At 33.1% G+C, this 1,153,433-nt stretch overlaps 5 protein-coding genes across 7 annotated transcripts; 2 read left to right on the top strand and 3 right to left on the bottom strand.

Annotated features, from left to right (window-relative positions):
- Window positions 1–43,199: 43,199 nt before the first annotated feature.
- On the bottom strand, window positions 43,200–109,210 carry LOC142332715 (ATP-binding cassette sub-family G member 5). The gene is made up of 11 exons (XM_075379301.1): window positions 109,027–109,210; window positions 93,014–93,131; window positions 88,777–88,982; window positions 85,137–85,281; window positions 77,452–77,724; window positions 71,492–71,729; window positions 65,354–65,471; window positions 61,563–61,662; window positions 57,324–57,462; window positions 54,126–54,308; window positions 43,200–46,805 (listed from the first exon to the last, which is right to left on the bottom strand). Exons 1-11 carry the CDS (start codon window positions 109,078–109,080, stop codon window positions 46,430–46,432), a joined length of 1,950 nt encoding a protein of 649 aa, XP_075235416.1. The 5' UTR covers window positions 109,081–109,210; the 3' UTR covers window positions 43,200–46,429.
- A 17,399-nt stretch (window positions 109,211–126,609) lies between these two features.
- Window positions 126,610–316,876, top strand: LOC142332828 (ATP-binding cassette sub-family G member 5). Its single transcript, XM_075379451.1, has 17 exons — window positions 126,610–126,751; window positions 157,195–157,301; window positions 235,298–235,440; window positions 249,094–249,225; window positions 255,103–255,346; window positions 259,678–259,877; window positions 267,259–267,457; window positions 270,444–270,546; window positions 276,001–276,233; window positions 282,049–282,265; window positions 284,917–285,108; window positions 288,842–289,025; window positions 295,070–295,210; window positions 301,685–301,835; window positions 303,434–303,554; window positions 305,272–305,558; window positions 312,913–316,876. Exons 3-17 carry the CDS (start codon window positions 235,307–235,309, stop codon window positions 313,159–313,161), a joined length of 2,787 nt encoding a protein of 928 aa, XP_075235566.1. The 5' UTR covers window positions 126,610–126,751; window positions 157,195–157,301; window positions 235,298–235,306; the 3' UTR covers window positions 313,162–316,876.
- A 20,981-nt stretch (window positions 316,877–337,857) lies between these two features.
- Ac78C (adenylyl cyclase 78C) lies at window positions 337,858–1,024,620 on the top strand. 3 transcript variants are annotated; one of them, XR_012758616.1, is made up of 27 exons: window positions 337,858–338,269; window positions 560,517–560,627; window positions 797,947–798,154; window positions 819,046–819,163; window positions 864,952–865,140; window positions 881,093–881,263; window positions 905,888–906,069; window positions 914,058–914,250; window positions 921,555–921,704; window positions 932,223–932,302; window positions 942,743–942,892; window positions 946,737–946,873; window positions 950,780–950,873; window positions 952,708–952,861; window positions 954,347–954,444; window positions 960,400–960,600; window positions 963,817–963,914; window positions 967,335–967,536; window positions 969,370–970,364; window positions 979,043–979,271; window positions 982,608–982,734; window positions 986,482–986,588; window positions 995,978–996,092; window positions 997,732–997,877; window positions 999,533–999,746; window positions 1,002,725–1,002,794; window positions 1,020,596–1,020,714. XR_012758616.1 is itself a non-coding variant. In XM_075380750.1 (26 exons), the coding sequence occupies exons 2-26, from the start codon at window positions 560,566–560,568 to the stop codon at window positions 1,021,231–1,021,233; spliced, it is 5,058 nt and encodes a 1,685-aa protein (XP_075236865.1). In that variant the 5' UTR covers window positions 337,858–338,269; window positions 560,517–560,565; the 3' UTR covers window positions 1,021,234–1,024,620. The 3 variants fall into 3 exon arrangements, 2 of the variants coding, with proteins under 2 accessions (XP_075236865.1, XP_075236866.1); XM_075380750.1 differs by lacking the exon at window positions 1,002,725–1,002,794 and having other exon boundaries at window positions 1,020,596–1,024,620; XM_075380751.1 differs by lacking the exon at window positions 1,002,725–1,002,794 and having other exon boundaries at window positions 999,533–999,727; window positions 1,020,596–1,020,758.
- Window positions 1,024,621–1,028,450: 3,830 nt separating this feature from the next.
- LOC142333209 (uncharacterized) lies at window positions 1,028,451–1,035,265 on the bottom strand. Its single transcript, XM_075380186.1, has 6 exons — window positions 1,035,105–1,035,265; window positions 1,034,412–1,034,861; window positions 1,032,152–1,032,251; window positions 1,030,689–1,030,790; window positions 1,030,448–1,030,603; window positions 1,028,451–1,028,877 (listed from the first exon to the last, which is right to left on the bottom strand). Exons 2-6 carry the CDS (start codon window positions 1,034,855–1,034,857, stop codon window positions 1,028,815–1,028,817), a joined length of 867 nt encoding a protein of 288 aa, XP_075236301.1. The 5' UTR covers window positions 1,034,858–1,034,861; window positions 1,035,105–1,035,265; the 3' UTR covers window positions 1,028,451–1,028,814.
- A 70,452-nt stretch (window positions 1,035,266–1,105,717) lies between these two features.
- On the bottom strand, window positions 1,105,718–1,113,032 carry LOC142333497 (odorant receptor 85f-like). The gene is made up of 5 exons (XM_075380749.1): window positions 1,112,913–1,113,032; window positions 1,111,966–1,112,065; window positions 1,109,620–1,109,721; window positions 1,109,368–1,109,523; window positions 1,105,718–1,105,808 (listed from the first exon to the last, which is right to left on the bottom strand). Exons 2-5 carry the CDS (start codon window positions 1,112,017–1,112,019, stop codon window positions 1,105,746–1,105,748), a joined length of 375 nt encoding a protein of 124 aa, XP_075236864.1. The 5' UTR covers window positions 1,112,020–1,112,065; window positions 1,112,913–1,113,032; the 3' UTR covers window positions 1,105,718–1,105,745.
- Between the last annotated feature and the right edge of the window lie 40,401 nt (window positions 1,113,033–1,153,433).

Genomic DNA, 1,153,433 nt, shown 5'->3' with positions numbered 1-1,153,433 from the left:
GGTTAGGTTAGTTGCAGCTAATATACTAACACAAGTATTCAGCCTTGTATAAAAGCAAGGCTGGTATAATGACAAGGAAACAAGCTTTGCTTGCCAGGAACAAACTTTGCTTGCCAGAATTATCAAAAAGGTTCTGGGTTCACAAAAAATCAAATTAGTATGTTTGTTTTAAATATTGGTAGGTTACTTTTAACCCAAAATCAATCTTATAAAAATAAAGAAACAAAAACTTTTTTTTGATTGTATAGGCAGTGGATAAAGTGTGTGGTAGGTAAAGATTTTCACATTAGTAGAGTGATAACTATTATCAGGACGATCTTAAATTAAGTCTTGAAAGAAGTGCTACTGACAACTGAACACTCTTATTTGACTGATTCATCAGGATCATAATGCCCATAGACGGGTTAGGTTAGTTGCAGCTAATATACTAACACAAAGTCGAGTGCTGGACTCGTAGGTGGAAGGCAGCCATTACGGAGCTCTGGAGGTTACAGTATTTTGTGTGGTGTTTTCGGGTATTTGTGAGTTTTTGTATGTATAATATTAAAATATAGAGTTAGATGTGTGCGTGTGTGAAAAAATTTTTAAGATAGGTTAAAAAATAGTGAAGATATAAAACTTTTAGTGTGAAACACGGTGGCCGCGTGGCGGCAAACAGTTGAGTTCTTTTTTCTTTTTAAAAAACAGTGTTGGCGGCATTTGGGTGTTTTTGTTTTTTGTTGTTTGAAGTCTGCAAACTCATTTTTGGAGGAATTGGCCCGTGTATTTTTGATTTGTTACTTATTTATGTTAGTTTTGCGTTTGCCTAGGTTGCCTAGGTGACGGTTGTTTGTTTATTTTATCTTAGTTTGTTTATACTTCTTCTTTTCGAGACTATCGATTAGTTCGACTCCATTCAGAGTACGGGAGACGGTGACGGCAGCGCTTCCAGCGGCGTGAGGTGGAGTTAGCTGGGTAATTAGCTAGTAATCGCGCCTTTTTCACAGAGACGCGGTTGGATTCGTGATGTCGTGTCCGAACACGTCACAAGAGTGGGTTACGGAGAAGGATTTGCTACTGGAACGGAGCAAGAAGGTGATTAGGTCTCTGGTGGGCGCTCGAGGTGTCAGCTCCATGGAGCATGAGGCGACGGGAGCGCGCCCGGCTAAGAGGAGGCTTGAGGCGGCTAGTAGCAGTGGAGACGATGTGTCTGAAGGGACAGATTTTGACAGTCTGCTGGATGAGGTGAATAATCTAGTTGCGTTGGTACGACACAACGTCTACACCAAAAAGGAGATAAAGGACAGCGTGTACAGGATTAGACACAAGGTGGAGGATTTGGCGGTAGTGGTACAGGCACTCTATGAGGCCTCGCACCCAAAAATTACGGCGACACTCGGGACTCAAACGGTCGAGGAACGGGACCTTGACGTCAGGGTGGTCCTCCGTGAGGGTTCCGTGGAAGATTTGAAAAATGTGGTGGACAGGAGGTGGGAGAAGGAACTGTTCACGATGGTGGAAGGCAAGAACGGCCCTCCGGCAGAAGAGGAGGCAACACCGAGGGTTTATGTTGTGAATGTAGACGGTGATATGCAGGGGCGATATGCCCAGCATATCGGCTTCCAGGCTCCAGGAGCGTTCGCTAGGCTTCTAAAGGGGAAGCTGAGGGCTGGTCTTTTACTGAAAGAGGTGTCGTCGGTGGACGTCGTTTGTGAAGACGAGGAGGTGCAAGGTAACGCACCTACCTACGTGCTTTTGATCTCTGGCGAAGGACGGATGGCGGTGGACGGCCTGATCGAGGGGATGGACAGGCTGACAAAGGCGGAAAGCCGGCCGGTGATTTTGGTGTCAACTAATGATCGCATGGGGACCTTAGTTAAAAAGGTGGCGGAGTTCTGGTCCGTCAGGAGAGGCACTAAAACGTCGCTTCACTTTTTCGGGAAGGGAGCAGCGAGGAAGGACGACCCCCCGCAGGGTCCGAAGGCGGTTACGGTGGTCATGCGACAAGAAGGGGCTACGTATGCAGATCTCCTGCGAACGGTGAAATCATCGGTGGGGAGGGAGTTTGCCCTGAGCATTCTCTCAGTCAGGCAAGGCCGAGGTCAAGAGGTGCGGGTACGTGTCAAGGAGGCAGATAAAGTTGTGCCCATGCTGACGCATAAGGTAGCAGCGGCGGCACCTCTTGTGAAGGTAGTGGAGAGGAACGCGGCCACCAGGCCGGTGGCAATTACTGTCAAAGACCTGGATGCCACTGCGTGTGGAGAAGAGATCCTGTATGCGATCCAGCAGGTCCTAGGGACGGATTCGACGGCTAGGGTCTCGTCGGTCAGGACGGCGTTTGGGAACTCCCGCATTGCGACTGTGATCCTGCCGCACGTCGAGGCTAAGAAGGTGGTTGCTGCAGGACGGCTACTGGTGGGCTGGCAGTCCTGCAGGGTTGATCTACGTAGGCAGGACGCTCACTGCTACAGATGTTGGGCGAGCGGTCATGTGGCCGCCAACTGTACGGGTACAGATCGCACCCAGAACTGTTTCAACTGTGGCGCCGTCGGGCACAAGCGGTTTGAGTGCACGGCGCCGGCGAAGTGCCTCGACTGTGGGACGGCTGGACACAGGACGGGGAGCGATGTATGCGCAAAGTGATGCGGGGCATCCTACTCAACGCCAACAGGAGCGCGGCGGTGCAGGACCTCGTGTGGCTCATATGTATTTATTTGTGTCTAATATGCTTAATATGTACGGGCGCACATGTTGTTTAGGATAAGATGTCTGTTTATAATTGTTTAGTGTTAGGGTGTTAAGAAGAAAAAAAAAAAAAAAAAAAAAGGAAAAAAGGAGGAGAGGAGAAAAAAAAAAAAAAGGAGGTGTGTCAGTGCACTACGGTACGTATACCATAGTAGCATTCATTTATTTGTATTCCTTTTATTCGTGTAATGATGTTTATACATAGGAGTTATGTATTTTGACTTGTGATTTTGATTTTTATGTATTTTTTGATTTGTATTTTGGGACATAAGCCATAGTAGTATTTATTTACTTGTACTTCTTTTATTTGTGTAATGATGTTTATACATAGGAGTTGTGTATTTTGATTTGTGATTTTGATTTTTATGTATTTTTATGTATCTTATGATTTGTATTTTGTAATACACCATGTGTGCCTTGGTGAAAAAAAAAAAAAAAAAGGGAAGCTGGCTAAAAAAAAATGATGTAGCCAGAGGGGTTGAAGCGCAGAACCGTGTAGGGCCAGGGAGGCAGCTATCTTGCAGAGGTTACTCTGGCCTGGACACTCGCAAGAGTGGACAGGTCGGAGTACACTGATGATGCATGAAAGACCCTCGAGGTATGAGGGGTGGGCGCGCGAGGATCGGGGGTGGTATGCGTTCCGGCATACTTGGACCCCGACTAGAGGTAGGGACGGGAAGGGTAGCTCTTCTGGGGAGGGGCGTTGCGGCATCCAGAAGCGGAGGTCGCAACATCTCGGTGAACCAGTGGAGACCCCGATGGGTGATTGTCCAATGGGTAGGACACTGCTGATGGGGGATGGTTAGTCATCGCCGCGTCACATTAGGCCAACCGAAGCAACGTCTTTCAGGCGGTTACCGGTTGCCCTAGTGTGGTTAGAAAAGGATTAAGTGAAAATATACTAACACAAGTATTCAATCTTGTCATTATACCAGCCTGAAATAAAAAAAAAATAAAGCAAATCACAATATTGTTAATCATTTAAAAAAGTTATTTTATGCTAAACATAAAATTGTGTTAAAAATTCTTTTGCTCTTTCTTTTACTCCAGATTTCTCAGATACCTGAGATCTTTTCAATTTTTCACATCAGATTTTATATAAAACATTAAATTTACCCCTTAATTTGGGTCCCAAGAATTACAATATGGCAACATCTTTGGCCATACAGTACTTTTTAACGAAGGGTTTGTTTTTTTGGAATTGTTCTATATACTGATAAAACAATCAATCTTACTACAGTTAAACGTACTCTTCGCTAAATAATTGTATAAAACTATTAATGTCCACTGAAAATTGATAAAACATACACTTAAAATGTACTTTCTTAGCAGAAAAAACAAGCAAATAGGTAAGAAACTATCATATAAAATACACTGGAAATTTCAGTACCAGGCATTGGTTATACCAGTACGGGTTTCAATTGGATGCTCTCCACTTGGATGCTTGGACCTGAGCATCATCCTTCATCGCTGTAGTTTCCAACTGATTCTGAACAGTATTGGTTGAGAATTCCTACCTCATTGTCCTTGCAGCCCTGACCTTGCTCCTTCAGATTTATGTCTGTTTAGTCCGAAAGAAGCTTTGCATGGTGAAAGTTTCGACAACAAAGTAGTCAATTTTCTGTTTTACTCTAAATTAATAAAAAAATTTTTAAATAAAATTCACAGTGAATTTTTTACAAGTGTGGTTAATTAAAATTAAAAATTGAAGAAAGTACTGTGGTTAGTAAATATTTATAAATGTAAAGATATATACTATATTTAAATGAAAAAAATTACAACAAAATTATTTTTAAAAAATAAAATATATTACTGTAACAAAATTAATATTTACTAATATTTACAAAATTAATATTTTACTGTAGTAAATTAATATTTATTACTTAAAATGAATAAAGAATATGATCAACACTGAATAAATTTTTATTGTTCATGCAATTAAGTCTAATAGTGTCCACAATCATGAGCACTATTCTAAAAAACTGTAATCCATAAGAAAACTTTACGTGAAATAAAAAATGCACTGATTCACTATAAAGATTACTTTATATATCTTTGTTTGCTTTTTATGATAGTTAATTATATTTTCTTTTTACATTGTTGTCATAAATGAAATGAGGTGAATATCCTTTGTTATGAATGTGTGAGTGAACAATAATGTTAATGAAATATGTATGTTAACATAACCTGTACTTGATTAACTAGATATAATGAAAAAGAAGAAAATGAGAGTGTATTAATATAAATAATAAGAAATAAATAATTAACATATGGAGCTGAACCCAGACAGGCAGCATATCAAACACTTATAAAAAATAATAAGCATGTTAAAATAAATTTAAAATTGTAATTTTAGGTGTGTGAAACCAAAGTTGAAGTCGAAAGGATGAACTGAAGTAGAAGGCTGATGTAACTGTAATTTGCTGGATAGGATGGTTAAATGGATGTTTGCAAGGTTGGAATGTAAAAATGGATTTAACTTTTTTGAACTTCCTGATAATTATTAGACAAATACAGTACAAATAAGAATCCATAACTACTTTGTCAGAATCTCCATCATTCCAGAAGTTTCTACTTCATGAATTTCACTCTAACACTCTTTCTTAACCTAGTCCTATAATGATGATGTAATATGCATAATTAAAGAATAATAAACTTTTATTAGAATTTGAAGTAATAAAATCATAACCATTAAAGTTAAAAATAAGTAAAAAATTACAAATCAAATAAGTTCTACTCTTGGAATAACAAAACACAATATTTTAAAAATCTTTCAAAAGAAGACAGAGAAAAATTAAAATACAACTAATATAAGGAGAAAGGAATAAAACAGAATTTAGAAGATGGTTACATACTGTTGAAACAATGTATATTATTTGAGAATATAGATGAAGTAATAAATAATTAAGTATGGGTACCCTTAAAATATTTTTTGATGTTGAAACATAGAAAAATAAGATTTAGCAGGAACTCTTACTTCAAAACAATATATTTTTCAGTATGAGACCAAACCAGTCTAAACACGTCACCTAGGCGGGGTGCAAAATTATTTCCACCTCACCTAGTGGAAGCAAAAGGAAATATTTTGCTTCAGCAAAGGTGGTCATACACATGGCGTTTTTCAATGCAAATAAAAAAAAAAACATTGAAAAAATTTATATATAGTACTACAACATAATCGTTAATTTGATGAGTTCATCGTTATTACTTACCTTTGATGGAGAGAGTCCCTCATTTAAAATCAAATAAAAGTAGGTAATTTGAAAGAATTTATATTCCTCTTAAATTACAAAGTAAACTACCAGATTAAATTTTTAATTGTGATTTGGGTTACAGCCACTTCTGAGATATGGCCTGCAATTAAAAAAAAGTTCTAAAAAGTTTTTACATTATAATTTTTTAATAATTTTGTTAAAAAATACTTTTATGTGGAAATGGTTGGACTGAAGTTATCCCAGTACATTTTCTTCTTTTTATAGAAGATAAAAATGAATGAAAATAAAAGCAGGAAATGTTAATTATCACACTGAGGAAGGTTAATAAAAATCTGTAAATATTTTTTTTAGTAAATTCTTTAGTATTTGTGAACAAAAAAAGCAATTACTATTTCAGTTTATTTTATCAATATTTATTTAAATACTCATTTACTGATACTACTAAGTAAATACTGAAATTACTAGCTAAATCAGTAATTACTAGCTCACTGATTAGTTAGTAGTAACCATACCGAACATTTACAGCTTACTATAATGGCCGCATTTATCAGCATTCGTAATGTAATAACCACAGGAAGCACAGAACAGTCGGTGGTGATCCGTACAAGAAACTTTTGTGTTTTTGAAAGAATCAGTTTTTGAAAAATTTGTTTTTTTCTCAAATAAATGAAAGACGTGTTTGATTTGTTGCAAAAGTGTGCAACAAAAAATGGAAATTTTTCTCTTATTAATCATATCCAGGATTTCAGAATGATGTTAGCGAAGATTCAGTGCATACAAAAGTATGTTACAGAAACATTCAATTAAGTTCTTGAGAAAAGAGTTTTGAAAGCAAATTAATGGATTAATAATTCACAAAATGCTTAAGCCAAAGGAAAGTGAAGTAATAGTTTCAAAATTCCATTTGTAATTGGTACTCTTGATTGAATAAAAAAACAATTATATTTCATTATAACGTAAAAGGATTTGCCAGACAACATTGTAATGTGGACAAGAAAATAAACCAGCACTGAAGCTGTATGGTACTCATACGTATGGTATGGTACTGAAGCCGTATGGGAGTCAGTACTCATGACAGCTGGATTTTAAGACCCAGCGTAATTTGTAATGAAATTTCTAAATTTAGATCTAAATTCATCAGGTTCTATAAGCATCTTGCTGAAATATTATTATTTTTATACAAAATATGAGTAAGGGACGACACCAGACAAGATAATCTACGTAAAAGTCTCTAGTTCAAGGGCACCTATTCAACCCACAGTTTGTCAGGTGATTGAATTATGATTTTTCAGGATGACAACAGTATATGAATGACTGATGATTTGCTTTAACCAGTGAAAAAACAGTTGGAGGTAGTATATACTTGCTCCCATTATTATAGAATCCCCTAAAACAGCAGTACACAAAACTCTCCCTCACTCCTCCCCAGAAATGTGTAATCTATTGAAGTATCAGATTGAAACATAAGGGCAGATTCACACTGTAATATTTTGTCTAGTTAGGATTTGTTATTACTTAGGAGCCTACAAAAAAAATTGATTTTGGGAAAAAAGCGATAAATAATTCTACTATTCATGCTTGACCAAAATTGACTGAATTTACTTATCAAAGGGCAAAATTAACTGCTGCTATGAAACACACTTTTCCAAACCTAGTTCACTTTATTTATAATTTGTTTACTTGTATACATACTTACTTGTAAATTATTATTGTGTGTTTTTTCACTTTGCATGGAAAAAATATTAGCATTAATTATATTTCAGACTAGTTTCCCAGTATTGTTATATAGAAAAAAATAAATGTTATTAAAATCATAATAAAAAAACTCTATTTCTAATCTCTATTAGTTCCTTTGTTCCTTATTTCTAACCTTAACTAGTTTATTCTTATTTGTTTCCGTGATCTTTGCTCTTCTTTATAGTATGTCAGTATTACACAAACAGTAAATTATGGTTCTGTAGATTTTCATGAATTGGCAGAAGAATTGTTAATAAGCTTGTGTAAAAAAAAAAAAAAAAAAAAAAAAAAAAACAAGGAGCTAATATTAATGTAAGGAATATAGTTACAAGACAAAACAATTAATCTGTTCAAATAAGCTAACACATTTCTGTTTAAAGACAAACATTTAAATGGACCATGTTTATATCAAATGTCATGTTTGATTACATGTAAGTAAAATTGTGTAAAAGCGACAGAAATAAGATTTAAAATTATAAATATGCTGTACATGCAGAATTATCACTGAAATTTTGCCGATTGTGTTCAGGACATAAAGTAAATAAATAAATCTTTTATTTCTGATTAATATATAAAACATTGTATAGATCACATCAGGATTGAATAAATATGATACTTAATGCGCGATAAAAGGAACTGTTCGAGCAATTATCTGGATGAGTCAAGGTAAAATCTTGATCAAAGCAGTTATAAAATACATAATTACTAAATCAAAAACAGATTTGATTAAAATTCATCTTAATTATTAAATATATAAACAGATGAAATAATATCTAAGCTAAAATATCTACTACTAAATATTCTTTTTTTATTGTATTCTATTGGGTCGTGTGAAAAAATGTATGGGATAAGTTTCAGATAATTATCAATATTCTGTAATACAAAAGAATATGATATTAATATAAATTAAATTCTTCTGCCAGATAAGGACAAGAGCCAAGATGGACTGCTGCCCTTAATTAAAAAGTTATAAATGATTAATTTAATTAAATGAATTAATACCATCAATAAACAAATAAAAATTAATTTACCCTTATAAAAATAAAACATTTTTTTAAAAAGTATTTATATTTGATTTTATATCTTTTTAAACTAAAATAAAAACATAATTTTTATTAATATATTAATACAATGAAATATTTACTTTTAAATAATAATTATTACCTCCCACCTGCCACCCCCCTCCCACTTTGGGTGGGTAAGTGAGAGGACTGCTGCTGCTGATGAAGCTATCTTGCATTGGTATTCATATTGATTTATGCCTAACACTGTATTGAAGGATGGTCGATGACCGACATGGTTAACATGACCACACGTACGTGTCATGCAGTAGCTTATAAAATTATAACATATTTATGCTTATTATATAATACTTAATGTATCCTGTGAAGCAGAACACATTTCTATAGCTAGTAGTCAATAAATTTTATATTCTCTTAAAAACAAGAGAATATTTTGCTTTCACCATGTACCCTGCAGAATGAACACACCTGTGATAGTTCATATTCAATATTTCCTGCATGACAGATCTGTATTGCTCGTAGATTTTTTCCATACGTGGCTGAGACTGTGACCCTGCAGAACAGAGAACATGCAATGCTGATACTGTACTGTATATTGAACAGCTCTATACCGGTTACTGGTTTAATTTAATATTTGAATTGTAACCTTATAATTCATTGAAACTTGAGCGTACGACCAGTAGAATATTTATACAAATTTCAGCAGGTACGAGTGCCTCTCGTGTAGTAAATTTTGATGAAGCCAATTTAATACATAATTATATTACTTACGAATACATACCACAGTCATGTAGAGGGTTTGCTGTAATATCCAGACACTTATGAATTACATTAATAAATCATGTAATGTTAACTTTAATGGACAGATTGCAATTGAAGAAATCAAAACCTGAATATAAATATTTGCTAACAGTGAAAAAACCAAACTTTGAAATCATAGTTTTATTTAGTGAATAATAATTACATGCGACCAGAGTGGCAACTTAAGGGTGCTCATAAGTATATAGTGGAAGGTAAGAATATGGCAGATTAATATGAATGAAGTTAGAAGTACAATATGGTATAAAGATAGATTTTAATCTATCTGATAATTTTAATTTTATGAATTGATTGAATTATAAGTCAACAAATATAATATAAATAAGAATACTACACCTATTTGGTGAGCTTTTAATCACAATTTTTTTTTATGTTTTCATGGTTCATCATTGTAGAAGTTTCCACATGTTTTCATGTTTCATCATCTTTGTTGTTCTAGAAGTTTCCACATACTGCTTCATGCATTGCCACTTAAACCATTTTTGTTAAGTTATTGGTAATGTGTGTATTATTTGAAAAATCAAGAACGTCAATAAAATTATCTGGGTTATAATTATGGTTGTTACTTATAATATGCTTAGCAAGATTAGATTTTTCTATTTGATCTTTTTTATATCGTTGATAAGTTTTCATATTCTAATTGAAAATGACCAACTGGTCTTGCCAATGTATTTTAATTCACAATCTGCGCATTTTAAGCTATATATGCATTATCCATCTAAATTAATTAATCCCGCCCCCTGGAGCTGGAACAAGCATCTAAATGTAACTCAGCTCCAGGAGGTACCTTTGGGGTTGAAACTACCTCGGCAAGAGAATATTTTGATGTCACCATGTACCCTGCAGAATGAACACACCTGTGATAGTTCATATTCAATATTTCCTGCATGACAGATCTGTATTGCTCGTAGATTTTTTCCATACGTGGCTGAGACTGTGACCCTGCAGAACAGAGAACATGCAATGCTGATACTGGTCCCACCCAGATAGCTGGGACTCACCAGTCTTGCAGTACATGTCACGCCCCTAATGAGAAGACCCTGAAGAGGTCCCCTCACCGGGACTCTGGTCTTAATGCCCTGCCTCTAATGGAGAACCAACCCCCGAGGGGATCTGTCACTGGGACTATGGTAAGACCATAGTAAGATACATTCCCTCCCCCAGAGGAGCTGCAAACCCCGTCATTGATGGTGGAAATGCCAAAGCTTCCCTCTCCTACTCCTGGACAGGGCTGTCCCTCAGAGACATCCATCAGCACTTAGCAGGTGCGGCATCTTCATTTCGCAGGTGAAGTCTTGTATTCCCTTCTCACAGGTGTATGTCCATGCAACTGACAGGAAGGGTACAAAGCATCTCGTCGGCAGTCCTTCACTACAGTGAAGGACTAAACAGTGGCCACTATGAGAAGGCCCAGTACAACGAATTGGCCCTGTGGCCTAGCTTCCAGCAGCAAAAGCAAAGGTTATCACAAAGGTTATCAAATGAACGTCTCATAACCCTACAAGCCACCCGTCAGATACGAATTTGTCTATCGACCAATAATTTATGCACAAGGATGGGTAGCACAGCCACAGTGACCACCTGCTTTGGCACCGTAGGCTGGTCGCATGGACATAACTTTGATCGACACTGACTCCTCTGTAATGAACTCACCTTGAGTGGTGAGTATATCCACATCCTTAATGAGGATGTGGACACTCTTACCGCCCCTCCCTGTCAGAGCCGTAGTGGTGTCCTTGACCTTGGCAGAAATATCCTCGTTTATCCGTTCAGCAGCACTACTGTCGATCCACACCCGGATGTGGAGGTCCTCATCCTCACTCTTATGCGAGAAGAGGACCCCATGCATATATATCTTAATAATGATAAATTAATAAATGAACAAACAAGATTTGAAAATGATATATTATACAAACAAGTACTAAACAATAACTATAGAGTGAGTTCACCATAGCGTTTCCCTCCCTTTACCGTTACACTGGAGACATTCATTATGACACGACATTAAGTCGATGCAATTTTAACACATGACTACTACCTTTCTATATTTTACACACTTGCATAACAGTTCCACTCATGACAACAAAGTTTTAGTTAATAAAAAAATTTTAATTTCCTGAAGATGGAATTTGTTTCCAAAAGGGCTGTGACACATTAAAAGATTGTTGGTAAGTGGGTTTTATATTTTGTATAGTCATACCAATGGGCCATGTTTGATAAAATTATTATTTAAAGAATGTTTGTTTAAAAATAAATGGTTGTAGCGCTATTTCAAGAAAATCTGTTTTAATTGATATTTGGTTATTATTAATTAATTATGCTTAATTATAATTTTATCAGATTATTTGTATGATAATATTCCTTTTAATCAATTTAGTTTCAAAGTGGTGATAATAAATTTTAAAAAAAATTTTAAATTGTTTAAGAAAATTTAAAGATACAACCATAATTCTAAATAAACATAGTTAAAATTTTTTGGACTTTGGACCACTGGAATAAAATGATTTTTAGCAAATTATTTAAATCTCCCTAAGTCACAAAAACATTTTTTCTACATGTATTCAAAGTGTTCAATAAACTCTTCCTAGAATCAGGGGATGATCCCCATATTGAAATAAAAAAAAAAGCTTTATATCATCGTATATCGAGAAACAATTAGTTTACTAGATATCGCCATTTTGTAATTTTAACATAAAAATTTATTTTTAGGAATGCGTTAATCATGTTGAACTGAAATTTTGTGTCCTACTTGAGTAACCTAGAGATTTTCTTTTATAAAAACATTAAACCTGACCTCTCATTTCATTCCAAGATGACGGCCACGTAAACCTTTTAATTGTTAATATCTTTGCAACCGCTGATTTACTTAAAAGTTATGTTATTACAAAAAAGTGTTAAGCGTTTTACAATCACCCTCCAGAAATGTGATTGTACGCAGAATGAGTTGGCATCTCAGAAGCAGGCAAAAAAATTAAGGTTGTCCACAGGGTAGTGTTTTAGGAACCCTGATCTGGGTTGTTGAATTCGATTCTTTGATGTGGTTGAGGTTACCCAGTGGATGCCATGTCATCATATACACTGATGGAGGCGTTTGCTGGTTAAAGAGTTATGAGATCGAATTCAGGACCGCCCAGGCTTGTAAGATACTCCATTTATGGTGTCTGCAACAAAGATGGTGTTTACCTCAGAGAAAACAATGATAATGTTGCTCAAGAGCAGACTAGCTGCTTCATGACAATTTCATGTATAAATCGCAGGTTATCGAATTAGGTATCTACATATTATCCTTGATGAGACTCTTCGATTCAATGAGCACTTTGAATATGCCGCCAAAAAAGCTTATTCGGTGCCTTCTTCGGTGTTGGGAGAGTAGTTAATCCTGATTGGATGCTTAAATTCAGAACCATGTGTGTTTTATATAATGCTGTACGAGAAGCTATAATGATATATAATATCATTATAGCTGCACCTGTCTGGGCTCATCGAATGAGGTGCAAATGTTATAGGAATATTTTGTTGAGAACCCAGCATCTCCTATTGTTATCTGTGATTAGTGCCTGTAGGAATGTCTCTCCAGAGGTGGTCCTTATTATTTCTAGAATTAAGCCCATCGATATCCTTGCAATTGAGCATCAATTACGGTATGATGTTAAGAAAGCAGGCAGTTGCCTCTGGGCACATGAAAGAAATAGATGATCAGGGTTTTCATTTATGGCAGGTCAGGTGGACTGAATCGCTCGATGCCCTTTACACAGATGTAAAGGCCACACATCTTTCCTGATGTGAGAAGTATTCAGGTAGTTGAGACATGGTGCTTTTTGAGATAGGTTAGCCAGATTTGGTTTGCTTAACTAAGGCTTAGTCCAGAACGTTAGGGCCACTGTAGATGTGCGCCACATCTTATATTTCTGCCCCAGGTACGAATTACTTCAAAACATTTTAAATTGCCTTTGCAACTTTTCATCTCCAGTGTCAGCTAGTGTTATTGTAAATACTTATAAAAGAAGCATATTTCTTAAGAAATATAAATAATGTAATGCACTTATAGCACAAAAATCTTCCTAGCAAGAAAGTTATTTTTTAAATAATTAACAAATAAATTATTATTATAAATAATATATAAGTCCCAACATTATTTAATTAATTGCTAAATTTCATAAAAAAAAACGCGTAACTTCTTGCCGGTATCACTTTTGAGTAATAAATGTAAATTCTATTACGCTGGAATGAATCTTTGTTAACTTTATGAATAATAATTACATTTTTTCCTTTGTAAAGCTGGAAGCAGAAAAGAAATTGTGGAATAAATAAATAAATTTTGAATATTTTTTACATACTACTTCTATTTTTTGTTATATCCGAATATATATTTATATAAAACAAATATTGAAAAAGGAAAATTAATTTTATAATCAAGAAAAAACCTTTACAGTCGTGGTTTTTATTGCATTTGATTACTTTTAGTTGCGATTAAATTACTGAATATTTTAGATTTTTAAATATTTTTATAATCTATTACAGTATTTCTTGTGAAATTGAACGCATTTAAAACAAATGAGGTACAAGAACCGACATTCAAATAATAATTTTTCTGATAGTAATGAAGTGTACTACATCCGCGATCATAGTGATAACGGAGAGATGTCATTTGTAGAGCTGAATATCACCTTAATTTTACTTCAAGGCAGAATTACAGCACTGTATTCAGCTAAAACGAAGGAAACAGGAAACCGCTTCACTTCTGACGTTTCCTAGGTAAACCTGGTACGTTTTGTTGTTCTTGAGAATGCACCTGAAGTTATTGGTTGCGGCTTGTGACCGGTGTAAAGCTGTTTTAATGCTTTCCTGATTCTGGTTACTTATTCTTAAATAGTGAAAAAATAATGATTGAAGAAAAGTTTAAAAAATTCAAAAAATCAGTATTTTATTACATTTTCTGCTTTCCCACACCAAAATCACCTCTCAGGAAAATTTTTTGATTTGTTTTCATTTACTGCATTAAATGGAAGAAATAAAAAAATTCCACTGAAAAATGTACGACTTTAAGTTATCTAACGTTTATTTTTTAGGGATGGGGTGAATAATGATGATTTTTATTATCGTAATATTATTAATAAAAATTTAAATAAACTTGAAATTTTTTTTAAATACTCCAAAATTTGATATCTTTAAAATTTCATCGATTCCCCCACCAACAATATCGCTTCCAAAGGTTTTTTTGGTCGCTTACAACACTTGCACTATTACTATCCTTACGAAGATGAAAAGAAAAAAATTCGTTCAAAAACTTCGCGATAAATGAAAAGACAGTTTTGTCGATTTCCGGGATAAGAGGGAGAATTTGGGGAGCAACGTTTTTTTAAACGGTAAGATAAGCGCGTACGCATGTACTGAGCTGAATATAAAGTCACGTATGTACTAAAAATTTTGAGAAAATTGACTCCAAAGACACTATCTATCTCATCTCCTGGAGATATTCGCCTCAAACTGTTACCAAAAAAATTGCCTAATATACATGAGTCTCTGAGTACCGGGTTTTATCAAAATCATTTTATCCATTCGCAAGTTATTAAAACTCAAACGCGTCAGAACACGCTCATACGTACGTATGAACATTATCCTCCGCTACTTTTTTGGGTTCTCTGGGTCATAAAACGTTGAGAAATGTAAAAAAAACTCCTATCCCATTTTTTGACCGATTACCGTATTCACAAAAATCGTCATTCATTAGTAATTGAAACGATTAGACCGTAGTTGTTGAAATTAGTAAATACTGTTACTTCGTGCGACAGGCTACGAATGATCGGAATGATATTTTTTACTCGAGTTCTCAAAAAGGAGTGTAATGTATTTAGCGTGAATATATGTGTAGGGTTCAAATTAGACATTACCTCCATCAAACTTTTTATTAACGTTTAACTCACCAAAGGAACAACCGAATAGCTACTGCATTCGTTTAATTTGACGCCTTATAATTTTTCATTCTTTTGAAACAAAAAAGACACTGTATTTCCTTTAAATACAAATGACCTGAACCGTTTCAAGCTTTTAAATATTCGGCCTGATTTTATAAAATCAGGATGAAATTATATTTAAAAAACAAAGATTTGTCTTTCTTTATTAACTATTTTCCAATTAGTAAATAAAGACACAGAATTTTAGTCCACCAGGTATAAGATACCCGTCTCAGAATTGTTTCATACCGATAAGAAGTATTTTTTACACGCTTAATAACACATTTCAGCTGCATTTCTATGTCGCTTACACGTACTGCTTATAATTTCACGTAAAAAAATGTTACATCACGTCGAATATTATATTCACCACTCTTCTGTCTTACCTAAATCCTAAAGGTATGCTTTTATGCTTTATTTAGATTTGACTAATGTTACTTGAAAATGTTTTTTTGCTGGATTTTAATTGAGCAGTACACTATATCTATTTAGTGTTTACTGAAGTTTGTCTTGTCTAGATGAAAGTAAATCTCTCCTGTACAATTCTGTTAATCAAAACCAAACAAAAACATGTCTAGTAATATTGCTCAAAACTATAATAAGTTTTCAATAATTTAGTATTCAAAAAGAAATTAGCTTATTTTCCGACCTCAAAATGATTATTTTTTTGGTGTGAGACTTCAAAAGGACACTAAACAGAAAATGTTTTGACATACAAAACTTAAAGTTACAACAGTCTTAACCATAATAACTGCCATTTAATGTCTTTCACAGCTAATTTCAAAAACTGTGCATAGTACCTCATATAACTTCTCAACAGTGAAACAGAAGGAAATTTAACAAATATTTTTACTTTAGAATGATTTATTTTGAGTTATGAGACTATTATATCCTGAAGCACCTGGAGGACAACTAAAACATGTTTAGTAGAAAGGATATGGGTGGGTGATCAATTTAAAAGGTATTAAAAGACAAAAATTTTATATAAAAACTGATATAAAAATTTGATATCAAAAAAATTTTGACTATAGCCTAACTAACATTACTGCCATTTATTTATTTCTTTTCACAGCTAGTTTCAAAAGTAGTGGTCTTGCACCCCAAAATAGATTGTTTTGAGGTAGGAGCATTTTATAAATTTAATTTTTCTATATTTAACTATAGAAAAACGGTTTTGTTATTTTCTTTATTACACATTCCGCTTATAAAATGTGAGAATGAAATATTTTATTTAAAAAATTAATAAATCCTATCCGCTTTTAAAATATTTACGATAAAAAACTTATGAAGCTGTAGAAAAGATTATAAATGAAATATTAACATTCAAAATTTAAATAACACCGGCTGTAGTTTAATCGCATGTTGTTGGCCTTTCATAGCCAAAGCAGAGAATACCAGAAAGAAAAAACAGCTCAAATAGTAAAAAAAAATAAAATGTTTTTATGTTTAAAAAACCTACATAAACAATTAATCAAAAGCAGCTGATCTGCTGCATGCGGTTAGTATGCTTGGTTTTTAGGTTAATTGTTCGTAGGTTACATCCATGGCAACAGTCTGGGAACTTTTCACCGATGATAAATACCATTCATGTTATTTACCGTATGTATATTGTTTAATAAGATATATGTTTATGAGTAGTCTGATGGTCTGATCAATTTTTACTCAACTGCTATTGTCACACTGTGCAATAGAACATCACTAAAAAAATTACACATTCACAGTTATTGTCGCAATCATGTTCCTTTTAAAGCGGTGTAGGTCTTGTTTTTGTTCTCAGAATTTGTTGATGAGAATATACATCCTTTTTGCCTGATATAAAATTTAAATTTAGTGACTGTTTAAACAGTCACTAAATTTAAATTTTTTTACTATCTGATTGCTATTTTTTTCTGTTTGTACTTTTTTATGTTGTATGATCTTGTATACTTTTGTTTGTGGTTTTGAAAGCTTAACTTTATTTCCTTTTGAAAACGTGAGCAATTTTGTTATAAATATTAGATGTATATTATTATTATTATTATAAGTCATAAGTCTGGTTTTTTAGCTATTATTAACATGTACTACGTATTTTATTCTGTTGACATTTTAATTATAAATTATATAATTAATTTATTCATGTTAACCGAAACATAATAATTATAATATAAACTGACATTAAATCATCTAAGACTACACGCATACATATTACATTGTATATAATAACAGTTGAATATTAAGTCCGTGATTTTAGCGGGTAGAACTAATGAAATAAGTCGTTTATGTATTGTTCTCCTGGCCTTGATCAGAACAGTTCTTATTGTTGACAATTGTTTTACAATAAAATTAGCCAAGGAAGCCTTCACTTGCATATCTTGAAATCACTTGTAGATAATACTATAAGAAATTGTTCATTTAATTATCCTCAGTTTTTCTGTTCAACCATTCGTAGATTAATATAAGATTTTTATTTCTATATAACATACATGATTTTCTGGGTTATTTTGAAAATATTTTATAAGAGATTAATTTTGTAATACATCGCATTACATTTTTAATCAATTTTTTCTGTAATCCTCCACTGTTACAATTTGCTTATTATTTTTTTTAATATTTAATATTTTTACAAAAAAGAGAGATAATAACAAATAATAAAATTTGTACTTCTGTGTTAACGGGGACCACTCGATTTCGATTTTTGTTGTTTTCTGTCGGCAATATTCTTATGAACTAACTAACAATGGTTTACAAGTTTATACTTATGATTGTGAAATAATGATCTAACAACCGATTTCTGTATCCTAGAAACTTGTTTAGACTTTTTGAAGGAGCCTCCTTCAAAAACAGATGACATATTTCAGATAAGAATATTCATAAACATAATATAATAGTTTGTCATGGCTACAAGTTTTGTTAAGGTGTTTTAAAGCAAAAGAATAGGAAAAAAATCAATTTGATCTTAAGAGGATTTGCCATCTAATATAACAACCAGAAATTTCACTTTATGGGCTATGATAAATATTATCATTATCATTAATGGGAATTCTGCTCATACAAGTAACAATGTTAGGATAATGCAACGGTTATCCAAGTTTGAAAATAATTATTGTCATTTAGTGTATCCTAACCGTATATAAAATATTTTATTTCATTTCCACTAAGTAAAATAAATTAATCTTTGTTCTCATCAGAACAGAATAATACATTATACAATAAATTAATATAAAACCAGATTATAAGAAATCACTGAAGATAATTAATATAATATATTATATAATTTATATTAATATAACCAGATTATAATAAGAAAGATTTGATTTAAGTTCATGTTAATTATTTAAATATATGAAAAATGTTAAGGTAAATATTTTAAACAAAAAATTACCACAAATTGATTCACAATTCAGAAGTCGCAATTGGAAATTAATTTACATACATGTTGAACAAGATGCAGATAAATCAATTTCTTTTTAATTATCTTTTAATTAGTATTATTTAAAAGTGAATGGATAGAATAATATTTATTTACACAAAAGAAAATCCTTCAGGCATCTTAAATTGGTGGAAAGATTTTTCAAATTTTGTAAAAAGATCTAAAATGACAGTGGAAGCATAATATTTCTCGTAAGCTGAAGCGTGTAGTTGTAAGAAAACAGTTTTGTTGTATAGTTTGAAAGTAGAATTTTAACTGATAAAAAGTAGAATTAACTGATAAATCTGTATTAAAAAAAAAATGTATTTTATTAAGCCCCTACTTACAGAAGCAAAATTCACACTCCAATTTTTATCAAAATTGAGTGATTATTTATTATGGTTGGCAGTACTAAACTATACATATGTTACGATTAAAAAAATTAGGTTGCAGAAGTATATGTTCATAATTTGGTTATGAACAAAGTATTGGATAGTAGTTGGCTAGTTCTGCATTAGAGAATTGTATTTTCGTCACTTAAACTTGAAAAAGTATGAAAAAGCTTGAAAACATATTTTTTTTAACTGTAAAGAATGGAAAACTGTTAATGTTAAAACTGTTAAAGCACGAATTAATCGTTTAAACAGAAGCGCTAATAAAATGAGGTGTGTTAATTTTGCTGGCTTGTTAATGAAGCAAAGTTTTAATTTGTATTGTAGCAAACAACAGGAAATTTCTTATTTATATCATAATTCTAAAGTTTACGTTTATTAACTTACTACTGTATTTTACAAATTGTTTATTAATTTCTATTTTAATGTAAAAACTTTTTTACAATTTAGTAGCTAAGATTTCATCGGTATTACTACAGTTCATTGAAGTTACTGCCATCTGTGACACCGATCTTGGTTTGAATCCTGATTAGGGTTGGCATCATTCATAATACACTACAAAATTCATTTCTTATTGTCATGTAATATTCATCATTGGCGATTAGAGAATTTCCAGGTTCCCAATCAAGTTCAATTGGAACGATTAAGGTTTACAGTCGCTAAACCCTTATTTTGGTAGAATTAACTTTGCATATACTGATTGGTCCATCTCCATATATTTGCTTGTTACAATGTTAGTCCCAAGATAATTTTCCACTTCATTTATTTTTTATTCAAATCAAGGATTTAACTTTGTGATTCAAAGGAAGATACTCATAATCATTGAAGAAGGCCCTGTAATAAGAACTGTCATCAACATGAAAAAACACTACAATATCTTTACTGTAGAACATGCAGAGATCTGTCTTGCCTTCTTCTAGACCAGACTGCTATAAGAAGTGTGTTAGGTGTTTATACAAACACTTAGAAACTTGTTTAAGGCCATACAAATGTTTTAGTAATTGGTACTCATTTTCTATTCTATGTTATTTCCTCTAGGTTATCGCATGAACACATTCTTGTTTAGTTGGCCATTAAGGAAAGCAGTCTTCACATCATGAGTAAGATAAAATTGTCCTGACTGTGTTTAAGTGGGAAACAAGGCTGAAATTGTCAAAATAATCAATCCCTGGATGTTTGATTATAGCCCTTAGCAACTAGTCTTGCTTTGTAGTTTATGATGTCATCTGAATCAGTCCTGACAGCACATACCCACTGGTTATCCACCACTCCAAAATCTGGAGGTTTCTTCTCTAGCCTGCTGCAATTGATTCTGATGCAGAGAATTTATTTTTCATCATTTTCTTCCATTGAGATGATCTGTCGCTCTGCATAGCCTTATGATAATTTGAAGGTGTTAGATGAAGAAAAAAAATATTCCTTCTCTTGATAGCTGGAATGTTTATTTGTCCCTGGTTAATTAAATAGTATATGTCCTCATTGCTACCTGTTGATTTTTCTAAAGGAATTCTTAGACATATCAGTTAGGTCTTTACTCGGAATGGAAGAAAAATTATGAATTTTTAATTCTTGTAATCTTTCTGGTCTGAATTTAAGATCCCTGCAGATAACCTTTTACTTGTCTAGAAAATAAACTCTATAACCACGCTCTACATAACCAAACTGTAATGATTTTAAATCAAATTTTCATCTTTTGTTGTCCAGAATCCAAGCAAAACATTAAGTTCCAAAAATTCTGTGACGATTGATATTCACTTACCTTTTCAGAAACAACTCAACAGAGATCTTTCCTTTCACCTTCATTGGTGTTGTTCTATGTAATGTATAAGCAGAAAGGACTGCTTCATAACTTCACCCCTAAGCGATTTGGGTAAGTGGAGTGCAGAATGCAACCAGGATTTTGCCATCTCACAAATGATTCTGTTTTCAGTGTCAGCTACTCCAGATTGTTGTGGAGTATAAGATATAGTCATAGAATATTAACACTAGCATTAATTTTTCCAAGTCTGTTTCAACTATAACAGAATGTTTATTATTACATGGACATTCATTTTATTTATGGCTCTTTAATTTGCATTTCCAAGAAATAATTCCCACTTACCAGTTTTTAGATGATGGCCTAATTTTTCACAAGAAAAACATTTCTTGTCATTGTGATTAGCCATAGTGTGACTCCCCTTTATAGAATTAGATCTAGAAGCACACTTCTTGGGTTGAGAAACGACCTTGAGTTAAAGATTTTTCTTGTCCTTTTAACCTGAATTCATAGTGTAAAAGTCGTTTCTGTAATTTAGACTATGTCTTCTGTTCTGTTCTGTTGGCAAGTCATGCCATGTGATGTAGATGGAGTAAAATTCTTGAAGCAATATTTGTCCAGCACATGTCATCCTCATATATTGTTTTGCCTAAGAGTTTCATTTGATTTGAAGTTCATCATACTTGCCAAGTGGAATGTCAGATTTTGTTTTAGTTTCAACCATACCTCGTGGGCACTGATGCAACTAGCTCCCCTAAAAAAATATGTGTCTAGAAAACGAATATTTATTTTCTTGGTCTCTACATTTGCTATGTTCCATTAACAAGTATCTTCTGATAATCAACACTTCCTGTCTCAGGCTTTACAAAGGTTCCATTAACAACTTGAAAAAATTATCTCTGCCTAAACATGTCTGCACAATAATATGCCTTATAGGTTTTTAATATAAGTTTTTCAATTTTGTTTTATTCCAACTTCAACAAATATTCCACAGATTGCCAACTAGACCAAATCTGTTGATAATTATGTTTAATTATTAAGTGTTGGAAATACTTATCTTTCCAATTGTATATTAGAAAACCCACATGGTCTATTTTCCATATCTAATTTGTTAATAACCAAAAACTGCCCACTACTTACTATGTCCAGTAAAACTCACTAAAATAATCTGAGATTGGTTACAAAAAACTATTTGAACACTCAACAAAGTAACAAAAAACACAAAGCAGAATAAAAACATCATAACTAACTAATACATGTCTACTAAATAATATCGCAAATTATCGATTTTATTAAAAAACCTCGGAAATTAAATAGAATCTCACAAAAATTAGAATTAAAAATAATATTTGAAAGTGATGTTTATTAAACATATGAACATTGTACATAAATATTAATACCCCTTTATAATTAGTTCTTTCTCTTGTTTATTAACATTTAATATCCAATATAAAATTTGTTGTTAGGAATGATTATGAATTGAATAAATCAGTTATTGCTAAAGTGAATGTGCTAGTATTTCCCGAAGAGTGTTTGGAGACTTATGGTCATCGGGCTTTGATTAAAGTTTAATAATTTATTTATTGAATTTAAAATTTTATATGTACATAATTCGAATTGTATGACAATGATGGTTAGCAAAGTATAACCTAATGTCAAACTAACATATGAATAAAGAAAGATGTACACACCAATATTATGAATCTGTTTCACAAACATGACAATAATATAATAAATAAGAGTTACATAAACTTGTGCTTATTGACATTTTTATATCTAAACAAGCTTGCATTGTTAATTTTTTGAATTCTGCTTAATCTGATTAATATAGACGTTCTTTTTATCACAACTTATTTTAGTGGTATTTAAATGTAATATTAATTAAAAGTATAACATGCTTATTTATACAAAAACTTGTTTGAGCCACATGCAGCTTACACAGCTTCCTGAAGTGAGCCTTAGAGGGATCACATATTAATTTTAATATTGTTTACAAAGTATTCTTTATAAATTTTCTTGTAAAAGAAAGTTATGTTTATAACTCTAAGAAAACTACCTATTTCTGTCTCCTAGTACTATTATTATTATTATTGATATTACTTACATCATTCTAAGCTACAAAAACAATTATTTATAGAAAACAATAACATTACATCATTCTGTTCATCATTTCTGTTATTTAATTATCAATTTTGTTATAAATAATTCAATTCAGAACATTTTTACACAAAATCATGATCAACAAAGTTTCTATTGAAGGTTTTATGAGGTAACAAAATCAGTCAACAGTTGAAGTAATCGAGACAAAAGAAGGCATCACACAAAGAACATTTTGTCATCACCCTTTTGATAGTTTTTCTGAGATTTCTCTGTCTTCTGTTAGCTTTATTTTGTGGCAGCCACTGCACCTCTGCCTTACTGTTGACTTCTTACCTTCAGTGTTGATCAGCCTACTTACTGTTGCAGTCACTTCTGTAGATCCATCTTTACTGACTTCAGTTTGCACATCATTGTCAAACTTTTTTTTTTGTCTCAAAAAAGTTTTGAGACTGGTTTGCATCAAACCAGTCATTTGACTAGTTTGATGCAGCTCTCCAAGATTCCCTATCTAGTGCTAGTCGTTTCATTTCAGTATACCCTCTACATCCTACATCCCTAACAATTTGTTTTACATATTCCAAACGTGGCCTGCCTACACAATTTTTCCCTTCTACCTGTCCTTCCAGGATGCCTTAGTATGTGGCCTATAAGTCTTTCTCTTCTTTTAACTATATTTTTCCAAATGCTTCTTTCTTCATCTATTTGCCGCAATACCTCTTCATTTGTCACTTTATCCACCCATCTGATTTTTAACATTCTCCTATAGCACCGCATTTCCAAAGCTTCTAATCTTTTCTTCTCAGATATTCCGATTGTCCAAGTTTCACTTCCATATAAAGCGACACTCCAAACATAAACTTTCAAAAATCTTTTCCTGACATTTAAATTAATTTTTGATGTAAATTATATTTCTTACTGAAGGCTCATTAGCTTGTGCTATTCGGCATTTTATATCGCTCCTGCTTCGTCCAACTTTAGTAATTATACTTCCCAAATAACAAAATTCTTCTACCTCCATAATCTTTTCTCCCCCTAATTTCACATTCAGTGGTCCATCTTTGTTATTTCTACTACATTTCATTACTTTTGTTTTGTTCTTGTTTATTTTCATGCGATAGTTCTTGCGTAGGACTTCATCTATGCCGTTCATTGTTTCTTCTAAATCCTTTTCACTCTCAGCTAGAATTACTATATCATCGGCAAATCGTAGCATCTTTATCTTTTCACCTTGTACTGTTACTTCGAATCTAAATTGTTCTTTAACATCATTAACTGCTAGTTCCATGTAAAGATTAAAAAGTAACGAAGATAGGGAACATCCTTGTCTGACTCCCTTTCTTATTACGGCTTCTTTCTTATGTTCTTCGATTGTTACTGTTGCTGTTTGGTTCCTGTACATGTTAGCAATTGTTCTTCTATGTCTGTATTTAAACCCTAATTTTTTTTAAATGCTGAACATTTTATTCCAGTCTACGTTATCGAATGCCTTTTCTAGGTCTATAAATGCCAAGTATGTTGGTTTGTTTTTCTTTAATCTTCCTTCTACTATTAATCTGAGGCCTAAAATTGCTTCCCTTGTCCCTATACTTTTCCTGAAACCAAATTGGTCTTCTCCTAACACTTCCTCCACTCTCCTCTCAAACGTTTGTAAAAAATATAAAACCAATTCTTCCTAAATATTAGGATTTTCATTGGAAGTTGTTGTTTGATAACAAGGTCCTTCCCTCTCTTCTGTTTTGTTACCATTTTGTCTGTTGAAAATATCAACACATCCTGTTAATTTTCTATTTCAATATTTTTTTTTTTTACCTGTACATTGAGCTGTAACTACTTCACCTTTTTTCAGTTTGGTTTCTGTTAATGTTTTTTGTATTTCCTTTTTTATTAGCCATTAATGTACCAACAAGATTTGTATAACAATCAAGTAACTGAGAGGCCAGTGATACACTATACCAATTTTCATGATAGTGTTCATTCAGCTTCAAGTAATGGTCCAGCAAGCTCCAACACGTATTTTCCTGGAACCCCTTTGCCTGAAATTCCTTCTTTTCCAGCATATGTCATGAGATTCCATGTGTTGCCACAAACAAGGCATAATTTGAAGTTTCACCCCGTGCTGGTGTCTTTCTTTTGGGAGAGTATTGATGAAAGACAAACTATCCCATAAAAAGAATTATTTTTCATCGATTCACATCTCTTCCTGGAGGATTCATTGCATCTTGAAACTTTGAGAGAAGCTAGTCGATGAGTTGTTGAACTTTGTATAGTCTCATTATATGATGCATTTTCATTATTTGAAGCATGGAACATTCTCAGAAGAATCTCAAATATTGTACAATAAGTTAGCTTACTAACCTGGTTAGAATACAACAGACTTGCTATATACTTGGCATTTTACCAACACCCACCCATGCACAAAATTTTTCCACAGAATCTTTCCATTTCATTTATATCAATTTTATTCCATTTCTACAATCTAGAGCTTTTTTATAATTATCGATTGCTCTCTTTCTCTTGACATATTCAATCTTTTGTTTTGCATAAGGAATTAAAAATGATATGATTGATGAAAATTGCATAATACACTTCTTGGGGGTTGGCTTCTGTACCTTTGCTGTTATTTTTCATCATTAACTAATAGTGGAAAAACATTGGGATAAAATATATCCCGCTATATCTAAGCTATTAGATTAAGTTAGATTAGTTTCATTATCTCCTTCATTGTTATCAGTGTGTAGTGCACTGTTGAAAACATTGGAGCATTGGAGGCTCTAACGGTGCACACTCCAAGATAATCTCAGTTTACCAGTAATAAAAGAAATCTGAATATTGCTGCCGCTACTTATGTCAGCTGAATTACTGACAGAATCGGACAGATTCATAATTCTATCATAATTTTCCTCTGAATCGCTGTACAAACCTCTAATTTTTTGTCTTGTCATTTACAACTGGTTTGTCAAATTTTGATCTGTATTGAGGGTTTTCATGAGAATCTGTGCCAAAATCAGCATTATTACTAGAAACCATTTAAAAATAAATCAAAACATGAAAACGTTGTGCTGGAAAATACTAGAATTAGATTTAAAATAAAATAACTTTTTTATGTTTAGTAACAACTTTGTTAATTTACCAATAAACAATTAAAAATTTCTAGATCGTAGAGAATTTACTTCAGGGGAAATGAATGTAAATAACATTTATTAAAATTAAACAAATTTATTTTAATAAAAACCAAAACGCACAAACTGAATCTGAAACTAAATTAAGACAAATACAAAACTTAGCAATAGCAGAAAAATCTGACAAAAGTTGACTTTTGTTATTTTTTTTTTTTAGATTTCTGCTACTGTGTTTGGTGGTTATTTTTTTATTATTTGTGATATATATGTATATATATATATTCCACATTGAAGGTCTTTGGTTCAAATCCTAGTAAACGTTAGTTGCTTTTGTATGGATTAAAAAATTAAAGAGTAGATACTTTGGGGTTCAGTCAGCCACACATCTCAGGAATGGTCAGCCTGAATCTGTACAAGACAGACTAACCTTTGTTTACATATCATTGTCATCTAATTGAGCCATCGTGAACTGATATGGTGATGACTAAAGGATGTAAATATACATCTGTGTATATTTTTCTCATAATAGAAAAACATATCAAACAACATAAAAAAATTTCTTCAGATGACATTTCATGTTTCTGCTAAATTAATAAATCTTATTACTGCAAAATTTATATATAGCAAACTGAAAAAAAAACTTCTTAAAAAAAATATGAGTGGATAATGACAAATAATGTATATGAATTACTATTCTAAACGTGTTTTTGTCATCCTGTATAAATGATAAGTAATTAGTTAATTTTCTATTCCAATCTTAATAATGTTTTGTTTTTTTATATAAAATCCTGCAATGGAGCTAATCAAAACTAAGGAAGGCAAACTTATTAAGGTTAAATTTATAATTACAATTATAGTCATAATATTAATACTGAAATTATTTAGCATTTTATTATATTATTTAAGTTGTTACAAAATGTGTAAAATTTACTAATTTATACAATTTACAATTACAATAAATTTGTACAATATACTCATACAATTTGTATGTACAAATATTTGATATTTTCACAAATATCAATACTATTATACAAAGAGGAAGAGCGTTTTTGTTTGTTCGGGATAAACAGAAAAACTATTCTATCAATCGCAACAAATTTTTACCCTTGTTTCTCAGCATATTGAGGTTTTTTGATATCTTTCTGTTGTAGAAAAAATATACATATGAGTATATGTATGTAGTATTGGAGATTTGCCAGTTGAAGCACAAACTTTAATGAATTGAATTAATGAACTGTGACTCTGTATCACTGTTTAAGCTGGGTTTGAACTGATGATTCGTCAACTGAATAATATTACAAATACGAATAATATTAAATAATTTCAAAAATTTCTGTTTAACAATAATAGGCTTCCTGTGGAGACTGCATATGAGGCTAGAGTGATGAGTTATACGTGCACCTTGTGGGAAACTAGACCAATCATTAACACGGGTAACAATCAGGGTGCCCCTAGGGCGCTGTTTTGGGAGGTGCAATGTGGTGCTCTTGTAACATCTCTGCAAACAATTGTCCGATTTTCAAAATTCAAACAGGGTATTTTTTAGAAGGTTAAAAGCTAACTTTTGCATGAATCAGGTACACTCTCCAGATCATGATTATTTGGAAATGTACACATATATATATATAAATAGAGTTTGTCTGTTTAACGCATCATGCAAAAACCAAATGACCGATTATTTTCGAATTTGCAGGATAAACTTGTGTTATCCCAGAGAAGGTTTTAATCCTTCAACCGAGTCCGTAGCTCCCAGGGTGGGTGAAGTTGTGGATTAAAGATATTCATTAAGGAAAATATAGATTAATCCTTTTACTTCATTACTATATTTCTGCTGCCATTACAAAGAAATAAGTTATGAATTTTTTGTCGTCAAAGGTATGTGTACTTTAGTTACCACAGTTTTTATTATTCTCTATTTTGTAATTTAGTTTCTTTTTCAGGTTTCTGTAAAGCAAGAATAATATAATTATTATTTATCAGTATTATTCTCACAACCATGAGGATAACATACAATGCAAGGGGGTCTAGGAGGTGGAGCCCTCTGGGTGGATGGCAACCTAAGCAAACTTTGCGGTGTCCAGGAAAATTGGGAATGGCTAGCGAAGCAACATCTGCAGCCATGGGGTAGGCTAAGATTCATCTGGACTTATCTGAGCCCAGAAGGGTACAGATTCTGGTTAGACAGCTTAGTATTTTATACGAGACCTAACATGTGCTTAATCCCTATTTGGGCAACTAAGTTAGAGGATCATGGGTTTTTTATACAGAAATTAAAAAACCTTTAAATGACATTTTTGAACATACATTTTTTATAAAAATTTTTTATATTGGGTAATTGCTGTGTGTGCATTGTTTACCGGCTAGCTTACCCGGCTCGTTCGCTGTCTTTGTCATACATTATTTCTCTCTTTCAGTACGATTCGGACCGCACAGTTATCTGATGTACTACATGCACCAAAACATTGTGTTATGTCCATGAAAAATGCATTATTTTGGAGTTATTTGTAGTTAATTTATCTTAAGTTTTACGAATATTTTATATAAATACAAAAACAAAATAGAAAAGGATTCTTCTATACAAACTCGCCAAGTAATTTATTAGTATTTCGTACTATAAAAATAGTGCGGTACTAAATATTGTGTTTTTGATAATAAATATTAACAGAATAAACGGGAATTTGTAAAAATTAAATGAACTAATTATTTTTTATTTTTTTTATTTTTTTACAAAATACCAAATTGGTTTGTATTAAATTAAGCAGAAATTATTTTTATCGCTTTCTGAACTGCACCGATCGATTTAGAGATAGACATTCGATATAGACGATATCTCTCGATATATACAACTACATTAAATCTAGTAAAAGAAGTTTTAGGTTATGTATTTACACGGTTTTTTTTTTAAAATTTATGTAGTAATGATAATAATGAGGTTTAAACTGTAATAAACATTCCGAAGGTCATAAGAAGAAAGAAAGGAAGGTAATAGAGAATTAATATTATATATTTTATAATTTTCATAATATAATTTGTCAAATATAATACAATAATTTATTTAATTCGTACAAACAAATTTAATGCCGGGTCCGCTAGATAAAAATTTGCTCTGTAAGATTTCAAAATAAAATAACTTATTTTAAGTACGAGTACAATAAAAAGAGCAAAGCCGGTTTATTTTAAGATAACCTTTCACTAATAAAGTAAACTAGATTAAAGTAACAAAATTTTATATGTATAAAATAATCATGAAATCAAGCCGGAATCGAACTCAGGACCGAGTGTGCAAACCTCTCCTAGCAAAAAGTAGGTTTTTACTTTTTTAACGGGCAATATGTACACGATTATCAAAGGTGAATCCAAATCCAATAGGATTATTACAGGAAGGAGTAGTAGACAGTCTTATCGAATAATATGTATCTCTGTAGCGATTGAAACACAACCTATTTTTTAACTTTTTATTTTAAAAAATAATCATTAAATTTTTTTTTTCTTTTTCTGTTTAGCCTCCGGAACCACATAATATTATTACTTTAGAGGATGAATGAGTTTAGTCTTGTACAGTGTCAGCTCCACCGTTCCTGACGAGTCAATTAACCATGTGTGGTTAATTGAAACCCAACTCGCCAAAGTACACCGGTAGCCACGATCTACTGTTCAAATCCGTATAAAAGTAGGATTTGGACCTTAGAACTCTCGATTTTGAAATCAGCTGATCTGCGAAGACGAGTTCACCGCTAGATCGACACGATGGGTTAATTTTGAAACGGTTATATTAAAACTTATTTGGTTACTGATCTAGGTTAAAGTTTTCAGTATTTGGACTACACCTTTAACCGCAGGTGCAATTATCAAAGGCACGTTCTTAACTACTTTATTTGAACAGAAATAAAAAATTGTACATTGCAAGTAAAAATAATTAAAAAAAAAACAATGAAATAAAGTTAAAAATTAAACGATTATATATTTATAAATTCTGTATCATAGCGATCGTTAGAAAATAAACATTCACAGTCATTATAACATCTTGAAAGTAGCAGATACGAATTCATAATTTGGAGAAATATTTAAATAAACTCAAATAAATTTTGTAACAGTGGATAAAGGTGTATAATTATTTTACATTTTTCAAAATTTTATATTTTGGATACCGGATGTAAAATTAGACGATTATCTTTTCTGTTTATATAAGTTATTTTTTTTAACGAATAATATTTTTGAAAAAAAACTTTATTTTACAAATTAATTCTTTTACATATAGATACATGAAATTTCTTATTTTTTCTAAGTCGACAAAATCATTTACGTATTACGTAATTCCATAAAATTATCTTCAATTATGTAACTGTTTTATGAAACTAATAGTGTAATTTGTACTAAGAGAGTACTGGTAATTAATCTGATTTACAATATCTTGTTTTATTTCTTCTAACAATTTTTTATATTTTTCTCCATCATACCATCTAAATAGGTAGTAAAGAATTTAACAATCGAACCGAGACCGTTAACAATTCCTCTTTTATTTACTTAATTACTTACTAAGACTATTTTTAACTTTTCATTTATTAACATTTTTGTACGAATAATACTTCTATCTCTAGATTTATGACTATTTTTACTTACATTATAGAATTTATAATTAAAAGTTACGATTAAAAAAAATTAATACATATTCAAATTTTATAAACGATTTAAAACTTTATCTATAATAATGTACGGTAAGAAGCTTCTAATTTGGGTAAATCCAATTCTATCATTTACGAATTAATTTCAGGTGCTCCAGGATGAATTCATTTAGGAACAGGAGGACCTACAAGAGAATTTAAATACCGATTAGTTTCTGTATTCGGAAGATTTTTCTGTTGTATCTGTTTAACCTTTCGAGGTCGTTAAATGTATTTTGATTTTTTTATTATACGTCGTTCATCTATTTCTGCTGTTTTTCACTGAACTTACTTTTCCTTCGTCCTATCTATTTTTCGCTTTACTTCGTTTTTGATGGGTCTTGATATAAACATCAGGTGCGATATCCAGTTAATCTTTATTTATATTTATTTTTCCTTGAATTTTTAATTTTTTTTTTCATTAGTTTTCTTTACTTGTTTATGCAATTTTTTCATCTTTTCTTTACGATCGCTAATGTAATCGTTTATTACCTGCCGCTGTATATCAGCTTCTAATAATGAAGTCGGGTTATGTCCGTAAAATTTTCAAACCGTTTTAATTTGGTAACAGAATAAACGCTACTGTTGTACGCAATAACTGCATATTTTATTTTATTTTTAATACTTTCGTTTTTTACTTTTTGTCGGTTGTTAAAGATTCTAATATGTTCGATTAGCGTAGACTGAAATCTTGCACGTTGACGATGGATGTTGTGTTTGTAAAATATATTTTAATTTTATATATCCGCATTCATTTTTTAATTATTGAATTCGGTGTCGTTATTAGAAATAATTTTTTAGGTATTTTATAACGAGTTAATTAATTTAATAATTTATCAGCTGCTTCGGTCGATTGTGATATTTCAATCCGTTATACTTGTGTATACCTAAAATACTATCTAAATTGACAAAATCTTTTGTTTAAAAAAAAAACCGCTGTCGATATGAAGTACTTTCAGTGGCTTAGGTGTTGGAATCAAATTCATTTCTAAACTTACAGGAATTCTTTCACGATTTGTTTTTAAACGAATTTCACATTTGTATAATTTTAGATATGTATTTTTAAATGCGAGGTATAATGTTACCGGATCTAAATCGATCAAAAATATGTTTAAGTCACGATATATGTTCCTCTAAACCAGTTGAATAAATATGATAAACAGTTTAATTTTATTCTGAATTCCAAGTAGTATATTCATAATGTATTGGAAGGTAGGTAAGCTATTAAGTAGATTTCATTGGAAAGCTACCTGTTGTAACGGATACCATGATTCGACTTTCGGAAAATTTCGATATATCTTCGCGTTTCACATCCTCCAGACTCCAAAGCCACCGTCAGTTTAAGTTTATATATATATATATATATATATATATAATATATTTTACTTTCTTGTGAACAAGATAACTGCCGTAATTTTCCGCAAATCACTTTCAAATTGTTCCCTAAAAAAAAAAAATGCGACCCAAAATCTCAGACGAGTTTGTTAACGGCCAAAATCGGTCCATGGGGATGGAAATGGGGGGCTTTTTCGAAAAAAAATTGCTATAACCTTTTTATTAAGTAAAATATCGAATTCGTTTATGTTCCTACGATTCTTTGGATAAGAGCCTAAAACATTTGTAAGTTTTTTGATATCACCAACCATTGGCTCAGGGGGTGGAAAAAATGAGGTTTTGAAGACAAAAAAAATCATACCTCCCTTAATAGGCACAGTATCGCATCGCTTTAAAGTGTTTTATTTAATAAAATATAGCCTAATCTAAGTACAATTAATCTAAAATTTGTCGCATCGAGTCTAGTTCATATTATTAATAGATTCGTGAAAGGCGGAGTGCGGTTCGATTCTTCAACGGTTGTACAAAACCTTGAAAATTTGAACGTATTTAATTTTATTCACTGTACGTTAATTTTATGGAATGTAATTTGGAAAACATAAGAGTAGTGTCCTGAATAATGACAACCCATTTCTTCTCCTCTTTAATGAAGATATTTTCAACAGTTACAGGCTTTATACTCTTGTCTAACATGTTATAAATTTTAGGTCCTAAATAGACAAACGATTTTCGAAACCGTTTTTTAAATGCAGCCGGGATTTGTGAGTTTTCTGCATCCATCCTTTTTGTATCTTACACATTGTCTATTTTATGATTTTTGCAACTATTGAAAAATACTCTTGATAATTTTTATATGTATAGATTCTTTACGGGTAAAATATTCAGCTTATCGGAAACCTCAAGAGACGGGTTGAAACTGCTTTTGAAATCAATAATTCTAATTATTCTTTTTTGTGGTATTTCCACATTTAAGTGAGATTTATAAGCGTCTGCCCGATGTTCGGTTCCAAATTCAAGACTAGATTTCATAAGTGCATTATATACATACAAATCAACCGTTTGTAATCGAAATAATTATTTTTAACGTTAATTAAACCAGGTTAGCGAGCGAAGTGAGTGTAGATTATTCCTTTTTTTTAGTACTTAATTTTTTTACCAGGATTTCTCGTAATCTATTAACCTTAGAGATTGGTATCGGGGTTTTATTTTTTTAATTTTAATTTCTAGTTATCATTTCGACCCCCGCCACAGCTTATCGGTGTTTATCGACATATACCGGTGAAGTTCCAAATATATAATAATATTAGTAAATATTTCTATCTTTTATCTGCGTATTTGGTATGAGTCTACATTCACCGGAGAAATGTCGATCGATATTCTCAAATTTCGATCTTTCACGTTTACACGTATATTACACGCGTGTAGTGCAAAATAACGAAATTTTTAGTGCGGGTACTCCGTGAATTAGGAGGGATTTAATCCGGGCGAAAGGGATTTCTAACGAAAAATTTGTTTTGTAACTCGTAACTTACGTCTTAAATAAGGTAATGATATTTCAAATTTTATAAAAATCAGAGGGAGTTCATAACAATTGTAACTACCGTTACGTTTATCGTACAATGCTAACCCGGTATTAAAATAATCCCGTTAGTTAAAGGCCATTCTGTCAAACGGGAATGTATATCTATGAGAATTAAGTTAATTCATTAAAATATGTTTAGTATTACTTAAAGTGAAGCGTAGAAAAAATATTATTTTAAACGGCTTAATGAAAGAAGATTGTAACATATGTTTTGCAAGCATATATAGTATTTCGTTTACGTTCCTTTTCTATCTTCAACGATTTTTATTTTGCTTAGCTTGATCATATTACCGTACAGATTAAAATTAAAGTATGGAAACGGATTTGTATTATGAAACCGTGGAATACTAGCAGGTAGAAACAAATACGGATGTACGTAGTTAGAAAATTTCTACTTTATGGTGCGTTTGAAATCTTTCGTCAGCCATCTTCGATCCGCCATATTGAATCATTTTTTTTTTTTAAATAGGAAACGATACACGATTGTAATAACGATTTCTCATCAACGCCTTGAATCAACGGAAAAATCGCGATAGAAGTAAAACGAGTTAAAACCCCCGTAGTAACGTTTTTGTTACGTATACCGTTCAGAATTACAATTGATAACAAACTTTAAACAGTTAATCTTGGAATTATGGCCCAAACCCTAGTAAAAACAGCCTTCTCAATAGTTATAATAACAAATTACGTAATTTGCAATACTACTACAAATTAAACGGCTAGGACAACCGAGGTATTATTTACTTTAATTATCGCAATATTCAATTTTAAAATTTTGTTAAATGTTTTCAGTTCTAAATTACTTAATACAACAAAATTTGAAAAAAATTAGAGCGAGACCCTTTTCAAAATCACTCAGAAAAACCGAATTGAAAAAAATCTGAAAATAGAGAGGAGAATTGTCAGAACGTGTATCAATAAAAAACACCAAAAAGAAGGCCAATGGTGGATTGTGCCAAATGAGGTGGTGTATCGAGAAATAGAGCCTGTTACTGATACTATGCGGAAAAAAAGAATCTCTTTCTTCGGTCATCTCATAAGGACACCGCAAACAAGACTGTCAAGAAATATCGTTGAAAAGCTCTGGTTCCAAAAGCTAGAAGTAGGATGGATCAAAGAAATTAGAGAAGATATGAAAGAATTGGGAATTTCCCTGACTGACTACAGAATAAAACTGGAAAAATTACAAAGCTAAAAGACAAAAGCATTAGATTTAAACAAAAGACAGACAAACGACAAAATACAACGAAGAGGGTGTTTACGGATGAAGAAAAGAAAGCAAGATCTGAACGGATGAAGAAATACTGAAGAGTAAAATAACACGCTTTTCTCAGAAAAGATCCAACTAAAATTGACTTAAGTGGTCCCATGTTGGCCGTAAAAGTATAATAATAATAATATACTAGCTCTACCCGCCACGTTTCGCTGTGGCACATTGTGGTTGCATGGATGAGAAATGAGAAACAAAACAAAGCATACGTTTCATAGAAGTTTAATTTTGCAATACTTGTGGATATACAATATTTTTTGTTTTTCCACTTTTTGCGTAGATATAAAGGCTATCTGGTTTGCCGACTCGGGAACACGCAACATACAGTTGCCCGTGTGAGAAGCAATCCGCATCTAAATCTAAACCACGCAATTCTAAAGATTGACCTTGAGCTTTATCGATTGTGATCGCAAATGCCGATCGAATTGGGAATTGCAATCTTTTAAATTAAAATGGTGTATCGGTCGAGATTATGGGTATTCGAGGAATGAGGACATCTTCACCTTTGAAAGGCCCCGTTAAAATCGTTGCTTCCACTACGTTATTCGTCGATTTCTTAACTGCAAGTCGCGTGCCGTTGCAGAGTTTTGGCCGATTAATATTCCGCAACAGAATAATTGCCATTTTTTGATCGAACTGTTGTTAGAATCAATCTAATGAGGAATGTATTCCCAGTTCCTCCTGGCGCATCCAAGAAGAAGGTCCCCCCGACTCCGTCATTTATCATTTGCATTATGCGATCGTAAATGCCTTTCTGTTCACGCGTTAATTTGGGAATGTTTGATCGGACATATGACTGAAGATCACGGATGTTGTAACTCTGTTCACGGCGTAAATCCACATCAAATGAAGCAATCGCAGCTCGGGTGGGTGCTGGCATTTCCGATCGACTAAGAACTTTATTTGCAATAGCTAAGCACTTGTCTTCAATATTTATCGATGCTTCGTTGTAAATGTCTTCTGTAAATTCCACGGTCATATCGGTATTTTCTAGGCGTACTCTATGCAAAATATCCTCAGCCATATGCGATCGATATATTTCCCGTAACTCTGTGGGAGATGAAGGGAAGCAAGCGGTCAATATAATTGCGAATAATGCGCGAATTTGGTTTGGATGTGCAGTGTTGCACGCGTCATTAATACTTATATCCCACTGTTGGTCGTTTTCTAATAAATTCAGAGCTTGGTGAAAGGCGCAGCTCAATCACGACACGAACACACAAAAGTACCTCGATTAACGTGAATATTTAATGCAGACTGTTTAATAATCTGAATCAGATGCTAGTGGAAAGGTTTTTTTTTTTTTTTTTTGTTAATATACAATGTAATTGGGAACAGGTATTGTTTCACATGTGACTGCGGTTGTCGTTAGCTAGTATGGCGAATGTTCCCCTCGCTTCCGGCAGATGGCGCGGTCACTGGTACACTGCTGACCGTTAAAAAAACTGTTTTCTCGCGGTCGCGGGTATGTGACTGATGCGAAAAATAGATAAAAACAATCTTTGATGCGGGTTATACATCGTGCTAAAATTTGAGCTCAATCGGTGCAGAATATTTTGAGTTTTTGAAGCGTACACGAACGAACTTAACATTTTTATATATATAAAGATATATAAACTGTATATTTACTTATTTTTTGTGAATTACTGGGGCATTAAGGATTCTAACTTTGGCAAGTGTGATTTTTTCTTATATTTATGCTTTTTTATTTACCATTCGTTTAATTTTTATTCTGCATAATAATGGCGTTTATTTGTTTCTGCTAAAATTTGTAATAACGAAAATATAGTATTTCATATTTTAATTTCTGTTTTATACGGAAGAGTGTTAAAATAATTGGACCGATATCGTTTTAAATTACATATTTTACATTCGTATGTAAAACTATAGATTTTGTGGTTTTAACCAGAAATGTTTTGTCATAATCAAGAATAATAGTTTTCTAGAAGCCTCCTCTTTGTGGATGGATCTATAAAGTTTTTTTATGAACTAACAATTTTATTACAATTTTTCATTTCTGCAGTTAACAGGTGAGAACTTGGAGAAAATTTGCGACTTCTCTTCTCATCTCTTTTTCTACCCGACCGTGCGCTCCACGAAAATCGTTTAACATAATAAAATTCCGAAGATCGTAAAAATTATTCGTACTGTTGTAAAAAGTTTTTTTATATGTATGTTTGTTCGGTTATAATTTACTTAATCAGAATTGTTGAGGAATTAATCGCATTAATTTTTTAATTATTTACTTAAAAAAAAAAAAATAATATCCTTCAGTTATTACGGCGAGTTAATTAAACTCCTTGAATTAAATGTTTAATTTCAACACTAAGAAAACTACACGCTTTCTATTCGTGTTAAAATAATTTTATTTGTGATTAAGTTTAGGAGATTCTTTGAAGTTTGAATTATTTTTGCTCAGAAGTAAATCTACTGTGTTTTGAAGGGTTGGGTGCGCGTGTGTATATGTATATATTATTTTTACTTAATTTTTTTTGTTAACTACTGGGGCGACTAACGATTCTAACTTTCGTAAGCGGGTTTTTTTCTCTTTTATATATAATTTTTTCAATACCATTCGTTTAAATATCTCAAAAAAAAAACAAACACAAAATAGATTCTCAGTTCGACTGTCTTCCCTGGTAGAAAATTATTTTTTTGGAGAAAGTTAAAAAAAAAAATTGTTTGAAAGTAATAATAAATATTTCCTCATTTTATGACAATCTTTTTTACAGTTTACTACAAGTTAATCGACTACGTTTAGAAATATTCTTTTTATTTTAAACGGAACGCTCGCTTCACTTTTACATTTCTTAAGAATGGACTGTACGGATAATTTTATTTGAAGTACCGCTCATATTACACATAAAAATGATAAAGCTTTTAAAAAATCTATTAACACTTAAAAAACTATAAAAAAATCTCCGCCAAATGAACAATTTACAAAAGTTTCTGAATCAGCCGAACTTAAGAGGTCAAAATTTAAAGAATCTATGAAATGAATCATTTAATAATGGAAATGAAATACGGTAAGCGCGCGCGTGTGTATCTGTGTGTAAGCCGTGCATCAGAAAAAGGCCGCGTGACTGGAAAGTCCTACAACTGTGTTGTCAGCTTTTTCTTTTGGCAATTAAATTTTAAATACAATGTAATTTGGACGGTAAAAACCTCATTTGGTAAAAAGGAAAACCGAGACGCAAAATGTTTTATAACAAATAGTTTTTTTTTCATATTAATGCTTTTAATACCGCATCATTTTTAAATTAAAAGCATTATTTGATCATGGAGGTCAAATCTGACCAGCTTCCCGGAAAAAAAATAAAAATGATAGATGTTCAAGGGGTACTGTTCATTAGATTGAAAGATTATAATGATAATTTCATGTATTTTGTAGCGGAAATTCCTCTGGTAATCCTGAGAAAAGTTTTCTTATAACTTATGTGAACGGAAGGTAATCGACTCATCATTGGATTGTTGTAGCGTTACGTTTCATTTTCTAATGTCATTCTTTTTGTTAAAGGATTTTGCGCAAAACTCGTATATTAATTTATTGTTTTAGACTGTGATGTAAGTAAAATATCTAATATTATTAATATTACTAATATTATGTAATGATGTTTATTAACTAGACAATCCATTTAGCGATCGTAATGAACATTTTGAATCGGTATATCGATATTTAAAATATATATTCGTCTTTTGTGAAGACAGGGAAACTATTTCATTTCTCATTCTATATTCCCTAGTAAGCGTGAAAAAAGGATTTTTTATTGAAATATTTTTTGTATTTGTTCGGTCAAGAGTTTTGTATATACATAAAATGATGTATGAACAAGTATAGAACTGTAAGATATATGTAGTCTAAAATTCTTTTTATAATTACACTTCCGCTTGTGCCGAAAAAAAATTTCAGTTAAAACAGAGGCAACCGCTATTGTATATAAAGAATCGAGGACGAGTAATAGTTTGTAAAAAACTATATAACAAAAAGGCTTGTACATGACAACTGTTCATGTCGGCAAATTCTGCAGTCTAAACATTTTATCTGATTTTCTATGCGCGTGCGTGTGTATGCATTGAGATCGCCTAGACAAAATACCAAAATAAAAGACGAACAGATTTGTTAACTGTTCATAATAATTACTTTATATTGCACAGCTGCACACTCACTAGCCCACTCAATCACTCTCTCTCTTTCTACACGCACTCGTCTGTCATACAACATGAGATAGAAACTTTTAACCTTGAGTTTTGTTTAAAATTACACTGGACAGCTGTTGTTATATTGTCTGTGTAATGACAATATAACATCATGACAATGTATCATCTGTAAAAGACATTGTTTTTATGTCGAATGATTTATGTCTTTGATCAGTTCTCTTGCGCTTTACTTATATTTAACTATACTAGTTTATCCTTTCCTGTCTTTTCTCTAAATATTTTTTTCATTTGCGGACATTTTTCTTAACTAATTTCAGAAGATAATTTTTTAAAATAAAAGATACGTATTTCCCTTTCTTACCCCGAATCAGAAAATATAGTGTCCCTAAAGTCGCTTGACCGAGAAATACAGTATTTCAAAAGCTGAAAGCAATACTTGTGCTTTTACATCGACAATAAATTATTTATAGATAGTAAAATTTATTATACATATTTTAAAAACCGTACAAGAAATGCTCAAAATGCTCCCCGCGTACCCGTACTTCAATATATTTGTACAGCGGCTTTTCACACTTGTATCAATTTTTTATACAAATGTTTGTTTCCATTTCACGGTTTATATTCATATTCGATTATTTGTCTCTATTGTTGCAAATCTTTAGGCTTTTGAGAGAAAATACTATTTTTCAAAATTCCCCAAAGTTTAACGGTGTAACGTCACATGACCTGTTATACCACGTCTTCCGACCCGCTCGTCAGAGTTGCTGCCGATACATTCTTATACCGACAAATTGTAATGCGGTGGAACACCATATTGTTGCAAAATTAAATTAATATTTTCAAACAAAGGATTATTTTGTAGTTCAGGTAAAACTACTTCGTGTAGAAATTTCATGTAAGAATCACCATTAATTACTTTGTTAAATGGGTTATAAACCGCGCGCGCCTGTGTGTGTGTGTGTGTGTGTACAGGATGCAGATGAATCGGTACATTTTTAAATGTGATATGAAGTACTCGCGGCTTATGGAATACAATGCGTCAAAACTTTACTGTAACATAACTCCCCTTCTACAAATAAAACACCGTATGGTTGATTATCTGGCACGGGTATATTTTCCTTTAAATATTTCAAAAAAACAAATGGTTTCTTCACTGCGGCCACGCGGTCCCCCCAACCCCTTCTCAGACACACGTGTGTCTGAAGGTTAATAATTACGCGGAGTGAATAATTACTGTTTGCTTCTTTCCACAAAATCGCCGCCCCAAAACCGCGATCGCGAATAGGTATCACCATTTGTAAGTTCCCTATTACCTTCCTTTCCTTTCAAGAAAGAAGAAAGAGGGAACGAGCCCAGCAGCCATCAGCCCAGCAGCCACCTGCCCAGCAGCCACCTGCTCAGCAGCCACTGACAGCACAGAAGAACGAAGAAACCTGCACTTTCCCCCGTTCAGCCCTTCGGGGCCTCGGGAATTTCAAGGTTAATGGTATGTAACTTCGTTTACTACCAATTCTTGGAAAGTGCAGGCCAAAGAAGAACGAAGAGGTCTTCGGAAGAAGAAGAGGGAGAAGAAGAAGGAAGACCAACCACTCGCCTCAACATCACGGACTGGAGTCCGGAACAGAGCCCAGCAGAGATGCGTCCTGAAGGGCAGCCATACCAGAAGCGGATGAAGAGCTTCTACACAACCTCTCCTATTTCAAAACTTACAATAAGACAAAATAACCCAGCAATAGCGACTCCTCCGGAAAAGGGGACGCATTGCTCCCTCCTTATAGCTAGTGTCCCGTTGTGGCGTATTCCTGCTAGCCTATTAAAGAGTTAGCACCAAAAGGACTTCAGTGGACGGTCTGAAGGGGAATTACGTCGGGAGGACAGGCTTTATAAGCCTAGCCTTCCGCGGTCGGCCCATGAAATGGGTTCGATAACGCTGGTTCAACAACTGATTGGAATGCAATTAAATCCGTCTTAAATTCACTAAAATAATACTAGACAAAACTTGAAAAATTAGATCCGAGATTAAAAAATAACCTTTTAAAAAAACAAGCCCGATTAGAATGATCCAGCAGCAAGGGACTCTGTCCAGGTTCTGCGATAAAGTAGGGAGTAATAGACTCCTGCCAACTTTGCATTCCATTCCATTCCAAATATTTCAATATACTATACAATAATAACAATTACAATTAATATACAATATAATATTACTCTCCAAATCGATATATCAGCTGTGACCATATTATTTTTCCTGACCGTCGACAAATTGTTTTAATTTTATTTTTTTAATTCTACATCCTAAGGTCTGTAGATAATTCAGTGTTGCACTTCTTCCATATTCAATTCCTTCACATCAATAAATGTTAGGATACCCATAACTTTTAAACATATCCTTACACAATATTTCACTATCATTTGAATTTATAAATATATCCCTGGTACCACTTTAGTTACACTTTCTTTTTTATTTAGAATCGTTAACCTTTCCTTCCAAAAATAATACGATTCTAATTTATAGTTTTCTATTAATATTAATGATAATGATAGAATTTTTGTCGACGATAGAATGAAATATCCGGGTTAATATTATTAGATGACAAATCGTATTCGGATATCAACCGATTTCAGTCGCAACAAACTGTACTGTTTTACTTAAAAGTACCTTAAACCTTAATAAAATGCTAAGTTTGTCATCATTATTAAATATTTTATATGTTTGCGTATATTTCTTTCTAAAGTATATCATTTCTTGGAACTCCTGCAGAAAATGAGAATGAGTTTTTATAATAAAAATCAATTATTTACCACCCACAATTATGAATTTCGTCGACCAATATTTAGAAAATTAATTACGTTAACTTATCCTTATGTTTATATTTTTGAACGTGCAATTTTTTCTAAGGCAAAATTGTTGTCTATTTTTAAAAAAATATTCCACTTATGTACATTATTTTTGAATACAATATATCAGTTAACAAGAAAAAAACCCGTTATGCTTCCTTTGATATTTACATATGTAAAAATATATAATTAAACAATTTTCTTATACAGAAAAAATATTACCTGATGGATGAATTTTTAAATAATTAAAAAAAAGTTCTGAATTTTTTGTTCAACATGTATGTAATGAGACTCAAATAATTTTCATTAACATCTTCTAAATTGTGATTTATTTTTTATATTAAGCTCCTCATAGTTTTATGTTTTAAATATTAATTAAATGTGTAATATTATTTTGCGATGCTGCTCTGATCAGTGTTTTATCTCAATTCCCCGTAATCCAATCTAGATAAAAACCGAGATAGTTATATTTATTTTTATCTGCGGAGTAATATATCGTACCCGTTCCTGACAAGATGTATTTAGTTTATTGCTACATACCGATCGGAATAAAAGATTTATCTACTCTGAATAGGCCAGGTTTTTGAGGATATAATAGTGAAGTTCAGAATCTAACGTCTTTCAGTATGAATAATCTTTCTTGAAACTGAAGGATTTAGTTGATTTACCTTCCATTTTTTGCATCATAAATCCAAGTTTTACTGATTGTAATAATATAATAATGCCTTTGAGTCGTCCAGAAGCACCAAAAAAAAGTTTTTTTTTTCTTTCTCCCTCCAATTCTTTACGGGTATTTGAATAATGGGATCGATAAGGTCCATATTTTTCTTCCTCCCAATTTTAAGTATTAAAATTGTATTTTTTTTATTAGAGGAGGGGGTTATGAAACATCAAGATTTGCAAAATTTGACCTGATTAACATCATTTCTCTAATATAGTAAACTGAACTGTATAAAAATCTTAATATATCGCCAGGAAAGTAAAATTGCAACAATCGTGTGTAACTGGTTGATATTGGTTCAAATTAGGTAATAAATAAATATAATTTTAATTTTATATTTATTATAAATATAAATCAAAAAACATATAAAATGTAATACTATTCTAATCTTTATGTTTTGTATATATATATATATATATATATATATATTTTTTTTTTTTTTCTTATCTCTATATCTCACACCTTTTAACGAATTGTTGAAAAGAAAAACATGATTATGAAAATGATAATTTGTGCTTTTATGTAGATGAATTCCTAACGTCAATTGTGCGCAATTAATTCAGAGAAATATCATACAGTTATGTTACTGATTGTATATGTTCTTGTGAAATAGAATAAAATTTGTTTGGCGATAAAACCGTGAGCTCAAACCACATAAAAAACATGTTTTATTGGATTTTGATAATATGTATGTTACCACTATTATTCAGCAATGAAATATAAATCTGTCAGAAAAAAAAATTAAACTGTACTGTTTTGCTTAGAAGTGGTTGAATAAAACGCTAAGCTCTTCATCAATATTAAATATTTATTATATTTATATATTTACATATATATATATATATATCCCGTTTCAAATATTATATTATTCTGTCGGGGCTAACTCAAAAAATTAATGAGTTTCAAAGATATAAAATCGGCTATTTGATCGTAAACAGCTGATAACATGAATCGTAGATTGATTTTAATAAATTTAATGCGTTAATTTATCGTTATGTTTATACAGAATGTCTGAGAAGTTTCTGTACGTTACATAAATATATATGACTGGTGAATCACGTACAACACTTAAATCACTTTTAAGTTGACCTCACCCATCGGGTTGGTCTAGTGGTGAACGCGCCTTCCGAAATCAGCTGATTTGGAAGTCGAGAATTCTAGCGTTCAAGTCCTAGTAAAGCCGGCTATTTTTACACGGATTTGAATACTAGATCGTGGATACCGGTGATCTTTGGCGGTCGGGTTTCAATTAACCACACATCTCAGGAACGGTCGAACTGAGAATGTACAAGACTACACTTCACTTCATTTACACTCATACATATCATCCTCATTCATCCTCTGAAGTATTATCTAAATAATAATAAGTAGTTACTGGAGGCTAAACAGGAAAAAGAAAAGAAAGTTGACCTCACAGTTGCTACGTATTATATGAGAAGCCCGTTTATTATTCTGATTTTAAAGTCAAAGAACAATTTATACGCTTTTTTGGTTAAACGTGTAACGTTTTTCTTGTGATTTTATAATGAACTTATTGCACGTGTAATAAAACTGTGTGAATCATTACAAGGTATTATAAGACTTCAGTATCCACTCGCTTAATACAATATCACACTGACTTTGAGATTAACCGGTTAAAAGAAATAGGCCGACAAAGTAAACGTGCTTTGTGTTATTTTGAATTGTACAGAATTTTGTTGCGTACACTTCAATAGAGATGTACAACGCCATAAAATGTGATGTTTATGTAATTATTTAGTTATTGCTTTACGGTTAAAAATATATGCTAAGCGCATAATATAAAGTAATAAACATCTGTAATTGTAAACATACAATTAATCATCTGTCATTTTTTTTTTCGCTACGGTCTCTTTGGACCGCATTGAACTTTTTGCACAGCAGATGTCTTCCGTCTGTTTTCCAAATAAAATTTCATTTCGTCTCGTTTAACTTGTTTTTGTTCATCAGTCCAATGCTTCCCGTTCTTGTCTCATCTGTAAGTTTCCGGAAAATGTGTTTATTAATTTTATCTCTAAACCGAGTTCTGTTACACTTATCGTCTTCGTTCAATTGTAGTTCGTTGAGATCCTTCTTAACTTCGACCACCCGATCTGTAGTCGCTTTCATATTTGTTAAAAAACTAAAGACGCGCTTCGGTAAGCTATCATCCGTCATCCTGAGTATATGACCGTAAAACTTCACCCTTCGTTCTCTCATCGTCGATATCAGCGGTTCGTTGTTCCCTTTATAAAGTTCTTCGTTACTTCTTAGTCTGTAAGATCCGTCTTCTAGTTTTCTTGGTCCCAATATTTTCCTCAAGATTCTTCTTTCGCGTATTTCCATCTCCTTCACTTCATTCTTTTTACTGAGAATCAAACATTCTGATGCGTAGAGCGCCTCTGGTTTGAGCACGGTAGTGTAGCGTATATTTTTGACCCGTATGATATACTCTTTTTGTTGTAGATATTCTTTGTTATCCCGTATGCTCTTTCTAATTTCCTGGTCCTTTCCGTGTTAGCCGCCTCATCGAGTTCATTAGCTTGAATAATTTCTCATGTGTCATATAACATTAATTTTTAAAAATAAAATTTTGCAATTTTTAAAAAATGTAGGGTGGTGCAAAAATTCTGACCTCAGATTCATTTTCAGCATTAAAAAACAGAGTGATTTCGTGTATCATATGTTAAGAAATTAAACCGTGTTTATCATTGTAATTAATAACTTGATTTCAAAGGAAAGTTCTCTCTTTTTCTTTTTAGCCTCCGGAACCACCATAAGGTATTCCTTTATAGGATAAATGAGGATGATATGTGCGAGTATAAATGAAGTGCAGTCTTTGTACGTACTCGGTTAGACCGGTCCTGAGATATGCGCTTGATCGAAACGTGACCACCAAAGAACACATTTTCCACGATTTAGTGTTCAAAACCGTATAAAAAATAATCGCCTTTACTAGGATTTGAACCTTAGAACTCTCTATTTTGAAATCAGCTGATTTGCGAGGACGAGTTCACCGCTAGACCGACCCGGTGGCGGGTTGATTTCAAAGGAAGGTTAGCACGGGATAAATATAATAAACGTGTAAGTAATATAAATGTTCAAAATAAGTCCACAATATATATTTGTCTAAGGATGACTTATCGGATATATTGTATTTATGAACGTTTAATCTTTGCCTGAAAACAATAGTCGCTTCTTTTTAAAAAGTAATATGTATATCTATTAAACCAGACGGCAGAACTGTTTTCATATAGATCAGCAAAATAATACTTTGTTGTTAAAAATCATATTTTTTTTAATAGAAAAAAATATTATTCTGTAGATGAATTTTTAATTAAAAGATTTTTAAAAACCCTATATTTTCTTCATCGTATTTAAATTAACACTTTCTAAATCGTGATTTTCTTCTTTTTATTTAGTACCTTTATGTATTTTACTTAATATTATTGTGAGTATATTTTAAATAATTAATTATGTTTTTTGTGATGCTGTTCTGTTGAAGATTTTACTCTTGAACCGTGGCTTCCCTTGATATATCCGTGCAAATTAAAAAAAATTATTTATAATACTTGTCCGTACAAAAAATTGTTAAGTCCCAAATATATTATTTAGAAAAAAAAAATTGTTAAATTAAAGAAAATCTATTCTCTGAATTTTGCTTTAACAAATGACGGTAAAGGTACAAGATATAATAAACAATTAAGTATAGCTAATGAAACTGGAAAAGCAAACGATAAACAAAGATTAAAATCGTTGTCTAACATATCAGATATGCTAAAATCACCGTTATTTCTACCGTAGCGTTCTGATATATATGCCGCATTATCTGTATAACGACAAAGAAATGGATCTACTGTTGATACCGGTGAGCCTTGCGATGTTGCAGTTGGAGCGCAGCCGTTAGGTAACGTTGTAAAAACAGAGCTGAATAATTGTCTTGCTAAAAATGCTCCTGTATATTTTGTTTGTGTTATGTATGTCAAATATAACAACCATTCTGGTAAACCTCTATAAGACCTGTATAAAAAAATGAAAAAAACATAAAATTGTTTATTAAAATACAAAAAAAATTAGTTAAAACTAAAATATTTCATTTTTTACAGTTTGCTTAAAAAATGTTTATGTATAGTCTATTTTTATTTCCCGGCTAAGGATAAAGCTATAGGACTTTTTATGTCTTGAGGAGCTTTTTATTTCTAGGTTACTCCGCCTAGTCGGGCTTGCTCATAGAGCATTAAGATCGCGTAAAATCAAACTTACAACTAAAGGCGCAGTGAGTTCATTATTTTTGCGGCCCATAGGGCCTTGTTAAATAAATTTGAATACTTTCCGCATTAAAGCGGTTGAACTCACCGCGGATTAAACAATCCGGTATTAGCCTTCGTCAAATATTACTAATCTAGAAATTGAATTTTGATTGTAGAAAATAAATTGAATTTAGCTCGCGATCAGCCATCGATATGGCGGAGCACGATCTCAAGAGACGATCTTAGGGCGATGAGCGACATCGTTTTCACTAGTTGCTGGGAATAAATTCCCAGCGTCTGCAGGTGTTGTGCAGTAAAGGTCGGTACCGCTCCCCTGCTGCCGATCACGATCGGAACCACTTCGCAGCGCTCGCCACGGTAGTTGAAGACCCGAGCTGCCTCGGGGAGGATAGGTCGGTATTTTACGACTTTCTCCTCCGCAGCTGCGTGTAGCGAAGTGTTCTTCTCAAACCGGACGGTCACATCGACCACAAAGAGACCGGAACTGTTTTTCACGACGATATCCGGCCTCAAGCGGTCTCCGCTTCCGCCGATTCCGGGTTCGGTGGGGCTGCAGAACGTTTACTCTACAGCGACCACGTTCCCCTCCTGAGAAGTCAAGGCAGCGACGAGAAGGTCTTTTATCTCGTCGTGCCTTCGTATATACTTCGCCTTATTAGTCACACAGCTGCCCAAGACATGACCCAGAGTCTCAACGGCGTCCTTGCATCTCCTGCAAGATTTATCACTTTCGGGCCCAAGGGCCCGTCCGCATGCGACTCTAGTTCCGAGCGTGTCCGACCTCAGCTTTAAGGCATTTATGAATCGGGAATCTGTGAGGAGTCCCTCTTCATAAAGCCAGGAGTTTCCCTCCCTATTATTTTTAAAGTAAGCGACGCCTTTGCCCATCACCGGCAAGCGTCCCCATCGATCTACCTCCTCAATTTTTAACTTTAGCTTCAGCCGGTCAAAATCGCCGGCCGAAGGGGGCCAGGAAATATCATTTTTAGTTAATTCGGCCCGGAGCTTCATTTCAGCCCCGGTTGTTAAAAGATAGTGCTGGACCGCTGCACTATTCACCTTCAGGAGACGGGACATTGCTCCCCAACCTGCAACCTTGACGAGGTTACGCAACCTCGGTATGCCAAGGCCTCCATCCGCCTTTCTTGAATACAATATTACGTCGGCGATGGAGTGATGCAGGTGGAGAATTTCCTTTATTATCCGCCGAAGGAAATCGTCGGCCTCGTCCAGAGTCTTATTAAATGGGCGCGATATCACCAACGAGTGGACATACTTTGGGAGAACAAACTGATACAGCAAATTTAGCTTCTGTCTGGGCTTCAGATTCAACCTCTGAACCGTCAACGCAGCGGACAGCATTTCACTAATCCCGCTGCTCGGGAAGCATTGCCTTCTGCAAGCTGAAGGCAACCCCAAGATATTTGAAAGTTTCATCTATCTCCAGAGGTCGAACCCCAAGACCAGCCAGAAACTTTAAATCGGGATCGGCGCACACATAACTTTTATTTTTGTATTTAATATAACTCGCGAAACATTTATCGTAATTGAATTTTAAGCCGATGTCGCTAAAAAAGGTCTCAACCGCGTTTAACTGTCTTTGTCCAACGCTCGGACGACAAGACAGCAGGACCAAGTCATCGGCGAACCCAATGGCACCAGTCGTTCCACCAAGCTCACCTAATTCCGAACCAACAGTTAAATTGAATACCGGATCTATAATTAAGTTGAAAAGGAGAGCAGACAGCGGATCACCCTGTTTGACTCCTCTACGGAGATCAAGGTTGAACTCCTGGCCTTCGGACTGGAATACTGTCTGGGCCCTGGTGTACATGGCCCGAATAGCTCCGACAAAAGACTTAAGACTTTTGTTGGTATTCTCTTCTTAAGAAAGTCTAATATTTTTTTTAATTTTTTCCTTACGTATATGTTGCATCTGTTAAACTAGTGAATAATAAGCAACACTCCCTGTAGCCCAATCGGATGAGGATGATATGTAAATGAGATGTAGTCTTGTACAGACTCAGGCCAACCGTACCTGAGACGTGTGGTTAATTGAAACACAACCACCGACATACACCGGTATCCACGATCTAGAATTGAAATTCGCATAAAAGCAAGTAACTTTTACAAGGATTTTAATGTCATAATCAGCTGTTAAATAACCGATTTGCAATTATGTGTTAACTGCTAGACCGGCTCAGTGGAAGTTTAATATTTAACTGACAAAGTTATCGGCAATATTTTCATTATCGCCTTCATTTTTTACTTCAGTCTAGATTAGATATACCTTAGAATATATTCTATATATATATAGATCTAGAATATATTAAATTCCGTCTAGATAGAGCTGTATCTCTAGAAGGGAAAGTATTACGATCAGTCCGATTTGAGAATACACAGTTTTCACTGGATCTTGGCATTTTGACACCTAAGGAACCCAAAAAACCGGTTGGAAATTTTCTGGATGTTAACGTTCATATTTACGTGTATTTGGTGTATATATCCAGAACTACTGAACCGATTTTGACCAAACTTTGTCAGATTACTTCTGTGTACGGGGCAATTCATTAAATTTTCGCCTTAAAGGTTCAAGGTTAAAACTGTAGAGCAAGGTCACCCTTAGTATCTTGTGACTTTGCTTAATTAAAGTCATATTTTTTTCTTAGGCGCACAATTAAAAAATAACATTTGCAAAAAAAGATTTTTTACAAAATTGCATCCCCGCTTCAAAAACTACTCCTCTAACTACTGCTATTGTGATGTCAAAGGTGAGCGTTAGAATTAAATAAATGAATATTATTTGAAATGTATAAAAGTAATAACAATTTGCCACACCTGCGCAAATTGAATACAGTATGCGCATGTGCTTTTGTTGGAATCATTGAATTAAATAAACGAAAAAACATTATATTTAAATAAAATGATAAATAATTTAAATTAAGTTGCGTGTGTAAGCCGTGCATCAGAAACAGTCCACATTTTTAAAGTATTTGAAAAAATTTTGGAAAAATATTTTTTTAATATTTCCAGAAAAGTATGATATTTTGTTGAGTATTTTTTTTGGATTAATGATATTACACAATCTTGAAGCTTGTTTGTGGGATATGGAAATGGAATTTTGTAGCGCATGAGAAATGCCATGTCTAATCAGGATTTGAACCTGGGACCTGCAGATAAAAGGTCCGTAATGTATTAACAAACTATCTGCGTTGTTTTAGGAAATAATTATTTACCGTTCGTAGCCATTTTCCAGATTTTAGAAAATATTTTAAATTGTGCGGTTAACAAAATAATTCCATTTTCAATTTTTTGCAGTCTTAGTAAAGCGTTAAACTGAATAACACATTTTTTTCACTGTTGGCAAAATGTAGTAGATATGCTTACACTTAGTTGAAGTCACACCTTACCGGTCGAAACAAGTAACTAAAATTTCTTATTTTTAAAATCTAGATCCTCAGTAATCAACATTTAGAAGGCAAAGAGTCCTTTTTCTTTATACTTTTTTATTAATGATACGCCTGAAAATCTCGAACCGTTCATTATTTACCCTCTTCTCAGATGAAACAATTAAATTTATACCACAAGATAATTATTTAAAAATAAAATTCTATGTTAGCAGTTCAACAAATTACTTGCCGTGGATTTTAACCACCTAAAATTAAAAAGTAAAATTCTTACGCTGTACTTTTCATAATGCGGATAAAATTCTCATTAATAAAAACAATAGTACTAAAGTTTCCCGAAAAGTGAAATTTTTTTTTTTTTTTCTGCCTTCAGTCATTTGACTGGTTTGATGCAGCTCTCCAAGATTCCCTATCTAGTGCTAGTCGTTTCATTTCAGTATACCCTCTACATCCTACATCCCTAACAATTTGTTTTACGTATTCGAAACGTGGCCTGCCTACACAATCTTTTCCTTCTACCTGTCCTTCCAATATTAAAGCGACTATTCCAGGATGCCTTAGTATGTGGCCTATAAGTCTGTCTCTTCTTATAACTATATTTTTCCAAACGCTTCTTTCTTCATCTATTTGCCGCAATACCTCTTCATTTGTCACTTTATCCACCCATCTGAGTTTTAACATTCTCCTATAGCACCGCATTTCAAAAGCTTCTAATCTTTTCTTCTCAGATACTCCGATCGTCTAAGTTTCACTTCCATATAAAGCGACACTCCAAACATATACTTTCAAAAATCTTTTCCTGACATTTAAATTAATTTTTGATGTAAACAAATTATATTTCTTACTGAAGGCTGCTTTAGCTTGTGCTATTCGGCATTTTATATCGCTCCTGCTTCGTCCATCTTTAGTAATTCTACTTCCCAAATAACAAAATTCTTCTACCTCCATAATCTTTTCTCCTCCTACTTTCACATTCAGCGGTCCATCTTTGTTATTTCTACTACATTTCATTACTTTTGTTTTGTTCTTGTTTATTTTCACGCGATAGTTCTTGCGTAGGGCTTCATCTATGCCGTTCATTTTTTCTTCTAAATCCTTTTTACTCTCGGCTAGAATTACTATATCATCGGCAAATCGTAGCATCTTTATCTTTTCACCTTGTACTGTTACTCCGAATCTAAATTGTTCTTTAACATCATTAACTGCTAGTTCCATGTAAAGATTAAAAAGTAACGGAGATAGGGAACATCCTTGTCGGACTCCCTTTCTTATTACGGCTTCTTTCTTATGTTCTTCAATTGTTACTGTGGCTGTTTGGTTCCTGTACATGTTAGCAATTGTTCTTCTATCTCTGTATTTGAACCCTAATTTTTTTAAAATGCCGAACATTTTATTCCAGTCTACGTTATCGAATGCCTTTTCTAGGTCTATAAACGCCAAGTATGTCGGTTTGTTTTTCTTTAATCTTCCTTCTACTATTAATCTGAGGCCTAAAATTAATTCCCTTGTCCCTATACTTTTCCTGAAACCAAATTGGTCTTCTCCTAACAAGTGAAATTTGTGGGTGTTTTATTATTACTGGGCGATCAAACTGATTGTTAAATAATAATGTACGCTTCTATCAAATCAGACTACAGATCAGTGTTTTCATTCAGTACAATACTTATAAAAAAAGGACTTAATTATGCTTCCATTGTCATTTTTTATTTAAAGCAGTAATAGATAATAAACAATGTTTAAGCATTCCATATAATAAGCAAAAAATAGAAAAAACTGTTACAATTCTCTTACCGGCCCGATTTCATTTATTAAACGACGAATAATCATGTGAATCGTATATTTCTGTAAATATGATATGCATTACATATAAATGAAATCGAACCGATAAGAATTTTGTAACAAATTTTTCTATTTTAGCTTACTATATGGAATGCTTAAAACATTTTTTATTGTATATATATATTGTCTATTATTTATATTTATAATATGTATTTTTTTTTAAACAAAATTCTAAATTAAAAAGAGATTATGATAGAAATGTAATCTCTTAACCTTTGTTGATATCAGTATCATTTTGTTAAATTTTTGAACGGGAGAAATGATATCTGCGAGACTCTTGCTGTATAGTTTACAATTTCATTGTATTTTTTTGTAAATGATTTTGTTTTTTAAAAAAACAGTATTACTCTTTTCATAAATTAAATAGAATTAAATAAAGAAAAAAGAAAAAAAAGGGCCCTGAATTTTTTAAATCTTTGTTCAATATGTTAATAGATCTACGATTAAATAGTTTTATCTTCTGATTTGTGAATTTTTTAAAACTTTTTTAATATTTGGTATCTTCATTTATTTAAAATATATATTATATAAAGAGCAAGAGGGTTTTTGATGGTTCGAGATAATAAAAAAAAAAAAACTACTCTATCAATCGCAACCAAATTTTTACCTGTGTTTCTTGGCATAACTGAGAAGTTTTTTTTTTAGATATACTTTATCTCAAAAAAAAAAAAACATGTATATATGGAATAGTGGAGATTTGTCCATTGAAATACAAACTTTAATGAATTGAATTAATGAGCTATCAACTGTGAGCCTATATAACTGTGTCAGCTGGGTTTGAACTGAATGATTAATATTACAAAAAGAAATAATAGAATTAAATTTACGTTAAATAAAATAGTATTAAATAAATTTCTGTTTAATAATAATGGGCTTCCCGTGTGGACTGTGTGTGAAGCTAGAGTGATGAGATATGTTCCTTCTATGATTGATCTAACCTTCATGGAGGTTAGATCAATCATTACCAACAACCAGTAACAAACGGGGTGCCCCTGGGGCGCTGTTTTGGGAGGTGAAATGGGGTGCTTTTATATCTCTGGAACCAATTATCCGATTTTCAATATTCAAGTGAGGTATTGGTTAGTAGGTTGAAGGGTGGTAACTTTTGCATGCATCAGGTACACTGTCGATCTAATAGATGTGAATTTTTATGAATTTTTCATCGTCAGTGGTGTGTGTACTTCGGTTATAATATTTACTATTATACTGTCTTTTGTAATTTAGTTTCATTTTCAGGTTTTTATAAAGCTTGAATATTATAATTATTATTTATCTGTATTATTCTCACAACCATGAGAATAACAAACAGGGTAGATGGGAATGGCGAATGAAGCAAGCTCTGCAGGTGTTTAAAGCATCGGTCCCCCTGGCAAATTGGGAATGGTGAGTGAAGCGAGCTTTGCGGCATGGGGTAGACACCTTGGTCTTGGGAGGTCCTAAGGAACCCCTGAGTCGGCTTCAGGATTCACCTGGGGCAACCTGAGTCTTGAGGGTACAGGTTCTGGGTATACGGCTGGCTAGTAACATTACATAAATAATTGTGTATTTAACTAAAGCTTCCGCTGATCTATTCAGGTGAATGCTGGGACAGTTTTATTTTTTTTCTATGACCTAGCATAGCATATCTACCCGTTCCTTATGTCTTGATCGAAATAAACGATTAATTAATTTATTTATATTGAATTTATGGATATTCAATCTCTGAATGACATTTAAGTTGAAGGATAATTATCAGAATCTTTTATCTAGTTAGTTTTTTAATTATTTAACATTTCCATGAATTTTTGTAAAACTGTAAATTAATTAAATATTTTTTGTCGTACCTGACTGTTCCGCTGCTTATAACTAAGCATATAATAGAAATATATAAACTTGTAACCGCTGCTGTAAATGCACCTCGTATGACCATCAACAACGCAATTGTCTGCTGTTCTGCTAATAAATAGCACGCCCATAATATTGATCCAAATACAAACCAATCCATATTAGAATGTAGACCGGTCAACCTGGAGAAGAAAAGTTTTTACGTTAAGGTCCTGAAAATTTTACATTAGTAGTTCAAAAAATATTTAACTGGATTATAGTCAGTCTTAAATTTTAAATGTGGATAAACTATTACATTGTGTTTCTCAGGTAGACATAACATTGATAATTGCATGGATAGAATTCCCATTAATGGAACTTATAGTATTTTTCTTATCCATAAAGTGAAATGTGAATGGGTTTTTCATTTTTTTACAAATTCACTTAATTTGAAGCGTCTTAATAAATCGCAATGATTATTGTGCATACATATTTAAATAAAAAAAAATCATGTTGTCAGATGTAATAAATTATAAATGTTAAGTTATCCATGTTTTTATAGTTATGAAAGTACAAACTTTGCTAAAAAAAAAAAAAAAAATGCGCCTCTGTCAAATCATTAATAACAGAACAGTTTTCATTTATGAGAGGTGGATGAAAAAATAACACACCTTTGCTGTGTTCTTGAACTGAAAGGGATAAATTAATGTCTTGTGGTGGCAACTCTGGATGTGTTGTTTTCATGCTCACCCAGCAGCAATTCTGTACGACATTCGATACAAGTGTAGTGTCGTCATTCATGGCGTGTCCTCTAGGGGTTTCGTCCAGCATAGAAGTGTGTTCAGTAGTCCGATGTTAGACTGGTTCTCAGTTTTTTTAAGAATTCATCACAGGTAATGAGAGGTGGGTGCTTCATTACACTCCTGAGACTAAACTAGCATCACATGAATGGAGACACAAAATTCACTCCAGCCAAAAAAAGTGAAAACATCCCCACATGTTTGAAAGGTTATGCTGACAGTCTTTTTCAATTCTGAGGGAGTTGTTTACGGTGAACAACTTTTATTACCCGAGGAACAACGATCGATGCCAAATTTTACTGGAAGACTTTTAAAAAATTTTTGCGTAAAGCCATTAAAGATTTAAGACCCAAAAGATTTAACAATAGGGTCGTTTTTCTTCACGACAACGCTAATCCTCATTCAGCTCATGTGACAAAGGAGTTACCGCAAAATTTCAAGTGCGGTTTCATCTGCCTTTCAGCCCTGATCTAACACAATGTGTGACTACCACCTGTTTGGTCTTCTCAAGCGAGACCTGGGAGGGGAGTGTTTTGCTAATAATGATGAACTGAAGGAAGCGGTCCTTAAATGGTTGAAAGAAATTGGATGAAATTTTTATGAGAGTGGAATTGAAAAACTTGTCAGAAGGTATGAAAAGTGTTTAGATAAACTTTGTGATTATGTCGAAAAATAGATAAAAACATTAAAGTCTTTTGTTCAATAAAAAAAAAAAAATTGTTTTTAAATATGTGTTTGTTTCATAGAGGGGGTGTAACTTACTTTCTCATCATCCCTTGTAATAAAACATAATGTGTTCTTATTATGCTTTAATAAATTACCAAAACTTTTTAAAAATCTGTCCGTCCATTTGTTTAATAAATTAAAATTAAAAGATTATCTTTTACAGAAAAAACATTACTCTGTCAATGAATTTTGACAGATAACACATATCTGGAACCACTGTAAGTTATTACTTCAGAAGATGAATGAAGATGATATGTTTGAATGTAAATGAAGTGTAGTCTTCAACGGATGGTCGACTGTTCCAGAGATGGGTGGTTAATTGAAACCTAACCACCAGAGAACACCGGAATCCACGATCTAGTATTCAAATCAGTATAAACGTTTACTAGAATTTGAACGTTAGAACTCTCAACTTCAAAATCAGTTTATCTGCAATGACTATTTCACCCCTAGACCAACCCAGTGGGTCAACATATATGTATACATATTATTATTATTATGCTTTTACGGCCAACATGGGACCACTTAAATCAATTTTAGTTGGATCTTTTCTGAGAAAAGCGTGTTATTTTACTCTTCCAAGCTGCCCAGTATTTCTTCATCCGTTAAGATCTTGCTTTCTTTTCTTCATCTGTAAACACTCTCTTCATTGTATTTTGTTGTTTGTCTGTCTTTTGTTTAAATCTAATGTTTTTGTCTTTTAGCTTTGTAATTTTTCCAGTTTTATTCTGTAGGTCGGTCAGGGAAATTCCCAATTCTTTCATATCTTCTCTAATTTCTTTGATCCATCCTACTTCTAGCTTTTGGAACCAGAGCTTTTCAATGATATTTCTTGACAGTCTTGTTTCCAGTGTCCTTATGAGACAACCGAAGAAAGAGATTCTTTTTTCCGCATATTATCAGTAACAGACTCTATTTCTCAATACACCACCTCATTCGGCACAATCCACCATCGGCCTTCTGTTTGGTGTTTTTTATCGATACTCGTTCTGACAATTCTCCTCTCTATTTTCAGAATATTATCGATTCGGTTTTTCTGAGTGATTTTGAAAAGGGTCTTGCTTCTGTAGGTGACTTCTGGCTGTACTACAGTTTTATAATGTTTAAGTTTTGTTTTAGCAGAAAGGCATTTTTTGTTATATGTTGACCGAGTTAATTTTTGGGATTTAATCATTTTATTTGTCCTGTTTTGCCATGTCACTTTTTCATTTAAATTATTATTTCCCCTAGATATGTATACATATGTATATATATATTTTTTTTTAAATTCACCACATTAAGCTGAAAGTTTGTTTTTTGGAAATGTAGAATGAAAATGGAAATTATGTACAGTATGAAAAATGCAATGTGACCCTATTTGAATTCAGAAAATTCTGGATGAAAACTGAGACACTATCACTTTACCTCAAAGTTAGAAGTAATCAATAATTTGTCACAATGAGCATGGTTTTCTCTTCCGTTTTGATATTACTAACTAGTTAAAATAATTTCCTTTCTTCTTTTAATTTTTATAAGGTTTTCTGTTAAAGAGAGATTTTTTAATAAATATGAGAGGTGTTTGATAATTCTGTTCTTTAACTGATTGTGCTTTTGTATTATTTAAATAACAGTAACGTGTGTTTTGATAATAGTATTACATTAAAAAAAATAATTTATCTTATGATTATTAAAAAAATAAATAAAAAGACTTACTCAAATAATATACGTGATCCGATACCAACAGTAAATATGGAGAAAGGTAATGAATAAAGGATGTAACTGAGTAAAAATAGTGGTCCTGAATATAGACCTTCCTGCGCTTCTTGATAATAACGTGTCCTGTACACTGGAACTGTAAATATTAAATAATATAATTTATAATTAATATAATATTAAGTTCAATATTAATTTAGTTTAAAATCTTCTATTTGTAATGCTTTAAATTAATAGGTTATTTTACTTTTAAATGTTTAGTATTTGCATCAATTATCTTATTTCTCTGATCCATCTGCATCATGTCTTGGCATTTTTCGAGTTTGTACTGTACTAGCTGTTTCAGAAGTCTTGAATTTTGCAACCTCATGATATCTCCAAAGAATTGTAGTCTCCTCTTATGCACTGTATCAGTGGTGGTTTCTAACTCTTTATACATGACTTTGTAGGGCACAATTCACTTTTTATTGATGCAGATTCTTCTTTTGATTTTCTGGAGTCTGACTGTCTTTGATTGTTTGTTCAGGCGGAAGAGTGTTTCTGTCGCTCAAGTGGATTACGGTTTTATAACTGTTTTTTAGCATTTTACTTTTACATTTATTGATAGGAATTTTTTATTTTAAGTCTACCAGTTTAATTTTTGAGCTTTAGCTAGTTAGTTTCTTATTTGGATTGAGGTTTTTTTTTACTTTGTTTGTTTGTTATTATTTCTCGGAGGTATTTAGATCGGGTTACTATTTTGATTTTATTACTGTTTATGTTGGTTTTTAGGGCATAATTTTTGTCTTTTTGAATGATATTTTGAGGCTAATTTTATTTGCAATGTTATGAAGTTGTAATATCTGTGATTTAGTATCGTCGATGTTATTTGCTAGTAGTGCTAAGTCGGCAAAACCAAGACGGTTCTTTTTTTAATTTTTCGGCATATTTTTACTTTTGAACTGTTCCCTCATTACCATTTCTGGAGTGTATTAAATAATAGCATGAAAGCCCGTCGCTTTGGCATAGTTTTGTCTTGATATGAACGTTTCGAGAGCTCAAGTCTGAATTTTTCCTTTGACGTAGTGTTTGTGAGGGTCAGTTTTATCATGTTTATTAATTTGATATGTAGCCTGAGGCGTCTTAGAATTCGCTCTGGATGCAATGATAAGCTTTCTTGAAAAATACAAGTGTTATCACCACGTCTCTGTATCTTTTCCTGTTGTAATCCATTATTAGGTTGAGATTCATGATCCGGTCTGGACAGGTTGTCCAGGGTCTGAAAACTCTCTGATATTCTCCTTGTTCTTTATTGAGTTGTGAACTGAACCTATTGAGGATGATTCTTGAAAGAATTTTGTACGTCATGTCTAGAAGTGAGAATCCCCTGTACTCGTTAGGGTCTCTCTTTTTTTCTGTTTATCCTCCAGAACCGCTGTAAGGTATTACTTCATATGATGATGCATATGAATGTAAAATTGTTCGGGTCTGTTTTGTTTCCTTTTTTGTTTAATGGATGGATGAGGGTTGTCATCCAGTGTTCTGGTAGTTCTTTGATTCAGATGTTAACAAGCCGTTGATGAAGGGCAATTTTTACTGATCTTCCTGTGCGTTTCCAGTTCTCTACAAAAGTCTGTTTGTTTCCCTCTGCTTTGTAATTCTTCATCTCACCCAGTGCTTGGTAGACTTATTTTATTGCGGTAGAATTGATGTTTTCTGGTGGTGTTATTACTGGGTTGTTGGTGTTGGAAGTTTAGAAATTCTATCGGTACTTTGCAATTTAGGAGTTTGTTGAAATATTTAACTAGAATTTCTGCATCGTGAAGGGAATGAGTTATTGTTAGAACATAGAATTTTTTTCTGCAAAATGGAGAAAACGTTTTAAAAAATCATTATAGATTTTTCTGTATTCATCAAGAGACCATGACATCCTTTGACAGAAAAACATGACAGAAAGTTTTTTTTTATTTTTTGCCGTTTGTTTTACCGATTGAATGATGTGTTTTGTAGAAACAGATTCTCCATCTGCCTTTGCAGATATTTCCCATGCACAATGAAGTGCATTTCATTGGAGGTAATCACTTTCAAACATTCAAATTCAATTTATATATTTCTTACTCTTTTATATTTGGTCTCTTTTTCTTAATTTTTTTCTGTTAGGAACTACTTTTTCAAAGAATATTGAGCTTTCTGAATCAAGTGATCTTTTCAAACCGTGAATCTGACCACCAAAGCAAACTGCTTCTCTTTTGTAGATTATGACTTTATTTTGCTGGCAAGATATAATTTTTTTTTTAGTCATTCCCTTTTTTTGTATATTTGAATGGTCTGATAGCACCTGTTTTTTTTTTCAGGAGGAAATGAGGTCTTTTAAACTTACCCCACATCATACTGTAATTTGATGTTAAATAATTTTTATGGAAAATAATAATTTTAATTCTAGTTCATTTTTTGGGTGTCAGATCTATTTAAACAATTAAGTTGAATAATTACAAATATGTATAAAAAACTAAGCATACCAACTACAAAAATTAAACAAATCTAAGTAATGAAATTATAAAACATTAGATTTGTAAATTCATTATATAATAAAGTATAAATACAACTGTAAGCACAATCGTTTATAAAATAACATACAAAGCTAACCTTGTAAAGAGTAATGTGACCGACTTAATTAAATTTCCCTCTACAATTCAATGATGTCATTAATTTATATAACGCTTTACCTTTTCCATTTTATCCTGGTTTTGTGACTGATTTTGTTTTCGATTTAATCTCTTTATTGTTTCTGATAAATCATCTAATTGCTGTTTTGTCTTCCTATCGATGCCAACATATTTTTTATTAGAATAAACTTTACATTGCAATATTCCTTCTACAAGGATTGCAATTGTTCTCTCATCAAAAGAGATATTTTAGCATAACACATACAGTATATATATATATATACGTACACTGTGTGTCCCATGAAGAGGTACACTTTTCATTTAGTATTACTTGGCCATATCTCCACCGATTCTATTGAAAGTTTACAGACATTTTATTGATGGTTTTAAAAGTGTTCTTTGAAAATTTCAACCTTTTAGGATTTATAGAAACAAAGTGGCTTTCAAATAAACCGCATTTTTTATCGATTACAAAATACTAGGTAAAAATCATTAAAAATAGATAAATTACAAAATGGAAATAATTCTTAAAATTATGAGAAATTTTTATAAAAGTTAATAAAGAAAATACTTTACTCAAACATAAATCCATCGTCGACTACCCACTGTAACGTTGTTTAATAAATCCTGTGTATGCATTCGTAGAGAAATGTCTTAGAATTCATATAATTTCCTCTTCAGTGACCCTTTTCTACTCTTCATTAGTGTTAAGACTATGGGAGTATATATATTCCTTTAAATAACACAAGAAAGAATCGCAAACAGTAAGGTCTGGTGACCTCAGTGGCCAGTCAAAAAATTCACTTCTACGACCGATCCAATGACCATGAAAGTGAATATTTAGTAGCGGTTTATTGCTGAAAAATGGCATATCTCATTTCTGGGCAGTTAAATGAGGTATTATATGTTGATTTAATGCTTCTAGGTATCTATTTTCAGTCATTGTTTTGTCTGATATGTTGTAGGATAATACAGCGTTGACTGTAACAGATGCCCAAAGAGAAATGTCTTTTGATTTAAGCCGCTTCTGCTCAAGAATATGAGGGTTTTCGGTGTTGTAGTAATTACAGTTACGCCTGCTTATCATACCGTTACGATAGAAAGTAGATTTTGCTGGATTGTCAGATGCAATGGGCCGTCCACAATATTTAACTTTCTCTTCAGTTGTAAATCCAATTTTCACAATTAAACGTTTACACAGGAAATTGAAGCAAGGTTATGACTAAATAAGTTAATAATTATTTATTTTATCCAATTTGAACGGCTGTTCAAATGTTTTTAATGATTTTTACCAGCTGTTTTGTAATAAAAAAATGTGGTTTATCTGAAATTGATGTTTTTTCGTGGTTTTATTTAAAAGCTGCGATTTTGATTCTATAAATCCAAGAAGGTTGAAATTTTCACTAAATATTTTTAGAACCTTTGTTAAAAGCTCTGTAAAGTTTTAATAGAATCGGTGAGGAATGAGCGAGTGATACTAAATCTAAAGCATATACCTCTTTGTGTTACACAGTATATATATATTACATAGAGAGAACACATTCATTTTTTTTAAATTTATCAGATAAAAGAGAAAGATATCATTAGTACTTACAAGTATATGCAGTAGTCACTATTGAAAGAAAATAAGCCGAGATCAAACCGTTTAGTAATAAACCATTACGAGATTGATATGTCCACGGTCCATCTTGATACTGAAAATGAATATTAATAATCGCGTAATTAAATTTATATTTTTAAATAGAAAATAAAAATATTTTATTGCGATTGGCACATAATGATGTATACATCACATAAGGAATGGCTGAATATGCTACTCCAGGATAAAAATAAAGAGACTCCCTGACTGTTTATCTGGAAGGATCAAGGAAACCGAAACAAAAGCCTTTTGTCAAATTATTATAATAAAATACAAATTTATTTTAAATACAGGTACGAAATATAAAAAATATAACTACAAAATGATTCATAATTCAGAAGATATTAATGAAAATTATTTGAACATATTATATACACAATTAGTGAATATTTAACATAAAAATGTTTATATTTATGAATGTGCAATCTCCACTAAATACAGCGGTCACTTTTCTTAAAAAAAAAAAATATATATATATATATATCTGCCTATATCAAACTAGACAACAAAACTGTTGTGTAAAACATTACACAATACTTAGGCTTATGGAGAAGACCCATCTGAATTATGCTTCTACCGCTATTTTTTATTTAAAAAATAATCTTCCCACCAATTTACTTAAAATACAATTAAAAAATTTTCTTTAACACAAAAATATTATTTTTTTGATGGATTATCAAATAATACTAATTGAACAATTAAAAAAAATCCTAAATTTTGTGTAATCCATTTAACATGTGCATACATATAAATATGTGCTTAAATAATTGTAATTTAATTCTTTTGTAAGGCTTTAATAAGGTTCCTGTTGATTCATCCAGCATAATACTGGAGTATTTCCTTTTACTAAGTGAAGGAAGTATAGTGATTGTGAAAAATGTTGGTTTTCACATTTCAACGGAAATATACATTTTAACCGTCCCTGAATCCATTTTGACTAGTTTCGGCATGACATATGTATGTATCTTGCATAAGTCAAAATGATTAGCAGTAGGATGTTGAAATTTTGGGTTTAGGAATGTTATAACATCTAGTTCTGCACCTCCCCTTTTGATTGCAATCAATTGGACCAAAAAAGCCCAAAATCTAAAAAAATTTGGATTATGGACTTTTTCTTAACTGCAGTAATATGCCCTTATTGAGAACTTTTCAATGATATATATCATAAGTGGTACTTTTCATCGGTTCCAAGGTCATAACCAAACAAAATTTTAATTATGAAATATTTGGTTCTTACAAGGGGAAGGTACATCAGTTTGAATCTGACTTCATATACGTATAATTTTTTTAAACTTTTTCTTTTAATGTAAATATATTGATTTATTAATAATTATTAACCTGCGATTCTAAAAAGAATTGTACAGTAAATAATAATTCAATATTAACAATAAAAAAAAAAATATGGAAAAAATTCAAAGTTATTAGTGGAATAACATTTTATGTACTTTTCATTTTAATTCAAAAATTTTTACAGAGGTTAATAATTATTAATAAATCAATATATTTACATTAAAAGAAAAAGTTAAAAAAAATTATATGTATATGATGATGGATTCAAACTGATGTGTACCTGTTTACAGATGTGACATATTTTCACTTAAACAACATAACTACTTGAGGGATATTAAACAAAATTAATGTATAAATTAATATATAATGCTGATACAGACACCACAAAAAAAATGTGATGCAGCATGGTGTTCACCACAATACAATTGTATAACTATCCACTTTATTAAATAATTGGAGAATCGTATTTCCCTTTCAAATGAAATAAGTTTAAGTGAAGTGCAGAAAAAAATGTGTGTATATAATTTAATAGGTGTTCGAAAAAGTCATGCGGTGTCCACATCAGATTTTTTTTAACTGTGTAGTAGTTTATCTATCGCATTATTTGCGTAATGTATTATTATGTATCGATCAGAGTAAGACATATATGTATTTATTTTGTTATGAGAGGTGGATGAAAAAGTAAGTTACATCCTTGCTCTGTTCTTGTACTGAAAGGGATTGGACAAACATATCAAATGCCTTAAAAAAAGAATAGAGGCTCGTAATTATAGAAAAAAAGGAAGTGCTCACAAAATATACAATAGAATATGAACGCTTGTTTGATCTCAACAGCACCAAAATATTAGACAAAGAATAAAATACATATAAAAGGACCACTCTAGAAATTATATACATCAAGAAAAATACAAACCCTGTCAACAATAGAATCGACAGAGTCGGATTAAGAAAAGTATATGTTAATTTAATTTAAAAAATCATATTTGTATTGTAAATTTAGTTTAAAAAAAAAAAATGTTCAATGTTTTAATTTTTGATAAAATTTTTTTTTGTCTTCAGTCATTTGACTGGTTTGATGCAGCTCTTCAAGATTCCCTATCTAGTGCTAGTCGTTTCATTTTGGTATACCCCCTACATCCTACATCCCTAACAATTTGTTTTACATATTCCAAACGTTGCCTGCCTACACAATTTTTTCCTTCTACCTGTCCTTCCAATATTAAAGAGACTATTCCAGGATGCCTTAATATGTGGCCTATAAGTCTGTCTCTTCTTTTAACTATATTTTTCCAAACGCTTCTTTCTTCATCTATTTGCCGCAACACCTCTTCATTTGCCACTTTATCCACCCAACTGATTTTTAACATTCTCCTACAGCACCGCATTTCAAAAGCTTCTAATCTTTTCTTCTCAGATACTCCGATCGTCCAAGTTTCACTTCCATATAAAGCGACACTACAAACATATACTTTCAAAAATGTTTTCCTAACATTTGAATTAATTTTTGATGTAAACAAATTATATTTCTGACTGAAGGCTCGTTTCGCCTGTGCTATTCGGCATTTTATATCGCCCCTGCTTCGTCCATCTTTAGTAATTCTACTTCCCAAATAACAAAATTCTTCTACCTCCATAATCTTTTCTACTCCTATTTTCACATTTAGCGGTCCGTCTGTTATTTCTACTACATTTCATTACTTTCGTTTTGTTCTTGTTTATTTTCACGCGTAGTTCTTGCGTAGGACTTCATCCATGCCATTCATTGTTTCTTCTAAATCCTTTTTACTCTCGACTAGAATTACTATATCGTCGGCAAATCGTAGCATCTTTATCTTTTCACCTTGTACTGTTACTCCGAATATAAATTGTTCTTTAACATCATTAACTGCTAGTTCTTGAGAAAAATATGTGCATTGTAAAGGTTTAAATACACAGGAGATAGCAATCAAGTTATATGTTTATATCCGTAATCCTCATAGCAATTATAATACACAAGACACACACACAAAAGCACATTTCTGAGAAAAAAATGGTCATATTCTTTCTAGTCTAAATAAAACATTTTACATCGTATAAAAGTCGTTCAAATTGTGTAATAAAACCGATCCCTTTGTGAATATACAAAAAAAAATAACAGACTTAGATGCCGTATAAAATGATTTTGTAACAGCGTTTTAAAACTGACACCTCACATAACCGGTTCCAAGGCTACATGATCTGAAAAGGTAAAAAAGATTTTATGTGAAAGGACAATTTCTTATTTTCCCAAATAGCTATACTGAAACGGTGTTCTACTACGGTGCACCGTAGTGGCTAATACCACCCATCATCCCAGCGGTTTTGAGGTAAAAACATTTATTAAATTTATTTTTCCTGTTTTTAATGTTTCAATTTTTTTTAACACCAGCATTATTTATATCTACTACAAATATTTGAAAAACGTTTAATTTACTTACCTTAATATTACGGTAAAACACGAAGAGTAGACAACAGAATAAGGGGAACAGTAAAATACGTAAAAATAGATGACAGGCTGCTATTGATGTCAAATTGAATGTTGATGCCAACAGTCTTCTGTAATTTTTTAAACGCAAAATTATAAATCAATTTTATGTTAAATGTTATTTAACATAAATTATTTAGTAAAAAATAATTTACGTTAAATAAATTGAGAAAAAGAATAATAAAATAATATTATTAATAATTATATTATAACACAGTCAGTCAAATCTCTCTAATTCGAATGTCAAGGGATTTTTTTTAGAGAGGTAAAATAATGAAACCCAAAAATTGTACAGAAAAATTTCATAATTTAATAAAGATTTATGTTAATCTATAATAATGTACTACAATACGAAATTACGTTAGAAAAGACAAAATGTATATACCGTTATGTAAAAATTAAAAACAGAAAAAATGTAATATAGTACAGTACCTATAATTATTTCTTGAAAAAAGTCTGCTTTTTTTGTTTAGTTTTCTTCTGGCCGATTTGAAAATCAAGGACATTTTCAATCTTCACTAACGCACTAAATAGACCATCTTCTACATCGCTTGAACTTTCGAATAATATTCGAAGGTTATTTATTGCCGATTTCGCCTCGTTTTTGTAACCCACCGGGTCGGTCTAGCGGTGAAAGCGTCTTTCCAAATCAGCTGATTTTGGAAGTCGAGAGTTCCAGCGTTCAAGTCTTAACAAAGGCAGTTATTTTTATTCGGATTTGAATAGTAGATCGTGGATACCGGTGTTCTTTGGCGGTCGGGTTTCAATTAACCACACCTCAGGAACGGTCGAACTGAGATTGTACAAGACTACACTCGTACATATCCTCGTTCATCCTCGGAAGTAATACCTTGGACGATAATTTCCGGAGGCTAAACAGGAAAAAGAAAGCCTCTTATGATATTATTAACTTCCACTTGTTCCGTTTCGTCCTTCGGAATTCTTAAGAACGGTTGAATGCGACGCAAACGCGCGATATCATCATCGATCGGAGCGGCACTTATTGCAATATCATCGTCAAAATGTGCGAACGAATCCAATAAAATTTCGTCCGTACTAATGTTAAAGTTTTTACAAATTAACTCCATTCTTCTTCTGAAATTAAGAAAGGTTCTAAAAATTCATCTTGATTATTTCCGGATGAAAATCCACAAGTTTTGAAGCTATTAACAATTGTTTCTGGGTAGACGTTACCCGCGCTTTGTCAGCGAAGGAATAAGACCGGATATTGCTCGGTAATATCGTGGTTTTGTTGTAGACTACTCCGGCGACCGGCGACAGAAATAAACAAGCCGGAAGTTGAAAATTAGGCGTACAATACCGGATAACATTCACAGCAGACTAACGATCGCTACACACTAATAAAGTGAATTTACTGCTATTTATGCTTCTTTAGAAATTTTCTACAGTATGTAAATTCTTTTTTGAAATCGTTTAAAAAAATGTTTTCATCAAAGAAATAATATGTATATCAAGTCCTCAAAATTTTCGAATGTAAAGTGGGTTTTTAAAGAGACAACAACATAAATATTCGAATTAGGAAGGATTGATTGTATAAGTTTTTGCTTATTTCACCGCGTAGGATCACTTTAGTTAATTTTTTGTTCGTTTTCTTTAGACTTTGTTGGCTCGTTGTTACTGCCAATATTTCTTCGTATTCTTGGATCATCTTCTTTGCTCATCCGTAATCCTCACATTTCTGTGAGGATTTCTTTCTACTTTAGCCGTGTTAAAATATTTGGTGTTTAAAATTTCTTTTATTTTCAGTTAATCGGTCGTGTCTTTGATTTTCAGTGCGATCTCTTTTAGGTATTTCTTAATTTCTGTAATACATCTTCTGCCACATTTCATACTTAATGCTCTGGTTAAAAGTTGTTTTAATAACAGATTTTCTGGCATTCTCATAATGCGGAAAGAATAGGAATTCTAGGTCTTTTCATCAAACGGATAATTGGTTTTGTAATATTCTTATAAACCGTTTCGTTATTGGTGATTCGCCGTACTCCATCTTTTTTATAATTTTTGTTTATCTAGGTTCTGATAATCCTACGTTCTGTTTTAATTGTTTGGTCGCTTTTACCTTAATTTTTAATTCTAATTAATCTTTCATAAGCGTAAAACGCTTCCGGTGAAACGACCGTAATATAATGTTTCATTTTCGCATTTGTGGAAATACAATTTTTATTGTATGTTGATTTGGTTAGAACTTGGGGTTTTTCATTTTTAGGGCTTTGTAATTCCAAGAGGAATTTTCTCTTATTTTATTATCTACTATCAGACTTTGCAATGCTTTGCTATTTCTAAATTTGAGTATATGTATAGATTAAATGAACGCGATTGAAAGTTTGATAAAACATTAACAAAATGAACATTACGGAACATTACAAAATTTAATTTTTCCCTTTTACCCTTTCACTCGCCCCTTTTCCTTTTCCCAGTTTTTCCTCATTTCTTTTTTCCATTTTCCCCTTCTTCTCTTTTACATTTTCCAATTTTTCCCTTTCTCCCTTTTCCCTTGCGCGTAAATTGGTCCAGTAGTTTTTTTCTATACAGCGGACACACATATCGGAAACAATGAAGTGGAATCGTAAAATATTAAGTGTAGCGTGTGTTGTTGCTTTTATGTCCAACAGGTAGCGCTGTTTTTTTTTTGCATGTTTTTACCTACCACAGGTGTGACATCTTAGGTATATAAATAGTAGCACAGAAAAACATGCACGTTTTCGAATGCAATCGGTGAAGAACTTTCAGAGATCTAAGATTTTAAATGAACGAATATTTACATTTTTATTTATATGGATTATTTCGCCCAGGTATTTAAATTTTTGTACTAATTTAATTTCCTTATCGTTATTATTATTTTTTTTTTGTCTTCAGTCATTTGACTGGTTTGATGCAGTTCTCCAAGATTCCCTATCTAGTGCTAGTCGTTTCATTTCGGTATACCTCCTACATCCTACATCCCTAATAATTTGTTTTACATATTCCAGACGTTGCCTGATTACAGAATTTTTTTTTCTATCTGTCCCTCCAATATAAAGCGACTATTCCAGGATGCCTTAATATGTGGCCTATAAGCCTGTCTCTTCTTTTAACCAAACGCTTCTTATTTTTCCAAACGCTTCTTTCTTCATCGATTTGCCGCAACACCTCTTCATTTGTCGCTTTATCCACCCAACTGATTTTTAACATTCTCCTATAGCACCGCATTTCAAAAGCTTCTAATCTTTCTTCTCAGATACTTCGATCGTCTAAGTTTTACTTTCATATAAAGCGACGCTCCAAACATATACTTTCAAAATTATTTTCCTGACATTCAAATTAATTTTTGATGTAAACAAATTATATTTCTGACTGAAGGCTCGTTTCGCCTGTGCTACTCGGCATTTTATATCGCCCCTGCTTCGTCCATCTTTAGTAATTCTACTTCCCAAATAACAAAATTCTGCTACCTCCATAATCTTTTCTCCTCCTATTTTCACATTCAGTGGTCCATCTTTGTTATTTCTACTACATTTCATTACTTTCGTTTTGTTCTTTTTTTATTTTCATGTGGTAGTTCTTGCGTAGGACTTCATCCATTCCGTTCATTGTTCCTTCTAAATCCTTTTTACTTTCAGCTAGAATTACTATATAATCAGCAAACCGTAGCATCTTTATGTTTTCTTTCACCTTGTACTGTTACTCCAGATCTAAATTGTTCTTTAACATCATTAACCGCTAGTTCTATGAAAAGATTAAAAAGTAACGGAGATAGGGAACATCCTTGTCGAACTCCCTTTCTTATTACGGCTTCTTTCTTATGTTCTTCAATTATTACTGTTGCTGTTTGGTTCCTGTAAATGTTAGAAATTGTTCTTTTATCTCTGTATTTGAATCTTAATTTTTTCAAATGCTGATCATTTTATTCTAGTCTACGTTACTGAATGCCTTTTCTAGGTCTATAAATGCCAAGTATTTAGTAGAATTCTGTACAGAAGAATTGAGAGGACAGTGGAAGAAGTGTTAGGAGAAGACTGATTTGGTTTTAGGAAAAGTATAGCGACAAGGGAAGCAATTTTAGGCCTCATATTAATAGTAGAAGGAAGATGAAAGAAAAACAAACCTACATACTTGGCATTTATCTCATTGGTGGGGCATATATCATTTCTGATATCTATATTTATAATGTAATCTAATGTACAGAGCGTTTCATAATGTTCTTAGGAGTTACAAAAATTTAGTACAAAAAAAGTATTTCACTTACCTAAATGAAAGTTGTATGAGGTGATGCAGGGATTCAAACAGTTTTTGTTAAAATATATAAACGTTCAATATGTGCTCCTCTGATGGCACGGGACACATCAACACGAAAGCTCTTGCCAAACTCGTTCTAACATGTCATTTTCGATAGAGTTGATCGCATTGATTATGTGATCCTTTAGCTCAGCGATATCGTGCGGCATCGGTGGGATAAACACCTTATCTATCATGAAACCCCAGAGAAAGAAATCACATGGCGTGATGTGTGGTGATCACAGCATAACGTGTTGGTCTTCTTCAGACGCACGTCCTATCCAGCGCCGAGGTAATGTTGTGTTAAGTTACTGCCGAACCTCGTTATGAAAATGGGTAGGACAACCGTCTTGCTGGAAAATAAAGTCGTTGAGTAGCTGAGGCATAAGCCATAATTGTAACATATATCATGCCGGTTACTGTCGTTTCCATAAAAAAGAACGGTCCATACACTGCCTCACGAGAGATCGCACAAAAAACGTTTACTTTCGAAGAATCCCGAATGTGTTCCACATAAGCGTGTGGGGTTTCAGTTCTCCAAACTCGCACGTTATGACGGTTTACTTTGCCGATAATATGGAAAGTAGCTTCATCGCTGAAAATTATCTTGTTTACAAAACCTTCATCTTACAGCATCTTTTCCTGTATCTGTAAACAAAAATCGAGCCTACGTGTTTTATCTCCATCAGAAAGACGCTGGATTAATTGAAGGCGGTACGGTTTGCATAATAAACGTTTACGGAGAATTCTCCATACTGTTGTTTTCGGAATTCCTAATTCTTTGCCTGAAGCCGCAGTCGATTTTGACGGGCTGCGAATGAAAATTGCACGCACACATTCGACGTTGATTTCTGAGATTGACGGACGACCGGTTGATTTTAGCTTGCACAAGCGACTGGTTTCACTGAATTGTTTATACCGTGCACGAATTGAGTTGTCACTCGGTGGCTCCTTATGAAATTTCAACCGAAACTCACGTCGCACATAAATTACTGACTTTGACAAGTGATATTCTAACACACAAAACGACTTCTCGCTTCCCCTTTCCATTTTCTCTGCTGTCGACGCCTATCGAGCAAATGGTTTACTAACTGCCTAGTATATGTGGAAGAAAATTATTTGAAGTACTCTTTCGTACACTACTTGTTTTATTCTTATGAGTGAAATAGTTTTTTGTTAATGAATTTTCGAAACTTCGAAGAACATTATGAAACGACCTGTATAAATGCAAAGGTTTGTAACGGTTCTGTCCATTTGCAACATCATCACGCAGGAACCAAACAATTGATTGTTTTGAGAATTGATAAATTTATGTTATCCCAGGAAAGGTTTTAAGCCGTAGAGGGCCTAGTCCCCTTGTGAATTTTTTCTCTTGGACCTATTATTTTTCAATGTAAAAAATAATACACTACGTGTTTTATATGATATCCAATTTTCAGATCTCTACCTTGACCCCTTTCCAAGGTGTAGGGTATTCCAAGGTAATGAAAAGGAGAACTAAAAGGGATATTTTCATCTACAGCAGGAGCGTATCAGAGCTTCTGTGTCAAGAAAGAGGGAAACATTGGAGGAAACAAAAGCTTTTCTGGCTTTAATTGTTATTTATCAGTATTATTACCACAACAACGAGGATAATGACCTCAGCAGGGTTTAGGTGGCTAGAGGGGAGTGAAGGATATCCTGACTGACTAATACACTATAATTTATAATGTATTATTATGTACAAATTAAAATAAAAGAATTATTTAACTAATATATTCATGTATTGTGATAGAAAATACTTAAAAATTTGGTACTTTATAGCAATTATACGTACTGATAAAGTGTAAACCCGACTTGAATAAATCCAGGTTTTCCTAGTGTTGTAAACGGCATTTTATGAGGTGCTGGTGTATCTCCTGATCCTAGAACTATATGACCAGGACCCCCACCTCCAGCTGATGATTTTCTATAAGGACCTCCTTCTAATTTGAATTTCTCAACTAATGCTATTATTTGTGTATTTGATTCAATAAAACGTTCCCGTGATCTTCTGTCTACTGTCGATAAACATACTGGAAAAAAATACCATGTATAAATTAATAGAATATCAGGTTGTATTATTTATTAATAAAACTACTTAAATTTAAAATTTTGTTAATTAAAATATAATATAGTGCGCGCGCGCGCGCACACACACACACACACACACACACACACACACACATATATATATATATATATATATATATATATATATATATACACACACACGTATCATGAACGGCGTTCCCAAAAAGTGATGGCCAAAGTTAAGAGATTGATTCAGGACATCAGAATAAACAAATAATTACATGTAGACAAATCCATCTATCTTTTTTTGTCCCTATGTCATTTTATGTTATTTTTCAATAAATATTTAAATCTTAAGAACAGATTCAGATACTTTACTCAAAATTTGGTCTACGTGTACCCAACATCTATAAAATAAATAAGTTTGAAAATTTTATCTTTGATAACTCATTATCTGCATTTAATTCCTTCATTAATTGAATTGAAAATAATTAATTAATAATTTCTAGGATTAATAGGTGAAAATAGACACAAAATTTTCAATCGATTAATTTTTGTGATCTATAGTTTCAGCCAATCAGTATTTATCAATTTATTTGAAAAAATTATGTGTCATTACATTCACAGTAAAAAGCTTAAAATTTTACCTAATAATTCAATAAAACTTGTATTTGTGGAGATATTAATGAAATTTTAATGCGTGCCATTTTTGAATTTTCAAACTTATTTGTTTGTTGAAGATATTGTTGGTTATATATATGTCATTAAAATGATTCACCTTTATTTTAATGTATTACAATTTAATGCTTTTTCCCTTCAATATATTCTCCGTTTGCACTTGCCCATCAATGCAGTTTTCTTTTCTACGGGTTGAAGGCTTAAAGCAGATCACTTTCTATGAACTGTATTAACCGCTCTTTTTTTCTTTTTGCTGGATTAAAAGACTCAAAACATGAACTTTTAAGAATAAATTTCATTTTAGGGAAAAGTAAAAAGTCACATGGTGTGAAATCTAGTCAATGTTTCAGTATAGTAATGTGTTTGTTGGTAAAAAAACTGCCTCGGTGTAATCAGGTGCAGTGCCTTGATGAATGAAATTATTTTCTACGGTTCTGGTCATTTTTTTCTGATTATTTTTCTCATTTTTGTCCAAACTTCCTTAATGCCAGTTCACTTTGAGTTTTCTGTAACCCATTCTTTCAAAATTATACCTTTGATGTAAAAAAAACCCAGTAACATGGCTTTAAATTTAGAGCTTTTTTTGGTTCTTGGTGATGATGTATTTTTCAATCGATTGTTATCTGATTTCAGGATCATCCAGAAAGTTTCGTGTGTGTCGCAAGTGACGGATTTTTTTTTAAAAAGGCCAGGGTTGGCATGAAGTTGCATCAGAATGTTGGTGCAAATTTTTTTGTGGTGATTTTTATCTGTGGTGTAAGAACCCTAGGAGCCACCTCAGAACAAATTTTTTTCATGTTGAGATCTTCATATAAAATTTTCAATGCAGTATCTTTGTCAATGTTTTCACGATTTCAGCTATCATTTAGACACTGATTTGGAGGTTTTACTGAAGGATATGGATAACGTTGTCTACGTTTTCATAGGTTTTTGAACTGGAGTGCTGTCCAGGATGTTCATTGACTTCCACCTTCTGACATCCTTCACTGAACTTTTTATGCTAATCAAACATGCATGCATAAGAAATGCAGTTTTCCTCTTAAGCCTTGTTAATCGTTTGAAAACACTGTGGTTTATTAAATTTTACCAAAAATTTCAAATTGAGATGTCAATCTGCTTTTAAAATTACTGTTATTCTGGGAAACTACTGCGCTAAACAATAACTCGTAATCAACTGGCCAGCAAATTGTGTTGATGTTTCTCATCTGGGTTCAGATATGTCCATGGTCTCAGCCATAAAGCTCACAATCAATTCTCACTGTTTTTTTCTAAGAGGCAGAAACAGTCTTGTTTTGTAATACACAACTGGTTAGTATTTTTAAAAAATAATGTTTTTATCTCCATTGACTAATCATACTGCAGTGCAAGATTTAAAATTGTTTTATTTTATTTTAAAGCATTACATTAAGTTTTTTTTTAAGGAAACTATAATCAGGGACATTCATTTAGTGATTTATGTATACATATATAAATAGGAACTTCCTTTTTTCATGAGCTATGAGTAAATATGAAATAAAATAAACACTTTTTTTATATTGAACTTTTTTTTATAAAAATGTATTAATATTATAAAATAATGCACTCTTCTTTAAAATGTTATACTCTATAATTTGTTACTCTCCAGCTTTATAGTTATATGGTATAGCACTGATTATCAAACTTTTGGCGCACCGCCCACATTGAGAATTAAAAATTTTCTAGTGGCCCCAGAATTTTTAAACTTATCATCTGTTAAAAATAATAATTGCAATTGCTAATTCTAAGATGCGATCTTAAAAACAGAAATTACAATTATTGTTTTTAAACGTGGCATATCGTATTTCTGAGTTGAAACTTACATTTTAAATGAGAGCAATTTAAATGCATATTTAATCATATTTGGAAGTAATTATATTAAAATTGCTTTCAAAAAAATTACTTGCGTAACATGATTTTGGGTTAAGCTGAGAGCCAGTGTTGGTACATGTTGCAGCTTCAATTTTTAAAGATTTTAATACCTCGGCACAAAATGAACACAAAAGCCAAAAACTGCAACGTTACATTAAAGATCTCACAATTTGTTCATTAAAGCTAGATCAGCTAGATCAAAACCCTTTAATTTTCATATTTATTTTTTTTTTTATTTATTTTTTTTATTTCTTTCACTTTTACAGAATTAATAATTAATGGAGTAATCCTAATACTAATTATAATATTACTTAACTTAATCGCACTTAATTTAACATTGTTTTATACTACAATTTAATATTTATTACTTAACTTAACTTAATTATACTTAATTTATATGATTTGTAAAAGATGAAAGATTAGGTGTCCACAAGGGTCTTGCCCGTTTTGTGGCACCATCCCTTTTCTATTAATCTTTTTAGTTTGAGTAAGGGGAAAAGTAAACAGTTTTATCTTATATAGGAGGATTAGTTTGGTTCAATTCTGGTGAAACTTATCTTTTCTGCAGTTAAGTATAGAGAATATCAATCGCCGCCAAATATTTATGTTTACTAATAAACCATTCATCTGGTGCTACCCGTTAAGTTATGTATGTAAAAAATCTATTACTATGTTAAGACCAATAGTATAAAGCATTATAATTAATTTTATATGTTATCGTAAATCGTGTAATTACATGGAAAATACTTTCAGCGTCATCAATATTAATTAGCCATCGTCTTAGTAGCTTTAAGAAAGTTGTTAGGTTCCTACTGGTCTTTATATGATTAGGAAGTACGTTATACAATCTAGGAGCAGTACTTGAAAAGAACTTCATATAACTCGTTTTATTTGCTCTGGGGACATATACATTCCTTTTACTTCTAAGTTCGTACTCGGTTATCGTACTATCTCTATGACCGTGTCTGATAAAGAAAATTTTCATTACTTTATAAACATATAAATAACGTAGCGGTAATATAGACAATTCCCTAAATATTGGCAAAGAATGACTCGTAGTTCTTTTTTTACTTATCATTCTAACGAATCTTTTTTGGATTTTGATTATGGAATCTGAATTTGTAACATAAGTTCCTCCCCGACAGCTGATGCCGTAGTCTAGTCGACTATGCGCAATAGCAAAATAAAGTTTCCTCGTGGTTATTTTTGGGGATAGTTTGTTTAAAAAATAAAATATCCTAAGATAGCTTAAAATTTTTTGCTTTAATAGCGCGATATGATTCTTCCAGGTTAGACTGCTATCTTAACAAAATGCCCAAGTATTTACAAATATCACGTTGTTCGATCTCACTACATTCTAAACAGTCGGATTTATTTATCACACATTTTTTACATTTTATTTTATTGTAAGTGGCAATTTTATTTTCCCCTTTAAGCAGAAGTTGATATACAAAGTTTTTTCAACGTTCAAGATCATATAATGATTTGAAAAGCATAACCGCAGTGCGTCTAAATCCGATTGCATGTCCTCAGCCACTTCTATCCCGGTGTTGCGGACATAACCCAAGGCAGTATCATCTGCAAACGCATATACATTACGTTTAAGCGGTGCCGAACAGAAACTGTTTACATATATTATGGCTCCTTTACATTTATTTGTATCAATATGTTGGTTAGAGTGAGAGATATGCAGCATTAAAGACAAAAGTGGCCTTTTCTCTTTAAACTGGGATATTTCAGTTCAGAAAAATCATAGAAAAGAAATTAAAGGTGAAGTCTTATGCTTTCAAATGATTTTAATGCATTTTACTGAAAAAGTTTCGTTTCCCCATTCGCTCAATCAAACACAAAGAAAAACTTTCAAATTTTTAAAATTTTTCTTCTCACCGATTTTTGTTTAATTTGATGATTTTTGAAATCTGAAGTATACTGTCAAAAAGAGAGGATTCAAGCTTTAATTTTTCTTTTTATTTGTCTCTCTAAGACTTTTGGTTGCAAAGTTAAAGTAGTTTGAATACAATCATTTTTTATCATAAAATATAGGTATCCCTTTAATTCTTTGTACTATTGTAGGAAGTTTTTTAAATTTTAGTTTGAGATATCAGGAAAACATAATTTTTACCTTTTTTTTAATCAGTCTGCCTTCCTAGACCGCCTGAATGCTCCCCCAATTTTCTGTGGGCATTCTACCCCCCCCCCCCCCTCCTTGAAGGCCTCCAGCACTCACAAGGGGACATTATTGCCCACTTTGAGAATTAATGTGTATAGCTATACAGTATACTGTGTAAGAGAAGGTATGCTGATAGGATCAAATTTTACTTGCAGGGTTTTAGGACATCTTGACATTTTATGATCTCCTCTAACAAAAAAACATAATTTTAGGATTGAAAAATTCCAGAAGGATATATGTTGACATATTTTTTGTTTGATATCCAGACTGGATGAACCGATTTGGATGAAATTTGGCTTGATGATTTTTGTATGTATGTCATTAATACGGTCTAATTTTAATTGCGATCAGTCAAGGGAGCAAGGAGATATGAATCTTATAAGACCCATACTAGACCAGTATATCAAAATATTTATTCAACGGTAGGCAAAGTTTTTCAAATAATGTAATGCTTCTTAGTAGAGGTAACCTCTGATCATGTTTACACTTATTCAAGTCCCCAAAAAAGGTGTAGGGGCTAATAACATTTTTTTTTCTCTTTTATTATTTCCAAGTTCAGTCACATTCTTGTATAGTTGATTCCAGTGCATTTGTATGCCAATTTACAATTTTTGCTTGATATCTACAGGTTGGATTAATCGATTTTTTATAAAAATTTGAATGATGAATCTAAGTCGATGAATCATCTAATTTTGGTTCCAATCGGTCAAGAGTATGAAAAAATATGGTCAAAATGTTACACAAAATGTAAAATCTCTATTTTACATAATTATTTTCTTGCATACTTATATACTTAATTTTCTACATAATTCTACTACCAAAAATTAATCTGACGGAATGTAAACCTCTTGGTAGCCAGAATTGCATAAATTTTTTGGTATAACTCATTCTCAGCAACTTTTTTATTGCCTTTCTGATTTTAATTATTAAATTTGAATGAAATTATTTTTTATTTAACAATTTATTTGCGATAAAGTGATTTTACTTACAGTAATACATTAATGGATTTTCCAGTTCAGGACAAGGAAACCCAATGGTTCTGAAATATTCAAGCATCAATCTTGTTGGCCCGGCGTACACTAAATCACCTAAACAAAGATATGCAGCTCTATCTAAAAACGGGAATACATCTGAACGTGGTTTTTCCATTGTTAATATTACAGCTCTACCACGTCTACGTGCATGTGAAGATAACATCGATACAATGAGGTATGTTGATAATGGATCGAGATTTGCTGTTGGCTCATCTAGAAGCAGTAATACTGTAAAAAAAATTATTAGCCTCTGTTGTAATAATTTTGAAAATATAATAAAACTTGTTTTCTTTGATAAAAAATATAAAATTAAAATTCAGCTGTAATTATAAAGACTATAAATAAAGAACTTTTTTACTTTATTACTGAAAAGTATTATCAGCAAAAGATCTTGCATAAACTATGTACTTTTAAAAATATCTCTACTCAACAATTGCGTGTCACTCAAAAGAGGACGTAAAAGAACTCAACACTATAAAATAATTACAAACTTCAAACTGGATTAATGCTACTCTTAAAAAATATACATTCTACTTAAAATTAATACAAATAAAAATAAAAACAATAAAATAATTATACTAATATGTGTAAGCAATGAATAAGGAAAAATAACTCATAAAAACCACACCTAGGTACTACAATTTAAGTTCTAGAACAGCGAATAAAACAAATGTCTATATTGGACAAACAGAACGTAGCTTCATGTGTAACATATATTAAATGCTTAAAAGCACTGTATAACAACATAGAACCACTGTCAAAAGGTGTTTGTTAAGTCTTTGTAAAAATAAAGAAGGTAAGATATTTTTTTGGGGGAACTTATTTTTCAATATAATTTCTTCTCAAGTATTCACTATCAGTCCAATGATGCTCAAGTTAATCAGTCCCTCCTTATAATATGGTTTATTCAAGTCTTTAAGGTATTTCGGCAGTTACTTTATGCCATTTCAGGAAACTACTTCATCATATTAATTAATAATTTTAAAGTTTTAAGCCTGTTGATTGTGAGCGATATAAAATACTTACATAGCATGATTAGAACAATTTTGCTGTCACAATCACCGGTATTGATGAAGAAGAACTTTCTTCTTCATCAAATTTGTCTTTTTTTTTTTGTATTCACTCATTTAGATCATCAGGTAGCAAAGATTCATAGTATTGCCTGTTTATTGTTTTATCCTTTTCCAGAAAGTTAACAAAGATTGTGCCATGAACATCCTGAAAAATCACCTTTCCTCTTGATTGAATTTTTTAGCAACAAAGTTTAATTTGTTTCCTCTTGATTTTCACCTTCTTTAGAGCAAGTTCCTTCTGACTATTATCCACTATTTTGATTATTCCTTGGTTTCAGGTTGGTAGAGATGTAGCCAAGTTTTATTAACCGTCTTGAAATTGTACAAAATTTCTTTTGATGAAATTGAAAAAGCCCCAAATCTTGCTTATAAATATTTAATTGTTCACCCTTTTGATCAATCAAGAATGGATGTATTATTATTTGGGTAGTTTTTGTGTATGTAAATATTTGTGTTAAATATAAAGCGTTTGTTCATTTTAGATACTTATTGTATTAATTCAGTCATCTTCCAGCCTTCATGACCAAATCGTGGATTATTCAAAAGTCTCTTGCAACAGGTTGTTTGGAACATTCAGTGTCATATATGCTCTTGTGACGATTCTAAATATAACCAAACTGCTAGTAAATTGTTTTAACCGATCTAGTTAAATCACATAATATTTATCGTGTTCTGCTTTAATTTCCTTTGCGGTTTTGGCTTTTGAAAAATAATTTTGATCACCACCAAAATTCTCTTTCTTCCATTTTTCACAAATCATAATACTTGATCGATTAATAGGATTGGCAACAATATAATTATTAATGTATTTTACTGAAATTTTGTATGTTCTCAGTGGAGACATGGGAAACAACGTGAGAATGACCTCAACAATGTATTGAGAGCACCATTTATTGATTTTACATGGACTTACTAAAACTACTAGCAAAAACCACAAATGTACTAACATTATGAACAACTTTGATATTCTTCTTTATACAATAATTAATGATCATCATGGTATTTTAAAATTTGGATAAAATCCAGTAGATCTAAATTTTTAGAAGTAATGATCATCGTGACATAAAATTTAGATGAAATTCAATAGTTCTAAATATTTAACTCTACATAGATCAATAGATGTGCATCGATATTATTTGCAGGTGATTTCTTAACTATGTTACTGATTAATGCCTTCTAGATGTTTGCTTGGAGATCTTCCATATATATTTTACTATAAAATTGAATTGTTTCTTACAAAATGATTTGTTTCTCTCTTGTATAAAATTAATTTACTTCCTTTTTTCAAGAAAAAAATGACTTTATTTGTTAAATTAATGGAATATTTTATTCAGAAAGTCTTTTTGAGCTAATTACCTACTCTTCTACAATGCAATAGTAATTTATAAAATATGTAGTGCTAATATTAAAAATAATTAGTATGGAATTAAATCATAACTATTTTTATCTTAAAATTAATTGTAAAAATTCCTTACATGGTTTCTATAATATACTATTGCTTACCCTATTCAAAATAAAAAAAAAAAATTTACTTATGAATATATATATATCTATATTGGAAAGGTTAGCTGACGTTCAACTATAGATTAAAAATATTAGCTATCACTGTTTTTGTATTTCATGAATGAACAGTCTTTGTTTAAAAGGATGGTTGTTTATTGTTAAGAAATAACAGTATCTCCCTTTATTAAACCAGACAATAGAATAGTCTTTTCATTTACATAACACAATACAAGAAAGAGCTTTATTACTGAATTATTTAATAAATCTTCCCATCAATTTATTGATTTTACTGAAACAGTATTATTATCTTGATGAATTTTTAAATAATGCAAATTAAAAAAATTTTATGTAATTTTGTGTAAGAACACTGAATTTTTGTTATTTTATTTTGTTTCCTTTTGAAAAAGTATAAACTCATTCTAATCTAAAATTTTACAAAGAAGATGGATTAAGAAATGGATCAAGAAACAAATTAAAAAAGTAATAATAATAAACAATAATTCTAATTTACTGTAATTAGAAAATCAGTAGTAAGTTAACAATTCCACCGCCTTCACTACTACGCAGTCGAAACGCATTCATTTTCAGAATAAAACATACTATATATGTTTGATTAACCAGTAAATCTTACACATTAGCATCAAGTTTCAACTCACACACCATTGTGACTCACTGCATAAGCGCATATGAAATATACACCGATACAAACTGAGGTTATACATACAACATAACCTCAAGTTGAGGTTATGATTCAATTTGAAGTTAATATTCAACCAGTCTTCATCAAATTTTCACATGCATAACTTAAGATACAATAGTACAGTATACCTAAATTTCATTGCAATTGATATAGTAGTTTAGGAAACATTTGAGTTACAAAATATTCAAATTTTTTGGATGTTAAATTGTGTATAAATTTTGTACCGATCAGAATAATAAAATAATTATTTATTAAAATATTTTTACAAAAATGGTTTCTCAACCCGCTTAAGGTAAATGCTTTTGTCATGTTAATCATCAGTTTACTATTTATTTTCTTACTTCTAAAAGCCACCTGTCGCATCTTAAATATGTTAAGGTTTTATTTTTTATATCGTTATTGAGAAAACATAGCAGTGTAATATATGCATTAATGTAATGTAATGTGATATACTAATATAACTTGAGGTTTTGGTTAATTAGCACTTAATCATCTTCAGTAACGCTGGTTCTTATTTCAATCTATTTACAGACTTTGATAGTTTGATTGTTGTTATTTACAAGTCATTTTTGATAAATACTGGTAACTTTTTTCTTCCTCAATCATAGATGTGCTTACAAGTAAAATAGAAAAGAACACAATTAGTCTTGCTGATGATCATATAATTATTTTTTTTTAAATTTATTCCTAATTCTAATGATTAAGTGACATTATACATATATTTTCTATTGTTTAAAATTAATATTAATGTCAGTTTGGCTATTTATAACTACTTCTTCTGATTTTTATTTTCCTGGTATCATAGCTGTACAACTATACTGCAAGAAGGAAAGGTTTTTTTTTGTGTCCAGATCTCTAAGATTCCCTATCTAGTGCCAGTCGTTTCATTTCGTACATCCTACATTCCTAATGATTTGTTTTACGTAATCCAAACATTGCCTGCTTGCAAAATTTGAAGGAAAGTATGATAATCATTCAAAATATAGTTTCTTCTTGCATTTTTAGATGTTTCATGTCCCACGAACCCCAAAAAACAAAAAGAAGGGCGTAGTGTTTGCGTGTATGTACTTGTGTTGGTGTGTTTGAAGCTTCATAAGTTTTGACAGGATAAACTGATTAGATGAAATTTTATTCAGAGATTTGTCAGTGTATATAGGTCAATTATATGGTAAAATTTTGAAGTCAATATCTCCAGGGGGATTATAAGAAGTCAATTTTAATTTTTTCAAGATTTTCCAAGAATATTCCCACTTCATATTAAGTTCAGTACATGTGTGCATACTTTACCACTTAAAAACATGTGCCCCAAGTTAAGCCCAAAAATAACAAAAAAATTATCTTTTTACTTATTGTATATTGTTTAATGAAATTTTTTTAATGTCTTCCTAGGTGTAGCAGTAACGTAAGCAACCTAAAAAAATAGTTTGGAGGCAGTCAAATTTTTAAAATATAGATTCTTTGGGAAGTAGAATTACTAAAGATGGACGAAGCAGGTGCGATATAAAATGTCAAATATCACAGGCGAAACAAGCCTTCAGTCAGAAATATAATTTTTTTACATCAAAATTAATTTAAATGTCAGGAAAGATTTTTGAAAGTATATGTTTGGAGTGTCGCTTTATATGGAAGTGAAACTTGGACGATCGGAGTATCTGAGAAGAAAAGATTAGAAGCTTTTGAAATGCGGTGCTTCAGGAGAATGTTAAAAATCAGATGTGTGGATAAACTGACAAATGAAGAGGTGTTGCGGCAAATCGATGAAGAAAGATGCGTTTGGAAAAATATAGTTAAAAGAAGAGACAGACTTATAGGCCACATATTAAGGCATCCTGGAATAGTCGCTTTAATATTGGAAGGACAGGTAGAAGGAAAAAATTGTGTAAGCAGGTAACGTTTGGAATATGTAAAACAAATTGTTAGGGATGTAGGATGTAGGGGGTATACCGAAATGAAACGACTAGCACTAGATAGGGAATCTTGGAGAGCTGCATTAAACCAGTCAAACGACTGAAGACAAAAAAAAAGATTCTTTGAATCTTTCAAAATTTTTTTTGCTTTATTTAAATTTTTAATATTATTCAAAATCTAAATAATAAACTTTTAGTAATAATATTACAATAAAATTTCCTTATAATTCACTTTTCCACCCACCTCAAAAAAAAAAAAAAAAAATAAGTAACTTTTCATTGGTAAATTTTTACTTTTCAGTGCATTTTTATATTTGTCAATATATTATTTTTTTTTTTGTTTTAAAAATCTCAATTTAATTTAATTATTATTTTTTACTTTTTTTGAGGGTTTTTCTAATTTGTTTCCTTTTTTTATTAATGTTAGTTAAAAAATAATTTTTTATATGTAATCCAAATATATATTTGTAATTTTTTTTGTATTTTTTTTAAGACTAAAAAAAAGTAAAAATATTTATTTTTACACATCGAAGTTACATACATGTACCAAATTTCAACCATTTTCATTTGATAGTTCATGAGAAATGAAAATTTTCAACTAAATGCATGAATTTAGCATAGGGGTAGAGCGTGGGGGCGCGGGGGTGGGTCATATCAAATTCCAACACCGTAGTGCTGTATTGTCATCGAAGTTACATACGTGTATCAAATTTCATTGATTTTCATATGATAGATCAAAAGATATAGCAGTTGCAAGATTTGATTATTCTTAAAGCGAGTTAAATAAAAGCTTTTAAAAAAATAATCTTATTAAACTATTCCCTTATTTAATTTTTTTAAATTTAATTTTAACAATACTGATTTATTTAAAATACTTTTATTTATAGTCGCATTAACAGTTAAAAATCATTAGCAACTGAACAGTGTAATGTAACTATATCAATAAATGTGTAGTCTTGAATAAATTCAGGCCAACCATTCCCTAGAAATGTAGTTAATTGAAACCCAATCACCAAAGAACACTGGTAACTACGATTTAGTTTTCAAATCAGAAAAAAGCAATTATCTTTATTAGGATTTGAACCTGAGAACTTTGACTTCGAAATCAGCTGATTTACAATGATGAGTTTACTACTAGACCAAGCTGGTGGGTTAAAACTGATTTTCTTTGAGATATTTTCCAATATTTAAATGATTCTTGTTTCGGTTTAATAATATTTTAATACAGTCTTGTTTCAGTCTATTTAAATAAATAAAAGTCTAATTTCTTAAATATTTAATGAAGTTATACATCAAACCTAGAAAAAAATTTGTATTGCAATTTTTTTGTGTTTTACATTAATTTTCTCAAAAATGACTGGAGATCAGTTATGTAACCTGTTATATTTAATTCATGCAGGTTAGAAAGTATAACACCACCAGGTTTTTCTAATGGTGAACTCATCACAAATCAGCTTATTTCAAAGTTGAGAGTTTTATGGTTCAAATCCTAATAAAGACAGTTACTTTTATACAGCCGGCCTCCATGGTGCAAGTGGTAGCGTCTCAGTGTTTCATCCAGAAGTCCCGGGTTTGAATCCCAGTCAGACATGACATTTTCACAAGTAACAAAAATTATTCATCTCATTCTCTGAAGCGATATGTAATGGTAGTCCTGAGGTTAAAAAAAGAAAAAAAGTTATTTTTATACATATTTGAATACTAGATTGTGGATACCAATGTTCTTTGGTGGTTGGGTTTCAATTAACCACACATCTTAGGGATGATCGACCTGAGACTGTACAAGACTGCACTTCATTTATATTCATTCATTTATATTATACATATCATCCTCTGAAGTAATACCTTACAGTGGTTCCAGAGGCCAAACAGAAAAAGAAAAAAAATAAGTCAAAAAGTACATGTGACCATAAAATTTACTTTTTAATTTAAGTTCCGATGGCTTCATTTTACTCTTGGTGCTGTAATCAGAGAAAATCTTTTTGCAATAGCTGGAAAATTAAGCATTTCTGGATTAATGTTTATATGAACGCTTTTCTTTATTTTTATAAGAGTTTTCAAATTCTTTGTGAATTTTTAGTCACTTGTCCTGTAAGTTCTTGTCAAGATAATTCTATTAAATTGATTTTCATCTTTGTGGCAAAGTAGTAATAACATTTGTACCTTTCATCTGAAGGTTCCACACTTGAGTCCTGGTAAGGCATGGACCCAGAATGAATGTAAATAAACAGAATATAGAAAAAACAATGTTTTTTACATAAAAAATTGTTAACAGCTTGTTTTGATTGGGTCCTTTTTTTTCTTTAGGTTGATTAAAAGATGTGGTTGAATGTAAATTTTTTTTAGCTTATGGTACATGCTACAATAATTAATTGTTCATCATTTAGTGTTATAGAGCCTCAATATTTTTATTATTGAACAAATATAAGTATAGAAATAAATAAGTGATTAAATTACCAGGATCCTTAACAAGTTGTATACCGATCGCCAGTCTACGGTATTCACTCAGTGTCAAATTGGCGACACTGCGACGAGCAACTTGACTCAGTGCTAAATCTGCTAATACTTGACGAACACGTGAACTTCGTACGTATCTTGAAACCTAGAAATATTACACATTTTATTAATAGAAATCATTAAAATTGTTTGGAAAAATAAATTTTAGATAATCACATATTTATTATAACCTCACTTACTGGAAAGTTACTCAGTTAACATTATTCATTTATGGAGACAAATTTGAACAGAACTTTAATCAAATCATTGTTTTTCTACGAATATTTTTTTCCTAATCTGTACATTGAAATCTGTTCAACTAGTGAACAATAAACATCCCTCCTACCACCAAATGAGATGAGGATGATACATAGGTAGGTGTAGTCTTATACAGATTCAGGTCAACCATTCCTAAGATGTGCGATTAATTGAATACCAATCACCAAAGTAAACCGGTATCTGCTCTATAATATTCAAATCCTCGTACAAGCAACTAACTTTTTCTAAGATTTGAACCTCAGAAACTTTGACTTCAAAAATCAGCTGTTTTGTGATGAGCTAACCACTAGACTAGACCAATGAACTGTCTACAAATATCAAATATATATATATAACTCTTTTACTCTGATCAGTACATAATAAATATTATATAGAGATATAGATCACATCCAGGTATAAGTAGATATGCAGTGAGCTGATAAAGTAAAAAGGAATTGCCGTATCATTTACCTGGGTAGATTAAGGGAAACCTATTATATAACCTTGCATCAAAACGGTATCACAAAATATACAATTAATTATAAAATCAATTAATTACTATAAGAAGTTAATAAATATAAAAGAAAATAACTTCAACAAAATCACATAAACAGTACATTTGATTTTGTGTTCCATGAAAATTACTAAATAAATTTTCAAAGTTTTTCTAATTCTGTTATTATATTTTATTCTTTGGATTTTCTCTAAATTTTTGGTAATTAGGAAAACTTTGCTCATCTACATATATATATATATGTCCCAAGACTCAAGAGTGACAAAAGAATCACAAGAGGTGTATATATACATTTTGTATTTATAAACCACCAAGTACACACATATAAAGCAAGAATGATTTTACCTTCAAACTAATAAGGCCATTTCAAATCCTTTAGTTTCCTCATTAGTTATTAAAATACGACAATAAACATTTAGATGCTTTGTCAACTATGTCATAGAGTCATAGTTGACGAAACATCTAAATGCTAATGTTAATTGTAGTATTTTAATAACTGATGATGAATCTAAAGGTTTTGAAAAAGCTTTATTAAATTGAAGGTAAGATCATTCTTGCTTTATATGTCTGTATCTGGTGGTTTATAAATACAAATTATAATTTAACACACAGGAAAACATGTTAAAAAAATTTATATATATATATATATATATATAAATATTATTGGTTATCATTATGATATATATATTATTATGGTTTTACAGCCAACATGGAACCACTTAAGTCAATTTTAGTTAGATCTTTTCTGAGAAAAGTGTGTTATTTTACTCTTCCAAGCTGCCCAGTATTTCTTCATCTGTTCAGATCTTGCTTTCTTTTCTTCATCTGTTCAGATCTTGTTTTCTTTTCTTCATCTGTAAAAACCCTCTTCGTTGTATTTTGTCGTTTGTCTGTCTTTTGTTTAAATCTAATGTTTTTGTCTTTTAGCTTAGTAATTTTTCCAGTTTTATTCTGTAGGTCGGTCAGGGAAATTCCCAATTCTTTCATATCTTCTCTAATTTCTTTGATCCATCCTACTTCTAGCTTTTGGAACCAGAGCTTTTCAACGATATTTCTTGACGGTCTTGTTTCCGGTGTCCTTATGAGATGACCGAAGAAAGAGATTCTTTTTTTCAGCATAGTATCAGCAACAGGCTCTATTTCTCGGTACACCACCTCATTCGGCACAATCCACCATCGGCCTTCTTTTTGGTGTTTTTTATAGATACACGTTCTGACAATTCTCCTCTCTATTTTCAGAATTTTATCGATTTGGTTTTTCTGAGCGATTTTGGAAAGGGTCTCGCTTCTGTAGGTGACTTCTGGCTGAACTACAGTTTTATAATGTTTAAGTTTTGTTTTAGTCGAAAGGCATTTTTTGTTATATGTTGACCGAGTTAATTTTTGGGATATAATCATTTTATATATCCTGTTTTGCCATGTCACTTTTTCATTTAAATTATAAGTTATTATTTCCCCTAGATATTTAAATTGTTTTACTATTTTAATTTACTGATCGTTTATCATAATTCGCTGTATTACCAGAGGATCTACGGCCATTAGTTCAGTTTTTTCGAAAGAGATATGAAGCCCTATCTTTTCTGCTAGGTTTTGAAGGCTCATGATTTGTGTTTTGGCTTATTGAATATTATATGCTAAAAGAGCGAGGCCATCTGCAAATCCCAGGCAATTAAGTGCGATGGAGTTTTTCTTAGTACCCATTTTTATGTTTTTGGGATTTATTTCATACCATTTTCTAATGACAAATTCGAGGGTGTGGTGAGAGGGCATGACAAAAAGGAGTGGTGAGAGGCCGTCTCCTTGCCTCAATCTAGTTTTTATGGAGAAGGGTCGAGAGAGTTCACCTCTGAATTTCACTCTGGACTGGGTATCGGTTAAAGTTAATTTTATCATGTTTACGAGTTTAGGGTGAAGGCCCAGGTTTCTCAGAATATTCAACATGGATGGTCGGTGTATACAATCATAGGCCCTTTTAAAGTCGATGAAGGTGATTAGTTGTTTTTTTGTCTTTTGTATAAGTCCATCATAAGTTTTAAGGATATTATTTGCTCTGGCAACTTCTCCATGGCCTAAATCCTTCTTGGTACTACGCAAGTTCCAGTTCAAGTTGATCTTTGCATATATATATATATATATATATTTTTTTTTTACCTCTTGAGACTCCCTAAAACAAAATTCTTTACAAGATACAAAAGTGATCTGTCTATCATTGCTTGGTCTCCAATAGTATGAATCATATTGACTGATATTTAGTAAACTTTAAATGTTAACTTATTTCTGTAATCATATTTTTAAATCTTTATGACAAAGAAAAGTCATTTATTCTTAAAATAATAAATATATCCCACTTAGTTCAAACCAGATAACAGAAATGTTTTCCTGTAACTCAACAATATTTATGAGAAAGTGCCTTATTATTGTTTAATAAATTACTGAATTATTTAAAATAAAATTAAAAGCTTTTCTTTTATAGAAACAATATTAATCTGGCCATGAATTTTTAACTAATACTTATTGAACGTATTTTAAAATCTTTAATTTCTTGCATCCTATTCAATGTGTACATAGTTTTCTTTAATGACTTTTGAATTATGAATTTATGTGACATACTTGTATATAAATGTAATATTATATATCAATTACAATATTTTTTTATTTTTAAAAATTTATTAATCTATTTATGTATCTAGGAAAAATATACATATATATATATATATATATAAAAAGGTTTAACCATTTCAAAACGACTTCATTCCTTCCAACTGATTCATTGGGTTTTAAATCATTCTTTGAAGATCAAAAATAAAGAAATGAATAATTCTTAATTACCTGTGATCCGATCGTGAGATTAGCTGCATAATGTAATGTCTGTTCTACATTGAGACTGGGTATTAGATCTGTTCTATGACTCACATAACCACAGTTGTTTTGATACAAACTTAGCGTCATCGGTGAACCATCTAATAATATTTGACCACGTGTTGGTCCACGACTTCTTCTAGAAATCACTTCTAATAATGCCCTTTTTCCACTTCCTGTATATAACATAACAAACATTTATTAATATATATATATACATTTATATTTACAGTATTACATGATGGAATTATCAGAATCATAATGATGTAAAAAAATGAAGGTGTTCTCTGGTCTGTTTGTATTTACATTGTTTAGAGAATGTAGAAGTTTTAAACTACAGTATAGTTACAATAAACTGAGCTTCATTAATCCTTTACATGGATTTGAATACTAGATCGTGGATACCGGTGTTCTTTGGTGGTTGGGTTTCAATTAACCACACATCTCAGGAATGGTCGAACTGAGAATGTACAAGACTACACTTCATCTACACTCATACATATCATCCTCATTCATCCTCTGAAGAATTATCTAAACGGTAGTTACCGGAGGCTAAACAGGAAAAAAGAAAGAAAGAAAGAAAGAGCTTCATTAATCCAAGTTTCCAGTAATTCAACCCGATTTTCTTAAAGTTTTAAATGTACACTTTTTTAAATTATTTTTTTCAATATTGTAAAATATTTTTGATTGGCCACTATCGAATTGGATTTCGATTACCAGTCTTTTCACTGCATAGGCCTAAATAGAATTGAACTTTATTGCAAGGCTATAACCGAATGTCCTATAGATAAATCATTGAGAAAGTTTATCTCGGTGTCATATGTTATCAGAAATGAGTCGATCAAAATATCTTGTGAACGCTGACCGATGGGATTTCCACCAAAAATTATTTTTAAACAGAGTGATTCTGGGAAATTTTGAAATTTATGTTAGTAGCTCTGGGTCAGTGTCGGCTCATAATAATTTATAGAAGCCAGCTCATGCCATCTAGTTATCATGGATACTTAGAATAGTATATGCAACGTGCTTTTGCCATCAAAGCTTTTTATAAAACCAATTCAAGTGGAAGGCTGCGCCTAGAGATTTTTGGCGCCTATATAATTTAGAATTTTTTTTTAAAAACGAGGATGGCTTCAAGATTACAGTCACATCAGACATTTCTACAAATTGTTGACAACAAGATGGATGAACAGCACGAATATCATGGCTTCTATTTGCTAATCGTTTGGCAATTGTATAATTCACAGAAATGGTAACGTTCCATTGTTTTTCAGGTCTTCTGTTTTGTCACGGTGCGATTTCTTCTTGTGAGATAACCTTAAAAGCAAAGTACATAGAACTCTACCTGCTACCATAGAAGAACTAAAAAACTAAGATCTGAACAGTAATTGTTGAAATCCTTGCTGAAATGTGTTGAACCTTGAAGAGTTTCATACAACGCAGAGATGTAGCTCGGCAATATGACATCTCCAAAAAATACATTTTGTGTATTTATGTATAAATTGCATATTATAAATAAATCTATTTAATATAATTTCGTAATATAGGTGTTCAAAAAGTGACCAATTTTATGGGAAAATGAGTAAGTTACAATAGTTGTTGAAAGTGACCTCTATTGTGCGATTCACTTAACTGAATAGGACGCAGCATGCTTTGAAACACATGTTGGAATGTTTGTTGAGGAATTGCAGCAATACATCGTTCAGTTTCACTCTGCAATTCGGGAACGGTGTGAGGATGAGTTTTGTAAGCGTCATCCTTAAGTTATCCCCACACAAGAAAAAGTCAGGAGGGGATAAAACAGGAGACCGAGGGAGCCACAACTCCTTCAAAATCACTTGTCCATGAAAATACTGATCCAAGAAGTCATATCTTAGTTATGAGCCGTAGCATCTTTCTTCTTCTTTCTTTCTTTTTTCCTGTTTAGCCTCCGGTAACTACCGTTTAGATAATTCTTCAGAGGATGAATGAGGATGATATGTATGAGTGTAGATGAAGTGTAGTCTTGTACATTCTCAGTTCGACCGTTCCTGAGATGTGTGGTTAATTGAAACCCAACCACCAAAGAACACCGGCAAAGAGCCGTAGCATCGTCCTGCTGAAACCACACGTAATCTAACCGATCTGCAGGTATAGTTTTTACAAATTTTTGTACTATCTGTATATAGCGTTCACTGATCCACTGTGCCGTGAAAGAAACTCATGAAAATTCGCCTTCGTGAAATTGCAAACCAAACGCCCGCTTTTTGTCCGTGCAGCTGATGTGGATTTTCCATACACCAAATGCTTGAATTGAAGTGAACCGCGCCTCGTCAGACTGAAACCGATCAGATGACATGAACCACTGACAGAAAGCTACAGATTTTCTAGTGAATGCAGGCAAACAACATGAATTATGTACGGATGTATCTTTAAACATTTGCGCGATGTAGAGTGGGCGCTACCGATGGAAGACCAGACTGGCTAGATAGGCTTCGTATAGACTTCTTGGGATTAATAGAATAGCTTTCACGTCGGTCAACTTTTCGTGTGTTAGCACTTTCGATCGACCACTTTTGGCTGCACCTGCCACATTCCATGTCTCGTGTAGTTTGTCCTACACCCGCTTTATGGATGACTTGTTGGTCCATCCACACCGTAATTTTTTGTGAAGGCATTAAGGGTCTAGGTATAACTGGAAAATCTAATATATCGGAAGATAATGAATATTCTTTGCTGAATTGTATAACCCATTTTTCCTCAATTAAACTTGCAAAAAAAGAAGAAAACATTCTTCCATAAGGTTGCACCACTTTTTGATGATTCTGTATAAATATTTAATTTTCAAGGTTTCCCGTTTTCCAGAATCAACTCATGTCGGAAGAATGTTTTAGTCATCATCTTCAGGAGACTTTTGGCCGACAAGATCTTTAGATCTTCCTACAATTAGATGTTTTATCGTTTCGACAAGATCTTTAGATGTTCCTACAATTAGATGTTTTATCGTTTTAGGATATTTAAAATTTAGTTTTCTGAGAACAGTATTAATATATTGGCAAACTAGAAAACTGACATTGAAAGTTAAATTTCAGACGAGATTTTTCACGATTTGGTAGAAACGAAATGAAATGAGCTCCCCGTTGGCAGCTTAATCATATAAACTGTAACTTTTTATATATCTGATATCTAAACCTAGTTTTGTTGTAATGTGTGATGGACCAGAAGGTGATTGCGTGTCAACGAACGAATTTTTAAATATACAACTTGTCCAGCCTGACCTTGTACCGTCTACCTTATCCGTAGTTAGCAATATCTAAATGTCTGTATCACAATACGACGTTCAATTTTTTATAATTTCAACATTATTAAAATGTATTTTTACCGTAATGTTATTTCACGTTTTATATTTTAAATAATTATTTATCTATTTTGTATAATTGTTCTGATTAAAGTTTTACTTTGGTTTCCCTCGATTGATTCAGGCAAATGTCGGGGCAGTTTTTTTTTGCTTGATGATATCGCTGTATAAGCTTGAAGTTTGTGCGTGGAATATGAAGATGGAATTTTTTAACGTATGAAAAATGTTATGCTTTACTAGGATTCGAACCCGGGACCTCAGGATGAAAAGCCGAGACGCTACCACTCCGCCACGGAGTTCATTTATACATTATCATATCTACCCGTACCTGACATGATCTATGCGATACACTATTACATACCGATCAAAATAAAAAGTTTTATTATTTTTGTCATCCTCTACAATCTAAAGATAGCGGGTGGACTTTGAATGAATTATTTTCAGGTATTAGGATAAAAATTCCGTAGTCTTTTTACGGAGGTCGCCTATCAAGTTTACAAATGATCACTAGTTGGCGCTATTCAGATGTGACGTCACTATTGTAAAATTTAATTTTTTTTATTGTTCCAGAAGTGGCAGTTCAGAAATCGGTCGAATAATTTGTTTACAGTGAGAGTTAAAAAAAAATCATTATTGTGAAAAAATGAAAATTTCACGTGGTTTCCCGATTCAACAGGTTGATATATTTGAGTGGGGTGACAGGCTATCTGTGGTATCAAGTAACTAGTCTGACAAATCGACTATCCGGTCATCGTACGATAGAGTTTTCCTAATTTATTCCCGTTAATATTACTGGATTCCGGTTGGATCCTGGTTTACTATAGGGAATACTTTAATATTAGAGGATTTTATGTTATTCAGATGTTTTACCTTTTGATCCAAGTACGGCTAACACTTCTCCAGCTCTTACTTCTAATGAGACATCTTTCAATATGAGACCCGTTTGTACATTTCCAAATAACCGTTGTAGGCATGATCCTGGTTCTACCTGAAAATAAAACGACTTATTATAAACAAATTATAATAAAAGAAACATTTTTATTTTTGAAAACATTACATTAAATCGGTAGTTATAGTTATCATGAATTATAATATAACATCGATTATCCGGACTTGTTTAGTATTTTTTTTCTGTTTCTCCAGCTTTGAGGCTGTTTTGATATAAATATAGCCTGATAGGAGATTCAGGAGGAATTTCTCATTCCTATATTTCTTATGCCATCTTTGTCTGTGTAATCTTCGGTCTGCAGCATAGACCTAATAATATTCTCTGAGGTAAGCACGCAGAATTTTCTACGGCGTGCTTCCTTTTGCTGCAGTAACCATCGCATACAAACACCTCACAGTATCCTTCTTCCCGCAATAATCGCATTTCGCGGAAGGTCTCAACGTCCGCCCGCACAGGTATGCCTTACAACACCCGTGACCGGTAAGGAATTGGGTCGGCTGGTATCCCAGTTCCCGTATTTGGGGACCGGCCATCTCTGGAATCAGTCTTTGGAATCCATCTATCCAATGGAGATTGATTCCGAACCTATTTAGTATCTGACCTCGATTATCCGGACCGCTTTAAAGCCGGGAATTAAAAAAAAAAAAATTATTTTCAAGATTTTCCAGAATACCGAGTGGTCTGTTCTGTGTTTATTAAATACTACACATTTACATTACATCGATAAGTCGCTTATGACTTTAATTGTTGATGCGACCGTAAATAAATATAATATGCCGTCCAAATTATTTGATCTTCATTCATCCGGATTACTTTAGTACGGATTAACGAGGTTATACTATATTTCAAAGAGTAGTAGCTATATGTAATAAATTATAAAAATACATTTTTTTTTTGTCTTCAGTCATTTGACTGGTTTGATGCAGCTCTCCAAGATTCCCTATCTAGTGCTAGTCGTTTCATTTCAGTATACCCTCTACATCCTACATCCCCAACAATTTGTTTTACATACTCCAAACGTGGCCTGCCTACACAATTTTTTCCTTCTACCTGTCCTTCCAATATTAAAGCGACTATTCCAGGATGCCTTAGTATGTGGCCTATAAGTCTGTCTCTTCTTTTAACTATATTTTTCCAAATGCTTCTTTCTTCATCTATTTGCCGCAATACCGCTTCATTTGTCACTTTATCCACCCGTCTGATTTTTAACATTCTCCTATAGCACCACATTTCAAAAGCTTCTAATCTTTTCTTCTCATATACTCCGATCGCCCAAGTTTCAATTGCATATAAAGCGACACTCCAAACATACACTTTCAAAAATCTTTTCCTGACATTTAAATTAATTTTTGATGTAAACAAATTATATTTGTTACTGAAGGCTCGTTTAGCTTGTGCTATTCGGCATTTTATATCGCTCCTGCTTCGTCCATCTTTAGTAATTTTACTTCCCAAATAACAAAATTCTTCTACCTCCATAATCTTTTCTCCTCCTATTTTCACATTCAGCGGTCCATCTTTATTATTTCTACTACATTTCATTACTTTTGTTTTGTTCTTGTTTATTTTCACGCGATAGTTTTTGCGTAGGACTTCATCTATGCCGTTCATTGTTTCTTCTAAATCCTTTTTACTCTCGGCTAGAATTACTATATCATCAGCAAATCGTAGCATCTTTATCTTTTCACCTTGTACTGTTACTCCGAATCTAAATTTTTCTTTAACATCATTAACCGCTAGTTCCATGTAAAGATTAAAAAGTAACGGAGATAGGGAACATCCTTGTCGGACTCCCTTTCTCATTAGGGCTTCTTTCTTATCTTCTTCAATTGTTATTGTTGCTGTTTGGTTCCTGTACATGTTAGCAATTGTTCTTCTATCTCTGTATTTGAACCCTAATTTTTTTAAAATGCTGAACATTTTATTCCAGTCTACGTTATCGAAAGCCTTTTCTAGGTCTATAAACGCCAAGTATGTCGGTTTGTTTTTTTTTAATCTTCCTTCTACTATTAATCTGAGGCCTAAAATTGCTTCCCTTGTCCCTATATTTTTCCTGAAACCAAATCGGTCTTCTCCTAACACTTCTTCCACTCTCCTCTCAATTCTTCTGTATAAAATTCTAGTTAAGATTTTTGATGCATGCAAAAATACTTTAAATAAATAAATCTTTTTACTGATCGATACATGTAAGTATATATAAATATAATACTGGGTGAGGGACATAAAACCGAACCCCTAACGTAACCGCTGCGGAATCGGTAGGTTGTTGGAATGAAATTTTACGAATAAATTAAATAAGAAAAACATAAAATGTAATTTAAATTTTTCATTTATGTACCTTAGTGTTACGAAAGATGTTCAAAATGGACCACCCTAGGCATCGTTTGTGCTCGGCTGATCATATTGAGAATCGCCTGACGCAAAACGTTATTTCTTTATGCTTACATTTTCCCTATATTTTTCCCACAGATTAAGGAAGCCCGTAAAATCAAAAATTTTTTATTCGAAATTCGGAAAATTTTATGCTAAAATCTTATTTTGGTAATCGTGATTGAATAGGCGTAACCGGATAAAAAATCGAACGTTAATATAATCGAACATTTCCTGTTTTTATGACCTTGCAACTGCAGCTGTGAACATCGTTTATGACATCCGATTCGCCTATACCGTTTAGATATAAATAATTATTTAATCGTAGAAAATAATTAAATTTGTTTGCGTGTAACACAACACAATACCTCGAATTATATGAAAGAATCTTATTTATGCATTTATACAGAGTGTCCCACGAAGAACGGAGAATCTTTCAGGACATGTTCTACCGGTGAAAATAATGAAAAAACGATGATATAAATATAGGTCTGGAAACGCTTTGTTTTCCAGTTACGGCTAGCGAAAGATTTTGTCCGGATTTCAGTTCTTCTAATAAAAGAAGAGCCGAAATGCCCTACTGTAATTTTTGGGAGCCAAGTTAAGGAGTAAAGTTGGCGGTTTCTTGTGTAATTTAAGCTGGGAAACAGGATAAAACAGATCCCAGAACTCCAGTAGTTTTAATGATTTCAGACGTAAACACAAAAACCGGTGTCGTAAAACAACTTTTTTTTTTTACGTTTGTAGTATAATAGCTTTGTTAAATGACTGATAAATGCGGAAAATTTAGTAAAAACACTGAAGAGAATTTAATTTTGAGAAAATTAATGTAAATACGACCGACAAAAAGTAAATAAAACTTTTAAAAATTGGTTTTTTATTGAAGCTAAACACGAAAAATATACAGAAAATCGTATTTTATTTTCTGTACTTAATTAATATTATTCTTAATATAGCAAAATAAAAGTAAAAAATAAATGAAACGATAAATCGTTACAGAATAACAAAGCTTCTTTCTTTTTCTTGTTTAGCCTCCTGTAACTACCGTTTAGATAATTCTTCAGAGGATAAATGAGGATGATATGTATGAGTGTAAATGAAGTGTAGTCTTGTACATTCTCAGTTCGACCATACCCGAGATGTGTGGTTAATTGAAACCCGACCGCCAAAGAACACCGGTATCCGCGAATAACAAATCTAAGTTACAGTAATTGTTCGAAATTCCTTACATCACAATGTACACAGCACTCTGCCTGGTGGCTTAAAATATTTCCGGTGGCGCACAAAGTGGTGCCAATCCTCCAAAAGCCGGCCTAAAGTCCCTAAAATAAGATAGCAATTTTGGGACTTTTTAGGGCCTAAGTAGTTTTGTCGGTACCTGTAGTTGACGAAATTAGCGTCTATAAGATCCGAAGTAAGCACGTGCCGTCGGCGTCAGAAAGCTCTCGTAAACGTTAAATGTCGAGTGATTTGTTTAAATAAATTATTATTGTTTATCGCTAAATCGCGTTGAAAAACTGTTTATGCGTGTCAGTGTATCGAGCTTTTTCGTGAAAAGGAGTATTCAAGGTCGGTATTAAATCGGTTTTCGGGCGGAATTTTTATCTCTTGACATTTATTTATATAATGTTTAAACAATTATAACGATCGTTTATATTTTTAATCGAATAACAATTAGAGTAACTGAAAAGTCCCACAAGGTCCCGCTTTGAAAAAACTTGTGCGAGTCAAAGAATCGTTTCCCTTTGAATTCCACTTTATAACAAGCGCCCGTCATTTGCACTTTGAAATTTATTGTGATTTAATTCAACTTAATTCGATTCTAATCAATAATATCGGAAAGCAGTTTTTGATCGTGCCGTACGGGCACGATCATCTGCCAATAGGGCGGATGTCCGAAGAAGCACAAGAGTTTTGTAACAAATTTATAAAAAAATATCGCCAGGATTTCGCTCGAAAAACAAGTCGAGCTAAAAATACGGAAGATGGTTTTTGCAGGCTGTTGGTTTCTTCAGATTCGGTAATATCGAGTGTTCGCGAATTTCCAAGCAAACCGATGAGATCTCTTGATCGAGAAGCAAAAGCACTGCTTGAATCGCTTACAACAAGTAGTAGGGTAACCTCTGAAGAAGATACGGGTAGTTCTTCAGCTGACAGCAGCTCAGATGAGTCCCATCGTTCTTCAGATGATGAATTTTAATTGTAATCGTATTAGTTTTAATTAGTTAAATCGATATTAGTTTTAAGATATTTTTTATAAAGCGAATTATATGAATTCACTATTTAGTTAACGATTAGAAAGAAAGAGCTCCCGTATGAATAAAAATAATTTTTTTTCAAAAAGCAAACGTAAGACCTTTCAATGATAGAATTTTTCTTTCTTCATCTTTCATTCAGAATAGTATGCGTTTCTATTTCCCAAATTGCTATTTATTTTTTCCTGATAATAAAGTCGAATTACTATTGTGGAAAAAAATCCCTTTAATCCAAGTTATTGTACAAAATTAAATCAATTTTGGAATTTTATATTCATTTTTCAATTTTTTGTCGCCGTTTTGGATCCGTTATTATATTTCTTTTTTTCCAAGTAAATTTCAAAAAAAAAGTCAAATTTGTATTCAGCATCCTCAAAACCATATTTTCACCGAGGAATCATTATTTTTTTCAATGTATAAAGCATGTATTTAACTTTTGACCACGTTTTTGGATATTGGCACCGCTGTGTGGCGTTCCGTATCATCTGAGGATAGTATCGTATACATTTAATATTTATATTATATTATATTTTAATGAGTAACTCTTTTTTATTAATAATTCTATCGTTTTCATACTGCCCCAAATGAAGTGCCGTTGACAGCTGATCATGGTGGTCAATCGATTGTTCACCGTGTCCAATCCAGTTTAAGAAATTACCATTCAAGTGATTTCTTTCTAGTAAAGAAAAATGGGTTGCACCATCGTGCTGGAAAATCTAAAAATTCAGTTTGTAAACGTACATCCTATAAAAAAAACCGGCAAATTGTTTTACAAGAAATGCATCTCCCTTAAAATTTTGATTGAAATTTCAAAATTTTGTCATAAATAATGCCACACAAGCATTAATGAAAATTTTTTGTTGTAAACTAGTTTGCACAGTATCATGTTATACCATAAATGACTATTTTTAGAAATGAAGACTCCGTCCCTCGTAAAAGTGGTTTTATCAGTAGATAAATTTGAATTCTATTTTTACCATTTTAGTTTAATATTTTTTATTTATTTCGCTTCTATAAAAAACCCGATTTTTAAAGTTATTTACTTTTTATCGGCTGATACGTTTAATTTTTTTCAGAATTTAATTCTTTAAAAGTTTTGTTACTAAATCTTCAGCGTTTATCAATCGTTCAACAAAGGTATTCTGTTGGTCGAAGGGTGCTCGCGAAGAGAGGTCGAGCTCCGAGCGACTCAGGCTTGCAGAATACTTGAGCTACGGGGGGTCGTCAAAGTAAGATGATGTTTAACCCGGAGAAGGCTACGATAATGCTTCTCAAAGGCCGTTTGGAAAAGAGTCGGCGAGTCCGTGTTTCGATGACAGGCCTACGTATAAAGTACGTTCAGGTTCAAAAGTAATCCGGGGTGTTTCTCGATGAGAAATTACAGTTTAAGAAGCGCTTTTTTACGTACAAGTCCCGTAGCGCCTTCTTTGATATTCGACGTGTAGTCAGTCCTGATTGGGGTTTTAATTTTAAGATTATGAGTATCCAGTATAAGGGCGTTTTGCGAGGCAATTATGCTATATGGAACGTCTGTTCGGGCGGATAGGAAAAATTAAAAAGCTATCGGGATATTTTATTGAGAGTTCAACGCCTTATTTTCTTAACGGTAGCGGGTGGTAAGCTTACAATTCACAGGAGGCGATCGCAGGCGTGAAACCGATCCTTCTCCGTCAGAGAAGGAACAGTTTTATGTTGCAAAGAAGTCCGTTGAGCTGACTTCAGAGAAAATTTGAGCGATTTAACCGCATGGAGATGCCTTGTGGAAGGCCAGATGGGATGAGGCAGAGGGTGGGGGTTTGCGCATGATCTTTTCCTAAATGTTGTCGGTTTGCGGGACGCCTCTTGGTATACCCTAATAAATACGTGACGCAACTTCTTTCTGGCTGTGGCACTTTTCGAGACAGACTGCAGAAATTCGGCCCGGTAGACTCCGAAATGTGTCCGCAATGCGGACAATTAAATGACGCTTACCGTGGCTTAATATCATCGGGTCGGCGTTAGATCTCCGTGCTAATTGGAGGATCCGAGCAGAATGGACGATTGTGAAACATTTTATAACTAATCTTGCAAAGGAAAGGATTGCTGACGGGTTTAGGTTTCTGCTTGGGTTTTCCCGCTTTAAGTTTTGTCGTTGTTATTTTGTTATTATTATTTATGTTTTGCTGTTGATTTTGTTTTGTGTTTATTGTAGTTACTGTTATTGTGTTTTATTTTTCAAGTCGTGTGCTGAACTCATTTTGCCTATTTCGTGTAGGTAGTTCAGTTTCTTCGTTACTCTGTACTCCATTCAGTCTTATTTAAGATTAGACATGATGCGTTTTGTATATGAGTTCGTGATTAGTTAGTCTATGGGAATGTCGTTTGTGGCATTCACATCGGTAAGGCTGACTGAAAGATGTCAACGTTGAGGTATTGAAGATGACCTCCGGTAAAGCCCATAAGGGCTAGATACGAAGGGGGTGGCGTGGAGGATGTCTTCCCCTAGGGGTCAGGATGTATTGAAAAGCTAAACAAATTTTGTGTTTTACGTCAAATATCTTAAAGAGTATTGGAGTTACAGTTTTGGGACCTGTTTTATCCTATTTCCCGGTTCAAATTATATTAGAAACCACCGACTTTACACCTTAATTTCGGTCCCAAAAATTATAGTAGGGCTTATTTTTATTAGAAGAGGTGAAATCCGGGCGAAATCTTTCGCAAGCTGTAACTCGAGAACAAAGCGTTTACAGACGTACGGTTATGAAAATGTGTTGATTATTTTCACCAGTAGAACATGTCCTAAATGTTTCTTCCTTTCTTCGCGGGACATTCTGTAAATTACTGTACCATTTAAAACAAAATCTGATGTGGACACCACATGACGTTTTTATACGCCTGTTAAATTACATGTACATATTTAAAAAAAAATGAAAAGTACATAAAATTTTATCTCGCTAATAACATCTGCTTTTTTTTATTCTTATTATTCAATTTATTGTAAAAACTATCATACAACCAGAGGTTAATAATTATTAATAAATCAATATATTTAGATTAAAAAAAAAGTTAAAAAATGAAGTCTGATTCGAACCGATGCGCCTTCCCCTTGTAAGATCCAAATATGTCATTAACTAAAATTTTATTTTGCTATAAAATTTGGCGGTAAATGCCATTAGGGGCATTCAAGGAGAACGCATGAGGTGTGATGCCTCCTTCTTGGTTAACATGGTGTTTAGTTATTTAAATATTAAAATAAGTAATACCTTTAAAATTTAAACATCTATGTAGATAACTTCAAGATGACTTCCTTGTACGCCTATTAAATTACATTTACACATTTTTTAAAATGAAAAGTACGTAAAACTTTATTTCATTAAAGACTTCAGATTTTTTTTTTTTTTTTTTGAATTATTATTCATCGTAATTGTTTTTCAACGAGAGATTAATAATTATTAATAAATCGATATATTTAAGTAAAATAAAAAATAAAAAAAATAGGTGAAGTCTGATTCGAACCGATGTGCCTTCCCCTCTAAGATCCAAATATTTCATTAATTAAAATTTTATTTGTCTATAACTCTGGAACCGATGAAAATAAATACCCCTTATGATATATCGTTGAAAAACTTTCAATGAGGTCTTATTACTGCAGTTAGAAAAAGACCAAAATCCAAATTTTTTTGATATTTGATGAAATCAAAAGGGGACTGTTGATGTTACAACAGTCCTAAATCCAAAATTACAATATCCTACGGCTAATCGTTTTTGAGTTACGCCAGATACATACGTACAGACTACACGTCGAAACTAGTCAAAATGGATTCAGGGATAATCAAAATGGATATTTCCGTTGAAATCTGAAAACCGAAATTTTTCGTGATCACAATACATTTTTTAATTCGTACAAGGAAGTAAAAAACTAAAGATTTTCTTTTATAGGAAAATATTATTCTATCAATGAATGTTTAAAAATAATACTAATAAAAAGGTAGCTAAGTATCGCATGACTTTCCTGTTTGTTATAAACATTAAAAGAGTTACAGACTAAAAAACAAAGAAAAATATTTTTTTGAGGTGGGAATAAGTTTTAAAAAAGTCTGTCTATAAATATTCATATTAAGCTTAAGTAATTTGTTAAAATAAAGTTTTCTCTAAACCTAACACCCGCTTCAATAAAGACTAAAAAAAAGAAAATTTTCAAAAAACCTTTTCTAAATTTTAGGTTTGTAATTTAAAAACGTTATAGACATTTCTTGTTACATCTGTTTATTAATTATGATTTTTTAAAAAGACTGAAATATATTTAAACTGAAGGGAGATAGGGCAAATAAACAATATTTCAATGTTAAGAAATGGGAGTCGATTTAAAAAAATATCGATTTTTGGATTATTTATATATGCTTATGTAAATAAAAAATATATTTAAAAAAACTTTTCTCTGAAATGCCTCAAAAAAATTAAAATTGATTTTTTCTCGATATCCCCCACCCGCTTACCGAATTTTGAAAAAAAATATTAATACGATCAAAGTCTCATATATAGAAATATTTAAGTTAAATTTGAAGAAAAACGATTCGGTCAATCATTTCATTTACGAGTAGAAATAGTTCGACACGTACGTACATACATGTTTTTTTTTTTGTCTAGATGAACTAGTTAGACCCTAAAACGTAAAAATGTGAAAAAAAAAAAAAACAGATACCCGATTTTTGACATATCACCATAATTTCCTCTTTAATAAAAATAGCTGTTCTACCTATATTCACAGGTTTCTTTGTTTTTCAGCTGCTCTCTGGCTACGGGGATTTTGGGGCCTACCTGCCCAGATTTGGAAGGTGGGAGTTTTCTAACTGTCTATACTGCGGCCAGTTGGATATTGCGGAGCACACATTCTTGATTGCCATCGGTGGGAAGAAATGAAGGTCAGGTGTCATCTACAGTGAAACACGTCGGAGGCCACAGTGAACTATATGCTGCGGGGCGAAGGGGCGATAGGGGATCTGGCAGCTGACGTCTTAGAACGGAAGAAGATCGCTTACTGTGAGTGGGAGGCGGACTAAGATGTCTACGAGGGGGTAGGGACACTCCCCTACGAAGCTACCGTTCGCCCATGTTCGCATGGACGGGCGGGGTGATAATATGTGTTTTTTGACCCTATTTTTGGAGTTTTACACGGGATATCTTAGAAACTAAGAGAGATACAGTTCTGGGACCTATTTTTTCGATTTCCCAGCTCAAAAACCATAAGAAACAATTGAATTTACTCCTTAATTAACCTTCCCAGAATTTCAAAGAGCCTTAATTTACCCGGAGAAACTGAAACTCGGGCGAAATCTTTTACCCTGTATAAGTCGATAACGAAGCGTTTTCGGACCTATGTTTATATGAACTTTTTTCTTATTTTTATCCTCTAGAATGAGCGGTCAAAGTATTGCCCTATCCTTCTGAATCACTCTCTATAACATCGGTATTTTCATGTAACCTTGACTGATTTTGATCGCAAATAAACAGTATGAATGCTGTACATAACATTGATATTAAGTATGGAAACGGCTTTTTACTGCATATCTGAAAAAGAAATGACCTTCTACGTAGTTTTAAAAAATATGCATAACGGTGGATTTTTAATTTTTCCGCCGTCTTGGATCCCCCATATTGAATATTGAAGGTGGACATACGTACGTGGTTTCATTTAAAATTTTACAAGAAAAACAATGGTGAATCCCGTTTTTCTATTAATGGCTTCGTTATCGAGTTATAAACATTCAAAGTCACGATGACGGAAAAATCATTTTGACAATAAAATAAGGTAAAACGCGCTGCATGAACAGTTTTAGTGCATTTTACATTCATAATAACAGTGCTCTAATATTGATAATATAAACAATAACTAGTAATTTATAAAACAAAACAATAAATTAAACGGTTGTATCAAGTGATATTTTCTAAATAAAAATTAACTTTCAGTGTTGACATCAGGTGATGTTTGTTACTTATCGTAAATGAAACATATCAGCAGTAAATACTTAAAAAAATGTATTACGAACTTAGTCGAGTCATTTTTTTTTGTCTTGTCATTTGACTGGTTTGATATAGCTCTCCAAGATTCCCTATCTAGTGTTAGTCGTTTCATTTCGGTATACCCCTTACATCCCTAACAATTTGTTTTACATATTCCAAACGTGGCCTGCCTACACAATTTTTTCCTTGTACCTGTCCTTCCAATATTAAAGCGACTATTCCAGGATGTGGCCTATAAGTCTGTCTCTTCTTTTAACTATATTTTTCAAAATATGCTTCTTTCTTCATTGATTTGCCGCAATACCTCTTCATTTGTCGCTTTATCCACCCGTCTGATTTTTAACATTCTCCTATAGCACCGCATTTCAAAAGCTTCTAATCTTTTCTTCTCAGATACTCCGATCGTCCAAGTTTCACTTCCATATAAAGCGACGCTCCAAACATATACTTTCAAAAATCTTTTCCTGACCTTTAAATTAATTTTTCATGTAAACAAAGTTGAGTAAATCAGCTGTTAATTTACAACAGTACAGTTTGTATTGCGTTGAAACAATGTGACCTATTAACTCCTCATTTCACCTTTTTACTTCAACATAATTATGACGGTAAAATTTGATAGCGCTAGTAAAAAATTAAGTTGTAGGCCGAACGGTTCTCGGCGAAAATTTTATTATTAATTTCCTCGTTTATCTATTTAGTCTTATTAAATATTAAATCTTGAAATGACAATGTCTTCTTTGTGAAACCGAAAGAATAATTCTGCGGGTGATGTTCGGGAATGGTGACGAGGGGTACGTGATTTATTTAATAATAAATTTACAAATAGAAAAACCGATAAATAAATCCACTGTGATCAACATAGTACAGAGATTTGAAGATACCGGTACTGTAAAAAAATCGTGTTTGCCCCGGTAGAACGAGGACGGTTACAACAGGTGCAAAGTCATTAGACACATTTTGCAGACCTTTGTCGAATTGAATTGCTACTTGATACCCAAACCGGGCTGTAGCTGGAGAGAGAGCATTTGGAGGTGGAACATTACACCTTCCAGCTTCTCTCCGGTCGTGGAGAATTTGGTGACTATTTAAATAAATTCCCAAAGAGAGTATTCCCAAAAGAGAGTGAATTTTGGGCTGTTGGACTCCGCTCAGCATACTTTCTTTGAACGTCCAAGATCGGAGGAAAGCAGGAAGTGGACACACCTCAGGGTGTCTCCTCTGATACTATTGTATCGTTCGTACTCCGAGGCTCAGAGGAATGGAAGGCGATTGAAAAACTGGCAAACAGAGAAAAAGAAGACTATAAAGACCGGGTCAGACACATAGGGTCTTAAGAAAAGAAAAAAAAGACCGAGACCCGGTCGCTGGGGAGGGCCCGGAAACGACATAGTAGGGCCTGAATAACCCTCCTCTGGTGATTAGAGGCAGGAAAACGGGGAACAGAAATAAATTAAGAAGTAAAATATCCAACCGGCGGACCGACCCTGCCGTACCGGATATTATGCCGGCGGGCGTAAAAGCTCGGTTGAGTTAAGGACACTTACCTGGGCTGAGTCATGATTAACTGCAGATCCAGCCCAGGCGAATAGGCGTAAAAAAAAAATAGCTTCATTCATCGTTTCGGAAAGCTGTTGTCCGACATGACATCGGTTCAAAAATGTCTTCCTTATAAACTACACCTGGTGCAAGAAATTTCGGAAGATGATTTTGACCGCCGAGTTGAGTATTGTAATATAATGCAAAAATTAGACAAAGACGCAAAGTTTTTAAATTCAGGAAAATTTACTGATGAAGCGACTTTTATGTTGAACGGTCAAGCGAATAAGCAAAACTATCGATAGTCACAAACGGATGTCGGAAGCTCATATACAGCCCCCTCAGAAAGTGAATGTTTGGGCGGGAATCGTCCATCATCGTATTGTAGGGCCTTTTATTTCTGTCCATTATCTTACAGGAGATGCTTACTGGAACTTATTAGCAGATAGGATTTTTATCAAATATCCGAGAAAATGTCGGAAAGAATTAAATAATAACGTATGGTTTCAGCAAGATGAAACAACCTCGTTATTATCTAAGCGCATGGCAAGTGTAAAAAATAGGTTCAAAATGATTCGTAATTCAGAAGGCATGTATTAAAATTATTTAAGCACACATTTATGAACAAGATGCAGATAATTCTGGAGTATTTTAGTTTTTATTATTTAATTAAAAACTCGTCGAAGGAATAAAATTGTTTATGTAAAGAACATTATTGAAATACATTCTATTTTGTTGTAAGATGAATATCGTGTGGATGAGTTACATGAAAACATTGTTTTTTTTTCTGGTTTGTTAGAAATATATAAATTTATTTGCGACTATTGTTTTTAACAAAAAATGATTAATCATAGGTTCACATGAATCATACCTCGGCGGCAAACACTCGATTTTAATATCTTATAAAGTCGTTCTAACTTTTTGATGGCGCCCCCGAAGAGATTATACACGACTAAGGCGGTAATATATTTAAGAAACAATCGGTAATAATAACTATTATCGTTTATTAAATTATTATATATATTTTTTATGATTCTTTGATAAAGGTTTTCCTTGATTCTTCCAGTCAAATATTGAAATAGTATCTTTTGTACTCGCTTTAAAAAGAAAAGTCTTTTTCTTAAAGATAACGATATCGGATTATACTTCTATCGAACCGTAGATAAAATTTAAATTTGAGACCGCATTTACAGACGTTGTGAAAAATTTCAAATAAAATTTGAAGAGTAGTCGGGAATTTCCCCTTTCGCTCATCAATTAAAACCAAGACTGCCTTTTATTTTTTTTATTTGATTTAAAAAAAAAAAAAAATTTTTTACATTTTTTTACTTGCTTGTACGAAGTAAAGGAAGTATTGCGATAGCGAAAAATTTCGGTTTCCAGATTTCAACTTAAATATCTATTTTCCTCCTCTATGAATCATAACACCCTGCCGTTGGTGAGGGGGCTTGAGTGCTCAGGGATACAGAGTAGCTGGACCGAAGGTGCAACCGTATCGGAGAGGTATCTGTTGAGAGCCAGACTAACGAATGATTCCTGAAAGAGGGCAGCAGCTCTTTCAGTAGTTGCTAAGGGCGTGAGTCAGAATGACTTTAACGACCATATCAACATCACTCAGTCCTCTGAGTACTGCGCAGCTGAAAGCAATGGAAAACTACAGCTGCTTTTTTCCAAAATGTGGCTCTCTGCATTTACATATAGCAATGATGGAGGCGCCTTCCTTGGTAAAATATTCCGGAGGTAAACTAGCCCCCCGTTCGGATCTCCGGGTGGGGACTACTAAGGAAGGGGTCACCAGAAAATTAAAAAATAACATTCTACGAGTCGGAGCGTGGAATGTTAGAAGTTTAAAAAAGGTTGGTAGGCTAGAAAATTTAAAAAGGGAAATGGATAGGATAAATGTAGATGTACTAGCACTAGATAGGGAATCTTGGAGAGCTGCATTAAACCAGTCAAATGACTGAAGACAAAAAAAAAAAAAATCTATTTTGACCATCCCTGAATCCATTTTGACTAGTTTCGGCGTGACGTCTGTACGTATGTATCTCGCGTAACTCAAAAACGATTAGCCGTAGGATGTTGAAATTTTGGATTTAGGACTGTTATAACAACTAGTTGTGCACCTTCCATTTTGATTACAATCGACTGAACCAAAACTTTCAAAAAAGCTCAAAATCAAAAAAGAAATTGAATTTTGGAATTTTTCTTTGCACTAATAAGCCCTCGTCGAGAGCTTTTCAACGATATATCATAAGGGGTATTTATTTTCATCGGTTCCAGAGTTATAGACAAATAAAATTTTAATTAATGAAATATTTGGATCTTAGAGGGGAAGACACATCGGTTCGAATCAGACTTCACCTATTTTTTTAATTTTTTATTTTATTTAAATATATCGATTTATTAATAATTATTAATCTCTCGTTGAAAAAAAATTACGATGAATAATAATTCAAAAACAAAAAAAAAACAAAAAATCAGAAGTCTTTAATGAAATAAAATTTTACGTACTTTTCATTTTAAAAATGTGTAAATGTAATTTAATAGGCGTACAAGGAAGTCATCTTGAAGTTATCTACATAGATCTTTAAATTTTAAAGGTATTACTTATTTTAATATTTAAAAAACTAAACACCATGTTAACCAAAAGGAGGCATCACACCTCATGCGTTCTCCTTGAATCCCCTAATGGCATTTACCGATTTTATTTCTTTGTGAATTATTATTATTATTACGACATCATTTGTATTATTTAAAAATAAAGTAATATTCTATATTATTAAAGATAAAAGAAACAATTTTATTTTTAAAAAAATTATTTTTTAAATATTTTTTCTTGTACTAAAACTCGGGCCCTTCGAATTACAGGACGTAGATATTTTCCTTAATTTGTTTATCGGATAATCCGACCCTCCTTAATAAACCGAATAATAATAATTGTATGAATTAAAGTTCCACTTAGTAACAATTTAAAAAGTGTAAATCTTAGTACTTTCGGAGCTGTTACTCCATCTTCAGGGATGTTAATTTACATTCAAATCAATAATCGTTTTTAAATTAAACTGTTATGTTCATAATAGGTAAAATTAATTCGTACGTCAATAAGACAGTAACGTCGTGTTTGTAAGATGTTTGCGAATATTATCCGAAAATGGAGCTTCGATAAAACTAGGATTTTTAAATTGTTGGTAAGTGGAAATTAAATTTATACAATTGTATTAATACCTACGGTGCCAAATGCTTGGGAAATTAAATCTAAACAATATTAAAAACCCATCTAAAAATCTTGACATATATTTATTTAAAATACAATTAAAAGATATTCTTTTACAGTAACAATATTAATTTATTGAAATTTAATATACTAATCAAACATTTAAAAGGAAAACCCGTTCATAAATAATATGTATGCTTTAATAAATCTAAAATAACACCTTCTGATATGTTTTTTAATTTTTAAGTTACTTTTTTATTATTTTTTAAATTTATTGTGTATTTTTTTGTGATACTGCTTTGATAAAAGTTTTACTACGATATCCAGGTAAATTTAGAGTTATTTTTTTATTTATTTTATTCACATCACCCTATTTTTAAGTTTTATAAAATAAGACGATGAAGAACACAAAACTGTAACTAATTTTTGAAAACAAAAATGATTTAACGTTAACAGAAACTTTCTAGTGACAATCGTTGTTTATAGGCTGCATTAATACTGTTGTATATAAAAGAGAATTTTTATATTACAAATAGAATAAATATATTTGTAGTTTTACCTGTCCCGTATGAAAAATATTACACAATTCCAAGCTATAGTCGCTTCCGATCATCGCTTTTTATATATTTATTTTTACGCGTTTAACTTTTTATTTGAAACATTAATAAAAACAATTTTATTCTAGCGGTTTAACGTTTGATATCCCTGAGGCGACTGGTGTACTCTCTTAGCTGTGATGTCCTCTCCCCACCGCTAGCCCTACTATTATTTAGTAAATTTTTCTGACGTCATTCAGGTGCAACAGGTAGGATGTCAATTATGTTGTTACGTTTAAGATATTCCACTTTTTTATACCGGTTCGGTTTATTTTCGTGTCATCATCGTACCTGTTGTATGTTAATCTGTCTAAAAATTGGGTATTGTTTTTTTTGCATTTCTCCACGTTTTCTGACCCGATTCTATTTGTGATTTTATTAAAATTTTGAAAAAGTAACCCCGCATTATATTAAGCGCAAAAAAGTTGTCCCAATTCTCACTTCCCGAAATCGAAAAAAGATATCGTTTTATTTATCGCATTTTTTTTTAATAGAATTTTTTTACGTCTTCCTAAACATAGCACCTGGATGGTCTAGCGGTTAACTCGTCATCGCAAATCAGCTGATTTCGAAGTCGAGAGTTCTAACGTTCAAATCCTGGTAAAGGAAATTACTTTTATACGGATTTGAATACTAGATCGTGGATACCGGTGTTATTTGGCGGTCGGGTTTCAATTAACCACACGTTTCAGTAATTGTCGATCTTAGACTGTACAACAGTACATTTCATTTACATTCATATCATTCTCTGAAGTAATACCTTACGGTGGTCCTGGATGCTAAACAGTAAAAAGAGAGACATAACCCCAAAAAATACTTTTTAAATTTTTTATAACCTTTTTTGGTTTATTTTCAATTTATCATTAATTTTCCACCGTATGAGAATAAATAACCAGTGCTACGAAAATATTATGACTTTATCGTCCGTTTTTTTTATTAATTAGTTGTATTTATGTATTTTCTTCAATTTTTAGTACTTCTTTTTCTTTCCTTGCATCATAATTCTTAGAGTTGTATTGCAAAAAGGAAAGTATAAATCTAAAAATGGTATGGTTTTTTTTTCATTTCTCGACGTTTCTGACCCAGGGATCCCCTAAAAAAAAAAAAAAAAAAAAAAAAATTTTTTTGGTTTTTTGTTTTATTGATCATAATTATTGTTTACTAAGATTTTTTTTATTATTAAAAAATAAATAAATAAATAAAAATGTATTGTTAAAACGATAATTAAACCAGAAACCCTTTACGTATCGGCATATGTTTAAACTAAACAGTATAGAATAAATATAAAAATATGGAAAAAGAGAGAGAATAATTTTAAGATACTCCTTTATTTTGACTTGAATAAAATTTTCTAAGATTCTTTTTTTTTTGTGAGACATTCTGTGTATAGATAATATGAAAATTCCTGGGAATTCGGCTACCTAATACAGGGCTGTTTATAAAAAAATATATATATTTTTTGTAGCGGTATATATTTATATATATTTTACGGGACAAGGGAAGCAATTTTAGGCCACTGAATGTGAAAATAGGAGGAGAAGAGATTATGGAGGTAGAAGAATTTTGTTCTTTGGGAAGTAGAATTACTAAAGATGGACGAAGCAGGAGCGATATAAAATGCCGAATAGCACAAGCGAAACGAGCTTTCAGTAAGAAATATAATTTGTTTACATCAAAAATTAATTTAAATGTCAGGAAAAGATTTTTGAAAGTATATGTTTGGAGTGTCGCTTTATATGGATATGAAAGTTGGACGATCGGAGTATCTGAGAAGAAAAGATTAGAAGCTTTTGAAATGCGGTGCTATAGGAGAATGTTAAAAGTCAGACGGGTGGATAAAGTGACAAATGAAGAGGTATTGCGACAAATAGATGAAGAAAGAAGCGTTTGGAAAAATATAGTTAAAAGAAGAGACAGACTTATAGGCCACATACTAAGGCATCCTGGAATAGTCGCTTTAATATTGGAAGGACAGGTAGAAGGGAAAAATTGTGTAGGCAGGCCACGTTTGGAATATGTAAAACAAATTGTTAGGGATGTAGGATGTAGAGGGTATACTGAAATGAAACGACTAGCACTAGATAGGGAATCTTGGAGACCTGCATCAAACCAGTCAAATGATTGAAAACAAAAAAAAGAAAAAGTAACAGTGTTTTGAAAACGGTGGGCTGGATATACTTTTTTGCATTCTACTTGGAAAACAAACAAAAAATATCCTTACGAATACTGGTAATTTCTCCTTCGTTCTGTTCCCGTCCGCCATTTTGTTATTTTTATATAAAAATTTAGTTATTAAGTTCGGATAGATTAATCGCATTAATGTTTGGTAAACATCTTTGTAATAAAATTTAAAAATTAGCATAATAATGAGGACTTTAGTAACTTCTGAAATAACAAAATGGCGTTCATGTTTATTTTTCAAACCCTTCAAACTACATAAATATTAGTTTTATCCAAATGTATGTTTTTGTAAAATATTAAGCCTTTTATTTTGAACAAAATGACATTTTATTTTGTAAAATCGGTTAACAAAGAACCGAGTTATGGTAGAAAGTTGATGGTAATTTTGTACCTGTTTTCACGTCCACCATTTTACATTCAATTCGATTAAATATTAATTGTTAATTCTAGTACTGTAAATTAGTATCAGATTAAGTAATAATTTTCTCACAATAATTGATTTATGACATTTATTACGCTTATGACACAAAATTACAACATCCATTTTCGAAGTTTTCCATATTTACGGGCCACCTGGATATATTTGTTGTAATTTTGAATGGCTTGAAATCCAAACCCACCGGGTTGGTCTAGCGGTGAACGCGTCTTCCCAAATCAGCTGATTTGGAATTCGAGAGTTCCAGCGTTCAAGTCTTAGTAAAGTCAGTTATTTTTAAACGGATTTGAATACTAGATCGTGGATACCGGTGTTCTTTGGCGGTTAGGTTTCAATTAACCACACGTCTCAGGATCGGTCGAGCTGAGAATGTAGCAAGACTACACTTCATTTACACTCGTACACATCATCCTCTGAAGTATTATTTGAAAGGTAATTACCGGAGGCTAAACAGGAAAAAGAAAGGATTCAAATCCAACCGGGTTTATGATAGAAATATCTTGTGAATTTTTTAAAATTCGGTTGATCGTTTCAGTTGTGTTGTTTTAATAGACAGATAGATCTTTATTCTTATTTGTATAAAATAATTGTTAATTTACGATTTATCTCATACTCGTTATATAAAACCAAAAGTTTGTCTTTGATTTTAAATTTGCAGGATATATTCCTGTTATTCCAGGAAAGATTTTAAGCCGTAGATCGATTCCCTAACCCTCCTTGGAGATTAAAATGTTCATTAAAAAAACAAAAATTAATCCTGTTACTCCATTATTATATTTCTGTCACCGTGAAAATAAATACAAGTTATGAATTTTTCGTCGTCAAAGGTGTGTGTACTTTTACTTTTCTGTCTTTTGTAATTAAATTTCTTTTTTGGTTTTTATAAATTATTTTTACAACCGTGAGAGTAATGAACACTACGGGTGTCCAAGGGGTGAAGCCCTCTTGACAGACGGGAACGGTGAGCTCTGCGGCCCTGGGATAGGTCCCGTGGCCACGGGGAAGTCCTCGGTCGGCTCCGAGGTTCACCTGGATCCCCTGGATAGATGATCGGGCGAGCCGCAATCGCGTAGTTAAATATAAATAAATGATGTACGTCGATGAACACTTTAAGATTATTAATTTTGAATTTCCCGCTTGAATGTGGAATATCTTTTAGGTACGATTATCATTAGTTCACGGATGGATTCTTATTGGTTACCTTTAGTACCGTGATGCTTATTTCGTTACCAACTGTTGAATTTAAAAACTATCGGGTTTTTTAACCGGTTATTTGTTTTATAAATGAATTCTTATTACCGATCTATTTTCTTTGATTTTAAAATCAGAGATTAATCGATATTTGTTATAAAGGTAGTAAAAATTAAAACGGATAAAGTTATTTCACCGTTATGTTTGAAAATACGCTTTTACCTTTCTCTTATCATATCTCTAGTGAAAAATCTGAATACGCATAATGATAAAACATTTTTTAAACGTACTGTAAAAAAAAACGCTTCATAAAACTATTATTTAATTTTATTATTTTAATGATAATAAGCTAACTACCGAGCGGGAATTAAGTCGTACAATAATACAAAATTTAAGTATTAATAACGATAAAACACGAAGCATAAACACTTCAGACAAGAGTTTTCTTCTGAAGTATCCTACTTTTGGGGCTTCCTAAGAACGTCAAGTCGAGTAATATTTAGAAAACCATAAACGGTATCTTATATTTATAAATGTGTAATCTTTGCTGTAAAAGAATATTCATTTATTCTTAAATAATAACAATAACTTCAATCTAATCAAACTAAACAACAAAGCAATGCGTTATTATGTTTTAATAAATTACCGACCTATTTAAAAATTAAAGGGTTTTCTTTTACAGAAGTAATGTTAGTCTGGCGATAATTTTTTATTTAAATAATATTAATTAAAAATGTAAATACGTTCTGAACTGTGATTCTTCTGGTAATTATTTTCCGTTAATCATAAATGCTGGACGTCTTTCATCCGAATTGTTTTCAGATATTTCTCTTAAAACTGTTTAAAAAAAATCTGATGTGGGCACCGCATGACTTTCTTGTACTACTATTATATTATATTTACACCATTTTTTTTTAAAATTAAAACTACATAAAATTTTATTTCTTTAAAAACTACAACTTTTTTGTTATTGAATTATTATTTATCGTGAAAACGTTTCTACAATGAGAGGTTAATAATTATTAATAAATCAATATATTTAAATTAAAAAAAAGGAGATTAAATCTGATTCGAACCGATGTTTCTTCCCCTAAGATCAGAATACTTCATTAATTAAAATTTAATTTGGCTATAAATCTGGAACCGATGAAAATAAGTACCGCTTATGATATATGGTTGAAATGCTCTCGACGAGGGCTTATTACTACAGTTAAGAAAAAGTTCAAAATCCAGATTTTTTTTTATTTCGGGCTTTTTTGGACACTTTTGGTTCAGTCGATTGCAATAAAAAGGGGAGGTGCACAACTAGATGTTACAAGAGTCCTAAATAAAAAATTACAACATCCTACGGCTAATCGTTTTTAAGTTATGCGAGATGCATACGTACAAACGTCACACGGAAACTAGTCAAATTTGATTCAGGGATGCTCAGAATGGATATTTCCGTTGAAATCTGAAAACCGAAATTTTTCGCGATTACAATACTTCGTTGTACTTCGTACAAAGAAATAAAAAACATGGGTCGATCGATATAAATCTGATATATCGATCATTTTGATTTTCCGATTATAATAAATGAGAAGTATATTGGTTATCTGAGAAGAAAAGATTAGAAGCTTTTGAAATGCGGTGCTATAGAAGAATGTTAAAAATCAGACGGATGGATAAAGCGACAAATGAAGAGGTATTGCGGCCAAATAGATGAAGAAAGAAGCGTTTGGAAAAATATAGTTAAAGAAGAGACAGACTTATAGGCCACATACTAAGGAATCCTGGAATAGTCGCTTTAATATTGGAAGGACAGGCAGAAGGAAAAAATTGTGTAGGCAGGCCACGTTTGGAATATGTAAAACAAATTGTTAGGGATGTAGGATGTAGGGGGTATACTGAAATGAAACGACTAGCACTAGATAGGGAATCTTGGAGAGCTTTATATCTTTAGTAATTCTACTTCCCAAATAACAAAATTCTTCTACCTCCATAATCTTTTCTGCTCCTATTTTCACATTCAGCGGTCCATCTTTGTTATTTCTACTGTTGTTACTGTTGCTGTTTGGTTCCTGTACATGTTGGCAATTGTTCTTCTATCTCTGTATTTGAACCCTAATTTTTTTAAAATGCTGAACATTTTATTCCGGTCTACGTTATCGAATGCCTTTTCTAGGTCTATAAACGCCAAGTATTGGTTTGTTTTTCTTTAATCTTCCTTCTACTATTAATCTGAGGCCTAAAATACGGTATAAAGTGATTATGACTATTAACAAAAAAAAAAAAAAAAAAAAAAAAATTGGCCGTGAAATTAAATTTGTTTGTTCTACAAAAGCAATAAATTTTAATAATAAATCCATAAGATAATAATCAGTAATTCATAAAAAAATTAAAAGAATAACAAAACTCAGTGATATCCAAAAAAATTACAATGAAATTGTAAATCGTACGGTAAGTCAGATATCATTTCTTTCGCTCAAAAATAAAAATCTCTGTAATATAAATAAAACTGTTTTCAACAAAATTATACTGAAATCAAAAAAGACAAGACACTACATTTCTCTTATCAAAATTTGTTATTTATTTAGAACTTTGTTTTAAAGACAAATACATGTTAAATATATGTAATAGACGATAAACAATGTTTAAGCGTTTTCATATAATAAGTAAAAAATTGTTACAAAATCTTACCGGCCCGATTTCATTTGTTAAACGACAAATAATCATATGAAATATATTATTTCTGTAAATGTGATATGTATTACATATAAATGAAATCGAGCCGGTAAGATTTTGTAACAATTTTTTCTATTTTTTACTTATTGTATGAAAACGCTTAAACATTGTTTATTGTCTATATGCGTATATGTAATAGATTTGGTGAAACATCTGATTATTTAATATTAATTGAAAATTAGATCTGAGAATCGTATTATTTTTGGGTTTTCTAGTTTAATTTCTGTTTAATTATTCTGGAATTTCTGTTTAATTTTATCTACATTAAAGTTAACTACAGACCCTCACATGCACAACATATATACTGAGGCATACATGCTCGATCTTTAATAAATTGCAATATTTTAGTTCATTACTCCTCTGATATTGTCGGACAATATTCTCCCTAAGTGAGAATTGATCATAATTTTTGTTTATTTATTTTTTGTTGCCGATCATTTAATCGCTCTTTGATTTGATATAATTCTTCTCATCTTAATTTGTGTACACTTTCTCTAGGTTCAGTAATCGTGTAACCATCCACTTTATTAAAGAATTGTAGGATCTTATCTCGCTCTCAAATAAAATAAGTTTAAATGAAATACAGAAAAAAATGCGTATATGCAATTTAATAAGCGTACAAGGAAGTCATGTGGTGTCAGATTTTTTTAATGTAAGATTATGAGATAAGTTTTTATAACGACTTAGGTAATAATCTATTTTCCACCGGGGTGGTCTAGTGGGTAACGCGTCTTCCCAAATCAGCTGATTTGGAAGTCGAGAGTGTTACAGCGTTCAAGTCCTAGTAAAGCCAGCTATTTTTACATGGATTTGAATACTAGATCGTGGATACCGGTGTTCTTTGGCGGTCGGGTTTCAATTAACCGCACATCTCAGGGACGGTCGAACTGAGAATGTACAAGACTACACTTCATTTACACTCGTACATATCATCCTCATTCATCCTCTGAAGAATTATCTAAACGGTAGTTACCGGAGGCTAAACAGGAAAAGAAATAGGTAATAATCTATAAAAACTGGGAATCGAATACGAGAACTTATCGTTTAATTTATTGAAGCGCGAATGAAAATTAAATACATATGACTCACTTTGAAATACTGTTGCTTGTTATTTAGAAATCTAATGGATTCTGTCGATGTTACAGGTTAATGATTCATGAAATGAGTCATTTTATTTTGCAATAGACAGCATCGTGAATCCCGGATCTGATTGCAGTTGCTACGCAGTGGATTGGATGACCTTGACATTTTTTAAAAAATATAATATTTCGTTTTTTTTTCGTATATAAAATTGTTTTAAATTTATTGATTGTATGTGTGTGCCCGCGCGCGCGTCTTGCGCTAACACGTTTGGGATGTAGTTAAGTACTTTGTGTGAATCATTCTAAAAGTATGCTTTGAATGTCTTAATATTATTTTTTCTTCAAAAAAGAAATCTATTTTTTTAGTTACTTATAAAGATTGTTTCACAAAGGAGTGGAAGGACTTTCGTAAAATGTTATTCGATTAAGTGACTTTAGTTTACGAACAATTTAAGCTTAGCCATTGAAACTTAAATTAACATGTAAATTTGATGGTTTTTTACCTGAAAGATTAGATAGAACAGGGCCAAAAATTATACGTTTAATAATTTTGCAGATAATTATTGTAATACACAAATTTGTTTTATATATGTTTTAAAATGGCGTAAAAATTAAATAATTGTAAATAAAAAATTTTTTTAGTGTAGAGATTCAATCGTAAATTTTTTATCTAGTAAAAAAAATTTTTAGAGATTTTAATTCTGAGAAAACACTGAAGATGCAGACGAGTTAAGAAAGTTTGATTGTTATTTACAGTGGCGGCTCGTAGCTAAAATTAGTATCCGATGCGTTAAATAGGTAGCGCTGGACCTGCTGATACATACGCCATTTGAATCGTGAAAATCGAACGTGCGGTTGCCGAGATATTAGGGTGGTACCCCATCGCACCCCCTCCCAATTTTCGAACGGCGCCCCGGGGGCAATTGTAAATATCATCCGACGGAGCGGATGGTTTATCAACGAGGGGGTCAAACAATTTTTCAAAGCACTAGGACCGTCCGTTTTCGATATATTTGTGATTTTCGTCCGAAAATTCGTATCCGGTTAAAAAATACTACATTTTCCCAAAACTTCAATATATGTATCGATATGTATTTCGTATATATATATATATATATATATATATATATATATATATATATATATATATATATATATATATATATGTAATAACAAGTATACATCTTACTAAGCTACCTTATAAGTATACAAAGTTAGACATGTACTGTCGAATCGGGATTTCCGCTAGTGATCGGTAACATTCCGGTGCTAAGCTAAGGGGAACGCACGCACAGACACGCATACAAATGCCGTTTAATAGGGTAGGATTATTTAATAACTAATCGACACAGTAATATTGTTTGTACAAAAGAAAATTTTTTTAATTATTTGGTAATTTATAAAAACACGATAGGGATCGTTTCTTATAAACCAACATAATATGTTGAATTACACGATATCAGTTTTAGGGTATTATTTTGATAGGTGACGCATTCCTTAATTTTAATTTTCATAGTTGCTAATGTCATCGTGTAATATATTTATGGTTTAATTAATAATATACAATATTAAATTGTTAATTAAAGAATTTTTTTTGTCTTTAGTCATTTGACTGGTTTGATGCAGCTCTCCAAGATTCCTTATCTAGTGCCCAGTCGTTTCATTTCGGTATATTCCCCTGCATCTTACATCCCTAACAATTTGTTTTACATATTCCAAACGTTGACTGCCTACGCAATTTATTCCTTCTACCTGTCCCTCCAATATTAAAGCGACTATTCCAGGATGTTGCCTATAAGTCTGTCTCTTCTTTTAGCTATATTTTTCTAAATGCTTCTTTCTTCATCTATTTGCCGCAACACTTCTTCATTTGTCGCTTTATCCACCCGTCTGATTTTTAACATTCTCCAATAGCACCGCATTTTAAAAACTTCTAATCTTTTATTCTCAGATACAACGATCGAATTTTACTTCCATATAAAGCTACGCTCCAAACGTATAATTTCAAAAATCTTTTCCTGACGTTTAAATTAATTTTTGATGTAAACAAATTGTGTTTCTGACTGAAGGGTCGTTTTGCCTGTGCTATTCGGCATTTTATATCGCTCCTGCTTCGCCCATCTTTAGTAATTCTACTTCCCAAATAACAAAATTCTTCTACCTCCATAATCTTTTCTTCTTCTATTTTAACATTCAGTGGTTCATCTTCGTTATTTCTACTACATTTCATTTTGTTCTTGTTTATTTTCATGCGGTAGTTCTTGCGTATGACTTCATCCGTGCCGTTCACTGTTTCTTCTAAATCCTTTTTACTCTCGGCTAGAATTACTATATCGTCAGCAAATCGTAGCTTCTTTATCTTTTCACCTTGTACTGTTACTTCGAATCTAAATCGTTCTTTAACATCATTAACTGCTAGTTCTATATTAAGATTAAAATGTAACGGGGATAGGGAACATCCTTGTCGGACTCCCTTTCTTAATTAAAGAACAAATTTCTTAAAAAAAAGTAGCTCTACCGAAATTTTTACTGGTTTTTCGAAAAAAGTACAATATTACTTTTGGTCGTATGGTGTGAATGAGAAGTGAAAATGGATTTTTTTTACGTTTTGAGGTATGAGGAATACGAAAATTCCATTCATTTAAATTGGGGTTACCTTATATATATAGGCCTATATCATGGCTCGAATATCTCCGAAAGTACTGGATCAATTTCATTGAAATTTAAATAAGCTGTAGTAGTATGTGTGAAGTTATGCGTATGAAAATTTGATGAAGATTGGTTGAGTCGTTCTTGAGTTGCGATCAATTTAATGTCAAAAAAATTTGAGAGGGGCAAGTTAGAGTAGTTCGTTATGATGCTGTAAGTTGGAACATTTTCCATTCGTTATCTCCGGTTTTCTTTTGTTAGAAATATTAAAATAAATTAAATTAACGAAAAGGCGGTCTTTTTTTCGCATTGTACGCAAAAATTTTCTAATTTTACATCTTTTTTGTTGTAATAATAATAATAATAATAATAATAATAATGATTTTTTTGTAATTTTTGTTAACGTATGAAATAGTAATAGTAATAAATTATGTAACGTGCCTGTAATTATAGTTATAGCTACTCTTGCGAAGTTAACGACACTCACCATGGCTCGTGTCGTAATTTTCTTCGCACTCGTTGCATTGAAGGTCGTTATGAAGATATGCGTACCGTATTTTTTCTCCGGCTGAAAATATATTACGAATATCGATTTAAATATCAATGATAGAATGCATTGTTTACAGAATATTTCTACATCTCTTCTTTATAGCGCTAGAAGGGGAAATATTTTAATCGGTTTACGTATGGCATATAACTTTGACTTACGAATACGCGTTATCTTTCTAAATAATTACATTGAAAAATATTATTATTATTATCATTTAAATAATTATGTATTTTGTGATGCTGACTTTATGATAAGTTTTTACCATGGTTTTCCTTAATCTATCCAGATAAATGCTTGGCCAATTCCTTTATTTAACCGCGGTGTAGCATACTACATTTTGTATTATTATACGAAGATCAGAACACACACACACACAAGTAATGTACTACTAAATGGGTCCACTATATATACACACACACACACACACATACACACATACACACACACACACACAAGAATAATACAACAAAAAATTAAATGGATATAAAACACTGATTTGACCATGAAATTCTTGTCTGGTTTTTTATTTTTATTTTACCGAATAAATGAGTAAAATAGCATTAGTGAGATAACGGTGGGTCCTCTTTTAGCTTTATAATGTTACCACTTATGCCATATTACCTACATTCTCTTGCAGAGAGACGCATCACACAAGTGTTTTGATTCAAGCTTTGCTATGTATGTCAAAAGGTTACATCCCATATATATATATATATATATCAATACACATAGACACACAGATAACTTGGAACAAATTCAATGTGTGTGTGTGTGTGTGTGTGTTTATAGTGGGCCCATTTAGTAGTACATTACTTGTGTGTGTGTGTGTGTGTGTGTGTGTGTGTGTGTGTGTGTGTGTTGAGATAATCATCATTATTTATCAACAGCGTCATTATTATTATTATTATATATAGTGTGTATGAGTGTGGCGTATGTGCGCGCGTGTGTATGACCAACAGAACAACTATGTATCCTGTTCTACCCCCCACCAACTCACTAATATTGTTAAATAACTTGTCGATATTTTACCCTTTATATGCCAACAGGTACACACACACACACAATATATATATATATATATATATATATATATATATAGGCGTATGACGTCATTATAGATAAAAATTTTTACTATGAAAGCGGTTAACTTTGTGTTATGGATACACTATAATCTATAACACTTCTACTTTTATGATTTTTTTTTAATACAAAGGGAATTGTGGAATATTATCTAATTCACTGTAATTAACTAAGACGGATCAATGAAAAGGCTACGGCTGAGTTGTCCTGTGTGTAACCGAATTATATAAAAAAATTTGCCTATACTTTTAGTAAAATTTCTAGATACAGAATCATCTATAATTTACCCAGCCTCAAATCTAAATTTTTGATTAAAATCCCATACACTGAAATAATCACGTTAAATGTCATCCAAACTATAGATATCAATAAATAAAATAGATCGACACAAGTACATTCTTTAATGTTAAAATGTTGCTTTTTTTGTTAGAAGAAGTCATGAAATCTGAACGTCTGTGAAAATCCCGATATGCAAAATTTAACCAGATTTACCGTAAATTACCCTTAAATATGACCTGTACATTTTGAACTGTACTTTACTGGAGTATTTCCCCTTTCTTTTTCCGTTCGGCCTTTTGAACCACCGTAAAGTGTTACTTCTGAGGATGATATGTATGAGGGTAGTCTTGTACAATCTCAGGTTGACCGTTCCTCAAGTACGAGGTTAATTGAAACCCGACCGCCAAAGAACATCGGTATCCATAATCTACCGTTCAAATCTGTATATAAAAGTAACTAATTGCCTTTATTACGATTTGAACTTTAGAACCTTAAATTTCGAAATCGGTTGATTTGCGATGACGAGTTAACCGTTTGACCGACCCCGGTGGGTTGGACTTTTTCCCCTGGAAATTTGACCTTTTTTACTTCCTTGTAACAAGGAAGTATTGTAATAGGGAAAAATTTCGGTTTTCAGATTTCAACGGAAATATTCATTTTGACCGTCCCTGAATCCATTTTGACTAGTTTCACGTGACGTCTGCACGTACGTGTGTATCTCACATAACTCAAAAACGATTAGTCGTAGGATATTGAAATTTTGGATTTGGGACTGTTATAACATCTAGTAGTGCACCTCCCCTTTTGATTACAATCAACTGGACCATAAAAAAATTGATTTTGGACCTCTTCTTAACTGTAGTAATAAACCCTCATTGAGAGCTTTTCAATGGTATTTCATAAGCGGTACTTATTTTCATCGGTTCCAGAGTTATAGCCCAATAAAATTTTAATTAATGAAATATTTGGATCTTACAAGGGGAAGGCACATCGATTCGAATCCGACTTCATTTCCTATTTTTTAAATATTTTTCTTAATTTAAATATATTGACTTATTAATATTTATTAACCGTCGATTGTAAAAAAAAATATATAATAAATCAATAATAACAAAAAAAAAAGAAATGCAAAAATGTAATAAAAAATATATGTAATTTAACAGGCGTACAAGGAAGTCATGTGGTGTCCACTTCTGATTTTCTCATATTATGAACGTACTTTTTGTGTAGTATTCTCGAATTGTAATATTTTTTAAGTCTGTTGATAGAGTAGAGTGATTTTTTAGTCCTGTTACCCGATTTTAAATTAATTTAAGAAAGGGAACTTTAGGTGGAATAAAAAGATGTATTTGTTACTTACAAAAGAGATTTAATAAAACCCTATTACTTACATAATTGTTAAAGAATATGCTCAAAATGCCCACCCCTTGCGGTTATACAAGCACGGACTCTTTTCAGCATATTAGCAGAAACCTTTTTAAGAGTCACGTTGGAAATATTCGCGATTAAGTCTGTAATATTGATTTAAGTTCATCGATAGCGTGAGGATTGTTTTTGAAGGCCTCGGACTTAATATAGCCCCACAAAAGGTAGTCAGGACATGTGAGGTCTGGAGACCTTGGAGGCCATAAACCCTTGCTTATTATTCGATTAACAAAGAATTCTTGCAGAAAATCCACGGTTTCTCGAGACGTGTGGCATGTAGCGCCGTCTTGCTGAACCAGCAATACCGTTCTTGAGATTCCAGGAAGGACACAAATTGGCGCACAATATTCCTGTATACTTACCGTTTACTGTCTGTTCGAAGAATACGGGTCCGACTATACGATGACGAGATATCGCATACCACACACAAATGTTTTTTTTAAGGATGCAAAGATTTGTCTTGTAAAGCGTTAAGATATTCAACCGCCCAAATTCGATAGTCTTGACTGTTCGCATAACCGTCGAGATGGATCCGAACTTCATCGCTAAAGAACACTGCGTTTAAAAATTCGATTCCGTTATCGTTTACGAGAGACCTAAACCGACGGCGATATTGCAATCGCTTGTTTAAATCTGGAGGCTGAAGCTCTTGGACTAATCGTACGCGATACGGATACGATTTACATTTTTTAGAGGCTTTCTGAACACTCGAATATGACAAACCGACTTGCGTGGAAAGTTTTCGTAAACTTTTCTGTGGAGAATCGAGCGATCTTGTTTTCGCATTCTCTAAAACGTCATCTGTCAAGCGAGTCGGTCGACCGCTACGTTTTCTGTCGTAAACGCTACCTATCTCTCGAAATCGATTTTCTAGCCAAGAAATTGACATTTTTTCTGGCGGAGGAACACCGACAAATTTAATTTGTAATTATTCTCTTACACTCGCGTACGATTTCGTAGCAAAATATTGTTCAAGAATGAAAACTCGTTGTTCTACAGTAAAAGACATTCTGTTCGTAACACGACCGGAAACGGCACAAACGTTTACGCAGCTCGTGGAGAATCAACTCACCCTGCCGTATCTATACCGGCTGAGTAGCGCTACCGACTTCGTGTCACTAAACAAAATTTCCCTTTCTTAGAAAAAAATTACCAGACATTAACAATCGGATAACAGGATTAAAAAATCACTCTGTATAATCTTAACGATTTTAAGGTTTTTTTTCGATAAAGCATATTCTAGAAATGAGAATAAAAGAAGAAACGTTCATATAAACATGGCGTCCGGTAATACTTTGTTTTCAGTTATAAGCCACAACAAAATTACTTCTATAAGGATGAAATAAAATCATTGGCATTTGAATTATGAGTGTCTCCAGTAACTTTTTTAAAATAATTTGCCAACTCTTTTACAAAAAGTTTCATTATTATCTACATCATTATAATCATCTCTCTGAGAGCTGGTGATTCATATACTGTCATAGCTCATGGTCCTTTGACATTCGAATCAATGTGTCTAACCTTTCTACAGTCACCTGTTCAATTTGGTCTGAAAATCTTTTCGGCCGCATAACCTGCTACCCTTGAGTTTTCCCTATACGACTAGCATCTCAAGATTTTCGCGTGGTCTACGGAATATAAGACCGAAAAAGCGATGGAAGCACATTTCAAACAACCTCCTCTGCATACTCAGCTTATTTACATTTGATTTGTTCGTCTTTTTTTTCCGTCCATTATTAATGAGACAAGAAATGATCTTTTAACATAACGTGTCTCCTCATTTTTAAAAAAAAAGAAATTGAGAATTATTTGAATATTTAGGTTTAATAAAAACTGTATCGGGCGAGCCGGATTTTTTAATCGGTAATGAAATAAAATTACAATTCTTTTAGCGTGTGAAAATGTCATGCTTGACCGGGATTCGAATCCGGGACCTCGGGGTGAAAGGCCGAGACGCTATCACTCGCGCTACTAAGGCCGGCTTCCTAGGTGACTTGAACGCTAATGACACCACTAACTGCGGGGTCATACGTAATTCGAAAAGTCATTAGTGATAAAAATTCCTAAAACAGTTCAAAATTTAATCCTGAACCATTCAAACAATTTTTAAATTTATTGGATCGTTGTGTTAACAGTAAAACTGATAATTTAAAAAAAAATAAGTGTATTTTTTATTTATTTTTAATTTTAAGGCTGGTAATATTTTCCTAATATTGAAATGATTTTTATTTTGGTTTAAAAAATACGATACAAACTTTTGTAATCGATCCAATTTTGGCATATGCGGTTTTCACCGGACCTTGACGTTTTCACACCTAAGGAACCGAAAAAAACCGGATGGAAATTTTCCGGATGTTCGTGTGTACGCGTGTATGTTCGGTGTTGGCTTCTAAATCACCTTATATCACAAGAACTGCTGAATCGATTTCAACCAAACTTGGTTAGATTATACGGGTCATTGATGGCGTTAAATTTTCAACGTAAAAGGTCAAGGGGTTGAGGTTGTACAGCCAGGTCAGTCTCAGTATCTCAAGATTTCTCCTAATTAAGGTTATATTTCTCTTAGGCAGGGTTAACGATTAAAAAATAACAATTTTTGAAAAATCAAACCGCCACAAAAAATACTATTGAAATCATCAGCTATGTTGTGACGGTACAGGCGAGCGGTAGAATTAACTGAATAATATTTAAATTGTAAAAAAGTAACTCGGTCTGGCCGGGTATAAAACTCGATCGTCCGGTCGACTTGGTACCTGGTGCGTTAAGCCTAACGGCTACACCAGTCTCCCGATCGTACAAGCAAAATTTGTTGTATGTAAGTTATGAAATTACATTAGTTTAGTTAGTGCCGACCGTCTACGGTAGTACTCTGACACCCGCGTAAATTAAATAAGGTATGTGCGCGCGACTTTGTTAGAATCATTGTATTAAAAAAAAATATTATATTTAAATAAAATGTTAAATATTTTACATTAAGTTGTGTGTGTAAGCCGTGTTTCAGAATCAACTGTGTTGTCAGCCTTTTCCTTTCACATTTCAATCTGTTTTATTAAATAAATGAAAATTAAAATTTTAGTTCTCAGTTGATGTTCCTTTCGTAGATTTTTTCGCCGTTTAATTTTCAACAAATTTTTTTATAAACAATTTAAGGAAAACTTTAAAAAAATGGGACACATTTTTTGTGTTTTACAATAATTTTCTAAAAATATAATACTATTGGTATTCAGTTCTGGGATCCATTTTATTTAATTTTTTCAGGTCAAAATTATTAAATTTATCCCTTAATTTAAGTTTTAATAAGTTAATTTGATCCGAAGAATAAAAATAAGAGCGAAATTTTTCGCAAGTTATAACAGGAAACAAAAGTTTTTGTACCTATGTTATATTGAACTTTTTACTTTATTTTCCGCTTGTAGAATATTTCCTGAAGTTCTCCCCTCTTACCTCTCTATGTGTGTGTGTGTGTGTGTGAATGCGAGCGCGTGTTTGTCTGTATATTATACGTAATTAGATGATTCACGAAGTTTCTGCCGTATTTTATAGAAGTATTTTTTTTTTTTATTAAATAATGAAAAAAGTTCATATTAACATATACCCGAAAGCAATTTGTTTTCCAGTAGTGGCTGACGAAATTAATGCAGGCGATTAATAACTCTTCAATTTACTTATACATAAGGCTGATAATTTTTGTACGTATAATTACATAAATGTAAATGTATTGTTATGCACGACACGTTATTAATTTTGTTATTTTAAATGTAGAGGGCAGTGTACTAAAATGCAAGATGATGTGGTGGAAGGAATAGACGGAACAGGTGGTTTTCATTACGTTCTTTATTCCGTCTTTAGTGTATTTTGTTTTTATAGGTTGGCAACTCTGAAGATGATCAGTGTTAGTTTGTGTTAGGGTCTGTTGCTTGAACCGACTTGTTCCGCTGAATGTCAGTAACGTTGTCCAGTCGAAGTGTGTGCTTTGCTATTTTTGTGTCGTATTATTTTGATTCGATACGGATTATTTTATTTATTTATATTTTTTTAAATAATAGGTTAAGTGTTAAAAGTGATTTATCGAATGGACCGCTTCTTAAAAGGTAATAATAATAATTACATTTATAAATAAATAAAAATAAAGTTCTTTATTTTTTTAAAAGACAAGATTAATCTTTTTTAAGTTAATAAAACTGATGTTCATTATTAAATCGGGGTAAATTTGAACCGAAAACATAAATGAATTGTTGAAATATCCGATTCGTATACCGTATAATTTAGTTTGTAACGTACGTTTTGGTGGAATAATCTACTGTTTATTTCATACGAAAATCGTGAATACAGTTTAAAAAAAATTTAAACAGGGAAATTAACAAATATTAAAGAATAACAAACATCTCATGCCAAGCTTACCGATAAAGTATAAGATTTCCGATCGTAATTTGGTTTTTTTTAATAAATAAATAAATCTTTCATTCTGATCGACTTATAATAAAAAATACATTATATAGATTACATTAGAAACGAATAGATATGATACTGTAAGTTGAAATAAAACAGACTGTACAAGAATTTATCTGGCTGGATTAAGAGAAACCCACAAATCCATAAACCAGACAACCCATAAATCTTTGATTAAAATAATATTATCACAAAATATTATACAATTATTATTATAAAATAAAATTAAAAAAAAACATTTTACGCAAATTTATGTATTGGTTTTAAAAATAGACAAATTTTTTTTATCAGTATTTAATTAATAATTCATCTATAGAATAATACTTTTTTTCTTAAAAAAAATCTTTTGTATTTTAAACGAATGAAATCATAAGAAAGTTGTTTCTTATAAGCCGAAATATTACGTTAAGTAAAAGGAAAACAGTTGGATATATATATATATATATATATATATATATATATAACCTGTATATATGTATATATATATATATATGTATATATATATATATATATATATATATATACATTTCACTTATTATTTTTACCAATTTGTAATTTAATGTATATCAGGTATAGCTGTTTTCAAGAATAATAATTATTTTATTCCAGGATTACTAAGAAGTATGAGGAATCAAGTGGTTTCCCGTTTTTTTTTTTTTTTTAATATATCCGTGGTGTTATCTGTATGCTTCTTAACTTATAAAAATGCAGGTGATAATTAGGTCTGTAAATTATAATATCGTAGGGGTTGGTTGTATAATGATTATTATTGGTTGTATTATGATTAAGTAATGATTATCATTACTTTCAAAGAAAGTAAATTTGATTAGTACCATTTATATACTCGTATAATCTAAAACGATTTATATGTACTTCATAGTTATGTTAATTATTATAGCTGGACCGTTCCTTTTGGATATAACGTGATTTTTAGGTAGATTTCATAAGTAAGCTATCTACTGTAACGGGTACCGTGATTCGTCTTCCGGAAAATTTCTACATATCTTCGCGTTTCACATCCCCAGACCTCAAAACCACCGTCAGTTCAAAAGTTTATGCATTTATATATATATATATATATATATATATATATTTCACTTTCTTGTGTGCACGATAACTGCCGTAATTTTGCGCCAATCATTTTGAAATTGATTCATAAAATATAACGACCCAAAATATCGGTCGAGTTCGTTAATGGAAAAGATCGGACCGTGGAGGTAGAAATGAGGGACTTTTTAGAAAAAAACAAAATATCACTAGAACTTTCTTATTGAATAAAATATCGAATTCGTTTAAAGTTCCTACTATTTTATGGATAAGGGCCTAAAACTTATTTGCCTAAAACTTTGACGGTTGATGTCAACGTTTTTTGACATCAACCGTTAGCCCAGGGGTTGCAAAAAATGGGGTTTCGAAGACAAAAAAGAATCAAACCTCCCTTAATACGCACAGTATCAAATCCGTTTAAAGTGATCGTTATTCCTCTAATCATTACCTAAAACTTGTCTGAAACGATTTTTCATATGACCATCACTTCCGGCAAGGAATGAACAAAATGTTGCTGGAATTGTAAGAAGATGGGGCGGGGCTTTCGTATGCTAAACATGTGAAAATTTTTTTCACTTGCAGCCATTGTATTGAATAAATTTGAAGTTTTTCTTAACTTTAAAGTGGAAATCTCTTTTCTCCCCTACTTAGCACCGGCGAAATCTATCTGCCTTCCGGCCTGCCAAAAGGGATTTTTTTATAAATTAATTATTTAATCTTTTTTTGTAGTTGATGACCGATTCACGATATAAGTTCGAAAGTTGTGCCTGGAAATAGGGAATGGAATTTTTGTAGTTGGATGAGAAAACTTCGATTCATAACTGGGAATCGAATTTGGAATCTTAATAGTTGAAAGAAAAGGGCGTTATCACTATTCCACAACGGTCAATTTATTTATAAACTTTAGTTTTCTTTCTTATAATGCGTTTTGTAATGCGTCGCGTTGTCAGTTTTGTTTGTTAATTATTAAAAAAAAATATTCTGTTCACATCCTACACACACACACACCTTATATACTTATATAAGGAGTATAATTAATTCATTAACATCAGGATAGATCAATGTACCTAATTACCGGATAATAAAAAAGAATTCTCCTATCCATTGCCCTGGATCGATCAAGGGAAACCGTGGATAAAAAACTAAATCAAAGCAGCATCAAAATAACATATAATTATTTAAAATATTTAAATATATTATTTATATTAGACGATAGCACACCGCCGATCTCCGTGGCGGAGTGGTAATGTCTCGGCTTTCATCCGGAAGTTTCGGGTTCGAATTCCAATAAGGTATGGTTTTTTTCATACACTACAAAATTAAATTTTCATACTCCCTCGTACATGTTCATAACCCTCTGTGGTGAATTAATTCATAAGGCAAATACAACATGAAGATGATTAATACAAAAAATAAATCACAATTCAGAAGGCGTTAATGAAAATTATTTGAGCTAATATTTATTTTCTACACATTTAACGGATGCAGAAATGATCAGCGTTTTTTTAAAATTAGTATCATTTAAAAATTCATTAATTAATTATTAACGTAGGTGTAACAAAGTATGGAAACCGTTCAATTACTTATCAAAAGGTAACCGTAGAAAAATAAAATTTATCTTGAAACGATCTGCTTTTTTCAGTATCACATTATCACAGTCTTAAGTAAAAGAAAATCCCTTTCCGCACGTCGAAAGGCGGACGTAGATTTCACCTGTGCTAAGTAGGTTGATAAAAGAGATTTTCAGCGTAAAGTTAGAAAAAACTTCAAGTTTACTCGATACGACAGTGGTCGCATGTGAAAAAAGTTTCACATCTTTAGCATACATCAAGCCCCATCTTCTTACAATTCCAGCAATATTTTGGTCATCCCTTGCCGTAAGGGTTGGTCATATCAATAATTGTTTCAGACAAAGGTTTTAGGTAATGTTTAGAAGACTAACGATCACTTTAAATCGATTTGATATTGTGCGTATTAAGGGAGGTTTATTCTTTTTTGTCTTCGAAGCCCTATTTTTTCCAACCCCTGGGCCAACGATTGGTGATATCAAAAACTTTACTTACACAGGTTTTTGGCTCTTATTCAAAGAGTAGTAGAAATTTTAAACAAATCCGATATTTTACTTAATAAGAATGTTATACCTGTATTTTTTTTTCGAAAAAGCCCTTCCATTTCTATTCCCACAGTCCGATATTTCCCATTAACGAACTCGACCGAGGTTTTGGGTCGTTATATTTTATGTATCAATTTGAAAGTGATTGGCGCAAAATTACGGCAGTTATCGTGTACACAAGAAAGTGATATTATTTATATATATATATATATATATATATATTATATTATATATAAAACTTTTGAACTGACGGTGGTTTTGGGGTCTGCGGGATGTGAAACGCGAAATATATCGAAATTTTCAGGAAGTCGAATCATGGTACCCGTTACAATATCTCCAGCTATCTTATGAAATACTTTAAATGTCTACTTAAATTCTGATGTGGGCATCACATGACTTCCTTATATGCCTATTAAATTACATATACACATGTTTTTAAAATGAAAAGTACATAAAATTTTATTTCATTAATAACTTTTGATATTTTTTTATTGTTATTATTGAATTATTATTTATTGTAAAAAAAATTACAATCAGAGGTTAATCAATATATTTAATACAATATATTAATATATTAAATTAAATCAATATATTAAGTTAAATCAATATATTTTAATTACAAAAAAAAAAAAAAAAAAAAAAAAAGGAGATGAAGTCTGATTCGAACTTTCCCCTTTTAAGATCCAAATATTTCATTAATTAAAATTTTATTCGGCTATAACTCTGGAACCGATTAAAATAAGTACAACTTATGATATATAGTTGAAATGCTCTCAATGAGGGTTTATTACTGCAGTGAAGAAAAATTCCAAAATCCAAACAAATTTGGATTTTGGACTTTTTTGTACAGTTTTGATTAAGTCTATTGCAATAAAAAAGGGAGGGGCACAACTAGATGTTCCAACAGTCCTAAATCCAAAATTTCAGTATCCTACAGTTAATCGTTTTTAAGTTATGCGAGATACGTACGTTCGTACAGACGTCGCGCCGAAACTAGTCAAAATGGATTCAGGGATGATCAAAATGAATATTTCAGTTGAAATCTGGAAACCGAAATTTTTCGAAACCATAATACTTCCTTTATTTCGTACAAGAAAGTAAAAACATTGCAATACGTTTCCCTTAACCAAAATTACGTCCGTTTAATTTTTTTTACAGTTTCTTTTAAAACTGGTTTTAATTTAAAAAAAGTTCTCAACAGTGAATCACTTTAGAAATTTTGACATCTGTGGGTTGTTTCTGATGCACGGCTTACGCACACACTTAATTAAAAAAATATATTTATCATTTTATTTAAATATAATATTTTTCGTTTATTTAATCGAATAATGATTCTAACTAAATCGCGCGTGCATATCGTATTTAGTTAGCGCGGATGTGTCGGTACTAGTGGGAGACGGTCGGCACTAACTAAACTAATGTAATTTACAATTCACATAGAACAAATTTCTCTTGTACGTTCGGCAGACTGGTGTAGCCGCGAGGCTTAACGCTTCAGGTACCGAGTCAACCGGTCAGACAGAGTTACTTTTTTACACTTTAAATATTTGCATTTATTTATTTCTATCTCTTACCAGTGACGTCATAACGTAGAAGACGACTACATCATTTTTTTGGTGTAGGGATACGATTTTGCAAAAATGTTTTTGGCAAATATGATTTTTTTTTTAATCGTTAAAAAATGCGTCTAAGAAACATATGAACTTAATTAGGAGAAATCTCGATATACTGAGGGTAACCTTGTTGTACAGCCTCACCTCCTTGACCTTTTTTAAGTTGAAAATTTAATCTCATCAATGCCCGATAAATAGAATTAATATAACCATGTTTGGTCAAAATTTGTCCAGTAGTTGTAGAAATGCAATGTAATTTAGAGGCCGACATCGAACACACAGAAATAGATACGAACATTAACATCCGATTTTTCGGGTACCTTAGGTGTCAAAAAAACGACTAGCACTAGATAGGGAATCTTGGAGAGCTGCATCAAACCGGTCAAATGACTGAAGACAAAAAAAAAGGTGTCAAAATATCAAGACTCTGTGAAAACCGCATTTGCCCAAATTGGACCGATTACAGTACTTTCTCTTCTAGAGCTACAGCTGTTGAACGACTAGCACTAGATAGGGAATCTTGGAGAGCTGCATCAAACCGGTCAAATGACCGAAGACAAAAAAAAAGGTGTCAAAATATCAAGACTCGGTGAAAACCGCATTTGCCCAAATTGGACCGATTACAGTACTTTCTCTTCTAGAGCTACAGCTCTGGTATAACGCTATCTAGACTGGAAAGTAAAAACGATATATTTTTTAGTACGAGACCGTAACATATTGGGTTATATTTTTCGAGAAGGAAATTTTTAAAACCGGTTGTAAAGTTCACATTAAATGTCCGAATTTTTGGTACACTTGTAACCCACATTGTTTTCCGTTAAAATACAGGGTGATTCAGAAGGATAAGGCAATACCTTGACGACTCATTCTAGAGGATAAAAATAAGAAAAACGTTCGTATAAACGTAGGTCCGAAAACGCTTCGTTAGCGAGTTATACAGGGTAAAAGATTTCACCTAAAATACAGAGTAAAAGAATTCTGGGAAGGTCAATTAAGGGGGCAAATTCGATTGTTTCTTATGGTTTTTGAGCTGGGAAATCGAAAAAAGTAGGTCCCAGAACTGTATCTCTCTTACTTTCTATGATATCCCGTGTAAAACGCCAAAAAAGGGGCAAAAAACACATTTGTTTACGTTTGACGTACAATAACGTTGTTAAATTGGCGATAAATCGTACATTTTTTAAACATAAATCGTAGAGAATTTAATTTTAAGAAGATTGATGTAAATAATATCAACATAAACAAATAAAATTTTAAACATGTCGACTTTGTAATTGGCGAACGTCAATTAAGGGAATTTGTCCCTTAATTGACGTACGCAGAATTTCAGAAAGCCTTAATTTACCCGGAGGAACTGAAACTCGGGCGAAATCTTTCATTCTGTATAAGTCGATAACGAAGCGTTTTCGGACCTACGTTTATATGAACGTTTTTCTTATTTTTAGCCTCTAGAATGAGTGGTCAAAGTATTGCTCTATCCTCCTGAATCACTCTGTATTTGGTTTTAAATGTTCTTATATGTTGTTTTACAATCGTATTTTTTTAATTTTTTTATTTGAACTGCTATTTCTATCTATATCGAAAAAAAATAGATCGTTTTAAGGTAGGATTTATAGTTGTTAAATTTCATAATTTTGTAAAGTTTAAATGGTGAAAACTTATTCAAATTCTTGGATGTTATTTATTTATTCTTTTTTTAATAAAGAAAGTTTTAATGTAATTATAAATAAAATTTGTCAGTAGATTATTTTAATTGTTAAAAACAGATAGAGTAATTTAATGAAAGCGTCAACGGAAACACAATAAGGGGGCCTTTTCTTGTAAACCAGAGTATTATGTTGTGTTAAGAGAAAATGTTGCTGTTGTAAGTTAATGGAAAATATTTATGTGAATACACACACACACACGCTCTCTCTCTCTCTCTCTCTCTCTCTCTATATATATATATATATATATAGAGAGAGAGAGAGAGAGAGAGTGAGTTGTTAGAATGTTTCTAAAATGGTGGACTGTCTATACTTTTTCGGATTCTACTTGTAAAACTAAACAAAAAAATCCTTAGGGAAAATGGCAATTTTTTTTCGTTCTCCCCTTGTCCCCATTTTGTTAATTTTATATAAAAATTTATATCTCAAGTTCGGATAGACGAATCACATTAATATTTGGTAATAAAGTTTTAAAATTAGCAAAAATTCAGTACTTAAATACGTTCGCAGATTATAAATGGAGGCCATGTTTATTTTGCTATATGTTATATCTCCGTAAAAATTAGTTTTACCAAAATTTATTTTATTTGCTAAAATATTAAGCCTTTTATTTTGAACAAAATGAGATTTTAATTTTTTAAATCGGTTAACAAATAGCTGATTTATGATAGAAAATTGATGTTGTAATTTTGTGTCGATTTTCATGTCCTCCACTTTACGTTCAATTCGATGAAATCTTAATTGTTAATTCTAGTACTGTAAATTAGTATCAAATTAAGTAATAATTTTCTCACAATAATTGACCTAATAATTACGACACAAAATTACATCAATTTTCATACAATTTATAAATATATATTTATATATATAGTGTGTGTGTGTGTGTGCGCGCGCGCGTATGTGTGTGTGCGCGTGTGTGTGTGTGCGTGTGTGTGTGTGTGTGTGTGTGAATCGAAGAAATGGGAACATTTAATGACATGTTGTACAAATAAAAAAGAAATACATACAAATGTGGATCTGGGAAACACTCTTTTCCATTTGTAGCTTGCGAAAAATTTCGACCCAAGGGTGTACATAAATTGAAGCCTTACTGACATTTTTTGAAGGAGTAAATTTGATGATTTCATATGGTTTTTAATTTGAAAAATTGACAAAATTAGGTAACAGAACTGAATCTTTAGAAAGTGGATCAGTTCAGACGGGCGTATTTCTACTTCCTTGTATGAAGTAAAGGAAGTATTGTGATCGCGAAAAATTTCGGTTTTCAGATTTCAATGAAAATATCCATTTTGACCATCCCTGAATCCATTTTGACTAGTTTCCTTGTGACGTCTTACGTATTTCGCATAACTCAAAAACGATTAGCTGTAGCATGTTGAAATTTGGATTTAGGACTGTTGTAACATCTAGTTGTGCACCTTTCCTTTTGATTCCGATCGACTGAACCAAAAGTATCCAAAATCCCTCAAAAATTTGATTTTGGACTTTTTCTTACCCTTATTGTGAGCTTTTCAAAGATTTATCATAAGCGTTACTTATTTACATCGATTCCAGAGTTATAGCCAAATAAAATTTTAATTAATGAAATATTTGGCACCTTGGTTCGAATCGGACTTCATTCCTTTTTTTTTAAATATATTTTTTTATTTTTTTTAATTTAATTAAATTGATTTAATAATTAATTATTAACCCGTGATTGTAAAAAAAAAATTACGATAAATAATAATTCAATAATATTAAAAAAAAATATGCAAACGATCAAATGTTATTAGTGAAATAAAATTTCATGTACTTTTAACAATGTTTATTTGTAATTTAATAGGCATTATTATGTTTGTGTTGACGTAATAGATTTGATGAAACATCTGATTATTTAATATTAATTGAAAATTATAATTATAACTTATTATTTTTGGATTTTCTAGTTTAATTTTGTTTAATTATTCTGGAATTTCTGTTTAATTTTATGTACATTAAAGTTAACTACAGAGTGACAGAAAAATAGATCCTCACAAGATCAACATATACACTGAGACATACACACCCGATCTTTAATAAATTGCAAAAAATTGTAATATTTTAGTTCATTACTCCTCTGATATTGTCGGACAATATTCTCCCTAAGTTGGATTTGATAATAATTTTGTTTATTTGTTTTTTGTTTCCAATCAGTTAATCGTTCTTTGATTTAATATAATTCTTCTGATCTTAATTTATGTACACGTAGTAGTTTTCAAATTTTTTCTTTCTTTATATTCATCATCCTCTCTTAATATTTTTATTCTTTCGTTGGTTTTAACATTTTCTTCCTCTTTTTTGAGATATATTTGTTCATGTTATCTTTCTTTTTCCTGTATCGTTGTTTCTTTTTCATTTTTGATTATTCACCAAATAATCCAGTAATAAAAATAGAGTATTTTACACTGTATGGTCGAAATTAACATTTGTAACCGGCATATAGGAGTTAACTAAACGGAATAGTTTAAAGTTTCAGAAATCTGAAACTTTAGTTAATCGGCAACTCACGAAGATATGAATAATACCGATCTAGTAATACGAGTAATAAAGGAACTTGTACTCTATCCTAATATTTCATGTAAGATTGTGGAATTAATAACTGTATAAATATTTGTTGTTAATAAAAACTAATATTTCAGCAGTCGTGTAACTGTCCACTTTATTAAAGAGCTGGATTATCGTATCTCACTTTCAAATGAAATAAGTTTAAATAAAGTGCAGCAAAAAATTTGAATATGTAATTTAACAGGCGTACAAGGCAGTCATACGGTGTCCATATTAGATTTCTTTTTATCGCTTAAAGGGGTATTAAAATTAAAGAAATTTTGGCACCTATATTATATTCCAAACCCGAAATGAGGAATAATTTTTTTCATTCCTTTTATGAAAGTTATAAATATATATATATATATACTTTTATCAAGTTATCCTTGACCAGCGTAACAGGGAAAGTTATGCAGTACTTGACCAATTTATTTGAATCTTAAAAAGTAAGTAGTTTAAAAAAAAATTTATTAATATTTTATTGTACCCTTGGAAATTTCCAGTTTCAGAATCGTAAGTTGATTTTACTTATATACAGTTTCAAGGGAAATTGATAATATTTTATTATGTTGTTGCTTATGTAGTTAAATTTATTTTAACTCATCGTATAATTAAAATAGGTAATAATTATTATTAAATACGAGTAATAAAGGTCACAGGAATAATTAACCGTTGTTTATAAAACAAATACAAATCTGATAGAAGTATATTTAAAATCTTTTTTCTTTATTATTATTATTTTTAAATGAAAATAATTTTTTTACTCAGATCGGTATATACATAAAAAAAATACATTATATAGATCATGCCAAGAATGGATGGATAGATTATGCTACTATTTGCCTGGATGGAACAAGAGAAAATTTATTAGAGAAAATTAATTTCAAAATAAATCACAATTACAAAGGCTTTAATAAAAATTAGTTGAGGATATATATTAAGGTATCCGTTGAACGGTATACAGAAATTCAGAATTATTTTTTTTAACTTAATTAGTTCTGATTTCTCCAATCAGTTTTCCAGTTACTGCCAGATCTTGGTGTGTGTGTATTTTTTTGTCTTCAGTCATTTGACTGGCTGGATGCAGCTCTCCAAGATTTCCATTCTTGTGCCAGTCGTTACACATCTTACATCCCTAACAATTTGTTTTACATATTCCAAACATGACCTCCTTACACAATTTTTTCCTTCTACCTGTCCTTCCAATATTAAAGCGATTATTCCAGAATACCTTAATATGTGGCCTATAAATCTGTCTCTTCGTTTAACTATATTTTTCCAAATGCTTTTTTCTTCATCGATTTGCCGCAACATCTCTTCGTTTGTCACTTTATCCACTCGTCTGATTTTTAACATTCTCATATAGAACCGCATTTCAAAAGCTTCTAATCTTTTCTTCTCAGGTACTCCGATCGTCCAAGTTTCACTTCCATATAAAGCTACGCTCTAAACATATACTTTCAGAAATCTTTTCCTGACATTTAAATTAATTTTTGATGTAAACAAATTATATTTCTGAATGAAGACATGTTTCCCCTATGGTTTCGGCATTTTATATCGCTCCTGCTTCGTCCATCTTTAGTAATTCTACTTCCTAAATAACAAAACTCTTCTACTCTTCCTATTTTTATCTTCAGTGGTCTATCTAAATTATTTCTACTACATTTCATTACTTTTGTATTGTTCTTGTTTATTTTCACGCGATAGTTCTTGCGTAGGACTTCATCTATGCCGTTCGTTGTTTCTTCTAAATCCTTTTTACTGTCGGCTAGAATTACTATATCATCAACAAATCGTAGCATCTTTATCTTTTCACCTTTTACTGTTACTCCGAATCTAAATTGTTCTTTAACATCATTAACTGCTAGTTCTATGTAAATATTAAAAAGTAACGGAGATAGGGAACATCGTTGTCGGACTCCCTTTTTTATTACGGCTTCTTTCTTTAAAAGAAATTTTTTTCCCCAAAATTCCCCTTTCCCCAAAAATCTAAAAAATGCAATCTTTTTATTTATTACATATTCTTTAACCAAATTTTTTTATGTTTTTGTAGACTTAGTAGTAGAGCGTGTGACCCCCCCCCCCAAAAAAAAAAAACAAAAAAACTTTAAGGCAATATTCGGGGGAGAAAACCCGATCTAATTTTAAAAATATAATTTTTTTGAATTTTTTGAAACCTTGTTGTTTATTTAAATAAATAATGCTAATTTTAAAATAAAATTTATCATAAATTGCCCCCACCCCAAAAAAAGATTTTCACTTTTTCAAAAATGTTTGTTCCGTGTATTTTTTATCTCATCTCGCGTAAATGTTTCTTCATCTGTAAATAATATCGGCGACAGAAGCACGTTATTTTGCAATATATTATAATATTTTATTATATTTGTAATATATTATAATATTTTGACAATAATTCAGCCGATGATTGTAAACGTGTTCTTCGACGTTGAATTGATTAACAAAGATGTCGAGGAGAGACCTTCATTGTGAAATATCTCCCGTATACTGTTGCGTGGAATCTCTAAAAGTACAGATAATCTACGAATACTAGTAGTTGGATTTCGGTCTCTCATACATAAAAAGTGCTCATTCATATTTGTTTCCCGTTCAGATGTTACATTAAGAGTTCCGCTTTGCCTTAGGTACCGTAATATTTGCCCGTGAGGAATATTTCGATCGGAAAATTTCCGACCGTATTCTTCAACGCCTCGTGTATCTTCGTCGTTATATATTCTTGATTTTTGGATTATACGGCATTTCTCTTTTACTACAGTACAAATTACTTAATAATTATTATCAATAGCTTTTAAAATCGGTACAAATTGACTACTTAAATACGCGTAGATCGCAAATGCACAGTTCTCAAATTAAATTTAATTTTATACGGAAAATTAACTTCTCAATAATAAGTCCGGTACATTGACACGAGATCTGAATCGTAACCGTAACAATATTTGAAATTTTTGTTTGTACAGCTTTTCTTTGTAGACTGCTAATATTGTACAGCATTGCAGCGACCCTAGTGGGGAATTAATGCATTAATAATTAAAAAATAACATCGTAATAGTGCAGGTAGACAAATATGTATTAACGTAATTTTTCTGTTATTATTTTACATGAAAGTACAACTAAATTGTTGTCGTGAGGTGTTGTTAGTAAATATTTTATATCGATTTTCTCAGAATTAAATTCTCTATCGATTTAACTAATAAGTTTTATTTGTTTATTCGCAATTTAACGAAGTTATTTTACGCCAAATCTACAAAACTGTATTTTTTCAACTCGATTTGTTTTGTCTATTACACCTTATTTCGTAGATAATAATGGGAATACAGTTTTGGGACCCGTTTTTAAAAAAAATTCAAGTCAATAAACATAAGTAACCAGTAAATTTACCCACCAGAATGGTCTAGTGGTGAACGCGTCTTCCCAAATCAGCTGATCTGGAAGTCGAGATTTCCAGCGTTCGAGTCCTAGTAAAGTCAGTTATTTTTATATGGATTTGAATACTAGATCGTAGATACCGGTGTTCTTTGGTGGTCGGGCTTCAATTAACCGCACATCTTAGGAACGGTCGAACTGAGAAGGTACAAGACTACACTTCATTTACACTCATACATATCATCCTCATTCATTCTCTGAAGTATTATCTGAAAGGTTATTATTTTTCCTTCTCAGAATTTCAGAGGGCTTTATTTCAGCAAAGCAGAATCGTGACGAAATATTTCGTTAGCCGTAACTCGCTAACGAAGCGATTTAAAAACAATGTTTAAATGAACTTTTTTATTACTGTAATGAGAGAAATACGCCTATGAAGTTTAAAAGAATCCTCTCAGGAGACTGTATATTTTTACAGGATTATACAAAGAAATTAATTTTAGTTTCAACGAAAAAAAAGCTTTAATTTTTTTATTTCTATTAAACTGACAAATTATTTATGAATGTAATATAGACCACAAAAATCTAAAGATAATTCGTAACGCTAATTTAAACGGATGAACAATTGGAAATTAAACAAAAAAGAAATTGTAACGTAACGTTACGGATACTAAACAAAGAAGAATAAAATTATCTCGGTTATTCTTTTTTAAACAAAGAGGTTATATGGATATCTATTTGAAAGCATAGAGGATCACGCATAACGATTCCTCGATATGAATTATCCGCTTCGGTAAATAGTATACTAAAAATTATCCACTTTCGCCGTTTCAAAATTTTACTCAAGGATATCTATATTTAATACGGTACTGTTTACAGATTATTTGCAATTAACACAGTCTACGTGTGTTGCAATCAAATTAACCGATAAAGGTCAACGGTTTTACGAAGTATAATCGGATTTGGATTCTTTATCGAGATATTAATCGGATACTTCATCTCCGGTTAAAGATATGAATCGACCTTTATAACTGCGGTAATCTATCATCAGAATTCTAATCCCGGTCAAGCTAGGAATTTTTACAAACTTTACGAAGAAAATTACGGTATTATTTTCGATTGCACGGTGTAAGTGGTGGGGGCGGGGGAGAGAAAATTAATTTTCTTTACGTTGTCAGGAGTACGAAATTACCATTCGCTTAAAATATAATTTCCTTTTATACAGAGTATTCCGCGAAAAAAATTTCAGGTGAAAATAATGAAAAAATTTCACTTAAACATAGGTGTGGAAACGCTTTGTTTTCGAGTTACGGTAGCGAAAAATTTTGCCCGCATTTTCAGCTCTTGTAATTAAAACAAGGGCTCCTGTAATTTTTGGAATCCAAATTAAGGAGTAAAATTAATGGTTTCTTATACAGAGCGTTTCATAATGTTCTTAGGAGTTACAAAAATTCAGTACAAAGTATTTAACTTACCTAAATGAAAGTTGTACGAGGTGATGCAGGGACTCAAACGGTTTTTGTTAAAATCTATAAATGTTCAATATGTGCTCCTCTGCTGACACGGCACACACCAACACGAAAGTCTAGCTCTTGCCAAACGCGTTCTAACATGTCATTTTCGATAGAGTTGACCGCATCGATTATGCGATCCTTTAGCACAGCGATATCGTGCGGCATCGGTGAGATAAACACCTTTTCTTTCTCGTAACCCCAAATAAAGAAATCGCATGGCGTGAGGTCTGGTGATCTTGGTGGTCACAGCATAATGTGTTGGTATTCTTCAGACGCACGTCCTATCCGGCGCCGAAGTAATATTGTGTTAAGGTACTGTCGAACCTCGTTAGGAAAACGGGCAGGACAACCGTCTTGCTGGAAAATGAAGTCGTTGAGTAGCCGAGGCGTAAGCCATAATTGTAACATATCCAGGTATATCGTGCCGGTTACTGTAGTTTGCGTAAAAAAGAACGGCCCATACACTGCCTCACGAGAGATCGCATAAAAACGGTTAACATTCGAATCCCGAATGTGTTCCACATAAGCGTGTGCGTTTTGAGTTTTTTGAAAAATGCACTTTTTTTTACTAAATCTTTCGCATTTATTAATCATTTAACAAAGTTGTTGTACTACAAACCTAAAAAAGTTAAATTAAAAAAAAAAGTTAACAAAAAACAGGTGAAGTCTGATTCGAACCGATTTGCCTTTCCCTTGTAAGATCCAAATATTTCATTAATTAAATTTTTATTTTGCTATAACTCTGGAACCGATGAAAATAAGTACCACTTATGACATGCCGTAGAAAAGCTCTTAATAAGGGCTTATTATTGCAGTTACGAAAAAGTGTAAAATCCAAATGTTTGAAAATTTTGGGTTTTTTTGAACATTTCTGGTCCAGTAGATTGCAGTTAAAAGGGGAGGTGCGCAACTAGATGTTGGAACAGTCCTAAATACAAAACTTCTACATTCTACGGCTAACCGTTTTTTAATTATGCGGGATACATACGTACAGACGTGACGCCGAATCTAGTCAAAATGGATTCAGGAATGGTCAAAATGGGTATTTCCGTTGAAATCTGAAAACCGAAATGTTTCGCGATCACAATTCTTTGTTACAAGGAAGTAATAAACCGATTTTTAATTGTTTTTATCTTCTTTTTACTTGCTGTATTTACATTAATTTTCTGAGAATAATATATTCTCTACAATTTTTTTACTAAATTTTCCGCATTTATTTGTCATTTAAAACCTTTTTATACTACAAACCTAAAAAAAATTTTTTTTTTAGTTTTGGAAACCCATTTCGTACTCTTGGATATAAGCCTATGAATAAAATTTGTGGCTGGAATGTTTCCAAAACTACTACATCAATTTAATTTAAATTTAGATATTCTGTAGTATTGTATCTGAAGTTGTGCGTGGGAAAATTTGTTGAGGATTGGTTCTTGAGTTCCGCTCAAGTCGACAACAGACAATGTAACTTCAATTTGAGGGTTTGTTAACTTTATATTGCCGTATTTTCCAAACCAATTTATTTTATGGTCACAATGGTGAACGAATTTAAACTTGCTACTTGTGTGTAGCGATCTACTCATTATAAATTATTTCCTTATAAACAGAAGATATATTTTTATATTAAATTAAATAAATTTTTTTTTTGTCTTCAGTCATTTGACTCGTTTGATGCAGCTCTCCAAGATTCCCTATCTAGTGCTAGTCGTTTCATTTCGGTATACCCCCTACATCCTACATCCCTAACAATTCGTTTTACATATTCCAAACGTGGCCTGCCTACACAATTTTTTCCTTTTACCTGTCCTTCCAATATTAAAGCGACTATTCCAAGATGCCTTAGTATGTGGCCTATAAGTCTGTCTCTTCTTTTAACTATATTTTTCCAAATGCTTCTTTCTTCATCTATTTGCCACAACACCTCTCCATTTGTCGCTTTATCCACCCGTCTGATTTTTAACATTCTCCTATAGCACCGCATTTCAAAAGCTTCTAATCTTTTCTTTTCAGATACTCTGATCGTCCAAGTTTCACTTCCATATAAAGCTACGCTCCAAACGTATACTTTCAAAAATCTTTCCTGACGTTTAAATTAATTTTTGATGTAAACAGATTATATTTCTGACTGAAGGCTCGTTTCGCCTGTGCTATTCGGCATTTTATTTCGCTCCTGCTTCGTCCATCTTTAGTAATTCTACTTCCCAAATAACAAAATTCTTCTACCTCCGTAATCTTTTCTCCTTCTATTTTCACATTCAGTGGTCCATCTATTATTTCTATTACATTTCATTACTTTTGTTTGTTCTTGTTTATTTTCATGCGTTAGTTCTTGCGTAGGACTTCATGTGTGCCGTTCATTGTTTCTTCTAAATCCTTTTTACTCTCGGCTAGAATTACTATATCATCGGCAAATCGTAGCATCTTTATCTTTTCACCTTGTACTGTTACTCCGAATCTAAATTGTTCTTTAACATCATTAACTGCTAGTTCCATGTAAAGATTAAAAAGTAACGGAGATAGGGAACATCCTTGTCGGACTCCCTTTCTCATTACGGCTTCTTTCTTATGTTCTTCAATTGTTACTGTTGCTGTTTGGTTCCTGTACATGTTAGCAATTGCTCTTTTATCTCTGTATTTGAATGCCTTTTCTAGGTCTATAAATGCCAAGTATGTCGGTTTGTTTTTCTTTAATCTTCCTTCTACTATTTATCTGAGGCCTAAAATTGCTTTCCTTGTCCCTTTAATTTTCCTGAAATAAATAAAATTATACATCTTAATTTTTTAATTTTATTTATGTTTTGTATAACGCAAAGTCGGTTTTCTTGCGCAGTTCTGCGCAAGAATCTTTTTTATACGCTATAAAATTGTTGTAACAATTTCCTAGCGGAAAAGCTTGGATTTTTAAAAGATGAGATGCCACAAAAAGTATCTTTGATCCAATACTTTTTCTCATTTTTTATTAGTGATTTTATTCAAAATATTGAACCGATCGTTGTTCCCATAATAATAGATAATAAAACTTATCTATATCTGAAGATAATTACTTAAAAGGACATTGAAATTCTAAATGTGCACTACAAAAATGTATTCATTTCAACCCTATGTAATTTTAATTATGAATAAAATCCTTCCATTGTGCTTATCAGCTAATCGTGGAAAGAATTCATATTATTGTAAAATATAGTACTTCTATTACCTATAAAGCAAAATTTCAGTTTTTTTTTGTTTACTAAAATATTCGCTTTGGAATGATAACAAATTTATTTCGTTTGTAACAAAATCAAGTAGTCATTTATTTTTCTTTTCTGTTGAATTAATTCACCGTAGAAGTTTACAAAGAAGTTGGTGGGATAATGAGAAGCTTTTAGCGTATAAAAACGCTATGCGTTTTCGAAAGAGCGTAGTTGAATGAATTTTTTGATATTAGTAGCAGGGGAATGAATGAAGAAGATAGCAACACTTGTCGCTTTGTGCGACATTTTGTTCTGCTGTTGCGTTCTAGTGTTCATTACATTTCAGCTGCCATACATATATTAAAACCGGTAAAGAAGGAAACTGGAGACTACTTTACTGTTCATTCTCCGATTAATTAAACCTGATACGGGATGCTTATTGTTCCGGAGAATTTTATGCCGTTTTTCTAAAGATTTCATCATGAGGTTACGGTATAAATCAAAAACGATTTACTGTAAAAGAATATATAGTATAACCTTTCAAACAATTAACATAGATTATACGATTGGAAAAGTAATCGCATGCTCCTACAACGATGAGTTTCTATAAATCTAAATTTCATCGGATTACTTATTTACGGTCGTTCACATTTACAGTTAACTCGACATATTTACCTTAATTTATATAGCACGAATGCGACGTGCAACGAGTAAAATAATTTGTCATACTGAAGAGTGATTAAAACGAAAGGAAGAGCATTAAGGCACAACAACAAATAACAAATTAATTTTAGCTTTTATATAAAAAGATACTAAATGACAATTGCGTCACGCTCTGTATTTCATTTATTCCTTTGAACGAATCGTTAAAGATTTGCAAATCATTATTTACTTAATATAGCGAAATATTTATTCGTTAATAATCACTCCGACTTACGTAGCGTAGCGGAAGAGTTTTAGTCTCTCATTCATATCGACAGTATGGGGTTCGAAACCCGATCAGAAATTATATTTTTACTTCTTTGTACGAAGTAAAGGAAGTATTGTGATCGTGAAAAATTTCGGTTTTCAGATTTCAACGGTTATCCATTTTCATCATCCCTGAATCTCTGAATCACAACATCTAGTTTTGCACCAACCCTTTTGACAGCAATCAACTAAACCAAAATATTAAAAAAAAAAAAAAAAAAAATTGGATTTCGGACTTTTTCTTAAGTGGAGTAATAAGCTCTCATCGAGCGATTTTCAACTATATATCATAAGTGGTACTTATTTTCATCGGTTCAAGAGTTATAGCCAAATAAAAATTGTAATTAATGAAATATTTGGATCTTACAATGGGAAGGCACATCGATTCGAATCAAATTTCATCTCATTTATTTAAAAAAAAAATTTTTTTAATTTATATATATTGATCGATAAATAATTATTAACCTCTGATTGTAATAAAAAATTTATACGATGAATAATAATTCATTAACAAAAAAAAAAAAAAAAATTAAAAAAATAGCAGAATTATTAATGAAATAAAATGTTATGTACTTTTCATTTAAAAAAAAACGTGTATATGTAATTTAATAAGCGTAAAAGGAAGTCATGTGCTGTCCACATCAGATTTTTTTTTCTTTGAAAAAAGAGAAAATAAAGAAAAAAGTCAAAATAAAGAATCCCACTTTCCCGGAATAAGGAGCTCCCCCCATACTTTAGTAGGGGCGGAGCTCTTTATGCCGGGAAAGTGGGATTCTTTGTGAAGACACATCGGTTCGAATTCGACTTGATTTTTTTTTATTTTAAATTTATTGATTTATTAATAATTATTAACTTCTGATTGTAAAAATATGTGTATACGTAATTTAATAGGCGTACAAGGAAGTCATGTGGCGTCCACATCTAATTTTTTTAATACGTACAAATTTATTTTTCGTTGTAGGATCATTAGACGCTGAAGCTCCCCGTGAGAGAGGGATAACTATACGATTTAAAAAAAACTTTGTGACATAATATTTTAAAAAAGGATTGAAAAACACACTTTGTCGTAGAAAACTTCGGCCTTAAAGCCAATCCTAAGAATAGTAGTGTCAGGATCCAATATAGTTTAGCTTACATTAAAGAAAATGAAATCGATAGCTGCGGAATAATTTTTATATTAAGTACAAGTATCGAGTACAACGTGTACAAATTTCAGACATCACTTAATGATTGACAAATGCGGTCGTAGAAAGTTTTTCAAAAAACAAAATAATCTTGGCTCCAGTAAGTCGTAGAGCAAAGATTTTTTTATTAAAATTCGTAGAAAAATGGCAGCTATCGAATGCTATTTCGATGGAATTCCAACTTTAAAAAATAAGTGAAGTTATTCGAGCAAAAAATAAGTCGATGTTTTCGTTTATTTTTCGCATATTTACTTATTTATTTTGCAATACGCGCATTATTTGCACAGGTTAGTAAAACTCTTAAAGAAAATTTGAAGCCCCGGCTGGGTCACTTAGGTGCATAACAGTATGAGTTATTCGAATTTTAAGCAAAACATTTTTTTTTTTTCGAAAAACTCGATTTTTGCAAAAACTATCGAATATTTTGCAAAGGTCATTAAAAGTACTTATTTTACTCGCCAAGGACTACATATTCTGGAAATCAAAAAATCGTTTTTCATTTTAAAGATATTAGTAATTGAAGAACACGTTATTTTTAGCGATTAATAACCGGTGCAATAACTAATCTATTTGTTGAACAATTGACAACGGGCAGGATTTTAACTTTTTTTCTCAAAACGTTCTACACCATTTTTTTTAAGGCCGCAAAGGACCACTTTAGTCAGAATAATTCAAGTCTTTTTTGCCGATCTTTTGGCCTTTAAGTTCTTAGCATTTACTTACTCAAAATATTTAATCGTTCTTAATGATCTCGCTTTACGATCCTCTTCTGAATAAACCATTTTTGTATAATTAAAAGTTCTTACTTTAAAGTCGGTATTCGGATCTTTAATAACAAATTTTAATTTTTCGGATTTATTAAGTAAATCTTCGTAAGTCAAATTTAATTCTCGCATGTCTTCTTCTTTAATTTCTTTGATCCATAACGGCGGATTTTTTAAAGACCAAAATCGATCGATAATTCTCTTAGTAATCCTATCCTGCGGTAAACTTAACGAGTGTGCGCAGAAAGAAATTCGCTTCTTTTTCATAGTATCGATTAAGGATTCCAAGTTTTCGTACAGAAATTTATTAGGCGATAATCTGTACCGATTTTCGTGTTTATATTTTTCGTTTAGCGGGTTCTAAGAATCCTGCGTTCGACTTTAAGCAAAGGTTCGATCCTATTTTTCTGATTTAATCTAAATAAAGTTTCGCTCGCGTAAGTAATTACCGGTTTAACCACGGTTTTGTAACGTCTAATTTTAGTGTTAATCGAGAGCGATTTTTTGTAGTAAGAATTTTTGGTTACTTGCAGCACTTTAAATAACTTATTAAGTCTTTCGGCCCCATTTTGTTATTCGTTACGATTACAAGTAATGATCTCTCCAAGATATTTAAATTTTTCTACTTTGTTTTTGTTAGTATTCACAGCATTAATAATTAAAGGATCTATAGCAATCATTTTAGACTTTTCGTAAGAAATTTTAAGTCAGATTTTATTCGCAAGTTCTTCTATACTTGTTATTTGTATTCTGGCTTCTGCGATACTATTAGCTAGCTGTCGTCGGCAAATCCTAGCCGATTTAAATTTAAGTTATCTCTTTCGTATCCTATGTGAATATTTTTTGGATTAATTTTAAACCGTTCGCGCGTCAGAATTTCTAGCGCACGATTAAATAATAAAGGCGAAAGTCCGTCGCTTTGTCTCAGTCCGGATTTTATGTAAAAAGGTTTGGAAAATTCGCCACGAAACTTCACTTTAGATTTTGTATTTGTCAATGTTAAACCGATCATATTTACCGATTTAGGATTCGATCCGAGATTTCTCAGAATTTTTAACATCGCTTTTTTGAAATCAATAAAAGAAATGATCATCTGTTTTTGCTTTCTATTATAAATATCTATAAGTAATTTCAAAGTAATAATTTGATGTGGACAACTGCGCCAAGGCCGAAAACCACCTCGGTAATCGCCTAGCTCGCTTTCTAGTCGGTCCTTAATTCTATTTTAAATAATTCCAGATGAAATTTTATACGTACAATCCAATAACGAAATTCCACGATAATTGTCCGGATTTGTCTTATCGCCTCTTTTGTGTAAAGGATGTATAGCTGTCGTCCAATGTTTTGGAAGTTTTTCGGATTCCAAAATTTTAACCAGAGAATTACGCAAAGATTTCTTAACCGATTCTCCTGCATTTTCCAAATTTCTGCAACTGTTTGCTCTTCTCCGCTCGCTTTATTATTTTTAAGCTCTTTAAGTGCATTTTCTACTTCTTTATAAGTCGGCGGTTTTCTGTTTGATTCTGGCGTTTTAATTTCTGAATTAACACTTATTTCTAGTAAAGCTACAACATTTATTTAAAAAATTTTTTTATAAAACGTTTAGTTTTTCTTTAAAACGAAAAACTGTTTTTCGCTAACTTTGGACGCCATTTTGAAAATGATGCGGAAAAATTAGGGGGTGGAAAAGTAGTTCATTCAATTTTACGGAATTTTTCTTATTTTTTACACGACTTACATAACGGAAGTTAATTTTGGCAAGTAAAAATCTAATTTGATTGGCCTACTTGAGCTCTCCGCTACGACTGCCATTTCATCAGCAAACCGTATACATTCTATTCTTCTTCCCCCGATCTTTTTCCTCTTTTCACATTCAGACAGAATTTTATTTTATTTTTTCGAAACGTGTACACTAAACGGTATTGGGGACACGCAACATTCTTGCATCACTCCCCTTCCAATCCCTATTCATCCAGTCATTTCTTCTCCCTCACTTTTATTCTTTGGTTATAGTACAGCTATTTTATTAAACGCCTCTCTTTCCAATCAATTCCCTTCTTTTCCAAGATTAGCAGTAATTTATCCCATCTAACTCTATGAAACGCCTTTTCTAGGTGAAATAAGAAATATGAAAATCTAGAATTTCATCAGACCGGTTGAATATGACGTTTTTATAGTTTAATAATTTTAGAAAATCGATATTTTTAATGTCGATTTATATTATCGTTATATCGATACATTGTATTCGGTAGGAAATAATTTTAATCGGCCGGATTTTATTTCCGTAGATATCTGATTAAAAATAGAAAAAAAAAATTTATTTAAAAAAAAGTAATTTCGATTTATTTGATAATCCATAAAAGTCTTATGATAATATGTATTTATTATCGATACAACAACAAGACTTACTATAAAAACGAAAGACGTAGTAAATAAAAAAAAAAAAAAACCTATAAAACGAATGTATTCAATTTTCAAGTTTCTACGATCACTTAATGTACGCAAGAATATTCTGTTTTATTTATTTATTATTATTTTTTTTTACTTGACTACGGTACAAACCTTATACGGTTCAACGCATTTTACTTTATATACTATAATAAAAACGTGTTTTTATAATGATTTTGCAATTTTTTTTCTATTAGCTTTTCACTTTGCCGTTCTAATCATTATGATGTTTTTTTCTTGTATAAAATAATTATATATATAAAAATATATATATATATATATACAGAGAGAGAGAGAGCGAGAGAGACAGAGAGGATTAATTTATTAACCTTTGTACCAAATAAATAAAAAAATATTTTATTCTGATCAGTATAGAGAACAGATAAGGATCGTGGAGATATCATAAAGAAAAGGAATTTCCCAGCATTTCCCTGGATGTTTTAAGGGAAACCATCCATATAAACTTAGATCACAAAATAACACAATTAATAATTTAAAAAATAATAAACACTTCATGAAGTTAACTAAATATAAAATAATATCAAAAAAATAATTGACTATTCAGAAGGCATTAGTATAAATTTTTGAGCACATATTTATGTACACGTTGAACAGAGATGCAGAAACTTTTAGAATTTTTTAAATATTTCAATAAATTAAAAAATTTATGAATTAATTCATCGCAAAAGCTTACAAACAATTTGTTGAAATGAAGTTCGTGGGAATACGGAAATGGAATTTTTTAGCGTACGGAATTTTTTAGGTATTCGAACCCGGGATTTCCCGTATAAAAGGTCGATATGTAACAACTTCGCTATGGAGATCGGCGGATTTTATTTTCAATAAATTTTTATACGAAGACCTTTTTATTAATGGATTAAAGCATAATAAGCCTCTTTCTCGCTAGCTGAATTATTGTATTGTTGAATTACAATTCTGTTATTCGGTTTCATTAAAATATTTTTATTTATTTCTTCTTCATGCCAAATATTATAGATTCATAAAAATATTAACACAAGAATCAGTAAAAACTGTGGGTTGTTTCTGAAGCACGACGTACACAACATATCTTAATTTAAAATATTTATCATTTTATTTAAATATAATACTTTTTCGTTTATTTAATAAAATGATTCTAACTAAAGCGCGCGCGCATACCTTATTTAATTTGCGCGGACGTGGCGGTACTGGTGGCGACGGTCGGCACTAACTAAATTAATGTAATTTCACAATTTACACAGAGAAAATTTCGCTTGTACGGCCGGGCCGGCAGACTGGTGTAGCTACAAGGCTTAACGCACTAGGTACCAAGTCGACCGGGAGATCGAATACGGGACCCGGCTAGACCGAGTTACTTCTTTACACTTAAAATATTATTAATTTATTTAATCATATGTGACGTTATAACATAGCGGACGACTACAACAGCATTTTTTTGGGGTGGGGGTGCGATTTGCTGTTATTTTTTAATTATTAAAAAACGTGTCTAAGAAAAATATGATCTTAATTAGGAGAAATCTCGAGATACTGAGGGTGACCTTGATATACAGCCTTAACCCGTTGACCTTTTAAGTTGAAGATATAATGGCACAATTCTTCATTTATCTAAGTAATCTGGTCAGGTTTGGTGAAAATCGGTCCAGTAGTTCTGAAGATATAAGGTTATTTACAGGCCAACACCGAACAAACATACGAACATTAACATCTAGAAAATTTTCATCCGTTTTTTTGGGTTACTTAGGTGTGAAAACGTCAAGATCCGGTGAAAACCCCATATGTCCGATTTGGGCTGATTACAAAACTTTCCTTTCTATTTAGACGGGAAAGTAAAAATTAAAAACTTTACTGTTTTGCAGCATTCAAATGTATAGACACCAAACAGCCGATTTTTATATCTTGGAAACTCGTTCTGGGATTTGAGGAGTCCAAATAGCTTAAAACAATTAAAGCTTAACAATTCATCTTAAAAACGGATCGCCTTCATTGCTGCTATTTAGTGAGAAAATTCAAACGACCAGTTTAACATTTGATTTCATGCAACTCGGTCAGGATTTTTGGTACCCAACGCGAGCCCAAATTCCGATAATTTAAGCGTACAATTCGTGAAATGAAAGGAAATTCATTACGTAATGATGAAATCGTAAACCGTCTATTCTCATCGACTTTTCCATTAACACTGCACCGGTAATCGCAGTCGGTCGCCCGATCTCTCCCACAACGTGTACGTTTGTACTTATCTCTTTAAATGCCGTAACCGATTTTCTCATCGTTCCATCGGACACAGCGTTATCCCTGTACACGTTATTCATCCGTCAATGAGTTTCGGCCGCTTCACACCTCTTGCATTTCAGAAACGAATTACAGTACGAATTTCACAATCGGTCTATAGTCATAGGCAATTTGAACACGCACAGAAAACAGTAAATAAAGACTAACAATCACGAAATGGCGTATGTAGCGAGTGAATGGCTGTTGTTACTCAGTGCAAATGCGCAAAACGGCGACTGCCGCGCTGCAGCGGATATATATCAAAACGACTTGCGGTCAGTCCTGATTGTGGTCTTAATTTTAAGACTATGAGAATCTTGTATAAGAGCGTCTGGGAGGCAATTATGCTATGTGCGGCGCCTGTTTAGGCGGGTAGACTAAAATTTAAAAACTATCGGGATATTTTATTACGGACTCAACGGCTTATATTGCTGACGGAAACGGGAAGTTACCGTAAAATATCACGGGAGGCGAGCTTTGTGATCGCAATCGTGAAACCGATAGACTTGATTGCGTCTGAGAGGCAGCAGCGGTATGTTGCTAAGAAATCGGGTGAATCGACTTCGGAGATAGAACAGCACGGTGTCACCCTGTGGCAGGCCGGATGAAATGAGACAGAGTGTAGGCGTTATACGCGTGATCTTTTCTCTGATGTTAATTTGGGGGACGCCTTTTGGGTACACCCGAGCAAGTATGTGATGCAGTTTCTTTCTGGGCGTGGCGCTTTACGGAACAGATTTTAGAAATTCGGCCTGGCGGACTCTGGTATGTGTCCTCAACGCGGATTGTTGGACCGCGGTTATCATGTGATACGTGAATGCGTTAGGTATGATTTAATAACTCACCGGGTCGGTCTAGTAGTGAACCCTTCTTGGGAAATCAGCCGATTTCGAAGTCGAGAATTCTAATCTTCAAATCTTAGTTAAGGGGGTTACTTTTATACGGATTTGAATACTAGATCGTGGATACCTATGTTCTTTGGCGGTTGGATTTCAATTAACCGCACATCTCAGAAACGGTCGATCTGAGAGTGTACAAGACTACACTTCACTTACTCATCTGTCATTATCATACTTACTTAGTCATCCGTATCAACCTCTGAAGTAATACCTGACGGTGATTCGCGGAGGCTAAACAGGAAAAAGGAAGGAAGGTATGACTTAATGCGCACGGGGTCCATTACTCGGATTGTGACTCTTATCGACACTTGATCTCCGTGTTAATTTAAAAAGCCGGGCCGAGCGGTTGATCGTAGAAAGTTTTATTACATATTTGGTGAAAAAAAGGATCGCTGAAGGGGTGTGATGTTCCGCTTGGACTTTCCTCCTTTGTGTTTGGTTTTATTGTTATTTTGTTTTACGGTTTGCTAAACTGTTTTTTTTCGTTAGTTATATTTTACGTTAATTATTTACTTTTATTGTTATGTTTCGTTAGTGTTTTTGTGTTGTCTTTTATAATTATTTGTGTCGAATTCATTTTTACCTTTCGGGTAGATAGAGATCAGTTTCTTCGTTCTTAGAAAGTCATTCGGTCTTCTTTGAGGCTTGGCTAGATGTGTTTTATCTGGAATTTATGTTTGTAGTGCAGCGATGGGAATTGTGACATTCGCATCGGTCACAGCCTGGTTGAGGTTTGACTGAAAGATGTCATTGCCGAGGTACTGAAGATGACCTCCGGTAAAGCCTGTAAGGGTTAGGTAGGGGGGGTGGGGGTGGCGTGACGACCGAAACCGTGACATGGATGGTATTTTACCCTATGGGGTCAGGTACTTAGCAAACCAGCTGATTTTGAATCGAGAGATTTAAGGATCAAATCCTAGTAAAGGCAATTAGAGTTTTGAATACTAGATCGTGGATATCGGTGTTCTTTGGCGGTCGGGTTTCAATTAATCACACATCTCAGGAACGGTCGACCTTTTCTTTCTTTTTCCTGTTTAGCCTCCGGTAACTACCGTTTAGATAATACTTCAGAGGATGAATGAGGATGATATGTATGAGTGTGAATGAAGTGTAAGTCTTGTACATTCTCAGTTCGACCATACCTGAGATGTGTGGGTAATTGAAACCCAACCACCAAAGAACACCGGTATCCACGATCTGGTATTCAAGTCCGTGTAAAAATAGTTGGCTTTACTAGGACTTGAACGCTGGAACCCTCGACTTCCAAATCAGCTGATTTGGGAAGACGCGTTCACCACTAGACCAACCCGGTGGGTTAGAAACGGTCGACCTGACAGTGTACAAGACTACACTTCATTTTCATTTATACATATCGTCCTCATTCACTCATCCTTATTTATTAGAGAACTAATATAATACTTCATTGTGGATTTATCTAGCTTTTTGAAGTTTTAGTTTTTAATTCAACGTTTAACTATTAATTTTTTGTTTACTTACATATTGTATAAATATCATGTCCGGGCGCTGATAACGACACTTCGTTGTGCGCCCTGTAAAAAAAAAAACAGTTTCCCTTTATTTATCCAAGCAAATATTTATGCAGGTCATTTTTAATCCACGCACTGGCATATCTATCCATTTGTTTTTTGTAATCTATATAATGTGTTATTATGTACTGGTCACAATAGATTATTTATTTATATAAGCAGAAAGCGTGATGTATTAATATAGTAAATATTTTGTGTAAAATATTACTAGTTGTACCGTTTAGTAGACTGAATTTTTTATTTTTTTAAAAATTTTGTAGCGGTTTTTTAAAATTGTAAATGTATTTTAATGGAATTTCTTTCGGTTAGTATATTTGTAAATTTTATTTTTGTTTTCTATGTACGTACAAATCTCGATATAGAACTATTTTCTTGTTTCTACCGGATTATACCATAAATAGGTGTAACCTACTTCAATGAAGCTTTCATAACTAGATTTAGCAAATCTCACATCATTAAATTAGTAATAATAATACGTTTTTTTTTTTTTAATTGAATGACTAATTTGTTTTTTTTTTCATTCATGATGCACATTTATAAAATCTATAATTCCTCCCCGTTTTAGTAAATAAAATAGTACATTTAAAATAAATTTTCCAAGTAGTTTAAATTTATTACGAATGCGGAAAGGATTGTGTTTTTAAATGTGGTATTTTATATCCCTAATCATCCAGAAATACATTTTTTGATCTACTCAAATACTTAAAATAGAGTTTAGTAAAATATTAGTTGCCGGGCGTACCTATAGTACGCCTCCGAGCGGGTTTCGTCTCGAAATGGGATTATTAGGTGTCCAAAATCGATTAGCTTTTGTGTAAAAATATCCTTTTTTGAATGATGAAAATTGATATAAAAAAAGTTAAATTAGAAATTGATAATAACGATCGGGATTTTCCGCTAGTGATCGGTACATTCCGGCGCCTAATTTTTGGTTATAGTTCATTATTTTATGAAAAAAAGAATCATATAAATAAATAAAAAAATTTAAAATCACTATTAAATTAAACGCACTAAAAGGTAAAAAGTAATTTTAGGACGATACCTCAGAATGGATTTTCCGCCTAATATCATATGTTTTCTATCTAAAATTTTCCTTTTGTGTTCTGTTTTGCGCCATTTAAAACGTAATTCTTTAAAAATTATTCTTAAACTATTTTCACTGTCGTTGAAATTATTTTAATTTAGAATTCTTTACAGAGTTTTTTAACTGTTGGCAGCTCCCCTATTTTTGAGTGAAATTCATTCAGAATTCGCCTAACCACATTTTTATTAAAACCATTTAATCCGGTATCCGGCCTTTATTTTTCATTTTCGGTGTGATGAACGAACATTCTGACCTCTCGAATCGAAGATGTTCTACATTTTTTTTTCAGGCTTTGAAACCGATTCTTGGAAACGCGACAGGTAGCTGCAGTTCTCTCTTCACACTTCTGTGAACGATTAAATACTTTTTCTTTTTTTTTTAAGAGGTGGAAGAACCCTATTTACGGGCGCCGAAGCAGTGTCGGACTCGCTAACAGGTTCCGTAAGATAGTAAAAAAGTGTGTGTATTCCTGCGCACTACCGACTAAACCTCCATCCCTGGCGACTTCCTGGGAAGAGCTGGTAAAGCATTACTTCAGAACGGGGGGGTAAATGCTCACACACACATTTAGACGTCAAAGCTAAATGCAAGGCACACACACACACACACACACACACACACACACACAAACACAGAACCACACATAAAAATAAAGTTTTTTACCTTTCACGATACACTTAAATTTAGCCATAACTATTCATACGTGAACGAATTACTTTAAAAAGTTTGAACCACGATAAAAACTTAAAATTGACTTTTTTTTTGTCTTCACTCATTTGACTGGTTTGATGCAGCTCTCCAAAATTCCGTATCTAGTGCTAGTCGTTTCATTTCGGTATACCCCCTACATCCTACATCCCTAACAATTTGTTTTACATATTCCAAACGTGGCCTGCCTACACAATTTTTCCCTACTACCTGTCCTTCCAATATTAAAGCGATTATTCCAGGATGCCTTAGTATGTGGCCTATAAGTCTGCCTCTTCTTTTAACTATATTTTTCCAAACGCTTCTTTCTTTATCTATTTGCCGCAATACCTCCTCATTTGTCACTTTATCCACCCATCTGATTTTTAACATTCTCCTATAGCACCACATTTCAAAAGCTTCTAACCTTTTCTTCTCAGATACTCCGATTGTCCAAGTTTCACTTCCATATAAAGCGACACTCCAAACATACACTTTCAAAAATCTTTTCCTGACATTTAAATTAATTTTTGATGTAAACAAATTATATTTCTTACTGAAGGCTCGTTTAGCTTGTGCTATTCGGCATTTTATATCGCTCGTGCTTCGTCCATCTTTAGTAATTCTACTTCCCAAATAACAAAATTCTTCTACCTCCATAATCTTTTCTCCTCCTATTTTCACATTCAGCGGTCCATCTTCGTTATTTCTACTACATTTCATTACTTTTGTTTTGTTCTTGTTTATTTTCACGCGATAGTTCTTACGTAGGACTTCATCTATGCCGTTCATTGTTTCTTCTAAATCCTTTTTACTCTCTATTACTAAAATTGACTATGTAACAAAATACACGACACACGCCAAAAGAACCGTACGGAGAGGCTGAACAACAGAATTTAACTTTAAGTACATCGAAAAGCTGAAACAAAAATAATGGTTTTGTATTTGAAATATAGACGACATCCGGTAAAGTCCCACAGGACTTGGAACGGAGAGGGTGATGTGGCGACCGGTAACGTCACAAGGGGGTGTCTTCCCGCTTCGGGGTTGTGATAGGGTAAGTGACTTTATGAACGCATTACATTTATATACATTTTTACCCAGTTTTTTTTTAACTATAAATTTTTTGTTTCAGATGAACTAATAAGGGTTTTAATTTATTAACAACCCCTCTTCTCCAACCGGTTTAAAAAACCAATCGATTAACAATGGACTTTCAGTTTTCATGACGGCTAAATAAAGGTAAGTAACAAATATTTTTTTATATATTAAATTAAAATTAAAATAAAATAATTAGTAGTAAGTTGGATAATTTTTTCAACTTTCTTGTGCGAAAATCACTCCCAACCCATCAAATAATTATTTTTAAATCAAAAATTAATTGATATTATCTCATATATAGGAAAATATCAAATTCCAAAAAAATATGAGAAATAAGTCATTATTAATTGGTATATTTTCCAGTTACTTTTTGTAAAAATTTTCCTTAAAGAAATTTTTATTAAAAACTTCTCGGTCAGGGCTCCTCCTCCTGAACTCCCGACGCGTTCGTTATCCTCGTGGTTGTGAGTAATGTGAATATTAAACAGTTTAAAGATGTTTATTAGCGAGAAATCAATTAATTTATCATTCTCCTTCGTTATGTTTACGTTGGTATGGTTATAACAGTAACAGTATTTTAGTTTTACAAAAAGCCCTTCTTGTAAGCCGATGTTTTTGTGTTGTTGAATTAAATGAAAACACCGTCCTGTTGTCTGATTTCATAGAAATAATACGTGTTAGTTATAAAGCTAAATAAGCGGGTAACTACTTCCCTCCACATTTAAAAAAATAGTAAACATGGCATATGAACATGTTATTCTTCATGATGGCTTCGATATATTCCAAGTGTGTTTATAAAATATTTATTTTCTTTCTGTTTTAATGTTTAACAAAATATTAATTAGTAGTAAATAATAATTTTATTTTTTTTTCTTTAAAAGAAGCTGACAACACTGTTATAGGATTTTCCCGGACGCTGCTTCCGGGAAAGTCCTACAAATGTGAGTTGTTTTTGATGCACGACTTAAAAAAAATAACTTAGTTTAAAATATTTATAATTTTATTTAAACGTAATACTTTTTCGGTTATTTAATTTAATGGTTGTACCGCGCCGGGATTATTAGGTTAAAAAGCTTAGTCTATCACGGTCAAAACCGGTAAATAAATTTCACGCTGGTCCATACGGATAGGAACGCAAATTACCAAATCCGTCCACAGATAAAACTTAAAATTTATAACCGATGAAATGCGCCCGATAATAGGAATATATAGCAGCAAGGGACATTGTCCAGGCTCTGCGATCTGTAGGGAGAAATATTCAAACTCTCGCCATTCTTGCGTTCCGTTCCGTTCCAATGGTTGTAACTAAAGCAACCCACCGGGTCGGTCTAGTGGTTAACGCGTCTTTCCAAATCAGCCGATTTGGAAGTCGAGAGTTACAGCGTTCAAATCCTAGTAAAGCTAGTTATTTTTACACGGATTTGAATACTAGATCGTGGGTGTTCTTTGGCGGTCGGGTTTCAATTAACCGCACATCTCAGGAACGGTCGAACTGAGAATGTACAAGACTACACTTCATTTACACTCATACATATCATCCTCATTCATCCTCTGAAGAATTATCTTAACGGTCGTTACCGGAGGCTAAACAGTAAACAAAAAAAAAGAAAAAAAAAGAAAGGTTGTAACTAAAGCGCGCGCGCACATACCGTATTTAATTCGCGCGGGTGTGGTAAACGAATATAATTTCAAAATTTAAATAGAACGAATTTCGCTCATACGGTCGGAAACCGCCGACGCTTATATGGTGTAGCCGCGAGGCGTAACGCATAAAGTACAGAGTCAACTGGGCGATCGAGTTACTTTTTAACACTTTAAATATTATTCATTTATTTAATTCTACCGCTCACTGGTGACGTCACAACATACCAGTAGTTTATTGCATTTTTTTTGGGGGTAGAGGTACGAGTTTACAAAACTTTTTTTTTTCAAATATTGTTATCTTCTTATCGTTAACAAATGCGCCTAAGAAAAAGATCTTAATCAGATGAAATCTCGAGATACTGAGGGTGACCTTGCTCTACAGTCTCACCTCCTACACTTTTTAAGTTGAAAATTTAATAGTATCAACGCCCCGTATATGGAAGTAATATGACCAAGTTTAATCAAAATCGGTTCAGCAGTTCTGGAGATATTAGGTGATTTAGAGACCAACACCAAATACACGAACATTAACTTTTGGAAAATTTCCATCTGGTTTTTTTCTTTTTCTTAGGTGTCAAAACGTCAAAAGATCCGGTGAAAACGTCATATGCCCAAATTAGACCGCTTACAATACTTTCATTCTGTTTTGTTTGTCATTAATAGTGGTCCAGTATTCGATTTACGATTAATCAATGTTTTATTTTTTCTGTCTAGAATTTAAATGTATTTATATATTTATTATTATTATTATTATTATTATTACGAATAATTTAAATAAAATAAATAATAAATGAGAATGCAAATCATTTTTTAAAATATTACGTAATATATAATTGTTATAAAATAATGCTGGATTAACGTAGGTTTGAAAGTGAAATGGATTTTATAATAATAATTGCTTAATACATTTAAATAATAATCGAAAGGTATTTAAAATTTAAAAACCTGTTTTAAAATTTACTTTTTTTATTTTATCTATGAAAGCGATTATTAAAAATATCAATTTTATTTATTAAAATCAATTAAGATGTTGAACGAATTTAAAATCGGTAAACATTTTTATCGAGGCGTATTCAGAACTTATAATTTTTAATCGGAATTTCTAAGCTGAAATAAAAATTGGAGTAAGACAGTGCGATCGTATCTCATCAGTAATGTTCAATTGAGCTGAGAAAAAAGGAATTCGAGAATGGATTAAGAAAATTCAAATACTTAAAAATAGAAATCTAAAAACGGTAAAAAAATATGTGAAAAAAATATATCATTTATTGACGATCTATTAATTTTAACAACAGACAGAAGAGAGGCTTTTTTACAAAACTTGTACAGAATTTAATTCTTAAAAAAGTGATGTACTTAACGTCAATGAACACTGAACGCAATATTTTCAAATTCGATTTTATCGAAAACCAAACACAAATAAACAGTTACGAACTACATTGCAAACGCAAATTTAAATTATAGGCCTATTTCTCTCAAAATAATTTTAACCAAATGTTCGTTTAAATATTCCACGGTATTTTTCATTTATATTATTTAATTTGATATTTGATAAACTTACAGTGAGTATTACATTAGTTGCTCAAAATGTCCACCTCCATTGGCAATACACATTTCAGCGCGTCGTTTTAAGGACGCCGCTGCCTCCTTCAAAATTCGTGGGCTGTTTTTTTTTTTATTTCTTGGGCGACAACCGTGATTCTTTGTAAAAGTTCACGTTAATTGTTGGATTTTTCAGCATACACTAACGCCTTAATATGTCCCTATACAAGGAAATTTAACGGGTTCAAATCAGGGATCTGGTTGGCCACGCTATTGGCCCTCCTCAGCCGATCCATCTATCTGGAAATATTTCATTTAGATGCCGAGTTACACGGCGAAATGTGCTGGGGCTACGTCATGTTGGAAATAATAACTCTTTGAGTTAACGGCGGAACATCCTCTAAAAGTATAGCAAGTTCATTTTGAATAAAATTTAGGTAAGCCTTCCCACACAGTCGACGATTAAAGACGTAAGGTCCGATCAGAATATTTCCAGACATTTATCGAAAACCGATATTGGTAGCTTGATCCTGAGGTGACGTGCGGATTGGTGTCATCTCAAATACGATTAATTCTTGAATCGTTTTTACCAGCTAGTTGTGTTTGGTTTTCAATAAAAACGAATTTGAAAACATTGAATTCAGTGTTTTATGACGTAGATTACATCACTTTTTTTAAGATTTAAATTTTCTAAAAGTTTTCTACAAAACCTTTATCTATTTATTACTTATTTAAGAAAGTTATTTTAAGCTAAAGATTAAAAAGTTGTTTTTTAGACCCCCTAATTTTCGGTTTTAAGTCAGATATCTTAATAGCTAAAGGAGATACAGTTGTGGGACCGATTTTATTGAATTTTTCAAGTCAAAAACCATAGAAAACCATTAATTTTAGCTCTAGATTAACGCCCAAAAAATTTCAGTACGACTTCATTTCACTTGAGTTCCGGGCGAAATCTTTTGCTAGTTGTAACTCGGTAACGAAGCGTTTCTAGACCTATGTTTATATGATCTTTTTTCATTGCTTTGATGAGCGGAATACACCTGTAAAGTACTGCAGATTCCTCGTGAAACACTGTATAGAAGTAATATCACCAAGTTTGGTCAAAATCGGTCTACTAGTTCTGGAGAAATAAGGTAATTTAAAGGCCAAAACTGAAAACGCGTTCGTATGAACATTTTTTTTTTTTTTTTTTGTCTTCAGTCATTTGACTGGTTTGATGCAGCTCTCCAAGATTCCCTATCTAGTGCTAGTCGTTTCATTTCAGTATATCCTCTACATCCTACATCCCTAACAATTTGTTTTACATATTCCAAACGTGGCCTGCCTACACAATTTTTCCCTTCTACCTGTCCTTCCAAAATTAAAGCGACTATTCCAGGATGCCTTAGTATGTGGCCTATAAGTCTGTCTCTTCTTTTAACTATATTTTTCCAAATGCTTCTTTCTTCATCTATTTGCCGCAATACCTCCTCATTTGTCACTTTATCCACCCATTTGATTTTTAACATTCTCCTATAGCACCACATTTCGAAAGCTTCTAACCTTTTCTTCTCAGATACTCCAATTGTCCAAGTTTCACTTCCATATAAAGCGACACTCCAAACATACACTTTCAAAAATCTTTTCCTGACATTTAAATTAATTTTTGATGTAAACAACTTATATTTCTTACTGAAGGCTCGTTTAGCTTGTGCTATTCGGCATTTTATATCGCTCCTGCTTCGTCCATCTTTAGTAATTCTACTTCCCAAATAACAAAATTCTTCTACCTCCATAATCTTTTCTCCTCCTATTTTCACATTCAGCGGTCCATCTTTGTTATTTCTACTACATTTCATTACTTTTGTTTTGTTCTTGTTTATTTTCACGCGATAGTTCTTGCGTAGGACTTCATCTATGCCGTTCATTGTTTCTTCTAAATCCTTTTTATTCTCGGCTAGAATTACTATATCATCAGCAAATCGTAGCATCTTTATCTTTTCACCTTGTACTGTTACACCGAATCTAAATTGTTCTTTAACATCATTAACTGCTAGTTACATGTAAAGATTAAAAAGTAACGGAGATAGAGAACATCCTTGTCGGACTCCCTTTCTTATTACGGCTTCTTTCTTATGTTCTTCAATTGCTACTGTTGCTGTTTGGTTCCTGTACATGTTAGCAATTGTTCTTCTATCTCTGTATTTGAACCCTAATTTTTTTAAAATGCTGAACATTTTATTCCAGTCTACGTTATCGAATGCCTTTTCTAGGTCTATAAACGCCAAGTATGTCGGTTTGTTTTTCTTTAATCTTCCTTCTACTATTAATCTGAGGCCTAAAATTGCTTCCCTTGTCCCTATACTTTTCCTGAAACCAAATTGGTCTTCTCCTAACACTTCCTCCACTCTCCTCTCAATTCTTCTGTATAGAATTCTAGTTAAGATTTTTGATGCATGACTAGTTAAACTAATTGTTCTGTATTCTTCACATTTATCTGCCCCTGATTTCTTTGGTATCATTACCATAACACTTTTTTTGAAGTCTGACGGAAATTCCCCTTTTTCATAAATATTACACACCAGTTTGTATAATCTATCAATCGCCTCCTCCCCTGCACTGCGCAGTAATTCTACAGGTATTCCGTCTATTCCAGGAGCCTTTCTGCCATTTAAATCTTTTAATGCTCTCTTAAATTCAGATCTCAGTATTGTTTCTCCCATTTCATCCTCCTCAACTTCCTCTTCTTCCTCTATAAAACCATTTTCTAATTCATTTCCTCCGTATAACTCTTCAATATATTCCACCCATCTATCGACTTTACCTTTCGTATTATATATAGGTGTACCATCTTTGTTTAACACATTATTAGATTTTAATTTATGTACCCCAAAATTTTCCTTAACTATGAATGAACATATATGTATGAACATTAACAACCGGAAAATTTCCATCCGGTTTTTTGGTCTCTTAGGTGTTAAAACGTCGAAATTCGGTGAAAACCACATATATACAAAAATTGGACCGATTGCAATACTTTCCCTTCTACAGCTGTATCGCTACTTGGACGGGGAAGTAAAATTATGTTAACAGTTGCAAAATTGTTTTAAAATTAAATTAGTTTTGTTTACGCCACGGAAGCACAACTTTTGTTTTAATCTTTAAATTAAGTGTTAAAATGCACATCTGTTTATTACATCGTTGATAGAAAAATTGGTTTTCTACACTTTATTGTTTTTATTATTACGAATAAACTAAACAATTAAACTCTTTTTCTGGGTTTTTAAAATTTAATTTAATTAATTTTTTTATTTTCTTTCTGTTTTTAAAACGATCGCTTAATAATTTTTACAATTAATTTACTATTATGCAAGTAACAACAAAATTACTAAGGGATAATAATGTGAAAGGAAAGCCTTTTCAAATCGTGATTCCATTTACTAGTAATAGTTAATTTTATATCTACCGAGTCGTGTAACGACATAGAATTCTTGGCATTTTATAATCGGTTTACGTTTGTAATTTATACCGATATAATTTTGTCGAACATAACCGAATTTCAAACGAGATTTTTCAGCATCGTTATTTGAACTTAGGAAGAAAATGAGGTCATCCAGCGGATTATTGATGAGGGACAGTAATCGCGCGTTCGGTCATTTAATTATGTAAAATAACTATCTAAATTCATTCACGATTTATATTTATTACCGTTTTAATTTAATTTGAATTGAAAATATATTATTGCGTCTGTGCTTTTTTTTTATATCTTCACCTTTTTCAGTGAGCGAAGCGTGTTAATTTTTGATGTTCACTCTTATTTATTATCATGACGTTACTGTAAAAGATATTTTCTTTTTTTTTATAAAATTCTTTTTACTTCCTTGTACGAAGTAAAGGAAGTATTGTGATCGCGAAAAATTTCGGATTTCAACGGAAATATCCATTTAAACCATCCCTGAATTGATTTTGAATTGTTTCGGTGTAACGTCTGTACGTATCTCGCATAAATCAAAAACGATTAGCCGTATAATGTTGAAATTTAGAATGTAGAACTGTTATAACTTCTAGTTGTGCCCTTTTGATTGTAATCAACTGAATTAAAAGTGTCCAAAAGAGCCCAAAATCACCCAAAAATTTGATTTTGGACTTTTCTTAACTGCAGTAATAAGCCCTCATTGAGAGATTTTCAACGGTATATTATAAGCGGTACTTATTTTCATCGGTTAAAGAGTTACAGCCAAATGAAATTTGAATTAATGAAATGTTTGGATGTTACAAGGGGGAAGACACATCAATTCGAATCGGACTTCATCTCTTTTTTAAATATAAATTTATTGATTTATTAATCTCTGATTGTAAAAAAAATTTACGATAAATAACAATTCAATAATAATAATAAAAAAAGATATGAAAAAATGTCAGAAGTTATTAATGAAATAATTATGTACTGTTCATTAAAAAAAAAATGTGTACTTGTAAATTAACAGTCGTACAAGGAAGTCATGTAGTGCCCACATCAGATTTTTTTATGTCTTTGTTATACAGAGTGTCCCACGAAGAAAGAGGCAAACTTTCAGAACATTTTCTACTGGTAAAAATAATGAAAAAGGTTTATATAAACAGATCTGGAAACGCCTTGTTTTCTATTTAGGCTAGCAAATATTTCGCCCGGATATCAAATCTTCTAATAAAAAGAAACCCTACTGTTTATTTATTCTGTTACCGTTTGTCGTTTCATGTATTTTATTTTTTTGTTTTGTTGTATTAAAAATGTTTATTAGGTACAGAAAAAATAATACAATGTTCTGTCTACTTTTCGTTTCTTTTGTTTCAATAAAAACCCGAATTTTGAAAAAAAATTTTTACTTTTTATTGGCTGTATGTAAATTAATTTTCTAAAAATTAAATTCTCTACAAGTTTTGTTTCGAAATTTTCCGAATTTGTAGTCATTTAATCTATTTAAAAGCTATTGTACTACAAACAAAAAAAACCTTGTTTTCGACAGAAATATTTTTTTTTTACATCGGATATCTTAAAAACTATTAATGTTACAGTTCTGGAACCTGTTTATTCTATTTCCCAGCTCAAATTACATAAGAAATCAACATCCTTATTCCCTAATTTGGCTCCCAAAATTACAAAGGACTTCTTTTTATTTGAAGAGCTGAAATACAAGCGAAATTTTTCGCTAGCCGTAACTCGAAAACAAACCGTTTCAAGACCTATATTTATATATACTTTTTTCATTATCTTCACCAGTACAATATATCCTGAAAGTTTCCGTCTTTCTTCATGAAACACTCTGTATATATAAATATATATTTTTTTATTATTAAATTTGCAATATTTTTCTATTTCTCTTTTGTCAACTGGATTAAATATTCGGATGCATAAAGTTTTAGGAGTTTAACTTTTGTTACATCTTACTTTTACATTAATGAAAAGACACAGTTATTGTTTTAGATTCATTTTATGGTAATTCCGTATGCTTTATCCAATTTTCTCAGTTTTTTCACGGATTGTAAGTTTTTATAAACCATTTTAGGGTCGTTTCTTCTAAATATTTAAATTTTTTTAATGTTTTGAGTTTTTAAAAGTTTGAGTTTATGGAATTTTCTGTATTTTTCTAAATATATTTTTTCATTTATTTAGTTTCTTCTATTGAGATTTGCAATCCGTTTTTCCGTTCTTTGAGAAGGTTATTTGCTGAATTTATGCCGATTCCATATTTTGGTTTAAAAATTAGTGGTATAATAATAAAATAAAGGTTAAAGGTCCCGGAACGTCCTTCCGGAGACTTTTTGGGAGAAATAAAAATTTTTTTTTTACGGAAAATTTGTTTTAAGTTAAACCCGATAAAAAATATAAGATAAATTATAAAAATCAGACCGTACGGAAATGGTCCTTCCTTTTGGATATCTATAAGCTAACGGCGGAAAAATAAATTACTAAATATGAATTTATGAAAAATAATTTACAAATTTGACATGAAAAAGGATAAGTTTTTCTTCCTATCTATGGAAACATTGTAATAAACATCAATTCTGCCGCCTTAGGCTGTGGACCGTATTCTTACCGTCTGGTGTAATATAAAATCAAACGTTCTCGAACTGGAAAATTTACGAGTACACACCTGAAATGAGGATGTTTACTACAGAAGATTCAGTTACAAAATAATTCATGAAAATTAAACAGTAAATTTTGATTCTTTTGTTTTCATTCCAAAAGAATTGTGAGCCGAATTTCTAATCCTTTATAAATAATAAAAAATTTATATATTTATCTACTTTTAGGTAGATTTCATAAGAAAGCTACCTATTGTAATGGGTACCTTGATTTGACTTCCAAAAAATTTCGACATATCTTCGCATTTCACATCCCCCAGACCCCAAATCCACTGTCAGCTCAAACGTTTATATATACATTTTTTTTTTGTCTTTAGTCATTTAACTGGTTTGATGCAATTCTCCAAGATTCCCTATCTATTGCAAGTCGTTTCATTTCGGTATTCCCCCTACATCCTATATCCCTAACAATTTGTTTTACATATTCTAAACGTGGCCTGCCTACACAATTTTTTCCTTCTACCTGTCCTTCCAATATTAAAGCGACTATTCCAGGATGCCTTAGTATGTGGCCTATAAGTCTGTCTCTTCTTTTAACTATATTTTTCCAAACGCTTCTTTCTTCATCTATTTGCCGCAACACCTCTTCATTTGTCACTTTATCCACCCACCTGATTTTTAACATTCTCCTCTAGCACCGCATTTCAAAAGCTTCTAATCTCTTTTTCTCAGATACTCCGATCGTACAAGTTTCACTTCCATATAAAGCGACACTACAAACATATACTTTCAAAAATCTTTTGCTGACATTTAAGTTTATTTTTGATGTAAACAAATTATATTTCTGACTGAAGGCTCGTTTATTTTGCTATTCGGCATTTTATATCGCTCCTGCTTCGTCCATCTTTAGTAATTCTACTTCCCAAATAACAAAATTCTTCTACCTCCGTAGTCTTTTCTCGTCCTATTTTCATATTCCGTGGTCCATCTTCGTTATTTCTAATAGATTTCATTACTTTCGTTTTGTTCTTGTTTATTTTCGTTCGGTAGTTCCTGCGTAGGACTTCATCTATGCCTTTCATTGTTTCTTCTAAATCCTTTTTACTCTCTGCTAGAATTACTATATCATCAGAAAATCGAAGCATCTTCATCTTTTCACCTTGTACTGTTACTTCGAATCTAAATTGTTTTTTATCATTAACTGCTAGTTACAGGAAAGATTAAAAAGTAACGGGGAAAGGGAACATCCTTGTCGGACTCTCTTTCTATATATATATTTCACTTTCTGGTGGGTACTATAACTGCCGTAATTTTTTGCCAATCAATTTGAAATTGTTCCTAAAAATAATTCCTCAAGAAATCTACTAACTTAACTTCGCTAACGGCCAAAATCGGACCATGGGGATGGAAATGGGGGGTCTTTTTCGGAAAAAAAAACAAAACAAAATATCGCTGTAATTTTCTTATTAAGTAAAATATCGAATTCGTTTGAAGTTCCTACTATTCTACGGATAAGGGCCCAAAACTTATATAAATGAAATTTTCTGATATCACAATCCATTGGCCCAGGGGTTGAAAAAATGGGGTTTCGAAGACAAAAAATCTTTTTTTTCCTTAATACGCACAGTATCGAATCGGTTTAAAGCGGTCGTTAGTCCTCTAAACATTACCTCAAGCCTTTGTCTGAAACAATTTTTGATATGACCAACTATTACGGCAAGGGATGATCAAAATTTTGCTGGAATTATAAGATGGGACTTATCGTATGCTAAACACGTGTAACTTTATTTCACATGCAACCGTTGTCGTATTGAGTAAATTTGAAGTTTTTCTTAACTTTAAGATTGAAATCAATTTATCTCCTATTTAACAACGGTGAAATATACCTACGCCTTCCGGCATGCCGAAAGGGATTTTTTTTGAAATTATATTTGCTTTATCGATTATATGTTTTTTCTAATTTTCGATCCGTATGTGATAATTTCGATTAATCGACCATTTAATTTTAAATAAGTAAATGAAAGATTAATTTTTTGCTTTTTATTGTTTTGGTAGAAACGTTTTATAATAATAGACGCTAGAAACACCACATCTTTTGATCTCACTTTTAAGAGGAAGTGACAGTACCAGCTACTGTATAGTGCCTCTACTTGGAAATAACCTTGGGTTCGCATCACCGACGACCATTTCCTGTTTCATCTTTTATTTTTATAATGCTTAACTCTTTTTTTCTATCTCTCTTTTTTTATTTATTTTCTTTTACTATCATTCATTTCTTATATATTTTTTTTCTTTTTAATGCCGGACAATCGTCGATGACCTATTCGTTTGGTAGTAATTACTTGGTCCGTCATTCTTAAGTTCTTTGTTAATAATACCGTTTATTTATAGTTTTCGACCGTAACATTTGGTTTTTTTTCTTTAGGTTAAACTATTGTAGGTAATAATCTTGGACCATTATAAAGAGTGTCGCATGATGAAACGGAAAAAATGTCAAATATATGTTCTACATATGAAAATAAAGAAAAAAACTCGTGTAAACATTAATCTGGAAACGTATCTGTTATAGCCAATCTTCGTGACGAAGCGGTAGCGTTTAGGTCTTTCAACCGAATGTCCCGGCTTCGAATCCCGGTCAGGCGTGGAATTTTTCGTACGCTACAAAATTCCATTTCCATGTCCCGGCACAAGTTTTAAGCATATGTGGTGATATCATCAACCAAAAAAAAGTTCGATGAATAATTTCTGTTCCAAGGCTAAAATAAGATCATTGTAATTTAAATTTGAAGGTTTCGTGTTGCTTTTGATCTAAAAAATTTAACTTTTTTTTTGTAATAGAGATAAGAGTTATAATCTGAGTAATTTTTCAGAAAATGTTTGTTTAACATAAAATCAATTTTTTAGGTTTGACATCAAACTGTCAGTAAACATATAAAATATTCAAACAAATTTAATTTAGAGAAAATTTTTGTAAATGAAATAGAATAAACATGAAGAAGACTTTAAGAAATTAATCTATATATATAAAAATGAATGTTTGTCTGTCTGTATGTCTCTTATGCCTTCCTAAACCGTTCGTCCGATAGCAATGAAACTTTGGGGAACGGTTGGACGCGTGTCAGGGAAGGTTTCTGAATTAGTTTGAACTCGCTAGATGGCGCTGGGGTTGAGATATTTTTTTTTTTTTTGTCTTCAGTCATTTGACTGGTTTGATGCAGCTCTCCAAGATTCCCTATCTAGTGCTAGTCGTTTCATTTCAGTATACCCTCTACATCCTACATCCCCAACAATTTGTTTTACATACTCCAAATGTGGCCTGCCTACACAATGTTTTCCTTCTACCTGTCCTTCCAATATTAAAGCGACTATTCCAGGATGCCTTAGTATGTGGCCTATAAGTCTGTCTCTTCTTTTAACTATATTTTTCCAAATGCTTCTTTCTTCATCTATTTGCCGCAATACCTCTTCATTTGTCACTTTATCCACCCGTCTGATTTTTAACATTCTCCTATAGCACCGCATTTCAAAAGCTTCTAATCTTTTCTTCTCAGATACTCCGATCGTCCAAGTTTCACTTCCATATAAAGCGACACTCCAAACATACACTTTCAAAAATCTTTTCCTGACATTTAAATTAATTTTTGATGTAAACAAATTATATTTCTTACTGAAGGCTCGTTTAGCTTGTGCTATTCGGCATTTTATATCGCTCCTGCTTCGTCCATCTTTAGTAATTTTACTTCCCAAATAACAAAATTCTTCTACCTCCATAATCTTTTCTCCTCCTATTTTCACATTCAGCGGTCCATCTTTGTTATTTCTACCACATTTCATTACTTTTGTTTTGTTCTTGTTTATTTTCATGCGATAGTTCTTGCGTAGGACTTCATCTATGCCGTTCATTGTTTCTTCTAAATCCTTTTTACTCTCGGCTAGAATTACTATATCATCGGCAAATCGTAGCATCTTTATCTTTTCACCTTGTACTGTTACTCCGAATCTAAATCGTTCTTTAACATCATTAACTGCTAGTTCCATGTAAAGATTAAAAAGTAACGGAGATAGGGAACATCCTTGTCGGACTCCCTTTCTTATAAGGGCTTCTTTCTTATGTTCTTCAATTGTTATTGTTGCTGTTTGGTTCCTGTACATGTTAGCAATTGTTCTTCTATCTCTGTATTTGAACCCTAATTTTTTTAAAATGCTGAACATTTTATTCCAGTCTACGTTATCGAAAGCCTTTTCTAGGTCTATAAACGCCAAGTATGTCGGTTTGTTTTTCTTTAATCTTCCTTCTACTATTAATCTGAGGCCTAAAATTGCTTCCCTTGTCCCTATACTTTTCCTGAAACCAAATTGGTCTTCTCCTAACACTTCTTCCACTCTCCTCTCAATTCTTCTGTATAAAATTCTAGTTAAGATTTTTGATGCATGACTAGTTAAACTAATTGTTCTGTATTTTTCACATTTATCTGCCCCTGCTTTCTTTGGTATCATAACTATAACTTGAGATATTTAGAAAAATTATATTTACGGACCGATTTGGTTCGTATTCAGAATATGAATATTAGTTATGTGAAAATAAATATTTTTGCAAAAACTATACCCGCTAGGTGGGGACGGTATCGAGATATTTACGAAACAAATATACAAACAGACTTTTTTATTCTATATGTATGTGTATATATATATATATATATATATATATATATATATATATATATAAAAGCAGCATATCCGTATGTGTGTCCGCTAAAGACCAAAAAACTAATAGACCGATTTACGCGCGGGCAAAAGGAAAAAAGGGAAAAATGGGAAAGGGTAAAAAGGAAACTGGGAGAGGGATGAGGGAGAAGGGTGAAAGGGGGAAGTTGGAAAGGGAAAAGGGGAAGGAGAATAAGTGAAAGATAAAAATTTGTGAAGTTCAGTTTTTTAATTTTTTTATTAAATTTTCAATTGTGTTCAATTAAACACACACTCTCTCTCTCTCACTCTCTCTTTATTTCTATATATATATATATATATATATATATATATATATATATATATATATATATATATATATATATTTAGAGCAATAGCGAAGCATTACCGGGTCTGCTAGTGCAAAATAAAAATTCTTACCCCATTTTTCGGCTGATTGCCATGCTTTTGCTTCTGGTAGCATATCTCTAGAGCTACGATGACAGGAAAGGAATATATTTATTTATAACTGAGAATCGATTCGATTAAATTATAAAAAAAAAAAGCTTTGTCAATTTATATTGTATTGTGGAAAGAAAATGTAAACGGGACAAAAAATTGAGGTTAAATTAACGTAATAGATTAGAAAAAATGTTAACGGAAATGATAGATGAGATGAATCATTATATAATAATCTAAAGCATTATTAAAGCACGGAAGCAGTTTTGGTACGTCATTTCGTAAATAATTTAAACGTAAAATAACCTAACACAGCCTAACGAATTACAACTTTAAAAAAAATTAATTTTATATATTTTTATATATTTATTTAAATTAACTTTTTTTATAATATCGCAAATGACTTTGCAATTGGATATTGCAAATTTCCAGAACGTGTATCTTTTTTTTTAATTTTACTTTATAAAGGAAGAACCGTTGAACCTATTCGAATAAAAACTTCGTCATTAAAAACTCGCTTGATTTTTGCTATTTTTTAATCAGAAAATTTAATTTAGTTATCAAGTGAGTCACGATAATTAAAAAACCAAGATGGCCGCCATATCTCGTTTTTAGCTTACTTTTTGCAATAACTCTGTTGTTTGTCGTCGGATTTTTACGATTAAGGTGTCGTTTTCTACACAAATAAATCCTTTATAATTTTTATAACAATACAATTTGATAAATCTAATAATTCCTAAAATATTTAAAATTGAAAAATTCAAACGGCAGCCATTTTGAAATTTGTCAACGAAGAGTATTGTTATTCTTTTTTCCTATTAAAAAATGTTAGTTTAAAATAAAATACAAAATTTTATTGCGTTATCTCTAACCGTTCTTGAAAAATAATTTTTTTCCTAAAAATCTCAAAAAGGCAGACAGAAAAATATGCGTTTTTGGACCTACGTTCACCGGACGTTTCTTCTTCAGTATGTTAAGTACAGGGTGTCCCATATAAAACGCAACCCAACCTTATATTGGTAGGTATTGAAATAATAAAAAGGCATATGCAAATGTAAATGTAATTTTTATTCCTATCCATTACCTTACATTTAGAGTAAATGTTGGAAGTGGCCGAGGGTAATCGTCTTGTCAATAAACCAATTTCTATATTTTTGAAATTCGACCTCGAAAAGGAATGAAAAACGATACAAATTTTTTTTTTAACAACGATTGTAAATTTTCCCGATTCCGACTATAATAAACGAGATATTCAGTAGATATTGGCTTGCAAATAATCTTGAGATAAATATTTAAAAACCATTTTCGGTTATATGAAACAATCAAATTTATACCGTTAATTTAAGTTCCAGTGGCTTCCATTTTACTCTTGGACAGTGGCGGCTCGTAGCTAAAATTAGTGGAGGTGCTGCTACAGAAATTTTTTTTCTGTATCTCTTCAAGGTCACGGTTAAAATTTTCTGTAAAATAAAGGAACCAAATAGAATAGCTGAAAGCAGGATAATAATCCAATTCTATACTTTATCACATTCAAGAATGCGATACACGGTTATTAAGTACATCGAGCTTAAAAACCGTATTCGGTTTAACCGAATAAATAATAAAATGTCAGTAAAGATAATATTTTTTAGTATTATCAGATAATAACTTAGTAAAACGTCCGCTTAAAAATACTGTAGTCCAGCGGTACTTAATTTAAATTTCTATGTACACAGAAACAAATACGTAATTAATTTTTACTAATTACCTTCTCTTTCGCCCTTCCGAGTTGTTTTTAGACAGATTTGGCGATCAAAGAGCCCTTGCTTTCCGCCATCTTCTGATCGCTACTGAAAAAATAACTAAACCGCTTTAATATTCCTTCCACCGATTAAAATAGGAAAGGGAACGAACAAGGAACGTTCCATATACACGCGCAGTAAAAAAAAAAACTACCTTCCACTAACACTCCAGGGTGCGCACTGTGGGCGCGACAGTGCTCTCTCTCCCTCGCAGTTTCGCGTGCAGCTTCCTATGTGCGCATACGCACAATACCCAAACACTACACCACTGGAACTGTGAAACGCACAGTTACATAAAAGATTTTTGTATCTTTTTCATAAAATGTGGGATGTCTACCGATATTAAACTTAAGGATTATATATTATACGAGTATAAAAAAAGAATTAAAGAAAAAAGGACTGCTTGTATTAAATGTTATCGATAATATCAAGTGGAAATAGGGGGTGCTGCAGTTCCACAGTGCCTATACGCGAGCCGCCACTGCTCTTGGAGCAGAAATTAGCTCTAATTGAAAGATGAAGTATTTCCATAGACATGTTTATACAATTTTTTTTTTTTAAATTTAGTTTCAAACGATAACTATTTATTATAAGACGAAAAGAAATATATTGGTAAAAGGTGGGTCGATTACCTGTTACTCGTATAAACTCGTATAATGGTTCAATGTTACACTGAAAGATTTATTATGTCTGTCTGTGTGTGTATGTTCGTGTGTGCGAACGCGCCCAGATATTGCGTAAACTATTAGTTACCTAACCTTCCGAGTCTTGACTGACATTAGGTCTCTCTACGATGGAATTCCGCAGTATTGTGGTTATACAGGCGCTTTCTCCCAGGTATAACAAACACTCCCACATATACACAGAAACAGACACACACACACACACACACACACACACAGCGGAAAATACCGCAAACCACGCACCTCTTGCATCGGAGAGATACCACACTAAGCACGCGCATTCACAGATTATGTTTTACCGGATAATAAAAGTGCTACACACACACACACACACAAAGATATTCCGTCCACCTTATTTACTTTTAATAATTAAACATCTGCAGTTTACCACATTTTTTATTTTTCTCTTAAACTTTTTGTTCCTTGTATTTTTTTAATTAAGTAAAGGTTTCGAATTAATTAATGGTTACTTTATAATAAAAATAAATAAATTAAATTTTCTTTTAATTTAATTCTTTAATGTCGGTTCCCGAAATTAGTTTTGTCACAATACATATGTAGATTTAAATAAATAAATAATCTGTTCTGGTCGATACGTAATAGTACATTATATGAGGAATAAGTACTAGATGCGTAGGCCATTAAAAAAATTCGGCCTAACAAAAGTTTTTCAAAAACATTTTTTTTCAACGTAACATCTTTCAATTCGAAACACTTCACTATCGATTATCGACTATAGATTTCCCAACTTTTTATACCCTAAAAATAATAAGATTTGTCCAAAACGACAAACTAACGGATTATCTAACCTTTGATTTCATAATTTTAAGTGCACATTCTTCCAGTTAGTCATATTTTTAGGGTTAAAAATCTCTTTCGGCACGCCGGAAGGTGGAGGTAGATTTCACCGGTGCTAAGTAGGTGATAAAAAAGATTTCCACCTTAAAGTTAAAAAAAATTTCAAATTTATTCAATACAACAACGGTTGCATGTGAAAAAAGTTTCACGTGTTCAGCATACGACAAGCCCCAACTTCTTATAATTCCACCAAAATTTTGGTCATCCCTTGCCGTAAGGGTTGGTCATATCAAAAATTGTTTCAGATAAACGTTTTAGGTAATGTTTAAGGACTAACGACCGCTTTAAACCGATTTCATACTGCGCCTATTAAGGGAGGTATGCTTTTTTTTTGTCTTCGAAATCCCATTTTTTCAACTTCATGGGCCGACGGTTGGTGATATCAAAAAACTTTACTTACATAAGTTTTAGGCCCTTATTCATAGAACAGTAGGAACTTTAATCGAATTCGATATTTTAGTTAATAACAAAGTTATAGCGATATTTTGTTTTTTTTTTTTTTAAAGGAGACTGTACACGACTAGCCTTCATTTACATTCATACTTATCATCCTCTGAAGTAATATCTTACGGTAGTTCCGGAAGCTAAACAGAAAGAGGTGCATACATAATACTTCCACTGTAATGGTTCTGCCTTTCTCTAGGTCATATATGAGAACCGTAACACAAGAATTACAAAAAAACAGTAACCTTTTCCGGAAGATGAACTCTTTTTGATCTTCACGGCGTACTTTCATCTCCTCCCATCCTCTGTTTGGCTTGCACTCGGTCAAGTAGTGGTGAATCCGTATTTCATCTACTGTTTTAAAACGTCGAGGAAATTTGGCGGAATTGCGTTTAAATAAATCTAAATATCTTTGAGAAGTGTTCAGTCGAATCCATTTACTTCTCTTATTCCTGTTCAGCCTCCGGGAATTACCGATAGGCATTACTTCAGAGGATGATATAAATAAGTGTACATGAAGTGTTGTCTTGTACAGTCTCGATTCGACCGTTCCTGAGATGTGTGGTTAATTGAAATCCGACCGCCAAAGAACACCGGTATCCACGATCTAGTATTCAAATCCGTGTAAAAATAACTGACTTGACTAGGAATTGAACGCTAGAGTTGTAGAATTTAAAGTCGTGCGCAGATCTGTTTCATACCCAAAAAGTCTAAAATTTTGTGGGCACGATGTATCGAAATATTTGCAAAGTCGCAAGCTCACGTAACTTCAGTAGGCGTTCATTTAATGCGCCATAATTGATTTTGATCGACGATTCGTCGATCAGTAAGTAAATTAAAAAAAAATATATATATATATAGAGCAGTGTATCTGAAGTTCTGCATGTGAAAATTTTATAAAGATCGATCTAATTAATAGGTCTTGATTTACTCTCACTGTAAGATCGACAATAGGCAACATAACCTCAATTTGAGGTTGTTATGTAATGTATTTTTCATCCGCGCTTCTGCAGCGAGTAAAAGCGGTGAGTGAATTTAAACTTGATGCTTGTGTGTAGCATCTACTCGTTAATCGAACGTATGTAGTGCGCTATATTATGAAAATCAGTACTTTTCTAATTGCGAAATAGTTAGGGCATCGAAAACGAGAAAAACTATTTCGTTTTATTTTTAAAAAAAAATTTTAATTTAATTTAAAAAAATCATTTTTTTTTTTTTAGTTAATTTTTTAATTATTTTTCCTTAAAAAGAAAAAACTATGTTTTAAAAATTAAGTACATGGAAATTAAAAAAAAAAACAACAAAAAATATATACAAAGAGATTAGAAAACAAAAACTGTGTTATTATCGCAAATAAGATTTATTTCTAAGAACAACTGTTCTGAACACTAGGCCAAATTACAAAGAAACAATAAACAGTTAAAAAAAAAAAAAAACGATTCTGTTACAAAAAATATATTACAGAAACAAAATTATCTCTCACCTGAATACACAAAATGATTCATTATCCTTTATTTAACCAGTATTTTATCAAAATAACAGTACACATCATTTGCGTAATAAATGGGAATTTAAAAAAAAACAACAATTGTACCATTCAATTATTAAAATCCTAGAGATGTATTATCTAAAATGCTTTTTTTATATAATTTAGTATTTAAAAATTAAAGAGCCGAGTAATAATGAAGAATCTTTGTTTTTTTTTTAGTTTAATTAAATAAATAAATCTTTTATTCTGATCGGTAAAACATTTTGAAGATGTTAAATATAAAAAAGCCGGCTAAGGAAAATTTTCCCGGTTTCACCGTTAAGAGATTTTTGTTTCAAATACGTCATAATGTTTTCAAGTATTAGTGATTTTTAGGTAGATTTCATAAAAAAAGCTACCTATTGTAATAGGTAGCTACACAAAAAAAGCGTTATAGTAATGATAACAAAGAAAGCAGGGGCAGATAAATGTGAAGAATACAGAATAATTAGTTTAACTAGTCACGCATCAAAAAACTTAACTAGAATTCTATACAGAAGAATTGAGAGGAGAGTGGAAGAAGTGTTAGGAGAAGACCGATTTGGTTTCAGGAAAAGTATAGGGACAAGGGAAGCAATTTTAGGCCTCAGATTAATAGTAGAAGGAAGATTAAAGAAAAACAAACCGACATACTTGGCGTTTATAGACCTAGAAAAGGCATTCGATAACGTACACTGGAATAAAATGTTCAGCATTTTAAAAAAATTAGGGTTCAAATACAGAGATAGAAGAACAATTGCTAACATTTACAGGAACCAAACAGCAACAGTAACAATCGAAGAACATAAGAAAGAAGCCGTAATAAGAAAGGGAGTCCGACAAGGATGTTCCCTATCTCCGTTACTTTTTAATCTTTACATGGAACTAGCAGTTAATGATGTTAAAGAACAATTTAGATTCGGAGTAACAGTACAAGGTGAAAAGATAAAGATGCTACGATTTACTGATGGTATAGTAATTCTAACCGAGAGTAAAAAGGATTTAGAAGAAACAATGAACGGCATAGATGAAGTCCTACGCAAGAACTATCGCGTGAAAATAAACAAGAACAAAATAAAAGTAATGAAATGTAGTAGAAATAACAAAGATGGACCGCTGAATGTGAAAATAGGAGGAGAAAAGATTATGGAGGTAGAAGAATTTTGTTATTTGGGAAGTAGAATTACTAAAGATGGACGAAGCTGGAGCGATATAAAATGCCGAATACCACAAGCTAAACGAGCCTTCAGTAAGAAATATAATTTGTTTACATCAAAAATTAATTTAAACGTCAGGAAAAGATTTTTGAAAGTATACGTTTGGAGCGTAGCTTTATATGGAAGTGAAACTTGGACGATCGGAGTATCTGAAAAGAAAAGATTAGAAGGTTTTGAAATGCGGTGCTATAGGAGAATGTTAAAAATCAGACGGGTGGATAAAGTGACAAATAAAGAGGTATTGCGGCAAATAGATGAAGAAAGAAGCATATGGAAAAATATAGTTAAAAGAAGAGACAGACTTATAGGCCACATACTAAGGCATCCTGGAATAGTCGCTTTAATATTGGAAGGACAGGTAGAAGGGAAAAATTCTGTAGGCAGGCCGCGTTTGGAATATGTAAAAAAATTGTTAGGGATGTAGGATGTAGAGGGTATACTGAAATGAAACGACTAGCACTTGATAGGGAATCTTGGAGAGCTGCATCAAACCAGTCAAATGACTGAATACAAAAAAAAAAAATTGTAATAGGTACCATGATTCGACTCCGGAAAATTTCGATATATCTTCGCGTTTTACATCCTCCGACCCCAAAATCACCGTCAGTTCAAAAGTTTAAATATACATTTATCTCTCTCTCTCTCTCTCTCTCTCTCTATATATATATATATATATATATACATAATTTCACTTTCTTGTGGACACGATAGCTGCCGTGATTTTGCGCCAATCACTTTCAAATTGATAAATAAAATATAACGTCCCAAAATTTCAGTCGAGTTCGTTATTGGGCAAAATCGGACCATGCGGGTGGAAATAGGGGTGGGGCTTTTTCGAAAAAAACAAAATATCGCTATAACTTTCTTACTAAGTAAAATATCGAATTTGTTTAAAGTTCCTACTATTCTTTGGATAAGGGCCTAAAACTAATCTAAGTAAATTTTTTTGATTTCACCAACAATCGTCCTTGGGAGTGAAAAAAATGGGGTTTCAAAAACAAAAAAATCATACCTCCCCTAATAGGCATAGCATCGAATCGGTTTAAAGTGGTTGTTAGTCCTATAATCGTTGGCTAAAATCTTTGTCTGAAACAAGTTTTGATACGATCAACCCTTACGGCAAGGGATGACCAAACTTTTTTCTGGAATTGTAAGAAGACGGGGCTTGTCTTATGCTAACCGTGTGAAACATTTTTCAAATGCAACCGTTGTCATATCGTGTAAATTCGAACTTTTTGTTAACTTAAGGTGGAAATCATTTTATCCCCTACTTAGCACCGGTGAAATCTACCTCCGCCTTCTCGCGTGCCGAAAGGGATTTTTTTTTTATTATTTTTAATTTTAATTTTCCACGAATTCATTTATTATATACAAAATGGAAATCGATTTAGATAATGAATTTAGTAAACGATTTTAGAAATAGGTGTCTATAGAATTCTTCTATAGGTTCTGGCAATATTTCACTAGATGGTGCAGGCAGCAAACATTGTAACGTTTACTTCATATAAAAGTTAATATCCTGTTTTATGATTTCCTTATAAGGAAACATTTTAATTAAAATTTTGCGGTTTAATATAAAATCTGTTTATTAATATTATATTATATGAAAACTAATTAAATGTGAAATCGAGTACCGCCTTATTCACTCATTTGTGGGGGATAAAACTTAGTACAATTAAGTTCTCATGTAATTTTTTTTTTTGTCTAACTTGATGGTTAATAGTTAAGCCGGCTTAAAAATTTAGTAAAACATAAAAAAAAATTATTTTGATATGGCGTACCGCCTTGCTGAATCGAGAAAAATTTTAATAGAATTTAAAGTCTAAGTAGGTGTTTTCTAATTTTCATGAAATTTCAGTCATCCCTTTTGGAAATATGGAGAGTGTACCGTGAAATTCTCTCGAGATTTTCATAATCTATTCTGCTCGTGGAAATAATGGAAAAAGTTACGGCTAGTGAATGATTTCGCTTGGATTTCAGATACCCCGGTGAAATGAGGTCTACCAAAATTTTTAGAACGTTAATTAGGGGCAGATTTAGTGATATCATATGGTATTTGACCTGAAAAATCGAATAAAATAGCTCTGTGAACCGTATCTGCAGTAGTTTTTGAGAAATCTGGAGTGAAACCCGATAAATTGGGGTAAAAAGTGTTTTTTATGTTTGACACACAATAATACTATTAAACGGGTAAAAATATATAAAATGTTTAAACAAAACTTGTAGAGAATTTAATTCTGAACAAACTGGTATAAGATAAGTCGAATGCGAAACTCCGATCCGCTTAGAAAGACTTCATATACTGACGTCTGGATTACGCTCATCTGCATCGATAATGAACCTGTTTCCCGAAGGTAGCGAAAATTCGCGCTAACTATTATGAGATCTGGAATCTTGCGATTCGGAAAACGTGTTTCATATTGTATTACAGAAGCTGTAAAGTTACCATTATACATATCCAAAATTAATACCGTACCAGCGTATTCCTCTGTTGTAAATAATTACGGCATTCCTTCAATGTCAAAACCCATCACGTTCGAACTAAAATTCACCTACGCTAACGACAGCACAGTTCACAGTACCCGATATACTTATGGTACCTTTCAGAATGATTTAAACGGTAATGCAGCATTGCGAATTGTTGATCAATTGTTGTTATTTTAATTTATTGTATTTCTATCATTAATAAAAAAATTACTATTTAAGTCAATGATTGCCAAACTGTGCGCCACGTTGCTCCGGGGAGCCGCGACCTCTTCGCAGAGGCGCCGCAAAATATTGTAAAAGTTTCATAATTAATTTAACCAAGACATTTAAAATTATTAATTTAACCTTAATAAAGTAAAAAAAATAAAGGAGATACACTAGTTTTCTTACTTACGAGTAGTTATACTTTTAGTTAGGGTAGAGCGCCGTAAAAATATTTTAATTGAAAAAGGGCGCCGCGACTCGGAAAAGTTTGGGAACCACTGATGTAAGTAATTTTTGTTTATTTATTTTTATTTTACAATTTTTATGTAATTTTTAATTTAAAAAAATGTTTAACACTAAATTTATTTTTAAAAAATTTTCACATCACCAAAAAAAATTTGGTTTTTGTTTACATTAAATAAGTACTTTCCTGATAAATACAGAGTTATCATGAGAAATGGTGCGTTTTTGAACATGGTTTACATTAAAACAGAATTACTTACAGTTTATGTTTTTTATTTTTTAAATTTGTCGTGTCAAACATTTTTAACATAATTAATAAATTTCAATATGTGCGCCTTTAGTCGCTCGACAAATGTCCAAATGATACTCGACTTCTCTCCAAACATCAGTTAACATTTCTTCGTTAACAATTGTCATCGCGTCATTAATCCTGTTTTTTAAGCGGTTTAGGTCGCGAATTTTTTGCGTATAAACAACGCTTTTGATATACCCCCACATGAAAAAATCGCAAGGTGTCAGATCTGGACTCCTTGGAGGCCAAAGTACGGGTCCTTTCCGGCCTATCCATCGATCTCCAAATTTTTCATTCAAAGCGTCCGCGACCGACGCATTGAAGTGCTGGGGAGCACCATCTTGTTGGAAATGAAGTCGAAGAATGTTTTCGAGTTCATCCGGCTGAGGAAAGCAATAATCGGTTAACATGTCAAGATACACGACTCCATTAATTGTTTTTTCAGTGAAGAAGAAAGGCCCTATTACAGGATTTTTCATCGCACCACACCAAACATTAACTTTAGGCGAATCGCGTTGTTTCTCGATAATTGCGTGTGAGTTTTCAGAGCCCCGTATTCGTGAATTGTGTCTGTTAACGCATTCATTCGCGTGGAATGTAGCTTCCTCTGTAAAAATTATATCGTCTAAAAACGATTCGTTTTCACTTATTCTGTCCGACATTTCAACGGCGAAATCGTAACGTTTTACACAATCATCGGGTTTCAATTCCTGCAGTATCTGGATTTTATAAGCGTGGAATTTTAGTTTTTTACGTAAAACTCTGTAAACTGTCGATTTTAGAATACCTAATTCGACGCTTCGACGGAGGATGGACTTCCCAAGACTTCTAATTGCCGATCGTCTAATTAGTTCAACCGTTTCGTCTGGTACACTTGGTCTATCGATTGATTTCTGTTTCTTAACCGATCCAGTTACCTCGAATCGTTTGAACCAACGTGTTATGTTATTTTTGTGCGGCGGATCTCTTCCGAATTCACGTCGAAACGCACGTTGAACTAAAATTACGGATTTTAATTCGGCCATCAATAAAACACACTTTGCTTTGTCTTTATCCGAGAACATAGTAGCTAAACTCATCGCAACAACAATTCAAGAACTGACGTTGTGGTTACAACTGCTGATAAACAAACGTTTCGGTTGGAGGCTTTCACGGATATCAATATAACATGTAGAAATTTCCCTACAATCTTCCGAAGAATTACTGAAACCGCACCATTCTTTTATGATAACCCTTACAATAATGTACTGTTTCCAAATAAAATTCGAATTTTTCTAAATTTTCTGTATTTTATTCAACTTATCTTAATCGATTTTTTTCAAAATTAAATCTTCTACAAGTTTTGTTTAAAAGTTTTATATATTTATTACCTATTTAACAAAGTTATAATACGTCAAACATAAAAATCAACAATAATTTTACCCCAATTTCTGAAAAACTACTGCACATACGGTTCTGGAAAATATTTATAAGATTTTTGAAGTCAAAAACCATAAGAAACCATTAAGTCTGCCCTTTAATTAACTTTCTAAAAATTTTACCTCATTTTACCGGGGTAACTGAAATCCGAGCGAAATCTTTCACTAGCCGTAACTCGTAAACGAAGCTTTTTAGAACATATATTTATATGAACTTATTCCATTGTTTTTACGAGTACAATATATTACGAAAGTTCCGAGAGAACTTCGTGTTACACTCTGTATAACAGTTTTTATATCTCCAACCATAAATCCAATTTTAATCTTATACTTAAGAAATCTACGATTTAGAGGATGGGGGATATGAAACATTTCAAAACTATTTTTGCCCCATATATCGAAAACTCGTCGACCAATAAAATTGAAATTTGGCTGTATGTTGCCCAGTTTTGTTGTAATTTTTAACTTCACGGACAAGAGGGCATCACGATATGTATTTTTTTCTCCTCCCGCCATTAACTATTCAGTGTATCCTGTAAGGTATTGGCTATGATTAACGAACTTCCATCAAAATATACAAAGCAGTCATTTGGAGAAATGAGCTTTGACCTTATTTCTTTTACTGTATTTCTGCCCCATTTCTTATTTCTGAAATAAAAATTCATAATCTGAGAACAGATTTACGTAATTTAATAAAATTTTTTTATATATGTACCAAAACATCCTGAAAAAAAAATTTGGAACTTTGAAAATGGTGAGCATTAAATGTTTTAATCGTTAATAAATATTATAAAATAAATAAATATAAATATTAGTTTTATCAAATTATATTTTATTGGATAAAATGTTAATTCTTTTATTGTGGACACAATTGCCACTCATTTGTTCATATCGGTTTACTAATTTACTTTAAGTGAGTTATTAATCTTTTAGATTGTTTTATAATTTGGAATGGAATGGAATGCAAAGTTGGCAGGAGTCTATTACTCCCTACTTTATCGCAGAACCTGGACAGAGTCCCTTGCTGCTGGATCTTTCTAATCGGGCTTGTTTTTAAAAGGGTTATTTTTTAATCTCGGATCTAATTTTTCAAGTTTTGTCTATTATTATTTTAGTGAATTTAAGACGGATTTAATTGCATTCCAATCCGTTGTTAAACCAGCGTTATCGAACCCATTTCATGGGCCGACCGCGGAAGGCTAGGCTTATAAAGCCTGTCCTCCCGACGTAATTCCCCTTCAGACCGTCCACTGAAGTCCTTTCGGTGCTAAGTCTTTAATAGGCTAGCAGGAATACGCCACAACGGGACACTAGCTATAAGGAGGGAGCAATGCGTCCCCTTTTCCGGAGGAGTCGCACTTGCTGGGTTATTTTATCTTACTGTAAGTTTAACTTACAGATGGTGATACCTATTCGCGATCGCGGTTTTGGGGCGGCGATTTTCTGGAAAGAAGTAAACAGTAATTATTCTCTCCACGTAATTATTAACCTTCAGACACGCGTGTGTCTGAGAAGGGGTTGGGGGGACCGCGTGGCCGCAGTGAAGAAACCATTTGTTTTTGTGGTGGCTGTTGGCAACTGCAACAAAAGAAGCAGAACACACACACGAGAGAAAAAAAAAAAAAAAAAAAATTTTTTTAGACCGCGTTTTTGTTTTGTGCGCGACTTACCGTATTTTTTGAAGTCTTCAAACTATATAACTCGCGAAAAAACTATTCACTCGCGACCCCGGAAACGCGTCTGACGCACTATTGCGTTTATGGCTCATGCGATATGGAGGCCCCTATGCCTGGTTTGTCGATTTTCGGCTACCGCACCGCACCATCACGGTGGTTCGTCCAGTACGGCGTGAGGCCGCTTCCTTATAACTGTCGGAGTTGGGTCCTCTCTGCAGATGTCCCGAAGATGACTGTGTTCGGACACAGCCGCTCTCCCGAACAGTCTGCGCGCCTGCGCCACCCCCACCTCGGACACGGATTGAAATCTCGCATCAGATCGGAGAGTGGCGTTCCTGACGAACCACGAAGCTCCAAAGATCGTCCGCAACGCGATGTTTTGGACTTTATAATTTCTGAAACGTTATCCGGTCTTGAAATTTGGACTTTATTGAAAATTTTATTTTTAATGGAGGTACGAGGGATATATCTAAATTAAAGACCGCTGGGAAATTTCTCTCCTTAAGGTTGGCGAACCTGTGTAGTTCATGGCCACGCTAGTAATGTACACACTACCTTTTTCTCTGTAACTTGTCGCGTTGTGGTATCTCTGAATACGTTTAAGTTATTACGTTATAAAATGAATATGAAAATCGATGTTACCGTCGACTGTGAAATACGTGAAGTCATACGTTTTCAAACCATCAAAAGCCGGCTGAAATTCATAGGCAGTCGGTTGCTGTGTACCGTGATAATCTAATGAATGAAAGAAACGTCCGAAAACGGCGTGAAAGGTTTAGAAATAACAGAATTAATGTTCAAAATGAAGAACGTTCTGGGAGGCCCTCGGTAATCACCGAGGGCTTGTTGAAACGAGTCGATGATGAAATCAAAAGAGATCGTCGCTCAACGATTTCCAACCCGGCTCTTCTTTTTCCTGATGTTTAAAGAACTATTATCGATCGCATTATTCATGACCGTTTACACTTCAGAAAGTTTGTGCACGTCGGGTGCCGCACGTCTTAACGGAAGGTCACAAAAAATCCGAACGGGATCTGCTTTGAAATTTTTGATGCGCTACACAGAAAACGGAGATCAGTTCCTTAATTAAATCGTTACCGGCGATGAAACATGGATTTCGTATTACACGCCAGAGAGAAAACGACAGTCAATTGTGTGGCGTCATCTTCAGTCACCAACAGACCAACGAAGATCAAGCCAGAGGCATTTCGATGCAAACTAATACACACAGTGTTTTGGGATCGGTTTGGCATACTGCTGATCGATTTCATGCCGTGTGGAACGAGTATAAATGCAGAATCCTACCGCAAAACTGCACGGTAAAGTTACGGCGCGCCATTTAAAATCGGCGACGTGAGCGGCTGACCGACGGCGTCGTTCTGCTGCACGATAATGCACGTCCACATGTTACGGGTCCGACACTTGATTTACCGATTACATTTGGATGGGAAATTTACGATCACCCACCGTATAGTCCGGGTTTAGCTCCTTCTGATTACCGTTTGTGTGGGAAATTGAAAAACGTTCTTAGCGGTAAGCGATTCGCGGGTGACGATGAACTTAAAAATGCTGTTGAGCAATGGCTAATGGACTGGCGGCAGAAAAGTACGACGAGGATATATTGAAGCTGGTATATCGCTACGATAAATCTTTTAATTCACGTAGCGATTATATAGAGAAATAGTATCAGGTATGTAGTTTAAGAGAAATAAAAAATATTTATAAAGTTTTCAGAATATAATTTTTTACAATAAAACTGTCTTTACAGATCTCTCGTAGATGTCAAAATTTGTTAATTACCAATTTTATTTAGATCCAAAAACAAGAAAGCCGAACGGCACCCGTACTTAAAAATCACTTTTTTTTAAACTTTAGTTTTCAAGATTGAAAATCCAACCTTACCTAATATTAATATAGACGCCGTGGGAACTTTTTTAAAAATACGCTTTCCATTAGATCCGATAAAAATTAAGCCTGTAAAAAAATAACATTCCTGTTAGGGGTTTAAACCTACTACATTTTGGAGACGCTACGCTATCATTACTCTACGAAAATCTGCGTAATTAAATCGATCTATTATTACTTCAAAAGCAATATTTTATGAATTTTACGGGTGAGGGAAGCAAATGTTTTATGGTACAACGAAATGCTTCGAGTACAGTTCGGTTCAATGACCTCCTCTCTAGTATAAAACTTGTTGTAGACTGACTTCGCCATATTGTACGGTCCGTATGAAATCATATACTGCATTTGTTTATTTCATGTTACACGCTACGCTGCGCTGATTAATGGGCAGACGTTAAATATTGTGTTAGAGTTATAAAAATCAAATTGTGAGATAGTTATTGCAATTAGCCTAAACTAAAAACTCTCTTAACAAAAAAAAAAGTTTAATAAAATGAATAGATTTTTGATCGATTATAAAAAGTAAGGAATGGGTAGATGTGCATTTATGTGGATAAAAAAATAATTAACCTAATATTTTTCTGGATAAATTAAGGGAAACCAAGGTAAAAATTTGATGTGGACACTGCATGTTTTTCTTGTATGCCTATGATATTGTTTATACACATTTTTTTTAAATGAAAAGTACATTAAATTTTATTTCATTAATAACTTCCAATATCTTTTCATTTGGTTTTTTATTTTTATTGTTATTATTAAGTTATTATTTATAGTAAATTTTTTTAACAATCAGAAGTTAATAATTATTAATAAATCAATATATTTAAATAAAAAAATGAAAATAAAAAAGGAGATGGAAGTCGGATTCGAACCGATGTGTCTTCCCCTTGTAAGATCCAAATATTTCATTAATTAAAATTTTATTTGGCTATAACTCCGGAACCGATGAAATAGGTACCGCTTATGATATAATGTTGAATAGCTCTCAACGAGGGCTTATTGCTGCAGTTAAAAAGAGCTCAAAATCTAAATGTTTTGGATTTCGGACATTGGTCCAGTCGATTGGAATCAAGGGAAGGTACACAACTATATATTACAACAATTCTAAATCCAAAATTTCAACATCCTATGGCCGATCGTTTTTGAGTTAGACGAGATAGATACGTACGTATGTACAGACGTCACACCGAAACTAGTGAAAATGGATTCAGGGATGATCAATACATCTTCGATGAAATCTGAAAACCGACATTTTTCGCGATCTTAATACTTCCTTTATTTCGTATACAAATAATTGGTATCGGTTTGAATGGCATTTCTCCCGTCACCACCCCATTCGGTCGCCCCAAAACATAAGACCGAATGTCTGTGCCGCAAACGGCTACTGAGCCTCAAAACGGTTAAGCGACCAGTCCTAACTAGCTCCAGCAGCTAACCTAATTGCGCGAGCGAACTAAGCGTGGTGCCACACACCGCTCGTTTTGTGTCCCACCGTTCGCTTGTCATAATTACTAAAAACGGGTAGGCGCACCCCGTCAACTAATAAAAATATATATTACAGTCAATAAATTAAAATTTACTTTGTCAAGACAGCAATTCGCTCCCCCGCCTAGGTCGCTCAAAGTCAACAAGTAGTACCTGTCCACCAATATTAAAGCGCTTGGAACTTTAATTCGTATAGGTGTTCTTTGGCGGTCGGGTTTCAATTAACCACACATCTCAGGAACGGTCGAACTGAGAATGTAAAAGACTACACTTCATTTATACTCATACATATCTTCCTCATTCATCCTCTGAAGAATTATCTAAACCGTAGTTACCGGAGGCTAAACAGGAAAAAGAAAGAAAAAAAGTATGCCTGAATTAATATACCAAAAGTTGAAAGCCACTACTCCAAAAAACATTTGAGGAGTGGATGCAGTAAAATGGCCCACCCTATATAGATGCAAAGGGTTTTAGTCCCTTTTTTCGGTTGTAACTAGTTAATTATTGAATTTATCAAAACGTTTTTTAAACAAAAGTTGTAGAACAGAAAATTTTACACAAAAAACGTCTAGTAAAATTTTCATAAATAAACACGAAAATGATCTGTTACCAACACCAAAAACAGTGAAACTTGTGATCGCGGAAAATTTTGATTTTAAGATTTCAACGGAAATATCCATTTTGAACATCCCTGAATCCATTCTGATTAGTTTCGGTGTGAAATCTGTACGTACGTATGTATCTCGCATAACTCAAAAACGATTAGCCGTAGGATGTTGAAATTTTTGGATTTAGGACTGTTGTATCATCTAGTTGTGCACCTTCTCTCTTTTGATTGCAATCGAAAGAACCAAAAGTGTCCAAAAAAATGAAAATCCAAAAAAATTTGGATTTTGAACATTTTCTTAACTGCAGGAATAAGTCCTGATCGAGAGATTTTCAACGATATATCGTAACTGGTACTTATTTTCATCGGTTCTATAGTTATAGCCAAATAAAATTTTAATTTATGAAATATTTGGATCTTACAAGAGGAAGGCACATCGATTCGAATCAGACTTTATCTTCTTCGTTTTTTAAATTTAAATTTATTGATTTATTATTAATTATTAAACTCTGATTGTAAAGATGTTTTACGATAAATAATAAATTAATAATAACAATAAAAAAAAATTATGAAAAAATACCAGAAGTTATTAATGAAATTAAATGTTATGTAGTTTTAAAAATGTGTAATTATAATTTAATAGGCGTACAAGGAAGTCATGTGTGTCCGCATCAAATTTTTTCATCGGTTATTGTTTTGTTTGATGTTTTCAGATTAGATTAACCGATTATAAAATTTCTAAATATTTGTGCGAATAATATCTCATTTCGGTTAAAATTGGTTAATGGAGATGTAATTTTTTGTTTTTGGTACAGGTCAAGGTACCATTTTTTTAAACAAAAAGAATTTTTATTTTCTTATCCTTGACATTTAAAAAAAAATTATTTATTTTTGGTAAAATATAAAAAAAAAAGCATTCTTTTTTATTATTTATATTAAGTACGTGGAAATTATTATTTATTTTTTTAGACAATTTAATAATTGAAAGAAGAAAAAACTGGTTTCTCATTAATTAACATTTAAATAGATATATTCTTGTATTATAATATTTTTGTATGGGAAAGTCCTCCGTTATAGAGACGCAACGTCTTATTAATTATGTAATAATTTTAACTATATATATAAAAAATGGACTTCATTCAGCGTAGTTGAATGTAATTTGATCCCAAGCATAAACAATACATATGTATATATATATATATATATTTGCTATCGCTCATTAAACGCATAACCTGTCTTTATAATAAACATGGTGAATGAATACCTTGATAGTATATATGAATATATATATATCCGAGGTAACTCTTCATCATAAAATATTTAGTATTAAATTCACGTAGCAGTAAAGAACATACAACAGCAGTAGGTTTCTGGGTCGAGGTTTCCAAATTAATAGCAGATGGTATTTCAGGAAGTGTTGTCCCTCTTATGCCGTTATATCGATTTATTAAATGCTTATATATACATAATAATATTAATACAGTATGGTAATATTTAAATAACAATCCAACAGATAAACACATAAAAAAACCGGCGATAAATTAGTAGTACTTTTTTAATATCGGCTATAAGGTAGATTTAATAAGAAAGTTATCTATTGCGACGGGTACAGTGATTCGATTACCCGAAAAGTTTCGACATATATTTGCGTTTCACATCCCCCAGACACCAAAACTACCGTCAGTTCAAAAGTTTATACACGTTGATTTTTTAGTCCTGTTACCCGATCGTTAATGTCTGGTAATTTTTTTCTAAGAAAGGGAAATTTTATTTTGCGACACGAAGTCGGTAGCGCTACTCAACCGGTACAGATACGGCAGTGTGAGTTGATTTTCCTTGAGCTGTGTAAACTTTTGTGCCGTTTCCGGTCGTGTTACGAACAGAATGTCTTTTACCGTAGAACAACCAGTTTTCATTCTTGAATAATATTTTGCTACGAAATCGTATGCGAGTGTAAAATAATCGTTTCAAATTAAATTTGTCGGCGTTCCTCCGCCAGAAAAAAATGTCAATTTCTACGTTATAAAACCGATTTCGATAAACAGGTAGTGTTTGCGACAGAAAACGTAGCGCTCGACCGACTCGCTTCACAGATGACATTTTAGAGAATGTGAAAACAAGATCGCTCGATTCTCCTCGGAAAAGTTTACGAAAACTTTCCATGCAAGTCGGTTTGTCGTATTCGAGTGTTCAGAAAGCCGCTAAAAAATTGAAATCGTATCCGTATCGCGTACGATTAGTCCAAGAGGTTCAGCTTCTAGATTTAAACAAGCGATTGAAATATCGCCGTCGGCTTAGGTCTCTCGTAAACGATAACGGAATCGAATTTTTAAACACGGTGTTGTTTAGCGATGAAGCTTGGATCCATCTCGACGGTTATGCGAAAAGTCAAAACTGTCGAATTTGGGCGGTTGAGAATCCTAACGCTTTACAAGACGAATCTTAGCATCCTGAAAAAATCGGTGTGTGGTGTGCGATATCTCGTCATCGTATAGTCGGACCCGTTTTTTTCGAACAGTAAACGGTATACAGGAATATTGTGCGCCAATTTGTGTCCCTCCTGGAACCTCAAGAACGGTATTGCTGGTTTCAGCAAGACGGCGCTACATGCCACACGTCTCGAGAAACCGTGGATTTTCTGCAAGAGTTCTTTGATGATCGAATAATAATCAAGGGCTTATGGCCTCGAAGGTCCCTAGACCTCGCATTTCCTGACTGCTTTTTGTGGGGTTATATTAACTCCGAGGCCTCCAAAAACAATCCTCACACTATTAATGAACTTAAAGTCAATATTACAGACTTAATCATGAATATTTCCGATGCAACTTAAAAAGGTTTCTGCTAATATGCTGAAAAGAGTTCGTGCGTGTATAACCGCAAGGGGTGGGCATTTTGAGCATATTATTTAACAGTTATGCATTTTATTAAATCTCTTTTGTAAGTAACAAATACATCTTTTTATTTCACCTAAATTTTCCTATCTTAAATTACATTTAAAATTGGGTAACAGGACTAAAAAATCATTCTGTTTATGTCTATATATTTCACCTTTTGTGGATACGATAACTGCCGTAATTTTACGCCAATCTCTTTCAAATTGATACACAAAATATAACGACCCAAAATCTCGGTCGATTTCATTAGTGGGCAAAATCAGACCATCGGGATGGAAATGGAGGGGGGGCTTTTTCGAAAAAAAAAACAAAATATCGCTATAATTTTATTATTAAGTAAAATATCGAATTCGTTTAAAAATCTTACTATTGTTTGGATAAGAGCCTAAAACTTATCTAAGTAAAGTTTTTTTATATCACCAACCATTGGCCCTACGGGTTGCAAAGAAATGGGATTTCGATGACAATAAAGAATCAAACCTTCCTTAATATGCACAACATCGAATCTGTTTAAAGTGATCGTTAGTCCTCTAAACATTACCTAAAACTTTTGTCTGAAACTATTTTTGATATGACCAACCCTTACGGCAAGGGACGACCACCAAAATATTGGTGGAATTGTAAGAAGATGGGGCTTGACGTATATGCGAAACTTTTTCAGATGCAACCGTTGTCGTATCGAGTAAATTTGAAATTTTTCTTAACTTTACGGTGGAAATCTTTTTTATCCCCTGTTTAGCACCGGTGAAATCTACCTCCGCGTTCCGGCGTGCCGAAAGGGATTATTTATTGTTATGTAGTGGAAAAAGATACATGGAAAAGTTACCTATGATTTCTTTCTTTGTGTAACACGTAATTTACGGTGGAAGTATTATTATAAAATTACCGTTGTATGTTTAAATAAATAAAAACAAGTTTTAAAAAATCAGTTGCGTTTGGTTTTCAATAAAAACGAATTTTAAAACATCGTATTAAGAGTTCATTGACGTTGATTACGTCACGTTTTTAAGATTTAAATTTTTTACCAAGTTTTGTAGAAAACGTTTACGCATTTATTACTTATTTAAAAAAGTTATTTTAAGCTAAACATGAAAAAGTTGTTTTTTCTTCCCCTAAGTTTGGGTTTTAAGTCAGATATCTTAAAAACTAAAAGAGATACAGTTGTGGGATATATTTTATTGAATTTTTCAGGTGAAAAACAACAAAAAAATCATTAATATCTCCTCTAGACTAACGTCCAAAAAATTTCAGTACGATCTCATTTAACGGGGGGAGCTGAAATCCAGGCGAAATCTTTCGCTAGCCGTAACTCGCTAACCAGATTTATGTTTATATGAACTATTTTTATTGTTTTTATAAACGGAATACACCTGTAAAGTATTGAAGATTCCTCGTGAAACACTAAATATTTTCACACGCGCGCACATACAGACGGTGTGAGATGTTTAGATAAACCATAATAATCTGCGGGTAAGTATTACGCGTTCTGGTATTGTGTTATATGGGTGTGTACATTGTTTTTCATGCCCTATTTCATCTAATTAGAAAATAATTTGAATTTTTTGATTTGACAACCATAATAATAGTAATTTTAATCTGTGGAATGCGGGCTGTGTGAATAATGTCGTAATGCTAGTCTGGCGTAACGATTAGCTTTGCTTTTCTCATGATATCTAAGTAACTGTATCTCTTTGTGCCTACTTTATTAAATACAGGCTATATAAATTAGGTGCCGTGTTGAGTTAATAGATTACGTGGTAATTTTATGTTATTTTTTTTTAATTTGTTTTTTTTTTTGTCTAGCTTTGTAAACGGAATTAGTTAATTCACAAAAGAAAATATAGTTACAGGTTGTTTTCTTAGTTTACAAGTTTGTGATGTGGTGGGGAGTACTCCCAGTATCATCAAAAAATTATTTTTAACCCGACTTTGCTGGCCGCGCCGTTACTGGGTGGTAAGCGCTCCGTTCACCGTTCGACGTTTTCTCTTCCGCAGTTCGATTACAGCCAATTTTACGCAAATATGTGTTTTTTATTGTTCGTTATTACTAATTAACGACATGAAATTAATTTTCTGTTATATACAATTTAATAATAACTATTATTTACTTACGTAAATAATGTATTTAGTTCGGGTTGCTTTTGGTGATTTAAATACCTTTAACACCATATCTGCGTAACGCACGTAATTTATTCTAACAATTATTACTTCCTTGTACAAGGTAAAGGAAGTATTGTTATCGCGAAAAATTTCGGTTTTTAGATTTCAACGGAAATATCCATTTTTACCATCCCTGAATCCATTTTGACTAGTTTCGGCGTGACGTGTGTACGTACGTATCTCGCATAACTCAAAAACGATTAGCCGTAGGATATTGAACTTTTGGATTTAGCATTGCTGTGACTTCTAATTTTGTACCTTTCTTTTTGACTGCAATCGACAGAATCAAAAGCGTCCAAAAAAGTTCAAAGTGCAAAATCAAAATAAATAATTTTGATTTTGGACTTTTTCTTAACTGCAGTAATAAGCCTTCATCGAGAGCTTTTCAACGATATATTATAAGCGGTACTTATTTTCATCGGTTCCAGAGTTATAGCCAAATTAAATTTTAATTAATGAAATATTCGGTTCTGTAAGGGGAGGGCACATCGGTTCGAATCAGACTTCATCTCCTTTTTTGATTTTTTTAACTTTTTTTAAATTTATTTAAAAAAAATTTTTTTGTTTAAACAAATATATTGATTTATTAAAAATTATTAACCCTTGATTGTAAAAACTTTTACAATAAATAGTTATTCAAAAATAACAATTAAAAAAAAAATGAAAGTTATTAGTGAAATGAAATAAACTTTTAAAAATGCGTATATGTAATTTAATAGGCATTATTATATATGCGTATATGTAATAGATTCGGCGAAACATCTGATTATTTAATATTAATTGAAAATTATAATTTAGAATCTTATTAGTTTTGGGTGTTCTAGTTTAATTTCTGTTTAATTTTATCTACGTTAAAGTTAACTACAAGGCGACTGAAAAGTAGACCCTGACAAGAACAATATATAAACTGAGGCATACATGTCCGATCTTTAATAAATTGCAAAAAATTGTAATATTTTAGTACATTACTCCTCTGATATTGTCGGACAATATTCTCCCTAAGTTGCAGTCGATCACCGTTTCGTTTATTTCTTTTTTGAGAAGACTATTTCTGCCGATCTTCTTCGGTCACTTGCCGTAGATAGTTCTTCCTTCTCCGGCAAATTAGCTTATCTTCGTCCAAATTTTTTATTGAAGCTCCTGTTGTTAGAAAATGTTCGTTAGTTCTTTGATAGGATTTTTATGAACTCTTGTTTTCAAATTAGTTTCTGTGTATTACTTTTAAAAAATATTTGACTATTTATTGTCGTAAGGTTTAGAAAAGAAAAAAACACGGTAAGTGACCACCTGCAGCCTATGCGTGAAACAGGATGTATATTGACTATTTCCTCTACGACATCTACAGCTCCTTTTGTACGGTTGTAGAACATGATCACCTCTGGCTTTAAATCTTTATTTTGAGGGTCTATAACATCATCGTAGTGCATGGCGGATAGTAAAAACACATTTTTGTTCTTTTTTGGCACCCGCGAAACCAGAAGATGATCATTTTCTCAGATTATCATTTTTCTAGATAAATATTTTCACAATTTCGTGCAAAAAATCATGTAAAAAAAATAGTTGCCGTGCATCACGCGGTATTTGCTATCCTTGCAAAAAATGTTTACTCCAGATAAAAATGCGTGACCAGATTGTGCGATCGAGTTTGCACAATTTTGGTGTACAATGCAAGTGTACCGTTTAATAGTTCTGTCTTTAGCTAGCGCGTTCAAAACATATTGATATTTTTGTGATCGCTTTTTTCCAGATGATCAATCTCGCTTTTATCGGTTAAATTTCACTCTTCATCGGTTTCATCTAACCGCATAGAAATTTTTTCTACGCTTGTGGACGTATAAATAACAATAAAATTGCATATAATAAAGTGAAAGAAATAACTTTCAACGATTTGCTTTAGCACATACGCATAAATTTTATCGATTAAACACTAACACAAAACAAAAAAAAAATCCCTTTCGGAACGCCTGAAGGCGGAGATAGATTTCACCGGCGCTAAGTAGAGGATAAAAAAGATTTTACCTTAAATTTAAGAAAAATTTCAAATTTACTCGATACGACATTGGTTACATGTGAAAAAAGTTTCACACGTTTAACATACGACAAGCCCTATCTTATTATAATTGCATCGACATTTCGGTCATCACTTGGCGTAAGGGTTGAGTCATATCGTAACTTGTTTCGGACAAAATAATGTTTAAAGAATTAACGACCGCTTTTAACCGATTCGATACTGTGCCTATTAAGGAACTTATGATCTTTTTCTCTTCGAAACCCCATTTTTTCCATCCCCTGGGCTAACGGTTGGTGATATAAACAACTTTACGTTTTAGGCCCTTATCCAAAGAATAATAGGAACTTTAAACGAATTCGATATTTTACTTAATAAGAAAGTAACAGCGATATATTTTTTTTTCGAAAAAACCCCCATTTTTACCCCCACGGTCCAATTTTGCCCATTAACGAACTCGACCGAGATTTTTGGTCATTATATTTTACGTATCAATTTGAAAGTGATTGGCTCAAAATTACGGCAGTTTTATTGTCCACAAGAAAATGAAATGTATATATAGATTTAAACTTTTAATATAAACTTTTGAAATGACGGTGGTTTTGGGGTCTGGGGTATGTGAAACGCGAAGATATATCGAGATTTTTCGGAAGTCGAATCATAGTACCCGTTACAATACGTAGCTTTCTTATGACATTTTTTTTTTAACCTCCGGGACAACCGTTAGATATTGGTTCAGAGGATGAGATGAATGACAATTTTTGTAGCGTGTTAAAATGCCATGCCTGACCGGGATTCGAATCCGGGACCTCCGGATGAAAGGCCGAGACGCTACCACTCGTACCACACAGACCGGCTTCTTATGAAATCTACCCTAATAAAATAAAATATAATGTACGATATATTTCATTAAAAACATATATAAATAAACTTGCGTAGAAATATAAGAAAATATTGAACGCATAAATGTACACTTTAAAAAACTGAATTTTTTCGTAACACAATTGTGTTAAGACACAATTATGTCAGTAGTAACACAATTACTACTGAGCGCTGCGGTCACCGATATTACACTGAACGAAAAGGTTTTGAATACGATAATATAAGAAATAATGACGACTAATATTTCTAAACGACCGGTATACATAGCGAGTTGTATTTCTAAGAAATGTTGGATAAAACCTATAACCAAAAAAGCATCTAGGGTGTGAACAACGCCCTCTAGCCAGCAACAGCGGGTTAAATAAAAAGCTGAAAAAATTGCAAAACAAACTTTATCGGCGTTGGTTATTTATTCATATGGAGCGGAAAAATATTAACGCAAGAAAATAAACCAAAAAGTTTAAAAAATTTAAATAATCGATATTTAAAATATTTGTTCGGGTCACCCGGCTACAATATTGCCCTCAAAGTATTTTTTTTTGTTCACGTGAACTTCTACCATCCTTCGAAGTCATAAAAATATCGGGTTAAAAAATATGCAATTAATAAAAAGATAGCATTCTTCAATTTTTGGGAAAGGGGAAAATCTGGGGTAAATTTTTAAAAAATGGTGCCTACATGCATGTACTGAGCTTAATATAAAATGGGGTTATGTTTGCAAAATTTTGAAAAAATTGACCCCAAAAAACTATTTACCCCACCTCCAGGAGTTATTGATCCGAAAAATTTACCAAAAAATTGCCCTATACACACGTACACGAGTCTGTACAAAATCTCATCGATGTCGGTTTATTCAGTCAAAGGTTATTAAGTTTCAAACACGCCGACATATGTACATTCGTACTTCTGTACGAATTTTTATACATACATACTTATCTCCAGTTTTTTTTTTTGGGGGGGGGGGGGTCGCTGAGTCATGAAACCTCAAGAAATGTAAAAAACCCATACCCCATTACCAAACTTTACTCCTTGCAGCGTAACTCTAGAGCTGTGATGCCAGTAAAGTACAAATAAGATTTTTTATGCCAAAAAACGGAGATACGAAATATATTTTAAACTTATTAGACCTCCATTTCTTTTTGAAATAATCATAGATAAAGATTAAAAAATTACCCCCGTGTTTTAATTTTTATCGTCCCAATTGTTTTATCTTATTACCTACCTCATTTGAGGATTTAAAAAAAATTAATTACATCCATTACCCGTATATATATATATATATATATATATATATATATATATATATATATATATATATAATATAAAAGAGTATAAAGGATTTAGAAGAAACAAAGAACGGCACGGGTGAAGTCCCTCGCAAGAACTATCGCATGAAAATAAACAAGAACAAAACGAAAGTAATGAAATGTAGTAGAAATAACAAAGATGGACCGCTGAATGTGAAAATACGAGGAGAAAAGATTATGGAGGTAGAAGAATTTTGTTATTTGGGAAGTAGAATTACTAAAGATGGACGAAGCAGGAGCTATATAAAATGCCGAATAGCACAAGCTAAACGAGCCTTCACTAAGAAATATAATTTGTTTACATCAAAAATTATTTTAAACGTCAGGAAAAGATTTTTGAAAGCGTATGTTTGGAGTGTCGCTTTATATGGAAGTGAAACTTGGACGATCGGAGTATCTGAGAAAAAAGATTAGAAGCTTTTGAAATGCGGTGCTATAGGAGAATGTTAAAAATCAGACGGGTGAATAAAGTGACAACTGAAGAGGTATTGCGACAAATAGATGAAGAAAGAAGCGTTTGGAAAAATATAGCTAAAAGAAGAGACAGACTTATAGGCCACATACTAAGGCATCCTGGAATAGTCGCTTTAATATTGGAAGGACAGGTGGAAGGGAAAAATTGTGTAGGCAGGCCACGTTTGGAATACGTAAAACAAATTGTTAGGGATGTAGGATGTAGACGGTATACTGAAATGAAACGACTAGCACTAGATAGGGAATCTTGGAGAGCTGCATCAAACCAGTCAAATGACTGAAGACAAAAAAATCAAAGACTCGGCTAGAATTACTATATCACCAGCAAATAGTAGCATCTTTATCTTTTCACCTTGTACTGTTACTCCGAATCTAAATTGTTCTTTAACTGCTAGTTCCATGTAAAGATTAAAAAGTAACGGGGATAGGGAACATCCTTGTCGGACTCCCTTTCTTATTACGGCTTCTTTCTTATGTTCTTCGATTGTTACTGTTGCTGTTTGGTTCCTGTACATGTTAGCAATTGTTCTTCTATCTCTGTATTTGAACCCTAATTTTTTTAAAAATGCTGAACATTTTATTCCAGTGTACGTTGTCGAAAGCCTTTTCTAGGTCTATAAACGCCAAGTATGTCGGTTTGTTTTTCTTTAATCTTCCGTCTACTATTAATCTGAGGCCTAAAATTGCTTCCCTTGTCCCTATAATCTGAAAAACTGAAATCTGAAGAACCGAAATTTTTCGCGATTACATTATTTTTTTTATTTCTACAAGGAAGTATAAATTACTGTAATAATTTTGTAAGATAAAAAAAAACATCTTGTCGGCATCGGAATTGTGTTTTTTTTTTATTTTTCGAATTAACCTACTCAGTAGTAACAATGAAAAAATAAATAGAAAAACTGTTAGTTGTATTGTCGGTATTATTTTTAAGGAAGGTAGAATGGATTCATCATGAAGAACTGAATGGCCGGAGGGAAGGTAACACAGTAAATCAACTGAACTAAAGGAATTAGGTCGTCGCACATTCTTTTCAAATGACAGCTGTGCATCCGTCTCCTGATACTCTTTTATCTTTAACAATTTTAAAACTTCTCTCCGTTACACCCGGGTATAAAAACAATCGATTTATTTATTTTTTGTAATCGATTAGTTATAATACTTTGGTTTTTATTATTTATCTAAAAAAAGAAACCAAAATAAAAAAGGTTATTAATCGATTTACCCGTAAAACGTAAAAATTATGTGTATTATATGCATAGTGTTAATAAAGTACGATATCCTTAAGGGGGTTTTCATTTATTAATTCTTTAAGATGTACTTTTTAATGCGATATAATTACACTGAAAATCATAATTTTTGTTTCCTAACTGCGAGATACTAATAATTTTAATCAATTTTTTGATGCTGAAAACGAATATGAAGTCAAAATCTTTCTATAATCCACCATTTTTGAAAAAAAAAATTACATTTTAATTATATTTTCATTTTTCAACGTACAGTTAGTATTTTAAGCTCCTATATTGTACTTTGTTAGCTCATTTTTTTATTGTTTAACTTTATTAACATAATTTGTAAGCTGTAAATAAACAATACTAGACAATAATCAAAACATATCGTATTCGCATATTATGACATAGGTACCTATGGTTTGGCGTGAATTAAAGGACCGTCTTGCCGATTGTTATTTTTGTTTCATAAGTGTATCTGGAATTTCTAAAAAAAATCAAAACGTACTGTAAAATATCCTTCATTACAATCTTCGATCAGGCCTGTACCTCACAGTAAAATTATTCCGGTTCCTGAGCCACCTCAGGAACTTATGTTTCGAAAGCACTCATGAAGAATCAGGCAGTACTGAAGAACACGACAATGATTTTGATTTTGAATTATCTTCCGATAAACCACATCTTATATAACAATGTGAATTAAATTACTCGGTTAGGGATTTAAATTTATCAAAAAATTAAGCTGAACTGTTAGGATCAAGACTACAAGGTTGGAATTTACTTCAAAAAAATATAATAATTTTGGGCTTTCGAAGACGACAAAAAGAACTTTCTCGGTATTTTATCGATGAAATAATTTGATTAATCGCACAAATATTTGTGAGCTTATATTGGACTTAGGATAACTTCATAAACCCGAGGACTGGCGCCTTTTCATAGATTCATTCAAGTATAGTTTAAAAGCGGTTCTACTAGATAACGTAAACAGATCGCTTACGGTATTAATTTGAAAGAGACATACGATGTGATGAAAGACGGTCTTGAAAAAATAAATTATAAAAAACATAGCTGGAACATATGTGGTGATTTGAAAGTTATAGCTATTTGTTAGGCATGCAGTTTGGCTATACTGTGTACATGAGTTTTTTTTGCGAATGGGACAGCCGAGTTAGAGATAAACATTATGTTACCAAAGAGTGGAAGAAACGAGTCATCTCCAAATGGGAAATATATTACTTACGAGCCCTTAGTTGAACCCAAAAAAATATTTGTATCCCCTCTCTATATAAAGCTAGGATTAATGAAAAGATTTGTAAAAGCAATGAAGAAGGATAATTCCGGATTTCCGTACATCAGGCAGACATTTCCAAATGTAAGTGAAGGAAAAATCTTTTTTTTTTGTCTTCAGTCATTTGACTGGTTTGATGCAGCTCTCCAAGATTCCCTATCTAGTGCTAGTCGTTTCATTTCAGTATACCCTCTACATCCTACATCCCTAACAATTTGTTTTACATATTTCAAACGTGGCCTGCCTACACAATTTTTTCCTTCTACCTGTCCTTCCAATATTAAAGCGACTATTCCAGGATGCCTTAGTATGTGGCCTATAAGTCTCTTCTTTTAACTATATTTTTCCAAATGCTTCTTTCTTCATCTATTTGCCGCAATACCTCTTCATTTGTCGCTTTATCCACCCGTCTGATTTTTAACATTCTCCTATAGCACCGCATTTCAAAAGCTTCTAATCTTTTCTTCTCAGATACTCCGATTGTCCAAGTTTCACTTCCATATAAAGCGACACTCCAAACATATAGTTTCAAAAATCTTTTCCTGACATTTAAATTAAATTTTGATGTAAAGGAAAAATTAAAGAAGAAATATTTATTGGTCGTCAAATAACAGAATCGGTCAAAGATAATGTATGTTGCTCGGTGTTAAATAATGTAGACAGTGCAGCTTGGGTTTCACTTAAAGACGTTTGCAAAATTTTCTCGGGAAACAAACATCCGATAATCAACTTCTTACTTCATACGGAGCTATAGGATGTAATATATCTTCGAAAATACATTTCCTCCATTCGCATCTGGATTTTTTCCCGGGCAACCTCGGAGACGTAAGCGACGAACACGGTGAACGTTTCCACCAAGACATTTCGGCGATGAAAAGCCGCTAAAAAGGGAAATGGAATATTAACATGCTAGCCGATTACTGTTGGATAGCCTGAACCTATTTATAAAATAAAAGCGTCAGCGAAATCATTCTAACACAGGTATGGCCATGCAACATTATAAATTTTACAGATTTAACTATATTTTTCCTTAATTTTTTTTTGAAGCGTAATTTATTTAAAACAAAGGGTGATAGAAAAATTATATTTACAGATCTGTAATGTTCACAGAAAAGCAATTCAAGAAATGGTATCGCACTTAAAGAAACATTAATTTTTTTTTTCTATCAGTGTTATTTTTTCTATATTTTTACTTTAAATATTAAAAGAAAAAAATATATTTTATAAGCCGTTACTAGCTGAAATTTTTTCTTTTAAAACAAAAACTTTGTGGATTTTTAAAAACTTATTTCTCGGGTTTCAATAACGATTAGCAGTTCATTTTAAACTCTTTTGAAAGCTTATTTTGTCTTCCGTTAGTATTTTCTTTTTTAAGTCGATAATAGAACTACACTTTGAGTAATATACTTATTTGTTTTTGTCGTGCACTTTTGTTTACTGTGTAGTATTTTGACAAATACGTTTGGAGTTCTAGATTTTTTTTCATTTCTGACGTAAATTATTTACATTTTATTATTAATTACTGTTTTCTCTTTCACTTTTTGTAGTTATTTTGGATAAATAAGGTGCCGTTTTAAAACATTGTTCGCATGTGATTTTAGTATTTAGGTTATGTATTGGTTACAGATACAGATATTTGGTTTTATTTTTTATCTTTTATTTGCATTTGATATAATTTTTATTGGTCTTTAAGTTCTTAGCATTTACTTTCTCCCAATATATAGTCGTTCTTAATGATCTTGCTTTACGATCCTCATCTGAATAAACCCTTTTTGTATAATTAAAGGTTCTTATTTTAAAGTCGGTATTCGGATCTTTAATAACAAATTTTAATTTTTCGGATTTAAGTAAATCTTGTTAAGTAAAATTTAATTCTCGCATGTCTTCTTTTTTAATTTGTTTGATCCATAACGGCGGATTTTTTAAAGACCAAAATCGATCGATAATTCTCTTAGTAATCCTATCCTGCGGTAATCTTAACGAGTGTGCGCAGAAAGAAATTCGTTTCTTTTTCATAGTATCGATTAAGGATTCCAAGTTTTCGTACAGCAATCTATTAGGCGATAATCTGTACCGATTTTCGTGTTTATATTTTTCGTTTATGCAGGTTCTAAGAATACTGCGTTCGACTTTAAGCAAAGGTTCGGTCCTATTTTTCTGACTTAATCTAAATAAAGTCTCGCTCGCGTAAGTAATTACCGGTTTAACCACGGTTTTGTAACGTCTAATTTTAGTTTTAATCGAGAGGAATTTTTTGTCGTAAGTATTTTTAGTTACTTGTAGCACCTTAAATAATTTATTAAGTCTGCTTTGTTTTTGTTAATATTCATAGAATTAATAACTAAGGGATCTACAGCCATCATTTTAGTCTTTTCGTAAGAAATTTTAAGTCCAATTTTATTCGTAAGTTCTTCTATACTTGTTATTTTTATTCTGGCTTCCACAATACTATTAGCTAATAAAGCTAAGTCGTCGGCAAATCCTAGGCGATTTAAATTTAAGTTATCTCTTTTGTATCCTATGTGAATATTTTTTGGATTAATTTTAAACCGTTCGCGCGTCAGAATTTCTAGCGCACTATTAAATAATAAAGGCGAAAGTCCGTCGCCGTGTCTCAGTTCGGATTTTATGTAAAAAGGTTTGTAAAATTCGCCACGAAACTTCACTTTAGATTTTGTATTTGTCAATGTTAAACCGATCATATTTACCGATTTAGGATCCGATCCGAGATTTCTCAGAATTTTTAACATCGCTTTTTTGAAATCAATAAAAGAAATAATAATCTGTTTTTGCTTTTTATTATAAATATCTATAAGTAATTTCAAAGTAATAATTTGTTCTGGATAACTGCGCCAAGGCCGAAAACCACCTCGGTAATCGCCTTGATTTGATTTGTTTATTAATGTATAAAGTACATTTTAATATGAGACCGAAAAAACGACGTGCTCACAAAAACAAAATGTAAGGAAGAAAATAAAAAATTCATATTATGAAGGTACATTCCGGAGCTAAGTTAACGGGGATGAACACACTCGCAGACCCGCATACAAATGCCCTTTTGTAGGGTAGATTAGATTTGCACGGCATTTCTCCTGCCGCTACCCCATTCGGTCGCCCTAAAGCATAAAACCGAATGTCTGTGCCGCAAAAGGCTACTGAGCCTCGAATCAGTTTAGCGACCGGTATCCTAACTAGCTCCTAGAGCTAATCTAATTGCGTGAGCAGAATAAGCGTGATATCATACATCATTCCCTTGCGTGTCCCACCGCCCACTTGTCATATATCACTAAAACGGGTAGGCGCACCCCGTCACAACTACTAAAATATATATGACATTAAATAAATTAAATTTATTTAGTCGAGACAGTAATTCGCTGCCGCGCCTAGGTCGCTGAATGCAAGCAAGTACCTGTCCACCAATATTAAAGCGCTTGGAGTTTTAATCGGTGACGGCCAGCCATAAGTCTCAGGTAGCTTCCCACAGCAGCGAGGTAGTTTCCCTTAAGCAAACTACTAATGTCGGTTGAACAAAGCAACGGCATCAAGAAACACTCACACGGTCCGACAAAATGCGGCTCACGCCACATTACCTTGCCGCTTATTACTGGCCAATTTTCCCCTTGACCTCTATGTTCCAGGGTGACCTGAGTTCTGGCTCCCCCCCCCCCCAAGAGCTGTGCAGTCGAACATCATATGTTCGTTCGACTGGAGCTCCCCGCAGACGCACAGCTTCATCAGCTGCCAGGTAGAACCGAAATAAGTATTGGTTTAAATTTACATGGTTGGAGAGCACCTAGGCACCTGTTGCCCTTAAAAACGAAAGAGAAGAATACCATCCCCCCAAGTCCTGTATAAATCTATTCAAGGACCTTACCTTAGTCGTGGTGTGCCATTCTTGCTGCCATGTATCCATCGGGAAGCTGTAAAACCTCCTTCGCAGGAGGGAAATGGGCAACTGAACGAAATTTAGAACCGGTGCATTGTGATCACCGCTCCGCTTCGGTACAGGACCGGCTCGAAACCGCATCCCAAATATCTCGGCCTCCCTGTTTTTTCGCAACTTCCACATGGCCGCCCGAACTTTCACCAAGAAATCGATTGGGAGAGCTATCCCAATACGGTGGTAGCCTCATACGAGGTTTTTAGTAGGGTACGATATATATATATCCTTGTAAGTACTTTTAAAGAATTATTTAATATCCAGATTGAACACTGTTCACGCATACAACTACGATTTTACAAAACGGAAATTTATCTCCGAATTTATTTTCAAAATTTCTGATCATTCTTTTTTTTACAGAAAAGATTATTTAGGAGCAACTACGACTTTATTTATAAAATAAATCGAGTAACGTTTCAGGTTACTTGATCGATTCCGTAATTTTTTATAGAGATTCCATTTTAATTCAAGATATATTGTTTTTATCCTACAGGATGAATTCAGTAAGATACGAAACACTACAAAGAATGTTGTAGAAAAATTAATTGTGATACATTTTGTTCATTATATCTCTTTTGTTGAGCTCTAATATATTTGCGAATTTGCAAAAAACTTTAGCTCGACATAAATATGTTTAGGCATGAGATGTACGTAGAAAATAACGTGTTATATTGAAATATAAAAGAAATTTCAAGCGGTAGGAAAATGATGGAATGAAATTTTAAGCTCGGCAGAATATGTTTTGATTTCATTTTGTTCATAAAGTTGAAGAAGGGTTTGTCTATAGACTTTGAACCGTAATTGTAATACCAGATTTTTAAGGTAGCTTTCACTGTTATTGATTTTCTGTGTATATATATATATTTATTCCTACATAGCAGAAATGTTATGATACATGAAAATAAACGAAAAAAAGGTTTGAAAAATTTAAAAAAATCGATATTTTTAAACTTTGATCAGCGCCCCAACCCCCAAAGTGTTTTTTTGGGCGTTTTATTAAACTTGTATACTTAGGAAAACATAAAAAAAAAATCGGTTAAAAATTATGCAATAAATAAAAAGATAGCTTTGTTCGATTTCTGGAGAAGGGGGAATTTTGGGGCAAAATTTTACAAAAAAAAATTGGTAAGATAAGTACGAGTATGTATATATGTATTGAGCTTAATATAAATTGCGATTACATTTGCAAAATTTTATCAACAAATATACTACTAGTCTTTGTACAAAATTTTATCAAATTCGGTTTATCCAGTTAAAAGTTATTAAGTTTCAAACACGTCAACACATCTACGAACTTTACCCCTCCACTTTTTTTTTATCTTTTGCAGTTTCTGGGTCGTAAAACGTCAAGAAATGAAATGTGGTTTCGTCAAACCCCATTTTTTGACTGATTACCGTACTTTTCTTTTCACAGTTTAACTCTACAGAGATACGATGCCAGGAAATTAAACAAATTTAATGTCTGTATTTTGTTCAACGTATAGATTTATGTTTTACCAAATAATTTTTCATTGAAATCATCTAAAAAATTATTAGTAATACAGTTTTAGAATCTGTTTTATTATATTTTTCAGCTAAAAACTATCAAAATTTACATCTTAATTTAAGTTCCGATAGCTTTATTTTATCCATTTATCCAGAATCAAAGTGAAATTTTTTGTATTACTTAAAAATGAAGCTTCTCCGAATCTGCTGTTAATACGATCCGTTTTCTATTTTTACCAGTGCAATATATCTTGAATTTTTTTCGTTTATTCCTGATACACTGTATAATAGTATAATATTAAGAAGAAAGGGGAAAACACTTTCCCCGACCTTCTTGTTTACTCAATAGTCCAAACAGTGTGTATAATTAAATAAGCATAGACCCTCCTTCCACTGCTTGATGAATTAAATATACATTAGTTTATGTATTACTGGTATGCGTGTAAAAAAATGCCGCTGCATTTTGATTACGTATAACGACAACAATGAACAGATAACATTGTCGGCTATCTGGAATAATCTCTCGTTATTTATTTACTTTTTTCATCTTTCACTTTAGTAACAAGTAAAATTTTTACGACGTGTAGACTATATATTATTTTTATTATTAACTGTTCTTTTTGTTTATTTGTATAGAGTATGTTCATTTTAAATGTGCCACCTCATTTGTTTCGTGAACTAGAAATATTATAAAGAATTTTTAATTTCGAACTTTTACTCTATTTTTAAACGCTTTATTAAAAATACTAGCTGCAGGACGGTGCCTGCGGCACGCCTCCACAGTTAGGCCGTCCGGGCGCCGTCTCGGAACGGGATTATTAAGTGTCCAAAATTGATTACCTCTTGTGTAAAAATATTTTTTTTTTTTTTGATGATAAAAATTGATGTAACGAGTTAAATTAGAAATTTACCTCTAGAAATTGATATTAACGAATCGGGATTTTCCGCTAGTGATCGGTACATTTCGGTTCCTACTTTTTGGTTATAGTTCATTATTTTATGAAGAAAAACAGTCACATAAAAAAAAAATAAAAATACTTAAAAACACCACTGTTAAATTAAACGCACTAAAATAAAAAAATAATTTTATGTCGGTATCTCAGAATGGATTTTACGAGTACAACAAGCTTAATTGGTGACATGTAAGATTATGCGAAAGTCATAGCTTCAAATTAAAAATTTGGTGTTTTTGCCAATTTTTCCTTATGCGTATTTGCAACATATTCTTTAGACCGTTCCTCACGCGTAACAAAAAATTAGCAAAAACATCAAATTTTTAATTTGACGCTATAACTTCCAGATAATCTTACATATCACCATCAAAAATCCATTCTGAGTTACCTTCATAAAATATTTTTTTTTACATTTTAGTGAGTTCAATTTAAGAATGGTGTTTTAAAAAACTTTTATTTTACATATTTTTATGTTCTACTTTTTAGTCTTCTTTATACTTTACAGCTGCGCTAGCTCACAGGTTTGAGCGTATTTAGCGAAATATCGTATCGGTGCGTTTTACGGTGGGTAAACGCAATCAAATCATAGGGTTAAACAATCTAATTTCCGGATAACCACGATCCGGTCGATCAAGAGTGTACCCGATGCATTAAACAGTTAGTAATCGACCTGCTGATGCATACGCCGTTTGAATCGTGAAAATCAGACGAGCTGTTGCGGAGGTATTACGGTGTCACCCCGTCCCTAATTTCCGAACGGCGCCCCAGGAGCACTTGAAAATATTATCATCCGAGGGATACCACAGGGAACGGATAGGGTTATTCTCATGGAGGCATCGAAAACATTTTTCAGAGCATTAGGACCGACCGTTTTTGAGATATTTGCGATTTTCGTCCGAGAATTTGGATCTGGGTAAAAAGTACTAAATTTTCCCAAAATTTCGATATATATTTCGTATATATTTATCGATATATCTATACGTTTTATCGACATACTGTAAAACGTATACACCTGACCACCTCGAGATATGTACTAAAGAATCGTGATTTTCCGCTAGCGATCGATACATTCCGGTGTTAAGCTAAGGGGAACGCGCACATAGACGCGCATACAAATTCCGTTTAGAACAGTAGAATAAGATTTTCGAGTACAATATATAGTGTCACTATTATACAGAATCCGGCAGAAATAATTCCTTGATTTGAAATGTAAAAAAATAGACATTACAACAGAATTATAAAAAAAATTAAATATATTCTGAAAGAACAGTGTTTTCCATTTATTTTCACATACCTTTTATTAATTTTAAAAAATTACGTTGTTCATACCCCGACGTTCACTATCTATATAGGTCTTTAACCTCTCCCTGAAATTCCGCATTACCTTTCTTGTAATTTGCAACGGTATTACAGAAATCTGTTGATGGCTAGTAGCTTTTAAATGATCGCCGCTTCTGTTTAAAGATTTTCGCCTTTAGATATCCCCGGAGAAAAAAATCACACGCTTCATGATCGAGTAACCGTGCAGGCCACTTCTCCTTGTGAAATAAGACGTCCGAGAAAGATTTCTCTGAGGAAATTCACCGATCGATAGCGGTCTATCTTGTCGAAACGATAGATTTTACGCTTGATTTCCGAGTTAATTAACTTTCGGAGCAAGAAATTTTGCAACAATTTTACACAACGTTCGGAAATTACTATAACTTATCGCCTTTCTTCTACAAAAAATTACGGCCCTATTATTTCAAATTCAGCAACCGCGCACCAAACCGTAACACACTCAGAGTTTTCAGAAGGCGCTTGTGAAGTTGTAGAGGACTATTTTCTACCTGGAATCGAAAGTATTGTTCGGTAACACAGCCCGATAAATGAAAACGGGCTTCGTCCTTCGATATCACTATCGAGTTCACCGGAACATTTTCTAGAATAGCTTGGCAAGAAGCGATACGGCCGATCCAGTCGCATTCAATTAGGTAATAAACGACTAACATTTTGTACGAATGAAACTGTAAGTCGTCGTGAATAATTCTCCTTACAGTCCGATCAGAAATTTGTAACGCAGCGGCGTGTTTAAGAGCCGAGCGAAGTGGAGATTGTGTAATCGCTTGTCTCACCGCTTCAATGTTTTCTGGTAATTGAACGCTTCGTGCTCTACCTGGTGGTTTCTTCTTCAAAGCTGAACCGATACCTCTAAAATTGGACACCCGTAACTCGACTGTCCTTTTAAGGGAAACCGCGGCGCGTCGACCTAGCCGAAACTGTGAACGAAATAATCGTGTCGAAAACAGAATCACAGTTTTTAACATACGTTTCAATGACGGTAGCGCGGTACTATTTAAACCGTTTGTTCTCAAAGTGGGCGACAATGCTCCCTTGTGGTCACTGGTGACCTTCAGGGGAGGACGGTACAAAAAATTTGGCGGCGTTCAGGCGGTCCAGGAAGGCGATAACTGATTAAATAAAAGACAAAAATTATGTTTTACTAAAATGTAAAGTGTAAGTTTGAGCTCAGAAATAGGGTATGCCACGTTTAAATACAATAATCGCAATTGCTGTTTTTAAGAGCGGATCTTAAAAACAGCAATCGCAGTTATTATTTTTAACAGATGGTAAGTTTAAAAATTTTGGGGGCGCTAGAAAATGTTTGATTCTCAATGTGGGCGGTGGGCGAGAAGTTTGAGAATCAATGATTTAAACGAATCGATTATAATTTATTTATTTTTCTTTCCGTAAAAAAAAAATGAAAATACTGTGCAAAAACTGAAAATTTAACTTCACAATGTTCAAATATACAATCATAGAAAGGAAAAAGCTTGAATTTTGAAAATCGGTTCACGGATTCCGGAGTTAAAAACGTTTAAAAATTACTGTAGAAAAATTTATTAATTATTTTATTTTATATTGAATACAAATTATTTAAATTTTTTAATTGAAATTTATAAAAAAGTGCAAAGGCCGGTCAAAATAATATGATAAAATATTTGATTAAATTATTCGTTATAGTAGATATTCCGAACGAAGTCCCCCCATCCGATTGGTTTAGCTGATAAAGTTGTGTAAAAAATAGTTTTTTTTTTTTACTTTGCAATCTAGGTAGCGCTGCAACAGAGCTACAGCTCTAGAAGGAAAAGTATTGTAATCGGTCCGATTTGGGCATATACGGTTTTTACCAGATATTTTTGTTTTGACACCTAAGGAACCAAAATACCGGATGGAAATTTTCTAAATGTTCCTACGTACGTGTGTGTTCGGTGTTGGCCTCTAAATCACCTTATATCTCTAGGACTATTGGACCGATTTTGATCAAACTTGGCTAGATTACATCTACGTACGGGGCATCGACGCTATTAAACTTTTAACTTAGAAGGTCAAGGCTGTAGAGCAAGGTCACCCTCAGTATCTCGGTATTTCGCCTAATTAAGGTCGTTTTCTTCATAGGGATATTTATTATTCGTTAAAAAATAAATATACGAGGTGCGATCAAAAAATACGGCGAATAATTTTTTATTAAAAAAAGTAATAAGGTTACGTAGAATTCGATTTAATCTCCTTCAAAGTACTGTCCTTGGCTAGCGATGCGCTTATCCCAACGTTGACTCCATGACTGGAGGCATTTCTGGAAGGCGTCTTTCGGAAAGGCTTTCGGCTTTCTCAATGTCAACGACGGTGTCAAAACGTTTTCCTTTAAGCGCAGTTTTAATTTTTGGGAAGAGCCAAAAGTCGCACGGTGCTAAATCCGGTGAGTACGGCGAATGTGGACAGACAGAAACACTTTTTCCGGCCAAAAACTCGCGAAAGAGAAGCGAGGTGCGACACGGTTGTCGTGGTGAAGAAGGAAGCCATCGGTCCATTTTTCTTGTCGCTTTCTTCGTACGTCGTTTCGCAAACGTTGTAGTACACCCTTATAAAATTCAAAGTTTACAGTTGTTCCTCTTAGAACATACTCTGATCGCACTATGCCCTCGCTATCGAAAAAAAAACGAGCATGACCTTGATGTTGGATTTTGAATGACGTGCATTTTTAGGGCGAGGAGATGAACCGGTTTTCCATTGGAACTCTGCATTTTGGTCTCAGGATCATAGCCATAGATCCAAATTTAATCTACAGTCACAATTTTGGCCATGAAGTCCGGATCTGCATGAAGATGACCCTTCAACTCCGTGCAAATTGACAGACGATTTTCCTTCTGTTCATCACTCAAAAGTCTGGGAACTAATTTTGCACTCGCTCGTCTCCGTATGAGATGTTAAGGCCTTCCGATAGCTCTCGAATAGTCATTCGCCTGTTTGAACGAACCATTGTTTCCACTATTTCCACATTTTCAACTGTTTTTGAGGTTACTGGACGTCCCGCACGCTGCTCGTCTTTAACAGACTCATTTCCGTTTTTAAAAAATCGGTGATACCATTTGTACACAGTCTTCAAAGTTACCGCATTATCGCCGTACACCGATCCTAACATTTCGTGAGCTTCTTTGGCACTCTTTTGCAACTTAAAACAAAACTTAATGTTAATGCGTCGTTCAAAATCCATGTTGCGCGACAGACACGATAAACACAACCTCACTCTAGCGGCTCTGGCAGCTGACTGGCAAGCTCGAACGTGTTACAACTTTTCCTGCCTGTCTCGGTTGATCACGCTATTGGATAAATTACAGCATATTGATGTAGCGTCGGCAGTTGCCGCTATAAAAATTCATTCACCGTATTTTTTGATCACACCTCGTACTCGCATAAAAATTTTTTGAAAAATCAAACCCCTCTTCAAAAAATTATGTTGTAGTCGTCTGGTATGTAGTGCCGTCATAGATAAGCCGTAGAATTAAATAAATAAATAATATTTAAAGTGTAAAAATGTCTGTCCGGGTCTCAAACTTGGACCCGCCGGATCGGTCTAGTGATGAATGCGTCTACGCAAACCAACCGATTTCGAAGTCGAGAGTTCCAACGTTCAAATCCTAGTAAAGACAGTTACTTTTATACCGATTTGAATACTAGATCGTGGATACCGGTCTTCTTTGGTGGTCGGGTTTCAATTAACCACACATCTCACAAATGTTCGACCTGAGACTGTATAAGACTACACTTCATTTACACTCGTGTATATCATCGTCTGAAGTAATACCTGACGGTTAATCCCGGAGGCTAAACAGGAAAAAGGAAGGGTCTCAAACTAGATCCCCGGGTCGATCGGTACCTGAGATGCGTAAAGCCTCGAAGCTACACCGGTCTACCGATAAGCGCTAAGTCGTGAAATTACATCGGTTTAGTTAGAGTCGATTGTCGACGGTGGTATTGCCACGTGCGAATTAAATACGGGTTGCGCACGCAGTTTAGTTAGAATCATTTAATTAATAAAGGAAAAGATATTATATTTAAATAAAATGATAAATATTTTTAATTAAGTTGCGTGTGTAAGCCGTGCATCAAAAATAACTTACAGTTGTTGGAGTTTCCCGGAACGCGGCTTTAGCCGCGTGACCGGAAATTCTTATAAGTGTGTTTTCAGCTTTTTTTAATTGTTCATTATTTATAATCGGTCTCCCACAAGCTTTGAAAAAATAAGTAAATTGTTTGATTAAGTACATATCTGAAGAATGTGAAACGATAATACTCAAATACAAGAATTATAATATGCGATATTTCTCAAGAACACACAAGGTAGATGACAATCAAAAATTAATTTTAAAATTAGTTAACAAAACAACAAAAATTATAAGAAATAAAGTAAATGAATATAATCGGTTACTAAACTAAGAAATATATCTGTAAAATGTATAATAAAATTTATAAAAAAATTAAATAAATAAAAGTTACACCGCATCGTAATTGTATTTATAAACGTAAAATATGAACTGCGGTTTGTGGTTTTTAAAAGTGACTAGATTTCTGATTATTTTTATTATTACTACTCGCACTGTTTTATATTTTCTTATTCTGGTTTTTATCGTATGTTTTCCTGTCGCTTTAAATAAATAAAATTAAAAAAATTGTAGATACTACTATTTAATAAACAAGTAAACATTTTATTCTGATGGTGCATAATAAAAACGGTATTCAGAAAGCGACCCAACATTATGGGAAAAGGAGTAAGTTACAAGAATTGTTGAAAGAAGCCTTCATTATGCGATTCCTTGAATGCGATGTTGCATGCTTTTAAACACTTGTTTAGGAATTGCAGCGACACATCGTTCAATTTTGCTCTGCAATTCAGTAACGGTGTGAGAACGAGTGTTTTGTAAGTAGCATTTTTAAAGTCTCCCTACAAGAAAGTCAGGAGGTTATAAATCTGGACATCGAGGGGCCAGAACCGCTTCGAAATCACTTGTCCGTGAAATACTGATCGAAGAAAGTCCTAGTATTGATGGCTGTACGACCCTTTGCATTATCCTGCTGAAATGAGGTGTACTCATTTGGTTTCAGATATTTTTCAATTTTGTAATGATTCTTATTTCTGTTTAAAGTTATAATACCGGGCGATTCAAATACGACTTCACAACTTTGGAAGCAAACAAAAAATGTATTTAGATGTTTCATTTCATAGCAAAACATATCATTTGACTCGCGTAGTTCATTAGTACCGAATTCGGCCGCCAGCGCTGGCCCCAGTGTTGTTAAAAATGAATAGATTTACTGATGCGGAACGTGTTCGATGTGTATTTTGGTTTCACGATTTGCAGTTCGACGTAATTTTCGTAGAGAATACGGTAGGCAGTTTCTTAGTAGGCATACAATTTACTCTTTGTACTAAACCCTCGTTGAGACAGGTTATTCTGTTACGCATAAAAAAATCACCACCAGAACGCCTACGCATCCCTGAAACTGCTGTGGAAAAACTCGGAGAAAGTTTTGCACGTTCTCCGAAGAAGTCGACGTACGTCACGTGAGATTGGAATTCCACAAACGACTGTTTTGAGCGCATTACGTAAACGATTTCACTTGAAACCCTACGAACTATTGGTGGTTTAACGCATTACAGATGACGATAAAGTTGCTCGGCTTCAGTTTTGTTGGGAATTGATGGATAGAATTGCAGATAACGATACATTTTTAGACGATGTAATTTCTAGTCATGAATCAACGTTTCACATCAGTGGCTAGTTCAACACCCATAACTATCGAATATGGGGTAACGAAAACCTTCATGAAACTTTTCAGTACATTTGGGATAGCCTTAAGTTTTTTTGCTCCTTAAGAAAACAAAGACTGTACGTCCCGAACCTGGTAGTAGACGTACAATTTGCTCGTGGCACCAAACCTTCTTTGAGACAGATTGTTTTTTCTCTAAGAGGAACCGTAAACGGTATCATTTATCTAGATGTGCTTAAAAAATTTTCAATTCCTCAGTTAGACAATATTGACTAAAATGGACGCCATTACTATCACAAATCTAGGACATCACCTAATTACCGCCTAGAATTCCAAAATTTTTTTATACACGTTTCCTACGTCGGGGAACGGTCGCGAAGTTCAATCGTATGATCACCTCGCTCCTCACATTTGACCCCGCTAAATTTTTTTTGTGGGGTTTCATTAAACATCGTGTTTAGCTTGTGCTATTCGGCATTTTATATCGCTCCTGTTTCGTCCATCTTTAGTAATTCTACTTCCCAAATAACAAAATTTTTCTACCTCCATAATCTTTTCTCCTCCTATTTTCACATTCAGCGGTCCATCTTTGTTATTTCTACTACATTTCATTACTTTTGTTTTGTTCTTGTTTATTTTCACGCGATAGTTCTTGCGTAGGACTTCATCTACGCCATTCATTGTTTCTTCTAAATCCTTTTTATTCTCGGCTAGAATTACTATATCGTCGGCAAATCGTAGCATCTTTATCTTTTCACCTTGTACTGTTACTCCGAATCTAAATTGTTCTTTAACATCATTAACTGGTAGTTGCATGTAAAGATTAAAAAGTAACGGAGATAGGGAACATCCTTGTCAGATTCCCTTTCTTATTACGGCTTCTTTCTTATGTTCTTCGACTATTACTGTTGCTGTTTGGTTCCTGTACATGTTAGCAATTGTTCTTCTATCTCTGTATTTGAACCCTAAGTTTTTTAAAATGCTGAACATCTTATTCCAGTTTAAAATGTTAAATTTTAACATTTTATTTATTTTAAATAAATAAAAGTGAAATTTCTTTAATTCTTCTTCATGTTTAATTGTCGTAGCAATCGATTTTTTCCGAATTTAATTCATTTTTTAAAAATTTTATTTGTTTACTAGCAATTTAACGAAGAACGAAATTTAAAAATTATGTTTGCGAAACCAGATCTTTGCGATTGCCCAATAATGTAAAAAAAATAAAATATATATATATATATATTAGAAATATCATTCGGTGACCTTTTTATATTCAATTTTTTCGGGTGAAAAAACTATAAAAGAATTAAATTTGATTATCTTTCATGAATTTCATCCTTCGAACTAGAAATTAAGGTGAACATTTTTGTTAAGCTATAATTTGATGAAACGTTTTCGAATCCATCTTTATATATAAAGTTTTTACTTTATTTTAATTTGTAGAACGTATTCTCAAATTCTTTACGTTCCTTTGTGAAAGATTCTGTGTAGTATTAAAGATATATTTTTTAAAGAAATGATTCCGGTCGTTTAAATATCTTTTCCCTTTTAAATTTAAAACTTTTATTAACTAATTAATTTTTGTATTTATTACGTTATTTTTTTTTATATCGTTTACTTCTCTTTAAAAATAAATTCTGACCGATGAGGTGGTCATAAATTTACTACAAAAAAAAACGTGTCACAGTTTTAAATTTAACTTATAGTAATAAATGTTTTTTTAGTTAAAATAAAAACCGGTTTCCTTATTCAGTTCAGGATGTTTTTATTATTATTTTTCGATTTGACCCGACTATAATATATGAGAATTAGGCCGATATTAGGAATTAATGCTTGTTGTATATAATTAAAAGAGTTGTCTATACCGGCAATTGAATCGAATTAAGATTTAATTAGAGTGTAGAGAACGCATTTTTCTGTAATATACTTGAAACAATTGAAAGAGACTTTGTTAATTAATAAGTCAATAATTTAAAAAAAATACTACTTTGAAAAATCGAATTATTCGATTATTTGTTTGTTTTATTAAATACACTCACGCACGCGTCATATGTTATTTGATAAAGAACTTAATATATGTGAAAAAAAAAAAAGAAAGAGATCAATTTTTGCTACCATACATCTCCAAACCTCCATTTGGGAGGAGGTAACTCAAAAAGATTTAATTAAAAATCGAGTTGTGACATCCCATTTTAAGAAACGTAAGCTTTTATGTATAAAATTTCCAGTTTTGACAACTCTTAACCAAAGTGGCGTTCGTTTATAATATTTTTTACAATAGTTTCGTAGAATTAAATTATTCTTTAAAATATGTATCTTTGCAAATTAAGAATTATGAAAAAATAATTGTACTCTTTGACTAAAACTTTGAGACACACCACAAATGGGTATCTGTACGTATTTTCTCTCTGTCTCCTTTCTTTCTTTTTCCTAACCGTTTAAATAATTCTTCAGAGGATGAATGAGGATGATATGTATGAGTGTAAATGAAGCGTAGTCTTGTACAGTCTCAGTTCGACCGATCCTGAGACGCGTGGTTAATTGAAACCCGACCGCCAAAGAACACCGGTATCCACGATCTAGTATTCAAATCCGTGTAAAAATAACCGGCTTTACTAGGACTTGAACGCTGTAACTCTCGACTTCCAAATCAGCCGATTTGGAAAGACGCGTTAACCACTAGACAGACCCGGTGGGTTCTCTCTCTCCTTGATCGATTTAAACCAAACTTTAATGACATTAGTGAGCTATATTCAGAAGTAATTTACAACGCTAACGAAACGTCTCCGACCTTTTTTTTTATGATTTTTTTTTCTTTATTCCTAGAACATTCTCCTGAATCACTCTGTATGTATACAAAGTATTCAAAAAAGTGACGCAACCTTATGGAAGAATTTTTCCTTATTTTGTTGTTGGTTTAATCGAGGAAACATCGGTTATATTATACAACTGGGAATATTCATTGTCTCCCGATATATTAGATGTACCGCTTATGCCCGTATCCAGAATGCCTTCACAGAAAAATACGGTGTGGAAGACCAAACAAGTTCTCCATCAAGCGGTTGTACGAGAAGTTCCAAGAAACAGGGAATGCGGCAGATGCAGCCAAAAGTTCTAATACCGGTAAAGTTGATCGACGTGCAAGCTTCATATTCTGTTAGTCCCAAAATGTCTTTGCGACGCGTATGTAGCCGGTATGTTCTCTCCGTTGATAGTGCCCTTTAATGTCAAACGGGGATGATCGGTTTTGGTCTCACCAGGCACGTTTCCACCTCGATTGATACGTGAATGGACAGAATTTACGCGTTTGATGTACCGAAAATACACATCGGCTACACAAGTCTTCTGTGCAGAAACAAAAAGTGGGTGTTTGGTGTGCAATTTCACGTAGGAGAATTTTCACGGTACTACAAACAAAAATTTGTAAGAAATTCTTGTAAGAGAATTTACAAGATATACAAAATACAAAAGAAATTTGTAAGCATTTCTAAACACTATACCTGCAGACCGGCTAGACTACACGTGGTTTCAGCAGGTCACTGCTAACACTATGACTCTTGGATCGGTGTTTTCACGGACAAGTTATTTCGAAGGGGTTATGGCCCCCCCCACAGTCTCCAGATTTATCTCCTCCTGATTTTTTGTTCTGAGGATACCTTAATGATGTCGTTTACAAAACTCATCCTCTAACCGTTTTTGAATTTTAGAGCGAAATTGAACGATGTGTCTCTGTAATTCCTCAATAAACATTTCGGCATGTGTTTAAAAGCATGCAACATCGTACTGGATTATGTCAATTGCATAATGGAGGCCGATTTTAACGGTTATTATAATTTACTCATTTTCCCATAATGCGTGTCACTTTTTGAACACTCTGTATAGCCTTTGGGACTACCGTTAGGTATTGCTTTAGAGGATGATATGAAATGATCATTTTGTAGTGTGAAAATGCCGTGCCTGATCGACATTCGAATCCGGGACCTCCCGATGAAAGGATATCTTGTGTGTATTTTTAACACGATAGAAAATCGTGTTAAAAATACGATTTTCTATCGTATTTTTATCGATGTTATAGTATTCACTATAACAGCTGGAAACGATTTAAAATATCGGGGGTCGAAGCGAAAACCTTCCTATTTCCATTAAAGAAATTAATTTTATAAACAATCGACACAATGATTCATTAAAAATTCTTATTAAAAAATGGATGACAGCGTAAATAAGGACTGGTATGCAGTTTTATTTTGTGTGTACGTGTATGCGTGTGTGTGTGTGTGTGTTCACTATAATAATATACAAGGCCGACGAGATACAAGATCAAATACGTAATCAAGGTCTCTCTGCCCATCCTGTAACAAAAGGTTAATTGTACCTAAATATAATATCTAAAAAAAAACAAAACAAATATCAAGAATTAAATTACATCACAAAGAGATTAAAAAAAGTAATTACATTGTGTAATAACAATCCGACTAGGTGTTTATCCAATATAAATCAAATACTACGTACAATATTATTATTCATCGATACGATTATTCAGATGGCATTGTATTATAAAAAATAAAAATAAATAATAGATTAAAATATGCGATCTTAAGGTTAAAAGTGCAAAAAATATATTTTAGATTTAGCTTTATTTATTTCTAGCTTACGTACCGGTTTCGAGGGCTGTCCCTTACCTCTGTTCTACATTTTTTTTATTAATTAATAATAAAATTTTCTTACCGACTGAGACCATCACTATGAAATCTGGTTGTAGGCCACTTTTAATAGGAGTTATAAAAAATGTTTAAACGGTTTTTATTTTGGTCAGGGTTGATGTAGTTCAATAATTTCTTGTGGTGGTCTCGGGTTCGAATCCAGGTCAAGCATTGTATCTTTTCATACGCTATCAATTTCCATCGGGATAACGGTTATAACTGTTGATGCCTACTCTTTTATAACAAAAAAAAAAATGTTTTTAGTACAATTTAAAATTTTATGTAACAACGTTACCCTTTATATTTAACATTTTTGAATTTCTCTCCGTAGATACTACCGTAGACCGGTGACATAGTTTTCTACTAAACAATTCTTTCTAGGTAGAAACGTTTGTTAAATTATATTTTTAGTCTCCCATCTAGATAGCGCTGTAGTAGAACTGTAGCTCTATCTGTAATCGGTCCAGTTTGAGCTTATGCGTTGGTTTTCATAGGTTATTTTCACCGGAATCCGCGTATGCGGATTCTGCTCCCTAGGCCCTCCTGCATTCGTATCTTCACGTTTGTGACAATATTAAGCATTTTACAGAAATATTTTAAGAAAAGAAATATTGGTGTATCGAGAATATTTTTCTGAACATTTTAGTGTTTTAATATTTAATTTAAGTTTAAGGACTGACAAAGTATAGAATTTAATAGTTTTTTATAGAAATATAACGTTTTCACACCTTATTCATTTCTTTTTCCTGTTTATCCTCCGAGAATTACCGTTCAGGTATTACTTCAGAGGATGAATAAGGATGATATATATGAGTGTAAATGAAGTGTAGTCTTTTACAATATCAGTTCGACCGTTTCTGAGATGTGCGGTTAATTGAAACCCGACCACCAAAGAACACCGGTATCCACGATTTTGTATTCGATCCGTATAAAAGTAATTGCCTTTACTAGGACTCGAATGCTGGAACTCTCGACTTCCAAATCAGCTGATTTGAGAAGACGCCTTCACCAGTAGACCAACCCGGTGAGTTTTCACACCTAAGGAACCCAAAAAACCGGATGGAAATTTACAGGATGTTAATATACATATGTGATCTGGGTCGGCTTCTAAATCACCTTATATCTCCAGAACTATTGGACCGATTTTGACCAAACTCGGTGTGATTACTTCTATATACGGGGCATTTATGTCGTTATTTTCAACTTAAAAGGTGAAGGAGATGAGGCTGTTCAGAAAGGTCACCCTCAGTATCTCGAAATTTCGCCTAATTAAGGTCATATTTTTCCTAGGCCAATTTGTTAACCGTTAAAGAATAACAAAAATATTTGCAAAAAAGTTTTGAAAAATCTCACCCCTTTTGTTTTTTTTTTTTTTTTGGTTTAACCTGCTAGTCCACAGTTAAGCATTACTTCAGAGGATGAGATGAATGATTTGTAGCGTGTGTGAAAAATGCCATGCCTAACCGGCATGGCATTTCACCCCTACCCCAAAAAATGCTGTTTTAGTGGTTTACTCTGTTGTGACTTCACAGGTCAGCGGTAGAATTAAAAAAATGAATAATTTTTAAAGTGCAAAAAAGTAAATCGGTCTGACCGGGTCTCGAACTTTATTGCCCGGTTGACTAGATACCTGATGCGTTAAGCCTCGCGGCTACACCAGTCTGTCGACCGTACAAGCGAAATTTGTTTTAATGTAAGTTGTGAAATTATATTAGTTAATGTCGACCGTTGCCACTGGTACGGCCACATCCGCGCGAATGAAATACGGTTTTTTTATTAGAACCGAATTAAATAAACGGAACAATATTTTATTTAAATAAAATGATAAATATTTTTAATTAAATTAGATGTGTAAGTATGCGTTTCGTTTTTGAGCAATTATTTATGAGATAGATCATTTTGAAAATAGCTGCGAAAAATAATTAAATAGCCATCATGTTGGTTAGCGTTGTTCTAGTCCGATGTCTTTTACACAAAATTGTTGTTTTTTAATAGCCTTTAAAATGATCGATCACAATATTAATCACTTTACACGTAATATTTTTCAATTGATTTCCAAAGGGTGCTCGAGATGTGGGTTGATCTAGTAATTTATAGATTGTCTCTAGTCGGTCAGGGCTCGCTTCGCTCGCTCGACCGTCTAGCCAGGGGGACTCTGTTCCCTGGACCCTCGACGCGTTCGTATTCTAACGTTTGTGAGAATATTGAGAATTTTACAGAAATATTTTGGTGTGTCGAGTATATTTTTCTGAACGTTTTGTTGTTTTTATATTTCAGATAGGCTTAAGGAGTGAGTAGATATAGAATTTAATAATTTGTAATAGAAATATAATGTTTAACGCTAGCCATATTGATATCTTGGGAGCCATTTTCTTCGTTTAGTCTTGTGTATGTTCGTGTGAGGTTGTGTTAATTGACGGTCAGTTATTGCCGCAGAACAGACCACGTGTACGCTGCCTGGTTGCGCGCAAACGACTCTCTTCTACAAAATAAAGAATCCTAATTTTTACTGCTAAATTTTAACTGATAACCCTTTTCTTTTATTAATAAAATTATAGGATAAACAAAAAAAAAAATAAAAAAAGTTCATTTATCGAAAAATGTCGAGATAACTTATGATTTAAAGTTAATATATATTTTGTACCATTTTTTTTTGTCTTCAGTCATTTGACTGGTTTGATGCAGCACTCCAAGATTCCCTATCTAGAGCTAGTCGTTTCACTTCAGTATACCCTCTACATCCTACATCCCTAACAATTTGTTTTACATATTCCAAACGTGGCCTGCCTACACAATTTTTTCCTTCTACCTGTCTTTCCAATATTAAAGCGACTATTCCAGGATGCCTTAGTATGTGGCCTATAAGTCTGTCTCTTCTTTTAACTATAATGCTTCTTTCTTCATCTATTTGCCGCAACACCTCTTCATTTGTCGCTTTATCCACCCGTCTGATTTTTAACATTCTCCTATAGCACCGCATTTCAAAAGCTTCTAATCTTTTCTTCTCAGATACTCCGATCGTCCAAGTTTCACTTCCATATAAAGCGACACTCCAAACATACACTTTCAAAAATCTTTTCCTGACGTTTAAATTAATTTTTGATGTAAACAACTTATATTTCTTAGTGAAGGCTCGTTTAGCTTGTGCTATTCGGCATTTTATATCGCTCCTGCTTCGTCCATCTTTAGTAATTCTACTTCCCAAATAACAAAATTCTTCTACCTCCATAATCTTTTCTCCTCCTATTTTCACATTCAGCGGTCCATCTTTGTTATTTCTACTACATTTCATTTTTTTTTCATTTAGTTCATTATTTTTTGGCAAGTTCTTTCTTTTCTTGCTGATTTGTTGTTTTCCAGCTTTTCTTTTTTGCCAGTAATTTCTAAGGATTTCAGATCTTTTTGCCCTTTCTTGTACAGAGTACGCCCGGCTTAAGGTTTTCTTGGATTTTGATAGGAATCTTGTTTCTTAATTTTTTAATTTCTCATAGATTCCGGTTTCACGGGTTACGTCTAATTCCTCCATGTCTTTCTGTACTTCGTATAACCGGTTCGGTCTGCTTTTCTTGTTCCAGAAAAGTTCGATTATCCGTCTGATAAGACTGGTCTCTTCCGTTCTGAAAATATATCCTAGAAAGGAAATTCTCTTCTTTCTAAATTTATTAGTTATCGGAACGATAGTTTTGTAAATCTCTTCGTTTGGAATAATTCTTCAAATCCCGTCTTTTTAATGTTTTTCCCGACTCATCGTCGTAGAATCTGTCTTTCAATCTTTTCCAGTTTGTCGGTAAACCTCGTCTGGTACGGTCCAAATACGGTTTCGCATCCGTAAAGTATTTCCGGTCGGATAACCGAGTTATAACGTCTTATTTTTGTGTTTATGGACGTGCATTTTTTGTTATAGATGTTTTGTGTTTTTATTGCGGCTTTGGTGAGTTTGTTTATTCTTACATTCCAGTTTGGATTTTCTTGGAGGTTGTGCGATGTTTTCCCCCAAATATTTAAAGTTTTCTACTAATTCTATGTCGTTATTGTTTATTTTTACTTCGCTTATGCATTTCGGATCTCTCACCATAATTTTTGTTTTTTCGTATGAAATTTTTAGACCGATTTTTCCTGCAATCTCTTCCAGTGTTGACAGTTGGTATCCGGCCTCTTCTATATTTTGGGATAGTAGGGCTAAATCGTCCGCAAAGCCTAGGCGATTTACCGAGATACCTTTTCCTATTTTAACGTTATCTTTATTTAATTTTTTCCAATCCCGTATTATAAATTCAAGGGCACAGTTAAATAAGAGCGGTGACAGGCCATCTCCTTGTCTCAATCAGATATTTCTCCCCTGAATTTAACCTTGGATTTGGTATCCGTTAGTGTTAGTCCGATGATTTTGACTAGTTTTGGGTGAAGCCCTTTGGATTTTATTATTTATTAAATCTAATAAAATTCGTAAGATAATTTTAAAAAAAAACCGAGTAATATTTGGTTAAAAAAACTGTTATATTACTATATATTTTATCGAGATCCTTTCAAAAAATATTGTATAACAGATTCGGCAGAATAATGTTACAATCCGGTCATCGATAAATAACTTTACAGATACCTTATAAAATATCCTCTTTGTAATCTCTCTCTTTCTCTGTTTCTTAGTACAATATAACAGATGGTGGAATATTACGACTAAATTACATTCTCTCGGGAAGAACTTTGAAGACGAAGTATTTTCATATTACTCTGTATAAAAAGATACATTACATTAAGAGAAGTTAGTTATAATAAAATACGAATAGAAAAAAGAAGAAAATAGATTAAGGAAAATAGTAATAGTAATAATAATAATAGGGGGATAAAAAACACAAAATGAAAGGGAAGGAAACAAAATGAGATAAGTGACGAAAGGATATGAATTACGGGGAATATACTGTATACAGAAGGGCAATCCGTTCCGTCACGGTATTCTTATAAATCTTTTTTTTTTTCTTCTTTTATATCATCTTTATCGTTATTCTTTATAAATAACTTCCTTCTAACAACAACAAGATGAGAGGTCAATGTTTTCTTTTTATATTTCCATCGTCATGTATCACAGTATTCTCTTTATTACGATAATACAAACCGAGTAAAAAAAAAAAAAAAAAAGATTCGCTTATAAATTGATATCGATAAAGAAAACGAAGGAAAGCATTGCATAACTTTGATGGAATTTAAATTAAAATTTTTGTTTCAAATACTTTATAGGAATTTAAATATTAATTATTGTACAATTTAGAAAAAAATCTGATGTGTACAATACATGTCTTCCTTTATTCCTATTAAATTACATATACAAATTTTTTGAAAATGAAAAGTACATAAATTTTTATTTCGTTTAAAATTTTTCATATTGTTTCTTTTTTTGTTATTGAATTATTATTTATTCTAAAATTTTTTTTATAATTTGAGGTTAATAATTATTAATAAATCAGTATATTAAAATTTAAAAAAAAAAGTTAAAATAAAAGGATTCGAACCGAGGTGCCTTTCCCTAAACTTCAAATAAGTTGTCATTTATTCAAATTTTATTTGGGTACGACTCTGGAACCGGTGAAAATAAGTACCATTTATATGATACGTCCTTGAAAAGCTCTCAATGAGGGCTTATTACTGCAGTTAAGAAAAAGTCCAAAATCCAAATTTTTGGGATTTTGGGCTTTTTTGGACAGTTTTGTTTCAGACGATTGCAATCAAAAGGGGATTGTACCTCCCCTGATTAATGAAATTAATAACCTCTGATATTTTTTTTTTTGTTAATGAGTTATTATTCATCGTAAAATATTTTTACAATCGGAAGTTAATAATTATTTATACTCATTATATTTAAATTAAAAAAAAAAAGAGATGAAGTCTGATTCAAATCGATGTGCCTTTATCTTGTAATATTTTTGGGATTTTGGGCTTTTTTGGACACTTTTGATTGCTTTTTGTCCAGTTGATTGCTATCAAAATGGGAGGAGTTTTTTTTTTTTGTTTTCAGTCATTTGACTGGTTTGATGCAGCTCTCCAAGATTCCTTATCTAGTGCTAGTCGTTTCATTTCGGTATACCCTCTACATCCTACATCCCTAACAATTTGTTTTACATATTCCAAACGTGGCCTGCCTACACAATTTTTCCCTTTACCTGTCCTTCCAATATTAAAGCGACTATTCCAGGATGCGTTAGTATGTGGCCTATAAGTCTGTCTCTTCTTTTAACTATATTTTTCCAGATTCTTCTTTCTTCATCTATTTGCCGCAATACCTCTTCTTTTGTCGCTTTATCCACCCGTCTGATTTTTAACATTCTCCTATAGCACCGCATTTCAAAAGCTTCTAATCTTTTCTTCTCAGATATCGTCCGAGTTTCACTTCCATATAAAGCGACGCTCCAAACATACATTTTCAAAAATCTTTTCCTGACATTTAAATTAATTTTTGATGTGAACACATTATATTTTTTACTGAAGGCTGGTTTAGCTTGTGCTATTCGGCATTTTATATCGCTCCTGCTTCGTCCATCATTAGTAATTTTACTTCCCAAATAACAAAATTCTTCTACCTCCATAATCTTTTCTCCTCCAATTTTCACATTCAGCGGTCCATCTTTGTTATTTCTACTACATTTCATTACTTTTGTTTTCTTCTTGTTTATTTTCATGCGATAGTTGTTGCGTAGGACTTCATCTATGCCGTTCATTATTTCTTCTAAATCCTTTTTACTCTTTCATCAGCAAATCGTAGCATCTTTATCTTTTCACCTTGTACTGTTACTCCGAATCTAAATTGTTCTTTAACATCATTAACTGCCAGGAGTACAACTAGATATTACAACAGTCCAAACTTCAAAATTTCAACAACAACGGCTTATCGTTTTGGGGTTATGCGAGATACATACGTACGTTCAAACGTGACGCCGAAACTAGTCAAAATGGATTCAGGGATGGTCAAAATGGATATTTCCGTTGAAATTTGTAAACCCAAATTTTTTTCGATCGCGATATTTCCTTTACTTCGTACAATGAAGAAATTATGCAGGATTTTAGTCATCACCCGGCGTTCTGCCTTGCGGTAAAAGTTTGTAGCGTGTGAAAAATGCCATGCCTGACCGGGATTCGAACCCGTGACCTCCGGATGAAAGGCCGAGACGCTACCGTTCGCGCCACGGAGGCCGGCTATACTGTCAACTTACAAATAAAAATTTTTTTAATTTATTTATTTAAAACTAAACTTTAAATGAGTTTTCCTTTCTTAATATTTTTAATAACACGCCGTTAAAGTGTATTCTTTGATCATTTGTTTTTAATAAAACTAATTTTAAAGGGTAAACAGGGTGTAAAGAAGGATACAAACCTGATAAACTTGATGGATGAAAGAAAATAAAAAAACAGAAAAAGAATGAAAACCTTTTGGGAAAAGAAAAATAAGTTTAAAAAATATGAAAACCCTCCGATAAATGAAAAGAAAAAAGAATTAATTTTGTTTTCAGATATTTTATAATATCTGAATGATTATTGTTTTGGTTTAAAATTATAATAAAGTATTTTTATACCGATTTTCGTTTTTTGACACCAATTTTATAATAATTAAAAAAAAAAATTACTATAGGTACATTTACGGGAACTATTCTTTTCAGTTTTTTTTTTTTTTTGTGAAAAAACATGTGAATTACAGGTCTATTGACCTGTCCTGAATTGCAGGACGTTAGAATCACAGCAGAGAGTGAAGTGTATTGGGGCTGTTAGACGTCGCATGGCCGAAATGGCTCAAGTCAATCAAGACGTAGGATAAAAAAAAACATCTGAAACCGTAAAATTTACTCCTTAATTTAAATCCCAAGCGATAATTTTCGCCAGTTATAAATTGAAAACAAAGCGCTTTCAAATCAATATTTACGTATGAATTTATTCTCTTTATTTTCACTATACTGAAACTCTTTCTTCGCGGGAATGTATATTAGTATAAAAAATGCCGCTTGAATATACACTATAAAAAAAGAAAGAGAAAAAAACAGTAATCTGTGTAGTACGGTCACACGGGACACGCCTTAAACATCCCAAGATCCAGCCGATATAAAACGGTAAATTAGTCACACGATCGGTAGTCGCTATTAAAGAATCGATACTGCATAACAACGGTCGGTAGCGACATGCCGGTCTATAAGCCTAACCGAATTCCGATGTCCCGTGTTTTAACCGACGCATCGTCACATTCACTATAGCAGTTCACACGCCCGTATTGCATTGTCTATTATACGCATATAATACTCTGTATCCTGGAACGCGATAGAGAAGAGGGGAAATAGGAAGTTTTAATCGATTATCGTCGTTATCGATACGAACTTTTAAATTAGAATATATTTAATTTATTAAAATATAATTTATAATTTTATAGGTCGAATTTTATTAATTTTTTAATTTTCATCGATATAAATGTAAAATAAAATTTATAAAATTTTATACGAATACGTAATATCAGAATTATACGGAGGAAATTAATTAGAAACTGGTTTTATAGAGGAAGAAGAGGAATTCGAAGGGAATAAAAAGGGAGATACAATACTGAGATCTGAATTTACAAGATTTGAATGGCAGAAACGCTCCTGGGATAGACGGGATACCTGGAGAATTACAGCGCAGTGCAGGTGAGGAAGCGGAAGATAGATTATACAAACTAGTGTGTATTATTTACGAAAAAGGGGAAGTTCTGTCGTATTTCAAAAAGAGGGTTATTGTAATGATACCAAAGAAAGCAGGAGCAGATAAATGTGAAGAATACAGAATAATTAGCTTAACTACTCGCGCATCAAAAATCTTAACTAGAATTCTGTACAGAAGAATTGAGAGGAGAGTGGAAGAAGTGTTAGGAGAACATCGATTTGGTTTCAGGAAAATTATACGGACAGGGAAATCAATTTTAGCACTGAGATTAACAGTAGATGGAAGATTAAAGAATGACATTTGTAGACTTAGAAAAGGCATTTGATAACGTGGACTGGAATAAAATGTTCAGCGTTTTAATAAATTTTGGATTCAGGCACAATTGCTAACATTTAGAGGGAACCAAACCTCAACAGTAATAATCGAAGAACATAAGAAAGAAGCCGTAATAAGAAAGGGAGTCCAACAAGGATGTTCTCTTTCCCCGTTACTTTTTAATCTTTACATGGAACTAGCAGTCGATGATGTTAAAGAACAATTTAGATCCGGAGTAACAGTACTAGGTGAATACATAAAGATGCTACGATTTTTTGATGATATAGTAATTCTAGCCGAGAGTAAAAAGGATTTAGAAGAAATAATGAACGGCACGGATGAAGTCCTACGCAAGAACTACCGCGTGAAAATAAACAAGAACAAAACGAAAGTAATGAAATGTAGTAGAAATAACGGAGATGGACCACTGAATGTGAAAATAGGAGAAAAGATTACGGAGGTAAAACAGTTTTGATATTTGGGAAGTAGAATTACTAAAGATGGACGAAGCAGAAGCGACATAAAATGCCGAATAGCACAGGCGAAACTAGCCTTCAGTCAGAAATATAATTTGTTTACATCAAAAATTAATTTAAAGGTCAGGAAAAGATTTTGAAAGTATATGTTTGGAGTGTCGCTTTATATGGAAGTGAAACTAGGACGATCTGAGAAGAAAAGATTAGAAGATTTTGTAATGCGGTGCTATAGGAGAATGTTAAAAATCAGATGGGTGGAGGATAAAGTGAGAAAAAAGTAAACATAGAAAGAGAAACGGGGGAAGGAAAGGGAAAGAGGGAATCGGGAAAGGGAATATGGTAAAATGAAAATGGGAAAAGGAAAAGAGGAAAAAGGAACGGGGGAAGGAAGAAAGGGGAAGAGGGAGAGGTTAAATTTTGTTAAGTTCCGCAATGTTTTTTAATGGTTTATCAAACTTCCAACTGTGTTCATTTAATCTACATACATATATATATATATATATATATATATATATATATATGTGTGTGTGTGTGTGTGTGTGTGTGTGTGTGTGTGTGTTGTAGTAGAGATTTTCCGGTTGAAGCACAACCTTTAATGAACTGTGAGCCTCTATCCCTGTGCGAGCTGGGTTTAAACTGAACGATTAGTAAATTAAATGATTAAATTTTCGTTAAATAAAATAAAATAGTATTAAATAAATTAAAAAAAAAAAATTATATTTAATAATAATGTGTTCCAGTGGGGACTGTGTGTGAGGCTAGAGTGGTGAGGTAATGCAACCACCTCGTGCGAGGCTAGAACGTTCATCACCAACTGTTAACGAACGGGGTGCCCCTGAGGGACTTTTTTGGGATCTATAATGGGGTGCTGTTATAATATTTCTGCAAGCAATCGTCCGATTTTTAAAATTCAAAACGGAATATTTGTTAGTAGGTTGAAGGCTAACTTTTGCAGGTACATTCTCGTTCTAACCTATTACGGTTATTTGGAAATGGATATAATCATATATATATATATATGTAAAATAAAATAAATAAATTATGTATATATATTAAATATATTTGAAAAAAAATTATACTGCGTACAAAATTGTCACCAGCACGCGCTTTAATTATTCTTTATTAAAAAGCAACGTTTTTCAGAAATGGTTTTTTCTGGCAGGCGTGTTTTTACTTCTTGTACGAAGCAAAGGAAATATCCATTTTGTTCATCCCTGAATCCATCTTAACTAGTATCGACGTGACGTCTGTACGTACGTATGTATCTCGCGTAATAGAAAAACGATTAGCCGTAGGATGTTAAAATTTTGGATTTAGGACTATTGTAAGATCTAGTTGTGCACTTCCCTTGTTGATTGCAATCGACCAAACCAAAAGTCGTTAAAAAATCCAAAAACATTTGGATTTTCAGTTTTTCTTAACTGCAGTAATAAGCTATCGCTGAGAGATTTTCAACGAGTTATAGTCAAATAAAATATTAATTAATGAAATATTTGGATTTTACAAGGTTTGAATCAAGGTTTGGTCACATCGGTTTGAATCAGACTTAATCTTCTTTGTTTTTAACTTAGTTTTCATTCATTCATTTTCATTTTCATTTATTGATTTATTAATAATTATTAACCTCTGATTATAAAAAAAAACTTTTTCGATAAATAATAATTCAATAATAACAAAAAATAAATAAAAAATATCAGAAACTATTAATGAAATAAACTTTTATGTACTTTTCATTTAAAAAAAAAAATGTGTGTATGTAATTTAATAGGCGTACAAGGAAGTCATGTGGTATTCCGTATCAGATTTTTTAATTTTTCGATATTTTATCTCTTGTTAATTATTAAGTTAATTTTTAAGCTTTAAATAATTGGAAAAATGAAAAAACAAAACTGCGGCTAGGATAAATATGGTGCATTTTGTTATAATAATAATAATAATAAATAATTATATATTTCTGAATGAAATGACATTTTCTCATACAACGTAACAATTTATTACAGTATGACGCACTTTGTACAGAAATATAAGTTGCAAAATGTAAGACGATGCAATATCGGCTGATAACGGTACCTTACACACGCGTGTTACTCATACACAAACACACACACACACACACGCACCCACACACATTGTTACCGCATGTCTACATGCTGTCCCAATATTATGATATACAATATCTTTTGTGTAATAAAAATATTTTCGTGGGAACAATCTCTCGCTTGTAATTATTTTCATTATATATGTGTGTGTGTGTGTTAGTAAAAACGGTATATGATTTTTAATTTTTAAATAAATCCTTTATTGCGATCAAGTTATAATAATAGATTATGGTTTAGATAAAGAATCGAATACAGTTAGAGCTAGTAAAAAATTGATCTTGCTTCTCACTTTACAAAGCGTTGTATAACTTTCCCGTAAAGCGGCTACAATCCTACAACTGTGAGTCGTTTCTGATGCACGGCTTACATACACAACTTAATCTAAAATATTTAACATTTTATTTAAATATAATATTATTCCGTTTATTTAATTCGATGGTTCTAACTAAACCGCGCGCTCATACCGTATTTAGTTCACGCGGATGTGGCGGTACTAGCGGTGACGGTCGGCACTAGCTAAAATAATGTAATTTCACAACTTACATAGAACTAATTTCGCTCGTACAATCGGCATACTGGTGTAGCCGCGAGGTTTACCGCACCAAGTAAGTCTACCGCGTGATGGGGTTCGAGATCCGATCAGACCGAGTGACTTTTTACGCTTTAAATATTATTCGTTTATTTAATTCCAACTATCACCGGTGACGTCGCAACATAACAGACGACTAAAACGTCTGAACAGCTACAACTCTGAAAAGATGTCCAAAAAATTTTCTTTTCGTTATAACATCTGATATTTTATTATTAAATTTATAAAGCTCTTCATTTTTCCTAACCTTTCATTTATTCTCTTTAATTTTAACAGGTTAATATTTTCATCGCTTACTTCTGTAGCTCTTCAATTTCACCTTTTTTCCCCCTCTACTCTTCTAGGTCGGTCCGGACTGTTGGGTATAACTCCACCCAGAGGAGTGTCTGGTTACTCTAACGAGCCTTCCCACCGACCGGCTGTATATCCGGCACGGTAGGTCAGCTCTTTTGAGGAGTCTTTGTTGTGCCGTTTCTTGACGCCGTGTCCGGACATATCTGCCCAAAACACAGCGCCGGGTCTTTTCTCTTTCGCTGTGCCTACCATCCCCTGGAGTCCCCAGAGATCATAGGCACCGGCACACCTGAGCATGCCAGCCCCTACCTCTGGGGCTGTCCTCTCGTTCCTGTAACTAATAGCCCTGGCGCCACTCTTGATTTTTACTCCTGATTACCTCCCTGGCATATGTGTTGACTCTCCTCCGATGTTCTTCGCTTTGTAACGTGTAGTTCACAAGGGTATCTGGTGTGGACTGTACGATACCCGCCCTATACCGTTGTATGTCCCGCTTTCAGGTTTGAAGACTGTACGTTCAACAGAGTCCTCGTCTTCGCAAAACATACGTGACGGTGACGCACTCTGCCTATTTTATGCAAGTAATCTTTAGAATCTTCAATTTCACCTGTCTTAATAGATAAGCACTCCGAGGCATACAAACATTCAGCTCTTTTCAACTGTATTATAATTTGTAATTTTTGTTTTTTTTTGCGAATTGATTTTTATTTTCCTATCTAGATACCGCTATAGCACAGTTATATCTATAAAAGAGAGAGTATTGTAATCGGTCCAATTTGGGCATGTGCGGTATTCACCGGATCTTTACGTTTTGACACCTACGGAGCCCAAATTAAAAAAAAATAATTTAAAAATAATGAAATCGAAGGTTAAAATTCAATAAAGTACATAGTTCTGTATTACTTTACCGTGTTTAACATAAAAATCTGTTTTTGTTAAGTTTTTATAAACATTTATTTATATTTTTATTTTCACTGTTTTGTGCGCACCGATGTATTTAGGAATATTACGCTTCGTGGATACCGGTGTTCTTTGGTGGTTGGGTTTCAATTAACCACACATCTCAGGAACGGTCGAACTGAGAATGTACAAGACTACACTTCATTTACACTCATACATATCATCCTCATTCATCCTCTGAAGAATTATCTAAACGGTAGTTTCCGGAGGCTAAACAGGAAAAGAAAGAAAGAAAGGAATATTACGCTTACAAAACTCAGTCAAAAATTAAAATTTACCTAAAACTGATATTACCATCCTATAAGCAAATATTTTTCCCTAACTGTTGCTGTTGTTTAATATTAAATATCGTAAAATTTTAGTAAGTTACGATTGGTCTTTTGTACTTAGTGAAAGTTTCAAAATACGTTTTTTGAAATATAATCTTTTTAAAATTACTAATATTTAAAACAAAAAACAATATGTTTTGCTAGGAAACTTATTACATTCATAAATAATCACCTTAAGAATGAATATATTCGCGTAGTTATTTTTCGATTTTTTTAATTTGGTTTTCATTTGCAGACGTTGATAAACAAATTTGAAAATACTTTGACCTGACAACATTATACCGTAATATGTAAAGTATAATACTTATCCTAAATGTAATAAATTTCTTTTACATAAACCAAAAGTTATTCCTTTAGGTATCGATGACATGTTGATTCTTTGCATTATATATCGTAAATCAAAAGTTATAGTTATTTGTTTATGGCGCGCGCGCGTTCAAACGGTACCGCCGGCTCTCATATCTCTCCTCATAGCCGGCATTTAAATCGTTATTATCTATTGCATTAGCTGATTTATTTATAATCTACTTAATGTATTCATTAACTATTTAGCGTAAAAATTTGCGCTCTACATTTTTGACAAGAGTGACTTTTTCTGTAATACAATAATTAACGACGTACAGCCAAAATGGTGAAAAAAAAAATACACGGTTCGTAATTTTATTGCTTATAAACAAATGTCGGAACGGTAGTAAGGTTCTGTACGTTTATATGTTAACTAGCAGACCCGGCAATGTTTCGCTATTGCTCTATATATATATATATAGAGAGAGAGAGAGAGTGAGAGAGTTTAAATGAACACAATTGAAAATTTGATAAAAAAATTAAAAAAATTAACTTCACAAATTTTACCTTTCACTAATTCTCCTTCCCCTTTCCCCTTCTCCCTCACCCCTCTCCCTGTTTCCTGTTTACCAGTTCCCGTTTTCCCCTTTCTCTTTCCACCTTTACCCCGTTTTCCATTTTCCCGTTTTTCCCTTTTACCCGCGCATAAATCGGTCCATTAGTTTTTTGGTCTTTAGCGGACACACATATGAACATGCCTTTATATATATATATATATATATATATATATATATATATAGAGAGAGAGAGAGAAGAAGAAAGTCTGTTGTATATTTGTTTGTTTGTTTCGTAGATATCTCGACATCGCCCCCACCTAGTGGGTCCATTTTTTGCAGAGATAATTCTTTCCGTGTAAGTAACACGTTTTCTTAATACGAGGCAAATCGGGTCGTAAATACAATTTTTCGAAATATCTCGACGCCTGCGACATCTAGCGGGTCCAAACTAATTCAGAAACCTTCAGAAGGAAGTTTAAATGAATTGCACCAAATTAAAATCTGCCATATTTTTATATGTTTTACTTTTTAATAAACTTTAAAATTTTTACGTTTAGTTTTTGTAGACTTTTTCATATCATTTTACTCAGAATTAAATTCTCTACATGTTTTGTTTAAAACCTTTATGTGTTTATTACCCGTTTAAGAAGATTATTTTATAAAAAAACTTAAAATAATGTGTTCTTCAACCCTAACTTTGTGTATTTTACCCCGGTTTTCTCAATAACTACTAAAGATATAGTTTGATATCTATTTTTTCAGGTCAAATTTCATACAAAAACCGTTTAATTTGAGTTTCAATTATTATAACTTGTATAGATTTAGATCTCATTCGTGTTATTTAAAATTCACTATTTTAAATATTGTAGAGAACTATACTATAAATAATGTAGAGAAACATTAAATTTAATTTAAATTAGAACTTTAAAAATTTAAATATCTTCGTTCTGATTCACTCTCTGTTCCTGACGATTCAGCTGCTTTGTATAGTTCACACAGCTCCTTATGGATGCACTCGACTTCTGTCGGCATCACTCGGCTCCTTTCGGATGCACTCGGTTCGTAACGATTCGGCGGCTTCGTACACATATAAGCAAGTTCCCTCACTTCATCCGGCTAGATCTATCGCAATCATCCCGAATCCACTCTCCTACCGACCGAGATAGCTCTGGGGCGCAACGTCTCAGAGCGATCCATCCAAACTCGTTTCCTTTAATTCTAAACGAATTGAATTAAATTAAATGTTAAAGTGTAGGCCCAAAATCGCCTCCGGCGACCATTCCTTAAGAGAGGACGGCCCCTTTAATAAACGATTTCAGCCCGCTCTAGGCTGAAATGGAGCGCGTCACGGAAGATAAGCTTATTAGCACATCGTTCCGTCGGGCCCCTACCGACAAACCCTCCGTCGGATCGGAACGCAATCCAAACTTCACAAAACGAATCGACGTCAGCCACTATTAATAACCGTCAGTCCATTAGAATCACCCAGCAGCAAAGGACGTGAGTCCGTATACTGCGAAAAGTAGGAGGGTATTGCACCTTCCGACATCCTTGCGTTCCGTTCCGTTCCATCCGGCTAGTTTGGTCTCGTGCAGGTACATCGCTTAAAGACTCGCATTGTCATTCATCGTCGACGTATACTTGTTAATCGCATAAACAAAAAGTATAATAAATATAATTACTATTCGTAATTAATTCAAGACGTAATTAATTGAACCGCCTGCTCAACTGCACGAATAATTCAACTTTACCAAGATATTGTACCGCGGTCTCGATTATTCGACATCGGTCTTACTTAATTTGACCGAAGGCGCAGAAGTCATGCCGAAATATTTCACCAGCCGACACTCGTTAACGAACCGTTAAATTTAAACAAAATTTCTTCTTTAATTTAACCGGTAGAACATGTCCTGAAATTCTGTTATATTCTTCGTGAATCATTCTGTATATAAAATATATATTTTTGTTTTGTTTAAGGGATGAAGGATGGTTGGAAGGCAGCAAAGAGATATGGAAAGAAGGTACTCTGTGGCAGAAGTACCTTCTGAACTGAATTCCGTGCCGCCACCAGGATTAATGCCATCGGCTTCTGAAGATCTTCATGCATGGTCAATATACAGGTTAATGATCTTATTAAGATTTTATTGATGTAATTGTAAATTAAACGAATGAAAAATATCATGAGGTAGCATGTCTGCCTTTCATTCAAAGGTTCCAGGTTCGATTCCCAGTAAGGCGTGTTACTTTTTTACACGTTATAAAATTAATCATCATTCATCAAAAACTGTTAGTCGGCGAAAAGTTTGTCGTTACTGTATAAATAAATATTTTCATAATATAATATAATCATAATATATATGCGAGGGTTATTTTTTTATCAAGGTCCGATCGGTCACAAAATTAATACCACAGTAAAAATAAAAAGTTTTTTATTTGTAACAAGTACTTACATAGTTATGCTATATCTCTATGTAGTCGACACTCCGATTTAGACATTTGTCGTAGCGTGGTACCAACTTTCCAATACCCTCGACATATATCGGAGCCGCCTGTGTTTTCAGCCATGTTTCTACGCTGGTCTACAACTCGATATCTGTGCCAAAATGTCCTCCTAACCGGCGTTTCGTGTGATCAAAGAGGTGAAAATCGGATGGAGCCAAGTCCGGGCTGTATGGTGGGTGATCAAACACTTCCCGAAGAAAACGCTGCAGGTGCTTCTTTGTTACAGCTGCAGTGTGGGGCCGACGATTGTCGTGGAGAAATACAATGCCTTATAACAACATTCCTCTCCAATTATTTTTATTCACCCACCATACAGCCCGGAATTGGCTCCATTCGATTTTCAGTGAGAGTAATTCTTATCATTATCGGGCACGAAATTCCAACCAATCGTATTCTTTGTTTTTTACCCAATCATAAGGTGAGAGTAATTCTTATCATTATCAGAGACAAAATTCCAACCAATCGTATTCGTTGTATTTCAACCAATCATAAGGTGAGAGTAATTCTTATCATTATCAGACACAAAATTTCAACCAATCGTATTCGTTGTATTTTAACCAATCAAACTGAGAGCAATTCTTATCATTATCAGACACAAAATTCCAACCAATCGTATTCGTTGTATTTTAACCAATCATAAGGTGAGAGCAATTCTTATCATTATCAGACACAAAATTTCAACCAATCGTATTCGTTGTATTTCAACCAATCATAAGGTGAGAGTAATTCTTATCATTATCAGACACAAAATTTCAACCAATCGTATTCGTTGTATTTCAACCAATCATAAGGTGAGAGTAATACTTATCATTATCAGACACAAAATTCCAACCAATCGTATTCGTTGTATTTCAACCAATCAAACTGAGAGCAATTCTTATCATTATCAGACACAAAATTTCAACCAATCGTATTCGTTGTATTTCAACCAATCATAAGGTGAGAGTAATACTTATCATTATCAGACACAAAATTTCAACCAATCGTATTCGTTGTATTTCAACCAATCATAAGGTGAGAGTAATTCTTATCATTATCAGACACAAAATTTCAACCAATCGTATTCGTTGTATTTCAACCAATCATAAGGTGAGAGTAATACTTATCATTATCAGACACAAAATTCCAACCAATCGTATTCGTTGTATTTCAACCAATGATAAGGTGAGAGCAATTCTTATCATTATCAGACACAAAATTCCAACCAATCGTATTCGTTGTATTTTAACCAATCATAAGGTGAGAGCAATTCTTATCATTATCGGACAAAAAAATTTCAACCAATTGAATTCTTTGTTTTTTAACCAATCATAAGATGAGAGTCCGAGGGTTATTTTTTTCAAGGTCTAATCGGTCACGAAATTAAAACTGCAGTGAAAATAAAAAGTTTTTTATTTGTAACAAGTACTTACACAGTTACGCTATTTCTCTACATAGTCGCTACTCTGATTTAGTCATTTGTCGTTGCCTGGTACCAACTTTCCAATACCCTCGTCGTAGAACAGAGCCGCCTGCTTTTTCAGCCATGTTTCTACCCTGGTCTGTGCCAAAATGTTGTACTCCTAGCCGGCGTTTCATGTGATCAAAGAGTTGAAAATCGGATGGAGCCAATTCCGGGCTGTATGGTGGATGAATAAGAATAAGCGGAGAGGGATGTTGTCATCAGGCATTGTATTTCTTCATGACAATCGTCGGCCGCACACTGCAGATGTAACAAAGAAGCACCTGCAGCGTTTTCTTCGGGAAGTGTTTGATCACCCACCATACAGCCCGGACTTGGCTCCATCCGATTTTCACCTCTTTGATCACACGAAACGCCGGTTAGGAGGACATTTTGGCACAGATATCGAGTTGTAGACCAGCGTAGAAACATGGCTGAAAACACAGGCGGCTCCGTTATATGACGAGGGTATTGAAAAGTTGGTACCGCGCTAGGACAAATGTCTAAATCGATGTGGCGACTATATAGAGAAATAGCGTAACTATGTAAGTACTTGTTACAAATAAATAACTTTTTATATTTACCGTGTTGTTAATTTCGTGACCGATCGGACTTTGAAAAAATAACCCTCGTAATGTATTCATAAGATACGTAACAGTATAATTATTTCCGGCGATGGTAACGCCGAAGCGTTTTTCGCCCAGAAAAAAATTAACTTATTATATTAAAAGTAGGAACACGTCCCACGGGAGCCACCGGCGACAACAATGCTTAGGCACCTCCGCCACCGTCTCCCGAAGGCTGGCGCTCATCGCTATCCTCTACCTGCATCTCCGTTGTCCGCCTCGCGATCGTCCTCTATCAGTCTTTGCTGAATTCTGTGCGCCTCTTTCCGATCCTACGAAGGTAGACCCCGAACGACCCATGACCCGACAACCACTGAGCCATCCAGAAGTCCACCTCTCCGTGCAGTCTTTTGACCCAGGCAGCCACCTACGGGATCAAGGTGTACGTCCAGCGCCCTTCCTTCGCACTTCGCCAGCTCTCTTGCCAGTCAGCCAGCGTGCGGCCTCTCGTCTCCTCTCTATCATCTGTGGCTCTACCTCTCATTTGGCCGGCATATCTATTCTCTATTTAGTCAGTTATCGGGTTATAAGCATTCAAATTTGCAACGACGGAAAAATCGTGTTAATAGAGTAAAACGAGCTGCATGAACAATTTTATTGCATTTTACATTCATAACGCATACAATAACGAACTGCTATAATATTGATAATAAACGATAACTGATATATCGACTGCTATATCGACTGATATTATTTACTTTAAATATAACAAAATTTATTTAAAAATTTTAAATAAACGTTTTCGATCGTAAATTACTAACGAATTAAATTTTGAAAGCTTATTTAAAATGCTTCCCCTCTACAGCTTCTTCTTTCTTTCTCCTGTTTAGCCTTCGGTAACTACCGTTTAGATAATTCTTCGAGGATGATATGTATGTGTGTAAATGAAGTGTAGTCTTGTACATTCTCAGTTCGACCGTTCCTGAGATGTGCGGTTAATTGAAACCCGACCGCCAAAGAACACCGGTATTCGCGATCTAGTATTCAAATCCGTGTAAAAATAACTGGCTTTACTAGGACTCGAACGCTGTAACTCTCGACTTCCAAATCAGCTGATTTGGGAAGACGCGTTAACCACTAGACCAACCCGGTGGATTCCCTTCTACAGCTTGGCAAGTAATATCCGTTTATTGAATGTGTTAGCGGTACGCTAATATATTCGTCAGTTATTCTTCAATTCGATTCGTCAATATCTGCAGGTATTGCGCTGTAAACATTATGTTTCAGGTACCCCTAAAAAAGTAAACCAGGGGGCACAGGTCTCTGGGGACTATACAGGCCATTCTACGTCTCCTCTAAGACCTATCCGGCGATTTGAAATTGTTTATTTCAAATTTGCCGCGCCCTTAGATAATAATGAGGTGGTGCCCGTCTTGTTGAAACAATACGTATTATTTAATATTTGTCCGAAATTTTCCAGGATATTTGGTAAAATCCTATCGGCTAACATGTTGCAATAAGCATCTCCTACGAGAGTGTTATCTAAAACAAAAGGTCCTACAATATAATGAACGACCGACGATTTCCGCCCAAAAGTTCACTTTTTTAGGGTCCTCTGTATAAGCTTCCGAGAGCCATCTGGGATTATTATCGTTCGAATATCGACAGTTTTTTTTTATTCATACAAGTCGCTTCATCAGTAAATATTATTGAATTAGAATAATTTCTCTTAGTTTTACGTTATATTGTCAGAATACACAACTCGTCGGTCAAAATCATCTCTCGAAAGTTGTTGTGTTTTAAATTATCGTATGCATTATCAATGTAAAATGCAATAAAATTGTTCATGCAGCGCGTTTTACTCTGTTAACACGATTTTACCGTCGTTGCAAGTTTGAATGCTTATAACTCGATAACGATGGCGTGAATAGAAAAACAGGTTTCACCATTGTTTTACTTGTAAAATTATAAATCGAAATCATTTATCTTACGTACATCTTTCTATTTAAAAAAAAGTTTTATTCAACATGGCGGACAAAAATTAAAAACCTACTATAATGTACTTTTTTTTTTGACTATGTAGAACCCATTTCTTTCTGCCTCAAAATACCTCTAAGATATGCAGTATAAAGTTGTTTTCGTGCTTAAATATCATCCGATATAACAAACAAATAATTCCGTACAAAGATGAGTCCAACGTACATTCATCAAGTTCAGAACATAATTAGCAATAAAATATAGTTTAATCGCACAAAGAATAACAAATAAAAAAAATAAACAAATCAAAGAACCAATAAAAGTAAGAGGCGAAACGAAATGAAGAATTTTGACGATGCAAAACAATCTACAGTAGCCGATTCACCTCAAATCTCTGATAACTAACTGATGCAATATACGCAGTCGTTTTAGGCACCAGATGTCCTTGCTCTTGTCCACGAGGTTAAAAGCAAGCCGGTCAATATGTTTCATTAGTCTCATTTTGTATCTTATACTGAATCCGCCGTATTCCCAAATAATCTTGTATTTCAGTGTTTTTCGCAAACCACGGGCGCTTCTGTTATACAGGTTATCATAAAAGAATGGTGCGGTTTCAGTAATTCATAGGAAGATTGTAGGGAAATTTCTAGATTTTATATCGGTATCTCTGAAAGTCTCCGACCCAAAAGTTTGTTTATCAGCAGTTGTAACCGCAACTTCAGTTCTTGTAACGTTGTTGCGGTGAGTTTAGCGAGTTACTATGTTCTCGGATAAAGACAAACCAAAGTGTGTTTTATTGATGGCCGAATTAAAATCCGTAATTTTAGTTTAACGTGCGTTTCGACGTGAATTCGGAAGAGATCCGCCGCACAAAAATAACATAACGCGTCGTTTCAAACGATTCGAAGAAACAGGATCGGTTAAGAAACAGAAATCAACCGGCAGACCGAGTGTACCGGACGAAACTCGTTGAACTAATTAGACGATCGGCAATTAGAAGTCCTGGGAAGTCCATCCCCCGTCGAAGCGTCGAATGAGGTATTCCAAAATCAACAGTTCACATAGTTTTACGTAAAAAACTGAAATTACACGCTTATAAAATCCAGATACTGCAGGATTTGAAACCCCGATGATGGTGTAAAACGTTACGATTTTGTTGTTGAAATTTTGGACAGAATAATTGAAAACGAATCGTTTTTAGACGATATAATTTTTACAGGCGACGATACATTCCATATGAATGGACGCGTTAACAGACACGATTCACGAATACGGGGCTCTGAAAACCCAAACGCAATTATCGAGAAACAACGCGATTCGCCTAAAGTTAATGTTTGGTGCGGTGCGATGAAAAATCGTGTAATAGGGCCTTTCTTCTTCGCTGAAAAAAACAATTAATGGAGTCGCGTATCTCGACATGTTAACCGATTATTGCTTTCCTTAGCCGGATGAAGGCTAAGGAAAGGCAAAGGAGGATGAACTCGAAAACATTCATCGACTTCATTTCCAACAAGATGGTGTTCCCTCGCACTTCAATGCGGACGCTTTGAACGAAAAATTTGGGGATCGATGGATAGGCCGGCAAGGACCCGTACTTTGGCCTCCAAGGAGTCCAGACCTGACTGACACCTTGCGATTTTTTCTTGCGGGTGTACATCAAAAACGTTGTTTATACGCAAAAAATTTGCGAGCTAAATCGCTTAAAAACAGGATTAATGAAGCGATGACAGCCGTTAACGAAGAAATGTTAACTGATGTTTGGAGAGAAGGCGAGTATCGTTTGGACATTTGTCGAGCGACTAAGGGCGCACATATTGAAATTTATTAATTATGTAAAAAAATGTTTGAGACGACAACTTTGAAAAATAAAAAACATAAACTGTAAGTAATTCTGTTTTAATTTAAATCGTGTTCAAAACCTTACCATTCATTTATGATAACTCTGTATTTCTCAATAGTTTTTTCTGGAATCGCTGTAAGACTTCGATTTTACTCTCACTTGTCGTGCCCCACAGTTGGATTCGGTAGGTCCAAATCTGTTTCAGGACCGCAGAGTGCAGCAGTTGCTTGATATTTAATGATAGTTGCGACACCTTGCCTAGCAACATTTCCTATAACATAATGTTGAGATGCGTCCTTTTCTCTCTGACTTGACTATTCCATGTCGGATGGCGATCTAAACGTAACCCTAGGTGTACCACGATGTTAGCATGCGGGATGAAAATTCAGGATTCAGTTAACTTTTAATCAGTATTAAAAGTTAATATATACTAGCATCCCCGTCGCGGCTTCGCTCGCTAAATATGTTTGCTTGCCTTTCCCGTCGCAGTCGATTGTTTTTTATTTTATGATTTTTAGTTAAGCAACCCAGAGGTTGGTGCAGCCAGTCGTGTCAGATATACAGTAATAATGGCTGGGGGTGTGTTGGTTACTCATCGTCGCACTTCTTAAAAAATTAAAACTCAGTAAAATCCGAACACGGTTTTTAGATATTTTGTCGCATACGTTCATCATGCTTTCCTCGAAATTCTTGTCTACGAATTTCTGCTGTTCTGATTCGTTGAGCTGCGTTTCTTGCTCCAATTTGTTCTTCCGATTCATGAGCTCTCTTAACACGCATGCGTCGTGCACCTTTGCTACACGTATTGTTAAGGTTAGATTTTTCCGCGGCATTATACTGAAATTGAAAAAAATTGATAATATTTATTATTTAAATAAATAAATTAGATCAAAATTAATGAAAGAATTAATTAACAATTAACAAATTAAAAAATAAAACAAAATACAAAAAAAAATAAATAAAAAGCAAGCAAGACGCTGCCTCTATGATATTTAAAATAGGGGTTTTCGATACCTTCAAATTCATTTAATTTGGATGTATGAATAAAAATGTAATGTTATGCGCAAAACAGTTTTTTCGATTATCATTCATGGTTTTTTTTTTTTTTTTTTATTGGAGCGCTCAAAGTCCCACAGTTACTACTCTAAAAATATTCATACTTCAAAAGTGTTCCGACTGAGATCAACTGATTCTGATCGCTCAAGAAAAACTCGACCAATTTACATCAAATTTTAACATGGAATATAAGTTTCAACCAAACTGATGTAATAGGTTGGAGATTTTTGGGCCTCAAAATTTTATACGTAGGCATATATATATTCGTTTGCAAACGAATATATACAAACGTTTGTATGTAAAACAATTGTTAGGGATGTAGGATGTAGAGGGTATACTGAATTGAAACGACTAGCACTAGATAGGGAATGTTGGAGAGCTGCATCAAACCAGTTAAATGACTGAAGACAAAAAAAAATGTATTAAAAATATATGTAATTTAACAGGTGTACAAAGAAGTCTTGTGGTATCCATATCAGATTTTTTTTAATTTATTTATTTTTTGTTACGGTTTACATCTTTATAATAAAATTTTTACTAAATTGTCTACAGAGTAAGGCAGCTCTCAGGATCAAAATCTTTTTATTTGAAATTTCGAAGTTTTACTGCTTAAATCTTATTTTATTAATAATTATAACCAGTAAAAAAAGCCGTGCTGTTACGGGAACACAAACATTTTTAAAAATTTTAAAATTATTTTTTTGTTAGTTATATTTAAACGCAGCCCACTGGGTTAAACTTTGTGATGCTAAACTCATCGTAAATCAGTTGTCTAACGGGTAATTTTTGAAGTCGAAGTCTCTGAGGTTTAAAGCCTACTAAACGTTAGTTATTTTTAAACGGATTTGAATACGAGATAGTGGGTAACGATGTACTTCAGTGATTGGGGATCAATTAATCAGACGTCTCAGGAATGTTCGGCCTAAGTCTGTAGTACAAGACTACACCTCATTTACATTCATACATATCACCCTCATCACATTGGACCGTGACGGGGTTGTTACATTTATCACATTGTTCGCTAGTTAAACAGATTGCGATGAACACATTAGGAATAGTAATAAAATATTTAAATGTTTATTATGAGAATAAAAATAATATTTTAAATGAGTAAGTTACCAGAAATGTTTTGCAATGAAAAGACTATGCGAGATATTGTATGACTTGATTATTTTTTAATTGGTGGGAATTTTTTTTTTTAGCAACTGAAACAAATTTTACCAAACCGTTTAAAACAAAAGTTAAAACATTTTCTTTTACAGAATTAATGCATGTTATCGCTAAATTTTTAAATAATAATAATTTAAAAAAGAATTAGAAAATGGTTTTATAGAGGAAGAAGAGGAAGTTGAGGAGGATGAAATGGGAGAAACAATACTGAGATCTGAATTTAACAGAGCATTAAAAGATTTAAATGGCAGAAAGGCTCCTGGAATAGACGGAATACCTGTAGAATTACTGCGCAGTGCAGGGGAGGAGGCGATTGATAGATTATACAAACTGGTGTGTAATATTTATGAAAAAGGGGAATTTCCGTCAGACTTCAAAAAAAGTGTTATAGTAATGATACCAAAGAAAGCAGGGGCAGATAAATGTGAAGAATACAGAACAATTAATTTAACTAATCTAGCATCAAAAATCTTAACTAGAATTCTATACAGAAGAATTGAGAGGAGAGTGGAAGAAGTGTTAGGAGAAGACCGATTTGGTTTCAGGAAAAGTATAGGGACAAGGGAAGCAAATTTAGGCCTCAGATTAATAGTAGAAGGAAGATTAAAGAAAAACAAATCAACATACTTGGCGTTTATAGACCTAGAAAAGGCATTCGATAACGTAGACTGGAATAAAATGTTCAGCATTTTAAAACAATTAGGGTTCAAATACAGAGATAGAAGAACAATTGCTAACATGTACAGGAACCAAACAGCAACAGTAGCGATTGAAGAACATAAGAAAGAAGCCGTAATAAGAAAGGGAGTCCGACAAGGATGTTCCCTATCTCCGTTACTTTTTAATCTTTACATGGAACTAGCAGTTAATGATGTTAAAGAACAATTTAGATTCGGAGTAACAGTACAAGGTGAAAAGATAAAGATGCTACGATTTACTGATGATATAGTAATTCTAGCCGAGAGTAAAAAGGATTTAGAAGAAACAATGAACGGCATAGATGAAGTCCTACGCAACAACTATCGCATGAAAATAAACAATAACAAAACAAAACTAATGAAATGTAGTAGAAATAACGAAGATCGACCGCTGAATGTGAAAATAGGAGGAGAAAAGATTATGGAGGTAGAAGAATTTTTTTATTTGGGAAGTAGAATTACTAAAGATGGACGAAGCAGGAGCGATATAAAATGCCGAATAGCAGAAGCTAAACGAGCCTTCAGTAAGAAATATAAATTGTTTACATCAAAAATTAATTTAAATGTCAGGAAAAGATTTTTGAAAGTGTATGTTTGGAGTGTCGCTTTATATGGAAGTGAAACTTGGACGATCGGAGTATCTGAGAAGAAAAGGTTAGAAGCTTTTGAAATGCGGTGCTATAGGAGAATGTTAAAAATCAGATGGGTGGATAAAGTGACAAATGAGGAGGTATTGCGGCAAATAGATGAAGAAAGAAGCATTTGGAAAAATATAGTTAAAAGAAGAGACAGACTTATAGGCCACATACTAAGGCATCCTGGAATAGTCGCTTTAATTTTGGAACGACAGGTAGAAGGGAAAAATTGTGTAGGCAGGCCACGTTTGGAATATGTAAAACAAATTGTTAGGGATGTAGGATGTAGAGGGTATACTGAAATGAAACGACTAGCACTAGATAGGGAATCTTGGAGAGCTGCATCAAACCAGTCAAATGACTGAAGACAAAAAAAAAATCTGATATAGACTCTACATGACTTTCTTGTACGCCTGTTAAATTACATATATTTTTTATTACATTTTTGTTGTACGCCTACTAAATTACACTTACACATTTGTAAAAATACATAAAATTTTATTTCATTAATACCTTCTTATATTTAATTTTTTTTTTATTGTTATTGAATTATTTTTTATCGTAAAATTTTTTACAATCAGGGTTTAATAATTATTAATAAAACTATATTTAAATTAAAAAATAGGAGATGAAGTTGAATTCGAACCGATGTGCCTTCCCCTTGTAAGATCCAATATTTCATTAATTAAAAATTTATTTGGCTGTCGCTCTGGAACCGATGAAAATAAGTACCGTTTAACATATATCGTTGAAAAGCACTCGACGAGGGTTTATTACGTCAGTTAAGGAAAAGTCCAAAATCCAAAACAATTTGGATTTTGGGCTTTTTTGGACACTTTTGTTTCAGTCGATTACAATCTAACGGGGAGATGCACAACTAGATGTTACAACAATCCTTAATCCAAAATGTCAACATCCTACGGCTAATCGTTTTTGAGTTACGCGCGGTACGTACAGATGACAAGCCGAAACTAGAAAAAATGGATGTTTCCGTTGAAATCTGAAAACCGATATTTTTTGCGATCATAATACTTCCTTTACTTCGTACAAGAAAGTAATAAATCCTCAGCTTTCTACAACATGATCTAAATGTACACCAAAATATGTTCAAATACTCCGTGTTTCTTTTAATCTGCAACCCAAGCATAATTTTTTTAGAAAAATTAATATACAATAATTTCGGATGAAGAGGTTGGCAGATTTACATATAGTTGTTTTATAATCAGTCGGTATGATATTTTATTTCTTTTATAGTTAGTAATTTTTGTTTATCTGTGTTTTTTATTACAAAGAAATTGTTTTGAACGCGGAAGAAAGGGCTTTTATTGTGGAAAATTATTTAACGAGTAAATCTTTTGTTTTCCGCTAAGAAACTTTTCCGTTAAAGTTCTCTGATAAGAACGTACCAAATAAATCTTCAATTCATCGTTTGATAAAGAAATATAGAGGTACCGGTTCTGTTTGCGATCAGAGACATAACCGGAAACGTTCAGAACATTGGAAGATGTTAGGAAAACTTTTTAAACTCGTATAACAAATAATTGTGAAAGGAATATCTCTGCACTTTGGAGTGCCTTTAAAGGTACTCGGCTAGTTATTTTAAAGCCATTCCAAAATCATGTACCACACGAATTGCACCGGTCGATTCACTACTGTCAACGGTTTAATCGGTTTGTTTGGGAGTGCATTTAGGTGTTAAATAATGTATTTTTTTTTACAAATGAGGCTCGGTTTCATTTCAGTGGTTACTTTAATAATTGGAATGTGCTATTGGAGCTCCAAAAATCCATTCACGATCTCTACACCCGCGGAAAATTTGTGGGGTGTTGTATAATTTTGAGGTGAAGAATAATCGGCCCCATATTCTTTGAAAATACTTTTAATGCAGACCTCTACCAAGAAATTGCAACATAATTTATTGCAAATTTGGAATTATATGAGAGAGATTTGTGGTTTCAAGAAAATGAGTCGCATGGCAAAAGCAACAACGGATCTTTTAAGAAATTTCTTTGGTGAAAAAGTAATATCGATTGACTTGTGGCCAGCTAGCAGTGGCGGCTCGCGTATAAGCACTGTGGAACTCCAGCACCCCCTCTTTCCACTTGATATTATCGAAACATTTAATATAATAAGTCCTTTTTTCTTTAATTCTTTCTTTGTACTATACGTAATCCTTAATCTTAATGTCATTAACCATTCTCCAGTTTATGAAACAGATACAAAAATCTTTGTATGAAACTGCGCGCTTCACAGTTCCAGCGACGAGGTGTTTGGCTGTTGTGAGCATGCACACAAGTCTGGAAGGGAGAGAGCACTGTCGGTCCCGCAGTGCCGACCCTGGCGTGCTGGTGGAAGGTAGTTTTTTTTTACTCCGCGTGTGTGTGGAACGTTCCTTGTTCGTTCCCTTTTCTAGTTTAGTCGTTGGAAGGAATATGAAAGCGGTTTAGTTGTTTTTTCAGTAGTAATCAGAAGATGCCGGAAAGCAAAGGCTCTTTGATCACCGAATCTGCCCAGAAAATGCTAGAAAGGGCGAACGAGGAGGTAATTAGTAAAAAGTAATTGTGTATTTGTTTCTGTCTACATAGAAATTTCAATTAAGTACCGTTGGATTATAGTGTTTTTAAGGGGACATCCTATTAAATTATTATCTAATAATACAAAAAAATATTATCTGCATTGACATTTTATTATACAGTTAAACCGAATATGGTTTTTAAGCACATTGTGCTTAAAACCGTATACCGTGTTCTTGAATTTGATAAAGTGCAGAATTAGATTATTATCCTGCTTCCAGCTATTCTATTTGACTCATTTTTTTTTTCGGTTCTTTTATTTTACAGAAAACTTTAACCGTGGCCCTGAAAAGACCCAGAAAATCTTTTATGGAGCACCACTTCCACTAATTTTAGCTACGAGCCGCTTCTGCAAATAAGGCTTGGTTTCAGTTGAGTGGTTACTTTAATAATCGGAACGATTGCTACTGGAGACCCAACAACCTTCACATCAACTAATCACGACTTCTACACTCACAGAAAATTGGTGTATGGTGTACAATTTTGAGGCGAAGAATAATCGGCCCCATATTCTTTGAAAATACTTTTAATGCAGACCTCTACCAAGAAATTTCAACATAATTTATTGCAAATTTAGAATTATACGGGAGAGATTCGTGGATTTAACAAGATGAGGCGACGTGTTCATGACAAAAGCAACAATGAATCTTTTGAGAAATTTCTTTAGCGAAAATCTAATATCGACTGACTTACGACCAGCTAGGTCACCTGATCTTTTTCCTGCAGATTTTTTTCTCTGTAGATATCTAAACAGTTGTGTGTTCAGAAATAATCCACACACCATTGACGAACTGAAAACCAAACTCAAGAATTATGAGAAACTGAAAGAGGTACAATTTGAAAGGTTGCACAGAATATGAAAAAGAGGCTAAATTCTTGCATTGATGAAATTGGTGGAGAGTTTCATTATTTGTTATAAAAAAAACTTGATCTCAATTTTGTTTTGCAAATATAATTATAATATTTGTAACATTTTATCACACTGTGTTAATAATTAATTATGTATTTTGTGATGCTGCCCTGATCAAGGTTTTACCATGGTTTCCTTTTATTCATCCAAGCAAATATTTTGACAGGTCATTTTTATTAATCCATGAAGCAGCATATCTATCCGTTCGTTGTGTAATCTATATAATATATTATCATGTACTGATCAGAATAAAGAATTTATTTGTTGTATATTTTTTTTATTTTAAGTTATAGTTTAGAAGCTAAGAATTCCTCATAATCATGTAAAATAGATATTTTATGTAAATCATAATATATTTTTATGTTATTAATGTTAATAATGAATAATTTCTGTTTTGTTTTACAGGCAAAATCTTAACTCAGATTTTACAGATTCAGCATTAGGTTCGAGTGAAAAATCTCCATTACCTTATGGAAATTTTCAACTTCGAGAATCTACGGTGCAATCAATTCTTAGCCATCCACGTTACGGGCCAAAGTTAGTATCTAAATCATCATTAAATTATTTGTTTATTTAAAAAAAAAATTTTAACCGATTCAACTAGAAATGGATTATTTTTAAAAATACATAATGATTTTTTAGTCCTGTTACCCAATTGTTAATGTCTGGTAACTTTATTCTAAGAAAGGGAAATTTTGTTTAGTGACACGAAGTCGGTAGCGCTACTGAACCGGTATAGATACGGCAGTGTGAGTTGATTCTCCTTGAGCTGTGTAAACTTTTGTGCCGCTTCCGGTCGTGTTACGAACAGAATGTCTTTTACCGTAGAACAACGAGTTTTCATTCTCGAACAATATTTTGCCACGAAATCGTACGCGAGTGTAAACGAATCGTTTCAAATTAAATTTTTTGGTATTCCTCCGCCAGAAAAAAATGTTAATTTCTAGGCTAGCAAAACGATTTCGAGAAACAGATAGTGTTTGAAACAGATAACGGTCGACCGACTCGCTTGACAGATAACGTTTTAGAGAATGTGAAAACAAGATCATTTAATTCTCCACGGAAAAGTTTACGAAAACTTTCCATGCAAGTCGGTTTGTCATATTCTAGTGTTCAGAAAGCCGCTAAAAAATTGAAATCGTATCCGTATCGCGTACGATTAGTCCAAGAGCTTCAGCCTCCAGATTTAAACAAGCGATTGAAATATTGCCGTCGGTTTAGGTCTCTCGTAAACGATAACGGAATCGAACTTTTAAACACAAAGTTCTTTAGCGATGAAGCTCGGATCCATCTCGACGGTTATGTGAACAGTCAAAACTATCGAATTTGGGCGGTTGGAAATCCTAACGCTTTACAAGACAAGTCTTTGCATCCTGAAAAAATTGGTGTGTGGTGTGCGATATCTCGTCATCGTATAGTCGGACCCGTATTCTTAGAACAGAGAGTAAACGGTGAAGTATACAGGAATATTGTGCACCGATTTGTGTCCCTCCTGGAACCTCAAGAACGGTAATGCTGGTTTCAGCAGGACGGCGCTACATGCCACACTACTCCAGAAACCGTGGATTTTCTGCAAGAGTTCTTTGATGATCGAATAATAATCAAGGGCTTATGGCCTCGAAAGTCCCTAGACCTCGCATTTCCTGACTGCTTTTTGTGGGGCTATATTAACTCCGAGGCCTCCAAAAACAATCCTCACACTATTAATGAACTTAAAGTCAATATTACAGACTTAATCATGAATATTTCCGATGCAACTTAAAAAGGTTTCTGCTAATATGCTGAAAAGAGTTCGTGCGTGTATAACCGCAAGGGGTGGGCATTTTGAGCATATTCTTTAACAGTTATGTAAGTAATAGCTTTTTATTAAATCTCTTTGTAAGTAAAAAATACATTTTTTTATTCAACCTAAAGTTTCCTTTCTTAAATTTCATTTAAAATTGGGTAACAGGACTAAAAAATCACTCTGTATATATCATATGCATATACGTGTCATATGAACAAACAGAATAAATTTCGGGACATGCAAAAAATGTAACCCTGATTTTCCTTCAAAGGTAAAATGAAGCCATTGCAACTTAAATTAAGGGCTAAATTTAACGGTTTCATATGATTTTTGACCTGATAAATGAAATAAAACTGCTTTTAGAACTGTATGTGTAGTAATTTTTCAGAAAATCATTATAGTAAACACAAAAATTTAGCGTCACAAAATATTATTTTCTCTGTTTGACGTACAATAACTTTGCTAATTTATCAGAAATCAAACAGAATTTGTTGAAAATTTAATTCTGAAAAAAATTGTAAAATTGATGTCAAGGAAAACATCAAGAAGAGTTTAAGAAAGTTAACTTTTTTACATTTATTTAAAGAAAATAGATCGAAGCGTGGCAGAAAATGGTATATTATAATTTGAAATCAAAACAAAATAAATTTCAATATTGAAAAATATCTTGGAAAAAAATCGGTTTTACTAAAAATGAACGTAATACAAAAATTGTTTTAAAATCTCCTCCGTCACTGTTTACGTAATATTTTGCTCGATTTAAGATTTTTTGGGTGGCTATTTTGGACGAATCAAAATTATTTTGTGTAATTTTAATTCCATTGAAAATTTTTATCATTAATTCTTCTTTTCTAGTTATTTTTACTTCCTTCTACAAAGAAAAAGAAGTATTGTGATCGCGAAACATTTCGGTTTTCAGATTTCAACGGATACATCCATTTTGACCAACCCTGAATTTATTTTGACTAGTTTCGGTATGTACGAATGTATCTCGCATAACTCAAAAACGATTAGCCGTAAGATATTGAAATTTTGGATTTTCAACTGTTGTAACATCTAGTTGTGTACCTCCCTTTTTGATTGCAATCGACTGGACCAAAAGTGTCCAAAAAAGCCCAAAATCTAACATTTTGGATTTTTTCTTAACTGCAGTAATAAGCCTTCATTGAAACCAACCTCGTTGGTTTCATTGAGACATTGATTGATCGTGGGCAATCAACGAGGTTGATTGCCAACGATATATCATAAGTGGTACTTATTTTCATCGGTTCAAGAGTTATAGCCAAATAAACGTTTAATTAACGAAATATTTGGATCTTACAAGGGAAGGCACATCGGTTCGAATCAGACTTCATCTCCTTTTTTTAAATTTATATATATTGATTTATTAATAATTATAAACCCGAAATTGTAAAAAAAATTGAAAAAATAAAATTATAAAAAAAAATCATAACTCATTAGGGAAATAAAATATTATGTACTTTTAAAGATGTTTAATAGGCATTATTACATATGTGTATATGTAATAGATTTGGTGAAATATCTTATTATTTAATATTAATTGAAAATTATAATTTAGAATCTTATTAGTTTTGGATTTTCTAGTTTAATTTCTGTTTCTTTTTTTAAAATTATTCTGGAATTTCTGTTTAATTTTATGTACATTAAAGTTAACTACAGTGACTGAAAAATACACCCTCACAAGAACAATGTATACGAGTACACTGAGGCACACATGCCCGATCTTTAATAAATTTCAAAAAATTCTTATCTTTTAGTTCATTACTCCTCTGATATTGTCGGACAATATTCTCCCTATGTCGGAGTCGATCATCATGTCGTTTATTTGTTTTTTGTTGCCGATCATTTAATCGCTCTTTGGTTTTATATAATACTTCTGATCTTAATTTGTGTACACGTTCTCTAGTTTTCAAAATTTCTTTCTTTATATTCATCATCCTGTCTTAATTTTGTTATTCTTTCCTCGGTCTTAAAGTTTTCTTCCTCTTTATAATTATCATCTTTTCTTAATTTTTTATTCTTTGTTTGATTTTTAACATTTTCTTTCTGTTTATATTTACGTCTTAATTTCTTCGTTCTTCCCTTGTTTTTAACAATTTTTTCATATTCATCTTCTTGTCGTTTTTTTTAGATATATTTCTTCATGTTATCTTTCTTTTTCCTGTATTATGATTGTTTCTTTTTAATTTTTGATTATTCTAAAAATAATTCAATCATAAAAACTGCATATTTTACACATTAAGGTCGAAATTAACATTTTTAACCGGTTTACAGGAGTTCTCTAAACGGAATAGTTTAATTATTATTATTATTTTATTTATACGACAAACCAGAAATTTGAAACTTTTGTTAATCAGTAACTCACGAAGATATGAATAATACCGATCTAGTAATACGAGTAATAAAGGAACTTTTACTCTATCCTAATATTTCATGTAAGATTGTGGAATTAATAACTGTATAAATATTTGTTGTTAATAAAAACTAATATTTCAGCAATCGTGTAACTGTCCGCTTTATTAAAGAATTATAGGATCGTATCTCACTTTCAAATGAAATAAGTTTAAATAAAGTACAGCAAAAAATGTGTATATGTAATTTAATAGGCATACAAGGAAGTCCATATCAGATTTTTTGTTCATATATTTTATGATATTCATAGATAAAACCCACCAGTTGGTTTTGTTTAAATAAACGAGTCAAATTTCTTAAACTCTTCTTCAGACAACAATACTTACATGTATACGCTAAGAATTAAAACCTTTTTTTTTTGTCTTCAGTCATTTGACTGGTTTAATGCAGCTCTCCAAGATTCCCTATCTAGTGCTAGTCGTTTCATTTCGGTATACCGTCTACATCCTACATCCCTAACAATTTGTTTTACATATTCCAAACGTGGCCTGCCTACACAATTTTTTCCTTCTACCTGTCTTTCCAATATTAAAGCGACTATTCCAAGATGCCTTAGTATGTGGCCTATAAGTCTGTCTCTTCTTTTAACTATATTTTTCCAAATGCTACTTTCTTCATCTATTTGCCACAACACTTCTTCATTTGTCGCTTTATCCACCCATCTGACTTTTAACATTCTCCTATAGCACCACGTTTCAAAACCTTCTAATTTTTCTTCTCAGATACTCCGATCGTTCAAATTTCAATTCCATAAAAAGCGACACTCCAGACATACACTTTCAAAAATCTTTTCCTGACATTTAAATTAATTTTTGATGTAAACAAATTATATTTCTTACTGAAGGCTCGTTTAGCTTGTGCTATTCGGCATTTTATACCGCTCCTGCTTTGTCCATCTTTAGTAATTCTACTTCCCAAATAACAAAATTCTTCTACCTCCATAATTTTTTCTCCTCCTATTTTCACATTCAGCGGTCCATCTTAGTTATTTCTACTACATTTCATTACTTTTGTTTTGTTATTGTTTATTTTCACGCGATAGTTGTTGCGTAGGACTTCATCTATGCCGTTCATTGTTTCTTCTAAATCCTTTTTACTCTCGGCTAGAATTACTATATCATCAGCAAATCGTAGCATCTTTATCTTTTCACCTTGTACTGTTACTCTGAATCTAAATCGTTCTTTAACATCATTAACTGCTAGTTTTATGTAAAGACTAAAAAGTAACGGGGATAGGGAACATCCTTATCAGACTCCCTTTCTTATTATGGCTTCTTTCTTATGTTCTTCAATTATTACTGTTGCTGTTCGGTTCCTGTAAATGTTAGCAATTGTTCTTCTATCTCTGTATTTGAACCCTAATTTTTTTAAAGTGCTGAACATTTTATTCCAGTTTACGTTATCGAATGCCTTTTCTAGGTCTATAAATACCAAGTATGTCGGTTTGTTTTTCTTTAGTCTTCCTTCTACTATTAATTTGAGGCCTAAAATTGCTTCCCTTGTCCCTATACTTTTCCTGAAACCAAATCGGTCTTATCCTAACACTTCCTCCACTCTCCTCTCAATTCTTCTGTATAAAATTCTAGTTAAGATTTTTGATGCATGACTAGTTAAACAAATTGTTCTGTATTCTTCACATTTATCTGCGCCTGCTTTCTTTGGTATCATGACTATAACACTTTTTTTAAAGTGTGACGGAAATTCCCCTTTTTCATAAATATTACACACCAGTTTGTATAAATCCTATAATACAAAAATTGTTGGAAAATTTTATTTGTTTATAAGCAATTTAACAAAGTTGTACGTCAAATTTTAAAAAAAAAGTTGTTTTGCGACAAAGTTTTTATATTTTACAATAATTTTCTGAAAAATTACTTTTCAAAACCTTCCAAATATATTTTTTTATTTTATATTTTAGGTCATAAACCATCAATTTACTTTTTTATTTTATTCCAGGAATTTCAGTATGGCTTTATTTTGGCCCTTGGAGCAGAAATTAGGGTGAAAATTTATAGAAACTGTTTTTGGAAAACGGAAATATTTTTGATGTCATGTTTACGTGAACATTTTTCTTTATTTTCACTTCTAGAACATGTCTTGAAATTATTTTCGTTTCTTCATGTATTCTCTTGAGTTAATGTTCATTTGTAATATGTATGACACATTTTATTTACAATATTTTTTTGTGATTACAGATCTGCTTTGGGTTCAAATATGTATACGTACCTGAAATTTGGTTTACCGAGAGTTTTTCCACCGAACGGACCTGGTAGAGGTCGAGAAGGAAGTAGTGGTTATGATTCAAGCGATGATGGAGTCGGCGGTACGTCACCTAGATCAAGAACTAGGCCTCACAGTTCATATCATCTCAATCCACCACCTAGTTACTATTTACGTACACGTAGTGACCCTGATTTTAGGAATACACCGTATATTGGGGTAAGTTGTTTTTATTTATATGAATTATTTTAATTTTCGCTGTACTATTCTTATTACAGCAGCATACCTAAAAAATGAAAGTATAACAATCGCTTAAAATTTTAGGTGTCGTAGTTTTTGCAAATCTTGATGTTTCAAGACCCTGTTAGTTTTAAAAACATCCAAACGTTTTGTAAAAATTTCGAGAAGACACATATACATAAGTTGGCATGAGTTTTGATTAATATCCATCCGGCTGCTTCAATAAAAATTCTTTGAAAACGGCTTAAATTTGTATTAATATACAGAGCGTTTCATAATGTTCTTCGGAGTTTAGAATTCATTAACAAAATACTATTTCATTCATAAGAATAAAACAAGTACTGTACGAAAGAGTACTTCAAATAGTTTTTTACCACGTATACTAAGCAGTTATTAATCCATTTGCTCGCTAGGCGTCGACAGTAGAGAAAATACCTGCCACGGGAAGCGAGAAGTCGTTTTGTGTGTTAGAATTTCACTTGTCAAAGTCAGTAATTTCTGTGCAACGTGCGTTTCGGTTGAAATTTCATAATGAGCCACCGATTGACGATTCAATTCGTGCACGCTATAAACAATTCAGTGAAACCGGTCGCTTGTGCAAGCGAAAATCAACCGGTCATCCATCAACCTCAGAAGTCAATGTCGAACGTGCGGGTGCAAGTTTCATTCGCAGCCCGTCAAAATCGACTGCGGCTGCAGGCAAAGAATTAGGAATTCCGAAAACAACAGTATGGAGAATTCTCCGTAAACGTTTATTATGCAAACCGTACCGCCTTCAATTAATCCAGCGTCTTTCATGGAGATAAAACAAGTAGGCTCGTTTTTTGTTTACGGTTACAGGAAATGTTGTTGTTAGATGAAGGTTTTGTAAACAAGATAATTTTCAGCGATGAAGCTACTTTCCATATTAGCAGTAATGTAAACCGTCGTAACGTGTGAGTTTGGGGAATTGAAAACCCACACGCTTATGCGGGACGCATTCGGGATTTCCCGAAAGTAAACGTTTTTTGTGCGATCTCTCGTGAGGCAATGTACGGGCCGTTCTTTTTTACGGAAACGACAGTAACCGACGCGATATACCTGAATATGTTACAATTATGGCTTACGCCTCGGCTACTCAACGACTTCATTTTCCAGCAAGACGGTTGTCCTGCCCGTTTTCATAAGGAGGTTCGACAGTACCTTAACACAATATTACTTCGGCGCTGAATAGGTCGTGCGTCTGAAGAAGACCAACACATTATGCTGCGGCCACCAAGATCAGCAGACCTCACGCCATGTAATTTCTTTCTCTGGGGTTACGTGAAAGATAAGGTGTTTATCTCACCGATGCCGTACGATATCGCTGAGTTAAAGGATCTCATAATCGATGCGTTCAACTCTATCGAAAATGACATGTTAGAACGAGTTTGGCAAGAGGTTTCGTGTTGATGTGTGCCGCGTCACCAGAGGAGCACATTTTGAACATTTATAGATTTTAACAAAAACTGTTCGAGTCCCTGCATCACCTCGTACAAATTTCATTTAGGTAAGTAAAATACTCTTTTTGTACTGATTTTTTGTAACTCCTAAGAACATTATGAAACGCTCTGTATGATAGTGCATTGATAGCATTAAAATTTGGCGTTAAACTTTTGGTCTCAAAAAAGAAAAAAAATAGATGACCAAGGTTTGTATTTATGACAGGTCAGATGGACTGAATCATCCAATGGCCATTACACGGATGGTATTTTTCCTAATATGAAAAGTGCGAAGGTGGATTTTCCTCAATCGGCATATTACACAGTTTCTTTCTGGACATGGTGCTTTTTGATATTAGTTTGGTTTGATTAATTCAAGCCGAGTGTAAGACCATTGATGATGTACGCCATGTATTTTTGTCTGCCCCAGGTACGGAGCTGAACGTACCAAAGTATCTAGAGAGCTTGAAAGGATCGATTCTGGTTTTGATCTGCAAGTTAACTGGAAAAACCGAAAGGGAATGGAACGTAATTGCCGGTAAATTCTTAGCCCTATGGAAGATGGATGAAAAGGAATCTGATGCTGTTATAGATGTATAAATAAAATAGCAACTCGGGTGGCTAGGAACTCGCTCGGGTGCTTACTCAACCGCGATATGCATTTTGGCATCGGACCCCGGTTAGCTGAGATATTTGCTGTTAGGATAAAAATGGATGTACGGAGAATTCTGTGATGCGGGAGGATGCAGGCATTGACCTTCCCCCTGAAAGCAGACCAGAGTAGAGATGTTTTCATTGGGGGTTATTAAATTTATGAATTTGTCTCTTAATTTTTATATAAATCAAGTGGACTTTGAGAATATCGAATCGTAAGACAAAATTGTTGTTGTTGCAGCGAACACTTGTTTTGTTGTATGAGAATAGTATTTTTGTGTTTAGAGACTCGATCAATTAATGCTCTGAATACATAGTCGAACTGAAGTTAGATATAGGAAGTGTTTTCGTGTGAAACCTTCGGTGTTAGAGAAAGGCACGGGGATTATGCTTTCATGAATCGGTTAATTTGATAGTTGAGGATTGTAAGTTATAGTAGGTAGTCATCGTGGTCAAAAGAGGTTATATGAAGGTGACGGTAAATTGTGTAAATACACCGATGGAAATATTTACAGAGTCATTTTCATCGGTGGTATTCTGATAGAGGCGAAACTGATGACAGTGTTGTATTATCAAGTTTAGAGGGTTTAAAAGATGACCTCCGGTAAAGTCCATCAGGACTAGGAATGGAGGGTGTTGTGTGGCGACCAGGATCATCACAAAGCAGAGGTGTCCTGCCTTATGGTGGGAGTCATGATAGAATTAAATTTTGGAAAAAATTACTAAGAGAAAAAGACTTTTTTAATATTTTACTTTTTTATAACGGCCGCAGAAAGTTTTTAAATCGATTGGATTTTCGTCGGTAGATATTCAAAATTATTTGTAAAACCTTTTTTGCCTTATTTCGAAAACCTGTAGACTAAAAAAGTTGAAATTTGACACAAATATTTGGGTATATATAACCAAGCTTTCTTCTGATTTTTGATCCCTCTGGAAAAAAACACATCGTAGTACGAATATATTTTTTTTTGTTCATTATAATTTTTTTAGTCTTGTTGAATAATATTGCACCCGATCTGGCAGACATATTGAAGCGAGTAATTTCTCTGATAAATAAATTTTCAAGCCTCAAAAATTAAGGGGACTTGTTTCACGAATAGAATCCATATTTAAAATTACAATTTTTTTTTTTTTTTTAATTTTTCAAGATTGAAAATACAACTGTATCAATTTAGATATAGGACATATCCTATGAAACTCAACTGAAGAGTTAAAAAAAGTATTTGAATTTTTTATAATTTCTAATATTTTTTTTTTGTTTTTCAAGATGTGGTTGTTATTTAAAAAAAACTTATACACGCTAGCTGTTGAACAATTATACTCTAAAAAAAATATAATTTTGATGATAAAGACGTCATTTGATTAAAGTCGACTTCCAAAAAACTTTATAACTAAGAATTTTGATTTTTCTTAGTTAATGTTGCATATTTTTTAATGTAAAAATGTCATTTGATTAAGGAAATCATATCAGACCCAAATTTGTTTAATGAACTTTTTGATTTTCTTCATAATTTTACTTTAAGCAATCATTATTATTAAAAACCATACAGTTTATTTGGAATAAAAATTTTTCAAGGACAAAGGTGTATAAGTTTTGAAATCCTTTACTGACTGTTTAGTGTTATTTTAATTATTAATTAATGTTCATGTTGATGAATTGTAAAAATGTTGGTTGGGGTTTTTTTTTAGTGGCAGATTGTTGATGTTTCTTCCTTTCAACTGGAAGTTCTGCGCTCAAATCCTAGTTATTTTATATTTTTTATATGCTACAAAATTCATTACTATGTTACAGGGCATTAATCTTTTTCTTGGTTGTTTTAAGTAAATAAATGTTGATTTTAATTTAATTTTATTTAAAGGTTTTTTTTGTATTACCCTATAGATTTTGGTTACTCATCTTGGCTTTATTTTGTCTTAGGCGACAATCTTGTTTTGTATGAGTTCTTTGGCAGATTTAGCAGAATAAACTTGTATAATTTTATTTGGCTTATTAACTTTTTATGTCGTTAATCTGTAGCCCAAATTACAGCTGTTGATACTAAATGAATTTTTATAGCGTATGAAAAATTTCAAAGTTGGATTCAAACCTAAGATTTACCGGATGAAAGGAAGAAACGTTACAACAATGCCGATCAAGTCTTCTCCTTACCTCTCCATTCCTTTATTTTGAATTACTTTTTTTTATATATTTAACAGCCAAGTATGCGACAACAAATACCCGTTACAAATACAACAGGCCGTGGTAAAAGCGTTAGCGAAGCCAATCTACTTGCACCAGAAGTTTTGTTACGTCAAGGTGCACCTTATGAACATAGAAGAAGTGTACATGATTTACGGGGTGCCGTAGCGTATTCGGAACTAGGACCTCCATTACATATGATGGTGCATCATCCCAGGTAAATATTTATTTATTTTTTTGTAACTTCTTGTAATTATTTTGCGATTAGCCCACTAGGCCGGTCTAGCGGTCACCTCATCGTCACAAATTAGCCGATTTTGAAATTGAGAGTTGTAAGGTTCAAATTCTAGTAAAGGCAGTTACTTTTATGCAGATTTGAATACTAGATTGTAAATACCGGTGTTCTTTGGTAGTTGAGTTTCAATTAACTATACGACACAGGAACGGTTGAGACTGTACAAAACTACACTTCATTTACATTCATACACATCATCCTCTGAAGTAATACCTTACGGTGCGATAAACAGAAAAAAGAATAATTATTTTTTGATTATAAGTTATAATAATTAAAACATCAAAACAAAAATTTATTTGTTAACATTTAGAAGAATTCTACAGGCATCTAACAAAGAAACCAAAAAAAGTTTATGAAATTTTCTACAAATAAAAATGAAGAAAAAGTTCATAATTAACATGAATCCAGACAACGCTTATACTTTCTTGACGGAGCTTATGAAAAAATTTGCCTTAATTTTTGCTCAAAGGATGAAATAAAGCTATTTGGAATTTAAATTAAGAGGTAAATTTGTTTGTTTCATCGTTTTTTTGACATTTACAGTTGAATAAAACTGAGACACAAACTATACCTTTAGTAATTTAAAAAAAAAATTTTTTTTAATTAAAAATAATTAATTTTTCATTTTAAATGAAATCGCGTTGGTAAGAGTTTTGTATCTATAATACATATCATATTTACAGAAATAATACAATTCGTATGGTTATTCATTGTTTAATAAATGAAATCGGGCCGGTAAGAGTTTTGTAACAAATTTTTCTATTTTTTGCTTATTATTCGGAACGCTTCAACATTATTTATTATCTAATATTGTACGAGGGTAAGTCAATTATTATCCGCAATGCAGTTATAAATTTTATCGCAATACAAATAGGAAACTTACATGTACATCGTTTTTCAACATAGTCCCCTTGCATTTCAATACACTTGTTCCATCGTTGCACAAGCTTCCTGATGCCCTCATAAAAGAGTTTGCGGTTGAGCTACGAGCACCGCTTCTTTCACCGTTTCGTCCGAGGTAAATCGACGGCCCGTTAATGCCTCTTTGAGTGGACGAAACAAGCGGTAGTCAGAAGGGGCAAGATCAGGACTATACGGAGGACGAGCCGGTACTTCAAAGTCGAGTTTCTGGAGCGTTTCAGCAGTGCGGGCAGCAGTATGTGGACGGGCATTGTCGTGCAACAACATAACACCTTTCGACAGCAGTCCTCGGCGTTTGCTTCGAATAGCAGGCTTCAGCTTGGCAGTAAGCATCTCACTGTAACGCGTACTGTTTATTGTCGTGCCCCTTTCCTCGTAATGTTGCAGTACTGGGCCTTGAGAGTCCCAAAAAACCGTAAGCGTCAGTTTTCCTGCGGACGGTTGGGTCTTGAACTTTTTTTTACAGGACGAATTTGGATGTTTCCATTCCGTACTCTGGCGTTCTCGTAATGATGGATCCGTGTTTCGTCACCGGTGATGATTCTATCTAAGAAGATGTCCCTTAGTGTAGCGATCCAAATGTTTTTGGCAGGTGTCTAAGCGCGTTTATTTATGCGACTGTGCGAGTCGTTTTGGGACCCGTCTTGCACAGACTTTATGAAACCCAAGTCTGTTGTGGACGATTACGTAGGCAGAACCGTGACTAATATTCAGAGGATGTGCCGCTTCATCGATAGTTAATCGTCTGTCTAAGAAAACCGTGTCGCGTGCACGCTCAATGTTTTCCTCATTTGTGGCGGTAAACGGTCACCCGGCTCCTTCGTCGTGAGACCATTTTTGAATTTTTCAATCCGTTCGTAGATACTCCGTTGCGGCAACACGCTGTTCCCGTACTGTATCGAAAGTCTTCGATGAATTTCGGCCCCTGATACACCTTACAAAAAACGGATCGCTGAACGTTGCTCTTCTTTGGCGCAAACAGAAAGCGGAGCAACCATGGTTAACGGCAGGGCAGCGATAATGGAAGTAATTTAGCAGCATCAAACCTGCACAGACATAACAACAATTAAACCACGCATGCGTCATCTACGCGACAGTACTACCAACATAAACAAAAATATAACTAAATTACGGATAATAATTTACTTACCCTCGTATATCACATATATTTAATATGTATTTTTTTTTTTGAAGAAAATTCTAAATTAATAACAGATTTTGATAATAGAAATGTAGTAGTGTTTTTACCTTTTTTGATATCAGTATCGTTTTGTTAAAAACGATTTTATTTATATTACAGAAATTTTTGTTTGAGCGGAAGAAATGATATCTGCGAGACTTTTACCGTACGGTTTACAATTTCATCGTAAGTTTTTTGGATATCTTAACATATCTTCTGTTACGGTTACAAATCTTTCATTAATCCTTACCTTTAAATGACGTAGGTCGCGTATTTTTTGGGAATAAACAATATTTTTTATGTAACTCCACAAGAAAAAATCGCAAGATGTCAGGTCTGGATTCAGAGGCCAGAGTATAGGTCCTTATCGGCCTATCCATCGATGTCCAAACTTTAGGTTCGAAGCCTGGCTGACGAACGCATTAAAGTGTGGGGGGCGCTGTCTTATTGGAAATTAATTCGTTGTATGTTTTTGAGTTCATCCAGTCGAATAAAGCAGTAATTGTTTAACACATCGAGATAAAAATTTCCATTAATAATCTTTTCAGATAAGAAAAAAGGTCCGATTACATGATATTTTATTATACCAAACAAAACATTAACTTTAGGCTTGTCACGTTGTTTCTCAAAAATTCGATTTGGGTTTTCAGAGATTTGTAAATCATGTATGTCAACATACCGATTAATATGGAATGTAGGTTGATCCGTAAAAATTAAATCGTCCAGAAACGATTCGTTTTCATTAATTTTGTTGAAAATTGAAACGTTTTTCTCCATCATTAGGTTTCAATTCCTGCAATAGCTGGATCTTAAGTGCGTGTAATTTCAATATTTTGTGTAAAACGTCGTGAATTGTTTTTGGAATATCTTCCTCGAGGCTTCGACGGGAGATGGATTTGTTAGGAATTCGTATCGCAGATTGTCTAATTCGTTCAATAGTTTCGTCCGATACTCGTGATCTGCCGGTTGATTTTTCCTTGGAAACAGATCCGGTTTCTTTGAACTGTTTGAATAAATGTCGTATATTATTTTCATGCGGTGGATCTTTTCCATATTCACGTCGAACTAAAATTGCGGACTTTAATTCATTTCTTTCTTTTTCCTGTTTAGCCTCCGGTAACTACCGTTTAGATAATTCTTCAGAGGATGAATGAGGATGATATGTTTGAGTGTGAATGATATGAAAGTGTAGTCTTATACATTCTCAGTTCGACCATTCCTGAGATGTGTGGTTAATTGAAACCCAACCACCAAAGAACACCGGTATCCACGATCTAGTATTCAAATCCATGTAAAAACATCTGACTTTACTAGGAGTTGAACGCTGTAACTCTCGACTTCCAAATCAGCTGATTTGGGAAGACGCGTTAACCACTAGACCGACCCGGTGGGTTGCGGACTTTAATTCAGCCTGCCGCAAAACACACTTAGTTTTTTCTTGAACATTGATCATAGTAACGAACTAATGAACACAACTCAGCAACAAAACAAAAACCGGTGTGGTGATTTGAACTGCTGTTACACAAACTTTTGGGTTGGAGGCTATCAGGGCTACCGACATAACTTCTCAAAATTTCCTTACTCTTTTGATCTTGTCCTTTCTTTTTCCTGTTTAGCCTCCGGGAATTACCGTTCAGGTATCACTTCAGAGGATGATATGTATGGATGTAAATGAAGTGTAGTCTTGTACATTCTCAGTTCGACCGTTCCTGAGATGTGTGGTTAATTGAAACCCGACCGCCAAAGAACACCGGTATCCACGATCTACTATTCAAATCCGTATAAAAGTAAAAAAAAGCCTTTACTAGGACTTGAACACAGGAGTTCTTGATTTCCAAATCAGCTGATTTGGGAAGACGCGTTCACCACTAGACCAACCCGGTGAGTGGGTTACTATCTGAATCTGAATTATAGAAACCTAACCGCTCTTTTATAAAGACTGTATATAAGGATAATTATTTAAATGTTTTTAAAAATTGTACGTTTATATTTCAAAGTACTAACCGTTTAATTTTAAATACATTGTGCCTTATCGGGTAGACATGGACGGAATGATTATACTTTTAAATAAAGCCAATCTTCACATCGCTATTGTAATCGATCTAACCTGTATGTACCAATCTAATCGCATCGCTATTAAATATTTATTACGCTTACATACAGATGGCGCACGAAATGTTCCAACATTTGGATTTGTTAAAAAATATTTATTTCAATCGCAATACAGAAAAGTAAAATACATAGTTTTTACCGTATATCTGGAAATTATGTTCTGCTTACCGCATGTTTAGTATTACCAGTATCACGTCTAGCAACTTCTTCCGACACGAACTTCTATGTTGTTAATAACTCGAAGACACAAATCCTCGATTATCTCGTTGCACGCCTCGATGTACCATCACTGTACGAGGATGTTTAGGGAAAATCTTTTCTTTTAGAAATCCCTAAAGAAAATAATCGGAGGGATTCAAATCAGGACTTTCCACGCGAAAAACAATTAGGAAATCGGTTTGAAATGTCATTTGCGTTAAAAGTTTCACCCAGAAAGTCTAAAACAACATTATCAGTCTGCGGTCTAGCTCCATCCTGTATGAACCTCTCGTTTTCTAATTAAAACCCTTTTGCAAGAAGCTGAGGAACAAAATTACTGCGCGGCATCTTTACATAACATTCACTGTTCGGTCTGTTCATTAAAGAGTAGCCGTATTACTCCACGACTCGAGATAGAGGCCCGTACCGTAATTCTTGGAGCGTGATACACCTTTTCATGAAACACGTGTGGATTGTCTGAAGCCCAAAAATACACACTTTGTTTATTAAAAACCCCGTCTAGGTGAAAATGTGCCCCATCTGAAAACCAAACATTTTTTAGCAGTACGTCCCGGTTCACGGCCCGTTCAGCGAGTACCATTCTTTGGTGTTTCATATTGTCAACCTTTAATTTAGACGACACTTATTTTGTACGGATACAAATACAAATAGGTTTTTAAAATTCGCTGCACAGATTATATGCATCTTTATCTTTTCACCTTGTACTGTTACTCCGAATCTAAATTGTTCTTTAACATCATTAACCGCAAGTTCTATGTACTAATTCTAATTATGTACACTAATTGTTAAATAAAATTAAAAAAAACTTTGAGTGTTTTTTATTTCTGTTAAATTTTTATATTAATATGTGCTCAAATAACTTTTCATTAATGCTTTCTCAATAGCGATTTATTTTGTAATTTTATTAATAATAATTTTTGTTTACGTTGCTCTGATCAAGGTTTTACCTTGGTTTCCCTTGATTTTTCCAGACAAATGCTGAACAGTCGTTTCTTTTTTATCTCCTTAAAGAATTATATCTGCTCGTTCTTGATTTGATCTACGCGATGTATTATTATGAATTTACATTATTTATATGAACAGTGATTTTATATTTTTTAATAATTCTATAAGGTAATGAGAATAAATTAGAAAGGAAGAACAAACATTTTTTATTTTGATTCTGTTAAGAAATAATTTTATTGTTACATATAAATATTACGTAATTATGTGATTTTTTATGTTTCGAAACGTACTGTACTGAATTATTTAATGAAGTTTAATCGGCTGACATTTTATTAATATGAGAAAATTGTTTACATTGTCGGCATTTAAAAGCGATTATTTGTCTTTTGTTAATAAAAAAAAAACGTGTGCAGTAGTAATTATTTATGTTACATAAGATTCTTTGTATTTATGTATAATTAAGTTTTATATTTGATTTTTTAATTTTACCTGTAATTCATTTTTATTTTATTTTTAAATAGTAAACGAAATTTAAACTTTAAAGAGAATTGAATTTCAGTTGTATTTTAATTTTTAAATCGCCCGGTACGACGTATAATGTTTAATACTAGTTGTCAGTTAGTGTTAGCTGTACCTTTTAAATTTGTCGATGATGATATTTATAATATTAGATTTGCATGTACTAACCATAAAGTAAGGTGTAGAAAACATTTACTGGCAAATAAGATTAAAAAGTAAGTATATTTTTTGTATTATTTAATTTAAAAAATCTCCGCGGCGGAGTAAAAGCATTTGTGTCTTTCATCTGTAAGTTCCAGCTTCGTTTCAGTCAGACACGTAATTATTTTACGTGTTACTAAAATTAAAGTAAAATAAATATTTTTATAAATTTTGAAAAAAACAAATTATATTTATTTTGAAGGATGTCGGATATTTTCTCTGGGATTTCTGATAACTACAAGAAAACTAGGCGGTAAAATTAAAATAATATTACAAAACTTTTTAAAAACTTGTTTTATACTTTTTAGTCATATTTTAATCAAATTATTAACATACATTGCACGAGTATAATTAATAGGTTAATTTGGATTATAAAAGATAACATTATATTTTGAAATTCTTAATATATTTATAAAATATCAAACAAATTTTCAATCAAATATTTACTATACGAAGTAACAAAATAGTGAAATTTCTTATTATTGAAATACAATTGTAAATTAACAAATCTTTTTTTGTCGCTTATATATATTTTACAAATTTACCCCCGTAGGGGGGGGATTTTTGCAAAAGAAATGACGGAATATTGTATTGTCACCCGACTTTAGTAACCGTGCAAAATTTTATCAATAGGCAATGTCAGGAAGTATTTTAAATTAAGGATGCAAGATTTGAGGATAAACAAAAAAAAACATTGGGAGTTAAAATAAATAGAAAAATATTTAATTTTGTCGATGTGGACGTCTACAAAGATGTAGGGGCTTTATTATTATGATGTTACTGTTAAATATTTCAATAAATTACCTACAAATTTTTTAAAATACATTAAAAAAAATTATATGTAACAATAGCACCCTTCTTGATAAATTTTTAAAAAATATCAATTTAAAAGTTAATAAAAGCCGTGAATGTTTTGCATATTTGTACAACATTTTTTTCATTAACACCTGATTTTTATTTGTTTAATTTTGTAATGCGTAATTGTGTACCTTGAGTTGCTGTATTTATGAAGGTTTTACCATGGTTTCCCCTGATCCATCCAGACAAATTCTTGGATGATTATTTTTTTTATCCGTGAAGAAACATCTATCCTATTATTATGTATCGATCTGAATAAAATATTTATTAATTTCTATTGTATAAATAAGAAAAAAAAATGGAATAATAATTATAATGTAACATTATACAATTATTTTATATTTTTAGGCATGGAGTTCGTCCAGCATCAGTTGCAGTTGTTGGTACTGGTTACAGACCGGGTAGTCAATCCGTTCTTGATGGTCCTGTCGCGGCAAGTATGTTAAATGTTGCAGTACCGCACGGTCCGCCTGGCAGAGAACCGACTGCAATGTCATTTCAAGTCAATAGATCTGAAGTATTTAATGGACAGTATCCACATTTACAGGTAAGCATCGTATAATTTATTTTATTGGAATAATCTTAGTTTTTATATTTTATTACAAGCAATGCCTTACTGTAGTGCAGTATTTCTCAACCTGAGGTCGTGACCCCCATGGGAATCGCGGTCATATGAAAGGGGGGTCGAGAAATTAGCCTATAACTTTACACGTAAACAATAATGACATCATTTTACGAGAGAAAAAAATGTTTTTTAAGGCTCGGTTGATAAATTTTTGCACGCTAGCATGCTACACGGAGACAAAAGGTACTATCGAATCGGGCGTGACAGCACATGATAGTAAAAAACCCCTCTACAAACCTGCGATAATGCGTTGAAATCCGTTTGCCGGTTTGTTCTAGCAGAAGTTAAACTGGAGTCGAGTATGACAAATATGTCAACACGGTTAAAACAGCACGCAGTGATCAAATTTTTAACAGCAGAAAATGTGAATCGTACGAATATTTTTCATCGTTTAAAAGCGGTTTTCGGTAGTGAATTGGTTAACTGGCATTTCTCCCGCCACCACCCCATTCGATCGCCGTAGAGCATAGACCAAATGTCAGTGCCAAGTTACTACTATGCCTCTAAAACAGTTTAGCGACCTCGTTACCTAAAAGCTCCTAGTGAGCTATCTATCAGCGTGAGCAGATTAAGCGGGGTGCTATTCACCACCCGCTTATGCGTCCCAACCGCTCCCTTGTCAAACTAAATCTAGATCGGGGAGGCGCACCCCTTGTTATAAATTAAAAACTATAGAGTTATAAATTAAAAAGACGGCAATTTAAGCCGCCGCGCCTCGGTCGCTGTTTGCCAGCTAGTGCCTGTCCACCATTTAAAGCGCTTGGAGCTAATTACTGGCTGATGGCAGCCATTATTTCAAGGAAGACTTCCCACAGACACGCTACAGGAATCAATAAATCCCATTTAAATTAACCGATCTAACGATGACGGTTGAACATAGCAACCTCATCGAGGAACTCCCACACGTTCCGACAATGCGGCTATCGCCACACTGACTCGCCGTTTATGAGCGGCCAGTTTTCCCCCTGACCTCTAAGTTTTCCAGGGTGGCCCGGTCTCTGGCCCCCCCAAGAGCAGGGCAGTCGAACATTATATGCTCGTTGGACTGGACCTCCCCGCAGACACACAACTCATCAGCCGCTAGGCGAAACCGAAACAGATATTGCTTCAAATCCACATGGTTGGGGAGCATTTGGGCACCCGCTGCCCTTAAAAATGAATTCGAGGCGTACCATCGCCCCAGATCCTGTATAAACCTATACAAGGATCTTCCCTCAGTCGTGGTGTGCCGTTCAAGCTGCCATGCCTCCATCGCGAGGCTCCATAGCCTCTTCCGCAGGTTTGTTTTCAGTAGAAGTTAAAATGGATTCGAGTACGGCCAATATGTCAACACGGTTAAAACAGCACGCAGTGATCGAATTTTTTACAGCAGAAAATGTGAATCCTACGAATATTTTTCATCGTTTAAAAACGATTTACAGTAGTGAAACTGTTGATATGAGTACTATGAACAGGTGGCCTTTGAAATTTCACAAATGTGAAACCGGTAAAACGACAATTGGGGATGCACCTCGCAGCAGACGACCGGTTTCTGTGACTGACGAGAAACATCGAAAGGAGGTGGACGATTTGCTTCAAACTGACTGGCGAATCACCCGGCAATGCATTCCTATTCAGTTAGGCATATCTAAAGAACGAATGGGCCATATTCTTGAGCGATTGGGTTACCGTAAAATATTTCCACGATGGGTATTTCGCAAACTCTTTCTATATTTTCTCGTTTGATTAACTTTGTCAGATTTTTTAAATTGAAACCATCAAATGTATGCCTTAATTAAACTACAATGGCTTCAGTTTACCCGATTGATTTACCAGAAATCAAGGTTAAATATTTTACAAGCTATAACTCAAAAACTAATTCTTTATTAATGCAAGTTTATATGAACTTTATTCTTAATCTTTTTTTGTAGAAATTGTTCTGAGATTCTTTTACTTTCCCGTCTAGCGTTATAGCTGTAGAAGGGAAACTATACTAATCGGTCCAATTTGGACATAAGCGGTTTTCACTGGAACTTGACGTTTTTACACCTAAGGAACACAAAAATCTGGATGGAAATTTTCTGGATATTCATATGTTTGTGTATGTGTTCAGTGTCACACTCTTAAATCACCTTTCTACCTCCAGAACTACTGGACCGATTTTGACCAATATTGGTCAAGATTATTTCTGTACATGGGGAATTGATGCCATTAATTTTCAACTTAAACGATCAAGGGGGTGAGGCTGTAGAGCAACGTGGACTCAATATCTCGAGAGTTTGCCTAATTAAGGTCTTATTTTTCTTAGGCACATATGTTAACAATTAAAAAATAATATTTATAAAATCGCACCCACATCCCACAAAATGCTCTAAACTAAGTGGGTATAATGCAGCAATAGTACCACCACTGTCGTCACTAATGTAGCACAGACTTGCTAATTTAAGTTGTGTGTATATGCGTTTGTAGGCTGCATGATGGGAAATAACATTTTAAATAAACAAAAAAAATGTTTGGAAATATATCAGCAAATTAAAGTTTATTTATATATAAACAAATGAAATTCAACCTTACCAACAATTAGTCTGCGTTCTCTTTTCAAGCACTTTCAGTCATTCAACCATCCTCAGGAAGTGTTTTTTTTCAATTTGAGATCATTCAAATTAAAATATGTAGAATGTAGATTTATAAAATGTTAAAATCACAATTGGTCGTCGTAGTATAAAGTTAGTCACTTAAAAAACTTAACTAAGGTTTATTTGAACATTTTGTTTGTAGTTCTATTTTATCAATTAAGTTTCTATGTTTTCTAGGATGACTGTACTACCCTTAAAACCATATGAGTTTATAATCCAGTTCACTTTGAAAAACCAACCGCAGTATTATTATTTAATAAATTTAATTTTTTTTGTATGCTTTTATTTTATAGGTAAGAGGATTAGATGTCGATGGTAAAAATGGAGAACCATTATTACAATCAGTATCAATGGAAGTACGTGCCGGTGAAATATTAGCTGTTATGGCAACTCAAGGTATATTAAAAAAAAATTATATTAATTTTTCATTATTATACAGTACAAACATATTTATTACTAAATAAATTTTTTGTGATAATACATAATAATATTTTAGACTGATAACATCAGGAATGGATAAATATGCTATTTCACAGATCAAAAAATGAAATGGCCAATAAAATGCCTGGAGTGATCAAACGAGACAAGAAAAAATTTGATAGAACAGTTTCTAAATATACAATTAATTATTTAAAATTTAATTACATAATATAATATTGTTGAAGATATTAGATATAAAAAATAATTACAAAATCAATCATGATTTAGAAGGCGTTAATGAAAATCGTTTGAGCACATATTTACAATGTACGTGTTGAATGGGGTGTTCAAAATTCAGGGTTTTTAAAGTTTTTTTTTAATTAGTATTATTTAAATATTTACTGACAGAGTAATATTGTTTGTGTAAAAGAAAATCTTTTAATTAATTTTATTTTAAATAAATTTGTGGGACAATCTTTTTTAATGGTTTTGTAATTTATTAAAAATGGCAATGGAAGCATAATAAAATTCTTTCTCATAATCTGAAGAATTGTATTAAGTAGTATGAAAACATTTTTGTTGTCAGTGATTTGGTATGGATGGATATTTTTATTTTTTTACACGACTATGTACATAGGGTAATGTATTTAACTGTTATGTTTGTTTCTTTGTTCCCTTCTCTATCTTCACAGATCCAACTGATTACAACCAAATTTTGGATAGTAACAGGACTTCGGTCTGGAAGTAACATAGATTATCTTAAATTACCTAATCCATAAGGGGTGGGGGGCACTACACTGAGAGACAAAATTAAAAAATTACACTTGTTTTAAATTTTAGTGATGATATTTCATAAAATGATAAAAAAAAAGAAACATTTTTGCGTGTTTGATTTGTTTTAAAAATTCATGGTTTTTGAGATATAAATGAAAAATGCGCTCTGCGAAGGGAAGCAGTGATGCATCGTGTTTAGCACATATATGTGCCATTTATCAATATTCAGATTTCTATTTAAGTAGCATGTTTGTAAGAAAAAAATAGGAAAAATTATTATATCCAGGTAACTGAATGGTAAAGTTATAAAAACAATAAAAAAGCGTTAAAATAAGTTTTAAAAAACAATAATCCTGATCACTAATTGTACACATCTACGTAGAATAATTATGAGAAATGAACAAAAAATAATTAAACAAGTTTTTTCTTTCTTTACCTACAAGCATTTTTGCAGGATACAGTTAGTTAGTCAGCGATGTGAAATTTAATATTATTTCTTCATTTTATGTTGTATTTGGGTGCCTGTGTAGGCTATTCGTATTAGATGGTGACTTTAATGACTTCCACTTAGTTAAGATTAACAGGCACCTAACTACAACATAAAATCTAGAAGTAATATTAGATCTCACATCAGTGACTACCTTACTGTATATTGCCTGTTTGATTAATTTGGTTTAATCAATTTAGGTTTGCGTCCGATGTGTAGAACTATTGAAAATGTCACCACGTCTTATATGTCTATCCCGGGTACAAAGCTGAACGTACCAAAGTAGCTAGAGAGCTTGTGAGGATCAGTTCTGGTTGTGATCTGCAAGTTAACTGGAAAACCGAAAGGAAATAGAACGTAGTTAATCGAACTAGGGCATCGAGCCCTAGTTCGCTGAGATATTCACTGTTAGTTTAAGATGGACGTGTGGAGAATTCTGTGATGGAGCTGCAGTGTGAGGCATTGACCTCACTTCCAAAAATGGACTAGGACAGAGAGAGATAGGAAGTTTTTCCCAAAAGTGGATCAAAACAGAGAGAGATAGGGTGTGTTTTCAGTAAAGGCTTATTAAATTTATGAATCTGTTTATTGATTTTTAAGTAAATCAAGAGGACTTTGAGTGAATTGTAGGACAAAATTGTCGTTGTTGCAATCAACACTTGTTTTCTTGGTATCAAGATAGTATTTTTGGTGTTTAAAGACTTAATCAACTAATGATCCGAATGCATAGTCTAATTAAAGTTAGATATAGGATGAGTTTTGTGTGCAACTTTCTGTGTTAGAGGAAGATGCAGGGATCGTAAATTCATGAATCGGTTTATTTGGTAGTCGAGGACTATAAGTTACGGTAGGTGGTTGTGGTTGGAACAGGCAATATGAAGGCGATAGTAAGTTTTGTAAATATACTGATGGAAAGTCTACCAAGGCATTTACATTGGTGGCATCCTGACAGAGGCCAGACTGATAACTGTGTTGTATTATCAAGTTTAGGTGGTCTAAAAGATGATCTCCAGTAAAGACCATCAGGGCTACGTATGAAGGGGTTGGTGCAGCTTCCAGGATTGTCACAAATTGGGTGTTTTCCCTACACGAATTGGGATTTATTCAGAAAAAATGCCTGTAAGAAAAGAAAGAAAAACTTTTTAAATTATTTTTTGTTCATTTCTTGTAATTATTCTAGGTTCATGTGTACAATTAGTAGTTGGATTTTTTGTTTTTTAAGTTATTTTATTTTATTATTAATAAATGAATCTTTTTAATAGCAAAGATTACACATTCATAAATGTAAACATGTTTAATTTTCTAAATATCGGTTACATTATTCTTATTTATGGGTGGAAAATAATGATCTGAAGCTCATTTGGTATCTTGAAAACTCTTTCTGACTGAGCCTTAATAGATATCATATAATTCAGGTTGGAATATACATAGAAATAATATTTTATTGTTAAAAAGGAAACTGCCTAATTGACAAACATTTTAAATAAAAAAATGGCAGATTCCCAAATTTATAATTTAAATTCCTATCTGTTGTGTTGATTAAAACAGATTCATTCTTAAACTTTTATTATAACAAGTTATACGGTTGATGCAAATCAACCAAAAAAACAGACAAGTTGAGATAAAAACAGCTATCTGAAGGAAAAACTGTTTTGCTGTAGTATTTTTTGTGGAACATAAAGATAACTTGAAAATAAAAAATATTTTTGCAATTTGTAGACATAGCTATGATTGTATACAAGTTTATACAAGTTGTGGGACATTTTAATTGTCCTACCTTTAGAGTCTCAAAATTTTGTTCACTAGAAAAGTTACAAAGAGATTTAAGAGTGAAACTTTTCCTTGATTTTTGAATGTACTATTAAATATGCCCAATCAACATGTTTGAAATCTTCACCATTTTATCAATATGGTGGCCAAATTTTTTTTTCTAAATAAAAAACCCAAAATTTTAAACATTTTCAGATAGAACATATAATTTTTGAGTATTTTCAGTTAAATGCAACCATTCAGGAGCTACAATTGTACCTATTAACAATGTCTACCTCTTAAGATGAACCTAATCCCAGAGTTTTTAATTTTAATCTTTTGTTATTGTTTCAATGGAAATGTTTTGTTATAATATTTCATTTTTTATATTAACTTTCAATTAAACCTGTACACTTTTTTGTCTTAACAGTTTTACAAACATTTTAAATTAGTAGCCAGATCTTGAAAGATCTGGCTACTAATTTAATTTAATTTGGCTACTAATAATGTGATTTAGTATTCATACTAAATCACATTATTCTAATAAATGAATGAAATTTGATAAAATGTTCATGTTTTATTTCAATTTATGAAAATAAATTATTAATTTAATGAAATTGACAAATTATTTTTTATTTTAATATAGGAAAACATATATTATTACTTTAAACAACAATAAAAAAAATATATATATTTTCTCATATATAAAGCTGATAGTTTGTTTGTTTCTTTGTTCTCACATCATGAGAGAACCAACTGATTGATTACTTTCAAATTTGTAGGATACATTTGTGTTATCCGAGGGAAGGTTTTAAGCCATTATACGTTTTTATAAAGCTTGAATATTTTAATTGTTATTTGTTAGTATTATTCTCACAATTGAAAGGGTATCAAACACTGCAGGGGTCCAGGAGGCAAAGCCCTCTGGTTAGACGGGAATGGTAAGTGATGTTAGCTCTGTGAGGGTTCAGATGTGGTGGGGGGGGGGGTTACGCTGATGGTAAAAGTGAGCAAAGCAAGGTCTGCAGCCATGGGGTAGGTTCTGTGGCCCTAGGAGGCCCTGAGGATTGCTCCAAGGTTTGCCTGGGCCTACTGGGGTCCAAGAGGTCCCATTCCCTGGCTAGATGGTTGGGTGAATGAAGTGAGCAATGACTGCGTAGCATTTTTTTTTACGTTTATGAAAAATAAATATTAATTTAAAAAAAAAATTATTAGCAAATAGTTTTTTTTACACAATTAAAATTTACAACCAACTGTGAAAATCTAGGCACGTTTCACCTTTAGAAAAAATGTGTTCTATGATGTTTAATATATTGTTATAAATACAAATGGAAATGAGGTGTAGTTCCTGAATGGTTACGTTTAGGGAAAAATGTCTTATGTGTTGTGAACTGAAAATATTGTAAAAATTGGTGATATATACTTAAAAAAAAAAAAAATGATAAAAGGGCAGAGATTTCAAGCATGCCAATATTGGTATAATTAATGTATAAAAAGTTGAGGAAAGATACTCCATTTAAAGTTCTTTGTAGCTTTTCTTGTTTAAAAGATCCTAATGTTAACAGACTTAAAATGGATGCTTTTTGTACAATATGTTGATAGTTTTTGTTATTAAAATTTACATAGTTCATCTCCAGTGAAAATCATGTTATAATAGAATACCAAAATAAAATTCAATATTTTGGTATCTGTTATAAATATGATTATATCAGTCCATCAGAAGATTTTTTTTTGAGTTCTGCCGGCCTTATGAATTTATTAATGTGAATTACTGAAAATGGGCATCTAGTTAAATTATTTTATAGTTTACAGGTAGCTGTTTAATTTTTAAAGTAAAAAAAAAATTTGGTACATATATCTGTAGCTAGCCTACACAAAATTTTTAATTAATGTAGTGATTCAGTTTTGGATAAAAATATCCTTAATTTTTTAAAGGATTATGAGTAGGATTTAAACCCATTAACTGGAGGAGCCTTAAGACTTCCCTGGATGTCATCATCTTCTCTTGTATGTTTACATCATCCGTTTTCTTTATCTTTCATCCTTTCTACTGTATTTTTAGTTCTGAGGATGTAGATTTCAACATTTTAAGTTAAAAAAATCTGTCGATAGAGTCTTGATTTACTTTATGGAGAAGCTTCCTGTGGCCAGATCCAAGGATTCTATATTTTCAAATGAATATACAATTATCCTAATAAATTGGGCAAAGCTAGGGTTTGCAATCCCTTCTTGGATGGACATTGGATTGTTATCTAGTTTCATTACGTTAAAAATAATAGTCTGATAATTTAACAAATATTCTTAAAAAATAAATGATTTTGCGGTAATAAAATACTATGTAAATCTATATGTTTATATTTATAAATAAAAATTCAATATTATTCTTTATTTTTTGTTTTTATATTTCATTTTTTGTTTAGTCGATGAAGGTCGTGCAGTTTTAGATGTATTAGCTGGTGAAAGAAAAGCTAGAACTATACATACAGTATTAAACGGCCAAAGTGTTAGCCAGAGAGTACTAAAAAAGCGTTTAGCTTATGTACACTGTGATGCAATATTAGCTGATAGTCTTAGTGTTGCACAAACTCTTATGTATTATTCGAGGTTAAGACGACCACCTCGTGGTCCAACAAAAGTTTCTACTAATGAACAGGTAGGTGTGTTTTTTTAAAGTAATTTTTGATATACAGAATGTAATAAAAAAATTATGTGTGACTTCATTTTTAGATTCTTTGTATTAAATTGAACAAAATATTTCTATGAAAAATTAGTAATTTCTCCTTAATCCACCAAATTAATTAATTTCTCTTTCTATTTGCTATTTTGACAAAATTTATCTCAGTATTGGATTGAGGAATCATTATCATACCTGGTACATTTGTTTACAGATACATTTTCTAATAAATAAAAAAAGCTGATAACTGTGGGTTGTTTCTGATGCATAGCTTACTAACACAACTTAATTTAAAATATCTGTCATTTTATTTAGATATATTATTTTTTCGTTCATTTAATTCAATTATTTTAATTAAAGCACACATGCACACCATATTTAATTCGCGCAGGTGTGGTGGTAGTAGCGATGACGGTCGGCACTAATTAAACTAATGTAATTTCACAACTTTGTTATAACAAATGTTTGTTTGGCAGAGTGGTGTAGCCATGAGGCTGAAATCACCAGGTACCAATTCAACCGGCTGATTGAGTTTGAGACTCAGCCAGACTGAGTTATTTTCTTACACTTTATATATTATCCATTTATTTAATTCTACCGCTCACCTGTGACACCACAACATAGAAGACAGGAATTTTTTGGGGTAGGGGTACAATTTTGTAAAAATGTTTTTTTAAATATTGTTATTTTTTGTTAATAAATGTGCATAAGAAAAATATGACCTTAATTAGGCAAAATCTTGAGATACTGAGAGTGACCTTGCTCTATAGCCTCACGCTCGATCTTTTTAAGTTGAAAATTTAATGGCATCAGTACCTCATATATAGAAGTAATCTGAAGAAGTTTGGTCAAAATTGGTCCAGTAGTTCTGGAGATATAAGGTGATTTAGAGGCCAACACCGAACACACATACATACGAACATTAACACCCAAAAAATTTCCATCTGGTTTTTTGGGTTCCTTAGGTGTCAAAATGTCATGATCTTGTGAAAACCACATATTCCCAAACTGGACCGTTTACAGTACTTTCCCTTTTAGACCTAAAGCTGTGCTATAAAAGTGACACAAAAGTGATATAAAAGTAAAGCTGTGCATGGAAAAGTGACATTAAGGTGTGAATTTATTCACAAATTTCAAAATGACAGTATCATAAATTTTTTAATTTTTTATAATGCGATGATTAGTTTTATCAAATACATTTATTACCTAAAATTTGAACCTTTCATTATTATCAAAATGATACCTTATTTCTGAACTTCAGTTAACAACAACCAAATTATTACTGAAAATTCATCGTATAACTTTCAATTTGATCTCATCAATTCCTACCAGTGTTTGGACGATTACTTTCCTGAAAGGCAGATTGATCATGCAGGACCTGCAAGACCACCTGATCTAAATGCAATTAGTTTTCTAACTTTTGAATGCACATAAAAAGTATGTTTTATATACTGGTTAATGTTAAAGATCTTCAGCAAAGAACTGAAGAAATTTTATAAAATATCAGAGCAACATCGAGGGTTTTTGAAATTTTGAGACAATCGTTAAATTGTTAGCTGTTACAGTATATTATCATCAATGGAGGCCAATTCAAACATTTGCTCTAACAATATTGAAAGTAAAACTCATATCTAATGTTAGCCCATCAGACTGGACTGGTCTAGTGGTTAACTCATCATCACAAATCAATTGTTTAACAGCCAGTTTTCAATTTTTAAAGTAGGTTTTGAGGTTCAAATCCTAGTAAAAGTTAGTTGCTTTTATATGGATTTGAATTACTAGACAGTGGTGTACTTTGGTAGTTGGAGTTCAATTAATCAAACGTCTCAGGAATGGTTGGTCTGAGTATGTATAAGACTACATCTCCTCCTTATTTACATATCATCTTGTTCTCGTTGGGCCGTGAAAGGATTGCTTATTGTTCACTAGTTGAACAGATTGCAACGTACATGTTAGGGAAATTAAATAAAAATATCCAATATTGATGTGCATCTAACAACAAAACAAACCTTTTATTTTGTTAAGTATATAATACAATATATTTTCATATCAGTAATGGATTATAATATGCTACATCAATGATAAAATAAAGAAACTGCTACCACATTTGTCTAGATGGTTCAAGGGAAATCATAATAATACATTGATCAGAGTAGCATCCTAAAATATACTAATAATCCCAAAAACATATTAATAAAAAATAGGAGAAATTATATTAACTGTTTTGAAAAGTTATTTAATTGTTTTGATATCTTATTTACATTCTGTATATATTATTTATTTATAGATAGTATTAACTGTATAATTATATTTTATGAAAACAACTCTATGTTACTTTAATTTTTTTTTTTTAATATCCTACATTTCTTTGAAACTATAGAATTTGGATTACAGAGAAAAATTATTAAACAATTTTTTCTAATAAATTACTTATCAAGTTTTATGTTTGAAAATATAATTAAGGCTAGTTTAGATACAGCATAATCAAATTTTTAAACGTTTATTGTAATTATTTCACTTTTTGTTTTACCCGCTTATCTAGTTGTACTTTATAGCTATATAATGAAAAGTATGCTGATCGGGTTAAATTTTCCTTTCCCAGCACAGTTTTTACAGGTCTTGACTTTTCATGAGCTTCTCTCAACAAAAAAATAATAATATTAGTATTAAAAAATTATAGGTGTTGTACTTGTCGTTTTGTCCAAAGACAGGTGCCTGTCTTTTTGTCCAATATTGAATATATTGACTTAAATTTGGCACAAAGATTTCTGTATGAGAGCCATTGATATCATTTAATTTTGATGAAAATCTGTCTTGGGAGAGAAGAATGGATATGGACTTTATGTATCCATTGCTCAAAGGATAAATAAATTTTTTTACATAATTTAATTCCCCTTAGGTAGCTAAATTACTTTTGGATTGTGTTTGGTCTTCTTATTCAAATCTTCATAAAGGGATTTGAGAGCAAAAATATCCTTTTTTTTATTTTTTGAAAGTTCAGGACTAAAACTAAGATTCTTTTAGTAATTAGATGATTCCTTTTCACTTTGGTTATGTATTTGGAGAATTTCATTCAAGGTATGAAATGTTAATAGTGATTCTCAACCTATTTAGCTCTACGACTCGCAAAAAGTAAAAAAAAATATATATATAATAAATATTTTACAAACCCCCAACTCTAACCCAGTTAAAACTATTTAGCTGTATTGATAGCAACAGGTATGAAGATGCTTGTATGAAGTGACAAATATAACCGATTTACATGTTCCAACTTGATGTGTACTTGTTCCTTGTAATTGAGTCTGCTTACATAATATTCACTGTGAGAGTCATGTTTGAACATAACAAAATTCAGTTGGTAGCGTATATCCTGGAAGATAAAATTGATCTCTCAAAGAGATGGATACTGAATCCATTTAGTAAAAAAATTATTGCAGCTGATAAGTTACTGATTGAGATTCCCCACCGGCTAATCGAAATGTTTGCCAATAAAACATTGAAATTAAAAGATTGCCTTGTACCAAGCATGGAATGGATGCACTGCTTCCTTCATAGACATGCTGCAAACAATATATCAGAAAATCTCAAAGAAATTCTTTGTAAAGCTGTAAAAATTGTTTATTTTATTAAAAGTTAAATATTATTATATAACAGTTTAGGCAGTTTGTCTACGCGATGAAATGGGTGAAAAGAAAAAAAATCTCTTCTTTTCTATACCAAAGTCAGATGATTGTAGCAGGGGAAAATGTTCATCCAGTTATTTGAATTGTGAGATGAATTAATAATATTTTTCCAGGATAAACAAACACCATTCTCAACATGTTAACAGAATAATAACTATATATTGTTGTTGACTTACTTAGCTGAAGTATTTTCACATTTAATTGACTTGAACATGAATTTAGAAGGATGTGATAAAAACATTTTATTAATGACAAAGTTCATGCTTTCATTAAGAAGCTTGAGTTTTAGATTATTTGCCTTCGAAGCAAAAATTTTGATATGATTCCACTCACTTCTGATTATATCAAAAAAGAATTGTGTGAAGAAGGTACTATTATTCGCCACAGTTTGGGTAGTATGAAGATACATTTGAGCTAAAAATTCAGTCGGCAATGTATTTTCTAGAAGATAAAGATAATTTTCCAAAGAGATGGGGCTTGATCCAATTAGTGAAAATATTGTTGCAACTGCTAAGTTACCAACTGAGATTCTTCAAAATGTCTGTTGATAAAACGTTACAACTACAATTCACATCTGAAGATTCTGATATGTTTTGGCCTCGGAGGTATGTCAAAACGAATAGATATGTTGAAGTGAATATGGTAATTTAGTCACATAACCATTGAAATTAATTCCATTATTAATTCCTTTTGCTCTGTGATTCGAGTCTTAGCTCGAATTGAGTTGTCTTAGCTCTGTGAAGCGAGTTTTTGTTTATGGTTATGCCAAAAATTAAATATAGGAACTAAATGCAGTTTATCATTTGAAAACAATTTGTTTTTGTGTGTTTCATATATATCCACATAAAGAGAAACTAAATGTTAAATTATTTATTGTTATTGTTGTGTTTTGTTAGTGTCTTTGTTGAGTTTTATTGCTCATTGTGTGTCGAACTCATTTTTACTTTTCAGATAGGTAGAGTTCAGTTCCTTGTTAGAAAGTCATTCAGTCTTGTTTGAGACTTGGCTAGATGTGTTTTTTTTGGAATTTACGTTAGTTAGTAGTACACTGAAGGGAATGTTGCTTGTGGGATTCGCATCGGTGGCATGCTGGCTGAGATTGAAAGATGTCATTGCCGAGGTACTAAAATGACCTCTGGTAAAGCCCATAAGGCCTAGATATGGAGAAGGTGGCATGGTGACCGAAACAATCACTTGGAGGCTGTCTTTCCCTATGTAGTCAGGATATACAGAGAAACTTTAAAATGAAAAACGCCATCATTTCATTTATTTATTTTCTTTACATGTGTAGTTATGAATTTAAGTAAAATGTTTATAATAAATGATTTTTTCCTCATAAAATAATTTCATTATTGTTTACATGTTGATTTGTAGGCTACTTTCACGACCCCCCTTTCATATCACTGCGACCCAAAGGTAAAATTACATTTTTTGTAATTCTTTACTTGCATACATAAATAGTGTATTTTATAAACTAAAATAGAGTTAAAATAAGCTATTTTAACTCTTATAGTCTTTTTCTTTTTTCTGTTTAGCCTCCAGTAACTACCGTTTAGATAATACTTCAGAGGATGAATGAGGATGATATGTATGAGTGTAAATGAAGTGTAGTCTTGTACATTCTCAGTTCAACCATTCCTGAGATGTGAGGTTAATTGAAACCCAACCACCAAAGAACACCGGTATCCATGATCTAGTATTCAAATCTGTGTAAAAATAACTGTCTTTACTAGGACTTGAACGCTGGAACTGTCGACTTCCAAATCAGCTGATTTGGGAAGATGCGTTCACTACTAGACCAACCTGGTGGGTTAACTCTTGTAGTCTAGTACATTACTAAGTTGCTTAATTTTCACACCAAAGCCAGGAAAGTTATGAAACTCTACTGGATTTTTTCAATAAGATACAGGAAGGATGTGAGTAAATCGATCGTTAATAATAATTGATAGAAGTTTTAATTTACAAATCGTTCAATTACTTGTGGTTTAAAAATATTATAAAATATAAAAAAATTCATTCTATTATTACATTAAAAATTATGAATTTGATTAAAATTTTTTTGAATAAACAGGAATTTAAAATAAATTAATATTTTTATTTTATTATTTCAGATGGGACTCTTAGTTGAGGAATTAGGTCTTGCACAAGTTTTAGATACAAAAGTCGCAAGCCTTACACCATCAGAGACTCAACGTTTAAATTTAGCGTGCCATCTTGTAGCTGATCCTGATATCCTAGTATTAGATCGCCCAACTAGTTCTATGGATATATTTGATACATTTTTTCTAGTTGAATTTCTTCGTCAGTGGGCTGGTGGAAGCACGACAGGTCAGTTGAAAATGTTCTTTTTTTAAATAATAGATCATTGCTTGTTTTATATATATAGGATGCTTAAATATGTAGTGAAATGTTATTCGTCATTAAACGTAGTGTGGTATTTACACGTAACATTTGAAAGTTACTTAAAACTTGTGAGTCACAAAATACCTTGATCTTGCACTTTAATCATGGTAACTAATAAGCTTTACACGTATAAGCTCACCGTGTTACATTTTATAATAAAAGCTGGTACTAGAATTTGTTTATATATTAAAAAAGTGTTCTCAGTTTCTCTATTATACAGACACACTGTATATTTCTAACATTTTACAAACTAACTTTTCAACTTATGTGTGTTCGTAAATATATATGTATATGTTAGCAACAGACGAGATGAGAGATGTCTCTCAGTCCTTAGATAATCATCAATATTTTTACTTTCCTGGCATCATAGCTCTAAAGCATTTGTTCTTAAAGTGGGCAATAACGCCCTCTTCTGGGCGCTGAAAGTCTTCAGGGGAGTGGTAGAAGGCCCACAGAGAATTGAGTGCGTTCAGGCAATCTAGGAAGGCGATGAATGATTTTAAAAAAGGCAAAAATGATTTTTTCCTGATATTTCAAACTAAAATTAAATATCTACTATACTACAAAAACTTAAAGGGACATTTACATTTTATGATAAAAAATTATTCTTTTCAAACTACTTTAACTTTGCAACCAAGAGACTTAGAGAGATGAATAAAAAAAAATAAAGCTTTAATATTCTACTTTTTGACAGTATACTTCATATTTCAAAAATCAAATTAAAAAGAAAAAAGATCGGTGAGAAGAAAAGTTTTATAAATTTGATATTTTTTCTTTGAAATTTAATCAAGCGCATTAGGGAAATGAAAACTTTTCAGTAAACTACATTAAAATCATTTAAAAGCTTAAGACTTTAGCATTAATTTTATTTTCTGAATGTCTCTGCAATTTTTCTGAACTGAAATAATCGACTTTAAAGAGAAAAGGCCACTTTTGTCTTTAAAAATAATGTTTAAAAACAGTAATTGTAATTGCTGTTTTTCAGAGTGCTTCTTAAAAGCAGGAGTTGCAATTATTATTTTTAACAGATGGTAAGTTTAAAAATTTTGGGGTGCTAGAAAATTTTTGATTCTCAATGTGGGTGGCGGGCAAAAAAGTTTGAGAATCAAAGCTCTAGAAAGCTATGCTCCAAGAAGGAAAGAATGGGAACAGTCAAAAAATGGGGTATTGGTATTTTTGTATTTCTTGATGTTTCATGACCAAGGGACCCCAAAAAAAATGTTTTTCATACGTATGTACTTATATTTGCGTTTCAAGCATAATGACTTTCAATAGGATAAAATAATTTTGATGAAATTTTGTAATTTGTTGGTAAAATTTTGGGGGTCAATATCTCCAGGAGGGAGGGAAGATAGTTTTTTGGGATCAATTTTTTCAAAATTTTGCCAACATAATCCCAAATTACATTAAGCTCATTATATGTGTACATGCTTATTTATCATTAAAAAAAAAAAATTGTCCCAAAATTCCCCGTTCCTCAAAAATCAAAAAAGCTATCTCATTATTTATTACATATTTTGTATCTAAAATATTTTTTTATTACTTCTTAGACATAACAGTAGAGCAAGTAGCACAAGAAAGTACTTTGAGGATAATATTGGTGGTGGGATTCAAAGTTTAAATATATGAATTTTTAAAACTTTTTTTGATATATTTAAAGTTTTATTAATAATATTACAATAAAATTTTATTATAATTCACCCCTCCCTTCAAAAAATAAATGTTAGATAGCTTTTTATCAGTTGTACAATTTTCAATGGATTTTTTTTTAGTTCTTCCATTTAACATGGTAAACGTAGAAAAATAAAAAAATAACAATTTTTGGAAGTTGAATTTGTAGCTGGGGTAGCATAAAAAAATGAAAACATAAATATTTTAAACTTTTTTTTATTTATTTAAACATATAATTATAATTTTACATATATTTTACGTTACATATATTATAATTTTACAATAAAGCTTCATCATAAATTACCGTCATCCCGGAAAAGAAATCATGGGTAACATTTATCATGAATCATTATTTTTACATTATATAAGAATAAATAACCGATACCAGGAAAGTATTATTACTTTATTATAAATTTTTTTTAATTACTATAAGTCATTCATTAATTTTAATTATTACTAATCACAGTAATGATAATATTGATATTATTATCTCTATAATTTATCTGGGAGGTTCTGTATTCGAATCCTGGTCAGGCTTGATATTTTTTATGTGTTTCAAGTTTATTTATCAAAAAGTAAACTGTAATTGGGCATAAATCTATTGTTGCTTTGTGAATAGATAAATAATAATCACTGCATCTGTGAAGTGGGTTACCGCATTACAAAAAAACGTTATTTTTTATAATTTTAACAAAAGGATGACTTCTTAAATGAACAAACATAATGCAGACTGAAATAACGATATTTCCTAACCTTTTTTATAGTTCAGCATAGTGAACAACAGCATCATTAACTTTGACAAAGAATGAATAGAATAATTATGTTGAAATTTTGTTTGGTAAAATAATTTCAAAATTAATTAATTATATGTAATTTGTAATAATATTAAAATGTTTTGATTTCAGGAGGTTTGGTCGGTAGAGTTGTTATAATGACGATACAACCTCCGACATACGAAATATTTACGATGGTCTCCCGTGTACTGTTGCTATCTGGTGGAAGAATGATGTACTCAGGTCGTAGACGAGATATGTTGCCGTATTTTTCTGCCGCTGATTATCCATGTCCAGCATTTAAAAATCCGTCTGATTATTACTGTTAGTTGATATTTAAGTTGCATTTTATTTTAATTTTGCCGGCCATAAAAATGTTCTTGTTATAATTTTTTTTATTATACTGATAAATTTTTTAATTTGGCTTATTTTGTTTAAATAGAATGTTGGGTGATGAGGAAAATAGATTAGTTTTAGCCTCCTAGGCATTCAAAAATGATTAATGGTCAAAAAACGGCATTATACAAGGGTCATTAAACAGACAAATAACTGTACAGTAAAAATGGTTTATTAAATAAATACAGTTCTTTTGTCTAATTTTTCCATGTAATCCCCACCAACTTGTCCCATCTTTTTACGAGTTTTCTTATTCCCTCAGCGAAGAACTCTTTACCTTGATCTCGAAGCAAGTTTTGTACTTTTTTCTTTACCTCTTCATCATCGTTGAACTTGATGCCATGCAAAGCTTCTTTCATTGAACCAAACAGATAAAAATTTGAAGGGATGGTGAGAACTGTAAGTAGGATGAGGTGGGAGCTCCCAATCCACTTTTCCAATAGTTTCCAGCGTCAGTTGTGTCGTATGAGGTTGAACATTGTCTTAAAGAAGAAGTCTGCCTTTTTCTCGGACATTTCCCTCTTCAACGCGGGCTTGACTTTGTTCTCAATCATGGCCGAACAGTATAAGCTGTTGATAGTGCATTTCTCCTCCAAACAATTATAGAAAACTGAACCGTGGGCACTCCAAAAGATGGTTAACATGACCTTACCAGACGATGGTTGCATTTTGAATTTCTTATGGACAAGCGATTCAGGAAGTTACCAGTGCACTCTTTGATGCTTGGACTTTGGCTCAAAATGACGCATCAAAGTTTCATCAGAAGTTAAAATCCTGTCCAAAAATGCATCACATTTGTTATTGAAATGATTTTTAAGTTTTGTGCAAATGCGAAATTTCTCTGCTTTGTGATGAACGGTAATCTCTCTGGGACCTCACCTTGCACAAGTCTTACAGTAGTTCAGTTTGTTTTGAATGATGGAATGAGTTGTCCCAATACTTACTCGACATTTTTCAGCGATTTGTTCAACCTCTTGAATAAGTGAATCAGTACGAGAATCTAACGTCAAGGTTGACACTGTTACCTAACACTTTTAAACTTTTCCACCTATGCGTAAAAACGCACACAGTTCATGCAAGTTCTGCCGTATTGTTTGTTCATCAGGGAGAACATTTCTGATGGATATGCACTTTCCTAAAGTAAAAATCAGATCACAGAATGCTGTTCTTCAAAACTACTTTCTTCGAGCAGACACACCATTGTAACTAAGACTTCAAAGGTTATAATTATGTAAATATTAATCTAACAGCTGACTAACACTCTTTTCAAGTTTGCCAATTAACACTTACAAAAGTTTCAATTGCCTGTGTTAAGCGTTTCCTTCATTAAAAATGTTTGTCTGTTTAATTATTGAATGACCCTTGTGTCATTGAATTGATGCATAAAAAACATTAAGGTCATTCATTATTAAATATTAACACTGCTTATGTATATTCCCATCTGAAGCTTATCATTTCCTGGAGCTCCTTCAAAAAATCAGATGAATTTTCAAGTTACAGAACTTGTTTTCAAGGGAAACATGTTATAATTATGAGTTTGACATCCAAAAATGTATATTGTGTAGACCAATATTTAAAAAATTATGTTTTACTATAATTTATCTTCATTTAGACATAGTTTTTCTTTTTAAAGAAACATGTGCATATGCATATATCATTAAGGTACATGTATGCATGTGTACTTCTAAATTCTACATACCAATATGTGTTGCCTTTTCAGTTATAATTTATCTAAAGAACAGTAATTGTTTTAAATAATAATTGTCATTTCCCTCTACTACCTGTATTGTTAATATCTTTTAAACTTTGGATCAAAGATTCTTTCCTCAAAACACTCCTCTGAGATCATAGATTTCTTTCTCTTCCTTTAAAACTTTATTACTCTTTCCTTTTATATATTTCTACAATCTGTTAACACTTTCTTCTTTTTCTAATAACGTTTTTCCTTTTATTTTTGTAATACTTTCTAGCTTTTCCTACATATACTTTTCAGTAATAATATTTTTCACTACCACAATCTATCATTCCTTCATCAAATCTTATTTTTAAGAATTTCTATAGTTTCGTGTCTTTATTAGCTTGCATTTTTATATTTTCTATATTAATCGATTGATTCTTAACATATATCATTGATGTTTGTTTCTGCCTACCATTAGCTTTTCAGCTGTCTTCTCTCCTGCCTTAATTTATTTTATATTATATACATATATATAACTTTATGAGAATTCAAATAATTCATCAACATACTGACCACTGTGGCAATTAAACTCAAAAAACAGCTGCTTAACCACCAAACATAGTAAAAGAAAAACCTAAAAAAAACTAATACCAGTAGTGGACTTTCACAGGATCCAGCATCATCAGTCTGTACATACGACTATTAAATAACAAGACTAGTGCTGTTACAGAAGAACTTCGCATGCGCCGGATTCATATGACAGACAGCTGTGTAGTGTGAAGCCTTCTCTTTCAATTGTTGCCACTCCAGTTTCTGTAGACATATTAGTCTGACCGTGGCCTTCATTTGGATAACATGTATTTCTTTTGTTCTGCTGAAAAAATTATAAGTGTTTTATTAGAGCAAAGAATTGTGAAATTTCATATGAAACTTGGAAAAACCGCTACTGAAACTTATTTTTTTTTTTTTTACAAAAAGAATATGGCAGTGAATGTTTATCACTTGCGCAGGTTTTTGAGTGGTTTAAGTGTTTCCAAGGTGGCTGAGAACACTGAAGATGATGTTTATCTGGGTTGCTCTTGTACGTCAAAAACGAATAAAAATACTGGGCCAATCTGAATGTCGGTTAACTATTTGTGCGATTGCTAAAACTGTAAGAATTGACAAAGAATGTGCAAGGCAAACATAACAATTTACATAACAATTTTTAACATGCAAAAATCTAAGGTGAATTGAAACTAATCCTTATTTTCTAAGAAAATGTTATTACTGGTGATATATCTTGGATATTTGGATACGGCCCAGAAACAAAACTTCACACTTCAAACTCACCATCTCATAAAAAAAGCAAAACTGAACAAATCAAAACCACGCTAATTTGTTTTTTCGATAGTAATGGGATTGTCAATAAGGAGTTTTTGCCTACAGGACAGACTGTAAGTCAGTATTTACCGAGAAATTCTTGAAAGACTGCGGAAAAGAGCACATGAGACCACCCATCAAAGACAACTGTATGCTGCATCATGACGATGCACCTTGTCACACTGCATTCTCAATTAATGAATTTTTGGCAAAGAAAAACATTCCTGTAGTTCCTCAACCACCTTATTCACCTGACTTGAGTCCCTATGACTTTTTCCTGTTCTAGACTTTAAAAAACACCTCAAAGGACACAATTTTGGAACAATCGAAAATATTTTTAAAAAATGTAACAAACCATATGAAGGATTCCGGTTTTTTAGTTCCAACACTGCTATGTAGAGTGGGAAAACCGTTGCGTGGATTCCCAAAGGAACTCTTTTGAAGGTGATAGAGTCCATGTATAACTGGATTGTAAATATAAAGCTTTTGTAAACCAGTCTCATTACTTTATTTACGGACCTCATATTTATTTATTTATCAATTAATAAAAACTGATATCTATTTGTGTATTATAATTTCATATTAAAAGAGCGTAATAATTTAAATTAAATTTTGTTTTAGTGGATCTAGTTACTTTGGACGATTTATCAGCTGAAGCAATGCTTGAATCAAGTCAAAGGATAGAACAACTTGCTGAATTATTTAGAAGGCGACAGGAACCACTTTCAGATCCAGGACCACCTCAAGCTTTACCTGGAAAAATAAGAACTGCCAATTTATGTAGCAAAATGATAGCTGTATTTTTGTGAGTAATTTAAAATATTGAAATTTAAAAAACTAGTTTACTGTGCTTATTTATTCTATATTACTTTATGATTTTATATTTAGTTGAAAAATAGTAGAATCTTCTTCAGACTTCTTCACCAATTAGTTTACTTTTGATAAATTAAATTCGTTAAGGAATTTTTGGACTGGCAGAGTAAGTTGATGAACATAACTCCACCCCTTTTGATCTTGTTTCTATCTCGTTATATGTTTTACATGTAATATGTTGTTCTGTAATAATTACTGAATGTCCTATATAATTGCAGTACACGTAAGAAACTTTGCTAAGATCTGAGGAATATAGATAAAAAACTTTTGACAATCTTCATCGATCTGAAATATTTCCAATTCAGATTTTTAATAACTCCATACAAAGTCAAGAGATGGCATTCGTAGTACATCGTTAAAGCCTTTCTCAGTTTCTGCCAAGTGCATACAAATCTCAACCAGTTAAATTTATAATTCTGTGGTTGGCAATCGTTTGAGTCATTTAAGTATTGTTATTTGTAAAAAAATGAAGAATGAAGAATTTCTTGCAAAGGAAATTTTAAAAAGAACTTTTGGAAAGATAAAACTATGCATCCTGAACATCCTGACTCCCGTAGGGGAAGACACCTTTGTGATGATTCTGATCGCCATACTACCCCTTCCATTGCTAGCCCTGAGGACTTTACCAAAGGTTGTCTTTCAGATCCGCTAGACTCGATAACAACATAGTCCTCAATTTAGCCTCTATCAAGATGTAAATACTTAAATACACTGATGTAAATAACTCAGCAGACATTTCAATAAAACCACGCAGGAGATTAAACCAAAGTAAAATAAATATTGTGGTGAGTAAACTCCATCTATTAGAACAGTACACAAGCGATTTAGTTATTTTCAAAGTGATTGCATGAGGGTAAATGACGTTGAATGTTCCAGATGGTTGAAGTTACAGTTGTAGAGACTACTGAAAAAATCTATGATGCAGGATAGAATATTGAAAGCATGTGAGATCGCTAAGGTAATAAAAATCACAAATGAACAAATACATCATATTTTACATGAATATTTACTGTCTGTAAGAATGGTGTTACATTTGCTCACGATTCATCAAAAGCGTGAACATTTCTAAGCACGGTTTGGGACTGGTTTAATAAAATCAAAAAGGATCTTTGTATCATTTGATAATAGTCAATAAATCATCAGACAGCTTGTATATATTTTTGAACAATTTTTATAAAACTATTTTTTTTTTGTATTGGAACAAATGGAATATTCCAATTTTGAACTAATCTTGTATTTTTTTATTTTACTAAAATATATAATTTTTCATCATCTACAGTTGATTTATCATATCAGTTATAAACAGCTGAAAATTTGTAAGGAGGAGGTAATAGAAGAATATTTAAAAGTTTTAAGTATATTATGCGGAGTTTTAAGAGTATATTTGTGTGGAATGAATCAGTTTTTGTAGTACATGCTATAAACGTTCAATATTTTCAGAATTGCAAATACGAGGGATGAACAGAATCACCAGTCCAACCAAAACCTTTTGTGAGAGTTGAATAAATGTAGAAGTTGTCAGAAAAAAATAATTTCTCTGCCATCTTTTCTTTACCTCTGTAAATTTTTTCACATAATTTATGCGTTTTAAACGATTGTCATGTTTTTCAACTAACAACTTTCTATTATCAGCAGTCTTTTTCCACTTAAAACTCATATTTTGTAAAAAAATTTCTTATAGTTCATTGTTAATTCAAAATCGTAATCATTTATATTCTGTTTTCAAAAACCCCAAGTTATTTAACGTTGGTGATTTTTTATGAAGTATATGAAAATTTTACACGTAGTTCCTTATTGCACATCTTTAAAAATCATCAACACTAACTTCTTTCTTTATTCTTTTTCGAGATTTTACTGGAGCAGTGAAACTTTTATTTTCATAAAGTTTATTTTTTCGGTTAAAATTGATATGCCACATAAATCAACAACGTGAGCTTGTGTTTTTGAACATATCGGGATTTTCTTTTGAAATTTTTTTGTAGACGTTCATTATAATATATTTAGTCTGGCTTCTTATATCTACTCCCTGTCCTACAAATAATCTACAATTAGACTTTTTTTAACCTCCAGGACCACCGTTAATTATTACTTCAGAGGATGAGATGAGTAACAAGTAGCGTGTGAAAATGCCATGCCCTGACCGGGATTCGAACGCGGGACCTCTGGATGAAAGGCCGAGACGCTACCACTCGCGCCATACTGGCAGACACAGTTAGATCTTGGTTGAGGCATTACACACCGTAATTCTATACACTATAATTCTAACTGCAAATACACCGACGGCAGAAGTGTATTTTACACTGTGATTTTTTTTTGTTTTCAGTCATTTGACTCTGGTTTGATGCAGCTCTCCAAGATTCCCTATGTAGTACCAGTCGTTTCATTTCGGTATACCCTTACATCCTACATCCCTAACAATTTTTTCCCTGTTTAGCCTTTGGGAACAACCGTCAGGTATTACTTAAGAGGATGATATGTATGAATGTAAATGAACTGTAGTCTTGTACAGTCTCAGGTCGACCATTTCTGAGATGTGTGATTAATTGAAACCCAACCACCAAAGAACACCAGTATCCACGATCTAGTACTCAAATCCGTATAAAAGTAACTGCCTTTACTAGGATTTGAACGTTGGAACTCTCGACTTCGGAATCAGCTGATTTGCAAAGACGCGTTCACCACCAGACCAACTCGGTGGGTCATCCCTAATAATTTGTTTTACGTATTCCAAACGTTGCCTGCCTGCACAATTTTTCCCACCTAAATGTCCCTCCAATATTAAAGCGACTATTCCAGGATGCCATAATATGTGGGCTATAAGTCTGTCTCTAATTTAAATATAATTTTCCAAATGCTTCTTTCTTCATCGATTTGCCGCAACACCTCTTCATTTGTTACTTTATCCACCCATCTTATTTTTAACATTCTCCTACAGCAACGCATTTCAAAAGCTTCTAATCTTTTGTTCTCAGGTACTGCAATCGTCAAAGTTTCACTTTCATATAAAGTTACGCACCAAACATATACTTTCAAAAATGCTTTCCTGACGTTTAAATTGATTTTTGATCTATTCAAATTATATTTCTGAATGAAGGCTCGTTTTGCCTGGTCTATTGGCATTTTATATCGCTCCTGCTTAATCCATCTTTAGTAATTCTACTTTCCAAATTCTTTTAAAAATTCTACTCTCAAAATTCTTCTACTTCCGTAATCTTTTCTCTTCCTATTCTTATATTCAATGGTCCATCTGCATTATTTCTACTATGAAAAGAGTACTTTTCATGTTAGTACTTCTCATTACTTTTACACTGTGATAAGAGTATTGATAAATACTGTTTTATTTAACATAAGACTATACTATTTTATTACAACCAAGCGAAGTACTTAAAACTGGAATGCTACCGATGGTTACCTTCCCCCTCCACAAACACATAAGTTGTTCTACTGCGCATCGTTGTGTTAGATAACTTTGACGCCCCCACATAGGTGTCATAACTCGTGAGCGCGTTATATATAAACTTCCATAATTTTGTTCCTATTAGAAATAATTAAAAAATTCAAAAAGGTACGGATTCATAAAACCCAAGGCTATAAATTAGCCAAAGTTTCAAAGTATTTTTAATTTCTGATTGCCCATTAATCTGTATCTACTGTCAAAATTTGCAAGTTGTTGATAAAACGCTTATAGCAATAAACAAATTACAAAAAATGAAAAAGTCATACACCGGAGTGGTGTATGACTTTTTATGACTTTGGTGTAAGCTGAAGAACGGAGTGTTCTTCAGCTTACTAGCTACTCGTTCCTTAACGGATATTTTTATATCTTATTTAATTGTTTATTTATCGTTGAAAATTGAGTTTTTTTTTAGAAAAAAAACCATGCTTTGGTAACGCTCAAAATCGATCGTTATTATAAAAGTATTTTAATCGTTATTTGTAAAGTAAAACATATAATTTCAGGTGACAAAGATGATTTCTCAAAAACTTTAATTTTTCAATGAGTTTTAGGAAGGAAATTTTTGTATAGTTCCTGAATACATGAAAATGACGTTATAATCAAATTGTTATAATGAATTAAAATAGATAATTTTATGCAATTTCGTATATTTATGTAGAATATGTCATTTATCAATATTTAACTTTAGATTTGATTGATTTTTAAAATTTTGCAAATTTTTTGCTATTTGTATTAAAAAACGTAGTTTAAAAAAAAATAGTTTTTCATTAATGTTGGCGAAAACTAAAACTTTTTCCTTAATTTGTTAATAAACAAATGAAATAGTTATTCACTCATGTCGATTAGGCCACACATTTATTCGACGTACTTTTCCAAACCCGTTTCAATAATTTATTTGCTGTAGTGAATTTTTTTGAGGTTAAGCCCCTTTTGAGTCTCTGTTGATTCAGTTATTTCTAACATTTATTCACTAAATTTAAAGTATATACGAGGTGCGACAATAAAGTAATGAGACTGATTTTTCTTTGCAAGATGTGGCAACCCTGCAGCTTGCGTAGGCACACCGTCTTTGACCTTGGTCTATAAGCTACTTCTAGTCCAAGCTGCACATTGATGCAACTGCTCGGTCGTGAGTTGTGCTGTAATAAGTGAACACGTGTTTGTGTCTCTCGTCGCAGAAATGAAACCGCAAAATATTGCGCAACAGTATGCCATTTCTTCTTGCGTAAAATCGGGTGAAAACACGACGACAACTTACGGTAAGCTTCAGAAGGCTCTTGGAGAGGAGGTTATGTCAAGAGCTCAAGTTTTTCGGCGGCATAAAATTTTTAGCGAAGGCAGAACGAATGTTGAAGATGAAGACCGCAGTGGACGACCATCAACCTCACGGACAGATGTCAACTTGACCAGGGTGCGTGAAATCGTACGATCTGATCGAAGATTATCCGTGAAAATGATCGCAGAAGAACTCAACATCGATCGAGAAACGGTTCGTGTAATATTAACTGAAGATCTTGGTACGAGAAAGATTTGTGCAAAAATGGTCCAAAAAAATCTCACACAACAACAGCGAGAAACACGGAAAAATGTGGCAGCCGATCTGTTAGAGCAAACGGAAATCGATCCGGATTTGTTGAGCAGTGTTATCACTGGCAATGAAGGTTGGTTTTTTCAATACGATCCAGAGACAAAACGCCAAAGTTCGCAACGGTGCTCAAAGGGATCACCCAGACCAAAAAAAGCTCGCATGTCAAAGTCAAAAGTGAAACGCACGCTTGTGTGCTTCTTCGATTCCAAGGGAATTGTTCATAAAGAGCGGGTGCCTCCTGGACAAACAGTTAACCGATATTTCTACAAAGAAATTTTAGAAAGACTTCGTAAACGGTTCTTCGTGTCCGTGTCAACAATGCTGATAATTGGATTCTGTATCACGATAATGCGCCATCCCATACTGTTCTGTCAGTACACCAATTTTTAACCTCAAAACAAATTTCAGTTACCGCAGCCACCTTATTCACCAGATATCGCTCCGTGCGACTTTTTTCTATTTCCAAGAGTCAAAATGGCGGTCAAGGGACACCGTTTTCAAACAACACAAGATGTCCATAAAGCTGTGACGAGGGTCTTGGAGGATATTACAGAAGATGAGTTCCAGAAATGTTACCGTCAATGGCAGAAGCACTGGAATAAGTGTGTGCAATCAGAGGGGAACTACTTTGAAGGAGACAATACTAAACATGACTAAACCGGTAAGCAAAATTTTTTTTCACATCAGTCTCATTACTTTATTGTCGCACCTCGTATAAACATAATTTTAAAGATAACTTATCTCAAATTCCTCTTAAATAATTAGATTTGCCAGTTTCAAAATAATGAATTCCTTTATCTCCCGACTTTGATAAAATTTAGTCGGTGCAATTTGAGACATTAAATATATTTACTTTTTTTTTAGATGAATGTAATAGTGAGTAATTATTTATTGTTTCTTTAATGGTTTTTTAATTTTTTTATTTTATCAGGAAACATTTGGTGTATTCACAACCTAGTACGCTGACCAATTGGTTGAGTCATTTATTATTAGCTGCTACTCTTTCTCTTCTTGTTGGTGCTGTGTTCTGGGATTTACCTCGATCAGATCCTCAACTTTTACAAGGCGATAGGTAAATAGCTTTTTTATGGTACATTATTTTTTTGGTACTTTTCAAGAAGATATCCACAGCCGATCTATAGATAGTCACTTGTCGTTGTAGTTAGTTGTTAGATGGTGCCACTGAAAGAATAAAATAAATAAATAGCACGCATTTTTTTCTTTTTAAATACGTACACATTGTACTGTAATATCATTAAATAAAACAATAATAATAAAATAAGATACAGTATCTTTTGAGTACAGTAATCTACTGTATAATTTAACAGGAGGAATATAACCTGTATTTCTTCATTAAACGTCAGCCTCAATTTGCGCGATTTCATTACACGTGGAAATTTTCTGGAACGTAACACCGGCGTAAATTGAAGGTGTACTGTAAAATAAATTTATATAATAAATAAATCAATCTAAAAATATAAATATAATGAAATCAAGTTTAACCTACGCTCGCTAGTCAAGGTTAGCAAGCGAAGAGAGTGTAGGTTAAGTTTGTTTAGATTTTTTTTTTTATTATATGAAGTTAGATTATAATTTTAATTTATTTATTTTCTCCTTTCAGTGGCGCCATCTACCAACTACAACTAACTACACCGACAACTGACTAATATAGATCGACTTCGGGTATCCTCTTGAAAAATATAATTTTTTTTATCAAAATTTTATAGTAGTAAATTAGATAAGACTTTTATTTTTATCAGTACATAATAAAACATCGTATAGATCACATCTGGGATAAGTAGGTATGCTGCTCCACGGATAAAAGAAAAGGAACTGTCCTATCGTTTTCCCGGGTGGATAAAGGGAAACCATAAAAAAAATTTGATCAGAGCAGTATCACAGAATACCCAATTATCGTGTGTCCCATTAAGAGGTATACACGCTTTTAATTTGGTATCGCTCATCCGGTCTCCCATTGATTTTATTGAAACTTTACAGTAACGTAGGGTCTAAAAATGTTTTGTGAAAATTTCAACTTCTAAGATTTATAGAAAAAAAATGCCGGTTTTCAAATAGAAAAATCAATTACAGATAAACCGCATTTTTTATTCATTACAAAATAGTTTGTAAAAACGATTAAAACCAGATGATTTATTGTTAAACACTATACAAAAAAATAATTGAATAAAAGAAGTTAATATTTAGTCATGACCTTGCTTCACTTCCTGTGTAAACTTTTAGTTGTTATAATGGGATTTACAACCGAACAAAAAGTTATATATTGTGCTTGGGCCATTACATTTGATAATCTAGCAAAGTCCATATGATATTTCAGAGCTGAATTTCCTGATGTCGATCTACCGACCAAAATGACATTTCTAAGTAGAAGTGTTTTTCGTTGGACATTGGCAACGTAGTTAAAAAAGACAGCCGATCTACTGATGAAGGAAAAGAGAAAACTGTGTGCTCTTCATTACTGCAATCTCCAAATGAACCTAATTTAGTGAGAAAAGTTTCTTTAGAAATCGGTTTGCCAAAATCAACTCTCCAAAATATAGCAAAAGGAGTAAAGTAACATTTTTTAAAAGCCACCTGGTTCGTAATCTTTTGGAAGATGACCCAGACAAGAGAGTTGAGTTTTATTCACGTATTATTGAACGTCATGAATTTCCGTCCGGACTTTCATGAACCTGTTTTATTAAGCAGATGAATCTGCTTTCTAACATAACGGTACGATAAGCAGGTATAACTGTAATTACTACAATACTGAAAACTCGTATTCTTGAGCAGAAGCAGCTTAAATCCAGACATTACTGTCCGGGCAGCTGTTACTATCAACAAAGTATTATCCCACGACATATCAGTCAACACAATAAGTGTAAACAGATACCTAAAAGTGTTAAATCAACACATAATGCCTCATTTTATTGTTCCAGAAATGATATATGCTACTTTTTAGCCGGGTAGAGCCGCACCTCATTTTGCAAACCCGGTTAAACTGCTACTAAATACTCTCACCGTCAGGGTCATTGGATCGGTCGTGTAAGTGAATTTTTGGACCGGCCACCGAGGTCGCCAGACCTTACTGTCTTGTGACTTTTTCTTGCGGGGTTATTTAAAGAACTTATATACACCCGCAGCCTTAACACTAATGAAGAGTTGAAGAGGGTCATTGAAGAAGAAATTATATGAATTCCAAGACATTCTGTAACCGAATAAAAAATGTGCTTTATTTGAAATCGATGTTTTTATTTGAAAGCCGCCATTTTATTTATATAAATCCTAGAAGATTGAAATTTTCACAGAAATTTTTAGAATCTTTGTTAAAAGTTTTGTAAAGTTTCAATAGAATCGAAGAAGGAACGGGTGAGTGATACTAAATCAAAATACTTCTTTGTGGGACACATTGTATTATATATTATTATTATTATTATGCTTTTACGGCCAACATGGGATCACTTAAGTCAATTTTAGTTGGATCTTTTCTGAGAAAAGAGTTATTTTACGTTTCCGAGCTGCTCAGTATTTCTTCATCCGTTCAAGATCTTGCTTTCTTTTCTTCATCCGGAAACACCCTCTTCATTGTATTTTGTCGTTTGTTTAAATCTAATGCTTTTGTCTTTTAGCTTTGTAATTTTTCCAGTTTTATTCTGTAGGTTAGTCAGGGAAATTCCCAATTTTTTCATATCTTCTCTAATTTCTTTGATCTTTTTACTTCTAGCTTTTGGAACCAGAGCTTTTCAATGATTTTTTGACAGTCATATATATATAAATATATTTATTTATTTAAAATACAAACACATGAAACAATAAGATATTAAAAAATAACAAAGATATAAGAAATAAAATGAAGATATAAAAAATAGCTACAAAATAAATCGCACTTTAGGATGTGTTGCTGAAATCTATTTGAAAATACATTTATTTGTATACACATCGAATAGCGTAGGGAAGATTAAACTATTCAGTTTGTATTACAAGGCATATTCATAAAGTAAGGCTTATATTTATTTATTAGCGAGTCCGAAAACAGTTTCACGAATCCGGGGCCATCTATCGGCAGTTTACGAAACCACTGCAGTTTTGATGTTGTAGTCGTTTGCCTGCCGGTGAATGCAGTTCGCAATGTCCGCGTCAATCGTTTCTCCCGCCAGTTGTGAACTGCGATTCAATTTTTGTGTGCAAAAGGCTCAGCTGCGAAATTTATCGGGAGTTGTGCCTAATGTACGGACCAACGATAACGAGAGAAGGAAAGGTTAGACAACGGTGTCGAGACTTTAAAAATTGCCGCACAAATGTGCATGACGAAGAACGGAGCGGCAGGCCCAGTATTCAGACCGACGAAATCGTTGAACGTGTGAACCGAAAACTGCGATCTGATCGGCGATTGACGTTTAGTGCTCTGGCTGAGAATTTCCGCATGTTCGATGCACCACTATCTACACCATCGTCACAGAAAAGCTCGGATATCACAAATTGTATGCAAGGTGGGTACCGAAAATACTCACCGACCGACACAAAGGGCAAAGAATCTGCAGAGGACGAGCGTTTTTGGACCGCTATTGACAAGATGGAGAAGATTAGTTTTCACACACTCTTACAGGCGAAACATGGATATCCTAGACCGACGCAGAATCAAAACAATAGTCGATGCAGTGGCCTCATTCAAGTTCCGCAAAACAGAAAAAGTTTAAGCGATCTCCTTACCCGAGTCGAAAAATGTTGGCTATCGTTTTTTTTTGGACGAAAAGGGCGTCATTTTGGTTGAGTTCACAGAATGTGGATCAACAATTAAAGCTGATGTGTACTGTGAAACGCTCGTCAAACTAAGACGTGCGAACCAAAATCGACGACGCGAGAAACTGTCGTTCGGTGTAATCCTACTCGACGACAACGCGCGTTTTAACACCGCTGCCTTAATCACGAAGATGATTCAAAATTTTCGTTGAGAATTTTTTGATCACCCTCCCCATACAGTCCCGATAATACACCTAGCGAATACTTCTTGCATTTAAAAAGGGGGATTGGTGAACAACGGTTTGAAAACGACGAGGTACTCAAGACTGTCGTTATCAATAGGTTCAATTCCCAGGCGGCAAACTTGTATGCACAGGAGTTAAAGAAACTGGTAGAGCATTACAAAAAGTGTTTAGAACTGAATGGCGATTATGTGGAATAGTGAAATAAACGAAAACTGTTAAGTAAAAACCTTTTCTCACTAGTTAATTTTTTTTAATGTACCAAATGGTCCTTACTTGTTGAACACGCCTCGTATTTAAAAATCTATTAACAGACTAGTATTGATGAACTAAAAATTTCCCTTTAAATTTTTAAATAATGTTTTTTTAAATTATATATATATATATATATATAAATGAATGTTTGTCTGTCTGTATGTCTCTTATGCCTTCCTAAACCGTTCATCGGACAGCGATGAAACTTTGGAGAATGGTTGGACGCAGTGTCAGGGAAGGTTTCTGAATTACTTTGGATCCGCTAGGTGGTGTTGAGGTCGTGATATTTAGAAAACTTGTATTTATGTTCCGATTTGGCTCGTATTTAGAATACATATTAGTTACGTGAAAAAAAATATATATTTTTGCAAAAAATGGACCCGCTAGGTGACGTTGGGGTCGAGATATTTCAAAAAATTGTATTTATGGTCCGATTTGGCTCATATTCAGAATATATGTTACTTAAATAAAAATAGATACCTCTGCAAAAAATGAACCCGTTAGATAGCGCTGGAGTCGAGATATTTGGATTTGTTTCATTTATGGTCTGATTTGATTCATATTCAGAAAATGAATTAGTTACGTGAAAAGAGATAATTTTGCTAAAATTATCTCTTCCCGCGTCGAATTAGGTATTTCAAAATCAACAGTTCACAAAGTTTTACGTAAAAAACTGAAATTACACGCTTATAAAATCCAGATACTGCAGGAATTGAAACCCGATGATGGTGTAAAACGTTACGTTTCGCCGTTGAAATGTCGGACAGAATAAGTGAAAACGAATCGTTTTTAGACGATATAATTTTTACAGATAAAGCTACATTCCACGTGAATGGATGCGTTAACAGACACGATTCACGAATACGGGGCTCTGAAAACCCACACGCAATTATCGAGAAACAACGCGATTCGCCTAAAGTTAATGTTTGTTGTGGTGCGATGAAAAATCGTGTAATAGGGCCTTTCTCTTCTTCGCTGAAAAAACAATTAATGGAGTCGCGTATCTTGACATGTTAACCGATTATTGCTTTCCTCAGCCGGACGAACTCGAAAACATTCATCGACTTCATTTCTGACAAGATGGTGCTCCCCCGCACTTCAATGCATCGGTCACGGACGCTTTGAACGAAAAATTTGGAGATCGATGGATAGGCCGGCAAGGACTCGTACTTTGGCCTCCGAGGAGTCCAGACCTGACACCTTGCGATTTTTTCTTGCGGGGGTACATCAAAAGCGTTGTTTATACGCAAAAAATTCGCGACCTAAACCGCTTAAAAAGCAGGATTAATGAAGCGATGACAACCGTTAACGAAGAAATGTTAACTGATGTTTGGAGAGAAGTCGAGTATCGTTTGGACATTTGTCGAGCGACTAAGGGCGCACATATTGAAATTTATTAATTATGTAAAAAAATGTTTGTGACGACAAATTTGAAAAATAAAAAACATAAACTGTAAGTAATTCTGTTTTAATTTAAACCATGTTCAAAACCGCACCATTCTTTTATGATAACTCTGTATATAGATGATACATGAAAATAAAAGTTTTTACAAAAACTATGTCCGCTAGGGGGGCGCCGGTTATTCACGAAACAAATACACAAACAGACTTTCTTCTTCTCTATAAATATATATATATATATATAAAATGCAATGTTGATATATATCTCCTCTATAGACTAAAATACTACTGGACCGATTTACGCGCGGGGAAAAACGGAAAAAATAAAAAAATATTGGAAAAGGGGAAAATGGGAAAAAGGAAAAAGAGGAAACTGTAAAATTGGAAAGAATGAAATAGCGGAAAAGGGTAAAAGGGAAATATAGAAAAAGGGAAAATGGTGAAAAGTAAAAAAGGGATAAAGTGAAAGGTTAAATTTTGTGAAGTTCGTAGTGTTAATTTTTTTAATGTTTTATCAAACTATCAATTGTGTTAATTTAATATATAATATATATATATATATAGCAAATCTAGCAATAGCGAAGCATTGCCGGGTCTGCTAGTTATAAATAAATTGATGTGAGTTTTTTAAACGGTTTGGTGCAGATTGTTATTAATTGAAAGTGTGTTAATTGTAGTAAATTTTGTTTATTTATTTTTTTCAATATCACTATTTTAGTTCTGTATTTTGATAAATACATTGATTTAAAAAAATAAATCATATTTTTAGGTTTTATAATTTTCTATTCTCTGCAAAATTTCTTTGTAAGGTGCAGATATGCATTCGTCCATTAAAAGATTATAAATACCTATAGATTTTATTGTATTTTTTTTTGTTAATTATTATTCACCTTGTATTTGTATTTTTTCAGAATTGGATATCATTATACCATGATGTGTATTGCTTCATGGCCAGTACTTTATTTAGTTACGTTATCTCGAGCGCATCGTTCTGAGAGATTAGCTGCCGAAGCTGATATATATGAAGGACTTTATTCACGGTTCTTATATATCACAATGACTGTAAGCTTTTATTTTTTATTTTTTTTTTTTTTAGTTAAATACTTTTTTGGTTTTAACTACATATTTAAATATAGAGCATCTGACTCATGAAGAAAACGAAACAATTTCAGTACATATACTTTTTTTTTGTCTTCAGTCGTTTTACTGGTTTGATGCAGCACTCCAAGATTCCTTATCTAGTGCTAGTCGTTTCATTTCAGTATACCCCTACATCCTATACCCCTAACAATTTGTTTTATATATTCCAAACGTTGCCTGCCTACACAATTCTTTCCTTCTACCTCTTCCTCTAATATTAAAGCGACTATTCCAGGATGCCTTAATATGTGGCCTATAAGTCTGTCTCTTCGTTTAGCTATATTTTTTCAAATGCTTCTTTCTTCATCTATCTACCGCAACACCTCTTCATTTGTCACTTTATCCACCTATCTGATTTTTAACATTCTCCTATAGCACCGCATTTCAAAAGTTTCTAATCTTTTCTTCTCAGATACTCCGATCGTCCGAGTTTCACTTCCATATAAAGCGACGCTCCAAACATGTACTTTCAAAAATCTTTTCCTGACAATTAAATTAATTTTTGATATAACCAAGTTATATTTCTGTCTGAAAGCTCGTTTCACCTGTGCTATTCGGCATTTTATATCGCTCCTGCTTCGTCCATCATTAGTAATTCTACTTCCCAAATAACAAAATTCTTCTGTCTCCATAATCTTTTCTCCTCCTATTTTCACATTCACTGGTCCATCTTTGTTATTGCTACTTTCGTTTTGTTCTTGTTTATTTTCATGCGGTAGTTCTTGCGTAGGACTTCATCCATGCCATTCATTGTTTCTTCTAAATCCTTTTTACTCTCGGATACAATTACTATATCATCAGCAAAACATAGCATCTTTATCTTTTCACCTTGCACTGTTACTCCGAATCTAAATCGTTCTTTAACATTATTAACTGCTAGTTCCATGTAAAGATTAAAAAGTAACGGGGATAGGGAACATCCTTGTCGGACTCGCTTTCTTATTACGGCTTCTTTCTTATGTTCTTTAATTATTACCATTGCTGTTTGGTTCCTGTAATTCCTACGCAAGAACTACCGCGTGAAAATAAACAAGAACAAAACGAAAGTAGCAATAACAAAGATTAGCAGATTTTTATCATATAAAGATATTAAATTAACCTGCTAGGTTAATCTTCTTGTGGTTAAATACATGTTCACAAAATCAATTGATTTTGTGAGAGTCTAAGTTTGTAAAGGTAGTTGCTTTTATAAGGATTTAAACGCTACTCTGTGAATACTGGTGTTCTTTGGTGGTCGGATTTCAATTAACCACGTATATCAGGAGTGATTGACCTGAGTCTGTTCAAGACTATGTTTACTGATACATTTATCCTTACATTCCACAACATCTACAACTATGTCTGGCTTGGAAAACCGGTAGCGGTAATTGAATTTGCGTATATACACACATCCAGACTTGGCAATAGCTGGAAAACTGGTTGGAGAAAAACAAACAAAGATTTAAGATTATAATGGTGATATCTATTATATAAAGTGTATTTTAAAAAAATATTTATTAAAATATACATATTATTTCCAGACAATTATTAATCTGCCGGCATCTTTAGTTATATGGTTGGCCTACATAATACCAGCTTATGCCATGACTGGATTATATAATCAGGGTTCGCAATCAACTGATGCTTTCTTCATCTATATAGGTAAGTCAGTATTGTTTAGGTTTTAATTTACTTATTTTTTCACTGATAACTATATAAGTTTAGCAAAAGCTGTATTAAATATGATTAAATTCTGTTGATGAGTAAAGATGAATTAAAAAAACTTGGAGAATTCTGAAATTTCATTATCCTCTTCAACATGTACATAAATATATATTCAAATAATTTTCATTAACATCTGAGTTATGAATTATTTTGTACTTATTTTTACTTTCATGGGTGTACAGTTATACTACAGCTGTACAGCATACTATATAGATGGGAAGTATGCTAATGGAATTAAATTTTGCAGATTTGACGTTTCATTACTGCATACTAACCAAAAAATACAATTTTAGCACTGAAAAATTCCAGAAGGATGTATGCATGTATATATGTTGGCCTCTTTATTTTTTCAAACTGGATGAACCTGTATGGATGTAATTTAGCATGATGATTTCTATACATGGGACGCTAATGTCATTTAATTTTGTTTATAATCGATTAAGGTGTAATGGAGATATGAACTTTATGGTTGCTTTCATATCTCAAAATTTTACTCTGGGTAAATTTTTTCACATATCTTATAAACACTCTGTAGATAGTTAAAATATTTTCTGATGGTGTTTGGTCTTATTTAAACCCCCATTGGGGGTTTTACCACCACCCCCGGTGGTGGTAAATATGTTTTTTTATTTTTTGTCAGTTTTGGACTCGGGTTCTTTTACTAAATATTTAATTCTAAAACATTAATATGTTTTTTTGGTTATATATTTGGGAAATTTTATTCAGGAGTGTGTGATAATATACCTGTTTTTTTGTCATGTTATTATTTTCCTGTAACCCAATTTTTATTAAATTTTGTAAGATGATTTTTGCATGGTTCCCACAGGTAGGAAAAGTCAAGAAATGCCAGGAAATATAAAATTATTCAGAAAAAGTCAGGAATTTTTAGAACAGATCAGGAAAAATTGCAAAAAATTTCAGAGAATCTTCAATTCAGCAGAATACAACTTTGATCAACAGTTGTGAGAACAGTGGTTGTGATATATCTTTGTATCCTTTACGTGGATCTTCTGATACATTTGAATCCTCGACTTTATTTACGTAAAATGACAACACAATTACTTCTTTTTGTTATAAAGATGATGCTTCTAAGCTGGAGATTATGTGGGTTCTCAATGTTGTATGAAATACGAGGCTCAGCTGATAAATTTTGCACATATAGTAGCATGGGAATGAAATGAAAAATGAATAAAAGTACAAAACCTTAGCTACAAACTACTTATTTTTCAATATAATCCTTATTTACACTGGTACACTTTTCCCAAAGAGTGACAAGTTTTTGCATTCCATCACTGAAAAATTCTGGCAGTCTTTCCCGGATCCAAGTGACCACAGCTTCCTTCATCTCATTGTCAGTGGCATAATGATTACCTTTGAGATTCGTCTTGAGATGAGGGAAGAAGTGGAAGTTGCATGGAGCCAAATCTGATGAGTATAAGAAACAACAAATCGCTTTATATGGAAGTCGTTTCCATATGCAGAATAGTCTCAAACTTCAGCTTGCAGATTTCATGATTTCCCTTGGTTCCTCTAGGCAAAAATTGGAATAGTTACTTTTTTTAAACCTGTGCTGTAGCATACCTATACATTCCTGATGTAATCTATATAATGTAGTATTTTTTCTGAAATTAATGATTTAATTATTATTTTTCAGGTTACATGTTGGTAGAAATGATGTCTTTACAATATTTGCTACAAGTTATTTCACATATATTTAAAAATAGAAGAGTTTCATCTATCATATCGATTTTTGTATTATCAATTTTAGCATTAGTATCTGGCTATACTATACATTTAAAAGATCTCCAAGATTCATGGGAAAGAGATTATCTTGGATTAATATCATCTTCACGTTGGATGTTGACCGCTCTTTTATCAAAAGAATATTCTGCTGATGCCCTTGCATCTAGTACAGCACAAATGATATGTCGAAATAAACAGGTAATATTTTTATTTTTTCTGTATTCATTTAGTTGTAATTAGCACCATTATTTTACTCAACTGATCTATTCAGGGTATCTTTCATGAAAAAACGGATAACATTTTAGGACATATTCTAAAAGTGAAAATGAAAAAGTTCATAAACATATAGACCAGGAAACGCTTTGTAATCCTGATAAACTTGAAAAATATTTTGCCCTGATTTCTGCTTCGAAGATAAAATGAAGCCATTACTACTTATTTACTTAACGGTTGATGATATAGTTCATGCCTCCTGATTTCCTCATCCATCATTTCCCACATTATAATTTTTGTGTTCTGCTTCTACAGGATGAGCAACATAAAACTGAACCCATAATGAAACCGTTACGTAACACTATTTATGAAAGACATACAACTAGCATGACTAGTGGATGTATATGGTACTACTGATTGTTGCTGCCGTTTGTCCAGTGATTATATGTCAGTGCAGTTATACATTTTGATGCAGTGCAGTATTGTGAGTGCAGTTGGGTTCGTGTAAAATACCTTAATCAATGCAGGAGAGGACAGATATAGTTGAAGCCTATTTTCGTTCTAGATCGTTTGATGAATCACATCAAGTATTTGTAGAAAAATTTCCAAATGCCTGTACCCCTGCAAAGAGTAACATACACGATTTAGTTAAAAAATGGCATGCAACAGGTTCGGTTTCAAATGCAAAACAAAATAAGCAACCTTCCGTTAGGACTCTACAGGTCATTGCCGATATTGAAAGGAGAATTACTGCCGGTCCAGAAAAATCAGCAATTTGGTGTTAAATACACATCTTGGTGTAAAATTCTTCATGAATTAAAATTGAAACAGTAACGTGTTACAACTGAAGGAGGCAGACAAACCGAAACGACTTTATTGCAACTGGCCTCTCAAAAACATTGTTGGTGGACAGAATAACCCACCAAAAACAGAGTTGCCTCCTTGCAATTTTTTCCTTTGGGGCTACTTAAAGGAGAGAATTTATGCATCTAATCCCCACAATATTGATGAATTGAAGGTTAACATTCAACGAGAACTCAATCCAATTGACAACAGCGTTTTGCGTCAGATAACTCTCAATATTATCAGTTGAGCACAAAAGTGTATCGATGTACAGGGTGGTCATTTTTAACAACTTTTGTGACAGTAAGGTAAATAAAAGCTACATTTAAATTACGTTTTATGATTTTCTTATTTAATTTAACCATATCATTCATAAAATTTGATTCCAACATAACCTATCGATTCTGCAACGGTTACGTTATAGGTTTGGTTTTATGTTGCTTACTCTGTACAGTATTAGTCTATTTTATGTCTGTTTTGGTGCTGAGCTTCTTGGCTTACTCCAAGGTAAAGTAGTGAGAATCATAATCATTTTAGAATTTAGGTATATGAAGGATTAGCTCTCACTACCCTATCCCAGTGGAGCTGGGCTGTCTTCTTATGGTCTGTATGCTGACACTCAAACTTCAGATGAATTGTTTTTTCTACTCCCCATATTCCTTGAAACAGTCCAGTGTTCTGACCCATTGAAGCAGATTACTAAACTATTGATACGATTCTTAGGCCACTAACACAAATCTGTTTACCAAAACAGTGTCCTTCTGGGATTGTTACCTAACCTTCAACTAAATTGTTTGGCTTAAAAAAATTAAGTGTTGGAATTGATGTGATAAAGGCTAATAGATTATCTTGGATTAATTCTTATATTTTTTTATTTAAAAAGTAATTGTCATTACACATCGTAAGTCTCATTAACCAGAGCTGCAGATCTTCCCCAGATTGCTTCCTAGGACCCAGAAAACAATTAATTGATAGAAATAATGTAAATGGAATACTTTTTTTGTAAACACAAGATATGGAAATACCATATTAACGGAATTACAGATTATTTTTTAAATTGAAATCAAACATATTATTTTATAATCTTTTTATTTACTTTTTAAAATAATAAGATTACTACAGAGTTTTGATCTAAAGAGGTTTTAAAAATAATAAGACAAAAAATTGTGATGTTTTATTTAAAAGTTAACCAAAAAATGAAATATTATGAAAATAAATTCCATTGAAATAGTTACAAAATATTAAAATTACAACAGTAATTCGAATTAGATTCAACTTATAAGTAATATACACAGTATCAAAAAGTGACGCAACCTTATGGGAAAATGAGTAAGTTAACAATAGTTTTATGTAATTGAATATGATGTTACATGCTCTTAAACACATGTTGTAATGTTTATTTATGAAATAATGTTTCTTCATCAAAGTCAGGAGGGGATAAATCAGGAGACCAGAGAGGCCACAACCCCTTTGAAATCACTTGTCCATGAAAACACCGATTCAAGAAAGTTAAAATATTGTTGGTTGTATGAGTCATAATATTGCAGCATTTGCCTATGTGACAGTGCACACCAAACACCCATTTTTTTCCCATGCAGATAAGACTCATGCAGATGATGGATTTTCTATATACCAAATGCGTGAATTCTGTACATTCACATATCCATCAAGGTGGCATATCCATCTGACTTTACAGATGGCATGAACCGCTGACAGAAAGCTACACACTTTCCAGTGTCTGCAGGCAACAACTCATGAACAATACGAATTCTGTATGGATGTATCTTTAAACAGTTGCACGATGCCATGTGGAGACTACCAACAGAGAGACCAGATTGGCTAGACAGGCGTTGCACATACTTATTAGGACTAACAGAATTTGCAGCTTGCACATCGATCAACCTATCTGGTGTTAGCACTTTTGGTCAACCATTTCTGGCTGCATCTGCTACTTCCCAGTCTTTTGGGACTTGTTATACAGCTGCTTGATGGAGGACTTATTTGGTACATTCACACCATACTTTTATGTGAAGGCAATCTGGGTATGGGCATAACTGGCTTATTCCCTGCTCCATTGTGTAATGTATTTTTCCTCAATTTTCTTCAATTAAACCAACCACAAAAGAAGGAAATGTTCTTCTATAAGGTTACATTAATTTTTGAACATTCTGTATTATTGGTAGTTATAACTACAGATGAGTACAGCTCCTGAATGGTTGTAGTTAATGAAAAATGTTAAAATTATATAAAGTATCTGCAAATTTTATAAAAATGATGGGTTTTCATTTAAAAAGAATGAATTTAGTCTACATACTCAAATGGTGCAGATTACAGTTTTTTAGACAGGTTATTTTTAGTGCACGCAAAATCAAGAAATGGTTTTCCCATTTAAAGTTCTTTGTATCTTTTCTACTATGACATCCTAAAGGTGGCACATTTCAAATGAACACTGTGTATGTAGATTTCAACAATTATTAATTTTAGAAGTCAATCCATCGACTTTCATAATCAAAGAATTATACTCTATATACTGGATACTTGAGGTTCGTAATTCATAACATGACCGACATGAATGAGTTTTTTACTTGTTCAAAAAATAGAAGATTTGAAATGAAAAACTGTTAGAATATAAAAAATTATTATTTTCTTAATTTGTAGAGAGGAATTTGAATTGAAGGGTTAGATTGATAAATATTTAATATTTTTAAGCTTTTATTGTGTATTTGAAAATGGTATCGGTTACAAACAAAGTCTAAATATCAAACTATTTTTTTTTTATTAAAAAAAAATTTAGGGGTTTATGGAATTTTTAAAATTTCTGCGTTGTCTATCCCAGATACTTTTAAACTTTAATATCATAAAATTTTTATGGTTTCTGAAAAATATGACACTAACAATAAAAGGAACTGAATATCCCAGCCTTTCAATTTTGAATTTTAGATATCTACTTGAACGACATAAAGGACTGAACTTCTTGAACAGCAATATATTATTTAATATTTCCAGCAAGCAGCACACATTTTTAAAAAGAATATTGCAGTATTTAATTCTTTTGTGAGCAGCTGCAGAGTATAAACTTGTAGATGGCAGAAAAATTCAAATGTCTTGAATACTGTTATGTATTTTAATTTGTTTCTTATAAAATAAAAAAAAAAAGTTCTCAAAAAGTTCCATATTTTTTTCTGACCAGGAATTATAAATTACCCCAACCCCTTGTTTGTTTGACTCAGAAAAATATGAATGGTTTCATTTTCTTACACCCAATTCACTTTGTGAAACTCAGATTTATATGACAAATGGTTATTGAGATATTTAATTAGTTATAAGTATCAACAACCCCACCCACTTACCAACCTGTCATAACATACTATTTTAACCAATAAATAAAGATAATTAAAAGTTAAAAACATTTTAAAAAGTTTTTGTCCCCCATCCACCAATGGCACATGACGTGAATCAAAAATATATGTCTCCTAAAGAAGATATTGAATTATGTAAAAAAAAATTATTCTATTCTTTGAGTAAAATTTTCATATTCAGGACCCATGATGACCATATCTCTCCAGCTCCTTTTGACCAGTTAGAACGAAAATTAAATAACATCAATTACCTGAACTTAGAAGCCATTGTATAAAATTTCATAAAAATCAGTTAACCCAGTTTGAAGATATAAAACATAACAATTACTGATGAAAGAAGCAAAAATATTATGCTTATTAAACGCCATCCTGAATGAAATTACCTTTATATATAACCAAAATTATGTAGTAATGTAATGTGCACCGTTCTCGGCCAACCACGCTTCGCCCTGCACCGATGATGTGCCAAGAACGACACGAAAGAAAATGAAAATTTTAAATTTTAAATGGTCTTATAAAATTATGACTAAAATGCTGAAATTGTTTGATTTTTGAACGATCTTTTTTAAATGAAATGTAATACAACGCTGAGAAATTTGAATGTTTGAACAAAAAAATTTTGTTAACATAATTTATCATAAAATGAATAATTTTTTATATTAGGATTCACCCTTTGATGCCGGCCGGACGCTCGCTACATCATAAAGAGAAAGTTATCTTCATACGCATTTGACTCTTCACCACGTTATTCATCTCCCGCCGTTCACATCATACCCGGTCACCGATCATAATTTCTTGATACTGCTTCTTCCAAGTCCAGAGTGCCAGTGCCCTTCCCACACACTTACTAGCCGGCCGGAGAAAAACAATAATTACCTTCCCCTTCCAACAAGGTTTCTTACATTACAGATCGCATGCGCGAGAACTTCAACATCTTAACAATAATACACATCTACTTAATACTAGTAAAATAAAAAAAAAAAAACATTACTTATATTAAATCTAATACAATGTTATACAATTAAATACAAGTTACAATGTCAAAAAAATTACTTATATTAAAGCTAATACAATGTCATACAATTTAATACAAGTTATAATGTCAGCTTTATTTTTTATTCATGAGGTTTGACACGCCTCAGATGGAATAGTCTGATTAGTACAAGAATGTGACTGAGTCCAGAAATTACAAAAAATAAGAAAGTCGTTTTTGTTGCTCCCACTCTTTTATAGAAATTTGAATAAGATCAAACGCAATCAGAAAGTATTTTAGCTACTTAAGGGGCATCAATTTATGTGAAAAAATCTACCTATCCTTGGGTAAAATTTTTAGATGTACAGAGATCCAAAAGTTGTGCACACCAAAATTAAAGAGTCTATAAATAGTAGTATAGTTGAAAAACCTCTATTGGCTACTACAAGATAACACCATGAGTATTAACAACAACAAACCTAGACGCCATTGTGATGTGTAGTGGTCACACAGTGCTTGTAATAGTAGTTTGTTTATTGCTTGATAAACATGTAGTTATCCCAAAAGCCACGAGTTTTCATTGTCAAACATTATTTTTCCAATCGTTCTTAAGCTCGTGTTGTAGATGAATTTGTGGGAAATATCCAGGTGGGGCAATGCATAACAGTTTTACCATAACGAGATTAATTGCCTGTTTTAGAAAAAGTGGCTCAATTGCAGACAAGAAGAGAACCGGTAGATCGGCCATTTTGACTGATTCTAAACCAGCTAAGGTTAAGAATATGATGCAATGTTTGCCTTCAAAAAGCTTGAGCAGACCATTAAAGCATTCTCAGATTTCATATGGAAGTCCTCAGAGAGCAATGAAGGGGTTACACTTTCGTGCATATCATGTTTGCAGTGTTTAGGAATTGAAGGAGAAAAGCATGTAGTGGATTGTTTGTTCACGGAATTTCAGAGTTTGACTGTGTTTTCTTCACTGATGAGGCGTGGTTTCATGTTAGTGGTTACGTGAATAGTCAAAACACTAGAATTTGGTCGACTGAAAACCCAAATGTGTTTTATGAAAACCCCTTCACTCTCAGAAAATAGGAATGTGATGTGCCGTATCACAGTGTCAAAAATATCCCATTTTCTTTGGAACTACAGTGAGCAGTGTTGTGTACTGAGACATCATTACACAGTTTATTGTGCTTTTTGAAGATGACATGATTTTTGGTTCCAGCTGGAGAGAGCTATATGTGACACATCTAATGAAACCATGAATTTCTTCCATGAGTTTTTTGGCGAGCGTATCATCTCTAAAGGATTGTAGCTTTCATGTTCACCCGATTTGAAATACCCAGATTTCTTCCTGTAGGGTTATATTAAAGGAAACGTCTATAAAAACAGGCCATAAACACTGAAATAACTAAAGATGAACATAACAGTGAAGATTAACATCAATATACACATGCTTCACAAAGTGCGCCTCAAAACGGTAAAAGAGTTCATATATGCATTACTGAAAAGGGCAGTCATTTTGAGGATATGCAAATAAATAAATCTTTAAATATTATTACTTAATGTCTAATTTTTTTTATTACTTTGACGTGCGTGACTTTTGGATCTCTCTGTAGAACCAATAAGATCCGTTGTCCTCCTGTCTCCTGAATTAATTTTTGTAGTCGATTGTGACCGCCAAAATTAAATGACACCAATGAATTAAAAGACAAGAATTCATTCAAATTGGTCCATTTAATCTGGAGATGTCTACCGAAAATGAAGCTCACATACAAATATCCTTTCAGAATTTTTCAATGTTAAAATTACACGGTTTTTTGTTTTAGGGGGTCATGAAATGTTAAGATTTGTAAAAAACCTTGATATGCAAATTTGACATGATTTACATATTTTCACGTAAGCATTGGGTAGTATACTATACAACTAACCATATAGACGGGAAAGTAGAAATGATTCAAATACTATACATATTTTATTTGGTTTAATTTGAGGGGGCTTGGATGTAGAGGTCTTGCAAACTGTGAGTCAGAAACTGTTGGAGATTGTTTTTTTTTTTTTTTATTTTAATTTTGTTTACTTTTATTTTTTTACAGTAATTTAATTTTATTTATGTATTTTATTTCTTTATTATAATTTTTTTTTTGTTTTTTAATTTTTAAAGGTACAACGTCAAGATATTATCGTTCAACTTCCATGTCCAACACCAAATGGTACAGCAGCTTTAACATTCCACGGACTTAGTAAATCGATGTCTGCGCCATTCCATTTTATTAATGTAAATGAAATATGGCCGCCGTTAATTATATCATTTTTTGGATTTCTTCTTGCAATAATAACATTTCTGTTTTTAAGTCCTGCGCCTTCATGGAAAATGAGTCACGTTAAAAAACAGAAAATGAATCATCATTAAGTTTATATAAAATGTATAGTTATTTTTATATAATAATACTAGTCCTAATTTTTGCATTATTTTCTCAATTTATAACAAATTATTTTAAGCTAATTTATGATTAAATTTCTTTATGACATGGACTTACTCTGGATGTCTCGTGAAAAAAACAGAAAGAATTATAACTTTACTAGTGAAAATAAATAAGAAAGTTTATTTAATCATGGATCAGGAAATGAGCTTAGTTTTTGAGTTAAAACTTGCAAAAAAATTTTCCCCTGATTTCAACTTAAAGGATAAAATAAAGCCATACTCAAATTCTTGAAACTTAAAATTAAGGAGTACGTATGATGGTTTCATGTGGTTTTTGATCTATACTATTGTACAAAACAGATCTCATAACTAAGTCTCTAGTAATTTCTGAGAAAATAATTTTAAAACAAAAAAATTGGTGTCGCAAAACACAGGTTTTTTGGTTTGACATACAATAACTGATTTAAATTTTTAATAATGAATAAAATTTGTAAAGAATTTAATTCTGAGAAAATTTAAGTAACATCGATTGAACAAGATGAGTTTAAGAAATTTTATTTTTATTTAAAATAAAACAACCTGCCAGGTGAGTCTAGCGGTTAAACTTGACATCACAAAATCAGCTGATTTTCAAAGTTAAGAGTTCTCATAGACAGTTGCTTTTAAATGGATTTGAATGCTAAACTGTGGCTACTGGTGTTCATTGGTGGTCAGGTTTCAATTAACTACACATCTCAGGAGTGGTTGACCTGAGTCTGTTCAAGAGTATACATTTACCAATACATTTATACTTACACGCCAGACTGTGCACAGATGCCTTGGCATCTCTTCAGAGTACTGTTGACATCATGTCGCTGTGCTGTTACTCTGCAACCTGGTATACATAAATAAATATTAAAAAATGTCTAGGATCAATATTAATATTGCCAACTTACAAAATAAAAGATTTCTCAATTTGTTTTTTCAAAATTATTTCTAAATAAAATAACTTTTATTTTTTAATATTTTTATTGTTAACATTAATTATTATTATTATTAATTAAAATTATTAATAAATAATAATTATTGTTAATTTTTTTTGCAGCCCACTGGGCTGGACTAGTGGTTGTTAAACAGTTGATTTTCAAAGTTGAAGGTTCTGAGGTTCAAATCCTAGTAAAAGTTAGTTACTTTTATGTGGAATACTAGACAATGGATACTGGTGTACTTTGGTGGTTAGGGTTCAATAAACCGCACAATTCAGGAATGATTAGCTGACTCTGCAGAAGATTAAACCTCATTTACACATCATACATATTGTCCTCAACTCACTGGGCTGTGAACAGGTTGCTTATTGTTCACTGGTTGAACAGACTGCAATGTATATTAGGAAAATAAAGAAATATATTTTTATAACGTAAAATTAATTTAAATTAAACACACAGTGAAATTAAATAATATTATTAAACTATCACCTTATCTAACTTTTCCTTTTATTTATTTATTTCTAATAAAACTGATTTTATTTCTAGATATTTTCCAATATCGAAATAATTCTTATTTCACTTTAAAATAATTACAATACAGTAATTTTTTTGCCATATTTCAGGCTGTTTTGTTTAAATAAATTAAAGTTAAATTCTTAAAACCTTTTTCATGTTCAGTCAACATTACTACATAGATTTACTCAGAATTAAATCTTTTACAAGATTTATTTATTTACCAACAATTTAACGAAGCTATTATATGTCATATCTAAAACAATATATTTTGTGACATCAAATTTTTATGTTTTATAAGATGTTTTCTCAAAAATTACAACAGAAACAGTATTCTGTATTATTCAAGTTTTCAGTTCAAAAACCGAATGAAACCATCAAATTTACACCTTAATTTATTCTAACGGCTTCATTTTACCCATTACTCAGAAATATTTTACAAGCTACAACTTGAAAATGAAGGAGGGTTTCCAAATCCATGCTTAAATGAACTTTTTTCTTTATTTTCTTAAGTAAAACATGTCTTTTGAAATCCTTATTGTTTCTTCTTGAGACATTCTGTATATTGCTATTTAAATGAATTATGTATTACATATTCGTTTTCTCATTTACAAAGAATTTTAAACAGTGTATTTAGAAATATAATCCAACATTCAGTTTTTTAACATCAAAAAAACTTCAAACAAAATATGCTGATGTGTGGTTTTGAAGTTACATGAATGGAAAATAAATGAAACTTAAGAAATGTGATAAGTCTTGAACCTTGTCAAGGTCAATACTTTAGATCTATTTTCAAATAAATAACTTTTTCTGTTTAATTATATAACAAATAACTCTCTAAAAAAGCATAGGTTTGTTGTATGTGGTCACATTTTTATTTTGAATAAAACATACAAAAGTTTCATTTCTTTGTTCGAATGATTTATACCTCTTCATACGAATGATTTATCTAAAATTATATTTGTGTTTTGGGGATAAAAAAGGAAAACATCAGGGGTTAGAGCTCCGTTAAAAAATCACAACTTAAGAAATAGCTAAAATTGTTCAGGATTTTGAAGCTTTTCATTGTAAAAGTCCTTGTTATTAGTATGCTAAAGTCATGAACATTATTTAGTTACAATTGGTAAAAACATTCAACAAAATCGTGTATAATGAAACAAAAACCACGTAACATTTTCCCGGCCGTAGGTCCACCTTTTTTCTAGCATATATAAATATATAGATCATGTCAACAGATAAACATAAACATATTTACTTGTATAAACCAAGAGAAACTGTAGTAAAAACCTTTATCAGATTATAATATTTTTGTAAATGATTTTTCAGGGTTTTCTAAACTTTAATGTTATTTAAATAACTATTTATTATAACGTTACTTTTCTGATGAATATAGTTGTATTTTTTTCTTGTCTTCAGTCATTTGGCTGGTTTGATGCAGCTTTCCAAGATTTCCTATATAGTGCCAATTCTTTTATTTTGGTATACTCCTTACATTCTACATTCCTAACACTTTGTTTTACATATTCCAAATGTTACCTGCCTGCAAAATTTTCCCTTTCTACCTGTCCGTCCAATATTAAAGCGACTATTCCAGGATGCTTTAATTTGTGGCCTATAAGTTTGTCTCTTTTTTTTAACTATATTTTTCCAAATGCTTCTTTCTTCGTTGATTTGCTGCAACACCTCTCCATTTGTCACTTTATCCACCCATCTGATTTTTGACATTCTTCTTTAGCATCCCAGTTCATAAGCTTTTAATCTTTTCTCAGGTACTCTCTATCGTCGAAGTTTCACTTCCATATAAAGCTATGTTCCATACGTATACTTTCAAAAATGTTTTCCTGACATTTAATTTACTTTTTGATGTAAGCAAATTATATTTCTGACTGAAATATAATTATAATTACTTTACCTGTGAATTATAATTATCGTTTCATCTGTGCTGTTTGGAATTTTATATTATTTCTGCTTTGTCCATCTTTAGTTATTCTACTTTCCAAACAACAAAATTCTTCTACCTTTATAATGTTTTCTCTTCCTATTTTTATATTCAGTGGTTCATCTACGTTATTTTTACTACATTTCAACACTTTCATTTTTTATTTTTTATTTTCATGTGGTAGTTCTTGTGTAGGACTTCAGCCATGCCATTCACTGTTTCTATTATTAGAAATAATATTTTACATTTTTAATATTGTAATTTTTCTAATTGCTGTTATGGAAAATTTTCTTAGAAATGTTTGAAATTCTTGCTAAATTCTATCCAGGAATAATTTCTTTGGTGATAATCAAATCGATCTCTTTGTATAAGGGTAGTCAGTAGCTTCTTGGCTTTCATGAATGTTCGAAGTTCAAGCCCTGATCAGGCATATTATTTTTTTTACATGTTACATAATTTATGGGTTTTTCTGTTTTCCCCTGCAACGGTTTTTTTAAGTTACATATTAGTAACCGCTTATGTTATAATTATATGCTTATAATTATAAATATAATCTAACCTAACTTAACCTACACTCGCCTCGCTTGCTAATCAAGGTTAGCAAGCGAGGCAAGTGTAGGTTAAGTTAGGTTAGATACATTTATAATTTCTTGGCAAAACTATGCAACTATAACAACTTATTAAAATTTTAAATAATTCTCAATTTAGTTTTCAAAACTATTTCCTTTTTATTTTAGGCACATCGATAGGTTTTAATAAAGTCTTTTCAATGCTAATTTCTTATTCCTTATTGGAACTCATGCCTGTTTTAATTCACGATTCTTCTCATGAAGAAGCTTGATTTCATCTTTGATACAAGACAGTTCGTCATGAAGAGTGCGCATAACTTGATGAAAACCTTCTGTAATAAGGTTAGGCAAATCTTGTTGTTGATTTGCATCTAGAAAAACACTCACTTTTTTATCTTCCATCGCATTTATTGACTTTTCTACAGTGCAGAATTCTCTTCCTCACTGAGAGTTCCAGTATTTCTTTTCTCGTTATTAAAATTGGAGGTATTCTTTACCAAAGTGTTGTCATCAAACGGGTATCTTTTAGACAAGCAAGTGTTACATTAAAAAGTTTTTATTGATCTTATAAGTGGTAATTTCATCAACATTCAGCTTTAGGGAAGCAGCACGAGTTCTCACCCTACATAACGGGTTATGGCTCAAAATGAGCACATCGTGGCTCATCATTCACTTTTCAAACCATAATTCTGGTTTTTTATGTAAATAAAAGCCATTATTAACTAATATTAATTAAACACTTGCTTAGATTGAATTTTCTTTGGGCTATCCATTTGTGAGATCATGATCATATCTTTTTACCAAAATTTTTTATCTTTTATTTTACCATTAAAAGATATTTGTCTTTTTTCAATTTTCCTTCTTAACCCTATTCTACTTTCAAAAGTGTCCCTCTGCCAATCTCTGGCAGAGTGTTAGCATTTCAGCCTTTCACCTGGAGGTTCCAGGTTCAAATCTCAGTCAGGCATGGTATTTCTTATATTTTACATTATTCTATTTCTATATCCTATACCTTCAAGCTGATGTGACGATATCACCTAACAATAAAACGCTGCATTGTTTTTCAGTTGTTTTTAAAAAAAAATACTTTTATGTAATTAATTTTTTTTAGGAAGAATAATTTGCTAATTTTGAATTTCATAACTCAGGATTATATCATCATTAAAGGAAATATGTTTTTTTAATGATTTATCATCTTAAGATGAAAGTTTTTTATTTAAAAATAATAAGTGAAATTTCACTTTTTTAATAAAATTTTATACATTTTAATGACAATTTTCTTCTTTAGAAAGAAATGTCCATTTAATTGAATTGTTCCCTTCTTTAGAAAGCACACACTGAACAATAATAGGTACTTAAGATTGTTGTGTATAAAAAAAATATCTTACTGCAGTAATAATAAATATTCGTCACAAGTGTTTTACAATGTGTGTGGTATAGTTTGTATCATCTTGGCTTCAATGTAAAGTTTCAGGTTCATGTCCCAGACTGGCACTTTTTTTTTTACTCAAAACTTTCATTCCATATTCTTCCCCGACAAAAAAAATACAACATATTTCATCTTTTGTAATATTCATGCTATTATTATTATTTTAATTAATTATTAATTTTATAATTACGTATTACTAGGTTTAAAATGATGACTGTATAAATAATGTTATGTAATTTATTATATAAATATGTTACAATATTAATGTGCCTTATAGTAATCATTTTAATAATAATTTAAAAAAAAAAAATATATATATATATATATATATATATATATACAATTGTTTTCATTGGGATAGAAATATATATATATATATATACAACAACGAAATGAACTGATCAAATATATATATATATATATATATGTATAATAGAATTAGAAGCATCATGAAAAGAGATTATAATGATTAGATGTTACAGTATGTATATTAATAATATTAATAAATTATTTTTTCTTTTATAAATTTTTAATTATATATATAGATATATAAGAAATGACTTAATTGTGTGAATAATTAAATAGATTAATTTTTATTGTAATTAACATTAATATTGTATTATAATTTTAAGAATAATAAATATTTTATTATTGATTGCTATTTATAGTACTTCTTTAAAATCCCTTCATTGAACCTTGCTATTTAAATTAATATTATTTACAAGTCTTATTTGAAAGGGATGAATTAAAAGCAGCATCATTTTAGGTAGTTTTAACTTATTTTCAAATACTGGGTGATACAAAAATGACTTCACAACTTTAAAAGCATATAAAAATTTATTGCGATAACTTAAAGATTCAGTGAGGTCTCATCTCATAGAAAAACACATAAAGTTCAGCCAACATTCATTTTGCTTTGATATGGCTTCTACTCGTAATGCAACATTCTTCCATCTTGAAATCGATTTCATTTCAGACTTTAGCCAGCAAGTCGGGCATTACCGCTGCAGATTGAGCATTAATTTTAAGTCTTAGCTCAACATGATCAGCAAATAAAGCTGGTATATAAACCCGATCTTTAATGAAACCTCAAAAAAAAATCTAGCAGGGTCAAATTTTGGGAGCAAGATGGGCATGCAATTGGACCTTCACACACTGATCCGCTGACCTGGGAATCGTGAATCAAGAAAATTTCGAACTTCTATGTAGTAATGAAATGGTTCCCCATCTTGCCTTTCATCTTGGTCATCATCGTCTAACTTAGGAATTAGAAAATTTTGAAGCTTGTGCAGATAAAAGACACTGTTTATATTTGCCTCCTGGAAGAAGAACAGGCCGCATGGTCTTTGTTTGCTTTACAAAAAACACTAACCTTAGGGCTATCATGAATGTGCTGCAAAATTTCATGAGGTTTTTCCCTAATCCATATTTGGCAGTTATAGAGCCAAAATGTTGCTACTTATGTGAAACGTTGGTTCATCACTAAAAATTACATTGTCTAAAAATTTATCCTTGTCCACAATTCTATCCGTCATTTCCACACAGAATTGCAGCCGAGCGAGCACTTTGTGATCTGTAATGTGTTGAAGCACAGTTAGTTTATTTGGCTTCAAGTGCCATTATTTACATAATACATGCCAAACAGTTGTTTGTGGAATGCCAGTCTCACGTGACATACATAAAATTGATTTCTTTGGATTATGTGCAAAGCTTTCTCTGAATTGTTCCACACAGCTTCAGAGATGCGCAGGCGCATGTCTGCGCAGGCGCAGGTTATTTTGTATGTTTAATAGAACAACTTGACTCAACAAAAGTTTGGTACCAAGAAAATATTGTATGCCTACTAGGAGAATCCGTGCCATACTTTACAAAAATTATGTTGAACTGTAGTTATTGAGTGCAAATCATGAAACCAAAACATACAGTGAGCACGTTCCGCACCTGTAAATGTACCCATTTTTGACAGTGTTAGTGGCCAAATTTAGTACTAATGAACTATTTGAGTCAAAATATGATGTATTTTTCTATGAAATGAGATCTTAACCGAATCTGTAAGTTATCTCAATAAATTGTTATATGCTTTTAAAGATGTGAAGTGCTTTTTGAATCGCCCAGTATGCTGAATGAAAGATTTAAGTATTATATAGCAAGTACTAGGTAGAATCTAGTTTATTGAGGAAAAGTGTAGTTAATGCTAGTCTAGCATCAACTAAGTTATAGTATTTCAAGCACATATCGGTATGAATAATTGTGTTACAAGATGTTTGTAAATAATAAAGTTGAGAGGCACTCGTATATAAATAAAAATCATAGTTTTCTGTTAATATTATTAAACTGTTTACTGTGTTAAATCAGTTTATACTGAAAAATATTGTCAAGTGGTAAAAAAAGACCCTACTTTATTAAAATTATTAGAAGATAAGCATACTGTACTGGAAAAATCTAAAGTGCCTACACATGTGGAGAGAAAAAAATAAATATTGGGAAAAGTTGTACAAAATATTCTATAGCTGTCGATAATAACAGTTAAAAGCTGTTGTGTAGAAGAAAACCAATATGAAGGCAATGGAAAATAAACGTGTTAAATTGAAAGATTGAGTCAATTTCTTAAAGTAAAGAAGAAAATTTGAAGTTCTGAAAAATGCCTGGTAGTGCACCATTTGGTGATTGATATGAGCACTAGCGGTTCATATGTAGGTACCTATCATAAAACGATTGAGAAAACGAAAAAAAACAGAAATTGAAGTCGTTTGTAGTAAACAAGTCAGACAAGATGTAAAATATAGATAGATAATGGCCTTTGAAACAGAAGAGACAAAAGATCTGTTCACACCTAACCTACAGAAAATTATTGTTCTTCAGCAGCAATTTAAAATAAGAAAAAATATTCTTAAACATGAAAAAATAAGGAAAATTGTATCTGAGCAGTAAACCTCAACCAAAACTTACTTCTTCTTAGTGTTGTAGCCTGAAGTGAGCCTTGGGCTCAACAATTAGCCTCCACTTTTCTCTATCGTTCACCTTCCACTCTCATCATGTCAACTTCATTGCTATCAAATTCATCAACATATCATCCATCCATCCCAGTCTTGATCTATACTTTTTTTTTACAGTACATATTTCTGCATTCAGGGTTTTTTTGGGTACTATTCAAAAATATATTAAATATCTATCTCTTGGAAATATAAATAATAAAGATTGAGAACCTGTTAATGCATATTCCTTTCCTCTACTTTCTATCCTTCCTTAAGAAAAAATTAAAAGAAAATAATAAAATGAAGTAAATAAATAAAATAAAGTAAAATGTAAATATAAAATAAAAACGTGCTTGAGTGTACATGCACTAATATGCATGGATGTATTAATTTTTCCTCAGTCTTTCTACTTTTATTATTGTCATTTCTTCCTGTTTGAGTTGTCTACTTTAGTTGATACTTTGAATCAATTATTTTTTATTTGTTTTGGTTACTTTCCATTTTACTTTACAAAGTGTTCAAAAAGTGATGGAACATTATAGAAGAATGTATCCTTCTTTTGTTGCAGATTTAATTGAAAAAAGTTTAGGAAAAATTGCTAAACAATGTAGCAGAGAATATTCATTGTCTACCAATACATTAGATGAGCCGGTTATACCCAGACTCAGAATGCCCTTACAGAAAAGTATAGTGCGAATACACCAAAAAAGTCGTCTATCAAGTGAGTTTAAGACAAGTTCAAAGAGACAGAGAATGTAGCAGATGCAGCCAAAAGTGCTAACACCAGAAAAGTTAATTGATATACTTTCTTTTTTTTTTGTCTTCAGTCATTTGACTGGTTTGATGCAGCTTTCCAAGATTTTCTATCTAGTGCTAGTCTTTTCATTTTGGTACACCCCCTACATCCTACATCCCTAATAATTTGTTTTACATATAACATACGTGGCCTGCCTACACAATTTTTTCCTTCTACCTGTCCTTCCAATATTAAAGCAACTATTCCAGGATGCCTTAGTATGTGGCCTATCAGTCTGTCTCTTCTTTTAACTATATTTTTCCAAATGCTTCTTTCTTCATCTATTTGCCGCAATACCTCTTCATTTGTCACTTTATCCACCCGTCTGATTTTTAACATTCTCCTATAGCACTGCATTTCAAAAGCTTCCAATCTCTTCTTCCCAGATACTCCGATTGTACAAGTTTCACTTCCATATAAAGTGACACTCCAAACATATACTTTCAAAAATCTTTTCCTGACGTTTAAATTAATTTTTGATGTAAACAAATTATATTTCTTACTGAAGGCTTGTTTTGCTTGTGCTATTCGGAATTTTAAATCGCTCCTGCTTCGTCCATCTTTAGTAATTCTACTTCCTAAATAACAAAATTCTTCTACCTCCATAATCTTTTCTCCTTCTATTTTCACATTCAGTGATCCATCTTTGTTATTTCTAATACATTTCATTACTTTCATTTTGTTCTTGTTTATTTTCATGCGATAGTTCTTGTGTAGGACTTCATCTATGCCGTTCATTGTTTCTTCTAAATCCTTTTTACTCTCGGCTAGAATTGCTATATCATCAGCAAATCGTAGCATCTTTATCTTTACACCTTGTACTGTTACTCTGAATCTAAATAGTTGTTTAACATCATTAACTGCTAGTTCCATGTAAAGATTAAAAAGTAACGGAGATAGGGAACATCCTTGTCGGACTCCCTTTCTTATTACGGCTTCTTTCTTATGTTCTTCAATTATTACCGTTGCTGTTTGGTTCCTGTAAATGTTAGCAATCCTTCTATCTCTGTATTTGAACCCTAATTTTTTTAAATGCTGAACATTTTATTCCAGTCTATGTTATCAAATGCCTTTTCTAGATCTATAAATGCCAAGTGTCGGTTTGTTTTAATTTAATCTTCCTTCTACTATTCATCTGAGGCCTAAAATTGCTTCCCTTGTCCCTATACTTTTCCTGAAACCAAATCGGTCTTCTCCTAACACTTCCTCCACTCTCCTCTCAATTCTTCTGTATAGAATTCTAGTTAAGATTTTTGATGCATGACTAGTTAAACTAATTGTTCTGTATTCTTCGCATTTATCTGCCCCTGCTTTCTTTGGTATCATGACTATAACACTTTTTTTGACCTACAAGTTGCATATTCTGTTAGTCCCAAGAAATCTGTGTGACACCTAACTAGCTACCATCTCCATCAGTGGTGCTCACACGGCCGGCATTGAAAAAGTGTTTAAAGAGGTATCTGTACAGAATTCATGTTGTTCATAGTTGTTACCTGCAGACACCGGAAAACGTGTAGCTTTCTGTCAGCGGTTCACACCATCTGTAACACCAGATGGGGAAGAACTCAATAATCGGTTTCAGTCGACGAGGTGTGATTCCACCTTGATGGATACGTGAATGCACACAATTCACGCATTTGGTGTATGGAAATTCCACATCAGCTGTGTGAGTCTCCTTTGCACAGACAGAAAGTGGTTGTTTGATGTGCAATTTAAGAGAGCTGAATTTTAATCTTTCACAGAACAATGAACAGTGAGTGCTACATATAGATGGTGCAACAATTTGTAAATACTGGACCTGCAGACCACCTAGAATACATGTTTTTTCAATGGTACGGCATACTGCCAACAACACTATGATTTTCTTGGATCAGGGTTTTCACGAACAAGTAAACTTAAAGGGATTGTGGCCCTTTCGATATCCTGATCTATATTATTCTGCCTTTTTCTTTTGGGGATACCTTAAGAATAATGCTTACAAAACTCATCCTCACACCATTGCCGAATTGCAGAGCGAAATTGAACGTTGGGTGCTGAATTCCTCAACAAACATCACAACATGTGTTTAAGAGCATGTAATGTTGTATTCAATTATGTGAATCGCATAATGAAGGCAACTTTCAACAACTATTGTAACTTATCATTTTCCCATAAGGTTGTGTCACTTTTTGAACACTCTAAACTAATATTCTTTCTGAAGTTGCTTTTCTTCTTTTTTTCTGAAACTTTTGCCCCTCTTTTGGATTTTGGTTTTTCTTGGAATCTTTGATTTTAATCTTTTATTATTTCTCATCAGGGGAGTCTAATTTTAATTATTTCATCTATAATATTTAGTTCATTTAAGTCTTCTTGGAATTATCTGAACAATTTGTTCTTGGTTTTTGTATTTTTGAAGAATTCAAATATTTGTTTTTTAAGTTTATTATTGTTCATTCTAAAGATGTAGTAATAGAAACTGATTCTTTTTTCTTTTGGTATCTAAATGTTTTTCAGTTTTTAGATACAAGTTTATGTTGTGGGTTAATTTGATGTATTTGTTTTAAAATTTTGGGTCTAATATTAATTTAACTTACTTTTCATTCTTAGTTAGTTATCTAAAATTTCTTTATTGCTTAGCATTAGGATTCCAGCTGTATATAGGTCGTTTAATTTTATTACTATTTTATAGTATCTAATCTTTCAGTTGTTGAGTTCCATGATACTGACCAGTGGTGGCTCACGTACAGGCACTGTGGAACTGCAGCATCCCCTATTTTCTGCTGATATTGTCGATAACATTTCATATGAGTTCTTTTTTCTTTATATTTATACAATATATAATCCTTAAGCTTAATGTTGGTTGCCATCTCTCGTTTATGAACAGACCCAGAATGCATTTACAGAAAAGTATAGTGCGAATACACCAAACAAGTCCTCTATAAAGCGATTTTACGTTACGACAAGTTCAAAGAGACAGATAATGTAGCAGATGGGGAATCTCAGCAAGCTCATGCGTAATCATAGAGACCCTCGCGCCTCTAGACGATGTTTAATACTGGCGGTTGCCTCGTCTATCATCTTTTATACTGTTCCCGTTTAGGCTGAGGCCTTTGGTAAGAAAAAGAACGTCGAGGAGCGATAAAGTCGCTTCAAAGTCGTGCAGCGATAAACACTGCAGCTGCATCCTGAAACGCTATAAAGGTCATAATGCTTGAGCGGGTACAAAAATCTTTGTATGGAACTGTGTGCTTCACAATTCCAGTGATGTGGTGTTTGGCTATTGTGCGCATGTGCACATAGGAAGCTGCACGCGAGGCTGTGAGGAAGAGAGAGCACTATTACTCCGGCAGTACAAACCCTGATCTGCTGGTGGAAGGGAGTTTTTTTTACTCTGTGTGTTCCTTGTTTGTTCTCTTTTCTAGTTTAGTCAGTGGAAGGAATATGAAAGCAATTTAGTTGTGTTTTCAATAGTGATCAGAAGACGGCGGAAAGCAAGGACTCTTTGATTGCAAAATCTGTCCAAAAACATCCTGGAAGGGTGAAAGAGAAGGTAATTAGTAATAACTAATGTATTTGTTTTTGTGTACATAGAAATGTTAATTAAGCACCGTTGGACTATAGTGTTTTTAAGCAGACTTTTTATTAAGTTATTATCTAATAATACTAAAAAATATTATCCGTATTGATATTTTATTATTTATTTGGTTAAATTGAATACTGTATTCTTGTGTATCATATTCCTGAATGTGATAAAATGTAGAACTGTTATTATTCAGGTTTCAGCTGTTCTATTTGATTCAGTTATTTTATTTTACAAAAAACTTTAACCATGACCTTGAAAAGGTCCAGAAAAAAGTTTCTGGAGCAGCACCCCCACTAATTTTAGCTACTAGCCGCCATTGATACTGACTTCTTGTTATAATGTGTTTTTTGGTTAATTAAAATGCTAGTTCCATTTTTGTGTTCTAAATTCTATTATTCTCTTTTATAATGTGTTCCAGCCGATCTATTCAACTTGGTATATAAATTTTTCTATTCCTTTGATTTCTTAATTGTTGATTTTCAAGTTTTTGGGTAAGTATTTCAATTTTTTTTGAAGGAGATATTGATTAGTAATTATGGTGGACTGCTTTTGTAATTCTTTAATTTGAATTTCTACTTTAGATTAATTTTTAGCTATGAATTATATATTGTTAATGCTAGGCAGTTACATTTTAATCCTTGTGTTCCTATTTTAATACCATTATTTTAATTTAGGTTTTGATTCCATTCTACGATTACTTTTTCTAGCGCGCAATTGAATAAAAGCGGTGATAATCCTCACCTTGTCTGCCTCCGGTTTTCATTAGAAATGGTTCTGATAATTTATATTTGTTATTTATAAGAATAATAGTAATTCTTTTTTCCGGTGAGGGGAAGAATGCCATTTACACACTGAGTGCCAGATTTGCTAACAAGTTCTGCCAGATGTTGAAGTGTACATGTATACCTGCACCATAGCGACTAAACTTCTGCCTTAACAACCCCCTCCCGAGGCTGAACCAGCAGTTAAGCATTATGCAACCCCGGGAAGTGCCTTCAAGTGCGGGGGATCCAGTGCCCCGTGCTTCATCACCGTCGCCCATCCACGCAACGCGGACCAACAATGGTTCTGCAGAAAGCTGCCCTTCATCCCCTCACTCACCAGTCCATGTTCTTCACCTCAGACATTGGAGGTCTTATCTTTCGATCTAACTTCACGTGAGTCTTCCTTGTCTGCCTTTCATTCCCTGTTCCTCCTCTTAACTTTCAGAATGCCCGATGCCAATTTGGATGCCGCCTCCCACTGTTTCAGGTTCCTAATCGTATAATTTACTGTGATATTTTTATTTCTATTAATTTAATTTTTTATGGGAAATAAACACCTATTTTTTTGCAAACTATAAAATTTCTTGCTGAAATGTGAAAAATAAAATTTATATAAAGGATATCAATTGATCGTCAAGTAATTAAAATCACGTCACAGTTACATACGTCGTCGGAGTATCTATTGCTATGTTCGGAACATAGACTCCTTTTAATATAACAGTTGATGTGATTTTAATTACTTGATCAATTGTTATGTTTTACGTAAATTTTATTTTTAATCTAATCCAATCTAATATGTGAAGGTTTTATAATACATATTTAATTAAATACGTTCCTGAAGATTGAAATAATATTCCGAAAGCTAGTACGTAATCGAATACTAATAATTGTTGGTAAGCGGAAATTATAATTTATAAAAACCCTTTTTATATATTATATATAGCAACGGGCCATGATAAATACAATTAATCGGCGTGTGGTTGGAGAAGAGTCGAAACAACAATGTCCATCTTCAGCAGACCTGAGGTCATAGATAATTTCAGCAAGCTCATGCGTAATCATAGATACCCTCGCGCCTCTAGACGACGTTTAATAATGGCGGTTGCCTCGTCTATCATCTTTTATGCTGTTCCCGCTCGGGCCGAGGCCTTTGGTAAGAAAAAGAAAGTCGATAAAATATCTTCGCTTCAAAGACGTGCAGCGATAAACACTGCGGCTGCATCCTGTACGGTATCCCAAAACGTTATAAAGGTCATTGCTGGGACTTCCCCAGTGTAATTATTCTAATGCTTGAGCGGGTACAACTGGTTGGCTAAAACTGCCGCTTGCTACTGGCCGAGCGGTAGGATGCCTGGAACACCTCACCTACTGGTGGGTGGACCCGTAAATTGATACCGAGTTTGGACATACGGGTGCAGAGAGGCTTTCATAAAGTAGGCTTCTATCTCACGTATTTTTCCATATGTTAGGGGTAATGAGGGAAGCTTAACTCCAGATTTTTAACATCCCCCTCTCATAGATTTTTGAAAAACTCGAAACGTTTTTGAATGCGTTTTTCTCTGAATCTATGCATTTTAGAGAAACGTTTTTCAAACAAAAAATGTAGAGGACATTCTCCTCTACAATTAATGTGTTTGAAGTTATGCCGTATAATTTGAAATTGAAATACTAGGTGGCGCTGAAGTTGTAAAAAACGTTTTTTTTACAACTTCCGGAAAAAATTGTTTTTCATCTGTATTGCGTTTGGAAAAGTTGTTAATCTCAAAAAAACAGACGACTTTTATTTAAACAATTTTCTTGTACGACTTACGGTTTTGGAGCTGTAGCTTGTGAAATTGTGAAAATGTTGTGAATTGGGCACGTGTTCGAAACCGGTCTAGTCGTTTACGTTTTTTACAACTTCAGCGCCACCTAGTATTTTAATTTCAAATTATACGGCATAACTTCAAACACATTAATTGTAGAGGAGAATGTCCTCTACATTTTTTGTTTGAAAAACTTTTCTCTAAAATGCATAGATTCAGAGAAAAACTCATTCAAAAACGTTTTGAGTATTTCGAGTTTTTCAAAAATCTATTGGAGGAGGGATGTTAAAAATCTGGAGTTAAGCTTCCCTTTTCACCCTTAACGCATGGACAAAAGATCAATGGGTAGGTAAGGATTTTCAAATACAGCCTATTTTGATGACAAATTGCCTGTACTTTTAATATTGTTTTGCCACGTTTTATTAAAATAAATAGAAGTCAGATTTTTTAAGCTCCTTTCACGTCAGGTCGACATTACTTAAATATACTTATATATTTCTCAGAATTAAACATTCTATAGATATTATTTGTTTATCAATAGTGGAAATCTAACGATGTTATTTTACGTAAAATTTAAATTGTTTTTTGCGATATCAATTTCTGTCTTACAAAAATCTTTCTAAAGATTATGCTATACGTAGTATATAGTATATATAATTTTAGAACCTGTTTTATTCAATCTTTCAGGCGATAAATATATAAAACTATCGTATTTACCGCTTGAAACAGAAATTTGGACAAAATTTCCGAATGCTTTAACTCACAACCGAAGATTTTCCGAATTTATATTTATACGAAATGTTTATTCTTTATTTCCATTTGTACAAATGTTATGAAATATTTTGCGTATTTGTGAAACACCTGTATATTATTTGTTTTTTTTTATTACTACATTTACATTTAATCGTACGTATTGAGAGGGTCATTTAAATATTATAAAGTACGTATCGACAGTAAGTTAAATATATATTGGGTATTTAAAAAATTAAAAGGCAAATTAAAATGTAAATTATTATTATTATTATTTTTTTTATAAAAGCTTTAAAATTTAAATGCATTAATATAAAAAAAAATAATTTATATTACATACATGCAATTTGCCTAATACATTTTATTTACACACACATATATATATATATATAATATATTTTATTATATAATAACAAACAAAGAAAGAATGAGTTGGTTTGGAAGACGACATTCCTTAGACTACTTTTTTTTTAATTGTAAATATTGTTATCAGTTGAAATTTCAAGGACAGTCTATTTCAAAAATGTTTTTACAAATAAATTATTATTTTTTTATTTTATATATATATATATATATATATATATATATATATATAAACCAGGGTTATTTTTTTCAAGGTCCGATCGGTCACGAAATTAAAACCACAGTGAAAATTAAAAATCTTTTATTTGTAACAAGTACTTACATAGTTACGCTATTTCTCTACATAGTCGCCACTCCGATTTAGACATTTGTCGTAGCGGGAATTCAACTTTCCAATACCCGCGTCATAGAACGGAGCCGCCTGTGTTTTCAGCCGTGTTTCTACGCCGGTCTGCAGCTCGATGTCTGTGCCAAAATGTTGTCCTCTTAGCCGGCGTTTCATGTGAGCAAAGAGGTGAAATTCGGATGGAGCCAAGTCCGGGCTGTACGGTGGGTGATCAAACACTTCCCGATGAAAACGCTGCAGAAGCTTCTTTGTTACAGCTGCGGCGTGCGGCCGAGCATTGTCGTGGAGAAAGACAACGCTTGATGACAACATTCCTCTCCGCTTGTTCTGAATCGCCCTTTGTAAACGTCGAAGAGGCACGCAGTATGAGACTGCAGTGATGGTCGTGTCCCGTTCCATGAATTCCACCAAGAGAATTCCATTCCGGTCCCAGAACACAGTAGCCGTACGCTTTCTGTTGGAAAAGGTTCGCTTCAACTTCTTCGGTTTGCTGGGAGAATGAGAATGCATCCGCCGTTTGGATTGTTCCTTTGTTTCTTCAGTTTCGAAATAGACCCGTGTCTCGTCCCCTGTGACAATCTTGTTTAAAAAATCTTCTCCTTCATTGGGGTAGCGCTGGAGAAGCGTTAGGGAGGCGTCCATTCTCATTGTTTTACCCATCTCGCACACAGTTTGCGGTACTGAAGTCTCTCACTCGCAATGATGTAGAGAGTTGACCTTGAAATTTCAGGAAACGAATCGCTCGACACAGAAATTGTGAACCTACGATTTTCTCGAATCGCCTTATCCACTCGCCCAACGAGATCGTCGATTGACACTCAGTTCCTTCCCTGACCGCCTGCATCATGAACATCTGTACGTCCTGCTTTAAAGTTCCTGCAGCATTGTCGCACTTTGTTGTCACTCATTGAAGTTTCACCGTATACATTACTTATTCGTCGATGAATTTCAGCCGCATTACACCCCTCAGTCTGAAGAAATCGAATTACCGCACGCGCTTCACACTCGGCGGGAGATGCTATTGTTGTAGACAAGTTTACGTGCTGGCTGCATGTTCAGAACTAAACGAAGTGACGCGGCGTGATTGAAGGCCATACTAGAGACGCTGCGCAACACATATGCGCAAAGGTTCATCCGATTTTTGCACGGGTTTTTATTTCGCGACCGATAGGACATTGAAAAAAAAATAACCCTCGAATATATATATTCGTTATAAAATCATAGTATTACAAAAGTCCCTGACGGAGGGAAACAACTTTTAAATGGAAAGTATGTATAAACATGAAGAAGATTTTTAAGAAATTTGATTTTTATTTATTTAAATAAAATTTAGCAGAAAAATACTTTATTGTATTATTATTAAATCGAAATAAAAATAATTTCATTATCGGAAAATATCCAGAAACAAAATTAGTTTTATTAAAATTAAATAATTAATTACGTATTTTATAATTCTGTTCAGATCATGGTTTTACCATAGTTTCCCTTGATCCATCCATGTAAATATTAGTCCATTTCCTTTTACTTTCTTGGCGTCATTGATCTAGAGTTATACTGCAAGAAGGAATGTATCATTCAAAAAATGGGGTACAAGGTTTTTTTTCATTTCTCGATGTTTCATGTCTCATGAACCCCAAAAAACAAAAAAGTGATGGGTACTAATGTTCGTACGTAGACATGTACGTGTGTCGGCGTGTTTCAACCTTAATAAAATTTGACTGGATAAACTGATTTTAATGAAATTTTGTACAGAAATTCGTATATATGGGGCAATCTGTTGGTAAATTTTGGGGTTAATATCTCAAGGGGATGGAGCAGATAGTTCTTTGTTGTCATATTTCTCAAAATTTAGTGAATATAGTTCTACTTTATATGCTTATCTTATCATTTAAACAAAAATTGCGTCAAAATTCCCTTTCCCCAAAAAAAATCGAAAAAGTATTTTTTTATTGCTGAATCTTTTTTCGTCTTGCTAGGCATAGTAGCACTGCAAGTAACCAAAAAAAAAAAAAATAATAATAATAAAAAAATATTTTGGGAGTGGGGAGGCGATGAAGGTTTCAAAATAATAAATTTTTTAAAACGTTTTTTGGTTTATTTAAACTTCTAATAATAATAATAATACAATGAAATTTGATAATAATTCACTTCCATCCCCGAAAAAAATCTTAGGTAACGTTTTATTGGTTTTCATTTTTTCAGTGAAACTTTTTTTTTTTTCTTTCATTTTAAATAAACTTTAAAGAAAGAAAGATTAAAAACGTTTCTTGTAAGGTGATTTTGGAGATGAAGGAGAATGAAAAAAATACCGATTTAAAAAAAAATTTGTTCACTTTTTTGATTTATTTAAAAATATAATGATAATTTTACAATAAAAATTCATCATAAATTACCCTCATTCCAAGAAAAAAAAACTGAGGTAACGATTTTCATGTACCATTACTTTTACCCGTACCAGGAAAGTATTACAACTTTGTTTTTTTTTGCCCGTGGAGTTGCCGTTCCTGATCTGATTTATATAATGTATTATTATGTACCAATCAAAATAAAAGATTTACTTATTTATTTGATAACCAATTAAAAATCAGAAATTCACCAGGTGTGAAAATAGAAGCTCTAGTCATTGAAGACGGTTGTAAAAGGGATTGCATTTCTAAAAACAAAAAAAAAACCGTTATTAATTAATATGTTTTAAGTTTTATGTAGGGATCTGTTAATTTAACAATTATTGTCTAAAAGAACATTCTTGGGAATTCTGAAATAAATTACAAATAATTTCCAAAAAAAAATACCCTTCTTTAAAAATAATAATGGCATTAATAAGACAAATTCGAAGCGAAGTGGTTCCCCGTTTGCTAATTAATTGAGCCAAATATATTGTACAATATAGGCACGTTCAATACACCCTCTGTAAATCATGAGACCGTGCCGATGGTGAAGAGGTTTGAACGTTCAGTGATACGGAATAGCTGAACCGAAGGTACAACCGTATCGGAAAGGTATCTGTTGAAAGCCAGACTAAGGAATGATTCCTGAAACAGGGCAGCAACTATTTCAGCGATTGTTAAGGGCCTAGAATCAGGAGGACATAAACGGCCATTTCGACATCGCTCAGTCCTCTTGAGTACTGCGCAGTTGAAAGCAATGGGAAACTACAGCTGTTTATTTTTCCAAGAAAATGTAGCTCTCTGCATTTTCATGTAACAAAGATGGAGGTGCCTTCCTTGGTAAAACATTCCGGACGTAAACTAGTCTCCCGTTCGGATCTCCGGGTGGGAACTACTAAGAAAGGGGTCACCAGGAAAATAAAAAATAACATTCTACGAATGTGGAAAGTTAGAAGTGTAAAAAAGGTTGGTAGGTTAGAAAATTTAGAGAAAATGTAGATGTAGTAGGAATTAGGTAGGTTTTATGGGAAGATTAAAATGACTTTTAGTCGCGTGATATTAGAATAATTAACTCAGCGTCAAATAAAGGACAGAGAGGAATAGGATTCGTAATGAACGATAAGAGACAGAACACAGTAGAGTATTTCAAAAAGTTTAGTATAACAAGGATAAAATCAAAACCTAAGCCGAGAACGATTGTTAAAGTCTATATACCTACAAGTGCCCGTGATGATGATGATGATGCGTGTATACGAAGAAACTGACGAAGCCATTAAATACATAAAAGGAGATGAAAATTTAATAATAGTTGGAGATTGGAATGCAAGCATTAGAAAATGTAAGGAAGGAAATATAGTGGGTGAATACGGGCCGAGTAAAAAGAATTAAAGAGGAGATCGACTTATAGAGTTTTGCACGAAGTATAATTTAGTAACTGTCATCATCCGGTTTAAAAATCACGATAGAAGAATGTACACGTGAAAAAGTCTGATAATACTGCAAGGTATCAGATAGATTATATCTTGGTCAAGCAAAGATTTAGGTATCAACTCGTCGACTGCAAAACTTACCCTGGAGCAGACATTGATAGCGACCGTAATTTACTGTTAATGAACTGTAGATTGGGGTTTAAAAACCTGAAGAAAAAGTGTCAGATGAATCGGTGGAATTTAGAAAAGCTCGATGAAGAGAAGGTAAAGAAGATTTTTAAGAAGGACATCGCAAGAGGTCTGAGTAAAAAAGATGAGGTAGAAAATGTAAAAGAAGAACGGGTGAATGTTAAAAAGGAAATTCTTAAATCAGCAGAAGCGAACTTAGGCGGAACAAAGAGAACTAGTAGAAAGCATCGGATACCACAGGATATATTGCAGCTGACGGATGAACGTAGAAAGTATAAGAATGCTATCGAACGCAAGCACCTAGTTGTGGAAAAGTCCGTCACCAGGGGAAGCCCGCAAGGCTCCGTTCTCTGTCCCTTGCTGTGGAACCTGGTATTCGACGGATTTTTGCGACTGACATTCCCGGAAGGGGTCACAGTCCTGGTCGACGACTGTCTCCTGTTAGTTCGTGGTAAGTTACAATCGCGGCTAGAAGATCGACCGCAGGCGGCTTTGTCAACCGCAGAGGGCTGGATCGACATTCAAAATTTAAAGATTTCTGTGCCCAAGACGAAGTTTATGCTTCTCAAGGGTGCAGAAAAATTTTCATACAGTCGTAACCCCCGTATTAAGTATAAAGGCTGCGTAATCAGTCGAGTTGGAGTTCATAAGTAGCTAGGAGTTTTGTTTGATGAGAAGTTGCCGTTTAGCTACCGCATTAGGCAAGTAGCGGCGGACGCCGTCTCTGTGATGCACCAGCTTAGGAGGATTGCTCGGAAGGATTACGGGCTGTCGGGCCGTCATTTGTACATGGTGTAACGAAGTGTTTTTGAAAGTATGACATCTTACGCGGCGTCTGTTTGGGCGCAAATGTTGGAAAAAAAATCGAAAACTTATTCATAATTTAAGGAGTGCCCAGCGCAGAGCGTTAATTGTATGCAGTGGTGTTTTTAAAACAACCTCCACGAGGCTACTACCGTATTGGGAAAGGCTGTCCCAATCGATTTAGTGGTGAAAGTTCGGGCGGCCATGTGGAAGTAGCGAAGAGGCAGGGAGGCCGGGATGCGCATTTGGGATGCGGTTTCGAGTCGGGCCTGTACCGGAGCGGAACGGTGATCTCAATGCACCGGTTCTAAATTTCGAACAGTTTCCCATATCTCGCCTGCGGTGGAGGCTTTACAAACACGCGATGGAAGCATGGCGGCAAGAATGGCAAGCCACAAATAAGGGAACGTTCTTGTATAGATTTATACAGCATCTGGGGGATTGTATGCCTTGAGTTCGTTTTTAAGGGCAACGGGCCCCGAGTGCTGTCCAACTATGTAAACTTCAACCCATATTTGTTTCGGTTCTACCTGGCAGCTGATGTACTGTGCGTCTGCGGGAAGGTCCAGTCGGACGAACACATGATGTTCAGTTCGACTGCCGAACTTTTGGAGGGCCAAAACTCAGGGCACAAGGGGAAAATTGGCCAATCACAAGCGGCGAGTCAATGTGGTGAGAGCCGCATTGTCGACCGTATGGGAGTTCCTTGATGCGGTTGCTTTGTTCAACCGACATCAGTAGTTTACGTAAGGGAAAAGACTCCTACCGCGCTTCTGTAGGAAGCTAACCGAGAGATATGGCTGGCTACTAGCCAGATGAATGCTGCTGGCATTCAGGGGGCTAGGTGTGGCAGCGAATTGCTGTCTTTGACGAGATAAATTTAATTATTGATAGTCATATATGTTTTAGTAGTTGAGGGGGTGCGCCTACCCATTTTAGTGATATATGACAAGTGGGCGGTAGTACACGAAAGCGAAAGTGGTGTGTGGTAACACGCTTTTAGGTTAGCTTTAGGTATCCACCGGGTTGGTCTAGTGGTGAACGCGTCTTCCCAAATCAGCTGATTTAGAAGTCAAGAATTCCAGCGTTCAGGTCCTAGTAAAGCCAGTTATTTTTACACGGATTTGAATACTAGATCGTGGATACCGGTATTTTTTGGCGGTCGGGTTTCAATTAACCACACATCTCAGGTGCGGTCGAACTGAGAATGTACAAGACTACACTTCATTCACACTCGTACATATCCTCATTCATCCTCTGAAGTATTATTATCTATACGGTAGTTACCGGAGGCTAAACAATAAAAGAAAGGAAAAGGTTAGCTTCAGGAGTTAGTTAGGACACTGATCGCTAAACTATTTTGTGGCTCAGTAACCTTTTGTGGAGGGACAGACATTCGGTATTATGCTTTAAGGCGACCGAATTAGGAATGGCGGGAGAAATGCCAAGTAATTAGTTAGTTTATATTTGTGTAATATATACTCTTTAAGCTTAATTTTAGTGCAGCCATCCCCCGGTTTATGAAAAAATATATAAAAATTCTTGTATGGAACTGTGAGTTTCACAGTTTCAGCGGCGTGGTGTTTGGCTGTTGTGCGCATGCGCACATAGGAAGGTGCACGCGAGGCTGCGAGGGAGAGAGAGCACTGTGGCTCCCGCTGTGCCGAACCTGGTGTGCTGGTGGAAGGTAATTTTTTTTTACTCCGCGTCTGTATGGAACGTTTCTTGTTTGTTCTCTTTTCTAGTTTAGTCGGTGGAAGGAACACGAAAGCGGTTTAGTTGTTTTTTTCAATAGCGATCAGAAGATGGCGGAAAGCAAGGGCTCTGTGATCGCCAAATTTGTCCAAAAATACGCTGGAAGAGTAAAAGAGAATGTAATTGGTAAAAACTAATTATGTATTTGTTTCTGTGTACATAAAAATTTAAATTAAGCATCCTTGGAGTATAGAGTTTTTAAGCGGACATTTTATTAAGTTATTATCTAATAATACTAAAAAATATTATCTGTATTGATATTTAATTATTTATTCGGTATTTTTTTTAAGCAAATTGTGTTTAAAAACCGGGTACCGTATTCTTGAATGTGATAAAGTGTAGAATTTGATTATTATCCTGTTTCCCGCTATTCTATTTCATTAATTTTTTTCGGTTTTTATTTCACAAAAAATTTAACCGTAGAAAAAAAATTTTTGGAGCAGTACTCCCACTAATTTTAGCTGCGAGCCGCTACTAGATCTAGAGACGTGATATCAGGAAAGAGTAAAAAATAACAGCTTTAGAACTTGCCTGGATGGATTAAGGGAAACAAAAATCAAATCTTGAACAGGGCAGGAACAGAAAAATACTAAAGAAATTTTAATAAAATAATGTACAAACACGTTAAATAATATTAAGGTAAATATCTAAAGATATTAAGTATAAAAAATAATTAACAATTCAGAAGGCGTTGATGAAAATTATTTTAATATATATTTGTGTACTTGTTGAACGAGATAAAAAAAATTACGTCTTTAAAAAAAAATGTTAAAATTTATCGATAGAACAATATTATTAAAATAAAAGATAACCTTTTAATTTTTAAATGGTTCAGTAATTTTTTAACACATAATAAGGCTTTGTATTGTAAACAAAATTAATAGTCTTTAATTATACAAAAACAGTTGTGTTTGCTGTCCAGTTTGATTGACTGAATATTGTTATTATATACTTATATATATATATATATATATATATACACACACACACACAAGGTTATAAAAAATAAATTATAATTTAAATAGTTTTATCAAAAATTACAAGTTGGTTATTAATTTTTTTTTATTAATAATAAATTATCCCACAAATTTTATATATAGATATCAAACTCAATAGAGATGTGTTATTATAACAATAATAATGATAATAAATAAAATTACATTAAACTTGTCTCTAATAAAAAAAAAAAAAATGCAGGTGTTCAAGAGATGGGAATGAGTAAGACAGCTGAACGCGTTTATATGTAATCGTTATTATTCGTGTATTTCCGTAACGATTCGTACGTACAGTAGACGATGTTGTTTGAATTCACCACCACCGTACAGTGAGCGCCAGGTTAGTTAACCGTTGGTCGTTTATCTGACTTGTTTGGTTCCTCTTGACGTCGCGTCAAGTATAACTATCGCCGAGTTGTATACGGCTTATCTTTTATTATGATTATTATTATTATTATTGATACTTAAGTGCACTGTTGTTTAGATTTAAAAAAAAAATATTATTTGTGATCAGTAAAGAGTTGTATTTGATATATAATACAGTAGAGAAATGTGATTTAGAATAATAAAAATAATTATTTAGGTAGATAGAATTCTTTGTTATAAAGTATTTGTTTGTGTTGTGTTATAATAATTAATTTCTTGTGTTTTTTCCTTAATTTATTTTTATTTAAAATACATTATTTTAAAATAACACTTCGTTGGTGTTTTACGATCAATTTAAAAAAGTGTTGATGAAAACAACAAATTTTTACAAAAGGTAAAATTTTATTACTTTAATATTATTTTACAATTAAGTCAAATAAAATCTTACTAAACAAATACTCACACACACACTCACTCTATTTTGTGTGTGTTTCACACACACACACACACACATATATATATATATATATATATATAAATATAAAAAAATCGTTTAGAAGAATTAAAATGACGTTTTAAAACAGATTTTAATGTTTTCTTGTGAAAAATGTATAATTGGTTTTCTATATGAAATAATCTATCTCTCATAGATAAGTTAAAGCAGATTACTTAATTTCACATCCAACCGAATAACAGGCCAGGTGATCTGGCTAATACCATTGTGTATCTTTCGTTTGAAGCAGAATTTTACTAATTAAACTACAGCGTGAGGGAGTTTTCTTGTTTATGAAGATATTTACATAATACAATTGTCTGAGCATCGATAAATTCAGATGATGTGGCTATTTTTCCATCTGATGGGAATTAATACAAATTTCTATCCATCAATACAGTGTCGTGGTTTCATCTCGCATTGTTTTTTTTTTTTTGTGTTGATATACAGTCGTCTAATTCTTTCTCCCTTTAAAAACATCTTTTTCCTTTTTAGATCCTTTAGCCCCTCACCCCTTTATTCAATAAAAAAAAATTGTTAAATATTAATTTTTTTTTAATCAAAAAACATTACCGATTTTATAAAGTATATTAATGATCAAGTTGTGTAGCCCGGGTTTTTCTATGATATTCTAGACTAATTTTTATACTACATTTAATAAAAATTGAATTTTGGTACTTACGTATTAACGCCACCGCAGCTACAGCTTTATTTAAAAACAAAGTAGTCGATCGGATTTCGGTGGAAAATGGACCGAAACAGATTCAAAACAGAATATAAAAGGTTACTTATATTTATTTATTTTATAAATATAATTTAACCAAACTTAACCTACGCTCGCTTCGCTCGCTAACCTTGTCTAAGTAACACCGTCATTTTATGAGTATTTATTTAATAAATAAATTAAGTAATTATTGCAATTTGATTATTTAAATAATAAATAATTCTAATTACTGAATTTATTAAATAAATACCCAAAAAATTGCGGTGTTAATTAGGCAAAGTTAGCGAGCGAAGCGAGCGGAGGTTAAGTTTGGTTAAATTATATTTATAAAATAAATATTATTTATTTATGTTAAACTCTATGTCGGTCCATTTTCTACCGAAATCCGATCGACTACTTTGTTTTTAAATAAAGCTGTAGCTGCAGCGGCGTTAATACGTAAGTACCTGAATTTTTTATTAATCTTTTTGGAAAGTATTTCCTATCTGAAAAGTTAGATAAAGCCTACTGGATTCTTTTATAATTCCAGACTTCTAACCACCCATTTTTTTTTTTTCTTTGAATCGCGTGAATTAATATTATTAAATCTTGATGTTATACCCCGTCACGTCTTCGCCCGTACTATATAGTTTCTTGGGTTTTCCGTCGCAGTCAATTTTATTTTTATTTTATGTTTGTCAGTCAAGTAACCTGAGGCAAGTACTGCCAGTCGCGCAGCACATACAGTAACGGTGGCTGTGGGTGTGTTGGTTGAGCCAACGCGGTATATACGTAGAGCATTCTAAAAAAAAAAAACTCGAAAATGGTAGTTTTATATATTTTTCCTGTATATTATCTGCAAACCCAAATTTATTGAATATCTCGTTTATTATAATCTAAAATGGGGAAAATTTGTAATCATTATTCAATTTTTTTTCACTTTTCACCCCTTTTCAAGATCGAAATAAAAAAAAAAATTAAAATTTGGTTTTTCGATATTTACTTGACAATTACACACCAAAAATCAAGTTATTAACTTCATTTGTTACCGAGAAATAACAAAAAAAATAGTTGGGTTTCAAAATCCTATTTTCACTCTTTAAAATTGAAATTTCAAAAAAAATCTAGAAATTATTTTTAGATATTCAAATGAAGATTATGCATATTAAAAATCAAATTGATATCAACATTTTTTTTTCGAAAAAATTGACAGAATAGTAAATTTTATTACTCCATTTTAATCCTTTTAAACTAGCAATTTAAAAAAGTCCTTTCGCAGTGTAGAATTTCATCTTAAAGAAGAATATGTAAACAGATTTTCGTCGATTTATTTTCAGTAGTTTTTGATGGGTGTTGATTACTAATCGTTTACGACATGGTTTATTTATATAGACAGAGGGCTAGTGGCGGCTTCGCCCGCGTTATGTAGTTTCTTGCCTTTCTCGTTGCGGTCAGGGGATGTAAAGGGCTCTTCTTTAATGACCCTCTTCTGTCGATTAAATTCATACAGTTTATGAAAACTATCAGTGTATTGCAATTTCTTAACTACAGTTTGGTCGGTACAAGCCTTAACTTTCAGCGATCTATGAATGTGGGTTTCAAAATAGTCGGCCTCCATTTTAAAAATATTAGTTATAACTGGTACCCGTATTTCATATGGGTAAAAATATTTTTTCCCCAGTTCTTAGCGTTACCCGACAAATACCGTATATTCATATTCATTTCTCGTTGTTTTTTTTTGTACATTTTTTAATTACTTTTATTTTATGTTTATGTCAAGTAACCGGAGGCAGATGCATCCGGTTGCGTATTAAATGTAGTAACAGTAACTATGTTGGTTGAGTCGCCGCGCCGTACACCGTCGCAACCCTTAAAAAATCGAAATTCAAAAAACCCTAAAAATGCTTTTTTAGATAATTATCTGAAGAGTATTTCCAAGCTTTAGTCTAGCGAATATGTTGTTTATTATAACCGGAAATAGAAAAAAATTGTAAATGTTATTCAAATTGTTTTTATCTTTTTTCATCCCTTTCAAAGTTGAATTTCGAAAAATCTAGGAATTTTTTTTTTAGATATTTACATGAATATTACACAACCAAAAATCAAGGTGATATCATCATTTTTTACCGAGAAATTAAAAAAAAATAGTCGAGTTTAAAAAAAAAAAAATCAAAAATCCATTTTTTTTTTTTTTTTTGTCTTCAGTCATTTGACTGGTTTGATGCAGCTCTCCAAGATTTCCTATCTAGTGCTAGTCGTTTCATTTCAGTATACCCTCTACACCCTACATCCCTAACAATTTGTTTTACATATTCCAAATGTGGCCTGCCTACACATTTCTTTCCTTCTGCCTGTCCTTCCAATATTAAAGCGACTATTCCAGGATGCCTTAGTATGTGGCCTATAAGTCTGTCTCTTCTTTTAACTATATTTTTCCAAATGCTTCTTTCTTCATCTATTTGCCGCAATACCTCCTCATTTGTCACTTTATCCACCCATCTGCAAATCGTAGCATCTTTATCTTTTCAAATGCGGAATTAAATTCGGAATTTCAAAAAATCTAGTAAATAGTTTTTAGATATTCAAATGAAGATTGCACACAAAAAAATATAGTTTTTGTCTACATATGTTACTGAGAATTGAAAAAATAAATTTCATTGTTACCCCATTTTAACCTTTCAAATTTCGAATTTCAAAAAAATCCTATCTTAGTGTGCACTAATACCTCAAGAAGAACATGTATACAAATTTTCATTAATTTATCTTCAGTAGTTTTTGATGGGCGTTGATGAATCAGTCTGTCAGAATATGTTCTTTTATATAAATATAGATATTACATAAGATCTTCTATAATAAAGGTTACGTCTTTATTTCTGCTCCAAGGGTTAAATTTGATGGTTTCTGACCTGAAAAATTGAATAAAGCAGAGTTTAGAACTGTATCTATAATAATTTGTCAAGAATACTTTTGAAAAACACAAATTGATTGGAATCGTAAAAAACAGTTTTTCAAGTTTGATATAACATCTCATGATGATAGCGTATTCAAATCTTAAAATACAATTTATTCACAATAGATTTTAGATACGTAAAATTAAATTTGGTACGTAGAATTATTTGTTTACAAAAGTTTTATTTGGTATTTTAAACAAAATAACACGTGCACACCTTTAACGACTTTCATAAATAAAATTCTATCGTTAAATTCTGTTTTTCTATTCAAGTCTGTTATTCAAAATTGTTTACATTTTTGGAAAAAAAGAAAAAAAAGGTATATGGTAAATTTTTCGATGGTCGAAAATAGAGTTAAGTTCTTTGTAAATTTATTTGTATTGTACCGCAAAAATTTCTAATAATTTCGGTTTCAATTTATTCATGATTCGTTATATGGGTAGATGTTATTCAAATATTTCTAGAGGTTTTTGAATTGAAAAATGGCCGATCTGAAAATTTAAATCGTACCGAATAAAGATTTCCCATTTTTGGGATCGTTAAATCATCACATGTTGTATCACAAACATTTTAAAAATATCATTAAAAAAAAAAAAAATTTTTCATTTATGAAAAAAAAAATTGTTTGTTTGTTATTAAAAATGTTTTTCTATTTCATTTATAAAATTACTAATAAACAATAAAAATTAATTTTATCTTTTTCCAAGTGTAATTTAAACTTTAAATCGGTTTTTAAAACAACATTAATACTCGTTTAAATGTTAAATATGGTGATTAGCGTGGTTTTTAATTTTTAAACACCTTTTACAATTATACAGAGTCATTCACGGGAACCGGATGTTTTATAATAATCATAAAAAATTGAATATTTACTTTAAAAAAGTTTTATCGGTACTGAAACACTTGTTAAATCAAATCATTTGTTACTTACTCGTGAACGAAAAATTACGTCCGGCAAGTGATGTCCATTTTGGGCAATACATTGTTGTAGTCTTTTACGGTAACCGGCCTCGATTCTTTGCAGCACGTCTACATCGATTTGGGTGACGCGATGACGAATTGCGATCTTTAGGTCCTCCAATGTGTGCGGTTTATTGCCGTACACACGCGATTTCAGAATCACCCGCAGAAAAAAATCACAACTATTCAAGTCGGGGGACCGAGGGGGCCAAGAAATGTCGCCGAATCTGGAAACGATCCGACCCGGAAACAAGTTACGGAGAACAGCCATCGTTGCCCTCGCAGTGTAGCTCCATCCTGCTGGAATAACACATTTTGAAAATCGATTGCCCGGTTTCGTAACTCAGGGATGAAAAACGTATTGAACATCGCAACGTAACGATAAGCTGTTAACAGTTACGGCAGCGTCATTTTCTTCAAAAAAATACGGTCCGATAACACCGACCTTTCCATTGCACAACAGACAGTCACCTTTGGGCTACGAAGTGGTCTCTCGTGAAGCCGATGCGGGTTCCTTTCTGCCCGATACCGGCAATCCTGTTTGTCGACGAAGCCATTCGGATGAAAACGGGCTTCGTCACTCATTAACGATAACAAATTTTGATTTTCTTCAAAAACGGTAAGCGTTTGTCGACAAAATTGTAATCGCTGCGTGAAATCTTGCTCGTTTAACTGCCGCACGACGGCTATCTCGTAAGGATGTCAATGCAGGTCTGTATGCATAATTCGTCTTACCGTACTTGTGCTCGTTTGAAGCGCTGCTGAATGCCTCTGAATAGAGCGGCGTGGGCTTCTGACAACGGCTTCCCTTACTCGTTCGATGTTCTCCGGAGCGCTAACGGTTCGTCGAGGACCCGGTGGTTTTTCTTCAATATTGAACCGCTTGTTCGAAGGTTGTTTACCAGTCGCGATATTGTGTTACGAGAAGGGACGCTTGCATTACGATGGATGTTAAACTGACGGCGGAAATCTCGCCGAACAGCAGTTACGAATTCGTCATTTCGCACAAAAACTGTCATACGCGTACAGGCGTTGGTCTAGCGTCCACGGCTCCATCTCAACGACTAAAATGTAAATGCTATGAACAAAGGAAACGTCACACACCAGCCACGTGCCCCTCCCACGAACGCCCGAGTACAACCCGCTTCAAAAACATCCGGTTCCCGTGAATGACTCTGTATATTTTAATAAAATCCACTTTAATTTTTATTTCCTATCGTAATAGTGCTAAAGCTATGCTGAAAGAAGGAAAATATGATATTCAGTTAAAAAGTCTGGTATGAATTTTTCTTGCATTTCTAGACCCTCGAACGCCAAAAAACAAAAAACGGGACGTAATATTCGTACGTATGTTTGTCGGCGTGTAAGCTTAATAACTTTTGATTGGACGAACCGATTTCGATGAAAGTTTTTACAGGGGTTCGGGTATATGGGGTAAAATTTTGGGGTTAATATGTCCAGGATGTGGGGAGTTTTTTTTTTTGGGGGGGGGGTCAATTTTATGAAAATTCATTAAAAATAAGCTCATTTTATATTAAGGTCAGTTACATGCGTGCATGATTAGCTTATGATTTAAAAAAAAAATTTCCTCCAAGATTCTGTCTTTTTACTGATAGTATCTTTTTCAACCTAATTTCTTCTTAATGTCTTTCTACGGCTAATAGTAGTGAATGCTATCCCCAAAAAATTACTCTGGAGACAATATTAGTGGTGGGAGAGCCGATAAAGGTTTAAAAATATAAATTTATTTTTTATTTTTCTAATTTTTTTGCCTTATTTCAACTACTAATATTGTTAAAAATTTAACTTTCAGTGATAATGCTAAAATAAAATTTTATCATAATACACCCCCTCCCCTCAAAATAAAAAAAATATTAGATAATGTTTTATTGATTCTACATTTTTCAATGGAGTTTTTTACTACTTTCTTTCATTTAACATTTTTTTTTGTCTTCAGTCATTTGACTGGTTTGATGCACCTCTCCAAGATTCCCTATCTAGTGCTAGTCGTTTCATTTCAGTATACCCTCTACATCCTACATCCCTAACAATTTGTTTTACATATTCCAAACGTGGCCTGCCTACACAATTTTTTCCTTCTACCAGTCCTTCCAATATTAAAGCGACTATTCCAGGATGCCTTAGTATGTGGCCTATAAGTCTGTCTCTTCTTTTAACTATAATGCTTCTTTCTTCATCTATTTGCCGCAATACCTCTTCATTTGTCGCTTTATCCACCCGTCTGATTTTTAACATTCTCCTGTAGCACCGCATTCCAAAAGCTTCTAATCTTTTCTTCTCAGATACTCCGATCGTCCGAGTTTCACTTCCATATAAAGCGACGCTCCAAACATATACTTTCAAAAATCTTTTCCTGACATTTAAATTCATTTTTGATGTAAACAAATGATATTTCTTACTGAAGGCTCGTTTCGCTTGTGCTATTCGGCATTTTATATCGCTCCTGCTTCGTCCATCTTTAGTAATTCTACTTCCCAAATAACAAAATTCTCCTACCTCCATAATATTTTCTCCTCCTATTTTCACATTCAGCGGTCCATCTTTGTTATTTCTACTACATTTCATTACTTTTGCTTTGTTCTTGTTTATTTTCATGCGATAGTTCTTGCGTAGGACTTCATCTATACCGTTCATTGTTTCTTCTATATCCTTTTTACTCTCGGCTAGAATTACTATATCATCGGCAAATCGTAGCATCTTTATCTTTTCACCTTGTACTGTTACTCCGAATCTAAATTGTTCTTTAACATTATTAGCTGCTAGTTCCATGTAAAGATTAAAAAGTAACGGAGATAGGGAACATCCTTGTCGGACTCCCTTTCTTATTACGGCTTCTTTCTTATGTTCTTCAATCGTTACTGTGGCTGTTTGGTTCCTGTACATGTTAGCAATTGTTCTTGTATCTATGTATTTGAACCGTAATTTTTTTAAAATGCCGAACATTTTATTCCAGTCTACGTTATCGAATGCCTTTTCTAGGTCTATAAACGCCAAGTATGTCGGTTTGTTTTTCTTTAATCTTCCTTCTACTATTAATCTGAGGCCTAAAATTGCTTCCCTTGTCCCTATACTTTTCCTGAAACCAAATCGGTCTTCTCCTAACACTTCTTCCACTCTCCTCTCAATTCTTCTGTATAGAATTCTAGTTAAGATTTTTGATGCGTGACTAGTTAAACTAATTGTTCTGTATGCTTCACATTTATCTGCCGCTGCTTTCTTTGGTATCATAACTATAACACTTTTTTTGAAGTCTGACGGAAATTCCCCTTTTACATAAATATTACACACCAGTTTGTATAATCTCTCAATCGCTTCCTCACCTGCATTGCGCAGTAATTCTACAGGTATTCCGTCTATTCCAGGAGCCTTTCTGCCATTTAAATCTTTTAATGCTCTCTTAAATTCATATCTCAGTATTGTTTCTCCCATTTCATCCTCCCCAACTTCCTCTTCTTCCTCTATAACACCATTTTCTAATTCATTTCCTCCGTATAACTCTTCAATATATTTAACATAGTAAATGTAAAAAAAAAAAACCAAAATAATTTCTTGGGAGGTGATTCTGTAGAAGAAAAACACATATTTTTGACTTTTTAAAATTTTTTTGGTTTATTTAAAGATATAATGATAATTTTACAATAAAATTTCATCATAAATTACCCCCACCCATTAAAAAAAAATTGTGTTATCTTTTTTCATGAATCATTATTTTTCCTGTTTATGATAAATAACCAAAGCCAGACATATATTACAACATTTTAAAACTTCGTTTTAAAATCCAATAAAATCACCAGTAAATGAGAACAAATGATGTATTAAAAACATTATACAACTTAGTTGATTATATCGTGTTACTTTGTCATATAATAAAATTAATTACGCTTCTAAAATTATCAATATAAAACAACTTTAGTGTTTTTTAAATTTATTTTTTATTAGCGTGAAAATGAAAAAAAAACAACATTTTTTCAGGTATTTTTTTCGGGAAAGTAAAATTTAGATATTATAAAGATTTAATATTATCTTATTTTCTGAAATATATTTAGTAAAATTTGTCAAACGTGACAAACTGTAAATAAGTTAATAAACTGTTATTACGTAATGCATTGAAAGAGATAAATAGTCCGTTTCAGGCGTCTTTAAAATTCGTAAAATAACGTGATAACTTTACATTCATCTCGCGACTCCCAACATTTTAAATAAAATAGTTATAATTGAATTTATAGTAAAATGACGATTCCAAAATTTCTCATAAAACTACCGTCAGTTTCCGAATTGCCCTTTTTTAACAGAAAATCTCACGGGCTTTAAAAATCGTTTAACCGAATCGGTATTCGGCAAAATGTTTAATAAGGTTCAGATAAACAAAATTTAGAACGTGACATTTTTTATCTCCCTCCTTTTTTTTTTATGAATTCAAATTTTACTCTACCGAAAATGTCCTAAAAATCGCTTTCGTACCTCTATTTTTACCCTATAAAAATATAACGATAAACGTTCTTAAATGTTGTTTTGTATATTTTACGCAGGAGAAATTGTAACGATCTACGTGAGGTTATTTCTAAAGTAAAGACCGTTTCATTGTAAAAACATTTATTCTGAAGACTATAAATATTTTTTATTTCTCTTAAACTACGCACCTTATACTACTTATCTATATATTTGCCGCATGAATTAAGAGATTTATCGTAGCGATACACCAGCTTCAATATACCATCGTCGTATTCTTCTGCCGCCAGTCCATTTAGCCACTGATTTTTTGAGTTCATCGTCAACCGCAAATCGCTTACCGTTCAAAACTTCTTTCAATTTCCCAAACAAATGGTAATTAGAAAGATTTAAGTTTGGACTATACAGTGGGTGATTGGAAATTTCCTATCCAAATGTTATCGGTAAATCACGCGTCGGACGCGCAACATGTGGACGTGCATTATCGTACAGCAGGACGACGCCCTCGGTCAACCGCCCATATCGCACCGTAACTTACGTAGAGTTTTGCAGTAGGTTTCTGCATTTATAATCTTTTCACGCGGCATAAAATCGATCGGCAATATGCCAAACCCAGAAAGACTGGATCCCAAAAGACTGTGGCCGTCAGTTTACGTCCAAATGGCTGTGGCTGGACTTTTGTCGGTCTGATTGGTGATTGAAAATGACGCCATTCATTCGACTGCCGTTTTATCTCCAGCGTGTAATAGGAGATTCCCGATTCATCGCCTGTAACGATCAAATTGAAGAACTGATCTCCGTTTTCTGTGTAACGTATCAAAAATTCCAAAGCAGATCCCGTTCGGATTTTTTTGTGACGTTCCGTTTAGACGTGTACAAATCTTTTTGAAGTCTAACGGTCATGAACGATGCGACCGATAACAGCTCTTGAAACATCAGGAAAAAGAAAGGCCGGGTAGGAAATCGTTGAGCGACGATCTTTTCTGATTTCATCATCGACGCGTTTCAACAAGTCCTCGGTGATTGTCAAGCGCCTTCTCGAACGTTCTTCATCGTGCGCATTAATTCTAAACCTTTCACACCATTTTCGTATGACTCCGCGTCTTTCACGGTCGTATGACGTATGACTCCGCGTATTTCACGGTCGGCGACAAAATTAATTTTCCTATTCGTTTTATAACGTAATAACTCATAAGTAATAAAAAATACTACGGCGCGACAAATTACAGACAACAATGCAGTGTGTAAATTACTAGCGTAGCCATGAACGACACAGATTCGCCAACCTTAAGGAGAGAAATTTCCCAGCGGTCTTTACTTTAGAGATATTTCTCGTAATTAATTATTTTTACGATACATTAACACGGCGGTTACCCGCTAAGTTATATAGTTTTACTGCGTCTATATATACATATGCATATATACGTTATGTATATAATACATATACATAACGCGAGCAGCCATTGCGAAGAGGTCGGGAAACCGAGGTATTTGGGATGCGGTTTCGGGCCGGGTTAGAACCGGAACGGAACGGCTATCATAATGCACCGGGTCTAAATTTCGAACAGTTGCCCATTTCCCGCCTGCGGAAGAGGCTTTGGAGCCTCGCGATGGATGCATGGCAGCATGAATGGCACACCACGAATAAGGGAAGATTCATGTATAGATTTATACAGGATCTGGGAGGATGGTATGCCTCGAAGTCATTTTTAAGGGCGTCGGGTGCCCAAGTGCTCACCAACCATGTGAATTTGATTCAATATCTGTTCAGGTTTCGCCTAGCGGCTGAAGAGTTGTGTGTCTGCGGTGAGGTCCAGTCGAACGAACATCTAATGTTCGACTGCCCTGCTCTTGGGGGGGGGGGGCAGAGACCGGGCCACCCTGGAACTTAGCGGTCAGGGGGAAAACTGGGCGCTCATAAACGGCGAGTCAATGTGGCGTGAGCCGCATTGTCGGACCGTGTGGGGATTCCTCGATGAGGTTGCGATGTTCAACCGTCATCGTTAGATCGGTTAATTTAAATGGGATTTATTGATTCCTGTAGCGTGTCTGTGGGAAGTCTCCCTTGAAATAATGGCTGCCATCAGCCAGTAATAAGCTCCAAGCGCTTTAAATGGTGGACAGGCACTAGCTGGCAAACAGCGACCGAGGCGCGGCGGCTTAAATTGCCGTCTTTTTAATTTATAATTCTATAGTTTTTAATTTATAACAAGGGGTGCGCCTCCCCGATCTAGTTTTAATGTGACAAGTGAGCGGTAGGGACGCATAAAGCCGGTGCTGTACGGCACCGAGCTTAACCGCTCACGCAAGTTAGGAGCTCACTAGGAGCATTAGGAAAGCGAGGTCGCAAATCTGTTTCAGAGGCACAGTAGCCGTTTTTTGGCACGGAACATTTGGTCTATGCTCTAGGGCGACCGAATGGGGTGGTGGCGGGAGAAATGCCAGCTAACCAATTAACAAATAAAGATATGAATTTGAATTTTGGTATTTGTCATCTTCACATGGATATCTAAAAAAAATTTTTAGATTTTTTAAAATTCAGAGTTTACAGGGTTAAAATAGATTTTGAAGCCCGGCTATTTTGTTAATTTCACGGTAACAGATGAAGATATCAGTTTAATTTTTTAAGTGTGTAATTTTCATTTAAATATTCGAAAACCAGTTTCCAGTTTTTTTTTTTAAATTCGGCTTCCGTGGCGCGAATGATAGCGTCTCGACCTTTCATCAGAAGGTCCGGGGTTCGAATCCCGGTTAGGTATTTTTCATTCGCTACAAAAATTACATTTTATATTCCTAAGAACAAGCTTCGAGTTTCTGCAGTGAACTTCAAGAAGCAAAAAAAAAATTCGAACAATGAATACAAATTTTCTCCGTTTCCGATTTTACTAAACAAGATATTCACTCGATTTGGACTAACAAATACTCTTAAGATAAACATCTAAAAACCATTTACGGTGTCTTTTTTTTAATTTTACTTTTTGGAGATTAAAATACGTAAATTGTTTCCTTTTTTTACATTCTTGGCGTTTTATGCTACCGTTGAATCAATCTTTATAAGATTTGAGAACATTGTGATGGCAATTTATGTTTGAGATTCTGATTATGTATTTCGTGTGCGAAGCGGCGGGAAATTTAAAAACCTATTAGTAGTAGGTCTAGTACTACCCAAACTGGTGCTCTGAGGAAATTACAATACACTGATAGATTTTATAATTAGAACAGGATTTAATTTTTATTTAGCACTAACTGACCCGGCGAACTTCTACCACCTAAGTCAATGAATGTCGTGTTAAGTTTAGCTAAACTTAATTTAGTATTTATTAACAAGTAGCTGACCCGTCAGACGTTGCCCTGTCATACCTATAATTATTCAATTCGAACAGGAATAAAAACGAAAAAAAATTTATTGCCAAAGCATAATGTTTATTGTAATGTACAACAATATTCAGTTTAGTTTAGACCATTATGTACAGAGCGTCCCAAATAAAACGCAACCCGACCTTATATTACTAGGTATTGAAATAATAAAAAGGCATGTGTAAATGTAAATGTAATTTTTATTATTACCATCCATTACCTTACATTTAGAGTAAATGTTGGAAGTGGCCGCCATCTTCTTGAATACAAGCTTCAATTCTTTTTACAGCGTTTCTTGCAACTTTTTCCAAAGTTTGGGGCTGGATATTTAATACAGCTTGTTTAATATTGAATTTCAATTGTTCGTGATTTGTTGCTGTAGGCCGTTTCTTTGAGGTAACCACGTAGAAAAAAATCCGCCGCAGTCAAATCTGGAGATCTTGGTGGCCACAAGCCTCGACCGATAACACAATTACCAATGAATTCCTCGAAGAAATCATAAGTTGAACCTGCGTAGTGCGATGTCGCACCGTCATGTTGTAGCCGGCAGTATCTGTCTTCCTCTTCCGACAGTGCGATGAACTGAAATAACATATCCTTATATCGTTCTGCATTAATGGTGTACTCGAAAAAAATAGGACCGATTATTTTCTTCCGCGATATCGCGCACCACACGCCCGACTTCTGCGGGTTAAACGTGTTTTTCGTGATAAACGTGGAGATTTTCAGCGCTCCAAATTCTATTGTTTTGGCTGTTTACGTAGCCGTCCGAATGAAACCGTGCTTCATCTGTGAAAAATAACAAATACATAACGCTAATTCCCTCAAGCAGAAATCGACGGAACCGTTGACAATTTTGTAGCCGTTTTTCTTTGTCGGGCTCAAGAAGTCGATGAACCGTTTGAATGCGATAAGGTCGTAATTGTAATCGTTTGGTCGCCCGATGAACGGTCGATTTAGACAAATTAATTTCAACAGACAAACGTCTGATCGATTTATTTGGCGAGGCGAGTAATGGGTCTTTGATTTCAGCGACTGTATCTGTATTCAACGCTGACGCAGATCATTTGTGTTCCTTGTTATTAACAGAACCGGTCTCTCTAAATTTTGCAACTGACCTTAATACTGATCTTTTGTTAGGAGTTTGTTTATCCGGGTACTTATGGCGAAACAAATCTTCCACTGCAACCGCTGATTTCGTACTGAAGTACTACTCGACAATTAAAACACGTTCATCTAGCGAAAACACCATCTTGTCTCTAGCGATACACTGAACGTTGTGATTGCATTGTTGTTACTATCGGTAGTGTTCTACTGCGTCGCCGCGATATTCAGATGTTGGACGAGTCCATTTCAGTAACGTGTAGGGGAGTAAGCTTGACTTTTGAAATTTCATGGATGAGTGATTGATGGGTTGCGTTTTATATGGGACATCCTGTATTTTTAGTCGCTTTATCGAGAAAAGTCTGATAATTCAAGTTTTGGATTGAATGCTATTTATCGAAGTGCTTTTGGATACACAATGTTTTTTTTGTTTTTCCTTCTGGTGCGTACACAAATAAATTAGGTTTTCCGACGCGTGAGCAAGCTACATCCACTGTTCATGTGAGAAGCATGGATTTTTCAAATTCAGTCCACACACTTGTAGCGATTGACCTTGTGTTTTGTTGATGGTCATTGCAAAGGCGAATCGCACCGGAAACTGCAAACGTTTGAACATTACGTTCTCGATTGGATGCCAATCTCGCTTCTCGTTTGTTTCTGATGCTCGTGTAGCCTTTTTCTTTCGTGCTTGAGACTTAGAACGACCGATCTCTCGTTTTTTGGGAGGCATACCTGTACAGAAATGGCGTTGAAATTTGTTGAAAATTAAAATGTCGGAATGCAATGTTCACAACTATCGAAAGTTTTATATTTTAATTTTCAAAATAACAGATTTAAATTAAGTACGCTATTATATTTAAAAATATCAAATCACCTTTATCTTACAATTCTAAGTCTGGCACCTATATATGAACTCCAGTTTTTTAAAGTACAATATTATTTTTAAAAATATCTCATTTTATCATAATCCAAGCATAGTAATTATAGGAGTTATTCGGAAAAGTTCGGGAAATTTCGGAAAACCCCGTATTTTACTCAGAAACCTTCCCTGGCATGCGTCCAATTATTCCCCAAAGTTTCATCGCTATCGGATGAACGGTTAAGGACACATACAGACAGACAAACATTCATTTTTATATAAATAGATTATTATTCTCAAAACCATGAGTTTCATGAACACAGAGGGGTCCAGGGGGCACACCCTCCTGGCTGAAGGTAGGGAATTTCAAAAATTCCCTGATCACGACGGGTAACGCAAATAAGGCATATAGCGTAGGCGAAGCCGCGACGGGGATGCTAGTATATATATATATATATAAAACATAAAATACGTGGGTCGTCATTTTTATGAAAGAAGACAAGTGAAAATTGACTTTTATAGCTGGAATGGAAGGAATGTGTTTTCAGTATAAATTGCTTTAAAAGAAGGTAGATTGTCGGAAAAATCTTATCTAGAAAAAGGAAGTGGGGTGGGGGTGTCTTTGAAATATTAAATTGCTTTACGATATATATATAAAACTAAATATTTCTATTATATATTTAATATTAATTCTCCAATAAATATTAATATACTAGCAGACCCGGCAATGCTTCGTTGTTGCTAGATTTGAACATATATATATATATATATATATAGATTAAATGAACACAATTGAAAGTTTCATAAAATATTGAAATATTAAAAAACTGAACATTACGGGACTTCACAAGATTTAACCTTTTTACTTTATAAAAGTCAGAATGTAACTAAATCCAATTGTTAAAACAACAGCACTACCTATCGGATCTAATTCTAACTATTCTCTAAACACAGTAGTCGGTTCAAAATACCCCTAACTTTCTTTCTACTGGTTAGATCGCGGATTTCAGTACCTTTAAATCTTTTCCGGACAACGCAGACCATTTTGCAAAAATTCGCGCATAAATCGATCCGGTATAGACTGAAATACTATACCGGACACACATATCAATCTTGCCTTTTATATATATAAAACAAAAAAGTCTGTTTGTATATTTATTTGTTTGTTTCATAAATATCTCGACCCCTGCGCCATCTAGCGGGTCCGTTTTTTGTAGAGGTATTTCTTTTCGTTTAAGTAACACGTATACTGAATATGAGCCAAATCGGACCGTAAATATAATTTTTCAAAATTTCTCGATTCCAGCGCCACCTAGCGGGTCCAAACTAATTCAGAAACCTTTGCGGGCGTGCGTACGTACAACTCAACAAAGTTTCATCGCAATCAGTTGAATGGTATAGGAAAGCATACGGGACAAACATTCATTTATATATATATATATATTTATATTTAATATAATGTGACGAATATAATATTTATGTAGGAAATATCTATTTTGACTAGTTTCGGCATGGCATCTGTACATACGTTTGTATGTATGGAATGGAACGCAAGAATGGCGGGAGTTTCAATATTTGTCCCTACCGATCGCAGATCCTGGACAATGTCCCTTGCTGCTGTATCTTTCTATTATCGGGCGGATTTCATCGGTTATTTAATGTCGGCTATAAATTTTAAGTTTTATTTATTGACGGATTTGGTAATTTGCGTTCCTATCCGTATGGACCACGGTGTAATTTATTTACCGGTTCTGGCCGTGATAGACTAAGCTTTCGAGCCTAGTAATCCCGGCGTGATTCCCCTTCAGTCCATCCGCCGAAGTACTTTCGGTACCAGCACCTATGGGCTAGCAGGAGTGCGCCTACCGGAGCTCTAGTTATTTGGAGGGAGGAATGCTCCCGTTCTCCGGAGGGAGTCGCATATGCTGACTAAATGAAATTGCGGTCTCTTCGTGGGACGGTGTGGGGTTTTGTCTAGCTTTTTATAGTTTTAACAAAATTTAATTGCGAAATCGGTCACTTTCGCGGCCGGAATTTTCGCGCGGTTTCCATTTATAGGTTACGCGATATAGAGGCTCCTAAGCCTGGTTTGTAATTTTTTGACTCTCGTACCGCCTCTTCACGGTGGTTCGTTTAATAGTACGTATATATCTCGCATAACTCAAAAACGATTAGCCGTAGGACGTTGAAATTTTGGATTTAGGACTGTTGTAACATCTAGTTATGCACCTCCCCTTTTGACTGCAATCGACTAGACCAAAAGTGTCCAAAAAAGCCGAAAATCAAAAAAGTTTTGATTTTGGACTTTTTCTTAACCGCAGTAATAAGCCAAAATTGAGAGGTTTTCAACGGTATAAGTGATAACTTTTTAACTTAAATATATTGATTTATTAATCATTATCAATATCTCATTGTAAAAAAAGTACAATCAATAATAATTCAGTATAAAAAAAAATATTGGAAGTTATTAGTGAAATCAGATTTTATGTACTTTTCATTTTTATTCAAACATTTTTACATAGGTTAATAATTATTAATAAATCAGTATATTTAAATTTAAAAAAAAAAAATTACTTATTTGATGTCAGATTCGAACCGATGTGTGAATGGTTGGTTACGGATCCGACACGTTCTCACTTACACCATATTACTTGAGCGTCGTAAAACAAAATTAGTATATAAACTAACATAAAATGCTGATAAGGACACCACAATACAGTCAGCTGTGTAACTGTCCACTTTATTGAACAAGAACAAAATGAAAGTAATGAAATGTAGTAGATATAACGAATATGGACAACTGAATGTGAAAATAGGAGGAGAAAAGATTATGGAGGTAGAACAATTTTGTTATTTCGTAAGTAGAATTACTAAAGGTGGACGAAGCAGGAGCGATATAAAATGCCGAATAGCACAAGCGAAACGAGCCTTCAGTAAGAAATATAATTTGTTTACATCAGAAATTAATTTAAACGTCAGGAAAACATTTTTGAAAGTATATATTTGGAATGCAGCTATATAGAAGTGAAACTTGGACGATCGGAGTATCTGAGAAGAAAAGCTTAGAAACTTTTGAAATGCGGTGCTATAGGAGAATGTTAAAAATCAGACGGGTGGATTAAGCGACAAATGAAGAGGTGTTGCGACAAATAGATGAAGAAAGAAGCGTTTGGAAAAATGTAGTTAAAAGAAGAGACAGACTTATAGGCCACATATTAAGGCATCCTGGAATAGTCGCTTTAATATTGGAAGGACAGGTAGAAGGAAAAAATTGTGAAGGCAGGCCACGTTTGGAATATGTAAAACAAATTGTTAGGGATGTAGGATGTAGAGGGTATACTGAAATGAAACGACTAGCACTAGATAGGGAATCTTGGAAAGCTGCATCAAACCAGTCAAATGACTGAAGACAAAAAAAAAGTAATTTTTCATTTACGTTGAATTAGAAGACATATAAATAACCTAAAAATAAAATAAAATAAAATCATTTTTAAAATAATCAAGTACAGTGTTCTGTTTCAATAATTTACTCTTGACTTTCGTTTTCAATAATATATTCTAGCGGTTAACATATTCCGTCGCTAATCATCGCTGTTTATCCGAATCGCGAATTTTTTCAGCTGTCCGACCGTATCCATTGCTTTAACGAAACTGTTAATTTTATGTGTCCTCTCCGTGTCCTTCTTCTTTTTGTGAAGTTTCGTTAATCTTGCTGGTTTTAGAGAAAATAATTTCATCTACATTCTGAAAACTCCTTCTTCGGTTATCAAATCGCTATCAATGCCCACGTAGTCTTGGATGAACCGATGTTTGACCGCTTTCTATGCAACAGAAATTCAACTTCACGCAATATTGTTGTACTGCGCAAAGTATACGTAACGGGAACATAATCGTTATCGGTTTCCGTGCAGAAATCAGCTTCCTTAAACGCATTTTTAACGCAGTTATTTGTAATTTGTTTGTACGATAAAGAGAGCCGCCTTAGTGCATCCAGAATAGTTTCGCGTCAGTTCTTGAACAGATGAACATGAATCCGTATTGGCGACTAGCAGAATGTGTTTCCGTTAATAAATTTTTGTGTTTTTAATAACCCCCTGACCCATCGGTTGAATTACACTAGTTGTGTTTGGAGGAAAGAACACAAGTTTTACGTTAGATTAATTTCCACGAGGCTGACACGACGCGTTGTTTAAAAACAGAAGAATATTTCTATTTTCACTAACCGTTTTTTCATTTAACTTAGATAGCCATCTTTTCATTATGTTAGACGTCATCCAAGACTTTTTATTTGCGTACTATACCAGTGGTAACCGAACGACATTTTTGAAACAACGAGACTTCCAAGATTTACCTATCACCAACGGTTTAAGTAACGCGCCATCCGCAAACTCGCACACCAGAACAGTTTTTCTTTGAATTTATTGCCTTCAATACACTTTTCACATTTGAAACGTAGTGTTTTGTTCGGTAATTATCGATATTTTTTGGTTCGTAACCTGCAGTTATTTCTTTAATTTTATTTTTCCAGTCGATAACTATTTTTTGTGCCTATATCATTATCTTCACCTGAAAGTTGATTGTTAGATAACACAGTTACAGTACCGTATTATAATAATAATAATAATAATCTATTGGATTTATAATTTGCAAATCGTGGGAATCTGTAATCTTTTTTTTTTTAATTTCCTTTCTGTCTTGGACAAAATTAATACGTAAAATTAAAGCTAACGTTTCCTTTCCGTTTCCGTATTTCGGAATTTTCCGTCTTGAAGAGATTAATTTCTATAAAAATACGTCGGGACTTGGAAAACCGTTCGTTTTGAGGAGGTTTCCGTTTTGTAGAGGTTTCACTGTTATTATTTATTCGATTGATGCGAAACATTCAATCCAAATCCAGTTCACAGTTCATTAATTCAATTCATTAAAATTTTTGCTGCCACCGGCAAATTTCCTCTATAAATACAGGCTTATCATAAAAGAATGGTGCGGTTTCAGTAATTCATCGGAAGATTGTAGGGAAATTTCGTGGTATCCCTGAAAGCCTCCAACCCAAAAGTTTGTTTATCAGCAGTTGTAACCACAACGTCAGTTCTTGAATTGTTGTTGCGATGAGTTTAGCGAGTTACTATGTTCTCGGATAAAGACAAAGCAAAGTGTGTTTTATTGATGGCCGAATTAAAATCCGTAATTTTAGTTCAACGTGCGTTTCGAAGTGAATTCGGAAGAGATCCGCCGCACAAAAATAACATAACGCGTCGGTTCAAACGATTCGAAGAAACAGGATCGGTTAAGAAACAGAAATCAACCGGCAGACCGAGTGTACCAGACGAAACGGTTGAACTGATTAGACGATCGGCGATTAGAAGTCCTGGGAAGTCCATCCCCCGTCGAATTAGGTATTCCAAAATCAACAGTTCACAAAGTTTTACATAAGAAACTGAAATTACACGCTTATAAAATCCAGATACTGCAGGAATTGATACCCGATGATGGTGTAAAACGTTACGATTTCGCTGTTGAAATTTCGGACAGAATAAGTGAAAACGAATCGTTTTTAGACGATATAATTTTTACAGACGAAGCTACATTTCACGTGAATGGATGCGTTAACAGATACAATTCACGAATACGGGGCTCTGAAAACCCACACGCAATTATCGAGAAACAACGCGATTCGCCTAAAGTTAATATTTCGTCTGGTACGATGAAAAATCGTGTAACAGGGCCTTTCTTCTTTGCTGAAAAAAACAATTAATGGAGTCGTGTATCTTGACATGTTAACCGATTATTGCTTTCCTCAGCCGGATGAACTCGAAAACATTCATCGACTTCATTTCCAACAAGACGGTGCTCCCCCGCACTTCAATGCGTCGGTCGCGGACGCTTCGAACGAAAAATTTGGAGATCGATGGATAGGCCGGCAAGGACCCGTACTTTGGCCTCTGAGGAGTCCAGACCTGACAGCTTGCGATTTTTTCTTGCGCGGATACATCAAAAGCATTGTTTATACGCAAAAAATTCGTGACCTAAACCGCTTAAAAAATAGGATTAATGTAGCGACCCACCGGGTTGGTCTAGTGGTGAACGCGTCTTCCCAAATCAGCCGATTTGGAAGTCGAAAGTTCCAGCGTTCAAGTCCTAGTAAAGCCAGCTATTTTTACACGGATTTGAATACTAGATCGTAAATACCGGTGTTCTTTGGTGGTTGGGTTTCCATTAACCACATATCTCAGGAATAGTCGAACTGAGACTGTACAAGACTACCCTTCATTTACACTCATACATATCATCCTCATTTATCCTCTGAAGAATTATCTAAACGGTAGTTACAGGAGGTTAAACAAGAAAAAGAGAGAAAAGAGAGGATTAATGAAGCGATGACAACCGTTAACGAAGAAATGTTAACTGATGTTTGGAGAGAAGTCGAGTATCGTTTGGACATTTGTCGAGCGACTAAGGGCGCACATATTGAAATTTATTAATTATGTAAAAAAATGTTTGAGACGACAAATTTGAAAAATAAAAAACGTAGACTGTAAGTAATTCTGTTTTAATTTAAACCGTGTTCAAAACCGCACCATTCTTTTATGATAACCCTTTCTTTTTCCTGTTTAGCCTCCGGTAACTACCGTTTAGATAATTCTTCAGAGGATGAATGAGGATGATGTGTACGAGTGTAAATGAAGTGTAGTCTTGTACATTCTCAGGTCGACCGTACCTGAGATGTGTGGTTAATTGAAACCCGACCGCCAAAGAACACCGGTATCCACGATCTAGTATTCAAATCCGTATAAAAGTAACCGGCTTTACTAGGACTTGAACGCTGTAACTCTCGACTTCCAAATCAGCTGATTTGGGAAGACGCGTTAACCACTAGACCAACCCGGTGGGTTTTATGATAACCTATACTTATTTATATAGTCTATGTCAAAATCACGATTACATAAGGATTCCAACACGGAGTCATACATTTAAATCGGTTCAGCCGTTGAGCTGATACGGCACATTACCATACCGTTCATTACAGTCCTTTTTGGGCAATGTTGTAAAAACATAGTCCATTGAAATTTAAATAATACAATTAAATTATAATGTTACTTAATTTTTATTTATTTTTATTAAAACGATTTTGTTTCATTCAAATAATTTTATTTTTGATTTTAAATTATATTCCAGTACATTTCTTTCACGTTTTGATTTTTTGTTTCGCTTTTAATGAACGTTAAATTTTTTAAATTATTCTTCAGTCGTCGTTGTTTATACGTTAAATTATGTACAATATTTTTTGTTTAATGGTTAACAAAGTTATTACGCATGAAACCTAAAAATATTGATTTTTGGGTCATCAATTTTACTGTTTTGCAATAATCTTCTATTACTGCAGATACAGTTCTTGGAAATGTTTTATTTAATTTTTCAGGTCAATAATCCTATTAATCTCCTTATAAGTCACAACGCTTTCCTTTTACCGTTACAATAAAAATTATTCGCTAGTTATAACTGGGAAACGATTTTCAGTATCCGTGTTTATATGGATTTTTTCCCTTTAAAGTCGTAATTCCAAAAAAAAATCTATAAATTCATTTTTAGGTATTCAAAAGAAGATTATAGAAATTAAAAATCAAACAGATATCTTCATTTGTTAACGAGAAATAAAAAAAAAAAAATAGTAAATTTCATTGTTACTCCATTTTTTAACCCTTTAAACTCGGAATTTTGCAAAATTCTTTCTTAATGTCCACTTACATCGTATGAAGAACACGAATACAAATTTTTATCAATTTATCTTCAGTAATTTCTGCTGGGCGTTGATGAAACAGTCAGTCAGTCAGGTCAAATTCTTATATATATATATATACTTTTGGATATTTAAACATATGTATATTTATTTTTCAAACTATTAACTGTTAACTGATTTGTAAAAGAGGTGCATGAAGCGGAACTATGTACAGCTAAAACAATTTACATTATTATTACAAACATCTTTGTTTAATTTTATTCTTATATAAACAAATACGTTACGGTGTTCAAAATTATTGTTTGATCCGAATAACATGACTGCAGTACTCTCGCCCGAGTTGTTTCACAGTTAACTCGGAAGAATTTTCTACATAAAAAAATGGATAGTTTTAATAACCATAAATGTGTACAATGCAACCTTATATTTAATATTTATTCGTGTGAATTTGTAACCGTTTTTTTTTTTTTTTTTTTTTTTTTTTTAGTAAAAAATAATCAGTCATTTATTCTTAAAAAATAATAATATTTACCTCTAACAAAATAAAACCATATGTAACAACTTTTTACTGACTTTTCGAAGAAATGTACAGTATTAATCGCATGGTGGGAGTTGTTGGAAGGTGGTGAAAATGAATCATTTTACATTTCGCATTATGAGGAGTACAAAAATCACATTCACTTAAATTGGAGTTTTCTTAAATACGAAGAGCATACAATTTTGAGGTTCGAAAATTTCTAAAAATACTGTATCAATTTCATTGAAATTTAAGATATGCTGTAGTAGTATATCTGAAGTAGTGCGTGTTAAATTTTCATGATTTGTCGAGTCTTTCTTGAGTTACGTTCAATTTAAGGTCGAAAAAATTTGAGCAGGGTAATTTAGAAGAAATGGCGGCTCGTAGTTAAAATTAGTTAAGGTGCTTTTCCAGATAATTCTTTTCTTGACCTTTTTAAGGCCACGGTTAAAGTTTTTCTGTAAAATAAAAGAACCGAAAAAAATGAATCAAATAGAATAGCTGGAAGCAGGATAAAAATCTAATTCTACACTTTATCACATTCAAAAGTACGGTACACGGTTTTTAGGCGCAATATGCTTAAAAAGTAACCAAAAGTTTAACCAAACAAATGTCAATACAAATATTTTTTAGTACTATCAGATAATAACTTAATAAAATGTCCGCTTAAAGGCACTATAGTCCAACGGTGCTTAATTTAAATTTCTATGTACAAAGGAAAAATACATAATGAGTTTTTACTAATTAACTTCTCTTTCGCTCTTCCTGCGTGTTTTTGGACAGATTTAGCGATCAAAGAGCCCTTGCTTCCCTCCATCTGATCGCTCCTGAAAAAACAACGAAACCGCTTTTATGTTCCTTCCACTGACTAAAGTAGAAAAGGGAACGAACAAGGAACGTTCCATATACATTTGGCGAAAAAATAAATTCTACCTTTCACCGGCACGCCAGGGTCGCCGCTACGGAAGCCAAAGTTCTCTCTTTCCCTCGCAGCCTAGCGTGCAGCTGCCTATGTGCGTATGCGCACAAAAGCCAAATACCAACGCCGCTGGGACTGTGAAGCGCGCAGTTCTACGCAAAGAATTTTTTACCTTTTTCGTAAAACGGGAGAAGGCTATTGACATTAAGCTTAATGATTATATATTGTACAAATATAAAGAAAGAATTAAAGAAAAAAGAACTCGTTATATTAAATATTATCGATAATATCAAGTGGAAGTAGGGGGTGCTGCAATTCCACAGTGCCACTAGTTGGAAGCGTGGTTCGTAATGAAGTTGCAAGTTAGAACATTGATGTTTTATTAACTCCGGTATCTATTAGCAATATTTAACCAAATAAAAAAAAAAAAATTAAAACCAAATTTAATTAACGAAAAGTCGGTGTTTTTGCGCAAAACTGGAGAAGTTTTTTTTTTACGTAAAGAATATTACTCTGTTGATGAATCTTTATATAATTCTAATTAAAACATTTTAAAAAATCCGTTCAAGGTGTACTTAAATATGTGATAATTTTTATTAACGTCTAGTGAATTCGGATTTATTTTACTTTCCCGACTAGATACCGCTATAGATATAACGTATTATAATCGGTCCAATTTGGGCATATGCGATTTTCACCGGATCTTTATGTTTTGACACCTAAGGAACCCAAAAAACCGGATGGAAATTTTCCGGAAGTCAATGTTCGTATGTACATGTTTGTGTGTTCGACCACTAGAGTAGTTTAGTGTTGACCGCTAAATTACTTTATATCTCCAGAACTACTGAATTGATTTTGACCGAACTTGGTCAGATTATTTCTATATAGGAAGCTATTAAAGTTTCAACTTAAAAGGTCAAGGAATAAGGTTGTAGAGCAAGGTCACCCTCAGTATCTCAAGATTTCATCTAATTAAGGCCATATTTCTGCTAGGTACACTTGTTAACAATTAAAAAACAATTTGGCAAAAAGGTTTTTTCAAAATCGCACCCCCACGCCAAAAAAAGCTGTTTTAGTCGTCTGCTACGTTGTGACGTCACAGACGAGTGATAGAATTAAATAAATGAATAATATTTAAACTGTAAAAAAGTATCTCGGTCTGGATTGGTCTAGAACTCGATCGCCCGGTCGAATTTGTATCTGGTGAGTTAAGCCTCGCAGCTACACAAGTCTGCCAACCGTACAAGCGAAATTTCTCCTATGTAAGTTGTGAAATTATTTTAGTTTAGTTAGTGCCGATCGTCGCCGCTGGTACCGCCACAACCGAGCGAATTAAAAACAAAATGCGCACGCTTTAGTTAGAATCGAATTAAATAAACAAAATTATATTGCATTTAAATAAAATGATAAATATTTTAAATTAATTTGTGTGTGTAAGCCGTGTGTAAGCAGAAACAATCCACAGTTGTTGCAGGAGAAAAAAAAATACTTAGATATACTTTTTTAATAAGACAGAAATACAATAAATTATTTGAATAATTATTATTTCAAAGTTGGTAATAAAATAAAAGTCGATTAACAATTCGGAATACTGTATAAGTTTTTAAATCATTGTGTAAGGTACATTAAGTAGATAGGCTACTGTGAATTGTGATGTCGTTAGCGAAGGCTTTTTGTAAATTTTAGTCTGAACGTGTCAGTAAACGACGTCTTTCTAAATGCATTCGATGTTTAAGAGAACGCTTAAATAGAAAAAAATTAATCTTTATCATAAACAGCCTCTTCAAAATCTACACCAAGGAGACGATCTGCTTCGTTTCGAGTTATGCAACTGATGGAATATAAACCGACAACTCTAAAAGTATATTTTCTTATTATATTAAATGTTATCGATAATACCAACTGGAAATAAGGGGTGCTGCAGTTCCACAGTGCCTATACGCGAGCCGCTGCTGCTCATCAGTAAAGAAAATATAAACAAAATACAAAATAAAATACAGACAAGTCAAATACCACACCGCTGGAACTGTGAAACGCACAGTTCCACACAAAGAGTTTTGTGTCTCTTTCATAAACTGGGGGATGGTTACTAACATTAACTACTACTACTGACGAGCAGTAGCGGCCCGCGTATAAGCACTGTGGAACTGCGGCACCCCTTATTTTCAGTTGGTATTAAGGATAACATTTAATATAAGTTCTTATTTTTTTATACTTGTTTAATATATAATCCTTAAGCTTAATGTTGGTAACCATCCTCCAGTTTTTGAAAAGAGATACAAAACTCTTTGTATGGAACTGTGCGTTTTACAGCTCCAGCGGCGTGGTTTGACTGTTGTGCACATGCACACATACGAAGTTGCACGCGAGGCTACGAGGGAGAGAGAGCATTGTCGGTCTCGTAGTACGGATCCTGGCATGCTAGTGAAAGGTAGTTTTTTTTTACTCCGCGTGTGTATGGAAATTTCCTTCCTTGTTCGTTCCTTTTTCTAGTTTGGACTGTGGAAGGAATATGAAAGTTGTTTAGTTGGTTTTTCAGTAGCGATCAGAAGATGGCGGAAAGCAAGGGCTCTTTGATCGCCAAATCTGTCCGAAAACACGATGGAAGGTCGAAAGAGACGGTCAATAGTAAAACGTAATTACGTATTTGTTTCTGTATACGTTAAGCACCATTGGACTATAATGTTTTTAAGCTAATTATTTATCTAATAATACTAAAAAATATTATCTGTATTGCCATTTAATTATTTATTCGGTTAAACCGAATACGGGTTTTAAGCACACATTCCGCTTAAAAACCGTGTACCATATTCTTGAATGTGATAAAGTGTAGAATCAGATTATTATCCTCCTTCCAGCTATTCTATTTCATTCATTTTTTCGATTCTTTTATTTTACAGAAAACTTTAACCATCGCCTTGAAAAGGCCCAGAAAAAAACTTTCTGGAGCAACACTCTCACTAATTTTAGGTATATTAAGATCCGCCACTGCTGACGAGGCATATTTCATTCTACATGGCACCAACAACTTACGCGATGATCGCACACGGGCAAAAATAAATCCTCATGAAACGGTGGAAGACACCCGTTTAGCGTCAATGAAAGGTGCGGCCTTCTTGACAGTCAACTGTTCGGATCGTTCATTTTACCTGGCCGCTTAAATGTTGAGGTTTACTAGTAGTTTCTTCAAGAAGAATTGCCACAACTGCGTGAAGATGTTCCTCTAGCTCTGAGACCAAAGTAAACTTCTAGCACGATGGGGCCATTTCTCTTGAGCCGTTTCCACTCGTATAAACCATCATTTCTCTGAAATTGGATCGGTTTTCGATGTCCTTATTCCTAGCTATCAAAATCTAAACCTTTACATTTTTGTGTCAGGGAATAGATGAAAATCTGAAATTGGATCGGTTTTCGATGTCCTTATTCCTAGCTATCAAAATCTAAACCTTTACATTTTTGTGTCAGGGAATAGATGAAAATTATTGTATACAAAACAAAAATATATTTTCGTTAGGAATTAATTGTTCGCATAGTGGATGCGGCTGAGTAACTTAAGGACAGCCCTGAAGAATTAAAAAGAATAACAAAACGACTACAGCAGCGTGCCAAGAAATGTGTTGAAAATGGCGGGCTCATTTTTGAAAATTATTATAAATTTGTACCTATAATGGAATTGGGTGTAATGTACTGTTTCTATATAAAATTCGAATTTTTCTAAGTTTTCTTTCTTTTTTCAATTTATCTTACATCCTTTTGTTCAGAATTACATTATTTACAATGTTTTTTTAAAAATTTTACGTGTTTATTACCCATTTAACAAAGTTATTTTACCTCAAACATAAAGAAACAGGGTTTTTACCTCAATTTAATGGTTTTAACCCAAGATTTCTCAAAAACTACTGAAGATAAGGTTCTGCGACCTATTTTATTCGATTTTTCATGTCAAAAACCCTGAAAAATTTATTAAATTTGTCTTTAAATTAAAGTACTAAATATTTCAGTACGATCTCTTTTCACCGGGGTACCTGAAATTTGGGTACAGCAAAATGTTCCAATAACCGTAACTCGCAAACGAAGTATTTTAAATGAGCTTTTACGATTATTTACACGAATAGAATAAGTTATAAATGTCCCAGAACTCTGTGAAACACTCCGTATATATACATAATAAAAGAAATAATGTTTGCTTACTTATAAACCGACTATTTCAGGTAGGAAATCGTTTTACGCGAGATAACTAAAGATAGCTGAACATATTTAAATTATCTATTCTATTTTTTGATCGACTAACCTAAATGGCAGGCGTCAATTTCAGCACAGTTTTACAACAAACATTTTGTTACAAATAAATAGTTATGTTTTTGGGATAAAGTTTGAAGTATCCAGGGCGAAGCCTTGTACGAAGCTAGTTTATTTTAAAAACTAATTTCTCTCTTAACACATTTTTTACTGTACAGTAATATAATGTTACGTGAAATTTGTAAACAATTTAACAACAACAAATTGCAACCGGGTAATGCATTCCAACGAGACTGTATTTAAGTTTAAATAACTGCCCTTCCACAGACGTCTTTTTATTTCTAATTAAGTAGTTTGAAATCTAACTTTCCTTTAATTACGATTTCAAATTGTCATAGGAAAATTACTGTTGACTTGACGCTACTTAAATTTATTGTAAAACTTCCATCAAAATGCTGTTTTTTTTAGTAAAAAATTATGATGTGTACACCACATGACTTCCTTGTTACACCTTTAAATTACATATACGCATTTTTAAAAGTACATAAAATTTTATTTCACTAAAAACTTCTGATATATTTTATTTTTTCCTTGTTATTATCGAATTATTCTTCGTAAATTTTTTTTTTAATAAATCTATGTATTTAGATTAAATAAAATGTATGCTGATTTAGAAGCCTACACCGAACAGACACAAATACATACGAACATCCGGTTTTTGGATTCCTTAAGTTTCAAAACGTGAAAATTCGGTAAAAATTGCATATGCCGAAATTAGGTCGATTACAATACTTCCTTCTAAAGCTATAACTCTACTGTAGCGCTATCTAGACGGGAAAGTAAAAGAAACTTTGTAATTATGGCAGTACAAATCATACCCTTAAAAACACACACAAACTTATTTAAGAGTATTTATTAATAAATTTAAGAAAGTAAAACATCTGATGTGTACACCAAATGACTTCCTTCTACGCCTATTAAATTACCTATTCAATTTTCTGCTGCAATTCATTTAAAATTATTTCATTTAAAAGTAAGACGATCCTCCAATTTTTTAATAAAGTGGACACCACATAGCATCACATTTTTTTTGTGGTGTCCGTATCGTAATTTTATATTAGTCTATCTATTAATTTTGTTTCACGTTGCTCAAGTAATTATCTGATGTAAGTGAGAACGTAGTCGGATTTGTAATCATGCACGCGTCGGTTCGAATCCGATTTCATAGTTTATATATTTTTTAACTTTTTTTTAAAATTTAAATATATTGATTTATTGATAATTATTAACTTCTATAAAAGTTTTTGAATTAAAATGAAAACTACATAAAATTTTATTTCATTAATTATTTCTGGTACGTTTTCATTTTTTTTTATTTTTATTATTATTAAATTATTATTTATCGTAAAATTTTTTTACAATCAGAAGTTAATAATTATTAATAAATCAAAATATTTCAATTACAAAAAAAATTAAATTATTTTTTTTTGTCATCAGTCATTTGACTGGTTTCATGCAGCTCTCCAAGATCTAGTGGTAGTCGTTTCATTTCGGTATACCCCCTACATCCTACATCCCTAACAATTTGTTTTACATATTCCAAACGTGGCCTGCCTACACAATTTTTCCCTTCTACCTGTCCCTCCAATTATAAGCGACTATTCCAGGATGCCTTAGTATGTGGCCTATAAGTCTGTCTCTTCTTTTAACTATATTTTTCCAAATGCTTCTTTCTTCATCGATATGCCGATAACACCTCTTCATTTGTCGCTTTATCCACCCGTCTCATTTTTAACATTCTCCTATAGCACCGCATTTCAAAAGCTTCTAATCTTTTCTTCTCAGAAACTGCGATCGTCCAAGTTTCACTTCCATATAAAGCGACGCTCCAAACAGATACTTTCAAACATTTTTTCCTGACTTTTAAATTAATTTTTGATGTAAACAAATTATATTTCTGACTGAAGGCTCGTTTTGCCTGTGCTATTCGGCATTTTATATCGCTCCTGCCTCGCCCGTCTTTAGTAATTCTACTTTCCAAATAACAAAATTCTTCTACCTCCGTAATCTTTTCTCCTCCTATTTTCACATTCAGCGTTCCATCTTCGTTATTTCTACTACATTTCATTACTTGTTTATTTTCATGCGATAGTTAAATTAAAAGGAGTTAAAAAAACAGTAAATAAAAAGTCTGATTCGAACCGATGTGCTTTTCCCTAATAAGATCCAAATATTTCATTAATTAAAATTTCATTAGTTGTAACTCTGGAACCAATAAGTACAACTTATGATATCATTGAAAGGTTCTGAATCAGGTCTTATTACTGCAGTTAAGAAAAAGTCCAAAATCCAAATTTTTGCTGATTTTGGGCTTTTTTGGACACTTTTAGTTCAGTCGATTGCAATCAAAAAGAGAGTTGAACAACTAGACGTTACAACAGTCCTAAATCCAAAATTCAACATCCTACGGCTAATCGATTTTGAATTACGTGACATACATACATATATACGAACGTACAGACGTCACGCCAAAACTAGTCAAAATGGATTCAGTGGTGGTTAAAATGAATATTTCCGTTGAAATCTGATATCTGAAATTTTTCGTGATCACAATACTTCCTTTACTTCGTACAAGTAAGTAAAAAAGTTATAAACGGTTTAAAATCGTTTAATCAAACTGATATTTGACAGAGTGATAAATAAGAGTTAAATGAACAATATGTTATAATAAAAAAACGGATAAAAAAGTCGTATACCGTCCTGCCATTGGTTATATATTCTTATATAGTAGAAAAATAATTATAGATGAAGAAAGTTAAGGATAATTTCTTTTTTGTGGCAGGTAATGTATGATGAAGTGTTATTGTAAAATTATCATTATATGTTTAAATTAAAAAATCGGTACTTTTTTTTTTTCTTGTCCCGCGTCAAAAATTATTTTCCAAGAAGTTTTTTTTGATTTTTCTACGTTTACTCATGTTAAATGAAAGAAACTAAAAGAAATTCCAGTAAAAAAAAATACCTGCAATTTCTTTTTTTTGGGGGGATATTTATGATAAAAAAATTTTAAATGTCAAAAAATTGATATTTTTAAAACTTTGATCCTCTCCTCCCTCTCAGAAATTACCGTCGCCACTTATGAAAACTTATTTTTTTAAAACCTTTAGTTTTTCAACCCCCTTTAAATCGATGTACCCTTTTCTTTTAAAATTGTTTATTTCCCCTTCCGTTCCCGCGGGTGTATGACGGTATCGTACCGAAAAAATAGATCGTTTTGGGATAGCAGCATTTGCTAAATTTCATTTTTTTACGCTTAACTGTTGAAATTTTATTTAAAATTTAATTATTTCCATATTCGGTACATATACAGCAAACGATATACATTCAGACCGAAATGATTTCTATGTTATGTTATTATAACCGATGAACTTTATACAGATCTATTCAAAGCGATATACGGTTGAAAACCTGCAACACGCACGGGACAAACACGCTTATACAATTGCGAAGCGAGTCGAAGTGATATCGACAAGTATTTCGTACGTGATTTTAAGGACGCGTGTTAGGAATACAAAACAGTATCCTTTTGTCTGCGTAACGAAAAAGTACAATGAATTAGAAAGCCAAAACTTTAACCGCGCTTTCTTAACTCTTATATTTGTATATTAATAATTTATAAAATACTTACAATAATATCTGAGGTCATTATTTAATTTCATTATTACAAAAGCCTTTTTTTTAGACGATACAGTCGTTTAATTTTTCTCTGTGCATCATAATTTGTATACAATGTGATTTACTTTTAATTTGGAAGTTAATTTAAAAATTAAAAAACCTTTTAAAAGGTAGAGGAACAGCTTTATTTAATATTTAAAGGTCTTTTGTTAAATGTTCCGTCCTTTTAATTTTTCAAGTACATAATTTTTAATAGAATAGTACAATGTGGATTTTATATTCGCATTACTACCGATATTTGTCGAAATCGATAGACCAGCAGTTAGACACTATCGATTAACGTTCTTTTTCTTCAATTTTATGAGTGAAAGAAAATGTATACAATTTTATTTATTTAAAAACAATTCGTTTTGATGTTAATTTTATGTTATAATTATTAAACAAAAAATATAATAAGGAAGAGATAAAGTAATAAAAAACAAATTTTCTAAATTTAAATGTTTATATTAAATAATAGAAATAATTATAAAAATTAAAAAAAACCACTGCGAAAAAATAAATTAAAAAAATTCATAAATTGCACTAAAAAAACGACAATAAATTGAACTAAAAAAAAAAGTATCAAAATTAAGGACTAAACATCGTTATGCATATTTAATTAAATAAATTAATGGTGATCAATCAATTTCAGGCAGTTTTAATTTGTTTAAATATATACAGAGTGTCCCACATAAAACGCAACCCAACCTATATTGGTAGGTATTGAAATAATAAAAAGGCATGTGTAAATGTAAATGTAATTTTTATTATTACCATCCATTACCTTACACTTAGAGTAAATGTTGGAAGTGACCGCCATCTTCTTGAATACAAGCTTCGATTCTTTTTACAGCGTTTCTTGCAACTTTTTTCAAAGTTTGTGGCTGAATATTTAATACAGCTTGTTCAATAGTGACTTTCAATCGTTCAATTGTTCGTGGTTTGTCGCTGTAGGCTTTTTCTTTGAGGTAACCCCGTAGAAAAAAATCAGCCGCAGTCAAATCTAGAGATCTTGGTGGCCACATGCCTCGACCCATAACACGATTACCGAAGAATTCCTCGACGAAATCAGAAGTTGAACCTGCGTAGTGCGATGTCACACCGTCATGTTGTAGCCGGCAGACTGTCTTCCTCTTCCAAGAGTGCGATGAACCGAAATAAAATATCCTGATATCGTTCTGCATTAATGGTGTCTCGATAAAAATAGGACCTATTATTTTCTTCCGCGATATCGCGCACCACCCGCCCGACTTCTGCGGGTGTAATTGTTTTTCGTGATAATCGTGGGGATTTTCAGCGCTCCAAATTCTACTGTTTTGGCTGTTTACGTAGCCATCCGAATGAAACCGTGCTTTATCTGTGAAAAATAACGAATCCATAACATTAATTCCCTCGCGCAGAAATCGACGGAACCGTTGACAATATTGTAGCCGTTTTTCTTTGTCGGGCTCAAGAAGTCGATGAACCGTTTGAATGCGATAAGGTCGTAATTGTAATCGTTTGGACGCCCGATGAACGGTCGATTTAGACAAATTAATTTCAGCAGACAAACGTCTGATCGGTTTATTTGGCGAGGCGAGTAATCGGTCTTTGATTTCGGTGACTGTATCTGTATTGAACATCGACGCAGATCTTTTGTGTTCTTTGTTATTAATAGAACCGGTCTCTCTAAATTTTGCGACTGACCTTAATACTGATGTTTTGTTAGGAGCCGGTTTATCCGGGTACTTATGGCGAAACAAATCTTGCACTGCAACCGCTGATTTCGTACTGAAGTACGACTCGACAATGAAAACACGTTCATCTAGCGAAAACGCCATCTTGTCTCTAGCGGTACACTGAACGTTATGATTGCATTTTTGTTACTATCGGTAGTGTTCTACTGCATTGCCGCGATGGTTCAGATGTTGAACGAGTCCATTTCAGTAACCAGTAGGGGAATAAGGTTGAGTTTTGAAATTCATGGATGAGTGATTGATGGGTTGCGTTTTATATGGGACACTCTGTATATAAGATTTTTCTAAATATTAAAACTGAAGGGAGGTAGAGCAAAAAAACAAAAAAAATTCAATTTCAAGAGGTACCAGTTGATTTTTTTGAATTTTAATTATCTATATATGTAATTTAGGTATAATAGAGGGTTTGAGATTTGAAGCTTGCAGGCAGGCAGCTAATAAATAGGTTGTTATCAACGATTCTTCAAACATTTCTCGTATCGGTGTTCACAAACGAAAAACTAAATTTGTTCATCTAAACCGTTTTACGATTTACATTAAAAGTAAATCTTATGAAAAATATTGTTATCCCAAATCGATGTTAAGTATTATTTTATAATACGTATTAATAGCAATTAAAATAAAATTATCTAGGATTATTTCACTAGTAATTATCGTTTCAAACTGTTATACGTATTTCAAAATCTAAGTTATGATAATTTATTGTCCAGCAGTTAAAAATTACAAATCTGATGCATAAGGTAACAAAATCGATAAACGTAAAGTCAACGCTTTCTTTTAAATTACACAATTTTTTAAAAATATCAATTACTGTACGTAATAAATGAATCATTCTAATTAGCTGACTATTAGTAAAGGCATACAACGATATCAAGAGACGTATACAACATGAAAAAGATATAATTTAATCTATTTATAGAATACATTTACGTTCAGTCATTTTTTTTCTTCTGTTGGTAACGAGTACCGCGTTTTACTTTTTTGTATATAGAGTGATTCAGAAGGATAGGGCAATACTTTGACAACTCATTCTAGAGGCTAAAAATAAGAAAAACGTTCGTATAAACGTAGGTCCGAAAACGTTTCGTTAGCGAGTTATACAGGATGAAAGATTTCGCCCGAATTTCAGTTCCTTCGGCTTTCTGAAATTCTGGGAAGATCAATTAAGGGGCAAATTCAATTGTTTGTTATGGTTTTTGAGCTGGGAAATTGAAAAAAATAGGTTCCGGAACTGTATCTCTCTTAGTTTCTAAGATATCCCGTGTAAAACGCCAAAAATAGGGTCAAAAACACATTTTTTTACGTTTGACGAATAACGTTGTTAAATTGGCGATAATTATACATTTTTTAAACATAAATGGTAGAGAATTTAATTATAAGAAGATTGATGTAAATAATGTCAACAGAAAACTAATAAAATTATCATAAAAAACAGTAAGTATTCTTTCTTCTTCCAGTTAATTTCTTATGTACATAACGAAAAAGTTTTTTCAATCTGTTAAAAATTAATCTGTTTTGTTTTTAATAAAAGTCGACATTTTAAAAATTTTATTTGTTTTCTGCGGTGTGGTAGCCTCTCACGTTTTAATCTGGTGGTCCTGGGTTCGAGTCCCGACTAGACATGGAATTTTTCATACGCTAGAAATTTCTATTCTTATGTGATAAAATGATCAAAGCAGTCGTTATTTCTATCAGCTCCAAAAAAAAAAAAAAAAATGTTTACTTATAATAAAAAATTTATGCTTCAGAATTATTATTTAAATAATTTTTAAATTATTGAACAGTATAACGTAATATATTTTAAATGTTTTCAAATCTTCCTTATTACGTCATAATCATTTTACGTACTGTAAAACAACAAATTACGTCGTATTAAAACGACTAACAGACATTACGTAATTTAAAAATCATACTCATCGTTGTAGACTTCCAGGTATGATTATAGTTTTTTAATTATAAGTAATTACCAACCGGATAAAGATGAATTTAATTTTAAAAATTCCGAGATCGTATCTATATTAACAACTCTGTATTTATGTATATATATTTGAAAACCTACATAGATCCGGTTTCGTGTCGGCCAAAATAAATACATACCAGTTACTTAATAACTTGTTATTGATACAACGGATCATTATTTGCAATCTTACTGTGACGTCATCAAATTATGATAATTATTTAAATGTCAGTTAAATACTTCGCTTAATAAACTCACCTATACTGAAAGAAAATTGTATCGGATAAGTACCTAATTGTAGTTTATATAGATCACTTCAGATGTGGTTAGCTAACTTCAACGGGTTGGTCTACTGGTGAACGGGTCTTCCCAAATCAGCCGATTTGGAAGTCGAGAGTTCCAGCGTTCAAGTCCTCGTAAAATCAGTTATTTTTACAAGGATTTGAATACTAGATCGTGGATACTGTTTTTCTTTGGTGGTTGGGTTTCAATTAACTACATCTCAGAATGGTCGAACTGAGACTGTACAAGACTTAACTTCATTTACACTTAACATCCTCATTTATCCTCTGAAATAATACCTGAACGGTAATTCCCGGAGGTTAAACAAGAAAAAGAAAAGGAAAAGATGCGGTTAGATATCACAGAATGATCTTAAATTATTCAGCTTAATTAAAGGTGTTAATAAAAAAATAAAAATAAATCCTACACAAAAACTACAGCATGAAAATAAATAAGAACAAAACGAAAGTAATGAAATGTAGTAGAATAATTTAGATGAATATAAAAATAAGAAGGAAAAACATTATGAAGTTAGAAGAATTCTATTATTTGGGAAATAGAATTACTAAAGATGGACGAAGCAGGAGCGATATAAAACGTCGAATAGCACAAGCGAAACGAGCCTTCAGTAAGAAATATAATTTGTTTACATCAAAAATTAATTTAAACATCAGGAAAACATTTTTGGAAGTATATGTTTGGAGCGTAGCTTTACGCGGAAGTGAAACTTGGACGATCGGAATATCTGAAAAGAAAAAATTAGAAGCTTTTGAAATGCGGTCCTATAGGAGAATGTTAAAAATCAGACGGGTGGATAAAGCGACAAATGAAGAGGTATTGCGGCCAATAGATGAAGAAAGAAGCATTTGGAAAAATATAGTTAAAAGAAGAGACAGACTTATAGGCCACATACTAAGGCATCCTGGAATAGTCGCTTTAATATTGGAGGGACTGGTAGAAGGAAAAAATTGTGTAGGCAGGCCACGTTTAGAATATGTAAAACAAATTGTTAGGGATGTAGGATGTAGAGGGTATACTGAAATGAAACGACTGGCACTAGATAAGGAATCTTGGGGAGCTGCATCAAACCGGTCAAATGACTGAACACAAAAAAAAAATAAAAAAATAACTAATAATCTTGTATTTTTGAATAAGGAATTTCAAGCAGTTCTGTTTACAACACTTGTTGATTTCAATTAAATTCCAGATGAACACAATTTGTGGCGAGTAATGTATGTAGATAATATTCAATTTCACGCCACACATTACAAAGAATGTTTGATGTTATTCCATTAATTACACCTTCAATTCTTCTTTTTAGTTCATTGATGTTGACAACCGTCGTTGCACCCTGTCTTTAATAAACCCCAAAAGAAAGGAATCGAGTGGCGTAACGTCAGAAAATCGAGGTGATCATGAAATTCGTTCATCACGGCCGACCCGCGTCGAGGAAATTGCTGATATAGGTAATCTATAATATGTAAAAACCAGGGCGATAATGCGAAATTTTGTTGAAAGTAAACATCGGGTTACCTATGTTCAATTTGAGGTATTTCATACATCTGTAACTCGTCTAGATAACGTGCGCTAGTAAACGTTGGTTCGGCGAAGAAGAACGGTCCGATAACTTCATAAGCATTCAATCTACACCAAACATTAATTTTCAGGCGATCACGCTGTGTTTGTAGATCGGTATGAGGATTCTCTCTACCCCGAATCTGAAAATTATGACAGTCAATTTGACCAGAAGTATAAGAAGGTAAATTCATCAGATTACTTTTTCTAAAAAACGCATGATATTCGTTTACTTTATCGTGAATATCCACGGCAAAAATGTAACGGCGTGGTTTATCGTCGGCTTTAATCGCATGCGCTGACTGAATTTTGTATGCGTAAAGTTTTAGATGTTTCTGCAGAATCTTCATTACTATCGATTGCGGTATTCCAAGTTCTATAATCGCAGAATAAATCGATTTACCCTTTCTTTTTTCCGTTTAGCCTCTAGAAGCAGCGTAGAGTCTTACTTTAGAGGATGATGCGTATGAATGTAAATGAAGTTTAGTCTTGTACAGTCTCAGGTTGTCTACTCCATAGGTGTGTGGTTGATTTACTAGGATATAAACTTTTCAAACTGTAGACTTCGTAATCAGTTGATTTGGGTTGACGAGTTCACCATTAGACCGACCCGGTGGGTTGAAGTCGATTTACTCGTGTTTCTCTCACTCGATCGATAAAATCTTCGGAGACGGGAGGTCTGCCAGCTCCTTTTTTTGTGTTCTACACTTCCTTTATCGTTAAACTGCTGACTTCTTTTTTTATCTTCAGTCTTTTTACTGGTTTGATGCAGCTCTCCAAGATTCCCTATCTAGTGCAAGTCGTCTATACGACTGACTTTAAGACTATACGTCTGACTTTAAGACAAGTTCAAAGAGACAGAGAATGTAGCAGATGCAGCCAAAAGTGCTAACACCAGAAAAGTTAATTGATATACTTTTCTTTTTTTTTGTCTTCAGTCATTTGACTGGTTTGTTGCAGCTTTCCAAGATTTTCTATCTAGTGCTAGTCTTTTCATTTCGGTACACCCCCTACATCCTACATCCCTAACAATTTGTTTTAAATATTCCATACGTGGCCTGCCTACACAATTTTTTCCTTCTACCTGTCCTTCCAATATTAAGCGACTATTCCAGGATGCCTTAGTATGTAGCGTATAAAGCTGTCTCTTCTTGTAACTATATTTTTCCAAACGCTTCTTTCTTCATCTATTTCCGCAATACCTCTTCATTTGTCACTTTATCCACCCGTCTGATTTTTAACATTCTCCTATAGCACCGCATTTCAAAAGCTTCCAATCTTTTCTTCTCAGATACTCCGATCGTCCAAGTTTCACTTCCACATACAGCGACGCTCCAAACATATACTTTCAAAAATCTTTTCCTGACATTTAAATTAATTTTTGATGTAAACAAATTATATTTCTGACTGAAGGCTCGTTTCGCTTGTGCTATTCGGCATTTTATATCGCTCCTGCGATATCAATTAACTGCTGATACCATCGTTTATTAGAGTCTTTATTAGGAGGACCACGGTGGTACTCTGAATGAAAACGTTTAAGAACAGTAATAACAGATCGCTTTCATGAAACTGTAGTACGCACATTATTTTTTCCTGCACGATACCCGTCGCTCAGTTGACTTCCTGTCATTACATCCCGCCGTCTTGTTAATTCAAGGTCATCAATAACTCTAGTACCTAGTATTTGAAGAAATCGACTCTCGCTACATTTACTTTTTTCATTTTTTATCAACCCCTAAAATGAGATGAATAATTTACGTTTACCCTGTACTACTACATGATAAAGCGTGCTCCACTATTTCCCTAGATGGATCAAGGGAAACTATGGAAAACATTAATCAGACAGCATTAAAGATATTGCATAAAATAAGTAAATAAAATAAAATTTTATCTCATTAATAACTTCTGATATTTTTTAATATTTTTTTTTATATTGTTATTTTTTTTACAATCGGAGGTTAAAGATTATTAATAAATCAATATATTTAAAGGAAAAAAAAAGTAAATGAAATGCGATTCGAACCGATGTGCCTTGCGTTGTAACATCCGAATATTTAATTAATTAAAATTTTATTTGCCTATAATTCTCGAACCGATGAAAATAAGAACCACTTATCGTTGAAAAGTTCTCAATGAAGGCTTATTACTGCAGTTAAGAAAAAGTACAAAATCCAAATGTTTTTGGATTTTGGGTTTTTTTTGGATATTTTTGTAACTAGATGTTACAAAAGTGCTAAATCCAAAATTTCAACACCTTACGGCTAATCGTTTTTGAGTTATGCATGTTTTGGCAACCTGTAATTTTTTGATTTCCGAACCCGTGTTTATATTAAATTTTTCCTTTCTTTTAACTTGTAGAACGTACATATATAGATTATATATATTAGGTTAAATCTGTTGCATACGTGTAATTTACCAGGAGTGACCGATAAGGAAGTCGGAATATAACACTTAGGTTAATTTCCCGTGTGTAAACCATTATCGCAACACAATACATCGCGTAATAATATTAGACTATTAACTTCTATTCGGTTAGGAATTGGTTTCTCGTGTCATGTTTATAGATAGTAGTGCATAATGACAATGCTGTCATAATGTATGTCAGAGTCTGTTAACATCATAACTAATGTAATTGGCGGAGTTAAAATGAAGTGAGGAGAAATAAATAAAAATTATACCAAAATAATGTTAATAATAATTGTTTTGTAACTGTTCACGCCTTAAAAATATTAACAGAAATTTTTATATTTTGGACGTAAAATCTCTTTATACAAATTGTTTATAAAGTTACGGGGCCGACAAATAAAAACAAATTACATTTATTTCATGGTAATTAACAAAGCAGATTATTTTTTGTAATTTGTACTTTCCCGTGTAGGTAGCGCCGTAGGAGATCCTCAGCTGTAGAAGGAAATGTATTATAATCGATCCGATTTGGGTATATGAGGTTTTCACCGGATCATGACGTTTCACACCTAAGGAAGGTTCCAAAAAAAACCGGATGCAAATTATCCGGTTATTAATTTTCGTATGTACGTGTTTGTATTTGGTGTCGGCCTCTAAATCATTTTATATTTCCAGAACTACTGGACCGATTTTGAGGAAACTCAGATTACTTCTATATATGAGGCGTTGATGCCGTTAAATATTCAACTTAAAAGGTCAAGGAGGTGAGGCTGTAGAGAAAGGTTACCCTCTTTATCTCGAGATTTCGCCTAATTAAGGTCATATTTTTCTTAGGCAGGTTTGTTAACAATTAAAAAAATTTTTGCAAAATCGCACCCCCTCACAAAAATGGTGTTGTATTCGTCTGCTACGATGTGACGTCACAGGTGAGCAGTAGCATTAAATAAATTAATAATACAGGGTGTCCCATATAAAACGCAACCCATCAATCACTCATCCATGAAATTTCAAAACTCAAGCTTATTCCCCTACTGGTTACTGAAATGGACTCGTCCAACATCTGAATCATCGCGGCAATGCAGTAGAACACTACCGATAGTAACAAAAATGCAATCATAACGTTCAGTGTACCGCTATAGACAAGATGGCGTTTTCGCTAGATGAACGTGTTTTCATTGTCGAGTCGTACGAAATCAGCGGTTGCAGTGCAAGATTTTTTTCGCCATAAGTACCCGGAAAACCGGCTCCTAACAAAACATCAGTATTAAGGTCAGTCGCAAAATTTAGAGAGACCGGTTCTGTTAATAACAAGGAAGACAAAAGATCTGCGTCGGTGTTGAATACAGATACAGTCACCGAAATCAAAGACCGATTACTCGCCTCGCCAAATAAACCGATCAGACGTTTGTCTGCTGAAATTAATTTGTCTAATTCGACTGTTCATCGGGCGTCCAAACGATTATAATTACGACCTATCGCATTCAAACGGTTCATCGACTTCTTGAGCCCGACAAAGAAAAACGGCTACAATATCGTCAACGGTTCCGTCGATTTCTGCGCGAGGGAATTAATGTTATGGATTTGTTATTTTTCACAGATGAAGCACGGTTTCATTCGGATGGCTACGTAAACAGCCAAAACAGTAGAATTTGGAATGCTGAAAATCCCCATGTTTATCACGAAAAACAATTACACCCGCAGAAGTCGGGCGGGTGGTGCGCGATATCGCGGAAGAAAATAATCGGTCCTACTTTTTTTCGAGTACACCATTAATGTAGAACGATTTCAGGATATTTTATTTCAGTTATCGCACTCTCGGAAGAGGAAGACAGACGCTGCCGGCTACAACTTGACGGTGCGACATCGCACTACGCAGGTTCAACTTCTGATTTCGTCGAGGAATTCTTCGGTAATCGTGTTATCGGTCGAGGCTTGTGCACCAAGATCTCCAAATTTGACTGCGGCGGATTTTTTTCTACGGGGTTACCTCAAAGAAAAAGCCTATAGCGAGAAACCACGAACACTTGAACATTTGAAAGTCGATATTGAACAAGCCGTATTAAATATCCGACCACAAACTTTGAAAAAAGTTGCAAGAAACGCTGTAAAAAGAATCGAAGCTTGTATTCAAGAAGATGGCGGCCACTTCCAACATTTACTCTAAATGTAAGGTAATGGATGGTAATAATAAAAATTACATTTACATTTACACATGCCTTTTTATTATTTCAATACCTACCAATATAAGGTTGGGTTGCGTTTTATATGGGACACTGTATATATGTATGTATATATATATATATATAAATACATCTATATATATATCTATATATAGTCGTGAATTTTTGTTTTATCAATAACGTGAACGATTCCGTTAAACATGATATTTTTGAATAAAGATTATTTTGTGAAAAAGGAATAATAATCAATGAATTTGCTTCCTGTAATATTAAATAATAATAGAATTTTTTTTCGTTGGAAGTCTTGACTGATAACAACGGTTTGATTTACTTATTTTATTATTATAATTAATATTAATATGAGTAAGCCTCTATTAGATTATCTCTTTCCCACAAAACCTTAATTCCGGTTAAGCTTACGAGACAATATAAGAAAAACGTATTCTCCCTTAGAATTTTAAATTATATAATTTCATAACATTAAATTATGAATTACAAAAAAAATAATATATCGTTAATTTTTTTAATTCCATTTTTTAAAACTTTATTCGTTTTTAATCCTTCTAACACGAAAAACTAGTTTGTAATTCTTAAAGATCTTTTGTATTCCTGACAGTTGGCGCACGATAAGTCGACACATTTATAAAGTCTACTATAAATAAATGTTTCTACCTGGTGTATCATATTGTGCTTGCGTAATCCCTGTTTACTGTAAATACCGGTAGACATCGCCTTTGTATTCGATTCTGATTCCGTAACGCATTAGTTATTGTTGAGCTACGGCCGATCACGTACGTCTGCCTAATTCACAAGGCGCTAAAATTGTGCGTGTTTATACAGAATCAAAAACGTTTATAGTAACACAATTTCGAACACCCGTTTGTTCTTCGAAAAATAGCGAAGGGATTCGAGTTTCCATGTTACGTAGTCCGGGAAAGTCTATAGGGCAAGCTTCGTACAATGTTACACACTAATCTCAAGCTTTTTCCATATAAATTGATTATCCAGCATAAGTTTTTTTTTCTTTTTCCTGTTTACCATCCGGTAATTACCGTTCAGATAATACTTCAGAGGATGATATGTATGAGTGTAAATGGAGTGTAGTCTTGTACAGTCTCAGTTTCGACCGTTCCTGAGATGTGTAGTTAATTGAAACCCGACCGCCAAAAAACACCGGTACCCACGATCTAGTATTAAAATCCGTGTAAAAATAACTGACTTCACTAGGACTTGAACGCTGGAACTCTCGACTACGAAATCAGACGATTTAGGAAGACGTGTTCACCATTAGACCAACCCGGTGGTTGTCCGGCATAAGTTAACACTATTTAACAAGTAAAAAAGATTGCAAAACGGTCGGAAGGGAAAGATTCAGTTCTGTTCAACACTTGGTTTTCAGAAGAGACTATATTATTCATATCGATGAGGGTATTAACAAACAAGACATCCGCTTTTTGGCGACAGCAGCACCACAAATTGTGCACGAAAAACAAAAACATGAACCTAAAGTAACCGGTTGGGCGGCTTTATCCAGTCACGGATAAATAGAGCCTGTGTCTTGCGAAGAAAAATGAAATTCTCAACGCTATTTGGATATGTTAAGAAATAATTCTCTATCCAAACCGCTTGCGACTGAGTTGCCTGTAGATATTCAACGGTTTTTGCAAGGTGGTACAACCCCTTCACCGGTAATTTTGTGTTGGATTTTTAAATCCGGTTTTTGGTAATTCCGTAATTTAAAATCGTTTTTCAAACCACCAAAATGCAGGTTTATTTTGGCCAGCTTCGAGCCCGGATTTACATCCTTGTGACTCCTTTTGATGGCAGTATTAAAAGAGAAAATTTTCCTTTAAGATCTGCATATCTTTGCGGACAGTTGTTTGAAAAGATTCAAGAGGTGTGTCGCAGAGTCGTCAGTAACGTACAGACTCGCCTTAAACAGGTATAACATTGAACGTGTCATGCGGTAAAAGAATTTTCCTCAAACACTGTATTTGGTATGCAAAGTAGTAATAAAATTAAATTTAAAACCGAATATGTAATCCAAAATTCAAATGTGTCAATTTATTGTGCGCCACTCTGTACATTTTGAATTCATTAATGTAGAAGTATTTAATTTTTTTCTTCGTTTTCATTCGGGGAATTAGATGAAACTGCTTGTCCGAGAAAAATCATCTTGGTGGTCGACCGATTCGTCTATATTTTTATTCTTTAAAAAGGATATATTTTTCCTTTATTAATAGCATTACTATTAATTTTTATCTTGTTCAATGTGAATGTAAATATAAAATAATTTTCATTAACGCCTTCTTAGTCGTGAATTATTTTTTTATATTAATTGCTTTCGTTTGTGTTTTTTTTTTTTTTAATTTTAAATAATTAATTACATATTTTGTAATGCTGCACTGATCAAGATTTTATTATAGTATTCCTTAATTCATCCGTGCAAATATCGGAACATATTTTATTTCCTTGTACGAAGAAAAAAATCTCGATTTTCAGATTTCAACGGAAGTATCCATCTGACCATCCTTGAATCCATTTTGACTTGTTTTGGCATGACGTCTGTACGTATGTATTTCGCATAACTCAAAAGCGATTAGCCGCAGAATGTTGAAATTTTAGATTACTGTTGTAACATCTAGTTGTGCACCTCCCCTTTTGATTTCAATCGACTAAACCAAAAGTATCCAAAAAGTAAAAAGTCCAAAAGATTTGGATTTTGGACTTTTTCTTATTTCTAGTAATAAGCCCTCATCGAGAGCTTTTCAACGATATATCGTAAGCGGTACTTATTTTTTTCGGTTCCAGAGTTAGAGTCAAATAAAATTTTAATTAATGAAATATTTGGTCTTACAAGCCGAAGGCGCATACGTTTGAATCAGACTCATCACCTATTTTTTTTTTTTTTTTTTTTTTAATATAAATATATTGATTTATTTATAATTATTAACCATTTATTGTACAAAAGATGTTTAGGAAAAGTTATAATTCAATAATTACAATAAAGTAAAAAAATATCAGAAGTTATTAATGAAATAAAATTTTATATACTTTTCATTTAAAAAAAAAGTGGATATGTAATTTAATAGGCGAACAAGAAAGTCATGTGGATGTCCAATCAGATTTTTTATTTGTTAAATTACAAAATTTTCCGTTTTTGACACGATCTCTATCATTTTCTGAATAAAAAATTTATTTATAACATTAATTTTATTTTGCTAATATAAAATTTTCAAATTTTACTACATATATAGTCATATCCTATTCAATTTCGGTTTGTGCTCCTCTAATATAGGTTATTTTTAAAAAGTTTTTTGTTAATAAGGAATAAGTTTTATAATTTCAACTAGTATTTCCGTCGCGGTTTCGCTCGTGTAATATGGTTACTTGTGTTTTTAGTCGTACTCAAGTAATGTTTAGCCGGTCAGGGCTCTGCCCCCTGGATATCTCCTATGCAAATTAACCTGATGCTTGTAAAAATAATAATGATAAATAAAAATTAGAGTCTATTCAATTTATAAAAACTATAATTGCATTGTAGCGTCTTCACAGCAACGTCGGTCAGTATAGGACTCGCTAATTTGTTTTAGGTTTCCCGTCGCGGCTTCGCTCGCGAATTACATAATCGGAATTACAAACATTAATTACCATCAGAATGTTATAAAATCTCATAAAGATTGATTCAATAGCGGTCAAATAAAAAGGCAAAGATATAAAAAAAACAATTTTACGTTTTTTTTACCCCTTAACATATTAAAATTCATTATACCCGTAAACGGTTTAAAAATATTTATGTGAACAGTGTTTGCAAGCCCAAATACTGTGAATATCTTGTTTTGTATAATCGAAAATGGGAAAATTTGTAATCTTTGTTCGAAATTTTTTTTACCTTCCTTCACTCCTTTCAAGGTCGAATTTCAAATAATCTAGAAATTGGTTTTTAGATATTTATATGATAACTGCATGCAATAAAAATTGCATGAAGTTGATATCTTCATTTGTTACCGAGGAATTTAGAAAAATAATAAATTTCATTGTTACTCCATTTTTTAACCCTTTAAACTGCGAATTTCAAAAAACTCCTTTCTTAGTGTGAACTTACACCGTAAGAAGAACATGGGCGTTGATTATGAATCGCTCAAGATATGTTCACACACACACACACACACACACACACACACACACACACACACACATACGATATATATATATATATAAAAGAGGAACAACAGTGCTAAATTCAAAATCAATACCCGAGGTCTAATCGTTTTTGAGTTATACGAAATATATACGTACGTACAGACGTCACGCCGAAACTAGTCAAAATAGATTCATGGATGGTCAGAATGGATATTTCCATTGAAATCTGGAAACCAAAATTTTTCGCGATAACAATACTTCCTTTACTTCGTACAAGGAAGTAAAAATATATAGTGGTGATTTCACGTTTGAAACAATAACTTTAATGAATTGAATTAATGAACTGTGAACTGTAAGTCTCTATCAATGTGTGAGCTGAATTTGAACTGAATGATTTGAATGAATAATATTACAAAAATAGTAGAATTTACTTTAAATAAAATAGTATTAACAATAATGTGCTTTCCGTGTGTATTGGGTATGAGGCTAGAGTGGTGAGGTATGCGAACACCTCATGCGAGGCTAGACTAATCATCACCATCAACCGGTAACAATCGGGGTGCCCCTGAGGCGCTGTTTTGGGAGGTGCAATGGGGGTGTTCTTATAATATCTCTGCAAATAATCGTCCGATTTTTCAAATTCAAACCGGTATTTGTTAGTAGGTTGAAGGCTAATTTTTAAATGCATCAGGTACACTCTCGATCTAACAGATCTGAGTTATTTGGAAATATGTATATATATATATATATAACATTTTTACCTGCTTGTTTGCTTGTTATCGCATCACGCGAGAACCAACCGACCGATTATTTTGAAATTTGACGGATAAATTCATGTTACCCCTCGAAATTTTTGAAGCCATCGACCGAGGTCTTACCTTCTTTGAAGGTTAAGATATTAAAAATATTCATTATTTCTTTGCCCCAAGGAGGGTAAAGTTGTGAATTAAAGATATTCATTGAGGAAAAAATAGATGAATTCTTTAACTTTATTACTATATTTCTTTCACCATGGCAAAGAAATTAGTTAGAATTTTTCGACGTCAAATGTGCGTGTACTTTAGTTATCGTAGCTACTATTATTCTAACCCACCGGGTCGGTCTAGTGGTGAACGCGTCTTCCCAAATCAACTGATTTGGTAGTCGAAAGTTCCAGCGTTCAAGTCTTGGTAAACCAGTTACTTTTACGTGGATTTGAATACTAGATCGTGGATACCGGTGTTCTTTGTTGGTCGGGTTTCAATTAACCACACATCTCAGGAACGGTCGAACTGAGACTGTACAAGACTGACTAACTTCATTTACACTCGTACATCTCATCCTCTGAAGTATTATCTGAAAGATAATTACCGGAGGCTAAACAGGAAAAAGAATTATTCTATCATTTGTTATTTTATTTCATTTTTCTGGTTTCTATAAAAGCTGAATACTATAATTATTTTTCTCACAATCGTGAGGATAATGTACAGTGCGCTGGTCCAGGGGGTAGATGGGAACGGCGATCGAAACAAGCTCTGCGGATATTCAGGGTACCGGTTCCCCTGGCAAATTGAAAATGGCCAGCGAAGCGAGCTCTGTGGCCGTGGGGTAGACCCCTTGCCCCCGGGAGGCTCCATGTTGAACAGGATTTCCTATATTCTGAAGGTTAAAAAAGATTAATTAATGTTATTTAAAAATTCATCGATAGAGAAACATTGTTTATTGAACGATAAACGATCAAATCTTACCCTTAACTTCATTTTATACTTTGAGCAGAAATCAGGGTGAAATATTTCGCAAGCTATTGTTAAAAAAAAACGTTTCTGACGAATGTTTATGTAATAGATTTTTCTTTATTATTACTTATAAAACATTTCCTATAATTCTTCCCGCTTCCTGGTGAAAACATTATTTTGAATTAATAAAGACTTGTCTCGGCCTCCATGGTGCGGGTGGTAGCGTCTCGGCCTTTCACCTGGAGATCCCGGGTTCGAAACCCGGTCAGACATGGGATTTTCACACACGCTACAAATCATTCTTCTCATCCTCTGAAGCAATTCCTAACGGTGGTCACGAAAGATAAACAAAAAAACTTTTATTTATAAAAATAAAAATTTAAATTTTAGACTAGATTATTCGTTTTATAAATAAAAATTGAAAGAAAAATCAACTAAGGAATTGCAAAACGAGAAATTATTAAAAAATCCTTCAACATATTCTTTTTATGCGCAAATATTTATTTAATTTCTACTTATTTATTTTCACTGGGCGATAAAGAATATTTATTATAAATATAAATTTAGTTGAATATTTACGTATCATTTATAAACTGTCATTCCCAAGTGAGTTATACTCGACGATATAGAAAAACAGAACAGGGAAATACAGAACAGTATATACTCTGTCATTGTACTTTTATATCTAACCCAGATATGATATTTTAATACTATCATGCGATAAAATTTGTTTTATATATATATATATATATATATAAACCAACATAATTTCAATGAATTACTCTGAAAAAATTATTTATAAAAGAAAAAAATTATATTTTGTGAAATCAATTTTTTGTAATTTTCTAAAAATGAAAAAATTGTAATCGAGCCTGTTTTATTGAATTTTACAGGTCAGTTACAATGTAAGATCATAAAATTTATCGCTTAATTTAAGCTAGTTTACCACTGGAGAACCGTTGGAAATCAAGGCGAAATATTTCGCAAGTAAGAACTTAAAAAACTAAACATTTCCGGACTTATGTTTGTAAAGATTAAGATTGGAAGAACATAATATTCTTTCAGGACACGTTTTACTGTTGAAAATAAAGAAGAAAGTTCATATAAAAATTGGTTCGGAAACGATTAATTAGGAAATGTTAGGAGAACCGACCGGGTTGGTTTAATGGTAAACGCGTCTTCGCAAATTAGCTGATTGGGAAGTTGAGAGTTACAGCGTTCAAAACCTAATAAAGCCTAATATTTTTACACGGATTTGAATAGCAGATCGTAGATACCGCGGTGTTCTTTGATGGTTGGGTTTTAATTAACTACACATCTCAGGAACGGTCGAACTGAGAATGTACAAGACTACACTTCATTTACACTCATACATATCATCCTCATTCATCCTCTGAAGTATTATCTAAACGGTAGTTACCGGAGGCTAAACAGTAAAAAGAAAAGGAAATATTAGGAGGCGCAAGATTTTGGTCTGCTACGCCTTCCGTAAAATTAAAGCCAGATTGTAATTTTTTGGACCCAAATTAAAGGGTAAAATAAGTGGATTTTGATGAAAAATCTATAAATATATAAAAATCATTGTTTTTGTCTGTCTGTTTCAACTTAACTCGAGATCTACCGGACAAATTTGTCTAAAATTTTACACACCTACACTTTGATGCCCTGCGGTGAACATAGGCTAATTATTTTGGGTCTCCGACATAACGACATTTTACAACGAAATTTAAAACGCTTTATTTCTTCCTTAAAGCTTATTTAATTTTCAAAATGACTTTTATTTTCAAGAAAAATTTAATTTTTAGCTAACATTTTTTTTAATTATGTTTTTTGTAATTTTTATAAATCTCCCTTAAAAGTATCCGTGTAGCATTGAAAAAATTAGAATTCGTAGTCTCTAATCTATCAATTTTTCAAATTAAGTTATTTAAATTAAATGTAAAACTATAAAAGCGTTTAAATTGAGTCTCAACACGTTTTCAGTTACAAAATTTAGGTTGAAAATTTATTACAAAGAATAGCTGAATAAAAATGAACCCTAACTAAGAAAAGTATTGTATTTATTTAAAAGTGATTCATGTAAAAAAAGTTGAAGTTATTTTTCCAGACTGTATGAAAACATTAGATGGTGGGGGGGTATTCCCTCCTCAGTTAAAAAAAAAAAAAATCACGTTGTTTTTTCAAAATTATCTACCGAAAATGTTTTCACATTTGATATATGGGAGTTATTTTTTGAGGGGGGTTTGGCGGCGCAGCCCCCATGTCGGTAAATTAAAAAAAATTATTTTCTGTTATCAGATAACCTATCTAAATTGCGTGAAATTTTTTCTAAAAACATTAAGCTCTTAACTTGGAGTAAAGTTGATAATGTCAACAATTTTCCAGTTGAAAAAAGAACTTTGGAAACCTGGAAAATCAAAGCGCCGAGCGGCTAGTAAACTATAAATTAAAAAAAAATTAGGCCATAAACCTGTATTTTTTGTAGTTTTCGGGAAATCTGGGGTAAAAGACAAAAAATTTGGGTTGAAAAACAAATTTTTATGTTTGGTCTTGAATAACTTTGTTAAATGGAATAAACATATTAAATTTTCTAACAAAACTTGTAGAGAATTTAATTTTGAGTAAAACGGTTCGATAAGTGTACAGAAACTAGACACAGATGTAAGAATTTTGAGGTTTATGCGGTACAAAACATATCCAAATGTGGCAGATTTTAACTAGGTATTGCTTGGGGTTAACTGGCATTTCTCCCGCCACCACCCCATTCGGTCGCCTTAGAGAATACGACCAAATGTACGCGCCAAAAACGGCTACTGTGCCTCAAAAACAGTTTAGCGACCGATAATCTAATAGCTCCTAATGAGCTTACCTAACAGCGTGAGCGGACTAAGCGAGATGCCGTACATCACCCGCTTACGTGTCCCAACCGTTCGCTTGTCGTACAATAAAACTAAACCGGAGAGGCGCACACCTTGTTATTATATTAAAAAGACAGTAATTTCTTGTCACGGCTCGGTCGCTGAATGTCAGCTAGTACCTGTCCACCATTTAAAGCGCTTGGAACTTTATCTGGCTGGTGGCCAGCCGTTATCTCTGGATTAGCTTCCCACAGCAGGGGGGTAGGAATCATTATACTTTACCCTTAACTAAACGTCCGATGTCGGTTGAACAACGCAACCTCATCGAGGAACTCACATACGGCCCGACAATGCGGCTCTCGTCACACCGACTCGCCGTTTATGAGCGGCCAAGTTTCCTCTTGACCTCTAAGTTCCACGGTGGCCCGGTCTCCGGCCCCTCCAAGAGCAAGGCAGTCAAATATCATATGCTCATTTGACTGGACCTCCCCGCAGACTCACAGCTCATCAGCTGTCAGGCAGAATCGAAACAAATATCGGTTTAAATTTACACGGTTGGAGAGCACTCGGGTCCCCGTTGCCCTTAAAAACGAAGGAGGGGCATACCATCCACCCAGATCCCGTATAAATCTATACAAGGACCTTCCATTAGTCGTTGCGTGCCATTCTTGGTGCCGTGCTTCCATCGCGAGGCTGTAAAGCCTCCTACGAAGGCGGGAGATGGGCAACTATTCGAACTAACTAGGTATTAAATAAAATAAAATTTTCAATATTATAAATCAAAAGAATTAAATATTTAAAACAAATAGATAATAAAAATTTAAAAAAAGAAAAATACAAGTAAAACAATTTATTAGACATCCTTAAAGCTAATTAAAATTTAATTTTATCTAAATTTGTTTGAAATAGTTTATTTCATAAGTCGGTAATACTAACAAATTCCAGTGATTAAATTTTTTGTTTTGCATTTGAACATCCTGACGCTGTAAGGCAGTGATTCTCAATTTTTAAATTCCACGACCACAAAAAAAAAATTCGGATGGGGCTGTGTCAAGGCGCACGACAGTTGGTTTACCGTAAAACGTTGCAGACCTTGGATGAAGTTCCTCCGAGCTACCGAAGAGTTAAATGGGAGAGCCACCGTCGTATCTTTTGTAAAAACTGGAAGTCTCCGATGGAAAATGATAGTTCCCTCATTTGGCCGACTCTAAAGATAAATTGGTCGGTCTTATGTCAGCGAGTTACTTTTACTGTATCGAATTGAAGTAAAAACGAGACATTTACTGCGTATTAAATTTCATTTTAACATAAAACAGACACTAAATGGTACATATATTTATTTTGATTAATATTCGACGATAATTTATTCAACATTGCTCTGTGATACGAGAAGTAAGAGATAAAAAGCATAGTAAGCAGCGGTAGAGGTGCTCGCGCCGTCAGTATCGTTCAGTGACCACGCCTTACCGGTTTGCGATGTTCCCGAAACAGCCTCGCTCGCTCGACACCGAACATTGAGGTACCTTGGGGTGGCCCATAACTTCCCGTTTCCAACGATACGTGTAATTTATATTTCCCGCTCTGGAACCAATGAAAATAAGTACCTTGTATGGCGATGAGGGCTTATTATCGCAGTTACGTAAAGTCAAAAATCCATATGTTTTTTGGATTTTTAGCTTTTTTGGACACTTTTGGTTTAGTCAAATGCAATCAAGGGAAAATGCACAACTAGATGTTACAACGGTCCTAAATCAAAAATTTAAACTTCCTACGGCGTGACGTACGTCACGCCGTAGGAAGTTTAAATTTATAAATTAGTCAAATTAGTCGGTAAATTAGTCAAAATGGATGGAAGGATGATTAAAATGGGTATTTTCGTTGAAATCTGCAAACCGAAATTTTTCGCGATCACAATACTTCCTTTACTTCGTACAAGTAAGTAAAACAGTTTTGTGAAAAAATGGAAATTTCACTTGATCTTTTTCGTCGAATAATTTTTTACGATTTTATTAATGGTCTAACTCGACAATAATGCTTCGTATCGCTTCGTTGAACTTTTGGCAATGAATATCCATCAGAAAAGATTATTTAAAATGGGTTTTCAGAATTTCATTGCGGTCGTTCTTCCGTCAGCGATGAATTTCGTAAAGGCCGACCAAAATCTGTTTTTCCAAATAATATCGATGCTGTGCGCAACATGATCGAAAAGGATCGGCATGCAACTTAACTATGAGATAAAGGCTTTTGTAGGCGTTTAAAAAAAGACTACAGTACATTGGATTTTCCACGAAATGTGTAAATGATGTTTTCTTGATGGATTCCGCGTAATTTGACGTAAACTCAGAAACTCTTGTCAATCGGTATAAGGAAATGTTCAAAAAATTCGACCGAGGTAATACAAAGTCCATGTACAACATGTTAACAGGTGATGAAACTCGAATATATTCGTACGAGCCGGAAATCAAGCAAAAGTCAACCGTTTGGGTGTTCCAAGATGAACCGAATCCAGTAAAATTGGTTCGTTTGCTAACAATTTCCAAGAAAATGATCGGTTGTTTTTTCAGTTATACCGGATATGTTGCTTTAGAGGATCGAAGACCAGTTAATGTTGAATTTGTTTGCCATTAGTCATCAGTGAAATAAGGAAAAACAACCGAAAACCGTCACATCATTCTTCATTATGAGAGTGTCAGCTCTCGCATAGCCAGGTTAAACAATTGATTACTTGATGGAAAAAAAATTAAATTAATGTTTCATTTCCCGTATTTAATGCCTAACGACTTCTTTTTGTCTCCGAATGTTGAGAGAAAACAACATGATGAAAGAGAAAATTCGTGGATAACGATTTTCATCATCTTAAGAAGCTGTTGAATCGTTCCAAAAACCATGTTTTTGAGCTACCAACTTCAGAGTGGAAGAAATGTTTAGAGAATTATTTCGAACGCATGAAAAAGTATATAAATACAGGGTGATTTTTTAGTCCTGTAACCCGATTGTTAATGACTGGTAATTTTTTTCTAAGAAAGGGAAATTTTGTTTTGTGACACGAAGTCGGTAGCGCTACTCAACCGGTATAGATAAGGCAGTGTGACTTGATTCTCCTTGAGCTGCGTAAACTTTTGTGCCGTTTCCGGAAGTGTTACGAACAGAATGTCTTTTACCGTAGATCAACGAGTTTTCATTCTTGAACAATATTTTGCTATGAAATCGTACGCGAGTGTAAAAAAATCGTTTCAAATTAAATTTTTTGGTGTTCCTCCGCCAGATAAAAATGTCATTTTATAGGCTAGCAAACCGATTTCTAGAGACAGGTAGTATTTGCGAAAGAAAACGTAGCGGTCGACCGACTCGCTTGACAGATGACGTTTTAGAGAATGCGAAAACAAGATCGCTCGATTCTCCACAGAAAAGTTTACGAAAACTTTCCACGCAAGTCGGTTTGTCATATTCGAGTGTTCAGAAAGCCGCTAAAAAATTGAAATCGTATCCGTATCGCGTACGATTAGTCCAAAAGCTTCAGCCTCCAGATTTAAACAAGCGATTGCAATATTGCCGTCGGTTTAGGGCTCTCGTAAATGATAACGGAATCAAATTTTTAAACACGATGTTCTTTAGCGACGAAGCTTGGATCCATCTCGACGGTTTTGCGAACAGTCAAAACTGTCGAATTTGGGCGGCTGAAAATACTAACGCTTTACAAGACAAATCTTTGCATCCTGAAAAAAATGGTGTGTGGTGTGCGATATCTCGTCATCGTACAGTCGGACCCGTATTCTTCGAACAGACAGTAAACGGTGAAGTATACAGGAATATTGTGCGCCAATTTGTGTCCCTCCTGGAACCTCAAGAACGGTATTTCTGGTTTCAGCAAGACGGCGCTACATGCCGCACGTCTCGAGAAACCGTGGATTTTCTACAAGAGTTCTTTGATGATCGAATAATAATCAAGGGCTTATGGCCTCTAACGTCCCCAGACCTCACATCTCCTGACTGGTTTTTGTGGGGCTATATTAAGTCCGAGGGCTTTAAAAACAATCCTCTCGCTATTGATGAACTTAAAGTCAATATTACAGACTTAATCGCTAATATTTCCAATGCGACTCATAAAAAAGGTTTCTGCTAATATGCTGAAAAGGGTCCGTGCGTGTATAACCGCAAGGGGTGGGCATTTTGAGCATATTCTTTAACAATTATGTAAGTAATAGCTTTTTATTAATTCTCTTTTGTAAGTAACAAATACATTTTTTTATTCCACCTAAATCTCCCTTTCTTAAAAATCAATTAAAATCGGGTAACATGACTAAAAAATCACTCTGTATTATAGGTGAATATTTTGTGAAACAATAAAACGATTTATACCAAAAAAGTTTTTTCATTAATTGTTTTCAAAAAACTTAAAAGGCAACTCTCGTAAATGAGTTAAACAGGAATACCATTTGACATAAAGATATTAATATTTTAATCATTTATACGTTTATAAATTGAGGAAAGTAAAAGGAATAATTAGAAATTCGAAGAAAAAAACGTATAATAATGACGAGGGATAATTAAATTAATCGTTAAGACAAAACGGCTGTAGATTTAATTATAAGGAAAAAAATAAGACGGACAATCGATGATACGTGTCTAGTATTAAAAATTCATTTATGATTTAACGCATACAAATAAATGACGTTGAAATACTCAATGATTTATCGCTTGTAAAATTGCATGATTTGCAAAGCACATACAGCTTTTGATAATCTTGACGTGAAAAGGGAATATTAAAAATATATCGTTTATACGTGAGAAAAACTAAATCTATTAGCATTGATAAAAGAAACATTGATTTATTGAAGTTAAATAGATCTGAGTAATAGGTCCGACGAAATAGAAAGGATCCAGTAAAAAAAAACGAATTTCTTCAAATTTTTTGTAGTTATTTTATTTAACAGAACATTTTACAATAGTTGCATAATATAGCATAAAAAAGTGGTGATGGGTATTTCAAATTATGTAACGGTGTTTAGAAATATTTAATTCGTTATATTCTAACAACAATGAAAGAAAAGAAATAATATTTATTACAATGAATTTTTATTTAAAAGGAATACTACTCAAAAGGGTAACGTTTACCTCCAAGCTAAACACGTTCCATCATTTCTTTTTAAAACATATGTTTGATTACCAAAGGAATAATTTGCATTTACAAACCCAGTTATTTATTAATTTTTTTTTTAGGTGAAAGGTCTTTAAAATTACACCGAAACATACGGTTACCAGAACAAAATTTTGTAGCGTAATGAAAAGGACTTTATAGTCCTGCCTTAATAATTCCTAACTATTAGTCTCAGAGACGTAAATGCAGAGCCGTTTTATAACTCGTATGGTTATCTCGACGATACGACTTTGAGTTTTTGTCACAGGTGAGCCGGTTGGCGGGGAGGGGAGACAACGCAGATCGGCCAAAACTGGCGCTCTCGCTCATTTCCATTCAGTATAGCTCACCACTTATACGTGATAGCGCGGTGATTTTTATATTTTTGTTTAGAGTTTGACGAGATAGGTCGATTTAAGTAATAATAATTGTATTTTGGACAATATTTACGTGCAAAAGTAAACGTGTAAAAAAGTTTAAAAATTAAATATATCAGCCTCAACCCGTGAAAATATAAATTACATATATCTTCGGAAAGGGGAAAATATGGGGAACGCACAGGTACCCCAATGTCCGGTGCTGTGCGAGCGAGACAGTTTGGAGAAAAAATATGTACCTCTGCTTATTACGCCTTATGTCTCTTACTTCTCAAATAATAGATCGATTTTGAACAAAAATGTCTTCGAATATTAGTCGAAATAACTATATGTACCATTTAGTGTCTGTTTTATGTTAAAATTAAATTTAGTACGCGGTCAATGTCTCGTTTTTATTTCAATCCGATATACTAAAAATTACTCGTTGACATACAGATCGACCAATTTATGTGTAGGATCGGCCAAATGAAGGAACTAAAATTTTCCAATGGAAACTTCCAGTTTTGTTAAAAAAAATACGATGGTGGTTCTTCCATTGGTGTGTAGCTCGGAGGAAATTAATCTAAGGTCTGTAACGTTTCAGGTTAAACCAACGGCCAGTGCGCCCCGTCACTGCCCTACCTGATTTTTCAGTTCTTCCAACGTATAGATAGGTTTGCTTTTAAAAACAAATTCTTTTTGTTGTTTCCCGTAAATAAAAATCGGTAGGTGTAAGATTTGAAGATAACCGGATGCGCTACGAAATGAGCCTCTTCCCGAAAATCTGATGAAGCATATTTAGCAAAATGTTAGCGGTGTGCTCAATAGCTCAGTATATTGCAGGAAGTATGATTGAGCAATTCGTTTTTCATTAATCGGTCGATGAAAGGATAAATTATTTCACTGAAGTAACTTAAAAAAAAAAAAAAATATTAACCGCTTATATATTAGACACACAGACTTCAGTTTTTTTTATCATCTAATAGTTGTTGGAACAACACGATGTTTATTTACAGACCACAAGTCGACTGTTCTGGTTGTTGACAAATGAATTCACGTTTCATCTATAAAAACAAATATTTCCTTTTTATTTTATAAAATCCAAAAACCATCTACCGATATACAAAAAGTTTTGTAAAATCAGCATCGTTTAACGGTTGCGCTAGAATTATTTTTTACGGGTGTACAAAATATTTTTGAATCATTGTGGGTTTAAGTGAAGCTCAAAATAAAAATGGGGTAACTGCAGATTCGTATTATTGAAAATACAAACGTATTATTGCATAACGTAAATCATAAACGAAATGAAGTCGTTTACCGGTAGTTTCAGATTAATTTATATGAAATTAAGAACGGCGTATTTATGTATATAAAAATATATCTTTTTACGTTTCAAAGTCATGTCAAAAACGGGGTGCCGGGTTTTATTTGCAAATCTTTAACTTTTACGGTCAAAAGATCCCCAAAAAGTAAAAAAAAGAATGTACGAGAGATTATCGCTAAATTAAAGACCGTTACATTGTAACAAATTGTTTCTGAAAATTTTATAATTAAACTATATACCTTATAGTTGGAAGGACAGGTAGAAGGGAAAAATTGTGTAGGCAGGCCACGTTTGGAGTATGTAAAACAAATTGTTGGGGATGTAGGATGTAGAGGGTATACTGAAATGAAACGACTACCACTAGATAGGGAATCTTGGAGAGCTGCATCAAACCAGTCAAATGACTGAAGACCAAAAGAAAAAAAAATACCTGATACTACTCCTCTATATTATCGCCGCATGAATTAATACATTTATCGTAGCGATACACCAGCTTCAATATACCCTCGTCGTATTCTTCTGCCGCCAGTCCATTTAGCCACTGATTAACAGCATTTTTGAGTTCATCATCGCCCGCGAATTGCATATCGCTCAAAAATTCATTCTTTCGCAAACAAATAGTAATCAGAAGGAGCTATGTCCAAACTATATGGTTGTGATCGTAAATTTCCTAAACAAATGTTCTCGGTAAATCACCTGTCGGACCGGCAACATGTGGAAGTGCATTAGCGTGTTGCAGCACGACGCCGTCGGTCAGCCGCCCACGTCGCCGATCTTGAATGGCGCGCCGTAACTTACGTAGGCTGCATTTATAGTCGTTTCACGCGGCATGAAATCGATCCCAAAAGACTGTGGCATTCGGTTTGCGTCCAAATTGCTACGGCTTGACCTTTGTCGGTCTGGTTGCTAATCGAGGATGACGTTATTTACTTGACTACCGTTTTCTCTCGGGTGTGTAATACTAGATTCGTGTTTCATCGCCGGTAAAAATCAAGTTAAGGAACTCATCGCCTTTTTCTGTGTAGCGCATAAAAAATTCTATATCAGATCCCGTTCGGATTTTTTTAAAAGCCCTACCGGTTGAAACCTTCCAGCCGCTGCTGCTAGGAGTGGGAAGAACGACTCCGCCGGTGTATAGTTGCCCAAGGGAACTGCTTTGAAGGGGATAATATTGTTGTTTGAAAAACATAAAAACTTTGGTAAGTAAAAAATCAGTGTCATTACTTTTCTCACACATCTCGTAGATCTACTTTTGAAGAAAATTTTTAATAAAAACATTTCATTAATTTATTTTCTTTATATAATAGTAAAATATTTATTATAAATGATTTTTTTCTTGTAAAATTATTTCATTATTGTTTACGTGTAAAGTTGTAGGCTAATTTTTTTTGCGACTCCCCTTTTGTATTACCGCGACCACCGGTTTGAGAAACGCAGATTTTTACTAACAAAACATACGGTTTGCCCAACATTCTGTTTATCGATTAACTGGTCGTTGCTACTCAACCGATTTCGAATTTGAGAATTCGAAAAAAGTGTCAAATCCTACTAAAGGTTTTTTTACTTTTATACTGATTTGAATACTAGATCGTGGATACCGGTGTTCTTTGGCGGTCGGGTTTCAATTAACCGCACATCTCAGGATCGGTCGAACTGAGAATGTACAAGACTACACTTCATTTACATTCATACTTATTATCTTCTAAAGTTATTACTTTAGAGGATGGTATTCCTTACGGTGGTTCCGGAGGCTAAACAGAAAAAAGAGAGACTAACAAAAGAAATGTATTTATGTATTTATGTCCTTATATTTCAGGTTTGATTAAACCGATTTTCTTCAAATTTGATTCAGATATGTCTGTATGTGGGAGATTGATTGTATTCATTTTTCCCAAAATTCGTTAACGGGTGGAGGAATATAACGAAAAATAAACACAAAAAAAAACAAAAAAATTACAAAAATATATTTGATTACATATAAAAAATTATTTTTCAACTAATATTAATATTAACATTAATAAAAAAAATTAACATTATTACATTTATTTATTAGATATTTATATAAAATATTTTTTACTTTTCAGTGCATTATTATATTTGTTAATATATTATATTTTTTTGTTTAAAATTCTCAATTTGATTTAATTCTTATTTTTTACTTTTTACAGGTTTTTTCTAATTTGTTTCCTTTTTTTATTAATGTTAATATTAATATTAGTTAAAAAATAATTTTTTATATGTAATCAAATATATTTTTGTAATTTTTTTTTTTAATTTTTTTTTAAGACTAAAAAAAAGTAAAAATATTTATTTTTACACATCGAAGTTACATACGTGTACCAAATTTTAAACATTTTCATACGATAGTTCATGAGAAATGAAAATATTCAACTAAATGCATGAATTTAGCGTAGGGGTAGCGCGTGGTGGCGTGGGGTTGGGTCATATCAAATTCCGACACCGTAGTGCTGTATTGTCATCGAAGTTATATACGCGTACCAAATTTCATTGATTTTCATACGATAGATCAAAAAATATAGCGGTTGAAATATTTGATTATTCCTAAAGAGAGTTAAATAAAAGCTTTTAAAAATAATTCAGATTTTCTTCAGAGGGATTTTTCAGTAAACATTATTAAAGCAGATCTGTTTCCTAGAATAAATATATATAAAAAAAATTTCAAAAATCAACTCCCGCCTCTTAAAATTAAATTTTTTATTTTTTTATTTATTTGCTCTATCTACCTTCGGTTTAAATATTTTTCAAAAAAATTTTGAATATTTATTATTTCATATATAAAACTATGAAAACATGTTTTTTAAAATTTTAAACCCCGGACCTAAAATTCGTTTAAGCTTTTAAAAAATTGTCTTTTTGTTATTTTACCCTTTATCGGTGGAAAAACTTTATTTAAGCAAATTTGTTAAGTTTAACCTATATATGAATCTTTTTAGAAAAATGTTTCTTAAAATTTACCTCTGAAAAATATATTTTCTTTTTTTTGTTTTTGACTTTAACTCGTTTAATTTTTATTAATATCGGGGAAAATCATGCGATAATTTTCCAGCTTTTCTTTTTTAATAACGTTCAATATTCATAATATTTAAGATATTTCGTCTACATAGCAGCTGTAGATTCGCTAGTGTAGTTATATAGACGGAAAATATAAATCGATATAAATGCGATTTTAAAAGCGATGGACGTAGATTTGAAACTATTATGAATTATTTACGATGAATAAGTAATTTACGATTTGAAAATACGATAAATGTATTTATTTAATTAAAAAGTACGCACTCGTGAACGGTAGTTCTCGCTCGGCTGGATAAACGGTGATCTATATCCGGCTTTAATATTGGATTGTGAATCTTCCCGTATTTCTGGATAGTATAACTGAATACTAAATAAAAAATTTAGAATCAATCGGTTTTAGAACAAATAATTTAGTACAGTAACTACCAATAGCGCACGCTGTTTAAAATTTAACTCCCTCTGTTTTATTTCTTCTTCGATAATTTATAATAATAACAATTTATCCGAGTGAAAAAATCGATTATTTTCGATTACAGATAATAAACAACGTTCAGCAATATAATACCTGATATTTTAAGAACAGTGAAATTAAATTTAACAATAAATTATTTAAAATGAAAGACAATTTATATGTTTTCCCTCTACTATGTTAATTACACGACCGGCCAAAAAGGAGTGTAATATACACATATGTATTTGGTTAGCTGGCATTTCTCCCGCCACCACCCCATTCGGTCGCCGTAGAGCATAGACCAAATGTTCCGTGCCAAAAAACGGCTACTGCGCCTCTAAATAACGGTATAGCGACCTCGATGCTATCTGCTCCTAATGAGCTACCTAATTTGCGTGAGCGAATTAAGCAGGATGCCGTACAGCAGCCGCTTAAGTGTCCCAGTCGTTCACTTGTCAACAATAAAACTAAATCGGGGAGGCGCACCCCTCGTTACAATTAAAACTATTGAAGTTCTTATATCTAAAAGGCAGCAATTTAGGCTGCCACGCCTCGGTCGCTGTAAGCCAGCTAGTACCTGTCCACCATTTAACAGCGCTTGGAGCTAGTTTGGGTGGTGGCCAGCCATTACCTCAAGGAAGGATTCCTACAACAGAGCTTAGGAGTCATTATTACATTACACAACCCTTAAAATTAACGATGACGGTTGAACATAGCAACCTCATCGAGGATCTCTCACACGGTCCGACAATGCGGCTCTCGCCACACTGACTCGCCGTTTGTGAGCGGCCAAGTTTTCCCCCGATCTCTAAGTTCCAGGGTGGCTCGATCTCTGCCCCCCCCCCCCAAGAGCAAGGCAGTCGAACATCATATGCACGTTCGACTGGACCTCCCCGCTGACACACAACTCATCAGCCACCAGGCGAAACCGAAACAGATATCGGTTCAGGTATACATGGGTGGTGAGCACCCGGGCACCCGACGCCCTTAAAAACGAACTCGAGGCATACCATTCCCCCAGATCCTGTATAAAATTATACAAGGATCTTCCCTTAGTCGTGGTGTGCCATTCAAGCTGCCATGTCTCCATCGCGAGGCTTTGTAGCCTTTTCCGCAGACGGGAGATGGGCAACTGGACGAAATTTTGTACCGGTGCATTGTGATCACCGATCCGCTCCGGTTCTGGCCCGGCTCGAAACCGCATCCCAAATGCCTCGGACTCCCGACCTCTTCGCAACTTCCATATGGCTGCTCGAACTTTCACCACTAAATCGATCAGGAGAGCCTTTCCCAATACGGTGGTAGCCTCGTAGGAGGTTGTTTTAAAAACACCAGTGCATACTATTAAGGCTCTGCGTTGGGCACTCCTTAAATTTTGAAGCAGTGCTCTATTTCATTCCAACCTATGCGCCCAATATATACACATATGTTTATATACACATATGTATATAAACATGTATATTTTGGGTATATGTATATGTTTGTTCCACCGGAGTAGCTCAACGGCTGAACCGATTTAGAAGTATGATCCCCGCATTGGAATCCTTACGTTACCGTGAGTGTCATAGGTTATATAAATACGTACGTACAAAATATATGTTTAAATAAATTTAAAAATTTCAAAAAAATTATATTAACACAAAATTATCACCCGCACGCTCTTTAGTTATCCTACATCAAAGAACCATGTTTCTTTTTGGCAGTCGTCTTTTTTAATTTTTTATTCCTATATGGTTAAAAAATAATGGTAGTTGAAGTAAATAAAAAATTACAATGAAATTGTAAACCGTACGGTAAGATTCTCACAGATATAATTTCTCCCGCTCAATAAAACAAAGATTTCTGTTATATAAATAAAAATGTTTTTAACAAAACGATACTGATATCAAAAAAGATAATACACTACATTTCTACTACGAAATCTGTTATAATTTAGAATTATTTAAAATAAAAAATACATGTTAAATAAGTAATAGAGAATAGATAAATAATTTTTAAGCGTTCCATATAATAAAATTAATAAATAAATAAATCATATAATGAATTAATAATAATTTTAGGCCTCAGATTAATAGCAGAAGTAAGATGAAAGAAAACAAACAAACGTACTTGGCATTTATGGACCTTAGAAAAGGCATTCGATAACGTAGACTGGAATAAAATGTTCAGCATTTAAAAAAATATAGGGTTCAAATACAGAGATAGAAGAACAATTGCTAACATTTACAGGAACCAAACAGCAACAGTAATAATTAAAGAACATAAGAAAGAAGCCGTAATAAGAAAGGCAGTCCGACAAGGATGTTCCCTATCCCCATTACTTTTTAATCTTTATACAGAGCACTTAATGATGTTAAAGAACAATTTAGATTCGGAGTAACAGTACAAGGTCAAAAGATAAAGATGCTACGATTTGCTGATGATGTAGTGATTCTAGCCGAGAGTAAAAAGGATTTAAAAGAAACAATGAACGGCAGGGATGAAGTCCTACGCAAGAAATATCGCATGAAATTAAAAAAGAAAAAAACGAAAGTAATGAAATGTAGTAGAAATAACGAAGATGGACCGCTGAATATGAAAATAGGAAGAGAAAAGATTACGGAGGTAGAAGAATTTTGTTATTTGGGAAGTAGAATTACTAAAGATGGACGAAGCAGGAGCGATATAAAATGCCGAATAGCACAGGCGAAACGAGCCTTCAGTCAGAAATATAATTTTTTTTACATCAAAAATTAATTTAAACGTCAGGTAAAGTTTTTTGAAAGTATATGTTTGGAGCGTCGCTTTATATGGAAGTGAAACTCGGACGATCGGAGTATCTGAGAAGAAAAGATTAGAAGCTTTTAAAATGCGGTGCTATAGGAGAATGTTAAAAATCAGGTGGGTGGATAAAGTGATAAATGAAGAGGTGTTGCGGCAAATAGATGAAGAAAGAAGCGTTTGGAAAATATAGCTAAAAGAAGGGACAGACTTATTGGCCACATATTAAGGCATCCTGGAATAGTCGCTTTAATATTGGAGGGACAGGTAGAAGGAAAAAATTGTGAGGCAGGCCACGTTTGGAATATGTAGAGCAAATTGTTAGAGATGTAGGACGTAAGGAAATGAAACGACTGGCACTAGATAGAGAATCTTGGAGAGCTGCATCAAACCAGTCAAATGACTGAAGACAAAAAAAATAAATAAAAATTTATTACAAAACTCTTACCGATTTCACTTATATGTAATGCACATCACATATAAAGAAATAATACGATTCTTATGATTATTTGTTGTTTAATAAATGAAATCGGGCCGGTAAGAGTTTTGTAACAATTTTTTCTATTTTTGCTTATTATATGGAACGCTTAAACATTGTTTATTATCTATTATTGTATATAACGTATATTTATCATGTATTTTTTTTTAAAGAAAATTCTAAATTAATAATGGATTTTGATAATAGAAATGTAATGTCTTATGTTTTTTGATATCAGCATCGTTTTGTTAAAAATAGTTTTATTTATATTACACAAATTTTTGTTTTTTGAGCGGAAGAAATTATATCTGCGAGACTCTTACCGTACGGTTTACAATTTCATTGTAATTTTTTTGGATATCACTGCGTTTTGTTAGATTATTCTTTTATTTTTTTATGAATTACTGATTGTTAACTTATGGATTTATTATTAAAATTTATTGCCTTTCTAGAACAAATAAATTGAATTTCACGACCAATTTTTTTTGTTGATAATCATATCATTCACGTCACACCGTATTATTCCTTTTTTAATAAAACTAGTATAATGACCTTCACGAATTGAAGATCCGTGATATTGCACTTATTACTTTTTAAGTGCGACCCTCAATTTTTATCGTTAAATGCAATTTTCGAATTAATTTTTGTTTTATTCTTCCTTTTTTATTAAAAATAATGTAATGTGTTGTAAACTAACACTTTGATTTTTTTTTAAGAAGTGATGGGAATTCAAAAAATTGTTTCTTCTTCAGTACTTTCATTTAGTAATAAAACAAGCTGTATATTTTTTCTTTTAAATTTTATTATTTCAAATACATTATCAAGTTTTTGTACGCTACCTAGTACTATCAAGTATTGCTACATAGCAACGCGATTCGTAAAGTTACATTAAAAAAGGAATTAAATAACATATTCGAGTCCCGTGGTTCACAAATAGAAAAAAATTGTTGTCTAACAAAATTCGATGTATTTTTTGAAAAACTTGTATATTACATATCTAATCGAACTGAAATATATTGTTTTCAAACTTATTTTTTCCCGTATTTTCATTTCACCGTTAGGTTATCTCATGTTAAAACTGTAAAAGTAGTTCGTTGACTTTGTCGCCTCTTACTGACAAACTTTTAACGAATTCCGTGACAAGATCAAAAACTTCAAAAAATATATATTTTTAAACTTCGATTGGATTCCCATCCCTAAAATCACCTCCCAAGAAAGGTTTTTGATTTATCTATGTTTACTATGTTAAATTTGAGTAACAAAAAGAAAGTTTTACTAAAATACGAACAACCAATAAAAAGTTACGTAGGATTTATTTTTTTTGGAGTGGGTGTGTATTATGATGAAATTTTATTGTAATATTATCATTCAAAGCATAAATATACCGAAAAAACTCAAAAATTTAATAAATCGATATTTTTAAATTTTGACCGGCTTCCCCACCTCCGGCTTTCCCACTTAATATAAAGTGGGGTTATGTTTGAGAAAATTGATTAAAAAATTTTAGCAAATAAATTATCCCGCATAATCTGTATAAAATTTCATCGAAATCGGTTTATTTAATCAAAAGTTATTAAGTTTCAAGCACTCAAACATATGTAACGGCGTAGAAATGAAACGGCGAGAAATACAGAAAAAAAAACCCATACCCCTTTTTTTGACTGATTACCGTACTTTCTTCCTTGCATTATAGCTGTAAAGGGGAAAATGTAATAATATCCGTTTGAATAAAACCAGGCAGGAGAACTGTATTCGCTTATAACTTAACAACAAAATATTTCAGCCTACTAAAGGGTTTTATTACGCTTTAATAAATTTCTAAACGATTTAAAATACAATTAAAAGTATTTCTTTTATAGAAAAGAATACTTCTTTATTGATGAACTTTTAAATAATACTAATTAAAAATGTTTTTAAAAACATCGTTCAGTATAAATATATTAAATCTTTGATTTTTAATATTTAAAGGGGGCCGCTGTTTTAAAATTATAATTATTCCCCCCTTCCAATTTTTAACTTTAGAAAATGTGGGGCTGGACGATTATAATTACTCGATTATTTGAAATTTAAAATTTAAATCCAAGAGCGTAAAATTTTATTTAGATTACAATTCATCAATCTTTGCCTTCAAAGCTTTTAATTTTTAAATATCCTATTTTAGTTGTTTTTTTATTTTTACCGATTATTTAAAGTTTAAATAATATTTCTCCAGTCGGTTCTTCTAAATTATACAATTTAATTTCATTAATCTTTCTTTCAAACACGCATTCCAGAATCGAATCCGGGTCAGGCATTTAATTTTTACACCGTGTAAAATTAATTATTATCCATCATTGGGCGTGTTATACAAATAAATAAATTTAAAAAGTAAAAATAAAATTGTTTTTGTATATTTCAATATATATATTTTTTTGATATACAAGGTGTGTGAGAAAAGTAATGACACTGACGTTTTACTTACCAAAGTTTTTATTTTTTTCAAACAATAATATTATCCCCTTCAAAGTAGTTCCCTTGGGCAGCTACAACGGCGGAGTCGTTCTTCCCATTCCTAGCAGCAGCGGCTGGAAGGCTTCAACCGGTAGGCCTTTTAACCGGTCGATCACAGTCTTTTGAATCTTCTCCGGAGTTCCAAAATGACATCCTTTTAAAAAATGTTTCAATTTCGGAAAACGAAAAGACACGAAGATTCAAATCAGGTTAATAGGGGGTTTGAGGAACCGTAGGAAGCGTTTTGATGTCAAAAATTCCCTGATGGAAATGGCCGTGTGACGCGGGACGTTGTCTTGATGAAGCATCCGCTTGTCTACAATGTCTGGTCTCACGCGAATCGCTCTTTTCCTGAGCGTTCAAGGACACCTTTGTAAAGTACTTGGTTGAAAGTTAATCGTGGAGGAACAAATTCTTTACGCACGATACCCCTACTGTCAAAAAGCAAATCAACACGGTTTTGATCTTTGATTTGCTCATTCGACATTTTTTAGGTCGAGGAGATGACAGAGTGTGCTACTCTTTGCTTTGCCGCTTCGTTTCAGAATCGTACTCAAATATCCAGGATTAATCACCTGTGATCACACGATTGAAGAATTCTTGGTCGTTGTCGATCCTCTCAAGAAGATCAACGCACGCGTTTCTTCGAGTGTCCTTCTGTTCCGTTGTGAGGTTTTTCGGCACCGATTTCGCACAAACCTTTCGCATATCCAAATCGTCTGTCAAAATTTGATGTACGGTGAAATCGTTTAAATTTAACTGTTCGCTCATCATCCTAATTGTTAAACGATGGTCTGATCTCACAAAAATCCTCACGCGCTCGCTCAAGGTTTTCATCAGATTTAGAAGTTGAAGGTCTCCCTGAGCGAGGTTGATCTTCAACGTGTTCTCGGCCTTCCGAAAATGATTTGTGCTGGCGGAAAACTTGCGCTCTTGATAAGCAATTTTCCCCGTAGGCCTGTTTCAACTTTTCAAAGGACACGCTCGCGGATTCCCCAAGTTTAACGCAAAACTTGATCGCACAACGTCGCTCTAAATTCCGATGCTCCATTTTGGTAACGCACAACAAAAACACAACTTCACTGATGACGTTGTCAAAAATAATGTGTTGGCTGAACGGTGTTGAAACTCGTACTGAGCATGCGGGAGGGATGAACAAATCGGTCTAGCACAGATCGGTAGACACAGCGTTGCCAGATAGCTCGCAGTGTTACCAATTTCATTACTTTTCTCACACACCTCGTTTATGTATTTTATATTTATAGAAGATATCTAGTGCATGAAAATTAGTTGCTTTTCCTTACATTAATCTACTGATGTAACGGTAAATTTCGTCCAAGTTTAGGTAATTTAACGTCTTGTGATTAATTGGGAAAAACCTCACATCACAATTGTAGCAGTTTCCACGGAAAGTCCTATAACTTTCCCTTTCTAGTACTTTTCCGTCCTAGGGAAAGTCCTAGTACAACTTAATTAAAAATATTTATTATTTAATTTAAATATAATATTTTTTCGTTTATTTAATTCAATGATTGTAAGTAAAGCGCGCGCGCAAAACCGTATCTAATTCACGCAGATGTGTGCTCGCGGCGACGGTCTGTACTGACAAAACTAATGTAATTTCTGTAATTTCACAACTTACGTAGAACAAATTTCACTTGTAGTGTCGGTAGACCGGTGTAGCCGCGAGGCTTAACGCACCAGCTATCGAGTCGACCGGGCGATCGAGTTTTAGACCCGGCCAGACCGAGTTACTTTTTACACTTTAAATATTATTAATTTATTTAATTCTACCGCTCACCTGTAACGTAACAACATAGCAGACGACTATAACAGCTGCTCTTCAGTGCTACCAACATTTGAAATATTAACTAAATAAAATAAATAATTAATATTTAAAGTTAAAAAAAGAGTTTGGTGGGCGACCCGGTGTAATTTTAAATTTTCCGGTCTAAGAGGACGAGCGAAAAAGGAATTTTCTGCAGGAAAAAAGGGAAATTCCAAGTAGGCGAACTTATACACTAGCGCTATTTTTAGTGACAGCGGGAACTATCGACGCAGTACGCCCAGTTAACTACAAGTTTAAAACTTTTTTTTTGGAGGGGGGTGCGATGTTGCAAAAATATTTATTTAATCAAATATTGTTATTTTTTAATCGTTAATGTACCTAAGAAAACTATGGCCTTAATTAGGGGAAATTTCGAGATAGTGAGAGCTGCCTTGTTCTATAGCCTCACCCCCTTGACATTTTAAATTAAAAATTTAATAGTATGCACCATATATAGAAGTAATCTAACCAATTTTGATCAAAATCGGTCCAGTATTTTTGGAGATATGAGGTGATTTAGAGGCCGACACCGAAAACACACGGAGACATACGAACATTTACATCCGGAAAATTTCTATCCGGCTTTAGGGTCCGTGATGTCATAATGTTAAGATCCGGTGAAAACCGCATATGCCGAAATTGGACGGATTACATTACTTTCCCTTCTAGAGCTATAGCGCTATCCAGACGGGAATGTAAAATGAAAATTGGGGATTTGAAAAAACATGCGCTTTTATTAAAAATAGTGCGGAAGCTAATAAAAAAAAAAAAAAACCAAAATTAATTTGAAATAAATTGCATTTAACAATTTTTAGTAGGTTTATTTATTATATTTATTTTTTGTCATCAAATAATTGATGAATTTCATGCTGTTTTCTATTCCTTACTATTTTATGCAAATATTTTAATCTTTGTCCTTATCCTATTAGATATGCTGCTATTAAACGGATTTTTTTTTTGTCTTCAGTCATTTGACTGGTTTGATGCAGCTCTCCAAGATTCCCTATCTAGTGCTAGTCGTTTCATTTCAGTATACCCTCTACATCCTACATCCCTAACAATTTGTTTTACATACTCCAAACGTGGCCTGCCTACACAATTTTTCCCTTCTACCTGTCCTTCCAATATTAAAGCGACTATTCCAGGATGCCTTAGTATGTGGCCTATAAGTCTGACTCTTCTTTTAACTATATTTTTCCAAACGCTTCTTTCTTCATCTATTTGCCGCAATACCTCTTCATTTGTCACTTTATCCACCCATCTGATTTTTAACATTCTCCTATAGCACCGCATTTCAAAAGATTCTAATCTTTTCTTCTCAGATACTCCGATCGTCCGAGTTTCACTTCCATATAAAGCGACACTCCAAACATACACTTTCAAAAATCTTTTCCTGACATTTAAATTAATTTTTGATGTAAACAAATTATATTTCTTACTGAAGGCTCGTTTAGCTTGTGCTATTCGGCATTTTATATCGCTCCTGCTTCGTCCATCTTTAGTAATTTTACTTACCAAATAACAAAATTCTTCTACCTCCGTAATCTTTTCTCCTCCTATTTTCACATTCAGCGGTCCATCTTTGTTATTTCTACTACATTTCATTACTTTTGTTTTGTTCTTGTTTATTTTTGTGCGGTAGTTCTTGCGTAGGACTTCATCTATGCCGTTCATTGTTTCTTCTAAATCCTTTTTACTCTCGGCTAGAATTACTATATCATCAGCAAATCGTAGCATCTTTATCTTTTCACCTTGTACTGTTACTCCGAATCTAAATTGTTCTTTAACATCATTAACCGCTAGTTCCATGTAAAGATTAAAAAGTAACGGAGATAGGGAACATCCTTGTCGGACTCCCTTTCTTATTAGGGCTTCTTTCTTATGTTCTTCAATTGTTATTGTTTCTGTTTGGTTCCTGTACATGTTAGCAATTGTTCTTCTATCTCTGTATTTGAACCCTAATTTTTTTAAAATGCTGAACATTTTATTCCAGTCTACGTTATCGAAAGCCTTTTCTAGGTCTATAAACGCCAAGTATTGGTTTGTTTTTCTTTAATCTTCCTTCTACTATTAATCTGAGGCCTAAAATTGCTTCCCTTGTCCCTATATTTTTCCTGAAACCAAATTGGTCTTCTCCTAACATTTCTTCCACTCTCCTCTCAATTCTTCTGTATAAAATTCTAGTTAAGATTTTTGATGCGTGACTAGTTAAACTAATTGTTCTGTATTCTTCACATTTATCTGCCCCTGCTTTCTTTGGTATCATAACCATAACCCTTTTTTTGAAGTCTGATGGAAATTCCCCATTTTCATAAATATTACACACCGGTTTGTATAATCTATCAATCGCTTCCACACCTGCACTGCGTAGTAATTCTACAGGTATTCTGTCTATTCCAGGATCCTTTCTGCCATTTAAATCTTTTAATGCTCTCTTAAATTCAGATCTCAGTATTGTTTCTCCCATTTCATCCTCCTCAACTTCCTCTTCTTCCTCTATAACACCATTTTCTAATTCATTTCCTCCGTATAACTCTTCAATATATTCCACCCATCTATCGACTTTACCTTTCGTATTATATATCGGTGTACCATCTTTGTTTAACACATTATTACATTTTAATTTATGTACCCCAAAATTTTCCTTAACTTTCCTGTATGCTCCGTCTATTTTACCAATGTTCATTTCTCTTTCCACTTCTGAACACTTTTCTTTAATCCACTCTTCTTTCACCAGTTTGCACTTCCTGTTTATAGCATTTCTTAATTTCCGATAGTTCCTTTTACTCTCTTCATCACTAGCATTCTTATATTTTCTACGTTCATTAAACGGATAATTAAAAGAATTTTCCATGCATTTTCCTGGATGGATCAAGCGAAATCATGATATTGTTCATCAAAGCGGCATCAAAAAATACATAATTTTTTACTTAAAATAATACAAAAAACTTCATGACTATACTAAAAGTATAAAAAAATTACAAATAAATATAACAATTAGAAGAAATTAATGAAAATTATTTAAGAACGCGTCGAGTCGAATACATGAAATTTTCGGAGCTTTTATAAACTTTTTACTTAGTATTATTTAAAAATTCATCGACAGAGTAATTTTGTTTCTGCAAAGAAAATCTTTTTTTTTTCTATTTTAAATTGTTCGGTATTTTATTAAACCGTCTTGTTTTTTTAAATTGAAGTATTGTGTTGTTGAATTATATTATAGTGAATACATAAACCCGCCGGTTTAGTGCAGTCGTCGTCGCAAAATCAGCTGCTTTTCGAAATCTAGAGTTTGAGTCCCTTGTAAATCCAGTTGCTTTTGGATGGAGTTAAATGCTAGACTGTGGATACCGGTGTTCTTTTTCGGTCGGGTTTGAATTAACCATACAGGTCAAGAATGGTCGAGCCGAGTCTAATTCCAGACTACATATTTACCTCTACATTTAAACTTACATTACAACTACGTCAGGGGCCTGGGCAAGCCGGTAGCAATAATTATATTTACCTACATACACACATCCGGATCCGTCAGTATCTGGAAAATTGGTTGCATAAAACAATATAGTATTACCTATATATCTTAAATCACAATTTTCACATGTAAAACGATAAAATATTATCTACAAAAACAAGGGGGAAATAGTCTTAAATGTGGAAATTGTGATTTAAAATATATCTGTATGACAAATCGTTGATTTTCAATTAGATTTAAAGAACACATCAATTGCATAAATAAAAATAATAAAGCTAACCTAACTTCGCAAAACACGTTATACAGTGGATATAATTACAATCCTAACGAATTAATTGAAATATAATAACATTCATAAAACTAGTATTTTGTAGAAGTTTCATACACACACACACACACACACACATATATATATATATATATATATATATATATATATATATATATATAATAAATATATAATATATAATAAACTTATAAATGAACAAATTAAATTTGATAATGATGTTTTATTCAAGCAAATTATACAATAATTATTAATTATTAGGTACGGTAACTGATTCGATGTATACTTCATTACAGTTGAGAACATCTTACTGATAAGATGTTTTCTTTTAACGCACCACTAATTTTAACATTTGACAATCAATTATTATGAGCGTAATAATTTTTCAATTTTATCTACCTTTTAATTAATATTTATAAAAATTTATACGCATCACTATAAAATACATAATTAATCAATAAAAATCCCTGGTGATGGAGTAATAATCCGAAAGCGCTTGCATACTTAGTACTCACAATTGTTGGTAAGTGGATAAACTATCTTTTATAAAAATTGTGTTAATAGCAACGGTGTCAAACGTTAAGAAACCTCAATTTATAGTATTAAACAACATATTATTGGTTGTCATCTTTCTGTATTATTATTTCTCAAATAAAAACTAATGGTGCGTTGGATTTGTTTGTTGTTTGTGCTCGGATTTTATTTTAGCTGCTATTGCCGCAGCGCGGACATGTGGACGCCAGGGGGTTGCGCGCAGCCGTTGTACAGTGCTATCTAGCGGAAAAAAATGAATTAACATCCGCGTAATAAGTTGTAATCTGTACTATAAACAGTACGTTGTTTACATTAAAATTTATTATTCTTATTATTTTTTTATATTTTCTTAAAAAATAAAACTATCGAAGACATAAGTTTTTTGAAATTTTTTGTAACGGTAAATAAGTGTAGAATTACTATGCTTCTTGATACGAACGATATATATATTTATAAATAGGTAAACGTATTAAGTCTTTTACTTCGTTATATTTCTGTCACCATGGCAACAATAATATAATCAAGTAAAATTAATTTTTTTTCTTTAATGAATACCTGTTAAGTACCTAATATTCTTAAAGTCATGACGATACGAAAGCGTCGAGGGTCTAGGGAACGGAGCCCCATGGGGTAGACGGGCGAGCGAAGCGATCCCTGACCGGCTAATTTAAACAAACAAAATTAAAGCTTTGCTTTTTTTTTGTAGTCCAATTTTCAATGTAACAAGGACAGTTGTACTACAGTGTATTTTATCTTCATGTATTTGTACAATGTAGTACAATTTTCATTTATCGGTAACCGATTTGCATCGTGATTCTTTAATTTACTACAAATAGAATTATTAAAACTTCAAAGTTTCCAAAATTAATTTTATTTAATATTGATTCCCACAAGTTTTAGTAATATTTTTATCTTCGTATAGAAATTAACTATCATACAACTTTTACATCAAAGGATACACGGAATCATTTAGTAACTAATTTTCTCTGTTAACTTTTATTTAAATTTGAAAAGTTTGTTACACAGTTTTATCAAACTACCGTGGTTATTAGCATGTTACAAAGAATATAGTTAACACCGGTTTCCTCTCTTAACCGACATTAAAGCCGCTAAACGTAGATTTACAAAGAGGTTAAACGTATATATAAATAAAATTTATTCAAAACCCGTTAAGTTTGATGAAAGAAATAAAATTCATTTTTTAATTATTATTTAATTTTTTAGATCCTGCAAATGCTTTCATAATTTTTTCATATATAAACTAGTCGCCCGTTGTGCTGTTCCGTAGCGTCATTATTACAAAATAATTTTAAATACTTAAAAAAAATTGGCAAAAACCTATTCCGTTTTCAATACTTCTCATCTTCTAACCTCCTTGTTTTTCTCTTTTCTTCCCTACCGAAAATAAAATGCGCGCTCAAAACCTATTTTCAGTCCGTCCAGACGTTTTACTGGACGAATCGGGCTGATTTTCTTTTATATTCTGCTCGGAATGGCTCGTCGATATGTCATCAAGCGTTGACAGACCTTCAATGTAATTTTCATATAAATAATAACCTTGCCCTCCTCTATGAATCATGAGACCTTGCCGTTGGTGAGGGGGCTTGAGTGCTCAGGGATACAGAGTAGCTGGACCGAAGGTGCAACCGTATCGGAGAGGTATCTGTTGAGAGCCAGACTAAGGAATGATTCCTGAAAGAGGGCAGCAGCTCTTTCAGTAGTTGTTAGGGGCGTGAGTCAGGACGACTTAAACGGCCGTATCAACATCACTCAGTCCTCTGAGTACTGCGCAGCTGAAAGCAATGGAAAACTACAGCTGCTTTTTTTTTCCAAGAAAATGTGGCTCTGCATTTTCACATAACAATAATGGAGGAGCCTTCCTTGGTAAAATATTCCGGAGGTAAAATAGTCCCCCGTTCGGATCTCCGGGTGGGGACTACTAAGGAAGGGGTCACCAGAAAATTAAAAAATAACATTCTACGAGTCGGAGCGTGGAATGTTAGAAGCTTAAAAAAGGTTGGTAGGCTAGAAAATTTAAAAAGGGAAATGGATAGGGTGAATGTGGATATAGTAGGAATTAGTGAGGTTCGGTGGGAAGAGGAAGGCGACTTTTGGTCAGGTGATTTTAGAGTAATTAACTCAGCGTCAAATAATGGGCAGGCAGGAGTAGGTTTCGTGATGAACAAGAAGATAGGGAGGAGAGTGGAGTAATATTGGAAGGACAGGTAGAAGGGAAAAATTGTGTAGGCAGGCCACGTTTGGAGTATGTAAAACAAATTGTTGGGGATGTAGGATGTAGAGGGTATACTGAAATGAAACGACTAGCACTAGATAGGGAATCTTGGAGAGCTGCATCAAACCAGTCAAATGACTGAAGCCAAAAAAAAAAAAATAACTTTGCAAATTTCCTCAATTAATAAATGAGAATTTTTTTTAGGAATTATCAGTGGCGATTCAAATTTGGGGTCCGATAATGCTTGATGGCATATCTGTGGATCATATTGAGCGGAATAAAAAAAACATCAACCTAATCTGTCTAGTAGAACGGCCAGACGGACGGAAGACAAGTTATTAGGCCGGTTCTTTTTATCTCTTTCTATTCCCTTTTTCTCTTTAAACAGCGCATCACGAAATTCTCTCCAAACTTTCATAACCTATTTTACTCGTAAAAACAATGGAAAAATATTACGTAAATATACGTTCTAAAATGCTACGTTTACGAGCTTCGGCTTGTGAAAGATTTCGTTCGGATTTCAGCTGCCCGATGAAATGAAGTCGTACTGTAATTTTTAGGATGTTAATTAAGGAACAGAATTTGTGATTTCTTATGATTTTTGACCAACAAAAATCGAGTAAAGTAGATTGTAGAACTGTATCTTTCGTAGGTTTTGAGAAATCTGGGGTGAAAACCAAAAAATTGGGATGAAAAGCCCTGATTTTTAAGTTTGACGTACATAAATTTGTTAAATGGAAAATAAACAACTAAACCTTCTCGATAAATGAAATTTGTTCGCGATAAAAAGCTTAAAATTTTGCGTAATAAAATCGTAATTCGATAAAACTAATACTTACAAAAGTATTAACGATTAAACAAACACAATTACTGCTATTTTAGAATTTTTACTTGTATAACATGTTCACCAAATTTTGTTAAAAGTATTTCTATTTGTTGATAATATATAATATTATTGAAAAACAAAACGTAGCTGGAGAAGCGTGCCAGGCCCTCCGGGCAAGCCACCGGGTTGGTCTAGTGGTGAACGCATCTTCCCAAATCAGCCGATTTGGAAGTCGAGAGTTCCAGCGTTCAAGTCCTAGTAAAGCCAGATATTTTTACACGGATTTGAATACTAGATCGTGGATACCGGTGTTCTTTGGTAGTTGGGTTTCAATTAACCGCACATCTCAGGAACGGTCGAACTGAGAATGTACAAGACTACACTCATACATATCATCCTCATTCATCCTCTGAAGTATTATCTAAACGGTAGTTACCGGACGCTAAACAGGAAAAGGAAGGTCCTCCGGGCGGATTGCCCTGGCAGGCGACGTCTCGGAACGGGATTATTAGGTGTCCAAAATTGATTACCTCTTGTGTAAAAATATATTTTTTTGAATGATGAAAATCGATATAACGAAAGTTAAATTAGAAATTTAACTCTAGAAATTGATAACGATTCGGGATTTTCCGCTAGCGGTCGGTAAATTCCGGCGCCTACATTTTGGTTATAATTCATTATTTTACGAAGAAAAACAATCACATAAATAAATAAAAAATTTGTAAAAATATTTTAAAACACCACTCTTAAATTAAACGAACTAAATGGTAAAAAATAATTTTAGGACGGTATCTCAGAATAGATTTGACAACTAGCTTTGACGGTTATATATAAGATAATGTGAAAGTCTTAGCTTCAAATTAAAAATTTGATGTTTTTGCCAGTTTTTTCATATGCTATGAAAGCTTACATATTACCATCAAAGATTGTTGTCAAATCTGTTTGAGATACCGTCCTAAAATTACTTTTTATATTTTACTGCGTCTAATTTAAGAGTGGTGTTTAATTTTTTTTTTTCATATTTTGTTTCCTACTTTTTATTTTTCGTAAGTTGATACCTTACAGCTGCGCTATCTCACTAGTTTGTGCGTAATTTAGCGAAGATCGAATCTGTACGTTTTACGGTTTGAAAGCAATCAAAATATAGGACTAAACAGTTTAATTTTTGTGCAACCAAGGTCCAATCGATCAAGAGTGTACCCGATGCGTTAAATAGTTAGCGCTCGTCCTGCTGATATAAACGCCGTTTCAACCGTGAAAATCGGAAGAGTGGTTGCCGAGATATTACGGAGTGACCCCGTCGCATTTCCTCCACAATTTCCGAACGGCGCCCCGGTATCAGTTGAAATATTATCATCCGACGTGTACCACTGGGAACGGATGGGGTGTCAAATGGAAGATCGAAAATTTTTTCAGAACGCTAGGACCGACCGTTTTTGAGATATTTGCGATTTTCGTCCGAAAATTTGGTTTCGGTTTAAAAGTCCTAAATTTTCACAAAACTGATATATATATATATATATATATACTCTCTCTCTCTCTCTCTCTCTCTCTCTCTCTCTCTATGTATATATACAGAGTGTCCCTAATAAATCGCTACCCATCAATCACTCATCCATGAAATTTCAAAAGTCAAGCTTACTCTCCTACTCGTTACTGAAATGGACTCGTCCAACATCTGAACATCGCGGCGACGCAGTAGAACACTACCGATAGTAACAACAATGCAATCATAACGTTCAGTGTATCTCTAGAGACAAGATGGTGTTTTCGTTAGATGAACGTGTTTTCATTGTCGAGTCGTACTTCAGTACGAAATCGGTGGTTGCAGTGCAAGATTTGTATCCCCATAAGTACCCGGATAAACCGGCTCCTACCAAACCATCAGTATTAAGGTCAGTCGAAAAATTTAGAGAGACCGGTTCTGTTAATAACAAGGAACACAAAAGATCTGCGTCGGTTTTGAATACAGATACAGTTGCTGAAATCAAATACCGATTACTCGCCTCGCCAAATAAATCGATCAGACGTTTGTCTGCTGAAATTAATTTGTCTAAATCGACTGTTCATCGGGCGACCAAACGATTACAATTACAACCTTATCGCATTCAAACGGTTCATCGACTTCTTGAGCCCTACAAAGAAAAACGGCTACAATATTTTTCAGCGGTTCCGTAGATTTCTGCGCGAGGGAATTAACGTTATGGATTCGTTATTTTTCACAGATGAAGCACGGTTTCATTTGGATGGCTACGTAAACAGCCAAAACAGTAGAATTTGGACCGCTGAAAATCCCAACGTTTATCACGAAAAACAATTACACCCGCAGAAGTTGGATGTGTGGTGCGCGATATCGCGGAAGAAAATAATCGGTCCTATTTTTTTCGAGTACACCGTTAATGCAGAACGATATCAGGATATTTTATTTCGGTTCATCGCACTCTTGGAAGAGAAAGACCGACACTGCCGGCTACAACATGACGGTGCGACATCGCACTACGCAGGTTCAACTTCTGATTAATCGTGTTATCGGTCGAGGCTTGTGGCCACCAAGATCTCCAGATTTGACTGCGGCGGATTTTTTTTACGGGGTTACCTCAAAGAAAAAGCCTACAGCAACAAACCACGAACATTTGAACGATTGAAATTCAATATCGAACAAGCTGTATTAAATATCCAGCCACAAACTTTGAAAAAAGTTGCTAGAAACGCTGTAAAAAGAATCGAAGCTTGTATTCAAGAAGATGGCGGCCACTTCCAACATTTACTCTAAATGTAAGGTAATGGATGGTAATAATAAAAATTACATTTACATTTACACATGCCTTTTTATTATTTCAATACCTACCAATATAAGGTTGGTTTGCGTTTTATATGGGACACCCTGTATATATGTATATATATATATATATATATATATATATATATATATATATATATATAGATGTATATAAGGTATATCGATAAATATAAATAATAATATAACAACTATACACCTGATCACCACGAGACATGTATTAATGAATCGGCTTTTTCCGCTAGTAATCGGTACATTCCGGTGCTAAGCTAATAGGAACGCACACACAGACACACTTACAAATGTTGTTTAATAGGGTACGGGATATATATAACTTACACTAATTCGGCTTCGACCTTTAGATATTAAAATCCATACTTATTACATTTGATAAAATATACCTTTTAAAATGAAACAAAAATTATAGTTGCAGAATGACTTTGTACCGTGGTAAATATATAAAACAATTTTTACGTATTATTTTTATTTTTATTTTTATTACAATGTAAATAGAAATAAAGTTTTTCAGAAGGAGATTTTAAAAAAAGTAAATTTCAGATAGACGTAAAAAAATTGCTGCCGATGATAAAAATTTAACGATATTCTAACATATTGTTCATCCTTGTTTTCAGTTTGCCGAGTACCGGTTCGATTAATCGATTTCCAAGACGTCAGTAACGATTTAAAATAAAATGATTACTATATGTTTTTGAATCGTTACAATAAAAAATCACGGAGGTTTTTTTGAAAAATTAGTGTAGTATTTAAATCGTTAGAGCGATAAGAATTCGATTATAACATTTTTTAATGAAAATATTGTACGCGTGGCGTCTGAAGCTCATTTACGAATTAAAGAAGACGACCGTGGAAGAAGACCGTTAAAGAAGCCAATGCTGTCGTTTAACAACAGAACATACGAGGTACGGCTATTAAATAAAAAAATAATGATGTTACAGAAGAACTGCGCATGCGCCAAATTCGTACGACCAACAGCTCCGCAGCGTGAAGTCTTTTCTTTTGTTTGTTGCCGCTCCTGTTTATGTAGATATATTAGTCTGGCCTTGGCCTTCGGTTTGAATAACCGATAAGTTTTTTATTAGAGCAAATAATTGTCGTGAAATTTCATATGAAACTTGGAAAAACCGCCACCGAAACTTATTTTTTATTAAAAATGTATGCGGTAATGAATGTTTACCACATGCGCGGGTTTTTAAGTTTTTTAAGCGTTTCCAACATAGCCGAGATGAATTTGATGCCCACTCGGGTCTTGTTTTTTTAGATATTCAATGGGATTTTGTACCTTCACCGGGTTTCTGAAGGTCAAACTATTAATCGAAATTTCTACCTCGAGGTTTTTGCTCGATTCTGTGAAAAAATAAGAAAAAAGAATTGTGCAAAAACAAGTCAAGGGTTTTTCATCAGGACAACGCCCCGGCTGACACTGCATTATCTGTCAAGATGTTTCTATCCCAGCGTTAGATCATCCGCCTTATTCGCTTGATCTGGCACCGTATCAGTTTTATCTGTTCCCTAAGGAACAGATAAAAGTCCACGTGACTTTTATCTACATTACAAGGAACAAGATTTCAGACCGTTGAAGCGGTGAAAGAAAAAACGGCACGCGTCATGAAAGAGCTCACAAAAGAAGACTCAACTGTGTTTCGAATAACGGGAAATTCGCATAGCGGGTTGTACGGATCGACGAGGGATCGATATTGAAGGGAATAATAACTAAATATATATAAATTTAAAATTAAATATTTTACAGCATTAATCTCTTTATTTAATAGCCGCATCTCGTATATCCTGGTGGAAGTAGAAAAATACGAAATAGTTTTTTTTATTGGGTAATTTATCAAAAAAAAATTAATCTATGAAAATAATTCTGTTTAATTATTCGGTTACATTCAAGTAATAAGCGATATATATAATAACGTAAATATTTATAATTTTATTCACAAATACGGTTTATTTTAGGTTATTTCATAAACAGGATAATAATCGTATTGTATTGCGGCTACATAGTACGTTCCGACCAAGCTGTACTTGAAATTCCATTGTTTACAGCAAAATGTTAACGTTTTGGTACTAACGCGTAATTCTTCGACATTTTCCTCTTATGAAACCGGTCAAGAGGAATAGCACTTCATCACCACTTACCATCTATCGTCAATTTGTGTACTCTACAAGTATAATTTAAACCCAAGTACAGAATGTTGTAATTTTGCTCTTTTGTTATCGTTTCAGTGTAGTTTAATTTTATTTTAATATTTTTTTCGGTTAAATTTTAAAAACCGCACAGATTTTTCGCGTTAACAGTTTTACTAACGTTTTAAATAACTCGCTCGTAATTTTAATTGAATTCTGAAATCGTTATTCTACCACGAAGAAACTTTTAGAACAAATTCTACTGGTGAAACTAATGAAAAATGTTAATATAAACGTACTTCTGGTAACGCTTTGTTTCTGAATTACGGCTAACAAAAGATATCGTCCGGATATCAGCTTTTCTTTTTTTTTTTTTTTTTTTTTTTTGTCTTCAGTCATTTGACTGGTTTGATGCAGCTCTCCAAGATTCCCTATCTAGTGCTAGTCGTTTCATTTCAGTATACCCTCTACATTCTACATCCCTAACAATTTGTTTTACATATTCCAAACGTGGCCTGCCTACACAATTTTTCCCTTCTACCTGTCCTTCCAAAATTAAAGCGACCATTCCAGGATGCCTTAGTATGTGGCCTATAAGTCTGTCTCTTCTTTAACTATATTTTTCCAAATGCTTCTTTCTTCATCTATTTGCCGCAATACCTCCTCATTTGTCACTTTATCCAGCCATCTGATTTTTAACATTCTCCTATAGCACCGCATTTCGAAAGCTTCTAACCTTTTCTTCTCAGATACTCCAATTGTCCAAGTTTCACTTCCATATAAAGCGACACTCCAAACATACACTTTCAAAAATCTTTTCCTGACGTTTAAATTAATTTTTGATGTAAACAACTTATATTTCTTACTGAAGGCTCGTTTAGCTTGTGCTATTCGGCATTTTATATCGCTCCTGCTTCGTCCATCTTTAGTAATTCTACTTCCCAAATAACAAAATTCTTCTACCTCCATAATCTTTTCTCCTCCTATTTTCACATTCAGTGGTCCATCTTTGTTATTTCTACTACATTTCATTACTTTTGTTTTGTTCTTGTTTATTTTCATGCGATAGTTCTTGCGTAGGACTTCATCTATGCCGTTCATTGTTTCTTCTAAATCCTTTTTATTCTCGGCTAGAATTACTATATCATCAGCAAATCGTAGCATCTTTATCTTTTCACCTTGTACTGTTACACCGAATCTAAATTGTTCTTTAACATCATTAACTGCTAGTTCCATGTAAAGATTAAAAAGTAACGGAGATAGAGAACATCCTTGTCGGACTCCCTTTCTTATTATGGCTTCTTTCTTATGTTCTTCAATTGCTACTGTTGCTGTTTGGTTCCTGTACATGTTAGCAATTGTTCTTCTATCTCTGTATTTGAACCCTAATTTTTTTAAAATGCTGAACATTTTATTCCAGTCTACGTTATCGAATGCCTTTTCTAGGTCTATAAACGCCAAGTATGTTGGTTTGTTTTTCTTTAATCTTCCTTCTACTATTAATCTGCTTTTCTAATAAAAAAAAACCCCTACTGTAATTTTTTGGACCTAAATTAAGGAGTAAGGATTTAGTAAGAAAACTTTTACAGAATTTAATTCTGAGAAAATTAATGTAAATGCAGCCAATAAGAAAACATCTTAAACATCGGTGTTTTACTTCCTTGTACGAAGTAAATTGTGATCGTGAAAAATTTCGGTTTCCAGATTTCAAGGGAATTATCCATTTTGACCACAACTGAATCCATTTTGACTAGTATCGGCGTGACGTCTTTTCGTACGTATGCGTACCTCAAAAACGATTAGCCTTAGGATGTTGAAATTTTGGATTTAAGACTGTTGTAATATTTATTTGTGCACGTTTTGATGGCAATCGACCATCAAAAGTGTCCAATAAAGCCGAAAATCTAAAAAAAAAATTTGAATTTTTTACTTTTTCATAACTGTTGTAATAAGCCCTCATCGAGAGCTTTTCGAGGATATTTCATAAAAGTTGTACTTATTTTCATTGCTTCTAGAGTTATAACAAAATAACATTTTAATTAATGAAATATTTGGATCTTACAAGGGCAAGGCAGATTAGTTCAAATCCGACTTTATCTATCTCCTTTTTTTAAATTTAAATATATTAATTTCTTAATACTTATTAATTTCTGATTGTAAAAGAAATTTACGATAAATAATAACATTAAAAAAAAAAATATATATATATATATCCTCTGGTAATAGAGCACATTACGGTAAACAATCAGAAAATTAAAATAGTAAAACAATTTAAATATCTAGGGGAAATAATAACTTATAATTTAAATGAAAAAGTGACACGGCAAAACAGGACGAATAAAATGATTAAATCCCAAAAATTAACTCGGTCAACATATAACAAAAAATGCCTTTCTGCTAAAACAAAACTTAAATATTATAAAACTGTAGTACAGCCAGAAGTCACCTACGGAAGCGAGACCCTTTTCAAAATCACTCAGAAAAACCGAATTGAAAAAATTCTGAAAATAGAGAGGAGAATTGTCAGAACGTGTATCGATAAAAAACACCAAAAAGAAGGCCGATGGTGGATCGTGCCAAATGAGGTGGTGTATCGAGAAATAGAGCCTGTTACTGATACTATGCGGAAAAAAAGAATCTCTTTCTTCGGTCATCTCATAAGGACACCGCAAACAAGACCGTCAAGAAATATCATTGAAAAGCTCTGGTTCCAAAAGCTAGAAGTAGGATGGATCAAAGAAATTAGAGAAGATATGAAAGAATTGGGAATTTCCCTGACCGACCTACAGAATAAAACTGGAAAAATTACAAAGCTAAAAGATAAAAGCATTAGATTTAAACAAAAGACAGACAAACGACAAAATACAACGAAGAGGGTGTTTACGGATGAAGAAAAGAAAGCAAGATCTGAACGGATGAAGAAATACTGGGCAGCTCGAAAGAGTAAAATAACACGCTTTTCTCAGAAAAGATCCAACTAAAATTGACTTAAGTGGTCCCATGTTGGCCGTAAAAGCATAATAATAATAATAATAATATATATGTATATGAACAAATATCAGAAGTTATTAATAAAATAAAATTTATGTACTTTTCATTTAAGAAAAAATGTTTATATTTAATTTAATAGGCTTACAAGGAAGTTGTGTGGTGCCCACATCAGTTTTTTTATAGAGCGATAACATTGTTTTTTTATGTTTAAATTCCTCATTCTTGAATTAAATAACTATGATTTTATCTTTTTTTTTTTTTTTTAAACGATATGACTAAAAAAAAGGTGGTAAACAACCAGCTATAAAAAGTTATTGACATATTAATTTTCAAGATAAATATCATTTCATGCCAGGCTTATTTTGATAGAGTAAAGTGGTTTCCGGTTGATTTCTTCAGCGTGCCGAACATATGTCAATCTGGAAAGTCTTTTGATAAGTATGAAAGCCGTACTACTTCAAAATTAACTTTATTATTCGCATAGAAAGAGGTTATATACGGTTAATCCGTATTATTTTTAAAACGGTTTACTTACGAAAAAGCTACACGAAAAACCACTTATATGTTCACAAAGAATTTTAGACGTATTATATAAGTGAATATAATGAAAAACGTTCAAATGATCGGAAACGATCTGTTATACAGTTATAGCTCGCGAAAAATTTCGCCCTGATTTCTATACCGAGGATAAAATAACGTCATTAGAACTTATATAAATAAAGGGCTAAATTTGATGGTTTCATGTGTTTTTGACTTGAAATATTGAATAAAACAGTACCGAGAACTGTATCTCTAGTAACCGTTGAAAAAATTAAATATAATAAAGATTTGACTATTTTTATAAATGTTCATTAGCATACTACAGAGTGATTTTTTAGTCCTGTTACCGAATTGTTAATGTCTGGTAATTTGTTTCTAAAAAGGGAAATTTTGTTTTGTGACACGAAGTCGGTAGCGCTATTCAACAAGTATAGATACGCAGTGCGAGTTGATTCTCCTTGAGCTGTGTAAATTTTTGTGCCGTTTCCGGTCGTGTTACGAATAGAATGTCTTTTACCATAGAACAACGAGTTTTCATTCTTGAACAATATTTTTCTACGAAATCGTACGCGAGTGTACAAGCGTGTAGGCGAGATGGATCCAAGCTTCATCGCTAAAGAACTTTGTGTTTAAAAATTCGATTCCGTTATCGTTTACGAGAGACCTAAACCGACGGCAATATTTCAATCGCTTGTTTAAATCTGGAGGCTGAAGCTCTTGGACTAATCGTACGCGATACGGATACGATTTCAATTTTTTTTGTAGCTTTCTGAACACTCGAATTTGACAAACCGACTTGCGTAGAAAGTTTTCGTAAACTTTTCCGTGGAGAATCGAGCGATCTTGGTTTCACATTCTCTAAAACGCCATCTGTCAAACGAGTCGGTCGACCGCTACGTTTTCTGTCGTAAACACTACCTGTCTCTCGAATGTCCAAATCGGTTTGTTGGCCTAGAAATTGACATTTTTTTCTGGCGGAGGAACACCGACAAATTTAATTTGAAACGATTCTTTTACACTCGCGTACGATTTCGTAGTAAAATATCGTTCAAGAATGAAAACTCGTTGTTCTACGGTAAAAGACATCCTGTTCGTAACACGACCGGAAACGGCACAAACGTTTACACAGTCAAGGAGAATCAACTCACACTGCCGTATCTATACCGGTTGAGTAGCGCTACCGACTTCGTGTCACAAAACAAAATTTCCCTTTCTTAGAAAAAAATTACCAGACATTAACGATCGGGTAACAGGACTAAAAAATCACTTTGTAGTAGAACACTCATTAAAAATTATTAATTCATATTTTGTCGTAATCGATAGTTTTGCGCCGTTTCATAACAGTTAATGAATCTTCGATATATTACAATCGATCTTAAATCGAGAAACAGTCAAAACAGACAGGGAATCAGCTTCGGGTAAAAGTAAAGACTATTTCATCAGTATAAACGATGATGTTTTGGGATGCTTGTGGGGTGGTAATTTTCATAAATTATTTTGGAGAAAGGTAAAACGATAACCGGGTGGTATTATTAATCGTTAGTGGTACATCTGAATAAGGAAAAAAAGGAAAAAACGATCAATATTTCATAAAAGAGACGGTTATTTTTCAAAATTGTTTGAATTACGTTAATAAATTCTTCCGCATTTTCACTATTTAACAAACTCTTAAAGCAACTTTGGACTTTTTTATATTTCTACTTTCTTGTACGAAGTAAATGTGATGGAGAAAAATTTCAGGTTTCAACGGAAAAATCCATTTTGACCATCCGTGATCCACTTTGACTAGTATCTCGCAAAACTTATGTACGTAACTCAAAAACGATTTGCCGTAGGATGTTGAAATTTTTTATTTATTACTATTGTACCATCTAGTTGTGCACCTTCCCTTTTGATTACAATCGAGCCCAAAATCAAAAAAAAAAATTAGATTTTGGACTTTTTCTTAACTGCAGTAATAAGCCCTCATTGAGAACTTTTCAACGATGTATCATAAGCGGTACTTATGTACATCGGTTCTAGAGTTATAACCAAATAAAATTTTAATTTATGAAATATTTGGATCTTACAACGGAATTAGACTTCATCTCCTTTTTTAAACTTTTTTTTAAATTTAAATAGATTGATTTATTAATAATTTATTAACCTCTGATTGTAAAAAAAAAATGAACAGTAAATAATAATTCCATATCCAAAAAGAAAACATGAAAAAAAATCAGAAGTTATTAATGAAATAAAATTTTACGTATTTTCAGTAAAAAAAAAAAAAAAAAGTTTATATGTAATTTAACAGGCGTAAAAGGAAGTCGTGTGGTGTCTACATCAGATTTTTCTATTTTTAATATGAGAAAATGGTATTTACTGAAAAAGATTACCTGAAATTATTAAATTATGCTATTTATTTTAAATACGTCCATAACTCATACTATAAGGATCATAAGAATAAAAATTTTGAAAAGGAATTTTTTTGAGAAATAAAAAATAATATTTTCTTTATAAGTTGTTGTCTTCTTAATTTTTAAGCGATTTAGTAAAACATTTTTACAGGGAAAATTTGTAATAAAAAAAAAATCAGTTTTGGTTATTGTAAATCCGAATGAACGAATCGGGAATTATCAGGAATATATTAAACGAAAGTTTTTACACAACTTCATATTATTAATTGGTTTTTTTTTTTTTTTGCCGTACTGGGATTACTGTACCTACAGGGAAAGCAATAATTTATTTTGTATTGTGTGTGTGTATGTGTTTTCGTTTACGCGTACTATGTAATTAACATACCTTCTTCGCTTACACTGCACACGTATAACATACACGTGATGTTCTGTGAGCAAGGTCACGCATTACTGGTGTTTTATTATGTAACCGGTAATCAAAAAAAATGTCGAAAAAATACAAGCCAATGTTCATTTGTTTTTTGTAATAAATTAATAATACGGTAATTTTATTGTCTACTTTACATAGTTTTACATAAATTATATAATTTTGGCATATACACTAGTAAATAAATTATATTAACTGCACATTTACTTTTTTATTTACGACATTTACGTATTGAAAACTCTGTTAATATTTCAAATAAGAAAAACACGTAATAAAATTAAACGATTTCATTACGTAATTAAAACATTATTCTACCGATAATAAATGCGACTAATCGATCGAGAAATCCAAAGAAAAATAAACCGATGTTCGTAGCCGAGTGGTAGCGTCTCAGCCTTTCATCCGGTGGTCCTGTGTTCGAATCGCGTTCAGGCATGGTATTTTTCATTCGCTACAACTTTTGCGCGAAACAGTTAAAGCAGTCGGTCCCCGTCATCTCAAAAAATAAACCGACTTTTCATTATTTTATTTTAATTTATAATTTTAGTTTAATTTTTTTCGCAAGAAATATACAAATCATAAATTAAATTTAATTTAATTAAAATTATTAATTTTCTCGTTTAATATTAAAATATATTCTCTTTTTATAAGAAAATTAAATTGTTATAACCGTATTTTGATGAAATAATAAAAATAACGAGCGGTTCCTACACACAAGCATCAAGTTTCAACTTATTCGCTGCATAACCGCGAATGAAAAATACAGAAAGTCAACGTAAACGTCAAATTGAGGTTATGTTCGCCGTTGTTGACTTTAAATTGAGTATAACTCAAGAACGACTCGACCGATGCGTATGAAATTTTCATTTACAAAACTATTACAGGGTATCTAAATTTCAATGAAATTTATCGAGTAGTTTTCAAAATTTTCGAACCGCAAATTTTTTACATAGGCCTCTCTATATATACATATATGGAGGGTACATACATAAACATATAGAGATGTTGAGGGTATACCGAAATGAAACTACTGGCACTAGATAGGAAATCTTGGAGAGGTGTATCAAACCAGTCAAAATGACTGAAGACAAAAAAAACGATAATATTACAGTAAAATTTCATCATGATTACCCATCCCTAAAAAATCTTACGTAATTTTTTATCGGTTGTAAATTTTTTTATGAAATTATTTTTAATTACTTCCATTTAATATAGTAAACGTAGAAAAATCAAAAAAAAATTTCTTGAAAGATGGTTTTGGAGGTGGGGGAACAGAAAAAATAAAGAATTTTTAAAACTTTTTTGTGTAACCCGTCAAAATAGCTTACTCAAAAATAGCCCAAGACTAAACAGCCTTGAAGAAATTTGTAAATTTAACGTTAAATAGACGACCTTAGCCAGCGAAGCGAGCGTAGATTATATTCGGCTTAAATTTAAATTTCCTTTTTTTGCGAGTATTACGCTTAGAAATCTATTTTCCTTAGAAATTAGAATCGGGTGATTTTTCTTAAATTTCTAGTTATATTTTCGACTCTCACCAGTGCTTATCTGTGTTTGTAGATATAGTCTTGCGCTATTTAAGGATAGGATATTTTTTTCAGGGTTGTTTTGTCGGAGCTATATTGACGGGGAGCTATATACTTTCTGTTTGGTTTATTTAAACGTACAATTATAATTTCACAATAAACCTTCACCATTAATTACTTCCACCCAAAAAAAAAAATTCGGGTGCGGCTGAGTCGGGGCGCACGGGCGTTGATTTAACGTGAAACGTTACAGACCTTGAATGAAGTTCCTCCGAGCTACAGATCGACCGAAGGGAGAGCCACCATCGTAGTTTTTTTGAACAAAACTGGAGAATTTTAGTTCCTTCATTTGGCCAACTCTGCAGAAAATTTGGTTGGTCTGTATGTCAGCGAGTCGATTTTAGTGTATCGGATTGAAATAAAAACAGCAATTAACAACTGGTAGTGACTTTTATTGATTTCGAGAAAGCATATGATTGTGTACATCGAGAACCCCTGCTAAAAATCCTGAGAAATTTAGGGCTTCACCCAAAACTAGTCAAAATCATCGGACTAACTCTAACGGATACCAAATCCAAGGTTAAATTCAAGGGAGAAATATCTGATCCATTCGACATCAAAAAAGGACTGAGACAAGGAGATGGACTGTCACCGGTTTTATTCAACTGTGCCCTTGAATTTATAATACGGGATTGGAAAAAATTAAATGATAACGTTAAAATAGGAAAAGGTATCTCGGTAAATCGCCTAAGCTTTGCGGACGATTTAGCCCTACTAGTCCAAAATATAGAAGAGGCCGGATACCAACTGTCAACACTGAAAGAGATTGCAGGAAAAATCGGTCTAAAAATTTCATACGAAAAAAACAAATTATGGTGAGAGACCCGCTACGCATAAGCAAAGTAAAACTAAACAATAATGACATACAACTAGTAGAAAACTTTAAATATCTGGGGGAAAACATCACACACAACCTCCAAGAAAATTCAAACTGGAATGAAAGAATAAATAAACTCATCGAAACCGCATTAAAAACACGAAACATCTATAACAAAAAATGGACGTCCATAAACACAAAAATAAGACGTTATAACTCGGTTATCCGACCGGAAATACTTTACAGATGCGAAACCGTATTTGGACCGTACCAGACAAGGTCCAAATACGACAAACTGGAAAAGATTGAAAGACAGATTCTACGACGATGCGTCGGGAAAAACATTAAAAAAGACGGGATTTGAAGAATTATTCCAAACGAAGAGATTTACAAAACGATCGTCCCGATAACTAATAAATTTAGAAAGAAGAGAATTTCCTTTCTAGGACATATTTTCAGAACGGAAGAGACCAGACTTATCAGACGGATAATCGAACTTTTCTGGAACAAGATAAGCAGACCGAACCGGTTAAAGTACAGAAGGACATGGAGGAATCGGACGTAACCCGTGAAAACCTAAAAACGAAAACCGGAAACTATGAGAAATTAAAAAATAAAGAAACATGATTCCTATCAAAACCCAAGAAAACAATAAGCCGGGTGTACTCTGAACAAGAAAGGGCAGGAAGATCTGAAACCCTTAGAAATTACTGGCAAAAAAGAAAAGCTGAAAAACAATAAAAAATCAGCAACAAAAGAAAGAATTTGCCAAAAAATGAACTAAAGTGATCCATTATGGTCTTAAAAGTAAAAAAAAGACATTGGACTGCGTACTAAATTTAAGTTTAAATTAAAACAGATACTAAATGGTACGCGATATTTATTTCGATTAATATTTGACGACAATTTTGTTCAACATCGGTCTGAGATACGAGAAGTAAAAGACATGAGCCATAATAAGCAACGGTAGAGGTGCTCGCCCGGTCGGCGTCGTTCACTGAGCGAGCCGTGTCAGCTTTGCGACGTTCCCGAAACAGTCTCGCTTGCACAGCACCGGACATTGGGTTACCTGTGCTTATCACATAAACTCCCGTTTTCAAATACATGCGTAATCTACATTTCCGGCTGGTTTTTTTGCAGGCTGAGGTTGATTTATTGAATTTTTTAACTTTTTTATACGTTTACTTAATCTTTTACACGTAAATATTGTCCAAAATACAATTATTATTACTTAAATCGACCTATCTCGACAAATACAAAAATCACCGCGCTATCACGTATAAGTGGTGAGCTATACCGAATGGAAATGATCGAGAGCGCCAGTTTTGGCCGATCTGCGCCGTGGTCCTCCCCGACAACCAGCTCACCAGTGACGCAAACTGAAAGTCGTACGGCCGAGCTAACCATACAAGTTATAAAATAACACCGTATGAGACTAATAGCAAGGGAGTTATTAAGGCAGCACGATATAAACCTTTTCGTTACGCTACAAATTTTTGTTCTGGTACTATGTTTCGTTGTGATTTTTAAGATTTTTCACGAGAAAAAAGAATCTTAATGAATTCTTTTCATGCAGTTTCACGAAATGTTTTTTCATGCGATTTTTCCACTGCATAAGAATAAATTATATAGCGGAAGGAAAGTGTTACAAATCTACTGCCGGGTTTTTTTACTATAAAATCACAATTTTTAAGATTTAACGAAATACATAACTCTTCTTAAGAGTTTAAGAAATTTGATTTCAATTAAGATAATCTTTCTGTTTTTTTGTGAGACTGTATATTTTAATGATTTCCTTAATTTGTACTTGGGATTCCCCGGTTAATAGATAGTATATATATATGTATATATTGAGGCACCGACCTCTTATCTTTTAATATTTTAAACTTTTATTTTAATTATTTATTTTTTTGTATTATTTCTAGTATAATAATAATAAAATGAAAAAAAAATTCCATTGTAATAATATTTTTTTTGTAATTTCCATACGAGGTTGTTGTAGATTAAACTGTCTAAAAAATATTCCTAAGTTATTAAAATAAGTAAAAAATAAAAAAGTAATAATAATTAGTAATTATAGGAAAAAGAAGGTCTATATTTACTTTTTTTTTTTTAACTGAAAGATTCCATTTCATGTAGTAAAATTATGAGAAAATATTTAGATTTTGTGGTTTTTCCTTATTATTTATTAACGTTAATTTATACAAATTTGATTGCACGCTATTTATTATTATTGTTATGTATGTATTTACGGTATGGTACATAAATGTGCTTTGTCGAAAATATTAAAACGAAATATTTAAACACGTACCAAAGGCTTATCTCTAAAGTAAAGACCGTTTCATTGTAAAAAAATTATTCTGAAAACTATAAATATTTTTTATTTCTCTTAAACTAAATACCTTATACTACTTCTCTATATAATCGTCACACGAATTAAGATAATTATCGTAGCGATACACCGGCTTCAATATACCCTTGTCGTATTTTTCTGCCGCCAGTCCAATAATACCATTTGTAAGACCGTACTCACCCGCGAATCGCTTACCGCTCAAAAATTCTTTCAATTTCCCAAACAAACGGGAATCAGAATGAGCTAAGTCCGACTATACGGTGGATGATCGTAAATTTCCCAACCGAATGTTCTCCGTAAATCACATGTCGGACCCGCAACACGTGGACGTGCGTTACGTGCAGAAGGAAGATGCCATCGATCAGTCGCCTACGTCGCCAATTTTGAACTGCTCGCCGTACGTAGAATTTCGCAGTAGGCTTCTGCATTTATAGTCGTCCCACGTAACATGAAATCGATCAGATCAGCAGAACGCCAAAGAAATCCCAAAAGATTGAAAAGATTGTGTACATCAGTTTGCGTCAAAACGGCTGAGGCTTGCCTTTGTCGGTCTGGTTCCGGATTGAGGATCACCCCGTTCTGTTGATTTCCATTTTTTTCTGGCGTGTAATACGATATCCATGTTTCATAGCCGGTAACAATCCGATTAAGGAACTCATCAGTTTTTTTTGTGTAGCGAATCAAAGATCCCGTTCGGTATTTTTTTGTGACGTTTCGTTAAGACGTGCGGCGCTCTATATGCGCAAACCTTTCTGAAGCATAAACGGTCGTGAACAATGCGACCGATAACAGCTCTCGAAACATCAAGAAAAAGAAGATCCAGGTCGGAAATCGTTGAGCGATTATCTTTCTGATTTTCACCATCGACGCGTTTCAATTAGTCCTCCGTGATTATCGAGGGCGTCCCCGAACGTTCTTCATTATGCACATTAATTATGTTATTTCTAAACCTTTCAAACCGTTTTCAGACGTTTCTTTCATCGATTAAATTATCACCGTACGGAGCGAGCCACTGCCAATGAATTTCAGTCGGCTTAACGTGTTGATAGTTTAAAAAACGTATTTCACAGTCGGCGGCAACATCGATTTTCCTATTAATTTTATAACGTAATAATTCAGAGGTAATCAAAGATACTACAACGCGAAAACTTACAGACAACAATGCCGTGTGTACATTATTAGCGAACGACGCAGATTCCCCAACCTTAAGAATTCCAACCGATCGTATTCTTTGTTTTTTACCAAATCATATGGTCAGAGTACGAGGGTTATTTTTTTTCAAGGTCCGATCGGTCACGAAATTTAAACCACAGTTAAAATAATTTTTTTTTTTATTTGTAATAAGTACTTACATAGTTTCGCTTTTTATTATTATTATTATTATTATGCTTTCACGGCCAACATGGGACCACTTAAGTCAATTTTAGTTGGATCTTTTCTGAGAAAAGCGTGTTATTTTACTCTTTCGAGCTGCCCAGTATTTCTTCATCCGTTCAGATCTTGCTTTCTTTTCTTCATCCGTAAACACCCTCTTCGTTGTATTTTGTCGTTTGTCTGTCTTTTGTTTAAATCTAATGCTTTTATCTTTTAGCTTTGTAATTTTTCCAGTTTTATTCTGTAGGTCGGTCAGGGAAATTCCCAATTCTTTCATATCTTCTCTAATTTCTTTGATCCATACTACTTCTAGTTTTTGGAACAAGAGCTTTTCAATGATATTTCTTGACGGTCTTGTTTGCGGTGTCCTTATGAGATGACCGAAGAAAGAGATTTTTTTTTTTCCGCATAGTATCAGTAACAGGCTCTATTTCTCGATACACCACCTCATTTGGCACAATCCACCATCGGCCTTCTTTTTGGTGTTTTTTATCGATACACGTTCTCACAATTCTCCTCTCTATTTTCAGAATTTTTTCAATTCGGTTTTTCTGAGTGATTTTGAAAAGGGTCTCGCTTCCGTAGGTGACTTCTGGCTGTACTACAGTTTTATAATGTTTAAGTTTTGTTTTAGCAGAAAGGCATTTTTTGTTATATGTTGACCGAGTTAATTTTCGGGATTTAATCATTTTATTTGTCCTGTTTTGCCATGTCACTTTTTTATTTAAATTATAAGTTATTATTTCCCCTAGATATTTAAATTGTTTTACTATTTTAATTTTCTGATTGTTTACCGTAATGTGCTCTATTACCAGAGGATCTATAGGGCCATTAGTTCAGTTTTTTCGAAAGAGATATGAAGCCCTATCTTTTGTGCTAGGTTTTGAAGGCTCATGATTTGTGTTTTGGCTTCTTGAATATTATTTGCTAAAAGAGCGAGGACGTCTGCAAATCCTAGGCAATTTAGTGTGATGGAGTTTTTCTTAGTACCCATTTTTATATTTCGCTTTTATTTAACTAAATATTTTCATTACTTTTAATTTTAAAATTTAATAATTATTACATTATTTATTTTTTATGTATTGGTTATTTATTACATTTTTATATAATATTTTACTTTTCAGTGCATTTTTATATTTGTTAATAAATTATATTTTTTTGTTTAAAATTCTCAATTTGATTTAATTCTTCTCGTTTAGTTTTTAGAGGGTTTTTCAAATTTGTTTCCTTTTTTTATTAATGTTAATATTAATATTAGTTAAATAAAAGCATTTTTTTAAAATAATTTTTTATATGTAATCAAATATATTTTTGTAGTTTTTAATATTGAAAATTCATTAATATGGAGAATGCTTAAAATGACCGGTATAATATAACATGTTACTCTGTTATCGGGTTACTGATTTATTTCTCCAACCTGGTTTTTGTTAATATCAAAGTTTCTTGGTATTTTGAGTTATTTCATGATATTTTGAAACATGCATATTCCCATGTAATTCTTTCTGGTTATTAAAAATACATCAATTTTTGGCCTATTGGTTAATTTTTTTTTTTTTGTTAGGGAATTCCGCAAAGATCTGGTTTTGTTTTCTAAATATTATTTTTCAGATACTCCTAAAAAACGTATACCGAAATGAAACGACTAGCACTAGATAGGGAATCTTGGAGAACTGCATCAAACCAGTCAAATGACTGAACACAAAAAAAAAACTCCTAGAAAACGTAATCTGGAGGAGACAAGTCTGGGGACCTGGCAAGTCATTCAACGGCTTATCCAGCGATTTGGAAATTGTTCATTTAAAATTTTCCATGCCCTTAGATAATATCGAGGTGGTTCCCATCTTGCTGAAACTTATGAAATATATAATCTAATGTATGTATATATATATATATATATATATATATACAGAGTGTCCCATATAAAACGCAAGCCATCAATCACTCATCTATGAAATTTCAAAAGTCAAGCTTACTCCCTTACTCGTTACTGAAATGGACTCGTCCAACAACTGAACATCGCGGCGACGCAGTAGAACACTACCGATAGTAACAACAATGCAATCATAACGTTCAGTGTATCGCTAGAGACTAGGTAGTGTTTTCGCTAGATGAACGTGTTTTCATTGTCGAGCCGTACTTCAGTACGAAATCAGCGGTTGCAGTGCAAGATTTGTTTCCCCATAAGTACCCGGATAAACCGGCTCCTAACAAAACATCAGTATTAAGGTCAGTCGCAAAATTTAGAGAGACCGGTTCTGTTAATAACAAGGAACAAAAAAGATCTGCGTCGGTGTTGAATACAGATACAATCACTGAAATCAAAGAACGATTACTCGCTCGCCAAATAAATCGATCAGACGTTTGTCTGCTGAAATTAATCTGTCTAATTCAACCGTTCATCGGGCGACCGAACGATTACAATTACGACCTTATCGCATTCAAACGGTTTATCGACTTCTTGAGCCCGACAAAGAAAAACGGCTACAATATTGTCAACGGTTCCGTCGATTTCTGCGCGAGGGAATTAATGTTACGGATTCGTTATTTTTCATAGATGAAGCACGGTTTCATTCGGACGGCTACGTAAACAGCCAAAACAGTAGAATTTGGAGCGCTGAAAATCCTTACGTTTATCACGAAAAACAATTACACCCGCAGAAGTCGGGCGTGTGGTGCGCGATATCGCGGAAGAAAATAATCGGTCCTATTTTTTTCGAGTACACCATTAATACAGAACGATATCAGGATATTTTATTTCGGTTCATCGCACTTTTGGAAGAGGAAGACAGACGCTGCCGGCTACAACATGACGGTGCGACATCGCGCTACACAGGTTCAACTTCTGATTTCGTCGAGGAATTCTTTGGTAATCGTGTTATCGGTCGAGGATTGTGGCCATAAAGATCTAAGATTTGACTGCGGCGGATTTTCTACGGGGTTACCTCAAAGAAAAAGCCTACGGCAACAAACCACGAACAATTAAACGATTGAAAGTCAATATTGAACAAGCTGTATTAAATATCCGGGCCACAAACTTTGAAAAAAGTTGCAAGAAACGCTGTAAAAAGAATTGAAGCTTGTGTTCAAGAAGATGGCGGCCACTTCTAACATTTACTCTAAATGTAAAGTAATGGATGGTAATAATAAAAATTACATTTACATTTACACATGCCTTTTTATTTTTTCAATAACTACCATTAGAAGGTTGGGTTGCGTTTTATATGGGACACCCTGTATATATATATATGTGTGTGTGTGTGTGTGTGTGTGTGTGTGCGCGCGCGCGCGTGTATAATTCTATTCATTTGATATTAAAAAAGATGTTTAAATTATTTAAAAATAGCTGAATCTGAAGGACGTTTACAATTATTGTTTCATAATCAGTTAATCAAGATAGAATTCTCACGCATTATGTAGGTAGTAAAATTTAAATATATTTAAAACTCATTTAAAACATAAATTATCTTGGTTCATTAATATGCATACTTCTCGGTTAAATAATTATATATAACGAACGTATATATGTATATATATATATATATATACGTATGGTATTTATAAATTAATTGAAGGAAAACAAATTTTAATATTTCGGAATCTAAAATTCCTTTTAATTTTGGTAACTATTAATTAATTGGACAGTCCTTTGTTCGAATCCGTTTTTATTCGAATAAATAATTTTTTTATTCTTAGAATGAACTTTAATCGATTATATATTTTCAATTTTTTCCGATAAACTGTCGCCATCTTTCTTACAAATTCATGATTCCGCGTTCATAGAACTTTTGTTTCTTATTAGCAAAAAACTGAACCGAATTCGATTTCAGGTTATCGAGTAATCGAGTAAAGTTTAACGAAAGTTTTACCGTTCAAAGATTTTTTTAAACTTCGAAACAAACGGTAATCTGACGGTGCAAGATCGTGACGTGGATCCAAGACTTTTGATTGAAAATCATACAAAGGCCCGCAGTAAATTTACGGAAAAGTTTCTGAATCCATTTCGAGGAAAAGGAAATATTTATGATGAACATCCAATCGTCACATGTGCTGAGACATGAGGCATCGCTAACACCCGAGCTGAAACTTGCGAGTAGGAATTGGGGAACCTAGACGTTTCCTCGAATTTCGCACTCTAAACACCCTGTAGTACTATCAGCTCTTAGATGAAATGAAAGACGTGGATAAAAAGTGCAGTGAAATATTCAGAGATATGTATTTTCTTAACGATAAAGTCAGGCCTCGCGTAGCCTTTATAGGCCGATAAAATTTTATAAAATATTTCATTTTTTGCCAAAATTAACTACCGTTGGTAAGACATGTAAGAAATAGGAAGTCTAACGTAGAATTGAATGATTTACTTTTCCACCCTCTCATTTATCCGCGTCCAAAGTTGGCAAAAAACAGCTTTTTCGTTTTAAAGAAAAATTAGATGTTTTTGCAAAATTTATTATAATAAAAATTTTAGAAATTTTTAAAACAAAAATTTTAAGCCCTGCCCGATATCAATTGATTTACAAATAAACATACGAGGGTTTTTTTCAAGGTCCGATCGATTGCGAAATAAAAGCCCGCGCAAAAATCGGACGAATCTTTGCGCATATATGTTGCGCAGCGTCTGTAGTATGGTCTTCAATCACGTCGCGTCACTTCGTTTAGTTCTGAACACGCAGCTAGCGCGTAAACATGTCTACAACAATAGCATCTCCCGCCGAATGTGAAGCGCGTGCTGTAATTCGATTTCTTCAGGCTGAGGGGTGTAATGCGGCTGAAATTCATCGACGAATAAGTAAAGTGTACGGTGAAACTTCAATGAGTGTCAGCAAAGTGCGACAATGGTGCAGGAACTTTAAAGCAGGACGTATAGATGTTCATGATGCAGGCGGTCAGGGAAGGAAGCGAGTGCAACCGATGATCTCGTTGGGCGAGTGGATAAGGCGATTCGAGAAAATCGTAGGTTCACAATTTCTGTGTCGAGCGATTCGTTTCCTGAAATTTCAAGGTCGGCTCTCTGCACCATTGCGAGTGAGAGACTTCAGTACCGCAAACTGTGTGCGAGATGGGTAAAACAATGAGAATGGACGCCTCCCTAACGTTTCTCCAGCGCTACCACAATGAAAGAGAAGATTTTTGAACAAAATTGTCTAAGGGAACACATGAAACGCCGACTAAGAGGACAACATTTTGGCACAGACATCGAGCTGCAGACCGGCGTAGAAACACGGTTGAAAACACAGGCGGCTCCGTTCTATGATGAGGGTATTGGAAAGTTGGTACCACGCTACAACAAATATCTAAATCGGAGTGGCGACTATGTAGAGAAATAGCGTAACTATATAAATACTTAATACAAATAAACACTTTTTTATTTTCACTGTGGTTTTAATTTCGGGACCGATCGGACCTTGAAAAAAAATAACCCTCGTATTAATAATTGAAGAAATTTTCTTCAATTATTAATATGTTTAAAATGAAAAAAAGATTTTTTGATGAACCTTACAGTATACGTAGTCCTTGGCAAGAAGAACAAGTTTTCTTTAAGAGTTGTACTAACTCTTAAAGAAAATTTTAAGCCCCGGATGGGTCACGTAGGTGCATTAGTGTGAATTATTCGAATTTTAAGAAAACGTATTTTTTTCGAAAAATCCGATTTTTACAAAAACTATTGAATATTTTGAAAAATAAAAAATGATGCTTATTCCACTTGCCAACGGTAGTCCTTGGCAAGTAGAATAAGTAACGTTATTCTGGAATAACTTCCAGAATATGTTGATATTCTGGGATTTTCGTCAAAAATGTTTTTTTTTTTTCATTTTAAAGATATTAATAGTTGTAGAAAATGTTATTTTTTGCGAGTTTTTTGCAATAACTATTTTATTTGTTGATCAATTCACATCGGGCAGGGCTTACAATTTTTGTTTCAAATAGTTGTAAAACTTATTTAAAACATTTTTTTAAACAGCTAGTTTTTCTTTAAATCGAAAAAAACAGTTTTTTGCCAATTTTGGACGTCATTTTGAAAATTATACGGAAAAATGAGAGGGGGGAAAAGTACTTCATTCAATTTTACGGAATTTTTTACATGTCTTACCTAACGGAAATTAATTTTGGCACATAAAAATCCAATTTGATTGCCCTATTTTTTTTTCCTGTTTAGCCTCCGGTAACTACCGTTTAGATAATTCTTCAGAGGATGAATGAGGATGATATGTATGAGTGTAAATGAAGTGTAGTCTTGTACATTCTCAGTTCGACCTTTTTTGAGATGTGCGGTTAATTGAAACCCGACCGCCAAAGAACACCGGTATCCACGATCTAGTATTCAAATCAGTTATTCAAAAATAACTGGCTTTACTAGGACTTGAACGCTGTAACTCTCGACTTCCAAATCAGCTGATTTGGGAAGACGCGTTAACCGCTAGACCAACACGGTAGCCGATTGCCCTATTAGCCCTCACGAAAATCTGGACGTAATTTCCCGGGAAACTTGGAAGCATTCTTCGTGCATTCCAGATTTAGCGCTCTGCGATTTTTTTTGTCCTGCTAAAATAGGTCCTGAGAGAATATCGATTCTAGAGCGATAACGAAGTAGAAGATGAAAGTATCCCACACATCGGAAAATATGTATGGAACTTTCAAAGACATTACGTATAAAGTATCAGTTATTATGTTGTGTTTTTATTCTATACTAATAAATATTAAAAGGGAACAGGTGTTGTGAAATTATGACGTAAAGTGTTCTAAGTCACATAAATAATTTGATTTATCGATTATCTTTTCTATTTATTAATTCTTAATTTAATGAAACATAATAAACTAAAAATACATAAGTAATAAAAAAAGAAAGATTGCATGTAATTTCTGGTTGTATATCCGTATTTTAAAAAGCGGAAATTAACAAATGTATTGCATCTTTCAAAATATCTATTATTTAATGTGTATGTATGCGTACACACGCGCGTGCTTTGTTTTGTTTTTAATTGATTTAATGGAAAACCTCTGCGTGACGAAGAATTAACTGCGGTAAATGTACGGTAGAATAAATAATTTTCTACACGTATGGAATATAAATACAGTCGACGTAGAATATATATTTTGTGTTGTGTTATTACATCACGTAAAACTGTATATCGTTAATGTACGAGTATATACAAAATGTTCATTTTAACTGTACCTACTACTCGACAAAAAAGTATGAAAATTTTTTATCGGGGAAATTATCCTCGATTTTTGAATACACGATATTACAAAAATTATTCAAAACGTTTCAAAACTTGCTTTATACTTTCCAGTCGTATTTTAATCAAATTATTATCATACATCGCACGAGTTTAATTAGCAGGTTAATTTGCATTTCAAAAGAAAACATATATTCAAATTTCTAATATAGCGTATTTATAAAATATCCAACAAATTTTCAGTCAAACATTTAGTATACAAAGCGACGAAATACATTTCGTTTTCATTTCATTTACTTAATTAACTATCACAATTTCCGACAAACGTTTTTAAAATTTTCTCATTCGATCCATCTCTGATAATACATCATTATTATTGATGCATAATTAATTGCGTTATTAATTTCCACCCTTAATTTACCCCTGTACTGGGGGATGTCTGCAAAGGTAATGATGAAATATTGTACTGTCACCCGACCTTAGTAAATGTACAAAATTTCATCAATCGCCAATATCACGAAGTATGTTAAATTAAGGATACAAGATTTGAGGACAAATATAAAAAAAATTCCTTTCAGCACGTCGGAAGTCGGAGGTAGATTTCATCGGTGTTAAATAGGGGATAAAAAAGATTTCTACCTTAAAGTTAAGAAAAACTTCAAATTTACTCGATACGACAACGGTTGCATGTGAAAAAATGTTTCTCATGTATAGAACACAACAAGCCCCGTCTTCAATACATTTTAGTCCTCTCTTGGGGTTGGTCATATCAAAAATCGTTACAGACAAAAGTTTTAGGTAATGTTTGAAGGAATAACGACCACTTTAAATCGATTCGATGTTGTGCCTATTAAGGGATTTTTTTTTGTCTTTAAAACCCCATTTTTTCCATTCCCCTGAGCTTATGGTTGGTGATATCCAAAAATTTTACTTATATAAGTTTTAGGCCCTTATCCGTAGAACAGTAGGAACTTTAAACGAATTCGATATTTTACTTAATAAGAAAGTTATAGCGATATTTTATTTTTTTCGATAAAGCACCCCCATTTCTACCTCCACGGTTTGATTTTGCCCATTAACGAACTCGACCGAGATTTTGGGTCGTTATATTTTATGTATCAATTTGGAAGTGATTAACGTAAAATTACGGAAGTTATTTTGTCCGCAGGAAAGTAATATATAAACCTTTGAACTGACGGTGGTTTTGGGGTGTGGAGAATGTGAAACGCGAAGATATTTCGAAATTTTTTTGGAAGTCGAATCACATGGTACTCGTTACAATAGGTAACTTTTTTATGAAATCTACCTAAAACATTGTGAGTTAAGCAAAGAAAATATAAAAAAAAGCAAAAATAAGTGACACGATTGAAATTTAGTTTTTAATTTTTTTTTATTAAATTTATTTTTTCCATGTCACATTAAGGGTAATTTAAATTAATAATTTTAGCCCCTATGATAATACCGCGGACCCAAAATAAGGAGAATTTTTTTTCATTACTATCTTAAAAGTTATACTTCATTTTTACTTTCCTGTGTAGATAGCGCTACAGCTGTAGAAGTGAAAGTATTGTAATCGGTCCGATTTGAGTATATGCGGTTTTTACCGGATCTTGACGTTTTCACACCTAAGGAACCCAAAAAAACCGGATGGAAATTTTCCGGATATTAATGTTCTTATGTACATATCTGTGTTCTGCTTTGGCCTCAAAATCACCTTATATCTCCACACCACGACCGATTTGTATTAGACTTGGTCAGATTATTTATAGGAGTGTTGATGCCTTTAAATTTTCAATTTAAATGGTCGAGGTGTGAGGCTGTAGAGAAAAGGTGACCCTTATCATCTCGAGATTTCGCTTAATTAAAGTCATATTTTTCTTAGGTACATTTGTTAACGATTAAAAATAATAATATTTGCAGAAAAATGTTTTTGGCAAAATCGCACCCCCACCTCAAACAGGGCGCTAAAGTACTGCTATGTTGTGACGTCACAAGAGAGCGGTAGAATTAAACAAATGAATAATATTTAACGTGTAACAAAGTAAATCGGTCTGGCCGGGTCTCAAACTGGATCGCCCGGTCTTTTTGGTACCTGGTGCGTTAAGCCACGCGGCTATACCAGTCGCTGATCGTACAAGTGAAATTTTTTCTATGTAAGTTGTGAAATTAGATTAGTTTAGTTAGTGGCGACCGTCACCGCTGGTACCGCCAAACCCCACACGAATTAAGTGCGGTATGCGCGCGCGCTTAATTAGAATCATTGAATTAGACGAAAAAATATTATATTTCAATAAAATATAAATATTTTAAATTAAGTTGTGTGTGTGTGTGTATGTTTGTGTATCAGAAACAATCACAGTTGCAGGACCTTTCTGTTGCAGGGCCTTCCTGTAGGACTTTCCCGTCACGCGGCTAAAGCAGCGTGACGGGAAAGTCCTACAACTGTGTTGTCGGCTTTTTTCCACGTAAATTATTGTATGACTTGTCGGGCGTCGCCGGGAAAGTCATACTATATTTTTGCCACATCTTTTTTATTTATCACATTACTACTTGTAATTGAATGAAAATTTCAATTTCACATCCGAAAAGTGAAATATTTGAGTAATTTATTTTAATATATATGAATATTAATTTTAAAATTTAAATAATTCCCATAATGGGAATTATTTAAACGGTTACAAAATTTTTTGTGAAACGATTTCATGGGGTTTTAGTGATTTCCAACATTTTTGACGATAATGACCCATATTTAAAAGCGACAGAACTTTTTATTTTAATTTTCTACCAAATATTCAACAAATTAATCAACTTTTTCCCCCTTTTTTTCATAAAAAGAAAACAAACAAAGCAGTAAAAAAACATATTTTTACATAAAACATAAAAATTATCCAAATTATTTGGCGTACTCTCTTGGTCGGGCCTTTCAAAGAATGTATTTTACGTAGAAAAATAAAAAACTTAATTTTTTAATTTATAATCAAACTAGGAGCTGAGTTCCCTGATCGCTTTGCGGCCATCATTTCAACGTTTTTCGTACAGTATTGTCATACAGGAAATGTTCGATCATACCTCGATTCAGAGTTAAAAAAACATTTTGGGTGAGGGCTCATCGGGTGACTTGATTCTCTTTGTGTTTTAAGCCATTACTCGTCCTAGTAGATCGATTAGGTCTTAAGTTATTGCAATTTTCATGTTTTTACCGTTTTTATTACCGTTCTAAAATACAGATAGGGTAAAAGAAATTTTTCAGTCTGATCAGTACATAATAATACGTTATATAGATCGTATAAGGAATGTGGAGATCACGAAGTTCGCTTGAACTTCGCCGGTAAGAGCTCGCAGAACTAAACGGCCGGCGAAGTTAACGAACTATTTCAGTTCTAAACATGACCTAAATCTAAACGTGAATGAAAATAGAAAAAAAATAAGCGTGAAAACATTATATTTCAGTTCAATTAGATTTGTAATAAAGAATACTTTCAAAAAATACGTCGAATTTTGTTAGACAACTTGTTTTTCCATTTGATGAACCGCGGGACTCGAATATATCCATTTTCCTCAAAAAGGTGGGTTTATACATCGTGCCGCTAGGTAGCGTACAAGAACTTGATAATGTACTTGAAATAATAAAATTTAAAAGAAAATATATACTACAGCTTGTTTTAATAGTAAATGCTGTTATGTAAATGAAAGTACTAAAGATTAAACGGGTTTTTTAATTCCCATCAATTCTTTAAAAAATAAAGATTAGTTTACAAGAGATTGTAGCCGCTAATAAAACACAAAAACCACGAACTGTAGGAAAGTGTTGCAAACGTGGCAGCTATGATTTGTTACGTAAAACAGAAATAAATTCCATCGGTAAAATTTTTATTCTACAATTACAACTATTTGAACTAATTGATGAAGAAAAAAAAGTTCATTTAATAGTAATATATAAAGTGCGTTCACGGATACGATAAAAATCGAGGGTTACACTTATAGACTAATAAGTGCAATATTACATCACGGATTTTCCATTCGTAAAAATTATACTAGTTTTATTAAAAAAGGAAAAATATGGTATAAAGTGAATGATGTGACTATAAACAAAAACTTTGGCCGTGAAATTCAATTTGTTTGTTCTAAGGTAATAAATTTTAATAATAAATCGATAAGACAACAATCAGTAATTCATAAAAAAAAGATCTAACAAAACGCAGTGATATTAAAAAAAAACTACAATGAAATTGTAAACCGTACGGTAAGATTCTCCCAGATATCATTTCTTTCGCTCAAAAATTTAACAAAATGATATTGATATCAAAAAAGATAAGCTACTATATTTCTTTTATCAGAATCTATTATTAATTTAGAATTTTGTTTAAAAGAAATGCGTGTTAAATATATATATAATATACAATAACAGATAATAAACAATGTTTAAAAAAAAATTTTTACAAAATTATTACCGGCCCGATTTCAGTTATACGAGATGCGTGAGAAAAGTAATGAGTTACGCACATACGTACAGACGTCACGTCGAAACTAGTCAAAATGGATATTTCCGTTCAAATCTGATAATCGAAATTTTTCGCGATCACAATACTTCCTTTACTTCGTACAACAAGCAAGGAAGAATTATACCAGTGTTATTTTTGTCGCTTAATTTGTTTTATATATTTTTGGCACAAAAAATTATACAAAATAATATGTAATAAAATCGTTTATTTCATTCGCCTCTCTTTCCTTTCTCTTTCTCCAATTTTTTTTTAATCGGAAAACGTGTCAAAAAATAGATAGTGTTGAAATTGTTATCAGAAATGGTCCAAAAAGGAGGAAAAATACGTGGAAATTGTTTAGAAATTTAAAAAAATTAACCTGAAAATTCCCCGGTAAAGATCAAACGCTCCTAGTTACAATTATTATTACAATTATTAAAGTCATCTTTTTAATATGTTAAAATGATGGACAATTTCATCACTTAATTATTGGGTTTACATTCTATGTCGTATATAATACATATCGAATAACATTAAGGTGTGGTTACGCCTACATAATAATTAATTGAATTTTCATGTCGCCATTAGTGCGATAATCGATATGATAAACCGATTATCGACTGTTCGTACGTAAGAATAAAAATATAAAAATTAATATTTTCAAAGGATAATTACGTGTAACCGAATAGCTTGGATTCTTCGAATTTAATTTTAACGCGTCGTTTAAAATTTAAAGGTCTGTCGTGTAGAAAGATTTATTCTATTTACTGTTTAAAGTTTAAAAGGCTCTACTGACGCGTAGTATAAGCGTGGATTTAAAGGACCGTCGCGGTACTCTACTACAACCACAACAGTGTTAGATGTTATTGTTTGTGTGTAAAGTATGAATCATGCAGACCCAGACCGGTATTAAGAAATTAAAATGTCCTTGACTTTGTTAAAACACAAGCTACTGCTATATTTAAAAAGAAATAATATTTTATTTTTCTTAATAATTAATTTTTTTACCCGTACCAAGTCAGACGACGGCCAGTGTTTTTGTATAACTCGATAAAATACTTTTGCTTGTAAGAAATAACCTTTTTGTGCATTAATAAATTAACAAACCGTTTAAAATAAATTTAAAATATTTTCTTTTATAGAAATAACATTCCTTTGTCGATGAATTTTTTAATATTACTAATTATAAATTTAAAAAGAAAAAACTAATTCAATGTACAGATAAATTATTTGCTCAAATAATTTTCCATTAATGTCTTCTGAACTGTAAATTATTTTGTACAATTTTGTAGTTATAGAGAATAATATATACGGTAAAGTATAACCTAACAGCAACAAATTTTGCACGAAAGGGTTTTTTTTTAATGATTTTTCAAAGAAAAGAATTACTTTCGGTCACATGATGGAATTGGAGAGGGGAATTAAAATTGAATTTTTTTGGTTTTCAGATATGAGAACTGCGAAAATACCATTCAATTAAATTGGATTTTCTTTATACATAAATATATAAACGGATTGCACTATAAAATTTGATCTAGAATTATTTACAATAGAATTAAGGACCGACTAGAAAGCGAGCTAGGCGATTACCGAGGTGGTTATCGGCCTTGGCGCAGTTGTCCACATCAAATTATTACTTTGAAATTACTTATAGATATTTATAATAAAAACCAAAAACAGATGATCGTTTCTTTTATTGATTTCAAAAAAGCGATGTTAAAAATTCTGAGAAATCTCGGATCGAATCCTAAATCGGTAAATATGATCGGTTTAACATTGACAAATACAAAATCTAAAGTGAAGTTTCGTGGCGAATTTTCCGAACCTTTTTACATAAAATCGGGACTGAGACACGGCGACGGACTTTCGCCTTTATTATTTAATCGTGTGCTAGAAATTCTGACGCGCGAACGGTTTAAAATTAATCCAAAAAATATTCACATAGGATACAAAAGAGATAACTTAAATTTAAATCGCCTAGGATTTGCCGACGACTTAGCTTTGTTAGCTAATAGTATCGTAGAAGCCAGAATACAAATAACAAGAATAAAGAACTTACGAATAAAATTGGACTTAAATTTTTTTACGAAAATACTAAAATGATGGCTGTAGATCCTTTAATTATTAATTCTGTGAATATTAACGGAAAGAAAGTAGAACTTGTAGAAAAATTTAAATATCTTGGAGAGATCATTACTTGTAATCGTAACGAAAAACAAAATGGGGCCGAAAGACTTAATAAGTTATTTAAAGTGCTACAAGTAATCAAAAATCCTTACCACAAAAAATCGCTCTCGATTAACACTAAAATTATACATTACAAAACTGCGGTTAAACCGGTAATTACTTACGCGAGCGAGACTTTATTTAGATTAAATCAGAAAAATAGGACCGAACCTTTGCTTAAAGTCGAACGCAGGATTCTTAGAACCTGCTTAAACAAAAAATATAAACGCGAAAATCAGTGCAGATTATTACCTAATAAATTTCTGTACGAAAACTTGGAATCAATTGATACTATGAAAAAGAAGGGAATTTCTTTCTGTGCACACTTGTTAAAATTACCGCGGATTACTAAGAGAATTATCGATCGATTTTGGTCTTTAAAAAATCCGCCGTTATGGATCAAAGAAATTAAAGAAGACGTGCGAGAATTAAATTTGACTTACGAAGATTTACTTAATAAATCCGAAAAATTAAAATTTGTTATTAAAGATCCGAATACCGACTTTAAAGTAAGAACTTTTATTTAAACAAAAAGGGTTTATTCAAAAGAGGATCGTAAAGCAAGTTCATTAAGAACGACTAAATATTGGGAGAAAGTAAAAGCTAAGAACTTAAAGGCCAAAAGATCGGCAAAAAAGACGAATTATTCTGACTAAAGTGGTCCTTTGCGGCCTTAAAAGTAAAAAGAAATATATGTATATATATATATATATATAAACTTTGTGGCTTGAAAATCTCTAATACTACTAGATCAATTTCGTTCAAATTTAGATATGCTGTAGTAGTGTATCTGAGTTTGTGCATCTTAAAATTTCATGAAGATTGATCCAGTCGTTCTTTAGTTATACCCAATTTAAGATCCACAGCAGACATCATAACCTCAATTTTATGTTACGTTGACTTTTTTTTGGTGTATGTTTTTCTTACCCGCTTATGCAATGAGTAAGTTTAAACTTGATGTTTGCGTGTTGGGTATACTCGTTAATCGAATGTATGTAAGGCGTTGCACTTTTAAAATCGGTCCGTTTCTGATTGTGAATTAGTAAGAGCCTTGGAAACGAAAGTTTGTCTCCTTGTGCAGAACTGTACGAGAGTTTTTTTTCTAGATATTGACATTCTATGATCTAAACTAAATTTTAGCATTAAAAATTTTGAAGGATTATTTTAGCCTATTTTTTGCTTGATTCTTCTAGAATAGATGGACCTTATGAAATGAATTCTTACGAAATTATTTCTGCATATGAGACGTTCATATATTTAATTTTTACCGCAGCCGGTCGTCAAGGCAGTTGGATATGACCATCACAGGTCCTGTATCTAAAATATTTTATTTGAAATGTCGATAATATTTTCTTAGATAATTATAGTCCGTTAGTTATTTTTTTTAGCAAATTTAATATTTTTTATTTATAACTTAACACTTTTTTTTAACCTCCGGTTCCAAGTTAGGTTCAGAGGATGAGATGAATGATTTGTAGCGCGTGTGAAAATGCCATGCCTGACCGGGATTTGAACCCGGGACCTTCGGATGAAAGACCGAGACTGTACCACTCGCGCCACGAATGCATAATTTGTCAGTCATGCAAAACATATTTGTCTAATGATTAATTCCAATTTTTATTAAAAAAAAAACTGATTAGGAAAATTAGAATTGTTGATAAATTAATGGAATGAATATTCATTGCAGGATTTGGCAAAAAAAATAATAACCCACCGGGTTGGTCTAGTGGTGAACGCGTCTTCCCAGATCAGCTGATTTAGAAGTCGATATTTCCAGTATTCAAGTCCTATTAAAGTCAGTTATTTTTACACGGATTTGAATACTAGATCGTGGATACCGGTGTTCTTTGGTGGTTGGGTTTCAATTTACCACACATCTCAGGAACGGTCGAACTGAGACTGTACAAGACTACACTTCATTTACACTCATACATATCATCCTCTGCAGTATTAACTGAAAGTTAATTACCGAAGGCTAAACAGGAAAAAGAAAGGATTTGAAAAAAGGAATATGAAAAATGAAGGAAATTATTTAATGGTATAATAATAATAATAAAATAATTTTACATAATTATTATCGATAAATAAACTTAATTAAATGTTTGTACAAGCGAATCGTATTTGATTAAAAATTTTTTAAATAACTTCAATGTGAAACAGTTATAAATCTACATTACAAATTATGATATCCGATTAGCTAGATGAATTTTGACTGCCTTCTGCTACAATTAGGATATTTCAATAGTTTATTTTTTTCCACAATGAAGGAGTGGTAGTGGATGAATTAAGCTACTTTGTTAAGGTTAACGGGAGAGGAATTGAATTAAAACAAATTAATTAATTACGATTCAGGCTAATTAAGTAATGTATTATTTTTTATTTCGTTCCTACTATGAGAGATCGATACTTTTTAATTACGAAGAAAATAAAGACGGAAATAATCCAATTTACTAATTTTTTAGTGTAATTAGCAACTATTATATGAAATATTTTTCTTAAAAATCTCTAAACATTCATTATTTTATTTTTTTATCGATTAAAAAAATCTTATTTATATTAGAAAGATAATTTAATTTTAAATGGATTTCATTAAAAATAAATTTAAAACGATCCATTTAAAAAAAATTAAAATAATTGTTTTTAGACATTTAAACTTTAAATACAACTGTTGCAATGTACTTATAAGACGGTCAATAAATTAATTCTTGTGTTTTTATTTATCAATATGCAATCTTTTTCTTATTTTAAAATAAAAATCCCAGTCTATCAAACCGCTGAATATATAAAACTGTTCTTTTGTAACGATAAAAATGGCTCGCAAAAATTTATTTTATATATTTTTTTTAATTTCATTGAAATTACATAATTGAAAAATAAATTATTCTATTTGTTAAATATCTTAAAATATTACATTATAATTTTTTTTCTTAACTATATTATCAATTTTGTTCATTTTTCCGGTCACGAAAACAATTTGTTTTTTTTTCATCATTTACCTTGTATTTTTTATTTTATTTCCCGCAACATCTTTATTTTTTCTCTTTCTCTATCTTTCGATTACAATATAATACATAGTAAATTTTATTTCCTGAGGTCTAACTACCCCTTTTTGTCTATCCTATCTACATATACGAATATTGTATATACGATTATATATACAGAGCGTATCACGAATTTCTGACCGAACTTTCATAACCAATTCTACTCGTGAATATAAAGGAAAAAGTACACATAAACATATGTTCTAAAACACTTCGTTTCCAAATTTCGGTTAGTGAAAGATTTGGTTCGGATTTTAGCTACCCCGGTGAAATGAGATCGTATGATATTTTTAGGACGTTAATTGAACAGCAAAATTACTGATTTCTTATGGGTTTTACATGAAAAATCGAATAAAATAAATTCCAGAACCTTATCTCCAGTCGGTTTTGAGAAATTTGAGGCGATACCCAGGTCGGGGTATGCCCATCTGTCTCCGCTCGCAACTTTTGACATATTGACCGGCGAAAATTTATATATAGAAACATCAACTTCCCACAATTTCCGTGGCAGATTGTTCACGTAAAAACCCTCATCTTGGTGAGTTTTTGGAAGGGAAGCGAAGAAAGAGCGTAGAGTTCTGGAAAAGAATGATCGAACCAAGTTTCGACCGAAGAGTAGCGAATCGATTCCGAAATATTTGGTAATCGTGAACAAATAATTAAAAATATTTAAAATTAATATATTGTAGTTGTTAGACTATAGAATAGATAGAATATATTAAGATAGAATATAGATAGAATATATAGACTAGAATATATTAATGTGTTAAACAAAGATGGTACACCAATATATAATACGAAAGGTAAAGTCGATAGATGGGTGGAATATATTGAAGAGTTATACGGTGGAAATGAATTAGAAAATGGTGTTATAGAGGAAGAAGAGGAAGTTGAGGAGGATGAAATGGGAGAAACAATACTGAGATCTGAATTTAAGAGAGCATTAAAAGATTTAAATGGCAGAAAGGCTCCTGGAATAGACGGAATACCTGTAGAATTACTGCTCAGTGCAGGTGAGGAAGCGATTGATAGATTATACAAACTGGTGTGTAATATTTATGAAAAAGGGGAATTTCCATCAGACTTCAAAAAAAGTGTTATAGTTATGATACCAAAGAAAGCAGGGGCAGATAAATGTGAAGAATACAGAACAATTAGTTTAACTAGTCACGCATCAAAAATCTTAACTAGAATTTTATACAGAAGAATTGAGAGGAGAGTGGAAGAAATGTTAGGAGAAGACCGATTTGGTTTCAGGAAAAGTATAGGGACAAGGGAAGCAATTTTAGGCCTCAGATTAATAGTAGAAGGAAGATTAAAGAAAAACAAACCGACATACTTGGCGTTTATAGACCTAGAAAAGGCTTTCGATAACGTAGACTGGAATAAAATGTTCATCATTTTAAAAAAATTAGGGTTCAAATACAGAGATAGAAGAACAATTGCTAACATGTACAGGAACCAAACAGCAACAATAACAATTGAAGAACATAAGAAAGAAGCCCTAATAAGAAAGGGAGTCCGACAAGGATGTTCCCTATCTCCGTTACTTTTTAATCTTTACATGGAACTAGCAGTTAATGATGTTAAAGAACAATTTAGATTCGGAGTAACAGTACAAGGTGAAAAGATAAAGATGCTACGATTTGCTGATGATATAGTAATTCTAGCCGAGAATAAAAAGGATTTAGAAGAAACAATGAACGGCATAGATGAAGTCCTACGCAAGAACTATCTCGTGAAAATAAACAAGAAGAAAACAAAAGTAATGAAATGTAGTTGAAATAACAAAGATGGACCACTGAATGTGAAAATAGGAGGAGAAAAGATTATGGAGGTAGAAGAATTTTGTTATTTGGGAAGTAGAATTACTAAAGATGGACGAAGCAGGAGCGATATAAAATGCCGAATAGCACAAGCTAAACGAGCCTTCAGTAAGAAATATAATTTGTTTACATCAAAAATTAATTTAAATGTCAGGAAAAGATTTTTGAAAGTGTATGTTTGGAGTGTCGCTTTATATGGAAGTGAAACTTGGACGATCGGAGTATCTGAGAAGAAAAGATTAGAAGCTTTTGAAATGCGGTGCTATAGAAGAATGTTAAAAATCAGACGGGTGGATAAAGCGACAAATGAAGAGGTATTGCGGCAAATAGATGAAGAAAGAAGCGTTTGGAAAAATATAGTTAAAAGAAGAGACAGACTTATAGGCCACATACTAAGGCATCCTGGAATAGTCGCTTTAATATTAGAAGGACAGGTAGAAGGAAAAAATTGTGTAGGCAGGCCACGTTTGGAGTATGTAAAACAAATTGTTGGGGATGTAGGATGTTGAGGGTATACTGAAATGAAACGACTAGCACTAGATAGGGAATCTTGGAGAGCTGCATCAAACCAGTCAAATGACTGAAGACAAAAAAAAAAGTTGTTAGAAATCATTAATTTATATACAAAAAAATTATGTAAAGATGGTGACATCCGAAAATGTCCAATATTCAAAATACTTGGATTTTGGACATTTTCGGATCGGTCGATTGCAATCAAAAGAAGGTACACAATTAGATGTTAAAACAGTCCTAAATACAAAATTTTAACATCGTTAGGCTAATCGTTTTTGAGTTCTGCGAGAAAGATACATATGTACAGATGTCACACCGAAACTAGTCAAAATGATTCAGGGATGATCAAAATGGATACTTCCGTTGAAATCTGAGAACCGAGATTTTTCGCTCTTGCAGTTCTTAACTTCGTAAATGAACGTAAAAAGGATGACTTAAGGGGAAGCCTAGGAGAGAGAAGATAAAAATGTCAATAGTTTTACGATTTATTGACGAATTTAATGAGTATTTTACAACTGTTCTTACATTTCTTTAAAAACAGATCGTATGTTTTCTTCAATGGCTAGAGTCCTTTACGTCCTTCTCATCTTTTGTTTCTTTTCTTGTTTTTGAATTTTTTGATAAATCTATTTCTAGATTTTCTATCTGACAAGAATAGTCTTTTGACTAAGTCGCTAGTTTTATTATCAGGAAGGGAAAGATATATTTTGTTTGTAGAAAAAGGGCTAATGAACATAATAGTCGTGTCTTAAACACAAAGAAAAAAATACAGTCAGATAGATAATTTTTCTAGGCGTGTGTAAGTGTGCGTGCGTGGCGAGTGCATGTGTAGTTGATGGGCGCCTCTTTCGACATTGGTGTTTCTCTTCCACTTGAGTTCTTTGCGATGTCTGTGTCCGTGTATTGGCGTGGTCTGTTACCGTGTGTGTGGGCGTGTGGTGTGTGCGTGTGTGTTCGAGGAGGTCTCATGTGCTTGTTGGTTATGTTTGTGCTTGGTTGATACTGTGTTCGATATAATTTTGTGATGGTATGGTTTTGATGTTTCCTTGTGGTGACCGATTTCGTGTGTGGGCGTTAACCTCCTCCCCCGTAGTAATGCTCTACTAGCTGTTCCAATGGGAGGGTTGCCAGGAGTGGAGGATTAGTCGGTAGTGCGCAGGTGTACATACGCACCTAATAACATCCAGTGGAACCTGTTAGCGAACCTGACACTGCTTAGGCGACCGTAAATGGGGTACCTCCACCTCTTTAAACAAAAACTAAAATAAAAGATAACTTTCCAATATATATATTTTTTTTCTGCTGAAAAAACGTTAATTTTTTTTTTATCTGTTTCAGGTATGCCCTATTATATTACTCTTGGTCGGTGATATATTTTATTGGTAAGTAATGTTATATATTGATCTCCGCTGGTTTTATTTTTTAACATCATTTTTTTATAATATAATTGCTGAAATTTGTTTGTGGTTTTAATAGGAGTATACAGAATGATTCACGAAGAACGTAACAGATTTTCAGGATATGTTTTACTGGTGCAAATTAAGAAGAAAGTTCATATAACGTTCGGAAACGCTTCTTTAGCGAATGTCGACGAGGAAAAATTTCGTTCTTAGGACCCAAATTATGAGTAAATTCTATGGTTTTAAGTGAAAGCTGACGTGACAAATTGAAAAAAATAGGTACAAAAATTCTATTTTTAACAGTTTACGAGAAATCAAACGTATTAGAAAATTTTAAATAGGTGTTAAACGAAAAAATTTTAAACGATACAAAATAAATATTTTTATATTTTTTTGTGTTTAATCTTTATGAATTTCATTCATAATGTTTTTCTCGGAATCAAATTCTTTACTAGCATCGATTAAAACTTTACCCGTTGAACAAAGTTATTTTACGCTAAACATAGAATAGTGCGTTTTCGACCCCAATATTTTGTCTTTTACCCAAAAGTTCTCAAAAATCATTAAAAATATAATTCTGGGGGCTATTTTTTTTTTCAGTTTTTTTGGTCAGATTTCATATAAAACCACTGAATTTAGCACTTAATTTGTATTCCAAGAAATAAAGTCTGGCTTAATTTTACGGAAAGCGCAGAAATTAAGAAGATATAATATTTGCCAGTCGATACTCGCTAACGAAGCGTTTCTAAGCCTTTGTTTATATAAACTTTCTTCTTTATTTTCACCATCCTGATATCTGTAACGGAAGACACAAGGCTTGTGACGATTCCGGTCGCCGCACCACTTTCTCCATTCCTGGCCTTGATTGGCTTTACCGGAGATCGTGTTTTAGATCCTCTGAACTTGATAACGCAACACAGACATCAGTTCGGCCTCTTTCAGGATGTCACCGATGCAAATGCCTCGGCAGACATTTCCATCAATGTACTTACACAACCTATTAACGCCTTAATATGGCCTGTTATAACCACGACCACCTACCCGTAACTTACAATCCTCAACTATAAAAATTACCCGATTCGCGGAAGCTCGATTCCCGCAATTTCCTCTGACACAGAAAGTTTCACACAAAAAACGTTCCTATATCTAACTGTACATTCAGATTAATATTTGATTTAATCTTTAAACACCAATGATATTACAATACTTTAAAAACTTGTGTTATACTGTTTAGTCATATTTTAATCAAATTATTATCATACATTGCACGAGTATAATTAGTCATTTTTTTATGTCAAACGGGTATCGGATTGCCAACCGAGAGCGACCCCAAAAACCCCGCATAGCCATTTTGCAATATTTTACACCCGCACCCTTAATTTACCCCCGAACGGGTGGATGTTTATAAAAGTAATGGTGGAATATTTTATTGTCCCCCGACCTTAGTAACTGTGCAAAATTTCATAAATCGGCAATGTCAGGATGTACGTAAAATTAAGGATGCAAGATTTGAGAACAAACATGAAAAAAAACCATCGTGAGTTAAAGAAAAGCAATTAAAAATAGAATCCTCAAACGAATGATCGCAACTAAAATTTTGCTTCTACAATTCAATTTATTCCAAGTCCTCTTGATTTACTTAAAAATGAAGAAACAAATTCAGAAATTTAATATCCCTCTAACAAAAACACCCTATGTTCTGATCCCCTTTCGGGAGCGAGTTCAATGCTGATACCCCCTCACTCCGCAGTTTCATCACAGGTTTCTCGATACATCCTAACGGCGAATATCTCAGCTAATTGGAGTTGGAATCCAAAACGCCTATTTTGACAAAGTAAGAACCCAGGCGGACCCCTCGCCACCCGGGTTAATATGATCTGAAAGTTGGTTACATTTTTTCATGAAACACTAGGTCGGTATAACGGTAGCTTTATAGGATAATAAAAATTGCTATACCCTGATCCGAGATTCAAACCCGGAATTTTTAAACGAAAAATTTAAACTCTATTATTCCGCCACGACTGAGAGATAGAGACTGCTTTAAAAAGAAATTAATAAATATATATATTTTTAAATTTACAAACACGTTTGTTAGGGAAACCTTAAATGATTGATTCAGAACATATAATAAACGTAAACGTTCATAGGACAAATGCCGTTTATCGCTTCGTTTTTCCTCTGACCACCGTTTTGTGTTTTTACTTCCTTTTGTGATTGCGAACAATTTCGGTATTCAGATTTCAACGAAAATATCCATTTTCACCATCCCTGAATCCATTTTGACAAGTTTCGGCGAGACGTCTGTATGTATATATTTCGCACAGAATAAAAACGATTAGCCGTAGAATGTTGAAATTTTGGATACAAAACTGTTGTAAAATCTAGTTGTGCACTCGCCGTATGATTGCAGTCGACTGAACCAAAAGTGTCCAAAAAAGCCTAAAATCTCAAAAATTGGATTTTTGAATTTGGATCTCAAAATATATCAGAAATTTATAATGAAATAAAATTTTATCTACTTTTCATGTAAAAAAAAAAAAAAAAATGTGTCAATGAAGTTATAAACCGTACGGTAAGAGTCTCGTAGATATCATTTCTTCCGCTCAAAAAACAAAAACTTCGTTTTTAACAAAACGATACTAATATCAAAAAAGGTAAGACAAATTTCTATTATCAAAATCTTTATTAATTTAGAATTTCCTTTAAAAACGAATTCATGACAAATATATGTTATATACAATAATAAATAATAAACAATGTTTAAGCGTTTCATATAATAACCAAAAAATAGAAAAAATTGTTACAAAACTCTTACCGGCCCGATTTCATTTATTAAACAACGAATAATCATAAGCATTATTTTTGTAATATGTTATTTTTTGAAAGTATTATTTATTACTAATCTAATTGAACTGAAATATAATGTTTTCACGCTTATTTTTTTCTCACTTTCATTTCACTTTTTGGTTAAATCATTTTTAGAGCTGTAAACGAACTACGTTTGTTGACTTCGTCAACTACGTTGACTTCGCCGTCTGCAGACTCTTATCGACGTTATCTTTATACGAAGATGAATACTAGATTGTGGATACTGGTGTTCATAGGTGGTCGGGTCTCAATTAAGCACACATCTCAGGAACGGTAGAACTGAGACTGTACAAGACTACACTCATACATATCATCCTCATTCATCCTCTGAAATAATAATTGAACGGTAATTTCCGGAGGCTAAACAGAAAAGGACTGTTACCGACGAAGTTCTAACGAACTCGTGATTTAATAGGCGTACAAGGAAGTCATGTGTTGTCCACATCAAATTTTTTAAATAAAAATTTATATATTAAAAAGAACGGACTTAGTTGTTTTAATGACAATTAGAGTAGGCGTACAAAATATAATGTGGAAAACAGGTTTTGTAATGAAAAAACTATGCAAAGTATTGTATTTAACGACTGGTATAGCCGGGAAAGTCACGCAGAACTTTGCACATTCTTTTTTTACTATCTTGATTATTTAAAATATTAAAAACTGTCGCTTTTATCAGGTAAAATATAATTTTACACCGTTATTTTCCTATAATTTATTTTTTTAAAGAATTAATAATATATCTTTTAAATGACGAAACTCGTGTAAATTTTTGTTTTATTATTATTATTTATAATTTTCGGACGGACGTTTATGTAATATAATGTATACTTAGTTTAAAGTATATTTCTAGGAATGCTGTCACAACGTCGTTTTAGTGGACTTCCCCACTTAAAAAAGTGATGTCTCATTTATTTTCAACAGAAATATTGTGAACATGCGTTGTTGTTATTATTATCAGGTAATTGACTGATTATCGATTCAAATTAGGTACTCATTTAATTATCAGTTATCTCTCTATTCCTTGTTCGATTATGAAAAAAAAGGAATAATAAAAAAAAGTACATACTAGTAATGCATGTACTTAAATCATATACGTAAATAATTTGATTCTAAATAAAGAAAACGTTTACTTACGTATTAACGCCACCGCAGCTACAGCTTTATTTAAAAACAAAGTAGTCGATCGTATTACGGTGGAAAATGAACAGTCTCTTTATTAATTTTAATAAATGGTTATTTATATTTATTTATTTTGTTAACCAAACTTAACCTACGCTCGCTTCGCTCGCTAACCGTGACTAATTAACACCGTAATATTTTGAGTATTTATTTAATAAATTCAGTAATTATTGCAATTATTTAAATAATCAAAACAATCCTGTTAATTAGTCAAGGTTAGCGAGCGAAGCGAGCGTAGGTTAAGTTTAGTTATATATTTATAAAATAAATAACCATTTATTAAAATTAATAAAGAGACTGTTCATTTTCCACCAAAATCCGATCGACTACTTTATTTTTAAATAGAGCTTTAGCTGCGGTGGCGTTAATACGTAAGTACCAGAAAACGAAACCGTTTTTAAATTCTAAATGAATCGTTAATTATTTAAAAGGATATAAAAAACAAAATTAAAGAAATACAGTGTCCATTAAAGCCACGTAACCTATGTGTAAAACAAATTCTGATTACTTAATTGCAAGTAAAATTTATTTATATGATGCAGAGAATTAAGTAAATTATAACAAGTGAAAAAGAAAAAATTATACGCCCGAAGACAAAATATATATACATAGTACTAATAAATGGCAGATATTCAATTCCATACGATTAAATGGACAAAAAAGAGAGTGAGAGAGATTGTGAGAATGAGGGGGAAGAGGTCTCTAAAAACAAATATAATCAGCAAATAACTTATCTCTATATTGAGATGTGATCATATGTATTGGACGATATAGGAGAGTTTTCAATATCCGTTCTGTTGTCTTGTCTTTATAAACTAAACTCTCTCTCACTCGATCTGTCTCTCTCTCTCTCTCTCTCTCGCTGTATGGTGTCTCTTGTCTCCTCCTGTCAGTTCGACCTATTTTTAAGTAATCGAACTTTAATTCCTTACGGCTGCCAACTAAATATATTTCCGCTCGTTTAAGTAGTACTTAAAATTAAAATATACCTTTCAATAATACCTAAAATAACATTTAGACCGACGTTTCTCAACCTGGAGGTCGCGACCCCAACGGGGGTTGCTATGATATGAAAAGGGGGTCACGAAATTAACTTAAATTTTACAAGTAAACTGTTATGAAATCATAAAATTATTTTTCTTTTTTTCTTTTTTTTCTTTTTGTTCTTTTTACTTTTAAGGCCGCAAAGGACCTCTTTAGTCAGAATAATTCAAGTCATTTTTGCCGACCTTTTGCCTTTAAGTTCTTAGCATTTACTTTCTCCCAATATATAGTCATTCTTAATGATCTTGCTTTACGATCCTCTTCTGAATAAACCCTTTTTGTATAATTAAAGGTTCTTACTTTAAAGTCGGTATTCGGATCTTTAATAACAAATTTTAATTTTTCGGATTTAAGTAAATCTTGTTAAGTAAAATTTAATTCTCGCATGTCTTCTTCTTTAATTTCTTTGATCCATAATGGCGGATTTTTAAAGACCAAAATCTATCGATAATTCTTTTAGTAATCCTATTCCGCGGTAATCTTAACAAGTATGCACAGAAAGAAATTCGCTTCTTTTTCATAGTATCAATTGATTCAAAGTTTTCGTACAGAAATTTATTAGGCAATAATCTGCACTGATTTTCGCGTTTATATTTTTTGTTTATCAAGATTCTAAGAATCCTGCGTTCGACTTTAAGCAAAGGTTCGGTCCTATTTTTCCGATTTAATCTAAATAAAGTTTCGCTCGCGTAAGTAATTACCGGTTTACCCACGGTTTTGTAACGTCTAATTTTAGTGTTAATCGGGAGCGATTTATTGTCGTAAGTATTTTTGGTTACTTGTAGCACTTTAAATAACTTATTAAATCTTTCGGCCCCATTTTGTTTTTCGTTACGATTACAAGTAATGATCTCTCCAAGATATTTAAATTTTTCTACATGTTCTTTGTTTCCGTTAATATTCACAGAATTAATAACTAAGGGATCTATAGCCATCATTTTAGTCTTTTCGTAAAAAATGTAAAGTCCAATTTTATTCGTAAGTTCTTCTATACTTGTTATTTGTATTCTGGCTTCTGCAATACTATTAGCTGATAAAGCTACGTCTTCGTCAAATCCTAGACGTTTTAAATTTAAGTTATTTCTTTTGTATCCTATTTATCATTTATTATAAATAAAAATGTAAAGAAAATAAATTAATGAAATTGTCGCGTTTGTTTTTCATTTAAAAGATTCTCTTACGTGGATCTACGTTAGAAACACATAAAAGCTAATTGTTTACCGAATGTTGCCGAACATCGGCAGTCATGTCATCGATTCAAAGAGAGAATCGTGATACCTGGAATTACAAAAGACTTAGAGGGGAACATACATTACTAGTTTTAACTATTTAAAACAAACACACTGTTGGCCGCCATTTTGGATTGGGTGATCAGAATTTAGTTTTAATTGTATGATTTTACTCGATTCAATGCCTCTTTAAAATGTTTCATCAAATTACTATTGGTCCTGTTTCAACAATTTGAGATGATTCCTAGTGTCGAAAAATAAAAAAGAGTGAAATGTATATTCATTTAAGTAGTTTCTCGGCGCAAGAAAGAATGCCGCAATCCGTATCAGGAGGTTCCGTGTTCGAATCCCTGTCAGACATAGCACTTTTACACGCGATAAAAATCATTCATCTCATCCTCTGAAGTAATACCTAACGGTGGTCCTGGGAGGTTAGAAAAAAAAATTATCTCAGTCATAAAAAGAAGGTAGAAGGTATTGTAAATTACTTTTTAGCCACCCGGTATATCTATATACTACCCAGATGGCTAGGACTTCCGTTGCCCAGTCGGTACAGGCAAGCCTCCGGGGCTAGCGGGCCGACCCTAAGGTCGCAGAGCTCACTTCGCTCACCATTACAGACTAGCCGCGGGGCTCCCCCTGGACCTCTGTAGAGGTCGCTTCGTTCGCCATTCCCGTCTAGACAGAACCCCCGCAGTATTTTTTACCCTTATAGTTGTGAAAATAATACCGATAAATAACAATTGAAGTATTCAAGCTTTATAGAAACCTGAAAAGAAACTAATTTACAGAAAAGAGAATAGCACTAATTAAGGTAACTAATATATACAGACGTTTGACGAGGAAAACTTCACAATATTTCTTTGGCACGATTACAGAAATCAATTAAGTTTTTAATTATTATTAATTATTTTCTTCTTTAATCGGTAACCACATCTCCAAAGGGATGAGGGCTAAAAAATCAACGGCTTAAAATTTCCGTGCGATAACAGGAATGTATCCTGAAAATTTGAAAGCAATCATTCAGTTGGTTGTCGCATGATGCGAGAACATACGAATAGTCAAACAAACTTTATATCTAAGACGTATTATTTATTTTATTTTTTCAATTATTTAATAATTAATCTAAATTTGAAATAAGAGAATTATTTTCAGACCGAAACAATCGTTTTTTTCTATTATATTATCGTCAAATTGTCAATCCTTTGTAATTGTACAGCTTTAACAGTTTTAACATTTCATGCATCATTATTCTTTTGCATTTCACGTAATATTTTCTTTCGAAATATTTTTTTTTCAGTCTATTAATAAATTGAATTTTACGTCAGACGAATAATTTAAGAAGATTAATAATTTTTTATTTCCTTGAAGAGTTATTAATAAATTCTCTATGTTATTTTAATTGCATATTTATTTTTAATAAATAATCGTAATAAAAAATAATAAAAATAGATAAAATTTACTGTCGATTCAATTTAACAGCATTTAAAAAGGTTGTGACGTAAAAATTACTAATAAAATACAGTGAAAAGTACACTTTTAAGTTTAAAAAACATTTTATACGAATTTCCTAATTGTCCATTTAACATTTAAATGTTTTTTAAATTTTAAAAAACTAATTTGGTTAATTCTTACTTTATTAAATTTTATTTTACGTAATAAACGTTCTATGTTTATTACAGCCTATGTTTATAGCCTAAAATGATGGCTATAGATACTTTAGTTATTAATTCTGTGAATATTAACGGAAAGAAAGTAGAACTTGTAGAAAAATTTAAATATCTTGGAGAGATCGTTACTTGTAATCGTAACGAAAAACAAAATCGGACCGAAAGACTTAATAAGTTATTTAAAGTGCTACAAGTAATCAAAAATACTTACTACAAAAAATCGCTCTCGATTAACACTAAAATTAGACGTTACAAAACTGTGGGTAAACCGGTAATTACTTACGCGAGCGAGACTTTATTTAGATTAAATCGGAAAAATAGGACCGAACCTTTGCTTAAAGTCGAACGCAGGATTCTTAGAATCTTGATAAACAAAAAATATTAACGCGAAAATCAGTGCAGATTATTACCTAATAAATTTCTGTACGAAAACTTTGAATCAATTGATACTATGAAAAAGAAGGGAATTTCTTTCTGTGCACACTTGTTAAAATTACCGCGGATTACTAAGAGAATTATCGATCGATTTTGGTCTTTAAAAAATCCGCCGTTATGGATCAAAGAAATTAAAGAAGACATGCGAGAATTAAATTTGACTTACGAAGATTTACTTAATAAATCCGAAAAATTAAAATTTGTTATTAAAGATCCGAATACCGACTTTAAAGTAAGAACTTTTAATTAAACAAAAAGGGTTTATTCAGAAGAGGATCGTAAAGCAAGATCATTAAGAATGATTAAATATTTTGAGTAAGTAAATGCTAAGAACTTAAAGGCCAAAAGATCGGCAAAAAAGAGTTGAATTATTCTGACTAAAGTGGTACTTTGCGCCCTTAAAAGTAAAAAAAATTAAAAAAACGTACTATGTAATATTTTTGTACATGTTAAACGGTTTGCATTTAAATCGTTTTTTTTTTTTTTTTAATTAGTATTGTGTAAAAAAAACTCATCAACAGAATAATAATGTTTCGTTAAAAAAACAATATAAATTGGTAGGAAGATTTTCCAAACGGTTCAGAGCAACTTATTTAAAATGGTACCGATGACATAATAAGACCCTTTTTCGTATGCCGAAGTATTCTGTTGCCTTATACAAAATCAGTTTCGTTGTCTGGCTCGGTAAAGGTGTATATTGTGTTTTTTTAAAGATTAAATGACCATTATTTTTAGCAAAGATTTCACATTCATAAATATAAAAAATTAACGTATTTAATTTACTAAATATAAGTCACACGATTCATTTTTAGGTCGCCGTTTTGACAGCCCATTTTTGTGTCTAAAAAACTCGTTTTGATTTTTGCAAGGAGCTCCAAAATGTGACATTATAACATAATATAAGTAGGCATAATAAATATTTAATAACTAGCCGATCCGTTTAGCCAGAACCTGAACCCTCCGGGCTCAGGCGAACTCCATAGCCTACTCGGGGACTCCTCGGGGTCTCCTGGAGTCACGGGATCTACCCCAGGGCTGCAGAGCTCGGTCCGTTAGACAGTTCCGTGTTGCCAAGGGGTCCGGCTCTCAGGACACTCGCAGAAATCGCTACGGTCACCGGTTCCGCCTGCCCGAATGGTTCCGCCCCCTCAATCCCGTACTTTTCGTTATCCTTAAGATTGGGTAAATAATACTGATTATTACGGAATAATAGTAGCTTTTTTGGTATTTTTTACCCTCTGGGACCACCCGTTAGGTATTGCTTCAGAGGATAAGATGAATGACAATTATCGTAGCTTGTGAAAATGCCATACCTGACCGGGATTCGAACCCGGTAAATAATACCGTAGCTACGGTAACTAAAGTACACACAATTTTGACGACAAAAAATTCAAAATTTATTTCATTGCCGTAGCCGTAGAAATATAATAATGAGGTAAAAGAATTAATCTTTTTTTTCCCTGATGAATAATTTTAATTCACAACTTCACCTTTTCTTGGAGTTGTGGGAGGGAGGAGGATGAAGAAATAATGAATATTCTTTAAAAGCTTTTATTTAACTCGCTTTAGGAATAATCAAATCTTGCAACTATTTCTTTTGATCTATCGTATGAAAATCAATGTCGCGTACGTAACATCGATGACAATACAGCCAGGGCAACCCACCCAGGCGTGTCGTAGGCGTGCTCTGCAGCTAGTCTAATATTAAGAGTAATAATTATAAAAAAGTTAAAATAACATAACAAGGATATTTATTATAAAGGAAATCTCTAAAGAAATGTAGTAAGGTAGATTTAGACTTAAAGAAGCGTCTTTCGTTTGGAGTGCGACTGAAACGTGGAGATTAAAAATAAAAAATAGCGTAAAGGCTTATAATATATGAACACGGAGGAAAAATTAACAATTTATAAATATTACGTATTTTAAACATTAGAGGGACTCTTATCTATGGTAACGGATGCCCCAAAATTAAAGCAGATATACGCATTTTTTTGATTAGAGAAATGTCCCAAATGAAATGCTCTGCAAATGTTAGTGGTATAGTTGAAATAAACAGGTTCGTTTGTAGATAAAAGAAAAACAAAAAAAAAATCAGGTTTTACTGGCCGTTCGGTTGAAAACATTACTGCTTTGGGTGATAGTATAATCGAGCATCCAGGAACCTCAATGCACCGTTGGTCACTGCAAATGGAAAATTTAAAAAGCACAATGCAGCGAATTTTAAAAAAATCTCCATTTGTACTCGTTCAAAGATCACCTAACCCAGAAATTGATGAAAGTAAACCGATTAAAACGTTGGATATTCGTCGATTGGGTGCTGAAGAATCAACAAGTTAACGGCGGTTTTGAAAAAGAATTATCTTTAGCGACGTTAATGGATATATCGATGAGTAAAATTGACGCATTTGGGGTACAGAAAACGCTCAGGTCTTTTAAGAACGACCTAAATGTACAAAACGAATGACAAATTAGATGCCTATTTCATACTAGTCGGATGATTAGAGACCGTTAATTTTTGGAAATAAAGCCGGGAACGTAGTGAATTTCGGTGTTGTAAGTTGTAGTAAGACGATATTGAACTTCTTTGTCTTCATTTGGATTTCAAGTAGGATGACGTCTTTTAGCGTACGGCGGGTGAAATAATTTATTTGTTGCAGCAGAAATTTAGTTGTCTAATTCTCTCCCGTAACAGCGAAGTAAATCGGTCGATCAAGATCGATGCTACGTTGGTAGGTCGACTTATCTCTGGACGCATAAAAGAAATAGACTTAGGTTTCTCTTTATGGCAGGTCAGGTGGACTGAATAGTTCCACGTTCAATTAGACGCGTGGTATTTGTAGTTAGGTGGATTTTCCCCGATCGGCATATTACACGGTTTCTGGACACGGTGCTTTTCGAGATAGGTGAGCAAAATTTGGTTTAATTCAGGTCGGTGTCCGGACTGTAAGGCCATCGATGACGTGCGCCATGTCTTATATGTCTGTTCCAGATACGAAGCCGAACGTAACAAAGTAACTAGAGAACTTGCGAGGATCACTTCTGATTTTGATTTGCAAGATAATTCGAAAACCGAAAAGGAATGGAACATGATTTCTAGCTTCCTTAGATCCTTAGTCCCGCGGAGGATGGCTGAGAGAGTCTGATACTGTTATCGGTGTATAGATAGAATAGCAACCCGAATGGCTGAACGCTTATTTCGCCAAATAGGCGTTTTGCATCGAGTCTTGGTTAGCGAGATATTCATTGATACGATGAGAATGGACGTGGAGATATCTGTGATGGAGCTGCGGTGTGGGAGAATATTGGCATTGGCTTCGTTGCTGAAAGCATACCAGAGCAGATAGAGGTAGGGTATGGTTTCATTAGGGGCTTATTAAATTTATGAATCTGTTTCTTGATTTTTAAGTATTTCAAGAGAACTTTGAGTAGATTGAATTGTAGGACAAAATTTTCGTTTTGTTGGTATGACGATATTATTTTTGGTGTTTAATAAAGACTCGATCAAGTTATGATTTCAGTGCACATTCTAATTGAACTTAGATGCAGGAAGAGTTTTTATGTGAAATCTTTGGTGTCACAGGAAGGCTCGGGAATCACGCTTTCACGAATCGGTTAATTTTTATAGCCAGTAGGTGGCGTGGTCGAAAGAGGGCATACCAAGGCGATAGTGGCATTGTTGTGTAAATACAACAATGATGCAAATGGAGACATTTGCATCGGTGATATCCTGACAGAGGCGAAATCGATGAAAGCGTTGTATTATCCAGTTGAGAGGGTTTAAAAGACGATCTCCGGTAAAGCCCATCAGGGATAGGAACAGAGGGAGTGGTATGGCGACCGGTATTATCACAACGCGGTTGTCTTCCTCTAAAGGGTTCCAGGATGTTAATTTCCACCGTGTGATGACTTTTACCTGTGACAATTCCTCGAGTCTAAAGTTTTTGCTCCAAAAAATAGAAAGGATTCGTGAATTGGAAACAGAAATTCAGAGTTATTTGTAATGAGTTGATTTATGTTAAAAAGCGATCCAGAATTTTGTCAAAAGAATTTGAGTGTTAAATGTATTTGAAGAAATTTCCTGTTTATCCCATTTTACATTTAATGAAAGTGTTTATTTTTTCAACTTGTTTGATAACTTGATCTACTAATAAAAAATTAATTTATTGTTCGGAAATTAAATTCAGCTTTTATTATGGGACATTCTTTATTACGAATTATTTTTATTATGGTATATATTGTCAGCGTAAAGAGACTGTAAAAATGAAAATGAAAATAAGTATTACGTCATAGCATTCGGATGAAAAGAATTTAGTAGTAATGAACAAAAACACACTTCGCTTCTATAATATTAATCAAAGGAAATTTCTTTCGATTATCTATTAGAGTTCAGAGTGGGCGATATACCCGTGTCAAACAAAGTAAAATATTTGTTAAAATTAGCGATACATTAGTGTAACGTATCTATAGAAAACAAACTGGAAAGACTAATTAATCAATACGAAAGTGCTTTGATAATATAACCGGTAAAATGTTGCATATTTATTTGTATTTTAATAAAGAATTTGGACTATTCTTGCACAGTATATGACAAAGAAATGGAATGGAAACTTGAAAGGCATTTTTTTATTTTCGGGAAGAAATTTATTAATATTGAGAACGTACAAATAAAATAATAATTAATTTATTTTTACACGACTGCCCAAAAAGGAGTGTAATGTATTTAGGATGTATATATATATATATGTTTGTTCCATCGTAGAAGCTCAACGGCCGAACCGATTTAGATGTACGACTCAGCGTTTTCCCCCGTTGAAATTTCAGTATATTCCAAGTAAACTTGATGGTTTCGTAAATTTTTTGACCTGAAAACTCGAATGAAACAGGTCCCAGATCTGTATTTCCCATAGTTATCGTGATATCCAACGTAAAACAGAAACGTTTCATGACGATAAACATATTTTTAAGTTCGAAGTAAAATAACCTTGTTAAATGACTAAAAAAATGCATAAATTTTATTATCAAAACGTGTAGAAAATCTAATTCTGAGAAAATTGATTGAAGAAAGTCTTTGAAAAACAAAACAAGCATCATTTATTAGTATTAAACGTAATACAAATTTTTTATGAATTTATAAAAATGAAAAACAACTCTTTTTAGTACAATAAATTTATATTTAAAAAATTTTAATTTACTTGTAAAAAATATTCACTGTGAATCAGTGGCGGCTCTCATATAGGCACTGTGGAACTGTAGCACCCCCATTTCCACTTGATATTATCAATAACATTTAATATAACGAGTTATTTTTTCTTTAATTCTTATTTTATACTTGTAAATATATAATCCTTAAGCTTAATGTCAGTAGCCATCCACCGGTTTATAAAAAAGATACAAAAATCTTTGTACGGAACTGTGCGGTTTGCAGTTCCAGCGGCGTGGTGTTGTACGTATGCGCACATACGAAGCTGCACTCAAGGCTGTGAGGGAGAGAGAGTACTATCGCTACCGCAGTGCCGACCCTGACGTGTTAGTAGAAAGTAGTTTTTGTTTACTCCGCGTGTGAATGGAACGTTCCTTGTTCGTTCTCTTTTCTAGTTTAGTCGGTGGAAGAAATATGAAAGCGGTGTAGTTGTTTTTCAGTAGTTATCAGATGGTGACCCACCGGGTCGGTCTACTGGTGAACGCGTCTTTTCAAATCAGCTGATTTGGAATTCGAGAGTTCCAGCGTTCAAGTCCTAGTAAAGTCAGTTATTTTTACACGGATTTGAATACTAGATCTTGGATACCGGTGTTCTTTGGCGGTCGGGTTTCAATTAACCACACGTCTCAGGAACGGTCGAACTGAGAATGTACAAGACTACACTTCATTTACATTCATACATACCATCCTCTGAAGTATTATCTTAAACGTAATTACCGGAGGGAAAAAGAAAGGAAGATAAAGTGATCAGATGGTGGAAAGCAAGGGCTCTTTGATCGCCAAATTCTTTCCAAAGACACTCCGGAAGGGCGAAAGAGAAGGTAATTTGTAAAAAACTAATTATGTATTTGTTTCTGTGTGCGTAGACATTTAAATTAAACACCGCTGGACTATAGAGTCTTTAAGCGGACAATTTAATAAGTTGTTATCTCTAATAACATTAAAAAATATTATCTGTATTGAAATTTTATTATTTATACGGTTATAACCGAATAAGTTGAGCCACACGGCGCTGTGGCTCAACTAACACTGTTAGTTGACTGGATCTGCTCCTCCGGTTACTTGACAAAAAAACATAAAATAAACAGACCGAACCCATCGGAGAACGCAAATAACCGTATAGCGCGGGCGAAGCTGTGGCGGGAAGCAGATATATATAAAACCTTTTAAACCATTTTCGAAGAATTATTTGAGCTAGTCCTTAGATATTAATCAAAATACGCGCCAACGCACGTGGGTAGTTACTTAAATCTACCGGAAATTTCTCTAATGTTTTGTTTTTCGGAAGCAAGTGGTTTTTAAGTGTGTTTTCTAGATACCCAAAATTTTGGCCGAACGTTATACTTTCGTGTACTTGAAGTCTAAATCTAAAAATTCCTCAAGTAAAGGTAGGAATGTACGGTATATATTTTTTTCAATTTAGTGTTATTTAAGAGGTACCGAAGATAACTATTGAAATTTAATGTAAACCATTAATTTCCTCCATTTTATTACTGTTGTCGTAGCCCAAAGTTTTTTACATTTTTTAATTCCCTGTACAATGATATGTCACAATGCTACTTTTTTTTTTTTTTTGTCTTCAGTCATTTGACTGGTTTGATGCAGCTCTCCAAGATTCCCTATCTAGTGCTAGTCATTTCATTTCAGTATACCATCTACATCCTACATCCCTAACAATTTGTTTTACATATTCCAAACGTGGCCTGCCTACACAATTTTTTTCTTCTACCTGTCCTTCCAATATTAAAGCGACTATTCCAGGATGCCTTAATATGTGGCCTATATGTATTGTCTCTTCTTTTAACTATATTTTTCCAAATGATTCTTTCTTCATCTATTTGCCGCAATACCTCTTCATTTGTCACTTTATCCACCCATCTCATTTTTAACATTCTCCTATAGCACCGCATTTCAAAAACTTCTAATCTTTTCTTCTCAGATACTCCGATCGTCCAAGTTTCATTTCCATATAAAGCGACACTCCAAACATATACTTTTAAAAATCTTTTCCTGACGTTTAAATTAATTTTTGATGTAAACAAATTATATTTCTTACTGAAGGCTCGTTTCGCTTGTGCTATTCGGCATTTTATATAGCTCCCGCTTCGTCCGTCTTTAGTAATTCTACTTCCGAAATAACAAAATTCTTCTACCTCCATAATCTTTTCTCCTCCTATTTTCACATTCAGCGGTCCATCTTTGTTATTTCTACTACATTTCATTACTTTTGTTTTGTTCTTCTTTATTTTCATGCGATAGTTCTTGCGTAGGACTTCATCAATGCCGTTCATTGTTTCTTCTAAATCCTTTTTACTCTCGGCTAGAATTACTATATCATCAGCAAATCGTAGCATCTTTATCTTTTTACCTTGTACTATTACTCCGAATCTAAATTGTTCTTTAACAATGCTACTATTAGGTAGATTTCACAATTAAACTACCTATTGTAATGGGTTCCATGATTCGACTTCCGGAAAATTTCGACACATCATTGCGTTTCACATCACCCGACCCTAAAACCATCGTCAGCTGAAAAGTTTATATTTCACTTTCTTGTGGACACGATAACTGTAATAATTTTCCGTCGATCACTTTCAAATCGATACATAAAATATACCGACTCAAAATCTCGGTCGAGTTCGTAAATTGGACCGTGGGGATAGAAATGATGGGCTTTTTCGAAAAAAAAAAAAACAAAATATCGCTATAACTTTCTTATTAAGTTAAATATCGAATTCGTTTGAAGTTTCTACTATTCTTTGGATAAAGACCTAAAACTTACCTAAGTAAAGATTTTTGATATCACCAACCCATTGGCTCAGGGGGTGGAAAAAATGGGGTTTTGAAGACAAAAAAACATACTTCTCATGATAAGCACTAAATTCCTCTAAACGTTACCTAAAACTTTTGTCTGAAACAGTTTTTGATATGACCAACCCTTACGAAAAGGGATGACCAAAATGTTGCTGGAATTATAAGAAGATGAGGTTTGTTGTATGTTAAATATGTGAAATTTGTAAGTTTGTAGTAAATTTGTAATTTTTTTTTCTTAAGTTTAAGGTGGAAATCTTTTTTATCCCCTGCCGGTGAAATTTTCCATTTCCTTCCGGCTTGCCGAAAAGGATTTTTTTTTCGGCTATATAGGAGTCACATGCCAGAAAAATAGATCGTTTTGAAGTATATATATTTCTTAAATTTCATTTTCATATGTTTACCGATCGAAAAGAAAAGTTGTTTCACGGTTTCTAAATACTTTAGAAACAACTTGTATACTTCTTTATAAATTTCTACAGATTTAAAGATTATCCACGAAAAGGGAACATTTTAAACGACTATTATAAAATAAGTAAATTCAAAAGTTGTCTAATGTTATCTCTAACAATAATATTCCTTTCTTTATTTCAAAAGTTTCAAATTCTGGTAAAGGATATAAATATATATATATATATATATATATATATATATATATATATATATATAGTAAGTAATAGGGTTTAATATGGTTTGCGTTATAATACGTAGATAAAACAAACGAACTGAATTTAATTAACTATAATTTCATTTATTTCACAGGGTATTTTTGTTTTGTTATGTTGTCAGTAAAATTAAACATCACTAAGCTATATATATATATATATATATATATATTACTTTAGACAAAACAAATCATTTCGTCTGTGTCACACACACACAAAATACAGACTTATTTTACGTCATTTCTAACAGAGAATGTGTATGTGTGTGTTTAAATGAAATAACAATAATATCTGCGACGTGAATTTATGGCAGTCCTTCCCCCTTCTCCCTCCCGCTATTAACGGTCTATCCCCTCTTATAAAAGTAAAATTAGACCACGCCCTTATATAGTAGTTAAAGAGCTGACAGCTGACAGAACGATCATTGTGGAAGTTGACGAACTACCCTCGTTATATTATTTATTTCATTTTTTTTTACTCTTGCATCCAACCGCGTAACAACAATACGTAATATAGAAACTCCTAAATAACTTTTCTACAATTAAAACCTAAAAAACATACGTTTAACAAACATATTTATTTCTGAAGCTATATATTTTTTCTAGTATGCGACTAAGGGATTAAACAAAAAAAAATGTCGACGTAAAAAATTAAAGATTATGACAAACCTATTCAAAACCAATCTCTTAAAATCGAAAAAGAAATCCAAAAGAGTTGACAAAGTAGTGAATGATTTTCCCGGCTCATAAAAGTTCTCGGCTTAATAAATAGTAAAAAAATAGATATAACACATAAAAAATAAATTATAACTTTTATGAAAATAATGAAAAAAATTACTTTTCATTTTAAGTTCGGAATATAATATAGGTGCCAAAGTTACTTTAATTTTGATAATCCTTTAGCTTTAAAAGGAAAACAGAAAAAACAATTTGAAATGATAAAAATTGAAAGAGTTTAAACCCCCCCCCCCCAAAAAAAAAAGAATATATACTCGTACTTTTTTTGATATTGGGAATACATTTTAAGAAATATTTTCTAAAAAATTTAGGTTAAGCCTAACGAATTTGATTAATTAAAGTTTTCTCTTATCAAACACTCCACTCAAAAGATCCTAAATAAAAATAAAAAAATTCAAAAAACTTTTCAACATTTTAGTTTCGGTTCAAGAATTAAAAAAAACATAAAAACTGACAACTGGGAGTTTTTTTTTATGCACGGCTTAACACACAACTTAATTAAAAATATTTATAATTTTATTTAAATATAATATTTTTTTCGTTTATTTAATTCAATGATTTTAACTAAAGCGCGCGCGCATACCGAATTTAACTCGCACGGGTGTGGCGTTACTAGCGGCAACGGTCGTCCTAATTAAAATAATGTAATTTCACAACTTACATAGAAGAAATTTTGCTTCTAAGGTCGGCACACTGGTGTAGTCGAGACGCGTAACGCATCAGGTACCGAGTCGACCGAGTTACTTTTTTTACCCTTTAAATATTATTCATTTATTTAATAGTAACGCACACCTGTAACGTCACAACATAGCATAGAGCATTTTTAGCGGGTAGAGGGGTGCGATTTTGCAAACATTTCTTTTTGTAGATATTTTTTTCTTAATTCATAACAAATTCGCCTAAAAAAAAAATGATCTTATTTAGGTGAAATCTCGGTATTCTGAAGGTGACTTTTTTTCTACAGCCTCACCCCGTTGACTTTTTAAGTTAAAAATTTAATGGAATTGATGACCCGTATATAGAAAAAGTAATCTGAATAAGTTTGTCAAAATCGGTCCAGTAGTTCTGTACGTAATTTACAGCCCAACACCGAACACACATATGAAAATTAACATACGGAAAACTTCTATCCGGTTTTCTGTTTTTTTTTTTGGGTTCCTTAGTTCAACATCCGGTGAAAATCGCATATGCCGAAATTGAATCGCTTACAATACTTTCTCTTCTAGAGCTATAGCGCTATCTATACGGGAAAGTAAAAACACGTAGATATTTTTTGATTGCTCTTTATATAATATATAAATTTCCAAAAAAGTTTTGAAATATATTTAATCCGATGGGGGGAGGTACAGTAGCCGGGCAAAAATCATATAGTTTAAGAGACTGGTTGATTTTTGAAAAAAAAAATTGAATGATATATATTTGCATTGCAGGTAACAAATTTGGTTTAATAAACTTTTCCCTAACATGCCTCTAAAGAAATTCGAATTTTTTTTCGCAATATCCCCACCACTTTAACGAAATAAAAAGAAATTAATGCCCTATATATAGAAACATTTGAGCCGTATGAATGAAAATCGGTTCTGTCAGTTCTGATATTTAAGCCGATACGTATTTTTTGGTTCTAGATGAACTAGTTAGACCCTAAAACGTAATAATTTGCAAAAAATCTGCTTCACCTTTTCTGACATGACTATCCTTAAGTCTATCTCCTTTACTTACTTTCTACTTTAATTCTATTGTAGCTATATATGAAAAAGGGGAATATCCGTCAGACTTCAAAAAAAGTGTTATAGTCATGATACCAAAGAAAGCAGGGGCAGATAAATGTAAAGAATACAGAACAATTAGTTTAACTAGTCACGCATCAAAAATCTTAACTAAAATTCTATACAGAAGAATTGAGAAGAGAGTGGAAGAAGTGTTAGGAGAAGACCGATTTGGTTTCAGGAAAAGTATAGGGACAAGGGAAGCAATTTTAGGCCTCAGATTAATAGTAGAAGGAAGATTAAAGAAAAACAAACCAACGTACGTGGCGTTTATAGACCTAGAAAAGGCATTCGACAACGTAGACTGGAATAAAATGTTCAGCATTTTAAAAAAATTAGGGTTCAAATACAGAGATAGAAGAACAATTGCTAACATGTACAGGAACCAAACAGCAACAGTAACGATTGAAGAACATAAGAAAGAAGCCCTAATAAGAAAGGGAGTCCGACAAGGATGTTCCCTATCTCCGTTACTTTTTAATTTTTACATGGAACTAGCAGTTAATGTTGTTAAAGAACAATTTAGATTCGGAGTAGAAAGATAAAGATGCTACGATTTGCAGATGATATAGTAATTCTAGCCGAGAGTAAAAAGGATTTAGAAGAAACAATGAACGGCATAGATGAAGTCCTACGCAAGAACTATCGCATGAAAATAAACAAGAACAAAACAAAAGTAATGAAATGTGGTAGAAATAACAAAGATGGACCGCTGAATGTGAAAATAGGAGGAGAAAAGATCATGGAGGTAGAAGAATTTTGTTATTTGGGAAGTAGAATTACTAAAGATGGACGAAGCAGGAGCGATATAAAATGCCGAATAGCACAGGCGTTTACATCAAAAATTAATTTAAATGTCAGGAAAAGATTGTTGAAAGTGTATGTGTGGAGTGTCGCTTTATATGGAAGTGAAACTTGGACGATCGGAGTATCTGAGAAGAAAAGATTAGAAGCTTTTGAAATGCGGTGCTATAGGAGAATGTTAAAAATCAGAGGGGTGGATAAAGTGACAAATGAAGAGGTATTGCGGCAAATAGATGAAGAAAGAAGCATTTGGAAAAATATAGTTAAAAGAAGAGACAGACTTATAGGCCACATACTAAGGCATCCTAGAATAGTCGCTTTAATATTGGAAGGACAGGTAGAAGGAAAAAATTGTGTAGACAGGCCACGTTTGGATATGTAAAACAAATTGTTAGGGATGTAGGATGTAAAGGGTATACTGAAATGAAACGACTAGCACTAGATAGGGAATCTTGGAAAGCTGCATCAAACCAGTCAAATGACTGAAGACAAAAAAAAAATAGCTATATAATAATAAAATTTATAAAATGTTTCTATACAGGGACAATTTATTTTTAATATGAAATCAACAATTGACATGCAGCCTATTTTTGAAACTACATAAAAAATAAATTAAATAGCTGCCATTTTGTTAGGATTATCAAAGTCTGAAGATAATTTTTTAAAAATTAAAAAAAAAAAAATGTTTGGGTTTACGAAATTTGTGGCCGGTTGTACCGTCTGTTAGAACCATGCAACTTCCACCACGTCTATTTCTTCCAATTCTAACAAAAAAAAAAAAAAAAAAAATGTTGTTTTAATAGCAAGAAGTTCGTTAGAACTTCACCGAAAAGAGTCCGCAGCACTGAACGGCACGGCGTAGTCGACGAACCGTGTTTACAGTTTTAAAAATGACGTAACCTAAAAAGTGAAACGAAAACGGGGAAAAATAAATATGAAAACATTATATTTGCCGTTCAGTTAGATTCTTAATAAAGAATACTTCCCTCGAATTTTGTTAGACAACGTTTTTTACTTCCATTAGATGAACCGCGGGACTCGTCGAATATGTCATTTATCCTCAGAAAAGTGGGTTCATACAGCGCGTCGCTAGGTAGCAGTAGTTGATATTACCAGGTAGCGTAAAAAAACTTGATGATTTACTTGAAATATTAAAATTTAAAAGAAATGCACATAAATAAACGTTTCTCTAACGTGTAACGTGGTATTTGTAACAACTTTTAAGTCCCACTAAGACGGATATCAAATATGGCGGCTTAGAATTCTTAAGTTTGAAACCGGCGCATAATTTAAAATACCGGATGTTATTGCAACACCTTTTATAGTAATTTTTTCAAAAATAACTACAGATGAAGTTCTTGAGACCTGTTTTATTATTTTTTTTTTTTTGTAAAAACCATATTCAACCGTCAAACTTATTCCTTAATTTAAGTTCCATCCTTCAATTACCTTTATAGCTATAACTTGAAAACAAATATTTTATATGAACGTCGTTTTTTAATTTTCTGTTAAATTTATTCCGTTTCTTTCTGAATCACTCTGTATATTAAAGGAATCTAAAAAACCCGTAAATTAAAATTATCAGAAAGTAAATCGCCTTCGTGCGTATATAATGCAACATGCAAAACAAATACTATTCTATAATAACGTATAAAATTGTTTACAGAATTTAATTAAATTCATATTTTATCTCTAATATTGTGTTAATAGTAAAACGATCCATCAATTGGAGCGTTTATCTAACATCAAAATCAGTACATTATAATTATTATTATTTTGTGATGTGAAAATTATTAAATTTCCATATTTTACTCGAAATAAATAATAGAGATTGTATTTTAAAGTTTAAATTTAATTATAATATTGTATCTATGTTTTAATCTAAACAAAGAATTTTAAAAATAATTATTTTTTTTAATTTTTCAAAATATATTTTACTGAAAACCGGCCACTTAATTGTACCGTAAATTACGTATTGTTAATTTCACAAACGTTTTTACATCTAAAGATAATTTAATTATTAAAAAGTATTTGAAAAAAAAGAAATCTACTCATTTAAAATTTAAAAAACAGTTTAAAAATCGTGGAATAGATTGAAGCCGTTTAAACTTTAAATATATAGATAAAACTGTTGAATTATACTTCTCGGGTTGACGTGGATAAATATAGTATTTCCGTTTAAAATTTTAGACTGTTATTATGTTTCAGAATAATTCTGATTGATATAAATACGAGAGGTTATCTGTAAAGTAAAGACCGATTCATTATAAAAAAAATTATTCTAAAAATATAATAAATATTTTTTATTTCACTTAAACTACATACGTTATACTACTTTTCTATGTAATCGCTACATGAAATAAGACATTTACACACCGGCTTCAACATACCCTAGTCGTGTTCTTCTGCCGCCAGTCCGCTTAGCCACTGATTAACAGAATTTTTAAGTTCATCGTCACCTGCGAAACGCTTACCGTTAAAAAATTCTTTCAATTTCCCAAACAAATGGCAATCAGAAGGAGCTAAGTCCTGGACTGTATAGTGGATGATCGTAAATTTTCCATCCAAATGTTTTTAGTAAATCACGTGTCGGACCCGCAGTATGTAGCAGGAAGATGCCGTCGGTCAGACGCCCACGTCGCCGATTTTGAATGGCGCGCCGTAACTTATGCAGAGTTTCGAATTAAACTTCTGGAATTATCGTTCCACGCGGCATGTAATCGATCAGCAGTATGCCAAACCGATCCCAAAAGACTGTGGCCATCAGTTTACGTCTAAATATCTGCGGCTTGACCTTTGCTGGTGATCGACGACAACACCATTCACCTGAGTGCCGTTTTCGCTCTGGCGTGTAATACGAAATCCATGTTTCATCGCCGGTAACAATCGAATTAAGGAACTTATCGACTTTTTTTGTTGTAGCATAAGAGACATACAGACAAACAAACATTCATTTATATATATATATATATATATATATATATATATATATATATATATATAGATATATAACGTAATATTAGTTGTATATTAGTGGAGGATAATGTAACTAGAAAAGCTATCAATAGAAAGAGGTATCATCGATATATATATATTCACAGAAACAACAACAATGAAATGTTACCCAGAGATTAATTAAATTTGTATTACTTGTCAAATAGATGACGTCATAATACTCAAATAATTCTACACTTCAATGTAGATAATACTTGTTCTGTAAACTTTATGACAAATTTCAGCTTAATAATTATGTCTAAATCCGATAGCTTATTCAAAACAATAACTTTAATGATAAAAGCATCGTCAGAACATATAATATTTGTCGTGCTATGGTCACAATTATCGGCGATTACTCTGTATAAAATTAATTGAAATTCGTACCCAAATCGATCCGTTGTAAAATAAAGAACCGATATATATTTATTTTAATTTTTATGAAATTTCAAAAAATTTAAATATTGAATGTAGTGAAATGTATGAAACAAACAAGATATTTTCATTTCTACATTAATACATAATAATAATACAGAGTGATATTTTAGTCCTGTTAACCGATTTTAAATGTAATTTAAAAAAGGGAAATTTAGGTGGAATAAAAAATGTATTTGATATTTACAAAAGAGAATTAATAAAAAGCTATTACTTATATAATTGTTAAAGAATATGCTCCAAATGCGGTTATACGTCTAAGAGTTGCGTTGGAAATATTAGCGATTAAGTCTGTAATATTGACTTTTAAGTTCATCAATAGCGTTAGGATTGTTTCTGAAGGCCTCGGACTTAATATAGCCCCACAAAAAGCAGTCAGGAGATGCGAGGTCTGGGGACCTTGGAGACCATAAGAGGTGAAGACGGGTTGAGGCAAATAGATGAAGAAAGAAGCGTTTGGAAAAATATAGTTAAAAGAAGAGATAGACTTATAGTCCACATATTAAGGCATCCTGGAATAATCAATTTAATATTAGAGTGACAGGTAGAAGGAAAAAATTGTGTAGACAGGCCACGTTTGGAACACGTAAAACAAATAGTTAGGGATGTAGGATGTAGGCGGTATACCGAAATGAAACGACTAGCACTAGATAGGGAATCTTGGAGAGCTGCATCAAACCAGTCAAATGACAGAAACAAAAAAAAAAAACAAAAAAAAAATATGGAACGCTTAAACATTGTTTATTATCTATTATTGTCTATTACATATATTTAAGGTGTATTTTTTTAAAACAAATTCTAAATTAATAACATATTTTGATAATAGAAATGTAGTGTATTACCTTTTTTGATATCAGTATCGTTTTGTTAAAAAACAGTTTTATTTATATTACACAAATTTTGGTTTTTTGAGTGGAAGAAATGATAACTGCGAGATATTTACCGTACGATTTACAATTTCATTGTAATTTTTTTTTAATGTAATGTAGTTTTTTCGGAAAAAAAAACATTCATGTCGGTTAAAGATAGCGAATAGAAAGCTCTTCTTTTTTATCGATCTATCGATTAAAGAAAAACTAAAAATAAATAATCGTTGTGTTAAAACCAAGAGATTAATAAAGTATAGCAATACTTTAAATAAATTTTCAACAATGTTAAAAGAAATAACATTTATCGTTGCGCCTACTTTGATTTTAGATATTATAGATCTACTACTACTTACCCAAACATCTATGAACGTAGATACGTAAAAGATTTAGAAATTAATATTAAAATTTAAGATTTAAAATTAAAAGGTATAAAATTTAAAGACGTGGTCTTTAAATTTTAAATGACAAATCATTTTAAAGGATATTAAAACACAAATGTTTTGATTAAAATTCTTCTAGTTAACGTGACATACGTTTAAAGAAAATGTCTTTCTTAAAATTTATACGTATATTCTAGGATCCTTCGTCTCGGCTTCGCTCGCGCTATATGCGTAAAGAACTTCAATAATTGCACACAGTATTTTACTAATTTTATGTCGGCTGTTACTGTCAGAGTTATCGCTAATCATAGTTATATAGTTAATTTTTATTTAATTAATTTCGCATATTGAAAATTTAATTTTCCGGTCTTAAATGATCGATGATGATTTAAATGGCAGAAAGGCTCCTGGAATAGACGGAATACCTGTAGAATTACTGCGCAGTGCATGGGAGGAGGCGATTGATAGATTATACAAACTGGTGTGTAATATTTATGAAAAAGGGGAATTTCCGTCAGACTTCAAAAAAAGTGTTATAGTAATGATACCAAAGAAATCAGGGGCAGATAAATGTGAAGAATACAGAACAATTAGTTTAACTAGTCATGCATCAAAAATCTTAACTAGAATTCTATCCAGAAGAATTGAGAGGAGAGTGGAGGAAGTGTTAGGAGAAGACCGATTTGGTTTCAGGAAAAGTATAGGGACAAGGGAAGCAATTTTAGGCCTCAGATTAATAGTAGAAGGAAGATTAAAGAAAAACAAACCAACATACGTGGCGTTTATAGACCTAGAAAAGGCATTCGATAACGTAGACTGGAATAAAATGTTCAACATTTAAAAAAAACTAGGGTTCAAATACAGAGATAGAAGAACAATTGCTAACATGTACAGGAACCAAACAGCAACAGTAGCAATTGAAGAACATAAGAAAGAAGCCATAATAAGAAAGGGAGTCCGACAAGGATGTTCTCTGTCTCCGTTACTTTTTAATCTTTACATGGAACTAGCAGTTAATGATGTTAAAGAACAATTTAGATTCGGAGTAACAGTACAAGGTGAAAAGATAAAGATGCTACGATTTGCTGATGATATAGTAATTCTAGCCGAGAATAAAAAGGATTTAGAAGAAACAATAAACGGCATAGATGAAGTCCTACGCAAGAACTATCGCGTGAAAATAAACAAGAACAAAACAAAAGTAATGAAATGTAGTAGAAATAACAAAGATGGACCACTGAATGTGAAAATAGGAGGAGAAAAGATTATGGAGGAAGAAGAATTTTGTTATTTGGGAAGTAGAATTACTAAAGATGGACGAAGCAGGAGCGATATAAAATGCCGAATAGCACAAGCTAAACGAGCCTTCAGTAAGAAATATAAGTTGTTTACATCAAAAATTAATTTAAATGTCAGGAAAAGATTTTTGAAAGTGTATGTTTGGAGCGTCGCTTTATATGGAAGTGAAACTTGGACAATCGGAGTATCTGAGAAGAAAAGGTTAGAAGCTTTTGAAATGTGGTGCTATAGGAGAATGTTAAAAATCAGATGGGTGGATAAAGTGACAAATGAGGAGGTATTGCGGCAAATAGATGAAGAAAGAATCATTTGGAAAAATATAGTTAAAAGAAGAGACAGACTTATAGGCCTCATACTAAGGCATCCTGGAATAGTCGCTTTAATTTTGGAAGGACAGGTAGAAGGGAAAAATTGTGTAGGCAGGCCACGTTTGGAATATGTAAAACAAATTGTTAGGGATGTAGGATGTAGAGGGTATACTGAAATGAAACGACTAGCACTAGATAGGGAATCTTGGAGAGCTGCATCAAACCAGTCAAATGACTGAAGACAAAAAAAAAAAATAAAATAAAAAAATGATCGAAAGGTTTTTTAAGGGTACCGCACCTGATTAAAATTGTATATAAAATTAAAAACTATTCTTCGGTTTAAAAGTTTTTAATAAATTGTTTAACTTATTTAATTTTATTCGAATCCTGGAACGATAAAGGATGACATAGCTAGACTGGAAAAAAGCAATCGATATTGTTTAACTAAATATATATATATATATATATATATAAAAGATATAAGCAGATTTATCCGACAAATTTTGTTAAAAACGATATTTGCCGGTGTTGCGTGATTCACGAAGAGATAAATAAATATGTAATAAATCTCTACCCGGTTCTACATAAAATACAGTTAACATGATAAAACTATGTAGATAATAATAAAATTATTTAAGCAGTTGTACTGTACGTAGATTTCCTATTTTGCATTTTTAAGAAAAAAAAATCTGACGTCAAAAGCACATGACTTCCTTGTACGCCTACTAAATTACATATACACATTTTTGTAAAATGAAGAACACAAAATTTTATTTCTTTAATAACTTCTCTTATTCTTTCTTATTGTTTCTTTTATTGTTATTATTGAATTATTATTTATTGTAATTTATTTTACAATCAGAGGTTAATAATTATTAATAAATCAATATATCTAAATTTAAAAAAAAGCTAAAAAAAAGGAGATGAAGTCCGATTCGAACCTAGGTGCCTTCCTCTTCAAAGATTAAAATATTTCATTAATTAATATTTTATTTGACTATAATTCTGGAACCGATGAAAATAAGTACCACTTATGATACATCGTTGAAAATATCTCAATGAGGGCTTATTACTGCAGTTAAGAAAACGTCAAAAATCCAAATGTTTTTGGATTTTTTGATACTTTTGGTTCGGTCGATTGCAATCAAAAGAGAAGCAATCAAAATATTAATACAGGGTTATCATAAAAGAATGGTGCGGTTTTGAACATGGTTTAAATTAAAAGAGAATTACTTACAGTTTATGTTTTTTATTTTTCAAATTTGTCGTCTCAAACATTTTTTTACATAATTAATAAATTTCAATATGTGCGCCCTTAGTCGGTCGACAAATGTCCAAACGATACTCGACTTCTCTCCAAACATCAGTTAACATTTCTTCGTTAACGGCTGTCATCGCTTCATTAATCCTGTTTTTTAAGCGGTTTAGGTCGCGAATATTTTGCGTATAAACAACGCTTTTGATGTACCCCCGCAAGAAAAAATCGCAAGGTGTCAGGTCTGGACTCCTTGGAGGCCAAAGTACGGGTCCTTGCCGGCCTATTCATCGATGTCCAAATTTTTGGTTCAAAGCGTCCGTGACCGACGCATTGAAGTGCGGGGGAGCACCGTCTTGTTGGAAATGAAGTGATGAATGTTTTCGAGTTCATCCGGCTGAGGAAAGCAATAATCGGTTAAAATGTCAAGATAAGCGACTCCATTAATTGTTTTTTCAGCAAAAAAGAAAGGCACTATTACACGATTTTTCATCGCACCACACCAAATATTAACTTTAGGCGAATCGCGTTGTTTCTCGATAATTGCGTGTGGGTTTTCAGAGCCCCGTATTCGTGAATCGTGTCTGTTAACGCATCCATTGGCGTGGAATGTAGCTTCGTCTGTAAAAATTATATCGTCTAAAAATGATTCGTTTTCACTTATTCTGTCAGACATTTCAACGGCGAAATCGTAACGTTTTACACCATCATCGGGTTTCAATTCCTGCAGTAACTGGATCTTATAAGCGTGTAATTTTAGTTTTTTACGTAAAACTTTGTGAACGGTTGATTTTGAAATACCTAATTCAACGCTTCGACGGGAATGGACTTCCCAGGACTTTTAATTGCTGATTGTCTAATTGATTCAACCGTTTCGTCCGGTACACTCGGTCTGCCGGTTGATTTCTGTTTCTTAACCGATCCGGTTTCTTCGAATCGTTTGAACCGACGCGTTATGTTATTTTTGTGCGGCGGATCTCTTCAGAATTCACTTCGAAACGCACGTTGAACTAAAATTACGGATTTTAATTCGGCCATCAATAAAACACACTTTGCTTTGTCTTTATCCGAGAACACAGTAACTCGCTAAACTCACCGCAACAACAATACAAGAACTGACGTTGTGATTACAACTGCTGATAAACAAACTTTTGGGTCGGAGGCTTTCAGGGATACCAATATAAAATCTAGAAATTTCCCTACAATCTTCCTATGAATTCCTGAAACCGCACCATTCTTTTATGATAACCCTGTATTCTACGGCTAATCGTTTTTGAGTAATACATGATACGTACGTACAGACGTCACGCCGAAACTAGTCAAAATGAATTCAGGGATGATGAAAATGGATATTTCCGTGGAAATCTGGAAACCAAAATTTTTCGCGATCACAATACTTTGTTTACTTCATACAAGGAAGTAAAAATTGAATACAAGAAAATATTACAAAAATAATATAGTAGAAAAATATTTAAAATTTGAAGTTCTTATATCAACGATTTTGTTGCTTGTCGTGACTCTTAGATATGTTAAAGAAGGAATCTTCCTTTAAAATTTATATAGCTCTGTAATGCAATTTAGTTTATTTAATAGTTAAATGGATATTACCAAGTAGAAATAAAAGTTTTATGCTACCAGTAATTCTGATTTAACATCAATCGGGATATAAGCGAAATTAAGTTTATCTTTCTTTAAATGTAAACGTATTTTCTAGGATCCTTTGTCGCGGCTTCGCTCGCGCTATTGGGTATAGAACTTCAATAATCGGATGTAGTATTTTAGATATTTTGTGTTAGTTGTTGCTCTCAGAGTTATGGCTATTCATAAAACTTATCGGATAAATTAAAATGTTTAGATAAAAGATGTATTCTCAAACTTAAAGTTTTAATGAAATTTGTAGGATATTGAAGTCAATAAGTATTTTACCTTCCAGCACAGGAAATTCCATTTTTTTGGCATTGAAATGGCTAAATATTTTAATCATGATACCTGTTTGAATAGCTTTCAAATCTCAAGTGATAATCAAAAACCGATTTAAGACCTAATATACCTATCGAAGTTGGAACTCGATTTTGAGCCGAGCGTATACGTTGCTCTTCAAGTCTTCGAGAAGGTTTTTGTGTAGATCAACCTTGTCTACGATCATAATTTTACTAGCCCTAGAAGTTTTCCTTCATATCTGTGACCTCATCGACGTCTTTTTTTTCTATTTAGCCTCTGGAACCACCGTAAGGTATTACTTCAGAGGATGATATGTATGAACGTAAATAAAGTGTAGTCTTGTACAGTCTCAGGTCGACCGTTCCTGAGATGTGTGGTTAATTGAAACCCGATCACCAAAGAACACCGGTATCCACGATCTACTATTCAAATCCGTGTAGAAATAACTGCCTTTACTAGGATCTGAACTTTAGAACTATTAACTTTGAAATCAGCTGATTTGCGATAACGAATTCACCAACAGACCGACCCGGTATGAACTCACCGGCTTAGGCGTAATGAAAATATTTAATATGGATTTTATTTACGGCTAACTCTGATGAAATTTTTTAGATCAGGATATCAGGAGGTTGATTTCTCGTCGGTTTAGATAATGACATTAAATTTAGTAGAACACATAATTACTTTTTGAAGAAGTCGATATCGTTATCAAACATGTAATATTCCTCAAATCGTTAATAAAAACCTTGTTAAATATTTAAACAGTCGTCAATCCCTTTAATTTTACTATCAAATTAATAATGCGTACAATGAAAATAAAAGCGTATTTGCACGAGGCAGCCAGTCGTTCTGGAGAATATCATATTAATCTTTTGTTTTAACATTTGGCTAATTCAGAAACCGAGTATTCTGAAATACAGTATGTTTAAATATTTTCTTAAATACCAAAAATTCTTTCCTAAATTAAAGTTTATTACAGTTTGTTTAATTTCAGACATTAACTTATTTTAAAATATTTAGCATACTTATAAATATTTCTTACCGTATACAAACGAATAGTTTATACGTGTATTAATAGATTATTATTACACTCATTTATAATAGCTGCAGGGCGTGCCTATGGTACGCCTCCACAGTTAGGCCTTCCGGGCGGCGTCTCGGAATGGGATTATTAGGTGACCAAAATTGATTACCTCTTGTTTAAATTTTTTTTGTCAATAATGAAAATTTATATAACGAAAGTTAAATTAGAAATTTGACTCTAGTAATTGATACTTATGAATCGGGATTTTCCGGTAGTTTTCGGTATATTTCGGTGCCTACTTTTTGGTTATAATTCATTATTTTATGAAGAAAACCAATCGCATAAATATATAAAAAATATGTAAAAAAAATGTTAAAACACCACTCTTTAATGAAACGCACTGAAATGTAAAAAATAATTTTAGGACGGTATCTCAGAATGGATTTGACAACAAGCTTTGACGGTAGGGTGCCGTCGGCACTCCACTGAGACTGAGGGGGCGACAACCCCGTCCAAATCACTTTTCCATGAAGACACTGATCCAAGTACGTCATAGTTTTGTCGGTTGTATCAACCGTAGCATTGATCTCCTGAAACCGCGTGTACTCTAGCCGATCTTCAGGTATAGTGTTAAAAAATTATTGCATCCTCTGTATGTAACGCTCACTGTTCACCGTGCCGTGAAAGAATCTCATGAAGATTCGTGATATTTGTCCGTACAGCTAATGTAGATTTTCCGTAAACCAAAAGCGTGAATTCTGTGCGTTCGCGTATCCATCAAGGTAGAACTGCGCTTCGTCAGACCGAAACCGATCGTTAAATTCTTCCCCGTCTGGTTTTACAGATGACGAAACACTGGAAGAAAGTTACACGTTTACCAGCGTCTGCAGATAACTCGTAAACAACACTAATTCTGTACGGATGCGTCTTTAAACCCTTGTGCAATGCCTCGTGTGGGCATTGCCAATAGAGAGATCAGACTGACAAGGCAGGCGTCGCACAGAGTTCTTGGAAATATCAGAATATGCAGCTTGCAAGTCGATCGGTTTTTTGTTTTTGGTGTTACTACTTTCGGTTGATCACTTTTGGCTACATCTGCCGCATTCCCTGCCTTTTGGAGCTTGTCGTACAATCGGTTGGTGGAGAACTTGATTGTTGCATCCACACCGTAATTTTATGTTAAAGTATTCTGGGTCTGAGCATAATTGGCATTTCTATTGTATCGGGAGGCGATGAATGCTGCATTGTTTTAATCTATTTTCCTCAATTTTTCTCAATTAAATCTGCAACAGAAGAAGGAATTTGAAATTGAAATTTTCTGATTCGTTCAAATTTTATTATAAAATTTTACGCGTTGTCAATTTACTGTGTATGTATATCCTGAATCCTACGTATTTATAAGTGAAGGTAAACTGACAACACAAATAAAGGTTTTCAATCAAATTTGACTTTTATTTATTTAAAGACCCACCGAAAGGTTGCAGAAAAATATTTATCATCATATTTAATCGAAAGAAGAATTATTTAAAATTGGAAAATTTCTATCAACAATTAAATTCTCTACAAATTATATTTCTTTACTCAAAATTTAACGAAGTTATGGTAAATAACATTTTTTTTAAATTCTGTTTTGGGATACCAATGTTTTTGAACTTTAGAATAATTTTCTAAAAAAATTACTTGAGATACAGTCGTGGCATTAGCCGGAGCAATTTTTTTGAAATAAAAACCATGAAAATTAACCTCCAACAATTTCAGAATGATTTAGAGGATCGTAGGATCATTTATTAGAATAACTTTTTTTTTAAATATTTTTCAAACGAGTTGCGTTATAAAATATTTTTGAATTCCAACCGACTACTTAAATAATTTTAAAGTCGTGGTTTATCTTACGTTGAACTACCTATAGTTCTTTATAATATTTTTTTTCTCTAGAAAGTAATATTTTATTTAAGTACCATAAAAGTTGTACCAAGGTACAACAACGTTCAGTTATTCATTACTTTATCTCATTTAACTTACATTATTTTGCTTTTTATGTTTACAACTTGCAATTCGTTTAAAAGTATTTTACCACAACCAGTAAACATGTTCGCTCGTAAACAAACAAAATATCTTTGTTTTTATTCTACTAATAAATGCAATCGTCATTTATTTACATTCAAATAGAATACGAAGGAGAAATAATATTTTTTTTTTTTTTTTAAGAAATAATTTCTAGTTTTATGACAAACATTTCCTAATAATAAATATAATATTTCTATTTTATATATGGTGTTAATGTAGAACAATTTAAATACTCAAAATTAAATTAAATTTAAAAATTTAATGTAAAAATTCAATTAAAAAATTAAATTTCCAATTCGGGTTGAGATAGAAATAAGGAACAGCGGTTACTCAGTCCTATATACAAGAATACATTACAAAGAAACGAAAAAAAATTCTACGACATTTTCTAAAACAGAAAATAAAGAAGAAGAAACATATAAACATGGTTTTGGAAAAACATTGTATTCGAGTTATAGCTTATATAAAGTTTCTACATCTAGAATAAAATAAAGCTGTTGGAACTTAAATTAAGAAAAACTTTTATGGTTACTTAAGCTTTTAAAAATTAAAGAAAACAAATAACATAACTGTATCTCTAATAACATTTTTGTAGAAAATTATTGTAAAATACAAATAAATTGGTTTTGCGGTACGTTTTCGTTTTATGTCCCCCCCACACTTTTTTGCATTTTTTCTCATAAAAATTCCTTAATGTTTTATAATAATTGTTGAATAAAGGATTAGAAAAATTCCGTAGAAATCCTATAAATCAATAAAAATAATCCATTAATACATTGGTAAAAAAACACTAACATGGTGTTTTATACCGGTCATTTTAAGCATTCTCAATATACTGAGTGTCCCATATAAAACGCAACCCATCAATCGCTCATCCATGAAATTTCAAAAGTCAAGCTTACTCCCCTACTCGTTACTGAAATGGACTCGTCCAACATCTGAACATCGCGGCGACGCAGTAGAACACTACCGATAGTAACAACAATGCAATCATAACGTTCAGTGTATTGCTAGAGACTAGGTAGTGTTTTCGCTAGATGAACGTGTTTTCATTGTCGAGTCGTACTTCAGTACGAAATCACCGGTTGTAGTGCAAGATTTGTTTTGCCATAAGTACCCGGATAAACAAACTTCTAATAAAACATCAGTATTAAGGTCAGTCGCAAAATTTAGAGACACCGGTTCTGTTAACAACAAGGAACACAAAAGATCTGCGTCAGTGTTGAATACAGATACAGTCACTGAAATCAAAGACCGATTACTCGCCTCGCCAAATAAATCGATCAGACGTTTGTCTGCTGAAATTAATTTGTCTAAATCGACCGTTCATCGGGCGACCGAACGATTACAATTACGACCTTATCGCATTCAAACGGTTCATCGACTTCTTGAGCCCGACAAAGAAAAACGGCTACAATATTGTCAACGGTTCCGTCGATTTCTGCGCGAGGGAATTAACGTTATGGATTCGTTATTTTCCACAGATGAAGCGCGGTTTCATTCGGATGGCTACGTAAACAGCCAAAACAGTAGAATTTGGAGCGTTGAAAATCCCCACGTTTATCACGAAAAACAATTACACCCGCAGAAATTGGGCGTGTGGTGCGCGATATCGTGGAAGAGTACACCATTAATGCAGAACGATATCAGGATATTTTATTTCGGTTCATCGCACTCTTGGAACAGGAAGACGGACACTGCTGGCTACAACATGACGGTGCGACATCGCACTACGCGGGTTGAACTTCTGATTTCGTCGAGGAATTCTTTGGTAATCGTGTTATCGGTCGAGGCTTGTGATCACCAAGATCTCTAGATTTGACTGCGGCGGATTTTTTTCTACGGGGTTACCTTAAAGAAAAAGCCTACGGCAACAAACCACGAACACTTGAACGATTGAAAGTCAATATCGAACAAGCTGTATTAAAGATCCAGCCAAAAACTGAAAAAAGTTGCAAGAAACGCTGTAAATAGAATTGAAGCTTGTATTCAAGAAGATGGCGGCCACTTCGAATATTTATTCTAAATGTAAGGTAATGGATGGTAATAATAAAAATTACATTTACATTTACACATGCCTTTTTATTATTTCAGTACCTACCAATATAAGGTTGGGTTACGTTTTATACGGGACACTCTGTATTAAAAATATAAGCATTATTGCTTATAATTATAAATATAATTTAACCAAACTTAACCTATGCTCGCTAACTTTGTCTAATTAACGATAATATTTGGATTATTTAAATAACGAATTTATTAATTATTACAATTATTTATTATTTAAATAATCAGAATATTGTTATTAATTAGTCAAAATTAGCGAGAGCACAGATTAAGACTGATTAGGTTATATTTATAATTTCTCTGCAAATACCCACCGATTTGGAAAAATCCTACTTCTATTACACTGTTTTTTGAAAACGACGATTCGTCTATTTCTACCGTCATTCGTGGACCACATTTTTAATAAATTATCAACTCACACACACACCTCTCTCGGATACATTTTCCAATCCGTTATTCCTTCACTTGACTAATAAGTTAATATGTTTAAAATGACCGGTATAACACAGCATATTAGCGTGTTTTCTCTAATGTTTTATTCATCAATTATTCAAAAATATGTTATATTATATAAATTTATATGAAAAAATACAAAAAAAGTGCAGGGTATAAAACGAAAAAGTACTGGTTTTCAAAACAATTTTAGTTTGACGTGATACAAGTTCGTTAAATTCCCAGTTAAAAATACAATTTATAAAGAAATTAAATCTGAGAAAATTTAAGTAATTATAACAGAAGATGAAGAAAATTAAAAAAAAAATTTGACGTATTTATTTAAAGGAAACGGACAGAAATTTAACAGAAAAATATTTTTTTATTCTGGATATCATCTAATTTCGAACTGATTTTTGATTTCGGTTTAATAATATTTAAAACAATATTTTTCTGCCGGTTTTTGTTTAAATAAAGAAACGCATAACATTTCTTATACTATTCTTTGTGCTCAATTTACTTTACATAGATTTTCTAAAAATTAAATTCTGTACAAATTTTTTGTTGTCAATTTATCTATCTAATATTTTTTTTTTCCAATAATTATTTTCAGCTACTGCCGTGTCTTGGTGTGTTTTGTGTGTGCGCGCGTGCACGTTTGTATGTATAGCCAAATGAAATTACCGTTACCGGCTTGCCAGTCATTCGTAGCTTCAGTGTTAAGTGTAAATGTACAGGTAAACATGTAGTCTGGAACAGACTCAGGTCGACCACTCCTTTTCCAAGTTCATACACTACTCAAATTCGATACCGACATAACTGAGTTTTTTTTTTTTTTTTTAGTTTTGTGAACTCTGACTGAAAGTCGAGTATGTCGAGAATGACTTTCCTGGAGAACATAAAAGCAACCGTGCGTATTATAACATTTACAATTTACATTTACATTTTCTGTTGCAATAAATCTGTACGCTAAACGAAAAACGATAAACTTATATGATATAATTAACCGTAAAAAAATTATATTATTAAAAAAATAATAATTCATAATAATAAATGGTGAGCTTGCAAAACTAATGAAATGGATGGAGGGACATGACATGAAAAATATCATGATATAAATATACATAAAAAATACATATAAATATATATATATATTATATACAAATATATATAAAAAATATCATGGTATGAAAAAAGCCACGCCTAACCGAGATTTGAACCCGGTACCCCTGTATGAAAGGCCGCGACAATACCACTCTGCCGTGGAGATCGGCCAATTTAAATAGGCATGTGTAATCAAAATAAAGCTTTAATAATGATGAATAACTTGTCTGCTTTATTTATTTTTTAAATTATTTTTCAATTTGATGTAAATAGTCGAATTCAGTAGACTTTTTAACAATTTTATGTCGGAATAAAAGTCATTAAACTTCATTATAAATGGATTATAACGAAGATTATAATCGGTTATTATATACATAACAAGAAAAAGGCGAACGGATTTAATCCCTTTTAAAGAAATCACGTTTATTGCGGTCACGCAAATTTTATTACGTTTACCATTTTAATATAATATTATTCCTGTAATAATGTAGACTTTTTTTGTTTACACTGAATATTACATTAAGAAGCTGTAATAATTTCAGGATATGTTCTAAAATTTAAAATAAAGAAAATATATCATAAAAAGTGCAAAAAATTTCGCACTGATTTCTATTCCAAGCGATAAATCAGATAATTTCATTTAGGTTTTAACTTGAAAAATTTATTGTAAAATTTTCACAGCTGTATCTAGTAATTTTTGATAATATTATTGTAAAGTACAAAACGTGTTGCGGAGTGGTTGCGTCTCTGCCTTTCACACGGTGTTCCCGAGTTCGAATCCAGTTCATGGATGTAATTTTTCGTACAATAAAAAATTCCTACTTTCACACAAACATGAAAAATTTCTTTATAAGTTTCTATAGTGAATTAATTCATCAGTAAAAAAAAAATTGTGTGCTCAAAATCAATTTTTCTTGTTTTACGTATAATGATTTCGTAAAATTACAAAAATTATTTTTCTTTATGGGAACATAAGAGTATTGTACCGTTTTTATAAATTCATTTCTGCCTTCCATCAAGTTTTTAGATGTTTTTAATTTAATTTGTTATTTCTATAATCCGTATGGTCTTTGTGGTTCTGTTTACGTAAAAATCAAATTTTTTTCGTCACTTTATTATCTTTCATTCTTTATAAATGTCCATAGAATCTTAAAATTCCTTTTTAGATTAAATTTTCAATTTTACTTCCCATCTAAATAGCGTTATAGTAGAGCAATACCTCAAGAACACTTAACAAAGAGGAGCGATTCGGACATATACGGTTTTCACCAGATTTTGGGGTTTTGACACCTAAAGAACCCGAAAAAACCGGATGTCAATGTTTGTATGTTTGCGCGCGCGCGCGTGTGTGTTCGGTTTCGGCCTCTAAGCCGCCATGTAGATTTAGAACTACTGGACCGATTTTGACCAAACTTGTATACTGATATTTTTTTAATAAATTGAACTCGCTTTAATTTTTTTTTATCATTATTTCTTTCACAAGTATAAGTTTAAGTCGCTTAAAAATCTCACCTTTATTAATTTCACGGGTTAACCGATCAACTATACAAACTTATAAATTAAATACAATACGTTTCACTTAGAATTTTTCTAAGTAATGTACACCAGCTGTATCAGGAAGGGTGAGTAGCCAGGGGTACACATACGCATTTAATAACATATTGCGTACCTGTTACCGAGCCCAACACTGCTCATGCGCCCGTAAATGGGGGTTCCTCCACCTGTTTAAAAAGCTAATATCTTAATAAGATATTATCTTTAATAAGTGTATTATTATTATTATTATCTTTAATAAGATATTATCTTATGTATCTTACGTATTTAGTATGTAAGAGAATTTTTTATGAATGTGTATTGTCACCTGAATTGTCACCTGAATTCTAAGTGAAACGTAGTGTATTTAATTTATACGTTTGTATGTTTGATTGCTTAACCCAACAGATTAATAAAGATAATATTTTTAAATAGAATATGTCTTTTTACTACATTTAGTTCTCTCCAATCAAGAGGAAAATAAACTTAAATAAATGATATTGAAGTTAATATATATATATATATACAGGGTCATTCACGGGAACCGGATGTTTTTAAAATAATCATAAAAAATTGAATATTTACTTTAAAAAAGTTTTATCGTTACTGAAACACTTGTTAAATCAAAGCATTTGTTACTTACTCATGAACGAAAAATTATGTCCGGCAAGTGATGTCCATTTTGTGCAATACATTGTTGTAGCCTTTCACGGTAACTGGCAGCATTTCTACATCGATCTGGATGATGTGATGACGAATTGCGATCTTTAGGTCCTCCAATGTACGCGGTTTATCGCTGTACACACGCGATTTCAGAAACCCCCGCAGAAAAAATCACAACTACTCAAGTCGGGGGACCGAGGGGTTCTAGGAATGTCTCCGAATCTTGAAATGATCCGCCCGGAAACAAGTTACGGAGAACAGCCATCGTTGCCCTCGCTGTGTGCGCTGTAGCTCCATATTGCTGGAATAACACATTTTGAAAATATATTACCCCGGTTTCGTAACTCAGGGATGAAAAACGTATTCAACATCGTAATGTAACGATAAGCTGTTATGGCAGGGTCATTTTCTTCAAAAAAATATGGTCCGATAACACCGACCTTTCCTATTGCACATCAGACAGGTGTGCAATACCTTTGGGCTATGAAGTGGTCTCTCGTGAAGCTGATGCGGGTTTCTTTCTGTCCGATACCGGCAATTCTGTTTGTTGACGAAGCCATTCAGATGAAAACGGGCTTGGTCACTCATTAACGATAACAAATTTTCATTTTCTTCAAAAATGGTAAGCGTTTGTAGACAAAATTGTAATCGCTGCGTGAAATCTTGCTCGTTTAACTGCCGCACGACGGCTATCTCGTAAGGATGTCAATGCAGGTCTGTATGCATAATTTGTCTTGCCGTACTTGTACTCGTTTGAAGCGCTGCTGAATGCCTCTGAATAGAGCGTTGTGGGCTTCTGACAACGGCTTCTCTTACTCGTTCGATGTTCTCCGGAGCGCTAGCGGTTCGTCGGGGATCCGGTGGTTTTTTCTTCAATATTGAACCGCTTGTTCGTAGGTTGTTTACCCGTCGCAATATTGTGTTACGAGAAGGGACGCTTGCATTACGATGGATATTAAACTGACGGCGGAAATCTCGCTGAACAGCAGTTACGGATTCGTCATTTCGCACAAAACTGTCATACGCGTACAGGCGTCGGTCTAGCGTCCACGGCTCCATCTCAACGACTAAATGATTCTTTCTAGAAAGAATCTATATAAACGGATAGATGGTCTGGACAGTATTTTTCTAACATTTATCGGTCTTTTTTGTTTAAATAAATAAAACTTATTTAATTCTCCTTCATGTACAGTTACATCGATTTTATCAAAATAAAGTTTTGTAATGTTCTGCTATTCTCTTTTTGGTTTTATAATAATTTTCCAAAAATTACATTAGATAACAGTTTTGGAACATATTTTCATCAATTTTTTTTTGAAGGCTAAACCCAAATGAAATCATAAATTTTCCATTTAATATAAGTTTTAAAGAATATTTAATTTTACCCTTGTACTAGATAGAAATAAGAACGAAATATTCCGCAAGTTATAGATGAAAAACCGAGCGTTTTCGTACAAAAACTTTTTAAAAACTCTTTTCTTCCTTTTTTACTAGAAAAATATGTCATCGGATTAATTTCATTCATTCGTAAGACATCCTGTAAACAGGACTAATATTCATTATTTCATCTTAAACGCGTACAGAAATTTAATTTTAAATAATACTGAAATGAGGAAGTTTATAACAAAGTTTGTTTTGAACAGACTATACCGACAGTTTATAATTTGTTGAAGAGTAATGATAATTGTTAATGAAACTTCTTAAATAATTTCGGTTAATGGGTGTGGAAGCGACGGGAAGATGAAGAGTAGCAGACACATTACTTTACAAAATTACTGGAAGGTAGAGTTTAGTATATAATACGACTAATAATAATATTCTATACTTGTCTATGTTTTAACGTCTTTTATCTCCGATCTGTAGTTTTTCATTAAACTTTCACGAAAACAAAATAAGTTTACCCGAATTAAATGTCGTTATCTCGGTTTTACGTAATTGTATGAAATTCTATTATTATTATTTTGAGATATATTTATATATAATTTCGTGATTTATCAGAAATTTTGTGACAAAAAATATAAAATTTAATCTTTTCTACACAAGTATGATTGAAAAAGGGTTTTTATCATTGTATACGAGGTGCGACAATAAAGTAATGAGACTGATGTGCAAAAAAATGTTGCTTATCGTTTTAGTCATGTTTAGTGTTGTCTCCTTCAAAGTAATTCCCCTCTGATTGCACCCGCTTATTCCAGCGCTTCTGGCATTGACGATAACATTTCTGGAACTCATCTTCTGTAATATCCTCCAAGACCCTCGTCACAGCTTTTTGGACGTCTTGTGTTGTTTGAAAACGGTGTCCCTTGACCGCCATTTTGACTCTTGGAAATAGAAAAACGTCTCACGGAGCGATATCTGGTGAATAAGGTGGCTGTGTTAGTACTGAAATTTGTTCTAAGGTTAAAAATCGCTGTACTGACAGAGCAGTACGGGATGGCCCATTATCGTGATGCAGAATCCAATTATCAGCAATGTCGGCACGGACACGAGGAACTCGTTTACGAAGTCTTTGTAAAATTTCTTTGTAGAAATATCGGGTAACTGTTTGTCCAGGAGGCATTCGCTCTTTATGAACGATTCCCTTAGAATCGAAGAAGCACACAAGCATGCGTTTCACTTTTGACTTTGACATGCGAGCTTTTTTTGGTCTGGGTGATCCCTTTGAGCACCATTGCGAACTTTAGCGTTTTGTCTCCGGATCGTATTAAAAAAAACCAACCTTCATCACCAGTGATAGATAACACGGCTCAACAAATCCGGATCGATTTCCGTTTGCTGTAACAGATCGGCTGTCACATTTTTCCCCGTTTCTCGCTGTTGTTGTGTGAGATTTTTGGGGACCATTTTTGCACAAATCTTTCTCGTACCAAGATCTTCAGTTAATATTAGACGAACCGCTCGATCGATGTTGAGTTCTTCTGCGATCATTTTTACGTATAATCTTCGATCCGATCGTACGATTTCACGCACCCTGGTCAAGTTGACATCTGTCCGTGAGGTTGATGGTCGTCCACTGCGGTCTTCATCTTCAACATTCGTTCTGCCTTCACTAAAAATTGTATGCCGCCGAAAAACCTAAGCTCTTGACATAACCTCCTATCCGAAAGCCTTCTGAAGCTTACCGTAAGTTGTCGTCGCGTTTTCACCCGATTTAACGCAAAAAGAAATGGCATACCGTCGCCCAATATTTTGCGGTTTCATTTCTGCGACGAGAGACACAAACACGTGTTCACTTATTACAGCACAACTCACGACCGAGCAGTTGCATCAATGTGCCGCTTGGACTTGAAATAGCTTATAGACCAAGGTCAAAGATGGTGTGCCTACTCAAGCTGCAGGGTTGCCACATCTTGCAAAGAAAAATCAGTCTCATTACTTTATTGTCGCACCTTGTTGTAATTTCGGTTTTTTAGTGTAAAAAAAAACTCAATTTATTTTTATACAAATAGTAAACTTTAATCGATTATATATTTTCCGTTTTTTTTTTTGATAATGTTTAGCCATTTTTCTGCCGACTACAGGGTTCCCCCCTTATAGAATATCTGGTCCTTATTTTCATAGCAACAGTTTGGTCAGTACAGGTAAAATAACTTTGAGTGATCTGAAGTATGCGGGTTTCGGAATACTCCGCCACTATCTTAAAAATATTAGTTATAACTGATTACCCGTACGGGTAAAAAAGTATTTTGCACGATTCTTAAAGTTACTTGACAAACACAACTGGAAGGTAACCGTAATCTTAATTTCTTTTTTAATTCGCAATTTTTTTTAATCAAGTACCCAGAGGCAAGTGCAGCTAGACGCCGTCACATGTATTAGTTACAGAGGCTGTATCGGTTGGACTACCTCTCCGTACATCGACGCACCCCTTAAAAATCAAAATTAAAAAAAAAAACCGAGTGAATGTGTGACTTTAGTCGAGTCAGAAACCATCAGACCTTTGAAGGTCGAATTTAATAAATATAAAAATTACATGAAAATTACAAACACCAAAAATCAATTCGATATCTTCATTTGTTACAGAGAAATTTAAAAAAAATCTTAGGTGGACACCACATGACTTCCTTGTACAACTATTAAATTACATATACACATTTTTGACTGCACTTCATTTAAACTTATTTCATTTGAAAGTGAGATACGATCCTGCAATTCTTTAATAAAGTGGACAGTTACACAATTTCATTGTGGTGGACACCACATTGCATCACATACGTCTCTCAAGTAGTTATGTGGTGTAAGTGAGAACGTGTCGTATCCGTAAGCATGCACATATCGGTTTGAATCGGATTCATATATATATACTTTTTCTATAATTTAAATATATTCATTTATTAATAACTAGCAGACCCGGCAATGCTTCGCTATTTTTAGATTTGAGTATATATATATATATATATATATATATATAGAGAGAGAGAGAGAGAGAGAGAGAGAGAGAGAGCGAGTTTAAATGAACACAATTGAAAATTTGATAAAAAAATTAAAAAACTGAATATTACGGAACTTCACAAATTTTACCTTTCACTTATTGTCCTTCCTCTTTTCCCATTTCCAATTTCTCCTTTTACCCTTCTCCCTCCCCCTCTCCTACTTTCGTTTTTGCCCTTTCACGTTTTCATTTTTCCCCGTTTTCCCTTTTCCCTTCTGCCTGCGCGTAAATCGGTCTTTTCGTAAATCGCGCGTAAATTGGTTTTTGGTCTTTAGCGAACACAGATACGAACATGCCTTATGTATATATATATATATATATATATATAGAATAAAAAAATCTGTTTGTATATTTTATTGTTTGTTTCGTAAATATCTCGTCGACACCGGCCCCACCTAGCGGGTGTAGTTTTTGCAAAAATATTTCTTTTCACGTAACTAATATTCATATTCTGAATACGAACCAAATCGGTCCGTAAATATAATTTTTCTAAATATCTCAACCCCAGCGCCATCTAGCGGGTTCATTTTTTGCAGAGATAATTCTTTCCGTGTAACACGTATTCTGAATACGAGGCAAATCGGACCGTAAATTCAATTTTGCGAAATATCTCGACGCCAGCGCCACCTAGCGGGTCCAAACTAATTCAGAAACCTTCCCTGGCACGCGTCTAACTGTTCCCCAAAGTTTCATCGCTATTTGATGAACGGTTTAGGAAGGCATAAGAGACATACAGACAGACAAACATTCATTTTTATATATATAGATTAACCTCTGTAAAATGTTTTTAATTAAAATGAAAAGTACTAAAATTTTATTTCACAAATAACTTCTAATTTTTTCTCATATTTTTTTAATTTATTTTGATTATTGAATTATTATACATTTTTTTTTACATATTAATTGTTAATAAATCAATACATTTAAATTAAAAAAAAAAGGTATATGAAGTCAGATTCAAACCGATTTGTATTCCTCAAGATCCAAATATTTCATTAATTAAAAGTTTATTTGACTGTAACTCTGAAACCGATGATTCATCGTTGAAAAGCTCTCAATGAGGACTTATTACTGCACTTAAGAAAAAGTTCAAATTTTTAGGATTTTGTGCTTTTTGTACACTTTTGGTCTAGTCGATTGCAATCAAAAGGGGAAGTGCAAATCTAGATGTTACAACAGTGCTACGTCCAAAATTTCAACATCCTACGGCTAATCGTTTTTTAGTTATGCGAGATACATACGTTCGTTCAGACGTCACGCCGAAACTAGTCAAAATGGATTCAGGGATGTTAAAAAAGGATACTTCCGCTAAAAATCTGAAACCGAAATTTTTCTCCATTACAATATTTCATTTACTTCGTACAAAGAAGTAAAAATAGTAAAATTTTATGTTTCGCCGTTTTAACCATTTAAACAAAAGAAATTAAAAAAAAAATGCTTTCTTATCAACTTGTAGTTTTTGCTGAGTATTTAATACGACTCAGTCAGGACATGTTATTTTATAGGTAGAAATTTCGTTCAATAAGAAACCAAAGGTACATATAACGGTAAACAATTTTTTTCAATCGTATTTCTATATATGATAATATTATTAAACCGAAAAAAGAATCGTTTACATATTGTTAAGTTCAGCATTTTAAAAAAATTAGGGTTCAAATACAGAGATAGAAGAACAATTGCTAACATGTACAGGAACCAAACAGCAACAATAACAATTGAAGAACATAAAAAAGAAGCCCTAATAAGAAAGGGAGTCCGACAAGGATGTCCCTATCTCCGTTACTTTTTAATCTTTACATGGAACTAGCAGTTAATGATGTTAAAGAACAATTTCGATTCGGAGTAACAGTACAAGGTGAAAAGATAAAGATGCTACGATTTGCCGATGATATAGTAATTCTAGCCGAGAGTAAAAAGGATTTAGAAGAAACAATGAACGGCATAGATGAAGTCCTACGCAAGAACTATCGCATGAAAATAAACAAGAACAAAACAAAAGTAATGAAATGTAGTAGAAATAACAAAGATGGACCGCTGAATGTGAAAATAGGAGGAGAAAAGATTATGGAGGTAGAAGAATTTTGTTATTTGGGAAGTAAAATTACTAAAGATGGACGAAGCAGGAGCGATATAAAATGCCGAATAGCACAAGCTAAACGAGCCTTCAGTAAGAAATATAATTTGTTTACATCAAAAATTAATTTAAATGTCAGGAAAAGATTTTTGAAAGTGTATGTTTGGAGTGTCGCTTTATATGGAAGTGAAACTTGGACGATCGGAGTATCTGAGAAGAAAAGATTAGAAGCTTTTGAAATGCGGTGCTATAGGAGAATGTTAAAAATCAGATGGGTGGATAAAGTGACAAATGAAGAGGTATTGCGGCAAATAGATGAAGAAAGAAGCATTTGGAAAAATATAGCTAAACGAAGACAGACTTATAGGCCCTATATTAAGGCATCCTGGAATAGTCGCTTTAATATTGGAGGGACTGGTAGAAGGAAAAAATTGTGTAGGCAGGCCACGTTTGGAATATGTAAAACAAATTGTTAGGGATGTAGGATGTAGAGGGTATACTGAAATGATACGACTAGCACTAGATAGGGAATCTTGGAGAGCTGCATCAAACCAGTCAAATGACTGAAGACAAAAAAAAAAAAATTGTTAAGTATCTAAAAACAAAATCAATTTTATTAAAAATAAATAAAAATTTGGTTTTTTCTAAGGTGTACATTACAATTACAATTAGTGAACAATATGCAACTTCTCCCAACGGTCCAATGACATGAGTATGTTTATATGAAATGTAAATGAAGTGTTCTATTGTACAGACTCAGGTCGACCATTCCTGAATCGTGTGGTTAATTGAAACCGTCAAAGTACATCGGTATCCACAGTCTAGTATTGAAATCCGTATAACAGCAATTAAATTTTATTAGGATTTCAAGCTCAGAAATTTCGACTTTGAAACAACTGATTTGCGACGATGAGTTCATTAAAAAAACCGGTTGGGTGGGCTAGAAATATACAAGGGATACCTCTAAAGTAAAACCCGCCGGGAAATTTCTCTCCTTAAGGTTGGCGAACCTTGTCGTTCACGGCCACGCTAGTAACACACTGCATTGTTGTATTAAGTTGTCGCTGCTCATAGGTCGAACTCGACTTTCAGTTGAGCAGTTACGTTGGTGTTCAAGTGTTCGAGAATATTCTGGCATAGATTCACGTTAGCTACGATCATAAATTCTAATAGCCCTAAAATTTCTTCGTATCTGTGATCTCGTCGGCATAGGCGTTATGAAAATATTAATACCAAATTGAAAGTCTACAAAATACTACTGTTCTTTCGGGTCACCACTATTTTAGACAATTTCATGAAATTTAGTAAAATACATAATAATCTTTCGATGCAAGAAGTCGATGTTATCGAAATATAATTTTCTTCGAACAATGAAAACTCGTTAAATCTGGTCGGCATTTCCTTTAATTTTTCTTTGCCTTCACTCATTTGATTGGTTTGATGCAGCTCTCCATCTCTATCTAGTGCCAGGTGACTTTCCGGGGCCACCGTTACGTATTGCTTCAGAGGAGGAGATGAATTATTTGTAGCGTTTATGAAAATGCCGTGTCTAACCAGGATTCAAACCGGGACCTCCGGATGAAAGGCCGAGACGCTAACACTCGGAGACGAGCTCTTTTAAAATTTAAAAAATGCAAAACTATAAAGAAATTTTTTCTTTAAAAAATCAACAAAAAAATTTGATTTTTTCTTCTTTCTGATGCCGTAAAAGAAATTTCCCGACTACCATTCATACCTACTGTAAACAATTTTCAATTTTTGTTTGATGTTGTTCGCAGCTTACGTAAAGGGGACTCCATATTTAAATTATGTCTATCCGCTAAAAGCTTAATCCGGTACTGTAGCACTGACGTACAGCTGATTTATGCCTTTCTTTCTTTCTCTGTTTGGCCTTCGGAACCGCCATAAAGGATTACTTCAGACGACGAATGAGAAAGATAATTATAAATGTAAATAAAATGTACTCTTTTACAGTGTCAGATCCTGAAGCGTGTTCTAAATTGAAATCCGACCGCCAAATATTAACGGTATTAACTATCCAGTATTAAAATCCGTATAAAAGTAATTGCCTTTGCTAGGATAAGAAACCTTAGAACTCTTGACTTATAAATCGCCTGATTTTCGATCACGAATTCACCACTAGACCAACCCGGTGGGTCGCTGAAGTCATCTTGTTTCTTTTCCTGTTTAGCCTCCGGTAATTACCTTTCAGATAATACTTCAGAGGATGATATGTACGAGTGTAAATGAAGTGTAGTCTTGTACAGTCTCAGTTCGACCGTTCCTGAGATGTGTGGTTAACTGAAAACCCGACCGCCAAAGAACACCGGTATGCACGATCTAGTATTCAAACCCGTGTAAAAATAACTGACTTTACTAGGACTTGAACGCCGGAACTCTCGACTTCCAAATCAGCTGATTTGGGAAGACGCGTTCACCACTAGACCGACCCGGTGGGTTGGCTGAAATCATCTGCTACGATATAACGTCACAGATGAGCTGTAGTATTAAATAAATGAATAATATTTAAATGGTAAAAAAGTTCTTAAACTGGCCGCTAGTACCGCCACATTCGTACGAATGAAACACGCTATGCGAGCGCATTTTAGTTAGAATCATTGAATTAAATAAGCAAACGATATTGTATTTAAATAAAATGATAAATATTTAAAATTAAGTTTTGTGTGTATGTGTATGTACATCAGAAAAATGCTGCGTGACTGGAAAGTCCTACAACTGTGTAGTCAGCTTTTTTTAACATATTTCTCAATTTATCTAATATATTTTATTATTTTTTCCAAAAGTATGTTTTTTTAAGTACATCCCAAAGTAACGGGTCTGATACTGAAAAATAGATAATTTTTATTTAGAAGCGTTATTTTTTCTAATTATTAAAAAGTTATTTATGAAATATTGCTCAAATGTTGTTAAAACAGCTTGTAAATCATATTACTGCGTAAAACTAATACTGCAACGACCAAAATTAATCTAAATGTGAATAATTAGCGCGATTAAATATCGATGGTTTTACTCGATCGCTGGTACGGGTCGCCAAGCCGCGCGTTGCTTAGTTACCGATTTATTTATCTGTAGTATGTGTATACAAGAATAAGGGTTGGGGGTTGTTAGTAAATAGGAATACATCCTACGTCCAATAACGTATGACCGGTTCTAATACACAAGTTCTTTTTGAGGGCGTGCGTGTGTTTGTATTTGTATGTATATATATATATATTGGGTGTACACGTAACTTTCTCTACATAACATTGTAGTAGAAACTCATAACTACCCTTTTCATCGCCTGACGTTGTTCCATCATACATCTCTCGTCGTACCGTCCAGACCATGACGCACTCTGAAGGGTTATTTCCTTTTAGTTTACATCGTGTGTCACGGATACTGCAAACAAAGTCTTCCCTTCTCTTTCTAATTTTAAGTAAGAGTAACTTGACTTTACTTTATGACGGTTCATCAATTTCCTATACAAACTTAAATATCGATTTCCCTCATCTAGACTCATTTACTAAATATCCTGTTTGTCTATATACACACGCATATAAACTCACTCGCATAATTTCTTCCTTATTATCAAAGTAAATTACGTGCTATGTATAAAATAATAACTATTTATACGTAATATCCTGTAATAACTTTTCTGTAATTAATTTAAATTACCTCAAAATACAAACTTTTATCGCTCAATTTTACTACAAACAATTACAAAAAAATTAATCCTGAAGTTATTATTCGAAACTTCTTAATACAGAGAATTCATAAAGTCACGCGACCAGATATAAAAACTATCTAATGTGGACACCACATGACTTTATTTTACGTCTATTAAATTACACATATTTTTATTAATTTTTTTAAAAATTGAATTATTAGTTAATGATTATTAATAAATTAATATATTTCAATTAAAAAAAGTAAAAATAAAAAAGGAAATGTACTGTCCGATTCTCGCCGATGTGTCTTCACATCTCACCGATGAAATATTTCATTAATTAAAATTTTATTTTGCTATATATTGGTTTTAGAAAAAGTATAGGGACAAGGGAAGCGATTTTAGGCCTCAGATTAATAGTAGAAGAAAGATTAAAGAAAAACAAACCAACAGAATTGGCATTTATAGATCTAGAAAAGGAATTCGATGACGTAGACGGGATTAAAATGTTCAGCATTTTAAAACAATTAGGGCTCAAATACAGAGATAGAAGAACAATTGCTAACATGTACAGGAACCAAACAGCAACAGTAAGAATTGAAGAACATAAGAAAGAAGCCGTAATAAGAAAGGGAGTCCGACAAGGACGTTCCCTATCTCCGTTACTTTTGATATTAATGATATTAAAGAACAATGTCGATTCGGAGTAATAGTACAAGGTGAAAAGATAAAGATGCTACGATTTGCTGATGATATAGTAATTCTAGCCGAGAGTAAAAAGGATTTAGAAGAAACAATGAACGGCATAGATGAAGTCCTACGCAAGAACTATCGCGTGAAAATAAAAAAGAACAAAACAAAAGTAATGAAATGTAGTAGAAATAACAAAGATGGACCACTGAATGTGAAAATAGGAGGAGAAAAGATTACGGAGGTAGAAGAATTTTGTTATTTGGGAAGTAGTATTACTAAAGATGGACGAAGCAGGAGCGATATAAAATGCCGAATAGCACAAGCTAAACGAGCCTTCAGTAAGAAATATAATTTGTTTACATCAAAAATTAATTTAAATGTCAGAAAAAGATTTTTGAAAGTGTATGTTTGGAGTGTCGATTTATATGGAAGTGAAACTTGGACGATCGGAGTATCTGAGAAGAAAAGATTAGAAGCTTTTGAAATGCGGTGCTGTAGGTGAATGTTAAAAATCAGACGGGTGGATAAAGTGACAAATGAAGAGGTGTTCCGGAAAATCGACGAAGAAGGAAGCGTTTGGAAAAATATAATTAAAAGAAGAGACAGATTTATAGACCACATATTGAGGTTTCTTGGAATAGTCGCGTTAATATTAGAGGGTCAAGTAGAAGGAAAAGATTGTGCAGGCAGGCAACGTTTGGAATATGTAAAACAAATTGTTAGGGATGTAGGATGTAGGGGGTATACCAAAATGAAACGACTAGCACTAGATAGGGAATCTTGAAGAGCTGCATCAAACCAGTCAAATGACTGAAGACAAAACAAAAGTTATGAAAAGTCCAAAACCAATTTTCTTTTGGATTTGTGGCTATTTTGTAATACTTTTGCTCCAGTCGATTGCAATGAAAAGGGGAAATGCACAACTAGATTTTACAACATTCCTAAATCCAAATTTTTAACATTCTACATCTAATCGTTTTTGAGTAATGCGAGATACGTATGTACGTATAGACGTCACGCCGAAACTAGTCAAAATGGATTCAGGAATGTTCAAAATATATATTTCCGTTGAAATCTGAATACCAAAATCTTTCGTGATCACAATACTTCTTTTATTTTGTACAAGGAAGTAAAAACATACTTATTTAATTTTAAAAGTATTTTTATATATACGATGTACGTTCAGAAAATAAACGAACTTTATATTTTTAATCTTTATTAATAATTTTACAGATTATTCGTCCTTGTCCCTTTCAAAGTACTTCTCTTTCATATTCGCACAGTTTTCCTAGCGGGGTTTCCACTTTGCGAAGCAGTCCTGGATACCTTAATTTGAAATGGCCTTTAAAGTCCGTGACGATTCTGCTTTAATGTCTTTATCAATAGTCTCAATACGGCGTACTTTCATAATTAATTTAAATTTCGGAAAAAATAAAAAATCGCAAGGAGCCAGTTCTGGCGAGTAGGGAGGCCTAGGAAGGAGTCATCTAATTTTTTGCACAAAACTTACGGGTTGAAAATCTGAGTTGTCTCGCCACATCACCGGTCTTTTTTTGGAGAATCGTGGTAAAACGCCATGGTAGAACGAGATTCTTTTCCGATCTATTGTGGTGCTTAAACATTTGTCACGTGTCGTAGCTGCAAACTCGGCTTTTTTCTACCGTTATAATCCTTTACGGGAATGTTTCATCGTCATCCACTTGTCCAAGAAGTTATCGACAAACGTCTACTCGATTTTCTTTCTGCCATCAAAAGAGGAACAAGCTTTGCTACAAATCGATTCGTGTTCAGTTGTTCAGTCAAAATGTCATGACATGACCCGATTGGGATGCAAAAACCTCTTCTGCAAGTTATCTAACGGTCGGGTGGTGATTTGCATATATCGTTGATTTTCTGTTTTTTTTTTCAAAAAATATCCCTTTCATAATAAATGTGAGGTTCTTAGAACTCTAAAATGATATTATTTTTGCTGTTAATATAACCAGAAATATTAATTGTGAATAAAAATAATTCTCCTAAACACGCATATTACCTCGAATGAAACTTTGAACCAAAAACACCTCCGGATGACTCATGAAGAATATAATAAACTTTTAGGATACGTTCAATGCTGAAAATAACTTCATATAAACATAGGATTGATAACATTTCGTTAGCGAGTATCGGTTGGCGAAAGATTTCACTTTGATTTCGGCGTCTTCGTTAAAATTATGCCAAATTATAATTCTTGGGACCCAAATTTAGCGGTCTAATATGAAATTTAACCTAAAAAAATGAAAAAAAAACCCTAAATTTATTATTAGTAATTTTGGAGAAATCAGGGGTAAAACAAAAGATTGGGGATCGAAAAACATACTATTTTATGTTTATCTCGAAATAATTTTGTTAAATGGATAACGGACATGTAAAAATTTTTTTAGAAAAGTTGTAAAGAATTTGATTCTGAGTAAAATTTTACGAATAAATGTCATACAATTGGTTAGAGTTGTAGCAGAATATATTTTACTTCAAAATTTTTGTTTTTTAATGCCCTTTAAAATGATATGTCACAACTCTATCTTATTCAGTAAACCTTTTTTGTAATCTCCATTGAGAGGGTTTCTAAAAAAATGCCTTCCACAAAGAAAAATAGATCGCTTCAATGATGAAAAACTTATAAGATTTCATTTTCCTGAAACAGTTACACAAGTGAAAAGTTTTTATTTTATATATATATATATATATATATATATATATATATTTGTGTGTGCCCATGCGCCCGTGAGCATGAACTTAAAATTGTTTCGGGGTGGGAGTTAATAATGAATTGAGTGTTTGTTACATCTTCAACACTATTATGTAAGATAAGAGTCGAGTACAATTGTATTTGTGGTCTTCTTATTTTCCGCGGTTTGCTGTTTCATTCTTATCGTTCGCAAAAGCATTTAAAATTTAAGTGCTCTTTTTAACTATATGTCTGTACTTCTACAGTGCAAAGTTAAAATCTGTGGAATGCGTTTCACTCTGGCTTATCGTGACATTTTCTCTTATACCGCCGTATATTCTTCCCTCCCTTAAAGACTCTATCTTTCTCTTATATTTGTCTTACGTCCTTTTAACTGTGTTTCACAGAACAGTATCGCAGGAAAGCGGTTCTAAGTTGAATATCATAAGAACGAAGTGAGGATTCTCTTCGCGTTTAATAAGAAATACCAACACTCTTCTTCACTCGTTCTCTTCTCTCTTTATCTCACCAAATTGCTTTCTTTACATTCTTTCATTTTACCTTTATACTCTGTCTTTCTCTTCGTATACATTTCATCATTACGTATTTCATTTCATCAAATTCTCTTAACCGTTGTCTTTTATTTAATGAAATTAAATATATAGTATATATATAATATATACTGCAGTGTAATTTATATTATTTAAATAGTCGTTGTAGAATACCTGCAGTCCTTTTAATATTTAAAAGAACGGTATAATTACAAAATTAAAATACATTTGACAGTTTTTTAAAAAACACTTTTAATATTTAAAAAGACAGATCTAATTATAAAATCAAAATACCATTATTTAATTTGTTCTTGTTTGATGTAACTGCGTACAATTTTTTTTAGTTTTATTTAAAATAGAATATATTTAATTAATGAAATAATTGCAATCGTTTACTATAAAACTAATTATTTGTTCCTATAGAGAGGTAATTATTAGTTTAACTAGTCGTGCATCAAAAATCTTAACTAAAATTCTATACAGAAGAATTGAGAGGAGAGTGGAGGAAGTGTTAGGAGAAGACCAATTTGGTTTCAGGAAAAGTATAGGGACAGGGGAAGCAATTTTAGGCCTCAGATTAATAGTAGAAGGAAGATTAAAGAAAAACAAACCGACATACTTGGCGTTTATAGACCTAGAAAAGGCATTCGATAACGTAGACTGGAATAAAATGTTCGGCATTTAAAACAAATTAGGGCTCAAATACCGAGATAGAAGAACAATTGCTAACATGTACAGGAACCAAACGCAACAGTAACAATTGAAGAACATAAGAAAGAAGCCGTAATAAGAAAGGGAGTCCGACAAGGATGTTCCCTATCTCCGTTACTTTTTAATCTTTACATGGAACTACCAGTTAATGATGTTAAAGAACAATTTAGATTCGGAGTAACAGTACAAGATGAAAAGATAAAGATGCTACGATTTGCCGATGATATAGTAATTCTAGCAGAGAGTAAAAAGGATTTAGAAGAAACTATGAACGGCATAGATGAAGTCCTACGCAAGAACTATCGCATGAAAATAAACAAGAGCAAAACGAAAGTAATGAAATGTAGTAGAAATAACAAAGATGGATAGGGAATCTTGGAGAGCTGCATCAAACCAGTCAAATGACTGAAGACAAAAAAAAAAAAAGAGAGGTAATAGTAATCATATTTCTTATATTGTAAAAGAAATTCATTAAGTCTATAACGCTTTGTAAATTTCTGAATAAAAAATGACATTGACCAGAGTAGCTCTATAATGACAAATTGTAAATAAATAATTTATTTTGATCGGTGCTTAATATCATTGGATAAAAGAAAAGAAACTGCGCTATCATTTACCTTTCTTTCTTTTCCTGTTTAGCCTCCGGTAACGACCGTTTAGATAATTCTTCAGAAGATGATATGTATGAGTGTAAATGAAGTGTAGTCTTGTACATTCTCAGTTCGACCGTTCCTGAGATATGTGGTTAATTGAAACCCAACCGCCAAAGAACACCGGTATCCACGATCTAGTATTCAAATCCGTGTAAAAATAACTGACTTTACTAAGACTTGAACGCTGGAACTCTCGACTTCCAAATCAGCTGATTTGGAAAGACGCGTTCACCACTAGACCAACCCGGTGGGTCCCCTAACATTTATCTGGATGGATCAAGGGAAACTATTTGATCTTGATTAGAGTACAAAATATTAAACAATTAATTTTAGAAAAAATAGATGTGAGTAAATTAATATTAATTAAACAATCGGAAAAACTTATTTTTTTCCACTTCGTGGAGGTTGAAAAAGTTTGAAACCAGTTTTATTAATATCACTAATCAGATCATAAAGTTCTGCTTGTATTATTTTGTAACATATAATGCCTATTACCTATTACCTATTACCTTGTAGATCAGAATGTCCTTCATTACTTTCTTAATCACCGTAGCTTTTTTAATCGTCAATATATTCTTCCAATTTCGGCCTGACGTCTTTATGTACGTATATATGTATGTATGTATGTATGTAACTCAAAAAACGATTAGCGGTAGGATGCTGAAATTTTGGATTTAGGACTGCTGTAACATATAGATGTACCCCTCTTCTATTATATGCAATCGACTGAACCAAAAGTGTACAAAAAAGCCCAAAATCCAAATCCATGTTAACTGCAGTAATAAACCCTCATTGAAAGCTTTTAACGATACATTGTAAGTGGTACTTATTTTCATCGGTTCCAGAGTTATAATCAAATAAAATTTTAATTAATAAAATATTTGCATCTTACAAGGGGAAGGCAAATCGTTTCGAATCCGACTTCATCCTTTTTTTAACATTTTTTTTAAAATTTAAATATATTGATTTATTAAAAATTATAAACTTCTGATTGTAAAAAATGTTTACGATGAATAATTATTCTTTTTTTTTTTTTTTGTCGTTAGTCATTTGACTGGTTTGATGCAGCTCTCCAAGATTCCCTATCTAGTGCTAGTCGTTTCTTTTCAGTATACCCTCTACATCCTACATCCCTAACAATTTGTTTTATATATTCCAAACGTGGCCTGCCTACACAATTTTTTCCTTCTACCTGTCCTTCCAAAATTAAAGCGACTATTCCAGGATGCCTTAGTATGTGGCCTATAAGTCTGTTTCTTCTTTTAACTATATTTTTCCAAATGCTTCTTTCTTCATCTATTTGTCGCAATACCTCTTCATTTGTCGCTTTATCCACCCGTCTAATTTTTAACATTCTCCTATAGCACCGCATTTCAAAAGCATCTAATCTTTTCTTCTCAGATACTCCGATCGTCCGAGTTTCACTTCCATATAAAGCGACATTCCAAACGTATACTTTCAAAAATCTTTTCCTGACATTTAAATTAATTTTTGATGTAAACAAATTATATTTCTTACTGAAGGCTCGTTTCGCTTGTGCTATTCGGCATTTTATATCGCTCCTGCTTCGTCCATCTTTAGTAATTCTACTTCCCAAATAACAAAATTCTTCTACCTCCGTAATCTTTTCTCCTCCTATTTTCACATTCAGCGGTCCATCTTTGTTATTTCTACTACATTTCAAAATAATTATTCAATAATAACAAAAAAACACAAAAAATCTCAGAAGTTATTAATGAAATAAATTATTTTGTACTTTTCATTTTAAAAATATGTGTATATATATAATTAATAGGCGTACGAAGTCATGTGATATCCACATAAAATCTCTTTCTTTATCGATAACTTGATATTCCCACAAAAATGAAAACACGAACGCGTCGATGATCCACGGGGCAACGTCTCCTGGCTAGACAGTGGGATAAGCGAAGCGAGCCCTGACCGCCTAGGAATTAAATGTGGGTCTTTTCTGTTTTCCCCCCACAATAGTTTTTTTGTTACGTTACGTATTTCGTAATATAATTTATATTTATTCTTCCAAATCAGTGGGTATTTGCAGAGAAATTATAAATATAATCTAACGAAACTTAAACTACGCCCGTTTCGCTCTCTAAACTATTTTTTTTTTTATTTCTACTCATCGTTTTTATTGCGACATGGGTCTTCCAAATGTATCTGAGAGAGGTCCGATATAAGCATTATGTTTATAATTATAAATAAAATCTAACCAAATTTAACCTACGCGCTTCGCTCGCTAACCTTCACTAGCAAGCGTAGGTTAAGTTTGGTGAGGTTATATAATTATGTAGGTAAGGTACTAGAGAATAACAATTATTATTTTCTTAATGAGTTTAAATAATTATTCATAAAAAAAAAAATCATTAAGAGGGAGTAACAGAAGATACTACAAAAATAATAATAAATTAATCAAAAGCACATATTTAAAAAAAAAAAAAACATTATATTTTATTATTATTTTGCTTGTAACTATTAACCGCTTTAGAAAATAAATATGAACAAAAAAAGTAAACGATCATCATTTTTGGTTAGTTATTTTCTTGAACTTAGATGTTTTATATTAAAATTTTTGTTTTTGAATGTTCTTTCAAATAATTTGCTACAAACCTACCATTTTTATATAATCTTTTTAAATTGGCCCTTCATGGTGATTTGGCATGTGTTTCGTGCTTTAGAAATAGGAATATTTTTTTGGTAATTCCATTTTTTTGTTTAACGGTAGAAAAGGTATTTTTTTAAATCAATGTACTTTATGAATACCGTATATAAAACAAAACGAGAGGGAATTAGTAATAAAGAGGGATAAAAATATGAGAATAGCCGGTTTGTAGGAAAATGAAGGTTTATAATTATAATACGTATTAACTTTGTCGTAATATAATACTAATGCACGAATACATTTTGTCATTACATTTTAAATAGTAAAATAGTAAACAATTTAATAATTAAAGACAAACATAAAAATTTAAATAAATGGAAAAATTAACTTAATATCTAGTACGGTTACTTTAAATTCTAACGAGACCTCATTACCGCCTGCCTTCCGCCTCTTTATAGGATCTATATTCCTTTTCGAACAAAGGTCCATTTTACCGTTACACGAGAGTAGCCCGGACTCTCTCTCTTATTATTATTAGGTAGCCAGTGTTTTGTTATAAAATTTTGTACTTTAAATAGAATTACTAAACGGCTTCCGGCTGTATCCATCGTAATGTATACTGCAAAATAAGACATAAGCTTGCTTTCATGAGGCGTATTATCCGAAAGAGAAAACAGGCATATAGTCTATATACTAAATACACACAAACATATATATATATACATACAGCGTGTCTTACAAAGGAAAGGATTGTTGTAATTATTTACTACCGACAAACAGTGAGAGTCTACCAAAAGCAAAAAAAACTGACCGCACCGTTGCAGGAGAGTCCTACAACTGCCTCCTGGGACCGCTTGATCCATCCCCAGTTTTCCAGAGGCCCGGCGCCTTGGACATCCGCAGAACTCGCTTCAATCGCCATTCCCATCTACTCGGAGGGCTGCACCCCCTGGTATTCCCGCACTGTAAATTATCCTCACGGTTGTGAGAATAATACTGTTACATAATAATTACAATATTCAGGCTTTATAGAAACCTAAAAAAAAAACAAATTTTAAAAGATAGAATAATAGTATCTTTTTTTTAACCTCTGGAACCACGGTCAGGTATCGGTTCAGAGGATGAGATGAATGTTTTGTAGCGTGTGAAAAATGCCATGTCAGACCGGGATTCGAACGCCAGATTTCCGGGTGAAAGGCGACACGCTACCACTCGGGCCACGGAGGCCGGCAAAATAATGGTATCTACGGCAACAAACCTTTGACGTCGAATAATTTAAAACTTATTTCTTTGCCGTGGTGGCAGAAAGGTATAATGAAGTAAAAGGATTAGTTTATTTTTTCCTGATTGAATATCTTTAATTCACAACTTCTTCCTCCTTGGGCACGAAGAAATAATGAATTCTTTTAATACCTTATCCTTCAAGGGAACTAGGATCTCGGTCAATGGCTTAAAACCTTCTAAATTCGGACGATGTTTGTAGATTATTATAAAAGAACTCCATTGCATCTTAGGTAGTCGGGTTTCAATTAACCACAAGTGATTCGGGAAAAAAAAAATAAATTTAAAAAGTTAATAACCCTGATACAAAAGGTATTAAAAAATTTATTATTCTAAAATAAAATTTATTTATCCAATACTGTACAATTAACTAAATTAAAAAAATCAAATAAAAAAAAGAAAGATAAAAAAAATTAAAAAAAAAAAAAAAAAACCTATCAGACTCAACTGAACTGAACAGTAAAAAAACTTATTGTAAATAAGAATAAACCAAAATCTGATTCTAGATACACTTTCCAGTACATCTACTTTGTTACGACTTTTCTAAATTTATGGTTCAATTATCTCAATTTGGTTGGGATTGATACAGTAGTTTTTTTTGTTTATACCGAACAAACAAAACCCTCTCCTCTTTATATAAGTTTTTTTTTGTCTTCAGTCATTTGACTGGTTTGATGCACCTCTCCAAGATTCCCTATCTAGTGCTAGTCGTTTCATTTCGGTATACCCCCTACATCCTACATCCCTAACAATTTGTTTTACATATTCCAAACGTGGCCTGCCTACACAATTTTTTCCTTCTACCTGTTCTTCCAATATTAAAGGGACTATTCCAGGATGCCTTAATATGTGGCCTCTCTTCTTTTAACTATATTTTTCCAAACGCTTCTTTCTTCACCTATTTGCCGCAATACCTCTTCATTTGTCACTTTATCCACCCGTCTGATTTTTAACATTCTCATATAGCACCGCATTTCAAAAGCTTCTAATCTTTTCTTCCCAGATACTCCGATCGTCCAAGTTTCACTTCCATATAAAGCGACGCCCCAAACGTATACTTTCAAAAATGTTTTCCTGACGTTTAAATTAATTTTTGATGTAAACAAATTATATTTCTGATTGAAGGCTAGTTTCGTCTGTGCTATTCTGTATTTTATATCGTCCCTGCTTCGTCTATCTTTTGTAATTCTACTTCCATAATCTTTTCTCCTCCTATTTTCACATTCAGTGATCCATCTTTATATAAGTATAGAGTAAATATATTTTTATTTTTTTACTAAAAACGCATTATTATTTTTATTATCTTCTAACCTTACAGTTTATTGACAACTGTAGAATTTCCTACACGTTTCGCTACATCTGTGTATGCATCTGCAATGTATCTGAGTCTAGACCACATAGCATGTAAATTTGCTTGCGTGATTCTTGTAAATATGTACATTAATATATACGAGTAATACTGTGGTGTAATGTTATATATTTTTTGTACGTAAGACTGACGAAATATTTTTATGGATAATTTTCATTCCTTGGTGATGCTGATACATCGATGGGGTGAAAAACGTAGGAAATTTCCTATAGCAAATGTTTAGTAAGATGATAATAAAAATTATAACGTCGTTTTAATAAAAAATAAAAGATATAGACACCGTAAAGCGTACCTCAAAAAGAATCATTCGATTTGAATTTGCTTTGTTTTGAAAAATACTGAATGTAAAAACTTAGTAAACAACTTTCTGTAAAAAAATTACAGACTCGCACAACGCGAAGCGTAGAACAGAAAATGATTTCTGTTGTGTAGTCGTCATTTTCTCTAACGCTGAATCGAACGAAGTTCTGGTGCTACCTAGCGGCAATTGTGTGAAACCGAAGATATCCCTCTTTCTAATAGTATTTTGGTCGATCAAAACGGATTAAAAACTAAATAGTTATGAAATTTTAAAATGGCTGAATCTTTTAGGGATACGCTATGTCGAGTATATACTTACATCCATAGATTAGCTTATATGTCCATTTTTAACGTAATCTACGGCGTCAGTTTCTATACGATCTGCAACTTGTACGGACAGAAAAATAAGTCCTGCAACAGTGTTCTTCGAACATTTGAACTATACGACTTTAAAGACAGCAGCTCGAACAGTATCGATATCTTCTTGCACACGAACGGTCCGCACGCTGTATAGAAGTTTCTTTTTACTGCAGAATCTTCCCTCAAAATTACAGATCCAGTATAAATTGCATGCGCTGACAGTATACGATCGCGGCATCCAAAAATAAACAAAAACTGTTTCATACGGTGATAATTTTTACAAAAACTACGTTGGCAAAAGCACGACGTCGTACATCATTCCAAGTGTCAAACCCAGTTTCTTGTTCTCCTTCTTTATTAATTTATAGTTTTCTTCCTCCTCCGATCTCCCTGTCGGCGTGGTAGCCTCTTGGCCTTTCATCCGGAGGTCCCAGGTTTCATTCGGATCAGGCATTACATTTTTCTTAAGTTAGAAATTTCGATCGAGCTAATAACCGTAACAGTTGATGCTCGTAAAACTCAGAAAAAATCTTTCTCTATCTTTTCTGGAGGTCATCTTTTCCTTTTTTTCATTTAAAATAAAAAAAAAAATAAAAAAAGTTATATTAGAATATAAATTGCAATTTAAATATAATAATTATAACTAGCATTCCGTTGCGACGTTTACTTGCGTTTTTTTTCACGATAAAGGAATATTTACCAGGTCACAGCTCGCTTCGCCCTTTTGAACAGTAAGAATGCGTAAGCTAGCTTTTATAAATTATACAGAAATGTCTCTCGCACACGCTATTAACACAATTACAAAATTTTGAGTTTCCCTGATTGATCCATACACCTATATATATATATACAGGGTTATCATAAAAGAATGGTGCGGTTTTGAACATGGTTTAAATTAAAACAGAATTACTTACAGTTTATGTTTTTTATTTTCAAATTTGTCGTCTCAAACATTTTTTTTACATAATTAATAAATTTCAATATGTGCGCCCTTAGTCGCTCGACAAATTTCCAAACGATACTCGACTTCTCTCCAAACATCAGTTAACATTTCTTAGTTAACGGTTGTCATCGCATCATTAATCCTGTTTTTTAAGCGGTTTAGGTCGCGAATTTTTTGCGTATAAACAACGCTTTTGACGTACCCCCGCAAGAAAAAATCGCAAGGTGTCAGGTCTGGACTCCTCGGAGGCCAAAGTACGGGTCCTTGCCGGCCTATTCATCGATCTCCAAATTTTTCGTTGAAAGCGTCCGCGACCGACGCATTGAAGTGCGGGGGAGCACCGTCTTGTTGGAAATGAAGTCGATGAATGTTTTCGATTTCATCCGGCTGAGGAAAGCAATAATCGGTTAACATGTCAAGATACGCGACTCCATTAATTGTTTTTTCAGCATAGAAGAAACGCCCTATTACACGATTTTTCATCGCACCACACCAAACACTAACTTTAGGCGAATCGCGTTGTTTCTCGATAATTGCGTGTGGGTTTTCGGAGCCCCGTATTCGTGAATCGTGTCTGTTAACCCATCCATTCGCGTGGAATGTAGCTTCGTCTGTAAAAATTATATCGTCTAAAAACGATTCGTTTTCACTTATTCTGTCCGACATTTCAACAGCGAAATCGTAACGTTTTACACCATCATCGGGTTTCAATTCCTGCAGTATCTGGATTTTATAAGCGGGTAATTTCCCTACAATCTTCCTATGAATTAATGAAATTGCACCATTCTTTTATGATAACCCTGTATAACGGTGTAGTGTGGCGACTAGGAGAACGAATAATTCACTTCGTTTTTATTATTATTCACTTATCAGAAAAATGGAAAGCTGAAAAAAAATTCAATTTCATTCAGTTCGATTTAGTATTAAGAATATTTTATTTTATAATGTATTATTATACAAACTGCCAATTATTTAATTCAAGTCCTTTTTTAAACGTAATTAATAATTTAATTTAAAAATCATCTCTTGCTTCTGAATATGTAATTTGTAGATATTACGCGAATTTAACTTTAAAAAAAACTCGGCTTTGAAATATACATGAGAGGGATATATCATTTCAATTAAAAGATGCATGTAATTTTAATTTAAACAAAGAAAAAACTTAACAGATGTAAAATTTATTATTATTTTTTTTTCTAAAGAGAGATTGGTGTTTCTCGTTCCCTGAATCTACCGCCTATTACAGAGCAATTAACAACAAATCGATTGCTTTTTATAATAGGGACGGGAATCTTTATTGTCATTTTCTTTGTTCTCCTTCTTTATTAATTTCTATTTTTCCTCCTCTTTCTTCTTCTGTATAGATCAATTAATTATAACTTTTTTCTGCTTTTGATTTTTTAGTCGTGAATTATTTTTTATTTAAAATAATAAAGAAACGTTTTTTATTTTAATATAAATTCCAGTATTTCTTTTGATTTTTTTGTTAATTTATTTCTAATTATGATTATTACTACTTTTTTAAAGCATAACTTGATTGTACATGATTTTTTAGAATATTAATTTTATTATTAAAAATTTAATTTGATTTTATTGTAAGAAGAGCGATTTTAGAAAATTAATGTAAAACATTACGCTACGTTCTGAACAATTATACATTCTGAACGCGGCCATTATTGACGTCATACGATGTAATATATCCACAAAGATGTTGGATAAATTTTTTCTTTGAAAAATATAACAGTTTAAAAAAATATATGAACAATAATTTGAGTCTTAAAAGTTTCATGAGGGAAGAATCAGGGATCACCTTGACGTATATTTGTATATTATATGTTGGAGATTGGCTTAAAAATATCTATTTTTATCACAGATAAAGGAGCTTTATGTTTGTTTTAAAGGACTACTGCAGTGTTACGATTCTTTCCTTTTGTATTTGGTAGATATCTTTTTTAAACATAATTTAGAAGTAAATTGCGCATAAGTTTGCTTGCATCTTTTAGTTTACGGTCAATCTTAACGTGTAGGGTAAAAACGAACGTTCTTGACATTTTTTATTTCCGTAAAGGCAAGAAAACTGCTGAGACTTAGAAAGATACTAGCTGCAGAGCATGCCTACGACACGCCTCTGCAACGAGGCTCTCCGGGCGGGTTACCCTGGCGGTCAGCGTCTCGGAATAGGATTATTAGGTATCCAAAATTAATTTACAAAAATAATTTTTAAATGATGAAAATTGATATAACGAAAGTTAAATTAGAAATTGATACTAACGAATCGGGATTTTCCGCTAGTTTTCGGTACATTCCGGTGCTTACTTTTTGGTTACAGTTCATTATTTTATGTTTTTAAAACACCACTCTTAAATTAAACGTCCTAAAAGTAAAAAATAATTTTAGGACGGTATCTCAAAATGGATTTGACAACAAACTTTGATGGTGATATATAAGATTATGTAAAAGTCATAACTTCAAACTGGGTGCCGCGGTACCCCACTTTTTAGGCCATTCATCACGCATATAAAAAAATAGGCAAAAACATCAAATTTTTAATTTGGGGCTATGACTTTCACATAATTTTATATATCACCATTACAGGTAGTCAAATCCATCCTGAAATACCGTCCTATTATTTTTTTTACCTTTTAGAGCGTTTAATTTTAAGAGTGGTGATTTAAATATATTTTTTATTTTCTACTTTAATCTTCATAACTTTATTCTTTACATCTGGGCTAGCGCACAGGTTTGAGCGTATTTAGCGAAAGATTGGATCGGTACGTCTTACGGTGAACGAGTGCAATCAAATCATAGGGCAAAACGATTTAATTTCCGGATAACCAAGATGCGGTCGATCAAGAGTGTACTCATGCGTTAAACAGTTAGCGGTTGACCTGATAATTCATACTCCGTTTGAATTGTGAAAATCGGACCAGCGATTGCAGAGATAAATTACGGTGGTATTCCATCGTATCTCCTCCTGAATTTCAGAACGGCGCCACGGGGAATTTGAAAATATTATCATCCAACGGTTACTACTGGGAGCGGATTAGGTTGTCGTCCAGGGGATTGAAAAAATTTTCCAGAGCGCTAGGCCCCACCGTTTTCGAGATATTTGCGATTTTCTTCCAAAAATTCGGATCCCGTTAAAAATTACTAAATTTTCCTAAAACTTCGATATATATATATATAAATATATACACACGAGGTGTGTGAGAAAAGTAATGAGATTGGTAACACTGCGAGCGATCTGGCAACGCTGTGTCTACCGGTCTGTTCATCCCTTCCACACGCTCAGTACGAGTTTCAACTCCGTTCAGCCAAGACGTTATCTTTAACAGCGCCATCAGTGAAGTTGTGTTTTTTTTGTGTATTGCGAAAATGGAGCATAGGAATTTAGAACAACGTTGTGCAATCAATTATTGTGTTAAACTTGGGGAATTCGCGAGTGTGACCTTTGAAAAGTTGAAACAGGCCTGTGGGAAACATTGCTTATCAAGAGCACAATTTTTCTGCTGGTACAAATCATTTTTGGAAGGGAAACTTTGAAGATCAACCTTGCTCAAGGAGACCTTCGACTTCAAAATCTGACGAAAACGTTGAGCGTATGAGAGTTCTTGTGAGATCAAACGATAAGGATGATGAGTGAACGGTTAAATTTAAACGCTTTCACCGTACATCAAATTTTGACAATTTGGACATGCGAAAGGTTTGTGCGAAATCGGTGCCGAAAAACCTCACGACGGAACAGAAGGACCATCGAAGAAACGCGTGCGTTGATCTTCTTGAGAGGATTGACAACGACCAAGAATTGTTCAATCGTCTGATCACAGGCGATGAATCCTGGATATTTGAGTACGATCCTGAAACGAATGATAAGTTAACGTGTTTATTTTTCTAAATATCCGTTTACATGATTCTTATTTTTGGATAACAAACAATCAATCGATCATTACACCCTGGAAACTCGCTGTGACCTTTTAAGCGAGACCAAAATAATTTTTCTGCTTTATGCTAGAATATATATATAATAAAAAAAATTAATAAAGATGACAAGTTTAGCGTTTTATTAAAAAGCTTCAAAAGAAAAATAATTGTCAATTAATAAAATACACAGACTTTTTGTTTAATAGGCAATAGAAATGTTTCAGTCATCGTTAATCGAATTTTATCCGCACGTTTAGCAGCAATGTTAAGTACACTTGAGAAAATACAATGTCAACTTTTAATTAGTTTTCTATACTCTAACATATCTGAGTTTAATTAACTTGATATTAAAGAAATGTACTGAAAGTAAAATCTTCAGGTGAAGACGGTGAGACTGAAATAAACAGCACGCGTCTCTCGAAAAAACAAAACGAATTTCGGAACAGTAAAATTTTACAAAAAATATTTTAGAGAATTTATAAATAACGTTTATACAACATAAAAACAGTTTAAAAAATTTAAGTTTTATTTATTTAAATAGAAAAAAATCCTTTCTCCATGTCGGAAGGCGGAGGTAGATTTCACCGGTGCTAAGAAGTGGATAAAAAAGATTTCCATTTTAAAGTTAAGAAAAACTTCAAATTTACACAGCACGACAACGGTTGCATTTGAAAACGGTTTCACATGTTTAGCATACGACAAACCCCATCTTCTTACAATTCCAGCAACATTTTGGTCATCACATGCCGTATGAGTTGGTTATATCAAAAATTATTTCAGACAAAAATTTAGGTAACGTTTAGAAAACTACCGACCGCTTTAAACCGATTCGATACTGTGCCTGTTAGGGAGGTATACTTTTTTTGGTCTTCGAAACCCCATTTTTTTCAAGCCCCTGGGCAGATATCAAAAAATTTTACTTATATAAGTTTCGGGTCCTTATCCAAAGAATAGTAGGAACTCGATATTCTACTTAAGAAAGTTATAGCGATTTTTTTTTTCAAAAGAGCACCCTCAATTCCACCCCCACGGTCCGATTTTTCCCATTACTGAATTCGATTAGATTTTTGGACGTTATATTTTGTGCGCGTGTGTGTGTATGCAAATGCAATCGCCGTTACCAAACCCACCGGGTTGGTCTAGTGGTTAACGCGTCTTCCCAAATCAGCTGATTTGGAAGTCGAGAGTTCCAGCGTTCGAGTCCTAGTAAAGTCAGTTATTTTTACACGGATTTGAATACTAGATCGTGGATACCGGTGTTCTTTGATGGTTGGGTTTCAATTAACCACACGTCTCAGGAGCGGTCGAACTGAGACTGTACAAGACTACACTTCATTGACACTCATACATATCATCCTCTGAAGTAATACCTGAACGATAATTACCGGAGGCTAAACAGGAAAAAAAAGTGAAATCACCGGTACCAGCTTGTCAGGCCTTCTTTTTCCTGTTTTAGTCTCCGGTAATTACCGTTCAGATAATACTTCAGAGGATGAATGAGTGTAAATGAAGTGTAGTCTTATACATTCTCAGTTCGAACGTTCCTGAGTGGTGCGGTTAATTGAAACCCAACCATCAAAGAACACCGGTATCCACGATCTAGTATTCAAATCCGTGTAAAAATAACTGACTTTAATAGAACTCTCGACTTACAAATCAATTGATTTGGGAAGACGCGTTCACCACTAGATCAAGCCAGCGGGTTAGTTTGTCAGGCCTGACGTAGTTATAAATGTACGGTAAAAATTCAGTCTGGAACAAATTCATCGACCATTTCTCAGATGTGTGGTTAATTGAAATCCAACCAGTAAAGAACACCGGTATCCATAATCTTCCATATAAAAATAACTGACTTTAAAAGGATTCGAACGTTAGACTTCGAAAATCACCTGTTTTGCGACGAATACTTTAACCGTAAGATTTATCCGGTTAATTTGTTTCCATAATATTCCTGTCCATTGAATTTTATTTTAAATTTTTTCATCATTATTTAGAAATAATGAATTTCTGTTTCTTAATATTATTAATAAAATAACACAATAATTTTTTTTTAAAAACGCTGTTAAATTATCGTTTTAATTAATTTTAATTTTTAATAAAACTGATTTTATTTTTAAATATTTTCTTATTTTGGTTTAAAATTATAAAACAATATTTTTCTTTCATCTATTTTGATTTTAAAAATGTTAATTAAAACAAATTTCGATGTACCGTTAGTTAATTTAAATTTGTTACAGTATAGCAAGACATTTAATTATTAAAAAGATTCTATTTTAGAAAGTTTAATTTAATTCTACTCTTATCACAATGCAATAAAAATATCGTAGATATGTTCATTCCATTTTTTGTTTTTATTATTAATTTATAAGTATACTTTTTTCTTGTTAATTGTGTTTTTTTAAATGGGAACAGGTTTAAATGTGTCTGTTTTTAAAAAACGACATTCAAAGCTGTCATTTATCTCTTTAATAAAACATTTAAATTAATTTTTAAACTTTAAAATACGTTATTTTTCAACACGTTTTTTTAAGTTTAGTTCGTTTTATTTTAATTGAATACTTTTTAGTATGAAATTTTCGGTATAATACACGAGAGAATATTATCTGAAATTAAAGTTTTGATTTTTTGTAATCTTTCTGTAAACTAGAATGAGAAAGCCGTCCGCCTTAGGGAATAATTCTAACGTACTCTATCTTAATCTAACCTACTGGCCGTAATGTTAATTAGCTTTTTTGAAAATATATTTTTCCTTTGCGATGTTAAACACGTGAAAATGTTATAAATAAATTTCCCAGCTGTAAACGAGGTATTCTAATGAAAGTCATTAAAAAAATAAAAATAAATAAAAATAGGTGTAGATGGGGTAAAGGCGTAATTAGTATTTGTATTTTCCCATCATCTCTCCTGCAGGTTACTTCGATTTTATAGGTCTCCCGGGAGATTTTAGCCGAAGTTAAAGGCAGAGTTCAAGACATTAAAAATAAACAAAAAAAAAATGTACGTGTAGACAACGCCCTATATTGCTGTATTTCCTTTCTGCATCAATTTTACGTGTCTCTTTTTTCAGTAATACTGTATAAATTAAGAACAGATGGAATTTTAATGAAATTTTATGTATATGTATTGAAAGCATTTATAAAATAAATAAATTTGAAAATTATAAAAAATAAAAAAATATCAAAAATGTCTCTGCTTCACAGACGCTCATCGGACACGGATATGTTTCATGTTGATTAAGGTCTGAAGTACAAATTACATAAATTTAAATTGTTAAGTTCGTTTGTGTACGGCTTCAAAAACTCAAAATGTTCTGCACCGATTGAACTCAAATTTTAGCACGATATATAATCCGCATCAAAGATTGTTTTTATCTATTTTTCGCATCAGTCACATACCCGCGACCGCGAGAAAACAGTTTTTTTAACGGTCAGTTGTGTACCAGTGACCGTGCCATCTGCCGGAAGCGAGGGGAACACTCGCCAAACTAGCTAACGACAACCGCAGTCACATGTGAAACAATACCTGTTCCCAATTACATTGTTTATTAACAAAAACAAAAAAAAAACGTATCCGAGTGTGTCCCGTTCCCCGTGTATTACAACCCTACATTATTATGCTTTAATTAATAATTTTTTTAACCCCTTCTTCCAGTGGAAAAACGAGGTTGGATGTCATATTAAAAAGAATAAATCCTTTTGATGTAGGAGTATCTGTTAAATTTAATTCTTTTATGTTTAACGATTTTTAAAAGCTATTTATGGGTCGTCATACTTTGTCTATTTTACCTGTATATATCTAATATTATATAAATCAAAATCGGTCAATGCTAAAATACTTTAAATTTATCTAATTTATATAAAAAGGGTTAACCTCATTAATTACACTTAAAATAACTGCTATCATTCTGTACATACAAAGTCTATTTCTGAAATTAATATTGTGTGTTAACTATTATCATATTATAAATATATATATATATAGGTTTTTAAATACATAGGCATATACATATATAATGTTCTTATCGTTGATTAATTACTTAAATTAGGTGTAAATACTCAATCAAAATTTTACACAAAAAAATTAATCTAAAAATTACACAAGCACACGCGTTACATAAATATATATAAAAAATCCAAAAAAATTGTATTATTTAGAAAACGAGGTTATAAGAGAGATATTATTTTTAAAGATAAGAAATTACTAACTTTCGTTAACATTTTGCAGTACTATTTTTATAAAACTATAGACTATACTGTTTTGCTTTGAAGCAGTTTAATGAAACACTAAGTTTGTCAACGTTAATAAAAGTTTATTACGCTTACAGATACCAGGGTCTCCTCTTTAATTTTTACAAAAATAATGAAAGGAAAAAAAATTTGTTGATACGTATCGTTTTATTGTTTGTCAAAATATTCGCCTTTAATATACATTTTTGAATGCATTCGAACCGGATTTCGAAATATTTTTTTTACTCTGAAGTCGGCACTTCAAAAAAAGTGGTTTACGAAGAATTCAAAAGCTTCTTAAGGCGAGGAAAATCTATGTTCACTCATTTTTCGTTTGATATTCGGGAAAAAAAAGAGGTCGTTAGACGATAAATCTGGTGAATACGGGCAATGAGACATTAAGTCAGTATTTTTCTCCGTCTAATAATAATCGATTGTCTGACGTACTGTGTAAGAGCTGACGTTGTCATGATAAAGAATGACGCGAAGTTTTCGGCTGTTTTCACCCCCTTGACCTTTTACGATTCGAAGAAACGTTAATGAAAAATTTTTTTTAGAAAATGAATTTTATTTCATGTGATTGTACAAATGTTGCCATTTTAGGATACATATATTTTAGAAAATTTTTTAAACATGACATCTTCCATGTGACCTCCTTTTCTATGTAAACATTCACAAAGTCTCTTCGTTAAATTGTTCGTGGTTTGACGTAACATCTCGACTGGAATTTCCGCAATTGCTTCTCGGATCTTCGCCTTTAATTCTTCCGTCGTAGCAGGTCTACTGTGGAACGATTTGCTTTTAAGGTGTGAACCCGCAAAAAGTAATCGCAAGCTGAGAGATCAGGCGATCTGGGAGGCCATCTAATGTCACCGTTTCGTGAAACGACACGTTGTCCAAACAATCGGCGTACAGCTGCCGTCGATATTCATACGGTATGTGACGTTGTTCCGTCTTGTTGAAACCAGGCTGTGTTAAGAATCGGTGGAAATTGTTTTTGTTGTTCCGCAAAAAAGGTTTCAAGCGCGGCTACGTAACGAGCCGACGTCACTGTAATCGCAAGACCGTTGTCATCCTCAAAAAAATAAGGGCCTGTAACACCGTTAGATGACGTAGCACACCACTCGGTAGCTTTCTGGCTGTGCAACGGACGCTGGTGTAGCTGCGTAGGATTTTCTTGTGCCCGGTATCTGAAATTTTGCTCGTTAAAAAATCCACCGAGGTGGAAATGCGCTTCGTCAAACATTCACGGTTCGTGAACAAACTCTTCGTTATCGTTTATCTTCTGAAGCATTACGCTACAGAATTGTGCTCGCACAACTGCATCGTTCGGTTTCAGTTCCTGGACGATCTGCGACTTGTACGGATGGTATTGCAACTCCTTCGCTAACATTCTTCGAACGCTTGAACTACGTAAAGATGCTTAGAGACGACGGAATAACCGATGTGGACTTCGTGTGACAGCATCTTGTAAAGCTTGAACGTTCTGTGGTGTACGGACGGTTCGCTCACGGCCTGGAGGTTTCTTTTTCATTGCAGAACCGGTTTCCTCAAAATTAAATATCTCTGCTTTAATTGCACGTGCTGATAGAATGCGGTCGTGCCGTCCCAGATTAAAATGACGGCGAAATTCTCTACGCGCTCCCTCCATACTGTCATTGTTTTTGTGAAACGCTTTGATAGCAAATGCACGTTGCGCACCGCTCCAAGGATCCAAGACAACTAAATGGCAGGTTAGGTTAGAGAGACTGGCGCCACTTATCAAGTGGTACCAATCGCCCACGGCTACCAACACAACTTTCAAAATTTCCCGTTTCTTTGAATAACCCTTATAGAAGTAATCTGACCAAGTTTGGTTAAAATCGGTCCAGTAGTTCTGGAGGTATAAGATGATTTATAGGCCAACACCGAACACACACACACACACACACACACACACATGTAGATATGAAGATTATCGTCCGGAAAACTTCTATCTGGTTTTTTGGGGTCCTTAGTTGTCAAAACGTCAAAATCCGTTGAAAACCATATATGCCCAAATCGGTCGATTACAATACTTTCCCTTCTGAATGTACAGCTTTGCTATAGCGCTATCTAAACGGGAAAGTTAAAACCGGTTGGATAGATTAAAAGCCAAATCAATAAACATAGTTTTCTGAGAGTGCTGTAAGAACGTTTCCGAAACGTACGTACGTTCCTGACGTATTTCCGTATGTTTCTTCCGTTCCAATAGGATGAGCTACGGGTGCAGAAGTAATCTGTTTGAATTTTGCAGTACCGCTGCTTTTAAACTCGTTTTTGACGAATCTATTTCACTTTTCTATTATACATGAAATACGCCATATTAGGGAATTTTAAACAAAGGTAAGTCAGAAATGTGACGCGATAGAGCATTTTTGATTATATTTTCTGAACGTCTTGAAAGAAAGTTTTCGGAATTCAGAAAGAACGTTAACTGCAGAATAGTATTCAAAAATTATAACAAATTTCGTTGCCTCGGTAAAAAATGAAGAGCGATATTTCTGATTACAACAACATGATGATCATGCGATACACTACTAAATCGACTGTCGGGCTGTGTGAATTTTTAGGCACAAATCTTTCACGATGAGTTTTTTTTATTTTTCGTGTCATCTGAAAGTTACTGTTCTCAACAAAAAAAAAAAACAACCGAATACTTTGCATGAATCTAAATAAAACATCGAAGGCAGCTACTCTAAAGAAAGTTGCACTGATGATGAAGAAACCAGTTGATACGTGCATCAACTATTCAAGATGGATATTTAAAAAATTTATTATCAGGTAAAGTAGAAAAAAAAATTTAATGAAGTCCGCTTAGTTGTCTATATAATATAATTTAATTACAATTATCATAAAATAAACACAGTTTATTTTACATGTGGTTTGCGTGACTTGATGAACATCCTGTATTTAGATAATACAAATTATATTTTTGTTTATTTATTTTAACCGTCCGTTATTCTACGAATAATATGTGTTGTTTCATTAAGTAATTAATTAGTTATTTATTTCTCTTGTTATTGTTTAAATGTAAAATGCGTGTAATTTTACTTCTAATGTAGCGGTATCAATCTAAATTTTAATATGACGAGATTTTACACAACCGCCATTTAAAAAAAAAATCTGATGTGGACATCACATGACTTACTTGTACGCCTATTCAATTACATTTTTAAAAGTACATAACATTTTATTTTATTAAAAACTTATAAAATTTTTGTGTATATATATATATATATATATATATATATATATATATATATATATATATACTAGCATCCCCGTCGCGGCTTCGCTCGCTAAATATGTTTGCTTGCCTTTCCCGTCGCAGTCAATTATTTTTTTATTTTATGTTTTTTTAGTTAAGTAACCCAGAGGTTGGGGGAAAATTCTTCCCTTCTTCTTAGAAAATTAAAACCCGGTAAAACCCGAACACTGTTTTTAGATATTTTGTCGCAGACTGTCATCACGCTGTTCTCGAAATTCTTGTCTACAAATTTCTGCTGTTATGATTCGTTGAAATGCGTTTCTTGCTGCAATTTGTTCTTCCGATTCATGAGTTCTCTTAACACGCATGCGTCGTGGACCTTTGCTACACGCATTATTAAGGTTAGATTATTTCCGCGGCATTATACTGAAATTGAAAAAAAAATTGATAATATTTATTATTTAAATAAATAAATTAGATCAAAATTAATGAATGAATTAATTAACAGTTAACAGATTAAAAAAAAAATTAAAATACGAAAAAATAAAAAAAAGGAAGCAAGAAATACTTACACGTTTTTGAGGTGGTATGAAGATTAATATACAAAAAACGTTATCTATAAAGTTTTATGTTGTTTTTATTTTTCTGTTAAAAATTATAATAATATCCAAACGATACATTGAATTATTATTTATTGTAAAACGTTTCTTTTGAACTGATGTGACTTCCTCTTGTAAGATCCAAATATTTCATTAATTAAAGATTTATTTGGCTATAACTCTGGAACCGATGAAAATAAGCATCGCTTTTGATATATCGTTGAAAAGCTCTCATGAGGGATTACTGCAGTTAAGAAAAAGTCGAAAATCCAAATTTTTTGGATTTTTTTACAATAAAAAGGGGAGGTGCACAACTATATGTTACAACAGTACTAAATCAAAAATTTCAACATCCTACAGCTAATCGTTTTTGAGTAATGCGAGATACATAGGTACAGACGTCATGCCGAAACTAGTCAAAATGGATTCACCATAATTGAACACACGGTAATATAATAAAACTGAATCCAACAAGCTTGGCCACTACGCCGTATCGTATGGTAGCGTGTTACGCACTAACAATTAATGAATAAAAACACATTGAATATTACATGGTGCCAGACAGCAGTGCAGCCTGAACATACAGAACCGTTCTGTTGATGTAAATTTTTACTTTCCCGTCTAGATAGCGCTATAGTTCTAGATGGGAAACTATTGTAACCGGTTCAGTTTGGGCGTGTGCGGCTGTCACGGACTCTTAACGTTTTCATATCTAAGGAAACCAAAAAACCGGATGGAAATTTTCCGGATGTTAATGTTAATTTGTACATGTGTGTGTGTGTGTGTTTGGTATTGGCCTCTAAATTACATTATATCTTCAGAACTTTTTTTTTTTTTTGTCTTCAGTCATTTGACTGGTTTGATGCAGCTCTCCAAGATTCCCTATCTAGTGCTAATCGTTTCATTTCGGTATACCCACTACATCCTACATCCCCAACAATTTCTTTTACATATTCTAAACGTGGCCTGCCTATACAATTTTTTCCTTCTACCTGTCCTTCCAATATTAAAGCGACTATTCCAGGATGCCTTAGTATGTGGCCTATAAGTCTGTCTCTTCTTTTAACTATATTTTTCCAAATGCTTCTTTCTTCATCTATTTGCCGCAATACCTCTTCATTTGTCGCTTTATCCACCCGTCTGATTTTTAACATTCTCCTATAGCACCGCATTTCAAAAGCTTCTAATCTTTTCTTCTCAGATACTCCGATCGTCCAAGTTTCACTTCCATATAAAGCGACGCTCCAAATATACACTTTCAAAAATCTTTTCCTGAGATTTAAATTAATTTTTGATGTAAACAAATTATATTTCTTACTGAAGGCTCGTTTAGCTTGTGCTATTCGGCATTTTATATCGCTCCTGCTTCGTCCATCTTTAGTAATTTTACTTCCCAAATAACAAAATTCTTCTACCTCCATAATCTTTTCTCCTCCTATTTTCACATTCAGCGGTCCATCTTTGTTATTTCTACTACATTTCATTACTTTTGTTTTGTTCTTGTTTATTTTCATGCGATAGTTCTTGCGTAGGACTTCATCTATGCTGTTCATTGTTTCTTCTAAATCCTTTTTACTCTCGGCTAGAATTACTATATCATCACCAAATCGTAGCATCTTTATCTTTTCACCTTGTACTGTTACTCCGAATCTAAATTGTTCTTTAACATCATTAACTGCTAGTTCCATGTAAAGATTCAAAAGTAACGGAGATAGGGAACATCCTTGTCGGACTCCCTTTCTTATTAGGGCTTCTTTCTTATGTTCTTCAATTGTTATTGTTGCTGTTTGGTTCCTGTACATGTTAGCAGTTGTTCTTCTATCTCTGTATTTGAACCCTAATTTTTTTAAAATGCTGAACATTTTATTCCAATCTACGTTATCGAAAGCCTTTTCTAGGTCTATAAACGCCAAGTATGTTGGTTTGTTTTTTTTTAATCTTCCTTCTACTATTAATCTGAGGCCTAAAATTGCTTCCCTTGTCCCTATACTTTTCCTGAAACCAAATCGGTCTTCTCCTAACACTTCTTCCACTCTCCTTTCAATTCTTCTGTATAAAATTCTAGTTAAGATTTTTGATGCATGACTAGTTAAACTAATTGTTCTATATTCTTCACATTTATCTGCCCCTGCTTTCTTTGGTATCATAACTATAACACTTTTTTTGAAGTCTGACGGAAATTCCTCTTTTTCATAAATATTACACACCAGTTTGTATAATCTATCAATCGCTTCCTCACCTGCACTGCGCAGTAATTCTACAGGTATTCTGTCTATTCCAGGAGCCTTTCTGCCATTTAAATCTTTTAATGCCCTCTTAAATTCAGATCTCAGTATTGTTTCTCCCATTTCATCCTCCTCAACTTCCTCTTCTTCCTTCAGAACTATTGAACCGATTTTGAGCAAACTTTATCAGATTACTTCAATATATGGAGCATTAATGCCAATAAATTTTCAACTTAAAAGGTCAAGGGATTGAAGTTGTAGAGTAAAGTTACCCTTAGTATCTCGAGATTTTGCCTAATTAAGGATATATTTTTCTTGGGCATTTATTAACGATTAAAAAATAACAACAATATTTGTAAAAAAAACTGCAAAATCGCACCTTCACCCTAAAACATACTGCTGTTATAGTCGCCTATTATATTATGACTTCACAGGTGAGCAGTAGAATTAAATAAATGAAAAATATTTAAGTGTAAAAACGTAACTCGGTCTGGCCGGGTCTCGAACACGGTCGTCTGGTCGACTCGATTTCTGGTGCGTTAAGCCTCGCGGCTACACCAGTAATCCGACCATACAAGCGAAATTTGTTCTATGTAAGTTTTGAAATTACATTAATTTAGATAGTTCCGACTGTTACCATGAGTACCGCCACACTTGCGCGAATTAAATGCGGTATGGGCATGCGCTTTAGTTAGAATCATTGAGTTAAATGAAGGAAAAAGTATTATATTTAAATAAAATGATAAATATTTTAAATTAAGTGCGAGTAAGCCGTGCATTAGAAACAACTGTGTTGTAGCTTTTTTCTGGTTTATGCAGGAATATCTCCTGTAACAGTACAGAAAAAATAATTGATCGTCTCCCTGCGCAACGGTTGAGGTCACATCGGTACACGATAATCCTTTGCTTACATCGTTAACGGATTAGTTGTCTCGGGTTCCGATTCAAATAAAGTTTCCTGTTATCAGTAATTAAGATTTTTATAGTACTATGAACACTTTGAATTATATCGTATAACTTCTGTACGTTTCATATGATGTTAGGTGGTCATTCGTTCGTAATTTTTCCATGGTATCATCAATATCACGGGTCCTCCGCTTCGTTGTTTATCTGAAAATTAACTTTCACCTTTTCAAAACCTTTTCATCTATATTTGAATGTTATCGATTGGATACATACAACGGTAAGAATCTTCATGTGTACTGCTGAAAATACCCATTTTATTTTCCAACAGTTTACTGTTTTTTTAATTTTTTTCGATCATTGATGTATCGATGTATTATTTATGAATCTACAAAAAAAACAGACTTCTTTATAATTAGTTCATAAATAGTATAGATTTTATTATAGTCGTTTGAAAATTAAAAAAAAAAACTATTAAGAAATCGATCGATTCCTATTTGTAGCGATTACTTGAAAATAAAAATATTGTCGATAATTTGAAGGACGTTGCTCCAAAAAAACTCAACAGATTTTGAGAAGGGAGTAGAAAACAGCCGAGGAAGAATTACAAAACTTTTCCGACGCTATCTTTTATGTTTAATTCGATAAAATTATGGTTTAAGTAAAATTTATTCGTTTTTATATAAAAAATTGTAAATATTATTATTTTTTTTAATGCAAAAATCAAACATTATTTAGTCAGGAAGTGAGTAATTTTATTAAATAAAATAAAAAGCTGACAACACAGTTGTAGTATTTTCCCGTTACCCGGCGGACGGGAATATTCAAACTAAATTGTACGTGTATGTGTGCGTCAGAAATAACCTATAGTTGTAGGATTTTCCTGGAACGCGGTTTTAGCCGTATGACACAATTTTATTTAAATATAATATTTTTTCGTTTATTTAATTAAATGATTTTAACTAAATTGCGCGCATACAGTATTTAATTCGCGCGTGTATCGGTGTACTAGCGTTGACGTTCGACACTGCTAAAGTAATGCAATTTTACAACTTACATAGAACAAATTTCGCTTGTATGGTCAACGAACTGTGTAGCCGCGAGCCTTAACACACCAGAAATCGAGTCGACCAGGCGATCGAGTTTGAGACTTGACCAGATCGAGTTACTTTTTTACACTCTAAATATTATTCATTTATTTAATTCTACCGCTCACCTGGGACGCCACAACATAACAGACGACTAAACAGCAGCATTTTTTGGGAAGGAATTGCGACTTTCCAAAATTTTTTTTAAATATTGTTTTTATTTTTTAACCTTTAACAAATATGTCTAAGAAAAAAATATCCTTAATCAGGCGAAATCTCGAGATCCTGAGGGTGACCTTGCTCTACAGCCTCATCTCCATGACTTTTAAGTTAAAAATTTAACGGCATCAATCCCATATATAGAAGTAATCTGACTCGGTTTGGTCAAAATCGGTTCAGTAGTACCGGAGATATAAGCTGATTTAGAGGCCAACAACAAACACACGTAGGTACGTACACCCGAAAAATTTCCATCCGGTTTTTTGGGTTTCTTAGGTGTTAAAACGTCAACATCTGGTGAATACCCCATATGCCGAAAATCGTATCGATTACAATAGTTTCTCTTTTAGAGCTACACGCCACACGCTATCTAGACGGTAAAATAGAAAATCAAAATATTTAGTAAAATAATTACGTTCTATTTTAAATACGTTGATCAGCAATTACGTCGTATAACATTTTAAGAAACAAAAAACAATAAATAAATAAAAAAACATTAGACTAGTAATTTTAATTTTAGATTGGGTAAAATATGAAAAAAATTAGATTTTTTTTTTACAGACGTTTCGGAGAAAAGTACAGTATTACTATATTTATTCGAGTACCGCCTGCCACCGAATAAACCACGCACCACGATTTACGGACCGAAAATCTAAAAAAAAATTCTAGTATAGACCGGTATATTAAAGTTCAACAGATATGATAAAAAATTACGTAAATACAAAAATATTAAAAAAGTAAAAAATTTAATTCGTTCATTAAAACTGTATTTTAATAATTGGTTAGAAAATTATGAAACAAAAAACAGGAGTGTAAATCGTAGTTATTTATTTGACGTAAAAGAAAACGTGTAAGAAATTTGATTCTTATTAAACAGTAAAATACTGTAGACAAATAGTATATTAAAACATTATTAACCAAGAAGAAGAACCATTTGAAACCACAAATAAAGCAAAAAAAAAAATCTACAAAAAAATCAGTTTTATAAAAAATATATATAAATAAAAAAGAAAAATTACATAAGCTGATAATAGCATTAATTAAATATTTTGAATTTTAAATAATGTTTATTTTTGTTTTACTATTTAAGCTTTAAAAACTGACATATGTATTAAAAAAACATAATGGAAAATGAAACTTTGCTTCCAGAGCACACAAAAACTTCCTAAAGCAGAAAAGTATATATATATATATATATATATATATATATATATACTTGGGTTTATTTTTGCGGTTGAATAAATAACAAAAGAAAGATATTAAATTATTTGAAAGCCAACGTTTGCTACAACAGATTTATTTTTTATTTGTGGTGGAGTCTAAATACTACCAAATAATATATTTATAATTCTATCGACGATTAATTCTTTATTTCTCCCCTACTTGTATATATATATATATATATACTTGGGTTTATTTTTGCGGTTGAATAAATAACAAAAGAAAGATATTAAATTATTTGAAAGCCAACGTTTGCTACAACAGATTTATTTTTTATTTGTGGTGGAGTCTAAATACTACCAAATAATATATTTATAATTCTATCGACGATTAATTCTTTATTTCTCCCCTACTTGTATATATTAAAGTATATATATATATATATATATATATATATATATATATACGGGGTGATAAAAAGTATACGGCAGTTTTATACTGTCTGTCTTAGAAAGAATTGGAGTTCTACATAGTTAAAAAAAACCGCATTTCGGTGGCTTTTTCCACCATATTGAATCAAACTAAATTTGTTTTAAATTAGAAGGTGGATAAATGACACATGACTTCGATTTAAAATTTTACAAGAAAAACAACGGTGAAACCCGTTTTTCTCTCAATCCCTTCGTTATCGAGTTATAAGCATTCAAAATTGCGACGACTGAAAAATCGTGATAACAATAAAACAAGGTAAAACGCGCTGCATGAACAATTTTATCGCATTTTACATTTTTAATGCTTGTAATAACGAACTTTAAATAGTGCTATATAATATCGATGATAACAATTAACAACAAATTAAATTAATTTGTTTTTAACGATATTATTTTTTAAATAAAAATTTACTTCCAGTGTTAATATCAGCTGTTAGTTTACAACAATGCAGTTTGTATTACGTTGAAACAATGCAGTTTAACTCTTCACATTATCTTTTTTTGAATAAACTTATAATGGTAAAATTTAATAGTGCTTGTAAAAATTTAGTTGTAGGCGTAGCAGTTCAGATTTGGTTTTTCATATATATGTACAAAGCTAAAGAGAGAAAGATATACAGTGTTCATTTTAAGTTGCCTTATCGTCCACCTTTTCGTTAATTAAATGAAAAAAACTGGAAAATTATTGCATAACTTTTCCCGGATATTATTAATAAAAATTAAAAGAGTTTGAGCCAAAAGAAAAAAAAAAAAATCATATATATGTTAAGCTTAACAAATTTACTTAAGTAAATTTTTTTCTAAATTTAACACCCCTTCGATGAAGCCTAAAATAAAATTTAAAAAAAATTCTTGTTGCATTTAAAATTCGATTTCTATAACTTTAACAAATCGTAGACTTCGCTTGATCGCTCTATACATGAAGTATGGACTTTGAAAAAATGTTTGAAAAATATTGTAATAGAAGAGTGATACAACAAAAGAACAAAAAAAATATATCTCCGTTTTGAGTGGTGGGGGGACTCGTGTTTGAAAAAACTTTTTTTGGAATTGTTACGAGTTGTAGGTAAGAAAGTCCTTTCAAAAGTGTTTTATTTAAAATGCCTCGGAAGAAAATCGAAGTTTTCTCGCGATATCGGTCAACCCTTTATTACCAATGCTCCATATATAGAGGAATATTTAAGCCAAAATCGGTTTAGAAAACCTGAATATGGCTAAAAGCAGTGCGACGTATATATATGTACGCACGTAGGTGGCTAAGAGGGTTATAGCCCCCGCCGAAATTGACGGGCGATGGGGCTGCCCCCATCGCTCGAAAATTATTAGACCTTATCATTCAGGGGTTAAATCTGGTAAGTTAGATCAAAAAAATCTATTTTTAGCATTTTACATTTTCGTAATGTATAATATCTCAAAATTATTTCCCAAAATTTGAGATAAATCGGTATATAATCGAAAAAATTCTGTAATACAAATAAAAGTGTTTTTATAAAAATGATATAGTTATCAAAAAAGGTAAGACATTTCTGTTATAAAAATCTGTTATTAATTTAGAATTTTAAAAAAAAAATACAAAATTTAAATTTTGAAAAGTTTTTCGTCGATTGTATTTATTGTTTCATTATCAATTTTAAATTCTGCAAGCACTTTAAAGAGGAATATATATGTTTTTAAAGTCATCAAAAATTAATATTAAGTCATTATCTCTTCCTTTTTTCAAATTATTTATATGTTCCGTGCAATTCGTATACGAAATCCATTTTGTAAAATTTGTTGTATTTTCCAGTAGAATACATATGAATATATACACTTACATATTGAAACCAAGTTCAGTAGAATGGAAAACAGTTTCATTTCACTATGAAAAAAAGGTACTATCCAGCTCAAGACTACACAATGTGTTTTTCTTTTTTTTTTACATTTCATTCACTACAAATCCATAAACATATATATTTATTTATTTATTGAATATTTTTTATTTTATTTTTACCTTTCTTTTATATTTTATCCGATTTCTTTGATTAAATCAAAAGATATGGAAAAAATGTATACACATATATATATATATATATATATATATATATATATATACTACATTAAGAAGTATATCAAACCAATAGACAAGATAGTGTTCGGGGAGAAGGTGGAGAGAGAAAAGAACGAAGGAGAGAGCTTTGTTTACTTTATTAGGTTTCTTTTATTTCTAGAATGTTATTGCCTTTATTTTATTCTTTTCTAATTTACATGTTTATAAATTATATAATCAAGTACTGCATGTCTTTCCCAGCTATAATTAATAAAAATTAAAAGAGGAAAAACAAACCGACATACTTGGCATTTATAGACCTAGAAAAGGCGTTCGATAACGTAGACTGGAATAAAATGTACAGCATTTAAAAAAATTACGGTTCAAATACAGTGATAGAAGAACAATTGCTAACATTTACAGGAACCAAACAGCAACAGTAGTAATTGAAGAACAGAAGAAAGAAGCCGTAATAAGAAAGGGAGTACGACAAGGATGTTCCCTATCCCCGTTACTTTTTAATCTTTACATGGAACTAGCAGTTAATGATGTTAAAGAACAATTTAGATACGGAGTAACAGTACAAGGTGAAAAGATAAAGATGCTACGATTTGCTGATGATATAGTAATTCTAGCCGAGAGTAAAAAGGATTTAGAAGAAACAATGAAAGGCATAGATGAAGTCCTATGCAAGAACTATCGCGTGAAAATAAACTAGAACAAAACGAAAGTAATGAAATGTATTAGAAATAATAAAGATGAACCACTGAATGTGAAAATAGGAGGAGAAAAGATTATGGAGGTAGAAGAATTTTGTTATTTGGGAAGTAGAATTACTAAAGATGGACGAAGCAGGAGCGACATAAAATGCACAGGCGAAACGAGCCTTCAGTCAGAAATATAATTTGTTTACATCAAAAATGAATTTAAACGTCCGGAAAAGATTTTTGAAAGTATATGTTTGGAGTGTCGCTTTATATGGAAGTGAAACTTGGACGATCGGAGTATCTGAGAAGAAAAGATTAGAAGCTTTTGAAATGCGGTGCTACAGGAGAATGTTAAAATCAGATGGGTGAAGAAAGAAGCGTTTGGAAAAATATAGCTAAAAGAAGAGACAGACTATATAGGCCACATATTAAGGCATCCTGGATTAGTCGCTTTAATATTGGAGGGACAGGTAGAAGGGAAAAATTGTGTAGGCAAGCCACGTTTGGAGTATGTAAAACAAATTGTTGGGGATGTAGGATGTAGAGGGTATACCGAAATGAAACGACTAGCACTAGATAGGAATTCTTGGAGAGCTGCATGAAATCAGTCAAATGACTGAAGACAAAAAAAAGAGGAAAATCAATAAAAAAAAGGAATATATATATATTTTAGAGTGGAAACAAATTTTTAAAAAATTCTCAAAATATTAATTTGTAGGTTAAGCTTCACAAATTCTCGTTAAAATTTTCTCTAAACCTAACAGCCCCTTAAATTACGGCTAAACTATAATAAAGGAAATTTTAAAAAACAATTTTATTTGGGTTTATAATTAAAAGTAAAAAAAAAATAATTGTAAACGTTGCTTGATGGTTCTATACATTACGTATAAATTTTCAAAAAAATCTTTATAATAGGTTTAAATCGAAAGGAGTAAGAGAGAATGATAAAAAAATATATATTTCAGTTTTAAGAGGTGGGGGTTGATTTTTTGAATTTTTGGGGATTATTTATATATGCATTGCAGGCAACAAATTTGCAAAAGTTTTCTCCAAAATGCCTCTAAACAAAATTGTAATTGATTTTTTTCTGATATTCTCCCATTTACGGATTTAGAAAAAAAAATGAATACGGTCAATGCACCCCCATATATAAAAATATTTGACGTAAATTTGAAGAAATACGCATCGGTAAAAACTTGACTGAAGTCAAAAGCAGTGTGATACTCATACGTAGATACATATACAGAGTGTGTCACAAAGTTCGTAACCTATTCTACTCGTGAAAATAATGGAAAAGTTCATATAAACCCATGTCCTAAAGTTCTTCTTTTGTTAGTTACGGCCAGTGAAAGATTTTGCTCCGATTTTAGGTTCCGGTGGTCATACTGTAATTTTTAGGCGATATTTAAGGATCAAAAATAATGATTTCTTATGGTTTTTGACCTGGAAAATTGAATTAAGTAAGTCCGAAAAGCGTATCTGTTGTAGTTTGTGAGAAATATGCGGTGAGAACTGATAAATTCGAGTAAAAAACACTGTTTTTTATTTTTATTTTTGACATACAATAATTTTGTTAAACGGGTAAAAAATACATAAAACATTTAAACAAAACTTGTAGAGAATTTTATTCTGAAATAAGCCATCTAAGACAAGTTGAATAAAAAAAAAAAAAAAAATTAGAATTTTAAAATTCATAATTCGAATTTATTTAGAAACAGTACACCAAAGCAAAGTGAATTTTTCGTACCGGTCTATAATAAATGTTCAAAAATAAGCCCCACATTTTAAACTCACTTCTTTACATGCTTCCGTACTGCTCTTGTTGCTGTTTTTTAGTAACTTCAGGGCTGTTACTGAAGTTCCTCAGCCGCATCCATTAGGCGGACAATTAATTCCTCTCAAGAATATATTTTTGCTTTGTATACGATATTTTTAATCCATCCGTAAACGTAAAAATATAAAATATTAGATCAGGCGATCTTGTCGGCCAGGAATGTCCGCGACCGATCCATTTCTCAGAAACATGATGATTTAAGTGAGTGGAAACGGTACTGGAGAATCGGGGAGACTGCAATCGTGCCGGAAGTATTCTCTGCATCTCAGCACTAGAAAAATATCTTCAAGCGGCTGCAACAATTCTTGAAGAAAGTGGAAGTAGACTTCACCAACAATATGAACGGTTCAAATAGCTGAATAGTGAAGAAGGCCGCAATATAAATTGACGCTCGGTGTTGAAAATTGGCTGCCACAGTTTCATGAGGATTTAATTCTGCCCATCCATGCTCATTGTGTATGTTGTTGACGCCATCTCGAGTGAAATTTTCCGCTTCGGTAAATAAAATATACTTGTAGAGATGTCGATGTGTATTCCATCAGTTGCAGAACTTCAAGCGAAGATGACCGTTTCCTGGATGTAGATGTTGAACTGGCTGTTTACGATAAGGATATAATTTGTTTTGTTTAAATGTCCTCCAAGCCATCAAATCCGAAACTTCGATCCGCTTGGAAAGACGTCGAGTACTGACGCCTGAACTGCGCTGAACCGCACCGATAATAATTTCATCAATAATAGTATATTGATGGTTAGATCATTCGTAGCTGAACGAATACTTAGTAGTGGAACTATTTTCCAAATATTGCAAAAGTTGTGGTAATTGTTTTGGCATTTGGAATATTACGATTCGGAAAACGTATTTCATATTCTATTGCAGCAGGTGTAGCATTACCATTACACACACCCAAAATGAATACCGTATCAGTGTATTTCTCTGCTGTCAATAAGTACGTCATTACTTCAGTGGCAAGCCGATCACGTTCAAACTAAAATATACAGACCTTCGCTAAAGACCGCACAGTTCACAATACCCGGTTATACTTAATGTACCGTACAGAATGATTTGAACATTAATACAATATTGCGAACTGTTAATCAGCTGTTGTTATTTTATTGTAAACTTTGAACTAAAAATTTTCAAACAATTTATTTTATTTGTGTTGTTAATAGAAAAATGAGTAAATATAAAGTTTTTATATTTAATATTTATATATATAAAATAAAATTATCTAAGTTATTTATATCTTACAATTGTTTATAATCTCTTTTTTTTTAAATTAAAAAAAAAAATTGTTATTGCAAATCTTTCACTTCACCAAAAAATAATTTGGTTTTTGTTTACATGAAATAAGTACTTTTCTAACAAATGTAGTGATTGTTTCTAAATAAAATCCGAATTTTACTAACTTTTCTTTGTATTATCCAACTTATTTTACACCATTTTGTTCAGAATGAATTTCTCTATAAGATTTAATAGTTTTACCTGTTTATAACCCATTTAACAAAGTTATTGTACGTCAAACGTTAGAAAGTGGGTTTTTTATCCTAATTTATTGATATTCACACGAGATTTCTCAGAAAAGCATTGCGAATACGGTTTTGGGACCTCTTTTTTCAAGACAAAAACCATAAGAAATCGCTATATCTGCTTCTTATTTAAAATCCTAAAAATTTCAGGGTGACTTCATTTCACCCGGGTACTTGAAATCCTAGCGAAATCTTTTACTAGGCTTAACTCTCAAAGGAAGGATTTTAGAACATATGTTTATAATACTTTTTCTATTATTTTCATGAGTAGAGAATGGAGTATCTTGGGAAAACTTTGTGACAAACTTGTATATATATATATATATAAATATAACCACATATACGTCTAATTTAATATCGGCGGTCGATAACGGTAGCAACGATGTGAGAGGTGCGCACAGTATACGGACGCGCAGATACAAGCATCACTCCCACCGCGCAGTTCTCCACCATAGCAGCGCTGTAGCTCCACCACTCTCAGGCCCCAATAAAAAAGCGTGCACGAGAGTGAATTTTAATTCATCGTCGACCACCACCTGGAGAAGACCAAGAAGAAGAACATGGAAGAAGACAGAAGAACTTCCCTGGACGGCTCAAAGCGGGACCTTTCGGCGGATGCCAACATCCCCGCAGGAGCAGCAGGCCTGGCCGGCCCGCCGAGGGAGCCGCTGGACGCGGAGGCTACCTTTCCGCACCAGCTCCAGCTCCAGCTTGTCGGGCTCAGCAACAAGAGCCGGCCCAGCGCGGGATCGCTTGGGGAGAACCGCCTCGACTGCGCCGGCGAAAGACGACCGACGCCGACCCGACATTGTGGGTCTCTGTGGGCCACCATTGCCGCGCTGTAGCGGGGACCCAACTGGCGCTGAGGGAAAGCCCTGTCGGACTTCAATGGACGAGCCGCAACTTCCCGACTTTGTCGGAGACCCGGAAACAACAGCTCTTCTCAGAGCTAACGCTAAAAAACGGCCCTTTTCAGGGCCACCACAAGGTTGCAAATTACGTTTCGTCGAAGTCATTCGGCGACAATACATATAAAGATGCGTGTTTTTAAAAAAAGTCCTTTTAGAAATAAAAACAAAGCTGAAAGTTTTATTACTTGCGAATAAAAACTACATATATTTATATTTTTGTACATAGCTATCTTAAACTTCAAACACATTTTTCATAGCGTTTCACTAGCCGTAGAGATTCATTCTTCAAGAACTTCTGCCGCCATCGACTTAAACCGACTTAAATTTTTTACAGCGTGTGAAAATACCATACCTGACCGGGATTCGAAACCGGGACCTCTGGATGAATTCCGAGACGCTACTACTCGCGCCCCAGAGGCCGGCAAGAAATGATATCTTCTTTTTTTTGTTTAACCTCCGGGTCCGACGTTGGTATTGCTTCAGATGATGAGATGAATGATTTGTAGCGTGTGTGAAAAGGCCGTGCCTGACTAGGATTCGAACCCGGGACCTCCGAACGAAAGGCCGAAACAAAATGATATCTGCGAGACTCTTACCGTACGGAATACAATTTCATTGTAATTTTTTTGAATATAAATAACTAAACAAATCGATGAAAAAATTGTTGTTAACAGCTAACTACCGATCGATATAGTCAGCCACTCCGATCTCCGTGGTAGAGAGGTGGCGTTTCAGCTTATAATCCGGGGGTCCCGGGTTTGAATCAGGTCAGGCACGGTATTTTTCTACGCTACAAAATTGTATTTCCACGTACAACCTTGTGTGGTGAATCAAGCGGAAAAAAAAGTCCATCCTACGCAAGTTTATATTGGGTCTATAGGCGGTAAATTCAAAATTGTTATTACTTCACATCTCATTTATAAACTGTACATTCAATCCTGCGGTTTAGTTTTAATAGTGATATCACAAATCAGGATTTGAAAAATTTAATTGTAAATAAATAAAGATTAGATTTCATTTTTTCTCATCAAGTTTAAGCGGTTTTGAATACTTTAAGTAAGTAATTACGTACGCTTAATCTCTTTCTAAGTAGCGGTTTTAGTGTCGTGGGAGGAGAAAACGGTTTAACTATATTGTTTTGTAACTTGCTAGTAATCGTGCTAGTTTGATAAAACTTTGTAAGTTAACAAAGTTTTCTAATTCAAATTGAATTTAACAAAGAAAATTGCCGATTATTTGATATAAAAATTGTACGAATAATTAAATTTTATTTTACCACCGCGACTTATTTGTTAGTTCTATATAACACATTTTTTTTGGAATTTTCTAAAAACCTCTCAAAATACTCTGTATTTAGGATGCTCCATGAAGGAAGGAAAGTCTATTTATGAAAACTATATTTTTCTATCAGTTTGGCTTTATTTTATTTAAAGATTTTGTATATAAGTATTTTTTTTTTTAATTTTCTTCATATTTAGTTCGATTTTACTTATATTAAATTATCTGCAAACAAATAAATTATTTATTTACTAACCTTTAATGAGAAATTTATTGTACGTTTTTTTTTTGTCTTCAGTCATTTGACTGGTTTGATGCAGCTCTCCAAGATTCCCTATCTAGTGCTAGTAAATTTTCTAGCCTACCAACCTTTTTCAAGCTTCTAACATTCCACGCTCCGACTAGTAGAATGTTATTTTTTAATTTTCTGGTGACCCCTTCCTTAGTAGTCCCCACCCGGAGATCCGAACGGGGGACTATTTTACCTCCGGATATTTTACCAAGGAAGGCGCCTCCATTATTGCTATGTGAAAATGCAGAGAGCCACATTTTCTTGGAAAAAAAGCAGCTGTAGTTTTCCATTGCTTTCAGCTGCGCAGTACTTAGAGGACTGAGTGATGTTGATACGGCCGTTTAAGTCGTCCTGACTCACGCCCCTAACAACTACTGAAAGAGCTGCTGCCCTCTTTCAGGAATCATTCCTTAGTCTGGCTCTCAACAGATACCTCTCCGATATGGTTGCACCTTCGGTCCAGCTACTCTGTATCCCTGAGCACTCAAGCCCCCTCACCAACGGCAAGGTCTCATGATTCATAGAGGAGGTTATTGTACGTAAGACCTAAAAAATTTTATTTTACTAAAACCAATTTATGTTTTACAATAATTCTTTTAAAAATTAAGTTATAATTTTAGGGTGAATTTTATTCAATTTTTCGGCTCATCTAACTATATCTATACTTTTGTATAAAAACGAAGAGGGTTTTTGATTGTTCGGGGCAAAGAAAAAACTACCCGATAAATCGCAATGCAATTTTTACCCGTGGCATAACTGATAACGTTTTTGGATATATTTCATCTCGAAAAAAAAATATATGTAGTAACGGACAAGTATAAACTTTAACGAATTGAATTAGTAAACTGTGAACTGTGTGAGCACGGTTTGAACTAAATGATTTGAATCAAACGAATAAATGATATTAAAAACATAATAAAATTAAATTTACATTAAATAAAATCTATATATTGTTATATAAAGACGCGAAGAGTGGTTTTCTTTGTTCGGTATAAACAGAAAAACTACTCGGTCAATCGCAACCAAATTTTTACTCGAACTTTCTTGGCTTAAGTGAGAAGGTTTTTAGGTGTATTTCATCTCGAAAAATCTGGAAGAACCAACTGACAGGTTGTTTTCAAATTTTCAGGATACATTCGTGTTATCCCAGGGAAGGATCTAAGCGGTCAACCGAGCCTCTAGCTCCCTTGAAAGTTAAGATATTAAAAATTTCAATTATTTCTTTACCGCCAACAAGGGTGAAGTTGTAAATTAAAGATATTCATTAAGGAAAAAAAACATTAATCCTTTTACTTCATTATTATATTTCTGCCTCCATAGAAAAGAAATAAGTTATGGATTTCTCGTCGTCAAAGGTGCGTGTACTTTGGTTACCGTAGGTACTATAAAAAAAAAAAAAAAAAAAAAGAGAGAAAGCCTCAAAAAATTCTGGAGGCTGGGGATGAATCGTGGCGACGATTAGGGACCAGGGAGGTAGCCTTCTTGCCTAGGGTGTTCGGGCTTCACTGGCAAGTGTAGTGGGGTCGGGGCTCCCCGATGATGGCATCGAGGACCCTCAGGTATGAGAGGAACGCGTGGGGGTAGCGGTACGCGGAAGGCGTGCCAGCTACATGTAGGTTAGGGACGGGGAGGGTAGCCCCATCGAAGAGGGGGGAGTTAGCTGCCCGAATGAAGTGGTTGGCTCACCCTGAAGAGGCTTTGGGGACCCCGGCGGGAGATCCTCCGTAAGGAGGCAGTTAGGGTGGGCAGAGACTGCTGCCACGGCACTGCAAGGCGACCATGCTATGTCTTAACAGGCGGAGGCTGGTTGCCTTGGGGTGCTTAACAAGATAAAAAAAAAAAAAAAAAAAAAGGTACTATTAGTTAACCCACCGGGTTGGTCTAGTGGTTAACGCGTCTTCCCAAATCAGCTGATTTGGAAGTCGAGAGTTACAGCGTTCAAGTCCTAGTAAAACCAGCTATTTTTACACGGATTTGAATACTAGATCGTGGATACCGGTGTTCTTTGGCGGTCGGGTTTCAATTAACCACACATCTCAGGAACGGTCGAACTGAGAATGTACAAGACTACACTTCATTTACACTCATAATCATCCTCATTCATCCTCTGAAGAATTATCTAAACGGTAGTTACCGGAGGCTAAACAGGAAAAATAAAGATACTATTAGTTACCCGGAGGTCCCGGCATGGCATTTTCACAGGCTACTCGTGATTTATCTCATTCTCTGAAGCAATGCCTAATGGTGTCCCGGAGGTTAAAAAGGAAAAACCTACTATTATTCTGCCTTTTGGAATCTAGTTTCTTTTTCAGCTTTCTATAAAACCTGAATACTTTAGTTGTCGGAGCCCTCTGGATAGACGGGAATGCCGACCGAAGCGAGCTCTACGAGTGTCCAAGGCGCCTTACCCCTGTAACTCGAGAATGGCGAGTGAAGCGAGCTCTACATCCCTGAGGTAGACTCCGGGAGGTTCAGAGAAGCCTCTGAATTGGTTCCGGAGTTCACCTGTGCCGACCTGAGTCCTGAGGGTTCAGGGCGGTACATCTAATTAAAATTTCAACGGAATTTTTTACCCTTGGAACAAATCAGGTCGCGTGCTATGTAAATGTAAGACGAAGTTTTTCCAAATCTATATTTTTTTAAACTATTTTCTTTATTTTAACTTGTAGATCATCGTGAAAATTGTTTCCGTTTGTTCGTGAAACACTCTGTATAAGTGTAATGTAAATCGGTAAGAATTAGTTCCTTCTTTAACGTTAATGATTATGTTATAAAATGGTATAATTAACTGAGACGGTACTTAGAATGTAACAAGCAATTGTTATGACAGTCCTGTGTATATAAATGACGTCACAATTTACATAAGCTGTACACGAAACGACATGAGATAAGCCCTTTGACCGTTGTACTGTTAGATATTAGTTATTCAGCAACATGATTTACTACTGTCTATACCCTCACCCTAATTAGATACCCACACCCTAACCGTATTTAATACAACTAGTAAATTCTAAAGTCGTTCTAAGAATTTAACAAAGGACAAATTAAAATACGTAGTTTTATTATCTGGTACACTACAGTAAAAAATAATTTAATATAAATAAATACGGGGATCGGCAAGAAAGTAATTTTTTTCTTTTTTTTTGAAGGGTTTCTATCAATGTTATGATCTTTTTTTATTATTTCATAGCTCTCATTTTTAGTATACTTTAGAAGTAAATTGCGGGGAATTTTTTTCGCACATGTTAGTTTAGGGTCAATTTTATCATGTAGTGCAAAAACGAACGTTTTTGAAATTTATATTTTTTATTTCCCTAAAGTTAACTGATGAGGCTCACATTAACTTATGCGAAGTTTATGATGTATGATCGCTTAAAAGAACACACGTAACAGAATTGATTCAAAAAAATTCCCTTCTGCAGATTTTTTTCAGTCGTTGGTCATTGAAGAAAACCACGTTTCGGTTAAGCAATTGAAGTCGATGAACAGCAAATCAAAGCCAATAAATTGAATCGGATAGTCGTTTAATTATGCAAAGAGATTAAGTATATTTCAAATATGAAAATTACATTGAATGTCTTGGATTCGTTAAGATAGCTCGATATTCGGATTCCGTCCTCATTTTTTTACCCTACATCCCCGAGCCAGACATCCAATTAAGTATACTCGACTCGGGGACGTGACCTTTCCGGATTTTTTAATTGCCTGCCTCTAATCTCCGACGGAAGAAACCAGGCCTGGCTATGCCCTTCCCAGCCCCACCGCAGGAGACCGGGCCTCGGTCTTTCCTTTTGCCAGCCTCAAACCGACGGCGCAGGAGCTGAAGCCGCCAAAGCGTATCCGGGAACCCACACCGCCGGCCGGGTCTCGGTCTTTTCATTCATTCGCACCTAACGGACCCCAGGAGTCCCCGCTCCATCACGGGAACCCACACACCAGGGAATGTTAGCCCTCAGGAACGGGGCTGTCCGCCAAGCCCTGCTATAAACTAAAACCCTCAGTATCCCGGTCGTCTTACATCATCTTCTTTTATTCTGAGGACTGCTCTTGCAAATATTGCAATATTATGCCGGTTTGCGGACATACCCAAGAGCCACTCCGAGAGCTGCTCCGGTCGGGTACGCATCAGTCCTGCATTTATACGTTGTTCCTCCCATCGTCTGCACACGAAAATAGTGTGTTCGGCATCGTCAACCGCATCGCAGTAGACGACGCCGATCATTGCGTAATGTAATTACATTACACAACGATTCGACTGCGATAAGCGTCTTAAACGCGATGTAATCGACCCTATTTTGAAACGAATCATCACCGGTGATGGAAAATATATAGCCTATGGTAACATCGATCGAAAAGCGCGATGATCCGGTTGAAGCCACGTCAAATGCTAATCAAATCAAAAGAACGTTCATGCTGTTGATTCGGTAGGATTACAAATGTTTTTTGTATTTTGAGACGCTTCCGTGTAACTAAGCGATCAATTCGGACTTTACGGTCTACAAATAATGAAATTGGAGGAAGCAATCGAAGAAAACCGGCCAGAATTGAGAAATCGCAATTCAGATTTCGTCCTGGTGGAACACGAAGACGATGCAAAGCCTCACATATCTTTGGTAATTCGTGAAAAATTATTGGTGCTCTGTCGGGAAATGATATCTCATCCACCATACAGCCCTGATTTTGCACCATCAGATTACCAAGTGTATCTGACGTTTGCAAAACTCTTTGAACGGTAAGTGATGATCTGAAATCGCTTTCGGTTCAGTTTTTTGTCGATAAGGACCAGAATTTCTACGAGCACGGAATCATGAAGTTTTCAGAAAGATGGCAAAAGGTTATCGGACAAAATGGAAAATATATAATTCATTGAAATTCATTCTTTGAATAAAAAATAAAAGAATATTGTTTTTTACTTCACACTACGAAAACGAAATTAGCTTCTTGCCAACCCCAATATTATATTGATTTCATATTTTACAGATAAAAATAAGAAATTATCCGGTAACCATTTATTTATATGTAAGAGAAAACATGGTAAATCCTTAATCAAGGCAGAATCACAAAATATATAATAATTTATTTAAAATTTAAAAACCTTAGACAAATAAAATAATTCGCAATTCAAAAGGCATTAATGGATATTATTTAAACAAATATTGGAGAACACGTTGAATGGAATGCAAAATATTCAATTTTTTTTTAAATTAGTATTATTTAAAAATTCTATTTTTATTATTACTACTGCTTTATAAAAAAAATTGAGCGCTTACTGAACTGAAAACTATCCTCTAAAACTTTTGTGAATTACTTAGCTGATATTTGGCGAGAAGAATTTGAAAGCAGGTTGGCCAACAATGAATACAAAACTATTGTATTTGTTTCTATTAATTTGCCGAAAGATATGATATCGTTACCTCTAAAACAAGTTGTCCTTTGTTTTTCTGTTTAGCCTCTGGAACCACCGTAAGGTATTACTTTAGAGGATGAATGAGGACGATATGCATGAATGTAAACGTCTTGTCCAGTCTGAGATGTGTGGTTAATTGAAACCCAACCACCATGGAACACCGGTACCCACGATCTAGTATTCAAATCCGTATAAAATAACTGCCTTTACTAGGATTTGAACCTTAGAATTCGACTAAGATGTCGTTTTTTTTCTATATTCCTCCCCCCCACCCCATAATTTTCGTAAAGACGAAAAAATTTGTCTTGAACTTCGTCTAGAAATTCGTTCTTGAAAGGAGTGAAGAAAATGTTTCCAAATTCTCTTAATTTCCTTCTATACAAAAAAAAAATCAGTATATTTGGACTTGCCAGTATTCGTCAGGTAAATATCTAAAAAGCAATCTTGTGTTTTCTTTTTAATTTCCATTTTTTAAGAGATTTGACAGTGTATGGCGTCAACCGTCACAGCCACTGTCACTGTTATCTGCGACGCGACTGGCTGCATCTTACCCCGGTTACTTGAATTAAAATAGAAAAAAAGATTAAAAAAAAAGAAGAGAATCGAAGTACGGTCACCTCTTAGTGGTGTTTGTTAGGCAACGTTATGAACCGGGAAAATACATTTTTACCCGTACGAAGCACGGGTAACCAGTTATAACTATTATTTTTAAGATGGAGGCCGACTATTTTGAAACCCGCATTCTGTAATCACTCAAAATTTCGTGTCCTGTACTGATCAAAATATTGCTCTGAAGAAATTACAATACACTGATAATTTTTATAAATTAAACAGGTTTTAATTTTTATTTTTCGTTATTATTTTCGCAAGCATGTGTTTAATGAACACGAGCGGGTGGGTCTAGGGCCAGAGCTCTCTGACCGTAGTTACGTTATACAGGTCATGCAAGGAATGAGTAGATATGAATCAGAAATAATATATATAACTTGATAGATGTATTATACAGAGCGGGACACAGTAAGTTGACACATTTGAATTTTGGTTTACATATTTATTTTTAAATTTAATATGATTACAGCTTTACATATTGTTTATGGAAAGTTCTTTTACCGCATGACATGTTCAATTTTTGGACCCCGTTATGCCTTACCATCTCCTCGTGGCGAGTTTAAGTTTTGGATGACTATGCGACACAAGTCCTGTTGAATCCCTTCACACAACTGAACTATCTGCGAAGGCATTTCCATAAGATTTGCAGGTATTAATGGATAACGAGGAAGGTTTCTGTTTATAGAAAAAAATTCAAAATTTTTAAATCCGGGCTCAAAGTTAGCCAAAAGAAACCTCCATTGTGACAGCCGGGATAGCGATTTGAAATTACGGGATTAAAAAAAAACTGAATTTTTAAAATGCAATACAACATTAGCGGTGTGAGGAGGTAGAACATTCTTGCATAAACCACTGAATATCTATAGGTCACTCAGTTGCGAGCGTTTTGGGTAGAAAATCATCATTTAACATATAGAAATAGCTTTGAAAATTAACTGTGTCGTCGAAAAATACTTCTGCTATCGATCCTTGACTGGATAAAGCTCCCCGAACGGAAATTTTAGGCCTATGTTGTTGTTTTACATGAACGATATGTGGTGCTTCTGTGCTTCGCAAAAGCGAATATTTTGTTTATTAACAGTCTCATCGATGTGAAAATAGGTCTCGTCTGAAATCCAAGTGTTGAACAGAACAGTACCTTTTCCTTCCGAGTACTGTATAAACGACAATCATTTTTGCTTGTTTGGTTATGTTAATTTATGCAAGTCATGAAACAGCTTGATATTAATGTATAACATTCTTTGTAGGAATTTCGTCGTGTAGATTTTCCCGGACTACGTTGCATATAACTCGAAGCGCTTCGATATTTTTAGGAGATTAAACGGGAGCTGTTTTAGGTCGTTTCTCTTCTTTTAGACCACCTTCTTCCTTAAATTTACAGTATAAACGGAGAATGGTGTTTTTTCCTGCAGTCCATCGAGTGTTAAAACGAGCTCTAAATTATCGCTGAGTCACTGTAACGCTTTTTGATTCAGTATAAATAAACACAACTTTATCGCGCTGTGAATAAGACAAACGTCCGTGACCGGTCGTAATTCAATAATAAGTAATGTGTTGCATAAATATAAATACTGGGATATCTATCGGTATTTCCAAGAAATAGCGATTACGCATGGATAATATGAAACACCAGGTAAAACCATCGATTTACTATCGACTTTATAATCGTGTCAACATATCGTGCGTCACTCTGTACGTTATATAAATCGGTACTTACGTATTAACGCCACCGCAGCTAAAGCTTTATTTAAAAACAAAGTACTCAATCGGATTTCGGTGGAAAATGGGACGATATAGAGTTTAACATAAATTCAAAACAGTCTCTTTATTAATTTTAATAAATGGTTATAATTTATTTATTTTATAAATATATAACCAAACTTAACCTACACTCGCTTCGTTCGCTAACCTTGACTAATTAACAGGAGTATTTTGATTATTTAAATAATAAATAATTGCAAAAATTACTGAATTTATTAAATAAATACTCAAAAAATTACGGTGTTAATTAGTAAAGGGCAGCGAGGGAAGCGAGCGTAAGTTAAGTTTGGTTAAATTATATTTATAAAATAAATAAATATAAATAACCGTTTATTAAAATTAATAAAGAGACTGTTCATTTTCCACCGAAATCCGATTGACTACTATGTTTTTAAATAAAGCTGTAGCTGCGGTGGCGTTAATACGTAAGTACCTATAAATCTTATCAGGAATTACTTGATATCTTTCTAAACGAATTAAATATAAAAAAAATTTACCTGCATTTATCTCGATGGATATAGAGAAAACATAATAAAACCTAAATCAAAGCGGAATCACAAAATACAAAATAATCTATTTACAATATAAACGCATAATACAAATTATAAAATAAATAACATATCAGAAGGCATTAATGAAAATTATTTAAACACAAATTTATATACATGTTGAATGCAGATGCAGGAAATTCATCGTTTCATTTTTATATTTTAAAATTATAGAGTAATAAAATTCCCTGCACAGCGACTGTCTGCCTTGTGCAAGCAAGATTTTAACTTCATCATACTCACTGTACTATTACTAAATATACTATTGTAACAGTTTTCTAATTTTTACTTCCTTGTACGAAGTAAAGGGAGTATTGTGATCGCGAAAAATTTCGGTTTTCAGTTTTCAACGACCATTCCTGAACCCATTTTGACTAGTTTCGGCGTGATGTCTGTATGTATCTCGCGTAATTAAAAAACGATTACCATAAGATGTTGACATTTTGTATTTAACTTCTAGTTGTGCACATCCCCTTTTGATTGCTATCGACTGAACCAAAAGTGTCAAAAAATCCAAAAAATTCGGATTTGTTACTTTTTCTTAACTGTAGTAATAAGCCGTCATTGAAAGATTTTCAACGATATATCATATAAGTGGTACTTATTATCATCGATTCCAGAATTATAGCCAAATAAAATCTTAAAAAATGAAATATTTGCATCTTAAAAGGGGAAGGTATATCGGTTCAAAACAGATTTCATCTCCCTTTTTTTTTAATTTAAATAAATTGATTTACTAATAATTATCAACCTCTGATTGTTAAAATTTTTTTACGATAAATAATAATTCTTCAATAGTAACAGAAGTTATTAATGAAATAAAATTTTAAGTATTTTTCATTTACAAAAAATTGTGTATATATAATTTAATATGTACAAGGAAGTTATGTGGTGTCCACACCAGATTTTTGTATTACAAGTTATTTTTACTTCATTTTCATGTTAAAAGTAAAGATAAGTGTTTTTTTATCGGATGGATTGCGTTAAAGTAAATTAAATTCATCATACTGTTATATTTTGGTTTGCTCTACGATTTCATCAGACAAATTATAGAGATATGTGCGAGGGTGTGTGCGTGTGTATGTGTGCGCGCGCGCGACTTTAATCGCGTCAGATATGTTTGGGCGTCTATAACGTACGGTTGTTTAACTGTTTATTTACTTTTAACTCGATAAATTGTCGATAATACTACGTCTGAGTGTCAACCCACTTCAGTATATACGAGTACGTATGGAATGTAGTATGAGTGCAGTAACCGATTTATATCGATTATTATGCTAATACTAAATTCGACATACGTACGCGCGTGTACATTCGTACGCATTTACCATACTGACCTTACATTATTTCATAGATAATACCAACATATTCTTGTATGCGATGATTGTATAAATACATTTCAAGCGATAATGAATATTAATGCTCGTTTCAAAATTATATATATGCTTCTACCCGTTAATCTCAACGCGTAATAAACAAATTAATTTGTGTTGGACTCAAGCCGCATAGGAATCACCGGGCAATGAAGTCGATAAGTAGCTTTACTTCCAGATGACTATTCACGAAGTAAATTCAATAGTATGTGTTTTATGGATGTTAGTTTAGAACGGTGACGTCATTAAGGTGATAAATTTACCCGTATCAAAAGTTCTCTGTGATGAGAAGAGATTCGCCCGTATACACTTTAGATAGCTATCGGCTTATGTTTTTATTGGCCATTTTAATAAAATACTGAACCGTTTAAAGAAATCATCCTACAAATTTATTTAAAGTACGAGGCTCGGCTGATAAATTTTGCACACTAGCGTGCTACACGGTGACAAAGGTATTATCGAGTCGGGCGTGGGAGCCCGTGATAGCTAAATTCCCCACTATAAAACTACGGTAATGAGTTGAAATCCGTTTACCGGCTTGTTTTCACTAGCAGTTAAAATGGAGTCTAGTACGGCCGGTATTTCAACACGGTTAAAACAGCGCGCAGTGATCAAATTTTTAACAAGAAAAACTGTGAATCTTACGAATATATTTCATCTTTTAAAAGCGGTTTACGGTAGTGAAATTGTGAGTGTTGAAAATTCGCGAATGCGAAGCCGGTAAAGCGACAATTGAGGACGCACCTCGCAAGAGACGACCGGTTTCTGACGCTAACGAGAAACAAATAAAAGGAGGTGAACGATTTGCTTCAAAGTGACCGGCGAATCACCCGGCAACGCATCGCTATTCAGTTAAGATTATCTAAAGAACTCTCGCTTTCAAAATCAGCTGATTTGCGAAGACGCGTTCACCACTAGATCAATCCCGTAGGTTTATACGAATATATATATATATATATATATATATATATATATTTCACCTTCTTCTGGACAAAATAACTACCGTAATTTTGCGCCAATCACTTTCAAATTAATACATAAGATATAACGATCAAAAATCTTGGTCGAGTTCGTTAATGGGCAAAATCGGACCATAGGGATGAAAATGCGAGGGGGGCTTTTTCGAAAAAAAAAGCAAAATATCGCTATAAATTTCTTCTTAAGTAAAATATCGAATTCGTTAAAAGTTACTACTAATCGTTAAATAAAAGCCTAAAACGTATTTAAGTAAAGTTTTTTGATATCACCGTCCATTGGCCCCTTGGGTAGAAAAATGGGGTTTCGTAGACAAAAAGAATCATACCTCCGTTAATAGGCGCAGTATCGAATCGGTTTAAAGCGGTCGTTAGTCCTGTAAACATTACCTAAAACTTTGTCTGAAATAGTTTTTGATATGACCAACCCTTACGGCAAGGGGTGAAAAAATTTTAAGAAGATGGGGCTTGTCGTATGCTAAACATGCAACCGTTGTCGTATAGAGTAAATTTGAAGTTTTTCATAAGTTTAAGGTGGAAATCCTTTTTATCCCCTACTCAGCACCGGTGAAGCCTACCTCCGCCTTCCGGCGTGTCGAAAGGGATTTTTTTTAAACGCATAGTGAAACATGAGTACTGAATTAACATATTTAATCGCAAAATTTATTGTACATATAAATTTGGTCGCTTTCAAAATTTAATATTATTTAGTATTTTTGAAGGGCGTATAACAAAAAAATTAAGAGTGATGGAGAAAAACTGACTTGATTTTCAGATTCAGCGCACAAAATAGATTGAAATGTACGTATTGGTGTGTCTGTTCCGAAAATGTTTTTCTAATTAGTACACCACTGTTACCAGTCAGTCAGAACATGTTATTTGATATATATAGATATATATTAATTTATACGGCATAGATGAAGTCCTACGCAAGAACTATCGCATGAAAATAAACAAGAACAAAACAAAAGTAATGAAATGTAGTAGAAATAACAAAGATGGACCGCTGAATGTGAAAATAGGAGGAGAAAAGATTATGGAGGTAGAAGAATTTTGTTATTTGGGAAGTAAAATTACTAAAGATGGACGAAGCAGGAGCGATATAAAATGCCGAATAGCACAAGCTAAACTAGCCTTCAGTAAGAAATATAATTTGTTTACATCAAAAATTAATTTAAATGTCAGGAAAAGATTTTTGAAAGTGTATGTTTGGAGCGTCGCTTTATATGGAAGTGAAACTTGGACGATAGGAGTATCTGAGAAGAAAAGATTAGAAGCTTTTGAAATGTGGTGCTATAGGAGAATGTTAAAAATCAGATGGGTGGATAAAGTGACAAATGAAGAGGTATTGCGGCAAATAGATGAAGAAAGAAGCATTTGGAAAAATATAGTTAAAAGAAGAGACAGACTTATAGGCCACATACTAAGGCATCCTGGAATAGTCGCTTTAATATTGGAAGGACAGGTAGAAGGGAAAAATTGTGTAGGCAGGCCACGTTTGGAGTATGTAAAACAAATTGTTGGGGATGTAGGATGTAGAGGGTATACTGAAATGAAACGACTAGCACTAGATAGGGAATCTTGGAGAGCTGCATCAAACCAGTCAAATGACTGAAGACAAAAAAAAAAAAATTATTAGGCTAAATAAGTCATTTCACAGGAAAATACTGTCCCTATTGTCTGGTTTGGTAAGAGGGTTATATTTAAAAAAAATTACATTAATACATTTAGACACAGGGATAATTCTAATTTTATAAATATCCACTAGAAATTTTTTCATTCAAATAATACATATTTTAATAACAAATAAGTATATTTTATTTAACACAGATTAATTTCACTTAATTCTTTGTTATTCGTTTATATTAATTCTAAGTTATCAAATATATACATTCGATGCAATTCTATATATACATTTTTTGATTTAAATTAAATATGTAAATTGATTTGATTTAAATGAACAAAATTATCGGTTTATAATTAAAATACAAATCGATCAAGCGATAAAATTTTAAACAAATTAAAATTTCTCGATTCCTTTGACGTTAAATATAAATAAAACACACGGGTAAGAGCGATATGTTAACCTAAAGAGTTTTAAATTTATTAGATGCACGTTTAAAGTAGTCACAAATCTCCCTGTGTAGTGATTTTATATAAAGAGATCCTCTGTAGATTTTCTAAATGTTTCCATTTAATACAAGAAAATCCCTTTTCAATTAGTTCTGATTATATACGATGAAACGGAATATTATTCTATCCTGTCACGTCACCTTATATAATTTGCCGGGTAGATATAAACAAATGGTAAATGAACGTCTGCACCCAGGTATAATTTTCTTTATCCTAGATTTCTTTTACTATTTTTGATATTTTCATAGAATGAATAAATAGAATTAAATAAATAAATTTAAAAAAAAAGCAAAAAACTGTTTTTTTTTTGTCTTCAGTCATTTGACTGGTTTGATGCAGCTCTCCAAGATTCCCTATCTAGTGCTAGTCGTTTCATTTCAGTATACCCTCTACATCCTACATCCCTAACAATTTGTTTTACATACTCCAAGCGTGGCCTGCCTACACAATTTTTCCCTTCTACCTGTCCTTCCAATATTAAAGCGACTATTCCAGGATGCCTTAGTATGTGGCCTATAAGTCTGTCTCTTCTTTTAACTATATTTTTCCAAATGCTTCTTTCTTCATCTATTGGCCGCAATACCTCTTCATTTGTCGCTTTATCCACCCGTCTGATTTTTAACATTCTACTATAGCACCGCATTTCAAAAGCTTCTAATCGTTTCTTCTCAGATACTCCGATCGTCCAAGTTTCACTTCCATATAAAGCGACACTCCAAACATACACTTTCAAAAATCTTTTCCTGACATTTAAATTAATTTTTGATGTAAACAAATTATATTTCTTACTGAAGGCTCGTTTAGCTTGTGCTATTCGGCATTTTATATCGCTCCTGCTTCGTCCATCTTTAGTAATTTTACTTCCCAAATAACAAAATTCTTCTACCTCCATAATCTTTTCTCCTCCTATTTTCACATTCAGCGGTCCATCTTTGTTATTACTACTACATTTCATTACTTTTGTTTTGTTCTTGTTTATTTTCATGCGATAGTTCTTGCGTAGGACTTCATCTATGCCGTTCATTGTTTCTTCTAAATCCTTTTTACTCTCGGCTAGAATTACTATATCATCAGCAAATCGTAGCATCTTTATCTTTTCACCTTGTACTGTTACTCCGAATCTAAATTGTTCTTTAACATCATTAACTGCTAGTTCCATGTAAAGATTAAAAAGTAACGGAGATAGGGAACATCCTTGTCGGACTCCCTTTCTTATTACGGCTTCTTTCTTATGTTCTTCAATTGTTATTGTTGCTGTTTGGTTCCTGTACATGTTAGCAATTGTTCTTCTATCTCTGTATTTGAACCCTAATTTTTTTAAAATGCTGAACATTTTATTCCAATCTACGTTATCGAAAGCCTTTTCTAGGTCTATAAACGCCAAGTATGTTGGTTTGTTTTTCTTTAATCTTTCTTCTACTATTAATCTGAGGCCTAAAATTGCTTCCCTTGTCCCTATACTTTTCCTGAAACCAAATTGGTCTTCTCCTAACATTTCTTCCACTCTCCTCTCAATTCTCCTGTATAAAATTCTAGTTAAGATTTTTGATGCACGACTAGTTAAACTAATTGTTCTATATTCTTCACATTTTTCTGCCCCTGCTTTCTTTGGTATCATAACTATAACACTTTTTTTGAAGTCTGACGGAAATTCCCCTTTTTCATAAATATTACACACCAGTTTGTATAATCTATCAATCGCTTCCTCACCTGCACTGCGCAGTAATTCTACAGGTATTCCGTCTATTCCAGGAGCCTTTCTGCCATTTAAATCTTTTAATGCTCTCTTAAATTCAGATCTCAGTATTGTTTCTCCCATTTCATCGTCCTCAACTTCCTCTTCTTCCTCTATAACACCATTTTCTAATTCATTTCCACCGTATAACTCTTCAATATATTCCAAAAAACTGTAGGCTTTGAATAAAACGTTGTTATACCCACGGTGACCGTATCAAATTAAACCTTTACAAATTAAATTTTCCGCAAAATTAAGCGGCATCAATACCCATATTTCGAAATCATCGTACTTAAAATATCATAAAAACTTGATTCATCTTAAAACTTTTAAAATAAAGTAAAATATTTTAAATTTATAAAATTAATTTTAAATAAATCGAAATTAAAAAAAAATTCGATTTTTTATTAATACTTTTTTTTTATTAATTTTTCGGGCTCTTATAATCAAGTGGAAGCATTTTGGTAATTTTTTTTTTTTTTTTAAATAATCCCGTAGAGGATATAATAAATTAAAAAGATCACAAAATCACAAACCATAATTCAAAATTGTGAGGTTCAAATCAAGTAAAAGTTAGTTGCTTTTACACGGATTTGAATACTAGATCGTGGATACCGTTCTACTTCGTCTGTTGGGGTTCAATTAAGACACGTCTCAAGAATGGTCGGCCTAAGTCTGTACAAGAATATAAATCACTTATCTGTCATAACATACTCACCACATTTGACAGTGACAATGGTCACTAGTTGAACAAATTGAAATGTACACATTAAGAAAATAATTGTAAATAAAAATATTTTAATTTTTTAGGAATAGGGAGAAAATGTTTGTCTAATATTTTTTTTTTTCAACTAATACTAAAGGTTAAGGGATATAAAAAAACATTTAGGTATATATATTTTAAATGGAAAAGGTAACATGCTAGATGAATTTCGATTTATATATTTTTTTATTTTTAATTTTAAAAATGTATATATAAATATATATATATATATATATTAATAAATATGTATATATATATATATACATTTTTAAAATTAAAAATAAAAAAAAATATATATATATATTATATATATATATATATATATATATATATATGTACTATATATGCCTGTATATATATATATATATATATATATATATATATATATATATTATATATATATATATATATATATATATATGTACTATATATGCCTGTATATATATATATATATATATATATATATATATATATATATATACAGGCTTATGTATAAAATTTTGTGGTTCGAAAATTTCCAAAACTATTAGATCAATTCATTTAAATTTAGATATGCTGTGTAGTATTGTATTTGAAGCTGTGCACGTGAATATTTCATGAAGATTGATCGAGTAGCTCCTGAGTTACTCTCAATTTAAGATCGATAACAGTCAAAAAGTTAACATAACCTCAATTTGAGGTTAAACAACCTCAACCTCTGCGTTCAACTATGAAAATCGTGCGTTTATGACTGCAAAATAGTGAGGAAGTCGATAACGAAAAGTCAGTCATTTTGCGCAGTTTTGCGCAAAAAAAGAGTTTTTTTCATAATAATCATTTATTAAAGCATTATAAACCATTTTTTAAAGCCGAAGTATTGTATAGAGTTATAAAAAAACGTTCTGTTCTGTATGTATGGTCGATGCCGTGATTTTTTAGAAAAAAATTATTATTTTACTTTTTTAGTAAAGATTACACATTCTTAAATATTTTTTTTTTGTCTTCAGTCATTTGACTGGTTTGATGCAGCTCTCCAAGATTCCCTATCTAGTGCTAGTCGTTTCATTTCAGTATACCCTCTACATCCTACATCCCTAACAATTTGTTTTACATATTCCAAACGTGGCCTGCCTACACAATTTTTTCCTTCTACCTGTTCTTCCAATATTAAAGCGACTATTCCAGGATGCCTTAATATGTGGCCTATTAGTCTGTCTCTTCTTTTAACTATATTTTTCCAAATGCTTCTTTCTTCATCTATTTGCAGCAATACCTCTTCATTTGTCGCTTTATCCACCCGTCTGATTTTTAACATTCTCCTATAGCACCACATTTCAAAAGCTTCTAATCTTTTCTTCTCAGACACTCCGATCGTCCAAGTTTCACTTCCATATAAAGCTACGCCCCAAACATATACTTTCAAAAATCTTTTCCTGACATTTAAATTAATTTTTGATGTAAACAAATTATATTTCTTACTGAAGGCTCGTTTAGCTTGTGCTATTCGGTATTCTATATCGCTCCTGCTTCGTCCATCTTTAGTAATTCTACTTCCCAAATAACAAAATTCTTCTACCTCCGTAATCTTTTCTCCTCCTATTTTCACATTCAGCGGTCCATCTTTGTTATTTCTACTACATTTCATTACTTTTGTTTTGTTCTTGTTTATTTTCACGCGATAGTTCTTGCGTAGGACTTCATCTATACCGTTCATTGTTTCTTCTAAATCCTTTTTACACTCGGCTAGAATTACTATATCATCAGCAAATCGTAGCATCTTTATCTTTTCATCTTGTACTGTTACTCCGAATCTAAATTGTTCTTTAACATCATTAACTGCTAGTTCCATGTAAAGATTAAAAAGTAACGGAGATAGGGAACATCCTTGTCGGACTTTCTTATTACGGCTTCTTTCTTATGTTCTACAATTATTACTGTTGCTGTTTGGTTCCTGTACATGTTAGCAATTGTTCTTCTATCTCTGTATTTGAACCCTATATTTTTTAAAATGCTGAACATTTTATTCCAGTCTACGTTATCGAATGCCTTTTCTAGGTCTATAAACTCCAAGTATGTCGGTTTGTTTTTCTTTAATCTTCCTTCTACTATTAATCTGAGGCCTAAAATTGCTTCCCTTGTCCCTACACTTTTCCTGAATCCAAATCGGTCTTCTCCTAACACTTCTTCCACTCTCCTCTCAATTCTTCTGTATAGAATTCTAGTTAAGAATTGATGCGTGACTAGTTAAACTAATTGTTCTGTATTCTTCACATTTATCTGCCCCTGCTTTCTTTGGTATCATTACTATAACACTTTTTTTTAAGTCTGACGGAAATTCCCCTTTTTCATAAATATTACACACTGGTTTGTATAATCTATCAATCGCTTCCTCACCTGCACTGCGCAGTAATTCTACAGGTATTCCGTCTATTCCAGGAGCCTTTCTGCCATTTAAATCTTTTAATGCTCTCTTAAATTCAGATCTCAGTATTGTTTCTCCCATTTCATCCTCCTCAACTTCCTCTATAACACCATTTTCTAATTCATTTCCTCCGTATAACTCTTCAATATATTCCACCCATCTATCGACTTTACCTTTCGTATTATATATTGGTGTACCATCTTTGTTTAACACATTATTAGATTTTAATTTATGTACCCCAAAATTTTCCTTAACTTTCCTGTATGCTCCGTCTATTTTCCATTGTTCATTTCTCTTTCCACTTCTGAACACTTTTCTTTAATTCACTATTCTTTCGCCAGTTTGCACTTCCTGTTTATAGGTATTCTTAATTGCCGATAGTTCCTTTTACTTTGTTCATCAGTAGCATTCTTATATTTTCTACGTTCATCCATCAGCTGCAGTACATCTTCTGAAACCCAAGGTTTAAAAATAACAGTTTAATATTTTTCTTAAATATAAATTAATAAATTTTCGGCTTCACGATTCATATTTACGACCGAAAAAATATGGCATGGCAGAATAACTTGAAAAGTTTGATCAAAATTAGTTTATTTTGGGTTCGATTCTCGACAATCGTTTTTTTATTATTTTTTTATTTATAATAGTATCGAAAGTCAATAGTGACTGGAGTGTAAATATAAACGTTCCGGTAAAGTGTAATACTGAACAGATTCAGCCGAATATTCCTGAGACGTGTGCAGGAATGTGTGAGAAGTGTGGTTAATCAACCAAACAACACCGATATTTACTGTTTAATATTCAAATCCGAATAAAAAGCAACTACCTTACAGCTAAGTCTAAAAGAAAGTGCTAAGAATCCTTATCTTCGAATTCAGCTGATTTACGATGACGAGTTTTACCGCTAGACCGACCCGTTTGGTTTTTTATTTTTGATAGAAAAAGAAAATTTCTTTGCCGAGCTCTGTGGTTGAGTAGGTAGCGTCTCAACATTTCGTGCGGAAGTCCCATGTTTGAATTCCGGTTAGGCATGGCATCTTTTCATACGCTACCTATTTCAATCGTGGTAATGACCGTAGCTGCTGATGTCCGTACTTTCATAACAAAAAGAAACTTTTCATTAATTTTCTTATATTACTAGAAAAAAGGCGGACCTGTTGCTCTCTGCGTAAAATGTTACATAGTCTGTGTTTCGTGCTTAACACATTTCGTTTATGTTCCGCGAAAACGTTACATGGTCGAAATCGTTCCAACGATTTACGAGATGCGACAATAAAGTAATGAGACTGATGTGAAAAAAATGTTGCTTACCGTTTTAGTCATGTTTAGTGTTGTCTCCTTCAAATTAGTTCCCCTCTGATTGCACACACTTATTCCAGCCCATCTGCCATTGACGGTAACATTTCTGGAACTCATCTTCTGTAATATCCTCCAAGACCCTCGTCACAGCTTTATGGACATCTTGTGTTGTTTGAAAACGGTGTCCCTTGACCGCCATTTTGACTCTTGGAAATAGAAAAAAGTCGCACGGAGCGATATCTGGTGAATAAGGTGATGCGGTAGTACTGAAATTTGTTTTGAGGTTAAAAATCGCTGTACTGACAGAGCAGTACGGGATGGCGCATTATCGTGATGCAGAATCCAATTATCAGCATTGTTGACACGGAAATGAAGAACTCGTTTACGAAGTCTTTCTAAAATTTCTTTGTAGAAATATCGGTTAACTGTTTGTCCGGGAGGCACCCGCTCTTTCTCAACGATTCCCTTGGAATCGAAGAAGCACACAAGCATTCGTTTCACTTTTGACTTTGACATGCGAGCTTTTTTTGGTCTGGGTGATCCCTTTGACCACCGTCGCGAACTTTGGCGTTTTGTCTCCGGATCGTATTGAAAAAACCGACCTTCATCACCAGCGATAACACGGCTCAACAAATCCGGATTGATTTCCGTTTGCTCTAACAGATCGGCTGCCACATTTTTCCGTGTTTTTCGCTGTTGTGTGAGATTTTTGGGGACCATATTTGGACAAATCTTTCTCGTACCAAGATCTTCAGTTAATATTAGACGAACCGTTTCTCGATCGATGTTGAGTTCTTCTGCGATCATTTTCACGGATAATCTTCGATCAGATCGTACGATTTCACGCACCCCGGTCAAGTTGACATCTGTCCGTGAGGTTGATGGTCGTCCACTGCGGTCTTCATCTTCAACATTCGTTCTGCCTTCACTAAAAATGTTATGCCGCCGAAAAACTTGAGCTCTTGACATAACCGCCTCTCCGAAAGCCTTCTGAAGCTTACCGTAAGTTGTCGTCGTGTTTTCACCCGATTTAACGCAAAAAGAAACGGCATACCGTTGCCCAATATTTTGCGGTTTCATTTCTGCGACGAGAGACACAAACACGTGTTCACTTATTACAGCACAACTCACGACCGAGCAGTCGCATCAATGTGCCGCTTGGACTAGAAGTAGCTTATAGACCGAGGTCAAAGACGGTGTGCCTACGCAAGCTGCAGGGTTGCCACATCTTGCAAAGAAAAATCAGTCTCGTTACTTTATTGTCGCACCTCGTATACTTCTTGATACGAACGATTTATCTAAAATTATATTTGTGTTTTGGGGATAAAATAAGAAAACATTTTGGTTAGAGCTGGTTGTGTTAATAATTCACAACTCAAGAACAGCTAAAAATGTTCAGAATTTTGAAGATTTTCGTTGTAAATGTTTTTTTTCGCTGTTATTACGCTAAATTCATGAACGTTATTTTGTTACAATTGGAAAAAAATTTAACAAAATTATGTGCAATGAAACATGAATCACGTAAACTTTTCGCGGTGGTCCTAGGCCCGCTGTTTTGCTATTTTTCTAAAAAAGATAAATAAAAAAAAAGAAAAGTTAATGAAATGTTATTTTTCAGAAAAATATTACTTAAATAGAAATTCTAATGTTTATGACAGCTTTTTATTAATTAATTATTTTTATCTTTTTCAGGGTTGAGAGCTGAAACCATCTGATATGATGACTTTGTTTTAAAACAACGATGTCCGACAATACGGAAAGCAGCCCGGATATTCCGGAAAATAAAGTTAAAATTCCTGAAACGTAAGTAATTTATTAATTATTTTTCTGTATACAAAAAGATTCATAATCAGTATATCTGTCCAGCTTACCGCAGAGACCCAAAAACTCCGTCCACAGACCTAAGAAAAACTTACATTTAAACAAAAAATTAAATTTTTTTAAATATCACAGTACTTAATCAATTAAGCCCGGCTTTCTTAATATTTACTCGTTTGTACAATTAAGGACTCGCCTCTGATTTTCATGAATTTTGGATATATTTTATTTAGGACCTTAGTTATTCGTTAAAATTGGAACTTTTTTTTTTGTCTTCAGTCTTTTGACTGGTTTGATGCAGCTCTCCAAGATTACCTATCTATTGCCAGTCGTTTCATTTCAGTATACCTTCTACATCCTACATCCCTAAGAATTTGTTTTACATATTCCAAACGTGGCCTGCCTACACAATTTTTTCCTTCTACCTGTCCTTCCAATATTAAAGCGACTATTCCAGGATGCCTTAGTATGTGGCCTGTAAGTCTGTCTCTTCTTTTAACTATATTTTTCAAATACTTCTTTCTTCATCTATTTGTCGCAATACCTCTTCATTTGTCGCTTTATCCACCCGTCTGATTTTAACATTCTCCTATAGCACCGCATTTCAAAAGCTTCTAATCTTTTCTTCTCAGATACTCCGATCGTCCAAGTTTCACTTCCATATAAAGCGACGCTCCAAACATATACTTTCTGCTCCGGTCGGGTACGCATCAGTCCTGCATTTATACGATGTTCCTCCCATCCTCTGCACTCAAAAATAGTGTGTTCGGCATCGTCAACCGCATCGCAGTAACAACAGATCGGTGACTCTCTCCTGCCAAACCTGTGCAGGTATTGTTCAAACGCACCATGTCCCGACATGAGTTGCGTCGTGTGGTAATCTAATTCGCCATTAGAGCGGTCTAGCCGAGGATCCAGGTCTGGGATAATTCTTCTGGTCCATGCGGCCACTACTGAACCCGCCCGTGCCGCCTTCCATTGTTCTCGTATTATAGAATTGGCCTCATCTTTGGCTACACCGGAAACCCTTAGTTTTCGTCCTTTAATCTGCAATTCTATCGGGGGCACCGAAGAAAGTACGCACAGTGCATCATACGATAAGGTTCGGTACCCCGAAACTACGCCCAGAAGCGACTTCCTATGAGCGCTAGTTAATTTTCTTCTGTTGCGCTTGACATTAACCGGATCGGCCCGTACCGGGACGGCATACAACAGAGTAACGAGACGTTATCACCGAGGTGATAAGTCGCCTCTTCGACGCACGTGGATTTCCTTGTTCCGCAAAGAGACCTCGAAAGGCACGGATTGTTGTTTCCACTCTGTCGCAGATCACGGCCACATGACTGGAGTATTTGAGGTGTTTATCCGATAACACCCCGTGACGTCATGACGTCACAACATAACGGACGAATAATTTTGCAAAAATATTTTTTGCAGATATTTTTATTTTTTATTCGTTAAAGAAAGCGGCTAATAAAAATATAACCTTAGTTATAGGAAATCTCAAGATACTGACCTTGCTGTACAGAATCACCCCCTAGACAATTTACGTTGATAACTGAATGGCATCATGCCCGGTATATAGAAATAATTTGATGAAATTTCAGCAAACTCGTTCCAGTAGTTCTGGTGATAAAAGGTGATTTAGAGAATTATTTATAGATTTTTTTTTGGGGTGAGGGTGCAGTTTTGAAAAACATGTTTTTGGAAATATTATTTTTTAGTTGTTAACAAATGCGCCTAATAAAACAATAAGATTTTATTAGGGGAAATTTCGACATACTCAGACTGACCTTGCTGTACAGCCTCACCCCCTTGACCTTTTAAGTTGAAAATTTAATGATATCAATGTCCTACATATAAAATTAATCTGGCCATGTTTGGTCAAAATCGGTCCAGTAGTTTTGGAGATATAAGGTGATTTAGAAGGACACTCCGAACACACACGTACATTAACATCCGGAAAATTTGCATCCTGTTTTTTGTTGTTTTTTTGGGTTCCTTAGGTGTCAAAACGTCAAGTTTCGATGCCGAAATTGGACCGATTAAAATATTTTCCCTTCTAGAGCTATAGCACTGTAGACGGAAAAGTATAAAATAATTGTCCCATAATTTTCCCCCTCTTCAAAAATCAACAAAAAAATATGTTTTTAATTATTGAATATTTTTTAAGCGATTTATTTTTATTTCTTTTTAGATATAATAGTAGTGCAATTGTTAAAAAAAAAAAAAACTTTTTGAACTACATTAGGGATGGGGGAGTCGATCAAGTTTAAAATTATTTATTTCTGAATTTTTTAAACCTTTTTTTGGTTTATTTTCATGTATCGTTATTTTCCACTGTATAAGAATTAATAACTAATGTCAGGAAAGTATAAAAACTTTTTATCACATTTTTTTATTTTATATTAATAAAAAAATTTTAAAAAAACGAAAATGACACAAGCTGTGTTTTATAAATTTAACGCTTAAAAGTAGTAATTTTAATGGTGTAATTATAATTTTTTCTCCAATTTTTTTTATGTACATTAATATGACAAAGTTATGGGTCATGTAATAAGCAGTTATGCTAATCAGGCAGCTAAATTAATGCATTTAAATTGGATAGTTTTTAGGAAAACAATAATTGATGCTGTCTACTTTAAAATTTATTATACGAATTAAAGAAGATAAAGATAAACTGTTTTAAGTAGATGAAATTTTTCATTTTATTTAAGTCTAAAATTTATAATACTAATAATAGTATTCAATTTATATTATTTTATGATTTATTAAGAATTATAATTACTCGTAATTAATTTTCATTTAAAAAAAAAAAAAATTTATAATTTTGCTCTTTATCTTTTTGTATATAGAAGAAAGAATTTTCGGTTGACGAATAATTCACTAAAGAAGCTTTAATCACGGCATCACAATATGGAATGAGAATTTTATAGCTTATTAAAAATGACGTGCTTGATTCGATATTCGAACTCAGGACTTTGCGTATAAAAGGATAAACCGCAACTATAACACCATACCAAAGTGAAAATATTTAATAATTAATTTAATTGTATAAATTTCTTGTTAAAGTTTAACTTTGGCATGAAAAAAGGTCACGAACGATAGATAAATAAATAATTTTTTCTACTAGCCGTTTTGGAATGTTGGAAACTACAAATTCATTTCTTATAGGTTATATCTGACATTATTTAGTACGATAAAATTATATAATTGTATATCTGTTCGAATGGTTAATACAAAAAAATAAGCTTTTTTTTGTGTTATTCTATGGAAAAAATTAAAAACCCGTTTAGTAACATTTGCCTGGACGGATCAAGGGAAACCATGATAAAATCTAATCGGAGCAGAACCGATTGAATAATAAACAATTAACTATTTAAAATAAAAATATATGATGTAATACTAACGGAAATTACAAAAACATAGATTTAAAATAATAGTAGAAAATAATTCACAATTCAGAAGGCGTTAATTAAAATTTTTTATATACCGTATTCACTAATAATTATATATACGTTAAAGGTATAAAAAACAAAAAATAAAAAAAAAAACAGTTATTTGCTTCCTTGTACGAAGTAAAGGAAGTATCGTTATCGCGAAAAATTTCGGTTTTGAGATTTCAACAAATTATTCATTTCGGCGTGATGTCTGTACGTATGTACGTACGTAATGTATCTCGCATAACTTAAAAACGATTAGCCGTAGGATGTTGAAATTTTGGATTTAGAATTTTTGTAACATTTATTTGTGCACCTCCCCTTTTGATTGCGATCAACCGGACCAAAAGTGTCTAAAAAAGCTCAAAATCGAAAGAAATTGGATTTTGAACTTTTTCTTAACTACCCGGTACTTTATCTTCAGCCCGGTACACGCAATTATCACTATTGACAGTTCCATTAAAATTTAATTGCGCTTCATCCGACCGACCCGAAAATCCCGTTTCATGTGTAACCATCCCCTGAACCCGTTTACAAAATTGTACTCTACTTTCTGGGTAATCGTCGCTTAGCTGTTGCACCAGCTTTCGAATGTACACACGCAACTTGCCTTTCTTCAGAACGGGTCGCACAAAGCGGCGGCTCGAATACAGGCACTGTGGAACTGCAGCACCCCCTATTTCCACGTAATATTATCGATAACATTTAATATAACGAGTCCTTTTTTCTTTAATTCTTTCTATTTTTTTTTTTTTTTGTCTTCAGTCATTTGACTGGTTTGATGCAGCTCTCCAAGATTCCCTATCTAGTGCTAGTCGTTTCATTTCAGTATACCCTCTACATCCTACATCCCCAACAATTTGTTTTACATACTTCAAACGTGGCCTGCCTACACAATTTTTCCCTTCTACCTGTCCTTCCAATATTAAAGCGACTATTCCAGGATGCCTTAGTATGTGGCCTATAAGTCTGTCTCTTCGTTTAGCTATATTTTTCCAAATGCTACTTTCTTCATCTATTTGCCGCAATACCTCTTCATTTGTCACTTTATCCACCCATCTGATTTTTAACATTCTCCTATAGCACCGCATTTCAAACGCTTCTAATCTTTTCTTCTCAGATACTCCGATCGTCCAAGTTTCACTTCCATATAAAGCGACACTCCAAACATACACTTTCAAAAATCTTTTCCTGACATTTAAATTAATTTTTGATGTAAACAAATTATATTTCTTACTGAAGGCTCGTTTAGCTTGTGCTATTCGGCATTTTATATCGCTCCTGCTTCGTCCATCTTTAGTAATTTTACTTCCCAAATAACAAAATTCTTTCTTTATAATTGTACAATATATAATCCTTAAGCTTAATGTTAATAGCCGTTCTCCAGTTTACGGAAAATATACAAAAATCTTCGTACGGATGGAACTGTGCGATTCCCAGTTCCAGCGGCGTGGTGTTTGGGTGTTGTGCGCATGCGCACATAGGTAGCTGCACGCGAGGCTGCTCGGGGGAGAGAGCTTCCGCAGTGTGGACCCTGACGTGCTGTTAGAACGTAGTTTTTTTTTAATCCACTGTGTATGGAATTTTCCTTGTTCGTTCTATTTTCTGGTTTAGTCAGAAGAATATGAAAGCGGTTTAGTTGTTTTTTCAGTAACGATCAGAAGATGGCGGTAAGCAAGGGCTTTTTCATCGCGAAATCTGTCTAAAAACAACGCGGAAGGGCGAAAGAGAAGGTAATTAGTAAAAAGTAATTATGTATTTGTTTCTGTACACGTAGAAATTTAAACTTAAGCACCGTTGGACTATAGTGGTTTTTAGCTAATTAGTTATCTAATAATACTAAAAAAATATTATCTGTATTGATATTTAATTATGTATTCGGTATTTTTTTTAAAGAAAATTGTGTTTAAAAACCGGGTACCATGTACTTGAATGCGATAAAGTGTAGAATTAGATTATTATTCTGCTTCCGGTTATTCTATTCGATTCATTTTTTTCGGTTCTTATTTTACAGAAAACTTTAACCGTGGCCTTAAAAAGGCCCAGACAAAATTTCTGGAGCAGCAACCCCAATAATGTTAGCTACTAGCATTTACACCTCTCACGTGACCCTTTAGTGGTAAACGCTAAATCAGTTGCTGAGGATTCATTACTTTTAGCCGTGCGAGGTCGACCTGATCGGTCTTTTAGACATCACACAAAATAAAACACGTAACTCAGAAATGTATCGACGGTAAAGGATACCATTTTAAACATTTACTTTAACCACCTTCTAGAACATTCAGTTTAATGAGAAAGTACACTAATTTTTCAAATTTGACTGTAGCCTTACATTTCCCAGAAATTAAACAATGTAGGTAGGAAATAAATTTTCTATGACGGTTTAAAGTGTGTATTTTGACGCACCTGTATTTTTTTTTTGTCTTCAGTCATTTGACTGGTTTGATGCAGCTCTCCAAGATTCCCTATCTAGTGCTAGTCGTTTCATTTCAGTATACTCTCTACATCCTACATCCCTAACAATTTGTTTTACATATTCCAAACGTGGCCTGCCTACACAGTTTTTCCCTTCTACCTGTCCTTCCAATATTAAAGCGACTATTCCAGGATGCCATAGTATGTGGCCTATAAGTCTGTCCCTTCTTTTAACTATATTATTCCAAACGCTTCTTTCTTCATCTATTTGCCGCAATACCTCTTCATTTGTCGCTTTATCCACCCATCTAATTTTTAACATTTTCCTATAGTACCGCATTTCAAAAGCTTCTAATCTTTTCTTCTCAAATACTCCGATCGTCCAAGTTTCACTTTCATATAAAGCGACTCTCCAAACATATACTTTAAAAAATCTTTTCGTGACGTTTAAATTAATCTTTGATGTAAACAAATTATATTTCTTACTGAAGGCTCGTTTAGCTTATGCTATTCGGCATTTTATATCGCTCCTGCTTCGTCCATCTTTAGTAATTCTACTTCCCAAATAACAAAATTCTTCTACCTCCGTAATCTTTTCTCCTCCTATTTTCACATTCAGTACTCCATCTTTGTTATTTCTACTACATTTCATTACTTTTGTTTTCTTCTTGTTTATTTTCATGTGGTAGTTCTTGCGTAGGACTTCATCCGTGCCGTTCATTTTTACTTCTAAATCCTTTTTACTCTTGGCTAGAATTACTATATCGTCAGCAAATCGTAGCATCTTTATCTTTTCACTTTGTACAGTTACTCCGAATCTAAATTGTTCTTTAACATCATTAACTGCTAGTTCCATGTAAATATTAAAAAGTAAGGGGTATAGGGAACATCCTTGTCGGACTCCCTTTCTTATTACGGCTTCTTTCTTATGTTCTTCGATTATTACTGTTGCTGTTTGGTTCCTAAAGTATTACCAATTGTTCTTGTATCTCTGTATTTGAACCCTAATTTTTTTTAAATGCTGATCATTTTATTCCAGTATACGTTATCGAATGCCTTTTCTAGGTCTATAAATGCCAAGTATAACGGTTTGTTTTTCTTTAAACTTCCTTCTACTATTAATCTGAAGCCTAAAATTGCTTTCCTTGTCCGTATACTTTTCCTGAAACCAAATTGGTCTTCTCCTAACACTTCTTCCACTTTCCTCTCAATTCTTCTGTATAGAAGATATATATGGAAAATCTCTATATAAATGAAGTAGCGTATGTGAAACTTTGATGAAGCTTGGTAGAGGCGTTCTTGAGTTACACTCAATTTAAAGATCGAATTTTGTAGCTCAAAAATATCCAAAACTTCTAGATAAATCGCATTACAATTTAAGTATTCTGAATTAGTCTATGTAAATTTGTGCGTGTGAAAATTTAATGTAGATCAGTCGAGTCGTTCTTGAGTTACGCTTAATTTAACCTGAAAATTATTTTAGCAGGGTAAGTTTGAAGCGTGCTTCTTTATGATACTGTAAGTTGAAAATTTATTTTGAAATTATCTGCGGTTTCTATTGTTAACAATATTAAACCAAATTAAAAAAAAGAAAGTATTTAAACATTATAATTAAATTAACCAATAATCGCAAAATTCCTCTTGTGCGAAATTGATTTTTTTTTTAAATGTAAAAACAATGATATATATAGATATATATATATATATATATATATATATATATAAAATAAGTTTAACAAGAAAATAAATAAATAAAAAATTAGGAATTTTCTTTAATAGAAAAATATGATTTATAAGTATTTTTAAAAGTTTTCTTTTTCTCCTTTTACTTTTTAGAATTGAATGTTTCACTGTTATGTTTTTTTTTTTAGGAGGGTTTGTTTTTATTTATATTCCCAAAGAGGAATACAAATGAAAAGCCGCAAAAAGAATGGCGGTTAGAAAAATGATGGAAGTGTATGAAATGGCATGATGGTGCGGAAAAAACAAAGAGAGGGCCAGGAGAAATGAAGGAAGGGTAAAAAGTATGTGTCTGCGTGTGCGTGTATCTGTTGTAATGTAGACGGGGAAGGGAGAGAGAGTGTGTGTGTGTGTGTGTGTGCGCGTGTGTGTATGTGTTTATGAAAGAGAGAGATAAATATAAGGAAGAATTTAGCAAAGTTACACTTCATTTTGATTATGACAAATGACTAAGGTTGTTGTATAAAAGAAGACTGTTGGTTATCGACGTAACTTTTTTCCTCTCACTCGCTCTCTCTCTATTTAAGCTTATTGTTGTTCTTACTATTTTATTCCACTCTTTTATATAATATTTTTACTTATTCTCTTTAATTTCTACAACGTTTATTTATATTCCTCATACCCTCATTATTCTTTCACCTAACCGAAAACATTAATTCTTCCCACCTCTTTAAAAAAAAAAAAACACCACATCTTTCAGTTGTTTAAAAATACATTCCTAATATAATATTTTTTTTTGTATTTTCCTTTTTATTTTTGTCCTTTTCTTTAGATTATAATAATCTATTAAAAAACTGTTTTTCACAGCCCTTTTAATTTAAGTTGTATTTCATTATTATAGTAGTGCTTCATGAAGAAAGAGAAAAGAAAAATATGTAAAATATGAATGAAAAACCCCAAAAAAGGCAAAGAAATTGCAATACTTTTTCGGCTATTAACAATAAAAATTAAAAGAGTTAAAGCAAAAAAATAAAAATATATTTTTTAAGAGCGGGAAATAAATAAAAAATTAAAAAAATGATGTGTACAGACATGTTAAATGCAGGTAGGAGCATTGTCATCGGATCTCGTAAGTTAGAAGTACAGGGGGTCCCATATAAAACGCAACCCATCAATCACTCATTCATGAAATTTCAAAAGTCAAGCTTACTCCCCTACTCGTTACTGAAATGGACTCGTCCAACATCTGAACATGGCGGCGACGCAGTAGAACACTACCGATAGTAACAACAATGCAATCATAACGTTCAGTGTATCGCTAGAGACAAGATGGTGTTTTCGTTAGATGAACGCGTTTTCATTGTCGAGTCGCACTTCAGTACGAAATCAGCGGTTGCAGTGCGAGATTTGTTTCGCCATAACTACCCGGATAAACCGGCTCCTAACAAAACATCAGTATTAAGGTCAGTCGCAAAATTTAGAGAGACCGGTTCTGTTAATAACAAGGAACACAAAAGATCTGCGTCGGTGTTCAATACAGATACGGTCGCCGAAATCAAAGACCGATTACTCGCCTCGCCAAATAAATCGATCAGACGTTTGTCTGCTGAAATTAATTTGTCTAAATCGACCGTTCATCGGGCGACCAAACGATTACAATTACAACCTTATCGCATTCAAACGGTTCATCGACTTCTTGATCCCGACAAAGAAAAACGGCTACAATATTGTCAACGGTTCCGCCGATTTTTGCGCGAGGGAATTAACGTTACGGATTCGTTATTTTTCACAGATGAAGCACGGTTTCATTAGGATGGCTACGTAAACAGCCAAAACAGTAGAATTTGGAGCGCTGAAAATCCCCACGTTTATCACGAAAAACAATTACACCCGCAGAAGTCGGGCGTGTGGTGCGCGATATCGCGGAAGAAAATAATCGATCCAATTTTTTCGAGTACACCGTTAATGCAGAACGATATCAAGATATTTTATTTCAGTTCATCGCACTCTTGGAAGAGGAAGAGAGACGCTGCCGGCTACAATATGACGGTGCGACATCGCACTACGCAGATTCAACTTCTAATTTCGTCGAGGGATTCTTTGGTAATCGTGTTATCGGTCGAGGATTGTGGCCACCAAGATCTCCAGATTTGACTGCGGCGGATTTTTCTCTACGGGGTTATCTCAAAGAAAAAGCCTACAGCGACAAATCACGAACACTTGAACGATTGAATGTCAATATTGAACAAGCTGTATTAAATATCCAGCCACAAACTTTGAAAAAAGTTGCAAGAAACGCTGTAAAAAGAATCGAAGTTTGTATTCAAGAAGATGGCGGCCACTTCCAACATTTACTCTAAATGTAAGGTAATGGATGGTAATAATAAAAATTACATTTACATTTACACATGCCTTTTTATTATTTCAATACCTACCAATATAAGGTTGGGTTGCGTTTTATATGGGACACCCTGGGAATTACGTAAATAAGCTGTCGGCGAGACGGCGACTGCACTGCCAAGGGCATGGGTATCCATGCAGCCGTGGGGTATACCACCATCTCGACGATTGTTGTGATGAAGTAAATCTCACTCTGGACTCTGCGATGTAGCTGAGTGAGAGTCGGCAATCTGTCCACCTCTCCCTGGTAGACCAGACCGGAGTCCGTAGTTGTAATCAAATTGAAAGCTTAGATCAGAAAGAGCCGAGAATGTTAAGGAAAATAGGAATAAATTTCGTCGTTGCGATCAACATTGAATTGTATTTACCAAATAGACTCGTACGATATGAGACGTTTACACATAAATTGGCTCTATAGAACTAGTCGCGGGGTTAATGGTTCCACGAACTTGGTTAGTTAGTTCAGAGGGCAACGATGTACGACAGTCAAGATGTCCGGAAGAGAACTGCAGCGAAGGCAAAGGCCGAGTTAAAAATCACTGATGTAAATATCTAACGAGGCATTTACATCTGTTATATCCCAACCGAGGCCTGGCTTATTACTGTGAGGTGTTAGAGGGTCTGAAGACGAAAGATGAATATTTGAAGCTATGACTTTCACATAATCTTACATATCACCGTTTTCGAGATAATTATGATTTTCGTCCAAAAATTCGGATCCGGTTAAAAAATACCAAATTTTCCGGAAACTTCGATTTATATTTCACCTACATATCGATATATGTACGGTATATCGATATATACTAATGTAACAAGTATACACCTTTATTTTCCTGTTTAGCCTCCGGTAACTACCGTTTAGATAATACTTCAGAGGATGAATGAGGATGATATGTATGAGTGTAAATGAAGTGTAGTCTTGTACATTCTCAGTTCGACTGTTCCTGAGATGTGTGGTTAATTGAAACCCGACCACCAAAGAACACCGGTATCCACGATCAAGTATTCAAATCCGTGTAAAACAAGTATACACCTATCACGAGATATATACTAACAAATCGGGATTTTCCGCGAGTGATCGGTAACATTCCGGTGCTAAGCTAAGGGAGACGCACACATACAAGTCCCGTTTAATAGGATAGGATTATTTAAAAATTAATCGATAGAGTATTATTATTTTTTAAAAGGAAAAAAAATCATTTTATTTGAAATGTTTCAATAATTTAATAAGCATTATTGAATTGTTTTTTTTCAGAAATCTGCTTCGTTTCGTATGAATATCATTACATATAATTGGATTTTATAACAAAACGTTTCAATTAGGATATTTGCTTGTTAAAAGATTTTTTTTTTTATAAATATAACTTTCCTGGCATCTTAGCTGTAGAGGTAAGCTACAAGAAGAAAAATATGATGTTTTTTTTGCATTTCTCAACGTTTAACGACCCAAGGACTTAAATTAACAAAAGAAAAGCGGGGATATTGTACATATGTACGTACGTGTGTTGGCGTGTTTGACGCTTAATAACTTTGGACTGGGTAAACCGATTTTGATTAAATTTAGTAGAGACTCATGTATATGAGGCAATTTATTGGTAAAATTATTTTTAGGCCAATTTCTCCAGGGGTTAATTTTCTTAAAATTTTACAAACATTATCCCATTTTATATTAAGCTTTGACTCTGATGCTTATCTTACTATTGAAAAAAAGCGCCCCCAAATTATTTCCATCTGGAAAGATAAAACAAGCTAAGTTTTTATTTACCGTAGTAGTACTGCAAATGATAAAAAAATAAACATATTTAGGGGGCAATATTGAGGGTGGGGAAACTGCTTGCAGTATAAAAATATCGATACTTTTAAATACCGTGCCTATCCGGGATTCGAACCAAGCACTTCCGGATGAAAGGCTGAGACGCTACTACTCCACCACGGAGATCGGCATTTAAACTTTTAATAATAATTTTACAATAAAATTCATGATACTTCCCCCCATCCTCCACAACAAATTAATTCTTAGATAATTTTATTGGTTGTGTATTTTTCAGTTGAATTTATTATTATTTCTTTCATTTGACATAGTAAGCGTAGACAAGTCAAAAAACGTTTCTTGGAAGATGATTTTCGTGGAAGGGAAACTGAAAAAAGGTAAAAAAATGGATTTTTAAAAAATTTTTAAACTTTTTTGGTCATTATTTATTTACTTTGTACAATAACTAGTTCCCCGTCTAAGCTTCGCCCGCACTATATGGTTTTTTCTTCACCTCCTTTTAAGGCCGAATTTCAAAAATTTTGAAATTGGTTTATTCACCTGAAGATTACACTCACCAAAAATAAGGTTGTTTCTCCATTTTATATGGAGAAATTAAAAAAAAAAATAGCGGGTTTCAAAAAAAAAAATTCATTTTAACCGTTCGAACTCGGAATTTCAAAAAATCTAGAAATTGATTTTTAGATATTCACATGAAGATTACATGAACAAAAAATCAAGGTGTATCTCCACTTGTTGCCGAGAAAATAAAGAAACAGTAAATTTCATTGTTACTTCATTTTATTCCTTTAAACTCGGAATTTCCTTTCTTAATGTACAACTATACCGTTAGAAGAACATGCATACAAATTTTCATCAACTAATATTTAGTATTTTTTTTTTCTTGGGATTGATCATGAATCGATCGCTCAAGAAATGTTGCCTTCAATTTCAATAAGGCTTTTATTGAAAAAATATCTTTACTGAAAAATATCTTGCGAACGGCTTGCTGAAAGAGACATGAGATTTTAAGATACCGAATGAGAAGTGCAGAACTGTAACGGATTATTTATTATTTACACATTTTTATAATTAATTTTTCATTTTAAGTTAACATTTCCGAAAAACCGTGATCTGTTAAATCGAGAATGTACTTGATGTATGCAAAAGTTAGCCTTCAACATATTAACCCACCGGGTTGGTCTAGTAGTTAACGCGTCTTCCCAAATCGGCTGATTTGGAAGTCGAGAGTTACAGCGTTCAAGTCCTAGTAAAGCCAGATATTTTTACGTGGATTTGAATACTAGATCGTGGATACCGGTGTTCTTTGGTAGTTGGGTTTTCAATTAACCACACATCTCAGAAACGGTCGAACTGAATATGTACAAGACTACACTTCATTTACACTCGTACATATCATCCTCATTCATCCTCTGAAGAATTATCTAAACGGTAGTTACCGGAGGCTAAACAGGAAAAAGAAAGAATCCTTCAACATATTAACAAATATCCCGTATTTTGAAAATCGGATGATTGTTTGCAGAGATATTATATAATAGCACCCCATTGCCCCTCCCAAACAGCGCACCACGGTCACCCCGTTTGTTACCAGTTGATGATGATGTTCGATCTAGCCTCCCGGCAGGTGCTCGCATACCTCACCGCTCTTCCCTCTCACGCAGTCCCCATAGAAAGTCCATCAATGTTAAACAGATATCTTGTAAATTTATTTAATATTATTTTATTTAGCGTAAATTTAATTCTAGTATTTCTGTAATATTATTCGATCGATTAATTCGAATCATTCAGTTCAAATCCAGCTCGCACAGTGAAAGAGACGCAGTTCACAGTTCATTAATTCAATTCATTGAAGTTGGTGCTTCAGCCGGCAAATCTCCACTAATACATATATTTTTTTTCGAAATTTTTCAAAATGAAATATATCTAAAAACCTTCTCAGTTATCCGAAAAAAATGGGTAAAAATTGGGTTGCGATTGATCGAGTAGTTTTTTTGTTTATTACGAACAAAAAAATTCCCCTCTTCCTTTTAATATAATAGTATAGATAAATAACTTTTTTTCTTTTCCTGGTTTAGCCTCCGGTAATTACCGTTCAGATAATACTTCAGCGGATGACATGTATGTGTAAATGAAGTGTAGTCTTGTACAGTCTCAGTTCAACCATTCCTGTGATGTGTGGTTAATTGAAACCCAACCACCAAAGAACACCGGTACCCACGAGCTACGAGGGTTATATTTTTTCAAGGTCCGATCGGTCACAAAATTAAAACCACAGTGAAAATAAAACATTTTTTATTTGTAACAAGTACACATAGTTACGCTATTTCTCTACATAGTTGCCAATCCGATTTAGACATTTGTTGTAGCGCGGTACCAACTTTCCAATACCCTCGTCATATAACGGAGCCGCCTGTGTTTTCAGCCGTGTTTCTACGCCGGTCTGCAACTCGATGTCTGTGCCAAAATGTTGTTCTCCTAGCCAGCGTTTCATGTGAGCAAAGAGGTGAAAATCGGATGGAGTCAATTCCGGGCCGTGTGGTGGGTGAAAAAGAATAAGCGGAGAGGAATGTTGTTATCAGGCATTGTCTTTCTCCATGACAATCCTCGGCCGCAAACTGCAGCTGTAACAAAGAAGCTCCTGCAGTGTTTTCGTTGGGAACTGTTTGATCACTACGACAAAAGTCTAAATCGGAGTGGCGACTATGTAGAGAAATAGCGTAACTATATAAATACTTGTTACAAATAAAAAATCTTTTATTTTCACTTTGGTTTTAATTTCGTGACCGATCGGACCAAAAAAAAAAAATTACTCGCATAATGTTTATCATTATCAGGCACAAAATTCCAACCAATCGTATTCTTTGTTTTTTAACCAATCATAAGGTGAGAGTAATTCTTATCATTATCGGGCACAAAATTCCAACCAATCGTATTCTTTGTTTTTTAACCAATCATAAGGTGAGAGTAATTCTTATCATTATCGGGCACAAAATTCCAACCAATCGTATTCTTTGTTTTTTAACCAATCATAAGGTGAGAGTACGAGTAGTATTCAAAGCAGATAAATAACCTATGCCAGGAAAGTATAACAACTTTGTTGTCACCATTTTTTACTTCATTTTACGAAGTAAAGGAAGTATTGTGATCGCGAAAAAATTTCGGTTTTCAGATTTTAACGGAAGTATCCATTTTGATCATCCCTGAATCCATTTTGACTAGTTTCGGCGTGACGTCTGTACGTATATATCTCGCATTACTCAAAAACGATTCGTAGTACGTTGAAATTTTGGATTTATTACTGTCGTAACATCTAGTTGTGCACCTCTCCTTTTGATTGTAATAGACTGGACCAAAAGTGTCCAAAAAAAACCAAAATCAATTTGATTTTGGAGTTTTTCTTCACTGCAGTAATACGCCTTCATTGAGAGCTTATCAACGATATATCATAAGTGGTACTTATTTTCATCGGTTTCAGTGTTAGAGCAAAATGAAATTTTAATTCATGAAATATCTGGACTTTACAAGGGGAAGGTATATCGGTTCGAATTCGTCTTCATTTCCTTTTTTTTTAATTTAAATATATTGATTTATTAATAATTATTAACCTCTGCTTGTAGAACCTTTTTTTCAATAAATGATTCAATAATAATAAAAAAGAAGATATGAAACAAAATCAGAAGTTATTAGTGAAATAAAATTTTTTGTACTTTTAAAAATGTGTATATGTAATTTAATAAGTGTACTAGGAAGTGTAATAAGTAATGAAATGCAGTAGAAATAACAAAGATGGACCGCTTAATGTGAAAATAGGAGGAGAAAAGATTATGGAGGTAGAAGAATTTTGTTATTTGGGAAGTAGAATTACTAAAGATGGACGAAGCAGGAGCGATATAAAATGCCGAATAGCACAGGCAAAACGAGCCTTCAGTCAGAAATATAATTTGTTTAGATCAAAAATTAATTTAAAAGTCAGGAAAAAATTTTTGAAAGTATATGTTTGGAGCGTCGCTTTATATGGAAGTGAAACTCGGACGATCGGAGTATCTGAGAAGAAAAGATTAGAAGCTTTTGGAATGCGGTGCTATAGGAGAATGTTAAAAATCAGACGGGTGGATAAAGCGACAAATGAAGAGGTATTGCGGCAAATAGATGAAGAAAGAAGCATTATAGTTAAAAGAAGAGACAGACTTATAGGCCACATACTAAGGCATTCTGGAATAGTCGCTTTAATATTGGAAGGACAAGTAGAAGGAAAAAATTGTGTAGGCAGGCCACGTTTGGAATATGTAAAACAAATTGTTAGGGATGTAGCATGTAGAGGGTATACTGAAATGAAACGACTAGCACTAGATAGGGAATCTTGGAGAGCTGCATCAAACCAGTCAAATGACTGAAGATAAAAAAAAAGTAGGAAGTCGTGTGGTGTCAACATCAGATTTTTATTTTATGCTAAAATTGTATTCTTTTTCGTTAGAGGAAGGATGGAAAACGTATAAAACCCGTACACGCAACATTTGGCCTGGTTTGGCCTTTTTTACTTACCCTGGAAAGCGGAACAACTTATTTTTCTGTTTTATTTCCTCTATTAATTTTAATTACTAATATTTATATTAAGTGAGAAAATCTTTTTTATTAAATTTATTATTATTTCTTTTTTCATCTCGTACTATAATATGAAATATTACATTAAAATGTCTAAGTGCAATTTTTGCTGCCAAGTCTCGTGTTTGTTTATTATATATTATTATTATTATTATTATACAAAGCAAAACTTATTTGTTAACATAAGATAATGTAACTTTTTCCTTTAATCCGATTACAAAAGTTTTAATGCGAGTATAAAAGTAACTTTTCTATCCTCGTATAATCTTAATATACAATATTTTTAATCGATTAAAACATTAAGTTTAATTATTTTTTTAAATTTAATTAAAAACCTTTTTGCCTATTTATTTAATAAATTTGCCGGCAATAAATCATTTTATTTTATTTAATTTACTCTATCTATCTAAACTTACTAAAAAAGTTAATTTTCTTTCTTTTTAAATTCTTGTTTTTAAAACAATTAATTTTAATTAAAAATTCATTTATTTTTATTACTTTTATAAAGGTTAAGAAAAAAAAATAGTTAATTATTCTTGGAAAAAAAGCCAAAAAAAATTGCAAGACTTTCTTTCACTTTGACAGATTTTACTTTCCTATCATCATAGTGCTAAAATAGGGTATATATTTTTTGCTTTTCTCAAACGATTATTAAGGGACTCCATAAAAAAAAGTGAGGGTCAATGTACACATACATTCATGTGTAGGCGTGTTTGAAGCTTAATAACCTTTGACTGCATAAAGCGATTTTGATGAAATTTTGTACAGAGACTACTGTATATAAAGCAATTTTTTTGGAAAATGTTTCGGATATCTCCAAGGGATGGGGTAGTTAGTTACCTTGCGGTCAATTTTCTTAAAATTTTGCAATCCCACTTTATATTAAACTCAGTGCGTGCATGCTTATATTAGTATTTAAACAAAAAAAAAATTGCCCCAAAATTCCTCCTTCCCAAAAAATTAGAAAAGTAATCGTTTTATTTGTTAAATCCTTTTTAACCGTGTTTTGTGTATGTCATTCTACGTATAATAATAGTGCAAATGTCACTTCACAAACATGTGAAAAGAACAAAGAGAAACCGTGATAAAATCTCGTTCAAAGCAACATATAAAATATATGAGGTGTATGAGAAAAGTAATGAGACTGACTTTTTACTTACCAAAGTTTTTATTTTTTCAAACAACAATATTATCCCCTTCAAAGCAGTTCCCTTGGGCAGCAATACACCGGCTGAGTCGTTGTTCCCGCTCCTGGTAGCAGCGCTGGAAGGCTTCAACCGGTAGGGCTTTTAACCGGTCGGTCACAGTCTTTTGAATGTTCTCCAGAGTATCAAAATGACGTCCTTTTTAGACATGTTTTAATTTCGGGAAAAGGAAAAAGTCACGAGGACCAAATCAGCTGAGTATGGCGGGGGGGGGTTGAGGAACCGTAGGAATGCGTTTTGAGGTCAAAAATTACGTGATGGAAATGGCCGTGTGACACGGGGCATTGTCATGATGAAGCATCCACTTCTATGCAATGTCAGGTCTCACGCGAATCATTCTTTTCCTAAGCCTTTCAAGGACACCTTTGTAAAACAATTAGTTGACAGTTTGTCCTGGAGGAACAAACACGATACCCCTACTGTCAAAAAAGCAAATCGGCACGGATTTGATCTTTGATTTGCTCATTCGACATTTTTTCGGTCGATGAGATGTAGTGTGCCGCTCTTCGCTTTGCCGTTTTGTTTCAGGATCGTACTCAAATATCCAGGTTTCATCACCTGCGATCACACGATTGAAGAATTCTTGGTCGTTGTCAATCCTTTCAAGAAGAACAACGCTCACGTTTCTGTCAAAATTTGATGTACGGTGATAGCGTTTAAATTAAACCGTTACCGCATCAACCTTATTGTTAAACGATGTTCTGACCTAACAAGAACCCTCACACGCTCAACGTTTTCGTCAGATTTTGAAATCGGAGGTCTCCCTGAGGGAGATTGATTTTCAACGTGTTCTCGGCCTTCCAAAAATGATTTGTGCCGGCGGAAAACTTGTGTGCTCTTGATAATCAATGTCCCCCGTAGGCCTGTTTCAACTTTTCTAATGTCACACTCGCGGATTTCCGAAATTTAACTCAAAACTTGATCGCACAACGTAGCTGTAAATTCCGATGCTCAATTTTCGTAAAACACAACTTCACTGATGGCGCTGTCAAAAATAATGTGTTGGCTGAACGGAGTTGAAACTCGTACTGAGCATGCGGAAGGGATGAACAAACCGGTCTAGCACGGACCGGTAGACACAGCGTTGCCAGATCGCTCGCAGTGCTACCAATCTCATTACTTTTCTCACACACCTCGTATAATCAATTATTTAAAAAATGAAAAAATAGCGTCTACCGGTTGCTTCATATGCATACTTGAATTTTAGGTTGAGCCCTTCGACGCTCATTTGTTTGATCATCCGTCTCGGGAGTTCTGGATACTGGTTGAAGTTGTGCTTGCGTTTTTTTTGTATCCCTATATGTTTTTCTGTAAAAATAGAATCTTCGAAATCGGTGCTGCTGAGTGAAAAGATTTACATTTTTTTTAAATATCACATCTATTCCTCATTTTTCGAAAATTATCGTATATGATTTTTTTGTAGCCTGTATGTGTCTGTATAAAAATAGCTGGCATCAAAGTCGTAATACTTTCCTGGCATTGATTATTTATTCTTATATAATTAAAAAATAATGATATGTATTATTTTATTTAAAGATAATTTTTTTCCGTAACCAAAGCGCGCGCGCATACCCTATTTAATTAGCGCGGGTGTGGCGATACTAGCGGTGACGGTCAGCACTTACTAAACTATTGTAATTTTGCAATTTACGTACAATAAATTTGGCTTGTATGGTCGGCAGACTGTTGTAATTGCAAGGCTTAACGCAACAGGTACCGAGTGAACCGGGCGATCAAGTTCGATACTCAGCCAGACCGAGTTACTTTTTTAAAATTTAAATATTATTCATTTATTTAATTCTACCGCTTCCCTGTGACGTCACAACATAACAGACGACTACAGCAGAATTTTTGGGGGTTGGGCTGCGACTGTAAATATTGTTATTTTTTAATCGTTAATATTGGTCCAAGCGATGCTTGGACCTCCAAGGGCTACGTGGCCGAACCTAGGACCACAGAACTCGTCTCGCTCACCGTCTTACCAAAGGACTTTACTCTTCGCATAGTTTTTTATTCTCGTATTTGTGAGAATAATAGTGATAAATAATAATTAAGTTTTACAGATTTTATAAAAACACGTAAAAAATAAATTACAAAAGATAGAATAAAAGTAACTACGCTATCTAAAGTTACACACAACTTCGACCATAAAAACTCCACAAACTGTTTCAGTTTCCACGGTTTTTTTTTTTGTCTTCAGTCATTTGACTGGTTTGATGCAGCTCTCCAAGATTCCCTATCTAGTACTAGTCGTTTCATTTCAGTATACCCTGTACATCCTACATCCATAACAATTTGTTTTACATATTCCAAATGTGGCCTGCCTACACAATTTTTTCCTTCTACCTGTCCTTCCAATATTAAAGCGACTATTCCAGGATGCCTTAGTATGTGGCCTATAAGTCTATCTCTTCTTTTAACTATATTTTTCCAAACGCTTCTTTCTTCATCTATTTGTCGCAATACCTCTTCATTTGTCGCTTTATCCACCCGTCTGATTTTTAACATTCTCCTATAGCACCGCATTTCAAAAGCTTCTAATCTTTTCTTCTCAAATACTACGATCGTCCAAGTTTCACTTCCATATAAACCGACGCCCCAAACATATACTTTCAAAAATCTTTTCGTGACATTTAAATTAATTTTTGATGTAAACAAATTATATTTCTTACTGAAGGCTCGTTTAGCTTGTGCTATTCGGCATTTTATATCGCTCCTGCTTCGTCCATCTTTAGTAATTCTACTTCCCAAATAACAAAATTCTTCTACCTCCATAATCTTTTCTCCTCCTATTTTCACATTCAGCGGTCCATCTTTGTTATTTCTACTACATTTCATTACTTTTGTTTTGTTCTTGTTTATTTTCACGCGATAGTTTTTGCGTAGGACTTCATCTATGCCGTTCATTGTTTCTTCTAAATCCTTTTTACTCTCGGCTAGAATTACTATATCATCAGCAAATCGTAGCATGTTTATCTTTTCACCTTGTACTGTTACTCCGAATCTAAATTGTTCTTTAACATCATTAACTGCTAGTTCCATGTAAAGATTAAAAAGTAACGGCGATAGGGAACATCCTTGTCGGACTCCCTTTCTTATTATGGCTTCTTTCTTATGTTCTTCAATTGTTATTGTTGCTGTTTGGTCCGTACACGTTAGCAATTGTTCTTCTATCTCTGTATTTGAACCCTAATTTTTTTTAAATGCTGAACATTTTATTCCAGTCTACGTTATCGAAAACCTTTTCTAGGTCTATAAACGCCAAGTATGTCGGTTTGTTTTTCTTTAATCTTCCTTCTACTATTAATCTGAGGCCTAAAATTGCTTCCCTTGTCCCTATACTTTTCCTGAAACCCAATCGGTCTTCTCCTAACACTTCTTCCACTCTCCTCTCAATTCTTCTGTATAAAATTCTAGTTAAGATTTTTGATGCACGACTAGTTAAACTAATTGTTCTGTATTCTTCACATTTATCTGCCCCTGCTTTCTTTGGTATCATAACTATAACACTTTTTTTGAAGTCTGATGGAAATTCCCCATTTTCATAAATATTACACACCAGTTTGTATAATCTATCAATCGCTTCCTCACCTGCACTGCGCAGTAATTCTACAGGTATTCCGTCTATTCCAGGAGCCTTTCTGCCATTTAAATCTTTTAATGCTGTCCTAAATTCAGATCTCAGTATTGTTTCTCCCATTTCATCCTCCTGAACTTCCTCTTCTTCCTCTATAACACCATTTTCTAATTCATTTCCTCCGTATAACTCTTCAATATATTCCACCCATCTATCGACTTTACCTTTCGTATTATATATCGGTGTACCATCTTTGTTTAACACATTATTAGATTTTAATTTATGTACCCCAAAATTTTCCTTAACTTTCCTGTATGCTCCGTCTATTTTACCAATGTTCATTTCTCTTTCCACTTCTGAACACTTTTCTTTAATCCACTCTTCTTTCGCCACGCCTTTTTCCACGGTAATAGAAAAATAATAATGAATTAAATTTTTCTCTTTAATGAATATCATAACCCCCAAGGGGGCTAAAGCCTCGATCTATGACTTAAAATCTTGTACGGGATAACACTAACATATCCTGAAAATTTGAAAGCAATCGGTCGGTTAGTAACAACATACAAACAGACAGACACAGACTTTCGGCTTTTTATATGAGATATTTATAAACATTTATTATGCAATAACATTTTACTTTATTATACGTGATTTTTAAATTCTGGTATAGCATCCGTAAAAAAAAAATAATAGAAGTGATACCCATTTTTTATTTAGTTAATTCATTTTTTTTTTAGACGTAAAACGAATTCAGTGAAGCGTAGTGTTGACATGATCTGTATTATATTTCGGATGAAAAATTATTATTTTTCAGCACGACAATGCCACCAACCGACTAAAAGGGATCAAGTTTTCAAAGGTGAAACCCGGTTGAAAATTGTTATCGTATCATCCTCTGTCTACTGTTTCTCACTCTCTCGCTACTCGTCGTTCCGTTGTAATAGTAATACACATAACACTGAAATTGTTTTCTACCTGTAATCCTGAACCACCAGGTTTTCCTTTCTTGTATGACACGAAATAAAATATGGTGTTCGTAAAATTTTATAAAACCGGACTGTCAAATCGATATTTTATATTACTGTACTATTATATATCGCGACAAAATTATTAATTATTATTGTTTGAGGTCTTAATAAGAGTAATGCGAGGTGATCATCTTTATTAATTTACATTTATTATTAATAATTTTTATTACATTTTTTTTTTTTTTGTCTTCAGTCATTTGACTGGTTTGATGCAGCTCTCCAAGATTCCCTATCTAGTGCTAGTCGTTTCATTTCAGTATACCCTCTACATCCTACATCCCCAACAATTTGTTTTACATACTCCAAACGTGGCCTGCCTACACAATTTTTCCCTTCTACCTGTCCTTCCAATATTAAAGACTATTCCAGGATGCCTTAGTATGTGGCCTATAAGTCTGTTTCTTCTTTTAACTATATTTTTCCAAATGCTACTTTCTTCATCTATTTGCCGCAATACCTCTTCATTTGTCACTTTATCCACCCGTCTGATTTTTAACATTCTCATATAGCACCGCATTTCAAAAGCTTCTAATCTTTTCTTCTCAGATACTCCGATCGTCCAAGTTTCACTCCCATATAAAGCGACGCTCCAAACATACACTTTCAAAAATCTTTTCCTGACATTTAAATTAATTTTTGATGTAAACAACTTATATTTCTTACTGAAGGCTCGGTTAGCTTGTGCTATTCGGCATTTTATATCGCTCCTGCTTCGTCCATCTTTAGTAATTCTACTTCCCAAATAACAAAATTCTTCTACCTCCATAATCTTTTCTCCTCCTATTTTCACATTCAGCGGTCCATCTTTGTTATTTCTACTGCATTTCATTACTTTTGTTTTGTTCTTGTCTATTTTCATGCGATAGTTTTTGCGTAGGACTTCATCTATGCCGTTCATTGTTTCTTCTAAATCCTTTTTACTGTCGGCTAGAATTACTATATCATCAGCAAATCGTAGCATCTTTATCTTTTTACCTTGTACTGTTACTGCGAATCTAAATCGTTCTTTAACATCATTAACTGCTAGTTCCATGTAAAGATTAAAAGGTAACGGAGATAGGGAACATCCTTGTCGGACTGCCTTTCTTATTACGGCTTCTTTCTTATATTCTTCAATTATTACTGTTGCTGTTTGGTTCCTGTACATGTTAGCAATTGTTCTTCTATCTCTGTATTTGAACCCTAATTTTTTTAAAATGCTGAACATTTTATTCCAGTCTACGTTATCGAAAACCTTTTCTAGGTCTATAAACGCCAAGTATGTCGGTTTGTTTTTCTTTAATCTTCCTTCTACTATTAATCTGAGGCCTAAAATTGCTTCCCTTGTCCCTATACTTTTCCTGAAACCCAATCGGTCTTCTCCTAACACTTCTTCCACTCTCCTCTCAATTCTTCTGTATAAAATTCTAGTTAAGATTTTTGATGCACGACTAGTTAAACTAATTGTTCTGTATTCTTCACATTTATCTGCCCCTGCTTTCTTTGGTATCATAACTATAACACTTTTTTTGAAGTCTGATGGAAATTCCCCATTTTCATAAATATTACACACCAGTTTGTATAATCTATCAATCGCTTCCTCACTTGCACTGCGCAGTAATTCTACAGGTATTCCGTCTATTCCAGGAGCCTTTCTGCCATTTAAATCTTTTAATGCTGTCCTAAATTCAGATCTCAGTATTGTTTCTCCCATTTCATCCTCCTGAACTTCCTCTTCTTCCTCTATAACACCATTTTCTAATTCATTTCCTCCGTATAACTCTTCAATATATTCCACCCATCTATCGACTTTACCTTTCGTATTATATATCGGTGTACCATCTTTGTTTAACACATTATTAGATTTTAATTTATGTACCCCAAAATTTTCCTTAACTTTCCTGTATGCTCCGTCTATTTTACCAATGTTCATTTCTCTTTCCACTTCTGAACACTTTTCTTTAATCCACTCTTCTTTCGCCACGCCTTTTTCCACGGTAATAGAAAAATAATAATGAATTAAATTTTTCTCTTTAATGAATATCATAACCCCCAAGGGGGCTAAAGCCTCGATCTATGACTTAAAATCTTGTACGGGATAACACTAACATATCCTGAAAATTTGAAAGCAATCGGTCGGTTAGTAACAACATACAAACAGACAGACGTAGACTTTCGGCTTTTTATATGAGATATTTATAAACATTTATTATGCAATAACATTTTACTTTATTATACGTGATTTTTAAATTCTGGTATAGCATCCGTAAAAAAAAAATAATAGAAGTGATACCCATTTTTTATTTAGTTAATTCATTTTTTTTTTTTAGTCGTAAAACGAATTCAGTGAAGCGTAGTGTTGACATGATCTGTATTATATTTCGGATGAAAAATTATTATTTTTCAGCACGACAATGCCACCAACCGACTAAAAGGGATCAAGTTTTCAAAGGTGAAACCTGGTTGAAAATTGTTATCGTATCATCCTCTGTCTACTGTTTCTCACTCTCTCGCTACTCGTCGTTCCGTTGTAATAGTAATACACATAACACTGAAATTGTTTTCTACCTGTAATCCTGAACCACCAGGTTTTCCTTTCTTGTATGACACGAAATAAAATATGGTGTTCGTAAAATTTTATAAAACCGGACTGTCAAATCGATATTTTATATTACTATACTATTATATATCGCGACAAAATTATTAATTATTATTGTTTGAGGTCTTAATAAGAGTAATGCGAGGTGATAATCTTTATTAATTTACATTTATTATTAATAATTTTTATTACATTTTTTTTTTTTGTCTTCAGTCATTTGACTGGTTTGATGCAGCTCTCCAAGATTCCCTATCTAGTGCTAGTCGTTTCATTTCAGTATACCCTCTACATCCTACATCCCCAACAATTTGTTTTACATACTCCAAACGTGGCCTGCCTACACAATTTTTCCCTTCTACCTGTCCTTCCAATATTAAAGAGACTATTCCAGGATGCCTTAGTATGTGGCCTATAAGTCTGTTTCTTCTTTTAACTATATTTTTCCAAATGCTACTTTCTTCATCTATTTGCCGCAATACCTCTTCATTTGTCACTTTATCCACCCATCTGATTTTTAACATTCTCCTATAGCACCGCATTTCAAAAGCTTCTAATCTTTTCTTCTCAGATACTCCGATCGTCCAAGTTTCACTTCCATATAAAGCGACACTCCAAACATACACTTTCAAAAATCTTTTCCTGACATTTAAATTCATTTTTGATGTAAACAAATTATATTTCTTACTGAAGGCTCGTTTAGCTTGTGCTATTCGGCATTTTATATCGCTCCTGCTTCGTCCATCTTTAGTAATTTTACTTCCCAAATAACAAAATTCTTCTACCTCCGTAATCTTTTCTCCTCCTATTTTCACATTCAGCGGTCCATCTTTGTTATTTCTACTACATTTCATTACTTTTGTTTTGTTCTTGTTTATTTTCACGCGATAGTTTTTGCGTAGGACTTCATCTATGCCGTTCATTGTTTCTTCTAAATCCTTTTTACTCTCGGCTAGAATTACTATATCATCGGCAAATCGTAGCATCTTTATCTTTTCACCTTGTACTGTTACTCCGAATCTAAATTGTTCTTTAACATCATTAACTGCTAGTTCCATGTAAAGATTAAAAAGTAACGGAGATAGGGAACATCCTTGTCGCACTCCCTTTCTTATTAGGGCTTCTTTCTTATGTTCTTCAATTGTTATTGTTGCTGTTTGGTTCCTGTACATGTTAGCAATTGTTCTTCTATCTCTGTATTTGAACCCTAATTTTTTTAAAATGCTGAACATTTTATTCCAGTCTACGTTGTCGAATGCCTTTCCTAGGTCTATAAACGCCAAGTATGTCGGTTTGTTTTTCTTTAATCTTCCTTCTATTATTAATCTGAGGCCTAAAATTGCTTCCCTTGTCCCTATACTTTTCCTGAAACCAAATTGTTCTTCTCCTAACACTTCTTCCACTCTCCTCTCAATTCTTCTGTATAAAATTCTAGTTAAGATTTTTGATGCACGACTAGTTAAACTAATTGTTCTGTATTCTTCACATTTATCTGCCCCTGCTTTCTTTGGTATCATAATTATAACATTTTTTTTGAAGTCTGATGGAAATTCCCCATTTTCATAAATATTACACACCAGCTTGAATAATCTATCAATCGCTTCCTCACCTGCACTGCGCAGTAATTCTACCGGTATTCCTTCTATTCCAGGAGCCTTTCTGCCATTTAAATCTTTTAATGCTCTCTTAAATTCAGATCTCAGTATTGTTTCTCCCATTTCATCCTCCTCAACTTCCTCTTCTTCCTCAATCATTACATTATTACATCATTACCCTCATTATTACATTTAGTGGAGGAAATAAAAACGGTAAAAAAATTGTTAGCTTGAATTTCGGTGGTCAAGCGTACTGCCGGGTTAATAGTCTGCAACAACTCGATTGTTTATCGACGGATTTTTACAAATGAGGTGTCATTTTTTTCAAAATAAAACGCTTAATAAATTTTGTAACAAGTAAAAATTTAATTAAACAAATAATTAAAAAGATATTGAAGATTAAAAAATTAAGATGGCCGCATTTTGAAATTTTTGAAGATGACTTTTAAGAATTTTTTATTTTGTAGAATAAGACGCTGATCTTAGATTTGCCAGATATAATTAAAGTAGCTGTACCCGTTCCTGAAAAATAATTTTGACGTGAAACGTCTTTAAAATCACACCGAAACATTCGATTACCAGAACAATAATTTTTAGTATAACGAAAAGATCTATATCGTGCTGCCTTAATAACTCCCTAACTATTAGTTCCAAAGACGTAAACGCGGTATCATTTTATAACTTATATGATAAGCTCACCGATACGACGTTGAGTTTGCATCACTGAAGAGCGGGCTGTCGGGAGGGGTACAGCGCAGATCGGCCAAAACTGGAGTTCTCGCTCATTTCCATTCGGTGTAGTTCACAACTTAGAAGCGATAGCGCGATGATTCGTGTGTTTTTGTTTAGAGCTTGTCAAGATAGATCGATTAAAGTAATAATAAGTGTATTTTGAACCATAATTACGTGTAAAAAAGTATAAAAATTCAATATGTCAGCCTCTGTCCGCGCAAAAACCAGCCGGAAATATAAATTACGCATATAACTGGAAAGGGGAGTTTATGGGTCTCGCACAGGTATCCCGATGTCCGGTGCCGAGCGAGCGAAACTGTTTCGGGAACGTCGTAAAGCTGTCAGCGCGCTCGTTGAACGAGGCCGACGTTGCGAGCACCTCTACCGCTGTTTATTATACCTTATGTCTTTTACTTCTCTTATCGCAGACCGTTGAACAAAATTATCGTCGAATATTAATCGATATAAATATCGTGTACAATTTAGCGTCTGTTTTATGTTAAAATTAAATTTAGTACGCGGTCAATGTCTAGTTTTCGTTTCAAACCGATACTCTAAAGGGGAGTCGCTGATATAAGACCGACAAATTTATCTGTAGACTTGGCCAAATGAAGGAAATAAAATTTTCCATCGGAGACTCTCGGTTTTGTTAAAAAAAATACGATGGTGGCTATCCCATTGGTCTGTCTGTAGCGCGGAGGAACTTCATCCAAGGTCTGAATCGTTTCACGTTAAACCGACAAACAAAGCAAATTAAGACTTATGTCGATATGAAGGTTTTTGCTCATTTTGGTGTCTTAAATCAGTTACGTACACTACATACAATACTTCAGTATTCTAGCGAGTTAACCTTGACCTGAGCTTAAAATATCAAAAATAAAAAAAAGTTTCAATATTAAAAATCCAGCTGTATCCACTGTTAATGTAGAAGACATAAAATATTTATTTTTTAAAAAAGGAGTTCCCTCTAAGGGAGCCGACTTAAAGTTTTATAATTTTTGATAATATTAGCTAACTACCAGGAAAGAGGATCAATGAAATGGAACTCAAAGATTTATAAACAAAAATATTGATTTTTTCTTAATTGTATTTTCAACGAATGAACTTTTCATTGATTTCAGTATGTACGTGTATGCACTTATTGTCTCGGATTTTGATTTTCATTTCGGATTCGGGTTAAATATCATCAGAAGATTACAAAATAAAGAAATGGCCGCGATCGGCCGTCGAGTTCACCTCAAAATGGGCGCACGGACTTCACCTCAAAATTTAAAACATGAAAATAATCCCTTAAAGACTTATATAATCGTAAAATACGGCTCCTGGAATAGACGGAATACCTGTAGAATTACTGCGAAGTGCAGGTGAGGAAGCGATTGATAGATTATACAAACTGGTGTGTAATATTTATGAAAATGGGGAATTTCCATCAGACTTCAAAAAAAGTGTTATACTTATGATACCAAAGAAAGCAGGGGCAGATAAATGTGAAGAATACAGAACAATTAGTTTAACTAGTCGTGCATCAAAAATCTTAACTAGAATTTTATGCAGAAGAATTGAGAGGAGAGTGGAAGAAGTGTTAGGAGAACACCAATTTGGTTTCAGGAAAAGTATAGGGACAAGGGAAGCAATTTTAGGCCTCAGATTAATAGTAGAAGGAAGATTAAAGAAAAACAAACCGACATACTTGGCGTTTATAGACCTAGAAAAGGCTTTCGATAACGTAGACTGGAATAAAATGTTCAGCATTTTAAAAAAATTAGGGTTCAAATACAGAGATAGAAGAACAATTGCTAACATGTACAGGAACCAAACAGCAACAATAACAATTGAAGAACATAAGAAAGAAGCCCTAATAAGAAAGGGAGTCCGACAAGGATGTTCCCTATCGCCGTTACTTTTTAATCTTTACATGGAACTAGCAGTTAATGATGTTAAAGAACAATTTAGATTCGGAGTAACAGTACAAGGTGAAAAGATAAAGATGCTACGATTTGCCGATGATATAGTAATTCTAGCCGAGAGTAAAAAGGATTTGGAAGAAACAATGAACGGCATAGATGAAGTCCTACGCAAAAACTATCGCGTGAAAATAAACAAGAACAAAACAAAAGTAATGAAATGTAGTAGAAATAACATAGATGGACCGCTGAATGTGAAAATAGGAGGAGAAAAGATTGTGGAGGTAGAAGAATTTTGTTATTTTGGAAGTAAAATTACTAAAGATGGACGAAGCAGGAGCGATATAAAATGCCGAATAGCACAAGCTAAACGAGCCTTCAGTAAGAAATATAATTTGTTTACATCAAAAATGAATTTAAATGTCAGGAAAAGATTTTTGAAAGTGTATGTTTGGAGTGTCGCTTTATATGGAAGTGAAACTTGGACGATCGGAGTATCTGAGAAGAAAATATTAGAAGCTTTTGAAATGTGGTGCTATAGGAGAATGTTAAAAATCAGACGGGTGGATAAAGTGACAAATGAAGAGGTATTGCGGCAAATAGATGAAGAAAGTAGCATTTGGAAAAATATAGTTAAAACAAGAGACAGACTTATAGGCCACATACTAAGGCATCCTGGAATAGTCGCTTTAATATTGGAAGGACAGGTACAAGGGAAAAATTGTGTAGGCAGGCCACGTTTGGAGTATGTAAAACAAATTGTTGGGGATGTAGGATGTAGAGAGTATACTGAAATGAAATGACTAGCACTAGATAGGGAATCTTGGAGAGCTGCATCAAACCAGTCAAATGACTGAAGACAAAAAAAAAAAATCGTAAAATACAATAATTAGCTTAATAGGTATTTAAAATTATTAATTATAGTGGTGCCCTATGCAAATATCTTTAATCGTTTAGGAAATATTATTAAACAATAATAATAATAATGGTTGTTCGGAAAAGTCTTACACTTTTTCTCTTTAGTCTTCGGAACCACCGTAAGCTATTACTTAAGAGGATGATATGAACGGTTGTAAATGAAGGAAGGATAATCTTGTAGAGTCTCATATAGACCGTTTCTGAGATGTGTGTTTAATTGAAAAGCCAACCACCAAAGAACACCGGTATCCACGATCTAGCATCGATCTAGATTTAATCAATGTTTTCGTAGATATCTATCCAAAAAAGTTGTGGATAAATTTATTTTGTTCCGTGTGGAATAGCTTAGGCATACGTTCCTGACGTGATTAATGTAGATTTTTCAAGAAGAATGCACTGAATTTTAAGATGAAAATAAAGAAGAAAGTTCGTATAACCTTTGGTTCGCAAACGCTTCGTCAGTGTGTGTTCGGCTGATATAAGATCTCTTAGCTTTCGGTAAAATTAAGAGAGTGTAATTCTTCGGACCCAAATGAAAGAGTACATTTAATGCTTTTATATGAAATCTCACATGAAAATTTAGAAAAAATAAGTTCCAGAACTGTATTTTTAATAGCTTTTGAGAAATGTAGAGTAAAAGACAAGAGATTGATCTCAAAAATACACTATTTCATGTTTGTCATAAAATAAACTTTGTTAAATGGGTAATAAACACATAAAAATTATAAGCAAAACTTTTATAGAATTTGATTCTGTGTAAAATGGTATGAATAAAGACAACAGAAACTAAATTTTTAAGTTTATTAAAAATAAAACATAAAAAAAATACTATAGTAGATTTTAATTAACCAGAAACTGCGACTCACTCCGGAAAAGGGGGCCCCTTTGTGGCGTATTCCTGCTAGCCTATGAAGCGCTAGCACCGAAAGGACTTCAGCGGACGGTCTTAAGGGGAATTACGTCGGGGGCACAGGTTGTAAAAGCCTAGCCTCCCGCAGTCGGAATCAGAAATGGGTTTGAGAACGCTGGTCCAAACGGATATGGAATGCTAATCATAAATCCGTCCATAAAATATAAAAAAACTTGAAACTTAGACCCGTCATTAAAATAAATCTTTAAACACGCTCGATTACAGAATCATACAGCAGCAAGAGACACTGTCCAGACTCTGCGATTCGAAGGGAGAATTTGTGAAACTCACGCAACTTTTGCGTTCCATTCCATTTTAATTAAGTATTAAACAAGACAAAATTTTCAATATTATAAAACAAAATAATTAAATATTTTAGAAAAATTAAAAATCAAAATTTAAAAAAAATGTAAATTAAAACTCGAATAACACAATTGATTAAACATCGTTAAAGCTAATTAAATTAGCAATACTAACAGCTAATTTAAACAATTAAATTTTAGGTAGAGTTCATAAGAAAGCTATTAATGGATACTAAGATTCGATTTCCGGAAAATTTCGACATATCTTCGCGTTTCACATCCCCCAAACCCGTAAACCACCGTCACCTGAAAAGTTTATATGTACATATTCCACTTTCTTCTGGACACGTTAACTGCCTTAATTTTGCACCTCCGTAATTTTACTAAAAACAAAATATCGCTATAACTTTCTTATTAAGTAAAATATCGAATTCGTATAAAGTTCCTAATATTCTTTGGATAAGGGTCTAAAATTTATATAAGTAAAATTTTTTGATATCACCAACCATTGGCGCAGGGGGTGGAAAATGGGGTTTCCAAGACAAAAAATCATACCTCCCTTAATAGGCACAGTATTAAATCGGCTTAAAGTGGTCGTTAGTCCTCTAAACATTACCTAAACCTTTTGTCTGACACAAGTTTTGATATGACCGACCCTTACGGTAAGGGATGACCAAAATTTTGTTGGAATTGTAAGAAGATGGGGCTTCTCGTATTCTAAACACGTGAACTTTTTTTTACAACAACCATTGTCGTGTTGAGTAAATATGAAGTTTTTTCTTAAGTTTAAGGTAGAATTCTTTTCTATCCTCTACTTCTTTTTTGCCTGTTTAGCCTCCGGGAATCTACGTCAGGTATTACTTTAGAGAATAAATGAGGAAGATATGTACGACTGTAGTCTTGAACAGTCTCAGGTCGACCGTTCCCGTGATGTGTATTTAATTGAAACCCGACCACCAAAGAACACCAGTATCCAGGATCTTGTATTGAAATTCGTACAAAAGTATTTTAACTCGGATTTGAACTACGCAACTCTCGATGATTTCGAAATCAGCTGATTTGCGATGACGAGTTCACCACTAGACCAACCCGGTGCGTTCGGGAAACTCTTAGTAGAATTTTAATTAATAACTGCTTATTATTGCATAATTTTTACTTCCTTGTACGAACTAAAAGATCTATTTTGATCACGAAAAATTTCGGTTTTCAAATTTCAACGTAATATATATCATTTGACCATCCCTGAATCTATTTTTACTAGTTTCGGCGTGACCTCTGTACGTATCCTGCATAACTCAAAATCGATTTGCCGAAGCATATTGAAATTTTGGATTTAGGAAGTTGTAAACATCCTTCCCTTTTGATTGGAATCGACTGGACCAAAAGTGTCTATAAAAGACGAAAATCAAATAAATTTGATTTTAGTATTTTTCTTAACTGTAATAATAAGCCCTTATTGAGAGCTTTTCAACCATATATCATAAGTAGTGGTATCTTGATTGGTTCCAGAGTTATAGCCAAGTAAAATTTTAATTAATGAAATTTGGATCTTAGGGGAAGACATATCGGTTCGAATCAGACTTCATCTCCTTTCTTTTTTTAATCTTTTTTTTTCATTTAAATGTATCGATTTATTAATAAGTAGTAACCTCTCAATTATTACGTTAAATAATAATTCAATAATTTACAAAAAAAAATATTTAAAAAATATCAGTAAAGTAAAATTTTATGTGATTTTTCATTTAAAAAAAATGTAAATTTAATTTAATAGGCGTACAAGGAAGTCATGTGTTGTTCATATCTGATTTCTTATTTATATGTTATTATTGAATTATTATTTATAGTTAATTTTTTTTTTAATTCCGAGGTTATTAATATTAATAAATCAATATATTAATCTTACAAGAGGAAGGGTACATCGGTTCAAATCTAACTTCATGTCTTTTTTTAACTTTATTTTAAATTTCAATATATTGATTTATTAAATGAAATAAAATTTTATGTACTATTCATTTTAAAATAATATGTATGTGTAATTTAATAGGCGTATAAGGAAGTATGTGGTGTTCACATCAGACGTTTTAGTTAAAAACGTCATTTATTCAACGAGGGTCAGATTTGACCTAAATTTATTTTACTGAAAATCTTAATTTTTTCACAATTTTACTTTAAATATTGCATAATTATGTCATTAATATTTTAAAATCTTACGGCGTATTTGTAATAAAAATCTCTCATCTACAAAGCACTGACAAGATTATGCAACAAATTTTGTTAACCTTTTTCTGCAGTATTTCAATTTTGTTGTAGTTTTCTCGTTTTGAATCCAGAATATCGTTTTACACGAGGTTTTACGATGTATGTAGATTTTAATAATTTTAGATATTTTACTTGATGTGTGTGTGTGTGTGTGTATATATATATATATATATATATATATATATATAGAGAGAGAGAGAGAGAGAGAGAGAGAGAGTGAGTGAGAGAGAGAAGAATAATACAATCTATATTTATAATAAATAAAAATAGTCTCAGGTGTACTTTTAAGTTGGAGAGGGTTTGTTATGCTATAACGTCAGAACACAGCGTTCACCGCAACGACCGGCGTGAAAAAAACATTCACTACCTACTGGCTACGGATAATGCAATGTTATATTATTCCCATCCCCTCTAACACAACCCCCTCACCGCGACAACAAGGCTCATCTTCAACTCGCTTCCCCCTTTTATCATAAACCCGCCAGAGGCCTTCTTCCCCTGTTGTAAAGTAACGTCTCATCCAGTTACGTCGACAAGGAAGAAGGGTGACTGACTGAAGATGTAACCGGTGTGGGGGGATTGATCGGGGGTACAGTGTACCCGACTTTACATTTATTGCGGCAGGTCTCACTACACCCTCATCCTAATGAACCCTTCCGCAATATTGTTTAAAGTGCAGTTTTTTCCCTAGCGGCTTTTTTTTTTCTAATTTTTCTCATTATTTAAAAAATAAATCGCTTATATTTTTACGGATTCTGATATAACGATGTACAAGTAAATTGTCAATTTTTGAACTTTTGAAAGTCTTAAATTCTTTAAATTATTTTAAACCGGTTTAAAAAATATATATACTTCATACAGCTAAAAAAAGACAGAAATAGTTAGTCGCCGTTCTCATCCCTTAGCTATACGTTTCTATGTTGCGTGTTTCTGGACGTCGAACGATATACATTTCTTCATGCAGTAGTAACATCACTGAATATATCGCTATGTCAACGACTTTCATATCCATCTACAGCGGACAACGTCGTCTTTTCCACCTCCATTTACGTTATTACATTACATAAAATATAATTTGAAAAATCTAGATTTAAAAAGACGGTTGTAGTTACGCCTAGATTAAAATAATATTGAAAAGATTTTTCAAAATTTTTAAAAACTTGCTTTATACTTTTTCGTCGTACTTTAATCACATTATAATCATACATCGTACGAGTTTAATTAGTAAGTTAGTTTTGATTTCAAAAGATATCATCATATGTTGAAATTTCTAATATATTTATAAAATATCAAACATTTACTATACAAAGTAACGAAATAGTAAAGTTTTTATTTCATTTACTTATTAACTATCACAATTATTTATACCCGCGCCCTTAATTTACCCCCGTACGGAGGGATGTTTGCAAAAATAAAGGTGCTGTATTGTATTGTCATTTGACCTTAGTAACTGTGCAAAATTTCATCAATAGGCAATGTCAGGAAGTATATTAAATTAAGGATGCAAGATTTGAGGACAAACATGAAAAAAAATATTGCGAGTTAAAGAAAAGCAAGTAAAAACTAAAGAATTAAACCGGAAATAAATTTTTAACATAAAAATTTCACACCATTTCTATTTATAAAAATAAAATATAATTTCATAATTATTTGTAACCTAACCTAGTTTACTTTATTAGAAACAAATTTAATTGTTTAATAAATGTATTTAATAATATTATATATATATATATATATATATATATATATATATATATATATATGTCATACCAGAAATAGGTCGTTATTTTACTGCACAGATTAAAAAAGACAACCGTTCAGGATTTGCCTGGATTAATCAAGGGAAACTGTTATAACATTTTGATTAGGGTAATTATTTAAAGTATTATTTACAAAACAGTGGTGTTATAGAGGGAATATTATTACAGTTTAAAAAATTGAATGTTTTTTAGTTAAAAATGCACATTTATAAATATAAATACAAGGATTAGTTAGCGTTTTTAATTTTTTCGTTATAAAACGGTTTAAATATTTGAATTAGTATTTAAAAATAACAAATTAATTAAGAATAAGAATCACCCCATGCCATTTCCACTACGGAAATTGACGATTTAACTGGTTTCCTGTTGACCCAAATGTATGATAGTATATTATCTTTAACAACCCATAAGAATATGTGAATATAATATATAACTTCATTATTTTCATCACATGACTCCAACGTATAATGAACATCATTACTGTAAGAGAAAACTATTTTTGTATTGTTCCACAAGAATATGTTGTTTTTTTTTTGTCTTAATCATTTGACCGGTTTGATTCACCTCTTCAAGATTCCCTATCTAGTGCTAGTCGTTTCATTTTGGTATACCCTCTACATCCTACATCCCTAACAATTTGTTTTACATATTCCAACCGTGCCCTGCCTACACAATTTATTCCTTCAACCTGTCCTTTCCTTAAAGCGACTATTCCAAGATGTCTTAGTATGTGGCCTATAAGTCTGTCTCTTCTTTTACCTGTATTTTTCCAAATGCTTCTTTCTTCATCGATTTGCCGCAACACCTCTTCATTTGTCACGATCCACCCGTCTGATTTTTAACATTCTCTTATAGCAACGCATTTCAAAAGCTTCTAATCTTTTCTTCTCAGATGCTTTGAACGTCCAAGTTTCACTTCCACATAAAGCGACGCTCCAAACATATACTTTTAAAAATCTTTTCCTGACGTTTAAATTAATTTTTTCTGTAAACAAATTATATTTCTTACTGAAGGCTCGTTTCGCTTGTGCTATTCGGCATTTTATATCGCTCCTGCTTCGTCCATCTTTAGTAATTCTACTTCCCAAATAACAAAATTCTTCTACCTCCGTAATCTTTTTTCCTTCTATTTTCACATTCAGTGGTCCATCTGTTATTTCTACTACATTTCATTACTTTTGTTTTCTTCTTGTTTATTTTCATGCGGTAGTTCTTGCGTAGGACTACATGATCCGTGCCGTTCATTTTTACTTCTAAATCCTTTTTACTCTCGGCTAGAATTACTATATCGTCAGCAAATCGTAGCATCTTTATCTTTTCACCTTGTACTGTTACTCCGAATCTAAATTGTTGTTTAACATCATTAACTGCTAGTTCCATGTAAATATTAAAAAGTAATGGGTATAGGGAACATCCTTGTCGGACTCCCTTTCTTATTACGGCTTCTTTCTTATGTTCTTCAATTGTTATTGTTGCTGTTTGGTTCCTGTACATGTTAGCAATTGTTCTTCTATCTCTGTATTTGAACCGTAATTTTTTTTAAATGCTGATCATTTTATTCCAGTATACGTTATCGAATGCCTTTTCTAGGTCTATAAATGCCAAGTATAACGGTTTGTTTTTCTTTAAACTTCCTTCTACTATTAATCTGAAGCCTAAAATTGCTTTCCTTGTCCGTATACTTTTCCTGAAACCAAATCGGTGTTCTAACACTTCCTCCATTCTCCTGTCAATTCTTCTGTATAGAATTCTAGTTAAGATTTTTGATGCGTGACTAGTTAAACTAATTGTTCTGTATTCTTCACATTTATCTGCTCCTGCTTTCTTTGTTATCATGACTATAACACTTTTTTTGTAAAAACTGTTATAGAGATATGAATATGTTGTACATTATAATAAAGCCAGGGAAAAATCGTTTATTAAAATAGATATTATGAATTTCTGGTATTGCTGCTGCAGATTTAAATGTTAAATGTCCGATGTTTTTAATTTTTAAAATGATTTCAGTCATCACGGTTTTTAAATCTGCAATATTTAATAATTAGTTCTGTATTTGGATATTTAAAAACTAAAAAAAAATTACGATTTCTTAGATTATTTTGCAGTAGTATTTAATTTTATTGCTGATTAGAAAAAAGTATCTAATGTAATAACAAATTTATATATAAAACCAAAATTTCTTTTTATTGTCTATTTAAGGATATATAAGTGTAAATAAACATTTTATTTTGGTATGATATTAGTTATGAAAAAATGTTAATCAATTTGTAGATAGATCAAAATCCGTAAATCCTGAGAAAAAAATCAAAAACAGTGCGACATACATACGCACGCACATACATTCATAAGTTGTTATTTTTGTCTATTTTCTAATAAACTAGTCGGATCCTAAAAACATCTCTACCCCCTAGAGAAAGATACCTGTCTTGTGACACTTCCGGTCGTCACACCAACCCCCTCACGGTCCAAGCCCTGATGGGTAGATCCTAAAACGTAAAAATTTACAAAAGATCCAATACCGTATTTCTGATACGATCACCGTACTTTTCCCTTTAATACAGCTATTCTAGCGTATTCGCCGGGAAAGTAAAAGCACTATTTCAATATTGAAAAATATCTAGAAACAAAATCATAATAAATAATATTATAATAGTATTTTTTAAATTTCATTAAATTTATAAAAGGTTAACCCCGTAGTAGTGTACTTTCTTATTGTTACATCAGCGGTGTGTGAGGTGCCACACACACCATACACCAAAAATATTTTATTTATGCTCTTCGACGCAGTTATAATACTTTTAGGATAAATAAATTTGTAAATAAACGTTTACATTAAATGTTGATCGTCGATTTATTTTTAAAATCTGTTACACGTTAAAATTTAAAACTTAAACAATTTGGTTCAGTCTCTTTATTATATATCCATCAAACATATACTATTGAAACTATGAATTATAAAATGAAAATAATTTTTTTTTGTCTTCATTCATTTGACTGGTTTGATGTAGCTCTCCAAGATTCCCTATCTAGTGCCAGTCGTTTCATTTCGGTATACCCTCTACATCCTACATCCCTAACAATTTGTTTTACATATTCCAAACGTGGCCTGCCTACACAATTTTTTCCTTCTACCTTTCCCTCCAATATGTAAGCGACTATTCCAGGATGCCTTAGTATATAGGCTATAAGTCTGTCTCTTCTTTTAACTATATGACAGAGCAATGTCTTACGTGGATTCTAAGACATGCGGTCGTATGTGACTTAGATTATTTATTTTTCAAATTAAAAATTAAATTCAATTGTGCTGAAGATTGTTGTTTCATTCTTTCATCGGCAATTAATACAGTCCATCCTGGCTCTAAAGACTTAACATATATATATAAATTAAATGAACACAATGAAAGTTTAATAAAATATTAACAAAATGAACATTACGGAACTTCACAAAATTTGAAATTTCCCTTTCTCCCTTTTTATTTACCCGTTTCCCCCCCATTTCCCCGGCCCCTTTCCCTTTCCTCTTTCGCTCCTTTCTCCTTTCATTTCTTTTCCTGTTTTTCATATTACCCGTTTTCCATTTTTTTTTCTTTTTCCCATTTCCCCTGATTTTCCCTTTTCAGATTTTTCCCTTTCTTCCTTTTTCCCCGCGCGTAAATCGGTACAGTATTTTTTTAGTCTATAGCGGACACATTGAAATAGGATCGTAATATATTTAATATAGGGTGTCTTGTTTTTACGTCCAACACGTAGCGTTGTTTTTTCAAAAAAAGCAATGTTTTTACCCGTCACAGATGTTACATCTTAGATATATAAATAGTAGGTATACAAAAACACGCGCGTGTTCTAATGCAATGTGTAAAAATTCCAAAGTAATCTGTAATGTACTTTCGGAGATTTAAGATTTTGAACAAACGAACATTTACATTTTTATTTATATAGGTTATTAAAAAGTTATTTAAGGATTGTCATATTTTATCAACGTTATACACACACATATACATATAATATATATATGTATATATAATAATATTTTAATTTATATTAATTATTGTTGATAAATAAGAGTTCTCAACTCGTCAGATGACCTAAATGGACTACTGGTATTTACCTGTTTTCATGCACAAAAGACTAATTATTAATTATTTGATGTGTTAAGTATTAATGTACAGAATATTTCATCATATATATATTTTATTCAAACATGCATTCATTAAAGCTGGCTTATTTATTTATTATAGATAATATTACACCTTTTGTTTTTGCTTATGACACGTACAGAGAGTGTGAGAGAATGGGGAAACAGAGAATTATATTATCCTATATCCTCTGATTTTAAAAATTAACTTCCAAATATAGTAAAATGATGTGGGAATTTTAATAAATGAATTGTTTACCCTTTATCCAAATTCGAATAGAAAAAAATCATGAATTTTTTATCTGTCCTAAAGGGAGGTTTTGAAAAAGATTTAAATTTAAATAAATTTTTTATTCTAATCGATAAATAATTTTTTTTTGTCTTGTCATTTGACTGGTTTGATGCAGCTCTCCAAGATTCCCTATCTAGTGCTAGTCGTTTCATTTCAGTATACCCTCTACATCCTACATCCCTAACAATTTGTTTTACATATTCCAAACGTTGCCTGCTACACAATTTTTTCCTTCTACCTGTCCTTCCAATTTTAAAGCGACTATTCCAGGATGCCTTAGTATGTGGCCTATAAGTCTGTCTCTTCTTTTAACTATATTTTTCCAAACGCTTCTTTTCATTTGTCGCTTTATCCACCCGTCTGATTTTAACATTCTCCTGTAGCACCGCATTTCAAAAGCTTCTAATCTTTTCTTCTCAGATACTCCGATCGTCCAAGTTTCACTTCCATATAAAGCGACACTCCAAACATACACTTTCAAAAATCTTTTCCTGACATTTAAATTAATTTTTGATGTTAAATTATATTTCTGACTGAAGGCTCGTTTCGCTTGTGCTATTCGGCATTTTATATCGCTCCTGCTTCGTCCATATTTAGTAATTCTACTTCCCAAATAACAAAATTCTTCTACCTCCATAGTCTTTTCTCCTTCTACGATAAATAATAATATACATAAATATTAAGATAAATATATAACTTTTAATATATTTATTAAGATAAATATTAAAAATCAAAAAACACCACTGCCAAAAAAAGTCATTGCTGTTTAATATAGAATATTTAAAAAATGTGCTGGTGACAATTTTGTATTTAGTATCGTTTTTCTTGTCCTAATTTTTATCCCACACATATATATATATATATATATATATATGATTCAGGAGGATAGGGCAATACTTTGACAACACATTCTAGAGGCTAAAAATAAAAATAAAGTTTATATAAACATAGGTCCGAAAACGCTTCGTTGCGAGTTATACAGAGTGAAAGATTTCGCCCGGGTTTCAGTTCCTCCGGGTAAATTAAGGTTTTCTGAAATTCCGGGAAGGTCAATTAAGGAGCAAATTCAATTGTTTCTTATGGGTTTTCAGCTGGGAAATCGAAAAAAATTGGTCTCAGAACTGTATCTCTCTTAGTTTTTAAGATATCCCGTGTAAAACGCCAAAAATTGGATCAAAAAACACATTTTTTTACGTTTGACAACAAAGATTAGTTAAAAAGCATCAAACATTAATTTTTAACATATTGAAAAAACTTTTTCGTTACAGTAAAAAATAACTGGAGGGCGAAAGAATTCTTACTTTTTTTTATGATAATGATAAAATGCTGCTTACAAGTAGTATTTCATATGCACTGTAAAATAAATACAAAATTACACTTCTTAACAATTTTCTGAAATTTTTACGATAAGAATTCGACGTAATACTACAAACACGATTCATCAGCGAAAGGTTATTTAACAAAATACCAAAATTAATTGACAACAATGAGTAGTATTTAAACAAATTGTGATGAAAAAATCAGTGTTGCCAACTTGTTTTCCATAGGTCTAAAATTATTTTACCTACTAGACACATGTTTTCTTTTTTGTAACATTTTCTTCTAAGTTTTCGTCGGTTTTGTTGTTATTGTTGTATTATTGTTGACATTATTTACATCAATCTTCTTATAATTAAATTCTCTACAGTTTATGTTTAAAAAATGTACGATTTATCGCCAATTTAACAACTTTATTGTACGTCAAACGGAAAAAATGTGTTTTTTGACCCTGTTTTTGGCGTTTTACATGGGATATCTTAAAAGCTAAGAGAGATACAGTTTTGGGACCAATTTTTTTCGATTTCCCAGCTCAAAAACCATGAGAAACAATTGAATTCACCCCTTAATTGACCTTTCCAGAATTTCAGAAAGCCTTAATTTACCCGGAGGAATTGAAACTCGGGCGAAATCTTTCAACCCTGTATAACTCGCTAACGAAGCGTTTTCGGACATATGTTTATATGAACTTTTTTCTTATTTTTAGCCTCTAGAATGAGTTGTCAAAGTATTGCTCTATCCTCCTGAATCACTCTGTATATATACATACATTAAATCCGGTCCATTTTTTTAGTATATCAGTTCATTTTTGTTCTGGTTTTTTTCCATCGTAATTTTGAATTATAGAAGCAAATACTCCGTTTGAATTTTGAAAATTGGAAGATTAGTTGCGAATATCTAAAAAAATTTCCGAATAATTGTTATCTGTTAGATCAAGAGTATACCTGATGCATGCAAAAGTTATAGTACAGTTAATTTGTACTTTTATTTGAAAGTCCTTACCTACCGATTGATGTTTTTTTCCATATGTAAGGTAGTGGTGATGAGGGAAGCTTAACTGCAGATTCTTTACACCCCCCTCCAATAGATTATTGAAAAATTCAAAAAGTTTTTGAAATGCGTTTTTCTCTGAATATGCATTTTAGAGAAAATTTTTTCAAACAAAAAATGTAGAGGACATTCTCTTCTACAATTAATTTCTTTGAAGTTATGCCGCATAATTTGAAATTGAAATACTAGGCGGCGCTGAAGTTGTAAAAAACGTGTTTTTCGGTTTTTTCACCGGGAAAAATTGTTTTTCGTCTGTATTGCATTTGGAAAAGTTGTTAATCTTAAAAAAACAGACGACTTTAATTTAAACAATTTTCTTGTACGACGTACCGTTTTGGAGCTGTAGCTTGTGAAAGTGTGAAAATGTTGTGAATTGGCACGCGTTCGAAACCGGTCTAGTCGTTTACAACCTTTTTTAAATCTTCAGCGCCACCTAGTATTTCAATTTCAAATTATACGGCATAACTTGAAACAAAACTTTAATTGTAGAGGAGAATGTCCTCTACATTTTTTGTTTGAAAAACTTTTCTCTAAAATGCATAGATTCAGAGAAAAACGTATTTAAAAAAGTTTTGGGTTTTTCAAAAATCTATGGGAGGGGGATGTTAAAAATCTGGATTTAAGCTTCCCTCACCACCCCTAACGCATGGAAAAAAGATCAATCGGTTGGTAAGGATTTTCAAATACAGCCTATTTTGATGACAAATTGCCTGTACCTTCAACATACTAATAAATACCCCGTTTGAATTATAAAAATCGAAATATTGTTTGCAATTATATTATAATAGCGGTCCATTTTACCTCCCAAAACAACGTCTCAGGGGTGTTACCGGTAGATGGTGATGATTCGTCTAGCCTCTCACAAGGTGCTCGCATCACCCCACCATTGTAGCCTCACACGTTATTCCCGCAGGAACCCTATTATTGTTAAACAGAAATTATTTAAATTTATTTTAACGTAAATTTAATTCTATTATATTTATAATATTATTCATTCGATTGATTCGAGTCATTCAGTTTAAATCCAGCTCACACAGTGATAGAAAGGCTCACAGTTCACAGTTCATTAATTCAATTCATTAAAATTTTGTGTGTGCGTTCCCTCCTTTTTTCCTTTTTTTTAACAATATTAATAATTATAAAATAAATTAATAAATTTTACTACCGTAACTCATTCCTTAAATATCGTAGCAGATCTAAAAACACTTTCATACAAATAAATCGATTTTGAATAATCGATATTAAAAATGCTACAGATTATCCATTTAAAATTTATTAATATTTTGTCGAAAGGTTATTTTCGTATTACGATAATATGTTTCGTAAATTGAATATAATATATAAATAATAAATTCAATTTATATTAAGCTTCCAGCTCTCTCGTATTGAGTAAATTTACACATGGTTATGGATTTTGATGAAAATATTGCGTATGCAATTTTTAAAACATATTGTTAGAAATGTGATGGAAGTGACTCTTTTTGCAAATGGAAGGTATGAATCAATTAAACAGTGGATATATGAATGACGTGTTGCTTTACACTTTTTTAAGTTTTGCGAGCGCATTAACTGGAAAAAAGGTGATTGGGATTTCTGTTCCCAGATGACTAAAAATAATTCGCTTAGTGATTTGAAGGTGTATTTTAGAGATTTAGTTAATTTTCAGGTTGTGTTGATTCCAGTTTTTATTCCAGTTTCATCTAACAATAGCATTCAGAGACGCCGACCGCCAGGAGGGCCTAACTGCGGAAGCATGCCGTAGGCATGCCCTGCAGCTAGTGTATATATATATATATATATATATATATATTGTTATTATTAGTATGCTTTTACGGGCAACATGGGACCACTTAAGTCAATTTTAGTTAGATCTTTTTGAGAAAAGCGTGCTATTTTACTCCTCCTAGCTGCCCAGTATTTCTTCATCCGTTCAGATCTTGCTTTCTTTCTTCATCTGTAATCACCCTCTTCGTTGTATTTTGTCTTCTGTTTAAATCTAATGTTTTTGTCTTTTAGCTTTGTAATTTTTCCAGTTTTATTCTGCAGGTCGATCAGGGAAATTCCCAATTCTTTCATATCTTCTCTAATTTCTTTGATCCATCGTACTTCTAGTTTTTGGAACCAGAGCTTTTCAACGATATTCTTGACGGTCTTGTTTCCGGTGTCCTTATGAGATGACTAAAGGAAGAGATTCTTTTTTCCGCATAGTATCAGTAACAGGCTCTATTTCTCGATACACCACCTCATGTGGTACAATCCACCGTCGGCCTTCTTTTTGGTGTTTTTTCGATGATACACGTTCTGACAATTCTTCTCTCCTCTCTATTTTCAGAATTTTATCGATTCGGTTTTTCTGAGTGATTTTGAAAAGGGTCTCGCTTCCGTAGGCGACTTCTGGCTGAACTACAGTTTTATAACGTTTAAGTTTTGTTTTAGTCGAAAGGTATTTTTTATTATACGTTGACCGAGTTAATTTTTGGGATTTAATCATTTTATTTGTCCTGTTTTGCCGTGTCACTTTTTCATTTAAATTACAAGTTATTATTTCCCCTAGATATTTAAATTGTTTTACTATTTTAATTTTCTGATCGTTTACCGTAATTCGCTGTATTACCACAGGATCTACGGCCATCAGTTCAGTTTTTTCGAAAGAGATATGAAGCCCTATCTTTTGTGCTAGGTTTTGATTTGTGTTTTGGCTTCTTGAATATTATTCGCTAAAAGAGCGAGGTCATCTGCAAATCCCAGGCGATTTAGTGCGATGGAGTTTTTCTTAGTACCCGTTTTTATATTTTTGGGATTTATTTCATACCGTTTTCTCGTGACAAATTCGAGGGCGCAGTTAAAAAGGAGTGGTGAGAGGCCGTCTCCTTGCCTCAATCCAGTTTTTATGGAGAAGGGTCGAGAGAGTTCACCTTTGAATTTCACTCTGGACTGGGTATCGGTTAAAGTTAATTTTATCATAGATAAAGATATCACAGATAAAGACACCTTAGGAGACGTCTGTATCGAATTTGAAAATAAACGGAGTCGATAATTTTGTAAAACCATAACGAAAAATAGCTGAGACTTTTAAAAAGATGATATTTTAACGTATTCTACAGCTTTTATAACCACCGCATTTGACGCTCTGCAATATTCACTTCTTTTCGCTAAATGCGAATTTTTTTTAACCTCCAGGACCACCGTTAGATATTGCTTCACAGGATCAGATGAATGACTTGTAATGTATGTGAAAATGCCTGACCGGGATTCGAACCCGGGACCTCCGGATGAAAGGCTGAGACGCTGCCACGGAGGCCGGCGAAAAAGATGGCTCTTAAAGAGTATTGATTTCACCACGGATGATAAATTGAAAGACGCAATTTCCAGTTGCGTCTTTATAAACAGAATGAGAAATCTTTTGTTCACTATTGGGGGAGATTTATAGTTGTAAACGGTGTTACGAGGAAATATAATATACCGTTTTTGTTGCAAATAAAATGTACTTTATGACGATTTTGTTTCATTTGACTAATTTTTATTCTAATAAGAGTTAAATGCGACTGTGCATTACTTTTCTATCTTCCTTCGTAATAATGACGTCACCGATTATTTTAAATATATATAATACGATAGTTTATTATTAAAAAAACGGTGTATAAATTCTTGGTTCGTTAAGTATTTGTTGTTTAATGTAACGCGACGAATATAAATTCATTTTAAATGTTAAAATTGTTGTTTGTTTTTAATGATTGCATAAATTTATATGATACATTTTAATAGAAGAAATATAGAACGGGATTCCAGCAAATTAACACATTTAAACTTCTGCATTATTATTATTGTTTTTTTTATCATCATTAATAGTATATATATATATATATATATATATATATATATATATATATATACACTGCAAATTATGTCATTAATTCCGCTTGCTTTCTTTAAATTGATTTATGGCTTCTGTTTTGTTTTTATATAAGTAATTTTTTTTACTTTCCCGTCTAGATAGCGTTATACGGAACGTAAAAGTGGCGGAAGTATCACCATTTCTCCCTACGAATCGCAGAGCTTGAACAATATCCCTTGTTGCTGATCGGGAGTGTTTCAAGGGTTTTCTTTTAATGTCGGTTATAGTTTTTAAGTTTTATTTATGGACGGATTTGGCGATTTGCGTTCTCATCCGTTTGGACCAGAATTTTCAATCTATTACTGGATCTAACGGTGGGAAATTGAGCTTTTTGATCCTGGCGTGATTCCCCTTCAGACCGTCCGCTGAAGTCCTTTCGGTACTAGCACGTAACGGGCTAGCAGGAATACGCAAAAACGGGGCCGTGGTTGTTTGAAAAGAGCAATGCGCCCCCTTCTCAGGATGAAGTTATAACAAAACTGTAGCTCTAGAAGGGAAAGTATTGTAATCGGTCCGATTTGGGCATATGCGGTTTTCACCGAATCCAGAAAAAAACCTTAGGAACCGGTTTTCACCTTAGGAACCCAAAAAAACCGGTTGGAAATTTTCCGGATGTTTGAATGTACATGACTGTGTTTGGTCTTGCACTCCTTATATCTCCAGAACTACCGGACCGATTTTGACCGAAATCGGTCAAATTACTTCCATATACGGGGCATTGATGCTATTAAATTTTCAATTTAAAAGGTCAAGGGGGTGTGGCTGTACAGCACGGTCACCCTCAGTAGCTCGAAATTTTGACTAATTGAGGTCTTATTTTTCTTAGGTACATTTGTTAACAATTAAAAAATAATATTTCTAAAAACAAAAAATTTTACGAAATCGCACCCACATCCAAATAAAATTATCTAAATAAACTAGGGGTTAAGTGTGTATACTGCGTTATAGTACTCCCTCTTACCAGAGCGGTAGTGTAGCACTGACGTAAAGCTGCTGTAGTCTGCTATGTTGTGACGTCAGAGGTGAGCGGTAGAATTAAATAAATGAATAATATTTAAAGTGGCCGCTAGTACCGCTACATCCGCGCGAATGAAATACGGTGTATGCGCGCGCTTTTCTTAGAGTCATTGAATTAAATAAATAAATAAAATATTATATTTCTAAATATTTTAAATAAGTAATGTGTGTGTGTGTGTTTTCTTACAGGTTATATATATATATATATATATATATATATATATACATATATACCAGTTTTAATATATATTAATTAGAACATCTGGAGTAATGAAAACTACTCCTGCTTCATCCCTGTGCCTCAAATCGGGTAGATCTGTAGGAAACGGAGGCAGATACACAAGATCCTTTATAAAAACATCCAGAGGAAAAAATTACATGTGATCAAATCAGGTCACCCGATTTGATCACTGGTCATCACAGGTCAACGCCACTGCAAACATCATCGCCAATCGATCCAACGGTCATTCAACCGATCTCGTAAAGAGATCCATAAAGAACCAGCGAGTAGGAGCCTCATTTTCCCAAATAAAATTCTCTAATCCGTATTGCAGTTACGGGAAGTCCAATGTACACAGATAATCCAAATAAGCAACTCCTGTTACGCTTGCTTTAGAGAAAATGTATGGACCACAAACATACCGACGGGATTTTGCAAAGAAAATATTTAATTTTGAGAAGTATCTTTCATATTGTAAGAATTTAAGGGATTTTTTTTTAAGGAACCTTTCGTTAAGAAGAAATATTAATTCATCACTAAACAAACCGATTTACACTTTGCAAACTGCAAAATACAGAATCCTTTCTGTTTGGGAGGTCCATCTTTGCTACTAGCGCTTTCAAGCGAAAGGCACAGGAAATAGTTTATGAGCTTTCACACCGCTAAAACTGTTTGAATTGCTCTTTTATTTCATGTATAATTAATTATTATACGTAAAACTTGAGAAATATTGTTTAGCTTTAAAACCTCAATATTCATTTTGAAACGCACATATTTTACTTAAATAGAAGATTTATACTGGCTTTAACGTAAATTCTCGTACGTACTATGCAACATCCTAAAAATATTGTTGATCATTTTATAAATAATTTTAGCTTTGGTGAATCTACGAAGGGATAATCCAATCGATTAAAGAAATATCTGATTTTTTTTTACCTGTTCTTTACATGTGACAGAAGGTCATTTTAGATACTAGGTATCACTCTGGAATATTCAAACCGGATGGTAAACCGAATTCCCATGAATAACGAAGTTTTTATATCGTTAGTCATTTTGCCGGTCTGTTTAAAAATTTCTCTATAAAATTCGATTTATTTTTTTTAGAAGGTTTTTTCCGATACGGGTTGACCCAGATTGAAGAAGTCCAATATTGGAAAAACTAACTAACCGTCTAACGAGGTCAGTTTGTACTCAAATAGTTTAAATTTCACTTACTGCAAGAGCACTTTATGTTGTTACATAGAGACAAACTTCAGAGAACTGCGTCGAGACGTACGGTAGGATAGTATGCGGAACCGATCGTGTTGCACTAATCCTTCCGTTATGCTATTAAATATTCTATCACTACCTCAAACAACCTAAAATATTTATGGGTTTACAGTTTATAAACTTCAGTTAAAAATAACTAATTAACAAAATTACTAGGGACAGATTACAGATGAGCTAACCGGGAAAATATTGTCCATCAATTACAAACTTTTTACTGTATTATTGTGGTATATAATTGACAGTTATAAATAAAAGCCACAGTTACAGGGGAGTAATGTAAAAGAAATGATTTTGTTGAATTTTTATTTTAGTTTTATAAATAATTTACTACATAATATTTAATAAATACATCCGAATATGGAATTAAAATTTCGTAGTGTGTAAAAAAAAGTTTCTTTGCCTGACCGATATTCGAACACGGGACCGTCTAGATGAATAGTAACTACTCCGCCAAGAAGGTAATTTTTATTACTGTTTAATAGTATAAATTTTAAATCTAAATAAATCGTATTACGAAACGAATAATCGGAGTATGTGAGAAGAAAAGATTAGAAGCTTTTGAAATGCGGTGCTATAGGAGAATGTTAAAAATCAGACGGGTGGATAAAGTGACAAATGAAGAGGTATTGCGGCAAATAGATGAAGAAAGAAGCGTTTGGAAAAATATAGTTAAAAGAAGAGACAGACTTATAGGCCACATACTAAGGCATCCTGGAATAGTCGCTTTAATATTGGAAGGACAGGCAGAAGGGAAAAACTGTGTAGGCAGGCCACGTTAGGAATACGTAAAACAAATTGTTAGGGATGTAGGATGTAGAGGGTATACTGAAATGAAACGACTAGGACTAGATAGGGAATCTTGGAGAGCTGCATCAAACCAGTCAAATGACTGAAGACAAAAAAAAAACGAAACGAATAATCAAACATTTTGGTGAACAACTAACTAGGTGGGTTGTTCTAGTGGGTAATCCGGCATCATAAAATCAGCTGATTTTTTAACTCTGAGGGTCGAGTCGAAAAGGCAGTTGCGTTTATATGAATTTGATTACTAAACTATGGATATTGGTGTTCTTTTATGGTTGGGTTTTAATTAATTACACGTCTCAGGAGTGATCGACCTGAATCTATTCGAAAATACATGTTCAGAGGTGTATTTATATTGCCCTATATTTGCAACTACGTCAGACTTGATAAACCAGTAGCATTAATTTTATCTGACTATGCACACGTGCGCGCGCACACACACACACACATCCCAAGACCTGGCAGTATCTGGAAAACTGTTGGGGGAAATATATATATATACAAAATGTCCGACGAAAATACGGAGAAACTTTTAGGATATGAGCTTTTGATGAAAAAGTAATGAAAAGAGTTCATATAAACATATCTATGGAAACGCTTCGTTTTCTAGTTACGCCTATCGATAGATTTCAGCTCTCCTAATAAAAATAAGTCCTTCAATAATTTTTGGAACCCAAATTAAGGAGTAATGTAAGTTGTCTTAATGTAATTTGAGGTGGAATATAGTAAAACAGGACCCAGAAGTGTTACCTGGACTAGTTTTGAAGATATCCATCTTAAAACTCAAAGTTCGTTTGGAAAAACAAGTTTTCTTAAGGTTTTTAGTACAATGCTTTTGTTAAATGAGTAATAAATGCGGAAGATTAAGAAAACTTGTAGAGGATTTAATTCTGAGAAAATTAAGGTAAATACGAGGTGTGTGAGAAAAGTAATGATACTGACTTTTTACTTACCAAAGTTTTTATTTTTTCAAACAACAATATTATTCCCTTCAAAGTAGTTCCCTTGGGCAGCTATACACCGGCGGAGTCGTTGTTCCAACTCCTGGTAGGGCTTTTAACTGGTCGCTTACAATCTATTGAATGTTCTTCAGAGTTCCAAAATGACGTCCTTTTAAGACACGTTTTAAATTTGGAAAAAGGAAAAAGTCACAAGGACTCAAATCAGGTGAATAGGGGGGGTTGAGGAACCGTAGGAATTCGTTTCGAGGTCAAACATTCCCTGATGGAAATGGCCGTGTGACACGGGCCATTGTCATGATGAACCATCCACTTGTCTGCAATGTCTGGTCTCACGCGAATCACTCTTCTCTTGAGCCTTTCAAGGACACCTTTGTAAAACACTTGGTTTACAGTTTGTCCTGGAGGAACAACTTCTTTACGCACGATACCCGTAATGTCAAAAAAGCAAATCAGCATGGGTTTGATCTTCGATTTGCTCATTCGACATTTTTTCGGTCGAGGAAATGACAGACTGTGCCACTGTTTGCTTTGCCGCTTTGTTTCTGGATCCTACTCAAATATCCAGGATTCATCATCACCTGCGATCACACGATTGAAGAATTCTTGGTCGTTGTCAATCCTCTCAAGAAGATCAACGCACACGTTTCTTCGATTGTATTTCTGTTCCGATGTGAGGTTTTTCGGCACCGATTTCGCACAAACCTTTCGCATGTCCAAATTGTCAAAATTTGATGTACGGTGAAAGCGTTTAAATTTAACCGTTCACTCATCATCCTTATTGTTAAACGACGGTCTGATCTCACAAGAACCCTCACACGCTCAACGTTTTCGTCAGATTTTGAAGTTGGACGTCTCCCTGAGCGAGGTTGATCTTCAACGTGTTCTCGCGGCCTTTCAACAATGATTTGTGCCAGCGGAAATTACGCTCTTGACAAGCAATGTTCCCCATAGGCCTGTTTCAAGTCTACAAACGTCACACTCGCGGATTCCCAAAGTTTAACACAAGACTTGATTGCACAACGTTGCTCTAAATTTTGATGCTCCATTTTCGTATCACACAACAAAAACACACCTTCACTGATGGTGCTGTCAAAAATAATGTGTTGGCCGAACGGAGTTGAAACTCGTATTGGACATGTGGAAGGGATGAACAAACCGATCTAGCACAGACCGGTAGACACAGCGTTGCCAGAGCGCTCGCAGTGTTACCAATATCATTATTTTTCTCATACTCCTCGTATAGTCAATAGAAAGTAAAAAAAAACTTCTACTTTGAAGAAATACAAACAAAAAAATAGACAGAAAATCGTACTAGTTTTTCAGTACCTTTCTTCTTTTTCCTGTTTAGCCTTCGGGAATCTCCATCAGTTTTACTTCAGAGTATGAATGAGGACGATACGTGTAAAATATAATCAGTCTCAGGTCGACCGTTCCTGAGGTGTGTGGTTAATTGAACTCCAACCACCAAATAACACCGGTATCCACGATCTAGTATTCAAATCCGTTTAAAAATAACCGACTTTACTAAGACTTGAACGCTGGAACTCTCGACTTCCAAATCAGCTGATTTGGGAAGACGCGTTCACCGCTAGAACAATCTGATGGGTTATTCTTTCAGTACATAATACATTCTTCAGAGTGTTAGTATTTACGAACGGAACGGTCATTTCCAACCCGTTTGTTTTCTGTTGAACGCCAAGTAAATCATCTTCTGATTCAAATAAAATCTATATCCTTTCCATCGGCAGAAGGTTCAAAATTTTCGGCCAACAGATTACCCGCAACGATTAAACTTCTGTTATTGGCATCTAAACAACGTTCATCAGGTAAATTAAATCTTATTTATCGATGAACGCACTTTTACGAGAAACGAAGCCTTCAATTCTAAAAACAACCATTTATGGAGCGAAGATAATGCACGTACATGGTATTGTGGAAACTAGTTTCCAGAAGGAGTTTCTGTGGAAACTTGTTCTTTCTTCTAGTCTATTCTCCGCATTATTCTATTCGATATTTTTACTAAGTAATCATCCTCAGTACTTGTTATTCATTAAAAAGCGTAAAACAATAATCGAGCAAAGATTATAAGGTATTCAAGAATAGCATTTACGTTTATGAAAGAAGATTATATAAGCGTATATTTATTCTGTTAAATCAATATTACCCTTTCATTGCAATATATATATATCTTTCAATTACGTCATAATAGCATCTAAGTAAATCAACGATGGTAATAATAATAATGATAATAACGTAGATTTATTTATGTCTATTGTACGACCATAATAACGTGTAAAAGACCTCCTACGTAATTATTTCAAAAAGAGCAGTCATTAATTAATTTGTAATTTAGAAAAAGTATTTTTTTTTTAATTAAAAAAATTTATCTTTTTATTTTTATAATTAATTCAGAAACATTAGCTTATGTTTGAGAATATGTAATAAAAATTTTTATGGTGTATGGAAAACATATACCATCCCTAACCGGGATTCGAACCAGGGACCTTCTGAATAAAACGCTAAAACTTTAATATCCTTTTGTTTAAAACTATATAGAGCGTATACCGAAGTTTCACCGGGACTTTCATAACTTATTATATTTGTGAAAATAATGGAAAAATTCATATAAACATAAATTATAAAATGATTCGTTTGGGAGTTACGGCTAGTGAAAGATTTTGATCGGATTTCAGGTACCTTGACGAAATGAGATCGAAATGAAATATTTAGGTCGTTAATTAAGGGACAAAATTAGTGATTTATTATAGTTTTTGAGCTAAAAAATCTAATAAAATAGGTCCCAGAACCGTATCTGCAATAATTTTTTAGAAATCTTAAGTGAAAACTAATAAATTGGGTTAAACGTTTTTTTTAAATTTGATGTACTTTCTTAAACTTTCTTAAATAAGTAATAAACATATAAAACTTTATACACACCTTATAAAGAATTTAATTGTTAACAAAATGGTGTAATATGTTGAATAAAACAAAGAAAAATTTGAATTCTATTTAGAAATAGTACAGCACTATATGTGATGTACTATTTGGTGCACTAATTGATGTACTATTGATACTATGCATATACTGCACAATTTTTTCTCGCTACCTGACCCTCTAATATTAAAGCGACTACTCCAGGATGCCTTAGTATGCGGCCTATAAGTCTGTCTCTTCTTTTAACTATATTTTTCCAAATGCTTCTTTCTTCAAAGTCTGATTTTTAACATTCTATAGGACCGCATTTCAAAAGCTTCTAATCTTTTCTTTTCAGGTACTCCGATCGTCCAAGTTTCACTTCGATATAAAGCGACACTCCAAACGTATACTTTCAATAATGTTTTCCTGACGTTGAAATTAATTTTGATGTAAACAAATTATATTTCTGATACCCTTTTGATGATACCCTTTTCGCTCCTAGCGGTACCCGTCAGATGATAATATTTTCTAGTGTCTCGATGGTGCCATTCGGAAATTAGGGAGGGGTGCATCGAAATATCTCAGCAACCGCTCGTCCGATTTTCGCGATTCAAAAGGCGTTCACCCACATTCACCCACCGTAAAACATACCGATCCAATCTTTCGTTAAATACACTCAAACCTGTGCGCTAGCGCAGCTGTAAACTGATGAAGATTAAAAAATAGAAAAGAGAAAACACGTAAAAAAAAAAGTTCTAAAAACCAATCTTATATTAAATTCACTAAAAGGTAGAAAATAAAAATATGTAGCAAACACATTTTAAAACCGCTCTTAAATTAAAAACGCATAAAAATATAAAAAATAATTTTAAACGATGTCACAGAATGGATCTGACAACAAGTTTTGATGGTGATATGTAAGATTATGTGAAAATCGTCGCTTCAAATTAAAAATTTGATGTTTTTTCTAATTTTTTCGTATGCGTCATGAATGGCCTAAAGTGTGGGGTGGAAACACGCATAAGTAAAAATTGGGCAAACATAAAATTTTGAATTTAAAGCTATGAATTCCACGTAATCTTAAATATCACCATCAAAGCTTGTTGTCAAATCCATTCTGAGATTTTTTTTTTTTTTTTTTGTCTTCAGTCCTTTGACTGGTTTGATGCAGCTCTCCATGATTCCCTATCTAGTGCTAGTCGTTTCATTTCAGTATACCCTCTACATCCTACATCCCTAACAATTTGTTTTCCAAACGTGGCCTGCCTACACAATTTTTCCCTTCTACCTGTCCTTCCAAAATTAAAGCGACTATTCCAGGATGCCTTAGTATGTGGCCTATAAGTCTGTCTCTTCTTTTAACTATATTTTTCAAAACGCTTCTTTCTTCATCTATTTGCCGCAATACCTCCTCATTTGTCACTTTATCCACCCATCTGATTTTTAACATTCTCCTATAGCACCACATTTCAAAAGCTTCTAACCTTTTCTTCTCAGATACTCCGATTGTCCAAGTTTCACTTCCATATAAAGCGACACTCCAAACATACACTTTCAAAAATCTTTTCCTGACATTTAAATTAATTTTTGATGTAAACAACTTATATTTCTTACTGAAGGCTCGTTTAGCTTGTGCTATTCGGCATTTTATATCGCTCCTGCTTCGTCCATCTTTAGTAATTTTACTTCCCAAATAACAAAATTCTTCTACCTCCATAATCTTTTCTCCTCCTATTTTCACATTCAGTGGTCCATCTTTGTTATTTCTACTACATTTCATATTCTGAGATACCGACATAAAATTATTTTTTACCTTTATAGTACATTTAATTTAAGAGTGCTGTTTTAAAATGTCTTTTATATATATATATATTTTTTTTTTTTTATTTGCGATTGTTTTTCTTCGAAAAATAATGAACTATAACCAAAAAGTAGGCTCCAGAATGTAACCCACCCGGTTGGTCTAGTGGTGAACGCGTCTTCACAAATCAGCTGATTTGAAAGTCGAAAGTTCCAGCGTTCAAGTCCTACTAAAGTCAGTTATTTTTACACGGATTTGAATACTAGATCGTGGATACCGGTGTTCTTTGGTGGTTGGGTTTCAATTAACCGCACATCTCAGGAACAGTCGAACTGAGAATATACAAGACTACACTTCATTTACACTCATACATATCATCCTCTGAAGTATTATCTGAACGGTAATTACCGGAGGCTAAACCAGGAAAAGAAAAAAAGTTATTTATCTATACTATTATATTAAAAGGAAGAGGGGAATTTTTTTGTTCGTAATAAACAAAAAAACTACTCGATCAATCGCAACCCAATTTTTACCCATTTTTTTCGGATAACTGAGAAGGTTTTTAGATATATTTCATTTTGAAAAATTTCGAAAAAAAATATATGTATTAGTGGAGATTTGCCGGCTGAAGCACCAACTTCAATGAATTGAATTAATGAACTGTGTATTATCTGTATTAATAATTAGTATTATCTGAAAGATAATTACCGGAGGCTAAACCGGAAAAAAAAGAAAGGCACCGGAATGTACCGATCACTAGCGGAAAATCCCGATTCGTTAGTATAAATTTCTTATTTAACTTTCGTTATATCAATTTTCATCATTCAAAAAAACAAATGGTTTTACACAATAGATAATCAATTTTGGACACCTAATAATCCCATTTCGAGACGCTGTCCGCCAGGGCAACCTGCCCGGCCAGCGTAGTTGCGGAGGCGGCCGTGTAGCTAGTTATTCAATAAAAACGTTGAGACGTTAACACTTTCCCCGCGAAAGCCATCTGACCTCTGTTTGGAAAAGAAAAGACTTTTTTCTTTTCGTGTATTTTATACCGTAGTTTAGCAAATAACGTAGCTAAATTGTGTTAACTAGGTTTCATTGGATTATAGTTGAGTGGGGGTCGAGAAATATTCATTATATCTTTTTTTTTTTTTTACTTTTTTGGGGTCGTGGATTTAAAACGGTTGGCACCTACATTGTATTCCGGATCCAAAATTACATCAATTTTTTTTCATTACTTCAATAAAAGTTTTACTCTTTTTTCAATATTTTTAAACGATTCTGTTTTAAATTATTATTTTTTTAAATAGAATTGCAAAAAACTTTGTTTTTTGCAATTCCGTACATGCGATACTAAGCCAGTTTTTTTCTTAGTCGCTTCAAACGAGAGAGAAGAAAAAGATTGAAAGTATATATTTGTTTCTTTTAAATAATTTTTTTTACGACAAATTTTATTTACGTATTCGTGTAATTAACTATTTAAAATAGATTCTCAGTTAAAATTTTAATAGTTATTTGAAATAGCGATCGTAAAACTAGATTAACGGTTATTACTTATAACGGGTAACAAAAAGAGAGAGATAAAGGTACGCAAAACGACGCGTAAGTGAAAGATAGTAAATCGTTTAAGCGGTGGGGATAATAAGTTATACATAAACAAAAACCTATTCTAAGACATCAAATATTTAATGGGTGTCACAATTCGTGCGGAACATATATAATGGCAAAATCTATTGCGTTATACACTTTTACCTTTAAACATTTAAATTCTCCTGGTCGATTGTTTAAAATTTAAACCGTCTTTTTTTTATTTTTATTTTTAGTTTGACCTATCGATTTATAATTAAAAACCCCGAATCATGATCGATATTAACGTTAAATTTCTAAATATAATATTTATATATAGGTTTATTACTCTAATATAATTATAGTAATCGATTATTTTTTAATTTTTACTTATTTTTTAATAAGTCGAACTGCGAAATCACCGTAATGTAATTATATTTTAATTAATTAAATAAATTAAAAAAAATTGGTGTCCTTTAAAGGAAATAAAATAAGATAATCGATTTTTATCGGATAATAAAATTATATTTTTCATGGTTTTCAATTAATTTATAATAATTTGTAAAAACTTAATTTCTTTTTGATTTTATCGAAAGTAATTCATGCTTTTTCTAAATTATGTTCTAATCGTTTAACCTCAACATATATATATATATATAGCCTTCAATTACAACTTATCTTTTCTTTTTTATAAAATATCTTTTACAAAGGAATGGAATTTTTTCGTACATAAAGAGTGTTTCAAGAAGAATGTAACAAATTTTCAGGATGTTTTATGAAATTATGAAAATAAGTACATATATACAAAATGTACATAGATCGCTTTGTTTTTGAGTTAAGACTAGCGAAAGATTTCGCGCCCGGATTTCATCTGTTCTAATAAATTATTCTTCTAATACGTATTGTAGTTTTTGAGTCCTAAATTAAGGAGTAAAGTTAGCCGTTTCTTATATATCTTGACCTGGGAAATAGGATAAAATAGATTCCATAACTTTAACTCAGGTAGATTTTAGGATATCCGACGTAAAACATAAAGTTGGGTGTCTGAAAACCAGTTTCTTTTCGGTTTGAGAAACAATAGCTATGTTAAATGAATGATAAATGCCTAAGATTTAATAATAAAATTTGTAAAATTTAAATCTGAGAAAATTAATGTAAATACAGACGATAAAAAGTAAATAAACACTTTTTAAAATGGCTTTTTTTACAGACGAAAATCACATTATTGATTCTTTACCTGATAAACATTATTCTTAATATAGCAAAACAAAAAAATAACATACGTGAAAAGATAAATCATAACGGAATAACAAACCTCAGTTATAGTAATTAACTCCTTCACAAAGGAGATGCAGAGCTCTGTTAAACCGAATCTGGGTGTTTGGTATCAGCCTTTAAATTACTTTATATCTCCTAAGCTAGTAGATAGATTTTGACCAAACTTGATCAGATAATTTCGATATGTTGACGTCATTAAATTTTCAACTTAAAAATCAAGGAAGTGAAATTGTAGTGCAAGGTTGCCCCCCAGTACCACGAGATTACGCATAATTAAGGTCTAATTTTTCTCAGGCACATTTTTTAACATTAATTGCAAAAATATTATTTTTGAAAAATCGCAACCCCACCCGAAAACTACTGTTGTAGTCGTTTGCTACGTTATGATTTCACGGGTAAGCGGTAGAATTAAATATTTGAATAATATTTAAAGCGTAAGAAAGTAAAGTCGGTTTGGCCGGGTCTCGTACTCGATTGCTCGGTCGACTCGGTATCTGGTTAGTTAAGCTTCACGATTACACCGACGATCGTACAAGTAAAATTTGTTCTATGTAAGTTGTGAAATTACATTAGTTTAGTTAATGTCCACCGTCGCCGCTAGTATCGCGACACGCTCGCGTATTAAATACACACGCGCTTTAGTTAGAATCACTGAATGAAATAAACGAAAAAATTATATATTTAAATAAAGTTATAAATATTTTAAATTAAGTTGTGTGTGTAAGCCGTGCGTCAGAAGCAACCTACACAGATGTCAGCTGTTTTGTCAAAGTACGACAACCTTACTTCCTTGTACGAAATACAGGAAGTATTGTAATTGCAAAAAATTTCGGTTTTCAGATTTCAACGAAAATATTCATTTTGACCATCCCTGAATCCATTTTGACTGATTTCAGCGTGCTGTCTGTACGTACGGATATCGTATAACTCAAAACGATTACCCGTATAATTAAGAAATTTTGGGTTTAGGACAGTTGTAACATGTAGCTGTGTACTTCCCCTTTTGATTGCAATCGACTGGACCAAAAGTGTTCAAAAAAGCCGTAAATACAAAAGAATTATGATTTTGACTTTTTCTTAACTGCAGTATTAAGTCCTCATTGAGAGCTTTTCAACGATTTAATATAAGCGGTACTTATTTTCATCGGTTCCAGAGTTATACCTAAATAAAATTTCAATTAATGATATATTTAGAGCTAACAAGGGGAAGGCACACCGATTCGAATCCGATTCCATCCATTTCTTTTTAACTTTTTTTTAATTTTAATATTTTATATTGTCTTCAGTTATTTGACTGGTTTGATGCAGCTCTCCAAGATTCCCTATCTAGTGCTATTCGTTTCATTTCGGTATACCCCCTACATCCTACATCCCTAACAATTTGTTTTACATATTCCAAACGTGGCCTGCCTACTCAATTTTTTCCTTATTAACCTTTGATTGTAAAAAAACTTTTACAATAAATAATAATTCAATAATAACAATAAAAAAATAATAAAAAAAATTTGAAGTTTTTAGTGGAATAAAATTTTATATACTTTTCATTTTAATTCATTATTTTTTTTTTACAGAGGTTAATAATTATTAATAAATCCATATATTTAAATTTTTAAAAAAATTTACGTATTTGATATCAGATTCGAACCGATGTGTGATTGGTTACGGATGCGACACGTTCTTACTTACACCACAAAACAACTTGAAAGACGTGAAAGAAAATTAATATAAAATGCTAAGGAAATTTTTAGGGCCATTTTTCTGCGTAACTGTCCACTTTATTAAAGAATTGCAGGATCGTATCATCTCACTTTCAAATGAAATAAGTTTAAATGAAGTGAAGCAAAAACGTGTATATGTAATTTAATAGACGTACAAGGAAATCATGTGGTGTCCACATCGAATTTTTTCATTTAGTAAGAGTAATTAATGATGTTATATGATGTAGTTATTGTGTAAATGTATCAACCACAATTTTTTTTACTAAAAATATAATATAATATATATTATATATATATATATATATATATATATATATATATATATATATATATCTACGAGTACTTAATTATAAAAACTTTTTTAATTTTGAATTTAAAAAAAAAAATAGACTGATTTTTATTTTAAATACCACATAGGATTGTTAAATATTAAGGACGATTTTATTATGTAATACTTAAAATACAATTGCGAAAAAGATCCAAATTTTAAATATAAAAAATCAACCATTCTCAATTAAATGACGTTTTTACCTTATTATTGACAACAAATAGTAAACGGTGCGGTTGAAAAAAAGGACGAATTAATAAGGTGAGGCAAAAAAAATGAATAAATAAAAAAGTATATTTACATATTGTAATTGCCATTTAAATTTTAATGTTTCTATTATTATTATTGTAATTAGCGTTTCCCAGTTTTTATTTACTTTATATCAATATTAAAATAGGTTAAATGGTTTTATACAGAGTTTTTATTTAGAGTGATTTTTAATCCTGTTACCCAATTTTAAATGTAATTTAAGAAAGGGAAATTTAGGTTGAATAAAAAAATGTATTTGTTATTTACAAAAGAGATTTAATAAAAAGCTATTACTTACATAATTGTTAAAAAATATGTTCAAAACGCCCACCCTTTGCGGTTATAAACGCACGGACTCTTTTCAGCGTATTAGCAAAAACCTTTTTAAGAGTCGCGTTGGAAATATTCGCGATTAAGTCAGTAATATTGACTTCAATTTCATCAATAGCGGTAGGATTGTTTTTGAAGGCCTCGGACTTAATATATCCCTACAAAAAGCAGTCAGAAGATGCGAGGTCTGGGGACCTTGGAGGCCATAAGCCCTTGCTTATTATTCCATCATCAAAGAAGTCTTGCAGAAAATCCACGGTTTCTCGAGACGTGGCATGTAGCGCCATCTTGCTGGAAACAGCAATAGCGTTTTTGAGGTTCCAGGAGGGACACAAATTGGCGCATAACATTCCTGTATACTTCACCGTTTATTGCCTGTTCGAAGAATACGGGTCACGATAACGAGATATCGCACAGCACACACCGATTTTTTCAGGATGCAAAGATTTGTCTTGTAAAACGTTAGGATTTTCAATCGTCCAAATTCGACAGTTTTGACTGTTCACATAACCGTCGAGATGGATCTTCATCGCTAGACAACACCGGGTTTAAAAATTCGATTCCGTTATCGTTTACGAGAGACCTAAACCGACGGCGATATTTCAATCGCTTGTTTAAATCTGGAGGCTGAAGCTTTTGGACTAATCGTACGCGATACGGATACGATTTCAATTTTTTTTCAGCTTTCTGAACACTCGAATATGACAAACCGACTTGCGTGGAAAGTTTTCGAAACTTTTACGTGGAGAATTGAGCGATCTTTTTTCACATTCTCTAAAACGTCATCTGTCAAGCGAGTCGGTCGACCGCTACGTTTTTTGTCGCAAACACTACCTGTCTCTCGAAATCGGTTTGCTAGCCTAGAAATTGACATTTTTTTCTGGCGGAGGAACACCAAGAAATTTAATTTGAAATGATTCTTTTACACTCGGGTACGATGGTAAAAGACATTCTGATCGTAACACGAACGGAAATGGCACAAAAGTTTACACAGCTCAAAACTGAGAATCTACTCACACTCGCCGTATGAGTAGCGCTACCAACTTGGTGTCACAAAACAAAATTTACCTTTCTTAGAAAAAAATTACCAGACATTAACAATTGGGTAACAGGACTAAAAAATCACTCTGTATAATATTAATGATTTGTATAGCATAATGGTTAGCGTTTTAAATTTGTAATCTATAAAATGGGGTTCAAATTCTTGTCAAACGTAGATTTTTTTTCTCACGTCCTCCATTCTCCTATACTATTAATCAAATGTTATTTTTCCATTATAATAATAATTCAATGAATTATTATTCAATTAATTGAATTTTTAAAATTTATTAGTCAGTGATAAAAAATTATTAATGAAATAAATAAAATTTTATGTACTTTTAAAAATGTGTTAATGCAATTTAATATACATTACACGTGTCTATATGTAGTAGATTTGGTGAAACATGTGATTTTTTAATATTAATTGAAAATTATACTTTAAAATCGTATTATTTTTGGATTTTTTTAGCAAATTCTTATAAAAATTGTATATTTATTTTTAAAAACACCATCTTATTTAATCATTTGACAGAAAAATGAATTAAATTTTTGAATTGTATTCGATTTAAAGTGATCGTCAACATTTTTTTTCACTTGTAGTTATATGCACAAAATTTCTGGTGTGTCGTATAAATAAAAGTTAATAATAATTAAAGTATTCCGTTTAGTGAATTTTAGTTTACCGGTTATAAATATTAATTTGACCTTACGGTGTAGAATAATCAGTTTTTATTATTGGATTATGTGGTAAACAATTTAATTAAAGAGTAATAAAGGGACTTCTACTCTAACCTATTTCAGGCAAGATTGTTGAATTAATAATTCTTTAAATATTTGATGATAATAAAAACGAATATTTTAGAAATCCTGTAACTGTCCACTTTTATTAAAGAATTGGAGGGTCGTATCTCACTTTCAAATGAAATAAGTTTAAATGAAGTCCAGCATAAATGTTTATAAGTAATTTAATTGACGTTCAAGGAAGTCATGTGGTGTCCACATCAGAATTTTTCCTTTTATAGTTTTTTTTAGGATTTTCCCTTTATTTCGTAATCCGCTGCACTTCTTTATTTCTTATTTATTCTTCCATCTTACACTTTCAATTTTTCTTTACGTACATATTTCTGTATTTCATGTTTCAATATCGTAAAATGTTGCTCTCCACATACTGTACAGAGTGTCCCACGAAAAAACAGAGAAACTTTTAGGACATGTTCTACTAGTGAAAATAATGAAAAACGTTCACGTAAACGAAAGTCTGGAAACACATTGTTTTCGAGTTACGACTAGAGAAAACGTTCACCCGGATTTCAGCTCTTTAATTAAAAAGAAGATATTATTCCTAATTTTTGAGATACAAATTAAGTTTAATATTTAATTTGAGCTAGAAAATAAGATATAATAGGTCTCAGTACTGTAACACCGGTAGTTTTTAACATATCCAACCTAAAATACAAAATTCAGAGTGGAAAAGTTTTAATTAATTAACATAATGAAAAAATTAATTCTGGCTACATCGGTTCAATAATTTTCACATTTATCGGAAACATATGAAAAATTCGTTTTCTCTTTATATAGAAGTAACATTGTTATGAATCGATCCCAATAAAACGTTTATTTTTAATAAAAATTAGATCGATTGATATTATACAGTGAACCACGCGCTTTTATTCGAGTTACGACTAGCAAAGGATTTCGTCCGGATTTCAACTCTTTTAACAAAAAGAAGTCCTGCTGTAATTTTTTGGACACAAATTAAGGTATAAAGTTGGTGGTTTCTCGTGTAATTTGATCTCGGAAATAGGATAAAACAGGTTCCAGAACGGTAATGTTATTTTTTCGGGAGACCCATTATCTCGGGACACAACAAGAATTCAGAAGGGAAATTTTGCACAGTTGTTTTTACGTCTTTCTTTTAGCTACTGAGTTTTTTCATATTTTCACAAGAAAAATTTTCACTTTCAATTTTCCTATTTTTGAAGCTGACTTTTTCAACAAAATTTATGTATCTTAAAAAATATAGATTATTAATGAAGATGAAGAAGAAGGAAGACCAGCCACTCGTCTCAACATCACGGACTGGAGTCCGGAACAGAGCCCAGCAGAGATGCGTCCTGAAGGGCAGCCATACCAGAAGCGGATGAAGAGCTTCTACACAACCTCTCCTATTTCAATACTTACAGTAAGATAAAATAACCCAGCAATTGCGACTCCTCCGGAAAAGGAGACGCATTGCTCCCTCCTTACAGGTAGTGCCCCGTTGTGGCGTATTCCTGCTAGCCTATTAAAGAGTTAGCACCGAAAGGACTTCAGTGGACGGTCTGAAGGGGAATTACGTCGGGAGGACAGGCTTTATAAGCCTAGCCTTCCGCGGTCGGCCCGTAAAATGGGTTCGATAACGCTGGTTTAACAACGGAATTGGTATGCAATTAAATCCGTCCTTAAAACACTAAATAATAATAAACAAAACTTGTAAAAATTAGACCCGCTATTTAAAATTAACCCTTTAAAAAAAAAACAAGCCCGATTAGAAAGATCCAGCAGCAAGGGACTCTGTCCAGGTTCTGCGATAAAGTAGGGAGTAATGGACTCCTGCCAACTTTGCATTCCATTCCATTCCATAGATTATTAGGTCTTAAAAAAATCTCAGTAGCTGTGTCTTTCATACACCAACACGCTTAAAACTTTCATTTTCCTCCTTTAAGGAGTACATGAAGTAACGGATCTTATAGTTAAAAAATATGCAATTTTCGGAAAACGATTAAAAACATCAGTTGCAGGTCAATGCATTCAAGTATTATATTCTGCATTAACTGGGGTTTCTTCCGCATCCTCCTTGATGTGATAAAGTGTCGAATTAGATTATTATCCTTCTTCCAGCTATTCTATTTGATTCATTTTTTTTTCAAAACAAGATGAATAGATTTAATTTTTAAACGTATACATCTGAACTGTAACAATTTAGGTTAAAGGAAGTAAAAAATGTTCGATTTTGTTCTTTTAGGATTTTATCAAGTTTCTGAGTAAATTTTCTTTTTATATATGTTTGTTTCCTTTCATACGATTTTAAAACAAAGGCTAACAATTTTCTGGAGCAGCATCACTAATAATACAAACCGCCACCGGTCCTGATGACGGTTTGCAAAAACCGATAGATCTAGAGAGCGTATTTTTTATTTGCCGGTAAGGTGGATGAGATGTTCAGAGCCTGGAACGACAAGTGGAATGCGGTAGAGATTGGACGGTGGACACGCCGGCTCATCAGTGACGTCAGGAGCTGGGTAGAGCGGAATAACGGTGATACCGATTACGAGCTCACCCGGCTTCTCTCAGGGCACGGGTGCTTTAAAGATTACCTGTACCGTATGAGTAGAAGTACCACGAGATGCTGCTATGATTGTCGGGAGCATCATACGGCAGAACACGAAGCGTCTTTTTCCACGAGGTGGAGAGACTTAAGGGGTAATGGGTGACAGAGATGCTTGGACGAGAGAGACGACAGCGGTAGCAGCCATAATTAGAAACAAGGCAGCGGAGGAGAGGGGCAGGCAGTCTGGAAGACTGCAGTTGACCTGAGGCGGATAGACCGATGCTGTCCGGCTATGGGCGGCTCCTCGGAGTCGTCGTTCGCCGATGATCCCCTGGGGACGTCGCTCTGGCTATTCTAATTTGGTGACAAGAGCGCCCGGGTGGTTGCGTAGGGGCTGTGTACATACCATTTTGATTAGGTCTGTCCCTTGCTTGATTACAGGCGGGTGAGAGCGTTTTCCTCCTCCTACGGAAAAATTCACTTATTATTTTTTATATTATTCCAGATTATGGAGGTAGAAGAATTTTGTTATTTGGGAAGTAGAATTACTAAAGATGGACGATGCAGGAGCGATATAAAATGCCGAATAGCACAAGCGAAACGAACGTTCAGTAAGAAATATAATTTGTTTATATCAAAAATTAATTTAAATGTCAGGAAAAGATTTTTGAAAGTGTATGTTTGGAGTGTCGCTTTATATGGAAGTGAAACTTGGACGATCGGAGTATCTGAGAAGAAAAGATTAGAAGCTTTTGAAATGCGGTGCTATAGGAGAATGTTAAAAATCAGACGGGTGGATAAAGCGACAAATGAAGAGGTATTTCGACAAATAGATGAAGAAAGAAGCATTTGGAAAAATATAGTTAAAAGAAGAGACAGACTTATAGGCCACATACTAAGCCATCCTGGAATAGTCGCTTTAATATTGGAACGACAGGTAGAAGGAAAAAATTGTGTAGGCAGGCCACGTTTGGAATATGTAAAACAAATTGTTAGGGATGTAGGATGTATACTGAAATGAAACGACTAGCACTAGATAGGGAATCTTGGAGAGCTGCATCAAACCAGTCAAATGACTGAAGACAAAAAAAAAAAGATATTATTCCAATACCTTTCCTGTATTAAAATATGACATTATATCCACATATGAGTCATTTCCTTTTCTATTATGTATTATCTCCCCCTACAGTATTTTTCTAATTCTTTATATAAATGTTGACTTGTTGGTGGTGTACAGTTTTATTATTATTAACCCACGGAGTCGGTCTAGTGGTGAACGCGTCTTCCCAAATCAGCTGATTTGGAAGTGGAGAGTTTCAGCGTTCAAGTCCTAGTAAAACCAGTTATTTTTACACGGATTTGAATACTAGATCGTGGATACCGGTGTTCTTTGGTGGTCGGGTTTCAAGTAACCACATATCTCAGGAATAGTCTTGAGGCTGTACAAGACTACACTTCATTTATTTATATTTATACATATTACCGTTTGAAGTAATACCTTACTGTGTTTCCGGTGGCTAAACAAAAAAAGAAAAAAAATCCTTTCATTAATTTATATATCATCGTTTCATTTTATTTCCTATTATAATTATTCCACTTTTTTCATCTTCTGAAGAATAAATTGCCTTAAATCTTACCTTACACTTACTTAGAACATATAATATATTCTTATCTCCTTATTTTTCCCTTTTGAATACATCATCTTGAAATATACCTAACCATGAGTCATAATGAGAGGAATTTTATACCGTAATATTTTACATAAAGGTCCATACATTTATATCATGCTCCTGGGATATCCAGAAAAATGTTTAATACAGTTGTTTCTTCCTTATTTTCTACATCTTACCCGTTAACCATCTAGTGACTTATTGGTTATTAGAGGCCATTTCTTTTTCCAAGGAAAGGAGATTTCTCTGGTTACCATTCGCTCATCCATTTTCCGAAGTGAACCAATGGCTGTTAACGATATAGGATTTACTTTTCCTGAAGGATACAGCGGTTTTTTCAACCGCTTGATAAATCTCTACGTTTTCCACTGTCTATCGTGTTGAAGTGTATTTTATATTTTCTCATCGTTAAATGTATACGGTAATAATTTTCAAAAGAATCTTCAATACTTGACGTAGGAGTAATTGTACTTTCACACGCTATAAAATTGAAAAAAAAGATCATTTATGTTAATTTTTTTATCGTTGTTTATTTTTATTATTTTCGCTGAACTAGAGACATCTGTTTTGTTATGTTCTCATATATATTTGTTACTCTCCCGATTGAAATTTATTGTCACGTAAAATGCACGAATAAAGAATAAATAATTGGTAATGACTTTAGCTTATCTGGTGAACGTGGTTTTAATTAAAATATGCTAAAAATAACTAATAGAGTTATTAAAACTAATGTGTAGTCTAACTTTAGTTAACATAGAATTTGTTATCGTTAATAGTATGCTAAATTATTAAAGAGTTTGTCGTAGTAAATAATTGTACTTTGTGTGTGTGTGTGCAGAATGACGTAAATCGGCCTACCAATTGACTGTTAAAAAACTATCTTATCTACTGATATTGGTAATTTAGAAATATTTCGCGCGTGCTAGATTTAAAAACGGATGTAACACGTACAATTTTACATTTTTGTTGAAATTACACAATTTGATATTGTTAAAAAAAGTGTACGTAGTTTTACTTTTCTGACATCATAGCTTTAAAGATACGCTTCAAGAAATAAAGTACGGTAATCAGTCAAAAAATTGGGTATGTTTTTTTTACATTTCTCTACGTTTCATGACTCAGGGACCCCAAAAAACAGAAAATAGGGATAATATTTATGCATACGTATGTATGTACTTGTGTTGGGAGTGTGTGAAACTTAATAACGTTTGCCTGGATTAACCGTTTTTGATGAAATTTTGCACAGACTGCTTATAAAAGAAGCAATTTGCAGGTAAAATTTTGGGGTAAATATTTGCAGGAGGTGGGTGACCCCAAGGTCAAGGTTAGCAAACATAACCACACTTTATATTAACCTATACGCGCGCATATTTACCTTACCGTTTTAGGTAGATTTCACAAGAAAGCTACTTATTGTAATGCATACCATGATTCCACTTCCGAAAAATTTCGACATATCTTCGCGTTTCACATCCCCCAGACCCCAAAACCAATGTCAGCTCAAAAGTTATATATATATATATATATATATATATATATATATATATTCACTTTCTTGCGGACACGATAACTAATTAATTTTGCGCCGATCACTTTCAAATTGTTCCTTAAAAATAACCCTTCCCAAGATCTCGGTCGAGTTCGTTAACGGTCAAAATCGGACCATGGGAGTGGAAATGGGAGGACTTATTCGAAAAAACAAAATACCGGTTTAACTTACTTAAGTAAAATATCGATTCGTTTAAAGTTCCTACTATTCTGTGAATAAGGGCCTAAAACTTTTCTAAGTAAAGTTTTTTGATATCACCAACCCTTGGCACAGGGTGTGGAAAAAATGGGGTTTGAAAGACAAAAAAAAATCATATTTCCCTTAATAGGCGCAGTATGGATTCGGTTTAAAGCGGTCCTTAGTTCTCTAAACATTACCTAAGACTTTTGTCGGAAACAATTTTTGATATGACCAACCCTTACGGCAAAGAATGACCAAAATACTGCTGGAATTGTAAAAAGATGGGGCTTGTGGTATGCTAAACTTGCGAAACGTTTTTCATATGTAACCGTTGTCGTAGTAAGTAAATTTCGATTTTTTTTTACCTTTAAGGTGGAAATCTTTTTTATCCCCCTACTTAGCACCGGTGAAATCTAACGCCGCCATCCGGCGTACCGAAAGGGATTTTTTTTAAAACATTTTTCCCTATAATTCTCCTCCTTCCTCAAAAATCGTAAAAACCTATCTTTTTATCTATTGCATATTTTTAACCGAACTTTTTTAAAGTCTTCCTTGGCTTTTGTAACCAAAAAATAAACTTTGATGTGAACGTTATGAGTAACCGATGAAAATTTTAAAATATCGATCTTTTGAATTTTTAAAAAGTATTTTAGTTGATTTAAACTTTTAGTAATAATATTACAATAAAATTTCATCATAATTCACCCACAACCACAAAGAGATAGATTTTAGGTAACTTTTTTCACGTATAATTATTTTTCCAATATATAAGAAAAAAAACCAGTACAACGAAAGTGTTAGAAATTTTTTGTCAAAAATTCTATTTCTGTCAAAAATTCAAAAAAGATTTATAATAATCAAGTATACCCTTTCCAATTCATTATATTGTAACAACACCGGTATAACGACCTGGGTAACAGATTTCTAATAATTATGAAGATAGTAATCAGATAGGTGGATAAAGTGAACCCACCGGGTTGGTCTAGTGGTGAACGCGTTTTCCCAGATCAGCTGATTTGGAAGTCGAGAGTACCAGCGTTCAAGTCCTAGTAAAGCCAGTTATTTTTACACGGATTTGAATACTAGATCGTGGATACCGGTGTTCTTTGGTGGTTGGGTTTTCAATTAACCACACATCTCAGGAACGGTCGAACTGAGAATGTACAAGACTACACTTCATTTACACTCATACATATCATCCTCATTCATCCTCTGAAGTATTATCTAAACGGTAGTTACAGGAGGCTAAACAGGAAAAAAGAGAGAGGTGGATAAAGTGACAAATGAAGAGGTATTGCGGCAAATAGATGAAGAAAGAAGCATTTGGAAAAATATAGTTAAAAGAAGAGACAGACTTATAGGCCACATACTAAGGCATCCTGGAATAGTCGCTTTAATATTGGAAGGACAGGTAGAAGGAAAAAATTGTGTAGGCAGGCCACGCTTGGAATATGTAAAACAAATTGTTAGGGATGTAAGATGTAGAGGGTATACTGAAATGAAACGACTAGCACTATATAGGGAATCTTGGAGAGCTGCATCAAACCAGTCAAATGACTGAAGACAAAAAAAAAGTAAGTAGTACAAAATATAATATCGAGGAATCCAGAAAGGGACTAAAGTTTCCCTTGTTACCTTTACTAAAGTCACAGCGGCAAGGGGCTTTTGTCCAGGTTCTGCGATTAGAAATTATTGGTAATGGACATTTCTCTCGCTATCATTGCGTTCCGTTCCGTTGCTCTAAAATACGATTTGCTTTTAATTCTCAACCATCTGCATCGTGTCGTAGATTTCTATTTTCGTATTTTTTATGTAATAGTTATGTAAAATCTAAGAGTAAAATAATAGTAAAAAGGTCTTAAACGGTCTTGAAATTCAGATTATTAAAAAAAAAGACAAAAAATGTTACTTAATTCCACTCAATCGTATGGAATTTAATAACGAGTAAGCGATAACAATTCATTATTTATTTGAATAAAGAGACTGAAAAAAGTTATCCGTGTAATAAAATTAATAAAATCTCATTCGGGTAGCTTCATTCTTTACTCTTAATCCTTTACTATTGTTATATACAGAAACAAATCGATCAATATTTATATATTGTTTTTATTATCTCTCTTATTTTATCTCTACATAATTCATTTAAAAAACAAAAAAAAAAACAGATTTATCGTAGTGAACTACTTCTCTTAATTATTATTATTATTATTATTATTATTACCTTTCCTAATAATAACAAGTTAGATTAAATTCTTTATAATTATAATAAGTAGTCTAAAAAGTATCGAGTACTTTGCGTACGAAATGGCGTTAGCATATTCTGACAAAAGTCGGAAGAAAAGGAATTAATCTATTTTTTCCTCGATGAATATCTTTAATTTACAATTTTATGTTGCGTGGGTGTGAAGAAATAACGAATATTTTTAATATTTAAACCTCGGTATCTAGCATAAAAACTTCCATGTTATAATACCAATTTGACTTAAACTTATGAAACACTCTGTATTTAATAAAAGACAGGTCGGCGTACATCCTTCCAAAATTTTTAAAGCTTGGTTTTTCAGTTATAGGGGGTGTCATGAAATGTCAAAATTTGAAAAAAAAATCCGCCACCCAAAATTTTAACCCGTCACCGTAATTTTCCTTATAACTACAGCTAAGGTATAACGTACCTTATCTATTACCTACAAGGTAATAGATACCTTATACCTTTTAAATAGGTATTAATATATATACCTATTATCAGGAAGGAAAATAAATTTTAAACAGAAAAGATTTAAGAATTTTAAACGTGTTACTTATATTGTAATAAATAAAAAAATAAAAATGAATAGGGGGAAATAAAAATGTCGATATTGTAATTTAATCTACGGTAGACAGTACTGATGTCGATGCTGTTGTAAGTACGTGCGCGCGGTGAAACTCTCTATATATTGTTTGTTTTCCTAATGATACCTAAGTGTTCTTCAAATGAAGGGGTTACGCTGCAATGCGTCACTTTATGATAACACAACTGTAATAATAACAGTAATGTTTTTAATTCGACTCCCTTTATCGGGGAATATTCGTAAAAATTTTAATAAACTAATAATTTTTTTTTGTATGTTATGTTGGTCACAATGCGTTCTTAAATTTGAATTTTCGTAATTTTTTTTGGTGATGAAAGAGTAGCTTATAGGATTTTATTCGGAAGATACACTGGAAAGAGATCTTTAAAAAGACTCAGGCGACGTTGGTAAAGTAATAATAAGTTTTATCGAGTATAGGAACTGCGATCGGATACGGTTGGCTCAAAATTGGAAAATTGGGGACCTTAGATTTTGTTCAATTTTCAAATTAATCATGAAACTATGAACTAAGTAAATAATAGTTTTGTGGAGATCAAAAAAAGGAATTAAACTTTAATAATGGAATAAAATCAAACTGCTCCGGTTCTATACAAATTGTGTAAAGTTTTTTTTGTTTCTTTGTGTTTATTCTTTTTATTACTTTCTCGCCTAGATAGCGCTATAGCACTAGAAGGGAAAGTATTGTAGTCGGTCTGATTTGGAAATATGAAGATTCACCGTATCTTGACGTTTTTATTCGTGCGCGCGCGCGTATATATTATTATTATTATGCTTTTACGGCCAACATGGGACCACTTAAGTCAATTTTAGTTAGATATTTTTTGAGAAAAGCGTGTTATTTTACTCTTCCGAGCTGCCCAGTATTTCTTCATGCGTTCAGATCTTGCTTTCTTTTCTTCATCTGTAAACACCATCTTCGTTGTATTTTGTCTTTTGTTTAAATCTAATGTTTTTGTCTTTTAGCTTTGTAATTTTTCCAGTTTTATTCTGTAGGTCGGTCAGGGAAATTCCCAATTCTTTCATATATTCTTTAATTTCTTTGATCCATCCATAGTTTTTGGAACCTGAGCTTTTCAATGATATTTCTCGACAGTCTTGTTTCCGGTATCCGTATGAGATGACCGAAGAAAGAGATTTTTTTCCACACAGTATCAGTAACAGGCTCTATTTCTCGATACACTACCTCAGTTGGCACAATCCACCTTCTTTTTGGTGTTTTTAACACGTTCTAACAATTTTCCTCTCTATTTTCAGAATTTTATCGATTCGGTTTTTCTGAGTGATTTTGGAAAGGGTCTCGCTTCCGTAGGTGACTTCTGGCTGGACTACAGTTTTATAATGTTTAAGTTTTGTTTTAGTCGAAAGGCATTTTTTTTTTATATGTTGACCGAGTTAATTTTTGGGATTTAATCATTTTATTTGTCCTGCTTTGCCATGTAACTTTTTCATTTAAATTATAAGTTATTATTTCCCCTAGATATTTAAATAGTTTTACTATTTTAATTTTCTGATCGTTTACCGTAATGTGCTCTATTACTAGAGGATCTATGGCCATCAGTTCAGTTTTTTTCGAAAGAGATATGAAGCCCTATCTTTTGTGCTAGGTTTTGAAGGCTCATGATTTGTGTTTTGGCTTCTTGAATAATATTTGCTAAAAAAAGCGAGGTCATCTGCAAATCCCAGGCGATTTAGTGTGATTCTTAGTACCCATTTTTATATTTTGGGATTTATTTCATACCATTTTCTCGTGACAAATTCGAGGGCGCAGTTAAAAAGGAGTGGTGAGAGGCCGTCTCCTTGCCTCAATCCACTTTTTATGAAGAAGGGTCGAGAGAGTTCACCTCTGAATTTCACTCTGGACTGGGAATTGGTTAAAGTTAATGTTATCATTTGTATATATATATATATATATATATATATATGTGTGTGTGTGTGTGTGTGTGTGTGTGCTCGGTGTTTCAGCTTCTATTGCAAGAGACTACTGGGCCGATTTTATCAAATTCGTGTCAGATTCCTCCAATATATGGAGCATTGGAGCATTGATGTCATTAAATTTTCAACTTAAAAGATCAAGAGGGTGAAGTTGTATATTTCCTTAGACGTTTTTGTTAACAATTAGAAAATAACAGTATTTGCAAAAAATAAACTTTTGCAAAATCGCACCTCCAACGCAAAAAATGCTCTAATGATTAAGTGGACATACTGCGTCAATAGTAGCCCCTGTCACCACAAAGGGCGGTAGTGTCGCAGTCCGCCATCGTGGAATTTCTCTTTTTTACTGTAGGAAAATCTCTTTTCCCTCGTTCTATAGAACCGGGAAATTCGAAATTCTACAGAGTAACCAACCAAATTATTTTTTACACTAAATATTAATTATTTAATTTAATTTAATTAATATTTCAAAGGTTAATTAACGTATAGCAACTGCTGTAATCATCTGCTATGTTGCGACATCATAGGTAAACGGTAGAATTAAATGTGAATAATATTTGAACTATAAAAAAGTAACTCGGTCTGGCCGGGTCTCGAAGTCGATCGCCCGGTCGACTCGGTATCCGGTGCGTTAAGCCTCGCGGCTACACCGGTCTGCCGATCCTACAAGCAAAATTTGTTTTATCTATGTTGTGAAATTGGATTAGTTTACTTAGTGCCGACCGTCGCTGCTAATACCATCACACCCGCGCTAACTAAATACGGTATGAGCGCGTTCTTAAAATACTTGAAATCAATAAACGAAAAAAAGTATTATATTTATATAAAATGTTAAATATTTTAAATTAAGGTGTGTGTGTGTGTGTGTGTGTGTGTGTGTAAGCATCAGAAACAGCCATCAGTTCCAGGACTTTCCCGTCACTTGGATAAAGCCGCGTTCGGGTACTGACAACTGTGTTGTCAGCTTTTTATATTTTTCCTGAAATAATTATTCGTTTTGTTCTTTTTGTTCACAAAACGGTTACCGGTTAGGAAAAGGTATGTCGGAGTACTTTGTAACATTAGGTGGTTCGTATTACACTCTTTTACCATATTTTATCAACATTTACATCATTATTAAATATTTATTAAACTGTGTGTTTCAAAATGAATACCGGGGTTTTAAAGGTACGTAATATTTATTACGTTTTACTTACAATCATAAATTATACATAAATGAAAGAGTAAATCAAATAATTTTTTCCTGTTAAGTGTTTAATACGGCACATTTTCAGCCAATATGAAAATTCATTCCAAACTTTAATCAGCAAGTCTGGAGTAATTGATGCGACAGCCGGTAACGGTGGCATATACATTTGATCCTTTACAAACCTCCGAAGTAAAAAATCGTTTTTGGTTAAACGGGGCGAACGATAAACAAGCCGTGTCATTTGGTCCTCGGTGACCGAACCAGCCGTCGGAGAGACGGCTCTTATTTAACCGATCAAGTATATCGTTATGCCAGTACGAAGACGCACCACCAGGGATGAAGATTTAGTCGGTAGTGCGCAGATACATATGCCCTTGGTTATAACTGTTAGCGAGCCCGACACCGCTTAGGCGCACCTTCTTATTGCCAAACAATTTTTGTGGTTCGTATTGCAGTTGAGGAAAGAGTCATAGTTGTAGCACATCAGTTACTTTTCCTTTTACTTCCCACTTTTTTCGTTTTTTTCACATAAAAATTGCTTAACACAGAATTTTTTTATAATAATCGATGAATAAAAGATTGAAGAAAAACCGTAGTAATCTTGTAACTCGATTAAAATACCCCAGTAATATATTAGAGAAAAACACACTAACATGCTGTCATTCACACCGGTCATTTTAAGCATTCTACATATTAATATATTAAAAATATAAGCATTATTGCTTATGATTATAAATATAATCTAACCAGACTTTCCCTACGCTCGATTCGTTAGCTAGTCTTGAATAATTAACAGTAATGTTTGGATTATTTAAATAATAAATTTAGTAATTATTGCGATTATTTATATTCTTTCTTTTTTTCCTGTTTAGCCTCCGATAATTACCGTTCAGATAATACTTAAGAGGATGTTATGTATGGGTGTAAATGAAGTGTAGTCTTGTACAGTCTCCGTTCGACCGGTCCTGAGATGTGTGGTTAATTGAAACCCGACCGCCGAATAACACCAATATCCACAATGTAGTATTCAAATCCGTGTAAAAATAACTAATATTTAATATAGTAAAATATACTATATTAAATATAATGTGAAAAAATGCGTAAAAGTCGGGGGGCGTAAAACGAAAAATTAACTCATATCAAGAAGTTCATAGCAGACCACTTCTTTCGCTTCTGCGAAAAAGAACGACCACTCGGAGGACACTCTCGGTAGTCCTGTAGTAGTAGTCTTCCCTTTACAAAAATACAGCCAGAGGTTTCAAATTATTTATATCTACGAATGTTATTGTCACTCAGGGAGTTACAACAGACTTCAAACGGAACGCAAGTTGAACGGTAATTACAGATTCGCACTTTGCAAACTGTAAATACAGATTGCTTTCTGCTGGGGATCGCCATCTTTGCTAATAGCGCTTTCAAGCGGAAGATACAGGAAAGAGTTTTTTGAGCTTACGTTCAAAATCTGTTTGAATATCTCTTTCATTTCCCGTATAATTAATTATGTACCTGAAACTTGAAAAATATTACGTAGTTTTAAAACCCCGATATTCATTTTGCAAACGGATGATCAAAATGGATTAAATATCAATTTTGACCATCCCTGAATCCATTTTGACTAGTTTCGGCATTTCGGCTAGTTTTGTACGTACGTATCTCGCATAACTCAAAAACGATTAGACGTACGATTTGAAATTTTTTATTTAGGACTGTTGTAACATCTAGTTGTGCACCTCCCCTTTTTATTGCAATTGACTAAACCAAAAAAAACCAAAATCTCCTAAATTTTAGATTTTCTTAATAGCAGGAACAAACTTTCATTAAGAATTTTTCAACGATGTATCATAAGCGGTACTTATTTTCATCGATTCCAGAGTTATAGCCAATTGAAATTTTAATTAATGAAATATTTGGATCTTATAAAGGGAAGGCACATCGGTTCAAATCCGACTTCATCTCCCTTTTTTTTAACTTAAATATATTGATTTATTAATAATTATTAACCTCTTATTGTAAAAAAAAATTACAACGAATAATAATTGAATGATGTACTTTCCATTTTAAAAAACAATTTGTATATGTAATTTTATATGCGTACAATGAAGTCATGAACTCTCTACAGGAGATTTTAGAATTTCTATTAAAATTGTTCTGTTTAAATTTTTTTTTTTTAATATAGTTGACATTCTCAAATTTGAGTTTAATCTGAATAAAAGTTCTGTATTTAAAATTTCGCAGAATTAAATTCTCTACAAAGTAAACAAAATTTTTTTTTTTACTGGTAAATTAACAAAGTTATTTTAATCCAAATCTAAAAAAGTGTAATTTTCAACCAAATAATTTTGTGTTTTACCCCGTTTTTCTCAAGGTCTGAAACCACTTTTATTCAATTTCTTAGATCGAAAAAAGTAAAGAAACAACAAATTTTTCCCTTCGATTTCTACCCCAGGAATTTTAGCACGATTTTATTTCCACAGAGGGAGCAGAAAGTACAACTAAATGTTTCCCTAGCCGAAATTTACTAAAGAATCTTACATATGTTTATATTATTTTTTTCATTATTCTTGGCTACAGAATCATCCTCGAGAGTTGTCATGCAATTTGGTATAACTCTGTGTAATAAATCGTTGCGTATCGATCAGAATAAAGGATTTATTTATTTTTTTATTTAATTCTCAAAGGTAGGGCGGTAAAACATTTAATGAGTTACAATGAAGTGTTTACGTAGTAATGAATTCAAGTCGTATAAAACATAATAAACGTTTTTACGGTCTGTAATTCAAAATGAACACTGCAATAAGGTTAAAGTACAGGCGGGTGGAATGGAGTAAGTCGATATTATAATAAATATCGACGGGTGGGAGGTGTTAGAATGAAAAATGTTTTTATACGTCTAGGTCTGTACCATTGCTATCTGATGGAGTGCCTTCCCTGCCGATCATAATGTGGATTGCCTCCACACCTCTACGCTGTAGGATGATGCGAAATATGTTTGCGTTGTTACTAAGTTATTTATACTTTAATGTTTTTCGTTGTTATTATTGTTCTAACAGTTATATAGATCTAAAATTAATTAGCTTTTTCTCTTGAATCCATTATATTTTCTACACCAAATTTTGGACCTACTAGAAAATAGTCAAGTATATAAAAAAAAGAAATATAATTTAACAATCTCCAATTGTTCTATTTATTGTTCTCTTATAAATAATTAAAATTTGAATGCTTTTTTAATTTTTTTTTTCTTGTCATTTGATTGGTTTGATATAGCTCTACATCCTACATCCCTAAGAATTTGTTTTACATATTCCAAACGCGGCCTGCCTACACAATTTTTCCTTCTACCTGTCCTTCCAATATTAAAGCGACTATTCCAGGATGCCTTAACATGTGGCTTATAAGTTTGTCTCTTCTTTTAACTATATTTTTCCAAACGCTTCTTTTTTCATCTATTTGCCGCAACACCTCTTCATTTGTCGCTTTATCCATCAATCTGATTTTTAACTTTCTCCTATAGCACCGCATTTCAAAAGTTTCTAATCTTTTCTTCTCAGGTATTCCGACTGTCCAAGTTTCACTTCCACATAAAGCGACGCACTAAACATATACTTTCAAAAATCTTTTCCTGATGTCTAAATTAATTTTTGATGTAAACAAATTATATTTCTGAATGAACGCTCGTTTAGCTTATGCTATTCGGCATTTTGTATCGCTCCTGCTTCGTCCATCTTTAGTAATTCTACTTCCCAAATAACAAAATTCTTCTACGTCCATACTCTTTTCTCCTTCTATTTTCACATTCAGTGGTCCATCTTTGTGGATGGGAATCCACTAGATAGGGAATCTTGGAGAGCTGCATCAAACCAGCCAAATGACTGAAGACAAAAAAAAATTTCAATAAAAAAAATAAAAAACTTCAAAAAAAGGGGATGAATTCGAACTGATGTGGCTTTTCATTATAAGATCCAAATATTTCATTAATTAAAATTTTATTTGTCTATAACAGTGGAACCAATTAAAAATAAGTACCACTTATGCTATATAGTTGAAAAGGTCTCAATGAGGGCTTATTACTAGAATTAAGAAAAAGTCCAAAATCCAAATTCTTTTGGACTTTTTGCTTTTTTGGATACTTTTGGTAAAGTCGATTGGAATAAAAAGGGGAGATGTACAACTAGATGTTACAACAGTCCTAAATCCAAATTTTCAACATCCTACGGCTAATTGTTTTTGAGTTACGCGAGATATATACATACGTACGTTCAGAGTCACGCCGAAACTAGTAAAAATGAATTCAGGGATGGTCAACATGGATTTTTCCGTTGATATCTGAAAACTGAAATTTCTCGTGAACACACTACTTCCTTTACTTCGTACAAAGAAGTAAAAAGTAAAGAGTATTTGATAAATCCGTGTAAAGTTGAGATGACGCTCTTAGTTCGTTTTTTGTGGTCATTTTTATTTTTCTGAATCTTCATCAGGAACGTACATTTAAGTTTTAGTCAGATAAATATATAATAATTATATTCTTGGTCGTATGTTTTTAAAAAATTGAACTAAGTCAATTTTCTTGTAATAATCAAACATTACTTATTTAAACGTAAAACATACAGGAAATTAAACCCAAACCGGATAAATATCATGGTATATTTGTTCTTTTGATCAGAACCTTCAAATAATTTGTGATTTTCTTAATGGCTGTATGAACGCAAACAAAGTTTCTGTTATATTTTATTACAGGTATATTCCTGTTATCAAAATAATGAACAAAGTTCATATAAACGTAGGTTTGGAAAGGGTTTATTTTTTAGTTACCGTTAGCGAAATATTTCTAATTTAAAGATTAAATTGTGTCGAAGAGAAATAAATTATTGAAGAAAATTAGTTATTTTATATTTTTTTAAATTAAACGTTGAAAGAAAAATTTCTTACAGATGTGAATTTGTTATCTTGTAAGTAATACTTAGCAGACTTTTCAAGTAGTTTTAAATATAAAATTATCTTCATACGCGCATTATGTTATATGCGAAGAGGTAACGCTGTACCATTAAATTATAAAACTATTACTTTTTTATTAAATTTTTAATTATTAGTACGTCATAGTTATGCGTCGAATAGCCTGATGGTAGCTTTCTCGGTGAAGCGGGACTTAATTAATCAATCCTTTATTTCTTTTAACGATTTAAATTTATTTATTTTATGATATTTAAATTCATATAATAAACATTCTTGTAAACGATGTCCAACCCCATAGCCCAATGATATGAGTATGATATAACATGCAAATGAGGTGTAGTCTTATATAGACTTAGGCCAACCGTTCCCAAAATGTCTATTAATTGAATCCCAACCACCAACGTACACCGGTTTCCGCTGTCTAGTATTCAGATCTGTATACTGTCTTACGAAGAAACGGAAATTTTTTCATGATACGTTATAAAAATGGAAATAAAGATAATAGTTAATTTAAATAATCCACAAACGTTTTGTTTTTAGTTATAGCTTTTATGTATTTCTAATATGTACGTTGTAATTTATGTAAATTAAGCAACCTCCCTCACCATGTACCAATTTGATGAGAATGTGTATGACATATAAATAGGTTTAGTCTTGTCCGGACTCAGGCGGACCATTCTTGAGACGTTAATTGAACCCTCACCGTCAAAGTACACCGGTTTCCGCTGTCTAGTATTCAGGTCCGTAAAAAAGTAACTTATCTTTACAAGGGTATAAACCTCAGAATCTTCGATTTAATCGACGACGATTTTACAACAGACCAAACCCGGTAGGATTTTTTACGAGGGTTATTTTTTTTTTCAAGGTCGGATAGGTCACGAAATAATAACCCGCGCAAAAATCGGATGAACCTTTGCGCATATGTCTTACGTAGCGTCTCTAGTATGGCCTTCAATCACGCCGCGTCACTTCGTTTAGTTCTGAACATGCAGCTAGCACCTAAACATGTCTATAACAATAGCATCTCCCGCCGAATGTGAAGCGCGTGCTGTAATTCGATTTCTTCAAGCTGAGGGGTGTAATGCGGCTGAAATTCATCGACGAATAAGTAACGTATACGGTGAAACTTCGATGAGCGACAGCAAAGTGCGACAACGGTGCAGCAACTTTAAAGCAGGACGTACAAGATGTTCGTGATGCAGGCGGTCAGGGAAGGAAGCGAGTGTCAACCGATGATCTCGTTGAGCGAGTGGATGAGGCGATTCGAGAAAATCGTCGGTTCACAATTTCTGTATCAAGCGATTCGTTTCCAGAAATTTCAAGGTCGGCTCTCTACATCATTGCGAGTGAGAGACTTCAGTACCGCAAACTGTGTGCGAAATGGGTAAAACAATGAGAATGGACGCCTCCCTAACGTTTCTCCAGCGCTACCCCAATGAAGGAGAAGATTTTTTGAACAAAATTGTCACAGGGGACGAGACACGGGTCCATTTCGAAACTGAAGAAACAAAAGAACAATCCAAACGGCGGATGCATTCTCATTCTCCCAGTAAACCAAAGAATTTCAAGCGAACCTTCTCCAACAGAAAGCGTACGGCTACTGTGTTTTGGGACCGGAATGGAGTTCTCTTGGTGGAATTCATGAAACATGGCACGACCATCACTGCAGTCTCATACTGTGTGACACTTCAACGTTTACAAAGGACGATTCAGAATAAGCGGAGAGGAATGTCATCAGGCGTTGTCTTTCTCCACGACAATGCTCGGCCGCACACTGCGGCTGTAACAAAGAACCTCCTGCAGCGTTTTCGTCGGGAAGTGTTTGATCACCCACCGTACAGCCCGGACTTGGCTCCATCCGATTTTCACCTCTTTGCTCACATGAAACGCCGGCTAGGAGGACAACATTTTGGCACAGACATCGAGCTGCAGACCGGCGTAGAAACACGGCTGAAAACACAGGCGGCTCTGTTCTATGACGAGGGTATTGGAAAGTTGGTACCGCGCTACGACAAATGTCTAAATCGGATTGGCAACTATGTAGAGAAATAGCGTAACTATGTAAGTACTTGTTACAAATAAAAAAATTTTACTTTCATTGTAGTTTTAATTTCGTGACCGATCGGACCTTGAAAAAAAAATAACCCTCGTATTTTTTAAACACCCTCAACGCAACCGGTCCCCGCCGGTTATTGGCTAGCTGGCATCTCTCCACCCCATTCGGTCGCCGTAGAGGACAGACCAAATGTCTTGCCAAAAAACGGCTACTGTGCCTCAAAAACAGATTTGCGACCTCGTATCCAAAATGCTTCTAATGAGCTCCTAACTAGCGTGAGCGGTTAGGTAGGGTGCCGTACAGCACCCGCTTTATGCGTCCCTACCACTCACTTGTCCACATTAAAACTAAATCAGGGAGGCGCACCCCTTGTTACAATTAAAACTATATAGTCATACAATAAGACGGCAATTTAAACCGCCACGCCTCGGTTGCTGTCAGCCAGCTAGTGCCTGTCCACCATTTAAAGCGCTTGGAGCTTTTACTGGCTGGTGGCCAGCCATTATTTCGGATAAGGACTTCCCACACTTCCCGCTAGAGGAATCAATAAATCCCATTTAAATTTAAAATCTAACGATGACGGTTGAACATCGCAACCTCATCGAGGAACCCCCACACGGTCCGACAATGCGGCTCTCGCCACATTGACTCGTCGTTTATGAGCGGCCAGTTTTTCCCCTGACCTCTAAGTTCCAGGGTGGCCCGGTCTCTGCCCCCCCCCCCCCAGGAGCAGGGCAGTCGAACATAAGATGTTCGTTCGACTGGACCTCCCCGCAGACACACATCAGCCGCTAGGCGAAACCTGAACAGATATTGCATCAAATTCACATGGTTGGTGAGCACTTGGGCACCCGTCGCCCTTAAAAATGAATTGGAGGCATACCATCCCCCCAGATCCTGTATAAATCTATACATGAATCTTCCCTTATTTGTGGTGTGCACTCATGCTGCCATGCATCCATCGCGAGGCTCCATAGCCTCTTCCGCAGGCGGAAAATGGGCAACTGAACGAAATTTGGACCCGGTGCATTGTGATAGTCGTTCCGCTCCGGTTCTAGCCCGGCTCGAAACCGCATCCCAAATACTTCGGTTTCCCGACCTCTTCGCAACTTCCACATGGCTGCTCGAACTTTCACCACTAAATCGATCGGGAGAGCCTTTCCCAATACGGTGGTAGCCTCGTAGGAGGTTGTTTTAAAAACACCAGTGCATACTATTAAGGCTCTGCGCTGGGTACTCCTTAAATTTTGAAGCAGTGCTCTATTTCTATCCAACCTGTGCGTCCAGACTGGCGCCGCGTATGCGATCATACTCTCGAAGACACCTCGGTACACCAAGTACATTTGGCGACCCGACAGCCTGTAGTCTTTCCGAGCAATCCTTCTAAGTTTGTGCATCACAGAGACAGCGTCCGCCGGTTAGATATAACTCGGTTGCCTCAGGGTACCGTGGCAGAAACCTGTCCCTTCTAACTTGGCCCAACTCAAAGGCCATCCACCGGGGTCCGCACTGGTTCGCAAGGACGCCCCGTCTCCCACTTCTGGGCAGCCAAAACGTTCTTCTTCAGAAGGGCTACTCGTCCCCGTTCTTATCCTATTAGGATCCAGGCATGCATTACGCATTCCCTTCCCCTTACTCGCGCCCTCTCATATCGCAAGGGTCCCCGATGCCATCATTAGAAGTACTCCGAATCCCCCGCTCTTGAATGTAAGTGAGCCAGGATGTTCGAGGTAAGGGGGCCTACCTCGTCCTGCACGTCGTGTTTGTGATTTATTTATTTAACTTAAAATTAAAATTATATATATGGATAACTTACTTAGATTACTTGAGATAAATGTATGTAATTGGTTTCAGTGGGGTAGAATTTTACGTTTTCAATAAATTTCAGGTTTGTGTCCCCCTAGTCGGTCATATTTTATTTTTTATGCTAAAATTTGTTTTTGGTGTTTAAATAGAATGAATAAAGAAGTTAAAATAAACTTTAAAATCTAAATCCATTAATACGTAGTAAATATTATTAAAGAAAAAACATTTCTTATTTAAAAATAAGAAGAAATTTAATAAAACCTTTTTTTCCCTTTAAATTATTATTATTTTTGCTAACAAAATATAGTTCCGTGCAATTTTTTAGCCGTTTTAATATTTCGACGAAGGAACACCTCATTATAATAATTTAAATGGTGTACTTAAACTAAAATAATTATATAATAATATTTAAAGCATGTGCGTAACATCGGCCGCTTTCGACTTTTTCTAATAATAGCTGCATCGAGATGTGTATATGTGTATATAGATTATATATTTAAAATAAAAACAAATTATTAACTCCGCTGTTGTATAAATAACTGTAAGTCACTGTCAGTTATTTTGGTATTAACAAGTGGTGTGTGTGTGTGTGTGTGTGTGTGTGTGTTAATATATATATATATATATACAAATAATTTACTAAGTATATTAAATTTTTTTAAGGTGTCTCACACATACACGCATGTATATATATATATATATATATATATATATACGCGAGCGTGTGTGCGCGTGTGCGAATTTACATACACGTGTGTAAATTCAGTTGAAGCAATTTCGCGCGATTATTCTTAATAATTAAGAGCTACCGGAAACATATATTACAATTTTAAAACTTAATTAATCGTGACGCTTTCTTTTAGCTAAATATATATATTTTTAACGATCTATAAAGTTAGGTTAGTGTTATACAACTGTCTTACGAAGAAACGGAAATTTTTTCATGACGCGTTATAAAAATGGAAATAAAGATATTAGTTAATTTAAAAATTCCGGAAACGTTTTGTTTTTAAGCTATAGCTTTTATGTATTTCTAATGCGTACGTTGTAATTCGTGAAAATTAAGCAAACCCCCCGCCGTGCTTCAATTTGATGAGAATATATACGACATAAAAATAGGTTTAGTCTTGTCCGGACTCAGGCCGACCATTTTTGAGACGTTAATTGAACCGTCAAAGTACACCGTTATCCGCTGCCTTGTATTCAAATTCGTAAAAAGACAAGTAACTTTTAGTACGATTTGTACCTTCGACTTCGAAAATCAGCTGTTAACTGATTTGCGACGAAAAGTTAACCGCTAGATCTTGCCCGGTAAGCGAGTTCTAACTTTTCGGTTTCATAGGTTTTTTATTTGAAAAAGAATTTTAAAAAAACAGGTTCTAGAATCTAGAATTATATCTTTAATAATTTTAGAGAAAAATTATTATAAAACATAAATTGACGTTGTAAAATAGGATTATTTTTTTAATCGAATAAAATTTATAAAGAATTTAATTGTGAGAAAATCAATGCAAATTACGACAATTAAACGTAAAATAAAGTTTAAGAAATTTTAATTTAATTTAAAGAAAAAAGAAAAAAATACACGCAGATTGAAAAGTAGCGTAAAAATACTGTATTACAATTTTAAACCGAAAAAATCATCATTTCAACATTGAAAAATATCTACAATCATCGGTACTACGAGTAGTACCGACTTAAAATAATGATTTTTTTCAAAATTATAAAAAAAAAAATAATTTTCATTTCTTAAAATTTTTAATTTTACATTAAGAAATGAAATTAATTAATGCTATTAAACTATCGTACATTTTTTTTTGAATCTATTTTCAAGAAAACCGATATATTTTTCAGTAATAAAATGATTTTCAAATCTTAAAAAATTCCTTTCAGCACGACGGAAGGCGGATGTAGATTTCATCGGTGCTAAGTAGGGGGTAATTTGGTTAACTGGCATTTCTCCCACCACCACCCCATTCGGTCGCCCTAGAGCATAGACCAAATGTTCCGTGCCAAATAACGACTACTGTGCCTCATAACGGTTTAGCGACCCAAATCCTAACAGCTCCTAATGAGCTACCTAACGTGCGTGAGCGAATCAAGCAGGGCGCCATACAGCACCCGCTGAAGTGTCCCAATCGCTCACTTGTCAACATAAACTAGATCGGGGAGGCGCACCCCTTGTAACAATTTAAAACTATAAAAGTCTATAAAATAAAAGACAGCAATTTTGGCTGCCACGCCTCGGTCGCTGTATGCCAGCTAGTACCATCATGGCTCTGCGCTGGGCACTCCTTAAATTTTGAAGTAGTGCTCTATTCCTTTCCAACCTATGCGCCCAAACCGGCGCCGCGTATGCGATCATACTCTCGAAGACGCCTCGGTACACCAAGTACATTTGGCGGCCCGACAGCCCGTAATCTTTCCGAGCAATCCGTCTAAGCTTGTGCATCACAGAGACGGCGTCCGCCGCAACTTGTTTAATATGGTTACTAAACAGCAACTTATCATCAAACAAAACACCTAGGTACTTATGAACCCTTACTCGGCTGATTACACAGCCTTTATATTTAATGTGGGGGTTTCGACTGCATGATAATTTGTCTGCGCCCTTTAGAAGCATAAACTTCGTTTTGGGCACAGAAATTTTTAAATTTTGAATGTCCATCCAGCCTTCAGCGGTTGACAAGGCCGCCTGCGCTCTGCTTTCTAGCTGTGGTCGTGAATCTCCACGAACTAAAAGGAGACAGTCATCGGCGAAAGCGTGAAATACTAATTAAAGTAGGGGGTAAAAAAGAGTTCTATCTTAAAGTTCAGAAAAACTTTAAACTTACTCGATACGACAACGGTTGCGTGTGAAAAATTTCACATGTGTAGCATACGACAAGCCCGATCTTAAAATTTCAGTAACATTTTGGTCATCCCTTGCCGTAACAGTTGATCATATCAAAAATTGTTTCAGACAAAAATTTGAGGTAATTTTTTTATTTTTAACAACCAGTTGAAACCTGTACCTATTAAGGTAGGTATTAATTATTTTTTGTTTTCGAAACCTCAATTTTTCCACCCCCTGGGCCAATTATCGATGATATCTAAAAACTTTACTTAGGTAAGTTTTATGACCTTATCCAAAAAATAGTAGGAACTTTAAACGAATTCGATATTTTACTTAATAAAAAAGTCATAGCGATATTATTTTTTTTTCGAAAAAGCTCTCCATTTCCACCCCTATGATCCAATTTTGAGCGTTAACGAACTCGACCGAGATTTTTTGACGAGTTATTTTTTAAGGACCAATTTGAAAGTGATTGGCGCAAAATTACGGCACTTATCTTGTCCTCAAGAAAATTAAATAAATATATATATGTATATATAAACTTCGAGCTGACGGTGGTTTTGAGGTCTGGCGGTTGTTAAACGCGAAGATATGTCTAAATTTTCCGGAAGTCGAATCACGGTTCTCATTACAATAGGTAAATTATATGAAATCTACCTTAATCATCTGAGTAGATAGTGTCTCGCCATTTCGTGCGGAGGTCCTATATTTGAATACCGGTTATGCATGACATCTTTTCATACTCTACCGATTTTCACCGGACTAATAACCTTAGCTGTTGTCACCCATTCTTTCATAACAAAAAAAATAATGAAAAATCGCTCTTTTTTCGGGTAATGATATACAGAGTGTTCCACGAAGAAAGAAAGAAACTTTCAGGTCATGTTTTACTGGTGAAAACTATGATAAAAGTTCATTTAAACATAGGTCTGGAGCTTTGTTTTAGAAATACGGCTAGCGAAAGATTTCGTCCGGATTTCAGCCGTTCTGATAAAAAGAAACCCTAATGTAATTTTATAAGACCCAAATTAAAGAGTTAAGTTGGTGGTTTCTTATGTTATTCGGGCTGGAAAATAGGATAAAATTGGTCTCATAACTGCAACTCTAATAGTTTTTAAGATATCCGATGTAAAACACAAAAGTCTGTGTCAAAAAACAAGATTTTTTGTTTGTAGTAGAAAATCTTTGTTAAATGACTAATAAATGCGGGAAATTTAGTAACACAAAACTTTTACGGAATTTAATTTTGAGAAATTACTGTAAATACAGCCAATAAAAAGTGAATAAACTTTTAAAATTGTTTTTTTATTTGAGCAAAACAGATGAAAAATAGACAGAAAATCTTTATATTGTTCTTAATATAGCAAAACAAAAAATTAAAATACGTGAAATGATAATCGCTAACAGAGTAACAAAACTCGATTACATTAGTTGTTCCAAATTCCCTCGTCCACAATGTACACAGCACTCTGCCCGGCGTAAAATCTTTCTGTATCATCAGGATCTTTTCGTATTGATTTAACAGCATTTCGTATTTTAATGAGTAACCCTTCTTTATTGTTTTTTCATATAGCCTGAAATGCAGTAATCTAGAGGCGTTAAATGAAGTGAAAGTGATTGCCGATAGATTGGTCCACCGCGTCCAATCCAGTTTAAAAAATTAGCATTCACGTGATTTCTAGCTACTGTACTACAAACATTTTACTTACCCAACAATATTTATGAAAGATTCTCACACAACTAGCGCGACTAGTGGATGTATATGTTACTACTGTTTGTCAGGTGGTTACGTATCAGTGTAGTTTATGTTGTGTCGCAGTGCAGTTGTGTTTGTGTAACCCACCGGGTTGGTCTAGAGGTGAACGTGTCTTCCCAAATCAACTTATTTGGAAGTCGAGAGTTCCAGCGTTCAAGTCCTAGTAAAGTCGGTTATTTTTGCACGGATTTGAATACTAGATCGTGGATACCGATGTTCTTTGGTGGTTTGGTTTCAATTAACCACACGTCTCAGGACTGGTCGACCTGAAACTGTACATGAGTACACTTCATTTACGTTCATACATATCATCCTCTGTAGTAATACCTAACAGTGATTCCTGGAGGCTAAACAGGAAAAAAAAAACAAAAAAAAATTGTTAGTGTGGTTAATTGAAACCCAACCACCAGGTTTCAATTAACCACACATCTCAAGAACGGTCGAATTGAGACTGTACAAGACTACACTCATACATATCATCCTCTGAAGTATTATCTGAACGGTAATTACCGGAGGCTAAACAGAAAAAAGAAAGAAAAAGTTGTGTTTGAGTAAAATGCCTTATTCGATCCAGGAGAGGATAGCTATAGTTGCAGGCTATAGTCGTTCTGGATCGTTTGAAGAATGCCGTCAAGTTTTTGTAGAAAATTTCCCGAATGCCTACATCCTAGCGAAGAGTAGCATACACGATTTATTTAAAAAATGTTATACAACAGATTTGGGTCTAATGCAAAACTAAATAGGCAACCTTCCGTTAGGACTCCACACGCCGTTGTCGATATTGAAAGGAGAATTACTACGGATCCAAAAAAATCACTACGCAATTATCCCAACAATAATCCGGTGTTAAATACACATCTTCTGGTAAAATTCTTCGTGAATTAAAATTGAATCCCTACAGTGTTATAAGTGTGCAACGACTAAACGAGACAGAAAACGAGCTGTCAACAGAGGACGGTGGCCTCCTTATTCCATGTTCCTTACAGTTGTCTAAGGAGAGAGTTTACGCATCTAATCATCGATGAACTGTAGGTAAACATTCAACGAGAAAACAACGCAATTACCTACAACGATTTGCGTCAGACGTCTTTCAATGCGATCAGTCGAGCACAAAAGTGCATCGATGCCCAGGGTGGTGATTTTGAACATCTTTGGTAATTTTTTTTTTTTTTTGTCTTCAGTCATTTGACTGGTTTGATGCAGCTCTCCAAGATTCCCTATCTAGTGCTAGTCGTTTCATTTCAGTATACCCTCTACATCCTACATCCCCAACAATTTGTTTTACATACTCCAAACGTGGCCTGCCTACACAATTTTTCCCTTCTACCTGTCCTTCCAAAATTAAAGCGACTATTCCAGGATGCCTTAGTATGTGGCCTATAAGTCTGTCTCTTCTTTTAACTATATTTTTCCAAACGCTTCTTTCTTCATCTATTTGCCGCAATACCTCTTCATTTGTCACTTTATCCACCCGTCTGATTTTTAACATTCTCCTATAGCACCGCATTTCAAAAGCTTCTAATCTTTTCTTCTCAGATACTCCGATCGTCCAAGTTTCACTTCCATATAAAGCGACACTCCAAACATACACTTTCAAAAATCTTTTCCTGACATTTAAATTCATTTTTGATGTAAACAAATTATATTAATTACTGAAGGCTCGTTTACCTTGTGCTATTCGGCATTTTATATCGCTCCTGCTTCGTCCATCTTTAGTAATTCTACTTCCCAAATAACAAAATTCTTCTACCTCCATAATCTTTTCTCCTCCTATTTTCACATTCAGCGGTCCATCTTTGTTATTTCTACTACATTTCATTACTTTTGTTTTGTTCTTGTTTATTTTCACGCGATAGTTCTTGCGTAGGACTTCATCTATGCCGTTCATTGTTTCTTCTAAATCCTTTTTACTCTAGGCTAGAATTACTATATCATCAGCAAATCGTAGCATTATTATCTTTTCACCTTGTACTGTTACTCCGAATCTTTGGTAACAATATGGTAAATTAATGCAATATTTAAATTTCATTTTACGTTTTTCTTATTTAATTTATCCGTATCATTCATTAAATTTCATTCCAATATATCCTAAAAATACTCCAGCGGTTACGTTACGTGTCCAGGATTTTTCTTATCCTATTTCCCAGAGTAAATTATATAAGAAACCACCAACTTTACTCCTTAATTTGGGTCTTAGAAGAGCCGAAATATTTCATTCGAAAACAAAGTGTTTTCAAACATACTTATAAACTTTTTTCAGTATTTTCACCAGCAGTAAATGTCCGGAAAGTTTGTTTGTTTTTTTCGTGGGACGGTGTTTAATACAGTAATTTAAATTTTTTTTTTTTTTTAGCTACGTTTCGTGGTAGAAATATTTTGCAAATAAATAAAAGTAAAATTTTTTAAAACTCTTTATGTCTACTCAACGTTACAAGTTACTCAGATCTCGTCAAAATTAAATTCTCTGTAAGTTATGTTTGTTTATTTTCAATTTAACGGAATTAATATACGTCAAATCTTAAATTATTGTGTCTTACGACACAATATTTTGTGTTTTAAAATTGCTACAGATGTAGTTTTGAAACTGTTTTATTTCATTATTTAAGTCGGAAAGCTTAAATTTATCCTTTAATTTAACTTCCACATTTATTGTAGGTAAACCATAAGGGCAAAATTTTACGTTGGTATAATAAAATAAAGTGTGTGTAAAGGATCCATGTCTTTATGAAGTTTTACCTTTATTTTTATTTGTAGAATTTGTTCTGAATTAAGCTCTTATTTTAATATTTACATCGTAAATTATTATGTTTTATTGTATAAGGAAATGTGGAATGAAACTGAAAATTCCGTTGGTTTGATTTTTTTTTGTATTAAAATTATTATTATTTTATTAATGCATTTCATTTAGTAAGATAAGAGAAATTTAAATATTTTATTTTAAAGACCTCTTTATTATTTGTATATGTATTTTAATAATTAAAAATATTTTCATTTTTTTAAACTAAATTTATTTAATTTTTAAAAGGCCATATACGATAACTCATCTAAACACGTCTACGATTAACTAAACGGTATCCTGTTATTCAATTTTTTTTTAGATGCTTTTTGTCCTCCATCCCACCACACACACACACACATATATATATATATATATGCACACACGCACACACACAAACACATACTTTATGTATACACGATATATTTGATAAGTATATATGAGTCAAAGGAATATTTTGAAATGGTGATTATAAAGATTGAAATAATTGCAACGTTTCATTAATTTTAAACGTTTATTTTAATATTTATTTCGAATGTAACTAAGTATAATATATATATATGTTAAATGGATCGCGCGTAGCATATTCTCGTCTCTCCTTGACACATCTGCTAGTATGCGTATAAAAAAAAACAATTTGATCTCATTTAATTGTACGAATAAGTAACCTTAATATTATTGAGTATATTACCCGCGCGCGCGCGCGCGTGTGTGTGTGTGTGTGTGTGCAGATGTCCTGGGAGGGGTTACCTTAACTTAACGAACTGTTTTAGGACATCAAAATACACAAAAAATTTCAAATGAACGAGTAAGATTTATTAAAAGTGTCGAGTTGAAATTGTTAAAGTGGTAAATAAAAATTACACAGTCTGACAATTTTTTCCTCTTTTCACTTTCTTCGTTAATTGAATTAAAAATAACTTAGTAAAATAAAACAGGATTTCTTTTTTAATTTTTAATTTAAAAAATGTAAAATGTTCAAATTTATTTATTTTATTACTGTTGTTGGGGACTTGTACATTAAGTTCAATTAAATTACCCTGATCCGTTCTTTAGAAATAATTCTTTATTGAAAAAACAAAACGGCGGACAGAGGATATTCTGTATTTTTTTTTTCTTCAGTCATTTGACTGGTTTGATGCAGCTCTCCAAGATTCCCTATCTAGTGCTAGTCGTTTCACTTCAGTATACCCTCTACATCCTACATCCCTAACAATTTGACATCCTACATCCCTAACAATTTGTTTTACATATTCCAAACGAGGCCTGCCTACACATTCTGTATTTAAGGTATTAATTAAAGTGTGCCATCACTGGAATCTCGTTACATTTTACACTTTAAATATTATTCATTTATTTAATTCTACCGCTCATCTGTGACGTCACAACATAGCAGTAGTTAGAATATTTTTGCGATAGGGGTGCGTTTTTACAAAATGTTTTTTCAAATATTTTTATTTTGTAATTGTAAACAAATGTGCCCTAAGAAAAATAAGACCTTAATTAGGTGAAATCTCGAGGTACTGAGGGTGACCTTGCTCTACGCTTCATTCCTGACCTTTTAAGTTGAAAATTTAACGGCATATATGCCGTTAAATATGTAGAAGTAATTTGACAAGGTTTGCTCAAAATCGCTCCGAAATATAAGGTGATTTAGAGGTGAACACCAAACACACTGATATACGAACATTAATATCCTGAAAATTTTCATTCCAATTTTTCGGTTACTTAAGTGTCAAAACGTCATAATCCGGTAAAAAACGCATTTATAAAAATTAGACAGATTACAATACTTTTCCTTCTAGAGCTATAGCTCTGCTATACCGATATTTAAATGGGAAAGAGTAAAATTAATTCATTTTAGACTTAAGTTGAATTTATAGGGTTAAATATTGTCAATAGACGACCATCGCGTTGGTCTATTGGTGAACGCGTCTTCACAAATCAGCCGATTTTGAAGTCGAAAGGCAGTTACTTTTATGAGGATTTGTATACTAGATCGTGGACACCGATGTTCTTTAGCGGTTGGGTTTCAATTAACCACATATCTCAGAAATGATCGACCTGAGACTGTACCCTTCATTTACATTCATACATATCATCCTCTGAAATAATAATAATAATTCCTGGAGGCTAAACAGGAAAAAAAATGTTGGCAATAGATACAACTGGAGATGACGTGTAGCTTTTGAATGGTTGAATAAATTTTCTTTAGAATTCTGTGGTGTTTCCAAAAATGTTATAAAAATTGGGGATTTCAATTTTCAAAAAAAAAAGAAAACCGTTTAAAATTTAAACATCTCTATAGAATATTTTTATAATAGATTCAAAATCGAGGTAACGTTTCTAATTTAAAGTTGCTTTAGCTTTTCTACTTTATGGTTTCTGAATGGTGGGAAACCTTTTTTATTTTATCAGAGAATTAGATCTACTTAAGAGTATAAAGAGTAGAAAATTTCAAAATGTTAATTTTTTTATTTATCTAAATATCGATAATAAATTATAGGACTGGCTTACGATTTTGTATAGCGGAATAAAATATTTAAAATTTAAAGGACCGACAAAAGTATATTATTATTTATAACAGAATAAAAATGTTTAAAATTTAAAAGGAAAATGAAAAAGATTTATCGACTAATAACGCATTTAAAATTTAAAAACCCGTCAGATTTAAAATAAAAAGAATTAGAAATAGAATTTATACATATATACACGTAATTTATACATGAATCGGGTTACTTTAAAGCAGAAAATAAGGTAAAGTAATCTGTAATACGAAAAGTTGTGACAAAGGTTGTAGTCTGAAACCTTTTACTTTTTAATATATTTATAAAAGAGCCATTCAAAAATATATTAAACGGAAACAAAATTTCATGTACGAAAGATAATAAAAATGTTAAGAATTCGGTAATCGTATTATTAATAGTTGAAACATAGGATGAACAAAAAAGAATGCCGTAAATTTAATGCTTGATTTAACTCTAACATTGAAAATTTGAGAATAAATAACTCTTTTTATGTAAAGTATAGGGAAAGAGGGAAACTTTACAGGATAGAAATTACCTATTTTTTTTTTTTTTTTTTTTTTTAATGTAAAATTACAAATGATAAGAGATCATCAATTCAGGTAGAAATGAATAATAGATTGGCAAAAATAAATAGAACTCTCATAACTAAAATAGAGATTACTAATATCAAATATACAAAGTTTTCCCGCTCCTGAAAATAACGGAAAAATATCATATAAACATGTCTTAAAATGCTTCGTTTGCGAGTTACGGCTGGTGAAAGATTTTCGCTACCCCAGTGAAATTTTTAGGACTGAAGTAAGTCGTAATAAAATATTTACGACGATAATTAAGGAGCATTAGATTTCTTATGGTTTTCCACCTGAAAAGTTGAATAAAATATCTTCCAGAACGAAAAATATGGGGTAAAAAACCCTGTTTTTTTATGTTTGACGGACAATAACTTTGTTAAATAAGTAATTAACACGTAAAACTTTTATATAAAACTTGTACAGAATCTAATTCTAAAGAAAACGGTATAAAATAAGTCGTATAAAACAAAGGAGAGGCAATAAAAATTCAAATTATATTTAGAAAGAGTACGTCACTACCGTTTGTCACTGAAGTACATATTTAATGTAAAGAAAAAGCAAATTTTTGAATTCCTTGTACGAAGTAGAGTAAGTATTGTGATCGCAGAAAATTTCGATTTTCAGATTTCTACGGAAATATCCATTTTGACTAGTTTCGGCGTGACGTCTGTACGTACTTATGTATCTCGCATAAATCAAAAACGATTATCCGTAGGATGTTGAAATTTTGGATTTAGGAATGTTATAACATATAGTTGTGTATCTCCCCTTTTGATTGCAATCGACTAAACCAAATGTGTCCAAAAAAGTTTGGATTTTGAATTTTATCTTAAAGCCCTCATTGAGAGCTTATCAACGATATATCTTAAGTGGTACTTATTTTCATCGGTATCAGAGTTATAATCGAATAAAATTTTAATTAACGAATTATTTGGATCTTACAAGGGAAAGGTAAATCGATTTGAATCCGACTTCATTTCCTTTTTTTAACTTTAATTTAAATATGTTGATTTATTAATCATTATTAACTTCCGATTGTAAAAAAAAAAAATACGATGAATAATAATTCAATAATAACAAAATATGAAAAAATATCAATAAAATTTTATGTACTTTTAAAAATATGTATGTAATTTAGTAAGCGTACAAGAAAGTCATGTGGTGTTCACTTCAGATAGTTTGTTGATGTGAAAAATTTGTAAAAACAAAATTTACTTTAATAATTTATTATAACCCAATCAGTTGATCTGAGTTATTCCTCTGGTTAATTTTTAAATGGCTCTCGAATTTAAACGATTACGTTTAGTTGAATTCGTGATAAACGATCAAATTGAAGGTAAATAATATTGTAAAAGATAATGATTGAAATGTGTAAAACTTTTTTTTTGTGTTCAGTCATTTGACTGGTTTGATGCAGCTCTCCAAGATCCCTATCTAGTGCTAGTCGTTTCATTTCGGTATACCCCGTACATCCTACATCCCTAACAATTTGTTTTACATATTCCAAACGTGTCCTGCCTACACAATTTTTTCCTTCTACCTGTCCTTCCAATATTAAAGCGACTATTCCAGGATGCCTTAGTATGTGGCCTATAAGTCTGTCTCTTCTTTTAACTATATTTTTCCAAACCCTTCCTTCTTCATCTATTTGCCACAACACCTGTTCATTTGTCACTTTATCCACCTACCTGATTTTTAACATTCTCCTATAGCACCGCATTTCCAAAGCTTCTAATCTTTTCTTCTCAGATACTCCGATTGTCCAAGTTTCACTTCCATATAAAGCGACACTCCAAACATACACTTTCAAAAATCTTTTCCTGAGATTTAAATTAATTTTTGATGTAAACAAATTATATTTCTGACTGAAGGCTCGTTTAGCCTGTGCTATTCGGCATTTTATATCGCTCCTGCTTCGTCCATCTTTAGTAATTCTACTTCCCAATCAACAAAATTCTTCTACCTCCGTAATCTTTTCTCCTCCTATTTTCACATTCAGCGGTCCACCTTTATTATTTCTACTACATTTCATTACTTTTGTTTTGTAAAACAGATAACAATAATTTAAGATGTATGACATATTTTGTGGTTAAAAAGGTAGCGTAAAATATAAAGCAAGAAAGAACATAAAGCAAATCGACTTAACGAATCGAAAAAAGAAAAATAAGAAAAAATGACACATATTTGCGAATTTGTAGCCGGTCACGGTAATGAAATACGGACAATAGAATAAGCACAAAAGAAAAGATTAGAGGGCTTTGAAATGGACTATTACAGAAGAATATTGAAAATTACACGGATTGTAAAAATACCAGATGAGGGGATTATATGATGAACAGCAGAGGAGAGAAATGCGAGACAGATTCTTTTAAAGAGACAAACTAGGTACGTAAATATATAACCAGGTCGTTTATTAATTTATCAACAGAGAAATATGTAAGAGTTAAAACTCGGTAGCAGAATTCTATAGTCTAAAATTTTCGTCCTATGATCTTATTTATATAAATTTTCTCATAGTTAAATTCTCTAATGATATTTACAAAAAAAATTATTTACTCGTTTATCTTTCAAAAATATAGGTTTATTTTTTATTTAGTTCAAATACTATAAAAACACAATACAGTTTTACCATAAATACGGCTGAAAAAATTTATGTATTATCGACGGAAAAAATAATGTAATTTTTTGACAGCCGTAACAAAAAATTTAAGGGTAGGCACCGGATGACTTCCTTGTAAGCCTATTAAATTACATATATACATTTTTTTAAAATGAAATAGTACATAAAATTTAATTTCGTTAATAACTTTTGATATTTTTTTATTGTTATTATTGAATTATTATTTATCGTGAAAACGTTTCTACAATGAGAGGTTAATAATTATTAATAAATCAATATATTTAAATTAAAAAAAAAAGGAGATGGAGTCTGATTCGAACCTTCCCCTTTTAAGATCCAAATATTTCATAAATTATAATTTTATTTGGGTATAACTCTGGAACCGACAAAAATAAGTACCATTTAATGATAACATCGTTAAAAAGCTCTCGATGAGGGCTTACTATTTTCAGTTAAGAAAAAAACTAAAAACCAATTTTTTTTTCGGATTTTGGACGTTTTTGAACCCTTTTGGTCCAGTCGATTTCAATCAAAACGGGGAGGTGGTCAAAAAGATGTTACAACAGTCCTAAATCCAAAATTTCAACATCGTACGCCTAATCGTTTTTGAGCTATACGGGATACATGCATACGTACGTACAGACGTCACGTTTTAAAACTAATCAAAATGGATATTTCCATTAAAATTTGAAAACCGACATTTTTTTGCGATTGTAATACTTCCTTCACTTCGTACAAGTAAGAAAAATGCTACAAGAAGAAAATATGGTAATCAATCAAAAAATGTGGTATAGATCGAACGTTCATGTCCTACGGGAGGTTAAAAAAAAAAAAGATGGCGGACCCAATGTTCGTACATACAATACGTATATACGTGTGTTGGCGTGTTTGAAGCTTAATAATTTTGACTGGATAAAGCGATTTTTATTAAATCGTTTATATGGGGCAATTGTTGGAAGATTTTATAAGAAAGAGCTTCCTATTGTAACGGGAACCATGATTCGACTTCCAGAAAACTTCGACATATCATCCCCCAAAGACCCCAAAACCACCGTCAGTTCAAAAGTTTATATTTAATTTTCTTGTGGACACGATAACTGCCGTAATTTTGCGCCAATCACTTTCAAATTGATACATAAAATATAACGACCCATAATCTCGGTCGTGTTAGTTAATGGGCAAAATCGGACCGTGGGAGTAGAAATGGTACGGGGGGTTTCGAAAAAAACAAAATATCACAATAACTTTCTTATTAAGTAAAATATCGAATTCGTTTAAAGTTCCTACTATTCTTTGGATAAGGGCCAATGGGTGAAAAAATGGGGTTTCAAGGATAAAAATCATAGCTCCCTTAATAGGCACAGGAATCATAAGGAAGTCTTGATAAATGGAGCAGTAGCTTGTACTCTAATGATAAAAAAAATTATATAAATATAAAATAAATAAATAAAAATTTATATAAATATTTTTTATATATTCTCCGATGGTTGGGTTTCAATTAACTGCACGTCTCAGGAGTGATCGACGTGAATCTGGAGACTATAATTATGTTCACCGATATTTAAAGTTGACTCGCACTACATTTCCAGAGCTACGTGAGGCCTGGCAAATCGATAGCAGTAATTGCAAATTGCATTTTTTTTTTGTGTGTAAAACGTTTTCAATGCAAATTGAATTTGCTTATCAGACCTGGCATCAAATCGGAAACTGATAGGAGAAAACAACAGTGATATATAAATCTGATATTTTTCTATTTATTCTCGCTCACGCGAGAATAACCGCACTGCGTTATCACCGGTGAAGATTTTAAGCTATAGACCGATTCCCTAGCCCCCTCAGTGGTGAAGTTGTGAGGTGCATAGGTTTGTTGTGTATTCTTAATTTTCTGTTTTAGCTGCTATTAGCGCAGAGTGAACCAATGGCTGTACGCCGTGTAGCTACGCGCAGCGGATGAACGATGCCGGACTCCGTGGCGCGACTAGTAGCATCTCGGCCTTTCATCCGGAGGTCCCAGGTTCAAATCCCGGTCACACGTGGCACTTTCATACACTACAAAATTTTCATCTCTACCTCTATAGCATATCCAACGGTGATTTCGGAAGCTATAAAGAAAATTTCCTGGGCCCGGAAGTAGACTTATAGATTTATACCTAAAGCATATTAATACTAGATAGGAAAAACGGGGATCTGGCAACTGCGTCAATTCAGATAGAGTGTGATGGATTGAGTGCACAGGTGTGTGTGTGTGTGTGACTACGGTTGGTTAGATTTTTTTTTAACATACCTTCTAAAATTTAGTTCTATACATGTGTGAATATATATATATATACATATATGTATGTATACATACATAGATTCTAATCAAATTTTGTTGGGTGTATTCCTTTTATCAAAGCAAATGTAAGATAAGAGCTGCTTACATTTTCAATTTAATCCGATTGCTACCATGTACGCTCTGCTATTATATAATAATGGATGGCGGTAGGCACCTTACATACTCCTTACAGAATTTAATTTGTAATCATTAAGTTGTCGTTCGTCTTACATCTTACTTCCTTTTAGATATATATTTAAGTCCAAACAAAACTAAAATATTGCTTTTCTTTTAATTATAAAATTATTCCTTTTTTCTTTAATTTTTTGTACCTTGTTTAAATATATTAACATTTTATTTTAATGTATTTAAAATTATTTTATTATATAACCAGCCGGTCAGGAATCGCTTCGCTCGTTTCTTCCGTTTAGCCCCCTCTGGATCCCCGCTGTATTAGTTAATCTCACAGTTTTGAGAATAATACTGATAAATAACAATTAAAGCTAGAAAAGCTGTCTTTCCTCCAATGTTGTCCTCGTTCTTAACGTAGGTGATCCTGCTGTAGACGAACTTATTTCTTTTGGTTCTCCACTCCAGTACCCTTATATCTTGGGAAGGGGAAAAGTAGAAATCGGATATGTTATAAACACGTAGCATATTATTTTTACGTCGAAAAACGAAATCAATATTGTACTATTTTTTTTTTTTTTGAAGAGGAAAAATACACATATCTTCACATCCCCTAGGGAGCTAGGACCTCAATCTATGGCTTCAAAGCTTCCCTTGTAGAAGTGGGGAATCCATTTTACAGACGCCGAAGCAGTGTCGGGGTCGTTAACAGGTCTCGCTAGGTTTTAGGAAGAGCGTATGTATACCTGCACGCTACCGACTATACCTCCACCTCTGGCTATCTACCCTCCCTGGCATAGCTAATAACGCATTCAATCAGGTAGGTGGAGATCGCCCACACACACAGTCATACGTCATACGTCATATCATACTACAATTACAGATCTTAAGTTGAAAAAACAATACAGATTCTTACATGAGATCGTTAAACAATCAAAACAAAATACAATATAAACGTCAAACGATACAAATTAATATATACAATAAACAATATAATACAAAGTATGTCACACCAGAAGCGTAGCCCACAGAAGCTGTACATAGCTGTTACTCTTTTCTCAGGCGCAGAACATACCTTAAGTACCAGCCACTCAGGCCGCCATCCAACACCTGTGCGAAGTTCCCGCAGCTTCGTCGCTTTCTTAGCTGTAGAAGCTAAGAAAAGCGACCCGCACGCGCCCGGGGGGCCCCCTAGTCTCTCGACCGGGGGCCTGTCCGCCCACGTGTCCTCCGACGTCTAACTCTTATGCGGATCTCCTCCCGGGTATTTAGGTCCCGCAGGACTGTCCTGGTATAATAAGCGACAGCCTTCCAGTTCATCTCCGAGTGCAGTAATATATCTTGCGCTTGTCCTGGTGTAAACATATCCTCTTTTTGTAAAACATCTAATAGATCTTTTCTCTCACGTTCGTATCTTATGCATTTAAAAAACACATGGTAGGCGGTTTCCTCCTCGTGGCAGACAAGGCATTCATCGGAATGGTCCAGGCAGAACCTGAACAGGCAGGAGCTGAACCCTCCGTGGCCCGTCAGGAACTGTGCTAAGTAATAATCTAGTGCGCCGTGGCGTCTGCCGCTCCATCGCTTGACATCACCAAACAGTTACCGCGTCGAGAGCGGACCGGGAACCATATTGTTTCGCAGAGAGTCCGCCCATCCCTTCAAAGTCCTCAACAAGCCTATGCTGTAGCATTCGCTCTAACACTTTGACAACTGCATCTATCATTGCGAGTGGCCTATACGAAGCGGGAAGCTCCGGATCTTTTTTCTGGTTTGTGCACTTCTTTCAAAGCTTCCCTGGAAAAATACGAATGTATCCTGATAATTTTAAAGCTATCGGTCGTTTAGTTTCGACCGGGCGATCGTGTTTGAGACCCGGACAGACCAAGTTACTTTTTTACCATTTAAATATTACTAATTTATTTAATTCTACCGTTCACTTGTGACGTCAGAACATAGCAGACGACTACAACAGAATTTTTGCGAATATTTTTCTTTTGAAAATATCGTTATATTTTAATCGTTAACAAATGCGCCTAACAAAATATGATCTTAATTAGGCAAAATCTCGGGTTACTGAGAGCGACCTAGCTCTACAGGTTCACCTCCTTGACCTTTTAAGTTGAAAATTTAATGGCTTTTAAGTTCGGTCAAAATCGGCCAAGTAGTTCGAAAAATATAAGGTAATTTAGCGGCTAAAACAAAACACACGCGTGCGCGCATATTCTAACATTAACATCCGGAAAATTTCCATCCGGTTTTTTTAGGTTCCTTAGGTGTCAAAATGTAAAGACCGGGTGAAAACCGCATATGCCCAAACGTGACGATTACAATATTTTCCCTTCTAGAGCTATAGCTCCGCTATTTAGGCGGGAAAATAAAAAAAGGTAAATTATATTTTAAACAATAATTTTTAAAATTTAAAATTAATCCATCATAGTTATTTTTATTTGAATTAAAATTATTTTAATTAAATTTTTACGTGGTTTCTGTATTTTTTTAGGATGGATCGTGCTATTTAATGTTAAATTATAAATTCTAAATTTATATACCGAAATTACTGTAACTCGTAGAAGTTATTAAATATAGTCCGGTTTATGAAAGGAATCTGTTGGTAATTTTGTTAACTATTTTTACTTTGGAGCCAATGTCAGCTGGAAATAGCTTATTTAATATCCTACTTTAATTTACACCCCAAACACACAGACACACGCACTAATATATATATGTATATATATATATATATATATATATATATATATATAAATAAGGAAAGGTGTAAATGAATGTATGGTATTTACAAGGGTGTATATATGTCTACTTTTATTTTTTCTGCCAACGTTTACTAGCCATTTTTTTATGTATATGTTTTTTTTTTTCTACTGTTGCCCGCATAAGCGGTCTTTACTCACCCTCACATAAATGGATGTAGTCGGCCGTAGGTCTTTATTCGCATACCAAATGAGAGAGTGAGAAAAAGGGAGAGGTATATTTAAGTGAATGAGAGAGTAGTACTTTTAGAATAAGTTATATTGCATAAACCTATGACAGCGGGAAGAGAAAGAGAGAGAATGGCTGTGTGTGAGAGATGTAGTGTGAGAATCTATGTTTATATAACGTGCGTCACTGTGCAACTGAGCCGACTTGCTAGCTATTTAATTCTGTTCTGATGGTAAACACCTTGACAGATTTTTGATTTCTTTTGATCAGTCGTGGAAAAATATGCCTTCTTAATTTTTTTTATTTTATATACGCGTATATATATATATATATACAATAAAAATTATTTTTTTTTAATTACACTAGTTCACAAAAAAAGAGTTTTTTGTGTATCTGGTAGCGTGTATGGTGATTTTAACTAATTTTAGGGTGCTCAATTCAAAATTGTTATCAGAATTTGTGTAATACTTCACGTTTTCTTAGTTACATACGATTTATTTACCAATAAACAGCTGTGAAATCGATATTTAAACAAAAATATTATTTATTTAATTATATTCATTTAAAATTTGAATAAATCAACTAAATTTTTATTTATTAAAACACAGATAAATTGAAATACATTAATACAATATTAAAGTAACAGTTTATTAAAAGTCTAAATCATTGTGAAATTGTCTTCCCTATAAGTTGATAAACGTTTTCGCTTTTACTATGTACGAACAGCCTCTTTAAACAATAACTAACAATAGTCGACCACAGTGGCGGCTCGTAGCTAAAATTAGCGAGAGTGCTGCTCCAGAAAATTCTTTTCTGCGCCTTTTCAAGTCCAAGGTTTTCTGTAAAATAAAGGACCCGAAAAAAATTAACCGAATAGAATAGCTGGAAGCAGAACAATAATCTAATTCTACACTTTATCACGTTCAAAAATATGGTATTCGGTTTAACCAAATAAATAATAAAATGTCAATACAGATAATATTAAAAACACTATAGTCCAACGGCGCTTAATTTAAATTTCTACGTACAAAAAAAAACAAATACATAATTAGTTTTTACTAATTACATTCTATTTCTCCCCCCGGAGAATTTTTGGACAAATTTGGCGATCAAAGAGTTTGCTTTCTGTCATCTCAGATCGCTACTGAAAAAGACAATTAAACCGCTTTCTTATTCCTTCCACCGACTGAACTAGAACAAGGAACGTTCCATACATACGCAGAGTAAAAAAAAACTACATTCCACCGACACGCCAGGGTCGGCACTGCGAGAGCGTCAGTTCTCTGTATCCCTAGCAGCCAGCTTCCTGTATGCGCATGCGGACAACAGCCAAACACCACGTCGCTAGAACTGTGAAGCGCACAGTTCCGTATAACGATTTTTGTATATTTTTCATAAACCGGGGGACGGCTACTGACATTAAGCGTAAGGATTTATATGTTGTACAGGTATAAAAAAGAATTAATGAAAAAAAGGACTCCTTAAATTTTATCGATAATATGCAATAGAAATGGGGGGTGCTACATCACCACAGTCCCCCCCCCCGGTCCACAGTAGGCACTGCCAAGCTACGCGAATACCCAAACCACCACCAGGTCAACCATTATTCCAGAACCCCGTCTTCCTTGGTAATAATGCTCCGTGGTCAAAGAATGGAAACGTTCTTTTTCCTCACCTCTGACAGAGCTCAAATTTTCGGTAAAGAATCTAAATGGGAGTGCAGGAAATGAATTTACATCCTACATCCTAAACTTTTGTAGTTTTTAACGGCTTATTAACCAAAGAAACAGTTTAATCTTTTTAGTTGCCTAAAAAACCACTAACAACGTCTCCATGCGGCTACTTTACAAGTTTATCATTATGGAGTTTCTTAATTTTTGGATCGATAAAAATACTTTTTTTCCCCTCTACTCCTCTAGGTCGGTTCGGACTGTCGGGTATAACTCCATCCAGAGGAGTGTTTGGTTATTTTAACGAGACTTCCCACCAACCAACGGCTGTATATTCGGCATGGTAGGTCGGCTCGCCGGTCAGCGCTTTTGAGGAGTCTTTATTGTGCCCTTTCTTGACGCCGTGTCAGGACATATCTGCCCAAAAACACAGCGCCGGGTCTTTCTCTTTTACTGTACCTACCATCCTCTGGGGTCCCCAGAGGATAATAGGCACTTGCACAACTGGGCATGCCAGCCCCTGTGGGGCTGTCCTCTCGATCCTATACTAATATCCCCGGCGCCTCTTTTTACTCCTGATTTCCTCCGTGGCATATGTGTCGACTCTCCTTCAATGTTTCTCGCTTTGTAACATGTTGTTCGCAAGGGTATCTGGTGTGCACTGTGCGATACCCGCCCTATTCCGTTGTACGTCCCGCTTTTAACATTTAAAGACTTTCTGACCGGGCTGCAATAATTTTCCACGAGAAATCAAAGATATATGAGGCCTTGTATCGTCAGTGAAACATGATTTCTTTGGATTTCCCAATTCTGGCCGGTTTTTTTGATCGGTACCTCCAGCTTTATCAGTTGTTTACGGTAAATGTAACATTGACATACGACTACTAACATTTAATATCGCTAAAATTTCTTGTTTCATGAAAAATAATATTTTTATTTCGTACTACACTATCGAGAAAATTATAAATAAAATCATTCAAATGAATAAATAATGTTTCACGATAAATAAATACACACCAAACTTGTGCTTGTTTTACTGCTGAAAAATTATTCGTAGTTGAAGGATGAGTCACGTGATCCATCCATTATGAACTTTTCTAATATAATCTAAGCAAAACATCTGCCACGTCGGAAACCCAGTACAACATACTTATTATCGGAACTTGCTGATGTTTAGGTAAGTTAGTTTAGGAATGTCTAGAATCAACATCTGCTTTGTTTTTCGTGATGCGAAATCGTTTTAAGGTAGGTACATTTAAAAAACTTATTAATTTTTTTTATTTTTAACTGTTGAAATGATATTTAAAGTTTGTACACTTTTCTACTTTCTTGTATGAAGTAGTGGAAATATTGTGATGGAAATATCGCAGATCTGGAAATCGTTTCCAAATTTCAACTGAAATAACCATTTTTAACATCGTCTCGTATGTACGTATCTCGCAAAACTCAAAAACGATTAGACATAGGATGTTGAAATTTTGGATTTAGGATTGCAATCGATTGAACCAAACGTCTCCAAAAAGCTCAAAATACCAAAACATTTGGATTTTGGACTTTTTCTTAGCTACAGTAATAATTCCTCATTGAGAGCTTTTTTTTAAGTGGTACTTATTTTCACTGGTTCCAGAGTTATAGTTAAATAAAATTTTAATTAATGAAATATTTGGATCTTGCAAGGGAAAATACATCGGTTTGATTAAGACTTCATCTCCTTTTTTTATTACTTTTTTAATTGTATAATTAATTTAAAAAAAAAAAAAATTTATACTTTTTTTAAAAATTAAATGTATTGATTTATTAGTAATTATTAACCCGTGATTGTAGATAAGGTTTTGCAATAATTAATAATTAAATAATAACAGAAAGAAAAGAGATTCAGAAGTTATTAGTGAAAATATTTTACATACTTTTAAAACTGTGTATGTGTAATTTAATAGGCATTATTACATATGTGTAATAGAATTGGTGAAATATGTGACTATTTAATATTAATTGAAAATTATATTATAGAATCGTATTATTTTTGGATTTTCTATTTTAATTTTATTTAATTATTCTGGAATTTCTGTTTAATTTTATCTACGTACATTTAAGTTAACTACAGAGTGATTGAAAAGTAGACTCTGACAAGAACAACGTATACAATGAGGCATAAACGCCCGATCTTTAATAAATTGCAAAAAATTGTAATCTTTTAGTCCACTACTCCTTTGATATTGTCGGATAATATTCTTCCTAAGTCGAAGTTGATCATCATTTCGTTTATTTGTTTTTTATTGTCGATCATTTAATCGCTCTTTGGTTTGATGTAATTCTTCTGATCTTAAATTGTGTACGCGTTCTCTAGTTTTCAAATTTTCTCTCTCTTTATATTCATCATCCTCTCTGTGAATATTTTTATACTTTCCTTGGTGTTAAAGCTTTCTTTCTCTTTATATTGATCATCTTCTCTTAATGCCTTTTTATTTTTTATTTTGTTTTAAAATTTTCTTCATATTCATCTTCTTGTCGTTTTTTTGAAATATATTTTTTCATGTTATCTTTCTTTTTCCTGTATCATTGTTTCGTTTGGTTGAAATTAACATTTGTAACCGGTATACAGGAGTTCACTAAACGGAATAGTTTAATTATTATTGACTTTTATTTATACCGTACAATATATCTGAAACTTTTGTTAATCAGTAACTCACGAAAATAAGAATAATACTGATCTAGTAATACGAGTAATTAAGGGATTTTTACTCTATCCTAATATTTCATGAATTAATAATCGTATAAATATTTGATGTTTTTAAAAACTAATATTTCAACAATCGAGTAACTGTCCACTTTATTCAAGAATTAGAGGATCATATCTCACTTTTAAATGAAGTACAGCAAAAAATGTGTATATTTTTTAAACTTATATATATATATATATATATATATACACGCAGGTTACTCCCTATTAACCCACCGGGTTGGTCTAGTGGTTAACGCGTCTTCCCAAATCAGCTGATTTGGAAGTCGAAAGTTACAGCGTTCAAGTCCTAGTAAAGCCAGATATTTTTACATGGATTTGAATACTAGATCGTGGATACCGGTGTTCTTTGGCGGTTGGGTTTCAATTAACCACACATCTCAGGAACGGTCGAACTGAGAATGTACAAGACTAACACTTCATTTACACTCATACATATCATCCTCATTCATCCTCTGAAGAATTATCTAAACGGTAGTTACCGGAGGCTAAACAGGAAAAAGAAGAAGAAGAAGATTACTCCCTATTATTTACCAGGCATCATAGCTGTAGAACTATGCTACAAGAAAAAGTGCAATAATTAATCAAAAAATAGGGTATGGTGTTTTTTTTTTTTTTACATTTCTCAAGGTTTCATGATCCAAGGATAAGTGGGAGTAATTTTCGTAAATATGTACGCGTGTTGGCGTGTTTGAAGTCTTAGTAAGTTTTGACTGGATAAATCGATTTTAATGAAATTTTGTTTAAATACGATGGGACAATTTGTTGTAAAATTTAGGTGCGAGGATCGCTTCAGCGAGTCGGTTAATTTGATAGTTGAGGGTTGTAAATTACGGTAGATGGTCTGCTTGTAAAAAGCCATACAAATGCGATAGTAAGCTGTGTAAATGTATTGATTGAAATGTCTGCCGCGGCGTTTGCATCGATGACATCCTGATAGAGGCCAAAATAATGACTGTATTGTGGTATCGATTGTGGTATCGAGTTTAGAGGGTCTAACAGACGACCTCCGGTAAAGTCCATCACGGCTAGAAACGGAGGGGATGATGTAGCGATCGGGATCGTCACAAGGCGTCTTTCTCTACGGGGGTGACAATGTAAAATTTTGAAGTAAGTATCCCCAGGCGGTGGGAAAGATATTTTCTTTGAAATCAGTTTTATAAAAATTTAACGAACCCCACTTTATATTAAGCTCAGTACACGCGTGCGTGCTTATTTTACCATATTAAAATAAATTTTCCCCCAAAATTTCCTCTTCTTAAAAAATTGGAAACGTATCTTTATTTCTTGCATATTTTTGATGTGCTTTTTTACGAAATGAGACTTGAGCTGTAAGTTCTCAATATATCTTTTTATGTTTTTTAAAGTTATGACCTTTTTTTATCACCCGGTGATATTATAATAGAATTTCATCGTAATTCTTCAAAAAAAGAAATCTTAGGTAATTTTTTATCGGTTGTAAATATTTTTTTGGTTTCTTCCATTTACCAGTAAACGCAAAAAAATCAAAGAATTTCCTTTAAAAGTCATTTTAGGGGTGGGAGACAGATAGAAATAAAAAAATATCGATTCTTTTTATTTTTAAAACTTTTGTTTGTTTTATTTAAACATATAATGATAATTTTGTAATAGAATTTCGTTATAAATTACCTTTACCCGAAAAAAATCTTAAGTAAATTTTTTCATGTACAAGGAATATATCTAAAGTAAAAAACGCTGGGAGGTTTTTCTCCTTAAGGTTGGCGAACCTGTCTCGGCATGGCCGCGCAAGTAATATACACACTGCATTGTTGTTTATAAATTGTCGCGTTATAGTACCTTTGTTTACGTGTGAGTTATTACGTTATAAAATGAATAGGAAAATCGATGTTGCCGTCGACTGTGAAATACGTGGAGGTCATACGGTTTTTAAAACATCAAAAAGTTAAGCCGGCTGAAATTCATAGGCGGTTACTGTGTACGGTAATAATTTAATGAATGAATGAAACATCCGAAAATGATGTTTCGAAATAACAAAATTAATGTACACGATGAAGTACGTTCTGGGAGGCCCTGGATAACCCACCGGGTCGGTCTAGTGGTAAACGCGTCTTCCCAAATCAGCTGATTTGGAAGTCGAGAGTTCCAGCGTTCAAGTCCTAGTAAAGCCAACTATTTTTACACGGACTTGAATACTAGATCGTGGATACCGGTGTTCTTTGGCGGTCGGGTTTCAATTAACCACACATCTCAGGTATAGTCGAACTGAGAATGTACAAGACTACACTTCATTCACACTCATACATATCATCCTCTGAAGTATTATCTAAACAGTAGTTACCGGAGGCTAAACACGAAAAAAAAGAAAGAAAGAAAGGGGAGGCCCTGGATAATCACCGAGGACTTGTTGAAACGCGTCGATAATAAATCAGAAAAGATCGTCGCTCAACGATTTCCGACCGGGCCTTTTTTTTCCTGATATTTCAAGAGCTGTTATCGGTCACAAATTTATGATCGTTTACGCTTCAGAAAGGTTTCTTCAGTCGGATACCGCACGTCTTAGCGGGATGTCACGAAAAAATCTGAATAGGATCTGTTTTGAAATTTTTAATTATCTACACAGAAAAAGGTGATAGTTCCTTAATTCAATTGTTACGGGTGATGAAATACGGTTGGTATACACGCTAGACAGAAAATAGCAGTCAAGTGAACGCGTCATCCTCGATCACTAACAAAGATTAAGCCGCAGTCATTTGGGCGCAAACCGATGGCCGCAGTCTTTTGGGAACGGTTTGGCGTACTGCCGATCGATTTAATGTCACGTGGAACGACTATAAATGCAGAAACCTACTGCGAAACTTTACGGAGAGCCGTTCAAAGTCGGCGACGCGGTCGGCTGACCGAAGACGTTCTCCTGTTACACGATAACGCACGTCCACATGTTGCGGGTCCGACAACTGATTGACCGATAAAATTTGGATGGGAAATTAACGATCACCCGCCGTATAGTCCGGGCTTAGCTTCTTCTGATTACCATTTGTTTGGGAAATTGAAAGAATTTTTGAGCGGTAAGCGATTCGCGGGTGACGATGAACTTAAAAATGCTGTTAATCAGTAGCTAAATGGACTGGCGGCAGAAGAATAAGACGAGGATATATTGAAGCTGGTGTATCGCTAGGATAAATATCTTAATTCAGGCGGCGATTATATAGAGAAGAAGTATAAGGTATGAAGTTTAAGAGAAATAAAAAAAAAATTATTTATAAAATTTTCAGAATTGATTTTTTTTACAACGAAACTGTATTTATTTTAAAGATAACACCACTCGTATAATTATTTTTTCACCGTCGAAGAATAAAGAATCAATCCCAGGATAATATTATAACTTTATTGTCGCAGGATTTTTTAATATTCAGTGTCATTTAATTAAATTAATTAACTAAACGAGTAAATATAATTAATTTAAAGGAAAAACTATACTAGTGGTAAATTAAATTAATTTAGCCTTGAAACGAGGTTACTATCATTGTGTAATGACGTCTACTACATCGCTTAAGTGTTAAGCCCGGAGATGGAAATCGTGAGGAAACGCGTTTTACACGATAATAAACTGCGTAGCTGACTGGTAATGTAATTAATTTTCCATGCAAAATTACATTAATCTAATTTTGTTACTAAAGTTTATATTAACATAGACAATGACAGTAAACGGTGCTAACGTCGATAATACATTGTCGCATGTACGTACATTATATCATCACAAAGAGACAGAGAGAGAGAGAGAGTGAAACTGTGTGGGGGAGGTAGAACGAAAGAGTGGTGCTCTGTAATAGTATCAGAACGAGAGAGACGGGATAAGTATCTTACTAAGTGTTTAATGTTTACATATTTTGATTACTTGTAAATATTGTATATATCGATTTATTTGATTGAAATTTCGCAGAAAGAATAAACAAAAATAAATAAAAAAATAGTAGGCAAAGTCGGACAACTATGATGAATAGCGATGAATTTAAATGTGATCATCGACCTATATACAAAAGTAATTATTTTTAATCGGAGTCCGTATATACAAAACAAATCGGTAACTTGGAAAGAAAAATAAGTCTTCCAGAATGAAATTGTTCAAATACGTAACGAAAGACATATTAACGCAGTGGAAATTATTTTGTAGGGGTGGAAGACACCCAAATCTTATGACGATTCCGGTAGTCACAACATCTTATTCGATCGCTAACGCGATGGAATTTACCGGAGGTTATGTTATTGAACCTCAGAGAATATTACATACAGAGTGAATCACAATGTTCTCCCGGGACTTTCGTAATATACTCGTGAAAATAATGGAAAAGTTCATGTAAACTTAAGTCCTAGAATGCTTCGTTTGCTAGTTACGGATAATAAACGATTTTGCTTCGATTTCAGGTACTACGGTGAAATGAGGTCATACTGAAATTTTTACGAGAATATTTAAGGAGCACAAATAGCGATTTCTTATGGGTTTTGACCTGAAAAATGTAATTAAATAGGTCGGAAAACTGTATCTGCTATAGTTTTTGAGAAATCTGGAGTGAAAACCAATCCAATAAATTGTATTAAAAACCCTGTTTTTATTTTTTATTTTTGACTTAAATGGGTTAAAAAACACACAAAACGTTTTAAAAAAACGCGTATAGAATTTAATTGTGAACAAAGTCACGTAAGATAAGTTGAATGGAATGGAATGCAAAGTTGGCAGGAGTCTATTACTCCCTACTTTATCGCAGAACCTGGACAGAGTCACTTGCTGCTGGATCATTCTAATCGGGCTTGTTTTTTTTAAAAGGTTATTTTTTTAATCTCGGATCTAATTTTTCAAGTTTTGTCTATTATTATTTTAGTGAATTTAAGACGGATTTAATTGCATTCCAATCCGTTGTTAAACCGGCGTTATCGAACCCATTTCATGGGCCGACCGCGGAAGGCTAGGCTTATAAAGGCTGTCCTCCCGACGTAATTCCCCTTCAGACCGTCCACTGAAGTCCTTTCGGTGCTAACTCTTTAATAGGCTAGCAGGAATACGCCACAACGGGACACTAGCTATAAGGAGGGAGCAATGCGTCCCCTTTTCCGGAGGAGTCGCTATTGCTGGGTTATTTTGTCTTATTGTAAGTTTTGAAATAGGAGAGGTTGTGTAGAAGCTCTTCATCCGCTTCTGGTATGGCTGCCCTTCAGGACGCATCTCTGCTGGGCTCTGTTCCGGACTTCAGTCCGTGATGTTGAGGCGAGTGGTTGGTCTTCCTTCTTCTTCTCCCTCTTCTTCTTCCGAAGACCTCTTCGTCCTTCTTTGGCCTGCACTTTCCAAGAATTGGTAGTAACCGAAGTTACATACCATTAACCTTGTAATTCCCGAAGCCCCGAAGGGCTGAACGGAGGAAAGTGCAGGTTTCTTCGTTCTTCTGTGCTGTCAGTGGCTGCTGGGCAGGTGGCTGCTGGGCTTGTGACTGCTGGGCTGATGGCTGCTTGGCTCGTTCCCTCTTTCTTCTTTCTTGAAAGGAAAGGAAGGTAATAGGGGACTTACAAATGGTGATACCTATTCGCGATCGCGGTTTTGGGGCGGCGATTTTTGTGGAAGAAGTAAACAGTAATTATTCACTCCACGTAATTATTAACCTTCAGACACACGTGTGTCTGAGAAGGGGTTGGGGGGACCGCGTGGCCGCAGAGAAGAAACCATTTGTTTTTGTGGTGGCTGTTGGTATCTGCAACAAAAGAAGCAGAACACACACACGAAAAAAAAAAAAAAAAAAAAAAAATTAATTTTTTACTTTCTTTCGACTGGCAGGATGAGACGGCACGTCGAGTCGTTCCACATCCACGTTTTTCCCGTTTCTGAAACAAGAGAAACAGAACAAAACACACGCGGAAAAAAAAAAAAAAAAAAAAAAAAAAAAAACGCGTTTTTGTTTTATGCGCGACTTACCGTGTTTGACTTCTTCAAACTATATAACTCGCGAAAACTATTCACTCGCGACCCCGGAAACGCGTCTGACGCACTATTCCGTTTATGGCATAAGTTGAATAATAAAAAAAAAAATATAATAGAAAAATTCGAATTTAATTTAGAGATGGTACACTAAACCAAACTGAATTATACGTGCCAGTTTTTTAATAAATCTTCAAAAATAAGCCTGGTATTTTCAACAAATTTCTTTTAACGTTTCCGTACTGCTTTTGTTGCTCTTCAGGACTATCCTTAAATTGCTCAGCCGCATCCACATGCGGAAAATTAATTCCTCATGAGAATACATTTTTGTTTTGTTTACTATGTTTTTATCCATCCCCAAATGCCATCGTCTTAATAGCTTTAAGCAAGCGTTTAGATTCTGCTCATTTTTTACATTTACATTTTATTGTAAGAGGCAATTTAATTTTCTCCCTTAAGCAGAAGTTGATATACAAAGTTTTTTCAACGCTCAAGATCATAATGATTTGAAAAGTATAACCGCAGTGCGTCTAAATCCGATTGCATGTCCTCAGCCACTTCTATCCAGGTGTTGCGGACATAACACAAGGCAGTATCATCTGCAAACGCATATACATTACCTTTAAGCGGGGCCGATAAGACACTATTTACATACATTATGAATAGTATGGCTCCCGATACGGATCCTTGTGGGACTCCATATTGTACCCCAGCAAAATTACTTAAACACACTTTTATTCTCACGCACTGTCTCCTGTTGATCAGATACCTCTCAAACCGATCGAATGAAACACCTCTAATGCCACTCATCCACAGAATGCGTAGAAGGACATTGAGGTCTACACAATCAAAAGCTTTTGTTATGTCTAAATATAGACCACCGCTCACTCATTTCTTATCGTTTACGCCCTGAAATACTTGGGTAGCAAAATTTAAGAGCGCCTTTTCAGTATTGCTCCCAGCCGTGAATCCATATTGGTTTTTACTAAAGAAGTTTTATTGAGGTACGATATTAATCTGTTCTTCATACATTTCTCATAGATTTTAGAGAAGATAGAGAGTAGGGATATCGGTCTATATCGAGTAATAGTTTTTATTTCTTTTTTTAAAGACGGGTATTACTAATGCTTTTTTTAAACCGTCCGAGAATTTCCCAGATTGGAGGCTTATATTTACAAAAAATGTTAAAACATGTGATATATGATCTACCGCTAATTTAACGATTTTTGAGCTTATTCCATCGATACTCTGATATGAAGATCATCAACGACCACTTTCTTAAGGGATAATATATCTCGCACCTCTTCTCTTATAGCAGAGGACTTAACCGTACGTAATAAATCAGCGTATGTTTTCCCCTTGGGATTTTACAGTAAAAGTCCCGCTGTCAGACACCGCTGGCGTTACCCGTACGAACTGTTTAGCCTCTCGTTGGGTTTCAATTAACCATACGTCTCAGGAATAGTTGGTATGAATCTGTACAAGACTATTCCCCATAGACAGTTCATATATATCGTCTTCAGCTCATCGCTCCGGAGGAGGGGGGGGTCACTTACTGTTCACTAGTTCAACAGATTACAAAGTACACGTTAGGAAAATAAAATAAATAATATTATTACGGGTATTATTACAATACAAAATTATTGTAATATTTTTTGTATTAATTTTTCTTTGCCGAATCAGTACATTAAGTTTACTTAACACTCTGTACACTGTATGCCTTTTTGTTCTTCTTTTATTTGCCTTCAGTCATTTGACTGGTTTGATGCAGCTCTCCAAGATTCCCTATCTAGTGCTAGTCGTTTCATTTCAGTATACCCTCTACATCCTACATCCCTAACAATTTGTTTTACATATTCCAAACGTGGCCTGCCTACACAATTTTTTCCTTCTACTTGTCCTTCCAATATTAAAGCGACTATTCCAGGATGCCTTAGTATGTGGCCTATAAGTCTGTCTCTTCTTTTAACTATATTTTTCCAAACGCTTCTTTCTTCATCTATTTGTCGCAATACCTTGTCCAACAGTTGTCACTTTCTCCACCCGTCTGATTTTTAACATTCTCCTATAGCACCGCATTTCAAAAGCTTCTAATCTTTTCTTCTCAGATACTCCGATCGTCCAAGTTTCACTTCCATATAAAGCGACACTCCAAACATATACTTTTAAAAATCTTTTCCTGACGTTTAAATTAATTTTTTATGTAAACAAATTATATTTCTTACTGAAGGCTCGTTTCGCTTGTGCTATTCGGCATTTTATATCGCTCCTGCTTCGTCCATCTTTAGTAATTCTACTTCCCAAATAACAAAATTCTTCTACCTCCATAATCTTTTCTCCTCCTATTTTTACATTCAGTGATCCATCTTTGTTATTTCTACTACATTTCATTACTTTTGTTTTGTTCTTGTTTATTTTCACGCGATAGTTCTTGCGTAGGACTTCATCTATGCCGTTCATTGTTTCTTCTAAATCCTTTTTACTCTCGGCTAGAATTACTATATCACCGGCAAATCGTAGCATCTTTATCTTTTCACCTTGTACTGTTACTCCAAATCTAAATTGTTCTTTAACATCATTAACCGCTAGTTCCATGTAAAGATTAAAAAATAACGGAGATAGGGAACATCCTTGTCGGACTCCCTTTCTTATTACGGCTTCTTTCTTATGTTCTTCAATTATTACTGTTGCTGTTTGGTTCCTGTACATGTTAGCAATTGTATGCCTTACACATTATATTTATTAAATTTAGTCAGAAAAGTAGAAATACTAATTAAAAATGAAATTTTTTTTAAATTTTAACTTTTTAAAAATTAAAAAAAAGATTTAACAAAAATAATTTTAGTTAATTAAGTAAGCAGGAACATTTTAATTAAAAAATAAAAATTAAATAAAAGTAAATATAACTAAAGTACTTATAAATGAATGGTGTGAAATATTAATAAAAATTGGCTTACCGCCAAATTTTGGGTAGGAAAACATTTTGAAAGAATACTTACTTTAAAAATAACAGGTGTCATGATTACATTTACTCATTATTTTAAAATATATTATTGGCCGTGTGTAAAACTTTAATAAATTCACTTGATAATTTAAGTCGTAAAAAAAATTTTAAATATATTTATTTTTACTTACTAAATATAATATTTTAAATAATGAGAAATTCTTATTTTATTTTTAACAGTAAATAATATATTATCGCGTGTTCACGGTTCGACCAGGATATTAAGAAGATTTTCAAACTAAAAATTTCTTATACATACAATTTATTACCTTATTACCCTAAAAACACAAACAAAAAACAAATAAAAATAATAATAACGGTAGCAGTAATAACAACACAATTCTAGCGGGGAGAGGTGGTCGAAGGGTCCACTTCCTGGTCAACGATGCGGACGTGTTGACTACAAAAGAAGACTGCATCGCGGAATTTCGCGAAGCGGCGGGGAATTGGGTGACGGTAGAAATCTTGTCCGTGAGGCCGGCCTACGGAACAACACAAGTGATCACGGTGGCAGTACCGCCCATCCTCGCGGAGAAATTGTTGTCAGATGGGCGCATCCGTATCGGGTGTGGCCTGTCGGGTCACGAGGTACTTCTTTGATGACCTGTACTTCCGGTGCCGGAGTCCGGGCCATAGGGCTCAGTCTTGTTGCGGCCCGGATAGGAGTTACCGCCGCTTCATCTGTGGAGAGGCCGGCCACTTCCGGAAGGACTGTAAGCGTGAGGCTCGCCGCTCTTACTTCTTGCACGGACACGTACCCGGGGGTCCAGGTTGTAAGGCTTCACCCGTGTCATGAGACGGCGGTACCTGTCCTGGAGCGCAGTTCCATAGAAAATATTTTGTTCCATTTTTATAAATCGGGGGATGGCTACCGACATTAAGCTTAAGAATTATATATTGTAAAAGCATAAAGAAAGAATTTTAAAAAACGACTCGTTATATTAAATGTTGTCGATATTAAGTGGAAACAGGGAGTGCTGCAGTTCCACAATGCCTGTACGCGAGCCGCCACTGATCTGTTCACTAATGAAATGTCATGATGGAGTGCAACATCTGTGAGAGAAGTTTGAAAGCGTGACTACTTTAAAGTTGGAAACATGTATAGTAGTTAAAACGACGGGAAAATATATCTCACTAACAGAAATAAGTAGTGAAGATTGTTTTAATTATAATACCGTAATACATGTCGATGGCAATGATATTCTACGGACGGTGAGCAAATCAATCAAGACTTGCTAGGAATTAACAAGAGACTGTTTACATCGGTTAACAATTAAACGCATATTAGAATACAATTATAAATAATGTATCGGTCAAAATAAATTCGCTGTAAGTTTCACTGTTAACTTCTACAGTACTACATGAATAGCATAGAACTATTGAAAAAATCTCATACAATATTTCTGTAGAAATCCAAATCGGTTTTACTTAACCCGTACTAGGCTTCTGTCATTTTGGTGAAAACTAGATTTCTCAATCTTTTTCATCTTTTCTTTGTTTAAATTATCTTCTAAAAATACTGCGTTCAGATGTTATAAATTCTCCCACCCGTACCTGTTATTACCGATGGTTGTTACGTAAAGAACAAGCAGCAGTAGATCTGCGGGTGAGAGCTGTGAAGAACTGACCGCTTCCTTTCTCATTTAGAAAAGTAGGACAAGATTTTAATATTTACGAGAATTTAAAAGCTGATGCTTACAAATACAAATACTTAATTTTATTACTAATTTTAAATACTACGTAGAACTTCAACTGTTGTAATCGATGTAAACTTATCTGTTTTTAATTTTCTAGAGCTGAAATTTGCGGTACTGTAGAGAAATCAAAAAAATTTACAATTTAATAAATTAATGCGGATAAATTTAAAAGTAATTTTCTATGTTTTTATTAATATTTGGATTTAATAAAGCTTAAAAAATCTCTATTATGAATATTCTTTTATTATTTTTTTGAGGCAGCGCCCTCCCGCCTTCCCTACCTGACACAAACCCTCTCTGTCGGAGACTGAATTTTTAAACAAAATATACGTCACTAAGGTACCACATTAACAATATAAAATTTATGAATTATTTTTTTATTTATTTTATTACTACATTTCAGTAAGCGTTTTTTAACAGTTAAAACATATTAAAGTAATATTTTAAGAAAAGAAGTATTTCAGATGATACATAATTTTAAAAATTTTGGGGGCTTTATGGCTATTGATCAAACAACAAAAATAAGTAGTCTTTTAAGAATGGATTTTTTTTAAAGGTTTGCAGTGATGTAATAACGTATTTCCCTTCTTAAGAGAAAAACGGGAAGATTATACGTTAATTAGTATAAATTTACATTAATACAAACACACACGCGTGCGCGCGCGCTCACACACACACACACACACACACACACACATATATATACATATCAATGTCCGGTGAAAAACTTAAAACCAAACCGAGTAAAAAAAAAAATCTCACTTCCTTGTACGCCTATTAAATTGCATATACGAGTATTTTTTATTACAATTATTTTCATTTTTTTTTTGCTATTGAATTATTTATTGTAAATTTTTTTTTACAATCAGCGGTTAATAATAACGTCTATCATAATTATCTCTTACAAGTTATATCGTTTATTATTATTATTATTATTATTATTGCAGACGGCGATTGCTGATGTCCACGGTGCATTCCGTCCTGTTATACGGGTCGGAAGTGTGGACCCAGGTATTAAGAGTTGCGAGAAACCGGAAGCGGCTCGCGCAGGTGCAACGCACCGCAGCCTTGCGAGTCTCTTCCGCGTATCGAACGGCCTCCGAGCCTGCAGTACTTGTGGTCGCCGGCGTCATACCCGATGTTACTTAAGCAAGGGAGCGCCAGGTGATCTACAGGAGGCGACGGGCAGGCGAAGACCGGGTGACCGTTGCCGACGAGGAACGCACTCGCACGTTCCTCGCACGGCAAGAGACCTGGAACCACGAGACCGGAGGACGATGGACCGCAAGGCTTATCCCTCCGGTCAGAGCGTGGACGGAGCGACGGCATGGAGAGGTGGAGTACTGCACGACCTGATTTTTAACGGGTCACGGGTACTTCCGCGCTTATCTCCATGTCATAGGGAAAGCGCCGTCCCCCGACTGCCTGTATTGTTCCGGTGTACGGTACGACGCTGAGCACACCTTTTTCAAATGCGCTCGGCGGGCGGCAGATCGAGGGACACTAGAGGCGAATCTCGGAGCACTGAGTCCCCACAATGTGGTTGCGATGATGCTCCGTGACCTGAGCGGCTGGGAAAGTGTAGCCCGATTCGTCGGCAACATTCTCAGGGCCAAAAAGCTCGACCTCTCTAGTCCTGAAAATTAGGTAGCACCTAATCAGGCTAGTATAGGAGGACTCGACCGGAAGTAATGTGTTAAACGGTTCCGGGTCGAGTCCTGGTAGAAAGGAGGGTAGTTTTAGTCGGTAGTCTGCTGATAGTGATTGGATAATACCATCAGAGGGAGCCCGACACTCCGAGCGTAAATGTATTTCCACCTCCCTCCACAAAAAAAAAAAAAAAAAAATTATTAATAAATCAATGTATTAAATTTAAAAAAAAGGATTTGAAGTCGGATTCGAACCGAGTGCCTTCCCGTTGTAACATCTAAATATTTCATTAATTAAATTTTTATTGGGCTATAACTTTGGAACCGATGAAAATAAGTACCATTTATATATATCGTTGAAAAGCTCTCAATTACTGCTTATTACTGCAGTTAAGAAAAAATGTCCAAAATTGAAAATTTTTTGGATTTTGGGCTTTTTTGGACACTTTCGGTGTAGTCAATTGCAATCAAAAGGGAAGGGGCACTACTAGATATTACAACAGTCCGAAATCCAAAATTTCAACATCCTAAGGCTAATCGTTTTTGAATTGTGCGAAATAAATATGTGTACCTACAGAAACGCCTAAACTAGTGAAAATAGATTGAGGATGGTCAAAATGGATATTTCCATAGAAATCTGAAAACCGAATTTTTTCGCGATCGCAATACGTCCTTTACTTTGTACAAGGAAATAAAAATGAATGAAAATATTTCTTATTTGTTTTATTTACATACATAATACATTTTAGAAAATTTTATATAAGGAAAAAACTGGCAAAGTCAGTCAATTCGCCGATCAATTAATACAATACTTTTAAAAAAAAATAAAACAAAGAAAACGTAAGGAAATTTTTACTTGAAAAATATTAAATTAGTCAGAAAAGAATTTTATACGAGTATTTGAAGGGCTCACCTTATGATTGGGTAAAAAGCAACGAATACGATTGGTTGGAATTTTGTGCCTGATAATGATAAGAATTTCATAATTCTCGTCTGTGATGAGAATATCAATCTCATCTGTGTGTGTGTGTGTACACACATATATCCGTTCCCAAGCTTCATTTAAGTCATCAAACATTTCAATTAGTTTACTTGGGTTCGAAAACTATATAGTTTAAGTTAATAGAGATTTGCTTAAGTTCTTTCTAAATCTAACACACCTTTCAATAAAGGTTAAAATAAGAAAAAGGGAATTTTCAAAAAACTTCCAGCATTTCTGGTTCGGGTTTATAATTTTAAAAATTGTTGAGTATAAACATTCAAAAAACTTTTTAAAGGTATTTAAACCGATGAGAAATATAGCAAAAATAAAAAACAAAAATATATATATATATATATAAATTTGAAATTTATTCTTAAAATCTTATTTGAAATTCGTTTTTTTCTAATTTTTCTTTGATTTTTTTTAAATTTATCTTACATGATATTGTTTAGAATTTAATTCTGTATAATTTTTATTTATACGTTTTACGTGTTTATTATCTATTTAACAACATTATTGTACGTTAAACATAAAAAACACGGTTTTTCCTCCAATTTTTTGTTTTTCACCCCAGATTTCTCGAAACCTACTTCAGATAAGTTTCTGGGACTTATTTTATTAGATTTTTTAGTTCGATGAAAGAAACAAATAACAAAGATGAAAGCTGAATGTGAAAATAGGAGGAGAAAAGATTATGGAGGTAGAAGAATTTTGTTATTTGGGAAGTAGAATTACTAAAGATGGACGAAGCAGGAGCGATATAAAATGCCGAATAGCACAAGCGAAACGAGCCTTCAGTAAGAAATATAATTTGTTTACATAAAAAATTAATTTATATGTCAGGAAAAGATTTTCGAAAGTGTTTGTTTGGAGTGTCGCTTTATATGGAAGTGAAACTTGGACGATCGGAGTATCTGAGAAGAAAAGATTAGAAGCTTTTGAAATGCGGTGCTATAGGAGAATGTTAAAAATCAGACGGGTGGATAAAGTGACAAATGAAGAGGTATTGCGGCAAATAGATGAAGAAAGAAGCATTTGGAGAAATATAGTTAAAAGAAGAGACAGACTGATAGGCCACATACTAAGGCATCCTGGAATAGTCGCTTTAATATTGGAAGGACAGGTAGAAGGAAAAAATTGTCTAGGCAGGCCACGTTTGGATTATGTAAAACAAATTGTTAGGGATGTAGAGGGTATACTGAAATGAAACGACTAGCACTAGATAGGGAATCTTGGAGAGCTGCATCAAACCAGTTAAATGACTGAAGACAAAAAAAAAAAAAGTTCGATGACCATAAGAAATCATTAATTTGTTCTTTAATTAACGTCTTAAAAATGTCATTACGACCTCATTTTACTGGAGTAACAAAAATCGAAGCGAAATTTTTCACTAGCCGTAACACGTAAATAAACGTTTTAGGACATCTGTTTATATCAACATTTTTTAACTATTTTTCCGATTAAAATAAGTTATAAAATTCCCAGGAGAACTTCTTGACACACTCTGTATAAGGTAATATAATATTGAGGTGATATCTTGCACGAAACTGTAATTGAAGCGACAGCGAGCGAGTAAGAAAGTAAAGAAAGTGAGAGATTGGGAAGGAGAGAGAGAAACAGAGAGAGGGTGATTGATAGGTTTTATATATAATGGTTATCCACTAATAGGAAACGAGACACCGACGCGCGGCTGTCATGAAGGGAAGTTCGTTTTGCGACGTGTCACGATGTATATATGTCAATATGACAAAAGATACAAACGACTGACGTAGCGTAAGAATATCGGATTTTGTAACTTCTAAAGGATAATAAATAACTACCTCATATATATATCCAGTTCACGCGCGCGGGCGCACTTGCATGCACACAATATTCCACAGAAAATTATATTGTGCAACCACGGTTCACTCCAAAATCTTGACAGAGAAAATCTTAGATCCGTCGGGTTAACAGATCGTAATTCATCCTCGACGAGAAGATTTAATAGGAAACGGATCATATCTTTGTGATCTACAAGATCCACTAGTGTGGGAAGTAAAAGGAGTTGAAATAAGAAGACTAGTAGTTTTGAAAAGTAATATTTTATCTTCAAAAGAATGGTTGTTAAAAATTCCTGTTAAAGATTTCTTAAAGAATTAAAATAATTTTTATTTATATCAGATAGTAATAGCGTGTGTTACTAAATGTATTTGATTGGATTAAATGCAAAAGCCAAGATTTGTTTTTCTTTAAAAGTTAAATATCCATACCCGAAAACTCTTATGTAAAAAAAATAAAAAATAAATATTTTTCTTTGATTTTGTTCGGCTACAGAACGTGTAACAATTTTTTATAAGCACTTTATTTTCCCGTCAAGATAGCGATGTAGCAGAGCTATAGCTTTAAAAGAGAAAGTAATCGATCCAACTTGGGCGTATGCGGTTTTCACCGGATATGAATCTTTTGACACCTAAGGAACCCAAAAAAAAGAATGGAAATTTTCTTGATGTTAATGATCGTATGTACGTATGTGTGTATTCTGTGATGGCTTCTAAATCAGCTTATATGTTTAGAGCTACCGAACCGATTTTGAACGAAATTGGTTAGATTACTTCGATATATGGGGTATTGATGTCATTAAATTTTCACTCTTATTAAATGAATTTGCTAAGACTTTATTTATTGTCAATCAGTCTTGTAATAATTATAAACACAACTATTTTCGATACAAATAAATCGATACTGAAAATGCTATCGATTTTATTTTGTTTTGTCTTCATTCATTTGACTGGTTTGATGCAGCTCTCCAAGATTCCCTATCTAGTGCTAGTCGTTTCATTTCAGTATATCTTCTACATCCTACATCCCCAACAATTTGTTTTACATACTCCAAACGTGGCCTGCCTACACAATTTTTCCCTTCTACCTGTCCTTCCAATATTAAAGCGACTATTCCAGGATGCCTTAGTATGTGGCCTATAAGTCTGTCTCTTCTTTTAACTATATTTTTCCAAATGCTTCTTTCTTCATCTATTTGCCGCAATACCTCTTCATTTGTCACTTTATCCACCCGTCTGACTTTTAACATTCTCCTATAGCACCGCATTTCAAAAGCTTCTAATCTTTTCTTCTCAGATACTCCGATCGTCCAAGTTTCACTTCCATATAAAGCGACACTCCAAACATACACTTTCAAAAATGTTTTCCTGACATTTAAACTAATTTGTGATGTAAACAGCTTATATTTCTTACTGAAGGCTCGTTTAGCTTGTGCTATTCGGCATTTTATATCGCTCCTGCTTCGTCCATCTTTAGTAATTTTACTTCCCAAATAACAAAATTCTTCTACCTCCATAATCTTTTCTCCTCCTATTTTCACATTCAGCGGTCCATCTTTGTTATTTCTACTACATTTCATTACTTTTGTTTTGTTCTTGTTTATTTTCACGCGATAGTTCTTGCGTAGGACTTCATCTATGCCGTTCATTGTTTCTTCTAAATCCTTTTTACTCTCGGCTAGAATTACTATATCATCGGCAAATCGTAGCATCTTTATCTTTTCACCTTGTACTGTTACTCCGAATCTAAATTGTTCTTTAACATCATTAACTGCTAGTTCCATGTAAAGATTAAAAAGTAACGGAGATAGGGAACATCCTTGTCGGACTCCCTTTCTTATTAGGGCTTCTTTCTTATGTTCTTCGACTGTTATTGTTGCTGTTTGGTTCCTGTACATGTTAGCAATTGTTCTTCTATCTCTGTATTTGAACCCTAATTTTTTTAAAATGCTGAACATTTTATTCCAATCTACGTTATCGAAAGCCTTTTCTAGGTCTATAAACGCCAAGTATGTTGGTTTGTTTTTCTTTAATCTTCCTTCTACTATTAATCTGAGGCCTAAAATTGCTTCCCTTGTCCCTATACTTTTCCTGAAACCAAATCGGTCTTCTCCTAACACTTCTTCCACTCTCCTCTCAATTCTTCTGTATAAAATTCTAGTTAAGATTTTTGATGCATGACTAGTTAAACTAATTGTTCTATATTCTTCACATTTATCTGCCCCTGCTCTCTTTGGTATCATGACTATAACACTTTTTTTGAAGGAAATTCCCCTTTTTCATAAATATTACACACCAGTTGGTATAATCTATCAATCGCTTCCTCACCTGAACTGCGCAGTAATTCTACAGGTATTCCGTCTATTCCAGGAGCCTTTCTGCCATTTAAATCTTTTAATGCTCTCTTAAATTCAGATCTCAGTATTGTTTCTCCCATTTCATCCTCCTCAACTTCCTCTTCTTCCTCTATAACACCATTTTCTAATTCATTTCCTCCGTATAATTCTTCAATATATTCCACCCATCTATCGACTTTACCTTTCGTATTATATATTGGTGTACCATCTTTGTTTAATACATTATGAGATTTTAATTTATGTACCCCAAAATTTTCCTTAACTTTCCTGTATGCTCCGTCTATTTTACTAATGTTCATTTCTCTTTCCACTTCAGAACACTTTTCTTTAATCCACTCTTCTTTCGCCAGTTTGCACTTCCTGTTTATAGCATTTCTTAATTGCCGATAGTTCCTTTTACTTTCTTCATCATTAGCATTCTTATATTTTCTACGTTCATCCATCAGCTGCAATGTATCGTCTGAAACCCAAGGTTTTCTACCAATTCTCTTTATTCCGCCTAAGTTTGCTTCTGCTGATTTAAGAATTTCCGTTTTAACATTCTCCCATTCTTCTTCTACATCTTCTACCTTATCTTTTTTACTCAGACCTCTTGCGATGTCCTCCTCAAAAATCTTCTTTACCTCCTCTTCTTCAAGCTTCTCTAAATTCCACCGATTCATCTGACAACTGAAAATACTATCAATTTTATTTTGTTTTGTCTTCATTCATTTGACTGGTTTGATGCAGCTCTCCAAGATTCCCTATCTAGTGCTAGTCGTTTCATTTCAGTAATACCCTCTACATCTTACATCCCTAACAATTTGTTTTACATATTCCAAACGTGGCCTGCCTATACAATTTTTCCCTTCTACCTGTCCTTCCAATATTAAAGTGACTATTCCAGGATGCCTTAGTATGTGGCCTATTAGTCTGTCTCTTCTTTTAACTATCGATTATATATTTAGAATGGTATATATGATTTTTGTTTTTGGCCTAGTAGTTACAATTAAACATATATACTGACAAAACATGTAGATCAAATCAGATTGTAAAAGATAAAGGTCAAAATTAGAAGAAACAATAACGGTCGAAATTACAAGAATATTGAATCCTATATATCCTCCTTAGCGATTTATTGACTTTGAAGCCAACTTCTCTTTTGTTATTGTGTCAAGAAAGGTTAGTTTTTCATATTTACGATAATTTTTTCGTAAATTGAACTTTTTAACTTCTACCTCTCCTATTGAGTGAATTTGCATATGGATATTTTACGGGTGAAAATGTAAGAGCGTGCAATATGTAAAAGATGCCTAAATCGAACTATATCAAATTTAACTGGGAAAGTTTGCGATATTTTTTCATTTTTCTTTGATCGATTTTCATCATTCAAAATCAACGTTTTTAGACCAGGATGAATCAATTTTGGAAAACTAATAATAGCATTCCGAAACGCCGCCCGCTAGGGCAACCCGCCCGGAGAGCCTAACTGCGGAGACGTTGTAGGCACGCCCTGAAGCTAGCGATTTAATAAAATTTTTTCCGTTAATTTTTAAAAATTATGTTTTATGACCCGGTTATTTGTATGAGTATTGACCCTCCCTCGTTCTTTCCATCATGTCCGTGCTCGAACCCCCCGTGGAGAATTAACCTTGTAAATTTAAAAATTGACGTTACAACGTACGATAAAAGATCGATACCACATACTGTTTTCCGGCAGATGTTTCAGTTTATTCTCACCAAGTCGAACCCAGATGCGGTGATATACACTGACGGGTCGAAACATGACGGTAACGTTGGTTGTGCTTTTGTTATCGATGAAAAGACTTATACGTTTGGCCTACCCGGTGTTACGAGTGTGTTCACCGCGGAACTGCTCGCTGTGGATAGGGCTCTAAGTATCGTCGGCCCCAAATATAGGAGCATTCTTCTTTGCAGTGACTCGTGCGGTGCTCTCCAGGCGTTGGAAAACCTTTATTCCAGATATCCTGTCGTCGTTGACATTTATGATAAAATCGCCGAGTTAGATAAACGCAACAGGGAGGTAGGTCTTTGCCGGATCCCTAGCCACGTTGGAATTCTAGGTAACGAAAGAGCAGATTCTGCTGCCAAGGAATCGTGTATTCAGCCCCCTTTCACCGCCCGAGTTAGTATCTTTGATTTTATCAATCGTATAAAACAATCACTGCGAGCAAGGTGGCAACGTGACTGGACGGTTACCGTCGATAATGAACTCCGACGGATTAAGGATTCAGTATTGCCACGGGGCTCCTCTTGCAGAAACTCTCGTCGTGAGGAAGCGGTCCTCTGCCGGTTACGGTCGGGACATACGAAGGTCACACACGAATACCTAATGTCCGGAGAAGACCCACCCCTGTGCACACGATGCAACTGCCGCATGACTGTGCACCACATTCTCGTGGACCGCATATGTTATGCGAATTTGTGTCGACGGTTTAATATACCCGGAAACATCCGTGATATCTTGTGCAATAATAACGGAATTTTGGAACGAGTGTTTCTATTTTTGTATAGTAACGGGTTACTGCGAAGGCTTTAATATGCTCATATATGTTTTTCTGTAAGGACGGTTTTTTTACTTATTTTAACCTTTATTTTCAATTTGTTTTATTGGTTCTACGTATTTAATTTTACTATCCGGGGAGGGGATTTTTGCACAACCCATCAGAGTTAGGTAAGTTTTATATGCTTTCTTTAATCTATTATTTTAACTTTTATGTTTTATCAACTTTGTTTGTGGTGTTAGTTTTGAGTTTTATTTTACCTTCTTGGCTTGTTTTAGTAAATTTTTATTATATGATTAATATTATTATGTTTACACCTTGTATAGTTTATTATTTCGGAGTTATTTTACCCTTTTACTAATACCTACCGGGCGATAATAACGCCCAGGCGTTTTTCGCCCACAAACAACAAAAAAAAGAAAAAAGTTATTTGTGTTTTATAAATTTTTTTGTGTAATATTTATGAAAATGGGGAATTTCCATCAGACTTCAAAAAAAGTGTTATAGTTATGATACCAAAGAAAGCAGGGGCAGATAAATGTGAAGAATACAGAACAATTAGTTTAACTAGTCATGCATCAAAAATCTTAACTAGAATTTTATACAGAAGAATTGAGAGGAGAGTGGAAGAAGTGTTAGGAGAAGACCAATTTGGTTTCAGGAAAAGTATAGGGACAAGGGAAGCAATTTTAGGCCTCAGATTAATAGTAGAAGGAAGATTAAAGAAAAACAAACCAACATACTTGGCGTTTATAAACCTAGAAAAGGCTTTCGATAACGTAGACTGGAATAAAATGTTCAGCATTCTAAAAAAATTAGGGTTCAAATACAGAGATAGAAGAACAATTGCTAACATGTACAGGAACCAAACAGCAACAATAACAATTGAAGAACATAAGAAAGAAGCCCTAATAAGAAAGGGAGTCCGACAAGGATGTTCCCTATCTCCGTTACTTTTTAATCTTTACATGGAACTAGCAGTTAATGATATTAAAGAACAATTTAGATTCGGAGTAACAGTACAAGGTGAAAAGATAAAGATGCTACGATTTGCCGATGATATAGTAATTCTAGCCGAGAGTAAAAAGGATTTAGAAGAAACAACGAACGGCATAGATGAAGTCCTACGCAAGAACTATCGCATGAAAATAAACAAGAACAAAACAAAAGTAATGAAATGTAGTAGAAATAACAAAGATGGACCGCTGAATGTGAAAATAGGAGGAGAAAAGATTATTGAGGTAGAAGAATTTTGTTATTTGGGAAGTAAAATTACTAAAGATGGACGAAGCAGGAGCGATATAAAATGCCGAATAGCACAAGCTAAACGAGCCTTCAGTAAGAAATATAAGTTGTTCACATCAAAAATTAATTTAAATGTCAGGAAAAGATTTTTGAAAGTGTATGTTTGGAGTGTCGCTTTATATGGAAGTGAAACTTGGACGATCGGAGTATCTGAGAAGAAAAGATTAGAAGCTTTTGAAATGCGGTGCTATAGGTGAATGTTAAAAATCAGATGGGTGGATAAAGTGACAAATGAAGAGGTATTGCGGCAAATAGATGAAGAAAGAAGCATTTGGAAAAATATAGTTAAAAGAAGAGACAGACTTATAGGCCACATACTAAGGCATCCTGGAATAGTCGCTTTAATATTGGAAGGACAGGTAGAAGGGAAAAATTGTGTAGGCAGGCCACGTTTGGAGTATGTAAAACAAATTGTTGGGGATGTAGGATGTAGAGGGTATACTGAAATGAAACGACTAGCACTAGATAGGGAATCTTGGAGAGCTGCATCAAACCAGTCAAATGACTGAAGACAAAAAAAAAAATTTTTTTTTTCAAAAATCATTAAACACAGTTTTGTGACATATTTTACTAAATTCTTCAATTCGTAATCGATATGAGATCGTAAAATTTATCCCTTTATTTCGGTTTCAATAGTTTAATTTTTCTTTGGAACAGATATCAGAGCGAATTTTTTCGCAAGCTATGACTGGTAAACGAAGCGTGTCCGGAAAAATGTTTTTATGACCTTTTTTTTCTTAATTTTTATTTGTAGAATGTCTTAAAATTCCTTCCGTTTGTTCGTGAAACACTTTTTATATATTTTACGTCAAAAAAAATTTACTTGGTATTTAGATTTCTTTAAGTCAGTATTTACAATCGAATAAAATACAATTAAGCGTTCTGATGGTGATTATTATAACGACTGGTATTCAGGAGAGTTACGTATTTACGAAAATTAACAAATAGAGTTTTATTATTAAAAAAGTACATGATGTAAGGTGGTAGTAAACAATCTTTCAAAAAAATAAATATACGCGTATAAATTTGTAATTTAGAATACATAAACAAAATTAAAAACAAACCCTGATAAAACAGGATAAATATTCAGTAAAAATATTATTTATTGATATTGAGAAGGAAAGCAGACAGTTTTTTTATCTCTCTTTGCTTCCTGTTTTTTTTTTGTTATATATAAATATTCCGTTCGTTGTGTGTAAATACGTGCCCAGTAACCAGCGGTTGACTTAGTGCTATTCAGAGACCACACCTTAATACTTTTAAATGGAATGATACACGCTATTTAAATGAATGTGGTGAATGACCGTTTAAAAATTAAAGGGATCGGAAATTATTATATACCGGTCGTTAATAAAGTACGGTATTCTTTAAATATTTTTTCAACATTTAAACGTAAAAAAAAAATCAATTTAACAAATACTCCTGAAAACTTTCTGTTTTTTGGTACGGGTTTATTTTACCAAGCCACCCCAAGCCTCGTTGATTAATGTATAATAAATTTATTACTTTTTAATAATAATACATTTAACTTACAATAATGAGACTTGGGAGGGTACATTAGGATTTTTGAGGGAATCCAAAAATATTAATGCAAAAGGTGGGGATGTCACATTGTTTTAAAGGGCATTCAAAAAAAAAAGAAAGAAAGTAAAACGATTACGTTACGACATTACTTAATCAAAATGGCGGGAATTGAATTTTCTTTTCACAATTAGTTTCAAAAAGCGGTTAAGTGATGAACGGTAATTCAACATTACCGTTAAATATGAATTGTGGAATGTTCCTACACTAAAGCGACCCTTTTCGTTATGAGACCGCTTACTTGGAGTAATTGTAAAGAATAATTTTTAGGCTAGTTTTAAAAAATACGAAATGTACGCCATTTTTGTTAAGGATCTCATAGCTTGAAGGTTTTTATTTCAAAATGTTTTTCAGTGTCATTCTAATTTATTTTTCATGAACTTATCCGTTCCGTATAAAATTTTTCAGTTGTTCCCCACGGCAAGGAACGGGTGGTGTAGCGACCGGATACACTACGTTGGCGGGATCATCTCCCCTCGGGGGGGGGGGGGGGATCGAGTTGTTCCCCAAAGGGGGCTTGAAAGTCAGTGATTTAATATCGATAAAAATATTGTTTCGCGGTAAAAATCACATTTAATTTTTCTGTCTTTAATTGTTGAAATGTTATTTACAAATTCTAATAGATATTTATCTGCCCTTTGGCAGGTCCTTTGCATATTTTTTATCGCTATTCTCCTTTATTTATTATTGAAATTATGTAAATTCTGCGTACCTCTAATTTTCTTTTAAGATAATCTACAAATTTTACACTTTTCCGGTCTATCTATTGAGCTTCCTTAGAAATAAAAAAATTTTTTAACGTCGAAAAAATCCCGTACTTGACCCAGTAAGTTTGAATTGTGTGTTTAATTTTATATTTGGGATATTAAAATATTCTGACAAAGTATTGCGTAAATTTTCCTGCTACGCCGGTCAAAAAATAAAAACCATAAAAAATTCTACAGATTTCTAAAGTAAATAAAGTAAAATAAAAAATATAATAAAATCGTAAGATTTTTTCGAAATTTTGAAATATTTTTAAAAATTAATTATATATTTTTCAACAATTTTGTCGTATTAAAACGTCACTTTTATAAATGTAATTTTCAGGAAAATTAATTCTATAAACGTTAAGAGTGGAAAAAACCTTTACATTTTCTTTTTTTTAAATTTGGGACATCGAGTATGAGAAGGGGAGTTTCTTTTAATTGATTTTGATGATTACCAAAATTTCGAATACAAATATTTTTATTTTGTGGGCTTCCTTACTTAGGAAAGATCTATTTATAAAGAAGTAATCCGTAACCAAAAAAAAAAAAATGTTAATTTAAAAGAGAATTGTTTAAAAATATTGATAAAATATAATTTTTTTACGTGTAAATATTGTCAAAAATACGCTTATTATTATTTAAATCGATCTATCTCGACAAACTATAAACACAAAAACACGAATCCACCGCGCTATCACGTCAAAGTCGTGAGCTAAACTGAATAGAAATGAGCGAGAGCGCCAGTTTTGGCCAAAATTGGGACGTGTCTCGTCCCCGTCAACCCGTTCGCCAGCGACGCAAATTCAAAATCGTATCGTGACCGTGTAAATTATAAAATGACACCGCAGTTACGTCTTTGAAACTAATAGTTAGGGAATCGCTAAGGCAGCACGATGTAGACCTTTTAGTTGCGCCACAAATTTCTGTTCTGGTGCCATGTATGAAGAAGTATAAACTTCAAAAAAAAAAATGTTTGGAAAATATTTATACCGAAGGGAAATAGAGCGAAAGAACCAAAATACATATATTTAAATTTTTTATGAGGTCGGGTTGATTTTTTTTTTAAAAAAAGGGATTATTTATTTATTTTCGCATTATAGGTAACAGATTTGTTTTCATATGTTTTCTCCAAAATGCCAGAGCCGATTGTGCGTAAACGTCTAATAATTCGATGCATTAGAAATAAACAACATACCACCAGAAATGTTGCCTGCAACAACGGAATTTATTTTTAGTTCCCTTCCTGTAACCCAACATTCTGACCCCGTAGGGGAAACCCTTATGGGCTTTACCGGAAGTCTTCTTCGAAACCTCGGTAGCCGACTGTCTCCCGCTCCCTATACTCGATTAATAGTCTTTCTTTTCCACAGTCCGTTTACGTACTTTTAAATAATTCGTTATATAAAGAATCCTTTTTGTTTTATTTCTAAATATTGACTAATAATCCCTTTCCTTTATTAACCGGTTTAAATAATAATTATATCATAAATTCTAATTCATACGGTATAAATAAAATAATAAACTATTATCAATTATTTAAATAAAATTAATAAATAAATAAAAATACAAATATAAAATTTGAACGATGATAATAATAATAATCTACGTTTAGAAATTAAATTAAATAGTCTGAAAATTGATCGACAACGGATTGCTTCTAGCGTGTTAAATTTAGAAGTTTCTTGAGTTGTGATTTTTTAACACATGAAGCGCTTCATTCAAAAGGGAGAGCGGGAGAGATTCGGCTGCGCGCAGTTACCCTGTGGATGACGTAGTCCGCTCTGAACCGATATCAGCTAAAATAAAAATTTGAGCACATAAAACAAACCGATGCACCATCCTTTTTTTATTGGAGAGGCAATCGATACGAGCTTTAAAACTAAATCTAATTTTTAATCGCTAAAAAATCAGTTTTTTAACAGCCTTTTATCGAAATCGAACGTTCTGAAGTTTAATTCTAGTAAAACTTAGTCAATTTTATACGGATTTCAATATTAGACAATAGATAGCGGTGTACTTTGGCGGTTCAATTTACCAGACGTCTCAGGAATGGTCAGCCTGAATCTTTTTAAGACGGTTAATCTCACCTAGATATCTTACGTATCCTCATTTCATCGGTCCGCAGGGCAGTTACTTATTGTTCACTAGTTGAACAACTTACAACCTACCGGGTCGGTTAAGTGGTGAACGCGTCTTCCCACAATCAACTGATTTCGAAGTCGAGAGTTCCAGCGTTCAAGTCCTAGAAAAGGCAGTTACTTTTACACGGATTTGAATACTAGATCGTGGATACCGGTGTTCTTTGGTTGTTGGGTTTCAATTAACCGTACATCATAGGAATGATCGACCTGAGACTGTACAAGACTACACTTCATTTACACTCATTCATATCATCCTCTGTAGTAATACCTGAACGGTAATTTCCTGAGAATAAACAGTAAAACGAAAGAAAGAAAGTTGAACAGCTTACAACGTTCACATTAGGAAAAATATATTTTATAATTTTTTCTTGATCAAGGTTTTTCCACAGTTTGCTTTGTTTCATCCGACGGAAGGCTCAGGAAATTCTTTTATGTTATTTGTATAGTAGCACATTTACCAATTTACGATATTAACTATATAATTTGTTTATATAAACTGATGAAAAGTGCCTTTTGATGTTAAGATTTATATTAATTTAAATCGATAAATTTTGCGTATCTATTACAAAAAAGGGCTTGATGATTGACGTGTAGTCTGTGTTTCGATATATTAATTTCCGTTAAATTTTTTATTTACTATCGATATAATTAAATAACGCTTTCATTTAGTTATTATATTTTCAATTAATTTACTTATTTTATCGATATTTCAAAATCCCTACTCTACTTCAGTTCGTTTCATACACGTACATACAAACGCGTCGTCCATCTCATATAACAATAAGTTATGGATTTGGAAACACTTCGCTTTCGAGTTTGTTAGGTGTGACAAATTTCGACCTGATTTTTCTTCTTTAAGATTACTATGAAGTCGTTAAAATTTAAATTATATTTATTTAATACTTTATTCAATATTTTCATACGGGTTTTTTTATCTGAAAAATTGTATAAAATAGTGTGTCACAACTGTATCTGTTATACAAAAAAATATATAAAATAATTTTTTTAAATTTGACTTAAAAAAATTATAACTCCTCCCTAAAACCAAAATTTTTTATTCGAAATTGGGAATTTTGATGGTTAAATTTTATTTTTGTAATCATAATCAGTAAAACAATTCCCTTTTCATATTGGAGTCCCAAATTTCAAAAACTTTTTTAAAAAAAGATTTATAAAAATTTAAATTTTAAAAACGTTTATAAAATTAATATTGGTGAATATTAGCGTTATAAAAAGAATCGTTTTATTGCGGAAAAACTTGGCAAGAACATAAAAATTATTCAAAATGTGACGCAATCGTCTGGGAAAATGATTAAACTACAAGAGTTGTTGAAAATGCCTCCATTATGCGATTTACATAATTGAATATGACGTTACATGCTCTTAAACACATGTTGTAACGTCGGTTGAGGAATTGCAACGACACATCGTTCAATTTCGTTTTGCAGTTCGCTAACGGTGAGGATGAGTTTTGTAAGCAGTATCCTTAAGGTATTCCCGTAAGAAAAGGTCAGGAAGTGATAAATTAGGAGACCTAGGGGACCACAACCCCTTTGAAATCATGTAGAATTACTGCGCAGTGCAGGTGAGGAAGCGATTGATAGATTATACAAACTGGTATGTAATATTTATGAAAAAGGGGAATTTCCGTCAGACTTCAAAAAAAGTGTTATAGTTATGATACCAAAGAAAGCAGGGGCAGATAAATGTGAAGAATACAGAACAATTAGTTTAACTAGTCGTGCATCAAAAATCTTAACTAGAATTTTATACAGAAGAATTGAGAGGAGAGTGGAAGAAGTGCTAGGAGAAGACCAATTTGGTTTCAGGAAAAGTATAGGGACAAGGGAAGCAATTTTAGGCCTCAGATTAATAGTAGAAGAAAGATTAAAGAAAAACAAACCAACATACTTGGCGTTTATAGACCTAGAAAAGGCTTTCGATAACATAGATTGGAATAAAATGTTCAGCATTTTAAAAAAATTAGGGTTCAAATACAGAGATAGAAGAACAATTGCTAACATGTACAGGAACCAAACAGCAACAGTAGCAATTGAAGAACATAAGAAAGAAGCCATAATAAGAAAGGGAGTCCGACAAGGATGTTCCCTATCTCCGTTACTTTTTAATCTTTACATGGAACTAGCAGTTAATGATGTTAAAGAACAATTTAGATTCGGAGTAACAGTACAAGGTGAAAAGATAAAGATGCTACGATTTGCCGATGATATAGTAATTCTAGCCGAGAGTAAGAAGGATTTAGAAGAAACAATGAACGGCATAGATGAAGTCCTACGCAAGAACTATCGCGTGAAAATAAACAAGAACAAAACAAAAGTAATGAAATGTAGTAGAAATAACAAAGATGGACCGCTGAATGTGAAAATAGGAGGAGAAAAGATTATGGAGGTAGAAGAATTTTGTTATTTGGGAAGTAAAATTACTAAAGATGGACGAAGCAGGAGCGATATAAAATGCCGAATAGCACAAGCTAAACGAGCCTTCAGTAAGAAATATAATTTGTTTACATCAAAAATTAATTTAAATCTCAGGAAAAGATTTTTGAAAGTGTATGTTTGGAGTGTCGCTTTATATGGAAGTGAAACTTGGACAATCGGAGTATCTGAGAAGAAAAGATTAGAAGCTTTTGAAATGTGGTGCTATAGGAGAATGTTAAAAATCAGATGGGTGGATAAAGTGACAAATGAAGAGGTATTGCGGCAAATAGATGAAGAAAGAAGCATTTGGAAAAATATAGTTAAAAGAAGAAACAGACTTATAGGCCACATACTAAGGCATCCTGGAATAGTCGCTTTAATTTTGGAAGGACAGGTAGACGGGAAAAATTGTGTAGGCAGGCCACGTTTGGAATATGTAAAACAAATTGTTAGGGATGTACGATGTAGAGGGTATACCGAAATGAAACGACTAGCACTAGATAGGGAATCTTGGAGAGCTGCATCAAACCAGTCAAATGACTGAAGACAAAAAAAACAAAAAAAAAGCGCTTACTGTTCACTGTGCCGTGAAAGAATTCCATGAAGATTCGTCTACGTGACGTTGGACACCAAACACCCGCTTTTGTCCGTGCAGCTGATACGGATCTTCCGTACACCAAATGCGTGAATTCTTTGCAGTCACGAATCCATCGAGGTGGAATCAGACCTAAAAAATCATCGAGTTTGGAGTTACAGATGACATGAACCGCTGACAGAAGCTACACATTTTCCGGTGTTTGCAGTTAACAACTCGTGAACGACACGGATGCATTAAAAACTTGCACGATGTAATTTGGGCACTACCTACGGAGAGATCTGACTGGGTAGGCCGGCGTCGTGGAGACATCTTGGGACTGACAGAATATGCTACTTCCATGTCGATCAACTCTTCTAATATTAGCACTTTTGGCTGCATCTGCCACATTCTCTGCTTCTCGGAACTTTTAGTATAGTCGCTTGATGGTGGACTTGTTTGGTGCATCCACGCCGTACTTTTCTGTGAAGGCATTCTGGGTCTGGGCATAACCGGCACATCTAATGTATTGGGAGTCGATGAATATTCTCTGCCGTATTGTGCAACCCATTTTTTTCTTAATTAAACATGCAACAAAAGAAGGAAACATTCTGCCGTAAAGTTCCGTAACTTTTTCAACGTTATTTATAAATGAATTTTTAGTGCTATTTATTTTACAATTTCGTAGAAATTGTACGACCTTTTTTATTTATTTTAAAAATCTATAGAATTTTTTATTTTGCAATTTATTACGATTTTACAAGAATGCTACTTTTTGATCGGCGTAGTCGGGAAGGTCAACTCTGCCTGATTTTCTTGATTTCATATATGTAAAAATAAATAAATGAATCATATTTATTGGACCAATTAGGGAATTTTTGTAATGGTGAAAAATTGTTTTTGGTTTTTAAGGAAGCCCCGATCGATAATATTATAATTTATACGGGAATAATAAATATTTAATAACGACATCAAGCTTAATATTTTACTAAGGTGTTTCAAAGCAAACCATTAAGGTTTGATTTTATTGCTAATTAAAATAAATCTGATCAACCCAAGATAATTTGTCGTCTAATAAAACACTCCAAGATTTCGCTTGATGAGCAACAGAAATAGCATTATAATTAATAGAAATTTTTTCCACGACCACCATATAAGCCAGCGATTCCCAAACTATGCAGGGCGCCGCGGCCTCTTAACAGGGGCGCCGCGAAATACAGGGTTATCATAAAAGAATGGGGCGGTTCTGAAAATGGTTTAAATTAAAACAGAATTACTTACAGTTTATGTTTTTTATTTTTCAAATTTGTCGTCTCAAACATTTTTTTATGTAATTAATAAATTGCAATATATGCGCCCTTAGTCGCTGGACAAATTTCCAAACGATACTCGACTTCTCTCCAAACATCAGTTAACATTTCTTCGTTAACGGTTGTCATCGCATTATTAATCCTGTTTTTTAAGCGGTTTAGGTCGCGAATTTTTTGCGTATAAACAACGCTTTTGATGTACCCCCCACACGAAAAAATCGCAAGGTGTCAGGTCTGGACTGCTTGGAGGCCAAAGTACGGGTCCTCGCCGGCCTATCCATCGATCTCCAAATTTTTCGTTCAAAGCTTCCGAGACCGACGCATTGAAGCGCGGGGGAGCACCATCTTGTTGGAAATGAAGTCGATGAATGTTTTCGAGTTCATCCTACTGAGGAAAGCAATAATCGGTTAACACATCAAGATACGCGACTCCGTTAATTGTTTTTTCAGCGAAGAAGAAAGGCCCTATTACACGATTTTTCATCGCACCACACCAAACATTAACTTTAGGTAAATCGCGTTGTTTCTCGATAATTGCGTGTGGGTTTTCAGAGCCCCGTATTCGTGAATTGTGTCTGTTAACGCATCCATTCACGTGGAATGTAGCTTCGTCTGTAAATATTATATCGTCTAAAAATGATTCGTTTTTACTTATTCTGTCAGACATTTCAACGGCGAAATCGTAACGTTTTACACCATCATCGGGTTTCAATTCCTGCAGTATCTGGATTTTATAAGCGTGTATTTTTTAGTTTTTTAAGTAAAACTTTGTGAACTGTTGATTTTGGAATACCTAATTCGACGGGAGATGGACTTCCCAGGACTTCTAATCGCCGATCGTCTAATTAGTTCAACAGTTTCGTCCGGTACGCTTGGTCTGCCGGTTGATTTCTGTTTCTTAACCGATACGGTTTCTTCGAATCGTTTGAACCGACGCGTTATGTTATTTTTGTGGGGCGGATCTCTCCCGAATTCACGTCGAAACGCACGTTGAACTAAAATTACGGATTTTAATTCGGCCATCAATAAAACACACTTTGCTTTGTCTTTATCCGAGAACATAGTAACTCGCTAAACTCACCGCAACAACGATACAAGAACTGAAGTTGCGGTTACAACTGCTGATAAACAAACTTTTGGGTCGGAGGCTTTCAGGGATACCAATATAACATCTAGAAATTTCCCTACAATCTTCCTATGAGTTAGTGAAACCACACCATTCTTTTATGATAACCCTGTATTATAAAAGCTTCATTATTAATTGAACCGGGACATTTATAATTATTAATTTAATATTAATAAAGTAAAAAAATATTGAAGATACACAATTTCTCTTACTTACGAATAGTCATACTTTTACTCAAGGTAGGGCGCCATGGAAAAATTTTAATAAAAAAGGCGCCGCGAGTCGGAAATATTTGGGAACCACTGAGATAAACCACAATGCTCTTCGTTGCTAATCGCGTGATAAATTTTATTTAAAGGTTAGATAAATTGTTTTATATAATTTAATAATGTCTCTTTGTTAAATAAGATACTTTCTAAGGGCAAATGGTTTTATTACCCCCAAAAGGTTACAGGGAATTAGGATTTTTTAAAAATGTTTTTCATTTCTACATTCAAATTCATATTTTATTTTCTATTTAGACGATTCCATTACACCAGTATATCACTTTGATTATGTATTTGGGGGATTACATTCAGAGAACGGTTAAGCCTAATTTTATATCGGTTTCATTTTGATATTTTGAAATTGGATTAACTGATTTTACGACATATTGTACGATAACTTCTGAATATGTCTTAGATGCAATTTAATTTTGGTTAAAATGGAGCAAAAATTCGACAGATATGATGACTACGGTACCGTAACTCAAATAGGTCAGTAATTTCTTTTTTTAATGTAATTCTTTAATTTAATAAATGATTTGGATAAAATATAACTTAACATTTTTTTATCTCTATGCCTAGGGTGTTCGGGTCTACTCACTTGCAAGAGAGGGTGGGTCGGAGCTCTTTGATGATGGCATAGGGGACCCTCGAGGTGTGCATGGGGGGACGCGTAACTGTGAAGGGCAAGCGAAATGCGTATCTGGATCAGGTACGATAGGGACGGGAAGGGTAGCTCCCCTGCGGAGAAACATTCTGATCACCGGAAGAGGCGATTAGTATGTTTTCTAGGAGGTACGGGAGACTCCGATGGGATGTCGGAGTTTGGACGAGCTAGAGAGGGCAGACTGCGCTGCCATGACACCCTGAGGCGACTGTGTTAAGCATTTTAGCGTGGGCTGGTCGTCTTGAGGGTGTTTAAAAAAAAACATTTTTGATCACGGAGTTAGAACTTCCATCGGCAAGAGCAGACGAAGTCTACTAACTACGTTTTTACTTCTAAACATGACCTAACCTAAAAGTGAAATGAAAGAGGAAAATAAATAAAAAATAAGCATGAAACATTATATTTCAGTTCAATTAGATTAATAATAAAGTATACGTTCAAAAATACCTCGAATTTTATTACACAACATTTTGTTTCCATTTGACGAACTGGAATATATAATTTTATTAATTTTTTTAATGTACCTTTACGAATCGCGCCGCTAGATAGCAGTACTTGATATTTACTAGGTAGCGTACAAAAACTTGATAATGTACTTGAAATAACAAAATTTAAAAGAAAATATACTACAGCTTGTTTTAATGGTAAATGAAAGTACTGAATATGAAACAATTTTTTTAATTCCCATCACTTCTTTAAAAAAAAACATTAAAGTATTAGTTTACAAGAGATTATACTATTAAATAAGGAATAAATAAAACAGAAATAAATTCGATTAGTAAAATCGAATTTAACGATAAAAATCGATATAAAACTCGTAATCGTCATTATACTAGTTTTATTAAAAAAGGAAAAATACGATTTGAATGAATGAATGAATTGATGATGATGACTATTAACAAACAAATCTGGTCGTGAAATTCAATTTGTTTGTTCTAAAGCAATAAATTTTAATAATAACTCCATAAGATAACAATCAGTAATTCATAAAAAAAAAAATAAAAGAATAATCTAACAAAACGCTGTGATATTCAAAAAAAATTACAATGAAATTTTAATGTGTCCGGTAAAAGTCATTTCTTCCGCTCAAAAAACAAAAATTTGTGTAATATAAATAAAACTGTTTTTAACAAAACGATGCTGATATCAAAAAACATAAGACGCTACATGTCTATTATCAAAATCTATTATTAATTTAGAATTTTGTTTAAAAAGAATAATGTTGAATATATTTAATGTACAATAATAGATAATAAACAATGTTTAAGCGTTCCAAATAATAAGCAAAAAAAAAAAGAAAAAAGTGTTACAAAACTCTTACCGGCCCGATTTCATTTATATGTAACATCTATCTCAAATTTAGAGAAATAATACAATTTTTATGATTATTCGTTGTTTATGAAATCGGCCGGTAAGAGTTTTATAACAAATTTTTCTATTTTTTTCTTGTTATATGGAATGCTTAAATATTCTTTATTGTCTATTATTGTATATAACGTATATTTTATCATGTATTTTCTTTTAAAGAAAATTCTAAATTAATAACAGATTTTGATAATAGAAATGTTGCGTCTTACCTTTTTTGATATCAGTATCATTTTGTTAAAAACAGTTTTATATATATTACAGAAATTTTTGTTTTTTGAGCGGAAGAAATGATATATGCGAGACTTTTACCGTGCACATTACAATTTCATTGTAATTTTATTTTTGGATATTCTTTATTCTTTAAATAAATCGGTGGTTGATTACAATTTTAAAAGATATCGATTAATTAATTAATAAGGATATTTATGATGCTTTATAATCTGAAATTTAAAAAAAAGAAGAAACAAAAGGGTGTGTCTTATGTCGTATAATCGACAAGATAAGTAAAACTTAGATAACATTATTGGATATCGGTGAATCGAGTATACCTACTCTTTGCACGCTAGCTGTGACGTAATAGCGTTGTGGGTTGAAACGTGTGTATACGAGTGATTGAAAATTGTAAAATGAGATATGTAACATCCCTTTCGGTACTCCTTGATTAAAATGAACGTCATCGGGTCTTAATCTGTGACTGGACACCGCCTCTGATTACTTGCTGTGTTTATCATCTCCGAATGCAGACCGCATTTATGTTCAATCTTCTCTCTATTTTTTAATTTTTTTTTTTTTTTTTTTTTTTTTGTCTTCAGTCATTTGACTGGTTTGATGGAGCTCTCCAAGATTCCCTATCTAGTGCTAGTCGTTTCATTTCAGTATACCTTCTACATCCTACATCCCCAACAATTTGTTTTACATACTCCAAACGTGGCCTGCCTACACAATTTTTCCCTTCTACCTGTCCTTCCAATATTAAAGCGACTATTCCAGGATGCCTTAGTATGTGGCCTATAAGTCTGTCTCTTCTTTTAACTATATTTTTCCAAACGCTTCTTTCTTCATCTATTTGCCGTAATACCTCTTCATTTGTCACTTTATCCACCCGTCTGATTTTTAACATTCTCCTATAGCACCACATTTCAAAAGCTTCTAATCTTTTCTTCTCAGATACTCCGATCGTCCAAGTTTCACTTCCATATAAAGCGACACTCCAAACATACACTTTCAAAAATCTTTTCCTGACATTTAAATTAATTTTTGATGTAAACAAATTATATTTCTTACTGAAGGCTCGTTTAGCTTGTGCTATTCGGCATTTTATATCGCTCCTGCTTCGTCCATCTTTAGTAATTTTACTTCCCAAATAACAAAATTCTTCTACCTCCATAATCTTTTCTCCTCCTATTTTCACATTCAGCGGTCCATCTTTGTTATTTCTACTACATTTCATTACTTTTGTTTTGTTCTTGTTTATTTTCACGCGATAGTTCTTGCGTATGACTTCATCTATGCCGTTCATTGTTTCTTCTAAATCCCTTTTACTCTCGGCTAGAATTACTATATCATCAGCAAATCGTAGCATCTTTATCTTTTCACCTTGTACTGTTACTCCGAATCTAAATTGTTCTTTAACATCTTTAACATTCTTTAACATTTTTTAATAATAACATTTATTCAGCCCGTTATCAATGGAAACTGTGGTAATAGTTTCTGGACGTACATTCTTATAATTTCTATTAAATCATTTCTCGCAAAGTTAATATCTCTAATCTCTCTCCTTTCGTTACAAATGAGTCTCAGGAAGAGGTATACGATTTGAATTTTTATCACTCGCCCGTTCTCCCATCGTTTCTATTGAAACTTTACAAACCTTTTAAAGAAGATTCTGTGAAAATTTCAACCTTCTAGAATTTATAAAATGGCGGCTATCAAATTAAAACATCAATTTCAGATAAATAATATTTTTTTCGTTTAATATATCTGATAAAATTTATTAAAAACATGATGAATTAAAAAATGAAAACAACTCCTAAAATTATAAGAAATTTTTGTACGAATTAATAAAAAAAACACTTTACTCAAACTGAAATCCATCAACGGCGAGAACATCGTTTAATAAATCCTTGTCTATACATTCGTAAATAAATGTCTACGAGTTAGTACAATTTCTTCTTGATGACTCTCTTCAACTCAAGACTGTAGGAGTACACGCGTTCCTTTAAATAATACCCACAAAAAAGTCACAGACATTAAGGTCTGCGACCTAGATGGCCGATCCAAAAATTCACTTCCAACCAACCCAAAAATCCTGAAAGAGTATTCAATAACAGTTTGTGGTTGGAAAATGAGGTGCGACCACATCTTGCTGAAAATTATCAAATCAAATTCTGCAAAAGTATAATGAGGCATTGATTCAACACTTCTAGGTATCTGTTTGCACTCGTTATGTTGTCTGATATGTTGCAGGATAATGCATCGTTAACAGCTGCCCACACAGTAATCCGCCTTAACTTAATCTAAAATTTAACCCCCATTTCTGGGTTCTCTTCCAAAAAATTATTAACCGGATGGCTTTTAAAAAATTTTACTTTATTCTTTTTTGATATTATTTAGACGGTCGATCTTGGTTCACCAATATGTAAAGAAATTTATGTCACTGAATTAAGTTTACCTGGAGATTCTAACAATGAAACGCGCACCGTTTATAAGCGGTTGTATTATTTTAACTACGCTCCCGGATTTCGAAAACAAATGTTTCCGATTAGAAACTGATATTTTGGTCGGTGGATCTACATCAGGAAATTCAGCTGTGAAATATCGTATGAACTCTGTTAGATTGTCAAATGCAATGGCGCGTGGACAAAATTTAACTTTTTGCTCTGTAAATCGCATTTCTCCAATTAAATATTTACACAGGAAAGTGAAACAAGTTTGTGATTAATTAATAACTCGTTTTATTCAATTTGGAAAGCTGTTGAACATTGATCCCATTCAATTTTCAATTTAAAAGGTCAAGAGGATGAGGCTGTAGAGGAAGATCACCCTCAGTATCTCGAGATTTCACCTAATTAAGGTTATATTTTCCTTGATTCCTAAGTAAAATTATTAGCAAAAAAAAAAATTTGGAAAATCGCACCACGACCCCGTAGCACAGTGGTGCCGATCCTCTCCAAAAGCTGGCCAAAAGTCCCTAAAATAAGATTAGCAATTTTGGGACTTTTTAGGGCCTAAGTAGTTAAGTTGGTACCTGTAGTTGACGAAATTACCATCTATAAGGTCCCGAAGTAGCAAGTAAACGTTAAACGTTAACTGATTTGTTTAAATAAATTATTATTGTTTATTGCTAAATCGCGTTGAAAAACTGTTTATGCGTGTCAGTGTATCGAGCTTTTTCGTGAAAAGGAGTATTCAAAGTTAGTATTAAATCGGTTTTTGGGTGGATTTTTATTCTCTTGACATTATTCATGTAATGTTGAAATAATTATAACGGTCGTTTATATTTTTAATCGAATAACAATTAGAGTAACTCAAAAGTCCCACAAGATCCCGCTTTGAAAAAAACTTGTGCGAGTCAAAGAATCATGTCTTTTTTCGTTTATTTAATTCAATGATTCTTACTAAAACGCCAGTGCATACTGTATTTAATTCGCGCGGGTGTCGCGATACTAGCGGCGACATTTGGCACTAACTAATGTTAACTAACATCACAACTAACTAACTTTACAACTTAACATGGAAAAAATTTCTTTTGCACGGTCGGCGACCGGTGTAGCCGCGTGACTTAACCCGACAGGTACCTCGTCAACCGGATGATCGACTTCGAGACCTAGCCATACCGAGTTATTCTTTACGCTTTATATATTATTCATTTATTTAACTCTACCGGTCACCTGTGACATCACAACATAACAGTAATTTTGAGCATTTATTGGGGTGAAGGTGTGATTTTGCACTCTTTTTTTTTTTGTAGATAATGCTATTTTTTAATTGTTAACAAATGTCCTTAAGAAAAATACGACAATTAAACGAAATCTCAAAATACTGAAGGTATTGTTCTATAGCCTCACCCCGTTGAGCTTATAAATTGAAAATTAAATGACATCAACGGCCCATATATAGAATTAATCTGACCGTGAAAATCGGTCGAGTAGTTCTGGAGATATAAGGTGATTTAGAGTGCGACACCGAACACCCACGTACATTAACTTCCGGAAAATTTCCATCCGGTTTTTTGGATTCCTTAGGCGAAATGTACAGGAACCAAACAGCAACAATAACAATTGAAGAACATAAGAAAGAAGCCCTAATAAGAAAGGGAGTCCGACAAGGATGTTCCCTATCGCCGTTACTTTTTAATTTTTACATGGAAGTAGCAGTTAATGTTGTTAAAGAACAATTTAGATTCGGAGTAGAAAGATAAAGATGCTACGATTTGCGGATGATATAGTAATTCTAGCCGAGAGTAAAAAGGATTTAAAAGAAACGATGAACGGCATAGATGAAGTCCTACGCAAGAACTATTTCGTGAAAATAAACAAGAACAAAACAAAAGTAATGAAATGTAGTAGAAATAACAAAGATGGACCACTGAATGTGAAAATAGGAGGAGAAAAGATTATGGAGGTAGAAGAATTTTGTTATTTGGGAAGTAAAATTACTAAAGATGGACGAAGCAGGAGCGATATAAAATGCCGAATAGCACAAGCTAAACGAGCCTTCAGTAAGAAATATAATTTGTTTACATCAAAAATTAATTTAAATCTCAGGAAAAGATTTTTGAAAGTGTATGTTTGGAGTGTCGCTTTATATGGAAGTGAAATTTGGACAATCGGAGTATCTGAGAAGAAAAGATTAGAAGCTTTTGAAATGCGGTGCTATAGGAGAATGTTAAAAATCAGACGGGTGGATAAAGTGACAAATGAAGAGGTATTGCGGCAAATAGATGAAGAAAGAAGCGTTTGGAAAAATATAGTTAAAAGAAGAGACAGACTTATAGGCCACATACTAAGGCATCCTGGAATAGTCGCTTTAATATTGGAAGGACAGGTAGAAGGGAAAAATTGTGTAGGCAGGCCACGCTTGGAGTATGTAAAACAAATTGTTAGGGATGTAGGATGTAGAGGGTATACTGAAATGAAACGACTAGCACTAGATAGGGAATCTTGGAGAGCTGCATCAAACCAGTCAAATGACTGAAGACAAAAAAAAAAAAAAAAAAGGCGAAATGTCAAGATCCGGTGAAAACCGCTTATTCCCGAACTAGAGTGATTATAATACTTTTCCTTCTAGAGCTATTGCTGTGCTACAGCACTATCTAGACCTTAACGTAAAAATATTTTTTATACTATTTATTTTACATTTTAAACAACTAATTAATATATTTTGTAGCTGTTCTGACCAAGGTTTAATTAAAATTTCTTTAATTCGTCCCGTCAAACGCTGAGGAAGCTTTTTTTTCATTTATCCTGGTATAATTTATTATATTTAACGATCAAAGTAAAAAATTTATTACCAGCCGGAAATATCCTTTGTTAGGATGGATATTATCCAAGAAATTTTCTTGGAAATCAGATCTGTTAAATTAAAAAAGAAAAAGTATGAAAACGAAGTTAGATTTATCGAATTTATATCTTTTACGTAGAATTAGTCTGTATTTATATGTATACGGATGATGTATGAAATATTTGTACCGTCCGTTTATTTAGAGATAAAGTAAATAAAATATTGAGGTTAAATCGGATGAATTATGTTTTACTTTAGAATATTTTGTTTTCCGATCGTATTGCATTAAAATATAAATGGATTTTATAAATCCTACAAACATTACTTATGTTATTTGAAATTTAAATATTAGTTTGCCTATTTACTCGTAGTGTTATCTGTTTATAAAATGGACGGTACTAGTTTCGTGTATACGCATACAAAGAAATTACCATCACAAGTAAAGTACTACTGTCTGCTACATGTATTATTAAAAAAAAGTAAAAAAAATACATCCTGTGATCTTCCAACCGAAATCGATTTACTATAGTTTATCTCAATCTGAAATGATAATAGTCAAAAATAATGCTCGTAGAGGAAAGGAAGTATTAAAATGTCTATACATAACGGCGCCATAATGTGTGACGCCAACATGTCCGCTACTAATGGTTGCAAATTGTCGATTCTTTTACGGAAAATTATATATTTATTTTCCAGTATAACAATAGAATTAGTTTTATTTTTATAGATAGCAAATACATATATATATATATTATAGTAATGATTATATATGTTTATTTTTAAATAAAATATTGTTACGAAAGACATGTTTCCTATCCAAAGGAATGTATTATGAAGAAACAGAAAGAATTTCACGCAGGTGAAAATAAAACATTTGATATAATTATATGAATTCTGAAAGAAATCTTTTGATTTATTTTTGTATTTAATTATTTATGTATACTATATAAGATATATATATGTCTACATATACAGTTCTTGATGGATTTCAATGGAAACCCCTCTCGCATTTCATTTGTTTTTTATTCAAATTTACTCGTTCCAGTAAATTGGAACTTATATTAAACATTGTAGTAAAAAAATTATATTCGGGGGGAAATACCATATGAAGCCGTCAAAAAAAACCATTACTTTAAGTTCCAATGACTTGATTTTATCATTGGGGAACAAAAAATGTATAAAAGTTTTTGCTAATTATAAATAAAAAATTCCTTTCAGTACGCCGGAAGGCGGAGATAGATTTCACCGGTGTAAAGTTTGAGATAAAGAGATTTTTTGTTAACCTTTAAGTTAACCCCAAATTAACTCAATACAATGGTTACATGTAAAAAAAAGTTTCACCTGTTTAGCATACGACAAGCCCCATCTTCATACAGTTCCAGCAACATTTTGATCATCCCTTTTCGTAAGGGTCGGTCATATCAAAAATTATTACAAACAAAATATTTAGCTCATGTTTAGAGGATTAACGACCGCTTTAAACCGATTCGATACTGTGCCTATCAAGGGAGATATGATTTTTTTTTGTCTTCGAAACCCCATTTTTTACACTATTTACCAGCCAACGGTTGGTGATATAAAAAAAACTTAACTTATATAAGTTTTAGGTCTTATCCAAAGAATAGTTGAAACTTTAAACGAGTTCGATATTTTATTTAATAAGAAAGTTATTGCGATATTTTGTTTTTTCGAAACATTTCCATCCCCATGGTTCGATTTTACCCATTAACGAACTCCACCGATTTTTGGTCGTTATATTTTATGTATCAATTTGAAAGTGATCGGCGCAAAATTACGGCAGTTATCGTGTCCGCAATAAAGTGTAGTATATATACATATATATATATATATATATGTATGAAATAAATCCCAAAAATATAAAAATGGGTACTAAAAAAAACTCCATCATGCTAAATTGCCTGGGATTTGCAGATGACCTCGCTCTTTTAGCAAATAATATTCAAGAAGCCAAAACACAAATCATGAGCCTTCAAAACCTAGCACAAAAGATAGGGCTTCATATCTCTTTCGAAAAAACTGAACTGATGGTCGTAGATCCTCTGGTAATAGAGCGCATTACGGTAAACGATCAGAAAATTAAAATAGTAAAACATTTTAATATCTAGGGGAAATAATAACTTATAATTTAAATGAAAAAGTGACACGGCAAAACAGGACAAATAAAATGATTAAATCCCAAAAATTAACTCGGTCAAAATACAACAAAAAATACCCTTCGAATAAAACAAAACTTAAACATTATAAAACTGTAGTTCAGCCAGAAGTCGCCTACGGAAGCGAGACCCTTTTCAAAATCACTCAAAAAAATCGAATGGATAAAATTCTGAAAATAGAGAGGAGAATTGTCAGAACGTGTATCGATAAAAAATACCAAAAAGAAGGCCGACGGTGGATTGTGCCGAATGAGGTGGTGTATCGAGAAATAGAGCCTGTTACTGATACTATGCGAAAACAAAGAATCTCTTCCTTCGGTCTTCTCATAAGGACACCGAAAACAAAACCGTCAAGAAATATCGTTGAAAAGCTCTTGTTCCAAAAACTAGAAAAAGGATGGATCAAAGAAATTAGAGAAGATCTGAAAGAATTGGGAATTTCCCCGACCGACCTACAGAATAAAACTGGAAAAATTACAAAGATAAAAGACAAAAGCATTAGATTTAAACAAATGACAAAATACAACGAAGAGGGTGTTCACAGATGAAGAAAAGAAGGCAAGATCTGATTGGATGAAGAAATACTGGGCAGCTCGGAAGAGTAAAATAACACGCTTTTCTCAAAAAAGATCCAACTAAAATTGACTTAAATGGTTCCATGTTGGCCGTAAAAGCATAATAATAATATATATATAAACTTGTAAGCTGACAGTGGTTTTCGGGTCTGGAGGGATGTGAAACGCGAAGATATTTCAAAATCTCCCCGAAGTCAAATCTTAGCACCTATTACAAAAGGTAGCTTTCTTATGAAATCTACCTAAAACGAGGCGTTTTCAAAACCATGTTTACTTTATTTTTTTTTTGGTTTTTTGAGACCTGCAGTACGTCACAAATTTTTTTACGTTTCTCCGTAAAGACACTTGAATATATATGTAAAATTTTTACCGGCTAGTTAAATCTCTTTAGGTCAGTATTTAGAAACCCACCCAGTTGGTCTAGTGGTGAACGCGTCTTTCCAAATCAGCTGATTTCGAAGTCGACAGTTTTAAGGTTAAAATCCTAATAAAGGCAGTTACTTTTATACAGATTTGAATACTAGATCGTGAATACCAGTGCTTTTTGGTGGTTGGGTTTCAATTAATCATACATCTCAGGAACGATCGAATTGAGATCGTACAAGACTACACACTTATACTCATACATATCATCCTCATTCATTCTCTGAAGTAATATCTGAACGGTAATTCCCGGAGGCTAAACTGGAGAAAGATAAAAAATAGTCAATATTTCGAATTTTTGAAGATACAATTTTTACGTCAGAGTTAAATAATCGTCCTTCCCAATACCAATATTTTGTCTTTTATAGAAATATTTTTCAAAACTTATATAGATATATATTTGTTGAAGCTATTTTATTAAATTTTTCAGTTAAAACATAAAATTTACCGCTTAATTAAAACTTTTAATGAATTATAAAAATTATTACTATTTTTTGCGAAATATAACTGGAAAGTGTTTAATGTTTTAATTAATTAACTATGCATTCTATGTTGTTGCGCCGATTATAGTTTCCCTTGATTTTTTCTAAGCAAACCACAGCGCAGTTCCTTTTGTTTTTATCAGTGGAATAGCACATCTACCCGTTTCTGTTGCGGTCTATGTAATACACCAACATCCCTCCTCGCTGCTTCGCTTCCCTATACAACTTAAAAAAACTGGTAATAATGTTTTTAGTAATTATCTGTGCTCTCAAAGTTTTCGTTATTTCAGACTTACCGGAAAAAATATATTAATTTGATTAACTTTTTAGTTGTAAATTTATAAAACGATCGTCATTGCTTTTTGTTTTATTATCAAACTAATTTATTTTTTTGTTTATTATGTTAGTAATATAAATTGACGGTTTATAGATGACAATCAATTTACTGAAAGAAGTTCAGAAAAATTATTCATGACCCCGGGGGGGGGGTCATAAGAAACCTACACTTAAAATTTCGTGAAGATGCTACAACTATTGGTTGATTTTTTTTTTTTTGGGGGGGGGGGCGAAAAACGCCTGAGCGTTATCATCGCCCTGAATTTTTATTAATAAAAGTTTAAAGTAACTCCAAAATAATAAAACTTATAAAGTGTAAAAGTAATGTTAATCGTATAATAAAAATTTATTAAAACAAAAGTCAAGAAAGTAAAATGAAACTCAAAATTAATATCGCAGATGAAGTCTTTAAAATATAAAAGTTAAAATAATAGAATAAAGAAACTATATAAAACCAACATACTTGCTGTTTATAGACCTAGAAAAGGCATTCGATAACGTAGACTGGAATAAAATGTTCAGCATTTATAAAAAAATAGGGTTCAAATACAGAGATAGAAGAACAATTGCTAACAGGTACAGGAACCAAACAGCAACAATAACAATTGAAGAACATAAGAAAGAAGCCGTAATAAGAAAGGGAGTCCGACAAGGATGTTCCCTATCTCCGTTACTTTTTAATCTTTACATGGAACTAGCAGTTAATGATGTTAAAGAACAATTTAGATTCGGAGTAACAGTACAAGGTGAAAAGATAAAGACGCTACGATTTGCTGATGATATAGTAATTCTAGCCGAGAATAAAAAGGATTTAGAAGAAACAATGAACGGCATAGATGAAGTCCTACGCAAGAACTATCGCGTGAAAATAAACAAGAACAAAACAAAAGTAATGAAATGTAGTAGAAATAACAAAGATGAATGTGAAAATAGGAGGAGAAAAGATTATGGAGGTAGAAGAATTTTGTTATTTGGGAAGTAGAATTACTAAAGATGGACGAAGCAGGAGCGATATAAAATGCCAAATAGCACAGGCGAAACGAGTCTTCAGTCAGAAATATAATTTGTTTACATCAAAAATTAATTTTAACGTCAGGAAAAGATTTTTGAAATTATATGTTTGGAGTGTCGCTTTATATGGAAGTGAAACTTGGACGATCGGAGTATCTGAGAAGAAAAGATTAGAAGCTTTTGAAATGCGGTGCTATAGGAGAATGTTAAAAATCGGATGGGTGGATAAAGTGACAAATGAAGAGGTATTGCGGCAAATAGATGAAGAAATAAGCGTTTGGAAAAATATAGTTAAAAGAAGAGACAGACTTATAGGCCACATACTAAGGCATCCTGGAATAGTCGCTTTAATATTGGAAGGACAGGTAGAAGGGAAAAATTGTGTAGGCAGGCCACGTTTGGAATATGTAAAACAAATTGTTAGGGATGTACGATGTAGAGGGTATACCGAAATGAAACGACTAGCACTAGAAAGGGAATCTTGGAGAGCTGCATCAAACCAGTCAAATGACTGAAGACAAAAAAAAATATATATATATGAAACTTACCTAATTCCGATGGGTTGTGCAAATGGCTCCCTTCTAGGATAATAAAATTAAGGACGTAGAACCAAAAAAATAAAAATTGAAAATAAAGGTTAAAAATTATCAAAAACTCTTCTAGTATAAAAATATATATGAAATATTACATTTTTTGCAGTAACCTGGTACTATGCAAAAACAGAAACATCAGGTATTATTGCTTGGTACTTACGTATTAACGTCACCGCAACTACAGCTTTATTTAAAACCAAAGTAGTCAATCAGATTTCGGTGGAAAATTGGCCGAAACAGATTCAAAACAGAATATAAATGGTTATTTATATTTATTTATTTTAGAAATATATTCCATATACCCATATATACCAAAATATTATAATGGGGTATATTTACCCCATTATAATTTTTTGGACCCAAATTATGAAGTAAAGTAGTTTCTTATGTAATTTGAGCTTGTAAATAGGATAAAACATGTCTCAGAACTATAACTGCAGTACTTTTTATAAGATATTCGACGTAAAACACAAAATTCCAGTCGAAAATCAAATTTTTTTAGGTTTGTAGTACAACTGCTTTGTTAAATCATTAATGAATAAATGCGGAAGATTTAGTAACAAATCTGAAAAGAATTTAATTCTGAGAAAATTAATGTAAATAAAGCCGATAAAAAGTAAATAAAAACTTTAAAAAAATGTGTTATTGCAGCAAAATTGACGAAAAATTAAAAATTTTACTACAATACTAATAAAAACTAGGTTTCCAACACCGAATTTTGTGTTTTAGGTTGGATATCTTAAAAAACTACTGGAGTTACAGTTGTTGGACCTGTTTTATCCTATTTCCTAGCTTAAATTACATAAGAAATTACAAACATTACTGCTAAATTTCGGTTCCAAAAATTATAATAGGGCTTTTATTTTTTTTTTTTTTTCTTTCCGTAGCGGAGGAAAGATCTCTGCCAGCCGCCGTCAGGCCCGCACTGACGGCAGTGCGGGGCTCTCACCCTCTAAAAAACCTCCCCTTCTACGATGCAGGGGCCGGATCTAAGCCATATGGTATGTACAGCCCCTGCATGATCACCCAGGCACTCTACTATCCGAATCCGTGTGACCGGAAGGCGTCCCCAGGGGGCGATGGGGCGATCGACGAGTGACGACTCCGAGGAGCCCGCGCCGCCCACCACCAGAAGCTGGCCTCCCTTGATCACCCGTCATCGAACACCAAGCCTCCATAGATTCGCACCAACTCAGCCTGCCGTCGCCTCTCTTCATCGGCCTTCTCTCCTATCGCTGATGCGGTCGAAGTCAAGATACATTTCCGTTTGTCGCTACTGCTGAACATCACCTCGATTATATTGTTGGCCCCCTCCACACCCTGTTCCTCGAACGCTACTCTTAAGGCTCGCCATTTAGGCCGAAAAAACACCGCACGCTCTGCTAGTCCGCCGCAATCGTGACAGCGACTTGTACGGCATCTGCCCATCCTGTACAGGTAGTCCCGAAAACATCCACGTCCAGACAGGAACCGGGTGAATTCGTAGCCTGTATTACCGTGCTTTCGCTCCATCCAGTTCCTGACGTCGCGTTTGAGCCCATAGGTCCACCTTCCTTTGTTCGAATCTCGCCATCTGCCACGACATGCCATGCACATACCGTCAATCGCCTCCTTTCTGTCCCCTCCATTCACTATTGCAGCTCTCATTTGCGCTTGTAAGTCTACGGGCGGTACTCCAACTATAACCGAAGCCGCCTCGGCGCTGATCGTACGATACCCTGCGATGACACGTATGTTCAGCCTACGTTGTTGCATAACCAAACGCCTCACGTTCCTTGCCCTCGAAAACGCCCCCGGGCATACAGGAACATATAACACCGCAGAAGAGTACACACCGGCCAACAGTTTCCTCTTACCCGTCTGAGGACCGCCCTTATTTCTCGTCATGTTGCTCAGCGCCTTCACCACATTTTCGCCCTTTCTCGCCGCCTCCTCAACATATATAGTAAAGGATCGGTTCTTATCCAGCCCCACGCCTAAATACTTCGGGGCTGGACTAGGATGGACTATCGTGTGTCCCGCTCTAAAACGCAATGGATGCAGTCTGCGTCTCCCAGCCATAACAACCGCTTTCACTTTGTCTTCAGCGTGCCGTAGACCATGAGCTATTAGCCACCTCTTAACCGCGTCAGCCGCTTCTTCATCGGCCACCATCAGTTCTTCCGTTTTGCGCGCAATCACAAGTGCCAAATCATCACCAAACGCCACCGGGGTGACGCCCGCCGGATATCGCTGCCTTTTATTAGGATAGGGCTTCTTTTATTAGAAGATCTGAAGTCCCGTGTTTATATGAACGTTTTTCATTATTTTCACTAGTAGAACAGGTCCCGAATGTTTCTCACTTTCTTCTTGGGACACTCTGTATTTAAAATAAATTTCTATTTTTAAAAATTTCTTGACCAAAAAGTAATGGATAGGAAAAAGTGTATACATGTTACATATCTAAATACGGTATTCCTGAATAAAACATGCTTTATTTTTATCTGAATTGAAACAAAAGATAATGTATAAAATATATTTTACTTTTTTGTCTTTTTTATATACCTAGCAGAAGGCTTATACATAAAGAAATAACAATCGATTGTATATAAATCGAAATTATCATATTTTTACGACTATTAACTAACCCGAAATTAAGTATTTTGTTTATAAAATATAAAAAAGTTATGTCAAAGAATCTGATGTGGACACCACATAACTTCCTAGTACGCCTATTAAATTATATATACGCATTTTTAAAAGTACGTAAAATTTTATTTCACTAATAACTTCTGATATTTTTTAATTTATCGTTATTATTGAATTATTATTTCTCGTGAAAGTTCTTTTACAATCAGAGGTTAATTTTAATAAATCAATATACTAAAATTAATATATATATATATATATATATATATATATATGTATATATATATATTATTGGAGGGACAGATAAGAGGAAAAAATTGTGTAGACAGGCAACGTTTGGAATATGTAAAACAAATTGTTAGGGATGTAGGATGTACGGGGTATACCGAAATGAAACGACTAGCACTAGATAGGGAATCTTGGAGAGCTGCATCAAACCAGTCAAATAACTGAAGACAAAATAAAATATTAAAATTAAAAAAAAGTTAAAAAGAAAGGGATGGAGTCTGATTCGAATCGATATGACTTCCCCTTGCAAGAATCTAAATATTTCATTAATTAAAAATTTTATTTGGCTATAACTCTGGAACCCTTGAATATAAGTACCACTTATGATGTATCGTTGAAAAGCTCTCAATGAGGTATTATTACTGCAATTAAGAAAAAATCCAATTTTTTGGAGATTTTTGCCTTTTTTTTACTCTTTTGGTTCAGTCGATTGCGATCAAAAGGGAATGTGCATAACGAGATGTTACAGCAGTCCTAAATCCAAAATGTTATTAAGGTTAATCGGTTTTGAGTTATCGGAGATACATAGGTACAGACGTCACGCCGGAACTAGTCAAAATGGATTCAGGGTTGGTCAAAATGATATTTCCGTTGAAATCTAAAATTCAAGATTTTTCGCGATCACAATACTTCCTTTACTTTGTACAAGGAAGTAGAAATGGCTGTAAGTACAAATAATACGCTAAAAAATATTTTCAAAAGCAACGTAGAGGATAAAGATGTATATACAACCGTATATAGAAAATAAAATGTAAATACAATGCAACTTACATCGGACAAACGAGAAGAAAATTCAAATTAAGATATAAACAACACATGAGGTCTTTTAAAAATAAAAAAATAAAAATTATTCTACTTAATTATCCGATGCATTTAATAAAAAAAGGAAATACCCCGATGAAAATGGAAGAATCAACGAAATTAATTCACAAATGCGTTAAAGAAAGAGAAACGAATACTTTAGAAAATCAAGAAATCTTTAAATTGAAAAAATATAATAAAACGATCGGAAATAAACAGAGCAAGAATCAAGCGGATATCCTTTTTAATAACCACAATGTACTGAAAACAGAAAATAGATAAATAAAATTAAAAGATTAATTAACAAATAAACACGAAGAAGAACAGATAAGATATGATGTCAAATATCGGGAGGGGCTTTGACTACATGCTACGTAAAGATTAACAGAAATTTAAAAGTACCAGAACAATAAGTTTAGACAATGACGTAAACAGAAACGCGTCAATGATAAAAAAAAGGCTAAGAAAGGTAAACAATAGAAATAATTTCATCAATTTTAATTTTAATTCATTATTTTTGTTCCGCACACAACATACAAAGGTTTATTTAAATTATTAATCGAATTAAAAATAAATTATTATTCATCGGTTATTCGTTTAACTAATTTACTTACTTAAATGTATTTAATAACTAAATGTCTACCGTATTAAATTTCTACTGGATTTCATAATTTTTAATCCTTTTTATTTAATCAATTTAAAGGGTTATTAGGGGTAAATAACCTCGTCCATTTAAAGATTAAAAAATACTGACGCTATATTAGGAAGGGTTTTAAAGGAATATGTTAGATAATTCATTTTTACTCACTCTACTACCTGTTTCCACTATTATTTTCTTTCATACATCAATCATTAACTCTTACGTAAGTATATTACTGATTATATGCAGTACAAAAATGTTTATATATATATATATATATATATATATATATATACACACACACACTTGTTTTAGTAATTCGGTAAACAACCAAACTCGAAAACCCATTTTCCCTAGGATATTTAAACTTCATTTATTTTCTTTTTCATCATTTCTATGTTTTTTGAGAAATTCTTTTTCTTTATATCTCTTTATACTGAGTGTGTTTGATTTATTGTACAATGAAAATAAATGACAAAACTTCATATAAACGTCGGTACGAAAAATTTTCCTTTTTACTTCCTTGTACAAAGTAAAGGAATTATTATGATCGCGAGAAATTTCGGTTTTCAGATTTAACGAAAATATCCATTTTGAGACCATCCCTGAATCCATTTTGACTATTTATAGCGTGACGTTTGTACGTAAGTACGTATATATCTCGCATAACTCAAAAACTATTAGTATAACGTAGAACGTTAAAATTTTGGATTTATAACTATTGTAACACCTAGTTATCGACCTCCCCTTTTGATTGCAAACGACTGAACCAAAAGTTTCCAAAAAAGCCCAAAATACAAAAAAAAAATTGGATTTTTGACTTTTTCTAACAAACCATCGATGAAAGCTTTTAAACAATATATAATTAATGGTACTTATTTTCATCGGTTCCAGAGGTATGAAAGTTCCAAATGAAATTTTAATTAATGAAAAATATTTGGATCTTACAAGGAGAAGACACATCGGTTCGAATCTGACTTCCTTTCCTTTTTTTTATAATTTAAATATGTTGATTTATTAATAGTTCTTAACCCCTAATTGTAAAAACACTTTTACGATAAATAAATTCAATAATAATAAAAATTAAAAAAAATGAAGAAATATCAGAACTTATTAATGAAATAAAATTTTATGTATTTAAAAAAAAAAATATTTAATAGGCGTACAAGGAAGTCACGTGGTGTCTACATCAGATTTTTTTAATTTAAAAAATAGCTTATCTATCCATTTATAATGTAATCTATAAAATGATTGTTATTTCGTACCGATTAGAATAAAAATTATATTTATTTTTTCATTTAAAAAGATGCTACGATTTGCTAATTCTAGTTGAGAATAGAAAAGATGTAGACGAAACAACGAACGGCACGGATGAAGTCCTATGCAAACACTACCGCATGAAAATCAACAGGAAGAAAACAAAGTAATGAAATGTAGTAGAAATAATGTAGATGGACCGCTGAATATAAAAATAGGAAGAGAAAAGATTATAGAGGTAGAAGAATTTTGTTATTTCGGAAGTAGAATTACTAAGCAGGGACGAAGAAGGAGCGACATAAAACGTCAAATAGCGCAGGCGAATCGAGCCTTCAATCGTAAACATAATTTGTTTACATCAAAAATTTAATTTAAACGTGAGGAAAACATTTTTGAATGTATATGTTTGGAGTGTCGCTTTATATGGAAGTGAAACTTGGACGATCGGAGTATCTGAGAAGAAAAGATTAGAAGCTTTTGAAATGCGGTGCTATAGGAGAATGTTAAAAATCAGATGGGTGGATAAAGTGACAAATGAGGAGGTATTGCGGCAAATAGATGAAGAAAGAAGCATTTGGAAAAATATAGTTAAAAGAAGAGACAGACTTATAGGCCACATACTAAGGCATCCTGGAATAGATGAAGAAAATAGATGAAGAAAGAAGCATTTCGAAAAATACTACATAAAATTTTATTTCAGTAATAACAATAAAAAAAAGATTAAAAAAAAATAGGAAGTTATTACTGAAATAAAATTTTATGTAGTTTTCTTTTTAATTTAAAAATTTTTACAGAGGTTAATAATTACGTATTTGAAGTCGGATTCGAACCGATGTGTGCATAGTTACGGATCCGTCACATTCTCACTTACACCACGTATCTACTTGACCGAGGTGAAACAATATTAATATATAAACAATTTTTTTTTTTTTGTCTTCAGTCGTTTGACTGGTTTGATGCAGCTCTCCAAGATTCCCTATCTAGTCCCAGTCGCTTCATTTCAGTATACTCTCTACATCCTACATCCCTAAAAATTTATTTTACATATTCCAAACGTGGCCTGCCTACACAATTTTTTCCTTCTACCTGTCTTTCCAATATTAAAGCGACTATTCCAGGATGCCTTAGTATGTGGCCTATAAGTCTGTCTCTTCTTTTAACTATATTTTTCCAAATGCTTCTTTCTTCATCTATTTGCCACAACACCTGTTCATTTGTCACTTTATCCACCTACCTGATTTTTAACATTCTCCTATAGCACCGCATTTCTAATTTAAAATATTAATACGGGTACACAAAAAAATCTGATGTAATGTGGTGTCGACCACATGCATCACATTTTTTTAATACATCATCGTGGTGGACACCACACTATTAAAGTGTCCGCTTTATTAAAGAATTGGCGGATCGTATCTCACTTTCAAATGAAATAAGTGTAAATGAAGTGAAGCAAAAATGTGTACGTACAACTTAATAAAGTCATGTCGTGTCAAAGTCAGATTTATTTTTTTTTTAATTTTTAATCTCTTCTTGCCGTTTTATTGACATTACTTATGTAGATTTTCCACAATTAATTTTTCCTCAAAATTTGTCGCGATATATTATTTTTTTACCGGTAATTTAACTTTAATCGTTAAATTACTGTTAAAAAAAAAGAACAAAATGTCTGCAAGCAACAACTTGAAGCGGAAGGTAACCGGAACAACCAGGGGAGCACAGCTAGATATTGTAAAACCTCAGCCCTCACACGCTATACCACTCGACAGCAGAGTATACCTGTCCGATAAGGAATATTGATCTTCCCGTATCAAAGATGTAGACGTGGAATTGAACCCTCCAATGAAATTAAAAAAAAAATTAATCTAGATGTAGTTAAAAGTAATTTTAATATTTTTATTTAATAGTATCAATTGTTTTAAAAACGATAAATTTAAATTCTGAAAGTATTGTTTTAAATGATAAACAATGATTTTCTAAAAATTAATAGATTATATATTTTAGTTACAAAACTATCAAATTTACCCCTTAATGTAAGTTCCAATCCCTTTATTTTGCCTTTGGAACAAAAATCAGGGTAAAATTTATCGTTAGCTATAACTGGAAATTAAAACTTTTCGCGAGTTTATTTCAACTTTTTTTTTTATTTTCACTTGTTGATGTTCCAAAATTTCCTTTTTTTTATGAAACATTTTGTTTAAAGATAAACAGAAAATAATGGTATTTAAATTATAAACGTCTGTTCGGTTAATTTTAACGGTGATTATATATTTATCGTATTGTATTATTAAGATAGTGTATTACTGTTGAAATTTTAATTATCTTTATTGTAAAATGTCGTATAATACTCGATATAAATTTTACGCTTCAGACAACATACAATAAAATAAAAATTAACACGCCGTCTGCGTTTCATTAAAATGTATTATCCCATTATTGTTCTACACCTGCGTATTTATTGCAAACTAGTAAACGATTTTATAGCGCTAAACATAAAATCGTTAGAACGTCTTTTATTATTAATATTCGTGGAGTTTTATCGAATAAATTGATAATATTAATATATTGTTAGTATGAAATATAACCTTTTAATACTAAATAGAAAGGCGATGTTCCTTCCATCTCTCCGGCGCATTTCATTCTTCTCACCCTCAAAATTTTATTACTTTTAGTAACACTTTATAATATTATTACCGATTCATATATGAATTCGATTTATATTTCGTTTTTAATTATTAAAGTTCCCCCTTTTTACTGTGGATTTTAAATGTTAAAGTCCCATTTTTTAATTATACAACGTAAATTATAATTTTTTAAATAAAATCATAAATGTTACGGTCTTTAAAAAAAAGAAGATTTATTTAATTACTTTTTTTTTGTTTTATATGTCCTTTTTTTAATTAATAAAAATCATAAAATTTTTAAATACTCCTTTTCTTTATGTATTTAGAAGCACGATTTTACGTAAATGGCGATGCGAAAAAAATAAATATTATTTTTATTTTGATAGGCGCATAATAATAACCGTTGTATAAATCACATAAGAAAATGGTAGATATGCTATTTTATAAATTAAAAAAATTCAGATGTGGAAACCTTCCTTGTCCGTCTGTTAAATTATACATACACATTTGTAAAGAAGATTTTTGAGGAGGGCATCGCAAGAAGTCTGAGTAAAAAAGATAAGGTAGAAAATGTAGAAGAAGAATGGCAGAATGTTAAAGAGGAAATTCTTAAATGAGCAGAAGCAAACTTAGGCGGAATAAAGAGAACCGGTAGAAAACCTTGGGTTTCAGACGATATATTGAAGCTGATGGATAAACTCGTGATGAAGAAAGTAAAAGGAACTATCGGCATTTAAGAAATGCTATAAACAGGAAGTGCAAACGGGCGAAAGAAGAGTGGATTAAAGAAAAGTGTTCAGAAGTGGAAAGACAAATGAACATTGGTAAAATAGACGGAGCATACAGGAAAGTTAAGGAAAATTTTGGGGTACATTAATTGGTATTTTCTTCTCAGATACTCCGATCGTCCAAGTTTCACTTCCATATAAAGTACGCTCCAGACATATATTTTCAATAACTTTTCCTGATGTTTAAATTAATTTTTGATGTAAATAAATTATATTTCTTACTGAAGGCTCATTTCGCTTGTGCTATTCGGCAGTTTATATCGCTCCTGCTTCGTCCATGTTTAGTAATTCTACTTCCCAAATAACAAATTCTTCTACCTCCGTAATCTTTTCTTTTCCTATTTTTATATTCATCGGTCTATCTACATTATTTGTAGTACATTTCTTTAATTTCGTTTTCTCCTTGTTGATTTTCACGCGGTAGTTTTTGCATAGGACTTCATCCGTGCCGTTCATTGTTTTATCTAAATCTTTTCTACTCTCAGCTATAATTACTATATCATCAGCAAATCGTAGCATCTTTTTAAATGAAAAAATAAATATAATTTTTATTCTAATCGGTACAAAATAACAATCATTTTATAGATCACATTAGGAATGGATAAATAAGCTTTTCTGTAAATAAAAAAAATCTGATGTGGACACCACGTGACTTCCATGTACGCCTATTAATGTACAATTTAAAAAAAAAATACATAAAATTTTATTTCATTAATAAGTGTTGATATTTCTTCATATTTTTTCTCTTTTTTTATTATTATTGTTATTATTGAATTTATTTATCTTAAAAATGTTTTTAGGGGTTAAGAATTATTAATAAATCAACATATTTAAATTATATAAAAAATGAAATGAAGTCACATTCGAACCGATGTGCCTTCTTCTTGTAAGATCCAAATATTTAATTAATTAAAATTTTATTCGACTATAATTCTGGAATCGATGAAAATAAGTACCACTTATGATGATATATCGTTGAAAAGCTCTCAATGAAAGCTTGTTACTGCAAAAAAAGTCTAAAATTTACATTATATATACGTACGTACGTACAAACGTCATGCTGTAAATAGTCAAAATGGATTCAGGGATGGTAGTTTAAACTTAGAATTTCAAAAAAAATGTTGTTAGTGCGCATGTTTATTGTAAAACGAGTACACGAATTTTCATCAATTTATCTTCCGTAGTTATTGTTGGGCTTTAATTATGAATCCCTTACAATATGTTTTATATATATATATATATATATATATATATATAGGTATATTAGTTTTTAGATTAAATTCTATTTTTTTTTGTGATGATATTGCCACATCAGCTTGAAGGTTGTGCGTGGTATATGGAAATGCAATTTTGTAACGTATGAAAAATGTCATGCCTGACCGGAATTTGTGTAGTATATTTAGAATTTGTTTCGTTAAATTAATTTTAAAAAGATAACATAATTAAAAGCAATTAAGTTTTTTAATGTTTTTATTTAATTAAGATGGAATAATAATCTTCTATATGAAATTTAATATTTAAATGGAAATTGATTTTTTAAAATACGAGTAAATAAACGACGGATTTGTTTGTAGGTTTTAAAGGTTATAACATGAAAAGTAAACGATAACTATTATGAATATTTAATCTGCTGCTGTAGAAGCAGAGAGAGATTTCTGTTGTCGAACGAATCGCTGAATTTCATTACGACATGGGACGGGGGCGATAGAAAAAAGGAAGGAGAGATGAATTTTTGTGAAAATTGATGTGAATTTATATTTGATTGAGAGAGAGAGAGAGAGAGAGAGAGAGAGAGAGAGAGTGAAAGACCAAGAGGAAAAGGAAATAAATGAGTGTGAGAATGACAGACAGATTTACCACAAATGGAAAAACAAACCCGTACAATTAGAGAAGAAATCGGTTGTCTTACGTAACAGAATAATAAAGATGATTCTCGAATATAATTTACGTAAGTGGAGTTTATTTTATGAATTAATATCCCTTTCTGTAACTTACTTTTTATTGAAAAAAAAAAAAAAAAACATAAAGCCAGCTCACGAACTTTTCTGATAATTCTTTGTGTATTGCGTATTAGAAAATTAAATATATTAACTTATCCTTTTGTTTATATTTATGAATGTTCATTCTTTACTAAAATCAAGCATCAATTCTTTACAAATAAAAAAAAAAACATTCTACTTTTATCAAATCTCTGGTAACGAAATTGTATTCTCATTAATTCAAAAACAGTATACTTTGGTTATTTATAAACGACCTTATTATGCTTTAAAAATTTCATAACCGCTATTTAAAATACGATTTAAAAATTTTTATTTTACAGAAACAAAATTATTCTTTCGTTGAATTTACTTTCCCGGAGATTATAGCTAGAATAGCTATAATAAAGGGGAAACTACGACGATCATATCAAAACTTTGGTATCCGGATATAAAAAAAACTTCACGTTTTAGGACCCGATTAGTAATTTAGGCCAGTGTTTCTCAACGTAAGGCAAGGAGACGTAGGGGCGCCGGATTGGACAGGTCTCCGGCCGAGTGCCTCGGGGATCTCTTCGAACGTGTAGGGGTCACCTTGGTGGGGTACGGCCGTGGACACTCCGCTCCTAGCGCCTGAAGATGTGCTCTTTTCTTCAAAGCAACGACTGATGGCCGCTGTGGGTAAACATGCGAGTCGTGTGGGTGCCTCTGCGATGAACGTGTACGGTTATTAAGCGTTTCTGAGATCGCCTTCTTGGCTCGATCTGTTATTCCTGTCTTCAGTCCTTATGTGATGTGCCGGGTCTGTGTGTCGGCACAGTCGTTCTGGAGGGTATAAGTGCGTGTGGTATGTGTGTGCGAGGATCTATGCGCCTGTCCTGTATATTTTCTGCTTGGAATGGTATCGCGTTGATATTCTGATGCGATGTTCTGTGTTTATGTGATGCGCGCGTGATTGTTGAATTTCGATGTTTGCTTGTGGCGACCGATTGTGTGTAGGCATTTACCCCTCTCCTGAAGTAATGCTCTGTTAGCGCTTTTCAGGACGGGTGGGTTGCCGGTAGTGGAATTATAGTCGGTAGTGCGCAGGAATACATACGCATTTGATAACATCTTTCGGAAGGTGTTAGCGAGCCCGTCACTGCCTAGCCGTCTGTAAATGGGATTCCTCCACCTCTTCAAAAAAAATAAAAAAGTATTTCTCAACCTGGAGGTCGCGACCCACACGCGAGTCGAGGTTATATTAGGGGGGGGGGGGGGTCGCGAAATTAGCCTACAACGTAAACAGTTAACGAAATAATTTTACGAAGAAAATATCATTTATTATAAAAATTATACTTGCTCTTATAAAGTACACAAGTAATGAAAATAAAATAATGAGACGGTTGCGTTTATTTTTCATTTAAAATTTTTTCCATACGCGGATCTACGTTAGAAATACTCAAAAGCAAATTGTTTTCAAGCGATAAAAGACGATTCGTATATTTAGGTTTTAACGCAGCCGTAAATGAAAAACGCTTTTCACAGAGGTAAGATAGCGATTAATATTTTCAACGCTTCTCTGACTAAATTACCATATTCAGTTCGACGAGGAAGCCGAAACGTATCTACATCTTCAGATGTGAATTGTAGTTTTAACGTTTTATCGGCGGACATTTCGATGAATTGTATCCGGTAATTTAGCAATTGGAACGTTTTCACTAAATGGATTCAGTACCAATCTCGTCGAGGAATTATTTTTATCTTCCGGGATGTACTTTATCGACTGAATTTTTTTTAATGTTCGAACATAACGCTTTCATTTTTATTTTTATAAGAAGAAAATATTTTTAGGAAAAACACTTTTTTATACGAGAGATTTTTGGAAAAGTAAAATCCAGACAAGTATAAAAAATAACCTACGAAGAGAAAAATGAGATGTTTTCAAAAATATTGTTCATCTACATTTTATTTATCAGGCTCCCGAGTATCGGTTTAAATAAACGATTTTTTAAAACAACCTTGATGTTTTTTGTAAAAATTTTGGTATCTGAGGGGCGTTTTATAGTTAAATCTTTATATCTTTGGAATTTTTAGTATAATATGAATGCGATTATTCAGTTTTAAAATCGAATAAAATAATGCCGTATAAATTTGGGTTTATTTTATGAATTATAAAGGGAATTTTGAAGCAGCTATTCTTTCAATAAAATTTCGAATGATCATACAGGGCGTTTCATAATGTTCTTAGGAGTTACAAAAATTCAGTACAAAAAAAGTATTTCATTCACCTAAATGAAAGTTATACGAGGTGATACAGGGACTCAAACGGTTTTTTTTAAAATCTATAAATGTTCAATATATGCTCCTCTGATGACACGGCACACATCAACACGAAAGTGTCTCTTGCCAAACTCGTTCTAGTTTGTAATTTTCATAGAGTTGATCGCATCGATTATGCGATCCTTTAGCTCAGCGATATCGTGCGGCATCGGTGGGATAAACACCTTATCTATCACGAAACCCCAGAGAAAGAAATCGCATGGCGTAAGATCTGGTGATCTTGGTGGCCACAGCATAACGTGTTGGTCTTCTTCAGACGCACGTCCTATCCGGCGCCGAGGTAATGTTGTGTTAAGTACTGTCGAACCTCGTTAGGAAAACGGGCAGGACAACCGTCTTGCTGGAAAATTTCGTTGAGTAGCCGAGGCGTAAGCCATAATTGTAACATATCCAGGTATATCGTGCCGGTTACTGTCGTTTCCATAAAAAAGAACGGCCCGTACACTGTCTCACGAGAGATCGCATAAAAAACATTTACTTTCGGAGAATCCCGAATGCGTTCGCATAAGCGTGTGGGTTTTCAGTTCCCCAAACTCGCACGTTATGACGGTTTACTTTGCCGCTAATGTGGAAAGTAGCTTCATCGCTGAAAATTATCTTGTTTAGAAAACCTTCATCTAACAACGTCTTTTCCTGTAACTTGAAACAAAAATCGAGCCTACATGTTTTATCTCCATCAGAAAGACGCCTGATTAATTGAAGACTGTATAGTTTGCATAATAAACGTTTACGGAGAAACTCTTCACACTGTTGTTTTTGGAATTCCTAATTCTCTGCCTGCAGCCGCAGTCGATTTTGACGGGCTGCGAATGATTCTTGCACGCACACGTTCGACGTTGACTTCTGAGGTTGATGGACGACCGGTTGATTTTCGCTTGCGCAAGCGACCGGTTTCACTGAATTGTTTATACCGTGCACGAATTGAATTCACTTGGTAGCTCCTGATTAAATTTCAACCGAAACGCGCGTTGCACAGAAGTTACTGACTTTGACAAGTGAAATTCTAACACACAAAACGACTTCTCGCTTCCCGTGGCAGGTATTTTCTCTACTGTCGACGCCTAGCGAGCAAATGGATTAATAACTGCTTAGTATACGTGGTAAAAAACTATTTGAAGTACTCTTTCGTACAGTACTTGTTTTATTCTTATGAGTGAAATAGTTTTTTGTTAATGAATTTTCAAAACTCCGAAGAACATTATGAAACGCTTTCTATATTCCGTTGCAAGTCGTGAAATATAAAATTTAATTCTTACTTCGTTGGTTTATTAAATATTTAAAAATGTACAAAAATTTGTTTAATTATTATATTTTTATCACTTATTTACAAGTGAGGTTTACTCTATATATATATATATATATATATATATATCGATTACTGTAACTGACGTAGAGATCTTGGATGGGGGTCGCTATGATATTAAAATCATATACTAAGTGGTGAAAAATTAAATGGAAAATATAAAATGTATTATTAAAAATTAAAAAGAAAAATTATTATTAAATATTAATAATTTTTGTTAAAAAAAAACCTAAAAAAATTACCTATAAACATAATATAAAAGAAAAAGGAGAAATCAGTTAGATTTCAACAAGTATTTTAAAAATTAAAATACGATGGAATAAATAAAATTCTTTAAATTGAAGTCTCTTTAAAAACGAGAAATGTAAGAACGTGTTTTAATAATTAAAGAGACGGTAGAAAAATACATTGCTCTTTTTTCAAAGATTTATATGATATTTAAGAATAAATTAGATAACAGGAACGGGACTGCGGGAATAATAACGAGTAAAATAGATAAGAGAAATTATGTGTTTGTTAAAAGGGAAATATCCAGAGAGTATTTTTAATTTAAATTAATTCAAAGGCAAACCTTTAACGTAATACTATTGAGCGTTCTATACTGAGATAATAAAAAAAAAAAATCGGTAATGGTAAGCGATTATACGTATTAAAGAAAATTAAAGAAAAAAAGATAAGTAAATCTTTTAACTTGATTTGTGTATTATAAAACATTATACGAACAAATGGAAAAATATATTAGGACGTGCTCGACAAGTTAAAATAAAGAAAAACGTTCGTGCAAATGTGGTTCTTAAAATGCTTTATTTCAAATTATGATATTTCATCCTGATTTATACTGTTAAAAATAAGCTACTGAAACAAATTAAAACATAATATTAGCGTATAATTAACTGTTTCCGTTTTTTTTTTTTTTTTTTTTTTTTTGTAGTTTCCAATATTAAATCGGTAAAATATTTCTGTCACATTTTATCATAATCTTATGAATACTAAAAAGTATGTAAAAAAATTTTAAAATACCACTGTTAAATTAAACGCACTAAAATATAAAAAAAAATAATTTTAGGGCGGTATCTAGAAAGGATTTGACAACAAGCTTTGATGTTGATATATAAGATTATGTGAAAGTCGTAGCTTCAAATTAAAAATTTGATTTTTTTTGCCAATTTTTTCATATACGTGATGAATGGCATTCATAATTATGACTTTCACATAATCTTATATATCAACATCAAAGCCTGTTGTCAAATTCATTCTGAGATACCGTCCTAAAATTGTTTTTTACCTTTTAGTGCATTTAATTTAACAGTGCTGCTTTTTTAAAAATATTTGTTATGTTTATAAATAAATGACGGAGTTGTAGTGCGGCTCTGAACATTTAGTACGTTAATTCAGGCATGCTCAGGGGGGACTTTTTCCAACCCACCGGGTCGGTCTAGTGGTGAACGCGTCTTCCCAAATCAGCTAATTTGGAAGTCGAGAGTTCCAGCGTTCAAGTCCTAGTAAAGCCAGCTATTTTTACACGGATTTGAATACTAGATCGTAGAAACCGGTGTTCTTTGGTGGTCGGGTTTCAATTAACCACACATCTCAGGAACGGTCGACCTGAGAATGTAAAAGACTACATTTCATTTACACTCATACATATCATCCTCATTCATCCTCTGAAGTATTATCTGAACGGTAGTTACCGGAGGCTAAACAGGAAAAACAAAGGGATTTTATCCACCTCATTTGATCGACAGGAGAATCTTTCCTTTTTATTCATGTTTTGGATATAATGCTTCTATTTTAATATTTATGTAAACGCTGAACAGGAAATTCGGGATTTCTTAAGTTTAATTTATTTATTACGAGGGTAAGTAAATTAGTACCCGCGATTTAGTTATACTTTTGTTTATCTCGGTAGTACTGTCGTGTTGCGTAGATGACGCATGCGAGGTTTAATTTTTGTTATGTCTGTGCACGTTTGATGCCGCTAGGTTAGTTCCATTATGTTTGCGCTGCCGTTAACCGTGGCTGCTCCGCTTTCTGTTTGTACCAAAGAAGAGCGACGTTCAGCGATCAGTTTTTTGCGGTCGAAATTCATCGAAAACTTTCGGTACTGTACGGGAACAGCGTGTTGACGCAACGGAGCGAACGGATTGAAAAATTCAAAAAAGGTCGCACAAGTGTTACGCACGACGAAGGGCCGGACGACCGTTTACCGCCACAAATGAGGAAAACATTGAGCGTGCACGCGACACGGTTTTCTTAGACAGACGATTAACTATCGATGAAGCGGCACATCCTCTGAATATTAATCATGGTTCTGCCTACGAAATCGTCCACAACAGACTTGGGTTTCATAAATTCTGTGCAAGACGGGTCCCAAAACGACTCGCACAGTCGCATAAACAAACGCGCTTGGACATCTGCTAAAAAAATTTGGATCGCTACGGTAACGAACGGGACATCTTCTTAGACAGAATCATCAACGGTGACGAAACACGGATCCATCATTACGAGCCGGAGAGTAAACGGCAGAGTACGGAATGGAAACATCCAAATTCGTCCTGTAAAAAAAAGTTCAAGACCCAACCGTCCGCAGGAAAACTGATGTTTACGGTTTTTTTGGGACTCATAATTCCTAGTACTGGAACATTATGAGGGAAGGGGCAACACAATAAACAGTTCTCGTTACAGTGAGACGCTTACTGCCAAGCTGAAGCCTGCGATTCGAATAGAACGCCGAGGACTGCTGTCGAAAGGTGTTGCGTTGTTGCACGACAATGTCCGTCCACATACTGCTGCCCGCACTGCTGAAACGCTCCAGAAATTCGACTTTGAAGTACCGGCTCGTCCTCCGTGTAGACCCTTCTGACTACTACTTGTTTGGTCCACTCAAAGAGGCATGAGGGGGCCGTCGATTTACCTCGGACGAAACGGTGAAACAAGCAGTGCATTCCTGGCTCGCAGCTCGACCAAAACCTTTTTTTATGAAGATATCAGAAAGCTTGTGCAACGATTGACCAAGTACGTTGAAATGCATCATGTTGAAAAATGATGTACATGTAAGTTTCCTATTTGTATTGCGATAAAATTTATAACTGCATTGCGGATAATAATTGACTTATCCTCGTAGTATTTAAAAAGTTCATCGATAATTTACGTTTAATAAAAGAATATATTTTAATTGTATTTTTGATCATTTGGTGAAAAGATTTTTTTAAAAAAATGGTTCAATAATTTATTCAACATTCTTTCCAGAACAACCGTATTTTTTGTTTCATAAGAAACCTTTTTTTTCGAAAACTGATATATTATGATGAGTTACACAAAAATTATGCTATATTAAAATATATTGGTTTTTTCTTTTGCTCATTCATAAATATAATTTAAGTGTAAATTGTACAATAGACCGGTCAGTGACCCGATTCCAGAAGGTAAAATATATGCAAAAAAAAAGAACAAAGTTATACGTCCAATTTCCATTCATTCGTTGAAAAAAGAACCTAAAATTAAATAGCCCTCTAGATATCCGAAATAACTTATCGGATCGAATTATAGAAAGCGGTGTTATACTGTTTTTTATATAATAAGAGACAAAATTTGTCTCACTTATCCGATTTAACAGATAATATTACATTTCATGGTTTCTCTTTGTAAAATTCTTCCGCACAAATTTCTACTCTAATTTTTGTTCGGTTTTCGCTTTTACAATCTTCAGTAAATATAATACAAAGATATTTATACTCTTATTGATTTTCTTCTGTCTTATGAATACATATCCATTCTTATATTGTTGTATAGATAACAATACTGTACCCCATAGGGGAAGATAATTTAATATTTAAAAGAATTTTTTTAAAAAGCAATAAAAATTAGAAAAAATCTTTAAATTTTAAAATGACAGTTTAAAAACTATTCAATTAATGGATAGTAGATATTTAAATATAAAATATTCGAAAAAAATTATTTTCGCTAACATCTGCGTATACCAAATTTCTTTTTCTGTTTAGCCTTCTGAACCACCGTAAGGTATTAAACTTCAGAGGATGATATTGTATGAGTGTGAATGAAGTGTAGTAAGTCTTGAACATTCTCAGTTCGACCGTACCTGAGATGTGTGGTTAATTGAAAAAACCCGACCACCAAAGAACACCGGTATCCACGATCTAGTATTCAAATCCGTGTAAAAATAACTGACTTTACTAAGACTTGAACGCTGGAACTCTCGACTTCCAAATCAGCTGATTTGGGAAGACGCGTTTACCGCTAGACCAACCCGGTGGGTTGAAAATTAAGCATCTAATTAAGCTGAAGTATTTTTGTTCATGACATCCTAATTTTTCTAAGTTTTAAGCGTCTTTCAGACAAACGGGTAAAACTAGTATCTAATTTCACATTTCACTACTTTTTTATGTAATATAAAATAGAGAAGATCAGATGAAACGACTATTTTGTAGCTTGTAAAAATGCAATGTATGAAAGGCCAAGACGCTACCATTTGCGCCATGGAGGCCGGCTCTACACCCTAGTAAAATATCAGCAGAACTTCTAAGAATAATTTAGAAAAATATTTCTTGAATCGTTTACCAAAATTCGATCTCCGTATTATTTCATCAATTTTATATTAAAAACATTATAGCGTATTTTCTGACCTATATTTTCTTCGTATTTTTCTTTAGTTGTTAATCGGACCTTTTCTGTTTTCCCCACACTTTTTTTTTTTTTGTCTTCAGTCATTTGACTGGTTTGATGCAGCTCTCCAAGATTCCCTATCTAGTGCTAGTCGTTTCATTTCAGTATACCCTCTACATCCTACATCCCTAACAATTTGTTTTACATATTCCAAACGTGGCCTGCCTACACAATTTTTCCCTTCTACCTGTCCTTCCAAAATTAAAGCGACTATTCCAGGATGCCTTAGTATGTGGCCTATAAGTCTGTCTCTTCTTTTCACTATATTTTTCCAAATGCTTCTTTCTTCATCTATTTGCCGCAATACCTCCTCATTTGTCACTTTATCCACCCATCTGATTTTTAACATTCTCCTATAGCACCACATTTCAAAAGCTTCTAACCTTTTCTTCTCAGATACTCCGATTGTCCAAGTTTCACTTCCATATAAAGCGACACTCCAAACATACACTTTCAAAAATCTTTTCCTGACATTTAAATTAATTTTTGATGTAAACAACTTATATTTCTTACTGAAGGCTCGTTTAGCTTGTGCTATTCGGCATTTTATATCGCTCCTGCTTCGTCCATCTTTAGTAATTCTACTTCCCAAATAACAAAATTCTTCTACCTCCATAATCTTTCTCCTCCTATTTTCACATTCAGCGGTCCATCTTTGTTATTTCTACTACATTTCATTACTTTTGTTTTGTTCTTGTTTATTTTCACGCGATAGTTCTTGCGTAGGACTTCATCTATGCCGTTCATTGTTTCTTCTAAATCCTTTTTACTCTCGACTAGAATTACTATATCATCAGCAAATCGTAGCATCTTTATCTTTTCACCTTGTACTGTTACTCCGAATCTAAATTGTTCTTTAACATCATTAACTGCTAGTTCCATGTAAAGATTAAAAAGTAACGGAGATAGAGAACATCCTTGTCGGACTCCCTTTCTTATTATGGCTTCTTTCTTATGTTCTTCAATTGCTACTGTTGCTGTTTGGTTCCTGTACATGTTAGCAATTGTTCTTCTATCTCTGTATTTGAACCCTAATTTTTTTAAAATGCTGAACATTTTATTCCAGTCTACGTTATCGAATGCCTTTTCTAGGTCTATAAACGCCAAGTATGTCGGTTTGTTTTTCTTTAATCTTCCTTCTACTATTAATCTGAGGCCTAAAATTGCTTCCCTTGTCCCTATACTTTTCCTGAAACCAAATTGGTCTTCTCCTAACACTTCCTCCACTCTCCTCTCAATTCTTCTGTATAGAATTCTAGTTAAGATTTTTGATGCATGACTAGTTAAACTAATTGTTCTGTATTCTTCACACTTATCCCCACACAATGGGTTTTTTTTTACATTACATATTACGTACTATTAAAAACCCAAAGTTAATTAGACGAGATAAGCGAGCGAAACGAGCGTAAGTTATTTTGGGTTAGCTTACGTTGATATACGTACGATTCGTCTGTACACGGACTCAACATAAACTAATCAAACATAACCGACGCTCGCTAACCTCGTCTGGTTAACGTTAAATATACAATAAATTTAAACATCGGAAATTTCTAATTTTAAAAAATCCACTGCGGGGGAAAAAAAGAAAAAGCCCGTTGAATTGATTCACCTGGGATTATGAAATTGGAATTTTGTAGCGTATTATGATGATATGGTATGTAAACCCTGGACCTCAGGATGAAAGGCCGAGTCGCTACTGCTCCGTCACGGAGATCGGTATCTTCAATAATTATGTATTTAGTGATGCTGCTGTAACGATTTTATTATAGTTTCCCTTGATCCATCCATTTAAATGTACGGATAATTTTATTTTATATCCGTGGAGTAACAAACCTAACGATTCCTTACGCGATCCGTTTAATAATAGTTATATATTATTACTACCCGATCCGCTAGCCTTCCCCGTCTCCGTCTAGTCAGATGGATCCCGTTGTGTTCGTTATCCTCACCGTTTTCAGAATAATTCTGATAAAATCTCCAGAAGAAAGGCGCTGTTGTAGGGTCTTATATTGTTTAGAAAATCTTTGATTTTGGATGGTCTCCGATTAAAGGTGCTTCAATTACCTTCGGCGGTTCTTGAATTGCAGAATTGAGTGCATCTTTCTGACGCACAAAATAACTCTTTTGGCGGTTCCCCTTTCCATTTTCGGGCGTGACAATGGGAACAGACTTCTGTCATGGCGCCAATATGTCCATAATCGGACGTATTGCATCCAAATGCATCCAAAAATTTGAAAGCGATTTATCGGTTGGTTCTTCGAGATGAAATATATCTGATAACGTTTTCAGTTATTCCAAGAAACATAGGTAAAAATTTGGTTGACATTGAAGGAGTATTTTTTGTTTATCCCGAACAAACAAAAACTCTTTTCTTCTTTATATAATAGTATAGATATAAATAAATGTACTGATCTAAATAAAAGATTTATTTATTGGTTTTTTCTACTCATTATGTTAGTTTTCTTATCTAAATAATTTAATATTAGTGTTTTTACTAGTATTTTTACTTTATTTATTGATTCAAATGACATATTTACATCATAACAATTATGCTAAATAATTATTATTATTCAACCTTTGTTAAAAATTGTACTGTCATGTAATTTAATGAAGTGTTGGTTTTTTCAATAACAAATCATGACCTGATAAAACACGTGTTAATACTAATCCAATATATATATATATATATATATATATATATATATATATATATATATATATATATATATTAAATTAATCTTGTATCAATGATGTATTTACTTCGATATAAACATAAAAAAGGTATTTTAAAAATAATAATAATAGAATAAAATATGACTTTGCATTTGTTACTACTATTTTAATTCTCAAATAATTATAGTTAAATAAATTAACGTTTTACTTGCCTGCGTAGTTATACTATAAAATACACTACATAAAAGTAACTAAGTAAATAAATGTGTTAAGTAAGTGAAACATTGCACGTCACAGTTTTACTAGTTACTGAAGTGATCCACTCTAATGATCCTTCTAACTAAACAAATACAAGTTTAGTATTGAAAAATTTCGAAAGATATGTACAGTCGCCGTCAAGTAACGGCGAAAAAACTATCCGACATAAAAACATCTTCCTCGCTCTTAGTAATCCAACTATCAAATAATTCTTCTATTTTTACCAAATGAATACAACAATTTTGAAATTAAATACAGTCGGCGTATACTGAATATAATGTAAAATGTGATAACGGATGACAAAATACTATCTATTGTTAATAACACGGTAAATATTGCGATAGAGGTTGGGCAAAAGGGATGTATTCTTACCTGAATACTCCTAGCAGATTATGTTAGCGAAAGAATTGAAACGCATTGGCGAGATTTACCAAAGTACTTGTAAATAAATTGCGTATCGCTGTAAAAGGCCGAAGGTGGCTTCGAACCGAAGGGTTGCTGTGCGGCGGACAGGGCTGCGCTCGAGTGTCTAGGGGGCCCCCGACCTTTTGGGGGTCGACTGGACGCAATGAAGCAGCCGTGGTCACTCCGCTGATACAGACCCGTAGGCAAGTTCCACTCTTCTGAAGCTTATACTGTGAACGTCCTTGTATGTTCTGTGTAAATATGTAGTAAGTATCTGAGAGTGTGCATGATGTTGGCAAGTATGTGTACCGCAATTTGTTTGACTATCGTGTGCGTTTTTTGTTTGCCTGTGAGCGCCGACTGTGTGTGTAGGCGTAATTGTGCTTTGTTATGTCTTAGTGTTGCTTGTATTTTGTATATTTATGTTGAGCGAGCGATTTTATTGGTGTCCGATTGTGTGAGCGGGCGTTTTCCCCTTCCTGAAGTAATGCTGTATAAGCGGTTTCTAGAATAGCTAGAGGTGGAGGTTTAGTCGGTAGTGCGCAGGAACACATACGCACCTAATAATATTTTCCGAAACCTGTTAGCGAGCCCGACACTGCCTAGGCGTCCGTAAATGGGGGTTCCTCCATCTCTATTTAAAAAAAATACATATATATATATTGCGATAGGTGGTTACAACTATAACTTTAATTACTTATTGGAAAATTAATTATCCGTTTTATTCCTTAGCTAGAACCGTTCTTTTCGGTGTCATCATTATCTTCAGTGTAATTGTCACTGCATAAACATTCTGTCAGAAAATCTATTAACGATTCTCTACTCCGATATTCACCTTCGATTTTCTTAACCTTTTCTCAGAAAGGCTCGTCGAATTCATTTTATCTTCACAGTTTTTTTCACTTCTGATATCTTAAACGTTTTGTAGTGGCTCGCAACATGTCGTTTTACCTCTGACCCTGCCGTCTCGATCGGATTTAAATCAGGATGGTAATAAGGTGGAAACCGGAGAATTTGATGCCCACTTCTTCTCAACAATTCGTGAAATCGGGTATCGTTTTCTCTTACTTTTGTTCAACTTAATTAGTTCATACGATTGTAGTTTAAGCATTTCAGATGAAAATGGAATATGATTTTTCTATAGCCAAACCGTATTATCTTTGTTTTTGATACGTTTTTGTTATGATACGGAGCATTGTCGATAATTACTACAGGCTCAGGAGGAAGATTAGAAACTAAGTTTTCTTCAGCCCGTTTCAAAAAATGTTTACTATTCATGCCGTCATGGTAATAGCCACTTTTTGAAGTGAAGATTGCGTTTGGAATAAAGTCCGTTTTATGACCTGCGTGAATTATAATCTGCACACCTGTCGTCAGCCTATGATTTTGCCGTCGAATGAGATGATAAAGCATAGGATTTATCTAAGTATACGATCGCCCGGTTACATTTTTAAAATCACTGCATATATGCAGTGATTTTTTAAATCGCTACTTAACACCTAATTCTTTCAAAATTCTTCTTCAACAAGTTTCCCTGCCGTTAAAATTATTTTAATTTAGGATTCTTTACAGAGTTTTTCAACTGCTGACAGCTCCCCTATCTTTGTAAATTCATTCGCATTTCGCCTAACCACATCATTATCAAAATCATTTAATCCAATAACCGGTTTAGAACTTTTTTTTTTTGCTTCTTCAAGGTGATGAACGAAAATTCTGACCCCTAGGATGAAAGAAGTTTTTTTATCTTTTCTTAGGCTTTGAACCCGTGTCCTAGGCCACAGAGCAGCTGCAGTTCTCTCTTCACCCTTTTGTGAGCGATTAAATACAGAGTGTCCCATATATAACGCAACATAACCTTATATTGGTAGGTATTTAAATAATAAAAAGGCATGTGTAAATGTAAATGTAATTTTTGTTATTACCATCCATTACCTTACATTTAGAGTAAATGTTGGAAGTGGCCGCCATCTTCTTGAATACAAACTTCGATTCTTTTTACAGCGTTTCTTGCAACTTTTTTCAAAGTTTGTGGCTGGATATTTAATACAGCTTGTTCAATATTGACTTTTAATCGTTCAATGTTCGTGGTTTGTCGCCGTAGGCTTTTTCTTTGAGGTAACCCCGTAGAAAAAAATCCGCCGCAGTCAAATCTGGAGATCTTGGTGGCCACAAGCCTCGACCGATAACACGATTACCGAAGAATTCCTCGACGAAATCAGAAGTTGAACCTGCGTAGTGCGATGTCGCACCGTCTTGTTGTAGCCGGCAGCGTCTGTCTTCCTCTTCCAAGAGTGCGATGAACTGAAATAAAATATCCTGATATCGTTCTGCATTAACGGTGTACTCGAAAAAAATAGGACCGATTATTTTCTTCGCGTTATCACGCACCACACGCCCGACTTCTGCGAGTTTTTCGTGATAAACGTCAGGATTTTCAGCGCTCCAAATTCTACTGTTTTGGCTGTTTACTTAGCTATCCGAATGAAACCGTGTTTCATCTGTGAAAAATAACGAATCCATAACATTAATTCCCTCAAGCAGAAGTCGACGGAACCGTTGACAATATTGTAGCCGTTTTTTTTTGTCGGGCTCAAGAAGTCGATGAACCGTTTGAATGCGATAAGGTCGTAATTGTAATCGTTTGGTCGCCCGATGAACAGTCGATTTAGAAAAATTAATTTCAGCAGACAAACGTCTGATCGATTTATTAGGCGAGGCGAGTAATCGGTCTTTGATTTCGGTGACTGTATCCGTATTCAACACCGACGCATATCTTTTGTGTTCCTTGTTAGTAATAAAACCGGTCTCTCTAAATTTTGCGACTAACCTTAATACTGATGTTTTGTTAGGAACCGGTTTATCTGGGTACTTATGGCGAAACAAATCTTTCACTGCAAGAGCTGATTTCGTACTGAAGTACGATTCGACAACGAAAATACGTTCATCTAGCGAAAACTCCATCTTGTCTCTAGCGATACACTGAACGTTATGATCGCATTGTTGTTACTATCGGTAGTGTTCTACTGCGTCGCGGCGATGTTCAGATATTGGACGAGTCCATTTCAATAACAAGTAGGGGAGTTAGCTTGACTTTTGAAATTTCATGGATGAGTGATTTATGGGTTGCGTTTTATATGGGACACCCTGTACTTGTAATTATTTAATTTTCCTACAGTTAAAGATTCTTTATCCGTGAAATCATACATGTTGTTTACAATTTCACGCGCCTGTCTTGGATGATTTTCCTTTCCCAATAGACTTAAATTCAACCATAATAATTCGTACGTGAATGAATTACTTTAAAAAATTTGAACCACGATAAAAACTTAAAAAAAAAAATATCGTACTGTACATTAATCGACTACTTAATAAAAAAGAGACGACACACGTCAAAAAAACCGTATCGAGAGGCAGAACCACAGAACTGAACTGTATATACATGGAAAAGCAAATGAATAACTAAATTAAAATAAAACTAAAACAATTGTTTTGTATTTCAAACATAATGTTAATAATGTATAACAAAGATGAGGGAAAATAAGTTTTTTCCATATTTTTCATCTAAAAATGCCCAAATTTATTTGTTAAGAAAGTCACATTTTAAAAAAATCAGTAAATAACAGAAATGCATAATGAAATCGGTCGAAATTATTCTAAACCGAACTCACACAAAATTATTAAATCTAAAGAGCTTATTAATAATTAAATTAAACAAAATTAATTGAACAGAATTAAATTTACTCCGAAATTAGTAGAGGTGAAATTAATATGTAAATCGACTGGACGACAAAGGACTGCTTATTGCGATGTAAATGTACAAACGTGTATATCGACAGACTTTGTCAACAGTACGCTGTTCCCTATTGGATTGTAACTCAAAACACCTTAAATAGATATAATTAAATTGTTTTTTCTCTTCGGTACATACTAATACGTTACGTAAATCGTTTAAGGAACGGGTATATTATTCCATGTATTAAAAAAAAAAATATTTACACGATCGGATTAAGGGAAACCATGAAAGTTAAAACTAATCGGAATAGCTGCACCAAATAAACGATTAATTATTTAAAATATAAACATTATATGAAGATATTAAATTTCAAAAATCGTTTTGCTAATATCCGCGGTAGAACGGTAACGTCTCGGACTTTTATCCGGGGGTACCGGGTTCGAATCCCGACCAGGCGTGGTATTTTTCATACGCTAAAAAATTTAATTTCCATATTCCCACGTACAAACTTTTTCGGTGAATTAATTTATCAACCGATTACAAAATAATTTATAATTATTTGAACCCGTATTGTTGTACACGTTTAACGAAGATGCAAAAAATGCATGCTTTTTTAACTATTTATTTAATGTTTTGTTTTTATAAAAGGAAATCTTTTTAACTAGATTTAAACAAATTGACGGGAAGGCTTCCTTTTAACTTTTAAACGGTTCGGTAATTTATTCAAGATGGCAACGGAAGTAATAATAAGGAAGTATAATATCCTATTTATACTCAGTAATAACCAATATCCTGAAATATATAAACTTTAGCATTCTGTACTAATATCAAACAAATCGTTTAAAATTTAAATAATCGGTAAGGAGCGGTTTTTTAAATCTTAGTTATAATTTTTTTTTTTATAAAAAAAAACTATTTTTTAATAAAATCTTATATATTAAAAAAATTGCGCTGAGAATTTATTTCCAATACGTCTGAACGTTGTATTGGATGGACCGGGCTGATTTTTTTTTATTCTGCTCGGAATGAGCCAAAAGTATGTCATCATCAACCGTCATCCGACCCCAAATTTGAGTCTCTTCTGAGAAATTCTCATAAAAAATCCTCATTTATTCTTTATTGAGAAGATTTCCGAGATTATAACTGACAGTAAAATCACTTTAAATGTTCTTCGATACTTAATGACATATCTGCGAGCCATTTCGAGCAGAATTAAAAAATAATCAGCTAGATCTGTCCCATATAACGTTTGGACGGATTGGAAGTATGTATTGAGCTCGCATTTTAGCTGTGGTTAGAAAGGAAAGAAAAAAAACCAGGGTTTTGGGGATGAAACGTCTTACGGGTTTTTAGCTGATTTAAATGTATATAAAATATATACATGTATATATATATATATATATAAAAATGTATATTAAAATTACAAAGTAATGTTTCATAACATTACTTTGTAATTTTAACGTTGTAGTGTTAATAAATTATACAGGTTTTTCACTCATTTAAATCTATATATATTTATATATATATATAAAGCATTACTTTGTAATTATAACGTTGTGGAGAAGCAAGGAGCCACTAGTTGTATATTAGATTATTTTAATAAAATTTATGTAAATAAAACTCGGTTTTCGATTTGTGTGTGGCCTAAGAAATGAAAAACTACTAAACGATTTCGTTGAATATTTCAAAATTTATTATTATTTGTCATGTTACTAGTTTACGTGTTTAAATAAAAATGCGTCGTAAACGACAAAATACTTAAACACTTTTTTTTTGTCTTCAGTCATTTGACTGGTTTGATGCAGCTCTCCAAGATTCCCTATCTAGTGCTAGTCGTTTCATTTCAGTATACCCTCTACATCCTACATCCCTAACAATTTGTTTTACATATTCCAAACGTGGCCTGCCTACACAATTTTTTCCTTCTACCTGTCCTTCCAATATTAAAGCGACTATTCCAGGATGCCTTAGTATGTGGCCTATAAGTCTGTCTCTTCTTTTAACTATATTTTTCCAAACGCTTCTTTCTTCATCTATTTGCCGCAATACCTCTTCATTTGTCACTTTATCCACCCGTCTGATTTTTAACATTCTCCTATAGCACCGCATTTCAAAAGCTTCTAATCTTTTCTTCTCAGATACTTCGATCGTCCGAGTTTCACTTCCATATAAAGCTACGCTCCAAACGTATACTTTTAAAAATCTTTTCCTGACGTTTAAATACATTTTTGATGTAAACAAATTATATTTCTTACTGAAGGCTCGTTTCGCTTGTGCTATTCGGCAGTTTATATCGCTCCTGCTTCGTCCATCATTAGTAATTCTACTTCCCAAATAACAAAATTCTTCTACCTCCATAATCTTTTCTCCTCCTATTTTCACATTCAGCGGTCCATCTTTGTTATTTCTACTACATTTCATCACTTTCGTTTTGTTCTTGTTTATTTTCACGCGATAGTTCTTGCGTAGGACTTCATCTATGCCTTTCATTGTTTCTTCTAAATCCTTTTTACTCTCGGCTAGAATTACTATATCATCAGCAAATCGTAGCATCTTTATCTTTTCACCTTGTACTGTTACTCCGAATCTAAATTGTTCTTTAACATCATTAACCGCTAGTTCCATGTAAAGATTAAAAAGTAACTTAAACACATAACTAGGAAATAAGTAGTGACTCGTGTAGTGCTGTCCGGGCGTTAGAAAACTTTTATTCCAAACATCCTGTCGTTATTAAAATTTACGATTAAATCGTCGAGTTAGGTAATCGCAAAACAGAAGTAAATTTTTGCCGGGTCCCTAGCCACCTAGGGATTCCAGGTAACGAACATGCAGATTACGCTGCTAAAGAAGCGTGCATTCAACCTCCTTTCACCGACCGAGTTACTACCTTTGATTTTATCAATCGTGTAAAACAATCTCCGAGAGCAAGGTGGTAAAGCGACTGGCCGACTACCGCCGATAATAAACTCCGACGGATTAATGATTCAGTGTTGCCATCGGGCTCCTTTTGCAGAAAAACTCGTCGTGAGGAAGCGGTCCTTTGCCGGTTACGGATAGGACATACGAGGATCACACGCGAATACCTAATGCCAGGAGGAATCGCACCCCTAGGCACAGGATGCAACTGCCGCATGACTGTGCACCACATTCTCGTGGACTGCATATGTTGTGCGGCGTCGCGTCGTAAGTTTAATCTACCTAGAAACATCCGTGATATCTTGTACAATAATAATGACATTTTGAACCGGATGTTTCTGTTTTTGCATAGTTCCAGGTTACTGCAAAAAATTTAATATTATCGTATATATTTTTATGTTAGAAGAGTTTTTGATAATTTTTAACCTTTATTTTCAATTTTTATTTTTTTGGTTCTATGTCCTTAATTTTATTATCCGAGAAGGGAGCCTTTTGCACAACCCATCGGAATTAGGTAAGTTTTATATAATTTCTTTATTCGATTATTTTAACTTTTATATTTTAAAGACTTCGTCTGCAGTATTAGTTTTGAGTTTTATTTTACCTTGTTGATTCTTGTTTTAATAAATTTTTATCGTATGATTAATATTAATTTTACGCCTTATTACTTTTATTATTTTGAAGTTATTTTACCCTTTTATTGATAAAATCCCGGGCGATGATAACGCCCAGGCGTTTTTCGCCCACAAACAAAAAAAAGAAGGAAATAAGCGGGCCTACAGCCTGCCGCGAATACTTTACGTGGTTTATGTTTCATTACACGTAATTTTGATACATTTTTTTGCCAATTGTAACTAAATAACGTTCATGAATTTAACGAACAACAACGCAAAGCTTTAAACTCCTGAACATTTTTAGGTGTTTCTTGAGTCGTGATTTTTTTTAACACAGCTCTAACCCCAATGTTTTCCTTTTTTAAAATAAAAAATATAATATAATTCTATACTCCAAAACACAAATATAACTTTAGATAAATCGTTCGTGCCAGGTGGCTGCGCGCAGCCACCTGGCGCGCCATGTGGTCAGTTCTGCGCCGATAGCAACTGAAATAAAAATGTGAGCATACGACAAACAAACATACAAACAGAAATCGATATTGACATAGACAGCAATCGATATACACAATGAAAAACGATATAATCGATATCTATCGATGTAAACAATTACATTAGATTTAGTAAGAGTTTTTACCAGGACGGAACAAACAATGTAAATGTGTTTTTGGTAGAGGTTGTGTGTGTGAAACCATTTTCCTCAAAAACTACTGGACCGATTTCGATGTGGTTTTTTTCATTATATAGGTATCACCACAGAGAAGGTTCTTATATTAATTTTACGGTTATAAGCCGCCAGGGGGCGCTGCTGTAGATATATTTCTTCAAAAAAATTGTTTAATGTTTCTAAGTCTTTCTAGCTCCAGCTAGGCTACATTATTGTACGGGTTATTAAATAATTTGCCGTTCAAGTGTACTAACGTTTCATCATTATCAGCCTATAAACGTCTCACCGTTGGGCACAGGTCTACTAATCTTTAAAAAGTAGTAAAAATATATAAAATTAGGAGTCGATAAAAAACGTTAAACGACGTGAATAATTAAATAACTGTATTTTTGCTTTATAATCCTCTTTAGCATTGTGATATTGTTTGAAAGACAATAAAATTAAACTTTTTTGTGGACCGTCGTGCGTGGCCCTTAGACTACGTAGATAAGCTTCTTTATTTTAACCTCCGAGTATCGACCACCGTTAGATATTATTACAGAGGATGAGATGGATGATTTGTAGCGGGTGTAAAAATGCTATGCCTGACCGGGATTCGAACCCGGGACCTTCGGATGAAAGGCCGAGACGCTACCGCTCGCGCCACGGAGCAGGAACGTAAAATCTTTAGTTATCATCATAGTCTCGCACGACGGTTAATCAAAATCTTAAATTTTAATGTCTTAAAAACTATGTCACAGAGAATAATTATAAGGTAAAAATTCAGTTATTTTATTACTTTACGTTTTTTAATTTTTTGTTTCTTTATTTTCTCGTTTTTTAATGTTAAATTATATATCGATATTTTTTGCTGCGCTTCATTTAAAATTATTTCATTTGAAAATGAGATACGATCCTCCAATTCTTTAATAAAAGTGGACAGTTACACGATCGCTAAAATATTAGTTTTTATTAATATTAAATATTTATACAATTATTATTAATTCAACAATCTTAGCTGAAATATTAGGTTACAGTAAGTCGATTACTCTTAAAATAAATTATTTACCAAGTAATCCGATAAAAAAACTGATTATTCTACATCGTAAGGTCAGAACTAATATTTGTAACCGGCATACAGGAGTTCACTAAACGGAATAGTTTAATTATTACGATACACCAGAAATCTTGTTTTCTATTACGCCATAGTGAAAAAAAATTTTAACCGTCACTTTAACCTGAATACAACTCAAAAATGTATTTTATTTTCTGTCAATTATTAAATAAAATATTTTTTTTTAAATAAATATTAAATTTTTATAAAAATTTGCTAACAAATGTAAAAATAATACGATTCTAAATTATAATTTTCAATTAATATTAAATAATCAAATGTTTCACCGACATCACAACATCACATAGGCAATATTTACATATGTAATATGCCTATTAAATTATTTATTCGCATTTTTAAAAGTACTATAAAATTTTATTTCAATAATAACTTCTGACTATTTTTCATATTTTTTTTTTTTTTTTGTTATTGTCGACTAATTATTTATTGTAATTTTTTTTTACAATTACGGGTTGATAATTATTAACAAATCAATGCAATTAATTTAAAAAAAAACTTAAAAAATATACGTATAACAAGTCTGATTGGAACCGATGTGCCTTCCCCTTGTAAGATCCAAATATTTCACTAATTAAAATTTCATTTGACTATAACTTTGTAACCGATGAAAATAAGTACCGTTTATGATATATCGTTGAAAAGCTCTCGATGAGGGCTTATTACTGCAGTTAAGAAAAATTCAAAAATCTAAACGTTTTCGGAATTTGGGCTTTTTTGGACACTTTTGGTTCAGGCGATTGCAATCAAAAGGGAAGGTGCATAACTAGATGTTACAACAATGCTAAATCCAAAATTTCAACATCTTTCGGCTAATCGTTTTTGAGTTATGCGAGATATATACGTACGTACAGACGTCACGGCGAAACTAGTCAAAATGAATTCAGAGATGTGGTCAAAATGGATATTTCCGTTGAAATATGAAAACCGAAATGTTTCGCGATCACAATACTTCATATAATTAACAATTCACTTCATATAAGGAAATAAAAATTAATAGTGAATTAATATTATCCGTTTCATTGTTTTCGTAAGTTACAAAAACTTAAAAAAAAACGTAAATAGGAATATTTATATTTATACAAAAGATAAAACTTTTATAATTTTGAAATAACATTGCCCAAAACGACAAAATATTGGTCGATAAACAATTCGAGCCAAGAGAATGAGAGAATACTAAAGAAATGAAACAGCACAAAGAAATAGATTACATATGTCAAATATAATACAAAATTTATTTAATTCGTACACTCTATTTTAGCAATAGCGAAGCGTTGCCGGGTCAATAATTTTAATAAAAATATGCTTCAGATTAATTCGTATCCATTTTAACGTTTTTTTTCGAAGTATTAAAAAAAAAGTTAACTTCATAGAAGAAATAAATTAAACCACGTATATATTATTGTAAAAAAAAGTATAATGTGTGAGTGTGTGTACCTTCAGGTCATATAAAAATACTTGTTTTCTCCTCTGAGTGATGATCTAAATGTTTGCTTGGTTTCCAGTGCTGTTTTGCTAATGTTTCCTTAATGATTGCTAACGCACGTGTGATAAATGAATCCAGTACGACATTTGATTAAAAAAAAAGGAGAGTGCCTTTTTACATCAATAATATATCTTCTTCATTTTATCTATATATATATATATATATATCCTTTAAATAACTTTTCTTTCAACTGTTAAAAATAGAAAAACGAAATTGATCAAATTTTCCTACGTCAAAACGATCTATATTTCCATTATAAGCCCGCTACACCCACAAGCCATCATGGGAACTTGGGAATAACTAAAAATATCTGAATGAAAATTCTTGGTTTATGATATATACTATTTTTAACGTAATTGGAAAACAAAAATTTTGATTTAAGAAACATCTAGTAAAAACAATCGTAAACAAAAAACTGTCACTTAATTTTTCTTTCCCTGAAAGTACAGCTAGAATAGAATATTAAAGAGGAAAGTATGGTGATCATGTCAAAAATGGTGTATCTCTTTTTTTTGACAAATCTTTACGTTTTAAGGTTCAACAAGTTAATCTAGCCAAATATATATATATAAATATATATATATATATATATATATATATATATATATATAAGGAGAAATTGCCATCCCTAAGGATATTTTTTGTTTAATTTTACAAGTAGAATCCGAAAAAGTATTGCCAGCCCAGTATTTTAGAAACACGCTGTATACACATACGTAATCATCCCTATTAAAACTATGTATAAGAATTAAATAAGCTATATGGTTTAATCGTATTAAAAAAGAGCTCTTTAAATTTTAAATAACTTCTCATCGATGCAAGATAGGTGAGGACATTTAATTTTTACATACCTCCTATTTATACAATAGAAATCCATTTAAAAATTAAATCTCTCTCAAAGTTGATTTAATATTTAAATACCGCTTAACTACGTTTTCCTCTTTATTTAAATATCTTCTTTCTTTTTTAATTTTATTTATTATTTTATTTAATCGATTTTTCTTCTTTAAAAAGATATTTTAATTTTTACAATTGTTTTTATTATTATAAACATTTATTGTTTAATCTGTGCTATCGTAATAAAGCGCATTTGTATGTGGGTCTGTGTGTCCCGCTTTTCTTAACCGGAAAATCCCGATTCGTTATTACATGTCTCGTAGTGATCAGGTGTATACTTGTTATATTATTATATATATATATCGATATATATATATATCGAATTTTGGGAAAAATTTAGTACTTTTTTACCAGATCCGAATTTTTGGAAGGAAATCGCAAATATCTCGAAAACGATCGGTTCTAGCTCTAGTAAAATTTTCTCAACCCCCCTCGACGCAACCCCATCCTCACCCAGCGGTTCCCGTCAGATGATAATATTTTCAAGCGCCCCCGGGGCGCCGTTCGGAAATTAGGGAGGGGTTGCGATGGGATGCCACCGTAATATCTCGGCAACCGCCGGTCCGATTTTTACGATTCAAACGGCGTATGTATCGGCAGATCGAGGTCTAACCGTTTAACTCATCGGGTACACTCTCGATCGACCGGATCTTGGTTATCCGGAAATTAATTCGTTTAGCCCTTCGTTTTGATCGCACTCACCCGACGTAATACGTACAGATCCGATCTTTCGCTAAACACGCTCAAATCTGTGCGCTAGCGATTACCGGTCCGCAGGGTCTAGCTGCGGAGTGCGTGCCACAGGCACGCCTCTGCAGCTAGTATATTCCCTAAATAGGGGCGACGGAAGCGAAGAAGAAATATAATCACCGAATCCTTCGTAAAAAAAAAAAAAACGTGTAAATATATTATAATTCGAAAAAAAGCGTGTACGGGCGCAGAAGAAATGGGGTTCACCAAACTTAAAAATATCTGCATTACGGTGGGTTTTTTATTTTTTCCGCCGTATTGAATCAAACTTAAATTTTTTAAATAGAAAGGTTGACGTAAGATAAGTGATTTCGGTTTAAAATTTTTCAAGAAAAATAATGGTGGACGCCGTTTTTCTGTTAACGCCTTCGTTATCGAGTTTTAAGCGTTCAAATTTGGAACTATGGAAAAATCATGTCGGTAATAAAACACGATCCACGATCAATTTTATTGAGAGCTTTTCGACTATATATTATAAGCGGTACTTATTTTCATCGGTTCCAGAGTTATAGCTCAATAAAATTTTAATTAAATGAAATATTTGGATCTTACAAGAGGAAGAGATATCGGTTCGAATCAGACTTCATCTCCTTTTTTTTCAATTTAAAAATATTGATTTATTAATAATTATTAACCTCTGATTGTAAAAAAATAACAATAAATAATAAGTCAAAAAAATATGAGAAGTTAAAAATGAAACAAAATTGTATGTACTTTTAAAAATGTATATATGTAATTTAATACGAAATCCCGGTGGGAAATTCCCTATTCCCTTAGCGGGAGTTTTAAATTCCGCGTCAACTTGGTTAATAATTTTCGTTTTAAATATTATTTATAATAATTAATTTAAAGGTTGGTACCGCTGTTGATTTGAATTAAATAAAGAAATAATATTTGTTATTATTAATAATAATTAAAAAAATAATAAATAAATAATGTTTATTTATTTATTATATTTTTCACTTTAAATAAATAATATTTAAAGTGAAAAAAAATTATATCCATCTAGGATTCGAACTGTGTTACGAGAGGACGAGTGTGAAAGAGGAATTAAACCATTCGGCTACAATGACCACCTAGTGCGGAAGTGAAAAATGTTGTATATAAGTTACGCTGAAGAAAAATTAAATGTGTATTAGTATATTTCAAGCATCTTAATAGTATATGTGATTATGACATTATTTACATCAATTTTCTTATAATTAAATTCTCTACAATTTATGTTGAAAAAATGTACGATTTATCGCCAATTTAACAACGTTATTGTACGTCAAACGTAAAAAATATATGTTTTTTGACCCTATTTTTGACGTTTTACATGGAATATCTTAGAAACTAAGAGAGATACAGTTCTGGGACCTATTTTTTGATTTCCCAGCTCAAAAAATATAAGAAACAATTGAATTTGCTCCTTAATTGACCTTCCCAGAATTTCAGAAAGCCTTAATTTACCCGGAAGAACTGAAACTCGGGTGAAATCTTTCACTCTGTATAACTCGCTAACAAAGCGTTTTCGGACCTATGTTTATATGAACTTTTTTCTTATTTTTAGCCTCTAGAATGAGTGGTCAAAGTATATTGCTCTATCCTCCTGAATCACCTGTATGTGTGTGTGCGCGCGTGTGTGTGTGTGTGGGGAACTGTTTTTGGCCTTATACTTCAGGTTTAACCGAATCGAATTTTTTTTAAATTTAGATCAAATATTTATATATATGGGGCATTAATCTTATTAAACTTTTTTTTTCAAAATTTGGTCAGGGGATGGCAGATATCGCAAAAAAATCAATTTCAATTTTCGTCAGAGGAATTTTACAGAATATTTACTCAAGCGAATTTGTAACCTTCAATGTATTACGTAAATAATCCATAATTTTTACCAAAGAATTAACCCGTCCTTCTTAAAATCGAAATGTATGTTTTTACTTCCTCGTACAAAGTAAAGGAAGTATTCCGATCACGATTTCAACGAAAAGTTTGACCATCCCTGAAGCCATTTTGACTATTTCCGACGTGACATCTGTACATACGTATGTCTCGCATAATTCAAAAACGATTATAGGTTAAAATGTTGGATTTAGGACTTTTGTAACATCTAATTGTGCATTTCTCTTTTTGATTACAATCGACTGGACCAAAAGTGTCCAAAACAGACCAAAACCAAAAAAAAAATTGGATTTTGAATTTTTTTTTAACTGGAGTAATAAGCCATCGATGAAAGCTTTTCAAGTATATATCATAAGTTGTACTTATTTTCATCGGTTCCAGAAATATTTGGATCTTAGAAGGGGAAGACACATCGGTTCGAATCAGACTTCATTTCCTTCTTTTTTTTTAATTTGCCGAATTTTACTTATTTTAATAAGAGGTTATTATTAAGCTGTGATAATAAAGAAACCTCTACGATAAACATTATTTAAATAAAAATAATAAAATTATGAAAAAATATGAAAAGTTATTAATGAAATAACAATTTATGTATTTCTTTTTTTTAAATGTTTATATGTAATTTAATAGGCGTACAAGGAAGTCATGCGGTGTCCGCATCAGTCTTTTTATTTTTTGGCTCTATCTTCCTTCGGTTTAAATATTTTTCAAAAATATACTGAACTATCGGGACCCCTAAAATACGAAAAAGATTTTTGAAAATTTTATTTTGCTTACTTTAACTTTATAATATATATTACGTATTGTAATTATAATAATAATAATAATAATATTATTATTATATATCCTTTTATATTTTCACCAATGAAAAGATTTAGTTTGTTATAAACTAAAAAAAAGAAACACAATAATGTCAGAATACCTTCCTCGCATTGATTACATCTTTTTATATAATGTAAAAGTAATTATGCATAAAAATAAACTAAAAAATTTGTAAAAATAAAAAAAAACTGATGTAGACTTCCTTGTACGCCTATTAAATTACATATACACTTTATTAAATGAAAAGTACGTAAAATTTTATTTCATTAACAACTTGTGATACTTTTTCATATTTTTTTCTTTATTATTATTATTGAATTATTATTTATTGTAAAAATTTTTTTACAATCAGAGGTTAATAATTACTAATAAATCAATATATTTAAATTATAAAAAAGAAGAAAATGAAGTCGGATTCGAACCGATGTGCCTTCCCCTTGTAAGATTCAAATATTTCATTAATTAAAATTTAATTTAGCTGTAATTCTGGAAGTAATAAAAATAAGTACCGCTTATGAAACATCGTGGAAAAGTTCTGGATGAGGACTTAAAACTACAATTAAAAAAAAGTTCAAAATCTAATTTTTTTTTTATTTTGGGCTTTTTTGGACACTTTTGGTGCAGTCGATTGTAATAAAAAGGGGAAATGCACAACTAGATGTTACAGCAGTCCTAAAACCAAAATTTCAACAGCTAATCGTTTACTAGTAAGAATGATTTTTCAGGAATTGGATTCGGGGATGGTCAAAATGGATATTTCCCTTGAAATCGGAAAACCGAAATTTTTCACGATCACAGTGCTTCTTTTACTTCGTACAAAGAAGTAAATATCGATGTTTTTTAAACTTTGAACAGCTCTTCCACTCGCAATATTGCCCCCAAAGTATTTTTTTTTTGGGGGTCAATTGCACTACTGCTATGCCTAGAAAGACATTTAAAAAATTCTTTTTAAAAAAATATGCATTAAAAAACATACTATTTTGATTTTTGGAGAAGGGAGAATTTTAGTGTAATTAAAAAAAATCTAAGATTAGCAGATACGCATACACTGAGATTAATATAAATTGGGGTTATGTTTGCAAAATTTTGAAAAAAATTATCCCAAAGAAACTATTTATCCCGTACTGTGAAGATATTAAGTCCAAAATTTTGCACACAAATTACCCCGTACGTACGAGTTTCTGTCCAAAATTTCATCCAAGTCGGCTTATCCAGTCAAACATTATTAAATGTCAAATATGCTAACACACGTACGTACATTACATCTCACAATTTTTTTTTTTTTGGTCCCTGGCTCGTGAAACGTTTGAGGTGCAAAAAATACGTTACTCCGTTTTCCGGTTGATTCCTTCTTTCAGTTATGATACCAGAGAAGAAAAAATTCATCATTTTTGTTCGTTTAAATGAAACACGTTTGTGTATACTCGTCTTACATAAATCGACTAAAAGAAATTATACGTCACGAAGTGAATATACTTGTCCTCTAAAACTATCTTCAACGGTTGATTAAAGCTACACGTTCAACAGAAAAGAAAAAATGACGTCATATCAATTAATCATCATCTGCAAGCAAATAGTTACGGCGTTAATTATAACTATGCCTTTGCGTACTAATTAATTCGTATAAACTATTTATATTCTCTCTATATATCTCTCCTTCTATGAGCTCGCTCGCGTGCGTGTGTGAAGAAGAGCGATTATGTAATCAACGTATATAAATACATACGTCATATGTTTATTTTTCTATTAAACATAAAGGTTATAGATTACGTAATGTCGATATGACAGCCAAGTAATTGACTTATTCAACGTCATCAGAAGCGGAATAGTAAAATCTAAGTTATACAGACTAATTAAGTAGCCCCTTCTGAGTCAGTCTAGAGTGAAACTTGATGGGTATTAAACAGTCACTTTTAATCACCAGATGGGTATTGTTATGTCCCTTAACTAGAAAGATCAAAAGATCGTTGATTAGACCACCGTACTGCCTTTCAATTTATACTATACATCTAAAGGATTTAGATTAGATATATACGCGCGCGCGCGCGCGCACGCACGCACACAAACACACACACACACACACACACACACACACACACACACACACACACACACACACACACACACACACATATATATATATATATATACATATATGGAAAGAGAGTGAGTGAACTCGGAAACATGTATTTACAAATTGGACACAGAGTGTCCAATATAAAACGCAACCCAATCTTATATTGGTAGGTATTGAAATAATAAAAAGGCATGTGTAAATGTAAATGTGTAATTTTTATTACCATCCATTACCTTACATTTAGAGTAAATATTGGAAGTGGCCGCCATCTTCTTGATTGGAAGCTTCAATTCTTTTTACAGCGTTTCTTGCAACTTTTTTCAAAGTTTCTGGCTGGATATTTAATACAGCTTGTTCAATATTGACTTTTAATCGTTCAATGTTCGTGGTTTGTCGCCGTAGGCTTTTTCTTTGAGGTAACCCCGTAGAAAAAAATCCGCCGCAGTCAAATCTGGAGATCTTGGTGGCCACAAGCCTCGACCGATAACACGATTAATCAGAAGTTGAACCTGCGTAGTGCGATGTCGCACCGTCAGGTTGTAGCCGGCACGCCACCGGGTTAGACTAGTGGTTAACGTGTCTTCCCAAATCAGCTGATTTGGAAGTCGAGAGTTACAGCGTTCAAGTCCTAGTAAAGCCATTTATTTTTACACGGATTTGAATACTAGATCGGGGATACCGGTGTTCTTTGTTAGTTGGGTTTCAATTAACCACACATCTCAGGTATGGTCGAACTGAGAATGTACAAGACTACACTTTATTTACACTCATACATATCATCCTCTGAAGTATTATCTAAACGGTAGTTACCGGAGGCTAAACAGGAAAGAAAGAAGAAGGTTGTAGCCGGCAGTGTCTGTCTTCCTCTTCCAAGAGTGCGATGAACTGAAATAAAGTATCCTCATATCGTTCTGCATTAGCGGTGTACTCGAAAAAAAGTAGGACCGATTATTTTCTTCCGCGATAACGCGCACCACACGCCCGACTTTTGCGGGTGTAATTGTTTTTCGTGATAAACGTGGGGATTTTCAGCGCTCCAAATTCTACTGTTTTGGCTGTTTACGTAGCCGTCCAAATGAAACCGTGCTTCATCTGTAAAAAATAACGAATCCGTAACATTAATTCCCTCGCGCAGAAATCGACGGAACCGTTGACGATATTGTAGCCGTTTTATTCTTTGTCGGACTCAAGAAGTCGATGAACCGTTTGAATGCGATAAGGTCGTAATTGTAACCGTTTGGTCGCTCGATGAACAGTCGATTTAGACAAATTAATTTCAGCAGACAAACGTCTGATCGATTTATTTGGCGAGGCGAGTAATCGGTCTTTGATTTCAGCGACTGTATCTGTATTCAACGCTGACGCAGATCTTTTGTGTTCCTTGTTAGTAATAGAACCGGTCTCTCTAAATTTTGCGACTAACCTTAATACTGATGTTTTGTTAGGAACCGGTTTATCTGGCTGCTTATGGCGAAACAAATCTTGCACTGCAACCGCCGATTTCGTACTGAAGTACGACTCGACAATGAAAACACTTTCATCTAGCGAAAACACCATCTTGTCTCTAGCAATACACTGAACGTTATGATCGCGTTGTTGTTACTATCGGTAGTGTTCAAATGCGTCGCCGCGATGTTCGGATGTTGGACGAGTCCATTTCAGTAACGAGTAGGGAAGTAAGCTTGACTTTTGAAATTTCATGGATGAGTGATTTATGGGTTGCGTTTTATATGGGACACTCTGTATATGTAATCAACTTCATACAAATAAAATTGAGTTTTAAAAATTAAAAATTCAGATTTTTAACTTTTAAATGACCAATCAAAATATTACATTTAAATATTTGGTTTTTTAAATTAAAAAAATATATATATATTCAGAATGATAAATAATATATACATGTAATTATTCTTAGAAATCTTAGAACCCTTTGAAGATAAGGCAGGAATGATGAGGCAAGAGGATGGACTCTCCCCCCTGCTATTTAACATCACATTGGACAAATTGATGAAAAAGTAGGAAGATACGCTCAAACAACAAAAATACTGGAAACCGATTTCATCGGAATTCGCGAAATTAAATTTAAGTACCCCTTACCTGGCATTTGCAGACGATTCGGCAATCCTTGCGGAAGACGAACGGACTGCGATAAAACAAATAGAAACACTCATAGAACGTGCAGAAAAAGCGGGACTACAAATTTCGTTTGAAAAACCGGTGTTCATCTGCTCCGGAATAGAAATCCCAAATTTGAACACAAAATATGGAGTAGTAAATAAAGTCCCTCGCTTTAAGTACCTTGGAGAATTTATTACGCCGAACACCTCTGAGAAACCGATTCGATTGGACCTTCTGCAGAAGGTCAGGAAAGCTCTAGGTTTAATACAAAATCTGTACAGAAAGAACTCTCGTGCCGAACGAAAATCCGGCATTACAACAAGTCATTAAACCCGCAGCATTATATGCCGGTGAAACATCGACCTTAAATAGGAAAATGGAAATAGAAGAAATAAGGAAACAGGAAAGGAAGATTATAAGGAAAATATTGGGACCGTGACAAACCGAAGAAGGACACAATTGTTGAAACTGACATAAGGAAAAGACGAATGAAATTCTTTGGACACCTTTGCAGGCCGCCGGAAAACCGATATACCAGGTACTTAACATCATTAAAAGTTGCAATCCTCTGGCTCGCAGAAACACGTAAAGATTTAGAACACTCCGGAATTACGTTGGAGGGGATCATAGACAGAAACACATTTAGAAATAAAATAGATAGATGGAATGTTAAATCGGAAGCGCCGAAGCCTAAACAACATCGTGCGAAATCGTTTGAAAAACCGAAGAAGGCCTTTTCTGAAAGAATGAACGAATTTTCGAGGGAAAAGAAGAATGCCAAGCGAAAAAAATATGAATCATGAATGCTTAACGTCTTCCATCTGGAAGTTCTCGACTTATAATAATTGTAATGTATTTTTTTTTTTTTTTTTACTTTTAAGACTATAATGGATCACTTTAGTTCATTTTTTTTGGCAAGTTCTTTCTTTTCTTGCTGATTTGTTGTTTTTCAGCTTTTCTTTTTTGCCAGTAATTTCTAAGGGTTTCAGATCTTCTTGTACAGAGTACACCCGGCTTATTGTTTTGTTGGGTTTTGATAGGAATCTTGCTTCATTATTTTTTAATTTCTCATAGTTTCCGGTTTTCGTTTTTAGGTTTTCACGGGTTACGTCCGATTCCTCCATGTCTTTCTGTACTTCGTATAACCGGTTCGATCTGCTTTTCTTCTTCCAGAAAAATTCGATTATCCGTCTGATAAGTCTGGTCTCTTCCGTTCTGAAAATATGTCCTAGAAAGGAAATTCTCTTCTTTCTAAATTTATTAGGTACCGGGATGATAGTTTTTGTAAATCCCTTAGTTTAGAATAATTCTCCAAATCCCGTCTTTTTTAATGTTTTTCCCGACGCATCGTCGTAGAATCTGTCTTTCAATCTTTTCCAGTTTGTCGGTCAATCTTGTCTCGTACGGTCCAAATATGGTTCCGCATCCTTAAAGTATTTCTGGTCGGATAACCGAATTATAATTAGCGATTCTGTTAATCTTTCGCGTAAAAACTACTCGATTGATCGAGTTAAATTATTTCATGAACATAATTTTCATACCTGAAAAAAATAAACGATTATTGCCGTTACGAAATATTTTATCGTTTCCAGATTAATGACGGATATTCCTTGTCGATATCCAAATTTATTATATCTAAATCGTCGGTAAAAATCGAATCGGAATCCTTTTGCAGTATTTGAAATTATCTCGTAAATGTTTACAAAAAATTTCTCTTTTACTTTTTCGATATCTTTTTCTAAGAAAATAATCTTTAAAGGTGCGATGATATACGATGCGGCTCTCAACCAAAACATCAACTATCACTGTTACTGTGTTAGCGACGCGATTGGCTGCACCTCTAGTTGAATAAAAAGCTTAATAAAAAAAAAATGAAAATGCAGAAACAAATCGCGGTCATTTTTTCGTGGTGTTTGTCAGACAACGCTAAGAACCCGGCGAAATATCGTTTTACCCGTACGAAGGACGGGTAACCAGTTTTTTTTGTCTTCAGTCATTTGACTGGTTTGATGCAGCTCTCCAAGATTCCCTATCTACTGCTAGTCGTTTCATTTCAGTATACCCTCTACATCCTACATCCCTAACAATTTGTTTTACATATTCCAAACGTGGCCTGCCTACTCAATTATTCCCTTCTACCTGTCCTTCCAATATTAAAGCGACTATTCCAGTATGCCTTAGTATGTGGCCTATACGTCTGTCTCTTCTTTTAACTGTATTTTTCCAAACGCTTCTTTCTTCATCTATTTGCCGCAATACCTCTTCATTTGTCGCTTTATCCACTCATCTCATTTTTAACATTCTCCTATAGCACCGCATTTCAAAAGCTTCTAATCTTTTCTTCTCAGATACTCCGATCGTCCAGGTTTCACTTCCATATAAAGCGACACTCCAAACATACACTTTCAAAAATCTTTTCCTGACATTTAAATTAATTTTTGATGTAAACAAATTATATTTCTTACTGAAGGCTCGTTTAGCTTGTGGTATTCGGCATTTTATATCGCTCCTGCTTCGTCCATCTTTAGTAATTCTACTTCCCAAATAACAAAATTCTTCTACCTCCGTAATCTTTTCTCCTCCTATTTTCAGATTCAGTGGTCCATCTTCATTATTTCTACTACATTTCATTACTTTTGTTTTCTTCTTGTTTATTTTCACGCGATAGTTCTTGCGTAGGACTTCACCTATGCCGTTCATTGTTTCTTCTAAATCCTTTTTACTCTCGGCTAGAATTACTATATCATCAGCAAATCGTAGCATCTTTTTCTTTTCACCTTGTATTGTTACTTGTGATCTAAATTGTTCTTTAACATCATTAACTGCTAGTTCCATGTAAAGAATAAAAAGTATCGGAGATAGGGAATATCCTTGTCGGACTCCCTTTCTTATTAGGGCTTCTTTCTTATGTTCTTTAATCGGGTAACCAGTTATAATTATTATTTTTAAAACGGAGGCTGACTATTCTAAAAACCCCCGTACTTCAGATCAGTCAAAGTTTCCAGTCCTGTGCTGACAATCCTCAGAAAAAATTACAATAAACTGATTAAGGTTTTAAAAATTGGATAGTCTTTAATTGTTGTTAATCAGTATTATTGTCAGAAGCAGAAGAATAATGGAACGCATATATTTCCAGGGATGTCTAGTATACACTAAGATTTAATATTGTTTGGCAACCAGTTAATAATTTTTTCAACAGTTAAACATTGAAAAATGAAATTTGACAGACGTTGTTAACTCAAAACAATTTATTTTTCTGCTTGAAACCAACATATCCATGAGTTCCCAGGAGCTCGAAAATTCTAAACAGAAAAGGGGTATCACACATCATTTAAAGGATAACAAACATTTTGTTATAGAAAACATCAAGGTACCTTATCTTTAAATAAAGTTATGTTCGTAATGTATTTTTCATAACTAATTTTAAAATTGGGGTAAAATGCACCCTATGTAGAAGTCGCATACCAAAAAATACATCGTTTTGAGGTACAAACATTTTTTTAACTTTGTATTTTTATGTTCAAGTATTGAAAAGTCGATTAATGGTTCCAATACATTACTAACACCTCTCTCTCTCTCTCTCTCTCTCTCTCTCTCACTCACTCATTCTCTCTCTCTATATAGTAAAATTTTATTTCAAAAAACTAATTACACGTTATAATTAAAATCTAAAGTTGTTGTTAATGGGCCTTTGTTTTGCTTTTAACAATTTCAGAGAATCGAATTGTGGAGTATTACTATTATTTAATTTGTTTGAGAAACAGGGAGCGTGTCATATGAAAACGTGTTTGTTACTTTTCGATTCTATCCGTCATGTTTTTAACAATCTAAAAACTTTTTATTTCATTAAATTACAAAGCGAATAATACAAAGACTATTTTATACATTACAACCGTTTTTGTCGCTAAAATTTAATGACAAAAACGGTATACACAATTACTGTTTGGTACTGAATGCGCTTAGATTTGTCGTTTAATTACACGTAATTATCTAACAAATTTATAATCCAGTTAATTAATTATGTAATAATTAAAAAAGGTTGAGTTTCTAAACTTCATTAATAATATACAGTGTGGCGGTAAAAGTAAATTCCCGTTAAAACAAGGAACGGGTAAAAATTCAATAAAAACTAATATATTACGATTTGCCCTTACCTGGAAAGGAGATTAAAAGATGAATCACCAGCCTAGAAATAATTTCCCAAAGGATTGGCCTTAGAATTTCTTACGAAAAGACAGAAATATTGGCCGTGGATTCCCTCTGTATAAGCGGATAAAGAAATGAAAATGATTGAACAATTTCAATACTTGGATGAAATCATTCAGTACTTCTTTCGGTGGCGCTTTATGTTTGTCAGATTATCTTTCAGATTTAAATAAAACGAAGCGATTACTTAAAACAGAAAGGCGAATTATCAGAACTTGTTTAATTAAAAGTTATCAAAAGGATGGAATCTGGCGAATTGCCACAAATGAAACGGTCTACAAACAAGTCGACCTCAGTACGATGAAGAAAAGGATTTCCCATTTTTTCAACGTATTAATAACGCCTGGGAATCGAATTCTAAAATAACCGGTCACAAAGAATATTAACAAAAAAAAAATGTGGAAAATATTTTGGAGAAATACAAAGAGATCTTCGAGAAATTGGCTTGAGAGTTGAGGATGTCTGTGATAAAATAAAAATTAACTACCGCTTCAAAACAATAGATTCAACGTTAAAAAATTAGGCGTAAAGTGGAAGTGTCAGACGAGATCAGGAGGCAATGATCTGATAGAACGAAGAAATACTGGGAAAATCAAAAGGACAGACTAATACAGAAATTCAAAAGAACTAAAATACGGATGACTAAAGCGGTCCAATCCAATGCGGCCCCAAAAAAAAACAGAGTGATTCACAAAGAGTATAAAAAAATTTCTGTACATATTCCACTGGTGAAAATAAGGAAAAAAGTACACGCAAACCTAGTTTTGGAAACGCTTCCTTCGCGACTTTCAGCTGGCGAAAAATTTCACCCTGATTTCTATATTTTCTGTAAAATTATGTCAGGCAGTAAAATTGTCGGTACACAAATTAACAGGTAAATTCAGTGATTTTATATGAAATTTGACCTGAAAAACTGAAAAAAAAAGAAGTCACAGAACTGTATTACTTTTCCGTCTATCTCTAAAGCTGTAGAAGGCAAAGTATTGTAATCACTCCAACTTGGGTATATGCGGGTTTCACCGGATCTTGACGTATTGACACCAAACGAACCTCCCCCCCCCCCAAAAAAAAAATAAACGGATGGAAATTTTCCGAATGTTCGTATGTACGTGTATGTTTTCGATGTCGCTCCGTAAATCACCTTGTATCTCCAGAACTACTCGACTGATTTTGACCAAACCTGGTCAGATTGCTTCTACGTATGGGACATTGATGACATTAAATTTTCAACTTACAAGGTCAAAAGAGCGAGACCGTAGAGCAGGGTCAATCTCAGTATCTTCAGATTTCGCTTAATCGAGGTCTTATTTTTCTTAGGCGTATTTGTTTTTTTTTTGTTTTTTTGTCTTCAGTCATTTGACTGGTTTGATGCAGCTCTCCAAGATTCCCTATCTAGTGCTAGTCGTTTCATTTCAGTATACCCTCTACATCCTACATCCCCAACAATTTGTTTTACGTATTCCAAACGTGGCCTGCCTACACAATTTTTCCCTTCTACCTGTCCTTCCAATATTAAAGCGACTATTCCAGGATGCCTTAGTATGTGGCCTATAAGTCTGTCTCTTCTTTTAACTATATTTTTCCAAACGCTTCTTTCTTCATCTATTTGCCGCAATACCTCTTCATTTGTCACTTTATCCACCCATCTGATTTTTAACATTCTCCTATAGCACCGCATTTCAAAAGCTTCTAATCTTTTCTTCTCAGATACTCCGATTGTCCAAGTTTCACTTCCATATAAAGCGACACTCCAAACATACACTTTCAAAAATCTTTTCCTGACATTTAAATTAATTTTTGATGTAAACAAATTATATTTCTTACTGAAGGCTAGTTTAGCTTGTGCTATTCGGCATTTTATATCGCTCCTGCTTCGTCCATCTTTAGTAATTTTACTTCCCAAATAACAAAATTCTTCTACCTCCATAATCTTTTCTCCTCCTATTTTCACATTCAGCGGTCCATCTTTGTTATTTCTACTACATTTCATTACATTTGTTTTGTTCTTGTTTATTTTCATGCGATAGTTCTTGCGTAGGACTTCATCTATGCCGTTCATTGTTTCTCCTAAATCCTTTTTACTCTCGGCTAGAATTACTATATCATCAGCAAATCGTAGCATCTTTATCTTTTCACCTTGTACTGTTACTCCGAATCTAAATTGTTCTTTAACATCATTAACCGCTAGTTCCATGTAAAGATTAAAAAGTAACGGAGATAGGGAACATCCTTGTCGGACTCCCTTTCTTATTAGGGCTTCTTTCTTATGTTCTTCAATTGTTATTGTTGCTGTTTGGTTCCTGTACATGTTAGCAATTGTTCTTCTATCTCTGTATTTGAACCCTAATTTTTTTTAAATGCTGAACATTTTATTCCAGTCTACGTTATCGAAAGCCTTTTCTAGGTCTATAAACGCCAAGTATGTCGGTTTGTTTTTCTTTAATCTTCCTTCTACTATTAATCTGAGGCCTAAAATTGCTTCCCTTGTCCCTATACTTTTCCTGAAACCAAATCGGTCTTCTCCTAACACTTCTTCCACTCTCCTCTCAATTGTTCTGTATAGAATTCTAGTTAAGATTTTTGATGAGTGACTAGTTAAACTAATTGTTCTGTATTCTTCACATTTATCTGCCCCTGCTTTCTTTGGTATCATAACTATAACACTTTTTTTGAAGTCTGATGGAAATTCCCCATTTTCATAAATATTACACACCAGTTTGTATAATCTATCAATCGCTTCCTCACCTGCACTGCGCAGTAATTCTACAGGTATTCCGCCTATTCCAGGAGCCTTTCTGCCATTTAAATCTTTTAATGCTCTCTTAAATTCAGATCTCAGTATTGTTTCTCCCATTTCATCCTCCTCAACTTCTTCCTCTATAACACCATTTTCTAATTCATTTCCTCCGTATAACTCTTCAATATATTCCACCCATCTATCGACTTTACCTTTCGTATTATATATTGGTGTACCATCTTTGTTTAACACATTATTAGATTTTAATTTATGTATCCCAAAATTTTCCTTAACTTTCCTGTATGCTCCGTCTTTACCAATGTTCATTTCTCTTTCCACTTCTGAACACTTTTCTTTAATCCACTCTTCTTTCACCAGTTTGCACTTCCTGTTTATAGCATTTCTTAATTTCCGATAGTTCGTTTTACTTTCTTCATCACTAGCATTCTTATATTTTCTACGTTCATCCATCAGCTGCAATATTTGCTGCGTATTTGTTCATCAGCTGCGTATTTGTTAACAATTAAAAAATAATATTAAAGAAATTTTTTTGCAAAATCGCACCCTTACATCAAAAAGTGCTCTAAATACATTAGTGGCTAAGCGGGTATACTGTGTCATTAGCTAGTGAAGCACTGACGTACAGCTGCTGTAGTCGTCTTCTATATTGTAACGTCACAGGTGAGTAGAATTAAATAAATGAACAATACATTTAAACCGTAAAAAGGTTTTTAAAGTGGCCGTTAGTACCGCTACAAGTACGCGAATGAAATAAAGTATGCGCGCGCGTTTGAGTTAGAATAATTGAAAATAAATAGACAAAAAATGTTGTATTTCAATTAACAAATCTTTTTTTTTTGTTTTACATAGAAAAGCTCTACCAGCCGCACATCTTCCCTTGGACAGATAGCAGTGTTGGTCTCTCACCGACTAAAAAATCCCTCCCTTACTACCTGCCCTAATGACCGGACCCGATTATGCATTACTCAGCCAATGGTAATTATTGGGGGCTCTCTTATTCTGCATTAATTATAAGGATTTATCTATGATTTTGATGATTTCGGAATAATTATAACACTCACGTGCTTCCTTTTCAGTCTTTCGGGGTATTTAAAGAGGTTTCCCGCGCTTCCCTGAGATTTTCTCATGAAAATTCATCTGCTTCCTCTCTTCATACCGCCACAAAGAACATCAGGGAATACCGTACTCCTGATTGAATGACAACCACCCCCCACCGGGGTGCAGGAATACGTCACTCCGTTTCCGGACTGTCCCAACACTGTACCTCCGCCTCTTTTCTGCGTAGAATCCCCGATATCCATCTAAAGATTACATTCCAATTATCTTTGATCTTGATCATGAAAGATATAATATTGTTCACATTTGGTAGAATAGTCGTCAAACGGCATCTATCTCTTTAACTCCTCCATCTGGCACGTTTAAAAATGACGTGCTGGTGTCGTCTACCTCGTTACATTACGGGGACTCTATTCGCGCATTGAGATAAGCTCTAAAACATCCTTGGCCTGTCAAGAATTGCGTAATTTCATAACTAATATCACCCATCTTCTTCCCACCTGAGAGACTCTTCTTGTTTTTGTGTTTTTTTTTTTTTTTTGAGGTGAAGGAACCCCATTTACGGGCGTCGAAGTAGTATCGGATTCGCTAACAAGTTCCGTAACGTGTTACAGAAAATGCGTATGTATTCCTGCGCACTACCGACTAAACCTCCACCCCTGGCAACCCCACCTCTTCAGAAACCGTGAGGCAATCTCTGGTATGAATTTAAACTGTCGTCTACCTTTCTTGGACGCCTCTCATCTACCCTGCCATAGGTTTAATAAGACATCATATGTGTCTTCCACGGTGATTCTCGGCACGTGATCACACCAGTAGATTTATAGGCGGATCAGATGGTAACGGCTCCGAGATGCGTTCAACAATGCATCATAGTCGAGACTCGATGCACTCCCCGTTAAAGCGTGTGGGGCGGCCGAATTATTGGCCCATTGTTGGTCTTAAAAAATGTCTTTTTTTGAGTTCCCTGAATGGGGATTTTCTCGATACAAACTTTTACTTGCGATATAGTTAACTTATATATACTTGTCGTAGGCTTATTCGTAGGTTTTACGGATTTTTTTTGTGTGGGGGGGGGGAAATATCTATTTTCTTCTGCGTCCATTTTGGACTATTTCCTCTTGATAGACGATTCTTCAATTTTTTATTGGTGATACGTTTAATGTTTGCTAGGACCGGTACTGTTCGGAGATTACGTATTTAAACAGGTGCTGTAGCAACCTGAGCACAAAATGCAACCTTTGGCGACCTAACAAGCATAATTTTTCTAGCTTTCCGGTAGCTAACCCACCGGGTTGGTCTAGTGGTGAACGCGTCTTCCCAAATCAGCTGATTTGGAAAGTCGAGAGTTACAGCGTTCGAGTCCTAGTAAAGACAGATATTTTTACGCGGATTTGAATACTAGATCGTGGATACCGGTGTTCTTTAGTGGTCGGGTTTCAATTAACCACAAATCTCAGAAATGGTCGACCTGAGACTGTACAAGATTACAATTCATTTATACTCATACATATCATCTTCTGAAGTAATACCTGAACGGTAATTCCCGGACTCTCAACAGGAAAAAGAAAAGACTTATAGGCCACATATTAAAGCATCCTGGAATAATAGCTTTAATATTAGAGGAACATGTAGATGGGGAAAATTGTGCAGGTAGGCAACGTTTAGAATATGTAAAACAAATTTTTAGGGATATAGGATTAAGGGGTGTACTGAAATGAAACGACTAGCAAAGGAATCTTGGAGAGCTGCATCAAACCAGTCAAATGACTGAAGACAAAAAACAAATTTAATTTGTTGCTACCGAACAAATTAAAAAAAAAAGAAAAACACTTGAAAGAAAAATTGTATTTAATTTATTATTAACAATATTTCTCTTTTATTTTGAGGTCGTCTTTCATCGACAAGAAGTTGTCGCCTTTTCTAAATGTATCTCATTTTGTTAAAATTAAACTTTTTAATATTATCACAGAATGTAAAATTTTTTTCATAGCAATCAATTTATGTGCATAACATAAAGTAATAATTCTTCTGCTCGTTAAAAGCATTATATTATTGTAGCATTGTATGACAACTCCTAAAGTAGATATTTCATATTATTGCGTGTGTATTTCTATACGAACTTATTATGTAACATATGATTTGGTTATTACAGATTTCATAGCTTATTGTTCGGTTAATAATGGCAAAAGTTGACTCGATAGAATGATAATTATTTTAAATGTCATTCTCATCGCGTTAAATTACATTATAATAGCTAATCATATCAAGTTGAACAGCATTATGAAATAACACATAACAAGTCAAATAAGTTTGTTCTAATGTTAACTAATGAACAAAATTATAATAATACCGACTTTAAAACAAACAAACTGAATTATCTGGTGTTCTTCTTGTTGCGATTTTATATTTTATTACAATAAGAAATCTCAGTGCAAATTTAAAGAAAAAAAAAATTTAATATAAAAATTCTATTACTGTTCTTTGTCTTTTTCTATTTTATCTTTTAAATTTTTCTTCCTTAAAATCTTTTGCGTGAATATAAAGTATCCCATTTGTAATGGCCTATTTTTATTTCACTATATCTCCCCAAAATATTACACATATCGACGTGAAATAAAAATTAAATTCAACCTTGTCTTATCAAGTTATAACAAAAAATCACGTTACATCATATGCGCCCTACCAGTCACACAATGAATATCCACCCGATATGTAATTTATTGCTGTATTCGTTGAAACATTTCTGGTACCATGTTGTACAATCTGTCTTTGACGTTGACTCCAGAAGAAGAAGTCCATAAGGATTATCTCTGGCGATTTGATTGGCCAGGGAATTGAACAACCTCTTCCCATCTACATACTAGGAATCTTGAGATGTTGAAGCGATTTGAGTTCCCACAAATTGACCATAGGCATCCTAAAAGCTTCTTACAGTAAGATGGGGCTCTTGGAGTTAAGGGAAAGGCTGGATGAGAAATTTCCTGATAGGGGGAATGGAAGAGGTGGTTCAACTTCCTGACCAACCAGATCGCTAGACTGAACCCCTATGGACTTCTTCTTTTGGGGTTATGTCAAACACAAAGTGTATACGATAAAAGTAATAAACATCCAGGAGCTGCATTAGAACGTTCGGATACCATTTCAACCATCACACCTGAAACACTTCAACAACGTGGCAAGAAATCGCTTATCGGCTGGATATTCATGTGACTCGTGGGGCTCACGTGGAAGTAAAGTAATGCGATGTAATTTTTTGTTATAACTTGATAAGACAGGCTTGAATTTCATTTTTGTTTCATGTCGATATTGGTAATATTTTGAGAGATATATTTAAATAAAAATAGGCATTTCAAATGGAACATTCTGTACATCTCCAAGAAAATAGGTCCCAAATACTTGTAAAAAATGGAGAAAGATATCTTCGTTTGAAATTTCTATTGAAATTGTTCATGTTCTCATAAACATTTATAATACTCTCATAAAACATTTTCTTTTAAAATCATATTTTCAAATTGCTACATTACTTTCTTTCTTTAAGAAATACTAAAATAAAATAATATCATATCACTCACGATAAACACAACTGCGCAGGAATATACAAATTAAAATATGACTGCATTAAAAATTACTTTTCACTAACTAGTTGCATTTTTTTTTTTTTTATATATTCCTGAGGATTTTTGAAAATATAATGCAATGTTTTTACAAGGCACATTCCATTATGTTCTGTTAACTTACAAACTTACCGATTTCAGAGATTATGTAATTAAATTAATATAATGTATAATATACCCGCCGGGTTAGTCTAGTGCAGTGATTCAACCAGTTTACCTCCACTCAAAAGAAAAAAATTTTAAAAAATATTTCGCCCCCACCAATGACAACCCCATGATATCTAGTTAAAATGAAACTGGCGAAAGAAAAAAAAACTTTCTTTTCCATAAAGAAGTCAGATGGTTATCGCGGGAGAAAGAGTTAACCCGGTTATTAGAATCACGAGAGGAATTAAAAATATTTTTCCAGGATAAACTGCTTCTTTCTTCATAAATTTACCGCAACACCTCTTTATTTGTACTTTATTCACCCGCTTGATTATTAAATTTCTGTTATATCAGCACATTTCAAAAGCTTCTAATCTTTTCTTCTCAGGTACTCCGATCGTCCAAGTTTCACATCCATATAAAGCTACGCTTCAAACAAATACTTTCAAAAATGTTTCATGGCGTTTAAATTCATTTTTGATATAAGAAAATTATATTTCTGACTGAATGCTCGTTTCGCCTGTTCTATTCGGCATTTTATATCGCTTTCGCTTCGTCCATCTTTAGTAATTTTAATTCCCAAATATGGAAATTCTTCTACCTCCATAATTTTTTCTCCTCCTATTTTCACATTCAGCGGTCCATCTTTGTTATTTCTACTACATTTCATTACTTTTGTTTTGTTCTTGTTTACTTTCATGCGGTTGTTTGTGCGTAGGACTTAATCCATGCCGTTCATTGTTTCTTCTAAATCTTTTTTACTCTCGGCTATAATTACTATATCATCAGCAAATCATAATACCTCTATCTTTTCACCTTGTACTGTTACTCCCGATCAAAATTGTTCTTTAACATCTTTAACTGCTAGTTCTATATAAAGAATAAAAAGCAACGGGGATAGGGAACATCCTTGTCGGACTCCCTTTTTTATTAGTTCTTTCTTATGTTCTTCGATTATTACTGTTGCAGTTTGGTTTCTGTAAATGTTAGCAATCGTTCTTCTATCTCTAAACTTGAACCCTAGGGTTTTTAAAATGCAGAACATTTTATTCTAGTCTACATTATCAAATGCCTTTTCTAAGTCTATAACTACCATGTATGTTGGTTTGTGGTTCACTAAACTTTCTTCTATTTATTAATCTGAGAACTAAAATTGCTTCCCTTGTTCCTACACTTTTCCTTAAACCGAATTGGTCTTCTCCTTACAATTCTTCCATTCACCTCTCAATTGTTCTGTATAGAATTGTAATTAAGATTTTTGATGCGGAGTAGTTAAAGTAAATTTTCTGTATTCTTCACATTTATCTGCTCCCGATTTCTTCAGTATTATGACAATAACACGCTTTTTAAAGTCTGACGGAACTTCCTCTTTTTCATAAATATTACACATTAGTTTGTATAATCTATCTATCGCTTCGTCACCCGCACTGCGCTGTATTTCTTCAGGTATGCCGTCTCCGTCTATTCCAAGAGCCTTTCTGCCATTCAGATCTTTTAATTCTCTCTTAAATTCAGATCTCAGTATTGTATCTCCATTTTCATCCTTTTTGACTTCTTCTTCTTCCTCTATTTTTGTATGAAAATAAAGAGAGCCATATTTTCTTTGAAAAAAAAACACAAAACACAACTGCAGTTTTCCGTTGTTTTCAGCTGTTTAGTACTCAATCTTCTGAGTACTTGCTATGGCCGTTTAAGTCCTCCTGACCTACGTCCTTAACGACTATTGAAAGAGCTGCTGTCGTCTTTCAGAAAACATTCCTTAGGCTGGCTCTCAAAAGAAGTCTCAACGATATTATTGCACTTTCGATCCAGCTACTCTGTATCATCGAGCACTCAAGCCCCTTCACCATCGGCAAGGTCTCGTGATTCATAAAGGGAGATATATATTTATGTATATAAGTTATCGTAAAAGACCGATATCTGGCAAATTCAGTCCATTTATAAAAAAATTTAAGCAAATTTTTCAGCATTTTCGAAAAGGCCAATCAGGATATACAGAATCGTACGGGTACAAATAATTAGATGGTTTACTCTTTGTTCAATTTTTTTATAAAAATATTTTTATTCACCTTTCGCCATTAGTGCATGCTGAATGCAATGAATTTGATTAATCGCCTCCAGTGTTGAAGAATAACATTTTTTTTTTTTGTCTTCAGTCATTTGACTGGTTTGATGCAGCTCTCCAAGATTCCCTATCTAGTGCTAGTCGTTTCATTTCAGTATACCCTCTACATCCTACATCCCTAACAATTTGTTTTACATATTCCAAACGTGGCCTGCCTACACAATTTTTCCCTTCTACCTGTCCTTCCAAAATTAAAGCGACTATTCCAGGATGCCTTAGTATGTGGCCTATAAGTCTGTCTCTTCTTTTAACTATATTTTTCCAAATGCTTCTTTCTTCATCTATTTGCCTCAATACCTCCTCATTTGTCACTTTATCCACCCATCTGATTTTTAACATTCTCCTATAGCACCACATTTCAAAAGCTTCTAACCTTTGAAGAATAACATATATAATTTATATATTTAACGTTAATTAGATGATGTTAGCGAGCGTAGGTTATGTTTTGTTTAATTTTAAACTTACTTTTTTTACGAAGGTTTTCTCGTAATCTATTTAACATAAAGATTGGTACTGGGTTATTTTTTTTTTAATTTCTAGTTATCGTTTCGAAAAAAGAGGTTATCAGTGTTTGTAGACATATACCGGTGAAGGTCCGAATAAATAAATATTTCGGACTTTCACCGACGTGTTTGGTTTGTGTCGACATTCACCGAAACATTGTGTAATTCGGTCTTTCACGGTAACGTACATATTATACAAGCTATACGTTACTGCGTAATTTTAATAAATAATTTTGTTTCAAATAACGGCAGGATTTTTTTTTTTTTTAATATTTCATTTAATTTTGAAATATTTCCTGTCTGGTATGCACATATTAGTGAAGAAAACAAACGGCTTGGAAAGGAATTTTAAAATATTTTTATCGATTTAAAAAAGAATGAAAAATAATAAAAATAGTGAATAGAAATTTATCTAAAAAATAATTTATTTTACGCCCGCGCGTGAGCACACATATTTTTTTATTATATACTAACATAAGATTATGTATATATATATATATATATATATATATATATATAATAAAAATATATAGAATAAATCTATGTGTCTTTAGGTAACGTTAAGTCGAATAGAAGGGCGTCGGTCTAATGGATCATCAGCGCGCTGTTACATTCACTCATTAGATTCCCTAATGGCACTACAGATTCCATACACTAATTCATTTTATATTGCCGTACCACCCACACGTACATAATCCACTATTATATATTTTCTTGCACTTACTACAGGTTACACGCACGCGCACAGACACACACACACACACACACACACACACACACACACAAATTTATCATATACAAGTTCAGAATCATTTCTCCATTGAATTGAGAAAGATAAATAAGAATTATAACGGATAAAGATTATAGAAAAATAGAAAACCGAAATGTAACATTAAAATGAACATTTTATTTTTTTTTACAAAACATTTTTAGTAAAATTACTATCATTTTGATGAGATGAATAATAATACAATATAAATGTCAGGTTTCGATAGATCTGTTATTTTACTGATAAAATAAAAAGAGACTGCCTCAAAAGTTGCCTGGCATGGATCAAGGGAAATTGTAGTAAAATATTGATATTGGTTTTGTTAATTCCGATTTTTTTAAGGGGTGCAAAGTTATGCGGCGCTGTGGTTCAACCAACTCCCACCGTTACTGTTTATGTGACTGGATGTACCTGTATCCGGTTACTTAACTAAAAAATGTAAAATAAAAAGGTCGACCTGTACGAAAAACGCAAGAATCCATTTAAGCCGTGCGAAGCTGCGACGTGTAACTCTTTTTATTTCTCTTCTGTTTCACCTCCGGAACCACTGTAAGGTATTTCTTCAGAGGATCAATTAGGATGATATGTATGAGTGTAAATGAAGCGTAGTCTTGTACAGTCTCATACAGTTGTTCGTTTCTGAGATGTGCCGTTATTTGTAACCCGACTGCCAAAGAACACCGGTATCCAACGATCTAGTATAGAAATCCGTTTAAAAGTAACTGCCTTTTCTAGGACTTGAACCTCAGAATTGTGTACTTCGAAATCAGCTGGCGATTACAAATTCACAACTAGATCGACCCGGTGTGTGTTTGCGACGGGGAGCTAGTATATATATATTATTATTATTATTATGCTTTTACGGCCAACATGGGACCACTTAAGTCAATTTTAGTTGGATCTTTTCTGAGAAAAGCGTGTTATTTTACTCTTTCGAGCTGCCCAGTATTTCTTCATCCGTTCAGATCTTGCTTTCTTTTCTTCATCCGTAAACACCCTCTTCGTTGTATTTTGTCGTTTGTCTGTCTTTTGTTTAAATCTAATGCTTTTATCTTTTAGCTTTGTAATTTTTCCAGTTTTATTCTGTAGGTCAGTCAGGGAAATTCCCAATTCTTTCATATCTTCTCTAATTTCTTTGATCCATCCTACTTCTAGCTTTTGGAACCAGAGCTTTTCAATGATATTTCTTGACTGTCTTGTTTCCGGTGTCCTTATGAGATGACCGAAGAAAGAGATTCTTTTTTTCCGCATAGTATCAGTAACAGGCTCTATTTCTCGATACACCACCTCATTTGGCACAATCCACCATCGGCCTTCTTTTTGGTGTTTTTTATTGATACACGTTCTGACAATTCTCCTCTCTATTTTCAGAATTTTTTCAATTCGGTTTTTCTGAGTGATTTTGAAAAGGGTCTCGCTTCCGTAGGTGACTTCTGGCTGTACTACAGTTTTATAATGTTTAAGTTTTGTTTTAGCAGAAAGGCATTTTTTGTTATATGTTGACCGAGTTAATTTTTGGGATTTAATCATTTTATTTGTCCTGTTTTGCCGTCCACTTTTTCATTTAAATTATAAGTTATTATTTCCCCTGGATATTAAAATGTTTTACTATTTTAATTTTCTGATTGTTTACCGTAATGCGCTCTATTACCAGAGGATCTACAGCCATCTGAGTGATTTTGAAAAGGGTCTCGCTTCCGTAGGTGACTACTGGCTGTACTACAGTTTTATAATGTTTAAGTTTTGTTTTAGCAGAAAAGTATATATATATATATATATATATATATATATATATATAAAAGAGAAGATAAAAGATACGTGTAAAACATTTGCTTCTTATTATGATATGGTACAATTTATTAATTTTCTTTAGATAATTTTTATAAATAATCTCTAGGAATTAATATTAATTTTATACAACTTTTATGAAATGCCAATCTTTTAAAAAAATGTTCAATAAAATTTCCGATAGATATTGGAATTTTTTATTACGGTTTAATTTTTATTAAGTTATTTAAAGGTACAAGCAAGATGCAAAATAATTAACTACCTTATTTAGTAAAATGGTCGGTTGTAATACTCGCACGTTGGGGGTTGTTATAGGTCCTGTACTAGAGGAAAAACGCAGAGAATATTACAGGCTATTTCTATCTCTTTCTACCCAAGTTACGTTCTCGCACTTGCACAAACTCACTCTCTGCTCTACTGTTTACTACAGACAACCAATCTTTATCCCTCAATCAATGTATGTATGGTTATATATTTTGTTACACGTGCCGCGGTTTGTATTCTATATAGCTTTATTCAACCTTTTCTCTCTGTCTCTCTTTCCCTGTGTCTCACTCACACTTTATTCTATCTCTTGTCACCTTCTCATTACATACATACACACATATATATATACTGTATCCCCGTTGCGGCTTCACTCGCGCTATATGGTTACTTGCGTTTCCCGTCGTGATCAGGGGGTATTTAGCAGGTTATGGCTCGCTTCATTCTCCCTTCCCGTCTAGCCAGGGGACTTTCCTTGGATCCCCATGTGTTCATTAAACTTATGCTTGCGGGAATAACAATGATAAATAAAACTTAAAGTCGGTTTAGTCGATAAAAACTATTACTGTATTGTGATTTCTTCAGAACAACAGGTTGGTCAGTACAGAACCCAAAACTTTGAGCGATCTAAGAATGTGGGTTTCAAAATGGTCGTCCTCCATCTTAAAAATATTACTTATAAATGATTACCCGTACGGGTAGAAATGTATTTTGCCAGTTTCTTAGCTTTACCCGACAAACACCACTAGTGTTTATCGGGTAACTGTTTGTCGAGGTGACTGCTTCGTTTTGCATTGGCTTTTTTTTAATTTTTAATTACTTTTATTTTGTTGTTTTTAGTCAAGTAACCGGAACCAGGTGAAGTTAGTCGCGTCGTAGAAACAGTAACAGTGGTTGTGATGGTTGAGCCACCGTGCACTCCTTAAAAAATCGAATTCAAAAAATCCCGAAAATGGTATTTAGATATTTATCTGAATACTGTTTGCAACCTCAAATAAACTAACTCGTTTACTATAGTCGGAAATTCCCAATCGTTGTTCAGAATTTATTTTTAGTCCTTTCAAGGTTGAATTTCGGAAAATTTAGAAATTACTTTGTAGATATTCGCATGTAAATTTCACACACCAAAAATAAAGTTTATATCTTCAGTTGTTATCGATAAATAAAAAAAAATTGATTTCAATTTTAACCCTTTAAACTTAGAATTAAAAAAAAAACACTTTTTTACCGCGCTATTACGCTGTCAGAACATGAATACAAATTTTCATCAATTATTATATTCATTGGATTTTGCTGAGCGTTGATGAATCAGTCAGTTAGAACAAGTTGTTTTATACGTACCCGGGTATTTCATTTTAATTTCCCCAGGCGATTTTCTCGTAAACTACGCCTAAAAAAAAAAAAGACTAAACAAAAATTATTCACATTTTTTTTTTGGGGGGGGGGACATCTCTTAGTGATCTCGGATTTAACCTTGACCGTTATTTCAAGGTTAACACTATATTTTCAAATGAAATTACCTATTTTTAATTATTGGAATATGACCACATATTCCAATGTAAAGTTCTCCGATCTTTTAATTGGTGGGGTCAAAAATAGGCCATTCCATTGAAAAAACCGTGTGTTAAACTTGAGATAAGGTCAAGGTCAAATGTAAGGTCACCGTGAGGTGATCCTTTTCAATCTTTTGTTTTGGTAATTTTTTTTTTATTGTGCATAGTTTACTAGAAAATCGCATGGAACGATTAAAATGAATGATTTTATATTATACAGGTTGTTTCTGAAAAAAATACAGAACATATTTTATCAGGGAAAATAAAGAAAAAAGTTCCCGTAAATATATTTCCGCAAATTCTTCGTTTTCCTGTTACAGTTTGCCCTGAAATATTTCCCCCTGATTTCTGCTCCGACGGTAAAATAGAGCTATATTTGAAAATCTTGAAACTTAAATTCTATTTTTTATTAATATTCTTGATGCGAAGATAAGGTATTTCCATTGCGATACCCTTAAATAAAAATTATATTTGCGTATTTTTCGTTTGATATTAAAACAATGTAATGCTTGAAGTGAAAACGTTTTTAGACGCGTCGAATACTTTTTGATGGGCATTGTAAGAACGTGTCCGCAGGCTCTGAAGTAAAACCTCCTCATTCGTGTAACTTCGGGTGAGTCGAGTTTAGCCGAGCGACCGGGACAGTCTGTCCGGGAGCCGAGCGAGAGAAACAGTCTCAGTTTTGCATGGCTTCTGTGCGTTTGGCTGTGTTTTATTTTACATTAAATAAATCTATAGTTGTTTTTCGGTGTACGTTATTCGTGTAAGTAATCTTTTAGTGTATACGTTTTAAATATTATTAAAGAGTAAATTCAGTTTCGTGCGTGCAGCAGAAATTTTTAAGGTATTGTATATCGGCAGAAACTATAGCAAACATTCTCTATACTGTTGCATATTTCTTATATTTCCGTCCGTAATACTGTACCTTAAAATTTTCTGCTGAACACACGCATTGTATATGTAAGTCAATTTATATATGAGAGGTGTTCTTTTAACATTTTTTTCAATTTTGAACGCATTCAAACCTATTCAAATACAATATAATAATTTTAATCGGTAATATTTTTGACTTGCATAATAAATAATATTACAATTTATTTTTTCCAAACTATTTGTGCTATTAAATATGTTTTACTTTTTATTCATTTATTTTAAAACAAAACTTTATTTTTGTAGATATTTTCCTAAATTTAAATAATTTTTGTTTAAATTTAAAATTATAACACAATATCCTTTTGCCACGTTTCGATCTATGTTGTTGTTAATAAAACCATTTTTTTTAAAACCCTTCTCTATCATAAATTGACATTACTTCAAATAGATCTCAAAATTAAATTCCCTTCAAATTTTTTATAATTTTTTAACGACTTTTCGAAAGAAAGTACGTATTACTTTCGGTCGAATAGAGGAATGGGGGGTTGAAAATGAGTTTTCTTGACGTTTTGACGTATGAGGAGTATGAAAATACCATTCACTTAAATTGCTATAACATATATACAGAGTGATTCAGGAGGATAGGGCAATACTTTGACAACTCATTCTAGAGGCTAAAAATAAGAAAAAAGTTCGCATAAACATAGGCCTGCAAACGCTTCGTTAGCGAATTGTACAGAGTAAAAGATTTCGCCGAGTTTCAGTTCCACCGGGTAAATTAAGGCTTTCTGAAATTCTGGGAAGGTCAATTAAGGGGCAAATTCAATTTTTTCTTATTTTTTTTGAGCTGGGAAATCGAAAAAATAGATCCCAGAACTGTATCTCTCTTCGTTTCTAAGATAGCACATGTAAAACTCCAAAAATAGGGTCAAAAAACACATTTTTTACGTTTGACGTACAATAACATTGTTCAATTGGCAATAAATCATACATTTTTTAAACGTAAAATGTAGAGAATTTAATTTTAAGAAGATTGATGTAAATAACCTTTCGCTGATGAATCGTGTTTGCAGTATTACGTCGAATTCTTATCGTAAAAGTTTCAGAAAACTGTTAAGAAGTGTAATTTTGTATCACCGGACCTCACTCCGTTGGATTATTGTTTGTGGGGATGGTTAAAAAATGACAAGCAAAACGTAGACACAAACGATGAACTGATTGCTCGCATTCTCAACGCAGCAGCTATAATCAAGGAACGCAAAGATACCGTTAGACGGTGACACAAAATCTAGTACAACGCGTTGAAAAGTGGATTGAACACAACGGTGACATTTTTGAAAATTATTAAACCACATGAAATACTACTTGTAAGCAGCATTTTATCATTATCATAAAAAAACAGTAAGTATTCTCTCTTCTTCCAGTTATTTTCTACTGTACATAACGAAAAAGTTTTTTCAATCTGTTAAAAATTAATCTGTTTTATTGTTAATTAAAGTAGACATGTTTAAAATTTTATTTGTTTTCTGTTCACATTATTTACATCAATCTTCTTAAAATTAAATTCTCTACAATTTATGTTTAAAAAATGTATGATTTATTGCCAATTTAACAACGTTATTGTACGTCAAACGTAAAAAAAAATGTGTTTTTGACCCTATTTTTGGCGTTTTTCACGGGATATCTTAGAAACTAACAGAGATATAGTTCTGAAACATATTTTTTTCGATTTCTCAGTTCAAAAACCATAAGAAACAATTGAATTTGCCCCTTAATTGACCCCAGAATTTCAGAAAGCCTTAATTTACCCGGAGGAACTGAAACTCGGGCGAAATCTTTCACCCAGTATAACTCGCTAACGAAGCGTTTTCGGACCTATGTTTATATGAACTTTTTTCTTATTTTTAGCCTCTAGAATGTGTTGTCAAAGTATTGCCCTTTCCTCCTAAAACACTCTGTATATAAATATGTATATATATATATATAAACTTTAATTTTCATTGATATGTAATACATATAACATTTACAGAAATAATATATTTCTTATCATTGTTGTTTAATAAATGAAATCGAGCCGGTAACAGTTTTGTAACAATTTTTCTCTTTTATGCTTATTATATGGAACGCTTAAACATTCTTTATTGTCTATTATTGTATATAACGTATATTTGTCATGTATTTTCTTTTAATGAAAATTCTAAATTAATAACAGATTTTGATAATAGAAATGTTGTGTCTTACCTTTTTTGATATAAGTATGGATTTGTTAAAAACAGTTTTATTTATATTACAGAAATTTTTGTTTTTGAACGGAAGAAATTATATCTGTGAGACTGTTACCGTAAGGTTCACAATTTCATTGGAATTTTTTTAGATAATACAATTATGTCCAATAAATCTTTTTCGTTCCAAGGCGGAGAAGTTAGCGTCTGTCTTTTATTCAGGTTCAATCCCGGTGAGACTTCGTTTTTTTTACACGCTTCATAAAACTAATATGTCATCATTAAAGAAGAAAAGGTTAGATTTAATTTTAATTGGGTTGAATTTAATTTATATGTTCATTAAAAATAGAGATCAACTTGAACTGATAAGCGTTGTTCTGAGAATTTATAGTTATTATTTAACTAACACCCACATAAGCCTCCAAATCAGCAATTTCTACTAGTATGTAACGGAAATATTAAAAAGATATTTAAAAAATAATAATAATTATTGCAGAAATATACCTTTTACTATGACGTATAAAACAATAAATATATATTTTTTTTTTTGAAAAATGAATTTTGCGACGAGTAAAAAAAAACCTAGGTTTGTGCGAGACTCGAACCTACAACCTTTTGGTTAAAAAAAAATGTCGTTACCAACTGCACCACAGACGTGCTGCAAGCTCTTCCTCATTATAAAGTTATTTAAGTAAATTTTTAAGTAGAAATAATACTGTTATTTTTTAATTGTAAATATCTATATTTTAAATTTGAAAATTCTTTCTGAAGATTTATTTATTCGTTCTATATTACTGAATAACACTTTTTATTATGAAGTACATTTTTCATATTGCATTATTACACAAACAAAGCCGCAAAAACTTCAAGAACGTTCAGTGTTACATAATGATTAAACATAATTACATGTAATACATATAAATAACTGAAATATTTCGAATAATTTAGAGATAAAACGTATTTAGAGTCCATTTCTATATTCAACCCAATATATTTAACGTAATTTTTATCTGGATGTGTTTATGTACATTCAGGTTGCCAATTCAAAAAAAAGTGTTTAAAAACTTGTTTTTATAAAGTAGTTCAATAGATGCATCGGTACAAGACTGTATCTATTTAATCTATATAATAAATTATAGTTCTCCAATCGGTAACTGTGATATAACTGTCGATCTTCATCTTTCATCCGAACGAATGAGTTCGAATCCCAGTCAGGGATGACAGTTTTTCATACAGCACAAAATTCCATGTCTATACGTCTACGTAGAAATTTTAAAATAAAATTACATAATTGAAGAAATGATATCTGCGAGACTCTTACCGTACGGTTTACAATTTCATTGTCATTTTTTCGGATATCGCTGCGTTTTGTAAGATTATTCTTTTCTTTTTTTTTTTAATTATTGATTTTTGCTATCTTACGGATTCATTATTAAAAGTTATTGCCTTTCTAAAACAAACAAATTGAATTTCACGGCCATTTTTTTTTTTTGATATGCATATCACTTGATACCATATTTTTCCTTTTTTAATAAAATTAGTATAATGACCTTTACGAATCGAAGATCCGTGAAGTAATATTGCACTTATTACTTTGTAAGTGCGACCCTCAATTTTTATCGTATCCCGTGGACACAAGTTTTATATTATTATTAAATGAATTTTTTCTTGTTTCTCCATCAATTAGTTCAAATAGTTATAAGTGTAGGCTAAAAATTTTACCGATCGTTTTTTTTTTTTTTGCTTTATTAGCAGCTACAATCTCTTGTAAAGTAATACTTTTTATTTTTTCTTTAGTAAAGTGATAAGATTAAAACAATTGTTTCATCTTCAGTACTTTCATTTACATAATAGCATTTGCTATTAAAACAAGCTGTAGTGTATTTTCTTATAAATTTTATTATTTCCAGTACATTATCAAGATTTTGTACGCTACCTAGTAAATATCAAGTACTGCTACCTAGCGGCGCGATTAGTAAACCCATATTTTTGAGGAAAAATATTCGAATCCCGCGGTTCGTCACACGGAAGAAAAAAACGTCTAACAAAATTCTAGGTATTTTTTAAAAAAGTATTCTTTATTACAAATCTAATTGAACTGAAATATAATATTTTCACGCTTATTTTTCCCCATTTTCATTTCACTTTTAGGGTAGATCACGTTTAGAACTGTAAACGTTGACTTGGCCGTGCCGTCCAGTTCTGCGGACTCTTACCGGCGAAGTTCTAACGAACTTCGTGATATAAATCAGTATATAAAATTTGTGGCTCGAAAATTTCCTTTACTATCGAATCGGTTTCATTGAAATTTAGATTTGCTGTAGTAATGTATCTTCAGTTATGCATATGGAAATCTGATGTATATTGGTTGAGCCGTTCTTCAGTTCGCTCAATTTAAAGTCGATAACAAACAATATAACTTCAACTTGAGGTATTTTTCTTTTTTCGTATAATGTTGGGGGAGGGGGTGATGAAAATGGATTTATTTTTGTTTTGAGGTATGACGATTACGAAAATAACATTCGTGTCTTTTTTTTTGTCTTCAGTCATTTGACTGGTTTGATGCAGCTCTCCAAGAATCCCTATCTAGTGCTAGTCGTTTCATTTCAGTATACCCTCTACATCCTACATCCCCAACAATTTGTTTTACATACTCCAAACGTGGCCTGCCTACACAATTTTTCCCTTCTACCTGTCCTTCCAATATTAAAGCGACTATTCCAGGATGCCTTAGTATGTGGCCTATAAGTCTGTCTCTTCTTTTAACTATATTTTTCCAAATGCTTCTTTCTTCATCTATTTACCGCAATACCTCTTCATTTGTCACTTTATCCACCCATCTCATTTTTAACATTCTCCTATAGCACCGCATTTCAAAAGCTTCTAACCTTTTCTTCTCAGATACTCCGATCGTCCAAGTTTCACTTCCATATAAAGCGACACTCCAAACATACACTTTCAAAAATCTTTTCCTGACATTTAAATTAATTTTTGATGTAAACAACTTATATTTCTTACTGAAGGCTCGTTTAGCTTGTGCTATTCGGCATTTTATATCGCTCCTGCTTCGTCCATCTTTAGTAATTCTACTTCCCAAATAACAAAATTCTTCTACCTCCATAATCTTTTCTCCTCCTATTTTCACATTCAGCGGTCCATCTTTGTTATTTCTACTACATTTCATTACTTTTGTTTTGTTCTTGTTTATTTTCACGCGATAGTGCTTGCGTAGGACTTCATCTATGCCGTTCATTGTTTCTTCTAAATCCTTTTTATTCTCGGCTAGAATTACTATATCATCGGCAAATCGTAGCATCTTTATCTTTTCACCTTGTACTGTTACTCCGAATCTAAATTGTTCTTTAACATCATTAACTGCTAGTTCCATGTAAAGATTAAAAAGTAACGGAGATAGGGAACATCCTTGTCGGACTCCCTTTCTTATTACGGCTTCTTTCTTATGTTCTTCAATTGCTACTGTTGCTGTTTGGTTCCTGTATATGTTAGCAATTGTTCTTCTATCTCTGTATTTGAACCCTAATTTTTTTAAAATGCTGAACAATTTATTCCAGTCTACGTTATCGAATGCCTTTTCTAGGTCTATAAACGCCAAGTATGTTGGTTTGTTTTTCTTTAATCTTCCTTCTACTATTAATCTGAGGCCTAAAATTGCTTCCCTTGTCCCTATACTTTTCCTGAAACCAAATCGGTCTTCTCCTAACACTTCCTCCACTCTCCTCTCAATTCTTCTGTATAGAATTCTAGTTAAGATTTTTGATGCATGACTAGTTAAACTAATTGTTCTGTATTCTTCACATTTATCTGCCCCTGATTTCTTTGGTATCATTACTATAACACTTTTTTTGAAGTCTGACGGAAATTCCCCTTTTTCATAAATATTACACACCAGTTTGTATAATCTATCAATCGCCTCCTCCCCTGCACTGCGCAGTAATTCTACAGGTATTCCGTCTATTCCAGGAGCCTTTCTGCCATTTAAATCTTTTAATGCTCTCTTAAATTCAGATCTCAGTATTGTTTCTCCCATTTCATCCTCCTCAACTTCCTCTTCTTCCTCTATAAAACCATTTTCTAATTCATTTCCTCCGTATAACTCTTCAATATATTCCACCCATCTATCGACTTTACCTTTCGTATTATATATAGGTGTACCATCTTTGTTTAACACATTATTAGATTTTAATTTATGTACCCCAAAATTTTCCTTAACTTTCCTGTATGCTCCGTCTATTTTACCAATGTTCATTTCTCTTTCCACTTCTGAACACTTTTCTTTAATCCATTCTTTAACATTCTTTTTTAATACTTTTTTAACACATTCTTCTTTAACATTCGTGTGTCTGTATATATATATATATATTCGTGTATATTTGTGGCTCGAAATTTCAAAAAACTACTATATCAATTTCATTGAAATTTAGATATGATGTAGTAGTGTATCCGAAATTGTGTATGTGAAAATTTTATGAAGATTGGTTGAGTCGTTCTTGAGTTACGCTCAATTTAAGGCCGGTGGCAGACAAAATAACCTCAATTTGAGGTTTTGTTAACTATGTATCGGTCATTTAACGAAAATATTGTACTTCAAACGTAAAAAATTGTTTTTTGCACCAAAAAGGTTTTGTGCATTGCAATCATTTTCTCAAAAATTTCCTAGAAACATATTTTCGGGATCTGTTTTATTATTAAACTTTTATGGTTAAATACACCTAAATTTAAGCTTGAATATTTTAATTTTGCGTTAAATAAAAATGCTTCGCATCTCGTTCACCGATCATATAAATATATACTACAATAATTTTCATTAAAACTTTGTGAACTGATAATAATTTTATAATTATTTAAATGTTTTAATTCATTATCTATGTATGTTTATATTTTACGTAATTAATTGTGTATTTTATAATGCTTTCCCGATCAAGGTTTAACCATGGTTTCCCTTTATTGATCCAGGCAAATGCTGAAAGAATCTATTTTTTAATCTGTGCCGTATTTTATGTTACCATTCCTGATGCGATTTATATAATATAATATGTACAGATCAGAATAAAAATTTATTTATAAATTTTAACATAAAATGTTTTTGAAGAGAATAATTTAAAAAAAATTGAAATCTAAGAGAAAGTTGTATATTCAATATATAAATCAATTTAATAGTCAACGCCATGTTATTTTTTTTTAAATGTATTTTATACCTATGGAAATATGTTCACGTTTATCTTATTCCGTTGTAACACGCTTCGCTGAATTTTTACCGCAAAATATTATTACTGTACACTCGTTGTTTTGTTTAATGTGTCATTTTAGTGACATACTGTAAATGCGTATTCATATGTCACTGAAACGAACTCATCACACATATTTTTAATTTGAAACTGTCTTTCACGTAATCTTACATATCACCATGATGTCAAATCCATTCTGAGATACCGTCCTAAAATTGGTTTTTTACATTTTAGTGCGTTTCATTTAAGAGTGGTGTTTTAATAATTGTTTTTACATATTTTTTATTTTCTACTTTTTAGTCTTCGTAAGTTTATAATTTACAGCTGCGCTAGCGCACAGTTTTGAGCGTATTTACAGTGATGAGTGCGGGGCTAAACGATTTAATTTCCGGATAACCAAGATCTGATCGCTTAAGATTCCATCCGATGCGTTAAACGGTTATCGTTTGACCATCTGATCCATACGCCGTTTGAATTGTGAAAATCGGACGAGCGGTTGCCTAGATATTAAGGTGGCACCTCGTCGCACCACCTCCCCGATTTCCAAACGGGGCCCCGGTAGTCCTTGAAAATATTATCATCCGACGGGAACCGCTGAGAGCGGATGAAATTATCGTCGAGGGGGATCGGAAAGATTTTTCAGAGCGCTAAAACCGACCGTTTTCGAGATATTTGCGATTTTCATCTGAAAATTCGTATCCGGTTAAAAAGTACTAAATTTTCCCAAAACATCGACATATATATTTTTATCGATATATATACGGTGTATCGATATATAACAAGTGTACACCTCTTTCTTTCTTTCTTTTCCTGTTTATCCTCCGGTAACTACCGTTCACATAATACTTCAGAGGATGAATGAGAATGATATGTATGAGTGTAAACGAAGTGTAGTCTTCTACATTCTCAGTTCGACCTACCTGAGAAGTGTGGTTAATTGAAACCCAACCACCAAAGAACACCGGTATCTACGATATAATATTCAAATCCGTGTAAAAATAACTGGCCTTACTAGGACTTGAACGCTGGAACTCTTGATTTCCAAATCAGTTGATTTGGGAAGACGCGTTCACCACTAGACCGATCCAGCGGGTTTGGTACACTCCGGTGTAAACAAGTGTATACCTGACACTACGAGACATGTACTAACGAATCGGGATTTTCCGCTACTGATCGGTACATTCCGGCGCTAAGCGAATAGGGACGCACACACAACATACATACAAATATTAGGGTAGGATTTTTAATTTAAAAGACAAAATCTGATACGATTTTTAAAAAAAAAATAACTAAATAATCATACATACGTAATGTAGATTATCGAGAAGGTTTACGAATAAACGCCACAAATCATCAGATAGAGAAAATATGCCGTTTCAATAAAGTACGTTTATATTAGAATATACATTAAAACAGTAGCTAGTTGAGTGACAAATCTAATTTGCTCGATTATCGGTAAGCGAATATTCCTCACTATTGACACCACGAGATCTAGAACTACGAAGCGAAGAGTAGTTAATTATATTAAATAACAATTAAGCTTAATTTATAACTTAGTAATAAATTACAGCTTATATTACATAATTAGAATAAATTGCGCAATTTTTTCCAAGGAAAGCGTAATGAGATTATATATATGCGTTTGAGAATAAAGAAAAAAACCTATTAACTTTGTTTATTTTTCTTATTATTCAAGATGCTACTTTAGTGATAAAAGGATTCTATTATAATTTTCCTGGAATGACCGAGGGAATCTATAATAAAATCTTTGTTCACAATAGCTTCGTAAAAATATAGATTATTATTATAAAATAAAGTCGTTATACTTTCAAAGGGGTTGGTTATTTATTGGAAAAATGATCATAGATGAAAAAATTTATCTGATTTTTTTTTGTAGCGGGGTAATTTATGACGAGGATTTATTGTAGAATAATCATTATATATTTAACTAAACCCAAAAACGTTTAAAAAACCGGTATTTTTTTCTGTTTTCCCTACTCCAAAGTGACTTTCAAAAACAATTTTTTTTTTTTTTAGTTTACTATGATAAATGGAAGTAAATTTTTAAAAATCCACTGAAACTTTTGCAACGAATATAATGTATCTATGATTTTTTGGTGGGTGGGGGTGAATTATGAAGAAATTTTATTATTAAAAGTTTAAATAAAATAAAAAAAGATTCAATTTAAAAAAAAAATATTAATTAATATTTTTAAACTTTGATCGATTCCCCCCCCCCCCACTCGTAATTTTGTTCTTAAAGTTTTTGATTAGGTTTTTTTGCGCTACTATTATACCTAGGAATACAGTAAAGAAAATCAGTTTGCTTAAAATAAAATGATAGCTTTTTCGAATTTTTTTTGTAAGGAGAAATTTTGGGGCAAACGTTTTTTTTTTTAAAAATGACAAGACAAACAGGTATGTAAGATAAACATACTTACGTAATGAACATAACATAAAGTGGGGTTATGTTTGCAAAATTTTGAGAAAATTGACCTCTAAAAAACTTTCTACCCTGTCACCGGGTGATATTGATCCTAAAATTTTACCGACAAATTGCCTGAAGTTGAAGGAAGAGTCTCTGCACAAAATTTCATCAAAATCTGTTTATCCAGTCAAAAATTAAGTTTCCCGTCTAAAGTACGAAGATTAGCTTCCATTTTTTTATTTAATTTAATATTTAAGTAGTCAACCGAAAAACAGGGCTACGCGACACGTTTACATAGATATACTAGAGCGGGCCATTTTAGATCAACCCGGATCTCAAATGTTTTTTGCCAACGGTCTCGACTGAGAGCCGTTAGACATGGCATTTGTTAAATGGCATTTTGGCCACGCCTGACCGGGATTCAAACCCGAAATCTCCGGATGAAAGGCCGCGACACTGTTATTCTGCCGTGGAAATCGGTGGAGAATTTTATAACTTTTAAATAACATTATTTTAGTAAGAAAAAATTGATGTAAAATAATATTTTTCAGATATTGTATTTAAAAAAAAATCCCTTTCGGCACGCCGGAAGTCGGAGATAGATTTAACCGGTACTAAGTAAGGGATAAAAAAGATTTCTACCTTAAAATTAAGAAAAACTTCAAATTTACTCGATACAACAACAGTTGCATGTGAAAAAATGTTTCACGCGTTTACCGTACGACAAGCCCCGTGTTCTTACGATTTCAGCGGCATTTTTTTAAAGTTGCCGTAAGGGTTGGTCATACCAAAAATTGTTTTAGACAAAAGTTTTAGGTAATGCTTAGGGAACTAACGGCAACTTTAAACAGATTCGATATTTTACCTATTAAGGGATGTATGATTGTTGGTCTACGAAACTGCATTTTTTCCATTCCCCTGGCCAACGGTCGGTGATATCAAAAAACTTTACTTACATAAGTTTTAGGTCCTTATCCAAAGAGTACTAGGATTTTTAAAGGAATTCGATATTTTACGTAATAAGAAAGTTATAGAGATATTTTGTTTTTTTGAAAAAGTCCTTCCATTTCCACCCCCGTGGTCCGATTTTGCCCATTAACGAACTCGACCGAAATTTTGGGTCGTTATATTTTATGTATCTATTTGAAGTTGATTGGCCGAAAATTAGGGCAGTTATCGTGACCACAAGAAAGTAATATATATATATAAGCAAATAATACATATACATATGCATATATACACTTTTGAACTGACGGTGGTTTTGGGGTCTGGGGATGTGAAACGCGAAAATATGTCGAAATTTTCCGGAAGTCGAATCATTGCACCCATTACAATAAGTAGCTTTCTTATGAAATCTATACACCTTTCTTTCTTTTTCTTGTTTAGCCTCTTGGAATTACTATTCACGTATTACTTCAGAGGATGAGTGTAAATGAAGTGTACCGTGTACAGTCTTGTACAGTCTCAGGTCGAAACATTCCTGAGACGTGTGGTTAATTGAAATCCAACCACCAAAGAACATCGGTATCCACGATCTAGTATTCAAATCCGTGTAAAAATAACTGCCTTTACTAGGACTTAAACGCTGGAACTCTCGACTTCCAAATCAGCTGTTTTCGGAAGACGGGTTCATCGCTAGACCAACCGGGTTGGTTTATGAAATCTACTTTTAAAAAAATAAATAAATAAATAACAAAGACTATGTTAATAAAAATCTCTTCGACTATAAGTATTTAACGTTCAGTATTCAAGAAAGTTGTAATGCTTATATAACTGATAAGATTTTAGGATAATTTTTGACACTGGCTGTACCTTCTACGATTTATTCACTTCTACGCTTTTGTGTTCATTTTTAGTTTTTTAATTAAATTTAATTTTACTACTGAATTTATTAAAATCATTACAAAAGGAACGAATTTTTTTGGTAATAAAAAATAATTAATAACTTAGAAATAATCTCAATAATTAAAAAAAAAATGTAATTTTAATGTTATTATTTTTATTATAGAAAACATTTAAATGTCTCTTTAATAAATTAATGTTTTTAATATATAAAAAACTGTTTTACCTTTAATAATTAAATAGTAATATTATATGATTAAGATTACATTGTAATGTACTTTTAATGTTTAAATTCATTATCTGTATTGTTTAATTCGTGTTAAAGAGATATTGATGTTTTTTAACTTTTTTTTTTTTATTTATTAATTTTTTTCTAATTTTTATTAATAGTCTGTTTGTACGATTTTTTTTTATTTATAAGCGATAAACTACCTTAAACATGCATTTTTTTTTTTAAACTTTTAAAACAATTTAAAAATATCTGATGAAATAAATAACAACTCTGATCACTTCATAATGTATTATTTTTATCACGAAAGGATAGATATGCTACTAAACAAATGAACCGCACCACCATTTCCCTGGATGAATCAAGGGAAACCACCACCACCACCACCACCATGATCAGCATCGCAAAATACACGACTAATTATAAGAAAAAGTTGACACAACAAAGTACTTTTTTCTGAAATAGGTTATTTTCTCTTATATAGTGGAAAATAATAATATATGAGAAAAGTTAAAAAAAATTACGATTTTTAAATTTTGATCAGTGTCCCCACCCCCAAATTGCACTTTCTTTGCTTTGATCCAGTTTTCCTTGATCCAACTGCACTGCTACTATGCTTAAAATCATAAAAAAAAAAGTTAAAAAATGTGCAATAAAAAAAAAAGGATAATTTTTTTACTTTTTGGAAAAGGGTAGAATTTTGGAGCAATTTAAAAAAATAATAATAAGATAAACATGTATGTACTGAGCTTAATAAAAATTGGAGTTATATTAGCAAAATTTTGAAAAGATTGACCCAAAGAATTATATACCCCCACTTCCGGAATATATTGACCTCAAACTTTTACAAACAAATTGCCCCATATATACACGAGTCTCTGTACAACATTTCATAGGAATAGGTTAATCCAGTCGAATGTTATTAACCTTCAAACACGCTAACACACGTGTATGTACATATGAATATTACCCCCCACTCTTTTTTGGGAGGGCGTCCCCGGGTCATAAAACGTCGAGAAATGAAAAAAAACTCATACCCAATTTTGTGATCGATTACCATACTTTCTTTCTTGCAGCATAGCTCTAGTTTCCACACACAAATAATAAAATATTCTATAGAATCTTCTATTTTTACTTATTTGTACGATGTATTGTGATCACGAAAAATTTCGGTTTTTAGATTTCAACGAAAATATCCATTTTGACCATACTTGAATACATTTTAACTAGTTTCGGCGTGACGTCTGTATGTACGTATGTATGAATCTCGTATAATTCAAAAAAAAAAAAAAAATTGAAATTTTGGATATAGGACTGTTATAAAATCTAGTTGTGCACCTCCCTTTTTGATTGCAATCAACTGAACCAAAACTGTCCAAAAAGCCTAAAAATAAAAAAATAAAAATGGATTTTGGAATTTTTCTTAACTTCAGTAATAAGCCCTTTTTGAGAGCTTTTCAACGATATACGAGGTGCGACAATAAAGTAATGAGACTGATTTTTCTTTGTAAGATGTGGCAACCCTGCAGCTAGCGTAGGCACACCATCTTTGACTTTGATCTATTAGCTACTAATGATCCAAGCGGCACATTGATGCAATTGCTCAGTCGTGAGTTGTACTATAATAAGTGAACACGTGTCACGTGTTTGTATCTCTCGTCACAGAAATGAAACCGCAAAATATTGCGCAACGGTATGCCGTTTCTTTTTGCGTTAAATCGGGTGAAAACGCGACGACAACTTACGGTAAGCTTCAGAAGGCTTTTGGAGAGGAGGTTATGTCAAGAGCTCAAGTTTTTCGGTCGCATAAAATTTTTAGTGAAGGCAGAACGAATGTTGAAGATGAAGACCGCAGTGGACGACCATCAACCTCACGGACAAATGTCAACTTGACCGGGGTGCGTGAAATCGTACGATCTGATCGAAGATTATCCGTGAAAATGATCGCAGAACTCAACATCGATCGAGAAACTGTTCGTCTAATATTAACTGCAGATCTTGGTACGAGGAAGATTTGTGCAAAAATGGTCCACAAAAATGTCACACAACAACTGCGAGAAACACGGAAAAATGTGACAGCCGATCTGTTAGAGCAAACGGAAGGAAATCCATCCAGATTTGTTGAGCCGTGTTATCACCGGTGATGAAGGTCGGTTTTTTCAATACGATCCAGAGACAAAACGCCAAAGTTCGCAACGGTGCTCAAAGGGATCACCCAGACCAAAAAAAGCTCGCGTGTCAAAGTCAAAAGTGAAACGCACGCTTGTGTGCTTCTTCGATTCCAAGGGAATTGTTCATGAAGAGCGGGTGCCTGCTGGATAAACAGTTAACCGATCTTTCTACAAAGAAATTTTAGAAAGACTTCGTAAACGAGTTCTTCGTATCCGTGCCAACATCGCTGATAATTGGATTCTGCATCACGATAATGCGCCATCCCATACTGCTCTATCAGTACGGCAATTTTTAACCTCAAAACAAATTTCAGTACTACCACAGCCACCTTATTTACCAGATATCGCTCCGTGCGACTTTTTTCTATTTCCAAGAGTCAAAATGGCGGTCAAGGGACACCGTTTTCAAACAACACAAGATGTCCAAAAAGCTGTGACGAGGGTCTTGAAGGATATTACAGAATATGAGTTCCAGAAATGTTACCGTCAATGGCAGAAGCGCTGGAATAAGTGTGTGCAATCAGAGGGGGAACTACTTTGAAGGAGACAACACTAGACTAAAACGGTAAGCAATTTTCATATCAGTCTCATTACTTTATTGTCGCATCTCGTATCATAAGTTGTACTTATTTTCATCGGTACCACGGTTATAGCAAAATAATTTTAATTAACAAAATATTTGGGAAACCACGTCGGTTCGAATCAGACTTCATTTTCTTCTTTATTTTTAACTTTTTTTTTAATTTAAATATATTGAATTATTAATAATTATTAATCTCTGATTGTAAAAAAATCTTTACGTTAAAAAATTCAATATAAAAAAAAATATGAAAAAATATCAAAAGTTTTTAATGGAATAAAATTTGATGGAGTTTCATTTTAAAAAATAAAATGTGCATAAGTAATTTACTAGGCGTACAAGGAAGTCATGTAGAGCCTTAAAGAAGATGATATTCAAAGAATTTTTTTTTGAAATTTTACGTAAATATTAGTGATGAGTCCAGATAACTACTAAAATCAGTTGTTGTTTTATATTAATACAGATATTTAATATTATACTCGAGTAATAACTCTTGCAGGTCCAAGAAATGATACTTTACTATAGTCCAAGTTTCTCGTATCTCCGATCGGAGTATCACACCAATATATTTTTGATAAAATCCTCTTTTTGCGAGTCGTTTAATTCATTCAGGTGATTTATAAAAAAACGGATCAAACAGAATTTCATGTGGTGAACCAAACATTAATTTTCCAAACGCAAAACTTTAACTGAATGGTATTTTTGTATTTCTCGTAAATAAAAACGAAAAGAAGATTTAATTTCACCCCCAAATCTCACCGTTCGGCCGATAGTAATATTGCGCTTTTCTTCGAAAAGTGGGTAAAAACAAAAATCGGTAAAAAAATTATGTATAAATTACGTAACTTAAAGAGAAAAAAAAAAACAAAATTTCCCTGAAATATTTTTATCATTTTAAATAATGGAATTAATAAAACGTAAAAGTATAAAAGCGTTTTTTTATAATTAACTAATAAGCGATTAAGTCGTTAAATATTATTTAAAATGACCTTGAAAAGACATTTAAAATGTCCTTCAAATCTAACAAAACGTAATTTTTAATTTATTTTTGAAATAGAAATATGTAATCTTTTATCTACTTCGTTAATAACTCATTTATGTAACCATGCGCGCTCACACGTGTGTGCGTGTGAGAATGCACGGTACTAGGATTCATAAATTAATAGAGGTTTCTATTTTTTATTTATATTTGCAACTTCCAATGTCGTATATATATATATATATAAACTTTAATTACAATGTAAAAGCTAATATGTTTTGACATGAATTGCTTTTGGTGGAAAATACTTGATCAATTCTCACCCCTTGGGGGCTTTACCATCATTTCTGTTTATTTCTCTTTCTCGTGAATTTTACTTTTCATTTTAACTTTATTCTCGCTCAGTCACATGAGAATTAATACTACAAAAAATAATAATAAACATTTTTAGTAACGGTTATGTTTGTTTTATTCACATCCAATTTTTATATTTTTTGCACGTCTTTTTGAATTCAGGTTTTATAAAAAGGATATATATATAGAGTATATCACGAAATTCTCGTGAGACTTTCATAACCTATTTTACTCGAGAAAATAATTATTTTTTTAGGATGTTAATTAAGGAGCAGAATTAGTAATTTACGGGGTTTGACCTGAAAAATCGAATAAAATAGGATATAGAACCGTATATGTAGTAATTTTTGAGAAATGTGGGGGTAAAAACCTATAAATTGGGGTAAAAATCCTGTTTTTTATGTTTGATGTACAATAAATTTGTTAAACGGGTAATAATAACATTAAAAATTAATTGTGTACAGCACGGTGTAAAATTAGTTGAATAAATCAAAGAAAAGTTAGAAAAATTCGAATTTTATTTAGAAACAGTACAGTAGATCAAAGTGTATTATACGTATCTGGTTGTTTATAATAAATGTTAAAAAACGAGCCCGTCATTTTTAAAATATTTCTTTTATTGCTTTTTTTAGTTCTTCAGAGCTGTTTTTAAGTTACTCAGCCGCAACTATAATGCGGGCAATTAATTCCTGACAAGAATGTATTTTTGTTTTGTATACAATATTTTTCATCCATTCTCAGACTCAAAAATCAACAGGTGTAAAATCAGGCGACCTTGGACTTCCACGACCGATCCATTTATCAGGGAAATGATGATTTAAGTGAATGGAAACGTCACGAGAGAAGCGGGGAGGCGCCCCTTAGTGCTGGAAGTATAATTTGCATCTCGGCACTGGAGGAACATCTTCAAGTAGTTGCGGCAATTCTTCATGAAGAAAGTGCAAGTAGACATCACCATTTAAGCTGTCAGACAATATAAACGGTCTACAAAGCTGGTTATGAAGAAGGCCGAATATGCTGACGCTAAATTTGTTGTTGAAAGTTGCCTTCCACCGTTTCGTGAGATTTTCCGCTTCGGTAAATAAAATATACTTGTAGAGATGTCGATGTGTATTCCATCAGTTGCAGAACTTCAAGCGAAGATGACCGTTTCCTGGATGTAGATGTTGAACTGGCTGTTTACGATAAGGATATAATTTGTTTTGTTTAAATGTCCTCCAAGCCATCAAATCCGAAATTTCGATCCGCTTGGAAAGACGTCGAGTACTGACGCCTGAACTGCGCTGAACCGCACCGATAATAATTTCATCAATAATAGTGTCTTGATGGTCAAATCGTTCTTACCTGCTACGAATAGTAAGTAGTGAATCTATTTCCCGAAAAATCCCACTAACTATTTTGGGATCTGGAATCCTACGATTCGGAAAACGTATTTCATATTCTACTGCAGAAGTTGCACACATCTAAAATGAAGACCGTACCGGCGAATTCCTCTGTTGTAAATAACTACGGCGTTACTTCAACGGCAAATCGATCACGTTCAAACTAAAATTCACAGAAAAACTTCGTTAACGACAGCACAATTTACAGTAGCCCAATATACTTAACGTATACTTATATATTAAGAATGAATTGAGATATTTTAATAAAATTTGGTGTGTACATATACCAGACGACAGCTTTTAAAAAAAATAATAAGTTTTTAAATTCGAAAATGACGGACATTTAATTTTTTTTATCATTAATAACTTTGTAAATATTAGTTTTATCGAATTGTGTTTTATAAGATAAAATATTAAGAATTTTATTTTTAACAAAATGCCATCTTTGTTGTTCAAATCGGTCGATAAACAAGTGAGATATAGCTGAAATTGTTAAAACGGATCGCAAATATTATGTCGCACAATGGGAAGTAGAATTACTAAAGATGAACGAAGCAGGAGCGATATAAAATGCCGAATAGCACAAGCTAAACGAGCCTTCAGTAAGAAATATAATTTGTTTACATCAAAAATTAATTTAGACGTCAGAAAAAGATTTTTGAAAGTATATGTTTGGAGCGTCGCTTTATATGGAAGTGAAACTTGGACGATCGGAGTATCTGAGAAGAAAAGATTAGAAGCTTTTGAAATGCGGTGCTATAGGAGAATGTTAAAAATCAGACGGGTGGATAAAGTGACAAATGAAGAGGTATTGCGGCAAATAGATGAAGAAAGAAGCGTTTGGAAAAATATAGTTAAAAGAAGAGACAGACTTATAGGCCACATCCTGGAATAGTCGCTTTAATATTGGAAGGACAGGTAGAAGGGAAAAATTGTGTAGGCAGGCCACGTTTAGAATATGTAAAACAAATTGTTAGGGATGTAGGATGTAGAGGGTATACTGAAATGAAACGACTAGCACTAGGTAGGGAATCTTGGAGAGCTGCATCAAACCAGTCAAATGACTGAAGACAAAAAAAAAAAAATGTCGCACAAAACTGTGACAGTTTTGTGTATGTTTTTGTTTCATTCAGTAATTGAATTAAAAATAATTAATTATAACTCCATCTGCTCATAAGAAATAGATTTTTATTAAAAAAAACAAAAAAAAACAGTTAAGATATGTTTTTTTTGTTACGGTTCAGTTTTTTAATTTTGGCGAACACTTTCCTAGAGAACCTATTTATATCAGGGATATTCTATGATCGGTCTGATTTGATATTCATACTCTATTTATGTAATTACTCCGGAGTTTTTTTTTTAAACCTCCGGGAGCACCGTTAGATATTACTTCAGAGGATAAGATGAATGACAATTTTTGTAGAGTGTGAAAATGACATGCCTGACCGGGATTCGAACCCGGGACCTCCGGATGAAAGGCCGAGACGTTCCACTCGCACCACGGAGCCCGGCATCTAGTTCTCTTTAATTAACATCACAGTTACATTTATATAAACTGTTATTAGTGAATTATTTAATAGTAATTTAATATAAAAAGTTCCTGACCCTTAAAGATTATAATAAAGCTAACAACAAAGTTGATACTTTCCTATCATTGGTTATTTATTGTTATACAGAGTAATAGAAAAATAATAATACGTAAAAAGTTTTAACAAATTCAAAAAATCAATTCAAGTTAAATAATTTGAATAAGGGAACAATGTGTTTTTTATCCCGCATTTATGTGTAATATATTATCGCGAAAATTTTTCAACGTTACAAATTTTTACACCTTCAGATAACAACATAAACTGAAAGCACTTCTTTGTTGTTTTTCGAATAATTGAATCATTAATAAAGTTTAACGTATTTAAAAAATCCCTTTGGGTATGCCAGGAGGCGGAGGTAAATTTCACCGGTGCTAAGTAAGGGATAAAAAAGATTTCCACCTTAAAGTTAAGAAAAACCTCAAATTTACTCGATACGACAGCGGTCGCATGTGAAAAACGTTTCACATGTTTAGCATACAAGTCCATCTCCTTACAATTCTAGCAACATTTTGGTCATCCCTTGCCGTAAGGGTTGGTCATATCAAAAATTGTTTCAGACAAAAGTTTAAGATATTGTTTACAGGACTAACGACCTCTTTAAACCGATTTGATAGTGCACCTATTAAGGGAGATATGATTTTTTTTGTTTTCGAACCCCCATTTTTTCCAATAGTTGGCGCCAATAGTTGGAGATATCAAAAAACCGTACTTATATAAGTTTCAGGCCCTTATCCAAAAAAAGTAGAAACTTTAAACGAATTCGATTTGTTACTTAATAAGTAAGTTATAGTGATATTTTGTTTTTTAGAAAGCCCTCCCGATAGTCCGGTTTTACCCATTGATGAACTCGACCGACATTTTGGGTCTTTATATTTTATGTATAAATTTGAAAGTAATTAGCGCAGAATTACGGCAGTTATCGCACTCACAAGAAATGAAATATATATATATATATATATATATATATATATATATATATATATATAAATTGACGGTGATTTTGGGGTCTGGGAGATGTAAAACGCGAAGATATGTCGAAATTTTCCGGAAGTCGAATAATGGTACGCATTACAATAGGTGGTAGCTTTCTTGTGAAATTTACCTAAAAAGCCTACAACACAGTTGTAGGACTTCACGCGGCTAAAGCCACCTTCCGGTAAAGACCAACTGTGAGTTGTTTCAAATACGTCACTCTTCGCTACGATGCGGGACTACACACCATATCCGAACTGGGAGTGGCGCAGGCACGCAGACTGTTCGGGAGAGCGGCCGTGTCCGAATACGGCCATCTCCTGGACATCTGCCGAGAGGACCGTACTCCACAGGGTACAAGAAAACCGCCTCGTGCCGTATTAAACGAACCACCGCGAAGAAGGCGGTACGAGAGTCAAAAAACGACAAACCAGGCTTAGGAGCCTCTATATCGCGCAACCTATAAACGGAAACCGCACGAAAAATCCGGCCGCGAAAGTGACCGTTTTCGCAATTAGATTTTGTTAAAACTATAAAAAGCTAGACATCACCCCGACACCGTCCCACGAAGAGACCGCAATTTCATTTAGTCAGCATATGCGACTCCCTCCGGAGAACGGGAGCATTCCTCTCCCCAAATAACTAGAGCTCCGGTAGGCGCACTCCTGCTAGCCCATAGGTGCTGTTACCGAAAGGACTTCAGCGGATGGACTGAAGGGGAATCACGCCGGGATTATTAGGCTCAAAAGCTTAGTCTATCACGGGTAGAACCGGTAAATAAATTACACCTTGGTCCATACGGATAGGAACGCAAATTACCAAATCCGTCCACAAATAAAACTTAAAATTTATAACCGCCACTAAATAACCGATGAAATCCGCCCGATAATAGAAAGATACAGCAGCAAGGGACATTGTCCAGGCTCTGCGATCTGTAGGGAGAAATATAGAAACTCCCGCCATTCTTGCGTTCCGTTCCGTTGTTTCAAATGCCCGCCTTACACAAACTTAATTAAAAATATTTATCATTTTATTTAAAAATAATACCTTTTCTTTAATTCAGCGATTCTAACTAAAGGGCGCGCGCATACCGTATTTAATTCGCGCGAGTGTGGCAGTACTAGCGGCGACAGTTGGCGCTAACTAAACTTATGTAATTTCACAACTTAACATAGGACAAATTTTGCGTGTACGGACGGCAGACCGGTATAACCGCGAGACTGAACGCACCAAGACCGAATCGACTGTATAATCGACATTATTTACATCCATCTTCTTATAATTAAATTCTCTACAATTTAAGTTTAAAAAACGTACGATTTAACGACGTTATTGTACGTCAAACGTAAAAAAAATGTGTTTTTTGACCCTATTTTTGGCGTTTTACACGGGATATCTTAGAAACTAAAAGAGATACAGTTCTGGGACCTATTTTTTTTCGATTTCCTAGATCAAAAACCATAAGAAACCGTTGAATTTTTCTCTTAATTGAGCTTCCTAGAGTTTCAGAAGCCTTAATTTACCCGGAGGAACTGAAACTCGGGCGAAATTTTTCATCCTGTTTAACTCGCTAACGAAGCGTTTTCGGACCTATGTTTATGTGAATTTTTTTCTTATTTTTAGCCTCTAGAATGAGTCGTCAAAGTATTTCCCTATCCTCCTGAATCACTCTGTATATACGGCGGGCTTCTGTAAACGGTATTACAGGGAGACTACTGACATAAATTTATTAGTGTTGGTCGGCATCCGTTTGAATCGCAGGACTTTTATAACTGTGCGGTACTTTAAGTAAGAGAATTATTTTTAATTCTCTTATACTTTGTTTTTATACAGAGTTTTTTATTTGTGGAATTTTTTTATATAAAATACGGTAGGCCGATTAGTATAATCCACGACTTGAAAATATTACAATTTGTATTGTAATACATAATTAAATTTCAGAACGGTGTTTTTAAAAGTGTTATATAGTTTTAAAATTTTAAATTACGCTTTTATCTGTTTATCCATTTAAATAATACTGTAGTAGAAAGGATTTTAGTATTTAAAAGGCAAGTTTAGAGAGTAAACAAAAAATACTTTATTCCTTTTAATAAATTTCCTACAACAGTGTTGTTTACATTTAAAATTAAAACAATAAATTGCGTGAACTCTTCTTATTATATTTGTTGTAGTTTTAAATAAAAGTATCTTACAACAAAGCGATCCTAAAATTTAAATTTCGAAGTATATTTTTTTACGTAAATACACTAACCTTCCATTAGATTTAAAAAAAAAAACTTCGACAAGAAGTATATGAAAATTTTTTTTCTCAGGTATATCGACCAAATTTTATGAAATTTACAAAGTAATTCTCATTTGATTCTGATCGGGTTTTAAATCATTCAAAATTTTAAAAATTAATCCCAGGAGCCCCAAAAAGGGAGAATAATCAAAATTCGTAAACTTCTGGACCGAATGATCATATTTTTTAATGTTGTTTTATTATTTACCTTGAAAGAAATTGTCGATTCCTATTTTTTTAACCTATCAATTTCTCTAAGACATTAAAATTGTGAAAACGTATTTCAAAATTCAAAAATCTGTAGGACCGATTGATTTAGTAACGCAGAATGAAGTTTATTCCGTTTATTAAATTTATTATAATTAATACTAGTTATTCCTTGTTTTTTTTTAAAAAAAAAACTGTGTTATATCTAAATTTTTATCACAATCTTTTTTAATGATTGTTTAATAATCAAAATAACTCTGTGGTTTTAGATATTAAATAAAATTATTCTAAACGATTTTAAAGGCTTTTCCACTTTATTTTTCCTGTTTAGCCTCCGGTAACTACCGTTCAGATAATACTTCAGAGGATGATATGTATGAGTGTAAATGAAGTGTAGTCTTGTACATTCTCAGTTCGACCGTTCCTGAGACGTGTGGTTAATCGAAACCCGACCGCCAAAGAACACCGGTATCCGCGATCTACTATTCAAATCCGTGTAAAAATAGCTGGCTTTACTAGGACTTGAACGCTGCAACTCTCGGCTTCCAAATCAGCTGATTTGGGAAGACGCGTTCACACTTGACCGACCCGGTGGGTTAAAGAGTTTACCACTAATTATAAATTATATTAGTCTGATTGATCGATTTTACATAAGACAAACAGGATGTAGATTTTCCAAAATGTAAAATGGTTGGAGGAGGGATAAAAAAAGACAAATAAATATGATTATTTTTAATTTATTTATTTATTATTATTTTATTTTTTAATTAGATTAGATGTACCCCCTTCAAATTACAATTATACTTATATTTAAAACGAACGAACAGTTCTTGTTGAATTCAGTATATATGTTGTTTGTGAACCCTTTTCCCCACCGATTTTGATTTTTGATCTAGGATCTGGAGTAATTATCGTTAGAAGATTACAAAAATACACGAATGGCCGCGATTGGTCGTTGGGGGGTTCACCTCAAAGTGGATGCCAAAATGAAAATGTCGTAATAATCGTTTTGCAATTACGACGAAAGCTATCGTGTTCGTTCAAACGCAGAAATGTGTCGTTTACTAAAATATATAAATATAAATTTTGTAAATCATGTGTAAGATTTCCAAAATAGTAGATAAACTTTTTTAATAATTGAAAAATATATATATATGAATTAAACCTCCAAAACACGAGTTAAATAAATTTATTAAGTTAGCATATGTTGCACCCGAACAAAGTATTTATTAAAACAACCATAACACATTTCCACCACTGCGGATTTAAAAAAAAAATCATTTACATTAAAAGAACCAAAATCAAATAAAACTATAATGCAATATGTTTTAAATCAAACAACAATATTCAAATATATTATACAGGGTTGATTTTTTAGTCCTGTTACCCGATTGTTAATGTCCGGTAATTTTTTTCTAAGAAAGGGAATTTTTTTTTGTGACACCCTGTTAGTAGCGCTACTCAACCGGTATAGATACGGCAGTATGAGTTGATTCTCCTTGAGCCGTGTAAACTTTTGTGCCGTTTCCGGTCGTGTTACGAACAGAATGTCTTTTACCGTAGAACAACGAGTTTTCATTCTTGAACGATATTTTGCTACAAAATCGTACGCGAGTGTAAAAGAATCATTTCACATTAAATTTGTCGGTGTTTCTCCCCCAGAAAAAAATGTCAATTTCTAGGTTATAAAACCGATTTCGAGAAACAAGTAGTGTTTGCGACAGAAAACGTAGCGGTCGACCGACTCGCTTCACAGATGACGGTTTAGAGAATGCAAAAACAAGATCGCTTAATTCTCCACAGAAAAGTTTACGAAAATCTTTTCACGCAGGTCGGTTTGTCATATTCGAGTGTTCAGAAAGCCGCTAAAAATTGAAATCGTATCCGTATCGCGTACGATTAGTCCAAGAGCTTCAGCTTCTAGATTTAAACAAGCGATTGCAATATCGCCGTCGGCTTAGGTCTCTCGTAAACGATAATGGAATCGAATTTTTAAACACGGTGTTCTTTAGCTTCATCGCTAAAGAACACCGTCGAGATGGATCCATCTCGACGGTTATGCGAACTGTCAAGACTATCGAATCTGGGCGGTTGAATATCCTAACGCTCTACAAGACAAATCTTTGCATCCTGAATCGGTGTGTGGTGTGCGATATCTCGTCATCGTATAGTCGGACCCGTATTCTTCGAACACAGTAAACGGTGAAGTATACAGGAATATTGTGCGCTAATTTGTGTGTCTCCTGGAACCTCAAGAACGGTATTGCTGGTTTCAGCAAGACGGCGCTACGTGCCACACGTCTCGAGAAACCGTGGATTTTCTGCAAGAGTTCTTTGACGATCGAATAATAAGCAAGGGCTTATAGCCTCCAAGGTCCCCAGACCTCGCATCTCCTGACTGCTTTTTGCGGGGCTATATTAAGTCCGAAGCCTTTAAAAACAATCCTCACACTATTAATGAAGTCAATATTACAGACTCAATGACGAATATTTCCAATGCAACTCCTAAAAAGGTTTCTGGTAATATGCTGAAAAGAATCCGTGCGTGTATAACCGCAAGGGGTGGGCATTTTGAGCATATTGTTTAACAATTATGTAAGTAGTAGCTTTTTATTAAATCTGTTTTGTAAGTAACAAATACATTTTTTATTCCACCTAAATTTCCCTTTCTTAAATTACATTTAAAATTGGGTAACAGGACTAAGAAATCACTCTGTACAATTATGTAATATGTAAGAATCTGAATTATGTAGAAGTTAGAGATAACTTTATTAGAAATTAATTAATAATTAATAGATACGCCACATAAGCTTGAAGCTTGTGAGTGGGAAGTGGAAATGGAATTTTTTAGCGTATGAAAAATGCCATACCTGATCGGGATTCAAACCCGGCACCTCCAGATGAAAGTTCTAGACGGTACCATTCCGCCATGGAGATCAACAATATAATAATAATAATAATAATTTTTTTTCGAATAACTCTTACTGGACTTTTCATTCAAAACCGGTTTGATATATGAATTTTTTAGCGTGTTAAAAAATATTAACCGTGACTGAGATTTGAACTTAGAATGATACGTAGATACGTTAATAATTACAATCCATTATCAAGACCTTAACAATTATCTCAAGAAATTTATTGAATATTGTTTTTAATAAAAAAGTTGTTTAATTAATATTATCACTAAAAAAAAATATCATAATTTTAATAAAAGTTTTTTTTTTTTTTTTAATGTTGTAGGACGACAGAAAGTAAACGTCAGTTATGGGCGAAGGCTGTAAACAAGATAAATGCTCATCAACGTGCTGCAAATGCTGTCATCGGATCCCCAACGACTGGCGGCGAGTTAGGACTGCATACACATACACCTCTGACTGAAACATTATCGGCTCCGGCGCCTACTCCAAGTTTTCCTACGCTTACAGTATCCAGCCACGATGATAAACCTGTACGTATAAATTTAATATTTAAATAACCTTCATTTAAATACGTTTTTTATTTTATTAAAATCTTTTTTGTTTTTTTTTTTAATTTTAAATAGAAAAATATCGGTATTTAATTAAATTTTACAAATCGTATTTGTATAAAAGAAATACACGCAGTCCGATAAACACAAACATAGTTATAGAAATTTCCAGGAATATAGGTATATAAGTACTTGCGTCGGCCACTATTTTGATAAATATTTTCATATTAGCTCAACATAAACTATTACAAAATGGCTGAAAAAACGACTATTTATGTGGTATTGTGTGGCATTAAATTTTGGAAAAAAGTACAGGTCGATTTCTCCATTTTTAATTTTTTGTATTGCGGACTTAAGAAGCTGTAGTTCAGTACGATAAATTATTTAATGTTTCATATCGGATTTATGGGGTGCGGAATTCAACATAATTTCTAAACGGTTTTTATTTCACATCGCGAAAATCCGTTCATCAAAAAATTATTACGTCTAATTAAGATCATATTTTTTTACGGACATTTGTTAACGATTAAAAAATTACAATATTTGCAAAAAAATGTTTGCAAAATCCACCTCATCCCCTAAAATGCTCTTTGAAGCTTTGATTTGATCTCTATGATGGTTGTTTTTCATTGTGGTTTTTATATTATCGTCTAATTACGCATATAAATTACTCTTTACTAAATCGGGAGCCCCGAACCCCATTAAGCGGTTCAATCTGACCAAAAGTCATGGTTTTTTTTTAATTTTTCTTCTTTATTATTTTTTACGTTAATGTACGAAGTAAAAGAAGTATTGTGATCGCGAAAAATGTCGGTTTTCAATTTCAACGGAAATATCCATTTTGACTGGTTTTGCTGTGAAGTATGTATATAACTCGCATAACTGAAAAACGATTAGCCGTAAGATGTTGAAATTTTGTATTTAGGACTATTGTAATATCTAGATGTGCACTTCCCTTTTTGATTGCAATCGACTGGACCAAAAGTGTCCAAAAAAGTCAAAATCCAAAAAGTTTGGATTTTGGACTTTTTAAGTGCAGTAATAAGCCCTCATCGATAGCTTTTCAACGATATTTAATAACCGATATGTATTTTCATCGGTTCCAGAGTTATAGCCAAATAAAATTTGAATTAATGAAAAATTGGATCTTACAAGGAGAAGATACGTCGGGTCGAATCAGATTTCATCTTTTATTTTAACTAATTTTTTTAATTTAAATGTATCGATTTATTAATAATCGATTTATTTACAACCTCTGATTGTATAAAAAATAATTACGATTAATAATCGTTCAATAATAACAATAAAAATAAAACAATTTGAAAAAATATCACAAGTTATTAATGAAATAAAATTTTATGTACTTTGAAAATGCGTATATGTAATTCAATAGGCGTACAAGGAAGACATGTGGTGTCCACATTAGATTTTTTATTATATTCTTTTTTTTTTTGTTGTCTTCAGTCATTTGACTGGTTTGATGCAGCTCTCCAAGATTCCCTATCTAGTGCTAGTCGTTTCATTTCAGTATACCCTCTACATCCTACATCCCCAACAATTTGTTTTACATACTCCAAACGTGGCCTGCCTACACAATTTTTCCCTTCTACCTGTCCTTCTAATATTAAAGCGACTATTCCAGGATGCCTTAGTATGCGGCCTATAAGTCTGTCTCTTCTTTTAACTATATTTTTCCAAATGCTTCTTTCTTCATCTATTTGCCGCAATACCTCTTCATTTGTCACTTTATCCACCCATCTGATTTTTAACATTCTCCTATAGCACCGCATTTCAAAAGCTTCTAATCTTTTCTTCTCAGATACTCCGATCGTCCAAGTTTCACTTCCATATAAAGCGACACTCCAAACATACACTTTCAAAAATCTTTTCCTGACATTTAAATTAATTTTTGATGTAAACAAATTATATTTCTTACTGAAGGCTAGTTTAGCTTGTGCTATTCGGCATTTTATATCGCTCCTGCTTCGTCCATCTTTAGTAATTTTACTTCCCAAATAACAAAATTCTTCTACCTCCATAATCTTTTCTCCTCCTATTTTCACATTCAGCGGTCCATCTTTGTTATTTCTACTACATTTCATTACTTTTGTTTTGTTCTTGTTTATTTTCATGCGATAGTTCTTGCGTAGGACTTCATCGATGCCGTTCATTGTTTCTCCTAAATCCTTTTTACTCTCGGCTAGAATTACTATATCATCAGCAAATCGTAGCATCTTTATCTTTTCACCTTGTACTGTTACTCCGAATCTAAATTGTTCTTTAACATCATTAACTGCTAGTTCCATGTAAAGATTAAAAAGTAAGGGGTATAGGGAAGATCCTTGTCGGACTCCCCTTCTTATTACGGCTTCTTTCTTATGTTCTTCGATTATTACTGTTGCTGTTTGGTTCCTAAAGTATTACCAATTGTTCTTGTATCTCTGTATTTGAACCGTAATTTTTTTTAAATGCTGAACATTTTATTCCAGTCTACGTTATCGAAAGCCTTTTCTAGGTCTATAAACGCCAAGTATGTCGGTTTGTTTTTCTTTAATCTTCCTTCTACTATTAATCTGAGGCCTAAAATTGCTTCCCTTGTCCCTATACTTTTCCTGAAACCAAATCGGTCTTCTCCTAACACTTCTTCCACTTTCCTCTCAATTCTTCTGTATAAAATTCTAGTTAAGATTTTTGATGCATGACTAGTTAAACTAATTGTTCTGTATTCTTCACATTTATCTGCCCCTGCTTTCTTTGGTATCATAACTATAACACTTTTTTTGATGTCTGATGGAAATTCCCCATTTTCATAAATATTACACACCAGTTTGTTTATTATATTATATTCAAGACTGCTTTAAATAAAGATTTTTGTAAAATTGAACTATGATTCTCACTTTGGGGTTCGCTCAAAAAGTAACAAACACGGTCATATCAATCTATATATCTTCAAGGGAGTTGAAAACGATTTTAATATTTAAAGTTGTTGAAATAGAATCTTTTTTTAGTAATGCCATATTAGAAATTTGCAGTTATAATCTCAAGGTTATCTTGGAATTATAATGTGGTTTTTTTTTCAATATGCCATTAATATATTATTTACATTTTATTTATAAATAGCCGCGTACGGGACAATTATACAACTGTGTTATTAACTTTTAAAAACTTTATTTTATTTAAACTCTTAATAATAATATTGCGATAAAATTTCATCGTAATTCACCCCAACTACAAAAAAAAATTTACATAATTTTTTAACAGTTGTACATTTTTTAGCGGAACGTTTTTTTAGGTTCTTCCATTTAACATAGCAAACGTAGAAAAATCAAAAAAATTTCCTCGGGTAGTAATTTTAGGTTGGGACAGCCAAAACATTGCTAACAAAATACAACAACTTTATCGTCACCTTTTTGTATATCTTGTGAAAAATGATTGCCTAACCGAGATTCGAACCCCGAAACTACGGATGAGACGCTATTATTCTGCCGTGAAAATCGACTTATCCATATAATGGAAAAAATCGATTCGTGCATTTTATTCACAGCTTTGATTAAACAAAATGGAAAATACCAGGCACGGCAAAATCGATTAGACGATTTTAAATTGTAAATTAAGTAATTTATTGTTAAATTTAGATAATATTACGTAATTAGAAAATCCACAGAAAATAGTTTTACGTAAGCCTTACGTTTTAAAAATAAAATTACTAAGATGGACGCCGTTGTTCAGCAAAGAAGTTTCTACACATCGCTTGAAAGAGTCCCTTATTTTCCTCAGCATTTGTAATGGAACCTGTTGATTTGCAGTCGTCGTAATTCTTTTAAACCGTCTATTTTGCGAGGTCGATTCTCATAGAATGTATGTGTTAAATGCTCCCATAAGAAAAGAAGTAATCGCATGCTGATAAATCAGGGAGATCGCGAAGGTCAAGTCACGTCACCGTTACGAAAAATGACTTTTCTGGAAACGATCATTGAATAGTTGAGAACCGTGCCGTATGAGATGTCGTAGCAAATTGTTCAATCAGCAAGGATATATTAGCATTGCTTTGCCTTAGCATCGGTACAGAAAATCGTCCAGTATGGTCACATAACGTCTCAGATGTTACAGTTATTGTTGGTCTTTCGTTGTCTTGAAAAAAATTTTTTTTTTTTTTGTCTTCAGTCATTTGACTGGTTTGATGCAGCTCTCCAAGATTCCCTATCTAGTGCTAGTCGTTTCATTTCAGTATACCCTCTACATCCTACATCCCTAACAATTTGTTTTACATATTCCAAACGTGGCCTGCCTACACAATTTTTCCCTTCTACCTGTCCTTCCAAAATTAAAGCGACTATTCCAGGATGCCTTAGTATGTGGCCTATAAGTCTGTCTCTTCTTTTAACTATATTTTTCCAAATGCTTCTTTCTTCATCTATTTGCCGCAATACCTCCTCATTTGTCACTTTATCCACCCATCTGATTTTTAACATTCTCCTATAGCACCGCATTTCAAAAGCTTCTAACCTTTTCTTCTCAGATACTCCGATTGTCCAAGTTTCACTTCCATATAAAGCGACACTCCAAACATACACTTTCAAAAATCTTTTCCTGACATTTAAATTAATTTTTGATGTAAACAACTTATATTTCTTACTGAAGGCTCGTTTAGCTTGTGCTATTCGGCATTTTATATCGCTCCTGCTTCGTCCATCTTTAGTAATTCTACTTCCCAAATAACAAAATTCTTCTACCTCCATAATCTTTTCTCCTCCTATTTTCACATTCAGTGGTCCATCTTTGTTATTTCTACTACATTTCATTACTTTTGTTTTGTTCTTGTTTATTTTCATGCGATAGTTCTTGCGTAGGACTTCATCTATGCCTTCATCTTGAAAAAATAACGGTCCGTAAATCCCAAATGAATTTGCTCCTCACGAAAATGTCACGTTTCGCGCTGTAAAAAGAACATTAATGAATTAACGTGGGTTTTCCTGTGCTGGATATCTGAAATTTTATTTATTGACATATCCGCTAAAATCGAAACGGGCCGCATGTGACGTAATTAAATTGTATAAAAACTGTGTTCCCGCTTCGATCATTTCTAAGAGCTTTATATAAAATTCCATTCGACGATTTAAATATCGACGCAGTAATCGTTGAATCGCTTGCATTTTAAACGGACAAAAATGGAAATCCATGTGTAACATCCATCTAATACCCGACATATGCAGTGCTACACCGTTTCGACTACCAGAACGTCATGGACTCTGCTGTAGGGCCGCTCTCACTCTCTGCACATTTTCTGGAATGGAAGCTCTTCTTGGACGCCCAGAATTCTTCTGAGGCGACGCAGAAGCATTCGATCGTTTAACGTCTTGGGACTGATCCGTTTCTAACTATATTAAAACGACGCTTAAATTCACGTTGCGTTACAGTAGACGAATCTTCATTTTTAACGAGTACTTAACAGCGAGCGCACGATACTCACTTTACCAACGCTCCACGGTGACTGAAGGCTTTGGATCGCTGTACAAGCCGATTATTCACACACTGCGCTATCTACCGGCGTATATTAAGGCGCTAATTTTTAATCGGCTAATCAATTTTGCCGTACTCTGTTTAAATTCGGTAGAACATAAGATATATGAGATTTTCAAGGCGAAAAAGGGTATTTTAGATCTGTTTATCCATAAATATATAATATAAAACCCTTTGATAAGTAAAAATTAAAAATAACAAAACCGTAAATGGAGAAATTAAATATCGATTAATAAAGAAACATCGCTTACATTTGACAACTAGACTTCGTTTTAACTGTGATAAAAATCTCTTTTTATGAATTCTATGCTACTTAATATAATGATATCTTTATACGTTCTCTATTACATCAGAAAGTAATGAAATTGAGTTTTTTATTTTATATAAGTTGTTCAAAAGCGCTCTCTATTACGATATTTTTATGTCAAGTAAAAATTTTAGCAGATTACTTCGTTATAAATATTTTTTCCTTGCACGCAAGAACCGCCAATCGATTTACCCGCATCATAACTTTAGTTGAATTGTATTCCGCTTCAGGTACGTACAGTTTTAATTTGAAAACATTGTAAAAATCGTGTGACATATTAATGTTTGAGAATCAAATTTAAAATTTTTATAATCGAATTAGTTTTCCGTTGACGATTCCAATATTACGTAAATTAATCGGAAAAGTTATATCATCAGATCTCGGAATTTGTTTCTTTTAGATAAAAACGTCACAGGTATTTTAAATATCAATTTATCGAACTGATATTCGGCAGAGTCATAACTAAGCGTTAAATAAGTATATCAAATATTTATTTTGATATATTTATCTAAAATAACGCAAAAATATTACACCTATATTAAAATAAATGAAATACGTTTTAAAATTAAAATTTAACTTATACTCCTCTTGATTAATTAAAATATAAATTAACGATGCAAGAATTTATACGTTTCCAAATAACAAATACAACAACTTTATTTAATTCTAATTAATTAAAACAAACTTCAAAATACTTTTGCGCAATTCTACACAAGAAGACCTCGTTTCCGACACGCTATAACTAATTCGTAATCACAAATACACGGATTTTCGATTAACTTGTTTAACGTTCGATTAACGAGGAAGTGTTACACACAAGCATCAAGTTTAAATTCAATCGCCGCTGTAACTCACTGTATAAGCGCGAATGAAAAATACGCCAGCACAAAATCAACATAACCTCAAATCGAGATTACGTTTTCTGTTGTCGATTTTAAATTAAGCGTAACTCAAGAACGACTTGATCAATCTTCATCAGATTTTTACATGAATAACTTCAGGTAAACTAATACAGCATATATAATTTTCAATGAAATTGATTTTTTAGTTTTGGAGATTTTTCATCCAAAAAATGTTTAATTTTTGAAACGATTAGGCATAACTCAAAAACTACTTGTCCAAGCTTAATAAAATTCTCACATGCATAAGTTCAGATATACTACACTAAGATATTTAAATTTTAATGGAATCGATCGAGAAGTTTTAAAGATTTTTGAGCCACAAAATTTTATACGTGGATGTTATTTTCGTAATCCTCATGCCTCAGAACGTAATGAAAATTAAGTTTCAACTGCGAATCCCACCAACCAACGGAAAAAATACCTCAAATTTAGGTTACGTTGTTTATTGTCTTCTTTACATTCAGCCTGAATGAGGAATTATTTAAAAAAATTTCATATGCGTAACTTCAGATACACTATTATAGCATACCTAATTTTCAATTAATTGACCTAATAGTTCAGGACATTTTTGAGCCATAAATTAAAAGTATAGGTTTTATATATATATAGATTAAATGAATACAATCGAAAGTTTGTTTAAACATTTAAAAAAATGAACATTACAAAACTTCACAAAATTCAACCTTTTACTTTTCCCTTTTTCACTATTTATTTTTTTCCTTCTTCCTATTTTTCCGAGAGTATATCGGTCCAGTAGTTTTTTCTATAGTGGACACACGTACGAACATTGTCTTCTATATATATATATTCCTACAACTGTGTTGTCTGGTGCCCCGGAGCTGAAAAGACCGAGTCCCGACGAAGGTGACGTTCGGGTTGCCTCCGTTTGAGGCAGGCAATGGAAGACCGAGTCCCGGCTTCCAGGGTGAGCTCGCTGGTCACGACTTTTTCGGACCTGGTGGCTTTGCACCGAGTTAGCGACAGGGCAAGGAAATTCAGATCCTACCGCCGGGTCTGCCTATCATGCCGGACAGGCGGTAAGCGGGCAGGCTCGTTAAAGTAATGGACACACTTCCACGGGCTATGTTTATGCTTCACATTGATCCAGCCCGGGGACGAAATGAAAAAAAAAAAATGTGTTGTCAGGTTTTTTTTCATTGAGAATCAAAATTTAGTTTTTTAGAAAAATTTAAATTTTAGTTTTCAGAAAATCTACTGAAAACCCTTTTTTCGAATTAATAAAAAAAAAAAGAAAAACGATACCCAATATTGTTTTACTCAGAAAGGTTGCTGATTTTAAAAGCGTATTAAAATTTTCTCTAATTTTAACGATATAAGTACGCGGTAAAGTTACCTATGTTATGTGACCATTAATAAATAAATCTCATTTTTCTTTCTTGTTCAAATCTATTGTTTTTTATCCGGATATAAAGGAGAATAATTTGTCTTTTATATCCGGAAATTTGAATATTTCCGGTATGCTGTGACGTAATAGAATTCTATATGTTTGAATACATAAATTAATACGGAATAAAAAAAAATTATTATCGGCATATATTCGTTAAATATTTATTTTTAATATAATATAAAGGAAGACGAAGGAAAAAAAAAGGAATGATCTGTAGCCCGCATAATAATGCAACCGATCTATCAAACCCGCTGTTAAAGGAAAGATACAGTCAGCCTTACTAACCCTCGTTTGATAACAAACTTGCTTATACAACAATATTTTCAAATACTGTTCTTACGTCAGCATTAAAATTCTTCCCTTTTAAAACTTTAACATAGATGCGCTTAAAGAAAAAAAAACCAAATATTATTTAATACTTAAAAAAAAAATATATTTAAAAATTAAAAAACCACTAGAATTTTGCAAAAATTAATTATTATGAAGCTTTATTATTATTTATTATGCTTTTACGGCCAACATGGGACCACTTAAGTCAATTTTAGTTGGATCTTTTCTGAGAAAAGCGTGTTATTTTACTCTTTCGAGCTGCCCAGTATTTCTTCATCCGTTCAGATCTTGCTTTCTTTTCTTCATCCGTAAACACCCTCTTCGTTGTATTTTGTCGTTTGTCTGTCTTTTGTTTAAATCTAATGCTTTTATCTTTTAGCTTTGTAATTTTTCCAGTTTTATTCTGTAGGTCGGTCAGGGAAATTCCCAATTCTTTCATACCTTCTCTAATTTCTTTGATCCATCCTACTTCTAGCTTTTGGAACCAGAGCTTTTCAATGATATTTCTTGACAGTCTTGTTTGCGGTGTCCTTATGAGATGACCGAAGAAAGAGATTCTTTTTTTCCGCATAGTATCAGTAACAGGCTCTATTTCTCGATACACCACCTCATTTGGCACAATCCACCATCGGCCCTCTTTTTGGTGTTTTTTATTGATACACGTTCTGACAATTCTCCTCTCTATTTTCAGAATTTTTTCAATTCGGTTTTTCTGAGTGATTTTGAAAACGGTCTCGCTTCCGTAGGTGACTTCTGGCTGTACTACAGTTTTATAATGTTTAAGTTTTGTTTTAGCAGAAAGGCATTTTTTGTTATATGTTGACCGAGTTAATTTTTGGGATTTAATCATTTTATTTGTCCTGTTTTGCCATGTCACTTTTTCATTTAAATTATAAGTTATTATTTCCCCTAGATATTTAAATCGTTTTACTATTTTAATTTTCTGATTGGTTACCGTAATGTCCTCTATTACCAGAGGATCTATGGCCATCAGTTCAGTTTTTTCGAAAGAGATATGAAGCCCTATCTTTTGTGCTAGGTTTTGAAGGCTCATGATTTGTGTTTTGGCTTCTTGAATATTATTTGCTAAAAGAGCGAGGTCATCTGCAAATCCTAGGCGATTTAGTGTGATGGAGTTTTTCTTAGTACCCATTTTTATATTTTTGGGATTTATTTCGTACCATTTTCTCATGACAAATTCGAGGGCGCAGTTAAAAAGGAGTGGTGAGAAGCCGTCTCCTTGCCTCAATCCAGTTTTTATGTAGAAGGGTTGAGAGAGTTCACCTCTGAATTTCACTCTGGACTGGGTATCGGTTAAAGTTAATTTTATCATGTTTACGAGTTTAGGGTGAAGGCCCAGGTTTCTCAGAATATTCAGCATGGATGGTCGGTGTATACAATCATAGGCCCTTTTAAAGTCGACGAAGGTGATTATTAGTTGTTTTTTCCGTCTTTTATATAAGTCCATCATAAGTTTTAAGGATATTATTTGCTCCGGGCAACCTCTCCATGGCCTAAATCCCCCTTGGTATTCCCCAAGTTCCAGTTCAAGTTGGTCTTTGCTTTAGTTGTATGAAGCTTTAATAAAAGTATTCTTCCGTAAATTTATATGTTATGTTAGGTAGTATAACCGAACAATTGTGGGCGACTTGATAAGATACTAATCGGTGGAATATTTGAAGAATAATTGTAAACTACAATCTTCTTTTAATAGTAAAATAAAAATGGTGAAAAAATAATACTTTCCTATTACCGGTTATTCATTTTTATATAGTCGAAAAATAATGATAACATGAAAAGAAACCAAAAACGGGTTATATAAATTTATAAAAATCGATATTTTTAAACTCTAATCGACTCCATATCATCAATATTCCTCCCTAGGTATATTTTTTTGGAGAATTGCATTACGACTATGCCTAAAAACATGTTGAAAAATATGCAATAAATAAAAGATATCTCTTTTCGATTTTTGGGAAAGAGGGAATTTTTGGGTATTTTTTCATTTTAAATGGTAAGATACACGTAGGTATCTGAACTGAACTTAATAGTAGGGTTATGTTTGCAAAATTTTGAGAAAACTGAGTTAAAATGTTATCTAGCTCATTCCCTGGAGATATTTACCCCAAAAGGTAACCAAAAAATTGCTCCATATACATCGGTCGCTGAAAATTTCATCAAAATTTATGTTTATCCAATCAAAAGTTATTAAGGTTTAAATAAGTTAATACACGTATTATATGCGTACGTACCAAAATTACCCCCCCACTTTCTTTTTGTTTTTTTTTAGGGTGTTCCTAGTTCATTAAACATCGAGAAATTCAAAAATCTCATACCCGTTTTTACTTTCCCATCTAGATAGCCCTGTAGAACAGCTATAGTTCTAGAAGGGAAAGTATTGTAATCTGTCAAATTTGAGCATATGCGGTTTTCACCGAACGTTAACGTTTTGAAACCTTAAAAACCCAAAAACCCGGATTGAAATTTTCCGGATAATAATATTCGTGTTTTGGTGTTGACCTTTAAATCAGCTTATATCTCCAGAACTGGTGAACCGATTTTTTTATTACTTCTAACGAGACATTAATGCCATTAAATTTTCAACTTAACAAATCAAGGGGGTGAGGCTGTAGAACAAGGTCACCCTCCTTATCTTGAATTTTCACTTTATTAAGGTCATATTTTTCTTAGGAATCTTTATTAACAATTAGAAAATAACAATATTTGCAACAACAAAAAAATTGCAAAATCGCACCCCACCCCCAAAAATATTGTAAATTACTGCTATGTTTAACGTCACAGATGAGCGGTAGAATTAAATGAACGAGTAATATTTAAAGTTTAAAAACGTAATTCGGTCTGGCCGGGTCTCCAACTCGATCGCCCGGTCGACTCGGTAGCTGGTGCGTTGAGCCTCGCGACTACACCAGTCTGCCGACCGTACGAGCGAAATTTGTTTTATGTAAGTTGCGAAATTACTTTAATTTAGTTAGCGCCGACCGTCGCCGAATGAAATACGGTATGCGCGCGCGCTTCAGTTAAAATCATTAAATTAAATAAACTAAAAAATATTATATTTAAATAAAATGATAAATATTTTAAATTAAGTTGTAGGTGTAAGTCGTGAATCTCAAAACAACCCGAAGCTGTAGATTGTCGGTTTTTTTAACGATCACCATACATTCCTTCTTCCAGCACATCTCTAGAACTATACTGCAAGAATAGCTATGATGCCAAGAAAATAAAAATTAAATTATTATTTTACTGAACGATTCGTTGAAGAACTTGGAGTTCCTGACCGGATAACAGATTACTACACAACTAGTAAACGTTGATTCAAAAAAGTATTCAAGTTGTGGACAGTGTTTTTATCGGTTTCATCTTTTCGGGTATATTAATATCTAAAACCGTGGAGAATAGAATTTTCCTTACATTTATCATGAAAAGTCATAAAATTCTTAAAAGTTGGCGTCTGTTGGGTTTTTTCGGTACTAAGAGAGATCGGATCAATTTTTATTCTCGTAGAAATGTTATTTAGAAATTATTATAAATTTCGTAGTCTCGCTTGAAACTGAAGATTAACTTCCTATTACAATACGGCAATACATACTTATTAACGAATCGGTTATGTAATCGTTATGTAAATTTTTCGATTACCGTGAAATTTTCAGCGAACTAAATCGATTACAACCAAAAACCTTTATGCAGATTGTCCCACGAAAAATCGGAGGAACTTTCAAGACGCTTTGTGCAGATTAAAATAATGAAAAACCCCTTCATATAAACATAGGTCTGGAAACGGTTTGTTTTCAAATTACGACTAGCGAAATATTTCGCTCGGATTTTAGCTGTTGTAATAAATAGAAGCCCTACTGTAATTTTTAGGACCAAAATTAAGGAGTAAAGTCGATGATTTCTTATAAAATTTGAGTTGGAAAATAGGGTGAACAAGATCACAGATCTGTAACTTGATTTTTGAATTTTTTAGGAATTTTTAAGAAGGTGGAAGTCAGGCGGAGGTAAATTTTATTTCTCTCTACATGTCACTTGGCAACACTGTACTCAAGGAGCTTGTATCAGTTGAAATGTCCTTCTTATGTACTAGTCGCTTTCCCGGTATAAATTATTTTTTATTTCTTATCTTTTATTTCTTTCACTTTTACAGAATTAACAATTGATGGAGTAATCCTAATACTGATTATAATATTACTTAACTTAATCGTAGTTAATTTAACATTGTTTTATAATACAATTTAATATTTGTTACTTAACTTAACTTAATTAAACTTAATTTATATTATTTGTAAAAGATGAAAGATTAGGTGTCCACAAGGGTCTTGCCCGTTTTGTGGCACCATCCCTTTTCTATTAATCTTTTTAGTTTGAGTAAGGGGAAAAATTAAACGGTTTTATCTTATATAGGAGGATTAGTTTTGGTTCAATTCGTGATTTACTCTGGTGGAAACTCATATTTTCTGCAGTTAAGTATAGAGAAGATCAATCGTCGCCAAATATTTATGTTTACTAATAAACCTTTCATCCGGTGCTACCCGTTAAGTTATATATGTAAAAAATCTATTACTATGTTAAGACCAATAGTATAAAGCATTATAATTAATTATATATGTAATCGTAAATCATGTAATTACATGGAACGTACTTTCAGCGTCATCAATATTAATTAGCCATCGTCTTAGTAGCTTTAAAAAAGTGTTTAGGTTCCTACTGGTCTTTATATGATTAGGAAGTATGTTATTCAATCTAGGAGCAGTACTTGAAAAGAACTTCATATAAATCGTTTTATTTGCTCTGGGGACATATACATTCCTTTTACTTCTAAGTTCGTACTCGGTTATCGTACTATCTCTATGACCGCGTCTGATAAAGAAAATTTTCATTACTTTATAAACATATAAATAACTTAGCGGTAATATAGACAAATCTCTAAATATCGGCAAAGAATGATCGGTAATTCTTTTTTTACTTATCGTTCTAACGAATCTTTTTTTTGATTATGGAATCTAACTTTGTAACATAAGTTCCTCCCCGACAGCTGATGCCGTAGTCTAGTCGACTATGCGCAATAGCAAAATAAAGTTTTCTCGTGGTTATTTTTGGGGATAGTTTGTTTAAAAAATAAAATATCCTAAGATAGCTTAATAGTTTTTGCTTTAATAGCGCGATATGGTTTTTCCAGGTTAGACCGCTATCTAAACAAAATGCCCAAGTATTTACAAATATCACGTTGTTCGATCTCACTACATTCTATACAGTCGGATTTATTTATCACACAATTTTTACATTTATATTTTACTGTAAGTGGCAATTTTATTTTCCCCTTTAAATTCGTCTCTATTGTGTTAATTATGTCGTTTTCCAAGGACGAACGTATGTTTATTACCGAGACTTATTGCGCGTATAAATCTTACAAACGAGTGAAAGTCGATTTTCGAATGAAATTTCCTAATTTTTCAGTTCCAAATAAGTCGACAATATCGCGTTCGATTAATAAATTTCGTGAGACTGCGACTGTACACGATCGGAAATGCACAGATCAACCGTCACTCTTAACAGTAGAAGTTCTGAAGGATGCGAAAGAACGTTTGACTCGCTCGCCCAGAAAGTTATTTTCACAGGCCGGGCTTTATCACTATATACAGCTTTCAAAAGTACAAGAAAATTACAATCGCATCGATTTCGTTCAAAACCTGAAAGAAGTAGATAGCGGAAAACAGTATCATCCTCTGTTTTGTTCTCTTGTTAATGACAGCGGTACGGAAATTTTGGATGGTGTTGATTTCAGCGACGAGGCACGCTTTCACTCGGATGGCTACATTAACGTCGAAAACTGCCGAATATGGAGCGCTGAAAATCCTCACGCGTTTCATGAATCCGCGTAAAATTAGTGTTTGGGTTGCAATCTTCCGTGGTCGTGTAATAGGGAATTTTTTCTGACAAATCTGTAGATGTTGAGGTTTATCACAACTTAACCGAACAGTTTATTGCCGTGTTATATTTACACGAACGAAAATGGCGATTTCAGCAGCATAACGCAACACCTCATACTGCTAATGAAACGCTTAATACAGGGTGATTCAAAGAAACGGGAAATTTTGAAAGTTGTGTTTTCCGTGGGCGATTGGTACCACTTGATAAGTAGCGCCAGCGTCTCTAACCTAACCTGCCATTTAGTTATCATGAATCCTTGGAGCGGTTCGCAACGGGTATTTGCTATCAAAGCGTTTTACAAAAACAATGATAGTGTGGAGGGAGCGCGTAGAGAATTTCGCCGTCATTTTAATCCGGGACGGCACGACCGCGTTCCATCAGCACGTACAATTAAAACACGGATATCTAATTTTGAGGAAACCGGTTCGGCAATGAAAAAGAAACCTCCAGGCCGCGAGCGAACCGTCCGTACACCACAGAACGTTCAAGCTTTACAAGTTGCTGTCACACGAAGTCCACATCGGTCATTCCGTCGTCTCTCAGCATCTTTACGGTCGCATAGTTTAAGCGTTCGAAGAATGTTAGCGAAGGACTTGCAAATCCATCCGTACAAGTTGCAGATCGTCCAGGAACTGAAACCGAACGATGCAGTTGCGCGAGCACAATTCTGTAACGTAATGCTTCAGAAGATAAACAATAACGAACAGTTTGTTCACGAACCGTGGATATAAGCGCATTTCCATCTCAGTGGATTTGTTAACGAGCAAAATTTCAGATACCGGGCACAAGAAAATCCTACGAAGTTACACCAGCGTCCGTTGCACAGCCAGAAAGCGGCCGTGTGCTGTGTCATCTTACGGTTTTATAGGCCCTTATTTTTTTGAGGATGACAACGGTCTTGCGATTACAGTGACGTCGGCTCGTTACGTAGTCGCGCTTGAAACCTTTGTTGTGAAGCAACAAAAGAGATTTCCACCGATTCTTAACACAGCCTGGTTTCAACAAGACGAAGCAACGTCACGTACCGCACGAATATCGACGGCAGCTGTACGCCGATTGTTTGGACAACGTGTCATTTCACGAAACAGTAACATTAGATGGCCTCCTAGATCGCCTGATCTCTCAGCTTGCGATTACTTTTTGCGGGGTCATCTTAAAAGCAAAGCGTTCCACAGTAGACCTGCTACAACGGAAGAACTGAAGGCGAAGATCCGAGAAGCGATTGCGGAAATTCCAGTCGAGATGTTACGTCAAACCACGAACAATTTAACGAAGAGACTTCGTGAATGTTTACGTAGAAGAGGAGGTCACCTGGAAGATGTCATCTTTAAAAAATAAACTAAAATGTATGTATCCTAAATCGGCAACATTTGTACAATTACATGAAATAAAATTCATTTTCTAAAAAAGATTTTTCATTAACGTTATTTAATTTTTTAAATTTCCCGTTTCTTTAAATCACCCTGTATTTTGGGAATTTTTTTGGTCATCGTTTGATATCAAAAAGATGGGGTCTCGAAGAACCCCAGATTTTAAACTAGGAGACTTTTTCGTTCGGAGGTACACTACTTAAAAAGTGTAGTTTTTAAAAACAATTCACCTTTACCTTTATTTTTCCTGTTTAGCCTCCGGTAACTACCGTTTAGATAATTCTTCCGAGGATGAATGAGGATGATATGTATGAGTGTAAATGAAGTGTAGTCTTGTACATTCTCAGTTCGACCATTCCTGAGATGTGTGGTTAATTGAAACCCAACCACCAAAGAACACCGGTATCCACGATCTAGTATTCAAATCCGTGTAAAAATAACTGGCTTTAGTAGGACTTGAACGCTGTAACTCTCGACTCCCAAATCAGCTGATTTGGGAAGACGCGTTAACCACTAGACCAACCCGGTGGGTTTAAAAACAATTCACCTATACTTGATGAATTAAACGGTAGCATTGAGAATGAGATTTCAAACATTACGAACAGCGGCTGGAAATGCTGTGAAGCTGCATCGGGATTACAGGAAATCGTTTTGAACATCTATTGTAAAGTTATTAAAGGTAATCTGATTATTGTTGAATAAGTATTTTATAAATTTTAATAAATTCACGTCGTCCTTTTTTAAAAGCCTGATATTTTATCTGCGTATTTACATTTATTTCTACTATCTACGTATGACTTATATACGTATTTTATGTCACTGATATATATGTAAGAATATAATTAAATTACTGCTGTCGTTAAATAAACAGTTTGTTTTGTATGGGGGTTGCGTGACTTTATGAATACTCTGTATAATAAATATATAAGATATTAAACTAACGCATTTATGCCGTTCTGTCTGTATCAGTCTTTTGTCAGAGCCCTGGAAATATATAATAAATAAATTAAATACGTTCAACCGGGGTAATGGAATAAGCTTTACTGGCTTTTATACTAATTGCATTTGGTTGTTATTCGTTTATTGTTATTAATTCCTTTTAGAAAGATCTAACGTAAATATAACGATAAAACAGTACAATAAGCGTGGAGGCGTGGCAAAAACCAATTAATATTATATATAACATTATTATGTTATATATAATATTATTTAAATATCGATAATTCATTTATTCAATTTTAAAAAAAAAACGTATAAATTTAAAAAATCTGACGACACAGTTATAGAATTTTCCCGGAACGCGGCTTCAGCCGCTTTACGTATTAGGTGGGTGACGATTTTGTTTACCCTTTTGTTTAACCTCCGGGTTCACCGTTAGGTATTGCTTTAGAGGATGAAGCGAACGATTTGTAGCGTGTGTAAAAATGCCGTGTCTGACCGGAATTCGAACCCGGGACCTCCGGATGAAAGGCCGAGACGCTACCACTAGCGCCACGGTGGCCGGCTGATTGATTAGATTAGGTGAGTTAACCCACCGGGTCGGTCTAGTGATTAACGCGTCTTCCCAAATCAGCCGATTTGGAAGTCGAGAATTACAGCGTTCAAGTCCTAGTAAAGCCAGATATTTTTACACGAATTTGAATACTAGATCGTGGATACCGGTGTTCTTTGGTGGTTGGGTTTCAATTAACCACACATCTCAGGAACGGTCGAACTGAGAATGTACAAGACTACACTTCATTTACACTCGTACATATCATCCTCTGAAGATTTATCTAAACGGTAGTTACCGGAGGCTAAACAGGAAAAAGAAAGAAAAAAGATTAGGCGAGTTATTTCTTACGCACGGCTTACCCACACAACTTCTTTTAAAATACTTATCAATATAATATTTGATCGTTTTAATTCAATGATTCTTATTGAAGCGCGCGCGCACACTGTATTCAATTCGCGCTGGAGTGGCGGTACTAGCGGCGACTGTCGTAACTACCTAACCGATGTAATTTCACAACTTACATACAACAAATTTCGCTTGTACCGTCGATATGCCGGTGCATTCGCAAGGCTTAACGCACCAGGTGCGTTAAGCCTAAGCGACCAGACCGAGTTACTTTTACACTTTACATTTTATTCGTTTATTTAATTCTACGGCTCATCTGTGACGTCACGAAAAATGCTTCTGGGGTACGGGTGCGATTTTAAAAAACTGTTTTTGGCAGATATTATTATTTTTTTAATTTTTAACCAATACATAAGAAAAATATGACCTTAATTTGGAGAAATCTTGAGATACTGAGGATGACCTTGCTCTACAGCCTCACCCGCTTGACTTTTTAAGTCGAAGCATCATTGTCCCGTATATAGAAGTAATCTGATAAGGTTTGGTCAAAATCGGTCCGGTAGTTCTACGTGATTTAAAGGCCGACACGAAAACAAGTACATACGAATATTAATATCCGGAAAATTTCAATCCGATTTTTTTGGATTTTTAAGGTTTCAAAACGTTAAGATCCGGTGAAAACCGCATATTCGCAAATCGGACCGATTACAATATTTTCCCTTCTAAAGCTACAGCTCTACTATAGCGATATCTAAACGGGAAACTAAAAAAAAAAAACTATAAAAAAGTAAATTATGCCGACATTTGTGGCGCATGTATTAAAGTCTCGGCCTTTCATTCGGTAGTCTAGAGTTTGAATCCCGGTCAGGCATGACATTTTTACATACTGGAAAAATTGTCATTCGTCTTTATACTCTGAAGTAATCGTTTAAATAAACAAATTAAAGTATACATTTGTAGAGTATTCCACGAACAATGTAACAAACTCCTAGGACGCGTTCTGGTAGTGAAAATAAAGTAGAAAGTTCATATAAAACATAGATGCGATAATGCACTGTTAGCGTGTACGAGCTAGCGAAAGATATCGTCCTGATTTTTGTGCCTTTGGTAAAATTAAGCCGCGTTCTAATATTTTGGACTCAAATTACGAGTTAAAATTACGAATTTTATACGAAATCTGACAACTGAAAAAAAAGATAGGTATCAGAAGTGTATTTTTATATTTTTGAGAAATCTGGAATAAAAAAACAAAAAATTACGGTCGAAAAACACGATATTTTACGTTTACAGTAAAGTTTTAAAGTAACTTCTTTGTTAAACGAGTAATAAACACATTTATAAGTGTTTTAAACAGTTTATAGAGAATTTCAAATATTGTGTTCATGACGACGAAATATTTCAGCAGTTGACACTCGCTAATTAAGCGTTTTCAGACCTACATTTATATGAACTTTGTTGTTTATTTTCATCAGTAAAACGTAATTGAATGTTTGTCACGTACTGCCTGAATCACGTTTATATATTATGTTAATAAAAAAAGAAATATTCCGTATTCTTTATATTTTAATTTTTCCCCCTTTCTTGGGTAAATACAGGGTCATTCACGGGAACCGGATGTTTTTGAAGCGGGTTGTACTCGGGCGTTCGTGGTGGGAGGGGCACGTGGCTGGTGTCTGATGTTTCCTTTGTTCATAGCATTTACATTTTAGTCTTTGAGATGGAGCCGTGGACGCTAGACCGAGCCTGTACGCGTACGACAGTTGTGGGAAATGACGAATCCGTAACTGCTGTTCGGCGAGATTTCCGCCGTCAGTTTAATATCCATCGTAATGCAACCGTCCCTTCTCGTAATACAATATTGCGCCGGGTAAACAACCTTCGAACAAGCGGTTCAATATTGAAGAAAAAACCACCGGGTCCCCGACGAACCGTTAGCGCTCCGGAGAACATCGAACGAGTAAGGGAAGCCGTTGTCAGAAGCCCACGCCTCTATATTCAGAGGCATTCAGCAGCGCTTCAAACGAGCACAAGTACGGTAAGACGAATTCTGCATACAGACCTGCATTTCCATCCTTACAAGATACCCGTCGTGCGGCAGTTAAACGAGCAAGATTTCGCGAGCGATTACAATTTTGTCGACAAATGCTTACCGTTTTTAAAGAAAATGAAAATTTGTAATCGTTAATGAGTGACGAAGCCCGTTTTCATCTGAATGGCTTCGTCGACAAACAGGATTGCCGGTATCGGGCAGAAAGGAACCCGCATCGGCTTCACGACAGACCACTTCATAGCCCAAAGGTGACTGTCTGGTGTGCAATAGGAAACGTCGGTGTTATCGGACCGTATTTTTTTGAAGAAAATGACGCTGCCGTAACTATAAAACAGCGTATCGTTACGTTGCGATGTTGAATACGTTTTTCATCCCTGAGTTACGAAACCGGGGTAATCGATTTTCAAAATGTGTTATTCCAGCAGGATGGAGCTACAGCTACAGCGCACAAGTTACTCCGTAACTTGTTTCCGGGACGGATCGTTTCCAGATTCGGCGACATTCTTTGGCCCCTTCGGTCCCCCGACTGGAGTAGTTGTGATTTTTTTCTGCAGGGGTTTCTGAAATCGCGTGTGTACGGCGATAAACCGCGTACATTGGAGGACCTAAAGATCGCAATTCGTCATCACGTCACTCAGATCGATGTAGAAATGCTGCCAGTTACCGTGAAAGGCTACAACAATGTATTGCCCAAAATGGACATCGCTTGCCGGACATAATTTTTCGTTCACAAGTAAGTAACAAATGCTTTGATTTAACAAGTGTTTCAGTACCGATAAAACTTTTTTAAAGTAAATATTCAATTTTTTATGATTATTTTAAAAACATCCGGTTCCCGTGAATGACTCTGTATTATATTGTTTATCTACACGGTAAAAAATAAAGTATGCTACAAGACTCAATTTTTTTTTTTTTTTGTTAAAAAAGCGCATTCATCTTTCAGTAATTTTGCGATAAAACAAATTTTCAAGTTTGAAAAGTTGCTAAATTACATTTTTCTGTGTTAAATTATAAAATGGTATTTCGGATCGATTTCCTTATTGTATTAACACTCTATACGGTTTTATCTCCACCGCAATTACATATTCTTACCGCTGCTATTTCCGTTAATGATATTATTACCTTTTTTTGTCACAAGATAATTATTTCTAAAAAAATATTTTTAATAAATAAAATTATTATTTATTTATTTTACAGACACAACACTCGGACGATGCAACTTCACCGATCATCAGCGACACTGCTACAAACAAAGATGATGTTATGGATTCGACGCTAGATGATGAATCACCAGATTTCGATGATTATACGTTCGGTATGTTTTTATTTTTAATTTAAACAAAAAAAGAATCGTCAAATAACAAAAATACATTTATAAATTCATGTAGAAATTATTTCAGCTATATAGTCCCCAGTTCGAATCTCCTTTTTAGGTATATATTATTTATTATTACACATTGCATAAATTCATTAAAATAATCTCTCTTGTCATTGCAACCCAAAATAAGATGTAATTAACATTTTAAAGCCTGATTATTAATTATTTTAAACAGTATTCCCTTTACATTTTAAAACTATATTAAAAATATCTTATTTTTACGCAAACGATATATCTTTTTAAATACGCATATTATATGAGAATCAATTAATAATAGGTAATATATATATACTATTATGCAGAGTGTTTCTAAAATGGTGGGCTGGCTATACTTTTTCGGATTCTACTTGTAAAACTAAATAAAAAATATGCTTAGGAAAAATGGCAATTTCTCCTTCGTTCTCCTACTGTCCGCCATTTTGTTATTTTTATATAAAAATTTATATCTCAAGTTCGGATAGAGGAATCGCATTAATATTTGGTAATAAAGTTTTCAAATTAGCAAAAAAAATCAGGAATTAAATACCTTTGCAAATTACAAAATGGCGGCCGTGTTTATTTTTCAACCCGTTATATCTCCATAAATATTAGTTTTATCAAAATTTATATTATTTACTAAAATATTAAGCCTTTTATTTTGCACAAAATGAGATTTTATTTTTTTAAATCGGTTCACAAATAGCTGATTTATGATAGAAAATCGATGTTGTAATTATGTGTCTGTTTTCATGTCCTCCACTTTACGTTCAATTCGATTAAACATTAATTGTTTTTATTTATTGTTAATTCTAGTATCAAATTAAGTAATAATTTTTACACAACAATAGACCTAATAATTAAAAAAAATAAAACAACTGCCTGTGATAATTTTACGTTAATTATTATGTGTAATTAAACAGTTAACAATTGTTAAATGTTATTAGAGATGTTCAGTGTCCACCGTTAGAAATTACACAAGTCTCAAGTCTTTTTCTGAGAGATTGTTTTAACCGTTCAAAAATTCCGGGAGTATCCGTAATTTGTTTAAATTCATTTTGGATCCATTTTTGAAGATCCTCAATGTTGATTTGAATAAACAATTTTGTTCGGTCGAATAAACAATAATACGTCTCAAACGGCCCTACAGGTAGAAGTCAAGAGGGTTTAAATCAGGCGATCGGGTAGGCCAGGGTACTGGCCCTCCGCGGCCTATCCATCTTTAATGGAAAGTTTTATGCAGGAAATCTGTTACCGATTGACTGAAATGTGTTAGAGCTCCGTTGCGGTGAAAGGACATATTTCCTCTTAATTGTAGAAGCAGATCTTCCAAAAAATGTGGAACGTTTTCGGTTAAGTGAGCAAGATAAAATTCTCCATTTAAACGATTTGGTAGAATGACAGGACCCAAAAGATAGTCATTAAAAATATCTGTCCTTATGTTCAGGGAAAATCTTTGTTGATGGCTACTTTGGAAGGTACAATGAGAATTCTTAGCGCTCCAGATACGATTGTTGGGATAGTTTTGAACACCATTCCTGTTGAAAGAAGCTTAATTTTTACATTGTTAACATAATACTCCCCGTGTAAAATTATTCAAAAGTGAAAATTTAATATTAATTGTTTTATTATTATTATTATTATTATTTAATATTAAATCTTATTGTGAGAAAATTATTACTTAATTTGATACTAATTTACAATATTAGAAATAACAAGAAATAAAAATAATTAACATTTAATCGAATTCAACGTAAAGTGGACAAAAAAACAGACACAAAATTACAAAATCAATTTTCTGCCATAACTTGGGTATTTGTCAATCGATTTTAAAATATAAAATGTCGTTTTGTTCAAAATAAAATGCTTAATTTTTTAGCACATAACATAAATTTTGATAAAATTAATATTTACGGAGATATAACAGATTGAAAAATAAACATGGCCGCCATTTTGTAATTTGCAAAGTTATTTAAGTCCTGATTTTTTTACAATTTTAAAACTTTATTACCAAGAAGCTTTCCAAATATTAATGCGATTCGTTTATCTGAACTTGAGATATAAATTTTTATATAAAAATTACAAAATAGCGGACAGGGAGAGAACGAAGGAGAAATGGCGATTTTTACTAAGGATATTTTTTGTTTATTTTTCAAGTAGAATCCGAAAAAAGTATAGCCAGCCCACCGTTTTAGAAACACTCTGTATAAAGAGGAAGAGAGCTTTTGTTTGTTCGGGATAAACAAAAAAACTACTAGATGAATCTCAACCAAATATTTACTCATCTTTCTTGGCATAACTAACAAGGTTTTTAGATATATATCATCTCAAAAAATCTCGAAAAGATATATATATGTGGTAGTGAAAATTTGTCGGTTGAAGCCCAAACTTTAATACGCTCTGAACTGTGTGTCATTGTATGAGTCGGGTTTGAACTGAATGATTAAAATCAATCGAATGAATTATATTACAAAAATAATTAATTAGATTTACGTTAAATAAAATAAAATAATATTAAATAAATTTAAAAAAAATTCTGTTTAACAATAACGGGCTTCCCGTGGTGACCGCGTGTGAGGCTAGAGTGGAGGTATGCGAGCACCTCGTCAGAGGCTAGACCAATCGTCACCGTTAACTGATAACAAACCGTTTGCCCCTGGGGCGCTGTTTTGAAAGGTGTAGTGAGGTTCTGTCGTAATATCTCTGCAAATAATCGTCCGATTTTCAAAATTCAAAGTGGTATTTATTAGTAGATTGAAGGCTAATTATTGCACGCATCAGGTACACTGTCGAGCTAACAGTTCACGATTATTCAGAAATATATATACGTAAAATTTTTTATCGCGTGAGAATCAACCGACCGATTATTTTCAAATTTTCAGGATATATTCGTGTTACCTCAGGTAAGGTTTTAATTCATCGACCGATTCCTATCTCCATTAAAGGTTGTGATACTAAAAATACTTCTTCGCCACCAAGGAGGGTGAAGGTTTGAAGTAAGGATATTTATTAAGGAAAAAATAGATTAATCCTTTTACTTCGTTATTATGTTTCTGCCACCACAGCAAAAAAATAAGTTATGAATTTTTCTTCGTCAAAGATGCGTGTACTTTAGGTAACATAGTTACTATTATTTTATATTTTTTAATTAAGTTTCTTTTCCTGGTTGCTATAAAGTCTGAATACTATAATTATTATTTATAATATTATTCTCACAACCATCAGAATAACGTATAGTGCTGGGGTCCAGGGGCTGGAGCTCTCTGGGTAGATGGGATCGGTGAGCGAAACGAGCTCTGTGCCCATGGGATAGGTCCTTGGCTCCGGGACATCCCGAGGAGTTCCTGAGTTGGCTCCGGAAATTTTACCAGATATTTTTTAACGATTAAAAAATGTGGTTTTTCTGTAATTGATGTTTTTATTAGAAAGCCGCCATTTTGTTTCTATAAATCCTAGAAGGTTGAAATTTTCAGAGAACATTTTTAGAATATTCCTTAAAAGGTCTGTAAAGTTTCAATAAAATCGGTGAAGGAACGGGCGAGTGATACTAAATCAAAAACATTTTGAAATCAAAAGAGTCAAAAAACTCATCGTGAGACACACTCTACTACAGTGTCCCATATAAAACGCAACCCAACCTTATATTGGTAGGTATTGAAATAATAAAAAGGAATGTGTAAATGTAAATGTAATTTTTATTATTACCATCCATTACCTTACATTTAGATGTAAATGTTGGAAGTGGCCGCCATCTTCTTGTATACAACCCTCAATTCTTTTTACAGCGTTTCTTGCTACTTTTTTTGTTTTAATACAGCTTGTTCAATATTGACTTTCAATCGTTCAAGTGTTCGTGGTTTGTAGGCTTTTTCTTTGAGGTAACCCCGTAGAAAAAAATTCGCCGCAGTCAAATCTGGAGATCTTGGTGGCCACAAGCCTCGACCGATAACACGATTACCGAAGAATTCCTCGACGAAATCAGAAGTTGAACCTGCGTAGTGCGATGTGCACCGTCATGTTGTAGCCGGCAGTGTCTGTTTTCCTCTTCCGAGAGTGCGATGAACCGAAATAAAATATCCTGATATCCTGCATTAATGGTGTATTCGAAAAAAATAGGACCGATTATTTTCTTCCGCGATATCGCGCAGCACACGCCCGAATTCTGCGAGTGTAATTGTTTTTCGTGATAAACGTGGGGATTTTCAGCACTGTAAATTCTACTGTTTTGGCTGTTTACGTAGCCGTCCGAATGAAACCGTGCTTCATCTGTGAAAAATAACGAATCCATAACGTTAATTCCCTCGCGCAGAAATCGACGCAACCGTTGACAATATTGTAGCCGTTTTTCTTTGTCGGGCTCATGAAGTCGATGAACCGTTTGAATGCGATAAAGTCGTAATTGTAATCTTTTGGTCGCCCGATGAACGGTCGATTTAGACAAATTAATTTCAGCTGACAAACTTCTGATCGATTTATTTGGCGAGGCGAGTAATCGGTCTTTGATTTCGGTGACTGTATCCGTATTCAACACCGACGCATATCTTTTGTGTTCCTTGTTAGTAATAAAACCGGTCTCTCTAAATTTTGCGACTAACCTTAATACTGATGTTTTGTTAGGAACCGGTTTATCTGGCTACTTATGGCGAAACAAATCGTGCACTACAACCGCTGATTTCGTACTGAAGTACGATTCGACAATGAAAACAAGTTCATCTAGCGAAAACGCCATCTTGTCTCTAGCGATACACTGAACGTTATGATTGCATTGTTGTTACTATCGGTAGTGTTCTACTGCGTCACCGCGATATTAGATGTTGGACGAGTCCATTTCAGTAACGAGTATGGGAGTAACCTTGAGTTTTGAAATTTCATGGATGAGTGATTGATGGGCTGCGTTTTATATGGGACACCCTATATATATATATATATACATAAGTATAATTTCCTTTAATTGATCTAATTTATTTCGAAAAAATGTATTTTTCTTTATGCGACTACCACATCCCTTTGCTCGTGTGGTGTACCCATAAGGGAGGAAATAAAAAAAAAAGTTACACTTTTATGCGGTAGAATGGTGACACTTAACGTTAAATAGAAAAGAAAATATTTTGAAATAAACAATTTCAAGCCGGACAACCTCAATCAAAATATTTTCCATTAATCCCTTGGTAATCGAATAATGGAAGGAGTGTACAGCTTTCAAGAAGTTGAGTTATTATTAAGTTAATTTACAAGAGTGACTTAACTGTTATGAATTAAATTAAAAAGTTAATTTATATTGATCATCAACAATAATGTTCACCAATATAATTATTTGGTGAAATAATTATTTAAAACGTAATTAATTAATTCTTTTTTGTTTTTATTTTTATCAAACCTTTTCTAAATTTCATAATTTGTTAATAAAAAAGATTTATTATTATTTCAAAATTAATAGTACAACGAGTCGATTTTGCAGACGGCATAACGGATTGAATATGCGCCGCAAGTCTCTTAAACTATAAGACCGGTATACTGGACCTGAGTAACGAATTCCTGCCAATTAAGAAGAAAGTATTAACGGGAGAAATCCAGAAAGGGGCTAAAAAATACCCTTTTAGTAAAGATAACAGATCCGTTTAACAATCTTCTTTTGTAATACTGCCCGCTAACACATCTAAACAGACGTTCCGTGAGAAAGATTACCGAACCAAGGTTAGGAATTCATGGGAACCAAAGGGCTCGTTCTTACGCTTCGAGTCGGGTCGGTCCGGTAGGTAAAGAGGCTAAGAGTATAAGAACTCCGGGGAAGACCAGTTAGAAATCAGTGAGGAGATTCTGCGAGATGTGATTTCTGCAAATCAGTCCGCGAGAATATTCTGCGACGAAATTAGGGAAAGAGAGAATTTCTAGTGCTGGTTCGATTCAACTAAGGTGACGCCATGTGTAATGGTTACCGCCGTGAGTTACTCTAAGACTATAAGCGAAAGAAATAATTTACTAAATATTATTTGTAAACTGTTAGGGTAGTTTTATTTGTGAAAAGCAAAGGTATTTGCGTGAAAGAACTTAATACTTGTCTTATCTATTGTACTATTATTGTTTATACAAGATTTGTGGTATTGTTTATACAAGATTATGGAGGTAGAAGAATTTTGTTATTTGGGAAGTAAAATTACTAAAGATGGACGAAGCAGGAGCGATATAAAATGCCGAATAGCTAAAGCGAAACGAGCCTTCAGTAAGAAATATAATTTGTTTACATCAAAAATTAATTTAAATGTCAGGAAAAGATTTTTAAAAGTGTATGTTTGGAGTGTCGCTTTATATGGAAGTGAAACTTGGACGATCGGAGTACCTGAGAAGAAAAGATTAGAAGCTTTTGAAATGCGGTGCTATAGGAGAATGTTAAAAATCAGACGAGTGGATAAAGTGACAAATAGATGAAGAAAGAAGCGTTTGGAAAAATATAGTTAAAAGAAGAGACAGACTTATAGGCCACATACTAAGGCATCCTGGAATAGTCGCTTTAATATTGGAAGGACAGGTAGAAGGGAAAAATTGTGTAGGCAGGCCACGTTTGGAGTATGTAAAACAAATTGTTGGGGATGTAGGATGTAGAGGGTATACTGAATTGAAACGACTAGCACTAGATAGGGAATCTTGGAGAGCTGCATCATACCAGTCAAATGACTGAAGACAAAAAAAAAATAACAAGACTTGTGGTTAAAAATGTTAAGACTAGCGGTCACGTTAATGTCTTTTGTCAACGGGAGTGAATTCTGCCATTTTCCATTCTATTTATCTACCTGTAAATAAATCCTGACCAGTACTTTAAATTCTATTTTGTATGTAATCTCTGTTTATTATTATTATCGATAATTTGATTATTTGTTGGTTATTGACATTTAATATCGATATTATTTACCGCTGCCATTATTGTCATTATTATTGTGAATTATTTTTTATTGTCTGTTATTATTCAAAAAAATTACAATCAAATTGTAAACCGTACGGTAAGAGTCTTGCAGATACCATTTCTTCCGCTCCAAAAAAAAAAATTTCTGTAAAATAATTAAAACTGTTTTTAACAATACTGATATCAAAAAAGATAACACTACATTTCTATGATAAAAATCTCTAACTAGTTTAGAATTTTCTTAAAAAAAAAAAAAATACATGTTAAATATAAAACTCTTGTCGGCCGATTTCATAAACAACGAATAATCATAAAAATTGTATTATTTCTGTAAATTTGAGATAGATGTTACATATAAATGAAATCGGGCCGGTAAGAGTTTTGTAAAAATTTTTTCTATTTTTTGCTTATTATTTGGAACGCTTAAACATTGTTTAATATCTATTGTTTGTTAAAAATATTTAACATGTATTTTTTTAAAGATTATTCTAAATTAATAACAGATTTTGATAATAGAAATGTAGTGTCTTACCTTTTTTGATATCAGTATCGTTTTGTTAAAAACAGTTTTATTTATATTACACAAATTTTTGTTTTTTGAACGGAAGATATTATATCTGCGAGACTGTTACCGTACGGTTCACAACTTCAATGGAATTTTTGGATAACATGATTATACCCTGTGTCCGTTACTTTTTAGTCTTTACATGGAACTAGCAGTTAATGATGTTAAAGAACAATTTAGATTCGGTGTAACAGTACAAGGTGAAAAGATAAAGATGCTACGATTTGCTGATGATATAGTAATTCTAGCCGAGAGTAAAAAGGATTTAGAAGAAACAATGAACGGCATAGATGAAGTCCTACGCAAGAACTATCGGGTGAAAATAAACAAGAACAAAACAAAAGTAACGAAATGTAGTAGAAAGAACAAAGATGGACCGCTGAATGTGAAAATGGGAGGAGAAAAGATTATGGAGGTAGAAGAATTTTGTTATTTGGGAGGTAGAATTACTAAAGATGGACGAAGCAGGAGCGATATAAAATGCCGAATAGCACAAGCTAAACGAGGCTTCAGTAAGAAATATAATTTGTTTACATAAAACATTAATTTAAACGTCAGGAAAAGATTTTTGAAAGTGTATGTTTGGTGCGTCGCTTTATATGGAAGTGAAACTTGGACGATCGGAGTATCCGAGAAGAAAAGATTAGAAGCTTTTGAAATGCGGTGCTATAGGAGAATGTTAAAACTCAGATGGGTGGATAAAGTTACAAATGAAGAGGTATTGCGGCAAATAGATGAAGAAAGAAGCATTTATCAGTATTATTTTGTTAAAAACAGATTATTTATATTTCAGAAATATTTGTTGTTTGAGCGGAAGAAATAACCGTGAAACTGTTACCGTACGGTTTAAAATTCCAATGTAATTATTTTGGATATCACTGCGTTTTGTTAGATTTTTCTTTAATTTTTTTTTAATGAATTAGTGATTGTTATATTATGGATTTATTATTAAAATTTATTGCCTTTCTAGAACAAACAAATTGAATTTCACGGCCAATTTTGTTTTGTTGATAGTCATTTCATTCACTTCATACCATATTTTTTTCTTTTTTAACCTTAACGAATCGAAGATACTGGTGTAATTCTGCAGTTATTAATTTGTAAATGTAACCCTCGATTTTTATCGTTAAATTCGATTTTTTTAAATTTATTTCTTCTTTAATAAAACTAGTATATAATCTTTTGTAAACTAATACTTTTATATTTTTTTTAAGAAGTGATGGGAATTAAAAAAATTATTTCATCTTCGGTACTTTCATTTACTATTAAAACAAGCTGTAATATATTTTCTTTTAAATTTTATTATTTCAAGTACATTATCAAGTTTTTCTACACTACCTAGTATTATTAAGTACTCGGCCTTTCACCCAGAGGTCCCGGGTTCGAATCCCGGTCAGGCATGGCATTTTCACACACGCTACGTATCATTCATCTCATCCTCTTTAGTAATGCTTAACTGTGAACTCAGAGGTTAAAAAAAAAAGTATTGTCAAGTACTGCTATCTACCGGTGCGATTCGTAAAGGTACATGAAAAAATTAATAAAACGAGTTATTCGAATCCCACCGTTTGTCAAATGAAAAAAAAAAGTTGTCTAAAAGATTCGAGATATTTTTTGAAAGTATTCTTTGTTGCTAATATAATTAAACTGACATATAATATTTTCAAGTTTATTTTTTTCCTCGTTTTCACTTCATTGTTAGGTTAGGTCACGTTTAGAACGGTAAACTTAGTTCGTTGATTTCGTCGTCGTTGTGATTATCGTTTATTATTACTGTTGAGGAAGTTGAGGAGGATGAAATGGGAGAAACAATACTGAGATCTGAATTTAAGAGAGCATTAAAAGATTTAAATGGCAGAAAGGCTCCTGGAATAGACGGAATACCAGTAGAATTACTGCGCACTGCAGGTGAGGAAGCGATTGATAGATTATACAAACTGGTGTGTAATATTTATGAAAATGGGGAATTTCCATCAGACTTCAAAAAAAGTGTTATAGTTATGATACCAAAGAAAGCAGGGGCAGATAAATGTGAAGAATACAGAACAATTAGTTTAACTAGTCGTGCATCAAAAATCTTAACTAGAATTTTATACAGAAGAATTGAGAGGAGAGTGGAAGAAGTGTTAGGAGAAGACCGATTTGGTTTCAGGAAAAGTATAGGGACAAGGGAAGCAATTTTAGGCCTCAGATTAATAGTAGAAGGAAGATTAAAGAAAAACAAACCAACATACTTGGCGTTTATAGACCTAGAAAAGGCTTTCGATAACGTAGACTGGAATAAAATGTTCAGCATTTTAAAAAAATTAGGGTTCAAATACAGAGATAGAAGAGCAATTGCTAACATGTACAGGAACCAAACAGCAACAATAACAATTGAAGAACATAAGAAAGAAGCCCTAATAAGAAAGGGAGTCCGACAAGGATGTTCCCTATCTCCGTTACATTTTAATCTTTACATGGAACTAGCAGTTAATGATGTTAAAGAACAATTTAGATTCGGAGTAACAGTACAAGGTGAAAAGATAAAGATGCTACGATTTGCTGATGATATAGTAATTCTAGCCGAGAATAAAAAGGATTTAGAAGAAACAATGAACGGCATAGATGAAGTCCTACGCAAGAACTATCGCATGAAAATAAACAAGAACAAAACAAAAGTAATGAAATGTAGTAGAAATAACAAAGATGGACCGCTGAATGTGAAAATAGGAGGAGAAAAGATTATGGAGGTAGAAGAATTTTGTTATTTGGGAAGTAGAATTACTAAAGATGGACGAAGCAGGAGCGATATAAAATGCCGAATAGCACAAGCTAAACGAGCCTTCACTAAGAAATATAAGTTGTTTACATCAAAAATTAATTTAAATGTCAGGAAAGGATTTTTGAAAGTGTATGTTTGGAGTGTCGCTTTATCGTCCAAGTGAAACATGGACGATCGGAGTATCTGAGAAGAAAAGATTAGAAGCTTTTGAAATGCGGTGCTATAGGAGAATGTTAAAAATCAGATGGGTGGATAAAGTGACAAATGAAGAGGTATTGCGGCAAATAGATGAAGAAAGAAGCATTTGGAAAAATATAGTTAAAAGAAGAGACAGACTTATAGGCCACATACTAAGGCATCCTGGAACAGTCGCTTTAATATTGGAAGGACAGGTAGAAGGGAAAAATTGTGTAGGCAGGCCACGTTTGGAGTATGTAAAACAAATTGTTGGGGATGTAGGATGTAGAGGGTATACTGAAATGAAACGACTAGCACTAGATAGGGAATCTTGGAGAGCTGCATCAAACCAGTCAAATGACTGAAAACAAAAAAAAAAAAAAAAAAAATTACTGTTGATTTGTCTTCTTTTACTTATGTTCTTACACTGGTAAATCGTAATTATATAAACATTTTCGTTTGTGAATCTCTCGATATCCAAACCGAACCGCGAATACGCTAATATATCATAGCCCTTGCGGCATGTTTTGCATACCGTAACGCATTTATCCAAGTTAATTAAATCGTCTTCGATAATATTATTAACAACAACAAATATAGTCTCGCCGGTAGCATGTAACGGAATTGCGTTACAAAATAACATGTATTAAGAAATGTTATTATTACGTACCGTACAAATCTTTGTGTGAAACGTCAGTACTTTCATACAGCTGCAGTGCATACGATCAAGTGAAGTGCTTTTTAGATTTTCTGCCGTTTTATCTATTCGTTTTTTGATTATATTATTGAATAAACTTTCTTTGTACATTTATCACCAAACATGATATTGTTATTCTTTCTACTACAGCAAGAATTATATCTTCTGTTATCGTATCTAGCTGTCCTTTTTCAATGGTTTTTTTTTAATAATAAATTTCTTGAATATGGTTTCTCTGGTATATTTTAATAAAACGATTAAAAGTAATTAATAAGTGATATATTCACCTTACCGGCAAATAAGTGTTAAGTCCTCGAGATCTTTCAATTTTGTCAAACCATCATCAGGAGTTAAAATACTATATAATTAAGTCAAAAGTTAAAATACGTATTCAGTCATGACTGTTTGCATATTCAAGAGAATATCGAGATATTGTAACGGATTGAAATGTTATTAACAGGAAAATCATGTTATCAGAATTGTAATTTTAGTCGTGATTATTATTTCTTTATGTTTGTATTTAGTACTTGTTTAAATAATTTCTTCTTTAAAAAATTCCTATTCATTAATTAGATTTTTTTGGTTACTATATATATAGAATTTCTCTAAATTTTGTGTGTAAAATGATTGTAAGAAATATTTAAAATTTTTATAAAAGTATTTGGATTGTACAGAGTTATCATAAAAGAATGGTGCGGTTTCAGTAATTCATAGGAGGATTGTAGGGATATTTTTAGATGTTATATTGGTATCCCTGAAAGCCTCCGACCCAAAAGTTTGTTTATCAGCAGTTGTAACCACAACGTCAGTTCTTGTATTGTTGCGGAGAGTTTAGCGAGTTACTGTGTTCTCGGATAAAAAGCAAAGTGAGTTTTATTGATGGCCGAATTAAAATCCGTAATTTTAGTTCAACGTGCGTTTCGACGTGAATTCGGAAGAGATCCGCCGCACAAAAATAACATAACGCGTCGGTTCAAACGATTCGAAGAAACCGGATCGGTTAAGAAACAGAAATCAACCGGCAGACCAAGCGTACCGGACAAAACGGTTCATCCCCCGTCGAAGCGTCGAATTAGGTATTCCAAAATCAACAGTTCACAAAGTTTTACGTAAAAATCTGAAATTACACGCTTATAAAATCTAGATACTGCTGGAATTGAAACCAGATGATGGTGTAAAACGTTACGATTTCGCTTTTGAAATGTCGGACAGAATAAGTGAAAACGAATCGTTTTTAGACGATATAATTTTTACAGACAAAGCTACATTCCGTGAGAATGGATGCGTTAACAGACCCGATTCACGAATACGGGGCTCGGAAAACCCACACGCAATTATCGAGAAACAACGCGATTCGCCTAAAGTTAATGTTCGGTGCGATGCGATGAAAAATCGTGTTATAGGTCCTTTCTTCTTCGCTGAAAAAACAATTAATGGAGTCGTGTATCTTGACGTGTTAACCGATTATTGCTTTCCTCAGCCGGATGAACTCGAAAACATTCATCGACTTCATTTCCAACAAGATGGTGCTCCCCCGCACTTCAATGCGTCGGTCGCGGACGCTTTGAACGAAAAATTTGGAGATCGATGAATAGGCCGGCAAGGACCCGTACTTTGGCCTCCAAGGAGTCCAGACCTGACACCTTGCGATTTTTTCATGTGGGGGTATATCAAAAGCGTAGTTTATTCACAAAAAATTCGCGATTTAAACCGCTTAAAAAACAGGATTAATTAAGCGATGACGACCGTTAACGAAGAAATGTTAACTGATGTTTGGAGAGAAGTCGAGTATCGTTTGGACATTTGTCGACCGACTAAGGGCGCACATATTGAAATTTATTAATTATAAAAAAAAATGTTTGAGACGACAAATTTGAAAAATAAAAATATAAACTGTAAGTAATTCTGTTTTAATTTAAACCATGTTCCAAACCGCACCATTCTTTTATGATAACTCTTTTGTTTTTTTTTTTGTCTTCAGTCATTTGACTGGTTTGATGCAGCTCTCCAAGATTCCCTATCTAGTGCTAGTCGTTTCATTTCAGTATACCCTCTACATCCTACATCCCCAACAATTTGTTTTACATACTCCTAACGTGGCCTGCCTACACAATTTTTCCCTTCTACCTGTCCTTCCAATATTAAAGCGACTGTTCCAGGATGCCTTAGTATGTGGCCTATAAGTCTGTCTCTACTTTTAACTATATTTTTCCAAATGCTTCTTTCTTCATCTATTTGCCGCAATACCTCTTCATTTGTCACTTTATCCACCCATCTGATTTTTAACATTCTCCTATAGCACCGCATTTCAAAAGCTTCTAATCTTTTCTTCTCAGATACTCCGATCGTCCAAGTTTCACTTCTATATAAAGCGACGCTCCAAACATACACTTTCAAAAATCTTTTCCTGACATTTAAATTAATTTTTGATGTAAAAAAATTATATTTCTTACTGAAGGCTCGTTTAGCTTGTGCTATTCGGCATTTTATATCGCTCCTGCTTCGTCCATCTTTAGTAATTCTACTTCCCAAATAACAAAATTCTTCTACCTCCATAATCTTTTCTCCTCCTATTTTCACATGCAGCGGTCCATCTTTGTTATTTCTACTACATTTCATTACTTTTGTTTTGTTTTTGTTTATTTTCACGCGATAGTTCTTGCGTAGGACTTCATCTATGCCGTTCATTGTTTCTTCTAAATCCTTTTTACTCTCGGCTAGAATTACTATATCATCAGCAAATCGTAGCATCTTTATCTTTTCACCTTGTACTGTTACTCCGAATCTAAATTGTTCTTTAACATTATTAACTGCTAGTTCCATGTAAAGATTAAAAAGTAACGGGGATAGGGAACATCCTTGTCGGACTTCCTTTCTTATTACGGCTTCTTTCTTATGTTGTTCGATTATTACTGTTGCTATTTGGTTCCTGTAAATGTTAGCAATTGTTCTTCTATCTCTGTATTTGAACCCTAATTTTTTTAAGATGCTGAACATTTTATTCCAGTCGAAAGCCTTTTCTAGGTCTATAAACGCCAAGTATGTTGGTTTGTTTTTCTTTTATGATAACTCTGTATTATCTAAAATATGTTTAGCAAAATTAGAATTTTCGGGTTTATTGTTTTTAATATTATTAATGCGTTCTTTTGCACTAATAACAAATTTATGATCGGTCACACCGACATATATTATATCGTAAACCTAACAACCCATGGTATATACCCCTTGTTTGTTAAGGTTAGAATCATTACTGTTTATTATCTTATTATAATTATTATTAATATATTTAATTAATTTATTTGTAGTGTAAACAGCTGTTATATTAATTTTTTTATAAAATGTTTTGACTAAACGGATTGTGTTCATTTTCTACGTATATTTTTTCAGTTTTATCAGGTAATAATTTTATACTGTTTGTCTTATTAATTTCTTATGTTCGTAATCCTGTATAGGTTAAATTTAGTAATTAAAATTTGACACGCTTCCCGTTATCCAATCAAACTGACACGGCTTTGTTTCTGTCGACAATATAATACAGCATATTTAATATCGTTCTAAATCTAATACGGTGAACATTGTGAAAACATATTTCTTTGTTTAAAAATCATAAAAATATTTCATACAAATCATATCATACCGCAAATCATTAATCATTAATCGTAAATCATTTCGATAACTAAGGGTTTGTTATGGCAGCGAAACGATTTTGTTACTATAACGAAATGGATTTATATATTTTTTTATTTATGTTTGTTTTTTAACTTCCGGGACCACCGTCAGTTATTGCTTCAGAGGATATAATGAACGATAATTTTTTAGCGTGTAAAAATGCCATACCTGACCGAGATTAGAACCCGGGACCTCCGGATGAAAGGCCGAGACGCTATCACTCGTTTTCGTGAGGAAAAGAATTTTGTTACTACGAGGGTTATTTTTTTTTTCAAGGTGCGATCGGTCGCGAAATAAAAACCCGTGCAAAAATCGGGTGAACCTTTGCGCATATCTGTTGCGCAGCGTCACTTCGTTTAGTTCTGAACACGCAGCTAGCACGTAAACATGTCCAAAACAATAGCATCTCCCATCAAGTGCGAAGTGCTAATTTGATTTCTTCAGACTGAGGGGTGTAATGCGGCTGAAATTCATTGACGAATAAGTAATGTGTACGGTGAAACTTCAATGAGTGACAGCAAAGTGCGCAACTTCAAAGCAGGACGTACAGTTGTTCATGATGCAGGCGGTCAGGGAAGGAAGCGAGTGTCAACCGACGATCTCGTTGAGCGAGTGGATGAGATTCGAGATTATCGTCGGTTCATAATTTCTGTATTGACCGATTCGTTTTTGAAAAATTTCAAGGTCGGCTCTCTACATCGTTGTGAGTGAGAGACTTCAGTACCAAAACTGTGTACGAGATGGGTTCCCAAGATGATCTTCGACCAACACAAAACTATGAGAATGGACGCCTCCCTAACGTTTCTCCAGCGCTACCACAATGAAGAAGATTTTTTTAAACAAAATTGTCACAGAGGACGAGACACGGGTCCATTTCGAAACTGAAGAAACAAAAGAACAATCCAAACGGCGGATGCATTCTCATTCTCCAAGTAAACCAAAGAAGTTCAAGCGAACCTTCTCCAACAGAAAGTGTACGGCTACTTTGTTCCGGGACCGGAATGGAGTTCTCTTGGTGGAATTCATGGAACGCGTCACGACTATCACTGCAGCCTCATTCTGCGTGACTCTTCAACGTCTACGAAGGACGATTCAGAATAAGCGGAGAGGAATGCTGTGATCAGGCTTGTCTTTCACCATAACAATGCTCGGCCGCACGTTGCGGCTGTAACAAAGAAGCTCCTGCAGCGTTTTTTTCGGGAAGTGTTTGATTACCCACCGTACAGCCCGGACTTGGCTCCATCCGATTTTCACCTCTTTGCTCACATGAAACGCCGGCTAAGAGGACAACATTTTGGCACAGACATCGAGCTGCAGACCGGCGTAGAAGAAACACGGCTGAAAACACAGGCGGCTCCGTTCTATGACGAGGGTATTGGAAAGTCGGTACCGCGCTACCACGACAAATGTCTAAATCGGAATGGCGACTATGTAGACAAATATAATAACTATATAAATACTTAATACAAATAAAAACTATTTTATTTTCACTGTGGTTTTAATTTCGTGACTGATCGGACCTTGAAAAAAAATAACCCTCGTATAGCAAAATCATTTTTCTTCGTGTGACGGACAGTAAAGATTCTCGTGGGAACAAAAAATGAAACCGAAGAATACAAAATAAAAATAAAGTACATAACGTAAAAGAGGGTTGGATAAAAGAGCATGCAAACCGAGCGAATGAAAGTGAAAAGGCGAAACGTGTGAGAGTTGATTTTTTACTTTATTTTTTACGCATCTCTAGTACAATTAGATAGAATGAGAAAAAATTATAAACCGGTGGGAATGAATCGATGGAATTTAAGTACGCGCGGGAGAGTAAAAGGTAAAGAATAAATCAATTTAGAAAAAAGTTTTAAAACAATGGTTTTCTTTTAAAACGAAATCGCTGTAAAAAGTAGAAAATATTTTTTCTGTGATTATGAGAAATCAAAATAATTTTCAACATTTGTAAAATGAAACCCGTTGTGCGGTCATCAAATATTATTGAAGAATTGGAAGAGGTGTTGTGAGAATCCATAAAGTAAAAATGTGAACATAAATTAAAAGTAAAAGTGAAAGATTTTCTTATACTTTTTAGAGCCATTTCATTTTAAAAGAAAACCATTGCTTATTTTTTATTTATTTATTATTAACGGTTGAATGAACTTGATGCACACTCTTCGTTGATTTCTTACACTCGTGTGGTTATACAAGCCTACTTCGAAAATAATCAGATGTTTTATTTGCACAGTCAATTTAAATGCCGCCGCAGTTTTGAACGTATCACGGACTCATTTTGAACTTTATTCCAAATAACACGTTGTGGTTTTTTCATCCCGCCTTTATCCGAACCCCAAATAACTATCCGAATACTTTGGAACTTTTTTTTTTTTTAATTGTATTTGTGAATTTGAACCGTTAAATTAATTGCGCTGCCTTCACTGTTTGGACGATTTAGTGAACCTGATTTCAACCAACGATTCACACTTTTTTTCCAGTTTATCCTCCGGAACCACCGTCAGATATTACTTCAGAGGATGATATGAATGAGTATAAATGAAGTGTAGTCTTGTACAGTCTCAGCTCGACCGTTCCTGAGATATGTGGTTAATTGAAACCCGACCCGGAGGCTAAAGAACTCCGGTATCTACGATCTAGTATTCAAATCCGTATAAAAGTAACTGCCTTTAGTAGGATTTGAACCTTATAACTCTCCACTTCGAAATCAGCTGATTTGCGATGAACAATTTCCCACTAGTCCGACCCGGTGGGTTCAACGATCCATACTGTTCAAAGGAAAATTAATTTTTAATCCCAAATACCACGTTTTGAAATTCCGAGAGAACAATTATGACTAGTCCGACCCAACCGCATTAAAACGAGAACGTCTAAAATATTGACAAATGGCTACAAACAACAAAAACGTCTAAAAATCATAAAAATAGTTAAAATTTTAGGAAGTGGGGTATTCTGTTAACAAAAGATTGCTGGTAGGAAAAACGGGTATATTCAGCTCTACCCAAATAACGTACAATCATTCCTTTGTAAATTCTGAGGCTGCAAATTCTTGTGATGAAACTAAATATATTCTTAAGAACTGAGAACTTGATAAATGGAAATTTAAAATAATTTTATTTCGAAAAAAAATTAATTATTTATTACAACTCTTGCTATTAACTCGCTCTTGGATTACGCGTGTGAAATTCATGGAATGGAACGTTTCAGTCAAATTTTAAAACACTTTCGATTATCCGTTCGCTCTGAAATTTTACATACGGTTTGTTTCTGATGCCAAAACATGTTAGAAACATTTTCATGTCGCTAAGATGCGTTAATTAATGAAGAAAAAAACGTCCCTTGAACTTATGCAACCTCGTTTACATGCATATTTTCTTAGTGAAAGAATTATCCGTGTTTCTGTTATTATCGTTTCAATTCATTAAACTGAACGAAAGTATTTAACATCAAATTCACCTTAAAAATGAAAAAAAAAAAAAAACATCAAAAAAGTACAAAAAAAATCAAAAAGTAATTTTGCTGCCATCAGAACTTGAACACGCGACCGTACACACGGTGAAAGACAAAAATTCCCGCCAGTTTCGTTAAATTAACGCTGGAGTTTGGAGATCCGAAATTTCCTTTGGTATATTGAGTGTGACGTTACTGACCGGTTAAGTTTATGAATGCACGAGAGATTTTATATGTGAGACTAAAGACCTAAGATTTGTGCTGTTTATGATGTTTGAAGTGTATAGGAGTATATATAGCAATATTTTAAGAAATACGAGGATAAATCAATTATTATCCTCAGTGTAGTTATAAATTTTATCGCAATACAAATAGGAAACTTACATGTGCATCATCATTTTTCAACATAAACTCCTTGCATTTCAACGCACTTGGTCCATCGTTGCACAAGATTCCTGATGCCCTCATAAAAGAAGGTTTTCGGTCGAGCTGCGAGCCAGGAATGTACCGCTTCTTTCAGTGTTTTGTCCGAGGTAAATCGACGGCCCCTTAATGCCTCTTTGAGTGAACCAAACAAGCGGTAGTCAGAAGGGGCAAGATCAGGACTATACGGAGGATGAGCCGGTACTTCAAATTTGAGTTTCAGCAGTGCGGGCAGCTGTATGTGGACGGCCATTGTCGTGCAACAACACAACACGTTTCGATAGCAGTCCTCGGCGTTTGCTTCGAATCGCAGGCTTCAGCTTGGCAGTAAGCATCTCACTATAACGAGAACTGTTTATTGTCGTGCTCTTTTCCTCATAATGTTCCAGTATCGGGAGTCCCAAAAAACCGTAAGCATCGGTTTTCCTGTGGACGGTTGAGTCTTAAACTTTTTTTTTGCAGGGCGAACTTGGATATTTCCATTCCATACTCTGTCGTTTACTCTCCGGCTCGTAACGATGGATCCGTGTTTCGTCACCGGTGATGATTCTGTCTAAGAAGATGTCCTGTTCCTTAGTGTAGCGATCCAAATGTTTTTGGCAGGTGTCTAAGCGCGTTTATTTATGCGACTGTGCGAGTCGTTTTGGGACCCGTCTTGCACAGACTTTATGAAACCCAAGTCTGTTGTGGACGATTTCGTAGGCAGAACCGTGACTAATTTGCAGACGATGTCCACGACTAAGGGAAGATCCTTGTATAGGTTTATACAGGATCTGGGGGGATAGTATGCCTCGAATTCATTTTTAAGGGCAGCGGGTGCCCAAGTGCTCACCAACCATGTGGATTTGAAGCAATATCTGTTTCGGTTTCGCCTAGCGGCTGATGAGTTGCGTGTCTGCGGGGGAGTCCAGTCGAACGAGCATATGATGTTCAACTGCCCTGCTCTTGGGGGGGGGGGGGCAGAGACCGGGCCACCCTGAAACTTAGAGGTCAGGGGGAAAACTGGCCGCTCATAAACGGCGAGTCAGTGTGGCGCGAGCCGCATTGTCGGACCGTGTGGTAGTTGCTCGATGAGGTTGCGAAGTTCAACCGTCATCGCTAGAGTTTTTTAATTAATCTGGGTTATACTGATTCCTATAGCGCCGCTGTGGGAAGTTTTTCCCGAGATAATGGCTTTCAACATTTATGCTTTCTTTTTCCTGTTTAGCCTCCGGTAACTACCGTTTAGATAATACTTCAGAGGATGAATGAGGATGATATGTATGAGTGTGAATGAAGTGTAGTCTTGTACATTCTCAGTTCGACCGTTCCTGAGATGTGTGGTTAATTGAAACCCGACCACCAAAGAACACCGGTATCCACGATCTAGTATTCAAGTCCGTGTAAAAATAGCTGGCTTTACTAGGACTTGAACGCTGGAACTCTTGACTTCCAAATCAGCTGATTTGGGAAGACGCGTTCACCACTAGACCAACCCGGTGGGTTCGAGATAATGGCTGGCCACCAGCCAGATACAAGCTCCAAGCGCTTTAAATGGAGGACAGGCACCAGCCGGCATACAGCGACCAAGGCGTGACAACCTAAATTGCTGTCTTTTATTTTATAACTTTTAGTTTTATTAGTAACAAGGGGTGCGCCTCCCCGATCTAGATTTAGTTTGACAAGTGAGCGGTTGGGACGCATCACGCATCACGTGAGCTATCCGCTCACGCTGATAGGTAACGAGGTCGTTAAACTGTTTTAGAGGCACAGTAGCCGTATCTTGGCACTGATATTTGGTCTATGCTCTAGGGCGACCGAATGGGGTGGTGGCGGGAGAAATGCCAGTTAACCAACTTTTCAGACGATGTGCCGCTTCATCGATAGTTATTCATCCGTCTAAGAAAACCACGTCACGTGCACGCTTAATGTTTTCCTCATTTGTGGCGGTAAACGGTCGTCCGGCTTTTTCGTCGTGCGTAACACTTGTGCGACCGTTTTTTAAATTTTCAATCCGTTCGTAGACGCTCCGTTGCGGCAACACACTGTTCCCGTACCTTACCGAAAGTCTTCGATGAATTTCGGCCCCTGATACACCTTCCGAACGCAAAAAACCGATCGCCGAACGTTGCTCTTCTTTAGTACAAACAGAAAGCGGATCAGCCACGGTTAACGGCAGGGCAGCGACAATGGAACTAACCTAGCAGCATCAAACCTGCACAGACATAAAAACAATTAAGCCACGCATGCGCCATCTACGCAACACGACAGTACTACCAACATAAACAAAAACATAATTAAATTGCGGATAATAATCGATTAACCCTCGTATTATACGTTAAATCTAATACGAAACAATTTTTTTGTGTTTTACGATCATTTTATGAAAAATTATTACAGGTAAAGTTGGGGGATTTGTCTTTTAAGTCATTACATCGGTTAAAAAACCGTCAAATGTACTTCTTAATTTAAATTCCAAAACCCTCATTTTATGATCAGATCTGAAATCGGGATGAAACTGTTTTTTAAGCTGTAATGAAGGATTCCCGGGTCCGTATTTATATGAACATTTTTCTTTATTTTCATTTGAAAAACACGGTCTGAGATTCTTTCCGTTTCTTAGAGAACTGTTTATCGTATGCTTAAATTAAATTTATGAAATCGGTTCAGTTGCAGTTAATTAAACGATGTATAGATGTAACAATCTCTTGTTCGGTTGCGCCCTGTAATTGCTAATATCTGTCATCATGAAACGTTATTTATTTTACCCTAATGGCTTATACCGGTCGTTTGTTGAAAATCCAAACCTTGCAGGCCGGTTAATTAGTATAGAATCTGTTTGATTTGATTACAAATCGTGGTTTAGTACGGTTCAGTACGAAGTATTGAAGTTAACCGCTTTTACCTTTATAGTTAATTTGAAAAATAAATCTTGTCGAATTGAAACCGCTGGGTTATTTTAAAAAATTAGCGTACATAGAAATTACAATTGTCGAAATAAATTCTCGTTTTCTGTTTAGAAACAAAATGAACGGTATTTTTTTCGGATATTAATTTTTTTAAACGGCTAATAAATGCTTAAATTTTATTATAAAAACTTTAAAGAATTTAATTCTGAAAACATCGATGTAAAAATGCGCTATGAAAAACAAACAAAAATTAATCTTTAATGTTAAAAACAAAGCAGAACAAAACTATACAGAAAAATCTTAAGAATTTGTTTTTTTTTTTTTTTTTTTTTGTCTTCAGTCACTTGACTGGTTTGATGCAGCTCTCCAAGATTCCCTATCTAGTGCTAGTCGTTTCATTTCAGTATACCCTCTACATCCTACATCCCTAACAATTTGTTTTACATATTCCAAACGTGGCCTGCCTACACAATTTTTCCCTTCTACCTGTCCTTCCAAAATTAAAGCGACTATTCCAGGATGCCTTAGTATGTGGCCTATAAGTCTGTCTCTTCTTTTAACTATATTTTTCCAAATGCTTCTTTCTTCATCTATTTGCCGCAATACCTCCTCATTTGTCACTTTATCCACTCATCTGATTTTTAACATTCTCCTATAGCACCACATTTCAAAAGCTTCTAACCTTTTCTTCTCAGATACTCCGATTGTCCAAGTTTCACTTCCATATAAAGCGACACTCCAAACATACACTTTCAAAACTCTTTTCCTGACATTTAAATTAATTTTTGATGTAAACAACTTATATTTCTTACTGAAGGCTCGTTTAGCTTGTGCTATTCGGCATTTTATATCGCTCCTGCTTCGTCCATCTTCAGTAATTCTACTTCCCAAATAACAAAATTCTTCTACCTCCATAATCTTTTCTCCTCCTATTTTCACATTCAGTGGTCCATCTTTGTTATTTCTACTACATTTCATTACTTTTGTTTTGTTCTTGTTTATTTTCATGCGATAGTTCTTGCGTAGGACTTCATCTATGCCGTTCATTGTTTCTTCTAAATCCTTTTTATTCTCGGCTAGAATTACTATATCATCAGCAAATCGTAGCATCTTTATCTTTTCACCTTGTACTGTTACTCCGAATCTAAATTGTTCTTTAACATCATTAACTGCTAGTTCCATGTAAAGATTAAAAAGTAACGGAGATAGAGAACATCCTTGTCGGACTCCCTTTCTTATTATGGCTTCTTTCTTATGTTCTTCAATTGCTACTGTTGCTGTTTGGTTCCTGTACATGTTAGCAATTGTTCTTCTATCTCTGTATTTGAACCCTAAGTTTTTTAAAATGCTGAACATTTTATTCCAGTCTACGTTATCGAATGCCTTTTCTAGGTCTATAAACGCCAAGTATGTTGGTTTGTTTTTCTTTAATCTTCCTTCTACTATTAATCTGAGGCCTAAAATTGCTTCCCGTGTCCCTATACTTTTCCTGAAACCAAATTGGTCTTCTCCTAACACTTCCTCCACTCTCCTCTCAATTCTTCTGTATAGAATTCTAGTTAAGATTTTTGATGCATGACTAGTTAAACTAATTGTTCTGTATTCTTCACATTTATCTGCTCCTGATTTCTTTGGTATCATTACTATAACACTTTTTTTGAAGTCTGACGGAAATTCCCCTTTTTCATAAATATTACACACCAGTTTGTATAATCTATCAATCGCCTCCTCCCCTGCACTGCGCAGTAATTCTACAGGTATTCCGTCTATTCCAGGAGCCTTCCTGCCATTTAAATCTTTTAATGCTCTCTTAAATTCAGATCTCAGTATTGTTTCTCCCATTTCATCCTCCTCAACTTCCTCTTCTTCCTCTATAAAACCATTTTCTAATTCATTTCCTCCGTATAACTCTTCAATATATTCCACCCATCTATCGACTTTACCTTTCGTATTATATATAGGTGTACCATCTTTGTTTAACACATTATTAGATTTTAATTTATGTACCCCAAAATTTTCCTTAACTTTCCTGTATGCTCCGTCTATTTTACCAATGTTCATTTCTCTTTCCACTTCTGAACACTTTTCTTTAATCCACTCTTCTTTCGCCAGTTTGCACTTCCTGTTTATAGCATTTCTTAATTGCCGATAGTTCCTTTTACTTTCTTCATCACTAGCATTCTTATATTTTCTACGTTCATCCATCAGCTGCAATATATCGTCTGAAACCCAAGGTTTTCTACCAGTTCTCTTTATTCCGCCTAAGTTCGCTTCTGCTGATTTAAGAATTTCCTTTTTAACATTCTCCCATTCTTCTTCTACATTTTCTATCTTATCTTTTTTACTCAGACCTCTTGCGATGTCCTCCTCAAAAATCTTCTTTACCTCCTCTTCCTCAAGCTTCATTTTCAAATAAAAATACCAATTGACAGGAGCGATATAAAATGCCGAATAGCACAAGCTAAACGAGCCTTCAGTAAGAAATATAATTTGTTTACATAAAAAATTAATTTAAACGTCAGGAAAAGATTTTTGAAAGTAGATGAAGAAAGAAGCATTTGGAAAAATATAGTTAAAAGAAGAGACAGACTTATAGGCCACATACTAAGGCATCCTGGAATAGTCGCTTTAATTTTGGAAGGACAGGTAGAAGGGAAAAATTGTGTAGGCAGGCCACGTTTGGAATATGTAAAACAAATTGTTAGTGATGTAGGATGTAGAGGGTATACTGAAATGAAACGACTAGCACTAGATAGGGAATCTTGGAGAGCTGCATCAAACCAGTCAAATGACTGAAGACAAAAAAAAAATTTGAAAATACTTACCTATCGATTGTTGTTTTTTCGATATGTTAGAGGTGATGAGGGAAGCTTAACTCCAGATTTTTAACATCCCCCTCCCATAGATTTTTGAAAAACTCTAAAAATTTTTGAAATGGGTTTTTCTTTGAATCTATGCATTTTAGAGAAAAGTTTTACAAACAAAAAATGTAGAGGACATTCTCCTCTACAATTAATGTGTTTGAAGTTATGTCGTATAATTTGAAATTGAAATACTAGGTGACGCTGAAGTTGTAAAAAACGTGTTTTTTCGGTTTTTTCACCGGAAAAAATTTTTTTTCATCTGTATTGCATTTGAAAAAGTTGTTAATCTTAAAAAAACAGACGACTTTTATTTAAACAATTTTCTTGTACGATTTTTTGGAGCTGTAGCTTGTGAAAGTGTGAAAATGTTGTGAATCGGGCACGCGTTCGAAACCGCTAAACAATGCCGATCTCCCCGGCTACAGTAACAACAGGACCGCTGCGTTGCCATTTTACCGCTATAACTCTGGAATGTTAACTCGTACAAGAAAATTGTTTGAATAAAAGTTGTCTGTTTTTTTTTAGTTTAACAAGTTTTCCAAATGCAATACAAATGAAAAACAATTTTTTCCGGTGACAAAACCGAAAAAACAGGTTTTTTACAACTTCAGCGCCACCTAATATTTCAGTTTCAAATTATACGGCAAACTTCAAGACATTAATTGTATAGGAGAATGTCCTCTACATTTTTTGTTCGTAAAACCTTTCTCAAAAATGCATAGATTCAGAGAAAAACGCGTTTCAAAATTTTTTTGAGTTTTTCAAACATCTATGGGAGGGGATGTTAAAAATCTGGATTTAAGCTTCCCTCATCACCCCTAACGCACGGACAAAAGATCAATCGGTAGGTAAGGATTTTCAAATACAACCTATTTTGATGACAAATTGCCTGTACTAACGCGAAACATTTCTACTCGACTCCACCTTCTACAAAGCAAAAAATAGAGGAAATTACATACTCGTCGTGTGAAGTTCAAACTCTACAGCGCGGTGGCTGTGCCAGACGACTGTAGATTTTTCAACGGTTTGAGAATAATTATCGTTAAATTTCGCCCATACTGTTTTCGAACGAAGCTACTTTTACCCGATATGGCAAAACCAACACGCAGAATTCAAATCGATGGTTTCAAGAAAACCAACTCGTTGTAGTCGAATCAAAATTCGGTGAACGTTTGGTGTTCACCAAACGGTGGGAAAATTGACTGGTAACTGGTATTAACTTACTCCTTTACATTACTATTTACGGGGATGGATGAAACAAGCAAAAAGTAGATACGCTTAATGAGCTAATCGTTTACATTCTCCATTCTGTTGCCTTCATCAAGGAAGCGAAGATATAATTAGGTTGGCGACAAAAAATGTAAAGAAACGAATTGAAAATTTCATCGATTACAACGGTGAAATTTTCGAACATATATTGTAAATTAATACGGAATAAACACCACTATCGTATTTTTTTTTAATAAATTAAAATTATTTTAAGTTTTCAAAGATCCTAATTTATTTCACTAAAAACAGCTGTTTATTTTTTTGTTTTTTTTTAAATTTATTACATCACTTTTTTCGCAATTAAATTCTCTACAAGTTTAATAATAAAACTTACGCATTTATTAATCGTATTAATAAGTTATTCAAACCTAAAAACGTGTTTTTTTTTTCACCAGATATTTCTGTTTTACGTTGGATATCATAAAAACTGCGGAAGATGCAGTTCTGGAACCTATTTTATTCGATTTTGCAGGTCAATAAACATAAGAAACCATCAAGTTTCAGCCTTACATAACGACTTAAAAATTTCAGTATGACCTAATTTCAGTAAAGGAACTGAAATCTGGATGAAATTTTTCGCTAGCTATTACGTTTCCCGACAAATGTTTCTACGACTTTTCTTCCTTATTTCAAACTCTAGAATCAATTCCCAGATTATTTCCCGTTCATCTACAATCGGTTTCTCTATCACGAAGTTCGTTAAAACCTCCCCGGCAATAGTCTGCGGAACTGGATGACACGGCGAAGTCAACGAACTATGTTAAGAGTTCTAAACGTGACCTAACCTAGAAGTGAAATAAAACTGGTGACTGGTGAAAAAAATTAAAAAATAAGTATGGAAACATTATATTTCAGTTCAATTAGATTTTTAATAAAGAATACTTTCAAAAAATACCTCGAATTTTGTTAGACAACGGTTTTTTCTTCCATTTGATGAGCCGCGAGATTCGAATATGTCACTTTTTCCTTAAAAAGGTGCGTTTACGAATCGCGCCGGTAGGTGGCAGTACTTTTTTTTTTTGTAGAGGTGGGAAATCCATTTTACAGACGCCGAAGCAGTGTGGGAGTCGCTAACAGGTCCCGCTAGGATATAGAAAGAGAGTATGTATACCTGCGCACTACTAAACCTCCGCCGCCCCAAAACCGCGATCGCGAATAGGTATCGCCATTTGTAAGTTCCCTATTACCTTCCTTTCCTTTCAAGAAAGAAGAAAGAGGGAACGAGCCAAGCAGCCATCAGCCCAGCAGTCACAAGCCCAGCAGCCGCCTGCCCAGCAGCCACCTGCCCAGCAGTCACCTGCCCAGCAGCACTGACAGCACAGAAGAACGAAGAAACCTGCACTTTCCCCCGTTCAGCCCTTCGGGGCTTTGGGAATTACAAGGTTAATGGTATGTAACTTCGGTTACTACCAATTCTTGGAAAGTGCAGGCCAAAGAAGAACGAAGAGGTCTTCGGGAGAAGAAGAGGGAGAAGATGAAGAAGAAGGAAGACCAACCACTCGCCTCAACATCACGGACTGGAGTCCGGAACAGAGCCCAGCAGAGATGCGTCCTGAAGGGCAGCCATACCAGAAGCGGATGAAGAGCTTCTACACAACCTCTCCTATTTCAAAACTTACAATAAGACAAAATAACCCAGCAATTGCGACTCCTCCAGAAAAGGGGACGCATTGCTCCCTCCTTATAGCTAGTGCCCCGTTGTGCCGTATTCCTGCTAGCCTATTAAAGAGTTAGCACCGAAAGGACTTCAGTGGACGGTCTGAAGGGGAATTACGTCGGAAGGACAGGCTTTATAAGCCTAGCCTTCCGCGGTCGGCCCATGAAATGGGTTCGATAACGCTGGTTTAACAACGGATTGGAATGCAATTAAATCCGTCTTAAATTCACTAAAATAATAATAGACAAAAATTGAAAAATTAGATCCGAGATTAAAAAAAATAACCTTTTAAAAAAAAACAAGCCCGATTAGAATGATCCAGCAGCAAGAGACTCTGTCCAGGTTCTGCGATAAAGTAGGGAGTAATAGACTCCTGCCAACTTTGCATTCCATTCCATTCCTAAACCTCCACCCCTGGCTATCCACCCGTCTTGGCATAGCTAATAACGCATTCCATCAGGTAGGGGGACATCGCCCACACACACAGTCATATGTCATATGATACTACAAGTACAGATCTTAAGTTAAAAACACGATATAGATTCTTACAAATGACAATTAAATAGTCACTACAAAACATAATACAAATTATACATAATACATAATACAGTAGTAGTACTTGATAGTACTATGTAGCGTACAAAAACCTGATAATGTATTTGAAATAATAAAATTTAAAAGAAAATATACTACAACTTGTTTTAATAGTATGTAAATGAAAGTACTGAAGATGAAACAATTTTTTTTAATTCCCATCACTTCTTTAAAAAAAAAAATTACAATGAAATTTTAAATCGTACGGTAAGAGTCTCACAACATCATTCTTCCGCTCAAAAAAAAAAAATTTGTAATATAAATAAAACTGTTTTTAAGAAAACGATACTGATATCATAAAAGGTAAGACACTACATTTCTATTATCAAAATCTGTTATTAATTTAGATTTTTCTTTTAAAAAAAATGCACGTTAAATATATATAATATACAGTAATAGATAATAAACAATCTTTAAGCGTTTCATATAATAAGAAAGAAAAATTTGTTACAAAACCCTTACAGGCCCGATTTCATTTATTAAACAAGGCATAATCATAAGAATCGCATTACTTCTATAACTATGTATTACACGTAAATGAAATCGGGCTGGTAAGTTTTGTAACAAATATTTCTATAATGATAACGGTTTACAGTTACATTGTAATTTTTTTGGATAATAATTTAGTGGTTTCTGTAACTAAAAACTACTCGACCATTTTATTCTATTGGACTTTATATCACCACATAAGCTTGAAGCTTGCTTGTGGAATATAGAAATGAAATTTTTTAGGGTATGAAAAATTCCATGCCTAACCGGGATTCGAACCCGGTACTTCCGGATGAAAGGCCGAAACGCTGCTACTCTGCCACGGAGAGATCGGCTAATTTGGTATTGTAGATTCTTGTGACGGTTTTGTCAGTCCTAACGGTTTTTGGGTCCCCGAACGTTTATCGTCTTGAATGATTGTATAAATGAATATAAATTGAGTATAAATGAATGCACGTTGTCACGCCGCATTCTCAATTAATGAGTTTCGGCAAAGAAAAACATTCCTGTATTTCCTTAACCACCTTATTCACCTGACTTGAGTTCCTGAGACTTTTTCCTGTTCCCGACATTAAAAAAAAAAACTTCAAAGGACACCATTATGGAACAGTAGAAAAGAGAAAAAAAAATGTAACCGTCCATCTCACGGATACTCTGGTTTCTGATTTCCAGCACCCAGTGCTGGAAATCCGTCCAGCACTCTGAGAGTGGGAAAACCATTTGAAGCGTTAGTTAGCTTACCAAGGGAACTATTTTGAAGGCGATAGAGTCCATTTATAGTTGGATTGTAAATAAAAGGTTTTTCTGAACCGGTCTCATTACTTTATTTACGGACCTTGTATATGCAACATATTAAGGCATCCTGGAATAGTCGCTTTAATATTGGAGGGATGTAGTTGGAAAAAATTGTGCAGGCAGGCAACGTTTGGAATATGTAAAACAAATTGTTAGGGATGTAGGATGTAGGGGGTATACGAAAATGAAACGGCTAGCACTAGATAGAAAATCTTGGAGAGCTGCATCAAACCGGTCAAACGACTGAAGACAAAAAAAAATAGTAACTTAAATTAATGAAATGGTTTATTGCATATTAAACAATATGCAAGGGACAAGGGAAGCGATTTTAGGACTCAGATTAATAGTAGAAGGAAGATTAAAGAAAAACAAACCGACATAGTTGCCGTTTATAGACCTAGAAAAGGCATTCGATAAAGTAGACTGGAATAAAATGTTCAGCGTTTTAAAAAAATTAGGGTTCAAATACAGAGATAGAAGAACGATTGCTAACATGAACAGGAACCAAATAGCAACAGTAATAATCGAAGAACATAAGAAAGAATCCGTAATAAGAAAGGGTTTTCCCTATACCCGTTACTTTTTAATTTTTACATAGAACTAGCAGTTAATGATGTTAAAGAACAATTTAGATCCGGAGTAACAGTACAAGGTGAAAAGAGAAAGATGCTACGATTTGCTGATGATATAGTAATTCTAGCCGAGAGTAAAAAGGATTTAGAAGAAACAATGAACGGCAGGGATGAAGTCCTATGCAAGAACTACCGCGTGAACATAAACAAGAACAAAACGAAAGTAATGAAATGTAGTAGAAATAATGAAGATGGACCGCTGAATGTAAAAATAGGAAGGGAAATGATTACGGAGATAGAAGAATTTTCTTATTTGGGAAGTAGAAATACTAAAGACGGACGAAGCAGAAGCGATATAAAATGCCGAATACCATAGACGAAACGAGCCTTCAGTCAGAAATATGATTTGTTTACATCAGAAATAAATTTAAACGTTAGCAAAAGATTTTTCAAAGTATACGTTTGGAGTGTCGCTTTATATGGAAGTGAAATTTGGACGATCGGAGTATCTGAGAAGAAAAGATTAGAACCTTTTGAAATGCGGTGCTATAGGAGAATGTCAAAAATCAAACGGATGGATAAAGCGATAAATGATGAGTTGTTGCGGCAAATAGATGAAGAAACAAGCATTTTGAAAAATATAGTTAAAAGAAGAGATAGACTTATAGGCCACATACTAAGGCATTCTGGAATAGTCGCTTTAATATTGGAAGGACAGGTAGAAGGAAAAAATTGTGTAGGCAGGCAATGTTTGGAATATGTAAAACAAGTCGTTAGGGAAGTAGGTTGTAGGGGGTATATAGAAATGAAACGAGTGGCACTAGATAGGAAATCTTGGAGAGCTGCATCAAACCGGTCAAATGACTGAAGACAAAAAAAAATTAAACTATAATTTTGTTTTTTCATAAAATTATTTTGACAGAAAGAGTAATTATTAATTACCAATTAATTCATAATTGGTAGTTTCAGGTCTTCAACTCTTTTTTTAACGATACTTTGTTTTAATTTTATAATACTTGTTTTATTGATATGTTCGTATTTCAATAATAATTATAATATTGTTTTTTTTCTATTTTTATTAAATCAATTTTTGCGGAATTAAATTCACTACAAGTTTTATTGGAATATTTTGTTTGCTTAACGGCAGCCGAAGGTCAAAACTAAAAAATTGTGTTTTGTGACACAATTTGTTTGTTTTTTTTTGCACGATAATTTTCTCGATAGCTAATAAAGAAACAGATGTCGAATTTGTTTCATTCAATTTTTTAGGTCAAATTCCCTTTCTTAATTTAACTTTCAGTTACTTTACTTTACCTTTTCAGTAAAATGTTTTGCAATCTATAATAACTGAAAACGTAATGTTTTTCGATCCGCGGTTAAATGATTTTTTTTTATGCGTTTTCACTTGTATAAAATTTGACACCTGTAGGTTATTCCTATATAGAAGATATCATTAACTCGTGCTGTATAGTAATCTATTTTCATTGTCTTTCAATTTTGTTTTTTTATTTTAATAATGTTGTAAACTTTTTATTCATGCGTCACAGTTTTGTTTATTCAGGCATCGTTTTTATATTATAGCTCTTTATAATTTTAAATAGAAGTAAATCTTTAAAAAAAAATTGATTTAAAATTTAAAGAACCTTCGGAAAAAATTCCGGCGGAAATTACGATGGCCATTTAAATTTTAAATAAAAAGAAATACCTTTAATAATAATTTTAAAAAAAGTTAAATATATTTTTAACGTTTAATTTTCAAATTTTGAATTAGGTTTAGTTTTAATAAAGCCTAATAATTAATATAACATAAAAATTTATTGTAGTTTTTTTATGTCGCGTTGTAAATCAGCGCATAATATAACGCAATACATTTCATCAAATCTATGAAGGGAAAAATCGTATAGAAATTCCCAAGCGATTTATAAAGGCAGAATTCATGAATACATCATTACGTTTTTAAGAGGCTTCATGAATACTAAATTTTTCAAATTAAAAAAAAAATTATTTTGCACTCGGTTTTATTTGTTCGATTTAGCGAAAAAGATTTAATACATAATTCATTTAAAATCAAATTATTTGTTTATTTATAAAGAAGAAAACACTTTATAAAAAAAAAATTGTTTCATTTTATAGATTAAAGTGACACGAATTTATTTATTTTTTTTTTTTACTTTTTTTACCGTACTAAAGTTTTTTTATTAAATTTGTTTCTTTGTTCATCATATATTAATATCAACAAATTTTTAATTTATTATACTGAATTTCTCTCGTAAAAACGATAACAATTTTTGAACATGAATTTTACTACAAGGGTAGAATGAATTTTTTTTTTTGTCTTCAGTCCTTTGACTGGTTTGATGCAGCTCTCCAAGATTCCCTATCTAGTGCTAGTCGTTTCATTTCAGTATACCCTCTACATCCTACATCCCTAACAATTTGTTTTACATATTCCAAACGTTGCCTGCCTGCACAATTTTTCCCTTCCACCTGTCCTTCCAATATTAAAGCGACTATTCCAGGATGCCTTAATATATGGCCTATAAGTCTGTCTCTTCTTTTAACTATATTTTTCCAAATGCTTCTTTCTTCATCTATTTGCCGCAATACCTCCTCATTTGTCACGTTATCCATCCATCTGATTTTTAACATTCTCCTATAGCACCACATTTCAAAAGCTTCTAATCTTTTCTTCTCAGATACTCCGATTGTCCAAGTTTCACTTCCATATAAAGCGACACTCCAAACATACACTTTCAAAAATCTTTTCCTGACATTTAAATTAAGGTAGAATGAAGTGGAGCGTAAATTAAGATGGAGTAAATTTGACGGTTTCACACGGTTCTGAAAAATGAAATAAAACACGATCCAGCACTGTACCGATAGCAATTATTAAAAAAACTATTTTTAAAACACGCGCGTGCGCGCATTAAACGCACAGACTGGATGCGAGAATTTTTATTAAAATAACCATAAAGAAAAATTGTCTAAATATTCTTAATTTGAAAATGTAAAAAAAAATTTTTGTAAAGTGATGCTCAGACGGAAATTTTCTTCAGTTTTGAAATCAAACGTGCAATTTTATTGTCGATCGGTTGATAATACTGCCGACTTACAAAATAACAAGCGTTTCAACATATTTTTTGAAAACTATTTCTATATAATGAATTTTGGATGCTTAATGTTTTTAATAACGTAACGGAATGGAATTTAAATAACGCAATTAATCTATTGTGTTATTTAATTTTTCTTTTACTTATTTTTAGCGAAATTTATTTTGTTTCTAGATATTTTCAATACCGAAATGATTCTCGATTCGGTTTAATAATATTATAATACGATATTTTTCTGCCATTTTGTTTAAATAAAAGGAACGGAACGGAAGAATAGCGGGAGATTTAGGTATCTCCCTACAACTTGCAGAACCTGGACAGACGTCCCTTGCTGTTGCACGTTTCTTTTATCGGAAGCGTAATTATTTAACGGTGTTTATATTTATTTTGTATTATTTATGGACGGAATTAATTACTGCGTTGCGATCCTTTAGATCGGTTGAATATTCACCGGGGCTGACCTTGGGAGAAAAGCCGCCTGTGCGCTTCCTTCTCCCGTCTAGCTTCTTCTTTTGTCCGTCTCCTGAAGTCATTTTGTCGCTAAAGTCTTTCGGCCTACCGGAAATGCCCCTAATGGGGGCTCCAGTTGTGGGAGGATGCGATGCTTTTTCTTCCCGAAAGAAGTCGCATGTGCTGGAAGTAGCATAATTGTATGTCTCAAGGTCAAAAGTTAAAAGCTGTTTAAAACAGGTTATAAATCGTGACAATTATAAGCGTAATTATGATCCAAATAAATTTATCGAAGTAATGGATTACTGTAAAAATTATTATAACACTTTTAATCTCGAAAAATTCCATATACATAATAATAATAATTTTTTTTTTCTTTTAGGAGGGAGGTGGAAATGCATTTACGCACGGAGCGTCGGACTCCCGCTGATGGTATTATCCAATCACTATCAGCACACTACCGACTAAAACCACCTCCCTTTCTACCAGGACTCGACCCGGAACCGTTTAACACATTACTTCCGGTCGAGTCCTCCTATACTAGCCTGATTAGGTGCTACCTAATTTTCAGGACTATCCAGGTCGACCTTTTTGGCCGTGAGAATGTTGCCGACGAATCGGGCTACACTTTCCCAGCCGCTCAGGTCACGGAGCATCATCGCAACCACGTTGTGGGGACTCAGTGCCGCCCGCCGAGCAAATTTGAAAAATGTGTGCTCAGCGTCGTCCCGTTCACCGGAACAATACAGGCAGTCGGGGGACGGCGCTTTCCCTATGACATGGAGGTAAGCGTGGAAGTACCCGTGACCCGTTAAAAATCAGGTCATGCAGTACTCCACCTGTCCATGCCGTCGCTCCGTCCACGGTCTGACCGGAGGGATAAGCCTTGTGGTCCATCGTCCTCCGGTCTCGTGGTTCCAGGTGTCTTGCCGTGCGAGGAACGTGCGAGTGCGTTCCTCGTCGGCAACGGTCACCCGGTCTTCGCCTGCCCGTCGCCTCCTGTAGATCACCTGGCGCTCCCTTGCTTAAGTAACATCGGGTATGACGCCGGCGACCACAAGTACTGCAGGCTCGGAGACCGTTCGGTACGCGGAAGAGCCTCGCAAGGCTGCGGTGCGTTGCACCTGCGCGAGCCGCTTCCGGTTTCTCGCAACTCTTAATGCCTGGGCCCACACTTCCGACCCGTATAACAGGACGGAATGCACCGTGGACACCAGCAATCGCCGTCTGCTGGCCTTCGGTCCGCCGACATTCGCCATAAGCCGGCTGAGAGCAGTTACGGCTCTCGCAGCTTTGTCGGCGGCTGTACGAAGCTGTTTCCGGTCGATCATCATACCGAGGTACTTTGCGGCCGGCTTGGTATCGACAACCTCTACCCCGACCCGCAGGGAGAGAAGGGTGTCGATACGCTTCTTCGTGAGAACTACGATCTCCGTTTTGCTGAGGGCTAGAGACAATCCATGATCGTCCAGCCAGGCACCGACTCTGTGTATGGCCCGACTGAACCTCAGTTGGGCGCGCTCCACGTCGCGGTCTGCGACAAGTAGCGCAACGTCGTCAGCGTACCCGACCAAGGCAGATTCTTCAGGCATCTCCAGCCTCAGCAAGCCATTGTAGACGGCGTTCCAAAGGTCGGGGCCGTTAATCGACCCCTGCGCTGCCCCTGAACAAGTTAAGGTCGATAATGATATTTTGTATAAGCATATAATAAACAATAAAAATTAAGTTGGCTACACTGAATCCATAATTTACACAGCTCATAACAATTACAAAAAAATTACAATACGGCTGTCGTAGTCACTTAGATTTAAAACTTTAACTTTTGACGAATTTTAACAAAATTATGATCAATTGTTATATATATATACGATATATAAGGTAATGTTATACTCGTTATATATATATATATATATATATATATATTTACGAGATGTATGAGAAAAGTAATGAGACTGACGTTTTACATACCAAAGTTTTTATTTTTTTCAAAAAACAATATTATCCCCTTCAAAGTAGTTCCTTTGGGCAGCTATACACCGGCGGAGTAGGTGTTCCCACTCATGGTAGCAGTGCTGGAAGGCTTCAACTAGTAGGGCTTTTAATTAGTCGGTCACAGTCTTTTGAATGTTCTCGAGAATATTTTAATTCTAAAAGTATGTTTATTGAATAGAGAGAAGAGGTTATAAATCAGAAAGATGTACAAAATCCTCGACGTGCAAAAGTTAACCAGATTATCATAATTTCTCTCATAAAATATATTACGTAAGCTGTTATATTGTTGGAAAAGTAAAATTGAATTGGTTGCCGTATTTCATAAATTGTGTACATTCATATCACTATATTTTTAATAATTCGCTCAAAAAAAGATGAAAAGTTTATAAAATTCCAACGATCGTAGGTTACAGTTAAAATGAACACCGTATTTTATGAATGTTAGTAAAGTAAAAACAGTAATAATGTAGGAATTTTGCTGTTTAAACGTTAGTTTTTTTATAAATACATAAAATATATAATCATCTGTTTTAGATTTTGCAATTATTTTACTTTGATATATAGAATTCCTTTTAAATATTAAAATTATTTTATTTAAAAGGAACTACGGTAGAATGAATTTAAAAATTAAAAAACTGATAAAGTAAAACACCGAAAAATATAATGTGACAAAATAGAGAAGTAGATACAAAAAGCGTCAAAGAACTTATGATTTCTTCTTTTTATTGAGTTGTAGCGTAATATGAGCTAGCAAAAGAACTGAAATTCTTCTTTCAGCTTTTACATTGACAAGTACTTTTCAACTATTCCCTTATATAAAAGTTGTGTCGCTCGCTTTCCTGCTACGCTGTTTAAAATAAGATTCTGTCTTCATCTAGAAATTTTTTATTTGCATTCATGGAAAGAATTTCTTTTTTAGACACACACACACACACACACACACACACAAACAAACAAACACACACACTTTCTTCCTTAAGAAGAAATCGAAAAGAATTTCTGGATATATTCTACGAAAAATAAAGAAAAAATCTGTTGTATATGACTTCCTTGACCACATGACTTCCTTGTAGCCTATTAAATTACATACAACATTTTTTTTAAAATGAAAAGTACATGAAATTTTATTTCATTAATAACTTCTGATATTCTTTCATTTAGATATATATTTTTTATTCTTATTATTGAATTATTATTTACGGTAAAAACGTTTTTACAGAGTTTAATAATCTATATATATAAAAATGAATGTTTTGTCTGTTTGTATGTTTCTTATGCCTTCCTAAACCGTTCGTCCGATAGCGATGAAACTTTTGGGAACGGTTGGACGCGTGCCAGGGAACGTTTCTGAATTAGTTTGGACCCGATATCTGGCGCTGTGGTCGAGATATTTCGAAAAATTGTATTTACGGTCCGATTTGCCTCGTATTCAGAATACGTGTTACTTAGACGGAAAGAATTATCTCTGCAAAAAATGAACCCGCTAGATTGCGCTGGGGTTGAGATATTTAGAAGTATTATATTTATGGACCGATTTGGTTCATATTCAAAATATGAATATTAGTTACGAGAAAAGAAATATTTTCGCAAAAACTATACCCGCTAGGTGGAGCCCTGTGTCGAGATATTTACGAAACAAATATACAGACTTATTTATTCTATATATATATATATATATATATATATATATATATATGTATATATATATATATATATATGTTCGTATGTGTGTCCGCTAAAGACCAAAAAACTAATGGACCGATTTACGCGTGGGTAAAAGGGAAAAACGGGAAACTAGAAAAGGGGAAAACGGGAAAGGGTAAAAAGGAAACTGGGAGATGGGTGAGGGACAAGGATGAAAGGAAGAAGTTGGAAAGGGAAAAGGGGAGGAGAATAAGTGAAAGGTAAAATTTGTGAAGTTCAGTTTTTTAATTTTTTTTTATCAAATTTTAAATTGTGTTCATTTAAACTCTCTCTCTCTTTCTTTCTATATATATATATATATATATAGCAATAGCGAAGCATTGCCGGATCTGCAAGTTATTAATAAATCGATATATTTATTCTGAAGTCTGAATCGAACCGACGTGCCTTCCCCTTCTAAGATCCAAATATTTCATTAATTAAAATTTTATTTGGCTATAACTCTAAAACCGATGAAAATAAGTACCGCCAATAATATATCGTTGAATGAATCTCAATCAGGGTTTATTACTGCAAATTTTGGATTTTCATTATTGCAAATTTTGGATACTGCAAAAATCCAAATTTTTAGCTTTTTTGGACACTTTGGTTCAGTCGATTGCAGTAAAAAAAAAAAACTAGATATTACAACAATTCTAAGTCCAAAATTCCAATTTCCTACGGCTAATCGTTTTTGAGTTATGCAAAATACATTTGTACCTACTTACAGACGTCACGCCAAAACTAGTCAAAATGCATATTTTCGTTGAAATCTGAAAACCGACATTTTTCGAGATCACAGTACTTCGTTTACTTTGTACAAGGAATTAAAAATTCATTTAAAAGTAACACCGGAAATTCTTTGCTTTCCAGGGATAGTTTCACCCTGTTATCAATTGTAAGGGTAAACTGAAACCATTGTAATTTAAATTAAGGGATAAATTTTACGGTTTTCATCTGAAATATTGAATAAATTAAATCCCTCAGTTACATCTTTAATAATTGAAATTTTTTTGGTAAATCACATGAGACTGGAGTCTAAATAAATCACAACAGATTAAAAGTTTCAATGGTGACCTCCATTGTACGATTTACATAATTGAATATGACGTTACGTGCTGTTAAACGCATGTTGTAACGTTTATTGATGAATTGCAACGACACATCGTTCGATTTCGCTGTGCAATTCGGGAACGGTGTGAGGATGAGTTTTTTAAGCGGCGACCTTAAAGTATCCCCACAAGAAAAGGCCAGGTGGAAATAAATCAGGAACTCGAGCGAGTCGATTTCCAACGCAGGGTCATATATTTAAATCGGTTCATCCGTTGAGATACAACGGAGGAACAAATAAATATACATAAACCCTAAACACATTACCCTTTTTTTTTTTGGGAAGTCCTATAAAACGATTTTCCTCGATAAATTAACCCTTTTTTATTTTTTCACGGAATTCTGAAATACTCCTGGTATGTAATTTTATTTTTAAATTATACGTAGACGTATAGAAATGGAATTTTGTACTGTATGAATAACTGTCATCCCTGACTGGGATTCGAACTCTGGTTCGGATGAAAGGCAAAGATCGAGAATATATCAGAATTACCGATTGGAGAACTCTAATTTATTAGATTGATTTAATAGATATAGTCTTGTACCGATACATCTATTGAACTAGTTTTTTAATTTTTTTTTTGAATTGCCAACCTGAATGTACACAAACTCATCGAGATAAAAATTACGTTAAATATATTGGGTTGAATATAGAAATGGACTCTAAATACGTTTTATCTCTAAATTATTCGAAATATTTTAGTTATTTATATGTATTACATGTAATTATGTTTAATCATTATGTAACACTGAACATTTTTGAAGTTTTTACGGCTTTGTTTGTGTAATAATGCAATATGAAAAATGTACTTCATAATAAAAAGTGTTATTCAGTAATATAGAACAAATAAATAAATCTTCAGAAAGAATTTTCATATTTAAAATATATATTAACATAGATTAATATATTATTTCTACTTAGAAATTCACTTAAATAACCTTTTAATGCGCATTTTCATTATATTATTTCTGTGGTGCAGTTGGTAACGTTGTACCTTTTTATCCAAACGGTTGTAGGTTCGAGTCTCGCCCACATCTGGTTTTTTTTTACTCTTACAAAATCATTTTTCAAAACAAAAAAAAAATTATATATTTATTGTGTTATACGTCCTAGTAAAAGGTACATTTTTGCAATAATTATTATTTTAGAATATATTTTTAATATTTCCGGTATATACTAAATATTACTGAAATGGAGGCTTATATGGGCGTTAAATAATAACTATACATGCTCAGAATAGCGCTTATCAGTTCAAGTTGATCTCTAATTATTTTTAATGAACGTATAAATTAAATTCAGCCTAATTAAAACTAAATCTAACCTTTTCTTTTTTTTAATAATGAGATATTAGTTTTATGAAGCGTGTAAAACTCTCACCGGGATTGAACCTAGAACCTTCTAAATAAAAAACAGACGCTAACTTCTCCGCCTTGGAACAATAAAGATTTATTGGGTATAATCTTTTTTTTTTCTTCAGTCATTTGACTGGTTTGGTGCAGCTCTCCAAGATTCCCTATCTAGTGTTAGTCGTTTCATTTCGGTATACCCCTTACATCCTACATCCCTAACAATTTGTTTTACATATCCCAAACGCGGCCTGCCTACACAATTTTTCCCTTCTACCTGTCCTTCCAATATTAAAGCGACTATTCCAGGATGCCTTAGTATATGACCTATAAGTCTGTCTCTTCTTTTAATTATATTTTTCCAAATGCTTCTTTCTTCATCTATTTGCCGCAATACCTCTTCATTTGTAACTTTATCCACCCGTCTGAGTTTTAACATTCTCCTATAGCACCGCATTTCAAAAGCGGTGCTTTTCTTCTCGGATACTCCGATCGTCCAAGTTTCACTTCCATATAAAGCGACGCTCCAAACATACACTTTCAAAAATCTTTTCCTGACGTTTAAATTAATTTTTGAAGTAAACAAATTATATTTCTTACTGAAGGCTCGTTTAGCTTGAGCTATTCGGCATTTTATATCGCTCCTGCTTCGTCCATCTTTAGTAATTCTACCTCCCAAATAACAAAATTCTTCTACCTCCATAATCTTTTCTCCTCCTATTTTCACATTCAGCGATCCATCTTTGTTATTTCAACTACATTACATTACTTTTGTTTTGTTCTTGTTTATTTTCACCCGATAGTTCTTGCGTAGGACTTCATCTATGCCGTTCATTGTTTCTTCTAAATCCTTTTTACTCTCGGCTAGAATTACTATATCATCGGCAAATCGTAACATCTTTATCTTTTCACCTTGTACTGTTACTCCGAATCTAAATTGTTCTTTAACATCATTAACTGCTAGTTCCATGTAAAGATTAAAAAGTAACGGAGACAGGGTATAATCATGTTATCCAAAAATTCCATTGAAGTTGTGAACCGTACGGTAACAGTCTCGCAGATATAATATCTTCCGTTCAAAAAACAAAAATTTGTGTAATATAAATAAAACTGTTTTTAACAAAACGATACTGATATCAAAAAAGATAAGACACGACATTTCTATTATCAAAATCTGTTATTAATTTAGAATTTTCTTTAAAAAAGATACATGACAAATATATGTTATATACAATAATAGATAATAAACAATGTTTAACTGTTCCATATAAGCAAAAAAAAAAAAAATTGTTACAAAAATCTTCCCGGCGGGATTTCATTTATATGTAATACATTATCACATTTACAGAAATAATACAATTCCTATGATTATTCGTTTTTAATAAATTAAATCGGGATCATGTAAACAGGGGACGGAGTATCCTGGATCCTTGACGCGTTCATTATCCTCATGATTGTGAGAAACTTTCCCACTTATATATTACATAGGTATGTATATATATATATATATATATATAATGTGTTTACGGTAATAAATAGTAGTGGACTGCAATGAATATTTTGACTCAAATTATTTTTTTTTTCGTCTAGAGAGAGCTATAACTCTAGAAGTGAAAGTTTTTAATCGATCCAATTTGGGCATGTACGGTTTTTCAACGGATCTTGACGTTTTGACACATAAGGAACCCAAAAAAAGACATTTTCCAGGGGTTCGTACGTACGTTTGTGTTTCGATGTCACACTCTTAATCACCTTATATCTCTAGAACTGCTGGATCAATTTCGACCAAATTCTGTCAGATTACTTCTATATATGGAGCATTGATGTCATTAAATTTTTAACTTAAAAGGTCCAGGAAATGAGGCTGCAGAACAACGTAACCATTAGTATCTCTAGATGTCGCCTAATTAAGGTCATATTTTTTCTTAGGCGCATTTGTTAACGATTATAAAATAACAATATTAAAAAAAAAAAAAAACAATTTTTCATCAACGCACTCCCACCCCAAAAAAAAAAAAAATGCTCTAAACCAGCGGCTAAGCGGGTATACTGCATCAATAGTCTTTTCATCACAAGGAGCGCTAGTGTAGCGCTGACATACAGCTGTTGCAGTCGTCTGCTATGTTCTGTATGTGAAACCACGCATCAGAAATAATCTACAGGTATAGGACTTTCCCTGATAAATTCTTTAACCGCGTGACGGATAAACTACTGTGAAAAATTCGACTTTGATTAAAAGCCAAAAAAAAAAAAAAAATAACTGCGAGGCATCCTGGATATTACAAGCTATCATTTTGCAATTAAATTTAATTAATTATAAATTTTAATTAGACTTTACTTATGAAGTACGAAACAAATTGAAACTCATTCGTATTAATTTATTTAATAGTAATTGAGATGAAATGAAAATTATGTCGTAAATTTTCTGAAATAACGATTTTTTATTGACCGATTTCAAATATTAGGTGTCATTTTGTTTAAAATTGAACGTTTAACATTTTTTATAAATAAAATTTTGATAAAATGAACGATCAGTGAGATGTAAAAGATTTTATAGAATTTAGTTGTTGTCCGTTTTGAGATTTATTAAATTGCTTATTTCATACTTTTGTATTTATTAAAAAAGGTGTTGTAAATATGTCTAATAATTATTCCTTAAACCGGTCTCTATTAGATATAAATTTTTCTTTCAAAGATACAAGATGGAGGTTGGAAGTGAAACGAAGCAAAATCGAATCTTTTTCAAACATCAATTTTCTTCATTTTAATGTGTGGAATTTGAAAATGAATAGCTAGAAACCCTTTTTTGTTTACACGGTTGAACGTATGAACCTAACATTGAAACAAAAGACATTATACGAGGTGCTACCCAAAAGTTCGGGGAATTTGAATTTCTTGCGCGAACCGTTGCCGGTACGACCTACTGCCGCTAGATGTGGCTAACAGTTTTTTTTTTTGTCTTCAGTCATTTGACTGGTTTGATGCAGCTCTCCAAGATTCCCTATCTAGTGCTAGTCGTTTCATTTCAGTATACCCTCTACATCCTACATCCCCAACAATTTGTTTTACATACTCCAAACGTGGCCTGCCTACACAATTTTTCCCTTCTACCTGTCCTTCCAATATTAAAGCGACTATTCCAGGATGCCTTAGTATGTGGCCTATAAGTCTGTCTCTTTTTTAACTATATTTTTCCAAATGCTACTTTCTTCATCTATTTGCCGCAACACCTCTTCATTTGTCACTTTATCCACCCATCTGATTTTTAACATTCTCCTATAGCACCGCATTTCAAAAGCTTCTAATCTTTTCTTCTCAGATACTCCGATCGTCCAAGTTTCACTTCCATATAAAGCGACACTCCAAACATACACTTTCAAAAATCTTTTCCTGACATTTAAATTAATTTTTGATGTAAACAAATTATATTTCTTACTGAAGGCTCGTTTAGCTTGTGCTATTCGGCATTTTATATCGCTCCTGCTTCGTCCATCTTTAGTAATTTTACTTCCCAAATAACAAAATTCTTCTACCTCCATAATCTTTTCTCCTCCTATTTTAGAGACTAACAGTACTCTTTGTGAATCGTGTGTTCCAACAGCTGTGACGGTAAGAGGCTGCATCGTTGACTTTCGTGCGGTTGTGTAACGTTGTGTTTTACTGCTTCGGCGAAGTTCTAAATGCAGATTTTAAAGAGCAAAGAACGCGCATCAAATTTTGCTTCACGCTTAAAAAAACCGGTGCAGAAACCCATCGCATGCTTGTGGAAGCGTTTTTTGACAGTGCTATGAGTAAAGGTAAAACATCTTTGTGGTACAAACGATTCAAAGATAGACGAACGACAGTCATGACGATGAGCGTTCAACAAGCGCAATACCGGAAAACATCGCGAAAGTGCGAGAGACTATTGTTGCAGATCGTAGATAAACAATCCACGATGTTTGTGTAATCGTACAATTGTCATACGGGTCCGTGCAACGCATCTTGTCGGACAATTTGAACGTGAGACGCATCGCTGTAAAATTCGTACCGAGACTGTTGAACAGCGACCTGAAACAAAATCGTGTAGCTGTCTGTAGCGAATTGAAAAATTCAGCAAGAAATGACCCTAACTTCATCTCCAACATCATAACCGGTGATGAGACGCGGGTGTACGGGTACGACCCTGAAACTAAGCGGCAGTCGTCGCAGTGGAATTCGCCAAGTTCACCTCGGCCAAAAAAAGCACGCCAAGTTCGCAGCAACGTGAAGTCCATGAAGATTGTTTTTTTCGATATCAAAGGGATTATCCGTAAGGAATTTGTTCCTCTTGATCAAACTGTCAACGGGGTGTTCTATCGTGAAGTTTTGAAACGGTTACGTGAAAGCATTAGGCGTAAACGTTCAGATCTGTGGGGTAACAACAGCCGGGTTCTGCACCATGACAACGCGCCCGCGCACACATCGCTAGCCGTTTGGAATCTCTTGCTTCCAAAAAGAAGGTAGTGACTCCCCACCAACCCTATTCGCCTGACCTTGCCCCGTGCGACTTTTTTCTCTTTCCGAAAATAAAATTTCTATTGAAAGGCCGTCGTTTTTAACACAATTGAGGAAATTCAGGAAGAAACGCAGAAAGTCCTTCGAACAATTACACCTCCAGACTTCCAGGGATGTATGGAATCATGGGAAAAAAGCTGGGATCACTGTATCGATGCCCAAGGGGATTACTTTGAATGAGACAGTGGAAATTATAAGTTACGGTAAACTATTTTATTTTTACGGTAAAATTCCTTGAACTTTTGGGTAGCATCTCGTATATAGATGCGAAAGTTTGTGGATTTGTCTGTTTGCAACATTGATTGTTTACAAATTTTCATAATATATACGTGTTGTCTGAAGGAAAGTTTTACGCCTTAGATTGAGGCTCTAGCCACTTGGGGGTTAAGATATTAATTAAAGAAACTAAAATTAACCCTTTAACTTCATTTTATTTCTGTCACCATCGCAACGGTAAAATTCTCTTTTCTTTAACGAATACCTGTAAAATATTTAATATTCTCTGTACAAAAGTCGACTAGCATTCTGTTTATTGTTATTTAGTTTTCTTTTTTAAGTATTTGTAAAGTCTGTAAACATTTTCTCCGTTTCCTTTTTTAATTTTTTTGTACGTACGTCCCCTTTCATTATTAATTTCGCTTCTTCCCTCCACGTAGTTTTTTTAATTTCTTTTATAATATCTACGAAGAGATCGAACCCAGGACGATCATCAAGTGCCGCTAAGCGTAGCTGGGTTTTACGAGAACAGGGGTGAAAAAGAGGAAAGAGATCCGCGCCTCAGGTTTGAAAGATCTCGCGCTTCGCCCGAATCAAAGGAAGAGCGACGACATTGGCTGAAGGAGTGCGCGCTTCAACCGGCACGGCTGAAAAAACAGAAGAATACTTCACTGAGCCCTTACTAGACCGACGAAGCCGAGAAAGCTAGTAAGAAATTTGAGATGGACAGGTAAAAAGGGAAGATTATTCAAACAGCCTCATTGGTTATTATGAATAAAATAAAATTCTTTCTCTACAAACTACGACTTTTGTTAAATAAAAAAGCTGACAACACAGTTTGTTTCGTACTTCATAAGTAATGACTAATTAAAATTTGTATTAACTAAATTTATTTGTAAAATGGTGGCTTCTAATATCTAGGATGCATCGCAGTTCTTTCTAAGTTCTCTTTAAGTCGAATTTTTCAAACTATTGTTTATTATTAATTATTATTTACATTAATTTTATAAGAATTAAATACTCTACAAAATTTATTATTAATTTTAATCGATAATTTTACAGCGTTACGTTACGACAAACCTAAAGATACATTACGGGAACCGTTCTAAAAAATAATTTTCAGGTAAAGGAATATAAGAGGGGTAGGGTTTTTTAGCGGGTGGAGACCCCGCATTGCAGTCAGTGCGGAACTGATGTCATCTGGCAGAGCTTTTTATTCCCCTACGGAAAAAAAAAAACAGAAATGTATACTAAATTTTATCGTATTAGTGCATAGTATTTTGATATTACCTACGGAGCAAAAATCACGCTACTAATTTTTGAAATCTTTCGGCAGCGATTAATTAAAGGCGAAGCCTTTTTGACTCTATAAATATATATAATCTTATATTAGCTCTAGAATTATCTACTTTCCTTGTAGAGTACTTTGTATAGACGTACCAAACTATACATTTTTTTCTGTATGATCTATAAAACACGTTTATTGTTCTATTAACGAAAATTTTTCACGTTTAATTCTATTTTTTATTTTCAGATTTCGGTGATATGGAAGATGTGTTTAAGAAAGGTATAATATATAAGGGAATCTACTGGCCTACGTTGACAAATAGTTTTAAAGAAGCGCATCTAGAATTTTCATACCAAAGATATTCGCATAGACAGCGACAAAAATCACTAATCATAGTTAATTTTGTCGATTTACTGTTGAAAATAATTTATCTGTGTAAGTTATTATATTACTATTAATATATAATTTTAATTTTTAAATATCTTCTTAATTTAACCTATAGCTAATTTAATTTTTGTATAATTTTCTATCATTATTTATTAAATAAGTTCTTCGAGGTGTAACAAACAAATTATATCCTTCTTGATTTACCTTAAAAAAACTAGTGAAAATTAACGGAAATACAAAAAAAATTGATGTGGACACTACATGACTTCCTTGTTCACCTATTAAATTACATATATTTTGCTGCGATTCATTAAACTTAATAATAAAGTGGACAGTTACACGATTGCTGAAATATTAGTTTTTATTAACAACAAATATTTTTAATTCATTCAACAATTTTACATGAAATATTAGAATAGAGTAAAAATCCCTTTATTATTCGTATCTTTGTAAGTTGCTGATTAACAAAACTTTTAGATTTCTGGTGAGTCGTATAAACAATGTTAATAATAAACTATTCCGTTTTGTGAATTCCTGTATTTTTTTTTTTTTTTTTTTGTCTTCAGTCATTTGACTGGTTTGATGCAGCTCTCCAAGATTCCCTATCTAGTGCTAGTCGTTTCATTTCAGTATACCCTCTACATCCTACATCCCCAACAATTTGTTTTACATACTCCAAATGTGGCCTGCCTACACAATTTTTTCCTTCTACCTGTCCTTCCAATATTAAAGTGACTATTCCAGGATGCCTTAGTATGTGGCCTATAAGTCTGTCTCTTCTTTTAACTATATTTTTCCAAATGCTTCTTTCTTCATCTATTTGCCGCAATACCTCTTCATTTGTCACTTTATCCACCCATCTGATTTTTAACATTCTCCTATAGCACCACATTTCAAAAGCTTCTAACCTTTTCTTCTCAGATACTCCGATTGTCCAAGTTTCACTTCCATATAAAGCGACACTCCAAACATACACTTTCAAAAATCTTTTCCTGACATTTAAATTAATTTTTGATGTAAACAAATTATATTTCTTACTGAAGGCTCGTTTAGCTTGTGCTATTCGGCATTTTATATCGCTCCTGCTTCGTCCATCTTTAGTAATTTTACTTCCCAAATAACAAAATTCTTCTACCTCCGTAATCTTTTCTCCTCCTATTTTCACATTCAGCGGTCCATCTTTGTTATTTCTACTACATTTCATTACTTTTGTTTTGTTCTTGTTTATTTTCATGCGATAGTTCTTGCGTAGGACTTCATCTATGCCGTTCATTGTTTCTTCTAAATCCTTTTTACTCTCGGCTAGAATTACTATATCATCGGCAAATCGTAGCATCTTTATCTTTTCACCTTGTACTGTTACTCCGAATCTAAATTGTTCTTTAACATCATTAACTGCTAGTTCCATGTAAAGATTAAAAAGTAACGGAGATAGGGAACATCCTTGTCGGACTCCCTTTCTTATTAGGGCTTCTTTCTTATGTTCTTCAATTGTTATTGTTGCTGTTTGGTTCCTGTACATGTTAGCAATTGTTCTTCTATCTCTGTATTTGAACCCTAATTTTTTTAAAATGCTGAACATTTTATTCCAGTCTACGTTATCAAAAGCCTTTTCTAGGTCTATAAACGCCAAGTATGTCGGTTTGTTTTTCTTTAATCTTCCTTCTACTATTAATCTGAGGCCTAAAATTGCTTCCCTTGTCCCTATACTTTTCCTGAAACCAAATCGGTCTTCTCCTAACACTTCTTCCACTCTCCTCTCAATTCTTCTGTAAAAATTCTAGTTAAGATTTTTGATGCGTGACCAGTTAAACTAATTGTTCTGTATTCTTCACATTTATCTGCCCCTGCTTTCTTTGGTATCATAACTATAACACTTTTTTTGAAGTCTGATGGAAATTCCCCATTTTCATAAATATTACACACCAGTTTGTATAATCTATCAATCGCTTCCTCACCTGCACTGCGCAGTAATTCTACAGGTATTCCGTCTATTCCAGCAGCCTTTCTGCCATTTAAATCTTTTTAAATTCCTGTATACCGATTACAAATTTTAATTTCGATCTTACGGTGTAAAATATTCAGTTTTTATTATTAGATTATTTGGTGAATAATCAAAAATGAAAAACAAACAATAATATAGGAAAAAGAAAGATAACATAAAGAAATATATATCAAAAAACGACAAGAAGATAAATATGAAACGGAAGAAAATGTTAAGAATAATAAATTAAGAGATGATAAATATAAAGAGAAAAAAATTTTAAGACAAAAGAAAGAATAAATATATTAAGAGAGGATGAGAAAATTAGACAGCGTGTACGCAAATTAAAATGAGAAGATTATATCAAATCAAAGAGCGATTAAATGATTAACAATAAAAAACGAATAAACGAAATGATGATCGACTCCGACATAGGGAGAATATTGTCCGACAATTTCAGAGGAGTAATGAACTAAAAGATAAGAATTGTTTGCAATTTATTTAAGATCGGGTATGTATGCCTCTCGGTGTATATGTTGTTCTTGTGAGTTCTATCTTTCAGTCACTCTAGTTAATTTTAATAGTTAAAATTGAACAGAAATTCCCGTATAATTAAACATAAATTAAAATAGAAAATTCAAAAATAATACGATTCTAAAGTATAATTTTCGATTAATATTAAATAATCAGATTTTTCACCAAATCTATTTCATATACATACGAAGTGTGTGAGAAAAGCAATGAGACTGACTTTTTACTTAGCAAATTTTTATTTTTTTCAAACAACAATATTATCCCCTTCAAAGTAGTTCCTTTGGGCAACGATACACCGGCGGAGTAGGTGTTCCTACTCCTGGTAGCAGCGCTGAAAGGCTTCAACTAGTAGGGCTTTTAATTAGTCGGTCACAGTCTTTTGAATGTTCTCCAGAGTTCCAAAATTACATCCATTTAAGACACGTTTCAATTTCGGGAAAAGGAAAAAGTAACAAGGACTCAAATCAGGTGAATAGAGGGGTTGAGGAACCGTATGAATGCGTTTTGAGGTGAAAAATTCCCTGATGGAAATGGCCGTGTGACACCGGGCATTGTCAGTTAAATTTAAACGCTTTCACCGCACACCAAATTTTGACAGACGATTTGGACATGCGAAAGGTTTGTGCGAAATCGGTGCCTAAAAACCTCACGACGGAACAGAATGACGATCGAAGAAACGCGTGCGTTGATCATCTTGAGAGGATCGACAACGACCAAGAATTCTTCAATCGTGTGAATCATAGGTGATGAATCCTGGATATTTGAGTACGATCCTGAAACAAAGCGACAAATCGAAGAGCGGCACACTACGTCATCACCTCGACCGAAAAAATGTCGAATGAGCAAATCAAAGATCAAAACCATGCTGATATGCTTTTTTGACAGTAGGGGGTATCGTGCATAAAGAATTTGTTTCTCCAGGACAAACTGTTAACCAAGTGTTTTACAAAGGTATCCTTGAAAGGCTCAGGAAAAGAGTGATTCGCTTGAGACCAGTAGTTGCAGACAAGTGGATGCTTCATCATGACAATGCCCCTTTCACACTGCCGTTTCCATCAGGGAATTTTTCACCTCAAAATTCCTACAGTTCCTCAACCCCCCCTATTCGCCTGATTTGAGTCCTTGTGACTTTTCCTTTTCCCGAAATTGAAACTTGTCTTAAAAAGACGTCATTTTGGAACTCTGGAGAACGTTCAAAAGACTGTGACCGACAAGTTAAAAGCCCTACCGGTTGAAGTTTTCCAGGAGCGGGAACAATGACTCAGCCGGTGTATAGCTGCCCAAGGGAATTACTTTGAAGGGGATAATATTGTTGTTTGAAAAAAATAAAAACTTTGATAAGTAAAAAGTCAGTCTCATTACTTTTCTCACACACCTCGTATATCCATTAGACATTTTTCAGCGCTAAAATTACATTTATTATGGTTTACAGGATTATAAAAGGGGATGATCTATATAAAAAAATACTTTCTTGGAAAATTTTACCCGTTTAGCATGCTTTTCTTTACGTGCAAAATATCTCATAAGTTTCCATCATTATGATATGGTATTCTGCCTAATGGCAGGTCCTTGACACCGCTGTCATCACACTGCTTTTCTTTTCACTGCTTAACTTCACACTGCTTAACTGCTTAACTTCACACTGCTCTTTCTTTTATTATCTTCAATGGAGCCTTCAAGAACCGTATGTATTATTCATTTTCCTTTAATGGTCATTTTTTTCCTCTGATAGTCGCTAATGTTGTTCTATTTTAATTTATTATTCTACGTTACTTACTCTATCCACCCGTTTTTTCCTCTCCACCCTCCTCCAGGAATACATTTTAAAAAATCCTCCATCCTCGACCTTCATTAATGTCCATATTTCTATACATAGGAAAAATTATTTTTTTTTGTGAACGCGTAATATTTATCGTTCGTTATTAATCCTTATTCATATGGCATCGGTTACATGTTCCTTGAGGTGATTTATGTTTTGTATCTTTCCTTGATACACTATGACCTTGTGAAAAAACAATTATATTTCCTATGTATGGACCTTTTGGGGTTATTTGTTTTTTTACGATGGAGAACACGCACGGACATGTATTCTCAAAACAGTGGTAGTTTATATATAGAGCATATTATTATTATTATGCTTTTACGGCCAACATGGGACCACTTAAGTCAATTTTAGTTGGATCTTTTCTGAGAAAAGCGTGTTATTTTACTCTTTCGAGCTGCCCAGTATTTCTTCATCCGTTCAGATCTTGCTTTCTTTTCTTCATCCGTAAACACCCTCTTCGTTGTATTTTGTCGTTTGTCTGTCTTTTGTTTAAATCTAATGCTTTTATCTTTTAGCTTTGTAATTTTTCCAGTTTTATTCTGTAGGTCGGTCAGGGAAATTCCCAATTCTTTCATATCTTCTCTAATTTCTTTGATCCATCCTACTTCTAGCTTTTGGAACCAGAGCTTTTCAATGATATTTCTTGACAGTCTTGTTTGCGGTGTCCTTATGAGATGAACGAAGAAAGAGATTCTTTTTTTCCGCATAGTATCAGTAACAGGCTCTATTTCTCGATACACCAGCTCATTTGGCACAATCCACCATCGGCCTTCTTTTTGGTGTTTTTTATCGATACACGTTCTGACAATTCTCCTCTCTATTTTCAGAATTTTTTCAATTCGGTTTTTCTGAGTGATTTTGAAAAGGGTCTCGCTTCCGTAGGTGACTTCTGGCTGTACTACAGTTTTATAATGTTTAAGTTTTGTTTTAGCAGAAAGGCATTTTTTGTTATATGTTGACCGAGTTAATTTTTGGGATTTAATCATTTTATTTGTCCTGTTTTGCCATGTCACTTTTTCATTTAAATTATAAGTTATTATTTCCCCTAGATATTTAAATCGTTTTACTATTTTAATTTTCTGATCGTTTACCGTAATGCGCTCTATTACCAGAGGATCTATGGCCATCAGTTCAGTTTTTTCGAAAGAGATATGAAGCCCTATCTTTTGTGCTAGGTTTTGAAGGCTCATGATTTGTGTTTTGGCTTCTTGAATATTATTTGCTAAAAGAGCGAGGTCATCTGCAAATCCTAGGCGATTTAGTGCGATGGAGTTTTTCTTAGTACCCATTTTTATATTTTTGGGATTTATTTCATACCATTTTCTCATGACAAATTCAAGGGCGCAGTTAAAAAGGAGTGGTGAGAGGCCGTCTCCTTGCCTCAATCCAGTTTTTATGTAGAAGGGTTGAGAGAGTTCACCTCTGAATTTCACTCTGGACTTTATATTATATAAATAAAAATACTTTTCGTAAAATTATGTTTATTTTTTATGCTTTACGAGACACTGTAATATAATTATGCGGCGGTGATAGTAGAAAAGTAATTTTACGTAGAAATCTTATTCCAGTAGTAATTTCTTACGATATTCTGTGTAGCGTATACTTTTATTTGTAAGGATAAAAAATTCTTACTCCCTTACCGATACCTCTTCATCGACTTCATTACTGAATTCCTTTTTGTACGAGCACTTCTTCACCGTTCTCTCATATTTTCTTTTTTTATCTCTCTTCTTTTCCGTTTCCTTCTGTTTTATATCCTGAAATAAGACTGCGACATTGTCATTTCTCCCTCTTCTTCCTGATCCTTCCCTCTCGATAATTTTCTTCTCTCATGTCTCCTTGATTCCTAGTAACGGTCTTTTTTCTTCTAATCCACCTTTATCCTAACTAATTCTTAATTCTATTATGTACTTTTTCACTTATTTTTCCGTTATAACAGACAGATTAACAATTTTTTTTTTAACTTTTATTTCATGAAAAAACCAATTAAATTCGTTATATTTATTTGGATTTTTCATCTCTTTTATAAACGATGTAAATTCTATGAAATCTTAATTTTAAGAGCGATTTAAATGTTTTATTTTAATTATTTTGATCATCATTAATATTTTAATTATATATATTCTTTTGCAAATTTTAATTTCTTTGTTTTTTATTGATTTCTTTTCAACGAAATTTATCGCTCTACATTTTTTAAAATATTCTCTATTGTACGTATATTTTTAATTGAAATATAATATTTTGTTTGTTTAATTATCTAAAAAATTTAAATATTTTTAGTTTCCCATCTAGGCAGCATTATAACAGAGCTATAGCTCTAGAAGAGAAAGTTATGTAATCGGTCCGATTTGGATGCAGTTTTCACCAGATTTTTACGTTTTTACACCTCAGGAATACAAAAACCCGGATGGAAATTTTCCAGATGTTATATTCATATGTACGTGTATGCGTTCGTTGTTGCACTCTTAAATCACCTTATATCTCCAGAACTACTGGACCGATTTTTATCAAACTCGGTCAGATTACTTCTATATATTGGGGCATACTATTAATTTTTTAATTTAAAAGGTCAAGGGGGTGAGACTGTAGAGCAAGGTCACCCTTAGTATCTCAAGATTTCACCTAATGTCATATTTTTCTTAAGCGCATTTGTTAATTATTAAAAAAATAATAATATTTGCAAAAAATAATTGCAAAATCACACCCCTACTCCAAAAAATGCGTTAAAGTATCGGCTGAGTGGGTATACTGCCTTAATAATACCCCTAGTTATCACAAGGAGCGCTAATGTAGCACTGATGTATTTTAAATTAAGTTGTGTGTATGTGTCTGCAAGCCGTGCGTCAGAAAAAAGCCGCGTAACGAAAAAGTTCTACAACTTTGTTGTTTTTTTTTTTTTTTTTTTGTTCGGACCGCTACGGATCAAGTTTACATAATTTTTCAAGTTCGGAACTTGTTTTGTTTTCCCAATATTTTTTCATTTTAGGTAAATTTAATAAGAAGGGTACCATGCCTTTAACGGATACCATGACTCGACTCCCGGAAAATTTCGACATATCTTTGCGTTTGATATCCCCCAGACCCCAAAACAACCTTCAGTTCAAAAGTTTGTATATTAAATTTATATATATTTCACTTTCTTGTGGACACGATAACTTCCGTAATTTTGTGCCAATCACATTTCAATTGTTTCTTAAAATTAACTTGTCCCAAAATCTCGGTCGAGTTCGATAACGGACAAAATTGGACCATGGGGTTTTGATGGGGGGGGGTTTACAAAAAACAAAAATCGCTATAACTTTCTTATTGAGTAAAATATCGAATTTGTTTAAAGTTCCTACTATTCCTTGGTTAAGGGCCTAAAACTTTTTATCTTAAGTAAAGTTTTCTGATACCCTAGGGGTGGAAAAAATGAGGTTTCAAAAACAAAAAAAAAATCATATCTTTCTTAATAGGCACAGTATCGAATCGGTTTAAAGTGATCGTGAATTCTTTAAAATTTTTGTCGGAAACAATTTTTGATACGACCAACCCTTACGGCAAGGGAGGACCAAAATGTTGTTGGAATTGTAAGAAGTCGGGGCATGTCGTATGCTAAGCATGTGAAACTTTTTTCACGTGCAACCGTTGTCGTATCGAGTAAATTTGAAGTTTTTCTTAACTTTAAGGCGGAAATCTTTTTTATCCCCTACTTAGTACCGGTGAAATCTATCTCCGCCTTCCGGGGTGCCGAAAGGGATTTTTTTTCACTCTTTTGTTTTTTTCCGCAGTCCTGTTTCTTCCTTGCTAATTTTATCCTTCTTCTCCGGAAACTTAGATTTAATTTTCTGAATGGGTCTCTATTTAAACAGATTTCTTTGGAAATTTTTAAAGTTTTAAGATTGTTTTTTACTTTTTTAAACCGGCTAGTTTTAATATTTCTACTGTTATAAAAGTTAAACGTTTGTCTTGTTAATCTGTTTTCCCTCATTATTTATAATTAGTCATAAAATTGTAATTTTTTTCTGCCGATAGTGTCTTTTATTTTTCCTGTATTTTTATAAATTTCTGTTTCACTTTTTAGTTTATAAATTTCGGCAAATCGGGTCCGTATATATTTTTTAAATTCTTTTTTCTATTTTTACCCGAAAAATTTAGCAAACACTTAGCGCCGTATAACGCCTCCGGAAAAATAACTGTTTTATAATGAGGAGTTTAGCGTTATGTGAAAACGATTTTTTATTATATAAATTTCGTATTAAGTTGAACGCTAACCCCGTTTTAAGCATTCGATCTTTAAGCGCTTTCTTTTTTACAGCGTTTGGGGTTATTACTTCTCCGAGATATTTAAATTTTCATATTTTTTTTTTTAAGTTTTTGATTTTCAAGAATTTTTAGCGTTTGTAATTATTTTTATCGTTGGAGTAGCATTTTTTTTTCGAACAAAATTTGTAAGCCTATTTTATTAGTACATTCGCTTAATTTCCGGTTTTTTAAATACAAGCCTTGTCCGTGTCTTTTGCTAATATTGCGGTATCTTCTACAAATGCTACTAAGGTTGTGTTTATAAATTTGCTTTTATATCCGATTAAAACATTTTCTGCAATATTTTATTTTTCGAATTGTTTCTTCCGTTCTTTAATTACATTTTTTAGAGCGCAGTCAAAGAGAATCGGAAAAAGTCCGTCTTCTAATCAAACGCCTGTTTTTATTTCGATCGGTTTAGAAAAATTTCCAAGAAATTTTACTTTGGATTTTTTATTTGCGTTTCTTTAATATCGTTAATTGTTTTTGTATCTAATTTAAATTATTAAAAAAATTAAATAAAGATTCGCATCGTATGGAATGGTAGGCTTTTCGAAAATATCGTAATTAATTTTGGGTTTCTAATTTCCTGGTAATAAATATTTGTTACCTAAAATTTAATTATTTTATTTTATAATATAAAAATTTTGTTTCATTTTAAAATCTACCGCGTTTCGATATGTTTTGTTTTCAATTGACTTCAAAAATTTTTATATATGGATTTATTTCTGTGGACTTCAAACGTATAATTTTACTCAAAATTAAATTCTCTACAAGTTTTATTTAAAACATTTACGCGTTTATTACTCATTTAACAAAGTTATTTCACGCTAAACATGAAATAGTATGTTTTTCAACCGTAATCTTTTGTCTTTTACCTAACTACTGTTCGTTATGTTTTCAATATTCCAGATGTCGAGAGATATCTGATGAGGGTATTTCAGGTTTCCAGGCTCGTAAGCAACCGCCCTTGCTTTCGTTACTTGTAACTGAGGTGTAGTCTTGTATAGACCCGGTCGTACGTGTGGTTAATTGAAACCCAACTAGCAAAGAACTCCGGTATCCACGATCTAGAATTCAAATCCTAATAAAAATGTTTATTAGAATTTGAATCTGAAAACTCTCGAATTCGAAATAGACTGAACACGAGGTTTTTCACTAGACCGACCGGCGGGTCAGAAACTACTAAATATTCAGTTCTGAAACTTATTTTTCATTTTTTAGGTAGATTTCATATAAAACCATTAAATTTTCCCCTTTATTTGGGTCCAAAGAATTACAATCTGGCTCAGTTTTATTGAAGGCGCAGAAATTTTTCCTCAGCCGAATCGTTACCTTTTTTTCAATGAGTCGGAGGAACACGACCGAAATGTCGGAATCGCTAACAGGTTCCGCAAGATGTTATTAATGGAATGCAAAGTTGGCAGGAGTCTATTACTCCCTACTTTATCGCAGAACCTGGACAGAGTCCCTTGCTGCTGGATCAGTCTAATCGGGCTTGTTTTTTAAAAGGTTATTTTTAATCTCGGATCTAATTTTTTTCAATTTTTGTATATTATTATTATATTGAATTTAAGACGGATTTAATTGCATTCCAATTCCGTTGTTGAACCAGCGTTATCGAACCCATTTCATGGGCCGACCGCGGAAGGCTAGGCTTATGAAACCTGTCCTCCCGACGTAATTCCCCTTCAGACCGTCCACTGAAGTCCTTTCGGTGCTAACTCTTTAATAGGCTGGCAGGAATACGCCACAACGGGGCACTAACTATAAGGAGGGAGCAATGCGTCCCCTTTTCCGGAGGAGTCGCAATTGCTGGGTTATTTTGTCTTATTGTAAGTTTTGAAATAGGAGAGGTTGTGTAGAAGCTCTTCATCCGCTTCTGGTATGGCTGCCCTTCAGGACGCATCTCTGCTGGGCTCTGTTCCGGACTCCAGTCCGTGATGTTGAGGCGAGTGGTTGGTCTTCCTTCTTCTTCATCTTCTCCCTCATCTTCTCCCGAAGACCTCTTCGTTCTTCTTTGGCCTGCACTTTCTAAGAATTATGGTAGTAACCGAAGTTACATACCATTAACCTTGTAATTCCCGAAGCCCCGAAGGGCTGAACGGGGGAAAGTGCAGGTTTCTTCGTTCTTCTGTGCTGTCAGTGGCTGCTGGGCAGGTGGCTGCTGGGCTTGCGACTGCTGGGCTGATGGCTGCTGGGCTCGTTCCCTCTTTCTTCTTTCTTGAAAGGAAAGGAAGGTAATAGGGAACTTACAAATGGTGGTACCTATTCGCGATCGCGGTTTTGGGGCGGCGATTTTTGTGGAAAGAAGTAAACAGTAATTATTCACTCCACGTAATTATTAACCTTCAGACACACGTGTGCCTGAGAAGGGGTTGGGGGGACCGCGTGGCCGCAGTGAAGAAACCTTTGTTTTTGTGGTGGCTGATGGTATCTGCAACAAAAGAAGCAGAACACACACACGGAAAAAAAAAAAAAAAAATTTAATTATTACTTTCTTTCGACTGGCAGGATGAGACGGCACGTCGAGTCGTTCCACATCCACGCTTCTCCCGTTTCTGAAACAAGAGAAACAGAACAAAACACACGCGAGAAAAAAAAAAAATGTAAGCACGGACAACGACCGCTCCGCAGAGGGCTATTCGTCACCCCCCCCCCCCCGCAAAACAAATTCACAACTTGTCTTATCTGTCAGACCTGCTTCTCTTTTCGATGTCCTTGGTCTGCAGGATTTGCGTCACGAGTCGTGTTACCATGGCAAAATTCTGCTCGCTCGTTAGCATAACAGGAACTACGCTCTCCACGCTCTTTAGATCCAATGTAACCGTACACTCCCGACGCCTGTTCTCCCGTTTGGTAAACTGAAGTACAACGTGTTCCGGTTTGTCCAGTTCACCGCAATAGTGCAAAATGGAGGCCCTCTTTCTTCCATAGAGGTAGACCGGAAAACCCCCGTGGCCGGTCAGGATACCTTGTCTGTGTTTATATTAACTTTCTTTTTTATTTTCACCGGTAGAAAATGTCCTGAAAGTTTTTTTTACATTCTTCTTGAATTACTTTGTGTAATATACCGTATAGCTATATAATTAAACTTGAAAAATAAAATACAAAAATAAGTCTTTTTTTCGCTTTATCAAAATCCACGCAAAAAAAGTCGTAGATTTAATTTTTGTTATATTTAATAAAATTGAAATCAAAAAATTATAATTTTGCAGATTCTGCAAGATTCGAGGTAACAAAACATTCTTTGTGAATTACCCTATCTATAAGGTTCTTTATTTTGTCTCTGCTGTTATGTATTATTATATATATTTTTTGGGACCCTTTTGCTAAGATCTTACATTTAATAACTGTAGTTGCAGGAGTTCGAAATTTTTTTTATCTCACATTTTGCCGGATAGCATCCGCCATATTGACCATTATATGACGTCACATATCCTGTATTACCGGCAGTATAAAAATGAATCTAACCGTACCTCATTTGTTAAAATCGGTCCTGCCGTTTGAAGTTTAAAATGAAACTAATGGCAAGGCTTCTTTTCATATGCTAAAATAGCTGTTAATTCCCGCTTTTTGATAAACAAAAAAGGAAGAAAAATAAATAACTTTTTACTCGTAATTTAAAGTTAGATCGAGCTAAGATGTTTAAAAGGACTTTTTATCCGTAACAGATATGAGTTTAATTATTGTGTTTTTTTGACGTGTTGATTGGTTTTTTGAAGTTTTTCTTGGTATAAGGTACGGTAAATGTTTTCTACATAAACTCTTTTCTTTAACTTCCTTGTGTAACTTGCTTCCGTACTACTCATACTTCGTAATTTTGCAATGTAATTAGTTTTTTTTTTTTTTTATATTTTACTGTAATTTTTTCTTTACGTTTATACTTTATTACATTTATTTTAATTTTTACATAGTTTTAAAACAAATCATTTTCTCATCAATAAATATCCTTTCTTAATAACAAATAATACATTTTCTTTTGTTATTATTATTTTTTTAAGAATAATTATTCGATCGACTAGTTTCATTCATTCAGTTCAGTGCATTTCTTTTTATTTGAATTTATTCTACCGATTACACTCCTAACAAGTTTTTTTTAAATAAACTTTCCTGATCCGATTCTTAATCTTTCAAAAAAAGAAAATCAAACGAACCTTATATTTTACTTTTCATAAGAATTTAACATAAATAAATATATATATATATATATATATATATATATATATATACAGGGTGATTTTTTAGTCCTGTTAACAATTGTTAATGTCTGGTAATTTTTTTTCTAAGAAAGGGAAATTTTGTTTTGTGACATCAAGTTGGTAACTCTACTCAACATAGCAGATTTCTCAAAAACTACTGCAGATACGGTTCGAAGACCTATTTCATTCGATTTTCCAAGTCGAAAACTATAAGATATCATAAATTATGTATTTTACTTTTGTTTTTTTTTTTGTCTTCAGCCATTTGACTGGTTTGATGCCTCTCTCCAAGATTCCCTATCTAGTGCTAGTCGTTTCATTTCAGTATACCCTCTACATCCTACTCCCTAACAATTTGTTTTACATATTCCAAACGTTGCCTGCCTACACAATATTTTCCTTCTTCCTGTCCTTCCAATATTAAAGCGACTATTCCAGAATGCCTTAGTATGTGGCCTATAACTCTATCTCTTCTTTTAACTATATTTTTCCAAACGCTTCTTTCTTCATCTATTTGCAGGAATACCTCTTCGTTTGTCACTTTATCCACCCGTCTGATTTTTAACATTCTCCTATAGCACCGCATTTTAAAAGCTTCTAATCTTTTCATCCATATAAAGCGACACTCCAAACATACACTTTCAAAAATCTTTTCCTGACTTTAAATTTAAATTAATATTTTAAGTATTTTACTTAACGTCCTAAAACTTTCAGTACGACCTGCTTTCGCCGTGGTTGCTAAAATCCGAGCGAAATCTTTCACTAGCCGTAACTTACAAACGAAGCATTTTAGAAGATATATTTATACGATGAACTTTTTCCATTATTTGACGAGTAGAACAGGTTATGAAAGTCCGGGAATAACTTCGTGTCGCACTCTAATATAACTGTTGGACATTTCTGTATTTAATTTTTCAGATTAAAACCACATGAAACACGGATGGTTTCGTGTGGTTTACGTCTACCAAAGGTTTTCGAAAGGAGACTTCCCCGACTGCTGGAAGGAGGCCAGAGTGGTATTCCTACCTAAAGGCACCTCTTCGGAGGAAGATATAACCTATAGACCCCTGAGCCTCCTTAACATGATGGGGAAGCTAGTAGAAAAGATGCTGGCTCGCCGCATCATCAAAGAACTAGAAGAGGGAGCCGGAATCAGTCCTAACCAGTACGGGTTTATGCGGGGGCGATCCACCGTGCAGGCTATCTGCCGAATTTCGGGGTGGGCCGACGAGGTGAAGAGAGGCGCTTGGCGAACCAGGAGAATTCCACTGATGCTATCACTAGACATAAAAAACGCGTTCGGGGCTATCGGTTGGGGTCATATTAATGACGCAATTGCGGCTAGGGACCTCAGCCCGTACCTGCGTAGGCAAATTGAATGTTACTTGTCCAACAGAGGATGTCTGGTGGAAGCACATGAAGAAACAGTACATTTTCAAATGCACGGTGGAGTTCCGCAGGGCTCTGTTTTGGGGCCGTTGTTGTGGCTGGTGATTATAGATGAACTCCTTCAGAAGGAGTTTCCTGTCGGCGTTCAGGTGCTGGCTTATGCAGATGACCTTGCAGTCCTCGTAGAGGGAAGGACGGTCTTGGAGGTGCGGGAGGGGGTGTATGCGGCCATCGACACTATACAGGAGTGGTTGAGGTCCAGGGGTCTGCAACTGTCTACGGAAAAATGCCGGTGTATTGCCTTTACGGGTAGAAGAGTGCTAGAACCGTTCGATATTTCCATCGACGGTCATGCTATAGAAGAAGCGAATAACATCAAGTATTTAGGAGTTATCCTCCAGAAAAACGGTAGATACACCGAGCACATAGTCGATGTATGCAACAAGGCAGAAAGGATGATAAAAAGTCTAAACATCATTATGTCATCGCAGAATGTCCCTCGGGCCTCAAAGCGCCGTTTACTGGCGACCACCGTCGTGTCTTCGCTTATGTATGCCGTTCCGGCCTGGTGGCGCTCTATCGCCATCAGGCGCAACAAAGAGAGACTGGCGAGGACGCACAGGTGTGTGCTCCTAGGTGTTGTGTCCGCATACAGGACAGTGTCCTATGCCGCCCTGTGCGTGTTATCGGGTACACCTCCTACTGACCTAATCGCAAAAAAGAGGGTGGAGAGGGCACAAGGCAAGCCAGAACAAGAGGTCAGGGATGCCGTTTATAATATCTGGCAGGAAAGATGGTCGCAGGAAGCTGTGGGTCGATGGACGAGAACCCTCATCCCCGACATCAAGCCGTGGTTGTCGAGAAGATTTGGTGAGGTTGATCATCACCTATCGCAGTTTTTTACAGGACACGGTTCCTTCAATAACTACCTGCACAAAATAGGCAAGAGAGAAGAACCGATTTGCAACTACTGCAACGAGATAGATGATGCTGAGCACACCTTTTTTGAGTGCAATAGGTGGGACACACTTAGACATAGTAAGGCACTCACAGGTATAACTCCAGAGACAACAATAGACTACATGCTAAGAAGCGAGTCAAACCGGAATAATTTTGCTAGTTTTGTTAGACAAGTTGTTCTTCAGAAATACTCCGATGAGAGAAGAAAAGGTGTTGGCTAGAATAGGACCAGGTGGACAGCCTTGCTGGTGAGGTCCAGCATGCTGCGGTGTGTTGGCACTGATGAGCCACCAAGGACTCCACGGGTAACAGTCAGGCAAGAGCACACAGAATACTGAAGGGACCCGGTACCGAGTCGCGGCGAACTGGGTCTGGCGTGGTGTATTAGTATTGCCCTTTTGGGTCCCCAAGGGGCCAATATTGATAAAGAACTCTCAAAAAGAGCTAACCGGTAGGCCGACCTGCCTTGCCGGTAGGTGGGGAGGCTTATTTGAGTTTAAAGACACTCCCCTGGGCGGCGTAATACCAACAAGTCGGTCCGGCCCAGGGGAGCTGAGAGAAAAAAAAAAAAAAAAAAAAAAAAAGGTTTTCGTGCGGCTTCATTTTATCTTGAAGTAGAAATCAAGGCGAAATTTTTGACAAGCTATCTTTACAAAGCGAAACGTTTTCGGAACTATATTTATAAGAATTTTTATATTTATTTTAATTTACGGTATACATTGTGAAATTCTTTCCATTTTATTCACAAGCCACTGTGTATAATTTATTATTACGTGTTAATCCGAGTAAAAAAATTATTTATTTGTTCTTTTTTTTTTACAGATTTATTATTAACAGATGAGAAAAATCCGACCGAGCCTCTTGTATTAGTATGGACTACGTCGATGTTGGGTGCTAACCTCGGTGTCATATTATTGGGATGGTGGAGGTGTTTCGCAAATAATTATTTACACTGGGCTGCTTTGTTCACATGGTTACTATTAAATATCCAAGGTATGTCTATCTAAAAAATGGATTTTAAATATAATATATGATGGTATAAATCAAGTATTTAAAATTTAAATGCATTTAGGTATTTAAATTTAAATATAAATACGATAAATAACATCTGATTGTAAAATGATTTTTACAATAAATAATAATTCAATAGTAACGATAAAAAAAATCAGAAGTTATTAGTACGTACTTTTAAAAATGCGTATATATAAATTAATAGGTGTAAAAGGAAGTCCACATAGATTTTCTATTTATATATGGAGACAATGTACAGCCCTGTCGCTTCTCTTTTTTAATATTTGCTTCTTTTTTGTTTCCACAGAAAATTATTCCCATTTCATTCTGATAAACACCGTAAAGAATTCTTCGCGTTTTCAGTAGCCGATACCTATCCGATTCAATAAATGGAAAACGTTATGATTTACATTATGGAATGCTTTTATCCAGGTCTACAAACGGTACGAAAAGTATTTTACCTTTCTTCAGTTGTTTCTCTACTGCTTATCGTAGCGCTAAAATTGTTTCCCTTGTTCGTATCCCCTTTTTACATCGAAATTTGTTTTCTCTTAACTGCCCTTCTTTTTTCTTTTTTTTATACTCTTTGGATCGTTTTAGTTATTATCTTTGATGCACGACATACTAGGCTCGACGTTCTATAATGCTCGCATGTTTGGGTATTTGTTTCTTTGATACTGTATAATCCGTTTCGTAAACTCACGGATTAATTCACCAGTTTTATAAATGTTACAGACCGACTTATATAATTATTTTTTCCTCTTCAAGAGTTCTGCTGGTATGTTGTCCGTTCTTGGTACTTTTCCGTCCCTTAATTCGTGCCTTTGCGAAATTTTCTTCCGTTATCGATTACCCCCCGATTCTTCTACTTCCGATTTCTCTTCTGTTCCGCTGTTCTCTTCTGTTTTCTGTTTCTCTTCTGGATTTCACCTCTATCCAAATATTCCTTACGTCGTTCTTTAATTTTTTCTTCATCGTATATGATATTCCTTTTTTACCCGTTATACTCGTAGTTTTCACCTTCATTACACCGAAGCATATTTTAATGTCTCCGTAGGCTTTACCTATCTGTTCCGCTTTTATATACTTGTTTATATCTTCACGATTCTTTTCTACGAATTTTTCTTTATCCTGTCTCGCTTTTCTATTTATCGTATTCCTTAATTCCTTGTACTTTTCTCTTCCTTCCTCATCTACCGCATTTTTGTACTTTCTTCTCGCTTATCCATTCCTTCCTCTTTTTGTATGTTTTTCTCCCGATTAATTTTTCTGTTGAATTCAGAATAACCTTTTTTTATTGCATTCCATTTCTGTTCAACATTCAGTTGTTCTCTTATTTCTATGGCTTTTCTCCATTTCTTCCAGGTACATATCATGAAATGCTTCATTTTTTCTTCACGTTCCAGTGATTCCTTTCCACTCTTACACGTAAATTTTTGAATTGTAACAGGAAACACATTATGACTAAATTATTGTCGTTATTCTGCTGTTTTTTTATTTGATTTCTGTATCTTTCCTGGACTATATTATAATCTATTTGTACTTTCTTTATGCCCGTATGAGCTTTCCATGTATATCTCCACCTTGGATGGTGCTTAATTAATATTTTAAATTATTAAGTTGATTTTGTGCAAAATTCTACGAATCTGTCTCCTCTCTCGTTCCTCGAACCGAGTCTATAATTTCCTACAAGGCCATAATTTCTTACAATATTCTCCCCCCCCCCCCCCCCATCGTTCTCCAACATTAGAATTCCAATCTCCCAAGAGGATCAAATTCTGTTTCCCCTCCGATATTCTCTATTAAATTACTTAACTCTTCATACTTTCTCTACTTTCTCTTCAACGCTTTCTCTACTTCTTCATCTTCGTCTTTGGTTGTTGGCATGTATACCTTCTTTTTCCTGTTTAGCCTCTGGTAACTACCGTTTAGATAATACTTCAGAGGATGATATGTATGAGTGTAAATGAAGTGTAGTCTTGTACATTCTCAGTTCGACCGTTCCTGAGATGTGTGGTTAATTGAAACCCAACCGCCAAAGAACACCGGTATCCACGATCTAGTATTCAAATCCGTGTAAAAATAACTGGCTTTACTAGGACTTGAACGCTGTAACTCTCGACTTCCAAATCAGCTGATTTGGGAAGACGCGTTATCCACTAGACCAACCCGGTGGGTTTGGCATGTATACCTGCACTGTCACGGTGTCCTTTGGTTTAACGGTAATTCTGACTAGAATAATTTGCTCGTTGTATTGCACGTACCTCTTTACATTAGTTCCTAATTTTTTGTTTAGAATTCTGCCTACTCCTCCATATCCTGATCTGTTTCCCCTGTGTATTATCCTATACTCTCCACTCCAAAATTCTCCACGATTAGGTCATCTCATCTCTGCAACTCCCAATATATCAATTCTTAATCTTTACGTTTTCAATTTTAAATTCTCCAATTTCCCTGCCAATTTTCACATTCCAAGTTTCTATTCTTTTCTGATGTTTGTACTTTCTGGAAGCAGAAGCCTCTCTAGTCGTCTTCTTCCGGTTATTCCATCGTTGGACTATTTTACCTCCGGACAAATTAATTAAAGAAGTCTCCATCATGAGTTACCGGTAAGGATATCCAATGGTATCTTTAACGGGGTGGTTTCCCGTCGCCTTCTCCATCCAATGTCGTGACCACCTAGGTGGTTTCTCCGCCTTTAGGAGTAGTTTCTTACCCGAAAAGCAAGACGGTGCCTTTACTTCTATTCGCTCATCCGTTTTCCAAAAAAAAACCTTGGCACTAGGTAGAGCGGAACTTATTATATCGGGAGTTATTCGGTGGCCAGAGCCTTGTCGGTAACAACAGGATAAACCGCGAAACAAGCCTTACTTGCAGGCTATTTGAGTCTATATAACGGAGGTCATAATCTCCATTGTAACCTTAATTAGCCGAAATCTTGAGATATTGAGGTTAACGTTGTTCTACAGCCTCATCCCCTTGATCTTTTAAGTTATTAAGTAATTTAATAGTATGCCCCCACACATAGAAGTAATCTGACCAAGTTTCTGGTCAAAATCGGTCGAGTAGTTCTGGAGATATAAGGTGACATCGAACACACCACATATGTACATACGAACATTACATCCGGAAAATTTCCATCCGTTTTTTAGGTTTCCTTAGGTGTTTATCCTTGGGTTTCAGACGATATATTGCAGCTGATGGATGAACGTAGAAAATATAAGAATGCTAGTGATGAAGAAAGTAAAAGGAACTATCGGCAATTAAGAAATGCTATAAAGAGGAAGTGCAAACTGGTGAAAGAAGAGTGGATTAAAGAAAAGTGTTCAGAAGTGGAAACAGAAATGAACATTGGTAAAATAGACGGAGCATACAGGAAAGTTAAGGAAAATTTTGGGGTACATAAATTAAAATGTAATAATGTGTTAAACAAAGATGGTACACCAATATATAATACGAAAGGTAAAGTCGATAGATGGGTGGAATATATTGAAGAGTTATACGGAGGAAATGAATTAGAAAATGATGTTATAGAGGAAGAAGAGGAAGTTGAGGAGGATGAAATGGGAGAAACAATACTGAGATCTGAATTTAAGAGAGCATTAAAAGATTTAAATGGCAGAAAGGCTCCTGGAATAGACGGAATACCTGTAGAATTACTGCGCAGTGCAGGTGAGGAAGCGATTGATAGATTATACAAACTGGTGTGTAATATTTATGAAAATGGGGAATTTCCATCAGACTTCAAAAAAAGTGTTATAGTTATGATACCAAAGAAAGCAGGGGCAGATAAATGTGAAGAATACAGAACAATTAGTTTAACTAGTCACGCATCAAAAATCTTAACTAGAATTTTATACAGAAGAATTGAGAGGAGAGTGGAAGAAGTGTTAGGAGAAGACCGATTTGGTTTCAGGAAAAGTATAGGGACAAGGGAAGCAATTTTAGGCCTCAGATTAATAGTAGAAGGAAGATTAAAGAAAAACAAACCAACATACTTGGCGTTTATAGACCTAGAAAAGGCTTTCGATAACGTAGACTGGAATAAAATGTTCAGCATTTTAAAAAAATTAGGGTTCAAATACAGAGATAGAAGAACAATTGCTAACATGTACAGGAACCAAACAGCAACAATAACAATTGAAGAACATAAGAAAGAAGCCCTAATAAAAAAGGGAGTCCGACAAGGATGTTCCCTATCGCCGTTACTTTTTAATCTTTACATGGAACTAGCAGTTAATGATGTTAAAGAACAATTTAGATTCGGAGTAACAGTACAAGGTGAAAAGATAAAGATGCTACGATTTGCTGATGATATAGTAATTCTAGCCGAGAGTAAAAAGGATTTAGAAGAAACAATGAACGGCATAGATGAAGTCCTACGCAAAAACTATCGCGTGAAAATAAACAAGAACAAAACAAAAGTAATGAAATGTAGTAGAAATAACAAAGATGGACCACTGAATGTGAAAATTGGAGGAGAAAAGATTTTGGAGGTAGAAGAATTTTGTTATTTGGGAAGTAAAATTACTAAAGATGGACGAAGCAGGAGCGATATAAAATGCCGAATAGCACAAGCTAAACGAGCCTTCAGTAAGAAATATAATTTGTTTACATCAAAAATGAATTTAAATGTCAGGAAAAGATTTTTGAAAGTGTATGTTTGGAGTGTCGCTTTATATGGAAGTGAAACTTGGACGATCGGAGTATCTGAGAAGAAAAGATTAGAAGCTTTTGAAATGCGGTGCTATAGGAGAATGTTAAAAATCAGACGGGTGGATAAAGTGACAAATGAAGAGGTATTGCGGCAAATAGATGAAGAAAGTAGCATTTGGAAAAATATAGTTAAAAGAAGAGACAGACTTATAGGCCACATACTAAGGCATCCTGGAATAGTCGCTTTAATATTGGAAGGACAGGTAGAAGGGAAAAATTGTGTAGGCAGGCCACGTTTGGAGTATGTAAAACAAATTGTTGGGGATGTAGGATGTAGAGGGTATACTGAAATGAAACGACTAGCACTAGATAGGGAATCTTGGAGAGCTGCATCAAACCAGTCAAATGACTGAAGACAAAAAAAAAAAAAAAAAAAGGTGTTTATAACCGAATAGAATAAAATGTTCATTTTTTTTAGTTTTAATTTGATCAGAATTATAGGCTCTGTTTGCCACCTGTTTTTTTTTTTGTTTATGTATATTTTTTATTTTAATATTCGTAATCCTTTTTTTCTAGCATATCATGGCTTCTACTGTCTTACTGTATTTAAAATAGAAATAATATTATTATTATTATTATTATATAATAATTAGTTATATTAGCGTAAATATAATTAATTAACGTTGAAAATGCAACAAATGATTTGTGGTAAAATAAAGGGAGACCTTATAAAATAGAATATCGAAGTGAAATAAAGGAAGGAACACTTTGATATGAAAAGCAAGAAGATGTAATACCAAGAGTTTTCCTTCCTTCTCTTCCTTCTCCTATCGCATCAATTTGATTATTCTCCGAGTTGAAAATTATTGCATTCATTAAAAATTGATTTTAAAATATATATTCTAATAATAATGAACATTCGTCTTAAAATAATTTTACTTAGTAATAATTTTGGAATTAATTTCTAAATTCTTTTGAAGATTATAATTCCTTTAAAAGCTTCCTAATCTTATTATAAATGTCGTTAACAAAATTAATTAATTTAATTATGTATAAAACGAATAAAAGAATTTTTCTTTTTTTTTTTAAAAATTAATGAAATTTTTCAAGTTATAAAAGATTTTACGTTAAAAAGAAATCTCCTGGGGACGATTTAATCAGATCTTATTTTCCTTTACTTTAGTTGGATCTACGGCTCTTGATTAATCTTCCGGTCTCCCAAACTCCTTGTTTTTATAAGATTAGGTATGTAATCCTACCATTAGTCCTTTACCTGAAGGATTAACGGGGTTTATTTTGTAAGTTATTTCGTTCACTTAACAGAAAATTCCTCGTGTTAAAATACCGTGAACTTTTCTGCTATATAAAAATATTACCGAAGGATTTATATAAGTAGAATTTACTGGAAAACCGTACCGATTACATTTATACGTAAAATCAGGTGAAAGTTCTACGGTTCGATTCCTTGTAAATAAAGGCAGTTGCTTGTACGTGAATTTGAATGTTAGTCTGTGGATATCGGTGTTCTTTGACGGTCGGGTTTCAATTAACGTCTCAGGAGTGGTCTTCCTGAGTCTATTCAAGACTACACATTTACCGGTAGATTTACATTTACACGCCAGACTGCGCACAGATGTCTTGGCATCTCTGCAGAGTACTCTTGACATCATATCACTGCTGTTACTCTGTAACCTGGTATACGTAAATAAATAAATATATCTCGTATAAAAAGCCGAACATTTGTCAATTTGCCTGCTTATTTGTTTGTTCTCGCATCACGCGAGAACCGATCTTACGATTATTTTCAAATTTGCATGATATATTTTTGATATCCGAAGGAAGGTTTTAAGCCGTAGATAGAAATCTGTTGGGGGTGAAATTGTGAATTAAAGATATTCGTTAAAGAAAAAAATTAAATCTTTTTACTCTGTCTTATTTCCGTCACCATGGCGACAGAAATATATCGTTAAGTTCTCCTCGTCAAAGGTGTGTATACTTAAATTACCGTAAATACTACTGTTCTGTCTTTTGTAATTTAGTTCCTTTTTCGGGTTTCTTCCAGAATATTTTAATTGTTATCGATCGGTATTATTCTTACGACCATAAGCATAACGAACATTGGGATTGATCCAGGCGGTGAAGGCCTCTGGTAAAATGGGAATGACAAACGAATTGAACTCTGCACGGATTTAAGAACAAGTCGGGCGAGTGAAACGAGGTCCTATCCTTAATTTAGACCGTCAGGGATATCCATCCTTTGAACAACCGGACCACAGGAAGGAGCCCCGACTAGCTAGTACAGTCCCATATAAAACGCAACCCAACCTTATATTGGTAGGTATTGAAATAATAAAAAGGCATGTGTAAATTTAAATGTAATTTTTATTATTACCATCCATTACCTTACATTTAGAGTAAATATTGGAAGTGGCCGCCATCTTCTTGAATACAAGCTTCAATTCCTTTTACAGCGTTTCTTGCAACTTTTTTTGTTTTAATACAGCTTGTTCAAGTGTTCGTGGTTTGTCGCTGTAGGCTTTTTCTTTGAGGTAACCACGTAGAAAAAAATCCGCCGCAGTCAAATCTGGAGATCTTGGTGGCTACAAGCCTCGACCGATAACACGATTACCGAAGAATTCCTCGACGAAATCAGAAGTTGAACCTGCGTAGTTTGCGATGTCGCACCGTCATGTTGTAGCCAGCAGTGTCTGTCTTCCTCTTCCAAGAGTGCGATGAACCGAAATAAAATATCCTAATATCGTTCTGCATTAACGGTGTACTCGAAAAAAATAGGACCGATTATTTTCTTCCGCGATATCGCGCACCACACGCCCAACGTCTGCGGGTGTAATTGTTTTTCGTGATAAAAGTGGGGATTTTCAGCGTTCCAAATTCTACTGTTTTGACGGTTTACGTAGCCATCCGAATGAAACCGTGCTTCATCTGTGAAAAATAACGAATCCGTAACATAAATTCCCTCGCGCAGAAATCGACGGAACCGTTGGCAATATTGTAGCCGTTTTTCTTTGTTGGGCTCATGAAGTCGATGAACCGTTTGAATGCGATAAGGTCGTAATTGTAATCGTTTGGCGCCCGATGAACGTTTGATGTAGACAAATTAATTTCAGCAGACAAACGTCTGATCGATTTATTTGGCGAGTTGAGTAATCGGTCTTTGATTTCAGCGACCGTATCTGTATTCAACACCGACGCAGATCTTTTGTGTTCCTTGTTGTTAACAGAACCGGTCTCTCTAAATTTTGCGACTGACCTTAATACTGATGTTTTGTTAGGAGCCGGTTTATCCGGGTACTTATGGCGAAACAAATCTTGCTCTGCAACCGCTGATTTCGTACTGAAGTACGACTCGACAATGAAAGCACGTTCATCTAACGAAAACACCATCTTGTCTCTAGCGATACACTGAACGTTATGATTGCATTGCTGTTACTGTCGGTAGTGTTCTACAGATGTTGGACGAGTCCATTTCAGAAACGAGTAGGGGAGTAAGCTTGACTTTTGAAATTTCATGGATGAGTGATTGATGGGTTGCGTTTTATATGGGACACCCTGTATATACATATATATATATATGTTACCGTGAAAGACCGTAATATTTGTTTATTTGAACCTTCTCTGGTATAGGTCGAAAAACACAGATAAGCTCTGGTGGGGATGGAAACGATAACTAGAAATTTTAAAAAATCACTCGATATCAATCTCTAAGGGAAATAAATGGATTACAAGAACCCTCGTAGAAATAGGAAGTTTAAATTTAAGCCATACATAACTAACGGTCGCTTCGCTCGCTAACCTCGTCTAATTAATGTTAAATATATTGTTCTCCAATATTGGAAACGATTAATCAAATTAACCGCATTCAGGGTGCACAGATGGTGAATGTTGAATAAAAATATTATTATAAAGAAATTGAACAAAGGGCAGACCATCTGACCATTTATTTGTGTCGTTATCCATTCAGTTAACATATTTTGGATATCCTGATCGGCCCTTTCAATTTATGAAATGCTGAAAATTTGATAAAATTTTTTTTATAAATGCGGTGAATGTATTAATCGCTTCCAATGTTGAAGAATAACATACCAGTATATAATTTGTATATTTAACGTTAATTGGACGATTTTTACGAAAGAAGCGAGCGTAGGTTACGTCTGTTTCATTTTAAAGTTCCTTTTATTAACAGGATTTCTCGAAATACCTTAGATATTGGTATCGGCTGGTTTTTTTTCTTTTTTTTAGTTATTGTTTCAAGCCCCCCAGAGCGTATCTCTGTTTAGAGACGTAAACCGGCGAAGATCCGATAAGAAAAAATGTCGGTCTTTTATCGACGTATTTGGTATGTGTCCACATTCACCGGAGAATACTGAAATTCTCTTATTTCGGTATTTCACAGTAACGTACGTACATATATTTGATTTTTTTTCATTCGTTAATAAATCTTGGTGAATACAAATAAAACTTTTTAAAAATTGTATATAAATGGAAAAACAGAATTTCCTGTATCTTATTTTTTTTAGATAATCGACTTTAGATAACTTATTAGAGAACAATACTACTATTGTGACGTCAGAGCGATGTATCCGAACGATTCAAGAAATTTGGTTTGTAAAATTTTTTCCAATATAAAATGATTATTGTATCAGTTTAAAATTATCATAAAACTTTCTTTGCCTATCCTACTGCAATGGTCTATGGTAACAAAAAGTATGTTTTAATTAAAATAAAAAATTTTTAATTTAAATTCATATTGCAAGTTACCCATACATTTTTTTTTTTTTTTTTTAATTTTATGGCCACGTTGGATCACTTAAATCAATTTATGTCAATCTTAATTCTGATTTTCTTTGTTGGCTTGGTCTTCTGTATTTACCAATATTTATTTAATTACCGGTTTGATCTTTCTTAGATCGTCCGAAAGACTTATATTTCGGATTGTTTTGTCTGCAGAAAAATATCTTGTTTTTATAATTTCGTTCATTTTTGGTTTATCATTTTCGTTTGCAAATTTAAGCGATTCTCATTTTTTTCTGTCTGTTCTTCCAGGTCGAATTTTCTTTTAGTCTGTTATCTATAATATCGTCCAAATATTTAAATTTCTGTATTAATTTAATCTCATTGTTATTAAATGTTTATCTTAGTTTTTTTTTAACTTTTAAGACCATAATGGATCACTTTAGTTCTTTTTTTGGCAAGTTCTTTCTTTTCTTGCTGATTTGTTGTTTTTCAGCTTTTCTTTTTTGCCACTAATTTCTAGGAGTTTCAGATCTTCTTGCTTTTTCTTTTTCAGAGCACACCCGGCTTATTGTTTTCTTGGGTTTTCATAGGAATCATGTTTCTTTATTTTTTAATTTCTCATAGTTTCCGGTTTTCGTTTTTAGATTTTCACGGGTTACGTCCAATTCCTCCATGTCTTTCTGTACTTCGTATAACCGGTTCGGTCTGCTTTTCTTGTTCCAGAAAAGTTCGATTATCCATCTGATAAGTCTGGTCTCTTCCGTTCTGAAAATACGTTCTAGAAAGGAAATTCTCTTCTTCTAAATTTATTAGTTATCGGGATGATCGTTTTGTAAATCTGTTCGTTTGAAATAATTCTCCAATGCCCGTCTTTTTTAATGTTTTTTCCCGACGCATCGTCGTAGAATCTGTCTTTCAAGCATTTTGAATACGGAAGAATAAGTTTGATGTCAACATTTAACAATGGAAACATTAGCGAGTTTGAAGTTCTGCAGCGTCTTGGAATCAGTGCGATTATTAATACCGAAATTACTATTTAGTGATTATTAATACCGAATTACTAAAGATGGACGAGAGTAAAAAGGATTTAGAAGAAACAATGAACGGCATAGATGAAGTCCTACGCAAGAACTATCGCGTGAAAATAAACATGAACAAAACAAAAGTAATGAAATGTAGTAGAAATAACAAAGATGGACCGCTGAATGTGAAAATAGGAGGAGAAAAGATTATGGAGGTAGAAGAATTTTGTTATTTGGGAAGTAAAATTACTAAAGATGGACGAAGCAGGAGCGATATAAAATGCCGAATAGCACAAGCTAAACGAGCCTTCAGTAAGAAATATAATTTGTTTACATCAAAAATTAATTTAAATGTCCGGAAAAGATTTTTGAAAGTGTATGTTTGGAGTGTCGCTTTATATGGAAGTGAAACTTGGACGATCGGAGTATCTGAGAAGAAAAGATTAGAAGCTTTTGAAATGCGGTGCTATAGGAGAATGTTAAAAATCAGATGGGTGGATAAAGTGACAAATGAAGAGGTATTGCGAAAAATAGATGAAGAAAGAAGCATTTGGAAAAATATAGTTAAAAGCAGAGACAGACTTATAGGCCACATACTAAGGCATCCTGGAATAGTCGCTTTAATTTTGGAAGGACAGGTAGAAGGGAAAAATTGTGTAGGCAGGCCACGTTTGGAGTATGTAAAACAAATTGTTGGGGATGTAGGATGTAGAGGGTATACTGAAATGAAACGACTAGCACTAGATAGGGAATCTTGGAGAGCTGCATCAAACCAGTCAAATGACTGAAGACAAAAAAAAAAGATGGACGAAGCAGGAGCGATAGAAAATGCCGAATAGCACAAGCGAAACGAGCTTTCAGTCAGAAATATAATTTGTTTACATCAAAAATTAATTTAAATGTCAGAAAAAGATTTTTGAAAGTATACGTTAGGAGCGTCGCTTTATATGGAAGTGAAACTCGGACGATCGGAGTATTTGAGAAGAAAAGATTAGAAGATTTTGAAATGCGGTGCTATAGGAGAATGTTAAAAATCAGACGGGTGGATAAAGCGACAAATGAAGAGGTATTGCGGCAAATCGATGAAGAAAGAAGCATTTGGAAAAATATAGTTAAAAGAAGGGACAGACTTATAGGCCACATATTAAGGCAATAGTCGCTTTAATATTGGAAGGACAAATAGAAGGAAAAAATTGTGCGATCAGGCAACGTTTGGAATATGTAAAACAAATTGTTAGGAATCTAGGATGTAGGGGGTATACCGAAATGAAACGACTAGCACTACATAGGGAATTTTGGAGAGCTGCATCAAACCGGTTAAATGACTGAAGACAAAAAAAAAAATACCGAAAATTTTAAAAAAGATTGACCAAGGCGAAAAAGAAACGGTTCAATAAATGCAGAAAAAAGATAAGATAGACAAGCAGAAATAAAAAGCTAAAACTAGAAGATACATTCAACACTGGTGACCCAATTTTAAAACGGGTAACTTAAAGAAACGTGATTATGTAATTTTTAAATCCAGTCTTCCAAAAATCATATTTTTCTATATTTATGACCCGCATTATCTTAGAAACCACTGAAGAAAACGACTTGAATTTTTTTTTTGTCTTTATTCTATATGTATATATCTTTCTATAGAATTATGAAATTATGTGAACAATTAGAAAAAAAATAACAATTCCTAAAAAATTGGAAAATATTTATTATTATTAATTTATATTTCATTAGGGAAGCGGTTTATGTATCTAATCTATTAAGAATACCAAATTTTAAGCATATAGCATTAATAATTCTTGAGATAACGGCTCTTCAATACAGATAAAATTAACATAGTAAAGGATAGGCGGTAAGAATTACCCGTAGAGAGTTGTGGGACGTTCAATTTTTCAGGTGAAAAAGAGTATAAAACCGTAAAATTTATTTCTTATTTATATTCTAACGACTTCAATTTTCCCTTACGACAGAAAGTGAAATATTTGGCAAGTTTTAGCTGGAAAACGAAGGGTAAATTATTTTTATTTTTTTCGTAACACTGTATAATGGAGTATGAAAATATTCTTCTTGCGTTCTTTACTGTTATACCAAACAAAGAATAAAAAGAAATAATAATAATAATAAATTAAATAAAGATCGATAATATGCAAATAAATATCGGGTGTTTGTTATAGAACGTATTTTCTTAGTTATTCAAGTATAGTCTCTTGGAAATGGAATCGATCAATCTAAGACCGCTGAAAGGCTCTCTTTACATTGAAACCTGTCTCGTTTGACAAAAGGCTTTAGTGAAGAAGAGAAAGGTCATCGATCGTAGTTTCAGTCGTTTGTCGACTGTAAGATTTGACTTGATTTTTTTTAATTATCTATTACAACGTACCAAATCGTTTCTCTTTTATCATAATATATAAGTCATTAAAAAACAAATTTAAATGTTAACTTATTTCGTTTTTATTTATGAAATTACAATCTTTGTTATAAAGCATTATAGTCGCTTATTCTTAATAAATAAAACCGATAATCTTTATAACAATTTATTTTAAATAATAACGCGTCTCCAAAAGAATCATCCGATTTCAAAATTTCGTAACCGTTCAGCTTTTAATCCGTTTTGATCCAGCAAAGTACTGTTAGAAAAAGAAAACGCTCGAGTTTCACGCGGTTTCCGCTAGATAGCACCAGAACTTCGTTCAATTCAGTGTTAGGGAAAATGACGACTCCACAACAGAAAATATTTTGTGATATACGCTTTGCGCAGCGTTAATTGTTCAGCGTGATTTCTCTTTTGAGTACGGCGATGAACCTTCTACCGCTCAGATTATAAGGCGATGTTATAGACAATTTAAAGACACGGGTTATCTGTCTAAGGGGAAATCAAGCGGTCGACGCCGCGAGTTGCTCACACAGCCCCCGAAAATCAACTCGCTGTGCTAAACGTTCCCGGAATAATTTATCTGTCGTTTGTACGTCGACGTTTGCTTATAAACCCGTATAGGATTCGGTTATTGTAAGCTCTTCATAAAGACGCCAAACAACGACGCGTTCGTTTTTGTAAATTCATCGTTAACAAAAAAATTGTCATTTTCTGCCGTCTTAACACGCTCAGTGTTAAGTGACGAGGCAAATTTTCATTTAAGCGGGAACGTCACGATATTAAAATACGGGATACGGGAAAACCGCGTGAATTTTTACAGGGTGAGAGACTCTTTATGTTTTTTTTTTGTGCAGTCTCGGGAAACGGAAAGGGTGTACGATTTCTTTTTTTTTTCTTAAAGAATACTAATACGGGAACAACGTAGCTCGATGCGCTTGAAAACTGGCTTTTCTCGCAGTTAGAGGCCGATTCGGAAGATTTCATTTTTCAGCAGGATTTAGAACTACCTCGTTGGAGTCTATACGTACGAGAATTTTTAAACGTAGGTTTCGTCAACGGTAGATCGGCCGTGTGGGACCTAACGATGCAGCTTTACGTCGCTGATCTCCAACATCGATATACCTCACTGTGTGCGATTTTTTACTCGAGAGGCTATGTAAAAGATTCCATCTATGCGCCTCCCCGCTAAAGCGGTCGAACTGTGGAACTGCAAAACAGCAGCCGTGGTAACAGTGATTTGAGAAATGCTTGCTAAAGTGCGGGATGAATTCTACTACCGTGTGGACGTATTGGGTGTATTCCAAGGGGGGCATAATTAGCGCATATAATTTTCTATAAAAAAAATTTACGAATAAATCTTTAATAAAATATTAAGTTTAAGTTTTTATACACAGTGATTCAGGAGGATACTTTGACAACTCATTCTAGAGGCTAAAAATAAGAAAAAAGTTCATATAAACATAGATCCGAAAACGCTTCGTTAGCGAGTTATACAGAGTGAAAGATTTCACCCGAGTTTCAGTTCCTCCGGGTAAATTAAGGCTTTCTAAAATTCTGGGAAGGTCAATTAAGGGACAAATTCAATTGTTTCTTATTTGTCAGAATAGTTAATGTAAATAAATAACAACCAAATTCATTTTTGGTGATGTGAAAAATTCATAAAACAAAATTTACTGTTATAAATTTAAAAAAGTACAAATTACACAGCAGTTGTAAAATAAAAATTACTTTTTTTTTTAGAGCTTTAATTAAGGGACAGAAATAGTGATTTCTTATAGTTTTTGATCTGAAAATACGAATAAAATAGGTCTCAGAACCAGTAACGGCTCGTAACTAAAATTAGTGGGGGTGCTACTCCAGAAAATGTTTTTTTGGGCCTTTTCAAGGCCACAGTGAAAGGTTTCTAGTAAAATAAAAGAACCGAATAAAAAATGATTGAAATAAAATAGCTGGAAGCAGGATAATAATCTAATTCTACACTTTATCACGTTCAAGAATACGGTACGTGATTTATAATCGCCTTACGCATTTTTTTTTGTCTTCAGTCATTTGACTGGTTTGATGCAGCTCTCCAAGATTCCCTATCTAGTGCTAGTCGTTTCATTTCAGTATACCCTCTACATCCTACATCCCCAACAATTTGTTTTACATACTCCAAACGTGACCTGCCTACACAATTTTTCCCTTCTACCTGTCCTTCCAATATTAAACCGACTATTCCAGGATGCCTTAGTATGTGGCCTATAAGTCTGTCTCTTCTTTTAACTATATTTTTCCAAATGCTACTTTCTTCATCTATTTGCCGCAATACCTCTTCATTTGTCACTTTATCCATCCATCTGATTTTTAACATTCTCCTATAGCACCGCATTTCAAAAGCTTCTAATCTTTTCTTCTCAGATACTCCGATTGTCCAAGTTTCACTTCCATATAAAGCGACACTCCAAACATACACTTTCAAAAATCTTTTCCTGACATTTAAATTCATTTTTGATGTAAACAAATTATATTTCTTACTGAAAGCTCGTTTAGCTTGTGCTATTCGGCATTTTATATCGCTCCTGCTTCGTCCATCTTTAGTAATTTTACTTCCCAAATAACAAAATTCTTCTACCTCCATAATCTTTTCTCCTCCTATTTTCACATTCAGTGGTCCATCTTTGTTATTTCTACTACATTTCATTACTTTTGTTTTGTTCTTGTTTATTTTCATGCGATAGTTTTTGCGTAGGACTTCATCTATGCCGTTCATTGTTTCTTCTAAATCCTTTTTACTCTCGGCTAGAATTACTATATCATCAGCAAATCGTAGCATCTTTATCTTTTCACCTTGTACTGTTACTCCGAATCTAAATTGTTCTTTAACATCATTAACCGCTAGTTCCATGTAAAGATTAAAAAGTAGCGGCGATAGGGAACATCCTTGTCGGACTCCCTTTCTTATTAGGGCTTCTTTCTTATGTTCTTCAATTGTTATTGTTGCTGTTTGGTTCCTGTACATGTTAGCAATTGTTCTTCTATCTCTGTATTTGAACCCTAATTTTTTTAAAATGCTGAACATTTTATTCCAGTCTACGTTATCGAAAGCCTTTTCTAGGTCTATAAACGCCAAGTATGTCGGTTTGTTTTTCTTTAATCTTCCTTCTACTATTAATCTGAGGCCTAAAATTGCTTCCCTTGTCCCTATACTTTTCCTGAAACCAAATTATAATTTGGTTTATATTATTATTATATAAATAATAGTATATTATTAATTATAATTTGAGTGGAAGAAGTGTTAGGAGAAGACCAATTTGGTTTCAGGAAAAGTATAGGGACAAGGGAAGCAATTTTAGGCCTCAGATTAATAGTAGAAGGAAGATTAAAGAAAAACAAACCAACATACTTGGCGTTTATAGACCTAGAAAAGGCATTCGATAACGTAGACTGGAATAAAATGTTCAGCATTTTAAAAAAATTAGGGTTCAAATACAGAGATAGAAGAACAATTGCTAACATGTACAGGAACCAAACAGCAACAGTAGCAATTGAAGAACATAAGAAAGAAGCCATAATAAGAAAGGGAGTCCGACAAGGATGTTCCCTATCTCCGTTACTTTTTAATCTTTACATGGAACTAGCGGTTAATGATGTTAAAGAACAATTTAGATTCGGAGTAACAGTAAAAGGTGAAAAGATAAAGATGCTACGATTTGCTGATGATATAGTAATTCTAGCCGAGAGTAAAAAGGATTTAGAAGAAACAATGAACGGCATAGATGAAGTCCTACGCAAGAACTATCGCGTGAAAATAAACGACAACAAAACAAAAGTAATGAAATGTAGTAGAAATAACAAAGATGGACCGCTGAATGTGAAAATAGGAGGAGAAAAGATTATGGAGGTAGAAGAATTTTGTTATTTGGGAAGTAGAATTACTAAAGATGGACGAAGCAGGAGCGATATAAAATGCCGAATAGCACAAGCGAAACGAGCCTTCAGTAAGAAATATAATTTGTTTACATCAAAAATTAATTTAAATGTCAGGAAAAGATTTTTGAAAGTGTATGTTTGGAGTGTCGCTTTATATGGAAGTGAAACTTGGACGATCGGAGTATCTGAGAAGAAAAGGTTAGAAGCTTTTGAAATGCGGTGCTATAGGAGAATGTAAAAATCAGATGGGTGGATAAAGTGACAAATGAAGAGGTATTGCGGCAAATAGATGAAGAAAGAAGCATTTGGAAAAATATACTTAAAAGAAGAGACAGACGTATAGGCCATATCCTAAGGCATCCTGGAATAGTCGCTTTAATATTGGAAGGACAGGTAGAAGGAAAAGATTGTGTAGGCAGGCCAAGTTTGGAATATGTAAAACAAATTGTTAGGGATGTAGGATGTAGAGGGTATACTGAAATGAAACGACTAGCACTAGATAGGGAATCTTGGAGAGCTGCATCAAACCAGTCAAATGACTGAAGACAAAAAAAAATGCGTAAGGCGATTATAAATCACGTACCGTATTCTTGAACGTGATAAAGTGTAGAATTAGATTATTATCCTGCTTCCAGCTATTTTATTTCAATCATTTTTTATTCGGTTCTTTTATTTTACTAGAAACCTTTCACTGTGGCCTTGAAAAGGCCCAAAAAAACATTTTCTGGAGTAGCACCCCCACTAATTTTAGTTACGAGCCGTTACTGGTTCTGAGACCTATTTTATTCGTATTTTCAGATCAAAAACTATAAGAAATCACTATTTCTGTCCCTTAATTAAAGCTCTAAAAATTTCAGTAGTACCTTACTTCGCCGGGGTAGCTGAAATATTTCACTAGCCGTAATTCATATACGAAGCGTTTTAGGACATATGTCTATATGAATTTTTCCATTATTTTTACGAGTAGAATACGCGAAGAATTTCGCGATATACCTTCCTGTATACAGGCCTTTTTATAAAACTTTCGGCCGGAATACCAAAACTACTAACTCGATTTCGTTGAAATTGAGATATCCTGAAGCAGTTGTATCTGACGTTTTACCGTGTGAAGCTTTTATAAAGATTGGTTTAGTTTTTCTGGACTTATGGTCAATTTAATTTCGACAACGGGCAACATAAAACGAGATTGAGGTTATGTTATGTTTGTGTATTTTTTTTTTTTTTTTTTTTTTTTTTACTTATAAGACCATAATGGATATTTCGGATTGTTTTGTCTGCAGAAAAATAACTTTTTTTTATAATTTCGTTCATTTTTGGTTTATCATTTTCGTTTACGAATTTAAGCGATTCTCATTTTTGTCTCTCTGTTCTTCCAGGTCGAATTTTCTTTTAGTCTGTTATCTATAATATCGTCCAAATATTTAAATTTCTGTATTAATTTAATCTCGTTGTTATTAAATGTTTATCTTATTTTTTTTTAACTTTTAAGACCATAATGGATCACTTTAGTTCATTTTTTTTTTTTTGGCAAGTTCTTTCTTTTCTTGCTGATTTGTTGTTTTTCAGCTTTTCTTTTTGCCAATAATTTCTAAGGGTTTCAGATCTTCTTGTTCAGAGTACACCCGGCTTATTGTTTTCTTGGGTTTTGATAGGAATCTTGTTTCTTTATTTTTTAATTTCTCATAGTTTCCGGTTTTCGTTTTTAGGTTTTCACGGGTTACGTCTAATTCCTCTATGTATTTCTGTACTTCGAATAACCGGTTCGGCCTGCTTTTCTTGTTTCAGAAAAGTTCGATTATCCGTCTAAGTCTGGTCTCTTCCGTTCTGAAAATACGTTCTGGAAGGGAAATTCTCTTCTTTCTAAATTTATTAGTTATCGGGACGATCGTTTTGTAAATCTCTTCGTTTGGAATAATTCTCCAAATCCCGTCTTTTTTAATGTTTTTCCCGACGCATCGTCGTAGAATCTGTCTTTCAATCTTTTCCAGTTTGTCGGTAAACCTCGTCTGGTACGGTCCAAATACGGTTTCGCATCCGTAAAGTATTTCCGGTCAGATAAATGAGTTATAACATCTTATTTTTGTGTTTATGGACGTGCATTTTTTGTTATCAGCGGTGAGTGAGTTTAAACTTGACGCTTTTACGTAGTGTCTACTCGTTATTTTTAATTATTTCATCAAATTACGGTTACAATAATTTAATTTACTTATAAACAGAAAGTATATTTTAATAAATAAAATTTAAAAAAAAAATAATTTTCTTATTTAATTTATATTGTTTATTTCTTGATCAAAAACTTATAAAAAAATAATTACACAAAATTAAACAACGAAAAGTCGATGTTTTTCGGCAAAACTACTGAAGAATTTTTTTTAATATTTCGATGAAAAAATTACTGAAGCTAAACATTTTTGGTTATTATTTTTCAATAAAACTATTTTATCATAAAGATACAAATGAACGTAAAATGATCGATTTGAATTGTATATATTACTTAGCGTAGCAGAAAAATTATGCAATTGGCGGATTTTTTAGGTAGATTTCATAAAGAAAGCTACCTATTGTAATGGGTACCACGATTCGACTTTTGGAAAATTTCGACATATCTTCCCGTTTCACATAGCCCACACCCCAAAACCACCGTCAGTTCAAAACTACCGTCATGTTTATATATATATTTCACTTTCTTGTGGACACGATAACTGCTGTAATTTTGTGCCAATAACTTTCAAATTGATACATAAAATATAACGACCCAAAGTCGCGGTTGAGTTCGTTAAAGGGAAAAATCGGACCATAGGGGTGGAAATGGAGGGGCTTTTTCGAAAAAACAAAATATCGCTCGCTATAACTTTCTTATTAAGAAAAGTATCGAACTCGTTTAAAGTTCCTACTATTCTTTTGATAAGGGCCTAAAACCTATCTAAGTAACCTCTTTTGATATTACCAACCGTTGGCCCAGGGAGTGGAAAAAATGGGGTTTCGAAGACAAAAAGCATCATATCTCTCTTAATAGGCACAGTATCGAATCGGTTAAAAGTGTTCGTTAGTCCTCTAAATATTACTTAAAACTTTTGTTTGAAACAATTTTTGATATGACCAACCCTTACGGCAAGGGATAACCAAAATTTTGCTGGAATTGTAAGAAGATGGGGCTTGTCGTATGCTAAATATGCAACCGTTGTCGTTTCGAGTAAATTTGAAGTTTTTCTTAAATTTAAGGTGGAAATCTTTTTATCCCCTATTTAGCACCGGTGAAATCTATCTCTGTCTTCCGGCGTGCCGAAAGCGATTTTTTTTGTATACATATCTAAATTTTATTTTAACAAAAATCTCCTAAAAATCGTATTGTTTTTTCTCTTTTCACGCAAATAAAGTAAAAATAGGTGGTGTTATTTAATAAATTTACGTAAAAAAATAATATTGGTAAATTTAATGTTATAATTACATTTTTTGTACGATTATTTTACCGTAAAATACTACGGTGAAATTACCTGCCAAGTTATAAAGCGCGTAGTATACAAAAAAAATGACAAAAGGTTTTTATGGGTTTTTCCTTTTTAATATACATCGGGTTAGAAAATGGAGTGAAGTTATTCGTAGAATGTAGATCGTTTTATTCATGAGGCTTTTAAGGCTCTCTAAATACCACCGCTTCCGTTATTCCTTTCTCACTATATTTTAATCATGATATGATATGTACTGGGTATAGAGAAACACTTCAATGAATATTCACCGATAATTTTTTAAAATTTATTCTATTGTGTTCATCACCCCTCGCTCCAATAATTCAATCCTCTTAAAGCACTTTGGTTATTTTTTTTTTTTTTTTTTTTTTTTAATATATTTACATCGCCACAAGCAATATCTATGAATAATTTTCCATCAATTCAATCTTGCAAACTTCCGCATTTTAATTCTAATAAATGCAGTTCTTTTTGTATTATTTTTAATATAAAATAATAGAAATATTTTAATTGGAAAAATCATTTAGAAATAATTTTATATATATTATTATTATTATTATGCTTTTATAGTCATGCATCAAAAATCTTAACTAGAATTCTATACAGAAGAATTGAGAGGAGAGTGGAGGAAGTGTTAGGAGAAGACCAATTTGGTTTCAGGAAAAGTATAGGGACAAGGGAAGCAATTTTAGGCCTCAGATTAATAGTAGAAGGAAGATTAAAGAAAAACAAACCAACATACTTGGCGTTTATAGACCTAGAAAAGGCATTCGATAACGTAGACTGGAATAAAATGTTCAGCATTTTAAAAAAATTAGGGTTCAAATACAGAGATAGAAGAACAATTGCTAACATGTACAGGAACCAAACAGCAACAGTAGCAATTGAAGAACATAAGAAAGAAGCCGTAATAGAAAAGGGAGTCCGACAAGGATGTTCTCTATCTCCGTTACTTTTTAATCTTTACATGGAACTAGCAGTTAATAATGTTAAAGAACAATTTAGATTCGGAGTAACAGTACAAGGTGAAAAGATAAAGATGCTACGATTTGCTGATGATATAGTAATTCTAGCCGAGAGTAAAAAGGATTTAGAAGAAACAATGAACGGCATAGATGAAGTCCTACGCAAGAACTATCGCATGAAAATAAACAAGAACAAAACAAAAGTAATGAAATGTAGTAGAAATAACAAAGATGGACCGCTGAATGTGAAAATAGGAGGAGAAAAGATTATGGAGGTAGAAGAATTTTGTTATTTGGGAAGTAAAATTACTAAAGATGGACGAAGCAGGAGCGATATAAAATGCCGAATAGCACAAGCTAAACGAGCCTTCAGTAAGAAATATAAGTTGTTTACATCAAAAATTAATTTAAATGTCAGGAAAAGATTTTTGAAAGTATATGTTGGAGTGTCGCTTTATATGGAAGTGAAACTTGGACGATCGGAGTATATGAGAAGAAAAGATTAGAAGCTTTTGAAATGAGGTGTTATAGGAGAATGTTAAAAATCAGACGGGTGGATAAAGTGACAAATGAAGAGGTGTTGCGGCAAATAGATGAAGAAAGAAGCATTTGGAAAAATATAGTTAAAAGAAGAGACAGACTTATAGGCCACATACTAAGGCATCCTGGAATAGTCGCTTTAATTTTGGAAGGACAGGTAGAAGGGAAAAATTGTGTAGGCAGGCCACGTTTGGAATATGTAAAACAAATTGGTAGGGATGTAGGATGTAGAGGGTATACTGAAATGAAACGACTAGCACTAGACAGGGAATCTTGGAGAGCTGCATCAAACCAGTCAAATGACTGAAGACAAAAAAAAAAAAATTATGCTTTTACGGCCAACATGGGACCACTTAAGTCAATCTTAGTTAGATCTTTTCTGAGTAAAGCGTGTTATTTTACTCTTCCGAGCTGCCCTGCATTTCTTCATCCGTTCAGATCTTGCTTTCTTTTCTTCATCTGTAAACACCCTCTTCGTTGCATTTTGTCGTTTGTCTGTCTTTTGTTTAAATCTAATGTTTTTGTCTTTTAGCTTTGTAATTTTTCCAGTTTTATTCTGCAGGTCGGTCAGGGAAATTCCCGATTCTTTCATATCTTCTCTTTGCATCGCTGGCAATTCGCTAAAGTTCAGTTGCGTCGCTGGCGATATCATTCTATGTCGAAGGGGTGCAATTTTTGTTGCAGCGCTATGATAATTCCCACAACAACGACAACAGCTATGTAAAAAAATACAGAAATATTTCCATTTCAAAGAATAATAAAAATTCTACTGTTCATTTTTAATAGCCCCTATGTATGTTACATAACTGGCAAGCTATTAATTTAAAAATTCATTGATTAAATTCGGTCACGATAATAGTAAATGACTGATTAGTTTACAAATAATAGATACCGTTTGAATCTATGTATCACATAAGTTCTATTAAGTTAAAAAAAAAAAAAACAGTTGCGCAGTTCTATGCAAGACCGACTTTTCGTTTATTTAATTTGGTAAAATTAGATACCTCAACATTCCAACTTACAAAACCGTTATGAACCGCTCTTTTAACTTGTCATTCTAAAACGTTATAACTATTACACACACCCTATGGAAATGCAATATCAGCGTATTCCTGTGTTGTAAATACAGAAATAAATGTACGTACGACATTATTTCAATGGCACATCTATCATGTTCTGTGAACTAAAATTCACAGGAAACCTTCGCTAATGACAGAACAGTTAGTACCCGATAGAGTTAATGTACTTTACAGAATGATTTATACACTAATACAATATTACGAATAGTTGATCAGCTGTTGTTATTTTATCGCCGACTCTGAAATAATAATTTTTCAAATAGTTAATGTATTTCTGTTATTAATAAAAAAATTATTATCAAAGTAATTTCCAGTTTCTGTTAAAATCTTATAACAGTAAATTTCGGTTTTACAAATTTTTCACATCGCCGAAAAAGAATTAGGTTTTCGTTTGCATTAAATAAATATTTTTCTGACAAACGTAGTAATGTATTGTTTCTCAATAAAATTAGATTATTCTAATTTTCTTTTTATTATTCAACTTTTACATTTTCTACAATTTTTATTTAAAAGTTTTATATGTTTATTACCTATTTAACAAAGGTATTGTACATCAGACATAAAAAAATCCCTTTCGGCATTCCCGAAGTAGATTTCACCGGCTAAGGGGATAAAAAAGATTTCCACCTTAAAGTTAAGAAAAACTTCAAATTTACTCGATACGACAACGGTTGCGTGTTTAGCATACGACAAGCCCCATCTTCTTACAATTTGGTCATCCGTTGCCGTAAGGGTCGGTCATATCAAAAATTGTTTCAGACAAAAGTTTTAATTAACGCTTAGATGACTAACGACCACTTTACACCGATTCGATGCTGTGCCTACTAAGGGAGGTGTAATTTTTTTGTCTTCGAAACCCAATTTTTCCACTTCCTTGGATAAGTTTTAGATCCTTATCCAAAGAATAGCAAGAACTTTAAACGAATTCGATATTTCACTAAATAAGAAAATTTTTTTTTCTCGAAAAAGCCCCCTATTTTTACCCCCATGGTCCAATTTTACCCGTTAAAGAACTCGACCGAAATTTTAGGTCGTTATATTTTATATATATTTGAAAGTGATCTGCTCAAAATTACGGCAGTTTTTGTGTCCACAAGAAAATGAAATATATATATAGTTTTAAATTTTTATATAAACATATAAACTTTTGAATCGACGGTGGTTTTGGCATCTGGGGCTTGTGAAACGCAAAGATATGTCGAATTTCCCGGAAGTCGAATCACGGTTCCGATTACAATATATAGCTTTCTTATGAAATCGACCTAAAACAGGATCTTTTACCCCAATTTCTCAAAAACTACTACAGATACGGTTGCGGGACCTATTTTATTCGATTTTTCAGGTGAAAAACATAATAGATCACTAATTATGTCCCGTTTATTAACGTCCTAACTTCGTAAAAATTTCAGTACGACCTCATTTCACCGGGATAACTGAAATCCGAGCGAAATCTTTCACTAGCCTTAACTTGCAAAGGAAGCATTTTAGGACATGCTTATATGAATTTTTCCGTTATTTTCCCGAGTAGAACTTATGAAAGTCCCGGGAAAACTTTATAGATATGATATATTTTTAAAAAGAATTTTCCTAAAGTTTATTCCCGCTTGTAAAAAACATATATTCTCTCCATTTTTTTTTATTCCGAAATTTTTTAATTTTTATCAGTAATACCGGAGAAAGTCATACAATTCTTTGCAGCTTAATTTTACTAATCGATTAACAATTTTTTCTTATACAGTTTATTTAAACGAATATCGGTTTTTAAATATAAAAAAGTAAGCTGATATTTTAAAAATTAAAGGTACCGGAGATTAACATCTGTGTACTTTTTTGTTTCAGCTTTTGTCGGTAGGTGTTCTAGTCTTTGTGTACTAGAATATTTAGATTGGTATGTATTATTTATTGTATTCCTGACATATGCCATGCTTCCGTTACCTTTACGCTGGAGTATGAAAGCCGCATCAACTACCGGAATTATACAGTTGACCGTATCAACCGCTGCTAAATTGCCTCGTTCATCGGTAAGCATTAATTATATTTATAATTTATAATAATTTAATAACACACACACACACACACACACACACACACACACACACACACACACAATATTGCCATTAATATAACTATAGAATTTCTGTTAACCATCAACCGAAATTTCTAGCTGTTTTATTAGACGATAAACTGATTTCGTTTTATAACAAGATCAACTCATACTCTTTTGTTTTGAACCGCCTTATTAAAACGCTAAGCTTGTCATCATTATTAAACATATATATATATATATATATATATATATATATATATATTGTGGTATAAAGTATATCATCGCTTGGTGCACTCTGAAAAAGTTAAAAAGAATTGTCAAGATATAAAAGTGAGCTGTCAAATTATTTTTTGAGCCTCATAAATATGAATCATCTAAATCGATATTTAGAAAATGAAATTTTGATAAAAAGGTTAGTCCTTTATTCTTTTAAAGATATAAAATCCTTTCTTACTGTGTACTTACACCGTGAAAAAAACGTGTATACGAATTTCCATCAATTTATTTATCTTCATTAGTTTTTGCTTGGCGCTGTTTATGATTCAGTCACGACGTGTTCTGTTATATGTATATATATATATATATATATATATATATATATATGTCGGAGAATAAAGTACAGTGGAGTATCTTCCGACAAAACGATGAGAATATTCTTTAGAATATCTGTATTTTTAGTAGTTTTAAGAAATGTACTATTACTTGTAATATTTTGTAAAATAAGGTTTAAATTGTTTTATTGCGGTAGGCTTAGGCCTAGGTAGGCACATGGTTGTCAACGTAGTCGGGATCCCAGGACGATAGGGGTATCATAAAATTAATAAGGAAAAGGAAATATGCAGTAGGTATATTATTTGAGAATATGAAGAAAGGGTAGTCTTGCTTTGGAACCCAGATCGAACAGACGTCCTGGTGATCGCGAATTCGTTATGTCCCTGAGCCTCGGTCTATCGCAAGTTGTTTTAATATTATTTGAATTCTAAATTAAATTAATCTTATATTATAATTCGTGTACTACTGAGTTATTGATAGGTGATAATTATCATTTGTAATTATTTCATTGTACGAGTTATCTACTCGTTTTATTAATTGAACTTTATTATAATCTTATATATTCTCCACTTGTAATAATAAAAATGAGTGAAACACAAAACGTTGAATCCCTGACAAATCTCCTCGCCTCTCCGACATATATATATATATATACTGTACTGCTTTGATCAAGTTTTTAATATAGTCAGGTAAATATTGAAATTAATTTTATTAATCAAGGCCCGTTGGTACTGATTACAATTTATTTACATAATAGTTTCCACTTGCCAACAATCTTTATTAATATGTTCGAGCGCTTTCGGATTAGTAATCCATCCTAAGGAACATTCATGTGTTATAATTATAATTATTTACTTCACGTATCATTAATTATACTAACTTGAATTTAAAAAAAAATTATAAATATAACAATTGTAAGAATAATGTAAAAAGTAAGATAAAAAGTAATGTCAAAAATTAAGAAATGTAAACGTTATCCGTCATGTCAGTATGAAGGTGTCAATTGTTATGTTTATTAGTCTGAAGCAGTATTACCAACTTAAGAATCAAAATTATTGTTTAATATTTGTTTGAATAATATATCATTTTGAAATTTCGTTTGTTTATTTATCAAAAAGGTTATTATTTAAGTATATATAATAATATTTTCTGTAGTACAGCCAGAAGTCACCTACGGAAGCGAGACTCTTTTCAAAATCACTCAGAAAAACCGAATTGAAAAAATTCTGAAAATAGAGAGGAGAATTGTCAGAACGTGTATCGATAAAAAACACCAAAAAGAAGGCTAATGGTGGATTGTGCCAAATGAGGTGGTGTATCGAGAAATAGAGCCTGTTACTGATACTATGCGGAAAAAAAGAATCTCTTTCTTCGGTCATCTCATAAGGACACCGCAAACAAGACCGTCAAGAAATATCATTGAAAAGCTCTGGTTCCAAAAGCTAGAAGTAGGATGGATCAAAGAAATTAGAGAAGATATGAAAGAATTGGGAATTTCCCTGACTTACCTACAGAATAAAACTGGAAAAATTACAAAGCTAAAAGATAAAAGCATTAGATTTAAACAAAAGACAGACAAACGACAAAATACAACGAAGAGGGTGTTTACGGATGAAGAAAAGAAAGCAAGATCTGAACGGATGAAGAAATACTGGGCAGCTCGAAAGAGTAAAATAACACGCTTTTCTCAGAAAAGATCCAACTAAAATTGACTTAAGTGGTCCCATGTTGGCCGTAAAAGCATAATAATAATAATAATAATATTTTTCTATAATATATTATTTGTTTTATGAAAGTTATTGGAACGTTCAAGAATATGAATAAAATTGTCTGGGTTGTAATTATAATTATTTTCTAAGAGATGTCTAGCAAGATTAGATCGTTTTTTATTTTCCTTATTTATACAGTTAATGTGTTCATTAACTCTAATCGAAAAAGATCGGTTTTTCATCCCGATATATTCCAGATAGCAATTTCAATTTGCCCAACTAAATTAAATTGATTGTTACGTTTTATTATTCTACTAGGATTTCAGTTATTTATATACTTAATTATTTTATTATTCGTTATACAGAGTGATTGTTTAGTCCTGTTACCCGATTTTTAATGTCTGGTAATTTTTTTCTAAGAAAGGGAAATTTTGTTTTGTGACACGAAGTTGGTACTCAACCGGTGTGAGTTGATTCTTCTTGAGCTTTGTAAACTTTTGTGCCGTTTCCGGTCGTGTTAAGAACAGAATGTCTTTCACTATAGAACAACGACTTTTCATTCTTAAACAATATTTTGCTACGAAATCGTACGCGAGTGTAAAAGAATCGTTTCAAATTAAATTTGTTGGTGTTCCTCCGCCAGAAAAATGTCAATTTCTAGGCTAGCAAACCGATTTCAAGAGACAGTTAGTGTTTGTGACAGAAAACGTAGCGGTCGACCGACTCGTTTGACAGATAACGTTTTAGAGAATGTGAAAACAAGATCGCTCGATTCTCCACGGAAAAGTTTACGAAGCTTTCCACGCGAGTCGGTTTGTCATATTCGAGTGTTCAGAAAGCCGTTAAAAAATTGGAATCGTATCCGTATCGCGTACGATTAGTCCAAGAGCTTCAGCCTCCAGATTTCAACAAGCGATTGAAATATCGCCGTCGGTTTAGGTCTCTCGTAAACGATAACGGAATCGAATTTTTAAACACGGTGTTCTTTAGCGATGAAGCTTGGATCCATCTCGACGGTTATGTGAACAGTCAAAACTGCCGAATTTGGGCGGTTGGAAATCCTAACGCTTTACAAGACAAATCTTTGCATCCTGAAAAAATTGGTGTGTGGTGTGCGATATCTCGTCATCGTATAGTCGGATCTATATTCTTCGAACAGACAATAAATGGTGAAGCATACAAGAATGTTGTGCGCCAATTTGTGTCCCTCCTGGAACCTGAAGAAAGCTGGTTTCAGCAAGACGGCGCTATATGCCACACGTCTCGAGAAACCGTGGATTTTCTGCAAGAGTTCTTTGATGATCGAATAATCAGCAAAGACTTATGGCCTCCAAGGTCCCCAGACCTCGCATCTCCTGACTACTTTTTGTGGGGCTATATTAATTCCGAGGCCTTCAAAAAAACCTCACATTATTGATGAACTTAAAGTCAATATTACAGACTTAATCGCGAATATTTCCAACGCGACTATTAAAAAGGTTTCTTCTAATATGCTGAAAAGAGTCCGTGCGTGTATAACCGCAAGGGGTGGGCAATTTGAGCATCTTTAACAATTATGAAAGTAATAGCTTTTTATTAAATCTGTAAGTTTTGTAAGTAACAAATACATTTTTTTATTCCACCTAAATTTCCCTTTATTAAATTACATTTAAAATTGCGTAACAGGACTAAAAAATCACTCTTATATGCAGTTTTTAAATCAAAAGATTTAAATATTTTATTGAAATTTTGTAGTTTATATTGCATTCATTAAAATTGTTACTTTTGTTTTTATTCAATGGAACAGCATACCTACTGATGCGAATAAACGTCAAATATTATTATTATTATACAATACTGTTATTATTAATTACAATGATATACCCCGTGGAGGTAATGATAAGATAATATATATATATATACATATGTGTGTTTGTGTGTGTGTGTAATGAAAGTGTAGGTGCGTTTGCGTATGTAAATCAGAGTTGCATCTTAGTCATGGCATATTACTGTTATATTCTGTGCTCTGTATATAATGTCATATGTCCAGAACATATGATATTCTCCCATAGAGGACCACAGGGTATCCCATTTACCGCAACACTAAACTCTATCTCCCACCCCTCCTCCTTTCACTTACATTACCAACCGACATTCAGCATTTCTTCCCCCACCCTTGTACACCCGCAACTAAAAACCTTTTCTTTCATCTCTAATATCACTATGCGTACGTATTATATACAGTTTCTGTTCTATTATACGCATTCTATTGTACCGCGTGGTATTGTGTAATACAATGATATTTCTTTGTTATAATTCAACTGCATTTTGTAATTTGACACTATTTCTCTGTTACATTTTGAGTTTATTCTCTATCTAATGATCCTTTCGTAGTTTTTATATTAAATTTATAAAAAAAAAATATATTTACACGGAGTGTGTTACGAAGAAATGGATGTAATTCAAGATATGCTTTGCAAGTGAAAAATAAAGAAAATCGATTATACAGAGTGTTTCTAAAATGGTGAGCTGGCTGTACTTTTTCGGATTCTAATTGTAAAACTAAACAAAAAATATCCTTATGAAAAATGGTAATTTCTCTCTTCGTTTTCTACCTGTCCACCATTTTGTTATTTTTATCTAAAAATTCATGTCTCAAGTTCGGAGAGAGGAATCCCATTAATATTTGGTAATAAAGTTTTAAAATTAGAATAAAATCAGGACTTAAATGCCTTCGCAAATTATAAAATGGCGGCCATGTTTATTTTTCAATCCGTTATATCTGCGTAAATATTAATTTTATCAAATTTTATGTTATTTACTAAAATATTAAACTTCTTATCTTGAATAAAATGACATTTATTTTTTTTAAATCGGTTAACAAATAGTCGAGTTACGGGAGAAAATCGATGTAATTTTGTGTCATAATTATTCGGTCTATTATTATGAGAAAATTATTACTTAATTTGATACTAATTTGCATACTAGGATTAACTATAAATAAAAACAATTAATATTTCATCGAATTGTGAACGTAAAGCGGAGGATATGAAAACAGACGCATATTTACATCAATCTTCTACCACAACTCGGTCACAACTCTATATTATATAGAGATGTAGTATAAGGTATATAGTTGAAGAGAAATAAAAAATATTTATAAATTTTTCAGAATAGTTTTTTTACAATGAAATGGTCTTTACTTTAGAGATAATCTCTAGTAATTGATTTCTTTTGTAAGAGAATTAAACGGTATCTTTTGTTTCGAAGTATCTGAATAAAAAATAAGCTTGTCATCGTTAGCAGATGTTTTTATGCTTACATACATTCCCGTGAAAAGTGTGTAATTTCATCTCTTTTTGGATCCCTCACAAAGTTAGACGAGTTTTGAAGATAAAAAAGTGAGCTGTTAGATCCGTATTCTGGCGCCAATAAATATGTATCATATAGACCGATATTTATCAATTTGAAAAAGTAAGTTTATCTTTGTTTGTATTTTCGCCGGGTGGCTTCGACGGTAAGTGACACCTTAGAATTTTACGGTAGCCCTGAAAAAGGCTGTTTGAGATTAACGAAGTGACGGCCCTGAAAAGGAAGTTTGTGGATTTTACGAGGTAGTCCTGAGAAGAGCTATTCGTTCCGGAAGCTGCTCTCCGGCGATCTCCGTTCGGCAATAGTCGGGGAGTTACGGCTCGTCCGTTGGAATGGAACCTATCTTTCCTTCAGCAGCAGTCGGGTCCACATTACAGCGTGGTAGTAGTGGCCCGCAGAGCCCAGTAGTGTGGAATAAAAATTTTATTTGTTACTACGAAAGAGATTTAATAAAAACCATGTTCAAAATGCCCACCCCTTGCGGTTATACAGGCACTGACTCTTTTCAGCATATTAGCAGAAACCTTTTTAAGAGCTGCGTTGGAAATATTCGTGATTAAGGCTTTAAGTTCATCAATAGTGTGAAGATTGTTTTTGAAGGCCTCGGACTTAATATAGCCCCACAAAAAGCAGTCAGGAGATGCGAGGTGTGGGGACCTTGGAGGCCATAAGCCCTTGCTTATTATTCGATCATCAAAGAACTCTTGTAGAAAATCCACGGTTTCTCGAGACGTGCGATATGTAGCGCCGTCTTGTTGAAACCAGCAATACCGTTCTTGAGGTTCCAGGAGGGACACAAATTGGCGCACAATATTCCTGTATACCGTTTACTGTTCCAAGAAAACGGGTCCGTCTATACGATGACGAGATATCGTACACAACACACCGATTTTTTCAGGATGCAAAGATTTGTCTTGTAAAGCGTTAGGATTTCCAACCGCCCAAATTCGGCAGTTTTGACTGTTCACATAACCATCGAGTTGGATCCAAGCTTCATCGCGTTTGAACACCGTGTTTAAAAATTCGATTCCGTTATCGTTTACGAGAGACCTAAACCGACGGCGATATTGCAATCGCTTGTTTCGATCTGGAGGCTGAACCTCTTGGACTAATCGTACGCGATACGGATACGATTTCAATTTTTTAGCGGCTTTTTGAACACTCGAATATGACAAACCGAGTTGTGTGGAAAGTTTTCGTAAACTTTTTCGTGGAGAATTAAATGATCTTGTTTTGACATTCTCTAAAACGTCATCTGTCAAGCGAGTCGGTCGACCGCTACGTTTTCTGTCGCAAACACTACCTGTCTATCGAAATCGTTTCGCTAGCCTAGAAATTGATATTTTTTCTGGCGGAGGAACACCGACAAATTTAATTTGAAACGATTCTTTTACACTCGCGTACGATTTCGTAGCAAAATATTGTTCATGAATGAATAGTCGTTGTTTTATGGTAAATGACATTCTGTTCGTAACACGACCGGAAACGGCACAAAAGTTTACACGGCTCAAGGAGAATCAACCTATACTGCTGTATCTATACCGGTTGAGTAGCGTTACCAACTTCGTGTCACAAAACAAAATTTCCCTTTCTTAGAAAAAAATTACCTCACATTAACAATCCGGTAACAGAACTAAAAAATCATCATGTAGTTGGTGATGTGAAATTTAATATATTACTTGTAGATTTTATGTCGTATCGGGTCCTGTTAATTTTAACAATGTGGAAGCCATTAAAGTCACAATCTCATATAGCCTACGTAACATCCCGAATACAATATATAGATGTAATATAGAAGTAATATTAAATTTCACATCGCCGACTAATATCCTGTATCTTGAAAAAATGCCTATAAGAAAAACAACGTGTTTAACAATTTTTGGTTCGTTTTTCCTAAAGTAGATGTGTATAATTAGTAGCCGGATATTTTTTTTGAATAATTATTTTATTTTTTCTGTCATCTTTGTCTATTTATCTTAATACTATTTCGTATATTTACACTTTAAATAATTTATTATGTATTTTGTGTGCTCTTCTAATCAATGTTTAATTCTAGTTTGCCGTGATTCAACGAAGAAATGCTGTGATCGTTCCTTTTTTTATTTTTTATCCTTTGAGTATCTATTTCGTGTAACTTATGTGACCTACATAATGTATTATTATTTACTGATTTGATAAAATATGTATTTAATTATTAAATATCATGACATTTAAATCGGTGTGATTTACTATAAAGTTATTAAACATTTTCCGAATTAACTTTTAAAATCGTCAATACTTATTTGTTTCTTTGTATTATAGAAATAATACGACTGGAATTTTAAAAATTAAATTTCATTTTTTTTTCCAGGATAAAACTTGTGCGATTAAACAGATAGTAGCTGTCGTTCTTGTCTACGTAGCTATTAATTTCGCCGGATTGTATACAAAATATCTTACGGACCGTGGGCAGCGTAAGGCATTCCTTGAAACACATCGTTCGACCGAAACTAGGTATCATACACAGAAAGAAAATGACCAGCAGGAAAAATTACTTCTATCCGGTAATATTTATTAATTATGTAATTTCTTATTAAATCATATGGTTAATTGATATAACGTGATGTAAAACACGAATTTTTAAATTTTATGTATAATTACTTCGTTAAATTGCCGGTAAATAAATACAATTTGTAGAAATTTAATTCTAATAAAATCTAAGTCGATTACTTATGAAGAAGTGTTTAAGAAATTTGACTTCTATTTTTTTAAATAAAACGCGGCAGAAAAATACCGTATTATACTTTTTAAACCAAATCATTTCAATTTTGGAAAAAATCTAGAAACAAAATAAGTTTTATTAATACTAAATAAATAAAAGCTTATCAGCATGACAATATTTAATCAAATCTTCCTTCTTTACCGCTCACAGAATTTGTCGCTCGAATAAAAACTCCTTAGACGGCCCTTAATGTACGAGGCTCCTCGTATCAGAATTGTTTTACATAATTTTCTTCTTTCCTAATATATACGTTTCAATTTGTTCAATTAATGAACAATAACCAACCCTATGAACCGGTGAGATGAGGTTGATAACATGTGACATGTAAATGAGGTGTAGTCTTGTACAGACTCAACCCATCGGGTCGGTCTTGTAGTGAACTCATCTTCGAAAATCAGCTGATTTCGAAGTCGAGAGTTCTAAGGTTTAAATCCTAGTAAAGAAAGTTACTTTTATACGGATTTGAATACTAGATCGTGGATACCGGTGTTCTTTGGCGGTCGGGTTTCAGTTACCCGCACATCTCAGGAATACAAGATACAATTTCTTTACGTTCATACATATCATCCTCTGAATTAATACCTTACGGTGGTTACAGAGGCTAAACAAAAAAGAGGGAGTTGTGGCATGTTGAGAAATCATTTTTATCTCATGAGGGGTGGAATGTTATCTAAAATAGATTGAAAATGATTTTTTGAAAAATTTAAATAAACACTTCCTTCATGTATCTTCAAAAATTAATCGGTCCATACCAAACATTAACGTAAAACCTTTCTCGAAAACTAATTTTTTCCGAGTCGTGTGGATTTAGAAACTTTAATGATGTTTATTTCTCGATTTATTAACTCCAATTTCTTTAAAAAATATCCTCATTAATAAATAAAATAGTACTTATTTTTCGTCGGTTTGAATTGAATGTACATTTTGAATATCCTGCAAACGGTTCGAGTAGAGACTTTACATTTTTTTTTAAATTATTTTAACCTGCGGGACCACGGTTAGGTATTTACTTCAGAGGATGAAACGAATGACAATTTTTTTAGCGTGTGAAAATGCCATGCCTGACCGGGATTCGAACCCGGGAACACCGAATGAAAGACAAAGACCCAAAGACCCTTCGCCACGGATTTTTATCCTCTAGATTTGGCTCATTTGTTTCTCTAATATAATATAATATTTTCGTCTCTCTTTTTTTCCTATTTTTAAAAAATGTATTCCTCTTGTAACGTTTTGGTTTAAATATTCCGATGCGTAAAGTACTTTCGGGTGTAATTATTGCATTATAATGTCTTATTTTTCCCTTTTTGGAAACGGGTTTCTTTGAATTGATTCTTAAGCTTTCTCCATTTTACAAAATTCTTTCACAGATTTCTGTTTTTCTACTAAAGATTTTTTTTTTGGATTATTTCTTTTAATTTTTTTTTTTGTTTTTTAATCATGGAGTTCGTTAGAAAGAGGCGACGAATTCAACGAACTACGTTTACAGTTCTAAACATGACCTAACCTAACAGTGAAATGAAAATTGGGAAAAAATAGAATAAGCGTGAAAAAACATTATATTTCAGATTTGCAATAAATAATACTTTCAAAAAATACCTCGAATTTTGTTAGACAACGTTTTGTTTCCGTTTGACGAACCGCGGGACTGGAAAATATCATTTTATTCATTTTTAAATTATCTTTACGAATTGCGCCGCTAGATAGCAGTACTTTGATATTACTAGGTACCGTACAAAATCTTAATAAGGTACTTGAAATAATAAAATTTAAAAGCAAATATACCACAGCTTGTTTTAATAGTAAATGAAAGTACTGAAGATGAAACAATTTTTTAATTCCCATCACTTCTTTAAAACAATTAAAAGTATTAGTTTACAAGAGATTTTACTTTTTTTTCTTCTTAAACCTTCAGGACTACCATTAGATATTGCTCCAGAGGATGAGATAAATGATTTATATCGTGTGTGAAAAATGCCATGCTTAACCGGGATTCGAACCCTGGAACTCCTACTTTTATTAAAAAAGGAATAAATAAAACAGAAATAAATTCGATTGGTAAAATCGAATTTAACGATAAAACTTGAGGGTTACACTTACAAAGTATTAAGTGCAATATTACACTTCGATTCATGAAGGTCATTATACTAGTTTTATTAAAAAAAGAAAAATATGGTGTGAAGTGAATGATATAATATCAATAAAAAAAAATTGGTCGTGAAATTCAATTTATTTGTTCTAGAAAGGCAATAAATTTTAATAATAAATCCATAAGATAACAATCAGTAATTCATAAAAAATTAAAAGAATAATCTAACAAAACGCAGCGATATCAAAAAAAAAAAAAAATACAATGTAATTATAAACTGTACGGTAAGAATTTCGCAGATATTTCTTCCCCTCAAAAACAAAGAACATTTTTGTAATATAAATAATTTTTTTTTTTTTTAAATTATTCTAATATCAAAAAAGACAAGACACTACATTTCTCTTATCAAAATTTGTTATTAATTTAAAATTATCTTAAAAAATAATATTAACGTGTATTATTCAGGGTTATCATAAAAGAATGGTGCGGTTTCAGTAATTCATAGAAAGATTGTAGGGAAATTTCTAGATGTTATATTGATATCCCTGAAAGACTTCAACCCAAAAGTTTGTTAATACAACGTCAGTTCTTGTATTGTTGTTGCGGTGAGTTTAGCGAGTTACTATGTTCTTAGATAAAGACAAAGCAAAGTGTGTTTTATTGATGGCCGAATTAAAATCCGTAATCTTAGTTCAACGTGCGTTTCGACGTGAATTCGGAAGAGATCCGCCGCACAAAAATAACGTAACGCGTCGGTTCAAACGATTCGAAGAAACCGGATCGGTTAAGAAACAGAAATCAACCGGCAGACCAAGCGTACCGGACGAAACGGTTGAACTAATTAGACGATCGGCGATTAGAAGTCCTGGGAAGTCCATCCCCCGTCGAAGCGTCGAATTAGGTATTCCAAAATCAACGGTTCACAAAGTTTTACGTAAAAATATGAAATTACACGCTTATAAAAATCCAGATACTGCAGGAATTGATGCTGTAAAACGTTACAATTTCGCTATTGAAATGTCGGACACAATAAGTGAAAACGAATCGTTTTTAGACGATATAATTTTTACAGACGAAGCTACATTCCACGCGAATGGATGCGTTAACAGACACGATTCACGAATACGGGGCTCTGAAAACCCACACGCAATTATCGAGAAACAACGCGATTCGCCTAAAGTTAATGTTCGGTGCGATGCGATGAAAAATCGTGTAATAGGGCCTTTCTTCTTCGCTGAAAAAACAATTAATGGAGTCGCGTATCTTGACATGTTAACCGATTATTGCTTTCCTCGGCCGGATGAACTCGAAAACATTCATCGACTTCATTTCCAACAAGATGGTGCTCCCCAGCGCTTCAATGCGTCGGTCGCGGACGCTTTGAACGAAAAATTTGGAGATCGATGGATAGGCCGGCAAGGACCCGTACTTTGGCGTTCAAGGAGTCCAGACCTGACACCTTGCGATTTTTTCTTGCGGGGGTACATCAAAAGCGTTGTTTATACGCAAAAATTTCGCGACCTAAACCGCTTAAAAAGCAGGATTAATGAAGCGATGACAACCGTTAACGAAGAAATGTTAACTAATGTTTGGAGAGAAGTCGAGTATCGTTTGGACATTTGTCGAGCGACTAAGGGCGCACATATTGAAATTTATTAATTACGTAAAAAAATGTTTGAGACGACAAATTTGAAAAATAAAAAAACATAAACTGTAAGTAATTCTGTGTTAATTTAAACCACGTTCAAAACCGCACCGTTCTTTTACGATATACCTGTATATGTAAAGGACAATAGGTATGCAATAATAGATAATAAATAATGTTTAAGCGTTCCTTTTAATAAGCAAAAAAATAGAAAAATTTATTACAAAACTTACCGATTTCATTTATATATAATACATATCACATTTACAGAAATGAAATCGGTAAGAGTTTTGTAATAAATTTTTCTATTTTTTTGCTTATTAAAAGGAACGCTTAAACATTATTTATTATCTACTATTGTATATTACACTTATACTACGAATAACGATTGATAGTTGAAATTTGCATCTGAGCATAACGCCGGATGTAAGTTCCACTTGTGTCTTCCTTATGTATGTATTTTGTATATGCGGTACAAGCGATAGAACTGGGGTTGCATGCGAGCAATATTAGTTATTACTGTATTGTCGGTGTGGAAGGGGCGGGTGAGTTAAACATTCATTAAAGGTTACAATGTTATATGAATGTTGGCTTTACTCACGTTGTTTCCTGAATGCAACTGGCACATTACTTGTAACAGGAGTACTTATATAAATAGAAATATTCTTTTTGAACTCTGCCTGTCGTAATGCAGTCCAAAATACTTTTCTTTCACTAATTAAGCTTTTTACGTATATTTTTTTATATTTTTTATGGTTCTTCAAAAGTTTTGTATGCTTCTTTTCTTTAATTTTATTAATATAATCGGTAATTATTATTTATCGACATATTGCATCTTTTTGAGCAGAATTTTACGATTTTCAAGTGTAAAATATTTATTTTATACAGTTAATGTGATAAGGTAAAATTATTAAGAAATGTAAAACTAGATTTGAAAATATCTTTCTTCTTTTTCAGTTGCCGATTTTGACCACCTTTAGATCTCTTGAAAATAAGTTTACGTTTTCTTTTCTCTTTCTCCATTATTCTTTCATTAAATTGTTTGAAAGTTTCTTTTCTTTATTATTATTCTGACCGGTGTTCTTATTTTTTTTTACCTCTTGGAAATCTTTAAATTTCTTTTAATTTGTCCTTTAAAAGTTTTTCTTTTTTTAATTTGTATTTCTTTTACATCTCTTTCAACTTCTTTTACCCGTTTTTTTTCTAAGTTTATCTGTCCTCATTCATTTAGATAAAATGTTTGTAACACATTAATTTTCTTCTTTTTAATCTAATGTATTTTTTTCAAATTGAAAAAAAAATCTAAATTTTATACTTTGACGACTCATTCTAGAGGCTAATAATAAGAAAAAATTTCACATAAACATAGGTCCGAAAACGCTTCGTTAGCGAGTTATACAGAGTGAAAGATTTCGCCCGAGTTTCAGTTCCTCCGGGTAAATTAAGGATTTCTGAAATTCTGGGAAGGTCAATTAAGGGGCAAATTTGTTTGTTTCTTACGGTTTTTGAGCTGGGAAATCGAAAAAAATAGGTCCCAGAACTGTATCTCTCTTAGTTTCTATGATATCCTGTGTAAAACGCCAAAAATAGAGTCAAAAAAAAAACATTTTTTTACGTTTGACGTACAATAACGTTGTTAAATTGGCGATAAATCGTACATTTCTTAAACGTAAATCGTAAATTATAAGAAGATTGATGTAAATAATGTCAACAGAAAACAAATAAAATTTTAAACACGTCGACTCTTATTAACAACAAAACCGACGAAAACTTAGAAGAAAATATTACAAAAAAGAAAACAGATGTGTCTAGTAGGTACAATAATTTTACACCTACGGAAAACAAGTTGGCAACACTGATTTTTTTCTTCACAGTTTGTTTAAATATTACTCATTGTTGTCCATTAATTGTGGTAATCTGTTAAATAACCTTTCGCTGATCAATCGTGTTTGCAGTATTACGTCGAATTCTTATCGTAAAAATTTAAGAAAACTGTTAAGAAGTGTAATATTGTATTTTTTTTATAGAGCATAAAAATCCAGTCTGTTAAAATAAGTGAAATTCTGTTTAGTTTTGTTTTGAAAAATGCCGCGTATCTTCACTAATGCCGAATATGCCATGAAGGCTCCTGAGGGCTCACATGCCCTGGTGTGTGGGTTCCCGTGATGGAGCGGGAATTCCTGGGGTCCGTTAGGTGCGAATGAATGAAAAGACCGAGACCCGGCCGGCGGTGTGGGTTCCCGGATACGCTTTGGCGGCTTCGGCTGCTGCGCCGTCGGTTTAAGGCTGGCAAAAGGAAAGACCGAGACCCGGTCTCCGGCGAGGGGGGCAGGAACGGCATAGCCGGACTGGTTTTGTCCGTCAGAGATTAGAGGCTGGCAATTAAAAGATCCGGAAAGGTCACGTCCCCGAGTCAAGTATACCTAATTGGATGTCCTGCTAGGGGATGAAAGCAAATATATATATATATATATTAAATGATACAATTGAAAGTTTGATAAAATATTAACAAAATGAACATTACGGAACTTTACAAAATTTAACCTATTCCCTTCTCCCTTTTCCTTTTCCCCATTTCCCTTTCTTTTCCTTTCCCATTTTCCTTTTCCCCATTTTCATTTTTACCATATTACCTTCCCTTTCCCACATTTCCTCTTTGCATCTCCTTTTCCCTTTCGTTCCCCCATTTATCTTTCCATTATTTCCATTTCCCCTTACTCTTTCCCCCGTTCCATTTTTCTTTTTTCCTTTCCCCTTTCCATTTCCTTTTCCCGTTTTTACTTTTCCCTCGTTCCCTTTTCCGATATTTCCCTTTCTCCCTTTTCCCCGCGCGTAAATCGTAGTAGTTTTTCAGTCTATAGCGGACACACACGTATTGGAAACATTGAATTGAATCGTAAAATATTCAGTATAGCGCGTGTTGCTTTATGTCCAACAGATATTAGACGCTCTGTTTTTTTCAAAAAAAGCATGTTTTAATCATCTTAGGTATATAAAAACGCGGGCGTACTCGAATGCAATGTTGTGTCAAAATTTCAAAGCGATCGGTAAAGAACTTTCGGAGATTTAAGATTTTATACAAACTAACATTTACATTTTTATTTATATAGATTAAAGAGCAACGTTTTTTTGGGAGTCGTATTTTTTAATTATTTTTAATATTTTTTTACTCTCCTGAAGCAGTCCCTTAGGTTTGGGTAACACCTCCGGGGATACCTATATATATTTTTTTGAATTAAATTTTACACGGATTGATTTTAGATATTTATATTTTTTTTTTCATTAATTTTTTTTAAGACTTTCACGGGAGACAAGTATTCGGTATTACAATTAATTATATGTTTTTATGTTTCAGTTTTACCGGATTTTGTTGCCAAAGAAATGATTAGAGATATTGCAAGCGAAGCTGAAAAAGGTTCCTTCACACCAAATCAATTTCATCGTATCTATTTACATTGCTATGAAAATGTTAGTATATTGTTTGCTGATATTAAAGGATTTACTGGTAGGTTATTAAATTAATATATATTTTTTTTATATTTAATGCTTTATTTCTTACAAAGCATAAAAAAATGTATTTGTGTGTGTGTGTGTGCGCGCGCGCCGCGTAGACGTATACAGCTGTGCCACCATTTTTAGGTGCGGAATCAATGGAATCTTGTAAACAAGAAAACCTATAAAACAATTTAAATAAGGAGATTTTCGAGTTCATTTTTTTTTTTTTTTTTTTAATAAATAATGACAAATAATTTAATTATTACAATTTATGAAAATGAATTGCCAGTTATGTATGAAAATTCAAGAAAATCTTTTAATGAATTGTTTTATACGGAGTTACATGTTGCCGTTTGATGTAACAAGAAATATGGTGTACAACTGAGTCAGCAAAGACTCAAAAAGGTCTTAACCTCGGAAAAATTCACAACAGAAAATAAATTATCGGAACGTGTTCGGTAAAGTATGTAGAATAAAAGTGTGCCCTACCCGACATAACTATTTAATTTGATTATTAACAAATTCAGGAAAAAATATTTAGTATTTCACCAAGCGGCTTTATTTTTAATCGCATGTAAAAATAAAAACCACTAATAAATAGCTGAAGAAGTTTTGCATAAAAGACCTCTGGGGTACTTTTTTCTACGAGCGAAACTAAGGGCGCTAGCGAATTTTACAATAAACACCAAAATCGCGCTATGGTAGGGTTTCTTAAAAAATCGGGTACCTTCTCGTTTACAGTACTACACTAAAGGATAAATTATTAATTTATCCAAAATTACTTAATTTTGCTCGTAGACAAAGGGTATTCTGGATTTTTTTTTATGAAAATTTGTCGTAGATTTGTGTCGGTGGGATTTATTTTTTCATATGATCAAAAATAAAATAAATTTGACGATAAACTAGATATTTCTTCAAAAAACAACGGTTTTTTTAAACAATCAGCAAAATTTAGCAAAATCAATCAAATCTACGGTTAAATATTGATAAATAACGTATTTTTACTTAAATATAAGAATTTGCATAAAAATATCTGTAGTCATTAATTTTTTATATTGTCATTTCTGTTTAAAATTACCTTCCTAAAACTCATTGAAAAATTACAATTTTTGAAAAACCATCTGTGCACCATCCAAAAATATACGTTTTGCCTTACAAATAACATACTTTTTTTTTTTTTTTTTTTTTTTGTCTTCAGTCATTTGACTGGTTTGATGCAGCTCTCCAAGATTCCCTATCTAGTGCTAGTCGTTTCATTTCAGTATACCCTCTACATCCTACATCCCCAACAATTTGTTTTACATACTCCAAACGTGGCCTGCCTACACAATTTTCCCTTCTACCTGTCCTTCCAATATTAAAGCGACTATTCCAGGATGCCTTAGTATGTGGCCTATAAGTCTGTCTCTTCTTTTAACTATATTCTTCCAAATGCTTCTTTCTTCATCTATTTGCCGCAATACCTCTTCATTTGTCACTTTATCCACCCATCTGATTTTTAACATTCTCCTATAGCACCGCATTTCAAAAGCTTCTAATCTTTTCTTCTCAGATACTCCGATTGTCCAAGTTTCACTTCCATATAAAGCGACACTCCAAACATACACTTTCAAAAATCTTTTCCTGACATTTAAATTAATTTTTGATGTAAACAAATTATATTTCTGACTGAAGGCTCGTTTAGCTTGTGCTATTCGGCATTTTATATCGCTCCTGCTTCGTCCATCTTTAGTAATTTTACTTCCCAAATAACAAAATTCTTCTACCTCCATAATCTTTTCTCCTCCTATTTTCACATTCAGCGGTCCATCTTTGTTATTTCTACTACATTTCATTACTTTTGTTTTGTTCTTGTTTATTTTCATGCGATAGTTCTTGCGTAGGACTTCATCTATGCCGTTCATTGTTTCTTCTAAATCCTTTTTACTCTCGGCTAGAATTACTATATCATCAGCAAATCGTAGCATCTTTATCTTTTCACCTTGTACTGTTACTCCGAATCTAAATTGTTCTTTAACATCATTAACTGCTAGTTCCATGTAAAGATTAAAAAGTAACGGAGATAGGGAACATCCTTGTCGGACTCCCTTTCTTATTAGGGCTTCTTTCTTATGTTCTTCAATTGTTATTGTTGCTGTTTGGTTCCTGTACATGTTAGCAATTGTTCTTCTATCTCTGTATTTGAACCCTAATTTTTTTAAAATGCTGAACATTTTATTCCAATCTACGTTATCGAAAGCCTTTTCTAGGTCTATAAACGCCAAGTATGTTGGTTTGTTTTTCTTTAATCTTCCTTCTACTATTAATCTGAGGCCTAAAATTGCTTCCCTTGTCCCTATACTTTTCCTGAAACCAAATTGGTCTTCTCCTAACACTTCTTCCACTCTCCTCTCAATTCTTCTGTATAAAATTCTAGTTAAGATTTTTGATGCGTGACTAGTTAAACTAGTTGTTCTGTATTCTTCACATTTATCTGCCCCTGCTTTCTTTGGTATCATAACTATAACACTTTTTTTGAAGTCTGACGGAAATTCCCCTTTTTCATAAATATTACACACCAGTTTGTATAATCTATCAATCGCTTCCTCACCTGCACTGCGCAGTAATTCTACAGGTATTCCGTCTATTCCAGGAGCCTTTCTGCCATTTAAATCTTTTAATGCTCTCTTAAATTCAGATCTCAGTATTGTTTCTCCCATTTCATCCTCCTCAACTTCCTCTTCTTCCTCTATAACACCATTTTCTAATTCATTTCCTCCGTATAACTCTTCAATATATTCCACCCATCTATCGACTTTACCTTTCGTATTATATATTGGTGTACCATCTTTGTTTAACACATTATTAGATTTTAATTTATGTACCCCAAAATTTTCCTTAATTTTCCTGTATGCTCCGTCAATTTTACCAATGTTCATTTCTCTTTCCACTTCTGAACACTTTTCTTTAATCCACTCTTCTTTCGCCAGTTTGCATTTCCTATTTATAGCATTTCTTAATTGCCGATAGTTCCTTTTACTTTCTTCATCATTAGCATTCTTATATTTTCTACGTTCATCCATCAGCTGCAATATATCGTCTGAAACCCAAGGTTTTCTACCAGTTCTCTTTATTCCGCCTAAGTTTGCTTCTGCTGATTTAAGAATTTCCTTTTTAACATTCTCCCATTCTTCTTCTACATTTTCTACCATATCTTTTTTACTCAGACCTCTTGCGATGTCCTCCTCAAAAATCTTCTTTACCTCCTCTTCCTCAAGCTTCTGTAAATTCCACCGATTCATCTGACAACTTTTCTTCAGGTTTTTAAACCCCAATCTACATTTCATTATCACCAAATTATGGTCGCTATCAATGTCTGCTCCAGGGTAAGTTTTGCAGTCGACGAGTTGATTTCTAAATCTTTGCTTAACCATGATATAATCTATCTGATACCTTCCAGTATCGCCTGGCTTTTTCCAAGTGTATATTCTTCTATTATGATTTTTAAATTGGGTGTTGGCAATTACTAAATTATACTTCGTGCAAAACTCTATAAGTCGGTCCCCTCTTTCATTCCTTTTGCCCGGCCCGTATTCACCCACTATATTTCCTTCCTTGCCTTTTCCAATGCTTGCATTCCAATCTCCAACTATTATTAAATTTTCATCTCCCTTTACGTGTTTAATTGCTTCATCAATCTCTTCGTATACACACTCTACCTCATCATCATCATGGGCGCTTGTAGGCATATAAACGTTAACAATCGTTGTCGGTTTAGGTTTTGATTTTATCCCTATTACAATGATTCTATCGCTATGCGTTTTGAAATACTCCACTCTCCTCCCTATCTTCTTGTTCATCACGAAACCTACTCCTGCCTGCCCATTATTTGACGCTGAGTTAATTACTCTAAAATCACCTGACCAAAAGTCGCCTTCCTCTTCCCACCGAACCTCACTAATTCCTACTATATCCACATTCACCCTATCCATTTCCCTTTTTAAATTTTCTAGCCTACCAACCTTTTTTAAGCTTCTAACATTCCACGCTCCGACTCTTAGAATGTTATTTTTTAATTTTCTGGTGACCCCTTCCTTAGTAGTCCCCACCCGGAGATCCGAACGGAGGACTATTTTACCTCCGGAATATTTTACCAAGGAAGGCGCCTCCATTGTTGCTATGTGAAAATGCAGAGAGCCACATTTTCTTGGAAAAAAAGCAGCTGTAGTTTTCCATTGCTTTCAGCTGCGCAGTACTCAGAGGACTGAGTGATGTTGATACGGCCGTTTAAGTCATTGTGACTCACGCCCCTAACAACTACTGAAAGAGCTGCTGCCCTCTTTCAGGAATCATTCCTTAGTCTGGCTCTCAACAGATACCTCTCCGATATGGTTGCACCTTCGGTCCAGCTACTCTGTATCCCTGAGCACTCAAGCCCCCTCACCAACGGCAAGGTCTCATGATTCATAGAGGGTGATTCATAGTGAAGTAAAGTATTAATATATTTACATATTTTATATATATATCGTTGGTATCAAGAAGCACGGTACTTCTACACTTATTTATTTTTTATAATTTTAATAAAAATATGTCTACAAAAGTTTAACAAAATTAAAAAAAAAATATATATAATAAATGTCAATGTAAACAACGTACGGTTTATAGTACAATACACGATTTATTATATAGTTGTACACTTTTTCCGCTGGATCGCTGCGCTTCATTAAAGATAAAAAAGAGAGAACATAACAGCAATAAACCGACGCGCCATGATTTATCATTAGAAGATTATCAAATTAAAAAAAAAAAATCCCTTTCGGCACGCCGGAAGGCGGAGGTAAGATTTCACCGGTGCTAAGTAGGGGATAAAAAAGATTTCCACCTTAAAATTAAGAAAAACTTCAAATTTACACGATACGACATGAAGGCGTGCGAAAATAAATTTCTCGTTACGTATACGACAATCCCCATCTTACAATTACAATTCCAGCAACATTTTGGGCCATCCCTTGCCGTAAGGGTCGGTCATATCAAAAATTGTTTTAAAAAAAGGTTTTAGGTAATGTTTAGAGGAGAAAGGCCGCTTTAAACCGATTCGTTACTGTGCCTATTAAGGGAGGTATGATTTTTTGTCTTCGAAAACCCATTTCTTCCACCCTCTAAGACTAACGGTTGATGATATCAAAAACCTTCACTTGTATAAATTTGCCCTTATCCAAAAAAATATTAGGAAGTTTAAACGAAGTCGATATTTTATTTAATAAGAAAGTTATAGCGATATTTTGTTTTTTCGAAAAAGTCCTCCCCCATTTCCACTCGACGGTCCGATTTTGATCGTTAACGAACTCGACCGAAATTTTTGGACGAGTTATTTTTACTGAAAAATTTAAAAGTGATTGGCGTAAAATTACGGCAGTTATCGTGTCCACAACAAAGTGAAATTTTTTTTGTCTTCAGTCATTTGACTGGTTTCATGCAGCTCTCCAAAATTCCGTATCTAGTGCTAGTCGTTTCATTTCGGTATACCCCCTACATCCTACATCCCCAACAATTTGTTTTACATATTCCAAACGTTGCCTGCCTACACAATTTTTTCCTTCTTCCTGTCCTTCCAATATTAAAGCGACAATTCCTGGTTGCCTTAATATGTGGCCTATAAGTCTGTCTCTTCTTTTAGCTATATTTTTTTAAATGCTTCTTTCTTCATCTATTTGCCGCAACACCTCTTCATTTGTCGCTTTATCCACTCGTCTGATTTTTAACATTCTCCTATAGCACCGCATTTCAAAAGCTTCTAATCTTTTCTTCTCAGATACTCCGATCGTCCAAGTTTCACTTCCATGTAAAGCTACACTCCAAACGTATACTTTCAAAAATGTTTCCTGACGTTTAAATTAATTTTTGATGTAAACAAATTATATTTCTTACTGAAGGCTCGTTTCGCCTGTGCTATTCGGCATTTTATATCGCTCCTGCTTCGTCCATTTTTAGTAATTCTACTTCCCAGATAACAAAATTCCTCTACCTCCATAAGCTTTTCTCCTCCTATTTTCACATTCAGCGGTCCATCTTTGTTATTTCTACTACATTTCATTACTTTCGTTTTGTTCTTGTTTCTTTTCAACCGGTAGTTCTTGCGTAGGACTTCATCCATGCCATACATTGTTTCTTCTAAATCCCTTTTACTTTCAGCTAGAATTGCTATATCACCAGCAAATCGTAGCATCTTTATCTTTTCACCTTGTACTGTTACTCCGAATCTAAATTGTTCTTTAACATCATTAACTGCTAGTTTAACTGCTAGTATGTAAAGATTAATAAGTAACGGGGATAGGGAACATCCTTGTTGGACTCCCTTTCTTATTACGGCTTCTTTCTTATGTTCTTCGATTATTACTGTTGCTGTTTGGTTCCTGTAAATGTTAGTAATTGTTCTTCTATCTCTGTATTTGAACCCTAATTTTTTTAAAATGCTGAACATTTTATTCCAGTCTACGTTATCGAAAGCCTTTTCTAGGTCTATAAATGGCAAGTATGTCGGTTTGTTTTTCTTTAATCTTCCTTCTACTATTAATCTGAGGGCTAAAATTGCTTCCCTTGTCCCTATACTTTTCCTGAAACCAAATCGGTCTTCTCCTAACACTTCTTCCACTCTCCTCTCAATTCTTCTGTATAGAATTCTAGTTAAGATTTTTGATGCATGACTAGTTCAACTAATATATTTTATATATATATATTAGTAAAAACTTTTGAGCTGACAGTAGTTTTGGGGTGTAGGAGATATGAAACGAGAAGATATGTCGAAATTTTCCGGAAGTCGAATCATGGTACCCGTTACAATATGTAGCTTTCTTATGAAATCTACATAATAAAATATGCATAGAGGACGAAATAAAACTAACGAATAACAATGTAATAAATGAATGCGTTAAAATTCAATACAATATAAACTATGATAAATTTAATAAAATATTTAAAACTTTTAAATTAAAAACAGCGTATACAACAAATAATAAATAATGAAGACCCATAACAAAGAATCAAGATAATAATTATAATGTTGAAAAATAAGGTGTGTTTATTCTCAACTGCGAAAACTGCGATCTAAAATTTATCAGAATGACAAATCGTTCATTGTCCATAAAAATTAAAGAACATATTAATTGTATAATTAAAAATAAGAAACATCTAATTTTGCTAAACACATTTTAGAAACTGGACATAATTATAACCCTAACGAATTTATTAAAATATTAGAATACGCTAAAATTTATCATAAAACTAGAATATTTGAAAAGATTTCAAATATTTAATTATATTTTAAATAATATTTATTTTATTTAATAACAAATTAATGAACGAAAGAGTTAAATTTGATAACAAATTATACAATAATTATTAATTAATAGGTTGGTACTATTTCATTTCATATCTCATAATAGTCGTAAAAATCTTACGGACATGACATTACATAACTTATTTTATTAATTGATAATCGACTATTATGAACGTAACAATTTTAACTTCAGTTTAATTATACGTCAAAAATTATGTACATGAATATTAAATCCATAACTTCAAATAATCCCTGATGATGGAGAAGTAACTCCGAAAGCGCTCAGATAGATTAAAAATTTTTTGTAAATGGAAATATTATTTTTTACAAATTATATTAATATCACCGGTGCCAAATGCTTAAGAAATTAAATAAAATTGTTACCAATAATTTCATCCAGATATTGGGAAGATGAGGAATACCCATAAATCACGGTTCAAAAAACCACTTTCACTTCCAACGTGCGTTATTGTTAATCGTTAACCTTATATTAATATGTTAACCTTAGATTACTTAGGTTATCGTTAACCTTAGATTTACCGACATGGAAATGTCGGTAAATCTTTCATAAAAACGTCTTTTGCGCTCTTTATTTCTTTATCCACCCATATATTTTCCCGTACATGTCTCCATTAACCCAAATTTCATTTAAATAATCAATATGTCTTACCCTCCTCACAAAATTACTTAATTTATCTTAAATATTCCTTATATCGTGAGATAAGGAATATTTAAACACGATGTAATAATCTTCTATAAAACTCGACAGTTCAGAATCGGTATTCACGGCTTTTAATGTTTAGTTCAAATTAGGAAGCTCGTTATTAAAATAAACGAAAGAATATTTTTTCTGATAAAGATTTTAGTAAAATCGTTTTCGATCGTTTTTTACACGCTTTCGAGTCTTTTTAGGGCTAAAATGTTTACCGTGTTCTTTCGTTAACGCCTGTTGCACTATTTGTTTCCGAGGAATGTCACTGACTGCAGTTTCGGGGTTATCTTGTTTTAAGGTTATACGAGGTGTGTGAGAAAAGTAATGAGTAACACTGGGAGCGATCTGGCAACGCTGTGTCTGTCGGTCAGTGCTAGACCGGTTTGTCCGTCCCTTCCACATGCTCAGTACGAGTTTCAACTCCTTCCGCCATCATTTTGACAGCGCCATCAGTCAAGTTGTGTTTTTGTTGTGTGTTACGAAAATGGAGCATCTGAATTTAGTGCGACGTTGTTCGATCAAGTTTTGTGTTAAACTTGCGGAATCCGCGAGTGAGACCTTTGAAAAGTTGAAACAGGCCTACGGGGAACATCGCTTATCAAGAGCGCAAGTTTTCCGCCGGGACAAATCATTTTTGGAAGGCCGAGAACACGTTGAAGATCAACCTCGCTCAGGGAGACCTTCAACTTAAAAATATGACGAAAACGTTGAGCGTGTGAGGGTTCTTGTGAGATCAGACCGTCATTTAACAATAAGGATGATGAGTGAACGGTTCAATTTTAACGCTTTCACCGAACATCAAATTTTGACAGACGATTTGGACATGAGAAATCGGTGCCGAAAAACCTCACAACGGAACAGAAGGACAATCGAAGAAACGTGTGCGTTGATCTTGAGAGGATTGACAACGACCATGAATTCTTCAATCGTATGACCACAGGTGATCGATCCTGGATATTTGCTTACGATCCTGAAACAAAACGGCAAAGCCAAGAGTGGAACACTCCGTCATCTCCTCGACCGAAAAAATGTCGAATGAGCAAATCGAAGATCAAACCCGTGCCGATTTGCTTTTTTGACAGTAGGGGTATCGTGCATACAGAATTTGTTCCTCCAGGACAAACCGTCAACCAAGTGTTTTACAAAGGTGTTCTGAAAGGCTCAGGAAAAGAGTGATCCGCGTGAGACCAGACATTGCAGACAAGCGGATGCTTCGTCGTGACAATGCCCCGTGTCACACGGCCATTTCCATCAGGAAATGTTTGACCTCACAACGCATTTCTACGGTTCCTCGATCCTCCCTGTTCACATGATTTGAATCCTTGTGACTTTTCCTTTTCCCGAAATTGAAACGCGTCTTAAAAGGACGTCATTTTGGAACTCTGGAAAACATTCAAAAGTGTGTGACCGACCGGTTAAAAGCCCTACCGGTTGAAGCCTTCCAGCGCTGCTACCAGCAGTGGGAACAACGACTTCTCCGGTGTAGCTAGGGAACTATTGTTGTTTGAAAAAAATAAAAACTTTGGTAAGTGAAAAGTCAGTCTCATTACTTTTCTCACACACCTCGTATGTACGTTGCAGATTATTTTTTTTTTCGGAGCTGCTGAAGGGTTTTCCGGGTTTATATATCACAACTTAATTATTCGTTGTTAAAACCCGATCGGCACAAAAATACAGAGTAAACTAAAATTAATGAAAGTAACAGTGAATAAAAACTGTTAAGTATACCATACCGTTTAGAGTAACACGACAACATACACTGAACTAATTTCTTTCACTAAACTGTTGTGAAGTATTACAAACGGTGTTAACGTTATTAAACATCGATAACAAAAAATCAACAAAATTTTTTAATTGCTTATCATCGGCATGCGAAGGCGCCAGAAAAGTGATAGCTGAAGCAGTGGTTCCCAAACTTTTCCGAGTCGCTGCGCCCTTTTTCAATTAAAATTGTTTCATGACGCCCTGCCATAAATAAAAGTACGACTACTCGTAAGTAATAGAACTCGTGTATCTTCATTATTTTTTTACTTTATTAAAATTAAATTAATAATTATAAATGTCTCGGTTCAATTAATTATGACGCTTTTACAATATTTCGCGGCACCCCTGTGAAGACGCCGCAGCTCCACGGTTTGGGGGGGGGGGGTGGCGCGGCGCACAGTTTGGGAATCACTAAAAGCAAGAATTGTACTTGCACGTGGGAGTGACAGAATGCCGCAAGCCGTAACTACTGAATATTACTCATATATGCTGAATTCATATTTATGTCTGCCGCACAGTTTCGGGAGTCAAGAATTAGTTCCCCGAGTTCCTTATATATCGATTATTACATACCATACATATATCCGGTCTTACTACTATACTAAGCTGTTGAAGCAGATCGTTCATATGTACTCCATCATAAAATATGAAAGCATTTGTTTCTTAATATTTAACACTACTATTGTGATAATTTCTTTGTTTTTTAGTAATTTAATACAATTTTTTATGGGTTTCAGCGTGGGCTAGCCAATGCAGTGCTCAAGAATTAGTTAGAGTATTAAATGATCTTTTTGCCAAATTTGATAAATTGGCTGCTGTAAGTACAAAAAACTTTTTTTAATTTCTACTTGTATCGTAATTTATTCTATTTAAATTTAGTAAGATATTGTAGAATACACGTTTATCAAATTTCATTAAAATAACTCAATCTGTTCTTAAGATACAAAAATCTTTATTGAAAAAAAAAATAATAATCTGACAACACTAAAGCCGCGTGACGGTAAAGTCCTATAACTGTGGGTTGTTTCTGATGCACGGCTTACACGCACAGCTTCATTTAAAACATTTATCATTTTATTTTAATATATTATTTTTTTCGTTTAATTCAATGATTCTAACTAAAACGCGCGCGCATACCGTATTTAATTCGCACGGGTGTGGCGGTACTAATTAAAATAATGTAATTTCAAAACTTACATAGAACAAATTTCGCTTTTACGGTCGGGATCTGCTGTAGCCGCGAGACTTAACGCACCTGGTATCCGCTGAACCAGACGATCGAGTTCGTGACCCAACCAGATCGAGTTATACTGTTTTACACTTTAATTCGTGTATTTAACTCTACCGATCACCTGTGACGTCACGACATAGCGGACGACTACAACAGCATTTTTTGGGCTGGGGATGCGATTTTGTAAATATTGTTATTTTTTAATCGTTAACAAATGTACATAAGAAAAATATGACCGTAATTAGGCGAAATCTCGAGATATTGAGGGTGCCCTTGCTCTACAGCCTCACCCTCTTGACTTTTTAAGTCGAAGCATCATTGTCCCGTATATAGAAGTAATCTGATAAGGTTTGGTCAAAATCGGTCCGGTATTTCTACGTGATTTAAAGGCCGACACCAAAACAAGTACATACGAATATTAATATCCGGAAAATTTCAATCCGATTTTTTTGGATTTTTAAGGTTTCAAAACGTTAATATCCGTATGCGCAAATCGGACCGATTACAATATTTTCCCTTCTAAAGCTACAGCTCTACTATAGCGATATCTAGACGGGAAACTAAAAAAAAAAAAAAACTATAAAAAAGTAAATTATGCCGACATTTGTGGCGCGTGTATTAAAGTCTCGGCCTTTCATTCGGTAGTCTAGAGTTTGAATCCCGGTCAGGAATGACATTTTTACATGCTGGAAAAATTGCATTCGTCTTTATACTCTGAAGTAATCGTTTAAATAAACAAATTAAAGTATAAATTTGTAGAGTATTCCACAAACAATGTAACAAACTCCTAGGACGCGTTCTGGTAGTGAAAATAAAGTAGAAAGTTCATATAAAACATAGATGCCGTATAGCCTCACACATTTGATCGTTTAATTTGAAAATTTAATTACATCAACGACCCATATATAGAAGGAATCTGACCAAGTATGGTTAAAATCGGCCCAGTAGTTCTGGAGATATAAGTTGATTTAGAGGTTGACACTAAACGTACATACACGTACGTACGAATATTAACATTTGGAAAATTTCTATCTGGTTTTTTGGTTTCATGAGGTGTCAAAACGTAAAAACTGCATATGCCCAAATTGGACCGATTAGCTCTGGTATACCGCTTTCAAGTGGGAAATTAAAACACAAAACAGCGGTGAACAAAATATGACGTTTGTTCTCATTTTTGTTTAATGTTTTGAATCGGCCCCTTAAATTCCACCAAAACATCTAGAATACCTGTGTATAAATTACCCATCTAGTATTTGTTTGACTCAAAAACTTTAAAAACGTTAGGTTTTGACATCCGGTTCATTCTCTGTGCCGGCCTCTGTGGTGCGAGTGGTAATGTCTCGGACTTTTATCCGGAAGTCCTGGGTTCAAATCCCAGTCGGGGATAGCATTTTCACTTATGCTACAAATCATTCATCTCATCCTCTGAAGCAATTCCTAATGGTGGTCCTGGAGGTTAAACAAAAAAAAATAAAAATTAAAAAAGTTAATTTCATAACTGTTCAAAATTTCACAATTGTATTACGAACTTTTAACAACGAATTTAATCGGTCCTAAGTATAGATTACCTCCCTTCTGCCCTTAAATGTTGTCATCAAAATACAATGTGTAACTTTTTTTAAATATGTACCTATTTTAGCTTATAAATAAGGACATTTTTGCGATACATAAAATAATTTTAAAAAAGGTTTTTGATTTTTTAGTTTAGGATCCAACGGGACATAACATGAACCATAAGTACCAATCATTCATGAATTTTACTCATCGATTAAAATTCTGGACCCCAGATGACCTACCTTCCCTAACCTCTTTACTGATTACAACAAAAAAATAAACAACATCAATGTCCTATATTCAGAAGTCATCATACAAATTTCAAAAAAGTTGAATAATGAATCCTGAAAATATCAAGCAAAATAATACTAAAGAAAAAGGACAAAAATTTGGCATATTATCCCCTATTTCTGAATCAAATCCCCCAAATAAATAACCAAAGGGACAAACTTTATTGTGGAATCATCTAATTAATGTAGAATGTGACTTTGAGGTCATAAAGGGGTTTTTATTGCTCTTACCCCTTTATGGGAGATTTGAATAAGACCAAACACTGTCAGAAAGTATTTTAGTGACCTAAGGCTCATTATTAAATTATGTAAAAAATTTTACCTACATCTGAGTAAATTTTAAGATTACATGATCCTATTCCTCAGTGCTCTTTCGCAGATTGCAATCACCAAAATTAAACACTATCAATTCTTCTTATACAGAAATCATGCTGAATTTCATCTGAATTGTTCCATTTGGTCTACAGAAATAAATAAAAAACAGACCAACGTATTCTGTTAGAATTATTACATCAAATTAGTACAAGAATGAGGTGACTGAGTATACGACAAAAGGAAAAAAGTTTTTATTACCAGCTACCCATTTATCTGAAGGTTTCGATTAGACCAAACATCATTAAAAAGTATCTTAGTTACTTATGATGCATTAAACTTTTTTTTTGTCTTCAGTCATTTGACTGGTTTGATGCAGCTCTTCAAGATTCCCTATCTAGTGTTAGTCATTTGATTTCGGTAAACCCCCTGCATCCTACATCCCTAACAATTTGTTTTACATATTCCAAACGTGGCCTGCCTACACAATATTTTCCTTCTACCTCTCCTTCCAATATTAAAGCGACTATTCCAGAATACCTTAATATGTGGCCTATAAATCTGTCTCTTTGTTTAGCTATATTTTTCCAAATGCTTCTTTCCTCATCTATTTGCTGTAACACCTCTTCCTTTGTCGCTTTATCCACCCGTCTGATTTTTAACATTCTCCTATAGCACCGCATGTCAAAAGCTTCAAATCTTTTCTTCTCAGATACTCCGACTGTCCAAGTTTCACTTCCATATAAAACGACTCTCCAAACATATACTTTGAAAAATTTTTTCCTGATGTTTAAATTAATTTTTGATGTAAACAAATTATATTTCTGACTGAAGGCTCGTTTCGCCTGTGCTATTCGGCATTTTATATTGTTCTTGCTTCGTTCATCTTTAGTAATTCTACTTCCCAAATAATAAAATTCTTCTACCTCCGTAATCTTTTCTCCTCCTATTTTCACATTCAGCGGTCCATCTTTGTTATTTCTATTACATTTCATTGCTTTTGCTTTGTTCTTGTTTATTTTCATGCGATAGTTCTTGCATAGGACTTCATCCTTGCCGTTCATCGTTTCTTCTAAATCCCTTTTACTTTCAGCTAGAATTACTATTTCTTCTGCAAATCGTAGCATCTTTATCTTTTCACTTTGTACTGTTACTCCGATTCTAAATTGTTCTTTAACATCATTAACTGCTAGTTCCATGTAAAGATTAAAAAGTAACGGGGATAGAGAACATCCTTGTTGGACTCCCTTTCTTATTACGGCTTCTTTCTTATGTTCTTCGATTATTACTGTTGCTGTTTTGTTCCTGTAAATGTTAGCAATTGTTCTTCTATCTTTGTATTTGAACCCTAATTTTTTTAAAATGCTGAACATTTTATTCCAGTCTACGTTATCAAATGCCTTTTCTAGGTCTATAAATGCCAAGTATGTCGGTTTGTTTTTCTTTAATCTTCGTTCTATTATTAATCTGAGCCTAAAATTACTTCCCTTGTCCCTATACTTTTCCTGAAACCAAATTGGTCTTCTCCTAACACTTCTTCCACTCTCCTCTCAATTCTTCTGTATAGAATTCTAGTTAATATTTTTGATGCATGACTAGTTAAGCTAATTATTCTGTATTCTTCACATTTATCTGCCCCTGCTTTCTTTGGTATCATAACTATAACACTTTTTTTGAAGTCTGATGGAAATTCCCCATTTTCATAAATATTACACACCAGTTTGTATAATCTATCAATCGCTTCCTCACCTGCACTGCGCAGTAATTCTACAGGTATTCATTCTATTCCAGGAGCCTTTCTGCCATTCAAATCTTTTAATGCTCTCTTAAATTCAGATCTCAGTATTGTTTCTCCCATTTCATCCTCTACAACTTCCTCTTCTTCCTCTATAACACCATTTTCTAATTCATTTCCTCCGTATAACTCTTCAATTTATTCCACCCACCTATCGATTTTGCCTTTCTTATTATAATTCGGTGTACCATCTTTGTTTAACACATTATTAGATTTTAGTTTATGTACACCAAAATTTTCCTTAACTTTCCTGTATGCTCCGTTTATTTTACCAATGTTCATTTCTCTTTCCACTTCTGAACACTTTTCTTTAATCCACTCTTCTTTCGCTAGTTTTATTAAACTATATAAAAAAAAATTAAACAACCTTTGAGTAAAATTTTCAATATCTTTCTGTCCTTTTTACAAAAATTAAATGTCATTGATGTCCCTTACACAAAAAGTAGCTGACCCGTTTAGCCAGAACCTGGACTCTCAGAGCTCAGGTCGTAGGCGAATCACGGAGCCAACAAGGGGACAAGGAGCTTCCCCCATAGCTGCTCATAAGTCATCAAGATCTGCAGAAAATCCTGATGTGTAAAATTTGACCCGATAAGCATGCTTTCCTGAATAGTATGCAATGTATTGTCACACTTTATAAATATTTAGCCGGAAAGGTAAACTAATAGAATTTTAAAACAAATATTTATTAACTTTGTGTTTAGTTAGTCTTGTTAATTTAACTTTTATAATACAATGTAGTAGTACACAGGAAAATCTGTTGTTTTCATATGTATTGAAGGATTTCAAACATTCAAGCATTTCCATTGATGTTTACACTGAATAAATCTTTCAGTGAAACCAGATGATATTTTAACAAATACTTCATTGAACTATGATTCTGGATTGTAGACATATAAAAAAAATATGTTATGAGCTTATAGCTAACCTATTTTTTTTTTTATAAAATTATCTGTTGTGGATATCACATAACTTCCTTGTATTCCTATTACATTACGTATATTTTTTATTACACATTTTTTTATTTATTTTTTCTTATTGAATTATTATTTATTGTATTTTTTTTTACAATCACAGATTCATAATTATTAATAAATCAATATATTTAAATTAAAAAAGGGGATGAAGTCGTATTCAAACCGATGTACCTTCCCCTTATAAGATCCAAATATTTCATTAATTAAAATTTTATTGGGCTATAACTCTGAAAACAATGAAAATAAGTACCACTTATGATTTATCGTTGAAAAGCTCTCAATAAGGGCTTATTACTGCAGTTAAGAAAAAGTCCAAAATCCAAATCTTTTTTTGATTTTGGGCTTTTTTGGACACTTTTGATTCAGTCGATTGTAATCAAAAGGGGAGGTGCACAACTAGAAGTTACAACAGTCCTAAATCCAAAATTTCAACATTCTAGGATAATTGTTTCTGAGTTATGCAAGATACGTACAGATGTTATGCCGAAACTAGTCAAAATGGAGATTCACAGATTGTCAAAATAGATATTTTTGTTGAAATCAGAAACGCTTTCACAATTACAATACTTCCTTGTACTTGTACAAAATAAATGTTCAAAAAAGGAACAATTTAAGGGACGCAAATAAATGTGTAGGTGTGTCGTTATTATGTTCTCAATGTTTAAAATTTATATAAGAATGTTCATTCAAATGTTTATATTTTTAGTTTCTTGTACAAGTACAAGGAAGTGAAAATATAAATTACATTAACCCTTTAAATATTGAGAATATAATAATGCCACACTTACATATAGTTGCTTCTCTCAATTTGTTCCTTTTTTAAACGTGTATTTTGTTGCCATCACCCATGTTTAGCTGTCATTCACCTATAAGTTATAAAAGAAATATGTTTAATTTGTTTGATAAATCTACAAAATTTAAAAAGTTGTAATTTATCTTTTTATCATGATTAATGGATTACAAAAATCTAAGTATAAATCGTCAGATATACCCAGTGTGTCAGTAAAATAATGGTGGAATTCAAAATACTCGTAATTTTAAAAGAAGGCATGACAGAAACATGAAATATATGTCAGAATACAGAGAATCTCTCCAAAAATCTTATCTGTTCAATGGAATTCAATATACACCCCTTTAATTAAACTTGTAAACATTCAACTTGGCAATATTCTTCTTCTTACCATACGTGTCAGTTGTTATAGACGAAACAGTGTCAATGATTTGAACATAATTTAGTATATGAACATGCTTGTATAAAGATTTATACAGGTAATATCAGGAGTCATTAAATTGTAAACTTAATGAGTCACAAAATGCATTGAATCTTTCTCTGTTCCATAATCATAGTAACTAACAAGCTGTTTGGCTTCCAGCCTTGTAACACAGTTTCTGTGCACCGATACTAAAACTTTGTTTAAACATCAAAAACTTACAGAACTTTTCTTTATTTAGATGTATACTTCATGTCTTTGCCTTGGTTTTTCTTAAAATTATGACTTGATTATGTTTGAAGCCCCATCATTATTTTATGGTTATCTTATATATTGTAATTTTAATAATTTTATTTATCTGAACTAAAATAAATTTTTTATTGCAGTACCTTATTTTGGCTGGCTTTCCCTCGTTTTTTGCGATTAGGCTAACTGTATGTCACGTAGATATCATTTCTTCTGGTTTCTTTTCTATTCTTACATCACTGATCTTCGTGGCAGAGTGATAGCATCTTGGCCTTTTATCTGGAGGTCCTGGGATCAATTCCAGTCAGGCACAGCATTTTTCATACACTACAAAATTCCATTTCTATATCCCATTCAGAAGTTTCAAGCTTATGTGGTGATATCATCAAGCAAAAAAAAAAATCCTTCCTGCATTACTTTAATTCATTTACCTTTTTATATTTTCATAAATTTAGAAAAAATTACCACATTTGATAAAAAAAAGTTCTCTTTCATAGAAAATGTATTTATTATAAAAGAAAATTGTTTAAATTATGCTAAAAAATTCTTTTGAATCCTCTTTCACTACTTACCAGACTTCGTACCTTCATCCTATTATCTATTTCAAAATATGAACAAATATCACACTGGAATGAGATTTACGAGAAATAATCAAGTAATTGTGTATTTTGAAGACTTGGATAAGTCATACTATAATAATGAGATTAAAAATACTTGGACATCATTAAAATGCTACAGAATTGAACATAGATGTATTGAAAAATAAAAGATTTTTCCTTAAAAATTGTATTTTTTTACAAGAATGTATCAAACATTTCAGTTGAAGAACGGGTTATAACTGGAAAATATATAGTTTTGTTTAAATAGCTTTTCATTTCCTGTTCTTAGAATCCTACGTTCTGTAATTCTTTCTTCAATTGTAGGTACCTGTGAGGCTCTTTTGTTCTGCGAGTTTAATAAATAATTGTTTATTTAAGTTTCCTTCATCGTTTTTAATAATTGTATTTTCATTTTTATTTTATTTCAATAATATTTTAATCTTCATAAAAACAAAAATAAATATTAGAGTTTAATAATAAAAAAATATTGCCTTTTGCTTCAATAAAAATTAGATTGAATAGATTTTTATTTCTATTAAAATTTTTAAATGACTATAACTTCTGAACCCACGGACCAATTTTGAAAATTCAAGTTCTCTTATAAAATTTTATGCTTGTCCATTATGCAACTGAATTTCCTCTTTTTTTTTTAAGTCTGTGTTTTGTATTGGAGGGAGAAAGAAAGAGATTGATTCGTTTAATTACCTTCCAATGCATATAATTTAGCATCTTATCTATTCAAAATTTGATTTATTTTTTGTCTCAGAAGTGAAAATGGGTGAATCTAATAATATTTTTTATGCTGAATTCAAATAAAGTTCAGAATTGATCCATTACGTAAAGATTTTTAGAGAAAAATTTTAATTTTACAACATTATGTATTTAAAATGCATTCTTGGTATATATATAATCTAACCTAAAAAGTAGTAATTTGATTTTGTATGATATTTTACACCATGAACATCTTTCTTTAGGGTTCTAAAATAGTCAGCTAGCATACTCAGACCCCACTTTCCTGGATACCACTTTTTCATATGTAAAATATCCTGATGGAACTGTATACCATTTTCATGGCTAACTGTTCCTAGATTTGGTGGGAAAAAATCCAAGTGCAAGTCCAAGAATTTAATCTTCAGTGACGCATTGAATCCCATGATTTTATAAGATTTTAAAATATCATCCACTATTTCTTTGTAATTTTCGGATGTATGGTTTCTTAACATACTTTTGTTTCATAGTGGAGGAGGTTCCAAACTTTTAATTATGAGCCTAAAAGTTCTGCCTCCTTTTTTGATAAACTCAGGTCCCCTTGTGTTAGTAAATGTGGTTCACCGGATGAACATGAAGCTTCATAGTTTGGATCAACCCTTACATCATCATAATCGTCTGTCAAATCTTAATCATCGCTAAGTATGATAGTTTCTGGTGGTTTGAGCCACAGGCCTCATGGCAGATGGTAAATTAGGGTATGAAATAGCGTGCCTTGATTTTGAATTAATGCTCGCAATATTAGTCAGACAAAAGTAACAATTAGTGATCTTTTGGTTCCCGCCAAATCATTGAATCGGCAAAGTTCATGTGCTGAGAACTATTTGACCAGCATATAAGGAGTCTGATGCAAGTATCGCAGTGTGAAGGGCCCAATGTTTGTCTTAGTCACCAGCTTTGCAGCCAAAATAAGGCTCATGACATTTTTTGATGAGAGGAGTAAAACTATATTTCTGAAATATAAATGTTACCTCACCACAAATGTCGTAAAAACTGTTCAAGGAGGTTTTAGACAGTTTCTAGGCATTTTGCAAAATCACACAAAATACAAAAAATATTCACTACACGCCTTGAATTCAAAAGATGAAATGTAAATTTAGAATATGTCGTAGCTCAAAAATGTTTACATTCACTATATTACATCAGCACACACACACACGAAAGATGTAGAGATGTCAATACAGTGAACATTGAATGCAGACTGGCCATGGTTTGAACCAGTAACTCAGACATTATAATCAAAAAAGATGTTGCTTGTGACATCATTTTGACAAACCATAATGACTAAGCCTGTAAGAAAGCTATCTTCTGACTCATTTTAGAATTGCTCGTCCAGCATTTATGACGAATCGTATTGTTTTATGTCATTGCAGACCTTTTTCATAACAACTAATCATTTTTAAATGTTTAACACAATTTTTCTTTTCATTTATGTATTATAATTGCATAATTTCTATAACATTTATAAAACTGAACAGGGTGTAACTTGAAAATTAAGGGTGATAAAAAAATTCTGTTAACATTTTTGAATTCAAGGAGGAGCATATAGAAAACACTTTTTCTTGCCTGGAACAAAATTTTGTATAGAGTAGTTACAATTAAGTTTTTATTTTAATTTAAAAAATGTTCAGACTTAAATTTATCACTTAACTGATTTTCAATATTCAAATTCCATTGTCTTTATAAATTCTATGTAGATTAATTTTTTTTTTCATTTTTCTATTTATTCAATTTAATTTTTTTCAAATTTCATAGTATGATAAAGATAATTACTGTTTTTTAATATAAATATTATTCAAGTTTGTTTATTTTCATATCAGTGGTTTAGGTCATTACTGGAGGCATCTCAACCATAAAGGTCTACAGTCGGGATTTCTGAATCATTAATAAATCTTAAATTTTATGTTTTTTCTTGCCCATCAGGGCTACGCTCACTTTTTTTAAATTAATTAATATATTTTTATTAATCCTTAAATAATGCTAATTAAAAAATAAAAAACCTAAATTTTATACATCCCATTGTACATGTACATGCTCTTATCAATGCTTTACCACAGTTTCCTTGATTCATCTTGGTATATGCTGGGGCAGTTCCCCAGCATTTAGAATAGAATATATATCTCTTTTTTATTTAATTTATAAATTAAAAAGATATATTTGTTTGTAATTGTAAATAACTTTTTCCATTAAAAGTATTGAAGAGATAGTACAATTAATTATTATTTTGATTTTATTCACTTAATTAATCTGTTACATTTCTGATTTTTTATATAGGAAAATCATTGTTTACGTATCAAATTGTTAGGTGATTGTTATTATTGTGTTTCTGGTCTTCCTAAAAGACGTACAGATCATGCTCATTGCTGTGTTGAAATGGGTCTTCATATGATTACTGCTATCCATGATGTTAGAGATAAATTGAATGTAAGTTAAATATTATATTTATATTTTTGGTTTTTTTTGTTATTTTTTTGTATTTTGTAGAAATATTCAAATATATAAAGTTGATATATGCTGAAAAGATATTTAAATAAATTGAAAAATTATATTACGCTCAAAAACCATTTACAAAAAATTTACTTAAAATCTAAACATAGGTTTCATTTTGATTATTAAATAAAAATCATTGGTAAACACTGTAGAAAAAAGTATACGCAGATATTCATAAAATTATACACCTAATTGTTAAGCTAGATATATTTAATTAATCAAAGGAGAAATTTAATTGTACATCACAATAAATGTTAAAAATGTCCAGATTGAATTTTTATGTAGGCATCAACTTGTTTCTTCATGTTCAGTATAATTTTCTTTACAATTACTCACTGATTCTAGAGATGCTATATTTTCGATTGAAAACTGACACTACTCTTTAAGCAATGCCCAGGTGATCACGTAAATAAAAATCTGATGCTGAGAGATCTGGAGACTGTGGAAACAATATTCTGCAGTCATCAATAAATTTACGTAACAACTATGAAGTCAAATTGGCAATATGGTGTGTAGAATTGTTTCTGGCAGTTTATTTCTACGGTTTCAAGCTAGGCAACATATGGGTAAAACTTGATTTTTTTTGTTGTACATTTTGCTTTGTGTACAGCTACAACCAGAAAGCCAATTTTTCAAGAAAGTTTTCTGAATGATTTTTCTGAAAAAAGTAAAAGCGACCGATGAATGTTGTGCAAACTGCCATAATGTAGCAATGATAAACAACGAATGAAAAATATTCTATTTATTTGGCTCTGCAATATTATGAAAACTAGCCATAAGAACATTTTGGCATTCAGAATAAGACTGAGTAATTAATTAATGTCGATCTCAAATTAATGTCAATCTCTGTGGCGATGTGTTAGCATCTCGATTTTTCATTCGGGGTACCCGGGTCTGAATCCCAGTCAGGCATGGCATTTTTCATAGACTAAAAAATTCAGTTTCCATATTCCCATGTACAAACTTCTTTTTAAGTTCCTGTAATAAAATTAGCGACACAGAATTAGAACATATGTGTTTTGACCTTATCTAATGGAATTGGCAGGATGATATATGGTACAATCTTGCTGTCACGAGCAGTTTTTTTTTGGATTCAAGCCAGGAAACAATATTTATACAATCTCATTAAAATATCTGCCTCATCTTGCTGATGGATTAGGAAACCAAATAACGCAGTCCATAGGAGCAAAAAAGGATGTGGGATAAGGAACTAAAGAAATAATGAAATTGGAGGGCCATAGAAATGGTATTATAATGATTGATAGGATGATACCATTTAGGTAGAAAATTTATGTTGATTTGGAGATGATAGACTGTATATGATAATGCTAGGGCTGGAACAATCTCTTGGACTGGTATGAAAATGTAAATACTTAATATATAAGGTAAATGATATTTAATTTATAATAAGATTCACTAAACTTTATTTACTAAGACATAGTAAATGTACAAAATGATACACTTGCTGACAGAGCGAATCCATGTTACTTACAAACTAAGCTCTGAGGGCAACTGCCTGCTGGTGGAGCAAAGCCGATGTTGCTCACAACAAATACTAAGCACAACTCATTTAATGATAGGTTACAACCAAACTTTATTACGAGTTCTCCCACCATTTTTCAATGTCCAACACTTGCAACAAATTTACAAATTTAAAAACGGTATCCATTTTGAGCTGCATAACTTTATGAATGCCCTGTAAAAAAAGGTAATTAAATAACTAAAAAACTAAAAAAAATTATTAATTGCCAAATAATCAGCAGTTATCTAAAATCAATAAATTGTATACTTCTTATGTTTTTTGAATAACAATAAAAATATAAGACATTATTGCACAGTAATGAAATCAAAAGTATTGTACGTAATAGAATGCCAATATCTAAAAATGGCATTGGACATTTTCAAAGGATTGAAAAGTGGAGAAGAGAATACTAAGAACAATTCAGGGACATAAAGTGAATGAAAGGAGACGGTACAGACTTAGATTCTCAGAAGAACTGTATAAAACAGAAAAAAGTTGAAAAAATAGAAAATGCATGAAAAAATGAAGGCCCAACTACTTCAGATGCTTATATCTTTATATCAAACTCATGGAGGTACGCTAACTAAAACTACTTTCTGCTAGTTCTACCCAATAAGGATACTGAAGAGATGGACACTGAAGAACAAACAATTCTAGGCAGAGATAAGTCCTGAGAAACAGTCAAAAAAATTTGAAAATTTTCAGGATATTAACAGATGAGGAGGAGTGATGTACTCAGAGATGATAAGGGAAGAGCAAGTTAAAATGAAGAAGTATTGGGAGGATTTAAGATCAGGAAGTAGAGTGAGAAGAATAAAACATAAATAATGATTGTTATACATGGCTGTAGATGGCTTATAAAAGAAATGTATACAGTTGTTCTTTTACGCAATCCCAAAAGACTAAATTTAGTTTAAAAACATTTAAACCACTGAAATCCCTGACCCAACTTGTTCAGTATGGTGTAATGCTTGCATCTTATATGGGTTAAATGGATAAAAATTAATCTCAAGAAGAATAGAGCTACAATATTTAACTAATCAAAAAGATATTTCTCTTGTAAACAAAATGTAATAATGATTGGAATAATTAAATTAAATTGTGATGTATTTCAAGGGAAAGTTGAGCTACAACTGATTTTTGTTTGTGATGAGCCAAATGCTACTTTTATTAGTGTTTAAATCATCACTTTAGTTTGCCTCCTGTAATTTTGTTATTTACTTTTTTTTTATTAAAAATCTTCTCAATCCCTGTAGTTAGAATCCTTATCGCCATCTTCTTGATCAATGAATCCTTAAATCTTAACCCTTTTATAACTTTTTTCTTTTAGGAAATAGTAAAAAAAAAAAAAAAACAAATGTTGGGTAATTCTAAATCGGATGCTATTAGGGATGTTACAAGGATTCTTTGTTTTGTCGAAAACGTTGAAACAAGATCAAAGAATGTGCTGGTGTATTGTAATTCAGAAAAAAATTATCACCAATTTTAAGTACAATCAGGTCATTTAGTTTCCATTTATCATGCTTACAATGACCTTTTGATTTTTTTCACTCATTTAAGCTACACTTAGATGTTTCTTTGAACTGAGAATATTTCTTAAAAATTTCTAACCCTGATTTTTTTTCACATGAGTGGATGGGACAGAATTAGGTTGACGAAGAATAAAAGTCATATACAATTTTGACATGATCATAATTTTTATAATATGATTTACAGGGAATATACATTGTATAGCAGAGCCGTTCTCACAAGGGGTACTTTCCTTTCTATTTACAGCCGTACATTTACTCTGCTCTACATGTATCTTGCTATAACTGCTCAGCTATATATTACTTCACTGCATCATGCCGGCTAATGATAATAATACATTGTGTACATATATATAGACATGCTTAAATATACTGCAGTCATCTCATTACTGTAAAGAAAATTTCAATTCCTTTGACCAACTCTTTACAAAAAAAAAAAAAATATTTTTGTTAGCTATTACCATTGATTTGCAGTAGATAGTATCACTAATATAGATATGTATTGGCTTACTACTACTTTACCAGCAAGTGCCCATTTTGTGAACTACTGATTTAGACATTACTGAATCTTTCTAAAAATATTTAGTATGAACTCGATTATTTTTATTTTATTTTTTATGGTTTAATTTAGTAAATTCAATCTTATAAGCTTAACAAATAACATATATTTAAAAATATTATAAATTAAAAATATGTGTATATTTATTTTATATTTTTAATTTTGCAGGTTGATCTAAACATGCGTATCGGAATTCATTCTGGATCAGTCCTGTGTGGGGTACTTGGTCTAAGAAAATGGCAATTTGATGTGTGGTCATATGATGTTACACTTGCTAATCATCTTGAATCTGGTGGTATTCCTGGGTATGTTATTTTTATTTTATTTATTTATTTTAATAAAGATGTATAAAAAGAACCTTTCTATAAATGCAAAATTAAGGCATTATAGCACAATTGTAAGACTAGTCATCTTCGACGGGATGGAAACTATAAATATAACTGGAATAAAAAATCTAGTCAAGATAGAAAGAATTTTAAAAAGGATTTATGGTCCAAGAAGGTCAAATATTGAGATTAAATAAAGAGATATGACAAAATTGAAGACCTGTAACTAACAATGTAACTAAACAAGTGTTAGGAGAAGACCAATTTGGTTTCAGGAAAAGTATAGGGACAAGGGAAGCAATTTTAGGCCTCAGATTAATAGTAGAAGGAAGATTAAAGAAAAACAAACCAACATACTTGGCGTTTATAGACCTAGAAAAGGCATTCGATAACGTAGACTGGAATAAAATGTTCAACATTTTAAAAAAATTAGGGTTCAAATACAGAGATAGAAGAACGATTGCTAACATTTACAAGAACCAAACAGCAACAGTTATAATCGAAGAACATAAGAAAAAAGCCGTAATAAAAAAGGGAGTCCGACAAGGATGTTCCCTATCCCCATAACTTTTTAATCTTTACATAGAACTAGCAGTTAATGATGTTAAGGAACGATTTAGGTTCGAAGTAACAGTACAAGTTGAAAAGATAAAGATGCTATGATTTGCTGATGATGTAGTAATTCTAGCCAAGTAAAAAGGATCTAGAAGAAACAATGAACGGCAAGGATGAAGTCCTATGCAAGAACTATCGTATGAAAATAAACAAGAACAAAGCAAAAGTAATGAAATGTAATAGAAATAATAAAGTTGGACCACTGAATGTGAAAATAGGAGGAGAAAAGATTACGGAGGTAGAAGAATTTTGTTATTTGGGAAGTAGAATTACTAAAGATGGACGAAGCAGGAGCGATATAAAATGCCGAATAGCACAAGCAAAACGAGCCTTCAGTCAGAAACATAATTTTGTTTACATCAAAAATTAATTTAAATGTCAGGAAAAGATTTTGAAAGTATATGTTTGGAGCTTTATATGGAAGTGAAACTTGGACAGTCGGAGTATCTGAGAAGAAAAGATTAGAAGCTTTTGAAATGCGGTGCTATAAGAGAATATTAAAAATCAGACGTGTGGATAAAGCGACAAATGAAGAGGTGTTGTGGCAAATAGATGAAGAAAGAAGCATTTGGAAAAATATAGTTAAAAGAAGAGACAGACTTATTGGCCACATGTTAAGGCATCCTGGAACAGTCGCTTTAATATTGGAGGATCAGGTAGAAGGAAAAGATTGTGTAGGTAGGCCACGTTTGGAATATGTAAAACAAATCGTTAGGGATGTAGGATGTAGGGGGTATACCAAAATGAAACGATTAGCACTAGATAGAGAATCTTAGAGAGCTGCATCAAACCAGTCAAATGACAGAAAAAAAACTAACAATAAGAGACTGACGACTAAGATTCTATGGACTCATGGTTCGAATGAATCAATCAAGGCTAAAAAAACAGATCTTCAATAAACTCTGGAATTATAAAGGTCACAGATGAAAAGAGCTCAAAAAGTTTAATATTATAGAAAATGTCTGTCTAGATCAAAAAGAATACAGAGAGGGAATTTTTGATTTAAAGGTTTACATAGGAAAAAGAAAAACTCAATAGGGGAGAATGGACTGAAGAAAGAAAAGCTAAACGCTTGTTAACGTAAATTTAAAAAAAAATTATAAAAGTATTATTTATAGTTTTAAATGCTTTGGGAAAAAATGTTTTTTCTTAATTTTAATAAAGTTTGCATAAAACAAGATAAGTACATCTTTTTTATAGAAAAAAAATATGTTAAACGTACAATAATGAAATTTAGCTAACGCTGCTATCTCTAAATAATCTATTTTTCACTTAAGACCCCTCCATACCCTAAGTGTCTAGGAGGAAAATCAAAAATTCTAAATTGAAAGGTTAGGATTGTGACATATCATTTTAAATGTAATTGAAAACAAAAATTGTTGTGTAGAAAAACGTTGGACTAGAACATACCTAACAAAAATGGTAGCCATTTAATTTTTTTCATAACTAATTTCACAAAGTGATCTACATTACCTCTATCCACATTACAAACCAATAATTAGAATTTTACCTCTATCTGTATTACCTCTGTACTTTCAGTATAAAATAATATTTTTGATAACAAGAAATGGTCGTATTATATTTCTATTGCAATTTTTAATAAACTACCAAACCGTTTAAAAAATATTCCCACCAATTTATATAAAATATGATTAGCAGATTTTCTTTTACAGGATCAATATTACAAAATGATTGTTACTTTCCCATCTAGATAGCGCTATAGTTGTAGAAGGTAAAGTATTGTGATCGGTCCAATTTGGGCATATGCGGTTTTCACTAGATCTTGATGTTTTAACACCTAAGGAACCCACAAAAGCAAAATATCAGATGGAAATTTTCCGGATGTTAATGTTCATATGTACATGTGTGTGTGTGTGTGTTCAGTGTTGGCCTCTAAATCAACTTATATATCCAGAATTACAAACCGATTTTTGACCAAAACTTGGTCAGATTACTACTAAAATATATGGGGCATTTATGCCATTAAATTTTCAAATTAAAAGATTAAGGGGTTGAGGCATAGAGCAAGGCCACCCTCAGTATCTTGAGATTTCACCCAATTAAGGTCATATTTTTCTTAGGCATGTTTCTTAATGATTAAAAAAAACAGTATTTGCAAAAAAAAGTTTTCAAAATTGCACCCCCACAAAAATGTTGTAGTCTGCTATGTTGTGATGTCACATATGAGCGGTGGAATTAAATAAATGAATAATATTTTAAGTATAAAAATGTAATTCAGGGCTGGCTGGGTTTCAAAGTCAATTGCCTGACTGATTTGGTACCTGGTACGTTAAGCCTCGTGACTACCAGTCACCAGTAACCAGTACAAGCAAAATTTGTTCTATGTAAGTTGTGAAATTACATTAGTTTAGTTAGTGCCGCTGGTTTTCATCATCGCCGCTAGTACTACTACACCCGCACGAATTAAATACGGTATGTGCGTGCGGTTTAGTTAGAATCATAGAATTAAATAAACTAAGAAATATTTAAATAAAATGATAAATATTTTTAATTAAGTTGTGTGTGTATGAGTGTATAAGTCGTGCATCAGAGACAATTCACAGTTAGTTGAAAATCCTATAATTGGATTGTTAGTTTTTTTTAAAACTAAGTATTTTTCTGCATTTACCATACAATTATTTCTTGTAGAGCACATTTTATTAAATAATTGCAATGGATTTTATAATTACATTTATTTTTTTATAATATTATATTAAATTGTCCAATTTTTGGTGCTACTGTGATCAATGTTTTACCATGTTCTCCTTTGATCCATCCAGGTAAAAGCTGAGGCAGTTCCTTTTTCTTATTGGTGAAGTAGCATATCTAGCTATTCCTGATTTTATATATATATACAAAGTTCAAATCCCAGTCAAGCATTTCGTCTTTCACATGGTACAAAGTTCTTTCATCATTCATCTAGAACTGTAAGAGCTAGATAACTGTTAGGTTATAGCCTGATTTTTTTTCCATAAAAATTTATATTTTTTATTGCCCTTTAAAGTTATACATCACAATCCTATTTTTCTATATATCATTTTTGAATTACCCCACTCACGAAGGGGTTACATATTTGGTAGTTTCAATATAGAAAAAATTTACAGTTTGAGATAAGATCGTTTGTTAAATTTCATTTTTCTACGTTTAACTGTTGGAAAGTTATTTAAGGATTCCCATATTTATTTATTAACCTTTATATATATATATATTTTTTTTTTTTAATTCAGTATGAAGTAATTTAAAAATATATTCGTGTTTTATTTGTTTCAGACGAGTACATATATCAAAAGACACCTTAAAATGTCTGGATGGTGCATATGAAGTTGAACCTGGAAATGGTGATACAAGAGATAATTACCTCAAAGTAATAAATTTAAACTTTTTAAAAGACATTTTTAATTTTTAAAACACAATAGTGCGCAATTTAATTTAAATGTAACTGTTATATAAGTTTCTTATAAATGACCTACACAAATATATGGTTTACTCATCGTATATTTGTCCGTATTCTGTGTTATTTTTTAATTATATTTTTAAATGTGTTTTTTTTTTTGACAACCATGTAAGTAAAAAAGGACCTATAATATTGGACAAGAAAATTAAACTTGATGCCTCTAGATTAAGTGGAAAGAATTTCAGGACATGTTCTAAAAATTAAAATAAAGAAAAAAATTATAAAAACATTGGGTCTGGAAATGTTTCTTTTTCCAGCTATAATTTGCAAAAACTTTCCTTCTGGTTTCTGTTACATTTGTAATATGAAGCATCAGATTAAGAGATACATTTGAATTTTCATATGGTTTTTGACCCGAAAAATAGAATAAAATAGATCCCATTACTTTATCTCCAGTTATTTTTTAGAAGCTTATTGTAAACGACAAAAAATTGATGTCTCAAATTGAAATTTTTTTAGATTTGATTTATAATAGCTTTGTTAAATTACCAGTAAATAGATGAAATTGACACAGAACTTAATTCTGATAAAATTTAAGTAAATAATATCAATTTAACTTGAAGAAGAATTAAAAAAATTTTAGTTTTATTTATTTAAACAAAACAGACTAAAACTTATTATAACTTTTAACCGAAACAAAAATCATTTCAGTATCAGAAAATATCCCAAAACAAAATGAATTATTAAAAATAAAAATGAGTGCGAGTGCGTGGAGACACTACGACAGTGAAGCTTCTTACACAATATTGTGTGAATTATTAATGGTGCTAAATAACGTAGACTCAATATACACAAATGATTAAATTTTTTTTTATTACTAAGCTATATGAACTAACAATGAAATCCAGTCTGTTAAATCTATCAACGGTTAAATTTAATGTGTGATTGAATTATTTAAATGTGAGCGTGATGAAAACTGCTCACAAAAGAGTAATGGTATCATTCTTTGACACGATTCTTGTATGAACTATGTTATCAACTAGTGCATTCTTTCTCAGTTGACTACCCCTCTTGAAGCCTGTCAGTAAAAGTTTCCCTTCAAAAAACAAAAATTTTGAATAAGAAAATAATTTTAACAGTATTATTTAAATTTCATAATGTTATGTCAAAAATGGAAATTTATTATTTACGTTAAATAATTTTTTTTTAAATAAAGGAGTAATTTTTTATTTTGTAAATTGGCAATGTTAACAATGAGTTGAACTTTGCATGTTGCATTTGAATAGTTTAGTATGCTTTATAAATTAAAGAAAATTACAGTCCTGTTTGAGAATAGTTTTTAAAAATTACTTCAGTTTTCACATGAGAATATGCAGACGTAATTTTTGTTTGTGCATATTGTAATGAAAATTTTTGTATCAAATTTTTGGTTTACAATAATTTGTTTTCAAAATTACTTTAAATACAGTTGTGAGAACTGTTTATTCAATAATTCTGGCTAAAAACCATCAATTCCTTAAAAATTGCTTCCAATAGCTTCATTTAACATTGGAGCAATAATCAAAGCAAAGTTTTCCAAGATATAACTTGAATATGAACTCTTCAAATGATCCACGTTAATATAAACTTTTTTTCTCTATTTTTACTTTGAGAAAATGTCCTGAAATTGTTTACATTTCTTTGTGAGACATTCTGTAGACACAATGATTTTTTCCAATGAATTTTATCGGTTCATAATTTTATCATTCTTTTTTAAATGTTTGTTATCTGTAAAATTAGATAATTTTTATTTATTTTTTTTAAGGAACATGAAGTAGAAACATATCTTATTAGTCAAAAAGAACCATCAAAGCCAAGACGTCATCTTCAACATAGACTATCAAGGACTCGACTGTGGTCTGAGGAAGAGAAACATTGCGGTTTGGAACAAAATTCACCACCCAATACTGATTCTTCTGGTTTGTATTCATTATTGTAATTGTTATTATTACAACTGTTACTGAGTTGAGGCAGTGAATATAGGGTGATTACAAATGAAATGAACACTTTTGATGGTTTATAAAAAAATTAAAATTTCATACATAAAGACAGTATTTATGTATAACATGGTTTTATAGGGAATTTTTTTTAATTTGGTACATTGCTGTTGTTGGTGTGATATAACCAGTCTTCTTTCTTTTTCTGTTCAGCCGCTGGAAAACTGTAAGGTATTACTTCAGAGGATGAATGAGGATGATATATGAATCATATATCATCCTCATCATAGTGTAGTCTTGTACAGTTCCTGAGATGTGTAGTTAATTGAAACCCAACCACCAAAGAACACCTGTATCCACGATCTAGTATTCAAATCTGTACAAAGGCAGTTGCTTTTTTATCATTGGAACAAATAGGACATTCTGAATATCACATATCAAAGGTCTTCTCTTTTTTTTGCTCATTCTTTTCACCCAAAATAGTTACATTTCATAAAAATATAAAAAAATACCTTTTTGTTTTTAAATTCATACATGATATGTTTCTCTGTATAAAAATTCACGTTGATTGTGTTAATTTGTTTTTCAATTTTTTTTTAACCATTTTTACTACTTAAATTATTAACTTTTAAAAGAGCAGACTTCTGGGATATTCTATTATTCCTTATTTCACTATATTTTTTTAATATTTAAAACAAAATTTCTAGTTAACACTAGGTTTATCCCATTCTGAACTTAATTAAATACGTTAACTTATTGTTGTGTTATATTTAATCGAATATGCAATATTTGTAAAAAAGAATAGTCACTTATTCTTAAAAATTAACAATATCCACATCTATCAAACCATGGATAATAGAACTGTTTTTGTATAATTGATCAATTTAGTTTACGAGGAAGAGCGTTACTTTTAATTACCGAACCAGTAAACCAGTAGTTTTAATAAACTACTGAACCATTTAATAGTTATTTAAAATAATATTAAAAAATTTCGTTTTACACAAATAATATTATTCTGTCAATGAATTTAAAAATAATTAAGAAATTAAAAAAAAATCCTGATTTCTCTGCTTCCTTGAAAATAGTTGTTTAATTTTCATTAACACCGTTAGAATTCTGATTTATTTTTAGTTATTTTTTATATTTACTATCTTAAGTGTTCATATTTTAAATAGGTAGTGTGGACTTTAATTAAATTCATAACTGTGTATTGTGTGATGTTGCTCTGGGATCAAAGTTTTTCTTTATTCATCGACGTAGATCTAACATCAAACATAATTAGCCGAGAAACACTCTTTACCAAGTGTTTGATACAAATAAAAATCCCAGAAAATATAATTTTTTTTTATATTGATTTCCTATTATAAATTGTTAATATTACTGTTATTCAAAATTAAGAGATATCTATTTACATTTTTTTTATCCTGGTGCTTGTTATTATAATTAATATTTTCTCTCTCTTTGTAGATAAACAACTTGTGAAACATATTGAGAGCAATGGTAACCATGGGAATCATACTTTAGGATTCGTAGATGAATGGACTCCAGAAATTCCATTTGAAAATGTAAGCATTTACATATTCTTTGTAAATATATACAAGTCTTCATGAAATAACTATATTATATCATGAAGACACAGAAAGGATTTCAGGACATGTTCTAAAAGTGAAATAAAGAAAAAAATTCATTAATATAAATGTCCAGAATAATATTCTGGACATTTAAATATGTCCCAGAGGGTGGATACAGCCTTAATCCACCCTCTGCACAAGAAAGAAGACAAATCCCAGAAATCCCCTTCTTAATATAACTTAAGATATTTTTCTAAATTTCTTTTCTGGAGAATCCAAGGCCAATTTGACAACGAATTGGGAGAATATCATGGTGATTTCAGACCGAGAAGAAGCTGTTAGGAACAAGTAATAAATTTAAAATGGATAATTAACCACCAAAAGAAAAAAAAATGTAGATCATTCATAGATTTCTCAAAAGTGTATGACTGTATTCTTAGAGAATCTTTACTAAATGCCCTTAAAGAATTTGAACTCCACTTAAAATTAATAAATTTTATTAAAGAAACACTTAAAAACATAAACTTCAAAATAAAATTCAGAGGAGAGCTCTTCAAACCATTCAAAATAAAAACAGGGCTTTCCCCTGTTTAGTTTCCCCTGATAGACTTTCCCCAGTTTTCTTCAACTGCATGTTGGATAAAATCTTGAGGGAATGGAAAAAGGGTACTTATGTATTAATGCCACCACAGCCACAGCTTTATTTAAAAACAAAGTAGTCAATTGGATTTCGGTAGAAAATGGGCCGATATAGAGTTTAACATAGATTCAAAACAGTCCCTTTATTAATTTTAATAAATGGTTATTTATATTTATTTATTTTATAAATATAATTTAACCAAACTTAACCTACGCTCGCTTCGCTCCTAACCTTGACTAATTAACAGGAGTGTTTTGATTATTTAAATAATAAATAATTCCAATAATTACTGAATTTATTAAATATATACTCAAAAAATTACGCTGTTAATTAGTCAAGGTTAGCAAGCGAAGCGAGCGTAGGTTAAGTTTCGTTAAATTATATTTATAAAATAAATATAAATAACCATTTATTAAAATTAATACTGTTCATTTTCAACCGAAATCCGATTAACTTAATTTGTTTTTAAATAAAGCTGTAGCTGTGGTGGCGTTAATAGGTAAGTACCGAAAAAAGCAGAAGAAAGAACTCAAAATTGGAAAACAAAATTGAATTGTCTAGCATTCGTGGATGGTCTTATGTTACTGTCAGAAAGTTGGGAGGAGACCAAAAAACAAATAGAAACCCTCCAAAGCTTAGCAGGGGAGTCAAATCACAAATCTCCTATGAAAAGACTGAAATAATGCCCATCACCAAGAATAAATTGAATCACGTCACCGTTAACAAACAAGTAATAAAAACCACTGACAGATTTAAATACCTTGGAGAAATAATATCAAAAAACATAAATGAAAAACCTACAATCCAAACTAGAATCAGTGAACTCTGTATTGTTATTATTTTTTCACCAATATTGTTTTATATTCTCAGATACTATTTTCCTTAATATGGATATAAAAGTGAACTGACTAGTAACTGAATAGAAATTATATCACCTGATTACTACCAAATGCAAAACAAAAATTTCCAACCTGTTGCAGAAGGATGGGACTTTATCTCAATATATACAAGTATTCATTTTAAGTGTGTCACTATTAGAATCTCATGAACTAAAATAGATATGAAGAATTTTAATTAATGAAATTTCATCAAGTTTTATTGGCATGTTTGAAATCTTTTCTGTTTTTCCAGTATGATGCTCAATTTTTTTTTTTTTTAATTTTGGAAACTCCCAGTTTTTACAACATTTTCAGATACAACACATTCTAAGACATATTTATTCTCAGACATTTTCATTTAGACACACATGTTCAGTTGCTACATCTCATCTCCAGTTTGAAACATTGTTTAACACATTTTTGAAAGGTGAGACTTGTCTAGATCTTCATGGATTATTGTTAATATATTTTCTTAATTTTATTTGTGAAATAATTAAATTATTTGTCAATATTAGAATTTTTTAAAAAGTAATATTTATTTTACCTCTGTGGCTGAGTAGGTAGCGTCTCAGTATTTCATGCAGAGGTCCTGGGTTTGAATCCTGGTCAGGCATGCCATCTTTTCATACGCTATCAGTTTCCACTGGGCTAATGATCATAATGTTGATATCTGCTTTTTCATAACATAACAATAACAAATATTTTTATTTTCATAAACTGTAATAAAAAATAATTTGTCAGTTTATTTAAACTAATAAAATTTATTTTCATAAATTGAAACAAAAAAATAATTATTTTGTCAAAGTTTTGTTGTTTTACCGACTTTTCAAAGAAAATTACAGTATTACTTTTGGTCGCATGGTGGAAGTTGGGGATGAAAATGAATTTTCTTTACATTTTGAGATATGAGGAATACGAAAATACTGTTTATGTATAAACTTTTGTAGCTCAAAAATCTCCAAAACTACTCAATCAATTTCATTAAAATTATTGACATTTCTTTATCAGTGGTATCTATTGTTAGCATTAGTAAATGAAATTAAAAAAATATTTAAATATTAAAACCAAATTAAATAATGAAAAGTGAGTCTTCTTGCATAGAACTGTGCAAGAGATTTTTTTTTTAATTGCATTTATTTACTCAAATAATGATTTTCAAATTTAAATTTGAAATTAAATAAATAAAAACAAATCATTGAAACAATAAATAAAACAAAGTGTAATGTTAAGGTGTGATATCTTCTGAATGGTTTATGTTAGAGGAAAAGTCTTTGTATTGTATTACACCAAAAATATTGTAATAATTGGTTTCTATTTAAAATGAAGTTTTATTTAAAATGACGATTTAAAACATGAAAGTTTATTTTTAATTCACTCAAAAATTGAGGAAAAATTCCCTATTTAATGTTCTTTATATCTGTTTTAGTTTACCCTATCAAATGAATGTAGTATATGATTGTGTGTGTTTGCATATTAGGTTTTTTGCAGGGATTATCATTAACAAATGAAAAGACAAATTTAGTTGCAATTATTCAGCTTTCAAATTGTCTAAAATATTTTATAACTTTTTTATTGATAAATGAAATAAATACGTTTGATTTTTTTGATAGAAATGTTTAATGCTTGCCTTCCAGTACGGGAAGCAGTTCAAGACCTGATCAGCTTTACATTATTAGTAGTAATTAACAACCCATTCTTTTTAGGGATGTATTCTTATGATACAAATAATTGATGCACCTGTTGTATGCTTTGATTAAAAAAAAAAAAATTACACCAATTGTCTAGAGTCTTTTGAGTTAGCATTTAAATTAATCAATATGATCAAAAAAAATATTTTATGTTATGTACATTTAAAAAAGATACCACTTGTCCATTGAAAAGGTAATGTTAAATCAATAGCTAATTAATTAGAAAGAAAACAATCAATTGTGCTTGAAGTTTGTGAAAGTATGAAAAGAGACAGCTCCATCCATTCAAAGATTGGTTTGAGAGGATTGTGTGGAATAGATATTGAATTTCCAGATTTCAGAGCTTTCATTCCTTTGGTTTTTTTTTTGTCTTCAGTCATTTGACTGGCAGCTCTCCAAGATTCCCTATCTAGTGCTAGTCGTTTCATTTCAGTATACCCCTACATCCCACATCCCTAACAATTTATCTTACATATTCCAAACGTGGCCTGCCTACACAATTTTTTCCTTCTACCTGTCCTTCCAATATTAAAGCGACTATTCCAGGATGCCTTAGTATGTGGCTTATAAGTCTGTTTCTTCTTTTAACTATATTTTTCCAAATGCTCCCTTCTTCATCTACTTGCTGCAACACCTCTTCATTTGTCACTTTATCCACCCATCTGATTTTTAACATTCTCCTATAGCACCGCATTTCAAACGCTTCTAATCTTTTCTTCTCAGATACTTCGATCCTCCAAGTTTCACTTCCATATAAAGCGACCCTCCAAACATATACATTCAACACCTCTTCAACACCTCTTCATTTGTCACTTTATCCACCCGTCTGATTTTTAACATTCTCCTATAGCACCGCATTTCAAACGCTTCTAATCTTTTCTTCTCAGATACTTCGATCCTCCAAGTTTCACTTCCATATAAAGCGACCCTCCAAACATATACATTCAAAAATCTTTTCCTGACATTTAAATTAATTTTTGATGTAAACAAATTATATTTCTTACTGAAGGCTCGTTTAGCTTGCGTTATTTGGCATTTTATATCGCTCCTGCTTCGTCCATCTTTAGTAATTCTACTTCCCAAATAACAAAATTCTTCTACCTCCATAATCTTTTCTCCTCCTATTTTCATATTCAGTGGTCCATCTTTGTTATTTCTACTATATTTCATTACTTTTGTTCTTGTTTATTTTCATGCGATAGTTCTTGCGTAGGACTTCATCTATGGCATTCATTGTTTCTTCTAAATCCTTTTTACTGTCGCCTAGAATTACTATATCATCAGCAAATCTTAGCATCTTTATCTTTTCACCTTGTACTGTTACTCCAAACCTAAATTGTTCTTTAACATCATTAACTGCTAGTTCCATGTAAAGATAAAAAATTACGGGGATAGGGAACATCCTTGTCGGACTCCCTTTCTTATTACGGCTTCTTTCTTATGTTCTTCGATTATTACTGTTGCTGTTTGGTTCCTGTAAATGTTAGCAATTGTTCTTCTATCTCTGTATTTGAACCCTAATTTTTTTAAAATGCTGAACATTTTATTCCAGTCTACGTTATCGAATGCCTTTTCTAGGTCTATAAATGCCAAGTATGTCAATTTGTTTTTCTTTAATCTTCCTTCTACTATTAATCTGAGGCCTAAAATTGCTTCCCTTATCCCTATACTTTTCCTGAAACCAAATTGGTCTTCTCCTAACACTTCTTCCACTCTCCTCTCAATTCTTCTGTATAGAATTCTAGTTAAGATTTTTGATGAGTGACTAGTTAAACTAATTGTTCTGTATTCTTCACATTTATCTGCCCCTGCTTTCTTTGGTATCATGACTATAACACTTTTTTTGAAGTCTGATGGAACTTCCCCTTTTTCATAAATATTACACACCAGTTTGTATAATCTATCAGTCGCTTCCTCACCTGCACTGCGCAGTAATTCTACAGGTATTCCGTCTATTCCAGGAGCCTTTCTGTCATTTAAATCTTTTAATGCTCTCTTAAATTCAGATCTCAATATTGTTTCTCCCATTTCATTCTCCTCAACTTCCTCTTCTTCCTCTATAACACCATTTTCTAATTCATTTCCTCAGTATAACTCTTCAATATATTCCACCCATCTATCGACTTTACCTTTCGTATTATATATTGGTGTACCATCTTTGTTTAACACATTATTAGATTGTAATTTATGTACCCCAAAAATTTCCTTAACTTTCCTGTATGCTCCGTCTATTTTACCAATGTTCATTTCTCTTTCTACTTCTGAACACTTTTCTTTAATCCACTCTTCTTTCGCTAGTTTGCACTTCCTGTTTATAGTATTTCTTAATTGTCGATAGTTCCTTTTACTTTTTTCATCGCTAGCATTCTTATATTTTCTAAACCAAAGGAACTTTGGTTTAAAAATAATAAATTTGCTGTAAATAATAAATTAGCAATAATAAATGAGCAATGACATTTATTAATTTCATGTTTTTATTCCATTTTATTAATTACATACTATGATTTTTTTGTAATCTCTATTATTATAAGGGCTATGTAATAAAAGTCCCTTGCAAAATCAAGAAATGTTACTTATAGTATTTTTTGAGGTTGTGACTTCAAAATGTTGCAAAATAAAATATTTTTTTCTTTAAAAACTTATGTTATCTTTATTTTGTATGGACTTAGCAAACATCTGCAGTATATCTTATAATAACAGTCACTAACGTAACATTTTAATAATTTAATATTTTTGTAATTAGTTTTCTAGTGCGCAAGATATGGATAGTGATGATGCGGCTGCAATAAGGGAACAACAGTCTAGGCAGAGTGCCTTGACTCCATCTGAACAAGTGGATGAATTTATGGATCATTCGATTGAAGTTGATAGTAATCAGCGAATGAGGAAAGATAATATTAATCGGTGGACATTACAATTTAAACAAAAAGAAATTGAAGATAAGGTAAGTTAATATATTTATAAAAATAATACTTTTTCAAATTTTCAACTTTAGTGCATCAAAATAGAACATTTGATTTGATCCCAAAAAAATTCATTATAAATAATATACAGGCATCCAAGAACAAAAATGCCACCTCCATTCCCAGTGAATCATAAAACTTCTACTGAGAGAGGAAATGTTTAGAAAGAATTAAAAATAATTTAAATATAATATATAAATATTATTTAAAAATAAATTTTTTAAATTCAACAAAGAAATAAAATTAATTTAGCTAATGCTCCTATCTTGGAACGATCTATTTTTTGATATGAGGACACCATCCTTTAAACTTGATGAGGCAACTCAAAAATATTAAATGAAAATGATTGGGTAAAATGTATAATTTTTAAGAGCATTGAAGAATAGATATTTTTACAAAATATTACAGGCCAAATAACCCCAACCAAAATTTTAATATTTTTTACATTTAATAATTTTTAAAGTTGTCTAAAATACTTCTCAAACAATTGATTGACAATAGAACACTAAAAAAATCAATAATAAAATTTAGCAAATTCTACTACTTCAAAAAAATGTATTTTTTTGATATTTTTCAGACCATTGCTTGGAATGTGCTGTAAATTACTTTTGAAATTATGAAAAATGTTAAATAGCTGCAATTTTTGTTAAGGTTATCATACAACAGACTTTTTTTTTTATATCAAAATATTTGTTTTTCAATGCCTTTTAACTGATGTTTCTCATCCTTTACATTTCAATTATAATTTTTGATTGATGTGTATCAAACTATAAAATAGTTAGTTTTGTGATAGAAATATTTGTTAAATTTAATTTTTTATGGTACTTTTAAAAGTTATTTAAGGGACCTATAAACAATGTATTAATTATTTTCAGTTTTTGAACTGTCAAGCTAAAAATATCTAATATGTTTCCTCTGTTATTTTTTTTTTTGTACATCATTTGCCCAGAAAGGAAACGATATTATTTTCTATTAATATCAACCGAAATTTTTCAACAGGAATTTAAAAAAAAAAATTTGCATTTTTATATTCAACAAAATCTCTATTTTACGGTATTCTGCATTTAGCAATTTTATTTCTCATACCCGTCGAAAAAAAGGCCAACAAATAGTCGTTAACTCATCTACTAAAGGCTTAACCCTCAACAAAAATTTAAGTGGAACATTAAAGCATATAATTATTTAAGTAAAAGAGTATGTAAAAAAAAATGATTCTACTCTTTGAGAAAAATTTTGATATTCCCATCCACTTGACCAATTATAAGTAAAACTAAATGGTGTCAACAACCAAAGTCTAGAAGACATATTGTGCTATATTTAATAAAAATTGGTTAATCCACTCTGAACTTATCAACCAAAACAAAAACTGCCAAAAAAATTAGGTTTTTCTATTCTCCACTTCTGAAAAAAATCATCTGTTATAGAGCCAATGCGACATGTGAATGTAAAGGAATCATCTAATTAGTACAAGAATGTAATTTTGATTTCAAAAATGACTAAAAACAACAACATTCCCATCTTGTGTTATAGCAGAGCTACATCTTTAGAAGAAAAAGCACTGTAATCAGTTCAATTTGGACATATTCAGTTTTCATCAGATCTTGATGTTTTGACAACTAAGAAACCCAAAAAACTGAATGGAGATTTTTCGGATGTTAATGTTCATATTTGTCTGTGTCTGCTCAGTGGTGGCCTCTAAATCACTTTATATCTCCAGAACTACTGGACTAATTTTGACCAAACTTGGTCTGATACTTCTATATATGGAGCATTGATGCCATTAAATTTTCAGGTACTTATGTATTAACGCCACCGCAGCTACAGCTTTATTTAAAATTGAGTATTTATTTTATTGAGTCTCTTTATTAATTTTAATAAATGGTTATTTATATTTATTTATTTTATAAATATAATTTAACCAAACTTAACCTACGCTCTCTTCGCTCGCTAACCTTGACTAATTAACACCGTAATTTTTTGAGTATTTATTTAATAAATTCATTAATTATTGCAATTATTTATTATTTAAATAATTACGGTGTTAATTATTCAAGGTTAGCGAGCGAAGCGAGCGTAGGTTAAGTTTGGTTAAATTATATTTATAAAATAAATAAAGAGACTGTTTTGAATCTATGTTAAACTCTATATCGGCCCATTTTCCACGGAAATATCAATTGACTACTTTGTTTTAAAATTAAGCTGTAGCTGTGGTGGCGTTAATACGTAAGTACCAATTTTCAACTTAAACATCAAGGGAGTGAGGCAGTAGAGTAAGGTCACCCTAAGTAACTAGAGATCATCTAATTAAGGTTTTATTTTTCTTAGACGCATTTGTTAACAATTAAAAAAAATTTATTTACAAAAAAAATTTGCAAAATCTCACTCCTACCCAAAAATACTTTAAATAAATTTATGGCTAAGAGGATATACTGCGTCATTAGTACCTCTCTCACCAAAAGAAGTGCTAGAATAACACTGACTCACAGCTGCTGTAATCGTCTGCTACATTGTGATGTCACAATGCTGTAGAAGCTGTAGAATTAAATAAATGAATAATATTATATTTAAATAAAATGTTAAATACTTTAAATGAAGTTGTGTGTGCGTGTATAAGCTGTACATCAGAAAAAACCGCATGATGGGAAAGTCCTAAAACCGACTGTCAACCTTTTTTTTTAATTATCTCCTTCCCGTAATTGAAGTTTAACTAAAATGTAGCTGCATCAGAAAGTAAATTAGCTATCTAAAGAGCATTATTAAATTCCGTGAAAAAAATGTATGTATCTTTTAAGGAAAATTTTAAGATATTAGACCAACAAGAGATCCTTATCTCCTTCTTCCTTGATTGAAATTATATTTTCCATTTATGACATCAGTGCCCAATAGACAGATATTTTTGTGTCAAACTTTATTCAAATCAATCCATGGAGTTTGTAAATATCAAGCAAAAAATTTAATTTTACCACTGTAAATATTACAGTGGTAAAATTAAATTTTTTTTTGTTACAAGGGGTCATGAAACATTAAGATCTGCAAAAATTCTCATATACAGAATTTGACCTGATTACCTACTACATCCCTACACTGTACGGCATTATACAGTCTAACTGTATAACTGGGAAAATAAAAATATATTTCATTGATTTTTCTGGTGAAGTATGGAATTCTAATGAATGTTTTTTTGTTTAATATTGTAGTTCTGCCAGTTGCGGGAAGATATGTTTAAATCAAACATGATGTGTTGCTTCATTCTTTGGTTATTTATTGTAGTTATACAGATTATTGTTCTTCCCAGGTATGTTTTTTAACTGTCATCATTGCTTAGTGTTAAGTATTATAGAATAGTAATAACACTAATAACATGATTTTAATCTAATATTCAAAACTATTTTTACTCGTATTTGAAAATTCAACCAAATTAATTTGTAAATATGATAGAGGACCTTATTCCTCTTCAATAGTGGTTTTCTCTTTATGTTTCTTTATATTTCTTTTCCTAATTTTTTTTTATTGTGATTTTTGGTTTCCGATTTTTTTTCCATAAGCACAACAGTTCTTGTATGACTATTCAAATTTAAACTAATTGTAAAACTAAACAGTTGAGAATATTGTATATTTTTCCATTACTTGAGTATATTTTAGTTAACTTTAAAAAGTATTGTTGTATTTTTAAAACAGTTAATTAAATAAATAATTTATTTGAAATAATAATAATTTTTATTTTGTTATTTTTAAAATATATGTTGTAATTAATTTAATAATGATAATATAGAGTATTCAACCTGCCAGGTAAGTCAGATGGTTAAACTTATCACTGCAAAATTCATTTTTGAAGTCGAGAGGTCTAAGGTTTGAGTCCTTGTAAAGGCGGTTCCTTTTATGTGGATTTGAAGGTTACACTGTGGATACTGGTGTTCTTTGGAGGATGGTTGGGTTTCAATTAACCACACATCTCAGGAGTGGATGACCTGAGTCTGTTCCAGACTATATGTTTACTGTTGCACTTATATTGCAACTACGTCAGGCCTGGCAAGTCAACAGCAGTTATTGCATACATACCCACCCAAACTCGGCAGTGGGAAAACTGGTTGGAGAAAACAAACAATAAAGAGTGTTCATATATATGTAGTGTACAAAGCCTGAATGTAAATCTTGTAGTAATTATTTAATGACAAAAATAATTTAATAATATGATACAGGAAATGATGAACAGACTACACACACACACACACACACACACACACACACACACACACACACACACACACACACACACACACACACACACACACACACACACACACACACACACACACACACACACACACACACACACACACACACACACACACACACACACACACACACACACACACACACACACATGCACACATTTCCTATTTCATAAAATCAATTTAGATACTTAATGAAAAATATTCTATTTATTTGGTATTCCACATCAAGAAAATTATCTTTCTGGGATAAAAAAAATCAAAATAATTAAATAATGTTTCATAATAAATATTTTGCTGTGGTTATTAAAATATCATTCTTGTTGTATTGATGTGAAACTACTAACATAGATGGACAGATGATGAATCACGAGATCTGTGTATTTTAATTTTATCCATTACAATATCAATAAAATACAGCTTTTACCCTGTAACAACAAACTTACAGTGCAGGATCAGTGTCCATTTAGCAATGTGTGATTTCATGAACACATTCCCTTACAAATAATGATTCTGATTTTGGTGAATTGTTCTATGAGTGTGTGGATGTCGATGAGGAATACTAAGTGATGAAAATATTAATTATGATATGAGGATACAAAATTGTATTGCACTATCTGTAACCTTGACCAATTTTTACGGAAAATAGATGATACTTTTCTTTGAAGTGTTTTCCATGTGATAATTTTTAATTTGGAAAAATATAAACGAATCCCATTAATTTTTTCATTTAAATTTTATAAACATACAAGTAATACAAGGTAGGTTTAAAAAGTTTCCAAAATTTATTTATTTTTCCCAGAATATTTTACGTGAAAACATTTTAGAGTACATTTCCTTCAGCGGCTACACACTTTTGCCAACGCCTGCAAAGTTTTTAAATATTCCAGCAACCCAATTTCAGATATTATTCTCAGATGCTTCGTCGCACTGATCTTCATATCATTGGCTTCCTTGTCTCTTTTCCACTTAATAAATTTCAAGTAAGGAAATAAGTATAAATCAGCTGGTGCCAAGTTGGGAGAGTATGGTAGATGCTGCAGAGTTGTTATATTGTGATGTACCAAGTATTCTTTGATAAGCATAGATTGATGTGCTGGTGGTCATTCAGTTCTTTGATTCCCATTTTTAAGGTGCTTTCTTATTATTATTACCGCAGATGTCAAAGGATATTAAATATTGTCATACATTTTCTTATTCACTGACTGCCCATCAGGAATGATTTCATAGTAAGTAATACCTTGTGAATCAAAATAATATTTCTAACATATTTTCTTTGTGCTTGTCTAAACAAAATTTCTGTGGATTGTTAAAAAAATCACTTTATTTCATTTCTTGTTATGTTTTTGCTCAGAAAATTTTGATCTTGATCAGCTAGCTATACATGACCCTTGTTGATAACATATAAGTTTCTTTCTGATCTGCAAACATATTTGGAACAATGTATTAACAAATGCAATGTGTGTTCGGATCATTATGGAGAATACTGTAAGAACTTTCAACTGATATCATAACTATTGATGATATTTCCTTGACAATTTTTCTTTATTTCTTCAAATAACATTTTAACACTAAATATTTGGTACTTATGTATTAACGCCACTGCAGCTACAGCTTTATTTAAAAACAAAGTAGTCAATCGGATTTTGGTGGAAAGTGAACACTCTCTTTATTAAATTTTATAAATATTATTTAACCAAACTTAACCTACGCTCACTTCGCTCGCTAACCTTGACTAATTAACACCGTAATTTTTTGAGTATTTATTTAGTAAATAATTGCAATAATTACTGAATTTATTAAATAAATACTCAAAAAATTACGGTGTTAATTAGTCAAGGTTAGTGAGCGTAGGTTAAGTTTGGTTAAATTATATGTATAAAATAAATAAATATAAATAAACATTTATTAATAAAGAGACTGTTTTGAATCTATGTTAAACCCTATATCGGCCCATTTTCCACCGAAATCCGATTGACTTCTTTGTTTTTAAATAAAGCTGTAGCTGCGGTGGCGTTAATACGTAAGTACCATATTTCTACATTTGTCAAGATGTGTGCCCGTTATGAACATCATTGTCAACACCAACACAGCAATCACTAAATCGATAAACTGTTGTTTACTTTAATGTTGCATCTCCAAATGTTTATTCAAGCAGTGATAATGTCTTTAATTTATGTGTTCAATCATAATATTTTTCACTGCAACATATATGATACAAAATTAACAGGTCTAATATTGTTTGCAAAATTGGAAACGTGTGATATAGAAGATATAGCTGCATCACGCAGCTATATCTTCTGATTTTATGAATGGTGTTGACTTAAAAATCAAAAAATTTCCTTATTAAGATTGCTATTTTAAATTGTATGATACAATACCATTAACTTTTTGAACCTATCTTGTATGAGTTAATGTAAATTCAATACATTTTACCATTTAAATTTTAAAATAAAATATATGCAATTTTTTTTTTGTTGTAGTTCATTTATTGTGCTCTTATCACTATTTGGAACAACAGTAATTCTTACATTAGCTGTTGTACTTGTTATGGCAGAAGAATTTCAACAGTTACCCAAATCTTTACAAAAAATGTCTGGCATTTTAGTTCAAAATAGATTTCATCGTACAAGTTTTATCTGTTGTTTTATTACATTGATGTGTATTGCTACTACATTAACTCTAGTAAGTATTTTTTCATAAATATATATGTTAAATTTTTACCAATTTGAGATTTTTTGTGGAACAGGGATTTTAAATAATTATGTATTCTTTGTTGTAGCCCATTTACTTTAATTATATATTATCTCATATTTTTCAAAGAAATTAATCTGTCAAATCTGTTGAAAAAAGATATATGTTATGTAATGGTAGAGTTAAATAGTGTTACTTCCTAGATTTGTTCATCTACAGTTTTGTATAGGAATTTGTATGCTGTGCGTAACATTGTTTGCGTTTAGTACTATTTGTTTTTTTTAATAAGTAGGCAATCTTTTGAATGATGTTATTGATGGTAATAGAATGAAAATTTATACGTTAACTTCACAATTGACCAGTTCATTATATTAATCAACACTAGAATTGAATTTTCTCGATTAAATGGATTCAAATATTGATATTTGTTCAGTCATACTCTTCATTTATTGACCGCTAGCAATAAAGCTTGTTACATTAAATACAACAGACTCTAGAAAACTACTTTTTGTAACTTTTTCCATTAAAATAGAACACTTTAGAAGTGGTTACCGGTTGATAATCCTCACAGCAAAGAGATATGAATCCCCTTTTATGTGTTTTTACGTTTTTTGGTTTTTATTGTTACTGACCGTGAATCATTTATGTTGTAAAGTTGTTTTGCATACGTGTTGAAACTTTTTTTTGTACCGGGTCTCCAAATACAACGTGACAAATCTATTAAATTATTATTCAAATCTATTTTTGGAAACAGTAAGTGCATGAAAAAAGAGATAGTACATAAGAGAAATTTATTGTTGTTGATGTTATTTTATGTATTTAGTCTCTTATATATTTACCTTATCATTGCTTTTGAGTATTTTCATGTTAAATAATTAATATAGATTTTAATCAATATATTTTTTTTTAATTTTGTGGTTATATAATGATTGGTATAGCTGTATATACAATAAATAAAAATATACTAATCAAATCAAATTTTGCTTGTCAGGTTTTTTTTATAAAACTTAATGTTTCGTGATTCTGCTTTTCAAACAATTCCAGCATTGAAAATACATGAAAAGATGCATATTTGTATTTATGTTGACCTGTTTGTTAATTGATACCTCCACAATGATTGACCAACTTTCATAAAATTAGGTTCAAAGATTTCTATATATGGGGAATTGATGCAATTTAATTTTGGTCACAATCTGTCAAGAACAGGGATATACAAACCTTTTAGGTCATATATTCCAAAATTTTATAAAAAAAATAATTTTTAATTGTGTAATTCAAACGCCCTTAAAAGGGTGGGGCAAACATTTTTTCTTTTGTTTCTGGATTCAAAGATTCAATAGTATAGAAATGTTTCTATACTATTCAGATAATTCTTTTAAATTAGTAATTATCTTTGATTATAGATTTGCACAATTTCATTTACGAACTGGGAATAATAAGCCCACTTTAATTTTGCTGTTCTTCATCAGTTATCATTTGATGATGCCTTCAGACTGGATTGATAGATTTTTATGAAATTTTATATGATGATTCCTGAATATAAGTTATTGATGGTGTTTAATTTTGGTTACAACTCTTTGGCGATTGATTTTTTTTTCTAATTTTATTATCAGTAATATATATTGAGTGATATTGCTCTGATTAAGGTATTTATTACCATGGTTTCCCTTAAAACATCCAGCCAAATTTTCAGGTAATACTATTTTTTATGATTAGAATAATATATCTACTCATTCCAGACATAGTTCATATATAATGTATTATATATATTTAATTACCTAACAGAATATAATTTTTTGTTTTATTTTGTATTTTTTTTTTCAGATAATTTTACCAGAAGAACATATAATGGTGATGTCAGATGAAAGTAGTGCAAATATTAAAACATATGCTAGAACGGCTCGATCTTTAGAATATGTCATTAAAGAAAATTATTCACATATATCGTACTCTGTTATATATAATAATAATAGTAATACAACAAATTTTGAAAATTTAAAAAATGATCTATTATTAGATAATAATACAAGATTGGATTCGTTAAAAACAATTAATAGTAATAATGTAATAAAAGCAAGACATTTACATACAAAAAGTAATCATATGATCGTCACTGATAATAATAATAATAATAGTAATAATAATAATAATGAAAATAATCATAATTTACAATTTAATATTAAAAATAAAAAAAATAACAAAAAAATTTCAGAAATAAATAAAATTAAATATAAAAACAATAAAATCGAAAGTGGTAATAACGATATAATTTTATTAAAAGACAATAAAACTTTAAAATTAAATAATAAAATTGATGGTAATAAAAGTAATAAACTGAAGAAGATAGATAAAAAATATGTTAAAAAAGATAATAAAAAAAATAGAGATGATTATGATGTTAAGAATGTTTTATTAAATAATAATAAAAAGACTGATCTTAATTTAAGTAGTATGAATAGTAACAAATTATCAAGAAATTTGCGTATGACGAATATAGAAAATAATTTATCTATGAAAAATGTGAAGTATAATGAAGGAGATGTTAATAATAATAATAATAAAAGTAATTCAAGTGATAATGGTAAATACATTAATAATAATAATAAAATAAATAATAAAAATTTAAAGACAAATAAAAAATGCGTACATCCTGAATTTTTGGTTTTTACATGGGTATTATGTTTAGTTGCATTGACGACTACGTTAAAATTATATTTTCTTGTTAAAGCTTTATTTGCAATATTAATGGTGGCTGCATATTTTATATTAATTAATGTAACGTATCCAAATGTGTTCTGGTTACGGAGTTCTGACAAAACGTAAGTATTTTTATTTATATTATTATATAATTAATTTCCTTCCATATCTGGTTTCATTTATTTTATTTTTAAATAAAATTTAAGGGGGTAGTCAAGCCAAATTTTGACTAAAAAAAATAAAAGTTTACTGATTATTTAAATTCTGCTTTTTAATGTGGTGTGATTATTTTTTTCCATATTTTAACTCTAAATATAATTTTAAAAAAATTAGGTTGTTACTGTATGAAGTTATTTTTTTTCAAACAAAACATTTGTCAATTTTTTAAAATTTATTTCTCTCTTCAGTACTGATAAGTAGTTCATTTAGACTCTTTTTAAAGCTTATTTTGTCTTCTTTTAGTACAATTTTTTTCCACCTGTTAATAGCACTGTACTTTGAGTAATATAGTTATTTGTTTTGTAGCTTTGTGTACTGTGTAGTAATTAGCAAATACTTTTGGATTTTTCGGATTTGTGACGTGAATTATTTATATTATATCATTAATTACTGTTTTTTATTACACTTTATGTAGTTATTTTTTATAAATAAGGTGCTGTTTTTAAATCATTTTTTACATGTGATTGTAGTATTTAGGTTATGTATTGGTTATAGGCACAGACATTTGCTTTTTTTTTTGGTTTTTGTTATAAATTTTAGTTGATTAGTTTATAAAGTAAATATTATAATATGGGGCCGACAAAATGACGTGCTTTAAAAAAAGCAAAATATAAGAGGATGAAAATCAAAAATTCAAATTATGAGAACAAAAAACGCTTGGCAAAAAATCCAGTTCCCTGCCATATTCTGAGATTAAAAGTAATGTACCAAAGGCGACCCTTCTCATGTAAGTGCAGGTGACATTAGCTTAGCAAATATTCGTATACTGCAGTCTAATTTTCAAAATTTAAAACTTTAAGAAATTCATGATGTTGGACCTGAATTCATCGATTAATTTTGTACTAAAAATGTTTTTTACATTTTTCTGAAAACTTTTTTCAGGATTTTAAAATGCTAGTAAGCATTCAGGATTTTAATTAAACTTGTATGCATGATATTTTGATGGGTTTTCTTTAAGTTTTACATAAATTGTTGATCTATGATGTGTAGAGGTTATCGTAAAATAATTAACATCAAATGAAATAAAATATTGAGGAATGTTATCATTTTTGTTAATTTCTAGAAAAACGTTTTTCTGATATAGTGAAAACAGACAAACAAAAACTGTCTTTACACATCACAGAGCAAAAGTTTTGTTTATTTTGGTTAAAGAATTAGGGTTCTAGGATAAATTATATCGGAGATAAATTTTCTTATAAATGATGATTATTTACGCATACCCACAATTTTAGGGGTTGTAAATCAAATATGGATATCATTTTTGTAGCATAATTACCATTTAGATACTAGTTCATTTTCAGACCAGAACAGCAAAACAGTAAAAAAATATTCTGTAAACTAAAAAAAAAGTTTTGGTTGACTGCCCCCTTAATTAAAACCGATTTACAATATTAAAATTATAGGTAGTTACATTTACCATCATATATCACTGTTATATTAGCGATGTTATTTAATTCTTGGCACAGTCAAAAGATGATGAGTCACACTATATTGTTGAGGTCGTCTTTTGTTTTCCTGCATTTCCCTTAGGAGTTTATAGTCAAATACATTCCTAAATCTGTTGTCAGGAGTTGTTTTAAGCTGTTTGATCAAGTATTATCATTTATGAAAAGAGGAATTTTGTTTGGTGATCAAACATTATTTTTTGAAAGATAAAACCATACAGGAAACTAAAGGCGAGCCAGATAAGTATTATGGTGAGTCATCTCCATCAACTAGAATAGTTTACAAGGAGTTCAATTATTTTCAGAGCAGTCATATGAACAAAAACAATGCTAAATGTTCCAAACAGCTTGTTGATGTTATAACTGCAGAGAATATTGAACAAAAGAACCCATAATACGATGATGATAGATAGAAGATTGAAAGCTCACGAGATCATTTAATTGAAAAGACATCTGAAATGAATGGTTACATCATATTTCATGAGTATTATTTAGATATGCAAAATTGGTGCAATGTTCATTTAAAATCAGTTAAAACACGGTTTAGAGCTATTTTCAGTGTAATTAAGAGTAATTTTTGTGCTGTGTCATTACAGTTGGTCAAACTCTGATGAAATGTTTAGTTTTACTGTCCTAAAACCAAGGAACAGTAATAACAGTCAGGGAATTTATTACAAAGAAGATGAAAACCATTATACCAGTAAGAAATGTGATTTTTTCAAATGCTTGTGACTTTCTGAAGAAGGGTAAAATAATTAATGAGCATTGTTATGCATCTTTTCTGGATTTTCGAAATGAGTAAATAATAAAAAACTAATGAAAAAATACTTTTTTCATTACAATTTTAATTGTTTGAAATCTCAGTAAGAGTAAGCAAAAGGTTCATTATCTTAGTGAAAATAGACTTTTTTCTTTCACTAAAACAATGACCCATTTGTTTACTGTTACTAAAATTGAAGCCAATTAATATTGTTCAAGTTACCCCATGAAATTCAGTCACATCTGCTCATGCTTGCTAGATTTTGCATCTTTGAATTATTATCTATCCAAGTATGAAGAGGCTTGCTGAAAAGAGACAAAGTTATTGCCAAAACATCTCGCTATTCTGACGACTTAGATAAAAAAATACTGTAAAGATAGGGTTGAAAAACTTGAGCATCGTTGAATTACCTGTTTAGATCTGAAAAGAAATTATGATGAGAAATAATTAAGATTTTCCTTGAAAAATGTTGTCTTATCTTTTTTTACACAACTTACCAAACAACCCTGGTAAAACAAATTACTCTACTATTACTGCAGTCTTTTGGTAGATGATGAAACTGCTGTTTTTTGTACTATAATTAAATATATATTTGAATATATGATGATGTGTAATCCTTATACAGGGTTCTTATATATTACGAAAACCTTTAAATAATGTTTCAATAGTTAACTTAAAAAGAATGAAGTTCTTTTTTTTACAAATTTTCCTAACTTGAAACGATATATGTTTTGTTAAGAAACCATTACACCCCTAACCGATTAAGAGGGATTTTAAATTGATATGGTAAGCTTGTGATATATTTAAAGGGTATTAAAAAATAAAAATGTTGACTTACAAAATCTTTAATATGACAATCGACACCAAAATGGTCACCATTTATTATTATTTTTTTCACAGCTAGTTTCAAAATTGATAAGTAACTTATAGTTACTCATAAGTAACTTTCCAATAGTGATATAATGAAAAAATAAAACTTAGCAAATGCTTCTACATCAAAACAAATTGTTTTTCAGTATAAGTATAAGACCTTGGAATGTAGTGGAAGCTATTTTTGAAAATAACTATGGAAAACGTTAAATTGCTGCCACTTATGGTAAGGGTTATCAGAACATGAAGTTTTTTACATCAAAACTTTTGTCTTTCAATCTCTTTAAAGTGATGTGTCAACCGTATCATTTTTATGTGATGTTTTTCAGTCATTCTTCCTAAGGACATTGGGAGTGTAATGGTTCATATAAAAAAAATATTTTTGAAGTAGTTGTATTTGCTAAATTTCATTTAAAATGTTTAATTGAAAGTATGCAAAGTATTTTTATGAAAATTGTTAAGTTTTTTTTAAATTTTTGTACTTTTAATTGCTTTGCTTATTTTATATTAAATTTTTAAAATATCTAATCTAAATCTTTATTTTATGGGTATTTTTAATATCAGTAACACATAACATCTTCTGTATATTGCATAGTTATTTTGGTGATTACATTTAAGTCAGCTCATGGTTAACCGTTCTTCATTTAAATAGTTGACCGTTACATTTGATTTGTGCAGAGTTCTAATGGTGATATTTCCTCATTAATAATTTATTTATTTGTTTATAATGGGATTTTGTAACATAACTTTAATGTCTAAATTTTTTAAACATGTTATCAAATGCCTCGCAATAAATAATTACCAACAAAACTATGATAAACATTTCAAATTAATAGCAAACTATTAATGTATAAGTACATTAAAGTACTTTAATGTACTTATTTTAAATACTTTCTGAGGTTCAAATCCCAATAGTAAAAGTTACTTGCTTTATATGGATCTGAGTACTAGACAGTGGATATCAGTGTACTTCGGTAGTTGGGATTCAATTAACCACTCGTCTCAGGATTCGTCAACCTGAGTCTATACAAGACCTCATTTACATGTCATACACATCATCCTCATTTCATTGGCCGGCTATTATTCACTGTTGAACACATTGCAATGTACACATTAAAAAAAAGAACTTTTTGAGTCCATCGATTCCATCATTAGATATTTGAATACAGGTTTTACCTTCGTCATTGTAATTTAAAACTGATAGTTGTCTTGGTTACAGCTAAGCCAGCTATCAAGGCAAGTGTGCTAATTTAAAGAATTTATCATTTTTAAAATTTACCTTTTCATTTATATTTGTTATTGTAGATTTGTGCGACGGGATGATGAGGGATATTTAAACAATTCTTTCTGTTATTAGTATTTCTCTTAAATGTTCTAAAAAAAAATCTCTATTAGTTTTACCGATGTACATTTCTTTACTCTTTATTAAAATTAGTTTTATTTATGCCACTTAAATTAAATTTATTCTTTGATATAATTTTTGTGCAATTTAAATATTTCGTTAAATTACACTGATAACATAACTTTTGTTTCCTAACATGCGATACATGATTTTAATCTGTTTTTGATGCTGAAAACAAATGTGAATTCAGAATCTTTTTATCACCCACCACTTTTGAAAATTTTTTGATCATGTAACCGATTTTTACTTTTGTTTAACAATAGTGTCTGGAATTTAAAAAAAAAATTAACATACTGTAAAATATTCTTTATTACAATCTGCAATTAGTCCTGTACCTCACAATGAAATTATTCCAATTCCTGAGCCGCCTGTGAATGTATGTTTCGAAAGCAGCCATGAAGAATCGGGCAGTACTGAAGAAGACATCAGTGATTTTGATTTTGAATTATTTTCCAATAAGCCACATCTTATATCACAATGTGAATTAAATGACTCGGTTAGGGATTTAAATTTATCAAAAAATCAAGCTGAACTGTTAGGATCAAGAATGCAAGGTTGAAATTTACTTTAATAAAATAGAAAAATTTCGGGCTTTCAAAGCTAACAAAAAGAACTTTTTCGTTAACTTTCCTTTATCGATGAAAATAATTTGGTTTATTGCACAAATATTGATGAGCTTATGTTGCACTTAGGACAAGTTCATAAACCTGAGTGCTGATGTCTTTTAATAGATTCGTCCAAGTGTAGTTTAAAAGTGGTTCTGCTACATAATGGTAACAAATATCCTTCGGTACCAATCGCTTATGATATTAATTTGAAAGTGACATAAGATGTGATAAAAGACATTCTTGAAAAATAAAATATAAAAATCATAGCTGAAACATATTTGGTGATTTGAAAGTTATAGCTATTTTGTTAGGCGTGCAGTTAGGCTATACTAAGTACATGTGTTTTCTTTGTGAATGGGACAGCTAAGCTAGGGATAAACATAATGTTACCAAAGAGTGAAAGAAACAAGACAGTGTAACTTCAAATGGGAAAAATATTATTCATGAATTCTTCGTTGAATCCAAAAAATATTTTTACCCCGTCCCCATATCACGCTAGGACTAATGAAAAGTTTTGTAAAAGTAATGAAGGATAATCCCAGATTTTTGTACAGCAGGCAGAAATTTCCAAATGTAAGTGAAGGAAGAGTTAAAGAAGGAATATTTGTTGGTCCTCAAATAAGAGAGTTGGTCAAAGATGATGCATTTAACTCGATGTTAAATAATGTAGAAACTGCAGCTTTGGGCTTCATTTAAAGATGTTTGCAAATCTTTTCTTGGCAAAAAAAAATCCGACAATTACCACTATATTGTTAATCAACTTCTTACTTCATACAGAGCTATGGGATATAATATGTCATTGAAAATACATTTCCTTCACTTGCATCTGGATTTTTTCTTGGACAACCTTTTTTCTTGGAAATGTACTGTTGTACATTAATTCGGGATGTTCCTGAGGATATTTATAAAAGAAAAGCATCAGCAAAATCATTCTAACACAGGTATGGCCATGTAAAATTATATAAAATTTTACAAATTTTAACTATATTTCCCCTAATTATTTTTTGAAGCGTAATTTATTTAAAACTAAGGGGGGGTAATAAAATTGTATTTACAGTTCTGTAATGTATGCAAAAAAGGAATTTAATAAATGGTATCACACTTAGAGAACTTTTTTTTTTACATCAGTGTTATTTATCTGTTTAACAAAATATATTTACACTAGAGAAGATATAAACTTTTTTTATATTTTTATTACTATAATTGTATTTAATATATTTTATATAAATTTATATTTATATAAAATATAATATTTAAAATATTATACAATATTTTATATAAATTAAAAATTTTGTTTTTAATTCATTATTTTACAATTGATTTCTATTCAGATGTTATTAGATATTAATAAAATTTGCGATAATAATAATAAGTCTTTATACAATAACAAATTTATAAAAAAATTTAGAAATATTAGAAATGTAGAATATTCATAAACCCAAATATTTAGAAAAATTTTACTTTTTCATTACATGTAAACATTAATTCACAGTTATATATGAAAAGGTAAATTTTGAAAATTATGAATTGTTGTTTCCCTTCAGCAGTTTACATTGTTTCCATGATTATGGCAATCATTGGATCAAATAGTATTGTTGAAATCGATGAGCCGCATATCAGAATAAGAAAATATAATTGTGGAAGATTATGTGAAGAAAAACTGTAAGCATTGAAGGAACACAAAAGAAATTTGTTTAAAGTCAGTGACAAAAAAAAATATGTCAACAAACTATTTTAATTTTGAACAGACGGAAAGCATATACAAGATTCAACAATGATATATGTATGTGTCTAACGATAAATTGCATTTTGTTGAGCTGGACAGTCCAAATGTACATACTCTAAACATTGAAAGTGACATTCATTAAAAAAATACACACACAGTTAATGAGAAGGAAGATCCTCAAGAAATGGCAAATACTATCTTTCAGAATTCTTATGTTATTCAAAATACAAAAATTTATGTTTATGTTATCAAAATGACAAAGTATTAGTTGATATTTTTTGGGTTTATCCTGGACATGGTAAAGTGCCAGCAAGTGATGTTTTTTTAGTAATAAATCTTTATTCTTTTTTTTTCTTACATGTGTACATCCTTGGAAAAACATTACAATGGCTTTTGTTTGGAGGTTTGTTAGGTTAGGTTAAATTAGAATTTTTTGGTGTCCTGATAATTTACCAGGAGTAATTGTAATATTTGTATGCATGCATGTTTACACCAAATTTTTCCGCAATAAATAAAAATTAAACTTTTATATAATCATATATTTCAAAATAGTAACCACATAATTTTTTTTAATTTATTTTTCGTGGTAATTATTTAAAAATATGGTACTTACGTATTAACGCCACTGCAGCTACAGCTTTATTTTTAAACAAAGTATTCAATCGGATTTCGGTGGAAAATGGGCCGATATAGAGTTTAACATAGATTCAAAACAGTCTCTTTATTAATTTTAATAAATGGTTATTTATATTTATTTATTTTATAAATATATAACCAAACTTAATCTACGCTAGCTTCATTCGCTAACCTTTACTAATTAACAGGAGTGTTTTGATTATTTAAATAACAAATAATTGCAATAATTACTGAATTTATTAAATAAATATTCAAAAAATTACAGTGTTAATTAGTCAAGGTTAGCGAGCATAGGTTAAGTTTGGTTAAATTATATTTATAAAATAAATAAATATAAATAACCATTTCTTAAAATTAATAAAGAGACTCAATAAAATAAATACTCAATTTTAAATAAATCTGTAGGTGCGGTGGCATTAATATGTAAGTACCAAAAATATTATTTATTAGTTAAAACTTTAATAAAGAAAATTACACTTTTTTTTTAAATTGATCAACAAATAGCTGAGTTGTTTGAGAAAATTGATGACATAATTTTCAGTTGACTTTCATCTCCATCAATTATTAATTGTTACTTAATAAATTAAATTTAGTAACATATTTATAGTACAATTGTATACTTATAACGTTGTATAACAATTTTTGTATTGAACACAGTGTTGTGTGGTAGTTTTATGATCTTATCACATAGATTGTTTGCATATTAACATACAGTACCCACTCATGGTCATTCAGTTAAGTTCAAATATATGCAATTGTAAAATTCATTTTATATAAATTGAAATTTTTTTTTGAATAAAGTAACAAGTATTTTTAATTTAATATACTAAAACGGTCTGTTTAATTAATGCCTTGTGGATTACAGTTTTTGAATTTTTTTGTTTATGTTTAATGCATTTATGAATTTGCTGTAATGTAAATTACAGCAAATTATTTATTCTTTATATTTAAATAATTAGGTATTTTTTATTATACTCTAATCAAAGTTTTACCGTGGTTTCCCTTGATTCATCCAAGCATGCTGGGGACTTTTTTTTATAGAGTAACTTATCTATCCATTCCTGAAATAATCTGTATAATATATTATTATGTACTTAAATTGTATTTTATTATAAAAGACTTAATTTTTTGCAGTTTGTCATTAGCACATCAAATGTTGATGTTGTTGTCTATATTCCTTACGCTTGTGGCATATCATGCACGTTTAGTCGAATTAACGTCTCGTCTAGATTTCTTATGGAAACGAGAAGCGCAACGTGAATTAACTGAAATGAGAGAGACAAGACGTAATAATAGACAATTATTACGTAATATATTACCAGATCATGTCGCTAATCATTTTCTATCTCAAGATAGAGCTGAGGTAAATTAAAATTATAAAATATATTACTCTTTTACCCGTCTTTTTTCAATTAATTGAAACTGTTATTTAATGAAATATTTACTTTGCTTGATCGAATTATGTGTATCTGTTAATTCTTGTGGATGTAGTGTTTTGTAAAATCTTACAATAATGTGTGAACTGCCCGTTTAAAAACAGGGTCCAGCAGAAATAATTCCTGGATTTTCCACTCTCTAGCAGAGCATAGCATTGTGGAGCTGTGCCGTTTTATAAAGAATATGTCTTTCATTGTAATCATGTCATAGAATGGTGAGCAGTATATATTTATTATTGAAACTTATTTAAAAAAAATTCTACCATTGTAACACAGCTATTATTTTAGGTTCAATTTATTCTATGTTTGAATCGCAATGAACCACCTAGTGGGAAGAACATATTGTTATGCATTACAGATTTTAGAGATATAGTTTCAGCTTTGAAGTATGCCTCACAGTGTTTGAATGACCAAAAATATCCAAAGAGCGACATAATTGATGATCATAATTTACATAATGTATATGATACTCAGCTTGAAAGACGGTGGAACTTTAGAATTGTCAGATGAGACTGTGAGAAGAATTTTTCAAGCATAAGTTTTATCTGTAAAAGATGATGTTTCTACAGCAATTAAGTGAATAAGTTTGGGTAAACCAGATCGCACCTTGCCAGGCTAATCTTCAAAATGGTCTAAGAAACTCTGTTAACGACAAAACTTATTTTCATTTAACACTTTGTGTTAAGAAACATACTTTTCAGTACTGAGCAAATAGTTATTCTTAACAGTTTCATGAAATATCCTCATCAATGTTCGATACATTTTTATTGATTTTGTAGTGATAAATCCATTACTTTTTTGAGGATTTAGTGCATGCTGTTACTGCGACTTCTAATTGTTATATTGATGTGATAAGCAATCTTAATAAATTCAGAGATCAAGTTTTGCGTTTCAACATATAAGATGGTATCACCATTCACTTGACTGTATTATCAGAGAGAAATGTTTCTAGTACATCTAATCTCTCAATAAGACAGGGATACCTGAATGTTCATCCGATCTCACACAGTTGAATTTTTGATCTTGAGAATTAAAGTTTAAAAAAATATTATTTCAATTATCGATCCCATTCTGTCACTTGATTATTTTTGGGGCTTAAAAATTTATTTATTGGTATAATTATTTACTTAAATAAATTGGCCTGATTTGGTGTAATGTTATTCATCAACAAGGCTTAAAAATAATTATGTTTAATAAAAAAGAAATAAGGGTACCGTGATGCCCCTTTTTCAATGGGAATGAAAATTATGCCAAAGTTGGGCTATATATAGCCAGATTTCAACCTTTTTGGTCAATGGGTTTTCAAGATAAGAGGCAAAATCTGTTTGGAAGTAATAATATATATTCCTTGAAGCCAATCACCTAAAAACTTTGGGATTTATTTCATTGATCTATCTTGATCATTGATTTATCTGGTCTATCCCATCCTAGTTATTTAACTGATTAGTTTTTTTTTTTTAAATAAATATATGTATAAATATTTATGTAAATGTAAATTTTTTTTTCATCGGAAGAGGGGAAATCTCTAATTAGACATCCTCCATCTGCATAGGTGTTACTGTCAGGCTCTCATCGACTAAATCCCCTCTCTCTCTATTATACATGAATGACCATACCCACTATAAGCATAACAAAGGGTATATCGCACAATCTTCCTAGTGGAAAGGGACGATAAGGAACTCAGGAGAGTCCCACGGTCATCAACGGATGACGTACATCTATGACCCGACCCAGGTGGATGCTCCCTACTCCTGCAGGCTGTTCACATAACCTATGCTTCTCTTTCCTTTCCTCTGATGATGCTCCTCATCATCTTGAAGGCAGCATGCCACTTATCGACACCCAAAACCTTGATGGTAACTATACTGTCCACGCCAACTGGCCCTGTTGTAACTGCACATTGCATCCTTGAGACTGTACCTAATATACTGAAAAATGACATGCTTGAAACTATCAAAGGCACCAAAATACGAACACAGGTCATCTCCCTATGGTGTACAGGAATAATGTTACCTGACAGAAACCGGGTTAGCCACTAATCGACCTCGCCAAATCTCCCTGCCGACTCATGGCACAATATCTTTTGTCATTCTGTATGTCCATCTTCTCTTGTCTGTCGTCTCCTACCGGGACTACCACCTGTTCAGAAAAACATCATAAGATAAAAAACATCATAAAACATCACCTTCCTGTAGTAGCATTTCTCCCTGAACCTCGCCAGCCACTCCAGCAGCAGCATACTGGCGCTGCTAAACTAAATACTGTCAAAACCTGCCTCAGAGGAGGTAGTCCTGTAGCCAGAACAGACGCACCGTGACATCTTCCTCTCTATTCACGCAAGGGTCAACTTGCTACCCTGAGTGTTCAGTGCCCTTATCCGAGCAGGAGCCCTGTACATAAGAATTGGATTAATTTCATTAGAATAAACACTCTGTTTAGAAGCTAAAAACTCAAAGAATTTATCATTACTTAGAATTCTGCTCAACATGGTCATTGTCTTCTCGGCTTTAATCGCAGTTTTGGCTGTGTCTTCAAAAGGAATGCTTTTCATCCTGTCATACTCCAAAGTACATAATCGATGGACTGAGAAGCACTTGGAAGGTGACAAGATCCAGTCCGTGCTTTCTGTTCATGATGAACATTTTTGTCTTTTTCAGAGCCAGTTTCAGTCCTTTATCAGTTAGCATCTCATCGACTCAGTGGCTTCATTACCCCTGTTCATCAAATTCTGCTCGGTCCTTCCCACAATGACCAGAACCAACTCATCGGTGAAGGTAACTGGGGCAACAACATCAGGAAACTCTAACCTCAGGATCCTGTCGTATAGACTACATCCCACATCCAAGTACGAATCCCTGTGACAAGGTGTGATCGACCATAAACCTGGCTCTGTCACTGTCACTAATACGTACAATAATAGCCCTCTGACAGAGATACAGTGTAAAACCCTCTACAAGTAGGCGCCCTTATCGAAGATCGACTACCATGGTAAACTGTTTTTCTTCTCTACCCGGCTACTGCACTATACTATCGTCATGACTTTGTTGAATGCATCTATTGCCAAAATGCCTGTCTAAAACCAGGAGCTCAGTGTGCCCTAATCCATCTCTTCTAATGATGTTATCAGTTAGTTGCACCACAAGCATCTTTTCAAACAGCTTTGTAAAGTTGTTGATAAGACATAAATGTATGTGTAAATTTGTAGCATTGTTTATGTTAATTTCTATTTAAACTTATACTTGATTTTTTGTTATTGTTTTCAGGAACTTTATTCACAGTCAAGAGATAAGGTTGGTGTTATGTTCGCAAGTATACCAAATTTTACAGAGTTTTATTCAGAAGATATTAATAAAGGGATGGAATGTATTAGATTACTTAATGAAATTATTGGTAATATTTTTATTTTTCTTAGTATGAGATTTTATGTTTTTCCTAGTATAATAATGTGTTACTTATTTACAGTTTCTCATGAAGAAACTGAAAGAATTTCAGGATATGTTGTAAAAGTTAAAATAAAGAAAAAAGGTTCATTATAAATATTTCTCTATAAGTTTAAAAATTTCATTGTGAAAAATTTCATTCTGATTTCCGCACCGAAGGTAAAATGAGGTAATTGCAACTTACATTAATGGCTAAATTTGATGGTTTCATATGATTTTGGTCTGAAAGATTTGATAAAACAAGTCCCACAACTTTATGTTTAATAATATCTGAAAACATACATACATATATGTTTGAAAAAAAAAAAAAATATTGGAATCGAAAAACACAATTTTTTAGGTTTGACACGCAATAATTTATTTAAACTGTTGGAAAAAAAATGTTACAACACTTGTAAAGAATTTAATTTTGGTAAATTTTATGAATCTAATGCCAAGACAATAAAGAGTTTAAAAAATTTGACTTATTAAAAACAAAATGGATAGAAAAATATTGTATTTTAATTTTAAATTAAATAATTAATAATGTTACAAAAGTTTTTAAAAGCTTGCTTTATACATTTTAGTCTGCTTCTTTTTTTTTAACTCCCCCAAGATGACCAGCCCACACTAAAAAGCTTAACACAGTCGTCTTAGGGTTTCATGGCAGCACAGTCTGTCCTCCGTAGCTCGTCTGAACTCGGACATCCCATCGGGGTGTCCCGTGCCTCCTCGAAAACATACTAATCAACTCTTCCTGTGATCAGAATGTTTCTCCGCAGGAGAGCTATCCTTCCTGTCCCTATTATACCTGATCAAGACACACATTTCGTTTGCCCTTCACAGTTACACGTCCTCCGTGCACACCTCGAGGGTCCCCCATGCCATCATCAGGGAGCTCTGACCCACCCACTCTTACTCTTGCGCGTGAGTAGGCCCGAACACCCTAGGCATAGAGGCTGCCTCCCTGGCAGCATTTTAGTCTGCTTACTTTAATCAAATTATTATCATACGTTGCATCAGTTTAATTAGTAGGTTAATTTGGATTTCAAAGGATAACATCATATATTGATACTTCTAATATATTTATAAAATATCAAACAAATTTTAAATCAAATATTTACTATGCAAAGTAACTAAACAGTGAAGTTTTTGATTATTGAAATACATTTGTAAATTAAAAAAACTTTTTTTTGTCTTATATACATTTTACAAATTTACCCCCAAACGGGGAGGGGGATGTTTGCAAAAGTAATGGTGGAATATTGTACTGTTAGCTGACCTTAGTAACTGCAAAATTTTATCAATCGCCAATGTCAGGAAGCGTGTTAAATTAAAGATGCAAGATTTGAGAACAAATGTAAAAAAAAACTGAAAAAATTGAAAAAACACATTTTGAGTTAAAATAAAGCAAGTAAAAAAGACCATTTGTATTGGAAAATATTTAGAAACTAAATTAATTATTAAAAACAAATAAAAATGTTTTACATTAATGGTTCAAAATATCTCTTTTTGCACATTATTCTATTCAATTTACAATCTTCAGGCGGTTCTCTTTAATGTATCAAGATTGTTTAGAAAACTTCATCTGCATTGAAAATTCTATCACTAATTTTTCTTTTCTAGTTACTTTTTCTTCGTACACTAATAATTTCATATGATCCCCACAGTTCATTGGTAGAGTAGGACGCCATTAACTTGTTCACCTTGTACGACCCAGTTGTTCATGAATCTCCTATTTGAATAATTCCTAACTTCTTGTCCAAAATTAGGAGGAGCCCCATCATGTTGAAAAATCATTTCTTGCCTTGTTAGTATTAGTATTTTCTATAACAGGAGGCAAATTTTTTCTAAAAAAATTAAGTACACATTTCCTCTTGTAAGGTAATTTTCTATACTTACACAATAAATAAAAATTTCATTGACCTTTCTCTGAAGACAGTTTTTACACTTAAAATAAATATTGCAAGAAGGTTCCTAAAATAGGTTTTTTCTAAAATTAAAACAATTTGCCATTCTGTTAGCCAGCTGTAAACCATAGTTTTAGATGATTTAAATGGCTCTGCATCCTAATCGAAATCCAACGCAATTCATTTAAGTATTATGAAGCTAATGAAGTATTTGAAAATACTTCATTTAAGTATTCCAATACTTAAATGATTTGTTTCTTTTAAAATTATAATTCAGTTTTTTCTGTCACATTTCAGACTTTCATTTAAATGAATAAACGTAAAATTTCATAAATTCTTTCTCATGTTAAAGCAGTGTTAATTGGTTAAAGATTTTCTCTATATTCTTTACCAAAAATTGTTGCTAATTTGTTAACTGGCGAATTTTATGTATATACTAAAAAAAATTTATGTATATTTTATGTATTTAGTTATGTATATACTAAATCTAAAAAATTGCGTTTTGCAAAATTAATTTTTGTGTTTACAAAAATTAAAAAAAAAAAACAATATTAGTGGTACAGTTCTGGGACCTTTATACAGTTTTACATGTCCAAACCCCGTGTGAAACTATTAAATGTACTCCTTAATTTAAGTTTTTATGGCTCATTTTAACCTTGGAGCAGAAATCAGCATAAAAATTTTCTCAACCTTTAACTAGAAGACAAGCATTTTTGGATGCCTATATTTATATTACTTATTTTCTTTATTTTCAGTTATAGATTATGTTTTGAAATTCTATTTGATTTTTATGAGACATTTACAATCACTACATACAAGATATTTCCTCATAGAAATATGTAGTAAAATTAAGTGTACAGAGTATAGCTTAAAATAATCTTATTTTCCCATTTTATTGTCAATTTTAGTTTATTTTGAATTTTTAAAAAAGAGATAAAAGTTTTTTGTCTTCAGTCATTTGACTGGTTTGATGCAGCTCTCCAAGATTCTCTATCTAGTGCCAGTTTTTTCATAACAGTGTGTTACTTACATCCTACATCCGTAACAGTTTGTTTTATATATTCCAAACGTCGTCTGCCTACATAATTTTTCCCAAATATCTGTACCTCCAATATCAAAACAACTATTCCAGGATGCGTTAAGATGAGGCCTATAAGTCGGTCTCTTTTAGCTATATTTTTCTAAATGCTTCTTTCTTCATGAATTTGCCGCAACACCTTTTCGTTTGTCACTTTATCCACTCATCTGATATAACATTTATGATTATAATAGTAGAATTAAGAACGCATAGCTAAGTAAATTAAGATGTATCTCCTTAATACTGAATAAGTAAGGATTTTTCTTTTAATCCTTTTAAGAGTGGTTAGAATAAACAATATATAATAATTATTATGTATTGTTTACTACTTTTTAGGTTATTATATTATACTAAGAATGCATTTTAAATACATAATGTGGTAAAATTAAAGTAGTTGTCTCCAAAAATCCGTACTTGATAAACTAATTCTGAAATTATATTTGAATTATTAAAATATAAATCAAATTTTGTACACCAGTGTAGTAAATGATACCCATCACGTGTAACTAACTGAACTCATATGCTAGATCATTGTTTCAGCAATTTTTTTTTCACCATCTTCAATATGCTGTCATTTATAAATAACATATAAAATTGTTTATAAATATGATTTATAATTTTTTTGAGAAATATTTCATAATTTCCAATTTTTTTTTAACCATATAAAACGAGGAAAAAATGACTTTTGTTTATAGAAAATTTATTATATTGTAATATTTCCTTTTTTCAGTTGATTTTGATGAGCTGCTAGCAGAGCCAAAATTTACTTCAATTGAAAAAATTAAAACAGTGGGTGCTTGTTATATGGCTGCATCAGGTCTTAATCCAAAATATAAGGTAAAATGTTTATATATATATGTGTGTGTGTGTGTGTGTGTGTGTGTGTGTGTGTGTGTGTGTGTGTAAATTATATTTTTTTTAAATGTTGTTTTCAATCTGTTTACTTAATTAAAAATAAAACAAACGGTTTAGATTTACTTCATAGAAGAGAATAGAAAATCTAGAATTGAATAAAATAAATTAAGTTACCTTTACTCAGATCCAATATTTTACAATAAAAGAAACAAGCTGACAACACAGTTGTAGGACTTTCCCGTCACATGGCTTACACATGCATACACACACAACTTAATTTAGCATACCAGTTCTACACTAGCGGTCCTTGTGATAATGGGGGGTACTATTGACGCAGTATACCCACTTATATGGGCACCTGCTGGTTGAAGGATGCTCAAGGAGGAAGGTTGAATTCCGAGTCACTCAAGCTTGCAGGTTGCTTTTGGGGTCTTAATTTTAAGACCATGAGCATCTTGTATAAAGACATGTGCGAGGCTATTATGCTATATGCGGTGCCTGTTTGGGCAAATAGGATAAAATATAAAAGATATTGGGACATATTATTATGGGTTCAACGCCTAATTTTGTTAACGATAACGAGTGGTTGTGGTACTATTTCACGGGAGTCAATGTTGGTGATTGCAGGTGTGAAACCTATAGACTTGATTGCATCTGAGACCATCTGTCAGCTTGATCTTATTGGATCGGCGGTGGATCTCAGTGTAAACTGGTTGAGCCAGGCTGAATGGGCAATAGTGGAGAGTTTTATAGTGTACTTTACAAAAGAAAGGATCGCTGAGGGGATCTAGAGCTCAGCTTGGATTTCTCTTGTATTATGTTTTTGTTGATGTTTTGTTTTATAAATGATATTTTTTTTTTGTTTTTGTCCTTTTTTTATTTTGTTTAGTGTTACTGTTATAGTTCCATATAATTTTTTTATGTTTCTTGTTATGTGTTGAATTCACTTCTACCTTCTATGGGAAGGTAGTTTAGTTCCTTTGTTTAGTTAAGTCCTTTCAGTCTTAATTAAGACTCAGTAAGATGTATTTGTTTTGAGTTCATTAAATATTAGTATATCGATGGGAATGGCATCCTGGCCAAGGTGGATCGGAATATGTCAAAAGCTGAGGTTACAAAGATGACCTTCGGTAAAGCCCTTAAGGTCTAGGAATGGAGACTGATAGAGGGTGTCTTTTCATATGTAGTCAGTATACCTACTTAGCCGCTAGTTTAGAGCATTTTTTCAGATAGGGGTGCAATTTTGCAAAATTTTTTTGTAGATATTTTTGAATCGTTAACAAGTGTGCCTAAGAAAAATAAATACTTAATTAGGTGAAATTTTGAGATACTGAGGGTGACCTTACTCTACAATATCACCCCCTTGATCTTTTAAGTTGAAAATTTAATGGCATCAGTGCCCCTTACATAGAAGTAATCTGACCAAGTTTGGCCAAAATCAGTCTACTAGTTCTGGAGATATAAGGTGAGTAAGAGGCCAACACAAAAAAACACACACACACTTACACGTAGGTATGAAGATTAAGATCCAGAAAATTTCCATTGTTTTTTTTTTGGGTTCTTTAGGTGTCAAAACATCAAGATCTGGTGAAAACCGTCAAATAGGACTGATTACAATACTTTACATTCTACAGCTGTAGCGCTAGACGAGAAAGTAATAACATGAACTTAAAAAAAAAAATTTAATTTATATTTATTTTTTTTTTTAAATTATTTATCCCATCATTGGAAGTCTGGTCAATGAAAATCACCCGAATAAAATTCTGATATTATTTAAAAAATTAAACAAAATCTTGAATTGTAATGAATAGAATTTTGATATTGGTAAAGGACTAAAATCATATGCAGAATGTATTTATTGTGCTGGATGTTAGCAGTTAAACAGTTCATTTCTTTCTTAGTTTATCTGGTATAAAAAATTGAAAACTGAAATAATGACAAATTTGAAAATTTAACTGCAGCATGAGCAAGTATATATAACCCTCTGAAAGAAAGAGCAAACTTTGAATTTTGGAAATCAGTCCACGAGTAAAGGAGTTATTAACATTTAATAATTTTAATAGAAATAAATACTAATTGTTCTAATTTTTAACCGACTACATTGGTAGGAGGAATGATAATGTATATTTGTTCCACTCAGTAGCTTCACAGATCCAACCAATTAACAACCAACTTTTAGGTAGTAACAGGTCTTCGGTCTGGAAGTAACATAGTTTACCTTAAATTGTCTTATCTGGAACGGGGTGACAAAATTATCTACACTCGGTGATAAAATTAAAAAATTATATTATTTTCAAATTTTAATGATGGTATTCCATAAGAAAGAAACACCTTTTACTTCTTGTGATTTTTAAAAAACTTCTTTGTTCTCTAGATAAACAAAAAAATATATTCAGAAAAAAGAAGCAGGAATGCATCGTAGGTAGTGCCCGCCTGTGCCCTTTATGTTGCCAGTATGTGTTGCATTGCATCGTTGTTAATGTTGGAATATTATAGGCGAGAACCTGTGCATGATATCTATAGGTATTACCATTACACGACAAGTTAGAACCTCTATAATATCCATACCTCTTGTCAAATATTGAATTTTATTAAAATGTAGCGTGTATGTCCGAGCTCCAATCGATATTTTTATTTCATAATTCTTGTACCATCCTCATTATGAGAACTCGCTCAGTAAAATGCAGTGACTGTGCAGCATTCACCTGAAATGAGATTTTTTAGATTCAGTGGTTTATGAACATATCTCTGAAAAATATTTTTGAAAGACTTTTCATATTCTAGATATAACTGCTAAATAAAACTGCCTTGTGGTCACAGTACACTGGTCTACTATAGAGTAGACTAAAGTTCCAGTACCCATATCGTATGCAGTGTATTCCTAGGGGCAGACTTTCAGTAATGCCCTGGTAATGTGTCTTAGCAACAGTTCATAGTTTTCTAATATCCGTTGGGTTGGTCATCGTAAATTAGCTGATTTTGAAGGCGAGAGTTCTAAGGTTCAAATCCTAGTAAAGGGAGTTACTTTTATATGGATATGAATACTACATTGTGAATACCGGTGTTCTTTGGTGGTTGGGTTTCAGTTAACCACACATCCCAGGAATGGTCAACCTGAGACTGTAAAACTATGTTTCACTTACATTCATACATATCATTCTAATTCATCCTCAAAAGTAATACCTTATGGTAGTTCTGAAGCTAAACAGAAAAAGATAGCAATATGTAATGTAATGTTTTTACAATCCACCTCAGCTCTTGTCATCCCCTTGATAAACTACCGTACCAGAGTGAGTGAAGCAGTCTGTAATGTGTAAAAGGTTTTATCAGATGAACAGTAATAATTTTAATGAACTGATACACATATGCATTAAATGTAAATACTTTATTGTTCATTGACATTCAGATTTCTAGTAAAATACCACCACAATATTTGGAAAAAAAAATTATGATACTAGTATCATATCTAGACGACTGTGTAGGCTATATGAGATAATGACTTTAATAGCTTCCACTTTGTTTAGACAAACAAGTGCCTGACTACAACATAAAATGTAGAAGTAATATTAAATTTCACGTCACTGACTAACTTACTGTATCCTGAAAAAATGTCAGTAAAAAAAGAAAGAAAAACATTTTTATTTTTTATTAGTTTTTCTAATAAAGTTAGTTTTTCTAAACGAGCCTTCAGTAAGAAATATAAGTTGTTTACATCAAAAATTAATTTAAATGTCAGGAAAAGATTTTTGAAAGTGTATGTTTGGAGTGCCGCTTTATATGGAAGTGAAACTTGGACAATCGGAGTATCTGAGAAGAAAAGGTTAGAAGCTTTTGAAATGCGGTGCTATAGGAGAATGTTAAAAATCAGATGGGTGGATAAAGTGACAAATGAGGAGGTATTGCGGCAAATAGATGAAGAAAGAAGCATTTTGAAAAATATAGTTAAAAGAAGAGACAGACTTATAGGCCACATACTAAGGCATCCTGGAATAGTCGCTTTAATTTTGGAAGGACAGGTAGAAGGGAAAAATTGTGTAGGCAGGCCACGTTTGGAATATGTAAAACAAATTGTTAGGGATGTAGGATGTAGAGGGTATACTGAAATGAAACGACTAGCACTAGATAGGGAATCTTGGAGAGCTGCATCAAACCAGTCAAAGGACTGAAGACAAAAAAAAAAAAATTAGTTTTTCATAGCTATTCTATATAGATGTGTACAAGTAGTAATCAAACTTCTTGTTTTCTAATAATTACTAGAAAAAAGTCAGGCCTATGGCCCACCATGAAAATGTTGCTTGGTTTATGTTTCATTACATATGATTTTGTTAAATGTTTTTGTCAGTTGTAACTAAATAATGTTTCTTGAATTTAGGGTACTAACAACAAAAAAATTTTTACAACGAAAAACTTCAAAATCCTGATCATTTTTAGTTATTTTTTGAGTTATTTTTAACACAACTTTTAGCCCTAATGTTTTCTATTTTTATCCCCAAAACACAAATATAATGTTAATGAATGAATCATTCGAGACATATAAATCACTCGAACAATTAAATCGTTCATGTGCTGCATGCAGCTATCTGGCACACCCCCAGTGGTCCACTGTAAAAATGTGAGCACATACAACAAACAATCAATCCCTCATACCACCCTTTTTTACGGGAAAGAAGATTTTATTATTTAAGAAGCACATTGACCCTTATACTTGTTGACTAAAGGTTAAAAATATTATTAAAATAAAAGTGAAATTATTAAAATTCAATAAAAAATAATAGAGGAACCGTTGGCCAAAATGAGATGCTATATAATTACATAATAAAACTTCTCAATATGACAGGAAGATAAGTGTAAAATGTTATTTTTATTATTTACCAAAGTCTTTGTTCACATTTAATGTAAAAGACATGATATGTTGCCATTTGTGGTTGGTTAAAAGGACTTGACAATTTTACAATAACAATTTAAACGTATTATTCACTGCATGGATAATAACCATATAACTTTAAATATAGATAAAACTGTTGTGTTATGATTATCATATATATGTATTATTAATAATAATTTTTTTTTCTGTTAGTCATAAATAAAATATTTCTGAGTAGATTCCAAATCCTGTTGGGAAGTAGCTTGCAATAAAATCAAACCGTACCGTTTTGCTTTGAAGCACCTCCAATAAAACATTAAGCTTGTCATCGTTATTAAATATTTATTTTGCATGCAAATCCTCTTGTATAATGTCACCTCTTGATGTCATAATCCCTCAAGATGTCAGAATCAGTTTTCGGGATTCAAAAATGGGCTGTCAGATTAATTTCTGGTACTTGTAATTATGAGTCGTGTAGATCAATCTATAGAAAAATTTGTTAACTTATCTTTGTGTTTATATTTGTGAATGTGTAATCTTTGCTAATAGATAAAAATATCAAACTGGACAACAAAAATATTTTTGAAATATTGCAACAACACAATACTTGGCTTACAAAAAATGGTCATTATATTTACATTGTCTGTTTTTATTTTAAAAAAATCTTCCTATCAATTAATATTAAATATGTACAAGTATTTTTTTTTTTTTTTTTTTAATTTTATAGATGCACTTATTCTGTTAATGAATTTTAACAATAATACTAATTAAACAATTTTTAAAAACTTATATTTTTCTGCATCCTGTTAACGCATACATAAATACCAGGCGATTCAAAAAGAACTTCAAAACTTTAAAAGCATATAAAAATTTATTAAGATAACTTACAGATTCAGTTGAGGTCTCATTTGATGGCAAAACAAATCAAGTTTGTCACCCAACATTCATTTTGGTTTGATTTAGCTTCGATTTATAATATGATGTACATCCCACCTGATTTCATTTCAGACTGAAGTCAACAAGTTGAGCGTTACCTCTGCAGCTGCGGCATTAATGAATCTTAGCTCTACAAGATCAACAGACAAAGATGGTACATAAACTCGATCTTTAATGAAACCCAACATTCATGTTGCTTTTCTGGGGAGGAAGGTATCTATGCAATTGGACTTTCATGGCCAATCCACCCACCTGGGAATCGGGTATCAAGAAAATCTGACTTGTAGGCGGTAACCCACTGGGATGGTGTAGTGGTGAACGCATCTTTCCAAATCAGCTGATTTGGAAGTCGAGAGTTCCAGTGTTCAAGTCTTAGCAAAGTCAGTTATTTTTACTTGGATTTGAATACTAGATCGTAGATACTGGTGTTCTTTGATGGTTGGTTTTCAATTAACCACACATCTAGGAATGGTCAAACTGAGGACTGTACAAGACTACATTTCATTTACTCTCGTACATATCATCCTCTGAAGTATTATCTGAACGGTAATTACCGGAGGCTAAACAGGAAAAAGAAGACTTCTAGGCGGTAGTGAAATGGTGAACCATCTTCGTTATTATCATCTAAGTCTCTCTTTTTTTTCTGTTTGGCCTCGGGAACCACCTTAAGGTGTTATTTTAGAGGATTAGAGGATGAATTAGGATGATATGTATGAGTGTTAATGAAGTATACACTTGTACAGTCTTAGGTCAACCATTCCTGAGAAGTGTGGTTAATTGAAACCCTATCATCAAAGAACAGTTTGAATACTAGATCGTATCCATGATCTAGTATTTAAATTCGTTTAAAAGTAACTGCCATTACTAGGATTTGAACCTTAGAATTCTCACCTTCGAAATCAGCTGATTTGTGATGAGTTTAACTACTAGACTAACCTGGTTGGTTGTCATCATCTAACTTAGGAATTAAAAAATTTTGAAGCAGGTGCAGATAAACTATATCATTTACGGTTGTCTCCTGGAAGAAGATGGGTTGTTCTGTCTAAAAGAAGAACTTATCTCAATGAAGAATTGTTGCCAAGAGTAAATTGTGTACCTACCAGGAGGTTCCCTTTGTACCCTCTATGAAAACTATGTTCAACTGCAGTTGCTGACTGCAAATTGTGAAACCATAACACATAGCAAGCACATTCTGGACCAGTAAATGTATCCATTTTAACACCACTGGTGGCCGAATTCGGTACTAATGAACTAGGTGAGTTAAAACTTGATGTGTTTTGGTATGAAATGAGAGCTCAACTGAATCTGTATGTTATCTCATAAAATTTTTATATGCTTTTAAAATTGTGAAGTTCTTTTTGAATCACCCAGTATCTGCTTAAATAATTTCCATTAACACCAAATGAACTGTAAATTATTTGTTAATATTTAGTGTGTTCATGTAGTATTTTTATTTTAAATATATATCATATATTTTGTTATGCTGCTTTGTTTTATTATGGTTGTATTTAATTGATGCAGGCAAATGCTAGGAAAATTGCTTTTTTAATCATGTAATACCATATTATAATTTAGCTTAACTGCTCATTTTTAATGTGATCTGTAAAATATAAAAATAATATAATATAATAATAATAAAAATATAATAACTAGCATCCCGTTGCAGCTTCACCCATGCTATAATGGTTACTTGCATTTCTCGTTAACGGTCAATCTCTTTATTTTATGTTTTTCAGTTAAGTAACTGGAAACAGGTGCTGTCAGTCTCATGTGCAATAACGATGGCAATAGTTGTGTGTTAGTTGAGCCACAGCGCCGTATACTTTCGCATTCCGTAAAAAAGTTGGAATTAAAAAAAGCCACAAAAATGGGTTTAAAATATTTATCTGAAGAGGAGTATTTTCAGATCTGCTGAATATCTCGTTTAGTATAGATTGGGAAAATTTGCAATCATTGTTAAAAACTTTTTTAACCTTTCTTCACCCCCTTTCAAGGTCGAATTTAAAAAATCTAGATATTGGTTTATGTACATGAAGATTACACTCACAAAAAATCAGGTTTATTTCTGCATTTGTTATTGAAATTAAAAAAAAATACCACAGTTTTAAAAAATTCAGAAATCCATTTTAACCCTTGAAACTCAGAATTTCAAAAAATCTAGAAATTGGATTTCAGATATTCACTTGAAGATTACACACAAAAAAAAATCAAGTTGATATCATCATTTTTTACTTAGAAATAAAAAAAAATTATAAATTTTATTGTTACACTATTTTACCCCTTTAATCTCAGAATTTCAAAAAATCCTTTCTTAGTGTGCAGTTCCAACGTTTGAAAAACATGTATACAAATTTTCAATGATTTATCTTCAGTAGTTTTTGCTTGGCATTGATTATGAATCGCTCATGATATGTTGTCTTCAATTTCAATAAGACCTCTATTGAAAATACCTCTAGTGAAAAATATCTTGGGAGCTGTTCAATGTAAGAAAGGAGCATTAGAATTTAGCGGCTCGAATGAAAAGTGCAGCACTGTAATGGATTATTTATTATTTACACGTTTTAATAAATAATTTTTCATTTTTACATAACATTTCCAAATAACCATGATCTGTTAGATTGCATACCTGATGGGTGCAAAGTTAGTTTTCAACCTACTAACCAATACCCCGTTTTAAATTTGAAAATCGAACGATTATTTGCAGATATTAAAAGAGCATCCCATTGCATCCCCAAAACAGCACCCCAGGGACACCCTATTTGTTACTAGTTGATAGTGATGATCGGTCTAGCCTCCTGTGAGGTGCTTTCATACCTCACCATTCTAGCCTCACATGCAGACCTCATATGAAGCCCATTATTATTAAATAGAATTTTTTTTAATTTATTTAATATTATTTTACTTAAGTAAATTTAATTCTATTATTTTTGTAATATTATTCATTCGATTGATTTGAATTTTTGTGAGAGACTCATAGTTCACAGTTCTTTGCTTACAGTTTATGCTTCAATCAGAAAATTTCCACTACTACATATATTTTTTTTTTCAAGGTCAAATATAACTAAAATCCTCAGTTATGCTAAGAAATATGGGTAAAACTTTGGTTGCAATTGACTGAGTAGTATTTTTGTTTATCCCTAACAAACAAAAATCCTCTTTCTCTTTATATAATAATATAGATTTAATGATCATTAGTTATGATTTGGTGATCAGGTTTATTTATTTGTATTAATTTCATTTTAAAATTTATAACTCTGTATTTTTCAATATTGTTGCGGAAAATCCTAGAAATTTTTGCATTTTTCCTTTAATTTGTTATTCTAAAATTAATATTATTAATATTTTATACAGCTGGAATTATTATTTTTTTTTAACTTTTTATCTTTTATTTGAAGGAATTGATAATTTTTTTCAAAAGTGTGTATCTGTATTTGTTTAGTGTATTATTTATTTATTCTCTGTATGGTAACAACATCTCTACAAACCATTACAATTAGAATTCTCTCTTTTATTTTTGAATAGTAAGAAATAAATTTTGTTATAATTTCTTAATTTTTTTTTACATAAATAGGCTGGAGCAGACGAATATAGCCATATATGTGCTCTGGTGGATTTTGCTGTTGCAATGAAACAAGCTCTCGAAGAAGTGAATAAACATTCGTTTAATAATTTTCAGCTTAGAGTTGGTAAGCACTTGTCTTTAATCTTAGATTAAAAATTTTATAGGTTTATTTTATCCTTGTTTTTGTTTATACGTATCATTGTGCTTACGAGTTGGGATAATGAAACAAATTGTATAATGGAAAAAAAAAAATTAAAAAATTATTCATTAATTGTTTAAAAGATTTGGATAATACTTATTTTTAACATTCACATTTCTAAAAAATGTTTTATTCATGATTTTAATAAGTTTCCTATTTGGAGGATTTATATCAGTTTTTACTCTAAGCATCTTTTGAACAGTAACTGGAGGCTTTTTTTCTGCTAATTATATAATACATCAAGGTTTCTGTTGTGCAGAAGCCGTGTTAAATAAGTAAATAAATAATACAGCGCTCCAAGTGGTTAAACCAGTGAACATAATTTATTTGTTTAAATCTGAAATAAAACAAATACAGGTAAACGTAACAATAATATTACAATTTACAGTTGATGAATATTAAATTTCAATCACAGTAATCTTTTACAGACATATTTGTATTTACTTTAAAATATTGATTTAATAAAAGCAACAATGGAACTTGAGCTGATGTTAAACAATTTGAGAATTTTTTATATTTAGGCTTTTAAAAAAATATTGTAAATTTATTTTTATAAATCGTTTAATTGTTAAAACCTAAATACAGTGTGGCACAAGGAAATTGGAAATATTGAAGTAACTCACAAAAGTAAAAAAAAATTGAATTAAGTTTTATTGATGAAACAAAAAGTAAATTGCGTGCCATTAAGTGCTCCTACACAAAAAATTGTAATTTCTAAAAACAATGTCCATTGGAATGTATGCGTTCCTGGAAATGAATGCTGAGATTTTGCATGGCACTTTTGAAACACTTTCATGGGTATTGCAGCAATTTCTTCTTGAATTCTCATTTTCAACTCTGCGATTGTCATCAGGCGAGTGGTGTACTTCACTTTTGAGGTGGCCCCACAAGAAAAAATCGCACACCGACAACTCTGTTGATCTTAGGGGTCAATGAATGTCACCGAACCGTGAAATTACGTGGTTCCAAAGAGCTGTCAATGGCTGCCATTGATGCTCTGGCAGCAGATTCTTTGGCTTCATCTTGCTGAAACCAAGAATTATGAAGATCAGGAAAACTTTTAAAGTTGTTCTGCTACAAAATTTCAATAGTTCAATGCTGCTGCGTATGTTTCATTGCCAACGGTCATGGACTCCCAGTTGAGGCCCGAACTGTTTCAATGTTCTCTGGGGTTTGTTGACCTTCTGGTGGTTTCTTTTTTAGAGCTGACCCATCTCCTTAAAATTCTCAACCCGTGTCATGATGGCGTAGCAAGATGGATCGCGACCATGATGTCCTAAATTGTAATGATGTTTGAATTCTTGTTGCGCAGCACTGTCACCATTCTTGTAAAATGCCTTCACAGTAAATATTTGTCGTGTACCGACCATGATTACTAAATGTCAGGTAGTTGTGCACAGAAGGTAGTTATGCACTCCCACCTTCCTACCAGCTCCTCAGGGCTGTCACTATTACTTTAAAAAAATTCCCGTTCCCTGTGCTACTCTTTATAACGCCATTTGGCTGTTAAAATCTTCTAATAAAATATTTAATTTAAATTTTAATCGGAAACATTTTTTTATAGGAATTAGTAGTGGTCCATTAGTCGGTGGTGTAATTGGTGCAAGAAAACCAGTTTATGATATATGGGGTAATACGGTTAATGAAGCATCTCGTATGGATTCAACAGGCATGATGGGCAAAATTCAGATTCCTAAAGATACAGCGATGGTTTGTATTATATCTGTTTTTACTTTATTATAATAATAATAATTATTAATGACATCTGTTTAGTTATTAACCCTTAATACTGGTGATTTTTTAACGATGATACCCCTCCTGTTCAACCAATCCCTTCACTAAATTTGTTTATCACATAGCTTTTTATAATTAAAATGAGAAAGATAGACTTTTAATTAGAAAATAATTAGAGGAACATTGAAGCTTTGAGAAAAAAACATTTTTTCCGGTTATAATTTAAGAAGTATGGAATCCTGAATGCCTGATAGATGTGTATTTTTATTAATGGTTGAAGGGTTAAAAAATAGGTTTATTGTGAAGAACTCGAAAAATATAAATCCTAGGTAATCCTTGTATTCTTTTTCCTGAAAACTAGTTAAAATTCTTGGAAACCATTTTAGAGCAACTTTCTACAAGAAGACAGAGTTATTATTAGCAATTTTATATTTTGTTTACCTCTGTACAATTGAGAATTTTCCAAAAAATCAAGGAGATATAAAAAATGTCTCAGTCCTCAAAAAAAAGTGATTGTCTGAGTTAAGGTAATTTGTATTCAGTTTTATTAAAAAAATAAAATTAATCTTTGTAAGATTTTAATGACAACATATCAAAATAAATAAAATGTTTGGTAGATAAATGCTCTATCTGCATAATTTGTCTTTAGATCACCATTTTTATTTTATTTTATATTTTTATTTTTATTTTTCAATAAAAATCTATATCTTAAGAATGGATTGAGATATATTATGAAATTTAGAATACATATACCCAACAATATCTTTTACAAAATGAATAAGTTTGAAAATTCTAAAATCCAGGCCATTAAAATTTTTTACATATTAATTACTCTATAAATGTTAGTTTTATCAAATTATGATTTTATTAGATAATACTTTAGCCTTTCATTGTGAATAAAGCGATATCTCATTTGTTCAAATCTGTTTATAGACAGCTGAAGTATGGTTTAAATTAAGTAGATCACAAAAATTATAGAGTTTGGGAATTTTTGACTGTTTCACTTCGTAATTATTATTCTTATTGTGTACATTACAATCTGTTTAACTAGTGAACAATAAACAACCCCCCCACCACTCAGCCCAATGAGATGAAGATGATATATATGGCATGTAAATGTGGTGTAATCTTGTACAGAATCAGGTTGAACATTCCTGAAACGTGTGATTAATTGAACCCCAACCACAAAAGTTCACGAATATCCCCTGTCTAGTATTCAAATCCATGTAAAAACAACTAACTTTTATTAGGATTCGAACCTCAAAACTTTTTACTCGGCTCTTAAACAATTGATCTTGCGATAACAAGTTTTATTACTAGACCTGTCCGGTGAGCTTACTTAGTGATAATAGAAATTAATATTAATAATTTTTAATTCAATTAAACATTTTTTTAAATCTTGAATTTTCCTCATTTACGTTCAACGTGAACAAAATATGTAAGTTTTCATTAATGCCTTCTGAATTGCGAGTTATTTTGTATAAAATATATTTTTTATAACTAGTATCTTCATGTAATATTTACATTTTAGGTAACTAGCATTAATTTTAATCATATCTTATCTATTTATAATTAATTTTATATTTTCTGGTGTAATGTGTACAAATTGTAGTAGTTGTTATTTTTTAAAGATTTTAACAGCACGTGGTTATCAAGTGGAATACAGGGGAATGGTTCAAGTAAAAGGTAAAGGTGAAATGGAAACGTATTATGTAATAGGAAGAACTGCTGGTGGTTTTGGTGGATTTACTAGACAGCCTAGTCAACATGCCAGTCTTGCTGCCGTCGTGTATGGAATGGTTCAAGCACGTCGTCGTCAGAACACTGTAAAGAGAACTAGTTCGCGTGAGTTTTACATTTTGCGCTTTACTAACACTATTAACTGATATTGATAGTTTTAATTTAAAGAAACAATTTTTCTTTTACAGGAATGAGCGGTTTGTATTATTATTGTATTCAACTTTGTCACGGTGTACTTTCTAATTCCTATTTTTTATACAGTGATATGTATGCCGCCAAATAAGATCTCATAAAACTACAAAAGCCATGAAGAATGTTGAATGGAAGATGTTACATTAGTCTAATAGTACATTAAAACAATCTTGTTGCCGTGTTTTAAATTGAAACACACAAATTTTATAACATTTTTGGATACAACACATATGTACACGATATTTCTACTCTTATTCATTTTCCCCCTAAACACAACCACTCAGGAGCTACACCTCAAACCATTTCTGTCTCTAGTTGTATCTATTGACAATATGCATCATATAAATTGAACCCAAGTCTGGAATGGATGGAATCCAAAGTATATTGAGGGATACTTTATGCCTCTATTCGTCACAGAGCTTGGACATCAGTCCAGGATTTGCCTGGATCTTTCTAATTATCGGGCAGGTATTTAATTTTTAGTGGTGGTTATATGAATCACAGTGATGTGATTATACCTATACAAAAGTCCACAATATTGTAATTTTGTTCTTTTATGTTTATTGTTTTAATTGTATTATATTTTCATAATATTTCATTATTTTGGTTTTCATTTAAAAACCTTAGGTGTTTAACCTAACAGCTTTAAATTAGTAGCCCAAATTCTGAATGCTAATCTTGTTATTCTAGTAAATAAGTACAAAAATTAATAAAATACTTTTTTTTATTTGTGTTTATGAAAATAATATATTAATTTAATGAAAATGACGAAATAATTTTTTATTTAAATTTACAAAAGATAAATAATATTATGTCGATAGATAATTTAATAATTACACAATTAAAATTTATGCAAATTAATTCACTACCGTTCGTGAAAATCTATGCAAGCTTCACTTTATGAAAAATATATTTTATGGTGTTATTTATTGTCAATAGCTTCAACTGGACAGGTAAGGTGAGCTCCTGAACGGTTGAATTAAAACTTGGGAGTTTATGGTTAAAAAAATGAGATTTAAACGAGGGTATTTTTCCTCAAAAAAATTCTTCAGTTAAACAAAAAGGAGTTTTCCCCATAATTAAAAAAAAAAAAGATTTATTCTGAATAAATAGATTGCACTTATCTTAAGTTAATATTTTTTTAAAACTTTACTTAATTTTATTAATAAGTAAAATTTAATGAACTTCAATTTTTACTGTAAAAGTATTAAAGTACCATCAGTGCAATGGCTGTAAATCGATTGCAGCAGTGTGCTGCAATCGATTTACATTGTAGAACATGTTTGGAAATTCAAGAGTCGGTCTGTACATTAATTGAAAATTAATTTTGTTTTGATTAGTTAATATGCTTTTATGTATTTTTTCTATTTTAAAATAAAAAGTCCAATAGTCTCTGTAATAAGCATTATCTAATTGAAACTCCAATGTTTAGCACGTAGAGATACAACAAGTGTTTGATTTTGTACAGAAATAAAGAAGACACAATTTTCCTGAAAGAATGAATCATTTTTATTTTTCAGTGAAATCTCTTTTCTTGATGCTCAAATTTTTCAGTCCAGTTTTCATAGTATGATTTTTACACAAGTCCTTAGGAAAGGCTGATGTTTCAGAAAAACTTTATCATTTCACATAAACATCATTCCAGCAAACACTTTTTCATATCTGGAATTACGTAATTCAGTAGCGGTATTTCTAAATGAGGAGGTTGTGGAAGAATTTTGTAATATTATTTGAAAAATTTTACTATTGAAATCACAAAGCAAGCTAGTAAATTAGTGAAAAAGAATATTTTTTTTCATCAAATGTAGTCATGTTTTCTTTATTTCGGCATTTAGATGACCCATCAAAGATTTATATAGTATTGCCTGATCGCTTTACCCTTCTTTAGGTAAAGTTGATGAAGATTACACAATAATCATCCCAAAAGTTCACCTTTCTGCTGATGAAATCATTTTTATCTTTTTTTGAGCAACTTTATCGACTATAATCCAGGTTTCAGATCGGTCATGATATATCCAAATCTTCTAAACTGTTATGAAACTGATAATTATGTAGATATAGCCTCCAACTTAGCTTAGAAATGTTTACTCATTCAAGAATTTGATTGATTGTAAGAAAATGTGGCACTCATCTTGCATTCAGTTTTTGCATAAGTAAATACTCATATAAATACCTGTTTATTTGAGAGCTTTGCTTTCAGTATTCTATCATTCATTATCTATCTTGGATTTTTTTGTCAATATTATCTATAATTGCAACCTCAACAGGCAATCCGCATTGTTTAGAGACATTTGTGCTCATATAATTACTCTGAAAATACAAAACTGCTGTTCAGTGAGTCAGCTCAATTGTTTTAAGTCAATTGTGCTGACTCGCTATAATATTTATCCAGTTCAGCTTTAATTTCCCATGCGGTTTTGGCTTTAAAATCACAATACTTAATCAACCGTAATGAGTGCCAACAACAAAATTATTTGACTGAAACTTGGTGACTGCTCCTAGTGAAGATACAGGAATATAAAAATGATCTCTATAATTTATTACAAGTACCAATTATTGATTTTTTCAATTAAATTACGTAATATTTCCTCTTATATTGGTGACTCCATTTAGCGATTACACTATTGTTTTCTGAACTTTGAACAAAGATGTTTAAAAGAACAGTAAATGAAATTAATTTTAACTAAATGAATGATTACAGTTAAGGAAATATGTTAATATTAAATAAATCAAAATTAGGGTTATTTATCTTTTTATCACCAAATATTGTATAGTTGTTTATTTTTTGTTTTTTGAAAATGCATCTTGTTTTTTCTTATATATATTTTTATTTTTTGATTTGTAGTTGTTTTTCATTTTTTTTTATTCTTTTTTCATGATTATAAATATAGTACTGAAGAAATAACCAAAACTGTTTTAAAAGTGACACATGGACGTTATGTTTTTGCAGTATTAATCTTGGTAAGAATTAAAAATTGGTTTAACAATTGAGCATTTTGTCAAATGAGTTAACTGCTTTAATGGATAAAGGGTATCATTCTAGTGTTGGTTATGGTAAAATTTATAAATTAATTTCATCAATTAAAATACATTTTCTAAGATCAGTGATTACAATCAGGGCTCTCTCTTACTCAGACATAATAAAATGTTTAATTTATATTATCTCATACATAAAAAATTGTTGAATATTGAGGTAATAATCTTATACTGCTTTATTGAAAAATGTTTTGTGTAACACCCACATCGGGATATTCTGGTAGCCCACCACCTGCAGTTTCTAGCCCTGAGTGGCTTTACCTGCAGTCCTCAAAATGCCCTTGGACTTTATTGTGTAGCTGCACTTGCTGGGCATAGATGTCCCCCCTTAGCTGAAGCCTCTGGTTTCTTTGGATGGTGCTGCTCGAGTCAATACACAAATACTGACCCAGTCATATTTTTTCAGTGTAATTCGCCATCATTACTGGCCTTGTATTCGTTCTATCAATCACCTACTTAATTTCATTATTACCGTATGTCCTGTAAACAATTACAATTTTAAAAAATGTAACGCTACATCTTTATGTTTAAACTGTGGGCCATCCTACCTTAAACAGATTCCCCATAGGCTTTAAGGAGAAGAAAAAACCTTAAAGGAGCCCTCATATCTGGCCTATGGGACTGTCTGTAATACAATTCTAAATTCCAATTCTGCTGATCAGTAAGTTCCCTTGCACGCTTAGGTCCCTTTCAAGGGTAGTCCTTCATGAAGTGGCCTTCCTTAGAACAGAAAGAACAAAACTCTTTCTCCTTACAATTCTTCGCCACGTGTCCAAGGCCTGAGCACTTGAAGCATTGGCTAATTCTTAGAAAGTCTCTAATCTTACATGCCTGGTGTAGCACGAAAAAACTAGTTCTTTTTCAGTAAAAGCAGCTCTAAGCTGCCTTACGCATTCAGCTATGTAATGTAATGCGCATTGTTGTTCTCTCATTTTCCTGCTTCGAAAACTACTCTAAATTGTTTCTTGAATTCATTAATACAATATTTCGTACTCTGGGCCCTCGTTGCATCTACGAACCTCTGCTCACCCAGATCTCTGGTTATATCATATATAATACATATCCTGTGGCTTAGTAACTACAGTTTTCACAGGATATTTTTTGATCCCCTCAATCTTATATTCCTATTATTTCTTATAAAAGTCAAAGAATTCAGTACCATTTAAAAAAACTAGACAATTTTTTATGCTATGAAGAAAATTTCAGCAGATTATGTTCTACAAGTGAAAATAAAGAAAAAAATCATATAAATATGTTTTAGGAAACGATTTATTTTTGAATGAAAACTTAAAATTGATTTTGCCCTATTTTATTTTGCGACGGTAAAATGAAGCCATTGACTTTTAGATTAAAGAGCAAAAGTTTCGTTTAGTTTTTAGGCCCGTATATTCTTAATTAAAAAACTGAAAAGATGTTTTAAGAAAATGATACTTCAAATTTTTTTCAATTTTGAAAGTATACAAACCATTTAAATGCTACATTCAGATTTCAATTGTTGATAAGCTATTAATATTACCAACTTACAAAATAAAAGAACTTTTCAATTTATTTATTTTCAAAATTATTTCCGATTAATGAATTTTTGTTTGTTAATATTTCAAGAAATATTTACTGTTTCATTGTGTAATGTAAATGAAATTTAAACAGTAATATTAAACTATCATTTTATTTAATTTCTTTATTTATATATTTGTAATAAATTGATTTTGTTTCTAGATATTTTCCGCTACAGAAATGATTCTTGTTGGGATTTAAAAATTTCTTAAACTCTTCATTTTCAGTGATGTTGCTAAAATATATTTTCTCATAATAAAATTCTTTAAAAATTTTATTTGTTTACCATCAATTAAACAAAATTATTGTGCATCAAACCTACAATTTTCCAATTTGTATAGTGGTTCATTTTTCAAAAATCTCTATAGATAGAGTTATGACAGACCTGTTTTATTCAAGTTTTTAAACCAAAATCTATTACATTTACATTTTAAGTTGTAATGGTTTAATTTTAAGCTTTAAATAGAACTAAGGCATTTGCAAGCTCTAATTTGAAAAAGAGGCATTCCTGCATCCATGTTTATATGAACTTTTTCTTTATTTTTACTTGTAAAATATGTTCTGAAATTATTTTCCTTTCATTGTGTATACCCTTATTGTTATGGCTTCATCCTTTTTAGAACACCTTTATTTAATATTATCGACAAAAAATCTGTTTGAAAATCAGTCTAAATTCAACATTTTTCTCTGTCCTGTGCTGCTCTTTTTCAAATCTTTAAATTTTTGTTTTTTTTCAAAATTGTTTACTCAAAATTTTCTTACTCCACTTTTGTTTCTAGCTAAGTATTCTTTTACCATTTTTTTTTCTTTCTATAAACCTTCTGAGTATTTTTCCTAGCCGATTGCCTTTTATCTTTCTTATTGTTCTAATATATTTCTTATATCTTTGACTTTTGTTGAGCAAAATATCGTTTATGAGATTATTCAATAATTAAAGAAACGATTGACGGTAGAAAAGTTATTTATTCAGTGACGCTAGTTTTGAACATAATCCTGCCTGCATTTAGGCACTTTTTATCTTTCTTATTCCAATTGCAAAAAATTGTTCTTTTTGGTTTATTCTTTTACCGCATTCATTGTTGCCAAACTTGATACCACATAAAAACTTAAAAACACATAAAACTTTAAAAAGGACCAAACAAACCAAAACCTTGATGGTACGAGATCAGGACTGTAAGGTGTATGTGATAACACATCCCAACCTAACTTTGAGTAGCTTCTAATTCTTTCAATTAGTATGGAGACTGGTATTTTCATGCATAAGAATTACACCTTTTGGGAGAAACCAGGATATTTTCTCCTAATTCCACATTTTGATTTATTATCTATCATGTCACAACAGTACTCACTGTCGATTGTACATTGTTCTTTCAAATAATTATAATAAATTGGGCCTTATAGTCCCAAAACACTGTTAGTATAATTTTAACAGCTGATGAGCCGAGGTTTTGAATTTTTCCCAGAGGGCAAATTTTTTCAGGTACGACAGACAGGTCTCTTGATGTTTTTGAATGAAATTTCAAACTCGATAAAAATATAATTACTGGTTCTTGGTATAATTATCATCAAAGCTACTTGGTACTCGGTGTATTATTCTAACTTAATTACATGTCTGGTTTTCCAAAATGTCACAACCACTAAATATGAAGTATATCCAGAAAGTAAGTTGCATTTCTATATATTGTTACTGCTGGGTGCTACGATCTTAATTCAGTGTGTACTTTCTATGTCGCCTGATTTGTTCGAAAGGAATTGATTCCATTGTTATTCAACTTTATAATGTGTATGTGTATATAACGTATATGAAAATCAGGACACTGCCGTGAATATAATTTGATTTGATTAATTCTTATTTTATTAATTTCGGTTGAAAGTCACCATCAGATTTGGGGTCAATAGAGAAAATGCAATGAGTGATTCCACGGTGTAGAGATGGATGCAGTTATTTAATGAAGGATGTCATGATGAAAGGAGGAGTAATCATCTTTGAGTAGTGATGATTTGGTATGTGTAATCGATGACAAAATTAAAGAGAACAAATGATTCATAATCTTAACCTTTTTGTGCATTTCATAGAAATTTCACTTTTTCGTTTGCTGAAAGTCGTGTCTGAGAAATCGAGTAATTGGAAATCGGGTATGTGTTGGATGCCAAAGATTTTACAGAAAATCATAAAATGAAACAGTAGGGCTGCATGTTGTAATTCTTGACTCTCATAGAGAACAAGCCAGTGACTTCATGAACCATACAGTCTCTGGGGATGAAAGCCTGGAAGTTAACGTGTATAGCCTGCACAAAAGACTAAATCTGTGAAATGGTAACGCACTTCATCACCCAGAAAGACAAAAAAAAGCCAATTTTTTTCCATTTGGAAGATCATGCAATGGAGACAAAAACAGAGTTTTGCTTATAGACTTCTTGCCGTGATGCCGCTCAATCAATATGATGTATATTGCAAATCATTGAAAATCTAGCATCGTATGATCCAAAACAAGTGATGTGATATGGTTTGATAACCCGAGATATGGTTTGTTGTGTTGAGTCATCCATATGCCACCACCATAATGCGCATCTGCCCGTGACTTGGCTGGGGACGGTTTGTTCATTCTTCATATAGCCAGGACCTTGTACCAAGTGCAAGTGATAAGCTATCACTTGTACCTTCCTGACTGACTGTCGGTTCCACGACAAAGTTAAAGAATTCATGAATATGTGGCTTGCATTACAGGTTACCGCTTTGATACCCTGCTATAAAAGCTCCTCAATAATGACAAGATCTGTGTTGGTAAAATATAGTAAAATTTTTACTTCAAAGATCGATAAAAATATTTTATCTGAGTATGTTGTTAAATTTTTTTAATATCCCTTAAGAACTTACTTTCTGGATAACCTCTCATAGAATAGAGATAAGACTTTTCTTGGATTTGTTTTTATTTTAAGTTTTTTAAAGGATAGCATTACATATGTCGTGACTGTTTTGGTAAATGCATGTGAATAAAAATGTGTTTTCTTTAGTAGCGTTAGTGCAGTTTTTTTAGCCCATTTTACCAGGCTGTATGGAAATAATATCAATATGTGCATCATCACTACATTAAATTTTGAGCAAGTTGAGGTTAGAGGTCTGGTAATTGTTATTTTCTATATAAGTTTTATCGCTTAAAAAGCTTTTGTGATGTTTCTTTGCCTTTTTTAGAATGGATAATAATCAATGTTCGCTTCAAAATCAGCTGGTCTTGCTTTTCATTCCCATCAAGGGTCTGGTACATTGGTACATTTTTTTTTATCTTTCATTTCATCTTTGTCATTAAGATACATGATTGAATTATTTTTGAGATTGTAGTAATAAATCAAAGATGAGGGATAATTTTAATTTTAGAAAAGAATGTTGTTTTATTTTTTTTTTTTTTAGTTTTATTCAACTTTTTTTACATATAATTTGTCATGTAGTTGCTATCATTATGATTTAATTAGGTGTTGGGAAAAATAATAATAAAAGTGTCTCATTAACTTAACAAAATCTATGCTTGATTCCCGTGTGGATTTCTTTCATCTATAATGTTAAGTTGTCCTTCATTAGTCTAAATTAAATCGTTACAAATTTGTGAAGGATTTGTTTGTTTTTTTATTATTATTTTAATAAATATGCCTGATTATGGTAATTTCTGGTATAACTATGTAACTGATTACTGGTAAGTGGTTGCAAATCGAGCGTTTGCATCACACAACCGTAATTTGTAAACTTGATTACAGATGATTTGTTTTCAGAGATTTTATTTTTAGATTAAATTATACTACTTTGCTGATCTCCATATTGGAGTGGTAGCACTGTCTTTCATCCGCTTGGTCCTGGGTTCAAATCCCAATTAGGCTTGGTAGTTTTCACTTTCTATAATTTTATATTGATGCATCTTTCTATATTTCTTATCTTTCATAAGTTTTGTGACCTTATACAATGTTAAAACTAGACATATTTGTTCTTATTCGATGGTGTACATACATGATTGTGCATAATCTTAATAGAGATATTTTTTGTTCATATTACATCACTTTTTTTTCATTGTTTATTCAGTCGCATAATTTGCTTATGAATTTTTAAATGATATTAATTAAAAACTTCTATTTAAAGTTAAAACCGTAAAATTTTCTACATCCCCATCAATATGTATTCAAACAATTTTCATTATTTTGTAGTTATTTTTACTATTAGTATTATTTCCATATAATGTTTAAATTTTATATAATTAATTATATGTAATCAGTGGCGGCTTGTAGCTAAAATTAGTGGGGGTACTACTTTAGAAAGTTTTTTCTGGTCCTTTTCAATGCCAAAAGTTAAAATTAGTTAAAGTTTTCTGTGAAATAAAAGAATCAAAAAAAAAAATAATGGATCAAATAGAATTGCTGGAAGCAGGATAATAATCTAATTTTATACTTTATCACATTCAAGATTATTTTACACGTTTTTAAGTGCATTGTTCTTAAAAACCGTATTCGGTTTAACTGAATAAATAATAAAGTGTCAATATTGATAATATTTTTCAGTATTATTAGATAATAACTTAATAAAATATCTACTTAAAAACACTATAGTCCAGTGGTGCTAATTTAAATTTTTGGCGAGTTTTTCGGCAGATTTGGCAATCAAAGAGCCCTTGCTTTCCACCATCTTCTGATTGCTACTGAAAAAACAACTAAACCGCTTTCATATTCCTTCCACAGACTAAACTAGAAAAGGGAACGTTCCGTACATATGCGGAGTAAAAAAAAAACTACCTTCCACCAGCATGCCAGGGTTGGTACATCGGGAGCGAAAGTGTTCTCTCTCCCTCGTAGCCTCATGTGCAGCTTCCTATGTGCGCATGCGCACAACATCCAAACACCACACCGCTGGAACTGTGAAGCACACAGTTTCTAACAAAGATTTTTGCATCTTTTTCATAAGATGGCTACTGACATTAAGCTTAAGGATTATATATTGTACAAGTGTAAAGAAAAAAGGGACTGATTATGTTGAATGATATCGACAATATCAAGTGGAAATAGGGAGTGCTGCAATTCCACAGTGCCTGTACATGAGCTGCCACTGCAATTAATTTTTATTTTAAAAAATTAATTGCATATTCTGTGTTGTTTGCTCGATCAAGATTTTCCATTAATCCATCTGGGATAATTCTTGGGCAGTCTATTCTTTTTTTTTTTTTTACCTGTTGAAACGTATATCTATCCGCCTCTTGAGTTCTGAGGTGATCTATGTAATGTACTATTATGTATCGATCACAATAATTACATATTTACTTATATATACTTCTTTGATTTCACAATTTTATCTTGCTGTTACTTTAATGTTTAAAGAAACAAATTTTATCTCTTTAAAATTTAAAGTATTGAGAATGCATTTATAGAAATAGCTGTTTATTTATTCGCTATAAGAACTAGATGTATTTTGTTAGTGAATCTTTTCTGTTTTAAATTTATGTTTTAATATAAACTTTTGCAATGATAAAGCAAATTTTATTATAAAATGTTTGTAATCACCTTTACCGTCATTAGTAATCAGCGATGCTGTTTAAGATTTCAGTGTTTTTTTCTAAAATATTCACTTGTCTTAAAGAAGTGATTTTCCTCTTTGCTTTCATTAACTATCGTAATTATTCCTTTCACTTCATTGAAAAAATAAGTAATTTTGACAACAAATATTGAAGAAATAAATGAATAACGACACCGAGCAAAATTTAAACGACAAAAACTTTGACTTATTTGATGTGATAGATATGGTAATAAAAATACTTAAATCGCTAAGCAGGTTAGGTAACATAAAAAAATATGTTAAAAAAAATTTATCCTATCAATAAATTATATTCATGTTAGAATTATATCAGATCGCTATTATAAAATACAGCGACTAAAATAATTAACAAATTATTTGAATGTACAAAAGCATCAGTCGGATGAAGAAGAGGTGAATTTGTTTACATCAAGAAACATATCATCAAAAAAGAAAAAAAAAATTACTCTAATTCAGTATTTCATGTATAAATAGATAGATCTTCCTTTTTTTTTTTTCACTTTGTTAATCATCATTTAACTTCATTAAATAAATTAAGAGGCTCATGATAAGTTGATTGTTATAATGAGTTTTTTATAAATCTAGGATCTACTGAACTGGTAAGTTGGTGGAGTATGTTTGCATTTTTTTTGTTCTCTTCATCGGTGTGAAAATAGACAAAATATATGAAATTACAGCAATTTTATAGTTGTAAATTTTTGAAATTTTCAGAGTATATATATTTTCAATGCAAATATATAGCTGCAATGTATAAAATTCTTAATTTGTCAACAAATTTGTAGAAACATATGAATGACAAAGAATTAGTTGGCTACTCTAATGAGGGATAATTAAATTTGATTAAAGGTAAAATATTCACATTCTGACATGTTGTTTATCACTTTGCTGAGTACAAGTTTTTTAAAATATCCACTTTCTTTAAGCCTATTCTGAGAATCGATGGACTTTGTGCATAATAAAATTGGTGTCATTAGACTTATCAGTACAACACAAATTTGAATATAAAAATTTTAAGTTTAAATACGACGACAGAGATACATAATGGATATAGATTTGAAACTTTTTAATGAATTGAAAAGGCTCACATGAAACAGCAGTTCTCTTGTTTAACTTTAACCTGACAGATGATATGAGGATGATAATACATGATATATAAATGAGGTGTAATTGTTTATAGACTCAAGCCGACCATTCCTAAAACGTGTGGTTAATTGAACCCTAACTACCAAAGTGTACCGGTATCCACTATCTACTATTCAAATTCATATAAAAACAATTAACCTTTACTAGGATTTGAACCTTCAACTTTATGAAATTTCTGAAGATTTCGGAGTGTATATATTTGCAGTGTAAATATATAGCTTTAATTTGTATAAAATTATTAACTTGTTTAAACATTTGTTGAAACAAATGAATGACAAAGAATAAGTTGGCTACTCCAGTGAGAGATAATTAAATTTGATTACAAGTAAGAAATATTCTGTATATAATTAGAAAGATTGTAAATTACTTACAAAAAATAAATAATAAGTTTTTCATAACAATAAGTAAAATTTTATTGAATAGCCTAAATATGTTACAGTAATAAGGTGTTGATTGTAGAACAAAGTGTTTGATTCCAATTTTTCTTTTCATAATATTTACAGCTGTTTTTTTTTTTTTTTTAGGATTACTTATTTCAAATATTTATGAATTAGTGGTACTTTATACATGGCCGCCCAGAAAGGAATGTAATGTTTTTAGGGTGTATGTACATTTGTTTGACCGTAGCAGTTCAACGGTTGAACTGATTTAGATGTATGACATCATGTTGGAATCCCTACGGTTCCAGGAGTGTCATAGGCTATATAAATATATATATATATAGTGTATTTATATAAATGTATATGTACTAGTGGGGATTTGTCGGTTGAAGCACAAACGTTAATGAATTTAATTAATGAACTGTAAACTGTGAGTCTGTCACTGTGTTAACTGGATTTAAAGTGAATGATTCAAATCAGTCAAACGAATAATATTATAAAAATAAAGGAATTAAATAGGATGAAATAATATTAAATAAATTTTGTTTAATTAGCTTCCTGTGGGAACTGCATGTGAGGTGAGAGGTGAGTTGATGCGAGCATCTCGTGCAAGGCTAGGTCAATCATCACCATCAACTGTAACAAACAGGGTGCCCCTGGTTGATTTTTTAGGGATGTGCAATGAGGTGCTCTTATAATATCTCTCCAAATAATCGTCTGATTTTCAAAATTCAAACAGAGTATTTGTTGTAGGTTGAAGGTTAACTTTAGCATATATCAGGGAAACTCAATTTAACAGATCATGGTTGTTCGGAAATGTTGTAACTTTGCAACCAATCTACCAACTTTCACAAATTCAAACAGGATATTTTTTAGTATAATTCAGAATCACGATGGATTAAATTTTAATTTTCTTATTAATAAAAGTATTTTCATTGGTTATTAAATATTTGACAAGGTTATACTGTAAGAAAAAAAAAATTTTACTACTTGTAGCAGGATGTTAGTCTTGAATAAGAGAACACCTTTTATAATACATGTATACCCTTTTTTTAATTTGTACAAAATAATCCCAAATCTACATTCGTTGTTTTATTTCGATTTTGAATTGTTTTATTCAAATTTATAAAACGTTCATCAGATCCTGGAATGCAGGTTTTTTTTACAGAAACCATCATATACATTTTAAAAATTGTTTAATCGAATCGGTACTAGCAGATAAACAACATGTTAAAATTTCACACTTTAATCGGTATATCTAACTTTCAATTTTTCAAATTTTTAAGAAAATATTCTAAAATCAGAGTTTTTTCAATTTTCATTCCAAATAAAGAAAACTGAAAAACGTTTAGAAAGTTTTGTTTTATACATTTTACTCGGAGAAAGTTTGTCGTTAAAATGGTGAAATTAGATTTTTTCAATGACCCAGTAAAAGGCAATCACCTGGCAAATTATACAGGGTCTGCTCAGAAAATAATCAAAGTTTATTTTTTTATTTTATTATTAATTTTACAGATTATTTCTCCTTGTTCCCTTAAAAGTTCTCCCCTTCTACACACTTTTCTCAGCAATGTTTCCACTTCACGAAGCAGTCCTGGATATTTTCGTTTAAAATGGCTTTTAAGGCCCATCACGAATTTGCTTTAATCACATCAATAGTCTCAAAATGGCATCCTTTCATCACCGACTTTAATTTCGGAAATAAGAAAAAATCACAAGGAGCCAGATACGGTGAGTAGGGAGGCTGTGGGAGGTCATCTGATTTTTGGAACAAAACTGATTTTGTATATTGACAAAGCTGAGTATGCAGGCACGTTGTTGTTGCAAAGGAACAGTGAGTTGTATCACAACTTTCGTCTCTGTGGATTTTTCACATAATTATTGTAAAACACCTTGATAGTACACATGGTTCAGTGATTCACCTTGGGGCAAGAATTCAAAATGCAGATTTCCATTAAAATCGAAAAAATGGAGAGCATCACTTTGACAGTGGATCGAAACTGACGACCTTTCTTGGGACATGGAGATCCTTTGTCAATTCATTGTGATGATTGAACTTTTTCTCGATGTCATAGCTATAAACCTAGTTTTCATCTCCGATTATGATCCTTTGCATGAATGTTTCATCGCCATCAGCTTGTTCGAGAAGTTGCCAACAAATGTCCACCCAATATTCTTTCTGCTGTTTTGATCATCAAATGAGGAACACAAACTTTGCTACAACTTGATGCATATTCAAATCACGGCATAATACAGTTGAGATGTTAACTTCTGCATGTTCTCTGACAGTCAATCGGTGATTTACATGCACCAGATCGTTGGTTTTCTGAACACGGGTGTCATCAGTTGCAGTCAAAGACCTTCCTGGTCGAGGGTCATCTGCAGCTGACCGGTGACTACTTTTAAATCGTAAAAACTATTCGTAACATTGCATACAACTCAGAGCATCATTTCCGAAAGCATGTTTTAAAAGTTGAAATATTTTTGTGAAAGCTTTCCCCAGTTTCATGAAAATTTTACGTTGTATTATTGCTCTTGAAAATCGCACATACAAAAATCGCTACTAACACTTAAACATGTTGCACTCTGATAACAATGACAAAACTTAATGAGATAACAATAATCCAAGAAAATGTGGTTATAGAGGAGGTTTTACAGAAAACAATGCTGCCAACCACATGTCATTAAATATCTCCGGTGGTGCATAATTAAAAATGTTCAGTTATTTTCTAAACATACTTTTTATGGTCCTTGAGTACGGTATGTGCTTGCTATAATATGTTTTAATTTTGTAGTATTAATGCAGACAAAAATCATCATAAATCTTATTTTTAATTTTTTTAAAGAGTTTTTGTAATATATTATTTACACGGTATAGAAATACAGAATAATGTTTACTATTTCAAGCTTAATATTTTATAATTATTTAAAAACTTTTCAGTTTTACTTGTAGAAGTAGTTTTACATATCCAGTGTAAGTATTCTATAGTTTATAAATATTTAAAGTTTGTGTAAATAAATTTAAATAAATAAATTACTGATTGTGTGATTTTTTACATAAAAGTTTCATTTTGTTTTTCTGGCTTTTTTTAGTGTGACAGTTTTTTTTTAACAATGCTTCTACTCTATAAAAAAATATTGTAATTTTTAGTGACAATATTTATTTAGATTAACAAATTTTTTTTATTATGAAGTTTGTTCACAAAGTTATAAAAAAATTATCGGTTTAATTACATAAAGTTAACCTAAATTAATTTTTTTCTTTAATTCATTGATCAGTCTGTCAATTGTATAATGAAACATTTAAAAACGATTGCTTTTGATATAGAAAAAAAAGCTGACAAAGTATTGTGTAACCTTCCTAGCTTTAAATTAAAATAGTTGAAAACAAAAAACAGTATATATATTTTTACGATCGGGAATAAATTTTATAAAAAATTATGGTAAAATATTCATATATAGGTTATTCTATTCTTAAGAAATTTGCGTAATTAAAGCTTTCTCTAAATCTAAGACTCTCTTCAATTAAGGCTAAAGTAAGAAAACAAAAAGTTTTCTGCATTTTTTCCCAGGGTTTATAATTTAAAAAAAAATTTTAACTCAACGGAAATAGAGCAAAGAATAAAAAAACAAATATTTCAATTTTAAGAGGTGAGGGTTAATTTTTAAAAAAAATCTTTTTCGTTTATTTATGTATGCATTGTAAGTAACAAATTTATATAATGGTACATCTACTACCATCGCTTTTTACGTAAATCTTTTATTCTTACCATTACAGATCTGCTAGAATAGAAGTTTATATGTAACCTTTTAAATATTTTTAATTTTTATTCCCACTGAAGCTTTGTTAAAGGGGAAGTATGGTGATTATGTTAAAAATAGTTTATCTAATTTTTTTTGAGACCTTTACATTATAGGGTCCAGTTCAGTATACTAGACCAAAAAATTATATGTGTAGGTATGTATATTACACCGCTTTTGACCTTAAACCTCAGGGTTGACTGAACCGACTTTCTTCAAATTTGGCTCAAATATTTCTATATCTGCGGCATTGATCTTATTAATTTTTTCTAATTTTTTTTTTAAGAGAGTGGGGGGTATCACATAAAAACTGATTTCAATTTTCTTCAGAGGCATTTTAGAGAAAACTTTATTAAAGCGAATTTCTTACCTACAATGCAATATAAATAATACAAACATTTTTTTTTCAAAAAATCAATCCCCACCTCTTAAAACTTTAATTGCTTTTTGTTCTTTTGTTCTATCCCCCTTCAGTTTAAATACTTTTCAAACATTTTTTGTAAGTTTTTATTTTTTATTTTTTTTTTACTTTTAAGGCCGCAAAGGACCACTTTAGTCAGAATAATTCAAGAGTTTTTGCCGATCTTTTGGCTAAGTTCTTAGCTTTAAGTTTCTCCCAATATTTAGTCATTCTTAATGATCTTGCTTTACGATCCTCTTCTCAATAAACCCTTTTTGTATAATTAAAAGTTCTTACTTAAAAAGTCGGTATTCGGATCTTTAATAAAAAATTTTAATTTTTCGGATTTATTAAGTAAATCTTCGTAAGTCAAATTTAATTCTCGCATGTCTTCTTTAATTTCTTTGATCCATAACGGCGGATTTTTAAAGACCAAAATCTATCGATAATTCTCTTAGTAATCCTATTCTGCGGTAATCTTAAAGAGTGTGCGCTGAAAAAAAATCGCTTCTTTTTCATAGTATCGATTAAGGATTCCAAGTTTTCGTACAGAAATTTATTAGGTAATAATCTGTACCGATTTTCGTGTTTATATTTTTCGTTTATGCAGGTTCTAAGAATCCTGCGTTCAACTTTAAGCAAAGGTTCAGTACTATTTTTCTGATTTAATCTAAATAAAGTCTCGCTTGCGTAAGTAATTCACCGGTTTAACCGCAGTTTTGTAATGTCTAATTTTAGTGTTAATCGAAAGCGATTTTTTGTTGTAAGTATTTTTGGTTACTTGTAGAGCTTTAAATAATTTATTAAGTCTTTCGGTCCAATTTTGTTTTTCGTTACAATTACAAGTAATTATCTCTCCAAGATATTTAAATTTTTCAAACAAAGTTCTACTTTGTTTCCATTAATATTCACAGAATTAATAACTAAAGGATCTATAGCCATCATTTTAGTCTTTTCGTAAGAAATTTTAAGTCCAATTTTATTCGCAAGTACTTCTATACTTGTTATTTGTATTCTGGTTTTATTTAGTAGATAAGTTTTTATTTTTATATAGAGATTTTTTTAAAATATAGACCCTGGTCCTAAAATGCAGAAAAATTTTTTTTTAAATTCCCTTTTTTGCATTTTAGCCTTTACTGAAGAGAATGCTAGATTTAGAGAAAACTTTCCTTAAGCAAATTTTTAAGGTTTTATATATATATATATATATATATATATATATATATATATATATATATTAAATGAATATTTTTTAAAGTATTTGTTCTCATATTTCTTCCCTATCTCTGAAATACATTTTTTTTTTTGCTTTTTTTTGTTTTTAGTTCCAAATCTTTTAATTATTTTTATTAATATCCAGTAACGTTATGTAATACTTTGTCAGTTTTTTAAATTTTTCTGTTGTAACTTTGTTGACAAACTACAGATATTGGTAGTAATAATAATATTTGTTCAGAATCAAGTGTGTATTTTATGGTATTTGGCTAAAAAAAAATCAGTAATAAAGTTTGAATTGAATTTTGTTTTAATGAGTTCCAGTTTGTTGGATTTGGTTTTTGAAAATTATAATTATTAACACACATTAATCAATGTACAGAATGATTCAGGAAGAATATAAAAAAACTTTCAGGAACGTTACATTGGTGAAAATAAAAAATTCATAAATGTAAGTTCAGAAATGTTTCCTTAATAGTTGGCTGGTGTAATATTTTACCCTGATTTCTACGCCTTTGATAAAATTAATCCAGAGTAACTCTTGGGACCTAAATTAAGGAGTAAATCTGTACAAGAGGTTTCATGTGAAGTCTGACCTGAAAAATTGAGAAGAAGTAGGTTCCAGAGCTGTATTTTTAGTAGTTTTCATTAAATCAGGAGTAAAAATAAATGACTTTGATTGAAAAACGCATTATTTTATGTTTGGTATAAAATAACGTTTTTATATGGGTAATATATACGTAAAAATTTTAAACAAAACCTGGAAAGAATTCAAGTCTGAGTAAAATGATATGAATGAACCCCACAAAATCTAAATACAAACATAAGAATTTCAAAGTTTATTTCTGAAGCAATATAGGAAGTTTGTTCGTGAGAACTTTTCTGTTTATTTTGATGTCTGAATCAGACCCTTAAGATTGGGCAACGTGTGTGTGCATGCATGCTTGCATGTGTGTGCACACAGACATGTATATTTAAAGTGATAAAGCTTATTGTTTGCCATTTATTTGTTAGTAGCCCAAAAATAATGGTGAATACTTTCCAAACTCATGTATAAATGAAATTATACTTAACGTTTTACAAAATTATAATTTTTTGAATGACAAGGATAATGATCATGATTGTATATGAAGTAATACATCTTATATTATTATAAAATCGTAAACTATACTAGTGATGAAGAGCCAAATGATTTTCAGGGTATTGAACTTTATTTTTTTTAAAAAAGTGAAAATTGCAACTAATTAAAAAAATAATAAATTTTCTCTCAAAAAACTTAGCGGAGTATGGTCTTCCCCAAATTATTTAAAACTAGTGATTAAAGGATTAAGAGACTCGTAAAAATATATGAAAGATTTAATTTTGGTAATTGTTTTCTAAGTAGTGGTTGCAGAGGCGGCTAGGATGTCAATAATACAGATCCTTCTTTAATTTGGTTACAATCATGAAAGAAAGGAAGTTTTGGTCACCATGGGTTCCTATCTGAATCTTTTTTTTCAGAATCTGGATAAATTTTTTCTCATAATTTAATGTTCCTTAAGTAGTTAAGATAGTGTTTAGTCTTATTCAAACTCCATTAAGGGTTGGGGATTTCTTTTTTCTTGTTTCTGGATTCTTTATCGCATTCTCGTTCTAATTCTTTAATCGCTTTACATTCATTTTTCGCTTTCCTTTATATATTTGGAATATTTCATTCACGGTTGAAAGCATTGTTTCCTCCAAACACTTGAATCCCAAAAGGCGTATTCCTTTTAGGTTGAAAGTTACTAGTGCCAAAAGGATTTTGGGGGATGGACTGAAGGGGAATTACAACAGGAGTATGAGGCCTGTATGAGCCTAGTCTCCCACGATCAACGCCACTCGATTATTTCTCATCGGTCTAAAGGACAGGAATGCAAAAACCAATTGCGTCCATAAATTAAAACCCAAAATCTATAACCGCCACGAAATAAATAATGACCTGTCTGATAAATGAAAGATACAATAGCAAGGGACATCTGTCCAGGCTTTGCGATTATTAGGGAGATAATAAAACTCTCGTTATGCTTGTTTTCTGTTCCGTTTAGATAATAAGCTTAATTTTTTTTTTGTTTTGCTTAATATATTAAGATTGGATCAAAAAAAAATTATGATATTTTGTATATATGTAATTTAATGTCCCTTACTTAGTAAAAATGCATTTTGATAGTCTTATCTGAACCTTCATAAAGAAGCAGGAAAACAAATATTTTTCTTTTTTGTTATTTATGTACTTAAAAATATGTTCTTTACCATTAAATGATTACATTACATCAGTATCGCTTAGGTTATCTATTTGGATGATTTTATTCAAAGGTGGGAAATAATATGTCTAAAGTTTCTTAAATTTTTTTGTCATTTATTGTCATGTACGACATCTTCAGTCTAGATTGAACGATTTTATGAAATTTTGCATTTTAACTTATGGATGGTCATTGTACAAATTAAATTAGTTCTGTTTAAATTGGTCTTAAGAACCTCAAGAGCTTGATCTATGATTTAGCATGGACCTGTATCTCAGAATTTTACTCAATGGGTTGAATAATTTTTTTCATTAAACCTGCTTCATATTGTTTGTAAATATTATTTACAAGTCCCCAAGTCTTCTGCAGTAGATGCCCCAGTTTCTCAAAAGTTTACAATGTAAGTTGAAACTACAGTTTGGTACTTAAGTTTTTAGCAGTACACTAATAAACAGTACTGTTATACATTTTTATTAAAATTAACACTGACCGTTTCATTAAGATTACAGAATTAGAATACTGGTTCTGTATTCTGGAAAAGAAACCAAAATACTGATTTCAGAATACTGGAAGACATTTATGATTTCTGGCCACTGAAATAATAACACACAATTTTTTAGTTTAGCTAAATTAGGTTAGGGTAGTTTTTTTTTAGAAGTATTGTTTAGAAAGTGAGCCAGCAAGTCAATAATTTTTGTATATATTGTTTTAGTCATCGTGTTAATCACCAATAAACAAGAAAAAAGTGTTTTTAAATTTTACCATCTTTTTATTGTAATGTATTTTTTTTTACTTTTCTTAATTTATGTGAAGGGCATAAAAGTTAATTATGACACAAATATTAGTAATCAAATAATTATATTTTTATAAACTTTTTCTAATGGAAATGACGCACGTGTAGCATCAAAAAAGAAACAATTCAACCAGTATTGCTAAGTATTATCCAAGTTAGTCCCTTGTAATTTACAAACTATCCCCGTGAAAAGTTTTGTAATTCAGTACTGTACTAATGTATATATAATATAATGTATATACATTATTTTCAGACTAAATAATTGGTTATTGTATACATTTATTTTTAATTAAGGTTAATAAGACAGCATTGGCGAGGGTTACATTATGTTTCCTGCTGATATCTTACGAAGTTCAGAAACTCGTTTAATTCTATTAAATGAGAAGTCAAAAAATACAATATAGTGAAAACATTACATGCCAAAATTATTATCTTTGAATGCGCATCATCTTTCTAAATAATTACTGATCCTGTTATTGTAATAAGTTATAAAAGAATTTGTTTTTCGATTTAATTGCATATTTATTATTTTTTTATGATATATATCATGCTTTATTATATATATATTTTCCTGTATTTATAATATTTTTTTTCTTTTTTTCTGCATTTATAGAGGGCAGTAGTGGCTTAAGTCGTACAAAATCACAACATCATTCATCATCATCGCGGGGCGTATTTGATCCATTAACATCACCAGGCGTTGGACGTACCGGTCGTTTAGTTAATTTCAGCAGTTTTCGAATCTCACATAAATCGACACCAAACCCGTTGAGACGTAATACTACACGAGCAGGAAGACAATTGAGTCAACCGGTAGATGATACGCACGCAAGATCATATCAAAATATACGACAATTATCTGTCGATCCGACTTTACTACCTAGAAATAATAATCATGGTATTTTATCGGGATTACAATTAATTCAGAGATCGGCACCGCAAACCCCATTAATCGATAATAACAATCAGACGAGCCAACGATCAAATAATCCTATGATTACATCGAATGAAGCGATATCTACATCACAATCGCCTGTTAATAATAAATCGTCTTTATTTTTATCGTCTGTAGGGAGATCTGAATCGCCGAACGATATAAAATTAAATAGATTATCAAGTGATAATGCGTTTAATAAAACTACGCACAGATCTGTCTCGATGAATTTTAGTACAACATGTGGTTGTGGAAATTCTAATTCTCCATCTTCGTCGCATTTAACTGAAACTATACCGTCAGATAGCGTAAGATGATTTTCAGATTACTAAGATTATCTTTCTTTTTTATATTTCAGGTGATTTTTTGAAAACGCTGAATTATTTACGGTATAAAAAAGGAGATAATCTTAGTCCATATTTGATTTTACGTCAATGTATTATTGTAATGTCGCATGATTATTGAGAACTTTTTAGTTTTTCTATTTTTTTTTTCAAGTATTTAAAATACTTAGTCAAAACATTTGTTATACCTGTTAAAAATTTTTATTAATTTTACTTTGGTCTTAGCTATAAGTAATTTAATTGCGTTGCTTATAATATTTTTGTAAAATAATGGTGGAATTTTTAAAAAGTCAGTTAATTGAATAAAGTAAAATGTAAAATGATGAACAATTTTCCAAGAATCTTACCTGTTCATTAAACTCTGAAATGTGCTTCTTTAGTTATCCTACGATCAACAAAAATAATTCAACGATTTCCTGTACACGGTGTGATAGAAACCGTTTCAGTATTTTTCTTTTAAAAGTTTTAAAATTTCTTATTTCTACACTTGTGTCTAATGATTTCATATATAAAAAATGCATTGAGGTAAAATATGTATATATTGGAAGGCAAGCTACTCGTCCTTTACGAATCCCTTTCTATTTGGGGCACTCCATATCCTTTTAACATATCATGGAAATTGTTTCTCATTATAGCCTTTTTTCGAGTAAAAAATTGGAATCTATAACTCGTGTCTCATGTCACGCATTAAGTTTTAGGTCATAAAATTGATTTCCCATAATGATATGTAGAATTTCAATACATCGGTACATACTCGAACATTGTTCAGATTTACTTGTCACAAAAACATAAAATGTAAGCTTTACCAATGAAAACGTATGATTTTCTGTGGTGTGTTGATAAATATTGTATAACATCTGAATTTTATAATCTGTAAAATATAATTTTTTTTTTTTTAAATGTGGTGAAAAGATCTTATTTTTTTTAACACCTAACTCTATAGAACCACTTTTGTACTGTTTTTTTTTCAAGCTACAAAAATAACTTGTACACATACCTTCAGAGGTGTCATTAAGCACTGATTTTTATTGTAATTATGACTGCTTCAGTAGGTTGCCCGTTTCACTTCAGTTATTTGTCCTGTTTGTGAGTATTATTTTTTATTGGTATTTCTTCATCAAATACGCAACGGTATTTGTACCTAACACTTCCTCAAACTTAGTGAGCCACAAAATATGTTGAATCGTTTTCAGACTAACCAACCTTGTAACTTGAATTTATTTATTGAAAAACTTAAGAGTTTTTTCTTAATTTTTATGTATTTATGTGCCGTGCTTTGTTCCAATATTATGATTATTTGAAACCTCACCATTATTTCACAAATATGTAAAGCATCATAAAGTTATAAGAAGTGATGTTTAGATAAATTTCAATTTCAATTTAAAAAAAAAAAAATATTATAAATAAAAAGATTATTCAATTTATTGTGGAATGGAAAATTATTTAATGATTGTTTTCAGTTATCTGTTGAGAAGTCCATCTATATTTATTTTTATATATGAATCATTAATTGTATTAAAATTTGAATTTAAACTGACAAGGGAATGCTGATGTTTTACCACCTTTTTATTAATAATTCAACTTTTTGTGGGGGGATCATAGGAACTTGAAATTTATTACACCGGTTGTAATATATGAATTGTTTACAATCCTGAAATTTTAAGTCAATCAAACTTTTAGTAGTGGGAATATAATTAGCTTAATTTTATTATAATTTTTTATGCATCCCTGAACCAATATACAGGGTTATCATAAAAGAATGGTGCGGTTCTGAACATGGTTTAAATTAAAACAGAATTTCTTACAGTTTATGTTTTTTATTTTTCAAATTTGTCATCTCAAACATTTTTTTACATAATTAGTAAATTTTAATATGTGCGCCCTTAGTCGCTTGACAAATGCCCAAACGATACTCAACTTCTCTCCAAACATTAGTTAACATTTCTTCGTTAACGGTTGTCATCGCTTCATTAATCCTGCTTTTTAAGCGGTTTAGGTTGCGAATTTTTTGCGTATAAACAACGCTTTTGATGTACCCCCACAAGAAAAAATCGCAAGGTGTCAGGTCTGGACTCCTTGGAGGCCAAAGTACAGGTCATTGCCGGCCTATCCATCGATCTCCAAATTTTTCGTTCAAAGCGTCCGTGACCGATGCATTGAAGTGCGGGGGAGCACCATCGTGTTGGAAATGAAGTCGATGAATGTTTTCGAGTTCATCCAGCTGAGGAAAGCAATAATCGGTTAACATGTCAAGATACACGACTCCATTTATCGTTTTTTCAGCAAAGAAAAAACGATTAATGGCCCTATAACACGATTTTTCATCGCACCACACCACACATTAACTTTAGGCGAATCGTGTTGTTTCTCGATAATTGCATGTGGGTTTTCAGAGCCCCATATTTCAATTATGTAAAGTTTTATCCCCCTGCAGACAAATGTTGTTAAGACGCTACCTGATTTCATATGTTGTTAGTTTTCTTATGTTATTAAACAAATTTTATAAATTAAAATGTTTGATTTGTTTAACTAGACATTAATTTTTACTCGAGTAAACATTGTTACGTTCAGCACCTTCTGTCATCTAGTATAATATCGCCGGAATTTATATTAACACCTTGTAATCAATTTCTAGTCATTTATTAAATTTGTTACGTAAAATGGTTTTCCATTTCATTACTTGTAATTGATATGAAGGGAAAATCTCTCATTTCATGTTATGCAGTCCTTTGCTGATTTTTTGTTTTACGATTTTAAAGTGTTCTCACGTTGTATATCACTCCACAGTTTAATATAATAATAACAATACGATTGTGTTGCTGTATATACAGACATGTTTAATAAATGGCAGTCTTGCCCCATCGTTATTATGAAAATTTTCCTTACTTTGGTTCATCCTATATTGTATTAAACTATGAATGTATGTTATTTCTGATAAATTTTTTGGATAATGCAGGAATTATTAGTAATAAATAAATAAATATTGATTTTGACTAAGTTTTTTTTTTTAGTAAACATAAAATATAACATTTCTTATAAATAAGAATAATTCTCCGTATAATTGTATTTTGTATATGTTTGTATACATATATATATATATATATTTATTATTCGTCATTTAGATTAGTAAATAACCGACTGACTACTATATGTGATTTATATGGGTACCATTATTTTAAATGCTTATTTCTTCAAAAGGAAAAGCAAAAAAAACATTAATTAAATACAAAAATTGTAAATAGTTGATGTGAGAGAAATAAAACAGAAGATATATATATATATATATATATATTTATTGATGTGATGTAATTTAATTTATTAATTTAGATTTAAGTTTATTATGATATAATTATATTATTAAATGACTCCTTGTAAATATTTCTTTTATCGATGATTAATCCTTAAATCAGTTTAAGTTTATATAATATCTATTATTTTACGAGTATGAAAAAAAAATAAATGAATCAAAATACGATAGAGGTACGTTCTTGATTCACGATTCCTTGCCACGGCGGAAAAAAATGATTAATTATCCAATAAAACTCTAGATTGATTATACTTTCTTTATAATATTGTGTTATTTGCAGTGAACGGTTTTATCATATATATTATGGAATAAACTTCTATATATTGTACATAAATACCTAAATATTTTTTTTTTTTTACTTTGCCTATACTGCATGGCGTTTCATAATGTTCTTAGGAGTTACAAAAATTCAGTACAAAAATGTATTTCACTTACCTAAATGAAAGTTGTACGAGGTGATGCAGGGACTCAAACAGTTTTTGTTAAAATCTATAAATGTTCAATATGTTCTCCTCTGGTAACACGGCACACATCAACACAAAAGTCTAGCTCTTACCAAACTCGTTCTAACATGTCATTTTCGATAGAGTTGATTACATTGATTGTGCGATCCTTTAGCTCAGCGATATCGTGCGGCATTGATGGGATAAACAACTTATCTGTCACGTAACCCCAGAGAAAGAAATCACATGGCGTGAGGTCTGGTGATCTTGGTGGCTACAGCATAACGTGTTGGTCTTCTTCAGGCCCACTTCCTATCTGGCACCTAGGTAATGTTGTGTTAAGGTACGGTTGAACCTTGTTATGAAAACGGGTAGGACAACCGTCTTGCTGGAAAATGAAGTCGTTGAGTAGCTGTGACGTAAGCCATAATTGTAACATATCCAGGTATATCGTGCCGGTTACTGTCATTTCCATAAAAAAGAATGGAAATACACTGTCTCACTAGAGATCGCACAAAAAACGTTTACTTTTGGAGAATCCCAAATGCCTTCCGCATAAGCATGTGGGTTTTCAGTTCCCCAAACTCGCACGTTATGGCGGTTTACTGTGCCGTTAATACGGAAAGTAGCTTCATCGCTGAAAATTATCTTGTTTAGAAAACCTTCATCTTTTCCTGTAACTGTAAACAAAAATCGAGCCTACGTGTTTTATCTCCATCAGAAAGATGCTGGATTAATTGAAGACGGTACGGTTTGAATAATAAACGTTTACGGACAACTCTCCACACTGTTGTTTTCCTAATTCTCTGCCTGTAGCCGCAGTCGATTTTGACAGGGTGCGAATGAAACTTGCACGCACACGTTTGACATTGACTAATGAGGTTGATGGACGACAGATTGATTTTCGCTTGTACAAGCAACTGGTTTCACTGAATTGTTTATACAGTGTGCAAATTGAATTGTCACTCGGTGGCTCCTGATGAAATTTCAACCGAAACGCATGTTGCACAGAAATTACTGACTTTGACGAGTGAAATTCTAACACGCAAATAGACTTCTCACTTCCCGTGGCAGACATTTTCTTTACTGTCGACGCCTAGTGAGCAAATGGTTTGCTAACTGCCTAGTATATGTGGAAAAATACTATTTGAAGTACTCTTTCGTACAGTACTTGTTTTATTCTTATGAGTGAAATAGTTTTTTGGTAATGAATTTTCTAAACTCCGAAGAACATTATGAAACGCCCTCTATAAAGAAAAGTACTCTAATCAAATCAAATTTTGTATGTCGTGTTTTGCATATCTTAATGTTTTGCAATCCACTCTCGCAAAAAAGAATTTTCAATTTTGGTATTGAAAGATTCTGTAAGGATATTTGTAGAATACGAATTTTGTATAAGTTTTTTTTAACTTAATGTCATCATGCTGTTTAGATAAAATTTGACTTGATAATTTCTGTAAATAGAATATTGATGTTATTTAATTTTTTCAGTTACAATCAGTTAATGGGCCAAAAAGATTTGCAACTTACAGTTCCTATATCTCAAAAGATAAGAAAAAAAAAATGTTCTCATAATTTAATACTTTTTAAGCAGTGAAAATATTTTCTGATGCTTTTTTAATATTCAAACCAAATTATTTTTCTATTCTGTTTCTAACATAATTTTTCTGTTAAAAATATATTTTTTAGAAATTCCTTAAATAGTTATTTTTCTGAGAAAACGTATCCAGAATATATATGTAATTGGAACTTTTATTAACAGATCCCCGAGTGTAGAAAAAATTTGAGATTGTACGTGTAAGAAAAAGTAAAAACTGTTCATTTGAAATGCGTCATCTTTGAAAATCTTCTGAAATAGAAAAGTTATGAAGAACTTTAAATGGAAAACTTATCCTAAATTTTCAAGTCCATTATGAAAATTACTTTTCAGGAACATTTAAAATGTTTCCAGTAAGGCAGTAAATCTAACTTTTTTAAACAGAAATTACAAAAACATTTTTGCGTATGAATTTTGTATCTAAGATGTTTTCCCTAATTACAACCGCTCGGTAGTTACACCTCATCTACAAATGTACTTATTATCAATATATAACATTATATAACGTATTTTTCAAAATGTGATACTCATGGATTTTTTTGATTTACTTCGGTAAATTTTATTCGTATAATAATTATATTAAAAACTTAGCAAATTTATACGTATTTTTAAAGCTGTTTTTCCCAAATTTTTCCGAGTACCCTTGATGAATTCAGATTTTCCCAAGGCATCATATGTCAAATTTTCACAAGTTCTCTTTGCAAAATCGCCAATAATTTCTAAGACTATGGACAAATGAATTACACAATTTTTTATCAAACAGTAACCAAGTGGTCTGCATCAGTTCCTACACTAAATATTTTGTCGTACGATATTGAATTGAAAATAGAAATGAAATGTTATAGTGTAGTTAATTAGTTCTTAGATGGCGCCACTGAAACGCTACATTGACATAAGATAATAAATATAATCTAATCAAACTTAACCTACTACACTCATTAGTGAAAGTTAGCAAGCATAGGTTAAGTTCGGTTAATTTATAATTTTATGTCCGATGTAGGTATTCAGATATCAACTTTAGCTAAGAGATGGATTTTGTTATTATTAAAGCGATAGTTTACCTATACTAGCTAAGCGATAGCGATAACCTTTCAGTGGCGCCATCTAACTTACAGACTTCAGATCGCCTTATCGGTTGCAGGCATCTTTTTGTAAAGTACCCCATTTTCTTTGCATAGATTAAATATTTACAAACATTTTTTTAAATTTTATCACATCTTGATTTAAAAATTGTTTTACAGCAAAAAATAATGCCAGAATAAATAATAAATAATTGTTGTATGTATAAATTTAAATTTGTTCCTTATTGAAATAAAATTTTTAAATAAAAATAAAATAATTTCAATTTGTTTTAATTTATTTATTAAAAACCTTTTTGTTATATTTACATTAAATTTTTTATTCATCTTAAGATTAAGATAAAAAATTACGTTTATTTCAATCGATTAGTAAGTGTCTCGGTGCTTCCTCAAAACATCATTTAGTGTCGATAAATATAATCAGCAGTCATGCAGTCCAATATTTGAAAAAAATAAATATTATAATAGTTCCTTGCATTTATATGTACGAATGTACAATCTTTACTAAAAGATGATTATTCGTTAAAATAAGAAGTATTTTCATCTAAATCAAACTACTGACAACGGTACAGTTATTTTCTTGTTAATCAACATCAAAGTATTTCAACTTACAAGACAAGACTTTATTATTCATTAAGAAATCTACGAACTGTTTAAAATAAAATTAAGAGGTTTTCTTTTACAGAAACAATTTTACTTTTTCGATGAAGTTTTAAATAATACTAATTAAACATTTTAAAAATAATCTTGATATTATAACACATTATTGATATAATCTTTATAAGTATGTGCTGGTCTGAATAAAAGATATTTTCCATTATTTCAATGTAAAATTTTTGTTATTCTTATTTATGTGAAATTATTTACAAAAACTCAATTCTATGATTCTATTAGTATATTTTTACGGGGGTGAATGCACATTTAGTCTTGTGAAACACCTCCCTGTGTGATGTAACAGGGTTGCTAGTTAGCTTGATGATAAATCTGACTGTGCTATTGATATTTAAAATTTAAAAGGATATTTAAGAGGTTAAAGTTGTAAAAACAAAACTCATTAAATAAAACATTTAAACTTTAAAATTCTAAAATTTATCAACGCTTAAAAATCATTTATTAATTTATATACTTTTATCTTTTTTTGCTGTTGAATTGTAACATCAGATTGCAATACGAGTATGAGACTTGTAGTACCTACAAATAAAAGTAAACATAATTTTATTATCATTAAAACTACTTAATTGACTTATAACTTTTTTTATATTATGCTTTTTTCTCCCATCTTCCATTCTTAAATTTCAGGCTTTTGGTAAACTTTGACCTCTTAACAAACAAATTAAATTGAATACAAAACCTTTATATTCAGTAATTTATCACCTGTGTTTTTTTGTATCTGCTTTTAACCGTACTTGTTAATTCTTTGATTTAATCAACGGTCAGGAAATGTTATGGTTGTTGCTGAGCCAAATTGGGCTGTGGTTTCAGAAGCTAGCTGGATCATGGATACTGGAAATAGTGCGGCGATAATGGTGGTGAGACTGGGACTGGCTATTACCTGACAGGGCCCAGGTGGTGGGTTTCTGTTGGGGGGGTTGGTGGTTTTTAGTCGCTACGTCTCCCCTAACAGCAGCATGGATTGCTACCATAAGTTTTTGGATGACTTGGCGGCGGCTGTGAGGGTACACACAGGTGCAGTAGTTGTGCATGGGGACTTAAACGCTAAGAGCCTGGAGTTAGGGAGGGGTATCCTAAAGGAGTGTATCCTAAAGGAGGTATCCTAAAAAACCTAACGGTGGTCCTGCAGGTTAAAAAAAAAACTTGGGAGTTGGCCAAGGATTTGTAAATCAAATATTCTAAATGGTAACACCCTTTGTGTGTAAATCATATTAAAGATCTCTTTAAGACAAGAAAAATGTTATAAATAAAAGGTTGGATTGATGACCGTACCCAAAATTGTGACATGATTTTCAATATCGGTCAATTTTTTTTAAATTTTTATATTTTCTGCTTTCAACTCGCTACCTCCGTTATATGTCATTTTCTTCAGTTAGCAGTTACTATCATCATCTTTTGTAGCTAATGCACAACAGAATCAAGAAATACAATAACAAAACATAATAAATCCGTTACTTTCAGTAATTTTCAAGTATTATAAATAAATAAACTAAACAGTGTCGGAAAAATAGAAAAAGAAAGACTATTTAAATAAAATTAAGAAAAGTCAGTCAGAAATAAATAAATTTAAAAAAATCTAATATTTCAAAGTAAATGCCCCGGCTATAATATGATCAAGAGTGTAAGAGAGGGAGAGAGAGAGTAATAGAGGGAGGAGAGTGTGTGTGTAGATTCCAATTAGTAATAAGTTGAAGATAAAATTTTATCACTGTCTATTATTTGCTTTTTGGACAGTTTCTTATTAAACAATTTCAATTAACTGAACAAGTACTTGTAATTTATTAAATGTTCAATACCATCCCATCCACTCATTTATTATGTAAGTTTATCTATTAATCGGTTTTAATTTACAGTATCAAACTGGTTTCAAAAGAAAAAGTAAAAAAAAGTACTCGACGGTTATTTCCATCGCATAACAATAAATGTACACCATATAAATGTATTTCCTCTTTTAAATTATACATAAGTCGCCTTTAAACACCATTTTCTGCTGTGCAAACTCTATATAACATCACATAGAGAATAAACAAAAAACTTCCATTTAAATTAAATCAGTACTACCAACCTAATATTTAAATATTAATTTTACCTTTAACAAAAAATTTAAATCCAATACATATAAACCGGCCGGCTCCATTTTCAATGGTTTTTGTGTACCAATTAATAACATTTTGATGCAGTGTTTAAACCATGACGGTTTATTTTGCCAAGGATTTGAAGCTATTGCATTCCATAGATTTTCACTCTAGAACAAACAAAAAAAAATTGTATTTTTACATTAAGTCTCAAGCACACACAATACTAAGTTAAGATACGTAGAATTATCCTACCGTGTTTACTAGAAATTGTCCCATAATGCAACTCATTCCGTAACAGCCAACTGTCGTTAAATATGCCATCACATATTTTCCTTTGCCAGAAATTTCATTGTTCTGAAAAAGAATTCGTGTTGAAATGTAATTGTATAAATAAAAATAAATTTTACAACAATTACTTTTTAAAGTTAATAAATATTAAAAAAGTGTGGAACCCTTAATTATTTTTTCATCATTAAAAGGAGAATGTATCAAATGTCTCCTATCGCAAAATAATAATTTTTTTCGGTAGACTATCCATCCTAACCCTGCCAACGAAGAAATTAAAACTATTCCTAAATCAAACTAATCTATTTTTAATTGTGGAAATACATGGGATTTATACTGCAGATCGCTTTTGAAACAACGTAATAAAAAAAAAATGTTAAGCGACTGTCATTTTAGTTAGGGTTGTTATAACAATACCCTTTAAAATAATGTATCTCAATTGTTTTTATTAAAGTTCTATGATTGTTCTCTCCTGAATGCTTGTGGTGTGGTGATCTCATATAACAAAAATTATGATGTGGATACCACATGACTTCCTTGTACACCTGTTAATTACATATACGCATTTTTGCTGCACTTCATTTAAACTTATTTTATTTGAAAGTGAGATATACGATCCTCCAATTCTTTAATAAAGTGGACAGTTACACAATTGCATTGTGGTTGACACCACATTGCGTAACATTTTTTTGTGGTGTCTATATCAGAATTTTTTTTCTTTTTGGTCAAACCAGTTCTTCAAGATTCCCTATCTAGTGCTAGTCGTTTCATTTCGGTGTACCCCTACATTCTACATACCTAAAAATTTGTTTTATATATTCCAAATGTTGGCTGCCTGCACAATTTTTTCCTTCTACCTGTCCCTCCAATATTAAAGGGACTATTCCAGGACGCCTTAATAGGTGGCCTGTAAGTCTGTCTCTTCTTTTAACTATATTTTTCCAAACGCTTCTTTCTTCATCGATTTACTGTAAAACCTCTTCATTTGTCAATTTATCCGCCTGTTTTGAACATTCTCCTATCGAAATGTTTTTCAATTTTATGATTTTAAGTTTTATTTTCCAACAAAAATATTTTGGCACCATATTTAGCACCAAATTTCAAAAGCTTCTAATCTTTTCTTCTCAGATATTCTGATCGTCCAAGTTTCACTTCCACACAAAGCTACGCTTTATCTTATGCGGTAAAGAAACATAAAGACACTATAAAAGTATATAATATTAAAATGAGTAAATTCAGCGTTGAAAGTGGTGAGGTTTGTAAAAAAAAAATTAGGTGACTTTTTATGCCTATGAAGTCACATAACGGTTTTGTCATACATTCATCGCAATTGTACATCAAAAATTAACAAATAACTTCAACAATATCAAAATATTATTCATTAATTTTTATTTTACTAATTACAAATTTTGTTTAAATAGTATTATTACCTGAAACATACAATATAGAACAACACTGAAATGGAAGCATGCCAGTTGATTATACACCAGCAAGGAAAATTTCAATGAATTATATACATCTTTCACTTTCCTGAAAAAAAAATAAATAAAATTTTCCAATTAAAAACTACTACTCGCCAGAGTTGTAGGATCTATGCTTTCATCCGATATCTCCTTGGTTTGAAAATCACTCGTGCCTAATCTTACGTTTTTCTAGTGAGAACTCTCATTAACGACTGTAATCGAGCAATTAGTCTGTACTCACTCGAGAAATTTAAAAGTAAAAGTTAATTTATTTTATCATAAGTACAAATTTTATAGAGTCATCTACATATGAACTTTTGCTCTACAATTGATGTTCTACAAACTTACACTATTTTACTGATTTATTCATAGTGATGTAGTAAAGTTATACAACTTTAGTTAGGGAGGGCTTCAACCTTACTTTGGAAGAAAATTAAGTGACCAATAGACCCGATTAAGTTGTTCAGACCCGTATTCTTCGAACAGACAGTAAATGGTGAAGTATACAGGAATATTGTGCGCCGATTTGTGTCCCTCCTGGAACCTCAAGAACGGTATTGCTGGTTTCAGCAAGACGGCGCTACACGCGCCATCTCGAGAAACCGTGGATTTTCTGCAAGAGTTCTTTGATGATCGAATAATAAGCAAGGGCTTATGGCCTACAAGGTTCCCAGACCTCAAATCTCCTGACTGCTTTTTGTGGGGCTTAAGTCCGAGGCCTTCAAAAACAATTCTCACGCTATTGATGAACTTAAATCAATATTACAGACTTAATCGCGAATATTTCCAATGCGACTCTTAAAAAGGTTTCTGCTAATATGCTGAAAAGAGTCCGTGCGTGTATAACCGCAACGGGTGGGCATTTTGAGCATATTATTTAACAATTATGTAAGTAATAGCTTTTTATTAAATCTCTTTTGTAAGTAACAAATACATTTTTTTATTCCACCTAAATTTCCCTTTCTTAAATTCCATTTAAAACTGGGTAACAGGACTAAAATCACTCTGTTTTTATGAATGTATTTTTTTAATATATAATCATTAACAATGATGTTAAAGAACAATTTAGATTCGGAGTAACAGTACAAGGTGAAAAGATAAAGATGCTACGATTTGCCGATGATATAGTAATTCTAGCCGAGAGTAAAAAGGATTTAGAAGAAACAATGAACGGCATAGATGAAGTCCTACGCAAGAACTATCGCATGAAAATAAACAAGAACAAAACAAAAGTAATGAAATGTAGTAGAAATAACAAAGATGGACCGCTGAATGTGAAAATAGGAGGAGAAAAGATTACGGAGGTAGAAGAATTTTGTTATTTGGGAAGTAAAATTACTAAAGATGGACGAAGCAGGAGCGATATAAAATGCCGAATAGCACAAGCTAAACGAGCCTTCAGTAAGAAATATAATTTGTTTACATCAAAAATTAATTTAAATCTCAGGAAAAGATTTTTGAAAGTGTATGTTTGGAGTGTCGCTTTATATGGAAGTGAAACTTGGACGATCGGAGTATCCGAGAAGAAAAGATTAGAAGCTTTTGAAATGCGGTGCTATAGGAGAATGTTAAAAATCAGATGGGTGGATAAAGTGACAAATGAAGAGGTATTGCGGCAAATAGATGAAGAAAGAAGCGTTTGGAAAAATATAGTTAAAAGAAGAGACAGACTTATAGGCCACATACTAAGGCATCCTGGAATAGTCGCTTTAATATTGGAAGGACAGGTAGAAGGGAAAAATTGTGTAGGCAGGCCACGTTTGGAGTATGTAAAACAAATTGTTGGGGATGTAGGATGTAGAGGGTATACTGAAATGAAACGACTAGCACTAGATAGGGAATCTTGGAGAGCTGCATCAAACCAGTCAAATGACTGAAGACAAAAAAAAAAAGTCATTGTCATATTTAAAAAAACAAAAAATATTCTCCTTTATCAGACTTTACAACGAAACTGTTTTCATGTCTATTTAAAAACAATTAAAGATTTTCTTTAATAAAAACAATATGTTTTTGTAAGCGATTTGTTAAATTAATTATAAAACCTAAATTTTCTACATGTCGTTCTAGACGTACATAAATATGTGCTCAAAATTATTTTCAATAACGTCTACTAAATTGAAGGTTATTTTGTAGTTTTTCTTTGCGTTTAATGTATTTTTAACTTGAGATTCCTTCATGTCTTTATATTTTAAATAATTAATATGCACTTATAAAAAATTACACTTACTGTATTATTATGAGGTGATGTTGATGTACATTCATTACAAAATGTCTCAGTTGTAGATCGCTTAATTTTGTTTCCATCTCAGATAAATTTTCATAAGAATTATTTTCATTTTTAATATCCAATTTATCGATTATATTATCCATATTTTTAATGATACCGCTTAAATAGTCCAATTCAAAACAAATATAAACTAAAGAACACGTTTCTAATAACACCCATACCGCAATCAGGGTTAAAGACGTAGTATATATTATTATTTGCGTAATTACATTTGAAGTCAATATTATTTTATTGTCATTATTATAAATTGTAATCAATAATAGCGACGGTAAAGGTGTAATTACATCATTCAAATCGATTTTATCAGCATTTATCACATATAAAATATATGCTAGTGTTGGAACAACGCACATAAATCCCCAGTACACCACCATACCGACCGACATGAACCTGTTAATAAACAAAAAACAAAAATTACTGAGGATTATGATTTGTAAATTTAATTTTTCTTTACCGCTTTCGGTTTTTTTTGATACGGTAATAATAAAAAGATTAATTTTATGTAACGTTTGAAAAATTAAGTCCCATCGAGATTCGAACGCAGATCTTCTGGATGAAAGCTGGGCCGCTACCGCTTCTCCAAAGGATGTTGATAAAGTACTACCGACAAAAAAGAAAAACAGATTTAAATACCTATTCGTTTCTCATGTCTCCCGACTGGACACGATCTCACTGTTTAAGACTTTGGGGGTTGGCGTCCCCACCTATGCAGCTTTTTCCCACTGCACACGACCTACTAAATATTTTACACCGTACACGTACACTACACCATAAACACTACAGAAATTACAACATACACAATAACAAAGCAACACCTTACACTGTTTCAGCACCTTAACTGAACAAGTACATTACAAGTACTTGTTCAGTTAATTGAAATTGTTTAATAAGAAACTGTCCAAAAAGCAAATAACAGACAGTGATAAAATTTTATCTTCAACTTATTACTAATTGGAATCTACACACACACTCTCCTCCCTCTATTACTCTCTCTCTCCCTCTCTTACACTCTTGATCATATTATAGCCGGGGCATTTACTTTGAAATATTAGATTTTTTTAATTTATTTATTTCTGATTGACTTTTCTTAATTTTATTTAAATAGTCTTTCTTTTTTCTATTTACCGACACTGTTTAGTTTATTTATTTATAATACTTGAATGCAAGCATTGGAAAAGGCAAGGAAGGAAATATAGTGGGTGAATATGGGCTGGGCAAAAGGAATGAAAGAGGGGACCGACTTATAGAATTTTGCACGAAGTATAATTTAGTAATTGCCAACACCCAATTTAAAAATCATAATAGAAGAATATACACTTGGAAAAAGCCAGGCGATACTGGAAGGTATCAGATAGATTATATCATGGTTAAGCAAAGATTTAGAAATCAACTCGTTGACTGCAAAACTTACCCTGGAGCAGACATTGATAGCGACCATAATTTGGTGATAATGAAATGTAGATTGGGGTTTAAAAACCTGAAGAAAAGTTGTCAGATGAATCGGTGGAATTTAGAGAAGCTTGAGGAAGAGGAGGTAAAGAAGATTTTTGAGGAGGACATCGCAAGAGGTCTGAGTAAAAAAGATATGGTAGAAAATGTAGAAGAAGAATGGGAGAATGTTAAAAAGGAAATTCTTAAATCAGCTGAAGCAAACTTAGGCGGAATAAAGAGAACTGGTAGAAAACCTTGGGTTTCAGACAATATATTGCAGCTGATGGATGAACGTAGAAAATATAAGAATGCTAATGATGAAGAAAGTAAAAGGAACTATCGGCAATTAAGAAATGCTATAAATAGGAAATGCAAACTGGCGAAAGAAGAGTGGATTAAAGAAAAGTGTTCAGAAGTGGAAAGAGAAATGAACATTGGTAAAATTGACGGAGCATACAGGAAAGTTAAGGAAAATTTTGGGGTACATAAATTAAAATCTAATAATGTGTTAAACAAAGATGGTACACCAATATATAATACGAAAGGTAAAGTCGATAGATGGGTGGAATATATTGAAGAGTTATACGGAGGAAATGAATTAGAAAATGGTGTTATAGAGGAAGAAGAGGAAGTTGAGGAGGATGAAATGGGAGAAACAATACTGAGATCTGAATTTAAGAGAGCATTAAAAGATTTAAATGGCAGAAAGGCTCCTGGAATAGACGGAATACCTGTAGAATTACTGCGCAGTGCAGGTGAGGAAGCGATTGATAGATTATACAAACTGGTGTGTAATATTTATGAAAAAGGGGAATTTCCGTCAGACTTCAAAAAAAGTGTTATAGTTATGATACCAAAGAAAGCAGGGGCGGATAAATGTGAAGAATACAGAACAATTAGTTTAACTAGTCATGCATCAAAAATCTTAACTAGAATTTTATACAGAAGAATTGAGAGGAGAGTGGAAGAAGTGTTAGGAGAAGACCAATTTGGTTTCAGGAAAAGTATAGGGACAAGGGAAGCAATTTTAGGCCTCAGATTAATAGTAGAAGGAAGATTAAAGAAAAACAAACCAACATACTTGGCGTTTATAGACCTAGAAAAGGCTTTCGATAACGTAGATTGGAATAAAATGTTCAGCATTTTAAAAAAATTAGGGTTCAAATACAGAGATAGAAGAACAATTGCTAACATGTACAGGAACCAAACAGCAACAATAACAATTGAAGAACATAAGAAAGAAGCCCTAATAAGAAAGGGAGTCCGACAAGGATGTTCCCTATCTCCGTTACTTTTTAATCTTTACATGGAACTAGCAGTTAATGATATTAAAGAACAATTTAGATTCGGAGTAACAGTACAAGGTGAAAAGATAAAGATGCTACGATTTGCTGATGATATAGTAATTCTAGCCGAGAGTAAAAAGGATTTAGAAGAAACAATGAATGGCATAGATGAAGTCCTACGCAAGAACTATCGCATGAAAATAAACAAGAACAAAACAAAAGTAATGAAATGTAGTAGAAATAACAAAGATGGACCCCTGAATGTGAAAATAGGAGGAGAAAAGATTATGGAGGTAGAAGAATTTTGTTATTTGGGAAGTAAAATTACTAAAGATGGACGAAGCAGGAGCGATATAAAATGCCGAATAGCACAAGCTAAACGAGCCTTCAGTAAGAAATATAATTTGTTTACATCAAAAATGAATTTAAATGTCAGGAAAAGATTTTTGAAAGTGTATGTTTGGAGTGTCGCTTTATATGGAAGTGAAACTTGGACAATCGGAGTATCTGAGAAGAAAAGATTAGAAGCTTTTGAAATGTGGTGCTATAGGAGAATGTTAAAAATCAGATGGGTGGATAAAGTGACAAATGAAGAGGTATTGCGGCAAATAGATGAAGAAAGAAGCATTTGGAAGAATATAGTTAAAAGAAGAGACAGACTTATAGGCCACATACTAAGGCATCCTGGAATAGTCGCTTTAATATTGGAAGGACAGGTAGAAGGGAAAAATTGTGTAGGCAGGCCACGTTTGGAGTATGTAAAACAAATTGTTGGGGATGTAGGATGTAGAGGGTATACTGAAATGAAACGACTAGCACTAGATAGGGAATCTTGGAGAGCTGCATCAAACCAGTCAAATGACTGAAGACAAAAAAAAAAAAAAAAAAAAAAAAAAAAATAATACTTGAAAATTACTGAAAGTAACAGATTTATTATGTTTTGCCGAAGGGTGGATGAATAGTAAGTTTAGAACGATGTCCTCCGGGCGCCCGGGCGAACCCAGTTTTATTTAGCTCTAGCATCTGTACGTGTGAGCTGTGCAGGGGTGGTTCTATATTTGCACGGTGAAACCAAAATTTCAAGTCCTCTAAAAAATTCTATGATAGTTGTAGGTCTATCTGTAAAAAAAAAAAAAACACCAAATATAGTATACTGAAAAGTCTTGCTCGGCGTTGTCTGATGAGGATAACAGTTCCTTTCAATAAATTTAAACAAAGAATTTAAACGATTACACATCCAGTCTGCAGTATAAAAACACCAGATTTCTAGTTCTTCGGAAATAATCTTTCCTGATTAACAAAGTTGTAACCGGTTCTCCAAAGAACATTAGGAAATTACGAAACGGATCAACTTCAACGTAGTTGATCGATCGCATACTTTTATATCCTTATCGTCTGATACATTGGCTAACATCGACCTCTCCTTATGCTCATCGAGTTTACTCCCTCGTCTTAAACGGTCTGTTTGTAACGATCTTTACGGTAGTGACCGCGAACCAGTTATTATTGGTGTCGACCGCAGAATGAACACAATGCAGTGGAATGGATTGCTGGAAACGCAAATCGGAATGATTATCATAAAGGCTCATCAAAGTATGATGATGAGGCAGACGCCCTTGATTAAGTCCCTGGTACTCGAAAACGGTGGTCGAAAAAACTATACGTCCTTCTATTTCTTGGTGTATTGATGACTGCCAAAACGCGATAGGAAACGACGTCAGGCACTGCGTAAATTTAACAGCAGGCTTTCAAATGAAAACCTGAACTTGTACCGTAAGGCTAGAGCAGTATTTCGTCGGCTATTCTTAGACGCTAGGAAAAAGTCACAGTCCGAATACGAACTCCCGTATCTACAGAGTGGAAGTGGAAGAAGCTTCGTGGAATTTGCGGATCACAGAAATATTCTATTCTCGGATTTATTCACCAAGGAGAACATCTTCCATCTGCAGTCGCAACTAATTTGGCAGATCGTCTCCGTTCAATGTCTCTCGCTTCATCGTACACTAATACATTTAAAAGGTACATAATACAGATGGAATCAGTAAACGTTTTTTATTCTGTCGGTGAAATACACAATGAGTTGTCGAACGTACTAAAAACTCACGTGATACCCTGTCCTGGACCTGAAAATATTTGTCTCGCTATGCTGTCACACCTTTCTTTCATGTTCTTTATTTTTTGATGATTTTACTATATATAACATCAACTAATACTATATCTGTCCTTGAAGCTTGGTCCGTGGTTATCGTCTTCACGTTTACCCGAGAAAATCAAACGTGTAGTTTTTTCGTCCGCAGGACCCTTTTACTCCACAATTTTTTCTGAACGGAGAGCTAATTACTATTTCTCCGACGTTAACTTTTTAGGTCTATTTTTTAATAGCCATCTTACACGGGTTAAACACTTCAAACAATTAAAAATGAAACGTTCCAAACTTCTAGGTATGCTGCGAGACCTTATCGATACCGATTGGGGGTGCCGATCGTCGTGTATGTTGCGTTTTTATTATTCCTTAGTTCGTTCCCGTTTAGAATACGGCCAACATTTCAGAACGTAATACCGCGTTTAAAATGCTAGATGCTGAACATCATGCTTTCCTTCGTCCTGCTACAAGCGCCTTTAGATCAAGCCTGTCTCAAGCGTACTTGTTAACTCCTGTGAGCCATCCCTTTGGGATAGACGGGACCAGCTTACTCTGCCCGTCTTAAAGGACAACCGAATTACCCGATTTTTAATAAGATTTCATTATACTTAAAAAGTGTGAAAAAAATTACGGGTTTCAATTTAAAGAAATAAGATATTGCCATATCGGAAAACGGCAAATATTTCAAACACGCCAAAGAACATTTTTAATAATGCATTAAAAAAATCAATAAAAAATAGTCTTTAAGCTTCTCTAGTTTATAAGATCCCAAACGAAGTGCATTTAAAATTAACGTTGTGCATATAGAAACATCGAATTAATTGCAACTTTATATTACGCGAACAGCGACTTGATATAGTTTAGTTTAACGGTAAAGTTCTTTTAATTGATCTCTAACGACTAGCGTACATAATTTTAAGCGACTTACCTTATTATATTCCACGAAAATGTATCGGCTTTATCCATTAATTTATCGATGTCAATTTCACTCATATACTTATATTTTTTAAACGCAGAATGTTTCATTAAATCTATTAAAGTTTTACACTTATTTGGCGTAAAAATAAAATCGAATACAAACAATAAATACATGGCAAATACTATAAAGTCTTCAAATATTAATTGCCTGTAATTTGAATCGTTCCAATATACGTAAATACTAACAGCGCTACAAAATAATGAAATAATTGCCGATATTAAAAGAATTTTTCCCTTTAACGGTGTGCTTTTTATATTTTTATTTTTTTGATTTATTAATAATCTATTACCGAAGAATGCTAAAATTGTAGTAAACATTTCAGCCACTCTGTTATTGTATTTACTCATAATTGAATATTAAAAAAAAAGATACGTTTTCTGAAAATTATAAAAGATTTGTGTAATAAATTTGTACATTAAATTTATTAGTAAATAAATAATATTTTAAATTTGCGAAAAATCGGTTATAAGTTTTGCAACAAATTCTTTATGATTATAAAAAACAACGGTCGGGAAATTAAATTCATAAATAAAGTGCAGGATATTTAATTTTTAAATCAATTTTAGAGTATTTTTTTTTTAAACGTGAGATATTTCATTTTTATATAAAAGTCAGATGTTTATGAATATCTGTGACTAATGCGGTGTAAATAAAATAATATAATATGATGACGTTTCCCTACACCTCTTACACCGTTTATACAATTTAATTTTGGTTTAACTATACTCGGAGGTGCTGCTTAATTTTATTCTAAAGGTATTAACAATCTCAAAAAGTAGTTCACCTACGAATCATATTACCGATTGGAAAACGTAGTGGTTTGTAAAACGGATATATATTAAAGAGAAACTTTAATTTTTTACAGTAATAATTTCAAGGTTTAGAAAATAATTTCATTTATTACGGAATTACAAGAGGAACTGAAAATAGTTGGGTCGAAAGAACCGGTACGGCACACATATATTTATTTTTTTAAAGTTCTACATTTTATTTCGGAGAGTCGCTTCATACCCGTAATTATTTTGGAGAAATAAATTGGTAAAAGTATTTTAATTTTGAGTTTGTTAGAAAATGCAAAATCAAGTAATACTGGTATAACTTAAATAAAATATTGCATATTTAATTTTTAAATAAAATATAAGATTTTGAATTTTTAAATAAAAAAAAATCCCTTTCGGCACGCCGGAAGGCGGAGGTAGATTTCACCGGTGCTAAGTAAGGGATAAAAGAGATTTCTACCTTAACGTTAAGAAAAACTTCAATTTACTCAATACGACAACGGTTGCATGTGAAAAAAAGTTTCACATGTTCAGCGTACGATAAGCCCCATCTTCTTACAATTCCAAAAATATTTTAATCGTCCCTTGTTGTAAGGGTTGGTAATATCAAAAATTGTTTCCGCCAAAAGTTTTAGGTAATGTTTAGAGGACTAACGACCGCTTTAAAACGATTCGATACTGTGCCTATTAAGGGAGGTATAATTTTTTGTCTTCAAAACCCCATTTTTTGCACCCCTTGGGCCGACAGTTAGTGTTATATAAACACTTTACTTAGATAAGTTTATACCTTTATCCAAAGAATAGTAAGAACTTTAAACAAATTCGATATTTTACTTAATAAGAAACTTATAGCGATATTTTGTTTTTGTTTTTTTCGAAAAATTCTCCCATTACCAGTTCCACGGTCCGATTTTGCCAATTAATGAACTCGACCGAGATTTTGGGGCGTTATATTTTATGTATCAATTTGTAAGTGGTTGGCGCAAAATTACGGCAGTTAGCGTGTCCACAAGAAAGTGAAAAGTTCATATATATATGAACTTTTCAGCTGACGGTGGTTTAGGGGTCTGGGGGATGTGAAACGCGAAGATATGTCGAAATTTTCCGGAAGTCGATTCACGGTACCCATTACAATGTAGCTTTCTTATGAAATCTACCTAAAAATATTTTTTTTTTTTTTTGTCTTCAGTCATTTGACTGGTTTGATGCAGCTCTCCAAGATTCCCTATCTAGTGCTAGTCGTTTCATTTCAGTATACCCTCTACATCCTACATCCCCAACAATTTGTTTTACATACTCCAAACGTGGCCTGCCTACACAATTTTTCCCTTCTACCTGTCCTTCCAATATTAAAGCGACTATTCCAGGATGCCTTAGTATGTGCCCTATAAGTCTGCCTCTTCTTTTAACTATATTTTTCCAAACGCTTCTTTCTTCATCTATTTGCCGCAATACCTCTTCATTTGTCACTTTATCCACCCATCTGATTTTTAACATTCTCTTATAGCACCGCATTTCAAAAGCTTCTAATCTTTTCTTCTCATATACTCCGATCGTCCAAGTTTCACTTCCATATAAAGCGACACTCCAAACATACACTTTCAAAAATCTTTTCCTGACATTTAAATTCATTTTTGATGTAAACAAATTATATTTCTTACTGAAGGCTCGTTTAGCTTGTGCTATTCGGCATTTTATATCGCTCCTGCTTCGTCCATCTTTAGTAATTCTACCTCCCAAATAACAAAATTCTTCTACCTCCGTAATCTTTTCTCCTCCTATTTTCACATTCAGTGGTCCATCTTTGTTATTTCAACTACATTACATTACTTTTGTTTTGTTCTTGTTTATTTTCACCCGATAGTTCTTGCGTAGGACTTCATCTATGCCGTTCATTGTTAAAAATATAGTGTTTAATTTTTAGATAAAATTCTGGGGCAGTGGTTCCCAAATTTTCCGAGTTACGGCGCCCTTTTCCAATTAAAATTTTTCCATGGCGTCCTACCCTAAGTAAAAGTATTTAATATCTTTGTTAAATCGATAAAATTATTTATAGATTAAGATTAGCCGTGGGTCCTGACGCTTTTTAAAGAAAAATGAGATCGGCACTCTTCATCCCTTCATCTATCCTATATTAATGTAGGATGGATTCGGAACAAGGATGTATAAACTATAGTGGAACATTTTGCGCTAAAATTGACGAAGCGAATTTTCAATTATCACAAAATATTTTTTACTGGTCTTTTTCGAATCGCCCAGTAACGACATCCTTTACTCGACCTAAATGTAACGATCTGGTGTGTTACGACAGCTTTTGGAATCATCGCCTCTTATTTCTTTATTAATTATCCGAGCGCTTTCGGAGTTACTTCTTCATCATCACGGATTATTTGAAGTTATTAATGTAATATTCATAATTACATTTAATTATAATTATAATTAAATTGAAGTTAAAATCGTTTTGTTCATAATACTCGGTCGTCAAGAAATAAAAATAATTTGTACGTCAATAAAAGTGTCACGTCATGCCCCTCAGATGTTTACGACTATTATGAAATATAAATGAAGTAGTACCGACCTATTAATAATTAATTGTTATATAATTTATTTATACAGAAGGAAATCGTTATCGAATTTAACTTGTTCGTTCATTATTTTATTATCATTTAAATATATACGAAATTTTTCTAATATGTGTTACGATAATAATTATGAATTAACCGTAACAATTAATACGTTCATAAACGTAACCATTTTAACTTCAATTTAATTATAATTATACTTAAAAAATTATATACGTGAGTATTAAATTAATAACTTCAATAGTCCTGATGATGGAGAACTGACTCCGAAAGCGCTCGGATATTTATATTACAAATTTTAGGTAAGTGGAAATATTATTTTATATAAAATATATAATAATGTGTTAAACAAAGATGGTACACCGATTTATAATACGAAAGGTAAAGTCGATAGATAGGTTGATTTTGAAGAGTTATACGGAGGAAATGAATTAGTAAATGGTGTTATAGAGGAAGAACAGGAAGTCGAAGAGGATGAAAGGAGAGAAACAATACTGAGATCTGAATTTAAGAGAGCATTAAAAGATTTGAATGGCATAAAGGCTCCTGGAATAGACGGAATACCTGTAGAATTACTGCGCTGTGCAGGTGAGGAAGCGATTGATAGATTATACAAATTGGTGTGTAATATTTACGAAAAAAGGGAAGTTCTGTCAGACTTCAAAAATAATGTTATAGTCGTGATACCAAAAAAAGCAAGAGCAGATAAATGTGAAGAATACAGAACGATTAGCTTAACTAGCCACGCATCAAAAATATTAACTAGAATTCTGTACAGAAGCATTGAGAGGAGAGTGGAAGAAGTGTTACGAGAAGACCAATTTGGTTTCAGGAAAAATATAGGGACAAGGGAAGCAATTTTAGGCCTCAGATTAATAGTAGAAGGAAGATTAAAGAAAAACAAACCGACATACTTGGCGTTTATAGACCTAGAAAAGGCTTTCGATAACGTAGACTGGAATAAAATGTTCAGCATTTAAAAAAAATTAGGGTTCAAATACAGAGATAGAAGAACAATTGCTAACATGTACAGGAACCAAACAGCAACAATAACAATTGAAGAACATAAGAAAGAAGCCCTAATAAGAAAGGGAGTCCGACAAGGATGTTCCCTATCGCCGTTACTTTTTAATCTTTACATGGAACTAGCAGTTAATGATGTTAAAGAACAATTTAGATTTGGAGTAACAGTACAAGGTGAAAAGATAAAGATGCTACGATTTGCTGATGATATAGTGATTCTAGCCGAGAGTAAAAAGGATTTAGAAGAAACAATGAACGGCATAGATGAAGTCCTACGCAAAAACTATCGCATGAAAATAAACAAGAACAAAACAAAAGTAATGAAATGTAGTAGAAATAACAAAGATGGACCACTGAATGTGAAAATAGGAGGAGAAAAGATTATGGAGGTAGAAGAATTTTGTTATTTGGGAAGTAAAATTACTAAAGATGGACGAAGCAGGAGCGATATAATATGCCGAATAGCACAAGCGAAACGAGCCTTCAGTAAGAAATATAATTTGTTTACATCAAAAATGAATTTAAATGTCAGGAAAAGATTTTTGAAAGTGTATGTTTGGAGTGTCGCTTTATATGGAAGTGAAACTTGGACGATCGGAGTATCTGAGAAGAAAAGATTAGAAGCTTTTGAAATGCGGTGCTATAGGAGAATGTTAAAAATCAGACGGGTGGATAAAGTGACAAATGAAGAGGTATTGCGGCAAATAGATGAAGAAAGAAGCATTTGGAAAAATATAGTTAAAAGAAGAGACAGACTTATAGGCCACATACTAAGGCATCCTGGAATAGTCGCTTTAATATTGGAAGGACAGGTAGAAGGGAAAAATTGTGTAGGCAGGCCACGTTTGGAGTATGTAAAACAAATTGTTGGGGATGTAGGATGTAGAGGGTATACTGAAATGAAACGACTAGCAGTAGATAGGGAATTTTGGAGAGCTGCATCAAACCAGTCAAATGACTGAAGACAAAAAAAAAAAAAAAAAATAATATATATTAATACCAACGGGGCCAAATGCTTAGAAAATTAAATCTAATTACGTTTTGTTTAAATAGTTTAATAAATTCGTATATCAATAATTTTGGAATTATTTTTACACAAAAAATTTCATAATTTTATTATTATTATTTTTTTTTAAAGAAAACCCGAAACAAGAAGTATTTTAAAATATATTTTTAATTAAATTGCTTGTTTTATGCACCGGTAAAATAGAATAGCAAAAATAAATAACCAAACTGATATATTTTAATGCGATGGATGGAATCATTTAATTAATACACAAGTACGTGAGAATTTAAATCTTGAAACTACAAAAAATATAAATATTTTTTTTTACCCCCTCTACTGTTTTTGGGGGTTTGAATAAGATAAGAAAATATTTTACTTACCTTTAAAGACAAAAAATGTTTCTATCTGTCTTCTAATCAATCGCAACCAAAATTACACGATATACATTTTTCGTAGTTTAACAGAAGCGATGAAAAATTTCACCCCGATCGGTTCATCCGGTATGGAGATAACAATAAAATTTTAAAAAATAAACAGTCCCCTAAAAAATTCCAGATGCATATATATTCTGTTAGAATTTTTCTATCTAAAAATTGTAATTTTTTTGTTAGTTTCTTTTGAAACGTGAAGATTTATAAAATGCCTTACTTGTAAAACTTTGACCCGATTAGCTTTCTTATATAATATACAATATACTACAAATAAATCGCAAATTAAAAAAGTAACGCTCTAATTTTACTTAAAATATTATTTTAAAAATGTGAATATTTAAAGTTTAAAAACCAAATAAAAATTAAATACTAAAGAGCTTTCACTAAAAAAAAATAAATATTATTTTTTAATTAATACTGACTTAGGATGAATGTTAGAAATTTAAATAAATATTTATCTATTTAAAACTTATGTTGAAATAAATTGTCACTTACGATAGATTAAACAAAACTAATTTTTCTTTTTATAAAAAAAAAAAAAAAAAATTAATGTTTGTAAAATTTTTAATTCGTATTAACGTTCGTCACCCTTTTGCCGTATGATAAACTGAGATACGTTTTGTAAGTATATAAAAATCACATATATTTTACCGTAGCCAAAACACTGTGCGTATATTTATATAATAAAATGAAATGTTTTTATACGGCTTTTATATACTATCAAATATATCGATTTATTTTTTGTTGACCTCTTTTTTTATTCATACTTCAAAAAATAAACCTTTCAAAGAAAGATATGGAATATTTGAATACTATATTTGATGCGAGATATTTTCGGTAAAAATGTGAAATTTTTGATGAATGTTTGAAATACATGTAGAATAAAGTATTTTAATTTTTAAATATAACTTGTACCTTAAAAAATTTTCTATTTAAATATTTATATGTAACAAATATTTTTGTCGTGTAAAAGCTACGCAATGATATCTACCGATCGCGTCAAGTTTTTGGAATATTTTGTTAAACGAAAATAACTTTACGCACTAAAAAAAAAACTTCAAAAAAAAATGTACGCTTTATATATAAATACTATATACAATACTACATTCCAGGTCGCGCTATTTGATTACTTGCGTTTCCCGTAGCGGTAAAACATAAAATAAAAAGATTTTATGTTTTTTAGTCGAGTAACCGGAGGAAGGTGCAACCAACCACACGTACAGTAACGGTGGCCGGGTCGCTTGAGCCACAGCGCCGTTTCCTTCGCATCTCTAAATAATCGATTGAAAAAAAACCCGAAAATAGTTTTTTAAATAATATTAATCCGAAGAGTATTTGCAAGCCCAAATCTACTGAATATCTCGTTTAGTATACTCGGAATTGAGAAAATTTACAATCGTTGTTCAAAAATCTTTTACCTTTTTTCATCTGCTTTCAAATTCGAATTTCAAAAATTTGAAATCGATTTATTGACGTGAAGATTACACTTACCAAAAATCAACTTGGTTTCTTCATTTGTTACCGAAAAATTAAAACAAATCTGGGTTTCAAAAAAACGTTTTCACCCTTCAAACCCTTAATTTAAAAAAAAAATTATAAATTTTTTTAAATATTTTTTTTTTTAGATATTCACATGAAGAATACACATTACCAAAAATCAGGTTGATATCTTCATTTGTTAACGAGAAATTAACAAAAATAAATAAAGTATTTATTGTTACCCCTTTTTAAGTTGGAATTTTAAAAATTCCTTTCCTAATGTGTAGTTATACCATAACAAGAACATATATATTTTAATTTTTCCTACATCGATTAAAGCTTACACCGCTTAAATTGCTGTGGATTTACACTTAGCTTAAAGGTTAAATTTTATAGTTTATTTAAACTCTATTAAAGTTACAAAATCATCTTTCCCGAAAAATTGTTTTGTAAATAAAAATACAGTTGCTAAATACTACGAGTAAGCGATTTTTTTTTGTCTTCAGTCATTTGACTGGTTTGATGCAGCTCTCCAAGATTCCCTATCTAGTGCTAGTCGTTTCATTTCAGTATACCCTCTACATCCTACATCCCCAACAATTTGTTTTACATACTCCAAACGTGGCCTGCCTACACAGTTTTTCCCTTCTACCTGTCCTTCCAATATTAAAGCGACTATTCCAGGATGCCTTAGTATGTGGCCGATAAGTCTGTTTCTTCTTTTAACTATATTTTTCCAAATGCTTCTTTCTTCATCTATTTGCCGCAATACCTCTTCATTTGTCACTTTATCCACCCGTCTGATTTTTAACATTCTCCTATAGCACCGCATTTCAAAAGCTTCTAATCTTTTCTTCTCAGATACTCCGATCGTCCAAGTTTCACTTCCATATAAAGCGACACTCCAAACATACACTTTCAAAAATCTTATCCTGACATTTAAATTAATTTTTGATGTAAACAAATTATATTTCTTACTGAAGGCTTGTTTAGCTTATGCTATTCGGCATTTTATATCGCTCCTGCTTCGTCCATCTTTAGTAATTTTACTTCCCAAATAACAAAATTCTTCTACCTCCGTAATCTTTTCTCCTCCTATTTTCACATTCAGCGGTCCATCTTTGTTATTTCTACTACATTTCATTACTTTTGTTTTGTTCTTGTTTATTTTCATGCGATAGTTTTTGCGTAGGACTTCATCTATGCCGTTCATTGTTTCTTCTAAATCCTTTTTACTCTCGGCTAGAATTACTATATCATCAGCAAATCGTAGCATCTTTATCTTTTCATCTTGTACTGTTACTCCGAATCTAAATTGTTCTTTAACATCATTAACTGCTAGTTCCATGTAAAGATTAAAAAGTAACGGAGATAGGGAACATCCTTGTCGGACTCCCTTTCTTATTACGGCTTCTTTCTTATGTTCTTCGATTATTACTGTTGCTGTTTGGTTCCTGTAAATGTTAGCAATTGTTCTTCTATCTCTGTATTTGAACCCTAATTTTTTTAAAATGCTGAACATTTTATTCCAGTCTACGTTGTCGAATGCCTTTTCTAGGTCTATAAACGCCAAGTATATTGGTTTGTTTGTCTTGAATCTTTCTCCTACTATTAATCTGAGGCCTAAAATTTCTTCCCTTATCCCTATACTTTTTCTGAAACCAAATCGGTCTTCTCCTAACACTTCTTCCACTCTCCTCTCAATGCTTCTGTACAGAATTCTAGTTAATATTTTTGATGCGTGGCTAGTTAAGCTAATTGTTCTGTATTCTTCACATTTATCTGCTCTTGCTTTTTTTGGTATCACGACTATAACATTATTTTTGAAGTCTGACAGAACTTCCCTTTTTTCGTAAATATTACACACCAATTTGTATAATCTATCAATCGCTTCCTCACCTGCACAGCGCAGTAATTCTACAGGTATTCCGTCTATTCCAGGAGCCTTTATGCCATTCAAATCTTTTAATGCTCTCTTAAATTCAGATCTCAGTATTGTTTCTCTCCTTTCATCCTCTTCGACTTCCTGTTCTTCCTCTATAACACCATTTACTAATTCATTTCCTCCGTATAACTCTTCAAAATCAACCTATCTATCGACTTTACCTTTCGTATTATAAATCGGTGTACCATCTTTGTTTAACACATTATCAGATTTTAATTTACGTTTCCCAAACTTTTCCTGTATGCTCCGTTTATTTTGCCAATGTTCATTTCTCTTTCCACTTCTGAACGGTTTTCTTTAATTCGCTCTTCTTTCGCTAGTTTGTACTTCCTTTTTATAGTATTTCATAATTGTCTATAGTTCCTTTTACTTTCTTTATCACTAGCATTCTTATATTTTCTACCTTCATCCATCATCTGCAATATATCGTCTGAAATCCAAGGTTTTCTACCGGTTTTCTTTGTTCCGCCTAAGTTCGCTTCTGCCGATTTAAGAATTTCCTTTTTAACATTCTCCCATTCTTCTTCTACATTTTCTACTTTATCTTTTTTACTCAGACCTTTTGAGATGTCCTCCGCAAAATCTTCTTTACCTCGTCTTCATCAAGTTTCTCTAAATTCCACCGATTTATCTCACAACTTTTCTTCAGATTTTAAACCCCAATCTACATTTCATTACCACTAAATTATGTTCGCTGTGAATATCTGCTTCAGGGTAAGTTTTGGCACGGTTTAAGAATCAATTTCAAGCGTACCGGTTATGGAATACATGCTCGATGCCCTAAGCTATATAAAACATTAGATCGATAATATTTACGGAACATATTTGAAAGAAAATAATTTGAAAATTAGTAACAAATCTATTCATTTCGATTAAGACGATGGAATTTTTATAGGCGACAAAAAATCCCAAGGCACTCGCGGATTGTACCAATTCCTTCTTAATAAATAACCGAATCCGTACGTTTATACCGAAGAAGACGCGAGTACATCCACTCTGTCCAACGTAATAGTATAATCGGTTAAATTTAACTTATACATTAATTTTGTTGATTTATAATTTTCAAAATATTACTGTAAACCTTTACCTGAGAATTTTGACCAATACTGTACGATAATTGGGTTTCTGCATTTTCAGTTATTATATGCGAGTTTGATTATGTTATTTACCTCTCTCTATATTTCTCAATTTATAAATTCAAAATTATTTAAAGTAAATAAAATGACAATGAAATATTTAAATGATTCTATTAACCTCTAATCCATTGTTTTATTCATTTCTAATACGCAATTGATTTTGTTTGTAAAAATTTTCAGATTCGAGCGTGATTCTAGTTTCGGTTTAAAATAATAATATTGCCGCATTTCAATCTGTTTTGATTTAATAGAATTGAAATCTGATTCTTCATCGTGTTCAGTCGATAATAATTGCCAGAACTTTGTCATAACTAAATTCTCTGCTAATTTTGTTTATCAGTAATTTAATGAAGATATTGTAACTCGAAATATTTTTTTTTTGTCTTCAGTCATTTGACTGGTTTGATGCAGCTCTCCAAGATTCCCTATCTAGTGCTAGTCGTTTCATTTCAGTATACCCTCTACATGCTACATCCCTAACAATTTGTTTTACATATTCCAAACGTGGCCTGCCTACACAATTTTTTCCTTCCACCTGTCCTTCCAATATTAAAGCGACTATTCCAGGATGCCTTAGCATGTGGCCTATAAGTCTGTCTCTTCTTTTAACTATATTTTTTCAAATGCTTAAAATTTTTTTTCAAATTAGTATTTTTTCAAATTACTCGAAATATAAAAAATGAAATTTTGCAACACCTTTTTTTTATTTTTTAATAATTCTCAAAAAATACTATGAATATAGTCGGGGACCTTTTTTATTAAATTGATCGAATTAAAGACGGTTTAACCGTTCTAATGCTTTCATGTCACCTCGGAATAAAAGCCTGGATTAAACAACTTTTATAGCTACAACTGTAAATGAAATATCTCTGTCTAATTTTTATATGAATTTTATTTTGTAATATTTTGATTTGTCTATCGCGTCCTGAAATTCTTTCTTTCTTTTAGGTAACTCTGCATGTTTCCTGTTATTGTGTGATGTACACGGGCTGCAATTAAACATAATGATAAACACGGTTGTGTTTTTTAATTAAAATAAAGTAACCGATATTTAAAATTTAAGAAGGTATTATCGTAAAAAGAAACTCGTAAAATAAAAAATTTAAACATTAATATTCCAAAAATCATCAACAATAAAATCATTTGTAAATTTACAAATGTTTATTTTTTTTTGCTGTTGAATTGCAACATCAGATTGCAATACGAGTACGAGACTTGTAGTACCTGAAAAGAAATTAAAATCAATAATTTATTACTCTAATTATTAAATTTACTTAATTAGTTCATAAATCTTTTTATATTACGCCTTTGTTTTTCTTTTTCCATTCTTAAATTTCAGGGTTCACTACCTTAATCGACTTTGACCTGAAATTAAGTTGCGCATTTGTAAAATAGGATGTAAATATTAGTATTGTGGTGTGTAAATCAATTAGGACGAATAAATAATTTCATTAACGTTTCATTTTTACGATGTGGATTGTCTTGAAATCACCTTTAACCGCTTTATTTTTTTAAACTACGAGTTTAGCGGCTTTTTATGAGTAAGCTTTTGCTATTGACTGCTTTTTCTTTTAATATAATCGCTTTTGGACTACTTTGAGAGATTGACTTCGTTTATTAAATACTAATTTAACCGGGTTTTGTTCGATTATAACACTTTTTGTCTCTCTAATAAATATAGTGCAAAACGTTTTGCTTTTAGCAAGTTTACAACTATTTAATTACGAGCGACTTGCTACTGAAGTCAGCGTTGAGAAAAATCTAGAAATTTCCACAATAATTATTACCCGCTCTGATTTAAGGAACATTTTCTAAGGGGGAAAGCGGATGAAATTCAGAAATTCCTCAGAAGTCAAAATATTTTCCGAAATCCAAAATATTTTCGGGTGATGGTGTCAGGATTGACTCAACAGCGCAATAGTAGGTCGTTTATGTAGAGCGAAAAGCTAGATATCAAATTTAAAAACATTAACTGTTAATAATACTGCAATACAAAAATATCATTTGGCTTGGGCCAGAAATTACGAATCTGGTGTTTTGATGACTGGAAATTGTAAAGTGTAATCATAAATTTAGCTTTTCAGAATGACTGTTCTTTATACAAACAACAGTCAAATAACTTCATGTTATTTGAAGTCGTTTGTAAAGCGGGTACATTCATTCGGTTTAGGTGGTGATAGAAATTTGTCGAGTTAGATGCGGGGTCTCTGATACAAACAACAAATGTTGTTTGAAATCGTTTGTAAAGTGCAAATCGTTCTAGCAGACTCGGCAATGCTTCTCTATTACTAGATCTGTAATACATATATTCTCTAGTATACATACAGATTAAATGACAACAACAATTGAAACAAACATTAATGACAATTGAAAGTTTAATAAAACTTTAAAAAAGTGAACATTAGCAATTTAACAAAATTTAACCTTTCACTTTATAAAAGTCAGAATGTAAATAAATCCAAATGGCAAAACAACAGCACTACCTATCGGATTTAATTCACACCACTCTCTAATCACAGTATTCGGTGGAAAATAATTTTTTAACGAAAAGTGTTGTGGCTGCAAAATTATTACAATTAATACTGAACATTAAGAAACTTACAAAACATTACGGAACCTTATAAAATTTAAACCTTAAAAAATTCCTAGAATCCGATCGCAGCACCAACTACAAGGTTTGACTGATAAACCAAAAATTAAAAAAAACTTCTAAAACGCGATCGCAGCTCTGCCTACCGGACCCAATTGTGAACCTTAACCATCCCAAGATCAACAACACATAAATAAATTAAAAAAACAATTTCACTTCAATACTGTACCTTACAAATTTGCACAATGTATATTCTTTAATTACACTTTAAAACGTTATTTCAATAAACAATAATATAATATTTCTCAATACGCGCACAATTCTAAACGCGATCGCAGTGCTGCCTACTTGTTATTCTGCATACTTGTTACTTAATCAGTTGTGATTTTGTTTACATTGGCAACGGCCATATGGGCTCTTTGTGATTGGTCGTTGTGTTTGGCAGCGGCAATCCTGCATTGATCTGATTGGTTTTCCTTTTTTGTAACACAATAATAACACAAAATTACGAAATATTTTTCTCAATTTAATCGCAGCACCAACTGTCGGGACAAACTAAAATCAACATAGAATATTTTGAATATTCGATACTGCGATGGTAGCGCAGTCTGCCGGATCCAATGTAAAACATTCCAAAATCAACAACTACTTATAAATAAAAAAAATAATTAAAAAAAACATTTTCCAGTGGACCAAATTGTGAATCTAAACCATTCTCGAATCCCCTTGAACACACACAAAAAATGTCATCAAAATTGGTCCAGCCGTTTAGGAGGAATTCAGTGACATACACACGCACACAAAAAATATATATATAAAGATTATAAAAATAGAAAAATTGTACCTTTCATGCAAACCTTTACTGATGGCTGTGGTGTTTTCGATATTATTATACACCACGCGGTAATTAAAAATTAATTAGAAAATATATACGCAAATAAACAATGTACAATATCTTTGATCGGAGTGGAAATTTTCCAAATTTATAGAATTTATTGAAGAAACGCTTTGCAAGATGGTCTCTCTCTTATTAACAAAAAATAACATAATCCACATTCATTAAACCGTACAGCAAAACTGTTTTCTTGTAATTTAATAAAATATTATGGTTTGGAAGAAATTTTTATTACGCTTTAATAAATTATCGAACGATTAAAAAGTAATTCCGACAATTTATTAAAAATAAAATTCGACGATTTTCATTTACCGTCGATGAATTTTATGTGCGGTTAATTTCATTAACGCCTTCTCAATAGTGAATTACTTTTTAATTACGTTTTTCCTATTTCGAAATTAATTATTAATTTTACGATGCTGTTCTGATAAAGGTTTTATCCTGGGATTCCATTCATCCATCCAGGAAAGTTCTGAAACAGTTCTTTGAATTTTACTTATGAAATAGCAAAATTAGTTACTCGACCTGAATATCATATCGTTTTGTTCCGATCAACATAAAAGATTTATTTACTTATAATTGAATTTATAAATTACAAAATTAGTACGGATTTTTAGAGAGATATAGCTGAGATAGTGGCATGACTGGTAATGAAAAATTGGTAAAATGACGTGAGAGTGAAAAAAAAATGGCAAAGTACGGATTAGAAATACGAATAGTGTGGCTAATCTCAGGTAGTCGGCCAGAAAATTAATTTTATATTTTTTTTGAGAATCAGGTTGACAGATACTGGAGAATTATCCGGAGAGAGCGCTTTATAATAAACGCTGCTTTTTTGAAGTTTTAAAGCCTGCAGTTTTAATTAAACGCTGAGGAATAAGGCTAAATTTTTTAGGTAGATTTCATAAAAAAGCTGCCATTGTAATGGGTAATGGGTACCTTGATTCGACTTCCGGGAAATTTCGACATTTTTTTTCTTCTTCGTGTTTCACAACCCCCAGACCCCAAAACCTCTGTCCGTTCAAAAGTTTATATATATATATATACATTTCACTTTATAACTACCGTAATTTTGGGCCAATTACTTTGAAATTGATAAATAAAATATAATGACCGAAAATCTCGGTCCCGTTTTTTAATGAGCAAAATCGAACCGTGGGGGTGGAAATAGGAGGAGGGCTTTTTGAAAAGAACAAAATATTGCTATAACTTTCTTACTAAATAAAATATCGAATTCGTTTAAAGTCGTACTATTCTTTGGACAAGGGCCTAAACATATCTGAGAAAGGTTTTTTTATATCACTAACCACTGGGGGTTTATATCACCACAAGGGTATGTTAAAAATAGGGTTTTGAAGACAAAAAAATCATACATGTCTTAATAGGCACAGCATAAAATCGGTTTAAAGTGGTCGCTAGCCCTCTAAACATTACCTAATACATTTGGCTGAAACAATTTTGGATATGACCAACCCTTACGGCAAGGGATGACCAAAAAAAAACAAAAAACAGGAAAAGTAAAATATCGCTATAACTTTCTTATTTAGTACAATATCGAATTCATTTAAAGTTCTTACTATTCTTTGAATAAGAGCCTAAAACCTATCTAAGTAAAGTTTTTTGATATCACCAACCATTGGCCCAGGGGGTGAAAAATTTACTTTCGAAGACAAAAAGAAATTATACATTCCTAGTATCGAATCGGTTTAAAGTGGTTGTTAGATCTTTAAACATTACTTAAAACTTTTGTATGAAATAATCTTTGATGACACCAACCCTTACGGCAAGGGGTGACCAAACCTTTGCTGAAATTGATAGAAGGTGGGGCTTGTCGTTTGCTAAACATGAAAACGTTTTTTATATGCAACCAATGTCGTAGGGAGTAAATTTGAAGCTTTTCTTAACTTTAAGGTGGAAATCTCTTTCATCCCCTACTTAGCACCGGTGAAATTTACCTCCGTGCCGAAAGGGATTTTTTATTTTGTGTCCAAATATTACGATATCGATGTTGCTGAATCAGGCAAAAAAATGAATTTATCGGCTCGTACACTAATTTGTTCTCACGTTTTCCTATCGGACTTCCTTTTATTTAATTCGCTTAAAAATATACAAGATTTTGTCGAGGTAAAGAATCGAACTTCACAGTGAGAATGTCGCTCACTGTTCAGCCAAAAATGATTTTTTCTCGAGGCATAAAACAGCATGTAAGAGATGTTATAAGTAACAAGTGTATTAAAAAGCAAGGCGATCGTGCTGTTAAGTTATTTTATTTACTTTAATTCTGTTTATACAAATTCTTTGTTCTGGATAATCGTTTACTTACCCTCATTTCACTTTGAAATGAATAGATCTAATTCTGCTATAGGTAGATATTAATTTGCTAATATTTAAGTATAATTTACCTTTAGCAAGAATTTAAAATCCATAACATATAAACCGGCCGGCTCCATTTTCAATGGTTTTTGGGTACCGATTAATAATATTTTGATTCCGTGTTTAAACCATATCGGTTTATTTTGCCACGGGCTTTTAGCTACCGCATTCCATAGATGTTCACTCTAAAAAAAGAATAATTATAATTTTACACGTAAAAAAGTACCGACTATCATCCATAAAAATTCAATAATAAGTTACTTTATCCAAAATTATCTTACCGTATTTATTAGATATTGTCCCATAACGCAGCTCATTCCGTAAGAACCAACAGTTGCTAAATATGCCATCACGTATTTTCCTTTGCCGGAAATTTCATTGTTCTAAAATAAAATATCATTTAAAATATAAATAAATTTTTGAACGCCTAGTGTGCTAAATACGTAAATAAGTTTTTGAACGCATAGTGTGCTGATATATAAAAATATATTAAAATGAATAAACAACGGGAAACCACTTCACTACTAATTTCTTGGGCCCGTAACGAACTGACTTCATCGGTGATGATTGCCTATGACGGATGCTAAAAGCGAAATAAAATTGCGATGAATTATTACATTAATATCCTATATTAAAACAAAATATTACCATCTACCGTACCAAAAGATATAAAAATAAAATCTTTGATTATAAACGGACGAACTTAAGAAATCTAAAAGCATTCGAAAACTTCGTCTCATTTTTCTTAAGGTATTTCGGAAGTTAGCTCCTAGATTAAACTTCTGACACAATGTCGCATAATAGACACGTAATAGATTCGAACCCGGGATTTCCTGATGAAAGTCCGAGACGCTACCACTCTACCACATTAAAGTTTAAATATTCGGATAATTCTTGTTTTAGTGTGCTTCTCACGTAAACGTGGATAGAATTCCCGTTAATAATAACGATAGTATTTTTATCGCGAAAATTCTAGGTGTTTTATTAGATTACAAACTCTCTTGGTTTTAAGCATTTTAATCAAAGGTTATTTGCTTATTATTATTTTTATCCTTACATATATTTCTATTTGAAATACACTACCGTCTCTTAGAGCTATAAAAAAAAAGACTTTTCAAAATACATAAATGGGTTTTCGTTTGCTTGGTATATCTCCCGCCACCACTCCATTCGGTCGCCCTAAAGCATAAGACCGAATGTCTGTGCCACAAACTGTTACTGAGCCTCGAAACAATTTAGCGACCAGTGTCCTAAAAGCACGAGCGGAATAAGCGCGATATCATACACCACACGCTTGCGAGTTCCACCACCCACTTATGATAAGTATCTCCATGGATGATTTACTAAAACATTCATGTCTATCAATAATTTAACTTATCTTGTCAAAGACAGCAATTCGCTGCCACGCCTAGACCGCTGAATGCCAATACCTGTCCACCATTAAAGAGCTTGGAGCCTTAATGTGGCTGGTAGTCAGCCGTATCTCTCGGCTAGCTTCCTACAGCAGCGCGGTAGGAGTCTTTTCCTTTAGGTAAACTACTGATGTCAGTTGAACAAAGCAACTGCATCAAGGAACTCCCACACGGTCCGACAATGCGGCTCTCGCCACGTTGACTCGCCGCTTGTGAGTGGCCAATTTTCCCCTTGACCACTAAGTTCCAGGGTGGCCTGAGATATGCCCCCCCCCCCCCCAACAGCTGAGCATTCGAACATAGGCAACTGTTCGAAATTTAGAACCGGTGCGTTCACCGTTCCGCTCCGGTACAGGCCCGGCTCAAAACCGCATCCCAAATACCTCGGCCTCCGTGCCTCTTCGCAATTTCCACATGGCCGACCGAACTTTCACCACTAAATCGATCGGGAGAGCCTTTCCCAATACGGTGGTAGACTAGTAGAAGGTTGTTTTAAAAACACCATTGAGTACAATTAAGTCTTTGCACTGGGCACTCCTTAAATTTTGAATAAGTACTCGATTTCTTTCCAACCTATGCGCCTAAACGGACGCCGCGTAAGAGGCCATACTTTCGAAGACACCTCGGTACACCATGTACAAATGACGACCCGACAGCCCGTAATCCTTTCGAGTAATCCTCCTAAGCTTGTGAATCACAGAGACGGCGTCCGCCATTATTTTCCTAATGCGGTTGCTAATCGGCAACTTCTCATCAAACAAAACACCTAGGTACTTATGAACTCGAAATCGAGGGATTACACAGCCTTTATACTTAATACGGGGGTTCCGAGTGGATGATAATTTATCTGCACCCTTGAGAAGCATAAACTTCGTCTTGGCACAGAAATCATTAAATTTTGAATTTCCATCCGGCCCTCTGCGGTTGACAAAGCCGCCTGCGCTCGATCTTTTAGCTGCGGTCGTGAGTTACCACAAACTAACAGGAGACAGTCATCGGCGAAAGTCTGGGCCGTGACTCCAACCGGGAATATCAGTCCCAAAAATCCGTCGAATACCAGGTTTCGCAGCAAGGGACCGAGAACTACGGCCTGCAGGACTACGGGAACGTTGCGGCTTTCCAACTCGTAGGTTTCCGTAGGGTAAGGAAAAAGCTCTGCCACCCGGAACTGCTCAGCCTGTCTTCGCCTCTCCTGATTGGCTCTCTCGTACCATAGATGCGATCGTAGTCGAGACATTCCCATTTGTCGCTATTGCTGAGCACTACTCTTAAGTTGCGCCATCTAGGGAAAAAAAACTATACGCTCTGCTGTATCCAGACCGCCGCAATCATGACAGCAACTTGTATGGCATCTGCCCATCCTGTACGGATAGTCCCGGAATCATCCATGTCCAGACAGGAACCGGGTGAATTCGTAGCATGTGTTACCGTGGTTTCGTTCCACCCAGTTCCTGACGTCACTGATAGCCCATCAGTCTGTTCATCTTCCTTCAGTGGTGTATGTTGTCTTTGGATTATAGATTTTATATATTTCATCAAAATATTTGTAAAACGGTTTGAATTTCATTTTTATATAAAATATTTTGTCATTATGTGCTAATTTTATGTTGTCTTTTAAAAATATTTTATTTTTAATTACTAAAATATAATTGATCGATCAATTGTTCATTGTAACCATTTAATACAATATTTATTTCGGAACTTAGTTTTAGATTGTTGCGACTGAAATACTTAATAGCTCTATAGATTACATAATTAAAAGCTGCCGTTTTTTTACACCAAGAATGAGATGAATTAGCTTGTATTATGGAATTTATATCGATTTCTAAAGCATTATTATTCAAATTGTTTTCAATGATCATATCTAAATAATTAATAATATTATTGTTAATTTTATGATTTATTGCGTTAAATTTTTACCAGAAATTATGTTTATGACATTATCTGTTTTTTGATTAAAAATAATTAAAATATCTTCGACGTATCTTCTACGTAAAAGATTTGGTGATTTTTAAAAATGGTAAATATCTGCCATGATGGCTGAAAGGGGTGATCCTATAATAAATTCTTTTTCTTGCTGGTAGTATTTATCGTTGAATTTCAAGTAGTTACGATTAGAGAATAGTTTAAATAAATCGGTTATTTCATTTATTTATTCAATAGGTATATTTGGTTATAGTTTCTTTTGTATCAATATAGTGTACGTAAGTTTAATGTCCAGGGTTATGAATTTAGTTTATATGTTTATTTTAATTTTATCGATGATATGTATTAATTGGTAACTATTTTTAGGTTGTATTTATTATTTAGATTAATGTTTTTTTTTTCTTCAATTTTTTAATTAAAAATTTTCTCGGTTGATGTGTGGGTGAATCGATGAAATTTATGAGTGGGAAGCCTTCTTTATATATTTTGGGTAAGGCTTTGAATATGTGGTCGTGATCATTGGTTAAGGTTTTGTATTTTGGGTATCCTTCAAAATGTATATGCACTTATTCATTTTAGATGATACGCCTTTTTTAATTTTTGAGGCAGGATCCTTTATTTCATTAAAATTATTATCATTTATGAACCGATTTGCTTTTTCAGTATATACCTTGTTGTAAACTACGACGGGAGTATTATTTGTTTTATAGGATTTTATTACGATTGAATTGTTATTTTTTAGATTAGATTTTACATTTTTATAATTATTAACATTATTATAATTATCATCGTTATACTTATATCCCGAATGTTTCTTTATCATTTTATCTATGATTTGGACGAATATTCTTTTAATCGTACATTGAATTTGTCAGAACTAAATTCTCTACAAATTTTATTCGTAATTGGATGAAGGTATTTTAACTCAAAATATAAATAAAAAAAATGTTTTCCAACACCAAAATTTCTTGTACATTTATAATAATTTTCTGAACAATTTTTAGCGATACAGTTGTCGCACTTATTTTATTACATTTTTCAGCTTAAAAACCATATGACACCATTCAATTTACCCTTGGTATAAAAATTAGGGTGAAATATTTCGCTCGCTAAAACTAAATGAAAGATTTTTGGTCTATTTCTATATGAATGTTAATTTTGTATAACATGTCCTGAAAGTCTTCTTTTTTTCTTTCTTTTGTTTGCGAGACACCTCTGTATATTTCCTGTTACTTTGTGACGTCACAGGGCTGCAAATTAGCCTGACGATAAATCTGACGGTGTTTTTAATTAAATAAAATGACCGATATTTAAAATTTAAGAGGTTAAAGGTATTATCGTAAAAAGAAAATTCGTAAAATATAAACGTTTAATCTTTAAAATTCTAAAAATCATCAACAATAAAATCGTATATAAATTTACATAATTTTTTTTTTTTGCTGTTGAATTGTAACATCAGATTGCGATACGAGTATGAGACGTGTAGCACCTAAAAATATAATAAAAAAACATTTCTATTATTGATATTATTATAAAAATATATAAAATTATAATATTATTATTATTAAAACTATTTAGTTAGCTTATAATTTGTTTTATATTATGCCTTTGTTTCTTTTGCTTGAATCGTAAATTTCAGATCTCACTACTTTTAGTGAACTTTGATTTCTTTTCGAACAAATTAAATTGAATATAAAACCTCCCTTACTTTCAATAATTTGTCACTCGTGTTTTTTAACCTTACTTTTTAATCGGTTGATTTAACCGATGGATGAAAGTTTTACACTGTAATTTTACATTAAATTATCCCGAAAAAGAATCGCTACAACTTTAACATTACGAGATAAAACTAACAGTATTTTGAGGAATGTGCAAAATGCAAAAACATTTTGGATGAAATATTACAATTTATAAGTATGCTCTAAACATATATGTATATAGTAGAGTATAAATTACAGTATAGTATACTATACTATAGGGTAAATTAATTATTACAAATCAATTTCCTTTATGTTGTGATCTTTAACTGCTTTTTGTTTTAAACAAACTGCTTTTGGGCTGCTATGAGAGGTTGACTTTGAAATTCATTTATAAATATGGATTGCATTGTTTTTTAGTTACGGCTTCCGAAATATTCCACCCTCATTTTTGCTCTGTAATAATAATGTATAATTTTTTCGGATGCTATTTATAGTAAAAATTTCATTTTAGGTAGATTTCATAAGAAAGCTACCTATTGTAACGGGTACCATGATTCGACTTGCGGAAAAATTCGACATATCTTCGCGTTTCACATTCTCCAGACCTTTAAACCACCGTCAGCTTAAAAGTTTATATATATATATATATATTTCACTTTCTTGTGGACATGATGAGCGCCGTTATTTTGCGCCAATCACTTTCAAATTGTTCTCTAAAAATAACTCGTCCCAAAGTCTCGAGTTGTTTAACGAACAAAATCGGTACATGGGGGTGGAAATAAGGGGCTTTTTCGAAAAAACAAAATTACGCTTTTATCCCCTATTTCGCACATTTCAAATTCGAAAAGAATTTTTTTTATTTATCTTTAAAATTAATAGACCGCAATAGTGAGATTTTATTGTACTCAAAAATTATATGAAAAATTAGGGGTTTTAATTTTAAAACTGAAGATGATTTCCGTATATGTGAAATATGGCAATGATTTCAATCGTGCCGATAGAACATTTTTAATAATCAGGAAAGAGTACTTAGTTTAAAATCCTTAAGAGCTTTTTTAGTTTATAAGAAGCCGATAATGGCACGCTTAAAATTTATGCCGTGCACTTACAAACACTAAGCTTCTTGTAACTTTATATTACGCGAACATCGACTGTATTTAGTTCAGTTTTTGGTAAAGATCTATTAATTGAACTCTAACGACTAGCAAACATAATTTTAAGCGACTTACCATGTTAGATTCCATGAAACTTTATTGGCTTTATCCATTAATTTATCCATGTCAGTTTCACACATATATTTGTATTCTTTAAATGCAGAACGTTTCCTTAAGTTTTTTTTTCTTTATTTCGAGTACGCAATTGATTTTGTTTCTGGAAATTTTCAGATTCGAGCGTGATTCTAGTTTCGGTTTCGAAAATAATAATATTGTCGCATTTCAATCTGTTTTGATTTAATAGAATTGAAATCCGATTCTTCATCGTGTTCTGTCGATAATAATTGCATTGACTTTGTCAGAACTAAATTCTCTGCAAATTTTATTTGTTTATCAGTAATTTAATGAAGACATTGTAACTCGAAATATAAAAAATGAAATTTTGCAACACCTACTTTTTTCTTTTTTAATAATTTCTCAAAAATTACTAGGAAGTAGTCGGGGACCGGTTTTATTCAATTTAACGAATTAATGACGATTTACCCGTTAATTTCAATTCTAATGCTTTCATGTCACCCTCCGAATAAAAGCCAGGATTAAACAATTTTTGAAGCTATAACTGTAAATGAAATATCTCTGTTTATATCTCTAATACAAAATATCTCTTTTTATATGAATTTTATTTTTGTAATATTTTGATATGTCTATGGCGTCCTGAAATTCTTTTTTTCTTTTAGGTAACTCTGCATTTTTCCTGTTATTGTGTGATGTACAAGGGCTGCAATTAAACATAATGATAAACACGGTTGTGTTTTTTGATTAAAATAAAGTAATCGATATTAAAAATTTAAAAAGGTATTATCGTAAAAAGAAACTCGTAAAATAAAAAAATTTAACTTTAATAGTCTAAAAATCATCAACAATAAAATCATTTACAAATTTTTATTTTTTTTTGCTGTTGAATTGCAACATCAGATTGCAATACGAGTACGAGACTTGTAGTACCTGAAAAGAAATTAAAATCAATAATTTATTACTAAAATTATTAAATTTACTTAATTAGTTCATAATTCTTTTTATATTACGCCTTTGTTTTTTTTTTCCATTCTTAAATTTCAGGGTTCACTACCTTAATCGACTTTGACCTGAAATTAAGTTGCGTATATGTAAAATAGGATGTAAATTTTAGTATCGTGGTGTGTAAATTAATTAGCACGAATAAATATTTTCATTAACGTTTCATTTTTACGATTTGGATTGTCTTGAAATCACCTTTAACCGCTTGATTTTTTTAAACTACGAGTTTAGCGGCTTTTTATGAGTAAGCTTTTGCTATTTACGGAATCTTACTGTTTTTTTTTTAAATATAATTGCTTTTGGGCTACTTTGAGAAGTTGACTTCGATTATTAAATACTAATTTAACCGGGTTTGATCGATTATGACACGATCTGTCTCTCTCATTTCTAAATATAGTGCAAAACGTTTGTCTTTTACGAGCGACTTGCTACTAAAGTCAGCGTTAGGAAAATCTAGAAATTTCCACAATAATTCTTACCCGCTGTGACATAAGGAAAATCTTCTAAGGGAGAAAGCGGATGAAATCCAAAATTCTTCCGACAACAGACTACTATAAAATAGTAAAACATTCATCCTCAGAAGTCAAAATATTTTTCGGGTGATGGTGTCAGGATTTACTCAACAGCGCAATAGTAAGTCGCTTATGTAGAGCGAAAAGCTAGATATCAAATTTGTAAAGATTAACTGTTAATAATACTGCAATAGAGACATATCGTTCGGCTTGGGCCATAAATTACGAATCTGGTGTTTTGATGACAGGAAAATGTAAAGTGTAATCACAGTTTTTCACTTTTCAGAATGGCTGTTGTTATACAAACAACAAATGTTATTTGAAATCGTTTGTAAAGCGGGTACGTTCGGTTTAGGTGGTGAGAGAAATTTGTGGAGTTAGATGCGGGGTCTCTGATCTTTCGCGTGTAAGCTTTTAACTTAATTCTTGACGGCTACAAGGTAGAGTTATGTGTCTGATGTTTACTTGAATGGAAACTTGACTAGGGTGGAATTTACCGACGTGATTGCCTCTCGAGGCACCTGCTTCGGTGGCATCTCAAGAAGCCGAACTAATGACTGTGGAATGTGATAGGTTTGAGGGTCCTTTGATTAAGCGACTCGTGGCTAGGAATTGAGGGGAGTGTAGCAACTAGACACGCAAAGACGCGGGTGTTCTTCTCCATTTCCGGATGGAGGCGGGGGAGAAGAACACATCTTCTTCTAACCGTAAAGCAAAACTCTTTTCCTGTTATTTAATAAAATATATTGGTTAGGAAGAAATTCTTATTTGCTTTAATAAATTATCGAACGATTTAAAAGTAATTCCGACATAAAAGATTTATTTACTTATAATTGAATTTGTAAATTGCAATAATAGTACGGATTTTTAGTGAGATATAGCTGAGATAGTGGCATGACTGGTAATGAAAAATTGGTAAAATGTCGTGTGAGAGAAAAAAAAATGGCAAAGTACGGATTAGAAATACGAATAGCGCCTAATCAATAATTTCAAATATCAGGTACTCGGCGAGAAAATTAATTTTATATTTTTTTTGAGAATCAGGTTGACAAATATTGGAGAATTATCAGGAGAGAGCTTTATAATAAACGCTGCTTTTTCGAAGTTTTAAAGCCCGCAGTTTTAAATAAACGCTGAGGAACAAGGCTACATTTTTTTAGATAGATTTCATAAAAAAAGCTGCCATTGTAATGGGTAATGGGTACCGTGATTCGACTTCCGGCATATTTCGACATTTTTTTCATCTTCGCGTTTCAAAACCCCCAGACCTCAAAACCACTGTCCGTTCAAAAGTTTATAAATATATACATATATATATTTCACTTTATAACTATCGTAATTTTGGGCCAATCACTTTGAAAGTGATCAATAAAATATAACGACCCAAAATATCGGTCCCGTTTGTTAATGAGGAAAATCGAACCGTGGGGGTGGAAATGGGGAGCTTTTTGAAAAAACCAACTCTGTTATAACTTTCTTACTAAATAAAATATCGAATTTCTTTTAAAGTCGTACTATTCTGTGGACAAGGGCCTAAACATATCTAAGCAACACCAACCGTTTGCCAAGGGGGTAACTTTTCACCTTTTCTTAACTTTAAGGCGGAAATCTCTTTCATCCCCTACTTAGCACCGGTGAAATTTACCTGTGCCTTCCGGCGTGCCGGCGTGAAAAATGAGGGATTTTTTATTTTGTGTCCAAATATTACGATATCGGTTCGTACTCTAATTGGTTCTGATGTTTTCCTATCGGACTTCCTTTTATTTAATTCGCTTAAAAATATACAAGAAGTTGTCGAGGTAAAGAATTCAACGTCACAGTACGTATGTGGCTCACTGTTCAGCCAAAAATGATTTTTTTCTCGAGGCATAAAACAGCATGTAAGAGATGTTATAAGTAACAAGTGTATTAAAAACAAGGCGATCGTGTTGTTAAGTTATTTTATTTATTTTAATTCTGTTTATACAAATTCTTTGTTCTGGATAATCGTTTACTTACCCTCATTTCACTTTCAAATGAATAGATCTAATTCAGCTACAAGTAGATATTAATTTGCTAATATTTAAGTATAATTTACCTTTACTAAGAAATTTAAGTCCAATACATATAAATCGGCCGGCTCCATTTTCAATGGTTTTTGGGTACCGATTAATAACATTTTGATTCCGTGTTTAAACCATATCGGTTTATTTTGCCACGGGCTTTTAGCTACCGCATTCCATAGATTTTCACTCTAAAAAAAGAATAATTATAAATTTACACGTAAAAAAGTACCGACTATCATCCACAAAAATTCAATAATAAGTTACGTTATCCAAAATTATCTTACCGTATTTATTAGATATTGTGCCATAAAGCACAACGTTGCGTAATTGCCAATTGTTGCTAAAAATGCCATCACGTATTTTCCTTTGCCAGAAATTTCATTGTTCTAAAAAAAAAATCATTTTAAACTATAAATACGTAAATAAGATTTTCAACGCTTAGTTTGCTGATATATAAAAATATATTAAAACGAATAAACAACGGGAAACCACTTCACTACTAATTTCTTGGGCCCGTAACGAACTGACTTCATGGGTGATGATCGCCTATGACGTATGCTAAAAGCGAAATAAAATCGCGATGAATTATTTCATTAATATTCTATATTAAAACAATAAAATTGCCATCTACCGCACCAAAAGATATAAAAATCAAATCTTTGATTATAAACGGACGAACTTAAGAAATCTAAAGTATTCGAAAATTTCGTTTCATTTTTCCTAAGGTATTTCGGAAGTTAGCCCCTAGATTAAACTTCCGAAGCGATGCAGCGATTGTGTCTATTATCACAATCCGCTAGGATGCTGTGTACAATTAAATTGCAGTCGCAGGCAACAGAAACGGGTCATCGTTCTGGGTCGTGATACGCATGAGATATGCTTAGTGTGTCCTATTCGCAAACGGCAAATTCTCCTCTCGACTGTTATTCGTGCACGGTAACTCAACGGTGATAGAGTTATCTTAACAGGACGCAGTTGATTGTGGACGGTAGCATTCCGTACACTTCACCACAGGTCACGGACCACACTCTTCGTAAAAAAGGCAAGATTTATCAGAAAGAACACAATTATTGAAACGAGGCTGAAAAAATACTTTTGCCGCAATATCGGCGCGCTCATCGCCTGTAATTCCAATATGGCTGGGGATCCTGCAGAAGCTCACAGTTGTGTTAGGTTGAGTCATTTCAGAAATAAAACTTTGAATCTTACTGGTAAGAGGGTGACTGGAGTACATGCCACTAATCGCGTATAAGGCGCTCATGAGATCTGAGCATATCAGAATATGGCATTTACTTTAGTTAATGTGTAAAATAATAATATGACAACAATTATTGCCAACAAAATATACATGCACCTGGAAACAAACAATGTCCTCCATTTGCAGCAGAAGAGATGTGCAAAAGCCGCGAGGGGGAGCAAAAAAGAAATAATCATAGATACGGTAGCCACGATAGACTAAAAGAAATCTGTGGCTGGCCTATATAGACTATAAAAAGACATTCGATAGTGTGCCGCACTCGTGGCTGACAAAGATCTTAATTATAACAGAGTAATTCTTAAAGGAAATATCAACAACAAATGCAGGCTATGTATGCAACACAATGAAACAATAGATCATATAATCACCGGTTGTCCGATTCTAGCTCCGACGGAGTACACCAGAAGGCACCAAAACGCTGCAAAAATTGTACACATAGAACTCTGCGATTGATACTAGTTAGAGCTTCAAAAAGGGCCCTACTATACTAATGAGCCAGACTCCTTTTTCGAGAACAACAGCGCAAAAAGTTTCTGGAACCAGGGAATTGTAACAGCAAAACCCATCGACTGCAATAAGCCAGATATAGTAGTAGTTGATAAAATAGAAAAAGTAACTTACCCAATAGACGTAGCCATCCCACCAAGTAACAACATCAACACTAAACGCAATGAGAAGATGCGGAAATATGCAGATCTTGTTTTGAAATTAAAGAAATGCGGAATCAAAAAGAAGTTTATGTAATCCCGATAATTATATCTGCGGAGGGAATAATATTTTGCACAACAGTCCTGAAAAAATGAAGATCAAGTGGAAGACCCACGATAATTGCCACCCAATAATAGTATGGAAATTAAGTAAAAGGTAATAAAATTGCGTTTATGTATAATAATAACTGATAAACTGATAACAGTGACTTTTAATATGTTTTTAATAGGACCATACTGTGATTCACGTATTAATTGCGTAAGATTCATTTAAATATCTGGCATCTCAATCCTTCCGTACCTGTAAGAGGTTATAGTATTTTCTTTTGTAAAAATATGCACGACAGAAGCATCACGACCGTTAAAAGATCAGGCAATCTTTTTACAATAATTCAACACACTTGTATATTAAAAATTAAACCCAACTAAAAATTTAATGTAATATTATCAAAATTCTTCTTAATTTTTATTTTACTAATAAAATTTTTCATTTAGTTATTATTATTATCATTACCTGAAACATGCAATACAGAATAACACTGAAATGGAAGCATAACGTTTGATTAATTACCAATAAAGTAAATTTCAGTGAATTATTTACATCTTTCACCTTCCTGAAAAAAAGTAAATAAATAAAACAAAATTTAGCCTGAGACAGAATTATAAAAATCTCTGTGTTTTATCCAATAGAATCTCGGTTTGAATTACACCCAGGCTCGGTATTTTCGTGCCAAGCCTAATTCTCGCCGTTATTTCTACAGAGATATCTCATCAACGACTGTAACTTATGTTAAAGTTGAATTATAAGGTTTATTCGCTTTAAATAAAATAAATAAAGAAACCTACTAATATTTATAGACTTAAATTTATCTTAAAATAAAAAAAATAAACATTTAAATTCAATTTTCTAAGGAAACAAAAATATTTGTTTGTATTAATATTGTTTTGCGATCTGAATAAAGGATTCGATTTAATTGCGCATTTTTTATTAATGAAACATTATAACAGATAAGGTATCGGAATAGCTGTTTACAATCATTTTCAATAAAAATTTACCAACCGCAAATAAGTAGGTGAAATTTCATCTTCTGATAAGTATACACATGTAAATTTAGATCTGGATGTTAAACGCGGATGCCTCGGAGAACTGTTCTAGGTCCTGCTTTTTCTTTTTTTATTAACGAGCTGCCTCAAAATCTTCATCCGTAGTAGTACGGAAATGGTGGTACGGTCGCCATTTGTGACGTCATCCAAGATGGCGGCTGTCCGCCATATTGGAAACGTCACGACTGATGTCACTAATTCAAGATGGCGTTGGTCGGCCATCTTGAATTGTGACGTCAGTGGCGGCCGTAGCCCGTCAGTATTGCCAACTTAATTTATTTTGTGTCGACATTGTTGTATATTAAAGTGATATTTCAAAGGTTTAGCGGTCGGTTTGAATTAAATAAATAAATAAATAATATTTAAAGTGAAAAAAAATTCGGTCGGCTCGACCATTCGATCCCGGTCATGACGGGACGCGACCGACTGACGACTCACACCAATCGGCTGCAGTGACTCCCTGATGTAATGAGTGAAAAATGTTCTACATAAGCTGTGAATTTTAATGTCACATCAGTCTGTACACAAACACACACACACACACACACACACACACACACATATACACACACAAGTGAAAAAAAAATTTAGACGTACCTCGAGGATGATCCTGGTCGTCCAGGCGATGGCGTCGGGAGGCGTTACCGCAAAGGACAGAGGTTCTCGTCGTAGATCGTGCACTGGGAGGCGGTGGCGGCGGTGTCTGCTGCGCGTGTGTTTTCGTGCGTGCGTCGTTGGAGTGACGCAAGGTGATTAGCGTGCGAGATTGTTGGTTAGCTGGCATTTCTCCCGCCACCGCCCCATTCGGTCGCCCTAGAGCATAGACCAAATGTATCGTGCCAAAAAACGGCTACTGAGCCTCGAAACAGATTTGCGACCTCGTTTACCTAATTGCTCCTAATGAGCTCCTATCTTGCGTGAGCGGTTAAGCTGAGCGCCATACAGCACCCGCCTATGTGTCCCTACCGCTCACTTGTCACATTGAAACTAAATCGGGGAGGCGCACTCCTTGTTACAATTAAAACTATAAAAGTTACAACAAATAAAAGACGGTAATTTAAACCGCCACGCCTCGGTCGCTGTTTGCCAGCTAGTGTCTGTCCACCATTTAAAGCGCTTGGAGCTATTTGCTGATGGCAGCCATTAATTCAAGGAAGGTTTTCCACCGACACGCCACAGGAATCAGTAAATCCCAATTAAATTAAACTACCGATGACGGCTGACCATCGCAACCTCATCGAGGAACTCCCACACGGTCCGACAATGCGGCTCACGCCACATTGACTCGCCGTTTATGAGCGGCCAGTTTTCCCCCTGTCCTCTAATTTCCAGGGTGGCCCGGTCTCTGGCCCCCCCAAGAGCAGGGCAGTCGAACATTAGATGTTCGTTCGACTGGACCTCCCCACAGACCCACAACTCATCAGCCGCTAGGCGAAACCTGAACAGATATTGCATCAAATTCACGTGGTTGGTGAGCAGTTGGGCACCCGCCGCCCATAAAAATGAACTTGAGGCATACCATCCCCCCAGATCTTGTATAAATCTATACAGAGATCTTCCTTTAGAAGTAGTGTGCCATTCATGCTGCCATGCCTCCATCGCGAGGCCCCAAAGCCTCTTACGCAGGCGGGAAATGGGCAACTGTTCGAAATTTAGACCCGGTGAATTGTGATAGTCGTTCCATTCCGGTTCTAGCACGGCCCGAAACCGCATCCCAAATACCTCGGTTTCCCGACCTCTTCGCAACTTCCACATGGCTGCTCGAACTTTCACCACTAAATCGATTGGGAGAGCCTTTCCCAATACGGTAGTAGCCTCATAGGAAGTTGTTTTAAAAACACCAGTGCATACAATTAAGGCTCTGCGCTTGGCACTCCTTAAATTTAGAAGCAGTGTTCTATTTCTGTCCAACCTATGCGCCCAAACTGGCGCCGCGAATGCGATCACACTCTCGAAGACACCTCGGTACACCAAGTACATTTGGCGACCAGAGAGTCCGTAGTCTTTCCGAGCAATCCTTCAAAGTTTGTGCATCACAGAGACAGCGTCCGCCGCAACTTGTTTGATGAGGTTGCTAAAAAGCAACTTATCATCAAACAAAACACCTAGGTACTTATGAACCCTTACTCGGCTGATTACACAGCCTTTATACTTAATGTGGGGGTTTCGACTCCATGATAATTTGTCTGCGCTCTTTAGAAGCATAAACTTCGTCTTGGGCACAGAAATCTTTAAATTTTTCATGTCCATCCAGCCTTCGGCGGTTAACAAGGCCGCCTGCGCTCTACTTTCCAGCTGTGGTCGTGAATGTCCACGAACTAAAAGGAGACAGTCATCGGCGAAAGCCTGGGCCGTGACTCCTTCTGGGAATGTCAACCCCAGAAATCCATCGAACACCAGGTTCCACAGCAGGGGACCGAGATCGGAACCCTGCGGGCTTCCCCTGGTGACGGATTTTTCCACAACTAGGTGCGCATATTTAAACAGGGCCGTACGGTTAGACAAATAGTCTCGTACCACGGCCTGTATGGCTTCGGGAAAATCGCGGCGTTCCAAAGCATAGAGGACAGAACTCCAACACAAGGAAGGAAATGCTGCCTCTATATCAATAAAAATAGCCAAAACATATTTTTAGTCGGCGCGTTCCACATCGGCAAGAGCATTTAAGATGCAATCCTCGGTGTCAACCCCTTTCATGAAGCCATATTGGCCTCGATTTAGAATACAGCTCATATCGATGCCTTCTTCGAGCCGTTCCACAACCAGGCTTTCAAGCAACTTGCCGAGAACCGGCAAGAGGCTGATGGGTCGATAACTGCCGACCTCACCAGGATCCTTTCCAGGTTTCAGGAATACCCTTACCAAAGCCACCTTCTAGCAGGCCGGAAATCAGCCCCAGCTTAGGCATCCCGTGAACAGTCTGCTCTCTTATGACAGGCAATAAATGATGGAAAATATCCGGGTCAAGTTGGTCAATCCCCGGTGCCTTCTTTAGTGCCATTCGAGAAACCACTCGGTCTATATCTTCGGGTTCCACGGTCCGAACGCCAGGGAATGGTGTTTCACCCGCCCTAACGCCGATTTCCGCTTCCCCCTCCGGAGCATCTGGAAACAGAGTATCCAGGAACGCCCGGTAAGTCGCCACAGATGTTAATGTGTGGTCACGACAACCTAACCCGCACCGAACACTGGACAACACGTGCAATGGCTTCGGTCGGTAACAGGTCTTCGCGAGCTGCCAGGGATCGCGCTGCAATTCCCGCATGGAGTCTTTCCAAAACTTGAGTTTGGCTTCCTTGATGGCGTGAACATATGTATTACAAGCACGCCGGTAGATCCGATGACGCTCAGCGTGCACGTGGTTAACTATGGTCCCCGTTGAGGGGCAACGCTGGTACCTTGTCCGCGCGGACCTCACTCTTGCGCGCAGCACGCTTAGGTCAGAGGACCACCATTTCTTGCCGGGCCTCCGTCTGCCTTCCACAGACGACCCCCCGGAAAATAGGGTCATGACGGCTCCAGGCACGCTCAGATCAGCGGACTGGCTGCTTGTGACGGGTCCGTCCATTGGCCTAGGTCGCCGTAAGACCTCGTCGCAACCAGTCTTGATGGCCCGGCCGATTAGCTCCGCCATCAATTCCACCTCCTCCCTAGACTCCATGCTCCACCGCAATCCCTGCAATGCAGCATCGCATACCCGCCTCAACCTGTGTCGATCCAGGCCCCTTAGGTTGTAGCGACCTGGATTTGGTGCCCTTGGACCGCCTCCGTAAGCAATTTCATAGGTTATAACCCTATGAACGCTCACACTGGCCTCGGGCCAGACAGTCCAACTACCTATCCTTCGAAGCAAGTTACCCGTCACCAAGGTGACGTCTATATAACTTTCCCCCAGTTCGCTGGAGAAAGTTGGTGGCTGCTCCGCATCATTAATTAGGTAGAGGTTCCTGGCTTCTGCGAACTGTTCGAGACCAGCGCCTCTGGGGTCTGTGAGTGGTGAACCCCAGGCGGTAGACTTGGCATTAGCATCCAGGGCAACCAGCACTCTGGTGCCCGGGCGACTCTGATAGCGTGCGAGATGCGATGCTCGGCTGAAGATTTGTGGGACCGACGTGGTCTAAAGTTGTCCGACTGACCAATCGCAGCGTTGGAATTTGAATCATCGCATGCGCACTAGCCGTTAGTGCGTACGTCCGAACTGGATCGTCGTTTCTAATAAGAGCGGATGCGATAAGGAAAATGTTTTATTTTTTTTATAATTATCGGGTCACTAATACAAAACTGTCTTGAGTTATTGTAACCGGGTAAATCCAGTTGTGTTTGTATATACGTGAAAAAATTTGTGTGATTTCATTATTCGCAATCTGTTATTGAAAGTGAATACATCGATCGCAGAGAGATCATTATATTTTCATGTTAATTAGCAAGGTAAGTTTTACTTTAATTAAATTAAAAAAATAAATACTAATGGGACAGTATGGTATTATTAAATAACTTTCAATCAAATCAAATAAATTATTTAATTAAATTTAAAAAAATAAATACAATAAAAAAAACACTTTTATACAAATAAAATAAATCATATATATAATTAAAAAAAAGTCTTCTTCTTCTTCTGTTACACACTGAAACACAAAAAACAGTGTTACGATATATGTTATTTTAATTTGTTTCAGATATTACAAAAAAATAGAAATGGTATCACCGGTAGTTATCCAAGCAATAAATAACAACGTCATCCGTCTTCGATGGGACCTGTCTGACTTTGAGGAATTATACCTTCATTCAACCCTTTTGCGGTATCAGACCAACATCCTGAATCGTTTGAAGGAAGAAGGCAGACGCTTTGATAGCAACATAAAATGGTAATAAATGGTAATTATTAAATGGTAAGTTAATATTTTTTTTAATGTATTGTTTTTATCTTCAAAAAAAAGTAGACAATATGTACTAAAATTATTCTGTTTCTTCAGGTACGTTGCTGGAAATGTTGAATTGATAAAGCAGACACATCTCGAAGACGGAGTAGAAACAACATTCACCAATTTGTACCTGCATGGAAAAACAGTGATAAATTTGGACGATAACACTGACGTTGTGGAAGAATCGTGGATAGAATCTGTGGAAAAGATCATAGAGACACTAACCAAATTCATCAACAACGGCAGCGGGTGGGTAATGAATAAAATAATTTATATTGATTTAAACATTATCCGTTACCGTCCGTTATACGGGCCGTATAGTTCATTTATAAAAACACCAAAAAAACTTGTAAGAAGAGAGGCAATAATTAATGTCAAAAATTCGCATGATGAAAAATGTTTCCTATGGTCCGTACTAGCATACCTCTACAATCAATCTGGCAAACACCAAAGAACGGTTTGGTATGCAAGGTACGAACATGAAATTAACATGAACAGGATATCATATCCAGTAAAGGTAAAAGACATTGATCGCTTCGAGGTGTTGAACCCCACAATAAGCATCAATGTCTATGGCTATGAGGAAGATAACGATCGCGTGTACCCGGTGCGTGTTACCGAAAACCGCGATCGTACCCACTGCATACACCTATTGCAGCTTGCAGAGGAGCCGAAAGATAAATTCCACTACTGCCTTATAATTACCAAACCAGGTAAAACTGGGCTATCTCGTCTCCTTTCAGGTCTTACGAAACATGGCGGTAGCAGCCAATATTGCCCTTACTGTTTGCACCGTTTCAGTTCACCAGACCCACTTATCGCTACACAAAACCTAAACCAACATTTGATCGAGTGTAAGCGACACGGTGCACAAAGGATAAGAGTACCCGATCCCACTAAAGAAAAGGAATGCGTGATGAAATTTAGGGACTACTCGTCCACACTACGCGTTCCGTATACGGTGTATGCAGACTTTGAATCATTTGTACATCCGATGGACATTGCCACCCCTAAACCAAACACTATTTTTACCGATTAGGTAGCCCATCATCTTCTGTCCAGTTACACCTATGTAATCGTCGACGAGGAAGGGGAGATTTGTGAAGGTCCTGTAGTCTACCGAGCGAGAACCGATGGTGAAAATATCGTTGAAAAGATGCTGGATGAACTGCTCGCTCACGCCGATAGATAACACAAAATTATGATTACTGAAAAACCGATGGTGATGACACCCGAAGACACTGAAACATTTCAAAGGGCTACCGAGTGTTTTCTTTGTCATTGTGAGTTGAACGACGACGACCGTGTACGTCATCACTCGCATACCACAGGACGGCTTCTCGGTGCATGTCATAACGAGTGCAATTTGAATTGTAAGCGCACCGAGCATATTCCGGTATTTTTTCATAACCTCCGCGGTTACGAAAGCCATCATATAGTTCAAGCTTTGGGAAAATATAAGGACGATGTAAAAATAAACTGTATCGCCAACACGTCCGAGCGATTACAGTCACTGTCCGTCGGTCCGATGAGGTACTTGGACTCTTTACAATTTCTTTCGTCGTTGCTCGAAAAACTTGTGGAAAATCTAGTAAAAGATGGTCAGGACAAAGACACCGTATTTAAACGTCCCACAAACTGTTACCCGTTACCCGAGAAAAGAGATTGTTTAATCCGTAAAGGCGTTTACCCGTACGAGTAAATGACCCATATAAGCAAGTTTTTCGAAACCCAACTTCCACCGCAGATGGCATTCTACAGTACGCTAAGAAGAGAGAACTTAACGGACGATGATTACGTCCACGCTCAAAACGTGTGGGAAACGTTTGACTGCAATACGTTAGGCGATTATAACGATCTTTATCTTCTTAGCGACGTATTATTGTTGGCAGATGTCTTTGAAAATTTCCGAAGTACGTCTATGCAATATTACGGTTTGGATCCCTGTCACTTTTACTCCACTCCCCATTTCACGTAGAATGCCATGTTAAAATTTACCCGACAAAAATTGGAACTGTTGACTGACATAGATATGCATCTGTTTGTTGAAAAAGGTACATGAGGCGGTGTAGCCATGATTTCAAACAGGTACGCCAAGGCGAACAATCCCAACATTCCAGATCAGTATGACCCATCCGAACCCACATCCTGGGTTCAATATTACGATTGCAACAACCTTTACAGTACCATGGTTGAGCCCTTACCACACGCTAATTTAGGTGGTTGAGTACTGAAGAGATTGACAATCTCGATATTAACAGCGTTGACGATCGTGGTGAAAAGGGTTACGTCTTGAAAGTGGATCTTAAGTATCCGAAAGAATTGCACGATCGTCACAAGGATTACCCTCTTGCACCAGAACGATTAGTAGCAACCGATGATATGTTGTCCCCCTATTTGAAGGACATAAAGAGATGTCCCATACATAAATTAATGACAAGATTGTACACAAACAAAAATACGTTTTACATTACAGAAACCTAATGTTGTATACTCGACTAGGACTGAAAGTGAAAAACATTCACAGAGTCCTGGTATTCTCTTAATCGCCTTGGATGAAACCGTATATCGATTTCAATACTGAAAAACGTGCACAAGCACGAAACAGTTTTGAAAAGGATTTTTTTAAGTTGATGAACAACGCGGTGTACGGCAAGTCCTTGGAAAACGTACGAAACAAAATAGACTTCGACACTGGTCACTAACGAACGTAAATTGGATAAGGTGATTGCAAAACCTTGGTGTACCAAAAGGCTTGGTACATCTGTAACAAGGATTTCGTCGGGGTAAGTCTGAATAAAACGGAAATATTCCTCAATCGTCCGATCTACACCGGATTTACCGTATTGGACATTAGCAAAATGATCATGTACGAATTCCACTATGACTACATGGTGGAAAGGTACGGTCATAATATAAATCTTCTAATGATCGATACAGACAGTCTGATGTATCATATCGTGACCGATAACGTTTACAACGATATTCTGCACAATACCGATCGGTTTGATATCATAAGAAGAATGTAGCAAAGGATATTCCTAGAGCATCCATTGCAAAGGATCTTAGACACATCTGTACAAAAAAAGACTTTTTAATGATTCCGTTACGTACCCAAGCGCGTACGGAATCATAAGCACTTTGCACAATATATTTTCTATTAACAAGTCAAAGAAATCACTTTCGCCTTACGACGATAAACGGTACATATTAGAAAATAAAATCAACACAATTCCATACGGACATTACAGTATAAACAAAAAGAAACGTAAAATCCCACCCCACAATGACGACAACACTCCGCAAAAGAGACCAAGAACCGTAAACGAAGTGCTCATAGCCCACGGTCATGACTTTTATAGTCCAAGAACCGTAAATGAAACCCTAGTAGCTCAGGATCATGACTATTGTTAATTTTTTTATCATGCGGATATATATTGCCTTTCTTTTATTTAAAATAAAACCATTATGTAATAAATTATTGTAAGTGAAAAATATTATATGAAAAAAAAATTGAAATAAAGTATATATCTAATAATATAAATGAGTTTTTTTTAAAAATTATATTTACTTACATCAATTACTGTCGTCTCCCATTCTAATGTGGCGGTAGCCCAATACATATCGTCGACAGACGGGACAAATTCTGCTGTACCTTGCTAATTTTCGCACACAATCTTCGCAGTATCGATGACTGCAAACCAACAACTCGACAGTTACCGATTCTGTTAAACAGATTGGACATCTGTCGGTTGATGACTTTCCATCATTGACCTCAAAAGACTGGCTTGAATTAGCGACAACCTGTTGTAGAATTCTATTTAGAGTTCTACAATGAGGTCGACGGGGTGTCGAACTAACATCAACGTCTGTGACCTCCGGACGACGACACACACGAACACGCCGACGTCGACATTGATGTCCACGACGAACACGATGATTGGTACTACTGCTACTCTGGCCATTATCACCATCGATAATTTCGTGTATTATTTGCAGTTCATTATCTGGTAATGGCGATTGTGGCGGCTGATTGTCATTTTTATTGCTGTTGTCGTCGTTGCTGTTCTGATTGAAATCCGTTGCGGACCCATCGGATTCTGACTCTTCCTCTGGATGATTAGATGGTAATGGTGATGATGGTGGTAGTGGAGCATCGTGGTTGAAACTAACGACTAATCTCATTGCCTGTCGTCTCGCCCTCAATATCCCATTCATCAAGTCATTCGACGCGTGTTCGACTTCATTGTGGTCATACATATTTCTCAATTTGCGATCCTTAATCACAAGTAAGTCTCGAAAGGCGCTCATCAACTCATCTATCTCATGATGTACTGTATAATATGCCATTGTGAACACTTCTTCAATACGTAATGTTGACATGTAAAATGTTGAAGTCAGAATGATACTTATATATATATATATATATACAAAAAGAAATATTAAGTAAACTGCAATCTTATCAATTTAGTTTATGTACTGTTTTTAATTGCAGTGTCAGCGATAACAAATACGCTGTTACCAATTAATTTAATTAAAATACAATTATAACTGCAGTGTGAGCAATAACAACTATGTGGTTTTGATAAAACTTCTTATAACAAATAAATATAATTATTATCATCAAGAGAGAGAGAGACATAATGCATTTCATAATAAAGAAATAATTATGCACATAATAATAAAATAAACTATTAAAATAAACTAAATTTAAAGAAATATTTATTAAATAAATTAAATTTTATACAACTTATCAGCAGAAGTTGCATTTAGATAAAAATAATTGGAAAATAAAACAGTTTGCATACGATAATTTAATCGCGGTTATAAAATCAACTCTTTGTATAAATTTTATTTTCGGAACTTGCATTCAAATAAAAATTAATTGGAAAATAAAACAAGTTAATTTTTTAAGAGATAAAAAATATTATTCGAAACTTTATTCATTCTTGCGTTAACACTCAATCATAATGGAACGTTCTTTTTATGATTGAGTGTTAACGCAAGAATGAATAAAGTACAAAATGAAATGTGTAAAACGACCCTTTATGTAAAACGGCCCTTTTCAGGGCCACCCTAAACCCCCGAATCGATCACATATTAAATCTTTAACATTACCAGATCATCAATCGATCTACACATGTGCAGATCGATTAATGATTTATCATTGTTATCGATACGGCCGGTGCCAAGGCCGGGATATAAGAGTGGTGAGGCGGGTAAAAAAAACAATAAAGAAATAAAGATCCTTTTTCTTCCTTTTCCTATCAAAACACACGAAATACGGTCAGTACAACAATGAACGTCAAAGCGTCAATAGCTAAAGAGCTTCACCGACAGGCTCGACGAAACTATCCTACAAGACGTGTCGAACTGAAGAATATTTCTGATCTTTTCCAAGCTGACCTTGTAGAAATGGGACCGTACGCTAGATCAAACAAAGGCTATCGATACATATTGACGATGAAAAATTGTTTTTCTAAACTAGCATTCGCCGTACCGGTTAAAACTAAAACCGGTACGGAGATCGCTAAAGCCCACAAACCTATTTTGGATAAACACAAGATGCGAAATGGTTTACGAAATGGTTGATAACATTGAGTGTATTTAAAACAGGTATAGCAGTTGGTATAATTGTAACACTATTACTGGGCGACTTTTCACATGAATCTTGTACAACGATGAAACCGATACGGTGTAGAGTGACTTTTTCTACACAATCGCCGGTTAACATACCGTTAGTATGGTGTAATTCATCGTCTGTGGAGGTGTTGTCCATTTTTTACAACGCTACCGTATTACCACCATCATCTTCGAAAAACCTGTCTGCTGACGTAGTTAGCAACATTACTACTTCGTCACCTTCAGAAAAAGCAAAAGTGTTACCTTCAGCGAAGACAACAGCATTACCAAAGGTAAATATCAACAAAACCACATTGAAGAAGAAAACCATAGTGAATGTAACGGCATCATTACCTTCAGTGAGGACAACATTGTTACCAAAGGTAAATGCTAACAAAATCTTATTACCTAACATAACGTTACATGCACATGATGATGATGACTATGATGGTTTTCTAAACGAGGAAGAAGATGAAGAGGTGGAGGGGGTTACCCCCACCACTTTTACTTTGGACTCCGTACACAATTCAGTAGTTGTTGAGCATCCGTCATGGAAGGAGGAGGTCTTTATTCGCCAGACGACGTTCAATCGTTTCTATTCATGAACGAATCTTTACATAACATCGAAAACCATCCTGACGTTACGAAACCGACTGAGAAGGAGGTGAAATCGAAACCAACGAAAAAGGAGAAATCCACGTAAAAAATCTTATGATAAGCCTTCTTCAGTTGAACAGACGATCACAAAGACCAAGACCAATAAGAAGCAGAAGAAGGACACACAGAAGGCGTATAAGGAGGAGGAGAACGAAGGGATATCCCCCACCAACACTGTGATTTCATAGACATCGTCGGTGGTTACATATCGCCGTCCTCATACACGGATGAGCGATCGTCATGGAAGGAGTTATCGAGTATCACGGCTTTCTCGGCAAACGAGGCGAGTTTATAGTTAAGGAACTTGCTGTTGTCGGTCATGGAAACTATATGATTCTCCATTTTCGATCACCGTACCCAAAGTCCAAGATGACATCTAAATACAAACGGATGGCCGGATGGTTGGAGAGGAATTTTCACAAAATCGATTGGAATTACGGCGACGTCGTATACAACGACGATATCATGAAGGCGTTATGTTCTCAGTTTGCCACAATACACACCAAAGGGCTGGAGGAAGTGGAATTTTTGCGACGGTTTCATAACGATGTTCGTCAAATACCGGACGGCGCACCGAAACGGAATTCAAATTATATCGTAAATTGTCCGTATCACACGCACAAGGAGAGTGGAAAATGTGCGTTATAAACCGGTTGTTTCTACATGGAGTGGTTGAAGATGTGTAAAAACCCGTTGGATCTGGTGAAGGAAGCCGACCGATTACGATCGTTTGCGAACACAAACGCGGAAAACAAAGAGGAATTGGCAAAAAACGGTTATTACTATTCCTTTAACGAATTGTGTGTAAAATGTTGTTGGTGTAACGAAAGGATGGATGTGCATCACCACTCAACTCGTTGTCAAAACTGCATCAAGGAAAACGTACCGCTTTCGTTTGAACATGTTCTTCCACGTCGAGTACCGCTGTAGAGCTCAGTTTGCTGTAAGATGTTGATGAATCAACATCTTTGGTTAGAGATCTCAATTATAGTTATTGCCTTCCATCTTGGTTTTATGCCAGGAATAGTACTTATGCTTGCACTGAATCACTTGTAAACATTTACAAAAAAATAAAAAAAATAAATAAAAAAAGATTTGAGTGTTTTACAATAGGCCTATTGGCTAGAGATTTCACTCATGTAAAAAAAATCTCAACGCGCCACGGTTGCTATCTCGTGGGTGGTGTGGAAACGTAACCGTTTTTTTATTTAATTTTGTAAAAATAGCAAGCGAGAAATAACAGGAAGTACAGAGTCCATAGCACTGATAAGGTACATATATTTGTCGCTCCGCTCGCTAAAACATTCATTTCACAACACAGCTGCACATTAGACGAACATGGGTGAAAGAACATCGACATCATTCGAACTTGCTAAAGCAAGAGTGGCTACCAGTATTAGGAACTTAGTGCGCAATATCACCAGTGTGAAGGGTGCAGACATACCCTTTTTAGGATCGCTTAGTGAGGCATTAAGAAATCTGAAATGTGCAGTAGAACGAGGAGTTATACGGGATGAAGATTTGACCAGTACGCTGCGATGTAAAATATGTCTGAGTGTACGTGTAGGAGCAGCGATACTACCGTGTGGTCACACATTCTGTATAGATTGTGTTCGTTATTTAATTCAACACAACCTTCCATGTGGGATGTGTAGACAAGGAGTCACTGGCTATACAAAAATTTATTTTAACTAATCACCTCTCCGTTTTCCCAAACTGTCCTTTTCAGGACAACAACACACTACACAAACAACACAAAATTACACATACATAGACAAAACAAAAAACACTATAAACCCCCATACAATAAATTGTAACTAATTATTGTTTTTAATTTAAAAAAAAACGATATTTATTTACATTTATTGAATGCAGTGGTTCCAAGTCCGTGACGCGATATGATATTGGATTTATCCATCAATTGTGTTACAAATGGTGAGGAGACTGTTTTACAGTAAACCTATTTTACTTTTTTCCCCTTAAAAGACCTTCCGTTGTGTAATTCCTCCGCAATTTAGCGATGGATGTTGATATAGCCGCATCGGTGTGGACGATTAGATTTTTTCCGAATCATCGCGTAAGAACGTTGTGTCATCTTATGAAACTTACAATTGCTGCGTTTCCTCACTCAACAAGTATTACCGCAGATATACACGGTTTCAATACGGTTAGAGTAGTTTTCAATTACGACGCCACTTACGCTGAACTTCACGACGGTTTACAAGAATATTTAGACAGTTTAAAAATAAATACTGTAGACGGCTTGTGTAGACATTATATTCATTATAAAAGGGAGGGGTAAAGTATAATGATGATGAAGAGGTCTTTCACAGATTCGGTTAACGAATTGAGGTTTATTGCATCGCATGTTTGCAAATATTGTTTTATGATGCTTGCCACCCACTCTGTTCACGACGATGATATTGATAAAATACATGCTTTCGATTGTAAGAAATTCGGCTACTGCGGACGTGGTCTACCAGAATACTTATGCTCGTGCGAATTGATTATTGAAAACGTGAAAAGAATGCACGCTATGGTACGTGCAAATAAATACGAAGTGTTATGGGAAAGTCCGTCCGCCTGTACAGTTATCGATCGTAACGAACTCTATCGGTTGTTTTGTAAAATTGTCGTGGATAGAGGGGGTAAAAAGGTAAATCACACTTGCAATTGCCATTCGAGTGTGAGCACTGTGAATGTTAAGATGGACACCGTAGCATTTTTTAACATTTTCAACGATGAATATTGTTTTCTAAAGAAGATACCGTTCAGGAGGATGACCGATCTTGATATCGGTGTGAGCTACGTACTGTTGGAAATGACAAAAATATTTACTCAATACGGCGAACTCCGTATTTACGTAATATTCTTCGACAGCGAATCGGATGAACCGGACAGCTTTCAAACCTTATTACCAAAGACGTATACAAACAGATTTACAGACGATGAATTGAACGTTCTAAAAAATCATTCGATGAAATTAACTTATTATGGAAAGAAAAAACTCGCCAACGGTGACGTTGACGAGTTCAATGAGGATATAAAAATAAGTTTGTAAAATTTTGCACGAGTGTTTGTAGGCCTATTGGGGAGAGATATCACTCGCATAAAAAAATCTCAACGCGCTGCAGTTGCTACCTCTTGGGTGGTGTGGAAACGTAACTAGAACAAATTTATTTTTTTGTAGTGGTGGTGATAAAGGTTTTTAAGAGACGTATAAAATTTCTCTCATCCTCACACAACGCGAATGTACCTTTACCCGAGAGGCTTTAAATTCTTAAATGTACATAATCATAATTTTGTCTAACAGTCTTTTTTGCTTTATTCTTTTTTTTCTTTATCTGTGTTCATTGTTATTATTGTTTATTAAAGTTTGTACGACCGAATACGAGTTCTAGATAAGCAATTTCAAACTTGTTCGTATGCGGTTAATTGGAAAGAAAAAAAATTATTTTTAATTATTTATCGCGTTGATAAGAAAAAAAATAATTGGCTCAACCGGATGTGGATAGTAGATAAGAACTAAAATAAATACGATTAAAATAAATATTAATCGTCGATTCTTGGAATAACGAATGCGGATGTTGATAAGCAGATGTGTGGGTATAAATAGCCATTCGTAATCGCCCTAGTAAACATCCTTTAAAACATCCCTTTTAAACATCCTGTTTAAAACCTCTTTATCATTACACAAGATACCACGGATGTTACTGGGTAGTTTAAATTTACGACGTAATGCCGCATAACATACGCAGTCCACGAGTATGTGGTGCACAGTGACGCGGCAGTAGCATCGTGCGCATAGAGGTGGTTGTCCTCTTGTAAACAGGTACTCGTGTGTGACCCTTGTGTGTCCTATCCGCAATCGACAGAGAACTACTTCCTCACGCCGGGGTTTTCTGTATGAGGAGTTCCATGGTAACACAGAATCTTTAATCTGACGGAGTTTATTATCAACGGTAGCCGTCCAATCAACTTGCCACCTTGCTCTTAGTAATTGTTTTACATATTTAATGAAATCAGAAGTAGCAACTCGGGTGGTGAAAGGAGGCTGGTTACATGCTTCTTTGGCAGCCGAATCTGCATGTTCATTACCTGGAATCCCTACGTGGCTAGGGACCCAGCAAAAACTTAATTCTGTGTTGCGATTATTCAACTCAGCGATTGCGTTGTAAATTTCAATGACGATAGGATGTTTGGAATAAAAGTTTTTTAAGGCTTGGAGAGCACTACACGAGTCACTACAAATAAGAATTTTTCTATATTTAGGGTTAATGATGTTCTAAACATCATTATAGGGTATAGTTCAGCGGTAAACACGCTCGTAATACCGGGTACACCAAACATATAAGTTCTTTCGTTGACAACAAATGCACACCCAACTGTATCGTTTTGTTTCGATCCATCAGTGTATACAACCGCGTCTGGTTTCATCTTGGAGAGAACACACTGAAACATTTGCTGAAAGACAATAGATGGTGTTGATTGTTTATTGTATGTCGTAAGGTCAAAATTAAAATTTATAAGGTTTATTCCCTATGGAGGATATGAGCAAGGATACATAGGAAAGAATGACGGTGTGTCAACATTTATATGCTGCAGCAGACGCCAGGTACGGACACCTACAGGTGCAGTACGACGTGGATGGTCCTCATACTTTCCTAGATTAGGATTTCTAAAGACTGCGTCAAGAGCCGGGTGATTTGGCTGTCCTCTGAAACGAGCAAAATAAGATAATAAAAGCTGGTCTCGTCTATCCCAAAGTGATGGTTCACCACAGTCTACAAATAAGCTTGCGACAGGACTTGATCTAAACGCGCCTGTGGCAAGCCGAAGGAAAACATGATGTACACTATCCAGCATTTTAAGCACGAATTGACGAGCTGAAGAGTAGGCGACACAACCATAATCTAAACGGGAGCGAACAAAGGAATACTAAAAACGTATCATACATGACATATCGGCTACCCAGTTGGTGTTAGTAAGGACTCGTATCATATCTAGTAGTTTGGAACATTTTGTTTTCAATTCTTTTAAATGTTTGACCCAAGTAAGACTGCTATCAAAAAATAAACCTAAAAACTTGACGTAAGTAGAGATAGTAATAGTCTCTCCGTTCAGAAAAATTTGCGGAATAGAAGGGTTTCGTAGCCGAGAAAAAACTACACATTTTGTTTTTTCGGATGAAAATGTGAAACCAGTAATCCTGGACCAAGCTTCAAGGTGAGATATAGTGTTCTGCAGTAGTCTCTCTGCTCTAGGTGTTGAACGGCTTGCAATGTAGATGACAAAGTCATCAGCAAATAGAGAACATGAGACAGGAGCCTGCACACATTTGGTAATATCGTTTATGGCTACAGAAAATAAGGTGGCACTTAATACACTCCCTTGGGGCACTCCATTCTCCAAGATGACACTATCTGAGAGCGAATCATCAACACAAACACGAGCCGTTCGGTGATTTAAGAATCCCCGGATAAAAGCAAGCATATTGCCCTTGATTCCCCATTCTTTGAGAGTGTTAAGAATACCGCGTCGCCAGGCTGTGTCATACGCCTTTTTTATATCGAAGAAGATAGCGACGAGGTGCTGGCGATTTAGGAAAGCGTTTTGTATGGCTGCTTCTAGTGAAACTAAATGGTCAATAGAAGATCGTCCTTGTCAAAAACCACACTGTTCTGGAGATAGAAAGCCATGTTTCTCCAAGTACCATGTAAGTCTGCGGTTTACCATTCTTTCCATTATTTTACACAAAACGCTTGTTAATGAAATAGGGCGTTAGCTTGAGGGGTTGGTTTGGTCTTTACTAGGTTTTAGTACTGGTATAATAAATGCTTCTGACCAGCCGGGTGGGAAGACTTGTTCGGAGAAAAAACCGTTGAAAATATTCAAAAGTTGTTGTAGTGTCGAATTAGGAAGGTGTGAAAGCATGGAAAGGCGAATGTTGTCCGGTCCAGGGGAAGTGTCCCGTGAGTTTTTAAGTGCATGTAACAATTCCTTAAATACAAACGGAGTGTTTAATTCACCAACCGAATCACCAATGTTTAACGATAATACTTCTATTTGTATCTTGTACCGTTGAAAATCGTTATTATATGATGAGGTGAGAGACACCGATCGGAAAGATTTTGCTAGACGATTTGCCACTTCTGAGGGTGATGAAAGGAGTTCTCCTTCATCAATAAGACCGAGAATAGATTGTTTCGGTGATCTGAAAATTGCACGAATTTTCTTCCATACAGTAGACGTGGGAGTAGTGCGTGAGATAGTGCTCACGTATTTCGTCCATGAACTCCTGTTAGCGTTCAAGAATACCCGACGGCATACCGCTCTAGCCCTGCGGTATAAATTTAGGTGTTCTGTTGTAGGCCTACGATTAAATTTGCGTAGTGCCTGCCGTCGATTCCTAATAGCATATTTGCAATCATCGTTCCACCATGGAACGAAAGGACGTCTACGATTACCCGATGTTTGTGGGATATATCTGTTGGCATTCTCAAGTATCATGGACGTAAAAGAAGAATATTGGTCGAGGATGTTCGCTCCATCGTCATACTTAGATTGAAATGCTTTATGGTATCCGTTCCAATCTGCCTTTTCAACAATCCATCTCCGTGGCCTTCTTTCAATCTCGTAGTCTACACCGAAACCAATAATAATTGGTCTTTGATCACTGCCGTGAAAGTCATCACAAACAGATCAATTAAAATGAGGGAGCACATTCGGTGAGCATATGGAAAGATCACGGTTAGATACAGTACCAGTTGATAAGGACATGAATGTGTGTGATCCATTATTCAGTAGGCAAAGGTCAAAATCTTGTCTCAATATGTTTATCATATTTCCTCGAGTAGAGCAGAAGGTTGAGCCCCAGGAAATATGATGGGCATTGAAGTCTCCTACTATTAACGATGGAGATGGTATTTGCGTGAGGAGATTTGAGATATCTAAAGCACTGAACTTAGTGTTCGGTGAGAAAAACAGATTGCAGATATGCAGCTTGAAGGGAATAGAGACCTTTACTGCAATAGCAGGAATGACATTGGTTAGTTTAATTCTTGTAGCTGACACCCCATTATTCATGAAAATCGCTACTCCACCACTCTCCCTACTGTCTACTAGGGAGTCGTATCTCTCACAGAAGTATCCTCTGAGTGTAATTGGGTCATGTTGTAGAAGGTGAGTCTCTTGGAAACACATGATTAGTGGATCATGTGTGTGCGCTAGTACTCTAATAAAATACCGCAACAAAGATCCGTACCGGTAATGAGTCTTTCGAAAGAATTAAATTCTCAAAGATTTACTTTCAGACCGGTTTATGTCGTTCTACATCGTTGTGATATAGGTTCGGGTTGTTGTCATCAGAGTCCTGAATTCGTATGCCAACCAAATGTTAATGGTATGGAAAAAGTGATAGTCGAAATTAACATAACAGAACAGTTTATTAATAACACTTTGAAAATGTGTCATAGAAAAATTGTAGCTTCAAATCACAAAAAATGCACTTGTCAGGATATCACCATACCTATCAGATGAATTTTTTCGAATTGTGGAGGGGAGGTTGTGACATTCTGATTCGTTGATAGCATGGTGTGGTAGTTGTGGTGGTGGGGAGGAGCTTATAAAAACGTGTAACTGAGTGAAGCAGTTTATTCGTTGAGAAACGTTCGAGGTGTAGACATGAATCAGTTTAGTGAAGAAGATGTATGCGTGCGCGTCGGTGACCATCATCTGACGCCTATGAGTTTTAAATTAAAACACAGTTACGTATATATTGTCGATTTATCTGAACATAATTTCGATAAAAACGGTGATAACTTGACCATAAGAGTGGTTTTCAATGATGATGATTTCGGATATGGACGAAAATATTATTGCGAATTTGAATGCGGTGATCAAGCTATCGCACTTATTCACAGCAAAGAAGTACTGTTTTCTGGGGATTCTACGGTGACGACGGTAACGTAAAGGCGTTCAAATTAAATCGTTCGTCGAATATGAAGTTGAATGCGACGGTGTTAAAAAATCTCAATACGTCGCACCGGAAAAATAACGTACTCGCTGTAAACGTGTTTGCTGCAAATGAAAAAAGAAGAGTAACAGCTAATGTAGCGACGGACGGAGGACTTTTCTTCAGGACCCGCGGTGAGGTAGATTGTTCTGCCGATGGTTGTGACGATGATACCTAACCGTTGATGGTCGCGTACGACACGGATGAAAATTCAAAATTCGATTACGTTAAAACCAATCGATATATGAGAGGACGTCATATCGCTTCTCTTTATTTTATTTTATACAAGAATAAGAAACGCAAAGAAGAGGATAAAGAAAACCGTCAACGATCGTATGCACGAATTTTTTAATTTCTACGATGTTTAAATAAGTCCTTTTAAGGACTACAACACATTACACAATCAACACAAAATTACACACATACACAAAACAAAAAACACTTTAAACCCCCATACAATAAATTGTAACTAACTATTGTTTTTGTTTTTAAAAAACCGATATTTAATTACATTTATTGAATGCAGTGGTTCCAAGGCCCGCGACATGATGTGGTAATAGATTTATCTGCTATCGGATTATGTTGCAAATAGTGAGGAGAGTGTTTAATTATTTTTTATTTATACAACTTTTGTATGCGAAACATTTTTTCATGTTACTTCATGGTATTTCTTTACAAGACCATGATGCGATAAACATCAAACGTAAATGATGGATACTGGTAGACTTGCAATTGATTCGCATACATACATGAAAGTTAAAGGTTTTTGCTCAGATAGATCTGTTGTGCAAGTTTATCGGTATCCATTGTTTGCGTTTGATGTCTATCGTATCGCGGTCTTGTAAAGACATATCATGAAGATACTTTTTGTAGATGAGTGTTTTGTAGGCCTACTTGGGAGAGATATCACTCTAAAAAAATATAAATGCGCCGCGGGTGCTACCTCTTGAGTGGTGTGGAAATGCGACCATTTTTTTATACACAGAATACAAGTATCTCTTTATTTTTATTCGGAGTAATTTTTATAGTATCCAACTCATTACATCAGGGAGTCACCGCAGCCGATTGGTTTAAGGCGTCAGTCGGTCGCGTCCCGACATGACCGGGTTCGAATTCTCTAGCCGAACGAATTTTTTTTCACTCTAAATATTATTTATTTATTTAATTCAAACCGACCGCCACACAACAGTGCTACCAACCTTTGAAATATTACTTCAATATATAAGCATGTCGAAACAAAATAAATCAAGTTGGCAACACTGACGGGCTACGGCCGCCACTGATGTCACAATCCATGATGGCCGACCACCGCCATCTTGAATTAGTGACTTCAGTCGTGACGTTTCCAATATGGCGAATAGCCGCCATTTTATATGACGTCACAAATGGCGACCGTACCACCATTTCCGTACTACTATCCGTTTATGATTATAATTTTCGCTGATGACATTATATATATATATATATATATATATATATATTTTTGTCTTCAGTCATTTCACCGGTTTGATGATGGATATTTATTTATTAATGTCAGCTGTTAGGACAACTCCGTCGTGAATGCCGTACTATAACGGTGATTGGTATATTAAATTTCCCTGAACTAATTCTAAAAATGTGTTTTTTAATCAACCTTATCGAACCTTTCCCATTAGAAAATAATCTTCTGTAAAAATAAAATAAAAAATTAACACTTACTCTATTATTATGAGGTGATGGCGATGTACATTTCTTAAAAAATCTTTCAATTTTAGATCACTTAATTCTGCGTCTATCGCTGATAAATCTCTATTAAAATTATTTTCATTCAATTTAACGATTACGTTATCCATATTTTCAATGATATCGCTTAAATATTTCATTTCAAAACAAACGAAAACCAAAGAACACATTTCTAATAATGACCACAACCCAATCAATGTTAAAGTAACACAATACATTATTATTTGCATAATTAAATTTAGACTCAATATTATTTTATTGTCATTATTATAAATTGTAATCAATAAAAGCGACGGAAAAGGTATAATTATGTCATTTATATCGATTTTATCATTATTTATAGCGTAAAAAATGTATGCGATTATTGGTACAAGGCACATAAATACCAGGTACAACACCATTTCCATTGATATGAACCTGTAAATAAACCGATTAAAATCAATAATTACCGTTAAGATTTATGAATTGAGTTTTTATTTATTATTTTCAGTTCTCTTGTTTCACTTTTGATAATGATGAAAAATTAATTTTATATCACGTTTGAAAAATATTTAATATCATCGGGATTCGAACGCAGAACTTTCTAAATCAAAGCTGAGACGCTTCCACTTCCCTTAAGCGGGTGATAAAATACTATAAAAAATCAGATTTAAATGTGCTCAATCGTATCCTTAAAATATTTCTCTTTACTGACTGATGAAACCACAAAAAGATGCTCAGGAACTACGAATTAAAGGCCTACAGATCTGCAAATATAGGTTGTTATATTATTTATATTATTCCGTTGCCTATTATACAGATTGAGCAACATAAAATCGGATCGGTAATGAAACCGCTACCAAACACTGTTTGTGAAAGATTCTCACACAACTAGCGCGACTAGTGGATGTATATGTTACTACTGATTGTTGCTGCCATTTGTCACGTGGTTACTTACTAGTGCAGTATACGTTTTGTTGCAGTGCACTTGTATTTGTGCAAAATGCCTTATTCAAACCAGGAGAGGATAGCTGTAGTTCAGGCTTATATTGATACACACGAGATATTCGAGCGTTTAATCACGATGCGAAAATTAGCGTTTAGTGTTCCGTTTCCGGTATAGTGGGAGCGATAATCTTTGACCGGACATCAGTTTACCTCACAGTTTTCGAAGAATTCTATACGCAATTAACCGATAATGTAAAAGAATACAGCTTCCTTCAACAAGGCGGCGTAACGTATCACATCAAACGTTTCATTGAATCGCTTCATGCAGCTTTCACAAATGAACGAGCTATCAGCAGAGGACGGTGGCCACCATGTTTCTCACAGTTATCTAGGAATTACATGCATGTAATTCCTACAATACGCAATTGACCACAAGGTTTTGAGTCAGTCGAGCACAAAAGTGCATCGATCGTCAGGGTAATCATTTTGAACGTATTTTGTAACAATCGGGAAAATAAATACAACATTTAAATTAAGTTTTATGTTTTTCTTATTTAATTTATCCGTATCAATTATAAAATCTCATTCCAATATAACCAACCGATTCTGCAGCGGTTAGCTTACGGGTTCCAACAAGACTTTAAAAAGATTCCACACTGTTATCACTGACATCGATCGTTATTTCACCGCCAACATACCGTACACATTATGTGCATTTCTCCGATTATGCCATCGACGATCGTTGTATTGTCACTTGAAGTATCACAATTATAATTTCTACGGAACATTCTGTAACTACAGATCTCATTCGGCAAACTGCAACTGCAAAACACAAAAGGCTTTCTGATCAGTAGTCACCGACTTAGGTAGTGGCCCTCTGAAGCCGATAGATAGAGAATCAATCTACGGCTATGCACGTAACTAAAACTGTCCATTTTGCTCTTTGGTTTTAGATTTAAATCAACACTGTTCATTCCATACACAAGATATTATTACAAACTAAAATCCTAATGTTACTTTTTGTACACTCGGTATATTTTTCTCAATTTCCGTATTTAGAATGCCACCGGTCTTTTCTATTTGCTTACATTCAGAGTGTTAAAGTAGCAAAGTACACGTACATTCACAAAATGATCCCAGAATTAATGATAACGGCAACAATCAATACATTTATAAATATAGATTGCATTGTTTTTTAGTTACGGCTTCCGAAATATTCCACCCTCATTTTTGCTCTGTAATAATAATGTATAATTTGTTTGGATGATATTTATAGTAAAAATTATTCATTATAGGTAGATTTTATAAGAAAGCTACCTATTGTAACGGGGATTCAACTTCCGGAAAAATTCGTCATATATTCGCGTTTCACATCCCCCAGACCTTAAAACCACCGTCAGCTCAAAAGTTTATATATATATTTCACTTTCCTGTGACCATGATAACCGCCGTAATTTTGCGCCAATCACTTTGAAATTGTTCTCTAAAAATAAATCGTCCCAAAATCTCGAGTTCTTTAAAGGGCAAAATCGGACTTTGGGGGTGGAAATGGGAGTCTTTTTCGAAAAAACAAAATATCGCTGTAACATTCTTATGAAGAAAAACATCGAATTCATTTAAAAGTTCCTATTGTTCTTTGGAAAAGGGCCTAAAACTTATCTAAGTAAATTTTATTTATATCACCAACCACCGCCCCAGGGAGTTGAAAAAATGATGTGTCGAAGACAAAAAAACCATGATTCCCTTAATAGGCACAGTATCGAATCGGTTTAATGCGGTCGTTAGCCTCTAAACTTTACGACAAGGGATGACCAAAATATTCCAGGAATTGTAAGAAGATGGGGTTTGTGGTATGCTAAACACGTGAATCTATTTTCACTTGCAACCATTGTCGTATTGAGTAACTTTATAGTGAAAGTTTCTTTTATCCCCTATTTCGCACCTTGAAATCTCTCTCCCTTTCGTGGCGTGCCGAAAAAGAAATGTTTTATTTACCTTTAAATATATTTTTTTATGATTCCCATAAATTTACCTCTAAAAATGTCTTTAAAAAAGGTATTATTTTTAGTGTCTATGTAATATTACTTTCGCAAAATTTCAGTCGACTAATAAAAATTATGTTAATATAAGAAAAACCTTTGCGTAATGTAGACTGGAATAGTGAGATTTCATTGTACCCAAAAATTATATGAAAAATTAGGGGTTTCAATTTTAAAACTGAAGATGATTTCCGTATCTGTGAAATATGGCAAAGATTGCAATCGTGCCGATAGAACATTTTTAATGTTCTACTGGCACATTTCCTGATCTATTAAAAACCAGGAAAAGTATTTAGGTTAAAATCTTTAACAGATTTTCTAGTTTATAAGAATCCGATGATGGCACGCTTAAAATTTATGCCGTGCACTTAAAAACACTGAATTTCTTGCAACTTTATATTACGCCAACATCGACTGTATATAGTTCAGCTTACGGTAAAGATCTATTAATTGAACACTAACGACTAGCAAACATTATTTTAAGCGACTTACCATATTATACTCCATGAAATTTTATTGGCTTTATCCATTAATTTATCGATGTCAGTTTTACTCATATATTTGTATTCTTTGAATGCAGAATGTCTCATTAAGTCGATTAATGTTTTACAATTTTTTGGCACAAAAATAAAATCGTACACAAATGATAAACAAAAGGTAAACGTTACAATGTCTTGTAATATTACTTCCCTGTAATTTGAATCGTTCCAATAAATGTAAATACTAATAATACTACAAAATAATGAAATCATTGCCGCTAATAACAGAATTTTTCCCCTTAATGGTGTTTTTTCATTTTTTTCATTTATCAATAATCTATTACCCACTAGTGATAAAGCTGCAGTAAACATTTCAGCCACCCCATTACGTTTACTCATGTTTAAATATTAAAAAATAAATTACCTGAAAATTATAATAAATTTGTACATTAAATTTATTAGTAAATAAATAATATTTTAAATCTGGGAATAATCGGATAATATAATAATATAATATAATATAGAGCTTTTCAATCATCTGTCATAAATGGTATTTATTTTTACCGGTTCCAGAGTTATAGCCAAATAACAGTTTAACGAATGAAATATTTGGAACTTACAAGGGAAGGCTCATCGGTTCGAATCAGAATTAATTTTCTTTTTTTTAACTGTTTTTTATATAAATATATTGGATTTATTAACAATTAATAATCTCTGCTTGTTAAAAAATATTAACTATAAATAATAATTAAACGATAACAAGAAAACAAATTAAATTTTGAAGTTATTACTAGAATAAAATTTTATGTACTTTTGAATATCTATATATGGAATTTAATAGCCATTTTCACTTATGTGTATATGTAATAAATTTGGTGAAACATCTGATTATTTAATATTAATTAAAAATTATAATTTAGGTTATTTTTGCATTTTCTAGTTTAATTTTATTAATGTTAAAGTTAACCACACAGTAGACCCTCGCAAGAACAACATATACACTGAGGCATACATGCCCGATCTTCAATAAATTTCAAAAAATTCTCATCGTTTAGTTCATTACTCCTCTGATATCCTCGGACAATATTCTTCCTAGGTAGGATACGGGACTGACGGTGAACGTATTTCACTATCTTCATTTAAAAAAAAAGATAAAAAATAAGCTTATTATCTCCCAAAGGCATTGTCTTAAAATCATTTTTTTTAATTGTTTAAAAACTCTTTTGGCCGATAATTTTAGAATTATTTTTATACGAAAAATTTCATAATTTTATCTTTCTTCGGTAAAAACCAAAACAAGAAAAAGAATTTAAAAAAATGTTTTTAATTAGATTACTCGATTTATGCACCGGCAAAGTCTTAAAACTACAAAAAATAGTAATGAGTTTTTTGTTAGCGGTGGTTTTAAATACGATCAGGAAATATCTTAATTACCTATGAAGACGTAAAAACTTAAAAGGGTTTCTGTCTGTCCTTCTGATCGATTGCAGCCAAAATTACATGACATCAATGTCTCTATACAGAAGCGGTACAAAATTTCACCCTAATCGATTCATCCGGGCTAGAGATATCAATAAATTTTTAAAAAATAAACAGTCCACTGTAACAACAAATTCCAGACGATTATACTCTGTTGGAATTTTTCTATCTTAAAATTGTAATTTTTTTTTGTTTCTTTTGAATCGTAAAGATCTATAAATTGCCTTAGTGTAAAAATTTGACCCGATCCGCTTTATTATGTAATATACAATATATTACAAATACGCGTAAATAACGTACAAAGTAAAAAAGTAACGCTTTAATTTTATTTAGAATATTATTTTAAAAATGAGAATATTTTAAGTTTAAAAACCACTCAAAAATTAAATGATTAAAGAGCCATTTAAAGATTAAAAAACATAACAATAATATATAAAAGAAATTTAAAGAGCTTACATTAATAAAGAAATAAATATTATTTTTTTAATTAATATTGACTTTTTATATTACCTTACCCGTCGACCGATGAGTATACTTACATATAAATCGAAATCTTCTGCTACGGGTTTATATACTATCAAACATATCGATTTTATTTTATTTTTTCATTCTTTGTTCATACTTCCAAAAATGAACCTTTTCAGAGAAAAATACCGTTCATATTTAAGGAAATATTTGAATACTTTATGTGATGCCAGATATTTTCGTAAAAATATGAAATTTTTTATGAACGTATGAAATAGATATTTAAGAGGTATTTAAATTTTTAAATATAAATTCTAAAATAAGAAAAATTTATTTAAATTTTTATATCCGTCAGATATTTTTGTCGCGTAAAAGCTACGCAATGACATCGAACGATGGCATCAACGATGACACGTTTTTAGATTTGAAGTTAAATTGACATTTGGAAATAAAATTTGTGTAAATATAATTCTGAGAAATCCGTGTACGCATAAACAACCTCGAATAACAAGTTTTGAAAATTTTGACTTTTATTAATTTAGACAAAAAGCGGCAGAAAAATTGTGTATTAAATTTTTTTTATTGTAATTCTCTCGGTATTAAAAATGTAGTATTACAATATCTTAAAGAAAGTAGAAAACAACCACTTATAAAATTTTCGTTAGACGAGAATTTTTCAGTCAAATTGCCTAGTAATTTTGGAAATTTTGATTTCTAATAACTTTTGAACGGGTGGAACTAGAAGAAAATCCTTCCGGTTCTGCACGAATCCTAAGATTACTCATCTTTTGGAGCCCCAAAAATTTTCCCCAAATTTGGGGTGCCCAAACTCAAAAATTTTGAACCCCGCCTCGTGGGGTACCAAATTAATAGGAATTGGGCAGAGGACCCAGAAATACAAATACAATTGTTCGTGTACAGTAAGGAGCATGGAGAAAGAGCAACTGCGGCGTAAAATATTAGAGCCGTGCGAAGAATCGTCGGCAAATCGGAGGAGGTTGTTTTGTTATTCCATCCGGACTAGAGGTTGTGATAAAAAGGAAGATAATTATTTATTTGTCTCGTGCAAAACAGGTGCCTCCGAAAATGATCATAGCCAGCATGGAGGATCAAGCACGTGCCAGGTGCAAAAAAATATAAAAAATATACTATATGAAATATTGACAACCGCACGCCCTTTAATTATCCTATATTAAGTAGCGAGATTGTCAGCAGTGTTTTTTAATTTTTTATATTAATTTCTTTTTTAAGTTTACCTTTTAAGATTTGAAGTTAAATTGACATTTGGAAATAAAATTTGTGTAAAATATAATCTGAGAAATCCGTGAACGCGTAAACAACCTCGAATAAGAAGTTTTGAAAATTTTGACTTTTATTCATTTAAACAAAAAGCGGCAGAAAAATTGTGTATTAAATTTTTTTTATTGTAATTCTGTCTGTATTAAAAATGTTGTATTACAATATCGTAATAATTAAATAAAGTAGTAAACAACCACTTAGAAAATTTTCGTTAGACAGGAGAATTTTTCAAAGTCAAATCGCCTAGTTATTAGGGAAACCTTGATCCCTAATAACTTTTGACTGGGTGGACCTAGAGTAAAACCCTCCCGGTTCTGCAAGAATCATAAGATTGCACATCGTTTGGTGCCCTAAAAAAATTTTCCCAAATTGGGGAATTTTTCAAGTCAAATTGCCTAGTAATTTTGGAAATTTTGATTTCTAATAACTTTTGAACGGGTGGAACTAGAAGAAAATCCTCCCGGTTCTGCACGAATCATAAGATTACGCATCTTTTGGAGCACCAAAAATTTTTTCCCAAATTTGGGGGGGCCAAACTCAAAAATTTAGAACCCCCCCTTGTGGGGTATCAAATTAATTGAAATTGGGCAGAGGACCCGGAAATACAAAAATAGCCGATTTATTTCAATCCCGTGGAGGAGGGGATGTAGACAAGTTTCTTTGGGTCATCTAAGACTCAAGAAAAAAATTTTTGGAATATTGTGGAGACCAAAGGTGCTAAAAGGGCCAGGGCGGGATCATCTGGTAAGGAGGATGCCTCGCTCACCCTAAGCGCCAGGGAAAACCTATGCGGACCTCTTAAGGGCGGTCAAAAACAAAGTCACTAAGGAAGAGGCTGGCGAAGTCGTTTCAATAAGGAAAGGCCGCAATCAAGAGTTAGAGAACCGAATTCAGGGAACACAGAAGGTTAGCGAGTTCACCAGAATGTTAAAGGACCGAGCAGCAGATTTACAGGTGGATCTTCGTACGAGAGGTGACAGAAGAACCGTGGTGAATATTAAAAATCTGGAGTATGAAACCTCGGAAAATGAAATAAAGGAGGCACTAGACAGGGTCCTTGGGAAAAGGGAAAGGTATCGAATAACATCTCTAAGAGGTGCATATGGAGAAACAAAAAATGCTATGGTCATCACTACTCACAGAGGGGCCTGGTTGCCTCCAGAATTCGGGTGGGGTGGGCCCACTGTCGAACGTATATCAGAACAGAAAATGAGCGCTGCTATCGATGTTGGGCTACTGGGCAAGGTAGCAGAACTTCCAACGGTCCTGACCGTGGCAGTTTATACTACAACTGTGGCGGTGCGGGGCACCTTATTCGAGAATGTCGAGAAGCCACTAGGTGTTTAGACTGTAAGAGCTCGACGCACAGGACCGGCAGTCCCGATTGTTGTAAGACATGTTAAGGATCCTGTTATCGAATCACAACCGTAGCCTCCTCGCCAATGATCTGGTAGAGGAGATTGCCAACCGTGGGAGTTTTGATTTTATTGTGGCTACCGAGCCAAACTACTACTTGGCCGCTCACTCATAGTGGGTGTCTGATATGTAACGGTAAAGCGAGCAACAGGCAGTAGGGACTTTAATCTGTATCACAGAGCGCAGGGTGTGGTAGCCGTGGAACTGGAAGAGTATATTCAGAGTTTTTCAGGCTAGAATAAGTTCCACGTTGGGGAAAGCAAATCCGCCGTACTGTCCACGAAGTCTGTAGATAGTGTCTTTATACGGCAAGCCTCTGAAACGCATCACGTCGTTGTTAAGCTTGCCGTGGATGGTTTCGACCTAGTTGTGTTTAGTTCGTACTTTCAGTACAGAGATCCCACTGAATTACACTTGGAAAGATGGGATAGAATTGGCAGGCTGGTAGCAGGTCGTCCTATTCTTACAGCAGTTGATGCGAACGCCAAATCGCTTCTTTGGCACAGTGGGATCACAATCTCGGCTGTGAACTTCTAGAAAGCTTAATCTCGCAGCACCAATTTGAAGTATTCAATTTCGCCGGCGAGTTGGCTACTTTTTCCGGCGCAGTCGGGTTGCGGAGGACCTTCCATGGTAAAACATTGATGTTACCATTGGTGAGGAAATCCCTGGTAGGATTCAAAATTGGTCGGTAGTTGATGATTGCAAAAGCGATCATCGGCTCATAGTTTTTTGATTGGTTAGGTGAGTTGCGCGATGTCTTTAGGGCGGACGTTCCTGTTCAGGAGGGGCGCTTCTTGCACAGGCGGGCGGATTGGCCTAAGTTTCCTAACATTGTTGCGGCCAGGATGCAGGTATTCACTCGTACCCTGGACGAGGTCCCTTTAGATAACCTGGAAGAGAATCTTTCTTCTGCGGTGGTAGAAGCCGCAGAACTCTCAATCCCCTGGAGCACGGGTCGAGAGAGAATAGCTGGTTGGTGGACTCGGGACTTGACTGCGTCAAAGCAGGCCGTGGGCCGACTCAGGAGAGCCGCACAGCGTGCGCGTGATCCTGACCGGCGCGAGGTCGTGTTTGCGGAGTACCGTCAGAAAGGGAACGAGTATTTTCATAGTATTAGGCCTTCGAAACGAGATTCGTGGCGCTCGTTTGTTCAAGAGCAGGGGAATAAAGACCCTTGGGGTTTTGTTTATCGAGTACTTGGACATATGCGGAAAAAGGACAATTTTTGCCGGCTCTCTCGACCCAAGACGGCGTTGTAGTTGAGAAAGATCGTGTTCTATCCCTTCTGATGGATGATCTGCTCCCCGATGATACCGAGGTTGATGAGACCTCGTATCTTCGGAGAGTTCGTGCGGCGGTTGTAGATTTCCACACAGACTTTGTGTCTCCGGAGATTACTGAGGCGGAAGTCCGCCAAGTAATCTGTACCCTGGCTAGGAACAAAGCCTCCGGATATGATGGTATTACGGTGGAGCCCTTTGTTCGCACCCTGCCTGTGATTATTGGCCCATTGACTAGGGTGTTCAATAGCTGTTTATTTGCCGGGTATATCCCGGCTTGCGGGAAGCGTGGTATTTTCAATCTGTTATTCAAGGGTGGCGACAAGGACCCCACCGTCAGTTCCTCTTACCGTCCTCTGACACTTTGCCAGTTGTTGGAAAGGCTTTAGAGACGGTACTCTACCTCCGCATTAATAGCAGGTTGACTTCAAATCACATGCTGATGGACGATCAGTATGGTTTTAGACCTGGCAAGAGTACGGAGGACGCGATTCTTAGGGTCCTGGATCTGGCTTCAGGCAGCGAGTGCAAATATGTACTCGGTGTCTTCTTGGACATATCCGGGCCCTCTGCCTTGTTTCAATTGCAGAAGCGTGGTTGCACGCGGAATGAAATTAGTACTCTCTCGAGTTACTTCAGCGATAGAACTGTTGTCCTTCGTGACGGCAGTTGCCAAGTAGGAAAGACCCTGTCTAAAGGATGTCCACAGGGCAGTGTATCAGGTCAACTGGTCTGGACCATCGAGTTCGCCTCTCTCATGCGGTTGCGTTTTCCTGGTGGCTGTCGCGTTGTGGCTTACGCTGACGATGGGCTGCTGCTGGTTGAGGGCGGTTCGCGTATGGCCTCTTTGCCACCAGTATGTGGCGAAGAAGGCAGTTGATGCTTTCTTCGGCGTCCGTAGAATAGTGCATCCCGATTGGGGGTTGAATTTCCGTACTATGCGGATTCTTTATAAAGGTGTTTGCGAGGCCATTACGTTGTACGCTGCGCCCGTCTTGGCTCATCGTATGCGGTTCCAATGTTATAGGGACATTCTATTAAGAGCCCAGAGTCTTCTATTATTAGCGGTTGTCGGCGGTTACAGGACTGTCTCGCGAGAGGCCTTAATCTAAAAGCGTGAGCGGAATAAGCGTGATATCAAACACCACACGCTTGCGAGTTCCACCACCCACTTAAGTATGTCATGTATGTTTTACTAAAACACTCATGACTATCAATAATTTAATTTATCTTGTCAAAGACAGCAATTCGCTGCCACGCCTAGACCGCTGAATGCCAGCCAATACCTGTCCACCATTAAAGGGCATGGAGCCTTAATCTGGCTGGTAGTCAGCCATATCTATCGGCTAGATTCCTACAGCAGCGTTATAGGATTCTTTTCCGTTAGGTAAACTACTGATGTCAGTTGATCAAAGCAACTGCATCAAGGAACTCCCACACGGTCCGACAATGCGGCTCTCACCACGTTGACTCGCCACTTGTGCGTAACTAATTTTCCCCTTGACCTGTAAGTTCCAGGGTGGCCTGAGTTCTGGCCTCCCCAAGAAATGAACGGTCGAACATCATGTGTTCTTTCGACTGAAGCTCCCTGCTCCTTTCGAAAGTAGATCACCTTTCAGCTCCGGTACAGGCCCGGCACAAAACCGCATCCCAAATACCTGGGCCTCCCTGCCTCTTCGCAATTTCCACATGGCCGACCGAACTTTCACCACTAAATCGATTGGGATTTCGTACGGAAATGATTTGTTTTTTAGTTACGGCCTCCGAAATATTACACCCTGATTTTTTTCTCTGTAAATAATACACAATTTCTTTTTGAATATTGTTTATGGTAAAATTTATTTTTTTATTTTAATTTGACTTAAAAATTACAGTTTTAAATTAATTCCCAGAAATGTGCCTCTAATATCATTCGAAAAAAACTCAAGTCAAAAAGCTTGATTTTTTTAAAATTTTAGGTGATATCGTTTCCCAAATCGTCAATTAACCAATTAAAATATCGTTAATATAGCAAACCCCTTTGCTTAACATAAACCAAAATAGTGATATTTCATTTACCTAAAAATTATGGATATCAATTTTTAAAAAATACGATTGCCGTATCGACAAAATGCCAAATATTTTAAACTCAAGTGTAGAATTTATTTTTAATAATACATTAAAAAGATAAAAAAAAGTCCTTAGTGCCTTTTCTATCTAATAAGATCGCGATGATGGAACATTTAAAATTAACGCTCTGCATATAAAAACATTGAATTTCTTTCACTTCTTTTAGATTATGATATAAATAAATCGACGTGGATCAGTTTACGGTAAAGTTTTATTAATATAACTATTTTGAATATTACCTGAGAGAACCGCCATGAATCTTCCCAGACTAATGGCGAATACGGTAGTTGCTCGACAAAAAAAAAGTGCTACTTGCGGAGTAATAGCCTCCATAACTTCTTATGCGTGCAATGGTGTGATGCCCTGGCTGAGGACAGGATTAGGAGAACACTTGACAAAGTCCAGCGGTGTATCGCATTGCGTGTGGTAGCATGCTACAGAACGATGTCGGCTGATGGCACATTGTTATATCCGGAATCAATGTTACACTTGAAGATAGGTGAGAAGGAGGAGACTCCGAAGACGGTTGCATTGTTCGCCTTGTTGGACAGACGGCAGGAAAGTAGAAATGGAACGGAAGGAGGCCGCTGAACCTACACACCGATTCCTGATACGAAGAACTGGATCAACGGGAAACACGGTGAGGTGGATATGTGTCAATATGCGTGGGCGTGTGAAAATATCAGATACCCACGCATGTGATATTTTCATGGATCCGATGAGAGAAAGAAAAACGGCTCTGATGCAACATCACCGAATCACTCTACGAGGGATGCTCCTCTCAGAGTTCGGTTGGAATGGTGCATCCAAGAATATTTACAACATTCTAAAACTGAAGATGACCCAAAAAGACCTGCACGGACGTGTCTCTGCACGAGGAGGATTTGTGGGACCGCTTGAGAGAGGTAGACATCTCGACAGCTGAGGCACGGGGGATCTTACAGGGTCGCCTCTGTCGAAGAGGATATCGGGACTCGAGCAGCAACCAAGATGTGGATGAGTGTGTTTGAGTGTATGGGTGTGCAAATGTGTGTGGAGCAAGAAATTTCGACTGCGGTCGAGCCTTACTGGCCGTTATTCTTTCGGAAAATAGAGTTTTAATCCTGTACTAAGCTGGGTGAGACCTTGGACTACTTAGGTTCAACCACGGGTTGGTAAAGTGGTGAACGCGTCTTCGAAAATCAGCTGATTTGGAAGTCGAGAGCTCTATCGTTCAAGTCTTAACAAAGTCAGTTTTTTTAATACGGATTGGAATACTAGATCGTAGATATCGGTGTTCTTTGGTTGTTTGGTTTCGATATTAACCTTACATCTCAGTAACGGTCGACTTCAGATTGTACAAGACTACAGTTCATTTACACTCGTACATATCATCCTCTCAAGTAATACCTGACGGTGATTCACGGAGGCTAAACAGGAAAAAGGAAGGGAAAGTTCTGCCTCTGTAATGGAAGAAAGGCTTGTTCAAGTGTAGCTGTTAACGCATCTACGGTCTTACATCTTGCCTTGTGATGCGTACGGGTAGTGAGTTGCCTGGTCGCCGGGGTTGAGGGTTATTGTCGTTTTTCTTCTCCTGATTCTGGTGATGCAGCGGAGCGCCATGTTCCGAGTGATACCGAAAGGTTGGAATCGTTCTTGTCGTCGACAGGGGGGAGATTTTGTCGGTCCTGTTTGATCGACCCGGTTCGATTTGTGTAGAACCCGATGTAACCAAACACGGACGCGTTGTGGTACCTGCGAGCAGATTTTTTGAATTCCTCCTACGAAACCCCACCAAAAAAGCTCTATTGACTAGCGTATATTATTTTAAGCGTCTTACCGTATTGCAATCCACGAAAGTGGATCGGCTTTATCTATTAATTTATCGATATCTGTTTTACTCATATACCTATATTTTTTAAACGCATAATGTTTCATTAAATCGATTACCTTTTTACAATTACTTGGTGTAAAAATAAGTATCAAACAAACACAAAATGTTAGAATGTCTTCAAATATGAGTCGCCTGCAATTTGAATCGTTCCAATATACGTAAATACTAATAATACTACAAAATAATAAAATAATTGCCAATATTAATAATATTTTTTCCTTTAATGTTGTTTTTTTAATATTTTTATTTTTTTGATTTATCAATAACCTGTAACCGAAGAATGCTAATATTGTAGTAAACATTTCAGCCACTGTATTAGATTTACTCTTGTTTGAATATTAAAAAAATATTACTTTACCTGAAAATTATAATAAATTTGTACATTCAATTTATTACTAATATAAATAATAATTTTAAATCTGGGAATAATCGGATAATACAATTAGGTTTTGCAATAAATTCTTTATGATTATAATGAACAACGGTTTATAATTTATTTAATAATTAAATCTGCAATTTAATTATTAAATAAATTATACAGTGTTTATTTTGTTTTTAAATAAACTTCTTTTTAAATTCTTTTTTATGTTCAGTTGATGTTACTACGTAGTTTTTAACAGAATTTAATTCTTTACGTTTTTTTTTAATGGAAATTTACAAAATACGTCAAAATAAAATAAGGTTTTTGACGCCAGTATTTTCTTGTTTTTTTTTTTTTATAGCTATTTTGTAAAATATTATTATAGATGCAGTTGTAGGACCGAATTTATTCATTTATTTAGGAAAAAAGCCATTAACATTTAGCCATTAACATAATATCTGTTGGCTCCATTTTACCTAATTTTCGTAAGATGTGCTCGAAAACAACTTAGAGTTTCCAGATTTAAGTTATTTGAACTATTTTGTTTATTTTTCCCTTTTAGAACGTGTCCTGAAATTCTTTCCGTTCCTTTGTGAGTCAAGTCCTGTATACGATCCATTAAAAGGCGAAGATTGACGTAAACAAAATGTTTATTTGTCAAATTTATCCGGACCGATTTTAATATTTTCTTTTTGTTCGAAACCTTTTCTGGAGTGTAATTTTTCTGGTAAACCGGAAAATAATACCTTAACGTTTGAAATTATAAATTTTTTACCTTCTGTTACTCGATTTCCCGTCCTTAAAATACTACAGAAGTTTTACTACAGCACCGGCTCGACGTGGAACGGAACAGTTATTAAGTTATATATTATTTTTTCTTTATTTCGAGTACGCAATTGATTTTGATTCTGGAAATTTTCAGATTCGAGCGTGATTCTAGTTTCGGTTTCGAAAATAATAATATTGCCGCATTTCAATCTGTTTTGATTTAATAGAATTGAAATCCGATTCTTCATCGTGTTCAGTCGATAATAATTGCATTGACTTTGTCAGAACTAAATTCTCTGCAAATTTTATTTGTTTATCAGTAATTTAATGAAGATATTGTAACCAAAAATATAAAAAATGAAATTTTGCAACACCTATTTTTTTTATTTCTTAATAATTTCTCAAAAATTACTAGGAAGTAGTCGGGGACCGGTTTTATTCAATTTAACGAATCAATGACGGGACGATTTACCCGTTAATTTCACTTCCAATGCTTTCATGTCACCCTCGGAATAAAAGCCAGGATTAAACAATTTTTGAAGCTATAACTGTAAATGAAATATTTCTGTGTTATTTTTATATGAATTTTATTTTTGTAATATTTTGATTTGTCTATCACGTTCTGAAATTCTTTTTTTCTTTTAGGTAACTCTGCACGTTTCCTGTTGTGTGATGTACAAGAGCTGCAATTAAACATAATGAAAAAACACGGTTGTGTTTTTTCATTAAAATAAAGTGACCGATATTTAAAATTTAAAAAGTTATCTATGAGGTTAAAGGTATTATCGTAAAAAGAAACTCGTAAATTAAAAAATTTTAACTTTAAAAGTCATCAACAAATAAATCATTTATAAATTTACATATTTTTATTTTTTTTTGTTGTTTAATTGCAACATCAGATTGCAGTACGAGTACGAGACTTGTAGTGCCTGAAAAGAAATTAAAATCAATAATTTATTACTGTTGATATTAAAACTACTTAATTAGTTTATAATTCTTTTTATATTACGCCTTTGTTTTTCTTTTTCCATTCTTAAATTTCACGGTTCACTACCTTAATCGACTTTGACCTGAAATTAAGTTGCGCATATGTAATATAGGATGTAAATTTTAGTATCGTCGTGTGTAAATTAATTAGGACGAATAAATATTTTCCTTAACGTTTCATTTTTACGATGTGGATTGTCTTGAAATCACCTTTAACCGCTTTATTTTTTTAAACTACGAGTTTTGCTGCTTTTTATGAGTAAGTTTTTGCTATTTACGGAATCTTACTGCTTTTTCTTTTAATATAATTGCTTTTGAGCTACTTTGAGAAGTTGACTTCGATTAATAAATACTAATGTAGCCGGTTTTTGTTCGATTATAACACTGTTTGTCTCTCTAATATATAAATATAGTGCAAAACGTTTTGAATTTAGCAAGGCTACAACTATTTAATTACGAGCGACTTGCTACTGAAGTCAGCGTTGAGGAAAATGTAGAAATTTCCACAATAATAATTACCCGCTCTGATTTAAGGAAAATCTTCTTAGGGAGAAAGCGAATGAAATTCAAAAATTCCTCAGAAGTCAAAATATTTTCCGAAATCCTAAATATTTTTCGGGTGATGGTGTCAGTATTGACTCAACAGCGCAATAGTAGGTCGTTTATGTAGAGCGAAAAGCTAGATATCAAATTTGAAAAGATTAACCGTTAATAATACCGCAATACAGAGATATCGTTCGGCTTGGGCCAAAAATTAGGAATCTGGTGTTTTGTTGACTGGAAATTGTAAAGTGTAATCATAATTTTTTAGCTTTTCAGAATGACTGTCCATTATACAAACAACAGTCAAATAACTTCATGTTATTTGAAGTCGTTTGTAAAGCGGGTACATTCGGTTTAGGTGGTGATAGAAATTTGTCGAGTTAGAAGCGGGGTCTCTGATCTTTCGCGTGTACGCTATTAGCTTAGTTCTTGAGGGCTACAAGGTAGAGTTAGGTGTCTGATGTTTTCTTGAAGGCAAACTTGACTAGGGTGGAATTTACCGACGTAAATGTCTCTCGAGGCATCTGCTTCGGTGGCATCTGAAGAGGCCGAACTGATGACTGTGGAATGTGAGCGGTTTATTGTCCTTTATTTAAGCCACTCGTGGCTAGGAATTGAGGGGAGTGTAGCCATTAGACACGCAAAGACGCGGGTGTTCTTCTGCTTCAAGGGTGGTGGGGAGAATAACAAACCTTCATCAAACCGTACAGCAAAACTCTTTTCTTGTAATTTAATAAAATATATTGGTTTGGAAGAAATTCTTATTACGCTTTAATAAATTATCAAACGATTAAAGAGTAATCCCGGCAATTTATTAAAAATAAAATTCGACGATTTTCATTTACCGTCGATGAATTTTGTGTGCTCAAATAATTTTCATTAACGCCTTCTCAACAGTGAATTACTTTTTAATTACGTTTTTCCTATTTCGTAATTAATTATTAATTTTACGATGCTGTTCTGATAAAGGTTTTATCCCGGGATTCCATTGATCCACCCAGGAAAGTTCTGGAACAGTTATTTTAATTTTACTTATGAAATAGCAAAATTAGTTACTCGACCTGAATATCATATCGTTTTGTTCCGATCGATATAAACGATTTAGTTACTTATAATTGAATTTATAAATTGCAATAATAGTACGGATTTTTAGTGAGATATACCTGAGATAGTGGCATGACTGGTAATGAAGAATTGGTAAAATGACGTGAGAGTGAAAAAAAAATGGCAAAGTACGGATTAGAAATACGAATAGCGGCTAATCAAAAATGTCAAATATCACGTACTCTGCGAGAAAATTAATTTTATATTTTTTTTGAGAAACAGTTTGACAACTACTGGAGAATTATCAGGAGAGGGCTTCATAATAAACGCTGCTTTTTTGAAGCTTTATGGCCTGCAGTTTTAATTAAACGCTAAGGAATAAGGCTAAACTTTTTTTTAGATAGATTTCGTAAAAAAGCTGCCATTGTAATGCGTAATGGGTACCGTGATTCGACTTCCGGGAAATTTCGACATTTTTTTCATCTTCGCGTTTCACAACCCCCAGACCTCAAAACCTCTGTCCGTTCAAAAGTTTATATATATATATTTCACTTTATAACTACCGTAACTTTAGGCCAATTACTTTGAAATTTATAAATAAAATATAATGACCGAAAATCTCGGTCACGTTTGTTAATGAGAAAAATCGAACCGTGGGGGTGGAAATATATTTTTTTTTCGAAAAAGCCCCCCTTTTTCGAAAAAAAAAATATCGCTATAACTTTCTTATTAAGTAAAATATCGAATTCGTTTAAAGTCGTACTATTCTTTGGACAAGGGCCTAAACATGTCTAAGTAACGTTTTTTTATATCACCAACCACTGGCCAAGGGGGTGGTAAATATAGGGTTTAGAAGAAAAACAAATCATACATCTCTTATTAGGCACAGCATCGAATCGGTTTAAAGTGGTCGATAGTTCTTTAAATAATACGTAAATCTTTTGTCTGAAACAATTTTTATATGACCAACCCTTACGGCAAGGGAGGATCAGCATTTTGCAGAAATTGTTAGAAGGTAGGGGTTGTCGCTTGCTAAATATGAAAATCTTTTTTATATGACACCATTGTCGTATGGAGTAAATTTGAAGCTTTTCTTAACTTTAATGCGGAAATCTCTTTCATCCCCTACCTAGCACCTGTAAAATTTACCTCTGACTTCGGGCGTGCGAAAGGGATTTTTTATTTTGTGTCCAAATATTAAGATATCGATGTTGCTGAAGCGGTCAAGAAAATGAATTTATCGGCTCGTACTCTAATTTTTGTGATCTTTTTCCTATCGGACTTCCTTTTATTTAATTCGCTTAAAAATAGACAAGAAGTTGTCGAGGTAAAGAATTGAACATCACAGTACGTATGTGGCTCACAATTCAGCCAAAAATTATTATGCATAAAACAGCATGAATGATGATATAAGCAACAAGTGTATTAAAAAACAAGGCGATCGTGCTGTTAAGTTATTTTAGTTACTTTTATTCTAACCACCGGTTTGGTCTAGTGGTTAACGCGTCTTCACAAATCAGCTGATTTGGAAGTCGAGAGTTACAGCGTTCAAGTCCTAGTAAAGCCAGTTATTTTTACACGGATTTGAATACTAGATCGTGGATACCGGTGTTCTTTGGTGGTCGGGATTCAATTAACCACACATCTCAGGAATGGTCGAACTGAGAATGTACAAGACTTAAAGAGAATGTACTTCATTTACACTCGTACATATCATCCTCATTCATCATCTGAAGAATTATCTAAACGGTAGTTACCGGAGGCTAAACAGGAAAAAGAAAGAAGTTACTTTGATTCTGTTTATACAAATTCTTTGTATTGGATAATAGTTTACTTTCACTACCACTTTCAAATGAATAGATCTAATTCTGCTACAAGTAGATATTAATTTGCTAATATTTAAGTACAAGTTACCTTAAGTAAGAAATTTAAATCCAATACATATAAACCGGCCGGCTCCATTTTCAATGGTTTTTGGGTACCGATTAATAACATTTTGATTCCGTGTTTAAACCATATCGGTTTATTTTTCCACGGGCTTGAAGCTATCGAATTCCATAGATGTTCACTCTAAAAAAAGAATAATTATAATTTTACACGTAAAAAAGTACCGACTATCATCCATAAACATTCAATAATAAGTTACGTTATACAAAATTATCTTACCGTATTTATTAGATATTGTCCCATAAAGCAGAACATTGCGTAAATGCCAACAGATGTTAAATATCCCATCACGTATTTTCCTTTGCCAGAAATTTCATTGTTCTAAAAAAAAAATAATTTTAAACTATAAATACGTAAATAAGTTTTTTAACGCTTAGTGTGCTGATATATAAAATTTTATTAAAACGAATAAACAACGGGAAACCACTTCACTACTAATTTCCTGGGCCCGTACGAACTGACTTCATCGGTGATGATTGCCTATGACGTATGCTAAAAGCGAAATAAAATTGCGATGAATTATTTCATTAATATTCTATATTAAAACAATAAAATTCCCATCTACCGTACCAAAAGATATAAAAATCAAATCGTTGATTATAAACGGACGGACTTAAGAAATCTAAAGTATTCGAAAACTTTGTCTCATTTTTCCTAAGGTATTTCGGAAGTTAGCCCCTAGATTAAACTTCCGACGCGATGCCGCGTAATAGACACGATCCGCAAGGATGCTGTGTACAATTAATTTTCAGTCGCAGGCAACAGAAATGGGACGTCGTTCTGAGTCGTGATACGCATGAGATATGCTTAGTGTGTCCTATTCGCAAACGGCAAATTCTCCTCTCGACGGTTATTCGTGCACGGTAGCTCTACGGTGATAGAGTATTCTTAACAGCACCAAGTTGATTGTGGGTGGTAGCTTTCCGTACACTTCACCACAAGTCACGGACCACCCTCTTCGTAAAAAGGCAAGATCATCAGAAAGAACAAAATTAGTGAAAGGAGGCTGAAAAGATTATTTTGCCGCAATATCGGCGCGCTCATCGCCTGTAATTCCAATATTACTGGGGATCCTGCAGAAGCTCACAGTTGTGTTACGTTGAGTCATTTCAGAAATAAAACTCTGAATCTTACTGGTAAGAGGGTGACTGGAGTACATGCCACTAATCGCGTATAAGGCGCTCATGAGATCTGAGCATATCAGAATATGTCATTTACATTAATAAATGTGTAATAATAATAATAATAATAATATGACAACAATTATTGCCAACAAAATATACAAGCACCTGGAAACCAACAAAAGTCCTCCATTTGCAGCAGAAGGGATGTGCAGAAGCCGAGAGGGGGAGAAAGAACAAATAATCATTGATACGGTAGCCACGATACACTAAAAGAAATCTGTAGCTGGCCTATATAGACTATAAAATGACATTCGGTAATGTGCCGCACTCATGGCTTACAATGATCTTTGTTATAAGAAATTATAAGAGAGTAATTCTTAAAGAAAATATCAACAACAAATGTAGGCGATGTATGCAACACAATGAAACAATAGATCATATAATCACCGGTTGTCCGATTCTAGCTCCGACGGAGCATACCAGAAGGCACAGCAACGCTGCAAAAATTGTACACATAGAACTCTGCGATTGATACTCGTTACATCTTCAAAAAGGGCCCTACTATACTAATGAGCCAGACTCCTTTTTCGAGAACAACAGCGCAAAAAGTTTCTGGAACCAGGGAATTGTAACAGCAAAACCCATCGCCTTCAATAAGCCACATAGTAGTAGTTGATAAAATGGAAAAAGTAACTTATGTAATAGACGTAGCCATCCCGTCAAATAACATCAACACTAAACGCAATAGAAGCTGCAGAAATATGCAGATCTTGCTTTTGAAATTAAAGAAATGGGGAATCAGAAAGAAGTTTATATAATCCCGATAATTATATCTGCGGAGGGAATAATCCCATCTCCTATGCACAACAGTCCTAAAAAACTGAAGATCCAGTGGAAGACCCACGCGATAATGCAAAGGAACGTGATAATTGACACCCGCCTTGTTACCCGGTAGGCACTTAGTCAACAATAGAAAGCCTAATCTCGTTGGTATAAATCACTCCGAGTTTAAGGAATTTCACCGGTAAAAGTAGAAGCTGTGAAAGTGTGGGATAATAATAATAGTATGGAAATTAAGTAAAAGGTAATAAAATTACGTTTATCTATAATAATAACTGATAAACTAATAACAGTGACTTTTAATATGTTTTTAATAGGACCATACTGTGATTCATGTATTAATTGCTTAAGATTCATTTAAATATCTGGCATTTCAATCCTTCCGTACCTGTAAGAGGTTATAGTATTTTCTTTTGTAAAAATATGCACGACAGAAGCATCACGACCGTTAAAAGATCAGGTAATCTTTTTTCAATAATTCAACACACTTGTAAATAAAAAATTAAAATCCAACTAAAAATTTAATGTAATATTATCAAAATACTTCTTATTTTTTATTTTACTAATAAAAATTTTCATTAGTTATTAATATTATTATTACCTGAAACATGCAATACAGAAGAACACTGCAGTGGAAGCATGTAGTTTGATTCATTACCAAAAAAGTAAATTTCAGTGATTTATATACATCTTTCACCTTCCTGAAAAAAAGTAAATAAATAAAACAAAATTTAGCCTGAGACAGAATTATAAAATCTCTGTGTTTTATCCAATAGAATGTCGGTTTGAATTACACCCAGGCTCGGTATTTTCGTGCCAAGCCTAATTCCCACCGTTCTTTTTACAGAGATATCTCATTAACGACTGTAACTTATGTTGAATTATAAGTTGTATTTGCTTAAAATAAAATAAATAAAGAAACCTACTACAGTTTATAGACTTAAATTTATGTCAAAACTAAAAAAAAATAATTTTTTTTAAATTCAATTTTCTAACGAAACAAAAATTGTTTTGTATTATATTTTTTTGCGATCTGAATAATAGATTCGATTTAATTCCGCATTTTTTATTAATGAAATATCATATCAGATAAGGTATCGGAATAGCTGTTTACAATTTTTTTCATTAAAAATTTACCACCCCCAAATAAGTAAGTGAAATTTCATCTTTTGATAAGAATACACAAGTAAATTTAGATCTGGATGTTAAACGCGGATGCCTCGGAGAACTGTTCTAGGTCCCTTGCTTTTTCTTTTTTTATTACCGAGCTGCCTCAAAATCTTGATCCGTTTATGATAATAATTTTCGCCGATGACATTATATAGATAATTTTTTTTTTTGTCTTCAGTCATTTGACCGGTTTGAGGTATTTATTTATTAATGTCAGCGGTTAGGACAACTCCGTCGTGAATGCCGTACTATAATGGCGATTGGTATATTAAATTTCCCTGAACTAATTCTAAAAATGTGTCTTTTAATCAACCTTATCGAACCTTTTCTATAAGAAAATAATCTTCCGGAAAAATAAAATAAAAAATTAACACTTACTGTATTATTATGAGGTGATGGCAATATACACTTCTTAAAAAATCTTTCAATTTTAGATCACTTAATTCTGCGTCTATCGCTGATAAATCTCTATTAAAATTATTTTCATTCAACTTATCCATTACGTTATCCATATTTTCAATGAGATCGCTTAAATATTTCATTTCAAAACAAACGAAAACCAAAGAAGACATTTCTAATAATGACCACAAGCCAATCAATGTTAAAGTTACAGCATACATTATTATTTGCATAATTAAATTTAGACTCAATATTATTTTATTTTCATTATTATAAATTGTAATCAATAAAAGCGACGGAAAAGGTATAATTATGTCATTTAAATCGATTTTATCATTATTTATCGCGTATAAAATGAATGCGATTATTGGTACAATGCACATAAATACCGCGTACAACACCATTTCCATTGATATGAACCTGTAAATAAAGCGATTAAAAACAATAATTACCGTTAAGATTTATGAATTGACTTTTTATTTATTATTTTCAGTTCTCTTTTTTTCTCTTTTGATAATGATGAAAAATTAATTTTAGATGACGTTTGAAAAATATTAAGTATCATCGGGATTCGAACGCAGAAGTTTCTAAATCAAAGCTGAGACGCTTCCGCTTCCCTTAAGCTCACTCACTCGTTTCTCATATCCCTAAAATATTTTTCTTTACTCACTGATGAATTAATAACCGCAAAAAGATGCTTATTGAACCCGGGAACTACGAATGAAAAGCCCACAGATCTGCGAATATAGTCCATGATATTATTTATATTATTCCGTTACCTATTATACTGAGTGAGCATCATAAAACCGAATCCGTAATGAAACCGCTACCCAACACTATTTTTGAAAGAATAATTTTCGACTTGATAATCTCTCTGTATGCATAAAAACGGATTTATGACTTTTTCTTAACTGCAGTAATAAGCCCTCATTGAGAGCTTTTCAACCATCTCTCATAAATGGTAAAAATAAATATCTACCGATTCCAGAGTTATAGCCAAATAAAAGTTTAACGAAGGAAATATTTGGATCTTACAAGGGAAGGCTCATCGGTTCGAAGCAGATTCATTTTCTTTTTTTTAACTGTTTTTTATATAAATATATTGGATTTATTAACAATTAATAATCCCTGCTTGTTAAAAAATATTAACTATAAATAATAATTAAACGATAAAAAAAAAAAAATAAAATTTTGAAGTTATTACTGGAATAAAGTTTTATGTACTTTTGAATATCTATATATGGAATTTAATAGCCATTTTCACATATGTGTATATGTAATAAATTTGGTGAAACATCTGATTATTTAATATTAATTAAAAATTATAATTTAGATTATTTTTGCATTTTCTAGTTTAATTTCATTAATGTTAAAGTTAACCACACAGTAGACCCTCGCAAGAACAACATATTCACTGAGGCATACATGCCCGATCTTTAATGAATTTCAAAAAATTCTTATCTTTTAGTTCATTACTCACTGATATCCTCGGACAATATTCTTCCTAGGTCGGAGTCCATCATCGTGTCGTTTATTTGTATTCTTTTGCCGATCATTTAATCGCTCTTTGGTTTGATATAATTCTTCTGATCCTAATTTGCGTACACGTTCTCTAGTTTTAAAAATCGTGTAACTGTCCGCTTTATTAAAGAATTGAAGTATCGTATCTCGCTTTCAAATGAAATAAGTTTAAATAAAGTACAGGTAAAAATGTGTATAAGTAATTTAATAGATGTACAAGGAAGTCAAGTGGTGTCAACATCAGAATTTTTGTTTATCTCGAACAAAGAAACACGGTGTTCTACTTTATATAATTGTGTAGATATGTAGATGAGTGTTTAAAAATATAACTGATATTTTATTTTGTTTTATCTCCCCCAAAAAAATTACCAAATATGTTATTAAAATAATTTAAGAATTATCGATATTTGAAGCAGTATTTACGCGCATAAGAATAGCTTTAATTTGAATTTTTTAAATTTGAGAAAGTCTAACTACCGAGGGGTAGGATAAAAATAAAAAAATATTTACATAAGTGATTCCTTCGTTTGAGCAAAATTTTAGGATACGGGACTCACGGTGAACGTATTTCACTATCTTCATTTAATAACATTTAAACAAAAAAAGATAAAAAATAAGCTTATTATCTCCCAAAGGCATTGTCTTAAAATCATTTTCTTTTAATTGTTTAAAAACTCTTGTGAACGATAATTTTAGAATTGTTTTTATACGAAAAATTAAATCATTTTATCTTTCTTCGGTAAAAACCAAAACAAGAAAAAGAATTTAAAAAAATGTTTTTAACTAGATTACTCGATTTATGCACCGGCAAAGTCTTAAAACTACAAATAATAGTAATGAGTTTTTTGTTAGCGGTGGTTTTAAATACGATCAGGAAATATCTTAATTACCTATGAAGACGTAAAAACTTAAAAGGGTTTCTGTCTGTCCTTCTGATCGATTGCAGCCAAAATTACATGACATCAATGTCCGTATACAGAAGCTGTGCAAAATTTCACCCTAATCGATTCATCCGGTCTAGAGATATCAATAAAATTAAAAAAAAAATAAACAGTCCACTGTAACAACAAATTCCAGACGAATATACTCTGTTGGAATTTTTCTATCTTAAAATTGTAATTTTTTTTGTTTCTTTTGAATCGTAAAGATCTATAAAATGCCTTAGTGTAAAAATTTGACCCGATCCGCTTTATTATGTAATATACAATATATTACAAATACGCGTAAATAACGTACAAAGTATAAAAGTAACGCATTAATTTTATTTAGAATATTATTTTAAAAATGAGAATATTTTAAGTTTAAAAACCACTCAAAAATTAAATGATTAAAGAGCCATTTAAAGATTAAAAAACATAACAATAATATATAAAAGAAATTTAAAGAGCTTACATTAATAAAGAAAGAAATATTATTTTTTTAATTAACATTGACTTTTAAAAGGATCAGTATTAAAAATTTAATTAAATATTTATCTACTTACAACTTATATTAATTTAAACAAAAATAATTGTTTCTTTTCTTTTATAAAAAAATTAATATTTGTAAAATGTTAGTTTAATAAGCAATTATCGGCACCCTTATCTAAGGGTGCGTTTTTTCTTTAAATAAAACTGATATACATATTACCTTACCCAACGACCGATGAGTACTTGCAAATAAAACGAAATGTTCTGATACGGGTTTATATACTATCAAACATATCGATTTTATTTTTTTACTTCATTCTTTATTCATACTTCAAAAAATAAACCATTTCAGAGAAAAATACGCTTAATATTTAATTAAATATTTGAATACTTTATTTGATGTCAGATATATTCGTAAAAATATGAAATTTTTTATGAACGTTTCAAATAGATATTGAAAGAGGTATTTTAATTTTTAAATATATATTCTAACATAAAAAAAATTTATTTAAATTTTTATATCCGACGAGATATTTTTGTCGCGTAAAAGCTACGCAATGATATCGACCGATGGCATCTAATTTTTTAAATGGAAAATAATTTTACGCAGTAAAACAAAAAATAGAAAAAATATACTATATGAAATATTGGCAACCGCACGCCCTTTATTATCCTATATTAAATAGCAACACGTTCTTAGATTTGAAGTTAAATTGACATTTGGAAATAAAATTTGTGTAAAATATAATCTGAGAAATCCGTGAACGCGTAAACTAACTCGAATAAGAAGTTTTGAAAATTTTGACTTTTATTCATTTAATCAAAAAGCGGCAGAAAAATTGTGTATTGAATTTTTTTTATTGTAATTATGTCTGTATTAAAAATGTTGTATTACAATATCGCAGTAATTAAATAAAGTAGTAAACAACCACTTTTCGTTAGACAGGAGAATTTTTCAAAGTCAAATCGCCTAGTTATTAGGGAAACTTTGATCCCTTATAACTTTTGACTGGGTGGACCTAGAGTAAAACCCTCCCGGTTCTGCACGAATCATAAGATTGCACATCGTTTGGTGCCCTAAAAAAATTTTCCCAAATTGGGGAATTTTTCAGTCAAATTGCCTAGTAATTTTGGAAATTTTGATTTCTAATAACTTTTGAACGGGTGGAATTAGAAGAAAATCCTCCCGGTTCTGCACGAATCATAAGATTACGCATCTTTTGGTGCACCAAAAATTTTTTCCCAAATTTGGGGGGCCCAAACCCAAAAATTTTGAACCCCCCCTTGTGGGGTATCAAATTAATAGAAATTGGGCAGAGGACCCAGAAATACAAATACAATTGTTCGTGTACAGTAAGGAGCATGGAGAAAGAGCAACTGCGGCGTAAAATATTAGAGCCAGGCGAAGAATCGTCGGCAAATCTGAGGAGGTTGTGTTTGTTATTCCATCCGGACTAGAGGTTGTGATAAAAGGAAGATAATTATTTATTTGTCTCGTGCAAAACAGGTGCCTCCGAAAATGATCATACCCAGCATGGATGATAAAGCACGTGCCAGGTGCAAAAAAATATAAAAAATATACTATATGAAATATTGACAACCGCACGCCCTTTAATTATCCTATATTAAGTAGCGAGATTGTCAGCAGTGTTTTTTAATTTTTTATATTAATTTCTTTTTTAAGTTTACCTTTTAAGATTTGAAGTTAAATTGACATTTAGAAATAAAATTTGTGTAAAATATAATCTGAGAAATCCGTGAACGCGTAAACAACCTCGAATAAGAAGTTTTGAAAATTTTGACTTTTATTCATTTAAACAAAAAGCGGCAGAAAAATTGTGTATTAAATTTTTTTTATTGTAATTATGTCGGTATTAAAAATGTTGTATTACAATATCGTAGTAATTAAATAAAGTAGTAAACAACCACTTAGAAAATTTTCGTTAGACAGGAGAATTTTTCAAAGTCAAATCGCCTAGTTATTAGGGAAACTTTGATCCCTAATAACTTTTGACTGGGTGGACCTAGAGTAAAACCCTCCCGGTTCTGCACGAATCATAAGATTGCACATCGTTTGGTGCCCTAAAAAAATTTTCCCAAATTGGGGAATTTTTCAGTCAAATTGCCTAGTAATTTTGGAAATTTTGATTTCTAATAACTTTTGAACGGGTGGAACTAGATGAAAATCCTCCCGGTTCTGCACGAATCATAAGATTACGCATCTTTTGGAGCACCAAAAATTTTTTCCCAAAATTGGGGGGCCCAAACTCAAAAATTTGGAACACCCCCTTGTGGGGTATCAAATTAATAGAAATTGGGCAGAGGACCCGGAAATACAAAAATAGCCGATTTATTTCAACCCCGTGGAGGAGGGGATGGAGACAAGTGTCTCTGGGTCATCTAAGACTCAAGAAAAAAAGGTTTGGAAGATTGTGGAGACCAAAGCTGCTAAAAGGGCCAGGGCGGGATCATCTGAGGAGGAGGATGCCCCGCTAACCCTAAAAAGTGTTGCATGTAGGTTGGGACATGCCTTACTTCAACTGCGACAGGGCTTGGGGAAATCTAGCCCGGCATTTATGAAGGCTCACGAGCGGGAGCTAACAGATATTTATAGGGAGCTCCAATTAGTAGAGGAAGAAGCATCAGAGGTGGATACCAAAACCCAAGCGACGCAAACGGACAAGTCTCGCAGAGAGGATGACATATTGGATCAAGACCTGACCGACGATCAATTGTTAGAAAGACTGCCAACAAGATGATCGTGCTGGGAAATGAACAGGATCACCCAGATAACCAATTTAGAGGACGGGGAGGACAGTTATCATTATGTAAATTTAACTAAAACTAGACCCGCCAGTCAATTTCATGGCACAAAGCCTGGGGCAATGATAATTCAGGACTCCACTGTGTTGGAGGACAATAGGGTCACAACAAGAGGCACAAGATGCACGGTCGTGTACAGTACGGAGCAGAGAGAAAGAGCAACTGCGGCGCAAATATTAGAGCCATGCGAAGAGTCGTCGGCAAACCTGAGGAGGTTGTGTTTGTTATTCCATCCGGACTGGAGGGTGTGATAAAAAGGAAGATAATTATTTATTTGTCTCGTGCAAAACAGGTGCCTCCGAAAATGATCATAGCCAGCATGGAGGATCAAGCACGTGCCAGGTGCAAAAAAATATAAAAAATATACTATATGAAATATTGACAACCGCACGCCCTTTAATTATCCTATATTAAGTAGCGAGATTGTCAGCAGTGTTTTTTAATTTTTTTATATTAATTTCTTTTTTAAGTTTACCTTTTAAGATTTGAAGTTAAATTGACATTTGGAAATAAAATTTGTGTAAAATATAATCTGAGAAATCCGTGAACGCGTAAACAACCTCGAATAAGAAGTTTTGAAAATTTTGACTTTTATTCATTTAAACAAAAAGCGGCAGAAAAATTGTGTATTAAATTTTTTTTATTGTAATTCTGTCTGTATTAAAAATGTTGTATTACAATATCGTAATAATTAAATAAAGTAGTAAACAACCACTTAGAAAATTTTCGTTAGACAGGAGAATTTTTCAAAGTCAAATCGCCTAGTTATTAGGGAAACCTTGATCCCTAATAACTTTTGACTGGGTGGACCTAGAGTAAAACCCTCCCGGTTCTGCACGAATCATAAGATTGCACATCGTTTGGTGCCCTAAAAAAATTTTCCCAAATTGGGGAATTTTTCAAGTCAAATTGCCTAGTAATTTTGGAAATTTTGATTTCTAATAACTTTTGAACGGGTGGAACTAGAAGAAAATCCTCCCGGTTCTGCACGAATCATAAGATTACGCATCTTTTGGAGCACCAAAAATTTTTTCCCAAATTTGGGGGGCCCAAACTCAAAAATTTAGAACCCCCCCTTGTGGGGTATCAAATTAATTGAAATTGGGCAGAGGACCCGGAAATACAAAAATAGCCGATTTATTTCAATCCCGTGGAGGAGGGGATGTAGACAAGTTTCTTTGGGTCATCTAAGACTCAAGAAAAAAATTTTTGGAATATTGTGGAGACCAAAGGTGCTAAAAGGGCCAGGGCGGGATCATCTGGTAAGGAGGATGCCTCGCTCACCCTAAGCGCCAGGGAAAACCTATGCGGACCTCTTAAGGGCGGTCAAAAACAAAGTCACTAAGGAAGAGGCTGGCGAAGTCGTTTCAATAAGGAAAGGCCGCAATCAAGAGTTAGAGAACCGAATTCAGGGAACACAGAAGGTTAGCGAGTTCACCAGAATGTTAAAGGACCGAGCAGCAGATTTACAGGTGGATCTTCGTACGAGAGGTGACAGAAGAACCGTGGTGAATATTAAAAATCTGGAGTATGAAACCTCGGAAAATGAAATAAAGGAGGCACTAGACAGGGTCCTTGGGAAAAGGGAAAGGTATCGAATAACATCTCTAAGAGGTGCATATGGAGAAACAAAAAATGCTATGGTCATCACTACTCACAGAGGGGCCTGGTTGCCTCCAGAATTCGGGTGGGGTGGGCCCACTGTCGAACGTATATCAGAACAGAAAATGAGCGCTGCTATCGATGTTGGGCTACTGGGCAAGGTAGCAGAACTTCCAACGGTCCTGACCGTGGCAGTTTATACTACAACTGTGGCGGTGCGGGGCACCTTATTCGAGAATGTCGAGAAGCCACTAGGTGTTTAGACTGTAAGAGCTAAACAGAAAAAATAGAAAGACAGATTAGAAGTGTCAGTGCAAGGTGAAAAGATAAAGATGCTATGACTTATCAGAAAATTATTTTAATTTCTGACGAGAGGGAAGGTTTCAGGTAGCCAATATTTAACTTGATTGAAAAGTAATTTGTTTCAAATAGGTGTCCTGAATTGCTGGATCGTTTTTTAGGAAGGAAGCGATAGCAGTAGGATTAGGTGAAAAGTGCAGGCTGTAAATGGGTGGCAGTGATCAGGAGTTCCCGTTCATATTGATGAATCATTTTGACTGTGGAGGTGTCAAAAATGAGACCGATTCTTGATGACAGATTCTGAATCGCATAGTTTAGTATTGTAAGTAATAATAGTACACATCTGTAGTGATTATTATTGCTGAATGAAATCCTTTGATAGTATACTCTTTTTATTGCAGAATAAAAGTCACCATAATCTTCTACGCTGATGGAGTTTTATTTAAAATTTCTTGTTAGTTTTGGTGAATTTTTCACTGAACTGTATGGATTGTTGTTTGGGTTTGAGATTGATGTATGAAATCTGCGTTCCATTACCAGTTATGACATAGGAAAACAATTCACTGTCTTCTCCTCTTATCGGTTAAAAACACCATGTCAATGCCACCTAATTGATTATTCTGCACAACATTTACTATTTTCAGAACTAAATTACCATTTAGTTTATGTTATGCTCGTAGCAGCCTAGTATTACAGTTATAATTTGGTACATTGACCTATTTTCTGATATGAGATCATCATCGCATAAGATTTCAGTAGGCAGCAGTCATAAAACTTAGAGAGAATAAGTTGAGATACATTATTTTAAAGAATATGAATTTAAGAGGTAATATAAATCAGTTTTGAATCTAGCTGAGAATAACATTAAATGTCAACCATTTTGGTTCCGGTTGTAACCAGAAGTTTCTAAATCAGTATTTTTGTTTTCAGTGCCCTTTAAAGTGATGTAGCACACTGCTACCCTTTCCATTTAAAATGTTTAATTTGATCTGCCCAACTGGGTGATTGCTAGGAGATGGGATAGTATATATGAAAAACACTATTTTGTGATAGGAGCGTTTGATAAATTCCCATTGTAATGATCAAAAAGTAATTTAAGAGTTCTACACTTTGTTAATATTTATAAACTTTGAAAAGTAACTTATGTAAAATCTATTTTTATGAATTTATTTATATATTTACACTGCGTAAAAATTATTTTTCAGAGAAATGAAAGTTCTGGAAAGGAAAATACGTGATCGCTTACTTAACAACAATCGGCTGTTATGGAATGATTTGCATTATGGGACAATATCTAGTAAACACGGTAAGAAAATTCTACATATCTTAACTTAGTATTGTACGTCTGCGCTTGAGACTTAGCGAGTGTAAAACTAATAATGGTTTTTTTTTTGTTCTAAAGTGAAAATCTTTGGAATGCAATTGCTTCAAGCCCGTGGCAAAATAAACTGTCATGGTTTAAACACAGCATCAAAATGTTATTAATTAGCACACAAAAACCATTGAAAATGGAGCCGGCTGGTTTATATATATTAGATTTAAATTTCTTTCTAAAGGTAAGTAATACTTAAATATTAGGTCGGTAGTACTGATTTAATTTAAATGAGGTTGTTTAGGTCTTCTCTTTGAGATTTTAAATAAAATTTGCACAGAAGAAATTGGTGTTTAATGCTGAATCATAAAATAATTTGAAAGAGAAAGTATTGGAGTTCATTTATTGTTATGCGATAAAAAAACCATAAGTACTTCATTATGGAATCAATTTTATACCATAAATACACTGGTCAACATAAAATTTGGTGTTCTTTAGTTGTGGTAGTGGTTTCATCATACACATATTATACAGATTGGTTTTGTATAATATATGGCATCTGTATAAATATAATCACTTATGATGCCATATATTTAGTGAAAAATTTTTTGTATTATTTTATTAAACATTATTATTTGTTAAGTTGTGTGGGCATGTGTGTGAATGATTCCAGCTGCGTTTTATTGCACCCCATCGTGAAAAAATTTTATGATTTATTTTAAGTAATTTAGGATTTATAAATTAAAACTTCATTATTTTTCTAATTAAGTAAGTATTTCTGTAATATTTCAGTTTATTTTCACTCATTAAAACATTTTGAATCTTATAATGAATAAAATACAGGCTTGTAAAAATTTTCCATATTGTCTTTGTTACTTTTGTGGGGAGTGCACTACAAAAAATCAATGAAAACCAGAAACAAATATGCTGAAAACTGTTTACAAACATTATTTTGACTGTCCCTCTGGAGACAAAGATAAATCCTGGGTTCCAATGTAGTCATTGGAGTCATCAAGTGCTCCATTAAACTAACCTGGTGGTTAACAGAAAAAAGATTTGCCTTTTGGCGTACCTGTTATTTGGCAAGAGCCTACAAACCGTTATGATGAGTACTATTTTTGCTTGACAAATGTTACTGAATTTCAATTTTAATAATAAAAGCAATATAACATACACAAATGTTCGTTCAGCTATGAGACCGGTACTTCGTGGAGTTGATTTACCGATTCCAGTCGCTCCAACTTTCTGGAAAGATACTTCCTACCGTGTTTAAGTTAGAGGGCTAACATCTGAACTGGACATTGAATAATAATTCGCGATCGACGTTTATTGATAGACTCATCAAAAAAAGATTAAAGGCGGTGTTGTTGCATCACTCGAATAAGATTTCTTCTTTACCGGTGATGTCATAAAGCACATATAGCACGTGCAGATGGAATGAAAGAAACATATGAAAGTACGTGACAGATTTTTAAAGGTATTAAGCACGATGAATATTCAGGACAAATCATTGCTGACCTGAAAGCGATAGGGCTTCTTCTCGGTCTCCAGATTGTCTATACAAAATATAGCGGGATAGTCAGGCTACAGATAAACACAAGGCAGTTAAAGACTGCCCAAAAAGAAATCAGTTTACCCCAGGAAAGGAAAATGTTGTCAATATTCATCATGTTGAACCAGATCGTATCATTTTACCACTTCTACACATAAAACTAGATCTGATGAAGAATTTTGTAAAAGCATTACATTAAGATGGAGACAGCTTTAAAGATTTACCCAAGTTTTTTTCACGATTAAATGAAGCCAAATCAAAAGAGGGAATATTCATCCGGCCACCAATAAGAAAATTAATTTGTAAAAATATATTTGACAGCAAACTGAATCCTAAATTCTAGTAGCTTGAAAGACAATCAAAAATGTACCGGTTTTCTTGGAAACATAAAGCTGAAAACCACGATCGTCTTATAAATCAACTCTTAGTGAACTACAAAATTTAATCTGTAGAATGTTATTGAAAATTAATTTTTACATTCTTATTTAGACTTTTCCCTTTAAACTCGAGCGATATGAGCAACGAACAAGGAGAAAGTTTCCACCAAGGTATACTGCAGATGGAACAACTTTATGAAGGCAGATGGGATGAATCTATGATGTGTCCCATCTCCTGGACTATGATGAGCCTATCTGTCTCACTCCAGTACGATAAAAAGAAAAGACTTCACTGAACACAAAAGGTAAATAAGAAAAAAAGAGATTAAGATAAATGCATATGTGTGCAAAAATAAAGGTAGGAATTTTAATTGTGATTATTATTATTTTTGTATTCTATTATTTAAGAAGTTTCTCAATATTTAAAGGGGTCATAACTAAAAATCTGAGGGTGATAATGAAAAACTGATTTCATTGTAAGATTCAGCATAATAAATATATTCTAGTTCACCTACTTTTATCTCAGTTCCAAAGTATTTTTTTTTTTTGGCCTTTATTATCAATAGACTTGAACAGTTACATCACATACTAGAACAAGAGAACATAAACAGCATTCTGAAAAATACAAACAAGCTGAAAGAAACTAGACGTACTATACTTAAAGATTTTGCAATGGAAGTTGGAATCAAGTGTGGTAAATTGTAGGCTCTTTGCTAGGAAATAAACAGATCTAATCAGGTATATGAGCAGGACAGGAAAAGGTAAAATTCATATAAGTAACAGCATAAGGTTGTCAGCAAGGGAATTTCTTGTTATAAAATGGATAATGGTACCGGGTAAGAACTGATTAGCGTGTATAATTTTTGGTTTGAATAATACAAGAAACCGACCTTACAATTTTAACTTTTATTAATGAATTTGATATTTTCTTCCTTTTTGAAACACATGTAGAAAGTGATTCTAGAGAGAGTCGGTAAATATTCTTTCTGATTATAATGTAGTGTGACAACCTGCAATAAGGAATTCACACTGGGGTAATGCAAAGGAAGGATTAATTATTGTAATTAATTATTATTATATGTTTGGGAAGCGTGTAAACATTTTTAATTTAGATGAAAGGGATGTCATAAAAATTAATATCGGGTGTGAATTGTGAGTGATATTTCCTGTATACATTAGTGGTGGTGGTAATGAAAAAATGGGACTCCGATTTTTTTAATTTTATGGGATGCGATGGAAAAAGTAGCATATAATGGTAATTACATTCTTTCAACTAGATTTTAACGGAAGGATTGCCGATCATCAGGTAATACCGGAGGAAAATTTTGTTGAGGGTCTGTTAAATAGGAGGAGGTGTTCAAAAGACGTTGAGATAAATAGAAAAGAGAAAAAAATACTACAGATAGATGAATATTTTATTCTGTATTTACTCTACAGGTAAACTCAGGTGGAAAAGAATGGTGAATTCACTTCCTTTGGGACCCAGAGTTATGCTTGGACGCAGCAAATGCTATCGGGTTTAAATATTAATGAATATTTTAGCGGTTTATTTAAAACGTTTTACGAAGAAATTTGTTATATAAGGCAGTAGAGGGAACATCTTGGGGAAGAAGAATAATGAACGCTTTGATGTGTTGTTAAAGATTATAGGGAAATCTAGGACTGCTCGAGAAAAAATCATTCCTAAACTGAAGGAGCTTAAGCCGATCATGACTGACCTGGCAGAGGTATATGAGCAGTTACCTGCTAAGCCGGCTGAGACTCGGGAGGTTGCGGTGAGGGAGATTATTTCTGTTTCGGTCCTGGCTCAACAGCCGTTTACAGTTTCTCAGCGTAAACGATACGCAAATATTCTGAAAGAAAAGCGCGAGGCAAGTCTGTCTCGAAAACAACAGGAGGTGATCTTTGTAAATTTAAGAGAAGCACCATTAAATCCAGCAAAGAGATGAAGGACAAATTTCAGGTTGTCCTTAAAGAAAAGAGGTCGAGCTTGAAGATTCGAAATCTTAAGGAAACAAAAACTAGGTTAGTCGTCATGTCTTATGTTACGGTTGGGTGTTGAACTCAATTTGTAACTTATCGGGTAGGTAGTAACGTTTTGAATTTCGATTCCTTCATATCACTCGGTTTTGATAAAGACTGGGTGTAATTTTATTTTTTAGAGTTCGTTTACTAGTTACACACCGATCAGAATATCACATGTAGTATTCGCATCGGCGGCATCCTGACCCGGGCAAGAACAAGGCTGAGAGACGCCTTTTGCCGAGGTTCTGAAGACGACCTCCGGTAAAGCCCGTAGCGGCTAGGTGCAGAAGGGGTGTCGTGGCGACCGAAACTGTCACGTGGTGGGTGTATTCCCCTTCGGACAAGTAACTTTTACGGAAAAATTTTTTTTAGGATTACATTTTAAGGAGAGAATATCTACGGCCGAAAATGTACTGAATAGTGCACGGCAAAACTTTTTAATTAAAGATAAAATTCTAATGTCGATCAAAATAGCTGTTTTTCAAGCAGCTTGTAAAGAAAGAATCACGTACGGGAGCGAAGTATGAGGTTCTGATATAGCTGTGAAGTAGAACCGTTCCGACGTTTCTTTTTAAAAAAAATAATAAGAAAAATGCCTTGGACTATTCCTAACCGCATTTCGTATCTTGAGTCGAAGTCTACGCTTTTATATTTGCAGACGTTAATGTTAAATTTCAAATAAATTATAAAATCTTTATTCTTATCCGACGATTATTACCGAAAAAATTAGCCGAGCTAGTAATAAAAATTTCTTGCAAAAGTGTCGGCTGGATTTGGTGGAAAAGTACGTGTGCGATTTGAATTTCTGAAAACTAAGTAACGTAGGTCATCGGCTGGAGAAACTAACCCTAATCCTGGCAAAAATGAAGGATGAAACGATAGCTACCTGAATAGAACGTGAAAATAGGTCGCAGTATCGCACAATTTATAAGCTCTGCATAAACAAGCTTTTAATGTACTGTTGAATAATCATTCCGACACTGGTAGCCAAGATATCTCTTCGAAAATCTTTTCTCGACTAGCGAAGATGAATTTTTTAGTATTCTGTAGTCCTATTTTATCTGTTCTAGGAAATATTATAGGTTTTCACCCGTTTTTACCTTAAGAAAAAGTTTCCTTAAAGCACATCATGTACCGATTATATGGAGACACTAGATTTTCCTCGAAAGCAATAGTTAACTGCTCTCGTAATTAAACAGCTGTAGATTTAGTAAGAACAACAATTTACTTATATGTAAAGAACAGAGATATATCACTTGTATTTAAGCAAAACCTGGTCAGACTAGTGTTTAATATTGAAAGTCAACCTCTCATAGCACCCCAAAAGCAGTTTGTTTAAAACAAAAAGCAGTTAAAGGTCACAATATAAAGGAAATTGATTTGTCCTAATAAATTTACCCTAATTACTATACTATACTGTAATTTATACTCTACTATATACATATGTGTATATACATATACATATACATATAAGCATATTTATTTACTGTAATATTTCATTCAAAAGGTTTTTGCATTTTGCACATTCCTCAAAATACTGTTAGTTTTATCTCGTAATGTTAAAGTTGTAGCGATTCTTTTTTAGGATAATTTAAACGTTCGGTGTAAAACTTTGATCCATCGGTTAAATCAACCGATTAATAAGTAAGGTTAAAAAACAAGAGTGACAAATTCTTGAAAGTAAGGGAGGTTTTATATTCAATTTAATTTGTTAATAATATCAATAATAAAATTGTTTTAATTATATTTTTAGGTGCTACAAATCTCATACTCGTATTGCAATCTGATGTTACAATTCAACAGCAAAAAAGAAAAAATTATGTAAATTTATATACGATTTTATTGTTGATGATTTTTAGAATTTTAAAAATTAAACGTTTATATTTTACGAATTTTCTTTTTACGATAAGACCTTTAACCTCTTAAATATCCTTTTAAATTTTAGATATCAACTATTTTATTTTAGTTAAAAACACCGTCAGGTTTATCGTCAGGCTAACTTGCAGCCCTGTGACATCACAAAGTAACAGGAAATGTACAGCGGTGTCTCGCAAACAAAAGAAAGAAACAAAGAAAACTTCCAGAACATGTTATACAAAATTAAAATTCATATAGAAAAAGACCAAAAATCTTTCATGTACAGTTTTAGCGAGCGAAATATTTCACCCTAATTTTTATACTAAGGGTAAATTGAATGGTGTCATGTGATTTTAAAGCTGACAAAGGTAATAAATAAGCGCCACAACTGTACCGCTAACAATTGTTCAGAAAATTATTATAAATGTACAAGAAATTTTGTACATTTGTTAAAATCTTGGAAACTAAAATCAGGACTGCTGTTAAAGAGCGCGCGGTTAGCAATATTATAGGTATTTTTATTTATTAAAAAAAATCATCCCAAAAACTTGAGCGATCGGTAGATATTGTTGCTTAGCTTTTACACAACAAAAATATTTTTGGAATATAAAAATTTAAATATTTTTATTTTAAGATAGAATTTATATTTTAGTTAAAATATTTTTTCCAACGTCTATTTCAAGATTTCATAAGAAATTCATATTTTTACGAAAATATCTGACATCAAATAAACTATTCAAACGGTCCATTAAATATGAAGAGTATTTTTCTAAGAAAAGTCTATTTTTCGAAGTATGAATAAAGAATAAGTCCAAAAGAATAAATCGATATATTCGATAGTACGTAAAACCCGTACCGCAATATGTGGTTTTATTTGTAACTATACGCATCGTATTTGAGGTAAGGTAATATACAACAAGGTATATGATTTTTATATACTTACAAAACGTATCTAAATTTTTTTACCTTGTAGGAAACGGGTGTACCAAAGGTTAAGCTTACAATTTAATCGGAATTAACCAAACATTTTACAAATATCAAATTATTTTATAAAAAAAGGAAATTATTTTCTTTAATCTATCGTAAGTTACAATTTATTTCGATGTAACTTTTGATATTAAATTTCTAAGTCATCAATAAACTCATTGTAAGTCAGTATCAATTAAAAAAATATATTTCTTTCTTTTTTAGTGAAACTTCTTTTATACATTAGCGTTATGTTTTGTAATGTTCAAATGTTTTTTTAAGCATTGTTTTAAACTTTAAGTATTCGGATTTTTAAAATAATATTTTAAGTAAAATTAAAGCATTACTTTTTTACTTTGTGATTTATTTGTAGTATATTATATATTTCATAAGAAAGTTAACCGGGTCAAAGTTTACATTTACGCATTTTATAAATCGTTTCGATTCAAAGAAACTAACAAAAAAAATTACAAATTTAAGATAAAAAAATTCCTCCAACAGAATGTATATGAATTTTTTTCTAAATTTTACTGATCTCCAGGCCGGATGAATCGATTAGGGTGAAATTATTCTAAACTAACAAAACAGAACAATAACTAAACTAAAACTGGAAAACATAACACAAACATAAATCCCCGAACAAAAAAACTCAAGCAATCAAAAGCCATAAATAACAAAAAATATAAAGACAGTCAAAGACAATGCTTTTGGAAGATAAGCCTACTTGTTTTTTTTTATTAATAATAGTGATGATAGAGAAATACCGTCAGCCTAGGTTCAATATCTGAAAATTTTGCTCGACGAAAGGAATCATTTTTATAAATAATTTTTTATTTGTAAACAACCCCTCCGTAGTTAGATTATCTCAGATTTAAGAAAACCAAATTAAAGTTATTCTTATTTGAGAAAACACTGTATCTTAATACTTATTCTGAAATCGATAATTTTTTAATTTTTTTGGAGGGAAAAAACAAAACAAAATATAAATTCCACTTTAGAAGACAAATGCATCTGTGCTTTTATATAAAGTAAACAGAATTTTTTTTTGGTCCGGGATTAACAAAAAACTATTCGATCAATCGCAACCAAATTTTTACCCGTGTTTCTCGGCAACAGTTCATCTACAAAATGCAAAAAATAAATATATATATATATATATATATATATATATATATATATATGTAGTAGAGGAGATTCGCCGGTTGAAGACAAACTTGATTTGGATTAATGGACTGTGAACGGTGATCCTCTATCACGGTGTTAGCTGGATTTGAACTGACCGATTCAAATCAATCGAATGAAAATATCACAAAAATAATATAATGAAATATCGTAAAAATAACGTTACATAAAATATGATAATATTAAATAAGTTTGAAAAATTTCTTTTTACAATAATGGTCTTCCCGCGGGAACTGCGTGTGAGGCTGGAGCGGTGAGGTATGCTAGCACCTTGCGGGAAGCTAGACCGATCGACACCATCAACTTGTAACAAATGAGATGTCCCTAGGCCGGTGTTCTGGGAGGTGCAATGGAGTAATAATCTTTTAATACTTTTGCAAATAATCGCCCGCTTTTCTAAATTCAAACGGGGTATTTGTTAGTAGGCTGAAGGCTAACTTTTGCACGCATCAGGTACACAAACCAACACACACACTTATATATACATATATATTTATATTTCTTCGCCCCCAAGGAGGATGAAGTTGAGTATTAAAAATATTCGTTAAGGGAAAAAAAGATTATTAATCCTTTTATTTCATTATATTTTTTCCTCTATGGCAAAGAAATAAGTTATGAACTTTCGTCGTCAAAGATGTGTGTACTTTAGTTATCGTTGTTACTATTATTTTATATTATATATTTTTTAATTAAGTTTTTTTTCTGGTTGCTATAAAGTCTGAATACTATAATTATTAATTATCGGTGTTATTTTCACAACCATAAGGGTAACAGTGCGGGAGTTCACGGGGTGGAAGGGAATGTCGACCGAAGCAAGCTGTGCGGGTGTCCAAGAGCCCGGGAGGCACCAGGAACCCCTCAGTTGACTCCGGCATTCGCCTGGGCTGACCTGCACCCCGAGGGTCAAGGTTCTGGCTTTCTGGCCGGCTATTATATATAATTTTAAAAATCTTATTTTCATTATTTTAAACAAAATTAAAATATTGTGTTCTGGGAGGTGCAATGGAGTAATATTCTTTTAATACTTCTGCAAATAATCGCCCGCTTTTCAAAATTCAAACGGGGTATTTGTTAGTAGGCTGAAGGCTAACTTTTGCACGCATCAGGTACACAAACCAACACACACACTTATATATACATATATATTTATATTTATTCGCTCCCAAGGAGGAGATAAGTATTGAAAATATTCGTTATATATATGAATATATATAATACCGCGTGAAAATAACCAAGAACAAAACGAAAGTAATGATATGTAGTAGAAATAACAAAGATGGACCACTGAACTTGGAAATAGGAGGAGAAAAGATTATGGAGGTAGAAGAATTTTGTTATTTGGAAAATAGAATTACTAAAGATGGACGAAGCCGGAGCGATATAAAATGCCGAATAGCACAAGCGAAACGAGCCTTCAGTAAGAAATATAATTTGTTTACATCAGAAATTAATTTAAATGTCAGGAAAAGATTTTTGAAACTATACCTTTGGAGCGTCGCTTTACACGGAAGTGAAACTCGGGCGATCGGAGTACCTGAGATGAAAAGATTAGAAGCTTTTGAAATGCGGTGCTACAGGAGAATGGTAAAAATCAGACGGGTGGATAAAGCGACAAATGAAGAGGTGTTGCGGCAAATCGATAAAGAAAGAAGCGTTTGGAAATAATATAGTTAAAAGAAGAGACAGACTTATAGGCCGCATACTAAGGCATCCTGGAATAGTCGCTTTAATATTAGAGGGTCAGGTAGAAGGAAAAAAGTGTGTAGGCGGGCCACATTCGGAATATGTATAACAAATTTTTAAGGATGTAGGATGTAGAGGGTATACCGAAATGAATCGACTAGCACTAGATAGGGAATCTTGGAGAGCTGCATCCAACCGGTCAAATGACTGAAGACAAAAACAAATGTATATCTATATATATATATATATATATATATATATATATATATATATATAGTAATGTCATCGGCGAAAATAATTATAATAAACGGAGCAAGATTTTGAGGCAGCTCAATAAAGAAAGAAAAAGCAAGGGACCTAGAACAGTTCTCCGAGCAGTCCGCGTTTTACATCCAGATCTCAATTTACATGTGTATACTTATCAAAAGATGAAATTTCACCTACTTATTTGCAGTTGGTAAATTTTTAATGAAAATGATTGTAAACAGGTATTCCGATACCATATCTGATATGATATTTCATTAATAAAAAATGCGCAATTAAATCGGATCCTTTATTCAGATCGCAAAACAATATTAATATAAACAAATATTTTTGTTTCCTTAGAAAATTCAATTAAAAAATTTATTTATTTTAGTTTTGACATAAATTTAAGTCTATAAACTCTAGTAGGTTTCTTTATTTATTTTATTTTAAGCAATTACAACTTATAATTCAACTTTAACATAAGTTACAAACGTTAATGAGAAATCTCTGTAGAAAGAACGGTGAGAATTAGGGTTGGCACGAAAATACCGATCCTGAGTGTGATTCAACCCGAGATTCTATTGGATAAAGACAGAGATTTTATAATTCTATCTCGGGCTAAATTTTGTTTTATTGTTTTATTTTTTTTCTTCTTGAGAGGATTGACAACGATCAACAATTCTTCAATCGTGTGATCATAGGTGAGGAATTTTGGATATTCTAGTACGATCCTGAAACAAAGCGGCAAAGCGAAGAGCGGCACACTCCGTCATTTCCTTCACCGAAAAAATGTCCAATGAGCAAATCAAAGACGAAAACCACGCCGATTTCATTTTTTGACAAAAGAGGTATCATGCGTAATGAATGTGTATTCTCCAGAACAAACACCAAGTGTTTTAGAAAGGTGTCCTTGAAAGGCTCAGGAAAAGAGTGATTCGCGTGAGACCAGACGTTGCAAACAAGTGGATGCTTCATCATGACAATGCCCCGTGTTATACGACCATTTCCATCAGGGAATTGTTGACCTCAAAGCGCATTCCTACGGTTACTCAAACCCCCAATTCACCTGATTTGAGCCCAGGTGATTTTTTCCTTATCCGGAAATTGAAACGTGTCATAAAAGGACGTCATTTTGGAATTCTGGAGAACATTCAAAAGAATGTGACCGGCCGGTTAAAAGCCCAACCGTTTGAAGTGTTCCAGCGCTGCTACCAGGAGTGGGAGCAACTACTCGCCGGTGTATAGCTGCCAAGGGAACTATAGTTGTTTGAAAAAAATAAAAGGTTGGTAAGTAAAAAGTCATCTCATTACTTTTCTGACACACCACGTATTATTTTACCTACACTCATTAGTCACAAATATTCATAAACATCTGACTTTTGTTTAAAAATTAAATATCTTACGTTTAAAATAAATAAATAATCTATAATTATTTAAAAATTAAATTTCAGATTTCAAAATTCAATATCCCGTACATTATTTAAGAATTTAATTTCCCGACCGTTGTTTTTTACGATCAAAAACCATTTATTGCAAAACCTAATTATAAATAGGTTAATATACTGTCCGATAATATATATTAGGTCAATCGGAAAAGATGTTATCCGATTTTCCCAGATTTAAAATATTATTTATTTACTAATAAATTTATTATAATTTTCAGGTAATTTATTTTTTAATATTCAAACATGAGAAAACGTAATGGGGTGGCTGAAATGTTTACCACCGTATTAGCACTTATGAGTAATAGATTATTGATAAATGACAAAAATGAAAAAACACCATTAAGAGGAAAAATCCTGTTATTATCGGCAAATATTTCATTATTTTGTAGTATTATTAGTATTTACGTATATTGGAAAGACTCAAATTACAGGCAACTCATATTTGAAGACATTCTAACGTTTTTTGTTTATTTACTATTTGTGTACGATTTTATTTTGATGCCAAATAATTGTAAAACATTAATCGACTTAATGAAACATTCTGCATTTAAAGAATTCATATATATGAGTAAAACTGACATCGATAAATTAATGGATAAAGCCGATAAAATTTCATGGAATCTAACATGGTAAGTCACTTAAAATTATGTTTGCTAGTCGTTAGTGTTCAATTAATAGATCTTTACCGTAAACTGAACTACATACAGTCGATGTTGGCGTAATATAAAGTTGCAAGAAATTCAGTGTTTTTAAGTGCGCGGCATAAATTTAAGCGTGCCATCATCGGGTTCTTATAAACTAGAAAAGCTGGTAAGGATTTTAAACTAAGTACTTTTTCCTGATTATTAAAAATGTTCTATCGGCACGATTGAAATCTTTGCCATATTTCACAGATGCGGAAATCATCTTCAGTTTTAAAATTGAAACCCCTAATTTTTCATATAATTTTTAGGTACAATGAAATCTCACTACCGCGGTCTGTATTACGTAAAGGTTTTTGTTATATTATCATTATTTTTATTAGTCGATTGAAATTTTGCGAAAGTAATATTATTTAGAAACTACAAATATAACCTTTTTAATGAGATTTTAAGATGTACATTCATAAGAACATAAAAAATAATAATTTTAAAGATAAAAAAAACTTTTTTTCGGCACGCCGGAAGGCGGAGACAGATTTCAAAGGTGCGTATTGAATGAATTACATGCATGAACTCTCTCCTAAGATAACTATGAGAAACATGGTGGTCACCGTCCTCTGCTCGTTTATTTGTGAAAGCTGCATTAACGCGATTCGGTGAAACGAATGATGTGTGACACGTTGCTCAGTCTAGTTGGAAGAAGCTGTGTATTCTTTTTTAATTATCGGTTAATTGCGTAAATAATTCTTCGAATATTGTGAGGTAAACTTGTGTATTGATATTCCGGTCAAAAAGTATCGGTCCCACTATACCATTACCGGAAACGGAACACTAAACACCAATTTTCTGATCGTGACTGGACGCTCGAATATCTCCTGAGGATTCCTCGCCATCCAATACCTGGTGTTCTACCAATTAAAATGACAGGTTAAATGAAACCACGTCTCGTCTGACATGAAATACGACTTGGGGTCTATCAGTTCACCAACATTGTTTTCGAGAAACCAAATTAAATTATAAAGTCGTTTCGGTTTGCCTGTTATCTTCAGTTATTGCATACTTGTAACGCGGTAAGGTTATAATTTTAATTCGTGAAGAATTTTACAAGATGTCGATTTAACACCAGATTTTTTTGATAACATGGACCGGCAGCAATTCTCCTTTCAATATCGGCAATGGACGGTGGAGTCCTAACGGAAGGTTGCCTATTTCGTTTTGCATTTGAAACCGAACGTGTTGTACGCCATGTTTTAAGTAAATCGTGTATGCAACTCATCGCTCGGATGTAGACGTTCGCAAATTTTTCTACGATTACTCGACGTGATTATTCAAACGATCCAAAACGAATATAAGCCTCAACTACAGCTATCCTCTCCTGGATTGAATGAGGCATTTTACACAAATACAAGTGCACTGCAACAAAACGTATACTGCACTAGTAAGCAACCACCTGACAAACGCCAGCAACAATTAGTAGTTACATATACATCCACTAGTCGCGCCAATTGTATGAAAATCTTTCATAAATAGTGTTTGGTAGCGGTTTCATTACCGATCCGATTTTATGTTGCTCAATCTGTATAATAGGCAACGGAATAATATAAATAATATAATAAGCAATATTTTCAGATCTGTAGGCATTTCATTCGTAATTCCCGCGTTCAATAAACATCTTTTTGCGGTCATTAATTCATCAGTCAGTAAAGAGAAATATTTTAGGGATATGAGAAACGATTGAGTACATTTAAATCTGATTTTTTATAGTATTTTATCACCCACTGACATCATCCCCCTGAATCAGTAAGATTCGAGCGCAGTAAGTTCTGCGTTCGAATCCCGATGATACTTAATATTTTTCAAACGTCATGTAAAATTAATTTTACATCATTATCAAAAGAGAAACAAGAGAACTAAACTTAAATAAAACTCAATTCATAAAGCAAAACGGTAATGATTGTTTTTAATCGGTTTATTTACAGGTTCTTATCGATAGGAGTTGCGGTGTACTAGGGATTTATGTGCGTTGTACCAACGATTGGATACATTTTATACGCGATAAATACTGATAAAATCGATTTAAATGACGTCATTACACCTTTTCCGTCGCTTTTATTGATTACAATTTATAATAATGACAATAAAATAATATTGAGTCTAAATTTAATTATGCAAATAATAATATATAGTGTAACTTTAACAGCGATTGCGATGTGGTTTTTATTAGAAACGTGTTCTTTGGTTTTCGTTTGCTTTGAATTGGAATATTTAAGCGATATCATTGAAAATATGGATAACGTAATCGATAAATTGAATGAAAATAATTTTAACAGAGATTTATCAGCGATAGACACAGAATTAAGTGATCTAAAATTGAAAGATTTTTTAATAAATGTACATCAACATCACCTCATAATAATACAGTAAGTGTTCATTTTTTATTTTATTTTTACAAAAGATTATTTACTTTATGGGAAAAGTTCGATAAGGTTGATTAAAAAAGAGATTTTTAGAGTTGGTTCAAGTAATATTTATATTCCAAACGCGATGATAGTACGGCATTCACGACAGAGTTGTCCTAACAGCTGACATTAATAAATAAATATCTATTGTAATAGGTACATAAATATAAGATAAATTATAAAATAAAAAACAGATTTGATTAAAATCCATATTAGTTATTTACCGTTTAAACGCATGAAAGGATATTAAACATAAAAAAAAAAAAAATAATGATTTACAGTTCAGAAGACGATACTGAAAATAATTTTGAGCACGTATTTATTTACATGTCAAATAGGACATAAAAAATGTAGATTTTTCATTAATTTAACAATTCATCTATAAAGCAATGTTGTTTTTATTGAAGAAAATTTTTTTATTGTTTTTTAGAAAATTAGATACGAAAATAGCTCCGTTTTGTGGTTTTATAAAGGTGAATATTTTCTTCTTTTTTTTTTTTTTTTTTTTTTTTAATTAGTGACTATTATTCATTTTAGTGAAAATTTTATATTTATAAATATATTATATTTATATAACATATTATAAATAATATTACACGAATATTGTATTAAATAATTTTAATCTAGAATCGTATTCTTTAATAATGAAATATTAAATATAATAATCTTTAATAATTACGGCAGTATTAAATTTTTATTATGACGCTTTGAAAAAACAGTACGGCTTTATATTTTCACAACAATTTTCCATCTTATAAAACATTCAGAAATCTCGCTCCGCGGGCAAATAAAATCCTACCGATACCTTGAATGGAATTTTTAATACAAGAAATGTTATATCTGTTTGAAAAACAACGGGTTTAACCTTATATAAAATTTAGATGGTTTCAATTCATCCAGTGAATAATTTTTTGATTGTATTCAATTTCATATATATATATATAATGACGCGTGAAAATAACCAAGAACAAAACGAAAGTAATGAAATGTAGTAGAAATAACGAAGATGGACCACTGAACTTGAAAATAGGAGGAGAAAAGATTATGGAGGTAGAAGAAGTTTGTTATTTCGGAAGTAGAATTACTAAAAATGGACGAAGCAGGAACGATATAAAATGCCGAATAACACAGGCGAAACGAGCTTCAGTCAGAAATATAATTTGTTTACATCAGACATTAATTTAAACGTCAGGAAAAGATTTTTGAAAGTATACGTTTTGAGCTTCACTTTATATGGATGTAAAACTTGGGCGACCGGACTACCTGAGATGAAAAGATTAGAAGCTTTTGAAATGCGGTGCTACAGGAGAATGGTAAAAATCAGACGGGTGGATAAAGCGACAAATGAAGAGGTGTTGCGGCAAATAGATGAAGAAAGAAGCGGTTGGAAAAATATAGTTAAAAGAAGAGACAGACTTATAGGCCACATATTAAGGCATCCTGGAATAGTCGCTTTAATATTAAAGGGTCAGGTAGAAGGAAAAAAGTGTGTACGCGGCCCACATTTGGAATATGTAAAACAAATTGTTAGGGATGTAGGATGTAGGGGTTATACCGAAATGAAACGACAAGCACTAGATAGGGAATCTTGGAGAGCTGCATCAAACCGGTCAAATGACTGAAGACAAAAAAAAAATCGGCTTGATTGAAATATTTACCATTTTTCCGATTCGGCAATCATATTACCTTTATAAAATGAAACGCCTAACTTTTGAAATAATTTTCAGGTATAATTAAATCTAAATATAGTGGTTCATATTAAACAAAGGGTTTTGTTATATACTTAATTGACAATTGACAATGGGAATGTGAAAAGTATGTAATCAAGTTTTGTGTTAAACTCGGGGAATCCGCGAGCGTGACATTTGAAAAGTTGAAACAGGCTTACGGGGAACGTTGCTTATCAAGAGAGCAAGTTGTCCGCCGGCACAAATCATTTTCGGAAGGCCGAGAACACGTTGAAGATCAACCTCGCTCAGGGTGACCTTCCACTTCAAAATCTGACGAAAAAGTCGAGCGTGTGAGGGTTCTTGTGAGATCAGACCGTCGTTTAACAATAGGTATGAAGAGTGTACAGTTAAATTGTGAGATCAGACCGTCGTTTAACATAGGTATGATAAGTGTAGGGTTAAATTTAAACGCGTTCACCGTACGTCAAATTTTGAAAGACGGTTTGGACATGCGAAAGGTTTGTGCGAAATCGGTGCCGAAAAACCTCATGACGGAACCGAAGGACGATTGACGAAACGCGTGCGTAGATTTTCTTGAGAGGATTAACAACGACCAAGAATTCTTCAATCGTGTGATCACAGGTGATGAATCCTGGATATTTGAGTAAGACCCTGCAACAAAGCGATCACCTACTTATTTGCAGTTGGTAAATTTTTAATGAAAATGATTGTAAACAGGTATTCCGATACCATATCTGATATGATATTTCATTAATAAAAAATGCGCAATTAAATCGGATCCTTTATTCAGATCGCAAAACAATATTAATATAAACAAATATTTTTGTTTCCTTAGAAAATTCAATTAAAAAATTTATTTATTTTAGTTTTGACATAAATTTAAGTCTATAAACTCTAGTAGGTTTCTTTATTTATTTTATTTTAAGCAATTACAACTTATAATTCAACTTTAACATAAGTTACAAACGTTAATGAGAAATCTCTGTAGAAAGAACGGTGAGAATTAGGGTTGGCACGAAAATACCGATCCTGAGTGTGATTCAACCCGAGATTCTATTGGATAAAGACAGAGATTTTATAATTCTATCTCGGGCTAAATTTTGTTTTATTGTTTTATTTTTTTTCAGGAAGGTGAAAGATGTATATAATTCACTGAAATTTACTTTATTGGTATTTAATCAAATAATATACTTCCATTTCAGTGTTCTTCTGTATTGCATGTTTCAGGTAATGATAATAATAATAACAATTCAATTTTTAGTTGGATTTTAATTTTTTATATACAAGTGTGTGTTGAATTATTGCAAAAAGATTACCTGATCTTTTAACAGTCGTGATGCTTCTGTCGTGCATATTTTTACAAAAGAAAATACTATAACCTCTTACAGGTACAGAAGGATTGTGATACCAGATATTTAAATGAATCTTAAGCAATTAATACATGAATCACAGTATGGTATCCGATTAAAAACAAATTAAAAGTCACTGTTATTAGTTTATCAGTTATTATTATAGATAAACGCAATTTTATTACCTTTTACTTAATTTCCATACTATTATTATTATCCCACACTTCACAGCTTCTAATTTTACCGGTGAAATTCCTTAAACTCGGAGACATTTATACCAACGAGATTAGGCTGACTAAGTGCCTAAGAAGCCGAGAGGGGCTTCTGCACTCCCTTCTGCTGCAAATGGAAGACTTTGTTGGTTTCCAGGTGCTTGTATATTTTGTTGGCAATAATTGTTGCGTATTATTATTACACATTTATTAATGTAAATGCCATAATCTGATCAGATCTCAAGAGTGCCTTTTATGTAATTAGGGACACGTACTCCAGTCACCCTCTTAACAGTAAGATTCAGAGTGTTATTTCTGAAATGACTTAACGAACCACAACTGTAAGCTTCTGCAGGATCCCCAGCCATATTGCAATTGCAGATGATGAGCGCGCCGATATTGCGGCAAAAGAATTTTTTCTGCCCCCTTTCACAAATTGTGATCTTTCTGATGATCTTGCATTTTTTACTAACAGGGTGGTCCGTGACCTGTGGTGAAGTGTACGGAATGCTACCGTCCACAATCAACTGCGTCCTGTTAAGATTACTCTATCACCGTAGAGCTACCGTGCACGAATAACCGTCGAGAGGAGAATTTGCCGTTTGCGAATAGGACACACTAAGCATATCTCATGCGTATCACGACGCAGAACGACGTCCAATTCCTGTTGGCTGCGACTGCAAATTAATTGTACACAGCATCCTTGCGGATCGTATCTATTATGCTGCATCTCGTCGGAAGTTTAATCTAGGGGCTAACTTTCGAAATACCTTAGGAAAAGTGAGACGAAGTTTTCGAATACTTTAGATTTCTTAAGTCGGTCCGTTTATAATCAAAGATTTCATTTTTATATCTTTTGGTACGGTAGATGATAATTTTATTGTTTTAATATAGAATATTAATGAAATAATTCATCGCGATTTTATTTCGCATTTAGCATACGTCATAGGCAATCATCACCCATGAAGTCAGTTCGTTACGGGCCCAGGAAATTAGTAGTGAAGTGGTTTCCCGTTGTTTATTCGTTTTAATATATTTTTATATATCAGCACAGTAAGCGTTCAAAATTTATTTACGTATTTATATTTTAAAATGATATTTTTTTTAGAACAATGAAATTTCCGGCAAAGGAAAATACGTGATGGCATATTTAGCAACAGTTGGTTGTTACGGAATGATCTGCGTTATGGGACAATATCTAATGAATACGGTAAGATAATTTTGGATAACGTAACTTATTATTGATTGTTTGTGGATGGTAGTCGGTAGTTTTTTACGTGTAAAATTATAATTATTTTTTTTTTAGAGTGAAAATCTATGGAATGCGGTAGCTAAAAGCCCGTGGCAAAATAAACCGATATGGTTTAAACAAGGAATAAAAATGTTATTAATCGGTACCCAAAAACCATTGAAAATGGAGCCGGCCGGTTTATATGTATTGGATTTAAATTTCTTACTAAAGGTAAATTATACTTAAGTATTAGCAAATTAATTGCTACTTGTAGCAGAATTAGATCTATTCATTTTAAAGTGAAATGAGGGTAATAAACGTTTATCCAGAATAAAGAATTTCTATAAACAGAATTAAAGTAAATAAAATCAACAGCACGATCGCCTTGGTTTTTAATACACTTGTTACTTATATCATCTCTTACATGCTAATTTATGCCTCGTGATAAAATCATTTTTGGCTGAACAGAGAGCGATTCTTGCTGTGAAGTTCGATTCTTTACCTAAAAATAGACAACTTCTTGTCTATTTTTAAGCGAATTAAATAAAAGGAAGTCCGATAGCAAAAGATTACAAAAATTAGATTACGAGCCGATAAATTCATTTCCTTGACCGCTTCAGCAACATCGATATCGTAATATTTGGACACAAAATAAAAAATCCCTTTCGGCACGACGGAAGGCGGAGGTAAATTTCACCGGTGCTAAGTAGGGGATGAAAGAGATTTCCGCCTTAAAGTTAAGAAAAGCTTCAAATTTCCTCGATACGACAATGGTTGCGTATAAAAAAGGATTTCATGTTTATCAAACGACAAGCCCGACCTTCTAATAATTTCCGCAACATTTTGCTCATCCCTTGCCGTAAGGGTTGGTCACATCAAAAATTGTTCAGACAAAAGTTTTATGTAATGTTTTGAGCACTAGAGAACTAACCAACACTTTAAACCGATTCGATACTGTGCCTATTAAGGAAGGTATGATTTCTTTTTGTCTTCAAAACCAAATTTTTCACTCCCTGGGCCAATGGTTGGTGATATAAAAAAAACGTTACTTAGACATGTTTAGGCCCTTGTCCAAAGAATAGTACGACTTTAAGCAAATTCGATATTTTATTTAATAAGAAATTTATAGCGATATTTTGTTTTATTCGAAAAATCCGCTCCATTTCCACCCCCACGGTTCAATTTTTCTCCTTAACAAACGTGACCGAGATTTTGGGTCATTATATTTTATTCATCATTTCAAAGTGATTGGCCCAAAATTACGGTAGTTATAAAGTGAAATATATATATATATATATTTATAAACTTTTGAACGGACAGTGGTTTTGAGGTCTGGGGGTTGTGAAACGCGAAGACGAAAAAAATGTCGAAATTTCCCGCAAGTCGAATCACGGTACCCATTGCCCATTACAATGGCAGCTTTTTTATGAAATCTATCTAAAAAAAGGTTAGAAGCTCTCTCCTGATAATTCTCCAGTATTTGCTAATCCGTACTTTTCCATTTTTTTCTCAAAAAAAATTCCTTTGTCGGAATTACTTTTTAATCGTTCGATAATTTATTAAAGCGTAATAAGAATTTCTTCCAAACCAATATATTTTATTAAATTATAAGAAAACAGTGTTGCTGTACGGTTTGAAGAAGATGTGTTCTTCTCCCCCCCCTCCACGGAAAAGAACACCCGCGTCTTTGCGTGTCTAGTTGCTACACTCCCCTCAATTCCTAGCCACGAGTGGCTTAAATAAAGGGCAATAAACCGATCGCATTCCACAGTCATCAGTTCGGCCTCTTCAGATGCCACCGCAGCAGATGCCTCGACAGACATTTACGTCGGTAAATTCCACCCTAGTCAAGTTTGCCTTCAACAAAACATCAGACACCTAACTCTACCTTGTAGCCCTCAAGAACTAAGCTAAAAGCCTACACGCGAAAGATCAGAGACCCCGCATCTAACTCGACAAATTTCTATCACCACCTAAACCGAATGAATGTACCCGCTTTACAAACGACTTCAAATAACATTTGTTGTTTGTATAAGAACAGCCATTCTGAAAACTGAAAAACTGTGATTAAACTTTACATTTTCCTGTCATCAAAACACCAGATTCGTAATTTATGGCCCAAGCCGAACGATATGTCTGTATTGCAGTATTATTAACAGTTAATCTTTACGAATTTGATATCTACTTTTCGCTGTACATAAGCGACGTACTATTGCGCCATTACCCGAAAAATATTTTGGATTTCGTAAAATATTTTGACTTCTGAGGATGAAGTTTTTACTATTTTGTAGTATTCTGTTGCCGGAAGAATTTTGGATTTCATCTTCTTTCTTTCTTAGAAGATTTTCCTTATATCACAGCGGGTAACAATTATTGTGGAAATTTCTAGATTTTCCTAACGCTGACTTTAGTAGCAAGTCGCTCGTAATTAAATAGTTGTAAACTTGCTAAAAGCAAAACGTTTTACACTATATTTATAAATGAGAGAGACAGATCGTGTCATAATCGATCAAAACCGGTTAAATTAGTATTTAATAATCGAAGTCGACTTCTTAAAGTAACCCAAAAGCAATTATATTTTTTTAAAAAAAAACAGTAAGATTCCGTAAATAGCAAAAACTTACTCATAAAAAGCAGTTAAACTGGGTTTAAAAAAATAAAGCGGTTAAAGGGGATTTCAAGAGAATCCATCACAGGAAAAATACATTGTTGAGGAAAAGATTTATTCGTGCTAATTAATTTACACACCACAATACTAATATTTACATGCTATTTTACATATGCGCAACTTAATTTCAGGTCAAAGTTAATTAAGGTAGTAAACCATGAAATTTAAGAATGGAAGAGAAACAAAAGCGTAATATAAAAACAGTTATGGACTATTTAAGTAATTTTAATAATAAGAGTAATAAATTATTGATTTTAATTTCTTTTCAGGTACTACAAGTCTCGTACTCGTATTGCAATCTGATGTTGCAATTCAACAGCAAAAAAAAATAAAAATTTGTAAATTTACAAATGATTTTATTGTTGATGATTTTTGGAATATTAAAGTTTAAATTTTTTATTTTACGAGTTTCTTTTTACGATAATACCTTTTTAAATTTTAAATATCGGTTACTTTATTTTAATGAAAAAACACAACCGTGTTTATCATTATGTTTAATTGCAGCCCTTGTACATCACACATTAACAGGAAACATGCAGAGTTAGCTAAAAGAAAAAAATAATATCAGGACGAGATAGACAAATCAAAATAATACAAAAATAAAATTCATATAAAAATTAGACAGAGATATTTCATTTGCAGTTATAGCTTCAAAAATTGTTTAATCCTGGCTTTTATTCCGACGGTGACGTGAAAGCATTAGAATTGAAATTAACGGGTAAATCGTATTAATTCGTTAAATTCATAAAACCGGTCCCCGACTACTTCCTAGTAATTTTTGAGAAATTATTAAAAAATAAAAAAAAGGTGTTGCAAAATTTCATTTTTTATATTTCGAGTTACAATATCTTCATTAAATTACTGATAAACAAATAAAATTTGCAGAGAATTTAGTTCTGACAAAGTCAATGCAATTATTATCGACCGAACACGATGAAGAATCGGATTTCAATTATATTAAATCAAAACAGATTGAAATGCGGCAATATTATTATTTTCTAAACCGAAACTAGAATCACGCTCGAATCTGAAAATTTCCAGAAACAAAATCAATTGCGTACTCGAAATAAAGAAAAAAAACTTAACGCAACATTCTGCATTTAAAGAATACAAATATATGAGTAAAACTGACAGGTAAATAAAAAAATTTCTTTTCGACACGCCGAAAGGCGGAGATAAATTTGAAAGGTGCGAAATAGGGGATAAAAGAGACGATCACTATAAAGTTATTAAATACGGCAATGGTTGCAAGTGAAAAAAGTTTCACATGTTTACCATACGACATGCCCCATCTTCTTGCAATTCCAGCAACATTTTAGTCATCCCTTGTCGTAAGGGTTGGTCATATCAAAATTCGTTTCAGACGAAAGTTTAAGTAATGTTTAGAGGACTGACGACCGCATTAAACCGATTCGATACTGTGCCTATTAAGGGAGTTATGGTTTTTTTGGTCTTCGACACACCATTTTTTCAACTCCCCGGGCCGGTGGTTGGTGATATAAAAAAAATTTACTTTTATAAGTCTTAGGCCCTTATCCAAAGAACAATAGGAACATTTAAATGAATTCGATGTTTTACTTAATAAAAACATTTACAGCGATATTTTGTTTTTTCCACCCCCATGGACCGATTTTGTTCGTTAAAGAACTCGAGACTTTGGGACAAGTTATTTTTAGAGAACAATTTGAAAGTGACTGGCGCAAAATTACGGCGCTTATCATGTCCACAATAAAGTGAAATATATATACGCATATATATATAAACTTTAGAGCTGACGGTGATTTAAAGGTCTGGGGAATGTGAAATGCGAAGATATGTTGAATTTTTCCGCAAGTCGAATCACGGTACCCGTTACAATAGGTAGCTTTCTTATGAAATCTACCTAAAATGAAATTTTTACTATAAATATCATCCAAAGAAATTATACATTATTATTACAGAGCAAAAATGAGGGTGGAATATTTCGGAAGCCGTAACTAAAAAACAATGCAATCCATATTTATAAATGAATTTCAAAGTCAACCTCTCATAGCAGCCCAAAAGCAGTTTGTTTAAAACAAAAAGCAGTTAAAGATGACAATATAAAGGAAATTGATTTGTAATAATTAATTTACCCTATAGTATAGTATACTATACTGTAATTTATACTCTACTATATACATATATGTTTAGAGCATATTTATAAATTGTAATATTTCATCCAAAATGTTTTTGCATTTTGCACATTCCTCAAAATACTGTTAGTTTTATCTCGTAATGTTAAAGTTGTAGCGATTCTTTTTCGGGATAATTTAATGTAAAATTACAGTGTAAAACTTTCATCCATCGGTTAAATCAACCGATTAAAAAGTAAGGTTAAAAAACACGAGTGACAAATTATTGAAAGTAAGGGAGGTTTTATATTCAATTTAATTTGTTCGAAAAGAAATCAAAGTTCACTTAAAGTAGTGAGATCTGAAATTTACGATTCAAGCAAAAGAAACAAAGGCATAATATAAAACAAATTATAAGCTAACTAAATAGTTTTAATAATAATAATATTATAATTTTATATATTTTTATAATAATATCAATAATAGAATTGTTTTTTAATTATATTTTTAGGTGCTACAAGTCTCATACTCGTATTGCAATCTGATGTTACAATTCAACAGCAAAAAAGAAAAAATTGTGTAAATTTATATACGATTTTATTGTTGATGATTTTTAGAATTTTAAAAATTAAACGTTTATATTTTACGAATTTTCTTTTTACGATAATACCTTTAACCTCTTAAATATCCTTTTAAATTTTAGATATCAACTATTTTATTTTAGTTAAAAACACCGTCAGGTTTATCGTCAGGCTAACTTGCAGCCCTGTAACATCACAAAGTAACAGGAAATGTACAGAGGTGTTTCACAAAAAAAGAAAGAAAAAAAAGACTTCCAGAACATGTTATACAAAGTTAAAATTCATGTAGAAATAGACCAAAAATCTTTCATTTACAGTTTTAGCGAGCGAAATATTTCACCCTAATTTTTATACCAAGGGTACATTGAATGGTGTCATATGGTTTTTAAGCTGACAAATTTAATAAAATAAGTGCCACAACTGTGTCGCTAAAAATTGTTCAGAAAATTATTATAAATGTACAAGAAATTTTGGTGTTGGAAAAATATTTTTTTTTTATAATTTGAGTTAAAATACCTTCATCCAATTACTTATAAACGAATATAATTTGTAGTGAATTTAGTTCTGATAAATTCAATGTACGATTAAAAGAATATTCGTCCAAATCATAGATAAAATGATAAAGAAACATTCGGGATATAAGTATAACGATGATAATTATAATAATGTTATTATTCATAAAAATGTAAAAACTAAACTAAAAAAAAAAAAAACAATTCTTTCGTAATAAAATCCTGTAAAGCAAATAATACTTCTGTCGTAATTTACAACGAGGTTTATAATGAAAAACAAAATCGGTTCATAATGATAATAATTTTAATGAAATAACGGATCCTGCCTCAAAAATTAAAAAAGACATGTCTAAAATTAATAAATGCAAATACATTTTGAAGGATACCCAAAATAAACCAGAATTTACCTTAGCCAATGCTCACGCCCCCATATTCAAAGCCTTACCCAAAATACAAGGTGATTTTTTAGTCCTGTTACCCAATTGTTAATGGTTGGTAATTTTTTTCTAAGAAAGGGAAATTTTGTTTTGTGAAACGAAGTTGGTAGCGCTACTCAACCGGTATAGATACGGCAGTATGAGTTGATTGTTGGTTCTCCTTCAGCTGTGTAAACTTTTGTGCCGTTTCCGGTTGTGTTACGAACAGAATGTCTTTTACCGTAGAACAATGAGTTTTCATTTTTGAACATTATTTTGCTACTAAATCGTACGCCAGTGTAAAAGAATCGTTTCAAATTAAATTTGTCGGTGTTCATCCGCCAGAAAAAATGTCAATTTCTAGGCTAGCAAACCGATTTCGAGAGACAGGTAGTGTTTGCGACAGAAAACGTAGCGGTCGACCGACTCGTTTGACAGATGGCGTTTTAGAGAATGTGAAAACAAGATCGCTCGATTCTACACGGAAAAGTTTACGAAAATTTTCCACGCAAGTCGATTTGTCATATTCGAGTGTTCAGAAAGCCGCTAAAAATTCAAAATGGTATCCGTATCGCGTACGATTAGTCCAAGAGCTTCAGCTTCTAGATTTAAACAAGCGATTGCAACATCGCCGTCGGTTTAGGTCTCTCGTAAACGACAACGGAATCGAATTTTTAAACACGGTGTTGTTTACCGATGAAGCTCGGATCCATCTCGACGGTTATGCGAACAGTCAAAACTGTCGAATTTGGGCGGTTGAAAATCCTAACGCTTTACAAGACAAATCTTTGCATCCTGAAAAAATCGGTGTGTGGTGTGCGATATCTCGGCATCGTACAGTCGGAACCGTATTCTTCGAATAGACAGTAAACGGTGAAGCATACAGGAATATTGTGCGCCAATTTGTGTCCCTCCTGGAACCTCAAGAACGGTATTGCTGGGTTCAGCAAGACGGCGCTACATGCCGCACGTCTGGAGAAACCGTGGATTTTCTGCAAGAGTTCTTTGATGATCGAATAATAAGTAAGTGCTTATGGCCTACAAGGTCCCCAGACCTCGCATCTCCTGACTACTTTTTGTGGGGTTATATTAAGTACGAGGCCTTCAAAATCAATCCTCACACTATTGATGAACTTAAAGTCAATATTACAAACTTAATCGCGAATATTTCCAATGCAAGTCTTAAAAAGGTTTCTGCTAATATGCTGAAAAGAGTCCGTGCGTGTATAACCGCAAGGGGTGGGCATTTTGAGCATATTATTTAACAGTTATGTAAGTAATAGCTTTTTATTAAATCTCTTTGTAAGTAAAAAATACATTTTTTTTATTCCACCTAAATTTCCCTTTCTTAAATTACTTTTAAAATCGGGTAACAGGACTAAAAAAATCACCCTAGTATAACGGTTATAAATATAAATCCACCGATCTCCGAGACTGAACGGTAGGGTCTCTGCCTTTCATCTGGCGGTACCGGCTCCAAATGCCAATCCCATGTGAAAGCTTCTGTAGTGAATTAATTCAACATGAAAACACACTGATACCACCTTTTTCAACCGCAGCTCAAGTGGACAACTTTGACCTACAATGAACAATTTTATTTGGTTCGGTGAATTATTACTACACGTTCGAATCAAAAACTTTCCTCTCTTATCGAAGAAGAGAGAGATGAATAAGGGAGCCCGCACTTAAATCCTAAAACTTGTCTTTCAAGGTTGTTACATCCTTACGGTCATCGATACTCTTTAGAAAAAAATATATTAGGCTTTTTTTGTATGCGGATGCAGTTATTGAAGCGACATCTAATGCTTACCTTGACCTCATATGTAACACGAGTAAATATTACTTTAATCAAGCTGATGAAGCGGCTGATGTAATAGTTTCATTAAAATAAATATTAAACATGCAAGCCAACAAATTTTGTGAACTCTAAATTTCAGTACCTCCATCCATATCTACCCTAAAATACTGAAATACAATAAAAAATACTTCACAATCGTCTTACTTTAAGCTGTTTTTCATTTGAAAGTGATCTTTAATAACGCTTTAAGGAAAATTAATTTCTTAAAATTAAGCGGAATTTGCTTCAAAAGACGATAAAAGGGACGGCTATCAAATACCAAAATAAAAAAAAATTGTAACGTTGACAGAAATCTTTTAAAACCGACATAAACGTTTAATTTAAATATAATATTAAAATCAGCTTACCATTAGGTCAGTTAATTCCCTCAATTTTTTTAGATTATTCTACCATCTTCAGGATTGATCTTATAATAATTTAGAATAAAAATAGAAAAACGTAAAAAATTCACAAGATAAATTGTTAGAATCATTGTCATAACGAAATAATTGTGAGAAAAATCGTAAAGCTATTTATTTGTGCAAACCAAAATTATTTTGACCGATTTGAATAAAATTTCACACTATAATTTCTGAATCAGGTACATTTTTACCGTTTAATTTTAGTCACAAATCGGGAACAATATATAGATCTTGTAAGGGTCCCGTACCTCAAAATTTACGTAAAAATTTGTTAAATTTCAGGCCGCCTTCTTAACGCAATGATGCAACCGATTTCTAAAATTCATCTTCCCACGTCCAACAGAATTTAGCCTGCCGAACAACATTCTTCAACCGAAGCAGGATTGTGAAGAGATGTTGAAAATCTCTGCGTTCAGATATTCTCATAAAAAAATCACAGGGCGTTATATCGGGCAATTGCGCTGTCCACGGGGTGTTACTTCGAATCGACACGATCCGTCCGAGGAACATTTCTCTCGAACTATCAGCGAAACTTCGGTTTTAAGGGCCGTGGCGATATCCTGTTGGAAGCAGATATTTCCTCGATGCATTTCTTCACGAACCGGTTCGAAAACGTTTTGAATCGTGTCCGCAAATCGCTGTGAATCGATAGTAACTGCTCGATTACCTTTCTTTAAAAAATAAGGAACAACGACTTCGACCCTCGATAACGGACACCATAGTGTCATTTTATCACTGTAAAGAGGCCTCTCGTGAATTTCTCTAGGGTTTTTACTAACTCAATAGCGCATATTCTGCTTGATGATACGTCCGGATAGGTGAAAATCGGGAAACTTTTAGCGACCAGGCGCATCGCTAACGAAAACAATTTTCTCAAGGGGTAACGTTTCCGATAAAGTTTCGAGCAATTATCCGGTCCTGGAAATCACTTCATCACGGTTCTTGCACAACAAACATCTTTCAGAGATGGAATGAAGATGTTCGTGAGAATTCGACGCGTCGAACGGTCGGATATTCCTAGGTTGACCGCATGCTTATAAGAGAGCCGTCTTGAAAATTTCAAAATCGACTATCGAAGCTCCTCCACATTTTCTTGGGCTGTAACGATCCATCTTCATCCTGGGAATTTTTTCACCGCACTCCCGGATGTCTTGAAGCACAAACAATCGATATCCGATCGGGAACCGGACCTCCGGGCTGAATTTCAAAGTTAGTTTGGAAAGCACGTTGCACCGCTACGTAGGAACGGTTGTTCGAAAAGTAGGCTTCGACTAAAAAACGCACGCTGCTTTCTACTCTTACTGTACCTCGTGTTTTCTACTGAGGGTTTTTCCTTGTGGGAAACTTACGATATTATTTTTGGTTAATTACATTCAAGCAAAAATAGAAGTACCAAAAGCAACATTTAGAGAAGATTTGCGTTCGCATTCGCCGAGGCCATCCCCCATTTTTTACGATCTCTCACCTTCACAATGCACCTTCAAAAAAAGGAATATTCCACCCTATATATATATATATATATATATATATATATATATATATATACACACACACACACACACATACTTTCTGGAATCTTTTTATGCTTAAAGTTGTAAACTGGTTGTTTTTAATGGGAGAGTTCATAGGACGTAAAGATATGTAAAAACTCCGACGTGTAAAATTTCAACAGATTACTATACTTTACTTATCAAGTTTTTATATCATTTCCATTGAACTACCCGGGCAAATTTTGAAGCAGTTTCTTTTAATTTCATTACTTTATGTATTATTATTATTATTATTATTATTATTATTATTATTATTATTATTATTATTATTACTACCGATCAAAAATAAATTTATTAATTTTTTTTCAGCGAACTACCGGAGAATACTTCGCATATTATTTTTGAGCATTACTGTACCGGATTAAATTCAAACGTAGATGAAACAAAAAAAAAGAGCTATTTGAAAATTTTTCATTAATTATAAACGAAAGATTAATCGATTTGTTTGGCGGTCCGTATTGTTTGTGGAATTTGAACGACATGCTAAATTTTTTGGTCGATTCCATTCAAGGTACAGTGAAAGTTCCAAAAGCAGCGTTTAGAGAAGATTTAATAAAAACTGCGATAAAAGTAAATTTTAATAAAGAAAAATTGGAAAGTTTTATAAATAAAATAAAGTCAACACACGATCTAGTAAATGTAGCAGAGGCATTTAATTTAATTGTATCGTATACAAACGGTGAGTGTATCGAAAGCGATTTAACTAATTTATCGGATGTTATTATTAAACTTTTCAAAAAATATTCTATAAATCGAGAACATGCAGTCGATCAAATAAAAATTATGGAATGGAATGCAAAGTTGGCAGGAGTCTATTACTCCCTACTTTATCGCAGAACCTGGACAGAGTCCCTTGCTGCTGGATCATTCTAATCGGGCTTGTTTTTTTTAAAAAGGTTATTTTTTAATCTCGGATCTAATTTTTCAAGTTTTGTCTATTATTATTTTAGTGAATTTAAGACGGATTTAATTGCATTCCAATCCGTTGTTAAACCAGCGTTATCGAACCCATTTCATGGGCCGACCGCGGAAGGCTAGGCTTATAAAGCCTGTCCTCCCGACGTAATTCCCCTTCAGACCGTCCACTGAAGTCCTTTCGGTGCTAACTCTTTAATAGGCTAGCAGGAATACGCCACAACGGGGCACTACCTGTAAGGAGGGAACAATGCGTCTCCTTTTCCGGAGGAGTCGCAATTGCTGGGTTATTTTGTCTTATTGTAAGTTTTGAAATAGGAGAGGTTGTGTAGAAGCTCTTCATCCGCTTCTGGTATGGCTGCCCTTCAGGACGCATCTCTGCTGGGCTCTGTTCCGGACTCCAGTCCGTGATGTTGAGGCGAGTGGTTGGTCTTCCTTCTTCTTCTCCCTCTTCTTCTTCCGAAGACCTCTTCGTTCTTCATATAAAAATTATATTAAAAGATAAAAAATTTATTCCAAATAAATTAATTCTTGAATTGAAATCACTTGAAACCAGTTTAGAAACAAAATAATTTTGTTTAATAAATTCTTAATCGATCGTAATGTAATTACACTTTACTGGATATTTTAACGTGTTATTTATTTTATCCCTATCGCAAACAAATATAACATAATTTTTTTTAAAAATGAAGAAACAAATTTCAGAGAATATTCTAATTTGGAGACACGTTCTCTAGAATTTTTCGATGCTAAAATTGTATTATTTTTTTTAGTGGCGGTTAACATGAGACGTGAATATCTGTTAAAACCCCGACGTGTTAAATTTGACCCGATTAATTACTATACTTTATTTATCGAGTATTTTAAAACGCTTCATTTTTTAATTTTAGCTTGCGAAAAATTTCGCTCTAATTTCTCTTCAAAGAATTAAATAAAATCTTTAAAACGACAGTTACGGATAAATCAAACGGATAGTTTGATATCCATTTTGAAAATTTTAACAAAATTGGAGATAAAAACTTTATCGTTTACTTTTCCGTCGAATATATCTAGAATAATTATATTAAAGGAGAAAGTACGATCATCCATATCAAAAATCAGGTATCGTGTTTTTTGTTTTTAATTTTTACGTTTAAGCGTTCCATTAGTTCATCAAGAATATATTTGTAAGCGCGTACGTATTTGTGTTGCACTGCTTTTGGCCTTATATCTCAGGATTGACGGAACCGATTTTTTTTCAAATTTGGCTTAAATATTTTTCTATATGGGACATTGTTGTATTAATTTTTTTTACAATTCGTTCAAGGAGTGATATCGCGAAAAATTCAATTTCGATTTTCTTCGGAGGCGTTTTAGAAAAAAATTTATTAAAGGTGCATACACATAAAAATAATGTAAAACGTTTTTCGAAAACAAGTCAACCCCCGACTCTTAAAATTGAAAATACCTCTTTCGGTTTAAATATTTTTGGAAAATCTTTCTGTTTATACATTCTAAACAGAGCCGTCGAGAAATTTCTACAATTTTTTTTAAAATTACAGTCTCCAGACTTAATTTTTACTTAAGAAAATATATATTTTACGATCAACCTATTTATGAATATTTTTAGAAAACCTTTTCTTA

Source organism: Lycorma delicatula, chromosome 12 (genome assembly GCF_047948215.1).
Source record: "Lycorma delicatula isolate Av1 chromosome 12, ASM4794821v1, whole genome shotgun sequence".
Taxonomy (NCBI): Eukaryota; Metazoa; Arthropoda; class Insecta; order Hemiptera; family Fulgoridae; genus Lycorma; species Lycorma delicatula.
This window is presented reverse-complemented; position numbering and strand designations above follow the sequence as displayed.

Excerpts from the sequence above, each read along its gene's own strand:
- LOC142332715 (XM_075379301.1), bottom strand. The coding sequence starts at position 109,080 with ATGATCGGAAGCGACTATAGCTTGGAATTGTGTAATATTTTTCATACG. Across the intron at positions 65,472-71,491 it reads GTCGGGTTTACACTTTATCA|AAGACTGTTGGCATCAACAT; the intron begins GTACGTATAATT and ends AAAAAATTACAG. Across the intron at positions 57,463-61,562 it reads AGTGACTACTGCATATACTT|TTCCAGTGTACAGGACACGT; the intron begins GTAAGTACTAAT and ends TAATATTTACAG.
- LOC142332828 (XM_075379451.1), top strand. The coding sequence starts at position 235,307 with ATGGTTGGAAGGCAGCAAAGAGATATGGAAAGAAGGTACTCTGTGGCA. Across the intron at positions 282,266-284,916 it reads GGCTGGTGGAAGCACGACAG|GAGGTTTGGTCGGTAGAGTT; the intron begins GTCAGTTGAAAA and ends TTTTGATTTCAG. Across the intron at positions 289,026-295,069 it reads AAAATGATAGCTGTATTTTT|GAAACATTTGGTGTATTCAC; the intron begins GTGAGTAATTTA and ends TTATTTTATCAG.
- Ac78C (XM_075380750.1), top strand. The coding sequence starts at position 560,566 with ATGTCCGACAATACGGAAAGCAGCCCGGATATTCCGGAAAATAAAGTT. Across the intron at positions 954,445-960,399 it reads CAGAAATTCCATTTGAAAAT|TTTTCTAGTGCGCAAGATAT; the intron begins GTAAGCATTTAC and ends TTTTGTAATTAG. Across the intron at positions 996,093-997,731 it reads TAATTTTCAGCTTAGAGTTG|GAATTAGTAGTGGTCCATTA; the intron begins GTAAGCACTTGT and ends ATTTTTTTATAG.
- LOC142333209 (XM_075380186.1), bottom strand. The coding sequence starts at position 1,034,857 with ATGTCGGTCGGTATGGTGGTGTACTGGGGATTTATGTGCGTTGTTCCA. Across the intron at positions 1,032,252-1,034,411 it reads CATCACCTCATAATAATACA|GAAAGTGAAAGATGTATATA; the intron begins GTAAGTGTAATT and ends TTTTTTTTTCAG. Across the intron at positions 1,030,604-1,030,688 it reads GACAATTTCTAGTAAACACG|AGTGAAAATCTATGGAATGC; the intron begins GTAGGATAATTC and ends TGTTTGTTCTAG.
- LOC142333497 (XM_075380749.1), bottom strand. The coding sequence starts at position 1,112,019 with ATGAATCAAACTACATGCTTCCACTGCAGTGTTCTTCTGTATTGCATG. Across the intron at positions 1,109,722-1,111,965 it reads TTCTGTATTGCATGTTTCAG|AACAATGAAATTTCTGGCAA; the intron begins GTAATAATAATA and ends TTTTTTTTTTAG. Across the intron at positions 1,105,809-1,109,367 it reads ATTTAAATTTCTTACTTAAG|GCACTACAAGTCTCGTACTC; the intron begins GTAACTTGTACT and ends ATTTCTTTTCAG.